Below are 1,115,414 nucleotides of genomic sequence, written 5' to 3' on the forward strand. Positions count from 1 at the left end.
GTCAGTTCAGAATGTTCTTGATGTATGGTAATGTGGCTAGTCCTTTGGGTTGTGGCATGTCCTCATTCCATTGTCTTTCCCTTAGGCATCTATTGATGAAATTGCGGGGGTACCGTTTTTGGTGAATACATTGTAGAGGTGTTCTTCTTCCTCATTTTGCAGTTTGTTGTGGCCCTTTTGAACAGTGTCTTGATGCAACTTCGTTTGTGTGTGTTGGGGTGGTTGCTTTCGTAGTTCTGGACTTGGTCTGTGTGTGTGGCTTTCCTGTATACCTTTGTGGTGAATTCTCTGATTCGGTGTTCAATTTCAATGAATTGCCTTGTTATATTTCCCCAAATGCATTACCTCACACTTTTCCATGGTGAATTTCATTTGCCACTGCTGAACTTGGAAGAGCAAGCGATGAACCCTAAAATGCACCCTGTTGCAATCCATGAGTTGGATGCCTGTCCCTGTCCACAATGTCCTGGCCATAACATTCCAATGAAAAGTGCCAGTGAGCTCAAAATTGCAGCATGGAAATGTGGAGCTATCTCGAAATGTGTGCTGTTGCTACCTATGAAGGATGCCCTGAGATATTCTTGACTGGGCTGCATGATGGGGTATCAGAGGAGCAAGTGGAGAGCTCGAGTCACCAGATAACTGCTCTGATTTTCATGGCAGGAATTGGCACCATCTAGCTACTGTCTGACATGTGGGAGAATGAGAAACTACACATAAAGAGGCAAGATTAACTAATAATGAGATATTAACACATGTTGATGCATGTAAATAGACCTATCATTCACTAGCAAGAATTTAATCTCAACAGTGTTCAAAACTGGATTGGAAAATGAGAATTTTTGCTTTTGACAGTAAGAAACCCTTCATTGCTGGTCTGTGATTTTCTCAACGTCCTCGCCATTGCTGACATCATTATCAGAGAATGCCCATCATGTTTTTTGCACAGATATTGACTGGCATTATGGATAATATGATGAGAAGGAAATTATTTAATTTTTTTGTTTGATATCAAGTAATATGAACCAGAAATCCTGGCTTTGCTAATTTTATTGGAACATAATACATAAATGTATTCATAAGAATACCATCAGATAATTTATGATATAGTTTCCTCAAAATATCATTGATAATACTGGATTAGTTTCTTTCGCTGGAACAATGCTAACTTTAACAGACTAGTCATTTTACAAATTCCCAAAATTTGTAGCTTAAGCCTTTTTCTGACTGCTTCGCAGAATTTAAGCACCTATTTTAGCTCATCATTAGATATCATGGCACAGTGTCGTCATGACATAACATCATTGTTGTGATGTCACAATCATTTAGTTAATTAAAGAGCCCACCCAACATTTAAGATGCTGCCTAAAAAGGCACCAACCTCACTGGGAAACTTGTCCAGAGGCAGAGGAAGTGATCTGGGAGATAAAGTCAATTATGAACTAAAAGATGCCATCAGGCATTTATGAAGAATTTTAGAAATGGAGGCAATGGGTCATTTCTAAAGAGACTATGCAGCGCATCAAGTGTAATAATGAAGGAAGGCACGCAAAAAACAGGTCTAAAGATATTCCAGATTGTCCAGCAGTCATAATACCCTTTAATCCATATGAGTCAGCATACCAACATGATTATACTTTTAAAACCTCTGGGGTTCGAGAATCCTTTGGCAAGGGACCTTGGTATGAACATAAAAGGAATAATCCCCATCCTGATGAAACATTCATGGTACACCATAGGAATCGAAAAGAGGTCGAAAGAGTCCCTACTCCTCGTACGTATTGGAACAAACATCCAACTGAAAAAGAGATATGTGATATTCTTGGTGGGGATTTCTCCACAGAATATCAGGACCAGTTTATTACAGAGATTAAAGGGCTCATGCCAAAATCTGTTCTTCCCAGACCAGTTGAGCAGAAAAAGGAAATCCCTCATCTGCTGATCACAGAATTCCGTGATCAGTACCGTTTACCAAACTTAAACAAGCATTTAATGCATAGCATTGCTCGCAATGGCAGCAATGCCACACGGGATATTCCACCTAAGGGAATAGTTCCAGCTATAACATATGCTCACATCAAAAACCAGGAGAACAGGAAGAAGCTGACAACTTATGAAGACAGTTACAGTAATGCCCATGAAGACCTTGTCTCATTCTTAAAGTCTGTGGACATTGAAGCCATTCAGAGAGAACTGCAAAATTCAAATCCAAGTGAGAGAAAAGCACTCAGAAAGTTTCTGCGAAATGTGACTGCACGCTGTGTCACTCAGCCTATGAAATCAAAAATCTGCTAATCCTGCAACATGCTGATATTCTGCTTAGCAAAGGTTTCAACAAAGACAATCACGATGTGAACAATGACTCATAGACCTGAAATTTGCACCATTTTATATTGGTTAATAACAAAATACTGCTGTCATGAGTATATACTTTAATTCAGTAAAAATGTTGCAACACATTCAAGTGAGTATTTGTAATTTATCTTGATTATTTTGTCAGATTTTAGTATTAACTTTTTCACAATTAATTGTGTTGAGTTCAAAATAAGTTTTGTTTTATTTGAAATTACCTTGCCCATTATTATGTGTGCTTACATATTTGAAGGAGAAAATTCAGAAAGTCATATGGTCAATTTCTCAATGTTCTTCTTGCCAAGTGCTGTTCCCATAGGCAGCATATGCAGTGCAAGACTTGACAAGACCTTCCTAACCATAGCTCTGTTCCTGCTGTTTATGAACATGGATCCACATCCACTACCCAAGTAGGTTTCCTGAGATTTCGGTGCCAACTATCCAAGATGTAGATCAAGAAGAGGAAACGGAAAGCTGAATTTTCCAACTAACTACTGTCATTTTTATGTTGGGAATTGTGGATATCTAGTTTCTTCATGGCAGGTGGTAGGACAGGAAGCTTTATTTTAATGAAGTGAGATTTACAGTTAATTAGGCTGTTAACACCATTAGTTGGCATCATTACATTCTCTGTTCGGAATCTCGTCTTGATGACTGGAACTTTGTTGGAAAATGCCAGGGGGTTAAGAATGATCTTGCTTAACTTCTCACTCAATTGCTCCACATTTCTCACTATACCCCATGTTGTCAGGCTCCTATAAGATATATTGCCCTCTGTTTATCTCTCTCCGCAGACGTGGTGACTTTCTCCAAGATTTCCTGTTTTCATTGCTATTCATTCCTAGCGTGACTCACAAATGTGGTTTACTCTTGGCTGCCCTCTAAAATGATTTAGCAAGCTGTTCAATAGGGGTGCCTGGGCAGGGGCAATTACAGATAGGAAATAAAAGGTGGCACTGCCAAAAATGTTCACATCCCAAAAACAATTTTTAAGATTGCTAAGAGTTGCATTTAATCCTCTTTAAGAAGCATATAGACATTGTGCCAATGAAAATACAATGAGTTGTTGCTTGCAGTTGCACCTTAACCTCTGGTGAGAAATAGTTCAAATCCAGTAATAAAGAGAATTACTGCGTAATAGCATAGTCATGTAAAAATTAGTTACAGTTTATATTTGGATACATGACCATTGGCCACAGATAGTGGACACCTTAATCTGAAGGCCTGAAAATTGTCTGGTGGTCGATCTTGGTTTTTATTGTGTAACTTGGATAAAACTGCCAACACTTGTCATACCTGCACAGGTAACTTATGCTAAAGAACCTTGAGGCCAATTACCAGTCTCTGGGCTACCAGTGAGGGTAGGGGTTGAAAACTCAAATTCTGAGCAGGCCTGCTCCACTCACAGCTGACCAGTTAAATGCCATGGTGCAGAAATAAGGGTCATCCCCTTTATTTATAGCTCTAATTGGCCAAGGATTTGTTTCTGGCAGGTATCTAGACTGTAACTTAGGCCAATACGTAACCCTGACTGCTTTCTGGGTGCAAGATGTTCTGTCTGGAATTGGCTTTCATTCTGCCTGTTTTAAATCATTATATCATGCATGACAATATCCAATTTCTAATTTAATTGAGTAAAAGATCATTGTAATCAACACAGGCCTGATGAAATTGATGCCAGTGATAGAGAAGAACTTGATGAAATTATGCTGGTGCATTGGATTTCTATCATTTTGATTCTAGAATTGAATAATAGGCAGGTACAGCACATAAATAGACCATTGATCCCATCACTTTCACCAATATCTTGATCCACATGACGTATATGGCCTAACAATTCCTCTGGTTGCCCTCTGTTTAAGGGTCTATGCAATTCACCTTTAAAATTACTGATAGTCTCAATTTCTACAATAGGTTTTTGCAGTGAAATCTACATTCTAACCACTGGAATCATTTCCCATAACTTGCTCTTTAATTCTCTTTGACTCAAATACTGGTTAATTCATCATTTGACCTTTAGAAAAGCAGGAATGGAAATCGGAGAGTCAGCACTGTTTGTGTGAGTCCTTCATTGAGAAGTGAATGACATGTGAAACTATGTATTTGATATTCCTCCCACCATTTCATTGATTCAGCAGGTGTGGTGTCAATGACTCAGGCAGCAGCTATCAATGCCAATTCTGGTGCAGCACAAGTAATATAAGTTGCAGTTACTGTCTCAGTAGATTTGTAGCTATAATTCTGACTGACTAAATTTCTCAGAACCCAAAACGAAAGGTTATAGAGTCATAGAGATGTACAGCATGGAAACAGACCCTTCGGTCCAACCTGTCCATGGCGACCAGATATCCCAACACAATCTAGTTTCACCTGCCAGCACCCGGCCCACATCCCTCCAAACCCTTCCTATTCATATACACATCCAAATGCCTTTTAAATGTTGCAATTGTACCAGCCTCCACCACTTCCTCTGGCAGTTCATTCCATTCCCGTACCACCCTCTGTGTGAAAAAGTTGCCCATTAGGTCTCTTTTATATCTTTCCCCTCTCACTCTAAACCTATGCCCTCTAGTTCTGGACTCCTCGACCCCAGGGAAAAGACTTTGCCCATTTACCCTATCCTTGCCCCTCATAATTTTGTAAACCTCTATAAGGTCACCCCTCAGCCTCCAACGCTCCAGGGAAAACAGCTCCAGCCTATTCAGCCCCTCCCTATAGCTCAAATCCTCCAACCCTAGCAACATCCTTGTAAATCTTTTTCTGAACCCTTTCAAGTTTCACAATATCTTTCCGATAGGAAGGAGACCAAAATTGCACACATATTCCAGCAGTGGCCTAACCAATGTCCTGTACAGCTGCAACATGACCTCCCAACTCCTGAAGAAGGGCTCATGCCCGAAACGTCAACTCTCCTGCACCTTGGATGCTGCATGACCTGCTGCGCTTTTCTAGCAACACATTTTCAGCTCCCAACTCCTGTATTCAATACTCTGACCAATAAAAGAAAGCATACCAAACACCTTCACTATCCGATCTACCTGTGACTCCACTTAGCTATGAACCTGCACTCCAAGGTCTCTTTGTTCAGCAACACTCCCCAGGACCTTACCATTAAGTGTATAAGTCCTGCTAAGATTTGCTTTCCCAAAATGCAGCACCTCACATTTATCTGAATTAAACTCCATTTGCCACTTTTCAGCCCATTGGCCCATTTGGTCAAGATTCTGTTGTAATCTCAGGTAACCCTCTTCGCTGCTAATGTTTATATGTTCCACCAAGGCATTTTGGATATCGTATAACTAACAGTGCTAAATTATTTGATGAGTAAAATATTTTGATGCACTTGTGAACATGTAGACGAGCTGACTATTCCTTGGATGAAGCAGAGAAATCCTGGATAAGTCATTCTTCATTGCTTTTCAGCAGCTTACGACCACAGTCGTCAGTTCTGCTTATCCAATAGTGCTTACTTTCGGTGAATCTATTGACACACAAATGTTTTTGTTATTAGATCCCACATCTATCATAAAGAATCAATGCCTTCCATCAACAGAAAACACATTCCAATTTCCATTTGATGCCACACATTACAACAACTTATGTAGAGTCTGTAACATAATAAAATAGCACAAGATATGCCACAGATATATTATCACAAAAGCTCAGTTAAAAGTTAAGTTTTCAAGAGTATCTCAAAGTGGGAAAGGTGATGAGACAGAGAGGTTTGGAGAGGGAATTCTAGAGCAATGGTTTCGGCAGCTGAAACATGGTCATCAATTGATGCACAAAAGACCAGAATTCGTAGTACACAGTAATCACAATATTATATAAAAAAGGAGCAGAAGTGGGCCATTGGGCTCATTGAGCCTGTTCCATTTAGTATGATCACAGCTAATCTGATTGTTGCTTGAACTCCATTTTGTTACCTAGCTCCCATAACTTTTATACCTGTATAGATCAAAATGTTTTCACCTTAACCTTGAATATACGCAAAGACACAGCCTACACTACTGTTTGTGGAAGAGAGTTCCTTTTGAGAGAAAAAAACTTGTTATGACCAAGATGAGAGGAGTACACTGTCTCAAACGGGTCCCTCTGCTCCATAGAAGGTTGGATTGGACATATACCAGCTTCTCCAAATTATCATAGCCAACCCACAATGCTGCACTTTGGGGTGCACTGGTGTATTCCATTGTAATTATCAGGACACTTCGTGCATCCATGCATCTCATGGATTGGACCAAGGTTCATCTCAGAGACCTATGCTTATTTTTTAACACCTACTTGGATGTATATGGTGTCTCTGCCTTGGCTCACCTTTTTTGCCACATTAACAGAACTTAAAAACTCACAATACTTCTATTTTACCTTGTTATTTGCCACAGACAAATTTTCCACAGGTATCTTATTATGGTTGTCATCAGTCAAGGAATGGATGCATTGCTTTAGGATTCCATGATACATCAATGTTCTATCTGCACCTTGTGTCAGTAGCTTACACAACAAACAAGTTGTATGTGTTTCAACCAAATAACCATGTCTTAAGGTCAAGGAGAGTAATCTTTGTTCAAGTCGGGGGTACCAGCTCAGTAAGTTTAGCGCAGTGCCTGGTATCAGTCAAGGACTAGGACATGGTCAGTCAATCAGTTGAGGCAGTCAAGGTGAGGAGTTCTGTATCACTACAATCTTGGGAGTAGGCCACAGTTAGTACTCTGGTCTAGTTCAACCAATCCAGGGGTTTATAGTAAGTCAGTGCACAGAGATCAGTCAGAATCCTGGGCTCAGTCAATCCTGGGGCAAAATCAATGAAAATTAAGTGGTTAACTGCTGTATTCAGGAAGTTGGGAAAATCAGTTGTGGGGATTATTCACAACATGTTGGGATGCAGAGTGGACAAAAATTCTGAAGGCAAGCAGCTCAACACGTAAGCGATGGGGGGGAAGCAGTTGTGAACATATAAACATACAAAATAAAAAAACAAGCGAGTCAGCTCCACCTTTCAATAAAATCATTGTTCTACATTCCTGCACTTTACCGATAATCTTTCATCCCGGGATATTAAGAATTTATCCACTTCTGCCTTAAAAGTATTTAAAGATTCTGCATCTATTAAACCAGTTCAAGATTCTCCCACAAGAGGAAACATCCTTTCAACATTATCCAGTCAAGTACCATCAGATAGTGTCCATTAAGTCACCTCTGATTCTTCTAAACTCCAGATGATCCCGACCTACTCTGTCTGGCCTTTCCTTATAATGCAATCCAAGTGTTCCAGGTATTAGTCCAATAAACCTCCTCTGAACTGCATCCAATATATTAAAATTTGCAAGGAGGAGGTGTGAGTAATTCTGGAAAATGTGAAAATAGCTAAGTCCCCTGGGCCAGATGGGATTTATCCCAGGATTCTCTGGGAAGCCAGGGAGGAGATTGCAGAGTCTTTGGCTTTGAGCTTTATGTTGTCATTGTCTACAGGAATAGTGCCAGAAGACTGGAGGATAGCAAATGTTGTCCCCTTGTTCAAGATGGGAAGTAGAGACAACCCAGTGACTACAGACCAGTGAGCCTTATGTTGGTTGTGAGTAAAGTGTTGGAAAGGTTATAAGAGATAGGATTTATAATATTCTAGAGAGGAATAAGTTGTTTAGGGATAGTCAACATGGCTTTGTGAAGGATAGATTGGGCCTCACAAACCTTTTTAAGTTCCTTGAGATGGTGACCAAACAGGATTTCAGTGTGGCTTTCGAGAAGGTTCCCCACGGTAGACTATTGCACAAAATACGGAAGCATGAGATTGAGGGTGATTTAGCAGTTTGGATCAGAAGTTGGCTAACTGAAAGAAGACAGAGGGTGGTGGTTGATGGGAAATGTTCATCCTGGAGTCCAGTTACTTAGTGGTATACCATGAGGTTCTGTTTTGGGGCCACTGCTGTTTGTCATTTTTATAAATGACCTAAATGAGGGTGTAGAAGGATAGCTTAGTAAATTTATGGATTAGTGGTGCTGGAAGAGCACAGCAGTTCAGGCAGCATCCGAGGAGCAGTAAAATCGACGTTTCGGGCAAAAGCCCTTCAACAGGAATAAAGGCAGAGAGCCTGAAGCATGGAGACATAAGCTAGGGGAGGGTGGGGGTGGGGAGAAAGTAGCATAGAGTACAATAGGTGAGTGGGGGAGGGGATGAAGGTGATAGGTCAGGGAAGAGGGTGGAGTGGATAGGTGGAAAAGGGGATAGGCAGGTAGGACAATTCATGGGGACAGTGCTGAGCTGAAAGTTTGGAACTAGGGTGAGGTGGGGGAAGGGGAAATGAGGAAACTGTTGAAATCCACATTGATGCCCTGAGGCGGAAGATGAGGCGTCCTTCCTCCAGGCGTCTAGTGGTGAGGGAATGGCGGTGAAGGAGGCCCAGGACCTCCATGTCCTCGGCAGAATTGGAGGGGGAGTTGAAATGTTGGGCCACAGGGCGGTGTGGTTGATTAGTGCGGGTGTCCCGGAGATGTTCCCTAAAGCGCTCAGCTAGGAGGCGTCCAGTCTCCAGAATGTAGAGGAGACCGCATCGGGAGCAACAGATACAATAAATGATATTAGTGGATGTGCAGGTAAAACTTTGATGGATGTGTAAGGCTCCTTTAAGGCCTTGGATGGAGGTGAGGGAGGAGGTGTGGGCGCAGGTTTTGCAGTTCCTGCGGTGGCAGGGGAAGGTGCCAGGATGGGAGGGTGGGTTGTAGGGGGGGGGCGTGGACCTGACCAGGTAGTCACGGAGGGAACGGTCTTTGCGGAAGGTGGAAAGAGGTGGGGAGGGAAATATGTCCCTGGTAGTGGGGTCTTTTTGGAGGTGGCGGAAATGTCAGCGGATGATTTGGTTTATGCGAAGGTGGTAGGGTGGAAGGTGAGCACCAGGGGGGGTTCTGTCCTTGTTATGGTTGGAGGGGTGGGGTCTGAGGGTGGAGGTGCGGAATGTGGACAAGATGCGTTGGAGGGCGTCTTTAAACATGTGGGAAGGGAAATTGCGATCTCTAAAGAAGGAGGCCATCTGGTGTGTTCTGTGGTAGAACTGGTCCTCCTGGGAGCAGATACGGTGGAGGCGGAGGAATTGGGAATACGGGATGGCATTTTTGCAAGAGGTAGGGTTGGAAGAAGTGTAATCCAGGTAGCTGTGGGAGTCGGTGGGTTTGTAAAAAATGTAAGTGTCAAGTCGGTCGTCATTAATGGAGATGGAGAGGTCCAGGAAGGGGAGGGAGGTGTCAGAGATAGTCCAGGTAAATTTAAGGTCAGGTGTTGGTGAAATTGATGAATTGCTCAACCTCCTCGCAGGAGCACGAGGTGGCGCCAATGCAGTCATCAATGTAGCGGAGGAAGAGGTGGGGAGTGGTGCCGGTGTAATTACGGAAGATCGATTGTTCTACATAGCCAACAAAGAGACAGGCATACCTGAGGCCCATACATGTGCCCAAGGCTACCCCTTTGGTCTGGAGGAAGTGGGAGGATTCGAAGGAGAAATTGTTAAGGGTGAAGACCAGTTCGGCCAAACGAATGAGAGTGTCGGTGGAAGGGTACTGTTGGGGATGTTAGGAGAGGAAAAAATGGAAGGCTTGGAGGCCCTGGTCATGGCGGATGGAGGTGTAGAGGGATTAGATATCCATGATGAAGATGAGGCATTGGGGGCCGGGGAAATGGAAGTCTTGGAGGAGGTGGAGGGTGTGGGTGGTGTCTCGAATGTATGTGGGGAGTTCCTGGACTAGGGGGGATAGGACACTGTCAAGGTTGGTAGAGATGAGTTCAGTGGGGCAGGAGCATGCCGAGACAATGGGTCGGCCAGGGTGGTCAGGCTTGTGGATCTTGGGAAGGAGGTAGAATCTGGCAGTGCGGGGTTCCTGGCCTATGATGTTGGAAGCTGTGGGTGGGAGATCTCCTGAGGTGATGACATTCTGTATGGTCTGGGAGATGATGGTTTGTGATGGAGGGTGGGGTCATGGTCGAAGGGGCAGTAGGAAGAGGTGTCCTCGAGTTGGCGTTTGGCTTCAGCAGTGTAGAGGTCAGTGCGCCCCCTTTATCTGCTGGCTTGATGGTGAGGTTGGGATTGGAGCAGAGGGATTGGAGGCCTGTAATTGTAGATTTCACAATGAGTTACAAAATCTTCAATTTCTTGACCACCACACCACTGACTGAGCCCAGGCTAGACAACCAAGTGGCTTTTCAGAGTACTGTCCTAAAAAGTCTAAGGCTGACTCTCCCAGGTATGCTTGAATAAATGATCAGTACCAATTCCTGAGTCTCCTGTCAGGTTGTGAAATCACACCATAGCAATATTGGTGTAGTTAACAGGATCTCAGGTTATGTTCCCCTGCAAGGAGTTGAGTATGTTTAATTTACCGCCTTAGGTAGAGCAATTAGCCTTACTGAGTCAGTGTCGGGGAGAACCCAAGAATCTAAAATACGGATCAGGACAGGTGCGCCAGATAGGAAGGCCGAATCGCACTGGTAGGATAGAAAACCAAAACCAGGCAGAAATTATTAGTGGAATAAATAAGGCTAAGCCATGCAGATTGGAAAATGAAGACTGCGCAGAGCTGATGAATGTCTGAAAGGAAGACAATAAAAAAGAAACCAAACGGCACCAAGAAACAGAACAAAAGTGGTAGATAGGCCTTTGCTACTGATGAAGAGGAGGAAATTGAAGAAGTTTAGAAGAAGAAGCCAAGTACGTGACATTTCCACCATCATAAGAAGGCATGACACCACATCACCACCATGTGTGGAAAAATGAATCCCCATGACCCCATAACTACAAAAGAAACAAGGACTAAAAGAAGGAAAGCTAAGGGTGAATGGGAATACCATTGCAGATAGATTAGGGAACATATTTGACATATTTTACAGGATGAGTGATCAAGGAACATTGGTAAGTGCTGAGAATAAAACAAAAGTTTCACATCCAGTACCTGCAGACACAGGCAAGGTTGAGTCAATGAATAAAACATGAAAGAAAGAATTAGCTGAAGCCATTCAAAGACAGGGTGTGGATGAGCTGATCTGTTGTCTGGTATCATAATGGGTCTCAGGGAAACACCCAGGAGATCAATTGAATTAATTCCACATGAGTTAAAACAGGAAGAGCTTGGAGATTGCCAGGGATGTTGTGACTGGTAATGAGGAAGTATGACCCATCAGTGAGAGAATTAACTGGTTTATGGGAGAGTTACACAAGCAGCTGCACAAATTGAGACAAGATGTCAGTGATCAGCAAGTGTCCCTACCCATGTTCAAGTCCCACCCACTCTAGAGGTGTGTAATTAATACCTCTGAACAGATTGATATGGTGATCTTGTACTGCAGTGGTAATGCCCAACCCCCTGGACTGGGAGGCTCAGCTTGAAGTCCCATGTTATGTAATAATATTGCTGAGCAGGTAGATTAGAAACATAGGGCAAGTAAATAAAAAATAAAGGCAGGAACAAAGCGGACTGAAGTATTTGGTATAAGAGGTATGGTAATGATGAAGGTGACATCTGAAAAAAACAAGTTTTGCCCAAGTGAATAGGACCTTAGGTGATAATGATTTGTAATATTTGCACCTCAGTGCGAATGAAAGGGAAGGGCTGCTGGAAGCACTGGTTCCTCGTTTTTGTGGTATTTACTTGTAGTATGTGGGCTTTGCCTGCTGGCCAGCATTTATTGTCTGTCCCTATTGCCCTTGAGAAGGTAATGTTGAGCTGCCTTCTTGGACCGCTACAGTCCATATGTTGTAGGTAGAAAAAGATGTAATTCCACCATCTCCCCTGGTAGAATTCAAACCCAAGTTCTCAGAACATTACTCGGTTACTAGTCCAGCAAAAATACCACTAGACCGACATCTCCCCTGTAACTGAAGAGTGTCACTAACTGATTGAAGCTTTCCAGGATAACTAGTTGCAGATGTCATTGACCCATGTTGACCATGATATTGGCATACATTATGGGATAGTAATTGCCTACCCTCCTGAGATAGGCAAACAGCTGTGACATTGACATTTAATTCTGTGGAGCTTGGCTGCAGTGTCACCATACATGCCTATAACTGGGCAGAAAAGTTTCGATACTAACTACTAGGATGACCTGCATTCCAAAGTAGTTTAGTGACAGGACCAGCAGAAACAAGAAAGTTAATGGTATAATAATACTTATGGCTGTGAGCAATGAAGCTCTCATAACACTCACTGTGGGCGGCACGGTGGCACAGTGGTTAGCACTGCTGTCTCACAGCGCCTGAGACCCGGGTTCAATTCCCGACTCAGGCGACTGACTGTGTGGAGTTTGCATGTTCTCCCTGTGTCTGCGTGGGTTTCCTCAGGGTGCTCCGGTTTCCTCCCACAGTCCAAAGATGTGCGGGTCAGGTGAATTGGCCATGCTAAATTGCCCGTAGTGTTAGGTAAGGGGTAAATGTAGGGGTATGGGTGGGTTGCGCTTTGGCGGGTCGGTGTGGACTTGTTGGGCCGAAGGGCCTGTTTCCACACTGTAAGTAATCTAATCTAATCTAATCAAGCATAGACTACTGGAAGAAAGGTGAAATACCAGAACTTGAACACTCCATGTTGGAATGCTTCTAAAGTTAAGTTTTGGGGCTAGATAATAAGAAGTAAAGAATTGAAATTACATATGAAGTTTTAATTAGACTTAATGATCCACCATATTAGTAATGTCTATGGGTAGGGGCTTTACTGAGAAGGCTGTGGAATCTGTCTTGAGTGCATTTGTTATTTGAGGTGTTCTGTGGAATGTTCAATCATAGTTTGTCCAGTATCCATATTCACCACAGGTTAATCTGGATGTTAGAATGCATTTTCTGTATATATTGGAGATTATATTACTGTTTGCACTTTGTATCACAAGGCTTATGGTCGTTCATTCAAAACCATGGAATCTCAAATCTTTATTCTCTTACAAAGTATCTAGGATTGCTCACTTATTCAATTTAAAATTACTAAGAACTAGACAGATCCTAACATAAATTTGGTCATCTGGTTTGGATTGTAACAGCAGACACGGACTACTGGGGGAACACTTGCTGCCCTAATAGTCAGAGGGAAATTGAGAAACAAACTTGTTAGGAGATCTCAGCTATCTGTAAGAATAATAGGGTAGTTACGGTAGGGGATTTTAACTTTCCAAACATCGACTGGGACTCCAATAGTGTTAAAGGTTTAGATGAAGAGGAATTTCTTAGGTGCATACAAGACAATTTTCTGATTCAGTATGTGGATGTACCTATGAGAGAAGGTGCAAAACTTGACCTACTCTTGGGAAATAAGGCAGGGCAGATGACTAAGGTGTCAGTGGGGTGCACTTTGGGGCCAGCGACCATAATTCTATTTGTTTTAAAATAGTGTTGGAAAAGGATAGACCAGATCTAAAAGTTGAAGTTCTAAATTGGAGAAAGGCCAATTTTGACGGTATTAGGCAAGAAGTTTTGAAAGCTGATTGGAGACAGATGTTCGCAGGTAAAAGGACAGCTGGAAAATGGGAAGCCTTCAGAAATGAGATAACAAGAATCCAGAGAAAGTATATTCCTGTCAGGATGAAAGGGAAGGCTAGTAGGTATAGGGAATGCTGGATGACTAAAGAAATTGAGGGTTGGTTAAGAAAAAAGAAGGAAGCAGATGTCAGGTATAGACAGGATAGATTGAGTGAATCCTTAGAAGAATATAAAGGAAGTAGGAGTGTACTTAAGAGGGAAATCAGAAGGGCAAAAAGGGGACATGAGATAGCTTTGGCAAATAGAATTAAGGAGAATCCAAAGGGTTTTTACAAATATATTAAGGACAAAAGGGTAACTAGGGGGAGAGAATAGGGTCCCTCAAAGATCAGCAAGGCAGCCTTTGTGTGGATCCACAGAAAATGGGGGAGACACTAAATGAATATTTTGCATCGGTACTTAACTGTGGAAAAGGATATGGAAGATATAGACTGTAGGGAAATAGATGTGACATCTTGCAAAATGTCCAGATTACAGAGGAGGAAGCGCTGGATGTCTTGAAATGGTTAAAGGTGGATAAATCCCCAGGACCTGATCAGGTGTGGCTGAGAACTTTGTGGAAAGCTAGAGAAGTGATTGCTGGGCCTCTTGCTGAGATATTTGTATCATCGATAGTCACAGGTGAGGTGCCGGAAGTCTGGACGTTGGCAAACGTGTTGCCACTGTTTATGAAGGGTGGTAAAGACAAGCCATGGAACTTTCGACCAGTTAGCCTGATCTTGGTGGTGGGCAAGTTGCTGGAGGGAATCCTGAAGGACAGGAAGTACATTTATTTGGAAAGGCAAGGACTGATTAGGGATAGTCAACATGGCTTTGTGCATGGGAAATCATGTCTCACAAACTTGATTGAGTTTTTTGAAGAAGTAACAACGAAGATTGATGAAGGCAGAGCAATAGATGTGATCTATGTGGACTTCAGTAAGGCGTTCGACAAGGTTCCCCATGGGAGACTGATTAGCAAGGTTAGATCTCATGGAATACAGGGAGAACTAGCCATTTGGATACAGAACTGGCTCAAAGGTAGAAGACAGAGGGTGGTGGTGGAGGGTTGTTTTTCAGACTGGAGGCCTGTGACCAGTGGAGTGCCACAAGGATCGGTGCCGGGCCCTCTACTTTTTGTCATTTACATAAATGATTTGGATGCGAGCATAAGAGGTACAGTTAGTAAGTTTGCAGATGACACCAAAATTGGAGGTGTAGTGGACAGCGAAGAGGGATACCTCAGATTACAACACGATCTGGACCAGATGGGCTGAGAAGCGGCAGATGAAGTTTAATTCAGATAAATGCGAGGTGCTGCATTTTGGGAAAGCAAATCTTAGCAGGACTTATATACACTTAATCATAAGGTCCTAGGGAGTGTTGCTGAACAAAGAGACCTTGGAATGTAGGTTCATAGCTCCTTGAAAGTGGAGTCGCAGGTAGATAGGATAGTGAAGAAGGTGTTTGGTATGCCTTCCTTTATTGGTCAGAGTATTGGGTACAGGAGTTGGGAGGTCATGTTGCGGCTGTACAGGACATTGGTTAGGCCACTGTTGGAATATTACGTGCAATTCTGGTCTCCTTCCTATCGGAAAGATGTTGTGAAACTTGAAAGGGTTCAGAAAAGATTTACAAGGATGTTGCCAGGGTTGGAGGATTTGAGCTACAGGGAGAGGCTGAACAGGCTGGGGCTGTTTTCCCTGGAGCTTCAGAGACTCCTTATAGAGGTTTAAAAAATTATGAGGGGCATGGATAGGATAAATAAACAAAGTCTTTTCCCTGGGGTTGGGGAGTCCAGAACAAGAGGGCATAGGTTTAGGATGAAAGGGGAATGATATAAAAGAGACCTAAGGGGTAACTTTTTCATGCAGAGGGTGGTACAATATAGAATGAGCTGCTAGAGGATGTGGTGGAGGCTGGTACAATTGCAACATTTAAGAGGCATTTGGATGGGTCTATGAATAGGAAGGGTTTGGGGGGGTATGGGCCAGGTGCTGACAGGTAGGACAAGATTGGGTTGGGATATCTGGTCAGCATGGACAGGTTGGACCGAAGGTCTGTTTCCATGCTGTTCATCTCTATGCCTCTATGACTCTCTCTATGATTGCTGTGACTTCTGAATGCTGACTGTTTGGAAAAGGAGAGCAGAAACAACAAGTTCACATGGCCAAAAAAAAGGGCTCAGTGAAGTCTGAAACCAGTGATTTGCACACCTCTCATCACATTAATTTCCACTGCAGCAAATGCAGTAGAAAATGCCATGCCACTCCGTGGCTCCTGAACCACACCAGGCAATTGTGAACAGAGTTGATTATCCTATGAGATGTAAAGAAGCCGCCAGTGTTTTAGTTTACAGTTTTATTTTGTTATGATTCCCACTCCATCCATCCTCCCTCCTCCATTGCCAAACCCTAACCACCTGGCACCTGAAGGAAGAACGCCTCATCTTCTGCCTTGGGACCCTGCAACCACATGGAATCAATGTTGGTTTCACCAGTTTTCTCATTTCCCCTCCCGCCCCCCCCCCCAACTTATCCCAGTCCCAAGCCTCCAACCCAGCAATGCCCTCTTGACCTGTCCATCTTCCTTTCCCCCCATCTGCTCCACCCTCCTCTTTGACCTATCACCTTCACCATCCCCCCACCAACCTTCATCTACCTATGACATTCCCAGCTACCTTCCCCGTCCCACTTATCTCTCAGCCCCCCCGTGCACAAGCCTTATTCCTGATGAATGGCTTATGCCCGACGCATCGATTCTCCGGCTCCTCAGGTGCTGCCTGACCTGCTGTGCTTTTCCAGCACCACACTCTTGACTCAGATTCCAAATTGTAATCTGGTTTGATCAATCATATTTTTTTCTGTGTTATTTAGTGTTGTGGTCTTTTTTTGAAACACAGAATCATAGAATCATATAATCAACATGAATAGTACAGAATAGTACAGAAGAGCTCTTCAACCCATAGAGTATGCACCAACAAATACCTACTTTTAATCCAGCAATTGTTTCACAGCCTTGAGTGTTATAACATTTCGAGTGTGCATCCTAGTCCTTTTTAAAGGCTGTGAGGTTTCCCTCTATTATCTCCCAGGTAGTGCATTCCAGATTCTCACCAGCCTCTGGATGAAGAAAAATTCCTCATATCTCCTCTAAATCTCCTGCCCTTAACTTTAAAATTATGCCCTTTGTTATTGATCCTTTGATGAAGGGGAACAGCTGCTTTCTATTCATGCATCTTATAATCTTATCCATCTTAATCAAATCCTGTCTCAGCCTTCTCTGCTCCAAAGAAAACACTTTATCTGATGAAGGAGCAGTGCTCCAAAAGCTTGTGATTTCATATAAACCTGTTGTGTTATAATTGATGTTGTATGACTTCTGACCTTATCCAAAGAGAACAATCCATGCTTATCCAACCTCTCTTCACAGCTGTAATGCTGCACCAAGGGGAAACATCTTGTAAATCTTCTTTGCACCTTCTCCAATGCAATCACATTGTTTCAAAAGTGTGGTAATTGGAACTGCACACTATACTCCAGCTGTGATCTAACTAAAGTTCTGTACAGCTCCAACATGACGTCCCTGCTGTTGTATTCTACCTGCCACTGATTGGCCCATCTGACCAATCCATCTATATCCTCCTGTAACTTAAAACCTTCTTCTTTGTCAACCACCTGGCCAATATTTTCCTCATCTGCAAACTTATTTATCATGTCTGCATCTTTTCTGTATTATTTTTATATAAGCAATAATGGACCTTTCACTGACACCTTGGGATGCCACTGGACACCGTCCTTCAGTTACATGAAGAGGCTTATACCACAAAGCTAATTTTGAATCTGACTTGCCAAGCTACCCTGGATGCTATGTGCTTTTGACTTCTTTTCCCATCTGGGTCCTTTTCAAAGGCTTTGCTGAAATCCATATAAACTACATCAACTCCATCCACTACCCTTATGAACACACTTTGTCACCTCCTCAAAAGATTTATTAGGCCTGGCCCCCTCCTCTGACAAAGCCATATTGACTATCCCTGGTCAAATCAAGGAGGCAAAAATGGAACATGTGATGGCTTTGCAAATAGAGTTAAGGAGAGCCCAAGGGGATTCTACAAATATATTTAGAACAAAAGGGTAACTGGCTAGAGAATAAAGGTCCTTAAACATCAGTAAGACCACCTCTGTTTGGAACCACAGGAGATGGGAGAGATACTATATGAGTATTTTGCATTAGTGTTTACTGTGGAGAAGGATATGGAAGATAGAGAACATCGGGAAATATATAATGACTTCTTGAAAAATGTCCATGTTACAGAAGAGGTGATATTGGACGTCTTAAAATGCATAAAGGTGGATAAATCCCCAGGGCCTGATCAGGTTTAGCCTAGAACTCTGTGGGAAGCTATGGAAGTGATTGCTGGGCCCCTTGCTGAGATATTTGTATCGATAGCCACAGATGAGGTGCTGGAAGATTGGAGGTTGGCTAACATGATGCCACTATTTAAGAAAGGTGGTAAGGAAACACCAGGGAACAATAGACTGGTGAGCCTGACATCAGTAGTGGGAAAGTTGTTGGAAGTTACCCTGAGGGACAGGATTTACATTCGTTTGGAAAGGGAGGGGCTAGTTAGGGATAGTCAGAATGGCGTTGAACATGGGAAAGCATGTCTTACTAACTTAATTGAGATTTTTGATGTAATGAAGAGGACTGATGAAGGCAGAGCAGTAGACGTGGTGTCTACAGACTTCAGTAAAGCATTCGATAATGTTCCAAATGGTAGACTGGTTACCGAGAGTAGATCACATGGAATACAGGGAGAACTAGCCATTTGGATACAGAACTGGCTCAAAGGTAGAAGACAGAGGGTGGTGGTGGAGGGTTGGCTTTCAGACTGGAGACCTGTGACCAGTGGTGTGCCACAAGGATTGGTGCTGGGTCCACTGCCTTTCAACATTTATATAAATGATTTGAAAGTGAACATAAGAGGTATAGTTAGTAAGTTTGCAGATGATATCAAAATTTGTGGTGTAGTGGACAGCTTGGATATTTACCTCAGAGTACAATGGAACCTTGATCAAATGGGTTGGTGGGTTGAGGAGTGGAAGATGGAGTTTAATTTAGACAAATGTGAAGTGCTTCATTTTGGAAAGCAAATCAGGGTGGGACTTATACACTTAATGGTAAGGTCCAGGGGAGTGTTGCTGAACAATGAGACCTTAGAGTCATTAATTCTTTGAAAGTGGAGTCGCAAGTAGATAGGATAGTGAAGAAGATGTTTGGTATGCTTGTCTTTATTGATCAGTGCATCAAGTGTGGGAGTTGGGATGTCATGTTGCAGCTGTACAGGATGTTGGTTAGACCACTTTTGGAACGGTGCATTCAGTACAAGTCTCCCTGCTCAGGAAGAATATTGTGAAACTTGAAACTTGAAGATTTATAAGGATGTTGCCAAAGTTGGAGGGTTGAGGTATAGGGAGAGGCTGAATATGTTGGGGCTGTTTTCCATAGAGAATCAGAGGCTGAGGGTTGACCTTTGGAAGTTTATAAAATCATGAGGGGTATAGATGAGGTGATCAGCCAAGGTCTTTTCCCCTGAGTAGTGGAGTCCAAAGCCAGAGGGCATAGATTTAAGGTGAGAGGGAAAAGATGTAAAAAGGTCTCAAGAGGCAACTTTCTTACGCAGAGAGTGATGTATGGAATGAGCTGCCAGAGAAAGTTGTGAAAGCTGGTACAGTTACAATATTTAAAAGGCATCTGGATGGGTATATGAATAGGAATGGTTTAGATGGATATGGGCCAAATGGGACTAGATTAATTTAGGATATGTGGTTGACATGGATGAGTTGGACCAAAGGGTCTGTTTCTATGCTGTACAATTGTGTGACTCTATGACTAAATCTTGCCTCTTCGTGTGGGGTTTATTTCTTTCCTTCAGAATTTTCTCCGGCAATTTCCCATCATTGTTGTGAGACTCACTGGTCTGTAGTCCCCTTGTTTATCTCTACCATTCTTCTTGGAATCACATTTACTCTCTTCCAGTCTTCTGGCTCTCCTCTCGCACCTCCCTGGTGGCCAGACAGGAATTCAAGATTTGGTTGGAGCTTCTGCAATTTCCTTCCTCATCCTCCACAGCAACCTGGCATACAAGTCATCCAGACCTCGGTATTTATCCATTTTTAAGCATGCCAATAGTTCCTCACTTCCTATGTCAAACTGCTCAAGGACCACACACTCCCTCTTCCTGAATTCTGTATCTGCATACTCCTTCTCCAAAGTGAAGATGGACTCATTTCTCACCCTGCCCATGTCCTCAAGCTCCATGCACAGATTGTCCCCTTGGTCCCTAATGGGCCCTACTCTTTCCTTGATTAACCTCTTCCCCTTGATATACTTACAGAATGTCATGTGATTCTCTCTAATGTTACCTGCCATTGTTTTCTCATGTCCCTCTTTGCTTCCCTAAATTACTTTCTTAAGTGACCCCTTCATTTTCTGTGGTCCACTGAGCCCTCTGTTGATTTGATCCCTTTCTACCTAAAGTCTCTGTTTTCCTTCTTATGCAGTCCGGAATATTCCTAGACATCTAGGGTTCTCTGAGCTTGTTGTTCTTAAATTTCACCCCAAAAGGAAACATGTGGGCCTGTACTTTTGATAATTCAATTTGAATGCCTCGCAATGTTTTGCTGTAGATATATTCAGAAGAAGCTGTTCTTTGTCTATCTTAGCCAGGTTATTTTAATAAGATCTGCTTTCCCCCAATCCAAAACCCTTTTTCCATAACAAACTCAAAACATATTGTGTTGTGGTCGCTATCACCTAAAGGCTCTCCCTCTGTCTCCTTGAAAACCTAGCTCGCTTTGATCCTCTATTGATCTGGTTTTAACAATTAAACAGAAAGATAATACAGGAAAAAAATGAACATAAAATAGATTACCAAGTTATTTAGTACAACTTATTTAGAAAGATTGTGAAACACACAGTAAAAGTACGATCCCATTTATTCTAAACTCCTAACAATAGTAGCAAAAAGTGAGGAAGATAGCGCTAGATTACAAGAGGATATAGACAAGCTGATTGGTGGCAAATAAAATTCAATCCAGAAAAGTTGAGGTGATGCACTTGGACAGGATGAAAAAACAAGGGAATACGTGATGAATACTGGTAGGTAGGATCCTGAGAAACAACATAGAAAAGAGCAATTGTGGTGTGCATGTCTATCACTCTCTTAAGGTAGTGGAACAGATAGATAAAGTGGTGAAGAAGGCATGTGAGATACTTGTCTGTATTATTTTGACCAGCAGAGGCTCAATAGGAAGCAGGGAGTTTAAGTGCAGGGAGATAATGCTGCACAAAAGATTGATCAGGCCACGGTGAGAGTATTGTGTACAGTTCCAGAATCCACATTATAGGACGGGTGTGATTACATGAGAGAGATTGCAATTCACCAGGACTTTGGCTGGGCTGCTGAGTTTTAGCTATGAAGAAGTGTTGGATAGACTGGGTTTGTTTTCCCTCAGGTCAAAGGAGTCTAAAGGATTGGGGAGAGGGGGCATGGTTGAGATGTATAAAATTGAGGGGTAAAGACAGGGTAGACATGAGGAACATTTTCCCTTGATAGACGGCGATAGATTTAAGGTAAAGGGCAGGAAGTTTAGAGGGAATGTGAAGAAATTGTTTTTCACCCAGAAGATGGTGGAAATCTGATTTATAAGCATGGTATAGGCAGTATTTATATGTACACTTGCAAAGCAAGACATACAAGGCTATCAGCCAAGTGCTGGAAAATGGAATTAGAATAGTCAGGTGGTTGTTTTTGACCAGCAGAGGCTCAATAGGCCACTGGCCATTTTCTATACTGCAGATCTCTTTGGCTTCATGACCATCATTTTATATTCAGCACCAGAGAGAATAAATTGCCTTTTCTATCACATTTATAGATTTGACTTGACTGTTTCTTTCAATTTCCAGTCTTGAAGGTTTGACAATCTCTTCCTTGACTATTCGCACAACTGAATTCAGACATTCTCAGCTTCAATATCCCTTTTAGAATTCCAACCAACACTTCTGGTCTGGGACTTTCATATTTTCCTTACACTGAGGTAGACTATTTCCTAACTGTTCTGAACTATCTCCTTACTTCAGGAGAAATTATATTCTTACATTTAACTTCAACCATGACTTCACAGAACTGATCTGAAAACTTTCCAGTTATCAATATTTCCTCAAAGTAAAACAAAATCCTGATCCTTCTAAACTATAAGCAAGCATGTTTTTCGATGTTTACTCTGTCAAAGTAAAATTTTGCAATGCAAACAAATTCCCATTATCTTTCCAGGAACATTCTCTCTCATATGGTTTTTGAAAATGTAATGGCTCAAGAAACACAGATAAGTTAATCATCAAACCTCTCATAAACACAGACTAAAACCAACACACCAATGGATAAAAATCTAAACTTGAAAATAAACTATATTGACATTTATTGTTATGTAAATCATACATCTTACATAACAATTTATAAAAATATACTTTAAATAGTCAACATAAAATGGTGAAATTATGTAATATTTTCCGTAGTGGCAGGAAGTACAATGGATGTCCTACAAATTCTCTAGTGAGCATTTTGCACCTCTTTTGTTAATATTGGTGGAAGCTGTGGCTCAGTTGGTAACTCTCACCTCTTAGTCATAAGAAATAACTCCACAGAGGCTGGTATCCGGTTACCAAGTTACCCTTTACTTATACGTGCATTTTACTGGACACTGGTCTGGCTCCAGCAGAGTCAGCTAACATAATAGAACATACAACATTATGGTGCAGTACAGGCCCTTCAGCCCTCAATGGAGCGCCGGCCTGTGAAACCAATCTGAAGCACATCTAACCTACACTATTCCATTATCATCCATATGTTTATGCAACAATCATTTAAATGCCCTTAAAGTTGGAGACTCTACTACTGCTGCAGGTAGTGTGTTCCAAAACCTTACTACTCTGAGGAAAGGAACAACCTCTGACATCTGGCCTATAGCTATCACCTCTCAATTTAAAGTTATGTCCCCTTGTGCTCGCCATCAGCATCTGAGGAAAAGGGCTCTCACTGTCCTTCCTATCTAATCTTCTGATTATCTTATATGTCTCAATCATGCCACCTCTCAACTTTATTCTCTCTAACGAAAACAGCCTCAAGTCCTTCAGTCTTTTATCATAAGACCTTCCCTCCATACCAGGCAACATGAGAGTAAATCAACTCTGAACCCTTTCCAATGCTTCCACATCCTTCCTGTCATGTGGTGACCAAAACTGGATGCAATATTCCAAGTGCGGCTGCACCAGAATTTTGTACAGTTGCAACATGACCTCATGGCTCCAAAACTCAATCCCTCTACCAACAAAAGCTAGCACGCCGTATACCTTCTGAATAACCCTATCCACCTGGGTACCAACTTTCAGGGTTAGGTTAGATTAGATTAGATTAGATTAGATTAGATTACTTAGTGTGGAAACAGGCCCTTCGGCCTAACAAGTCCACACCGACCCACCAAAGTGCAACCCACCCCTTCCCCTACATTTACCTCTTAACACTACGGGCAATTTAGCATGGCCAATTCACCTGACCTGCACATCTTTGGACTGTGGGAGGAAATTGGAGCACCCGGAGGAAACCCACGCAGACACGGGAAGAACGTGCAAACTCCACACAGTCAGTCGCCTGTACATGGACACCGAGACCTGTCTGCTCATCTACACTATCAAGAATTTTACTGTTAGCCCAGTACTCTTTATTGCTCCTTCCAAAGTGAATCAATGCACACTTTTCCACATTAAGCTCCTTTTGCCACCTCTCAGCCCAACTCTGCATCTCTCCCTCTGTAACTTGCAACATCCTTCAGTACTATCCACAACTCCACTGACCTTAGTTTCATCTGCAAACCCATCCTTCTACGCCCTCATCCAGGTCATTTATAAAATGACAAACAGCAGTGGCCCCAAAACAGATCCTTACAGTACACCACTAGTAACTGAACTTCAGGATGAACATTTCCCATCAACCACTACTCTCTGTCTTCTTTCAGCTAATCAATTTCAGATCCAAACCACTAAATCACCCTCACTCCCATGCCTCTGTATTTTGTGCAGTAGCCTACCATGGGGAACCTTATCAAACACCTTACTGAAATCCATGTACACCACATCAACCACTTTACCTTCATCCACCGGTTTTGTCACCTTCTCAAAGAACTCAATAAGGTTTGTGACACATGATGTACCTTTCACAAAACCGTGTTTACTATCTCTTATTTACTTATTTCTTCCTAGATGATTATAAATCCTATCTCTTACAACCTTTCCCATCACTTTATCCACAACCGATGTAAGGCTCACCGGTCTATAATTACCAGGGTTGACTCTATGCCCCTTCTTAAACAAGGGAACAACATTTACTATCCCCTAGTCTTCTGGCACTATTCCTGTAGACAATGATGACATAAAGATCAAAGTCAAAGGCACTGCCATGTCCTCCATGGCTTCCCAGAGAATCCTTGGATAAATCCCATCTCACCCAGGGGGTTTATCTATTTTCACACTTGCCAGAATTGCTAAACCTTCTCCTTGTGAACCTGAATCTCACCCTGTCTAGTAGCCTGTATATCAGTGTTGTCCATGACAACATTGTTTTTCTCCAATATGTATATTGTCAGAAAAATATTCGTTCAACATTTCCTCATCCCCTCAGTCTCCATGCACAACTTCCCATTACTGTCATTGATTGACCCTAATGTTACTATAGTCATTCTTTTATTCCTGATATAACCTATAGAAAACTTTAGGGACTTTCTTGAACCTATCTGCCAACAAATTCTTATGTCTGCTCCTGGCTCTTCTTAGCTCTCTCTTTAAGCCTTTCCTGGCTAACTTGTAACTCTCAAGCACCCTAACTGAACTTTCATGTTTCATCCTAACATATGCCTTCTTCTTCCACTTGACAAGAGATCCAATGTCTTTAGTAAACCACGGCTCCCTCCCTTGACAACATTCTCCCTGCCTGACAAGAACATATTTACCAAAGACATGCTACAGCTGTTCCTTCAATAGGCTCCTCGTTTCAGTTGTGCCCATCCCCTGCAGTTTCCTTCACCATCCCATGCATCCTAAATCTTGCCTAATCGCACCATTATTGACTTTCCCCCATCTATAACTCTTGTCCTGCAGTATATACCTATCCCTTTCCACTGCTAAGGTAAACATAACCAAATTGTGGTCACTATCACCCAAAGTGCTCACCTACCTCCAAATCTAACACCTGTCCAGGTTCACAACCCAGTACCAAATCCAATGTGGCCTCGCCCATTTGAGCCTGTCTACATACTGTGTCAGGAAACCCTCCTGCACACATTGGACAAAAACTGAACCATCTAAAGTACTCGCACTATAGTATTTCCAGTCAATATTTGGAAAGCTAAAGACCCCATAACAACTACCTTGTCACTCTCACTCCTATCTTGAATTATCTTTGCTATGCTTTCCTCTACACCTCTGGAACTATTTGGAGGCCTTTAGAAACTTCCAACAGGGTGATCTCTCCTTTCCTGTTTCTAAATTCAGTGCATACTACCTCAGTAGAGGAATCCTCAAACGTCCTTTCTGCCACCATCATACTGTCCTTGGCTAATAATGCCACACCTCCCCCTCTTTTACCATCTTCTCTGTTCTTACTGAAACATCTAAATCCCGGAACCTGCAACAACCATTCCTGTTCCTGCTCTATCTATGCTCCAAAATGGCCACAACATCAAATGAACAGAATCTCTGACACTCCCTTTTATGCTCCCTGATCAGACCAGATTAACAATCCCAATCAGGAATCTCATATTCTATGAAGTCTATCTGGCTGACCTCATTACAATCACGACAATACCACTGGGGGCTTCAGTACAAAACAAAGATAGACATTCTAGTACAGAATTGAGGGAGTGCTGCACTGTCAGAAATGCTGTTTCATGAATAACTTGTTAAACCAAATTCCCATCGGTCTCCTTGAGTCAATGTAAAAGTTCCAATGGCACTATTTCAAAGAAGAGCTGGTGAGTTATTGCTATTATCCCTATCAATATTTATGCCTCAATCAACAATAAAAATGATTATTTCATCATTATCACATTGATGATTGTGAGAGTTTACTGTGCACAAATGAGTTGCTGCGTTTCCTAATTACAAGATGATTACAGTTCAGGACAACTTCATTGGCTGGAAAACGCTGACACACTTTGTGGTCATGAAAAGTGCAAGGCATTCTTTTTGATTGTTAAGTGTTATCATGGGTGTTCTGCAGATTTCTTGTAAGTATTTTATTATAATTGGTTTAATTATTAGTCTTGCACTGTATTTAGTCATCATCTGTAGAGATTGAACTCAATGCTTTCCTACCTCCTTCTTTTCCTGATGAACGGCTCCTGCTCGAAACATCAACTTCCCTGCTCCTCGGATACTGCCTGACCTGCTGTGCTTTTCCAGCACCACTCTAATCTTGACTCTAATCTCCAGCAATCTGCGGTGCCCACTTTCGCCTAGCTTTCCTACCTCAGTCTATTGAAGGAAAGAATGTTGAGCTGAACTATAACAGTATACCTGTTTACTCTGATTTCAAGACACATTGCAGCTCATTGCAGCTGCCCTCTCTAAAAGTACTAACCAGTTTGCAAACTTCCATTTTCTTTAGTTAAACCTTTACTCATCACAATCTGGATTTTATAGCCTTAAATCACTTGACAAACCCTGAGTGTACATAAACTATGGCACAATGTATCAAGCTAGCACTCTGCCTCATCACCAGTTTCTGGTCTTATTGAAGGCAAAAGGTGTTGAAATTGGAAGCCTGCACGCTGTATTAAAATGACCAACGAGTTGACAAACTATTGGGCTTGAAAAGGACACAAATGTACACAGGTTTTTGTTGGCCACTGCAATTTCAAGCATCCAAACATTTTAGGAGTGTTTTGTACCAAGTGTGAGGAGGCAGCAATGGTAAACAGAAACAGACCGAGAATGGACCACGGTTGCATGAAGCAGCAAGGACAGCTAATAACAGTGGCAGCACCTATATGTTTTCGGACTTCACTTATTCACTGTTTTCATTCTGCTGTAAGCAATGAGAAAAGTGAGAGGATTGGGAACCTTTGAGTTGATGTTCACGGCATAATCCTTCCCCTGGCTGATCTCCAGCCTGGATGTCCAATTTAGGTGCCTAACTCCTCTTTGCAACTGTGATTGTCCATCCAATGCCTGACTGGCAACGCTGAACGAGCAGGGGGCTGGAGTGAATGGACCTCCCAGCAAAACGCAAAAGTAACACCCAGCCTTAAGATTGTATACCTTCTGGGGAATATTTTGAATGAAATAGACACTTGGGTTGACTACAAACAAGTACACATCTTGGTTGATCTCTGTGTCTTTGATTCAATTACTGCACTTTTGATTAAACTTAATATTAACTATTTACTTCGATGACCGTTCCCTATTGGATCTGTCCTCAGCTTTCACATCATTTTTTTTCTTGGACCGGAGCCACAAACCCGTCTTTCTATCTGGGGAACACACCCACCCACCTGGTTTCCATGGAAATATGACCATATTTGAAAATTGGGCGTCGCCCTCCTGTAATGAGTGCAACCCTAGGGTGAGGCGAGTTACTTGTACATGGAGAGAGAGATAGTTTGTTTAAGTGAAGATAGGAGAGGGGGCATGGTGAGTAAACGCGTGGGGAATGAAGCGGGGGAAACAGCCAGCGGCCACCCCAAGAGTGAGCTACCAAGCAGTGGAATAGGTAAGAACATGGATCCGAAACGTGGCTGCAAAAACGTAGCTCGAAATCAGAGTACAGGATCGGGAACACCTAGGGCGAGACTGCACTGGGTGTGAGAGGGAGTAAAATCCAGTCAGAAAATAATCAATAACCAACAGGGCGGTGCACGACGCCTTAAATAAAATAGAGGAAGTATGTGAAAAGGAAGGAGTGAAAGTATTAAGAGGTTGAGTAGAAATTTTGCTTTTGTGAATGAGTAAGATTCTAATTCTAAAGGCACATTCAATTCTAATTGTCCAACTGTTTAGATCATGTGGCTGATTGTAGATTTAAAATACTTCCAATTCACAGGGTTATAAAGGATACAGGTCAAAAAAAAAGTTTCATTTGAATCTCTCGTGTTTAAGAGTCAGCTGGTGACTAGCAGGTATGGTGCCACCATACCTGGTGAAGGGTAGGGAAGGGAAGGGAGAGGCAGCCAGACATTTCTGTTGCTTATGAAAAGTTAGTGACTCACGCTGGAGTGCGGGTGGCTGTTTGTCTGAGATCAGTATCTCAGAGGTCACAAATAGAATTGTTGAATGTTACAGTGCAAAGACAAAACTATTCCTGCCCGCGTGTTTATCTATGTGAATCTCGATAATTTCATTTGATGTTTCTGCTCATTCATCTCCTGACTCTTTTTTCAAGCAACTATCAATTATTTGAAAAATACTATTATCTTCTATATTTTAACACTCCTGTGTAAATACATTTTGGTTAACTTACATTTATGAGTGTTTTTACTAATAGGAAGGAAAGAACAATCTGTCACTACTTAGTTTATTATAATCTGGAACTTTACTTAGCCACCTCTTCACCTCAAGGTTGGATGTAAAATGTCAAAATTCCTTAAAGATTTTTTTGTAACTGTAACTCATTACTCCTGGAAATGTGACAAATTTATTTTGCTTTTCATTTTTATATCTTTGCTATAGTGGTGCTTAAAAATATACACAATCTTGCTTGACTGATTTTGTATCTTGTACAAGTTCAGCATTAATTCCGTGCTTTTGCATTTGATACTCTGAATACAAACTCAACAATTTAATTAGTCACCTACAAGTCGCCAAGGCACCTTCCAAATCCACAACCTCTGCCACTGACAAGGACGAAGGCAGCAGATGCATTGGAACACCACCACCTGCAAATTTTCTGTCAAACCACACATCATCCCGAATTGGAAGTATTTTGTCATTCTTTAATTGCCACAGTCAACACTCTGGAACTCCCTTTTTAACAGTACTGTGTTGGATGTACCTATGACTGAAGGATTGCAGCAGTGCTCGGGGACAGCCCACCACCCCAAACTAAGGTTGGGTCATAAGCGTCGGCCTAGCAATGCCCACTTTTAATTAATGTATTCAAAAAAGGCTGTCCATAGTTAAATTGTCTAATATTAACTTGTATATCTACACTTTAAAGTTCCTCTGGTCCATTTAAAATCTTATTATATGTTTCCCTACTCTAATTTCCAAAATGGAATACTGCACAGCTCTGTACACGACACAGCAGCTTGATGCCCTATCCATGTCCTACAGGCATTCAAACTTATTATGGTTTTACACATTAATTAATTTAGCGTATTGAGCAAATTCCAATATATTTCTCCAAGCACCTTGCCAATTGCTTATCCCTTTCATGTAGCTAGTTAGAGTTGTCCCAATTTCACTGTACTCATTGATGGGCTAAATAGCCCCTTGTGTTGTATTTTGACTCCATAATCTTTAGTTTTCTGTCTTCTAAACTTCTCTATCATTATGTCATATTCCCATCATTCCAGATACTGCTGTTCTTTGTTTCAGATTTCATAGTGGCATCTTTTCAAACACTTCCCAAAACTGATGTGTATATGTATATATGCACCTCCCTTGTACTTTAATCTGAAACTTGCCAAAGCAAGACAAATAGTCTTATAACTTCTTAATCATTATCTTCCTTTTATATTACATTTGCCATTTGGAACCCTCTAGTTCTGAGGTACTTCTTATATTCTACAAACTTGTGGCATGATATACATGAAGCCTTCCTTACTTCTCTCTTTTTCCCTCATGATCCTTGGATACAAATAATCTAATCGTGGTGATTTTGTTTGGCTTGTGTTTGCACAACTTGTTTAGTATCATTTGCTTTGATTAGTTATTTTCACTGTTTTACATAAATTTTTGGTGGTTCGGCAATTCAGCGTCTGGGGGGGACACACTTAACATTCCTTCACTCTGAATGGCAAGCCTTCACTCTAGTAATGTAATTCTTACCTTCACTAACTTCTTACTACTTATTCAAGCATAGGCAGCCTTTTTATTGCTCTTATTTCATGAATGGTATTTATTGTCATGCATCATTCTCTCTGCTCCAAGACCACCTTGTTCTCATGCTGCATTATCTGGAGCTTGTATCATGTAATTCTGCTTCCTTGGAGTAACAACACACTCACTGATAAGATTACTTGTTTATCAAAAAAAATCTTCTCCCACCACAAAGTTTTTAATCCTCCGTCACTCTGTTTTGTAGAAGTTGTTGTTGAAGTGATGCCTTCACCACAAGCATTAAATGTAGGAATCCTCCAGAGGATTTGGACTGTATTAGTAAAGTTCACAAAACTAAAATAAATCTACATGTTCTAAAAGGCAGTAGTAAATACTGGAGAGTGAATCAATTACATTTTACAGAATATTGCTGACATTTGATTTTAATGTGTATGAGTCATCATTTTATTAACTGGAATTTTGCCAGTTGGTTTTGTTTTTAAACTCATTACAACTGCAGCAGAACTTTGAAATTGACCAGCTCATGTTCAAAAGGGAAAGTGTCAGCAACATGGAGAAAGCTGTTCAGGCTAAGACTTACAGTATCAGCAGGGATGAATTCTGTATTCATCAAAAGATTTTTCAGGTTGCACTGCCTGTGTATCTGGCCTCCCTTATCCTGCTATTTATTATGCACGTGGACAGTTTGCAATGGCAGTCGTTGCTAATATTTACCCCACAGCACTGGCAATTGCTGTCCTTTGTATTGAATGTGTAAATACAATGTCTTTTCTTTTGACTAATTATTTTTGTCAATAGTGTAGATAACTGTACACTATTTTAGAGTAAGCTTTGATCTGCAAAACCAGGATTTTAATCCAGTTTATTGAAAGAAATGTGTAGAGTTACTCTTACTGTGTTCTTTCTGGACATTTTAAATCTATATCATTGTGAAAATGAACGCTCAACTGATGACCCCTGCAATAGTTGGAACAACAAGGCCATGTGAATTGGTGGAAGGCTGAGTTCAGAATGTTATTAGAATTATTTGGCAAGTGGAAAACATTCAGTGACTGTTTTCTGAGCTGCTGATAGACTTTAACCCTACCTTCGAGTTACTGTGTCTGGAATGGGAGTGGCTGGTGGCTGTTGCTGGTTCAGAAGAGAATGATATTCTTTCTCAGCACTGCTATTTGCCTGAAGTGGTTTTCATTTTATATATATGAGGAAGCTGCCAGAACTTAGTGTGGGAGATTAGACCAGAAGTGCCAACGAATGTTCCAGAATTTAAGCAGTTAATTCAGACTCTCAAATGGCTGGAGTGGAAGGGATACAAGAATGGAACAAGGAGTACATGGTCAAAGTGCAAGTGAAGGTTTAACATTATTATCACAGAAGGAGATTCCCTGTTTATGCAAATTGGTCATCATTTAAGTTGTGAGTACCATAACAACCTTTTTTGTATGTTAAGAATTAATTATTGACATAAGTTGTATTTTGTGGGCATGCTGTCTGAACAGTACAGAGAACTCAGTGCTGCCAGGACAATGCAGAGCAGAGCACAGCAGACCACTGTATATAACCAGCTGCTAAGAATCACTGTTTCAAGCCCCATATCCTCTGGCAACCAACTAATAGATTGAACACAACAAAAAGTTGGAAACTCTGGTTTCCCATGAAAATACTTTCCAGCAAAGTGCTTACGACGTGACACATTTGGTCCAAAGTAACCATACCGAAGTTCATGCTCCAGATAAGTCTCCTCCCTATTTCTTTATCTAACCCAAACAGCATAAGACAACAGTGCTAGAAGCTGTTTGCAGTATACTTCTCTACATCCCCATCCCCAGATCATGGTCTGAAGATGCCAGTGATTGTATAATTGAATGACTTCCACAATATTTATAACAGCATCTGCTATTATTTTTGATCCAGTGATTTGTTTGTAATATTCTCCCCACACCTGGATCTTCTTTTTGTGTTCTCTTACAGCAAGTCAGATCCACGTTGAGGTGATCTCCACCAAAGGTAGGCCAAGATGGGCCTGATTCTGAAATCACCTGATCCTTAATGGGAATTGAATGCTGTGTGCTGAGTCACAACAGTCATTTGGCCAATTGAGCTTCCCCCTCCACCCCCCAGCACACCTGAGTCTGACTTGCTAAGGTAACACACATCTTTACATGCACATTGTAGCCGAGGGTGTGGTGCTGGAAACGCACAGCAGGTCAGGCAGCCTCCGAGGCGCAGGAGAATCGAAATTCCTGATGAAGAGCTTATGCCTGAAACATTGATTCTCCTGCTCCTCGGATGCTGCCTGAACTGCTGTGCTTTTGCAGCACCACACTCTCGACTCTGATCCTCCAGCATCTGCAGTCCTCACTTTCGCCAATGTACATTGTAACCTGAAGCAATGGATACAGATGAGAGAAGCTATAATTTATTTCCATCACGTGGTTGACCAGTCTCTCTTGCCAACTGTAATTGGTGTACATTGGAAGAATTTGCAAGTTGTTACTCAACCTGTTTGGCACCCTATGAATGGCAACAAATTCAGGAGTGGGACTTGAACCTGATGCGTTGGTTCAGTGGCAAAGACACTACTCACTGCACCACAACATTCCTTCCCCCAATGGGTATTAGTTGGAAAAATTGGTTGTCCCTCAATGACACTAAAGGTGTTGTTATATGGGGCATTTCAGGAAAATCGTGGCATATTTACATTTCTATCTGGGACAGAGAATTTGCTGCCAGAATTTGGAAAGGCCAATATAAAACCAGCATAATGTTGGCCATTTTATATTTCGAAGTGTAATCCATGTTGGAAAGACAGGACATATCACATCAACAGGAATGTACTTGCATTTTGTAGAAGCACCTGTTTATTGTAAAAGAAGCACTGCCTCCAGCCATCTGTAGAAACCAGCTCTTCTGGTGTGTTTCAGATTGTTCAGGTGTCTGATGTACTGTAACATGCTGCCCCTGAGGTCAAAGCCATCACTGATAGCACTGCAGGAAATTGTCGCAATAACAAGAAAGAAACAGTGTGAAGTACAAGTTGGTTTGAGTTGATTATCTGACTTTCTTCCCAAGGGTTCAACATGAGATGCTGACTATACTGTGAAGTATTAGATTCATGTCTTTCATGGCAGGCTGTGAATTTTCCTGGCGATATTTGATGGAGATTTATACGTAGTATTTATACCATGATTCAGATCTTTCATTTCAGGCTTTATGGTACTAATTCCTAGTGGAGCAATTTGGTAAACATAATTTCAGTATATGTTACTTGAGAACATGTCAATAATGGTTTTAGATTCAGCAAGGTGAAGGGCTGAACAAAATGAGGACAAATAGCTTTAAACTCAGTCATTGTTCATACTGCATGGTCTGTGGTTCCATGACCTCGGCTCCTTTGCAATCAAGCCAGGGGACCAGGTTGGTTCAGTAAGGAGTCAAGGTGAACTTGCCTAGAACAATCCCATGCATATGTAAAAAAGGTGTCAACCCGCAAAGATACAACACATACACCCTAACCAGCAAAATCAGCAGGTTATAAAGAAACCTAACTACTCCCACAATTAATAGATTGGATCAAAACTTGGAAATACTGCCAGATTAGGATTGGTAATGAGTGATTCACCAAGCGATCATACTCTGATGAACGCAGCATACCTAGTACAGTGTTGGCAACCATCTTCAGTTAGCTGTATCAAATGAATGATTCATCTTGGCCTTTGCCTGAGGTCCCCAACAACACAGATGGCAGTGTTCACCTGATTTGATTCAGTCCATGTGATAACAAGAAACAGCTGAGCAAACTGGACATGGCAAAACTGATGGGGTTGAATAACATCGCAATCGCATTGCTGAAGACTTCAGCTCCAGAACTAGCTGTGCACACAGCCAATCTAATCTGTACAGCTACAAACCAGCATTGGCCAGCAATGTGGAAAATTACCCAGGAATATCCTGTTAATAACAGCCAGGACAAATCCAACAGGTCCGTTGACCTTCCCATTAGTGTATTCTCAAATATCAGCAAAATGATTAGTATTGTTTCATTGCTGAGGAGCATCGTTTACCATGTAACAAGTTGTTTACAGAAATCATAGATTTGAGTTCCACTAGAACCACTTGACTCCAGAACTCATTTGAAATGTGGTTCAATCATGGATAAAAGAGGTGAATTTGAGAGATGTGGTGAGGGCTGATGTCATCACATGCCATTTGCTTAAGCGTGGCATCAAGAAGAACTATTAAAGTGAATGGGAATCAGGGTGGGGCAGAGGGGAATCTCTTCAGTAGCCTGTTTTTCCTCTATAGAGATTTTGAACTATGATGATTCAGTTAAAAAAATGTTGCACAATTCTGATGTCCCAGTTATCTGTTCCATTCCAGCTGGTATCCTGAGTAAGTACAGTCAAATAAACAGCCTAACACAGCTTTGTAGTATAATACAACAAAGAACTGCAAATGCTGGAGCTCTGAAATAACAACAGAAATTGCTCACAAAATCCAGCAGGTCTGGCAGCATCTGTGGGAAGAAAGCAGCGATAATGTTTCAAAACCAGTGACTTTTCTAATTATAACCCAGTATTTCACGCTGACTTGCATTTATCATGTAGATAATATAAATTTTAGAATATTGCAGAATTGATGCAGCTTGGTGCTGCAGTTCACTACATATAAGAATCATGTCGTTTTATCACTTTGCTGAGATTTTACGTGTTGGATACAATTGAAACTATGTTTGGAGTATTGCTCCTACAGTTAATGTCCTTTTAGGAAGGAAGACTGCTGGCCTTACCTGGTTTGGCCTTTTACGTAGGAAAAGGTTGTGGTTGTTGGAAGTCAGTCACCTCAGCTCCAGGTCATCTTTGCAGGAGTTCCTCAGGGTAGGCCCAACCATCCTCAGGTTCATCAATGACCTTCCTTCCATCGTAAGGTCAGAAGTGCAGATGTTCACTGATGATTATATAATGTTCAGCATCATTTGCAACTCCTCATACTGAAACAGCCTGTGTTTAAATGTAATAAAATTTGGATGGTATCTAGGCTTGGGCTGGCAAGTAATATTCATACCATACAAATGCCAGGCAATGACCATCTCCAATAAGAGAAAAGCTGATCACCTTGAAATTCAGTAGTGTTACATCACTGGATCCCCCACTAACAATGGCCTGTTGGTTACCATTGACCAGAAACTCCACTGTACTCGCCACATAAACACAGTGGCTAGAAGAGCAGGTCAGAGGCTAGGAATACTGCAACAAATAACTCACTTCCTAACTCCCCAAAGTCTGTCTGCCATCCACAAGGCACAAGTCAAGGGTGTGGTTGAATATTTTCCACTCACCTGGGTGGGTTCGGCTCCAACAACACTCAAGAAACTTGATACCATCCAGAACAAAGCAGCCCGCTTGGTTGGCATCATGTCCATAAGCACCCACTCTCTCCACTACAGATGCTCAGTAGCAGCAGTATACACTATTTACAGGGTACACCTCAGAAATTCTCCAAGGATGCTTAGACAACCTTCCAAAACCCATGACAAGGGTAGCAGCTACATAGGCGCATCACCATCTGCCAGTTCTCCTAAAAGCCACTGATCATCCAGATTTGGAAATATATCGTTGTTCCTTCAGTGTTGCTGGGTTAAAATCCTGGAACTCCCTCCCAAACAGCATTGTAGGTGTATCTACACCAAATGAATTGCAATGGTCACCACCATCTTCTCCAGGGCGGTTAGGGATGGACAATAAATGCTCACCCATCCTGTGATGCCCAGATCCTATGAATGACTTTGAACAAAAAAAGAACATGTTCAATGGAAAGGCTTCTCGAGGTTCAGTGGGATCATACACAATTTATGTTGTATTTTCTGGAAATTGTCATGATACTTTGTGTTGAAAATATTCCATTCAGTTTTACAAAGGAGGAAAAGTCATGGCTGTATGTTTTGAATGGCAAAAAGGAGCCTTAGCAACTACAGATACTGACTTTCTTTTAGCACTTCCAATGAGCTGTTAGGTTGGATTACATTCCCAAAGTTATGATAAAGAGATTAGATTAGACCAGATTTCCTGCAGTGTGAAAACAGGCCCTTCAGCCCACCAAGTCCACACCAACCCTCTGAAGAGTAACCCACCCAGACCCATTTCCCTCTGACTAATGCACCTAACACTATGGGCAATTTAGCATGGACTGTTGCAAATATTGTTTTTACTACCTTGGCAATTCAGAGAAGTAGCTTCATAATATGCTTCCAAACATGCACAACTTTAGATGCATGCATAAAAGTCCCTGGGCAGTATGCCCAACATCTTGTAATCCGTGCTTTCCTGACTCCATTTTGCATGGAGATTGTCATTGTCACTCAGGTGACTACAGCAAAGGGCATTTCAAAATCAGCTCAGCTAGCAATGTTCTAATATTTTAGAAAAAAATCTTTTCTTTGTTACCATTTTTACTCTATTTCTACCACTTCTAAGAATTAAAATTTTTAAATGTGGTCCATACCTGTTTACAGCAAGCCCTGAATGCCAACCATTCAAGCTACCGCCAACATGATCAATAACATTCCTGCTGTGCAATGGCCATTTCCAATAAGAGGGACTCAAAACAACTGCTCTCAACAGTCAGACGTATTAACATCTTTGGTATCACCATTGACCAGAAATCTAATCGGACCTGTCGCATAATTACTGAGGCAACAAGATTAGTTCAATGGCTGGGTATTTTCTCATGACTGATCTCCATACCCACTAACGCCTTTTCATCATTTATGAGTCACAAGTAAGGAATATGATGGAATATTTGCAACTTTCCAGGATGAATGGAGTTCCAACACTATTCAAAAAGGTCAACATGAAACTGACCATAGCAGCACCTACTTGATAGGTGCCCCATCCACCATCTAAACATGCAGCTTACCAATTACCAGTGCAACATGGCTACAGTGTTTACTATCTAGAGAGGCATGTCAGCAACATACTAAGGCTTCTTCAAAACATGAAAGCAGGCATGTGATCATAACTACCTCCAAGTCACATGTTTCTGATATGGATGTGCATTGTTGCTGATTGTAAATCCTGGAATTATCCACTAAGAACACTGTAGGTGGACCTTCTTCACACAGAATGTTCAAAAGAGTGACTCACCATCACCAACTTCTCCAGAGCAATTGAGCATGGGCAATAAATGATGGTCTTGCAAGAAATGTCTGCATTATATCTATCAACAAATAGAAAAATAAACATGAAAATCCTTTATAAGCATCATGAATAAGTGAGCATGAAACATGTGTATCTTTTTTAGTTAAACTTGTTCAACGATGAATAGGCATCCTATTTCTTGTTTGCCATGAAGACCATAAATATTAGGAACAGGAGTAGGCCGTTTGGCCCCTCGAGCCCACTCCACCATTTAATAGAATCATGGCTGATCTGACATTCCTGACGTTGATTTTCCTGCCTTTTTCCCAAATCCTTGATTCCCCTACTGATCAAGAATCCGTCTGTCTCAGCCTTACATATGCATAAGGACTCTGCCTCCACAGATCTCCATGGCAAGGAGTTCCAAAGACATTTAACCCTCTAGAGAAGAAATTCCTTATCTCGGTTTTAAATTTGCACCCATTTATTCTGAGTCAATGGCCTGTGATCCGAGATGCTCTCTTGAGTGGAGACATCTTGGCATTAACCCTGTGTAAAGTCCCTTAATAATCTTATGTGTTTCATGGGATCACTTCTGTTTCTTCTAAACTTCAGTGTGTAAGTTGCAACTTGTTTAGCCTTTGACAGTCTCTCCACTGAATCTGATCTGAACCCTCTCCAATGAAATGATAGCTTTCTGTAAATAAGGGGATTAAAACTGCTCAGAGTGCTCCTACACTTTTGTACAATTGCAGTAAGATTTCCCTTGTCTGAAACGCCAACCCCCTAGAACACAGAACAGTACAGCACAGGAGCAGACCCTTCAGCACACCATGTCTATATTGATATTAATGCTATGCAAAACTAATCTCATCCACTTGCAATATCTCTGTATTCCCTGTCTGTTCATGCGTCTGTCGAACATCACCATCGTATCTTCGTCTACCATCTCCGGTGCCAGTGCATTCCTGATAAAGCCTGTGTCAAAAGCTTGCCCTGCACATTTTTAAACTTTATCCCTTTCACCTCAAACCTATGTCCCCGAGTATTTGACATTTTCAGCCTGGGAAAAAGACTCTAACTATCACCCTATCCTGGTGTAAAAACAATGACTGCAGATGCTGGAAATCATCCTATCCTGCCTCTCGTAATTTTATATTCTTCTGTCAGGTTCCCTCAGCCTCCGATATTCAAGCAAAAACATTTCAAGTTTGTCCAACCTCTCCTCATGGCTAATTCACTCTAATCCAGGCAGCATTCTGGCAAAACTCTTTTGCACCCCCTCCAAAGCCTCCACATGCTTCCTAAAGTGGTGTGACCACAATATTCTTATTATGGCCTAAGAGAAGTTTTATACAACTGCAACATGACTCACCAACACTTATATGCAATACCCCGACCGAGGAAGGTCAGGATGCGTATGCCTTCTTTATCAGCTTGTATTTCCACTTTCAGGGAGTTATGGACTGGCACCCCAAGATATCCCTGTACAGCAATGTTCCTCAGGATCCTGTCATTTACTGTATACTTTCTTATTGCCTTTTACCTTCAAAAGTGCATCACCTCACAGTTGTTCTGATTAATCTCCATCTACCATTTATCCACCCACCTTTCCAACTGATCTATATCTTGCTGATTCCTTTGACAGCCTTCCTTACTATTTACAATTCCACCAACTTTCATGACTGCAAACATGCAAATCCTTAATGTATGTGTGCTTAGAGATATATAAATATATAACTAACAAGAGGTCCCAGCTTTGCAGACTTCTAATCAGAAAAACACCCCTCCACATCCACCCTTTGTCTTCTATGACCAAGCCAATTTGAAATAAGTGCCAACATTCCAGAAACCTCCTTGCTTATCTGCTGCCACTGTGTTTCACGAACAAGTACCCAAAGTCCCTTTCATTTTGTAGCTTTCTGCAGTTTTTCTCCATTTAAATAATCCTGTTCTTTGTTTTCCTTCCAAAACAAACAAACTCACATTTTCCAACATTATTCTCCATTTTCTAATTTTTTGCACACTATGTAATGTGTCAATATCTCTTTGTAAACTGTTTGTCGCCCCCTTGCAACTTATCTACCCACCTACTTTGGTGCCATCTGTAAATCTGGCTATCATAGTTCCTTCCTCCAAGTCATTAATCTATACTGTATTTGCGGACCAACACTGATCCCTGTGGAACTCCACTGGTCATGGTTTGTCAACCTGAAAAAGAACCCCTTATTCTCCATTTGGTGTTTCCTGCCCATTATGTAATTCTCTATCCATGCTAATATACTACCTTCAACACCATGGGCTCTTATGACTAAACCTATTGAGAGGTTCCCTGTTGAACACCTGCAAGTCAAATACATCTACTACTTCCCTTCTGTCCAGTCTGGTTGAGACTTCCTTGAAATTAATAAATTAATCAGATACGATTTCCCTTTCATGAATCCATTTCCTCCGAGTGTTTAAGTTGGACTTTCCTCTTATGGCAGCTTTGATCTTGGACGGCGCAGTTAGTTGCTTGGCTGGAATTCCTGCCTGGACAGCCTGGTAGTATCATTCATGTCCCACTTAGTCTATGGGGATAGTTCAGCAAAGCCAAAAGCAATGTTCTCCACCATTTCTTGTGGAGAAGATGGTACAGCCTCACCAACTTCTCCTTGAACGTATTCACTCTATGTGAAATATTGCATTCCCCATTCTCACTCCCTCAAACTAAACTGCTCCCATTTTTACAGCTGAGAATCTCAAGAATCAAGCGGTTGATTTTGAGGAATATAGCTGTCACTTGTTCTAAACTTTTTGGGGCTTAGTTCTCACTGGTCACTTTCTCATCCTCGTTAACTTCTACTTTGTTATGATCTTCCCTATAGTCTGCACACTGTCCAGGAAAGAATAGGTAACAAAATTCTTTGAATTTAATGTGACAGTGAAACTTCTGGGTCTGGTGCTTCAGAGGAGTGACTTGAGAATTCTGAATCTGTAGCTACTGTTTGTAGTCTATTCTGTATTGCCAATCTCTCCACCTCTCTCACTGTGCATTATCAGCAGCTCTCTACCCCAACTGTCTACTGTCGATTATAGGGTAGTGCACACTTTCCTCACCATCCATATCACAGCAACCTGCCTATCTTAGCAAATGCCACGAACGTTTTGTCATTTCCAATTTAAGGCAACCATGTTAGTCAGCAGATTGAGGTGAGAAGGTTTCAGAACCAAACCAGAGACTACATCATTCTAATTCACAGTTGTTGGGGATAAAGCCAACAACCCACATGTGTACCATCATGAAATAGAAACACTTTAAAGATCATTTGTGCCACGCATCCATTGCACAGTTAAAATCTATTAAATATACTGGCAAAGTTTGTCTTCTCACTTTCCTTTCGTGCTCTGCTATTTTGTCCTCTTTGTTGTTTTCCATGGTGTCAGAAACAACTGTGACTATTAAAGTAGAATATTTAATTATACTTAATTGTATGATTGAAGTCAAGAGCAGGAGGATTGCTGACATAGACCTGCAGCAGGTATAATTAATTGCGTGGCTGCTACCTGCCTTCCTGCTCCTCGTTGTAACACCCTAGGTCTACAGTAGGATATTTGCCCTAGCAAAAATGTGCCTGTGCACCCACAATACTCCATGGTTTTTCAGGGAAATATGTGAAATATTTTCAGCAAACTTAAATGAATGAGATGAAGTCTAGCATTTAAAGAGTGCTGTTGGGTGTATAATTGAGAGTAAGTAAATGATTTGCTGGTGACTCACGGTCAGAGTGGAGGATTGAGTTCTAAGGTTTTCTGTCTGATTAATTTTCATTTGGATAATTGATATTTTATGAGGAATGGCAAAAACTAGCAACTGTTCTTTAAGGAGTAGATCAAGCAAGTTAAACCTTTTCTCTTACATTGAATGGTGTACTTTGGAGCATTTAAGTGGGAAGACCAGTTTTGTAGTTCCCTATTTCAGTGCAGTATTCCGATAAACCTGTCTGATAGGGATATTTTGGGTGGACCTGACAAACTCAAGCTGCAGTAACCTGATATAGTGCTTCATAATACATCAGCAACTTATCTACATGCAAATAATTGTTTGGTGGTGCAGAACTCAAGTATTGCAGAAAAGTGCCAATGTAATCAAAGCTTTTCACCTTGCTTTGAACAGGGCAATTCATTGGAAATACCAAACTAAGGGGAAAATAATATTTATATTGTATCAGATGTGAATGCTAATTGTTGGGTGAGTGGGCTAATGCACCAATTAATGATGATCTCAATTAACTGCCCAACCTTATTGAAATTTTTAACAAGGTATTGCTATGAGAAATTAACCAGAAAATGGCAGTCACCTTTTTTCTTGAATGGTAATAGGCACAGTGCGAGTACATGTTCTTTCTGTGTGCAAAAAAACAGGACACTGTGAATTGATATACGTAGCTTCCAGTGCGGGAAGGTGCACCCCATTGTGAACTCAACTGACTTAAATTGATTTGCCAGTGTAATTCTTTACATACCCAAAATTCACAAACAAAGGCTACCCCCCCCCCCCCCCCCCCCACTTCCAATTGTGGAATCATATCTAATATTGAACAGTGTGTTGAGAGTTTTGCATCACTACCCTGTTTTTGCAAACAGATGAGGTTTGTGCTTTTTGATATAAGCTGCCAGAGTCCAATATTGCAGCCTACACATCTAGCATCACACCAACACTGAAATTCATATACCACATTACTCATGTATGTGATAGCAGAATGACCTTTTGGCTTGATGGTGGTACTTTGATAGTGCTGAACATGAAGCGTGATTCTGTGACTGGACGTGGTTTTTAAAGTAACCCCGAGTGCACAAAGAATTACACTTACCTTTAAATTTGGACCCCATGGTTATTGACGTCTCTGCTTACAGAAATAGGTTCTTGCAATCCACTCCATCTAGACCACTCAAATTTTCATTCATCTTAATTAAATCACCCCTCAATCTATCCAATTTTTCATCATAACTCAAATTCTCAATTCCTCGCAGTATCCATATTGATCTCCTGCATTTGTACTGTATTCACATTCTTCATGAAATACGTGGCTGGATTTGTATGCAGTACTCTCAATATGCTGTAAATAATATTCTCTACTGTTCTAACGTAACATCCCAGTGCTTATACTTTATGTCTTAACTGATGATGAAAAGCATCCAGTATGCCTCTGTGCTACTCCACACCTCATGCTTTGTTTGCCCTCTCTAAGTGCAATACCTTACACTCTACAGATTGAGTTCTATATTTATCACATTTTAGCCTGACCATCTGACCAGTCCATTGGTATCTTCCTGCCATTCACAGTTCTTCCTCTCCACTATTAAGCACACTGTCAATTTCTGTATATTCTGCAAACTTCTTAATTATGCCCACTACATTTCAATTTAAATTATTGACCATATAGCTGCCTGACCTGCTGTGCTTTTCCAGTGCCACACTTTTTGACTCTGATCTCCAGCATCTCCAGGTCCCACTTTCATCTTATAGTATGAGCAGCAAGGGATCTACTGTGGAGCCCTGCAGAACCACACAGGAAACAGCCTTCCAAGTCACAAAGCTTCTGTGGATAATTACTGGATAAAAGCAAATTACTGCAGATGCTGAAATCTGAAACCGAAAGAGAAAATGCTGGAAAATCTCAGCAGGTCTGACAGCATCTGTAAGGAGAGAAAAGAGCTGACGTTTTGAGTCTAACTGACCCTTTGTCAAAGCTTTGTCAGAGCTTTGACACAGGGTCATTTAGACTTGAAATGTCAGCTCTTTCTCTCCTTACGTTTGTGGATAATTACTTTTTGCCTTCTGTCACTGGGATGGTTGCCTTTAGATTCAATTTGTCATTTTCCCTTGGATTGCATGAGCTTTGAATTTGTCTGCCATACCTTCCAACCCAGTGATGAATACGAGGCCAGAACCAAGGGATGATGTCAGGTTCATGTTGACACCCTTGCATTGAAGTGCCCACTTAACCAACAGGCAGGAAATCAAGGAGCAAATATGGAAGCATGCCCCAGGCTTCTTATAAAGCCATACCCATTTACACAATTAGATAAACAGTTTTGCACCATTGGGCGTTCTGTGGGTTTAGGAAGAAAAATAACCAGGGAGGGGACTGAAAGCAAGTACTATTTTCTGACATTGAACGTACAAGAACTGTCTCTGGAGCTGGCTTTATGCAAGTGTATTGTAAACTTGATAATTATGTAGCAATTGATGATGTATCATTGATCAAACAGATGTCAACCTCACAAACCCGAAGCAACTGTAATTGAGCACCATTGGCTTGGATCCAGGTTTATCCCTTGTGATCCCTAAATAGCAGCAATAAATTATGTATTTATGTTTCATGTTTTCTGTTGCCTTGTATGATCATTTGTTTAAAATTTAATGTTCATGGTTCCTAAGCTTTGCTTCTTCATTGTTTTTTATTATTCTCTCATTGCAGATGCTGAGGGTAGTGAACCCCTCTGTAATGGAAAAGACTCAGAGATGACTCTGCCAGTGAATAATCTCGTCACCAATGGTGCTGCCGACGTGCTTACAAATGGCGTGATGGAGATCACTCCTATTCCAAACACGCTTGAAATTAAGATTCAAGTGCCTGGAAATGACACCATTAGCTTACAAGTAGGTTCTTTGTAGTCTTGTTTTACCATTTAGGTTTCCTAACACCATCTCTCAACAACCACAGCCTTCTTTATTAAAAGAAAATCAAAGAAAGCAAAAAGTTTCCAGGTGATCTACTCTAAAAGAAACAATGGAAGATATTCTGGAAGCAGTGTGCAAAGGGGTGAATTTTAGAAGAGCCTTACAAAACAAGCAGAAAAGTTTGGAGCGTTTCCAGAGTGGGGAGCTCAGGAATGCTGCAGACATGACTGTCCTTGGTGGCTGAGAGGAGAGGGATCGCTACAAATGAGCTGAGAGTCAGAATGGAGAGTCCGAGGGAGATAGTAACACAGGAAGAACTTGGAGAGAAAGGAATTGGCAAAATTATACATGGTAATGATTTTCTTTAAGAGAGGCAATGAAAGTCTGGTAACCAATGTCTGTAAGGTCAGGAGTTGATGGGTTTAGATGCAGTGATAACTTTGGAGAGTAGTTAGCAAATGGCTAGATAAGAGATGGCAAAGTCTGGATGATGAGTCCAGCTCATTCCAGACCACTTCGTAGAACCTGTAACTTGCTAATTTTGGAAATTTCAAAGGGACTGAACATCCTGATTGTCTCTTGAAGGAAACCAATAAATATGTCTGTAGTATGTGCTTTGACTCCAATCTATAAAATGTACATTTTGCGTGATAAACCACCCAGTTATTTTAAACAGTTTATTCAGTGACCATTGATAAGGGTGTGAGATTTCCTGAATGAACCTCAACACAAATCATAATGTATCCTTTTTCTAGGTATCTTCTGAGGAGATGGTTCAGGAGATCATCCAGATTCTGATGGAACGTGAGGACACATGTCATCGGACCTGCTTCTCACTTCAGCACGATGGCAACATTCTGGATAACTTTGCGGGGTTGGCAAGTATAGAAGGACTGAAGGATGGATCAGTTCTCCGAGTGGTAGAAGGTAAAGGGAGACGCTGTGTTGAAGAATCTTGATGTCTTTGGCAGATTACCTACAAGCTTCACTTACTCAATACTCAGTTGATAATAACTCATCAGAAATGTAGGAATCGCATTTACAATACTTTGCACCCATAATTCCTTATTTTGGCTGTGCTGTCATTGGGAATAAATGGAGACTTCCTCTGAGTGAATGACAATCACTATTGTTTAAGCTGTAAGTGGCAGAAGTCACCTGCCCAGGTTTTTAGCTAGAACCAGGGATAGGTTTTATCCGTAGACCAAAGAGGGCTGTGATATGGGGAAGGTGTTTCATGGGCTGATTCTTGGGTTCAAATCACAATACACACAGTTACATTGAGGACAATAACTTGTCAATGAACAGAAAAACTGGACTTTTTTTTGTAGATATTCTTTATATGTTTAAATGCTGAATGGTTTCAAGATGCTAAACATATTCACCAATAGGTGAGTTGTAATTGTAGTTTCCTATGCCTGCTCTATATGTTGAGTAGTCCCAATGAATTTGTTGCTTACCATATGTAGAGGTAGTGTCTTCTCAAGAACTGTAAACCAGCACTTGCAAATAAAAAATGTGTTGTGAAACTAGAAGTCCCAGATATATGAGAATTCCCGAATTCTACCACATAATTAACGTAAAACCAAAATGAAATTTTTGATGGAAAATTTGATAGAGTTTGTGATGCAACAGGAGAAAATATCAATGTTCAGCTGCAGCTAAGGATGGGAGCTCAGATCAAAACATAGCCACTGGAGTTCATTAGCTGTGTCCTAGGAAAGTGAAAATAAAGCATTCAATGAAGTGAGACAGATCCCACACTGAAGATATAGCTTCTGCTGCCTTTTTGTTCATCCTTCTGATTCCCTGATTTCCCCATTCTTTCAATTCTTCTTCCCTACCCAGTCTCTATCTCAGGAACAGAATTGGGTGGGAGGCTTGGTGATGAAAACGGAAGTGCCAGTTTCCCATTGCTGATACCATTGCTGGGGAGCTTCCATTAAAAGGCCAGACCTAGAATCCTGGCTTATTCCCAGATAAGTCAAAGTAAAATTGTTAAAGGGCTGGAGGAGAGTCCATTGAGGGCTGTTTGGCAGTTTTAGTGGGAGTGCTTGGCTGCGTTCTGGGTCAGGGCAGACTAGATGAATGGAGGAAGCAGCACAGAGAAGTCAGGCAGTCATGGCCACCACTGGGAAAAGAAGTTGGTCATTTTGAAAGGGAGAATGGTTGAGAATCCTTCATAAACATTGGCTTTGCTTAGGGGGAAAGACGTGTGGCAGTGCAGGATGTTATCACTTGCCTGGTACCATGAGGGCATAAGAGAAGGAGACAAGACTTCGAAACACAATTGAGAGACCACCTAAGTACAAGGAAAGCAACTGTTCGCAATGACAGTATATCTTTGATTTTGGATGTAGTGATGATAAGGAGCAATGTCCTTTGCAGGAAGGGTAGAGCAATGGGTATAAGAAAGGCAGAGGAGAAGGATGAACAAAAAGCAGCAGAGACTGTATCTTCAGCATGGGATTTACTACCAGTGATGCAGCTTTGTGGATCCACCAGAAAACCACTGCTTTAGGAGACCCAGGTAGGCTTTCACCAAAATCTGTGTCCTCATTTCAAATGACTCACTTTACATTAGTGCTTGTCCTTTCCTACCAGTAGCTGCCCAATGGCACTGTGTCCTTTGAAGACTTTCAACTTTTGGCTTCTTTCAGCAGCTTGTTAGTGATTCAAAAATGGCTACATACCATTGTGCCTCACTGGTCATTAATGCCCATTTAGTGAGCATCGAACAGCACCGTTGAGTGAGTGAGTGGTGACAGCAAGTGTACAAGCAGGAACCCCTTATTGGAGTTCACAGCCCAGCTGAACATTGAAGAAGAAGGCCTCTTCATTGTTGATGAATCTCACTCAATGCAATGAATAATGCTCTGCACCTTGAGGATTGAGCCAAGGAGAGCAGTAGGTTTTGCCTCAATCTTGAAATCCTCAAGATGCAGAGCATTATTAATTGCATTGAGTGAGATTCATCAACACTGAAGAGGCCCTCTTCTTCAATATTCAGCTGGGCTGTGAACTCCAATAAGAGCTTCCTGCTTATACACTTGCTTTCACCACTCACTCACTCTACTCGGCTCACTTCACTCATCTCACTCGCCGACTCACCCACCACCTCCACAAAGTATGGAGATATTTCTTGAAGAGGTGGCTTTGCATGGTCCGAGTAAGAAGCTCAGACGCACAATAACAGAAGTCACTTGGTTACAAGAACCACCACTAGTGGGTGGTGCCCCTGCAGTACACTCATTGTGATTGTCTGTTGCTTTCTTCACAACATGGTCTTCCAGAGAAATCTGGAATTGGAGGACAGTGATGCTTTAGATTGAGAACTTATTAGAGGAATATGAGGAGGAGGAAGAGGTAGGACACAAAGGAAAGAGGTAGGGCCAATGGAAGACAGAATTCCATGTTGGCACCCTTAATGTGAAAATGGGATGTATGTCATTCTGGAGGTTTCACTGTCCTCTTTAAAGGGCCTTTTTGACACTTCATCCCTTATGTCACTGTTTCGGCCAATAGAAGTTCACACATTTAGCATCAACTTTCAGTATTTACATGATGTTGAAAAAAAAAGGAAAAGTGCCCAGTTAGATGAAAAAATGTGACCTACATAATGTCCTGTCAGATGGGGTGGCTTCTGTCTCAGCCACTATTACCCAGCATTCCTCTTGTTGCCTTGGCTCCATTCGAAGAGTAGAAGCCTCTGCATTGCGAGCCTTCCAAGTGTTTTGTTGCTGTTGGATGGGACACAGTGCACTGCATCCCTTACTCTGCAGACTATCGCTCCGGACAGAACAGCATAGTGCACCTTGACCTTCCGGTCAATGTGGCACAGTATCATCATAACGTGTTTTAACTATTCCTTACCTTGAAGTTTCTAATTTGGATCCTTTTTGTTTGAAATGTATTTTGTAAAGATTTGTATTACAATTGAGTAGCTCTCTCTTCTGCTCCTGTGATGAGTTCTTCCAGAAAATGATCAGTGTCTGTTTGATCTTTTAAAAGAATTGTTCTGTGAATAAATTGCAAAGATAGTGACTAAGCTTTCGTGGGAGCATGGATACGCTCTTCAGCCCCTCAACTTATTCCAACCTTCACTTAGATCATAATCCCATCTACATGCCTTGGTTCTGTAATCCTTAGTTTATCAATATTGTTAAATTTTTAATTGACATCCTAACCTCAAATGTTGTTTTGAGAGGGTGGTAAAGAGTTTCAGATTTCCATTATGTGACTTGTATTGTGTGTTTTCTGATTGTTCTTTCTTTCAGAGTTTTGCAGTTTAAGGTGGAGCTGTATTGTGCCCTGGTACAGCATTGAAGTGACATCTTTCTGTTTTTGCCTCAGAACCATATACAGTCCGAGAGGTTAAGGTTCACATCCGCCACATCCGGGATCTGTTGAAGTGTCTGGACCCTGTTGACGCCTATAATGGCATTGAGTGTAACTCCTCTTCTTTTTTAACCATTATCTCTGAGGGAGATATTGCAGGTATGATTTGTGCAAGTACTTTGTTATGAAAAGAAATGAAAAGGAGATTGAGTAGTGGAGTGAGTTAGCACAATGATGTGATTAGATCCAGTGTAGAGTGATAGGATAAAAGTCTCTTCTCTTATATTGTAAGTTGATGGACCTGTTTTTTTTTTGTTGGGTATTATTCAATGATTCTACATGAATTTGGGCAGTCTCAAAACTAATCTCCAGAAGCACATAATCCAGAGCACATGGTGACCTCATCTGGAAACCAATTTACAATCTTACTCAATTGATGCTATTGCTGTTGATGTTATGATTTATGCATGTTATGTCTTTAAAAATTAGCTCTTTGTAAGGTAAGATGCAAGGGACTTGGCGCACTTGCAAACATTATTAATAAATCAGTTTAAGTTGGAAAGCTGCATGCTAGAGCATTGCTTGCAAGAACAAATCATTGATGTTTCCCTGTGATGATGTGGCTCTCTTTTTTTTAACTCGCCATAAATTAGCTGGTGAAACAGTGGGTTGGCAAGACCCATTCTATGTAATAATTTCAAACAGTTTCAAACAGCATTAATGTTATTTCTTAAGGCTGAACATCAGGTTCTCATTCTTTCAAGAAATATAAACTTGAACCAGCCTCCTTGGGGGAAAAATGTGAATGCAGAAGATACTAAAACTTGGAAGGATTGTGAACCGTGTGGAAGATAGTGATAGATTTCAAAAAGATACAGACAGGCAAGTGAAATGGCCAACATAGGACAGTTGAAATGTAATGATGAGAAGTGATACATTTTGATTGGGAGAATGAGGAAAGGCAATATAATCTAAAGTATACAATTCTAAAGTAGGTCCAAACAGAGATCCAGGATAGAAATGGGCACAAATCTTTGAGTATTACAGAGCAAGTTGTGAATGCAGTCAAAAAGGCAAACAGGACTCTGAGCTTTAGAAGTACAAATATGGAATGCAAAAACAACAAAGCCATAGTGAATCTTTGTTAAACAGTGCTTTGCTTGAACTGAAGTACTAATTTTGGGCATCGTATTTTAGGAAAGATGTGAAGCCTTTAGGGACAGTCCAGAACATATTTATGAGAATGATTCCAGGCCCATGAAATTTCAGTGATGTGAATTGATTGGAGGAACTTTCTTTTAATCTCCTTGGAGAAGAAACTTTTAAGAGGAATTTAATGGAGGTATTCAGAGTTGTGAAAGGTGTGTTCAGAATAAGCAGAGAACAACTACTTAGTCCAAGGTTGAGAACCAGTGAACACTTAAGGTGATTGGAAAAAAATTGTTAATGTTGCTAGCTGGGCCAGAAATTATTTCCAATCTCCAGTTGCTTTTGAGAAGATGTTTTTGAGCTGCCTCCTTGAACCATTGCAGTCCATTTATCGTCAGGAGACTCATAATGTTGTTAAGGAGAAAGTTCCAGAATTTTAACCCAGTGACACAGTACTGTGTCCTTTGCTGCTTGTAGTGTACATTAATGATCGAGACAAGATTGGTGCTGGGTCCACTGCTTTTCATCATTTATGTAAATGATTTGGATGTGAATATAGAAGGTATGGTTAGTAAGTTTGCAGATGACACCAAAATAGGTGGTGTAGCGGACAGCGAAGGTGGTTACCTCAGCATACAATGGGACCTTGATCAAATGGGCTGATGAATGGCAGATGGAAATTAATTTACATAAATGTGAGGTGCTGCAATTTAGAACGGCAAATCAGGGCAGGACTTATACACGTAATGATAAGGTCCTGGGGAGTGCAGGTTCACAGTTCCTTGAAAGCAGATTTGCAGGTGGACATGGTAGTGAAGAAAGCATTTGTATGCTTGCTTTTAATAATCAATACATTTAGTATCAGAGTTTGAGAGATCATATTGTGGCTGTACAGAACATTGGTTAAATCACTTTTGGAATTCTGCATTTAATTCTGGTCTCCCTGATACAGGAAGGAGGTTGTGAAACTTGGAAGATTCAGAAAGGATTTATTAGCATGTTACCAGGGTTGGAGGGCTTGAGCTTTAGGGAGAGGCTGAATAGGCTGGGGCTGTTTTCCCTGGAGCATCGGAAGCTGAGGAGTGACATTCATTGAGGTGTGTAAAATCATGAGTGGCATGGATAGCGTAAATAGACAAGGTCTTTATTCCAAGGTAGGGGTGGCCAAAACTAGGGGGCATAAGTTTAAGGTGAGAGGAGAAGGATGTGAAAGGGACCCAAGGCACAATGTTTTCATGCAGGGAGTGGTACATGTAGGGAATGAGCTGCCAGCAGAAATGGTGGAGGCTGATACAATTGCAACATTTAAAAATCACTTGGATGGGTATATGCAAAGGAAGGGTTTACAGCGATATGGGCCAAGTGCTGGCAAATGGGACTAGGTTAGGTTAGGATATCTGGTCAGCATGGACGAGTTGGACCGAAGGGTCTGTTACTGTGCTGTACATCTCTGACTGTATGACATGAATGTAGGAAGTTTTAACAGCAGGTTTGCAGATGACACAAAAACTTGGGGTGTAGTAAATGGCAAGGAGGAAATCTTTGGAATGCGGGAAGATAGCCAGATATGCTGGTACAGTGGGTTAAACAATGACAAATGGATTTTAATCCTGAAAGGTGTGCGGTGATGAATTTTAGGAGAATTACAAAGGCAAGGGTGTAACTGTTGAATGATAGGACCCTAATTAGAAGGACCTTAGAGTACATGTCAATAGATCATTGAAAGCAGTAAGATAGTTGAATAGGATATTAAAAAGGCATGTGGGAGACTTGTCTTTATCAGTCAGAGAATTGATTACAAGAGCAGGGGAATTATGATGGACCTATATTAGTTGTCAGTTAGGCCTCAGGTTGAGTACTGTGTGCAGTTCTGATTGCCATTCCACAGCATAACTGTTAGTGTACTACAGAGAGTGCAGGTGAGATTCACCAGGACATTGCCAGAGCTGGAGTGTTTTCACAAAGAGAGACTAGATAGTTTTCAAGTAGTCCTATTTTGTGGCTTCACTGTTGACAGCTAATTTTCAGGTATGCCAGCATGTACTCATGCACTTTTCATTGAATCAGGGTTGACCCCTGGTTTGATGTTAATAGTGTGGGAGATACACCAGGTCATGAGATTGAAGATTGTGTTGGGAGGACTCCCAGAGCACCTTCCTCCTGACTATCCACCACATGCCACCACTTCTGCTGGGTCACTCTTGCTGGTGAGTCAGTATATACAGGTTGATGATGGGATTGAATAGGACACTGTGTGCAAGGTAGGACAATGGCAGGTGACTGTTTGTGAGCCAACTCTCTCAACTTTGGCATTTGTCCAAGATGTTGCTAAGGAGAACTTCGCAGGGTCAATGGGGCTGAGTTGGCTTTTGTTGCTTAAAGTGCCTTGATAGATGCCAGGTACTGTATCCGGTTTCATTCCCTTTTTTTGAGACTGTTTAGCAGTTGATATAACTGATTTGCTAGTCCATTTCAGAGTGCAGTTAAGAATCACCCACATTGATGTGGTCTAGAGTTATATGTAGGCCAGACCAGATGAAGACAATAATGTCCTTCCCTAAAAGACATTAGTGAGCCAGGTGGGTTTCTAGAAAACCGACAATTGTTTCCTGATCACATTACTCTTTTAATGATGTATGCTGAATTCAGATTTCACCCTGTGCTGTGGGGCAGCTCAAATCTGGATTGTCAGATCATTACCTGGATCTCTGGATTACTAGTCCAGTGACTATAGCACAATGTCATTGCCTCCCTTTTTTTCAAATATAGTGATTGGTTATGAACTGGACTGTGCTGCTTAGGATTGTATTGATAGTAAATTCAGTTGTGACTTTCGAATGTGCATTGGCGAAGGAGCTGAAGTGAACCCTCGGGCTCTGGTGAAAGTGTCGGGTAATTGGGTGAAATTAGTTTTGATTTTGTGACCAGACAATGTGAACAGCTTTCTTCTGTACTCCAACCATTTTATGATCGCAATATGTTCCCCTCTAGATATATCTACAACTGGAAAACGGAAAAGACGTTCTGGTTCAGATCAGTCACTTGAGACTATCGACTGCTATCCTCCGGAATATATCTTGCCAGGATCTAAAGACCGGCCCCTCTCATTCCTACAGCCACTAACTGCGGATAGCAAGGTGTGTTACGAAGCCAGTGGAGTGAAGTGATATTTGTGTTTTAAGACAGAATCAGCTGTTCTGTTCAGAAATGTTTGCATTTGTTTGCAGAAAGGTGCAGCATTCAGAAATTACTGTTTCACTGAAGTTGGGTGGGATCAGAGGTCGACATGATATTTCAGAAACAAGCTTGTGTAATGTTCATGACAACTGTGTTCTGAACAGTGTTGTAGTTCTAGTCTTGCTGTATTACAGATTTAGCCAACGTTACCTTATTTCCATTTTTTCTGATTCTGCTTTGAATTGAAAAACAAAGATGATTGCAGTGTTTGTATCTGAGCGCAGAATTCTTTAGTAGGAGTAACTAGAGATTCTGATTCGGGTATGTATTGTTTAACTGGTTGGTTCTTCCTCCAGATTCAGTGGGGAGGTGGAGTTTACTAATTGATATCCTCTCTGTAGTCCCTGCAGTGTTTGAAGTGTCTGGTGGTGAGTGGGTGGAATCCACCTCCAGGTAACCGTAAGCTACGTGGGGATCTGATGTACTTTAATGTTATCACCATGGAGGATCGTCACGTCAGCATCACTGCATCCACACGTGGATTCTACATCAACCAGTGAGTACAAGCCCTGTACTCAGTACCTCTATTAAATGTGTTCATGCAGGAAAACTCACAATATCTTTTCAAACAAATAAAGTAAAATTGGACCTTTAGAGATTTCCGATGATTCAATTATGTCAATGTTATCAAATGCAAAATTATTAAATTCACTTGCTATGGGGCAAATTATGAAATTGATGGACTAAATTCAGAGATCAGTATCACTGCTGGAGGAAGTTGTACAAAAGCAGCATGGAAACATGAAGCTTGCTGCCTGGATGTGTGATGCATGAGGATCTCAAATCAAACCCTGAGAATCCCAAAGTGGATATTACGTAATTCCTCATTTATTTCAGTTGAAGAACTGCTAGGGTACACTTTTACATCTCCTGCTCACAGGGGACTTGATGATGGGCAGGAGGCTTGTCAAGAGCAGTACTCGACCAGCCTGCCAATTACCTGCCTGCCCCTGACCTGCCTACTATCTGATGGGAGAAAATGGGGCTGTCACCAGTCCATTAGGCCTCTTGAAACCTATAAGTGGCGGATTAATAGCCAGAATCTCACCTCTGCCACTGTTTTAGCTATAAACAGAGGGATCCTCAGGCCAAGCACACAGCTTGACGCACATGACAGGGCTCATGTGTCAGGTAAGTAAAGGTGAGGACCCTTGTTTGGGTCCCTTGTGCTCATCATGGACATCCAACTCCCACACCCACCCAATGTCATACACTTCTTTAGTGCCTTCATATTGACCTCTCAAAACCCAGCCCCCAAGTTTGTTGCACACTGACTTTTCCTCTATCCAGCCTCCATTAGCTCCGCTACTTTGGACACCAGCTGCTCAAACTTAGTGCTTTTAGGAATATGAGGCTGCTACCTCTGCTCATAGAAGCCTTGGCCTTAGTGATTAAATCCTCCATTGAACATTGATAGCTGTGGGGCTATCCCTGCTGAGTCTTGGAATATGTTGGGATATTCCTGATACAAAAAAAATTGCCTGTAGCATTTTCCTGTATGAACATATAATCTACTATTTCTCTGTGTGAATTGTCAATCACCTTTGGTTTCGGTCACATTGGAACAGATATGCTTTTGAATTAAGGATTAGATTCCTTTAGTTTCCGTTTAATCTTCTCTTCATTCCTTGTCTTGCCTGTCTTAATCTATAGAGTGGATACTTCTTACATTACAGCAGCTAAACGTCCTTGTGTGACTGCTCAATTTTTAGTGAGAAATTATGCTACTTTAGGTATAGCTTGTAATTTTGCATTTTGGAGTGATAGTCATGGTATGCTGATCCTTGACGGGCAACTTAGAGCGGAGACTTCTATCTGAATAATTTGGATGACTTTTTTGATTATGTTTCAGAGTTGAAATATGGAATGTTCTGCATGGCAGAAGCCACTCAGTGTTAGTGTTGGTGGTGATGATTTCCCAGAGCAAATCAAAACAATTACTATTGATTTACTTGCATTGTAAACCCAAGTCTTATTTCTATTTTGAGAATTGATCCAGTTTCTCTAGCTGTGCCACACAGTGTTCCTCTCTCTCTCTGCATGTTTTGTTTTAAGCTCTCATTTTCAATGCATTCAGCCACCTCCAACTAACCACAGATAAAACATATTGTTCCCAGGTTCTGATGGTATTGGGTGTAACTGAAATGAGTCGAGGACGTGGTGCTGGAAAAGCGCAGCATGTCAGGCAGCATCCGAGGAGCAGGAAACAAAAGCCCTTCATCAGGCTGGGACCCTCGGGGTTGGAGAGATAAATGGAAAGGGGGTGGGCTGGGGGTAAGATAGCTGAGAGTGCAATAGGTGGATGGAGGTGGAGGTAAAGGTGATAGGTAGGAGGGGAGGGTGGAGCAGATAGGTGGGAAGGAAGATGGAGAGGTGGGACAGATCATGAGGGCGGAGCTGAGTTGGAAGATTGGAACTGGGATAAGATGGGGAGAGGGGAAATGATGCCAAATGATCCTGATGGAACTGAGGGTGGTAGTCGAACTGTATGATTAGGTGCCTTATAGGGAAACAAATCTCTTTATTACCATATCATTTTCCTTTCCACCGCCATCTAATACACAGTCAAAACAATTGACTCACCAGTCCATTCAAATGTCTAATTGCTTTCGTAATGATCTTCAGTTCCTGCCTTCCAAAATGGTCAAGAATAACCTGTCAGAATGTGTTAACTACAAGTCAGCAAGATTCATGTATTTTTCCTGTTGATTTCATCTTCTGCTGCCAGTGTAATGGTAGCCACCAGGAGGACACTGAACTAACAGCAGCAGATGTGTGTGTGTTTTAAGCATCCTCCCAAAGTGCATTTTCCTGATGGCGCAATATTTCAAGAATATGGCGATTTACATCATGATAACTGGCACAGGCTGATATTTTGACATAATATTGTAAACATGCAAAGTGTTGGCTCCTAAGTATGAGCACATCCCCTGTGGTATATTTTGTTGTTGGTTGAGAACCACAGCATGATTTGCAAGGTAAATTCAGGAAAGCAGCCTTTTTAAGGCTGACTAAGACAATAAGAAATAGGAACGAGAGTGGGCCATACAGCCCCTTGAGCCTGCTCCATGAAATATATGTAAAACAAAAGGCCTTTTTATTCAAGTTTTCATAAATTAGGCACTTGAGTCCCATACTCTGGTTGTAACACAAAGCCACTAAGTATTTCCAGATGGTTAAAAAGCATAAAACTCATTACAATTTTATCGGACATAGATAAGAACAGATCTTTTTTGTGTGCCAGAGTGGCATAATAGGAAAAAACAACTGGGTTTTTGACACTAAAAATAAAGTACTGATAGCAGGTTGCTTAGATACAGTGAGCGCACAGCAAATACCTGAAAGCAGAATTTACAGGCCAGAAACTGAAATCTTTGGTAGCGGTTACCTGGGTGGGTCCAGGCATTCCCTGCAGCTGCACACTAAATGGGGCCTGTTGGGTCTTGTATTCTCTGTCTCAATCTCAATTAACTTTCATGTTTGGTGTTTTTTTACTCCTTTCTTGCAGCAAGTGCTGACTGTTTTGTTGAGGTTGCAGTTTCACTATCAAGCAAAGCCATCCACCTGAAAAATTATCTGTTTCTTCCTCCGCAGATGGTCTCGAATTGCGAAGTATTTCCAGCATATTGTGTTTTTATTAATAGCCAGTACCTTGTTTAATCCACATATTAACCCACATTTCAACCCTCTTGAACAGTTAAACCAGCATGCCAGACCAACCAGAGCAGTGATCAATTCTTAACCCCATGTGGGTCCTTGTAAGTGTATCTTTTAGGGGGAATCACTGGATTTTGGCCAAGAACAGCAACCCTTTGATGTACCTGCACTCAGAGCAATTCAACAGCCCACAACAAAATGTGGTCCACCACTATTCCCAAATATTTCAGCTGATTAATCTAATTTTATTATTAATATAATACCTAGCCAGCACATAAACATGAATCTTCATGATGCCACTGGAGTGGGGAGGGTTCTCATAACATGTGACATTCTTAAGTTCTTTTTGCACCATTCAGCTGAAATGATATTTATGGAGTAAACTGGCAGAAGTGTGAGCTGACACAGAGGATACAAGAGCAGCAGAGCATTTGTGATTTTTACTGCTTCTTTAGAACATTGCAGCAGGCAGTGTTAGTAAAGGAGTAACATAGCAGGCAACTGGGAGGTCAAGGTCATTCCTTTGGACAAAGCAGAGGAATTCCATAAAGTGGTCACATAGTCTGTGTTTGATCTTGTCAACATAAAGGAGACTGCACTGTGAGCAGCAATTGGTGTTTGAAAAAGACTGGCTTGAAAGAAGTACAGATGAAATGCACTTCACCCAGAAGCTGTGTTCGGGGTCTTAACACTGAGGAAGGATGTTTTCTTTCCTCCTGCTGCCTTTGCTTCTATTGTCAACAAACCTAAGCCTGTTTGTTTTGAATAGTGGTCCTTCAACCATTGGACATTCACTGTATTTACTCTCACTAAACCCATCATGATTTAAAAACCTTCTATGAAATCTCCTGTTAAATTTCCTCTGTTCTGAGGAGACCAATCCTAACTCCTTGAGTCTGTCCACATAACTAACCCATCATCCCTGAAAATTGTCAACAAATTTATTCTAGTAAATTTCTCCAAAGCCTTCATGATAGTCCTAAGTCACGTACTCAGAAATAATAAAACTTTCAGCTGAAGCTAATGTTATAAATAGGTTTAACATAACTTATTGGTGACAATACTCTACAAGGAATCCCACATGCATTATTAATTATGCCGCTTTCAAAGATTTCTGCACAAGCAGAGGGTAAAAGTCATTTGGATCTCATATCCGTGGTAGGAAAACTATTGGAGGAAATTCTAATATCCATTTGGAAAGGTTTGGGTTAATTAGGGGTAGTCAGCATGGCTTTGTCAGAGGGAGGTCACACTTAACAAATTTGTTAGAATTTTAAAAAATGTAATCAAGTGTGTGGATGATGGAAATTAAGTTGATGTAGTTTATTCAGATTTTAGCAACACTCTTGACAAGGTCTCACATGGGAGACTGATTGAAAATGAGTGGATCAGAAACTAGCTTAGGGTGGCATGGTGACTCAGTGGTTAGCACTGCTGCCTGTCAGCACCAGGAACCCAGGTTCGATTCTAAACTTAGGCATCTCTGTGTGGAGTTTGCACATTCTCCCTGCGTCCGCATGGATTTTCTTCGGGTGCGCTGCTTTCCTCCCGTAGTTCAAAAATGTGCAAGTTAGGTGAATTGGTATGCTAAATTGCTCTTGGTATTCAGGGATGTGTAGGTTAGGTGCATTAGTTAGGGGAAATGTAAAGTAATAGGGTAGGGGAATGGATCTGGGTGGGATATTCTTCGGAGAGTCACTGTGGACTTGTTGGGACAAATGGCCTATTTCCACATTGTAGGGATTCTGTTCTGTAATAGGATACAAAGGGTTGTGGTAGAAGGTTGTTTGAGTGACTAGAGGCTGGTGTCCAGCAGTGTATCACAAGGGTCAGTATGGGACCCTTGCTGTTTGCAATATACACAAATGACATACATGAAAATGTGGGGGGAATGTTAAGCAAATTTGCAGATGACACCAAGAGTGGTAGAGTGGTTAATAGTGAAGAAGGTGGTTGTAGGGTATAGAAAGATACAGATGGGTTGGTTAGGTGGGCAGACCAGTGACAGATGGCACTTAACTATAATAAGTGCAAAGTGTTGCACTTTGGAAGAAGAAACAAAATGAGGGTGTATTTAATGAAGGGCAGGACACTGGGTGGCTTAGAGGAACATGGGGATCTTGGAAGTAATTATTTACACATCCCTGAAGTCAGCAGAACAGAATAGGATAGTTAAGAAGGTGTATGGCTTGCTCTCATCCGTCATGACAAAAAGTATAAAAACAAGGAGGTAATGTTGGAGTTGTGACGAGCTTTGGTTAGACCACAGTTGGAATACTGTGTGCAATTCTGGTCCCCTCACTACAGGAAGGATGAGATAGCATCAGAGGATGTTCAGCAGGATATTGTCTGAGATGGTGAAACTGAGGGGTGACATGATTGAGGGGTAAGATTATGTGGGGTAAGGACAGGGTGATTAGAGAGCAGCTTGGTCAAGGGCAAGTCATGAGGGGGCATACTTTTAGAGAAGGGGCAGGATATTCAGGAGAATTTTGAGGAAAAAAAGGCCTTTTTTTTCCAAAGTGTGAATTTGGAGTGCACTGCCTGGGAAGGTCTTGGAGACTGGAAACCTTACAAACTTTAAAAAATATTTTGATGAATACTTCAAATATCATAAATTTTAAGGATATGGGACAAATATAGGAAATTGGGATTAGTGCACTTTTAGTGGTAATTATGTCAGTACAGACTCAATTGGCCAAAGGACCTTTTTGCATTGTATGAATCTATGGACCTGTTTCTCCCTCTGTCTCTCTGTCTTGCTCTCTTTTTCTCCTTTTACCCATTTTAACATTGTATCATTTAACATGCAGCACTCCATGTTGACTCTTTACAAAATTCATCATTTCATATTTTTTGATTTTGGAGTTCACCTGCCGTATGCCACAGATTCCTCCAGCTTACTGTATCTTGAAATCTATTAATATCTTCCTCACTGTTTGCTACACTTCATTCTATACTCCAGCTTTATGATCAAGTCTAAATTGCCCTCAGAAATGGTCTAGTGAGCCACTTGGTTGTATTAAACATTCATGTATAATAAGGGGGAAACTAGTTGGTCCACTTGGTGTTTTTCTTTAATTCATTCACATGATGTGAACTGGCTAGGCCAGCATTTATTGTTCACCCTTAATTTCTCAGAAGGCAATTTTGAGAAAGCAGTATTTTTCAGTTCAGTTTAGGGAAGTTATTTCTTCAGAAAAAACGTTTAGTTTGAGTGACTTCCAGACCAAACGTATTTAAGCTGTGAACGTATAAGCTCTCGATTTTATGAATATTCATCTCCGAAAATACCACAGTTCACAATGCAGAAACTGAGGAGAATCGGTTAAATTGAATTTGAAGTTTTGACAGAGAGGTATAAGTTCTCTGGATTTGTATCGCTATACAGTGAAGCTGTTGCTAAATGGGTTGAAACTTTTTTTGCTGGGTGTTCAAACATTTTTCTAATTGTGCTCTATACCAAGACATTGCACTAACAATATCAAACTTTCTTCCCTTTCTATAGCCCTGCAATAAAAGCTGTTTCTAACGTATTCTGTTCCAAATTAGGTCAACTGCAGATATGTTTAATCCAAAACCAGGCAGTCCCAGCCTGCTATGTCATTCACTGTTGGACCTTCTCAATCAAATTAGCCCGATATTCAAGAAGAATTTTGCAGTATTGCAGAAGAAAAGGTATGGAATGTAAGGAGAATCATCCACATTATAGAGATCCTTTTATTTATTTCTAACATTCAGAAACTCTGTTTTCATGATTGCACCTCCAATTCCATACATCACAAAGGTCTGGGATGAGATAACTGGATTTAATTTGCCCACTTCCCACCTTTGGGAAGTGTCCACCTTGCACTGAGTTCCTCTCTAAAATGATGGAGCCAATTTCATTGACTCTGTAAACTGTAGTTTTAAATTTGAACTAATGCTTTCTTTCATCATGAACAACCAACTGTGTGCCCCTTCCTTGATCTGCTTAGAGAATTATGATCAGTCTGTTTTTCTAAAAGAACCCATCATCATTTTGTTCCCCAAAATTAACCCACATCAAAATGGCAAAGATTCCTTTATCCTTGCATAAACAGACATTAAATCTCTCCCCAACATTAAAGTTACCCCGTTGATCTTTTACATAACGTTTCCATTTGCCTTACTTTTACTTTGACTTTAATGAGTGTGATGACCAATTAATTTAAAAATGGAGAATCATTGTGCTTTGAATTTGCTGACCCCAACAAATTCCTGTCGCTTTTAGATTTATGGTTCTTTTTTTCAAGGAAGACTTTTTTTAGTCTTCGTGGTAATGTTTAGAAGCAGTCAAGAGTAATTTTTCTTGATCCTTTCAAACAATTGCTGGACATTGTGTCGTCTTGATTTTGGGTTTATGCAATAGTTTTGTTCTAATCATGCTTCAATTAAATTCATTTTGGACTGTGTCCATATACCAGTTGTGCCATCATATTTTGGACGTTTTTGTGTGATATAGTTAGTATTCTGGTCATGCGACAGTTTTAATGAGTGTGATTTTAATTCTCTATTTTTCAGGGTGAGTTGCCATCCATTGGAGAGGGTTGCCACACCATTCCTAAGTTACAGTTGGACCATCCCACACAAACAGCACACCATTGATTGTGTGAGGGCTGAGGATGCATATACCTCCCGACTAGGGTTTGAGGAACATATTACTGGGCAGGTGAGAATTGGCCGGCAATGTTTTGGTCTAGAGCTCTTTGTCAGGCACTAGGGATGAGGGAAGGTGACAAAGGGGTGTCTGGAAAATCTTTTTGGATAAAATGCATTACAACTCTTAGTTGTTATTTGCTGCAAAACAGCAATTTCACTTTTTTTTCCCCTCTCCTGAAACTGCTGGCTCTCTGAGTGCAGTTACTCAAGTGCCACCTGCCCTCTTGTATCCACTAGCCCATCTGACTGACTATGCCACCATGACAATCCTGCAAGAATGTTGCCCAGAGTCACTGACTGTGGTAAAGCCACAGCAATATCTTGTTGAGGTCAACTAACTGCAGAAAATGTTGGAAGGTTAAAAAGGTTAAATAAAGACTATCTGTCTATGCAGATAACAATGTGCAATTGTACACTGTTTACCCATTCAACTATATGAGGTCTGAAGAGAGACTAAAAATCTCGAAAAGATTCATGTTGAGATGATTCCCTAACATAACTATGGAAGTTCCCGAGAGATTGCGATAGCTCATGACACCTCAAAACAGCACCCTATTAGCAATTTTCTCTGTATAGTTGGTCATGTCCTGTTTTCTCAGAATGTTTAAAGGAACTCAGCCTCATGTTTAGCATTTTGTTTCAGATGGCATTGACATTCTGCCACATTAAATACCTCTTGAAGTCTATCTTCTTTCATTGCGTATGGATCTTTTATGCACCACCCTTCATTCTGCTGTCTCAAATATCTCCAAATGCCTATCTTGAACCGAATCCATTCATTAAAAAAAATTACAACCATCTCTCGACCTTCATTTCTCCTGAGTAAATAATCTGAACTCTTTGAGACCATCTTCAGACGATTTTAAGTTTGGTTGGAATTCTATGAGCCTTTCTGTGATATTTTGCATCTTAAGCAGGGACCAAAATTGGGCACAATGCTCAAACGTGTGGATATACCAGTGTCAAATATTGCTTTATTTTGTATACATTCAAACTGGAATCACTGTTAGTCAGTAGGAGTTTACTTATTGGGGTGTCAAAAGATTTGACAATTCAATGCAAAACATTTTTAATAAAAGTGTCATTGTTTAATCAACTAGAACATAAAACTTTCAGTCATACCTTTATGATTACTCAGCAATTTTGCAAAAATTGGATAACTTGCTGCCTCTTGTTTCCATAAAGCCCCGGGACTGGAATGAGGAGCTGCAGACAGCACGGGAGATGCCCTGTCAAGATATGATGCAGCGGATATTGAGGAAGCAGACCATCTTTAAGGTGAGGTATACAACATCTGTTCATGAGCTTTTCATAGCAATTCCTCACAATATTAATACTATGAGAGCAGTATCAGGTGAGTCTTATCCAAAGGGAGAAATTCATCCTGTACCTTTTCAATGGAATGTTAATGGCTTTGTTGGCTTCCACGGTGATGGGGCTAAGAATAGTAGCTTCAATGTGTGACAAAAGAGTCGCTTGCTTGTGGTCGATTCAGAGAATTGTTGTTCACCTTTTGGAATTTGATGGGAATTAAATAAAAACAACTAGGGCAGCATGATCATTTGATTGGAGGATGGCTTAAGTCAGCAGTTATATGTTTGAGAACCAGTTATTTTGGTTGGGACTAATGTGTAGAGGAATTCTGTGAAGCCATCCTACACTCTCAGTGACAAACATGTGCACCCAAACTCGTTTGTGTTACTTTCGGTCACTATTGTGTGCCACTATTTAAAGTGCATAGTTTCAAGGACCTGTTCATTGAAGTGCAAGTACATGACTAGCTGACGATTGCTTTTGGGGACTTGTGGATATAACATCGGGTTCATTGCAGATACTGGAAAACAGTGTTTACTCTTCAACTCACAAAGTCTTCTCATATATTCTTCTCATCTGAAGTTCATTACTGAACTCTGATTTGAAGGTTGCACAGTGGATTTCCAATTGAGAATCCTACTTTACATGACTGTATCCTGGACAGGAAGAAAGCAAGACTGAAGTCAGATTAATTCAGTAGCACCAGAGGAGAGCCCATCCACCCAGTGTGCTGTGTAGGTGCAGATTCACAGGTCTAAAATATGCATGGCTGTGCCTCTAAGCATGGAGGTTGCCTTTCTCATCAGGCAGGAAGTGAGGACTGCAGATGCTGGAGATCAGAGCTGAAAATGTGTTGCTGGAAAAGCGCAACAGATCAGGCAGCATCCAAGGAGCAGGAGAATCGATATTTCGGGCATAAGCCCTTCTTCAGGAATCCATGAAGAATCCTTCCTGAAGAAGGGCTTATGCCTGAAATGTCGATTCTTGAGTAGCTCTGGGCTGCTGACTATAAAGGAAATGATGAATGATGGAGTGGATGAGTCTTTACCTGCATAACGATAAAAAACTACAGTTAACTTTATTGTGCTTGAGCATCATTCTGCTTTTTTCACCATCTAAGAAACTGAGGAAACACAGTATAATTATTTTAAAAGTGTACATCATTACAAATGCATTGGATCTCTTCCATTCCCCTCTATTAACTGTCGGGTGAGAGTTGGAATCAGTTGTAGCAATTACAGTTGAGTGTTTGGTGTTGGCATATTTCTCCCAGCACTCTGACCCTCCCAACAATAGATATTTTTCTTAATCAACCAATTCAGTGACGTTAATCAACCAATTCTGGAGCAGGTGGGAATTGTGGATGTCTCCTTCTGCAGGAGGAAAACGTGTGAATTACTGGCTGCAGGTCACAGATCTTTCATCAATCACGCAGAAACATAACTGGCTGATAGGAAGGATAGGGTCAATAGAGTAATGATTTCTCGTGTGAGATTTCCATACTTTTCAAGATGTGAGTCACAATATGACTACTGCCTGGAGAAGGAGTACAGTGCTGTTGCAGTAGTCCTATATGGCAATGATGATATTTCTAGGATGTAATCACATGTTTCTCTACAGTCCTATTATTGACCCTGTTCTCCATCTAAACTTACCTTTAACTTTGCTGAGCCAATGAGCTTGCAAAACTCCTTCTCTGGCAGGGAATGTGTGGATGGAAACGTGGTGTGGGGAGACAGAGTTGTGATATTATGGGAATTCTTTGGGTGATAATGCCCTACTCATAACCATCTCCTTTTATATGGTCTGTTTTGCTGAAACGTTTCTTCGTAGTACTTTAACAATTCCACGCTCTATTTCTCTTAATGGCTGTGGTTGGCCGTGCTTTCTCATCAGCTTCAGGAAAACTAGTTACTTCCCTTTTCCTTTCCTTAGTTCCAGATATTTTGGGTTCCCTCTTGCTTTGGGTCCTTTAACTACACATAGCCCGTTTTTACTCAAGATGTTCTGGCTTTCACCAGCCACTTCCCAAACTTTTCAGGCTGTCCATGATGTATCCTCTCACCAACAGTATTTAAATTACTGACTAGGACATTTCCAAGGGCGGTCATCTGCCACTGAGCAGCCTGCCTAAATCCCATTGGTACATGTTTACACTGCCACATTGGAAATCTGGGAAGTTGTTGTAGCTTTTCCTGAACTTGTATCTAGGCTTTTGCAAAAGCAATTGACTTTTAGTGCATTAAAGACTATCCCTCAGTCATACACACCCGAAACACAGTAACTAATTGACATGCTGTTTTTGTTTTTAACTAGGTGAACAGTGATTTTGTTGCAGCCGCCACCCGTGGTGCAATGGCAATTGTCGATGGGAATATCCTGGCCGTCAACCCAGGTGATGATACCAAAATGCAGATGTTCATCTGGAACAACATTTTCTTCAGCTTTGGATTCGACATCAGGGACAACTACAAAGAATCTGGGGGGGATCATGCTGCTTATGTTGCATCCAGCAATGACTTGAAAGGGATCCAAGCTTATAGTAACTTGGATGTGGCAGGTCTGCATGTATTGGGGACTGTAATAGTGGACTACCGGGGCTATCGGATAATTGCACAATCCATTATCCCTGGAATCCTGGAACAGGAGCAAGATCAGAACGTGGTTTATGGATTGATAGATTTTGGGAAGACTGTTATTTCTAATCATGAGTACATCAACCTATTGCTTCAAACCTCCAGACCCCTTCGGATTCAGAAGCACCTGGTCCTGAATGATTTAGAACAGCCCATCCTCTTGTGCTCTTCAGTGGATTGCAAAGGGATTGTTGGCAATGATGGGAGACGTTACATTCTGGATCTTTTCCGCACATTCCCCTCAGATTTGAACTTCCTGCCAATGATTGGTGAAGAGTTACATGAGGAATGTCAAAGATTAGGATACCCAAAGGAATATCGGCATAAGTTGTGCTGTCTACGGCCGGAGCTAGTGGAGAATTTCATCCAACATAAGTAATGTTTTATCTGATGTAATTTGTAGTAATGTATAGAAGGTCATAGAATATTTCAGCACAGAATCGGGTCTTTAGGTCAATTCAATTATGTTGGTATGTTTATCTGCATAAACCACGGGAACTTATCCCACTCCTGTTCCATCCCTTTAAATATTTTTCTTTTAGTACCCTTACCTTTTTGCACTTAACCTTTAACAAGCTTTTCTGATCTTTCGTTTTAAACTTTACCATTTAATATAATTTCACATTTCTCATGTTGAACTGCCACCTACACACAAATCTATTAGTGTGTTCCTGCAATCTTTCACAATCCTCAAACCATTTTGTTGTAATCAATGCTGTTCAGTGTTCAATTTACTGTATGTGAGTCATAGTCCAAATTATTTTGGTATAGATAATATGAAAAAAGCCCGACTTGAAGCCCTGTGAAACACCTCCTTCCAGCTAGAGAATCTTTCTTTCATCCCTACCCTTTGCTTCCTATGCTCTATCTCACCAATTTGAGGCCACTTGCTCCTCATTTCTATGTAATGTTATCTTTGTCATAATAACAGGAGTAGGCTTTTCAGTCTTTCAAGTCTCATCTGCTATTAGACAGGACAGTGACTGATCTGTATCTTAGCTTTATCTACCTGGCTTGGTTTCATAAATGCTAAAACCTTTGCCAAACACTAATCTATCAACTGCAGTTTGTAAATTTTTAACTGACCTGGTAATAATCACCTTTTTTTGAGGGATATGGCTCTCACTTGTTTTCTTATTGATGTTTTTTAAGAATTCTTGCTAACTTTAGCCATTCCATTTCAAAAGTCCAGTCTCATATGTTCTGTATTATTTATGTAAATGTCCTGCACTCTTTGAAGGACTATGTCTGGCTGACCTCAATGGCATTAGCTGACCTGGGGTGCAGGGCCACAAATGCTATAACAAATGCTAGGGGATGCATCAAAACCAAGCCAGATCCTGATGTCACTTGCCATCTATGAATGTGCTGAATCCATCAGGGTATCATTGAATTATGATTAATAGAAGGAATATTGACTAATTCCCCTTACTCCTTTCTTCAAGACTTGGAATAATTGAGTCAATTGGGAAAGTGATGATGTGATTTTAGTGTCACCAGTCAAGTATTCCAGAACCCAGGCTGATGTTTTAGGGGCTGGGGTTCAAATATGGTAAATATGAGTTAAATTGAAATAAATCTGTAATTCAAAGTTAGCCTAATGCCAACCATCTGCTGTATCGTAACAAAAATCTCATTCACTAATGTCCTTTAGAGAAGGGAATGTATCATCCTTACCTGATCTGACATACACATGACTCCAGACTTACAACACTGTGCCCACTGAAATGGCATAGCAAGCCACTCAACTCAAAGGGCAAACAGGGATGGATAATAAATGTTGGCTTAACAAATGATGCCCACACCCAATAAATGAATAAAAGAAAATGATTGTACACTGATCTAGTGGGACTAAAGTCAAATAACTCCAAAAGGACATTAAAAAGTCTTCCAAAAAGATTGCAGCCTTATCGTTTCACCGCGCATAAGCAGACTTTTTTGCTTTAAGTTTTCTCCTTATGGCATATACTACACTCCTGTCAATTCTGTTGAGTAAGAAGCTCTGCTAAATATGTAACGTTTTACCATTTGTCTTTTCTTTTTCCTGCTCTCTTTCTCCCCCTATGTTCTCCACATGGGAAGGGCCCTGATCTATTGCCTGCCAATGGCTTTACACCTGCAATTAAAAACTGAATATGGTGAACCAGTTTAGTCTGGAAATATCACAATGTGGGCGCAACACAAATATAATGTTTGGACAATGCTGCATGTTGGAACGTGTTCTATATTGTGAGGTAATCATCTTCAGGTTAAACACAAGGGCAGAAACTGGATAGATTTGTAATGAGATCAATCTTCCCCAAATTCAGATTGGACTGAGAAGATGGAAAGAAGCTTAGACTGGGAGCACAGACTTGGATGACATGGCTTAAAATTTGAAAACCTCTTTGAAATCTGTTTTCTATTATATTTTAATTGTATTTGCATTTAAACTACCATGAGGTAAAAATTGGTACATGGTACCGGATAATGACAGGTTTTTACCTTACCACTGTTGAGAAGAAGATGTGATCTTCCACATGGATTGAGTTGTGTCCTTCAGTGGTTTCTCTGATTAATCAGATAACCTGCTCCCAGACCTCTGCTTAAACCATTAGGTATCTTGCGTATACCAGGAGACTTACCCTCTTGACAGTTTCTACTGGTGCAGGTAAAAATAGAGATGTGCCATGTGAAGATATATTTGTGTGACCTGTTGCTGCGCAGTGCATTGCTTTGCAACCCAGTGCGCCAAATTTATAAGTTTGAAATCCTAACAGGGCATTTTGTTTCTTGAACATACAATAAGCTGCTGCTGCTAACCACCAACTTACAATCTCTGCTCGTGTTACGTTCAGCTGTTTTTCATACTTTAGGCACACACAGTTTACAAAACTCTTGAAGGAGAAAATGCGTAGAAGTGACAGAAGAAAAAGTTTAATGGAGGATGGAGAGAGTGCAACAGAAAATTATGGTAAGGGAGTCCAGTGTTTGCAGAGGTTAGCTGAGGGTGGGGGTGGGGAGAACATATCTGTCAATGCTATAGTAGATGGGAGAGTTGTGTATTAGGTGTCAGAGGCTACTCCTAGAGAGCAGTAAACGTATGTATTTTTTTAAAAGAAAATGTGCAGGTGTTGCTAGTTTATGGAAAAATGTGAGCGAAGTTTGAATTCTTGAATAATGTTTGAGCTCTTGATTTTCAATTCATTACTCTTTCACATTGATTGAATATTCAATTCAACTGCAACTCTTGTTGATATAGTGGATTCTGTGAAATGACTGAACACTCCAATTGATCTTGTATAGGGGTACTCAGCATTGAATTGTTTCTCCAAACCCCACATTCTACAGGAGAATAACCTTCTGGAAATCACTCAGATGTTAGTATAGAATAGCCTAGATTTAAAATAAAAATAATCAGCATTGCTCAAATGATAGCATTTTTGTCTGTTAGTTAGATGTTGTTAACTCATACTTTTCTTCAGCATATAACCTATACTGGCACATCAATGCAGTAACATTGCAGTGTTGTAATTATTGTTTCTGTCCTTGTCTGCTAAGTTGACAGACCCCATTTGAAGACCTCCCCAAATCATGGCCAGCATGAGTCCCTCGGCAAAAACAACACAATATTAACTGAACAAGTATCTTGTTTGCTGTCTACAGGATTTTGCTGTGCGCAAATTAGGTGCTGCATTTGTTTACAAATATGTGACTGTGTCAGAATGCAAGTTCTTTCTTGATTATGGAAAATGACTGAATCTCCACATATTGCTGGTGTACGTGACGCTGTGACAATTTTCCAAATGCAGTCATCTTTTGAATAGACTGTGGCCTCAGGAAGGACTTATCTGGAGTGCTTGGCACATAGCATAATTAACCTTCTTTTGTTTTAACATTATTTCTTCCGTGGGATGTGTGAATGTTGCTAGCAAAGGCCAGCACTTGTGGCCTAGCCTCACTTTCCCTTGATGAGAACAGTTAAGATCCAATCACATTGACATGAATAGGTCAGATTGTGTAAGGACAGCAGATTTCCTTGCCAAAGTGACATTAGTGAACCAGACAGATTATTACAACTATTGATGATAATTTCACAGACATCGTTAGTGGGACTAGTTTTCAAATCCATATTTTTAAATAATTAATTGAACTTAAATTCCTCAGCTATTGTGGATTTGAACCCCAAGACCATTGGTCTGGGTCCCGTACCAATGCAGTGACATTACCATTGTGCCACTGGTGAAACTGTTCTTTTTTTGTTGTAGTATTGTAGATCCTAGCGTTGGGATTAAAGTCTTTAGGGCAAAAATAATTTCCCAGTAAAAGCACAGGTCCAGTCTGCATTCAGGGAGTCTGCCTTAGTCAGTGCATTATGTAAGTTACTTGTAGTTAACCTGTAAATGTAATGAATGAACTGGTGCAAGAGGAAGGTAAAGGCTAATGTAGTTATTGTTGCAGTTTTTGTTTCTGCAATCATTATGGTGTGAACATAAACTCAGATGCATAGGTTTAAGGTGAGAGGGGAAAGATTTATAAGGGACCTAAGGGGCAACATTTTTATTTTGAATGAAGGTGGTGTGTGTATAGAATGCACTTCCAGAGGAAGTGGTGGCGGCCGGTACAATTACAACGTTTAAATGGCATCTGGTAGATGAATAGGAAGGATTTAGAGGGATATGGGCCAAATGCTGGCACATGGGACGGGATTAATTCAGGATACCTGATCAGCATGGGTAAGTTGGACCGAAGAGTCTTTTCCATGCTGTACAGCTCTATGACTCTACTCTTTTAACAAATGAAAAACAAAACCATTGGCCTTAGCAAGCAATTTTTCATTGTGTAGCTGAAAAAGCACAGAGTCATGCAAAAACAGAAATTTCTGCAAAAGCTTAGCAGCTCTGGCAGCACCTGTGAAGAGAAATCAGAGTTAACGTTTTGGGTCCAGTGATCCTTCCTTAGAACCCACTGTTCTGACAGACATGAGCCATTAACACTCTTTTCTCTCCATAGATGCTCTTAGACCTGCTGAGATTTTCAAACAATTCCGGTTTTTATTTCTGATTTCCAGCAACTGCAGTTCTTTTGGGTTTTTTTAAATTATTGAGTAATACTGTATTGGCTGTATGAGGAACTTATCTGCATTAGAACCTCTCTCAATAGAGTCTGCAGCTGAGTGCCAAGAATTGCTTTTGTTTTTAATGCAGTGTTCTACATTAAAATGACACAATTGAATAATGAAGGCGCTACGTCTCCTTATCAGGATGCTGGCCACTGATGCTATTCCTGTGATTACATTCTGACAGAACCAGGAACATCTAATCGAGCATTTTATTTCCAGGGGTAAATGTGCTTGATTCTGAGGAAGCTCTGACACCTACATTGTAGCTGCATTTTTCTCAGCCACAGTTTCTTAATCCTATTAAATATTGAAGGATTTACTTTCATTACTGTATTATAGACAAATGTGACAGATGAATGCTAGGATGGTTGAGAAGATTAGGATATACCAAGGTCATCCTCACTACAGTGAGAAATTGCCTTCCTAATTCAGATGTGTGTGTATATGTTAGGCAGCAGATAAATGTGGTGAAGATGCTGTAGGTAAATGTTTTCTGCATTTAGTCACATTTCCTAGGGTAGTGATGGACAAGTTCAGAGTGTCCAGGGGTTGTTGCATCTCCATTATAAACTTCTCTTCCTTGATCCATAAATTGAAGCAGGAGCTTTGTAGCACTAATGAATGTACATTCTTGCTTCTTTGTTCAGGTTGCTGATTTGAAGTGACAAGCAGACGAGAATGGATAAGAAGCCATTTAGCAGCTTAAAAAAAGTTCCAAAGTAGAGTCTGAACAGGTTAATACATGAAATATACTGAGGATATGTTTTAAAGCTTTAGCTTGTGGTCAGCTTGCTTCTGCTGCCACTGATTCAGTATGACCACTTAATTGATGGATTGCTAATTAGTGGTACATTGGGATGGGTTCCACACCCAAATGGACATCATGACGGGTGGGTTATGTTGGGGACAGGATGTTGGTAATAGCCTCCAACCTTGAATGCCCCTTGCTCCCTTGCTCTCACCTTATTGTGTACAGCAGGCAGAAAACAGTGAATAAGTGAAGCCAGAAAAAGTATAATGCTTCCTCCTTTACTAGCAGACTGTGAGGTGCACCGAAGGTACCATTGTTAGGGCCTTTCCTTCCACCCCCTGTGTTAACACCTCATTCCCGCTGTATGAAGTGGGCCTAAATACTTGGCCAATCGATGCCTGAAAAAAAGTGTGGGCAGTGAAAGATTACATTCATTTGGGTGCTGAATATTTGTGACTCACTTATTTCAAAATGGTAGATGGGCTTCTGATTTCCACGCCTGTTCTCCTTCCATACTATCAGAGACTGGCACGATGTTGGATGGTCAGCCTGACATTATATTGTTATATTTTTCATTGGCACAGTGAGGGGGCGGCATGCTTCATTGGTGGCTATAAAATCCAGCCACCGATTCGTTGTGCAGCGGTATTTTTCAAATTTAAATTTATAAAGGTGATATGAATCTTTCAATGGTGCTGCTTCTTTAATATGTTATTGTAATCGCAGCATAGTATGATGAATGGTGAGAACTGAGCATATGTTGGATCACTAACTCTCAGATCATTGGAGTCTCTAGGGATGAAGGATTTTTCTCCTAGCCACTGTGGGCCAGAAAAGTCATTGGGTCGATCAGAACATTTAAAAAAAATTTTGTTGAACTCTTTCCTTGTGTTAAATGTGATAATAAAATAGATGGAAACAGAGTTGTCTGGGCAGGAATGTTGGAGGTGGGAGGTTGCTCCTTGTGCTGACATTTATGGCATCTGCCTTCAGGCCTTTAAACAGAAAGCAACCACATCAGAGGTCTTATAGCTATGTCAACTCATAGCATACAAGTTAGAATGTACAAATGCATTTCTCCAGCACCCCTCTGCTCACCCCTTTTTCATCATAAACCAAAAAATACATATGCTATCATTTATAATTTCAAGTTATCCAACATACAAGGGAGTACAGAAGATCTTTGCTCATGAACAAACATTCTTTGTTATTCTACTCTGTGCCAATTTCATTTGTCTCTGCAGTTCAGCAGTCTATAAATAATCTTTAAAATAGCCAGTTTGGCTAATTTATGAGTTGTTATTTGTTCATCTGGTGTCTGCTCATTCCAGGGACGATGTTCCTTCAGTTAGCGTTACTGACCTATATGGAATTGCAACTGATTGACCTTGCTGCATGAAGGTCACTCCAAGTTCAGACTTGCTCACAATACACTTGCAGGGTAACTGAATCATTGACATTTTAGTACCTCAGAATGGACATTGTCATCGTTTGCTGTTAAATAGAAGAAGAAGCTGCTTCTTGTTCTGGACTTCAGTGCTGATGATAAATAAATAAAATGTTGTTCTTATTTCAGATCTCTTGGCTGCTGTATCATTACTACAGCTCTCAACTTAGCTGGATCAGGATGAAGTCCTTTCTCTTTCAGTACATGAACTATGTACATGGCTTCAATTGTCTTCAGTTGCATTCTTTTCTTGGTTAGCATCTACTTCATCTGCATGCTAGTCTAGTAGTCTCTACTCCATCAGTAGATTGTAATCATCACCTATTATGGTGTCTTCAGTCATATCTCCACATCTATAGATCATTCATGGTCACGGTGCCCAGAAGATTAATCCTTCATTGCTGGAGACTGCAACAGTCCTGAAGTGTTAGCGAACCAACGTATGCCCAGTTCTTACCATGCAGAATATTAGGCAGTGTGAACCTTTCTGGAACAGTAGGAATGCCAAGTGGTGTGTGGAAACATTGGCATTTCCCAAATGTTCAGATATAATCAGAAAACTACGGCTGTGCTTCAACTTAATTTGCCAATATGCATTTTCCATAGTCGTACAGACTTTTACTTTGGCAAAATTGTGATAAAAGTTCTTCAGTGGTTGTCATGGAGTAGTGCAATCTCTTCAAAGCTTTGAGATCTTTTGGACTTAGTTATACCGTCAACTTTCCAGATTTTTTTCATTGCTGCTTTGCTGCTAATAATCTGAAGGACTTTCTTGATTACTCCTTTTCAAGTTTCTTTGTCTTGCCTCAGAAGCTGGCCTGAGGGCATTTGGAACTCTGTTCAGAAGATGCTGAGTTTGTGGTAAAGATGCAATAATCCCTTGATATTAACCAAGAAAACATCCAATACCTTTGAAAACATCTATTTTCAGCATCTGTTCAGCAGTCGATGACTTGATCCCCTGCAAATCTCTTCTGGTAGGGTCACCAGTCTCAATTTTCTACTTGTTTCAGATTAAATGAATGGCTTTTGTTTAATGTCTACTGTCTGCAGATCTTCTTTCTCACTATTTCATTGGGCTTTCAGCTTAGCCTGTCCACTTGGATAAATGTTCTTCTTGCCTTAATTCTACCTTCAGTGGAATAATTTCTGAGTCACTATCTTGAGCCACATGGGTGGGACAAGTTCACAAAACTTGTGATGCCACATATAGCACCAGTGGCTATCTGACACTTCATGTTCACTGAATGATCTCCGTCTACAATCTTCACTGTAACAATCCCAGATTGCTGTGAGATGAGACAATCTGTTCTTTGGAGTAGAAAGGTTCATCCAAATTATTCTCAACATCTCTCCAATAGCCATATTCATAGGCTGGCTTTGTTTCTTTCCAGCAAAACACTATTGTGCCCACTTATTCAGCTTCTTGAAGTTAGGGTACTTAACAATAACCTTAACAATAAACGTGTTTCTTTTATTTAATGCCTTCTGTATTACTTACAGCTTCTCCTCACGATTTGGTCTTTCTGCTTGCTCTTCTGCCAACATGTTTTTCTTTTCTCCATTGTATTGTTCTTCTTAGGACTGGACTTTCTCCCAGCGTAATGCAGAGCCCATCAGTTATCCTGTTAATACTCCAGCTAATGATTTGACATATACAGAAGCTGATTCTGGAGGGTATTTGTTTTCTCTCAACTGACATGCTGTCATGCCCAGATCTGTTATTCCTTAGTCAATCCTACCTTTGATGAAATCATCTGTCAGTGCATTCACATACTGATTAATATCCCCTGTCTGAGCTCTAATGATAAACACCAGTGTATTCACAAATAACATTAGTCAATAAGACTTCAAAGCTTCGCCATTCTGATTTTCTGCCCCTTAGCTACATCTAGAGTGTAATTCATTTAGATTAGATTACTTACAGTGTGGAAACAGGCCCTTTGGCCCAACAAGTCTACACCAACCCGCTGAAGCGCAACCCACCCAGACCCATTCCCCTACATTTACTCCTTCTACTAACACTACGGGCAACTTAGCACGGCCAATTCACCTAACCTGCACATTTTTGGACAGACACTGGGAGAATGTGCAAACTCCACACATTCAATCACCTGAGGCGGGAATTGAACCCGGGTCTTTGGCACTATGAGGCAGCAGTGCTAACCACTGTGCCACCGTGCCTCCCACTCGTTCCCTTCTAGGCAGTACTCATTCCCTAGCACTGATAACAGACTTGACTTGCTATTCTTATTTGACAGATTTTCTATTTAACTCTGTGTCTGATCTCATCTTTTTACCAGTGAGACTGGAGGAAGTTCCAGTTCTCTTAAATTCTCTTTTTCTCTCCGCAGGAGCAGTAATTGGAAACTTCAAAGTCATGCAGAATAAAGTTTGAATTATTCCTTGTTGTTTCTTGCAGTAGCTGTGTCTCCCAACTTCGAAAACCCATTCAATTTCAGCTGTGCATTTCTGATACCATATCCCATGTGCTGGCTTTATTAGCTTCTGCCCGCATGCCTCTGAACAGAAAGCAACTACCATACTTCAGAGGTCATGTTATTATGGAAATTCACAGTGTATAAATGCATTTCTCCAAACAGAGGTCATGTGTGATGGGACCTCCAGGAATACACCTTACTAGAGTTGGCAACCCTTTGTACATGTGATCTAGTATTTAGCAATTGTGGCAACATGGACTATAGAATGTCAGGAATTACAGGATCTCTCATGCATTACTGTTCAGAATGATGTGTTAGTCGCATATTCAGTCTGCTTAGTGCAAGCTATCAAAACTTTCCATACCTCTGTAAATGTGCACTCACTATTTTTAAAGCTTTTACTGGGGCCTATACGTTAGTATAATAACAAGGGGAAATAGTGGTTGAGACATTGTGTCTAATGTTCAAGTTTTTCTACATTCTAATTCAGTTATCTTTGTAAATGTCTTCATGTAACAGGTGTTACCTAATTCTGGAGACCATGTCCTAACTTGAATTGTGATCTTTTCTTTTATTCCCACAAAGATCATTTCAGAGGTATTGACGAAATGAAGGCAGTATGTCAGGAGGTGGGCTCTGTCAGTGACACCATCTTTGACATTCGTTTCAATCCAAATGTTTATTCATCAGGTAATGTACAGTACTTTTTTTTTAAAACTGTAATAAGAATTTTTCACCCTATCAGGAAGTGACTTGCAGCTTCCTTTGGGTGAAATATTTCCCCTCCTCTCTAATCCTTTTATCAATGACTTCAAATCAGTACTACCTATTTCTTATCTGGAGATGCCGGTGTTGGACGCCGGTGAATAAAGTTAAAAATCACACAACCCAGGTTATAGTCCAATCGGTTTGTTTGGAAGTACTAGCTTTCGGAGTGCTGCACCTTTGTCAGGTATTGTGGATGAAGGAGCAGCACTCCAAAAGCTAGTGCTTCCAAATAAACCTGTTGTACTTTAGCTGGTGTTGTGTGATTTTTAACTTTGAACCTATTTATTTACTTCTTTGCAAAGGGAACTACAGTGAATCTTTTCTACCCATGAGATCTAGGCTCATCATAACTTTATACTCCTTAATAAAGTCACAAATCAGCCTCCTCTATTCCAGAGAAAACAATCCCAGCCCATCCAATCTTACTGTCACAGCTAAACATCTTCATTCATAGCAGCATTCATGTAAATCTCCTTTTTAGGCCAATCACGTTCTTGCTGTAATGTTTTGTTACCTTTTTGGGTATCGATGAACATCCAATCCAGGATTCTCTAACCTCTGGATTTCTCATTATGCTACTACTTGTTGTGTATTCCCTGTTCTTGTTTGTTTACATCCTACTACCCCTTCCCACTCCCATGCATCATCCCACAGGTATTGAATTGTAATTGCCACTCCTCTGCCTGATCGATTGGCCCATTGATAGTTTACTGTGAGGAAACAGCTTCTTTCTCACTGTCAACCACCATCATATTTTATATCATCTGCAAATGTGCTTCACATGCCCCCTACATTTAAATATAAATATCTGCAATAAATATCATTGAAAAACAAGGGACTTAGTTCTGAGCCTTGCGGAAACCCACTGGAAACTTTCAATTCCAAAGCACCCAAAACCATTACCCTTTGTCTCCTGGAGAGAGAAACTGAGTTAATGCTTCAAGTTTGAAGAAGAGTCAAAGTCAAAATGTTAATGGTGTTTTTCTCTCTCCACACATGCAGTCAGACCGCTGAGTTGCTGCAGTATGCTCTGAGTTTGTTTCAGATTTCAGTATCTACAGTATTTTGCCTTATGTTTTATGTCCTGCAACTTTCCCTTAGATTTTTTGAGCTCTTAATAATCTGGCCAAACAGCCATATAGGACCATATCAAAACCCTTGCCAAAATTCATGCAGCCCACATCAGATATGCTTCACTCGCTGATAACCTTTTTATTCTCCCAGTAGCCTGGTCTTAATCAAAGACAGGAAAACAGATTATCTAGTCATTATTAAAATGCTGTTTTGTGAGTTTGCTGTACACAAACTGGCTACCACATTTCCTGTATTTACAATAGAGCCTACACTTCAAAAGCACTTCATTTGCAAAGCCCTGAGGGTGTGGAAGACTTTTTAATATTTGGTGGTCTTTTTCTTTTCCACTCGCCATTGCAATTGTTTTCTTAATACTGCAACCCCAATTTTATTTCAATCATCTTGTCTATCCTGTCTGTAACTGGGAACACTGAACTGCTAGCTGTGTTGTCCTTTAAACCATGTTTGCATGACAGCTATATTTCCAAATGTGAGTCTGCACCATCAGCTCATCTGCAACATTTATCTTTTGAAGTAGATCTTAAGTGCTGCCAAAGTCCTTTGTTTACTATTTTCTAGCCCTTGTTTCCTCTGCATTTCATACTGGCTTACAAATTGTGTGTTTTCTGTGTTGGCACCTTCCGTTCTTGAAATAAACATGTAATTTTATGTTGCACAGATATAACTGAATTTTCAAAGGTTTAGATTGAATATTTAGGCAGATCTAGTTTATGCAGATTCTTGGGCTGGCATAAAACGCTAATAGGATCCTCGCTGTTATTTAGGTTCTTATCAGTGAACTTAACTCTCTTCCCAAATCAGAAGGAATGGATTTAATTAGAGCCAGTTTCTCAATTAAATGGAGACAGTGCATAAATGGTATATTTATTGGTAACTATCAAACCTCAATATGTCATTTTAAGAGTTTCAAGAGTTAAATAAACCTGGCAACATATGAGTTTGCACTTTGAAAGCTGGTGTAATAGATCAACTTATTTGTTATATTTCTGGAAGGACACACACGACTCCTTTTGAATCTGATTTCTGTGTGACTCTGACCCCACATTATGTGGGTAACATTTAACTCCCTCTGAAGGGATATGACAAACCATGTAGTTTTCAGGACAGTACAGTCAAAGATGGGCAATACATGTGGTTTTGCTATTGTCTCTCACATTGAGGATTAAATGAAAAATAGAATTAGATTAAATTGACATGTTTCTAAGGAAATGGTAAAATTTGATGAGATACCTTAAGTAAAGTTGATGGCTCAATTGATTAATGTACTGACTTGCTTCCTACTGAGCTATTGTAGAGTGTTAGGTTTCAACAAGAACTTGCATTTAAGTAAAGCCTATCTTAAAATCTTTCATAGAGGCATTGTTTCTGGTTGAAAAACAGAAATGTTACGAGGCATGACCAAAAGCTTGGTCAAAGATGGTTCTACATGAGGAGAGAAAAAAGACAGTAGGAATAGATTTGAGACCAGGGCTGTTGAAGGTATGGCCGGTGATTGTAGACTGAAAGGAAATATGATGCTCAGCTGGTCTGAAGAAGGGAATGAGTTTGTAGTGCTGGGGGAGTGGGTGGGGGGGGGGGGGGGGAACGAAGTAGGGATGTTTGAAAAAATAGACACATGAGGTGAGAGTTTTGGGTATCAAGCACAAAGCATGTGCAAGTAGAACTTGAAGTTGGATAGAGTAGGAGCAATGAGATTTGTACAAACTGAAGTGTGAGCAGAGTTAACATTGGATGAGATTTTCTACAGGGGTCATTGAAGGAGGCGGTATTCTTGCAGAGGTTGAAGAAGGCAGTTTTTATTAAGGAGTGAAATGGGATCAGAAGCTTAGAATCAAATAGAGCCCCAGTGTGACTCCGTCTATGTTGCAAGTATTATAGGCAGGCTCGGAACCATAGTCTAGATTAGAGTGGTGCTGGAAAAGCACAGCAGTTCAGGCAGCATCCGAGGAGCAGTAAAATCGACATTTTGGGCAAAAGCCCTTCATCAGGAATACAGGCAGAGTGCCTAAAGGGTGGAGAGATAAATGAGAGGAGGGTGGGGGTGGGGAGAAAGTAGCATAGAGTACAGTAGGTGAATGGGGGAGGAGATGAAGGTGATAGGTCAGGGGGGAGGATGGAGTGGATAGGTTGAAAAGATGTTAGGCAGGTAGGACAAGTCATGTGGACAGTGCTGAGCTGGAAGTTTGGAACTGGGGTGAGGTGGGGAAGGGGGAATGAGGAAACTGTTGAAGTCTACATTGATGCTCTGGGGTTGAAGTGTTCCAAGGCAGAAGATGAGGCATTCTTCCTCCAGGCGTCTGGTGGTGAGGGAGCGATAGTGAAGGAGGCCCAGGACCTCCATGTTCTTGGCAGAGTGGGAGGGGGAGTTGAAATGTTGGGCCACAGGGTGGTGTGGTTGATTGGTGCGGGTGTCCCAGAGATGTTCCCTAAAGCACTCAGGTAGGAGGCGTCCAGTCTCCCCAATGTAGAGGGAGCAACGGATACAATAAATGATATTGGTGAATTTGCAGGTAAAACTTTGATGGATGTGGAAGTCTCCTTTAAGGCCTTGGATGGAGGTGAGGGAGGTGGTGTGGACGCAGGTTTTGCAATTCCTGTGGTGACAGGGGAAGGTGCCAGGATGGGAGGGTGGGTTGTAGGGGAGCGTGGACCTGACCAGGTAGTCACGGAGGGAACGGTCTTTGCGGAAGGCGGAAAGGGGTGGGGAGGGAAATATATCCCTGGTGGTGGGGTCCGTTTGGAGGTGGTGGAAATGTCGACGGATGATTTGGTTTATGCGAAGGTTTGTAGATTGGAAGGTGAGCACCGGGGGTTCTGTCCTTGTTACGGTTGGAGGGGTGGGGTCTGAGGGCGGAGGGGCGGGATGTGGATGAGAATCATTTGAGGGCATCTTTAACCACGTGGGAAGGGAAATTACGGTCTCTAAAGGAGGTCATCTGGTGTGTTCTGTGGTGGAACTGGTCCTCCTGGGAGCAAATACGGCAGAGGCAGAGGAATTAGGATTATGGGATGGCGTTTTTGCAAGAGGTAGGGTTGGAAGAGGTGTAATCCAGGTAGCTGTGGGAGTTGGTGGGTCTGTAAAAATGTCGGTGTCAAGTCGGTCGTCATTTAAGGAGATGGAGAGGTCCAGGAAGGTGAGGGAGGTGTCCGAGATGGTCCAGGTAAATTTAAGGTCAGGGTGGAATATGTTGGTGAAGTTAATGAATTGCTCAACCTCCTCGTGGGAGCACGAGGTGGCGCCAATGCAGGTATCAATGTAGCGGAGGAAGAGATGGGGAGTGGTGCGGTGTAATTACAGAAGATGGACTGTTCTACATAGCCAACAAAGAGGTAGGCAGAGCTGGGGCCCATACGTGTGTCCATGGCTACCCCTTTGGTCTGGAGGAAGTGGGAGGACCAGTTCGGCTAAACGAATGAGTGTGTCGGTGGAAGGGTACTGTTGGGAAGTCGGGAGAGGAAGAAATGGAGGGCTTGGAGGCCCTGGTCATGGCGGATGGAGGTGTAGAGGGACTGGATATCCATGATGAAGGTGAGGCATTGGGGGCCGGGGAAACGGAAGTCTTGGAGGAGGTAGAGGGCGTGGGTGGTGTCTTGAACGCATGTGGGGAGTTCCTGAACTAGGGGGGATAGGACAGTGTTGAGGTAGGTAGAGATGAGTTCAGTGGGGCAGGAGCATGCTGAGACAATGGGTCGACCAGGGTGGTCAGGCTTGTGGATCTTGGGAAGGAGGTAGAACCAGGCATTGCGGGGTTTCTGGACTATGAAGTTGGAAGCTGTAAGTAGGAGATCTCCTGAGGTGATGAGGTTCTGTATGGTCTGGGAGATGATGGTTTGTGATGGGGTGTGGGAACATGGTCAAGGGGTCAGTAGGAAGAGGTGTCCTCGAGTTGGCGTTTGGCTTCAGCGGTGTAGAGGTCAGTGTGCCAGATTACCGCTGCACCCCCTTTATCTGCTGGCTTGATGGTGAGGTCAGGATTGGAGCAGAGGGATTGGAGGGCTGCACGTTGTGAGGGTGAGAGGTTGGAGTGGAAGAGGGGGGTAGACAGGTTGAGGCGGTTAATGTCCTGGCGACAGTTGGAAATGAAGACTTTCTCTTCAATGTTTAACTGACTGAAGGAATGTCTGATCCAACCAATCTCACAACAGAGAGGTAGTAGAAGGCTGAAGAGAAGTGATGGAGCTCGGTGACATAAACAACCACATCATTGCTAGTCTCATACCTGCAGATAGTGTTCTCATTGGCTAGCATGTCAATTAGCTAGGCTAGAATTCAAATTTTAATTTTTTTTCTGATCTACATAGCTCAAGATCAAATTGGTCTGTACTTTTCCACTAAACAATTAGGGAAACCTTGTGCACAACCTTATCACTCTTGTATATGTTACAATATACTATTTGTTATAAAGAACAAGTGACATGCTAACATCCTTAGAACCATCAAGCACAATATTCTCCTCACACATTTTGTCTACTTCATGCTGTCTGATCTTTCAGGAAGCTGTTGATAAATGTTACTTGGTTCTATTTAATTCATTTCATGAAATGTGATATTACTGTGTTTGCACTGGCTCACATTGATGTCAAATTGTAAAAGGTGCTTTTTTTTTGGAAATGGATTGTAGGAGATATCTCTTGCTCTTATCTTCAATATTGAAGGACTGTCTAACTTAGTTCCATTCCAATGTGGTTCTGAAGTGACTCAATAGTGCAATACTGGATCCGCAAACGCTACCACCATGCCATTTACCTTCAAAGCAACTGATATCACCACCAACATTCCTAGGTTCTCAAATGCAATATTGACTGAAGGAAGTGCAAAATTTGGCATTATTATTGGAAGGTATAACACATAATTAGCACCCTTATGGAACTCCATCAATTTGCATTAATTTGGTCTGCCATTCCATCATATGATGCATGATCATAAACAGTTAATTTGGCTTACATAAGTGCATTGTAGGTAAGGCCATAAGATATAGTTGCAGAAGTTAAGCCACTCAGTCATGGCTGATAAGTTTCTCATCCCCATTCTCCCGCCTTCTCCCCATAACTCTTGATCCTCTTGACAGTCAAGAATCAATCTCTCTCTGCCTTAAGTACGTTCAATGACCTGGCCTCCACAGTTAAAGGGTCTTCCCTTTACTCTAAGGCTGGGCCCTTGGATCCTAATCTCTCCTACCAATGGAAATATCTTCCCAACATCCACTCTGTCCAGGCCTTTCACTATTCTGTAAGCTTCAATTAGATTTCCCCATATCCTTCTAAACTCCATCGAGTATAAACCCAGAGTCATAGAGTCATGGAGATGAACAGCATGAAAACAGACCCTTTGGTCCAACCCGTCCATGCCGACCAGATATTCCAACCCAATCTAGTCCCACCTGCCAGCACCCAGTCCATATCCCTTCAAACCTTTCCTGTTCGTATACGCATCCAAATGCCTTTTAAATGTTGCAATTGTACCAGCCTCCACACTTCTTTTGGCAGCTCATTCCATACACGTACCACCCTCCGTGAAAACGTTGCCCCCTAGGTACCTTTATATCTTTCCCCTCTCACCCTAAACCTGTGCCCTCTAGTTCTGGACTCCCCCACCACAGGGAAAAGACTTTGTCTATTTATCCTATCCATGCCCCTCATAATTTTGTGAACCACTATAAGGTTACCCCTCAGCCTCCGATGTTCCAGGGAAAACAGCCCCAGCCTGTTCAGCCTCTCCCTATAGCTCAAATCCTCCAACCCTGGCAACATCCTTGTAAATCTTTTCTGAACCCTTTCAAGTTTCACAACATCTTTCCGATAGGAAGGAGACCAGAACTGCACACAATATTCCAACAGTGGCCTAGCCAATGTCCTGTACAGTCGCAACATGATGTCCCAACTCCTGTACTCAATACTCTGACCAATAAAGGAAGGCATACCAAATGCCTTCTTCACTATCCTACCTACGTGCGACTCCACTTTCAAGGAGCTATGAAACTGCACTCCAAGGTCTCTTTGTTCAGCAACACTCCCTAGGACCTTACCATTAAGTGTATAAATCCTGCTAAGATTTGCTTTCCCAAAATGCAGCACCTTGCATTTATGTGAATTAAATTCCATCTGCCACTTCTCAGCCAATTGGCCCATCTGGTCCAGATCCTGTTGTAATCTGAGGTAACCCTCTTCGCTGTCCATTACACCTCCAATTTTGGTGTCATCTGCAAACTTACTACATGTACCTCTTATGATCGCATCCAACTCATTTATGTAAATGACAAAAAGTAGAGGACCCAGCACCGATCCTTGTGGCACTCCACTGTTCACAGGCCTCCAATCTGAAAAACAACCTTCTACCACCACCCTCTGTCTTCTACCTTTGAGCCAGTTCTGTATCCAAATGGCTAGTTCACCCTTTATTCCGTGAGGTCTAACCTTGCTAACCAGTCTCCCATGGGGAACCTTGTTGAACACCTTACTGAAGTCCATATAAATCGCATCTACCGCTCTTTGTTACTTCTTTAAAAACTCAATCAAGTTTGTGAGACATGATTTCCCACCCACAAGGCCATGTTGACTATCCCTAATTAGTCCTTGCCATTCCAAATATATGTACATCCTGTCTCTCTGGATTCCCTCCAACAACTTGCCCACCACCGACATCCGGCTCACTGGTCTATAGTTCTTTGGCTTGTCCTTACCACCCTTCTTAAACAGTGGCACCACGTTAGCCTGCCTCCAGTCTTCCAGCACCTCATCTGTGACTATCGATGATACGAATATCTCAGCAAGAGGCCCAGCAATCACTTCTCTGGCTTCCCACAGAGTTCTCGGTTACACCTGATCAGCTCCTGGGGATTTATCCACCTTTGTGTTTCAAGACATCCGGCACTTCCTCAAAAGTTCTTCATTTGTTAAGCTTTTCATTCCTGGGACCATTCTTCTGAACCTCTTCTGAACATGCTCCAGGGCCAGTATATTCTTGCTGAGATATGGGGCCCACAACCGCCCCCAATACTCTAAATGTGGCCTGACCACAACCATATAGTGCCTCAGAAACGCATCTCTGCTTTTCTTTCAAGTCCTCTTAAAATAAATGCCATCATGGCATTTGCCTTCCTAAGTACTGATCACCCGCAAGTTTACCTTGACAGAATCCTGGACTAGAGCTCCCAAGTCTTTTTGCACTTCAAACGTCTGAATGTTCTCCCCATTTAGAGAATAGTCCATGTCTCTATTCTTCCTAGCAAAGTGCATGACCTCACACATTGTACAGTACTCCACCTGCCACTTCTTTGCCAACTCTCCTAACCTGTCTACATCCTTCTGCAGCTTCCCTGCCTTCTCAATACTACCTGTCCCTCTACCTATCTTTGTATCATCTGCAAACTTATGCAGAATGCCCTCATTTCCTGACTTAGATCATTAATTACATGAAATGAAAAATTGTGGTCCCAACACTGAGCCTTGCGGAACACTACCTGTCACTGGCTGCCATCCTGAGAAGGACCCTTTTATCCCCACCAGTTGATTTATTTGCGAATGCATTGCAAATAATTGCAAATTTTACATATTCTATGCTTGGAGTTGTTTTTTTAATCGTTGGTGCATTGTGTAGCATCTTCTCTGCCAAGATGAATGGTCTGTTTGCAAATCAGAATTGAATTTTTCTTGCAGTTGTAAGATTTCATGAATCTGAACAAGAGGCTCTGCAACTTCAGAAGCGATTGATGAAGGAAATTGCAGCTTTTCTTTTGACTGTACAAATTCCCAGCTTTGTAAGTAACTCCTATGATAAAAGGCAAATATCAATTTACAGGAATTAGATTTGAGATGCATATATAATAACATCATAACAGACACATAAAAACAAAAAGGCTATATTTTTAGAGTGTGAAAGGTTGTAGGGAATTTACTTTAAGTGTTTGAAATTGTGAAAGTGTCAGTGACAGGAATTCCGTCGACTGGTGAAGTGGTCACCAGGATCTCATACACGTTAAAAATAGAGGGAGAAGTTAAAAAAGAAATACTGTCTTGAAAAAATTATGTTGTGGCGTGGAATGTCTTCTCACAAAAAGCTACTGAACTGGTTTAAGGAAGGTGATTAAGGAAGAATTGGACGAACGCTTAAAGAAACATTAATATTATGGAGGGAGAGCAAGGAAATGGCATCAGAATAGATAGTTCTAATTGCAAATCTCAGACCTCTCAAACATAAAAACAAATGAGCACTTTGGATGGAATGTTTTCACAGCTGTTGTTTGTCATTAACTAGTTATGGGGGAGGTATTATGGAGGAGGCATGGCTCTTACAAGAACAAAAATGTATTAAATAGTGTCTAGCATAAAGTCTGAACTCCCTTTCTGTTTTTTTTCATGTTTTTCAGATCAAAGACTGTGTAAATCATGTCACTGTGCCTGTTGATGGCAGAACATTGACAGATGGGCTGCACAAATGTGGAATTAATATTCGATACATTGGTAAAATAGCACAGCTGATAAACCACTCAGAAGACAAACAATATCTGGACCATATCTCTGTATGTATTCGGCTAAGGGAGGAATTGCTATGTGGAGGGGGACTGATAACCAAACTGTACATACATATGTTTTGCCTTAAAAAGTCCTCATGCTTATTTGATAGTCTCTGAGTTTGCATTTGATGTGCTGGCCTGATGGCTCAATTCATAGTAATATTGTATAGTGTGGAACTGAGCCATAGAAACCAAGGAATTTCAGTGTTGATCCATGGCCTATGTTGATAAGTCAGCTGATCTTTGCTGAGCTGGCAGTGAGGCCTAGAATCAGCCTCTGTATCCCTGTGGGAGTATGTGTGTAGACTGTACTGGGTTAAGCTATGATGCAACCTTATATGATAACAGATGTGCGAAAAGCCACTAGGGCATTCCTGAAAGGGTGGCTGGTGCTTGTTGAAATTATGAGCTAAGTTCTACCGTTTATTGGCAAGTGGTGCCATGCAGGCCAAAAGCAGAAAGTTCACCCTCCCCCCTCGAAACACCACCACTTCAGAGGGAGGTGGGACCAAATGCAGCATGTTGCTGCATGTTGTCAATTAACTGGCCATTCTTGGAGCCACTGTTCAGTTCAGGAGGCAGGCTGTCTCGAACTGCCAGCCCATTTAGCAGCACTGCTGATAATATTTATTACTGCTGAGGCTGGGATCCTGGTAGAGGACACTTTGAATGATAAGATATGCATGAGAATCTAGTCGGTATTTTGCAGAAGTGGGGGCCTGTCAAACAAGCAGCAGCAACCGAGGGTGATATGGGGAGATGTGCTTAGAGAGCATCAATGGAGCACGTGATGTAAAGGTGGTCACTGCTGCTAGGGAGACTCCTCCATGCACTGTGAAATGCCCAGGTTTCACCTTGTGTCCTTTTGAAGCAGGGACTGAAGCAAAATGACCACAGAGGTGGACAGAATCCAGTAATTGGTCACTTAATTGGTTTAGTTAGCTGTCAGGTAGACAGCTGAGTCTCCAAGCCTCTGCACCCCTCTGCACATCAGCTTCCACCAGTTGGAGGGATGGCAATGTGTTGGGAAAGTCCAACCATATAAACCTAGTGCAACTCACCACAATTACAAGTGGAGGGAAATAAAATCAGAAACTGTGGAACTTATGGCTTTATGAATTTGTATACGTGAAGTTGTAGAATGAATGCATGATGAATTTCTTTGTGGGAAACATATAATCTGTTGAACAAGTAATTACCTACTGGCCTGTGGTTTTTGTAATGAGTCTACTGTGGTATAATTCGATGGTATGAGTCTTTTTCGTGAGATGGTTTACAAGACTCAGGACAGGGTGGTACATTAGTGCTCAAACTCCAGGACTCCCGGGACCCCACTGTGCTCGGATTGAAGACAGGAGTCCTGTGCTTAGGGTCAGTGGTCAGGGTGAGAAACAACATTAGAGCCCATGATTTCTGCCCCCATCTCTGGTATTTTATTCGGAAGATGCTTCCTCTGAATGGAGGGTTAAAACAGAAGGGCATAGTTTGAGAGTAAGATGTCTTCCTTTTTTAAGAAGGTGATATTTTGTTTTCCTTTCTCTCAAAGAGTCATTCTCTTGACAGAAGATGATAGATAGAGGCTGTGCCTTTAACTTTATTAAAGGCTGAGTTAGATAGATAGATTTTTATGGATAAGGGAGTCGCGAGTTCTGGGGGGAACCACAGGACACTGGTGAACCCTAACCAGATTAGCCATGATCTTATAGAATGGTGAAGCAGGCTCGAGGGGTCAAGTGGCTTACTCCTCCTATTTTATTCAATGCATAAAAAACTTGTGTTTCTATTTGGGAATTAAGCATGTCCGTCAAAAAAGTTTCGGATTGATACCGGAAATAACATTTATGATCATGTTTAACACAATAGTTGAATTTGTTGTAATTCTGGACCTTCAGTAGCTTGGTTACATCTAAGATTAAATGTTTGTATTTCTTACAGAGGCTACTAATCAGTGAAATCATCACTCGGGCAGCAAAGCACATTATAGTCCTCTACCTGCAGGTAATTTTTCTATTCACAGAATACAGTCATTAGCTATGACTTGGAAGGAGAGTGAGTGTAATACATTCTTCATATACTTCCCAACAGAGCAGGAAAGTCCATGGTTCACTCCATCTTCTGTGTGGTGTTAACTGGTCTCAGTGAGTCAGTTCAGCAGCAGTGTTAAAATGGGCTTTAGTGTCTGTTGAGTTAGGGAGAGCGAAAATAGCCATCATCGTTCCTCCTTGTTGCTATCCTTTAATAAGTACTGCATGTGTCGGGAAGGAATCCGGCATTGCTTAGTGGCCTTCACAAACTTAAACCGTTTTCTGAATATGGGGCTTCAGCTTCAGAGAGGAGGCAGGAAAATTCAAGGCAGCTAAAACAAATGTAAGAAAGAATGCATTTGGCTGCTTTTGAGGAGATAGCCAGGTTCTTCTCTCACTCTGTTTCCTGACATGTTGCTGGCTAACGTTTTGTTGGCTGTGTAATTACATCTGTGCTCAGGTGAAATGTGGGGATTAGATTTCAGTCCTATATTTCCTCTGTTGCAGTGGGAAAATATTTACAGTTAGTCTACTGAGCTGAGTTGTAGCTCGCAGAAGCTAGTGTGTTTTTGCTTATGTCAAGGTTAGACAGAAACTGATCCTGCCCATTTGTAGTTATAATGGATTGGGTTGGAGGTATGGGGGTAGTGGGGGTGTGAAGTTGGTGGTCGGTGAGTGGGTAGTGTAAGCAGCCAATCCATTCACAACACATGAGTTGATCACTTAATGGGGCTGCCTTCCTTCATTTCAAGTTATTCCATCGCTAACCTCAGGTGACGAGGTGTCCCAAGCCTTGGGGAAGTTTGATAGCTGGAAGAGGGTGAGATGGGTGAATCCAGGAGATGATGCCTTTACAACACTGCTGCTGAACCAAGAGGATTTCCCTTGGGTTTACAAGCTGGCTAGTCAACTTCCCAATCTAGGTGAGCTGTCTGCAAGCCACTACATCTTTGGAGATCAGACATCTTCTCCCTTCCCCATTCTATCATTTCTGGTCTTGTTTGTGATGGGAACTGCACTGAAATCAATTCATGAAAACTCTATTGTTAACTTTTATGGGACACACACAATAAGACCTGTTCTTTTGGGGTGTCCCCTTACAACAACCCTGCCTCCATAGAATGTGGCTGCCACTCAAATGTAAATTATGTTTCAATATATGATATCAGTGTCCTGCTGTAAACAATGTTGGTTCTAGAACTGGTGGTGGGAGGAAGATGGAGTAGATATTTGTGAAGCAGAAAGGTAACATTTCCCAAAAACATTCTTGAGAAGCATCAGTGCAATTATTGAAGAATCAATGCAGCTACCCAGAATAGTGTGCCATGGATCAAGATTGCTGGATTCTAAGTGTCAGCTGGGTCCCAATGGGGCAGCAGTTCATAAAAGGGGCAGTCACCTCCTGGTGCAGTCAATCTCTCAATAAATCAACCTGGCAACAGCTGCGGCAGGTTTGGCATCTTTTCAATTCCTCATGTAAGTCTGGTTGGTGGTCCAAGGAATTGAAAAGAAAGTAGGGATAGTCACAGAAAGGAGGAGAAAAACTTAAAAGTGCGAGGTGCTTTATTTGACAGGTTTCTGGAAGCTGACAAGATTGTGTGACTATAATCTCAATATTTTGTACAGGTTGGCTCATGCTTTCTCTCCTCTCACTGATCCACGCCAAATTTTATGCACCAGTGGGCTCAATTCCATCCGTTTTACTCATTGGTGTGATCATATTGAGGATCTTGTTTAAAAAGAAAAAGCATGTTAAGAAAGAATACAGTGTTAAGAATCGAGTTATATAAGGGACACATTTTGCTTTGTAACTCTCACAGTGTCTTCAGCATTTTTTATACAATTCATATTTCTACTTTTAAATTCTTATTTCTACTTTTCTCCCAGGTTGTGGAGATATCAGCATGCTCATCTGCCATCAGTCACTTTCTGAACTGTTTTCTGAGCTCCTACCCCAATCCTGTTGCACATCTGCTTCCAGATGAACTTGTGTCACGCAGGAAAAAGAATAAGCGAAAGATGCGGATTCCTGGAAGTGACACAGCATGGGCGAACCTGACTCCTACTGAGCTGTGGAAACAGATTAACAATGAAGCTAATGAAAGCTTTGATTATGCGTTGGCTTGGTAGGTAATTGCACTGACATTTACCATCTTTGAACATTTATTTCTCAGTCCCTTTTTGTATCCCCCATTGTTAGAGGAGAATAAATTCCTGTTGTATCTGTTCTACTCTTTTCTCATACTTGAATATGTGATGGAATTGCTTTTGCTTCACATCAGGAAAGTCTATTTGATCACAGTGGGGGGCACAGGCGTGGAATGTAGGCTAACATGGATCCTGAAAGTGTTCTGAAGAATGACAGTCAAGCTACATAATCATGAACATCTTGCTGTTCCCGAGTCTGAAGTTAACTTCAGACTGGTGGATAAATATTCCTTTGGTTTGAGGTAGATCAGCACTACAAACATCTCTTTTACCTATAGGACACTTGAATGAGATTTCCAGGGATGAGGGGTCCTGGAGTACTTCATTGCAGCAGAAATTCTTGATCTGTATGTTTCAAGCCCAGTGAGAGAGGAGACATTGCTGGGTCTTGTACTGGGGATTTAGGTGGAACAAGTATCTTTTGAATTGGGGGAACAGTGATCATAGTATCATACCTTGAGAAAAGACAGGATGAGGTAAAAGTACTAAATTTGGGGAGAGATAATCTCGATGGGATAAGAACATATCTATCACAGGTAAATTGAAATCAAAGAATGACAAAGATCTTAACAGAACAATGCTCTGCCTTTTAAAAAAAGAGGATCCAAGATGGCAGCAATCTGAAACTGGCAATCTTAAGCTGGAAGGGATGATGAAGGTGGTTGTGGGATGTGTAAGTGCCCCCTGTGGGCAGGGGGGAGGAAGGGTTTGGAGGGATATAGGCCGGGTGCTGGCAGGTGGGACTAGACTGAGTTGGGATTTCTGGTCGGCATGGATGGGTTGGACCGAAGGGTCTGTTTCCGTGCTGTACACCCCTGTGACTCTATGAGTGCCTTGGGTACTTTATTTTGTTTTGCTTTTTTGTTTTATTTTGTGTCTATAGTTGTTATTAGATTAGATTAGATTAGACTTACAGTGTGGAAACAGGCCCTTCGGCCCAACAAGTCCACACCGACCCGCCGAAGCGAAACCCACCCATACCCCTACATTTACCCCTTACCTAACACTACGGGCAATTTAGCATGGCCAATTCACCTGACCCGCACATCTTTGGACTGTGGGAGGAAACCGGAGCACCCGGAGGAAACCCACGCAGACACGGGGAGAACGTGCAAACTCCACACAGTCAGTCGCCTGAGTCGGGAATTGAACCCGGGTCTCAGGCGCTGTGAGGCAGCAGTGCTAACCACTGTGCCACCGTGCCGCCCACCACTGTGCCACCGTGCCGCCCATTATTGAAAATTTTGTAAATTTGTTAGTTGTAGTAGTTTTTAGAGCTAAAAGACTACACAAAATATGAGACTTTTTTGTTGATGCTCAGCGATTTGTAAGTTGAGTTCCTCCTCTCGGGAGTTCAAATGTCATTGCAGTCGGTTATGGCTAATAATGTGCTTAAATGGTGTACCTGGAATATTAAGGGGAGCCATTTGCTAGTTAAGAGGAAGAAGGTACTTCCTAATCTTGAAAAGGAAAGAGTGGGTGTTGCCCTATTGCAGGACATGCGCCTTGATGATCAGGAACATTTGAAATTGCAGCAGGGTGGGTTTGATCGGGTGTATTTCTCCTCTTTGATAATAGGAATAGGGGACCGGTCATACTTGTTAGACAGAATCTCCTGTTTAAATGATTAGATCATATTAAAGATGAGCATGGGTGGTTCGTAATCCTTAAAGCCTTGGTATATGGGGAAGAGTATGGTATTTTGAATTTTTCTTGTCCCCCAGTACACCCCTTAAATTCCAGATGCACATTCCAAACTGAGTACCCTTGCATCATGGCACATTATTATAGTGGAGATTTGAATTGGCTTATGGATCCCATGGTGAACAGAATGCCTCCAATTCTCTCTTTGCAATCTCAGCAACTAGAGGACTTATGTGTAAAGTTAGGGCTGGTTGATGTTTGGAGGCGGCTCCACCCTACGGGTAGGGACTTTATGTTCTTCATAAGTGTCATACTAGGATTGATCTCTTAATCCCCGTGGCATTCTTGGATTCAGTGGCATCCTGCACAATTGGGAATATTACCATATCTGAACATGCAGCAGTATACTTAGTGGTTAAGATAAAGGGCTGTATAACACTGGCAAATGGATCCCTTTATTCTTAAGGACAGTAGGTTCATTGAGTATTTCTCTCATGAATCTAAAGCTTTCTTAGCCATTAATTCAGATTCAGCCAGTAGCCCATCTAATCTTTGGGAAACTGCTAAGGCTTAAACTAGGGGGAGAATTATTTCTTACACTGCCAGTTGGAAGCGACAGAAGGGAGAGCAGCAATGCTTGCTTGAGGCATGGCCAATGGCAGCCGAGAAGGCATGTTTTGATAGACCATTGGTGGCTAAGCTGCGGTGGGTGACATCACTTTGGTCTACTTCGAACTCTGTGCTCAGACAGACAGCTAGGAAGGAACTCACTTTTGCAAAACAAAGTTTGTTTGAGCATGGTGATAGGCCAGGCAGGTATCTCTAGCATATTCTGCCATGAAAAAGAGCAACTCCCCCCCAATCCATTACCTTAATCAGGGAAGGGACCATTGGCCCATCTGATCAAGATCTGGTTGTATTCTGAAGTAGTTTAGATTAGAGTGGTGTTGGAAAAGCACAGCAGGTCAGGCAGCATCCGCGGAGCAGGAAAATCGATGTTTCGGGCAAAAGCCCTTCATCAGGAAATCTTCTTCACTGTTCACTACACCTCCAATTTTGTTGTCATCTGCAAGCTTACTTAGTATACCTCCTATGTTCACATCCAAATCATTTATATAAATGTTGAAACGTAGTGCACCTAGCACTGATCCTATTGGCACTCCCCTGGTCGCTGGCCTCCAATCTGAAGGTTAAAAGAGTTGGTGATAGGGTAAAGTGATTGTGGTGTAAATAGACGTCCAAAAGGCATTTGCTAAAGTGCCGCATAGTAGATTTGTTGACAGAATCTTTCAGGTTCACTTCTCTTACTGTCAGCTAATGTTTGTATGATTGGTATGTTTCAGTGATGGGATTGATCAGGCGGTGGAGCGGTTTGGTCTGCAGAAGATATCCTTGCTGCGTGAGTTTTGTATAAAAGCTGGAATTCAGGTACTATCAATCCTTCCACTGTAAATGTGAAGTATTTAGAGCCATATAATCATAGAGATGTACAGTACAAAAACAGACCTCTCGATCCAACTCATCCATGCTGACCAGATATCCTAAATTAATCCAGTCCCATTTGTCAGTACTTGGCCCATATCTCTCTCGACCCTTCCTATTCATATACCCATCCAGATGCCTTTTAACATTGTAATTTTACCAGCCTCCACGACTTCCTCTGGCAGCTTGTTTCAGACGGGCATGACTTGCTGCATGAAAATGTTGCCCCTTAGATCCCTTTTAACTCTTTCCTCTCTCGCCCTAAACCTATGCCCTCTAGTTTTGGACTCACCCACCCTGGGGAAATGATCTTGTCCATTAACCAATTCATGCCTCTCATTATTTTATAAACCTCTCTGAGGTCACCCCCACTACTTTTGACATTCCAGGGAAAGCAGCCCCAGCATGTTCAGCCTCTCCCTATAGCTCAAATCCTTCAAACCTGGCAACATCCTTGTAAATCTTTGCTGAATCCTAGGCAGATTTCAATAAAAATATATAATCTTATATGACCTGTCATTCTGTATGTATTCTCCAACTGTATGTAACACTCTCTGTTGTGCTATAATTTCATCACACAGCATTTCAGTAAATATCGGTGAGGCTAATTTGTTTACAAAGCCAACTTGTTGAGCAAAACATGACACAAGATAGAAAATGAATAATACTTTGAGGACTAAATTCTGATTGGCTTAAATGCACCATCGTGTTACAGGATTGGGCTAGGGACGGTCAGAGAAGTCCCAGTTTGGTATCTGATTTGTGTTGCTATAGCTGAAAAAAGATATACCCGCATTTATATAGCAGCTAATGACGGTCCAAATCATTTAACAACCAATAAAGTATTTTGAAATGTAGTCACTGTTGTGATTTGGAACTAGCAGCTAATCTCACCAACAGCACTGTGATAGTGTACTTCAGTGGTGTTGATTTGAAGGATCAGTATTGACGATAATGTTGGTATTCATACTCCTGCTCTTCATTGAGATAGTGTCTTGGCATGTTTTATGTGAGCTATATCTTTGATTTAATATTAATTTAAAAAAGACAGGACTTCTAACAATCCCTCAGTACTACACTAGAGAGTCAGCCTGTATTTTTATATTCAATGTACAACATTCTACTCAGGTGTGAGATTGCTTCCAATAGAGCCATGGCTGACCCTATCATCAGAATTCATGGCAATGCTAAATGAAGAGTTTGGAAGGTGAAGAATTAGCCTGTTCCCACCTCTATTCATTACTCATTGTGTGTTTGCGTCTGTGTCCTTACACAGGTGGTGATTGAGAATAAGATAGTGGGAACATTCAGCTGTCATGTTGCCCCCTTGGCATGACAGCTTACTGCTTGTGAATGGTGGGAATGAGGAATTTCCTCTATATAACATTGTAAATCTCCTTTTCCTCTACAAATTGCACATGGATTAAGTCTCCTTATACTTAATACTACAAGTTATGCTGCTCGTGGGAGACATAAAGGGAAAACAATATGAAGCGAGAACCAAATAAGGTGTCCTTGAATGTAGCTATTTAGTTAGTTGGATTCTAGTTTACTGCTGTACAACCAAAGTCTGCTTACATGATCTAAAATTTCTTAGTTTCAGCTAGAAATATTTTCGGAATCTCAAAATTTGTTACATGCCTGGATTTGATTAGAAGCCAATGGTATGCAACAGTCCCAGTTGTTTCTTTTTTGAAAAAATCTTTTATTTACATAGTGTCTTTAACATACCAAACTACCCCAAAGGATTCACAGGAGTATGATCAAGGTATCACAGACTACAAATGATACAAACCTGGGCTTCACTTAATGGAATAAGACCATAAGACCGTCAGATATAGGAGCAGAATTACGCCATTCAACCCATCAAATCTGCTCCACCATTCAATCATGGCCAATATGCTGCTTCTCAACCCCATTCTCTTGTCTTCACCTTATTAGCCTTTTCCCCTTACTAGTCAAGAAACTATTGACCTCTATCTTCAATACAATCAATGACTTGGCCTCCACAGCCCTCTATGGCAAGGAGGTCCATTGATTAACCATCCTCTGGCTGAAGGAATCTTTCCTCATCTCAGTTCTAAAGGGTTGTCCCTTCACTCTGAGTCTCTCCAATTTGTGAAAACATCTTCCTTCACCTCTATTCGGGGTGGTGCAATTGCTCAGTGGTTAGCACTGTTGCCTCACAGCACCAGGGAGCTGGATTCAATTCTACCCTTGAGTGACTGCCTGTCTATGTGGAGCCTTGCACATTCTCCCTGTGTCTGCATGGATTTCTTCCAGGGGCTCCGTTTCCTCCCACAGTCCAAAAATGTGCAGCTTAGGTGGATTGGGCACGCTAAATTGCTAACAGTGTCCACCGTGTGCGGGTTAGGTGGATTAGTCATGGGAAGTTTAGGATTACAGGGATGGGATGGGCTGGGTCTGGGTGGGATGCATTTTGGAGGGACTTGACGGGCCAAATGGCCATCTTCCACACTGAAGGGATTCTATCTAGGCCTTTCAGTATTTTCTATCCAACCCAGCACTTACTCAGTAAGTAATTAAGCTGTTTTCAGCTAAATGTTTTTGGTTTCTTGGATATTGTTTTATACAATAGATTCTAAATGAGCGGTTTTTTTTGTAGTCTCTGAAACTAGCCATCTGCTGTTTGTGGAGAGATTGGGAAGATCTCAATCTGAGTGTGAAGATCAACATTTCAAAAGTTAACCAATGTCAGTCAGGGTAGGGATTGACAAGAAAACTGGCCTCGGTGCTTCCAGCTTGAAAACAGGGCAACAAAAAAAAACTGAACAGCTGCTTCTGATCTCTACTCACTATTTAAGTTAAAAATACATTTGAGTGCATTTTGGTAAAAGCAAATGCTCTCTAGCTGTGATGTTTCCACTCCATGAATGACATGCTGACATTTAAGTCTTGGCACACAGTACAGATTACTTATTCTAGCAGTAGAGAGCCTGTTGGCTGCTGTGAAATCTCATCCCAATAAGAGTCAGTGGAATAGAAACTCGTCACCATTACACCCATCTTCCAGATGCAAATAATAATATTCTGCAGCTGTATGGATGATTTTCAGTCAAACAGGCTCTAGACATCAAGCAAAGAGTAAATTTGGTGTCTAATTAGGCTAATTCCATGCATGCTCCACTCAGTAATTTTCCAGACTTGAGTATGAAAAACTAGCAAGGGAATGCCCCTCAGAAAATGGGTCTCATTTAAAAAAACCATTACTTGTGGGGCTTAAGGAGGAACACATTCCTATTATTCTATCAGTTTTCAAAGGTGGACACTGAAGGCATTAACATTAGAAATTCTGCTGCATTTGCAATATTTGGTTTTCCTGCCAGTTTCCTCCATTGAAGACACATTCTTCTTGCAGTTTCTTATCATGTTGCCAGTTACTTTCTGATACCTCTTGCAATTCCGCACGCTGACAGTGAGGATGAACATGGCTTTGATTGGTTAGGTTAATCTGATCCTGTCTTTACCTGACATTCACACACAATGCGTTTTCCAGTAAAAATCATCCGACAGTGACAGGATGAGGAACAATATTTAATTTCTTCCCACTCTACCACAAGGGCACTCACTTAGTGGAAACCAATTACTAACAGAAATAAATGATCATATGGAAGAGGCAGAATACATGTGGTGAGCTATTTAAGGAACCACATTTGTTGTACAATGTTCATTATAACCTTGAATCTTTCTCTCAGATTCTTCTGCGAGAATATAACTTTGACAGTCGTCACAAGCCCACCTTCACAGAGGATGACATTCTTAACTCCTTCCCTGTGATCAAGCACATCGTCGTGAAGGCAACAGATGCTGACCAGGTTTATAGGAATGCACAAACTTCAATTCAGAAAGGTATCTTACGCTAAGGAGATGTTGGCTGTATTTGACTGAAGATTGATAAGAGTCACATCCTTGCACTGATTAGCTCAAATAGAAAGTATGTAATGTTTCTTGCAAATAAAATTTGGTTTGATGAACTAAATCTCACTGAACACACATTCATGATCCACATTGCCTGGCATTGTGACAATCCATTTTTATTCAACGAACAGGTGGGGAGACTCTGCAGCTGAGATTTTAGGCATATATTTGAAACAGAGGTAGCCTTATCCTACATTTAATTTATGATGAGCCTGGCTTGAGAATGCAGCTTTCCCAATATGTCACCATGCCTTTGTAACCCAGTTTTCACAGGCCATTTGAAGGCAAAAGATACTCAAAGGAAAAGAAAATACCAGAGGATGAGAGAGAAAAAGCAATGTATGACTTGATCACAGGATTCACTATTGCACAGGGAATATAGTGACAAGGTGGATAGATGGGATTTATATCTGCAAAAGGGACTCGTTTAAAGAGACTGATAGCTTTCTTCTGTTCAAAATGCACGTCCAATAAAAAGAGAACAAGCTACATTTTCCTTTTTTGTTATTGTCTTTTAACTTTTGCGATGTTTCCTCTCCTCCTGTGCAACCAAGAGAAACTAGGAACCGGCCTGGAGGGATTTATACGTGTATGCTCACACTTGAGCTCTGTGTGTCACAATAATTTTCAGCTTTGTGTCAAGTATGTGCCTGGGGGTTGTACAACATGAATGTGACCCGTCACCCAGTTTTATATCACTAGTTTTTGATGAACTTTAGAACCTGGCCACTTGGAATTCCCCTCTCAAGTATTCATTAATGTCCAATATTGATTGAGTGGAAAAATAAATGACTGTTTATTCCCCTGCATTCATCTCTTCCTTCGCTTCTTGCTCTGACTGTTAATGTTATGTTCCTAGGAAACATTAAGGAAGGTCTTGAATTGCTCACTGAATCTTTAAACCTATTCAACAACGTATATGGAGCCTTAAACCCTGATATCTGTGGTTGTTTAAGCCTTCTGGCACAGGTCAATTACATCATGGATAACATCCCTGAGGTGAGCAATAATTCCAGTTTTGGAGGGCTTGGTAAATGCATCTGTAAGAGCTGGAAGACATAATTTCATGCCATTAGGAAATGTTATTAGGATATTCTCAGATTCCAATCTCACCAAATCCATAGATAGCTTTTAAGAGCCAGACAATCTTAACAAGAAATTCACAAGTTATGATCTCTATCCACTGCCTTATTCCTGCAAGTAACGCTCAATCTGCAATATGCCACTTTTCCACAGTACATCTGTGTTTGTGACCATCCCAAGTATAACACATGTTACAGATCATTGATGAGGGAAAAAACAAATTACAGTCCTCTGGCTCTATATTGTTTGCCTGCCATTGTTATATTAGTATTCAAAGGAAGAAAAGTTTTTGAGTAAATTCAGGTCTAAAATTAGGAGACAATGAAGAATGTAACATGTATAATAGTGTAGGACAGATTCCTGCAGTAGTCAGCACAAATCTGAACCTGCAACTTGCAGTTATGGAAGTAGCATGCATAGTGTTTGTATAGAATTAGGTACCTCTACACGATCCAGTTACAGGGGACAAGTTAGTACAAGCCGGCACATTCTGATGATTGTGCCCGAAAGCTGTGCATTGTCCATGCTAATGTTTTTTACCTGTTTCTACACAGGCTATAAGCAACCAGCAGAAAGCTGTAATAGTGAGTGAGCGGATCCTTGGCTTTGATCATCCCAATACCATCCATGAATATGTGAGTAACTTGTGTTTCCCTCCTCCACCTTTCTCTATCAATTTTATCTGTTTTTCACTAGAACTCTCAACGTGCGCTGGAGAATGCTTACACATTCATGTGTTCTTCGTAAACTGCTATTCCTTATATCAACTTAGACAGTTAACAATGGTACTGCACTCAGTCCTGATCCCGTGTATGCATTTGTGAGCAAACACACATTCACACGCAGCTTTTTTAGACAGTAATTAAGAATGGGGCTGAGAGGTAAAGTTGGGAGTCAGTTGAATAGTTACACAGGAGTCATATTTAATCTAAGTAATTATTTAATTAACTTAATCAAAATCCTCCAAATTCTTGGAGGGTTGCCAATGTAGGAGAATTGCCCAATGGAATCTTCAATATCCCAGGTAATTCCTTCAGAATCTGCTAAGATGGGGATTCCACAAGGTGGAACTCCCATTCACAATGTAATAACAATGAGCCATTAGAAAATCAAATATTTCTGGAGAAGTTACAAAAGCTATTCACTTGTGACCAAGTTAAGGGCTATATATAATTGTCTTCCCCTGGTGAAATGGGAATGATAATGTATTATTGTTCCATTATCTTCAGTAAAAGACAGATTAATGCATCTAGATTACCAGCAAAATCTCCAACAATGAATCCTTCCAGTTATTGTCAGTAGTCTCAGGGATGTGTTCATGTGATCTTGCTAGTAAAATTTCCCAAGGAACCTGCAGATAAGGTATTCATACGACCATTAATACTCTTGACAATATCAGAATCTTGATATACGATGTTGTTTGTGAATTCAGCCAACATAGGAACTCTTACTTGGAGGCAAGAAGCGTCAGAGATCAAAACGTGATTACAATGCAAATAACTGTGAAACAGGGCAATTATTTTGCATGCTTCCAAACTTCATTATTATACTCTATCATTAAAACCTGCGCATATCGTCATTTCAATAGTCATTAGGTGCAGAAGTAGGCCATTCTGCCTTTCGAGTCAGCACCACCATTCATTATGATCATGGATGATCATCCTCTATCAGTATCCTGTTCCTGCCTTATCCCCATAACCCTTGATTCCACTATCCTTAAGAGCTCTATCCAACTCTTTCTTGTAAGTATCCAGAGACTTGGCCTCCATAGCCTTCTGGGGCAGAGCATTCCATACACCCACCACTCTCTGGGTGAAGAAGTTTCTCCTCAACTCTGTTCTAAGTGGCCTACCCCTTATTTTTGAACTGTGTCCTCTGGTTCGGGACTCACCCATCAGCGGAAACATGCTTCCTGCCTCCAGAGTGTTCAATCCTTTAATAATCTTATATGTCTCAATTAGATCCCCTCTCAGCCTTCTAATCTCAAGTGTATACAAGCCCACTCGCTCCAATCTTTCAGCATAAGATAGTCCTGCCATTCCGGGAATTGACCTCGTGAACCTACGCTGCACTCCTCAAATTTGGAGACCAAAACTGCACATAATATTCCAGGTGTGTTCTCATCAGGGCCCTGTACAGCTGCAGAAGGACCTCTTTGCTTCTATATTCAATTCCTCTTGTTATGAAGGCCAGCATGCTATTAGCTTTCATCACTGCCTGCTGTACCTGCATGCTTGCTTTCATTGACTGATGTACAAGAACACCCAGATCTCGCTGTACTGCTCCTTTACCTAACTTGACTCCATTTAGGTAGTAATCTGCCTTCCTATTGCCACCAAAGTGGATAACCACACATTTATCCACATTAAACTGCATCTGCCATGCATCCGTCCACTCACCTAGCCTGTCCAGGTCACTCTGTATTCTCCTAACATCCTCCTCACATTTCACCCTGCCACCCAGCTTTGCATCATCAGCAAATTTGCTAATTTTACTTTTAATATCTTCATCTATATTATTAATGTACATTGTAAAAAGCTGCGGTCCCAGCACTGATCCCTGCACCTACCATTCTGAAAGGGAGCCATTTATCACTATTTGTTTCCTGTCAGCCAACCAATTTTCAATCCATGTCAGTATTTTGCCCCTAATGCCATGTGCCCTAATTTTGCTCACTAACCTCCTATGTGGGACTTTATCAAAGGCTTTCTGAAAGTCCAGTATACTACATCCACTGGATCTCCCTTTTCCATCTTCATAGTTATATTCTTTAAAAAATTCCAGAAGATTAGTCAAGCATGATTTCTTCTTCATAAATCCATGCTGACTCTGACCTATCCTGTCACTGCTATCCAGATGTGTCATGATTTCGTCCTTTATAATTGACTCCAGCATTTTTTCCCCCCACTGAGATCAGACTAACTGGTCTATAATTTGGTTTTCTCTCTCCCTCCTTTCTTAAGAAGTGGGACAACATTAGCCATCTTCCAATCTGAAGGTACTGATCCTGAATCTATAGAACATTGGAAAATGATTACCAATGCATCCACGATTTCTAGAGCCACTTCCTTCAGCACCCTGGGATGCAGACCATCAGGTCCCGGGGACTTATCAGCCTTGAGACCTAACAGTCTCTCCAACACCATTTCCTGCCTAATATAAATTCCCTTTAGTTCAGGTCCTTCAGCCACTATTACATCTGGGAGATTGCTTGTGTCTTCCCCAGTGAAGACAGATCTAAAGTACCAATTCAACTCTTCTGCCATTTCTTTGTTTCCCATAATAAATTCACCTGTTTCTGTCTTCAAAGGCCCAATTTTAGTCTTAACCTTTTTATTCTTTTCACATTCCTAGAAAAGCCTCTACTATCCTCCTTTATATTTTTGGCCAGTTTACCTTCATACCTTATTTTTTCTTTGCGTATTTCCTTTTTAGTTATCCTCTGTTGTTCTTTAAAAGCTTCCCAGTCCTCCGATTTCCTACTCAACTTTGCTATGTTATACTTTTTCCCTTTTGTCTTTCCCTCGTCAGCCACGGCCACTCCTGCCTCCCCTTAGGATCTTTCTTCCTTTTTGGAATGAATGATCCTGCATCTTCTACATTATACCCAGAAATACCTGCCATTGTTGTTCCACTGCCATCCCTGCTAGAGTATTGTACCATTGAACTTTGGCCAGCTCCTCCCTCATAGCTCCATAGTTCCCCTTATTCAACTGAAGTATGGTCACTTCCAATTCTACCCTCTCCCTTTCAAATTGCAGATTAAAGCTTATTGTATTGTGGTCACTACCTCCTAATGGCTCCTTTACTTCAAGGTCCCTGATCAAACCTGGTTCGTTGCACAACACCAGATCCAGAATGGTTTACTCCCTACTAGGTTCCAGCACAAGCTGTTCTAAGAATCCATCTCTGAGGCACTCCACAAACTCCCTTTCTCAGGGCCCAGTACCATCCTGATTCTCCCAGTCTACCTGCAAGTTGAAATCCCCCATAGCAACTATAGTAATATCTTTGCGACAGGCCAATTTCAGCTCCTTATTCAACTTACACACTACATCCAGGCTACTGTTTGGGGACCTGTAGATAACTCCCATTAGGGCCTTTCTACCCTTAGAATTTCTCAGCTCTACATCCTCTGATTCTAGGTCCCCCCGCGCAAGGGACTGAATATCATTCCTTACCAACAGGGCTATCCCACCCCCTCTGCCCATCAGTCTCTCCTTATGATAGCCTTGAATATTCATTTGCCAGGCCCTGCCCACTTGAAGCCACATCTCAGTTATCCCCACAACATCGTAACTGCCAATTTCCAAATGAGCCTCAAGCTCATCCACCTTATTTGTAATGCTTCTTGAATTCATATATATTTTTAAATTTGTTACTCCCCTCACCCATCCTATCAATCCCTATTTCCCTTGACCTTATGACATGATCCTTTTTCGAGTTTTCTGCTCAGGAACAGGTTGAATCTCTTGGAAACCGTAGAGACAGACGTCACTGCCTGTCCGAGAGGCGGTCAGGTCTGCCAATCAGAAATTGGTGTGGAGGCAGAACCGAGGACTCAGATATCACACAGAGCCGTGATAACAGGGGACTCCATAGTGAGAGGGACTGAAAAGGGTTTCTGCGGCAACAGGCGGGATTTGAGGATGGTGTGTCGCCTTCCTGGTGCCAGGATTAAGGACATCGCAGACAGAGTGCAGGAAATCCTTAAGGGCAAAGGTGAAGAGCCAGACTTGGTGGTGCATGTCGGCACAAATGACGTCGGGAAGAAGAGGGACATTCTACAGCGGGACTTTGGAGAACTCGGAAGAAGACTGAAAAGCAGGACAGGAGAAAGTGAGGACTGCAGATGCTGGAGATCAGAGCTGAAAATGTGTTGCTGGAAAAGCGCAGCAGGTCAGGCAGCATCCAAAGAGCAGAAGAATCGACGTTTCGGGCATGAACCCATCTTCAGGAATCAGGACATCCTGGGTTGTTATCTCCGGTTTGCTTCCAATTCCTCGAGAGGACAGGAACAGGGAGATAATGGACCTGAATGTATGGTTGGGGAACTGGTGCAGGAAGCAAGGATTTAAGTTCTTGGATCACTGGGGTGTGTTTAGTGGTATGGATAAAGTATACAAGAGGGATGGGTTGCAGCTTAATAGGTGGGGGACCAGCATTCTGGCAGGTAGGTTTGCCACTGCAACACAGCTGTATTTAAACTAAATAGCTGGGTGGGGGGGGGGGAAGAGGAGACAAACTGGAAGTTTAAGAAGGAAGTTAAAGGGAAAGGTAGAACAAGAGAAGTCAAGAAAGACAACAAAATCAATGGCAAGATGGCAATATTTCAACCAATGCATTGCTACACCTTCAGGTGTTGATTGAAATGGAACTGTAAAGCTATGCTCATTATTGCCTTCTACTATTTTTAACTCACAGGCCCGCCTAGGTCTCTACTGCTTTGCAAACAACCAGATTTCAGTAGCCCTGAGGCTGCTGTATCGCGCTCTCTACTTGATGCTCATAGTCACTGGTGAAGACCACCCGGAAATAGCTGTTCTTGATGTAAGTGTGTACGTGACAGCTTAGAGTGGATTGAATTGAAAAATAGTTGTTCTTGCGGTGTATTTGACTCGGGTTATAGGTGGGTCCAAGTTAAAAATCATCAAAGATGGTAGTTACCTGAATTATTTTACCAAACTACTGCCTGGAAATCAGTGACACTTGCATATAAATATCACCTTTACTATAGACAAATTTATATCCTAATGCTCTAGTGAAGTGTGATAGAGTCATCATTTTGGTGGCTGATGGGAAGGGTTGAGGGTTTAGTGGGGTCCAGTCTATCAGTGCCGAAGCTTCATTCCTTTAAAGGGCAATGTGTGGTGGATACCACCCCATGTGACTCTCACTGTGAAATTAATCTTATTTTCCTCCCTCCAGAGCAACATCGGCCTCATGCTCCAAGCTGCACTGGATTGTGATCTTGCAATGCGATTTTTGCAGAAAGCTCTGGAATTAAAGCTCAAGTATTATGGGGCTCAGGCTCTGGAGACTGCTCTAAGGTACAGCGCAGGATTTCTCCTGCATCTGATAAACTTAACTCATAATTGATTTAAAATTTAACAGGATACAAATTATGCAATAACCTTGCAAATCCTATGCCAGCTCTGAACTGTTTTTGGTCCTTTTTAACACAGGAATTTGCAGTGTTCCTATTTCATAGCAAATATCTATTGGAAACTAAATATTTCGTGTTAAGCTTTGTATCTTGAGAACTTGTATCTGAGAGTTCAGATTCTAGCTAGACTGATGGGAATAAGAGTTTCTTGTCTACCAGTGCAAAGGCCCTGAATAAATTCATTTGACTGGTCTCCATTGGGTTCTAGAGCAAAACTCCTAATTGACGATGTCCCTCACAGTTAAATGATCATTCTAAAAAATGTCATACTGCTATGACAGCATGTTATTTGAAGGGTGGGATAAATATTGAATACGTAAGCTTTGTAGGAGATGAATTACATTTATATAGCACTTTTCATGATCCCAAGTCCACGCCCCTACCAGCCCACAAAAGCTTTGCTGACAATGAGGTAGTGTTTGAATCATAGTCACTGCTATAATTGCAGCTTAGAAAAATATGAATAGACAGTAGACAAGATTGTGAAATTTAGGTCATAATCTGATCAGCCATGATATTATTAACTGGCACAGAGTGCTCTGGAAGTTGAATGGCTTCACCTTCTAAATTACGTGTTTGTATGTACACATGTATGAAAGGAAAGCAGGAACCATAAACCTCATCTAAACTACTCCTGACCAGTGAGTGTTTGATGCTGACATCCTAAAGCGTCAATGTACATGATTTATGTAATTGCAAGCAACTTTAGTGCATACCAGGGAGCTCATAGGCTATAAATAAAGTTGAAATTCTTCTAGGACTTACGAATTAACAGGGAAGTGGTACCTAGGAACAACTTTTTGCATATATCCAGGCACACAGAATTCAAACAAGTCAAACTTGCCCCGAAGATTTAATCACCAAGGCTTGTGAGCTGACACAAAGATACCCTAAATTACAATGTTCCATTAATATCTCTCTGCTTGAAGTATGAAATTTGTGAATCATACGTAAAAATGTAATTATATGCGCACTTTTCTTTTCCCCAGCTAGTACAATGGCCTGTTTGCTAAAATATCTTAAAATCTAATATTATATTGATGTGCCTTAACCTTGAAAAATTGCAATGTGGTGTTACTTTGCTAAGGGCTCATTGTGATGTCTTTGCCTGTCTCCCTCTTTTTGACATCTGTCTGCTTGGTTGTAAGTGATAGAAAGCACTCCTGCAAACATTTTTTTGTCACTGCATCATTTACTTCTATAACATGGCAATATTTTTGATCATATTTTAAATTCAGTGATATCAAAACTATGATGCTTTATTTGACATTTTCAAGGTATACTTCATTACAATACCTGGCTTTTTAAATGAATTAATCGCAATTAATTTTTCCAAGTCAATCTGGGATAGTCTGCAGGAGCCACTAAAATTGTTACCGGATAATTCCACATTGCAGAAAGTCACTAATGTCTCATAATAAAATGGACCTAAATTTAAGGACCCATACAAAGGACATCATGAGCTCAACAACTTTTGTTTTAATTGTACAGCTATCATCTCGTGGCACAAGTCTATGCTAGCAAGGCAGAATTTCGAAATGCTGTGCAACATGAGAAGGAGGCCTACAACATCTACAGGACTCAGGTAGTTATTCCAAATCTGCCCGCTCCTGCTGTTGTAGAGATTAGACTCACAAGTCAACTTTTAATGAATCAATGAAGGTGTATGTGGTGTTAAAACTAAATGACACAGCATCTGTGAAATATATTAGTAAGTAGCAAGTCCATGTTGTTCCACAGCAAACAATGCTTTCCCTGCTAAATAAAAATCACTACTGATTTAAGCAGTGAGCAATTCTTATTTTTTTAAGTAAAGAAATTGATGAATCCAACAATCTGTTCCTTGTATGTGTGTACAAGTGTACGTTAACAATTTTCTACTCCCTCAATTGCTGTTCATCCACTTACCTCAATTGTTTATGGACAATACAGTCAGTAAAATGTCATATTGTAAAGGGTAGTTAATTCTTCGTCCATGTAAGCGATTGCCCTTCCAATCATTTCTGTTGTTAGCCTAACAGGATATTTCATACAATGGGACAAAAAGGAATGTTGATATTATAGGATTTGCTTCTCTCACCAATTTGCATACTATCAGGGTTTATTGAGAGGGTTAGATTCAAAGGAATGGAAGGAGATTCACGTACTGCCTAAATATTGGCATGGACCAGTTGGGAAGAATGGAGAATGTAAGATTTTGAAGTGGGCTAAGTGGATTGAAGATTCCACATTGAACTGTTCCCAGTGCATAGATCAAATGGAAATCCTAAGTTATTGGAACAATGGGCATCTCTTTAAGTTAAAGGCCAATAGTATTATTAGCCTGTGGATTTTAGTACTGGGATCAAAGCTATTAAGTAACTCAATCACCTGTTGGAATGCTTCTTCCACTGACCACAATCATTCTCCTCCATCATTTGCACTCCTTAGAGGATGAACTGGGTCAATATTACTGCTTTGAGCAAATTTTCTGGATATTAACTACTTAGAGAAGCAACTGTATGGAAATGTGGCATTACTGAATCTGGAATTATCTGACATTTTGTTTCTAACTCAGCTTGGGGAAACTCATCATAAGACAAAAGGAAGCTCTGAGTTCCTGAAACATGTTACTCAGCAGGCAGTGAACCTACAAAGAACCATGAATGAGATCTACAAGAATGGATCAAATGCCGGCCTTCCTCCAGTACAGGTCTGTGTACTTCATTTAGTTTACCTCTTCTCTACACCCCCCACATATCTTTTCTTATGAATCTTGTCAGGTACAAAAAGAACCTGCTGTCACCTCGGGGTGTCTTGTTGATAAGGTCTTTGTCAGGAGATGTATTATGTGCCACTCTTCAGAAAACCAAATTCAGCGAATGGTGGGGGAGTGAAGTTTAATGCCAATTAATGGGTCATGTGGAATTTGATACCCAGATTTACAACAACAATTTAAATATATTGCCTTTAACGTAGTGAAATGTCCAAAGACACTTCACAGGAGTCCTATTAAATTAAACAAACTGAGCCACATAAGGAGATAGTGAGGCAGGTTAGAGCAAAAACTTGATCTAAGAAATAGATTTTCAGGAAAATGATAAACAAGGAAAAAGAAGAAGAGAAAAGGTATGAATCCAGGTATGGAGGTATGAGAGAATTCCAGAGCTTATGGTCTCAGCATCTGAAGGCACAGGTGCCAATAGTGAACGTGTTAAAATTGGGGATTCTCAAGAAGCTCGTAGTGGAGGAATGCAGCTATGAGGTTTGAAGGTTTCAGCTTTGAGAAAGGGTTGAGGCCATAGGTAGTTGAAGTGGATGTGGATTTTAAAGTTGAAATGTTATTTAATGAAGGGCCACTCCAGATTAGCAAGCAAAGGAGCGATAAGAACACTGGCAGCTGAGTTTGAAGAAATCACAAGTTTGCAAAGGATTAAAGATAGGTGGTCATCCAAGAGAACATTAGAATAGTAACGCCTAGAGGTAGCAAAAGCAGGGACAAGGGTTTCAGCAACAGATGAGCTGAATTAGGAGTAAAGCTGGTCAATATTATGGAAGTAGGAATGGGCAGTCTTTATGATAGTATAGAGAAAGTATTAGACTGATAAAGATTGTGGTGTAGTTGAGCTGGGTATTATCTAGGAATGGAAACTGATGATTGTGTTTTTAAAGATGACATTGAGGAGAAGCATGTAGATGTGAAATAATAGGGCATCAAGGACAGACTCTTTGGAAACACCAACGGTGTGGAAGTGGAAAGAGAAGTAATTGTAAGTGATTCTCTGGCTCAAATTGGATAGAGAACAGTACCATTTAAACTAATATTTCTTTGTAGGGAGGGACAATACTTTACAGTTCACCTATTTCTTTTTTTTTCAGACTACATCCTTGAGTAACAAGATGATACTACAACAGCTCAACATGATCAATGGGATTGTGCTAACTGACACAAGGTAACATTGACCTTCCTGCTTTCCCTTGGAGATTGCTGTATTCGGAATTAATGCCATTTGGTAGCTGGGAACTGTATGAGTCTTAAGAATATTCACCAATCAGCTGTAAATTCTGGTGGAGAAATTGTTGTGGAAAATTACAGCAAAGCCTGGAAATACTTAACATTTTAATGAAAACTAATGTCTCAGTTGTGGATGGTATTACAGAGTGAAAATTATTACATTGCTCCCTGATGGTGCATTTTGTGTTTGCTGCCATGGCTGGCGTTAAGAATTATAAATCAGAAGTTCCCAAGCCTATGCTGAATTTGATAAATGCTAAAAAATAAAAAGTGCCACAGTTGAGCTCTGTGCAGTGATGGGTGTGCTGTTGTGTACCTTGACATCCATGTGTTAGTCATGCTTTCCTTTTGCTCACAGTCCTGAGACTCTTGATGCAAATGTTAATGTTGAAAGGAGCTTGGCTGTGGTGTTTTCACCATTAAATAGCTTTCCAACACTATACCATTGTAGTCTGACATGTGAAGAAGTGACTTTGGCCAGATACTGGAGGAACAGTCAGTGATTGTCGAGCTATAGTTCAGTGAGTAATCTGCTTTTGTAGCAGAGGAGCTAATGCTACAAAATAAATGAACAGCATATTTATCTCGTGAAATCCATATGTTTCATACAGTTCTTTTCCCACTGAAAATTACTGCGGGCAAACTTACTGTCAAGATTACATAGAAAACAATAACACGAACTGAAAAATTATTTTACTGGTCGTGAATCTTTGGGAGATCTTGAGGATGTAAAAGGTCCAAATAAAGGGCAAGCTAGTCTTCTAATTATCACGAGGGAAGATGTGTGAATAATTGCTAACTATAAGATACAATTTATTTCAATCTGTGATGTTAATTACCTGCTAGCTTCTGTGCACAGCAATTGGAACAAGTCGAGGTGGAGGATAAACTGACTTAGTGGAAGCTGCATACTGAACCCTGTGCCACGAAAATGACTGACTAGAACCATTTGACATCCTGGAAAGCACAAATCTCCCTCGTGCCAAGATTTTTAGGGGTTTTGCTCGAATTAACTCTTGAATATCTTCCTAATAATAGGCAGAGATTGCAGACTGCAAATTGTCTTTTCAATTTGGTACCAAGTGTCATGTCCATGGCTTGTTTTGATTCTATCAGAGAATTTGTATAGTATAATCAAAGTTGGTTTACTTCAATTCCCACTTACTATTATTCCCCAGTTCTCTATGATGGTGACCCAGTGCTCCTGCCAATACTTGCAATATACTTCACCAGCAATGACTCGCTATGTCTTTTGCCACCTGTACTCATTAGTTGCTTTTGTTATTCTTAGCAGGAAATCTGCCCTACAAAGTGCAACAAATCGAATGCGTAAACTACTCCAGGCAGAAATCCAAGCTTCTCAGAGACTGACCAAAGCGCTCACTAACATTGGGATAGAGGATCTGATATCAGTCAATGGAACTACTGCCCCAGGTGAAATCACGAATGGTGCAGAGAACCTTGCTGAAGAAAAGATGATTAATAGAAAAACAGAGCCTGACTGTATTCCATCAGGGAGTTCCGCATAACTCTGTTTGCCAGCACTTGACAAGGAGACGGATTAAACTCCTTTCTAATTACATGAAGCTGACACTAATTCCAACTTCTCAACAAACAAAGACTCCTTCATATCCCAGACGTGGCTGCAGGGGGTCCCCAATCTGCAAGTGTGACATCCATATCAGCAGATGTACTTAGGGTTTATCATAATGTTGGGATTAGGTTGTGTAATTGTCGAATTACAGATTTTTCCCCATTACTGGAAGTTAAAACCAATTTAATAATTATCAGATTGAACTAGGATTGCACCCCTGCTGATTTGCATTAGATGTAGTTTTGTGCAATCATTTGGTGACAAGTCCTTATCTACCCACTAGCCAATGTATACATTGGCTGCATGGCTGTGAAACACTGACGAACAAATGTGTAGAGTACTTTCTCCTTCACGTACCCCAATTTATGCTTTTAATATAGTTGGTGCCTCTCACTGTCACACTTTGTGGCCTGGACCAGTAGTTATATTGTTCTCAGATATATGCTTTATTTTTGTTTGTATCACACTACCATTCCATGATAAGCTTATAGCAACAGGATGGTGTGTGTTGGGGGTGGGAGGATATGATTTGATTTTTCCCAAAATTACCAGTTGTGAGCAACTTGTAATTACGGAAAAAAAGGTCAAATTCAGTACTAAACCCTCCATATGACAGGCTAAACAAGTTGGTTCCTTTTTATCTTTAATCTCAAATGTTTTCTTCTAAAATTGAAGCTCTGAAAGCTTTTCAAGGTCACACACCGCAATACTAATGATTTTGGTAAACTCCTGGTGGGTGTGGTAGACCAGTTCTGACAGATCAGTTTTGCGCTTCACCTTGGATTAAGTGGGAAGTTGATCAGCAGTTTCTTAATGAACAGTAGCAGATTGACAAATCCAAGTTGTCTTCCTTTAATTTCAAGATTAGTTGTCAACTGCTTGCATCTGAACATAAGTTCAGAACTTTCATCAACTCTCCCAGGTACTCTTCTCTAGCTGCACTTTCAGTTCTCATAAGCTCAAGGTATTTACAAACCCAAAGCTACATTTAAAAAAAAATCTTTTTATTTGAATGATGTTGTTCTGTTCTATTCTTGGATTCAAATTAAAAATCATAAAATTATTGTTTTAAGGGTTATAGGTGAATAGATTTTATTTTTGCTTTAAGTGTAATTCATGAATTAGGTGAATGTTTATGTGATCATCATTTAAATGATCATTCACTGTCGGATGATTTTAAGTTTTAATGAATGTATACTATGATCAGGTCCTTCAATAATAAAACATGGACACCATTTACTGTTCGCCTTTGTCTTTAATTTGTATTCCATTGGCTTGCTGGCAGGTGAGGATTGGGCAGCCTGGATGTCATGTACTGGCAAGCAGGTAAATCACATGGTAAATGCTTGGATGGATCTCATGCATAAAATGGGAAAGGGGATTTGGACAATAGCACTTTACCTGTCAAGTCTGGAAGAGAATTCTGATCATCACAGAAAGCCAGCCGAGTTCCTTCAGTGGGTCGTTGGTGATGCAATTCAGAATGCTATTATAATATTATTGGGGCTCGTGTCACATTGATTACCAGATAAATGAGACCCCTTTCTCAAGTTATAGGTATTCGAGCCACAGGGAAAAACAAAAGAATGATCTCAGCTATGACCAACAGAGCTGCACAGATTTAATTCCTGGTTTCTGAGAGGTGGAGAGAATTCAAAATTTCCTCTTGGAAGTATTCCATACCAAGATAACTAAACTTGCATTTCAGATCATTATGACCCTGAAAGAGTGAAATTGATGACTCCAAAGGTAACCTTTGCACAAATGCTTCTACCTCAATAGGCTTCAAAACTTGTTTCACTTTACTTCATGAAACTGAAAAACAATCCATGTCCTTTTGGATAATTTCCAAGTCCTCACATTCCTGGTATGTGGGTTCAGTAGCACCTTCCCAAAACTCCAAAGGCTGTGAATCTAGTTTTTTTCTCGGAAACTGATGTATGGAGGTGTCATTAAATACATCCATGTATCTACTGCTGGAGGGGAAGGCAGCCTCTTCAGTCACTGCCAATATCTGATGAGTACGGTTAAGGTTAAAACATGAAAGACAAGAAATTTATTCCAAAAGCAATAGTTATTATGTGTATATAAATTCTTAAGTTTACATCCCAAAGTCTTGGATGTAACATGCTGTTCATTACAGTGCCATTGGGGTCTATGATAATGAAATGAAGAAAGTTGGTTGTTGTATCAACTCTCATTTCTGGAGCATTCTAAAGCTCATTCTGCTACCTAACTCCAGCCCAATAGCTGTGGATCATCATCTGTGTGAAATATTCATCCAAATGTCCCATAACAAGGTGCAATGCCTCAACTACAACGTTTCATACTACTCTACATAACAAATCTGTTTTTAATCTCCCTCTATACTAGGTGTTTTAAGCTGTCCTCACATCAAAATAAATGGTCCCTATTCACTATATCCTCTGCAACTTGAAAATACTCCATTGGCCATCTCTGCTGTATAGAAATTCCAAGATTGCTATTCTTCTACCCATTCTGGGTATAATCCTGTTGAATCTCAGCTGTTCTTTTTTCTAATCCTGTTTCACCGTGAATAACATTCCAGAGATCTGTTAGTGTACAAATTCTATCTGTTGTTGCATTTATTCATCAGAATCAGTGCTTGCTAAATTACTTGCCTAAGACTGGATATCTATGCTCCAATACTGACCATCTGTTAATAAGTTGCATAAATGGGAGCCATATCATAGTGGGGGAAAGAGAAAAATCCAAACAAGAGTCAACCTTTATCCCTCCTATGTTCAGACAATTACAGACTTGCCAGCGGTATGTGATAAAGAGAGATTAAACATAGAGTAGTATAGTACAGAATGAGCCCATTGTGTTCATACTGACTCTTAAAGAATAATCCAGTTATATCTTGCTCTTTCCCTATATCTCTGCAACTTTCTTCCTTCAGGAATTATCCTAATCACTTCTGAAGGTTATTATTCAATGCTATCACTTTATCATTCCAAATCCTAACTATTCATTGCGTAAAAGGTTTTTCCTCATCTCACCTATGGTTCTTTTGCCAATTGACTGGATGGCACAGATTTAGAGTATTGTCTCTTTTGCAATATTGGAAATAATTTATTTAAACTCTTCAAGATTTTAAACATCCCCAACATCCTTATCTCTCAAGTCTTCACTGCTCAAACATCTATGTAAAATAACTCAACCACTGCAAATGTTATCTGGTACAGTTCCAACCTGACACAAATACATCTTACACACAAGGTGAGGACATCTGAACAAAACAGAACTTGTGAACTACCCAAGTCTATTTTGTTACAGTGGTTTCATACAGCAGAGCTCAAATTACCTCCCCACCTGACAAGGAATCTGAGGCTGCACTGGGCACAAAGAGAATTTGTTTCAGGAAAAGGTTTGCTGACTCATTTAATCTATTTATATCCTTTTTCATATTCTTCATAATTTACTTTTCTACTGATCATAGCATTAACAGCTAATTTAGCAGATGTAGAATCACACGACACGGAAACAGACCCTTTGGTCCAAACAGTCCGTGCCAAAGATAATCCGAAACTGAACTAGTCCAATCTACTCATGTATCCATCCAAATGTTGTAAATGTATCCACATCCACCATTCCCTCAGGAAGTTCATTCCATACTTGAAGCATCCTCTGTGTAAAAAAAAAATTGCCTCATATCTTTTTTTAAATCTCTTCCCTCTCACCTTACAAATGTGCTCCCAGTTTTGAAATTCCCCATCTTAGGGAAAAGACAATTACCATCAACTCTACCTATACCTCTCATTATTTTATAAACTTCCATCACGTCACTGCTCAACCTCCCATGCTCCAGTGAGAAAAGTCCCAGCCTTTCCTCAAACCTTTCATACCCGGCAACATCCAGGTAAATCTCTTCTGAACCTGCTCCAGCTTGATAATATACTTTCGGTAACTGGGTGACCAGAACTGGACAAAGTATGCCAGAGTGTCTTTATACAAGTCATTGATATAAATTGTAAATAATTCTCAACACTGCTCTCTGAGACAGGCCATTTGTCACCCCCAATCCAAAACTACAAACCTGAAAATTGCTTTTATGCCCATCCTCTGCTACACAGGCAGAAGACCAGTTTGACATCGGCAGAATCTCTAAGTCAGAAGATTCTTTACCGGTGAGGGATTTCAACTCAGAGGGTGCCAATCATGAAGCATGGTCCAGGAAACATAAATGACAATGGACAGAGACCTGACCTTGACCTTTGTTTGTACCACTCGTGTTTTGTAACTAATATCTTCTTTCAGTGTCCTGCATAGGTACAAGTCAGATATGTGTTGGCTGTGTCAGATCATCGCCAGAAGTGACATTCTCAACACAGGGAGCTACAACAGCACTGACTCACGATACATCCACTGATGGGCAGCAGGGTTAGGATGCAGCCCTTGAAGTTTCTTTTAATGTCTCATCACAACCATATTCTTATTCAATTGTGATGGAGCATCATTTTAGTTATCTTCACTTGTAACAGTAAATGCAATACAGTGATATCTTCCAGTATAAAAGGTCAGTCCCACTGTAAACAGCCAGTACTCCAACATGTGGTCTAGGCTGAAGTGAATAGTTTCGCATTCACCAATTTAATCGACAGTTAGTTAAATTTTGTCCACTAATAGACCTCACAAAAGCATTATTCGTGATGAATCTTTAAGTCTGACGTAAGTAGTCACACAGAAAGTACAACTAAGCTTCACCACAATTATACCAGTGATAGGAAACTAGAGTTTTTCTTATAAAGATATAATGGAAGAATTTCTACTGAAGCACAGGCATTTAGTAGAATTTGGCAAATTATCACTGGTGAATAGGGAAATATCATTTTGATTGTGTGATTATTAATGTAAAGCTGCCACTCAGCCAGTTAGGAGAAGGGTTTAGGAAAGAATCACAGAATTGTTATGGTGCAGAAGGTGGTAAATAAGCCCACCACGCCAGCACCAGTTCTTCAAAGAAGCATCATCGCCTACTGCAAATCTCCCCTCTCCCTATACACTTGCATACTATTTCTATCCAAACAGTCATCCTACGCTCTCTTGAAAAGTTGATGGTTTGCATCCTGGCAATGCTAACATTTACATCTTAGGGGAGACCAGCTCAAGGCAAATTCTCCCTACTTTGACAGAGCTCTGTATAAAATCAGTGCACAGAATTCCTACTTGTGCTGGTGGAATGCTACAGCTGGCTTTAAAGTGCCTGAAATTTGGTTTTCACAAAATCCTTACAGTGTGGAAGCCGATCATTCGGCACAGGTCCACATTGACCCTCCGAAGAGTATCCCACCCAGACCCACTCCAGTCTACCCTATCCCTGTAACACTACATTTTCCACGGCTAATCTCTCCAGCTTGTACATTCCCAGTTCTTACAGGCAATTTATCATCTGCAGTACCCACCTCCGCCTAATTTAGCATAACTAATCCACCTAATCTGCACATCTTTGGACTGTGGGAGGAAACCGGAACACCCAGAGGAAACATGCACAGATGCAGGGAGAATGTGTAAACTCCACACAGATAATCGCCTGAGGGTAGAATCAAACCCAGATCCCTGGTGCTATGAGGCAGCAATGCTTAACCAATGAGCCACAGTGCTGCCTGGAATTTGGGATGGAAATGAAGAGAATCTTCAGCATGTATTTCTGCTCCTGATTGCTATCGGTTAGTCACGCTGACAAGAAGGGATATCAGATGAGAGCTGGATTGGATTTGGGTCTGATGGCTCCCATTAGGTTGAATATTCACAACTCAAAGATCAGGTTTACCATGAAAAGTGACCATTTTATCAAGTTCATAAGGAACACTTTCTGCTGCTACCCTTGGATCCTAACCTCTGTTTCAGTTAGGGGGTTCAAGGGTATGAGCAAAGAGAGAAATTTGACCACAAATGCTTCTAATGATATAGTTTTGGCATATGTTCCCACCACAGAATTAAAGTAGAAGTTGCATATACGACAGAGTAACTATGTTAAAACTAAGAAGTATGCTAGGAAGCAATAGTAACGTAAATTCTGGAGGGGTACAGTGGTTTTGGAATCAGAATTATTTGTTGCTAGACTAGTTACAACTTAAATAATTGAATTGCTGATTGAAATTACTGAAGGATACATGATCAATGTATGTGTAGTCCCTCTTCAGCACTCTGGCTGGTAATCTGCAATTTTTTTAAAAAGTCAACAATTTTGATAAGAATGCAGTTTTGAGATTATCATTTCTTCAATACTCTCTCTTCAAAAACTTAATCAGAGATATTACTAATCTATTTATAATATCCACTCCAATGGTCGTCCTGATAATCACTTCCTAGTTCTAAAATGCTTTGGTTTAAATGTTTTCACCTCCCCCACCACCCCCCCACCTTTTTGTTCCAAACTCTACGCTTATCGTGCAAATTTTCACCACAGTGAACAGATTTCCTGAATGAACTCTTCTTAAGTATTGAAATTAGATCACCTTAAACTCTCCGCTTTAATAAAATCATTGTGTATTTTAAAATTCTAATTCTCAAATCATCCCTTACAGTACTATTACAGTTCCATTAATCATCCTCAGAGCTTAATCGGTTGCTATTTCCTTATCTTGCCTAATTGTGATTATTAACTTACTACCTGAGTTTTTTCATTTGCAAAGGATGAACAGCAACCAAATTTTCTTACCTCTCCTCTATCCCTTTGAAACTGTTTCCGATGAGAATAGTTTGTACGAGTTTTTGGGGTGACCAGTTTTTCCACAAGAGGTTATTGTAGAGAGCTTTGCCACAGTGAATCATGTAGAACAGTGTTGGCCTGTCGATGGATCGTTTCCCTTCCTAACAGATTAAAAAAGATTGCCAATAATGTTATGGATGAAAAAAAATTCTGAAGCACATGGACAGGTGCAGTTTGTTACTGAAGTTGTTATATGGAAAATCAGATTGTGATTAGGGGCTGAATCTGGAGCATTCACCCGAAAGCCAAAACCAGAAAGTAATGCTTCCCCTTTGTCAGATAGGATTCACAGAGAACACAATGTACAAAACAAAGACTGAATGTGTCTGTGCCTTTTACCTCGTTTTCCTCAAGCACCACCATCCCAGAATCCTTCAAGAATTTCTTCTCCCATTCTGTAAACAGGGGATCAAAGAGAAGGCAGCCATCTCGAGGGATCTGTTGTATACAACAACAAAATGCAAAACTTTACAAGGAGCAAAATCACAACTACAAAACTGGGGAACTTAGTGTAGAACAATGACCATTGGATAAATTGAAAGATTTTTTCCTCATCTGCTCACTTCTAATTTTGCATGGTTGCAGCAGATTGCATAAGACGCGGTAGCTACCTTTCTATCCCTGAGTTATCTCCCTTCAAATGGATTGAATTAACAATTTCTTTCACAGAAGTGTTCAGCTATCAGCTGCATTCTATGAACTGACGATCAAAGGATCAGTGAAGATCTCCAAGTTGCATTCATATACCTGCTGTTCATCTCAAATTCATACAGCAAAAAAAAATCAAACGATAAAGCTTTGCATTAAAAAAATTATTTACCCATCAACTATTTCTGGGTGAGGAATGACATGAGTTGGATTGAAAGTAAAGCCCTCCACCCACACCAAACTGTGACAATAAGGAGTGCTAAAGATCTTTACGTCTCCTTCAGCTGGCTTTAAAACTATGATTTCAGAGAGAGTTTATTGTATTAAGGGGATTAACAAAACTTTTCACATTATATGTTATATTAACAGTTCCAAGATGAGCATTATCAATTTTTTTGTTCATTGTCCATGTCTAAATCTGCACATTTAGAAAATTATCATTTTAAACATGATTACAAGTCACTGATGTATTTCCACAATAAAAGTATAAAACCACAAGCCTTTGGCTGAATGATAGATACACAGTACATAAGTATGGGATAAACAGAATCACCATTTGAATCAAATATGAAAAAACAACATACTTTGTCTTAACATTGGGACTAGATCTCGATGCTTTGATAAGTTAACTCTGTTATTACAACAAAATGTAATGTGGCTTCGGAGCGTACAAGAATAACGCAGACTGATGTTACTCAATGGTCTCTTTTGCTCCCCAGTCATTTACCATATTCGCATCTGACTACACTTACCTGTAGTGTCTCTAGCAGCAGGAACAGCAGAGCCAGCTGGTAACGAGATGATATGGAACTAGAAAAGTTCCCGATTCCATAACACACTGAGTTAAGTGTATTGCGACAACGGTCTGTACAGTGCTTTTTCTCTTCAATGGAACCTGGAGGTTCCCCAATAGGGAAAGGACTTGATGGAGATTCAAGTTGATCTGTATGATACATATTCACGACTCTTTGAATGGTTTCTGGAACAGATTGTCACAATTACCATCTCAGGAAACAAACAAAGTCTTAATAATTGCAGATAATTAATCACAGAATTGTTATAGGTGCAGATCATTTGCCCCATCATGTATGCACTGGCTTTTTAAGCATTTTGATGCCTTGCCAGTCTTCTTTGTTGCATAATCTTGCATGACATTTCCATTCAAATTATTATTTAATACCCTCTTGAAAACCTCAATTGAAACTGCCTCGACCATACCTCCGGGCAATGCATTCCAGATCTTAACCATTCACTGTCTGAAAAAAGTTCTTTCTCATCTCATACTCGCTTCGTTTGCAAAGCATTTAAATCTGTGTAACAACTCTCAGTCCTCGTGGAGCAGAAGGATTGTCAGGAACCTCAGGCAGGAACAGTTTCTCCTTATCCAGTCTGTTCACATACCTCATGATCTTAAAAACTTTTATCAGATTTACTCATAGCCTCCTTTCTCAAAGAAATACAGTTACAACTTTTCAAATCTATCCTCATAGCTCATTTCTCAATCCTGAAACCATTCTTGCAAATCTCTTTTGCACACTGTCCAATGTATTTACATACTTCCTAAGTGTGGCACTCAGAATCTTGTACAACCCTCCAGCGAAGGTCCAACTTGCGCCAAATGTGGGTTAAACATAACCCTCTTGTGCTCTACGACCCTATTAATGAAGCATAGAATACCAAATGCTTCATTTAAATACATCAGAACTGAAAGCAGAAGGAGGCAATACCTACTCCTCTAATTTTTACAATTATGGCTGATCTCATCTCAGCATCAACTCCACTTTCCTGCCCGCTCCCCAAACTCCTTTAACCTATAATTCATTAAAAATCTGCCTCTCTGTTCCTTTACGTTATTCAGTGTCCTGACACCCACTGCACTCTGTAGTAGTGAATTCCAAAAATTCAAGATCTTTGAGAGAAGTAATTCCTCCTCATCTCAGTTTTAAATCTGCCACCCCTTAGCCTAAAACTATGATCTCTTGTTCCAGGTTGTCCTACAAGGGCAAACACTGCTTAATGTCTAATATATCAATTCCGCCTTAGCTTCTTAGCGGTACCTCAATTCCTCTTTCTAAACTCTAGCGAGTATAGGCCTAAACTGCTCAACCTCTCTCCCTAAAACAAACCCCTCATCTCTGGAATTCACCTAGTGAACCTTCTCTGAACTGTTTCCAATGCAATTACATCTTCCTCAAATAATGGGATGAAAACTGTATGCAGTGATGTGGTCTCACCAATACCTTATACAATTTCAACAACAGTTTCTTACTTTCTTATTGAGTGCCAACTTGTGGAGTGGTTCAGGGAACATCTCTAGTCCACAAACAGCCTCACTGCCCTGTGGCCAACCACGTCGACTTCCCCTCCCACTGCCTCAAGGACATGCAAATCAAAGCCACCCACCGACTGGAGGAAGGACACCTGATCTTCTGCCTTGGGACCTAACAATAACGTGGTATCAACACTGACTTCATCAATTTCCAAATCTCCCCTCCACCCACCTCATCTAACCCTCCAACTCAGCATCACCCTCTTGACCTGACCTATCTGACAATTTTCCTTCCCACCTATTCACTCCACCCTTCCCATTGATCTATCACAATCACCTCCTATCACAATTACCTCCTACTTGCATCCACCTATTGCCTTCCCGCCTACTTTCCCTATTTATCGAGCAGCCCCCTACCCCTCCACATTCCTGATGAAGGACTTATGCCGAAACTTTGACTCTCCTGCTCTTTGGATGCTGAATGACCTGCTGTGTTTTTACCAGTGCCAGACTTTTCAACTACTGTATTCTTTTAGCAATTAATGATAAATTTCTGTTTGTTTTATTAACTGCTGTATCTGCATACTAGCTTTCTGCGATTCATGCATGATTTTTCTGTTACCTTTAATAACTTATGTACATATACCGCAGGTCTTTCATCCTTCTTCCCACTCCACCGACATGTCATTTTCCACCTAAAGTTCTACACTGTCCTCCTCAATTTACAAAGCTCCTCGGTTTTGTACTGTCTGCAAACTTTGACTTTATCTCCTGCACATCAAGATTCAGACTTCTTTTATATAGGAAAAGCAAGAGTTCCAATGGGGAACTCCACTGCACATCTTATTCAAACCCAAAAAACATCCATTAACAATGACTCTGTTTCCTATCACTTGGCCAATTTAATATCCACAATGCTACAGTCCCTTTTATTCTATGAACTGCAATTTTTTCTGACAAGTCTATTGTGTGGCACTACATTGAAGTTTTATTTGCAAGTCTACATACACAATATCAACCACACTGCCCTCATCAATTCTCTTTATCACCTCTTTAAAAACTCAAGCAAGTTAGACATGATCTTCCTTTGACGAATCCATGTTGGCTTTTCTGAATTAATCCATATTTTCACGTGACTATGAATTCTACCCTGAACATTTTTTTCTAGAAATTTTGCCACCATCAAAGTTATGTCTACCAACTCACCGAGGCAATCGATCCAGAATTCAGAACTTTGCAATTCCTCTCTGAAACAAAGTTCAATGGTTAGTTTTTCAGTCACAGAAAGCTATGACTATTTTGTAAGCATCAAATTTACAGAGACAAAGCAAGTAGAGTAGATCTGACCATATACCTTGCTTCTTGTATTAAAAGGCAAATAAGTTATTTTAGAACTTATTTTGCTAAGAACGAAAGCAAAGGAAACTATTTTACTGGAAATAAGTCAGCACTTAAGGTACATTTAATCTTTTCCACAATTGATAAACCTGCATGCCTAATTCTGATGATGCAACTTAATTGAAGTATTCAAACATGGATCAACAGAATTTCAGCTAAACTCAGGGAGATGTCAGTTGGGCAGTAGGGAGCATACAGGCCAGTCATGTCATTTAGGTGAAACTGAACAGCCAGATGGATCACACCTGAAAATTAGACCTGTCTCTGTACCTTAAGGTCTCAATGTAAAGAGAAACATTTCACTATTATAAACATTATTGTGATAGAATAGGAAAAATGGATTGATTCATGTATAAAGTTAAAAATCACACAATACCAGGTTATAGTCCAACAGGTTTAATCGGAAATCTGTTGGACTATAACCTGGTATTGTGTGATTTTTAACTTTGTACACCCCAGTCCAGCACCAGCATCTCCAAATCACGGTTGGTTCACAGATTGTGTTGGCCATATAAGGGAGTTGTAAATGTCAAAACAATAAATAAAAGAATTATGGATGCTGGAGATCTGAATCAAAAGCAGAAAGTGCTGACAAAATTCAACAAGTCTGGATACAACTGTGGTGAGAAGGCAGAATGAACATTTCAAGTCCAGCAGCTCTTCATTAGAACATAAATGTTCCTTTTAGAACATAAACCTTTTCAGGTTCATATCAATTGCCTAAGTCAGATTGGCCTCCATTCTCAGAGGCTCTTGAAGTTAGATTTCAGTGCATTTGTATTTGATGTTTTACCTCGTCAATCAGAGGATGTGTGAGTATGTGTATGCCCCAAGTCTCAAATGTTGCTGGTTTCCTGTGTTATCTCTGGTCTGGCATTGACGAGAGGCTGAGGTGCTTCCCTGCAAATATGGGGACCAAAATCCAGATCCGCTCTGTAAACCAGAACACTGCAGCAGGAGGTGGGTTCTGACAAATCACCGAACTTACACCGCTTCCTGTATTTTCTGCTGGATTCTCTGCCTCTCAGCCACACTCGGAAACTCCACCGCGTGATGAAGGCCTCGGACACATTCCCTCCGTTTCTTTATTCCTTTTTTCTTTCTGATTGTTTTCCATTCCCCTTCAGCTGGGCAGGCAGACATCTCTCTGTCTGTCATTAAGGTTTAATAAAGGCCGTACCCAGCTGCATCCTTGCTGCCGGCCTGTCTTGTTGTTGTTGATGAAGTGGCTGCGTAGAGGTTTTGAGATAATAGGCCTCGGTTTGAATGATGTGAAAAACAAACAAAAACTGGAAACACCGAGAATTGTTTTGTGTAAAGAGGAGAAACAAGAGTTTTAATCAAATGAAGCGGGGTCTGTCCCCGCCCGCTCGGTTCCCGGTTGTTTAATGTGGAAGTTTCTCCTCTGCCCTGACCCAGGTCACGGTGCCACTCGGTTCACTATCCCCCCCAACTCCCACCCCATTACCTTCTCACGCTCTGTTCTCCCAGCCCCCGGGCCGGAACATTTCTGCGCGCTCGGTGTTTCCCGACGGCGGGGTTCCGCACAGGAAACAAGATGGCGGACGTGTTCAACCGTTAGGCATCGGATCGGGGCGCGCGGCGGCGGCGGCGCTGGAGCTGGAGTAAGGCGAAGGCGGTGAGTTTGTGTCGTGGCCTTTATTCCAGTTCTTTCTGTTGCAAAGTTCCTAAACTGTTTCCAGGCCGAGTGAGCTCATTCCGGCTGGACCCAGACAGACGGAGTAAGAGACTGTGTGTGTCTGTGTCCCAGGGGACAGCACGATCTGGACCCCGCTCTTATCCCTCTATTGCCACACCATCCATTCCCAATCTCCTCTCACCCCAGCCCCGCATTTCCATTCGACCATAAGGTATAGAAACATAATGAGGCCGTTCAGCCCATCGTGACTACTCCACCATATTTTGGAGGAGCTGGCACTGAAGAAAGAAGAAGAAGCAGCGCTTCGAAAGCTAGTGCTTTCAAATAAGCCTGTTGGACTATAAACTGGTGTTGTGATATTTTAACTTTGCTCCACCTTGGGGCTCAGTGGTCAGCGCTGCTGCCTCACAGCGCCAGGACCCAGGTTCAATTCCAGCTTCAGGCGACTGTCTCTGTGGAATTTGCACATTCTCCCCGTGTCTGCGTGGGTTTCCTCCCACAGTCCAAAGATGTGCAGGTCAGGCAAGTTGGCCATGTTAAATAGAGTCATAGAGATGTACAGCATGGAAACAGACCCTTCGGCCCAACCCGTCCATGCCAACCAGATATCCCAACTCAATCTTGTCCCACCTGCCAGCACCCGGCCCATATCCATCCAAACCCTTCCTATTCATATACCCATCCAAATGCCTTTTAACTGTTGCAATTGTATCAAATTGCCCATAGTGTTAGGTGCGTTAGTCAGAGTAAATGTAGGGTAGGGGAATGGATCTGGGTGGGTTATGCATCGAGGGTCTGTGTGGACTTGTTGGGCCAAATGGCCTGTTTCCATACTACAGGGGATCTAATCTAAAAATATGACCATGCCTAGTATCTTTCTCAACCCCATTCTCTTGCCTTCTCCTCCTAACCCCTGATCCCCTTACCAATCACAAACCTATCTCTCTCTGCCTTAAATGCACTCAGTAACTTGGCCAACATAGATTCACCACACTCTGCCTGTGGAAATTCCTCCATCTCAGTTCTAAAAGGTTGTCCTTCACTTTGAGGCTGTGCATAGTCTCTCCTCCTAATGGAAACATCATCCACGTGTCCACTTTATCCAGCCCTTTCAGTATTCTATAGCTTGCAATGAGATCGCCCCATATCCATTGAATACAGGTCCAGAGTCATCTCCAGGATCTTTTGTGCAAACTTCCTCTGGAACCCCTCCAATGCCAGCATACCCTTACTTAAATTCAGGACTCAAAACTGTTCATGGTGTACATTGTCGAAAAGTGTGGTGCTGGAAAGGCACAGCTCGTCAGGCAGCATCTGGGGAGTAGGAGAATCAATGGTTTGAGCATGAGCTCTTCATCAGGAATGTGCCTGACTGGAGTTTTACATTGTTTCAGCAGTTGTGTTCTAGCCCCTTTGCCATGAATACTAACATTGCATTTGCCTTCCTAACTGCCAGATGAACCTGCATGTTGACTTTAGGAGAATCCTGAATGAGAACTCCCACGCCTCTTTGTGCATCAGATTCTAAAGCCTTTCCCAATTTATAAAATGAAAGGCCTTATACCCAAAGCATCAACTCTCCTGCTCCTTGGAAGCTGCCTGACCTGCTGTGCTTTTCCAGCACCACCCTTTTCAACTCTGACTTCTCCAGCATGTACAGTCTTTACTTTCTCCTACAACTCTATTCTTCCTACATAAGTGGATAACCTCAAACTTTCTGACATTGTATTCCATCTGCCACTTCTCTGCCCATGGTCCTAGCCTGTCCAAGTCCTGCTTCCTCAACGTTACCTGTCCCTCCACTTATCTTTGTGTTATCTGTAAACGTCCAGATCATTAATCTCTAGCATGAATGGTTGTGATCCCAACACTGATCCCTGTGGAACTCCACTAGTCACTGCTACCATCCTGAAAAAGACCCCATTTTTCCGCATTTGTGCCTTCTGCCAGACAGTCAAGCCTGTATGCCAAGAGTCAAGCTCATACTCAAACCATTGATTCTCCTACTCCTCGGATGCCCTTAAAACCATGGACTCTTCTTTAGCAGCCCTCTATGCAGCACCTTGTCAAGGGCCTTGGATATCCAAATAGGCCACATCCACTGGCTCTCCTTTGTCTAACTTGCTCATTACCTCCTCAAAGAATTGTAACAGATTAGTCAGGCATGACCTCCCATGATGAAGCTGTGCTGACTTCCAAGTACTCTGCAACCTTGTCCTTCATAATGGACTCTTAAAATCTTACCAATGACCAAGGCTAACTGGTGTACAATTCCCCATCTTCTGCCTACCTCTGTTCTTAAACATTAGCCATTTTCCAGTCCTCAAGGACCTATCTGACTCCAGTGTTTCCGGAAAGATCACCACCAATGCTTCCACAATCTCCTCAGTTATTTCTTTCAGAACTCTGGGGTGTAGTCCATTCAATCTAGTTGAGTAGTCCACTTTCAGACCTTTGTTTCCCCAGCATCTTCTACTTCGGGATGGCCACTATGCCTACCTCAGAACCTTAACTCTTTTGAAGTTTTGGTATGCCACACGAAGAATGATACAAAGTATCAATCAAGTTCATGAACCATTTCTTTGTTTTTCGCAGTCTCATTTTTCAATGTTCCAGTGTCCACTCTTACATTCTATATACAGTAGCGCCTCAACATACGAACGACCCAGTTCACGAACAAATCGGTTTACGAACAGGATTGTACGTAAAATTTTGCTTCAACGTACATACGAAATTCAAGGTACGAATGCAAAAAGCCGTGGTTTCATTGTCATTGTTCTGCTTTGCTATGCACGCTTTGAATGTCCGAACAATGGGAAAATTTATTCAGTTTGCGAACTTTTAGTTCGCGAATCGGGCCCCGGAACGAATTAAGTTCGTAAGTCGAGGTGCTACTGTATCTAAAAAACTCTCTTGCAATCATCTTCTATATTAATAGCTGGCTTACGTTCATATTTCATCATCTTCACCCCCTTATTGCTTTTTTATTTGTCCTTTACTGGTTTTTAAGTCCTCTGGCTTGTCAGTAATCTTCACCACATTGTGTGCCTTTTCTTTTGCTTTTATGTTGTCCCTAACATTGTCAGCCATGTTTGCCTTGTCCTCCCCTTAATATGTTTCTCCTTCCTTGGGATGAATTTCTACATGTGCCTCCCAAATTACCCCCAGAAACTCCTACCATTATTGCTCCACTCTCTTCCCTGCTCAGCTCCCCTTCCAATTTACAGTAGCTAGCTCCTCCCTTCTGACTTTGTAGATATCTTTACTCAATTGAAATGTTATTACATCCTGATTCTAGCTTCTCCCTTTCAGAATGCAGGGTGAATTCTGTCATATTATGATATTATTTCCTAAGAATCCCCCACTGCCACGATCTCCCCATCTCCTTTCCTATTCCCTATTTCAATCCAACCCCCCCTCCCCATTTTCTTCCTACTCCTACCCAATCTACTCTCCAACCTATGATCACCTAATGCTCTCTAGAAGTTGCTGTTTATTATCAAGGAATGGGATCCTTTACTATTTCAGTAATTATTATGATTGATGCCTCAGCATGGACCTCAGCTAGCACTTTGGACTGTTGATTTTGAAGCAGCTAATACGGAAGACACATAGCAAGTCAAGAAGGTAGCTTCCCACCACTTTTTCAAGAACAACTAAAGATGGACAATAAATGGTAGCTTAGTCAACAATCCCACCATTCCACGAATGAATAAATAAAAAAGCTTTCTGTCCCATGGGATCAGAATTTTATATAATCTTTCTCTGCCAGTTCTACCATCTGTAATCTTTTTGAAAGCAATTTGAAACTTGCTGGGGTAAGGCTAGTTGCCGAGTATTAATAGTGTATTTCACTTGACAAGTGAACGCATATGGAGAACTGTCAAAGCCAATTACACTTAACTCCATCTTCTCCCTCAAAAATATGAGATAAAATAATAAACCGCACACTTTCTGTTCCGTAGTTCGGGTATTTTATTGGGTGTCCTGATGAAGGCCTTATACCCGGAATGTCGACTCTTCTGCTCCTCGGATGCTGTCTGACCTGCTGTGCTTTTCCAGTGCCACACTTTTCGACTCTGATCTCCAGCATCTGCAGTCCTCACTTTCTCCTATATTGTTTTTGGCATTGTCTTTCTTTCTGAGCTACTTGTAACTCCAGCCGTATGGCTTGCACTCTCTTGTTTAATATCCTGACTGTTCACTTGTCCTTTTATCTTATTTCTCTGGGTGTTTCCATCGAGTTGATTATGAAATACGGCTGGGAGTAGAATTTCATAATCGGCCGACTCTTGGCCAAGGGGATTTTTTTTAATGATACCTGCGATTAAAAAGAATCAGCAAAACTTAATAAATATCAGGAAATGGATGAAGTGGTTGATTGGCATTTAGAATAGGAAGGACAACATCTTGGGTGAACTCTTCTTCAGCACCCACATTATTAACTTGGCTCTCTGCCTCAGTTGCTGGATGCCAGTTTTTTTTTAGTAATAAGTTTCATTCAGATTTCAACCTTTCACGATGTACATTTTTAAGCAAATACCGGGCCTTATTTTTGAACATTGAAGAAGTGATCATGCTCTGGATTCAAATACCACAGCAAAGAGGGAAGTTTGAGCTGGAGCTGAAAATGTGTTGCTGGTTAAAGCGCAGCAGGTCAGGCAGCATCCAAGGAACAGGAAATTCGACGTTTCGGGCAAAAGCCCTTCATCAAAATTGGCCCGAAAATTCAAATTTCCTGTTCCTTGGACGCTGCCTGACCTGCTGCACTTTAACCAGCAACATGTTTTCAGCTCTGATCTCCAGCATCTGCAGACCTCACTTTTTACTCGAAGTTTGAGCTGGAGTCAGGCGATTTTAATGTCGGTTTTTTTTTGTGACAAAGTGCTATTACCGCCGTGTTTATTGATATCCAATTCTTTTAATTATCTGGCAGGTGAAAATGTCAATGTCACATCTTTATGGGAAAGGCCAGGATGACGACGAAGTGGAGATGGAGCGGTTTGAAATTTCAGATTGGGACTTGGAAAATGAGTTCAACCCAGACCGCGTACGCCATCGGCAGACAAAAGAGGATGCCATCTACGGCATGTGGGCTGAGAATGATTCTGATGATGAAAGGCCAAGCTTTGGGGGAAAACGGTAATCTCAAACATCATACGCTCCGGCTTCTACCATTGAGATTTGACATTTTATTTTATCCACTTGTCTCCCATTCTTGAAGCAACTGAACATTCCGGGCTTTTGTTTGATGCTTTTGCTAACTTGATTAAGTGGCTGTTCCTCCATGTTTGATCCTAGGATTCTTGCAATTGCGCCAGCCCTGGGGCAGATCTCGGGTCAAAGTAGGCGCATATTCTTCAATTTCTCATTTGTTCAGTTATTTTCTTACCTCTTGGATTCCCCAATCTATTTCTTGTTCTGTTTCTGTGTTAAGATGTTGTCCATGTGATGTGTTTCTGACATTCTTTCATCCTATTTTGTAATCATCAACTATGAGAGGTTGACTTGGCTCCATTTGATGTAATTAACATATTTTGTCAGGGTCTTTTTTGGAATTCAGACTCACCAATTTTCTTTCTGAGCAAAATCAAAAGTTGGCCATTTAGAGAATTTTGGGTGCAAAGTTGAGCTGTACCAGTCAGTAACACTGATTGGACTGGACTGTGACTGATCTAGTACTGATTTTTAAAAATGGAACAATTATACCTATGGCCTATTGGTTGAGTGCAGAGCTAGTGGGAATGGTGATGTTTGTCATCAGTGAGGCCTATAAATCCTTACAATCCACCCATATCAGCTTGTGCTTTTATTCACTATTCTCTAATACAATAAATTGCTCTGTTGGAATAGAGAAGATAGAGATGTCTATTCACTCGTCAGCATGTGTTCAGTACTAGTTATCTGTAATCCTGTTAGATGGATTTAATTGAAGCAACGCTAGTTGATCAGACTATCAGTTTTATCTTTTTGGACATGGCCAGTACTTATGTTCAGATCCCTGTGTATTTTCTGCTCTAGTCCTCTTATGTGCTTCTCTCCAAACACTTGCCAGCTGTACGTGGGATTTAAGGACCTGCAGTTAGATTTTTGAAAGCAACTGTACAATAATGTTACTGTATCTGCACTGTTTCTATAGTTCCAAAGATTACAGTGCTCCAGTGAATTTCATCAGTGCTGGAATCCGACGACCTGCAGCTGAGGAAAATGCAGAAGATAAGGATTCTGATGACTCTGAAGAAGAGAAAGTTAAGCGAGAAGATTTTCCAAAGGAATTCGCCCCAAAGAAATTGAAAACTGTAAGTACAGTAACTGTTATCAGGCACTCTACCAACGAGAATTCTGTTATAACCGGCATTTCTGATACATTTCTTGAAAAGAATTTAGTCACTGTGAATGTGCAGATAATAATTCTGAGTAAATTGCAAATCTGCAGAAGTTGATCTTAAACTTTACATGAAGTTATTGAATTATTGGATCGGTTTTGGTTAGTGCCTGAGAACTAAACAACTCCAGTGAATCTGTCTGCTTGATATTTGTTTGAAGCCTGTCTGAAGGTCATGGTGTCAGCTGTGGTTTCAACTTGTTCTCCAGTTGTGATGATTTTACTATAATGTCCTGCTGTTTTGAGACAGTTGACTGCCCAGTTGCTGCCCCTCAATCCTTTAATGATAGAACTGCAACTTTTTTGCATCCAGAATTTAACTCATGCATGCTGGATAAAAATAAAAAATCCTGTATTTAGTCAAGGTCTGGGCTTGATACTTGATAGCTGTGCATTAGTTTAAATCATCAAAAGACATAATGGCAGTAATGGATTAGATGTGACTGAAATCAAGCAGAAGTAGTAATACTTCCAGCAATGGATTGATGTTAGAAACGCCGGCAACGCTACAGACTTGGCTGGTCAGTAATCCGGAGACCCAGTTACTGTTCGAAAGACCTAGGTTTGAATTCCACACAGCAGTTGGTGGAAATTGAGTTCCATAAAAATCTGGAATTAAGTCTAATGATAACCATGAAATCAATGTCAATTGCTTAAAAGCCCATCTCCTGGGAAAAAAAAAGTGCTGTACTTACCTGGTCTTTCCTACATGTAATTCCAGACCCATAACACTGTGGTTGACTCTTAACTGCCCTCTGAAATAGCCTAACTCCACCAAATAGACTCGAGCAGTGCTTTCTTAAGGGCAAATAGAGATGGGAAATAAATGCTGGGCTGCAAATGGTGCCCACACCCCATGAGTGATCTTTTAAAAATGTGGAGGAAAAGAAATACTTTTAAACTATATACTTGGGAGCTAAGAGCATTTCGCATCAAATTTTGAATTTTAAGGAAAACCTTGAAATGTGTGAATGATATTTATATTTTCATTGTTCTGAAAATTCTGTGAGGATATCACATATTTTATAGATGCACAGAGTGACTATATATGGACAAGAATATTATGGTTTCTTTCATTAATCAATGCCATCACTCATGAGATCGAAGTGTCACTGGCTTGTTCATTTATTGTCCAACCCTAGTTGCTCTTGGGAAGGTGGTAATAAGCCGTCTTCTTGAACTGCTGCAGTCATGGAGTCATAGAGATGTACAGCACAGAAACAGAGCCTTTAGTCCAACTCATCCATGCTGACCTAATATCCCAGCCCAATCTGGTCCCATTTTCCAGCAGTTGGCCCATATCCCTCCAAACCTTTCCTATTCATATACCCATTCAGAGGCTTTTTAAATGTTGCAATTGTACCAGCCTCCTCCACTTCCTCTGGCAGCCCATTCCATACACACATCATCCTCTGCATGGAAAACGTTGCACCTTAGGTCCCTTTTATATCTTTCCCTTCTCACCCTAAACCTATGCCCTCTAATGCTGGACTCCCCCACACGAGGGAAGAGACTTTGTCTATTTATTCTATCCATTCCCCTCATGATTTTATAGACTTCAGTAAAGTCACCCCTCAGTCTCTGATGCTCCAGCAAAAACGGCCCTAGTTTATTCAGCCTCTCTCTATAGCTCAAATCCTCCAACCCTGGCAACATCCTTGTAAATCTTTTTGAATCCTGTCAAGTTTCACAACATTATTCTGATAGGAAGGAGACCAGAATTGCATGCAATATTCCAATAGTGGCCTAACCAACTTTTTTGTACAGCCACAACATCACCTCAATACACTCAATACGCTGACCAATAAAGAAAAGCATACCAAACACCACCTTCACTATCCTATCTACCTGCGACTCCACGTTCAAGGAGCAATGAACCTGCACTCCAAGAATCTTTGTTCAGCAACACTCCCGAGGACCTTACCATGAAGTGTAAGTCCTGCTAAGGTTTGCTTTCCCAAGACGCAGCACTTGACATTTATTTAAATTAAACTCCATCTGCTACTCCCAGCCCATTGACCCACCTGGTCAAGGTCCTGTTGTAATCTGAGGTAATTTCTTCACTGTCCACTACACCTCCAATTTTGGTGTTAGCTGCAAACTTATTAACTATACCTCTTATGCTCACATCCAAATCATTGATATAAATGACGAAAAGTAATGGACGGAGCACCAATCCTTCTGACACTCCACTGGTCACAGGCCTCCAGTCTGAAAAACAACCTCCACACCACCCTCTGTCTTCTACCTTCAAGCCAGTTCTGTATCCAAATGGTTTGTTCTCCATGTATTCCATGAGACCTAACCTTGCTAAGCAGTCTCTCATGGGGACCTTTGTTGAATGCCTTACTGAAGTCCGTATAGATCATGTCCACCACACTGCCCTCATCAATCTTCTTTGTTATTGTTCAAAAAGCTCAATCAAGTTTGTGAGACATGATTTCCCACGCACAAAGCCATGTTGACTATCCCTGATCAGTCCTTACCTTTCCAAATACATGTACATCCTGTTCCTCAGGATTCCCTCAAACAACTTGCCCACCATCACTGGACTATAGTTCCCTGGCTTGTCCTTACCACCTTTACATTGAGATGTTCAGCACCAAAGCAGACCCTTTGGTCTAACATGTCCATGCCGACAAGATATCCTTCAATTAATCTAATCCCATTTACCAGCGTTTGGTCTGTATCCCTCCAAACCCTTCCTATTCATATACACCCAGATGCCTTTTAAATTTGTAATTATTGTAGTAACTTCACCACTTCCTCTGGCAGTTCAATCCATAGGCGCATCACCCTCTGCATGAAAATGTTTCCCCTTTCCCGTTAAATATATGCTCTCTAGTTTTGGACCTCCCATCCTGGGGAAAAAACCTTGACAGTTCACCCTATCCATGCCCTCCTGATTTTATAAACCTCTACAATGGCACCCCTCAGCCTCTGATGCTCCAGAGAAACTAGCCCCAGCCCATTCGTCCTCTCCCTATATCTCCACGTGCTGTAGGTAGACCCACAGTTTTGCTTTCTGGAAAAATTTCAGATTAAATAATTTTTGTTCAATTTTGACTTTATTTGGGAGAGAGTTGGAATTATTAGAGAATCTGTGCTTGTTTATATATAATATAAGATCAAAAACAACATTACTGCCTGTACAAAAGCACTATCTATGTTTGGTCAGGTGATAAAAGGAATTGAGGTTTTCCTAAAATCAGTAAACTTTAAAACATTTTTTGTTGAATGAAGTTTTACAAACTTTTGTCAGTTATTTGTTTCCAACGGAGAAATAGTAACACTGTTTTACTTTATTTGTTTTCCTTAAGGATTGTGGAACTTATTCTTTGCTGAAATAGTGATGCAGTCTGAATAGCTATTTACCAAACTAAGATGGTTCAATAAAACATTAAAAATGAGCGTTCCAGGAATAAAACAAATGTACTTGCTTCACCATAGTTTGGGGGATCCTTAGTATGTTTCTCCCCAAGTCTGTTAGTTGAAATGTGCATTTTTCCCCTACTTTTAACAGTTCCTGTCCTTTTCCCCCCTTCTGCCACTCCATAAGTACATATTGTATCCTGATTGACTGGCGCTTCTTGGGTTTGGTTCAGATATGTTTGGTTTTTCATTACATTTTTTCTCGTAGGGTGGCTTTTTCAAATCTAGTTCAAAAGGATTCACAGGAGGACATCGAACAAACCAGGAAATTGGCACCTGGGAAAAACATACCAAAGGGATTGGACAGAAATTACTGCAGAAGATGGGTTACGTACCTGGCAGAGGTCTTGGGAAGAATGCACAAGGTACAGTTTTCAGAAAGTTTATTAGCAGTGTTAATGATAATTCTCTGTCAGTAACTTTTTCTCAAAAGGTGGGAGTTCATATGTGAAAGCTGTTCTCCTCCTCCACACTACCACAGGTCTTTGAGTAAAAGTGCTGTTTTTCTGATGAATCCTGATACTCCACTGGAGTGGGGAAATAGTTATTTCACTTTCATTAATTTAACTTCCTGAGAAAAATTAAGTTTGTCCCTGAAAATACCATAATCTCACCCCAACACCCAAATTCATGTAGCATCCTTCAATAAGAATCCAAGTAAATTATCATCCTTCGTACAACAATTCAGTACTTTCTTCAGAATCATACAGTCCAGAAACTGTTTATTTCTCCAAACTCCCTAGCTTCCATGTCCTCCTCTGAATACTGACACAAGAGATTCATTAATATCCCATAATATCTCCTGCAGTTCCACATGTACGTGGCCGCATTGATCTTTAAGGGGCCCTATTCTCTCCCTAGTTACTCTTTTGCCCTTAATGTATTTATAGAATCTCTTTGAATTTTCCTTAACTCTGTCAAAGCTATCTCATGTCCCCTTCTTGCTCTCCTGATTTCTTTCTTGAGTATATTCCTGCTGTCTTTATACTCTTCTGGGGGCTCACTCAATCCCAGCTGTCTATCTGATACATTCCTCCTTTTTGTTTTAGACCAGAGCCTCAATTTCTTTAGTGATCCAGCATTCCCTGCACCTACCAGCCTTGCTCTTCACACTAAGAGGAACATAGTGTTTCTGAACTCTTGTTACCTCATTCTTAAAGACCTCCGACCTCTCAACCATCCCATTATCTGCAAATAGTCTCTCTCAGTCAAATTTTGGAAGTTCCTATCTAATACCATCAAAACTGATCTTACTTCAATTTAAACTTTAATTTTTTGATCAATTCTGTCCTTTTCCATAAGTATTTTAAAACTACTAGAATGATGGTCACTAGTCCCAAAGTGCTCCCCTGCTGATAGCCTCTTCAGCTCCAAGCCATCAAGTTCCATCTTTTGCCCATTTTGTGAATTTAAGCCAATAATAATATTGTTTCTATTACTCTGTAGGAATTGTGGCACCAATTGAAGCAAAAATGAGAAAGGGGAAAGGAGCAATTGGTGCTTATGGGTCTGAACGAACAGAGCAGTCACTGAAGGATTTTCCTATTGTTGATTCCGATGAAGAAGCAGAAGAGGTTTGTAGCAACACAACTTTTGGCTTGTTGTACTTATTTTTGTAAAAGCACATCAATCCATCCCTTTCCCTTGAAGGAGCTATTCTAGATGTTTATTTCAATCCTGCTTGATCTCTATTCAAAAACATGCATTTCTGAACACAGATCAGTAGAAGGCAATTAGAATAAGAGATCTGAATAATTATATCCTGAGTGCTAGGCCTCAACTGATCCTGACCCTAGCCTCAGCCCAGAAGCACTGAGGACCAATTGTAAGTGCTTCTGCAGCTACTTCATTTGAGAATCAATTTTTTTTGGTTTGTCTGTTTAGTGCTACACCAATGAGTAATGAGGCTACAGTAATAACATAAGCACATCAGTAACAACTTGGATTTACATAACATCTTTAATGTAATAAATTTTGTCAAAGTGCGACACAGGAACATTGTAATGCAGTATTTGACACTCAGGAGTTACTTTAGAATATATAAAGGAAGATAACAAAAAACTGGAAGAAATAGGAAATTAGAGGCATTTTAACGAAGGAAAGAAAGGTTGAAACGAATAGGTAAGGAATTGGGCGTTGATAGTTGAAGGTCCTGATATTGGAGAAACTAAAATGAAGAATGGTCAAGAGGGCAGGATTAGAGGAACTCAGAACTTTGTGGGACGAGAGGCAACTATAAAGATTGAGAGAAGACAAAGCCATAAAGGGATTTGAAAACAAATGTAAAAAATTTTACAATCGCTGCAGATCAGTGAGGTGGTGGGTAAATGGCTGGTGTTAGTAAGGATGTATCAACAGAGTTTTTGAGTGTATAATGTAGAAGATGGTGAAGGGTGTGCTGCAATATCCTCCTTCATGTTTCCAGCTGGACCAGCATCTCAGGAAAGTAACTAGCTTCTCAGGAAAGTAACTAGCTAGTAGTGGAGGAAATAGGTTGGAGCAACCCATTTCCTGTAGATGCCACGGAGGCGATGGCTGAGTGGTATTATTGCTTGACTATTAATACAGAAGCCCAGAGTAATGTTCTGGGGACCAGGGTTTGAATCCTGCCACAGCAGATGATAGAATTTGAATTTGTTAAAAATCTGGAATTAAGAGTCGACTGATGATAACGAAACTATTGTCAATTGTCAAAAAAACCCAATAGTGCACTAATGTCCTTTAGGGAAAGAAATCTGCCATCCTTACCTGGTCTGGCCTACATGTGACTCCAGAGCCACAGCAATGTGGTTGACTCTGAACTGCCCTCTGAAATGGCCTAGCAAGCCACTCAGTTGTATCAATCGCTAGAAAGTCACAACAAAGAAATGAAACCGGGTGGACCACCTGGCATCGACCTTGGAACCGGAAAAGACAACAGCAAAAATGCAAACAGCCCTGTCAACCATGCAAAGTCCTCTTAACCAACATCTGGGAGCTAGTGCTGAAATTGGGAGAGTTGTCTGACACGCTCATCAAGCAACAGCCTGGCATAGTCATTCTTAGAGTATCATGCCTTACAGATAACACCCCAGAAACCACAGTTATTATCCTTGAATATGTCCTGTCCCACTGGCAGAACAGACCCAGTAGAGGTGGCGGCACTTTGGTATCCAGTCAGGTGGGAGTTGACATCAACTCTGGACCCCATGAAGTCTCATGGCTTCAGGTTAAACCTGGACAAGGAAACGTCTTATTGGTTATCACATACTGTCCTCCTTTGGCTGACGAATCAGTACTTCTCTATGTTGAACAATAATTAGAGGAAGCACTGAGGGTGGCAAGGGAACAAAATGGGTGGGGGTTTTCAATGTCCACCGTCAAGAGTGGCTCGGCATGGATCGAGCTGGTTGGGTCCTAAAGGATATAGCTGTTAGGCTGGTGTTATGAACTAAGCCAGACCACTCAAAACATTCTTAAGCAGGCAGCCCTATACCTAACTTTGCAGTTTGTTTCAGTAAGTGTACAGTGAAAGTTACCTGAAGTGAGATAGCTAGGTTGACTACTAGATTTTAAAACAGACAAATATTTATTCACAAAATTACACAATGAAACACAAAGAACAGAATAAAGAACCCCGATAGAACTCAGCCTATCGAACTAGACTTAATTATGCCGTTTCGAATATACACAACAGTCCCAATAAGCAAACTCCCTCTAAAACCCAGTATAAATGGAACACATACTTACAGGTTGAAGTTGAAGGGTAGAAAAAGAGAGAGAGAGAGTTTCCACACAGCTCCCTGTTGGACTTCAGTTCAAGACCGAACTAAAAAACTGCTCAGCTCAGCTAGAGAGCCACCCCCCCCCGCCCCAATACAGGTCACTTATAAAACATGACCAACTTTGGCCTGAAGTCTCATCCCTTTCCATATAAACAAAAGGCCTCTCAAAATACTTCCATCTCTGCACCAAACCAGACGATCAGAGTCCGGCCTGGTTTATTGTCCCTCTGAAAAAAATCAAGGACAGAGTCACCTTGAGCCAAGGATCAGCTTTTAGGTTTAAAAAAAGGATTAGCTTTATGACACCGGATCTGCGGCAGGTGGTGAAGAAACCAACAAGAGGGAAAAAAACTTGACCTCATGCCGACTAATCTGCCAGCTGCAGAAGCATCTGTCCCAACAGTATAGGTAAAAGTGACCACCACACTGACCTCGTGGAGATGAAGTCCCGCCTTCAGATTGAGAGTAACCTCCATTGTGTGGCACTTTCACCGTGCTAAATAGGACAGACTTCAAACCAATCCAGCAGCTCAAGACTGGGTATCCATGAGATACTGTCGATCATCAACAGCAGCAGAACAGTACTCCAGCACAATCTGCAACCTCATGCCTGGCATATCCCCCACTCACCCATTACCATTAAGCCAGGAGATCAACCCTGGTTCAATGGAGAGTGCAGGAGGGCATGCCAAGAGCAGCATTAGGTATTGGATTAGTGGTGCTGGAAGAGCACAGCAGTTCAGGCAGCATCCGAGGAGCAGCGAAATCGACGTTTTGGGCAAAAGCCCTTCATCAGGAATAAAGGCAGAGAGCCTGAAGCGTGGAGAGATAAGCTAGAGGAGGGTGGGGGTGGGGAGAAAGTAGCATAGAGTCACGACATGGTTGAAGACCTTCAGGCAGAGGAAATGACCTGGAAGTTTGCAGTGGGAGAGGGACTCCCTGAGATTCTTGTAGAGAGAGGAGGAAAACTTCTTCAAGGCAGGCATCCTTGCAAATGTATTCGCAGTAGGGTTAAAATCAACGAGGTAAAAATAATGACTACAGATGCTGGAAACCAAATTCTGGATTAGTGGTGCTGGAAGAGCACAACAGTTCAGGCAGCATTGTTTTTACCTCGTTGATTTTAACCTTACTGTGAATCCTCTTGCAAGGATGCCTGCCTTGAAGAAGTTTTCCTCCTCTCTCTACAAGAATCTCAGGGAGTCCCTCTCCCACTGCAACTTCCAGGTCATTTCCTCTGCCCTGAAGCTCTTCAACCATGTCGTGACTCTATGCTACTTTCTCCCCACCCCCACCCTCCTCTAGCTTCTCTCTCCACGCTTCAGGCTCTCTGTCTTTATTCCTAATGAAGGGCTTTTGCCCGAAACGTTGATTTCGCTGCTCCTCGGATGCTGCCTGAACTGCTGTGCTTTTCCAGCACCACTAATCCAGAATCTGGTTTCCAGCATCTGCAGATATTGTTTTTACCTTTTGCAGCATTAGGTATACCTAAAAATGAGGTGTCAACCTGGTGAAGCTACCAAACAGGACTAAGTGTGTGCCAGATAGTATAAATAGCAAGTGCTAAGATAGAGCGAAGTGGTCCTACAACCAACGGATCAGATCAAAGCTGTGCAGTCCTTCCACATTGAGTCATGAATGGTGGTGGACAATGAAACAACTCACTGGAGGAGGTGGCTCCACAAATATCCCCATCCTCGATGATGGAGGAGTCTAGCACATCAGTGCAGAAGGTAAGGCTAATGCATTCATAGCAACCTTCAGTCAGAAGTGCTGAGTGCATAATCCATCTCTGGCTCCTCCAGTGCTATCCAGCATCAAAGATACCAGTCTCTAGCCAATTCGATTCACTCTGCGTGATATCCAGAAACAGCTGGAGGCACTGGATACTGCGAAGGCAATAGGCCCTGATAACATTCCGGCAATAATACTGAAGATGTGTGTTCCAGAACTTGCCCCTCCCCTACTTAAGCTCTTTCAATACAGTTACAAACTGACGTCTACCCGACAATGTGGAAAACTGCCCAGGTATGTCAAAAAGCAGGACAAATCCAACCTGGCCAATTAGCGCCCAGGAGAAAGTGAGGACTGCAGATGCTGGAGATCAGAGCTGAAAATGTGTCGCTGAAAAAGCACAGCAGGTCAGGCAGCATCCAAGGAGAAGGAGAATCGATGTTTCGGGCATGAGCCCTTCCTGAAGAAGGGCTCATGTCTGAAACGTAGATTCTCCTTCTCCTTGGATGCTGCCTGACCTGTTGCGCATTTTCAGCAATTAGCGCCCAGTCTACTCTCCATCATCAGTAAAGTGATGGAGGGGGTCATCAGCAATGCTGTCAAGCAGCCCCTGCTCAGTAGCACCCAGTTTGAGTTTCGCTAGGGTCATTCAACTCTCGATCTCGTTACAGCCTTGGTTCAAACATGGACAAAAGAGCTGAATTCAAGAGGTGAGGTGAGAGTGACAGCCCTTGACATCAAGGCTGCATTTGATAGAGTATGACATCAAGAAGCCCTGGCAGAACTGAAATCAATGAGTATCAGAGGGCAAACACTTCGCTGGTTAGAATCATACTTGGCACAAAGGAAGATGGCTGTGGTTGTGGAGGGTCAGTTATCTCAGCTCCTGGGCATCTCTGCAGGAGTCCCTCAGGGTAGTGTCCTAGGCCCAACAATCTTCAGCCGCTTCATCAATGAGCTTCCCTCTGTCATAAGGTCAGAAATTGGGATGTTCGCCGATGATTGCACAGTGTTCAGCACCATTCGTGACTCCTCAGATACTGAAGCAGTCTGTGCTCAAATGCAACAAGATCTGGACAATATCCAGGCTTGGACTGACAAGTGTAGTGCTGGAAAAGCACAGCAGGTCAGGCAGCATCTGAGGAGTTGTAGAATTGACGTTTCAGGTAAAAAGCTCTTCATCAGGAATGAAGCTGTGAGCCGAGGGGATGGTGAGATAAATGGGAGGGGGTTGGGTCTGGGGGAAAGGTAGCTAAGAGTGCAGCAGGCCCCTCCATCTACCTATTGCAGTCTCCCCACCTCCCATCTACCTATTGCACTCTCAGCTACCTTCCCCCAGCCCCACTCCGCACCTATTTATCTTACCACACCCTCGATTCACAACCTCATTACTGATGAAGGGCTTTTGCTTGAAACATTGATTCTCTGCTCCTCAAATGCTGCCTGACCTGCTTTTCCAGCACCACATTCTCGACTAATCTCCAGCATCTGCAGTCCTCACTTTTGCCTTGGACCAACAAGTGGCAAGTAACTTTTGTGCCACACAAATGCCAGACAATGACCATCACCAATAAGAGACACTCTGACATTCAATAGTTTTACCATCAACTGTCAACATCCTTGGAGTTACCATTGACCAGAAACTCAACTGGACTCACCGCATAATCACAGTGGCTACAAGAGCAGGGCAGCGACCAGGGATACTGCGGCGAGTAACTCGCTATCCATCATCTACAAGGCACAAGTCAGGAGTGTGATGGAATATTTCCCACTTGCCTGGATGGGTGCTGCTCCCAACACTCAAGAAGCTTTACTCTGTCCAGGACAAAGCAACCCACTTGATTGGCAAACATTCAATCCCTCCACTAGTGGTGCTCATTAGTAGCAGTGTGTACTATTTACAAGATGCACTGCAGAAATTCACCAAAGATCCTTAGATAGCACCTTCCAAACCCATGACCACTTCCATCTAGAAGGACAAGGGCAGCAGGTACTTGGGAACACATTTTTTTCTCCTGCAAAAAGAAAACTTGAAATAGTCGTCACTATTGTAAAATCAGAAATAACGTGCCCAATTTGTGCATAGCTGAAAACCTGCACCTCAGCTTCTGTCAGTGTCAGGATGACACTTCCATCCATCTCCACACCTCACCACCTTCCCCAGTTTGATTATTTGCCTTGTGGCACATTTAACAACTGCTTAGTATCTCATTTCCAGATGAATATTGGAGTTCATTGAGTTGGGATATACATGAGTGGATATCTAAGGTTGAAGCCAATTGAAGGCAAATTTCATAATTTGCTAATAATGAAGAACAGTTAGTACTAAAGAATTGGATACTCTGGAGGCAGGAAACATGTTTCTGCTGATGGGTGAGTCCCGAACCAGAGGACACAGCTTAAAAATAAGGGGTAGGTCATTTAGGACAGAGATGAGGAGAAATTTCTTCACCCAGAGAGTGGTGGCTGTGTGGAATGCTCTGCCCCAGAAGGCAGTGGAGGCCCAGTCTCTGGATTCGTTTAAGAAAGAGTTGGATAAAGCCCTCAAGGATAGTGGAATCAAGGGTTATGGAGATAAGGCAGGAACAGGATACTGATTGAGGATGATCAGCCATGATCATAATGAATGGTGGTGCAGGCTGGAAGGGCAGAATGGCCTACTCCTGCACCTGTTGTCTATTTTGTATTAGTATGAAGTGGCTGATTGTCTGTTTCTGTTCAGGAGTTTCAGAAGGAGATGAGCCAATGGCGGAAGGATCCTACAGGTGGGAAGAAAAAACCCAAATATACCTTCAAGACTGTTGAAGAGCTTAAAGCAAAAGGAGCATCTGCTCTGGGCAAGAAAATGGCTACACCACAGACAGAGCTCTCACAAGTAAAGGTGCGTGAGAGCAGGCTTTCCTTTCCCCTCTTGTGTCTTTCAGCATTTCCATATACAATTTTGAACTCATTAATTCTTGTTGGAAAAGCAGCTTTTGATAATTACAGGACAGAGTGGATCATCATTACACAACAAAACATCAAGCGAGTTAAATGGCCAGACTGAAACTGGGTTTGAAAATGTTAATGTTTTGGCGATTTGTCAACCCGTACCTAGAAACGTTTAAGTAAGACTTTGTGTCAAAGGTTTCAGAAGCAAATATTTTTTCTTTTCCAATATACCCCTTGGTATACTTGGTCTGCCAAGCTGGATATTGATTTCAGCATTCACTGTTGAACCTGTGACCTGCTGGCTCAAATACTTTGTATGATGTCAGTAGGAAAATTGTGTTTACCTCTGGCTTCTTTCTTCTTTATGGCACGTGCATAAAGAATATTGGAAGTCATCTGAATAATAATATCTGAATAATGAATAATAATTGTATTTTCTCTACGCACTGTGAAATGATAATGTTTTTCAGGCCAACCATCATAACACATGCATTTACCTAACTCTTTGGAGGTTTTTTAAACATGTTCCAAATTGTTTCAATGTAGATGCGAAGCCTTCTAACTGTACACTGCAGCATCTTTTCATATCAAACTAGCTTTTGATATTGTCAGTAATACCACAGAAGATCTGCTGCTTTGCTCTCAAAATAAAAAGAACAACATCATCATAATCCTGACATTATATTCCAAAGTGTCAAACATAAAAATAAAAAGCTGTGTTTTTTCCACTAGTTTGTCAATCTGCAAACCTCCCCTAAACTACACATTAATGTCATTATACTTCATATAATCCTTAGAGTGGAAGCAGGCCATTCAGCACATTGACACTGATCCTCCAAAGAACATTCCACCAAGACCAACTCCTGTCCTGATAGCCCTGCATTTCTCATGGCCAATTCACCTAACCTGCACATCTTTAGATTGTGGGAGGAAGCCAGCACTCACAGGAAACCTTCATGGACATGGGGTGCAATCTCCACACAGACACTCACTCAAGGGTAGAATCAAACCTGGGTCCTTGGTGCTATGAAGTAGCAGTACTAAGCGCTGAGTCACTGTGTTGCTCCACTTTGAACTACTTATATAATTTCTCCATAGATAATAGTGGTAGCCTTGACAGGGGCAATACATAATTACTGTACTTCAGGTCATAGTGCTTGTGAAATTAGTTGATACTTAAAACTGAATCAGCTATTTAGTATGTTTGTGTTGTGTTATTTCCAACAATCTGATTGTAGGTAGATCAATATGAATGTTAAGTACAATCATTTTCTCATTTGCAATTCCATAATATATCCTCACGAGCCAGTATTACAGTGCAGCTAATGGAACCTTTAGGCATGCTGCAGTCACAGTTAATTGGTATTGTCACTAGCTGTACCAGCACTGTGATATTTGTAAATAGCAGATGTCTTTACAGCGGATGGCATATTTCTGCATATGGTTTTCTGCTTTACTTGAAACTGCAAAAACAGTTTCCCACAATTATTATCAACTAAGTGCGACAGTGCATAGTAATATGCCTCGTGGCTTCCAGAGTTGGACTACTGGATGTATCTGGCTGATCACCCTGCTTCGCCTTTTTCATGTCTTATAAAGCACATGAAACCAGAATGGTTCTCCAGCGTGACAATTCATTAGATCTTCCCATTGAGGGCCACCAAACATGTTGCCCTAGCCCACTTTCAGACCTGAGGCCTCTGTTTACAGATGTGGATTTGTAGATGTCGGCAGATTGGCAGATAACAGCTGGCATTAAGCCTTACTTTCCTGGCATTGGTCCTCTGTCTCATACAAGCATTGAAAAAGAAATTGTTGCCAGTAATAATGTTGGGGGGAGGGGAGTAGAGTAACTGCACGAAGGCTTATGATAGTCTACATGCCAGTTGGAAATGAAACTTTGAAAAATGAACATTGTTAAATATGTCTTTATGGCCCTTGAAATTTTGTTCCAAAATTGTGGCCAGAAACCCTGTATGTCTCTTTGTTTGAATAGCAATGAATACTGCATTTGCACTTAGTCTAAAGATCTGGAAAATAGTACAGATGATTTATTGTAACACTACTGCATCTTTGTTGTATTTGTAATCTGGCTCTTGTTCCAGAAACGTTCCTCCTGTGTTTGTCCATTTGCCCCTTAGCAACATACTTGCTATGGAAAATTGGAAAATCTCAGTTCCCTCTTTTTCCCATGCTAGTGTACTTATTGACCTGCTGTACATTGGTGGTAATGTTAAGGGAAATGGTTTGCATATGCTAACATGCAAACTGTGTTCCATGGTCTGGATTCCCTATGAAAGTGCCATACGTCATCATACTTTTTAATTATCTTTTCCAAAGTTTTCCATTAGGGCTCAGTGTATAATTTTTTCCAGATCACCACACTCAATAATACCTGCTGCTGTTTTCCTGAGCACCTAAAACCCATAAATAGTGGCAGACATGCCATCAGTTAATCTGGTCCTGGTCCTGATCATCTGATTGAAAGATAGTCATTGCAGCAATATACCTTGAAGGAGGAACTAAGGGACCACACAGACATCCCCACACACAATTACCTGGGAATTTAAATTTCTCATGGGTAATAACCCTGCACTTAACACCTTCTGAAAAGGTCCCAGTTCTGAATTAGAGCTGCAGATTTTGGACATTTCAGACTTGCTTACTGGAATAACAAAAGAGAACAAGTTAGAGATATTGAAATCTGCTGTAACCCCATGACAGCTATAAAACTAACAGCACCCCGTCTGACTTAGGAGAAAGTGAGGACTACAGATGCTAGAGATCAGAGCTGAAAAATGTGTTGCTGGAAAAGTGCAGCAGATCAGGCAGCATCCGAGGAGCCGGAGAATCGACGTTTCGGGCATAAGCCCTTCTTCAGGAATCCATGAAGAATCCTTCCTGAAGAAGGGCTTATGCCCGAAATGTCGATTCTCCTGCTCCTCAGATGCTGCCTGACCTGCTGTGCTTTTCCAGCAACACAATTTTCAGCCCTGTCTGACATAATCTGCTCTGACAACCCTCAAACCAATAGCCCTAAGCCCGAACTAACCCAGCCACTGGCCCTGACAACTGCAGCTTTACTGGCCACCTTATCACTCCCACTCACCCACCTAAAACATTATCCCCTCATCCACTTACCTCACACACTTAACTTCTCTCTGGAGCTTATCAAAGAGGCTTTAAATCTGAAAATGCACTGTGCTGGAAGAGTTTCTGAAGAAGCCCAAATCTGATGTTTGGGCCTGAATCAGCTATGTGGCAGAGTAGCGGGAAATCCAATTGTTGTTACCACTCCTCAGGAGATTCAGTCCAATGTTTCCATATTATCAGAAAAAAATACTAAAACATCTAGCATGGACAACATCTAACACATTCCTATGTCGTTGAATCAGAAAATGTGTGGTTTGAGGTTAAAATTAGTAAAAATTAATTTCTACATGAGTTAATGACTGATTGATATTGAGCCATTGTGAAAAACTAACAGCTTAATTTATTATATAGGTTATAGACATGACAGGAAAGGAGCAGAAAGTCTATTACAGTTACAGCCAGATGAACCAGAAGCATGATATTCCTGATGATACACAGTCTCCAGTTAAAGATGCAAAGTCAGAAGGCTTTTCTCTTCCTGAGCTGGAACACAATCTGCAACTGCTCATTGAAATGACCGAGCAGGAGATCATCCAGAATGACCGTCAGCTGCAGTATGAGAGGGACATGGTTGTTAACCTCTCCCATGAGAATGAGAAGCTGTCTGAAATCCTTGCCCATGAGGATAAGATCATAGACAAGCTCAGCAGCATCTTGCAGATTGTGGAGGACTGTGAGAAGAGACTGCAGCCCAACTGTGAAAATCCACTGACCCTGGAGGAGTGTGCAAAAATTTTTGAAATGCTCCAGGAGAAATATTTTGAGGAATACAAGATGTTTGACTTAGCAGAACTCTCCATTGCCATAGTATTTCCACTGCTGAAAGAATTCTTTAAGACATGGAATCCTTTGCAGGTAAGGTCTCCCCCTGCAAAAGTGAGTAATTGTGGTTCCCATTATTCTGCATCATTGATTGAGGTGTTAGTGCCTATTGGATAATAAAAGGGAAATCAGTCACATGCCTGATGGGTTTTCCAGGATCTCTTGGTGGAAGGTGTATACACATTGATGATGAATAAAGACAGAATCCAGGGTTGGAAAGCCTGACAACATTCACTCTGAAGCTTAACACACACAAAAAACACTAAATAAGGGAACAGAGGAATGCCATTATCTATGCATCCATGCAGGATCCAGTACATTTCCAAATATTATGAATATCAGACTGAATATGTTAAATTCTGTTCTATACCTTTGCACCCCCTGAGCATTTGATAATGCATTCAAAATTATTTCTAGACCCTAGGGTTAGTTGGAACGATAGTATGGTCAGACACCAGATTATAGTCCAATAGGTTTACTTGAAATCACAAGTTCTTTGAGCCCTGATCCTTTGTCAGGTGAAGTGAACTATAGTAGGAAGGGAATGCAGCATACTGTACCTGACTTGTATGGGATTCTTTTGAAATAGTAATGGTAGAAATTAAGAGAAAGGTCCGTCTATCATGTTGGTGAACTGGGTACAGATGGAAAAAAGGAGAGATAATCAGCTTAACGACTTGTCTTCATTTAGGATAACACGTATGGTTTAGATGTCATGTCTAAATGGAGGAAACTTCTAGAACGGGATCAGTTGCAGCATGGAGGATGTGACATGCTGTCGTTGGACCCTTACCACAGGTAAAATGAATAATTCAAAGTTTACTTTGACAATTAGAAGTACTGACGAATATCCAGGTGGTGAAGATGGACCAAACTTCTCAAACTTTTCAGACAGTTGAAGATACTTCTAAAGAAAGAATCAGAAGATGAATAGTTCCTCAAAGTTAGCACATTCAAATGTTCCCGATTTGATTCTCTGCTCGATTCTTAATTCGGCTGTTGCAATTGATTTCAATGTTTTAAAGCCAAGGAACTAATACTAAAAGCAGCTGTGACTCCTAGTTTTATAAAGACATATTGAAAATTCCATTAGTTAAGGACAGGATGGAACTTCACTGTGATCCCCATTAAGTTCAAGTAACTTACCTGTAATAGGCAACACACATCGAGAGTAGTGGTTTGGACAATGTATTAGAGAAGCCATTCTTTAATTTGGCAAAAAAACAAAGAACAGTAGATAATGGAGATTTGAAACAAAAGCAGAAATTGCTGGAGGAACCCATCAGGTTTGGCACCATCTGTGGAAGGAAATCAGAGTTCATATTTTGGATCCAGTGACACTGGTCAATTCTGAAGAATTGGACCCAGAATCCTGACTCTGTTTTCCCTCCATATGCTCCCAGACCTGTTGAATTTCTTCAGGAATTTACATTTTTGATTATGATTATGCACTTAGTTCAATGTTTTTCGCTTGTGTTCATATCAAAAAGATAGTTTCCATCAGCATACTGAATTCAGAAAGCAGAGACTGCAGCATTATCTGTGATATAGTACTGCAGAACAAATACTTGTCTATTTTCCTGTCCACTATGAAAAGCAATAAATAGTATAACATCAGATTGTTAGGTTCAGGGAACCGATTCCTTTGCATTATGTTGCACAGAATGAGAAAGACATAAATACTTTTACCATCGTTTCAGGGCATGAACCAGTCTGAAGCTGTTGTTTTCCTGTTCAGTAGCTTTGATTTGAGCCCTTTCTGGATGTTAAATGGAAGATGATTCTAGTGAACATTTCTTCAGCTGCTTGTAGCTCAGGCAGCAAAAGCATTGAACTAAATGACACTGTAAGATTTGAAAATTAACTTTGCGACCCTTCTTTAATATAAAAGGAGGCCCTGATCGGATATCAGTTGAGGAATTGAGAGTGAGGTGTACAGTCAGTTCTTCTGTAATGCGATCGTTGTGTTCTTGTGTAACCCGCATTTCGGAAAAATCAAGCTTTAGAAACAGCGCTTTAAGTGTGGGCGATGTAATTGTGTTATATCCAACACATTTTAAAAGTTTAGAAACAATGTCCCCTTTTCATCAATCGTGTTACAGCACATTTGCATTGAAGAAATGTGCATTATAGCAAAACAACCTGTATATTCTGTTTTTAAAATTGTTCATTGCCTGTCAGTGCTCTCAATGCATAAGCTAGATCAAAGCTTCCTTGCTGATACGGCCATTTAAAATCTAACGAAATAGCTTGCAAACCTGTAAACTTAAATATTAAACAATTGAAGCCACATCTGTTGACTTCTGCTTGAAGGGTTAACTGCCAGATATGAATTGTTGCTTAGATGACCAACACTTTGATTAATGTTTGGATCTCAGCATATACACAGGTAGGTGTCCTTAATATTACAGAATGTCCTCGAAGAATCAAGGTTAAAGCCTGTTTATCAGAACTTAGAAATGTTAGAGGTAGCATTACATTACAAGCTGTATTCTGTAAGTTAAATAAACTGGTAGGAAATATACACAGAACAGTTTTCAGGGGAATTACTGAGAGTTGCAAAATCTATGGAGTAAATACAGTGAGGGACTTATTAATGTGAAGTGAGATAGTAATAGAATAAAGAGCAGAGAGGATAAGAGGTTCTAAAATTTGAACAGAATAATTTTCAACATTGTTTCCAGTCCAACAAGGAAAGAAGCCTTGCCGGTTTCTGGTTCTGTGAAATGAAGAAAGACAAAGGATTGTACTGGAGTATTTAGAGGACATGACCATAGTATCATAAGGTTCAGGTTCCCAATGGAAAAGGACAACAAACATTCCAGAGTAAAACTAATTAATGGGAGGAGAGCCAGTTTCATTGTGGTGAGAGCAAATATGACCTAAGTAAATTATAATCAAAGATTGGCAAGCAGAACTATAATTGAACAATGGGCAGCTTTTGAAAAGGAGATTGTTCAAGTGCAGATGAGGTACTTTCTCAAGAAGAGTAAAAGTACAAAAAACAAATCTAGAGCTCTCTGGGTGGTGAAAGAAATGAATAATAAGATGAAACAGAAAAGTGTCATTGTTGTGAGACCCATACTACAAGTCAGAACCAGGCTGGATTGAGAAAGATTTAGATTTTATTGTCATGTGTATTCAAGTGCAGGAGTGCAGTGAAAAGTCTCTAACGTCACCTCACGGCACTGTCTTAGGTACAAAGGTACCTAAGTATGAAAAGTTCAGATACCAAGGAGTAAAATAAACAAAATTTAAAAGTGTCGCATTACAGATCTTCATAGAATAAAAAGAAAAATAAAGAAATAAGCTAACAGTTAACATTAAAATTCTGAGTTAGTCTGAAAGTTAGGATCGTAGAATCCCTACAGTATGGAAGTAAGCCATTCGGCCCATCGAGTCCACACCGACCCTCCGAAGAGCATCCCACCCAGGCCCTGTAACTCTACATTTCCCATGGCTAGTCCACCTAGCCTGTACATCCCTGGACTTTATCAGTAATGTAGCATGGCCAACCACCTAACTTGCACATTTTTTGGATCGTGGGAGGAAACCAGTGCACCCGGATGTAACACACGCGGACATGGGCAGAATGTGCAAACTCCACACAGACACAAGGCTGGAATTGAACTGAGGTCCCTGACGCTGTGAGGCAGCAGTGCTAATCACTGTGCCACTCCAAATTCTGAGAGAAAGCATAAAAAGAAATAAGCACAGCAAAGAGTCTTCTATCGGTATGTAAGTTATAAAAGGGCAGTAAAAGAAGGATGGATTATGGATCAAAAAAGCAGTTTGGGGTATGGAAGCAGAAATCTGAAATATTATTATATGATTACTTTGCATCCTCTACCAAAGAAAAAGATCTGATGAAGATGTAGTGAAAGATGAGAATGTTGAGACACTGGATAAGTTAAAAATCAGTGAATGGTAGTTATTAGGAAGACTAGCCGTATTTAGAAGTTGATAAGTCATCAGGACTGGTCTCTGTGAACGCAGTCTTTCATTGCATTGAGAGTTGTTTCAAAATTGTTCAACATTAAACCAGAATTATGTCTTTTGAATATTGTTGAAAAACGAGATGTATGCTTGAAGCTATCCTCAATACCCTTTTACCTGGTTGTATAAATTATTGTTTTTGTTTGAAATTTAACATTCTTGTATTTGCCCAGATAAGTGCAAGACCAAAAGCTTTGACAACATGCTCACTTTTCAGTAAAATTCAAATTATTTCTCTATTTTACACCTGATTAAAACAGCTTTCATCGCACAAATATTAAATACCTCCATATGTATATCGATGGCAGGTTGTGCTTAATAACTCTTGTAAAGCACCCTGAAGTGCATCATTACATGAAAGATATGGTATATAAATATATATTGTTGTGTGTCAGAGAAAGAAGATGTGAGCGGAATGGAAGGAAAATGGCAGTCATTGACAAAAGCTTCAATAAATTGTGTCTATTTTCTACAATGTACAGTGCTTTGGAAAATGTGGTATTTGGGCTGAGTAAGCATTTCCAATTTCCTACTATTCTTTCTCTGTGCATTCACAGGTTGATGTGGGAGGTATGGATGCCATGTGTCCGTAATGTTGTATCCCAGTGGCTGCCCCGGAATTGTGCTCCAATGGTGGATTTCTTGGAGAACTGGATGCCTGCAGTACCTCTCTGGATTTTGGACAATATTCTTGAACAGCTGATTTTTCCCAAGTTGCAGCGTGAGGTAGGAACCTCTTGTTACCGTTAGCAATAAGTGAGAGAGTCATGCAGGCTGATAGGTTCTGGCAATCAGCAGTACATAAAAGGTTGCATACAGCATCTTAACTTCACAAGGCACCTTTGAATAAGGACTTTTAACTTCCAAAGTGCTCATTGAGTTTAGCAAAGAAGAAATTGCAAAAAACAAAGAAGAAGTTGACATCTTGAAAAATGTCCATATTATAGAGGAGGAAATGCTAAATATCTTGAAACACAAAAAAGTGGATAAATCCCCAGGACCTGATCAGGTGTACCCTAGAACTCTGTGGGAAGAGAGGGAAGTGATTGCTGGGCCCCTTGCTGAGATATTTGTATCATCGATAGTCACAGGTGAGGTGCTGGAAGACTGGAGATTGGCTAACTATTTAAGAAGCGTGGCAAGGACAAGCCAGGGAACTATAGACCAGTCAGCTTGACGGTGGTGGTGGGCAAATTGTTGGAGGGAATCCTGAGGGACAGGATGTACATGCATTTGGAAAGGCAAGGACTGATTGGGGATAGTCAACATGGCTTTTTGCGTGGGAAATCATATTTCACAAACTTGATTGAGTTTTTGAAGAAGTAATAAAGAGGATTGATGAGGCAGAGCTGTGGACATGATCTTTATGGACTTCAGTAAGATGTTCGACAAGGTTCCCCATGGGAGACTGGTTAGCAAGGTTAGATCTCTCGGAATACAGGGAGAACTGGCCATTTGGATACACAACTAGTGTGGAGGGTGTTTTTCAGACTGGGGGCCTGTGACCAGTGAGGTGCCATAAGGGTCAGCGCTAGGTCCACTATTTTTCGTCATTTAAATAAATGATTTGGATGTGAGCATAACAGGTAAAGTTAATAAGTTTGCAGATGACACCAAAATCGGAGGTGAAGTGGACAGAAAAGAAGATTACCTCAGATTACAATGGGATCTTGATCAGATGGGTCAATGGGTTGAGAAGTGGCAGATGGAGTTTAATTTCGATAAATGTGAGATGCTCCATTTTGGGAAAGCAAATCTTAGCAGGATTTATACACTTAATGGTAAGGGCCTGGGGAATGTTGCTGAACAGAGAAACTTTGGAGTGCAGGTTCATAGCTTCTCGAAAGTGGAGTCACAGGTGGATAGGACAGTGAAGAAGACATTTGGTATGCTTTCCTTTATTTGTCAGCATATTGAGTTGAGGTGTTGGGAAGTCATGTTGCAGCTGTGCAGGACACTGGTTAGGCCACTGTTGGAATATTGCGTGCAACTCCTTCCTATCAGAAAATGTTGTGAAACTTGAAAGGGTTCAGCAAAGATTTACAAGGATGTTGCCAGAGTTGGAGGATTTGAGCTATAGGGAGAGGTTGAATAGGCTGAGGCTGTTTTTGCTGAAGCATCGGAGGCTGAGGGGTGACCATTTAGAGATTCATGAGGAGCACGGACAGGGTAAATAGACAAAGTCTTTTCCCTGGGGTGAGGGAGTCCAGGTCTAGAGGGCATAGGTTTAGGGTGAGAGGGGAAAGATATAAAAGAAATCTAAGGGGCAACTTTTTCATAGAGGGTGGTACCGTACGGAAGTGGTGGAGGCTGGTACAATTGCAACATTTAAAAGGCATCTGGATGGGTATATGAATAGGAAAGGTTTGGAGGGATATGGGCCGGGTTCTGGCAGGTCGGACTAGATCGGTTTGGGATATCTGGTCAGCATGGACGAGTTTGACTGAAGAGTGTGTTTCCACGCTGTACATCTCTATGACTCTTAAAAATGAAAAGAAAATGAATAGGAATCCAGGTGGAATAGAAAGTAATAGTAAGGGTTGAAACATCCAAATTTTAAGCAATCAACATATAAATATGAATAATAGAAGGAAAGCAGAACAGATGAGAACAAAGGTAAAACAGGGTAGAAAAAGTCAAGAAGGCTGTCTTGATCCGCAAGTTGTCAAAGAGATGGCCTTATTTCAATGACCAGCCTTGCCAAGAAACCAATAGAAAAATAGGTATTGTAAGACAACTAACCTCATCACCATTGGAAGAGCTTTCACACAGTCATCATGAAAAAGAAAAGCTCAAGAATATATGTGATTTCTTCATTAACACAAACTTATTTTTTCAGGTTGAGAACTGGAATCCACTGACGGACACAGTCCCAATCCATGCCTGGATTCACCCCTGGCTTCCATTGATGCAGATGCGCCTGGAGCCTCTGTATTCGCCAATCCGCAACAAGCTTTCCAATGCATTGCAGAAATGGCATCCCAGTGACTCATCTGCAAAACTGATCCTATTGCCATGGAAGAATGTGTTCACACCAGGATCCTGGGACGCTTTCATGCTGAAGAATATTGTTCCAAAGTTAGGTGAGAAAGTACTTAAGCATAATTTATATTGCAACTGAAACAAGTATCTCACTTCTATCAAGTGCTTGGTAGTATAAAATTCCACAAGAGCCAATCAGCCTTCAGCCCCAAGTTAAGTTTGCTGGTGTTCATATCGGACCCAAGTTGAGTTATAGCAGGTTAATTGATTTAAAGGGAACATCACCATCAACTTATTTTCTGTCCTGTCCCTTGAACTGCAATAAAGTACTTACCATTAAATGTAAATAAAACAATAAACTGCAGATGCTGGAGATCTGAAACAAATGCAGAAATTGCTAGAGAAACCCGACAGGTCTGGCCGCATCTGTGGAGAGAAAAACAAAGGTAATGTTTCATGTCCAGTGACCCGTAATCATCAAATGTTGTTAGGGAGAGAACTGAGTGGGAATACAGGTTGATTTTGTTTGCCCCAACTTAGGGATGTGGTGTGGCCAATAATCCCTTAATATCTTTTGTATACAAACATATCTCTTTAAATACCTTCTATTAATTTTCAATGATAGCATTTGTTTCAAATTGTCACAATACCTTTTTTTGTAAAGTAGTTATTTTTTGATTCACTATTGACTTCTTATTAACATTGTTGATCTTTTGTTTTGAATTCCCTTACCAGAGGAAAGAGTTGTTCCAATATATCAAATTAATTTTCTTCTTATTTCAAACATTTTGGTGAGAACAACCCTTAAGTTCCTTAATTCCAGGCAAACCAGTTTAGCCCAGTCTTTCATGATAGTTTAGCATTGATATTATTGTAGTTAGTAATCACTGGACATTCGCAAAGCCAATATACCCTTTCTAGGATGTGATAACTAAAATTCATGTTAAGTTTAAATGAGGACTGACCATAAAATATCGTTTTTTTTTAAACAATGCATGGCATGTGTTTAGTCTTTCTTATCACTGGTGCAACTCAAACGGAGTTTCAGTGAGATTATGACTGAGCAAATGCCACTTTTGCTTTAGGAAACTATCTGCATGTATCTCTCTTAATTTGTCATCACTCGTCAGTTGGCCGAATGGCCTTACTTCCACTCCTATGTCTTATCAGCTTTCCTTGTAACTATTTGATATTTCAGAAGTGCTTTAGTAAGACTCTACCTTGAATTAATTTAACATTTTTAAAAATTTCTAAACTTTTTAAAAAATATTTCATTCCTGGGGTGTGTGTGTTATTAGTGAGCTCAGTGTTCATTGCTGGTGCCTAGTTGCCCTGATAATGCCAGGATAGACTATCTTCTAGAATTTTGATTCCACTGAGTGGTTTGCTCAATGAAGTGAGAGGGCATTTAGTAGTCAAGAGGTAAAGTTAGTAAGTTTGCAGGTGACACCAAATGTAGGACTTGTCACATACAGATGAAAACAAATATGGGTAGCATATTTGATGGTTTCTGTGAACTAGTTGGGTTTTTGAACAGTCTGACTCCACCATGGTCACTTTTAGTAATACCAACTTTTTATGGCTGATCTGTTCTGTATGTGTGTTGTCATTTCAGCTAAATATACAATTTTGCAATTAGTCTTCAATAATCCCTGACAAAAATAAACTACACAAGAAAATATAAGATGATTATGAAGATAAGTGCTTCCAATTCAAAATTTGGCACTGAGCAGTTGTAGCTAATTCCTGATGGTGCTATGTTTTAATAGAATTCCTGAAGAAGGACTCATGCCCGAAACGTCGATTCTCTTGCTCCTTGGATGCTGCCTGACCTGCTGCGCTTTTCCAGCAACACATTTTCAGCTATGTTTTAATATGTTTGTTTCTGACCATGACAGGGATGTGTTTGACGGAGTTTGTGATTAATCCTCACCAACAACACATGGACACGTTCCATTGGGTGATGGACTGGGAGGACATGATCTCAGCTTCCAGCCTCATAGGATTGCTTGAGAAAAACTTTTTCCCAAAGTGGTTACAGGTGAGTTTTCAAGCCTTAATGATTGAACATCAGTTGAATTTCTGCTTACCGCTGGCTCAGTGATTACAAAATTTGGCAGCAAAGTAGTTGTGCTGCACATTGCTGATGATTGAATGAAGGAGGAGGATTGATCTATGAGAGTAGAAGCATGAAGCTGTTTATGCAATACAAGTACATTGTTATATAATCGTGTAGTTTTGTATTCAACTTTTCTTATAGTACCTAATGCAATTTATCAATTTTGTGATCTTTATTCTCCTTGGTGTTCCAAATTACCTCTCCTTCCTGTCTAGGTGCTGTGTTCTTGGCTGAGTAATAGTCCCAATTATGAAGAGGTCACTAAATGGTATTTGGGATGGAAGTCCATGTTTTCTGACCAGGTATTGGCTCACCCCACAATCAAGGAGAAGTTCAATGAAGCTCTGGACATTATGAACCGGGCTGTCACCTCCACAGTTGGTAAGTAATTCAGTTTTATTTCTCCTGAATACTCTTTAAAAGATGATGGTTGCAAGAGCATGTATTTGAGAAGGGAAAGGAAGAGAAATGAAAATGACTGATAAGAAAAAGGAAAAATATGACCAGTGTGTAGCAAAGAGTTCCGGAAAGGAAGAGCAAAGATTTGAAAGGGGTACTGTAGAATATTCAAAGTCACAGCGATGGAATGTCCAATGCACTTTGTGACAACCAGTTTGTCCTCAGAATGTCCCATAAGCAAGGGTAAGATATATGACCTGATAAATCTATGGTTAAACCTTTTAATTCTTTTAAAATGCATCATTAACACTTTTGAAAGCATTGAACCAACTTAAAGTCTCAGATCAAATTTGGAATCTGGATTCTGGATTTTCTTCATGAGAAGATGGGATTTTCTGGAGGGATTTCTTACAGTAGCTGAGGAGCTCCCTATAATCGTAAAACCACAGCCCTACTGCCACAGGTACAGTGCTATCATAAGGTACAGAAACCACCACTACCTTACCTGCATTATCCCTCCCAGTGCTGTTGAAAACAATTTTCAACATGTTACTTACCCACTCCTCAATACAGCAATACGTTGTAGCAGCATCCTGTAACTGGCTCAAAGGTAGAAGACAGAGGGTGGTGGTGGAGGGTTGATTTTCAGACTGGAGGCCTGTGACCAGTGGAGTGCCTCAAGGATTGGTGCTGGGTCCTCTACTTTTTGTCATTTTTATAAATGATTTGGATGTGAGCATAAGAGGTATAGTTAGTAAGTTTGCAGGTGACACCAAAATTGGAGGTGTAGTGGGCAGCGAAGAGGGTTACCTCAGATTACAATGGGATCTTGATAAGATGGGTCAATGGGTTGAGAAGTGGCAGATGGAGTTTAATTTAGATAAATGTGAGATGCTGCATTTTGGAAAGCAAACCTTAGCAGGACTTATACATTTAATGGTAAAGTCCTCAGGAGTGTTGCTGAAAAAGACTTGGAGTGCAGGTTCATTGCTCCTTGAAAGTGGAATCGCAGGTAGATAGGATAGTGAAGAAGGCGTTTGGTATGCTTTCCTTTATTGGTCAGAGTATTGAGTACAGGAGGTGGGAGGTCATGTTGCAGCTGTACAGGACATTGGTTAGGCCACTGTTGGAATATTGCGTGCTATTCTGGTCTCCTTCCTATCGGAAATATGTTGTGAAACTTGATAGGGTTCAGAAAAGATTTACAAGGATGTTGCCAGCGTTGGAGGATTTGAGCTATAGGGAGAGGTTGAATAGGCTGAGGCCGTTTTCGCTGGAGCGTCAGAGGCTGAGGGGTGACGTTACTGAGGTTTATAAAATCATGAGGGGCATGGATTGGATAAATAGACAAAGTCTCTTCCCTAGGGTTGGGGAGTCCAGTACTAGAGGGCACAGGTTCAGGGCGAGACGGGAAAAATACAAAAGAGACCTAAGGGGCAACATTTTCACTTAGAGGTTGATACGTGTATGGAATGAGCTGCCAGAAGAAGTGGTGGAGACTGGTACAATGAGAACATATAAAAGGCATCTATGTGGGTATATGAATAGGAAGGGTTTGGAGAGTTATGGGCTGGGTGCTGACAGGTGCGACTAGACTGGTTTTGGGTTATCTGTTCGGCATGGATGAATTGGACTGAAGGGTCTGTTTCCATGTGGTACATCTCTATGATTCTATGTATCCTGGAACGTCTTCCCTTATCATCATTATCTATATCTTTTGTACCTCCTACCAGAAGGGTATAATTTCAGCATGACAAGTTTATTTGGATATTTCCATTATATACAGATGTTGTAAATGGAAAATGTTAACAGGAATTGTTGCAGGTATAAAATTTTTAATATCGAGATAGAAAGTAAAAAAAAATCAAGGTATTAATAATGTATACATATTTGGTTAGCTGCTGAGCCAAGCAGACAAGGTTTTATCCTTGCTGTGAGAAGGGTCAGCTGGTCTCAGTGTTATTTTTAGCTTCAATTACTATGGATTTCCCACAGGGGCTTCTTCTGATCCACTGGTCTCTGCTGTTAGGACGGACAGAAATCTGTGAAGCTTCCAACAATGGGATAATAGGCTAATAATTATTGATGCATACAGATGACATTGATTTTCTTGAATTGCTAAGAGTCTATAACTAGTGCAGTTGTTCCAGCAAGAGTGAAATAAATTTAATTCTAACCACCTTTTCACCACATTGCTCAGTCCTTCTGCTTGTAGAACCATTTCTGTTGAACTGATGGAAGATTACATTCTTGAGCCCTGCAGGTTTAAACTCTTTTATCCAACAGAAATGAGAAAATCACCTGAATGATCAGTTCAGTATTGATTTTAGATCCTTCAAGGTTCACTGACCAAGTAACACTTTTCTGCGGACCAGATTATCCTTTTGCTAGATTTCTTGTCACATTATAAGGAACTTACTGACCTTTGATGCTCTTAGTACAAATCATCCAATGGTGATTTGTATAAACTATGGGATAAAAGCTGCCGCTTTCAAAGGTCTACTGTAGTGTTTACAGATACTGCATGTTCAGCACCTTTTACCTTTCAGTGGCCAATTCCACTTCAGCCTCAAATCTGTTTTGACAAATTACCTTACTTAATTATTGAAACATAGTGTTTCACGAAGACTTAAGACGACTGTACAATTGGACATATTACTGCCTTTCCCTGATTTAAAGGATAGCCTGGAGATTTCAACAGTCCTATTTTGTTTGTAAATGTCTCTTGGCCTTGCAAAGTATGCTAGTGAAATTTGGTTAATTTCTGAGCTCAGTCAAGCTTGGCATGGAAAGGGTGGATGCAAGAAAATTGTTTCCGTTAGGCAAGGAGACTAGGACCCGTGGACACAGCCTTAGAATTAGAGGGGCTAAATTCAGAACAAAAATGCAGAGACACTTCTTCAGCCAGAGAGTGGTGCACCTGTGGAATTCATTGCTGCGGAGTGCAGTGGAGGCCGGGACGCTAAATGTCTTCAAGGCAGAGATTGATAAATTCTTGATGTCACAAGGAATTAAGGGCTACGGGAGAATGCGGGTAAGTGGAGTTGAAATGCCCGTCAGCCATGATTGAATGGTGGAGAGGACTCGATGGGCCGAATGGCCTTACTTCCACTCCTATGTCTTATGGTCTTAAGCGATATCAAATCTGTATTCTTGCACTGTTCATTTTAATGTAATTCCCAGTTACTTATTCCAAACGCTGAGCTGGGAATTTATGTTGCAGACGTTTCGTCCCCTCTAGGTGACATCCTCAGTGCTTGAGACCCTCCTGTGAAGCGCTTCTGTGATCTTTCCTCCGGCATTTGTATTGGTTTGAATCTGTCGCTTCCGGTTGTCAGTTCCTGCTGTCCCTTGCAGTGGCCGGTATATTGGGTCCAGATCAATGTGCTTATTGATTGAATCTGTGGATGAGTGCCATGCCTCTAGGAATTCCCTGGCTGTTCTCTGTTTGGCTTGTCCTATAGTAGTAGTGTTGTCCCAGTCGAATTGATGTTGCTTGTCATCTGCGTGTGTGGCTACTAAGGATAGCTGGTTGTGTCGTTTCGTGGCTAGTTGGTGTTCATTGCGGATCGTTAGCTGTCTTCCTGTTTGTCATATGAAGTGTTTTGTGCAGTCCTTGTATGGGATTTTGTATAGTACATTGGTTTTGCTCATGCTGGGTATCGAGTCCTTCATTCTGGTGAGTTGTTGGCTGAGAGTGGCTGTTGGTTGTGTGCTGTTATGACTCCTTTGAACACCTACAGGCAAGAGATGCTAAGACAAGCCAGGAAATGGGAATCCTGTGCCAACCACCTAAGCGCCACATACGAACAACTCCGGTTCCTGCATGAATGCTGAAAGGACTCATAACAGCACACAAACCAACAGCCACTCTCAGACAACAACTCACCAGAACGAAGGACCCGATACCCAGCATGAGCAAAACCAATGTAGTGTTCAAAATCCCATGCAAGGACTGCACAAAACACTACATAGGACAAACAGGAAGACAGCTAACGATCCGCATCCATGAGCACCAACTAGCCACGAAACGACACAACAACTATCCTTAGTAGCCACACACGCAGATGACAAGCAACATGAGTTCGACTGGGACAACACTACTACTATAGGACAAGCCAAACAGAGAACAGCCAGGGAATTCCTCCACAGATTCAATCAATAAGCACATCGATCTGGACCCAATATACCGGCCACTGCAACGGACAGCTGGAACTGACAACCGGAAGCGACAAATTCAAACCATTACAAATGCCAGAGAAAAGATCACAGAATCGCTTCACAGGAGACTCCCAAGCACTGAGGATGTCACCTAGACAGGGGACAAAACATCTACAACACAAATTCCCAGCTCAGCGAACAGAGCCACAACAACGTGCACCTGAGCTACAAATCTTCTCACAAACTTTGAACTTATTCCAAAGCTTTGTTAGCCCCGAATGAAAGTTAAAACCTTCCTGTGACGGATCACTTTCAAATTAAATGAGCATGCCCTGATATGTAAACTCTTCACCATAGTATACAACTGGCAATTTTGTTATTCCCTGGATCTAGAATTACAAGCTTTTCTTCTTCAATTTTTTAAACAGGTGGTTACATGCAGCCAGGAGCTCGGGAGAACATTGCCTATCTTACCCACACAGAGCGCCGGAGAGACTTTCAGTATGAGGCAATGCAAGAGCGCCGTGAGGCGGAGAATCTGGCACACCGTGGCATTGGGGTCAGCTCTGCCTCCATACCAATGAACTTCAAGGACTTGATCCAGGCAAAGGCTGAAGAGCACAATATTGTCTTCATGCCCTTGATGGGGAAACGTCATGAGGGCAAACAGCTCTACACCTTTGGTCGGATAGTTATTTACATTGACAGAGGGGTTGTGTTTGTGCAGGGGGAGAAAACCTGGGTGCCAACATCACTTCAGAGCCTCATTGACATGGCTAAATAATAGACAAATAGGAGCTGCAGCAATCTGTTGTACTGTTTCATTCCAGTGTCCGAAGTTATACAAGAGGACTCCTGCAGTTTATCCAAGCATAAGGTTGGTGATGACTGGGAAGAGACTTTTGTAGTATGAAGAGATCTTCAACATTCTTGGTTTATCTGGTTCGTAGTGTTCAAATGAAATCTTTACTCAATGACTGATTCTAACATTTGATTCTTTGGGAGTTTCACCATGTTACCTTGTATTTTTTTTAAACATGTAACACTTCCTGTTTATTCTATTGTATTTTATTTATTAGCAATAAACCTAGAATTCTGGTTTCATAAGTTTCAATGTTCATATTTTAATCAAAATAAGATGATCAGATGTGAAACTGATACAGATCAATCAGCCAGAGCGTGTTATTGTTGGAAACAATAGAGTGAAGAATTCTATTGATGTGCACCACAATACACTGATGACCATCCCTATCTAATTTCAGGAGTCATGCTCACTACAACAATGTTGCTATCTGTTATTTGAGGATAAACTTGTTCTGCTTTTCCTCTCCCTATGGTACACAGTAGAGGCTGGAATCAATTAGCTGAATTTTTTAGATTAGATTCCCTACAGTGTAGAAACAGGCCCTTTAGCCCAACAAGTCCGTACCGACCCTCTAAAGAGTAATCCACCCAGACCCATTTCCCTCTGACTTATGCACCCAACGCTATGGGCAATTTAGCATGGCCAAATCACCTGACCTGCACACCTTTGGACTGTGTGAGGGTACAGGAGCACCCAGAGGAAACCCACACAGCCACTGGGAGAATGTCCAAACTCCACACAGATAGTCACCTAAGGCTGGAATCGAACCTGGGCCTCTGGCACTGTGAGGCAGCAGTGCTAACCACTGAGCCACCGTGCCACCCCAAATTGTACCACAGTCATATGACTGCAATATAGTAACTAGAACTGTCCACCTCTCACTATTTCCAATTCTCCTTCCCAGGGTTAAAAAGAGTACAACTAGCCCTATATCATGGTGAAGTGATATGCCAATCAAGTGAGCAGTGTAAGCTGCATACCACTGTCATCAGAATCCTCTCACTTCCCAAGGTGAGGATTAATTATTGAGCCTTCAGTCCATTCCTGGTGACAGGATAGTTTCTAATGAACAGACAAACAACATAACCTTCACAAATAGTTTTGCAGGTATTATGTACGCAGTCATACTTTGAAGTGTAACTCCAGCTTTATTCAGTAAGACTGTAAGTCTCATCAATGGAGGATCTACTAATGATCAATTAACTTATGTCAGAAAAAACAACCTTGTAACTTCCTACAAGTTCCCCTAAAATAGATAAAATGGTCTCTCCCCAAGGTGAGCAGCAAGAGATTTACAAATTGCTGCCAATCAATAAATTTTCATCAGCCTTGCAGATGTGTAAATGCCTGCTTACAGTTATCTACCTAACAAAAAAGGGCTAAATTAAACATTACTCCACCACAGCAGTAAAGTGATACATTGATTGGAAACAATGCATCTTAAAACTATACTGAAATGTTTAACCTTCCTCTGCATTTTTTAAAATGCCAGCAGGAATCTTCCAGAAAAAGCTTGCCACATTTTATTACTGGATGCTTCACAGTTCTTGGGAAAAAATGAGTTGTGTGATAATGTATAGTTTGTATTTTTATCACTTTTGTTTTGTTTTCACCAACCTTGTATGTTTGTAAATTTTCTTTCACCTTTGTGATGTAACTGTTCACAAATTCATTTTAATGTCCTTTCATTATCTTTCTGACATTCTTTGTCATTGAATAGTTTTCTATTAAACAGATTATTTAAATCCTGATACCCCTCTGTGAATGAAATTCTCACTCCTCTATTTTTTAAAACCTTATTAAGACTATGAAGGTGGACAAATAAATGCATGTTCTGGTGCAGGTATACTTATGGTAGACATCTTTTGATGTTTTCAGTTGCCAATTAACCTGTATATCTTCATTATTTTCTGTTTTTATTTCAGGAGATGTATGGTGAGCAAGTCTGTAATTTTTGTAGACCACATTTCCCTGCAGAATCTCTGAAGCTCGTATCATATTGAGAGTGATGGAGGAAAACCTTCCAAGTGTTTTCCATATAGCTGATGGGAGACTATCATCCATATAGTCATATGCAAAATGTACTGTTTTAAAGATATGAAAAGTTTAGAATGGTGCATATTGAGGAATATTTATTTGCCAGATTTATCAGTTCTTTTGGAAATATGGTTCAAAACAGACATCAAAAACTTGGGAGCTAGAGGTACTAATTCCATCAGAGAGCAAGTTTACTTTAGTCCAGGAATATGAGTTTTTTTGGTCAGAAGATTCTGTATTCATCATTTAGTTTGATCAGCATATAAATCTTTCCTTTTTGCTAAGTATTGTTTTGGTCATGCAATTGTGGACCCCTGCTATGACAGCTGTTTTGCTGCTTAAAAACAGTGATGTAATAGGGAGGTTCCGTATACAGGAAATGTGGATCTTTACTTACAATTGGGTGTTTTTGCTCCAGATTCTTCTCTTTGATTTAGTAATGCCAGATATTTTTCTCATGGTGAAACCATTTATTTAAGCTTACTTTAGCTTCATAAAAAATGCTTTTACCTATCCAGTATCTGGGTAATGTCCAAAATGATTAAGAATTGATTAGAAAATCCTCAATGCTGTATTTTGACTTAGTTGATCTTGTTTAACGTTTGGAGGACAGTGGAATAAAACTGCTAAATACATCTGATAAATATTAGATGTATCAGTCATCAGAAACAATGGCAAGCTGGATTTTACACTGGTTGTAGACTTTTATCATTCCAAAGATGAAGAGTAAAGTAACTTGTGTTTGCGAAACAATTACTACTTGAGTATTTTTGAATAAAATACCTAGTGTGAAAAGTTCAAGGCTGTTAGCTATATTTTTGAATGTGAACTGATTTGTAAGTTCTGTAATAGTTGACATTGTTTTAACTTCTGAATTCGCTGCAACTTACTGTACTTCAGTTTCCAAATGATGAAGGTTGGCATTGAAAATGTGCATGCTATCATTGGTTGGTTTCCTTGCATTCTTTCACAAACCGTCAGCCCTGATATTTATTGTTTATTCATGCACAGGTTATCAACAAGGTGTTTTTTCCAGTTATCGGTAGTTACCACATCGGAATTGAAGCTTGAATACAAATCTTTAGTAAGATAAGCATTAGAGCTTTTCAAATGTTCCATTCGTAATATTCATCTGTCCTAGTTGAAGCATTTTGATAATGTCCCTGGTTTTATTTTGTCAAACATTCCTCAGTACAGTTATCTCTGCCAAGCATGACTCCAGCATAATTCTAATATTTGTTAGTGCCCATCTCAGAAATAATTAACTGCAATGGGAACTTCCTTGGAAAAGCCTAAGTACATTTTATGAGAGGTGAGTCAATGGATATGTTAGGGATGATGAATTTGACTGACATTCTTTAATTTAAGCTTCATAGAGTGGTAGAAAAGAAATCTAATGAGAAAACTAATTGTTTTTTTCTAAATAGATTGCAGTCAGGAAATTCTCGAATCCATGTGCGTGATGTTGTTCTTGTGGAACAGGCCACTACACAACTTTTGTGTCAAACATTTTGAAACAGACGTTTTTTGATACCTGGTGATTATCACTTCTTCTTTTCCTTTCTTCTGTGACACTGTACTTCAATCTTCTTAAGCACTCTTCATCATTGTACCCTATTTGGCTATTCACCCTTTAGAAGTAGGACTTTTATTTGGAAGCGTACAAAAAACATGCTAAAAATCCATGCTAAAAATATCTTTAGGTTCATAAGCATTAATTATTTATCTCTTCATTCAGTTGGAATTTCCTTTGGTAAATGTAAGACAGGTAAACGTTTCTTCTGAAATTCCAAATAGCTATTGCAATGTTTAATTTATTAGTACTTGCTGAATGAATGCAAGGGCTTTAAATTCCAGCAGTTGAATGTTTTTGCCCCAGGAGCCTGGAACCTCCCATATGCTATATGGTATGCTTTATCTTTGTGGTTGTTTGAAACACACTCTTCTAGTCAAAGAATGATTCTCCATGTCATTTCTAGATGTTTTGCTAGATTGTGCCGATCTCTACAAATTCCCTGCTTCGCCTTTCTGTCTTGTGCTCTAAATCCCTTTGTTTTCATTCATCTCAAGCTCTCTGGGATCAAGACATTCTTTAAACTTCAAAATACTTATAACGTTGTGCAGTTTAGTCACATGTATAACAGATTGCGAACAGCAAAACAATATGACACCGCAAAAGATGCTAGGAGAAAGTGAGGACTGCAGATGCTGGAGACCAGAGTCGAAAAGTGTTGCACTGGAAAAGCACAACTGGTCAGGCAGCATCCGAGAAGCAGGATTGAAATGTTGACTCTCCTGCTCCTCGAATGCTGCCTGACCTGCTGTGCTTTTCCAGCGCAACACTTTTCGACATGACCAAAGATGTGCCAAGTGTGTAGTAACTGAAAGGGTGCAACATTTTTAAATGTTTCTTTTCACACTTGAAAATTATACATAGATCCTTTATGCAGGGATAACTATTAATTGACCAAATTAAGCATCTGGGAGGGGAGGCAATTATTTGGTGGTATTATCGCTGTTAATCCTGAGATCCAGGTAATGTTCTAGGGAACTGGATTCAAATCCTAGCATGGCAAATGGTGGAATTTGAATTCAGAGTCCAATGATGACTATGAATCCTTTGTCGATTGTCCAAAAAACTCATCTGGTTCACTAATGTCCTTTAGGGCTGGAAGCCCGCCATCCTTATCTAGTCTGACATACATGTGACTCCTGAGCCACAGCAATGTGATTGACTCTTAACTGCCTTCTGGGCAATTAGGGATGGGTAATAAATGCTCGCCTAGACAGTGGTGTCCTCGTTCTATGAATAAATTAAAAAAAAAAGATGAATTACACATGAGGGAGGATAATATATACTGATTATAATACAAATTTAATGAACTTTAAATAGATTCTGGGATGAAAATCAACTGTAGTAAAGGGTTCTACTACTTAGGAAACTAGTAACACATGGCACTGCAACTCCCAGAATAAATGGGAGTTTAAAAAAAACTTAATTTTTGGTTCAATTTAAATTGTTGCATCTGGGTCTAATGGCAAGTTTGGTAATCATGTTGGGAATCAGAGAGTGAGTTTGTGATGGGGGTTAATGGGGTTTGATGAAACAGTGCAATTCATGAGTTTTGGGCTGCATTCCATAGCGTAAGTTTTGAAACTGAAGTCTAGCGACTCCAGAAGATTCCTGCAGATTGCACCTAGATACCACTGTATGTATGATGTGCTGTTAGTGGCAACTTAAAAATTTTTCAGTGTACTTATTTGAGTATGTATGACAATAAAGCTAATTCATTTCAGTTCAAATATCCCAAAGATCCAGGTAGTCCTTTTGAATAAATTGGTAATTATTTGTGTGTTATTTGCAGGTAATAAGCTTTTTACATTATTGTAAGTTTCCTTTTGTTTGCTGATGTATTTCTTTCAGATTACACCAGACTGTACCAGTATTGGTAAGGGATCTCAAGGACTGTGCCATCACTATAGGCATTTAGATGAGTATGTGAACATTTGCAGGGAGTCTCAGCATGTCACTTTCTAGGGCTTCTTGGGGGAATGCCATTGATTACAGAGGGTCTGAGGGAGTTTGCTGCCTTTTATAGAGGATCCTGATTTGTCAACATTTTTAGGGGTTTTGGTGAGCGTAATTGTTTACAGGGGTCTCAGTGGAGTGTGCCACCTTTTGCAGGGTCTGTTATGGGAGTGTCTCACCATTTACATGGATCTTGGGGTACCACATTATCATTTGCACTGGGTCTCAGGAGTTTGCAGCAACATTTGCCTGGGCTCTTGGAGAAACTTGGCAACATTAAGAGGGCCTCTTGGATAGAATGTGTGTGTTTGGAATACAACAGTAGTGTATCACTTGATACTGAAAATAGAATTCCTCACCGGACCTGGCCCCAAATTCACAGTACAGCTCTAATGTTGACATCAAGCACGTTTTACACCAGCTCTACTGATTCCTAAATTTACTCTTAAAGGATTGTCCGCATTGGAAGTGGGTGGAGTTTCTCTTGAGGCATCTTAATGGGACTTGGACAATTTTAACAGAGATCTAAAAATATGAATCAAAAAATAGATTGTAAAACACTTGAGCTGTGATACAATGAATCTTACCTTCGACACTGGTGTGGTAGTGTTTGTGGGGGCTGGAGAAAGAGGGTGGATTTGAGGTCTATGGAACTTTGTATGAATTCAAGATCCAGTTGAGGAATTGTACGGGGATGTGGATGGTAATCTGGAGCATTTGGTTGAGTTGGAGCTGTGATAGGGAGTGGTTGGGATTAGTGAAGCACTATGTGAGGCATTTGATTGGTGGCTGGGGTTTTTGATTAAGAGTTGGGGCTGTATCTTGGAGGATAATAAGAACTTCGAAGATGTTGGGAGGTGCTGTGAAGCCAGTATATTGGCATGGAGGCTCCAGCTGTGTCTGGAGGGGTTTAATGGACTGCGGGCAGCAATATGGGGCATTTGTGTACTGACTGTGGGGGCTGCTCAGATTGATGTGTGGTGTTTGAGGTATTTAGAAAATTGTGGCAGTGTATGAATTATTTAGTGAGGTGAGTGTGGGGCTATCTGGGTTATTTCGATGGTTCTGGCAGTCTCTGGAGGGGTATAATGCCAGCTGACGGGGAGCATTTGCGTGTTGCAGTGCAGTGGTGGTAGGTTTATGGGAGACGGGAGGTTTAGTGGGAGACGGGAAGTTGATGTGGGATATTTGGGAATATTTTTTAGTGGGGATTAATGGGACCGTGGATTGAATTTTGGTGTTTGAGACTGTAGCTGTCTGCGGGTAGGGGCGGGTGAAGATTAGTGGGACAGTGATGGTAGTTCTGGACACTGGGTGAACGCGGGGCTGATTGAATTGGGATGTGGTAGCTGAGGAGGTGGGGGGGTGTGTGTGTGTGTGTGTGTGGGGGGGGGGGGGGGGGGGGCTTCCAGTCTGGCGGTGCTGAGCGCCTGTAACTCGGGATCCCGCAGCCATATCCGTTATATCGCAGAACTCCAGAAGAGAGGAAGGATCCGAGTGCCAAAGGAGGGAGGGGGGGAAAAGTATGTGGAGCAACATGGCGAACTTTTAATAAACGGAGCTAGAATCCGGGGAGTGGGGGAGGCGGACTACACTGGAGAAGCTTTTGTCCGGGTGGATGGGGATATTTGCCGGTGTTGGGACCAGCCAGTGAGTCCCCAGCAGCAGTACCATGGAAGCAGACAGCAAGAGAGAGAAGGTGAGTAACAGCAACCCTTCCCCCTTCACTAATTATTGTTTCAGTTCGCTTTCCCCGTTTTTCCTGCTAACTCTCCGTCCTTTTGAATCGCAAGAAAAAGCTGACAGGAGGGGTGGGGCAATGAAACTTTTGTTTAACTTTTCAAAGTCACTCGTGTGCTTGCTTTTCCCACACAATGGGAGGAAAAACAGTTCGATTCTGAATCAGTTTTTTTTCCCCATGAGATTTTAGTTCAATAAACCGCATCTCAGGGCGCATTTAATCTCCGGTTAATCTCTAAACCACAGAGAGAGTGTTGTTACAGAAGTGTTTCTCTCTTCCCCCCCCCCCCCTCTCTGTCTTGCTGTACCAGAGCTGGGAGCATTGGGCCTGTGAATAGTGGAAATACAGCGTTCCTGCCATCGCCATCTAACGACCCCCAACTAATTCAGCTCCTAAAGGGATGAGTTTTTGTAACCCCCAGCCTGAAACTGGGGAGTCCTGTCCGCGCGTTATGCCCAGGGTTTCCGTACCCCGTCCTGTGTTCCAGTGAACAAACGTTTTGGGAGCTCGGGTAACATTCTAACGGTTACTTAATTTTGAAGTAAGGAATGTTATTCGCTTTCAAGAGGGGATAGAGAAAGAGAACAAATAAAACAAATCAAAACCTCGCATTTCGAATTCACCTTCACTGCCAATAACTGGCTCACCACCCTTACACTTTCCACACGTAAATTCTCCCTGCCTCAGAACTGGCGTTGTTTTTACAAACCGGTGACCGAAGAAACATGAAAAACAAGGGTGGGTAATTAGCCAATGCAGAGGCCTGACTTGTACTAGTGTCTGCTTGTTGTGCTTAAGAATTGAGGTTTACTGAAACCATCTGATTCCCGAGAGGAAATCATACCCCTTAAAGTCCATCTTTGGAAATAAAAGGATGTTAGTTCATGTTTATTTACTTGTGATGGTGGCAGTGGTGAGGGTGTTCATCTATGTAGATAACAACTGATGAGATTTTTATTTTAAGGATTAAGATGTTGTAAATTGCTTTGTTTGTGTGGAGGTGCAACTCATTGAAACCTGGAAATTCTTACAAGGTGGATGTACGTTGGATAATATCTCTCTTAACTAAGTACAGGACAGTCTCAGAATAAGGGCTAAACCTGATTAGGACTGAGATAAGGAGGAATTACCTCACTCACAGGGTGGACAATCTTTGGAACACTACCACAGAGGATCGTGGAAGGTCAACCATCGAACAGATTTATAATAGAGATTGATAGATTTCTGGATACTGTTGATATCAGAGGATAGGAGGATAGTGTGAGAAAGTGGTGTAGTGATGGATGATCAGCCACAGTCTAATTGAATCAGAGAGCAGGATCGAGGGGCTGAACCATTTACCGCTGCTATGTTCGTGTGACTAGTATGAGCCCTGAGTTATAGAATGCAGGATGAAACCTTCACAATGCTCAGTTCATGACCTGGGCTATTCTGTGTAATGTAACTTTGACTGTAGGCCATGCAATTGTGAGGGAGATTGGAGTATTATACAGCCCAGGGTGTCTATCCTTAAGATCTCCATCATTGGTTCAATGCTGGGAATAGGTTAGTGGCTCTCTATGGTCCTTTACATTGAGACTGGATAGGCAGAAAAAGAAGGATTGTTAAACTTGAAGGGGATAAATTACCAATAAAAAAAATGACGCAATCACCACGATTACAGGAAATAACTCAACTATCATGTGTTTTACATAAAATCCTCCTCCTGCCCAGATGTTGAGAATCTTGGAAAAATAAAACAAATCTTTGCATCAGTTGGAATTAGTGTTTAAGCAGATGAGGCGTGTAATCTATTTAAAGGCTGGATTTATATATTATATGTTTTAAGATAAGTATTGGGTTACAACTTTGATTCTCAATTTCCCCTCACCTCTTTCATAGTATAAAAGCAAAATACTGTTGGTGCTGGAAATCTGAAATAAGAAACAAAAATAATTGCAAATGTTCAACCGGTCAGACAGCATCTGTGGAGAGAAACAAAGTAAATGTTTCAGATTGATGACCTTCCATCAGAAACAGTATGTTTGATTTCTGCATGCATAAGGGCCCAATGGCCTGCTTTCACTTCGTAGGGATTCAATGGGCTCTGCTGCCATTTGCTGTGGTTGAATTTCAAAGTTGTGTTTTTGACTGCTCAGAGGTCAGCCAAATTGTTTGACTACACTGATGGATGTAGTTTCATTGTGGACAGAATTTCTTTTAAATCCACTTCAGAATTTGTTTGACATTGCTTTTTGGAAAAAAATATTTTGTGTTGGGGCACTGATAAAGTTTTCACAAAACATAGTCATAGACATGTATAGAGCGGAAACAGACCCTTCTGTCCAACCCGTCTATGCTGACCAGATATCCCAACCCAATCTAATCCCACCTGCCAGCACCCGGCCCATATCCCTCCAAACCCTTCCTATTCATATATCTATCCAAATGCCTCTTAAATATTGCAATTGTACCAACCTCCACCACTTCCTCTGGCAGCTCATTCCATACACGTACCACCCTCTGCATGAAAAAGTTGCTCCTTAGGTTTCTTTTATATCTTTCCCCTCTCACCCTAAACCTATGCCCTCTAGTTCTGGACTCTCCCACCCCAAGGAAAAGACTTTGTCTATTTATCCTATCCATGTCCCTCATGATTTTGTAAACCTTTATAAGGTCACCCCTCAGCCTCTGACGCTCCAGGGAAAACACCCCCAGCCTGTTTAGCCTCTCCCTATAGCTCAAATCCTCCAACCCTGACAACACCTTTGTAAATCTTTTCTGTCTTTTTAACAGTGGTGAAGGAGAAATAATCAGGAAGAAAAGTAAAGTGGTAGAGTTTTTGATTTTACTGGGATTTATATAGTATCTTATCACATCAAAGTACTTCATAATGAAGTGCTCTTTGAAACCTACTGACTTGTTTTGTGGTAACCAGTGTAGGCATTCTGCACCCTGTGAACAGCACAAATTTGACTGAAAATACTCAAGAGCTGTATGTGAAAACTGTGCAATCAGACTTTACCACTAATGCCTTTTTTGATGGTCTATACTTTCTGGAATTCGATTTATTCCATGTGTTTGGAGTTAATTTCACAGTTAACTGAGTGAAGATGCCCTATAGTTTAACTGTTCTGGGTGGTCTACGATTGCCTTTCACTTTGCAGCACTTTCTCACGTTTTGATTTGGAACAAAATTGGGAAGCCGGGAGCGAATCATTGATGGGTGGGATTTAGACAAGTGTATATTTCCTTTAACACACCACTGTCCTGTCTTGGCAAATGATATGTTAAAGGCTGCCATTTTCTTTGCTGTCTATATGGAAGACACTGCATGCACACTGATTCAACAAAAAATTGAAAGTTAGGCACTTTTGTGTGAAAGATTAACAATTGAGCAAGAAGGGGATTGCAGATTTCTAATCTTAAAATTCAACGCTCTCTCGTGAGCTGAACAATTTTCTCACTAATTTTCACTGATGGCACAGAAGTTCTGCTGACAATGTATTGCTGTGGGTTGCTTCGTATCCTTGGGAAGCTTTATATTGATCCCTTGCTTGGTGATTGCTTAATTTATAACATTGTTCCACCTCGAGAACCTGTTATTGTTACTGTTTGTGATTGTTATCTTTGGCGCTAGAAGATCTGTAATTAAGATGAAAACCAGATCTGGCTTCTGTATGATTTTTAAACTCTGGCAATAACACTGGTCCCTTGCATTCAAGAGTTAGCCATGTGTCATTCCCAAGCAAATCCATTGTTGTACTTTGAGGTTTAGAAATATGTAGTGTTCTTTGGATGTTCTGAGTGCACCCCAATCCATCATCACTCACTTTACTAAAAGAACTGCAACCCTGGTGGGTCAGACCCATTGTATTTAGTAAGCAGCTACAGTATAAAAACTCACCCAAGCTGTAGAAAATTTGTTAATGTTAAACGGGATTGTCACAAGAGTGTATTGACATACCTATTTCCAGTTTGTCTTTCACCAGCTCTTTGTCTATATTCAAAATCAAGGGCAGGTCACAACAACTAGTCCTAGTCCCTTCCATTTAGTAAAATGTTCCAATGCACTTGACAGAAATCTTATAAAATAATGGTTGACAAAATCCATGAAATGGGAAATAGTAAGTGGTACCAAAAGCTTGTTCAAAGAGAATAGGTTTTAATGGACAACTTTGAGGAGAGAAACATGGAGCATTACGAAAGGAGTTACAGAACCTTCGGCCTAGGTAGCTGGCAACATGGCCTCCAATGGTAGAACAATTACAGTTGGGAATGTACAAAAGGTTAGAACTGGGGGAATGCAGATATCTTGGAGGATTGTTGACCTGGAGGAGGTTATTGAGATGAGGGACTGCGGCTTAGAGAGATTTGAAAACCAGGATATCAACTTTTAAAAGTGAGCTGCCAGAAAGTCCAAAAGCTTATCCAAATGAACCTGCGAAGTTCTGCTCTTTGCTACTCAGTATAACCACCGTCTTTATATCAGTACCACTGAAATTTGGAGCTCCGACTGCAGAATATCAGACCCCCTTGCAGCCAGATGCAGAAGCTATGGTCACAATTGTCATGAATCTTTTTCAATGAGCCATTTCTGTATTATCTGTGCTGTACCCTTATGTTCAACTTAGAATGCAGGCAATCTGAACAAGAGTGCTCTGAAGGTGTGATTGCAGCTGTGATGTGAAATTTGACATAGATGCATAGAACATTGTAGTTCCAGTCCATTGTTATTTTTAAACTAATAATTGGTGAAGTTACTTTCTTACAGACCATATATGTTGCTTGAAGACTTGCTTTTCCCTACTGCATCTTGATGATTAGGACGCTAATATTTGCATTTCATTCTGAAGATCTATAATGTTACAACCTGGTGTGAGGTTAGTTGACAGATCAATTCATTCAGCTAATGACTCTGATTACATATCATCTTTAGTGTTGCTGCAGTGCTCAAGGTGCTGTTTGCCTCTGCACCTTTAAACATTTGTGTTGTGAGAAATGAAATTAACAAGGGTCAGTGATGGAGTGATTGTTTTAAATTGTGTCGATGTTAGTTTTCTTCCAGACCACATCCTAAACGACAAGCAATTAAAGTAGCACAACCTTGCAAATGGTCAGCAAATCAGAGCAAGTGGGAAAGTATTGAAATAATCTAGATTTGAGTGAAAAGGAGTGTGATGTGATCCTATGTGACAGGTTTATTACAGGGAAAAAGAGATGGAAAGAATCCAAGAGGAGCAGGAATGGGGGGAGGTGAGGACCAGGAGTTGGGGGAGGTGAAAGAGACAAAGAGAGAAAAGGAGTGACATAGGTAGAGACTGGAAATGCCCCCCCCCCCCTCCCCCACCACCCCCCAAACACCCCACCTTCCCAAAAGTAGATATTCAGATTTTATCAGAAAGTAGCAAATGACTCTTGGAGCCTTGAAAGCGTTTGTGTTTCCATGGTAATTAAGTGAAAGGACATCCTGTGGTGCTGTGCTAATTGACGAATATATTTTATTAAACTAATTGAGAAAATAAATGCTGGAATTGCGGTTACTAAAGGATAGTATTCAGTTCTGCTAATGTCATTTTGACTAATTAATCAGAATTTATTCCATGCTTAATGTGACAGGAAAATGGCAGTGAAACCCTGGTTGCAAAGTTCCAGAGACCTCAAGATTTCTTTGCTTCCTTAAATGCAAACCGGTTGTTTAATTTCTGTTCTTTTTCTATTTCTTTGGTGATTACACCCTTTGTTCTCCAGTTTTGTTCTTCATGAGTAAAGTTGCACTTATGCATGTGTTGACTGAACAATGTATGTTTTCTAAGTGCTTATCCCCAATGTTATAAATTTGAATGCTTTCAGGCAAAGTCCATCTCTTGTGGAGTTTGAGATGAAGTTCTTTGAACCATGTTTGAACTCGGTCACAGGATTCATTCCTTTTAAAGCAGAGAATTGCATCCTCTGATATTTACCATGTTTGAGGTCTTTGCATGTCTGGGAGACAAATTGTAGCTGACAGCCTCCAACCATTGTAATTCGCAATGCCACTGAGTCTGACATGGTTAACTACAGCTAGATAAGTTTTAATTTAAGAGGTTCCAGTGTATGTTTATACCGAGGTTTGGTTTTCCATGTGACTGCAGTTCTCTGTTAAAGGGATATACCTGCTATCTCTGCAAACATTCTGATTTTATGAGCTCAATGACCTTGACGAATACATGAAAGGCCACTGCTATGGCTCACGATGCTGCTGTTGTTCAGGCTTAGTGATGAGTCAAGGGCATGACATTGATGCCTTCTTTCACGAGCTAACTACCACATTGATATTCATTGTGCTGGATATTTCAGATGCCAACATCTTACATGTGAGTATTGCTGAGTTCTTATTGCAGACTCTTGATGACCACAAGCTGTCTGTCCCTTGAAGGTTAGAAAGCAGCTGGTATTTGTTAGTGGACTTGTGCCTGGCTGAGGATCAGTGGGATATCAGAAATCAATTCAATAATTTGTAATATAAATAATCAGAAGCAGTGGAATTTGATTATATTTTGTAGATGAGTTGATTTTGAGCTCTGGAACTCCAAAATATTGTAACTGACTGGAATAAGAGCAGAAGAAATTTAGCATGGGCAAATGTAAAACATTGTCTGTGATTGCACACCAATCTGGGAAATAGAGGAAGCTAAACAATGGCTTCAAAAAGCTGACATATTCCCCTCCCAAAAGAAGACTTGACAATTCATGTTAGGCATTGATTTGAAATATAAACTGGAGTATATCCAAAATTTCTTCAAAGATACGTCAATGCACGAAAAAAAACATATGGAGAGGAGATGTTGGAAGGTGATAAAGATTAAATGGTTAAAAGCTCAAAGTTTATTTTTTGGCGGGAAGATGACTTGCAAGGGTCCACAACTTGAGTGGGGAGGGAGCTGGTCATGTGTTACCTTTGTTACGACCAAGTGAGGAGGGAAAATTGATGTCCCTTGTTTTAACCTGTTCTTGGTCAGTCACATCATGTATTTTTATTTCTGTTAACATGCAGCCACGTCATACATCAAGTAAAGACAATTATCTAAATCAAAAGCTCTGGGTTGGTTACCAAGGTTTACTTGGGTGATAGAGAAATTATTTATTAACTCCACAAAAAGTAATAAAAATGTGATATCAAACACCGCATGGTAATAAGGTGAATGTTTGTTATACATTGGAAGAATAAAGGCCATGTGATGTAAGTCCTCAGAGCCCTTGAGGTGTTAGATTTTTAACCTGAGTCCATAGTTATTAATTTTTGACTTATATCTTCAGCTTAGCAGACTCTGTTGGTATCTTGTGTTCTCAGTGAATGGTTGTTTTCCCAATTTGCTTTTTCACTGAGTGCTGTGTTCTGAAATATGAAGAGAAACAAGTGAGAGAGTTCCAGCTGTTGTCACAAATTCGCTGTTCCTTCTCGTTGCTCAGCTGCTCAAAAGCAACTGTTGAAATATATTTCAGTATGTCTTCCAGAGTCTAGTTCCATTGTTTCCAAGCTGGCTAATTGGCAGGCAAGCTTTTCATCTCCCAATATGTGAAATTATCCTCTATATATAAATTAAACAGGACATGCCCCTGTCATAGAGTCATAGACATGTTCAGCATGGAAACAGACCCTTCGGTCCAACCCGTCCAAACCCAATCCAGTCCCACCTGCCAGCACCCGGCTCATATCCCTCCAAACCCTTCCTATTCATATACCCATCCAAATGCCTCTTAAATGTTGCAATTGTAACAGCCTCCACCACTTCCTCTGGCAGCTCATTCCACACACGCACCACCCTCTGCATGAAAAAGTTGCCCCTTAGAACTCTTTTATATCTTTCCCCTCTCACCCTAAATCTATGCCCTCTAGTTCTGGACTCCCTGACCCCAGGGAAAAAAAGTTGCCTATTTACCCTATCCATGCCCTCATAATTTTGTAAACCTCTATAAGGTCACCCCTCCGATGTTCCAGGGAAAACAGCCCCAGCCTGTTTAGCCTCTCCCTATAGCTCAAATCCTCCAACCCTGGCAACATTCTTGTAAATCTTTTCTGAACCCTTTCAAATTTCACAACATCTTTCCGATAGGAAGGAGACCAGAATTGCATGCAATATTCCAACAGTGGCCTAACCAATGTCCTGTACAGTCGCAACATGACGTCCCAACTCCTATACTTGATACTTTGACCAATATAGGAAAGCATACCGAATGCCTTCTTCACTATCTTATCTACCTGCGACTCCACTTTCAAGGAGCTAGGAACCTGCACTCCAAGATCTCTTTGTTCAGCAACACTCCTTAGGACCTTACCATTAAGTGTACAAGTCCTGCTAAGATTTGCTTTCCCAAAATGCAGCACCTAGCATTTATCTGAATTAAACTCCATCTGCCACTTCTCAGCCCATTAGCCCATCTGGTCCAGATTCTGTTGTAATCTGAGGTAACCCTCTTCGCTGTCCATTACACCTCCAATTTTGGTGTCATCTGCAAACTTACCAACTGTACGTCTTATGCTCGCATCCAAATCATTTATGTAAATGACAAAAGTTGAGGACCCAGCACCGATCCTTGTGGCACTCCACTGGTCACAGGTCTCCAGTCTGAAAAACAACCCTCTATCACCATCCTCTGTCTTCTACCTTTGAGCCAGTTCTGTTTCCAAATGGCTAGTTTTCACTGTATTCCATGAGATCTAACCTTGCTAATCAGTCTCCCATGGGAAACCTTGTCGAACGCCTTACTGAAGTCCATATAGATCATATCTACTGCTCTGCCCTCATCAATCCTCTTTGTTACTTCTTCAAAAAACTCAATCAAGTTTGTGAGACATGACTTCCCACGCACAAAGCCATGTTGACTATCTGTAATCAATTCTTGCCTTTCCAAATACATGTACATCCTGTACCTCAGGATTCCCTCCAACAACTTGCCCACTGAGGTCAGGCTCACCGGTCTGTAGTTCCCTGGCTTATCTTTACCACCCTTCTTAAACAGTGGCACCACATTTGCCAACCTCCAGTCTTCCGGCACCTCACCTGTGACTATTGATGATACAAATATCTCAGCAAGAGGCCCAGCAGTCACTTCTCTAGCTTCCCACAGAGTTCTCGGGTACACCTGATCCAGTCCTGCGGATTTATCCACCTTTACCTGTTTCAAGACATCCAGCACTTCCTCCTCTGTAATCTGGACATTTTGCAAGATGTCACCATCTATTTCCCTACAGTCTATATCTTCAATATCCTTTTCCACAGTAATTACTGATGCAAAATATTTATTTAGTGTCTCCCCCATTTTCTGTGGCTCCACACAAAGGCTGCCTTGCTGATCTTTGAGGGGCCCCTATTCTCTCCCTAGTTACCCTTTTGTCCTTTAATATATTTGTAAAAACCCTTTGGATTCTCCTTAATTCTATTTGCCAAAGCTATCTCATGTCCCCTTTTTGCCCTCCTGATTTCCCTCTTATGTATACTCCTACTTCCTTTATACTCATCTAAGGATTCACTCAATCTATCCTGTCTATACCTGACATATGCTTCCTTCTTTTTCTTAACCAAACCCTCAATTTCTTTAGTTATCCAGCATTCCCTATACCTACCAGCCTTTCCTTTTACCCTGACAGGAATATACTTTCACTGGATTCTTGTTATCTCATTTCTGAAGGCTTCCCTGAATTGTCTGGTTTTCATATAGACAGTTTTGTCAATTCAACATGGATCTCATGAAGCTTCTCTCTATTTGTGGTCAGGTGATGGTTACATTAATTATAGATCCATGTTTCTTCCTTTTCAGAAAAAGCATTTTTGCCCATGAAAGATCTTGTCAACAAACACCATAATCTAGAAATCAATATTCTACATTAACTTTTCCTGTGTTGTAACAGCATGCAAAATGTTGCTTTTACATTAGTAATAGATTACTGCAAATAATCTAAACCTTTTCTTCAATTTGAAGATATTTTAATATTTAAACATATATTAACAATTTGCAAAAATGTTAAATTTCAATAAAAATATCTACAAAAAAAAACATATATTAACAAGAGCCATTTAGAATTAGTGATCAGCTAAACCCTGACAATTATTTCTTAAACTAATGAGCAGTCAATCTTTCCTGAAACCACATTCCATTTGTAGAAACACTTTAACCCCCTAACTTGTCAATTGAAGAGGCATTTTGTCTTTTTCCAGTTCTTTCTGTTTATCTGCTTTCTCTTCCCTACTTCAAGTTACTTAAACCCGCATTCTGTTTAAATCTATGTTGCATTCTTCTTTCTCAGTCAGTAAAGTCCCTTTTCTCCCTTACCCATTCCTCAGCAAATGCTGACATTTCTGCTTCACCACCCCCACCCAAACGCTTTGTTTCAATTCATACTTGACTCTCTCTTGCTGCTTTTACTTTCTTCATATATCCAATCTTTGATGAAACCCCACTCTGGTTAATGGATCAGTGGTGCTGGAAGAGCACAGCAGTTCAGGCAGTATCCAACGAGCAGCTGCCTGAACTGCTGTGCTCTTCCAGCACCACTGATCCAGAATCTGGTTTCCAACATCTGCAGTCATTGTTTTTACCCACTCTGGTTAATACTGGCTTTCGTCTCTTGACCTGCCATCCCTATGATGCTCCAAGGCTTTCATCTTAAGCCCTCTCTGGAATTTCCATTTCAGCCGTTTTGCTTCATGAAGTGTTTGAAGATAGCTTCAGAATAAGTGCTTTCATTTTCTAAGAACTCCTAATAGTGTCAAATCTGAAAATGTGTTGCTGGTTAAAGCGCAGCAGGTCAGGCAGCATCCAAGGAACAGGAAATTCGATGTTTTGGGCATAAGCTCTTCATCAGGAGGGCTTTTATGCCCGAAACGTCAAATTTCCTGTTCCTTGGATGCTGCCTGACCTGCTGCGCTTTAACCAGCAACACATTTTCAGCTCTGAGTTCCAGCATCTGCAGACCTCACTTTTTACTAATAGTGTCAAATGACTACATTCAATCACTTTGTCTTACCACAGAACAGAATTGGGAGCTGAACATTAATGATGAGTTAGAGGTGACCTGATTTTATGCCAGTTTAGTCTGAGAATGAGGACATGGTGGGTTTCAACATTCCTGATGAAGGGCTTATACCAGAAATGTTGACTCTTCTGCTCCTCAGATGCTGCCTGACCTGCTTTGCTTTTCCAGTGCCACACTTTTCGACTCTGACTCTCCAGCATCTGCAGTCCTCCCCTTCTCCTGGGTTTCGAGAGTGTTGACTGCATCAAACATGGACAGTTGACAAGGGTTGCACACTGGGAAAAAAAATCAATCCTGTCTGCTCACGAGAACTGACATGGGAAAAGTTTTAGGCGAACATTCAAAGATCACTGGGTCACTGCAGACGCTATGTCTAACATGTCCAACCTCTACAGAGCAGCAATTGAGCAAGTAAGAGCTATAGAATGTGGAATGTCCAAAGAGTATGTGTTAGAGTTATAAAAGACTGTGGTTAGACCAAATCATTAATCTGTTTGCAGGCCTGGTCATTGAGACACCAGAGTGAGTTCAGTGAAGAGTGTAGAAGTTAATTCCTAGTATTCAGGAATAGTTGGGAATGTGGAGTTCGAAACACAAATAGACCAGCCCATAATCTTATTGAATGGCACAGCAAGCTTGATGGACTGAATGTATTACTCTGCTCCTGGTTTGTATATTCATTTATTGGGATGTCTGAGGAATGGAAATTGTTCTTTTCAGATTTGAAATGAGGTAGCTCAAGATTTCCAAGATGCATAAAATAGTAACTGGTATATGAAAGATATAAGGTGAAAATCACATCTAATTGGATTGTAATAGATGGATAAGGGGTATGGGTTCGTACTACTTAACAGTAAATTTAGGACTTTTCTTTATAAAGAAGCCCATTCAATCTTTGACAGAGTAAATTGAAACAGGGACTGGAGTCATTATAAACAATGAGCTGCTGCAGTGGGGTCTTTTCAGTTTAATGGAGTGAATTAATTCAGCTCTTATGTTGATTGTGTGAAGTGGTGGAATCAAATAACTTGCTTTTTTTTCTCAAATTTCTGTTACATTTTAACTTTTCCAGTTTTAAATTGTTCTCCTATAATTCTCTTCCGTATGTGAATGTAAAGTGTTTCATGATTTTGAAACCATATTTCAGACGTTCAGCCACTGCTCTCTTTTACTTGGTTTGGCAAATGTCAGAAATCGTAATTTGGGTGAGGAGCCAAGATGCATTGTGCAGCTGGAAGACCACCAAGGTTGGGGAAAAAAACACTAGGCAAAGTAGTGATGGTTTCAAAAATCTATAGATTCTCCATTGAACCAAAGGAAAGCGATGGTCTTGGAAAACCATAGACTTGAGTCAGAAGGTCATGTCTACGCCAACCAATAAATAGCAAACTTTACTAATTCCATTTACCCACACTTGATCCATAGCCTACTATGTCCTGGCATTTTAAGTGCTCATCATGATGCTTCTCGAAAGTTGCGAGAGTATTTGCTTCCACCATCCTTTCAGGCAGCATGTTCCCTATATCTACCACCCGCTGCACGGAAAATGGTTTCCTCTAAACTATTCACTCCTCACCTTTTTAAAGCAGAACACTTAAGAGTTAAATGTTGATTTCAACACATTGAGAAACAGGAACTTGTAGCATACTGTATTGAAGTATGGAAGGAACAAAAGGGGAGAGATCAGAGCACCAGTGACCATACAGTTCACTGTTGGTTGCTTTGAGCTCCCTGGCCTGTGCATGGACCTCAATCCATTATAAACAGCTGCCTGATTTATCCCAAGAGTACAGTCATTGCTTGAAGTATTCTATCAGAAAATGAGGCTATAGGGAAAATAATTAAAATCTGCTGTTGCTACCAGATCCATTTGATAAGTTGTGCCTTTCAAGATACTACTAGTAAAAATGTAAACGAGACTGGCAGGATAAAACAGCTGAAATCGCAGCTTGTTCAGTGCAGATACAGCTGATATCCAGTTGTGCCAAGCACTCCACTTACGAATACAATACCCTCACTCATCTAAATCTGGTAAATCCTTGAACTCAGAATAAGTCAGTTGCTTGCACTGAATGCTAATTGTCTTATTAAGGCATCAGCTAGTGTGCTTTCTTTCTTTTTTTTATCTCTTTCTCTCTCTCTATCAGCATTGATTGGGGATCCTTGTTCATTTTCAAATACATCCCCAACTTCACAGCATTTGGAGTGAGTGGTTCCTGCTGGTTGTCATTTTTTCTTTTCTCTCACGATTCTTTTTATCAATATTGGGGATTTTTCTGTCTCCTGTTCTTCATTCTTTTTTATAAATGTTGCTGTTTGCTGCACTCTAACCTTTACTTCAGAAACCTTTTTAAAAAAAAAATAACTGTTTTTAGCATGCTTTCAGTATTTCTAGTCCACCTACCCTCCTTATGTTTCTAATTCTTGATTGAAACTCCTTTTAGTAAGTGATTTGGAACATTCTACTAAGAGAATGAATGCTCAGTGTGTACATATTACTATTGGACTCAGTAGGTTTAGTTTGGGATTCTGTATTTGCCCAGTGCAAACACTTGTTTACCAGAGCCACACCAGATATAAAAGAAGTATCACAAACTATTTACTGTACAGCAACAGACCATTCGGCCCAACAAATCCATACTCCACATGAGACTCGGCCATCGTTCTTCATCTAACCCTATAAATATATTCTTTGATTTCTTTTTCCCTCAGTTATTTATATATGTTCCCCTAAGTACATTTGTGCTACTGTAGTATTGATAAGAGAGAGAGAAAGATAGAGGCAACATTCTGTAATTTGGTGGAAAGGATTATTTGCCAGTTGGTGAGATTTTTACTATTGCCCGACTGGGAGTGCAGTAAAAGTGATCGATGAATTACCCAAATCAGGGAATATTCACATCTGTGTGACTGTCAGCTTTAGACAGAGTTCATAGTTGTCAGGTGCAACAGTGAGCTCAGCATGAAAGAAAAGCTCAATCTCTTGACAGCAATTTTAGCACAGGAGGATTTGTGAGAGTAAAATACAAAACATTTTTGGAGGAAGAAGGACTGAAGGTGGAACTGTTTTAAATCATCTTTCATGAGTAAGATCAGTAATTCCATTGGTTTAGTTTGGTGGTTTTGTCTGACAGTAGTATTACCTGTTCACCTCAGAAAGCGACACACAGAACAGACTCTGTGCTGCAAACTTCTTTTTCTAATGACTGTTTAAGTTAAATACTGTGCAACAGCAGTGATGTGAGCAAGCAACCAATCACATTGAGGTATTCCCATAGATGGCAAATCAGTAAGTGAAAATCTCTATCCACAAGTTTAAATTCCATTTTTCAGATAGAAATATAAATGATTAAAATTAGAATCTAAAATATCAATGTAAAACACATTTTAAATGCAATTTTTTCGTAGTGGATAAATTTGGAATTCCGTGAATATGAAATTAGCTTTTTGGGGACAGTGAGGGTGTTTAGAAGTGGCTACAAAGTTAGTATGCTTGCGACTACATACCAGATATGTTCTCCGTGGTCTTTGAACTAAGAATGCCAGTTTGTATGTAAGCAGCAATTTACTATTACTAGTACAACTGAAAATTACATAAGAAATGAAAAAGTTATTAACTAAGATATGGGTACAAAGGTTTAATGTAAGTCAGGTTAAGAGTTATTTAAGAAAATGAGGTCCATCTACTATCATTGCAGGACTGGCTTGCTTTAAAGTTCACTTTCTGAAATGAAGATTTTGCAGGATGATGTCATATTCAGCTACTGTGATGGCTTCTATAGTCAAATAGTTTGAGGTTACTTCCTCAGGTGGACGGAGCATAACAGTCCTTGGGAATGAGTGAAGAGTGTTCGGTTTTGCTTTCATGGTACTGACTCTTGGTAGCCTGGCTCAGTGTAATGATCCTGTGTGTCTCTACCTGTTGAGAAGTGTTTGCTTATTTCAAGATGTCTCTCTGATGATTTTCAGATGATTCTACTCAAATCAAATCACAACTAAACAAAATGGCTAAGAATGTTAGAACATAGAAAAGTACAGCATAGAACAGGACATTTGGCCCACGATGTTGTGCTGAGGATTAATCCTAATGTAAAATATAATAACTTAACCTATGCCCCCCTCAACTCACTGCTATCCATGTGCATGTCCAGCAGTCACTTAAATGTCCCTAATGACTCTGCTTCCGACACCTCTATTGGCAAAGCATTTCATGTATTCACAGCTCTCTGCTTGAAGAACCTACCTCTGATGTCCCCTTTCTCCTAATATCTTAAAACCAAGACTCCTCATACCGGTCAATCCTGCCCTGGGGAAAAGTCTCTGGCTATTGACTTCATCCATGCCTTTCGATACCTTGTTTCCCTCGATTAGGTCACCTCTCTTTCTCCTCCTCCAGGGAGAAAAGTCAGGGCTCAGTCAACCTCTCTTCATAAGGCAAGCCCTCCAGACGAGGCAGCATCCTGGTAAACCTTCTTTGCACCCTCTCCAAAGCCTCTATCTTTCCTATAGTAGGGCAATCAGAACTAGACACAATATTCCAAGTGTAGTCTCACCAGGGACTTGTAGAGCTGGAGCAAAACTTCGTAGCTTTTAAACACGTTCCCCCTGTTAATGAAATCCAAAATACCATATGCGTTCTTAACAATGCTATCCACTTGGGTGGCAACTTTGAGGAATCCCTTTGATCACCAGGATTCCCTCTATTCCTCCACACTGCCAAGAATCCTGTCTTTAATACTATATTCAGCATTTGAGTTCGACCTTCCAAAATGCATCATTTTGCATTTATCCAGGTTGAACTCCACCTGCCATTTCTCCGCCCAGCTCTGCATCATGTCTATATCGCGCTGCAGCCTGCAATAGCCCTCAATATTATCAATGGCACCTTCAATCTTTGTGTCATCTACAAATTTATTAACCTACCCCTCAACTTCCTCATCCAATCACTTATAAAAACTACAAAAAGCAGAGGCCTAAGAACAGAGCCCTGTGGGATACCAGTCAACACTGACCTCCAGGCAGAATACTTTCCATCTACAACCACTCTCTGCCTTCTGTCAGCCAACCAAATCTCCCTGTATCACATGTCTCCTGACTTTATGAATGAGCCTACCATGGGGAACCTTATCAAGTGCCTTGCTGAAGTCCATATACACCACATGCACTGCTCGAACTTCATTGACCTGTCTTGTCACCTCTTCAAAGAACTCAATAAGATTTGTGAGGCATGACCTACCCCTCTCAAAGCCATGCTGACTGCCTTTAATATGCTATGCTTTTCCAAATAGTCACAAATCCTATCCTCCAGAATTCTTTACAAAACCTTACTAACCACAGACGTAAGATTGACTAGTCTGTAATTGCCAGGGATTCCCTCCTTGGAAAGAGGAACAACATTTGCCTCCTTCCAATCCTCTGGTATGACTCCTATGGTGAGTGAGGGAGCAAAGATCTTCACCAACAGCTTAGCAACCTCCTTTCTCGCTTCCCGGAGCAGCCTAAGAACAATCTGATCTGTCCCTGGGGACGTATCAATCTTAATGTTTGGCAATATTTCCAGCACATCAACTTCATCAATCTTGATCTGTAGAAGCCTGTATCCCAACTCCTCAAAGTTCTCATTCACAACAAGGTCCCTTTCCACAATGAATCATTGTTCTACAAATCAACAGCAACAACAATGCTATCATTCCTATTTCCTATTCAGTGCTGCAGAACCTTTTGAGTCTTTGCACCCTCTGAGTGCTTAAAAGACAATATTGGTATCCTTCAATTATTTATTAAAATAATGCCTTTTGATTGTTGTTAGTGAAGTTAAAGTCACAAGATAAGTCATTTTCTGGGGGCCATTTTGAGAGACTGCTTGGGCTGAATTTTACAGCTATTGGCTAAATTTGTGTTGCGTTAAGTAGTTTGGAGAGTTTGCAGCTGCTGTATCTTACCAAACCACACCCCTATAGCATTTCTGATGTTCTATTCTAACCCTATTTTACCAGGCACTATTCCCAGAGTTGAAAATGTGTTGCTGGAAAAGCACAGCAGGTCAGGCAGCATCTAAGGAGCAGGAAATTCGACATTTTGGGCATAAGCCCACTATTCCCAGAGTAACTCCAAACACATTAGATATCCCAGAATTCACCAATTCCCATCATGCCACCTTTTAAGAATCTTTGTACACCCAAACAAGCACGGTCGATGTGGAGTTGCTCTGCATGGTTCCTGATGTTTGCACTGAACATAGCAGGCAGGCAAATTGGTGCCCCACTATGCAGCTAGATCCTCGGGGTCCTGCTGAATGGGGTAGTGCAGATGCGGGCTTTCACACCCACAGCCAACAGCCACAAAGTCAGACTATGGCACCCTGCTCTGAGGTTGGCACTTGGGTTAAAGCACCCTCTGCTGGGCATTCCTCCGCACAGCTCTGTAGGGAGAAAGGTCAAGGTGCTTCTCACCCTGTCAGTGTAAGTTCCATCAACATCTCTCTGGCACTTCACACTTTATCTCTGCAACTGTACCCACCTCCCACTAAAGCTCATGCACCACCATTCTCTCTCTATGGTCTTCAGCATCTTCTCCATTCACCCTCACACACCCCATGCCCTAATACCATGAACTATACATGTCCTTACTGCTGCCTACTCATTCATTCAGAACACCTCCCCATCTGTACTAACAGTAACAGCTGTGACACCCACTTTCTTTTCCCATGTTACCTGCCCCTGGAGGAAAGCAGCTCCTAATTGGGTGAAACACTCCAAACAGGCATTCATCCTTAACTGGAGAAATTCCAGACTCTGATTATTCTGAGGATTGACTGACCATTTCCAAGTCAGTGATATGGGAAGCTGTGCTCAACTTGCTGCCTGCAACCCCAACCAAATGAAAGTTACTAGTCCTTATATAAGCACATAATAACAAGGAGCAGGTGTAGTCGATTCAGTCCCTCAAACCTGCTCCATTATTTAATACGATCATGGCTGATCTCACCTTGGCCTTAAGTCCACTCTTCTGCCCACTCCCCGTAATGCTTTAGTAATGGATTAATTAATAATCTGCCGATCTCAACCTTGAATTTATTAAGTGTTTCAGCATTCACCACACTCTGGGATAGTGAATTCCACAGATTAACAACCCTTCAAGAAATAATTTTTCCTCACCCCTGTTTTAAATCTGCCACTCCTTAGCCTAAAACTATGACCTCTCGTTCCAGATTGCCCCACGAGGAGAAACGTCCTCACTATGGCTACACTATCAATTCCCTTTTGAGTCTTGTATACCACTGTTAGATCTCCTGTCATTCTTTTAAACTGTGAGCAGTGTAGACCTGTACTTGCTAATCACATGTAAGAAGGGAGAGAATAGGGCCCCTTAAAGATTAGCAAGGCCTATGTGTGGAACTACAGAGATCGGGGAGATACTGAACGAGTATTTTGCATCAGTATTTCCTTAAGAGAATGATATGGAAGATAGAGAATGTCAGAAATAAATAGCAACATCCTGAAAAATGTCCAGCACCTCCGCTTTGGTAATATAGAAGTCTTAAAAAGTCTTAAAGCTGGATAAATCCCCGGGACCCAATCAGAACTCTAGGGAAGCTAAGGAAGTAACTCCTGGCCCCCTGGCTGAGTTATTTGTATCGTTGATAGCCACAGGTGAGGTGCCAGAAGACTGGAGGTTGGCTAACGTGATACCACTATTTAAGAAAGGTGGGAAGAAAACGCCAGGGAACTGTAGACTGGTGAGCCTGACATCTGTGGTGGGTAGGTTGTTGGAGGGAATTCTCAGGGACAGGATTTACATATATTTGGAAAGGGAAGGACTAATTAGGGAAAGTCATCTTGGCTTTGTGCATGAGAAATTGAAGAAGCAACAAAGAAGATTGATGAGGGCAGAACGGTGGACGTGATCTATATGGAGTTCACTGAGATTATGAAGATTATTTCAGAGTACAGTGGGATCTGGATCAGAGCAGAGGGGTGGCATTTGGAGTTTAATTAGATAAATGTGAGGTGCTGCATTTTGAAAAGGCAAATCAGGGCAGGATTTATACACTTAATGGTAAGGTCCTGGGGAGTGTTGCTGAACAAAGAGATCTTGGAGTGCAGGTTCATAGCTCCTTGAAAGTAAAATCGCAGGTCAATAGGATAGTGTAGGAGGTATTTGGTACCACTTATTGAATACTGCGTGCAATTCTGGTCTCCCAGCTTTAGGAAAGAAGTTCTGAAACATCAGAAAAGACTTACAAGATGTTGCCAGGGTTTGAGCTATAGGGACAGGCTGAGTGGGCTGGGACTGTTTTCCCTGGAACATCAGAGGCTGAAGGGTGATCTTATAGCGGTTTATAAAAGCATGAGGGGCATGGACAAGGTGAATAGCCAAAGTCTTTTCCCCAGGGTAGGGAATTCCAAAACTAGAGGGCACGTGTTTAAGATGAGATAGGAAAGATTTAAAAGGGGTCTAAAGGGTGGCTTTTTCACGCAGAGGGTGGTGCATGGAATGAGCTGACAGGGAGAGCATTTAAAAGGCATCTGGATGAGTTTATGAACAGGAAGGGTTTAGAGGGATTTGGGCCGAGTGGGCTGGCAAATGGGGCTAGATTAATTTGGAATATTTGGTCGGCGTGGACAAGTTGGACCAAAGGAGCTGTTTCCATGCTTTACATCTATGACACCAGGATTTCTTCGAAGACTAGCCCTTGATTTGATTGTGGGCTGCTGACATCTGTGTAAGGTATCTGTCTTTTGTGTTTGGCGGAAGTGACATCAGCCTCATATCTTTGAATGCAGAGCCAGAACATAAATAAGCAAGGCAAAACAACACAAGACAGGGATGCTTTGATCATCCAGGTTGGCTCCGAGTGAGCGAGTGCAATGTGAGCATGTAAAGAGTCCAGAAATGTAGCCTGGTTCAGTCCCTGAGTGGGTGTGTGTCCCTAAGTGCACAGTGTCCTTGCTGCAGCATTACAATGAATGAAAATAATCATGTAAAAGTTAAAGTTTTTGTTAATGCATTGATCATTTCAGGATTGCAGTTTTGTGAGGAGGGAGTGGTGAGTGTGGTTGAGGGGTGGTAAGGGGAGGGTCACTAAATAGTATACCCTCAGGAGAAGAGTAAAATTGCTGACAACCTCTTCATTTCCGTGTTACTTTGTTTAGAATCACACAACACCAGGATATAGTCCAACAGGTTTATTTGGAAGCACTAGCTTTCAGAGCTCCGAAAGCGAGTGCTTCCAAACAAACCTGTTGGACTATATCCTGGTGTTGTGTGATCTTAAACTTTGACCACTCCAGTCCAACACCAGCTCCTCCACATCATGTAATTTTGCACATCCACAAACTGCAGAAACTGTTGGCAGATTTTGGGCCATCATTTCACCTGGGAAAGTTGGTCAGCCTCTTGTGTTCATATCAAGAAGATATTTCACATTCTGTAATTAGTTAGCATTAGCTTTAAAGTGCATATGGATATTTTTTATTTGCGTGCATGTTGATGGATTGAGGGATTGTGTCACTGCAAGGCATTGGAGAACTCAGCGGCTATAAAGGGTAATGGTTCCACAAGATCTTTTGTTCTCTGTACAGGGGTTGCAGTGGTACAGTTGATAACATCATTATCTTACCAACAATAAAAGCAGAAAATGCCAAAAATAATCATCAGGTCAGGCAGCATCCGTGAAGACAGAATTAGAGTGAACTTCAGTTCAATGACCTTTCAACACGACTTATATTGTCCCACACTGCGAGATCATGTCACTGATCCTTTGGGGTAACAAATCTTATATTTTAAGACTGACATTTATGATCGACAGGGGCTAGACAGCTTGAAAATCCATTTACCAAGCAGAGCTATAAATGATGTTAATAAAAATGCATAGTTGTTCTGCTTGATGTGTGCAGGATGAGACTAGCAGAAAGGGGAGAATTATTTTTTAAAATGAAAGCTTTCAACTTTTCTCAGACTCAATTTAACATCGAAAACTCACTGAAGCTTGACTGGAAACTGGGAGTGCAAGTTTGCCAGGGATTAACTATCTGCCGTTCTTGACTTTTCTCAAACACTGCCGTATGCTTTTATCCCTTTTCTGTTGGCCCACACAATGTTTTTGTCATCGTATTCAGTCCCGACTGGGATAGAGTGAGAAGCCAAGCATTCAGAATTGAATAAAAATGCTGGATCAACGTTTAATTAATTAGGCAAGCTGAGCCATTCCTTGCAGGCAGCAAGGTTTGTATGAAAGCTTTCCTCTGTCTGATTCCTGCAGTACAACAAGTGTGCTGTGGACAGCGCTGTCCCTGATGCTCAAATGCTCCAAATCCGATTAGTTCAAGTTTGGTCTGGACAGAGACCAACAGTAAAAGGAAGGCTGTCTCATGTCTTACAGAACAACATCTGATCTGTAGTGCAACTCAGCCTCAGAGAGGCAAAGGCCACACAGACACACAAGAATGTGTGCTTGCAAGCAACAGGCACTCACAGTCGTGGTTTTCATCTACAGCAGTGAAAAGACAGTTCCAGTAAATCTCAGCCCAAGTGGCCATTCCAATGGGAGTATCAAAATTACCCTGAGGTCTGTCTTGGGGCTCTCTCTCTCTTTTTCTCTGTCCTCCAGCAGCCCCTGCCCGAGTTGAGGAGGGGAAGATTGACAGAGTTTGCTGCTCCTGATCTCCAGTTGCAGTGTGCTGTGGTATGAGTGTTGGGAGAGAACACTATTGGACTCGATTCCAAAGTTCTTCACTGCTAAGTAGCTGAACAGCACTCACTGAATAAGCTGATGCCTGAGGACTAGTCCCAGCATGAAATGATGACAAAGAACAACACCTTTACAACCACGGGGCGAGAAAAGTTAGGAGTTTAACAAACTGGCCTAAATGCTTGACGTTTGCCGAGATAATAATGATGGTGCCAAGTGATAGTAAATAGAAGCCTAGTTGGTGATTATTTTTGAAAGAACGGAGGTCCTAACCTTGCCAATCTCCCAAAAAAAACTTGTTCTTTCTGACCATGATGAATGTAAGGTCATTAAACTCACAAAGGGAAGTAAGGGCTGGATTTCCTGGCAGGGTTCAGGATCCTAATGTCACATTCAAGCAGGGCTCAGAAACTGAGACTGTGTTGGGAATTGTCCCCTGGCTATCATTTTTTGAGTTTCCCAATTAATGGCCAGAGGGTTGACTTCTTGAGGCTTGTAAGACAGCGGGAGGTACTCCAGCAGCAACAAAAGCAACTGTTTCAGATAAGAGAGAGGGAATATCTTCCTAAATTATTATCTTTTAGAAATTGCCTTCATCATCCAGGCTGCCATCGTCTTTGCAGGGTTGCTGAAACCAGTCAGGTAGGTAGGAGGGCCTTTAAGTTGCCCATCAGACCAGGTTAGAGCGGTAGACTTGCTTTCCTAAAGGACATTAGTGAACCCGATGGGTTTTTACACAATCGTTGGTAGTTTCATAGTCAGCAGTACGAAGATTAGCCTTCAACCCCATTTTATAAAATAAATTTGATTTTAAATGTTCATCAGCAGCCTGGTGGGATTTGAACCAATGACTCGAGCATAAGCCTGGGTCTCTGGATTGCTAATCCAATGCCAGTACTGCAGTTTCTGGCAATGAAACCTGAACAGGGCAGAGTTATGACATTTCACCTTTGCTTGCCAGAGCAACCGACTCTGAAACTGGACTTAAAGCTTGCAAGTATGCTGGATGATGAATAAGCTTGATCCCCAGCTCTGCGTGCGTTTCTTGAGAATTCCATCTTACCTGGTGGGGATCGTTGTAACGGTGCCAACAATAACTTCCTCACTTCATGCAAGTTTGCTTGTTTCAGGGATTTTCCTTCTCAAAAACCAGAAAGTGATTTTCAGATTTTGGAGACAGAAATATCAAAACGAGGCTCGTTTCCTCATGGCTGTTTCCTCAAATTAGAATCTCTTTTCATTTTACTTTGTTTCATTTCCGTTAAAACTGTTATCCCATTTTCCAGTCAGCAAAGGCGAAATGTTTCCGTCAGGGTAACTCATTCTGATACCACGTTGCCTGGTCAGCGCTATCTCAGTCCTCTCTGAAAGGGGTTTGTTGTTACTTCCAACCTTGCCAACCAAAACAATTCAAACTTGATTGAATGCTGTTAATTTAATTGAGGGTGTGCCAGTTAATCTCACAAGGCCTTGAAATCTTTGATGTTTGGGAGGTGGAAAGTTGAGGAGGAATAAATACCATGTACCATGTCCAGTTTGCTCAGTGTCACTGCTACGTGCTGATATTTCCCTCTGTTTTCACGATCTGAGGGCATAGTAGATGGCTTACAAATGTTTTTCTCTTTGACCCTTGGCTAAGAATCTTGATTGAGGCAGCAGTGATGCTCCCATTGTTAATACATAATGTTTCAGGAAATGGGCATATCCATTAAGAGACCATCTTGCTTCTGGTTTGTGTGGAAAACACTGACAGAAGTGACAAAATATTTACAGTAAAGGCTGAATAGGGAAAGTTTAAGTATAGGGTCCTCTCATTGTACCACATCAAGGACCTAGAGTTGGTCAAAACTCCCAATGTAAGTGTAGGTACGTCTACAATGAGAGTGAAGTGAGGCATGGTAGAGTGCCATGCACTGCCTTTAACCAGACTATTTCATAATTCATTTGAGTTGTATTGTAATGTGCCTTTTAGGGGTCGGTTAGTTCAGCAAGTTTTGATAAGATTTGTAGCTCAGGTTGAGGTTATGGATGGAGGTTTGCTTGCTGAGCTGGAAGGTTCATTTTCAGACGTTTTGTTACCCTACTAGGTAACATCTTCAGTGGGCCTCAGGTGAAGCAATGCTGAAAATTCCTGCTTTCTATTTATATGTTTGCCTTTCTTTGGGTTGGTGATGTCATTTCCTGTGGTGAAGTCACTTCCTGTTCCTTTTCTCAGGGGGTCAGTTAGCTCAGTTGGCTGGTTTGTAATGTAGAGTGATGCCACGTGCGGTTTCAATTCCTACACCAACTGAGGTCACCGTGAAGGTCCCTCTTTCTCAATCACTCCCCTCACCATATGGTGACCCTCAGGTTAAACTATCACCCCTCTCTCTAATGAGAAAGTGGTCCTCTGGGACTTTCTGACTATGATGACTTAAAATTTGTGAAGGCATATTATTAATGAAGAAAAGGTTTTACATAATTAAAAAGTTTCTAACCTTTTGATATATTTGAACATTGAAACAAGTTTAGATTTTTAATGTTCACGTAATGTTAACCTTTCAGTTACTGAATTACTGAATTTTAGCAATGGTATGGAACAAGTAGAAGATAAGTGAATTGATTATAGCTAAAGTGTAATTTATCATTTAGGTGGTTTAAGTACTGTTGTGTAATTTTAGTCCAAATAATTATCAGTCAATTAGAGACATTCTGAAGTGATTCTTCAACTGAGGGATACCAGCATATTGTGTGATCACTTGTTTTCATGTTGATTAAATGAAGACACCAGAGAGAGTGAAGCTGACTCAGCTACAAATAAAATAATTTCTTATCCATTCAGATTTCAGCAGTGCCATTTCACAATATCCTTCATATTCTACTCTACTTGTGGGCAAAACATTTCAATCTCTCCCTCTGATACAATGTAGTAAAAGGTTACTGAACAAAACTGTTGATGACGATTAACATTGCCCCATCTCTGGCAAAATGTCTGACTCTATCTGAAGGAGTTGACATATGCTAGGATTACACGTCAAGTCTGCTTGGTCAGCTGTGAGAGAGAAATGGTGGGACTGGAGACAAATGAATCTCCTGGGTTTCGGATCAGGGAGCACGCTAATGGGGTACTATCTGTCTGCAGGGAGGAATGATTGAGTGTTGGTGAGGTTCTGCAGGTCTGAAGCAGGCAGCATATTGAAAAGAGATGACAGTCTGACCCAGACACTGAAAGATCTGCTGGCCGAAATTCACTAACAGGGGAAGTAATGCATTCTGTAGAAATGAGCAGGCTTCAGCAGCACATGTATGACAGTTCAATATGAAGCAGCCTCACACCATGATAGTTTGCAATGACATCACTGTTCTGTCACTGCTGTTGGGCCAAAATCCTGGAAATTAATGTGTGCGATAACTGAGGGAAGGTGATGGTCTCATGGTATTGTCATTAGACGTGTAATCTGGAGACCCGGTAATATTTGGGATGTCTGGGTTTGAACCCCATGGCAGATGGTGGAATTTGAATTCAATAAAAATATAGAAGGAAAAATCCAAAGATGACCGTGACACCGGTGCCTGATTGTGAGGAAAAACCCATCTCGTTCATCATGTCCTTTTAGAGAAGGAAACTGCTACCCTTACCTGGTCTGACCTACATGTGACTCCAGACCTCCAGCAATACGGTTGACTCACTACTGTCCTCTGAGCAATTAGGGATGGGCAGTAAATAAGGATGTAAGTTAACTAGCTGAGCTGCAAGGTTTGTTTTCAGATGTTTCGTCACCAAGACGAGATAACATCATCAGTGAGAGTATCTGGTACTGGTCTGGCCAGTGATGTGCACATACTCTGAATAAATTTTAAAAAAAGGTTGTAATTGTTTAAGTAAATTCACTTCCACTTTCTCAAGAACAATTAGAGGTGGGCATTATGTCCAGGCCTAGCCAGAGACACCAATATCCTGTGATTTCTATTTTAAAAGTACTACCTGCATTTTCAAGACAGCGATCCTACCTAATAAATCTTCTTGACCTCTTGGAGAGCATTGCAGATTAAATAGATACTGGAACTTATTGTGATGTGGTTTATTTAGATTTTGAAAAATGAATTTTGACATTGTCTCTTCTTAATAATTTCTAATCTATGTAGCAGCCAGGGTAAAACAGGGAGCTGAAAAAAACATTTTAGTTTTGTTTGAAGCAAAGGCATGAACTCAGCTCCAGAAATTTGTAGGTTTGGGCTGGGAGGCAGTGAGAAAATCTGATGCACCCTTCTCTTGTAAATACATTGCAATGGTGAAATCAATCTCAAGCTTGTCAAATTGCGAGATAGCAGCACAAATTCATTGTCATTCCCAATCATCAAAGGACTGATGATTACTGGATTTTCTGTTTGCCTGATGGAGAAGACTAGTCCCTTTGCACTGTTGGACAAAACTCATTCCCCTAACCTACTCGCCTCCAAAAAAAAAATACTTTGCTGCAACCGTGTACGTGGATCCGTGTGCACAAAGAAAATAGGAATTGCTCCAATGCAGACCAACAGTCATCTGGGTCAACACATCGAGGCAAATTGAAAATTTCAAAACTGAAATTAATAGATTTTTCTCAGACAAGGTTATTAATGGTTAACGAATCAAGGTGGAGAGAAACCTGTTCTGAGTTATGACACACCTATGGAGCAGGTAGGACTTGAACACAGACATCCTGGGTTAAAGAGAGGGACACTACTACTGTGCCACAAGAGCCATTTTAATAAAACCCTGCGCAGATGTGTTATGACAGTGGAGAGGGTTACCTCAGATTACAATGGGATCTTGATCAGATTGGCCAATGGGCTGAGAAATGGCAAATGAAGTTTAAATTCGATAAATATAAGGTGCTGTATTTTGGGAAAGCAAATCTTAGTGCTACTTATACACTTAATGGTAAGGTCCTAGGGAGTGTTGCTGAAACGAGAGACCTTGGAGTGCAGGTTCATAGCTCCTTGAAAGTGGAGTCACAGGTAGATAGGATAGTGAAGAATACGTTTGGTATGCTTTCTTGTATTGACTACAGGCGTTGGGAGGTCTTGCTGGGGCTATACATAACATTGGTTAGGCCACTGCTGGAATATTGCGTGCAATTCTGGTCTCCTTCCTATCGGAAAGATATTGTGAAACTTGAAAGGGTTCAGGAAAGATTTACAAGGATGTTGCCAGGGTTGGAGGATTTGAGCTATAGAGAGAGGCTGAACAGGCTGGGGCTGTTTTCCCTGGAGCGTTGGAGGCTGAGGGGTGACCTTGGATGATTATAAAATCATGAGGGGCATGGATTGGATAAATAGAAAAAATATTTTCCCTGGGGTTGGGGAGTCCAGAACTAGAGGCATAGGTTTAGGGTGAGAGGGGAAAGATATAAAAGAGACTTTAGGGGCAACTTTTTCATACGGAGGGTGGTACATGTATGGAATGAGCTGCCAGAGGAAGTGGTGGAGGCTAGTACAATTGCAACATTTAAAAGGCATCTGAATGGGTATATGAATAGGAAGGGTTTAGAGGGATATGGACGGGTGCTGACAGGTGGGAATAGATTGGGTTGGGATATTTGATTGGCATGGATGAATTAGACTGAAGGGTCTGTTTCCATGCTGTACGTCGCTGTCACTGTCTTCTGGAGCAGCTGGGCTTTGAAACTAGGTCTTCTTGCCCAGAAATAGAGATGCTTCTACTTGTACCATTGATAGTTCAGGTAGGGTTCAGCTGTGGTCCAGTTAAATGGTTGACAGGCTCAGGGACCAGAATGACGTCCTCTTGCTTTTGTGTAACTTCCAGTTTGTTAGGTCATTGCTTGCAGAGTTGCTTGAAGGCAAATAGAAAGAAAGCCAGTGTCCTACCCATCAATCTGTCAGGTTTGTTGCTGAATTATCAACAATGTGTGAATCTGTTATCAATAAAGGAAGAATTAGGTTATCATATCCTATCTTACTGTGTCTCTTCATATTCCATTTTCTTTTCCCCATCCACCTCATTTTACTTGCATTTTGTATTTCTTCAAAGCTCCTTTGTTCAGTTTATAACTGGGAAAATGACATAATAAATGATAATTAATATTAAAATGCACGAGTTGAGAGATCATTACTAACACTGATTTATCGTGAAGTGGTGTAATTACATTTGGAAAATGGAGTTGCGGATTTGTAGCTTTCATGAGATGATAAGAAATAGAGTAGGCTGGTCATCTCCTCGGGTCTGCTACATTATTCTATAAGGATTCTGACTGATTTGACATTCCTCCCATCCAGTCTCTACCCTTTCCTGTAATTCTTGATTTCCCTACTGATCGCACACCTATCTGTCTCAGCCTTAAATGTACATAAGAACTCTGCCCCCACAGCTCTTGGTAGAAAGGAGTTGCAAAGGCTCACCCTCTCTGAGAGAGGAAATTCCTCCTCATCTCCTTCTTAAATTAGTATTCATTTATTCTGAGACTGTGTACTCTGGTCCTAGACTGTCTCATGTGGGAAAACATCCTCTTAGCATTTACCCTGTCAAGACTTTTAAAAATCCTACGTTTTGCAATGGGATCACCTCTTATTCTTTGAAACTACAGTGAGTAGAGTCCTAACCTGTTTAACCTCTGCTCATAAGAGAGTCCCTCCATACCAGGGGTCATCTTAGTGAACCTGCTGTGAACTGCCTCCAGTGAAATTTCCTAATACAGAGTGACCAAACCTACTCTCAGTAATCTGGATGTGGTCTCACCAGTACCCTGTAAAGTTGCAGGAGGAGCATGTTGTAATAAGTAATAAAGTTAATGCAGTGTCAACTGTAACTGAAGCTTTATAATGCTTGGGTCAATCCATACGGAATATGAAGATAATGTTTTTGTTCTCAGTGTATATCAGTATTGGAACAATATTTTGGCGAAGTCAAAACTACATGGATAGGAAAGGTTCATGAGGATATGGGCCAAGTACAAAGAAATGGGGTTAGAAAGTGGATGGACATTTTGGTCGGCATGAACCAGTTTGGGTCAAAGGGCCAGTCTCCATGCTATAGGTTTTTATGACTCTATACATCCTAGTGCAACGTCCTTAAATTTTCATTGCAAGTATAAGTCAGAAGGAATTAGTCACATGCACAGTTACAATGATATTACACATTATATAGAGGGTTGTCAGCCTCAGTATAGTTATTATTGGTCAACTTGGTGCAATGATACCATGAGTACTGATGAGAGTGCAGAGGAGAACAAAGTTTATCATGTGTAAGAGAGATGATTTGATTTGATTTTTATTATCGTCACATACTAAGATACAGTGAAAAGCATTGTATTGTGTGGTGACCAGACAAGTCATACCTTACACAAGTACAACAGAATACTAGAACAGAATGCAGAATATAATCTTCCAGTTGCATTGTAGGATCAACTGCAATGTATGAGAGGTCTGTTCATAAAGCTGCTAACAGCAGGGAAGAAGCAGTTCTTAAATCTGATGATGGTTGTTTATAAACAATCTCCTGCCTGATTAAAGAGGGTAGTGGAGAGTATAACCAGGATAGGATAGGTTTTTGATTACATTGGCTGTCTTTCCAAGACAATGGGAAACATAGCTGGACTCAGTAGAAGGATGGTTGGTTTTTATGACGGACTGGACTGCGTTCACAAGCCTTAGTAATTTCTTGTGGTCTTGGGCAGAGCAGTTGCACACCAAGCTGTGATGCATCCAGGTGGGATAGGTTCAATGATGCATTTATAAAAATTGGTAAAATAAAAATCGTGAACATGCCAGATTTCCTTCACATTCTGAGGAAGTAGAGGCATTGGTGCGCTTTCCTGACTGTAGCATCGATGTAGATGGACCAGGGTAAATCAATAAAGAGTCATAGAGATGTACAGCATGGAGACAGACCCTTCGGTTCAACCCGTCCATGCTGCCCAGATATCCCAACCCAATCTAGTCCCACCTGCCAGCACCCGGCCCATATCCCTCCAAACCCTTCCTATTCATATACGCATCCAAATGCCTCTTAAATGTTGCAATTGTACCAGCTTCCACCACTTCCTCAGGCATCTCATTCCATACCTGTACCACCCTCTGTGTGAAAAAGTTGCCCCTTAGGTCTCTTTTATATCTTTCCCCTCTCACCCTAAACCCATACCCTCTAGTTCTGGACTCCCCGACCCCAGGGAAAAGCCTTGGTATGTTGATATTTACTCCATGGAACGTGTAGCTCTTGGCCACCTCCCGCTCACCACAATTGATGATAGACACAGGCACATCTTCCACTCTGCTTCCTGAAGTCAATCACCAGTTCCTTCATTTTGCTGACATTGAGGGAGAGTTTTGACTTTACACAATTCCACTAAGCTGTCTATCTCTTTCCTGTACTCTGGCTGGACATTGTTTGAGATCCGACTCATTGCGGTGTTGTCATCAACAAACTTGTAAATGCAGTTAGAGCAGCATTTGGCCACACAGTCGTGAATATATAAGGAGTATAGTAAGCTGCTGAGTGCACAGTCCTATAGGGCACTGGTATTGTGGATTATTGTGGATGAGGTGCTGTCACCTGCCCTTACTGATGTGCATCCTGCAGGTCAGGAAGTCGAGAATCCATTGAACACTGGGGAGCAGATTCCTCAGACTTGGAGTTTGGAGATGAGTTTTGCTGGAATTAAGGTGTTGAAGGCGGAGCTAAAACTATAAGGACAATTTAGATAAGCTTATGTTCTATAGTCCAGAGAAGAAGTTGAGGAAAAACTATTGCACAAAAACAGCTTCCATGGTAATGTGTCTGGAATATTATTTGAAAGGCTAATGGGTAATAGCAATAAATATTAATTGGTACAAAGGAAATTTAAAACCTGATGAAACAACCTCCTTTCATTCAAAGGGTCATAAATGTTTGGGGTAATCTGTCAGTCAGAATAATGGAGTCAGTTTTTTTTTTGATATCCAAACTGCTCTTACACACAACTGAATGTTTGTTTATTTTTCCCATCACCAAGTCACAGTGGTGTTTTTTTTTCAATTATTAACCACCAGCAGCAAATCGCCCATGTTTCTAATTGAATAACTTAGGTGCAGAGCCCCTTAAGGGCAAGGTAATAGAGTCAAAAGTATTAGGGAATTAAAAATACAGCTGGCGGTTCGGATTATTCAGCTGGAAAATGAATGTGAGTTTCACACCTCGGCTGGTGCCTCCTACAGTCAGTCACTCTAAGTGATATGCATGACGTGCGTTGGGTATCACACAGACACTTTTTGCCCCACTGCTCAGTGCTGGAACCCAAAGTCGTTGCCCAATGTACATTCCTGTTTACTCTGAAAGATAATTGACCATATTATTCAGACCAAAGAAGGTAGTATATTTACTAGCAAGAAATGTACATACGTTAAAGGAAAATTATGTTTTAATGTCAATAATTTAACTTATCCAAAATAAAGTAAGCGAGCTTGGGAACTTAACAGCTTAGTCCAGAATGTTTTAACCATGGGCACAAGCTCCTTCCTTGTCACTGGTGTGTCAGCATTTGGAGACTTAGCAAGTGTAAAACTTCACCTTTCTGAAATTTTCCATCATAGTTTCAATATGAAGTTTGTTTTCAATGGAAGAGATATCATTTTGCTCATAATTTGTACTGTTCAATTTGATGGGATGTGGATGACAGTTCTTAGGCCATTGTAGCAATTCTGTTTGTTAAGAAGTCGCAGTCACATCCTGTCCAAATGCTGACTTGTTACCTGTACCCCTGAGTATGCACACTAATCCAAGTCAGTGTCAAGATGGTGTTCTATGACCATTGGTTAGCTCAGTAGTTAGATGAGTAAAGTGTGGTATCGAATGGTACTGATGACATGCATTTGATTGTCCTACTGGCTATAGTGGTGCATTGAGGGCTATTTCCCTTACCTTGATGCAAATTGATGTTCCTCAAACTATATTGCCACATGTCCTCACCTAATGGGGAGAGATCCAAATGGTCCCTTCTGAGCTGTGGCTAATTCACTTTTACCTAAACTGGGGCACTGCACATATCTCCCATTAGAGGAGTAAAGGTCACTAGGAGGGCATTTACCTCAAACTGGTCACAGAATCAATGACCTTGGGAAGAAATGAAAGTCAACAAAAAATATCCTCTTTGATCACTTTCAGTATTGCAACTGATCACTCTGAAATTGAGTATAGTTCAGAGATTAAGGTTTAAATGTCACCTGATGTTTTAACATCATTGGTTCTATAATATGTCTCTGGAATGTGGGCACATGTGCTGTGAACCTGTTGCCAAAAATGCAGAAGTAATTAGAGGCGGGCATCTGGCATAACCACAGTTCAGCTCAAATTCCACCACAGATTGTGATACTGGAACATCCATTTTAATCTGGAATTTCAGCTGATGACCTGTTTTTTTATTTAATGTGTTGAGCTATTCTCCTGTGGTTAACTTGGCCATTAAAAAAGCTGTTTGACTTGTTTCATTTATATTTTCAAAATTTCAGACACCTTCTAAAGTGATTACCTTGCAAATGCTCACAACTCTGTCTTCCCGGGAAAGTGGTAGATTAAATTGTCCTGTGGAAACGTGCATATTCACGAGAATATGTTTCCTCCAACCGTACACAAAAATAGTGCAGTTGTTTTCAGACTAGGAGGAGGTAAAATCCATTTTCAAGCCACATTTGTTTTTACTTTTTGAGATCACATGAAGTAAAGACCTTAGAAATGCTACTGTTTGAGGCATGAATGAGCGCTGTCTGTGTCTGTTATAAGAGAGTTGAGCTTTGTTAACCAAGTAGCCTTTTTCTTGTTCTTTTTGTTTTTAAAATGAAGCTGATTGTAAATGCTAGTTAGCAAAGTTTGTCTTTTGAAAAATGCGCCTCCTAATTACAATCAGTGCTGTGGGTGAAATTCTTCCCATTTGACTGTTGGCCTCCATCCACAACTAACAGAAATGCCTGGAAATGAATGGCGGGTTGTCTAACAGGCCCCACCAATTACTGTGCACATCAAAGAATTCATTGTTCCAATGACAAGGCCTTAAAACAGGAACTAATATTCAGCATTAAATTATTGCAGCTCAGTAGCCAAGTTTCAGATTTCCCTGCATTTGTGTGCTGTTTAGAATTGGAGTCTGTGGGTGGTGGTGGTGTTATCTCCTTTTTGTTGCACTGCTGGTAAGTGAGCAAGTGGAGTCTTTGGTGTGCAAGAAATGAAAAGTGTAGTTTAAACCATCAGATCATTTGTCTCCACCTACCCAGCCGCAATCCCTCAGCTCATACTCTTCCAAGTTGAATGCTTTTGCAGGGAACGGACTGAGTTACTAAATTGATCATGGCTGACTTGATGGTCTACTTGGCCAAGACACTGGCCAATGGTTTGGAGAGAGAGAGAGAGAGAGAGAGAGAGAGTGTGTGTGTGTAAATGGATAGTGTGTGGCCAATAATGTTGCTGAGCTGTGAACCCACATAGCCAGGTAGGAATATATTATGGCGATAACTTAGACAACCCCGACTCAAACATTCTACATTTGGATGTTTGATATTTCTGTGTACTAAGTATTCAGGAATGACCAGGAAGAAAAATAAATGAGAATGGTTAGCAGTTTTGCTCAAGAAAAGTCTTATAGTGCTAAAGAGCAAATAGTCTTGAGTGGTTGAAAACCAAATCTGTTCGATTGAAGCTCAGAAAAGACTTGCATTTGTACAGAGACTTTACGACACCTCAATGTCACAAAGTGTGAAGTATCATTGTAATTTAAGAATTACAGCAGCTTTTTTGTGCACAGCAACCACCCACAAATAACTATGACAACCAAATTATCTGTTTTGGTGATCTTGATTGAGGAATAAGGTTGGCCAGAATACAGAACATAGAACATTACCGCGCAGTACAGGCCCTTCAGCCCTCTATGTTGCACGAACCTGTGAAGCCTATCTGAAGTCCATCTAACCTATGCTATTCCATTATCATCCATATGTTTATCCAATGACCACTTAGACTCGCCAACTTTAAGGGCATTTACTATTGTTGTAGGCAGGGCATTCTATGCCCTTCCTTCTCTCTGAGTAAAGAATGGGCTAGCATCTCTGTTCTCCTTCAAATACTGCAATAAGATTTTCATGTCTGCCTAAAATGGCTGACAAAACCTCAATTTTAATATTTTATTTGTACAGAAGCCCCTCAGACAGAGTAGCACTCACTCAGCACCACACCAAGTGTCAGCTGTGATTTTCATGTTTATATTATTGGATTCGGTCTTGAACTTGGGTTCTTGTGACTTAAAGGTGATAGTACTGCCAACAGAGCCATCTCAACACTATAAGTGAGCTATTAGAATACTCAGTGTAAAACCAAATAATGGGACGGAGATGGAGAAAGAGCCAAATAAATTGCTGAGAGTTCCAAGAACTTTTGCCTCATGATATTGAGAAACTTTAGCACAGTAATTTTGTAATAGGCAGAGAAGGGAAATAATTTCTGATGCATGTTCAGGAGCATTGTTTTCTGCCCAGTGAAAAAGGGAAGTATTCCTTGTCCTGGGAAATACGGTGAAATGCCACAGATGTGGAGCACTTCAGGAATAGTGATCACATTTAAAATGTTGAGGTTAGCTTTAAAAAAGAAGAGGGAACAATCTTCGATAAAATAACTTGTGGAAGGATAATTTTGATGAACTGAAGAGGTGCCTGTACTGGACAAGTGTGAACCAAAGCCCAACGGGCAGAAGGGTAATAGACTAATGGCTGTACAATTTTGGTATATGCATGGAGATACTAAAATGAATACTTTTCTTTTACTAAACGTGAGGGCATTGCCAAAGCTGGAAGAAAGCTGCCCAGGGTACTGGATGAGATGAAACCTGGAAGAGGAGGTACGGGAATTGCTGGGACTTAAGATAAATGTCTCAATCTGGATGTGATGTATAATGAAGTTGTGAAACTGTAGCTGCAAATCTTCCAATCCTCCTTAGCAATAGGGTGGTATGAGAAGAATAGAAGATAGCAAATGTTAAATCCCTGTTCAAAAAAGGGAGAAGGATAATCCTGGAAATGACATTGGAGGAAGAGTCTTTTGGTAGTACTTAATCTCGGAGAGAATTAATAGCCATTTGTGCAAAGGACAATTAGGATAGAGTTGTGAGCAGCATATAGTATTTGACTAACTAGAATCAGCTATTTGATGTGGGAAACATATTAATGAGAACAGTGCAGTATTGTTCTCTGTGTGGGTTTCCAAAAGGCTTTTGATAAATTAGCACATTAAACTTGTTGGTAAAATTGAAACCCATGGGATTAAAGGAGCAGAAACAGCGTGGCAGGGAGGATATAATGGTATTCCTGAATGTTCAGTCCTGAGACAATTGTTGTTTTTCATTTGATTTGGAGCTGGGGGCACAGAGGATAAGTTTGAAATTTGCCAATGGCATGAAACTGGGAAATATCATAAATGCTGGAGAAGATAGTGAGAGTTCCGTAAAGACATAGGAGCGGGTGAAATGGGTAGGCACAGAGCAGACATAACCCAGAAATATGTAATATGTAAATATCCAATCATTTTGATTGGATGAATGAGGGGAACAATGCAGGATGAATATTATAATTTTAAAATGGGTGCAACATGTAAAGACAAGGGACTGCATGTCTGTAAATCTTTGAAGGTAATTGGGCAGGTTAGTAAAGCAGTTAAAGAAGCATGAGGGATCCTGGAGTTTTATAAACAGAGGTATTCAGTACAAAAGCCAACTTCAGTCGTTCCATATAAAAGACTAGTTTGGCCCCTGCAGGTGTATTGTGTGGAAATAGATAAGTCCCTGGATGGGATTTGTCCTTTGATTCTCTGTGAAGCTAGAGAGGAGATTGCAGAGCCTTTGGCATTGATCTTTGTCATCACTGTCTACAGGAATAGTGCCAGGAGACTGGACGATAGCAAATGTTGTTCCCTTGTACAAGAAACGGAGTAGAGACGATCTGGTAATTATAAACCTGTGAGCATTACTTCGGTTGCCGGCAAAGTTTTGGAAAGGATTATAAGAGACAGGAAAGGATTAATTTGATTAGGGATGGTCAACACGGTTTTGTGAAGGATAGATCGTGCCTCACAAATGTTATTGAGTTCTTTGAGAAAGTGACCAAACAGGTGGATGAGGGTAAAGCATTTGATGTGGTGTACATGAATTTCAGTCAAGCAATTGATAAGATTCCCCATGGTACACTATTGCAAAAAATAAGGAGACGTGGGATTGAGAGTGATTTCACTGTTTGGATCAGAAATTGGCTCGCTGAAAGAAGACAGAGGGTGGTGGTTGATGGGAAATGTTCATCCTGGAGTTCAGTTACTAGTGGTGTACCACAAGGATCTGTTTTGGTGTCACTGCTGTTTTCATTTTTATAAATGACCTAGATAAGGGCGTAGAAGGATGGGTTAGGAAATTTGCACTTGACACGAAGGTCAGTGAAGTTGTGGACAGTGTGGAAGGATGTTGCAGGTTACAGAGGGACATAGATAAGCTGCAGAGTTGGGCTGAGAGGTGATAAATGGAGTTTAATATGTAAAAGTGTGAGGTGATTCACTTTGGAAGGAGCAACAGGAATAAAGAGTACTGGGCTAATGGTAAGATTCTTGGTAGTGCAGATAAGCAGAGAGATCTCGGTATCCATGTACATAGATCCCTGAATGTTGCCACCCAGGTTGATAGGGTTGTTAAGAAGGCATATAGTGTGTTAGCATTTATTGGTAGAGGGAATGAGTTTCAGAGCCATGAAGTCATGTTTCAGCTGTACAAAACTCTGGTGCGGCTGCACTCGGAGTATTGCATACGTTCCTGGTTGCCGCATTATAGGAAGGATGTGGAAGCATTGGAAAAGATGCAGAGGAGAATTACCAGGCTGTTGCCTGGTCTGGAGGGAAGGTCTTATGAGGAAAGGATGAGGGACTTGGGGCTGTTCTTGTGAGAGAGACGAAGATTAAGAAGCAACTTACAAAGACATACAAGATGATCAGAGGATTAGATAGGATGGACAGTGAGAGTGATGATGATGGCTAGCACAAGGGGACATAGCTTTAAATCGAGGAGTGATAGATATGGGACAGATTTCAGAGGCAGATTCTTGACTCAGAAAGTAGTAAGGGTGTGGAATGCCCTGCCTGCAACAGTAGTGGATTGTTGGATAAACATACGGATGATAATGGAATAGTGTAGGTTTAGTGTGTGTAAGATTGGTTTCACAGGTTGGCGCAACATTGAGGGCCAAAGGGCCTGTAATGTTCAGTGTTCTATTGTGTCCAAATCTTGGAGGCCCATGCTTTGGAAAAGATAAGAGCTTTGGAGCAGGTACAACCAGATATGAACATTATTAAACTTCAATGATAAACAGTTTACCGATCAACCTTGTCCCTGCATTGCAAACAAAGGGTAACTGCATTGTGACTAAAATCTTTTACAGTAGAGGGAAGAATGTTAATGATGAATGTTAAATACCCATGAAATTAATGACTCGTGCCAAGAAAGGATTATGGAGGAAAAGAAATCATAGCCATAAGGAGGAAAATAAATCCAAGCTTCTCCAAAACATAGCTCATTTCCACTGTAATTTCGAGAAATGCTGTAATTCTTATACTGTACCTTACTGTACTGGAAAATACTCCAGACCACATCACTGCAGAATTCTATTCTTAGAAGATATTTTGAAAAGCAGACCACATTGGGTGGAATATAAACTTTCTGTCCTGGCACAGCTTTGATGTCCATTCAGCATTTCGAGCTGAGCAAGTTGTGTTAAAGTTACATAAGCAGTGCATTAATGCTGAGGAGCTGATGTCATGTAACCAAGGTGTCTTGGCCTGTGGATGGTAGCTTCTGGAAGAACTAAAATAGCTGTGGTCAGCACATAGATGTACCATAGATGTGATAATATCACTAGACCCTGTAATCCAAAAGCCCAGGTTAATGATCTAGGAACATAGCAACTGGTAGAATTTTGGTATACTAAATAAATATCAATTTGGAAGCTATTCTCCATAAGAACCTATCTCCATTTTTTGCAAAACAAAACCCATTTGGCTCACTAATGTCCTTCCTAAGTCTGACCTACATGTGACTTCAGACCTACAGTAATGCAACTGCCTCTTAACTTGCCCCTGAAATGGCTTAGAGAGCCACTCTATTCAAGGGCAGTTAGGGATTGACATCAAATTATTGGCCTTGCTAGCAATGTCCACATCCCATTCATTTTTTTTTTCGTAAGTGAAACTCCTTGAGACAGTGCAGAGGATGCTTAACTGATGGTTTCAGGACCAAAGAATTTTAGGTTATATTGGAAAAAGATGGCAGGTCTTTCTTAGAGTAAGGAGGATGAAGAGTTTATCTGATAGAAGTTTTGAATTACGACAGGTTTTGGTATTGCAGGTAAAGGAAAGGTGTTCCAATTGGTACAAGGATTAGAAGGCATAGATGGAGGGGTTGGTCAAGGGATGTGAGGAAGATCTTTTTTATGCTGTGACAGAGTATGATCTGAAACTCACCGTCCTTAAGGGTGGTAAAAGTGGAGATGATCTGTGATTTCAAAAGGAAATTGTATGCCACTTGATTGAAGTAACTTTGCAGGGTGACAGCGATAGATTGGGGGAATGGGACTGACTTCATTGCTTTACAGAGAGTTAGCACGAATGGCCTGTTTCTCTTACAACTGTATGGCTGGAAACTTTCCACTGGGGGCAGGGAGCAGGTAATCCTGCTTGCAGGTGGAGAGTTTTATATCTTAAGAAGGGAAGCCTCTGGAGACTGAAGTGTGTTGGTGCTGATGTAGCTGAGTTAATAGGCCCTAATCTATTTTCTCACAAATTTATCCCTGTTTATAACTACCATCAGTGGCTTCTCCAAAGAAAGATAATTGTAAAGCCCCCTTCTCCCTTCACTCCATTTAGTTCATTCCCTTCATCTCTTTAACTCATCTTCATGTTCCATTCCTCCTTTCCCTAACCTCCCTCAATCACTGTCACCCCAGCATTGACCCAATATCGTCTTCACAAACTCTGTCATAATATTTGGAGAATTTTGATAAACTCATTAATCTGTCAAAATAAATATATGTTTCTTCAATGGATAAGTCAAAAATGATAAATCTCCACTGAAGCTTGCAGATTTGTCAAAGCATTGTCAGTTTTAGGTTATAATTTAACCTCAAAACTCAATACTCGTTCATTTGAGATGTTCACCAACAAGGCAACAAGGGACAGTCTGGTGCAGTAACTCAGGAAACGTTAATACTTTTCAAAGTAGGGAGTAACTATATGGGTGCATGACATCTCTTTTTTTTCCAGTTTAATTTAGAGCATGGGATCGACAGTTGATTTCTGGTCTCTCTCTAACATCTCTGGGATATTCTGCTTCCCACTTGGCAACTGGCTAGCATCATTTTCAAACTTTGGTAGTTTAAAACTGGTAGCTTATCAACTCCTTCCAAGCTTCAAGCATGATCCCCTAACATCATAACACCCTGATTGGCCTTGGTGAGGTGAGGCTCATTTCTGACTGGTTTAAGGCCTATGTGATCAATGTCTAATTTGATCTTAAAAGTGACAGATATTTTCTGATGTCACCTCTCATTGTCTGTTGATTGGCATCATAGAACATAGAACATAGAAAAATACAGCGCAGTACAGGCCCTTCGGCCCTCGATGTTGCGCCGATCCAAGCCCACCTAACCTACACTAGCCCACTTTCCTCCATATGCCTATCCAATGCCGTTTAAATGCCCATAAAGAGGGAGAGTCCACCACTGTAACGGGCAGGGCATTCCATGAACTCACGACTCGCTGAGTAAAGAATCTACCCCTAACATCAGTCCTATACCTACCACCCCTTAATTTAAAGCTATGCCCCCTCGTAATATCTGACTCCATACGTGGAAAAAGGTTCTCATGGTCAACCCTATCTAAACCCCTAATCATCTTGCATCGTAGGGTGTCAATTATCCATGGGCCCATCCTCTTCATTATGGTTGGTTATTCTTATTTTTATGTCTCTTTGGGGTAAGATCAGGTCATTTATTACCATTATGGCGATACTCTGCAACTCATTGTTTCGATTTTCAAGTGATTGGTACAAATTCTTCATTCAATCAAATGCTACAATTTTTCTTTCTTCATGTCCGTTTGTCCTTTGTTACAAGTTCCTCGTTAGATCAAACACTTGACCATTTGCTTTTTAGGGGTATTTGCTTGATGATTTCTTCTTTCTTTGTTTGCGGGTGTCTGTTATGAGTTTCTTATTTTTGAAGAAAGGATATATTTCAAAAATATGTTCATAACTTCAAAACTACATGAAACTAATACATAAGAGCACAAAGCACTTGTGATAAACAAGTTGTGATGCAGATTGTGCACAAAAGGTGAAGTAGTGAGACATCCTGATACATTCAGTCAATCCATAACCTCAAATAATGCAGTTCTAAAGATTATACAATTACAAAATTAGACACATTTGTTACAAAGCTAACACAAATAAAAAGATTAGGTTTAGTTAAGTCTAATTGCTACTCTTCTAAGGCACTCCAAATTAAATCAAAGCTGCTGTAGAGCACTGCTGTTATTGTGTTTTTCTTCCCCACATTCCCCCAGTAACATCCTCACTGCCTCCTTTATTCCTGACAAGGACTTAATAAACTGGAAATATGTTAACCTGCTTTATTCAATCTTGCAGTTTGGCCGTTCTTCCAGTCTGGCTCTGTGACATGGAAATGTTCTAAACAGGGGCCTCTGACATTGTCTGTAATTTTGAAACATACTTTTGTATTATCTTTGTTCTGTTCAGAACCATGATGCAAGTCCTGGGCCAGTGAGGCTAAATATTAAATTCTATATTGGTTACAGTTAAGCAGAACAATGCAGTATTAGACTAACTGAAATTATCATGAAATGTCAATTTCCCTCCAAGTCCTATACCATCAAGCTGAAACTCTCCAGACAGCTGAACAAACAAACTTTGAACTTCAGAATCTATTTGAGCTTTTGAAAGCAGTCATAGCTATCAAACTCTTCAAACAGCCAAACCGATAGCTCTGTTGATCTGTAAAAAAACGAATGAAAGCCATGTGGAAAGTTGAAATCTTTGTCTCTGGATCTCACATTGTACAATACTTAAAAGCTAGCCAAATGAAGAATAGCACTTATTGTAGTTAATCTATTAGAATCATAGAATCCCTACAGTATGCAAGCAGGCCATTTAGTCCACCGAGTCCACGCTGATCCTTGGAAGAGCATCCCACCCAGACCCAACACCCTACCCTGTAACTGTGGTTCCCATGGCAAATTCACCTAGCCTGCCCATCCCCGTACTCTATGGGCAACTTAGCATGGCAAGGCCTCCTAACCTGCACATCTTTGGACTGTGAGAGGAAACTGGAACACCCAGAGGAAACCCATGCAGACACTGGGAGAATGAGCAAGCTCCAACCAGTCAGTCGCTTGAGGGTGGAATCAAGCCTGGGTCCTGGTGCTGTGAGGCAGCAGTGCTAACCACTGAGCTAATGTATCTAAAGACTTTGCCATATTCATAATGCTATTCCTTTGCAGCTTGCAACTTGCCACAAGTAACAATTAAGGAATACTGGTCATTTACATATTCCAGTTGCAGTACTGTTATCACTAACTTCAGTGAATACAAGTCAATCTCAAGCTCGAGCATTTTATGATGAACTGTCCAGGAAGCAACATCATATTTACTCGCCTTTTATGCTCTTCCTGCCTCCACTCAGTGGGTACGATACAGGAAGCCATCTAAATTCTAGCTGCCTCCATGAAACCTTCCCTTGTTCTGAGATATCCACTCCAACAATGGTTGCAGTAAGAAACCAGAATTGGCCAACTAAGTGATTCATTTAGCACCTGGGCTAGAGACCCACCTTGCACTTTGAACATAGAACATACAGCGCAGAACAGGCCCTTCGGCCCTCGATGTTGTGCCGACCTGCAAATTAATCTAATTCCATCACCCTACACTATCCCACACCTCATTGCTGACAAAATGGCCTTGCTGGAGGAAAATGTGGACACCCAGTATTCTCTCTAGCCTCCCTTTGGTTGGATGTTGGATAGTAGTGAGCTTGGGCCATGTTTGTTTTGCTCCATGCACGTAGTTGAGACTCACACAAAAGAGTCATATTTTGGCTGACATAATTGAGGGCATCCAGCACTGGTTTAAAAAAAACTCCTGGCAAGGATCAATGCCTGCAGGTCAGGACAGTAGGGGAGAAATTTTGAAATAAAGTGACTATTTGTACTCAACAGGGCTGTGCTGAATCCTGGCTTGCATTAGTCATTAGGTCTAATGCACAAAGTGAGTACAGGTTTTCTTTTGCAACTATAAGTACGTATAACAGATGGAATTCTCAGAATCCTGCAATAGATCTTGCTCCTGTGCTGAAGATGGGCTTTCTCTGGAGGCAGAACCTACTTGTTTCCTAAAACTTATTTTACAAAGTTTAGCTGCAGCTCTACTGTAGCTTAGTCCACGGAAGTTGGCTTGTGTGATTGGAATTTAATGAATGTGTTTATTATAACTAAAAATGTGCATATAGTGTCCATATAGGAATCTCCAGATCAAACTATTGTGTGGAACTAGCGTAATGAATATGGGATTAATACTATGTAATATCTGTTATCAGACAATTCATGAAGGACCACATTCTTATACAGATCTTCACACGCGAGGGCATGTGTGTCTAACATTATTTTGTGCACTGATTGAGTATAAGGGGCATGTAAGGTGAGAGGGGAGAGATTTTAAAAAAAACATGAGAGGCAAAGTTTTTAGACAGAGGGTAGTTTGTTGAGGAAGTGGTGGATGTGGTTGCAATTACCACTTTTAAAAGACGATTAGATATGTCAATAGGAAAGGTTGGTGGGTTATATGCTCGGAGCAGGCAGATGGGACTAGTTCAATTTGGGATTATGTTCAACATGGACTGGATGGACTGAAGGGTCTGTTTCCATGTTGTGTGACTATGTAGCAGCAGTAATGAATGACAGGAATCTGTATTGCCACTGTGATAGTCTGCTTGAATTTTATTTACAGGTTTTGTTTCATTCCACATATGTGTATGAAAATAATGTAGGTTAACACTCCAGTATAGTAGTGACTGAGTGCAGCATTGTGGAAGGTACTGCACTGTGGGAAGTATATTTTCTGGATGGGTAGCTAAATTGAGACCCTGTCCCCCCTCTCAAGTAGGCTGTAAACATGCCATAGTCCAATCCCATGCAGGGAACCTAAGAGATTTCCACATGTTTTAACAATCACTTACCTTTCAACCAATCCATAAAGCCCACTACGTTGGTCATTTATATCACTGCCTTTTGTGAGAGCTGGCTCAGTGCAAATTGACTGTGGTAACTCCTACATTACAATGGTGACTATATCTTCAAACACTTCAGTCATTGTGATGCATTTTGGGACCTTCTGAGCTCATTAAGTTATTATAATAAACGTAGGTGATCTTTTCTTTCTTTCAAGTTTATTTGGTAATGATTAGATAAATTGAAGGTGTTACTTTTGTGCATTTAATGTAAAAATCATTGGATACTCGATTTGAAATTGAGTAAGTTCAGCAGCCAGTCAGGAGAAATGAGTGGGTGAAAAAAGAGACAAGGGTTTTTGCTTTTTGGTAGAAAGTTCATATGTAAATTCTGTTAAAGAAATTCTGAGATACATGTTATGGTCAAGTTGCCTCAGACATTCCTTCCCCTCCTCATTGCTCCTGTAGCAGTATGTAACCTTTGTATCCGGTTTGACTATGATCAATACTTCATCTTCCATATCCTGCCCACAGCCAAAATCTCTATTTATGCCTTTGTAATATTACCCTCTTCCATTGTTATCTGAACTCCTTCTCAAATCTAAATTATCACCAATGCATCAATTTCTCTCGTGCTCTGCCCACTGATCTCTATCCTACCTGAACTCTGCAGCCTACATCCTAATCAATGTTAAGGCCTCAATTGCTCTATTCAGGTCTCCCAATTCCTGATAAGCATCAATTCAACTTTGATAACTTCCTTCATAATGCTCCTTGCTCCTCCAGTGTTGTGCCTTGAATTACTGGAAGGATTGTGAAGGAGATTTTCCTCTTTACAGTGTCAATTCTGGCCATGTGTGTATGAGATACTAGAGGACTGACAGCTGTTCTGGTAAAGCAGCCCCTGAAGGAAGTAATTCTGAACAGGGCATAAATAAAAACAAAAGCCGGACAGAGTGAAATATACCCCATTAACAGTTCGTTGAAAAGTGTATTGCTTCATCTCTAACCTGAAAATGTGTTGCTGGAAAAGCGCAGCAGGTCAGGCAGCATCCAAGGAGCAGGAGAATCGACGTTTTGGGCATGAGCCCTTCTTCAGCCCTGAAGAAGGGCTCATGCTCGAAACGTCGATTCTCCTGCTCCTTTGAGGCTGCCTGACCTGCTGTGCTTTTCCAACAACACATTTTCAGCTCTGATCTCCAGCATCTGCAGTCCTCACTTTCTCTTGCTTCATCTCTAAACCAACCATTTTGCTGTAGAATTTCATTTATCGATCTATATTATTATGTTTCTAGAGATGGATGCTGGTATATTGATCCATTGTGATTCAACATTGGAAAAATCTATAAATGTGTAGAAGGCAGGTTATTATTGTGCATTGTGTTTTGAATCTTGATAACAGCATTGCTTAATTTCAGTCACTCTGTCTATGTTCTTATTCACTGTTATTTATGAAGCAAATAGATCTCCTGCAGAGTTGCTCAGGAACTGTTTGCATTTCGTTGTGATGTTCAGCTGCAAAAATAAAGATATATTTAAATTGGCTTGTTCCTGTATGTTCTGAATTCAGCAAAGGATAGTTGTTGATAGAAGGTTTGCTGACGGAAACTTAATTGCTGCATCGCACTTGTAGTGAAATCAAGATTGAATGTCCAAAAACCAACAGGAAAAAGACTTGTCTTTCTTTTAATTTGTCTACCTTGATACTTTATAATGTTATAAGGTGTGATAGAGGTCTCAAGGCACAAGCCTTCGTGTACATTCACAGACCTACTGTGTAAAATTAAGGGTGTCCCATTTAACAGGAGAGTTCTAGGCTCTGTATTGTAGTAGGGAAATAGTGGAAATGGTTGAGGATGTTGAGACAGGGAACCCTGGGATGTTATGAAATTGTGGAACTGAATTTTTATGACTTTACTTTCGCAACTTACAATTCTGATTTTGATTTTAGGAGTGAACACAGGGACTCTCTGTTTCGGTATATTCCAGTGCCCTGTTATCCCACATAGCAGGAAATGGCTGATTCAGGCCTCGTTCCTCTCCTGATGATTAACAGCTTCAGGTCACCTGCTAAGAATAATCTGAAGAAAAGGAAAGAATAATTGCACATATTAACAAATAGCTACAGTATTGAGTCCTGTGACAACTTAAATTAAAATCATTCATTTAACTTCAGCTACTTTGATTTGTGGATTTGTTTTTTTCAAGCAGATTAAAAGATTTTAATTTTATATTGACCCCTATCTTCTGTTTCTCAGGGCGAGTTGAGGATCGGTTTACTCTGAGTTCTCTGCGTCTCACTGTAAATTCAAAAACTTTAATTTCACTAAACTTTTCGAGAAATGTCAGCCAGATTCTCCAGAGACTTTCAGCATTAGGTTCAGGGAGTCATGGCAATGTTACATGCAGATTTATTACATGGTAACATGACATTTGATCTTTGCTGCCATTTATGTTTCAGGCAATATATTTATAAATATTTTGGAGTATTTAATCAGGTGAGATTAGACAAGAATATATCAGCATGGAAGAGTTGGACCGAAGGGTCTGTTTCCGTGCTGTACATCTCTATGACCCAATGAGAACACAATCTCATGATAAACATTTCAATATACATACATTGGAAGATTATCATTACAGCATTCCCTCACCACAGTACAACTTGTCATTGTCTGATCAAATTTTAGGCATATGCCACATATTCCTGTGAATGAAACGATGCATGAGTAAAGCTACTATTTTGAGTGGCTTGGTGTGAGGAGGCCCTGTCATTGTTGGTGGCCTGTGTCAATATGTGCGACCTTCTTGGAGATCCTCTCCACTTTGAGCTGGCTGTTAGTGGTGTTGATGGTAGCCATGATGTAGAGGTTCTAGCTTTGTCTGGGTGGACAAGTTAGAAAAATCACACAACACCAGGTTATAATCTAGCAGGTTTATTTGGAAGTACAAGCTTTCAGAGCACTGCTCCTGCCTCAGGTAGCTAATGGAGTAGGATCATAGGACACATTTTAAAAGATGAAAGACTTAACAGCAATCTCAGTTTGTTCAATACATCACATCAGTTGTATGACACTATGATGTTTTGCTATAAACTCTCTGTCTTATGCTCCTACTCCACTAGCTACCTGACAAAGGAGCAGCGCTCTGGAAGTTTGTACTTGCGAATAAACCTGTTGGACTATAATCTGTTGTTGTGTGATTTTTAACATTACTGGTTGGAGTATGAGAAACACTTAAAGAGAGTACTGACAAATGCATAGACTGCAGATACGTTGTTCTTGATTTGGAGATGCCGGTGTTGGACTGGGGTGTACAAAGTTAAAAATCACACAACACCAGGTTATAGTCCAACAGGTTTAGTTGAAAGCACTAGCTTTCAGAGCGACGCTCCTTCAATAGGTGGTCGATGAAGGAACGAGGCTCCGAAAGCTAGTGCTTTCAACTAAACCTGTCGAGATACATTGTCAGTTATTTTAATTTTATCCTGCTCACTACCCCCGCCCCCACCATCACAAGTTTCTCAAAATTTTATTATTCTTAGTAAATTCCAGGGATGTTCCCAACAAGTTGATGTCAAAACCTTTGTCCTTTTTTAATATTTTACTCCAGTCTCATTTCCCAGTATGTGAGCAATCTTTATTTGTACATCCTTGCATATCTCGCTTTGCACCTTCAACATGAGCCATACCAAGCAGTGCATGCCAAGCCTTCACCATTTATTGTGTTAAAATTTCTTTTCGTCAACCTTTGGACTTTTGCAAGTCAGCTTAAGGCTGGTTATCGACCCTTCAACAAGTGGAAACAATTTATTTTTATTTATTCTGTCCAAAGTAAACACCTCCATGAAATTCGTTCTGAACATTCTCTGCATTTAAGGGAATGACCATCGATGCTGCAAGGTTAATATCATTTGTGGGTTGATGTCAGGTTGAAACACTCCTCAAGTGGGAGGGAGGGGCACCAATTTACCCTCCTGAAACCACCCCCAACTCCACCTCCACTACCAATGGTATTGATGGATTTAGAAGCCATTGACATTCTCAACTTTATTAATATGCAGAGAACATAAATTCATAGAGTCATAGAGTCATAGAGACGTACAGCGCGGAAACAGACCTTTAGATCCGACCAGATATCCCAACCCAATCTAGTCCCACCTGCCAGCACCCGGCCCATATCCCTCCAAACCCTTCCTTTTCATATACCCATCCAAATGCTTCTTAAATGTTGCAATTGTACCAGCCTCCACCATTTCCTCTGACATCTCATTCCATACACATACCACCCTCTGCGTGTAAAAGTTGTCCCTTAGGTCTCTTTTATATCTTTCCACTCTCACCCTAAACCTATGCCCTCTTGTTCTGGGCTCCCCCATCCCAGGGAAAAGACTTTGTCTATTTATCCTATCCATGCCCCTCATGATTTTGTAAACCTCTATAAGGTCACCTCTCAGCTTCCGATGCTCCAGGGGAAACAGCCCCAGACTGTTCAGCCTCTCTCTATAGCTCAAATCCTCCAACCCTGACAACATCCTTGTAGATCCTTTCTGAATCCTTTCAAGTTTCACAACATCTTTCCAATAGGAAGGAGACCAGAATTGCATGCAATATTCCAACAGTGGTCTATGTTGAAAGAAAATACTGGGAAGAATATTAAAGCCAGTTTTATTTAAAATTTTATTTTAAACCAAAATAAAACTGGAAATTTTAAGATAAATATTCTCGTCTCATTACCCTACATATAATGAATCTTCAATGTGTGGCATCCATATACAGACACCACAAAGCTGTTACATGTAAATAAAAGCTGGATCATCCATTGTTAAATAGATAGTTGTAAAACACATCTAATTATTTGCTGTCAAAGATGCTGCATGCATGATATGCTGATTATTTTTCTCTCCTTAAAAACCTCTGCATTTCAGAATTTCAGTAATTGGATGGAGTGCTTTGAAGTGTTTCAACATAATGTTCTATTTACATCAATGTTTCTCAAAAAGAATGCTGCTTTGTAGACCTGTGCATTTACGCAGTGTTGTGGTGTTGAGTTCAGTGCAAAATGAAATAATTCTGTGCAATTACTGTCGATTGTCCTCCTGATCTTCTCAAATGTGAGGGTGAGAACAGAGGACATCAAAGCAAAGAAATTGGCTACATGTTGAAGAGGGGAAAGGTTAATGATTTTCAGCACACCAGCATGTTCTCTGTCTCAGCTCAAAATGGGACCACCTGGTATTGCTGGGAGTGTGCTTTGTTGCTATTGTGTAGACATTTGGTTGCTATAGCATTACCAATCACACTGTGGAAATGCTGCGCGTCTTTTAAGTTAACCAGGGGAATAATTTATCTGTGTCTGGCCTAAAGTGCTGTCCAGGACTGAGTTGTTGGTATGGATGGTTATATAGATTCTGATTTGTGGTTGTAGGGTAAACCAAAAATCAAATTTGATTTCCAAAAATAGCCTGTGGATTGTGATCTTCTGCCAGCTTCTTCCCTCTAACGATCTGTGTCACCATGTCTATGTCTGAAATAAACACACAGCTGTCTGTTTAACATTGGCAGAATAGGCTGTGAGAAGGGGTGTACACTCTCTCATTGTGTTTTGCAAGACATTGGTTCACATGCCATTTGCGAAGACGGATCTTGGATGTTGAGATGTGCTCCGTGCAACCGAGGTCGAGAGGCCGAATTGGGGTGAACAGGTGACTCAGACCGTGGTCACACACCTCTGTGTCGTCAGTGAGAGGGTAGTTGGTCAGAAGGAGGTCACCAGAATTCTCAACGGTACATGTGAAACAAGATAGGAGTGATTGAGAAGAGGAGCAAAAGAAACTATATTGCAAAACTTAAATCACGTGCGAAGCTCCATATTGATGGAAGTTAGCCGTGCTTATCGTTGGAAGAACCCAAATAAAGCAGACCTGAACACTGATTGCTCAAATCTAAATCTGAAACAGAGGTCAGTGATGTGAGTGAACAAAAAGTTGTATCAATAGTGCAGTTAGCTCAGCATATTTACAGCTTGAGCTGTGGGGCATAATAGAGGTTTACAAAATCATGAAGGGCATGGATAGGATAAATAGACAAAGTTTTTTCCCTGGGGTTGGGGAGTCCAGAACTAGAGGGCATAGGTTTAGGGTGAGAGTGGAAAGATATTCAAGGGACCTAAGGGGTAACATTTTCACGCAGAGGGTGGTATGTGTATGGAAGAAGCTGCCAGAGGAAGTGGTGGAGGCTGGTACAATTGCAACATTTAAGAGGCATTTGGATGGGTATATGAATAGGAGGGGTTTGGAGGGATGTGGGCCGGGCACTGGCAGGTCGGACTAGATTGGGTTGGGATATCTGGCCGGCATGGACGAGTTGGACCGAAAAGTCTGTTTCCATGCTGTACATCTCTATGACTCTATGACACGAAACATTCCAGTAGTGTCGCTATTCATTTGAATGTGGGAGTACCACAAGGAAAGTGTCCAGAAGGGGACATTGATGCTGAAGTTATTGGAGTCTGAGGAAAATCTGGATTTCAGACATTTTCGCTTGCTGCGTTTCCAGAATTTTGAAGTCTTGTGCAGTCTTGCCTTTTAAGCCAAAGGAGGAGATAAAAAGATCTCGGAAGAGCTGAAGGTATTTTAAATAGGAACATAAAGTGGGTTGCATGATATCTAGTAAATCTCAAGCTATTATTTGATGTTCAGTCTTTACAAGGGTTCTTAATTTTGCTTAGCTCAATGAAAGGCTCTAAAATGCGTTTAGTTTCATAATTCACCCAAATAAACATCAAAACCAACCCATACTCAATCAGTAACTACAATATGGAGGCATTAGATGGTTACACTGGACACTTTCTGAGGTGAACAATTTTAAATTCTAGACATTGAGAATTTTTGTCAGCTGTAAAACTGGAATGTGAGACTGTACACGGCACAATTACATTTATAATTTCACATTCCTTTTTGCGATGCTAATATGAAATGTATATTCTAAGCTTACTTTTAAAGGCATTATTAATCTCTGCTTCTTTGTCATAGTTAAAGGGTGAATAAATGAAAAGTTCAGCTGAAAAGTTGTGTGCTTGTGTGGACTTGTATTTTGCGTGGGTGTGTATTTTTATAACATTGCACCCTCAGTTGATGAAGCTATGACCAGATTTGGAATTGACCTGACTGAGCTGGGAATGTTTCCAATGCATTTTCTGGCATTTGGCAGATTGGCCCATCTCACCTTGTCGTTATTGTGGATTTAGGAAAGATCAGTAATTTTCATATGTTTAGCACCTTTGTCATTGAAAATGTCCCAAATGCAGTTTGTGAGAGGGTTATCAATTTAAACAATCAACCTGGGCTTGTGGATTTTGATCAGTGTAACCTCTGTGAGAAAATATACTTGTGGACTCTGGGTCTCTCTCCACGCACAGCCACTGGGACAAGGGCTTGGAGTGTGACTGTGGATTTGTGCTCCAGCGAAGGAGTGGGACTACTTTTAAAAATAAAATGTTATATTTTGTTTCACTGCAGAGTTCCGTCTTTGAAGAAAGTTTAATGCGCAGAATTTCTGGCAGCAGCAGTGTGCACACACTGAGCAAAGCAGCTTTCATTGAGAAAGTCCGAGAAAGTAACGCAGCATGTCAGAGTGGAGATTTCACCACCGGTGTCCAGCTCTACACAGAAGCTATAGCAGCTGATCCTCAGAACTGTATCCTATACAGCAACCGATCAGCTGTTCTGGTGAAACTGAATGAGTACGAAAAGGCCCTGGATGATGCAGTTAAAGCACGACTCCTGAACCCTAAGTGGTCGAAGGTAAGGCAGTTTTCTTGACTTTTGGAAAAGGTGCGGTCATCTGCAAACTGACAGCCAGGTCCACTTGGCTGTTGTAGTGTAAGGTTTCTTTTCAAGTCCTTTCGCTGATGCTGCAGCCCTGTCATATGTCAATCTGAGCTCTGATACTGTGAGACTGACCAACATCACTGCAACCTCAAGGATGTTGATCTGACCAGCACATCATCTATTGTGTCAAGTTGCAGGTGGATGATGGAACATAAATAATGCACTGTTTGAAGTTTGTGTTGTAACCATTTATATGTAATTCATCATTTGTGTAGACTGGAAAAAAAGAGGTGCTACAATGTTTGGTGATGACATTTGAGACATGAATGGTGAAAGCTTTCAGCAAATTTGACATGTACAGTGCAAAATCATACAGATATCCAGCCAGGAGGATGGGTTTTCTGTGCAGCTCATGACTTGTTCTTTGAAAGCTGAAAATTGCACATCACCAGATAAAAATCCAACGGGTCCATTTGGAAGCACCAGCTTTCTGAGCACTGCTCCTTCATAAGGTGGTTGTGGAGTATAAGATTGCAAGACACAGAATTTATAGCAAAAATTTACAGTGTAAAGTTTTGCGATAAATTCTGTGTTTTACAATCTTCTACTCCACAACCACCTGATGAAGGAGCAGTGCTCCGAAAGTTAGTGCTTTGAAATAAACCTGTTGGACTATAACCTGGTGGTGTGTGATTTTTAACTTTTGTACATCCCAGTCCAACGCTGGCACCTTTGAAAGCTGTAGTTATGATTATCTGGGCACAATGTGACAGTTGTCAGCGAAGAGATTTGGGAAAAACCTCGGAGATCCTGTATACACAGTTAATTCTTCAAATTAAGCGGTTGAAAAATCACATTTAAATGAGAGACTGTTGCACATTTTTGGGTGTCTGGGCTTGAGTTTAATTCATTTAAGTGTGCAGATTCAGGAGCCTGAAACCCCTGAGAAAGTTTTAGTATCATGGTTACAAGGCATAAAGATGACATTTGAGCAGAATGCATGGAGCAGGTTCGTGGCACCTGTATGTTTGTCTGTCCAATTCTATCACAGAGTGGGGTGTGTGCTCTTAATCAGTTATTTATTTTATCTCTGATATTTTCTGACTGTTCATCTAAATTGTATATGTCTGTTGTGTATTCTGGCCCCAAAGTATTATGACCTGTGAGTTTTGGTGTGTCCATGATTTGAAGTACTCCCCATCCTCCCTGAAGTAAAGATCAACTTAGTGTCGGTTGAATAATTTTGTGGCAAAGCCACATGATATTTTAGACACGCTATTTCATGTTCAACTCTGGTCAACACGCACAAAGGCCATGTCAAAGCCCTGGCTGGCAGTGGTGCAGAGATGGCTTGGGGTAAATTCCTCAGTGGTAGAGGAAAAATTTTAAAAATCTCAGACTCTTCAATACTGAAAGGAGGTGACTAAAGACAAATTATATGGTGGAGTAATACATGTCATACTTCAGCAATGGAGCAAACAATAAACAAAATGCTGCAAGGCAAGTGTGGAAAAGGTAAGTTAGGACTATTATTAGGAAGGACTTCTTCACGTAAGGCACCAGTAAAACTGCGAATGGTGTAGTTAAGGAATTGGAGTAACAGTTTGGGAATCCAGGTTAGGTGAGTGGGCAAAGAAGTGGCAGATGGAGTACAACACAGGGAAAGTGTGAGGTCATGCACTTTGGGAGGAAGAATAGAGGTATGGACTATTTTCTTAATGGGGAAAAAATTCAGAAGTTTGAAATGGAAAGAGACTTGGGAGTTCTAGTCCAGGATTTTGTCAAGCTAAACTTGCAGGTTGAGTCAGTAATTAGGAAGGCAAATGCAATTATGACATTTATTTTGAGAGGACTTGAATATAAAAGCAGGGATATACTTCTGAGGCTGTATAAGGCTCTGGTCAGACCACATTTGGAGTATTGGTTGCAGTTTTGGGCCCTGCATCTCAGGAAGGATGTACTGGCCCTGGAGTGTGTTCAGAGGAGATTCACGATCATGGTCCCAGGAATGAAAAGCTGAACATATGATGAATATTTGAGGACTCTGGGTTTATATTCAATGGAGTTTTGAAGGATGAAGGGGAATCTAGTTGAAACATACAGAATACTGAATGGCCTGGACAGATTAAATGTTGGGAAGATGTTTCCATTGATAGGAGAGACGAGGAACTGAGGGCACAGCCTTAGAGTAAGACATTTTAGAATGGAGATAAGGAGAAACCTCTTCAGCCAGAGGGTTGTGAATCTATGGAATTCAATGCCGCAGAAGGCAGTGGAGGCCAGGTTACTGAATAAATTTAAGACAAAGATAGGTTCTTGAGTGTTAAGGGTTACGGGGAGAATGGGGTTGAGAAACTTATTCGTCATAATTGAAAGACGGAACAGACTCGATGGACTGAATGGCCTAATTTCTGCTCCTATGTCTTATGACTAGGTTCCATACAATCCGAAAACAGGCCCTTCGGCCCAACAAGTCCACACCAACCCTCTGAAGAGTAACTCACCCAGACCCACTCACCTCCTCTCTATTAATCCACCTATCATATTGGGCAATTTAGCATGGCCAATTCACCTGGCCCGCACATATTTGTGGGGGGGAACCCGGAGCACCCGGAGGAAACCCACACAGACACTGGGAGAATGTACAAACTCCACGCAGACAGTTGCCCGAGGCTGGAATCGAACCCGCGTCCCTTGTGCTGTGAGGCAGCAGTGCTAACCACTGAGCACTGGTCTTAAAAACCAAATTTGAAGCTGTGACATTTGGACTGTAGATTTCTATTGAAGGCTGAACTGCCTGCAACAAATTTTTATTCAACCAGTTATTCAGAAACCATGGCTAATGCTCTGGGACATGATTTCATGAGGCAGCTGGTGCAATTAAATTCATAATTAAAAGGTCTGGAATTGAGAGCTTGTCTCAGTAATGGTGATCATGGACCACTATCATCAAATGCTGTGAGAAACAATCTATTTGGTTCACTCAGGTCCATAAGGGAAGATAACCTTATCTGGTGGACTCTTAACTCCCCTTGAAAAGCTACCAAGGCATTCAATTCAAGGACAGTTCTGATGGACAGCAAGTGGGGACCTGGCTGACAATACTTACATCCCATTAATTTTGCTTTTAAAAACTACATCTAAGTTGCAGCTTATTCTCGGCCAAAGTGGTTCTATTAAATATTAATAAAAGCAAAAAGAATTGTGTGATCTATAGGGTGAAAACAGTTAACATTTCACATTGATGATCTGATCATATAAGGTCTGGCGCAGAACAATTGAGAAAGACTAAAAGTATTTAAGGAGATGATAGATCTTTGAAATATCGAGGAGCTGAGTGCTATAAGGAGCTGGCACAATGGAGTTGAAGACTGAGGCAAGTCTGCAATGGTCTGATAGAAAGGCAGGGTAGGCTTGAGGGGCTGAATGGCCTGCTCCTGTCCTTATGGGAGATGGCGATACGTGGAAGGCAGGAGTGATTATCACTTGGGGTGAAAGGAGTTGTATTTCATTCTGGATCACCACATTGTCTTTCTTATTCCATGGATTTCAACATGTGTCAAGATGTTTCAATGATCATTTAGTTGCAATAAATCTCTTCCAGTGAATGGAATTGTGTGAATCTTGCTTGTGTTTTTTGCAATGTCTCATCGACAAATGCATCCCCAAATGTAATGAAGTTGTACTTCTGGAGTGGAGTTTTGATTTGCCGTTTCGACATCCTACTGCCGTTTATCCACAATGCAGAATGATTTCATACACAGTATTTGTAGTTGATTCAGCACCTCCAGCACACTCTGAATTAACACTAACAATCCTTCCTCTTAGTGGCTCCAGATCTGTCAATGAATGTGATAGCACTACATGACATGTTTTCACCAATTATTATACTTCACTAGCAGCATAGCCCCAGTGAAGTATTTGCTGAGGCTTGCATTGGGCTTTTAGAATCGAGAATATCAGAACCAGTTCTTGGAACAACTGCCAATGTTCCTCATGAGTCTTCCTTTGTATGAGCCCAATACCATTTCAGAGGCAAAATCAGAAATTACGAGAGAAATTAAATGGTTAACTTTATTTATTCCATGCATTGATGCTCTGAGACTTTGCAAGCACTGATTCTGAGAATCTTTGTGAATTTTCTCTCAGTTGCTGTCTCCAGATCTCTTGTTTCTATTTCTCCTTAATATAAAACAAAGAATTGCGGATGCTGGAAATCTGGAACAACAACAGAAATTGCTGGAGAGATTCAGTGGGTCTGGCAGCATCTGTGGGGAGAAAGTAGAGGTAATATTTTGAGTTCATAATTCCTTGAAAGTGAAGTCGCAGATAGACAAGGTAGTGAAGTGTGTGTTTGGGATGCTTGCCTTTATTGGTCAGTACATTGAGTAAACAAATTGGGAAGTCATGTTGTGACTGTACAGGGTATAGGTTAGGCCACTTTCGGAAGATGCATTCAATTCTGGTCTCCTGTCGACAGAAAGATGGGTGGCATGGTGGCTCAGTGGTTGGCACTGCTGCCTCACAGCACCAGCATCCAAAGATCATTTCCAGCCTTGGGCAACTGTGTGGAGTTTGCACATTCTCCCTGTGTCTCCGTGGGTTTCCTCTGGGTGCTCCAGTTTCCTTCCAAAGAAGTCAGGTGAATTGGCCATGCTAAATTGCCTATAGTGCAAGGTGTGTTAATCAAAGGGAAATGGGTCTGGATGGGTTACTCTTCGGAGGGTTGGTGTGGACTGGTTTCCACACTGTAGGGAATCTAGTCTAATCTAGTCTAAATTTGAAAGATGTTGCCAAGATTGGAGGGTTTGAGCAGTGGGGAGAGGCTGAATAGTCTGGGGCTGTTTTTCCTGGAGCATCGGAGGCTGAGGGGTGACCTTACAGAGGTTTATAAAATCTTGAGGGGCATGGATAGAGTGTACAGGTAAAATCTTTTCCCCGGGGTGGGGAGTACAAACCTCGAGGGCATAGGTTTAAGGTGAGAGGGGAAAGATTGAAAAGGGATCTAAGGGGCAACTTTTTTAGGTAGAAGGTAATGTGTGTATGGAATGAACTGCAAGAGGAGGTAGTGGAGGCTGGTACAATTACAACATTTAAATGGCATCTGGATGGATATATGAATAGGAAGGGTTTAGGAGGAATGTGGGCCAAGTGGTGGCAAATGGGTTTAGATTAATTTTCAGATGTCTAGCTAGCATGGATGAGTTGGTTTGAAGGGTCTGCTTCCATGCTGTATGTGTCTATGACTGAAAACGCAGCTGGTCTGGCAGCATCTGTGGATGTCTTATGGTCCTGCTCCATAGCTACCTGATGAAAAAGCAGAGCTCTGAAAGCTCGTATTTCCAAATAAACCAGTTGGATTATAACCTGATGTTGTGTGATTTTTTGCATCTATGGAGAGAAAGCAGAATCAATGTTTCAGGTCCATTGCCACTTTTTCAGAATTGCATCAGAGATTTCCCTAGTACTTCTGAAGAGCGTGCCTCTTTTTCCACTTGGTATTTTTATAACTTATGGAAGTATCTCTTTGCATGCGCTTCTCATCCTGAAATACGGCATATTTACAGTAGCTGAGCTTTTCACCTGGTTTTGTTGAATGTCTCTAGTAAATGATGACTCAAGCATTTCAAATCAAGATTGATCATTATTTTGATTACGTTTAAGTCATCTGGTAATTCTAAGTAATTAAGAAGTGACTAGAATTGAAAAAGGGGTCAGCAACATTGGTTAATTTGAATTTGAAAGTGTTGGTTATGATTGTACCTAATGAAAGGTAAACGCACTTTCATTTCAATTAGCACCTTTGAACATTTATGTGGCATCCCAACATACCTGACACTTATCTTGAAATATAGACGCTGCCAACATGACAGAAATTTAGTGTCACTGCCATGACTGGATTGCAATAAGCATTATCACTGTCACCTCTGGGCGGGAGAGAGAGGTCATTGATTCAGTTTTGTCAATGACTAGAAATCTTGTATTATCCTCCCTCATTAGGAGGCTGTTGGAAATTGTCAGATCTTATCTTAGAGCCAGAATTGTGAAGGTCAGTACCTTCACAATACCTTTCGCATGACTTATGGAATGCAGTAATCTTTCTGGAGGATTGAGAACTCATTCCCTCTTTCAGGTTGAGATGAAACGCAGCTCGAAGTCTGAATGTGTTGTCTCTGCCTGTATTAAATTTCAGCCCCTGTCTGCTACAACATCAAGTTTCATTCAGTATTCTAATTGTATAAGAGTTTCAGTTTAGGGCATCTCTCAGATTGTTTGCTCCAGGAGTTTTATTTTTTATAATTGTACATTCAGAACTTTGACACTTTTGCTTAGGACATAGTTTACCAAATACCCCTCACTGCTAATAGGTGTTTGAGGATGTGGTTACCGTCTCATGGTAGGAACTCTGAACTACATGGATATTCTAAACCCATTCATCCCGTCTTGGGATCAGATATTTTAGAACATGCTTTTCATTTTCTTTCCACCCCACCTGGTGTCAAATACAAATTGACATTACGAGTCTCTCGTGTGTTGACAGTTGAAATCTGTAATTTAAATCTCCCAACTTAAATCAGATTGAGAAGACCCAGATCAGTCCTCTGGCAGCAGAACTTGTCGAGTCTTTGTCTGCCCTCATTACAGATGAGGAGTGTTAAGAGCTGATGGCTTTTACAGTTAGTTCTCATGCTTCTGTTCTGAAACCAAACTGGTCGGGCCTCTCTGTTGTTATATGCATATGGTCACAAGGGATGAGGTGTCTTTTTGAGCCCCGGGGAAGCACCGGAGGTACTGTTCCGGAAAGCAGTACATTTTCAGTTTGTTGCACTGTATGTTGCATTCTGTGGTGAATATATCTGCGCTCTCTCACCTCAATTCATTCTTAAATCTGATACTTGAGCTAACTCAACACATTGTATCCTGACAAGGAACAGAAACTCTTGAGCTACAAGAATGACCTTCGACGTGTTCAATTGTCTGTCCCCTTAGTGAGGGAATGGTGAGTAGGATTAGAGGGAACTAAAAGACAGATAAATAGGAAAGCTTACCAAGGGTGTGGATTAAACCATCTCCTAGGAATTGGTTTAGGTTGTTTCTAGCATACTCCTTAAGCTGTTATAAATGTTGATCTGGCTCTTTGTGTATCTTCTCTGTAGCTATAACTTGAATTCCTCACTCTGTGCTATTACCATATGCATTTTGTATGGTGTAACCTACCTGTACTGCACACACAACTCTGCAGGTTAGGTGGATTGCCCATGCTAAATTGCCTGTTGTGTCCAGGGATGTGCAGGCAACATGGGTTGGCCATAGGAAATGTGGGGATAGAGTAGGTGGACGGGATACTGTTCAGAAAGTTGGTGTGGACTTGATGTGTTATGGACCAGGCCAGAACCCCCCCCCCGCAAAAAAACACTTCACGAAAGTACCCTACCTTTTCTTGTTGTTTTAAGCAAATGTAAGCGGATATTCCAGGAGAGATGCAGCTGGTCAAACCACTTAGCTTTAAACAAAATAGAAGGTATTTATAAGACTACCGAATGAAGCACAAATAAAAGAGAACAGAATACAGAATAACTTAACCTCTCCAAAAATCCAACATATTATCCCAGCTTAATGATGTTGTTCCAAATACTTGTAACAATCCCCATCAACACCCTTTGGTACAAAGGGTAAATTCAAATCCAGGGTCTTACAGGAGAGATGTCAGGGTGAGGGAGAATCAGTATGGACCTGCTTCTTTGGCTCTAGCAACGTCACCACTGAATGTCTGCCCTGAACAACCAGACCAAACCAGAGAAAAGCTGAGCTTGGAGAACTGGCCAATCTCCTTTCATCTTACAAGTGCTTTTTTTAAACCTGGAAGCCTTTTGACTGAGGCAATATCTGTTAGCTGTAATCAAATTGGCCCTAAAGCTCTTCAAACCTATAACTCCAGGTTTAGGAACCTTCTGAAAAAAAAATCAAGGACAACATAACCAGCATCATCACACCTACTTCCACACTGTACAGCTTCTATTCTATGATAACACTGTACCTAAGTACATGTGACAATAGTAAATCAAACCAACATCCTAACCAGATCCACCCCATCCCCACCCAATTGCATGCAGAGAGTGTTATCTCAAATTGCTGTCATGTGTCTCCTAGTGTGTGACTACCAGTATCGGGGTGCAGAATGCTGTAGTTTCAGCTTTTAAGTTACTTTTTCTTGGCTGTGTCAGAGGAGTGAATCATACCTCTTGTAAATTGTGCATTGTCAACCTTACATTTCACAATCATCCTCTTTTGCAATAACTGCAGATTGTAATTTGCATGACATTTCTAGTACATCTTGCAGTTCAAACACAAAAACATTGCCTGCCAGTCCAGACTTGTATAAGCTACAGCTTTGATGGTTTACTTACAAATTAAACAAAGAATCACAGAGTGTTTGACACAGGAGGAGGCCATTCGGCAATGCACTGGCTCACTAAATGAGCATCTTTATCAAGTGTTAATCTGCTGCTTTCTCCCCAGATCCTTTCATATTATTTTTATCCAAATGATGCTCTACTTGAATTTTGTGATTGAACCTGCCTCCACCACTGTTCCAGGCAGTGCATTCCATATTCTGACTGATCACTGAGTGTAAAAGATTTTCCTTGCTTCACTCTTGCTGCTTGTGCAAGGTGTTTTAAATCTATACCCTCTTTTTCTCATTCCTTTTATGAGTGGGAACAGATTCTCCATATTTACTCTGTACAGCCATCTCATGATATTGAATACCTCAATCTGTTCTCTTCTTAGTCTTCTCCCCAAGAAGAACAGTCCCAGCATCTTCAATCCATCCTCCTAACTGAAGTTCCTCATCTCTGGAACCATTCTTGTAAACCTCTTTGCAAAATCTTCAGTGCATTCTCATCCTTCCTATACCGTGGCTCCCAGAACTGTACAAAGTTCTCCAGTTAAGATCTACTGTGTATTTTTTAATATTTCCTCGGGGATGTGGTGTGACTGACTGGCCAGCATTTATTATCCATCCCTAGTTATCATTAAGAACCACTACACTCCATGTGCTATGGGTTGGCCCACAATGCCTTGAGGGAAGAATTCCAGGATTTTGACCCAGCAACATTTAAACAAACTGCGATATATTTCCAAGTCAGGATGTTGAATGGCTTGGAGGGGAACTTGAAGCTGGTGATGTTCCCATGTATCTATTGCCTTTTTCCTTCGTGATGGAAGTGGCCTTGGATTTGGAAGGTACTATCTAAGGACCTTTGGTGAATTACTGCAGTGCATCTTATGGATGGTACACACTGCTGCTACTGACTATCAATGGTGGAGGGAGTGGCTGATTGTGGAGTCCAATCAAGTATGCTGCTTTATCCTGAACGGTGTCAAGCTTCTTGAGTGTTGTTGGATCTGCATACATCTGGGTAAATGCGGAGTATGCCATCACACTCCTGACTTGAGCTTTGTAGATGGTGGATGGGCTTTGGGGAGTCAGGAAGTGAGTTAATCTTTGCTATCATGCAAGTTCAGCATCAACTCCCTGCTCTTGTACTCTATGCCCCTGTTAATCAAGCTAAGGATACCGGATGCTGGACTTACTGCTCTCTCTGCCTGTCTTTACAAAATTGAACTTTAGAACTACGTATTGGAGCGTTACCGCACAATACCCTGGTACTGAGATCCATGACAATGTAATTCTGCTTAGGCACTTTCGCCTTCAGCCAAAAGCATTTTCCATATTCCCTCCTGTTTCTTCAAAATGCCCTTCTGCATTAAATTCTACTTTCTTTTTCCACAGAACCTTGGGAACCTTGTAAACCTCTAGCTCAGAAAGGCAAATTTATTTTAAACACAGATCTGTTCATCAATCATGAAGCAAAACAGCATTAATCTTGTAACCATCAGCAAAATGCAGGCTATCTACTTTGTGCAAAGATTAATGAGCGATATTAAAGGGCTATCTGCACTAGTTGGCTAAAATAGACCTTTCTAAAATACAGCAATACCAGCTGTACAGTGTTAAGTTGTAACTTGTGTTACATTTGCTCACATGCTGACATCTTAAGTTGTGTTTGAATATGAATGACATTTAGCCCTGGTCTAATTCTGAGATGCACAGAAAATAGGACCTTTGGATCCAACAGTGTGAGTGAAACCCAGGATTAGGTGAAGCACACCAAGTTGTGGATTTTTATTCAGCAATTCGCTCATTGAATCATAGAAATTTAAGGTCCAGAGGAGGCCATTCAGCCCATTATACTTACTTGATTTAATGTGTGCATTTTACGTTTAGTCAGTGAGAATGGACACAACATAGATCCTTGTACTGCAATCTCAACTCCAGTATTTAAAGGGAGCTTCAAACAGGAAATTTGAAGGCCTTTTGGAGTTGGAAGAGAACTAAGTAGAAGATTGGACTCCAGGTGGGAAAAAGTTACACTTTCTTTCAGTGACGCCTCGGCACATGTGCTGCTCTGTCCATCCACCGCTTCATCAGAGTGCAGACTCTGGATGCCAATGTATCTATCACCTTAAATAGTTCTACAGTAACTGTACTCCAATGGAGTGATGTCAGGGAAGTACTGCCTGTCCATGAGAGGAATGATGGTGAAAGGGAAATGGGAACTTCATTCAAAGAACTTCTACTTCTCACCCATAGATGAAGAATTTTTGCAAGAGAGTCACATTGGACTTGAAACTTTAACTCTGTTTTATATCTGCGTAGATGCTGCCAGACCTGCTGACTTTCTCTACCATTTTTGGTTTTATTGCAGAACTTCCTTGAAGCTGTGCATTAAGATTTGGAGAACAACATCTGTTTTATTCTGATTTACTAGTTGTTTTGAAACAGATTCACCTTTTGCAACAAATAGTGAATTATTGTCATTGGAGATTGCCTACTTGTTCCCCTATGCTTTTCCCTTTGCTGGATATAGTTTTCTCTTAATCTCTTCAATACAACATGTGGAAGAGACAATGACAGAAAATGCACATTGAAATTAGTATGTTTGTTCTCCTGAGCAGAGAGCAGCAAATATTATTGCTGTTTTAGTTGTGGCTCGTTCTGGCAGGAGCAAGGTATACCTTTGGATAGTGGTTCAATAGATTTATAATATTTTGAGACTGTGTCTTTAATTTAGGGTAAAATGGAGGAGTGAAGGGAGGCCCTGTTAGGGATTCTGTTTGATAACAAGCGTGGGTGGCTCAGTTGCTGAAGATTGTAGGGTAAAGCAGTTTGTTTTACCTGGATAAAATGCACCTGAAAAGAATTACCAATGCAGCATTGTCAGTCTCCAAGTCCCAGATGGTTTAAACGTCAAGTTTTTAAAATGGTTATACTTTAAGCTGACTATTTACTTTCAAGATAGAAAGAATGATGGGAGTTCGAGATAATAACTAATTAGCGTTTCTACCTGGATATAAGGCCCATGTGATTTATATTGCATGAAAGTGGGTTTTGACCAGGGAATAATCCACAGAAAGTCATTCTAGGATTGGATTACAGGTCCTAATAGCATTACTGGATATCACAGACAGAGTTAGTCCATGAGAATCCGAGTAAGAGAGGCAGTGGCAGGGTGATGTGCAGATGTAGAGAGGCAGCCAGTTTCTGTTGTTCACTTTACAAAATGTAGGTTGGAGCTCCCGCTCAGATTGAAGGCTTTAAATGAAGTGGAAAGACCTGTCTCGCTTTGGCTAATTGGAGCAACCTCCAGCATATTCCTAATCCGATGTGGGGGCGGCATGGTGGCACAGTAGTTAGCACTGCTGCCTCACAGCACCAAACACCCGGGTTCAATTCCCGCCTCAGGCAACTGTAAGTGTGGAGTTTGCACATACTCCCCGTGGGTTTCCTCCGGGTGCTCCGGTTCCCTCCCACAGTCCAAAAATGTGCAGGTTAGGTGCATGCTAAATTGCCTGTAGTGTTAGGTGAAGGGGTAAATGTAAGGGAATGGGTCTGGGTGGGTTGCTCTTCAGAGGGTCGGTGTGGACTTGGGCCGAAGGGCCTGTTTCCAGACTGTAAGTAATCTAATCTAAAAAAATCTATGAAACTCAATTTGGAGGTGAGCAGTTATCCCGCTAGAAAAGGAGACAGGAGCTAAGAATCACTTCAGACTGCTTCCTGGAACTGTATTTAGGTGAGATCAGCCTTTTAAATCCAGGGCAGTGCAATTGACAGCTCTTGGTGGAAAGTTTAATCTGTTCCTCCTTCAGTACTGGAACCTAGATAATAGAAATATAGCCCAGTGTGATCATCAAGTTTAAAATAAAATGCTTCCACTTTACTGTTTATTTTCTTCTTTTGGTTTTGAGAAGTCTGAAATAAGAGATTTCTCTCTTGATCGAATATTCTAGCCATGTTTGGACAAGTAAAGGCCACTGAACTGCTTCTCTAAACTCCCCCACTCCAGTTTTGCTTCCCATTGTCAGTACCATGCGCTTCTGCAGCCTGTATTTTATTGTTCTCCTTGCACAATGTGGGAAGACACTGTCTAAAAAAACATTATTTACAATCTTTCCTAACTGCACACAAGAATCCAATTAAAGTTTTTTATTCTAAAGGGAGTCGAGCTCTGAATGAAAATTTAGCTCGAGCCTAATTTTGGAAGGAAATAAATAGGATTTTGTAACACCCTTCCCACTGTCCAAAACACTCTTCACCAATGAGAGAACCAGTTCCTGGTGGTTTACCTGAGGAATGTCGGCTGGGGCACCAAAACTCCCTTCTTTGAATTGTTGCCATATGAAGCTTTATATCTATGGCAAGGCAAGCAGTGAAGCTAAATTAGACTAGTCTGATTCCAGCTGGAGTTATTTGGTGCTATTATAGAGAGTGGCTAGTTTTACTTTTTTGAGGCGAGAGTGTTGTGCTAGAAAAGCACAACAGGTCAGACAGCATCCGAGGAGTAGGAGAATCAACTTTTCGGGCAAAAGCCCTTCCTGATAAAGGGGTTTTGCCCTCCTGATGAAGGGCTTGTGCTCAAAACATTGATTCTCCTGCTCCTCAGATGCTGCCTGATCTGCTGTGCTTTTTCAGCACCACTCTAATCTTGATTCCAGAATCGGCAGTACTCATGTTCCCCTTACTTTTTTGAGGCTGTATCCCAATTTGCTGATTTGAACTAAAAGGTTATCTTTGTGTGTTTGTGCTTGTGTGGTCTGAGTTTAATACACAGGGTGACTACAAGTCTGATTAACAGCCACTTATTGTGCAGGGCTCTCAAGACTGATATTGTTGCATTGGAGGTGACAGTGCACTTTGTGGCAGTTGGTGCATGGATTGATTGTTCAGGAACGAGGTAAACACTTGTGAGTGCTAACCCAACAGGAACTGGTTGGTCATAGAGATGTACAGCACAGAAACAGATCTTCTGGTCCAACTCATCCATGCTAATTAGATACCCTAACCTAATCTAGTCCCATTTGCCAGCACTTGGCCCATATCCCTCTAACCCTTCCTATTCATGTACCCATCCATATATCTTTGAAATGCTATAATTGTATCAGCCTCCACCACTTCCTCTGGCAGCTCATTTCATTACTGCACCACCCTCTGCATGAAAAAAATGGCCCTTTGGTCCATTTATATCTTTTGCCTCTCATCCTAAATCTATGCCCTCTAGTTCTGGACTGCTCCACCCTAGGGAAAAGATTTTGTCTATTTATCCTATCCGTGCTCCTCATGATTTTGTAAACATCTATGAGGCCACCCCCTTAGCCTCCGACACTCCAGGGAAAACAGCTCCACCCTATTCACTCTCTCCCTATAGCCCAAATCCTCCAAACCTGGCAACATCCTTGTAAATCTTTGCTGAACCCTTTCAAGTTTCACAATAATTTTCCAATAGGAAGGAGACCAGAATTGCACGCAATATCCCAACAGTGGCCTAACCAATGTCCTGTACAGCCGCAACATGACCTCCCAACTCCTGCACTCAGTGCTCTGACCAATAAAGGAAAGTATACCAAACGCCTTCTTCACTATCCTACCTAGCTATGACTCTACATTTAAGAGTTATAAACTTGCACTCCACGGTCTTTTTGTTCAGCAACACTCCCAAGCACCTTACCATTAAGTGTATAAAATTTCCTTTCCCAAAAAGCAGCACCTAGCGTTTATCAAAATTAAACTCCATCTTCCACTCCTCAGCTCATTGGCCGATTGAATTAAGATCCCGTTGTAATCTGAGGTAACTTCCTTCGCTGTCCACTACGCCTCCAATTTTGGTGTCATCTGCAAACTTAATAGCTATACCTCCGATGTTCACATCCAAATCATTTATATAAATGATGAAAAGTAGTGGGCCCAGCTCTGAACCTTGTGGCACTCCACTGGTCACAGGCCTCCAGTCTGAAAAACCATCCTCCTCCACCACAATCTCTTTTCTACCTTTGAGCGAGTTCTGTATCCAAACGGCTTGTTCTCCCTGTATTCCATGAGATCTAACCTTGCTGACCAGTGTCCCATGAGGAACCTTGTCAAACGCCTTACTGAAGTCCATGTAGGTCACATCTGGTGCCCTCATCAATCTCCTTTGTTATTTCTTCAAAAAACTCAAACAAGTTAGTGAGACATGATTTCCCATGCACAAAGCTATAATCAGTCCTCGCCTTTCCAAATACAGTACAACCTCGATTATCTGAACGAGACGGGCGGAAGGGTAGCGGTAATTTGAGTGCCGGTTATCGAACGTGCCTTCGTTATCCTGCAATGCATGCCATAATGCTGTTAAACTGATAACTGAATGCTGAGTTGCCGAATGCTGTTTTTACGGCATCTTGAGATCTTGTTCGGATAATCCAAACTTCAGATAATTGATGTTCGGATAATCGAGGTTGGACTGTACATGTACATCCTGTCCTTCAGGATTCTCTCCAACAACTTGCCCAGCACCGATGTCAGGCTCACTGGTCTCTTGTTCCCTGGCTTTGCCTTACCACTTTTATTAAATAGTGGCACCACGTCAGCCAACGTCCAGTCTTCCAGCACCTCACCTGTGACTATCGATGATACAAATAACTCCAGCAACGGGCTCAGCAAACACTTCCCTAGCTTCCCACAGAGTTTAAGGGTAAATTTGATCAGGTCCTGGGGATTTGACCAGATTTACGTGTTTCAAGACATCCAGCACCACCTTCTCTGTAATATGGACATTTTTCAAGAAGTCACCATCTATATCCCCACATTCTTTATCTTGAATGTCCTTCTCCACAGTAAACACTGATGGAAAATACTAGTTTAGTATCTGCCCTTTCTCCTGTGGCTCCACACAAAGGCCGCCTTGCTGATCTTTGAGGGACCCTGTTCCCTCCCTAGTTCCCTTGTTGTCCTTAATGTATTTGTAAAAACCCTTTGGACTCTCCTTAACCCTATTTGCCAAAGCTATCTCCTATCCCCTTTTTGGCCTCCTGATTTCCCTCTTAAGTATACTCCTTCTGCCTTTATACTCTTCTAAGAATCCACTTGATCTATCCCGTCTATACCTGACATATACTTCCTCCTTTTTCTTAACCAAACCCTCAATTTCTTTAGTCATCCAGCATTCCTGATAGTAAGTTTGCTGCAAAGAAGAACAGTGGAGTGATCCTCTGTGTTCTGACCAATATTTACCCCTTAATCGTCGCAGCAACATAGGAGTAGGCCATTCAGCCCTTCAAGCCTTCTCTGCTATTCAATATGATCATGGCTGACCATGAACTCCATACCCTGTTCCCACTTTCTCCCCATACCCCTTGGTCCCTTTATTCCCAAGAACTATATTGATCTCCTTCATGAAAACATTCAATGTTTTGGCCTCAATGGTTTTTAGTGTCAGAGAATTCTACAGGTTCACTACTCACTGGTGGAAGAGCATTAGGCTATCACTAGAAGTGGGGTTTATATTAGAGTGGTGCTGGAAATGCACAGCAGTTCAGGCAGCATCTGAGGAGCAGGAAAATCGACGTTTCGGGCAAAAGCCCTTTGTCAGGAGGAAAGTGGATTATCTGGTTGTTACCACTGGATTTTGTGAAATATTGTGTGCTGATTGACTGTTATATTTCCAGTATTTTAACAGTGATGCAGTTCAAAAGTACTTCTATTGCTGTATGCTTTGAGATGTCCAGAGGTTGTGACAAGTGCCATATAAATGTAAGTCCTTCTGGTACTAAGAATGAAAACTGAAAATCTGAGCTTTTCGAGTCAGAATTTTCTGTCGGTGACAGTTTCTGTATCTTGTGCACAAATGTCAAAATTTGTGAATAGAATGGCATCACTCCATCAACAGGGACAGAAAGGCGCGGACTGTTTTCTTTCTCTGTTTTTCTACCTTTCCTGCTGCAGAATGAGAATATGAGCAAAACCAGTTTGAGATGTTGACAGAAACAGTAAGTGTGTAGTAGGGAAAACAAGTACAGCAGGGAAGACAGCATGGACTCAGCTTGAGGGGTTCTTGAGGAACAGTGATCCCATTCTGACCTTTGAACCAGGAGGCCTGGGTTTAAACCCCCCTACTCCAGAGATGTGTGATGACATCTCTTAACAGGTTAATTAGAAATATCTGTGATCTGGTTGGATGGGAATTTAGTGGCTTACTTACAGCCTTTTGAAGAGCATAAAATGTTTCAAGACCTTCTGAGTGTCTAAAGGATGATGCTAGGGTTTGAGGATTTGAGCTTGAGGTTGAAAAGGCCTAGGCTGGTTTTCCTGATGTGTCAGAGGCTGAGGGGTGACCTTCTAGAGGTTTATAAAATCATGAGGGGCATGGATAGGATAAATAGACAAGGTCTCTTCCCTTGGGTGGGGTGGGGGGTAGGAGGTGATGCGGGTGGGGAGCGGTCCAGCACTAGATGGCATAGATTTAGGGTCAGTGGGGAAAGATATAAAAGACACCTAAGGGGCTACTACTTCACACAGAGGGTGGTATGTCTATAGATTGAGCTGCCAGAGGAAGTGATGAAGGCTGGTATAATTGCAACATTCAAAAGACATCTGGATGGGTATATGAATAGGAAGGGTTCGAAGGGATATGGGCCAGGTGCTGTCAAGTGGGACTAGATTACGTTGGGATATCTGGTCGGCGTGGACCGATTTGGACTGAATGATCTGTTTCTGTGCTGTATGTCTCTATGACTCTATTACTCTAAGCCTGTGAGAGGCCCTACACAGGATCTAATCAGATGAGGAACAAGACAGGCACCTGGAAGTACCCCAGGATGCCCTCATAAGAACAGGGTAAGATGCTCAACCCATCTGATATGCCACAGCGAGAAACTGTAATGACCTCCTCAGGAGACAGACATGAGCTGCAACTGACAGTGTACCCTTTATTGTCCAGTGCTTCCCAGAAGCCAAAAGACTACGCCATGTTCCTCACAGCCTGCGACACATTATCGATGCGGATGAGCACCTCGCCAAGACCTTCCCCATACCTCCAATTCTCGGCTTTAAGCAACCACCAAACCTCAAACAGATCATTGTTTGCACCAAACTGCCCGGCTTTCAGGACAAGTCTATACAACTTGGCATGGTAGTTGCTGCAAGATGTGTCAGAGTGTCGACATGCATACCACCATTACGAGTGGGGCACCTCCCACCTTGTACGTGGCAGGTACTCATGTGACTGAACCAATGTTGTCTATCTCATACACTGCAAGCAAGGATGCTCTGAGGTTCCCAACCAGTAGCCAACTTTGCTTCGGGCTCACTGGTTGTCTCCACTCTGACCCGCTGGCTGCCATCCCCACTCTGTGAGGAACATGGCTGCCATCCCCTGGGGCTGCTGGCAGAAGAGGTAAATGATAGAAGAGACAAAGATACACATGAGAAAGGAAAGAGGGAAAAAGAAGAAAAGGAACATACGGAGCAGACAAGCTGGACCATCCTACTCTGCCGCCATCTTGGTACTAAAAATACCCACACTCTATAGGCTGACAAAGAATGGGAGCTTCTCCTGCATTCCTGGCCAACTACAATAAATAACTATCAACATATTCTTTCTATTTCATGATTTAAATAAGAAAGACTAAGAACGTTCCTATGAGCCAGAACTACAAAACCAAATTCTGTTAAGTAATTATTGAGCAAATGTATTCTTGGGGTGGGAGGGTGTGTAATTTGGGACTATACTCTCTCCGCAGTTTCATAAGAATGAGAAGCAATCTAATTGAAACCTGCAGGATCTGAATGGAGCTGAATGTTTCACTTGATTGGGGAACTGAGACTATGGGCTTAGTCTCAGAAATTTGTAATTCCTTTTCTCAGAAGGATGTGATTTTTTTTGGAATTCTCCACTGCAGAGGATGGTGAATGTTCTGATGTTTAATGTATTTAAAGCTGAATTAGACTTTGTTTTAGGAGTTTGGACAGGAAAGCGATGTAAATTAAAAGGTCAACCACGAGGTGTACAGTCTACTCTTTTTATGTTTCTGTGTCACTGCCGCACTGTTGTTTGTGGGATCTTGCTGTGTGAAGGCATGTCTGCCATGTTTGCCTACAATAATAAATAATTTTAAATTGAAGCCCTCAAAATCTGAAGCAATTTGCAATGTGACTGTGAGAGTGTTTGAGAAAAGTCTAAACTTGTCCTTTCCTTCCCTTGTGTTTACAGACTCTCTGTTGTTGGAAGGGTTGCTTTTGCTGCCAGCGGACAATGCTTGCCTCGCAACACATCTGCTGTGCAGCAGTATCCCTGACCGCTCATTCCAGTATTTTGCTGCATGTCTCTGTCTGGTTAATGCAGTGGAGTCACACCGCCTTACCATTGCCTGGCTAGTAATTATTTCTTTGTCTCAGTGTCGTGAGAGTGGTTTTGCTAAACCAAAACCAACTATTATTTGTGCTTTCCCTTAAAAAGCAAACCTTTTCTCCTTGTCTTCCTTCCCCCAACACACTGCTCTCTGTGTGTTGCAGTGTTGCATGCTGTCTCATTCCTGGTGGTCCAAGACTGTCTTGTCCCAAATTTGATTAGTTATTTTCTCAGGGGACTTTCACCTGTAGCTTTGGCTCATCTGTTAGTGAGAAATGTATTGAAGGTGGGTCTTGGAATGCTGAACTCTGAATGAAACTGAAAGCAGATGGAGGCCTGCTGCCTGCAATATGACTGCACTCTTTAGCTAATTCCAATCTATAATCATAGCCAGTACAGGGAGAGATGCTCTGATCAAGTCAGCCTGGGGTGAATTTAATCTGACATCCTCGAGATAGAAGGACAAGACAGTAACTGGCTCATTTTTGCTCCCAGCCAGTTCCTGCATCTTGTCATGTTCTCTCTATTTGAGCTTTCTTTGTGAGTTGATCTTTCTATGATTGGCTGGTATTTGGAGTGTGAAGTGAATCCTTGCTGTACTCCCTAAATGGGATAGTTATTCCTTAAAATATCACTGCTTCTATTCACTGGTTGTCTATTCTGGTCTTAATTTGTGCAGGGTTTATTAACTGTGCATTTTATGGTCTGCATTCACATCTTACAGCTTCCACACATTTCCCAGAACAAACCTGTCGTGTGTGTGTGTTTCTGTGTATGGATGTGTTTTCCTCCTTCACCAGATGCCTTCCTCATTCTGAGAAGATGGGAGAATGGAACTAAGTGAAATACTGACTTGAAAAGTCGGTGAGATGCGATGGGCCAAATGGCTGCCTTCTGTGCTGTAACAACTCTGTGGTTCCCTTTCACTCACATATAGAGGGGCTTTATTGCAGACAAATGAACGGTTTGGCATTTTGTGTTCTCACACCCATGACAAGTATTCAACCACGACATCCTCTCATAGCAGGAATTGGGGTAATACAGAGGTCACTTTTATTATTCTGTCTGATAATGTCCTATTTTCTTCTTTTCAAAAAAATTCTAATTTTTACTGGGTAACCGTTCTTTGGCTCTTAGTACCTGTTCTGGTACCACCTCATTCAAGGAACTATTCTTCCAGGTTTGGTCAACTAATTGAAAATAATTAATTTTACAAATCTGCCGGAAATTTCATTTGCTGCATGACTGTCCAGATTTGGATTCTCCTTTTCATAGCCGCAGGTTATTGACATCAAGTGTGGTGTCTTGGTTGGGCACAGGCGAGGATTGGCCCAACATGGTGATTTACATTTTACTGTGATTCTGGTGTTGAATGTGGTATCTGTAGATATTACACAGCATTCACCATGGAATATTCCATCCTCACTAACTCCAGACTTCCCTCCAGCTGGTAGCCTATCAACTAAGTGGTCTTTGGAATATACAGTGTAAGGTAATTGCACCTTGTTCTTTTGCTCGAGCCAAATAGAGTTTGTCACTGAGCTCTCTGGGGCATACTTTGTCTCCAGTGCTGCAATGTTCTCCTGAATCAATACTGCTAGCCCTCACCCTTTCTTTCCTGAACATCTGTATCCAGCAATATTTAATTCTCAGTCCTGTTTTCCTTTGCACTAAACCTCTGTTATTGCCACCACATCTATTTCCATGAAACTTTCTGCGACTGCAACTCACCAGTATTCTTTAGCACATTCTGCGCATTCACGTACTTGCACTTTTACCCCAATTTAGAGTTCATTGCTTTTCTCTTTATATAGAATCCACCTACTACGTTACTTTCTACGGTAGTACTGGCCATCTCCCCCAATATTTTCTGCACCTTCATATCTATTTCTCTATCATAATTGCTCCTGGTTCCCACACTCCTATCAAGTTAGGTTTAAACCTTTCTTAATGGCACAAGCAAATTGCCCTGAATGAACATAAATTGATTCTGGTTTCTCTCCGTACAATCTGGTCTGTGCAGGTCCCATCTCCCCCAGAACTGACCCCATTGTCCCAAGAATGGGAACACCCTTACCCCATTTTTCTCACCAGGCTTTCATCAGCTCTATTCTTCTGTTTCTATTCTCATTTGCACATGGGATTGGAGAGTAATCTGGGGGTTTACTACTTTTTGGTCCTGCTTGCCATTTCTTAGTCTTATTAAATTTTGATTATACGTATCCCCTCCTTCCTTCTACCTATGTAGTTGTGCAAGTTCATCCTTTCTTTCTCCCACCCTCTTTTATTTCTGTTGCTCATGCAACAGTTCCTCTTCGACAGTTTCTCTGAATTTCAGTTGAGGGAGGTGATAGCCTGTTGGTATTAACGCTAGATGATTCTTTTCTGGAAACCCAGCTGATTATAGAATCCCTAATGTGTGGAAGCAGATCAGTCAGCCCATCCAGTCAACAGCGACCCTCCAAAGAGCATGCTGACCCAGACTCATTCCCTACCCTATCCCTATAACCCTACATTTTCTATGGTCAGTCCACCTAAACTGCATGTACCTGGACACTATGGGCAATTTAACATGGAAAATCCACCTAACCTGTACATCTTTGGACTGTGGGAGGAAACCAGAGCACCTGGAGGAAACCCACGCAGACACAGGGAGAATGTGCAAACTCCTGAGGCTGGAATCGAAGGCTAGGTCCCTGTGAGGCAGCAGTGCTAACCACTGAGCCACCTTCCCTTCAATTCCCTGAATGAATAAAGAAAATGCTAAAATTAAAGCAAGCTGCTGTGAACCATGGATCTTGGATGACATTCTTTGTGACTTTGGTAGGTTATTCCTCCCCATTCTTAGTGACTTCTCTGCAGCTTCTCAATTGTATCATCCTGCTCAGTGCATTTTCATAAAAGTCCAGCGAATGACTCACTCTATTCAGTCATAGTCAGTATTTTTAGTGATGCTTCCTTTTTCCTAACCCTGCCCAGTTTCCTCAGGAGTCCTTTGTTAGATGACAGCTTTTTTTTGCGGATGATTGTTAACTTCTATTGGTCCCCAGCTGGGTCTCTCCAACATGTCTCTGGATCCCATCATTGCCCCTGTGTTGTTGAACAGTGTTCAATATTTGGTCCTGGGTTATCTGTCCATTCTGCCATCTTTACATTGGGAAGAACAATGACATCTGAAAGTTCTCCACCCTTGCTATAAGCTGCACTTCCAACCCCTTATCCCTTGGATCACCACACCAACACCTGTCAGCACCTATCTCCCACTGAAAGACTAACTTATGCTTTTGTCACCTTGGGCAATGAGGAGATCTTCACACCTTCAATCTGGGCAGGATCTAAATCTACGGCCTTGCTGTGGAACGTCAGAATCCTAACTTCCACATCTCCACTCCCTTGCAAATCTTCACATAATTCACTACCTATCTTACACTTTTTCTAATTTTCAATGGAATGTCAAGTATTTTAGAGAGTGGTCTTAATTTTGGAGTTATAATAGAAAATAGTGGTCATTCCTTCCTCTGCAACAAGTGAAAGACAGCCTGGGGAGAGCTGAACGTCTGAAAAACTGGATGCACATAACTCTAGTTTTGTTTGGGGTGTGAGTTTGGGAGGTGGTGGAGTCGGAGATGGTGGTACTAGGGGATGGGAAGAGGGGACTCAGTAATTCTGATATTTCACAGACTGCGTAAGCTAAGTAGACAGACCTGGAATGTACAAAATCCTGTGTTTATTCACTTTATTGTACAAGTTGTTCTGGCAAAACACACATTTCGTCAACATGAATTGGCCATAACACAGTTGATGAATTGCGGACACTGTTTGTATAACACAAACTTTGTACTGACTGAGTATTAGCGATCTTCTACAGCATGGTTTTCTATAGTGTGAGGTTGCAGAGGAATGCAGCTTTGTGTTATACCAGACCAGCCTGTACTGACCTTTATAATTGGGGTTATGGTTGTGTTTTGCCCCAGCGTACCAAACAACATTGGCCTCAGATATATTGTGTAGAGTGGCCAGGCGGTGTTGATGCCTGTGGCACGACATAGTGTTGTGAGACAAGACTTTTGTACCTTGAAGGGACACAATTTTGATAAAATGTCTCCTGGAATTGAGTGAGTTAATCAGGTACTTGTTTTGATTGAAAGTCTGGTGTGAAATTCTCCCATATACCTTTTTTCCCTCTCACTCGATTGGATTGTTGAACTTCCCGATCTCTGTGGATGTATTCTGTTGGATCGGATGGCTGCTTCTCCCTTTTCGCAGCCTTTTTTCTTATGGATCCCATTTTCATACAGCAATCTGGCTTCATACCTTGGGTAGTGACTGCTAGATTGGGAAGGCTGCTGATGGGGCCCCACACTGACAGCCGGATTCACACTAATTAACTTTGATTTATCTGCAGCACAGACATCAACATCTTGTAATCCTCTTCCATGACTGCTCAGCTGACTTGCCAGCCTTCCTCACACACCCATGACTGATTGAAAAATGGGCCTGTCTGTCAAAAACTGTGCAGGAGTGATTTCAGGTTGCTTATTCAGACTTAAAATTTGGTCTTGCAGTCAGATTTTGACACTAATTATTTGGTTGTGTGCTCACAACATATATAATGGGGCTAAATTGTTCTGGGCTGGACAGCAAACCTTTGATTTGAGATGGACAGGTGAATGTTAATAGGATTCAGTGCTCTAAGTCAATGTAGCAATTGTGTGGTTCGTCTTTGAAGCATTCAGAGAAGTGTTTTAAAGCCATAACCATCTTTGTGAGGGGACCACACAACCCTGTTGTGCACAGATAATTGTCTGAAAGTGGAACAGAGATTATATGCAAGAGAAGAATCATAGAACTTTGTTTTTGTGGAAATCTTTTGTCAGTGGCAGTGAGTCAGAATCCTTTGTCTCCGTTTCCGTTGTCATTGAGGTCAGCTTCAGTGCAGATCACGGAATCAGGCTTGACTGACAGCTCCCTTATTTCTTTGAACTGAAATTAGATCACCCAATTGTGCTGCCTCTCTCCTTCCCGACTCCTTTCCCAGCCCCAGTGAGGTGGTTTTACTGAGTCATTGGAGATGGGTTAGGAAGTGGACATTATGTTTTGCTGTAAATGGCCAGGCCTATTTGGGAATATTTGGGAATTCTCATTGACATAGGTTCTTTAGGCCAGTTTCTCCATCATGTTTAGCCAAGAAGAGACATTGTAGCTGCTTGCTGGGTTATATTTTGGACTGTTTGGGGTCACTTTCTCCAGTTGGTGCAGAAGCCCAAAGGAATAAATATAGGACATTTGGAAACACAGTTGACTGCTTCTGAACTAAACTAAGACTGAAACAATGCAATCACGATCATTTTTTTAAAAAAAACACAGACAATAAAATGACATTCGGCAGACCTGATTCCAGTTTGAGAGCAGAGCCATCTTCTTAAGTTCCCTCACAGTACTGCAACAATTACAACAATAACTTACATTATATTTTGCATCCAAAGCAGGAGTATTGTAAAGCAGACTGTGACTTTGAGCCTCATAAGGAGTTAGAAGCTTAGATGACCAAAAGGTGTATAGTGTAGGAGGTAGGCTGGGCAGAGAGGCAGGAAGATGTTCCCTGGTTTCATGTCAACAGCCACCGAAGTGGTGTGGAGACTGAGCTAAACTAATTACTCCTCCACAGTGGATTGTAGCTTGCCCATACAAAGGCTAAGTTCTTAAACAATATGCTGAGAGTATCAAAGATGGAACATCACACCACCAGAAAGATTCATCTACTCTTGCAAATTGTTTCATTCAAAGAGCACATCCCTTCCCTTCATTCAGCTGTTTTAAGAATTGAATTATCTGAGGACTTCCACTTTAACTGGGAATTTCTTTATCCTTTTGTATCTACAGAGAGTGTGTGCGTCAGAGAGACTGGCCATGTTCATTATTGTTCTCAGACCATGAAAAATCTGTAAGTGGGTGGGAAGTATTTGTGGTTTTTATTTAAACAGCTTTAAGCACCATAAGTATACTATAGGAAAGGCAACATGAGAGAGGCCAGCTACAGCTCGAACAAACTACACGTTGTAAAATGCGTTAGACTGTCAGACTGCACTAATTGAGAAATGCAGGAAAATAAAAATTGTTTTAAATGTGGCTTAGTAAATGGAGCTTGATACCGGACACTGCTGTCAGGAAAGTGGATTCAGTTACCAGAAGTTCATGATGATTTACTGACAAGCAAGTTCAGAATTGATTGACAAGTTGCAGTCTCTTTGTGAACATGTCTTACTCTGAGTCATATTACGTATTTCTGCTCCTCCCTCAGCTCATCTGCTGCTGAAATCCTCACCCGTACCTTCTTTTTGGAATTGGAGAGTCAGACACTGTGGAAATAGACCCTTTGGTCCAACTCGTCCATGTTGACCAGATGCTCTAAACTAATCTAGTCCCATTTGCCAGCACATATGGGCATTTGGCCTGTATATCTCTTCACCTTTCTACTACTCCACACTCTTCTGAAAGGTCTGTAAAAGCACCTCCTTGGCCACGTTATTAGCTGTTTGCCTTAACACCACCCGATGTGGATATTAAGAGAAGAGCAGCACAAAGGTGGGAAGAAGCAGGCCATGTGAAAAGCCGAGTTTGCTGCCTTTTATCTTGCTTAGGTAGATTTGGACAATGGGGTACACAACTCACAATGGGCAGTCGAGTTACTTTGAGGCTGACTGTTTTTTATTAGCACTGGGAGTCACAACTAGACACCGATGTTGATGAGGAGGCCAGACTGGATATAAAATTGTCCAACTCTCCTTTAGATAATATAACATGTGATCTCCATGACCGTAGGTGTGTGAGGAAGACTTTTATTTTGCATTAGTTAAACATGTTGTGTTAAAGTTGTCATAAAGACTGATGGCATTTTACTATCCAATGAAGACCGTCTAATATTTGACACAAAGCAGTGATTAACCTGTCAGTGGGTTTGAATTATGCCTACATCTAATGTACATTGTTTGATTTTGATTTAAGTTTTATTGTCAGGTGTACTCAAGTACAGGAGTACAGTGAAACATGTTCAATGTCGCCACACACAGTGCATTCTTAGATTGCAATGTTCGAACCTACAAGCCGCACTCTGATGTGACCAGAATGACAAAAACAAATGCATTTGTACAAAGGTCTCTCCTCTTTTCAATTCCCCTTTGGGTATGTGGACATACTAGTTGTCAGGCTGGTACTGTGCAGCTCTGTACCTGGCTGCTGGGACATGGACAGTAAAGACCAGAAAAGGCGCTCTCTCCACTTCCCCAAGTCCTTCTCCAGTTTCTGCATCTCCCTGTGACAGGGCTGAGCGTTCCCTGTTGACCCTCTCTCAGTTCAGCTGAAGGTGACTTGACCAATAGAGTGTTGTACTTGGAAAGACTGTATCCTGTTCTGTGGGATCCCAATGCACTGACCAATGCAGCCTGCTGCATTTTGGAGGTCAATGCTGGTCCATTGCAACAATAGAGTCTTGCATTATTGCTTGCCTGTACTGTACAGGTCCTTGCTGTATCTACATTGGTTCTCTCTATGCACACTGCATTTGCACCTTTTCAGGGAAACATAGAAAGTAGGAACAGAGGTAAGGCCATTTCGCCCTTTGAGCCTGCTCCGTCTTTCAATATGATCACTGTTGATCTCTTAACTCGTGTTCCTGCTTTCTCTCCATATGCTTTGATCCCTTTAATCCTAAGAACTATATCTTACTCCTTCTTGAAAACATTGAATGCTTTCCCCAATCCCTGCTGAAGAAATTTCATACCTGCACGTTCAATGCGAGCTTTGCTGAACTGTCTTGCAGGGCCCTCTGCTGTTGACTCTGAGGATGACTGACTCTATGTCCATGCTTCTTAATGTGACAGCTCATGTGATATTTTTACAACTAGTATCCTTTTTGGGTGAGATTAGGACATCTACGATTAATTTCACAGAAAGAACTATTGCAGATTGTGATACCTTTTAAAACCTCAAGAAAATCCTGGGGATTAGTTACTAAACCCCAAGGATTTTTGAGACAGAACATTAATCCATTAGATGCAGATAAAAGAAAATTTGAGTCTGATTTAATCCTGAAAGTGCACAGCAGATTAATCATCATAAGAACATGAGAAAGTTCATGTTTAGGAATAGTCTTTCCATCAGAACACTAAAGTCACTGGTCTTAATGTAAATTGAAATCAATAAACACAGTCATTGATGTAAATGTTTAAGCTGCTTGACAATATTCAACACCTGCTGTTGACTTACCTGCTGCTGGGTGCGGAGGTCTGTTTGTGTGACCAGCCTGCTGAACGCTCTGACTGAGGATTACTTGGTACCTAACTGGTGTGAGGTAGGAAATCAGGATTACTCAATAGGGCTAGGAACCCTCTCTTGATTTCCTTATATTTGATTTTGCATTTCTCAGCATTAAAGAAAACCACTTGAGATAAATCATGATCAAGTAAGTTACTGATCTTCAGTGACGTTCTTGCAAAAGGCACTGCGAGTCTACAGAATTCATAATAATATTGGCTATGGTGAGGTTTGTTGTAATTTTGTTTTCTGATCTGTGGTTATACTGTGTATAGCCTTCATGTAACTTTTTCTTCATTTCTCTATTCTGTAACTTAAGGATTGTACCTCAGGTGGCCATGTGTTGGTCACATTGTCACACTGTAACTAATCTTGTAACTGAAGAGTTTGTACCTAGATACCTTTGTGCCTAAGATGGTACTGTAAGTGGCGAGTTATAAATGTTTCACCCATCTCTTATCAGTGCCCATCATCTACCCGTCTCTAAATCTCTTTGGGCTCCAAGACCTCTCTGGGGTGTTTTGATGGCACTAATTGTTTTAGATTCATGGGGATTAGTTACTAAATCCCAGGGACTTTTAAGACACAAAGTTAATCCAATAAATGCAGACAAACGAAAATTTGAGTCTGATTTAATCCTGAAAGTGCACAGTAGATCAATCATCATAAGAACGTGAGAAAGTTCATGTTTAGGAGATAGTACCCTCTCTAAGGTTCATCTCATACAAGGTTAATTAACCTACAGTCTATTTCACTTTAACAGTGATTGTTTGATTGAATGAGGAGCATAGGTTCAAGGAGCTGAGTGACCTATTCTTGCTTCTATCACTAGGTAACGTTGCAGTGGAGCCCATGTGAGAAATACATTTCTTCTTCACATGTCCCATGTTGGGAAGAAGAGATTATTGACATAAGTATCCCCTACATTTCTCCAGATAACAGTCCTCAGTAAGAGAATGAGTGGAATTCAGCCAATGGCTCGTTTCATGTGCTGGATGATACTGACCCTCAGGGAGCAACTAATTATATGTCAGTTTGGGGTTTGCTTTACACATATTTCCTGTTGTGTATCACAGATAAGAGTCTATTCTATTTAAATTATCAAGTTAGGTTTTCATTCCTCCTTTTCTCAAACTTAAAATTTGTCAAACTGTTATCAGTGAGAAAACTTTCATCAGTTTGCTCAAAATAACATAAACTGAAGTGGTCAAATTGCGTAAAAAAGGATTTAAACCTAAGCAACTTCAATCTTATAATACCACAAATAAAGATTGTAACATAATAGCTGTAAGATGTATTTGTCAGCAACATGGCTTTTGTTTATAGGAATGCTTTTAAAAGTAAGGTTTATTAGGAAATCAATTTTTTAAACACTTCAATTTTGCATCAAGGGATTGGCTGAGAATAAGAGGAATTTGAGATAAAAACACAAAAATATTGGAAACATTTGGCAGGTCAGGGCTTTTACACTTTAATGGCAATTTTCAAATTCTCGATATAACGGAACTTTCTCAGCACCACATTTAGACCAATATTTATGGGGAACTTTACTTTGGAAAAGAGGCAAGTATGTAGTTATTACTTTTTTTTAATTATTTTAGTGGATGCAGAATTTCTGTTGCTAATCTCAAATAAGCTGGAGAAGGTGGCACAGGCTTCCTTATCCACAGCAGCCCATTTGTTGTCGGGTACACATGCGGCTGTTGGGAAGGCAGTTCTGGAACTTTGACCAAGCCGCAGTGAAGGAACAGCTGCATAGTTCCAGGTCTGGGAATTGTGTGTGGCTTGTGGTGGGTGATCCCGTGTATCCACTGCTCTTGTCCCACTGGGTGCACGTGGTCACAGGTTTGGAAGGTGCTGTCAAAAGGAAACTCGGTGAATTGCTGCACTGCATTTTGTCATGTGGTACATGCTGCAGCCACTGTGCATCGATGATGCAGGGAGTAAATGTTTAGGGTTGTTGGATGAGGATACTGATCATGTGGGCTGTTTTGTCCTGGGTGGTGCTTAGCTTCTTGAGTACTGTACGTGCACTCCCCCAGGCAAATCTAGCCACCCACCTCCATTTTTTCTAATGTCTTCAGGTCAAGTATTTATTGATGGCTCATCAAATATGACTTGTAGATATCCTTTGATGTTGCTCATGGCTGATGTCTATGGCATGATCACGTATGATCTTACTTAGGGAAGGCGATGGCCTAGTGATATTATCGCTAGACTATTAATCCAGAGATCAGATAATATTCTGAGGACCCAGGTTCAAATCCTGTCACAGCAGATGGTGGAATTTGAATTCAATAAAATCTGGATGTAAGAATCTACCGATGACCATGAAACCCTCATTAATTGATGGAAAAACCCATATGGTTCACTAATGCCCTTCGGGAAAGGAAATCTGCCATCCACATCTGGTCTGGCTTACATGTGACTCCGGACTCTCAGCAATGTGGTTGACTCTCAATTGCCATCTGAAATGGCCTAGCAAGCCACTCAGTTATAACGACGGCTACAAAGTCTCAAAGAAATGAAACTGGACAGATCAGTAGGGCAGAAGCCACCCTGTCAACCCTGCAAAGTCCTCCTTACTAACATCTGGGGGGCTAGTGCTGTAATTGGGAGAGCTGTCTCTCAGACTAGTCAAGCAACAGCCTGACATTTGTCTGTAAGGTATGATTCCATGAATATGACTGTGTCCCAGACATCACCATCACCATCTTGGATATGTCCTGTCCCAATGGCAGGACTGACCCAGGAGGAGTCGTGGCACAGTGATATATGGTTAGGAGGGAGTTGTCCTGGCAGTCCTCAAAATCGATGCCAGACCCCATGAAGTCTCAGGGCTTCAGGTTAAACATGGGCAAGGAAACCTCCTGCTGATTACTACATACTGTCCCTCCCTCAGCTGAGAATCAGTACTCCTTCAAGTTGAACAATACTTGGAGGAATTACTGACGATGGTAAGGGCATGAGGTAAACTCTGGGTGAGAGATTTCAGTGTCCACCAACAAGAGTGACTTGGCAGCAACGCTACTGATCAAGCTGAATGGGGGCTAAAGGACATAGCTGCTAGACTGGGTCTGCGGCAGGTGGTGAGGGAACCAACAAGAGAAAAGAATGACCTTGTCCATACCAATTTGCTATCTGCAGATGCATCTGTCTATGACAGTATTGGTGATGGCAACCACCACACAGTCCTTGTAGACACATAGTCCTGCCTTCACATTGAGAATAGCCTCCATCGTGTTGTGTGGCACTATCACTGTGTTAAATGGTACAGACTTTGAGCAGATCTAGCAACTCAAGATTGGGCAACCATGAGGAGCTGTGGGCCACCAGCAGCAGTAGAATTGTACTCCAGCACAATCCGTAACCGGCATATTCCCTCACTCAACCATTATCTTCAATCCTGATTCAATGGAGCGTGTAGGGTATACTGGGAGCAGCAACAGGCATACCTCAAAATGAGATTCAACCTGGTGAAGCCACCAAACAGGATAAGCCAAACAGCATAAGCTGCAAGTGCTAGATAGAGCTAAGCAATCCCACAACCAACAGATCAGATCGAAGCTCTGCAGTCCTTCCACATCCAGTCGTGAATGGTGGTGGACAATTAAGCAACTCACTTGGGGAGGAGGCTCCACAAAATCCTCATCGTCAATGATGGAGGAGCCCCGCTCATCAGTTCAAAAGATAAGGCTGAAGCTTTTGCAGCAATCTTCAGCCAGAAGTGTTGAGTGAATGACCCATCACTGCCTCCTCCAGTGATCCCCAGCATTACAGATACCAGCCTTCAGCCAATTCAGTTCACTCCACATGATATCAAGAAACGGTTGGAGGCACCGGATACCGCAAAGGCTATAGGCCCTGACAACATTCCAGTAATAGTACTGAAGATGTGTGCTCCAGAACTTGCCACTCCCCTAGCCATGCTGTTGCAGTACAGTTACAACACTGGTGTCTATCTGACAATGTGGAAAATTGCCCAGGTATGTCCTGCACATAAAAAGCAGGACAAATCCAGCCAATTCATTACCACCCCATCAGTCTGCTGTCGCTCATCAGTAAAGTGATGGAAGATATCATCAACAATGCTGTCAAGCAGCACCTGCTCAGCAATAACCTGCTCAGTGATGCCCAGTTTGGGTTCTGCCAGGGCCACTCAGCTCCTGACCACTCATTACAGCTTTAGTTCAAACATGGACAAAAGAGCTGAATTCCAGAGGGGAGGTGAGAGTGACAGCCCTTGACATCGAGGCTGCATTCGACTGAGTGTGACATCGAGGAGCCCTAGCAAAATTGGAATCAATGGGTATCGGGGGCAAACTCTCCTGTGGTTAGAGTCATACCTGACACATAGGAAGATTGTCGTGGTTGTTGGAGGTCAATCATCTCGGCTACAGGACATGGCTGCAGGAGTTCCTCAGGGTAGTGTCCTCGGCCCAACCATCTTCAACTGCTTCATATTGACCTTCCCTCATCGTAAGGTCAAACTGGAGATGTTTGCTGATGATTGCACCATTCCTCCAACACTAAAGTAGCTCGTGTCGAAAGGCAACAAGATCCGGACAGTATCCAGGCTTGGGCTAACAATTAGCAAGTAATATTCATGCCACACAAATGCCAGGCTATGACCATTATCAACAAGAGACAATCTAACCACAGTCTCTTGACATTCAATGGTGTTACCTTCACTGAATGCCCCCACTATCAACATCCTGGGGCTTACCATTAAACAGGAAACTCAAATGGACACACCACATAAATAGAGATCAGAGGCTTGGAATAATCCAGCGAGTAACTTACCAACTGACTCCCCAAAGCCTGTCCACCATCTACTAGGCACAAGCCAGCAGTGTGATGGAATACTGCCCACTTGCCTGGATGAATGCAGCCCCAACAACACTCAAGAACCCTGACACCATCCCCGACAAAGCAGCCCAATTGATTGGCCCTGCAACCACAAGCATCCACTCCCTCCAACACCAATGCTCAGCAGCAGTGTTTACTATTTAGAAGACGCACTGCAGAAATTCACCAATGAACCTCAGACAGCACCTTCCAAATCCACGGCCACTCCATCTAGGACAAGGGCAGCAGATATATGGGAACACCACCACCTTTACGTTTCCCTCCAAGCCACACACCATCCTCACTTGGAAATATATCACTGTTCCTTCACTGTCACTGGGTCAAAATCCTGGAATTCCCTCCCTAATGGCATTGTGGGTCAACCCACAGCAAGTGGACTGCAGCGGTTCAAAAAGGCAAATCACCGCCACCTTCTCGAGGCCCATACAGTGATACCCACATCCCACAAAAATGATAAATAATGAATAAGTCCCGCTGTCAGATCCTGATTAGAAACTTGCATCCTGTGCTCACTTTCCTCCTGCTTGTTTTGTGAGCTTGCTATGCACTCCTACATGAGCCACTGAATGTTCCATGTTCCTTGTTATCAGTACCAGCCCACTGCTGGCAGTGGCAGCTTCCTGAGAGTCTGGAGTGGGACTACCACTGAATCAGCAGGAAAGCCTTAGGGATTCATACATTTATGCAAGCAATATTTATTTGGGCAGAGGCTTTCATGACCTCAAATCATTAAAGTAATTTGCAGCCAATGCAGTACTTTGGAAATGTCATCATTGTCCTAACCTGAAAACCCATTTGTATGTAGAAAGCTCCTACAGCAGATATGTGATAATAACCATATACTCTGTAATGATGATTGAAGGACATATATTGACCAGAAAAGGGGACTAACTGCCCAACTCTTCATTGAGAAGTACTGTAGCAGTTTTGATGTCCACCTGAGAGGATTGATGTGGCCTTAGTGTAATGTCTCTTCTGATGGTGCAGCATTCTGTCAGCACTGCACTGACATATTACACTGGACACTGACTTTGTGGTGTAGCTCTTTAACCCACAAATGATTCTCTCCCAAGACAAGAAGCTTCGACTGGCATCAACATGGGATGTCACAGAGATATCTTTTGACCCAGGATGTTAGTCATTTTTAAACATTTCAAGACGTTGCAAAAGCCCAGGGGAAGGGCCATGGTATAAATGAACTGTTGACTTATCAATATTACGAGCTGTGATGTCTGTGCTGTCACCTACAATACTTTAAAGAATTTGCTTTAGTTGTCTTTCAATTCTGTAAATTAACGATGATTTGGAGCTGCCGGTGTTTGACTGGGGTGTACAAAGTTAAAAATCACACAACACCAGGCTATAGTCCAATAGGTTGTCTCCACCTGATGAATGGAGGAGAAAGTGAGGACTGCAGATACTGGAGATCAGAGCTGAAAATGTGTTGCTGGAAAAGTGCAGCAGGTCAGGCAGCATCCAAGGAACAGGAAATTCGACTATTCGGGGATAAGCCCTTTGAAGAAGGGCTTATGCCCGAATCGTCGAATCTCCTGTTCCTTGGATGCTGCCTGACCTGCTGCGCTTTTCCAGCAACACATTTTCAGCTCCACCTGATGAATGAGCAGTATTCTGAAAGTTAGTGCTTACAAATAAACCTGTTGGACCATAATATGGTGTTGTGTGATTCTTAACTCTAAATTAACAGATGGCTAAACTGATATGAAACCAAACTAGCAATTACCTTAATAAGGAAAAGGCTAATCTTGAGAGAGGTAAGAGGTTGGGAACTTAACTGTAGACATCAATGTAAATTGTCAGGTAAATCACTGCCTTAATTTGGGTGTTTGTGCTTTCTAATATATCCCATGCGTAACAGCAGAGGGAGCCAGAGTCCACTTATTTTCAAATTTAGCTTGTGCACGATGTTTCCATAGAGTTGTACAAAGTTAAAAATCACACAACACCAGGTTATAGTCCAACAGGTTTATTTGGAAGCACATGAGCTTTCGGAATGTCGTTCCTTCATCAGGTGGTAGTGGAGGGCTCAATCCTAACACACAGAATTTATAGCAAAAATTTACAGTGTGGTATAACTGAAATTATACATTGAAAAATTGATTGTCTGTTAAGCCTTTCATCTGTTAGAATACAGTGATAGTGTCATTTCTTTCATGTGTAAATCACAAAACCTTTTTTTTAAAAAGTTGCATTTTCGGGTTAGCTGTTAACAATGGTGATAGCTAGACAATATATTGAAGGTGTTGGCCCCCTGTTTTCTCTGTCTATGCCATGATGTTTAGATTGATTCTAATCTAAAAAGTGAGATAACAGAGTTCTACACTGATTCATGCAGTTTTTGAGCAAAGTACAATGTAACCCTGCAAGTACAAATTCACCCCACAAAATATATGTGTGCATGTGGGTCTTTGTGTGTGACTGTCTGGGTTGGGGGGTTGAGTGTGAGAATGTGTGTATGTGTGTGTGTGTGTGTGTAATGAGTGCAGAGTGTCTTAAGTCTGTGAGGGGGTGCATGTGTGAGTGTGGGAGTGTGGGTGTCTGTGTGCGCGTCTGTGTATATGCGTGTCCGTGTGTCTGCTGCCTGAAACCGAGCAAAGGCTACAACAATGGATGAATGGGCACCGCACAACAATCAACAGACAGGAGGGTTCCCTCCCAGTTGGGGAACACTTCAGTGGTCCAGGACATTTGACCTCGGATCTTCGGATGACCATCCTCCAAGGTGGACTTTGGGACAGGCAGCAGCGAAAAGTGTTCGAGCAGAGGCTGATAGCTAAGTTCGGTACCCATAGGGAGGGCCTCAACCGGGACCTTGGGTTCATGTCACATTACAGGTGACCACCATGTGAAGGCTCAGTTGTATATGTGACCATATCAGCAGAAGTGACCACCACATCATCCTTAAGGGATGAAGTCAATGCCTTCAAATTGACGTCACCCATGTTGTACGGCACCCCGTTATGCTGAGACTCAGAACAGATATAGTAACTCCAGAACTAGGCATCCATAAAGTGAGGGCACTGTGCAAAATATGTGGGGACAGTAGGTAGATCTGCCTCCAAAATCCTTAATGTTTTAGGGGTGGGAACGTTTGCGCCACTAAGATAATAGAGTTTTGCTGTATCATCAATAGGAATATTTAGAGGTGATCTTTCTTCAGGAGACTAAATGAATGAGATGAGATCTACGTACATTTAGTGATAAACTGTATGTTCTTTTCTCTTTCTGTATAATCTTGTGAATATTTTTCCTATAAATGTTGCCTTTTATTCACAACTTTGATATTTTCTTTGTTTCGTTACACCTTTCACATTTATGAAAAAAATTGTTTGGAAATGAGTCATTGACAATAATTCTATGACACCAAGCTTCTCACATCCATTTGCAGAAGTTGTTGCCTGGTTACCAGAAGTTTTGAGGAAATGTGGACCATCCTCAGAAGAGCTTACAAAGACGTTGTAGGAAGATAGCAGCGTTGATATCAGTTTTCTGGCAATGCTTTAGTTTAGTGAAACCTCTGTATAGTTTCAGGGCCCTGCTCTTCACTTTATATTTGTATCACACTTGGAAATGTTTAAATTGTGGAACTCCTGCTGCACTGTTCAGTGATGCAAGCCAGACCAATTGCTCATACTGAGGCAACACTGCCTTTAACAGGGGAACTGCAGCTCTAAGGGAGTAAGGTGATTGCTGAGTCTGTGTGACTGAAAGGCTTCCTCATGTGTTTCATCAAGAAAAGCCTCACAAATCTGGGATTTCACAGATGGAATTGGAAGATGAGCATCCAACAACGGTTTAAAAATAAATTCCCTTGAACATGGTAAAGTACAATTAGTCAAGATACAGGAACCATATAAAACAGGCACAATGGGGAAAATAGGAAGGAAGAAAAATAATACTCTTCAGAACCCATCAGATGAGCCCTAGCCAAACATAACTCCCAAAGTGGCCATTAGTTTGGTGAAGAGACAAACTCCAGCATGATCTAAGACATCCACATCTCAATGTCTGCATCCCGAGGGATTTCAGCTCAGGGTTGTTGTGTTGGAGTTCATGGTACGGAGATTGTGGGATATTAGCAAAGATTAGACAAGTGTGTAATTCAGTGCTGTTAATGAGGATCTCAATTTACAAATAACTTGGGATAAGTAGAGCAGTACCTGCCAGTAAAGGAATGAATTCCTTGAATGAATCTGGGACAGTTTTCTGCAGCGGTGTATCCTACAACCAGTAAGGATCCATGATATTTTGGATTTTGTAATGGGCACTAAGCCAGACTTGATTAATGGTCTAAAGATGAACGAGCATTGATCAAATGACAATCATATTATTGTCGAATTCAAGGCAGTGTTTGAAAGGGAGAAACACAAAACAGCTCCTAAGAGTCTAGATTTAGATAAGGTTGAGTACAATATGATGAAATGGGAACTGTCCACAGTACACTGGGTAAAACTGTGTGAGTAAAATGATGAAGATTGGTAAAGGGTATTCACAAAAGTATTTAATGTGATACAGAATGTACATTTTATAAAGTCAATAACTTATCAAAAAACACATTGATAAACAACTAGAAATGTTAGGCATAATACAAAGACAAAATAAAATGTATACAGAAATACAAATAGCATAGATTCTGGTGAATGGGAAAGCAGTGGAGGATAATTAAAGGTGACAAAACAGATGTTATGAGTTACAAAATGGGAGGATAAATGGAAATTTGTAAGAATCAGCACAATTTTATTTTACAATTTTCTTAGTCAAGAGTAGTGTGGGCTCCTTGATGACACACAAACCAGTGATGTTATTCATGAAAATAAATTGCGGATATACTGAATAATTATTCCACACCAGTATTTACAGCAGCGGAGAAGGCCAGCATCTCATACATTTCAGGGAAAATCATAATCAGTTAACAAAGAAAATGATACTAGTTTAAGACAATAATGGGTTCACCAAATCCCCAGAACCAGATGATTTACTTTCTGTGGTGATAGAAGAAGTAGATGAGAACATTGCAGTCGTGCTGACTACAAACTCAGTTGGCTTGGGATGTTTTCCTTGAGAGTTTGCATGAGAATTGTTCCTTGGGAATTGTGCATGTCACTTTGCTATTTAAGTGGTGGGATTGAGTGCAACAAGGGAATTAAAGATCAACTAGGATGTATAATTAATGATAGTGTCACTGAACAGCTTGGAAGTTTTTTTGCTAATCAGAGAATCTGTGCATAAGTGGGGAGATTCTTGATAAATCTGATTATAATTTTGGAGAGATGATTTATGTGGTGGAGAAAGGAAATGTCTAAAGATGTTATTTATCAGGATTCAGAAGGCATTTTAAAAGGTTCTTGTACATATTGTTAGCTAAAGTTGATCATCTAGACCTGAAGGCAAATTCTTGATCTGGTTCACAACTTGGTTGAATTGTGGGCATGAGAATGGTAGGATGAGGTAACTACAGTAATTGACAAGCTGTAACTAGTGGTGATCCATAACATTTGTATTGGAAGCTATTCACTTGTGTATATTAATGACTTAGTTGATGGGATAGAAAGCCACTTAGAGTCATAGAGATGTACAGCACGGAAACAGACCCTTCAGTCCAACTCATCCATGCTGACCAGATACCTTAAATTAATCTAGTCCCATTTACTGGCATTTGGCACATGTCTCTTTAGACCTTTTCCTGGTGACACAATGATAGGGAGTATTTTGAGCAATATCGATAAGAAACTGTGGTCAGTGTAGGCAAATTTATGGTCATCCACTTTCAATCTAAAAAGGTTAGAACATAGTACTTCCTAACTTGAAAGAAGATACAAATAATGAAAATTCTGGAGATTCGTGTGTCCAGGTGCATTGATTATTAAAATATCATGAAGTATAGGACGTGTCAAAAAGCCTAATGGAATGATGGCTTTCATGGCTAGAGGATGAGAGTACAAGAGGATAAGAGTCATGCACCTGTCATTCAAAGCTGAAAAATCACACAACAGGTTATAGTCCACCAGGTTTATTTGGAAGTACAAGCTTTCAGAGTGCTGCTCCTTTGTCAGTTAGCCTGATGTTGTGTGATTTTTAAACTTTGTCCACCCCAGTCCACCTTCGACACCTCTACATCATGTCAGTCATTCACAGCGCTGGCTATATTACACCTGATGATGTGTTCTGAGCAGTTTTGTGTACAAGATGTTGGCAAGAATATATTGGAAAGTGTTAGTTTGTCTTGGACGCTAAGTTTTAAATCAGGTGAACCAATAACGCAAAGCAGAGTTATCTTCTCTGGTTAGAAAATTAAGGTTGATTTGATCCAAGTTTTCAAGATATTAAGAATAACAGGTAGGGTAAAGTAGAAGAGAAAAGCTGATTTCATTCTCAGAAAGAGTTTCAGAATAAAGATATGATGTAGATGTTTGAGAGGCAGACCTTTCAGGAATTACTCACAGACCATTTCTTCAAGCAAAAGGTGTTGGAAGTTTGGAACTCAGTTCAGCATATGGTAACTGATGCTAGATTAATCTTCAGTTTGCAATTGATAGATTTTTATTTTTCTCAATAATTAGGGATATGGGCCAAAGCCAGGGGTATGAAGTTAGGCCACAGATCATGCGTGGTCTTATTGAATACTTGAACAGGCCAAAGGGCCTGAATAACCTACTCCTGTTCCTGTATTTCATGCAGTTGCTTAAACTAGCTTCCCTGCATTATTTGACATGCAATGTGAACCTCCGATCTGGATTCTGAAAATTCCAAATTGTTTGAAAAGCTCAGTTGATTCAACGTCATACTTTTGCATCTTTTGATGAATTCCCTTCCTGTGTTTGTGAAATAATTTACTGAAGTATTCTTTACAATAGGCAACTTTCCAAATATTCTACTTTTTAAAAATGTGTTGCTGGAAAAGGGCAGGCAGCATCAAAGGAGCAGGAGAATCGACGTTTCGGGCATAAGCCCTTCTTCAGGAATATTCCACTTTGCCTACTTTCTTTCTTCAGTTCCAATCCAAGTTGTTTTTGCTTGCTCTACATTCAGCTTTGTGAATATTCCAGCAAGTTTTATTGCTGATGCTTGATGCATGTTGAAAAAGTGGCAATCTTAGAAGGGTCTGTTGTTATAACAAATACATAATTTGTAAAATTGTTATATTGAGGACCCTCTCTTTAATTTAAGGAAAAACTGAGGCCTAAAACTGTTTTGCAACATGCTCTGAATTCTACCTGACAACAAACTCGGGTGGTTTGGTTATTCAGGTTTAAAAGGCAGGAGGGTACAAGATGTTGTCATGAATGTATCCCAGTTGACTATGGGTAGACTATTAATCCCTAAGTCACCCTTTAAGCTATCTATTTATTTTCAAGATAAATTGGAATTGGACTTCTAGAAGATCTAAAACTGGCACTTCTACCTGGATAAATGGCCCATGTGATTCATGTTGTCTTGGCGAGCCCATAAGAAGTCATTTTAATATCAGTTTACAGGGCTTCCAAATAAATCATGGAATCTCACAGACCCTATAATGTTTGTAAAAATCTGAGAAAGAGAGAGCAAGCGATAGAGGCAGCCAGTCCTGAACCTGGAGCAGAAAACGTACTGCCCCTGTTGTTCACCAGGCACAAAGCAGAGGAGCTTACACTCAAAATGAAGAGACTGAGGAGTTAATGGAGGCGAAATGATTCACATCGCTTGCTCCAGAGTGAAGGGATCTTCAGTGGAATGTTCATAGTGAAAGTTAGTTGTGGGATTAGAAATTACCCACTTGGGAAAGGGAAGAGAAATAGGCTATTGGAAGTGAAGAATAGCTTTGGACTAGTACTGGAAGAATAAAATATCCAGTAAAGGACTGAACAAAAACTACGGTGGTGGATTTCCAGCTGCTTTGAAAGTTTAATTTAGAAACCTTTTGTGATTATAGTTTGTTTGTTACAGTAAAAATCTTTACAATTTGAAATGTCATCCCATGATCCTTTCAGTCAGTCACTAGAATTCAAATATTTTTAACAAGTTATCAGTTCTATGTGATCACTCCACAATACTTCAAAATCCGAGTCCTGATCTTCCACCTGTCACCAGTTCCACTTTCTCCAGCTCCTTGAATGGCTTAACCAAAGATGTTCAAGTTATACCTCTGCTGTGGTTGAATGAAACCAAACAGGGAGATGTTGGGTTCGATGGCTGACCTGTGATGAAATTGGCATAGGTCTTCTGAAGCTTTCCACACCTTGGTCCAAGTGGTGATGAAATCCTCCAATTCCTCCTCCTGAAATTATCCTGGACAGTTTGCAAAGGGAACGTGTATAGATTGTAAGAGGGCAGAAATTTGCTGAGTCTTGATGCCCACACTTCCTTGTTTAACGATACTCTTATTGTCTTGGGCGCACTTGAAAAATGGTGCTTGAGCTGAAGAGCATTAAATCACTTGGTCAAGGCCCTGACATGTTGGTGAAACCATCCCAAGAAAGAGTTGGCACCTCAAGAAGATGGGGTGGGTAAGATGTGGGAGTGGGAATTTTACAACTGAGTGTTTTGCTTTCCCACTTTTTATTGGCAAGTGTTTTTCATAGCTTACAGGCAGGAAATCAGTGCATAGGTAATGGGTCAGATCCTGTGTGATAAGCCAGCGTGACTGAGGCTGAGCCTAGTGCTAGCTGTGTTATCACTGTGCTATCTCGCGATCCTTTAAAATGCCTTTCACCAGCTGGAAAAACACTCTTGGAACAATCACTGTGTTCCTGTTTGCGCAGGAAAGAAAAACAAGCCAAGAGGGATGGCTGCCATTGGCTCTGGTGTTTTCTTTCCTTCCCGTGAATAATTTAACTCGGGAAACGGTGTGTGTCTCTGCTGGGGCACATGCCAGGTTCAAAAATTCCCAAACTTCCTCTGCCAGTAAAGATCAGACTGGAGACTTCCTGATAAAATAATGAGGAATGAAATCTGAAGGTCAAACACGGAGGCCAGCTCAAATGTACTTGAACGAATGGTTTACACTCCCTTCCCCCAACTTAGCCCCCAGTCATGTTATGAATTGACTTCCTGTCAGATAAGAGGTCACTTCCTGTCGTGGCGATGCAAGCAAGCTGTGAAAATCAAGGTTCCCACATCAGAACAATTGCCTCCTGTATGGACTCAAGAATGTGCCTCCTGCTCTCCCACCTTCCCCCTCACCATGTTAAGAAACAAACAGCTGAACATGTTGATACTTTCAGACTCACTGGAGGCTAAAACTTGCAGTTTTTATAGTGTGGTTTTACCGCAGACTGACTTGCCCCTCAGCCTTTTACTGTGACAAAGTAATAAGGTTCTGTCAGGTCACACTCATATATTTAAAGGGGAAAAAACTACTGTAAATGCTGCAAGTCTGTAATGAAGACAGAAAGCATGTGAAGAAATAAAGTGGCCGGAATCTTGAGTCTTCACAAAGGTGATGGACTGGATTTGTCCTGCATTACTGAGGCTGAAAGCAGGGCCTGAGGTGATACCTGCGGGACCTTGTGGTGGCATTTACCAATGCAGCCAATTAACACACAATCAACATGGTCTTGGTCCAATTCGGGACAATCAAACTGTCTACTGCACCTCCTCCCTGCTGTTAACGCCTAGAGCTGTCGATGCGATTGGACAATCATCACACAGCAGCTCTGGCCATTCCACTGGTAGCGTGTGATCACTGATGAGGCAGCGAGGCAAGCATGGTCTCATGGAGCAGTCTCTGTGTGGGAAACCTGCTTAAAGACCACTAGGGTTCAATCTCCCAGCGCTGTGATACGAGCTGCTGAAGCTGCTAAAATACCAGTGAAAATGGGTGGTGATCCTTAAATATTCATTACGTGGCTCAGTTGGACACCCATGGGCTGATGCACTGCTGAGATACCATTCATCATAGCATTGTACGAAACATAGTCGATTTTCCTGCTCCTCGGATGCTGCCTGACCTGCTGTGCTTTTCCAGCACCACTCTAATCTTGATTCTAATCTCCATCTGCAAGCCCACTTCTGCCAAGGGGAGAGGTGTTAGAGTTAAGGCACCTGACTGAACAGAGGGAGGTAAATTTGGAGGAGCTTTTTGATGATACAGTTGTGGATTGTGGACAATGTGTAGACTGAAGGTTCTGCCAAATATGGTGAGCAGAATGAGACCGAAATATACTGCAGGAATGAAGGCTACTAGTGGAACGTGAATTGAAGCATGGACGAGCTCATTTTACTCCTTTCCCAATGGATAGATTCTTAACAGGGTCCTTTTAGGCAAAAAGTTTCATGTATTCCAATACTTAGCAGGCTCCCCTGTAATCAGCAGAGACACCATTGTGTCTTGTGCATGGGTTTAATATTCTCCATTTCCACCTATCTCCAGTTCGAATCCCAACCAAACATTAATCCCAATGAATGATACTTTCCTTATTCCTGGAATTGATCCATCAACAACTCCATATTTTCACTGTTGCCAAAGGAGTTGGGGTTATGGAGTGGGTGAGTGGTTGGTGAGGAGTGTGTGGGCTGGTGTGAATAGGAATGTGGAGTTGAGGCCACAGTCAGAACAGTCGTGATCTTATTGAATGTTGTAGCAGGCTCAGGGCTGAGTGGCCTCCTCCTTTCTTAGTTCATATGTTCTGGTATTTCTGGTGAAAAATGGATTAGGTCCATGCCTTATTATTTTAGAACTCTGCTGGAGTACTAAAAATCTCCCTCATTGGTCTTCTCAGTTTCTGGAGAGTGCAGCTTTTGTAAATGTCAACTCTCAATTCCCAAAGTATTTTCACCAGCGATTTACACAAGACTACAGTTACTTGCTACACGAAAAGCCAAGTCCTTGAAATGAGTCAGTGTGTTTGATGAGGTCTGTTGAATAAGGCTCCACTCTGACTGAATGCTGTGACTGAAGATGCCTAGTGAAACACAGTGATCAGTGCCTATCTTTCACTGAAGCTGAATTTATGTTGTATCTTTTACATCGCAAAACGTCCCAGGGATCTCACAGGAGTGTCATCAATCAAAATTTGACACAGCTAAATAAGGAGGCATTAGGGCAAATGATGAAAATGTTGCTCAGTGTCTTGTTGGAGAAAGGAGAGATGGAGAGACAAAGGAATTCAGGTTTGGCTAACACCTAGATTACACTGAACTTGCCTATTCAACTACAGTGACGAGCTCCAGGTTTAAACTGATTGGTGATGTGTGGGCAAACTCTCCAGAAACATTCAAAGAATGCTGGTCATAGAATGCCCACGGTATGGAAGCAGGTTATTCGACCCATCGAGTCCACACTGGTCCTCCAAAGAGCATTCCATCAGACACAACCCCTACCCAATCCCTGTAACCCTGCATTTCCCATAGGTGATTCCCCCAAAGCTGCACATCCCTAGACACTATGGGCAATTTAGAATGATCAATCCACTTAGTCTGCACATCTTTGGACTATGGGAGGAAACTAGAGCACCTGAAGGAACATGGCGGGGAACGTGCAAACTGCACCCAAACAGCCATCCGATGGTGGAATCGAACCCGGGTTGCTGGTGCTGTGAGGCACCTACTGAGCCACCATGCTGCCTCTCACGATATCAGTTGCAACAGTTTGCGTTGCTAAATGAAGTGCGAATTTTTACATATTACATAGAATATTACAGCGCAGGACAGGCCCTTCGGCCCTCAAAGTTGTGCTGACCTGTGGAACCAATCTGAAGCTCATTTAACTTACACATGGATGTGAATGGAATAGTGTCTATCCAATGACCATTTAAATGCCCTTAAAGTCAGTGAGTCCACCACTGTTGCAGGCAGTGTGTTCCGTATCAGGCAACATCCCAGTAACAGATGAAGTGAGAACAGTGATAGATCTGTCTCTGGAGTCGTCTTGAATCACCAACCTCTCGATTAACTGCCGAATGCGCTAACCAGTTGTGCCACAGAGACTGGTGTAAGGGACTACACTTACGTATAATGGGAGGGCTGGTTTGTAAGGACAGGTATTTATACTGAGATGATGACAGTCTCTTCCAACCTCTCCTGTTCACCGATGGTTTTTTTTTGGCATGAGTATGAGAGTGCAACAAATGTGATGAGATGCCAGACTGAACCACACAATAGGTTGAATACACAACCATGGCTAGCAGATAGGGGTTGCAGTTGATGCTGTTTGTGTGGTTGACTATCTGATAGTTCCCATAACATGCCACAGATAGTCAGGATCTTCTTGAGTCAGATATCTGGAGTTTATTTAAAGGGATTCAATATCCTAGACTTACATTGTTTGTGCTTGCTGTAGTGACTCTATATTGCTTTTATGTAGCTGACTGAGTCCAATACAAAGAAGGTGCCGGAAGCTGAAGCAGGTATCTTTTATACTGGAATTTGACATGATATGATCCCATGTGACAGTCTTAAAGGTACAGGCTGTATCCGGAATGCAATCAATGCCATAATAAACAGCAATCAAACCGAATTTATTGACTTTGTTTGACATCTTTCTGCATTTAGATCAGAGTGTGCCTTTTGTAGAGAGTATGCCAACCAGAATCAATACCTGACTATGGCGCTGCAAGTATGGGGATGATTTAATTAGCTCTCTGCATTGTGAATTTACACTTATGGCCATCAGTGATTATTTACATTGGGTGTAGCCTCTGATTAAAGTAAAAAGCGCACTGAGTGCACACTGAGGTCGTTAAATAAAAAATAATGGTTAAAGAATATTTTCACAACAAGACCTGCAGAAGGAGCTGTGCTGCTGTAATGAGTGTGTATTGAATGGTGAGGAAAGAAGTGTGCTGTAATTGGAAAGTTCGTCCCCCAGGTCAGGCAGCTCCATATTGGATTGATAATCATGTCATCTGAGCTGAGCGAGAGGTAGGGGAAATGGCAGCATAAAATAGCTGACAGTCAACGCAGCAACTATAGATTTAGAGATTGTTTGTGTCTATGTGCTCCAAGCGTGCACATATATGATAGAGATCGAGGAAGCTCAATTCCAGAAAGAGAGGTGTGTCAGAGAAATACACAAAACCCTCTCCCAGAAATTGAGATTGAGATGTGTGGAAGAGATGGACTTACATAATGAGGTGTGAGTGATACATGTGAATCAGAAACAAGATGTGGATATGCCAGACAATGTCTCACACAGACATGCTGGAGAGATAGAGTGTGTGTGTGTGTGTGTGTCTGTGTGTCTGTCTGTCTGTCTGTGTGTGTGTGCGTGCGTGCGTGCGCTGAAGTGCTTGTGATATGTATTTATGTGCCATGGAGACCTTGAGTTAAGAATCACAAGAATAAAGTGTGAGGATCTATCATTCATAATGATGAATATATGTGAGAGAAAAGCCCCTCTGAGCAATATTTAAGACAGGCAGCTTAGAGACTATGAAAGGGTATGTGAAATTGTGTAAGAGGCAGAGTGGGCTGTATGTACAGTTCTTGGTGAAACATGTCTCTGTCGAAAGTGGCTTGTGCATGTGTGAAAATGGAATGTGTCCATTTCTGGTGTGCATATCTGTCAACGTCCCTGAAGGGAACTCAGGCTGAAGCACCTGACAGAGATGGATCTCTAGGGAGAGTCTGATGAAAAAGCTTGTGGATGACAGAGATAGACTGAGGAGAGGTATTGATTGTGGAAATAAACTATCCAGTTACTGACGTATGGAGTCCTTATACTTTACAAGATAATACCAGAGTCACAGAAGCAGATCTAATGATTTCTGGGAGGCTGAATAAGTCAGGGGTGAGTTTGGTCTGCTCTGCTGGCTTGTTCTGAGTCTGTTTAATGGCTGTCATGCTGGACCTGCTCCCTGGTTCCAGCTGAGTCCCTGGGACCAGAGGTCACTGTTGGGGGATATTGTTTGAAGAAAATAAAAATAGAAGCAGAAGTTGGCCATTTGGCCCCTTTGAGTCTGCTGCCTCATTCATTGTGATCGTGGCTCATCATGTTTTAGCACACTCCTGGAGCACGTAGAACTTAGAGACACTGCTGCTGTGCTAAAGGGCCCCCACTGCTTGGATCTCATTGTCACAACTCCCAATGATGAGGATCTGGAGTTCACGTTATGTGACATGGTATACGTATGGAGGCTAGAAGGCTTCTCCAATGCGTGTCAGTAGATTGGGTGACTGGGTAAACAGGCTACAGTGGGTAAGGAGGGGAGGCAGTGAGAGGGAGGGATGCCAAATCTGGGGCAGGGGTGCCTTTCAATGCACTCAGGGGACCTTATTCAATTGGCATACCCCTACCCACATTCCTAATGAAGGGCTTATGTCCAAAACGTTGACCTCCCTGCTCCTCGGCAGCTACCTGACCTGCTGTGCTTTTCCAGCTCCACACTTTTCGACTCTGATCTCCAGCATCTGCAGACCTCACTTTCTCTCATACACATAGCCTGTGCAACAAAAGCTAATTGGCCATTTAAAATCCTCAGTTCACCTGTGGGTGGGCTGATACCAATCTCACTGTTGGTAAATTTGCACAATGCCCATGGAATTTTGTGAACCCCCAGCCTGCACACCCCATGCTGGGGTAGTAGTGGTGGTTGTTGATGGGGAGAGCTGAGCTTCCAAAACCTCTGCAATGAGAGAAGCTCTCTCCTGGAATGACCCTGAGAAGAGAGCAGTTCTGTCTGATTCGATGTGTGACAGATAATTGCAGTTGGCTATAAGTATATTCTTTGACAGCACAAAAGTGTATAATAGTTCTTTTATTTACATGGTTCTGGTCTGTTATTCTTCAGAATTGTTCGCAGAGATTGTGCCAGTCCTTAAAAGTCAAATCTTTGACACGAGCCAAATTGGCCTCAGTTCTGGGGTTACCCTTCAGTACCTCCTCTCGTCTCAATGTTCATTTTGGTAAAAAGATTATTTTTAGTTTGCAAAATGTTACCTCTATTGCGCTGCAGCATGCAGACAAGGAACCAGTCATGGAACCATTTCCCTGCTCAGTTATTGTTCACATTCTCCAGTTTCACTGTCACTCCTCATTATTAATCAGCATGGAGGTCTGGAAATTTGATGCACATGTCTACTGGTGAAACTTCCAATTTTACCCGGTAGAGATAAATTTGAGTGATGACCACAGTGTTGTTTTGGCTGCTTTTGATATAACCTGTCAACTCTGGGCAAACACATGTATTGTGAGCTTATCGGTGGATAGTATCAAGATGTGACCCTCATTCATGGGTGTGTTATGGTGAGTGGGTGGAGTTTTAATCAGAGAGTGGTACGATGACGTGAGAGGCATATTAGTGGTATCAGTGACATAGTGAAGATGATGGGTATATTCACTGTGCTCTATGTGCTGCAGGATTGTTTGATGCTACAAGGGTAGTTGGGAGTTATTGGAGTGTGCAAGGCTGTCTGTATTTGCGTAAGTGGAACACGACAAGGCTGTAAGCTGGCACTGCAGTGCTGTTTCTGGACAAAATCGCAGCCTTCAAAATCCAGCTTCAGCTGCAGGATGATAAAGTTTGCCAGATGTAATTCATACTTGGTTTTATAATTTACATAACCTATGATTTTGGCTTTCAATTGCAGTAAAGACAGTGTATTTTTTTCCAGGCAAGCTGCGCCCTATAAAGATTATTGTGGTTGCAGTCGTTCATAGTTCCCAAAGAAGCCTCAACAGGAACCTCAGGATTGTAACACCGCTGCACTTTGAAAGAATGCCTCTCTGGACTGTAGAGAGGAAAAAGTGAGCAGAGAGTGTTAGTATGGTGCTGCATTGATACACTGTCCCACTCTTGAGGTGGATCCTGCAGTCCATTGTTGCAGCATTGAGTACTTCCCAGGTGTGCACTGACTCCTTGAATATTGAGTTATTTTAAATTCCAAACAGGAAATGTTGGAAATGCCATGCCTAGCATATCTGAAGAAGGAGGGAATGGGTCAACATTATGTCTGATGTAGTATTTTAACTGAAAGATTAGTTTGTTTATTTTTGTTCTAGTGGCATTAGATTTGATGTGTATGACCAGCATTTTTATTTCAGATTGATATCTTTTTCCTACCATTGCAGTAATTTTTGACTTACCTGTTATGGGGGCTGTACGATGGAGTTATCACCAGAGTCCGACCCAATATTTAACTTCCTCGTTTAAGAGTTTATCTGGTTATTATCTCTGTTTTTTATGGGGTCTTGCTGTGCATAAATTGATCATGGCGTTTCCATTCTTCCATCAATGACTATACTTTGAAAGTACTTCATTTGTTGTAAAATGCTTCCAGTTGAACAGAGATCACAAAAAGCCAATGTAATTGCAAGGTTATCCTTTGTTTTGTCGATCTCATGGACATTGCCTTCACTAGGTGGGTAGCAGTAGTCTTCTGATGCTTGAAATGTTACCAAGAATTAATAACCAGATTAGAATCAAACTAGCTCAGATTTCCCTTTGTGATTCTATGTATTTGAACCTCCAGATGTATTTCTGGCAGGTGGAAGCATTGAATACCTTCCTGAACAGTAATTAAAACCTTGATGTACAGGCCCACAAAGAGATCCCTCTTTCTTTTCCTAAACCTGGAGCATATTATTGATCCTCTACATTTATTTTTAGCTCCTTCAATCAATGTGGTTAATCTGACGGGGCTAATATCTTTTCTTTTCCAGCTTAAGATTCAGCCCAATATTTCTGTCCTACATATTGTGGCTCACTGGGATAAAAAAGTATGCAGTAAAACAAGCAAAAATTGTTTGGCTGTGCCGTAGCGTGAAGACTACAAACATGCGTCATTAAGTGGTAGATCTATAAATAGGCTTGTGTCTCTTTGCAGTAGAATGTCCTCCTTATTGTGGCATGAGTCGATGAGAAACACATGAGGCAGATGGAGTTCATCAGGCCTGAGGAAAAGTTAGATAGCAAGAGCCCACCAAAAAGGATCTGAAAGAATAGCAGCTGCTGACAAAAAATACAAACGCGCCAGGATCCCCAACCTAATCCCCGTCCTGCCCACAACCCCCTGCCTGTTACCTCCACCTCAGCTTTGTGGCAGCATGCCCTTCCATTGTTACCCTGTGCCTTGGCATGCAGCAAGTCAGAGTACAGTGTGTGTGGGCTTCTGGATGGAACCAGACTACCTCTGGGAAGAATTAGAGAGAAGGGTAAAGAGAGTGAGTCACTCCACAATGAAATCACAGAAAGCTTCAGCAAATGTTTCATTTGCATCAGGAAAAGCTTTCCACAGACACATTTGAGGAGTTTCCTTTCTCTCTTTGAGTTGTCGCCTTGTCCGATAATTCACTGCCAGGCCCTATCCTCGTGCTCTCCTCACTGAATTTCCTAGACCCTTCCCCAGTCAGCCTTGGCTCCTGTCCAATGCCTCCCTATAGTGGCAATCCAAAAATCATTACATTTACATTCTTGGGAATCCTGGAGATTAGAAACCAACCACTGGCTCCACTGACTGTCTCCTTTTTCCCAAAATGCCACCATATTTACTAAGTGGGTAGGATTATAACCCACACCTAACTAATGCAAATTGAAAGAACCGCGGATATTGGAAATCCAAAACAAAAACAGAAATTGCTGGTAAAGCTCAGCAGGTCTGGCAGCATCTGTGCAGAGGAAGCAGAGTTAATGTTTCAGATCTAGTATCCCTTCCTCAGATCTCATCTAATCAGTTCACTGGACCTAAAAAGATAACTGCTTTCTCTCCACAGATGCTGCCAGACCTGCTGAGCTTTACCAGCAATTTCTGTTTTGGCACCTGACTAATGAGTTTGGTTTGATGATGCATGTTTGGATAATACTTTATTTGTTGGGCAATTTAAGTGAGTTGTTTATTATCTAGCTTTTAACAAGTCTTATCGCCAGCTTACACTGTTCTCTGCCAAAAGGGAGGGCTATCGCACAAATTGCTGTCAGCATCTCTGCTAATATTATTGTGTAATAGATCATTAAGGATTGCTATGAGAGTAATGAGAAGTGACTTTTCAGTCTGCTTAACTCTGTGTCTGCCTCCCCCATTAAGCTTCTGAGTTGAGACTGAGCTTGTGATTGCTGAACACTGAGCTGTTAGCTGCACTTCACAAGGATTACCTGCTTCAGCCCTCTCTGTACCTGTTGGAGTTTAAGGACTTCCCTCTTCACAGAGGAAGTATAAACGCTTGGGCTCCGTGCTGGAGAGCAGACTTGACACATTGAGTCAGTGCCCCTGTACCTTGGTGCGCACAAAAGAGATGTAGCACAGTCTATTGGTCCTATGGCCCAACAATTGCAGAAACACCTCAGTTGAAGCAGACAGAATTGCACAACAATCTATGCACCCAGTGCTGAGACTTGTACTGACTGGTGAAAATTGTTGACTCTATTGCATGCACCTTATTGTCACAGTACTGTCAACTATCACTGTTTCATGAAGCTCCTCCTCTTTCTCTGCTAACTCCACCTATATCCTCAAGTGAAACCTTTATTAGGATTACATTTCTCAAGTAAGGATACACGTGAAGCACCTCCCAGAACTTCAGGACATACTGAAACTTCTGACACTATTCATTTTCAAAGTGTGATTTGTAGCAAAAAACAGCTACAACAGAGAAAAACAGACCTTTCCGTCCAACTCATCCATGCTGCCCAAATATCCTAAATTACTCAGCATGGATGAGTTGGACTGAAAGGTCTGTTTTCCCCTTGTTATACAGCTTTATGACTGTATTGTGCTATGTGCTGTTTTTGCTCCAAATCACACTTTGAAAATGAATAGTGCCAGAAGTTTCAGTATGTCCTGAAGTTTTAGAAGGTGCTTCACTTGTATCCTTATTTGAGAAATGTAATCCCAGTAGAGATTTAAAGTTTCACTTGAGGATCAAGGTGGAGTTAGTGGAGAAAGAGGAGGAGCTTTATAAAAGCTCAGTGACTGTGTGGTTGAACTGTGGGAGCAAAAGAGTTAGGATGAGGTAAGTATGTCATTGGCAAGATGTGACTAGTGGTGATCCATAATAATCTGTATTACAAGCTTCTCTGTTCACTTATGTTTATTAATGACTTAGCTGATGGGATAGAAAACCACTGGTCCAAATCTGCTGATGACACAATAATAGGAAGTATTGTAAGCAATATAGATAAGAAATAGATAGATAAGATATCGGCAAAGTTACGGTCATACGGATGTAGAGCACAGATGTCAATCAGTCCAACTCATACATGCTGAATAGTTGTCCTGAATAAATTTAGTCCCATTTGCCAGCATTTGGCCCATATCCCTCTAAACCCTTCCTATTTGTATACTCATCTAGATGTCTCCCAAATGCTGTAACTGTATCAGCCTCCACCACTTCCTCTGGCAGCTCATTGCATACATGCACCACCCTCTGAATAAAAAAGTTGCCCCTTTGGATTATTTAAAATCTTTCCCATCTTGCCTCTGCCATTTAGTTTTGATCACCATCATTTCCTGCGGGTGGTAGTCCGGGTTCTTGGCAATTCACCCAATCTGTGCCCTTCATGATTTTATAAATCCTTGTAAGGTCACCTCTCCACCTCCGCTCCAGGAAAAATAGTCCCAGTCTATTCAGCCTCTCCCTATAGCTCAAACCCTCTAACCCAGGCAACATCCTTGTTAACTTTTTTCTGAACCCTTTCAAGTTTCGCAACATGCTTCCTATAGCAGGGAGACCAGAATTGCATTCAGTATTCCAAAAATGGCCTAACCAATGTCCTATAATTGGGCCAAATGACCTCCCAACTCCTGTACTCAATGCACTGACCGATAAAGGCAAGCATACCAAATGCCTTCTTCACTGTCCTATCCACCTTGGACTCTGTTTTCAAGGAGTTATGAACCTGCACTCCAAGGTGTCTCTGTTCAGCAATACTCCCCATGACCTTACCATTACTCTTCCCACAAAAATGGCAACTTAATGATGATCAGTTAGTCAGTTTTGGTGATGAGGAATAAATGATGGCTAGCACAGCAGAAGGACTCCTGCTGTACTTTGATAGAGTTCCGCAGAATCACTTACATTCACCTGTACGTGTACAAGAGCTGACACCATTAGATAAACTAACACTGTTCTGTCCCTTCTGATGACTGAGAATGGGTAGCCATGTAATGCTAACATTGATGAAAGCCTTACGGGCTGGCAGGTTTTGGATTTATAGGATCACTGGGAAAGTGGAAAACAACTGAACAGGAAAAGAGAGCTGGAACTGTCTTCTGGTATCTGTAACATCTGCTCCATATAATGAGAAAGTGTGGCATCACGGAGACTAACATAGAGTGAAAAGTGGACAGTTCACCAGGGCATGGATGGCCAATTAGATTTTTGGTTCAATGAGCATAAATAGTTGAAATTTAATGTAGCTCTGGTTCACTCATGATTGATTAATTAATGAATCATTTAACCTCTGCTCCTGGGAGCACTGTGATTTAAAAAGCCAATATTAAACTAAACAAGTAATCAATTATTTTTACTTGAATTACTGCTGCTAATTAACCCTGACAAAAAAAATCTATTTTGTTTGGCTGTCAGTGTATCAAATCTTCTTTCCTCCTCGTTGGTGAAAGTACTGGCTGGGTCGAGAAGTTTCTTCCCTGATACCCGTCAGACTCCAGCATCTTAAGAGACCATTTTAATCTATGCAGAGCTAGACAGTGGAGTTTTAGACTTTCCAGTCAGCATTGGGGCTACCACTGTCGATTAAAGCATTAACATTCAGGAAATCCAGCTTTGAAGTATGGAAAGATAATTAGATTGTCAAGGGTGTTACCAGGATTTAACTCCATTCTCACCTAACTGCACTTTCTGGCAGTGATCAAGAACAGGGACTGAGGCTATTTTTTTTAAAAAAGGTTTTTTCTGTTTGTGTTTCCACTCCCCTTTTGCCTGGGGTACTGAGGCTAATTACAGTCGTCCTACTGTTGTTTCGATCTGAGATTAGTTGACTCAGTATAAACCAATAATGGGGCCAGATATCCTCTTGCCTTTTATAAGTCAGGCCTTCAGCTCTTTTCCAATGCACTTGGCGTATTCATCCTTCTTGGCTGTTCATGGTCTGATTGGGCTGAGTTTGATGGGAAGGTGTGTTCAGAGAAAAATTTAAATAAAAAAAGAGAGATTAGAAAATATTTGAGGCCATTATCATCATCTCTGCGTGTCAGCAATGCTTCTATTTTGCTATTGCTTCAGCATTGCTTTGCTCATGAGTTTGTGTAACAGAATTCAGTACTGTTTCTGAATGCCAGACAGGTTCATTAAACTGCGTACAGACAGATTTCATTACAGTGCTCTGTTAAACCTGCAGTGCCCCATCAGTGTGAAATTTAAAACAGGAAAAATGTTCAAAGTACTTAGACTGATACTTCATACAAGCAGTAGAGCTTGTCGCCATCAAACTCTTTCAAGAACAAAAGGAGAGTAAAATTGTGATCCATTAAGACATTCATTTTACAAAAGCGTTTATTTTTGTTTTGTTTGAACACATAAAATCTGTTGTAGTAGATTCAGACAGATAGTGACTGACCCCTCTTTCTTTGTTGCTCATACCTCTCATACCTTTGTTGCTTTAAATTAACATAATATTGTTATAGTCCTGCTTGAACATGCCTCTTTTGCTCTTTATATCTACTAAATGAAGCAGTAGATAATTTTGCTCCTGCCTACATCTTTGTTGTGTTGAAATCCAGATTCTCTCAATCCAGCTACAATGAGAAGATGATGTAACTCCTCTTCCCTTACTCTTTCATCCTGGTTTAATCTTAGCAAAGCTAGCAGTAACCAGATTTTCTTTTGCTTATTTACCTAATCTCTTTTTAATCTTGATCTATATTTCTCAAAGCAACACTGAACAACTCAATCACGGTGAACAATTGTATAAGGCTGCAGGGTGGTGATGTGGGGGTCAGGGGTCACAGATACCATTAGGTGGACCTGTTTTGGAGTCGTTTTTGTGTTGTAGGGAAGGCAGAAATTTAGTTTGTGCAATCCAACAGCAAGTTACATAGAAACATGGGAAATAGGAACAGGGGTAGGCCATACTGTGCTTTGAGTCTGCTCCATCATTCATTATGATCATGGCTGACCATCCAAATCAATAACCTGTTCTCACATTTCTCTGATATCCTTTGTTACCTTTTGCTCTAAATGCAACATCCGACTCTTCTTTGAAATCATATAATATTTTTCCCTGACTGCTTTCTGTGGTGGTGAATTCCCCAAGATCACCATCTCTGTATGAAGAGAATTCTCCTCATCTCAATCCGAAATGGTCTAACCTATCATCAGACTGTGACACCTGGATATCCCTCTGCCCTTGTTTGGAATATCCTGCCTCTCTGAAAAGGCTAGGAAGGCCAATATATAATTTACCTTCTTTACTGCTGGCTGCTGATGCACACTAACTTTCAGCGACTGGTACCCGAGGACACCCAGGTCTCATTGTTCATTCCCTCTCAGTTTACAGCTATTCAGATAATAATCAGCTTTCCTGCATTTGCTCCCAAAATGTATAACTTCGTAATGATCCACATTATACTGCATCTGCCATGCATTTGTCAATTCGCTCAGCTTGTCAAATCACAAGCAACCATCTCTGCATCTTCCTTAAGGTCACTCTCCCACACACCTTTGTGTCTGGAGATATCATTGGGGTGACCACTAGCAATCGAAGTGTTAACATTTGGGAAATCCAGTGTTAAAGTTTGAAAAGATGATTAGATTGTCCCTCATTAGTTCCCTCATCTAAAACTTGAATATAAGTTGTGAATAACTGGGGTCCTAGCACTAACCCTTGTGGTACCCCAGTAGGCATTGCCCTTCCTTTTTGGGAAAACGACCTGCTTATTTCCACTCTGTTTCTGGTCTGCTTCCAGTATTCTATGTATTTGAATACACTATTCCCAATCCCATGAACTGTAAGTTTACATGCTAGTTTGCAAGCAAGATGACCATAGATTTTGGAGACAAGAAGATATCAAAGGATCTTGAGTTTGGGGAATTATTGAATTAATTAGCTTTATGGTCACATCTATTCAAATGAGTGAAAAACTTATCAGTTGCCATTTACAGCAGCATCTTAGGTGCAGAGTACCCAGATACAGCCCTTAGTTAGGGCATAGGGAAATGAAGAACAAATGACATTACAGTTATACACAGTATGACCAACATTACATTACAGCTATACACTGTATGACCAACATTACATTACAGCTATACACTGTATGACCATAGGTCAGAAAAGCAAGAGTTCAAAAGACAAACATCACAGTCTCTCTCCAAGAGCTCTCTGCAGCATACATGCGAGAGGCCTCCACATATCTGACCACTGGCTGCTGCCATGCTCTATGTTGGGTTGCTCTGGACCCGGTGCCTGGCATCTCAACTCTGGACCCCTGGCATCCTTGCTTCAGGCCCCTGGACCCCTGGCGTCCCCTCTCTAGACCCCTGGTCCCTGGCATCCCAGCTATGGACATCTAGTCCTTGGCGGCTCCACTCCAAGCCCCTGATTTCTCTGCTTCAGGCCACTGAACCACTAACCCTGCTTCAGTTGTAAGTTTGTTAGGTGAATATTAGGTGGCTATATTGTGAGGGGATGATGAGAGTTTTAAAAAGGAGGGCAGTAGAATTTATAATTAGGTAATATATGATAGGAAGAGAATTTGAGTGGTTAGAAGCTTTGTGGGAATATGGTCAAGGGTCAGGAGAAGTGAGATGAGCTGGGAAAGAAGATATTAGAAAGAAATGAAGGGGAATGGCAGATTATATCTACAATGGGATTGGTTTATAATTGTCAGCAAGAACAAAGAGGTGAGGCAGCACAAGCAACTAAATGGTTAATGGTGATCATTGATGCCAAAACAGACACATGGTCATCTTGAGGAATGGAACTTATTATGTACTACAGTCCCTCTTCTGGCAGGATATGGCTACTCCGGGGTGCAACGCAAGTTGTGAAAACTCAGAGACGTGATAGAATTGTGGTAATTTTGCATTTCATTGTAGATATTGAAAAGATGTATCTACAAATGTTTATATTTTACAAAATCAACAGATTTATTACACACAGTACAATAATGCTAATTTAGCTTTCTTGGACATTATAGAAAAAGAAAGTATTGGAAATATTCAGCACGTCTTTCAGCATCTGTGGTGGAGGAAAGAGGGATTAAAATGTCACATCTGTGCCCTTTCATCTGAATCTGTGATTTGTGTGTGTTTAGTTCTGGGGGAGGGGGAGGGGGGAGAGAAGGTGGGTCAGAAGTTTCTGTGTTCAAGCCCAGCACCAGGAATTGACTTCGTAATGTAGGCTGTCATTAGAGTGAGGTGTTGAGGGAACATGTTATTGTAAGTGGTGCCAATTGTTCTGTTATTAGACTAGTCATCCAGACTAGTAATCTAGGAATACAGATTCCAGAGGATTGAGTTCAAATCCCACCAGAGCAACTAAAGAATTGAAAATAATCATGCAATAAATTCATGAATAGATTTGGATTAAAATGCTGGCCTCATTAATAAATATAAAAGCCTATTTGGGCAATGAATGTTCATTGGGGAGGAAACATTCTAGCTAACACTATGCACCACAGCAATGAGATTGACTTTTAACTGTCGTAGAGTCATTGAGCCATCCTGTGATATAGCCTAGCAAGTTGCCCACCAAAACCAGATCGCTACAGGAGAAATTGCTGAGGGTGTAACTGCACCATGTGAACAGCAATCATTCAAAAAGGCTGCTCACTACCTCTTTCTCAAGAAAGAAGGGATCGGCAGTGCATGCTGGCCGTACCATTGATGCCCAACTTCCAAAAACGAATAAGAAATAAATCTTGCCATCCTTCAGACAACACATTCAACTAAGTCAGACAGTTTTTATGATTTGGATAAATCTAATGAATTCATTGTAATCTAAAATGAAGAGAAGGACATTTAGTGTCCAGACCAGTATCTCCTTGATGCTGAGAGATGGAGAGAAATTGGCGGCTCTTGATGGGTTTGGTCCTTGATCCCAGGGAGTGAGAGCTACTGCTCTGTTAAGCATCTGATTGATACTGAATTTAATGGGCCAAATGGGCTCTCACCAACTCTCCATCTGGTAGACAGTTGCCACATCACCTCCATTAAAAACGGTTTCAGGTCAATGACATTTCAATAAAAGGGAGCATACATTAAGGTGAGGGGCAGGAAGTTTAGAGGGTATTTAAAGAGGATTCCATTTACCCAGAGGATGCTGGTACCTGGAACTCAAAGGGTGGTAGAAACAGGAATTATCACAACAGTTAAGAGTTATGCAGATGGTCACTTGAAATGCCATAGAATACAAGGCCCTGGCAAGTGCTGTGAGATGGGATTAGAATAGGTGGGTGCTTGATGATCAGCGTGGACTGAATTGGCTAGAAATTCTTTTTCTGTGCTGCAATACTCTATGATTCTATCATAGAAATCAGAACTTTCGGTCATTATATCTGGTGTGTGCTTTGTTCTCGTTATGAAACTTCAAAAAGAAATTCTAAGGTGAAATAATAAATAGTCAGTGGTTCTGTTCATTAGACAATTCTCTGAGAAAACATAATGTTTTATGAGTGGAAGTCAGACCATGGCAATCATGCCTAAAATGCATTATCAGCTGATGTGGCCAAGCTAGTGAAAACATAAAAGGCTGAATTTCTTCACAATTTTTACAATAGCTATGTTTCAAAACATATTGCAGAAAATCCTACACTGGATTAAACTATTGGAAATTTAAGGTAAAATTAAAATATTTTCATTCCTTTTGAGAAGACATTACATATTCAGTTTCATAATTTTTTGGGAAATTTTATTTGAGTACTAGTTAAATGACCTTGTTTACCTACTGTCCAGCTGTTTCTCCTTATGCTTAATATAGCTTCCTGTATTCAGGTTTTCCTCCTCTGGACTCTTGACAACCAATATCGATGGATTTATTTGGTAACATTGCTTAATTGCATGCAATTAGTGATGTTGACACATCATTGTGGAGTTCATATGCCCCCCTATCCCCACCCCCACCCCGGGCAAGTTACCTTGGGAAGAGCTTAGATCAACAGGACATTGGCCCTTTAAATGTTCCTGGATTTCATACAATGGACAATAATGACCATCTACTGCCAATACTCCAGATTTCTCTGGGGATTTACTGTCTAGATTCTCTGGAATCTATCTATCTAAAAATTAGACTGTAAAAAATAGAGCCACGCTAGTTTTACTGTGCTGGTATTATCATTATTATTAGAACTATTAGGGCAGTCATGTGCTGGTGCATACAGGGACAGGATGCTGTATAGTCCATTCAACTGTTGGATGATGAATGGTTCTATCATGAACTATAACACCTTGATTTTAACAAAGGCCACATGGGTCACACTAATCCTTCAAAGTCAAGTGTGAGAAATGTTCATCCATTAAGGGTACAATAGCGAGCTGTCCACAGCCATTGTTTCTCTGCAAGCACTGAAACAGATCTACGGTTTGGCCTCACATAGAACATCAGGCCATTCTTGCTGTTGGTCTGGTTAACTAAAACTGCATTAAGTTCAAAGGTGTGCAACTAATAGCAGTTTTGTAGGGCATCATGTGTTGTGAATAAATCGTGCAAATGATAGCATAGAGCGAAAGTGGTACCAGTGGGGTTACTGGGATTTGGGAATTTGACGTTTAGGGAAATTATTTGCTTAACCTCTTAGATGATTTGGCAGAAGATGCTAATTTCGTGAGTAAGAAAGAATTTCTTTTTTAATTCTTTAAATTGCTGATCATTTTACCTTCCTTCATTCCCAGACATTTACATAACCAAATTTTCCCACATTTTAAAATGCAGAGACTTCAGCATGCTCAGTGGCAGCTGGATTGTGGGTCTGCTGATGTTTTCACTGATGTCCTCAAATTGTTTTTTAAAAATGTCAGAATGTTTTCAAAAATATGCATTACAGAAAAGCATCTGTTCACAGCTGCCATTTTGCTAGTGACTGACCTGCAAATATCACAAATGCTTCACTGAATTTAGGATGGTGGAGAACCCATTTAAAATATATTACATGATGAAATGAATTGCAAAATAAAATTCATTATATAGAAATATTTATTATCTTCAAAGTCACTGTGCACAGAACCAATGGAGACCAGAACACAGGGAAATGAATGACCCATGACAGATTTTCACCATTGGAATGTTTTTTTCCCTCAGTCTGGAAAGGCTGTCCAATGTAACAGCTGTTATATTGGCACAGTTTGTCACAACTACTGTCTAATGATCAGGATATTTTGCGTGTGATTCCCCTAATGATCTATTACTGTTTTGTGATGTGCCATGCTGTTCCAGTATAGGTACATGTATGTACCCTGTGATGCACAAAAAAAAAATTGCTTGTGCCCTATCCATGAAAATAATTAAGTTAACCTGGTCTCCTGCAATCTTTTCAACTTTCTGCAAGTCAATAGCAAATTGAACAAAAGAGTCAGTGATAATACCATCAAGTAGCATTTGCCTCACTAAGAACTTGCTCAATGGCATGAATGTCTGAGGACAGAAGAGAGTAGCTACCCAAGATATTGTGGGTCAACTCATGACATATGATCTGAAATGGCACCAAAGAGGCTGAGTAAAACTGTGGTCATATGGAATTTATCTAAATTCTACATGGGTCTGCAGTCATAGCTGACATTGATGATGATAGTTCTGGCTGTTAGAGGCCATTTTTTGGGGTAAAAACAATGACTGCAGATACTGGAAACCAGATTCTGGATCAGTGGTGCTGGAAGAGCACAGCAGTTCTTTGGATGCTGCCTGAACTGCTGTGCTCTTCCAGCACCACTGATCCAGAGGCCATTTATTGCAGTCTTGGTTGATGCTACACTGTTTAGTACCATTCGTTATTCCTGATAATGAAACTGCACCTACATGTCAGCCTATAGCTTCCTCTGGACAATATCCAGGCTTGACATAACACACAGAGCAGTACACGACAGGAATAGGCTGGTTGGTCTGTCCATGGTGTCTGTGCTGGCCATGATGCCATTCTAAACTAATCCTATCTGCCTTCACTTGGTCCATATCCCCCATTCCCTTCCTGCCCTAAATGCCTCTTAAATATCTGCATCTACCATCTCCCCTGGCAGTGCGTTCCAGCACCTACCCTCTTTTTTTTACAAAAAAACCTGTCCCTCTCATCTCCTTTTAACTTTCTCCCTTTCACTTTAAAACTATGTCCCCGAATATTTGACATTTCCGTCCTGGGAAAAAGACTCAGACTATGCACCCATACATACCTCTCATAATTTTATACACCTCTATCAGGTTGCCCCTCAGCTTCTGCCCGTGCTGGTGAAAACAATCCAGTTTGGTCAACATCTCCTTACAGCTATTGCACTCCAATCCAGGCTACATCCTGGTGAACCTCTTTTGTATCTTCAAAGCCTATACATTCTGACTATAGTAGGGGAGAAACCAGATCACACATAATATTTCAGTACTCATCTTCTCCCTCCTCAATGTCCAAGACTCCAAACACACAGAATCAGAGAATCCCTACAGCATGTAAACAAGCCATTAGGCCCTACAAGTCACACTGACCCTCTGGGATTATCTCAGTCAGACCTATTCCCCTAACCTGTTACCCTACATTTACCCCTGATTAATGTACTCAACCTACACATCCCTGAACACTAACGGCAACTTAGCATGACCAATTCACCTGACCTGCACATTGTCGGATTTTGGGAGGAAGACCGGACACCCGGAGGAAATCCATGCAGACATGGGGAGAGTGTGCAAACTCCACACAGACAGTTGCCATAGGCTGGAATCGAACCTGGGTCCATGGCACTGTGAGGCAGCAGTGCTCATCACTGTGCCACCGTGCCAAACTCTCAGGTGAAGCAGCATTTCACTTGTACTTCTTTCAATTTAGTAGACTCTATTTACTCTCCTTGACATTACTGATACCAAATGCAGACTGAGTGACCACTTTGTAGAACAACTCCATTCTGTCCATGGAAATGACCATGACTTCCAGTTGCTTGCCATTTCAATAAAGCACCTTTCAATAATTTTACAGCATGACCTCTCTCCTCAAGTTTTCTTACGCTCCCCAGCTGTTTTTATCTTGTTGACTTTGTTGTCAGCAGAGCAAGCCCATTTTCTCCTTTCACACCTTCATTTACACTTGTTTTGCCTCTTTATTGCTCCTTCGTCTCCATTAACGCTCCCTGTGTCCTTTGCTATGTGCACATCCTCGCCATCTGTTCCACTTGCTCCTCCTCCCCTTCTGACAACCTGCATTTTCCAGCTGCTTTCCATTCTGAAGAGGTGTCATGTCAGACTCAAACCACTAACTCTGTTTCTGTCTTGGCAGAACCAGCCAGACCTGCTGAGTCTTTTCAATACTTTCTGTTTTTATTTCAATTCAGATAAAGGCCACCTCATCTCTCCTTGATTTTTAATAGTGCAACTGTTGTCAAATCCTTGCCATTGATCAAATAGCTTAACTGAACTGGTTTCATGAACAGCATGGCTATACATCTGTAGGACAAAGGCTACGTAGTCAGTGGCCCAGCCCCTGACACTTTCCTATCAATCTCATCATTTGCAAGGCCCAGTTCAAGAGCCTGGATGAGTGCAGCTGAAACCAATGTAAAGACCTCTGAATTGTCCAGGTCAGAATAGCTTGTTTCATTAGTGCATCTGCCATTGAACTCAATATCCACCCACTCTGCCATCGGTGGGAGTGGGGATGTCATTGACTGTAAATATCCTGGCTTCTATTGCACAACTCGACCAGGCATGTTTACTTGATGTGCCTGGGACTGGGTGGGGGTAGGGGTGTGGGGGTTTTTGATTGTAAAGTAGAGTTGATGCAAAGGGGCAGATGAAAACATCGATAATTGGGAGGGGACCTGGGCAAGTGCAAAGTGTCTGGGGTATACAGGGAGGGGAAGGTTTGTATTTGGGTGTTCTTCACAATAGAGAGCCTGAGCCTAAGACTCATGATGCAGAGCAACAAACTGCGGCCTTCCATTGTGCTGTAAATCACAAATACACAACAGAGGTAAAAATGGATGTCATCACCTGGAGTGAGTATTTGTCTACACAGAAAGATGAATGTGGAGGTGCTGGTGTTGGACTGGGGTGGACAAAGTTGAAAAGGTGAAGCTAATTGCCAAAGTAGCATTTACCCATTGCCTGCACATAGTGCAGGAGCTGTTCACTTCAAACCTTGGACCTTGAAATCTTGTATCACACAAAGGATGGGTGCTCTCTGTACTTTCAATATGTGGTGAGAGAGAGTGAGCTTATATTTACGAATTTGAAAACATGTTTGCCTTCACAAAAATTGCTGGAAAAGCTCAGCAGGTCTGGCAGTATCCGTGGAGAGAAATCAGTTAACATTTCGGGTCGAGGAAGGGTCCTCTGAGGAAGAGTCACATGACCTGAAATGTTAACTCTGATTTCTCTTCATGGATGCTGGCAGACCTGCTGAACTTTTCCAGCAATTTCTGTTTCTGTTATGCATAGTTTTTTTCAGTTCTAACTTATTTACATTGACGTGTTACCTATCTGCCCTCCGATGGTCTCCCTCTTTCTTTCCCATGTGTTTCTCCTCAGTGCATTCTCAGGTTTGGCAGTAGGTGTGGATAACCCGAGCTTCAAGTGGAGTCTCTTGACCCTGGAGATTTGGTCAGGAGACTCGGGTGGGGGGCAAATGTGCTGAGTGTACGCTGCCCAGGGACAGGTGCAGCATCCTCTGATTGGCCAACCAAAGGCTGGGGAGTAGCAGGCAGAGCGGAGGTCAAATGTCAGTCCACCTCTGCAATGCCCTGACAGCAGATATCTAGGGTAGATGGGGGTGGGAGGAGGAGTGTGCTGACTGTGATTCCTCCTCAGAGTGGGTGCCTCTTGGGAACTTCCTGCCTCCTTGTGAGGAGCTAGGACAATAGAGTCTGGGTCTGTGTGCATTTCCAATGGACTCAGTGCCTACCGGGAATGTCGAGTTTCCCTATGAGGAATTGGGACAACTTAGAGTGTAGGTCTGTGTGCATGCCCAGCAGACTCGGTGCCTACTGGGAACGTTCTGCCTCCTTGTGAGGCGCTAGGACAATGGCGTGCGGGTCTGTGTGCATGTCCAGCAGACTCAGAGACTGTTGCACCTGGCCCCCCAGAGCAGCCACCAGTGCATTCAGGGACTCAGACAGGTACTTGTGTGCCTGAGTCAGCAAGGTCCCAGCAATGCCAGTGCAGTTCTGTAGCCTTTGACCTCAAGTTGCCCAGTGGCCCCACCAATATATTCATGGGGGGTGGTGGGGGAAGGGTAAATGGTATAGCAGCACAATATTGAACAATACTTCCTGTTTGGTTGCTGGGCCAGGGAGGTTTCCACATCTCCACTGCCAAAGTCCAAAATTCTCTCCTCGTATGGAGGCGCATATCCAGTACCCCAACACCTGTCCTGGTTCTTTCCACCCGATTATTGGTTGTTCCTCCCACAATGAGAGAGGGGGAAAGATTGAGTGAGGTAAAAGTGCATGGCTCAGCTATTAGTGTTGGTGTGGGTGAGGGAAAGATGGTGAGATGTCCTGAGTGAGTGAGTAGGCAGTGCAGAGGGCATGCAGCGTTATTAATGTCGGGAGTGTTGGAATGGCTGAGGGTGAGTGTGGGAAGATGTTGCAGGCACTTGAGTGTGTTATAGCATGAGCCTTGGTGAGAGACAGTGTTAGATTGAAGAGAGCAGATGATTGCACTTACCTTGGCAGAGCAGAGAATCTCAGTGACCTCTTCCTGAGGCATTCCTATGGATTGCAGACAACGCACTGACCTAGGTGGAAACCTTATGAGCAAGGTCTGGGTCTGATGTTGTGGTCTCCACAGCCAGTCTTGTGGGAACAGCATATATCCCTCCTCCACATTGGCCCGTCCAGCAGGATCTCCCTGTCTGCGCCCACAAAGCGGGGCACCAACTTCCTGTTCTCTGCCATGTGGAGGGCAAAACCTTGCAGGCTGCTCTGAGACTCCAGCGCTTGGCCTGGGAGATTAGCGGCATTTTCAGTGCCAGCGATTATCTCAGCAGTGGTGAATTCTTTGGACCGTGGCAAGTCGGAGATTTGGTCTGGTTGAAAGCACAACACAGGTTAATGAGGTAAATTGAAACAGTACCGCAAGAAAACGCGCTAGACCTCATGGAGAGTAACCCTCAATGAAATTGGCACTTTGTCAAAATATGAAAAGATTTAGCCCATCGTCATTTTTCAATGTAGGACTATTTAAATTCCATATCCTTCCAAAATGATCTGAGAGCCTAGTGACAAGTGAAGTAATTGATTAAGGTGTTTGCTAGTGACATGTTTTTAGCTGCATCTTTGAATTTTCCTCATTACACCTCCACTTACTCAAAGATTCTGGCATTTCTTTTGTTCTCCCAATATGCTTTCCGGAAAAGGTGACAGACAAAATTTAACCTTTTCATTTCCTTACACATACAACACCGCTCAAAAGCAATAGCCATCTGTTTCCCAATATGTTGCTGTTTATAAAAGCTGATGTGATGTTACTTTATTCCACCCCCATCTTTTCCTCTTGAAAACCTAGCTTCATCTTCCGCTGGTCAACATGAATGTCTGAATTGGCATGTGTTGCTGACCACCGTGGTTGCTTTGATTTCTGTTGTGCTTGAAGCGTTCTGTAACATTTATCTGTAAATAAATCAAAGCAGCTGGCTTTGCAAACTGTTTTATTAGAAGAACAATGGACTGCTTTGCCACCAGTTTTTTTAAAAAGGGCATTTATTCCTCTGAAGATTTAATCTTTAACACTTAAGGGATATTAGTTCAGAACATGTCACTGTTCTCAGGGGTGCAGCTACAGTAATGATGGTTTTATCCTTTTTTGCTGAATATTTACATAGCCCTTTTCCCTCAACCCATTTCCCTCCAGCTTTCCAACCTGACTCTTATTTCTGCTTGTGTTTTTGATATACTATCTGCAGCCCATGTCTGCAAGTGGGTGGGTGAATTTTCCTGAAACTAGTTTCTTGAAGCTGTGCAAGTCATTTAGTGCCAGAAAGTTTGTATTTTTTTTTAATCCACTGCTTCAAGAGACAAGTCTTTTTGTCCCTTTTTAAATATTGTATTTTTTCACTCACAACAATGTATTTCTTTGATCATTTTTCCAGCATATTGGTACGCTCGGTCTGGTCCGGTCGTGAACAAAGTGTTTATTTTTTTAGATTAGACTTACAGTGTGGAAACAGGCCCTTCGGCCCAACAAGTCAACACCGACCCGCCGAAGCGCAACCCACCCATACCCCTACATTTACCCCTTACCTAACACTACGGGCAATTTAGCTTGGCCAATTCACCTGACCCGCACATCTTTGGACTGTGGGAGGAAACCGGAGCACCCGGAGGAAACCCACGCAGACACTGGGAGAACGTGCAAACTCCACACAGTCAGTCGCCTGAGTCGGGAATTGAACCCGGGTCTACAGGCGCTGTGAGGCAGCAGTGCTAACCACTGTGCCACCGTGCTGCCCACAAGTGTATCGGAGAGAGGGGGGAGGGCTGAGGCTTGAGCACCGTTTTGTGCTGAGTTTGCTGAACTCAGTCAGCCAAAGAATGCTATAGTTATTTTCCAGGACTAGGGAGGGGTAAATCAGTAAATAAAACAAGATTCCCACTCCTGATTGCCGTCCAATGATTTAGAGTCAAAGAGATGTACAGCATGGAAACAGACCCTTCGCTCCAGTACTGACCAGATATCCCAACCCAATCTAATTCCACCTGCCAGCACCCGGCCCATATCCCTCCAAACCCTTCCTATTCATATACCCATCCAAATGCCTCTTAAATGCTGCAATTGTACCAGCCTCCACCACATCCTCTGGCAGCTCATTCTATACACGTACCACCTTCTGCGTGAAAAGGTTGCCCCTTAGATCTCTTTTATATCTTTCCCATCTCACCCTAAAACTATGCCCTCTAGTTCTGGACTCCCCGACCCCAGGGAAAAGACTTTGCCTATTTCTCCTATCCATACCCCTCATAATTTTGTAAACCTCTATAAGGTCACCTCTCAGCCTCCAACGCTCCAGGGAAAACAGCCCCAGCCTGTTCAGCCTCTCTCTATAGCTCAAATCCTCCAACGCTGGCAACATCCTTGTCAATCTTTTCTGAACCCTTTCAAGTTTCACAACATCTTTCCGATAGGAAGGAGACCAGAATTGCACAGAATATTCCAACAGTGCCCTAACCAATGTCCTGTGCAGCCGCAACATGACCTCCCAACTCCTGTACTCAATGCTCTGACCAATAAAGGAAAGCATACCAAGTGCCTTCTTCACTATCCTATCTACCTGAGACTCCACTTTCAAGGAATTATGAACCTGCACTCCAAGGTCTCTTTGTTCAGCAACACTCCCTAGGACCTTACCATGAAGTGTATAAGTCCTGCTAAGATTTGCTTTCCCAAAATGCAGCACCTCGCACTTACCTGAATTAAACTCCATCTGCCACTTCTCTGCCCATTGGCCCATCTGGTCCATATTCTGTTGTAATCTGAGGTCTTTGCTGTCCACTATACTTCCAATTTTGGCAGCATCTGCAAACTTACTAACGGGAACTTTTATGCTCGTATTCAAATCATTTATGTAAATGACAAAAAGTAGAAGACCCAACACCGATCCTTGTGGCACTCCACTGGTCGCAGGCCTCCAGTCTGAAAAACAAACCTCCACCACCACTCTCTGTCTTCTGCCTTTGAGCCAGTTCTGTATCCAAATGGCTAGTTTTCCCTGTATTCCGTGAGATCTAACCTTGCTAATTAATCTCCCATGGGGAACCTTGTCGAACGCCTTACGGAAGTCCAAATAGATCACATCTACCGCTCTGACCTCATCAATCCTCTTTGCTACTTCTGTGAGACATGATTTCCCACGCACAAAGGCATGTTGACCATCCCAAATCAGTCCTTGCCTTTCCAAATACATGTACATCCTATCCCTCAGGATTCCCTCTTACAACTTGCCCATCACTGACATTAGGCTCACTGGTCTATAGTTCCCTGGCTTCCATTCTGACCATAATCCCTAGTTCCACATGCCTATGCTTGGCCCATATCCCCCCAGACATTTCTAACTCATGTATTTTTCTAAATGCCTTTTAAACTGTACTCGCACTTCCTCTGGAGGTAAGTATCTATAAAGATGCCTTTTAAACATTGCTGTTCTATCTGCTTCTACTACCTTCTCTGGCAGCACATTCCAGGCACTAAACGACTTCTCTGTAAAAAAAAATCACGCCTCCCACATCTCCTTTAAACTTACCCTTGAACTGATGTCCCCTAATTATTGACATTTCTACCCTGGGGAAAAAAGTCTCTGACTGTCCATGATTTGGAGATGCCGGTGTTGGACTGGGGGGTACAAAGTTAAAAATCTCTCAACACCTAGTTATAGTCCAACAGGTTTATTTGGAAGCACTAGCTTTCGGAGTGCTGCTCCTTCGTCAAGTGGTTGACAACCACCTGATGAAGGAGCAGTGCTCCAAAAGCTAGTGCTTCCAAATAAACCTGTTGGACTATAACTAGGTGTTGGGTGATTTCTAACTCTAACTATCCATTGTATTCATGCCTTCCATAACTTTGTAAACTGCTATCAGACCACCCCTCATCCTTCGATATTCAACTGAAATCTTACCAAAGTTTGCCCATAGCTTATACTTTCCAAACCAGACAACATCCTGGTGAACCTTTTCTGTATCCTCTCCAAAATCTCAACACTCTTCTTGTAGTGTGGCAACCAGAAATGTAAATAATATTCCAAATGTGCCTGACTAAATTTCTATACAGCTGCAACATGACTTGCCAATTTCTATACTTTATATCCTGACTGATGAAGGCAAACATGCTATATATTTTCTTGAGCACCTTATCCATTTGTGTTGCCACTTTCAGGGAACTGTGGTCTGTATGCCTAGATCCCTCTGTATGTTGATGCTACCAAGGGGTGTGCCATTTACTGTATACTTCCCTCCTTTATGACATCATCCAAAATGCATCACCTTGCATTTGACCAGATTAAATTCTGTCTGCCATTTTTCCACCCAGGTCTGCAGCCAGTCTATATCCTGCTGTATCCTTTGGCAACCGTCCTCACTATTCTGTATTCCCCCAATCTTTGTGTCATCTGCAAACTTACTGATCAGATCAGTTGTGTTCTCTTGCAAATCATTTATTTTATTTATATATATGACTGTAGAACACCACTGGTCACAGACATCTAGTCAGAAAAACACCCTTCCACTGCTACGCTGCCATCTATGATTAAGCCAGTTCTGTGTCCATCTTACTAACTCATCTTGAATGACTTCTCCCTTTGATTCATTCTTGGATAAAGGCCTTTACCAAAGTTCTTGCTAAAGTCCATAGAGACAACATCTAGTGCCCTGCTTTTACCAATCATCTTTGTCACTTTGTGAAAAAACCTCTATCAAGGCTACGATATACAACTTCCCCGAATAAAGCCATGAGCCATTAACTCGCTTTTCCTATCTTTCTGCACATATGTCAATCTTTAGTTGGATTATATTGGCACTCCAGCTTCAAAAGCTGTCTAGCAGAGGCTCTGTCTGTTACATTCAGTAGTTAATTGTAAAACTTTTTCTATTTAATCAGCATTGAGCAGATTCATGCATCAGACAAAGTGAACCTAAATTTAACTTTTTCAAGATCAATAAATTGAATTTGTTTGTTGGATAATTAAGTGGAGTCCCTTACTATGAAATAAGCTCTCTGTTGAGAGGTAATACCTGGTATGGAGGGATTGTCTTATGAGCAAAAGTTAAACAAGTTAGGACTTCATTCAGAAGAAAGAGGGATGATCTCATTGAAAAACATCAGAATCTTAAGGGACTTAAGAGGGTAAATGCTGAGGTCATGTTTCCCCTCACAGTAGAGTCTAGGACCAGAAGGTGTTCTCTCAGAATAAAGGGATACCAAATTATGATAGTGATGAGGAGGAACAACTTCTCTGAGAGGGTTATGAGTCTTTGGAACTCCTTGCCAGAGAGAGCCTACTTTTGTTCCTATTTCTTATGGTCTTATGTTAAATCTGTTATAAATTATACATAAGTTCTGACATTTTAGATCCAAAATGCCACTCATTGAACATAGGTTGAGTGATGTTTACGTCAGTTATTGTTGACTATTCTCCACAAAACTGAATGATCTTCACTGTTGTCATGGTCAAAAGTTGTTACTGTGAGTTTCATCAACACTCTTTTAGTGTAGCTTTCACTGATCATAAATGCTGGATTTGTTGTTGCATTATGTAACCACAGTATTATCCACCTGTTTTCTCATGTTCAGCTTTAAGGATTGATGTATTATCTGACATCTAACTTAAAACCATAAATCTGTGATTTTTCTTTCTTGTTGGAACATGACTATTCTAATTTGACTTGCTGATCCATAATTGCAACCTAGCATACACACTTCAGATTGATTCTGCGAAAGATAGACTGTCTATCTGCTTTTGGTACAGATTTTTTTCTCTCTGTGTGTTTAATCTCTGGCACTGGGTTCAAATGGGGATCAGAATTCTGCATTGTATGGGGAAGAGTTACCCTGTGTTGATTTTTCCCAAATTGGTCAATTAGCAGTTAGAGGGCAGATTGTTACCTGGTTTTCGAAGGTGGATGGCCTCCATCATTGAAGAAACAGCAATTTCTTCTGAGCTAATTGAGAGAATGCCTCAGAATAGTGACTCTCACCATTCAACCTCATTTTGAAATGTAAAGTGAAAAGAAAGCCTTACTGGCTGAGCCACCATGATGGGGATTGACTTGTGGCTGCTGCTGAAGCCTTGCTGGAGGTTGGCCCTTTTGTTTCTTGCTGGAAGGCCTCCTCCCAGAAGCTGCCCAATTTCCCATTGTAGGCCGGTGGGGAATATACCAGTTGACTTCCAACAACAGGCTTTAAAAAGCCTTCAGAGACATACGTTGGCTACCTTCCACTTGTGGAAAATGGCCCAGAGTGGGTTAGAGCAGGGGAACTGAACATTCCATACAATGAGCCCATCTACCTCCATGTTCACTCCCATTAGGGTCTTAAAATTCAGCCTCTGATGTTTGTGGATTTGCCCTGTTCTTTACTCAGCAAGATCTCTTGAATGCTGAAAGTTGTTACTGCACAAGTACCAGAAAGCTTGTGAAACTCTTGTGCAATATAATTTTTTGGTCTGAATCTTATTAGTGGGTTTTTTTTGGCTAAGTCTGAACTGCAATGAGTTTTTTGGAGGGTTTCTTGCCACAAGGCCCTCTCACCCTATCTTAGCAAACTTGCTTCATTAACTCTCTACCACAACGCCTTGGCATCTCTCATGTCCAACGTCTGCCCTATCTTAACATACTCTGTTCTCAAACAACTCATCACCATCAGATATCCCAGAATTCACTCAGGAAATGGCTGAGTGGAGGTTCTTGCTGCATGTTGTGGTGCCAGCATGGGACTAAGTTCTCCCCCAGGACCAGAAGGAGAGGCCACAACGCCAGACCATAGTCCAAGCTTAAAACCCATGTGATACCCTCTCAACTGCTTGGAGGAATGCCAAGTAATTATAGGGAGAAGGTCAATGTCCATCTCTACTTATCTAGCATAACTGCCACCATCTTCTCTCTGACACCACCTCGCACCAAAGCTCGTGGTCTACCACTCGCATTATTGCCTGCAACATCTTTCCTTCTATGGTGTCATCCATCTCAACCTCTGTCCTTACCCACTCTGCACCTTCTGTGTTGCTTATTCACTTGCTTGGGGCACTTCACCAGATGCATCAACACCAATAGCTATGCCACCCACTGTCATCTTTCAAAATACCTGCTCCTCTCTCATCCCTCGAGGAAAGCAGATCACCATGAAGCAGAAAGAGCCAAGACGAGTTGTGTGCTGCCTGTTCATTGGCTCCTCACCCCTTACAAGGAGAGGATCTTGACTCTGACTATCCCAGACTTGCTGAGCCACTAACACCTGGGCAAAAGCCTGTTGGCAGCTATGACAAGCTTTCTGACTCTGTGTCTGTGCTAGCCAACAGTAATATGAGCAAGGCAATGTGAGCAGAGGTAATTTGAGTGTGTCCCGAAATATTGTTGCCCAGTGTTGCTCAGAGCAAGCTGACTCTGCCAGGTGCTCACACTGCTTTCCTTGTCAAGTTAGAGTTTGGTAAAGTGGGTGTCTATATTAATGAGGTGAGTCGTAGTGTGAACAAAGTTTTTAACAAGTGTTAATCCCTCTTAATTGGCATCTCAGCCTTGCCAAGCAAGAATCTCTCCACGTTGCTGGTAAAATGCTAAAGGATGGAGTGAGATCACCTTGACATCACGGTGGGCCTCGCTGCATTTGTTTCCTGATTCTGTCACACATCCAGCCATGAGCTACTTCGCTCAGAGCCCTATAAAATTCTGCCCCTTGAGCTTTATGCCTCACCACCACTCAATGTTGTCAGACCACAGTTTATGGATGTTCCTTTGCCTTCCCATTGGGTGCCTAAGGTTTGAGCTCCCTGCAATGGGAACAATTGGGAACTTTTAACCCACAAAACAGGGTATTTGTCAAATTATGATGTGGAGGCGCCAGTGTTGGACTGGGGTGGACAAAATTGAAAAATCTCACAACACCAGGTTATAATCCAACAGGTTTATTTGGAAGTACGAGCTTTCAGAATGCCACTCCTTCATCAAGTGACAAGTCGTGCAGGATCATAAGACACAGGATTTATAGTAAAAGGTCACAGTGTCATGCAATTAAAATGATATATTGAACAAAATTAGATTGCTGTTAACCTAGATAGACAGCGTTGGCTGAGTCACATGAGTACCTGCTGTGTACATGGTGGTGATGTCACCACATGAAATGGTGGTATCCATGTCGACACTCTGACCTGTCTTGCAGCGGTTGTCATGACAGGGTTGTACAGTGTTGTGGTCGATGTTGTACTGAAGGCTGGGCAGTTTGCTGCGAACAATGGTTTGTTTAAGGTTTGACAGTTGTTTAAAGGTGAGAAGTGAAGGCTTAGGGAAGGTCTTGGCGAGGTGCTCATCCTCATCAATAATGTGTTGCAGGCTGCGTTGTTTCTCTGTTCCCGGGAAGTACTGGACAACGAAGGGTAATCTATTGGTCGTATCTCAAATCTGTCTCCTGAGGAAGTCATTAGGGTTTTTCACTGTGGCACTTCAGAACTGGTGATTGATGAGTTGAGCCTCATATCCTGTCCTTATGAGGATGTCCATCAGCACTGTCAGGTGTCCATTGTGTTCCTTTTCATCTGCACAGATACTATGTATGCATAGGGCTTGTCCGCAGGGGATGGCTGTTTTTATGTGTTTAGGATGGAAGCTGGAGAAGTGCGGCATCCTGGGATTATCCACTGGTTTGCAATAGATTGAGGAACTGAGGTGCCCTTTCTTGATGGAGATGCGTATGTCCAAGAACGAGACAGATACTAAAGAGTAGTCAATAGTAAGTCTGATCGTGACATGAAACTTGTTGATATCATTGCAGTTGTTTCAGCGGCTCCTCGCCATGGATATATATAAATAGTATATAATGCTGGTTGGAGTTCCTGTGCAGCAAAGAATTCTTGTTCGAACTTATGCATGAAAATGTTGGCGTATTTGTCCCCATGGCTGTTCAGTGTGTCTGGATGAAGAACTGGTTGTCAAAGGTGAAAATGTTGTGGTCAAGGATGAAACGGATGAGTTGTAGGATGGTGCTCAGAGATTGAACAGTTGTTGGTATTGAGTGCTAAGGCTGTCGCAGCGATGTAGTCATCATGGGGGTTGCTGGTCTAAAGTGCCACAACGTCCATTGTGACGAGGAATATTTCTAGTTCGACTGGTCTGTGGGTGCTGAGTTCCTGTAAGAAATCTGTAGTGTTGTGACAGAAGCCTTATAAAACCTTGTTATCTCGAGAATGTAACTTAAAAGAAGTTCTGGGATTTAAATATTAATGAAGCGAAACCTGCAACCCATTCTGAAAGATGAAAGACTTAACAGCAATCTAGGTTTGTTCAATATATCATTTTAGTTACATGACATTGTGATCTTTTGCTATAAATTCTGTCTTATGATCCTGACCCATTAATGAAGGAGCAGAGCTCTGAAAGCTAGTGCTTCCAAATAAACCTGTTGGACTATAACTTGGTGTTGTGTGATTTTGGACTTCGTCAAAATAGGCATTCCAAACCCAAACTCAACATTTGCTTCCATGTGTGGTGCTGCAGGGCCAAATGGCCTACTGCTGCACCAATTTCCTTTGTTTCTATGTAACCAAGGTGATAAGTGGAGCGGGGGAAGGGCTGATGATCTATGTGCCTCCATTCAAACGTGTTTATTATTTTTGTCTGAGGCCTGCTGGGTTTCCCTGGGGGAAGTGAGCAGGTAAAATGAGACGAGAAAAGTTGGATCAATAAAGTAAAATTCCTTCGATGGTGATAGCTAGCACAAGGGGACAAAAATTGAGGGATTATAGGTATAGGACAGATGGCAGAGGTAGCTTCTTTCCTCAGAGTAGTAGGGGCGTGGAATGCATTGCCTACAACAATAGTAGACTTGCCAACTTTTTAAGGGTGTTTAAATGGTCATTGAATAAATATATGGATATAAATGGGATAGTGTCAGATAGATAGGTTTCAGATTGATTCCACAGGTCGGCGCAACATCAAGGGCCAAAGGGACTGTACTGTACTGTAATGTTCTATGTCCTAAATGGCTGTACCAGACTGCCTCCTGGACCACAAATAGTTTCGGGGAAGCTGTGGTGTAGTGGTAATGTCATTAGGCCATCAATCTAGAACCCCAGGCTAAAGTTCTGAGGACATGGGTTCAAATACCACCATGGCAGATGTTGAAATTTATATTCAACTAAAATCTGGAATAAAAAGCTTGTCACATGGCAACCAATACTGGTATCATAACACCCCCAAAACCAACACCCCCCTCCAATTTCCAACCTACAGTGTTCCACTACCTAGTTATTTTGTCCAATCATGTTCCAACATCCCCCCCAACACGATCTCTTCCCTTGTCCTCTGCTGCCACTAGACCTACCTGCTCCTCCACGATCTGCTGCAACTTTTTACAAACCGTAGCTGTTCAGGTTCAGATACCATGCCACACTTTTGAAGCGTGATGGTTGAATTTTCTGACAAATCAAGGAGTCCTTTGAGAACTGTAACCAGTGCTCCTTTCGGTTTGAAAGGTTCTCACTGTAATACTGAGAAATTGGTGCTTGAATCTGGCATGGATTGAAGTGTCAATTTTGGCCACTTAAAGATTATTGCAGGCTCTTTGAGCACTGTGTTATGTGAAGCTCATCCTTGATCTTGATAAGAGAGAAAGTGATAAGACTTATCGTCTGTACATACCAAAGTGCAGGATGTGTTTTTTAAAAGGGAAACATAACTCAGCCTGACACCTGCTACTGTTGAAAAAATAAATTAACAGGATTCAGTGTGCTCTGATGGCATTGTTGAGTACCTTGTGATAATCTTTCTGAACCTGATAACTGTAGTAAATAAACAGAAGCACTCTGTTCAGCTGATAGATTACTGTTCAATCTATGGCGCAGGCACTTGGATCAGAGAGAGTTTGCAAGAGGCCTGAATATATTGTTATTAATCAAAATGAAAGGTGTCAAATACCACTGCATTGCGAATCTCTGGCAAATAATGTGAGCACTAAAATTGTGCTCAGTAGCTTGAAACTGGAAAGGACTAGAGGTTTAATAAAACGTGACAGGGTTCCTGTGTTTCTAGCGATCCCTGTTGGATAGACAATATTGGGTGAAGACAGATTCAGAATCCATGTGATATTTCCCATCATTAAGTAACCATGTATTGTATTAAGTTCACACATGGAGAATAGTCATGTTAGTGAAATTATAAAGAGCTGCTAATGTTTGAGGCGTTGTACGGCAGAAAGGGTCAGAGAAGAAATAAAATAAAAAGCATGAATAGGAAATGGTAGATGTAACCTGGTAGAGCCAAGGCTGTAAGAAGCATCAACTGGTGTATCTTTGGCATACATTTAAAGATTAGCATAATGAAGGATCAGGCACCTTTAAACAGGAATAATGTGAAGACGACTTGGTGGGAAGGCTGAATCAGCAGGTTGAGGTTTAAAATGTATTGAAAAACAAGTGTCCCATACTGTCAATATGTGATGCTGTGGGATCCTGACGGGTCTGATGCATTTCATGTACCTCATCCATGTCCACAGCACATTGACCAGACAATTGCTGTTTCCGTGTTTACTCTGCAATAAATAAAAACTAGTTGCTTTATTTTGTTAAAGAAATATGATCAATAGGTTAGTGAGAATATAACTTCCTGTCGAGAAACTCACTGGCAAGTTGCCAAGACAGATCAATGTGTTCTGCCTCAAATAGGTAGGATGTGAGTTTCTATCTGTGAAATTTCACATGGTCTGAACTCCTAATCTTAAACTGTTGAGTTGCTTTCCTGGAGGAAGGAAAATGTGACGCCAGGGACAATATGAGCTATGTTCCTGGCAGCTGGTTAAACATTGGCATTAGAAAAGTTCCCTTACTATCATGACTTCAGGATCAGGAACTGACAAGGATAGGTCACTCACTAGCTTAGTTTGAAATGGTTAGTCATAAAAACTCCAAGCACCCATTGTGTGCATTTCTTAATATATGTCAACAGTACTGGGGGGTGGCGGGGGGGGTCAATGACAACATTATTCTGTTTTTGTAGACATACTGTAGTCTGCAGACTTCATAGAAATTTAAGTAACTGAGCTTCAGAGGGACAACACAATGCTGTCAGTAAATCTTGTACAATTAATTTTCTCCATTTGAATTGCTTACATAAACTGACCATAGTGTTGAAATTCAATCTGGCCTGCAAACCATTTGATTTTATCTGCCAATAGCAGATTGGGAAGTGCTATCTGCATAGTTTCAATTGATGGCATGGAGCAGCTGTTTTCCTATTGATTGATGCATCTCTTCCACCAGACCTTGTAGGCTTTATTATAATTAATGAAGAAACATGAAAGAAGTGAGGTTTTAACCCTTCCAGTCCCGACTGGATAGACAAGACCCTGTATTGTGCTGAAAGGTTTTATTTTGTCTCCCAAGTGATATTCCAGACTGATCCTCTATTTGTGGATACTATAATGTGAAAACATTTGAAAGACCGTACACAATGAACTCATCAAATCCTTACTCATTTTTAAATATCACATAACACCAGGTTGTGTGTGTATTTTGTACACCCCAGTCCAACACCGGCATCTCCAAATCATTTCTCATATTGGTTTAAAAGGTGTTTCCAATTTAATGTGCTCCACTTGTGAAAATAAAACAGCTAGGAAGCTGGAAATGAATTTTGCTGATATTAACTTCTGAATGTTCAACTTATTAGTATGACATTCCATTAACTCCTCTTTTAACATCAGTAATAACCCATTCCTTTTAAAAATAAGCTAAGTCCCCCACTTGTGTAGCATATCATGTTAATCATTTGAGCAGTAAGATTGTGAACAATCATTTTTCGTCACCTGTGCTTGAAAAGGTTTCTAATTGTTCTCCGTTCTTTTGATCATATAAATCTCATTACTAGTACTTGCCCTGTATTGACAGCTCTGGTTTGTGGATTAAATATGGTTGAAATTCTTCAGCTATAATGGGATGAACATTAAGCACATGGACACAATGCACTTGTGTGAAATTTCTTTTCCAGCTTTTTAACAACATTAACTCATTTTAAAAAAAAATCCTGTTAAACTTGTGGTCAAAGGAATTTCTTACAATATTTTAAGATTTTTTTTCTTAAGTTCACATAATATAATTTCATGTTTTCGTATTTTTGATTTATGCACTTCTTTTAAACAAACATAATGTACTTTCTTCCTGCATACACTAGTATGGACTCCTAGTTGATTGGCACTTCTGAAGTAAATTATTTTTCATTAGTTGACAAAAAGAAATCACATTTAGAAACAATTTTCTGTATCAAATGCATTTTTATCATTTCGAAATAAATAAAAGATAATGCTGATCAGGAAAGGAAATGTAATTTTCCATGCCCTTTATTCCAAAGCCTCCTTTCAACTCTAGTTAATCTTCTGCTACTGAAACCCTCAAGTGTTCCTCTAAACCTGGTTATTTCAATGCACCAATTTTTCGATTTGTTCGTGATGTGGGCATCGCTGGGTGGGCCAGCATTTATCGCACACTCCTAATGACCTAGAGGGCAGTTAACCACATTGCCATAGGTCTGGGGTAATGTGTAGACCAGACCAGGTAATGATGGCAGCTTCCTTCTAAAGGACGTTAGTGAACCAGATGGGTTTTTCCGACAATCGACAATTGGTACAAGTGCTTTTAATTGTTGAATATATCCTACATTAGGTTTCACTCCAGTTTTCAACAGTGGTGCAACATCACAAGAGGTCTCATTTAATGCTTAAAATGTCAATGGGATGTATTTTGATCAAAGATGAATAATCACACAGCTAAATCACATTATTATAGTCACAATAATGTCTTGAGCAACTGCAGTAGAATTTCAACTTATTGTCCAGACAGAAAACTGTCATTGAAAATCAGTATAGAAATAGATCAATGTTTCCATTGATTACTGTGTGTGTGTGTGTGTGTGTGTGTGTGTGTGTGTGTGTGTGTGTGTGTGGAGGGGGGGGGGAGGGGGATGCATTTTTATCAATGACTAAAATTGCAGGAAAGAAGGAGGTGTAGCGGTTCACTATTGGATGGTGAATTTTCTCTGCTCTTCCCTGTACAATTGTTTAGTGAACTCTGTTGTTTCCTATTTTATAGTCAGTGAATGTGGGGTTTTGTCTATTCCATTCCTTTCTGAAATTGCCTTGTATGTTTTGGGAGAAAAATCAAATTTAATTGAGTTGAATCTGAACAGAATCTGTTCTGAATTACAGTGAATGTAAGTCTATTGATTGCTGTTGCAGGATTATACAATCAAAGTCAATTTGATTTGGAACTATTGATGTCGATTTTTCAATATAGCCCTTGCCCTATTCCTTTGTCTGTACCACACAACATAATACGCTTTGCATTAGGGGCCCAGGATGGAGAAATGTTTTAACTTGATAAGTATCGACCCTAGGGTTTCTTGATGCTATCTCAATGCAGTAGATGGAGGCTAGAGGTCAAAGGACAGAGGTCAAAATATTTTGACTCTGGTTTTGGGATTTCTTTTAATAAAGAAAGCAGAAGGTGAACCTTTGCAACAGTACAACAATAATCTGCTAGTAAATTCAACATTACAGCTCATAGCCCCACTCATGTCCCCTTCCCTTCCCATCCAAGGTGCTCAAATTAACATGGCCAGAAAAGGTAGTGAAAAATTCAGTTATCAGAGCAACCTTGGGTTCAAAAGTTATAACAGTCCAGATCAATGAAGGCAGCCTTTTGAAAAGTTAATTATATGCCTAAAAAAAGGGAAAAATGATTTAATGGGATTTGATTCACGGAAGAGTGACCAAGCTTTAAGTTTCAATTCTGCTGGGAAATTAAATGACCAATTTGAGGTAATGAAAGTTGGACAGAGTTGATAGATGTGAGAAACTCTATTCTGGTCATATTATGGCAGGTAGGAGCGAGCAGTGTCAAGAGGCTGGAAGCTGCTATATTAAACAACATTGATTATTGTCAATGTACCACAGAAGAGATTAGCTTCAATTTGCTACCTTTGTCTCATTGACTGTTTTTATATTTCCTTCCTGTTTTCTTTTAATATATTTTCAATGAAATTTGCCAGAGCCTCATGTTCTTGGCAGTGTAATATCATAGGATTTGTATGTTTTACCTTTAGGTTAAAATAGTTCTTAACAAATTATATGGGTCACACATCCATGACTGTCCTGTGATACTTCAGCCAAGTGACCATTTTTATAAACAAAACTGGATACTGAGCATTAACAGGTTGTTTAATCATTGGGTCTTAATAACCAAATGCTTTACGGATCTCAGTTGATGTCTACAAATGTGCTTTTCTCTGGAGGAAACTGGATAGTCATCAGTAGTAGGAACACTGGATAATTGTTTTAATTTGTAGCCCATAGCGTTGGGGTCAAACATAGCACCCTCATCACTCAATACCTTGGATTGAGCTCAGTCATTTTTGCACTGAACAGTAGACAGTGCTGGTGTTAGTAGATAAGCTACAGTATAAGTAGAGCTCTTCTCGAGACAAGGATAATTTTAATATGATATGAAGCTGAATGCGGTATTGCACATTGATTTAAATTGAATTCCCCTAAATCTTTAATTCTGCTCTTTTTTTTGGTTAGTGGAAAAGAGAGTTTATAAGGTTTGGGCATGATCTTGTGGAAGGTATGAGAAATAGAGTTAAAGTGAACTGATAAATTTTCACCTGCCAAATCACTAGTCCCATCCAAAGAGGTGCGAACAAATCACTCAATTGTTTGTGAAATTATCTATGCAGAATCTTGACTACAGTTTCCAAAAGATCTATCTCAGTGTTGATATTGATAGTTTGAGTGTGGTGCTGGAAGAGGCAGGTCAGACAGCATCCGAGGAGCAGGAGAATTGACATTTCGGGCATAAGGTCTCTATGAGGAATGAGACTTGTGGGCTCGGGGGGTGCTGAGAGATGGGTGGGGGGGGGGGGGGACCAGGGCCAGGGGGAAGGTACCTGAGAATGTAATAAGTAAATGAAAGTGAGGGTGAAGATGATAGGTTGGAGAGGAGGGTGGAGCGGATAGACAGGAAAAGTGATGGACAGGTCAGGAGGACAGTGCCAAGTTTGAGGCTTGGGACTGGGATAATGTGGTGGGAGGGGAAATGAGGAAATTGTTGAAATCTGTGAAGATCCCATGTGGTTGCAGGGTCCCAAGGCAGATTATGAGGCGTTCTTCCTCCAGGTGTTGGGTGGTAAAGATTTGGCAATGGAGGAGGCCCAGGACCTGCATGTACTTGACGCAATAGGAGGGGGAGTTGAAGTGTTCAGCCACGGGATGGTGGGGTTGGTTGGGAGGGTGTCACAGAGATGTTCTCTGAAATGATCTGCAAGGAGGCATCCTGTCTGCCCGATAGAGAAGAGAACACATTGGATACAATGGATACAGTAGATAACATTGGTGGAGGTACGGGTAAATTTTTGTTGGATGTGGAATGATCTTTTGGAGTCTTGGAAGGAGATGAGGGGAGTGGTGTGCATGCAGGTTTTGCACTTCCTGTGGTGGCAGGGGAAGGTGACGGGAATGGACCTGACAAGGGAGTCACAGAGGGAATGGTCTCTCCAGAATGCTGATAGGGGTGGGGAGGGAAATATGTCTGGTGATGGGGTCCATTTGTAGGTGGCAGAGGATGATGCAATGTATGCGGAGGTTGGTGGGTTGGAATGTGAAGACCAAAGGGGTTCTGTCCTTGTTGTGTTGGGAGGGGTGAGGTTCAAGGGCAGTGGTGCAGGAAGTGGATAAGATGTGCTGGAGGGCATCGTCAACCACATGGGAAGGGAGATTATGATCTTGGAAGAAGAAGACCATCTGGGACTTTTTTAAGGTGGAATTGGTCATCCTGGGAACAGATGCGGCAGTGGCGAAGGAATTGGGAATAATGTTGATGTTGACATTGATAACTTTGTAGACAGGTGATTTAGTAATTGGGAAAAGAGAATGTTTAGTTGTGCGTCAGAGCACTTTCTGGATGTAATTTAAAAAAAACAACGAAAAGTGATCTTTGTCGGCTTTTTGTGGCACAGCAGTCACATCCCCAACCCTTTTGCCCTGTCAGTTAACTGTCAATCAGCATTAATGGATATGTTTTCCATGGCAGTCAACTCCCACCTGCAGCAGAAGTGTATCACAACACATCTGAGCAGGTTGATATGGTAATGTGGGGTGGGGGGGGAGTGAGTGTTCAATTGTGTGCAGCAACACTTCTGGACATAAATAAAAAAGAAAATAAAGTTAAAAAGAGTGCATTTGTTCTTGTGCTGCAGGGATAGTGTCTATCTTTATGTTCGAAGACCTGAGTTCAATACCAACTTTCTCCAGAGGTGTGTAATAACATCACTGAACAGATTGATTAGAAAATGACATGTAACATTTAAACAAAGCCTGTGTTTCCTGATGAAGGGCTTTTGCCCGAAACACCGATTTTCTGAACTCTGAACCTAGTAGATTGCAGTTACAAGCTGTTAGGATGCCAGGAAGTTTATGCACATTTTGTCAAGAGGTGTATATATTGGAAGAAGCCACTATGGACATGTTCTGAACTTCTATTTCATGGCAAAGCAGACATTTCAAGGTGCAAAACCGAAGCACAATCTGCATTCAATTTCTTGCATTCACTTCAAGTTTTGTTTTGAACAAAAATATTTCCTACTTTTTTGGTTTCTTTCCCAGTGTCATGATTTCCTTGGCTTTGTTTGGGGTCGGAATCCTGCCAGCATTGTGGGAGCAGCAGCGAGAAGAATCCGAAGAGAAGAGCACAATGTTTTTCTAAATTAAAGAAGCAAATAAAATTAGGTATTTTTATGGTCTTTCATAGAACAAAACAGTTGTTGGTTCGAAGCACGGTTCTTCTGGAATTAAATCAGGGAATTCACATTTCTGAGAGCTACAAAGCCCTCCCAGAGGTTCCTACGTCCCAGTGGATGAGGAAAACTTGGATTTCTGATTTAACCAACTGTAAACATAAGCAAGCAGCTGCTGCTGGTATTTTCTGGCATTGGGACAACTCCAAGAAGGCAGAGTACAAAAGATACAGGCTGGGTGCATTGGAGTGCTAATATTGGCGTTTGGGAAGCTGTTGAGGATGCTTGTGTAAACTTAAGGCTTGGCATCCATGAGTATCACTGCTGTTTGACACCCCAAAGCATGAATCCTAGCATTTGATCCATCAAGTCTGCAACAATTGTTTCATAGAGCAATCCAGTTAGTTCCGTTACCCAAATCTTTCCTCACGACACTGCAAGATTTTCATCCCCTTCAAGTATTTATCCAATTTCCTGTTGAAGGCTACTGTTAAATACATATCTGTCAACTTCCCAGGCAATGAACTCCAAATCCTCTCCATTGATTGAATAAAACTACTTTCCCTTCATGTTACCTCTGCATCTTATCTCACTCAACTGTGCTGTCTGATTGTTGACCTTTCAACTATTGGAAGCAGTTTATCTCCTCTATATAAACACCTCAATCCAATCTCCTCTTAGCCTCTTCTACTCAAAAGATGTAGCTGTAATCGCTCATCCTTGGAACCATCTGAATAAATCTCTTAATAAAGCCTTTGGGACTATGCATAGCATGGACACAATATTCCAGTTGGGAATGGTGGGGGTATATGTAGCATAACTTGCTTCTATTTATTAAGTTCCTGATGCTTCACTAATTGTTTTGTTAAGCTGTCCTGACACCTGACACACAGATTTGTGTACAAGTGACCCTTTCCCCTCCCCCATGCCCTACTATCTCTTGTTAGATTAGATTACTTACAGTGTGGAAACAGGCCCTTCTGCCCAACAAGTCCACACCGACCCGCCGAAGCGCAACCCACCCATTCCCCTACATTTACCCCTTTACCTAACACTACGGGCAATTTAGCATGGCCAATTCACCTGATCTGCACATCTTTGGACTCTGGGAGGAAACCAGAGCACCCAGAGGAAACCCACATAGACACGGGGAGAATGTGCAAACTCCACACAGTCAGTCGCCTGAGTCGGGAATTGAACCTGGGTCTCTGGCGCTGTGAGGCAGCAGTGCTAAGCACTGTGCCACCGTGCCGCCCACTTGCACCTTCTTTAAAATTGTACTATTCAGTATGCATTTTCTTGCCTCGTTTTTTTATCACCTCTCACTTTTCTGCACTGACTTTCATTTGCAAACATTCACCCATTCTATTTGTGTATGTATATGACTTCTCAAATTTAATTACCACTTTACCTGTTTTTTATTAGACTTGGCAAGTTTTATGTCATTTGCTAATTTCAAAACTGTCTCCCTCTCCGGGATCAAATCATTATTATTTGTGAGAGGTGACGACTTGTTCACTTCCACACAACTGTCCAGTATAGCGCTCTGACTCTATTAACACCCTTAAAGGGTGTTTCAAGCAAAGTTGGTAATACCAACTCCGTGTCTTCTGCCATGAGGCTGTTTTAAGTCCAGGCTGCTTTCAAGATCTGCCAACTTACTTCTAATGGGTTTGAATTCACTACCTGTTGGTGTTCACAGTCCACATTCAGCTCATCAAAATAAAAGGCAATAGGACATGTTGGCGTTGCCCTGACAGTGAAATAATTATTCTCAGGCCACATTGTGTGGAGCAGACATATGCTTTTAATTAAGCTTCATCTGTCACTTTGTTTCTTCCATTAATTGTAGTTCAAAGACATTAAAACATTGTTTTGAGCACTCAGCATAACTGTCTGCCAACAAAATGTAATTTTGCTGAGATACGACAGTTAATGGGTTAATTGGGATGCTGTAATGATTTTATCAACCTTAGGGAGTGTTTCATGTTTGATTCTTGTCGCACAAGACAGTTTCGATGGTGATGGGGGTGGAGGGAGGAGGATAGATAAATTGTGTTTAGTTTGAGGTATCATTGTTGTAAGACTCTCCAAAGATGGCTGGCTCAGAGTCTAGGTCAAAGGAATGGACACGTAAAGTGCTCAATCATTTCCCTTGTCTGAATGCAGTTTGAAGAGTTCCAGCTGCAGAACTATTATCTTGAAAAATGTGGTTTGCACATGGTACCAGAAATCTAAATCATTTCCATCAACTGGATGTACCATTTACATTAAGCTGTATTTAGACCAATCCAATTAATGGAGTCTCTTCCATTACAATATAGTCTTCTACTCTGTTAGTAGTTCCTCTGTGACAGTAACTACATATGCTGTAGAGTTTGTAGGATATATATATCATTTGTATGCAATAGACAGGCACAACCTTCCAGCTTAGGCGTGAGTGAGGTGCAGTGTTTGGAGAATGGGAAAATGTGAATTCCTAAAGCATTTCTTGATCCCTTTTCTCATTCATAATATAGTCACCCAGGTTATGTGAAGTCCCACATGTGCTGATCTTTGCTGTCTCTCTGTCCGGTAGCTACGTTTTGAGTGGAGACCAAATCACTGAATGTTGGTGAGCTAGATAAGCTGACCAAACTGGTTCACCATTGAGGTCAACACAGCTGAGCCTTATTCTTCTCTCACTCTGCTCCAAATGCTGTGCCTAGATAGAAGCAGAGCTTAAGGAGCTTTCTCCTACACTAGTTCAAGTCAGTCCCCTCTTGTATCACTAGGGTATCCAGTTGACAGCAACAGAAACATAGATGGATTGTGTGTGACACAGTTACAACAGATTCATAGCTACAATATTGCTGTTTATATTATGTTAGCACTGAGTTTAGTTTTTAACGTGATCACATAAAACTTTTCAAACCCCAACATGAACACTGTGCCAGGAACTCGGACTTTGGCATATATGCAATTGCTTTACATCAGATTTATTTTCCAAAAATACTTCATTTGTAAAATTTAAAATACATTACATGACAGTTCAAACTTGATGTTCCATAAAGGGCAAATGAGATCAGTTTAGTTCTGAGATCAGTTTAGTTCAATACAGCGTGTGGTGTATGATTACGTAATAAATTTCCATCTTATATCTGTTAAATTCATTTCATGTCAAACGTTCAGCTGAAGGGTTTTTTACACAATTTCCAGCCCCTTTGGGTACTCTAGCAAGAGGGCTTTACACCGTGCAGTTCATCCGTGGAGCTTTTGACGATTAGTGTGTCCCATAGCCCATAAAATGGATTCACAGTACAATAACCTACATGTAAAATGAACTGTATTGAGATGAATAGGAGAGGAAGTGAAACCTAAAACAATAAAAATTTGTTCAGACATTCCTGTAAATATTCATACGTTATATTGAGATGCTTTCATTCATATAAGCCCAGAAGGGGGCTGGTTAATTATCACCTAGGCAGACAATCGTCAGTTTGACTTACAGCTGGACCAATCAAACCCTGATAGTGACAGCAAGGCTGGGTCAAGGGTTAAGCTGTCGGCTTCCTAGTCTTAGGAAAAATAAAGACAGTCTGAGAGATCTGGTAAAGAAGCCAGACTTAAAGATAGAAGGTTCTCTCGATAAGTACAGGGTTGACTCGATTCACTAAGGATGCATGTCTGAAAACTTGTACTTAGCTCGCTAACAGAGACAATGTGGTTTGTTGTGTTAGTTTTTTGCTTTATGAAGAATGTTATGAAAAAGCCAAAAGAATATTTAGTACAGACTCTAAATTTGTAATCTTCTGAAACCCACACCCTTTTGATTTGAGGGAGCATGCTAGCAGATGAGTTGTACAAACTTTAATAGGAAGTTCAAAGTCCTGACCATTGCAAAATTCTTTTAGTTATTATAGACTTTTTTGAACCCGTAATTTTTTATTCAACTTTATTAGATCGATGGCTGAAGTAACTGAACAATGAAATCTTAAAAATTCCATCTTGTGCTTATATTCTACTCAGAAGAAAGCAAATAGAATTTTAAATCACATTTCATGGTGCCTAAGTACATCATGTATTAAGTAAATGGAAGGTGACTAAAAGGAAACTTCTTTAAATATCCAAAAATTATTCATTGGAACAATTCTTTATTGTTCTCCTAAACTCTGTCAAACTCCAGTTTCCTATTTTCTGCAGTCTTAGTAAAAAGTGACTGCAATGACTTCAACATCCATTTGACCTTCCTTTCTAAATATGTTTAAAAATGTTTTTAAAATGTCTTCTTCTGAAACATGCTCGGAATATTTGTTTATATGCAAAAAGTTTTAAATTGTTTCCCTTGTCATTATCATGCAGTCAGTTTGAATCAACAGCACAAGCAATAACATTACATGACTGGCTTCAACAAATCTGCAATCCTATCCTTTTAAGGTTCAAAGCCAGGTCTTAAAGCCCGGCACAGATCACAAGACATTCGGTGCATTCATAGTAAGGATGTTGATGGAGATTGAACACATGGGAGCGCAGAGTTTGCATCCAAGAGCTGGAACTTGATACTGACTTTGTTAGTAGATACCTCATAACTAAGCTTTAGCTCTGACAGTATTTCAAAAAGAAAGGAAAACATTCATTTCTGCAGCGTTTTCACGATCATGCATCTCAAAGCATTTTAAAACCAATGAAATATTTCTGAAGTATAGTCACTGATGTATTGTTAGAAAATGTTACATTCCTGCAAACATGCACATAATAGTGACCAGCTAATCTGTTTTCTTATGATGTTGATAGAGGGATAAACATTAGTCAGGACAACTGGATATGCTCCCATTCTTCTCTGATGTAGTACCATGGGATCTTTTAAATCTAACTGACAGGGCAGGCGAGGTGGGATTACCACTCAACATTTCATCAGAAGACAGCACTCCAATAGTATAGTTCTCCTTCACTACAGCATTGAAGTGTCAAACTTAGTATTTTGTGCTTACAGTCCTAGAGTGAGCCTTGAGCCCACAGCCTTGTGATTCAGATGCAACAATGCTTCAGCGGGCTCTGTACATCTTGAATCAGACCTTTGTTGTTGTGGTAGGTAGTGAAAGACTGGGCACGTGCTGTGCAGTAGGACATTTCAAAGTGGATATGTACTTGGATAGTTAATTGCAAGATCCTGGTCAAGGGCTTGAATAGTGGCATTAGAGAATGGCTATCCATCTTGACAGACAAATTGTCTTTTTTCAGAGAATGATGGGATCTCCTATCTGTAGTGTCTTAATATTAACTATTGTTCATTGTGATAACATGTTTAGCAATGGGTGATAATTAGACTCTTGGAAGGTTGTTCTGTTTTTAAAAACGAGTCACAAATACACTAAATTACCATTAGCGGTGCAGGTTGAAATTCATAAATTCAGAAAGTATTGGGCACAAACTGAATTTGAGTTTCGTGGAAAGCAAGGCCATTATGTTTTCTCCTCGTTTTGTATACAATCAATAACCTTTCAGTCATTGTTGCCCTGAATTCATCTTTAAAGATACACCTTTCTTTCTCTTCCACTTTCAAGCTCACCTTTCAACAGTGCTTCATCACTGCCAGTATCATTCACAACACCAGGCTTCATTGCTGAATGGGGTCTGAAACCTCCCCCTTTGGTTTTGAATAGCTACCTTAACCATAAAGAGCAAACTAGGGATTGTTATGTCTTATCTAGACAGAACTAATTGTTTTTTTTTGTACAGATTTTGTGAATGCCTTTTGAATGTTATTTTAAGAGCAGTGGTGTGAGCAGACTGCATTAAATGAATCGAGGCCTATCGAGATGAACAGAATGCAGAAGTCAAAGGTCTGTGAACTTTGCTACTTCTCAGTGAGCAGTCAAACCTGAAGGCTGTATTTACTGTATTTCTTCTTGAGGTCCTGCCAGCATGTCACTTATAATGAAACGCAGTGGTTGGCCTTCCTCCATCTTGATCAAATACTTGTGTCCCAGTTGTAGTAACCATTCTACATGCAAGGAACCTGCTGTGTATGAGTTATGTGAGAATGAAGGCCTCAGGCCTTTATAACACTCTGTGCAGCGTGGGCTGTACATGCTCTGATTCTTTACAAACTGTATGGATTTTCATGGGGTGGTCTTGTAAAATAGTCATTGAAATATAAAGTACTGTGAAATCTATTCCTTTCTCACTGATAAAGCTCTATGTGATGCAAATATATTTTACAACAGAGGTTTTGAGAGAAAAAAATGTTTGCCTCTCTGTATTGGTGTGACATTTTAAAAGTTAAGCATCTGTCAGGGGAGTGACGCCTACGATACTGTGTAGTTCATTAATCCTAACTGCACCATTTCTCATTCAAACCTGTCTTTAGGAAATATTGCTCGTATTTGGAGGCCGACACAGGCTGAATTTTAAATGATCTCAAACAGTGATGCCTTTTTTTTCTCTCTACATAACAAAATCTTCAAATCGCTTTCTCTTAGTTGAATTTGTTGCTCTTGGAGAGGAGGGAGAACTGCACGGGGAAATGAAATATTATTCCATTATTGTCCCCAGTTCAAACTTAGGCTCAGTTTAAACTCCCACACTAGCCCTAGCTCAGAGATTTACCCTATTGTGCCAGTATAACATTTTCATTCTCTCCTAAAAACTGGATTGCTTTTTCATTTTTAAGTTATTGAAGGTTTTAAGATCTTCACCTGTGTCATTTTATTAGGTGAAAGTGAGGACTATAGATGCTGGAGATCAGAGTCAAGATTAGAGTGGTGCTGGAAAAGCACAGCAGGTCAGGCAGCATCCAAAGAGCAGGAAAATCGATGGTTCGGGCAGGAGCCCTTCATCAGGACTCCTCAAATGCTGCCTGACCTGCTGTGCTTTTCCAGCACCACTCTAATCTTGATTCTGTCATTTCATTGCCAAATGTTCGCATTTCCAATTATCTATTCTTTTTCCACTGATGATGGGGTTGGTTGATTTCCCATGCCATGGTTCTCTAATTAATTACTCGACTTGTGACGTTGCTAAGTTAATCCTAAACTAATATTGAATGTTCTGGTTCCAATCTGTCATCTTAAATGCCAATTTTAAAAAAAATTAAACAACATGTATGTTGCCAGAATTCAACTATGCTGATGGATAAATTACTTATTTTATAAATGGCATTAAGGAAAGGAAACTTATGTTTGCCTCTGCCTTAGCTGCACTTGACCCAGGTGAAAGAATCACTGAGTCATACTTGTCCCTTTCTTTCATTTGTCAGCACTTTGAAACCCATCAAACATATTGCATGCAATTCTGGTCTCCTTACTTTTGGAAGGAGGTTGTGAAACTTGAAAGGGTTCAGAAAAGATTTACAAGGATGTTGCCAGAATTGGAGAATTTGAGCAATAGGGAGAGGCTGAATAGGCTGGGGCTGTTTTCCCTGGAGGGTCGGAGGCTGAGGGGTGACCTTATAGAGATTTATAAAATCATGAGGGGCATGGATAGGGTAAAAAGACTAAAAAAGAGTGGGGGGCGGGGGTCCAGAACAAGAGGCCATAGGTTTAGGGTGAGAGGGGAAAGACATGTTTTCACACAGAGGGTGGTGCGTGTATGGAATGATCTGCCAGAGGAAGTGTTGGAGGCTGGTACAATTAGAGCATTTAAAAGTCATCTGGATGGGTATATGAATAGGAAGGGTTTAGAGGGATATGGGCGAAATGCTGGTAAATACGAGTAGATTGGGTTGGGATACCTGGTTGGCATGGATGAATTGGACCGAAGAGTCTGTTTCCATGCTGTACATCTCTATGACTCTATGACTTTGTGTTTTTGTGTGTGGAACCATTTCATTGTTTTTATTATCTATTGATGGACCTAAACATGGCACAGCATGCTTATGTGATTTGCTGTGAACAGCGAAAATATTTCAGATAGAATTTATACCTGAATTATCCAAAATTTAACTGCAGTTTTCAGTCTGTTGATGAAGAATAATGTTGAGAATGAGGCATCCAAGTGAGAGGATGGAGAGAAGACAAGTGGAGGAAGCAGATAGCCCTAAATTAAGACTTTTTCTTACATTCCCTGTTTAGCTGGTCATGAAATTGGATTCAGGCATTTGTTTGAAGATGCCTGCAATTTTGATCTTGAATCTAGAAATCTAATCTGAATCTTTAAGATGCTCATCTCCATTTTCAAATTCTTTCATGGATTCACTATTAATAATTTTGTAATTGGCTCCAGTCAATTATATCCTGTGATGATCTACAGGAAGGTAGAATCAAAACTGTATTGTAGTTGACTTTGTGGTTTCTGTTGGAGATATTCAGTCCTTCCGGAGGATCCATCTTCCCAGGTTCTGATCATTGTGTCCCTATCACTTTGCTTCATGAGTGTCAAAGGCTACTTCAGCATCTTAGCTGAATCCGATTGTAATCTTGTCAAGTGCACTTTCTACTTCTCACCTGTTGGGATGTTGATTGATTTTGCTCTTTCATACTTCAGGTGTGAGGCCCAATACAGCTCGTCTACAGCTAGAGGCCAGCTCAGTATGGATTTTAAAAAAAATTCAGGATGTGGGTACTATAAGCAAGTCTGGAAATTATTATCCACCCCCTAGTTATCCTGGTTGTTGTTTTCTACCACTGCAACTCTTTGTAGTGGCTTTATGCAACAACTGAATGACTTGTGAAGCCATTTCAGAGAGCAACCAACATGCTGTGGAACTGGAATCATAGATAGACCAGAATTTATAACATCTGCAGATCTCCTTTCCCAAGCAAAGTTAGCACCATTGTAATGCTGCCTTTTCTGAATTCTATAATATAATCTGTTTCAGTCCCTGCCTCAACACCTATTGGTGAGGTCCTTGTCCTTAACTAATTTACCTCTAGACTTGACATTCCAGTGCTTTGCCTAGCCTTTCACCTTAAAGTTATCCCAAAACAACATCACCTATTTCCCAGCTTGTACCAAGTCCAATTCATCCATCAGCACTGTTCCCACTGATGATATCCTATTTACTAACCAATGTGCTCAGCAATGGTATTTCACACCTATGGAACAGGTTGGCTCCCCCTTAAGCAATGCCTCAATTTTGTAGGGGTGGCACGGTGGCTCAGTGGTTAGCACTGCTGCCTCAAGCACCAGGGTCCCAGGTTCAATTCCAGCCTTGGGTAACTGTCAGTGTGGAATTTGCACATTCTCCCCGTGTCTGTGTGGGTTTTTCTGGGTGCTCCGGTTTCCTCCCACAGCCCAAAGATGTGCAGTTCAGGTGAATTGGCCATGCTAAATTGCCCATAGTGCTCAGTGCATTCGTCAGAGGGAAATGGGCCGCAGTGGGTTATTCTTCGGAGGGTTGGTGTGGACTGGTTGGGCCGAATGGCCTGTTTCCACACTATAGGGAATCTAATCAGAATTTTTAAGATGCTCATCTCCATTTTCAAATTTTATCATGGATTCACTATTAATAATTTTGTAATTGGCTCCAGTCAATTATATCAGAAATATCTGGACTCTTCCAATGATTGTCTCTTTAATCACCTACTTTAATTGCTGCAGTGTTGGTGGCCAAGTCTTCAACTGCCTAGACAATAAGCTTGGGACTTCCATCTGTAGCCTCCTGACTCTACTATCTTCTACCTGCCCCAGGTATCCTCCTATGTGGCTCAGTGTCAAGTTTCATAATGCTCCCTTTAAATAGTTGGTCATGTTTTCTCATGTTAGGAAAAGTATACTTCATTTACATAGTGTTTTACACAACTGCTATTACTGTCAATGAATTATTTTTTGGAAGTGTAGTCACTATATTGTGATGCAGGGAAAAAAAAATCCTGAAAAAGTGCTGCATAATTGCAAATTGTTGTCATGAACAATTTGCATTTTGTAATAATCCAGTAACTTCATTGTTCATTCTATTTCCAATGTTTTGAAACAACGCTTGATTTATTAAATTATCGCAATAGCACTTCAACTCATCTTCTCTGAATTATTATTCCTGTGCCTGAATTACTAACCCAATACAATAGCCTGTGTTTGACTCCGTCATTGACTGGATAAACTTACTGAACTACGAATGGAGCATTGCTTTAATTTGTTATTCCAAGTCCAAATCTCTCACTACAGATTAAAAGACTCAAATTGAACCTAAGACTCCTGCAACCGAGGGTAATTAGATTTCCAACACCACTCAGTTGTGTGTCTACAGGATCCATTTTTAACGTTTCCACAATTTTATAAGTGAGATGTTAGTGCCAAAGAAGTTGTACATACTGTCTGAATGGAATGGGTGAAGCACAACCTAAAGGAGAACTGGAATCCTGCAGTGTATCATTTTGTAATTGCATAGTGGAGAGAAAAAGCCAATTTGTATATCTGTGCCAATTGCTGAGCTGGTTTGTGATTAAATTTGTGGAAAGGACAGGAAGGAGCCATAGCACAAATTGGTGTCTCAAGGACCTGCAAATCAAGTGGTTGGAAATCTAGATTTGAAATGTAGAACTGCAACCTCAAAATACTTTAAAAAGGCAGACAGCTCTTTAGGTGTCATGACTACCATTCCTCCCCCAGACAACGTCACTAAAACTCAGATTTTCTACTCGTTCAGTTCATTGTTGTTTGTGGAAATTTGATGGCCATGTTTTCCTAGGTAGCACCCAAGCAGCCAAACAAGTGGCAAATAATATTCATACCATACAAATTGCTGAGCAGTGATCATTTTCAACAAGAAAGATCTCGAACACTGTTTCCTTGGCTTTTCGTGGTACCACTATCAGTAAATTCTTTACTTTGAGGTGTCATTACTTTGAGGTCACCTTTATTTATCAGATGAACTGGCCCAGGCATTTAATCACCATGGCTAAAAAAATTATCTACCAAGTGGATTGTCTGTGGCTCTGCACGCGGATCTTCAAAACCATTCAAGGCTCAAGTCACGAGTTTCTTTCCCTAATTGGATTTCAAGGTCATCCCAAGTAATGCCATCCTGACTTGAACATTTTCAGGATTCATGTTTTTGAAACTTTTTACGAATGGATACACTACTAAAGAGGCACTGTATTACAGAATAATACTGTCAGAGAGTCAGAAATGTAAATGCAAGCAAAATAGTTCGTCAGCACTTGGCCCCCAGTTGCCACCTTTATATTTTAATCAACCTGTTCAGATGGTGCAGGTAGGATTTGAATTCAGGTGTTCGAGTTCAAAGGTAGAGACACTAGCACTGCACCACAAGAGCCCCATCTCCGTTGCTTCTTATGTTTGTCCACCCCAGTTGCTTACTGCTAAGCAAAGGTAAATAAGTTCTGTGTGAAGGCAGTCAGACCACTGGTTCTTAGAAATACTGTTAGTACATGTAACTGCAGTTTGAAGAATGTGTTAACCTCAAAATAGAAAATAAGTATGCTGCATCCAAAGTGGTAAAATGTTTATCATTATTTGAGGGAAGGGAATTTGTGACCATGCACAGCGCAATCTGGTTAATTCTGAATTCTGTTGTAGTCTGGAGCTCCATTCTTGCTTTGTTGGGTTTCCTGGAGCAGATTTCTGCCAGCAATATTTCCTGCCATTAAAGTTGCATGGGTAATTTAAATCATATCAGAGGCTGCAGCATAAAATCATAATCCTTTATGTCTGAAACCCTACTGGGGCCTGGATGTTGGAGCACTGCAGAGGTTAGAAATCCAAATGCAGAGCTAGTTGCTGAAAACTATTTAATAAGAATAGTACTCACCATTAATATGCTTTTTCAGGGGAATGGAGGCTGAGGTTGAAGTTCATAATGGTTTGATACCCCTGGGCCCCAAATATATGATTCATACCTCAACAGCTTCAATGATTAAAAGCCTAGTTGGGCAACTTATTTGTCCCCTGGCTGGGATGGTAGTTAAATTATAGAGCACAACATTAGATTTGCTATCGTCTATTTTTAAGTTAAGTATGATTGTGATTTTTCAAATTTGGCAACAGTATTTCATATCTGGATGGTTTGAATAGCTTTCCAGTTGAGAAAACAAACTTAAATTGTGATTTCTGCAGCTCTCTCATAGATGTGGCAATAATCTATTCCCAGTCACTATCTACAGTACGATTGATGATTGCCAAAATTATACAGAGATTAGCAGAAATGCATGCAGCCATTCTCATTATCTTCCCGAGGGCAATTAGGGATAGGCAATCAATATTGGCCTCACCAGCAATACATGCATCCTGAGAAAAAATAAAAATCAATCCACAAGCATTATTTAGTTAGTAATCGAGCTTTGATGGCAGGCTTTACATTTTGATGTGTAAAAGCATCCCATTAGGCCTCCCTGAGCTCCATATGAGAGGCAGTGCTACAATGCATTCCTTTGGAAATCTACACTCGAGACAATTAAGTAAATTTCATGTGGGGAAATCAGGTCTCCAGACAGAAACACCAGTCAAAAATTCATTGTGATAAAATCGCTGTTGATTTGTTAAATTCAATATTCATTTCCTGAAATGTGAAGTCACCAAACTATGTCTTTTTCCACTTTTGGCTTCCCCATACAGGGGTAGGGTGGCTGGCTTTGTGATCGTACTCACTCATGTAATGGTGGTGAGATGGGGGAGTCATTTAGTGGAGCAGGAGGATTGCAGGTGTTTGGATTGAAATGCAGTCTTGCATAAATATCCTTCCTGGACAGGTGTAGTTATGGGACCAGTGCTGTGAGGCGCTCACACTGTAGGCGGCCATCTTACTGACACCTCCGTCAAGAAGTCTGACCAGTCTGCTTGTGTATGATGCTCCAATTTAAACCTATGGCAGGAAGGCCTATGGATGGTGTTCCTACTTCACTGACAATCCCTGGCATGGGAAGTGAATGCTCACTTCAGCTCCTCTTCCTGCCACTGCTTAAGCCAGCAGTGGGTTTCTGGTTTGGAGGAAAAGAGGGGACACTTGGCTGATTGCATTATAAACAGGGACCCCACAGTGTCATCTGCCCTATCGATCCCCAAAACCCCTGATCCGCATGGCTGCCCACATGCCAATGTCCCACCAGTATCCAGTGCCAATCCTAGTTGTGCCAACATCCCACTGGTCCTGCCATTTGCACGCCTCTAATTGGTCACCGGCTCCAGGGCTGGGGCACTTTCATCCCTGGGGCCCTTGGTTCTGGGAAAGCCCTGTGACTGTCATTCAAGTTACTGAGTGGCACTTAAGAGGGTGGACCTTTCCTAAAAGAGGGGACATGCTGCGGAGCTTTACTCAACTTCCCAGTCATGCGAGATCCCCCACCCGCCAACACCACCTTCATTAAACACCGCCCACTGTGTTCATTTGATAATGAACAGTGTTGGTCTTACGGTCTGCTTCTATCCCCCGTAGGAGAGAGATGGAGAAGCAAAAGATCGATTCAACTGGCAGTGAGCTGGAAGAAACATATCGTGCTGGCAGAACCTCTCAGGGGGTCATTGGCTTCATTTTTCCCTGTTATAATGCAAACACTCACAGCTTGTGCTTTCCAGACCTGCCATTATCTTGAAAATTTTCTTAATTGGTGTGTTCATCAAATAGAACAGAATTTGCACTTGCCATAAAATTGTTATCTCAGATCTCTCTGCAAGTCAGCTGCTTAGAAGTGGCCTTGCATATTAATACAAAATTTTAAATAAATAATTACAAGAAGAGGTTGTTATAAATATGATGGGATCTAAGTGTCCTTTGAGAGAGTTGGTGTGTGTGTATGCAATATTCATATGTTTATATAAGTTAATTAGCTCTCATTAGTTAGCATTGCAGAATAAATGAAAGAAGGATTCACATTTTACATTTTAATAGCCAAATACAGCTCTCATACAAATGTGGGAGATCAGCAGTTAACCCTTCCATTGCTGATTCAGATTCTGCACATTGGTTGGAGTCTTGTGGACTTCCAGTTGATTCTGAGTGAACACTTTCTCTTGCCCTCTGGTCACATAACTAGTTATTTGAGGCGAGTTGGTTAGTTTAGAACAGAAGCTGGTTATGATAATTGAACAAGTTTAGCCAGTGAGTTGCTGTCCTGTGCAACCTGGAAATTCTGAAATTCTGTGTCAGTCTGTTCTCAGTTGCCTAATCCCAGCTCAGACTGAAGCTTGCTGGAAAATGCACTGTGTAAGACCATCAGATGGAATCAGAATCAGGTCGTCTGCAGTGCTGTCTGTCATTGATTAGCCTGCTAACCATGCACCGTTAAGGGCCCCACATGAATAATGGCAAAATGAAACAAGCTACTAATGATCATATACCAGCTAGTGGTCAAAGCCTTTGAGGGAAGAGGGGAATTAATCTGAGACATATAAAGGGTTCACCACAGCATTTTGTAGCAAGCAGGAAGAGAATCTGGGTTTATATTTTCAAATAGGAAGGCAAAAGGGCAAAGCTCAAGTAAATAGGGAGTATATTTGAGACGGAGCTTTCCTGGCCTCCATAACCTTCCATGAAGAGAAACCAGATCAAATTTGAAAGCATTAAAAAATACTTGGCACTAATTGGGCGTAAAATAAAAACAGCTTAAGGCAAATAGGAATAAAAGTTGCTCCAAATGATATTTAGGAAGCATATGGGAACAGGTTAGTGAAAAGTGAATGTGTTTGTGAAGGATGCAAAGGAATTTTTTCTTCTCCTAGAGGGTAGTGAATTTCTGGAATTCTCTATCCCAGAGAGGTGTGGGGGCTAATCACTGAAAGCATCTAAAGAGGAGGTAGAAAGATTTTTTTGGCATATTGGAGAATAAAGGGCTATGAGGAGCAGACACAAAAGAGAGTGGAGGCCTAGGGCATATCAACCATGATCTTATTGAATGGTGGATCAGGCTTGAGGGGCCAATTGGCCACTTCCTGCTCAAATTTCTCATGTTCTCATTTAAAAAGGTATTCTTTTGGCACATGGAGATTGCACAAAGTTAACAGTAGGATAGTGAGAAATTAAGAAGTTGACCTCATAATGGAGAGTGAGCGATGAATACTTCATTTTCTTTCATAAAAATGTGAATGTTGAGGTTGCAGAACATAATAAGAAATGTTTGGAGGCCAAGTGCAGGCAGATGGGACTAGATTAGTTTGGGATTATAGTCGGTATAAACAGGTTGGACCGAAGGGTCTATATCTGTGATGTCTGACTCTAGCTTGATAATCAGAGATGGTTATGATATTGAAATGGACAGGTCTGGCAGCATCTCTGGAGAGTGAAGCTGAGTTAATGTTTTGAGTTCCAGAGAAGAGATATTGGCCTCAAAATATTAACTCTGTTTCTCTCTCCACAGAGGCTTCCAGGCCTGCTGATTTACTCCAGCATTTTCTGTTTGTATCTCAGATTTCCAGCATCCACTGCATTTTGCTTTATGAGGCTGAAACTGTTCGTTAAAGCTGTTATTCATAGACATTTGGTCACTAGCCATGTTACTCAATGTTGAGGAAGACACATTGCTGGGACCTGGGGGTTTACATCTAAAGATCTCGAGGAAGTGGCAAAGGAGGAGTGAGTGCAGATATTGTCTCGAATTTTGCAGAATCTTGTGAAATGGAGGTTTTTCCCTGAATATGGAACTGACTGGACTTTCTCATTTCAGGAAAGGAGACTGTAAGGAAGCTGGCAACTTGTGTGGAGAGAACACTGAGTTAACAATATCTTCACAGATGCTGCCAGACCAGCAGAGTTTCTCCAGCAATTTCTGTTTTTGTTTGTTTCAGATCTCCAGCATCTGCAATTCTTTGGCAGTGATTATGGTGTGCAAGATAAATGGTGACAACTTGTTTTCATAGATCAGCAATTGGAGAATATCAATGGAGAATTCTTTTACATAGGAGGGCAGTTGGATTGTGGGATTCTCTGCAGCTGACTGTGTTGTGATAGAGTCAGGGAGTTATTTTAAAAGTGTATCATCTGTGTTCACTTGCTTGGGCAAGATTAATGTCAAATGGCACTTGGTATGAGCAGGACAGCGAGGAGGAAGAATATGCCGGGGTTCTGGGAAGAAGATGAAGGAACGGCACAAAGCGATTTGCTCACCTCCACTAATACAATGAGCTGAACATCTGACTTATATGCTGAAACAATTCTGTAACTCTGTGAGAGTAGATCAGGTGATATGCATTGAGAATCAAGCAAAGAATGAATGTAGATTTAGTTGACATCCAAATCTATTTCCATGTTTATATTTTTCTATCCAATATGTGGGTGTCAGTGGCCTTGCTGTGATGTTGTAATGGTGAAGAACTGTAAACTTCACTACAGTGTAGTGTTCATTAAAATGTGTTGCTTTCCAACGGGCACACCATTCCTTTGCACTGTGCCACTTAACAGCAGATGAAATAGATCACAATATCTAATAATCATGCCTTTTATCAACACAAAAGTACAACAGTGTAGGTGGATTCAGAGGATTTAAAGCTTCATTCCTTTTGAGGCAATTTAAAATTATTTTATCAAACCAGAAGCTTTGGGGAGGAGTTGATGCAATGGTATCTTCTGCAGACACAGAATTATAGTTGAGGAATTTTCTTATTTATGGTTTCTTCATGGGCACGAACACGAAATGGCATCTATTAAATGGTGAGCTGCTGAAAGAGAAACTGATCAATCAGGTACAAAGCAATAAATCTTTGCGGCTTTTGCCGTGATTCATTTAGATGAGTTTTTCAGGGTTCAGTATTTTAACTGTTTATACTCTTACGCGTTGACTAATTTGTACAAACTTGTGGCTTATTCAATAGGGTAAAGGTTCATTGTTGTGTAACAGTATGGAGTTCTTCTTCAGCAGGTAGGGACTGCTCTTCCTAATATAGTAGTATTGCTGATATAATCACAACGATTGCTGTAGGAGCAAATTACCACAGATACTGGAATTTGTACCGAAAACAACAAATGCTGGAGATCACAGCGGTTCAGGCCGCATCCATGGGGAGAAAGCAAGCTAACGTTTTGAGTCTAGATGACTCTTCAGAGCTTCACCAGCTGAAAGGCTGCTGTAGGTCAAGCCACTTGATCTCAATACAATACTCACTTGTATGAAACCAAATAATGGAACTGAAGTTTCACTTTATTCATTGTTATAAGCAATATACACAAACTCATTTCTGTGTGACCATAAGGACCTTCTCACTTGCTATATTGCAGCAACAATGGATCTTTATCAAGCAAATTTAACATGGTAAGATTATCTGAGTGAGACATTTCATGAGTATTTCAAACACCATTTGGTACTGAGATGCACAAGCGTCATTCAGATACATAGCTAAATGCGTGCTCAAACAGGAAGGTTTTAAGGAGGAAGTGAAAGTGTAAAGGTCTCAGCACGGAATTCCAGAGCTTATAATTTTGGAAGCTGAAGGCATGATTACCACAGTGGAGCAATTAAAATTTGAGCGTGTTCCAGTTGCTGAGGCTAGAGTCCAGATACCTTGGATGTTTGCACTATTGGGTGTGATTACAGAGATAGGGAATAGGAAGCTGAGTGAAAATAGGTTTGAGAGTATTTGAGACGATTACAGTTTAATTGGGAGCCACTGTCAGTCAACATGGACTGGGGTCATGAGTGAATTTGATGCATGTTAGGATGTGGATGGCAGAGTTTTGAGTGAGCTCCATTTATGTAGCATGGAAGATAAAGGCCAACCATTGGAGTGAAATGGATGGTTTCACAAGTAGCAATGGCATTGATGAGGCTTTCAGCAAAAGGTGAGCTGAGGCCATGGCAGCAGCTTGTCACATTGTGAGGTCTGTATCCTCATTTCAATAAATCCACAAGCTGTCCAGAACAGAGGTGTCTACATGCAGCTCGCTGGAGTCAGGCTAGGGCCAATATCAGGTTCTTTCCCTCCCTGCCAATGTAGGTTAAAACAAATTTTTGTGTTCAGTTCAACACTGAATAATAATTTCCCTTTATATGCCATTTTGGATGGAGTGAAATGTCCCAATGTGCTACGCAGGCAAAAAAAAACCAAATTGCAAATGAAGGTAATTGAAAAGAAGACTGAGTCAAAGAGAGAAAATGTAAGTCATGCAAACAGAGAAAGACATGGGCCCCACTGCAGGAGCAATTAAATAGGGAACTAAAATTGGTCAGAGCTGTCCTACAATCTTAATCCTATATGTGTCATATTACATGGGTCTTCTGGCTGTATCTTATTCATTCATGGGATATCTGTGTCATTGGCAAAACCGGCAATTGTTTAAAAGAAGAGCAAAATACCATGGAAAATCTCAGCAGATCAGGCAGCATCTGTGGAGCAATGGAGCTACTAGGTGAATTTTTCAGTTCACCTGGTGCTGTCAGACAAGTGGGCTGGGCAGATTTAGAGGGATGAAATTATTCTAATGCTGTAAGGTTGCAGAGCTATGTCACCAGGGATAATGAGGATCACCAACTCTCTTAATGACTTCAGAGCTAAGCTTATTGCCTGGAAAGCAGTATAACAATTAAAGCTACGAAGAGTTCTTGTCTGCACGGGTTTCCTCCTGGTGCTTGGGTTTCCTTCGGGTGCTCAGGTTTCCCCTCTCAGTCCAAAGATGTGCAGGTGAGTTGAAATGGCCCTGTTAAACTGCCCTTAGTATCTAGGGATGTGCAGGTCAGGTGGGTCAGCCATGGGAAATAGAGTGACAGGGATAGAATAGGATAGTGGACGTGGGTCTGGGTGGGTTGCTGTTTAGAGGTTAGGTATGGACTCAATGGGTTGAATGGCCTGATTCCCCACTGTAGGGATTCAAAATTCTATTTGACTTAATGAGGAAGAGGGAAACCAGTCATGGGTCATAGAGAATGCATCTCAACTGGATCAATGTGACAGTAGGGTAGGCTTTCACCAAGCACTTGTCCGGCCTGAAACAGCCAAAAAGGAAGCTCAATTCCCTCAAGATCTCAAATGGAAAACAAACTAATTAGTATTTGGATGCCAGATGTTTGACTAGCGTAACCCAGCAGCTATAGCAGCGTTGCTGAGGGTAGGGTGGAGGAGGAGGAGAAGGAATGCCTCCTGCCCACAAAAACAGAGACAGGAGGCTGATGGGCCTGCAGCTGTGGATAAGCTGCCAGAGCCTGAAGTGGGTAACCAATACTTTTGTTAAACAAAAGTATATTCATCTCAGATTTAAAATTAACAACTGATCCAACATCCACTGCCATTTGTAGAAGAGAGTTATAGAGTCATAGAGATGTACACCATGGAAACAGACTCTTCGGTCCAACCCATCCATGCCGACCAGATAGCCCAACCCAATCTAGTCCCACCTGCCAGCACCCGGCCCATATCCCTCCAAATCCTTTCTATTTATATACCAATCCAAATGCCTCTTAAATGTTGCAATTGTACCAGCCTCCACCACATTCTCTGACAGCTCATTCCATACATGTGAAAAAGTTGCCCCTTAGGTCTCTTTTATATCTTTCCCCTCTCACTCTCTATGCCCTCTAGTTCTGGATTCCCTTACCCCAGGGAAAAGACTTTGTCTATTTATCCTATCCATGCCCCTCATAATTTTATAAACCTCAATAAGGTCACCTCTCAGCCTCCGACGCTCAGGGAAAACAGCCCCAGCCCGTTCAGCCTCTCCCTGTAGCTCAGATCCTCCAACCCTGGCAACATCCTTGTAAATCTTTTCTGAACCCTTTCAAGTTTCACAACATCTTTCCAACAGTGGCCTAACCAATATCCTGTACAGCTGCAACATGCCATCCTAATGCCTGTACTCAGTACTCCGACCAATAAAGGAAGGCATACCAAACGCCTTCTTCACTATCCTATCTACCTTCAACTCCACTTTCAAGGAGCTGTGAACCTGTACTCCAAGGTCTCTTTGTTCAGCAACACTCCCTAAGACCTTGCCATTAAGTGTATGAGTCCTGCTAAGATTTGCTTTCCTGTAATGCAGCACCTCGCATTTATCTGAATTAAACTCCATCTGCCACTTCTCTGCCCATTGGCCCATCTGGTCCATATTCTGTTGTAATCTGAGGTCTTTGCTGTCCACTATACCTCCAATTTTGGTAGCATCTGCAAACTTACTAACTGGAACTCTTATGCTCGTACTCAAATCATTTATGTAAATGACAAAAAGTAGAGGACCCAGCACCGATCCTTGTAGCACTCCAATAGTCACAGGCCTCCAGTCTGAAAAACAACCCTCCACCACCACCCTCTGTCTTCTACCTTTGAGCCAGTTCTATATCCAAATGGCTAGTTTTCCCTGTATTCCGTGAGATCTAACCTTGCTAATCAGTCTCCCATTGGGAACCTTGTCGAACGCTTTACTGAAGTCCATAGAGATCAAATCTACTGCTCTGCCCTCATCAATCTTCTTTGCTACTTCTTCAAAAAACTCAATCAAGTTTGTGAGACATGATTTCCCACGCACATGTTGACTATCCTGAATCAGTCCTTGCCTTTCCAAATACATGTACATCCTATCCCTCAGGATTCCCTCCAACAACTTGCCCACCTCCAAGGTCAGGCTCACTGGTCTATAGTTCCCTGGCTTGTCTTTACCGCCCTTCTTAAAGAGTGGTACCATGTTTGCCAACCTCCAGTCTTCTGGCACCTCACCTGTGACTATCGTTGATACAAATATCTCAGCAAGAGGCCCAGCAGTCACTTCTCTAGCTTCCCACGAGCTCTAGGGTACACCTGATCAGGTCCTGGGGATTTATCCACTTTTATCTGTTTCAAGACATGCAGCACTTCCTCCTCTGTAATCTGGACATTTTGCAAGTTGTCACCATCTATTTCCCTACAGTCTATATCTTCCATATCCTCTTCCACGGTAAATACTGATGCAAAATATTCATTTAGTATCTCCCCTATTTTCTGTGGCTTCACAGAAAGGCCGCATTGCCAATGTTTGAGAGGCCCTATTCTCTTCCTAGTTACCCTTTTTTCCTTAAGATATTTGTAAAAACGCTTTGGATTCTCCTTAATTCTATTTGCCAAAGCTATCTCATGTCCCCGTTTTGCCCTCCTGACTTCCCTCTTAAGTATACTCCTACAGCCTTTATACTCTTCTGAGGATTCACTCGATCTATCCTGTCAATACCTGACACATGCTTCCTTCTATTTCTTAACCAAACCTTCAATTTAGTCATCCAGCATTTGCTATACCTACCAGCCTTCCCTTTCACCGTGACAGGAATATACTTTCTCTGGATTCTTGTTACCTCATTTCTGAAGGCTTCCCATTTTCCAGCCATCCCTTTACCTGCGAACATCTGCCTCCAATCAGATTTCAAAAGTTCTTGCCTAATACCGTCAAAATTGGCCTTTCTCCAATTTAGAACTTCAACTTTTAGATCTGGTCTATCCTTTTCCATTACTATTTTAAGAATAAAATTATGGTCACTGGCCCCAAAGTGCTCCCCCATTGACACCTCAGTCACCTGCCCAAGAGTATTTCCCAAGAGTAGGTCAAGTTTTGCACCTTCTCGATTAGATACATCCATATACTGAATCAGAAAATTGTCTTGTACACACTTAAGAAATTCCTCTCCATCTAAACCTTTAACACTATGGCAGTCAGAGTCGATGTTTGGAAAGTTAAAATCCCCTACCATAACTACCCTACTATTCTTACAGATAGCTGAGATCTCCTTACAAGTTTGTTTCTCAATTTCCCTCTGAATATTGGGGGTTCTACAATACAATCCCAATAAAGTGAGCATTCCTTTCTTATTTCTCAGTTCCACCCAAATAACTTTCCTGGATGTATTTCCGGGAATATCCTCTCTCAGCTACTGTAATGCTATCCCTTATCAAAAATACCATTTCCCCCTCCTCTCTCGCCTCCCTTTCAATCCTTCCTGTAGCATTTGTAAACTGGAACATTAAGCTGCCAGTCCTGCCCATTCTGTTTCCGTAATTGCTATGATATCCCAGTCCCATGTTGCTAACCATGCCCTGAGTTAATCTGCCTTCCCTGTTAGGCCCCTTGCATTGAAATAAATGCAGTTTAATTTATTAGTCCTACCTTGTCCCTGCCTGCCCTGACTATTTGACTCACTTCTGTTCTTAGTTGTACCCGTCTCAGATCGATCTCTTTCCTCACTATCTCTTGGGTCCCACCCACCATCACCACCACCCACCTTACTAGTTTAAATCCTCCCAAGCAGTTCTAGCAAATTTCCCTGAAAATATATTAGTCCCCTTCCAATTTAGGTGCAATCCGTCCTTCTTGTACAGGGCACTTCTACCCCAAAAGAGATCCCAATGATCCAAAAATGTGAATCCTTCCCCCATACACCAGCTCCTCAGCCGTGCATTCATCTGCTCTCTCCTCCTATTCCTGCCCTCGCTAGCTCGTAGCACTAGGAGTAATCCGGATATTACTACCCTTGAGAGCCTCCTTTTTAAACTTCTGCCTAACTCTCTGTAATCTCCATTCAGAGTCTCAACCTTTTCCCTTCCAATGGCGTTGGTTCCAATATGGACAGTGACCTCCTGCTGACCCCTCTACCCGTGAGAACATTCTGCACCCTCTCTCAGACATCCTTGATCCTGGCACCAGGGAAATAACACACCATTCTGCTTTTTCTCTGCTGGCCACAGAAATATCTGTCTGTATCTCTGACTACAGAATCCCCTAACGCAATTGATCTCTTGGACGCCGACGTACCCCTCGTTGCATTTGAGCCAGTCTTAATACCAGGAATTTGGCTGTTCATGCTACGTTCCCCTGAGAATCCATCACCCCCTACATTTTCCAAAACAGCATACCTGTTTGAAATGGGTATATCCACAAAAGACTCCTGCCCTGTGTGACGACCTCTCTCACCCTTCCTGGAGTTAATCCATTTATGTGACTGTATTTGAGACTTTCCCCCCTTCCTATAACTGCCATCCATCACACACTGTTACTGTTGCAAATTCCTCATCGCTTCTATCAGTCTCTCCAATTGATCCACTCAATCTGATAAGACTCGCATCCATCAGCATTTATGGCAGATATAATCCGCAGTAACCCTTAAACTCTCTTTAAACTCCCACATCTGACAAGAAGTACATGTCACTGAAAAGGCCATTTTTTGCTCCTTCACAATCTACAGACCAAGAAAATAACACCGTCTTATTTCTCTACAAACACTGCCCCAGGTTAAATTAATAGCTATGGCTTATATTTTAAGTTTAATCAAGAGACTTATCTCCAAAAACATATAATCAAGAAAGAATCCATTATACTCACTACTGCAGCCTTTCTCTTGGACAGACTTAAAACAGATTAACTTATCTGATTCTGTGCTGTGAACTTCGCCCAACAGTTCCTCCAAGATTAGTTGTGAATTTCAACTGTTTGTTCATTTTCCCTGATGCACTCCGATGTCCAGCGATACACAAATTCAAACAGCAAAGGTGGTAACTGTGCAGGTTCTGTCTCTCTCCTGCACTGTCCTTACCATGTGCTTCCTTTCTTCAAATCTCCACTACTTTGTGTGCCAAAGTGCTTTCTAACATCTCTCCTGAATGATCTGTTCCTGATTCTGACTGTGCCCTCTGGTTTGAAATTCCCCAACCAGTAAAAGTAGTTTATTGGTGTACACCCTGTCTTTTCCTCTTTAAGACTTTTACCAGATCACCCCTTAACTTTCTAAATTCCACAGAGAACAATCCTAATTTTAATAAACTCTCCTCAAAACCCTAATGTCCTGATATCATTTTTGTAAACCTATGTTGTACTCCTTCAAGGCCAAAATATCTTTCCTAAGGTGTGGTACCCAGATCTACTCTCAGTACTCCAAGTGGGATATAACCATGGTTGTGTATAACTGCTGCATAACTTCTGTGTTTTTGTATTCCTCTGGGGAGAAATGCCAGCGTTCCAATATCTTTCTGTATCGTTTCTATACTTGTGGTGACATTTTAATGATCTGTGCATCTGAACTCTCAGGTCTCTTTGGATATCTACCAGATTAACTTCATACATCTAGAAAGTATTCTGATTTATTCTTTTTAGGTCCCAAATGGCTATTATCACACATGCTTATATTGAACTCTATTTGCCACAATTTTGTCCATTCACCTAGTCTATCAGTATCTCTTGGTAATTTTATGCTATCATTTACACTGATATAGTTCCAAGTCAGGATGGTGTAAAACTTGGAGGGGAATCTGCAGGTTGGATAGTAAACCCATGCGCTTGCTTCATTTGTTCTAAATGTTACAGGTTATGAGTTTAGAATATACTGTGGAAGGACCCTGTTGAATTGGCATTGTGTGAGTTGTAGATGGTATTCACTGCTGTCACTCTCCATCACTGGTGGAGAGAGTGAGCATTGAAGACGGTGGTTCGGACACCAGTCAAACGGGCTGAATTTTCATGTATGCTGTCAAGATGCTTGTGTGTTGTCGAATCTGCACTTATTTAGGAAGGCATTTCATCAAATTCCTAACATTTGCTTTGTAGGTGGTGGACAGGCTTTGGAGAACCAGGGCTTGAATATACTTGGTGTATCTTCACAGTCTCTGACCTTCTCTTGTGGCCTTTGTCTTCATGCATCTGGTTCAGTTCAGTTTCTGGTCAATGATGATCCCCACAATATTGATGGTGAGCAATTCAGCAGTAATAATGCTATTGAACATCAAATGGAAATTGTGTTTTTGTTGTCATTGGTCATTGTCTGGCATTTCTCAACACATGCCAGAAATCTTGCCTTGTTATATGTTTAGTATCTAAGGAATCATGAATTGAACTGAACACTGTACAGTAATAAGATCTCTAAATGGAAGCACCTGCAAAGATAAAGGCAGTCAGACTGTTGGCATCAAGTATATCTGCTGCAATTTGAGGTTGTTGCCAGTCAACCATAACCACGAGGAACCATAACAAGTTATTGTTAACTTTGGCAAATTAAAAGTAAGACCATGCCTTTTCAGTGGGATAATTGATCTAACAGCAAGCAGCAAGACAGCTGATGTGTCTATCATTAAAATTCAGTATGCAAAGTATAAAGTAGCAGTAGTTCTGATATTTTCATTTCAAGAATGCCTTTTGTGCTTTTGTCAAAACTATGTTTTGTTAAAGAGACTGAATTTTCTTTGAAGTAAAACTCATCTGAAGTGTGACTTCATCATGAAAAGTTATCTCCTAATTTTGAGATACAGGGCCCTGGAGAACACACTCAACGCCCACAGTGTTCTTTGATCTCCATCACAGAGATAAATATCATACTGATGAGGCAAACTGTTCACACTAAATCTAGCAACGTTCTTATTTATGAGTTGAGCAACGCACAGAAGAGAAAAGTTATGAAACGTTGTAATATGTTATGGAAAGGTAGAATATTTACAAGGTTGTTGCCAGGGTTAGAGGATTTGAGCTACAGAGAGAGAGATTGAATCGGCTGTGGCTGTTTTCCCTGTAATGTCAGAGGCTGAGGGGTGACCTTAGAGGTTTATAAAATTATGAGGGGCATGGATAGGATAAATAGATGAGGTATTTTCCCTGGGGTGGGGGAGTCCAGAACTAGAGGGCATAGGTTTAGGGTGAGAGGGGAGAGATACAAAAGAGACCTAAGGGGCAACCTTTTCACACAGAGGACGGTACATGTATCGAATGAGCTGCCAGAGGAAGTGGTAGAGGCTGATACAATTGCAACATTTAAAAGGCGTCTGGATGGGTAAATGAATAGGAAGGACTTGGAGGGATATGGGCTGGGTGCTGGCAGGTAGGACTAGATTGCGTTGGGATATCTGGTGGGCATGGCCGGGTTGGACTGAAGGGTCTGTTTCCATGCTGTACACCTCTATGACTCTATAATTTGCTAGAGTCTTAAGTGGAATTCAGATGACAATTGATAATTGGCAAGACTTTAGGATGAAAGACTCCTATGTAAGGTTTTCAAGATACATTGTTGTACCTGGATTATACAAATTTCTTCATGTCTAATGATGTGAATTGCGATTTAAAAGTGTGAATTTTCTTGAGTTCAAAGAGTGTGTTGCCAACATCTCGACGGCCATGCATAGACGATGCCATTGATGTCACACCGCCGTGACGTGGGTCGCGTTTGTACTTGTGTGGCTGACATTACTGGCACACGAGGAACCATAACACCCTTACTCAGTTTGCCGTGTCTTTGGCGTCCAGTTCTCCCACTCTGCTCACCACCACCACCATCCCCCCCTCCTCTGTATTCCGGATCTCTGCTTCTCTTGGTATTGTCCTCCTTGCTCCCTACATTATCTCCACCTCCTGTCTGATCCCCTTGACAGTGATAATATAGGCATAGCACTGCATGGGTTGTAATTCCTTACACACTCAATGGCAATAAACGCAGGCTTTTAAGTTACCACCGTGACTTTAGAATCCGCTCCTGTGCCTTATTAATGTTGGATTATTACTGACAACAGCTTATTTTCGTAGTTGCCCAATCAGAGTAATTGGATTTGTCTGTTCCATGGTCAATTAACCTACATACGTTAACCTTTCAGACCTTCAATCCCAGCCAACAAGTAACTTGTAACTTAATGAATTTCTGAACAGTGGTGTTGACACAAACAAATTTAATCCATCCAGGTCAGCAATCTAACTGCCATGGTCTGATTAAGCAGCCAGTCATCATGCCTTAAAACAATGGCCTCTGTCCAGATATACAGCTGGTAGAAGTTGATGTTTGTCCAAAGTCATATAAAATGTAACACAGAGAGATGAACAGATGCTTGGAATGCTGTTCAGATTTAACCCACAGGGACATTTCAGGAAAAGGGCAATGAGAATGGAGGAGAACATAAAATTTATGATAATGTTCAGTATTTCAGCTTTATTTCAAAATAACTCTTTTTATTTGTTTCACTGCTGTTTCCCTCCCCCAACCCTCAATGTTCCTCACTCTGAAAGGATAAGATGGGAATTTGGCTCTCAATTACCTTACACTTCAGCTCAAAGTAAATGCACAGTCTGGGTCCCATTATAAAGGTATATGGTAATACCTCCTGAGTGAACAGTGCAGACGCAATCTGGGGCACTGTATCTGTCAGTTATTTTCACTGTTAAATTCATAGCAATTACACAGTGACCCAGAGCCCTAGATCACACCATATCCCAATGAAATGTGTCACCATGAGACACACAGGTGTTATACTCCAACTATAACTGTATTTTAAACTGAATTCAAGTCCACACTTTTAATGAGAGCTTTATTTCAGTTCACCACACTCCATAAAACTCTCACCCCGCTGATTACTAGTTCCCCATATTTATACATCCAATTCAAACCCAATTAACTTTTAATTAATATACCCATTACCTGTTCCTTCATCCCATTAGGTCGCATGCACTTCTACAGACCATATTAAAAATATCTCCCTGTGTTAATACCTAATGGAGGAATTCATTTCAGCAACAACTTGTATCATGTATTGGAAGTTTTATGTTGGAAAATGTCTGAAGATATGTGAAAGATGAATGTAAATTGAAGTGAAACCAGAACCAAAGGAGAAGTGACCAAATGCCTGGTAGTTATAAAAGCAGAGAGTGAAAATGAGTGGTCTAAGCAGATTCAGGGGAGCAAAAACAGAATAGGATAGGAACTCCAGATCATGGGACTCAGTTAGCTGAAGGCACGACCTCCAGTAAAAAGTGGTTGAGTTAAGATTAGATTCCCCACAGTGTGGAAACAGGCCCTTTGGCCTAACCAGTCCACACCAAACCTCCGAAAATTAATCCACCCAGACCCATTTCCCTCTACTAATGCAACTAACACTATGGGCAATTTAGCCTGGCCAATTCACATGACTTGCACATCTTTGGACTGTGGGAGGAAACCGGAGCACCCAGAGAAAGCCACGCAGTCATGGGGAGACATAGACAGTCACCCGAGGCTGGAATCAAACCTGGGACCCTGGTGCTGTGAGGTGGCAGTGCTAACCACTGAGCCGGTAGAAAGAAATGCTCATGAGGCCAGAGTAATGAGGAATGCATTAGAGAAATATACAGCTTTAATGATAGGGAGCAGCAAGGCCATGGTAGGATTTGAACATAAGGATCGGTCTTTTTAAATGAGGCACTGGGATACCAAACAGGTCAACAATTATAGGTTAGATTACAGACAGCAAAGTTGTGAGCTGAAGTTGATGAGCGGTGGATGGTGTGAGAAGCCAGGCAAACCACTTGGCGACTTGTGGGTTAAGCTAACAAAAGTATGCATGACAGTTTCAGCAGCAAGTGGATTGAACTCAAGAAGGAAATGGACAATGATAAAGAGAAAGAAATAGGCGGGTCTTTACAATTGAGATGATTTGAAGTCAGAAACTCATTTTGAGGTCAAACTAGAAAGCCAAAAGGTGTGGACAAAGATGGGGTATGCAAAGGATATGAACATGCTGGAGAATTTCTCTGTCTGTTGCACTGTTTTTTCATTCTTTTCTCCTGTACATTCAGGCTAGGCTGCAGGAATAGCCATCTCCTTGGGAGTGCAATGTTTCAAAAATGACAGAAGAGAATTGTGGAAGGACCAGTCCAGTTCCTAGTGACCCACAATCTCTCAATGTAAAGGCACACTGATTAGCAGTACATTTTCGAATGTTATCGTGAAGAACATGAAATGTCTGGGGAATAAAAGATGTCAATTGTATGCGCTCGTTTCAGCTAGAGATCCATATGCAATAGCTGAGTCAGATAGAAGGAGCTGACCATCCATTCTGAGGCTCGTGTCATTGCATATGCAAATATTTGGTAGTCAGTGGAGAATCAGCAATCATCTTTACATTGTACCATTTAAGTCCTTGAACCAATTTTCTGAACTAATTGACAAAATCTGCTTGAGACTTACATTTGTTCCTGCACTTTTGATTCTGAGAATCAAATGTTGAAATAGAATTGATGGCCAGATTTTGAATTCATGTCAAATGAGCAGAATTGATCCAAATGTGGCTCAGCTGCTGCAGGTATAATGTATGTGTGCATATTTTCTACATTCTAGACATAACAATTAAGTTTGATGAAATACTGTCAAATTGCCCAATAAGATCCTTAATAAAACTATTGTCTCAGCTTCTCCATAGTTTGTAGAAATGCGACTCAACTGGTCAGTGTGCTGTTCAAAAAAAGTGACATGCCGAAGTAGTATGGTTACCTCAGTTGGAAAGATGACTAATACACGATTCATCATAAAGTGGGGTTTGATTCCTGTTCCAGCTGAGATAGACTTAGGTCCTGCCTCCTCAAGCTACCCTTTTGTAAAATCATGGCATAAATTATTGTTCAGCAGCCTGAATAATCAAGAGTGTTATTTGAAGAAGTTATATTAGGATGGATTTTGTGGATGAGTGTCGCATATCGCACCAGTTGGAATGGATGAATAATTAAAACCAATAATCCAAGTAATTCAGCTTCCATTTTCTTGCCATTTGAAAGCAAGCTTTATTTTTCAAGTTGTGCACCTCAGGGATTCTCATGTTGCCATTTACAAACTTTAAGCAGCTTTTAATGTAGACACCTTAGCCACTGGGGATTAATTGAGTCGCAAAGATTTTTTTTTGGTTCCTTTCTTGCTGCCTTTGATTAATGTTTAGCCACAGGGGGAACTGATAACAGCTTGTGCAGTGATAAAGCCTTGCAGGTTCTGTCAAGAAACTGTAAATCCTAGAATTTGTAGATTCAGCCACAGTGCCTCCATTTGGGGAAAAAATCAGAAAAGCTTTAAAAATTAAGTTTGTACACAAAGAGGGCAAAGGTCTGAAAATCCCAAAGGACATCAATAAGAGATGTTACTAGTGTAATATAATGAGGCTGGCTGCCTTTCAATCTTTGCAGATGCTGGAGATCAGAGCTGAAAATGTGTTGCTGGAAAAGCGCAGCAGATCAGGCAGCATCCAAGGAACAGGAAATTCGACGTTTCGGGCATAAGCCCTTCATGCCCGAAACGTCGAATTTCCTGTTCCTTGGATGCTGCCTGACCTGCTGCGCTTTTCCAGCAACACATTTTCAGCTGCCTTTCAATCTTTTCCTATCAAAATGGAACCCAGGTACAGCAGGGCAATCATTGTGTGCATTGAAATATTCTCAGGGAGCATCACTCACACATACATACACACACACACACACACACACACACACACACACACACACACACACACACACACACACAAACAAGCATAGACACACACAGACACACGCGCGCACACACAAACATAGATAGACAGACACACACAAAACATCCTCCATTGTGAAGAATTAAGTGTCGTCACAATACCTTGCCAAATAACTGCTGTTATTACGCCAGCCTCCAACAGATTGAGCCTGCAGAAGATTGCCTACGGTGATGAAGCTGGACAGCCTGATCTTGTCTCCACTGGGGTTTGAAGGAGTGAGGCACGGCTTGATCAAAGTGTAAGATCCTGAATGGTCTTGACAAGGCCGATGTAGAAAGGATGTTTCTGCTCGAGGGTGAGTCCAGAACAGGGACACGGATGAGGTCAATGTTTTAAAATCAGAGAATGTTGGCCCTTTTCGGATGGAGGTGAGGAGAATTTCTTTCTCTGAGGGTTGTGCAACTCTGAAACTCTCTTCCTCCAGGCAGTGGTGGTAAGGCCATAAAGTATTTTTAAGGCAGAGGTAGGAATCAAAGGTTATTGGACATGGAATCTGAGACACAAACAGGTCATTGGGATCCTATTAATTGAGCAGGATGAAGGGGCTGCATCGTCTACTTCTGCTCCTATTTTGGATGTTCATCTGATAGGAACAAAATGTTTTCATTTGTTCAGTTCAGAGCAGGAAGGTTCCAGGTTTTTTTTCCTGATTCTATGGTAAACTATTTATCTCATCCAACGGACTGTAACTGGTGGGAGGAGAGGAAAAGAACCATTGCCATTATTCTTGTCTATCTGGTGATTATTACTTTGACTATGTACAAACATGCAGAATTAGATTCAGTTCTGATGACCTGAAATATTTATAAATCCTTATTGATTGGATTGACCCGTGAATGGATTGGGTACTGGAATAAAATATTAGAGGAGATTTGGTACCCAAAGGACTTTGGTGAAAGTGATCACTTTGAGTCGAAGCGAAGGCTTTGATAAGAGGAGAAATCAAAGTGTGTGCGTTGCAAGACTGCAAGTTGCAATGTTCCATCATGCTTCATAGCAATTTTCAAGATTCCAAGTTCTTTATTTTTAGGGTCCACAATTGTAACACACTCTCCCATGCACAGTTGATAGTATTACAATTTCACATCTAATTCAGCTAACTTCACCCTCTGAAACATCACTTAGTCACAATCCAACCTCAGTCCACATGGAATGAGACCCTCATTCAAAGCTTTAGCATCTCCCTGTTTGACTTTTCCAATTTGATCCTTTCCAGTATTCTGAGTTACACACAACAGCAACTCACCCAGAATGTTACTATTCAACTCCTGTCCTATATTAACTTTGGATCATTTTCAGTCCTGTCCTCATGAGCCTTTATAGATTAACTCTCCTCCAACACAGTGATTTCAAAATATTTGCACTCATTTCACATTTGATCCATTGTTGTTTTTCTTTTACTTTTGCTGTCTCCCCCAATTGTACCCTCATCCTCTACTCTTGCAAGGCCAGGTACTAGCTAATTCTCTATACGTTTTACTTTGGTTGTTCTCCCAGTTCCTATGCTACCTCAAAGCCACTGCATAACTGTCCTTTTCTGCTGAAGGCTCCCCGTTCTACAGGAATCTGTGATAAATCCTGCCCTCATTAGGACTCTACAATATCATACTTTGTTCCGTGACTCAGACTGTCACCTATAACACTCCCTCTCTGTTATGAATCATATTCTTATTCTCTGCATTACAATTGCTGTGACATCAGTTTTAGCACAGCTAGGCTTCCCTTGCCTCTTTTGTTTTTGACTTGATAGAATTTTGTGAGATTCCCTGGAAATGATACAATCACTGTCTCTCCTACCCTTCACCTTATGATGGCAGCTACTGAGGCCACTTGGAGGCAAACTATTTGAGACGTATTTGAACCAATCCACCCTGTAAAGAGGTTTCCCATCCGCTATGCATTCTTCATGTTTTCTGTTGTCTTTTACAATTTTCTATGGCGATAACTAGTCCTCAATGTGCTAAGTAATTCAGAGCTCATGCTCCCGATGTTTGTAATAATACAAGTTCAATGTACTAACAATTCCTTATGCTTTGGCATCTTACGTTATCCATCCATCCATATTTTTTCTCTTATGAGAGTTATAGCACTTTGAGCTATTTACATCAGATTGATTTATTTCTTGAAAGTTACACTATGACAAGTGCAATGATGCTCTCTGCTGTGGTATTACATGGTTTGTGTATGTTTTTCACTGCTAGCCTTGTGTGAACACATTCCAAACTACATGAACTATGTCCTCTAATTGCATTGGGTTTAGGTTCCCTGAACATTGCAAACTGTATTGACAATGAACAATTAGAAATGCAATCAATGTTTGGAAAAAAAATCAAATCTATAGTATCTCTTCTGCGCAAATCATCTTCTGAAAGGTTTGCATACAGTACATGCCCTGCTGTGCACAGCATTGTGTTGTTTGCAGATGTATAATGGGTGAGCTTGCCACTTCTGTTATTGTACTGTTTCTTTGCACCTGTAGAATTGTGATAATAGAGCTCTCATGTAACTCAGGGCCTCTTGTATGCTATTGTTCAATATACAATCTTGTTTGTTTTCTCTCTATGTTGTTTGGTACCCTGTAATGTGCTGGCTCCCTGCCCTGCTGCTGTTAACTCCCAGAGGAAGCAGGTTCGTTGGAATGATTAATCGGCAGAGGAGGAAATGAACTTATCTTGCTGCTTAGAAACACTTCGTTATATGGTAGTCATTGTTGTCAGAGGAATTTTGCAAAACTGAGGTAGAGAAAGTAACAATTTGCTCACAATGGTAGCCAAAGCCACTGTTTATATTAGGAAAAGGATAATCGTGGATGGGAATGTTCCTAACAGCAACCCATCAAACAATGTGAAGTATGAGGTAAGCAGACTCCTAAAATTGGGTATGTGATTATGCTGTTACAGCATGTCTGGGTGTTACTGTGAGGACACTGCCATTACATGCACCCAACTTATGAAGAAGTAATATTATGTCTGAGAGGGGAGTTTATACTAGCCCTTGTATTGAATTGGATTTTATTTTTGGTAATACTCATTAAATGGTGACAATTTGATTTGCAGGTGTAGCCATGTCTGTGCAACAGATACTTGTAGCTCCTATATCCAGGAAAAATATAGGATTCCGTTCTGTTCACCAGTGTGAATAGAAAGGTATATGCAACAAGCCTCAATTAGAGAGTCTAACGCAGGGTAGTACATCCATTCTTTTGTCTGATGGAAATTGGGTTTGAATGGGGAATGATGACATACTCACTGACTTACACCATAAGCACATCAATAGCACTTTTAAATTGTGGACTCCAGGGATACCAGTCCTATAGATGATGTGGTTCCTCTTTAAAGGAGGTTAAATTCCAGTGATATTATCAAGTCGCAACTGCCTTTTTACTGTCAAGCTGAGTGTTGAGGAACTGGCTGTGACTTCCCTACCAAGCTGAAGCAGGCCAATGGTGCCCACCACCTCATGAGGACACCTAGGAGAGGATATATTTTCTTCCTTTTTGGAGCTCGGTAGAGGAAGAATGTTTTCTGCATGACCTCAGAATGATTTATTGGGGAAGTCAGCCAATGCCATGTCTTTGTGGCCTTGGTGGTAAAATCGCATGGGCCTCTTAGAGTCTGGGCGCCGGTCCAATTTCCTTCTCAAGATTAAACCGCCGTTCATAATGGGCGGCACAGTGGCACAATAGTTAGCTCTGCTGCCATACAGCACCAGAAACCCGGGTTCAATTCCTGCCTCAGGCAACTGACTGTTTGGAATTTGCACGTTCTCCCCGTGTCTGCATGGGTTTCCTTGGGGTGCTCCGGTTTCCTCCCACAGTCCAAACAAAAATGTGCAGGTTAGGTGAATTGACCATGCTAAATTGCCCGTAGTGTTAGGTGAAAGGGTAAATGTAAGGGAATGGGTCTGGGTGGGTTGCGCTTCGGCGGTTCGGTGTGGACTTGTTGAGCCGAAGGGCCTGTTTCCACACTGCAAGTAATCTAATTTTTTAAAAAATTCAGGATTTATTTTTCCCCTAGATCTCCATCACACAGAGGAGGCAAAACTGCATGCGGTGGTGAGGTAGTTCCTAAAATGGGGAATAGGGATGAGCAAGTGGGGCAGCCTAATGTTGGCAGGCAGAACCTAAGTGTGTAGGGCAGGATTCCGCATTTTAGGTTAAAGTCATTAGAGGTCTACAGAATAGAAATAGGGCCTTCTGCCCATTGAGACTACACTGGTCAAAAATAAGTACTTGACAGTTCTAGTGCCATTTTTCAACTCTTAGCTTATAATCTTATATGCCATGTCATTGCAAGTGTACATCTTAAATGTTATGAAGTTTCTGCCTTGATCATCCTTTCAGGCAGTGAGGTCTAGATTCCCACCAACATCTGGATGAAAACAAAATCACTTCCCGTCTAAAACTTCTACCCCTTACCTTAAATCTCTGCCCCCCTCCCCCCCAGTCATTGATTCCTCTGCAAAGAAGAAAGGTTTTGTCCTATCTACCCTGTCTATGCCCTTCAAAATTTTATACATCACAATTATGTCTCCCTTCAGTCTTCTTTACTTCAATGAAAACAGCCCCAGTCTGTCCAATCTTTCTTCATAACAAAAATTCTTCAGTCCTGTCACATCCTGGTAAATCTCTTCTGTAGCTGAAAATGTGTTGCTGGTTAAAGCACAGCAGGTTAGGCAGCATCTCAGGAATAGGGAATTGGACGTTTCGAGCATAAGCCCTATGCTCGAAACGTCGAATTCCCTATTCCTGAGATGCTGCCTAACCTGCTGTGCTTTAACCAGCAACACATTTTCAGCTGTGATCTCCAGCATCTGCAGACCTCATTTTTTACTCGAAAATCTCTTCTGTAGCCCCTCCAGAGAAATTACATCCCTTTTTGTAACATGGATTCCAGAACTGTGCACATGATACTCTAGCTATGACTTGACAAATGTTTTAAACAGTTCCAGCATAGCCTCATTCTCTTAAACTCTATGCTTCAGTTAATAAAGGCAAGTATCCTTTATGCTTTCTTAATCACTTGATCTCCCTGTTCTGCTACCTTATAATACTGGTGGACTGTGCACACCAAGATCTCGCTGATGCTCAATGCTTCTCGAGATTTTACTGTTCGTCATTACTAGGGGTTCAGGGTTCGAATCCTGCCATGGCAGAGTGGAATTTGAGTTCAATTTTAAAAATCTGGAATTAGGAGTTTAATGATTACCATAAAACCATTCATGATTGTCAGAAAATCTCATCGAGTTCACTCAAACTGCCATCCTGACCTGGCCTGGTCTACATGTGACCCCAGACCCACAGCAATGCTGTTGTCTCTGAACTGCTCTCTGGGCAATTAGGGATGCACAATAAATGCTGATGCGACTGGCGATGCCCTTATCCTGTGAATGAGTAAAATAAATATTTTCTTGTCTTGTTTGTCCTGCCTAAGTGCATCATCTCACACTTATCCAGATTGAATTCCATTTCTTACCCATCAGTCTCAGCATTGAGGATATGGGTAGGTGCTAGCATTGCTGGGAAAAGAACCTTTGCATTTTGTTTTAAGTGACCAAAGAACATGTTCATCATTCAATTAAGGACAGTGGAAGATGTCTTGAACCATAATAGAGGCATACATCCAAAGCCCAGTGATCAATGGACTGAAACTGTCACCTGTTATGAAGGGTTCTTGTAGTGGTGTGCCTCTGGGCCAGAGATCCAGGTTCAAATCGTGCCTGTTCAAGAGGTGTGTCGTAACTGCTCTGAATAGCTTGATTCAAAATACCTACGGGCTCTTGAAACTGGAGGGCTATCAAGTGTCCATCCAACAGCGAAAGAGCCTGCAGTGGTGGGTGACAGACAATCTTGAGATGCCTGCTCACCAACCTTCATACCTCTGGAAAATAATATGAGCACAACTGCTGGGAAAACAACTGTGGGAAACATCTCCCTGCAGCCAGGGCAGTGGCAGTGGAAGATTCCAGTGGACCCTTGAAAACGTTATTTAATTACCCTTTAAGGATCTTAACAAGCTGTTCCCACCCCAACCAAGCCTTCCCAAAATGGCATGAGAGTTGATTGTGCCAGTAAAGAAGCATGCCATTTGGTGATGTACCTGCCTGCTTCAAAATTCCACTCCTATGTTCAGAGGAAAGTCCTGCTGCAGGCCTCCGGTCAGTTGTGTTGATCATAGTCTCCCAGAAAATAGACGACTTAAGATACAATGCTGACTTAAAAGTCCAATCTTCTCACTTCTATCTCCCTCCATACCATTGTGTGAGAAGTGATAGATTCTGCTATTCCAATGACCTCCAGTACTCCCTGCTAGTGTTATTTTCTTTGGGAGCAATTTGACACATCCTATCGGCAAACACCATTTGTTTGCTTGTAATAAATAATGCAGCTTTCCATTAACCTTTAAGATAAATTTTTTAAAATTATTACCATAATTGCTGAAAGAATAATGAGAAATGAATTCATCCCTTTTATATCTAACATATGGCCAACAGTGGGAAAGAGAAATAGAGATTTGGGAAATAGAGCCTGAAATTTACAGCTCAATATTTAGTTTTATTTTGGCTGTAGGCATTTAGGCAAACTTCATTGAGTGTTTCTCCTCAAAAGGCCTGGCAGGTTTTCTCACACTTGTCCCAAACTTGCCTCATTATTTACCTACATTCTTCCATAGTGATATATTCCTTTGATTATCATACACAGTGGGCGGCATGGTGGCACAGTGGTTAGCACTACTGCCTCACAGCACCAGAGACCTGGGTTCAATTCCCGCCTCAGGCGACTGACTGTGTGGAGTTTGCACGTTCTCCCCGTGTCTGCGTGGGTTTGCTCCGGGTGCTCCGGTTTCCTCCCACAGTCCAAAGAAGTGTGAGTCAGGTGAATTCACCATGCTAAATTGCCCGTAGTGTTAGATAAGGGGTAAATGTAGGGGTATGGCTGGGTTCGGCGGGTCGGTGTGGACTTGTTGGGCCGAAGGGCCTGTTTCCACATGGTAAGTAATCTAAAACCTCTCAACACACCACTGCTGGAATATTTAAAAGGTTATTGTACGCCCAGACAAGCACTATCAATCTGGAGCTGTCCTGCTCATCAACTGCCCCAGACTTGATAGGTCAGGAGAAATTGGTATTTCACTTTTTGAACAGGGACTTAGAGGTCGTGATGGACAGGATGGTACAGAGGTCAACACAACAGACCTGCCAGTCTGGTTTGAAGTTACTACACAGTTAAGTATGGTCTCAGCCGTCTAAAGGAAACCCAGCAGTGCAGGAAGTAAGGCAATGACCTGTTTATGTCCGTCAGGGTAAGTGCCACTATCTTCTCTCTGATACCTCACACTCACTCTATCTCTGCTACTGCCCACCAAGGCCTCCTGCTTTACCACTCTCAATAATGAGTGCAACATATTCCCTCATTCATTCTCAACCACAACATTAACCTGTATGGTCTCTGCATTGCTGAATTACTCACTCAGGACAACTCACCAGTTATCCCCCATGCTTATCAGCCCCACAGTCTCCCTTAACACCTCCCTTTCTTCATTCCAGTAGAAAAAAGCCTACCATAGAGTAGTAAGAGCCAAGATGAATGGTGGTCTGTCTCACATTTGTTTCCTCGCCCTTTACAAAAGAGGATCCTAATCCTGACTTCCCCAGGCTGCTGACTGGCAATGTCCAAGCCCCTGACAGATACCAGAGAGAGACATTGACTACTGTGCCAGGATCTCCTTACAGAAGGCTGTCTGTCTTGATTGAAGGTTGCTAGCAATCATGTCAAGTTCCCTGGCTTTCTGTCTGTACTAAACGATGAGGCAGTGCAGAAGTCCTGTGAGTCTGGTAGCTCTGGCTGAGGCGGTAAAATGCAAAAAGTCCAAGGCAAAAAGGAAAAGAGGGAAAATAGCCAAATCTCTTTTTAAACTCTGTATCCAGTGAGGTAGAAAATGTGCAATAGCTAAGAGAGCAAGTGGCATTCCTGCGATGTAGCTCTTCAGTCCGTGAGTGGGGTACCTGGGTGAAATGCAAGCAGCATTATAATGATAGTTCACAGTGCACGTGAAGGTGCAGCTTTATGATGCAGAATCATACTGCAGGTGGGTTGGAAATGTGCCAGGTTGATGCCGAGACATTGACTTGTCTTTGATAACGAGGTCAGTAAACATGCCCTGAGACCCTGGTGCAGGGTGTCCATGATGGAGGTCTGCAGGGTGAACCGGCAAACTGGAGTTGCCAGGTAACTGCTCAGACTCATGTGGTGAATTCTCTGGGGTAGGGTGGAAAGCTGCATAATAATGAGGTGAGATCTGCAGTTAATGAGGTTGACAGCAAACAATAATCCCAAAAATAGGCATTTTGCTGCTGTCCAGTAAGAATCTTGTCTTGACCCCTGGAACTCCGTTGGAAAGTGCAAATCATTGCCCCCAGTGTTGAGAACAGCCTTGCTGGCCTTCTCATACAATTCTCCCAGGTTTCACATCATAGCCCAAAGCCTCTATCTGGTACTATCCTTGGACTTATCGGGGAATCTCATTAACATCCAGTTTTTTTATTATAAGTAACAAAAAAATCATTTATTGTTGCTATGTTCAAACATAAAATTGTTGTGTCCTTATTCCAGAATATTGATTAAATGTGTACATATTGCAGAGAGAATGCAGATTGCATGGGCTCAATAGGCCAAATAGTGCCATGATCATGTTTTGACATATATATAGATTAGATTAAATTCTCTACAGTGTGAAAACAGGCCCTTTGGCCCAACCAGTCCACACCGACCCTCCGAAGAGTAACCCACCCAGACCCGTTTCCCTCTGACTAATTCACTTAACACTATGGACAATTTAGGCATGACCAGTTCACCTGACCTGCACATCTTTGGACTGTGGGAGGAAACCAGAGCATCCGGAGGAAACCCACGCAGACACAGCGAGAATGTGCAAACTCCACACAGACAGTCACCCGAGGCTGAAATCGAACCTGGGACCCTGGTGCTGCAGTGCTAACCACTGAGCCACCGTGCTGTGACTGTTGTATTTGATGATACACAAAACAGGTTCACAGAATTATTATTGAACAGATTCATGTATCCTTACCTGCAATTGCTTTTTAAACTATTTAAAATAGCTAAAGTAATCAAAGTAATAGTTAAATGGCAGAGATTTGAACAGGAATGACCCTATGTTATGTAAGTGGGAGGTTTTCATTCAACCATTAGGTCTGTAAAAAGTGAGAGAGACATTTACATGCTGTTTTTTGATCTCAAAATTACAAAGAACAAGGTTTCCCATTTTAAGCTGCCATTGACCTTGCAGATTGAATGCAGCTTTTGGCAGCAAACGAGAGAGATCTTATTAAACTCACCCTTCAGGAAAAAAAATGATTGATGGTTTTCCTTTTAAAAAAATGGAGTTGCTTCGAAAGGAAAAACCCAGCTTCAGTAGGCACACTGACTTGTTCAGTCATGGAAAAATGTAATACCAGTTGGGTTTTCTTTATGAAAAAAGTGCTCAATCTGTCAACTTGCATGACCAGAAATGTATGATAAACAGACTGACTTCATACAAGTCGGAAATAAGGCAAATAACTTTCAGCTTGTAGGGATGAAATGTACATTTAAAGCTGCAGTCTTCTTTTAATTGGTTTTATGGATTTTTACTCTGTCTCAGAACTGCCATTCTTGTCTGTAACATGAGTGAGGTTTCTACATATTTTTTGCATTATAAAACCCCACTCCCAGTCCCTCTTCTCATAAATTCCCCCAGTGAAATGTTCATCGTGTTAAGATGAACCAACGACGAAACAAAGTGGTTTGATCCATGGGTTGAGAACACATTGTTTTATATGTTATTTTTCCTCTTCTGAGTTTCTTGTTTTAATTATTGTAGATGCTAGGACACCTGATTTTAACATGATGAAGCATCTTCTCAGTATTTTGCTGCTTGGTGAACATGGTAATAATTGGAGCGCTTGCATTTAAATAGTATCTAATTGTATCTCTCAGAAGTATCTTCAAGTTCTTCACATCTAATCAATAACTTTCAAATCCAATGTCAGTTATGGTGTATGCCAACACCGTGGCCATTTTGTGAACAGCAAACTTCCATTAATTATAATGAGCTGAATTACCAGGTAATCAGTTTTGCCGGTGTCAGTTGAAGAGAAATATTCTCACGTGATAGCTCCACACTGCTCTTCAAACAGTCATGGGATTTTCAAAGTCAACTGAACCAACAGAACTGGCAAGAGGTGCTTTAGTATAAGATCTTAGCGAAAGGATCACTTCACCATCAATACAGTACTCCTTCAGAATGTACTGGGATGTCAGTTTAAATTATGTGTTCAGGTTCTGTAGTGGGATGTGAACCCACAGCATCCTGACATTAACATGTTAAATACAAGCAGGATATGGTATGCATTTCATGGGGTTTTAAGTTTTTTTTTCCCTTCTCACACTGGACTGTTATAAACAGTTACATCATTTTGTGAGGCTTGTTTGTTCCTTGATATCATCTCGTGCAAAAAGCAGAAAAATCTTGCAGTTTGAAAGCCAAAATATTTCTGTGGTTATGCATGGTTTGCATTTCACATTTTAGATTATTTCGGTACAGCTGCAAGAGAGTTGGTCACTGGATTTATTCTTATTCTCAGTTGGCAGGCTGTGAAGGGTTGGAATGAAATTCTCTTTCTCTTTTGTTTCTGGGACTTGAGACTGAGGCATCCCAAAGGGCTGCCTTTTGAGTTTTTATCTGCGCCTCATTATGTTTGTAATAGTGAGGCCTTAATGAAATCCTACTGAGCTGCCCCTGACTGTTTGTTTGTGCAACACTGCCTGTAACAGAAAACCTTTGCTGGATTGCCTCTGTATGCCACTGTCATCTAGCATCAAATAATATATTAAACAAACAACTTCCTTTAAAAATATACACAAAGGAGCCTGATGACTAGTATGCTTCTACATGATTTGTTTACGATGCAAATATTTCCGACACTCTGCAACCCTAAAAATGGTTAGCTATTTTCTCGAGTCCCTGAACTTACCTTCACTGACTGTTGGGAGAAAAGTGCTATATATCAGGAGGCTATGCCACCTTTTAATGGCTGGCTATAGATTGGGACAAAGGGAAATAAAGGTGGCAGACAGTTCTCCAGACTGGAGTACACTATTGAAGCACTGATCAAAAGAAAAAGAGGGAAAATTGCCAAATCTCTCTTTAAACTCTGTATACTGAATATAGAGTACAAATGCAGGAGAGAGCATGGGAATGGCACATATTTCAATACTTTCACAGACGCATCTTTTTAAAAAAAACTGAATGTACCATTGGTATACATAATGTAGCACCACTTTGATAAAGAAAACCTTGGTTAATTTTTATTTGGTGTTTTAGAAAGGATTACAATGTAGAAAAACAGAATTGTTCCCGGAATATGGCCTGAACAAAGGGTTGTGTATTCAGGTCATGGATGTCATTCGCAGTATCAAGAGTTCAAACAGCACAGCGGAATAGAAGCCAATACACGGTGAAGTGATTCAAGCTGAGCTCACAACTCATCCTTTGGCTGGCTTTTGAAATCATTAGAATTCTCCTAACCCCTGAACGCTTGTAGCTTTTAAATATAATCATGTTTTCTACAGAATGTCATCTGTGCTAATCATTCCCTATACTCTGTGCTGTTCTAATTCTGAAATGAAAAAGGACAATAGGGCAGAAATCACCCAGTCAGTTTTCATTAGACGTTAACAGAAGGAAATTAAATTCAATTGTCGACTCCAAAGTGCTAATGCTGGTCTAATGTGCAACTCTGGTTTAAATAATGATCTATTTCATGAAAGGGTAAATGAATGGCAAGACAAAACTGATGTTAGATAGGATAGGCTGCTTGGTGAAAGAAGTTGTCAGTGGTTGAATGGCGCTGGATTTAATCTTGTTTAAAGGCCATGACTGTATACTGTTTAAAACCCAATTCATTTGTTTGGTGCCAAATGTTTTTATTTTTGATTCTGCATTTAATCTTCTTCCAACTTATTCAAAGTTAAAAATCTTGTATCACTTTTTCCAGACTTCTTGATCAAGTCCTGCCTTTGAGTGATGTCACAGACTAGAGATAATATGGGCTTGGCTGAGATTCTATGAATGACATAATAATGTAACAGTGCGTTTATTGTAGTCAGGAAAGATTAGCATCTTGAGGGAGCTACAGCAGTTTCCAAGCATGCTCTTAGTACTTTAAGACATTAATGCAATGGCCCAGATTTTGTTGAAGTTTGCCTTGTTGATTAGATTTTTTTCACCTCATCGTGAGTCTTGGTGAACAATGGGACCAGCGAGATCCAAGAATTAAGACAGAAACTGAGGAAGGATAACTGATGAAGAATGAAATGTTCTGTTCTAGAAAGCCATATGGTAAAGAATAAGACTGGATCCAACCTTTTTCTAAGCTTTAATAGTCGAAGTACACACACACACACCTCTTAAACTAACCATTACAGTTTCAGTCTGTTCCTATTTACCAGAGCTTAAATGGGTCTTCCATTCATGTCCACCATCTGCATACAATTAAACACAATTAATGTACAATTAACGTGAAGTTGGTTGAAATTAAGTCAAGTGTAGAAAGAGAAAACTATTGAATTAGGAATGAGAGAAAATGAGTGAGAAAGGAAAAGTAAAATTTTTTTTGGTAAAAATCTGCAAATACAGTTACCAGTAGAAATCAGACTCCACACTTTGTGAAGGAGAGTCATGCTGTCTTGAAATGTTAACTGTGTATTTCTCTCTCCACAGATGCTGCCAGATAGGATGAGATTCTCCAGAATTCTGTTTGTTTCTGATTGCAGCATCTGCTGGTTTTGTTGCCTTATCTGGTTTCAGTTTGTGTTTCATAAATCTCCTCAAACAAAATGCACTTACCCTGTTAAGCACCAGGTAGTTATTTCTGTGTTGAATTTAATGGACAGTTGATATGTAAATACAGGAATTTTGTAAATCATAAGAAGCTGAGAGTAATCTATCTTAGTGCTTGGACTAATGGCAGAGTAATGCATGTCAGCCAGTAGTTAGTACTGATTCACAACTGACATAGTGGCTCCTCCTCATCATAAGCAGGTGGTGGATTTCCTGATGAACACTTTGAAGCTTTCTGTTATTTTGGCAGGTTCTTCAGCTTTACTAGGTTTCTGAGGGATAACATTTGTGCTTGAGATACTCCTGCTAGATGGTTGAAGTCCTTCTCTTTATTGTGCAGTGGCAGTGGGTCTCACCATCTGCAAAACTATCTCCTGGCATGCCCACTGATTGATGTCCCCTTCACCCTAACCCTTTTGCGGATCGACATTGACTCTGGCTCTGGATCCAGTCCAGCAGTGCCTTAGATTTTAAATTGTCGAATGGTTCCAAATTTCTCCATAGTCTTATCCCCGCCTAAGATTCTGTTGTATTCAACCCACCACTGGCTGTCAGCTGATTCCACCTTAAGATCTGTAATTCCTTCCCTGTTTTAGAAGAGTTATCAACATTCAAATCAGCTGTTTTTAATAGCAATTACAAAACACACAGCTTCAAGTCAAATTGCAGTATTCATTGAATCATATTTCTTGGCTTTTACGCAAGAAAATAAAAACTCTGGAAAGCAATGACTTAAAATCTCATGCCAACCTTGTGTTAGTGACATTTTTTATTTTAAATATACTTTATTCACAAATAAAATACGTACAAAGTCACTAATGCAGTTTGATTCTGTACAGTTGCATATCAAGTTCACGAACAAACCTTGGAGTTTGAGTCTATCCAAACAAACCAAAGACATATGCAAGACTATTACTGTTACTGCACTGAATGTGACTTACACATGCTCAGTTGCAGGCAGCCATTATTCAACTAACTTTATTTACATCTCCCTGATAGAGGGTAGTCATGAAGGCAATATAAAACGTTGCTGGGCTACAACAATATATTATACTCCCATTTTGAAAAGCAATTTATAAATAGCACGTAAAATGGTATATGCACAAAAAGCCAGAATGCAGTAAACCACATCAATGATACCTGAAATTTAATTGGTCAGATTGCTTATTTGTTTCTGATGTAACCAAAACACATATTAGATTAAATTATTTACAGTGTGGAAAAAGGTTGATGTAATGATTTGAATTGAAAGTCTTAAATATCAATTTGTTTTTAATAACAGTACTTTAATTAGACAAGAAATAATGAAAAGAACCTTCTTGTTTTCTACACATCTTCAAATTATTCAGATAACCACCTTCCATTGGGATACCTTCTTCCATTCCCATTGGCTTGATTTTTCTCCCCCAGCATCTTTGACTGTGTCAAACTTGACTTTAACTACACATGCTACTTAATGGTTGAAGCTGTGACATTGATTCATCTTAATCAAAGACCCCAGGGCTCACTTTACTCTACAGGTGGATTCTTTATTACTGGCATGCTTTCAATTTCCTGTGGTTTTTATTTTGTTTCTGACTTCCTCTTAGAACTGTTGGAAGAAATTGGATTATAGGAAATTCTCACCATATTTCCCCTTTCAAGCAAAAGGAACAACATGGCCCGTGAATGTTGATCACTGGGTCTGTGAATACAGCCCATGTCTTTACAGAATATCCAACCAAACATGCCTCCTTAACATCTTAGTGTTTTGTTAAAACCGTGTCCTTCTGACCAGCACTGAACCTTCTATATTTCTTGTCTCACATTTCAATTGTCATTTTGTCTTCCTTTTCTGTTTCTCTGCCATTAGTTTTGGGAGTAAATTTAAACATTAACTCATATTGTGTGGGCAATGTGGGATTGTTCTGGAAGCAAACAGAAATTCCTTGAGTCTGTGTTGAAGAGAAATATAGGAATTACTGTATAAACTATCACCAGCAAATACTTCAGCAAAGACTTCCACAATCTGTTCACGTCTTTCTACAGTATGTTGTGTGATGTAGTGGCATAATGAGTGCATTTAACCCCCACCAACCCAATTAGCTACCTGGACAGCCGGCGAGAAAAGTGGCTATCTTTGTGACAGAGAATTCACGGCTACCTGAATGCTGGATTGGGAGGTGAAGAGGCCCAGTCTGAAATTTAACCTGCTGCCCACGGTTCTGAATCCCTATCACAGTGATCCACTCGCCCCAGCCAGTGGATGTCGATGTCTAACTGGCACAAGCTGCCAGCCAGTGTGGGACATTAGAGTTCAAGAAGGCCAAAAAGTTCTTAAAGTGTGATTGGAGTTTGATCTGGCAGTCGAGAGTGTAGTACTGGAAAAGCACAGCAGGTCAAGCAGCATCAGGAGAATCGACGTTTCAGGCATAAGCACTTCATCAGCAGGCTGTCTCACCGGCAGGACACTTATTGTACCTGCACTCCCCTCATTAAGCATATATTGACCCTCCATGTTACCTCTACCAAAATGAATTACTTCACATTTTGCTGCATTGAAATTAATCTTCCACATCTGCACATTAGGTCAACTTGTCAGTGTCCCTTGTGGTCAAAGGTGTTTTCCTTTGACATTTTTTTCCACGAGGGATAGGTCATACAGAATGATCCAACTAAGCGGATCACAATACAAGGACAGGTAGAGTTTTATTTCAAAGTGACCTTTGATGCTTTTTGATGCAGTGCAGCAGGTGAAATAGCTAAATTGGGAATAAATAGTTCTGGGACTTTATTTGACCTCACAATGTGCTTGATCTCTGTCTTGTTGCTAATTAAAATATCAGTTAAGAATATCAGTATACTCTATTCAGCCCACTTAGTACCTGATTTATAATGCTTTGGAATTATGCAGTAGCATAAACATCCAAAGAGTAACCTTTCACGGTGGTTAAAGTTAAGTATGAATGGTAGGAATTCCTTGCAAGTTCTAAGGAGACCATAAGACATAGGAGGAGAAATTAGGTCATTCAGTCCATTGAGTATGCTTTGCCATTCAATCATGACTGATAAGTTTCTCAACCCCATTCTCCTGCTTTCCCCCCAATCATCCTTGAGCCTCTTGACAGTCAAGAACCTATCTATCTCTGTCTTAAATATACTCAATGACCTGACCTCCACAGCCTTCAGTGGTAATGAATTCCATAGATTCACCCATCTCTAGCTGAAGTAATTTGCCTTATCTCTGTTCTAAAGGGTCTTCCCTTTACTGTAAGGCTGTGCCATTGGGTCCGAATCTCTCCTGTCAATGGAAACATCTTTGCATCATCCACTCTGTTCAGGCCATTCAGTATTCTGTAAGTTTCAATTAGATTTCCCCCATCCTTCTAAACTCCATCAATTATAGAGCCAGAGTCCTCAACAGTTCCTCATATGTTAAGCTTTTCATTCCTGAGACCCATTCTCATGAACCTCCTCTGAACCCGCTCCAGGGCCAGTACATCCTTCCTGAGATGTGGGGCCCAAAACTGTGCACAATACTGTAAATGTGGCCTGATTGGAGCCTTTTTGAGCCTCAAACATACATCCCTGTTTTTATATTCAAGTCCTCTCAAAATACATGCCATCATTGCATTTCTTTCCTAACTACTGACTCAGCCTGCAAGTTTACCTTGAGAGAATCCTGGTCTAGAACTCCTAAGTCTGTTGGCACTTAACTTCTGAATTTTCTCCCCTTTTAGAAAATAGTCCATTCCTCTATTCTTCTTACCAAGGTTAGAATTGGTAAATATGTATATGATAAATCTATCTAATTGAATGCCTATCCATTTGCTAAATTAGAAAACAATTTTCATTGGTAGTCAGTGTATAAATATGATAATGGATTATGTAATTTTACCTTTTTGCATGGAGTAACATCCACGGTGCTGTTAGGAAAGGGAGTTCCAGGATTCTAACATGGTGACAATGAAGGAATGGTGATGTAGTTTCAAGTCATGATGGTGACTGTTGGATGGGATCTTTCAGATGTGGGTTGTCCAAGCATTTGCTGTCCTTCTAGATGATAGAGGTTACAGGTTTGGCATGTGCTGTTAATGACAGACGTACTCTTACTGATTCCTACAGTAAAAAAAAAGCTAGATCATCTGTACTTGCATAAACCAATTCTTTCCCATTTGTGAGACTTTTCTCTCCTACTACTATCACTGGGAAGTAGGATGCATCATCATATTCCACTCTTGCACTGAGTTACCCCGACATGGGGATACAGATATTTCAATAACTAATCAGTTTCATCAATTATGCATAAAGGTTTTTGACTTGGGACTTATACACTGCTGAGGGCTGGATAACTGCAGCTATATCAGTGAGGAAAATAATTTGTGACTCTGTGACTGGAATTTGTCTTCAACCTATTACTCTCCCCTTCCATGTGCTTTTTTTCCTTGTTCTCTTGATCTTCCTGCTTGATAACATTAACCTCTGTTTCCACATTTATCAGATACACATTCAAGAGCTTCCAAAATGAAGACATAATTTTGGATCTACCATGACCTTGACCTGGTTTATGGCTGCAACTTGGCTTTTACACGATCTACAGGATTACGTTTTCCTGGACTACAAATTATCTTGATATGAGCAACTGAATGGAAATTGGGGACATTTAAACACGTGGTGGCTGCCAAGGCAGTGGTGGCATCTAATGTTTTGATTCTGAAATTGTGAATTTGACTGCAATGGCTTGGATCTCACTGAAATTCCTCCCTCCTAGCTTAGGAAAATAATTCCTTCCTGCCATGTCCAAGGCTGTAGGTTGATTGCAGACTTTCTGCATCAACTCGTTGTTTTTGCTCAAACACATTACCTGTCTTTTATGAAATCCCTACAATGTGTAAGCAAGTGTGTATTCAGACCATTGAGTCCACAATGATGCTCCGAAGAGCATCTCACCCAGACTGCCCCCACCCCACCCCTCCTCCCCCACCATCCCTGTAACCCTGCGTTTCCCATGGCTAATCCATCTAGCTTGTACATCCCTGGATACAGGGCAATTTAACATCTCCAATCCAGCTAACCTGCAATCTTTGGATTGCAGGGGGAAACTGGAGCACCCCAGGGAAACCCACACAGACACTGGGGGAATGTGCAATCCCCACACACTGTAAGGGTGGAATTGAACCTGGGTCCCTGGACCTGTGAGGCTGCAGTGCTAACCACTGAGCTACCATGCCATATACAAAATGTAGTTTCTACTTTGTATCTGTAAAATCAAATTCTAAGTCCCTGCACCAGCTGAGGTGACCATGAAGCTCCTGCCTTCTCAACCTCTCCCCTTGCTTGAAGCGTAGTGACCCTCAGGTTAAACTCACCCCCATTTGTCTCTCTCTAATAAGAGAATAGCTATATGGTCCTCTGGGATTATGGTGACTTGCTGCTGTACCTACAGTGATGAGTTTATTTCATTCAACCATGTAATCTGCAATAGTCTCAATTGGCAACTGCTTCCTTTCATCAATGAAACTGTTAGTGCAATTTTATTCCTGGGTGTTCCTTCACCTTCATTCAGGATAGTCCAATGTACTGGGGTCTTATAAACAGTGTTGTTTTGTCAAAAGCAACTAGTCCCCACCATGGTGAGGAGAACACTTTGTTTATTCTCATCACGTGTTTTATTCACTTTCAGTCAAATATTGTAGCCTCCATTCATAACTGTGCTCTTTGTTAGGGATGAATTCCCCATTGTCACCAAAGTTCCTTCAGGGCCATTTTCTTAAATTGAGTACTAGATTGACTCATTGTGCACAAATGGAACAATTTGCTAAGTTGCTCATACTTCCTCATAATCAGCTACACAGGATCCAAGAATGTATCATCATCTTTTTCAGCCCTTAGTTTCTCAATCGTAATTTTTTTAAAAAAGTGTATCTTCCCTAATTGTCATCTTTTCAGTTGTGCACTGCACCAAATAAGATTAACAATGAGAACCGTTCACCTTCCTTATATTAGAGTAAGTAATGGAAATCATATTTTACAAGCTTGGAGCAATGAGATATTTTCATTTTCTATTGCTTGAACTTACGACATGGCAACAACTTGTCAATCAGTACATTCTGATAACCTTGTTGTCAGGTTCCAGCTCTTCAAAGTTAACTGTTCGACTTTTTTAAACTAATAAATGTGATATATCATTCATAACATGAAATATTCATTGAACATGGCAGTGAAAATCCATCTTTACTTAAAAGTCCTGGTGGCCAGGCTTCAGGAGGGGCTTGAAGCTTAATATCTAATTAAACATCACTTCCGGAAGATTAGGGTGATACATGGCTGACATTTATCACTGTTCTTCTGATGGTGTGTTTGTTAGAGGATTACTGAAGGGGCTGTATCTAATTTGCACAGCAGTAATTTTTCAGATCATGGAAAACAGTCTGAGGGTTTAAATTAAACTCCTGTGAAATAAATTTAAATCTTTTACATAAATATCTGTTCGACTTTGTGGTTTCTATTGCTGAATGCCAGAATTTTGTTCCAGTCCATTTTTTTACTGATACACTGGAATTTAAAATCATCTCTTGGGCTAACATCTTGTCCAAAGGATGAAACCTCCATTAATGTAGCAATCCCTCACTTCAGCTCTGGAGTGCCAATTTAGATTGTGTGCTTGAGTCCTGGAGTCAAGTTCTGAACTCTTAACCCTTTGACTCAGAGCCAAGAGTGTTTCTGACTTAGCCATACTCACAGACTCAACCAGCCTGTGCTTGAAATGTATATTTTTCATTCCTTTTCACTTTAATTATTTCGCTGAAGGTCATTAAGAAGCGTGTGTAATTTATCATGCATCTAACCATAACTCACCATGTACTTGTTACTCATATGTTATCAGTGAGCATGGTCTTACATTATAAATTGAATTCTTCAACTCTTTCTATGTATCCTCTTTGTTTGTTGGCCATTTGAAGCTCAAAATTACAAACTGATTTTGTAGATTCCTCCATTTGCAACTGAGAGGATGAAACTTGTATACATGACTTCTTTCATTTCAGCAAGTATACTTACCTGGCTCAGCTCAAATATCAATCAACATGACGGAAAATTATACTCCAGTAAAATGCACCGTAAAAACAAGGTGGAAGTCAAAAATATTTTTGGAGCTGATCTTGAAAGTCTTTAGAAAAAATTTGTGGTGCAAGTTTCAAATGGGTATGAGGCTAATAAGCATTTAATGAATTGGTCCAATTTCTTTCCTAATTTGTTAACATTAACTCATCAAGCACTGAATAAACAGCAAAGGAAGAAATTTCATTTGAATATAACATATAATCTCTAAGCTTATGAATTAATGAGAAAAAATGCAACTATGGGGAAAATAGTAGCCTAAAGTTCACTGTCGTATATGAAAATGCTTCTATTGTGTTTCCGTTCCAAAATGCATGTAAATGCCGTATAAAGACATGGTGTGAAATTTTCCAGTAACCGAACAGTATGAACATTGGTGAGAAAATATGGTGAGACTGGAAAAATGAGATTCTCTGCACTGAGGAGTAAGTGTGTGATTTTCTCCATGAGGTTTTAACGGCTTGATGAGAGCCTGGTTAGAAATGGCGAGGGCTCTATTTGCATACATTAACATTTCATTATTAATGAATCTCACCTCATTTACATGCAGGTTGCTATTCAGGTACCAGTGAGAAACTCAACATTGCCAATTTGCAATTTAAAAATCAGATCAGTTACTTGGCAGCTGCAGCTCACCAGCGCCTTCTCCAGTATTTCCCAACCTTTCCAAGCACACTCCATGGGCAGCGATTGCCTGTACACTCCATCCATGTGTCAGAATGACTTATAATACAATTAGACACTCAGTACTGTACTTTGAAGCTCAGACACCTGATATTGCAGTGCTGCTGCAAGGCCAGCAGGGACAGACAGCCATCATCTTTATTGGAACAGAGTACATCTCAGGGCACTTCGTTTGCTTTCTTAGCACTCACTCACTTTGCATTTGCTCGGAAGTAATAAAGGTAAAAATGTCAAAGCTTAAGACTCTCTTTATCTTGAGGCATGCAGCCTGTACAAGATAGATGAGCTGACAATACAATAAAAATAAATGAATATGACTTGATAGCTATTACAGTGATGTGGTTGTATGGTGACCAAGACTGGGAACTCAATATTCATGAGTATTTAATGTTCTGGAAGAAAGACTTGAAAGGAAAAAGAGGTGGGAAAGCATAGTTAATAAAGGAAGGTGTCAGTACAGGTGGCGTGCATAATGATAGAGATCATTCTGTGGAATCATTTTGGGCAGAAATATGGCTTAAAAATGAAAAGCAGCTGTGAGTCTTCCATCATTCCCCTCGCGCCCCCGAAAGAGTTAGAACATACAACTGTACCACATAGAAACTGGCCCTTCAGCCTATGATGTTGTGCTAAACGTGAAGCTAAATTAAATTAAACTAAACTAAATTAAATAAAACTAATCCCTTCTGCCTGCCCTTGGTCCATATCCTTCCATTCCTTGATCATGCACTATCTAAAAGTCTCTTAAACACCTCTGTTGTATTTGCTTCCACCAACACCTCTGGCAGTGCGTTCCACATTTCTCCTATGCTCTGAAAAGTTTTGCCCCTCAAATCTCCTTTGAATTTTCCCCTTTTCATGTAAATGCCTGCTCCCTAGTGTTAGACATTTCAACTGTGGGAAAATGATTCTGACAATCACCCATATCTATACCTCTCATGATTTTATAGAATTCTATCAAGTCTCCCTCAGCTGCTCCAGAGAAAACAACCCAGGTTTTTCTATCCTCTTCTTATGGTTCATACCCTCTAATGCAGGCAAATCCTGATTAAGCTCTTCTGCACCCTCTCCAAAGCCTTCATATGTTGCCTGTAATGTGGTGATCAGAATGAATGCAGTACTCTGTGTGGCCTAACCAAAGTCTTATAAAGCTGCACCATGACATCCTGACTCTTGTACTCAGTTCTCCAACCAATAAAGGCAAGCAGGCCATACACCACCTTTGCCATCCTATCTATTTGCCTGGACACTTTCAGGGAGCTATGGGCTTGAATCCCAAGATCCCCCTGTAAATCAATGCTGTTTACGGTCCTGCTATTAAATATAGACTTTTCCTTAGCATTTGATCTCCCAAAGTGCAGCACCTCATACTTCCACGGATTAAACTCCATCTGCCATTTTTCTGCCCATATTTGTAACTGATCTAAATCCCGCTGGATCCTTTGACCCGCTGTATCCTTTGACAACCTTCTCCGTTATCCACAACTCCACCGATCTTTGTACCATCTGCAAACTTACTAATCCACCCACCTATGTTTTCATTCAAGCTATTAACGTATATCAAAAACAGCAGTGGTCCCACTATGGATCCCTGCAGAACAATACTAGTCACAAACCTACAACTTGAAAAACATCTTTCCACTATTACCCTCTATCTTCTATGGGTAAGCCAATTCTGAATCCACGTGGCCAATTCACCATGGATCCCGTGCGTCTCAATCTTTTGGATGACCCGACTATGAGGGACCTTGTTGAAGGCCTTACTAACTCTATGTAGACAACATCCCACTGCTCTACCCTCTTCGATCACCTTTGTCACCTCAAAGAACAAAGAAAGTTTACAGCCCAGGAACAGGCCCTTTGGCCCTCCAAGCCTGAGCCGATTCAAATCTACTGTCCAACCAATCACCCAATTCCGAAGCATCTGTATTCTCATGCTCCCCACCTACTCATGCATCTGTCCAGATGCATCTTAAATGAATCTACTGTGCCTGCCTCTACCACCTCTGCTGGCAATGCGTTCCAGACACCCACTGCCCTCTGTGTAAAGTACTTGCTGCATGTTTTCCCCCATAAAATTTTCACCTCTCACCTTGAAAGCATGACCTCTCGTTATTGAATCCTTCACCCTGGGAAAAAGCTTATCTCTATCTACCCTGTCTATACCCTTCATGATTTTATAAACCAACCTCAAACAGGTCCTCCCTCAAACTCCTTTTTTCTAATGAAAACAATCCTAACCTACTCAATCTCTCTTCATAGCTGGCACCCTCCATAGTAGGCAACATCCTCGGCTTTTGCCCGAAACGTTGATTATGCTGCTCCTCGGATGCTGCCTGAACTGCTGTGCTCTTCCAGCACCACTAATCCAACATCCTCATAAACCTTCTCTGCACCCTCTCCAAAGCGTCCACATCGTATTGGTAATCTGGTGACCACAACTGTACGCAGTATTCTAAATGCGGCCGAACCAATGTCTTGTACAATTTTAACATGACTTGCCAGCTCTTATATTCAATACCCCGTCCGATGAAGGCAAGTATACCATATGACTTCTTGACCACTGTATCCACCTGTGCAGCAACCTTCAGGGTACAATGGACCTGCACTCCCAGATCTCTCTGCTCATCAACTTTTCCCAAGGCTCTTCCTTTTACAGTATAATTCGCTCTCGAATTAAACTTGCCAAAATGCATCACCTCACATTTGTCTGGATTGAACTCCATCTGCCACTTTTCCTCCCAACTCTCCAGTCTATCTATATTCTCCTGTATTCTTTGACAGTCCCTTATGCTTTCTGATACTCCACCAATCTGCGAACTTACTGATCAAAACAGCAATGCCCTCTTCCAGATCATTTATGTATATTACAACCAACAGTGGCTCCAATACTGACCCCTGTGGAACACCACTGGTCACATTTCTCCATTTCGAGAAATTCTCTTCAACTACTACTGTCTGTCTCCTGTTGCTCAACCAGTTCTTTATGCACCTAGCTAGAACACCCAGCACACTTCACTTTCTCTATAGTTTACCATGGGGAACCTTATCAAATGCCTTACTAAAGTCCATGTATATTACATCAACAGCCATTCCTTCATCTGTCAACTTGGTCACTTTCTCAAAGAACTCTTTTAAGTTGATAAGGCATGATCTCCCCCGCACAAAACCATGTTGCCTATCACTGATAAGCCCAATCTTTTCTAAATATAATTAGATCCTATCCCTCAGTACCTTCTACAGCAAATTTCCCACCACTGACATCAGACTCACTGGTCTGTAGTCACTCGGAATATGCCTACTACCCTTCTTGTACAGGGGGTCAACATGACCAACCTTCCAGTCCTCCAGCACCTCACCTGTGTTTAAGGATGCCACAAACATATCAGTCAGGGCCCCAGCTATTTCCTCTCTCGCCTCCCTCAGCAACCTGGAATAGATCCCATCCGGTCCTGGGGATTTGTCCACCTTAATAATCTCTAGCCTACCCAACACATCTTCCCTACTTCTGTCAATGTGATCCAGACTAATCAAACTTCTATCTCCAATCTCAACATTCATCATGTTCCTCTCCTCACTGAACACTGATGCAAAGTAATCATTCAGAATCTCACTTGTTCTCTCAGGTTCAACACACAGCCTTCCTTCATTATCCTTTAGTGGACCAATCCTTTCTCTAATTACCCTCTTGCTTCTTATATAAGAATAAAATGTTTTGCGATTCTCCTTCACTTTGCTTGCTAAAGCTATTTCATGGCCCCTTTTAGCCCGCTTGATTCTTCGTTTAAGACTGGTCCTATTCTTCCGATATTCCTCCAGTACCCATTCTGTTCTTAGCTGCCTGGACCTTATGTACACTTCCCTTTTCCTCTTGGCTAATCATATGATTTCTCCTGTCATCCACTGTTCACGAATCTTGCCTTTCCTTTCCTTTGACTTCAATGGGACATGCCTCTCCTGCACTATATTTAACCTATCTTTGAAAGCATCTCACATATCAAATGTGGGCTTCCCTTCAAATAGCTGTGTCCAATCCACATTTCCCAGCTCCTGCCTAATTTTGATATAATAGGCCTTGGCCCAGTTTAATACCCTTCCCTTAGGACCACTCTCATCTTTGTCTACGAGTAATCTAAAACTTACAGAATTGTGGTCACTGTTCCCAAATAAATCCCCCACTGGAACTTCTACCACCTCCTTGTAAACGTTAATCAAATTTGCAAGATGTGACCTCCCCTGCACAAAGCCATGCTGACTCTCCCTAATTAGGCCATGCTTTTCCAAATGTTTGTAAATCCTATCCCTAAGAATTCTCTCCAACAGCTTACTTACCAGCCACCAATGCGAGAATCACTGGTCTGTAGTCTCCTGGATTATCCCTATTTCCTTTCTTGAACAGAGGAACAACATTAGCTACTCACCAATTCTCTAGGACCTCTCATGTGGCTAATGAGGATATGAAGATTTTGGTTAAGACCACAGTAATCTCTTCTCTTTCCCCTCTCAGTAATCTGGGATAGATACCATCAGGCCCTGAGGACTTATCCACCTTAATGCTCTTCATGACACCCAACACTGCTTCTTTCTTGATCTCATAAAGCCCTAGCATATTAGCACATTCCACACTAATCTCACTGTCCTCCATATTCTTCATCTGGGTGAATACTGACACAAAGTCTCATTTAGGATCTCACCCACATCCTCTGACTCCAAGCACAAGTTCTCTCCTTTATCCTTAAGTGGTTCTACCTTCTCCCTAGTTATCTTCTTATTTCTAATGTCTGTATAGAATGTCTTGGAATTCTAGTTAACCCTACTTGCCCAGGTCATTTCTTGCTCTCCTAATTCTCTGTTTGAATTCTTTCCTGCTTTCTTTATATTTCTCACAGGCCCTGTCTGACTTCAGCTTCCTAAACCTTTTATATGCTACTTTTTTCCTTTTGACAAAATTCACAATCTCCTTCATTTTGCAAGGGTTCCTCCTCCTTATTGGAACATGCAGTCCTGAACTCTCATCAACAGGTTGCCTCAATGTAGGATTGTGTCAATCAGGAAATACAAAAAATTTCCAATGGTAATAGATAAGGAAGTTGCTCATAGGAGGATCTTTCTGCAGTCACATTCCTTTCTGCTAACACATTGCATGTGCTTCAACCAAATTAATTTTAAATCTGAGATTGATACATTTTTGTTCAGCAAATATATGGAGGGATGTAGGCCAAAGGCAACTTTATGGAGTTAGGCCATAGACCATCATGATCTCATCGAATTGTGGAATAGGCTCAAGGGGCTGAATGGCCTGATGCTGTTGCTAAGTTTTATCTGTGGGGGTTGGGGACTCGATTCCCTCTAGTTTTTGCTGCCACTGTGCGGAGGTCTGTTTATAACAGTCGCTTCAGGAAGTAGGAGTCAGTGGCTCTACACTGTGATTAACGTGCATGGACTTTCCAGGCAGCTTAACGGGAAGATTGATTGGAACCATTTGGGACATTTTGCACGAATCAGCCATTCGTGTATTTTGAGATTAAACAGATCTGCTATTACAATAATCTGAAAGTGCATCTCATGCATACACCAACAATGTAGATTAGAAGTCCTGATCACAAGCAGTCCTGACCATATCGTTGCCATTACAAATTAATCCTGGTAATCTCTGTGAAGCAGAAATGATCGTAAGTGATCTTTAATGAGTTACTTGCAATTGTCAATTCCCAAACACAGTTCAAAGGTCTTGTTGGCTGAGACCAAGGGCATAGAGCTGCTTTCTTTGGGACACTGGACTGTGTACGATGTTAAAACACACTCTGATATAAAATACTATAGATCTTTCGTGATTTGGGGTGTTTGGGACTGTGCTGAAAGTGGTGGTCACTAATCCAATCTTGCTTATAACCTCCTGGTGTTTATGTACAGCATGATTTGTGCTGCATTTATCTGAATAAGACCCAATACATCAAAAGTCTCTGTAAAAGCATCTGTGACTACCCTACTTGGAAGCCTCCATGTACTACGTACTGTATCAGGGTCATTAGTGTCTGCTGATGAGTCACATTACTGAGAAGCTGTTTTGTTTCAGTAGACTTTCTGAAGAAGTGGTTCCAAGACTTGGATCAGTCTTGTGGTGCTGGGTGTGGGGTGAGGTGACCTTGCAGCATCCTTTGGACTCAGCGTGGCCCATAAAGGCTGCATGCTGGAGTAAGCAAAGAGGGAAGGTGATGGATGCTGAAGACTGCAGAGGCAGCAGCTGTCTTCCAAGAAGGAAACTGAGGATATTGAGCAGGAGGATCATCACCATAATCCTAATGAGCAGAGCAGTGTCAGGACCAACAAGTTTGGCAGGGCTTAATTGCCATCCATTGCCGATATATCTGATTTGCGTGAAGACGTTATTCATTAACTGTAAATTTGGTGCTGCTTGAAATTCAAGCCGTCGTCCTGTTTAGTTCCGAAAGCAAATGCAACTTTCTTTTGTTTGTTTTTTTTCCATTTCTCCTGTTTACTAAAAGTTAACATTCCCATCTGTTTGAAGGCTTTGCAACATCTGATGCTTTCACTTTCAAAAATGACAACACGTTCTGTTCTAGTGGGTGTTTGGAGTAGAGTAGCACTCCTTCCGATAACGTTCTAACATCATGTGGCACTGAAGGAGGGTCACTCCTTTAGTTTGGTTCTTCTCCCTACAATGACAGTTGATCAGACGATATGACTTAGAGTGCAAGTTTATTTACGTATGTGATATTCCATTTACAGTAAAATGCCAACAGTGCACCCGAAGAAGGTGTTTTTATCCTATCTCTCACATGTCCTGTAGGTATAGTCCCAGGGTCTGTCGCTGGGCTGGAAGGAGCCTGCCATGTAGTTGGGTCTGTTCTCTGCCAAGGTTTGGGTGGACACTTGTGGCTGGACTTCTCAGTTATGCTGATGTGCGTCATGACCAGATGCAAGTTTTCCCTCCTTGGCCTCCAGTGGGCAGGGTGAAGCAGGTAGGGAGGAGGTGGACTGGCTGGGCAACCCCTGGGAGGAAACTCTGTGGGATGGGGGTGAGCATATAGAGATGCAGAGGCATGTATCTGATTCTGCCTCTGGTGGCACCACCGTGTCTCCTTGCGATGGAGGGATACCTGGAGTGAGGTAGGATCGTTGTCTCCCTCTAGCTTTGCCATTGAAGACTGTCTGTACTGTGACATGTATGTCTGGCTGTCTTCGTGGACAAGTTTCTGCTTGCCAAGTCCTGCAGAACACTCAGTGGCTGCCGGAGACACATGCAGATGTGCCCTCTTTCACACCAGCCATTGGTGCTCAGTATCAGTACAGATAATATTGCTGGACTCCTCCAACCTCTGATGTAGTAGTGTAACAAGGCTCTCCTGTGCCTATTTTTGCAATATCACAAAAGTGATTAATGGCAGACACCATCAGGTGATCTTTTGCTTGGAGCTGAGCCAAGTGCCTGATTTCCTGGGGCATATTTTCCTCACCCAGTATGGGTCTGTGCCAGTGAGGTGCTTGCTGGATTGTACTCTGGACTCTAACCTGCCTCCGAGGTGTCCATATCTGAGCTGGTGGAGGGCGTAGGAAGCAGCCTTGCTGATGCATCCTCTGAGGGATCTGGGGCTTCTTTCTTCAAAGTGGAGGAGAAGCTGATGGCCTGAAGGGGCTGGTCTCCTGAGAGTGGAAGCTGTGGGGTACCTCTGGTGCCTGCAGCAACCAAGAAGCGATTCAGTGTACATTTTATTTTTAATTAACCCCCTGAGAGGGTTGATTAAAAATCCCAAAGCAGGTGGGATTTGAACCTGTGCTTCCTGGCTCAGAGAAAAGGACACTGCCACTGCACCACAAGTGCCCTTTTTCACACTAGTATGGCAATAGGCTGCATTAGGACATAAGCTTGAGCATCTTAAGGATGCTTTCACAGTGGTGGGCAGCACAGCACAGTGAAGCTTACTCAATTGCTGGTACATGAAGGTTTCAGTACTCCTGCATGAGAGGACACGGTTCTCTTCCATGAGCGAAATGGTTTTTCTTCTCTTATGAGACAAAGGGATGGTTATTAGCCATTCCAACACCCTTTTTAACCTTTCAACCCTTTTGTGGCTGCTTTCTCCTGAAGTCTCTTGAGTGAGTGAATGGGTAGGAAGCACAGGTGAAAGAGAGGTTTATTAGTGTGGGAAACTGGGTTAAGTGAGAGCCATTAATGGAAGAAGCTATGGGCAAAAGTGAGAAAGTGGTGGGACGTGGGTGCAACAGCAGAGGCAGAGCGAGTGTGGAGCAGCAGAGAGATGGTGGCACTTACCATTGCAGAGTGCAGAAGATTTTGGATCTTTGCTGTGTTTTCTTCCAGACCGTGGACACCACACTGACCAGAGTGGCTACATCAGACTAGATCAGCAGAGTTTGGTGCCATAGTCTGTTTGCCATACTAGGGAAAGAGTATGGTTCTCATCTCCTCCATCCTTCCAACAGGATCTCCAGGTACCAGTTGTTGAAATGAGGTGCCAACTTTCCTCTCTGAGACCCGTCATTTGACATTTCATGGGAACACACTAAACGCGGTCCCTGCTTTGCAGTATTTGAACTGGTGCACAGCCTGGGTTTCTAAATAAGCATTGGCAGTGAAAATGCAGGAAGGCAGTGGCACTAGTGAACATTTCCACCTCTGCTGATCACATGAGACTGGAGCTGAAGTGGCTGGTTGCATAATTAATAAGACGAGCAGTGGAGAATTCTGTGGGGAAAAATCACCAGATCAATTTCTCAAAATGGATATAGCCAAAACAACAGAAAATTCAATCAATAATCATTGTGTGTGACATTATTATCTCCCAGAGAAGTGTGATTTTAGAATTCTATTATTGAATCAACTATTGACTCACGGAGCCCATTATTTCAAAATTGGAATTTAGTTGGAAAACATGATAAGTTGTGTGTAAACACTAAGTTTTCTTTTATTCAAGATGGATTTCAAATCTCTGAAGAGAAGTGAGAGTTGTATGATATCCTTTGGGATATATGAAAACACCTTTTCTGCCTTCAGTTCCCCTAAAATCCAAACCAAACAATTTTAATATTTTTAGGTTTTTTCAGTTTGATTTAATGGAAATGAGGAAAGCTTGAATAATTTCACTTGGCTTGTAAGTTTTAATTTGTGATCGGTTTCATTTTCACTCACTAACTGTAAGTAACACTGTACTGTATTAATGTTGCTGATTCTTGATACCAAGAATAATTGATCATTAGTGCAATGTCACTGAATTGGAAAGGGAGCCAGACTTGGATGTCAAAGAAGTTATTGAATTCAAAACATTAACTTGCTTTCTCTTTCTCTTTATGTTTCTAGACTGTTATGTTTTTCTCACTGTTTCTGTATTCATTTCATATCTCCACTATCCACAGTATTTTGCTTCCATTTATTTGGGTGCCAGTGGTGTTGACCATTATTAATGACCAAGTCAGACTTTTTCAGGCATGTTCAGTTTAGAAGAATGAGGGAGAAATCTTATAGAAATCCATAAAATCCTAAAAGGACCAGTGCAAAGGATATTCCCAAAGACTCGGGAGTCCTGAAACAGGATTCTAAGAATATGGGGTAGGCCCATCAAGACTGAGTTGAGGAGAATTGTCTTCACACATCGTGTTAAGTGTGTGGAATTCTCCACGACAGAATGTGATTTAGGCCAAAACATTGAATGTTCTCAAGAAGGAGTTAGGTACAATTCTTAGGGCTAAAGGGATCAAATGGGGGCAAGCCAAATGACCTACTCATGTTCCCCTTTTCTTTGTTTCAACATTTTGAAATGAAGGTATGAAATATTATTCATTAATGTAATCTTTATGCTGCTGTGAAATTTTATTGTATTAACCCATTTACATTATTTGGAATGCCAAGGAAACAAGCCAATAGCAGCAACTTACTTTTATGTAGTGTAGATGATGTAGATGAGCAATTTTGAGATCTTTATTATAGAGAGAAGATGCCACTGAATTGGAAGCAAGAAAGATTAAGTCAGTGGTGTCTTTATGTCTATCAAGAATTTACGTTTTTAAGACCTTTGTAAGATTGGCCAGAGATAGCTAGTTGAGATACTGTGTGGGGAGTTCTAATGAGCAGGATCATTCAGTGATTGTAATATTCTTTCTGATATAGGGTGTTGCTGGGTTGGGGGGCCATGGGGATCTGCAAGGGCATTAATATTTTGGAGTTGGAGAAGAGAATGTATGAAAATACAGAATATTTATTAAATTGAATGTAATGACACTATAGGGAACTTGATGTTTGTGCTTTGGGGCTTGGCAAGGACGGGGGGTGGGGGGGGAGGTGTTGGAACCTTGTGCAAGTGAGTTTGAGCAACATAGTTCTAGTTTCACTGGAGATTGTGTAAGTCAAAGAAGGGAATCTGAAAGCAATATGCTCCTGAATTAGGGTTTCAGCAACAGAATGAAAGTTATGGGCTCAAGTGGAGTTTTGTGAAAATTTCAACCAGACAGCATAGAAATTTCATGGAGATGGCGTCACAATTGAGGGTGCTGGCAAGACCTAAAAAGAAAAAGATTGGTTTTGTCAGTATAGTGCATGAAGAAAGTTTGGCTTATTCATCTTACACTGTGTAGAAAGCTATCAAACTAAAATATTTTCACTGTGCAAGAGTATAATGGACCCAAAGCACCAGCATAAAAGTCATGATTTAAGCATAATATATGCTCCAATTAGGAGTCTGAATGCTGAGTGCAGTAAATGTAGCTGACTGTTGCCAAATGTCACCAAACATATTTTCAAATCCCTGTTAATTATAATTTACTAAAATACATGTTTCTGTGCACTGTCTTGTATTTGCTTTGGTTAGATGGAGGTGCTGAATTCATAATTTAGTAGTCTGTAGTATAGAGAGTTCTAAATTGTTCAATTTTATCAACAATTCACAGAACCTTGATTCTATCTGCACTTGTAAACTAAGTATGTGATTTGTCAAGACCAAGTCATTGTTTAATTTTCTCAGAGTGTTCTGATTATTTGGCTTGAAGAGCCCAGTGCACTGTGTGTGTATTTTGCATTGTGTTTAGAAACTCCTGTATTGAGCACTTTGCGGCCAATTCATTTTTACATTTTTCCAAATTTATCCAATTCTGACTTTTAATATGATGAGATGACCAGTTTCTCCACTGTCATTACTACCTACAGCAACTCCAATTCCTCATTCACTGTGCAGAATCAACAAGAATGGTTCAGCTTAACATAAGTTGAACAGACTGCAAATTACAACAAAGAACCAGATCTTAGGTGATATACAATTGGAATGTAGTCAATGAACTGAAACACTTTGGCTTTGACTTACTAAGTATTATAGCCCTGTCAGTTTACATTTCATACTTGTAGTTTAAAGTTGATCTAAACTGCCATACTATTATATATATGAAATAATAGACTAATTTGTGAATGTTGTGTCTATATCCCCTCCAGGGCCATATTGTTGAACCGTGTGAAATTCAAATTCTGTCCGTTCAATTTGAATAGGGAAAGTTTATGTTCCAGACATGAGACTTGAGGATACTGAAATCAGTTAAAAAATACTTAAATATGTTCCAGTAATGAACAAGCAGTTTTTAGAACAGCTTTTACTAAGAGCTGATCTTCTGTTCAACAATTCCTCAGTATTGTTCTCACCAGGTCTAAGATGCTCTATATATTGTAATACTTGGTTATCCCAGCAGCAGTTCATTATAAGATTTTGACATTGCTGGAGGGAGATAACAGCGGGAAAAGATAAATAAATTAAACAATCAAATACATCACAGGATGCGATCATTGTAAAAAGACAAAGATCTCATGGAGAGCTTATGCATGAAATAGTACGGATACATTTTAAACGAGTTCATAACTGTTAAAATAAAGAAAGTGCAAATGATATTCTAAGTATTCTTATGCTGATATTCCAGATTACAATTTCATCCATTTTTATTTTTAGAAAAATGAATAAAGGAGATGTATTGATTTTTCAGGCAGTAACAATCTTCCAACATCCATGTCCTCGAATACCCACAAAGCACCACGATATACAAATAAGATTTGTAAAGAAACCTCCCAATGGTATTGGTACAATTTATAAAAGGACCTCTTCAGTGAATTGACGAGAGTAATCTAATCCCAAGAGGAGCTCACTTTGGGATTTATGATGACATCAGAACCCCTCAATTGGATTTACTGAGTTGTAATTCACTGAAAATGTATTTCTTGACCCCTGCACAATTAGTTTAACATGGCCTTTTCTTTCATTTTCTGTCCATCCCCACCCCCATCTGCAAACTCCCTTTTTATTTGCCTTCATAGACTGTTGGTGGCAGCTTCAGAAATAGAGGGTAAGATGGGCTGCCACAGAGTTGTATCAGAACCAAACAGAAGCAGTAATGGCTGACCATGCCATTTTGAAATCTGTTACCCACCCCATAACACCTAGCAGTTGAATGGGATTTCTTTTCAATAAGAACAATGTTCTGATCTTTTAAATGGAATTAATTTATGGAATTTAATTATTATTCTGTAATTGGATATTAGAATATATGTCCCATTTCTAATCTGCTCTCTGTGTAAAGCACATTGTAAGTATAAGGGTTACTTTGCACAGCAAAATGTATTAACCCTAATCCAGTATTAACCTATTTGATCAAAGTGTAGTACAAAGGAAGTCTGTGTAATTAGGGCTAAGCACCTGCAGGCCTGAGATAATCCTCAGTGTATGACCAGCTTCCACACATTCTTAGATCTAGGGAATCTTTGTAAATGACACATGTATTAAGTATTTACATTATCTCAGATCTGGATCACTCTGTCATTCTTTGAAGCCAATGGCAATACAACTCCCTAATTAGTGTTAAGAGATCAGTTATTTTCTTGCTGTTAGCTGCAGAATTTTATAGATAAGGCTATCAGTGTTTCCTCCCATTCTGCTTCTCAAACAGCGGTTTCAGTTCAAAGCCCAGGCACTGGCTTTTCTCTGCTTGAGCGAGTTTCCTTAAGATTATTTTTTTGGAACCAGAGGTAGCATGTGTGCTCATGAAGGTGTTTAGATTATATAGCACAGTAAGTCCTGCTGTTTTTTTTATTGTAAAGACACCAACAAATAAAGCATCAAAAGCTGACCCTGGTATATATCCGTATACATATTTAATGCAGGTCAAATGGCCTGTTTCTGTGTTGTTAGATTCTACATAATTCAATTTGTACAAGAATTATAGCGTTCTTCCTACAGGAGAGATGTGCTATTGACTGCTGAATACCTTTCCGAGATGCTGAACAAATTCATACTGACTTGCCAGCAGCACAGCATGTCTGCTCTCTGCTACTCTGCTACTCAGCTGGTTTGCTTTAGGAGATATTCAGCTCGCCCAATTTACACCATATGGATATGGCAGGTTTCATGGAGATTCACATCAATATACAGTAGTAGAATTCCTTGTTTGCTTTCACCTTGTGTGTAATGCATAATGTGCAGATACTGCTGTTATCATTGCTCTGAGAACCCTTGACGGTGTTTTCATATATATAGAGAAGAAAAAAATCTATTATTGGCTGCCTTATCATCATGGCTAAACATGGAAATCAGTGCTCAAGTAGCGAGAGTAAATTCCATTACTGTACATAATTTTAATATGTAGATTTCCATCTTATCAACTGAATTATGAACATGGTTCCTGATGTTCCATATTTAACCATAGCTTAATCCCAGGTAGCATTTTTTTAAAGAAGACAGGTTTGTAAAGCTTTACCACAGTATCAACTCTAAATTTCATGCATAGCTGGAACCTAAACTTAAGAAGCTCCCAGGTGTATCTTTATTTTTTTTCTTCCCCTTTATGAAAAATGAGCTGGTATCTTGCAAAAACTGGAGAGACCAACTGAGAGTAATTGACATGTGATCTGGGGCATGTAATGGATATTTGGTGTCAGAGGTGCAAAATTATGCAATATTATTTACATTTTAACATTAAAATATACTACAGGGATATATAAAAAATGTATAAGTTATATATGGCTATAGAATTTATAATTTGGGTGTACTTTGTTGTTTTTAGCTTTAAAATGTCACTTATTTCTGGTTCAGAAAGTATATAAGTCATGTGAGATTCACTTTAGCTTTGACAAAGGGTCAGTTAGACTCAAAATGTCAGCTCTGTTCTCTCCTTACAGATGCTGCCAGACCTGTTGAGATTTTCCAGCATTTTCTCTTTTGGGATGTGAGATTCACCCTTGTGCAATGTCATTTGAACTCTCAATTAGCTTGCTTTGCAGCCAACTCAAAGTTAAATTATAAATCAGGGTTCTCTCTTTCTTGAAATATTCGTTACAGCCAGCAAGGTGATATAATGAAGATTTCTATGAGCTATATGATCACCACATTTGTCAATGAAATGTACTCATGCCTCTTTGTGGAAAACTTATTACAGATTTGCCCAAGACACAGTCTGCTTCTAACATCTGATTATAAAAAACATTTTTGTTTGGTCCAGCCATTGAATCAGTTGAAACTATCTTGTACTTACTGCCTGTTGTTCTGATATCAATCCAATGACTTTTTTCGCACCATTAGAAACTAAGCAATAGTTAGTAAATCATTTGCCTTTTGAATGAGAATTTGGAAGAGCATTGAAAATTTCTTCTGTTGGATTTAAGTGATGAAGAAATCTTAATTAAAATTTTGGAAACAAAATAAACTTGATAGCTGAAGAGTATCTTGTCCCATTGTTTCTTGCATTCTGAGCTATTTCAAGTGTCAGTCATTCTTTGGAATTGCAGGTGGTAGTTCATTTTTTTATGCCTATGTATTGTATTCAAGCATATATAGAGAAATTCATTAAAAATATCTACTTTTAAGTAATCACCTTCCTTGTTTTCATAAAGCACAAAGTAAGAAACTTGTCAGGTTTGTTGTATTGGTGTTTGTTTTTTGTCTTAAAAGGGCTTCATATTGACCCTTGAGAATTTAATTAATTTTAAAACAAGAAAATTTGGTAAAATTGTTTTGTTTTGGCTTTGTGGTAATTTCAGATTGCTGAACATTGGACTGGAATCACAAAATATTTTGCATACAAGTCACTTTTGAAATAGATACTATTTGTATTGCTTTCTAACAGTTTTTAAAAAAGTTTGGGAATTGTGAAAGTAGTAATTTTTGAGAGATCTTTGCAGTGCTATGGTTATTTGAAACTCTTGTGCATTATTTGTTTTATTAATTGTGAAAATATGCACAACTTAATTTTCTTAGTTGTGTTTTTCCTACACAATAAGGATTTGAAACTGTCAACAATGTTGTATGCATTAAAACTATGATTAGGAAATGCCAATAGTTGTGGTTCTGTTCGCCGAGCTGGAAGTTTTTGCTGCAAACGTTTCGTTCCCTGGCTAGGGAACATCATCAGTGCTATTGGAGCCTCCTGTGAAGCGCTGCTTTGATGTTTCTTCTGGTATTTATAGTGGTTTGTTCTTGCCGCTTCCGGGTGTCAGTTCCAGCTGTAGTAGTTTGTATGTGGGGTCTAGGTCGATGTGTCTGTTGATGGATGTTCTTGCCGCTTCCGGGTGTCAGTTTCAGCTGTAGTGGTTTGTATATGGGGTCCAGGTCCATGTGTCTGTTAATGGAGTTTGGGGATGAATGCCATGCCTCTAGGAATTCCCTGGCTGTTCTCTGTCTGGCTTGTCCTATGATGGCAGTGTTTTCCCAGTCAAATTCATGTTCCTGGTTGTCTGAGTGTATGGCTACTAGGGATAGCTGGTCGTGTCGTTTTGTGGCTAGCTGATGTTCATGGATGCGGATTGTTAGCTGTCTTCCTGTTTGTCCTATATAGTGTTTGTGCAGTCCTTGCATGGTATTTTGTAAACTATGTTAGTTTGGCTCGTGCTGGCTATTGGGTCCTTTGTTCTAGTGAGTTGTTGTCTGAGTATGGAAGTTGGCTTGTGTGCTGTTATGAGTCCTAAGGGTCGCAGTAGTCTGGCTGTCAGTTCTGAGACGCTCCTGACGTATGGTAGTGTGGCTAGTCCTTTTGGTTGTGGCATGTCCTCGTTCCGTGGCCTATCTCTTAGGCATCTGGTGATAAAGTTGCGTGGGTATCCGTTTTTGGTGAATACCTTGTATAGGTGTTCCTCTTCCTCTTTTCGCAGTTCTGGTGTACTGCAGTGTGTTGTGACTCTTTTGAATAGTGTCCTGATGCAGCTTCGTTTGTGTGTGTTGGGGTGGTTACTTTCATAGTTTAGGACTTGGTCTGTGTGTGTTGGTTTCCTGTGTACCCTTGTGGTGAATTCTCCGTTGTGTGTTCTCTCTACTAACACGTCTAGGAATGGGAGTTGGCTATCCTTTTCCTCTTCTCTCGTGAATCGTATTCCTGTGAGTGTGGCGTTGATGATTCGGTGTGTTTTTTCTATTTCTGTGTTTTTGATGATTACAAAGGTGTCATCGACGTATCTGATCCAGAGTTTGGGTTGGATTTGTGGTAGGGCTGTATGTTCTAACCTTTGCATAACTGCCTCTGCTATGAGTCCCGAGATTGGTGATCCCATGGGTGTTCCGTTGATTTGTTCGTATATCTGATTGTTGAATGTAAAGTGTGTGGTGAGGCACAGGTCTAGTAGTTTAAGTATGCCGTCCTTGTTGATAGGTTCGGCCTCCTGTGTTCTGTTATGTATGTCCAGTAGGTTGGCTATTGTTTCTCTGGCTAGGGTTTTGTCAGCCAGACTACTGCGACCCTTAGGACTCATAACAGCACACAAGCCAACTTCCACACTCAGACAACAACTCACTAGAACAAAGGACCCAATAGCCAGCACGAGCCAAACTAACGTAGTTTACAAAATACCATGCAAGGACTGCACAAAACACTATATAGGACAAACAGGAAGACAGCTAACAATCCGCATCCATGAACATCAGCTAGCCACAAAACGACACGACCAGCTATCCCTAGTAGCCATACACTCAGACAACCAGGAACATGAATTTGACTGGGAAAACACTACCATCATAGGACAAGCCAGACAGAGAACAGCCAGGGAATTCCTAGAGGCATGGCATTCATCCCCAAACTCCATCAACAGACACATGGACCTGGACCCCATATACAAACCACTACAGCTGAAACTGACACCCGGAAGCGGCAAGAACATCCATCAACAGACACATCGACCTGGACCCCACATACAAACTACTACAGCTGAAACTGACACCCGGAAGCGGCAAGAACAAACCACTATAAATACCGGAAGAAACATCAAAGCAGCGCTTCACAGGAGGCTCCAATAGCACTGATGATGTTCCCTAGCCAGGGAACGAAACGTTTGCAGCAAAAACTTCCAGCTCGGCGAACAGAACCACAACAACGGACACCCGAGCTACAAATCTTCAACCAGACTTTAAATGCCAATAGATTTAAATGATAAACAGGCAAACATTGTGCAAGACTGGATCACAATGCAACATTGTCTGGATTCATAACAGATTTGTTAATATAGTTATAGACTAGCAGAAAGCTGTACAAACTATACTATATTAGAATGGGCACATTATTATAATACTGATTTGTTAATACCTAGGGCAAAGATGTGCACAACTGTGGAATGTCCTTCATTTAATGTCAAGTGTAAACAGTGGAATAATCTTGAGATTCTGTACACTTGAATGCTTGCAGTTTCAGATGGTCAATGAAAGTGATAATAGTATTAGCTAGCTGAGACTTCTGCTAGAATGCGGCTTTACTGCAGCTAATACACATGATTGCTGTGAAAGTGAAAAAAACATACTTCATTCAGCTGACATGAGACCTCATATTGAAATATCAATAAAATGGGGTGATCTATTTAGTTTGGAGCTCATGAGCTTATTCCTCAATCCCAATGGTGTGTTTTTATAAACAGAATTTGTAACTGATCTGGCAAGCTGTGATAATTGTATCTGGAAAGCACATGATATTGTAGCTGCACTTACCTAAGTGGATGTTGAAGCAAGGTATTGTTGCCTTTCAATGTAATCTGGCCCAGAGCCACCACAAGAACTTGCCAGTGACTGAAAATGCTGTGCGAGTGTAGTGAGACCTTTTGGATTGAACTTGAATTGCATGATGTCCATAATGAATGTACTGACACATTTTCCTGAAGTTCCTCTAGCCACTATTTATAAGAGGTATAAACTCATTAATCTTAAATGGCACTAATGTATTTGTTATGAATATTACACAGTGCAATTACATCCCATTTGCTTAAGCATCTCACATTTTTGGGTTCAGTTAAAAATCACACAACACCAGATTAAACATTCTTCGAGGCTTTCACTGTAACAGAGACAAAAAGGCAGTAAAGGGCTCATTTTCCAAATATGTGCGGTAATGGGCAATGTCTACTGCCGGCACATATCAGAAAACTGTGGACCCATTCCCATGTCTCCAGTATGCGTAGCACCAGACAAATTTCTTGAATGCAAAATATTTAGCCGTTTCAGTAACTCCAGTTTCATGAAGATCAAAACTTTAATTTGAAAATATAAAGCTTTTATGGAAGTCTTTCCCTGTGCACATTAATTACCTAAGAGTGTTCCGTGATAAAAGTATTTCTTGACATCTCCCAGCAAAGATGGTTTGAGCTTTGGTTAAGAAATGCTTAGTGCAGTGCATTGTGGAATTTTCAGATTTTTACCCTGGACCCAAGGATTGATCAGTATAACCAGAATGTACTGGACAGAAAATGTATAAAATTTAAGCCAAGAAACAATAAATACAAGACTTTGGTGTTAATGCAGTTTTTGGAATGGTGATACTTAAAGTTGCAGTAAGAAATGTTTCCCATCATGTTCATCCCAATATACAGGCACGTTGACTGACCCAACTGAGTCGTTTCCTGTCATTCACTCATGGGATGAGGGCATTGCTTGCTAGGGCAGCATTTATTGCCCAGAAGGCAGTTAAGAGTCAGCCACATTGCTGTGGGTCTGGAGTCTCATGTAGACCAGACCAGATCAGATGAGGATGGCAGTTTCCTTCCCTTAAGGACATTAGTGAATCAGATGGGGTTTTTGGACAATCAACAAAGGTTTCATGGTCATCATTAAACTCTTAATTTAAAATTTTTTTGTAAATATATTTATTTGCAAATTTTTCTTAACTTTGCAAACATATAAAATTATTGAAAAATATAATCAATAACAAATATCAATATAATAAAAATTTAAAAAACATAAATTACAATACAACTACTGTCTATCAACTACAAACTTACCCTATAATACAAAACAAACCCTAATGCTGTGCGGAGAAACACCAAAAAAAAAAGCAAAAAAAAATTTAAAAACACAAAATACAGAAGAGTTATGTTCGGCGCAAAGCTCCCAAACAAAGGAATGGGAGCATTGTATATATACTTGTATTAACTCAGGAGACGCCCTCCAGGGCCTAAGTCTTGACAAATCTAACCGACCTGGTTAGACAAACACCCTAGTTAGGATAACTGACAAATCTATATCCAAATAACTCAAGTAGAGCTGCCATGTCTTATAAAAATGGTCTGTTGTGTGGTGCACCATGGTTGTAAAAAGGTCCAAGGTAATGTGCTCCATAATTAGTTTCTGCCATCCCAGCAAGCCCGATGGGTTCTCAGACACCCAGTTCATCAGAATATTCTTCCATGCACAGTATGCAAGAATATTAAATCATTTTTTCCCATGCCCATCTAAAGATGGTAAATTTGGTAGACTTAAGAGGAGAGATATCGGGTCTACTTTGACTTCAGTTCTCAATACCTTTCCTACCTCTCCTGCCACAGCACGCCAATAAACACGGAGCCTGTGGCATGTCCAGAAGCAATGGGTAAGAGTACCTACATTTATTTTACCTTTGGGGCACACTGAAGATGCCCCTTTTTTAAACTTACCCAGACGGTCTGGTGCCAGATGAGCCCTGTGCAGAACCTCTAACTGCGTAATGCATATTCTATTACAGATTGAGATCTTTTGAGTATTCTCCCATATGTTCTCCAATGTTTCAGAAGAGATCTCCACTCATAGCTCTTGCTCCCAGACCTCACATAACCGGTTAATATCCTGCCAGGCCCTGCCACCCAGCAGGCGATAGAGGACACTAACCAAAAGGGTGCTTGTGGAATGTAGCAACAACCCCTCTGTATGGGGCTTATAGGGCTTAGTGAGGAGCGTAGTCTTCTTCTGGATGAAATCCCTCAACTGAAAAAAACGGAAAAGGTCCTTGCTGGGCAACCCGTATTTGCGGCTCAGTTGCTCAAAAGACATCATAACCTCCCCCTCAAACAAGTCTCCCAAACTAGAAGCTCCTCTCACTGCCCATAGTTTGAACCCTGAGTCCATCATCCCTGGTCAGAACCTTGGCATGCCAACTATAGGCGTAAGTGGCGAAGTCTTGGATAAACAACCCTCACTCTGACGTATCACCCTCCATACCTTGACTGTACTAATGACAATGGGGTTCCGGCAGTGGTTCATAACCGTCTTTATCTTATCCATGAATAACAGGTTAATAAGAGGGCACTTTGCTTGGGAGGCTTCAATATTCAGCCATATTGAGTTTGGATTGTTAACCACCCAATCACAGATAAAGCACAGCATGGAACTCAACTGATACCTTCTGATTTCTGGGAAATCAACTCCTCCCCCTCCTTGAGGCAACTGCAATTTAGTAAGTTTGATGAGGGACTGCCCACGATGCTAGACAAAGGAACCAAGCCACCACATAAGCTTCCGCAGCGTTGGTCAGGGAAATATGATGGGGAGCATACGCATGCGATAAAGCAAACGAGGAAGAACATTCATCTTAATGAGAGATATTCAGCCCAGCCATGAAATCGGAAGAGCCTCCCACCTCTGGAGATTTTGCCTAATATTGTCGAGCAAGTGAGCAAAGTTAGTCTGAAATAACAGATCAAACTTGGGGGTAATAAAAATGCCTATGTATTGGTACCCTGCCCGTGACCACTTAAAAGGGAACTTAGGGCCACCTTCAACTTCTGGTACATCCTTAAGGTTCCCCAAAGCCATAGCCTCCGATTTTGCAAAGTTAATCTTATATCCTGAAATAACCCCGAATGAATTGATACATTGTATCAAATGGGGTACGGAGGTCATCAGGTTCGATAAAAATAGAAGGACATCATCCGCATACAGTGTAATCTTGTGTACCCTCGATCCCACGTCCGGAGCGGTTATGTGGACATTCTGATGAATGGCCTCTGCCAGTAGCTCTATCACAAACGTAAAAACAATGGTGAGAGGGGGCAGCCTTGCTGACTACCACTAGCAATCCTAAAATTCACACACTTCACCCCGTTGGTGATGACCGCTGGAAGAGGGTGGTGATATAAAACCTCCACCCACCTAGCAAAGACTCCACCCAACCCGAACTGTTCTAAGACATAAAAAAGATACGGCCATTCCACCCGGTTAAATGCTTACTCTGCATCTAAAGAAATCACTAACCCCTGAATCGATCATTGCTGACAAACTTGGACCACATTCGGCAATCTTCTAATATTACTAGAGGACCTATAGCCCCTTATAAAGCCTGTCTGGTCCTCTTTAATAATATGGGGCAACACCCTTTCCAATCTCAGCGCCAGGATCTTAGACAGAATCTTGAAGTCTGAATTTAATAGAGAGATGGGCCTGTATGAGGCACAATTCTCAGGAGCTTTCCCCTTCTTAAGAATTAAGGAAATATTAGATTCTCTCAAAGATGGTGGTGGACATTCATGCATATAGGAGTGATTGTACATCTCCAACATTGGTCCTGACAGAATCCCTATAAACTCCTTGTAAAACTCACCTGGGAGACCATCAGGGCCAGGTGCTTTCCCTCTCTGAAATTGCCTCCTGTATTTCCTGAACTGTCAAGGGGGCATTAAGGAGAGAGGCCTGTTCCAAGGTTCCCCCTGGGAGGTTCATGTTCTTAAAAAGGTCTCCATTTTAGCCTTCCTGTCTTCGCAACCTTTAGACCGATACAATTCAGAGTAAAAGCTCTGAACAGCCTGATTCATCTTTTTAGCATCGTATGTAAGGACCCCAGCGCTGTCTCTGATGGCAGTAATGGATTGGGGAGTACGCTTTTTCCTAGTCAGATATGCTAAATACTTCCCTGGCCTATCTCCATACTCGAACAGCCTTTATCTAGCAAAAGCAAATTCTTTCTTTGCGTTTTGTGTTAGTATTGAATTCAAGGCAGCCTGAAGGGCTGTGATCCGCTGTAGCTTAGTCACCGAAGGCTGCGCAAAATGTGCCTCCTTTGCGGCTTTCAACCGCGTCTCAAGTAGATGCTGCTGTTCCTCCTTCTGTCGTTTCCGGCTAGCCGAATAGGAAATAGCTAATCCCCTAGCAAAGGCCTTAGCAGTCTCCCACAACATAGATGGACTACAAGCCGTGCCTGAGTTGATAGTCAAGAATTCCTGAAACTCCTTCAAAAAGTATTCCACAAATTTGGAATCCTTAAGGAGAAAAGGGTCCAAACGCCAGTGCCGCAAACCTACCCCCTCACTCTTGGCCTTAACCTCTAAATATACTGCTGCGTGATCAGAGATAGCTAAATTCCCAATTTTACAACTCTTAATCGATTTTAGAAGGGCCGAGGGAACCAGAAAGAGGTCAATCCTCATGTGACATTTATGTGGGTTTGAAAAAAAGGTGAAGTCCCTGCCGGTAGGTTGAAGACATTTCCAAACATCCACTAGCACCAACTCCTCACATAAGTCAGCCACCAGCTTGGCCTGTGAAAAAATAGTTGGGGGTCCACAAGGCATCCTGTCCGCTGTCGGAACCAAAAGATAATTAAAATCCCCCCCCACAATAAAGTGCCATGTTCCAAAAGCACTCAACTTAGAGAAAGCACTAATCAAAAATTTGAGGGGATTCGCCGGGGTACAGTAGATGTTTAAAATGCCATATTTTTCCCTTTGTATCAGGGCTTTAAGTATGACTAACTGTCTCTGCTCATCTTTCACCTGCTCTAATAATGTGAATGGAAGATTTTTCCGAATAAGTACCACCACTCCCCTACTTTTAGTAGTAAAGGATGAGAAGAATACCCAATCATAACTCCCCTGTTGTAATTTCAGGTGTTTCCCAACGTCAAGATGGGTTTCCTGCAACAAAATGACATCAACCCTTTCCCTCTTAAGGCTAGAAAGCACTTTTTTCCTTTTAACAGGCGAATGACTTCCCTTAATGTTCCAGGTGCACCATTTAATAAGACATTTAGCCATATCCCCTTTCAGAGACCCTTGAACCCACCCCTTGGAAGGAGAACCGAGCATAAGTAAATAAAGACTCATACAATCGAAAAACTAGAAATACAAAAACTCCTCTATCATAACTATAAACAACTATTACTACCAAAAAACTGCAAAGAAAATCAACTATAAAACCTTGAATGGAAGACTTTTCCCCCTGCCCATAGGATGCACTCACCCTGCCCATCCCCTCCTTCACAGCTCCTTTAAACCTATGATTTGGAGATGCTGGTGTTGGACTGGGGTGTACAAAGTTAAAAATCTCACAACACCAGGTTATAGTCCAACAGGTTTAATTGGAAGCGCACTAGCTTTCGGAGCGACGCTCCTTCATCAGGTGATTGTGGAGGGCTCGATCGTAACACAGAATTTATAGCAAAAATTTGCAGTGTGATGTAACTGAAATTATACATTGAAAAATTGATTGTCTGTTAAGCCTTTCATCTGTTAGAATACAGTGATAGTTTCACTTCTTTCATGTGTAAATTACAAAACCCTTCTTTTTGAAGTTACATTCTCGGGTTAGCTGCTAACAATGGTGATAGCTAGACAATATGTTGAAGATGTTAGCTCCCTGTGTTCTCTGTCTATGACCTGATGTTTAGATTGATTCTAATCTAATAAGTGAGGTAACAGTGTTTTACATAAATTCCTGCAGTTTTTGAGCTCCGAGTTCTACATGAATGTATGCAGTTTTTGAGCAAAGTGCAATGTAACTCTGCAATACAAATTCACCCCACAAAATATATGTGTGCATGTGAGTCTTTGTCTGTCTGTGTGTGTCTGTCTGTCTGGGGTGGGGGTTGTGAGTGTGAGAATGTAAGTGTGTGTGTGTGTGGTGGGTGCAGAGTGTCTTAGGTCTGCGTGGGGGTGCATGTGTGAGCATGGGATGTGTGTGTCTATAAGGGTGTGTGTGGGTGTCTTTGTGTGTGTGTGCAGTGGATGCAGAGTGTCTCAAGTCTGCAAGGGGGTGCATGTGTGAGCGTGGGATGTGTGTGTGTCTATAAGGGTGTGTGTGGGTGTCGGTGTGCGCGTCTGTGTGTACCTATGTCCGTGTGTATGTGAGAGTGTGTGTGTGTAGGAGTATCTGTGTGTGCGTGTAGTGCAATGGTGATCACCTGTCATGTGACATGAACCCAAGGTCCCGGTTGAAGCCCTCCCTATGGGTACCGAACTTAGCTATCAGCCTCTGCTTGGCCACTTTCCTCTGCTGCCTGTCCTGAAGTCCACCTTGGAGGATGGTCACCCGAAGGTCTGAGGCTGAATGTCCTGGACCACTGAAGTGTTCCCCAACTGGGAGGGAACCCTCCTGTCTGTTGATTGTTGTGCGGTGCCAATTCATCCATTGTCATAGCCTTTGCTCGGTTTCCCCAATGTACCATGCCTCCGGGCATCCTTGCCTGCAATGTATAAGATAGACAACGTTGGCTGAGTCACATGAGTACCTGCCATGTACAAGGTGGGAGGTGTTCCCATGTGTAATAGTGGTATCTATGTCCACAATCTGACACGTCTTGCAGCGTTCACCGTGACAGGAGTTGTCCTGAGAACCAGGCAGTTTGCTATGAACAGTGATCTGTTTGAAGTTTGGCGGTTGTTTTAAAGGCAAGTAGTGGAGGTGTAGACTGTGCCCCAGTCTTAGGTCAGAAAAAAAAACAAGGAGATAATCCTTAAGTCAACAGAAAAAAGACAAAGTCAGGATGAGCACTCCACCCTTCCCTGCTTCATGTCACCCCTACTTGTGATTAAAAGAGAAACAGAACAAACAAAAATAAAAGGGGAGAGACATAAAAGAACATTCACAAAATTTCCCATCAGAAAATCCAGTTATTAAATAAAGGAACAACTTATTCCAAGGTCTTTACCCCTTTCCAAAAAGGAAATTATTAGGGAGAAAGCAAAGAATTTTTAAAAATGAAGAGAAAACATGGGGAAAGATAGAAAGAGAATAAACATTAACCGTATTCTTCAGGCCAATCCGTCTATTTTAAAGTGCCCACAAAATTTTAGCTTTGTCCATTGAGTCAAATGTATAAGCTGAGTCCTCATGGCTGAAACGAAGTACTGCGGGGTATCTCATGGAGTACTGGATGCCCAGGTTCCTCAGCCTCTTTTTAACTTCATCAAATTACAAAATTTTGAATTACAGCTTCAGAGAAATCCTGTGAAAACATGATTTTTGACCCCTTGTACAGTAGTGCCTGCGGATTTTTTCCTAGGGATCCGGAAGCTTCTATGACTTTTTGCTTGTCCTTATGTGAATGAAAGTGCACTAGAACCGAGCGGGGGTGCTGCACTGGGCCTGACTTGTGCACTGTAACCTGATATGCCCTTTCGATTTGTAGCCTGCTGGATTCCATGTGAAGGCACAAAAACTTCAGCAGCCAGCTTTCAAAGAAGCTGACTGGCTGCTCACCTTCAGGGAGCCTGACAATTCAGAAATTTATCCTCTGACCTCGATTTTCGAGGTTGGTGTTTTGGTTTCGCAAGGCCCGCACCTCTCGCTCCAGCACCTGGATGCGACTGGATGAGGACTCCATCACAGCTTCCGAGGCCTTAGTTCGACCCTCCACCTCCTCTAGTCGCTCTTCGAGGCCCTGGGTCTCATGCTCATGTTTCTGCAGCATGGATTCAATAGGTTGGACCTGGGCACGAATCTCCCCACAGATCTCCTCAATCGCAGCCCAACTCTCAAGGTAAGTCTCTTTATCACCACAGCCAATTGCTGTGAGTCTGTCAGGTCCCCGGGGAGGTTCAGGAGAGGCTGCTTCTGCTGTAGTCTCTGGTGTTGTAGGTGCTGCAGGGGAGTGTCCTCCCCACTGCTGTTTGCTTGCTCCTTTTCCCTTTGGCATCCTTCCCACTCCCAAATATTAACAAATATGTGTTCTGTAAGGTTTTAAACTAATAATTCCACCACATAAGTTGGCCATGGTTGGCAAAAAACACCGGTATGCCTTGGCTGTTAGGCAGAGCTGTCCACAGCAGTTCTACAGAATCGCTGCCATCTTGCCGAGTCAAATTTCAGATTTTTTTATTGAATTCAAATTTCACCATCTGCTATGGTGGGTTTCAAAGCATGGTGGGTCCCCAAAACATTATCTGGGTCTCTGGATTAACAATCCAGCAATAATACCACTAGACCACCGCCTCTCCTCCTCCATGCTTGTCTCCAAAATAGGTGGCACTGTTGGCTACTTCCAAGGCTTGAGAAGACACTGGGAACCTGCCTGAGGTTTTCATACATTTTTATATTTTATTTTTGAATTTTCTGTCTGTAAAAGCTATATTTATTTTAATTTGTCTCCAACCTAATCCATCTATTGATCCACTAATCTTGTTATCTTCTGTTCTCATCATTACATTTATCCTCTCTTGCAACCCTGTGATCCATCCCAATGATCTTTTGTTCCTCCTCCTGTCTTTAATCAATGCTGTGTTCATTTCTCCTGGACTTACTTATTTCACATTTCTGCCAGAAGTTCTAATTTTTTTCTAATTCGCTGTTGACTAATGGCTTCAAGGATTATGTCCACAAGAATCCAAATTGGGGATCTATGGTTTCCAGGTTATCCTTCTCTCCTCTGTTGGATTGGCATTTTTCAGGCTCTCCTACAAGTAAAAATGTTTTTTTAAAATTTATTTCTAGAGCTATAGTTACCCCTTCTAACCTTTTGAACGCCTGAGGAAACATCAAAATGTATCTGATGTTTGAGAGCTAATAAAGATCCCAAGGCACTACTTTGAAAAAGTGTTGGGGAATTATCCCAGTGATCTACTTTTTCAAGTTTACTAGCTCTGTAATTCACTGCCTAAGCCATTTGCCATTCTCTCCTACTTTAAGGCACTTTCTTAAACCAACCACTTTGACCAGGTTATCTGTCTTTTTAAATATTTGTTTATGGGCTTTGGGGATTATGTTCAAGGCTAACACTTATTACCCATCCACAATTGCCTTAAAAGGTGATGGTTCCTGGGAAGAACATTGATGTATTTTACTCTCAGAGGAACTATGCCAAAGCAAAGTGAAACTCAGAATCATACTTTTCATTCGTATAAACTTGCACATTAGCAGCATAAGTTTTAACCTAGGGCACTGAATGTTGCAGATGGATGAAAATGGAAATGAAGGTTGGTTGGCAATGTTTAGAAAAAATACAAAATGCCTGGAAGTTAACATATTGATTGGAGGGAAGCAGCTGCTTCTCTCAGAGAAGTGATATAATATCTGTCCATCATCGGCCAGCTACAGAGAATATAACCTACTTATCTAATGGAACGGGGAGGAAGAGATTTCAGGGGAAAGGTATCATCCTCAGTCAAGAAAATAAATGATCTGACCATAATACAGTGGAGCATAAAGATGACAAGTACTGGAGAGAAAGTGGAAAATAGACAGATGGAGGTTCTGAGAGCAAGTTAGTCCTCACTACAGCCTGGCTGTGCTCCAGATTATAATCAATTAATGCCAAATGGGAAGAGAAATATTCTGCTGTGTTCACTAGGAGCTGAATTAACACTGTCCAAAATAATTTCACTTAGGAAAAGTTACCAGCCATCAAAGAAAAATGACACTTTTATCTTGTCTTCGCTTGATCTTAAGCTTTGATGAAAGGGCAGAATTTTAATTGACATTGTCACCTCATCCCCTGCAAGCATGTTAATTCTGAAGTCTATTCTGTTGAGAACTGAGCATCAACCTTGATAGAGAACTCATTTCAAAACAAGAGATGCAGAATAATGTACATTTATCAATTAATAGTAAATGCAAATTTGTTTGCAGTTACCTCAGGACTTCCAAAAAGAAGTATTTATCCTTGAATGAAAGGCAGTGGTCATCCATGAAGATGATGATGTTGACTCATGACCTTTGCAGACAGGATCCAAAGTCAGTGACTGACTGACAGACAGACATTCAGTCAATTTAGATTGAACAGTTGAATAAGTCTATCCAAAATTCTAAGATCTAAAGGATACTACCCTTATGTTGCTCTACGTTAGGTAAATCAAACAGATTGCTGATTTCTTGACATTTTCACCTATGGAATAGAACTTGATATGCTATCTTCAGCCACTGTCATCCATAAATATTTAACCTTTTGAATGATGGAAGAATTTTCATCACATCTTGTGTTAGCATAGATTCTCTTGTGCCAGGGCATTGAAATTTGACAGTAATAGCAGTTGGAAATAGCCCTGGGAATGGAATTTAAGCATTCAGAATGTATATGGTAATGTGTAATTTTGAAATATTGTGTTACTGAGCTCAGCAGCACATGCACTGCTGGTCTGAAATCAAACTAAACAACATACATCAAATATATTTCTCTCTTATTCTTTAGATTGAATGAGTTGAATCTGAGACCCATGCATATCACAATTTGCAGTTGTTTTCAGAAATGTAAGTGCTTGAACGCACTGCCTATTTTATTTTGCCTAGTTACATGAAGACAATTTCTATTTTTCTTCAAATAGAGTACAAGGAATGACTTGTGAACATATTGCCATTCTGATAAACCATACCTCACTGAGTCAAAGCACCAAATCATGATATCTCTCGATTTTATCCACAAAGGGAATGCATATATTTTTGCTTTTGTACTTGTTCAAACATAATTATTCCATGTGTGTTCCATGTCAATATATGAAAGTACACTTTATAAGATGTGAAGGGCCTGAGACCCCTGTTCAACCTTGGTCTTCGAACATTCACTCTTCAATAACTCAGGTTTGCCAAGTGTTTTCAACATGTGCAGTAGCCCCACCTATAGGTTAATCAACAATTTGAGTGCCTTGCTTCAGCCACAACATAAAATGCGAACTTTTAGTTATAAAATAAGAAAATACATATTCTACTGTTAATGCTGGGTCATTCGTAAAATCCAGACTTTAAAGATCTTAATCTTTAATTTATGTCTTTGTTTCTTTCTCTTTTCTTTCTTCATATTTTTCCTTCTCAATTACTTTTGTCAGGGGTTTAACGTAGCCCTGTGTTTGAAATTCAACAAATTCCATCCTCAATACAGTCCATTAGAGCTTGAGAATGTTGTAATTCTGATAATGAAATTAAGCATAAACATTTATCCTTTCAAATTCTTTAACATGAATGCATGAAACCTTAAATTTATGTAGGTTGCTCATATCTTATAAAGTGTACTTTCATATATTGACATGGAACACACAGCAATACTTATGTTTAAACAAATGCAAAAGCAAAAATACATGCATTCCCTTTGTGGATAAAAATGAGAGAAATCATGATTTGGTGCTTTGACTCAGTGGGGTATGGTTTGTCAGAATGGCAGTATGTTCACAAATCATTCCTTGTGCTTCATTTTAAGAAACAATAGAAATCGTCTTCCTGCAACTGGCCAATTCATTGGAAAATGAAGGTTTGTATACTGGTTTTGATACCTGTGGCAAAATTCGATAGTATGGATAATTTCTTTGATATTACCTTACTGTTTTTCTTCCCTGTAGTTTACCTCCCTTTGTACAGAAACCAGAACTACATACCTCCAAGCAATCAACATCCTTGCTGCTTGTAACATGGCTCTCACTAAAGATGCTAATTGCCTTTTAGAGTAACCAGTCTTAGTCCTTGATAATGACAAGTTGTTACTACTGAAAAAGTGTCAGACTTTCACGTCCAACACACATCTGCACTTAGTATGATTGATATACAAAATGTAGACTCTATGTAATGCACAATCTTTAAATGCTATGTTTTTTTCTTCTTTGCTTGCAACTTATTGAAGATCTCTTATGTTAATGAGAATCACACTTAACTTCACTGCCCTTGATATGAAAGGAAAATGAATTGGCAGGATTTCTGCTCATGATGATTATCTAATAAACCCTGCTGAAAGTGCGTTTGTGCAATATCCTTTGGAGAAATGATGTTTATGTCAAAGTAACAAACATATTCCAAAATCTTATTTAATATGATTATTTTCAATCTACTGTCAGGTGTGGGGTAGGTGATGGGAGCTGCAATATTCTGCTTGATGATGAATGGACATTGTAAGCTTTTATTTATTCTTTCTCCTTAGTTCTGTGCCACTGGCGAAGTTTGATTCTGAGTTATGGTAGTTTGTGCTTTCACAGCATTTGGCCACCAATTCACTGACCCACGTCTTTAAAAAGTACACTAAAACACATAATTTTCTCTCTCTGAGGTTAGGTGCAGTACACGCATTCTGACCTGCCGACACTGGAAACATGAGATGGGGGAGTGCCAAGGTGGTTGGTTAGAAGGTCCATGTTGATTTTCCATGAATTCATTTCAGTATTTTAGAAGTTGTTTGGTCCTCTAATCTTCACTTCTGTCACTCCCCGGCTACCCTATTCACATTGCCATGCCCCCTCATACACTTACGACCCAGCTATGTTCACTACCCACTCCTTAAACCCTCCATCTTAACTCCGTGTTAACTGATATGCCTCATCAATCTGCACCCCAAGGCCTCTCAATCCACCTCCATAACCACTCTCCAGAATTTATCGTAGGCAGATCTCTCAAGCCATGTAGAGATGAAAACAATTTCTATCAATTCAGTACAGCTCTGCTTCCCATAATTCATTGTACAATAAAACTTACAGTCATAGAACAAGCTCAGAGAATTTAATATAGTTAATCTCTCATAAAAATAAATCTAGTCCTTTAAAAGCCTATTTAAACATTCAATCAAACTGTGAATGCAGAACCTCATCCCATCTTCCCTGCTGTTCTGTTTCCAATGAGGTAGTTGTTGTTTTGGAATGTCAATAAGTATTCATAATCCCTCAAGAGCAGACATTTACAAATCTTCAATTCATGACTGTTCTCTATCTTTCAACAATGCTTACCTCTATTTCATCAATTCATGACTCCAGACTGGAGTTAAGGCCTGGCAAGTGGCATTGAGTTCAAATAGCCCAAGTTTGGTTTTCCCTCCTGAATTAATTATGTTCCATCCCTTTCCCAACCTGGAAAAGTCTTGAGCATTGGGAAATCACATGACTCTTAGTTCTGGTCTGTGACATGTCACCTGATAGGTCAGGTGAAGACAAACAAATTGGGTTTAATAATGGTACAAAATCATGTACTAGGACCACCTAGGGCAAGATCCAGAATATTAATCATGTCCCTATTCTCACCTCTTTGCTTAAATCTGGAGTTCCATAATCCAGTCTTCTAGGAATTGTACTTAGAAACTTCCTGGATGTGCTGCACTGTACTACATTGTCTCGTCTGTAACTGAGTCGAAAAGTGTGGTGCTGGAAAAGCACTGCAGGTCAGGCAGCTTCCGAGGATCAGGAGAGTCGATGTTCCAGGTGTAGCCTCTTACTCTGTAACTGAATCAATTTTAAAATTTAGTAATAGACCATTTTTATTACAGAAAGGAAAAGTACCAAGAACGTTACATATACAAGAACTATTTGAAATTAACACATCCAAGAGATAAGAAAGACACATTCTACCTTTTTCCACTCCCTATAACCTTACAGACGTGACACACATTAAAAGGTGAGCCCTGACTCCATGCTAAAGCTCTTTGCTCAGCTGTCATGGTTAAAATTGGTTTCTTTTTTTAAAACAAAATCTGCATTCACTCAATACTGTTTTCCTTAGTCAGTATGTTCCTGAGGCCCTTAAACAAAATGCTAATTCAGTTCATTTATTAATTAGCATGGGTTATTTAACTTAATGTCTTCAACAGCTTTGAAGGATGTTTTCATCTCTGACCCCTCTGCAGCCTTCTGTTTTAAACTTTCTGAGAAGCAATCCAGAACATTTCCCCAATCCTGACTGCTTGGAATGCTAATAAAGACACCTCTGCTGTTAAGGACCTCTGACTGAAATGACTTTTATCTTAATGATAAGGTAGTACATCTAATCCGCCTTCTCTGTGTATATCTCCCTATCAGTGTAGTAAAAATCAAGATAACAAATACCTAACAATTAACTGTCCAAGTGGTTTGCTGTATATTAAGCTAAAGATACATGATTTCTTGGGAATGCTTGTTTTTGTTAACTCATTTTACAAAAAGACTTGACGTCTACAGAACTGAAAATTAAAATTGCATTTCTCCTTGTCTTTAAAACCCAACTTTACAATAATATGGCCATAATGAGATTTCATCACAAGTCTTTTAACTGTGTGAGCCTGCTATATTTGTAGATTTGACGGAACAATTCCACTTTGGTTGTGAATTGTATGCGAGATCAAGCTGTTTACTTATGTGGAATCAGATTCAACACATCACAACTGGTCATAGAGAGTCCCTGAACTGTTTTATCACAGGAGCATCACAAATAAACCGTACCTTATCCACAACCAGAGATGAGATGTGGATTTAAGTTTGCTTATTGCAATGCTTCCACAATTAAAACAGCAACTTAGCCTGGATGCCTGGATATTTTTTTCAGACAATTAGTGAAGACTAGATATGTTTTCATTTTTCAACATACTTGAGTGATCAGAATTAGTTATTTTCCAGTTCATCTAATTCTTGAAGCACACCATTAACAATATCTTTGTTTCTTGGTCACTGAAAAAAATGCCTTATAATTAATTACTGCAAGTTGAAAATTTTAACAGTGAAGACCAACGTATGCAGTAAACAATTGCTAACACACTGATCTTTCAGTCTAGCCTGCTGTGTGCACCCTTACGGTTGGCTGGTTCTCAGAAATTACCAGAATCAATTGGGGCCTGTTCAGTATAATACTGCCGTCAAATTTGACTACCTACAATTTTTCAACTATGCACAAAGAAAATCACTAGCATTTTTCTACTTGATTTCTACTATGTTTAAACAATTTTGTTTTATTTAGTTTTCTTTTATTTCCCAACAATACTGGCCTATGTTTCCTAAGTGACAGAACTGAATACTTAATGAAACAATCTCCTTTGAAATGAATGGAGGGGAAACCACGAATTGTCCCCATTTTAGTGCAAATGATGAGAAATAATGGCATAATATCAAAGTCACTAGTCTCCAAACCCAGCGTGAATGCACTAGAGATGTGGGTTCAAATCCCACCATGTCCGCTGACAGAATTGAAGTTAATAAAATCTGAAATTAAAAGCAAGTCTGAATTGTTATGTAATGCCCCTAACAGACCTATTGTTGGAGACATCACTAAGAGATATCTAATTTGATGATGTCACATATGCTGGGGTGGGGATAGGGCAGAACATCTTAGGACCTAGAAGCTCTCCTCACAGTCATAGCAACAATGTTAAGTTGTTCATATAACTTGAATTGAAATGCTATCATGTAATAGACATTTTGTTAAGAAAAGAGCCCCTTGTTAAGAATCAATACTGGTTGATCCTCTACCATTTGTAAATGAATTTGCTGTGAAATTCAATAAAAGAAAGAGAATTGGTTGTAATAGCCTTCCACCGAAAAACACCTCTTCAATAATTATCAATTTTTGTAAAAATCCTACTTGGTTCACTTATGTCCTTCAGCGAAGGAATTCTGCCTACCTGACCTCTATGGCCTACAGTGAGTTGCTGGAAACGCGCAGCAGGTCAGGCAGCATCTGAGGAGCAGAAAAATTGACGAATCGGGCCGGAGCACTTCTTCAGCCCTGATGAAGGGCTGCGGCCTGAAACAACGATTTTCCCGTTCCTCGGATGCTGCCTGACCTGCAACACACACTCAACTCTGATCTCCAGCATCTGCAGACCTCACTGTCTCCTATCTGGTCTACATGTGACTCCAGACCCACAGCAATGTAGTTGACTCTTCATTGCCCTTTCTGTTCAGTCCAAGTGACAATTAAGGATGGACAATGACCATTGGCTTTGTGAATGACTTCCATATCCTGCAAAAGAATAAAGAAAAAGAGCTACTTTTCAAAAAATTATGCTGTTATTTGTAAAGAATTTGAAGCAGTAATCAGATATAGAAAAAATGGATTTAATTTTCAAGACATCTTACTCCCAATTTTTCTCCATGCTGCCTGTTAAATTTGAAAACCACACACTGATGAAGTACTAAATTAAAGCTCTAAAACAATATCTTAAGGCAAAAGCTTTATCCAAGTAGGCAGTTATGCAAGTAAGCGTGTTCCTGCTCTGGTTGAGGTTACCATAAAGGATTTATATCCTTGATCTCTCCTCTCGCTGGAAGTGTGGTGACCCTCTAATTAAATCACTAGTGGGTCTCTCTCTCTCTCTCTAATGAGTCAGCAACTCTATGGTCTGGTAAGACTATGGCAATGTGACCTTTACCTTTAAGTATGTTCAATTGATTATGTAACATTCACAGAAGAAATAAAGGATTAAGTGGAGCTACAGTACTCCTTAAAACTACTTGAAAGAGATTCTTCCTGTAAGAAAAACAGAAATTGCTGGGAAATTTCAGCAGGTCTAGCAGCATCTGAGGAGAGAAATCAGATAAAAAAAATCATACAATACCAGGTTATAGTCCAACAGGTTTATTTGGAAGAACTAGCTTTCGGAGTGCTTCTTCAAGTAGAAGGAGCAGTGCTCCGAAAACTAGTACTTCCAAATAAACCTGTTGGATGACAGTCTGGTGTTGTGTGATTTTTAACTTTGTCCACCCCAGTCCAACACTGGCACCTCCTCATTGAGAGAAATCAGAGTTAACATTTCAGGTCCTATGGCTCTTCTTCAGAACTGATGATAGCTGGGAAAGGATAGCTTTTATATGCAAGATTGGGGGTGGAGGTGGGGCGGGTATGCAGGAAGAGTAAACAATGGGTGGAGATAGAGCCCAAAGACAGGGAGACAGAATTGAACAGACAAAGGGATGGTTAAAGATTTTCCGGGTTTGCTCTTGTTCTACTTCCATTAGGAAATCTGTCAATGACTCTATCTGTATATCGTCTGATGGAAGAAAAGTGGAAAGGTGACTTTTCAGTCGCTCCATAAGCATTGCAAAAGCTGGAGGATTGATTGCTGCTTCAGGGGAAGTGTTACTTTATAGTTTAGATTTTGGTTCAATGGGATTGTATCAAGTCTGATTTGCTTACTGCTAGCATTGCAACCATTACTCTACTTCCTTTGAATCACCCCAAGAGAAAATGGAGATTTCACCCAGTGTGCACACATTTGATAGTGGCCTGGAGTGATTTATACAAATGGTTATATGCTAATGCTGCTGATTGTTTTGCCAGTAGAAAACTAGCACATTTTATTGTTTTTTTAAAGAATTATGGGAAGAACAGAACGTGCAGTCATGCGAGACCCTAGGTTCTGCTCAGTGTGACCAACTCTTATGAACTACAAGAAGGAATGCTTTTACCATAGGACTGGGTCAAGACGGGTGGAAAAGAGTGAATAATTGGGTGGAAGTGGAAGCTGATAAATTGAAATAAAACTTACAACTTGTCTTGTTCAGTTACAGCGTTACCTCACAGCTGGCTGAATCAATAGTCCCACTTGAATTGTTCAGTCTCACCCAGGAGACTCGCAGGATCGGTCCCACAGGCTGCTGGGAGTAAGAAACAATCGGGATTCCTTGGTGACATTTGGTCAAAATAAAGATAATTGCTTAAATATAGGGTTGTCCTAGTTCAGCTACAGAAACATTAAGTCTCTTATTACCCCAAGTTTGCCAGAGTAGCATTTATTGCTTGAGGGGTAATTTCAATGGAAAAAGAAAAGTAATTTTTCTTTCTGTCTGTTTCAATGCATCATCCTTGATTGTGATGTGCAGGCAATTTGTATTTTGATCTTTGTCTTTTTCCCCTAAACTCTTCACCTCGTGAAGCCAGCTTCCAGGAGGTGTATTCAAATGATTGAAGGATGACTCTTCTGTTCGTGATATTCCCTCTCTTTTTGTGAGGAAAACACTGGCACTTTCCTCCTGCTTCTATACAATGATATAGATAGGGTTGGGAAGCATATGAAGTATTATGAGCACATGTCAGTATTGGGTCCATTACATTGCTTTTATCGGGTGGAATCTTCTCTCTTTTGTGGCAAACTTGGAAGTGGGTGTGGCATTTAAATACACAAGATGGTGATGTACAGGAACTCCATCCACTTTCTACCTACAGAATTAAGATGGGGCAAGATGATCTATCAATGTGATCAATCAGTGACCACTTAAGAGGCTCATTGTGCTGCCACTGTTGTTAACCCATTGCAGTTGGGCTTGTTGACTTGAGGAGTGCACAACAGGTAACACTGTAACAATTTGACAACTTCTGCCAGGCCAAATCCCTTGATCAAAGGCAATTGGAACCAAATCAAAGGATTTGACGTCAGGACATCAGGGGTTGGGGAGGTGGCGGCACTGAAGTCTCCCCTTCTGACCTTGCTGCTGACCTCACTACACCCGTCTTTTCCCTCCATAGCCCTCGCAAGCCCCACTCTATGAAAATGCTCCTGTCCTTACCGGCTGAAGGCCTGTATTGTTCTTGATCCTGTCACATCACTACCCAGTAGTCATTCTAACCAATAATGTTGCTGGTCTCTGACCCAGTGGATGGAACTCCTGCTTCAGGGTCTAATTCAGGTGAAAGATCCCTCACTAGCTGGTCTTGTCACTGCCTGATTGGCATGTGGTTCAGTTGTTTTCTGGAAAAGAGTCTCTTGCCTCTCCATGGGGCCCTGAGCCTCAACAAGTTTCTGCTTTTGAATACCAATATCTTTCTCCACTCTTATTTTAGAATAAAATTGCAATGTCCCTATAACATTTTCATACTTCAGTGTATATTAATTTTTAAAAATTACGCCAGCTGTTAGTATCCATTGTGATGACCACATAAAATGGTCTCCAAAAATTGATGGAAACAAAAATTGCCTTGGAGTGACTTCAAAGCAGTTATCTAATCCTGGAGTTCAGATGGCAAATTTAAGTAACATAAGCTTAGTTTTTATTATGGTGATGTCATCCAAACACCTTTATTAAATTATTGTATCATAATCACTCCCAGGAATCTATTTGTCTGTAAGGAAGTGATATGGCACATATGTAATGTTCAGTAAAATCTACACTATTATTTCAGTTTAGGTGTTTAATTCCTCACCTTTTTGTGCCAACAAATTAATTTGTCAGACATTGTACGTTCTCTAATGTTTTCTAAGAAATGTTATTGCTCGCCACTGTTGGCTACCCACAAGACGGTGACCACTGAGTAGGGAAAATGGAAGCTTCAAATAAGTAGTCAATGCAGAGGAATATTGTCACTGATTGTATTGCTAATTTTTCAAGAATGAAATTAACTTAAAAACTGTCAAAAAAAAGAAACTAGACTTTTTTTTTAAAAAAAACTATCGGCCTCCCAGATACTTCAAGTGGTTATTACACCTAGCCATTAAGTAACACATTTATATTGAAACAGATTTTTGGAAATTATATCATAATATGAAGGTCAATGAATGTATAGAGTACATTTTTTTATATTAAGTACGTGATACCTGGAAAAAAAATTTAGAAAAGGCATTCCATTTTTAACAATATTTAAAGGTATGGTAGCACTATGTGATTATTTTGTTGGAATCCTTGAGAGACCCTAGTTGTGTCACTCATACCTGTTATGCCTATTACCATAACACATTCACTGCAGGCAATCTAAGCTTTTCTTTTAATGCTTTTCCCTTCTTCACCCCCTGGCATGTGTGACTTATTCCTTAAAAAAAGGTAATTTCAAAAAGAAATTACTCTTCCAGGACCCAGGCAATGTGATTATTTTTAGTTGAAACCCATCTGTGTATATTAGTCAGATACAGGGACTATCACACCCAAACTTTTGCTGAATGCTGTAACTTGCTCTTCCTGAAAAAAAATTGAATAAATCAAGTTTAATGCCTCTATTCCAGCTCAATAGAGAGGAGGGATCAAACTTAGTGCTTCCCATGTATTGTGTGGCTCTGTTACAAGCTCAGTTTTATCTGAAAAGTCTACCAAAATAAGTCAACATCATTATAAAGAAAACTGTTCTTCTCAGATCATCCTTTTTATAGTGATTTAAATTTATTGTGGTAAAACATTGTCACACAGTAGTTGTCTAGCTTTTTTTGTGACTTAGCAACAATAATTGATAGATTTAGTTTGATAAGAATGTCAAAAGAAACTCCAAATCAAAGGCTCATAAACTCAAGTTCTCCTGTGTCACAGATGGTGGATTGCCTTCTTTCCAGCCAAACAGATGGTCTCAAGACTGAATCCCAGGCCTGTCTGTCACAGGGAGTGTTCCTGCAACTGCTGGGAAGAGTGTGTCACTGTCAACAGTGATGCTGATAGATGCATTAGTTCGATCCAACAGGAGAACGTCCAATTTAAAATGATCATTGAGTGGCATTGATGGTATCTGTGGAGAGGGCTGTGGGACATACCTTTCTTTTCAGCTCAAGCAAAATGAGTATCTAACAACAGTAGTTAACTCCAAAAAAGCATACATTCAAAATTTAGACATCATAATCTCAGCAAAATTTGCTTGGGATTACCTGGAAGTAGTAATCATGGTAGCAAGCAGTTTTGCCTGCATTCAGTAACAGTTGTTTCGACTGAATAATAGGGACTGAAATCTTTTGGATCTGAATCCCTCCTTTCCAATTTTAGCAATAAGTGGCTTTTGAGTAGACATTGGTGGACAACATGGAGAAAAAGCATGTTATGTTAGTCACGTTTGGAACTCAACAACAGCACATATGGTGGAGGACTTTACTTCAAGTCCAGCAGATGGTCTTGGACAGACTCCCTGGATTGCCTGTCACTAGAGCCTTCCTACAGCTGCTGAGAAATCATGGTGTTTGGAATAACTTCAAAATTAGAATAATAGGAAGTGCTGAATGTTGTTGGTTTACAATATTTCTTCACTGCAGCTTGTTCGAAGAATTAAAAGATGGTGCAACTAAGAACTAAGGATGATGGAATTTAACTCTTACAGCTAGAGTCATCGATAAGAGTTAAGAGGTGAATGGAGTTCTCTTCTCTCCTGTCTGTGGCAGTGATGATTTTCAATTTTTAAAAAATTCTTGTCCCTTTTAAAAATAGACAATGGTAGATTTTCTCAAACCCTGTTTGTAAAGTCCAATTTAAAATTGTCTACAGCAACTGTCTGCATCAATGGTGCTGAGGTGGAGATGGTCAAGAGCATCAAGTTCCTGGGAGTGATGATCACCAACCATCTATCCTGGTCCACCCATGTTGACACTATGGTCAAGAAAGCGCATCTACTTCCTCAGAAGGCTAAGGAAATTCGGCATGTCCATTAGCATTCTTAGGAATGTTTGTAGATGAACCATAGAAAGCATCCTATCTGGATGCAACACAGCTTGGTATGGCAACTGGTCTGCCCAAGATCGCAAGAAACTGCAGAGAGTCAAGAACAGAGTCCAATCCATCATGCAAACTGACCTTCCATGGATTGACTTCATCCATACTTCCCACTGCATCAGGGAAAGCAAGTAACATAATCAAAGGACCTCTCACACCCAGGTTAAACTCTCTTCTACCCTCTTACATTGGGTAGAAGATACAAAAGTGAACACATGTGCAAATGGATTCATGAACAGCTTCTTCCCCGTTGTTATCAGACTTTTGAATGGATCAGAATTTTGAATGGACCTCTTAAATACTAATGTTGATCTCTCTGTGCACTTTCTCGGCCAGTGTAAAACTGTATCCTGCACTCTGTCGTGTTGCCCAGATACACTTGTACAGTACAATCTGCCTGTTAAGTACGTAAGACAACACTTTTCATTGCACCCTGGTGCACGTGACAGTAATAAATCAAATCAAATTAAATCAAACCAGAGGCAAGTATTTAGCTAAACCAGAAGCTGCTTACTATTCTGGTGTTACAAGTTGATTGAACAAAAGTCAAACTGTATTGTTAAAAGTGATTTAAACAACTCAGCAGTTCCAGCCATGTGACTCGTGCTTTGGATTAAGACACACAGAAAACAAGGTGGTTTTGATGTTACCTTATCAGAAACCATGAACTGTGGAAACATTTGCACCGAGGCAATCAGTGATGGTTTTTGATGGTCCTAGGTTCAGAACTGGCTGAGGCAGACATTTCACCTTCTAGTCTTGTCTGTTCGCATGTCTGGAAAGTGCACACAATGCAAGGTCTGTCATAATCCCAGGGGTGGCGAATTAGCTTTTGTCCTGGTAGTTGCATAAAGTTCTGGAAACAGTCAATTTCTCATAGCAGCCATTTTAAAATTTGATGCCAGTACATTTTTTTTTAAAAATGTGTTAAAGAAGGGTTCTAAAACGCAGGTTTCTACAAAGCAGGTTTCTTTCTTCCTGGTATTTAGCATGGCAGCCATATTTAGACAAGCGATATGATAAGATTTGAAGTACTTTGTGTTCACAGATGTCACTGTTAAATGTATCAAGGAATATATTTTGAAACAAAGGCATTTTTTAAAAGGTAGAGTCTGAAATTTGCAGTTTGTAACAATGGCAAAATTGTCAGCATTCAGCAGGTTTAAAACTGACAGTAACTTCTAATGTTCGTCCATGCTGTTAAAAGCAGAAATCCAGAAATTGCTCACATTGATACCCCACTCCTCTATTAAATGTGCTGTTGCAAGCTTGTCAAATCTGTGTTGAATGCATTGGCAGTGAGCTTCAATTTTTTTATGCTCTATTTCTGCTGTAATAAATATTGAAAATATTAAGTATTATTGAATGTGATGTAACCATGTTTTTTTTAATGATGTACTATATCATGATAGATATTGAACAATTGCTCTGATCCTGAGAACTAATCCTAAAGTATGGAAACCGGCCATTTGGCCCACCAAGTCCACACTGACCCTCTGAGTATCCCACCCAGACTCATTCCCTACCCTATTACATTATATTTCCCCTGACTAATGCATCTAGCCAACACATCCCTGAACACTATGGGCAATGTAGCATGGCCAATTCACCTGGCCTTCACATCTTTTTGGATTGTGGGAGGAAACTGGATTACCTGGAGGAAACCCACATAGATATGGGGAGAATGTGCAAACTCACACAGACAGTCATGCGAGGCTGGAATCGAACCCATATCTCTCGTGCTGTGAGGCAGCAGTATTGACCACTGAGCCGCCTAAACCAGGAGTGCCATTCCCTTAGAATAACTTTTACAAACAATGAGCCATAATTTATGCGAGAATCCTTCAATCTGATTAGCTATTCACTGTTTCTGATGCCTTTGATGCCCTATGGATGATGCCACATTGCCACAATGTAGTTTCACAGCAGGGGAAATCAATCAATCAATCAAACCATATTATTTAGGTGGCTTTCTTTTGAGGTCACCAGTGAACTTTGACCCTTCACTGATTGCAAAATTCAAGCTAATATGTTCCTAACGTGTTCCAATTATGTTAGTTTGGAGATTGCAATGTGAGTAGAACCCTGTAGAGGGAGAGGGGAGAGACGTTCAAAAAACAGATAATCACCTGATGAAGGAGCGTCGCTCCGAAAGCTGGTGTGCTTCCAACTAAACGTGTTGGACTATAACCTGGTGTTGTGTGATTTTTAACTCTAAAAATTGAGTTATTTTGGATGTTTTTCACTCCTGGATTACGTATTGCACTCAGAGCCAAAAATACTGCCTTGTCATCCTTTTAGCAAATCAATAATGTTATTGTGCTTTTTGAAAAAAACAAAGCAGCCAGCTCTGAAATGGTTTGAACATTTTAAACCTAGATGTGAACACTAAAGAAACTTGGAAAATAGGAGCAGGAGTCAGCCAGGCAGCTCTTCAAGGCTACTCCACCAATCATTATGATCATAGCCGATCCTCTAGCTCAATAGCTGTCCTTGCATTTCTCTCAACTTTGAAGGCTTCGTTACCTTGGGACAGTTTTGAAATCACTCCCCTTCATTCCCATAATTATTTTTGCTCATGTTCCTCATGATAAAGAATTCTAGTTCTGCAGAATTTCTCACACATCAAATCCCTTACGTTTTGATCCTGGTGACTAAAATTGATGCCCTAGTATAAAACTTCTTCAGACCGGGCACAGAAATGGGAACATTGCCAAATTCTGATGATGATCAGCTGGCTTATCTTTGAATGGTTTTAATCACTTGAATTTCATTAATTTGGATTAAACCCAATGATTGTATTCCTGCAAAGATTGGATGGAGGGGAGGTAAACCTTCGTGTGATTTTACTGAAAAAATACCAATTTCATATGTTTTCCTCTTGTGAAAATTAGTTGAAAAGCAAACCATTTGACTATTCAATATGCAGTTTTCATTCTTCCTGACAGCCATGACAAGAGGTAAGTAACTGCCAAAACTAAACTGTTCAACTAACAAGCATCTTTACATCCAGCCAGTAAGCCTGTTTGGCTCTATTTTCTTAAGGCTTACACAATCTTACAAACCTAATGGTGTGTGACATCCTGTTCAGAAATATATAGATCTGTGAAGTTTGTTACAGCAGTTCCTTTGACAAAATTGTATTTTACAACCACAAAACAGCTATTAAAAGCACTTTTGGACAGTCAGGACTGTGTTTAATAATAAACATTTTGTATAAATGGAGATGATACCTACTGAATTCTCAAAGTAAACCATAATACTTGCTGAACTTTTTCTGGCCTGAGATCAGTAGCTTTCTATTCTTAGAATCAGATGTTTATAAGTTAATCACAAATTCAGGCTGACACATTAAAGCATCGCAAATGAGATTAAAAGCAGTGTGGCTTAGAATGTGTAATTCTTCTTATTGGTTGCAATCAAGCTTTCATGGTTTTCTAAAAATATGAATAAAATGATTCACATTTATATGGTACAGGACATTTTGAAGTGCCCTGTAAACATTGAAACGGTTGGAAGCATAGGCATTTGTAAGGTAAGAAATGTAGTAGTTAATGTGAGCACAGCAAGCTTCCAGAGACAAGACACTGATAGTCATCGAATCTCTACAATGTGGAAGCAGGCCATTTGACCCATCGGGTCCACACCGACCCTCAGAAGAGCACCCCACCCAGTTCTAACTCCTACCCTATGTCTATAACTCTGCAATTCTCATGATTAATCCATCTATTTTACACATCCCTGAACACTATGGGCAATTTAGCATTGCTAATGCACCTAATCTGCACACCTTTAGACTGTGGAAGGAAACCGGAGCACCCAAAGGAAACCCACGCAGATGGGGGAGAATGTGCAAACTTCACACAGACAGTCCCCTGAAGGTGAAATTGAACCTGAGTCATTGGTGTTGTGAGACAAAAAAAAACTTGCAGATGCTGGAATCCAAACTGCACAGGCAGGAGGCTGGAAGAACACAGCAAGCCAGGCAGCAGTAGAGGTTGAGAAGTGGACATTTCGGGAAAGGTTACACCCGAAACATTGACTTCTCCACCTCCTGATGCTGCCTGGCTTGCTGTGTTCTTTCAGGCTCCTGTCTGTGTATCCCTGGTGTTGTGAGGCAGCAGTGATCCACTGTGTCACCCTAATGGTAAGATGATCTTTTAAAAATTGTGGTTGAAGGATTGAAATCAACCATCTATAAGGAATAACTCACTTGTTCTTCAAGACAATGCTGTGACTTATTTCATGTCTGCCTCAGTACTTATTCTCAGTGTGGCACTTTGTCATTGTTGCACAGGAGTGTTATCCTTGATTTTTGTATTCAGGGACTGGAGTCAGACCCTAACCCACAACCTTCTCATTCAAAATAGGAATGCTACCAACTGGGCCATGTTTGATACACACATGTGCGTTTTAAACTTTTTGCGGTTAATATATTTGTATTAATGTACCAGGTTTACATCTATTTCCACTGTTCACTATCTTAAATGACATACTGACCTGTCCATGCAAATAGGATAAATGTTTTACAATTTCCAAGCTTTGTTATCCAGAAAATAGTTTTTTCAAATGACCTCTTCAAATTATGTGCATAGGTTGTCAGGATGAAAACAATCAGGTGTGGGTTCCTGTTGCTTTCATTGTAAGCTAAGAGTTTAGGCACATAATACATTTAAATTTTTGCCATGGAGTTATTTTTATAATGCCTTTGCCTTCACACATTTGAAAGTTTAGAGACAAAAAGATCTTGGTTGAAATTCAAGGAGTGTATTTGGTGACAGCAGATGAGTTGCATTCAACTACTAGATTAATACCATAAGAAATGAACAGCCTCCAGTGCGTAGATTGAAACTATTCCACTCCTCATTGGATCTGACTTGGTTTATTGTCTGATTTACAATACGGAAGGTCAGCAATGTCCTGTAATTTAACATTGTGAAAACCTGTGTCTTGGTTCCTTGAACAGATTCCTTTCCTTAGCTAACAAGTCCAGGCCACTTCCTGGCCACTGCCTCAGCATGATTGAGATCCTTTGCTCTTCCACTTAACCTCACAGTGACTTTCAGCACATTTTCACCCCATCAGTAAAACTGCATATTTGTAATTTCTGTAACATTCTGCTCCAACTTAAACTCATCTACTGCTGAAACCCTCATCTTCACTTTTATTATCTTTAAACTTGACTAGTCCAATGACCTCCTTGCTGGTGTCCCATCTTGTATCCTGATTAAAAGCATTGCTACCTATTTCCTGACTTCACATCATGTTATGTTCATCCATTACGTGTTTGCTGTGTTATCTGTGTTGATTCCCAGTCTGACCATATCTTAATTCTCATCTGTGTCTTCAAATCTTTCCAGGACCTCACTACTGCACACATCAACTTACAATGGTAGATTGAAACAATTTCCAATTTGTTAAAAAAAACCTTTAGAAATTCTCCAAGCTGAAGTGGTTTGAAAAGCTTCATCATTGGAATTTTTTACAAACAGCTGTCCATGTATAAAAATGTGGATACTAATGCAAAAGACTGTCAATTACACTGTATGATCAAAGTGACCACATGGGTCATATTGGGTAGGTGGCTACCTGTGAAATGACAATAATGCAGCAGGCTGGGCTAAAAGATGGAAGACATCAACAGATGTTGAAGGAGCAGATCAGTCTGGACACCAGTTGGGGAAGAGACAAGACCACGATAGGAAGTGGAGAGCTAGGCACAGGAAGTGGAGGACATCAAGTAGCAAAACATTTATCATCAAAATATGAATGTCCAGTGTGGGTTTCTTTGGGAGTTTCAGCTTTTACATATGTTGCATTGATATTTTGTGGATCAGAGTTTGATTTTGGGCATGCATGCTTATTTGGTATTTTTTATGCACATAAAATGATCTCTGGAAATTGGCATTACCATATGTATTAATCTGTTCATATGTTTGAGTCGTAGTCCAATAAAGGTGAAACTGTTTTATTCAAAATGAAGAGTAAGATGTCGGAGATGATGTTTCATTCTGATTCTGCCTGACTCGAGTGCAAATGGGCCATTCATAATTGTGACACAGAGCTGTATTCTCAATGTTGTGATTATCAGTCTTTGGGGATTCCTTTACTCAATAAATAGTTCTCAGTGACAACTTGGCATGTTCTCTGAAAGACTGTTCGAACACTGCAACACAAAAAAACATGATATTTGCAAACAATATTAATACTATTTATACATACAAATGATATGCTATTGAATCAATAAATAATAGCAATGTAGAGACATATGACCACCATGTGTGTCCTTTCATCTAACTTCCTGTAGAGTTCATTATTCAAGAGAAACCAGTGTTATATTTGCAAAAAGCATTTTCTTATTGTGCATCAACACATTCTAATAAATCAAAGGATAAGAACAAAATGTGAAATTATAAAGGTTGTGAACATAATGCACACTTCACCCAAGCAAAAATCTGATAGTGTCACCTGAGATTATGTCACCAATCGTAGGGATTGTGGACAGCAGTTTGGAAACTGCATGATGCCCTATAGAGATTGCTTAGCAACAGAAGAGTAATACCCCCTTTACAGGCGATCTATGCATTTTAAAGCAGCCTACATTTTAAAAATCACTACCTGGTGTGGTAGCTGTACCACTCAAGATCGGAGATGGTTACAGAGAGTGGTGAACTTGGTCTGGACAATCACAAAGGCCAACCTCCTATCTATAAAATCCCATCTATCAGGCCTGCTGTCAAGGAAAGACCGCCAGCATTCTCTAAGATCCATCCCACCCTGGCAATATTTCTCTACAACCTATACCTGTGTTTTTGCTTTTGCCACAGTTTACCTAGTATTTACTTATCTATGCTATCTAACTTTGTGATCTGCCTGTATTGCTCGCAAGACAAAGCTTTTCATTGTTCCTCAGTACAGGTGACTATAAATTCAATTCAATTTAATATAATATTAGGAAGATTTCATTTTTTATTTTGTGTAAATTTTGTGGTGAGGCTTAAGTTGTAGCCCATTTTTCGCAGTCTACAAAGGTGGGATATTATCTTAGTGATTGTGTTGGCATCAAATACTGAGTCCAATGCAGGGGCCACTGATCAGTTGGGTTGCTCTGTCCTGGATTCAATTGAACCTGGAATGTTCAAATTATTAGATTAGATTACTTACAGTGTGGAAACAGGCCCTTCGGCCCAACAAGTCCACACCGACCCACCGAAGCGCAACCCACCCATACCCCTACATTTACCCCTTTACCTAACACTACGGGCAATTTAGCATGGCCAATTCACCTGACCCGCACATCTTTGGACTGTGGGAGGAAACCGGAGCACCCGGAGGAAACCCACGCAGACATGGGGAGAATGTGCAAACTCCACACAGTCATCCATCTAAGATTCAGCCAGATGAATGGTTAATATTCCATCACACTTCTGAGTTGAATCTTGTATTTTGTGATAAAGCTTTGAAGGGTTGAGAGATGAGCCAACTGCCACAGTCTTAGCTTTGATCCTGTAACCACATCGATGATGTGGCTCGTCCAGTTTAGCCAGTGGTAGTTTAGCCACATCATTGAGAGCAGTTTTTAAAAACTGGATCCTTGCTATATTGCCAAGAATGTTTTTGGCGAAGGAATTGAATGGGTTTTGGATGCATTGAAGATTGGAGGAAAATTTACTTGCTATTTTATTGTTTGATACGGTCATTACTTGTCATTTACGTGGTGTGATTGTTGTTAACTGAGACTTTGATTTCGCCCATTTTCTGAAATGAGTTGGCATCAAATGTGCTTCATTCTACCTGCCACCCTCAATTGGCAATGCTGAAGACTTATTTGACAAGTACTCAAAGTTTTAGTTGTTTTTAATTTGTCTCTGAAAGATGCTTGTCATTCTGGAAAAAGAGCTAATTTAAGTGATATTCTCACTCAGCGTTTATAAACAGAATGTTTATTTTAAATTAATGTTTAAATTAGCTGTGATTATCTGAACGCATACACATTGATCTGCTGTTTGGTTTCTCTTGAACGTGCACTAAGTTGTCTTTGAGCAATGGACACACAAATGTATCAGAATTACCGTAAGTGATAATGGATTACTTGCACATTGCGAATAATTAAAAAAATGAAACCTTGCCTTATTGCCCAGGATGTTTAGAGAGAGGGAATTGGAGTCATGTCTTTAGGTTGCTATTACCTGAGTACCTTGTGATAGTACTTCTACTCTTACAAAACTTTAAAACACTTGAGTGATAGACATGACCATATTATAATGCCTTGTATCTGTGGCAAAAATACAGGAAAACTATTTTTGTTATGAAAAGTACTGAATCGTTTGTTTTTGGACTAAGTGCAAACTGTGTCTAGTTTGGAGGGATTTGCTGCAAGATCGAGTGACCATCTTACCAAACTCTCCCCGATAATTGCTGATGCCACCCCGATGATGTATTTCATGTCCAATTTCTGCCCCATCTTACCATATGCCATTCTGGGAAAACTTTCCATTCACCACAACTCCTGTCATTCACTGCTATCTCTGGCCAGGTGCCTTCTTAAAAAAAAGTGGTTTAGCACCTGGACAAGCATTGTCGGTACTGACCTTCTGCCCTATATGATTCCTGATGTTTATCCCAGACATGATAGACATGAAGAAGACAGCAAGCCAGGCAACATCAGGATTGGGAGAAGTCAATGTTTTGGGTGTAACCCTTTATCAGGACTGAAGAAGAGTTATACCTGAAACATTGACTTCTCCATCTGTACTTCCAGTCTCCTGCTTCACTACCTTGGATTCCACCATCTGCGGGGTTTTTTTTGTCTCTGTGTTTATCCCAGACATAGCAGATGGGGGGAAATCGACGCCCAGATTTGCGAGCAGAATCCTGGATCTTCTGCTGGACGGGAAGCTGCACAGGCAGGATTTCTTCTTTCTCCAGTATTAGAGTTGGAGGCCATGAACCCATACCTCACCACCTTCATTCAATGTTTCCACTCTGGTTCAAGCAGTGTGAGCCGACTGGAAGAATATTCAACAATGACTTCCTTCACAATGCCAATATCAGGGCCACTATCATGTCTCTGATACCTCATGCCTCACTCTATCTCAGCACCTGTACACACCTCCCACCAAGTGCTATGCTCTACCACTCTCACCGCTGACCACGACATCTTCCCCACTTGCCCTCACACACCCCAACCAATGTCATCACTAATGCTGCATGCCTTATGTGCTGCCTACTTATTCAGAGCACCTCTCTACCTGCACCAATGCTAATAGCTGTACCACCACTTCCACCTTCCATGATATCTGCCTCTGATTCATTTTAAAGGAAAACATCCCACAGAGCAGGAAGAGTTAAGGTGGGTGGCACGTTGCTGTCATATGGTTTTCACTGCTTATGCAGAGAGTATCCTTACTATGTCCACCCTGACACTGGACTGGTATCATAAGCTGCCCTTGACCTATTGTGCTGGGATTCCCTGAATGTAAGCTACCCTCCCTTGTCTTGACTGAGGCATGCTGGCAATGCTGACAGGCTCCCTGGCTTTGTGCCCATGCTAAATGGCACAGAAAGCAAACAGTAATATGAGCCTGGTATCTCTAATTGTGGGGCAAACCACAAAAAGGCAAGACAACACAATGCAACAACGTTGTGAACATCCAGATAGGCTCAGAGTGAGTGAGCATTATATCAGCAAGTGAAGAGCCCGGGGATGCAGCCTGGTTCAGTCCAAGAACTAAATATGTGTTCCTGGGTGGATGGAGTCCTTGCTGCAGCATTATAATGATAGTTTCCAGTGCAACATTGAAGTGCAGAAGCATCCTGTGAATGGCTCGGAAATGAGCCATGAGGAATCTTGGAGTTTGGCACATGTCAGATACCAATGTCTGTAGACATAGGGTGTATGTGAATAGTTGAGGTGAATATCATCTATGCATTAAAAGAAAATTTAAAATATCCATGAGGGAGAGAGAAAGTGAAGAAAATGCTGACATAGTTAAAGAAGGATGCTAGTGTGGAACATTAATGCTGGGTTAGAGTAAATGGACCAAATGGCCTATTTCTGTGCTAGGGATTCCATACAAGCATATGCAAAGTATATGTAGCACAGAAGAAGGCTTTTCAACCATTGCATATATAACACTTCTCAATTACAGTAGTCAGGCCAATTTAATGAAATACCTTTGTCAGAGGATCGATCTCTGCCAATCCAAATAAGCACACTGTTGAAAGTAAGCTTGGTAAATTGGTCACAAGAATATGGAAACATTCCTGCTTTGAGATGGTCACCACTGTCCAAGATGCACAAATTAAAAATTATTGAGGAAAGTGTATGTTTATTCTTTGTAGAGTGGGTGGAATGTTAAGCGTTGTAGAAGGAATGGGAGAGTAATTGGAATGGATAGGGTAGGAGGTGGTGAAGAAGTGGGCGGCACGGTGGCACAGTGGTTAGCACTGCAGCCTCACAGCGCCAGGGTACCAGATTCAATTCCAATCTTGGGTGACTGTGTGGAGTTTGCACATTCTCCCTGTGTCTGCGTGGGTTTCCTCCGGGTGCTCCGGTTTCCTCCCACAATCCAAAAATGTGCAGGTTAGGTGAATTGGCCATGCTAAATTGCCCGTAGTGTTAGGTGAAGGGGTAAATGTGGGGGAATGGGTCTGGGTGGGTTGCGCTTCGGCGGGTCGGTGTGGACTTGTTGGGCTGAAGGGCCTGTTTCCACACTGTAGTCTAATCTAACTCTAAGTGTGGGGAAGGAGTTCTGGTAAAGTTGTGAGGAAAATACAAGGAGTGGAAGGGGAAAGCAGGAGGGGAATCAGAGTGAGAGAATAAGAGGGGATGGGGGTGAGAATCAGGATGAGAAAAAGGGCTTGGGAAGCAGGAGGGGAAGGGGAGTGAGGAATGGGATGAGAAGGGTTGGGAAGCAAGAGGGGAAGGATGCTGGTAGGAAGATGAGAAAACCTGGTGTGAAGCAGGAAACAAAGGGGTGAGAAGCAGGAGAGGAAGGGGTTGGGGAGTAGAATGAAGGGTGGGAAACAGGTGGGAAAGGGGTTTGAAGAGAAGGATGAAAGAGAGTGGGAAGCAGAAAGGGAAGATGAGTTAGGATAAGGTTGAATTGGGAGAAGGGGAGGGGGGTGGTTTTAGTATCTGGTTTTAGGTTTTGTTGACCCTCCAATTCTCTGAATGCAGGAAAGCATCCCCCTTTGCCAAAAAAAAGGAAGTCTCGCCCCTGGTACCAGTGGAATGTGAAGGGGCTGCCGAGCGGCGGCGCGCTGCGCGGCCCGGCGGCAGAGAAAGAGGTGGAGGCGTGCGCCGGCTCGCGGGAGAGCGCAGCTTGACGGGGTCGCGCCGGCGGAGCCATGCGCGCGCGGGCTGCACGCCCTCCGACTGCCAGAGGAGGGAGGCTGAAAAATCTCTTGCCTTCAATTGACTTGAGTCAGTGTTAACAGAACGGAGCTGAGCTCTGGAGCGGCAGGAAAAGAACATCCCCACAGCCTTATTGAGTTATTTTTATTTTGGAGTGGGAAAAGGGGGGCGTGGGGGAAGAAAAGAGAGACTGTGATCCATATTGTGAACTACAGCCAGAATTATGTGTCACCCTTGGCCCTGCAAGAAAAGCTGCTGAAGGCACCTTTTTAAACATTTCCCCCCCCCTGCTGTTTTCTCTTTCCCTGGGAATATTTACTGCTTTCGGGATTCCCCCCTCCCCTTCTTCTCTCTTCTTGAAATATGGTGCAATTGTGAAAGCCAGGCGAGAGGGAGCCTTGTCAGAATGTCCAACCACTGCTGCAAATCTACACCAGGTTCCCAGCCAACCTCTTGATGCTCTCTACATTTCTGCTTTACAAATATGATGAAATGGCAGCCCCGGAAGAAGGTGAGAGAGACTTTAAGAAAGATATTCAGGCCAAATTCCAGTTTGTCAAGGCGTGTAATAGTGTCTATGACTTTTCCTGAAGCAGGGATGGCAGTGGAATGCGATTTGTGTTTTCCATGTAATGATGACCTGTCACTCTTAATGAGTTGCCCGTCTGTGATCTGAGGGTGGGGGGAACTTCACCCCTTGTCATTTTTGTCCCCGTGTTGGAAATACTCAGGTGCGCAGCCTTGGCTCCGCTGGGTATATTGGTGTTGACTGTGCTGTCCCATTCACACGTTTAATGTGCGTACGGTCAGCATTTGCAAGTCAGCTACACACACGCATCCACACAGCTAGTTGATGGTGCTGAGCTAATTACTAATTTATTGTTGTGGATGTGATTGATATATGCTGAGATGTAATTTTAAATACGTATAAACTGTACATGCCAGACTGACTAGAACCACATGTGGGTGGGGGAGAAATGCACAACTGTGCTTGCTGTTGCTATTCGGGTTGTGTGACAGTGGTATTCAGAGTCTCCTTAAACTCCGAATGGGATTGTCATATAATGTTTGTTTCTCAATTTTCCTATCATTTTTAAATTATCGTAATTTTCTCAGTTTGAAATATGGCAAATGGGTCTGACATGCCATCCGATGGGGGAGAGAAGATAATTGTGATAACTTAGTCCGGTCTCTGTGTGTTTTTCGAAACGAAATTAGCAGTCGACATTTTACAGAACTGTAGGAATATCTCAGACACGGGTTGGATCTTGCTATTTTCCAAAAAAACTGTTCCGAGTAGTGCGTGAGTCCCACTGGGGGGCGTAATGAAGTTTTTAAACCAAGGTCGGCAAAAGTACAATTCTAATATTTTAGAAAATAATTTTTAAACAGTTGACGAGTTAAGGTCTAATCAGAGGCCATTGAAGTGTGTTTCGAAGGGGTGAGAGTGTTAACTGTTCCGCATTACACATGTAATTGCATTTTCTCAGTAGTTTGTTCTAGATGTTAATGTTCGAAGTCTCAAAGTTTGGCAGCCTTTGTTAAAACAGATGTTAGATAATTCACTGTTTGTTTGGTTTTGGGCACAGTTTGTGTTTGTATTTAGTTGTGATGGTGGTGGTGGGGGGGTGTTTAATGTTGTGAATGCCGTTCTGACAAACTCTGTACATTAACAAAAGGAGTAAATCTTGCCAGAAAGTAAAATAATTTCCTCACTCAGGGTTTTATATAAAAAAAAGTTTATTCATTCAGCCGCTGGTTTAGTGGATTTATCAACGGCACAGTAAGTGTTGTGGATTTTTCCATGCAATAATGGAAGAGACGAGTAAAATCTGAACTTATGAACGAAGGGAAGTGAGTTTGACATATGGTGGGAAGCGTAAAGCGGGTGGAACTATCCTTCACTCAGTATCCTAACCATTCAGTTAATTTAATAGCGATGTGCTGGATCTTGGTAGTAAGGGCTATATACATTCTTGGCATGGTTTGTAGTTTTCAGGCATCATAGCTGGCACATTTCCCACTGAATGTTTTGCTGTTCTAGTATTGTTTTTTTTTAAAAGGAAAGGTGCCCCAAAGAGTTAAGATCAGAAGGTTAAAATGTGACGTATTTAATAGAGATCAGCTGTTTAGAAAGGTTTGGCATGTTTACTATGGCGGAATTGTTCAGCGGGAAATGGCTGGATGCTGAAGAATTTAGATTCAGACCATGTTATTGGAAAGTGGCTCTTGGGAGCAAAGAGGAGCCGAGCACAAATTTACGATGTCACAGTAAAAGCGAGGCGGGAATGGAGAGCTCTGAGTGGACCCCTCTGCTTTCAAAACAAAAGATTAATGATGCCCATATTTCCTGTGAAAAGATGCTGGAATTTACATTTTACAATGCATACACAATCTTTGGTTAGTTTATCAATCAATACAGCGCCACAACCCACTTTTGGATCAAAAAGCAACACGTTACAATGAAAAGGTGCTTGAATTCCAGGAATTTGTCCCAGCCACCTCTCAGATGTGAGGAAAAGCGTTTGCAGAACCAAAGAATGACCTACCAAAAGAATGATTCAAGAGATGGGTTTCAAGGAAGAAAGCTAGCTGTAAAGAGAGATGAGTTTCGGGAGAGAACTAATTGCATGCTGTCAATATTGGGGTGCAAATGAATAATGCAGGGGGGAGAAGAGCATTAGCGAGTTTTGAGAACATTTGTAGCTCAGGTTGAGGTTTTGGATGTACGTTTGCTCACTGAGCTGGAAGGTTCGTTTTCAGACAGTTTGTCTTTTTCTTTGGGGGGGGGGTTGTAAGTGTGATCCAAGTCAAGTCAATGTGTTTGTTGATAGAGTTCCGGATGGAATGCTATGCTTCTAGGAATTCTTATGTGTCTCTCTGTTTGGCTTATCCTAGGATGGATAAGTTGCCCCAGTTGAAGTGGTGTCCTTCCTCATCCGTATGTAAGGATACTGGTGAGAGTGGTTCATGTATCCAGGTGGCTAGTTTTCTGCCTGTTTGTCCAATTTAGTGTTTGGATCTCATTTACCACCCCCTAAGAAAAAGAACAGGAAATTACTTCACCATAGGAAATGATGTCACCACAAGAAATACCATCACAAACCCTAGGAAACTCAAACATATAAATAGCCAGCGGGCTACACCAGCAGTGCTTCATTTGGGGGCTCACTGAAGATGTTACCTAGTATGGTGATGAAATGTCTGAAAATGAACCTTGCAAGTCAGCAAGCAAACCTACATCCAGAGAAAAAGCATTGTTACATAAATGAAGAGCTTCCAGGGTAGCAATTTGTAAATGATTGAGACAAGCTAAGATGTTCAGGAGCCAACATAACTCTGAATATGGGAGTGATGGTTGAATTGGGTTTGGCAACAAGTTTTGGATAATATTTAGCACAGACCTATAATTTAAGCAGGAGTTTAAACTTGTGACAGGTAAGATTATCCTAGCTGTTATTCATCTCAACCTCTTTGTTATGTTTTCTTACACTGAGAGTTGATTTAAAATTTTTTTAAAAAGGCACTATTATATAGCTATTAGATATTATTAATGCAGGTTTTTAAAAATTATGTAATTGTGAGTGGGGCCAGCATTTATTGCACATCCCTTGCTGTCTTGGAGAACATGGTGGTGAGATGCCAAACAAAAACACAGGTTGTTGGAGAAACTTAGCATGTCTCACAGCATCTGTAAGGAAAAATCCTAGAACTCTGAAGAAACTTTCTGAAGAAGGGTCACTGGTGTCAAAATGTTAACTCTGCTTTCTGTCCATGGATTGCTGCCAAATCTGCTCAGTGGTTAGTACTGCTGTCTCACAGCTCCAGGGAACCTGTGTGGCATTCTCCCTGTGTCTCCCACAGTCCAAAGGTGTGCAAGTTAGGTGGATTGACCATGTTAAATTGTCCACAGTGTCCAGGGAAGTGCATGCTCAATGAATTAGCTATGGGGAATGTAGGAATGTAAGGGTAGGATAGGGGATGAGCCTACTTTTCAGAGGGTCGGTGTAGACTCAATGGGCCGAACACCCTGCTTCCATATTGTGCGGATTGTGCGATTCCCCAACAATTTCTGTTTTGTTTCAGATCTCCAGCCTCTCTAGTTTGACAATTAACAATGGTTAAATGGTTGCCATTGGACTAGTTTTATTTTTAAAATCCAGACTTGTTTTTGAATTTAGATTTCAACATCTACCATGGTAGGATCTGAATTTTCCCCCAGAACATTTGCCTGGATTCTGAATTACTAATTTAGTCGTGTTACTAGAACATTACTGCCTTTACTCAGGTAGTTTAGAGTAGCGGTGGGCAGCCTATCTGCTTAATTTTTTCAATTTGTTCAAGAGATGAGGATTTTGTTGACTAGGCTACCATTTATTGCACATCACTGGTTGCCTAATGGAAGGTGGTGAGCCACCTTCTTGAATTGTTGCAGTCCTTAAGATGTAGGACCACCTACGATTCTATTAGGAAAGAAGTTCCAGGATCTTGATCAAACAACAATGAGGGATATAGTTTCAAGTCAGGAGTGTGTGTGGCCTGGAGGGGAATTTCCAGCTGGTGGTGATGTTCCCATCCATCTGCTGCCTTTGTCCTTCGTGGTTGTTAGAGTTTCCGGTTTGGAGGGAGATGTTGGAATGAAAACAGAGGTTTTTGTGTACGTACTTTAGACTAATTGGATTATTGTGCTGGTTAATTTTATTCTGATAAAATTCGATGTCAGATATTGTTAAAGGTGGATGGGACCATTTTAGAATAGTATAATGCACGTTTCATCAGTGCGAGCTGGCTATAAGAGCAAAGAAAATTACAACACAGGAACAGGCCCTTTGGCCCTCCAATCCTGCACCCATCCAGATCCTCGATCTAAACCTGTTGCCTATTTTCTAAGGATCTGTATCCCTCTGCTCCCTGCCCAATGTGTATCTGTATAGATATACCTTAAATGATGCTATCATGCCCATCTCTACCATGTCTGCAGGCAACGTGTTCCAGGCACCTACCACCCTTTGTATAAAGAACTTTCCACGCATATCTCCCTTAAACCTTTTCCCCCTCACCATGAACTCGTGCCCCCTAGTAATTGAGTCCCCAACTTCTATCCACCCTGTCAATACCTCTCATGATTTTGTAGACCTCAATCAGGTATCCCCTCAACCTATGTCTTTCTAATGATAATCTCTTCATAGCTAACACCCTCCATTCCAGGCAACATCCAGGTGAACCTCTTTTGCACCCTCAAACTCAAGCCCCTTACGATCGCCCCCTCCACCCCCAGTGTGTATTTGTTCATTTAGTTTTGGAGGAAGTCCTTGTGTGGCTTAAATAGAAATCAATTATGAACACAATAACTATTGGAAAGGTGTTGTGAAACTTGAAAGGGTTCAGAAAAGATTTACAAGGATGTTGCCAGGATTGGAGGATTTGCGTTATCGAGAGAAGCTGAACGGGCTAGGGCTGTTTTCCCTGGAGCATCGGAGGCTGAGGGGAACCTTTATAGAGGTTTACAAAATTATGAGGGGAATGGTTAGGGTAAATAGACAGTCTTTTCCCTGGGATGGGGGGAGTCCAGAACTCGAGGGCATAGGTTTAGGTTGAGAGGGGAAAGATATAAAAGAGACCTAAAGGGCAACTTTTTCACACAGTGGGTGGTATGTGTATGGAATGAACTGTCAGAGGAAGTGGTGGAGGCTGGTACAATTGCAACATTTAAGAGGCATTTGGATGGGTATATGAATAGGGAGGGTTTGGGGGGATATGGCCAGGTGCTGGTGGGTGGGACTAGATTGGGTTGTGATATCTGGTCGGCATGGACAGGTTGGACCGAAGGGTCTGTTTCCATGCTATACATCTCTATGACAATAATGTGATTGAATTATGGACACTGTTTGAATAAAATAAATTTTCTCCTGAATGAGTATAGTGATTTTCTATAGAGATCTTATATAGCATGACTTTCTATAGTGTGAGGTTGCAGAGGAACACAAGTGTCGCATTAAAGCAGAGCAACCTGTATAATGGTTGGCACAGACATGGTATGCTGAATGGCCTGTTCCTTTGTTGTACGGTTCTATGTTCTATCAGACCATTTTGTTTATTTGACATTCGATGCTGATTCCGCAGAAGTTTCGTTCAAGTAAAATATGACTCCTTATCTTTCATACCCAAATGTAAATCGACATTGATGCCTATTTCCCACTGAAAGTTTGTTAATGTCCTCTTATTTTAAAAAAATGCAAAACACTCAGTTGAAAGGTTCTGATTTTGTTAGCTGGACAGTTCCTCTTCCCCGCTCCCAACCCCAAAATATTTTGGTGGACCCATGGAGTTACAGGGTGTAACTTATAACAATAAAACATTGAACTAATCAATACAAAAACAAATTACTGTAAATGCTAGAAATCTGAAACAGGTTTAGAAAATGCTGAAGATGAGAAACTTGCTGTTGTATCTTCTCTCTCTCATCTGTTCAAGGCCACAGATATTCTTTCTTGTTGAAACAGTGATTTACATGCATTTCTTTCAGTTTAATATCGTATTCACAATGTAATCAGTTTTGCATTGGGGATTGGCAATTGCAGCTTAGTGGAACCCTTCATTCAGTTTGCAAATATGCCCCTTAATTTCTAATGGCTTGCCATTGTAATTGTCCATCATGTTCTCATGCTAACATCTCTAACCTTAGCCTACAGAAATTTGCTGAACGTCATCTCATCTTTTGATTAGACACCTCACAATCCTCTCGTCTAATCATTGACTTCAATTTCAGACTGTAATCTCTGACCCTTTTTCTTTGCATGTTTCAATATTAATCCTGTGTTGCTATCAGATGGCAACTGTTCATCATTCTCACCTTCACACCTCTGGAAATTAGTCTTTGAGAGGTTGAGACTCGCACCGGTTGGAGCTAAACATGAAGCTGTTCTAATTTAAATAGCAATTTCAGGAAAATATAATGAAAGTTATTTACAAACTTGAGCTTCAGACATGTAACCAGAATTCCTAGAAGAGCTAAGAAGTGGTTTTTGATGTCACTTATCAAAAAAACATTGTGTTGTTGGAGGTAAATTATAGGTGTTAGCACCATCTGAAGAATAACGAGTTTGAGTGCCTCTCTTTAATACCAAATCTGGCTGAGGCTACACATTATCTGGGGTTCCTTTGTGTGGCTTTGCCTAGAATGTCGATACAATGCAAGAGTTTTATATTATTTTTGCTGATGGAACATTTCTAGAGCCCCATTATAATTACTTGAGTTATTTCTAAAGAAATCAAGAATATAGTTTAAAATAAAATTCGGATTTGTCTTCATGACACCTCCCTCTGCATAATGAAGGGATTCTGTTTTCTCCATCATCCACACCAATTATTCTCTTTCTCCTGACACCTTCACATGTAAGCACAAGAAATGCAACACACACTGATTCAATACTTCAGTCCCACTTTTTTGGAGTCCCAGCAACTCACACACTGTACTTTTCCCAATTTAATGTGCAGTATTTCATGTCCATGTCAACCTTCTGTCCATAATGTCCCAACCATCAGGCTCCTGTGCCACTGAGAGGTAATATAGTTTGCGATACTTTAAGTTTGCGATACTTATTCTTACGATACTTTACTCAGTTTATGGATTTCCATCTTCTAGGTGGGCAGTGGGATTCAGAGAATTTCTGAGGTCAGTGTGTTTACCTCTGGAGAAAATGCTTTCTCACAATGTTTATTTACTGAAGATAAATACTTTTAAGTGCAGACGGTTTCTGCTAGCGATATTTTAAAGTTTGGAGATAATTTCAACTTATAATTGACAATAATTGACACTTTTGTTTGTAAAAACAACTTTCATGTGTGAATTTGTTCAAAGTTTTGTATCATACAGAGCATATAAAGAGTTAATGGGCATGAAAAATGTCATAATTTAGCATGGAGAGTACATCAGACTGTGGAACGAGATGGGACATAACTTGGCATGGAGGCAAGGAGGTACCATGGCACGTGTGGGTGAAGATGTGTGGCTTGGCATTGGGAAAATGAATGGCACAGGGAGTGGACAATTAGGTGAAGGTCATAGCTGCCACAGATAAAGGTAATGAGGGAGCATGGGGGATTCTCGTGACAAGTGGAGTCAACATGAGTCAAGTCTGCTCAGAGTTAAGACAAAGCCATGGGCTGTCAGTGCTGAGGCTGGCTGCTTAGAAGGCCGTCTTGGTGCTTTGGGACAATGTCCCAATTGTAAGAAAATGCTCACCACTTATACCTCCCCCATGCTCCCTCATTACCTATATCTGTGGTGTGTATTTTCAACTTTTCATCTTTCCCTTCTATTATTTGTTAAATGCTATTCATCTTAATATTTTGAGGAAACATCAATTATGTTGTTCATTCTTGAAGGTTGACCTGAATGGCTGAACATCTCCAGTGGCTTCTTTTTTTGTTTCAGAAGTATTTTGGTTAAGCCAGCCAGAGTTTGTGTGTGAAAAGTGCACACACAGCTGTCTTTCAGTAAACTATAATGACTTAAATTTTACTATTGATGTGTAGTATAACTGCTGCCTTCATTGTTGAAGAATTTGCTTTCTATTTTGTTGTACCATAGAATAAATTTGAATTCTCCTTGGACAGGCAAGATTTGCATTTGATACTCTGGCGTTATTGTGTTTTCAGCAAAGCAAAGTTCTAGCCATGTGAAATCTTTTATATGGTAGACTTTTTTCCCATTATGATTCCAGTAAAATGTTAGTGGATGGTCTTCTTTAGAAGATACATCACTTCAAAAGGTATCTCAACGTTTTAAATTCAATCAGTATTATCGTTCATTTATAAATTCACCCACTACATCTGCAATTGAAATAAAGTTTCCTGCATTTATAATTATATCCTCCTTTCAGTTGCAGCTCCACATAATGTATGCATATATATCCCTCATAATAATGGAATTGGTGATCCTATAGATAGCTATAATTCAATATAATCCTGTAATTGAAGTAATTTTATAGATAGCTATCTCTTGAAAAGCATGAGTTCATTTTTAAGAACTGTAAGAAATGACCCTAACAATTGCAGTGTTATTGAATAAACCATGAGTGGGGTAACAGACTGCACCACAGTGCACATCCGTTAGCATGAACTATTGTCACTTGGAAATAGCTTCTGCGCTGTAAGCGAAAGGATTGAAATGACCCCAACATTTAATTATTTACAAAAAAAAAGCTGATGTACAATTCTGAAAATGTCTAGCAGTTAAATGACTAGGTAGGAATTTGTCACACGCACTGGTGAATCACTGACTCAAATTAATTTGAATCTTTCTTTTGTTGCAGATGTTTAAAATTGTGTCACAGTAACTGGATTTCTATTTTTGCATGGGAAATTGCTATATGATTATTACTATTACCAGTGCTGAAACTGCCATGTAGCTCGATTACACCATTAATCCTGGGCACATTCTGACAAAGTACTTTTGTTTGGGATTTGAGAATTTATTTTTACTTCACTCATGATATCATTGCCCTTGAGATAAGGGGTCATTTGTTGGCAGAGAGGGTATCAGAAGAGTAATAGATTCTTAATTTAGTACCGTGCAAAGGGTTGATTGAAAAATGACAAATGAAACATGGTTCTTAAGATTACAGGGTCTGGATTCTAGCTCTAACTTTGGTTGTAACCCTACTCTCAAACGACGGTGAACGTTAAATTAGTTCCTGTTTTCATATTTCCCTGAATTCCAGTTTACTGTGCTCATTATAAAGAGAAAAGCAATTGCTGCCAAGTCATGTAAATAATTGTTTCTTAATCACACGATTTCTATCAGGTGGAAGTGAATTTAAAAGATTTAAAGAAAACATTATCATTATTGTACTTACTTTCCCATGAGGTGGACATACTGGAATTCTATTGAACCTCCTATCTTCAATTTACATGAGACACAGGCAAGTGAGTTTTCTATTTTGTTTCAAATAACCCTTTGGAGTATTTGTGAACTCAAAGGCAGTGGGGCACTTGGCTTTTTTTTGTTGTTTTAATGCATCATCTAAGCTCACAAAATAAATAATTAAAAGTAATGTTTCAGATCCAGTACAGTGGATGCATTTGGTGAATTGTATCGAGGAACTGAGCACAGTCTGATATGCTCAGGATTTGCCAAATAGCTGCAGAGGAAACATGTGAGTTCAATGCTTATTTCAGGAATGGTAAGTGTGATGGGACAATAGATTGATTGAATTAGGAGGTGACATAGTGTCCACCTAATTTAATCTTGGTTTTGGCTGAAATTGCAAACTGCTGAAATTTTAGTTTTTTAATAAAAAAAAGAAGTCAATCATGGCTGTTTTGGCTCCTTGTTACTGAGTTACTTCCTCCTGTGTGTCCTAGTTTCCCTCTACCTCTGTTATTAAAAATAAAGCGACACTATTTAAAAATGTTACCTGTTTGTCTACCCTGACTCATAACAGAGATTTGTTATGGTATAGGATGCGAAGTCAGGAACTGAGAGCTCAGGCAATGTGTTGTGAAATTGAATTCAGTGAAGCTGACAAAAGAAATACTTGAATTTATATAGCATTTTCACAATCTTAGGCTGTCCCAATGTTGTTTACAGTCAATCAAGTACTGTCAGGTACGGCCACCATTGTGTATAAGAACCAGGGCAGTAATTTTACATACTATAAGGTGCCATAAACAGCAATGAGGTGATGATCTGAATGATGTTTATTGAGAGATACCTATTAATCAGCACTCAATGGAGAGAATTCCTTCTAAGTTGTAGGTTAGTATCAGAAAAAACAAATAGTCTTGATGATGCCTACTGGTTGTAAACGTTCAACTGATTAACTGTCTGTACATGAAGAAAATAATGAACAATGTATACTGTGCTAATTTCAGTTTCAATTTTGATCAGTTATCACATTGCTTATTTTTGTTTCTGATCTTGACATTATGTCAACATTAGTTAACTTCAGGCAAGATGGTTTTTGTTGGGAAAGGATTTGCACAATTTATTTTGAGCTGTGCAAAACTTAAGTACTTTACAAATCATGCAAAGAAGACAGTCTTGGTCAGAGGAGTTGACAGACAAATAAATGACTCCAGTGAATGGTGATTGCCATTGAATGGTCCTGTGCTCAAAAGTGGCTTTCAAATAGGTAGCTTGTTTACATTTTCAGAGCTGTCTAAAAGTTGTACTTATCATGTTCCCACACTGTCCACATCTGTATCACATTGTCAGGCAATAATGTTATAAACAAGCGCTTTTAGATGATGTATAATTTAATTATTATGTTTATGCTGGTAATTGTGCAGTACAACGATGTTGCATGAGTGATTGACATATTACTGTCATTCATTTTTGGGTGAGGGACTGCAAATTAGCAGTCCAGCATAAAAATAAAATATCTGTATTCAGAATATGTTACTCCAGCAAGCCCTTGTTTAGCCACTATATTTCTCTGACCGACAAAGAATCTCAAATTATTGGGAAGATTGTAATATAAGGATGAAAATCTACAATGTTCGTAATTTTATTGTAGTGTTAAGCTTTGGAATTTCCTGTTTGTGAAGTGGAAAGATATGACTTTCTTTTCACCATACTGACCAATAAGATTTCTTGCACACTGCTATTCTTCTTATATACCAATAGAAAAATAATGTAAACAGAAACAAAGTGGCTGAAGTAAGCACACAGTCCCATCAGAACTGGCAACTAAGAACAGTTGCAGCCTCCAAGAATTTTGTGTGAAATTTGACCAGTAGTTTACAAAAGTTTTATACTTCAATAAAAAATTATAAAAGAAGGCAACATAGATGGTATATGTGAAAAGGCACCTTTGCAAAAGAAAGTATCTCCAAAATCAGTAAAAATAGCCTATTACAAATTTATATTATTGGCAACTAGACTGCAATGTCAACAGTTATATCCTGAGTAATAGGCATTGAATCGTTAGTCAATGACACCAGGTGTTAATTTGTCTCTGTTAGACAATAGTGAGAATGCAGTTTGTTTTCTTTCAATATCTAAGTAATATTAATTCAATCTCCAGAATTTAATTTGCAGTGGTGCAAATCGAGGTTTGAATTACATGGCAGGTTGAAATGAAAACTCTAAAATTTGGAATAAAGAACTGGCCTAGTGACATCAATATAACCGCTGTCAATTGCTGTGAAAATCCATTTAATTCACAAATGTTGCTTCAGGAAGGAAATCTACCATCGTCACACCACAGCCATATAGTTGACTCTTAAATGTCCTCTGGGCAATTAAGAATGGGCATTAAATGCTCGCCTAGCTGGTGATGTCCCCATTCTGAGAAAGAATACAAAAGCTTTGTCTTTATCGATTCCACTGTCTAAACATCTGCTCCAAATATAATTATAGAAGACATTTTGGTCAACACAGGGTACCAAAAGCAGCAATATATGAGGTGCGGAGGGCTTCATATTTCCATGTAACACCAGGTTTATTCAGCTTTAGCTTGGTGTTATAAATCTACCTACAGTCGATGGAAAATGCTGAAAATCAGTTGGGCTCCTTGCACCTGACTTTAATGAACCGTGTTAAGGGCACTGTTGGTTATTCGTCTTGGCATTCAGAGCAACGTTGAAGTCAGTAACTGATAGCACCGCAATATCTATAGTACTCAGAGTTCAGCTGGAATCTAAGTGTTGCAGTAAGCATCAAGCTGTCAAGAAATTCTTTGTTGCTGTCTTAGCTCTGGTCCTGAGCTTTTTAACAGTTCTAGTATCTTGTATTTGTTTTATTTCTTTGACTTGAAGGTACTGGGAAATGTAGCAATAGCCGCTTGCAATAAAGCATGATTCTATTCTCGGTGCTGAATTAAATGTGCAGTCACTGGAGTGTTTATTATTAAAAACCACGCTACAGTTCTGCAGTCCATGTGACATTGTAATAACGTGTAGTCAAAGAAAATACACTCATTTTTATTTTATTTTCTTGCTTTCAGTTCTGTGGTTTGCTCATACCACCCCAGTGCTGTGCACCACAATGTCAGCTGTTTAAAAAATTGGCCCACAGAAGCTCCAGCTAATAAATTCTATAATCTGCTTACAAAGCACAATTTCTGTAAGGGCTCAGAAAAATGTGAATTATTTGTCAGCTCGAACAATATAGATTATGTATTTAAAAAAAATAACATTATAGCATCTGATACTAGATTAAGTACAGTATTTCTGAGAGACATTTCAGAAAGCCTAACGTTGCTTTCATGGATCAAATTAAAAATAGATGCAATGACCCTCTGCTGCTAATTAAAATGATTGGATTGTGAACTTTGAACCCCAAATACATGCATCAACCACAGATAAGATTCCTCAATGTTGAAAAACTGACTAATGCTAAATGATGAAAATATTTTCTGCATTCATTCCATGATAAAAAGAAATGCTGGCCACTCGTCTGTTTTTTAAACTGTCAGAAAACGTTGTTGTTTTTGTGGTGCGCCTTAAAGATTTTGAAACGTTCCATCAAATTTTCACCCAGCAGTCACTAAATCCATTGGGGACCATCAAGAGTGCCCCAGACACTGCAGCACCCCTAGATCAAACTGGAGTACTGCAAAGTGAAACAAAGCAAAGTGAAATCCAGAAATATAGATTCCAATAGACACAGCTAGTAAAAAAAAAGTGAAAGACCAAAAATGATGATTTTAGCTCGTAACATTTCTTTCAGTCAAGTGGAAAATGGCATACTACAGTACCTTACATGATCGCAATATTATTTCACTGTTTGGTTTACTTAATCATTTGTGTTAACTCTTGGAGAAACAGCGGAGAGAGGTCATCTTGAGCAGGATTTTGAACCTGACACAGAAGAGGAAATGGCGATGGGCAAGCATGTTGGTTCCTCTCCAATGCCTTGGCTCACCTGCACTAATTTCCTGCAGGACAAATCAGTTGAGGAATAGCTATCTGCCTGTAGTGGCAGGGTTGCTTAAGTCTTTGAAAAGGTCAGTTGGAATTTTCAAGGATGCCTGCAGGTTCCCTGTGTCATTGAAAGAATGGCCAATGTCTGGAGATTGTCTCCTGCCAGCAGACTGGCGTCCAGTGCTCTGGAGCAGAAATTCAGGATAAAATGCTGAGAGAGCTATTTGAGGCACTCCTGCAGCTGTCAGACCTACCTGACTGCATCATGCTACCCTGAGGAATTTCTTGCCTACATTGGACAGTTTAAATTTCAGTTATACTGTGGAGGCGTTACAAGATGGGGGTGTCCTTTCTTGTACTTGGTTGCAGCAGTACACTGCAGCTTCTTCCATGCCAGAAGGACATATTTTGGCCCTCTAGTTTTGAAAACTATTTCACTGTCCTGAGATGAGCAGTTCCCCTGGCCACTGACAAAGGTAAATGTTAGATTAGTGCTCCCAAAATGGAGTGGAGCAGGATCCATGTTTGATCCTGGCATCAGGGTCTGTACAAAGAAGAAAAATCCTCACTCATTCTATTACAAGTTTTGATGCTGGTCCAGGTTCTGCAATGACTTCTGGGGACCACCAAAAGCAATGATTTGTCTAACTCTCACTGAGTGTGTCCCCATGTCCACTTGGTTTATGACCAGTGAAGCAAGAAACCTGTGGTCTGCATGGATTTCTCAAGCCTCATTAAATAGAAAATAGTTATGTCCCTCAGTTATACCTTATCTTGCCTGCCAAAGGTATCATAGAACAAAGAACAGTACAGGCCCTTTGGCCCTTGATGCTGTGCCAACCTTTTATCCTACTGTAAGATCAAACCAACCTATGTACCCTTCATTTTAATACAAATTATATATTATTGTGCTGTACTGTTCTAGAACACAGTCAAGTTGTGCCTTTTGTGACAAGTGCGTGGCAAGGGAAGGCTGTGATGCTTGCACATTTGTATTTATTTTAAGGAGTGTGAAGTGTTTTCACCCTCTGAAGCTGAATATACAACCTGGTAACCTTCTCCTGACAGTCTGTGTCTTGACAACAGACGTATGGATGTAAATGGAAGAGTCATCTTCCTGGTTTTATCTCTGCTTCCCCATACTCATGTGATTGTGATGAGAAGCATTGCTAACAATAGTAATTCAATGGAACAGGAAGATTGAACCTGCCATGGGTTTCCTGATTGGTGTTGCGCAGTATGCTGGTAACCTAATCTGCTCTTGTGGTTTTCTTAGAAATGTAGTGTCCAAATTTAGTCAAAATCATGGTCCCTTGAATTAAATTTCTGTGGCATAGATCTAAAAATTCTATCCTGAGTCTGCCTAGGTTTGAGAGACACTGCAATTTTTAAAAATACTTTAGCCTGTATTACAGTTAACCTTTTTCCCTATAATAATTGAACATTTTTAAATGTTTGAAAATAGTTCCCTGTACTGACCCCAATGCGCTGTTTTGCTGGTTAGAGTAACATTGTATACACATTTAGCCAGTGAAACAGTTTTACATAAGCTGCACTAAGATTAAGTGCCATCTAGCTAAACAACTATTTGTGTGTCAGTATATATAGCAATACATCTTCAAAGGCTGTGAGAGGAGCAGCAGTGTTTAGAATACAATTCATATTGGGATTCTTGTGGTGCAGTGATGGTGTCTTTACTTCAAAGCTAGAAAGCTCAGTTCAAGTCTCATCTACTAAACATCTGAATAGATTGATGTAAAACTATCAATAATTCAAACTGTTTCCATTTTCAAATTGGAATAAAATTATGAATTTCATATCTCAGTATACTTAAATGGATTACTAAGAGAAAGTGCGGACAGCCGATGCTGGAGATCAGAGTGGAGAGTACGGTGCTGGAAAGCACAGCAGGTCAGGCAGCATTCAAGGAGCAGGAAAATTGATGTTTTGGGCAAAAGCCCTTCTTCAGCAATGAGGCTCGTGGACCGGGTGTGTGGGGGTAGAGAGATGAATGGGAGGGAAGTGCTGCCACCGCCCTCGTGACCTGTCTATCAGTCCATCTTCCTTCCTACCGATCCACTTCACCTTCCTCTCTAAACTACCGCCATCTCACCCATCTTCATCTACCTATTGCATGCTCAGCTACCTTCCTCCCATTTATCTCTCTACCACCCTGGCCCACAAGTTTCATTCCTGATGAAGGGCTTAAGCCTGAAATGTCGATTCTCCTGCTCCTCGGATGCTGCTTGACCTGCTGTGCTTTTCCAGCACCAGACTCTCGACTTCAATGGATTACTGACCAGGCAGCTGTTATTGACAAATACAATAACTAACCAGGGGTTACATTTTATAATTAGTAGATTAACTTTCAAATATATTAACAAAACCAGGAAATGCCTGTTAGATTTTCTCATTTAAAATTGAAATAATGCTGTATTCACCGCGTTAAAAAATTAGATAAATACATAGTGCTGAATCTTATTAGAAATAGTTAAGTGTCAATTTCAGTGAGCTTCATGGAAGATTTCTCAGTGAGGATTTCCTTACCCCATCTTCTCAAACTTGCTTTATTACCTGTACACCATCCACCTATGGTGCTCCACCTGTTGTACACTCCCACTGGCTAAACACCAAATGCTTGCCCCGAAGGGACTTTCTAGTTAGAGCCCTGCTATGCACTCAGTCAGAGACTGGCAGTCCACACCTAGCCTGGACTGTTCCTATCAATGGGAGTTGGGGTATGGGTGTTGAGAATGGGATGAAGTGTAATGGAGAATATTAGAAATGGGAGCAGAATAGACCTATTGTCCATTGTCAAGTTTGTTTCACTATATAAAATGGCTGATCTTTTTGACTTTCCTGCCTGCTCTCATACCTTTTGATTCTGTGAGAGGGCAATCACCTGTCAATCTCAACTTTAAATGTATTCAATGATGGGGAATCCAGAACCTCCTCAGATGGAGACTTCCAGCAATCATCAGTCGATTATCCACTGACTACACCTCATGCTGCAGGTATTTTAGTAAGGGGAAGCAATTGTAGCATTGTTGATTCAATCAAGCTCCTTCAGAATCCTGTCTGTTTCAATTAGATCACTTTTTTCATTCTTTTAAATCCAGAGAATAGATCCAATCTACTCAGCTCTTGTCTTAGGTCAATCCTTTGATCCGAGGGTCTAATTTAATAAACTTTGGCTGTCTAGCCTCCAGTGCAGGTATATCCTTCCTTAAATATGGACAAAGCTGATGTATGGCCTTAGCAAAGCTCCCATTATTTATTTGTTTCATGCTCAGTCCACTAGTGCAACTACTGTTTGGGAGCATATTAACTATTCTTGCCAGTACTTTGCTGGCCCTTGATATTCCAAATGTCTACCCATACTGATTTTTCTGTCCTGATCTTCTAATACAAGATTGTTTCTCACTAATGTGCTCTTGTCATCCTTTTACTATTAGGGATCCTCCTCCTTTTCCATTCTATCACCTCTTTCCAAAACTTGTGTACTGGAACCTTTATTCCTCAACTTCTGCTACCTATCACTGTATATTTTTAATGAAGATTTGAGCTAAGCATTAATGTCTATTTTCACCATCAGACCATCTACTTTATTTGTGGAGCTTTCAATGTTACTTGTTTACAACTATTCCCTGTTTGCAACTCACTCTGTGGTGCACCATTACTGCTAAACTTACTGACCCTGACTCACTCTACTTGCTTTTTTGCCTATAATGTCACATGGTTCTTTTGTATCAATTTTCCCCTTTTAGATTATTCCTAGTTCTACTTGTGTCATTGTTTTTTATTGAGTAAAAAAGGGTGGCTCTAGAAAAACACAGCAAGGCAGGCAGCATCCGAGTGTTAAGTTCTACTTCCTGAGGTTCTTACACACTTGATGCAACTGCAACACACCAACGTCTGTGAACAAGCAACCAAATTTATGAAGCACAGTACAATATAAGCTTTGGAGAAACTTTTAACACACCTCGCAGGGTGGATGGGGTCGTGGCAAAAGGTCTCTTCCTGATCCAATGAAACAGTCCTTCCTTTATACAAAATCTTTACATCACAGTTAGTAATGCCCACAAGACAACCCCAGTCACCCCTCACAGTCACATGTCACTCAAGGTACAATGCAGTGACCACCTCATCTCCAGCAACAATGTTATGCAAATCATCCTTTCATGGCCAGATCTGTTGTGAATTGCATTTTTTTTGGAACAAGAGGGTGCAGTAAGAATTTCAATTACAATGTTCCAACTGACTTGTGAATAGGTGATGATAATGTAAATCATCCCTGAATAGCAAAGAATGGGAATGAAAACCTCCCACATTCCACCTATAAGACAAAGACACACCACCTCACTTCCGGGGCATTCCAGTTCTTGCAGGTCACTAGATTAATTCTTTAATATCTCATGAGGAGAAAGAGAGTCATTTCAGGCATCAGCCCTTTATCAGGATCCTCAGATGCTGTCTGACCTGCTGTGCTTTTCTAATGCTACCCTTTTTGACTCTGACTCTCCAGCATCTTCTGTCCTTGCTTTCTCCTTGTTTGGTTTGTATGTGAACCATAGCAATTGGATCTTCTCACCCACCCACCCACCAGATTACTGATTTAGTTAGCCAGGGTATCGCGCATTACACTCTCTGCACTTGGAGTCAAAAGAACACTGAGCAGCCGCTGGAGAAAGGAACAATCGTAGCTCCTCCTTTAAACTCTGCACCAATTCTTGACAGCATTGTCAGAAAGTTTTCAGAAATCCTTTTCTCAGATCCTTCTGTACTTGCCCACTAAATCAAAAATGGACCGTTCCTTGTCAAAGCTCTTCACTTCATGTTTCCTTCCATCTTTACTTAGAAAGAACAAGAATGACCATCAGTCTGAATTTGGAAGTGAGACTCATATCTTTTAGTTGGGAGTCCAACCCGTTCAGTATTATAGCTGGAGGGCTGGAAACTTGTCTGACTTCATTACAGCTGGCATTTGTGCATTTCGGGAAAAAAAACAGCTTCTTGGGAAAGCTAGAGGTTTTAAATGGAAATTCGAAGAATTTGTTTCATATTGATCTGGCATAAGCTGCAAAGAAGCCTTTTGTTAGTAGAGTGTAGGAGTGTTTTTTTACTTTCCTTCTGTTCTGCAGAGCAACATCTTGGAAGCACGGGCTTTACATCCAAACACCCAATGTGCTAGGGTGATATGATGAAAACTATTCTGTTTTTTAACTTTTGAATAGAACAGATTTTAGAAGCCTGGGGAGCTGGTCGAACTTTTAATGAACCTTTTTTGTACTTGCCTTCCCAAGAATGAAGCACTTGCCTCAGTCTCCACCACCCCCACCACACTTTCATGTTCTTTCCGAATGATATTGTTTCTTCCATCGCAAGCAGCCACAAAGACTGCTGTAATGAGGGATTATAAGTGTGTCATTCTGGAATCAGCAATATTTGGCAGAATTACATAAAGAACAAGGTACCGGTCAGATTTGCTTCAATTCCACATGCCTTAGAGGTACAATAAGTTTACACAGCCGTTCTGCCCATCTGTGATTTGCTTTGAACCATTTTCAATAACTTGAAATAATGTTTTGACAGTTTTAGCTGAACAAAACGCAGCAGGCCAATTTGAAATGTGTTGTGTGCCAGGAAGCAATACGTGGTCCACCAGTAGTGCGTGTCAGCACTTTATGTGGACAGCCAATGCTTTAAAATACAAGTTGATAAACTTACTTAAAAAATGAATTTTATACAGGTAATGCAATGTGCTAACAATCTCATTCAGTGTTTCATGTTTTATAGAATAGTTCATTAGGGTTTATTCAGCAATAACATTCCCTTAACAAAACGAAAATCGGCGAAGTAAAGAGGTTGAATATCTTGTGGTATTTCTTCTGAGAAGGAAGATGCACCCAGATTAGTTGATAGTTGATTGCATTCGTAACACAGCAGACCAGACTGGGTCATGACCTACAGGAGAGAAGAAATAAAAAAAACCAGGTTGTAAAATTGATCTGGTGCTCTGAGTTGTTTCATAAAAACGTTATTACTGTATGTTCCAGTATAGTGTGACAAAAAACCCCCCTTCTGTTGAAAAGCAAAAATGAAGGTTCAAGGTTTATAATTAGGACAATATCATGATTGAAAGGAATAAATATGATTTTTTAAAAAAATCACAAAGTGGTCGTTTTCTGATGCAGAATCATTATTTTCAGGAAGGAAGAATTGAAATAGGTGAGGTGTTCCACCACTAAAATCTTGGAAAGGAATACATTTGATCAGGGAATTTCAAATTGCCTGCCAATATAATGAGCTTGTAAGGAGAAGGGAGTAATTTGTAAAAAGATCTATTTACAATTCAGGAAGAATAAGAAAGAAAACCTTACAAAAACACTGACCATATTCACCCTGGTAAAAGACGCCTTGAATTCGACATGTGGACTAGATCACCAAGGATAAACCACTGATGATGTTGGCTGGATTTGGAAAACCCAAATAAGAATGCACAGTAGGCAGTCTATCAGCCAATATCTTGAACGTGCTTCACCGAACAAAGCTATTCGGGTTGAAAAATGTTCCGTGTTGGAGTTGCATTGGCTAATATCTGAGTTCTGTGTTCCTAAATACACAAGAACAACAAATTCCCTGTAATTTTTTTCCCATGCTAAATGCACATTCTTCTAATGAAGTAATGTTTATTACATGTCTGATAAAAGGATTAAATTAAACTGATTTGACATACCCTTATGTTTGTAATTTTTTTCTGTTCAAGCCATTATCCTGGACTAATTGTGAAATGCATTTTTGAGAATTTATTAGACGCTCATGTGGCACATGTTTTGCTACAATTTACAGCATAAATATCATTGATATACATTCACCTTTTAATTTTGTGTTTTCTAGAAACTTATATTGAATATGTTCTCCTTATTCAATTATTCCAAGCAAAACTGTCATCAAGGCCACCCCTTCATGACTTAATCACATTACGGTAGACCAGTAAGTGACCTTACTGGATACTGGGAGAAAGGACTGCAGATGCTGAAGACAACTAGGAAAAAATGATACCGGATTGGATACCGCGAAACTGGCTTAGCTTATGTGTCACATTATTAGACAGATCCTATGCAGCTTCCACTTTGCATAGGGAATACGATGAATGTAGACCCACAGTTGAAAATTAGAGATGCAGTCACTTAAAGATGATGATTATTAGAGTCATTGTGAACAGATCAAACTGGTTTTGTGAATGAGAAAGAAATCAGCTTTCAGGAGACAAGAACTGATGGATTGGATTGAAAGGAGACAGCCCCATGTCGAAGCTTGAAACAAGTCTTTGAACAAATGGCCTGTTAGACATAATTTGAACCTGCTGCATGGGTATGGGGATGGGTTACTCACTTTAGTTTTGGGTGCACTTTCCCAGGGGCTAAACCTGTTCTGTACCCACCAAAAACATTGCATCCTTTCTAACGTGTGATGTCCAGAATAAGGCAAAAATACCATACCTAGGGCTGAACTACTGTTTTGTGCAGGTTTAGCAAAACTTGCTGAATGTTTTCCTTGAATTCCTATGCTGCTGTCTAGGTGGAGGCACACACGAAGTAACTTTCCCAGCCACCTTCCAAGTACCCCCAGATCTCTTTCCCCTCCTGCGTTCTCTTTAAAACGTGTCCTCCCCTTTTCAAAAATTCACTCATGCCCTCTTCAAGTCTATTTTTTTCTTCCTTAATTTTAGATTTCCAAATTTTATGTTTCCTGCAAAAGGTAAATTATGTCCTATATCCAAGTCCGAGTGATTGATCTGTATTAAAAACCACAGTAGTCCTTGTCCTGAACGTTGGAATTTTGTGTGAAAAACAACCATTCATCACAAGTTTATTATCTATCCCTCAGCCAATATTATACTCCTACCCTGTTAACATGTGGGCTTTAAATGTGTTTGAAAGCCACTAAGGTAGTATTTTGTCAAGTGCCTTTTTAAAGTCCATGTACATGTTATCAACTCATCAATCACTCTGCTATCTCCCCAACAAAACTCAATCAAGTTAATCAAATATGATTTACCAAATCTATGCTGGCGCATTTCATTGATCTATTTTTGTCCAAGTAGTTGTTTCCAGAAGCTTCCCTGTGATTGCCAGGTTTATCCTTCTGCCCCTTTTAGGAATACATGTTAACATTTGAAAACCTAGAAGTTTTTTGGCACCTTCCATATATTTCTTGAGGATTGGAAGACAGTAGCTAGGACATTTGCAATTTCTATCTTTCCTTCCTCTACAATCTAGGGAGGATGCTTGCAACTTGTCCATTTTTTGTTAATATTATCAGGCAGCTATTCTTTATCTGTTATGTTTCAGTCCTTTTTCTAATATACTCACAGACATCACAGGCAAGCATTATTGCAAATCCTTAATCATCCTCAAGGTGATAGAGAGCTGCCTCTTGAACTGATGCAGTTGTTCAAGTATAGGGCACCCACTGTGCGGGTAGGAAGAGAATTCTAGAATTTTGATCCAGTGACTGTGAGAAACGGTGTGCCAGAGACCTGGGTTCAATTCCCATCTCAGGCAACTGTCTGTGTGTAGTTTGCACATTCTCCCCGTGTCTGCGTGGGTTTCTTCTGGGTGCTCCTGTTTCCTCCCACAGTCCAAAAATGTGCAGGTTAGGTGAATTGGCCATGCTAAATTGCCTGTAGTGTTAGGTGAAGGGGTAAATGTAGGGGAATGAGTCTAGGTGGGTTGCTCTTCGGAGGGTTGGTGTGGACTTGTTGGGCTGAAAGGCCTGTTTCCACACACTAAGTATTCTAATCTAATTCCAAGTCAGGACATTGTGACTTGATGGAGAACTTATCGCTGATCGTGTTATCATGCATCTGCTGCCTTTGTTGTTCTTGGTATTAAAGACCACAGGTTTGGAATATATTTCTAAAGGATCTGGGTGAGATGCTGAAGTGCAGCTGGTAAATGGTACACAGTGTCACCACTGTGCATCAGTGGTGGAGGGAGTTAATTTTCGAGGTGATGATTCGGATGCAATCAGGAAGACTGCTTTGTCCTGGATGATGTTGATCATCTTGTATTCTTGGAGTTTCACCTGTCCAGACAAGTGGAGAGTTTTCCATCATTCTGCATTATGCATTGTGGATGGTGAACAGGCAATGAAGGGACAGGTGAGTTATTTGCTGTAGAATTTCTACACTCTGAACTGTTCTTCTGGCCACAGTATTTGTGTGGTTTGTCCAGTTTAATTTCAGCTTGAAACTAACCCTCAAGATGTTGATTCTGGTGGATTCAGTGATAATGATGACACTGGTCATCAAGGGGCGACTCAGATTCTATCTTGTTGATGCTGATCATGGCTTGGCACTTGCCTGGTATGAATGTTACTTGCAATCTGCACGATGTCCATGTATTTGAGCACTGACTGCTTCAGTATCTGAGGAGTCAAGAATGTGCTGAACATTCTGTGATCATCAATGAACATCCTTCTTCTGAAGATCATTGATGAAGCAGCTGAAGATGAAGTAGTACACTATCCTGAGGAACTCCTGCAAAGACGTAATAGAGTTGGACTGACCTCCAGCAACCACAACCATCTTCCTTTGAGCGAGGAATGATTCCACCTAGCAGAGAGTTTACCTTAATTCTCAGTGATTTAAGTTTTACTAGGCATTCTTGGTATTCAAGATATGTTTGCTGTCACTTTCCCCTTACCTTTTGGAGTTTAGCTCTTATATCTGTAATGAAATGCACTGCTGGAGCCCAAGCTAACTGTCAGTAAATGGATTATCTGCTGAGTAATCACTGCTTGATAGCATCTTAAAAGGTCTTTCCAATATTATGAAGGTTGAGAGTAGACTGACAGGATGGTAATTGGCAGGTTGCAATTATGAGAAAGTGAGGACTGCAGATGCTGGAGATCAGAGTCGAGTGTGTGATGCTGGAAAAGCACAGCAGATCAGTCAGCATCTGAGGAGCAGCAGAATCAACATTTCGTACATCAACAGCATTTGCTGATGAAGGGCTTTTGAGGACAGGACATACTGGGACAATTTTCCACATTGCTGGTGGATGCCAATGTGCTGACTGTAGTGACTTAGGTAAGGGAATGACTAATCCTGTGGAGTGAGTCCTCACTACTGTTTCTGGAGTATTGTTAAAGCTGTTATCATTGTAGCATCCAGTACCTTCAACCATTTCTTGATATTGCATAGATTGAATCAAATTGATTGAACAAAATAAACCAAAACCAAGACTGAAGAAGGGTCACTGAACCTAAAACATTAATTTTGCTCTCTTTCCACAGATGCTGCCAGACCTGCTGTGTTTGTATAACAATTTCTGTTTTTCATTGCGATTGAAGATGTAGGTGACTCCATAAATACCTCTTCCAGTCAATTGTTTAGTTGAGTATCATATCTGGATAGGATTGCAGAATTTTGATCAGATCATTGGTTAACAAAGTGATCTAATCTTGTCTAGTTCGAGTTGCTTCTGCAGTTTGGCATGCATCTAGCCCAGTGATGGCAGCCTTACCAGGTTGACACCTTGAGTTTAGGTATATTCGGTATTACTTCTGGCATGCCCTGCTGCACTGTTGTGAAGTTTGTCTTCCTCCAGTTAATTAACAATCTGTAGCAAAGTTTCCAAAGGTAATGAGTCATTTAAACATATTTGCATTATATTTACGTATCTAGGTTAAAAGACAGAAATAGTTCAAGTGAAGTAGCTAACTAAATGCAGAGATACTGCGTTGATGTTCAGCAGGGAATTGGTCCAGGGCTTGCTTTTCCAATTCTATGTTCCCATTGATTGCACACTTCTCTTGTGGCACATCTGCTACCTCTATGTATAAGACAGCTGAATAGCTAATTCTATCTCGCAACACCAATTATAGTAAATGTACAAGTATCCTACTGATGACAGAGTACAACATCAAAGACATTATTTTATATATTCTGTATTCTGTTTGCAGTTTTTGATAATTGTGACCTGTCACTTAACAGGCTAATTGTTGCAGAGGGAAATGTTCCAGATTGGCAACTGGTTACAAATTTTTCTTTTTTCCCTTGAGGGCAAGATACGTTATAGAGTCAAAAGAAACCAAAGGGAAATTATTAGTGTGTACGCTTTTTCACGTTGTTTGGGCCTCATATTTCTATCATAGATACAGAGTTTTACAATGGCTTAATGTTTCTTCATTACATGATCTGGACACTCCACGAAGTTACTCATTGCATGCACTGTAATGTGCAAAGCCATTCAAACAACTGCATTTTTGGACACCTCTTTAATTTTGTACAGTGTTGTGATTTTAAATCTTGCAGGATTTTTCTCTGCAGCTGATTACATGGTGGTTTAGGGACTGAATTCTTAATAAATGGTGAGGAGGGGGCTGCAGGTGGGCGGGCTGAACCATGACTGCATGACCATCTGGTCAGCTGTAATATGTCATTGTGCATCTTAAAAAGCAATGCCTCATGGGCCCATCCAGTCACGCTTGGCAAAATAGCACATTGACTTAATTGTCAAACAAGACCAGAGTTTGTATTTTTGTCTGAGATTTTGGATTGGTTATAGTAAGCAAGTGCTTAATATCATAGAATCTGTACAGTGTGGAAACAGGCCGTTCGGCCCAACAAGTCCACACCAATCCTCTGAAGAGTAACCCCATCCAGATCTTTTACCTTGACTAATGCATCTAACCTGTGCCTCTCTGAACACTGTGGGCAATTTAGCACAGCCAGTTCACCTAACCTGCACATCTTTGGACAGTGGGAGAAAACCAGAGCACACGAAGGAAACCCACGCAGACACTGGGAGAATGTGCAAACTCCACACAGTCAGTCGCGTGAGGCTGAAATTGAACCCGGGTGCCTGGTACTGTGTAGCAGCAGTGCTAAAAATTGATCCACTGTTCCACTCCAATTTTCTGTCCAGTGAGTCTGTATTTCAAAAATATAATTATTAGAAAAAGTGTAGTAATTATATTGCTGTGAAAACAGAAATTGCTGGAGAATCTCAGCAGGTCTGGTGATGTCTCGAGGAGAAAAAAGTAAAATTTTGAGTCCGGTGACTCTTCTGATGAACCTGTCCTGATGCAGTTACTGGACTGGATGTTAACTCCATTTTCTCCTCACAGATGCTGACAGACCAGTTGGGCTTCTCCAGCAATTTCTGTTTCTGTTTTTGTTTCAGATCTCCAGCATCTGCAAGCTTTATTATAATTGTACTGCTGGTTATTGTGTCAGTCACGTAATATTCACTTCATCTACATTGGTAAACTGCTGGCAGTGATAAGAAATGGAAAATATGCTCATTTTTCATTAGTAGAAGCTATGCAGTAGGCTAAGGAAGGCTATATGCCAGGCAGGTAACAACAATGACTGCAGATGCTGGAAACCAGACTCTGGATTAGTGGTGCTGGAAGAGCGCAGCAGTTCAGGCAGCATCCGAAGAGCAGGAAAATCGACGTTTCGGGCAAAAGCCCTTCATCAGGAATAAAGGCAAAGAGCCTGAAGCGTGGAGAGATAAATGAGAGGAGGGTGGGGGTGGGGAGAAAGTAGCATAGAGTACAATAGGTGAGTGAGGCAGTGCCATTGATTGCACATTACTAATACCAATGCTTTAGACAGACTTCTTCAATATTTCATACAAGCGTAATTCTGAACAAAGCAGATATACTAACTCTATGAAGCATAAAGATGTAAGCTTGGAATTTTTGTTTGATTGTGCTGCTGCTTGGTGCACTTGAGGCAATGTTTGTGTAACCAATACAAAACGTCCTATAATTTTATGGTATCATGGTTTGTTTGGTGCAGCTTTTGTTTCCGAGCCTTTTGATTATTTCTAAAGTGATCATGCTGGAAGTAGGTCCTGCCCAATAAAATTGTTCAAACCTGCAGACTAAATTATACGTCATTAGGGAAAAAAGTCAAGTATATAGAATAATGTTAGCTTTAAAAAATAAGCCAGTTCTTTTTGGGCACATAGATTTGAAAAGTACAAAAACCTCTTGTAGGATGTCAAAAAACACATTTTAGTTTACAAACTGATTCAATAATTGTGACTTAATTTAATAAGTATTGACTGTACATTTAGAAAATTGTTTCATATTTATTAAAAGTGGGTTCAAACTTCTTAAAATTGGCTTCCTAAGGTGGTGGATGGACACTTTTTTCAGGAAAGTGATGAAAAAATTTCTACTTGCACGCATGAATGCAGCTGTAACAGCATTAAAGAATGTTGATGCGGTCAGGACAGTGCGATGCACATAATTGGCAACCTACCTACAACCTTTTCTATTCACTCCCTCCGTGACTGGAGATGGATTGTGAAGCACATCAACGAGATTGTATTATGAGCAGTTCAGTGAAATGTGATGGTGGGATGAAAATATCCTGCATCTGTGAAAAACATTTGAGCAATATGATGCCGTATGTTATTTTGTATTTGGGTGTTTTGAATAATCAATGACTGAGATAATCTATTCATTTTAGTTTTACCTTTTCAGTGAATTAATGCCACTTTTGTCATCTTGCTTGTGACAAGCTGAGACACATGAGGTTGGCGAGTTGACTTGTCTTCCAGTCAATACAAAAATTTCTATGCAGGTATAGGAGCTATCCTTCTCTGCTCAGGGCAGTCTGTTGTCGGATTGGTTGTAATGTTGAACCCTTTGCACTCTGTGAGAGCTGTTAGATCTGATATTGAACAAGTATGTGTTTTCCCCTGTGCAGATCAACGCTTGCTTTCCCCATGCTTTTAACCCAGGTGTTTTATAAATAAAACTGCTTAATTGGAGCAGCATTGTACCATGGATATGTCTCTCCTCCAGGGATTGGCCTAAAGCTCTCAGAACTCATCAAAGATGTGACCCTTAACCAACTGATTGAAATGATCTTTTGAGCCATTATCCCTGAGGATGTACAAACCCAGTTCCTCTAGAGATAAATGGTAGTGATTGAACCTGCTGACTTGTTTCTATTGAGGCACCTAACATCAAGTAAATGCCTATTAAGGATGATATTGATTTCTTCCCCACACCCCTGGACAGTTAATCTGAAGTCTGAAATCATGCTTCTGTTTTTTTTAGATGGTTTCAGGAAATCTCTTCAATAATATTGATATTTTGAATTGAAGTAGCTTTATTGTCAGTTGTACTCAAATGAGTACAGTGAAAAGTTTACAGTTGCCACATTAGAGCACCATCCGAGATATAAAGGTACCTAGGCACAGATGTTTAAGATCAAATTCTTAGGAAACAAAAAAAATGAGAGCAGCAAAGAAATAATTTTTCAAATGTCAACAATAACTCCATGTTTAAATATATTAATGCGTGCGTCAGCAAGTATTTAGGAGGAAAGTCTGAACCCCAGGAATGAACTTCTGTTATAATCCATGAGTTTGTTCTTGATTTAAGCCTGAACTTCCCTTTTTGTTTTTGTCAGTGTTTTCTTGAGTGAGGTTCATGGAACCCATTTTGTTATCCATATTGGATTTCCTCATGCAACCTTGTGCTATTCAGCTAATTCATTATGCAACTGACCTTTCAACTCTTGACCCATGGACCTGGACAGTTGGTGAGGCAGAATTTTCTACTGCTGCTGGATTTTTGTAACACTCCCGCTGCTAACTCCATATTTAAACCTCAATTCCCTTGCACTTCAGGTGCTGCAAGGCAGGAAGCACTCCTTACACTCTGGTGCTTTAATGTTATTGTCAAGGACATGGTTCACAAAGGAAAGCTCATCCTTCATTTCACCAGGAGGTGCAGATGGATGTGCTGAGGGAGAGAAGGCTGTCTTTTAACCAACCAACTGTTAGAGGAGGAGAGGTCACCAAACAGCCAGCCTGTTATTGAGATAGAGACTTGAATCAGTGTGGTATCTTGTGTAATACACAATGCACTGCTATTGTCCACACATCCTGGACGAATCATGGTCCACCCCTATAGAACTGACTTGGCAGCACACTAGGTTAAAAACCATGACTGCAGATGCTGGAAACCAGCTTCTGGATTAGAGTAGTGCTGGAAAAGCACAGCAGTTCAGGCAGCATCCGCGGAGCAGGAAAATCGACGGGCAAAAGCCCTTCATCAGGAATATTCTTGGCTGCCTCTTGGCAGCACACTGTCAAATGACACTGCCCTAGCTCTGAACTGATGTCTCCACAGCACCCTGACTTGTGTACCTCTAGTCCCCAGACTGGTTGTAATTTACTAACAGGACTGATATGACCCAATAGGCGAAAGTGAGGACTGCAGATGCTGGAGATTAAAGTCAAGATTATTCCTGATGAAGGACTCCTGCCCGAAACATTGATTTTCCTGCTCCTTGGATGCTGCCTGACCTGCTGTGCTTTTCCAACACCACTCTAATCTTGATATAACCCAATCCCCAGACTGCAAGGGCATAGATCCCCAGATTCTAGTAGGACCAAGCACCTGAGTGACAGTGGCAAACTCCTGCACAGAAATCAGATGAGCCCCTTAATGGAATTTGGGAAACCCTGAGATGTCGCTAAGGATGGGTCCCCTTTGAAATTGATATGGTTATTTGGTTGAAGCACAGACAGTGAATAATCTGCACATGCATGTTCACCCACTGGACTGTACATTGCATCGAACTGTGACATGCAGCCTGCCTCTCCCTCTGTGCTAAAAAGACAAGCTGGCAACATGTAAGTTAAGACTGAAGAGACTATCCAGTGAAAAATCAGTGTAAGCCACAGAGACTGGTAAATATCCAAACTAGCAGAGTGATTGAGCACTAAGAAAGTAAGGTTGTGTCGATACACAATATGCACTAGTCCCTGTGAGCTGGAGAAGCGTGCAGGTCTGTCCTTAATCTTCTGAGTGAATGGCTGAAGTGGTATGAAATTTGGTCCGAAAGTACAATCATTATGTGGTGAGGCAGGAGGTTTGGTGAAGTGCCCACATATGTCTCCAAGCAGTTGGTGTCCAGGGAGCGTGCAGGGAAATTGTGGAGAGGGTGGAGTTCTCCAAAGGCCTGGAGAATTGAGCAGCAAGCTCCTGCTGCCAGTTAACCTCTCTGACATTTGAGTTGGGAATTTGTGTTGTGTAGTTTCCCTGGGAAGGAGAGGAGAATTGGGAACTGCAGAGAAGTGATTTGGAATTAAACAGTAATAAGATATGAATGCTTGGACATGAGGTGGTCACTGCTCATTAGTGAGATACAAAACTCTCCTTTTAAACCTTAAGGAGAAATTGAAACTTTTTTTTTCTCAATGTTGAGAATGAGAGTTTTCATTACTGCTCTATATTCCCCAGCTTTCACAGCATTGCTCACACTGCTCCAGGAAATAGAAAATTTTGCCCTTAGAGTGCTTGATGTTACATGACAAATTTAAATTAAAAAATCAAAATACATCAAAAGTTGGTTGTGAACTGAGGAATTCAAGTAGGTGCTTGAATATTTTATTGCAGAAAAGACTACTTATTTGCAGTATTTCATATCATTCACTGAGTGTCTTAGTCAGAAGTTGAAGTAACAGGAGGTTCTGTTTAGTCTGTGGTCACATTTCATACGGACTAATCTCTCATAATTCTGTGCTTGTGATCCCCCACATTGTTTTCATTTTTGAAATTTCAATATGTGGCTCTAAGAAGGTGTCAAGTAGAAGCTAACTGCCCTGTGTTCCGCTAGGGAGGCAAAATTGACAAGTAAGTCAAGCAAGACCTCTTGCAGCTGTCCTAACTTGACGTAATTGGAGTTCACTGAGCAGATTGTCATTACTTTTGACAATAGTTCAAGGGGAGGGGGTGCAAATGTGTGGGGGAAAAGTATATTTTAAAAGATGTGCAAAATAATTCTGGTGTCATTTGAAAGGATTATAAAAATTCCGAGGTTGAACACTATTTATTTGCGTTATTTGAGTTTTCACTAACACCATATGCTGTTATTTCGGCATCTTTCCTATTCTATAAAGTTTGACATTAGATTCAGTTTAAACAGTGAAATAGACTGAAATACTTTTCAAAGTTAATCTGCAGATACAAGAGTAACATATCACCAGAGGCTGTAGTTACATGTCAGGATCCAGCTATGTTGGCATTGCTGTTGAAGTAACACTCTTTTAGAAGTAACTAATTTCCAATAACAATGCTCAAGGTAAATGTACCCTCAAGTCTCCAGTAAGTTTAATGACTTCCTTGTTTATAATAAGGACATTAAAAGGACAATAGATTTATTTCTGTTCCTACATGCTTGGTAAACATTTCAAGATAATTTTTGAAAATATTTCCTCACTATTTCAATGTATTTCGTTGATTCATCCTTCCTTTTTCTAATTCAGGAATTTTGAGGACTATGTTCTACATTGCCTGTTATTGTTTGCAGAATTTCTCTCTCGCCGAAAGATTTGAGAGCCCCTGTTCTCTCTCTGATATGTTTTGATATGTTGCCTACCTCTTCAGGGATTTAAGAATGGCTACACAATGAATGGAAGTCGAATGGTGCAGTGAATGGCGTCCCTATCTCTGAACCAGAAGCTCCAGCTGAGACCCACTCCAGGATTTGATGGCTGAAGAAAGTATGTATGTAACGTGAACCAAGCAGATTGTGAGTCAACATGCACATCTTTCCATATGGTAGACTGGGAGGGGTTTCTGGTTAGCCGTATGCCAAGAAGAAATTTGGGAACCCCTACCAGCTCCATATTAGGACATTCATGTAAAAAATAAATGTTATCACAGGAACTCAAACTCCTTGAGTGAACACACTATCACCCAATGAATAAATGTACTTTTCTTTTGACTCTTGTATTTGAAAGGGATGTAGGAAGATACCAGTGCTGCCAAAAATTTCAACAATTGTTATGGGAGGGTTTTTGAGTTAATGACAGTCTAATATTATGCCAGTGAGAGCATGTCCTATCCATACAAGTGAAGGTTTTGAAATTACCTCTTTTTAAAACTTTTATGCAAGGTTTGAAGAAGGCTGTCAAAGGGACAGGTGAGCTTTGCAGCCTCAACATTGACTATTCCCATCTGCTGCAGTTTTCCTAGCTGAGTCATCCAGGGTGGGGGACTTCCTCTTGAATGGACATTCTTTGGCAGCACCCCTTTTAAGATCTAAAGTTGCCCTTTTCAAAGTTTGCTTCAAAAAGAATCAATGTGTTTCTAATCTCTATGGGTTGAATCTTAATGGACACTTACCCAATTTCTGATTTGTTGAGTCACGAGGGTTTCTCTCTTAGCAAGTCTTCTCATGCCATTGTCCCTAACCTGCCACATTATTTGTGTAACAGACCCTTCTTGCAACCTCATCTTCTGATGCTCACCTGATTCTTCCAGTCACTATAGCCAGAAATACTTGACACCATTTGGATATCCCAAACATGCTAATGCTGGTGCTGTATTTTAAAAGGATATGTGCACCCAGTCAAACACTGACATTTTGAAGCTGTCTGCCCTGCTCATTTGGAAACATTCACTCAGTATATGGCAGGCAAGGGGAAATTGGTGCCCTGCTTAGTGGCCAGGGACCTGGAGATGCTGCTTGATGGGGTGGTGAAGAGGAAGACTTCCTCTTCCCACAGGTTGGCAGGGAAGGCCATGATATTGGACTCTGCCAACAGGTCCTTAGTTGCTATCTGAGTTTGTATGGCATCCACAGTCTGGAGAAACACCACACAATGTAGAATGAAGGTCACTGACCTTCTCTGTTCTACCAGAGTAAGTACCACCATCTTCTCAACTGTGTCACGCTCACTCTATCTCTGCTACTGCACCCAACATCCAGCAATGCTTATACTTTACCACTTTTACTGTTGCCATCAACATCTCCCCTTATCTGATCGTATCTCTCCCAAACTTCCCATACTGTGAACTCTGCATCCCCCTGAGGTGCTTGTTCCCTCATTTGGGCTACTTCCCCACTTTTCCTTTCATTATACAGCACAAACAGCTGTGCCAGGCACTGTCCTTCCCTCCCTTTTTCTCATTGCAGGTGGAAATGGCCTGTAATTGGGTTGGAAGAACCAGGACGGGTAGTGGAGTGCTGGATATTCATCTCCTTGCCCTCCTTGATTCTGGAAGTTAAAATCTGGGACTGCAGCTGTGGAGATACAGACTGATTATAAACCCTTGGACTGATACTGGAGGCTGCATTTGACTTACTGTGCTGGAATCTTGACCAAAGGGCATCTTCCTAGGCTTGACTAAATACCACTCTCCTTAGACTTTGAGCCATGGCTGTTACTTGCAGCTCATGCTGTGTTTTTGGCACATGAGATTGATGTAGTACTGTGCCAGGCAGCCTAATGTCCACCTCCATCACTGATGACAGGTTTCAGGGCTTTGTCTGTGATAAAGAGCAAGACAAGACAGAAGTACAGTGATCCTTGAAGGTCCAGCTAAGGAGCCAATGCACAAAAACAAAAGAAGGATTCTGTGAGCTTCCAGATAGACAAGGTGAGGGGAGTGAGTGAGCTGCCCTGAGATGCATTGTGTCCCAGTCTATCACCTGGGTGCATGACTCTGTGCACAAAGCATCTTTGCAGCAGTAAGAGTGCAGTGCATTCCAAAGTACAGAATTAAACAGCAGATGCACAGCATAACTGGTTTCCCTTGGATGTCTGGCACATGCAGCCGCTGGGGTGTTTGTGTTAAGAGTCCACAGTGGAGGTCTGGTGGAGCAGTAGGCAAGCTTGAGTCACCAGATACCTGCTTTGACTTCAATATCGAGAGTTCTCAATGTCTTGTTTCTGTTTGGAGAGTGAGAGCCTGCACTTTAATGAAGTGAGATTAGATAGTAATGAGGGTGATGCCAGCTGTTAACTTGGTTACTAGGCATCTCACTGCTCACCACCAATAATCTTCTTTCAGCATCTGGGATTTGGTTATTAAAGCAACTTGCAGTTCTCAACACTGAGAGGGGCCCAGCTTGACATCACATCCTAATTTTCCCAAATTTCTCACCAGAGGCCCTGTTATTCAATGCCTGGAAACATCTCCATTGTCTCCAAACTTGCAAATTAACAAGGAATGAGGAAGGGCTGATGCCTGAAACGTCGAATCTCCTGCTCCTTGGAGGCTGCCTGACCTGCTGCACTTTTCCAGCAACACATTTTCAGCTCTGATCTCCAGCATCTGCAGACCTCATTTTCTCCTTAACAAAAGAAGAGCCTATTATCTACAAGTGTGAAAGACCACCATCTATCCGCGGTTGTGCAGTCATAGCTTTAGATTTTCAAACATTCCTGGTTGGATGATATGAGTATTGTTTCTTTTTTTGTGACCAAAACCAGCTGGAGAGAATAAGCTCCGATATGAAGCCGAGGAAAGAGTTGGGCAGCCTGCAGAAGAACATCTCAAGCTGCAAAAGCTGCAGAGTAGATAGTATCTTCTTTGCATTTTAAGAACCTGGAGATTGTAAAGTTTGTAATAGATTCCAAGACAGAGAGGCTTGTCCTAAATCCGACTCTGTCCGTAAAGAAACTGATCGGAAAGCCAGAAGTGTCTAACTTCTTGATCTGCTGAACCTTTGTCACTTCAAGGAAATCCTACAATAATCCTATTGTCTAATTCCGGCTATCCAAACTTTTCTAAACGATAATTCAAAATTGGTAAAGACTTGCTCCTTCACCAGATTTGTGAAATCTGTTTTCCTACAATGAGCTAGACATGTGAAACATGATTGGCACAGTGTTCAGACTATGTGTAAAATTGTGAAGAAATAATCAGTATTTTTAATCGTGTGTGTGTGCCTGTGCTGGTCCTTGTAAATAGACCACGTACTAATGGGAGCTTGGAAACATAGATCTGTCTTTCCAAAGAAAATACTGATTTTGTACAGTAAGGGAAAGGAATTTAAAGTTTTAGTTTATCTTTCTTCCCTCATCCATAACACTAATCTAGTTTTGAAATTGACGATGATTTTATTCCTGGATGCAAGATTAATCATCACGTACTGATAGAGACTCCAGTTCAAAAAGCACAAGGCAAGAAAGTGCCTTGGGAAGTTAGAGTATTACCATACAAAAGTAATATAGGTAATGAAAAAAATAGCAGCAGTAGACTCCATGTGAATAATGCCTTTAATTTTTACTTTGGGAGTTACAGTTACCTCCATTTCAAACCTGAGCTTTAAATGCAAAAACAATCAAGTTGTTTCATGCACCAAACTAAGAGTTAAAGAGGAATTTTATTTCTGTATACACTTGAATTGCTCTCTAAGTTAATCTGGTTCTGAGTTGTAACTGCTTTGGGGCCATGTTGGAAGCATTCCCACTGCCTTTGAGGTCAATTCAATTGTACAGTCCTTCCATTAAGTTCATTTGATGTACTGTAACCAGACCTGCGTTCCCTCAGAAAATATGCCTGAGGGATGGAAAGAGGAAATGACATAGCTTGGTAACAGATCCCAGACCTGTTACTGAATCAGAAAGTGAACTGGAGCACTTTGTAACTGAGTCCGGTGGGAATGAAGAGTTGGCCATTTATAAGTGAGCCAATTCCAATCGAGCCCAGCTCTGTGGAATTTGCATTCACAAATGAGTAAAATATGTACATTACAGCAATAGTTAAGTAAGCAAGCATGCTTGTAAAGTAAAACATAATTAAAACCAAATTGTTACCTAAAATTAAGTTTGAAGCCTTCTCTTCAACAGTTTCCTTAACTAAATGTACCAACAAATACCTGATTGATAGGGGCAAGAATGCCTTTTTTGGAGAATTTCATCAGAAGGTTCAAATCTGGAACAGCGTGTGCCACACAGCCAATTTGATTGCTCCTGGAGAGCTGGAGAAGATTACTGTCTTAATCGTTAAATTAGATATAACATGGGCAATTAGACACCACATGTGCCGTTGATGAAAATGTTTCATTTTGCAGTTGATGTAGGAGGTGCATGTAAGATTTGCACCGATTGTCCACAGTTAGCTTTTCTAAATGTTCAGTAATGAATCTTCTCCTTAAACAGCTGCATTTCTTTTCATGATGGCACTGCAAAGGAAATGTAGGATCATTATTACAACAGTGGTATCTGCCAGAGGCAAATTTACAGGGAAACTTGCAAGTCATGTTCCTTCTATAGCAATGGGGGTCTTGTCACTGGGAGGTGGCTTTGAACTATGAACTCTGCAACAAGGTTGAGTGCAGCAAGCAATCAACAACAGAGGCCCTGTGGAGAAGATGGATATTGACATTGAATTGAAGGGCAGGGATTTTCCTCCTTCAAGCTTTGTTCTGGATGTTATTAAGCTTAAGCACCTGTTTAAGCGAGGTGCCTTAGCTTGAGTCTTGTCAGAATATTGAGGGGTTCAGCAGGTATGCCGTATTTTGTCGTGCACCTAGCCTCTTTGCTTCTGCAGCCACCATTTTGATATGATCAGTGTTGTTAAACTTTTCAAAATATACAATAGGAAGTTATTTAATGAAGGATTTTTTTTGTTCACAGTATTCTTCCATTTTTTAGAAGAATGCATTCAAAGTAATTTACGTTTGGTCAGGATTTCAGTTCCTAACGCCATACCCTTATCTCCCTTACTCTCCTCTCCCACAACACTTGATTGAAACCCCCACATGCCACCAGACACACTCAGCACACAACACGTGTTGCATATCCAACTTGTGATAGAAAATGAGATTAATTCGTGTTTCCTTTCCTCTCCATTCATAAGCAGACAACAGGATTATCTGAAACCAAGGTGTGAGAGATCTGTAAAAATAAAAACTTTGTGTCAGTTTATAGATGTTTTGCAAATGAGGTTCAAAAGTCCTAACTTCATATCTGTAAGGAATTATGAATAGTTGCCAGCATTTTGTAAGTTTTGTGCTGGCCTTGGGTCAAAAGCTCTGATTCTTTCATAAATTTGGTGTTTTGGAAGTTATATGCACACATCCTGGAGAATCTCTTCCAAAATACTAATTCTTGATTAGTAGAAAGTTTAAATAACTACATAAGGAGAAATGCACAATGTTTGAAACCTATAGATTTCTGTTTGTAAAAATCTCTTTCCCCTCTCCCTTTGCTTCCATACAGTAGCTTGCCCCTGATTAGTTGGCAAGTTTTCCTCAAATTGTCTGATCTGTTGCCAAGAGTTTGGATTCTTCCTGTGTCCCTTTTTAGATGACTTATCTTTTTTTCCAAACACATCAGTTCAGCAGTGATCCCTGCAACATAGTTTGTACTCAACTGAGTACTTTTCACAGCAGTTGATGTTAACATCTAACTTCCAAGCTTGAAGTGTGGTAGCCTTGAATGCACTCTGACTCTTGACCCTATAAGTTCTTGGCCTTTATTATGGTTGATTTATTATTCATGTCCTTGTTTCATTTTTAGTTATGAAAAGAGAACTCCTGTTTCTTTTTTGTGAAGAAATGGAATAAATTGATAGAATTACATCACAGGAACAATATGATTGCACTGGAGAGGATTCTGAATATTGCCTGGACTAGAGGGTTTCAATTATCATGTGAGATTGGATAGACTTGGGTTATTTTCATTGAAGCAAAGAAGACTGGGTCCAGGAGAAAATAATTGAGGGGGAATAGATGGAGTAGAAAGGAAGGAACATTTCCCCTTGGTAGAGGGATCATTTCTCCTTTGAGAAGGAGTAAATGACCGAGAGAGAGATTTAAAATCAGAAGCAGGAAATTTAGAGGGGATTTGAAGAAATGTTTTTCACCTGGATGTTGGGAATCTGAAATACTGACTATAAGGGTCATGGAGGCAGAAACTTTTATAAAATTTAAACAATTTTTAGATGTTCATTTGCAATACCAAGACATAAAAGGCGATGAGCAAAGTGCTGGGAAATGGGATACTTAGGTTACTTAACTGTTTTTTTTTGACTGGTCCATAATTGCTGGGCCAAAAGGCCTTTTCCTGTGCCATAGACCTATATGACTCTAAGGTTCACAAGGCTATTTGTGGATATGAAAGGCCTGTCTTACGAGAAGCAATTGAGCAAGTTGGGCTCCTAACTTTTCAGAGTTTAGAAGAATGAGAGCAGACCTTATTGAAAATTACAAGACTTTGTAGGGGATTTGGTAGGATTGATGTGGGGAGATTGTTTCCCCTTGTAGGAGGGTCTAGAACCTGAAGTCACAATCTCAGAATAAGGGGTCACCCATCTCAAGAGAGCTGCAGAAGACTTTTCTCTCTGTGGATTGTGAATCTGTGGAATTCTTAACCACAGAAGGTAGGGTCATTAAGTATATTGAAGGCTCAGACAGGTAGATTTTTAATCAGTAAAGGAATCAAGAATTATGCAGAAAGGGCAGGAAAGTGGAATTGAGGAGGATGGGATCAGCCATGATCTTTTTGAATGATGGAGCTGACTCAAGGGCTGAAAGCCTATATCTACTCCTACTACTTAGGATCCTACTTGCTGTCAACTTCTGTCACTCAAGGGTAGCATTTCAACCAAAACTAATTGTTGATTTTAAATAATTGATAGTGATGTGAAACATGGGGCATAAGGCTAATTACAAAGCACACGGCAACCATACTTACTGTTCTGACTGTGAGTGCAAATTGTTCAATTTTGTTTTCATACGGGCAATTGCCTAATCTGTTCAAATTACATTTACATCAAATGTAATTGAAAGTTTTGCAGTTTGTTCAGGAAAACTAATTATTACATGCAGAACACACGAGTTCCCTTGAAGTGGGTCAACAACAACTTTCATGTGTAACTGGGTGATGTATGATGTCTGAAAGAAGTTTTATTTGTTTGATGTCCACAGCACAAAATGAGTTTGGTAGACCTGTTATTATCTGCACTGGATCTCCATAGGAGCAATTTACCTAGTTCCAGTCCTCAGTCTTCTCTCTGTACTCACAAAAATAATGGATGCACTGATGGCCATCTTCAGTGATTCAGTGGGCTCTGGAATAGTTCCTGTGGTTTGGAGGAGATCTTATATAACATTACTTTTTTTTAACAAACTGAATTTAAAGAAAACAGGAAATTATAGATCAATTATTCTGACATTGGCAATGGAGAAAATGCTAGCGTCCATTATCATGACTTAATTTCAGAGCACTTGGAAAACCGTGACAGAATTGGATAGAGTCAGCATGGATTTACAAAAGGCATTGTTGTGGTTCTGCTCGCCGAGCTGGAAGTTTTTGCTGCAAACGTTTCGTTCCCTGGCTAGGGAACATCATCAGTGCTGTTGGAGCCTCGTGTGAAGCGCTGCTTTGATGTTTCTTCCGGTATTTATATTGGTTTGTTCTTTGGAGGAACCGGAGTTGTTCATTTGTTGCGCTGAGGCGGTTAGCGCAGGATTCCCATCTCCTGGCTTGTTTCAGCGTTTCTCGCCCGTAAGTGTTTAAAATCTGATTGAAGATTTGTAGCTCGGGTATCCGTTGTTGTGGTTCTGCTCGCCGAGCTGGAGGTTTTTGCTGCAAACGTTTCGTTCCCTGGCTAGGGAACATCATCAGTGCTGTTGGAGCCTCGTGTGAAGCGCTGCTTTGATGTTTCTTCCGGTATTTATGTTGAGAACAAACCAATATAAATACCGGAAGAAACATCAAAGCAGCGCTTCACACGAGGCTCCAACAGCACTGATGATGTTCCCTAGCCAGGGAACGAAACGTTTGCAGCAAAAACTTCCAGCTCGGTGAGCAGAACCACAACAACGGATACCCGAGCTACAAATCTTCAATCAGATTTTACAAAAGGCATGTCATGCTAGACAAATCTATTGGAATTTTTCAAGCATGTAATTACTAGAGTTGACCATTGAACTTGGTTTAGTTGGACTTTCAGAAGACCTTCATTAAGGTCCCACATATGAGATTAGTATGTAAAATAGAGGCACATGGGATTTGGGATAGTGTTCTAACACAGAGAACTGGTTGTCAGGTGGGAAATCAAGAGTAGGAATGAATGGATCATTTTCTGAGTGGCAAGCAGTGACTAGTGGAGTTCCCCAACTGTTCTTCAATGTATATTCATGATTTAGATGAGGGAATGAAATGAAATCTCTCCAAGTTTGTAGACAACGCAATGCTGGGTGGAAGGTGAGTTGTGAGAAGCTTGCAGAGATATTTCAGTGTGGTCTGAACAAGTTTGAGTGAGGAGGTAAATGCATAGCAGATGAAGTATAATTTGGATAAATGTGCAGTTACATTCTTTGGCAAAAGTAAGAAGGAAAATGATCGCTGAATTACAAGAAATTGGGAAAGGGGAGGTGCAATGAGACTTGGGTGTCTTTGTACACCACTTACAGAAAGCAAACCTGCATGAGAAGAATGATCGATGGTATTTTGGCCTTCATAATGAGAAGATTTGAGTTCAAGAGCAGAAATATGTTGCTGCAGTTGTGCATGGCCTTGGTGAGACTACTTCTGGAGTAGTGTGTGCAATTTTGGTCTCCAGGAAGGCTGTTCTGCCTGTAAGGGATTCTAACAAAGATTGACCAGATTAATTCCTGATTGGCATGCCTGATGTTTGAAGATAGACTGGATAAGTGTGCTTCTATTCCCGCGAGTGCCAGTTGAACTTGCCTCTGACATCATGTCACTGCTTCCAGATCCTCCCACTTGCTGTGTGAAATGTTTTTCTTCACTTTGCCATTGCTTCTTTTGCCTGTTGTCTTTAATTTGTGCCCTCATGTTCTCGATCCTTCCAATATAGCAAAGGGTTTTTCCCAATCTGCTCTGTCTTTATTCCTCATGGTTTTGAAATGCCTCTGTCAAATCTCCTCTCAACCTTCTCCAAAGCAACCAACTCCAACTACTCCAAGTGAAGGTCCCCAGTCCTTGGACCAATCTCGTGAACTTTTTCTGGGCCCAGATGCTTTTGTCATGTTTTGTGAAAAAAGTCAACTTTCAGGATATAGACTTTAGAAGACGGTTTTAGCAAACATGAGCTTCTGTCTGAAGGCTGTAATGTTTTAGACTTTTACTTAGGGCAATGTTCTATTGCTGTGAGTGAAAGAAAGCAATTGAATGCGAGTTGTTGAGAACAAGGCCTCACAACCACACTGGTAAAACAATTTTTGTCTCTGCATATTTGTCCCAACGATCAGTTGTTGACTGCTATTAGTGATAGAGAAAGAGAGGCTGAGAAAGACAGACAGCTCTAACTTCCATTTATATCATTGCCTTTGTGTGAACATTCCTCTCAAGTTGCTTCAAGGAGATATAAAAAATGGATATCGCACCAAAGAAAAATTAAGGTTTAAGGACCAAAAGCTTGATCATAGTGTGTCTTTAAAGGAGGCTGATGGCTAATCACCCATGGCAAAATGAAGGGAGAACGCATGGACAATAAGTTGGAGTCAAGAACAAAGTATTTGAGTGAAATTACTGAAGTATGGAAGGGCAAGGCCAGAATTTGATCAAACGACAGGGTGGTAACTTTTTGAAGTTGAAGAATTTGAGGCTGTGGGCCAATATAAATTAATGAGGACAGGAGAAATGGAAACCTTGTGACTGCTCCAAACTGGGGGTTTGCATATGGTGCCAGACAGCAGGAGGCTGATATAAGTCAGAGGGTAGGATGGTAAGTGATTGATGTTAAAAAGCAAGTTTTTTTTATGCATTGTTCCTTTTTTTCAAGTTCATGCAGTTACTGCTGCTGTTAAGCAACTACATGTTTAGATGAGTTTCTAATAGGAAGCATATAAAAGAAATGGAGAAGAAGCAGATTGAGTAGGAATGTGATGTGGTAAATAATATCTTCTGTCCTTTAGTGGACGACGCATTATGAAGAGTTAAAGAAATCAATCAAATGGAAGGACAAAGAAGAAAAATCCCTTCAAACAGAGGCTGATTTGAATCTTTAATTGTTTGCTCCGTATTATTGATGTTGCAATGAGTAGAGAACCTTTTAAAAATGAATCAAAAAATTACTGAAGGAGGAAGAAGAGTTGAAGGAAATGGGAAGTGATTGTGAATGTGGGATTATTTTAGATGGCCATATGGGAAAGATATTGGCCACACCGAGTGGTCTGTTCTTTGATGTAACATTTTATGATTCTTAGGCTCAACAAGCTTACAATATTCTCTAGACAACCAATTATTATTTTGTTTTCCAGTGGTAACACAGCTTCTGCTGTGAAACCCTTACCATTATATCTGTACAATTTAACACTCGTGGTCAGTAAACAATGCAGTCTGTCTAATGTTGTTTAACCAAGCTTTAAACTATATTGCATAATCATACTGCAATTGGGACATTAATGTTCGATTGCTATCTTGACTTTTCAAGCTGTTGTATTTTCAAATGTCTAAGTCCTGTAATTATATAATTCATCTGGTTCAAATGTACAAGTGGTATGTGGACCATATGTGTGGGGAATGATGATCATTGTGCAGCATGGGAAATACTTTGGGCGGAATTTTCCACTCCCTTGAGCAACATTGGCAATGGTGAACAAGTTGGGAAAATGTGGCAAAAATGAAAAAGATTCACATTCTGACATTGTTAAAAATATTTCTGAACTCCCCTTTGAGGCTTCTCAGTGAGGTCAGAATCTCTCTAATGAGTGGTGACGATCTAATTTGATGTGTTTGCATCTTATTATTAGCCTTGATTCATTTCCATGTAGATCCGAATTCTTTTCTCCTTCCCTGAGAAGCTAGACAGCGCCACTTCCTGATGAAGTCAGGTCAGTAACATGGCACCAGAAGCTCTCTTCCAGCTTCACCAGGACTTCATCCAAGTGTGTTCAGCCCCTGCATTCCTGCATGCTCCATAGACACCTCTCCCTTCATCCACACGTCGGCAGACCATCAGCCTCACCACATCATGGGACCACCTATGGCTTGCATACAGCAGGTCACTTTACACACAGGGACGTGTATGCATTTCAGATATCTTCACAGGATGCATCTTCTGGCTGCTAGCTTCCTTTCTGATCACTCAGTCACTTTGGGCTAACATGGTGGTTGCCAACATCTGAGGCTTGCATTCCCATGTAATGTAAAGGAAGAACCAGCGGCTTGTTCATAGCACTGCACAGTCGGAGTGGACGTGTTGCTGTATGGCACTGTCAATGTCACAACTTCAGCATGGGCCAGCAGTTTACTCTGCAAATATACTGTACATGCTTTAACCAAATTATCATGTCCGAAAGTGAAAGGGGACCATCTACTGGGGTCAAGAGGAAATATGGTACCACTCAGTCTGTCAAAGGGCATGTTTGGCAGAAAGTCCTACAGATTAGGTGTAATCAGTCCATGGTACACCCGTCACAGTGCAGTGAAGACATCAGTCTGGAGGTGAGTGAATTTTCCTGCATTGAGGCAAAGACTGAGGCTATGTATTGGATAGAGGAGCAGTTATTGGTGAAGCTGGAGCAGGAGATAAGGTATCCCCAGTGAGTGAGTAGGAAGGCAAGAGGGCAAGACTGTTTAGTAGTTTTGGGAGGATGAGGTGGGTGGTAGCCATTGAGTGGAGGAGAAGCATGCATTATTTGAAAGGTATAGTGCATCAGCCTTGGTGTGAGGAGTGTGCAGTGGCAGAGTTAGATTGAGTGGCCAGTGTAAGTGGTGGGAAATAAAGAAAAAATGGTGGCACTGAATTTTGAGGAGCACACAGTATTATTATCCTTCTCTTGGCACTGCTGTACATTGCATTTCACCTGGGGCACTGCAGTGACGTGGGCTGCTATCTCAGTCCAGGCTGACTGACTTTCGTGGCGTGGCTTTGTTTACTGATCAGCAGGAATAATGATGGCCCTGTCTCTAACTCCCCGTCTGTCAGCACCTCCCAGGTCCCTGTCGATGAAGTGGCTTGGCAGCTTCTGGGCTGTGTCCTCCGTAATGATGGTGAAGAGCACTACAGTGTGAAGGGGCGGTTCCTGGCTTGCAGTGTTTGAAGTGGAGCAAAGCTGGGCTTTAAATACAGCATCAGCAGCATGCACATTGCAAAGGGCCAGCCACAGCAAACTCTTCCTCCTCACCACCACATGATTTCACAAGATGAATGCTGAAGAGATCAGATGGATAATTAATGGGTTAAAGAGCAGTAGCTTGTGAGAGAAAAGTCAACGTAGTATCCAGGGCTCCGTGGTTCTTACTCACAGGGAGGGGGAGAATCACTTGCCAAAAAATGGGAAAATCCAGATTTATTTTGTGATTTCTAAAAATGATGGTTCATAACATATTTTAGGTGAGATTTGACTTTTTGTTGTGTGGGCTACACTATTTTATAATTATCTCCCGACCCAAATAAAGCCCTCTTGTGTTTGGGTTGAAGCCAGAATTTCCTGATGAAGTGTGAAAATCTGATTGGTACTAACTAGAGAACTATTTGTAGATTTTTGGAACTTAAATTCACATAATTGTTTTGTTTAAAATTGGGACCTTCATCTAAAAGTGAGTCCTGGCTCACTGCAATCAAGTTGGTGTTATTGCAGACACAGTCTGTTAATGGGGTTAACTTGGGATCGAGCGAACACCTATGTTTGGTATTTAGCTGACTGGATATCTCTTAGGCTCCCTTGCAGTTTGAAGTAGAGGGCTGAACCATCCCTCGAGCACAAGAAATAGGTCAGAGCAACTGTTACTTAGCTATGATTTTCAGAAAGGGATTTATTTGTGGTCAAAGGGCAGAGGTACCTCCTAATCAGGATGGCAGCCAGATTCTTGAAGCTGAAGAGCTTCCAATTTGAGTTTAAAAAAATCACACAACACCAGGTTATAGTCCAAGAGGTTTGTTTGAAAGCTTGTACTTTCAAATAAACCTGTTGGGTTATAACCTGGTTTTGCGTGATTTTTCACTTTGTCCACCCGAGTCCAATACCGGCACCTCCATGTCATGGCTTCTTGTTTGCAAGGAACCACAGGCTATAACTGAAGGTCAATAAGATAGAGTGTGTTTTAAGATGGAGGTCCCTCTCTCCAGAATTGTTAAAACTTTAAAGCATGGATTTAGCAGCCAGTGTTACTGGATGGAAGGTGATGGCAATGTGATAAACAGAGGAGGGGAGGGGCTACATCTTCTCTACAGGGTGTGACCATGGCTGGTCCTGTACCCAGGCAGGCATGTGGGGTCCTGCTGGAAAAGCTAGCTCTCTGGTCAGCCACCCACAGTCTGCCTCCAGGGATCTAAACTAGTTTCTGCTAACTGGGCGAATCTAATGAGTTTCATTTGGCTGCGCTGTGTGGCAGGTAATCTTGCCGGCTGTCCAGTACTGCTTCTCCAGATTTGATCAGGAAGTGGGACAGAACTTGGGAGCTGCATGTTTTAGATATCGTCATATATAGATTCAATCAGCTTTTGTGGTCAAAAATCCAACCTAATGTATCTGACTTGAACTTTAAAGTACAGAACAAGGTTATTGTTTAAAGGTGAGCACAGATACTACTGCTGATCACAATAGCTTTTATTATGAAAATAACCTGCAGTTGTTTCTGTTCATAAGGCAGGATCCAAGATAATGTCTTTGCAACAAAAAAATAGTGATGTTTGTCTGTTGAGCATCTCTTGCTGTCAGAACGACCACAAAATAGGATTGTGCACCTTGAGGTATGAAAGGAAATATATTGTACCCTTCATCATTGTTCATTGCTTACCCAAATTTTAGGGAAATTATTGAATGCTGATGTCATGTGGTATAAAAACCAAGAGTAAACCGAAGAAATGCACTTAGAGCGCCCAAAATTGTGTGCATTTGTTGAAAAGTAGCCCATTTTTATCCTAGTTGACAATTTGATGTTATATTCGATACTTTCTAAACCAAGTGTATTCAATTGATTGTATTTAGGAAGAAGATAATAATCCTTTTGACATAATCTTTGTCATCATCTGTAATGGCTTTGGTATTTTGAGCTGAATACTGATTTACACTTACTTATTTGTATTAAATTATTGGGATACATAGACCTCTGAATGATTAATTCCATATTTTAATGTGTTTGTAAAAAACATTAGATTCATTGCAAGTATTTTAAACAGAAGAAAGTTGTAATATTGGTTGCTTTCACCTCGAAAAAGCTTTTTAAGCAGTTTCTGAATTGCATTCCTCAGTTCTTGCATGATTCTTGGACCTAAGCCGAAAAGCTGTGATTGAATGTGTTTGAAGCCATATAACAACAAACGCTGCAAAAATAGTCTGTAGTACACTGTATGCCACCTACTAATGAAAAAGATTGTTGAAATTCAGTGTCCATCATCCATTTAATTTTTTTAGGTATTATCTTTTCCTGCCTTCAGTGGATTGTTACAAGGTGCCATGGGTTAAAAGCTTAATGGGGTATATTGTAATATTTATTAATTGCTGATTGCATTATTTAATGGAATGTTTTGTGAGGTTCCTTTTCTCGAAAATAGGATGAACTTTTCTTTGCCTTATAGCAGTTCTGAGCTTCCAAAATGTTGAATGCTGCTGGGGTTGACCGACAGGATGGGACATGGCAGCATTTCCCTCCTATTTTGAATTGCAAAGTAAAATGAATAAAAATGATTGAATGTTGTACAATACACAATGTATGGAAAACAGTTTTGACTAATGAGGTGTGGAGGAATGTATTACTGCAATAATTAGATTTATTTTTCTAATTCTGATGAAGGTATCAAAGAATATATAACTTTCTGTAGCAGTTATGTGCCGCACATATTCGTAGGTTAGATATGTTTGCTGGTTAGATTGTTACAGATTAGGATATCATTTCACCTTTTGCCTCACCTCACAGTTAACCACAAGGTACATTTATAGAAGGAGTGTTTTAAAGTTTAAATGTGATACCTGAAGGAATAGATTTTCTGGGAAATTTAAAGCAAATGAAAGGAGAAATGATTATTTAGAGAACACCTGAAAAGTGAACAACACACACCACCCAGGAAGAGATGGGTTCTGGAGATGAAACACACACTTAAGATGCTAGCATGAGAGGAAGAAAAAAGATGTATTCTGAATCAAACTTTAAAGGTGAAAGATTTTGCAGGTTGGCTTTTTGACGATTTAGAGGTTGGAGGTTTTTCATGTGAAATTATGACTGAGCTTCTGCAGAGAAGATTGTTTTGACACAGAGTTCCATTGATTTTGCTGGCTGATGATCTCCATGTGCTGCTTCACCAAGATTATCTTTTTGTCCCTCTGTGGCAACACAGTGTTCACCTCTTGAGTCTTTTAATAAAATGGTGTGGGCATCTTGGTGGAAGTGTTTGAATTTTTAACATGGTGGAGAGAAAAGGGAGTTGCTATGTTTTGAGGTCCATCAAGGGACTCCCTTCAAGATAAATTCCCCCTTACTTTGTGCCCATCTGGACTAAAGCTCATCCCTGCCCAACTCCTGAAGATGGGAAAATGCTTCCATTCCAATAGACCTGAATTGTCTCACTCTGAGCTCTGCTGATCATTCTCCAAGGGCTTGCTGGCAGTGCACATTTCTGAGCTCTGATGCTGTGTCCTTTTGGAGCAGCCTGGCAACCCCAGAGAATGGGACTTCCTCCCAGCAAAGAGACAGAGGTCCCACTTCCTTGCACTTCAGCACACCCACAAAATATTTGGTTGCAGGGCAGGCTTCTTTCTCGTCTCAGCTCATTGTTGATTTTTTTTTCTTTGGAAGGATGAGCTTTACTTTTAACTGATAACGTTAACTTTTATCATTTTTAACTCGCCTCTTACTTCTAATGTGTGTTGTGATACTAATTATTGTCACATTTAGTAATTAACAAACTTTTTTACGTTCATTCAATAAAGCTTGGTTAAATTTGCTCCTTTTAAAAACAAGTTCATTTAGGTCTGGGAGAAAGGTAGTATAAGGGAGGGAACCTTTTCCAAGTTAACGTTGCCACAACCATTGGAGGGGGTGGGTGAACAAAGTTGGAGAGTTAATTTGTTCCTCTGCGTCTGGGAGCTTAATGGTTTGGGGTATCCTGTATGAGACCTTGCCCAATGTCTGGTTGTAGCAATCTTTATGGACATGATGTGACTATCACAAGGTGAAGAATAGGTGTAATCATGTAGCAATTTCCTCCATCTTATTCCCTCACCTGTATGCTTTTTCAATTATGATGAATGCTATTGTTTTGGACCTCGAAGCAAAATTTCCCAATTACTGTACCATTGCAGGAATTTTAGTGCAGTCTAAGTTAATTCACAGGAGACCTGTTTGAACTATGTTTGTTGCTTCCTGAAGCCCATTACTGGCTTTCAGAGAGAAAAGATGTGGTGCACAAAACCTAAAGTGCAGTCTGTAGTTCATTTAAATGTCTGTCCTTGCTATAGGGACTAAACTTTACTTCTGCTCCAGAGAATAATTCCAAGCTAAGAAACTCTTGGGAGTAATGCTGAAAATATCTTCTAAGGAACATCAAAATTTGATCAAAACCAGGTTTGTAAGAATTGAGAAAACAAGACCGTTTCCTCCCACTACCGTTTGTTTTTAATTAGCAGTGCCATGATATCCTGGGACATGTAAATTGATCGTTGTAACCATTACTTTGTATTCGTAAGGGTACTAATTATGGTTCATGTGATAACTTTTTGAAAAATAAATTATATTAAAGAAATGCTTATGCCAGGTTTGCATAACAAATGCACAGAGCAACATATTCGAAGAAAGGAGCTGAAGCAATATTGTTTGGGTCCTGTGGTTAACATCTCAAATGAGCATATGTTGCAAACTAGTAATTAAATATTTTTATTTGCGAATTGATGACCCTTGTTTCATAAGGCAGCACCCTACAATTAACCAATTTTTCGCAAAATAGTTTTGTTTATTACCTATTATACATATCTGCTTCAGGCATTAAATTGTTACTGTCTCAGAATGGGGAACCAATTCTATCACAAAGCCCTCATTGGCATTTCAATAGTATGTCAGTCTAGCTAATGGCACTTGATTGCTCCACCATACATTTTATTATGCTATCCCCAATTACTTTTGATGGATGAGAGCTTTTAATTGCATAAACCCACATGTTTTGTGATACAGAACCTCTAGTTGTCATCTTAATTTCTCAAATGCAATTGCCATATAAATTATATACAATTATATGTATTGCCATATAAATTATATATGTGTGATTGAGTTGTTTTTGTTTTGGTGGTCTTACCCATTTAGAAATGTATTGAGGCTTCATGAACTAATCTCATTGGGCAACTTGATATCTGTGGAAATGAATTGGCTTTTCATCAGTAAAGAAGAATAGAAGTAAAGTCACCACAGTCCTAGCAGACCAACAGGCTTTGCTCTCATTAGAGAGAGGTGACAGTTTACCCCGTGGGTCACCATGCCTCCAGTGAAAGGAAAGTTTGGGAAGGATAATCCTTCTTGGAAACCTCAGCCAGAGAGGGAATTGAACCTCTGCTGTTGTTATTACTCAGCATTACAGACTAGTCATCCAGCTAACTGAACCCCAAGGAGGAAGAATAACTACTGTCTGTTAAGGAACAAAACATTCAAAGGCAATGATGTGAGCTTGGCCAGCCACAGATTAATACAGAAGCAAAGAAGCAGACATTGGAAGAGGTGACAAAATGGTTAGTCAGGTAGGTTCTCAGTGAGGTCTTAAAACGAGAGAGAAATTGAGAGGCAAAGACATTTAACAATGAAATTCCAGAAGTCAAAGTTGGGATGGCTGAATGCATCAATGATGAGACAAAGTGAGTGGAGGATACACAAAGGGTTCAGATTTTTGAAAATACTTTTCTTGGAGCATTTTAGAGCTGGAGATGATTATGGAATTGGGAAGAACTAAGACCATAGAGATGTTTTGAGCATGAGAACTTAATACAAATATAGTCAAACTACTGTAGGTGATGGAGCATAGTTGTGGCGAATGATTGGAACTGGATGCATTCTGGGTGGGAGTTGGATGACAACCGAAGATTTCTAACCTACTCAAAATACAATTTGTTTCAGAGGATGTGTTAAAGATTGTAATGAAATGCATGTTCAACATTCTGTGAGAATGCATTTACAAATTAACGAATTCCAAGAGGTGGCAACATTCCACTCTGACACTGGGCTGAGTTATTTTTCGATTAATAATTTTGATTTGGTTACAGAATTGAGGAATTAAATTATCTTTTGTTTAGTTGTGATTTATTGTAAAAGCCTTTTTGAAAAGAAGAAAATCATACAGATCAAAAGTAAGGTTTATGGTTTCATGGCATCTTTTACAGATCCAACTAGTATAAACCTAGACTGACGAATATGAAATGCTTTCAGGTAAAAGGCTTTTAGTAAAGGACACCAACGTGTTTTAAATTGGTTCAATTTTAAAATTTAAATTGTGTAACTGGCCTATATAGATTGGTTTGTATGGCTAATTTGAGCTTTAAACCTGGTTTTATGCATCAGCAGGTAATGTGTAATCACAGATGATGCTGTTAGTAAAAATATATCGATTGCTTTTGGAGAACATTCAGAAGTGTCATATATGATATTTGGAATGACCATTAATCACAGGGAGTTATCATGGGATATTCTAACCAGACACTCATTGCTCATTGATGCCATGTTATCTTTGCAAAGAGTTCAGAGGCAAATTTCAAATCTAGAGTGCTGATTTTTAGCTGTCAGGTGTACAGCATGGAAACAGACCCTGCAGTCCAACTCATCCATGCTGACCAGATATCCCAACCCAATCTAGTCCCACTTGCCAGCACCCAGCCCATATGTCTCCAAACCCTTCCTATTCATATACCCATCCAGATGCCTTTTAAATGTTGATGCCTCCATCAGTTCCTCTGGCAGCTCATTTCCCTGAGGTCCCTTTTAAATCTTTCCCCTCTCAACCTAAACCTCTGCCGTCTAGTTTTGGGCTCTCCCAACCCAGGGAAAAGACCTTGTCTATTTACCCTATCCATGCCACTCATGATTTTATAAACCTCTATAATGTCCCTCCTGAGCCCCATCCTGTTCAGCCTTTCCATATAGCTCAAATCCTCCAAACCTGGCAATCCTTGTAAATCTTTTCTGAACCCTTTCAAGTTTCACACCATCTTCCAGATAGGAGACCAGAATTGCACGTAATATTCCAACAGTGGCCCTTGTGAGAAGAAGTTAAGAGCAGTTGACTATATTTGTAAAGTCAGGATTCAGACATCCTGGAGTGTTGAGGAAGTCTGAACTTGCGAGCCCTGTGTTGGTGGAAGCTGTCAGGATCTCGAAAGAAGACTGCAAACTTTAATACTTCAGTGCTGCTGAGAGTGAGGGTTGAAAAGTCTATAAACAGAATTTGCTTTGTGTGACTGAGCAAGCTTAGAACTTTGGGAAAACCTAGGAACATAACTGACTTGGTGAAGCTAGCTATCAGTGAAAAGCTGGAGCTGTGCTAATGATTAAATACTGCAGAGAGTTATGTGGAGTGTGTACCTAGGACAGGAGGGTAATTGACTAGAACCAAAACAATCATTGAGGAGGTCCATGATACAACAGTTCTTGAAAGTTTCAAGACCTAATCAAGAAAAGTGAAGAATTGTGATCATTTGTAAAGTTTAATGAGATTTGATGAACCTGTCTCATTTATTGGTGGGAGCTGTAGTTCCTGATAAATCTGAGAGATCCTAATCACATTTGCTTTTTGATGGGTGTTTGATCGCTGTCTGTTATCTGTGTTTACATGTATTGTAGAATGTATTGTTCTAATTTGTATAGTGAAATATTGTTGTTGGCTCAAAACAGTAGAATCATGTCACTTAGTCCTCTTTGTAAGTCACCCAGAGCTCACCTTTTTTCCCCTTTTATAAAGTAAAGGTTATTGTTCCCTAACCAGATGATAACATAAAGTTGATGGTCTGATCTGGGATCATGAGCAATGTAAGGGATAATGAAAAGCAGTTTGTTTATTTCAAAAATATTCTTTATTCATATAAATCTTGATGTACCAACATAATCACTAAAGCAGTCTGCATGTACAGAATAAGTAAAAACCCAAGGCATTTCTTGCTTATGCAACATACTAGTTATATATGTCTGAAGCACCGGGATGGTTTGATAACTTAAATATCCCAATTAACTTTGGCAGAAAGACCTTAGACAGTGATAATTTCCCCCCGAATGAAAATGCCTAGATAGGCTGTATTCCTTCCAGCATTAATCACTTGCACTTTCAGGTTGATAGTTCTGAATGACAGCCATTACTGAATGAGTCAAATAAAGCTTTGTCAAGGGGTGTCTGCTGCAGAAATGACATTTGACACATGCTTGTGTTGCTAAAGCTTGCACTTTTGGTCAAAGAAAACACACTAAAGTGGATGGGCTTATAACGTTAACTATTCTATTATGTACAGACTGTTTCAGCTCCTGAACTTGGGAATTGCCTGGTAGAACATGATTTTCTGAAAGCACTTAGCAAGCAACAGCTTGATTTTTGAACTGTAGGAGGGTCTAGAATAACAAAAAGAGAAGCAATGTTCGTATTACGTTAAGTTTTAATTTATTTAGAAAGTTTAGTTAACTCTCCTATACGTACAATTTTCTTCATTCTCCTTTCTTTAAAAGTGCTCATCAAGTCTTGATGAATAGATACATTTCTCAACTTCATTTTACTCATTTTAAGCAAGATAATCTTTGTTCTGGTATAGCACAGTTTAAGTACTTTGACCCAACATTGAGTGATGAATAATTTACATATAATCGTAATGATGTGATTTGCTAGTGACATTGATTCATATTGTGTATATAAATGAAGATCATTTGTTAAGCAACATTGTATTAACATGGCACCGAATTAACTCATGAATTTTTAAAATAAGGATAATGGCAGGGTGGGGGGTGAGTGAGTGAGTGAGGAAATATGTTTTCCGTAGCAGGGCAATCTATCCTTTAGATTACAATAAATTATCTTCTGTTCATTTTTCTAGCTTTTCAAGTTCAATGACCACATAATAATGTATATACACCATGTAGGTCATCTATCTTGGATAAATTACTTACATTACCTATCTGGTACATTGTAGTCACAGCTGTGTTCATACATAAGTAATCTGCTAGACTTAGTGAACAGCTAAAGTATTGTGCCCTCCATCTTGGTGGGTCACTGTTACACTGGCATTGGTTCCCCTCTGATACCTTAGCTCCATAGCAGTAATTCATTTATGAATTTTATGAAGTACCACTCACCTTTGGGGAAAGAGTACATTACAGTTGAGCTTGGTTCTGTTCTTACTAGGTATAAACATGTACGTTTGCTACAAGAATTGATGAATAGCAATGAAAAATCGCATTGGATTCACCACTAACTCGGTTTCACTATCAGATGCTGCCAGATCTGCTGAGTTTCTCCCATACTTTCTGTTTTAATCAAAAGTGGAAGACCGAAGCAATAATTCCTCCCCCCCTCCCCCCAACCTAAAGTTGTTGAGACCAATTAGGGTCAGGGAAATTGCAGTCGGGAGGGATAATTGTGTTGGTGATTAGGATGTAAGTTTTGGCATTACGTGGGAATAAAACTAGACCTTTCCAGTCTAACACTTTCTGGGTAGCTATTCATTGTAAGTGCCTGCTTTCTTTGACTCTAGCTCCAGGGAGTGGACAAATTGCTCATCAGAAGTTGAAATTTCTCAGCCAATTCCTGTCAAGCCCAATATGCGTGTCTAGTCGCTGATGATTGGGAGACTGGATGTTATGGACTATTGAGTTTATACTTTGTATCTGTCTTCACAGTAGAAGAAACTGAAATAAGTACCTGGAGCCAGTGGAGTATTAAGAGTCCAATGAGATTGTTGAGCTTGAAGAAATCTGTGTTGTAGAAATTGATGGGATGACAAGTGGACTAATTCCCTGCTTGTGATGACTTACATGCTTGTATTTTAAAACAGGTGGCCACAGAGATGTTGATGTGCTTAGTTTTGATCTTCCAGAATTCCCTATGTTCTGCATTGATCATGTGAATTGGAAGGTTGCCAATGCAACCCTATCACTCAAAAATGAGGGACAGAGAAAACTGGGGACTAAATGTAGACTTCTGCCTTGAGCAAAATGATTACAGGGCAAGGTAACAAAGCACCTCGAAAATTGTAATATGATTGGACGTTGTCAACATGAATACATTAAAGAGTGTTGTGCTTGACAGACCTATTAAGAACTTTTTAAGGTTGCAGGTAGCACAATAGAGAGCTTAGTGAATGTAGTGTATTTGGATTTCCAAAAAGCATTTGATATGATGCTGCACATGAGGCTTTATATATGATTAAGCACCACAGGATTAGGGAAAATGTAATAGCATGAGGCTAACTGAGCTGTTCCATCTGAGTTAGCATTAAATATCTTAATGTGAAATATTGTCATTCTCTTCACTCATAACTGAAGTTTGAATTTCTTCTGAAATGTTATTGGTCACCGTGGAAATTGTAACACGTGAATCAGTGTTTGCCCCTCGGGTATTTGCAAACTGTGTCCTTAACTTAGAGTGACTATGATTGATAATTTACTTCAACACTGTCTCCCTACAATATCCCCATATTTATAGTTGCTGAAAAAATACACATTTGTCAAAGCTTGCTGCCTTGCATTCAGCAGGGCAATTTGCAAAAATACCAATTCAAGGAGAAAACAACATATACACTGCTTGAGAGGGGATTGCTGATTGGTTGACGAGTGGACTCTGGTATTGGCATTGTGATGGGGAATGCAACAATCAAATGTGCCTTCAACAATTAACAAGGAGCAAGGTACTCACTGTGCCCAATTGCTTATCTTTGCAAACCTCTTAATACAGAGTTAACATTGGATGTGATTCTGGAATTGGGCAACATTTGGTGTTTCATTTGGACTCTCACTGTGACTCATTGGGTGTACTGGAAACCTGATATAATACACAGGTGCTTGTTCTTTACAGGCTGAAAGAACATGGACACAATTTCTCAGGAAACTTAAACTCATGAAAGTCAATTCACATGGCGTAAAATGCAAACAAAGTTTGACAATAAACTTTCAGTCATCATTAATTAATGAAGAACTTTCTCTCCTTATCTCTAGCCTGTAACACTGTGTTGTAGGCTTCCTGGCCTGGGGAAACATTCTCCTGATATCTATCCTAGCAAACCCTTAAAGTGATCTCCTTGAAGCATAGAAAATTCCTTTCATTCTTGTAAATGCAAAAAATACGCTTCGTCCACTTAACCTCTCCTTAGAGAATAATCTCATCCCAGCAATCAATTGAGTACAGTGCACTCCTGTGAAGGTAAGGATATCTTTCTTTGGCTATGGAAGCCAAATCTGTGCACAGTAATCCAGTTTTTCTTTTCACATCAAAGCCCTTTTATTATGCAATAAAACAGAAAATGACAGCATCTATGGGGAATAACGTGATTAAAGTTTCAGGTTGATAACCTTCAGACAGAGGACACAAACTCATCAGCGAGGTACAACAAGCAATTAGGACAGCCAATCAGTATTTATAATCCTTTAATGCAATTTGAGTTAAAAAAACAAGAAATTCTTTGAGCAATTGTGAAAGACTTTGGAGTACAATGCAGAAGATTGGTCTCCTTACCGATAAAAAGATATCCTTGCCTTAGATGGCATGCATTGAAAATTGGCATGCATTGACTGATTCCTCGAATGAGGAGATTGTCCTATGAGCTCAGATTGAGAAGACTAGGCTGACATTCACTAGCCTTTAAAAGAATGAAACATAATCTCATTGAATTGGATGATATTCTTATAGAGTTTAATAGAACAGAGGCAGGGAGGGTGCTTGCCTTGGCTGGGAAATTTAGAACTGGAAAGTCCCAGTCTAAGAATAAGGTGTTGACCATTTAAAGGAGAAAGGGAGGACTGCAGATGCTGGAGATCAGAGATGAAAATGTGTTGCTGGAAAAGCGCAGCAGGTCAGGGTGCATCCGAGGAGCAGGGGAATCGACGTTTCGGGCATGAGCCCTTCTTCAAGAAAGTGTGTCCAGCAGGCTAAGATAAAAGGTAGGAACCCTCCAATCACAAGGGATGAATTCAGATTTCTCCAGTTTCCTCATTTCCCCTCCCCCCACCTTGTCTCAGTCAAATCCCTCAAACTCAGCACCGCCTTCCTAACCTGCAATCTTCTTCCTGACCTCTCCGCCCCCACCCCCACTCCGGCCTATCACCCTCACCTTGACCTCCTTCCACCTATCGCATTTCCAACGCCCCTCCTCCAAGTCCCTCCTTCCTACCTTTTATCTTAGCCTGCTGGACACACTTTCCTCATTCCTGAAGAAGGGCTCATGCCCGAAACGTCAATTCTCCTGCTCCTTGGATGCTGCCTGACCAGTTGACCATTTAAAGCTGAGATGAGAAATGTCTTCATTCAAAAGAGTGTAAAGTTTTGTAATTCTGCATTCGAGGGAGCTGTGGATATTCAGTTGTTGATTAGAGTCTTCAGAGATCATTACACTGTCTGAGGATATTGAAGGGTTTGTGTTGAAGTAAAAGAAAAATCATGATCTCTATGAAAGACGGAGCAGTCTCAAAGGGCTGATTATCAACTGCTCCTGTATGTTATGTTTCTGTTTTTTTATTGTTTTCCATGTTGCTTTGTGGAATATCAAAGGATTAAAATGGAATTCGGATAGAGAACTACACTTGTTCAATGGTTGATTGCCTCTGTATACTTCATTCTTGAAAGTACATTTAAAATACAAAAATAGACTTCATGGAATGATGGGAATAGTAAATAATTTGTGTTAAAAGTTAAAAATCGCACAATACCAGGTTATAGTCCAACAGGTTTATTTGGAAGCACTGCTTTTTCATCAGGTGCTTGTGTCCAAAAGCCAGTGCTTCCAAATAAACCTGATGGATTATAAACTTGGTGTTGTGTGTGATTTTTAACTTCATACACCCCAGTCCAACACCAGCATCTCCAAATAATAATTTGTGTTAAGTTGTGTTCACTTTAGTGTGAGCATTGTCCTGTTGTGCACCTGCCTGTTGAATTAATCTTTGAAGCTAAAATCTGTTGCTGCATAGTTATATTAACTGTAAGAACTGTAAGAAGTTTTATTTGCCTCTATCAGTCCTCTGTGCATTGTTTTACGGTTTCCCTCTTTTCTCAACTCTCACTTGTGATTTGGGCAACTGCAGATGAGAAATGCCTACAGCCAGAGAGTGGTGACCCCGCAGAATCCTTTGTTATGGAAAGACGTTCCGACCCAAGCACAGTTTTCAAGAAGGAACTGGATACTGTCCTTGGGCTAAAGGGATCTAGGTAAATGAGGAGAGAGTGGGGACAGGATACGGACTTGAATGGTCAGATTGACTGGCGGAATTACCTACTCCTATCTTCTGTGTTGCCATGTAACTCTGGACTTACCCAAGGATCTGGGCTCCTCTGGGATCTGGTCTAGTGGTATTATTGCTGGACTGTTAATCCAGAGACCCATATAATGTTTGAGGATCCAAGATTGAATCCTGCCATGCAGGTGGTAAAATTTGAATTCAATAAATATCTGGAATTGAGAGTCGAATGATTATCATGAATCCATTGCCAATTGTCGGAAAAACCTATCTGGTTCACGAATGCCGTTTAGGGAAGAGAACTGCCATTCTTACCTGGTCTGGCCTCCATGTGACTCCAGACCCACAGCAACATGGTTGACTATCAACTGTCCTCTGGGCAATTAGAGATCAGCAATAAATGCTGCCTAACCTGCACTGCCCTCGTCACATGAATGAATAAAGAAAAAAAATTGTGACTGATTGTACTGGGCAGTACAGTGGCTCAGTGGTTAGCACTGCTGCCTCACAGCATCAGGGACCCAGGTTTGATTCCAGCTTCCAGCGCGAGTCTGTGTGAGTTTCCTCCAGGTGCTCTGGTTTCTTCCCACAATCCACAGATGTGCAGGTTCGGTGAATCGGCCATGCTAAATTGCCCATAGTTTTCAGGGATGTGCAGGTTAGATGCATTAGTCAGGGGTAAATATAGGCTAACAGGGTAGGGGAAAGTGTGTGGGTGGGTTAATCTTCAGAGGACCAGTGTGGTCTTGTTGGGCAAAGAGGCTTGTTTCCATATTGCTGGGTTCTATGATATCCATGTAGTCCAAGTAGTGACTCCTAGTGGCACTCCTGGGATGACAGAGCTGCTGGTCATTGTGCTTCACTGGCAGTTCTCCAAGGTAGGTTTCCTTCCAAACAGTTAGTGGAAGTTTAGCTTCTAAGTGTTAAGTTGCTGTTGGGCAGTCCTTGGAATCATGTGGGGGTTTTGCTTCCATCCACCACTCCTGACACTTCAGTGTGGAGTGTGGGGCTCTCTTAAATTCCAGAACAATGTTTGTTGTTTGTGAACAGAATGCCAGAATGAAATTGGTGTCATAATAGAGGAAATCAAAACCGCAAGAGTCAACTTAATCTTTCAATATCATTGGCCATGCTTTCCCCCAAAATCCAGAACATTATGAGAACAAGCATGGAAGTTATAATTTTACACTCTTGAAAGTCAGTTCTTGAAATTCATCACTTTGGGAATTTTCAAATTGATTGGATGGTAAGACCACCCTAGATTCCTTGTTAAACCTTGTCTACAGTAAAAGTGCATGGTTAAAAATAAATGTCTACTTGAGTTCTCTGTCCAAATCCATGTTTTTTGTTATGACTAGGGCCTGAGTCTATCTTAACCAGATGGGGGATTGAGGTCCATCATGATGGCAAAAATTTGATCCACACACCAGCCATTTATCCTATAGAACTGTGGTTTTCTTCCATGCGGATGTTTGTTTGAATTCTTGATTGTTTTGAAATACTAATTCTTCACCAAATAAGCGAAGGTGACGTGAATGCAAAAAACATGGGTATTTTTGACATCAACCCTCCAGCATTTCAGCTTAGGCTAATCAAATACTTACCTTGGAATATCTGGATTTAAAAGAACGGTGGTGGGCTCATAAAAGGAACATCACGAAAGATGCTTGTTAGGTTGTGGGTGAATGAGATTACCCTTTGATCTTGTTATGTAGAATTAGGCTAGTGGAATTGGTGTGCCAGTAGAGAGTTTTGAACCATATATTAAAACAAAACCTCTTTTATCCCAATTTCACTTTTAAAATATTTATCAATTCATCCCATATGTCTAAAGGGCTCTCTAAAATGTCTGAGTCCTTTCCAGAGATGTTCAGAATTAAACAACCAACTGAGATAAAGAAACCATTGAGACAGAAGGCAATCTGATTGAAGCACATTTGAGTTATGGACTTAGAGGTATTGAACTAGAAACTGTTTAGTATCATTCCTGGTTTTAAAGCATCAGTGCTGGACAGCTGGATGTTGTGGAAATTTTGGATCAAGGACACTGGAACTTCCATTATATTTTCTATGACATGGCTCCAATTGTTATATGCTTTTTTATGAGAAGTTATTGTTCAGTTGCTATGTCAGGCTTTCAGATTCTGTAATCAGAGTAACTGGAAATCTTAAACTTTGAGAAAATATGGCAAGATCAGAAAATTAGATTCTCGGTGTCGAAAAAGATTGAGTTCAGTTTTGCATCTAGGGTTCGAATGGGTGCGATGAGAATCTTGCTTGTGACTGGTGAGAGGTCCATTTGCAAGCATTAATATTTTATAATTAATTGTCCTTACCTCCTTTTTGTGCAGTTTGCCATTCTGACGTTGCAGAGAGCAACGAAACAGCAATAATTCTCTACATGAATGTCCATGTGGGTACTTGGCAGCTCCAGCTTGCTACATGCTCCTCTGGCCTCCATCTTGGCCAGCCAACCCCAACATTTCAGGATATGTTTTGTGGACAGTGACAGCTTGCATCCTTTGTCCTCCGAGGTTGATATCAGCCATGCAACAACCTCACCACATCAACATGGCACATCTCCAACTCACAAGTTCCAGCCTTCTGTAGCAAGCCATCGCCTTGCACTGGAATGATGCTGCCAACTGCCTGTGGACACACACAGGCACCTATCTTCAGGATTGGACCAGAGTGACTCCCAGGGCTCTTGGCATGCTCCTTTAGTCCTCATGTGTGTTGCATCTACTTGCAGCATCTCTGTCTTCCCTTGCATTTTGTGCAGCCTGTCATTTCATTCAGAGTTTAAGAATCACTATACTTCTGTCTTCCCAATAATTGCAGACACAAAGCCAGACACCTTGTCATCATTACCAGCAGTAACCACTCAAAAGGTGGGGCATGTTGTTGTGTTGCACTGTGCCACATCTGTGTCATATGTACAGCCTGTGCCAGCAAGCCTACACAGTAAACAAATGACGTGTTTCAACCAAATTGCCACACTGTGTAAAGGAAGTAGAGAAGAAGGACTGTCAGTCAGAGAGTGCTAGCACAGTATATCAAAGGCTTCATCTGATATCACTCCAGCAGCTTGGACATAGTCAGTCAGATGTTGGAGTGGTCAGTGTCAGGCAGTTCTGTTTCAGTACAGTCCAGGGGTTTGACCACAGCCAATCCTGGGGATTTGTGGTAAATCAGCCAGTTTGCTGCACAGCGATCACTTAGAGGTCTGGTTACTTATCACTGGTCACCATGTCCATCCTGAGCAATACCCAAGATGCTATGCTATTCTGGGAACTGGAGACAGAATAGCACTCCCTTAGTCATGATTCTAACATGGTGTGGCACTATCGAAGAGTAGCCTGTATGAGATGATTCTTGAACTGGGAGTTGCAGTGCTGGTTGAGCAGTCGGATGATGTAAAGTCACAAAATATTTATGAATGAGAAATTCTGTATCGGATGAAGTATCTCTGAAGTGCCATCAGAGGCTTGTCTGTTTTGTTTTCTCCTACTGTCTGAACTGGAAAGGTCTCTTTGTGGTTGGCAACCATAGACTTGGGCTTTGAGTAAGGTTCCAGTGGGGGACATCCCAGAAGGTCTCGGTAATGGCAATAATTATGCTGCTGGTGAGCACAAGATAAAGTGAGAGCAATATCATCGAGTCCATGTGGTGTGAGGCGTGTTTCAGAAAATTCAGAGAGAACTCACTGGAGCTCCCATAGAGAAATATTCCATGTAATTCCTTGAAATTGACACGATCGAGTTTTGATAAAATTCAACCCCAGGTCTTGGCATGAAAGCCAACTGACTTGTTCATTCCTGGATGATGCTGGGTTTCTTGAATGGTGTTGCTGTACCCACTCAGGTACATGGTTGTACGCTTTTAAGTCCTTTCATAGTGTACCGTAGTGTTGATAGATTTAATCCAATTCAGCTTCATATTCACTTCTGATTTTTAAGATGGAGATTTTGGGGACCATGGTGATTGTGGTGTCATTGGTATCAGGTTAATATCTAAGCTAATAAAGGCAGAATGCTGTGGATATTGGAAATCTGAAATGAAAACACAATGCTAGAAAAACCTAGCAAGTCTAGCAGCATCAATAGAGAGAGAAACTGTTGATTTTTTTGAGTCCAAAGAGTCCTCTTCAGAAATGGAGGGTACTAGGAAAAGGTGCTTTTAATGCTATTGACAAAAGGTAGAGTGAGTGAGTGGAACAGATGGTGACAGTGCCCAGCGTTAAAAAAGCAAAACATCCCAGTGGTGGTAGAGCATAGATAGAGGTGTAGGTATGCAGGTAAGTTTGAAAAGGAGAAAATAGCTTAGTTTTGCTGACAGCAAAGACATCGAACATGAACTTTTCACCCTTGTGTCTTATTTGTTAAAATGGCAAACTTTGTTGTGCTGCGCTGTGTTCTGCTGTGTAGGCTGTGAAGTGCCTAAGTGGAAAATTAGGTGTAGTTCCTCACAAATGCGTTGAGCTTCGCTACAACACTGCACGCCTGGTACAGAGCTGTTACCATGGGGGCAAGATGGTTTATTGAAATGGTAAACAACTGGAAGGTCTTGCAGATAAATTGAGGTATTCCTCAAAGCAGTCATCTAGTCTGTGTGGACTTTGTTTCTCTCTTCACAGATGCTGCCCTTCCTGCAAAATGTCCAAGCTCTCTATTCAAGATTATCATTATTAGCACATTACTGCTGTGCATGGTACTTAGCTACCAGTTCAAGCCTGAATGTTGCCCCGTATATAAGACATAGGAGCAGAACTAGGCCATTTCCCCATCAGGTCTGATCCTCCATTCGATCATGGCTGATTGTTTCTCAACTCCGCTCTCCTGCCTTCACCCTGTAATGCTTGATCCTTTTACCAAACAAGAGCCTATTCACCTCTATCTTAAATACACTCAGTGACTTGACCTGCACAGCCTTCTGTGGCAATAATTTCCATAGATTCACCATCCTCTGGCTGAAGAAATTCCTCCTCATCTCAGTTCTCAAGGGTTGCCCCTTCACTCTGAGGCTGTGCCCTTGGGTCCTAGTTTCTCCAATGAATGGAACCATCATCTCTCTCCAGGCCTCACAGTAGTCATGAAGTTTCCATAAACTCCATCAAGTACAGACCCAGAGTCCTCGACTGTGCCTCAAATAACAAACCCTTCATCCCTGGAATCTTTCTTGTAAACTGTCTCTGGACACCCTTTGAGGCCAGCACATCTTTCCTTGGAGATGGGGCTAAATTTGCTCAAAAGATTCCAAATGCAGTCTGACCAAGATGTTATACAGATTCAGCAGTATAACACTACTCTTGTGTTTTTAAACTTCTTGAAATGAATGCTATCATTGTATTTGTTTTCCTAATTGCCAACTGAACCTGTGTACTGACCTTATGAAAATCCGGACCTTTGAATCCAGGGGGTTTGTGGTAAATCAGTCAGTTTGCTGTGCAGAAATCACTGAGGTCAGGTTACTTATCACTGGTTCCAGCATGATTCAGAGAGAACCCATCCCATTGGAACAGCTCTCTCCTTCCCTAGTACTGGTGCTGATGTCTCATGAATTCAAACCTGTTTCTCCAACACCAGCCTTTTGAGATATGCATCGATGCTTGCCAATTTGCTCACGGCTCAGGTAGTAATCCAGTGATCATTACTTTGTTGGTTCTGCTTTTTAATTTAGCCCCTAGCAGAACTACTTCTCTCTTTCTAACTATATATTGTTGGTACCTACAGGCACCACAACAACTGGATCTTTCCCATCCTCCTCCAGTTTCTCTGCAGCCCAGATGAGAGATCTGAACTTGGGCACCAGGCAGGCATTTGAGCCTTTAGGACTATCAATGATGGCCAAAGAGAACAGTGCCTATTCCCCTGTCTATCCCTGATTACAACTACATTTCTCTTTTATCCTCTATCTTGAATGGTCCCCAGAATGGTGCTGTGAGCAGTTTGCCCATCCTCCCTCCTCTGATCCACACAATTAGTGAGAAACACCAATCTATTAGACAAGCTGACAGGGCTGTGCCTTATTCAACATTAGCTACTGTATCCATTCTATAGGGCTACCACAGACTGTTTGCTTCTTGAAGGAATTGCAAATATAGCTGAACATTACAGAGCAGACTACGAGAGCCATCATTTCTGATCTCTTAAATGATAGAAGATCACCAACAGCTGAAGGTGACGGAACTGAGGATGCTTCTTTTGAGGAATGTCAATGATGCCCAGGCAGATGTAATTAATGGACTCCAATTCTCAGAGATGTGGAATTTAATGCTGTTACCCTGTGACCTGAACCAGATATTCATATATTTTGGAAAATATCTGTGGAGAAGCTTAATACTCGATGAGAGGAAGTTTGATTAGAAATGTTAGCTGATTTGGTTTCACAGTATATTTGTGTACGGAGCACCAGTTATGCCTTATCTCAGTGAATATCATTTGTTTTAAGAAGATAAATGATCGTACAAATCATTCTTCTATAACACAATAGTTGTTTTCTTGTGCAAACCTGCATTATAGAAAAATTCGTGCTTTAGAATCACCGCTTAAAGTGTTAGCGATGTAATTGCATTACAGCCAGTGCAGGATTTAAAAGTTTGCTCTTTAGAAAGTCTCCTCAATTTGTTAATCGCGTTCCAGTGAATTTGCATTTAATGAAATGTGCATTAGAGCACAACCTCTGGTTATGCTCCTTGACATCACTAAACCCCCTCCTTATGTTGAAAAGAGTGAACACTTTGCTTTCTGCCCCTTAGCCCAGAGTACATTTTTTTTCCTTTCATTTCTCTGTCATTTCATTTGTCAGCCTGGCTAGAATGTCAGCTTTCATTTAAACTGAGTACTCCTACTTGAGCGGAATCTACCAATCAAACTTGGTGATGACCTCATCTAAGTTTCAATAAGTAGAGTTGTTGTAACCACAGTGAGTGTGCATGCTCACTGGAATGTTAAACCATCTAAAACGTTTGTTTTATTGGATCAGAACACACAGCTGCTTCTTCATTCCTATCTCCATTCCCGGTGTCCTTTAAAACATGATCCCCTGTGAGCTAAATGATGGAATTTTTAACATGTATCCCAATCAAATACTGAAACATGGCAGATCTGCACTTTTAATCCGTCATGGTTTCTATTGCTTCATTTTTTTGGTTGTGATTAACTTTGCATCATTTTGATTGGGTATTTTCTATCTTTGTTGTGAAATTAACATGTTATGAAAATTCCTTTTCCCTAAAAGAAAAATGTTTACCCAGTTGCATAACACTAAAATAAAACATTCTTCCATGACATAGGCACAGGGAATTGTGATGTTTAGACTGAGAAGGAATTGTGGCAAAAATACTGTTTTTAAATATTGTTGTTAGTTTTGAAATGAGTTGATTTGTATTAAATGTTCCAAGACATAAAACGTCAGATAATTAACAACAGCTATAATATGTTTATAAAACTGTTTTTATTGTGATAAAATGTCTCAAGATATAGTTACCAATATAAAAGGATAAACTAGTACAAAATAATTTGAAACAAAAATATTACTTGAAAGATGCACAAAACCACACAAGCTTTTTGTTTTTGCAAACATAACTAGATTGTAGGTAAGCAAAATGAGACTGCTTGTTCCTTTATGCAGGCATGTTTAATGCATTAATATACATGATTTGACATTCAGTTGGAGTTCAGCTGTGATTGATGTTTAATAAAGTATTGTGTTTGAAGATTGGACCGGACAAATACTTTCGACAGAGCCATAACCCTTAAGCAATCTATTTTACACAGTTTGACTACTTGTAAGACCCATGATGCATAACATTAATTAAAGTGCATCTTTTGGATATATTTGATATGGTCTGAATTACACATTATTTGATGATGATTAATGTGATGTAAGGAATCAAACAAGTTGTTCAAATGAGGAAAAGTAACTAAACTAGTAGGAAGTGAAAGATGAGTGTAACTACTCTCACCAATCCCCTGTCTATCTTTCATCCCACGTATCTCTGTCCAATTTCTGTCTCAATTTCCCTAATCCCATGCTTCTCCCTGATTTCCCCTCCAGAACATCTTCAGTCCCATGTCCAACTTTGATTTCCCCATGAAGCTTCTCTCTCCAGTTAACTAGCCTCGGACCCCCTCTCATCCATTAATCTATTCAATCACCCAATTTATCTTTTTAAATCCTGAATTTGATTGTATTCTGTCTGCGTGTTAATTTGGCTAAAGACAACCATTGTTTTGTATCAATTTGTTGACAAGTTTTTTGTCATATACATAAAGTTCTTCGGCTTTCTAAGGCTGGATACTCATGCAATATTAGAGTCATGGAAACAGACACTTCGGTCCAACCCGTCCATTGCGACCAGATATCCCAACCCAATCTAGTCCCACCTGCCAGCACCCGGCCCATATCCCTCCAAACCCTTCCTATTCATATACCCATTCAAATGTCTCTTAAATGGTGCAATTGTATCAGCCTCCTCCACTTCCTCTGGCAGCTCATTCCATACATGTACCACCCTCGGTGAAAAAGTTGCCCCTTAGGTCTCTTTTATGTCTTTTCCCCTCTCACCCTAAACCTATGCCCTCTAGTTCTGCACTCCCCGACCGCAGGGAAAAAAATTTGTCCATTTATCCTATCCTGGCCCCTCATAATTTTGTAAACCTTTATTAGGTCACCCCTCAACCTCCGACACTCCAAGGAAAACAACCCTAGCTTGATCAGCCTCTCCCTATAGCTCAAATCCTCCAACCCTGGCAACATCCTTGTAAATCTTTTCTGATGTGCTTTTAGGTTTCCTAGAAGTTAAATTTCCATATTTGCAGCCGGTATCACTTGCTATTGTGTGCTACCATTTGAACCTGGTAATTTGGATGTATGGATTCTGAGTATCTTAACTTCTCTGATTACAGATGAGTCATTATTATGTTCATCAGCTGTGGCTGCCATGTCCCTATCTTCCACAAGTCCAAATATTCTTTAACACCCTCCATGCCCTATCTTTAAACTTGCTTCCTTCTGTAGTTTCTCTCCTCATGCCTTTTAGCTCATCTTGTCCATATGACTGATCTTCTGTTCCCTTGATCCTATTCCCATTAAATTGATGATTGCCCAACTTTCCCTTCTAGTCCCATGTTCGTTGAAATTGTGAACTTTTTTTCCTTTCTCATCTCCTCTTTAAATCAAATATCATTACCATTCTCAAAAGCTTCCTCAGCCACACCATTCTTGCAAACTATTGCCCCATATCCAGTTCCCTTGTCTAAAGTCATTGAAAATGTTGTTTTCCAAATCAATCCTCACCTTTCCTGGAACTCCAATCCGGTTTCTGTCACAGCACCGAAACAGCTCCGAACCAATTCACAAATAACATCCCATGTGACCATGTCACTGGTAAACCTCCCTCATCCTCCTGGTCCCATCTTCAACCTCTGACATTGTTGATCAAACTATATTTTTCTTGCATGCTTTCCCATTGTATGTTTTGTGTTCCTTTCACATGGTGTTGGCTCTTCACTGCTCCCCTGCCATCTCTGATGTCCCTGTTGGCTTCCTTTTTCTCCTCTTCCTCTCAATGACATTGTCCATGTGAAAACTAACACCATGCTTTTGTTTACTGATAACACTCAGCCTATCTCATCGCGCACCTCTCAGTTCCTCTACACTGTGAAGTTATCACACTGCTTATTCAACATCCAATACTGGGTTAGGGAATAGTGTTCTCCAATTAAACATTGGCAAGACTGAAACCATTCTTTTAGTCTGTGCTTCAAGAGGTGTTCTTTAGTTAATGACTCCATCCCCTTTCCTCACAGTGCAATGTTGAATCATATTTTGTACTAAGATGAGATTCTGACCTGATATTTGTGCCATCACTAAGACTGCCTTTTTCATCTTTAACATCATCCTATGTCACCCCGTCATAACTCATTTGCTCCTCAAACTCTCTCTCTCTCTTTCTCTCTCTCGTGTTAACTTTAGACTTGATTATTCCAACGCAGTCTTGGCTGGTCTCTCACATCCTACCCTCCATAGGTTTGAGGCCTTCCAAATTTCTGTTGCCTGTGTCTTAACGAGCAGCAAGTTGGTGGTATGATGGTAATGTCACCAGACTAAGGATCCAGAGACCCAGGTGAATCTTCCACTGGCTTTGGTTCACATCCTACCGTGGCAACTGGTAGAATTTAAACTTAATAATTATAGAATTGGAAACTAATCTTAGTACTGGTAACCAGTACAAGTATTATTGTTGTAAAAACTCATCTGCTGCTTCTTAGGGAATGCAATTTGGTACCCTATCCTGGGCTGCTCTGCATGCAACTTTAGATCCAATGTGGTTGACTCTTAATTGTCCTCAGAATAGTTTAGCAAGGCGCGCACAACATTTCGATTTAAGGCCAATTACAGAAGGGCAACAAATGTAAACTTCATCAGTGAAGCCCACCTGTTGCCTATCATCCTGTGCTTGCTGACTTAAATTGGTTCTCCATTTAAACAAGGCCTTGATTTCTACATTTGGGGCAGCACGGTAGCTCAGTGGATAGTGCTGCCACCTCATCTCCGGGAGCCCAGGTTCAATTCCACCCTTGGGCGACAGTCTGTGTGGAGTTTGCACATTCTTCCTGTGTTTGCATGGGCTTCCTTTGGGTATTCAAATTTCCTCGCACAGTCCAAAGCTGTGCACGTTAGGTGGATTGGCCATGCTAAATTGCCCATAGTGTCCAGGGATGTGCAGGGTGGGTGGGTTAGCCATGTGAAATGTGGAGTTAGAGGGGAAGCGGGATGGAGGCTGCAGGGATGGTTCAGTGTTGAACTTGACAGGCCAAATGGTCAGTTTTCACAAAGTAGGGATTCTATTATTCTTGTCTGTGTTATTACATCTGTTATATCCTCACCTCTCTGCACACAATCCAACAGAAATCTGCCTTGTTTCAATTCTGGCTGCTTATGCATTCCCAATTTTAATAACATCAGTGTCTGTGGCTGTATCTTCAATTACTCCATGCGTTCAGCTTTAGGTCATGTGATCTATTATAATATAATGTATAATAAACTGGCTCCATGTCATAAATGATGCACCGAGGTTCCTTACATTAAAGGTGCTATATAAATGTACCTTGTTGATCAATCTGCACTGCAGTTTTTGTGTCATGGACGATTGGGCAGTAGATTCTATTTCTGTGCAGTTTGATTTTGTGGTGGGTCAGTGACTCAATTGCACTATGTTGCCTTCCCATCCATAGCAGCCACCATCTTATTTTAAGCAGGGCTATTGCAATGTTTGTTATATGCTATTTAGTAAAGACTTCTCTCCCTGGCCATTGTGTTTTGCTGTTCTGTATAGCACATGTTTTAACATTTCATTCCATCATCAGATAAACAGAAATGATTTCCGACATATTTCTACATGTACAGTAATGGCTGGTAATTTGCTCACTGAGCCAAGAATAACAGAAAGAAAAGCAGTCCTCTGCATTTGTCACTTGATTGGAAATTAAGGGGAGTCTAACTGCTAATTGCTTTTAGTTCAGTAATGATGGACCCTCGTAAGTTAAATTTGGTTCCCACTCAAATGAGGTCTTAAATGCATTGGAATGCTTGTTAAATGCTGTAAAAAATTCTAATGCGAATACCCATTTTAGGCTTTGGTTGCTGCTTCTGTTAAACTGCAGAGAGGTTCTGGAATAATACTTTCTGTCACAGTGTATTTTGAGTATGTGCTGAATTTTAACTGCTTCTCTGAAGTTTTCAGTATTCTTTGTCTCTCCTGTTTCATGATTTCCAATAACAGGCAGTGTTATGACAAAAATCCAATTCCTGTGAAATCAAATGGTGCTAAATCTCTTTGTACATGTTGCATATCATTGTGACAATAGTTCCTCATTTCTTTCTGATTATTGATTAGAATTACCGAGAATATGTCTTTCATTCTGTCTCTTTGAAGTTCTGCACATTAGCTATACTGATTCCATGGTTACATTGAGTAAATACAAGGAGAAAGGTCTCTGAAATATTTGCACTAGAAGGCAGTTATCTTACAAGTTGAGAGAATTGTGAAGCGGGGAATGGATGTCCTTTCGTAAGGAAGGCAGGAAATGTGTGTCGGGGGCAGGCTAAATAATCAGGGTGACACGGATCAGTATTTTGATCAGATTTGTTTATTGTATATGAAAGGACATTGACCGAACAGGATGAATGTCACACTTTGCTTATGACGGCAAACTGAGAGGAAGAATCCACCACAGAAATTGCAGGACTACAGGAAATAAGACTGTTAGGATGAAGGGTAACACAGTGGTATGTGTGATTTGACATGACATAATATATTGTGAAAGTGAGTGGTCAATGTTTTAACTCTGTTATTGAGCTGGACTGCATCAGTTGTTTCCATCAGTGCATATCATATTCTTGAGTAATAATGCAAAATGATGAATATGTGACACTTGACACACATCTCTGAGCCATTTGCTTACTTTGAAGTGATTCTTAAGCATTTTTCTGTATGGAACATCTGAAGTTGTTTTGCTTTCCCTCAAAACTGACTGACTCATTGTTTGTAAGTTTTGGAGGGTGAGCAGTGGTTAGCTGCTGCATGAGGTATGGGAGCAAAGTCTAATGGGGCCGAGGAAGATAGGAAAATGAGTAGGCCTGTGAGCCTTTGATTCAGCTATGCCATTCTAGATGGTTAATCATTCATCTCAACATGATATTACAGCTCTGTCTTAATATCCTGTGATGTCATTCATAATGATAAATCTCTGTCTTCAATAAACTTAATGAATGAACTTTTGCAGATCTCTCAGGGAGAGAATTCCTAAGATTCACCACCCTCTGAATGAAGACTTTTTTCTTTACCTCAACCCTGTATGGGTTTTCTTTTATTCTGAGACAGTCCCATGTTCTGAGACCCAATGACCAGGGCAAACATCCTTGAACTTGAATGTTCCTATGAGATCACTTGTCATAGGAATACTGGCTCAACCCCTCCTCACCATCCCAGGAATCAGTCTGGTGAACCTCTGCTGCACCTCCTCTCTGGAAAGTCCTATCTTTCCTTCAGCAAAGGAATCTGTACTGCGCACGTTACTCTAGTCTCATCAGTGTTCTGTGTAATTTGAAGCAAGATGACTTTGCCCGATACTTAGTTTTCTTGCAGTTAGACTAACATACTGTTTTCCTTCTGAATTACTTGCTGTACCCTCATGCTAGTTTTCAGTGACTAATAAACAAAACTGCCTCTGTCCCTTATTGGACATCAATGCTTTCCCATCTCTCTCCATTTAAGAAATGCTCCGCACCTTTGTGACTTTTTTCAAGGTGAATAATCTCATTTTTATCCAAAGTCCATTCCATTTGCTGAGCTTGTGTCTGCTCGCTCAACTTCATAAATAGTGTCGAAGCCTCTTTGCATCCTTTGCAACTCATTCCCACAAAATTTTGATTCATGAGCCAACTTGGAAATATTACAATGGGCCCCTATATGCCAGTCATTAATGAAGATCGTGAATAACTGGGGTCCTGTGTACCGTTGTGGTACTCTTCTAGTCTCAGCTTGCTTACCTGAGAATGACCTATTTATTCCTATTGTCTGTCTTCTGCCTATTAGCCAATCCTCAATCCATGCTAGTACATTCCCACTCAATTCCATGTGCTTTAATTTTTTTTTTACTAATCTCATCTGGAGACTTTATCAAAGGTCCCCTGAAAGTCCAGATACTCTGCATCTACTGGTTGCCCTTTGTCAACTCTGCTGATAGCGATTTATAAAACACGATTTTAGCTTCATAAATCTATGTTGATTGTTTTCTATATATCCTGTAATTGCATCCTTTATAAAAGATTCTAGTATTTTGCTGACAATTAATTATTTGATTGAGAGGTTTGTAGTTCATTGCTTTCTCTTAAATAGTGGGGTTACACTTGCAACATTACAATTTGCAATGTTTTGAGAGATAGCTGTCATGGCATCCACAGTCTCTATGGGTTTCTTTTTTCAACACTTTGGGTGAAGCTCATTGGGTTGTGGATTTGTTGCCTTCAGGCCACTTGATTTCTCTCGTACTATTTCTTGATAGATTGATACTAATTTATTTCAGCTCCATACTTTTGAATCTGAATAACTTCAGCGATGTCTTGCTCTGTGACGTCTGATTTAGTTTCTCTGCCATTTCTCTCATTATGAATCCTCTGGCTCTGTCCATATTAGACCCATTTTTGTCTGCAAATTGTTTCCTTTCTACTTGCCTACAGCATATTTCACAGTCTGTTTTTATGTTTCTTGTTATTTTACATGAATATTCAGTTCTCTTAATCAATTTCTGACATCTAAAATTCTCCAAATTTTCAGGGAAACAGATTTCTTTAACAACTTTGTAAGCTTCCTCCTTTGTTCTGATCGTATAATTAGCCATGTCCCTCCTGATTGTCTCTGTGTCCCTCCCGATTGGCCAGGGGTGGTGGCGGGGGTGGGGTCCGTTGGGTGTGGTGTAGAGGAAACACTTCACTGGTTGGAGTTATACCAAACCAAATTGTTGTGATTGTTGGAGGTCAGTCATCCCAGTCACAATGCATTACTACAGGGATTCTTCAGATTCGTGTCCTCTGCCCAATCATCTTCAGACAATTTATCAATGACCTATTATAACTTATCAATATCTCTCATTATGTCATAAGTGGGAATATTTGCTGGTATTTGAAAAACATTCAGTACCATTTGCAAATTCTTAGATATTGATGCTGTTTGTGCCCAGTTGCAACAATGCCTGGACAACATTCAGGCTTGAGCAGGTAAGTGGCAAGTAACCAAAGTGCCAGCAATGACCACTTCTAACAAGAGCAATGCTAACCATATTTCCTTCGACATTGAATGGCATAATCGTCACCTGAATATTTCACTATACACATTCTGTAGATTAAATGAGAAATTGAACTGGACTGGACATATAAATTCTGTGGCTGCAATGCAGATCAGAGGCTGGGAATTCTGTGGTAAGTAATTCTCACCTCCCCACTCCTCAAAGCCCCTGTATCATTAGCATACTCATGTTATGGCTGTGGTTGATTACTCTCCACTTGTCTGCATAAGTGCAGCCACAAGCCACTTCCAGAAATTTGATAACATGCAGGACAAAGCACTCCGCTTAATTTACACCTTAAACATTGTTAAAAACCACAGCACACCAGGTTATAGTCCAACAGGTTTATTTGGAAGTACTAGCTTTCAGAGCGCTGCTCCTTCATCAGATAGCGGTGGAGCAGAATCCTGATGAAGGAGCGGCGCTCCAAAAGCTAGTGCTTCCAAATAAACCAGTTGGACTATAACCTGGTCTGGTGTGATTTGTAACTTTATCCACCCCAGTCCAACTCTGGCTCCGGCACACCTTAAACATTCACACTGTCTGCCATTCCCCACACTACCATAACTTGGAGCAAAATTGCCGTTTCTTCACTGTTGTGTGTCAAAGTGCTGGGCCTTCCTAACAGCACTGTGAATGTAACTACACCCACGTGAAGTGTAGCAATCTGATAAATTCACCAGATTCTCCAAGGTAATTATGGATAAGCAATATATGCTGGCCAAGCCAGCAACACCCAAACCCTGTGAAAGAATGAGGAAAAAACAAGGAACAGAAAAGTTACAGATTACCGTGGGCGGCATGGTGGCACAGTGGTTAGCACTGCTGCCTCACAGTGCCAGAGATCGGGGTTCAATTCCTGCCTCGTGCGATTCTCTGTGTGGAGTTTGCACATTCTCCCAGTCCTGCGTGGGTTTCCTCCGGGTGCTCCGGTTTCCTCCCACAATCCAAAAAATGTGCAGGTTAAGTGAATTGCCCATAGTGTTAGATGAAGGGGTAAATGTAGGAGAATGGGTGGGTCATGCTTCGGCGCGTCGGTGTGGGCTTGTTGGGCCGAAGGGCCTGTTTCCACACTGTAAGTAATCTAATCTAATCTAATTTTCCAGCATGGTTGAGCAATAAACTATGTTCTAGTGCTGTATTAGTAAGTTTGTTGACTTGTGCATTGAATATACATAAATTTACTCGAGTAAACAAGCAGTATTTCATAAAATGTTAACAAGTGTATTAGAGTCATAGAGATGTACAGCATGGAAATAGACACTTCGGTCCAACCCGTCCATGCCGACCAGATATCCCAACCCAATTTAGTCTCACCTGCCAGCATCTGGCCCATATCCCTCGAAACCCTTCCTATTCATATACCCATCCAAATGCCTTATTGTGTACCAAGCTTCTCAGAGTGTATTAAGACAATTCCAAACTTTTTGTTTTAGCTGATGTTTTAATATCAAGATCAGAAATCCCATACTTGGTAAAGAATATCTACTTAAGTAACTGTCAAACAACATAATGGGAGCTGTTATTTATTCATGTTGCTTCTTGCAGCTGCTGTATGTTTGAGTTTGGAGGGATATGGACCAGATGCTGGCAGATGGGACTAGATTGGGTTGGGATATCTGGTTGGCATGGACGGGTTGGACCGAAGGGTCTGTTTCCATGCTGTACATCTCTATGACTCTATAATAGATATCATAAAATGCTTGAAATAAAGCTTCAAGAATTTAATTTCCAATTTATTTGCAAATAATTTATAAAATGCAATAAAGCACTCGGAGCTCTACAAAGTGAGCATGTCCTTTTAAACATGTTCAACTCCTGACAATGTACAGTTTGCAAGCTGGCAACTTCTGTAAAGTGCACGTGTTTAGAATGAGCAAGTATGGTTGAAAGCTGTTTCAAACCTTGAGGCAAAAATATTTACCAGCAAGGCAAGGTTTTGAAATAGAGTCTGGCCTTGAGGTTAATAAAAAAACTTTAATCAAGGTATTAATTGAAGCATAAAAGAACACAGTGAGTACATTTAAATATTTAGTCAGAAATATGAAAAAATAAAAGTTTAAAACTTTGTTAAAGGCATTCAAATTTTTTGTTGCTGAGATGTGGAAACATGGAATTTGTTTGAAAAGCATCTTAAAGTATTTTATTGGCTTCAGAATAAACCATGACAAGAAAGGATATTTTAACATCTTTAGCAGTTTTGTGTTCCGAGTATTTATCTAGTGATTTTCAATGTTAAATTTTGACAGAAAAAATTATTACACGTGGTTACAAAAGGAAAATATTTATGGATAAAACAGGGATGCCATATGCAACATTTTTAACTTAACACGCGCTACATCTCTGACCTTTTCCAGTTCTGATGAAAGGTCATCAATTTGAAATTCTAACGTAGGTTTCTCTCTCTCCATAAGTGTTACCTGACCCACTGAGTATTTCCTGCAATTTTGTTTTTTGCATTTCTATTTTCCCACGTCTGCAGTATTTAGCTTTTTCACCTGATAAATGTTGACACTTCTAATGTAAGATTTCAGCAATTTGATCTTAGACAGCGGGTGATAGGTTTAACTCAAGGCCTTTATCCAATTTGTGCATTAAATTAGGCAAAAACAACTACTCTTTTGGAATAAAACCCTTGGGAGTTGTAGCTGCTAATAATGAGAAGTGCTTTGCCAATTTTCTTGAGTTTTGTCACAATTTTGTGTTTTAGTTCGGAAAATTTCAGCACAACATAAGCCTGTGCCAGCCTAGAGCTGTCGAAATTGCACACATTTCTCTGAATTTCTCTCTGGAGAGAAAGAAAACTGAGCAGAGAGGGCAGAAAGTTGCATTTTTTTTAGAAATGATGTGCTGGCTAATCTCTAAAGAGACGATTGCTAAGACACTGGTGAGAGGATTTTCAGAGTCATAGGGTAACTAAATTGATTTTTATTCTGTTAATTCTAGTAATTTTCTGATAAACACATACATTTCCAGAAATCCCAGTATGTACCTGATCTCCAAGACCCCACTATGTCACACAATAATTACGTAATATGTGAATAAGTGAAAACACTGGCTAGAATTCCGTTGGGCTAATGGGGGTCCCAAACTAAGGCCTAATAATTGACAGGGGTAATGATCACTGTCAGACCTTTCTGATGACTGAGGTCCAAGGAGCGTCTTCCTACCTAGAGTTGCTGGATTTGCAGCAGAGGGAGCTGGCAGCTATAGATCTGCCAGAGTCTTAGAAAAATGGTGAGACTGCAGATCAAAGTTAATTGGAGTTGAGATAGATGGGTTATGATTTGGAGGTGGAGTGTACAATCAGAGGCAGAGGCAATGGGATGGCTTTCAGCAGCTGTCCTTCTCTTTGATGTGGGCTCCCTTGTTTGGGCGCAGAGTGCCTGATTAGCAAGGGACATCTTCTCAGCCTCAGCAAGTTAAAAATCTCACAATACCAGGTTATAGTCCAACAGGTTTATTTGCAAGCACTAGCTTTCGGCACACTGGTGCTCCGAAAGCTAGTGCTTCCAAATAAACCTGTTGGACTATAACCTGGTGTTGTGTGATTCTTAACTTTGTCCACCCCAGTCCAACACTGGCTTCTCCATATCACAGCCTCAAGAAGGCCACTGCCAAACTCAACAGTACCTGTTGGTGGCCTTCCAAATGCATGTGCCAGGTGTGCAGCCTTGATTTAATCCCCATGCTGCCACTAAATTGCACTGAGTTGAGGGACAGTGTCTAATAGCTGATGTATTAATGACATCCTGTTGCTGGCAATCTGTGTCAACCCCTTCTGCTCTCTGACTTAACCCAGGCAGCTTTTACCACAATTAAGTGGGCCCATGTACCATATTTCCCACTGCACTGGCCTGCATTAAATTCAGCTCGTGGTGTTTCTTTTGTGACTCTGCTAGAATGTGCATGAGTACATGTGTGAGAGAGAGAGAGAAAAGAGGGAAAGCAAGAACGTAATTGCTTGTATTTGGCGCTTGTATTTCGACTGAGGAGTAGCAAAGAGAGGCCTTGAAATGGTTGATTTATTTGCACCATTTAACCAGGGAATGCAACATGAGGCCAAGGAAAGTAAAACAGGAGTCAGCACCATTGAAAGAATAAAAGTGCAGAGTTTATTTTGGGAAACTTGTGTAATTATTTGGCTTTAGGTAAAAGCTGCAAATATTGAAAATCTGAAAGCAATCAAAGATTACTGAAAACACAGGACAGATCAGTCAGTAACTGTAGAGATTAAAGTTGTGATGATGTTTTGGGCAGAACCTTGTGTTCAGACCCTGCTTGAAACATTGTCGCCTTCATCTGAAATAATTCCTGACAATAATAGAATGGTGCTGGCTGATGTCCTGCTGCTTCCAGTATTTCCTGTTTTAAACTATTGGTTTGGACAGTTATCTTGACTTCAGTTGTTGAAGCTTATTACATTTCAATGTTCTTTTTCCCCCACATTTCTGTATTCAGAAGCAACCTTGATATCTGTTCCAGTTGATAACAATCTAATTTGGATCATTGAAGAGATACTGCAGGATTCACTTTCCTACCATTCACATCAGAGATGGAGTGAAGCAAGTTTTGAAAAGCAATTATTGAGTGAAATGTTCTAGAAACTGCAGCAATGTAAAACATTCCTTTCTGTAATTCAAACCCAATTGAGTGTAACTCCTCAATATATTGATGTGAGAAAGGATATATTGATTCAGGTGCTTGAGATACTGATGGTTTTGAAGCAGGAATTCCTTTTGGAGTTTGGGTTGGCGTTTAAGGGTTGGGGGGGGGAACCAACTTGCTTAAGTTGAAGACTCAGTTTATATTTAAAGACATGCAAAAGGAAAATCACAGAATCCCTACAGTGTGGAACCAGGCCCTTCAGCCCAAAAGGTCCACACCAACCCTTCAAACAGTAACCCACCCAGACCCATTCTCTACCCTATTACTCTACATTTACCCCTGACTAATGCAGCTAACCTACACATCGCTGAATACCATGGGCAATTTAGCATGGCCAATTCACCCTAACCTGCATACCTCTGGATTGTGGAAGGAAACCGGAACACCCAGAGGAAACCCAGGGAGAAAGTGTAAAGTCCGGACAGACAGTTGCCCGAGGTTGGAATCGAACCCAGGTCCTTGGTGCTGTGAGGCATCAGGGCTAACCACTGAGCCATCATGCCACTTATAAAGTAAAGTGTGAATATGCAAAAATATGTAAAAGTAAAGTCTTGAATATGCCTGATCATACAAGTATCATAGTGACTTGGTAGCAGCACGTACACTCTGTCTCAGAAGATCATGGACTAAACCCTCAGAGCAGTATGTGTGTACTTAATATAGATTGATATCTCAGTAGATTACTGACAAAGTGCTGCACAATGACAAATGAATCACCAGGGTGTGTTATTGGACTATCACCCATTTGTCTGTTCAGGTACAATTGCAAATTCCTGTGTCCACAATATTGAAAACTGCTTACGGAGAGGTATATTGTTAGCTATAAGACCTGGCAAAGATACTTGGTACCAGCTGGAACAAGGAACAACATTTTAGTTCAGCAATATTTGGGTAAAATCTGGCAAACAAGTAAGCAGTGCGTCAGAGTTTGCTAATGTCAGTGTTGAAATAAAACTGAGCAGGAAAGTTGCATGTCTGGACGATAGTTGTATCCTTCGGCCGGTGTCGATTAGGGTGACTGCTCAGGCAATACTGCAGAAAAACTTTGTTTCAACCTTTTATTTCATGAATTGATTTATGTTCATCTATTTAGTGAAATATCAAATTCATTCTCATATTTTGTGCAAACAAAAATATCTCTTTACTACTTTCTGCCACTCTTCATCATAATTTCCTGCAACACTCTGCCTTTACAAATGTCTATGTCTGTATTCAAAATGGAAATTGCCTCAGTTAACTTGTTACCCTATGCAGCCTTTGAATGAAATCCCCAAGAATTCACTCAAAAATTGCTATTTCACAGTAATTAAACGGAAACAAGTTGAGGAGTGAGCATGAGCAAGTGAATGAAGGATTAAGGATGGCGGAAATATACTGTGTGGTAAAGTGTGTTTAGGGAGGTGTCACAATTTACATTTTCCTTGCATCTCTTACCCTTAAATGTATCTTTGTAGTCACTCTTGGCTATGCTTCTCACTACGTTACACCATATTACCCTTGATTTCCGACGGAAATGAAAAAGCTATACTTGGTCATGGGATGTAGGCATCTTTCGCCATGCCAGCATATATGCTCATCCCTGATTGAGAAAGTATTGGTGAATCACCTTGAACTGCTGCAGCCCAGAGAGGGTTAGCATAATCTGTTAAGACAGACATTTGGGCTGAAGAGTTAAGGAAAATGCAACAGTGTGGGAAAGAAACAGCAACATGAAGATTGATAAGAGACTGAACCCATTTTATGTTAAACAGAGATTGGCTAGTATTAAATAAAAATAGAATATGTACTGCAAAAAGAAAATATTTTCTCCTACCGTACTATCAATATTTCAGCTCAAGGTTGCCATAAGACTTAGTTTCCATGTGTAACACCGTTGGAGACTGCTATTCTTATGTTGTATATCAAGTACATATTTAACAAGCTAAGAGGCTTACTTTACATTTCAGAGTACGTTGAAAACTCCTTTGTCAAAAAAACTTTCTGGAAAAGATTTTCTTATCTCCTCTCAACTCCAGTGATTTATGAACTAAAATAGTGAGCAAAATTAGGGTGCATGGTATTGGGGACAAAGTACTAACTTGGATTGAAAGTTGGTTGGCTGACAGGAAACAAAGAGTATTGATAAACGGCTCCATTTCGGAATGGCAGGCAGTGACCAGTGGGGTACCGCAGGGATCAGTACTGGGACCGCAGCTTTTTACAATATGTGTTAATGATATAGAAGATGGTATTAGTAATAACATTAGCACATTTGCTGATGATACTAAGCTGGGTGGCAGGGTGAAATGTGATGAGGATGTTAGGAGATTACAGGGTGACCTGGACAAGTTAGGTGAGTGGTCAGATGCATAGCAGATGTAGTTTAATGTGGATAAATGTATGGTTATCCACTTTGGTGGCAAGAACAGGAAGGCAGATTACTACCTAAATGGAATCAATTTAGGTAAAGGGGCAGTACAGAGAGTTCTGGGTGTTCTTGTACACCAGTCAATGAAGGTAAGCATGCAGGTACAGCAGGTAGTGAAGAAGGCTAATAGCATGCTGGCCTTCATAACAAGAAGGATTGAATATAGAAGCAAAGAGGTTCTTCTGCAGCTGTACAGGGCCCTGGTGAGACCACATGTGGAGTACTGTGTGCAGTTCTGGTCTCCAAATTTGAGGAAAGACATTCTGGCTATTGAGGGAGTACAGCGTTGGTTCACGAGGTCAATTCCTGGAATGGCGGGACTACCTTACAATGAAAGACTGGAGCAACTCGGCTTGTATACCCTTGAGTTTAGAAGACTAAGAGGGGATACGATTGAGACATATAGGATTATTAAAGGATTGGACACTCCGGAGGCAGGAAACATGTTTCCGCTGATGGGTGAGTGCCGAACCAGAGGACACAGCTTAAAAATACAGGGTAGACCATTTAGGAAAGAGATGAGGAGAAACTTCTTCACCCAGAGAGTGGTGGCTGTGTGGCATGCTCTGCCCCAGAGGGCAGTGGAGGCCCAGTCTCTGGATTCATTTAAGAAAGTGTTGGATAGAGCTCTCAAGGATTGTGGAATCAAGGGTTAAGGCAGGAACAGGATACTGATTAAGGATGATCAGCCATGATCATATTGAATGGTGGTGCAGGCTCGAAGGGCAGAATGGCCTACTCCTGCACCTATTGTCTATTGTCTATAAGAGCTAACTGCAGATTCTGGAATTCTGAAATAACAAGAAAATGTGATCTGCTTGAGAAACTCAATAGCATCTCTGCAGAAAGACATGGAAGTAACCAGAATGACTGTTGACTTTGTTTTCAGATAAGATCAGATTACTTAGATTACTTAGTGTCGAAACAGGCCCTTCGGCCCAACAAGTCCACACCGACCCACCGAAGTGCAACCCACCCAGACCCATTCCCCTACATTTACCCCTTCACCTAACACTAGGGGAAATTTAGCATGGCCAATTCACCTAACCTGCACGTTTTTGGACTGTGGGAGGAAACCGGAGCACCCGAAGGAAACTCATGCAGACACGGGGAGAATGTGCAAACTCCACACAGAGAGTCGCCTGAGACGGGAATTGAACCCGGGTCTCTGGCGCTGTGAGGCAGCAGTGCTAACCTCTGTGCCACCGTGCAAAACACAAATCTCAGCAATATCCCATATTCTGGATGTAGGTTTGCTCGCTGAGCTGGAAGATTCGTTTTCAGACATTTTGTCACAATACTAGGGAACACTATCAGGGAGCCTCCGGTGAAGCTGACATCCAGAACCTGAGCTACCAATCTTCTCAAAACTTGCTAATCCCGTCTTCTATTGAAGTGATGCACAATATTTCTCTGTTAGCAGTTGCCATCTTTACCATGCTATGTATTGGAAAGCAGTGCTAATTGCTATCTGTAGTGGAACGGATCTTGTAGAATAGGGGTTAGCGTCTCTGCTTCTGACCCAGACGCTCAGGGTTTGAGTTCCACCTCAGACTTGATGGCCATGGATGGAGAGTTTATAATGAGATCATTGTGTACTTCCTTCCCAAACACCTGTACAGGCAGTAGGAGCTGAAGCCTCCTAGTCAACCATGCTTGACGTGGAGTGGTGTCCCTGAAGGTATAGCATCTGGCAACCAGCTATTGACCTATTCCAGAGATAACACTGGAGACAGATGTAGGCATATGTTTTTTCTCATCCACAACTACATGGAAAAGACAAAGAAATATGTTGTAGGTACAAAGATTGCCTGATAACCGATTGAAATTAAAATTTCCTCTTTTTGAAGCTGTAGCAAAGGGCTAGGCCCTGAGGTACTTGTGCTGTCAAGGTGATCTGGTTACAGGAAAGCTCATTGGGATAGCAGACCAACTATGTTCAGGACAATGAGTGGTGTTATGAATTCAGGCCTGCATAGATGTTGCCTTGAATTCAGTAGTATCAGTCATTCTCTTAAGAGGCCTGAGCATCATAACTCCTTGAAACGCATCCAACAGTGCTTAATACCCATTTGTACAATTTCATAACCTAGGGATGTAACAGCAACATCCTCTTATGATCTGGACCAGATGTTTGTGACTTTTAAATATGCATATCTTTGTACTTTCTGCAGCTGGGGCAAGAAAATCTGATTACTAGCATTTCATACCCAAAATGCTTCCAATGTCATGGTCAGAATTTTCATACTCAGCAGCAACATAAACCAGGTGGTGGCGATCACTTCACATTATATGCCCCACTGGAGTTTTCCTGTCTTTTACACCCTTCTTAAAGCTAAACCTTACATTCAATTGAATGTTTAAAAGAAGAATTATCCTAAAGTTTGCACTGCTGTAAAATGATGAATTGTTGCAGTAGAGTTGATTATCAAAATCAGGGATCTCTGAAACCGATAGCCCTCTGAAATGTCATTAGAAGGGCTACAACCTGACATTGGCAGGAGGGAAATTGCTAGAGTCCATTATAAAGGATTTATTAGGAGAGCACTTAGAAAGCTTCACAGGATTGGGCAGTGCCAACAGAAAAAGCATGCTTGGCAAATCTAGTTGATTCTTTTACAAAGATTTAACTAGTAGAAATTGATAAGGGAGAACCAGTGGATGTGGTTGATTTTTCTTTCAGGAGGCTTTCAGTAAGGTCCCACATAATAGATTAGCATGTAAAATTAAAGTACATAGGATCAGTGGTCGTGTAGTGACATGGATAGAGAACACTTTGGCATACAGGGAACAAGGTGTAGGAATAAATGTATAGTATTTGAGTGGCAACCAGTAACCAGTGGGATACTGCAGGGAACAGTTATTCATGAATATGTATTAATGATTTAAGTGAGGGAATTCAGTGTAATTTTCAAGTTTGCAAATGACACAGCTCAGTGGGAAGGTGAACTGAGAGGAAGATTCAGAGTTGCTTTAGTGTGATTTGGACAAGTTGAGTAAGTGGGCAAATGCATGGCCAATGAAGTATAATATGGATGCAATGTTTAATGAGAAATTATCTACTTTGGTGTCAAAAACAGAAAGACAGATTATTATCTGAATAGCAATAAATTGGGAAAGGGGGAGGAGCATTTTTCTTCATAATTAGTAGATTTATGTACAAGAGCACAGATTACCTGCTGCAGCTGCAGAAGGCCTTATTGAGACCACACTTGGAATATTGTGTGCCATTTTGGTCTCCCTTATCTGAGGGAAGATGTTCTGGTTATGGTGGGAGTGTGACAAAAGTTTGCCAGACTGATTCTTGGGATGGTAGGACAGGTGGATGGAGACAGACTGAATTGATTAGAACTGTAATCACTAGAGTTTAGAAGAATGAGGGGAAGATCTCATCGAAATCTGATAAAATTTCATCAGGTTTAGACAGGGTAAACATAAGAAGAGTGTAGGTAATGCTGCCTGAACTGCTGTGCTCTTCCAGCACCACTGATCCAAAATAAGAAGAGTGTACCTGATGACCAAGGCATCCAGAACCCCAGAGGTCACAGTCTCATAATACGGCATAGGTCATTTAGGAGTGAGATGAGAAGGTTCTTCACCCAGAGAATGGTGAGCCTGTGGAATTCTCTGCCGCGGAAAGCAATTGAGGCCAAAATATTAAATGCTTTCAAGAAGTAGGTAGATTTAGTTCTTAAAACCGAAAGGATCAAAGGGTATGGGGAGAAAGTGTGAGCAGGGACTTGTGTTGAGTGATCAGCCATGATCATATTGAATGGCGTAGCAGACTCAAAGGGCCCAATAGACTACTACTGTTACTAAGTTCTTGTCATTTTTAAATGTTATTTCAAATTAATTTCATTCATAATATAATTCAAGTTTAATACAGATTGTTGATGCAAATTTAGAGTAAGAGCTAGTATTAAACATTCCCTGAGTGATTAGAGACATGACTACATGCATAAACATATGGTATGTACACTTTTTTAGCAAAAGCAGTAGCAGTGAGATTAATTTAACAGTTTGTTAGTGGTAGTAAATGTATTTTCCAAGTTCTTGTCATTTTCTTTCAAGTCCTTAAGAATAGGATACCCCTGTTACTCTCCCCGAGCTGTAGAACCTAATCAGAGCAGCTTGAAATGCCCTTTTTGGTCGATTCTGAAAACCGTTTTCACATGTTTTTGTTTTGCAAAAATTGGTATTGTCCTGAGAAATCCTTCAACAAATTTATGGATATCACCTATCCTAATAAAATGACAGCTAGATGAAATAGTACCACAATTGCAGTTTGACTACTTTGGCTGAACTCCCATGAAGGATTGATTCGTTATTCAGTCCTGGCTGATACTTAATGAAGATGTCGTTAGTGCTGTTGTCTACTAAAGTTGTGCAATATCTGAGAGTATTATCATTTGCCTGAGACAGTGATCTATTTAGATATAAGTTGTAGACTAACCCTCAATTAATTATTTCTAATATTTTGTAATTTTGCCAATAAAAAATATTTTGATAAATAAGTGAGTAAAAAGTTGAATTTATAGCTTAGCTCAGTTGAGCCTGCATTTGTAATGGAATCATAACTGACACTATGCATGCTCGATAGGAAATACATTAGAACTCATCATGGAAATGAGGATTTAAAAAAAATATATACTTTGTATAGTATGCTGAGTTATATTGAAATTGTAGAAGTTGGTGAAAGAAGTACTGAAAATGATATAGAATATTTGCAATGTGCCAAAACTCAGATTATAAAATACACTTGGAGAGAAGGGAAGCACAAACAGATATTGCTGGAAAACTCAGCAGATCTGGCAGCAGCTGTGGAGAGAAAGTTGAGTTAATGTTTCAGGCCCAGTGACCCTGTGGGGTGAACAGAAGGGAGGGCTAATTGGCAGAATAAACTACCTTGGGAATTGATTGATTTGTTCCAATTGAAATTGCTGTTTCATTGTTTTCATTTTGAAGAGGAATAGGTTGTTTTGTTTTAAGACACTTAAATTAATAAAAAGCTCAAACAATTGCAAATGATTGAGGAACAAATTTTATGAATTACGTTTTATTTGCTTTTGTGTACAAAAATACTTTATTTTGAAATAATTTCTTTATTTACTTTATGATCAATACTCTGCCATAGCTTCTCTTTCTCTTTTTTTCCCGAAGGTTTGTGTATTCTTCAGGATAGTAAATGGTTTTTGAAAAGCTGTGTTGAGCCAAGTATAAATCCACATTAATCTAGCTGTGGATTTATTCAATGTTGTGCTCAGGTAATAGTGTAAAGGTGCACTTATTTCTTGCATAGTCACATTCAGGATTGTATACATGATCTGTGGTTTGAGAAGGCATTGAGCCAGTGGGGGATAGTTGAGGATTTACTTGATGTTTTGGTGAGAGTTAGTACAGGCTGCTTGCTTCACTTTAGGTGGTGTCAGAGTGGCAGAGAGAACATTAATTAAATACAACTCTGCCACAACTCCAGCACCCGTCACCACACAAACACTCTAGAAAAAGTAAGAATTTAATCTGTTGGCTCATGTAGTGATCTTGTCAAAGTGTTTGTGGTTTCATCTACAGATGTCTCCCAACTTGAAACACACTCTAATAGCACATTTCATTTAGTGTGGTTTCAAATTAATGATGTTCCCAAATAATGCTGTCCTCATTTTAACTTGAGTTCATTTTCAGAAAAATTCTTTCCCTTCTCTCTCTCCTAAGTCCTCCCTCACATCAAGGGTTTAGGATAGGAAATCAAAGAGCAAGAGGGTTATTGAAATGGGGAGAGAGGCAGCGAGGAGGAGGTTTGGGGAGGGAGAGAGATGACAGTTGAGGGATTTAGGGAGGGAGAAGATGTGAACGAGAAAATCTCAAGAGACTGCAAGTTGGATGCAGGACATAGTGAGCTGGAGAAGAGTTGAAAGTGTTAAAATTGCCCATGCATTGTGTTTCTATTACTCAGTGTCTGTTTTTACATTGATTATGTGGACCTCTTGATCGAATGGAATATTTGAGCAACTGGCACACTCCTGATCCCATAGGTGCCAGTTAACAAGAAGTTTGCTATATTAGTGTAAGTTAATAAGAGGGTTTTTAGGTCAACAGCCAATAACGTTTCAGAATGCAGTGGTTGCCATTGGAGTGCAATGTGTTTAGAGACGACATTGTCAGTATGTGCTAGAGATGTCTATGAGCAAGAGTGGAGGAGGACTGGCAAACATTTTGTTATTTCGTGGCATTGCCAAAAAGTCACCATGATGCAAAAGTTTCCATTCAGAAATGTAACCCATTCTTCTTGCGTGTTTTCTTAGGGGAAAGTGACGTTCATTTTGTACATTTTCATTTAGCACTCCAAATTTTAGGAATGCATTAGAAATGCTAAGTGCTGCATAGCTGTGTTGTGTATTTCTAGTGAAATTGTAAATAGCTTCTATAAAACAAAATTAAAGAAATAAATGACTTCCTTTCTTTGGTGTCTTAGATGCCCTCAGGATATTCCAGTTACGCACCTTAGAAGCGTAGTCACTGCTGTAATGTAGAAAGTTAAAAATCACACAATGTCAGGTTATAATCCAACAGGTTTATTTAGAAGTACTAGCTTTCAGAGTGCTGCTCCTTCGTCAGGTCGTTGTGGAGTTTAAGATCGTAAGACACAGAATTCATAGCAAAATTGCATAAATCCATGTAAGATTCTGTAAATCCATTTTTTTTTTAAGATTAGAATCAGTCTGACCATTGTGGCACAGACAGTCCCACACAGGCCATCTCAGACTTTCAATGCATTATCTGGGCCGACATGATACCAATTGTTAAAGTTCACTTGAGAATGTAACTTTAAAAAAGGTCAGAGATTTACATATGAAAGAACTGAAACCAACAAGTTCATTCTAAAAGATGAGAGACTTAACAAACAATCCAGATCTTTTTCAATATATAATTTCAGTTACATCACACTATAAACTTTTGCTGTGAATTCAATGTCTTACGACCTTATACTCCACAACCACCAGGTGAAGGAGCAGCGCTTTGAAAGCTAGTGCTTCCAATTAAACTTGTTGGACTATAACCTGGTGTTGCGTGATTTTTAACTTTGTACACCCCAGTCCAACACCAGTATCTCCAAATCATGGCTGTAACGTAGGACACAGAATGACAAGTTTATGCACAGCATGCTCACACAAACAGCACCATGATAATGACTGGATAATTTGTAGTCATGATGTTGAATGAGAGATAAGCATTTACCAGAGCATTGGGGATAAATCAAAATAGAACCGTGAGAGCTTTTATTTCTACCTTAGAGAGCAAATGGGACCTCTGTTTGTAGCAGTCCATTAACAGAGCCAAAAATATCTGAATTCCTTTACAGTATCAGCATGCACATTGTGTGATTTTTGAATTGTTGATCTGATTGAGATTAGATGCCAATGTGCTTTGAAAATAGTGCTCTATGGTGTTGTGTCCACGGGCTGGGAAGGGTCAGAAGGTGATGTTTAAATGGCAGATCAGGGAAAGTGAACAGTCTGATGCACATTAATGCACAACTGCCTGGAACACGGTAGGAGGCCATGAAGAGATGTTCCTGCTAACGTAATTTGTTGAAGAAAAAGTGTTATTCATATAGAACAGTCAGTCTGTTTTCATTGACTACTTACCACTTGACTGCAGCTTGAGGCTGCTGGCGCTCAGACCGCCTGTTTGATATATTCTGCATGGCAACCGCAAGCCCTGTCGTCGTCTTGGATGTCCGCAGCAGCACTAACCGGGTACCGAGCTCACCTCCAGCTGAATTTGAAGAACTGTATTTTAAAATACTATCATTTTAGCAACGCAGACAGGCTGCTGGGTTAGGATAGGAACCCAAAATGACCTGGGCATACAGTTCCCAACACCAAATTGAAAATCAAGCATACAGCAACTTGATCATTACTTACTATAGGAGCATTAAACTATATTACACACTGAATACTCCTGGTCTAGTGATGATTTGGGCTCTATGTTTATGCAACTTAGCTGCTCATCCACAATACAAACCCTATACAATCATTGATAATCTTCCTGTATGATCTTATTGCAAGCCTAGCCACAACAAAACTAATTTTATTCTCTATTTACAGAATGCCCAAGAAAACTGCGGCTGTTAGCTTTCCATTGATGTCGAATATGATTTTTATTTTGCCTTGTTCTATAGGTTAACTTTTGCCTCGAGTGAAGGTGAGGTTGTATTTGACATTTTATTTCTGATGTCTGTAGTCTTGGCCTATTGGTCCTAGACAATTCATTTTTCTTACATTCTAGCCAAATTACAATTATTGAATTTGATGAGGTTGTGATTCAATTGGAATTTCCATAGACAGGATGTTTTCATTAAAGAATCTTCATGTATTTATTCCAGAGCACATTACTCATTCAACTTAATTTAAATGGAAATTAAAGGGATAAGCATCATTGCTGTATTATTGTGATAAATTAAGAGTATTTTAAAAATTAATTTGGTGAATGAGGTTAGACTTGTGTGGAACTGATGGGTGATAGAGAGTGCGCCATGTAATTTGTCATTCATCTCTGAGATCTAACTTTAAATGTTCAATTTATTTTTAATGTTAACTCAAATATCCAGGTTATCCAAATCCTTAATTATTTTAGATGGCCTCATTCCAGTTCTCAAGTGAGAAAAAAAATCCACATCAAAGACTATAGTACTGCTTGTAATTTGGCTTTTTGTTTTGACAGCAGAAGTCAAAGACTAGCAGGAAATTCAGCTCTGTCTCCGATCCTGGAACTCATGAGGTACATCCTGTATTAAACAATGATGCATATTCTGAAGGTGAAATCTACCTAAACCGCACTCCTCTACATCTAACTGTGTGCTTGATGAAGGGATGTTTGATGCTAGAAGACAAGGAATTTGTTTTCCTTCAATTCTGTCACCCTCATCTTGATTAGTTCACAGTTCCTGAAAATTTATTAGATTATTTAACACATTGACATTGGAATAATGAAAGAAATATCAGCTGAATGCTAGAGTAACATTTCTGTGCTGTAGGAAGTTCACTTCTATATAATGGAAGAAAACTAGAAGTAATTTGATCCATTGGAAGTCGACTTGAATCGGATGTGTGTTTTATCTGGATGTGACTGTAAAGTGCTAATTCATCTTATATAAGGAACCCCCATGAGAATATTGTAGCTGGTATTGCATTCTGGGCACTTTATGAAACTGTTTAAATAAAAAAAAGTTCTATAGTTGACCTCCTAAATAAAGCTTGACCTCCAAAAGTCCAGAGATGATCCTTTTCCAGTAATTTTACAACATATCTGATTCAAAATAAGTTATTAGTAAATTAAGATTAGTTTTTTTGGTTGACTTTTTCAACCGTAAATATGTGTCTTGATTGCTAAAATCAATCTTGGACCCTGTTTTTGTGTCAATTAAAGCAGATTGCGATGTGTTTAATATAATCCTCATGTTTCAGAGTTCACTTATCTGACAAAATGTCCAAAACATTGAACTGTTGAATTACAGAAGTTTGCTGTTCCTAACTTGTTAGAGCAATACATCACAAATGTTTCTTTTCCCTGTGGGAGCATATAATATAATCTTAGGAAAACAGAAATGATTAATGATATTACACTTCAAAAATTCAAACAGCTTCCTTTACTTAGTTAAACACACAGACTTGATAGAAGCTAAAATACTTTTTGGTTTGCAGAGCTTCAGCCAACACAATGGAATCTGTTTGGAAGTCCAGTTTCCAACAAATAACAATGAACAGTGTAAACTGATAATTGCAACAATGAGTGATTTGTAGAAAATTGTTTTGGTCTTTTTTATAAGGGAAGTTACTTGTGTCGACTTTTTGATTTCGTTTAACTTTGTCACATATTACTAGAGGACACAGGTTCAAGTTGCTGGTGGGAGTGGGAGGTGGGGGGAAGGCGGGTGGTGAGTGCCTGGAACGCGCTGCTGGAGGAGGTCATGGAAACAGCATTCAAGAAGCACCTGGTTAATACATGAATAGGAAGGGAATAGAGGGATATGGATCCTGTAAGTAAAGACAGTTTTGGTATGGAAGGGCAAACTGTGCTGACACAGGCTTGGAGGGCCGAAGGGCTTGGTCCTGTGCTGCATTGTTCTACCTGATAGGTCGCTAGTTTCCAAGTATGCCAGAAAGCTTGGCCTTGCACTATAGGAGTAGCTAGTGGTACTTTTACAAATCGTTTTCTAACTCTCCTTGACAATTATTCAATGTCAAGGACAAAGTTCAGAAACCTTCACTGAGAAATTGTATTGTCATGTTTGTATGTTCCCCTCAATTCTGATTTTCATCTTTACGACCTTTTTTAAATCAGCAGGTCAGGCAGCATCCGAGGAGCATGAAAATCAATGTTTCGGGCAAAAGCCCTTCATTAGCAATGAGGCGGGGAGCCTCCGGGGTGGAAAGATGAATTGGAGGGGAGTGGGACTGGGGAGAAGGTAGCTAAGAGTACAATAGGTGGGGAGGAGGGTGGAACGGATAGATGGGAAGGATGATTGGAAGTTAGGAGAGGTCATGAGGATGGTGCTGAGCTGGCAGGTTGGAACTGGGGTAAGGTGGGGGGAGGGGAAATGAGGAAACTGGTGAAGTCCGCAAAGACTGTTCCCTCCGTGACTACCTGGTCAGGTCCACGCCCCCCAATAACCCTCCTGGCACCTTCCCCTGCCACTGCAGGAATCGCCCACACCACCTCCCTCACCTCCATCCAAGGTCCCAAAAAGGCCTTCCAGATCCACCAAAGTTGCACCTGCACTTCCACATGTCATTTATTGTATCTGTCGCTCTTGGTGCGGTCTCCTTTATATTGGGGAGACTGGATGCCTTCTTGCAGAGTGCTTTAGGAAATATCTCCGGGACACACGCACCAATTAACCCCACCGCCCCATGGAAGAACATTTTAACTCCCCCTCCCACTCTGCCGAGGACATGCAGGTCCTAAGCCACCTCCACCGCTGCTCCCTCACCATCCGACGCCTGGAAGAAGAACGTCTCATTTTCCGCCTCGGAACACTTCAACCTCAGAGCATCAAAGTGGACTTCATCAGTTTCCTCATTTCCCCTCCCCTCACCTTACCCAAGTTCTAACCTGCCATGCTCATGACCTGTCCTATCTGGCAATCTCCCTTTCCACCTGTCCCCTTCACCCTCCTCTCTGACCTATCACCCTCCTCCCCACCTCCATCCACCTATTGTACTCTTAGCTACCTTCTCCCCAGCCCCACCCCCTCCCATTTATCTCTCCACCCCCAGAGGCTCCCTGTCTCATTCCTGATGAAGGGCTTTTGCCCGAAATGTCAATTTTCCTGCTCCTCGGATGCTGCCTGATCTGCTGTGTACTTTTCCAGCACCACTCTAACCTTGACTCTGATCTCCAGCATCTGCAGTCTTCACTTTTGTCTTTTTTAAATCAGTCCAGTGATTAGGTCTTGTGGTGTATGGGTGATGAGTATTTTTCAAAGGCTTTCAACGGCAGTTAATGATGGGCAATAAATGCTGATCCAGCTATCAACACCCACATCCTGTGAGTGAATTTAAAAAAAACTTCTTGTTTGATCAAGGGACTCAGCATCTGGCAGTGGGTGATCGCCAGAAGCATTCCCTCCCATCATGCAATCTCTTCCCCATGACTTCTATCCTGCCTTCATTCACAAGGCCTGGGTCCTTTGATGACCCTGGGCTGCTCCCTGGCTCTGATAGTGTGACCTCTTTTCTCCTGTTTCTAACCTCAGTCTACTACTTCAGGAGACGAGTCCTCGTCAAAAGTTCTTACAGCCACCGTTATACTGTCCTTGACTAACAAGGCCGCATCTCCCCCTCTTTTACCGCTTTGCCTGTTCTTAATGAAAGATCTAAACCCTGGAACCTGCAACATCCATTCCTGACCCTGCTTGATCCATGTCTCTGAAATGGCCACAATGTTGAATCCCAGGTACCTATCCATGTTGCAAGCTCACCTACCTTATTTCGGATACTTCTGGCGTTGAAGTAAACACACTTCAAACCAGCTTGCTGTCTGCTAGCACACTCCTGAGACCCTGAAATCATATCCCTGTCCTCCCTACCCTTATCCTCCTGTGCACTACAGCTACACTTCAGGTTCCCATCCGCCTGCTGAGCTAGTTTAAACCCACCCAAATAGCACTAGTAAATTTCCCACCCCACTGGTTCAAGTGAAGACCGTCCTGTTTGTGCAGGTCCCACCCTCCCCAGAATGAGCTCCAATTATCCAAGTACTTGAAATCCTCCCTCTTGCACCATCCTGGTAGCCATGTGTTCAGCTGATCTCTCTCCCTATTCCTTGCCTCACTATCATGTGGCACAGGTAACAAACCAGAGATAACAACTGTTTGTTCTAGCTCTCAGCTTCCACCCTAGCTCCCTGAAATCCTACCTTAATCCTTATCCCTCGTTCTACCTATGTTGTTGGTATCAATATGGATCATGACTTGAGGCTGGTTACCCACTCCCTTCAGGACCCCAAAGATACAATCCGAGACATCACGGGCCCTGGAACCTGGGAGACAACACACTAACTGTGAGTCCTGTTTGTTCCCAACAAACGTTCTATCTGAGCCTCTAATTATTGAGTCCCCAATGACTAACACTGTCCTGCTTTCCCTCTTTCCCTTCTGTGCACCAGGAACAGGCTCCGTGCCAGAGATCTGAGCCCTACTGCATACTCCTGGTAAGTTGTCCCCCTCAACAGTATCCAAAATGGTGTACATGTTTTTCAGGGGAACGACCACATGGGATCCCTTCACTGGCTGTTTCTTTTCCCACTTCGAATAGTCACCCAGCTTTCTTCGTGCCTAGGAATAACTACCTCCCTGTAACTCTTATCTATCACAGCCTCTGCCTTCCGAATGATCTGAAGTTCATCCAGCTCCCGCTCCAGTTCCCTAACACGGTCTTGGTGGAGCGAGAGTTGGGTGCACTTCAGTCAATTCACCAAAATAAAGTCCTTTCTTCCTGCAGCCATTTTGTTGAAACTTTTCTGTTTCCTCTCTCAAGCCTCCATGTTCTTCCTAGCCAAACATACAATTGTGGCTATGTTTTATATTGCTTAGTTTCCTATGTAATCTATGAATCTCGTCCTTTTTTGTGACCCTTCTTTGAACTAGTAAGGCAAGAGTTTACTTTTGGCTTTCACTAAACTAGACTTCCAGGGACACAGCCAACATTGACAACTCATGCACTGTCATTGTATAAGCCTGGGTTCCACCACTATGTGTTGCGTTGTGTTATATTACCAGAAGCTTAAGAAACCAAAGCACCCATGACTCTGTTTCCTTACAAACATTCAGCCAAAGGGCTTTAGATATGAGTGACACTTGGAAAGGAAAATTAGCACTGGATGAGGCCAAGTTGAGCTCAGAAGCCAAGGAAGCTAGAATAATGAGGTAAGGAAATACATGCTGGTGGGAATGAAATGAATACTCTTGAGTCATGTGCACTAAGAGGAATGAAAAATGGCTGGAAAGGAATCTAAACAAGGCTATAAAACTACAATTTTAGCAATTATAACCACATTTCTAATTATTTATGTATATGCCTTGAGAAATAACTGGAATGTGCTTAAAAATAATCACTTGATTTCTTCGATCAATAGTCCTTTAGAATAGATTGCCATATTGACTTGTGAATAAAGACTTGTATTGTGACTTTCACATAACATTTCAAAGTACTCGGTAACCAAATAAAATTGTTTTGCAGTGCAGTCACTGCTGTAATATAGGAAACACAGCAATTGATTTTCACACTTGAGGCTCCCACAAACAGCAGTATGATATTGATCAGGTAAACTGTTTTGCAAAGTTGATTGAAGGATTCATATGGGATTAAACATCAGTGATAATTCCCCTTCCCTTCAAGATAGTGACTGGGTAATATGAGGCAAAAGGGGTTATGGAGTTTCTGAGGGAATACCTGAGGTATGGAGGCCAGTGCTAACAGTGTCTGTTGTGAGTTATGTTCCCTATCATCATTTGCCATTCTCTCGGTGTTGCCTGCAACTGGAAATAGACTGGGCCAACACCCAAGGTCAGCAGAGTCTATGTCAGTTTGATGAGTAAATTCATAAGATCTGCAACTGCTGTATAAGAGAACAAGACATGAAGGAGCAAATTCATGAAACGTGGATTTGCATATGGAAGTTACATTTAATTTGCAGTACATCTGGAGTGAATGTGCTAAGGATTCAAATTCTGGTCAAAAGCAATTTGCACCATGCCAATGATGTTTGAAAATCTTAACATTGGCAGCTCGGTAATCCAGAATTTAGTGGCAATGGCTTGATAAGAGGTGAGTGCTGGTCAAAAGAATTCATTACTTGTGAAACCTTTAAGGGTGCAATAGGAAGAAGGGAACATCAATTTATCATATGCCACATAAGTGTCACAATAGACTGTCCTCAATTCGATGATGAATGGTTGATGAGAGTCTGGGATAGGAGGGGGGATAGATTGTAGCAGGCCCTCTCTCTTTTGATGCAATGCCTTACTCACTCAGCCGGCATGGCACCTTCACATGGTTGGTGCACATGTTGCTACCAGGGCCGTGGTGAGCAAATTGGATCAGATTTGACTGTGTGGATCCCTGCTGCTGCCTCTAATCATCTTCACAAGAAACAGATTAAGATTTTAAAGGAGGCAATCATTTCCAGCAGGTTCTGTTTAGCTATCCTTGAGTGCACTTCCTCATCAGTCTCTCTGAAGAAGATTATAGTAGCATGTCTGCACTTTATAACACAATTGGACAAGCCTCGATATATGGTATTGCAGTTTTATTGGTGCTTTTCACTGCTTTGTCAGTTCTTCAGAAGCTTTACAAGCTCAGAAAACTGCAGGTTTGAGATTTTTTTAAATAAATGTTATCTTGTTTGTTCATGGGGAAGATGTGGAAGGAAGAACTGATTGGCAACTTCATTGGCTGGCGCTATTGTTATTACTTTTTGTCTTATTAAGCAGTTGAACCCCTTTACAAATAGCTTATGTATGATAAAATTACAAAAAAAAGTTATACTAATCAAAATATATCTTTCAATGACTACTTACCCTATCAAACCTGACTTTTCAGTTAATATTCCAGTTATGTTGAAATATCTTTTGTATATCACCTCGAGTGGGAGAAGGTATTTGGCCCAATCACAGCGTTAGTTTTGATTTTTTGTGGCCCTAGATCTAGCCTTGATAATAATGAGGGTTACTGATATGTTAATCATTTCTGTAAGTGTGTATGACAACACCTCTCGATCCAAACACAGATCAACTAAGGGTAGTCTCACCATGTACTCCAGGCAGCATCCTGGGCTGTTTAAGAGCTGCTGAACCATTACTTATTCCAGAACTTTACTACAGGCTGAGCAAAAAGGCAGACCCTAAGTCTATCTCATCCAGTACAGAAAAGTAACAAGCGCTGTTGCAATTACTGTGAACCAAGCTAACTGAATTAACCGGACCCCGCATATGTCAACTTCACACCCTGAAAATACTATCAATAAAGTGCTTCAGCTCACCAGAAAAAGACCACTGTACAAATATTGGCGAGGAACCTTAATCAGTATTATTATGAATCCTTCTGCCTCACCCTGACAAAGTGTAAATCATACACTAAATCCTGTACTGGGCTTCTAATGTTACAAATGTAGGGCTGAGTGTGGATATGTGCATGTTCCCACTCAGATTAAAAGCAGCTAATGTAAATTGGAGCACGTATTTAAAAACCCATTTCAGCCAAGGGTGATTTGATGATGAGGGAGAAAAACTTCAGTTGTGTGTAAGTGTACTTCTGAATATAAGAAAATGAGAATTGGTTTCCATTCCCTGCTCCTCAGCCTCTCCCTCACCTTTCAAGGTCTACATTGCCCTTTATGGGCTTTGCATGGAAATTAATCAGAATACATTGATGATTTGCTGGTGGTCATTAACCAGATGAAAAAAAAAATCCTGGGTGATTTGGTGATGGGAAAACAAAACATTCACTTATGCGCAAGAGCACTTCTGGATATAGAAAGAAGAAAAGCAGTTTGTAGGTATCTTGTGTAGTGGTAGTGTCCCTACCTCTGAGCCAGGAAGCCCAGGTTCTAGTCCCACTTGCTCCAAAGGTGTGTAATAACATCTTTTAAGTATCTTGAATATGAATTAAAATAATTAGTTTACATAAGAGCTCCTGTGGCGTAGTGATAGTGTCCCAGGAAATTTGGGTTCAAGCCCCACTGGCTCCTGAGACGTGAGCAGGTGATTTGAAAATATTTTTCAAAGAAACTGGATTCCCCGTTGGAAGAGTCACTGATCTCTCAGAGAGAATGGTTGTCTCCATTTATGTTGGACTGAATTCTAAATAAATGTGTGGAGGACAAGCTGGCTCCTCCTTCCTGTGTTGGATGAATATTTACCAGATTAGCGCACATTAAGTGAGATCCACGCGTTGCTTTTAACAGTCTCTTAGCTCATGGTAATTTCTTTCTTTCTAAAATTAATTTATTCTGCTGTTCCCTCATAATATTAGATAATTATTCAATTTTGTGAATCAGTTGGTCATTCTAATATAGCTCATTAAAGTCACGTCAACTTTTAAACACAGTTTTTGAGATTGCATACTGCTTGCTTGATTACAAATCTGACTTAAAATCTCAATTTTCTAATTAAATCATCATCAGTAACAACCTCCAGGAAGCATTACTTAATATAATTTTGAAAAGCCATTAAACTGTTTCTAATCAGTTTTCATCCACCTTTTCTTTCTGTTGTATCATTCCTCTGAGTGAAACACTTTTCAAATTGTTTGAACTGCACACTTCTAAGTCAAGGGTCAGGAAAAGCAACAGGTGCATTATTTTACTGTATTATAGTGTGTGGGGCATGGAGCATCTGTTTTAGAAAATGTATTAAATAGCTGACAACTAATAAAAGATACCCAATTCTCTGTCCATGATTCTTTTAAAACCAGGTAACTGGATACAAAGAGCAAAGTGTGAGATGATGAGAATCTGGGAGGGAAAGTTTTATGGTCAGAAGCACACATGATGCTGTTGTTCAGTGTTAGCATTTTGTTGAACCTGTGGCAAATTTTGTATTCCTGAAATACTGCAAATAGCACACCATTATTAACTTCCTTAGGTAATCCCAGTCCAATACCAGCACCTCCACATCATGGCTTCCTTAGTTAAGGCAGAGAACCCAACCAAATCTCTTAAAGTTTAAGGATTTGAAATCTTATGTCCTATTGTGCTTGGCTAGGAGTACAACATTGACTCTTCTCACCTCGGATGCTGCCTGACCTGTGCCTTTCCACTGCCACCCTTTTAACTTTGAATGCCAGGGAATCCTATGGGCAAGAGAAATATTTTCTTAGCAATTATAAAGTTGTATCCATAACCAGTTGTTGTCTATGTATTAAAACACAGTGGAAGTTATTGGAAATAAGTAGCAACAAGGTCCCATGTGAAGACATTCGATTTCAAAGCACCACTACAACGATACAAGTTTTAACAGTTTTAACTGTTATACCTAGTGTTGAGAATAAGCTCACCTCTATCATTATTATATTCATTTACATTCTGCTTAGTAAATTTATTTGTGTAGCTCTCCACTAATGTTATGGATTCTAAACATCAGAAAGGCTAATTGAGCTGCACATTTGCTTCTGTCTATAAATTCTGTGTAAAATGCAAGTTATACACTGGGTTCTCTTGATGGTTCAAGCAGGAAGACCAGCAAACAACAATTAAAGTTGCTTCATCAAACTTTGATCCAGTATTGAAGTCACAATTGTATAATAATACGGACTTTTGTCGTTAACACAAGTGCAATCCACAGCAGTTTATAAAGTTCTTTATGCTTAAAATAGTGTTTTTGTTCTTAGTTGCTCAGTCGATAAGTAGGATATCAAAATTTTACTTACATGTAGTATGATTCAGGGCATATCAAATAAATCCTCTTCATTTACCCCTACAAATATTTGGAAATGCAGTGTTTTTCTCGGTATCTTCGGGCTAAGCAAACTGCTCTTTGCAGTAAAAACTTCTTTGGCCATTCTGTGGTATGCCCTGTCAAGCTTTTGCAATGAAGATTTATTTAAGCAACACATACTTTGTCCACTAACACTGTTGACCTCTCAAGTGCTTTACTTTGTCAGGAATTATGGGCAAGAGCAAGTGTCAATACCTGTTTTGTAAATTAATATTAGCAGTCCAACTTAAAGAAGAAAGACTTGGCTTTTCCAACTTTTACACAACAAAAGACATGTTTTACCGACCACTGAAGCATGAAAGATTTTCTAAAGATAACTTGAAGTGTATAAATGTTATCCCAATATGTTGGACCTAAATATTTGGTATAGTCACATTAAAAATGTTATTGCACTGTAATTAATTCTATTATAAAACATGTAATTAGGTGGAGTATTCAATGTGGCTTTTCTGATTTAAAAGGATACAATGTATAACTCTTGGCAGTTACTGCATTGTACAGTGCAATTAATTAACATCGTATGCACCAGCTCAAATGAGCTACCTTTTGAAAATAATTAACTACAAGTCTTTTCCATCTAATAAGTGATTAATAACATCATCTGGATTCTGTCAGTGCATCAACAATCTCTGTTAGATTTCAAAGAGCATTATAAAACACCTTGTTTACATCATATCAAATGCCTCTGCCAGGTAATCTTGAGTACAGCTTTTCCTTTTTTTCTTTATATTCTGCAAGTGTACCTCTGTCAGGTCAATAATGAAATGAGTGCTGGTCTTTTGCTGCATCTCTGTTCAAATTGCAATTCTGTATGAGGTAATGTGTAGTGTTGATAAATAACATCATTTCAGAATTAGGTTTGACTACTGCCTTTGCAATGCAGACAGCCAAAGGGGTACTCAGACACAATACAATTGGCACCCCAGTTACTGATTGAAGAGAAATGCAAAGAGGAATGTTTTTTGATTTGTATTTATCTTCATCTTGATTCACAAATCTGCTCTCCACCTGCATACCTATTAATCAATCATTTTTCCCTTTTCCTCAAGTCCTTTCAATCATAACACATTCAAAGGCTAAGGAAAGATGAGCAGGCAATTTTTAGAAGTTCTGTAAAGTTTTCACCACTTCATGATCACATTACTGCCCAGTCATTAGTTTTCAACAATAACATACCAAATGTGCATTTAGGCTGAAAACGTGTTGCTGGAAAAGCGCTGCAGGTCAGGCAGCATCCAAGGAGCAGGAGAATCGACGTTTCGGGCATAACCCCTTCCTGAAGAAGGGCTTATGCCCGAAATGTCGATTCTCCTGTTCCTTGGATGTTGCCTGACCTGCTGCGCTTTTCCAGCAACACATTTTTCAGCTTTGATCTCCAGCATCTGCAGTCCTCACTTTCTCCAAATATGCATTTACTCAACTATTTGTTTTTAATGATTTATTTGGGATTCACTGTTTAGTACAGATACAACTGATAAGTATTTCCACCACAGTAGTTTCTCATCACATGACACATTTGCTCATTTCATGTGTTGTTGCTCAGCTAAGGCTGACAATGGGTCCCCTTATTGTCTGTGTCAGGTATATTGAGAAAAAAATTTGTTATAAACATTGGAAAGCAACCTTTCTTATACTTGGAGACAAAGGTGCTATGTGTTCTAAGGTTTCTGGTAACTTGAAATGAAAATAAATGGTTTGCAGCAAAATGTGAATTATTTCTATGAAGCACATTAATTTTTAAAAGAGGCTGTTATGTTGTTACACCAGCATAGACATTTGCTGCCTGAAATAACTAATTTATATCTGCTTCATTGTTCAAATTGACTAAGAATTGCTGAGAATCTTCCTGTTCCAGCAGCCTTTCAGATGTTGGCCTGTATTGTCCCATTGGTTGCACAATATTAACCCTAGTATATGAACTGACATGGAATAACATGCTTGGCAGACACATCAGGTCAGGCAGCATCCAAGGAACAGGAGAATTGACGTTTCGGGCATAAGCCCTTCTTCAGGAAGGGCTTATGCCCGAACAGCTGAATTATACTAACATCACATTGCATTCACACAGCATTATCAATGTCAAAAATTATTCCAGCATGTTGTTCCAAGTTCTGAGAGCATGAACTTCACTGCCCTGAGAAGAACTAAAAATGAATAGCTTAGGTGTATCCGGGGTAAAAGTTGTAAAAGCACAAAAAGGAGGAGAATGGGATCGAGGATAACTTGATAGAGTTTGATCTTAAATAGGGTCGGGGAGAAATGCATGTGAAGGAAGATTTGGGCTCTCTTTGGCATATCTGTGCTGTAAATACAAGAAACAGACTCAGATGTCAGGTCAGTTTCTACTTACCTGCTTAAAATATTCTGCTTTACCTTTACAAACCTGAACATCTCCACTGTTTCTGTAAAGTCAGACTGTTTGTTGTATTCCCCATAGACTCATAGAGATGTACAGCACGGCAACAGACCCTTAGGTCCAACTTGTCTGTACTGACCAGATATCCCAACCCAATCTAGTCCCACCTGCCAGCAACTGGGCCATATCCCACAAAATCCTTCCTATTCATATACCCATCCAGATGCCTTTTAAATATTGCAATTGTACCAGCCTCACAACTTCCTCTGGCAGCTCATTCCATACACGTACCACCCTCTATATGTAAAAGTTGTCTCTTTTATATCTTTCCCCTCTCATCCTAAAACCTATGCCCTCTAGTTGTGGACTCCCCCACCCCAGGGAAAAGACTTTGTCTATTTATCCTATCCATGCCCCTCGTGATTTTGTAAACCTCTATAAGGTCACCCCTCAACCTCCGACACTCCAGGGAAAACAGCCCCAGCCTATTTAACCTCTCCTGGTAGCTTAAATCCTCCAACCCTGACAACATCCTTGTAAATCTTTGCTGAACCCTTTCAAGTTTCACAACATGCTTCCTCTAGGAAGGAGACCAGAACTACAATTAATATTCCAACAGAGGCCTGACCAATGTCCTGTACAGCTGCAACATGACCTCCCAACTCCTGTACTCAATACTCTGACTGATAAAGGAAAGCATACCAAACGTCTTCTTCACTATCCTATCTACCTCTGACTCCACTTTCAAGGAGCTCTGAACCTGCACTCCAAGGTCTCTTTGTTAAACAACACTCCCTAGGACTTTACCATTAAGTGTATAAATCCTGCTAAGAATTGCTTTCTTAAAATGCAGCACCACACATTTATCTAAATTAAATTCCATCTGCCACTTCTCAGCCCCTATTGGCCCATCTGATCAAGATCTCATTGTTCTCTGAGGTAAACTTTGCTGTCCACTACACCTCCAATTTTGGTGTCATTTGCAAACTTACTAACTATACCTCTTATGCACCCATCCAAATCATGTGTATAAATGATGAAAAGTAGTGGACCCAGCAATGATCCTTGTGGCACTCTACTGGTCACAGGCCCCTGCCACAACCCTCTATCTTCTACTATCTTGAATGAGCTTTAATTTCCTCTGGTTAAGAATTGCAAAGGCCTTCAGCTTTGTCTCCACACATGAATCCTGCATCCTTTTGCTGATTCCATTACCCTCTCTGCATTTGTGTCAGGTTGAATCAGCTACTTGCAAACTTGGCATTGTATCTGACCTTGAGCTGAATTTCAGATTTCATTTCCCATCCAAAGACTGCCAAGTACTGGACCAAGTTAGAGGCTCAAACCAACCATATGGACACCCACCACCTGGGGCAAGGCTTAAACAATGTAATGGGATACAACATGAAACAGAACAAGATAGAAGACAAAGACAGGATCAAATTCCATTAGATTAGATTCCCTATAGTGTGGAAACAGGCCCTTCGGCCCAACAAATCCACACCAACCCTCCGAAGAGTAACCCACCCAGACCCATTCCCCTACCCTATATTCACCCCTTATATTATGGGCAATTTAGCATGGCCAATTCACCTGACCTGCACATCTTTGAATTGTGGAAGGAAACCGGAGCACCTGAGGAAACCCACGCAGACACTGGGAGAATGTGCAAACTCCACACAGACAGTCACCTGAGGCTAGAATCGAACCCGGGTCCCTAGTGCTGTGAGGTAGCAGTGCTAACCACTGAGTCATCATGCCGCCCCATGCTGCAACCTCTCTCGGACTTGTCATGTAGATGCAAAGGTCAAGAAGTCAGAATAATGCCTCTTCTTCCTCAGGTGGATGAGGGAATTTGGTACGTCCATAAGGACCTTTACCAACCTTTACAGGTGCACCACGGAAAGCATATTGTCCGGGTGCATAATTGCCTGGTGTGGCAACTGCTCTGCTAAGAAACTACAAAATGTTGTGTGCACAGTCCAGACCACCACAGAATCCAACTTTCCATCCATGGTCTCCATTTACACTTCTCAGTGCTGTAGAAAGGCTGCCAGCATCAAAAGACCATCCCACCCTGGTAATACTCTTCAACAACTTCTTCCAACCGGTAGAACAAGTGAAGCTTGAACACGCACCAACAGGTTCAAGAACAGCTTCTTCCCTGCCGTTATTAGTCTGATGAATGGCCTCCCTAACTTCAAATAATGTTAATCTTGTTAATGTTGATCTTGCCTCATGCACTTTCTGTGCAGTTTAACCTGTAAGCCTTACTCTGAGTATCCAAAAATCTGTACGTCCTTGCTTACTATTGTTGCCTGTACTTCTCAAAGCTTGTCACTACACTTAGGTACACAAGACTATAAATCAAATCAAATCTTATTTCTACCTCTGTAACATTACTTGCCTCTGCCTCAGCTCATCTGCTACTAAAATTGACAAGTTTTTTTCAAGTTCAAGTTCAACCATACCATTGCTCATCTGGTTTAATCGGAAGCACACTAGCTTTCGGAGCGACGCTCCTTCATCAGGTGGTAGTGGAGGGCTCAATCCTAACACACAGAATTTATAGCAAAAATTTACAGTGTGATGTAACTGAAATTATACATTGAAAAATTGATCGTCTGTTAAGCCTTTCATCTGTTGGAATACAGTGATAGTTTCACTTCTTTCATGTGTAAATCACAAAACCTTTTTTAAAATGTTGCATTCTCGGGTTCGCTGTTAACAATGGTGATAGCTAGACAATATGTTGAAGGTGTTAGCCCCTTGTGTTCTCTGTCTATGCCATGATGTTTAGATTGATTCTAATCTAAAATGTGAGATAACGGAGTTTTACATAAATTCATGCATTTTGAGCTCAGAGTTCTATATGAATGTATGCAGTTTTTGAGCAAAGTACAATGTAACCCTGCAAGTACAAATTCACCCCACAAAATATATGTGTGCATGAACCTTGGATTCATGTCACATTACAGGTGATCACCATTGCACTATATATATACACACACACACGGACACACATACACACAGACACCCACCCACACCCTTACAGACACACTCCCACATTCTCACATGCACCCCCTCACAGACTTACGACACACTGTGCGCGCACGCGCACACACACACTTTCTCACATTCACAACCCCCAAACAAGACAGACAAAGACCCACATGCACACATATATTTTGTGGGGTGAATTTGTACTTGCACGGTTACATTGTACTTTGCTCAAAAACTGCATACATTCATGTAGAACTCTGAGCTCAAAAACTGCATGAATTTATGTAAAACTCCATTGATTCTAATTTATAAAGTGAAATAATCTAAACATCATGGTATAGACAGAGAACACAGGGGGCCAATACCTTCAACATATTGTCTAGCTATCACCATTGTTAACAGCTAAGCCGAGAATGCAACTTTTTAAAAAAAGGTTTTGTGATTTACACATGAAAGAAGTGACACTATCACTGTATTCTAACGGATGAAAGGCTTAGCAGACGATCAATTTTTCAATGTATAATTTCAGTTACATCACACTGTAAATTTTTGCTATAAATTCTGTGTTAGGATTGAGCCTGATGAAGGAGCGAAGCTCCGAAAGCTAGTGTGCTTCCAATTAAACCTATTGGATTATAACCTGGTGTTGTGTGATTTTTAACTTTGTGCACCCCAGTCCAACATCTGCATCTCCAAATCCTTGCTCATCTGGCTGGCCTACTTTCCTACAAGCTCTGTAAGCTGCACCTCATCTAAAGCTAACCATATTTACCCATCAACCTTCTTCTTCCTTGATTTCAAACCCCAAATTTAAAATTCTAATTTAATGCTTAAATCCCTTCATGACACTCTATATCTCTCAAATCTCACTCAGTCCTTAAGTTCCTGACCCTAAACTCTCCTGTAACTCTCTTTTTTCCTTTTGAGCAAGCTTTCTCCCTTTGCCTGAAAAATGGTTGTTCTGCCTTGAGCTGTCCAGGTCCTAAGCTTCACAAAACATTCCCTAAACCCAAACACTTGGTGGTCTGTTTCACTTGACCTTTCTCCTTAAAACCCAAGTCTTTGATCAAGCTTTTGTAACCACTTATTTTATCTTCTTTTGTGGCTGAACATCCATTTTTGTCTGATTGTGTCTTTGTGAAGCATGCAAGAACATGCCCTTATCTTAAAGAGGCTATATAAATGCAAATTGTGGTAAGTGAACTGGGAACTGGCATGTTCTCATTCCCTGATAAGAATGTTTCCAACAGCAGATGAAAGCACAGCAGGAGCTAAAAGAAAACCACTTGGAAATATGTAGGCTAGTCAGCAATTGTATGGAGAAAATACAGGTGATTGACAAGTTTTATATACATAATTTCGGTAGATCGTCTGCAGTTCTCCTAATGTATTACAATATCAGCCATTCTTTGTGAAAGTATTGAACTCGTAAAAAAATAATTTGGTCTGAAAGATACTTTGAACAGTTTAATTAAATTTCGAAAACTTAAATATAAAACACCTGAAATCGGAAAAACAAAAGCATCTTCACGTGCATGATCATTTTGGCTTGAAAATATTCCCTGATCTTGTATGTACTTTGTTTCAGATCTCTGTATTTATCGAATCGCCTTTCACAAAGAATTCCACGAGTATTACTTTAAACACTCAGCTGTTACTGTCATTGTATTTGGGGACTGCACATTTTCAGTTCCGAAAACTTCATATTCTTCAATTGCTGCTTTTCCTCCACAGTACTGGCCATTCTGAGTTCTGAAATTTCACATTATGTTTTAGAAAAAGATTGAATCCAATAAGTTGCTTCGGTACTGAAGGTCAAGCTTATTAATTAATTAATTTTAGTTAATTTTAGAGTCGTCTTAAGTTGTCTTAACCAATTTCTATTTACTCATCAATTTAGCATCAGAATGAATCTATGTAGGATTACATTTGACAAGGGCACAGAATTGGCCAGACGGCAAATTCATTCGTGTTGTTTATGTTCCATTTGAGCCTCCTCCAAAGTTTATTTAAATCCATCATCATAATCATCCACTCGCTTTGCCCTCTCATGTGCGTCTGGTTTCCCTTTAAATGCATATTAACGGCTTTGTCCATTCCCTGTGATAGAATCTCCAAACCCTCACCATGCTTCTGGTGATGTTGTTTTTTCTGCGTTACCTTTGGATTTCTTAAAGATGATCTTAAATCATGGCCTCGAGATATGCTTTCTTGATAAGAGGAAACATTTCTTCCCTATCAACTCTATCGAAATCCATCATAATTTCAAAAATCCTCTTAGGTCACCCTTCAGTTTTTTTTTGCTCGAGGAGTTGGGCCGAGCCTTTAATGTTTCCGGCTGTCTGTATTTATGGTACTATCCTTTAAAACATGCAGAGAAAATTTACATTGCCTCTGTTATCTTCATGATGTGGAGAAGTCGGTGTTGGACTGCGGTGGACAAAGTTAAAAATCAGAGCTGAAAATGTGTTGCTGATTAAAGCACAGCAGGTTAGGCAGCATCCAAGGAACAGGGAATTTGACGTTTCGGGCCAGAGCCCTTCATCAGAGCCCTTCAGGTGTTGAAAATGTTGAATTTCCTGTTCCTTGGATGCTGCCTGACCTGCTGTGCTTTAACCAGCAACACATTTTCAGCTCTGATCTCCAGCATCTGCAGACCTCACTTTTTACTCAAAGTTAAAAATCAAACAACATCAGGTTATAGTCCAACAGGTTTATTTGAAAGCACTAGCTTTTAGAGCGCTGCTCCTGCATCAGATCGCTGACAGCAGCGCTCTGAAAGCTAGTGCTTACAAATAAACTTGTTGGACTATAATCTGGTGTTGTGCGATTTTTAACTTTGACAACCTAGAAAAGTGAGAGTTAATGCACAGGAGAAGGGTTAGCAATACAATGGATTACATTATGAATGATAGGACCCTGGAAAATACTGAAGATGAAAGGAAACTTGGAGTGCATATGGATAGATCCCAGAAGGCCAAGTAGACAAGATGGTTTTGGATACTAGCCTTTGTAACCCAGGTGCAGAATACAAGAAGAAGGAGATTATGCTGGATCTGTATAAAACACTAGTTAGGCCACATCTGGTGTTTTACTTGCAGTTCTAGTTAACACATTATAAGGAGCTGTTAGTTAAATTAGAAAAGATGCAGAGGAGCTTAACCAGACTGTTGCCTGTGCTGGAGACCCCAAAATGAGGGAAGATTGGATACAACTGGAGCAGTGAAAGTTGAATGGGAATCTGATGAAGGTGTGCAAGATTGAGAGGCATAGATAGAAAGACCCTGTTTTCCATTAGTAGAGAGATCAATAACTAATGGGCATAGATTTTCATTAAGAAATGGAAGGCTAAGAGGAGACTTAAAGATTATTCTTTTCACTCCGAGAGTGGTGGGAGTCTGCAGCTTATAGCCTGAGGGTGGTTGAGTCAGAAAAGTCATAACATTTTAGCAGTATGAAGATATTCATTTGTGTTGCCATAGCTTCCAGGGCTATGGGCCGAAAGCTGTAAAATTGGATGATTATAAATAGGTGTTTGTATTTCTATGCAAACACAATGGACCAAATGGCTGTAGACATCTTTGAGTCTGAGGTATGGTCTGAGTTTTGGAAATGTCGGCTTGCTTTCCAGTATATAATTGTGTGTCACATGTCTTTAACTCATGAACAGTGGCACTCATTTGATCTCTCGCTTTGTTTAAAACAAATATGAAATAATATTACTGTACCATAATTAAGGTGCAGTGTACTGACTAAATCCTTTTTTGCAGGAAGAGAGGAAGGCATTTGTGTGAATGTACATGTAAGGAAGTTCACTCACAACAGAAGTCACCTCCTGTCAGTTAATGCAGTGTTGAAATAGACAGCATTGTGTCAGGCCAGACTGACCAACTGTCTGCAGTCAGTCAGTCACAAGCTGTTAATATCTCTGTCTAAATATTTCTTCAGTTATTGTGTGAACAGACATTTAAATCAAATGAACTGGTATCGACAAATGGGATTCATAACTGAGAGTTTTAGATATTGTAATTTTGTTAGAGCTGGTGACTAAAAGCATTTCATTGCTACTGGAATAGAAGCAGAATCTTAGTCACTGAAGCAAAATATTCATGGAAAAATTATGCTGATATAATCTGCAATTTTTAAAATTAAAATTTTAATGGTTAGCTCAGTTGGTTAAGATATCTACTAGGCAAATTGATAAGAGAGGTCCCAAAAGCAAGCAAATAACATTCTTAACATTTTATTACAAAAATGTGTGCATCAGCAGCATCACTGACTCCAGATTATTGTTCCTTTATTTATAATCTGAATGGATAAGGTAATTAATTATTGTGCATGAAAGGCCATAGACATCTCTTTCCATTAGAGACGTGTTGTTCTATAGCTTGAGGGGCAGTATTCCCAACATCAAATGTTAAGAAAAGCAAGGAAGCATGCCCTCATGAACACCTTTAGCCACACAGGAATTGAACGTTCAGTTGGTGTTGTTCTGTATTAAATGTTAAACATCTTAATCAACTGAGTTAACAATGAAAACTTTTTATTTTTAGAAATTGTAGATTATATCAGGATAATTTTTCCATGAATATTTTACTTTAGTGACTATGATTCTGCTTTTATTCCAGTAGCAATGGAATGTTCTCAGTCACCAGCTCTAACAAAATTAAAACATATAAAACTCTGTTATGAATCCCATTTGTCAATACCAGTTCGTTCATTCAGCATTCAAAATAACTCTGGGAGATGCAAGCATAAGAATATCTTACTGATGAAGCATTTTCCCTTCTGCTTGGATGAAGAAATCAAGTCCATCACAATCGAGCTGGAGGATCAGTAGGCTGAATTCCAAAACTTCATTATTTCAAAAATGCATTTAAACCCATGCCCAGAATTTAAATTTATGGAACGTTTCTTTTTCCATTATTTTAAGGTTATAGAGTATTTTGATTAATGCTCAATTTCCAGAACCTATTTAAACTTTGGTTCGCTGATACCTTTTGTACTTTGATTTTGGTTCAGTGATCTGGAACTGTGATGCCTGGACTGTAACTTGTAACATTGCTGCAGGTGATGCTGAGGGTCATATCCTGGATTCAGCCATATCAGGCTGCTTCATCAATGACTTTCCTGCCTTTACAAGTTTAGAAATGGGGCATGTTCACTGATGATTGCACAATACTCAAATGAGATTTGCAAATCCTTCAGTATATGAGGTGTTTGTATTAATGTACGACAAGACCTGGACAGTATCCAGGCTTGAACCAGTAAGTAGTGAGAAGCATTTGCACTGCACAAATATCGAGCAATAGCCACCTTGGACAAGGGAATCTAACCATTTTCTCTTGACATTCAATGGATTAACATCACTAAATCCTGGGTGTTATTATTGACCAGAAACTGAATTTGACCGAAAAGTCGACTTCACCTCCTGATGCTGTCTGACTTGGTATTCTTCCAGCCTCCTGCCTGTCTACTTTAGATAAATATTGTGGCTACACGAGCAAGTCAAGGACTTGGAATTCTGAGGCAAATATCTTTTGATTTCCCAAGACTCATTCCAGGAGCATGATGGAATTCTCTCCACTTGTCTGGATGAATACAACTCCACCAACACACAACAAACTTACCATTTTGCACAATGCACTCCACTTGATCAGTACTCCATTCACCACCTTAAATCTTCATTTACTCCACTATTGATGTATAGTCACAGCAGTATGTAATATATAGAGGATGTACTGCAGAAGCTAACCACAGCTACTTCAGTAGCATTTCCCAAACCTACAACCCTATTTCCTAAAAAGACAAAGGAAGCATTGGAACGTACAAGGGAATATTGCTAGCTACAGCTTCCCCTCCAAACTGTGTGCCATCTTGACTTAGATATAGCTTCAAATATTTTTCTTTTTTGTTTCTTTACTGTCACTGAGTCCAAACTCTGGAACTCTCCTTAGCAGTACTGTGTGTGACTGAAAAACCCAGAGACAATAGCAAATCAAGAAAGTGGCTCATCACCATGATCATCTTGGGTGCAGTTAAGGAGAGGCAACAGTGGTTGGTCTTGTCATCAATGTTCAGAATGCAGAAAAAACACTCAGATACATATATGCAATAGGCAAAAGTTTCTCATTTTTAAAGCATAGTAAGGAGATCTGGAAGTGCAGGTCCATTGTACCCTGAAGGTTGCTGCACAGGTGGATAGAGTGGTCAAGAAGGCATATAGTATGCTTGTCTTCATTGGACAGAGTATTGAGAATAAGAGCTGGCAAGTCATGTTAACCTTGTACAAGACATTGGTTCGACCGTATTTAGAATACTGTATACAGTTCTGGTCGCCACATTACCAAAAGGATGTGAACGCTTTGGAGAGGGTGCAGAGAAGGTTTATGAGGATGTTGCCTGGTATGGAAGGTGCTAGCTATGAAGAGAGATTGAGTAGGTTAGGTTTATTTTCATTAGAAAAAAGGAGATTGAGGGGGGGACCTGATTGAGGTTTATAAAATCATGAAGGGTATAGACAGGGTGGATAGAGTTAAGTTTTTTTCCCAGGGTGAAGGATTCAATAATGAGAGATCATGTTTTCAAGGTGAGAGGTGGAAAGTTTAAGGGGGATACACGCGGCAAGTACTTCACACAGAGGGTGGTGGACATTTGGAACACATTGCCAGCAGAAGTGGTAGAGGCAGGCACGGTAGATTCATTTAAGATGCGTCCGGATAAATGCATGAGTAGGTGGGGAGCAGAGGGATACAGATGCTCAGGAATTGACTGACAGGTTTAGACAGCATTTTTGGATCAGCTCAGGCTTGGAGGGCTGAAGGGCCTGTTCCTGGGCTGGAAATTTTCTTTGTTCTTTGAGACTGCGCAATGAAAGTTTCAGATGAGTATTTTATATATTCAAATATTCAGCAAAACGTCACTTTATTCATGGATGGGATTTGGTTTTTGCTGGCCTTGCATTCTGACCATCTCCTTGAATTGCTATAATTCCTATGCTTGGGCAGAATTCTAGGATTTTGGAGAAGTGACAATATCCTTCCAAGTCAGGAAGCTGTGTGGTTGAGAGGTGGTACTGTTCTCATGCACCTGTCACCCTTATCCTTCTGTACAGTAGATGTCATTGGTTTGAGAGGTTTCTTTGGCAAATTGTATGTATTATGTCAAGATATGCATCTTGAAGATGGTGGTGGGACATTAATCAAAGCAACTGCTTTGTTTTAGATAGTGATGAGTTGTGTGTGTTTTTGGAGCTGTATCAATCATGGCTTGCTGATTCTTGATGTGTGCTTCATGGATGGGGCAAAGGCTTTGAGGAGTGGCAGATGTATCATTACAGGATGTCCAGTCTCTAAGCTGTTCTCACGGAATTCTTGATAATATATTATCATGGCTCGAGGTTTGCCTAGTTTCTCAGAGTGGCTTTGACACTAAATTTGATTAAAATTTTAAGATGGATTGTTCTACAATTGGTGACCTACTGTTTTCTTTATTTTTCTGGGTACAGTCATCTGTTGGGGAAAGTTGGTCTATTGTTAATGCCACCAGGTTTAATTGAGAGAGTTTGGGCTGAATTGTGTTGACAAGCTATTCAATGGCGAGAGGCACAGCAAAAGAGCTTGATGCTGTTCTTAACCTAATGTGCAGACACATACATTCAGCTCTGGAAAGTGTGGGATCATTTAAGCAAAATTTCTGTTGATTTTTATATTTCTTAACAGTGAACTTGGATTGTGCTGGCTTTACAGCAGATCTAATTTAGATTGGGAAAACTCGCCAAAAACAGAATGGTTTTCAGTTGTACAGAATGTTTAATGTAGCAAGGCACCCAGATGGGAGATTGATGAAAAATTTGACATGATTTTCATGAAGAGATGTTGGGGCACTTAGTCAAATGATAGATTTTCAGTCATTTCGTAAAGGTTTAGATTGAGAGAATCTTGGAGACAGATTATGCTGAGTTTGGACCGAAGCAGCACAGGGGCTGAATTTTTCCATATTTGGGTTAACTGTAGTTTTTGTTGAGTTTCATGTGGGTTAGCAAGTTTTGAGAAGATTTGGAGCTCAGGTTGAGGTTCTGGATGTAGGTTTGCTCACTGAACTGGAAGGTTCATTTTCATGTAGGGTTTCTGTCCATTTGGAATAGCAAGTTTTCTTGTGTGATCATCCCATGTATAAAGCGAGGCCGAGATGCTGAGAGCTTCCAGGTAGAGTCAAAGTGAATGAGCACTAAGTGATCAAGTGAAGACCCATGAATGAAGCTTGTCTGGTCCATGAGCTGGATTCCATCCCTGCAACAGTATTACAATGAAAGGTGCTAGTATACTCTGAAGTGCAGATATCTACTGTAAGTGTATCAGAGATGTACAACAATGATTATGAGATGCTGGCATGTGTTGGATCCCAGTGTCCATTGACATGGGGTAGTCCCAGTGCATGGGGCATGTATCCTAAGATGTTGCTGTCATGCCTCCAAGATGGAGGTCCAGAAAGCAAGCAGTGAGTTGGGGTTGTCAATTGCTCAGATTTTCATTTCAGGAATTCTCGGTGCCTGGTTTCTGCCCTGTGGGTGGGAAAATGGGAACCTGCATATGAGGTAGTGATGTGGGTGATAATGAGCCAAAATCCCTGTTAATAGGCCTCTCACACACGCTAACGAGAATTTCATTTCAGTGTCCGGAACCTATTTCGAAAATGTGGACTGTCTGTTTTGTCTCATTTGACATCTCTCTCAATTCACTCAAAATTTCTCACTGTAACCTGCATCATTCAGTGCCTGAGAAGATTCCGCCCATGAGTACTCATCGCTAACTGATTAAAACTGGGGATGCATTAGAATCAAAAATCAAAGAATTTAAAGGTTGTTAGGTTGGAGTAGTGACAATGAGGGCTTGGGTTATTAAGGCATCTCATAACAAAATTGTATGCTTTAAACTCGAGGCTTGCTAGACTAAGAGTTGTGTGGTAGTGCACTTATTCCTTGGACCATTAAGCGATCTGTCTTATCAAACCCACACACCACTTTGCGAGCAGTATACTTCAGTCTTTTACTTACAGTTCCCTACCCTTAATTCTCTTACATTCCAGACATGTATAAATCTGATGTTTAAACCTATCAATTGAGTTTACATCTGTCATCCTTTTGAGGCAACATTTCTTCTTCACATAAATGTTTTGAGAAACTTATTTCTAGATTTGCTTTAAACTGACCATTTCAGTTTTAAGATTATGACAGTAATAGTACAAGGTAGAGAGGGAGAGTATGGTAGTACTTCTCACCCTATTTTATTGAATCTTTGTCACTCATTCTAGCTAGCTTGTGTTATTTTGAGAGGAAGTTATCATTTATACTTGTAGGTGAGTAGATTTAGTAGGGAAAAAGTCTTTTTACTCCTCCGTCCCACAGAGTAAAAGTGTTTTCCTTTGTTAAAAGGACCTGCCACAGATGATTACAGTTCAATGAATGGCTGCAATAATCCATGTGGAATCTGAAGAGAAGTATTATAGTCTGTCATTGTTTATAAACGGAGGCACCACATTTGGCAAGCTGTCCATATTCCTAAGTTCTGAGATGAGGACAAAAATCTGTGAATGGTTTAAGTACAATATAAAACCACCATGGACCCATTAATGTCTAGAATTTATATATTGGACTAGCTTCCTTCATCTGTGTTCTGTTTATCTAGCTTGGTCACTCAGATGGGGCTGAAGTGAAGGATGCAGAGCAGAGGCCAGAGAGTTTTAGACTGAGGGAAAGATAATCAATAGATGTGGGGCTCCCATTTATTTCTGACTGACTGAACACAGATAAATATTGGTAGAGTGCTGAGAGGAGGTCACTTGCCTCTTCTCTTATATCAGCAAGGAATAAAAGGTATAAGGAAAATTAAGCAGTGGAGAAGGGTGGTGATTTAAACAAAAAGCTGTTGTGGCAATACTAAAGTAGGGCTACAGTTAACATAGCAATACACTGAATCAACAGAGAAGGCGAACTTGTTGAGTTGCTTCAATTGTTTACCCAGCTTGTAACAGCAACAAATACAGTAAACTTTTAATTAAGAGCAATTGCTGTTTAATTTGGTTCCTGTAATTGGTGTAAACAGGTTGTAGCCCTTATGCCAGCGATTGTCAACCTCCTGGCTGTTCATCAGTAGCCGTGTAGGCATTTCTGAATGTGCAAGCAACTGGAAGATTTGTGCATTCATTTGAATTCAGGTATGACTTTAAGCAAGGAATTAATTGAGAATGTGTTTTAAGAAATTTGGATCATTTTCTTGGCCATATAGTTCAGATTAGGGCCCCAGTGGTGGTTGGTGAAGTATAGTATTTTGTTCTGTGTTGTTGATGCTTGGTGTTGCAATGTAGCTGAGAAGTGACTTTGTTGCAATTGAGGTGGGCAAGACTGGAACAAAATGCCTTGTTTCTGTGGTTTTCAAGTCAAAAAGTGCCCTGGTCAATATAATAAATGTGTAAATATTTTATTAAATTGTTCGGTAATCATATACAAATTCATATGTGCATATGTCTTTGTGAGTACAGCTGCCTATTTGTATTTAGTAGGAACAAATTACTGCAAATGTTGGAATCTACTGAAAACCACAAATGCTGGAGATCACAGTGCATCAGACAGCATCCATGGAGAGAGTAAGCTAATATTTCGAGTCTGAATAACTCCTGATTAGAGCATATTTATATTCATGTATGTGTGTATTTATCTATCTCAGTAGATGTTTGTTCGTGCACGTTACATGGGCAATATTTTAAGCATACAGTTATCTGTGTGTTTAAAAAGCCTAATTGGAACAATGGGATCATGTTTTCTTTTGTAGCTTTTGGCTTTAGGTTCAAAGTATGTTAATTGTGAAGAAAACACAGGATAAACAGTGAGCAAGAACTGGCAAAAAGGTCTTAATACTAAGATTCATCAAGTATAAAACCCTCTGAGGTACTCAGTTGCTGTTATGTCAATAATTGCTGTTTTACAGGTATCAGACCATACTTTGGGAACAGAGCTCTTTAGAGAAAGGATACAAATATTAATTTACCTCAAATGGTGATCTGCATTTAATGTTGTTTTATATATTTTTTAGAATTGGATGGGAGGTTCAGAGAATGGATTTGAGAGTAGATCTGCACTGTAAATCTCCGAGTGCCCTGAAGATTGAAGGGAGAACCCAATATAGTATGAGATAGAAGCATGTTGATATAACTCCGAGCTGGAAAGATTGGTATAAATTCTGGAGAAAGGCATAACATAAAACTGGGATTTATAATATCAACAGATGGAATATAAATAAAGGGAGCAAGAAAAGTATATGTGAGAAAAGGAATGGGAATACATTGATGTAATGTAATAGAGCAAGGCAATAGGAGGTTCATGTGAAGCATAGACAGTGCCATGGATCCCTAATAGACTGAAAAACACTACATATATGTTTCCATCTGGCATCCTTTTCCTCTGACTTCAGTCATCTACATTAGCTCATGATGTTTGAACATCCAAGACACATAAAGAACAGAATACCTGTGCTTCCTGTCAGACTGCTGTCCATCATAAGTTTACTTCTCTGGGCTATGCCTCATTTGATTTCAGTACTGAACTCGGGAGCTGAATTGCTGCTTTTAAATTCGGAGATCATTTTTCCTGCACTCCAAAACGTTGAACTTCCATTGTCACTTATGACTGCAAACTCATCCGCTACAAAATGCTTTGGATTAACAGTTGAAGATGTTGATTAGTTACAGAGAGACTGATTTTAAAAAAGATATGTGTATTGCTGAAAGAAGATGCAATTTGTGGAAGTTTTTCATCTTTCAGTCCTCAACAATATCAATTTTGGAGGAGAATCAACATTTCTACTTTGGTTGGCTAGTGAACTCTAATTGGTAGAGGTGTTGCTTTAGAGAATGCACCAGTTAACGATGACTAATAATTAACTGCCAAGCTCTGTTTAAATTTGAAGTCGGGCAGGTTGACTCTGGTGAAGGTTTTGCCCTGAGAAATGAAACAGTGACTGACTTTAATCTATCTGTTGAAGTGAAACAGGTATAGTTCGAGTACCGAACTCGGAAGTTCTGAGGAAGAGTCAATGGACCTGAAACATTACCTCTGATTTCTCTCCACAGATGCTGCCAGACCTGCTGAGCTTTCCCAGTTTATATCTCATTCTTGTATTGTGTTGGTGTTTGTTTTATGCTCCTGTGACTATTCAGTTTTAAACTGCTACATCTGCAGTTTAATTTGGGTGGCGACACCATGAAGTGAAGATGGTTTTCACAAACTTTAAATAAACTTTCAGTATTTACGGATGTGTAAGGATAATGCTCCTTGGCTGCCATTCAGTGTTTCAGATATTCATTCACACAAAATCTATGCACCTTACCTTAGATTTATCAGATTGCAACAGAAATGAATCTTCTATTCACCCAAGCTGATACATCTCGGCTCCCAACACCTTTCTTAGCAAATTCCTTGTCTTTCTCCATAATTTATACAGCAAAGCATGGTAACATTCCAAGGTGAGTGTAACCAGTATTTGCTGTCTGGGAAAGCCAGATGCGACATGGTATCATGAGTGAATCCTCAGCTACAGGCCAAGTAATATTTAACTATGGTGGAAGCTTTCAGGAAGGCTGCTGATGAATGCAGAAATCAGATATGTTTGCCTTGAGGTAATAGCAATCCCCTAAGGTCAAGCTGACCTTTGTTTTGAGGTTGTGCTTAAGCTGTGAATAAACAGTGATGCCTTGGCAAGGAATTGTACAAGAAGGCATATACTAAACAGGACAGCAGTTTATCCTTTTCATTTGACTCACACAATATAGGATTCTTTGCGTTTTTACAAATAACATATGCATGATTGTAGCTGCATAATTACAGAAAACTGATGTTTTGATATTTATTCATTTTGCATTAGCACAGGATAATGAGGGAGTTTTCTATCAAATTAAGCAGGTACTTGGACAAAGCAGAAGTGAGCAGAAGGCAGGATTGAGGCACACTTCTTGTGCAGCTCTGTAATCTGAATTTTTTTATTGTCAAAAGGTCAGTGTCAGCACTGCTTTGCCAGTTCCCTCTGAGAACATTTTCACTGTTCACTTCAGCAGAGAGCTATTTTTTGAAACTATGGTGGCTTTCAAACTGATACCAGCATGGTGGAATGCACCATAACCATTTTCACTTTATCCACTTCCACATAATTGTAAAGGCGGCTCATAGATGGACCGCATTTTAGGGTGTCAGCTTCTGCTGTGATTGAAAAAAAGCCAAAATGAATTGACAATCATGTCCAGGATGGTTTTCCACCAGCACAGGGTTTCATTGATAATGCACATGTGGCAACCCAAGGATGGTCATGTTAAGCAGGACTTCTTGATCAATTTCAAGACACTTTATTCATTGCTGAGCGACTGGTGTACAACCAAAATGATGTTCATCTGGGTCGATGCCAGCTCCCATGAGAGCTGTAATGATGCTTTTGGGTTGCAGAAGACCAAACTTCGTGACCTTTTAGTTGAAGTTCAGCTGCGATCCTAATGAATAGCAGAGATGGACTCAAAGGGCCAAATGGCCTACTTTTCCCTATTAATATGTTTGTAGGGACTAGACTTGAGGATTGGAGATCAGGAATATGTCCCATTCAAACTTGGCTAATGACACGTTTGGGGAACCCCGCTAATATGATGGTGGACTGTCTGTGTGGAGTTTTACATCCTCCCCATGTCTGCGTGGGTTTCCTCCCACAGTGAAAGATGTGCTTACTGGATGAATTTGCCAAGCTAAATTGCCCCATAGTGTCCAGGGATGTGCAGTCTACGTGGGCTAGCTATGGGAAATGAGGGGTTCCGGGAATAGTCTCTATCTGCATTGTAGGGGTTCTATGATTCTATATGATCTTCACATCCAGAAGCAGGATGACTCTGTTCATTTCTTCAGCAGCTCAGAGCAATGCCTTAGTATAGTATGAATCCCTATAGAGCAAGTGGAGGCCAACTGAATCTGCATACAGCATCCCCTCCATCCCCCTGCATTTACCATGAGTAATTGAATGAGCTTTACATATCCCTGAATATTATGAGGCAATTTTGCATGGTCAACCCACCTAACTTGAACATCTTTGATCTGTGGGAGGAAACTGGAGCACTCAATGAAACCCATGCAGTTTTGGGGAGAAGGTGCAAACTCCACACAGCCAGTTGCCCGAGGCTGGAATGGAACCTGAGTCCATAGTGCTGTGAGGCAGCAGTGCTAACCATTGAGGCACCGTGCCTTTTTTATCCTCATTTATAGGGCAAAATACATCCCTCCATATCTGATTGGAATAGCAGTAATTCAGTTGAAGATTCATTGAATCTTAATGCTGCCTTTGTGTTCATGAATTCCTCCTAAACACCACTATGTTCAGCCACGTTTTATTTCTGCGTTGGTCCTCTATATTGTGTAGGGATGGTTGTTAGTGCATTCTCCCTGAGGCTGCACCCCTCAATTAGACACAAGTGTGTTTTTAAATGAAGGACCCCTCAATCTTCAAGCAACCTGTATAGGTGTGTTTGTCAAATTCTGCATGTGGTGAGGCCCTTCCTGCCACTGGGCTAATACCACCAGTAGGAGGGTGAGGCACCACTGAAGGACCTCAGTTGGCATTGGGGTGGGAAGATTGTTCATGTGCCTTCTTCGCAAGGACATAATCAGGGTGGATGCAAGGAGGTGATGAGGTCTCCACTTCATTTTTCCGCCCAATTAAATACACTTTCTGCATCTGAACTCTTCACAGGACAGGCATCAATGTCCCCCCACCCCCACCCAATCGAGTTCCAACAGATTACCACTCTGATCAATGTGTGTTTTTGCTCAAACAAAGGTATTTTTTAAAGGACCATCTTCTGGTCAGTTAATTTTTTTTTCATGTTGTATAGCTCAAAATCAAACCTTGACCTCTTTTGGCAACTGCGTTCATGGGAATGGAATCTCTTTGTCGAATACAATTAAAGTTTCTCGTCAAAACACCCTCATTATTCCAACTGTAATATACAAAACTTGGTAAGAGTAACACAACATTGAATCCAATTATCCCATTGCTTTCTAACTGACTTGACATGAATTCTGGAAACTGTTCTGACTTTCAATGTGCAGCATCATTGAAGATCTTTCAATATTGCTGTTTGTGTCTTGTTGAAGAAATCATTTTTTCATGTGACTGTTGCAATATTGTCTGTAAAGTTATCTGAAATCCGTCATGCTTAATCCCGAGATTTTTATTCATCACAACATCATAGTTAAAAAAGCAGATTGAAGAATTATCCCAACTTTGCCCTATTTGTAATCATTGTAAAGATCATTTCCAGATTAGATTAGATTACTTACAGTGTGGAAACAGGCCCTTCGGCCCAACAAGTCCACACCTACCCTCCGAAGAGCAACCCACCCAAGACCCAGTCCCCTACATCTAACACTACGGGCAATTTAGCATGGCCAATTCACCTAACCTGCACATTTTTGGACTGTGGGAGGAAACCGGAGCAGACACGGGGAGAATGTGCAAACTCCACACAGACAGTTGCCTGAGATGGGAATTGAACCCAGGTCTCTGGCGCTGTGAGGCAGCAGTGCTAACCACTGTGCCGCCCCAACTTATTGATGCTTGAGTGTACATAGCTAAAAATATGAAATTTCCTGTGTATAAGATTTGTTAGCTAACGTAGCAGAATATATATTAATTGGCAGAACTCAGCAGTGCTGTGATTCACCATATTGTGTTCTTCTAAAAAAAAACATGGTGTTTATGGAAAGTCATTATCCTCTGCTGAACTGCTGTCCAGCTCCAGTCAAAACTGAGAAAGCATAGAAGATTGGAAAATTGCACGGATTGGTAAAAGATTAAACTTGACTCTGTTGAGCTGTGATATTCTATGTATTTGCATCTGAACAGCCTCAATCACCCTGTTTTGCAGATGTTTGCCAGATGAACAAATGTGTCAGAGGCCACCATTTTTGGTGCCTCATGGGAGATATGCCTGTTTAACACTCATGGAATTCAGTGTGCAGCATTAAGTTAAAGCATAGTAAACAAGTCCACCTCACTTGATGAATAAAAGTTGATGTAAATCCTCATATCTGATGATGTTGTGCAATGCCTGATATACAGTGAATATGACTGTATACTTATTAGAAGACTTGTGGAAAACTGTTCACCTTTTCTGTGACAATGTGTAAAGAAATGGTACATAATTACTCCCACAGTCTTCTCCATAAATATGTTAATGTCTAGAGCTTTTGGAGGAGGGTAACATCAGCTGTGTCTCTGACTTTGAATGCAATCATGAACAACTAACTTTTTTTTCCGTTCTTTTCATTATTTCTGTTCATTTCTTGAACAGTTTGAGTTCACAGCAATTCATTGATACTAGCGCTTGAGGAAATGGAGAACTTGACAACCAAAGGGACTTGCATTTGAAATAAAATTTTGCATTGGGCTTTGTGTTGGAGGACACGATAAATGTGTTAATTTTAAACTAAGAAAGGTGCAGTTGGGAGGAAAGATTTATCATGAGGGACACAGTATTTGCCAAATTCATGGTATTAAAGACAGGTTACCAGTACCAATGGCCTGGAAGGCATGGCTGCAGAAATAAAAGAAGCATTGTTGAAATTTTCCTGAATTTACTGGATTCTAGAAAGGTCTTAGAAGATTTGAAAAACCACTGATGTGGTGCACCTGGGCAGGAGGTAGGAAGACAGAATGCAAGAAACTATAGGCCAGTTAGCCTAACATTTATCAGGGGAAAATGCTAGAGTCCATTATAAGCAAAGAAATAGCTTAACACAATTAAAGAGTCAACATGGTTTTATAAAAGAGAAATCATGTTTGCTAAATTTACCAGACTTTGAGGATATAACAAGCAGAGTTGATAAAGGGGAACTGCTAGGTGGAGAGTATTTGGATTTTTGAAAAGCATGCCTCATAAAAGGTTATTGCCCGAGGTAGGAGGTCATGGTGTTGTATTCTATGGATTGAGGATTGGTTAACATCCGAAACAACTTTGGGATTAATGGTCTTTCTGAGGCTGGAACGATGTGTAACTATTTGGCTGCTACAAGCATGAGCCATGGGACCTCAATTGTTCACCATCTATGTGAATGAGCTAAAGGAGGGGCAGTGTGTAATATACCGAGGCTTGCTGATAATCCATGAATAGGTAGGAGTACACGTTGTGAAGAAAGAGGAATCTGCAAGGGATGTAGATAGTTAAGTAGGTGGTAAAAATTGGCAGCTTGTGGGTAACGTAAATAAAGTGAGAGGGCATGCGCTTTGGTAGGAAAAATTAAAATGCAGGTCGTTACTGAAATGGAGAGAGACTCCGAAAAGTATAGTGCATAGGGTTCCAGTGTTCTTTTAAGGGGAATGCAAAATGTTACCATGCAGGTGCAGAAAATAGTTTCAATAATAAACAGAGTTTTAGCATTCATTGCTAGGGCATTGGAGTTTAAAAATAGGGAATGTTTGTTACAGCTGGACAGGGTTTTGGTGAGGCTACATCTGGGATATACAGTTTTGGTCCCTGTATTTAAGATAGAATATGTTGGTATTTGAGGCAGTTCAAAAGAGTTCCACTAGGTTCATTCCTGGATGAATGTGTTGACTCATCAAAAACATCATAATAGGTTTGACCTATATTCATTAGAGTTTTAAAAAATGGAGAATATTGAAACGGACAAGATTTTCAGGGGCTTGACAAGATAGATGTTGGAAGCGTGTTTCTACAAGTCAGGGCATCTCCATCTGGGGACACAGTTCCAGAATAAAGGACACTAATTTAAAACTGAGATGTGAAAGAATTTCTTCTCTTTGAGAATAGTGAATTTCTAGAGGTCTCTACCTCGAGAGTAGAAGAGGTAGGATCACTGAAATTATTTGAAGTGGTAGATAGATTTTTTGCAATATCAGGGAACTGAGGGTATGATGATTAGTGCAGTTTGACTGGGTTCAGAAATGTATGTAGTTTCTCCCCATGCCGAAGAAGTATGGAATAGTAGGGTGGAAGTGTGTGTGCATGTGTGTGTCACCATAGTCTGACCAGACCATAGGGGCTGCTCACTCATTAGAGAGAGGTGATTGATGGTGATTTAACCTGAGGGCCACCAGACCTCAGGTGAGGGAAGAAATTGAGAAGGAGAGTCTTCATGGTAACCTCAAACCGGTGATAAGAATTAAACCCACACTGTTGACATCACACTGCTCTGTAAACCAACAATTCAGCCAACTAGGCTAAACCGATTCTCCAGAAGCATAGCAGTGAAAATGAATGAAATGTTCAACTGGGAGAATATGGTTCAAAATTTGTTATTAAAAGCTGAGAAAGTTTAAGCTCAATTTTGTGAATATTCATGTATGAAGGTTTAACAATTCGCAAGACAGAAACTGGGAAGAACCAGTTAAGTAAAAATTAAAGATGTGGAAAGATGATTTTTTTAGAATTGAGTGTGTAACAGTGCTGGGAAACAGTTTGAAACTTCATTTTGATGTGTGTCATAAGATCATTTTAACTTTGCTCCTTTTTTTTAGCTTGTTTTCTTGATTTTTAAAAATTTCTTTTTGGTAATAAATTTCTGGTTTGTTAAGGAAACTCTGCAGCATACATGATGATGTTTGAGTGACTAAGGACCACATTAAAACTGAAATAAGTAAAAAGGGCCTATTAAGCAATGTTTCATTCTGGAATCTAGTTATTCAATTGTACCATCAGCTGAGGAACATAACAATCCTTAGAGATAGTCAGTCAGGATGTTGGCTCGGAGGAACTCCTGAGCTACGGAGCTTGATTAATATCAGAAAATTATTTTTTCTAAGGTTGAACTACCTCCCTTGTCATCAGTGGTGTCGTTATTAATGGTAGAGTATTGAAAACAGAAATTAAAAAGAAAGCTGCAGTCATTGTTCGTTCTGCTGATTTGTAACAGATTCGAAAGTTACTATTTGTTCACATTGTTAAAATACTTTAATGCCGAACATTGGATGGTTTGCTGAAACAAAGCAATTGCGTAGTCTGAAGGCACTTCCTCAGGGTGGCATTAACCTACAGTTCAATTTACCCTGCTTTTTTGGGGAAGGAAAAATTCATTTTTATATGGTCCATACGGTTTCACATCTGCAGACCATTCTTCTAATAAAAAACATGCAATCAAAATGTACAAGAATAAAAACAGTTATTTTCAATATTCATTCAGTCATTAAGCAGACTTAAACCGTGACTTTTATATCTGTCAAATTGAAACCTCCCGTAGTGCTGAACAGAGCTTTTCTTTTGAGCACAAATGTGCTGTTGATATGTATATTGATATGATGTGCACACGAGACCTTGTTATATATAATATGCTGGGACAGGAAAATACAACATTAATGCCAGGATCATTTATATTACAGTGTGTCTAATACCAATCTTCGTTTGAACAAAAAGCACTTATTTTACAGGTGTGTCATTAATATGCTTCAATACGTAAAATGAAGAACAAATTGGATACAGTAAATATTTTCTTAAGTTAGGCTCACATATGGATTCAGTTAGAATGTTATATTAAACAGAATTGGTACTTAAGAACCATTGGTTACAGCAGTACTTTGAATTACTTTCATACTGGGGTTTGCAATCCCTGGGAATCCTAGTCAATTGTAAAACACCAAAATCCTACCAATGATTGTTTTGAAATCCTGGAATTCATAAATTCAAATCCTGGGATTGAGGAAGTAAAATTGTTACCACAACAAAGTTAACTAGACCCCCAAATGTAAAGCTTGGAACTTCCTCGTGACAAAGCTTGGACAATTCGGTACCTTGGAGTCATAGAGTTATACAGATCCTTTGGTCCAATTTGTCCACGCAACCAGATATCCTAAGCTACTTGAGTCCCATTTTCCAGCATTTGGCCTATATCTGTCCAAACCCTTCCTATTCATATTCCTATCCAGATGCCTTTTAAATGTTGTCATTTTACCAGTCTTCACCACTTCCTCAGGCAGCTCTTTCCATACACGCACCATCCTCTGTGTGAAAAACTTGCCCCTTAGGTCCCTTTTAAATCTTTCCCCCATCACTCTAAACCCGTGCCATCTAGTTCTAGACTCCCCCACCTCATGGAAATGACCTTGTCTATTTACCCTATCTATGTCCCTCATGATTTTGTAAGGTCACCCCTCAGCCTCCGACCCTCCAGGAAAAACTTTCATGGAAATTCAAGCTTCCTCGGAATTGAAAATTGAGAAATAATGTGCCCAGGATGAATAATAAACGTACTCGTGTAGGACATGTGTACTGGAAATTTGCAAAATAAATTCGAGTTTCACATTTGACTACACATTCTTTTACTTAGCCCAACTACAAGTACAACTTTCATGATACAGTATTTAAATCCTTATTTTCATCAATTATCTCTCGGTTTTCCATGCAATCAAACATAAAATCCTTAAAAATGAAATATGTTATTCACTTTCAAACCCTTTGTGAACTTCCTTGCTGAGATTTCCCTTTTTCATCTTTGCACCAAGTGACTCATCGTTATCAATGATTTCAAGCTACAACTAGCATTTCTTCTCCTCAAATTACCTACCTCCTGCTCTTCACTGCCTCTATCAGTAAACTTTACCAGTCACCCAGTACCTTCCCTTCAACTTTGTTTCATTCTCATTAATGCTTCACTTCCAGAGGCCTTAGTTGCTTCATATTCTAATAACCATATGTTGAATCAGATTGCAAAAAACCATGAGATTTATAACTGTTATATTTTAAGCCTACAGTACAGTAGACGCATCGGTCTCCACTTTCCCCTCTGGATCCTTTCCACATCCAGAAGCCAACTTCTAGTGGAGCAAAACTACGTTCCCAAGGTACTTTTGATTAACCTGTTCAGATGTTTAATGACACTACTATTGCACCACAAGAGCCCTTTTCTAAGTTACTCAGGATGGTTTTGGTCCAGCCGATCTCTGGGTTATGAGCCAGCGTGCACCTGCGGCACCGCTCTGTTGCATAGGTCAACTCTTAAGGTATTTTCTGCTAATTTGTTCAGAGATGCTGTTACATATCTGTGAAGCAGTTCGGCCTTGAACCTAACATCACCTGGCTCAGAAATACAAACACTACCACTTCTTCAAGAGCTGCTCAAAAGCAACTCTTAAGACATTTTTAATTAACCTGTTCAGATGAGTTATGGCACATGTCAGAGATGTTAGACTTGATTCCAGTTTTTAATCTTTAACCTATTTTTCTAATCGACCTGGTGAAAAATGTCATGACACCTCTGGAGCAAGTGGGACTTGAACTTCTGCCTCCCGCTTCAGGGATAGGGACATTACCTCTGGTCTAGAGGAAAGCGCCCCTAAACTTGATCCCAATACATAAAGACCAATGAGTATCACCTGCTCTGAATGAACTCTGAATGTGATCTGTTTGAAAATTAATAGGACCTGCATGTTTAGTAATGACAAACTCTCTTTTAAAAGAAGATTGCGTTGCATACTCTTACTGTATTATAGTGAGACATCTTTCTTCTAGTACAATATAACTTGTGGTGAATGTGCCTTTGTCTTCAGATTCTAGTGTTGTATTATGTAAGCTTTCCTATCATATCTAATAACATTTCCTGTTACTACCATTCCCTATGTCCTTTTCTCTTATAGGAATCACCTGATCAGAAATCTCCCCTAGATGGTCTGATGTGATTTTTCTGAACGGTCAACTTTAGAGAACACTTTTCTATTACCATATAACTCACCGAAATAAGTGCAAAGAATCAAGATGATGGTTTTTCATTCTAGTGCTGGAATATTGTCATGCAGTATTGAAGGCAATTTTAGGCTCAGGCTGTATACCAATTGGTGTGGGCTTTACACTCCCGGTATTTTGTAAGGAATTTTTACATTTGCTACACAATCCAATACCATTTGTAAGTTGCAGTTCAGTTGACTTGCTATTTTTTTGTGCAATATTTCATTAATTATTGTTGTTTGGAAATCTAGTAAAGTTCTGACCCTCCTAAACATATCTTTCAGCAATTTCATTTATACAGAAGTGCCTGAGACAAGGCTGCCTTCGACTTTGAGAGTCAGAAATCGTAGAGTTTTCCATCCTCTATATCATTGCATTACTCCCTTAATGTCCTGAAAAGGTACCTGGGAACGACTGTCTCTCTGAACATCGTAGACTGCAAAATGAATTTTGACACTGTCGACTCAGCAGCTATACTTATCAGGCATTGTTGGGTCTTGTTTCGGTGATTGTACTGTGATTTACTGTATGATTGACAGAATCTTCCTACTCCTGCAAAGAGCTAGAAAGTAGGAGTAATGGAGATTCTCAGAAAGATGTATCAGATCAATAGGCCATTGTGATCTGCATCTTGTTGGAGATGGGTGGTCACCTTGGAATTCAGACTGCTGGTAAAGGCAAGGAGCTCTGATCTTGTTGCAAGTGTGGATCTACTTTTCCTGCTCCAATACCTTGTGGCATTTTTCACTTCTACCAGTCTGTGAAATTAGGTTAAATCTGTTTGAGATGGTTTGCTGCCAGCAATCTTCTTTTGTCTTTGCTTTGTCTTGGAGTTACCTAATGATTAATGGTAGATGGCACGCCCTACTGGAGTACAGAAGAGAGACTGTTCTGGATTTGCTGTAATATAGCAGTTAGTACAACGATACTTTGTCAGGCATAATTCCTAGGATCCCAGGGAGCTGGTACATCTGCTTCCTCCAAAATCTATAGTATCACTCCATCTCCAACCACAGATTGTAACATCAATGGACTGAATGGAGCCAGTGTAACATGGGCATTAACCCCATCAGAAACCTCAACTTATACCTCACAGGCAAGGCGATTGACATTGAATAGCCTGCAGTCTTTCCTAAGAGTAGCATCATAAATTTCTAGAGAGGCCCAAAGGTCACTTGCAGCAAGATTTGCCTTGCCTTATGCCACCATTATTCAAAATGTTCTGAAGTCCTTTGAAAGCTCTTTCATCTTCGATGTGTTCAACCTCATGCATTGTGCTAGTTTTTTTGAGATACCTTTTGCTAAAGGAACTAGCAAAATGGCTACACCTCCCATTTCATGAACATTCTTGCATAGGTCTCTGTTTATTGTAGTTGCTAATTTCAATATAATTTATTTTGGGTAAATTGATAATCCAAGGGCAATATTGAAGGAGCCTCTGTCCTATGTCTTAGCTACATACAGGACTGAGATACTGATAGGTGCATTGAGAAGGAATTCTGACCTTTTATGTTTTGAGTTTCAATTTTGTCATTAAAGCACATTCTGAAACATTCCCTCTGGCAAACAGAAGTAAATGATCCATGATTTATGCTTATATATTATGCACAGGCCAGTGTTAGTGCTATGGTGAGTGCAAGGGTAGGGAGGTAGGGAAGAAGAGAGAGAGTTTGGGGGAGAGCACGAGAGAGGGATAGGGAAGGGAGGGAGGGGGAGAGAGAGAGATAGATGGGGGGAAAAGAGGGAAGAGAGAAAGAGTGAGAAAATACAATGTAGAAAGAAAGAATGACATTACGTTGTAATTATGTTAAGCGTATGTAGATTTTGTTTTGTTTCACTTTTTGCTTTGACTACTAAGTGACTTGGCAACACTGAATGCTTCACTGTTCTTCCCTTGTCCTTATCTGTGTTTAAATTTAGTTGCAGGAGGAGGGAAATGCATTTACATGAACATGTTTTGGTAATGTCCAATGACCTTTGAGCCACTTGAACCATTTCCCGAAATAGGTTCCACAGAAATAATCCTATCTTTTTAATCTCAGTACAATCCAATTGATTGTAACATTAAGATGCATTGTTAAGTAACTTGAAATGCAGTAGTCCTGCTACAGGCCTTTGCTGATGCAGGTAGTGAAAGAGCAAGAAGGAGCAGGCGTGACTTGACATCTGTTATTCTTGTAGTCTCAAAGGAAGAAGTGGGCAACTCCAGTTGTCATCGGAAGTTGTTGTGAAATTACCTTCTTTGTTTTGGTATGTGATAAATGCTTCCCAAAAAAAATGTTGAAGAGTCATCCAAATTGATTTGTTTTGACAATATCTGGCCATTTGAAATCAGAATCAATTACATCGCATTGATCAAACATGATGGAGTGAACTGGCTGTCAGTGTGCAGGCAATCTTGTTAGACGGTTAGCTGGCCAGGTGTCAAAAAGTGTTTGCTCTCTGACCCAATGTGACTGGACTTAACTCAAAAGTATTTTAAGTAAGACGGTAGTAAAGCTAAATAAATATTTGACAAAAGGATAATACTGAGAACCAAATTAATGTTTCTGCTTCATAAATATCCTGTGTAATTTTAAAATTGTTCCAGGAGCTGAATGTTTGATCTCCTAGAGCATTCCATTCTGTGTAAAATTCATTAGATTTTGCTGCTTGTACATTTTCTCAGTATTTAGAAAAGAAATGAAAAAGTGCTCAATTTAGTCGATATTAAGAAAAAGGGTTTATTAAAAATATATGTTAAGTCCTCTCCTCTCTCCTTTATCTGTCTAATTCACATTCTCCCTTTGACTTTGTTTAATTCCATTCCTTTCCTTCACATTAATCAGAAGACAAACACTGTAAAGTCAACAAGGCAAAATTTGAACAGAATTTTATTCACATGTTGCTGCAGGCTATAATTCAGTGAGAATTTTCCATTGCCACCTGTCATGCACCTCTGCTCATGCAGTGTAAACTATAAATTAACATTGAGGAGTGGGATGCAACATGCCATTTAAAATGCAGAAAAGTCAGGTATCACAGCCTCTCTATGACAAGGTGTATTTTAAAAGTGACAGCATCTACCTTTAGTATCAGCTATATCTATATTAGTGGTGTATCAAATTTAGAATTCTGTTATTTTAACAGATTAAGTAGCTTCAATTCGAAGAACAGTCGCTGCCGGCGTACTAACTTCACCATTCTATTTCCAAACCAACTGGGTGATATTGTGCTACAGAAGGATGTTGTCGGGTTTTCCACATTGATTTAAGCATTCAGAGGTTGGGCTGAGTGGCTGTCTGGTGTGCCCTCATGACTCGAGGATTACTTGATGAATTTCTCATGTAAGCCTATTATGGTTCCAATTTGATGCCTTATTCCAAGCCTTTTGTTTTATCACGTATTTCAGGAACATTGTATTTTTAACCTTTGTAAGAGTCGCACACCTTAGCACACTAATAAAATTTATAGGATGTTAACAGTTGCTTCAATAAACTTCCCGTTTCCATCAATCTATTCCATGCACTTTGTTACTTGTGTGTCAGTGATCTTCCACCTCATCTCCAGAGGATTGGGTTGTGAACTGGGCATCCAGCTGCTGGTCAGGTGTTTTCAGGTCTTTCGCTTTGTTCTGTTTTTTGCATTTCACATCAAGTGAATAAGCAATTAAAGAAGAATTAGCCAAGACTGGAGCCTTGTGATTAATATGAATATGTTGGAAGAGAAGCCAGGAAACTGAAAGATTCCAGCAGAGTATTTTTATGTCCTCACTGTAATACTCCCGATGGTAAACACTCTTGGACCCTTGATGCCTGCCTCCTCATGTATTTTTACAAAATATTAAGCTTCCACCCCTCGTTAGTAGCTTTTAGCTTGCAAAATTGTTTGTCACCTCAAGAATGTGCCCCTCCCCACTGCCTTTTTTATTGATTTCTCCCCCCATTACTTTCACACTTTAGTCTCCATTTTCCTACTTTTCCTCCATTGTTCCTTGCTTTCCCTCTCCCCTCTTTCACCCAATTCCCTCCTCTCCACTTTATTCCATTCCTATTGCCTTCCAGGAGATATTATGCATGGATTGCGACTTGAAAATTGTCCCATTTTCCATAATTCGCGTGAAATGTAGTTAGAAATATGTTAAATTTTCTTTCATTATGCTACAGCATCTCAATAAATCACTCCCTGATGCAACAAGAAATAAGATGCCTCTCTGGATGAGCAAGTTAGAAGTACATGTACTGAATTGATCCAGTAAAATCAATGGCTGGAAGAGTCACATGTCTATATTAATGACTTTGTTCTGGAAAACATAAATGGAGTATACTTTTTTCGTTAGTGATGATATTGTTGTCTCATAACCTCAAAACTGGTATTTTTGGAAAGTGCTTTTAGAATTTTCCAAAATAATCATCCTCCTTCCCTGTAATTTATTTAGGTTTAACAGCCAATGTTTTAACTGATGTTGTTGAAGAACTCAGCTTTTATCCAAACTAAGGTGATGGAATGAACTGATTTTACAGTTTAGCTATTCAGCCCTCTCTGGGGACTGAATGCCCATTGCAGCTTTCAACACAGATGTAATGTCTAGAAGAAATATTTTTCTGTTGATTCCTAAAAACATGTTACAATTAGAGTGGAGTGCTCAGCTTATTGGGGCATTGATTTAAAGCTATGGTACAATGCAGAGAACAGCACATAGGATTCAATGTGCATGAGGGAATCCTGTTTCCATAGCAACTTGTATGACTGATTTTAATCAAATGTTCACCAGAAATACCGTTCAATTGCAACTTTCTTAATCAGAAAGCTCAATCCCTTATGAGGGGGAATTGATTACTTTCAAACGATTAAGCTTGATAAAATTCTCATTCTCATTTTCAAATACATTCAGTGCCTCATCACTCTTGATCTCTGTCACTGACACCAGCCCCATAACCCCACCCCTGAGCTCACTGTGATCCTCTAAATACTCTTAATCGCTTTACCATCAGTGTTGTATCTGCAGCTTCATCAACCCAAAACTCTGAAATACTTTCCCTAAACTTCACTTTCTTCCTTTTAAGATAGGCTTTAAAACTCACTTGTTTGATCTGGCTTATGGACTTTGAATCAATTCAACACAGAACAAGTTTATGCAACCCTGTTGAGTCCATACCAGCTCTTTATAGAGGAATCCCTTTCTCCCTACCCCTGCAAACATTTTTCCCTTAATTTTCCATCCAATTTCCTTTCAAAATTATTAATTGTCTCCACTTCCACTATTCTCATTTGATAGTGCATTCCAGATTATAACCACTACCCTCATAATAAAGTTTATCCTCGCATGCACATTGCATTACTTGATCAAATCCTTTAATCCCAGTCCTTTTTACCATTTGAGAATGGAAACAGATTTTCTTTGTCCACCTAAGGCAAACTTTTCACGATTTTCTGGACTGCTATCAAATCTTCTCTTACAATCGTTTTGCTGCAAGGCGAACAGTCCTACCTTCTCCAATCTAACTTTGTGGTTAAAATTCCCAATCCCTTGAACTATTCAGGTAAATTTTCTCCACATCCTATCAATGACCATATCCTATCAATGTCTGGATTAGTGGTGCTGGAAGAGCACAGCAGTTCAGGCAGCATTCAACGAGCAGCGAAATCGACGTTTCGGGCAAAAGCCCTTCATCAGGAATAAAGCCAGTGAGTCTGAAGCGTGGAGAGATAAACTTGGGGAGGGTGGGGGTGGGGAGAGAGTAGCATAGAGTACAATGGGTGAGTGGGGGAGGAGATGAAGGTGATAGGTCAGGAAGGAAAGGGTGGAGTGAATAGGTGGAAAAGGAGCTAGGCAGGTCGGACAAGTCCGGACAAGTCATGGGGACAGTGCTGAGCTGGAAGTTTGAAACTAGGATGAGGTGGGGGAAGGGAAATGAGGAAACTGTTGAAGTCCACATTGATGCCCTGGGGTTGAAGTGTTCCGAGGCGGAAGATGAGGTGTTCTTCCTCCAGGTGTCTGGTGGTGAGGGAGCGGCGGTGAAGGAGGCCCAGGACCTCCATGTCCTCGACAGAGTGGGAGGGGGAGTTGAAATGTTGGGCCACAGGGCGGTGTGGTTGATTGGTGCAGGTGTCTCGGAGATGTTCCCTAAAGCGCTCTGCTAGGAGGCGTCCAGTCTCCCCAATGTAGAGGAGACCTCATTGGGAGCAACGGATACAATAAATGATATTAGTGGATGTGCAGGTAAAACTTTGGATGTGGAAGGCTCCTTTAGGGTCTTGGATAGAGGTGAGGGAGGAGGTGTGGGCACAGGTTTTGCAGTTCCTGCAGTGGCAGGGGAAAGTGCCAGGATGGGAGGGTGGGTTGTAGGGGGCGTGGACCTGACCAGGTACTCACTTAGGGAACGGTCTTTGCGGAAGGCGGAAAGGGGTGGGGAGGGAAATATATCCCTGGTGGTGGGGTCTTTTTGGAGGTGGCGGAAATGTCGGCGGATAAGTTGGTTTATGCGAAGGTTTGTAGGGTGGAAGATGAGCACCAGGGGTGTTCTGTCCTTGTTACAGTTGGAGGGGTGTGGTCTGAGGGCGGAGGTGTGGGATCTGGACGAAATGTGTTGGAGGGCATCTTTAACCACTTAGGAAGGGAAGTTGCAGTCTCTAAAGAAGGATGCTATCTGATGTGTTCTATGGTGGAACTGGTCCTTCTGGGAGCAGATACGGTGGAGGCGGATGAATTGGGAATATGGGATGGCATTTTTGCAAGAGATAGGGTATGAAGAGGTGTAATCCAGGTAGCTGTAGGAGTCGGTGGGTTTGTAAAAAATGTCAGTGTCAAGTCAGTCGGTCATTAATGGAGATGGAGAGGTCCAGGAAGGGGAGGGAGGTGTCAGAGATGGTCCAGGTAAATTTAAGGTCAGGGTGGAATGTGTTGGTGAAGTTGATGAATTGCTCAACCTCCTCGCGGGAGCACGAGGTGGTGCCAATGCAGTCATCAATGTAGCGGAGGAAGAGGTGGGGAGTGGTGCTGGTGTAATTACGGAAGATCGATTGTTCTACATAGCCAACAAAGAGACAGGCATAGCTGGGGCCCATAAGTGTGCCCATGGCTACCCCTTTGGTCTCACCACCATATCCTATCAACGGCCATGCCAACTTTCCAACAGAGTGATGTCCAGAACTGGATGCAATGCAGAGCTTTTCAAAGATTCGGCGTAATGTCCATGTTCTTCTACTGAATACCCATATTTACAAAGCCTGATATTATGTTTTGTAGAAGAATAGAAAATTCTTGGATTTTACTCTTGCAATTAAAATGTTGAATGTAGATCTTTGTGATATAATCTTATGACATTCCAAGGAGCTTTACAACAAATAATTGCTGTCACTCTTATAACATTGGAAAATGCGGTGGCCAGTAGACATTGATCCTGTGTTTCCGTTCATCAAAGTGATTTTGACTCTGCCCACTCTTCACCATTTTTCAGTTATGTTGTATATCTGGACAAAAACAAGTGATGGCAGGGATTGCAGCTCATGGTGTGCCCTATCTTGTTACCACATAGGCCCCACAGAACTTCCATACTTCTTTTCTCTCACCCACCCAGCCCATTTCCACCCATATCCCCAATGTGGAGACCCTAAACGTTGAACTTCACCCATATTTGTCCTCCTTGTTCCCAAATTCTGACGTTGTGTGTTAATAATCCTGTTCCTGTATGCTCCTACTGTGAAGGCTATGATAGTGATCACTGTCAACAATCTCTCACACACACACACACATGCCCCTACCTTTCCCATCCTGCTGTAACCTATCAAACATTCCAAAGCTGTTCCGCATACATATTCCTCACCTCCAAAATCGCCTCTGCTTTCTCCTCCCCACCTTGACTCTCATTTTTCTTTCATCAGTATTTTCCTCACTGCTTCTACAAGCCCTCTTTGCTCTTCCGGCAGTGATCAATGAGTGGACACTCTGACTGCCTTGGATAAGCAGTCTCAAGACATGACTGACCAAGCCCCTGGCACTGTCCTTGCAGTTCCCCAACTGACAATATATGATTCCCCACATTGCATTTGGACGAATCACCTGATCGTGAGTGTCCTAAGCTAATGATTGACCATGGTCAAATCAATGGACTGTGCTCATGACTGATGACACCACAACCCCTCTCCAGTGGGCTGAGAACTAGTCCTCACACTTTCCAGTGTGGCCATTTAATTGAATGAATGTGCAGTGTGTTTGGTTGCACAAGTGGCTGGCACATGTTGAACATATTAGATTGATGTCTTGGTCTGCCATACAGCAAGATGTCCTCCTACCATGGGCAGATTCCTGGTTGACACACCGAACAAGCAGCCTGTGCAAAAGACACATCAAAACAACAGTATTGGTAGCCTCTGGCTCTGGCTGAAGTAAATGCTTCTTCAAGTACAAGCTTTTCATCCTTTAAGATACTCTTCCAAAGGTACCTTTCTGATAAGTAAGGTCACTGCTCTAATTATTTCTTTATTTGGCTATTGACCCATTTTTGCCTTAAACTTCCATTAGATGGCAGGATCTAATTAATGCAAAGATTTTCCTTGATCTTTTCCCTCTCCTTGGTCAATATTGGCAAGAATTATAAAATTCTACCTTTGGGAGCAGACAATGTTAGTGCCTGGGCTGAACGTATGGCAGTTTCGAATTGTAGCTGCTACCCTCCCTGATGAGTTCATAGGTCTGTTTTTTTAAAGGGTTCAATGTTCACAATCTGATAATTCCTGAAAAATACTTCATCTTACTATAAATGTTAAAAATAACATTTTATTTTAAAAGCATAATTTCAGGTAAAAGTAAAGTATGCCATTAAAAAATAGTTTTCCAAATTTCAAAAACGCAGAGGACATTTTTCCCCAAATTGCTCTGATATGTTGTTTATGGTACCATTTTATCGGAGAGATTTTTCAGCTTGTCTGCTTTTGAGTTGCGAGTGGAATTGCATTTGAATCTGTTGATTAGTAAACTTCTGCTTTTCAAAAAAGTAAATGTTGTTCATCAATTGCTGTGAGGAATGGAAATTATTTCTAATTTCTCTGCTCAGTGACTGTCATCATTGACTGTTGCTAGGTCAAATATACTACTAATTAAATATAGTTGGAGTCGTTTTATTTTGCCCTAACAATGTGTCTTAACCCTTGTCTCAGAAAAGAAATGATCCGTGTGATTCCACTTTGACAATTTTATTTCCCTCCCCAATTATTATCATGTTTCTGAGTGACGTTGGCAATTTAGTGCCAATTTATGTTAAATTACAGGCAGTTTTGTGATTTGGGTCTTTGACCTTTGGGAACTGCATTGTGGCATGAATCAGTCGATTTATATTGACAGCTTTGAATGCATAGCTTAAAAGTATGTTGCTGGAAAAGCACAGCAGGTCAGGCAGCATGAAAGGAACAGGAGAATCAACGTTTCGGGCATCAGTCCTTCTTCAGGAAACCTGAAGATTCCTCAAGAAGGGCTTATGCCCGAAACGTTGATTCTCCTGTTCTTTGATGCTGCCTGACCTGCTGCGCTTTTCCAGCAACACATTTTTAAGCTCTGATCTCCAGCATCTGCAGTCCTCACTTTCTCCAACTTTGAATACAGCACAATTTAAAGAATTGAATGCTAACAGATTCAAACAATTTTTTATATTTCTGTGACAATAGGCATTTGTAGATATGAAGATGAAGGAAAATGAGACTGGAGACTGAGCTGCCTTTTATCTTTTCATATTTGAAATTGATTTTCCTGTGACATCACACATTTGAGCTGTTTGACTAAAGTGAATAATACATAGGTTACTGGACTATTCCTGACCTTGTTGTTAATTGTGTAACTAGAATGGCTTTGTCTTGAGTTGTACAGACCACACTGGATGCTTTTCTTTGCACTATTTAGGTGTAGCAAAATTGAAAAAATAATGTTCTCATAAAAACTACAGGCTAATCCATTCCACAGTAATACTTTGAGGATTGTTTGCTTCATCCTAGTTGCATTAGTCAAGAAGACACTCAAATTTGAGAACATTTGGAGATGTTTTCTCTCAGGGAGCAGGATATGGGCCCAATGGTGAATTCACAACCAGGGAGGAAGTCAGTGTCACAGCCCTCTCTTTGACTGACAGCAGAGAGAGAGAAGAACATGGGGGCGCAAAGCTGCAAGCTAAAATGCAGGTCAGAGTTACAGTTGTAAAGTGCACAGCAAAAAAATGAATGCTCAAAGCAAAGTAGTTAGCCTATGAAGAAGACAGGGCATGTGGTTATTATTTTGCCATATGTTTTCCAGAAGAAATTGTAATTAAATTAAGTATGATTTGTTTTGCCTATTGCTGTGAATGTTCTGTTGCTGTCTGAAATGAAGTAAGCGAACAATTTGTATCTGGCCTTGTCTTTCAGTCCGTTTCCAAGAATATTGAATAATGCATGCAAGGGCATTTAGAATCAGAATCCCTACAGTGTGGAAGCAGGCCATTTGGCCCATTGAGACCACACTGACTGTCCAAAGAGCATTCCACCCAAACCCACGCCACTACCCTATCCATGTAACCCTGCATTTTCCACAGCTAACCCACCTAGCCTGCACATGCTTAGACATTACGGGCAATTCAGCACAGCCTAAGCTGCTCATATTTGGACAGTAGGAGGAAACCGGATTACTCACAGGAAAGCCATGCAGACACTGGGAGAACCTGCAAAGTCTACACAGATAGTCGCCTCAAGAGTGGAATGTTAAAATCATGAAATGTAGTCCAGATTATAAGAATGTATAGAGCATAAGAAATAGAAGCATTTTTCTCTGAAGCCTACTCTGCCAACCAATAGGATTTTGTCTTCAGCTTCAAGTCCCTGCCCCAAAACCCTTGACTTCCTCATAAATCAAAAATCTGCCAAACACCTGAATATAATTAATGTCCCAAACTCCACTGCTTGCTGGGGGAGAATAACACTCTCACCATTGAATATATTACAATTGTAATAACTACCAATTACATAATATGCATTTAAAAACCACACTTTTCTGCTGAGTTAGACAATCTGGCCAAAGGCCAGAGGACAGGACTATTCCAATTTGTATGTTAAGATTATTTTATCTTAAGTGATAATTTGATTCACATCCCAATTTAGATATTATCATATAATGCAGTGTTATTAGACTATGAAGAAAGATGACAATCAAGTGAAAAGACTGTTTCATCAACATGCCATTTTGTTCAATTTTAAATAAATGAATTAACTCATTTTAACATTGAACAGGAAATGCAAGGAAATAGATATGTTTTCTATTGCATAGTCGACTGAGGCAATCAATTTGGGCCATTTTGAGCAACATTTGCATCGCATGATTATGGACCTGGCATTAAATTTGAAGAGGTCAAGATAAAGACTTGCAGGACGAAGATTAAAATCAGGCTTTTAATAATGTGGGTATTTGAAAAACTTTGATATGTGTCTGTAGTGATTTGCAAGGAAGATTGCAATTCAGCATTCGTGATGTTTATTTTTTATGACCTTTGAGTTCATTTTCAGCTGAAAAAAAATGTTCTTGAGCAACGAATGTTTCAAATTTTATTCTATTGTCCAAATAAGAATCACAACTCTGCAGTTTTCTTTTTTTTGGTTTTAGAGTGACTTCATTTGAAAGTCAGTAATTTATCTGAGCAAACAGACAGATATGAGATGTGGCATGTATGGAGTAGTAAAAATTATTTTGCAATAAAAATGCTGCAAATGCAAAGATGTTAGCTGGTGTTACATTTGAAATTAATTACCAGTTTTCTCTTAAATTGAATGATATTTTGAATTGTGTTGGTGCCCTTATGCATTCTATGCTTTCACTGCCCCATTGATGTTTAATATATGATATCCATGTCTGATCACTTGATTGCACAATAGTCCTAGCGCACAGAGCAAGTCAATGTGTAATATTGCATTAATGTACATAAACATTCATAGGAAGCATGCAGTCAAAATGAGGGTAAAATGGAAGGAACACATATCACCAATTAGCATTTATATAACACGTTTAATGTAGTGAAATATCCCAAGACATTTTGTAGATGTGCAATCACTATAAATTGGTTTGTTGGATTTTACTCAAATTTGTAGAAAGCTGAAACAGTCTTGGCAATGTTGGTCGAAGTCTTTATTTTCTGAACTAGACATACAGAATAACTCAAAGGGGATGGAACACATTCATGTCCAGTTTTGTGGCTGACCATGCACCCCCAAACCAACAGCAAAATATCTCTGTGCCATTTTTAACTGTGTGTTGACCTACCTTAAAAAAACCCCTCAGAACACGGTGGCTCAGTGGTTAGCACTGCTGCCTCACAGTGCCGAGGACCCAGGTTTGATTCTAGCCTCGGGCGACTGTCTTTGTGGAGATTGCATATTCTCTCCCTGTCTGCGTGGGTTTCCTCCCACAGTACAAAGATGTGATGGTTAAGTGAATTTGCCATGCTAAATTGCCTATAGTGTTATCTGCAATAGTCAGAGGGAAATGGGTCTGGTTGGTTTACACTATGGAGGGTCGGTGTGGACTTGTTGGGCTGAAGGGCCTGTTTCCACACTGTAGGGAATCTAATCTAAACACCAGAGTCCGAGTCAAACTGCAGTGAATTTTATACAGAAACTGACAGGTCCCATCTGGGGAGCACAGGCAAGATCCAACTTTCATCCTTCAAAGGAAAATCTGATCATTTCCCAAGTTGCTTGAGTACCAGCCAGAGACAACGTGACCAAAGTATTCCATGAGTAACAGCTCAAATTGTGACTATGGCCATCCAAGTAAGACCATAATGCATCACCATTGATATTGTGCGATGTGAATTCATAGATGGATTGTTAACTTTGATCTCTATTTGCATTAGGGATAAATCAAATTTATGTTGTAGCTTGTGAAAAAAGTATAGTGTAACAAATATCCAGTATGGTTTGCAGGTGATTGTTCGATTTATTGTCAGAAAGACTGTCTCATGTCCATAGACTGAATGGGAGGAGAGGATGATTAAAGCAATACTTTACACCCAACAGATCTTTTACTGTGTGATAATGACAGAACATTGACAGTGCCTGTGGAGGACTCTCAATCCCGAAATAACTTGCCACTTGTAAGAAGCTGTAATATTTTCAGCAAAGTAATCATAATTTTAATCAGCGTTTCTGACTGAGATTTGTGATGGCTCTTCAAACTGGGGAAACACTAATATTTTATACTAAATACAATACTGTTAGCAAAAGTGAGATACTGTAAATGTTGGAAATCTGAAATAAAAACAAACTGCTGGAAGAGGTCAGCTGGTCAGGCAGTCTTTGTGGAGGGAAACAATTTATCATGATAGGGTAGCATAGCCTGAATCATTAACTCTGTTTCTCTTCACATGCACTGTTTGATTTGCTAAGTATCTACAGCATTTTCTGTTTTTATAACAAAATATATCTGCAGGAATTTCTATTTATGATTTCGGATTGGAATTACAGAGGCATTGGTCTGTCACATTTCCAGGCACAAAAACATACTATGAGTGAAACCCCTTCATGACAGACTACCTCAACTCATGTTTCCAGTCCTGATCAGCAATGTGAAGATGGCCATAGTCACAATTTGAGCTGTTACTCATGGAATACTTTGGTCACGTTGTCTCTGGCTGGTACTCAAGCAACTTGGGGAATGATCAGATTTTCCTTTGAAGGGTGAAACCTTGCATCTTGCTTGTGGAAGATCCCTTCATGGATTTATTTTTGACATTTTCTTGGCTAGCTTATGTTGTTTCAAGTTGGCAGTACTGGCAATTGCACAAATTTTGACATCATCTACAAGCTTGCATATTCTTCTCTGATCATCCGTATCTAAATCCTAAATGAAAATAGTAGACAGCAAAACTTCCAACTGATCCCAGTGGATCACCTGAATTGACTGGTATTCAAGCAGATCCAAATCGGTAGCAAGTATTTTATGCTGGCTGGCTTTGAGAATGATCTCAGTCAGGCACATCAGATTGTTACTGAAGCTTGAGGCCACTATATTGTAGAGAAATATCTGATGTAGTGCCTTATTTAAAAGCTTTTCATTCTACCAGGATTCCCTTATCACTGATCTGGATGATGCCTTCAAAAATCTGGTCAAATTATTGAGGCAGGTCTTCATTTTGTTAAGGCAGGCTGGATGTTGATTACATGACCTTTGCTATCTACGAAGTCCCATATTACATTCCAAATGATTCCATCAAACGTTCTCCCTCTTAATGGACATGTGAGCTACTCAGTTTAATTTTTTTTGTGTGTGTGAGAGAGAGAGTTTTACTTAAATTCTCACTGCGCAGATATGGATTTATCTAATTATTTATTTGTAATTGAAACACATGCACATTATCACTACTTATAAAAGTGGGAACAGTAACCGGTCGTCATACCAGACCTTGTGGGACACCACATATCGACTGGACCTCAGTCATTTCCAAAATAATTTATAACCACTTCACTGTGTAGCAGATTGCAGTATGTTTGTTTTTCTTCTTTTATGTTACGGTGTTTCTGAAGTTTTGTGCAGGCAGGGCTTGGTAGAATGAAATGCCAGCATTGATTTTATGATGTTGCTAACCACAGAACAAAAGATGATTTGAAATTGCAGCTTCAGATAATATATGATATAATTATCACAAACTTGAGTGGAACATAATCACTAGTCTGGTCTGCTTGTGTCCATATATCTTTAGTAATCTGATGTAATATTAAGAGTTTAATAGCATTGCTCATATTACCAAAGTAACATTATCAACCACCCAGTAGTGAAGGTGCCATTTGTTGCCTCTGAACTGCCACACTATATTAGTGATTATTATTCTACTGTTCATTTTCTCTCCCTTAGATCTGTAATTTATCACAATATCTGACTGAACTACTAACTCAGAGACTGAAATACATCATGATTGTAATGTATCACTCAATTGTGTAAGCCTGCTGATTATTGCATTAATTCTACCAGCTGGTGGTAAACTGGGATGAAAATTTAATAAGCTTTACAAATCTTTATTTTGAACCAATGACATAAACTAATAATGGAATGTAATAAACTGATAGTATCTCAAAATGAAACTGGTCCAAGTCTGAGGGATGCTAAAATGGCTTGTTTTCAGCTGCCGATGAAAATGAAGAAGCAAGTAACAAAATTGTCCTGAATGTTTCAGGGCTGAAGAAAAGCCTAGGAGAGCTAAAATATAATTGCTGAGCATCAGAACTCATTTCTGCAGTTGTTTCTTTTTCACTGTATGATTGTTTAGTCCCAGAAAAGGATATGACAGAAGGAAATAATTTATTGAAATTAGATGACCAGACACTTTGCTGTCCTTGTGTGTTGTCTTTGGAATCCTTGTGTGCATAAAAGACAATGGAAATGCAGCAATCAATTGATTTCAGATGAATTCAAAATGGGAATATTTGGCACTGTTCTGATAGGTTGTTGTTCCTTCACTAATGTTGTTTTCTCTGGGGTACATGATACACAAGGCTCTTAATTAAAGACACCCATTTATTAATAGATTTAGTGCATGAAACATGGAAATAAAGCAGAAAATGTTGTGACTTTTTAGTTGTATGTTTTTCTAGCATTTCTATTCTTGTGGCAGTGTATGATGTATTAGGAGACTAAAGTTAGGTGATTTGCATAGCAGTAGAATCGTACGTTTATTTAGATTTGCACATTGTTAAGTTAATGTTAGTATTACACCATCTTGCTTCAGAAGGCAACTCCGTGAGTCTCCCACATTCCAGCACAATAGAGAGCATATGTTGTATTTTTGGAAGAGATGGAGAGACAACAGAACTTGTTTCAGGATGATCTAAAAATTCAAAGGCAAACTTTTCAAAAACCATGTAGAGTTATCCTTTTTTCTGGCAAATTCAACCAGTATCTCCAAAACAGATTAACTGGGAAGAAATCTCACTGTAGTTTTTAAAGTCCTTATTGAGTGACTACTGTCAGAAGTGAATAGCTGTACAATGCTTTGGGATGCACTGATGTTCTGAATGACACTACATAATTTAACATTTAGTCATTCTATCTATTGACTTTAGATTGAGGTGTCCTTGATGGAGCGACTTTGGTAAGTGAGTCACAAGATTGCAATTGTGCACTTGATAGCGTTCCGACTGAGGTTGGAGGTGTGTGCTATCACTAGTCCAACCTTTTCATGAGCCACAACATAAATTCACAATACCTTTCCACTCGCTGTAATAAATACCTGATCTATATTCGATTTTGAAGACAAAAATTTCCATCAACCAGGTTTCTTAGTAAAACAGTTATGAATCAAAAACTTAATTGCATTGCAATAATTGGTTAAGATATCGAGTCAAGAATATAGAAGTATAAAGGCTTATGCCTATAACTATCATCCCACACATGCGCGTGCACACGTGCATGCACACAATTTGTTTTATAAGATAGAAAAACTTCTGTGCAGGTATTGGCTTTTTGGGGAAAAAGAAGTTTCGTCAATAGGTTATTCTTGAAGGCATAAAGTTCATGTGATTTCGAGAGTTTGTTGCTGTGATGTTCTGGCTCATGTTGTCTTTGATGTCTTGTAGATGCAGCTTGGTCAGCAAATACAATCTTGGAATGTTTTTTAATACTGTTGCAAAATACTGTATAGGTTTCACCATGAACTGATATATATGGTTATCTTATTAGAAATGGGAGAGATCAGATGGAAAACGTGTGCATAGCAAGGCTTTGAAGAGTCTTGGGGAAAGTAAGGACTGCAGATGCTGGAGATCAGAGTTGAAGAGTGTAGTGCTAGAAAAGCAAAGCCGGTCAGGCAGCATCCAAAGAGCAGGAGAGTCAGCGTTTCGAGCATAAGCCCTTCATCAGGAGAGCCTGATCAGGAAGCCTTGATGAGGCTGGTCTCCTGTAGGCTTCCCACTGAATCAACTTGATTTTAACTCGCATCTCTTAAGATAAACCAGATAAAGCAAGAACCTTTCCAAGTTAGCCGCTACAAGGTAACATCCCTACCTCTGAGCCAGGAGTCACTGGTTCAAGTCCCACCTGCCCCAGAGCTGTGTTGTAACATCTCTGAAAAGGCTGATTAGAAAGTATCTCCAAGCTAGTCACTGTTTTTAAAACAAAAAAGCCCTAGCAGAATCTACCGCAAAGCAATCGATTGTCACATGTTGCATGAATTCTAGGAAACCTTGTTTTTAAAAAAGCCTTCAGTTCCACAATGAATTTTGAGTCACCTTTTTGAAGAAACCACTCCAGGTATCTTCATGAGCAGAGTTCAATATGAAGTGCTTCAGAGCACTAGAATGCAAAATTTGCATGGTGGTACAACTGGTTCATTTGTGGTCTTAAGATGAATTAGAATTGGGAGATCACCAGGCGATCACAAAGGTGAGCAAATATGATTGTATCCCAGATGTATGTCATTCACAGGTTTTGTATTTCATAATAATTATAAAAGCCATGCAACAATTCCATTGGATGAGTTCAGCCGCATTGTTGTGTTAAGTCATGAGATGGTGGAGGAAATGTTTCCTAGATTGATATTCCAAAATTTTTGCTCTGGCCGTGATCCACTATAATGAAATCCTAGGAAGAAGCAGACTACGGGAATTGATTTTCACAACCGAGATGAAGCTTTGTAGACATTATGAACAAGGTTAAAAGACAAACTGTGTAATCAACACAAGCAGTGTGTTCAGTTATGGATAATAAATTTCCACTGTCTCTTTTATGGTTTGAGGTGATTTGATACCTCAAGTAATTGGAAAATGTACTAAGGGCCCTTTTATTTTTATGGATATATTATAGTATATTGAAGGCCATTGAAAGTGGACTTAATATGAATCATAGTGAATCTTCTTTATGAGTTATAGATTAATACTAGAAAAGGATCTATCACCTCCTATTTGCTAATGAGACCTTCAATGTATCATTATTTGAAGCTTAAGAAAGAACATTCCATGGCCTGTGGTATAAATGGAATATTTTCTTCCTACCTTTTGCTTGCTTATGTAACAAACTAATGTCGTAGGAAATACCGTTCTGAGGTTGGGATTTTTAAGGCAAAGCAGAAGCAACTTTACCTCCTATCAGGCATGCTATAACAGACTTCGGGATTAATGCTTATACTTGGTAATCAAAAACTGGGATAACGTTCCATTTGCTAGCTCTGGAAATCCTTAAAGATGAATAGAAGCGTTTATTTTTTTTAACTAGAAAAATGCTGACCTCTCTGCAGTTGACATCAAGGTTAAGGGACAGGAACAATTTGCTAGGGTTCATGTGCTTGATTGCTACCCAGTGGCAACTAATAGAAAAGTATGTATGTAAATATTGGGTTGTCTGTGATGGGCCTCATGGTTTAAGAGGTTATGGAAACTCTACCACCCATTAATTATACATAATTATACATCATACTTTAGGAGAAATGGGAAAATTGAGAAACAAATTTAGGTCTTCAAGTAACAACGTGGATGAACACATTGGAACACTAAATAATTTCAAGGCTGAACAATTTAAGCTTCAAATATAATACAGTTCACCTGAATGAAGTTACTGTGCAAGAATCTCCCGCATTTGAAAGGCAATTTCATGTATGCATAAAAGTCCTTTTGTTTTAACTGTACTACTTCCAAGTGCCTTTTTGACTGAAAAGTTGGGCGTTGACCAATTCCAAAACAGTGTGAAAAGTAATTGAGTAAAAGTTAATTTGTTTTGATTTTGAGGCTGATGATAACAAATTGGATAGGATAGGAGGCTGAGCAGAAACCAGGGAGAAAGTAACATCTTCCTTGCAAGTTTACAGTAGAATTTATTTTCTCAAAATCTACGCTTCTATTTAGACAATATTCTTGGTAGAAATTGTGTAGGAGAGAGCTTTATTGCTACAATGTGATTTTTGAGTTTAGATGTGTGAGCAAATTGAACTGCCCTTCTGGTCCTATGTGGAGTTGTATAAATTCTGTGTATTACAGGATTTTAAATTATTCCTTGCTATTCATATTTTGTTTGTGATACAATCTTCACTAAAATATTTATTGAAGCTGCTTGCAGATATCTTGTGCCATAATTGTTCCAAACTTTCAGAAGACTTACCAAATTGTGTTTGTTATTTTGATTAAAATTGCATAATCTTGGATGATTAGTGACCAAAACACCATTCAGTGACTTCCCACAAATGGGACGTTCTATCTTTAATAAGCAGGGGCATTTTATGTTGCTATTCCTAATATGGGCCTAGCATACTTTTCTATGTTGAATGGTCTCCATGGAACAACAGGTCTTTAGGTTTCTGCTAAACACTGAATAAGTGCTGTAGTGGCAGCTAAAACAACTCAGTGGGAATTCACCTTCTTTATTGTAGAAAAATTGAAAATTATATAGAATTGTAATTTTCTCTGAGAATTGGGAGAGGGTACCTGCTTCTTGACCTTCTCCTGACACGGTCTCACTAATTGCTTTTTTAAAGACTTTGGAGCAAGTTGACCTTTGTTTGCTCATTCTCAGCTGAGCTGTATTTGAATGGTGAAGCAGAGCAAATTCACACGATGTCCTCTCTGGGGACATTGTAACTGCAATTGACACTTCACTGGAGAATCCCAACTGTGCCTAACTGATATGAATCTTGCGCTGATTGTGACATCCTAATTGTCTCGTCAATCTAACCTTAATGTAGATTCCTCTTGTTTCTGTACTCTCCAATTTATCTTTATGAATTCTATGTTGAATGAGGAGGGAACCCCAAGCAAGAACATTGTGCATTGAGTTTGCTGTCAATTTCAAGTCTTCAGTACTCTCTAAAATTATATTTTATGGCTTATTCTTGTGGGCTTGTTATCTGTTGTTAATATACATGGTGACAGTTACCAAATTACATTTCACTTTTTTTTAATTTATATTCCTGCATAGGTTATTTAATGCATAATGTTCTGTCATTCCAAAAGACCATTATTTATACTCCCAAAACAAACCCTGGCTAATTTCTGGGCTGAGTCTTAAGATTTTGAGCCAAGTACCAGTTTCATCAAGTTTCAGGGATTTCATGCCTGAAGGCCTTGTGGAATCTGTCCCAAATCTTAGCAAACTTACTTCGTTGATTACCAGTTCCACTCCCATAATGCTCCTGATGTTTGTTTCTAGCACCATCATACCTCCCGCTGAACCAGAATTTGTAATTGACATTGGTGCTATCTTGTTAAAAGATATTGTGCAACATTAATCCAGAGCTGTCCTGTGCAGTTCCTGACATTTGCCCATGCTGGGCAGAGAAGTGAAAGTTGGCACCCCGCTTTGTGGCCTGGGACATGGAGGTCCTGCCTGAGGAACAGCAAAGGAAGTCATGACACCAGAATTTTCCAGCCTGGTCACCAGGGTTAGTGCACTCTCAGCATCTGGACGAATCTGCAGCAATTTCGGAAGAAGGTTAATGATGTTCTTCACTCCAACCATCTAAGTGTCACCATCTTCTGTTTGATACCTCACACTCTATTACTGTACCCACATCTCTCCAAGGCTCATTCTTCCCTCATTCACTCTCACCCACCCCAATCTCTGATAGCATTGACTCTTCATGTCTTCTGCACTGTCTGCTTACTTTCTTGGAACACTTCCTCACTAGCATTAACAACTGTGCCAATCACTTGCATCTCCCTTAGCACTGGCACACTCTTTCATTTTGGGAGGAAACAGCTGATAAGTTAGATGGGTGGTACAGTGTTCGACATTGGGCTCCTCACCCTTTGTGAGGAGAGCATTCTGACTCTGACCATCCAGACTGGCAGACTGATTGTACCAAGCCCCTGGACTGGGATAGCCCTTGACTTACTGAGCTAGAATCCCCGGACTGAAGATCCTCTCCCTTGAATAAAACAAAGAACTGCATTCGCTGGTGATCAGAAATGTTTCTGGAGAAACTCAGCAGGTCTGTGGGAAGAAATTCAGTTCAGATGAAGAGTCACCAGACTCAAAATGTCAACTCTCTTTTTTTCCCTCTCAGATAGTGCCAGACCTACTGAGTTTCTCTAGCAATTTCTGTTTGTTACTCGTGCTGTGGACTTGACTGAGGACTGCTAACAACCACAAGCTTCCTGGCTTTCTTCTGTATTAAACAGTATGACACTACAACAGTGTTGTGAGCCTTGTGCCTCTGGCTGAGGGACAGCATGCGAAAAGGCAGGACAAGGCAAGGTGTAATCAGGTAAAGCATCCAGGCAGGCTCAGAATGAGTGAGAGTGCTGAGAGAGCAAGCAATGGGCCCAGATGTTCAGCATAGTCCATTCCATGAGCTGAAAGCATGTCCCTAAGTGTCCTTGCAATGGCATTGCAATATTTGCCATTTTGCTCCTAGGTCTAACAATGAATTACAGAAACATCCTCCTGTCAGTGAATCAGAGATGGGCCATGAGGCTGGTACATATCAGATGCCAGTATTCATGGATGTGGTCAATGTGTGGCCAGTGCCCATAGAATGCCTCTTGAAATGTTAGTGCTTGGTATCCAACATGAACATCCTTTGTGTAAGTGATGAGCTGATGTCATCGGACACGTGTTCTGACTTCCATGTCGAGAATTCTTGGCGCCTTGTATGTGTTGACTGGTAGGACAAAAAGCTGCATACTAACGAGGCCAGATGTGCGGTTGGGAAGGTTGCCATTCACGAGGAATAATCGCCTTACTAGGCAGTCCCTCCTCAATGCCTGGAATGTGGCTAAGGCATGTAGCAACGTGCTCCCAACATTGAGATTGGCCTCACCAGACTCGCCGAGTGATTCAGCCTCGTTTCTCCCTGTAGTCCATGCCCATCAGGACCCTATCAATTTTGTCCGATATTTATTTGCTGATGTTGCCTGTCTTCTTGCTGTGATATTCAAAATAAAGATGGAAAATGAAAAGGATTTCTGTATCGAGGTCTAAATCATTTTTAGGGAAGAGATAATATAGTTTGTTATCAACTCAAGCAGTTAGGCTGCTTCATATGTTGTGCATTTGACCTGGCATGGCACCTATGATCATGATGTATCCAATAACTTGGATTTATTAAGTGCCTTTAGGACAATAAAATGTCCCAAGGCAATGTGAGCAAAAACTCAGCAGCTTATTCTTTGATTGTGTAGGTATATTTGCAATTCGGGTATGCATGCATTTGCACAAAAACAAATTGCTGGAAAAACTCAGCAAATCTGGCGGTATCTGTGGAGAGAGAAACAGAATTAATGTTTCGAGTCCAGTGACCCCTCTACAGAACAGGCCACTGGGGCCTTACTTCTGCTCTATCTCCACAGATGCTGCCAGACCTGTTGAGTTTTCTCAGCAGTTTCTGTTTTTGTTTCAGATTTCAAGCATTTGTGGTTCTTTTGCTGGTTTTTTTTTTGTTTAATGAATGCACTTGTACTTGTTTGACAGTTTCTAAGTAGATTATTTATAATTTTCCAAACTTTCACAAAACGCAATATCTGCAGATTTTCAATCAATGATCCTGAAGACAGTGCTGAAGCTTTGATCTCCATCTTAAATAATCATTAGTGTTTATTTGTGCAGGACTTACCATAAACTTTATTTCATACTCTCATACCAAGGGATGGACAATAAATGCCCAGCCAGCGATGCTTGGTTTCCATGAATGAATAAAGTAAAAAAAAATTTGAAAAGGCCAGGTCTTCTCTTCTCTTTTCCTCCCAAACCGTTCCCCCCCACGCCCTCTCCTGAGAGCTGCTAAGAATTCAGCTGCTATGCATTCCAGATAATATCCACAGCAGCAGTGGTAGTTGTTGGTAGTGTACACACCAGAGACCAAGATCAGTGAGTGAGGGTGGAATGGGGCCGAAAGGTTGGATGTTCTGGGGTAAGGTGATGGAGGTAAGGGCAGTGGGTATCTACCTCTTCTTGAAATCAAATAATATTTTGGCCTCAACCATTTTCTGAGATAGTGAATTCTACAGGCTAACCACTCTCTAGGTGAAAGTGATTCTTCTCATTTCAGTTCTAAAAGGGTTTACTCCTTGACTTTTAAACTGGCCCCTGGTTCTGGACACACTCACCATTGGGAACATCCATCCAGCATTCCTGATGAGGAGCTTATACTCGAAACATCGATGATCCTGCTTCTTGGATGCTGCTGTCCTTTCCCAGAACCAAACTTTTGACTCTGATCTGCAGTCCTCACTTTCCCCCTGTACCTAACTCACCCAGTCCTGTTAGAATTTTATAACTTTCAATGGGTTCTCCCCATCATTCTTCCAAACTCCAGGGAATTTAATCCTAAGTGACTCAATCTCTTCTCTTACTTCAGTCTGCCCAAGAATCAATTTGATACACGTTCACTATGCTCTCCCTAAAGCAAGATCATCCTTCCTCAGATAAGGAGATCGAAACCACACACTGTGTTCCAAGTATGGCCTAACCAGCGCCCTGTACGATTGCAGCAAGACATCCTTGTCTCTGAACTCAAATCCTCTTGTTATGAAGGTTAACATATAGTTTGTCTTCTTTATTGCCTGCTGTACCTGTGTGCTAATTTTCAGTGACTGGTGCTTGAGGATACACAGGTCACGTCAAACATTGCGGTCTGTCAATTTGCAGCTTTTCCAATAATAAACTGCCTTCCTATTTTTGCTGCTCAAATGGATAATATCACATTTATCCACATTAGAACATAGAACAGTACAGCACAGAACAGGCCCTTCAGCCCACGATGTTGTGCCGACCACTGATCCTCATGTATGCACCCTCAAATTTCTGTGACCATATGCATGTCCAGGAGTCTCTTAAATGTCTCCAATGACCCTGCCACCACAACTGCTGCTGGCAACACATTCCATGCTCTCACAACTCTCTGTGTAACGAACCCGCCTCTGACATCCCCTCTATACTTTTCTCCAACCAGCTTAAAACTATGACCCCTCGTGTTAGTCATTTCTGCCCTGGGAAATAGTCTCTCGCTATCGACTCTACCTATGCCTCTCATTATCTTGTATACCTCAATTAGGTCCCCTCTTCTCCTCCTTTTCTCCAATGAAAGAAGTCCGAGCTCAGTCAACCTCTCCTCGTAAGATAAGCCCTCCAGTCCAGGCAGCATCCTGATAAACCTCTTCTGAACCCTCTCCAAAGCATCCACATCTTTCTTTTAATAGGGTGACCAAGATTCTCACAACTCTTAAACTCAATCCCCCTGTTAATGAAAGCCAAAACACCATATGCTTTCTTAATAACCCTGTCCACTTGGGTGGCCATTTTAAGGGATTTGTGTACCTGCACCCCAAGATCCCTCTGTTCCTCCACACTGCCAAGAATCCTATCCTTAATCCTGTACTCAGCTTTCAAATTCGACCTTCCAATATGCATCACCTCACATTTATCCAGGTTGAACTCCCATCTGCCACACCTCAGCCCATCTCTGCATCCTGTCAATGTCCCGCTGCAGCCTATAACAGCCTCTATACTGTCAACAACACCTCCAACCTTTGTGTCATCTGCAAACTCGCTGACCCATCCTTCGATCCCCTCATCCAAGTCATGAATAAAAATTGCAAACAATAAAGGCCCAAGGACAGAGCCCTGTGGAACACCACTCACCACAGACTTCCAGGCAGAATATTTTCCTTCTACTACCACTCGCTGTCTTCTGTTGGCCAGCCAATTCTGAATCCAGATAGCTATGTTCCCCTGAATCCCATTCCTCCTGACCTTCTGAATGAGCCTACCATGGGGAACCTTATCAAATGCCTTGCATATACACCACATCCACAGCTCGACCCTCATCAACTTTTCTAGTCACACCCTCAAAGAACTCGATTTGTGAGGTTTGTGAGGCATGACCTGCCCCTCACAAAGCAGTGTTGACTGCATTTAATCAAGCCATGCTCTTCCAGATGGTCATAAATCCTATCTCTCATAATCCTTTCTAACACCTTGCAGACGACAGACATGAGACTTACTGGTCTGTAATTGCTGGGGATTTCCCTATTTCCTTTCTTGAAGAGAGGAATTGCATTTGCCTCTCTCCAGCCCTCATGTACGACCCCAGTGGAGAGCGAGGATGAAAAGATCTTCACAAGTGGCGAAGCAATTGCATTTCTCGTTTCCCAAAGCAGCCGAGGACAAATCTGGTCTGGGCCTGGAGACTTGTCAATCTTAATGTTTAACAAAATTTTCAGCACATCAGCTTCCTCTATCTCTATCCATTTCAGTATACACACCTGCTCTTCAAAGGTTTCATTCACTACAAAGTTCATTTCTTTTGTAATGACAGAAGCAAAAAACTCAGTTAGGGCTTCCCCTACCTCCTCAGACTCCACACAGAAGTTCCCTATGCTATCCCTGATCGGCCTTACTCTTTCTTTGACCATTCTCTTATTCCTCACATAAGTGTAAAATGCCTTTGTGTTCTCCCTAATCCGTTCTGCCAGGTATTTCTCGTGCCCCCTCCTGGCTCTCCTCAGACCATTTTTGAGCTCCTTCCTCGCCTGCCTATGGAGCTTGACCCTAGCTGCTTCCACCTTATGTAAGCTACCTTTTTCCTTTTGATGAGAAGCTCCACCGCTCTCATCATCCAAGGTTCCTTTATCTTACCACTTCTTGCCTGTCTCAGAGGGGCATTTTTATTCATCACTTGCAACAACTGTTCCTTAAACAGTCTCCACATGTCTTTGGTGCCTTTACCATGGAACAACTGCTCCCAATCCATGCTTCTTAACTCATGCCTAATCGCATCATAGTTTCCTCTTCCCCAATTAAATATCCTCCCATTTTGCCTAATCCTCTCCTTCTCCATAGCTATGTAGAATGTGAGGCAGTTGTGGTCACTATCACCAAAATGCTCTCCCACCATAAGATCTGATACCTGCCCCGGTTTGTTTCTGAGCACTAAGTCTAGAATGGCCTCTCCCCTCCTCGGCCTGTCAATGTACTGAGTTAGGAAACCCTCCTGAACACACCTTACAAAAACAGCTCCATTCAAATCTTCTGCTCAAAGGAGGTTCCCATCAATATTGGAAAAGTTAAAGTCACCCATTACAACAACCCTACTATGTCCACACTTTTCCAAAATCTGCTGACCTATGCTTTCTTCCATCTCCCTGCTGCTATTGGGGGGCCTGTAGTAAACCCCTAAAGAGGTGACTGCTCCCTTGCTGTTCCTAATTTCCACCCATACTGACTCGGTAGGCAGATCTTCCTCGACAATGGAAGCTTCTGTAACTGTGATACCCTCTGTGATTAGTAGTGCTACACCCCCTCCTCTTTTCCCCCTTCCGTATTCTTTTTAAATGCTGTAAACCCTGCAACATCCAGCAACCATTCCTGCCCCTAAGAAACCATGTCTCTGTTATGGCCACAACATCATAGCACCAGGTACTGATCCATGCTCTGATCCAGCACATTATGCTGCATCTGTCATATCTTTGCCCACTCAGCTAACCTGCCTATATCACATTGCAACATTTTTTTATTCTCCTCATAGCTGACCCATCTTTGGAATCATCACAATAAATAATAATTCTCCGCTTTGTGGATGCACTTCCCCAAAATGAGAATAGATGAAGGTGCATGGGACTGACAGGACACTGAAAGCAAGGCTCCCAGCTATTCTCTTGTGCGATGAGTAATGCAGACCAATATTAAGGTCAAATTAAGAAAATATTTATATAGAATATTTCATTGACATCCTCAAATATCCCAGTATCCCTTACAGAGCAAGAAATTATTTTCAAGCTACTTTTCTGTGGGTATAAACAGTAGGCTATTTGTTTATACTCATGTCCTGAACAACAATGAGTTCAATGATTATGCTGTGGTTGGTGTTGTTGGCTGAAAGTGGTGTATTGATCAGGACTGCTAGAGAACTTTCTGCCATGGGATCTTTACTCTGAAGTAATGGAATAGGCCAACAGAACCTTGCTTTAATGGCTGTGTAGCATCCGACTTTCTCATCTGGACTCAGTTAGAGTCAAATTTTTGCCAAGAATTAAGCCTTTCGAAATCAGCTCTCCTGTGTTTACAGATTTTTTCTTACAACTTTAAGAGGAATTGCATTTGAATTAATTTGTTGTTTTTCTAAGAATCTATCTGCATGGCAACATTAGAGTGTAATAATTTCCAATCTTTACTAACACAAAAATCATAGAATCCCTACAGTGGCCATTCAGTCCACTGAGTCCACATTACCCTTCCGAAACGCAGCCCGCTCAAATCCACCCCATATCCAACCCCTGTAACTCAACATTTCCCATTGCTAAGCCATCTCGTCTGCACATCCCTGGACAATATGGACAATTTAGAATGGCTATTCCACCTAACCTGCACACCTTTCGACTGTGAGAGGATACCCACGCAGACATGGGGTAAATGTACAAACTCCACCCAGAGGTTGCTTGAGGCTGGAAACAAACCCAAGTCCCTGGCTAACCACTGAGTCACTGTGCAGTCCTAAAATGGAAGTGTAAATATGCGATCACAACTATAGCTGACTCTGTCGTGGTTTAACGTATAATTCCTCATATGGAATGTCTATCTGATATTGATGTAAATGTTTATCAAGAAGGATTTTTCTCTTGTGACTATGCAAATATTTAAATTTTATTACTGTATTTTCAGAAGACAGGTCTGAACTTAAGTGAATTATGCTGTTGCAGAATGGCCATTCTTTTCCTAGTGAAATTAGTTTTGAGGTTGTACAGAATTTAGACAATCCTGTTCATTATGTACTGCTATAAAGAAAAGGAATATCTGTACCTCCACAAATGTACAAATGGAGGAGCTGAGATGAGGTATAAATGAACTGTTGTTTACGGTCCTGTATGTACAGTCTGTGTGTTGGACTAGACACTTGGAGATGTGTCACTGTAGCATGAGGATGAAGTGAGGTGTCTCTTGTGTGCAACTCTGAACAGACAGACTGCTGAAGGGGTATGATGAGGTCTGGGAGAATCAAGACAGAATGGATTTGTGGAAAGAAATCCCAGAAAATTGTCCTCCAGTTAAGTTGGGGATCGTTAGGAGACAGGCTGGTGGTGGAGGGTTGTATTTCAGACTGGAGGCCTGTGTTCAACAAGGATTAGTGCTGGGTCCGCTGTTGTTTATCATTTATATAAATGATTTGCATGAACATTTAGGAGGCATGGTCAGTATGTTTATGGATGACACAAAAAATGGATGGTGAAAATTGTCTGTGAAGGTGATTATCTCAAATTCCGAAGGAATCTTGATCAATTAGGCCAATGAGCTGACAGGATTTAATTTGGATAAAAGTAAGGTATTGCATCTTGGTAAAACAAACCAGGGCAGAACTTCTACAGTTCATGGTCGGGCCCTCTGTAGTGTGTTCAAACACAGAAACAGAGGGGTTCAGGTAGACATTTCTTTGAAATTTGCATTACAGGTAGGTGGTGGTTAAGAGGGCATTTAGCAAGCTTGTCTTCATTGTTCAGACCATTGAATATCGGAGTTGGGATGTCATTTTGAGATTGTGAAGGACATTGTTTTTGGCCACTTTTAGAGAGTACTGTGTACAATTCTGGTCACCCTGCTATGGAAAGGATATTATGAAAATGGGGAAGGTTCAGAAAAGGTTTATCAGGATGTTGCCAGGACTGGAGGGTTTGAGTGATAATGATGAGGTGGATAGAGTGGGGCTTTGTTCACTAGAGCTTAGGAGGTTTTAGGGGTGGGGGGGGTGGTGGATGACGTTATAGGTTTACAAAATCTTGAGGGGCACAGACAAGGTGACTAGCAAAGGTCTTTTCCCTAAGGTGAGAGAGTTCAAAACGGGAATATATTTTTAGCTGAGAGGAGAAAGAGTTTAAAGGGACCTGAGGGGCAGCCTTTTCACAAATGTTGATACGTTTGTGGAACGAATTGCCAGAGGAATTGGTGGATGCAGGAACGGTTACAACATTTTAAGAGACATTTGGACAAGTATCTAAATAGGAAAGATTAGAGAGATATGAGCCAAACACAGGAAAGTGGGACAAGTTTGGGGAAATTTGGTCGACATGAACTACTTGGACCGAATGGTCTGTTTTCATGCTGTATGACTCTGTGAATCCTGCCCTTTGGTGCGATGTCCATTAGACTCATTAATAAACTGCTTGAGAGTAATTATCCCTAAACAGATTAGATGTTTGTGGCTGGGTTTGCTTGTCGCCTTTTGGGGAATGGCCCTTGTTGTCAGGAGAAAGTGAGGACTGCAGATGCTGGGGAGTCAGCAGAAAAGTGCGGTGGTGGAAAAGCACACCAGATCCGGCAGCATCCGAGGATCAGGAAAGTCATGGTTTTGGGCATTAGCCATTCCTGATGAAGGTTTAGGCCTGCAACATTGATTCGCCTGCTCCTCAGATGCTGTCTGACCTGCTGTGCTTTTCCAGCGCAACACTTTTTGATCCTTGCTGTCAGGAGCCTGGGGACCTGGTGTAGCAGTTTGAATTTGAGAAAAGTGTTCCACTGAAAGTTCAACTCCCCTGTCCTTGCCTCCCAATCCACCCTGCATCCTCCCCCCTCCTCGTGTGCAAGTCTCCATGAAGTAAGAATTCATGTAACCATACAGGAGCCATGGTATAAAAGGTTCGATTGGATATATCTGTTTAATGTGCCTTTGAGGCACGGAGTTAAAATAAATTGTTTACTACCCTGAAGGGAACTTAAGCCTTTGTGTAATGGAATGTTACGTTTCCATTTAGATTCACATCATTAACAGGAGATGTACATCTGTGCAGGATACAATTGAATGAAAACATTAGTGTAACTAACATGGTATGAAGGAGATTTTGTAGATAGACATAACACCTGTTTTAAATTACACTGAGCTACATACATTCACTGTGTAACCTAAATTTTTAGCTTCACATCACGTTGCAGAGGCCTACATATTTAGCAAAATGCCCTCTGTTGAAGTGCATGTTGGACACAGTTTCCAGTGTGTTCACAGAAGTTGTTCACTCAGTGAACCATTCCACTGTTTGCATAAGTCGGTCTGTTCTTCTTGTCTCTTGCTTTTACGTCACTGCATGTGTACAGTGCGTTCCTTCTGTACCATTGCACATCTCCTGCCTTCTTTTGCTTCACTGAGTGACCTCGCACTAATCTTTGCAGAATTGTGTGCTTTCTCTTTCAATTTGATATTGCCCTTTCAACTTGCTTACTTAGTCACAGATGGTACACCCTTCTCTTAGAGTCTTTCTTGCTCACTGGAATGTATCTTTGCTGACTGTTAGAAAATATCTCCTTTGAATGTCTGCCACTATATTTCTACTGCCATACTCCTTAATTTAATTTCCCAGTCCACTATAGCCAGTGTTCTTACCCTTGTAATGGGCATGAACTCCTTTATTCTCATCCTTACTATCTTTTAATGCTTACTCAAAGTTTGTGAGAAGATTTGTAGCTCAGGTCCCGACAAAACATCTGCAACACAAATTCCCAGCTCGTTGTTGTGGTTCTGTTTGCCGAGCTGGGAATTTGTGTTGCAGATGTTTTGTCCCCTATCTAGATGACATCCTCAGTGCTTGAGAGCCTCCTGTGAAGCGTTTCTGTGATGTTTCCTCCGGCATTTACAGTGGTTTGTCTCTGCTGCTTCCAGTTGTCAGTTCCAGCTGTCTACTTCAATGCTTACTATTGAGCCCTTGCACTGCCAGGACTGCTGGAGTGGCTGGGAGAGGGGATTCCTTACACTATGGTTGAGAATGGGATTTTCACCCCTATGTAGCCTCCCATCAAATTGTTACAGCTGCTGGAAGAGCTTCTTTCTGATGGGTCAGCTTCTGGCCACTTTCTGTCTTCTGACTGCTCCTGTAAAATGCAGCCTCCAATCACTGATGTTGTGTTCTGTTTTTTTTTCCAATTTTCTCCCATATGTCTTAAAGATTGTGACTAATGCTGTAAGTACAGTTTTTGCACCAACAAGACACTCTGGTACGTTGTGCAAATGTTTATTCCCTAGATGTAAACCTTATTTAAGAGTGTCAGCTGATTTAAGGGAGAGGCGAGGGTGTATGTGTCAGCACAATTTAAATAAAAGCCAGATCTTAATTTGTTTTTAACTCCGTGTCTTCTGGCTCTCATGTTTGGCGTATAAACCAAAATGCAGATACATTGTTTGCACAATGATCATAAAATAGCCCTCAAAAATGAAAACCAGGGATGATGTATTTTCCTGTCCAGGCCAAAAGTTCTGATGCCAATTATGACACCACTGAATTGCCACAGAGCAGATTTGGACATGCTTGTGAAGCTCAGCTCTGTATCTCATAGATGTTCATGCCTTCAAACATCATGACAGGGCAAGTTTTCATCTGAAATGCCAATGTGGCCAAATAGTTAGCATTCTTACTTTGAGTCAGATTAAATTATAGTTGGCCTCTCTGATTTGATTTGATTTGGTCTGTACAGGTAAAAGATTCTTTTATCCAAACATCCAAAAACCGAAAAGCTCTGAAATCTGAAGGTTTTTCTTCAAAGTTTTTTTTCTCATTATCAAGATTGTTTGGCGAGCAAACAGTTAACCTAAGTCGACACCCACTCAATGTGTGTCACTCAGATGCGACATGGTTGGGGTTGGGGAGAGGCATGGCTAAGTACATTCTTAGTTAGAAGTCTGCTTTTCTGGTAAGATTTTTAAAACTTCCACCATTAAACTGTCACATTCTGAAATCTGAAAGATTCTGAATTCTGAAGAACAGCTGGTCCTGAGCATTTTGGATAAAGGATCTTCCACCTGTAATATCTCAAATAAAATAACACATCATGTTCAACTGATACGTCATCTCTTTTTTCTCTGGGTATCTAATTATTCATCAACAGAGAGTAAAAGAATATAATAATAGTTTGGTTGAGCAATCTATTTTCCAGCATTTTGCTTGGTTCCTCCACTCATGGTGCCTAAAATCAAGAATTCACTATGGGGTGCAAGATTAAGCCACTTAAATCCTCAAGCCATTTAGTGAGGTCGCTGAGCATTCTGTGACTTATCTTCACAAATCCATCTTTACCCCATGTGCCTAACACCTTTGGTTACTAAAATCCCATTAAACTAAGTATGCATTTAAAGGATGATGTTATCATCAGTTAGTATACAGGGGAATCTCAATTACCTGAATACCAATTATCCGAAAATCAGATTATCCGAAGGAGATTTTGAGGTCCCGACAGAAACATTACATCAAAGACTGATCGTGTCTTTTGTTTACAGTGATTAAAAGTGCTGCTGAGAACAGTCTGATGGTAGTGCAGGCACCGTCTCTAAATGACTGACCTCCCACCATCTCTCTCTCATCCCACGTTTACTCTGGAGTTCTACACAGGCATGTACCTAAAGCCCCCTTCCCCAGCTAATCTCACTAACATTGTCCTGTAAAGGTGGAACCTGTCAAAAAGCTTCCAGTAAAATGTGTGTGCGTACATGCTATTTGGAGACTCACCCCTTCTCTCCCCCTCACCCCCTCCTCCAAAAGAAAAGGCAGTAGCAGCAGCAGCAGTCTTGTTGTTGGTGTCCAGTCCGGCTGCCCCGGAGAAGGGTGGGGGTAGGGTTAGGTGGGGGGAGGACGGAGGGTGGGTGGGAAATAGAGTTGGGGCCAGATGAGGGCACGGGTGGGGGATGGGGTAGGGAGCAAGGGCGGGGAGTGGAGGCAGGTGGGTGGGGGCGGACGGGGATGTTGTTGGGGGTGGATGGGGTTGGGGGCTGGCTGGCGGGAGGGAGGTTAATCGAGGTTCCTCTGTATATGGAAGAGAACTCCGAAAGTCTGCTTCAGTAAATGGGTAACTTTATCTTCTAATTTAATTGCTGAGATTTCAGGCTCTAAGTTTTTAAAGAATGCTATGTCCCTTAATTTGAAATTCTACAAGCCAGAGAAATAGTTTTTTTTTGTCTAGTTATCTGTTCACCTAAATATCTTGAAAATATTGATTTATTTACCATTTTATCTTCTAAATTGCAGGGAGTGACTCACTAGAGTGTGAAAACTCCTATGAAATTTAAAACATTTTAGATCCAAAGTGGATTCTCACATTTGTACTTTGAAATTAATTTGCCACAAGTTTTCCCAATTACTTTATCTGTTAACATCTCTCTCTAATAGAGTCATAGAGATGTACAGCATGGAAACAGACCCTTCGGTCCAACCTGTCCATGCCGACCAGATATCCCAACCTAATCTGGTCCCAATTTCATGCTTCAACTTATTCTGCCTCCAGTACATCATGTTGCATATATGTGGATGCGTAGTTTTGTATTTCATCACCTAAGTCACTGGTAAATACAATAAATAATTGAAGCCCAATACAGATTCTTGAAGAATTCGATGAGGCACATTCTGAAAATGAGAGTACTGCTCTGCCACCTGGTCAATATCTTGACTGGGTGAGTCGTTTCTTTCACTTCTGTGAACTCTAACTTTCACTCACAGTCCTTTACGAGGGACTTGAGAAGTTGCCTGCTGGAAGACATGCTTTTGACACTCCTTCAAAGATTCTGAACACGTCCATCAGGCATCATCTATCCTTTACCAATTAATTTTGTGCCTGCCTGATCATAAAATTTTCAAGGTGTTTATTCACTCTACACAATTATAATAATTTCCTGGCAAGAAATGTTAGGTTAACAGGTCTATAATTCCTGGGTTTCCCTTGTCAAAATGTGGAGTCACATACGCAATTTTCCAATTGAAGGGACCTTTCCTGAATAGAGGGAATTTTGAAAGATTCTAAAATTTTTTAAAATATGAAAGAACTGCAGAGGCTGTAAGTCGGTTCTAAGGAAGGGTTTTAAGGAAGGTAAGAAAGCCCTGATTTCTCTTCACATATGTTGCCAGACCTGCTGAGCTTTACCAGCAATTTCTGTGTTTGTTTTTGTCCAATTATACTCAGGATACCACCCAACCTCTGCCTTTGCTGTAAATGTTGTAAATGATGTTGACATGTACATGCTTTCCTTATTTTCATGAACAATGTCATGTTTAGTAGTTTTCAAAAGCTCTACAATGCTCCTGGCCTTCCTCTTTCTCCTAAAGTTATTGTAAAACAAAAGGCAAGATTATGTTGAGAAAGATGAAAAACACAATTTTCTGACCTGCAACTATATTGTGCTCCTGGTTAGAAACAAATAGTATTTTAACCTTTCTAGTGTTTCTATTTAGTTTTATTCTGTAGCTACATTAACAAAACTGCAACAATTTTCTTTGTAGTAGTCGTTTTTCTGATTGTTTTTATGACTGCTTACTTTGAGGTCTGAAGCCAAGCGGTTGTTGAATTAAGAAACCCTTGTTCTGTCTGAGTTATAGTCATGGAGCAGAATTTTCCCAGGCATTGAATGACTTGGGCAATGACTGGTGAGAATGGAAAAAAAGGATCTCGACATCAAGGAGACAAAGTACAATTTTCCACCCCAGGTTTTAATGGCTCGGTGGGAATCTCACAAGTGAGTGTGGCAAGATGTAATTGCACGGACTAACATTTAATTTTTTTTTAGGCAGTGGAGAGAAATTAGACTGTAACAAATCTCAACATAAACGTCCAAAAGGATACCTAGCAGCTACCACTCACTGGCATCTTCTCAAGCCTCCATCTTGGCCAACATTCCCTGGCCCAGAGCATTTTTCATGGGCAGTGACTGCCTGTATTCTCCATCCAGAGGTTGACATTGGCAATACGCCAACTTCGCAATGTAATCGTGGAACATGTAGCCCTCCCATGTAGTACAGTTCAGCACTTCACTACTGCACTCTGAATCTCATTGACACCTTTCTTTTCATTGGTGTTGCAAACCCCAAAAGGACAGGCACTCTGTCCATGCCACTATATAATGTGTACTTCTGGACTTTCACTATGCTCTCTTTACGATCACTCACTTTATGCCTACTTGGATGCTTACAGCGTCCTTGCTTTGCATTTCAGTGCAGACTGATAGCTGGGCACTTTCTCATGTCTGGCAGCAATGAGCAGTCAAGGGGCACTATGGTCAGTGAGCTGATCCCTTGTCAGTCAGGACCAGGAGTCTTTGTGAATGTGCAGAAAGCACAGGGGGCAGGATGGGTCAGTGGATTAGGTGAATGGAGTGGGTGAGAGCCATTTAGGAAAATGTTGGGAGCAGTATAACAATATCGACAGTGGTGGACCTTGTGCAATGGGTGCAGTGGCCAAGTTAGAGTGACTGTGGTGTAGCAGAGAAAAGGTGGTGGAACTTACCATTCTGGAGCATAGGAGGTGCTTGGCTGCCTTGCAGCATTACTGCACATTCCTCCAGCCCATGGTTAACACACTGACACTGGTGGCTATTTTACAGCAGGTTGGCAGAATTTGATGTATTACGCAGTTGGGGTTTCGATATGGTGTGAATGCTGGAAGGTTCTGGCACTGGTAAGCATTTCGCTGCTGCTGAGTGCAAAATAGCACAAAAGCAGTGTCGTGGAGGTGTGGTCCATACTTAATGAGGTGAGCAGCATAAAATTGCATGAGAAAAATCACTTGGCTTCAGGAAAGCAAACCCTCCATGAAACTTGCTTAAATTGACACTTAGCCAATTTTGGGGAAAAGTTAGCCCCATGACTTTTGTTTTCGAGTTACTTCAACATTTTAACACTTCACTCAGGAATACTAATGTGTACAGCAAATGTGCTCATGGTCTGCATTGCAACTTCCTAACTAACTGTCCGCCCAGTGTTCTTTCTATTGATTAATGTATCATGCAATTTATTTGTCTCTAATCTGCATTTGATGGCTTAGCAGATCTTTAATTTATAGTCAGCATCAATAAATTACTGTATGGTAATGTTAAACGATCCCGCCTCCCCATCCCCCAAGCTCTCAGTATTGTATGTGCCGGATCCAGTAATATGTCTATAGTGTAAATCTGCTCATATAATGTGTCTGGCTGTCCAGACTCTGTAACATGTCTTTTGATCTGTTGTTTTCTGTTTCATGTAGTCTTTGAGTTTCTGATGTCTTAATGTGGGAAAAAGGTAATTTCACAGTTGAAACTTCTTATGATAAAGAAAGCATTCTAGCATTGCACAGTGCGACATTGCTGTTGCTGTTGCCTCTGGAGATTTCTAGACGTGCAGTGCAAAGAGATTTGTTAGACAGCCAAGGTCTGTGAAGAGGGATCTGTTAGAATTGGGAATAATGAAAATAGTCCTGCCAGCAAACACTAAGATTGTTGACAGGAATGAACTTTCTACAACATAATTTGTCATCTTCCATGCAGCATTCTTTCCTTTTTCCCATCAAGGTGAAGGATTATGATGCTGGAGACTTGTGACTTGATGTACCATGACAGCAAAAAGAATTCCTGGGTTCAGTATAGAGTGTAACAGTTGTAAAGCTTCCCTGCAGTGCCTCAATTTCAACATGTATCTTAAAAATAAAGTAAATGTCCCTTTGCTGTCGTTATTAGTCAGTAGTCTTACCTATGCTTCCTTTTATAATTTGATTCCTAGAGTTTACATGGTTGGGGTAACAACATAATTAATTTCACAACAAACGCAGTGCATTGCCATAGGAAAAAGTGTCAACTTGGCTTCACTGAAGATAAAGTAAGAAAGGTACTTGTACATTTGCTGTGTGCAACAGAGCACGTAGGGCAATGATGAACAGAGAAAATTGCATAAGGCAATTCTTTTCTCGTGGCAGTAGTGAGTCTGTTACACGGTTTTACACACCCCAATTATATGGATTCAGTTGCTTCTGCTTCTGCCCCATCTGTCTTATTCAAGAGATTGTCAAGAATGCTGCACAATGGGAGGAGAGAGAACTGAGGATATGAACCAGTTTATGCCTAGTCAGATGCTTGGGAGGTTGAGGGACTAAAGAGGTTTATAAAATCATGAGGGGTATAGATAGAGTGAATGGCAGATGTCTTTTCCCTAAGGTGTGGGGGATTTCAAGACTGGGGACATATTTTTAAGGTGAGAGGAGAAGGGTTTAAAAAAAACATGAGCGACAATTTTGTTTTTACACAGTGGTTTGTATGTGGTATGAACTTCCAGGGGAAGTGTTGGATGTGGGTACAGCCACAACATTTAAAAAGACATTTGGATAAATACATGAATAAGAGGGATTTGGCAGGCATGTGGGGGACTTGTTTAATTTGGGATTATGGTTGGGAGAGATTGGTTGGATGAACGGTCTGTTTCTGTACTGTATGACTCTGACTAATAATATGCTCAGCTTGTTTTATTCTTGCTGGATGACACGCAATACTAAATATATATTAGGATTTCAAATTTGTATCTTTTGGTGTATCATTTGAATGGGTAGAGGAATTATAGTAAAACAAAACAAGGAAACATATAGGAAAGACAAACAACTTTTAAACCTGGTTATTTTTATTCACCTGTGAGATGTTTGCATTACTGCCGGGGCCAGCATTTATTGTGAGAAAGTGGTGGTGAGCTGCTTTCTTCAATCACTACAATCCATTTGCTGTAGATGGCATTGTGGGTGTGTTAGGCAGCGAGTTCCTGGATTTTGATCCAGTGACACTGAAGGCACGATGACATATTTCCAAGTCAGGTTGGTGAGTGGCTGGGAGGGGAAGTTGCAGGGGCTGGTGTTCTCGCTTTTCTGCTGCCCTTGGCCTTCTAAGTTGAAGAGGTCACGTGTTTGGAAGTTGCTGTCAATTGGTGAATGTTTGCAGTACATCTTGCAGATGATATGAACTTCTGCTTCTGAATGTCATTGATGTAGAGAATGAATATTTGTGAATGTGGTGCAAATCGAGTGAGCTGCTTTGCCCTGGATAGAGTCCAATTTCTTAGTGGCACTTCTCTCGGTACATGGAGAGTATTCCATCACACTCCTGATTTGTAGGTGGAGGACAGGCTTGGAGGTAAGTAACTCAGTGCAGGATTCCTAGTCTCTCACTGATCTTGTGGTTACATTGTTCAGTTTCAGATGAAGCATAGCCTCCACAATGTTAGTAGTGGGTGATTCCGGGATGGCGATGTTATTGAACGTTAGGGCGATGGCAAGATTCTCGCTTGTTCGAGATGGTCATTGCCTGACGCTTGCGTGGCATATATGTGACTTGGCTTTAGACAACCACACCCAGTTGCTGCATTTGCTGCATTTGGACGTGGACTGCTTCTGTATTAGAGGAGTCACGAATTATGTAAATATCAGAAAAGGTCCCCACTTTTGACCTTAGGATGGAAGGAAGGTCATTGTTGAAGTAGCTGAAATTGATGAGCCAAGGGCACTCACCCAGGAACTCCTGTAGGGATGTCCTGGAGCAGAGATGACTGACCTCCAATAGCCACAACTAAGTTCCAATGTGTCAGATATGTCTCCAACCAGTGGAAAGTTTTCCTTTACTTGGGAGCCTCAGTGCTGCACAAACAATCTCATAAAATAAATTGAGCTTTAAGTTTTTGCTTGCATGCAGCATGTCTTTGTGGAAAAGCCTCAAGATGTCTGAATAACTTATTAACATTTCAAGTCGTGGCTATTCTCTTAAAAAGTGCTATTAACACACTGGCATAAATTAGCTACCATATTTTAATGCATGAAACTTAATGTTGTATTGTCTTGTAAACTTACTGGAGAACCTCTCCAGAGCTGTGGGACCCAGAAAGCACAGTATTAGGAAAAATAAAATATTCCAGCCTCAGTAGTTTACAGTACTATCCGAGGATACATAGGAATCAATGATGTCATGCTTAAGCCAGATTGGAGAAAGGAAAAATGGTGAATTTCTGCTAGTATGTAACAAACAAAACAAAAAGCCTACCATAGTTCTTCAGTTGAATACAAATATACTCAAAACATCTGCAAACAATCTTAACTGGTGCATGCATGTTGCTATTCTGAAATATATTGGTTTAACTTGCACAAATTGCTATTTTCTTTGTCAGTATGAAGATCAATAATGTTGGATTGCTGAATGATGTGTGGGCCTATATTTCTGGCTGACTGATGCCCTAATCTGTATTTGAGGTTGGAAGACTCCATGTGGCTGATGCTCCTTGTAATTTAGAATTTGTCAGTTAATCAATTCTGAGAAACGTTGACCTCTCCAGCTTGATTATTGGCACCTACGATTTATTGATTAGCCAACATGAAGTCCCTTTTTTTCCCAATCTATAATGGTCATTGGTCCCAAATTGTGATGTCTAACATATCTCAGAGATCCTGAAAATGTAAAGTCTGACACATTCTGTGAAGTTTTGGGTTCTTCAATGATTATTGTTTGTGACCACTTTCACTGTAGTTCCTGAAAATAGCTGCAGAACTTGGCACAACATATATACCTGAATTATAAACCCTACTAGGCTGTCATTATTCTTGCAACTTGGGTTTCTGTATTAAAATAGCTGATTTTTGCACATCCAATTTTTAATCCTTCTAGTGCCTCCTCTTAGCATGTAACTGCAACTAATTTGCTGAATAAGGTGAACTATGTTAATAATCAGTGACTATAATGTTGACCTATCTATTTTGTGTGTGTGTGTGTGCGTGTGCATCATAGAGTTTTAGCACATCACAGATCCAAATGAATTCCTAATGAACTGTCGTCTGATATTGGTATGATATAAAGCCACGGACTGATTTTGTTGATTTGGAAATGCAAAATGACTTATTCCAGTTTGGCAATCTTAATGTTTCCATTATTTGTTTGTGCCATTTACATTCATTTCATTTAAGTAAAATTATTTTATTCTTAGTTGCTATCTCTGAATTTCTTGTGTAGAGTATCAATTGCATAGCTGTGTTTCTAAGCTGAAATTTCAAGTTTATTAAATACTTAAAAAAAAATTCTCCAGAAAGCATGTTTCTTGGTCAAACTCTGTCATTTCCAATAATGTGTGTTTAGCTGACCAAAGTCTGTTTGGGAATCTGTGTTGTTTGTAACTTCCACTGCTTTATGCAGTACTTCAAGAAAATATGACCCTTTTGCTATTGTAAATACTGTACTAGGGGCTGGAATCTAAGACTTGCAAATACATGTTGTCAGCCTGTAATAAATTTTGCACTGGTTTAAAATAGTTTAGTCAAGTATGATGACAGTCTATTCAACTACCTTATTTATTTTAGGTCTATGTTGATAACTATGCAGGATACTATTTAAACATATAGTTGGTTCTTTGGCAAGGTGCTGGAATAAACTTGAAAGAACATTACATGGAATCATTTTGAACTTAGGCCTGAGTTGGTCAATGAGAAAGGATGGCTCCATAGACTGTAGTAATAATTTGTGAGCCCTTTTGTGGGAACGTTCTTCAGTCTTTCAGTTTTATTTGTAAAGATTGTCTGATACAGTCTATTCACACACCATTGTACATGAAAAGGTCCATTATTTGCAAATGTTGGCAATGAGTATCTTATCTCAAAGAATATAAATTTGGTTGAGTTTCAGTCTCTGACAGCTTCCTGCTGTATGCTTACTGTTATTATTGTAAATTTTAAAATTGGTCCCCAGAGATTTTGACTCTTAAAGCTTTTAAAAGGATGTGACCAGATCAAGTTCACAGCAATTTTGGTGAGTGTTTTATCCATCATGTTTGAAGTTGGCATTAAACTGGCAGTTTAAAAATTTACATAATGGTGTTGGGCATGAAATGAATGGAAATTTAACATCAATCAGTCCTTTTTATTTCCCTATCTACATAACTTCAATACAGAGTGTCTGTTTCTCACTGCTCCTGTTTCCTTCATTATTTAGGATTTAATGTATCACCTACACCTCATACAACATTATCCTTTCGCTGGAAATTCAGCTGAACCAGACCCTCAAATCTCTCTAATGAAAATTTAGAGCGTGTTTCTTTTCTCATTCATTACTGGGATATTTCTGGGAACATAATTTAACTCCATGTTTAAAGATATATTTCTGATTTCTATTAACAGATCCGTTAAATGCAGAACAAAACGATTATTTTGATACTTGAAAAGTTTGGATTTACAATGTAGGTTTCTCCTTATTTGCTCTCTCTAACCCATATGAAAGATGCATTACATCAACCCACATACTCATCCCCCACACACACACAGACACACAGACGCTCCTATAGACAATCTCTCTCTCTATCTCTCTTTCTCTATCTCTCTTTTTCTCTATCTCTCTCTCTCTCTCCCCCCCCCCCCCCCCCCCTTTGCTCCACTACAGCATTCTGTTCTTGCATGGTAGCCTTTGTGAAACCAGGAATTCGCTCCTCAGTTCTCACTTCAACCCCTTGTATTCTCTAACATGTACTTATCTGCTGCACCCAGTTCCCATAAGTGCAACTCCAACTTGTTATGAAAGCTGCCGATAAAAGTAGTGCAGTTTTCATCTAGTGTGCTGACCTTTATTTTTGGCTAAGACTTTCTCCTATGTCCCCTGGATCATGACCCCCCACCATTGAATGTCAGACTGTTATTTTCAGGACTGTCATGGACCTCATCTCCTCTAGAGACCTCTCCTCTACAGCTTCCCACCTCAAAATCCCTAACCCCTCACAACCCGCTTCTCACTCTTTTCAGAAATCCACAAACCTTGGCAAATGCACCAGTTCAGCCTGTCCATTCCCCACTGTATTTAGTTCTTCCCATCTTGATTCTATTTGTCCTCCCTTTTTCAGTCTCTTCCCACTTACATTTGTAATTCTTCTGATGTTCCGCGTTGATTCCATGGTTTCCAGGTTTCTGGTCATAGCCACCTCCTCTTCACCATGGATATGCAATTTCTCTACATGTCCATTCCCCATCAGGATGGTCTGAACACTGTCCACTCCTTCCTTGAAAAGAAAGAAAACCTGAAAAGTGTCCATTCACCACGTCCCTCCGCCTGGCTGAGCCTGTTCTCACTATGAACAATTGCTCCTTTAACTCTTGCTCCTCCTCCATTTTTGTCAAAAGTATAAGAAAGCACCTTTGTTCTGAAGGAGAAGAAATATTTTAACTCTGTTTCTCCCTCTGCAGATGCTGCCAGACCTGTTGGTTTTTCTGCAGCATTCTCTGTGTTTCCTTCTGTCTTGCTTTTATATTGTTTCTTTTCACTCCCCAAATGGGCAGAAAGCATCAGATACCTCGGGGCAAAAGTAGGTCAGGTGGTGACTACCTGCACGCTAGTATGAAAGGGAGGCAAGCAATTGAACCTTGGTAATAGACTGGTTTCTCATCAGAAGGAGGAATGGAAGTATTCACAAACTTAAACAGTACAGTTTTTCTGAACTGCTTGTTGCAACACCTGGGAGATTAATTTCCAATTGTAAAACACTTGAACAATAGGGCAAGTTTAGTAACGTTCGTTTCATAGACCCTGGGCACTGATTCACCAAACATACTTTTCCATTATATCATACATATATTTAAATCATCATAAATCATTTTTTTTAAAAAAACTGCTGTAGACAAGCCACTTGTGACCAATGCTATTTGGTGAGAATCCAGGGAACAGCACTTAGAACATGATTACCCTTCCTGAGGTAGATGAAGTTACATGACGCATTAGCATAGCTGTTAGGTTATTGGATTAGTCATTGGACCAGAGGCCCAGAGACATGAGTTCAAATCCCACCTTTGGGGAATTTAAGTTCAATTAGTTAAATACATATGGTTTAAGGAGCTTTTGTCGACGACTATAAAATTATGTCTATAAAATTACAGCATCGTTGTGAAAACCTGTCTGGTTCCCGAAAGAATATCAGTGAAAAAACATTTATTGTTCTTACCTGACCAGACTCCTATCTGGTTCCAGATTCAAAAACAATATGGTTGAATCGTGAAATGGCCAAGCAAATGACTGAATTTCATTCTGTCTTTTTGCCTAATATCCAAGATCCCCCACCTGTAATAATCCAACTCAATCTGTAGCTGTCTTCTATCTTTTTCCTCTTTTATCTCAACCCTAAACTTTAGGCATTCTATTTTCTCCCTTGTCTTACCAATTTCTTTTTACTAAGAGTCATAGAGATGTACAGCATGGAAACAGACCCTTTGGTCCAACCCGTCCATGCTGACCAGATATCCCAACCCAATCTAGTCCCACCTGCCAGCACCCGGCCCATATCTCTCCAAACCCTTCCTGTTCATATACCCATCCAGTTGTCTCTTAAATGTTGCAATTGTACCAGCCTCCATCATTCCTCTGGCAGCTCATTCCATACATGTACCACCCTCTGCATGAAAAAGTTGCCCCTTAGGTCTCTTTTATATCTTTCCCCTCGCACCCTAAACCTGTGCCCTCTAGTTCTCCCCGACCTCAGGGAAAAGACTTGGTCTATTTATCCTATCCATGCCCCTCATAATTTTGTAAACCTCTGTAAGGTCACCCCTCAGCCTCCGACGCTCCAGGGAAAACAGCCCCAGCCTGTTCAGCCTCTCTATGTAGCTCATATCCTCCAATCCTGGCAACATCCTTGAAAATCTTTTCTGACCCTTTTCAAGTTTCACAACATCTTTCCAATAGGAAGGAGACCAGAATTGCACGCAATATTCCAACAGTGGCCTAACCAATGTCCTGTACAGCTGCTCGATTTAATACAATTTTACCTTTGCCTTCCTCCTCTATTGAGGCCAAGCCTCTGCTGATGTCCAGTGTCACATACTGTCCTTAATCCTGTACCCGTTGTATTGTCTCCACTCAGCTTCCTCCGTTCACCCAGACACTGCATTTTTCATGTTTTGCTGACTTCAATGTCCCAGGAGTTGGAGAGTTTTTTAAAAAAAATATGTTGCAGTGCAATTGTGATAAGCATCAATGAACTATATTTCTACTAGTTTTTAATTACTCTTGAAATGCATTCAGGGAATTTATTACTCTTGGCTAATTGCCATGGAAAGGTTTGATACAATTATGTGATTGCTGGGCCATTTCAGAAGGCAATTATGTTGGTATAGGTCTGGAGTCACACTTAGGCTAAACTGGGTAAGGACAGAAAATTTTCACTGTTTGGAAGTTGGGAATAAGTGTGGGGAATACTTGGTAGAAGCAAAAAGAGGGGCGATGATCGGCATAATGTTTTTGAAAGTATAGGTGAATTAATTAGGTATTTAATACAATCTTATAGTTCCAAGTCACCTATACTTCTATATATGATATAAGATCTGAAAAATGAATGTGCTATTTTCATCTGACCGATACATAATAGGTAATTGGATGTGATTTTAAACACTACAGTCAGTAGACCTCCTTAATGGGTAGGTGACAGTGGAATAGTGGGAGGATACCATAGATGTCATGATTGTGATGTGACTGTAGGTGCAACATGGAACCTCATTAGTTTAGCACCCTCCCTGGTGACTTGACAGTGTTAAGCAGGGAACAGGATGTGTCTGTCTATAACTTGATCAGCATTCAAGTGGCTTTTTGTTGATACCATAAAAGAAAAATCAAGCATAAAATGTGGCATGTGACATTGTTTAGCAGAAGAGTATTGAACACAAGTTTGCTGTCTCACATTACCATCTTGTACACCAAAAAATCCCAAATATAATGTACAGATAGTTCTCCTATAATGTGTGTTTGTTAAATGCAATTTGGTTATAACGCATTTAGTGAATCGCGTTACTTTTTTAATATAAAGCGACCTCCCTTTCACTGTTACGCGATTTCATCCCCACACTTAGTTGAACAGTAGAACACAGCCTCAGTGTGTTCAGCTAAAACAGGAATGTAATCAGCTCTGCAAGCTTTAAAACTTAGCTTGAAACTGGGAATTGTAGTTTACATGTAGAAGGAACTTCATTTCAAACCCGGGGGAGAATCTTGTGGAGGACTGGACTTGAATGTCACAAAGTAAGTTGGCTCATGCGCTTTCTGGTGAAGTGCTTCGTGAAAGGTACAGTGCTGTAGTCAGTTTAATGTAAAAGTGTTTAAATTTACAGCATGATTTCATTAAAGTGTATGATTCAAAGATTTAATTAGATTGGGCTATCATTTGTGTTCGGCTAACTAGTATTTTTGTTTTGATTTTTACTGATATTTTTGGCAACTCATTACTAACCTTGTTTTTTCCATAGGCCCCATTATTTATCTTGCGTGATTTTCTATAATACTGTTGCGCGGGAACACAACCATCGAATTGTAGAACTACTTGCATAAATAAAACTGAGCATCTAATATTTATTGGCATTATGTTCTATCCATAGAGTTATATAATGACAATCACCAAAAACACTGGCTTCATAAAATATCTGCTGGAGCAGTGAAACAACTTGATTAATGAGAAACTTCAAGCATTTAACTGGAAAGGTAAACGTATCCCCATGTTTCTGGTGTGGAAACATCTCATCAGCTTAAGTGGTATAAACTTCGTATTGACTGTAAACTGCAATTTGTTGTGAAATGGAAGGGATTTGGCTGGGACTTTAGGCTGGAAGACAGACAGCCTGTGAAAATCAGTGTTAGCAAGGCTCCCCAGTTTAATTCCAACTGTTGGACCATTGCTGCTGATGGCAAGGCCTTGACTGCCTCCTAACTGGGAGTGGGGGTCACTTCAGGTAATTAAAAGGCCATGTGTCAGACCAGTCACTAGCAGAGCAGCACCCCAGCAATTTTCTGGAAGGGCTGTTTGGTTCCTGAATGAACCATAGTCCAAGGCAGAACCCACCACTGGGAAAGTGACTGGTCTCATTTCTGCCTTTAGAGGATTACCTCTCTGATCACTGGGCCCCAATAAACAGTGAATTTTCCCTTCCTCTCCACAAAGAGGCCTCAAAATGGAGGCACACTCTGCTTATTATCAGCTGCGATCAGAGATGCCATCAAAGATGCAGAGTTGCTAAACTTTGGATTGAGTCGGCAGCATGGGGTGCCAGGCTGCAATCCTGAATCAGGTGGCAGTCCTGATGACAGCCTCTCAATTGACCATGACCACAGGGATTGTGACTATGGCCTGGTTAGCTATCCGTGTGACTCAGGACCCTCAGGCAGACCTGATAGCAGGACATGCCTCATGCTGGAACGTCACAGATTGAAATTAGCAGGTACCATGTATGGGTATCACAGAGGTGTAGTTGCAAGGGGATCAGAGCTGGCAACTAAATATCCAGATACCTGACCAATTGAAAGGACCAGCATTTGGGCAGAGGGGTCAGGATTGCCTTGTTAATAAGAAGTGAAATTAACTCAATAGCAAGAAGCAATTATATGGTCAGAAGATGATAGAATCTGTGTGGATAGAGTTGAGGAACCACAAAGAAGGAAAAAAAACCCATGGGAGTTGTGTATGGGTTTCCTAACAGTTGTCAAGAATAGAAATGAATATAAATTTATTGTCATGTGTACTTTTGCATGAAAAATGCAGTGAAACCTTTTATAAGTTGCCCACCACAGCACCTACAATGACAGAAGTCATACATGATAATAAAAATTGTAAAATTAAGACACAATTCATAATAATTCAGTTAATGGGTACTGGGCTCAGGGCAGGCCGCTTTAAGGAATGATGGGATCCCCTGAAAACACAGCTGAGACGAGACTGCTGTTCCAGGATGAGAACACCACACTAGGCTGTTGGAACACTGGGCCTGAAGCCTCCCCTGAAGGAGACCGCCAAGCTGGGCCGAGACCACCACACCTGGATGAGACCCCGACCAGGCAGCTGGAATACCTGGATGCCGAAGATGGAGCCAACCCCTACATCGGGTCTTTATCTCCATGCTAGGACGAGACCACCTCAGAGTGAGGAGGTGCCCTTTTAGAACTGAGAAGAAGAAGAATTTCTTCAGCCAGAAGGTGTTTAAGCTGTTGAGCTTATTGCCATAGCAGGCTGTGGAGGCCAAATCTTTGGGTACATTTAAGACACAGGTAGATAGGTTCTTGATTTTTAAGGGAATCAAGGATTATGGAGAGAAGGTAGGAGAATGGGGTTGAGAAACATATCAGTCATGATTGAATGGGCCTTGCAGACTTAATGGGTCGATTTGTATTATTATTATGCTCCTATATCTTATAGTCTTATTGCCATAATTACTGTGTGTATGAGATGGTTTCTGAATTTATAGAATATATGAAAACTGTATGATCCATTGTGTGGTATTTAGCTAAATATACAACTCAGCGTTAGTTTTATTGAATAAACAGTGACTGTGCAGTGTTTTGTCTATTATGCGTTGACATTGTAACACATACGTGATATTTCCAGCAATGCGGTCACAGACTTAGCGAAAACATTCTTGTCACTGTTATTATTAGCCCCAGTCAAATCTCACAATGCTATTGTTGCCATTCTGAAAGTCAAGTGTCATCATCAAGAGCTCAAACGTTAGACATATTAAGTGCAAGATGATGGACCAAGATGCTGCTTTATTATGTGACAGACCAAACTTGTTAGGATCTCATTATAATTACCACCTTATTTCTGTACTTAAATGTACAGATCCTTTGCTGGTTTGACATGGCTGCATTAAAAGCAGTTCTGCTAATTATTGAATTTGAAATACCTCCATGGTTTCTGTGGACAGTATTTTAGAGGTGCTTTTTAGTTAACGTCTAGTTAGTATCTTCGGATCATCATCATCATCATCTGATAGAAGACAGAACCTCAGCCAAAACGTGTATAAGATGGTGCTGGCAACAGCACCGAGCCCTCTTTACATTGTCTATTAGGACTTGAGTCCTGACCTGTTAAAACACTAATCTGTTTGACTTTCCCTGTCTAAAGAAAAATTAGACTGGTTCATGACCAGTACTCGTCCAGATCTTTTTATCTGGAGAGGCATCCAAAAATACTTATGTTTATTGATAATTTTTGTATAAATGAAATTAACACAGTTATGACTCGAATGAATGGGATTGGGCTTAAAATTTAAAGGAGATGGAAAACTTTTATTATCAAAGTGGAAAATATTAACAAATGGGACATGATTTATTTTTGCATTCTGAAGAAACACTAGACTCAAAATGTTAACTCCGCTTTCTCCCCATTGATGCTGCCAGACCGACAGTTTGTTTTTTTTTTCAGATCTTCAGCATCTGCTGTTTTTGTTCTGTTATGATTTATTTTTAATTGCCTGTGACCATATTAACTGATATCAGTTTGATACTAGAAAAATCTGAGTTCAAGCAAACCCACTCATACCAGCATGATTTTTAAAAGTTGTTTTTATTTGATTTTATTTTTGTCACGTGTATCTAGGTACAGTGAAAAGTTTTGTTTTGCGAGCAGTACGGGCAGAACATAATATACATGGATGTACAGATCATAAGAGTGGGACAGAGCATGGCATACAAATTTATGGCACCACAGGAGGTGCACAAAAGCAAGACCAACATTAGATTTGAAATTAGAGAGGTCCATGTAGCAGTCTGATAACAGCAGGGATGAAGCTGTTCTTGAACCTGTTGGTGCGTGCGTTCAAGGTTCCGTATTTTCTGCCTAATGGGAGAGAATTTTACCGGAGTGGAAGGGGTCTTTGATGATGTTGGCAGCCTTTCCATGGCAACAAAAAGTATAAATGGAGCCTAGGGATGGGAGGTTGGCTTTCATGATGACCTGGGCCGTGCACACAACTTTCTGGGGTTTCTTACAGTCCTGGGCAGATCAGAAGCCGCACCAAGATAGAATGCTTTCTATGGTGCACTTGTAAAAGTTGGTGAGGTTCTTTATGGGCATGTCAAATTACAGGCACTACCTCTGAAATCATATCACCAGTTTCAAAACAAAGTCACCTTCCTGCTTTGTATTTGCAGTCATTTGGGGAATCTTTTATTTTCTTCGTCTGCATTGGACCTGAAGGCTCAAAGGTGAAAACAGCTTATTTTGCAGTCTGTTGGATCTCCAACTCACCATGCATTGGAATAGGATAACACAGGTCTGTCTTCTTAAGCCTATGGGTGCAAAAGAGGTCAGAAGCTTTACTGAAGGAGATGGGGGGTTGTTTTGATGAGAAGACTCTGTGCAACTTTTGTACTGGACAATTGGGCAATGTAAACTTTTGATAAACATATGGTCATGGATACGTTTAACAAGAAGAATATGTAGTGGCAGGTGAATTTAATAATATTGTTGTGGGAATTTAAATTGTGATTTTGGCATTATATTAGAGACTTTTGCTGAGAATTGACTGAAAGGCTGATGTTTGCAAAATGTAATTTTCCGTTATTGTAGTTAACAGTGCACGTGGTATTTTGTGCCACACAACACAAGATGTGTTAGCTACATTTTGAGTTATTCGGTTTTTTTTAGCTGTCCTGGAAAGTTAGTAGTAGTGAGAGATTCTGTTTATTATTGCAGTTGTCAGGCTGAATGACTTATTCCTCTTTATGGTAGAAGATAGATTTATAATAGTCCTGAATGTTCTGAGTGACTCTTGAGTAGTTTGACTGTGTTGTGAGGATGTGCTAATGGGCAAAGTTTTACCAGCTGCATGCAGGTCACCTTAATTGCATACAGTTCTGGTCACCACACTGCCAGAAGGATGTGGATGCTTTGGAGAGAGTACAGGAAAGGTTTATCTGGACATTGCCTGGTATGGGGGACTTTAGCCAAGAAGAAAGATTGGATAGACTGGGTTTGTTTTCACTTGATAGAAGTTAATAAGATTGTGAATGGCATGGATAGAGTGGAAAGTATGAATCTATTTTCCCAGGTAGAGGGGTCAATTCCTAAGGGACATAGGTTCAAGGTATGAGGGAAGAATTTTAAAACCGATGTGCAAGGCAAATTTTTCACACAAGGGATGGTGAGTGCCTGGAACGTGCTGCCAGAGGAGGTGGTGGAACTAGGTACAATAACAGCATTCAAGAAGCAACTGGGCAAATACATGTATAGGAATGGAATAGAGGGATATGGATCCTATAAGTGAAGACTTATGGACTTATTATGGAAGGGAAAAATGTGTCAGCGCAGGCTTGGAGGACCGAAGAGCCTGTTCCTGTGCTGTATTGTTCTTTGAGAATAATGTACTGGAGCAGCAGCAGGATATATTTTTGCCTTCAATCAATCTTGCTAGAGGTGAGTGAGAAAAGGAAGTAGCTATTTGCCTGGAAAAAATGGGTAGCTAAAATTTGGGATCACTGTTAAGATCTTACCGGTGGCAAACAGGTCTCTTCTGCAGACAAACCCGAGGAGATCAACGGAGATGGACGTCTGGTGGTAGGCCAGGTGGGTGAAATCATCTGCTCCTGAAGGTGGTGAATATGGCATTAGAAGGGGAATTAATTAAGTGGGGTTGTTGCTTACCCTAAACTCGCTGCCACTTTATCATCATTAGAATGATGTTCTGGGTAGGAAGGTCGAAAATCAACCTTCTGGCCCCACCACTAATTTGAGACCTTGAAATCTTAATTAAAAACCAGTTAACCTCCACCTGCTTCCATTGGGTTCAACACAGCAGTAGGACGGTCTATCACCATGTAACTTGTTATCTGGGCAGGTGGATTGGTGGTCCCTTGGTCAAAGCCACAGTGCTAAATCGAGGGATTGGACATAGGGCATGAAAGTGACCACCAAAAGTGACCCTCCGTTTGTCCCAAAAACCCTGCCCTCCAATCTCTGTAAACCCTAACTAGAGAAACCCCTTTACTGCACTTTCCTGAGTCCTGGATCCTGCACGTCCTGGAAATCTGGGGATGGACCTCCTCCAGGAGCCAAGGCTTTCTCTGTGGTGCTGCCAGTGGCAATTCTCAATGGATGGGACCTCTGGCTTGGGGTCTTAATTCTGGCAGAAGGCCTGCTGCTGTTCTCATCACTGCCTTGAAATATGGTTTGGGAGGCCTTCCCTGAAAGAAGCGCCACAGGTTTCTCTCCAGCTAGCTGATAAAATCCCTAGCCCCTTAACGACTTGCTGCCCCTGCACTTTAAATCCACTCTCATCTTTTTGGCAACCTCTAACTTGCTTTTAAACTCAACTTCTGAAAACCTTTGGGCAGCATTTTACTGCCTTTAATCTGCAACTGCTGAGAGAACATGCTACTTGAAAGAGAATCTAGATAAACTTGAAAATGAAAGAGTGCAGATACTCTTACTATTGCCAATTCAGTTGCAGAGGGGTTCTAATCCTGTCATTGCATCACTTTACATTGGGATTCGAGTTTAGGAAATCATCACTGACTCAGTTGATAGATCATATCTGGAGGTGTCTCTGGTAATTTCCAAGGAGAAGCATCCTCTGGTATCTTCACTTAAAAGGAAGCTGCTGGGGAAGAAGTGTGACCTTGTCATCATGTAACTGAATGTAGAAATGGTCTTAGCACCTTGATTTACTGATCTCACGGGTTCTCAGTAAAGTATTTAACTTTGCCTGAAATGAATTCAACTCTGCTCTCTTCTATCAAAAACAAACAGAATCTGACCAATTGAAGTTTCAAGTATTGTTGGTGCTTTTTGACAAGTTAATGTTCGGGAGCTTTTACCCATGTGTGGGAAATAGCTAGTATACTCTTCTCCTTAACTGATACACACCCAAGCCTCAACCAATTTCATATAAAATGGTGAGGATCACATGAATATCCTCTGTGCTTCTTTGCCCTGCTCTATTTTCTTTTCTTGGAAGTGATTTTAAAAGATTATCTTATGTTTACAGTCAGTATTGATCTGCCTGGGTTCTGCTTTAATTGAACAAAAAGCAATTATGGAGTGATGGCTAATGTCTGAAATGCACTGAAGCCATTTCAAAATATTTGAAGATTGTTTACCAATAACAGACTGCTCACTGCTGTTGCTGAAATTTAACCAGTAACTCATCGGCATTTGGATCAACAGACCCAGAACTTTATTGCAACTTCTTGCATCCTTCAATCATTTTCTCATCCGTTTTTCTCCCTGAGGATCTGCTTCTCTATTTGGCTTATTAGGTCATCTGTATCAGAGTGAAGCTGAACATGCATTTACAACAAACACGTTTATCTGTAAAACTTGATTTTATTTGTTCGAAGGACCTTGCAAAAATATGCTAGCGATGGGCAAACCAGGTTTCCCATACCCTTATTGCGAGTAGATGGTTCCTTCTGTGTTTACACTTGGTGACAATCCAGATGATAACAGCAGAAGTGGTGCATCATTACTGATCCTCTGTCTAAATTCTTACAGAATACTCAGCTATAGTTGCAGCAGTTCTTTTATTCTTGCGACTCACTCTCTTGCAACCGTAACAGTTCAGAAGAATCTCGCCTAAGGTCAGCATTGTATTTGTGTTGCTGCTCAATTAGTGGTTTATGCAGAAAAATAGGGTTACACTAAGAGGCCAGACCAGCAGATAGAGGATAATCCTGCCATCATGAGATCTGTTTCATGATCCCAACAAGGAATGGTTGAAATTCACTCCATTCAGGGACAAATGATATTTTTGTAACTATCTGCCTTGAAAATTATTGATACCCATTGATATGTTTACATTACTTACATGGCACTGACAGAACAGCATATTAAATCAGGTAAAATGTCCCAAGGAATTTCATGGAGACATAGTCAAAACATGTTTAGGTTGCCATAACACATGAGGCTAGTTGACCACAAGGTTGGTTGAAGACAAGCTTAAAAATGAAAGAAAAAATTATAAGTGTTTAGGGAGGGAATTTCTGAGCTTAGGGCCCAGACAGCTGAAAGTGCAGCCCATTGGTAGAGTTCCTAAAATCAGCAATGCAGAAAAGGTCCAAATTGGAAGAGCTTAGAGATCCCAGAGAGATACAGAGGAGGAAGTTATAGAAACTGCGAGGGATGAAGCTTTGGAAGAATTTGAAAACAAGATGAGAATTTTAAAATGGAGGCATTTCCTGTGTGGGTGCCATTGTAGATCTTCCAGCACAGTGGTGTTGGATGAATAGGATTTGATGTGACTTAGCACATGGACAGAAGAGTTTTGACTGAGCTGAGGTTTACAGGAAGATTCAAAGTTGGACGCTGACCAGGAAAGAGTTGTAATATTTAAATCTAAAGTTAACAAAGGCATGGGTGAAATGAGGTATATGTGGTGTTCGGTAGATGGAAGTAGCTGGTCTTTGTGATAAAGTGGATGTGTGTTTGGGAGTGTATATTACTATCAAATGGAATACCATTGTTGTAAGTCACTAACCTCACATAGTTGACAGGGAAAGGGCTGAAACATTAATGGTATTATTTCCTTTATGAAGAAAAATCCTAAGTTCCACTCGCAATGCTTAGGAACCACAGATGTGTGGAAAGAAAAGAACAAATTTTAAAAGGTGCCTTGTGCAGAATGACTGAAAAGGAAAAATGTTTTTGGGGATCACAGACTTCTGCATGATCTCGAGCATTGGCAATAATGTGTACTATTCTTGAAAGTATCCTTGTGCCAGCTTCATTTATGCTTTTGTATTTCAGTAATGAGGTTAGCTTGTTGGTTTGATATTTAAATTAATTGCTGTAAGATTTGCTGAAAACTGCGCAAACCTTGGTTTAGATTTTGAATGCATGCAAGTGAGATTTCTGAATTCTCTAATGATGTTAGCATAAGGGCACAATAGTAACTTACTTTACAGTACTGTAATTATTCCAATTTGCAGTGATCTCTTACAGCTGCTTTAAGCAGGAGTGGTTATTCCCTTTAGATGCTAGATAGTACATAATAATGCCCCCGTGTTATTTTGTATCCTTTTCTCTGGAGCACCAGCTGCATTTGTCCTCCTCTTCTCCAGATTGCTGTATCAGATAGCTCCCTGTTACTTATTTTCACCTCCTCAATGAAATTTAGAACATAGAACATTACAGCGCTGTACAGGCCCTTCGGCCCTCGATGTTGCGCCGATCTGTCATACCAATCTGAAGCCCATCTAACCTACCCTATTTTATGTATGAATTTGTTCTAAAGAATTTAGAATGTATGATATTTGTAATTCATTTCAAACTTTCTTTTTATTCCTAGCTTCTTGCAACAATTTTTGCCATAGCATTGTGTTCTAATATGAAGTGCTTCATTATTTGCAAGATATTATAAAATTTCCCATGTTGTTGCTGTACATTATCATGGTGTTTCGTTCCTTAAGAGACATTTCCTCCTTAGCTTCGTTTTCTTGCAGGTTTTCTTAAAGTAGAAAGCTTGCTTTTGAGAATGGAGGAAGCTTGCCATTTGCTTAAATTCAGTGTTTAGCCCAGCAGTGTGTCAAGCGAGACACTCCACGACGTTTATACACAAAGGAGTGTACACCCTGGAATGCAATAACATAATTGTGTCTGAAGCTGCCAGTTTTAATCTTGAAGATCAAAAGCGACCACATGGAAAAGAGCTTTTATATAGCAGAGGGAGACTCAGCTGTAGATGCTAATACAGAGGCCTCATGGTGGATATTGTGGAGGAGTTTTTATTCTGGCCCAGGAATGATATCTGGTTCGTGTTACAATCCAGATTATTTTAGTTCTACAAATTACCATTTTTGTGCAGTTAGAAAGGACAATTTTGAAATACCTGTTCCTCATGAAACTGAGAATAATTAGTTTGGAGGGTGCATTAAAATTCTATGGAATTGTACTTTGAAATACAACGGGAATGAATAAATTGTGATGTGAAGGAGCCTTTGCTGTGTTTACCTGGCATTGCCTGTTGAGTAGGCGTAAGCATTGTAGCACATCATTATCTCATACTGGAACCTTATTCTTAAATTAATCCTTTTTGTTATGTCAGTCTGCAATCATAGAACCTCTTGAGTTTAACCACCCACACTTTCCAGCATCACATGGTGGCCAGTCCTCCTTGTAAAGTGCTTTGGCATTGACTCTTGTTCTGTTGAAGGCAGCATGTAAAAGCAAATTGTTGTTACCCTAAAATCTAAATCAGCACATAGTGTTTGATTTAAGGATGCAGGGAAGAAAGACTGCAGGTACAGGAGATTGAGTTCTGAATTAGAATTGCAAGTATAATGCACCATTTTCATGCACTTGATCCTGATTTAATTCTGACATCTGTACATGTTTAGCAATAGTACCATGTTTCGTCTGTTCTAAACTATTATATGTAACAAGATTATTTGGATTATCAAAGTGCTTTTAAAAATTAATATACAAGTCAAAATAAATCCCGTCATAATCTGCATGTATAAGTTTTGTAATTTGTATAGTTGTACCCCACCACTAATAGGAGTAAATGCTTAAGGGGTAAAGAAAACTTAATAAAAACCTTATAGCCTAAAGTACACCATCTGTATGACAAGCATGTATAATTCATTCATGACTTAATCACAAGTAAATGATTGGCCTTTTACTCTTGGGAAATGGCTCTGATAATTAGATCATTTGATTGTACTCTGACGTCATTGTGTTTTATAAAAAGGCTACAAAAAGCTTTTAGATTGAATTGGTTTGTTGTATGACCCTGATAGGGGAATGCAGTGAGTGAAATCTTGTCATGCTGGATTAACCTTCTGTCAGGCAGGTTAGAGACATGTTTTTTCCACTCTCTTGCTTTCTCACTGTCCCAGTGCCTTTTATTTACAATTCATTTTCTCTCTTCCTGTTGCATTTTGGGGATTTTGATGGTAAATGTTTATGGAGTCCAGAATTGCTATCTTTGTTTTAAAATTTACTGAAAAAAAGAAATCTGTAAAAGTTTATAGGAAATTAAATAGCACAATATAACAACAAGTATATCTTCGACACTTATTTGAGTCAGAAAGTGCTTCCAGTTTGAAACTGCAATCTTCTGACATGACCATTTCATGTGTTGTGCAATCAATAAACTAAGTTTTATTTTCATACTATCCCTTTTCCCTCATTCCTGGAATGTCACCGGCTAAGCCAGTATTTATTTTCCATCCCAGAGGGCAGTTTGGAGTCAACCACATTGTGGATCTGGAGTCACATGGAGTCCAGACCACGTAGGGATGGCAGTTTCCGTCCCTCAAGGATATTAGTGAACCAGGTGGGTTTTTCCAACAATCGACAGTGGTTTCCCAGTCACCGTTGGACTCTTAATTCTAGACTTTTATTGAATTCAAATTAGGTCTCACCAGTCCAGTAAATGACTCCTAACTCTATTGTGAGTGGTTTGTTTGTTACATTCCCTTAGTACATGTATTAGAATAGATAATTAGAATGTTATGTATTATTTTAGACTTACAAATTGTTTTTGCTATACTGCCACTTTCTTATGTAGCAATTGCTTGAAATTGCAGTTGGGATAATTATCAGACGATCTCGGCTTGCTTGCTGGTATTGGTAGAAAGAACAAAAAATCTAGCTCCCTGCTCCTTTTGAATCTTTTATGATCACGTGAACCACTTGATCAGTCATTTGGGTGTTGGTTTAATGCTTCACCTTATGAGAAAGCACATTTCAGCAATGTAGAACTCTCTTGATACAACACTGAAGTGTCAGCTTAAATTATATGTTCAATGGAGACTTAAAGCTGCAACCTTCTGACTCAGAGGTGTGAGTACATGCATCTGAGCCAACCTGGTACTTAAAGCACAGAATAACGAAATTCCCATTGAGACTGATGGAATTGAAACAGCTTGCCATGCATTTCACTGTCGTGTCAGTTTACCTTCCTTTGTGCACTCTCTGTAAAGTGTGATATCAACCATAATGTTTCGTAAATGTGAGATAGGAGAAGAAGCACTATTACTTCTTACACAACATTCTCATCACTGTATTCATCCTCCATTAAGTAAGGGTAGCAAATACATTATCATTGAATTTTTTAAAAAAAACATTTTTAAAAGAGATTTTTTTCAGATTGTTTTTTATATTTTGTGGCGATCAAATATAAATCAGTCGCTATTTGATCAATGAACGCTTCATCAATAATGCAATAAATCCCTCCTATTTCAAGCTGACTGCACTTTTTGCATGGACGCAGTCCTGATTTTTCTTTAATTCAGTTCTCCTGTCGACTGTTATGCAGTTTTGTATTCCTGTCCACCTCATATTATAGATGTTCAGGTGATCAGCACTTATTTCAATATAAGATGAAGGACAGTGGTATGTGGGCATGGATGGGCTTGTAGATGGGGTTCTTAACCCACAAGAAGATACTGAACCCTCCATTTCACAAAGCACTAATAGAGATCAATGTGACCAATCGTTGATGCTCATATATAACATTCTTCAAAATTTTACGTGATCATACGACCTCAATGTAACTCTGGGCTCCAGTGATCACAGTTTGCACTAGAATTCTGCAGCCCAATGTGTTCTATTAACATTTCTAAATAAATAAAAATGTACAGTCATTGTACTGTAGCTATACGTTCTTTGGTTACACAGCACATTTAATATTTTAGAAAGTAGAGCATTCTATCTTTTATCTATGGTACTGCAGCAAGGTCCATTTTACATTGAAGTGCTCATTCTTTGTTATTTCTGTTTTCTGCAAATGTTTCTGCAATCTCACGATTCCCTGACCTATATTTTCTCTGAAACTTCTTTGGCCCACCGAGCTTTTCAGTTCTGCTCTGCTATTCCATCGCTCTTCCAATCTGTCTATCTCCAGAGATCATAATTGCCAGTGACGATCTCCAGATCTCAGTTCCAGTGTCCAACACCCTCGTATCTCATTTGCAGGTGTGCTTGTAGCGAAGGTATGGATACCCACAATGTCATGACCAAGTCAGCAAATCACTGGACAGAAGGTCTTAGGGTATATCCATCTGCTGAATATGGCCTGGCCAAGATCTATTGTCGAAATACTGCAGCTATCCAGAATTCAGATGTTGATGAGATATAAATTTAGATACAGATTGCCTTTCTCTGGGGTCAGAAACATATCCCCTTTTAAATAAACATACTAGTAGCTTCTATTGCAAAGTAAGGTAGTAAGTAATTTATTGGGACTCCAAAAGTATATTGCACTCCACAAAAAGACCTTGTCATTAACAAAGTTTCCGAACAAAATTTCAGCAGCCAACTAGAGAAGCCCCCATGGAATTCCTGACGCAGCTGATTCTTTGTGTTACGATTTAGAGATGCTGGTATTGGACTGAGGTGTACAAAGGTAAAAATCACACAACACCAGGTTATAGTCCAACTGGTCTAATTGGAAGCACTAGCTTTCTGACCACCGCCCCTTCATCAGGTGGTTGGTTGTCTCTCAGTACCTTCTGGAAACAATATAGTGGAGACCCCATTATGTTAAACATATTTAAATTAATTTACTGACTCAGTGGCTACATGCTTGATGCAACAGAGCAATGCCTGCAAAGTTTATTCTTTATCGAGAAGGTAAATTCCCTAATGCTAGCCAGTTCTATAATAGAATTGTTCCCAGAGGCTCTGCCTTAGGCAAGGGTGAACTTAGCCAGGTCATATCCTGATCAGTATCCGAGTGAACTCTTCTGAAAAATTTGCATCTACCATTAGCACATTGGGTCAACATTTGGGCTTCTGTTGTTGAAAGGTACCCATGATTTTTGTGCTAGCTTGTGCTAAAGTCTTTAGAATGGATACAAATAAATTTTAAAAGTCTAAATTCAACATATAGGCGTATGCAGAGAGCTTTTCGTAAATTGCATTCAAATATCAGAAGCAGCTTATTTTTAAAAAATACACATATTTACAATAATCTTGGTGGAATTTCTAATTAAAAGAATGAGAAGACTTTTTAAAATCTGTTTATCTGTATTTTGTGAAAATTCCATCAGAAGTTTAGGAAGAAAACATGTAATTACCTTGTCTTATAGCCATTCAGGAATTGATTGTTTGTTCCTTTAGAAGACACACTATTGATTATTCACCATTCCTGTTCTTTAATAGTGAAAATTTGTCTGAAATCTAATTGGCATTAAATAATGTTTTCTGCCACCAGATTATGTGTGGTTCAATGCAAGCACATATAGTCCCTTCATTTTAATAAACGGTTTGTAATAAACTTCATTAACAATAGGTCCATAATCTAGATTAGCCAATAAAGAAGTGAATTAAATATTCATGTACATGAATTTTCAGTGTCACATTGGGTTTTGTTTATATTGTTTTCTTCATGGCTGGTTTATTTATAAGGACCCTGAAAACTGTAATGAGAAATATTGTTCAGTATTAATTACAGCCATATTCCATTTAATTAGAAACTGTTACTAAAAATATAATTAATGTGCTTGAATATTGGTTTGGCTAGAAGTAAGTGAGTTTTCATATTTAAAGATCTTGAGATTTTGTGAGGGCCAGCACTTGATGGCATGAAAAAAAAGACTGTTCTGTGCTGAAACTAAAAATAGACTGGATATGATAGTCTCAGCAGTAAGAGTGGCTGAGTCTTCAGTATATTTAATGAGTCTCTGGGCACTGTGCTGTCAAGCACTTTAGTGTTTATAGTAAGTAGGCTTCAGCGTTGGTGTCCTTTGAAGTTTATCATATTTAGTATTCTGTGAGGGGAGGAGATGCCTGTCTTTAACATTTGGTGTGCCGTAAGTTTCGACTTGTGTGTCTCCACACATCATGATGTTCCTGACCAAGAGGGCACAGATTCTGGGAGATATCATGGTTCTCTTTGCAGTGCGTGATAGGTTTAACCACCAGTGCCAATATATCTTGTGTGGTGTAGGTGTGGCAGATGGGAGGAGGCTTGAGTAAAAAATCCAATGTAGCTTTAAGGATCAAGTGTAACTTGAAATAAAAGTAACAGCAGTTTGCTTATGTAATTCAGTGAATGATTCGACAGTCTGAAATGATAAGGGCTTCTTGTACTAGACTGATGCCAAGGCAGCAGGGTGGGATGCTGACTCAGTTGTCTGGGGGACTTGATGTTGCATGCAATAATTCAATATAGTTTGTGTTCATCTTTTACTGCAGCTAGAGTAAAACATCAATGGATGTGAACAATTGGACATTATAAAGGACAGAAAAAAATTAAAGCTATGATGTCATATAGAGGTTGTTTTATAAAGAATGCTTCAGCTGACAGGGGTGTTAATTGCACAGATTCCTCTTTGTTAAATTGAGATATAAACCACACTAATGATCAGTGGTACTGATCTGACCTGGTCCATTGAACTTCGATTGCATGCTGTGACATTGCTAAGTAACGGTTAGTACAAGTGAACACTTGATTCAGTTGCATATTGGCATTCACATTTATTGTGGAATAAAAGATTCCTAGCTCTTTTTTTACTGGAATCTGATCCATGTTGACCTGAATTGAATAATTTGAGTAAGGTCTGTTATGGCTTTCAAGCATTCTACATTGGAACTGTTAATAAAAATTAAAGATATAACTAGAGACAACTCTAAATGGTTACATTGGCACCAAAGCTTTTTAATAATTTGGTTTATGGAATTTGGGGATCACTGGCTGGGCCATCATATATTGCCCATCCCAAATTGCCCACAGGGCAGTTAAGAGTCAACCACATTTTTGTAAATTTGGAGTCATGTGTCAGCCAGACCAGCTAAGGACAGCAGTTTCCTCCCCCTTCTTAGTGAAACAGATGAGTTTTTCCAACATTCAGTAATGGCTGCACCGTTATCGTTAGAATGTGCTAATTCCAGTTTTTTAAAAAAATTTAGTTCAAACATTGCCATTTACCATGGCAGGCTTCGAAACTGTCCCTGGAAAATTACATGGGTCTCTGGAATAATGGTCTAGTGATAATATTACCAGGTGAAAGACGGTGACTGAAGAATGAAACTTTTAAGCCATCTGAGGTATTTCAGAATGTTCCCATTTTGATTATGTTGCACTAATGATGGTATTTTTAAGTGGATTGATGAAGTCGAACCATTTCTTGTATAATAAGGTACTCCAATGTTCAATGCAAAAGGGAAAGTCCCTTTTCCTGTGGCTCTAAAAGATTGTCATGTCTTAGAATTCACTGAAGACTACTTTACCTGGTAGCAGACTTTATTACATATTCTAAATGCTTTTATGATGATAATCAGTTGGGGTGGGTTATTTTTCTTGCCTTTTTAACATCAATTATGAGACAAGCATCAGTGTCCATTGAAGATGATTAAGAGAGAATTAAATTGATGACACTAAAGCTGTTACCAGTAATACCTAGATCAAAGAGTAGCACACATTCAACGAAATTAACCATGGGACATGGAAGTGAGCAACGGTCGCCACATGTATTGTCTACTCTATTGTGCCTGGCATTGATCACAAACAATCAGCTTCCTCCACATTTCTGATGATTCAGTGTTATTCTAAAAGATTGTGGGCGGCACGGTGGCACAGTGGTTAGCACTGCTGTCTCACAGCGCCTGAGACCCGGGTTCAATTCCTGCCTCAGGCGACTGACTGTGTGGAGTTTGCACATTCTCCCCGTGTCTGCGTGAGGTTTCCTCCGGGGTGCTCTGGTTTCCTCCCACAGTCCATGGCCATGCTAAATTGCCTGTAGTGTTAGGTGCAGGGGTAAATGTAGGGGAATGGTTCTGGGTGGGTGCGTTTCAGCGGGTCGGTGTGGACTTGTTGGGCCAAAGGGCCTGTTTCCACACTGTAAGTAATCTAAATCTCTATAAATCTGCTTACCTCTAACATTGTTTTCAGCTTTGAAAAAGATATACAGTGATATCCTTATACATAGTTTACATATAACTGCTGCATTCTACAAAATTATTAGTGGTCTGGTTAACATTTTTAGATGATTGTTAAACACAAAATTGTGGCTAAATGGAGCTCATGGTAGCCCCAGTATTCAAAATGTGATTGAAACACGAGGCTAGAAATGATAGATCAGTTAGTTTGACATTTGCAGAATGAATGATAAACAAAAACATTGGATGAAATAACAATAATACTTATACTTTACCTATCTTTATAGAATTGTCTCAAAAAGTGTATTATCAATGAAACAAAATACTAGTTACAGATACACCATCACTAAATTGAAAATAGAGAATTACCTTTTCTTAAAATCAAGTTTTGGTGTCATTTTGTGCATTCTTTCCAGAAAACAGCGTATGTTGGAGTTCACAGTGAGTCAGGTAGCATCCATGGAGAGAGAGAAAGCTAACATTTTGAGTCTAGATGAGCCTTTTGTGGCCTGAATGTTGTGAATTCTTGGAGAGAATTTTGAGATGGCAGGAGGGAGCTGGGGGAAGTGGGAGCACAAGTGAGAGTTGGGAATGCTGTTGGTGTGGTAGAAGGAGGAAAAGACCCGTGAGGTCAGGAGCCTGTTGTAATGGAAGCACAGCTTCTGTAACTTGGTCAGAGTTCTATGAAGCCTCAGAGCACACAATCCCAAAATTTCAGTTCACAACCCCACTTTGGGAATCTGTACACCAGAAGTTGAGGTCCAAGTTTCTTTTCTATTTTGGAGTAAGTACATTGGTATTTCTCCAAGAAAATGTAGCACCTAATGCATACATGGCTGCAAATTTCTTATCTTTTTATAACTGGAAAGATATTCATTAAATTATACGCTACACTGTTTCCAGTTCTCCCATAATCGCTCCCTCCATTGTGAACTCTCTTAGATATATTCAGTACCATACCTTAACACATGTCATATCTCATGGTCTCTCGACTCCTATGATGTAGATCACACACGAGTACATAGGAATAGGCATAGATTGTTCAAACTATTATACTTATTCCACCCTTTTCATAAAATCATTGTTATTATGATTGTGGTCCCAACTAAACCTGCCTGCTCCAATCCTGCTTTGATATCATTGTTGTGAGCTAAAAAAAAATGTTGCTGGAAAAGGGCAGCAGGTCAGGCAGCATCCAAGGAGCAGGAGAATCGACGTTTCGGGCATAAGCCCTTCTTCAGGAATGAGGAGGGTGTGCCAAGCAGGCTAAGATAAAAGGTAAGGAGGAGGGACTTGGAGGGGCGTTGGGAATGCGATAGGTGGAAGGAGGTTAAGGTGAGGGTGATAGGCTGGAGAGGTCGGTATTAATGAGTTCAACACGCGGCGAGACATAGAACAATTCTTCCGCTGCCTTTGCCTCTGTGCCTACTACTTCAACCAGGATTCTCGCCCATCTTCTGACGACCCCTTCTCCCAGCTCCAACACACCCCATCCACCTGGACATCCCATGCTAACCTCTTTCCCGCCCTCAATCTTTTCATAGCCAACTGCCGCCGCGACATTGACTGTCTCAACCTGTCCACCCCTTTCATTCACTCCAACCTCTCACCCTCGCAATGTGCAGCCCTCCACTCCCTCCGCTCCAACCCCAACCTCATTATCAAAGGGAGGCGCGGTGGTAGTTTGGTGCACCGATCTTTACATTGCTGAGGCTAAACGCCAGCTCGCGGACACCACCTCCTACTGTCCACCACCAAACCATCATCTCCCAGACCATCCATAACCTCATCACCTCAAGGGATCTCCCATCCACCGCCTCCAACCTCAGTCCCACAACCCCACACTGCCGTTTCTACCTCCTGCCCAAAATCCACAAACCTGACTGCCCCGGCTGACCCATTGTCTCAGCCTGCTCCTGCCCCACCGAACTCATCTCTGCATACCTCGACACGGTCCTGTCCCCCTTAGCCCAAGAACTCCCCACCTACGTTCGGGACACCACCCACACCTTCCACCTCCTGCATAATTTTCGCTTCCCCGGCCCCCAACGCCTTATCTTCACCATGGACATCCAGTCCCTGTACACCTCCATCCCACATCACGAAGGCCTCAAAGTCCTCCGCTTCTTCCTTTCCCACCGAACCAAATAGTACACTTCCACTGACACCCTCCTTCAACTGACTGAACTGGTCCTCGCTCTGAACAACTTCTCTTTCCTATCCTCCCATTTCCTCTAATCCAAAGGAGTAGCCATGGGCACCTGCATGGGCCCCAGCTATGCCTCCCTCTTTGTCGGATATGTGGAACAGTCCATCTTTCGCGCTACACTGGCACCACTCCCCACCTTTTCCTCCACTATATCGATGACTGTGTCGGCGCTACCTCATACTCCCACGAGGAGGTTCAACAGTTCTTCCACTTTACTCACACCTTCCACCCTGACCTCAAATTTACATGGACCGTCTCAGACTCCTCCCTCCCCTTCCTCGACCTCTCCATTTCTATCTCGGGTGACAGACTCAACACGGACATTTACTATAAACCGACCGACTCCCACGGCTACCTAGACTACACCTCCTCCCACCCTGCCCCCTGTAAAAACACCATCCCATGTTCCCAATTACTTCGCCTCCGCCGCATCTGCTCCCAGGAGGACCAATTCCAATACCGGACAACGCAGATGGCCTCCTTCTTCAAAGACCGCAATTTCCCCTCAGTCGTGGTTGATGATGCTCTCCACTGCATCTCCTCCATTTCCCGCTCCTCCACCCTTGAGCCCCGCCCCTCCAATTGCCACCAGGACAGAACCCCACTAATCCTCACCTACCACCGAACCTCCAGATACATCATATCATCCTTCGTCATTTCCGTCACCTCCAAACAGACCCCACCACCAAGGATATATTTCCCTCCCCTCCCCTATCAGCATTACGGAAAGACCACTCCCTCCTCCGCGACTTCCTCGTTAGGTCCACACCCCCCACCAACCAAACCTTCACTCCCGGCACCTTCCCCTGCAACTGCAAGAAATGCAAAACTTGCGCCCACACCTCCCCCTTTCCTTCTCTACAAGGCCCCAAGGGATCCTTCCATATCCGTCACAAATTCACCTGCACCTCCATGCACATCATTTACTGCATCCGCTACACCCGATGTGGCCTCCTCTACAATGGGTAGACAGGCCACCTACTCGTGGAACATTTCAGAGAACACCTCTGGGACACCTGGACCAATCAACCCAACCACCCCGTGGCCCAACACTTCAACTCCCCCTCCCACTCCGCCAAGGACATGCAGGTCCTTGGCCTCCTCCATCACTAGACCATGGCAACACGACGCCTGGAGGAAGAGCGCCTCATCTTCCGTCTAGGAACCCTCTAACCACAAGGGATGAATACAGATTTCTCCAGCTTCCTCATTTTCCCTCCCCCCACCTTATCTCAGTCCCAACCCTTGGACGCAGCACCGCCTTCTTGACCTGCAATCTTCTTCCCGACCTCTCCGCCCCCACTCCCTCTCCAGCCTATCACCATCACCTTAACCTCCTTCCACCTATAGTATTCCCAACGCCCCTCCTCCAAGTCCCTCCTCCCTACCTTTTATCTTAGCCTGCTTGGCACACCCTCCTCATTCCTGAAGAAGGGCTTATGCCCGAAACGTTGATTCTCCTGCTCCTTGGATGCTGCCTGACCTGCTGCCCTTTTCCATGACAGTTTATGACTGTCATGTAAGCTGATGGCAAACAGAGGTATCGGTCTCCAGATGCACAATGGGCAGACTCTGTGTCTCCTAAAATCTCAATAAGGAATGAAAGTATCAACAGTTATGATGTAAACTATCCATTCACTAAAGATGAAAGAGAGTAGGGGTGAAGAGTTGCTAATCAGCATTTGTACCTGAATGCAAAGCTAATGTGCTTCTTGGGGAAGGTGCAAAGGAATCTATTTTGAGGTCAGGTTACAGGCTTCCCTACAAACCAAAGAATCATACAAACAGATTTGAACATACACGTCCTCAGCAGATAGAAGAGGCTGATTGGCTTTGCAAACCACTACAGGTAAATGTGGAAATATGAACTCTTTGGAAGCAGGTCTGTGTTATCAGAACTGTAATTCTGTGGTGCCTGACAAGTATAAAGCAGGAACATACTTGTCTCACGTTTCACGTACAAGTTACATACAAAAGTAATGTTTAGTTTGTGTTTTTAGTAATTTGTTACAAAAAAATCATGACGTATAATCTATGGAATATGTTTTGAGCTATTCACTGGAAGATTAATTATCTCACTATTATTCTGCAGCTTTGCACGTGTTATAATATGCTGCTCCTATCTGATCCTTGAACATGCACAGTGATTTACAATAAGGAGTAACATCTTACAAAAGAGGAGCTGGGAGTTATTGGAAATGTTTGGAAGTTCCCAGTATTTCAAGAATATTTATCATCACAGACAATGAAAGAAAGGCTTTTAAAAAGCATAACTGCAATACTTAATTTAAAACATAATCAATATTATGAGCATGAATAAATAATTAATACTTTGACTTGTTATCATTAAGGATTGAATTGATTGAAGCACTGTGCCTGATGCTGTAGATGTTCAATCATGCTTCCTTTTCTGGACTCCAACATATTCATTACTGCTGAGTTATTAAAGACATTGAAATAACCTGTTGCTGTAAAGGGCATGTAGCTTAGTCTTTGCAATAAAGCAATTATATAGGACAGTTTGTCTTGTTATTTCAGAGTACTTTTCAAAATGTCATGTGGACATTCCCTGAACTACTCTCAGGCAGTTTCTGTTTTGTTTCAAATGTGGAGACAAATATTGTACACAATACTTTGTAGTCTTACGAACGCCTTGTACAACTGCAGCAAAACTTCCTTGCTTTTGTATTGTATGCCACTTTCAAAAAAGAAGTCAACGTTCCATTTGCCTTTCTTAACACATGCTGCAGCTGCATGCTAACCTTAAGGGATTAATTGTTTTAATAAAAGCAATATCTTGTTTATTTTGATTAATTGAGGAGGAATCTGGTGAATTGGAGTTCATTTATCTAATGAATATATGTTGTCTTAATTTTTATAAGATATGTGATAATGTTTCACTGATTTTTAAAAATTCACTTGAGACCGTGGAATTAATGACAACTTAGCCGCTGGGTTGAAAATTAGCTTCATTAGAAGGATCAAAAGAAGATTATAATTGAGAGAAAGATTAACACAGCACCAATTAGTGGGCTTAGTGATGGTCTTATTTGCGATATTGGGTCATTGTATTATTTGTTGTTGCTGTGGAGAAGTGTGTCCATTCTGGGTCATTGTACACATTGGAACCAATAACACAGGAAGGGAAAAGGGGTACGTCAGCTTCCAAGAGATCAATTGTGTTTGGGGATTCCATAGTCCGAGGTACAGACAGATGTTTCTGTGGCCAGCAGTGAGAAAGCAGGATGGTGTGTTGCTTCCCTGGTGCCAGGATCAAGGATGTCTCAGAGAGGGTGCAGAATGTTCTCATGGGGGAGACGGGCCAGTAAGAGGTCATTGTCCACATTGGAATCAATGTCATAGGAAGGGAGAGGTTGTGATTCTGAAGGGAGATTACAGAGAGTTAGACAGAAATTTAAAAAGGAGGTCCTTGAGAGTAGCAATATCTGGATCACTCCCAGTGCTGCGAGGTGGTGGGGGTAGGAATAGGAGAATAGAGCTGATGAATGCATGGCTGAGGAGCAGGTGTATGAGAGAAGGGTTCACATTTTTGGATCATTGGAATCTCTTCTGGTGTAGAAATGACCTTTACAAGAAGGACGGATTGCACCTAAATTGAAAGGGGACTAATATGCTGGCAGGGAGATTTGCTAGAGCAGCTCAGGAGGATATAAACTATTAAGGTGGGGACCCAAGGAGATGGTGAGGAAATCTGAAACTGGGTACAGTTGAGAAAAGAAGTGAGTCAAGCAGGCAGGGACAAAGCAGAGAACAAGGTAGGATTGATAAATTAAACTGCAATTATTTCAAAGCAAGAGGCCGAACAGGGAAGGCAGATGAACTGAGAGAATGGTTAGGAACATGGGACTGGGCTATCATAGCAGTTACAGCGATGTGGCTCAGGAATGGACAGGACTGGCAGCTTAATGTTCCAGGATACAAATGCTACAGAAAAGGAGGCAAGAGAGGAGAGGGAGTGGCATTTTTGATAAGGGATAGCATTATAGTTGTACTGGGTGTGTGTGGGGGTGGGGGTGGGGGCGGGTATTTCTGGAAATACATTTTGTGAAGTTATTTGGGTGGAACTGAGAAATAAGAAAGGGATGATCACCTTATTAGGATTATGTTGTAGACTCCCTAATAGTCAGAGGAAAATTAGAAATAATTTGTAAGGAGATCTCAGTTATCTGTAAGAATAATTGGGTGGTTATGGTAGGGGATTTTAACTTTCCAAACAAAGACTAGGACTGCCAAAGAGTTAAGGGTTTGCATGGAGAGGAAATTAAGTGTGTACAAGAAAATTTTCTGATTCAACATGTAGATGTACCTACTAGAGAAGGTGCAAAACTTAATCTACTCTTCGGAAATAAGACAGGGCATGTGACTGAGGTGTCAGTGGGGAGCACTTTGGGGCCAGCAATCATAATTCAATTAGATTTTAAAATCGTGATGTTAAAGGATAGACCAGATCTAAAAGTTGAAGTTCTAAATTGGAGAAAGGCCAATTTTGACAGTATTAGGCAAGAACTTTCAAAAGCTGATTGTGGGCACATGTTCGCAGGTAAAGGGATGCAGGAAAATTGGAAGCTTACGGAAGTGAGATAATGAGAATCCAGAGAAAGTATATTCCTGTCAGGGTGAAAGGAAAGGCTGGTAGGTATAGGGAATGCTGGATGACTAAAGAAATTGATGGTTTGGTTAAGAAAAATAAGAAGCATATGCAAGATATAGAGAGGATGAATAGTAAAAAGGCAGTAGGATTATACTTAAGAGGGAAATCAGGAGGGCAAAAAGGGGACATGAGATAGCTTTGGCAAATAGAGTTAAGGAGAATCCAAAAGGTTTTTACAAATACATTAAGGACAAAAGGGTAACTAGGGAGAGAATAGGGCCCCTCAAAGATCAGCCTTTGTGTGGAGCTGCAGGAGATGGGGGAAATACTAAATGAGTATTTTGCATCAGTATTTACTGTGGAGAAGGACATCGAAGATATAGAATGTCAGGAAATAGATGGTGATATCTTAAAAAATGTCCATATTACAGAGGAGGAAGTACTGGATGTCTTGAAACACATAAAGTGGATAAATCCCCAGGTCCTGATCAGGTGTTCCCTGCAGGTCTGTGGGAAGCTAGAGAAGTGATTGCTGGGCCTCTTGCTGAGATATTTGTGTCATTGAGAGTCACAGGTGAGGTGTCAGAAGACTGGAGGTTGGCTAATGCGTTGCCACTGTTTAAGAAGGGAGGTAAGGACAAGCCAGGGAACTATAGACTGGTGAGCCTGACGTAAATGGTGGGCAAGTTGTTGGAGGGAATTCTGAGGAACAGAATGTACATGTATTTGATAAGGCATGGATTGATTAGCAATAGTTAACATGTCTTTGTGTGTGGGAAATCATGTGTCACAAACTTGATTGAGTTTTTTGAAAAACTAACAAAGAGGATTGATGAGGACAGAGCGGTATATGTGATCTGTATGGACTTCAGTAAGGCGTTCGACAAGGTTCCCCAGGGGAGACTGGATAGCAAGGTTAGATCTCATGGAATACAGGGAGAATTAGCATTTTGGATACAGAACTGGCTCAAAGGTAGAAGACAGAATGGTGGTGGAGACTGGAGGCCTGTGACCAGTGGAGTGCCACAAGGATTGGTGCTCGATCCATTACTTTTCGTCATTTATATAAATGATTTGGATAAAAGCATAAGAGGTATACTTCGTAAGTTTGCAGATGACACCAAAATTGGAGGTGTAGTGGACAGTGATGAAGGTTACCTTGTATTACAACAGGATCTTGACCAGATGGACTGAGAAGTGTCAGATGAAGTTTAATTTCGATAAATGCGAGGTGCTGCATTTTGGGAAAGCAAATCTTAGCAGGACTTATACACTTAATGGTAAGGTCCTAGGGAGTGTTGCTGAACAAAGAGACCTTGGAGTTCAGGTTCATAGCTCCTTGAAAGTGGAGTCGCTGGTAGATAGGATAGTGAAGAAGGCGTTTGGTATGCTTTCCATTATTTGTCAGAGTATTGAATACAGGAGTTGGGAGGTCATGTTGCAGCTGTACAGGACATTGGTTAGGCTACTTTTGGAATATTTCATGCAAATTTGGTCTCCTTCCTATTGGAAGGATGTTGTGAATCTTCAAAGAGTTCAGAAAAGGCTTGCGAGGATGTGGCCAGGGTTGGAAGATTTGAGCTACAGGGAGAGGTTGAATAGGCTGGTGTTGTTTTTCCTGGAACATCAGAGGCTGAGGGGTGACCTTAAAGAGGTTAATAAACCATGAGGAGCATGGGTAGGATAAATAGACAAAGTCTCTTTCCTGAGCTGGGGGAATCCAGAACTAGAGGGCATAGGTTTATGATGAGAGGAGATAGATATGAAAGAGACCTAAGGGGCAACATTTTCGTGCAGACAGTGGTACATGTATGGAATGAGCTGCCAGAGGAAGTGGTGGAAGCTGGTATAATTGCAACATTTAAAATGCATTTGGATGGCTGTATGAATAGGAAGGGTTTGGAGAGATACAGGCTGGGTGCTGAGATATCCGGTTGGCATGGATGGGTTGATTCGAAGGGTCTGTTTCCATTCTGGATATTTCTGAGACTCTATTTCAGGATACAGAGCTCGATATGGGCATGATAAATATCGGGAAGTTCTCAAAAAGGTTTGGGCAAGATGAGATGTACTGACATTTTGATAAATGTAAGGTGATTGGTGAAGCAGGAACTATTGTATGTATAAAAGATGAAGGAATACATATTAACAAATGATCTTGTTGTAATTATTGATCGATTATTGCATGTTTTCAGACAAATGAGCTGAATAAAAACAAAACAAAAATCTGGAACTTTCTACAACCAACTCCATCAAAAATTGATCTCAACATGTGACATCTTTCGAAGGATATCGGGTTACTGATAAGTTTAACTGCTGTACTCTTTTCCTTCCCAGCTGTTGTCTTATCTGTTCTAATATTCTCACCAGTCTGTGTCCTTGTGACTCCAGCCCTGTTTTGACTTTGTCTATGCACTTTTTTTGTGTTCACTTTCTTCCTTATTTCTATACTCTTCCTCTGCACATCCGCATCTTTTCACGTTCCATTCCAATGCACTCACTTTTATTTGCTGTATTTTTTCCCCCACTTTATTCTGTCAGTCTTTTTCTCTAAATCTGCTTCCTTCCGTTTCATAACTTTCAGTCAGCCTGTCCTCTTTTCGGCAATTGTATGAGCCCTTCTGTCACTATGGTGTTTCCTCAATCTCTAATGTCTTTCTCAGTTCTTTCAATGTTTCACCCCTCTTGCACTGTACATATTTATCATGTTATCTGCCCTCTGTGCATTGGTCTGATCTTATTTTAGATGTCATTCTTACCTTCCTTACTTCGTCTTTCTCTGTTCATCTTTTTTCATTTTTTAAAAAAACTACAAAGAAAGAAGCTATTTTGTTCCAATGTACCCATGCCAACTTTTTGTCATAACAATCCCAAAATTAATCCCACTGCCTGCTTTTTCATGCACATTCCAGTGTCAAAGATGCAGTAATTCTTCATGTTTTCTCAGTTTCAATCAGGATGTAAGCTGATGGCTCATCATCGTTATTGTTCCAATCCAACAATCTTCCCTTATTCACCCTATCAAAATGCTATGTAATCTAAAAAGTTATATTTAATTTCCCTTAACTTCCTCCTGTAGTACATGAAGTTAAATCCCATATTCAACATCTGCCCATCCCAAAATAAAACCATTACATCATTTTTCTATCTCTCTTCTTCCTTCACTCCAAACGTCTGAAACTTACTCTGGGCATCATATACTTACTAATACTTTAAAAACCTCAGAACATCAAGTTATTAAAAAGAAATATGTTGTCTCAAAGTTGAAACCTTTGTCACAGCTGGACGATTACCCATGAAATATCTCCATTGACATAGTTAACCTGTTACCAGGACACCCCCTGTTTACACACTGAGTCCGTGACACTGATCCAGCTCCCAAAGAGTCGGCTCGCAGAGTGAGCAGAACCTCTAACACTCCAGATTATTCTTTTTTCTTGACATTCCAGTTTTTTTTAAGAGATACAATGAAAGACACAAGGTGTACGAATATTTATTCAATTTCCACCACCAGGAAGAAAGGAAACACCCGAGTGGCCAGTGCCGAGCAGTGCCCTTCACATCAAAGGGAATGCTGTGTGGTCAAACAGTGAAGGGGAAGGCAGGGATACACTCCAGTTTATTCTTTTCTCTGTCTTTTTTTTCTTTCTTTTATTTTCTTTCACACAAGCCAGCCCTCAGAGCGAACAGAACCAAACTCCACACAGACAGTTGCCGGAGGCGGGAACCGAACCTGGGACCTTGGTGCTGTGAGGCAGCAGTGCTAGCCACTGAGCCAGCTGTGCCACCCCCACTCCAGTTTTTTTTTGTGAACAGGATGCCTGATACTCCTGTTCTTTTTTTTTGCCCTTACACTCCCTTTTTTCCATTTTTTTTCTTTTTTTTCTTTTTCTTTTATTTTTTCCCCAGCACCCATGGTGTGTATGCGCAGGTGTGAGACACAGTGAGAGACACAAGGTGCATGAATCTTTATTCAATTTTCACCACCAGGAAGATAGGAAAACACCCGGGTGGCCAGTGACAAGCAGTGCCCTTCACATCAAAGGGCAATGCTGTGTGATCAAACACTGAAGGGAAGGGCACGGACTAAATCAAAATAGAGTTGGAGGGGGAAACAATGCACTCCACTCCCTGAACAACTCCAGGGTGTTGGTGGACACTGTGTCCTCCTTCTCCAAGGACACCCGGGCTCTAACGTAACTGCAGAAGAGGGGCAGGCATTCGGCCCTAATGACCCCCTCCATGGCCAGCTGCCTGGACCTGTTTATGGCCAGTTTGGCCAGGCCCAGGAGCAGACCCACAAGGAGGTCTTCAGACCTGCCCTCCCTCCTCCGTACCTGGTGCCCGAAGATCAGTAGCGTGGGACTGAAGTGCAACCAAAAGCAGAGGAGGAGGTTTTTGAGAAAATCAAAAAGGGAGTGCAAACGCCCACACCCAATATACACATGGTCCATGGACTCCACAGCACACAGAACAAGTAGTTGGGCTGGGAATCCATGAACCACCGCAATCTGCGGTTGCAGAGCACCGCTGCGTGCAGGACTTTCCACCCCAGATCCCCGAGAGTACACTCCAGCTTATGTCTGTCAGCCTTATTGGACAAGATTAATAGCCCCAATCAGGCAATTCTAACTCTATGAGGTCACCTAGTTGATCTTGTTCAATGCAGCAACCAACATCTTGTCAGTTTTAGCCACTTGAGCATGAAAAGCATGTCATTATAAATTGGTTTCCATTCTTGCAAAATAAATCAGATTTCATGAAATTATCATCTATGAAATTTACACAACGTTATTGAAACGTTTCATCATTGTCCGTTTCAACCTTGTTTTCAACTTAAACTAAAGGATGTTAGGAATGCCTGGTCCAAATTGATACAACTTTATCAAACCTTGTCAAACCTTTATCAAACAACTTTATCTAACCAACTTGGAGTACTAACTGAGATTATCCTCATTGTCTCCAGAGACATTTACAATTTCATCAATTGCAGCACCATGTCAAGGTTAGAGGTGTTGAATTCAATTTGATTTCACTATAAAATTGAATAGAATAATTCAGGTCTCAAAAGGGCTGAGAGGTGCATATGCAGACAGTAGGTTATTTAGACTGCTGGCAGGCTACTTGTGGAAAAAGAATTAAAATTAATTTGCCTTAAGTGAAACTAGGCATTTAGAAGAGTATTTCCTGTTTATTAATTTGGAGTTTATACCTTCCTGTAGTTTAGATTGTAATTAATGCAAATGGAAGGTATACCATTCAAAGAATCTTACTCACCCAAACAAAATGGCAGTTTGCAGTTGACACCCAACAAAGGCAGTTATTACTACGACAATATATTTGTTCTAAGAAGGCTAGATTAAAATAAGACTGGGATCAGGATTCAATCTTAAATTAAGAGTGATGATGCTCTGTAGCTCTGGTGCCATTGGAGGTCTGTGAACGGTATCCAGCCTAGGTTACCTTGGGGCTTCTGGAATGAGTTTTCAAGAAATGTCCACTAGGAAATTGGTTGGTGCCCATAATGGGATAGATTGTACATAGCCTGTGGAAGGGAATGATTTGATGACTGCCTAACCTTCAGTTGTTCAATTATGTTTTATTTTAAATTTAACTCGAATAATTTGTGTTTAAAATTAATTGGATTATTTTTGTCAGTCCTCTTTTATAAATTGTCACATTTGGTAGCAGAGTAATTTATTGAAGAGGAAGGGTGGCTGGTGAGCCCCAGCACTGCTGTGACTCCACTTTGACCAGGTCTGTGTTGGAAAGATCCATGGCTGGTCTTTATACCTCACTATCAATTGAGGCCCTTAGGAGGGCAGTTAATGTCCGCGTTAGGTCCTCGTGCCATCACCACTGATATTAAACCAGCAGTCAGCTCACCATGCAGAGATGACAACAGCAAAATTCCACATGGGATCTTGCAGAGTCATGGCTGAGGAGTTGCTCATTTGAAGACAGGTGATGATTAATCAAGGAACCTAGCATCTGGCATGGGGGATGGGGTGTGGTGGAGAAGGGGCTCTTACTGAGAACTGTCTCCTGCCCTTGCGAACAAATTTCATGCCTCTCCTTCCTTCAAGCACCCATCTCCAGCCAGCACTCTCCTCTGGTATTCCAGAAGCGAAAAGAACAGTAAAACCTATGAACGATGCATACTGGCCCAACCACTTTGTTTAACTCAGAATGGAGTTCCATTAAGTTTATTTCCAATTGTTGCTGGTTGGTTATTGTCTTTTGCTTCTGGATTGGAATCCAGCAATAATCGTATGCCTTGGTTGCGTGTTGTATCATCAGCAGTTAATGCTCCCCCAGTGGCATTGTTCAATAAAACCTCTGGCCCCTATTGAACCAACAGCTCTCAACAGACCGAATGTGCATGACCAGGATCTTTTGATTCCAGGCTTGGTCTGTCAATGCCTACTTTATATATGAATGCTACATAATTCAGTAGGTCTTCACAAAATGTGGTGATGGGAGATCTATGGCACCTCTTCAGCTGGCTTCTGTGACCTCCATCACATCCATTAAGTCCAGCACTCTGTGTGTAGTATTTAAGAACTTTACCATTCCAGGAATTGATGAATGATGACTCTGTGAGTGACACTGTACTGTTACCTTCCATTTGCTACTTCCAAGGGATTAAAACCGTGTCTGCCAAACAATAATGGAATAATGTATTATTTAAGCAATGACTTGGAGGTGCCAGTGTTGGACTGGGGTGAACAAAGTTAAAAATCTCACAACACCAGCTTACAGTCCAACATGTTTGTTTGGAAGCACTAGCTTTTGGACAGCCACTTCTTCGCCAGTTGCCAAACACCTGATAAAGGAACGGTGCTCCAAACGCTAGTGCTTCCAAATAAACCTATTGGACGATAACTTGGTGGTCTGTGATTTTTAACTTATTTAAGCAGGCATTGCAAAATTCTGTTACTAAAACAAAATAGCACACAAAAATGAACAATTGCGTCTGTTTGTGAGCAATGAACTCAATGAAAGTATTACCCTTGGTGGAATACACAACCTGTGGATTAAGATTTGTCAGTTAGTAATGGGTAAATGATGTGGTAAATCTCAGTGGGAATGGTTATAGAATTGGGAATAGTTGGGAAGCTGCCACTTACATTGTCTCTGTCATTCTTTGCAGGCATACTTCCGACAGGGTGTTGCTCTCCAGTATCTCGGCCGCCATGCAGATGCGCTGGCTGCATTTGCATCTGGGCTGGCCCAAGATCCGAAAAGCTTGCAGCTGCTGGTCGGGATGGTGGAAGCTGCTATGAAGTCTCCACTACGAGGTAAAGTCATAACAATTCTGTTGAAATCATTGTTAGATTGCTGAGCAGATAATATTAAGTCAGCATTCGGTTATCCAAGTGCAGTAAAATCTCTCTCCCTCTGTCTCTCTTTCATCATGTGCACTACCTTGCAGGACACTCAGTCTATCTGTTCATTCTTTTGAAATGAACTATAATAGTTCAAACAGCTTTAGTGGAACACTGCAACAAAAGATCAAGAAGTCAAAAGAAACGTACAATGGAAATTTATTAAATTTAAATTGAAATGCCACTATTGGGAGTGATGATCCATTCCAGCCCATGTGGGGCCCACTGAACCCGAAAGACCTGCATTGTACAGTCCACTGAACTCTGCATTCTCCCCGTCCACGGTCACCAGAATGTGGATGGAACCAAATCTTGCTCAATATTCTTAGAACAGCAAACTTTAACAAAGTTAGACTATCTCCAGTGGGGCATTGTGACAGAAACAACAAATGGCTAATGAAAACTTACAAAACAGAAACTTACCAAATGAAAAGAGCATTGTCCAGGATGAAAGTGCACCCCATTTCTAAAGTCCTCGCTTGTCTCAAAAGGCCTCCATTGTGCCGGTGAACACTATATTTTCACTCTCCACAGACACCTGAGCATGGATGTAACAGCAAAAAAGGGGCGGACTGTCAGGTACTATAGACCCCTCCACAACCTGCTGCATTGATTACTTAATGGCCACATTGGCCAAGCCTATCAGTAGGTGAAGGCCTTATTAATTAGCAGTATAGGAGGACAAATCACCACTGAGTCCTTAACAAGAAATGTCTTCCGCAACAAAATTTATTGCATAAGAACATTAGGTACAGATTATATTAACTTGTTAGATGTAACTGCAGAGGTGAGATATCTGACCCCATTGTGATCTTGTGAAAAGTAATCGTTTCTCCAGTAAAGGACAGCAATGGCATCAGATTACAGTCTCCTAAAGAAACCCATAGCCAAGGAAACTGCATTTAAAGAAAAGAGGTTGAGGAGAATATTTTTTCATGTAGTGAGTCATTATAGTCTGGAACCTGCTGCCTGAAGGGGCAATTGAAACAGATTCAAAGGAAATATTCAAAAAAGATATTGGATGAATACTTGAAAGGAGCGTAATTACAGGGCAAGAAGGAAAGAACACAGGGTGTTGGATAACTTAGATAAATGTTTCAAACAGCCAACATAGGCACTGAAGGTAAAATGCTGTGGATACTAGAAATCTGAAATGAAAACCAAGTGCTGGAGGAACTCAGGTGATCTGGAAACACCTGTGGACAGAGATAATGTTTGGAGATTGATATGACTCTTGACAACTTCACAGATTCAGGTGGTCTGGAAGTTTTAGTTTTTTTGGTAGAAGATGTTCTTTTTTTATTTGCAAGATTGATAGGGCTTTGGCTCAGGGACTGTTGACCTTGATTCTGATCTTAGCCTTGATTGGTTTGTGAATGACTTTTCCACTGAATGATCTTTTATCTTTTGGATGTCATTCCTGCTAAACTTGGTAGTTGGTCCATTACCTTATTTGAAGGACTTTTAATCTCCTGAATTTCCTTTGCAGAGGACCTCCTTCCTATTACCTCAGGTAACCAATAACATCACCTTGAGGACCTCAATGCCATGAAAGCCCATCATCAAAGCTGCCTGCTCGGGTGAAACAAGTGCTTTTATCCTTGCAATATTCTGGAGTTTCAAACCATGCAATTTCTTCATTTTGATTGTGCCCTGGAATTTGTGGACTCTGGCCTGGCTTCCATGACATTGCATCTCACTTATTTCCATTTCGTTCAAACAAATCTTTCCCCTCTGTTTGCTGATAGATTCATGTAGGCTCTTTATTTCAACATATTCATTTGGTTGGGTATCTTCATTTGCCCTCCATGAATGTCTTCCTGACAAAAGAGAATTTTCGTTACTCACTGGAGAACTGCTGAATAATTAGCATTATGCGAGTCACTTGTAGTTGTAATTTTTTAGGAGCAAAGCAATGAAATATTAATGTCAAATGATGAGCTTACACACGTTCAAGAACAAAGTCGTATCTGCGGTATCCATTTTGTTCTGCGTACTATTTCAGAAACATATACAGGAGCATAGAAGCTAGGAGCAGGAATAGGCCCATTTGGCCCCTTGATTCTGCTGCATCATTCAATATGATCGTGATTGATTGTCGAGCTCATTACCCTAATCCTGTCTTCCACCATATCCCTGATTCCTCGAGTAGCAAGAGCAAGATCCATACCTTCTTGAAAACATATAATGTTCTGGCTCCAATCACTTTCTATGATACTGAATTCCACAGGCTCATCACTCTCTGGTTGAAGAAATTTCTGCTCACCTCAGTCCTGAATGGTTTATCTCTTATACTTAAGCTATGACCAGTGGTCTGGATTCCCCCATCTTCAGGAATATCCTTCTTACATCTAACCTGTCTAGTTAGAATTTTATTGATTTCTATGAGATTCTCCCCTCATTTGTCAAAACTCCAGTGGATACAATTCCAACCAACTCAATCTCCCCTCATACATCAGTCCTGCCATTCCAGTCATCAAGTTGGTAAATCTTCAGTGCAGTCCCTTCCTCTGATAAGGAGACAAAAACTACACACAATATTCCAGGTGTGGCATCACCAAATCCCTGTAAATTTGCAACAAGATATCCTTGTCCCTGTACTTCAATCCTCTCAAGATGAAGAGCAATATACAGTCAAGTGTTCTTTACTGCCTGCTGCACCTGTGTGCTTACTCTCAGTGGCTGGTGCACAAGGACAGCCAGGTCTTGTTGAACATTCTTTCCATTTGCAACTATTCAAATAATAATCTGCCTTCCTAGTTTTGCTGTCTGAACAATTTCAGCCAGAGATTTTGGTTGTAAGTTGTACAGCTTGTAAGTTGTACAGCTCGTTTTTCTCAGTATTTGCTTTTTCTGTCAACCTTTGCTCCTCTTGGCCTTCTAACCTGTGCTCTATGATAATAGGAGTCAAAAAATGCTTCCATATCACCTCTGAAGTCTTTCTGTTGAAAGGACAAAACAATTTTCTTACATCAACATAGGTAATTTCAATAGATTCTTTCTCCTTTTGGATTTCAACATGGTTCGAGGAAGCCTTGTGAAAGATTTGGCTCACTGCACTTTGACTGATTAGACAATGAGGATGTGTTTCTGGAGCAGTTATTCAGTTATTTCTTGAACCCGCTTCTGTATTTTAAGGCTTTTGAGGTCAAGACAAACATACTAGCTCAAAAGCAAGAGGTCTTGATTGCAAATTATGTCAACATTTGAACTCTCATTACATTCTGTATTGTATTACCTTCCTACCTTGACTTTTGTTGGGCTGGAATAACCAAATGATTTGCTCAACTGCCAGGAATTCACGTACAGCATCAAAGGGATTATTGAGGTTACACCAGTGTGATGAAACCTTCTGAAAATCCAGAAAGGTCTTCACTGAACAAACATACATTTTTACTCGTTTCATCCTGCCTGTAACATTTACAAACCAATGATATTATTAATTAATTACATACATTTCCAGTTAAGCTAATCCTATCACTGAATGGCTAGAGATGGAGAGACTTGTGGTCAATCCCTAGTCCTCCGTGGTCTCATGATGTTTCCTTGATACTCTTACCTCCCTCCTTGGGGCTTTTCACAATGGACACTGTATTCAAGTACATTTATCCCAAGCATTGGCTGGTTGCACCATGTTAACTGCCAATTAATTGGATATTTGCCTATCTCCTTTGAAATTCCTTATTAGCTTCATTATAGGAAATACAAAAGAATATTGGTTTTTACTAATTGCTATAATTTCAGTTCCAACAAAGCTATGTGGTTACGCCTAATGTTAGAATTCTTTAGTTAACAAGTTGTGAGCAGTTTCTTTCTTACCATTTTTACTAGACACCCCTCTATTTATCCTCAGATGTTTTATAATGTCACAGTCATAGTGAGGTGCAGCATGGAAATGGACCCTTCAGTCAAACTCATCCATGCCGTCCAGATACCCGAAATAAAATTAGTCCCATTTGACAGCATTTGGCCTGCATCCCTCTAAAACCATTCCTGTTCATATACCCATCCAGGTGCCTTTTAAATGTTGGAATTGTACCAGCCTCCACCACTTCCTCTGGCAGCTTATTCCATACACGCACCACCCTCTGCATGAAAAGGTTGCACCTTAGTTCCTTTTATATCCTTCCCTTCTCACCTTAAATCTATGCCGTCTAGTTTTGGACTCTGCTACTGTGAGGAAAAGACCTTGGCTATTCACCCTATCTCTGCCACTCACTATTTCATAAACCTCTGAAAATAGCCCAGTCTATTCAGCCTCTCCCTATAGCTCAAACCCTCCAACCCTGGGAACATCATTGTAAATCTTTTCTGAACCTTTTCAAGTTTCACAACATCCTTCCTATAGCAGGGAAACCAGAGTTGCATGTAGTATTCCAAAAATGGCCCAATAAATGTCCTGTACAGCTGCAGTGTGACCTCCCAGCTCCTATACTTAATGCACTGAACAATAAAGGCAAGCATACCAAACATCATCATCACTATATTGTCTGTCTGCGACTCCACTTTCAAGGAACTATGAACCTGCACTCCAAGGTCTCTTTCTTCAGCAACACTTCCCAGGATTTTACCATTAAGTGTATAAGTCCTCCCATGATTTGCCTTTCCAAAATGCATCACCTCACATTCATCTAAATAAAACTCCATTTGCTGACCCTCAGCGCATTGGCGCATGTGATCAAGGTCCCATTGTACTCTGAGGTAACCTTCTTTGCTGTCCACTACACCATAATTTTAGTGTCATCTGCAATCTTCCTAACCATACCTACTATGTTCACAAATCATTTCTATAAATGAGGAAAAGCAGCAGACCCAGCACCGATCCTTGTGGCACACTGCTGGTCACAGGCCTCCAGTCTGAAAAGCAACCCTCCACCACCATCACCTCATGTATTTCTAGAATCCCCTTTTTGACTTCCCAATCTTTCTCTCAAATATAGGCTACTGGCTTTATTTGCTTCTCTGGAATCACTCGTCTTCTACCTTAGAGCCAGCTCTGTATCCAAATGGCTAGTTCCCTCTGTATTTCATGTGATCTAACCTTGCTAACCAATTTACCATCCTTGTTGAATGCCTTACTGAAATCCATCAAGATCACGTCAATTGCTCTGTCCTCATCAATTCTCTTCATTACTTCTACAAAAAAACTCGTTAGCGAGACAAAATTTTCCATGCACAAAGCCATGTTGACTATCCCTAATCCTTGCCTTTCCAAATACATGTAAATCCTGTCCTTTGGGATTTCCTCAAAACTCGCTGCTCCCTGATGTCAGGCTCACCAGTCTAGTTCCCTGGCTTTTTCATACTTTTCTTGCAATGTAACTTGCTTGATCACCATGAATGTGGTGGCATTCAACATTTGACCTCTGCACCTTTGCTGGAAAGGGGTAGCAATGTGCATCATCTACAATACGCACTGCAGTAATTCACCAAAGCTCCTTTGACAGTATCTTCCAAACCTTTATTTCCGAAAAGAATATGGGCATGAGAAGCAAATACATTGAAGCACCAGCACCTGCATGTTCCCCTGTAAGCCAAACATCATGCTGACTTTGAAGACTAATATTAATTTCTTTGTTGCTGAGTCGAAGTCCTGGAACTCTGTTCCCAACAGCACTGTGGCTGTTCCTACACCACGGGGACTGCAGCCATTTTGTAAAGCAGCCCTCTACTACTTCCTCAAGGAGAGTTAGTGGTGAGCAAGAAATACTGACCAAGCAAGTAATATCCACATCTCATGAATGAATACTAAAAAAAAAAATTCTCCCAGAGAATTCTGTTCCTGTTGTGGAGACAGAATCTTTGAATCCTTTCAAGGCAGATGTATTTAGATTCTTGGTGAGCGAAGAGGCAGCAATGTGCAGCTGAGGTGCAAATCAGATTAGCCATGATCTTATAGAATGGTGGTGCAGGTCGAAAAGGCCTACTCCTAACCCTAATTCACATATTTGTATGATAACCTAGAACAGCTCATACAATGTAGCATACATTCCATTTTTCACTCTACTCCAGAGGGTTATATCCTACAATGTACTAACTTATAGCTAATGATACGTTCTGCTCATTTCCTTCTACCAGAACCATGCACTTCTCCCTAAAATAATCTCTATTTCCTTCTCTCCACCAGCAGTTGTCTTTTGAGTACTCTCCCCACTCTTACCACCTACAACAAACACAAGGAGCATCTTGACATCTTTGTTACCAGGATGAGATGTCCACTTGCTCATCAAGCCAGACAGCTCTCCTGGTCCCAGCTTTTTTCTTGGTTCTGGTGCTGTGTCATTCTTTAGTTTCACTTATCCCACCCTTTCCCACGTACAGCTCAACTTCTCCATCAGACCCAGCCCTTCTTCCCTTGATCGCATTCTCTCAATTGCTGACCACCAAACTTTCCCTCATGATCCCTGTTCTATCTGACTTCAATGATTCCCTCTCCATAGATTCCTCTACTTTGTCAAACAGGTGTACCCCTCCCTATTGTAAGTAACTCCCTGCCAATCTCCAACTTTTCTTTTCTCTCCGGTCCCCTTGAACATCCAAATCTGTGCCTGTCTTTCCTGCAGCTGTATGCTTGAAACAGTCCACTCAGATGGTATGGTAGTGCTCTTGGTTCCAGAGCATTGACTACATTTTAGGTAATTTTTAAATAGCATGTTGCAATGAGTTGATCATCTGACTTTTGCAGTGTTTAATTAAAAGTATTGATTGTAACCTGTGATTTGCTTTTAGAATCCCTGGAACCAACCTATCAGAAGCTACAGAAAATGAAGTTGGACAAAAGCCCTTTTGTTGTCGTATCTGTCATTGGCCAGGAGCTTTTGACAGCAGGACATCACAGTGCATCTGTAGTTGTTCTGGAAGCTGCCTTGAAAATTGGAACGTGCAGCTTGAAACTTCGTGGGTCAGTGTTCTCGGCTCTAAGCAGTGCTTACTGGGCATTAGGGAACACAGAGAAGAGTATTGGCTATATGCAGCAGGACTTCGATGTAGCCAAGACTTTAGGTAAACACTCCAATTATTGTCTTATAAATTAATTAGAATTTCTGAAAGATTTGATGTTTTAAAATATTCAAAGTTCACAGCATCAAAGAAAATAAATCTAGGCAGTGTGAAAAGGTTTATGCTAGTATTCATTCTACATGTATGGAAAGATATAACATGCTTTCCTTCCAAGTTTGGGTCAAATTAATAAAAAACTAAATGAAAATGTGTTTTCCTGCAGATATGGAACTGACTCCAAACTTCCAACATATATTGTAGATAATAGTTCTAATGATTACAGTGTTGATGTACCTTTATGACGTATGGGGAGTTCTAGGGGTGGATGCGAAGCTATTTTTTTTCGTGCAGGTGTATCCTGTCCTGTCTCTAAGCAGCTGTAATGTAGTAGAGGGATGCAGTAGAACACCATCTCCCTTAATTACAACTTGAAAAAGGTGATAGAAGAATCAGTTGCTTTGACTTTATGGTTCAGCTGCCATAGTAAGTGAACATTCTTTTCACAAAATATGATACCAATTTTAAATCGTTGCTCTGAAGTAGAATTGTAAACAAATAAGCCTGCACTTGAAACGGATATTTACCACCAGGTAGCATGTACATTCATAGTATTTATGGGTACATGACACTGATAATATTACAATGAACAATATTTTTGAGGGTGGAATGCATGTGCATGTTTATTCAGAATTTTTATTTTTGTATCACTTAAGGATGGTCATTACATAGAACGAAAATGTTTCAAATTCTTGAGCTAAAATAGTGGCAAAATGTTTCCAGCCTCTGAATGATGCAGGTCAAGGTGAGAAAGTTATGAAAATCATGAGATGGCCAGCGAGGAGCTTCTTAATGTCAAAAGCAAAATGTCCCATCTTCCAACCAAGTGTTGAACAGCAAGGCCACATTCTCATTAGTGAGTGATACATGGCTGAATTGCTTTTATTAGCACACATTAAAGCTGAAGTCACCATAGTCTTACCAGACCATAGGGTTACTTTCTCATTAGAGATAGACAGGTCACCATGCCTTAGGTGAGGGAAGAGGTTGAGAAGGCGAATCCCTCCTGGTAACCTCAGCCGGTGCGGGAGTTGAACCCAGACTTTTGGCATTGCTGTGCATTGAAAACCAGCTACCCAGCCAACTGAACCCCCGAGCATATATTAACATCTCATTATTACCTAAACTCATTATATTAATATTTAGTTTCCTACTCTCCCACTCGGCAGATGGAAATTAAATGGTGACAATTCTCAACATGAAGATCCTGGTACTGCAGCTCACCACTTGCTTCCCTCCACCTCCGTCTTAGACCTAGCACCACCATCTTGGGGCACACAACACTACCTGTAGCCCTCACCCATGAAGGTTGATATCCAACAAATATCAACTTCACTATGTCAGCATGGCACATCTCTTTTCCAATTCCATTGTGCCTCTGCACTTCAGTGCCGCACTTTGGAAGACCCCTGTACCTTTCATTGCTGCTGCCAGGACAGTTTGCATGCAGGAACAAACATCTGTTTCATGGATTTGACGAGGATGCATCTCAGGGCTGTTGGCTAGATGTCTTAGCGCAAACTCAGTTTGTGCCTACTTCCATGTTTACAGCCTCACTGCCTTGCTTGCATGGCTTTGCCTTTTGGTGCCTTGTCCCTGAGACAAATCCTGTTGAGTATTTATATCTTGCTATTTAGTTTAGTACAGATTCAAAGCCAGGCAGCTGCTATGGTTGTTCGTGGTGATCAGTCAAAGTGGGGGAGTTGTTTTTATGGCAATGTGACATGCAGATCAGGTGCCAACAGTCTATGTGGCAAACACACTGCATGTATATCAGCCAAGTGACCATGCCTCAAAGTCTAAGGGGAATGGTTTTCAATCAGATCAGGGTGGTGGGGGTGGACGCAGAGGCCATCCATCAGGGAGCCCTAATACTGTAATGAAAGACCATCATACAATTCTAGTCCAGAGGTTAGACATGGTAGGCCCTCCCCATACAGTGGACACAGCCAAAAGGTCCATTTCACAGTGATCCAGGAGCAGGCCATGGTCAGTCCTGAAAGTCTCTTGCAAAAAAAATGGGATTTAAAGTGAGTTGCAGAGCTGCACACAGAACAATCAGTAGTCTGGCCGAACAGCCATTCAAGGTCAATGCCAGGGATTCTGGGATATCCAGGCTATGGCAAGAATGTCTGCCTACACTGGGAGAATAGGATGAGTGGAGCACTATAAGACTGTAGTGCATAGTTAATGAAGCAAGTTTGGAACGATAGCTTGATGCCAAGCTTTGCAGAGAGAATCCCTTCATGAAATGCACCAAAAAATGACATTTATCTGATTCTGGTTTGATTCAACCTCGTGTCTTTAGCCAGTCTTCAAACACTCCAGCTGTTTGGTCAGCACATTGCTTATTCCTGATATGAAGATAGAGATTAAACAATGGAGTCACAGAGGAAAAGAAAGATTCATCTTGTAACCACCTTATAACTATCATTCAATGATAGAATATTGCTGCAAATGTTGAAATAAATTATTAACTTGGTAATATAGTAAAATGAATTGATGTGATGTGCAGTACAATGAAATATTGGGATGTTAAAGGATACATTTCATATTGAACTGCTAGATGCCATTGTTCTATATATAAAATCCCAAAACCACCTCGATTAGATTACAATTTAACTCACTGTCACAGATCCATCATTAAGATTTCATCTGGAGCAATTATGGAAGTCATATTTGTGTAGATTTCCTCCTTTTGTAAAATTCTAACACTACTTTACGAATATTCCAATTTTGCTATATACTGAGCAGAGAAGACTTCACAATCCCATTTCAAATGCTGTCACTGGTAGTCAGTTATCAGCAGGCTTATGAATATAAATCATTTGAACTCGAGTCAATTCCAGTCTATGATTTGCTACTGGGTATTCAATATCTAGTCATCTCTACATAATTTTAAAATGTTCTGTTTACCATGTGTTTTGCCCGCCACTATTTAATACTGTGTAACAAAAGAAATCTGTGTGGTACATTCACTTGACTGGCTTAAATTTTGCATTCATAAAGTAGTGACAACAATATAAATCAAATCAATAAATCAAGTGGGTCGAAGTCCAGAACTACCAGTGAGGAACTACTATGGACATAATGAAAGTAATGAATCAAGTTTGAGCAGTCAACAAAAGCTGCCAACAAAGGAAGGGGCAAGAACTGAATGGCTTGAAATACATTTTGACTGCTGTACGTAAACTCTGATGAACGTGAAGCTTGTAATTTTTCAAAGAAATCTACAAATTTCTTGAGAAAGTGATTATCTTAATTTATACAGTTGCCTTTTGTAGCTTTGAAATGCCAATGATGTACTTTACATAAGGGCTCTGTCCACCTGTCTCGTTCTCTCTCTCTCAGAATTCTGTGGTTTGAGTTCCTGTTACTTCCCAGAGCTGTCATGCTATCATGTAAATGAGGAATCTGAATGAAGTAGCCAACTAGAACCCTCAGAATATCTGTGTGTAAGCAATCTGCAAATTGTCATTTTCAGAATATAATTAGCCTTAGCTTTTTTTTTTGCATCAAATGAACAGTACCAAATTTTCGAGCTGCAGATGGGGAAACATAATATGCCAGGATTTTCTTCTTAATAATATACAAGATTGACTACCTGGAGAGCATGCCAGATCTTTCTTTCATAGGTCTGTTCTCCTGTCCCTCTAGCTATGGAAAAGAAATGACAAATTGCATTAAAACTAAGAAAATAATTGTTTTGTGTTGATAGCTTTGCAGTACTTTCCCTAAATGAAATCATCAAAACGAACTGAAGAAAATTTAAGTGACGGATTGCTTTCCAGAGATATTAGTATGTGTCCAGATTTATTTATGAAATTGTGGTGTCTGAGGGGCACACGGTTATTTCTTCAAGTACAGTGAATGAGGGAAGTATAATTCACATTTGAAGTTCATTTTCAGCAATCAGTAATATGAGACATGATGAATATTTTGCCTTGTTCTTAATCTCCGTTGGTTACAGCAAAGTGCTGTTTGACTAATATATTTCAAAAAAACCAGTCGATGACATTTACTGCACTGTCAAGCCACTGCTTTTCAAACATCTTCAGAAGCAAACATCACTTTAGTATATTGTAAGATTTGATCATTTTGTTATATTGCTGTCTGTGTCGAGGAAGTGTAAATAAAGTCAGTTCAATAATGGCTGTGTGCTCTGGGTCCGTACATTTATTTTACTCAGTGTAATACAAACAAGGAAGGTGGCGACAATTTCGAAATGGAACTTAGCTTTCTGTTGAAACATTAAGGGCTAGCTATACATTTTTGTATCATTATAATCATTGTGATACATCTTAGAACTCCTAACGTTGGTTTTTAGGAAGTTTGAGCAATTTGTGCTTTGCATGCACATTGTGTTCAGGGACACTCAACCAACAAAGTACATAATTTTAAAAATGGCACTGAAGGCATATTTGGGGACAGTTCAATTCAAATGGAATTCAACCCTGACAAAAAGGTTTACAACTGAAATTACATTTGGCTTACAGTGAATAAAATGAGATTTGAAAGGTTGAAGAGGTTGTGCCTGTATCCATTGGCATTTAGAAGAAAGAGAAGCAATCTTATTGAAACATATGAGATATTAAGGAGACTTGATAGGATGGATGTCAGGAGGGTATTTGGTCCTGTGGGGAACAGTAGAACTAGGCAATACAGTTTAAGAGTAAGGGGTCTCCTTTTAAGACTGAAATGAGGAGATTTCTTTTCTGTCAGTGGGCCATTCGTCTGTGGAATTCTATTCTCCAGAAAGCAGAGGAGGCTGGCTCATTGAATTTACTCAAGGCTGAGTTAAATGGATCTGTGTTTGACAAAGGAATAAGGATTATGTAGGCTAGGTAGGAAAGTATCTCTTGCCTCTTTGGGTATCTTGCAAATTGACCAGAGGAACATATTTGTGGGAGTTCTACCAAGCCAAAAATTCTCTCTAAGCTTTTGTGTGAAGGCAAAAAGCTGACCTGGAAGGAAGGTCTCACTCAGAAATTTAGTTGCAATTGTTGGCATGATAGCCACTAACTATTTAAATGCCCCTATTTCTGTTCAAATGGCTATGCACTTTATGAAATTTGGTCATATTCCGGTAGCATGCATTTGCAGTGGAAGCATTCATGCTCCAAGTCATACTAAAGCACAAAAGCTTGTGGTAAATCTAAAGGTAGTTCAGGAGACTGGAATTGCTCAAATGCATGTAGGACAGAAATGAAAGCAGAAGTTGATGCTATCAAGCAGGAAGACCAAAGCAATGACAGAGAGCAAGAAACAGCATATTGGAGATGAGAGTAATAAGGTGGAGGATATAATTACAATGGCCACAGTAAAGTGCAAGTCAGAGATTTGTGCCTTACTTTTGTCATTGATACGGCCGCAGCAGTAGGGGGAATTACCTCAGAAAATGTGTGCGAGAGTCTTTGAGTCACATTCCCACGTGCAAAGCTAGTGATTAGTCATTGCATTAATGATATGCCATTGTTAGGTCAAGATAGTGTTACAGTGGAATATGATGTATCTGATTATTTGCCAGTGATGAGAAGAAATTGGTTTAAGAAGGTAAGGATATTTATTTTTTATTTATGATATCTGTCTGGTAATGCGGAAATACTGAGTGCTAAGTGGACATTGAGCGAGGAGCGCAGAGTGATAAAGTTAGCCATCGATATGATATTAAATTTTGAAAGCCAGGAGATAATGCAAGTACATCTTAAATTTGAAACTTCTTGTGAAGCCTGATTCATTCTTAGCCATTGGTACTTGTGACTTAATTTACAACAAGGACATGTGAGTGTCTGCTAGAGAAATTAATTATGAAGTTTGTAAGACAATAGTGCTTAGTAAAGTGCCCAATTTAGTCATGAATAGCTGGCCTAAGGAATATGAAAATGAGAAATTGCAGGAGTATGTCACACCCAAATCAGCTAAGCATCAATCAAAGCTGTCTCTTCTGAGGCCAAAAATAATTTCCTGCCAAGGTTTAGAGAGAAATTTTCAGAAGAACTTGATCATGGGCAACAGGCTAGTTCATATGAAAGCAGAACATTTTCAGTATTCAACGGTAGACACAGACATTGAAGAGTTGCTAAATATTGTGAGCAAAGTCACAAAATGAGAAATGATCCAACCAAGCTTCTTTTCATTATATGGTGAAACACAAGAAGACTGTGGCCACGTATACATTTTATCTTTAGAGTGGATAAATGTTGAACCATAGCAAGTGGATAAAGGTTGAACCTGTGCCCAGTACTACAAGTGTCAAAACTAAAGAGATTTAGAAATGTTAGTTTGCAGTTAATGGGTTTCCAGAGGTGCTAAGATCAGATAATGGTCCACAGTTTATGACTAAAGAGTTTAGCAAGTTTCAGAGTAAAAGTGGGAATCAAACATACTCATGGCATCACTATATCACCTAGCGTCAAATGGTGTAACAGAAAGAAGGGAACCAATTCTGAAGAAATCATTGCAGATCTATTTGCTCGGTGACAAGTTAGGGAGTTAACTTCCATTTTTCCCTTCAATACAGACAAGACAATCTTCTGTTCTCTTTCAGAATAACTCCACATTCTGTAACTGGTTGCTCAACTTAGATGTTCATAGTTAAACATGCTAACAGACAAGGTTGATTTCACTTACGTCTGATATCAAGAGCAAAATAAGAGAAAAACAAAACAAAGTGAAGATAAATAGAATCATAGAGATGTACAGCATGGAAACAGACCCATTGGTCCAACTCGTCCATGCCAACCAGATATCTCAACCTAATTTACTGCCATTTGCCAGCACTTGGCCAATATCCCAAAGAACCCTTCCTAATCATCTACCCATCCAGATGTCTTTTAAATGCTGCAATTGTACCTGCCTCCACCACTTCCCCTGACAGCTCATTCCATACATGTACCACCCTCGACATGAAAAAGTTGCCCCTTCGATCTCTTTTATATCTTTCCCCTCTCATCCTAAACCTATGACCTCTAGTTCTGGATTCCCCACCCCAGGGAAAATACCATTGTCTATTTACCCTATCGTGCCCTTCATGATTTTATAAACCACTAAAATATCACCCCTCAGCCTCTGATGCTCCAGGTAAAACAGCCCCAGCCTATTCAGCCTCTCCCTATAGCTCAAATCTGCCAACCCTGTAAATCCGATAGGAAGGAGACCAGAATTGCACACAATATTCTAAAAGTGACCTAACCAATGTTCTGTATAGTCGCAACATAATCGCCCAACTCCTTACTCAGTGGTTTGACCAATAAAGGAAAACATACCAAACGCCGCCTTCACTATCCTATCTACCTGTGACTCTACTTTCAAGGAACTATGAACCTGCACTCCAAGGTCTCTTTGTTCAGCAACACTTCCCAGGACCTTACCATTAAGTGTATAAGTCCTGCTCTGATTTGCCTTTCGAAAATGCAGCACGAACAGAATATTGTTTTGTGATGCATATGTCTACTGCTGGTCAGAAGTGATGAAAATCCACCGAGATGAGAAGTATGCAATCAAAGTTGTTGTAAAGACACTAGGTGCATTCCTCCTTGACATGCATATTGGAGAAATACTCTATTAACAATCATCTATAAAATTTGCATTAGAGAGAAGAAATGACAAAGGGAGAGCGTGATATTCCTTCTAGTCACCGAGGACTGAAAATTAACCATTATCACAAAACCAAACCAGTGAAGCAAAGGTCTTTGGTTAAGCCTGATCATTCGATGTCACAGTTCTAACCATTAAGCGTTGTTGTAATCAAAGTCAAAATTTAGAGTTGTCCTAGTCAGAGCTGTTGAGAGAGCAGAATCAAACCAATAGAAATGGAAAGAAGCCAGATAGAACAATCAAACTTACTTCGAAAGTAAGAATCAATAAGTTGGCCTTAAATGATTAATGACAAGGTAAAATAAATGTCTGTTTAAGTGGAAATACCCTGTTAGTATCAGTCATGTATATTATGATAGTGATTAACAATAAGCATCTGGTCCACACTGCTAAATTCTTAGGAATTGTTGATGTTCGCTTGATTATTTTGTATTTTAGAAAACTATGTACATCTATCATTTAGCCATTCAAAAGATTTTTTTTTAAAATAGAAAGCAAGTTGAGTGCTTTTCAAGATTTGAGAGCTTTGTTATATTCTACTCCCGGTTGGATAAGTGATGTTAGTTTACCAATGGTTTTGTGTTGTGGATTCACATGTTGATTTTACTCAGTGCAATACACAACAGTTACAGGTGGGATATTCCACATGAGCATTTTCAGAGGTGCTTTTGCTTTCCATGGCAGTGCAGAAGTGGAAGGTGCTGACCTCAGCATTTATATATTTGTGTTTTGAGATGTACTGGTCAGATTTGTGGTGTCTCAATTTTATAGAACAAGTTACACAAAGTGTTTTTTTTTTAATTCGGTGTTAAAGCCTTGGTGTCTTGTTGGCTTTGCAACAATGAAATTATTTGCCCTTTTCCCAGGTGGATAAGTAAACATTTGATGCCTTGAAAAATCATAGAATGACAAAATGTAACAATCTGAAGGAGATCATTGGGCCGACTCTGCACCAGCTCCCAAAAGATCTACCCAACTTATCCTGATTCGTAGCCCTCTAAGTTCATCACTTTGAGTTATACATCCAGCCCTCTTTGAAATCTCCTGTGCAATTCACTGTCCCAGGAAGTACATTCTAAATCCCAGCAGTGCTCTCAGTAAAGAAGTTATTCCTCATCTCACTCCTTGCTCTCTTGCTGATAATCGTGAAGTTGTGATCGTGTGTCATTGATATACCAACTAGTAGAAACAGGATATCCTTCTTTACCCTGTCAAAATTGTTTGAAGACCTCAAACCATCATCTCTCAATCTTTACTCCAAGGAGATTAAGCATAATTTCTCCAATCTTTTCTTGTACCTAAAATTCTGCAATTTTGGTATCATCCTCATAAATCTCCTTTACGCTCTCTCCAGTGCGTAAATAAGATGTCCATCCAGAATATACTTACTGCTCCTCGGATGCTGCCTGAACTGCTGTGTTTTTCCAGCACCATTCTAATCTAGTCTCTGGTTTCCAGCATCAGCAGTCATTGCTTTTACTCCAAATATAGTCTGACCAGTAATTTGCAGAGGTGTAGCATTGTTTCTTTGCTTTTGTGTGCTTTATGTCTCTATTAGTAAACCCAAGGATCCTAATCCCTCCTTAACTTTTAACTTGCCTGGCCACTTTCCCTCACCTGCCTGTACTCTCAAAGTGGTACCATTGAGTCTGTATTGCCTCTCAATTTTTTTTCCCACCAAAATGCACACATTCCTGTGCATTGAAATTCATCTGCCCATTTGGCAAGAATGACAATGTGCCTCTGAGGTTGCTGAACATAATCATAATAATTCACTATTTTCCCTAGCTGAGTATCACCTGCAAATTTAGAAATTTTTCTCTTAACACCCATCTCCAAAATCACCAATTCTCACAACTATATTTGTCCTGCAAATTTCCATAGTCTGGCTATAAATGCTGCCTTCTACTTCCTCTTTTCTGTTTAGAGATCCATAATAAATACCAAACAAGGTCACTGTTCTCTACCTGTTTCTTACCTCCAACTATCTAGATTGTAATTCAGGAACTTTGTCTCATTTAAGGGAAGTGATACTTTCTTTCTCCAAGACTGATACAGAACATTACTTTTTGCCCATCTTGTTTCTTCTAAAAGCCTTATAACCCAGGATGTGAAGTATCAAGTGCTGTTCTGTCTTGAGCCATGTTTCTGTCAGTGCTGCTAAGCTACTACTAGATCAATTTCTGCTTCCAGTTTCCAAATTTTGTTCACGATACTCTGTGCATTTGATTACTTACAATTTAAACCTGTGCTTATCTCTTTCTTGCCCATCGTTAGGTGACCATTTCTTTGTTCACCGTCAACACTCAAGCCTTCCCTCACTTCCTTTTCCCTGTTTCTGAACTTCTTTCTTCCACCCTCTCTGGTACTTCAAAAATTAGGCCCGTTAGTCAATCCACCCTCCTGCCTTACAAGATTTGTTTTAACAATAATAGTAATTATCCAGTAATTAGCTTCAGGATGTGTCTATTTAAATAGTTTCTTTATCCAGAGTAACCAGAGTGGCCCTAACTGAAACAGCTATGTTAACAGCAGAATGTTATAATTGTGTTGTTATCTAGGCCATGTAAAATTAGCTAGTTCTCTATATGAATCATCCTTACTATCTTGTTTAGAGATCTGTCTCACTTCTGATGATCAGTTATTCGACTTCTGAGGATAGTAAAAATACTTCATTGAAATTAAGTGCACTTCAGCAGTTTTAGAAAACTTGTCATGGTGATGTAAATGAGCACAAAAAGTTAAGCAAACACAGACTAACCACTGAGATCTTGATTCATTGAGGTCAATGTGGGTGACTCAAATTGATATAATTAAATTGAACTAACAAAAGTTCTTGTGATTATACTGTGAAACAGGAAATCGAAATTTCACTGAGAATACTGTTTTACTGTCTCAATTATATTTGGCATTTGTTCAGTACTCTTATTTCCTTCTTTCACTATTTTTACTAACAATTTGATGTCTTGAAAATGATCTGCTTCAAACTTTGGAAATAGTTGCTACTTATTTACAGATGGCCAACAGATTATACCACAAGGCATCAAAACATAATAGCATTCCCCTTTCATTCATACGGATCTTATCACTCCACAAAAAAATGAAGGCTTGATCAGTGCTTGGATAAGTAATGTAGAGTCATTTCAAATATTTATAACAGTGCAACACATTTACCTTGGGGGGAAAGAAAATTCCAAAATATTTCGCAGAGGAAGGTTATATCTGATGACCAATAGGTGTAACAGAGTCTTGAGTAGTAACTACTTGCCTAAGATCAATCCTTTCAATCTTTTTGTTATGTAAAAGAATTACCACTTAAACGAGCCAAATGTAGGTATCTGGTCCATAATTCTCCGAGCAATATTGACGAACTCACTGAGTTGACAGTTCAAAACAATAAGGCCTTGTAATGCAATTTTACTTGAAGAATGGTTTCAGCATGACCTCTTGTATAGAGGCAGACAGATGTTCTTCCTGTTTCACCCATCCTTCTTCATAGCGGTACCTGACGTCCTGAAAATTCTCCATAGAGATTGGGGGGAAAATGCATTGGCCATATCATGAGACTTTAGCTTGATCACTCCTCAGAATTATGGTCGAAAGTGATTGCACTCTAAGAGGATTTACCTCATCCAAGTACATATGGTCTACTCATTGCGTTCTGAAATTGATGAACAGAATTTAATTTTTGCAGTTATACTGGTTTGGAATGCAAAGACTCAAAGATGGTGAAAACAGATTCAATAATTGTTGAACAGTAACTGGATCATTGTTTGAAGTGGAAATGTTTGTGGTGCTATAGGGAAGGAGCAGGGGAGTGGAACTAATTGGATAACTCTTTCACAGAGCTGACACTGGCATGACGGGCCAATTAGCCTCCTTTCATTCTGTATCATTCTATATGACACGTTGCTCACAGCTGGTTCAGGAGCAGGAGTGCAGGCTGTAAGATTTGCTGGGGTCTTGTTTTTGTAAAATGCTGGAGCATTTTAGTCATCTCTGTAATAAAGGAAGGAATGTGTTACATGACTGAGTATAGATACGGTTGGTAGGATTGCACATTTCAACAAATTAAAGGGGCTAATTACCAGGTGTATAGATTTAAGGAGCAGAAGCTTCAGGGGGAAATTAAGGAGAAATGTTATCTCCCAGAAGGTTGTGGGTACCTGGGACTCATTGCCTCAAAGGGTGATAGAAGTGAGAACCATCACAACATTGGTAAGTATTTAAATAAATATTTGAAACACCATACTATAAAAGGCTGTGGGCCAAATGCTGGGAAATAGGATCAGATGTTTGATGACCAACATGAACATGATGGACTGAAGAGCCCCTTTCTGTGATGTATACTCTGTAGTTATATTGTCAGTGCTACAAACTTGCCTGCTCTTAGAAGATGTAGGCAGTCTGGTGTAGAATTTATAGTTCTTCTTTGTTGCTGTACAGACTTGTAAGAAACCTTTTATTTAAAAAAGCTTTCCCTTCCAAAATGCTCATTGTTATTTATATATTTTGTATTCAACATCCCAAACAAGATTTGGAATTTTTGTTGAACATATCACTGTTCTTTTTGTTGACAATATTTATTTTCTTCCAGTCGTATTCATTGTAAAAGACCAGATAGGTATTGTAAGGCAAAAAGTATAACTTGTATTCCGTTTTTGTTTCTCTCAATACACAAATTTTCCACAAGGTGACATGCATCTTGTTTTATCATGCACGCCAGATATTACAGTCATACAGCAGCAGAACAACAGCTTCAATTTCCAAAATGATTACGACTGATCCTAGGTGAGGGTGTCCAATTTGTTATGATCCTAGTGGAGGGGGGAGAAACTAGCTCTCCTCCATGGAACCTTCTACTGTCACAACAAGGTTAACCTAAAACAAGGGATCCTTTTCCCTTGGGAATAACCTCTTTAAATCCCATGTAGTTATAATTTTAAAGGAACTAATGTCAAGTGTTAAAGGTTTAAACAACAGGGGAAGCTAATGGTTTCAAGTTGCTGCTATATGAGTGGTTTAGCCATGAACAGATTGCTACTGTCAACCAAATATACTTTCTGCCTGGACCCAATTGAATATTGTGGCCTATGAATTGCCTGTTAGTGTCAGAGCTGTAGGTCATGCATCCCCAAAACTGCATAGCTCTTCGATTATTGACAACAAGTGAAGTACGGCCATACTCCTTGTGCTTGTGAAACTCTCAAATGCAGTACCCAACATTAGATGTGACTCTGCAAATGGACAACATTTGCTGAATAATACTGAGGATGTGAAGATATACATTAACTACCAATTTAAGTTATTAATTGCATTCTCAGTGTGGTGCACTTGCTTGTACTACTCGAAGATACAAATGTTGATACAGACAGTGCTTTTGCAGACAGAAAGAAAATGGACAGGCACTATATCTGTTTCAACAAAATCCAGAGGAACCTTGATTATTCAGCATTTGATTAACTGAATTTCAGATTATCCAAACAAGATTGCAAGGTCCCGATGTGTGGCTAATTATGTTAACTGGCATCGATTATCCAGCATTCGATTAACCGAATGAAATACTCCCACCCGTGTCCTTCGGATAATCGCGGTTCCTCTGTAAATTTCAGCCATTCATTTCGCAGTGTGAAAACCTGACCAGAGTCAAGTCAATCTGCCTGGTTTAAAATTTAAACAAAACTCAATAGTTGACTGTCAATCAGCATTAATCAATGCATTCTCTATGGCAGTGCCTCCACCAATCAGTGTCCACTCCCCACCAGTCAGCACTCCAATGCAGTAAAAATGTTGTTTTTCTCCTTCATGAATTACTATTCTTGTGATTGACCTGATGAAAGTGAGATGAAAAGCTTTGACAGAATGTTTTATTTTTCAGTAATAATTAAGATTTAATCTCATCATAAACTAGGTGTCCCAAAAAATACCTCAAAGTAAGGAACTTCCAGGTTAGGTGGTGCTTATCTTGGGTTGTTGAAAGAACATGGGGGAGGACTTAACAACAATTAAACAGTGAAAATAAACACTCATTGGTATCTGCTGATTCAATAGTCTTAGCTTATTTGTGTTGACATTAATGGAATTGCATAGCTGTTGCTTGTTTGTACAACTACCTAGTAAATATAGCCAATGACAATTCGAAATGAGGTGTTTGTACAACTACCTAGTAAATATAGCCAATGACAATTCGAAATGAGGAAGTTCTCCATGAGTTTTGGAAAGTCATGTACCGTATTGCACCTAGAATTCCAAAAAGCATTGTCTGCTGGTAACACCTCTGAGGGAAGCTGTAGTGTCCACCATGCCATACTTCAAATGAGAAATTAAACTGAGGCTCAACCTGGCATCTCAGTTGTAAGGTAAGGATCCCATGCATCTATTTCAAAGTGAGCAACACAGTTTATCCTGAATAAACAGCAGAGCAAAATATTATCACATTACTTTTCTTGTGGAAGCATGCTGTGTGCAAGTTAACTGCTGTTTCCTATATCATCAGAGTGACTACGCTAAAGATAATCCATTGGCTGCAAAGTCGTTTGAATACCATGTTGCCATGTAAAGAGCTATAGAAATACAAGATGAGTTCATGGAAAAGATATGAAACTGACTGAAGACGTGAAACTAATGAGTACCATTAAAAAAGGCAATATTGAGCTGGTGCTGTGAGTTGCCTCAGGCCTCGATGTTGGCGAGGGACCATTTATAATCCATATAAAAGCCCTGAAGAGACAACCTCAACGCACAGCGGACAAAATTGCTAAACTAGGCAAGGCAATTGAATTTATGCATGCAACCCAAAATTATGAATGATTTGGGCAAATTAATTATATGGGAAGAACAGTGGCAAATTAAAGATGATGCAGGCAACTGTAATATGTCTCACATAGGAAGAGAAGGTAACTCCAAATGCCACAAAATGTGTTGAAGTAGTGAATAATTAAAATGGAAGAGTAATCATAGACTTAATTCTAAACATGTCTGTCCAATGCAGATCAGTAACTGACTAAGTCAATAAGGTGTTAATGAAATATTAATAAAATAATACATTTAGTCAGCATTGCATCCTTTAGACCCTAGATGATGAATAGATCCAAAATTGAAATTGGGTGATGGGAACTAACATTAAATTAATCCAATTTACATTAATTAAGTACCTACCATACATAATTATCAGACTATATAGTTATTAAATAACTTCAAATCAAGCTAATACAAATGCCTATTAATACCAGACTCCACAGTGATTCTGTTACTTTTATGCATAAATTACTGTTAATTAATAAAAGTGATTTCAGTGGCAGCATGTACAACGTGTCAAAACGATGGATTGTGAGAGTTTGTGAACAGTGATACTGTTCTGCATTTGTACATTAGCAGGCAAAATTTCTCCATTAAGTATCAAATCAAAAGAAAAATCAAACCATGGAATAAAGATGAATGGTAGCCCAGAAGTATTGGGCAAGATTTAAAAGCCAGCAAAACATGACCAAAATAATAATAGAGAAAGAATATAAACTTTTAGGATAATGTAGCATCTCATGTAAAACAGAGAGCAAGAGCATATTTAAATGCATAAAAAGGACGAGAAGCCGAAGTTCTCTCAGAGAATGAGGCAAGGGAAATAATAATGAGGAAACAAGGAATGCAGAGGAGTTGAATACTTTGTGTCAGTCTTCATGGTAGAAGATATGGACAGCATTTCAAATACACTAAATAATTAAGGGAAAATGGAAAGGAAGAAATAAAAACAGTAACTATCATTAGAGGGAAAAAATGGGGCTAAAAGCCAAGAAGTCCCATGAACTCAATGGGTTGCATCCTTCAATATTAAAGGAAGCAGCTATAGACAATGTGGATGCATTGGTGGCAATCTTCTAACGATCCTTAGACTCTGTAAAAGTCATGGAAGATTGATAAACTGCCAATGTGATATTCTCATTCCAAAAGAGAGAGAGATAAAAAATAAGGTAACTATAAGCCAGTAGCTTATCATCCGCTGGGAAAATGTTTACATCCATAATGAAATATGTAATAGAGTAATTCGAAATACAGCTGTAACAAAACAGAGTCAGTGTAGCTTTGTGAAGGGAAAATCATGCCTATAACACCTGAGTTTACAAAAAATTAGAAAAAGAAATTGTGCCAGAGACCTGTGGGACAGCAAATCTCGTTCTAGTATTGAAAGAGAGGGAGGGAACAAGTCCAAGTAACTGTGTATCAGTTAGCTTAAGAAACCTCTCCTCAAAGAGGTTTATAACTCTAAATATAACAAAGAGCAGTCAGCATTTGACCACCCTTAATTCATTCTTTAAGAGCTAATAATGAGAGTAAACAAAGATAACATAGCAGATATAATGTATTTAGCTTTCCATAAGGTCTTCTAAAAATATTACACAAATGATTCATATCTAATGGAGACAAAGGGTGGGTAAATAACAGACAGCAATCTTGATATCAAACAGAAACCAGATAGTGGGGATTAAGAATGGCTATTCAGACTTGTAAAGATGGGAAATCATAGTGTTGAACAGCATGGAAACAGACCCTTAAGTGTAACTTATCCATGCTGACCAGATGCCCTAAATGAATCTAGTCCTATTTGTCAGCATTTGGTCCATATCCCTCTCAAGCCTTTCATGTACCCATCCAGATGCCTTTTAAATTTGTAATTGTACCAGCCTCCACCACTTCCTCTGGCAGCTTGTTCCATACATTTACCACCCTCTGCATGAAAATGTTGCCCCTCACTTCCCTTTAAAATCTTACCTCTCTCACTTAAAACCTATGCCCTCTAGTTTTGCACTCCCCTACCCTAGGACAAAGGAATTAGCTATTCATTCAATCCATCCCCCTCATGATTTTATGAACTTCTATAAAGTCACTGTTCAGCTTCTGAGGGAAAGTAGCCCAGCCTGTCCAGCCTCTGTCTATGTCTAAAATGCTCTATCCCTGGCAACATTCTTGTAAATCCTTTCTACACCCTTCTAAGTTTAACAACATCTTTGCTACAGCAGGGAAATCAGAATTGAGTGGAATATTCCAAAAGTGCCTGACCAGTGTCCTGGAAAGCCACAACTCCTATATTCAGTGCATTGACCAATAAAGGCAAGTGTACCAAATGCTGCCTTCACTACCCTGTCTATCAGAGACTCCACCTTCAAGGAACTATGAATCTGTCTCCCAAGGACACTTTGTTTGGCAACACTTCCCAGGACCTAACCAAAGAGTGTATAAGTCCTGCCCTGATTTGCCTTCCCAAAATTCAACACCTCATATTTATCATGGTGGCTCAGTGGTTAGCACTGCTGCCTCACAGCGCCAGGGACCCAGGTTCAATTCCAGCTTCGGGCAACTGTCTGTGTGGAGTTTGCACATTCTCCCTGTGTCTGCGTGGGTTTCCTCCAGGTGTTTCAGTTTCCTTTCACAATCCAAAGATGTGCAGGTTAGGTGAATTGGCCATGCTAAAATGCCCATAATGTTAAATGCATTCGTCAGAGGGAAATAGGTCTGAGTGGGTTACTCTTCGGAGGGTCGGTGTGGATTGGTTGGGCCGAAGGGCTTGTTTCCACACTGTAGGGAATCTAATCAAAATTTACTATATTTACTATTCCTCGGCCTATCGGCCCATCTGATTAAGGTGCTGTTATACTCTGAGTTAACCTTCCTCACTGTCCATTATACCATCGATTTTGGTGTCATCTGCAAACTTACTACCCATCCCAGTGATGGATACTGATCCCATCAATGTACACACTTTATCTTTGTGCTTTGAACTGTGGAATGGAAGGTGAAATTTCATTAAAAGTGCAAGTTAATTAATGTTGGGGAAGAATGCAAGAAGATTTTTAACAGCACTTGCAAAATGATGGTGCAACTGATAAATGAGTTTCAAAATAAACAAGGGTGATAGATGCATTTTGTTAGGAAGAATAAAGAGATCACATACTGCTTAGATAATAAGATTCGAAGTGGGTGCAACACAAATTCCCAGCTCGGCGAACTGAACCATCACAACAACGAGCACCCGAGCTACAAATCTTCTCACAAACTTTGAAGTGTAAACGAATTTAGAGTTACCAGCATAATCATTAAAAGCAGTCATGGTGGTTAGTAAGGACATAAAAATAAACAAGCTCTGAGGTTCATTTCTAAATGGACAAAATTGAGAAACAGAGAAGTTATGTCAAATGCAGTTCAGACTTTGGCTTGTTTGGAGTATTGTATACAATTCTGGTATCAATACTATGAAAACAAAATCAAAGCATTAGAGAAGAGGAAAAGGGATTCTTGGAGATGATATCAGATCTTAGAGAATGCACTTATCAAGAAGTGGTGAACAATTGTTTTTTTTCTCCAGAGAAGGTAAGGCTGTGAGTTGTCCTGATAGAACTCCTTAATAAATGGCTTGACAGCATATCTTTAAAAAACAGTTTTTGCTTGTCAGAGTATCTAAAACTAGAATTTCTAAATATACCTAGTGACTACATAAAGGAGAAAGGAATAGATAGTAGGAGCGAGTTTTGAGAAGATTTGTAGCTCAGGTTGAGGTTCTGGATGTAGGTTTGCTGACTGAGCAACCTTTCCTCTCGGCGAGCAAATCTACATCCATAGATAGTAGGATATGTGTATTAGTATCTAGGCCAGTATTTGTTGCCCATCTCTAATTCCTTTTGAGCAGGTGATGGTGAGCTGCCTCGTGAATAGCTTCGGTCTTTGTGCTGTAGTAACAACCACAGTGTAGGGGCTTGATAAGTTCACAGAGAGAGACTCATGGGGTGTATAATTCCTGACTTAGACCAGTTGTGCTAAATGGTCAACTTCTGAGCTATTGTGTGATCTGATCCACATAGTTAACACAGTTAAATATAGATCAGCAGTACCTCATACAGTAGCTTTGTCAAATCACATGGTGATCACTTTATTATTGAGAAACAAGGGAGACAATCATCCACTGGGCGCACTACAGAGAAAAATCTTCCATTTAATTCCGGGTGTTGACATCGTAAGAAAAGATTGGAGAAACCTGGCCTTTTCAGCCTGGACAGGAGCCATCTGACCTTCCAAAGTTCTACCAGATACTTGACAAAATGGAAAAGATAATGTACACTAAATTTCAAAACAGGATAAATGAATACAAGTTCAAACTAGTACAACAATTAAATAATTCCTCATTTCACAAATATCGACATTTGGAAAAGTTTTTTTTTGATAGAACAGTTGAGGCATCAAACCCATAATCAATTGGGAAACATTTGGGTGCTGCATTTGAGAAAGACTAGAAGTGTATCTGAATGGTTGAATGATCTTCTTTTATTATCATGTTGTGAAATCTTTTGCAGTAATTTGTAATGGTAAATAACCAATTTTTTTTCCTCTATTTGTCCATTACAAAATGGTTTCTCTTTGAGAGCATAGAAGGAAATTTGCAGCGAAAATAGTATTTGAGGGATGTGGTCAATTCTGTGATACTAGTTTGTTTTTGATTAACAGCTGAGAAAATATTTGGTTTGTTACTTATCCATGCTTTTTGATTTGTTCACATTTAATCAGTTAGATGTTTGGTAAATGAATGGACTAGTACTTATTTCAAGATAACTTTTATTTTCTATCCTGTAGATATGGGGGATTTTGAAGTGTGACAGTGAAGGGTGTCACTTTTGAGGTGCGATGCTTTTGAAATGAATGATGGATGATTCAACACTAATTAAATGGATCTGCAGGAATCCAGGGTTAATTACATATCATAAATAGTGTCGACCCTTGAGACTTAACAGGCTGTTCAAATCTGTTGTGAACTAACTAACTGCACTGCATCTGGTAAATCCAGGAACATCTACTGAATTTCTAATAATCAGAGATTAGAAAGTCTTATAAATTTTATTAAATTAAATGTGGGTGATGTGGGATAATCTTGATGACATGAAGACGGCATACTTATTAAATATGCACTTTGCATTCATTTACATAGCAGAGAAAGGGAGTAAAACACCAATGGCACAAGAGAACCTAAAAGTAAATTGAGGGAAGGAGCTGAGTAGATTTAATATGATTTTTTTAAAATGCTAATAGGTAACTGACTGCATGCAAGATAGGTCTTCATGATATTTCTGATACTTTTATACTTCAGCATGGAAACTAATAGTAAAGAAAATTACAATTGTGATGATCATAATTTTCCAAAGCTCTGGAAGTTCAAGACTTATGCCTCTAGATTGGAAATTTACAAATCTTACTCGATTTGTAAGGGAAAACCAGGGAACCACAGACCAGTCAGTTTAATATCAATTGTGGGAAAGTTACCAGAATCTATTACTAGGTGTAATAATAACTGACATTGATTTGTAAATGTTAGCTTATGCATGATAAATCTCGCTAATTTTTTTTTGAAGTGGTCACTGAAATGGTGCATCGAGGAATGTCAGTGGGAGTTGTCTTTATGGTCTTTCAGAGGATGCTCAATAAGATGCAAATGGTTATTAGCAAAAATAAAGGCTTTTGGGATTGGTGCAAGATTGTATTGCAATTAAGAGGTTTATAAGTCATTATGTTTTGGGACTGCGTCTTTCTGGTAAATTGAAAGGTCATGTGACTTGTTCTGAAAGCTAGCTAATGGCAAATCTGAATAATTTAATTGTTAAAGATTATAGGGTGTTCAAATTGTTTTACTAGGAAGAAGGTGCATAGCATTTATTTATGAATACAATAGTGACTGTCAATGTGCCAGCAATGGACAGACTGAGGACCTACGAAGTTTCAATAATCATTTAAAATATTGTGCTGTAAACAGTCGGGCATTAATCTGTACACTTACTGCGATGGTAAAAGAGAGTTGGAATCTTGAGGATAATTAGTATTTCTACATGGTGACGATCCCGATGATTCACGTTTCCTTAGAGATGGGCTTTGAAAAAACAGAATTGATTCTAATATAACCTGAGAGAGAGAGCAGGTAGTTGCTGAAAGTCTCTATGGTTCTCTATGCAGGAATGCATTAGAAGCTAACGTTCAGATTGAAAGAACTGAATTCTCAAAGAGTTAATATGAAGCTGCAAAATTCACTTGGTTGTGATAAAGGAAAAATCTTAAGGAGTAAAACTTCACTCTAAAGGGCAGTTTTGAGATCAAGTGTTTTAAGTGAAGAAACGAAAAGAATAGAAGAAAATGCAAAGGAGCTCAGAATCACTTCCGATTGGTTCTGGGACAATCAAATGTCTGCTTAAAGGATAGTACAAAATATATCTGAGAAGGTGATTTTTGTTTGTAGTGATAGAAGAAAGGAGAATGTTCTGTTTTAAAGTATAAAGTTATGTTGACCAAGGACCATGCAAAGACAATATTTTGTGAATATTGCTTTTAGTCTTTTACATAGAACATAGAATGTTATAGCTCAGTGATCAGCACAGGCCCTCAACGTTGCGCTGACCTGTGAAATTTATCTGATACCCGTCTAACCTACACCGTTCCATTATTATCCATATGTATGTCCAATGCCCATTTAAATGCCCTTAACATCAGTGAGTCTACTACTGCTGCAGGCAGGTCGTTCTACGCCCTTACTACTCTCCAAGTAAAGAAACTACCCTGACATCTGTCCTAAATCTATTACCCCTCAATTTAAAGCTATGCCCGCTCATGTTAGCCTTCACCATACGAAGAAAAATGCTTTCACTGTCCATCTTGTCTAGCCTTCTGATTATCTTATACGCCTTGATTAAGTCACCTCTCAACCTTCTTCTCTCCCATGAAAGCAGCCTCAGTTCCCTTAGCCTTACTTTCCATACCAGGCACCATTGTAGTAAATCTGCTCTGAACCCTTTCTAAAGCTTCTCCATCCTTCCTATAATGCGGTGACCAGAACTGTACGCAATACTCCAGGTGCAGCCTTACCTGTGTCTTGTACAGCTGAAGCATGACGTCATGGTTCCAAAACTCAATCCCCCTACCAATAAACGCCAACACACCATATGTCTTCTTAACATCTCTATCAACCTGGGTGGCAACTTTCACGGATTTATGCACCCGGATACCGATATCTCTGTTCATCTACACTGCCAATAATTTTATCATTAGCCCAGTACACTGCATTCCTGTTTCTTGGTCCGAAGTGAACTACCTCACACTTTTCCACATTAAACTCCATTTGCCACTTCTCAACCCAGCTCTGTATCTTATCTATATCCCTCTGTAACCCACAAAATCCTTCAGCACTATCCACAACTATGCCTACCTCATCCACAAATTTACTAACCCATCCTTCTACACCCACATCCAGATCATTATAAAAAAGACAAACAGATCCTTGCAGCACACCACTGGTAACTGAGCTCCAGGATGAACATTTCGCATCAGCCACCACCCTCTGTCTTATTTCAGCTGGCCAATGTCTGATCCAAACCCTCTAAATCACCCTCAATCCCAAAACTCTGTATTTTGTGCAATAGCCTACTGTGTGGAGCCATATCAAACATCTTACTGAAGTCCATATACACTACATCAACTGCTTTACCTTCGTCCACCTGTTTGCCGCCTTCTCAAAGAATTTAATGAGGTTAGATTAGATTAGATTAGATTACTTACAGTGTGGAAACAGGCCCTTCGACCCAACAAGTCCACACCGACCCACCGAAGCACAACCCACCCATACTCCTATATTTACCCCTTACCTAACACTACGGGCAATTTAGCATGGCCAATTCACCTGACCCGCACATCTTTGGACTGTGGTAGGAAACCGGAGCACCCAGAGGAAACCCACACAGACACGGGGAGAACGTGCAAACTCCACACAGTCAGTCGCCTGAGTCGGGAATTGAACCCGGGTCTCAGGTGCTGTGAGACAGCAGTGCTAACCACTGTGCCACCGTGAACTACCCCTAATCAAATTATTCCTTTCCAGATGGTTATCCATCTGGTTTCCAGATCCTATCTCATATAACCTTTTTCAATATCTTACCCACAACCAAAGTAAGGCTCATTGGCCTATAATTACCAGGGTTATCCTGGCTCCCCTTCTTAAATAAAGGAACATTTTTTACAATCCTCCAGTCTTTTGTTTCAGTAAAAGACTTAAAATGTGAAATCTTGATATTTTATTCTTTAAGCTATTAACTGGAAGTTTACATTCCTTTCCTAAAACCGATCAGTCTTGGATTCCACAACAACTGTTAATTGATTGGGAGGTTTTGGGAAAAGAGATTGTACTCTCATTGGCAAGACAACTGGTATTCCACAATGAAACAAAAACATAAGAACTAGGACCAGACATTGGCAATTCAGCCCCACATTTAGTATGATCATAGCTGATCTCATGTCGGCCATCTCCACTTTTGTGCCTTCTGTCCCTAACCTTTCAACCCAATATGAATTAAAAATCCATCTATTCCCTCATTGTCTTGGCTTCCACAACATTGTGTGGTAGTGAATTCCATAGATTCATGACCCTTTGATACAAATAATTCCTTTATGTCTCTGTTTTAAATTTGCTATGCCTTGTCCTAAAACTGTGACAACAAGAGGAAACATTCTCTCTACATGTATTTTTCAATTCCCTTCAGCACCTTATAAACCTTAATTAGATTTCCTGTCATTCTTCTCAGTATCTTAGTTTTTGACCTTTTTATCAGTATCTTGGTTGATGGAATGCAGTTTGATATCCGTGTTTGTAAATGCCACTAACATACAAGGCACAATAAGTTGTATAGATGGGAGTAGAAAGGAACATAGAGGCAGAGGCAGATTAATTAAGTGAACAAAATTATGGCAAATGCAGATCATTGTTAGATTCAAAGAAAGGATAATATAAATATTTAATTGCAAGAATTATAAACTCTAGCAAAGGATTTGGGTATCCAAGACAAATATACACGATGAAAATGTGTTGCTGCAAAAGCGCAGCAGGTCAGGCAGCATCCAAGGAGCTGAAGAAGGGCTCATGCCCGAAACGTCGATTCTCCTGCTCCTTGGATGCTATCTGACCTGCTGCGCTTTTCCAGCAACACATTTTCAGCTCTGACCTCCAGCATCTGCAGTCCTCACTTTCTCCTAGAAGACAATCATACAAATAAGCCTATGATATAACAGCAGAAGTAAAACATTTGTTTTCTTGAATTTGTTCCACTGTTCAATAAGGTCATGGCCAATCTATTTGTGTTAATTTTCTACATTCCAACTTACCTATGATTTCTTGTCTAACAAGGAGCTATCCAGTTCTGCCTTAAAGATATTCAATGGCCCTTGTTTCTGAGGCAGCATGTTCCAAGGTGTCACACCCTTCAAAAATATTTCATTTCTGTCCTAAATGGGCAATTCCTAATTTTAAAACAGTGTCCCCTAGTTCTCCCCCACAAACATCCTTCTGTGTCTAACTTGGCTGGACCATTCACGATCTTATGCGTTTCTACCACGTTACCCTCTCATTCTTCTCAACCCTGGAGGAAACCAGCCCAAAGGTATTTCAAGGAAGTGTGCCAGCTTTTAACTTGGGAGATTGAATAAAAGGAAAAGAGGAGATGTTTTACTTTAACAGAGCATTAGTCAGATTTCACAAATATATTTCATTTACTTCTGGTAGCACACCTTAGGGAAATATATTGTGTTTGTGACAGGAGTGCAGCACAGATTCAACAGAATGGTACTGATTCCTATGAGTTCACTAATAAGAGCATATTGCGTAAACTTGGTTCTTATTCCTTTCTGATAAGAAAGTTCAGGCATTATTTGAATTGATACTTTCACGGCGATAATAGGATTTATATATAAAGACCCAGAATTTCAGCTTAACCCCCAATTATGCAGTTGCACATGCTACAATATAGGTATTGGTAATAATTAGGCAAAAACCAGAGTTAGCTCAACTCAACTGTGTTCTCCATGGTCAAATAGATTACTACCTTAACTCTTCCATTAAAGTAGCCACTTTGATGAATAATGTAAGTGCTGAGCACTTAGTTGAAAAGGCACCACATCTTCAAGTATACAGGTCAAACACTGGGGGAAAAGCATTTTCAAAGGATTAATTGTCGACGTTATTTTCTTACATGGAGTTTAGTTTACTCTAGAAGCTGGAGAAATGAAAGTTGATCAAATTAAATCATTGATCAAGTGTTCTTCAGATAATCTACTACACTGGAGCAAAAGTGTTAAGTTTTTCTGTTCTTATTCCCCTTTTCTCAGGTGACCATACGGGCGAGTGTCGAGCCCATGGCAATCTGGGATCGGCATTCTTCTCCAGCGGCAACTACCGAGAGGCCCTAAACAACCACCGTCTCCAGCTAGTGCTGGCCATGAAGCTAAAAGATCGTGAGGTGGGTACTTCACTTAATACCATCATGCAAACAGGCACAGCATCAGATAAGTGCATATCATCAGAGCATTGAGGCAATAGGCAATGTAATGTTCTCTCAATCAGGAAGGTTCCTTTTTGACTATAGGCCTTGGATTTTTGTTGCCTATTAGAGGTGCGGTTAGAAATGACAGAAGCTGAGCTTCGTTTTTTTAATGCAGGACGACACATTCCCATTGCCTTGCAGTGAAGACAATTTTTATATGCCATTTTGGCAGTCTGGGAGGCCTTGGGTGCAAAACTCATATACTTGTCTTCTGAGGTTGGTTCCCTCTTGTGAGGACTGCAGGAAAATTCTATGTCTGCCTGTGCACTATTTTTACTTGTAGGTTTATATAGGGTTTGGAAGTCCTAAAAATGCACTTCCTTGGAAAGTTTTCAACTCCTTTGGGAGGTTTGCTGGGAGGCAGAAACATTCTGATAGGTAAACGGAAAATATTTTGACACCTTCAGATATCACTACTGTATGTTCTATTGCATGCTATTATATTTTTAATAGTGATTTATTATGGAGGTGTCCTGCAGAATTAAGTTGACATTAAGTAGTATTGTGTAACTGTCAAAGGCATTTGACTGTCCTTTTTGTCAAATTTTCATAATGCATTAAAATTTAAAAACCGAAGTCTTGCCAAACTGCTACCGTTATGTTTAGACTATGATACAACCTGGGTTGACAACATTAGATGTTTAAAGACTCTGCTTTTGAAAGTTGAAAAAATATCTCTGGACCTCCTCTTACCTCTATTTATTAACAGTTATGTGGAAATGGGACATTGTACTGTTGGTTTTGGGCCACATAACTAAAAGTTTTAATTGTGACAGCTGTAGCCATTTTTAATGTTTGGCTGGGTTTAAAGAGCTACACATGGCATCTACTCAACAGGTGCTATATTGATCCAAAAACAATTGAAAATTTAGGAATCTGATGTAACCTAATGCGTTTGCAAATCTAACAGGTATTTAAAGCAATGATATTATTTCATTTGTCCAATATCTAAAGTATTTTGCTTTTCTTAGAATTTAGCTTTGTACCAAAATAGCTTCTTTTTCCTTTCCAGTAGCAATGTGTTTGAATTCATGGTTTTATTAGATTATTAGGGATTTTTTCCAACAATTTTAAAATAATTCTGATGTTTATTGCATGGCTTCCAATGAGTATAGAAAATGCATATTGCAGATTGCAAGCAGAGTGTAGAGAATCAGAAGGGGACACAGGATGGCATGCAGTGGTAGATTGGAATGAAGTAGCATGTTAGATGGCAGGAGGTGTGAGGTTGAAGGTCAAGTTTAGGAGGCTTTTAAGCACTGTTGGAGCACTATATTGGAGAACCAAGATGGACTGTCTAATTGTTTTGCCTATGCACCCAGTGTCTTCATGCACACACTGGGAACCAGCAAAGTAGTCTGTGAGCATGCTGTGTGAAAAGAGAAAAAACTGGGGCAATATAACCCATGGGTTGGTGAGCATTTTAGAAGATACAAAAGTGCGCTGTTCTGATTCTACCAAGTCCACACGGCAACTTGGACCACTGGCAGTTCCCCTCCAGCCGTGCCATCAGAAAATTACTTATAAAGGTTTGTTTTAGAACATAAAAAGGTACAGCATAGAACAGGCCCTTTGGCCTATGATGTTGTGCTGAGAATTAATCCTAATGGAAAATAGAATAACCTAACCTACACACCCCTCAATTCACTGTTGTCCATGTGCATATCCAGCAGTCACTTAAATGTCCCTAATGGCTCTGCTTCTACCATCACCATTGGCAACGCATTCCATGCATTCACAACTCTCTGCTAAAGAACCTACCTCTGACGTCCCCTCGATAACTTTTTCCTCATATCTTAAAACTATGACTCCTCGTGCCAGTCAGTCCTGCCCTGAGGAAAAGTCTCTGGCTATTGACTCTACCCATGCCTCTCATTACCTTGGATACCTCGATTAGGTCACCTCTCTTCCTCCTCCTCTCCAGAGGGAAAAGTCTGAGCTTATTCAGCCTCTCTTCATAAGGCAAGCCCTCCAGTCCAGGCAGCATCCTGGTAAACCTTCTTTGCACCCTCTCCAAAGCTTCTGTATATTTCCTATAGAAGGGCAACCAGAACTGGGCACAACATTCCAAGTGTGGTCTCACCAGGGACTTGAAGAGCAGTAGCAAAACCTCACTACTCTTAAACTGAATCTCCCATTAATGAAAGCCAAAACACCATATGCTTTCTTAACAACCCTATCCACTTGGGTGGCAACTTTGAGGGATCTACGTACTTGAACACCAAGATCCCTCAGTTCCTCCACACTGCCAAGAATCTTGTCTTTAATCCTATATTCAGCATTCGAGTTTGATCTTCCAAAATGCATCACTTCGCATTTATCCAGGTTGAACTCCATCTACCATTTCTCAGCCCAGCTCTGCATCCTGTCTGTGTCACGCTGCAGCCTGCAATAGCCCTCGATACTATCAACGGCACCTCCAACCTTTGTGTCATCTGCAAATTTACTAACCCATCCCTCAACCTCCTCATCCAAGTCATTTATAAAAACTACAAAGAGCAGAGGCCCAAGAACAGAACCCTGCAGGACACCACTCACCACTGACCTCCAGGCAGAATACTTTCCATCTACAACCACTCTCTGCCTTCTGTCAGCCAACCAATTTTGAATCCAGATAGCCAAATCTCCCTGTATCCCATACTTCCTGACTTTATCAATGAGCCTACCATGAGGAACCTTATCAAATAGTTTTCTAGTTGCAAAGTGCACCATCCATTATTAGGATCTGATCAGTTCATGATAAAATATTACATCTCTGTGATAGCGTATGATATTTCCAAAGCTTGAACAATCTTCAACGTTGAGTATTCTTCTAATAATAGAGGCCACAAATCTGAAGTTGTTTGCTAGCATATGTTGTTTGGGCACTATGTGAGGGCCATTCATGGACAGAATGGTGTACAACGTGTAAGTGCACACTTCTGCCTTGAACTGAAGAGCATTTTGCTCACATCAAGATTTCTACACAACTAGTTGCTCCCAAACACATGGAATATAGCATGGGTAAGGAAGTGTACAGAACAGGACAATTTGTAAGAAGACCTGGGGCAAGGGGTAATGGTTGTCAGCTGGAGGATGTTTATTCCCAGGTTACTTAGGGAGCCTAAACCTAGCAAGGAACAGTGGGTGCAATGTCTGCACTTCAGAAATGAAATCTTGTGACGTTTAAAACTGAGTGTCAGAACAGCGTACAGGTGGCATTGTAGGTGGCATTTTCCAGGCTAGTGTTGGATATATTTATAGCATCTCACAGTTTGATATCCACCCACCTATAATGGAGGTCACTGAGGCCTCTGTTCAAAGAGGCTAATTGCATTTCATTTTCTCTTACCATACATCAGCAAAAGGAATGATTTTTCTAGGAGATTTTCTGTAGTGGCATTAACTCTCCCCATGTTGATTTATGGGTGCCCTATGCCATTCACTGAGTTGAATGAGATTCCATTCCTTTACTGCCTAGGTGGTATTTGACTATTGGCAGCCAATCATAGAGGTCAGGTCAGGCCAGGCATGCTTGAAACTGTCCTGAAACTTTAATTCCATCGAATCTGCTGTAGCTGTTTGAGACAGCAAAGCACAACATGGCTAGTAGGCAACAAGGATTCCTGTTGATTACCTTGCTCATGACCCACTCGCACATAGATATCAGTGAAAGCCATTATACCAGACCAAATATGATAGAGCTGAAAATGTTTTGCTGGAAAAACGCAGCAGGTCAGGCAGCATCCAAGGAGCAGGAGAGTCGACATTTCGGGCATGAGCCCTTCTTCAGAAATGCGGAAAGTGTGTCCAGCAGGCTAAGATAAAAGGTAGGGAGGAGGGACTTGGGGGAGGGGCGTTGGAAATGCGATAGGTGGAAGGAGGTCAAGGTGAGGGTGATGGGCCAGAGTAGGGGTTGGGAGGGGAAGAGGTCAGGAAGAAGATTGCAGGTTAGGAAGGCGGTGTTGAGTTTGAGGGATTAGACTGAGACAAGGTGGGGGGAGGGGAAATGAGGAAACTGGAGAAATCTGAGTTCATCCCTTGTGGTTGGATGGTTCCCAGGCGGAAGATGAGGCGCTCTTCCTCTAGCTGTGGTGTTGCTATGGTCTGGCGATGGAGGAATCCAAGGACTTGCATGTCCTTGGTGGAGTGGGAGGGGGAGTTAAAGTGTTGAGCCACAGGGTGGTTGGGTTGGTTGGTCCGGGTGTCCCAGAGGTGAAACGTTCTGCAACTAGGCAGCCTGTCTCCCCAATATAAAAGAGGCCACATCAGGTGCAGCGGATGCAGTAAATTATGTGTGTGGAGGGGCAGGTGAATTTGTGGCGGATATTGAAGGATCCCTTGGGGCCTTGGAGGGAAGTAAGGGGGGAGGTTTGGGCGCAAGTTTTGCATTTCTTGTGGTTGCAAGGGAAGGTGCCGGGAGTGGAGGTTGGGTTGGTGGGGAGTGTGGACCTGACGAAGGAGTCACGGAGGGAGTGGTCTTTTCGGAACGCTGAAAAGGGAGGGGAGGGAAATATACCTCGGTGGAGGGGTCCATTTGGAGGTGGCGGAAATGACGACGGATGATACGATGTGTCTGGAGGTTGGTGGGGTGGTAGGTGAGGACCAGTGGGGTTCTGTCCTGGTGGCGATTGGAGGGGTGGGGCTCAAGGGCAGAGGAGTGGGAAGTGAAGGAGATGTGGTGGAAGGCATCATCGATCATGTCTGGAGGGAAATTGCCGTCTTTGAAGAAGGAGGCCGTCTGGGTTGTACGGTATTGGAACTGGTCCTCCTGGGAGACTAAGGAATGAGGAATATGGAATGGCGTTTTTACAGGGGGCAGGGTGGGAGGAGGTGTAGTCTAGGTAGCTGTGGGAGTCGGTCGGTGCTAGACCAAACCATTGGGATACAGAAGAAAAATGCTTCCACTACCTGGAGCACTCTGAAGGATCTCTGTTTTTAAATCACCTGAGCAATAAAATATGTGTCCATAGTTGTTCCCACAGAACAAATTTTGGCTCAATATATCAATATATAAAAGAAAGCAGGCTACGTAGTTATGCACCCTTTACGTCCTCAGAATCTCCAATCTTTTAACTCAGAGGCTAAAGTACTATTCCTGATATCAGCTGATACGTTGGTGTACTCCACTTAGACATCCCAGATTTCAAAAGGAACTAGAAATTCCTCTGATAGGAAAAGTAATGTATGGTTCACAGTTTGAAGTTGTAATGAGAAGAAACTATCAACACACAATGGTTGTTCTGTGAAACTGCTGGTATCTGAATAAGCAGAGTTATACATGTAAATCCAGGTGTTGCTGTTCATTATTCCCCATTCCTCAATTTGTGCAGTTGAAATCCTTCCAAATTTCTTTGAAATCAATTTAATTGATGCAGTACTTTCACTTGCTACACTACTAGATTCACTGTAAAGCTATTGAAAAGGTGGCACCCTCTTGAATTATTTGCACCTAGGATTTTAATGTAATGTAAACTGAAAATTCTCCTGAAGAACCTCTCCAGCCCTGAAGAGTTGATCTTGAATTACAGAACAATAAACCATGTGGAATACAACAGCTGAAGAAGACACCTTCTCAAAGCCAATTAGTAATGGACAACAAATATGCTTACGTCCCATGACTGAATAAATTCAGTAATTATGAATAACACGTGATTTGTTTCATTCTCTCTTGCCACACATCAGCAAGTGGAATGAGCACGTGCATTTTCTAGAATAGCATACTTTTCTGTAATTTGCTGCTCAACAAACAATGAATAATTTGTAGGAAAAGGCATGTTTTGATATTTTTTCTTCCACCATCTGAATTTGTTAAAAAGTAATATGATAGCTTATGATAGAAACAAGAAACAAAAGCCATCAGAAAGATATTGCTAAATAAATAACACATTTAGAGTTATAATAAGCACAAACTTGGCCAATTTAATATTTCTGGTGTATTAACTTGTTTATGTTACCTTTGGATTAATGCTACAGTAATAAGGGAGAAACCATTGAAACTAGGTTTCTACAGAAAAGAAAGAGTTCTCTTTAGAATATCCTAATTGACACAATTAGCTGTAACAAGGACAACATTTTTGATCAGGTAACTCAGAATGTTAAATTTGAACGCATTGGTGCACCACAAATCTGTGAGATTTTTGAAGAATCACATCGCTAGGACAGTAACAGTTTATCTGTTTTTAATTTTCATTATGAAAGTTCAATGAGGTAACATGTTTCATACAATTGGTAATCAATGGGCCAGCCTGACTAGATGTGGAGGTGTAAGGTTCATTCTGTGTAGCTGCTTTCCATGATTACAAATTGGATTTCACCTTGCAGTGATGTATAAGGTTGTAGTACATTAGATTCTGGTAAATTCATAATTGCTTCACGGAATTTTCTTCTTGTCACTTTATTTTCTGGCTGTCACTCCATTTTATGAAGTCCAGAAGGCCAATTGTATATTCCGAGTCATCTTTCACTGCTGGATTCACAAACTGTTAAAACAAAACCTGGCCATTAATTTATTTTTCCCCCTTACTCTTGACAGGCCAACTTGCTTAGATCTCAGTAAATGAGAATCCTTCAAGTGCACACTATCATGGTCATTAATTACCATGCTACATTTCTATAATAATAAGACAATGAAATACAAACACACTGCTATGATGTTGCACACTATCTAGTAGATTCATACATCTAAAATTCATGTGACATTAGCATTCTTGTTACAAATATTATTTACATATGGGATATTTATGTTTGAGTGGCACCATGGTAGCTAATGGAATTTAACTCATTTAATTTTTTTAAAACTGGGACTGAAGGGAAATCTCAGCAAGAGTGACCTTGAAACTATCATTGATTTTTATACGAACATATCTGGTTCACTAATCATCTTTAGGGAAGGAAATTTGCTGGCCTTACCTTATCTGGTGTCCATGTGGCTCCAATTTCACAGCAATGTAGTTTACTTTAATTGCTTCTGAAGTTTCTCAGCGAGCTGTTTGGTTCAAGAACGATTAGGAATGGACAATAAATCACTTTGCTAGTAATCCCATCAAAGAACAACAAAGTCCAATTTTTGACCAACTAGGCTTCATGTGGCTGTTGACAGGATTTGATTTTGGTGAGTGGAGATGGTCTTTCTACCTCTCTTAGGCAGCATCATTACAATGTGCAAGACTGACCTATGAAATGGTGACTCTATTGGTACAACAAGAAGTAAACCTGGACAGAATTCAGTTCTGAGGAAATTAGATATACACTTATTACAGAAAATATAAAACTGCAAAACAATTAATTTTGTACCACAGTCTTTAGTGCTTTAAGTTGGAGGGTATGTTTTGTCTCCCATGTGAATTAGAGCAACTGCAGGAAATTAATGTAGACTTCCTGATGACATCATCTGTGCACCAAACTTCCTTGAAAATACACTGTCAAATGCCAGGCTATTATTGTTGGAATCTGTCCTTAGCTGCTAGCGAAGTTGGTTTATGTTGGATAATACATAAGGATGCAAATTCACATTTTGGGTTGAACCTAATACTCCCCGGTGATGAGGTAATACATTTGTAGGTTTTTCCTGAATAGGATTCTCTTTATTTGGAGCAATATTAAAACTCACATAGGGAGTATTTGGTTTGTATCACTTGAAGCTAATTACGACGCCAGGTTCAGTGATCATATTATTGTAAGAAGGACAGGGTTGTATCTCAGATTGTTCTAAGTGCCAGTAGAAGAACATTTTGCTCAACTCACAGCTGTTGATTATCAGGTCTGGAAGTGATATTATAACTGTATATACATTGTAGCTGATGATGCTTATTCAGGAACTGTGACATTTTAGGAAGGTCTCACTGAAGTACTCTAGAACTGTAATGGAAGGTGTTTGCATTGGTGTAGCAACTGAATTTTCACAGTAAGTGTAAATGTGTGGGGACCACTGAGCATGCAAAATACACCAAGACTGATTTGGGTGTACAGCAGTGTTGATTGCATCGTGTTGCGTTAATATTATACCACAGTTCAGAAAAAGAGTTGTATTCACCTTTTACTCTGGCATTCTTCTTGAGAAACTGTTGAATTACTGATGATCCTTCCCTAAATCATCTGGCCTTTAAGTTCCATGACATTGACTGAAAAATGGGAAGCCTGAGCTATTTTAGAATTCTTTCCTGTTGCTAAAGAGAACTATTATTTGGCTAGCATTTCATTCTAAAACATAAAGTTTGACAATTACTCTGCTGTAGAGCAACGTAAAATTGACATTTACAAAGTTGCTTTTTCTTGCTTCAGCACCAATATGTTTGGAGGTTGGGGAATAAAACAACAACTCTGCCCCAACATGCACTGCAATTATAACCTACGTGGAAGACGGCATAAGGCAGCTGCCCATCAGACTAATGTACTCCTTCACTGTGGGAAATTAATGCTCACTCATTATTATGCTGCCATTTAAGGCCAAGCAGCTGACCCATGAAATTTTCCTGGGCGTATGAGAACTCACCCTACCCCCACTCCCTCCACCCCACCCCAAGTGAAATTCCTTGCCTTCAGGAGGAAGCCCCTTCCCAAGTTAGCGTCCACTAATGGCCACTCAAGCCTCGATGCTTGAAACTTTGCTAACCCCCAAGCACTTGGGATGTTCTGATCGATCGCACTTTCCACTTTATCACCAGTGCACAATACTAGCAGTGGCCATTCTCAACTCACGCTGCTACTGGTACACGGTACAGCGCCAGTCTCTGATTAGTCAGCAGCCCTCTCCAGCTGCTCCTCCTATTGTTGACGTGCAGCAGTCCAGCCTCAAGCCTATTAAATAGTTGTGGAGCGGCCAATCCTCATCTGTGCAGGTCTCACGTACATTTTAGCTCTTCTAGAGGCCATATGACATATATTCTAGCTCATTGTCACTGTTGGAACATCGGAAATATGGCACCTACTTGTATGCAAGAAGTTTCCACAAACATCAGTGTGGTAGTGCTAATGTTTTTTGTGATGTGAATTAAAGGAAAAAAATATTGGTGAAGGCACTGCGTGAAGTTCTCCGGTTCTTTTTTGAAGTCGTGCCATGGGATCTGTTATGACCATCTCAAAGAAGAGATGGAGGGTCAGCTTAACTTCTGGTTGTGAAGACAGCACCTCCAACATTGCATCACTCCCTCAGTATTTCACTGGAACGTCAGCCTAAATGTTTGCACTCACTTCTATGAAATGGAATTTGAATCCACACCCTCCTTATTCAGGAACAAGAATATTACCATCTGAGCCATGGTTGACATGGTGACTGAGTGTTAAATTGCACAAACAAAATACTCAGTTTAACTGCTAGAGAAATACAATACAAAAGCAGGTCAGTAAGATTAAACTCATGCCATGCCTTGGATACACAATACTTGGAGTTTTGTGAGCAGATCTAAGTTCCAGATTACAGGAAGAATATTGAACTACTGGGAAAAATGCGGGAAGATTTACAAGATGTAGTAGGATTGACAACATGTAACTAGAAAAGAAAAAATTGAGAAGGTTAGGAATCTTAGCTTTGGAAAAAGATTAAAAGGCGATATGGCACAGAACTTAAAAGTTTTGCAATGGGTCAATAGGGTGGATATTGGAGACGTGTTCCACATGTGGATGAATGAAACTACCAAAGCCTCTGGTGGATTAGATAAAGAATTTATAAGGAATTTATTTATATAGGTGTAAGATAGTGAGATTTCCTGTGCATTGAATGATTAAGATGATGCTTGACAGGGGAGTCAGACAGAAATATCAATCTATGGGGGTAGGTGAGAAGAGGTACATCATAGTGAAGGAAGCTAGGATCTACTTGAACTCGTACTAATGCTGTCTCCAGGCTGGGTTTTTCTAATCGACCTGTTCAGACATATTCCACATCTGGAACAGGTGGGATTTGAACCCATTCCTCCAGACCTGGAGATAGAGACAAAACCCCCAGTTCCTAATGTTGTCTCTTCTTTAGTATCCAGAAGAACTTTCATGCCCAACTGACCATTTTTGTTTCTCCACCATCAAATCACCCAAGTTACTTTTCACCTACAATCCACCACCACTAAATCAGCTGTGTTTCCAATCAATCAGTTTAACTGCAGTGTAATGCAGCAAAGATGAGGGAGAGGGAGGGGATTGAATCAGAATGGAGTTGGAAGGGGAGATCAGCAACTCCACCCCCTCCAGTGCTCATCTTTCTCTAAAGGCATTGAGACACACCACTGTCCAAGGGCACTGAGGCACAAATGTAGCCACAGAAGAGGGGAAGGCAGTCAGGAACTATGACCCTCTGATGACCCTGCCCTGCACCAGCTAAGGTAACATGAACTGCAGTGTTCTTCCAGCACCATTGATCCAGAACCTGCACATGTTAATGCCTACTTTGGCCAACCCAATAGCAGGACCATGAGGAGATCCTCTGTGACCTCCTGGCATCTTTCCACACCGGTTGGCTGAAGATCAGGAAAATGGGGAAAATGTGCAATAAAAAGAAAAACAGAAGATTTTTCAAATTACTAAAAGTGAGGTGCCTAATGCTGTCTCATCTGAAGTGGCTAATTCAGTCCAGGTGAATGATAGAACTGGGTAAATAAGATTCATTATCCTACCAACTAATGCAGGCACCTATTGGACAAAGTCAGAACATCTCATGTGAAGTATCCATGATTTTGAAATCTCTTTCAAGAAGTCTGAACAAGTTTTTTTTTAGTGTTATTTCTGCTCTTTATGTTAATGATCAACAATGGTAAATTTATTGTGCAGGAAGACAAATTATTGGGATTTCATTACTAAATAATCAGAATTGGAGAAATTCTGCTTTCCATGTTAGGGACAACTGAAGAAGGGATTGTACTGGCTTCAGTAAAACTAAACAGTACAGAAGACCCTAAAAAAAATTGTCAAAATATACCCTGAAACAGCATTTTTTTACATTGAGCAGATTAGTGGTAACCAATGCAAATTTGTGTCAACCTGCACTGGGATTCAGACAATCTGTGCATCACTCGCATTTACAGTACAGTGTTAATCACTGCTAATCACAGCACTTTCCAATGTCACAACGGTGTCATACTGCTGACTGTGCACCACTGTCGCTCAGACCTGGAAACTCTGAACTGGCCTTTGTTTCTCCTTCCCACTCTACTCATTAATCATGTACCTGTGAAGGTCAAGTAGTATTTTCAAAATACATGAATTTTTTTAAAAAGTTACCAAATTTCTCCACGTTTGAAAAATTTCTAACTATTAATGGTGCCTGTTTTAATGTGATTCTTTCCTGTTGGAATATATAATACAGTGGTGTCTGCCAGATGCTATGAATTCTGTCACCAGCTTGTTTTATTATTGGATTCACTGCCGTAGTGACAGATGTTGAGGTTGGTGGGGGGCTGATGGAATAATTTCAGGAGGTTTATGGCAGGGACAGGAAAAATCACAACAGTGCACATGCCTGGATATAGTCAGCTTTATAAAAGGTTTTGAATTTTTAACTCTAAATTATGTTCTTAATTGCACAATTTTGTCTTGGCAATAAATTAAAATATATACTGACTGCTTTCTCCGTGTAGTTTGATTTCCCTGTGTCTCCAATGCTGAGTGACTGCAGCAGAGTGTGACGGGGTTTTGTTGACCCAAGGGTTTTATTCACAAGTAATTATGGTATGGTTCACAACCACAACTCCTTATTAAGCTACAAAAATACTCTGAGAATTTTTTGAAGGAAAGCAATTTCCTTGTTACTACAGTTTCAGGGGATAGTCTTAATTTGAAGTATAAAGTTAAATGATATGTGGTTTCATATGCTTAGACTTCAGAGAATAATTTGCTCATGTTTAATTGCACTGTGCAAAATTGGGGACAATGGTTTTAATATGTTGAATAGATGATATTTTGCACCTAATCATATTGTTTCTCGTGAAAGATGAATGCCTGCTTGAAATGGGAGAATGGGTTGCTTATTCCCACAGTTTTTGTTGTGGACAGATGGATGGGAGGTAGGTAGGAAGTAAAAGATGGCTTGTGTGTTTTCTAAACAGCAGTCTTTTTGAATATTGCTGACATATAAAGTGATATAATGTGCTGACTCTTGTTGGAGTATTGCTCCACATGTGGCAGCTGTCTGCGGTACCTCATTCCAATTATATGGAGCTGCGTGGTGAATGGCAGCAGGTTATCTGTCCATGGCCCAGCCAGAACCTGATCTCATCTGTGTGCTTTCCGTTCACTCCCTAAAGCATTGACACTGAAGCATTTTTCAAATACCATCTGCTGAATTTGCTGAGATCAACCAACTCAAACTGATCAGGGATTAACACTGGGCAACTGTTATACCATGTGAACGTTTATTGACTGGGACATAAGATTAGCTTAAGCTATGCTATCAAAACTTCTTTTAAGCTCTTCAAAGATAGGCAAGACGAATTTTATATTAAACTTTCTTAACCATTGTTGACCTTCCAGTTAACGAATTCAATCTCTTGTTGGTCCAATGATATAATTTTTCAGATATTTATGGTATTGATACATGGGTTTACATTTTACAGTGTATCAATATAAGGGTCAATTTACAGTGAGATTTACCATCAGAATCCTTTTTATATGAGATGTGCACTCAGCCTACAATGACAGCTTGCAGTTCTTTTGCACATTTATAGAACATTGCAACGTACTTCACAACTAACATAAAGGAAACAAACTGGGAGGATTTGGCTGGAGTTTTGACAAGATTTTAAACAGAAAGAGAACAATAAATTGAAGGGAGCTTTTGTGAGTTTGCAAATAGGACTCTGATATATATCAAGTTCACCAAGAGGATAGTTAAAAGGTTAGAACTACAGTAACAAATGCTTCAAGAATGAAAGTAAAGGGATGAATGTTGGCTGGAGCACAAATGAAATATGTGAAAGCAGTGCATGGATTTATCAAGTTCTGTAGAGTTGTAGAAACTTGGAGCACAGAAAGAAACCATTTGATCATTTGTGCATGTGCTAGCTCTTTTTGCTTATTCCTACATTCCTGTTTATCGATTGTAATCTAGTAAATTCCTCATCTTGGACTGCTTGTACAGCTCCTTTTCATGTTCATCATGTAACCAACTCACTGCTTGTACAAGTAGGGCGTTATACCGACAACACTGAGTGAAAAACAAAATCACCTTGTCACTTTGCCAGTGACTATGGTCGCTAGTTATTGATTGATTACTGGGGGAATTATTTTTCTTCGTCAACCTCATTAAAATCTCAAACTTGTGAGAACTTCTGTCAGGCCACCCATCAGCTTCATCAGTTCCAAAGAGAACAGCTTAACTAATCCAAGCTTTTCTCAAATTTGAAGTCCCTTATCCTGAGTAATACCCTGGTAAGCTAGCTCTGTGCTCTTTCTAAAGCCATCTTCTCCGGAGCATGATGCCACTGACTCAAAAAGTTTTGGCACTGATATTCTCTTCTCTGAATCCGTGATCTTTCTTGTACTAAAAAACATTGTTAAAAGGTACTTTTAGGCAAGCTTACATCCCACATTACCAAAGTAATGTCCACAGTTCCTCTGTTGTAGGTCAGGAGTCGTCTTAGTCCCTCAATGTGGAATCTCAATGGGAGAGAGAGAGGCCGAGAGGTTGGTTTGTTTGAGCAGCAAATGCAAAAATGGATGAAGATGACACACATTTGATTCTTTTGTAACATCTGGCATACTGGGAATTCCAATCATATCCTGAGAAGCAGGGTTGCTGGCATTAGAGTAACACTGTGTTTATCCAGATTTTTAATATGGATTTTAAATCATACTCCTGCTTCTGGCACCACATTCATTTCTGTTTTTTTTTGTTACCTATCTATTGGCAGTCTTCAACTCTTCATTTAAAGAAGATAGTTCAGCTGCTCTTGTATATTGATCAGTTTTCTAAACGAACCTGGAAGAAGTAATGGGTTTCCAAATTGTCCCTACCCAAGCAAGCAGCTAACCAATACAACATGTGATATAGAATATGTAGGTGACTGTCACAAAGAATATTGGACACTTTTGTGACGCTTTTCTAACTCGAAATGTCCATTACTTGACTAAATTGTTAGGTCAAAGAGAGTAAACAAAAGTAGCCCTTTGGCTATCCAAATTGCCAGTAAAGTCACCAGTCCCCAATGCCAAAAGAAATCATTCCTTTAGCAAAGTACATGTAAGTCTGTTTGACTTCCTCGGTCTATTGATTGAAATTCTGCTAATTTTGAATAGATAGGGAATGCTTCAGAGATGTGCCTGATGCAGGGACTACAAGGAAAATTAGAGGGCATCTTCAATTTGAGATGCCCTCACAAAAAAAGGCTGTTATTATGTTGGTGCTGGTGCTAGGCTAGCCTCAGTAATTGGAGTGAACAGCACTACCATAAGACCAAATGACACAAATTAGGCCATTCAGCCCATTGAGTCTGCTCTACCATTCAATCATGGCTGATAAATTTTTCAGCACCATCCTCCCGCTTTCTCCTCCTCGATCCCCTTGACAATCAAGAACCTATCCATCTCTGTCTTGAATATATTCATTGACCTGGTCTCCACAACCTTCTTTGGCAATGAATTCCATAGATTCACCACTCTTTGGCTGAAGAAGTTTCTCCTCATCTAAAATTCTAAAGAGTCTTCCCTTTACTCGAAGGCTATGCCCTCTGGTCCTGGTCTCTTCTAACAATGGAAACATCTTCCCAATATCCATTCTGTCCAGCCCATTCAGTATTCTGTAAGATTCAATTAGATCCCCTCTTGTCCTTCTACACTCCATTAAGAAGAGTCCTAGAATCCTCAAATGTTCTTCGTATGTTAAGCTTTCCATTTCTGGGATCATTCTCGTGCATTTCCTCTGAATCTGCTCCAGGGCCAATATATCCTTCTTACGTTATGGGGCCCAAAATTGCTCACAATACGTCAAATGTGGTCTGATCAGAGCTTTATAAATTCTCAGAAGTGCATCCCTGCTTTTATATTCTAGTTCTCTTAAAATAAATGCCAACATTGTATTTGCCTTCCTAACTACTGATTCATCCTGCAAGTTTACCTTAAGAAAACCCTGGACCAGACCTCCCAAGTGCCTTTGTCCTTCAGATTTCTGAATTTTCTTCACATTTAGAAAGTAGTCAATGCCTCTATTTTTCTTACCAAAGTCCAAGGCCTCACACTTTCCCACAATGTGTTCAATCTGCCACTTCTTTGTCTACTCTCCTAACCTGTCTAAACCCTTCTGCAGCCTCTCTGCCTCCTCAACACTATCTGACAAAGAGACAAAGGAGGAGGTAGTGTTGGGCAAACTAATGGAGATAAGGATAGACACGTCTCCTGGCCCAGATAGAATGCATCCCAGGGTACTAAAAGAGATGACGGGCAAAATAGCAAATGCATTTGTGGTAATTTTTCAAAATTCACTGGACTCTGGTGCAGTTCCAGTAGATTGGAAAACGGCAAGTGTGATGCCACTGTTTAAAAAGGGTGGTAAACAAAATATGGCGAATTATAGACTGGTCTGCTTAACTTCTATAGTGGGGAAGATGTTTGAGTCTATTATCAAGGAAGAAATAACAAGGCATCTACATTGAAATTGTCCCATTGGACTGATGCAGCATGGCATCATGAAAGTTAGGTCATGCTTAACTAATCTTTTGGAATTCTATGAAGACATTATCAGCACAGTGGACAGTGGGGACCCAGTAGATATGATGTATCTAGATTTCTAAGAGGCCTTCGACAAGAGGCTGCTCCATAAGATAAAGATGCATGATGTTAGGGTAAAGTATTAGCATGGATAAAGGATTGGTTGACTAACAGGAAGCAAAGAGTTGGGATGAATGAGTGCTATTCTGGTTGGCAATCAGTAACTAGTGGTGTACCTCAGGGATTAGCGTTGGGACTGTAATTATTCACAATTTACAGAGATGATTTGAAGTTGGGGGCCATGTGTAGTGTGTCAAAGTTTGCAGATGCCACAAAGATGAGTGGCAGAGCAAAGTGTGCAGAGGCCTGTGGAACTTTGCAGAGAAACATACTTTAAGTGAGTGGGCAAAGGTCAGGCAATGGTATAAAATGTTAATGAATGTGAAGTCATCCTTGTTAGTAGGAGTAACAGTAAAAAGGATTATTACTATAATGGTAAGAAGTTGCAGCATGCTACTATGCAGAGGGACCTGGGTGTCCATATGCATGAATCACCGAAGGTTGGTCTGCACGTACATCAAACAATTAGAAAGGCAAATGGAATTTTGCCCTTCATTGTTAAAGGCATTGAGTTTAAAGCAGGGGGGTTATATTGCAGCTGTGTAGGATTCTGGTGAGGCCACACCTGGAGTACTGTGTGCAGTTTTGGTCTCCTTACTTGAGAAAGGATGTACTGACACTAGAGGGGGTGCAGAGGAGGTTCACTAAATTGATTCCAGAGTTTGAGAGAGGTGACTTATGAGGAGAGACCGAGTAGACTGGGATTACAATCTTTGGAATTTAGAAGAATGAGGGAGGATCCTATAGTAATATACAAAATTATGAAGGGAATAGATAAAATAGACGTAGAGAGTGTGTTTCCACTGGCAGGTGAAACTAGGACATGAGGGCATAGCCTCAAGATTAGAGAGAGCAGGTTTAGGACTGATTTGAGAAGGAACTTCTTCACCCAGAGAGTTGTGAATCTGTGGAATTCCCTGCCAATTGACATAGTTGACACTACTTCAGTAAACAGTTTTGAAGCTAAGATAGATCTTTTTTGAACAATAAAGGAATTAAGGGTTACAGTGAGAGGGTGGGTAAGTGGAGCTGAGTCCACAAAAAGATCAGCTACAGCCTTATTGAATGGTAGAGCATGCTCGAAGGGCCACACAGCCCTACTCCTGCTCCTAGTTCTTATGTTCTTAAATATGTTCTGTCCCTCTATCTATCTTTGCATTTAAAATATGAAAATTAGCCAGAATGCCCTAATTTCTTTCTTTAACCAGTAATATATAAAGTAAAAAGTTGTGTCACAACATTGACCCTTTTATCCCCACTCTCTGTTTTCTGCCAGACAGCCAATCTTCTATCCATATTCACACCTTGCATCTAAAACCATGGGTCCTTACCTTGCTCAGCAGCCTGCTCCTGTGCAGTAGCCTGTCATAGGCCTTCTGGAAGTCCTGGTAGATAACATCCATTGGTTCTTCTTGGTCTAAACTGCTCATTATCTCCTGAAAGAATGCTCACAGATTTGTCAGGCTTGGCCTCCCCTTGATGAAACCATGCTGACTTCATTGTCTTTTATGTTGCACTTTCATGGGTTCAGAAATCTCATCCTTCACAATGGACTCCAAAATCTTACCAACAGTTGCAGTCAGGCTAATCAACCTGTAATTTCCCATCTTTTGCCTCAGTCTCTTCTTAAACAGGGGTGTTACATAAACAATTTTCCAGACTTCTGGGCCCCTCCCTGACTCCAGTGATTCCTAAAAGATCGACACTAACACCTCCACTATCTCTTCAACTATCTGCTTCAGAACTCTGGTGTGCAGTCTATCTGATCTTCCAGTGGTCCACTGTCCAGTTTTGCCTCGCTTTTGCCCTTTATATATCTAAAGAAACTCTTGCAATCTTTTTTATATTACTGGCTAGCTTACCCTCCTATTTAATCTTCTCCCTCCTTATTTATTTTGTTTTGTTGTCCTCTCTTGGTTTTTGTAGGCATTCCAAAGTAGCACTGCTGGTTGGCTATCGCCACACAGTGCAGCATGCTCTGTTATCAGATACCAGTGGCCCAGCTAAGGCTGCATTGGAGAGCCCCTCTGCTGTCGCTTCACAGCATTTTAGTGACCCTACCCCCATCCCCCTCCTCAGCTGACCAATAAAATGCTTACCTCCCAGACTGGTTCATGCATGGGAGAGAACTGGACAATGCCTAGCAGCCAAATTAGAAGTTGAAGAGAAAGAAGTGGGTTTTCTGCTTTATGTATCCATTTAGCTGTTGCGTTGTTCTTTTCCCTCCTCCTTGCTCCTTATAGTCTCTCTGCTTACGGATTCACTCTGCAGCTGTAAAAAAACCTGTGTCAGTCTGTAATTTGTCATAAATGTATTTATTTCCTGCACTGTGGTACTTATGCTCAGAGAATTGCACTGCCTGGTTCTGTCATCTGATGACTCTGTTCTAATTCAAAATTATAGCACAGGTTTTACTACAATTTTCTTAAAGTGCTGGAAAAGAGAAATATGCCACAGTCATAAATCTCATAAGCACACTTACATCGATAGATCAGCAAGAAGAAATGGTTACAATCCGAAGAAAACCTTTTTATAGCACTTAGCCAGACATCGTTATGTGTCCTGTAGGGAGTAAAGTGCCAGGTTTCATTACATATTGTACTTTCACGATCAATGCTACTATCAGTTAGTAAATTTTACAAGAGAAAAGTGCTTCATGCATAAATACTTACACAGAGAATTTGTGGGTATGTATTTATTCATTTAGATAATCGCAAAAGAAAAATTGTTCAAACAAAATTGTCAATGAAGATTTAGATTTTATTTTCAGTAGCTTCAAACCGATGCATCAAAGCATTGCCATTGAAGAGCACCCCTCACAATGTGCTCATCTCCGTCACTGTCTGCTTCAGTGGTTTGTTTGCTTTCTCTGTCCTGTCGTTTTATGTTGCTTTACCATTCGTGAATGGATGGATTGAGCTACTGTGGGTCGTGGTGTGAGCAATGCTAGTAACAATGATGGCAATGTCCTCCAGATTGCTGAGCACAGTATATCTGTTAACAGATGCAGAAGTAAATGCAAGAGCAGAGAATAAACCTGACACCTCTATTGGGGATAATGATTTATTTGCCCATTGTCCTGTTTAGGAAGTTATCAAAGTGACCTAGGAAAATCAGATCTTCCACTTTATTCCAAGGGCAGTACATCTCCAGTTTGATTAGCAATGTTGATACCTTCGGTTCATTCAGATATACCACAGTATTTCTTCTTGATACCCTTTTGACACAAGATTACCTGAGAGGCATACACAGCACTGTGCTGACGATGGATTCCTCCCTTCTGAGAAAACACAGTGATCTGTAGATTGTTGTCTGTGGCTCTTTCTAGTCCAAGCTCCCCTGGCTGCAACTCTCAAAGCACAAAACTAATGCGAGCATAGAACCAGGCTGTTTATCAGCAAGTTTATCTTTTTGTCACTCCTGTATGAGAAATTTTAGTTAATTTCCAGCATGAAAGTGTTTTGTTCGGTAGGATCTGCTTCCTCAGCACTGAAAGGCTGTTAATGGTGGACTATCCAATTCATTTTTTTTTGCAGTAGTTTGAAATGTTTGTTCACTCTGATTCAGATATATTTGATGTGTGATAGCAAACTGTGAACTCTGCTTAACCCTGTTTTACATAAAATAAGAGATGTATGATGATCAAAGTGTTTGCAGTACCATCTTTAACCACAAGTAATGCTGAGGGAAGTAGAAAGAATAACAGAACTGTGGTCTGCTTCTCACCGAAACAATGTCACAACAGAACAATAATATGTATCTATACCATGGCATCTGGGATTTCAGTTGTCTTAAGTAACGCTTTCAACCAGAGGCCTCCTCTCTCTGACAACCCAGTGGCTTACAACTATAAAACTGAAGAAATATTACAGCACAGAAAGACACCCCTTCAGCTTACTTTGTCTACTTTGGCTGAACAAGAAAACAAAAACCGAAGCCGCTCATTCTAATTCCATCTCTAACACTAGATTGTAGCAGGTTACAGCTCTTCAGGGTCAGATCATGGTACCTTGTAAACGGGTTGGGAGTTGAGCCTTCACCAGGCCAGGTAGCAAATTCCAGACCTCCAGAACTCTGGGTAACAAAGTTTTCCTGTTTCTTCTCATCATCCTTCCAATCACCTAAAGTCCACAGCCCCTTGTACTAAACCTCTTCAATATGGAAAGCAACTCTTTTCTGGCTACTTTATCTCGGCCCTCATTATTTTGCACACGTTATTTAAGTCATCCTTCAGCCTTCTGTTCAATGAAAACAGCCCTAGCCTATCCAATGATTCCTCATAGCTACAATTTTCTCATGGCAACATTTTTGCAAATCTGCTTTGTACTGTCTCCAGAGCAATTACATTCTTCTTACATTGGGGACAGTTCTGCTCACCACAATGTTCTGGCTGTGACCTAACCATTTTATACAATTTCCAGCAGTACATTCCTCCTTTTTTCTATTTTTTACCTGTTCCAACAAAGAACAACATTCCATTGTGCTTCCTCAACAACCTTACGCACATTTCATTGCACCTTCAAGGACCTATGGAGAGACACACTCATATCTTCTCCCCTCTCAATACCTTACTGTTTACTGCATTTTACCAAGCTTTGTTTGCCCTCCCTTACATCTCTCTGCATTGAATTTCAATTGTCAGATGTCTGCCCACTCAACCAAACTATCGTTTATAGAGTCAACAGTTCTCCCCTTCACTGCTAATTACATCACCAATGTTTGTGTCACCTGCAAATTTCCCAACCATGCCTCCTACATTTAAATACAAATCATTAATATATACAACAAATAGCAAGACAATTCAAACTGAGTCCTGGAAATTCCATTTACAAAAATCTCTATTGCCAGTTCCCTTTGTTTACTGTCACTGAGTTCATTTTGGAGCCCATTCATCATGTTGCCATGTATTCCAAAGGATTTTACCTTTCTGATCAGTCTGCTGAGTAAGCTGGTCAAATGCCTGACTAAAATTCACGTACACAACATCCACTGCACTATCCTCATTAATCCTCTTAGTTAATTCCCCAAAAATTCAGTTGTTAGAAAGACACAACCATGCTAAGTATCCATGATTAATCTGTGCCTTTCTAATTGACAGTTTATCCTCTAATTCAAGGAGTTCCAAAAGCAGTCACTGTATTGACCTAAGACATTGAAAACGCTGACAGCCTATGTCTCAATATGTAAGACTGTCTATAGCTCCCAGAATGTAATTAGCAACAGGACTGGGCATTCAAAGAGTGGGCCAGGAATTGATGTCTTTAGGAAACACTTTTTAAGAGCAGTGCATGAAAGAAACCAGATTTCTGAATAAAATGGGAAGCATGAACTTTTCAACTTCTGGAATATAAGTTTCCAGGGGGGGAAAGGTATATCCAACACACAGTTGACTGTTTTGTTGTGAGACACAGGAGACCTTTTGCTTTATAGTTTGTCATTGTTTAAACTTTGTAATTTTTGAAATGCTTATAACAACTGTGTTCATTTCACTCATAAACAAACAGCAAAAGTTAAATGATTAATACATAAACAACAGCACTGATGGAAGGATTATGACATAACTAAAGCTTGGACCATGCTTCTGAATTGAACTCATTTAAACAAAATTGCATGGCAACTTTTGAATATTATGTCAAAGACATTTGACAACGAATGAACATTGCAAATGGATTTTTCTTGATAAAAGTTTTATTTCTGGCTCTTTGTCACTAAAAACAACTTAAGTGAATGAACAGTAACAATGAACTGAATATTATATTCACAGATTTAAATCTTGAATAACTCCTTCAGTCCTGCAATCAAGTACAACCATTCTAAGGATTACAAGTAAATCAGTCAAGTTTTGTTCAGGCATCAGACAGAGGGATTGGGCCATTGTTTCCTTCAATGAGACAAAGGGAGGGTTGACTATTTCAGAAGTGGATGAAAGAGCAGGAGAGTTGGTGTCCCCAGTGAGTGAGTAGGACCCACAGAAAGTAGCAAGAATTTGGAGTTTGGGAGGTTGCAGTGGTTGGGAGCCATCAGATGGACAGAATGATTACAGTGCAGAGAATTATAGTATGTGAGCCAGGGTGAGAACCTTGTGCACTGGCAGATTTGGAGGCCTAAAGATGTAGCAGAAGGAAGACAGTGGCACTTAAATCTTGCAAAACACCTTAGACCTTCCTGCACCTCTAGGCATCCCCGTTTTGATTGGGAGATAGCATTTACCTGTGCTATGTTCTGGGGCCAGGCAGGATTGGTCTAGTGGTGTGGTCTGCTGTGGTGATCCACAGGAAGTACTGCCTGTTTTTCTACCATTTTGTCTATTGTGACCTCCAGGTCATTTGCAGCGAGAAGAGAGCAAGCTTTTCTTTCTTCTGGGCCATGTTCTCAGTGATAGGGATTGAGCACGACTGTATGAGAGGCAGTTTTGGGCTTTCAGGGTTGAAAGTGGTGTGCAGCTGGGCTCCAACTATGTGAGAAATCTTGGCATTGTGAGGTGAGCACTGCACCTCTCTGTCCATCTAACTCCCCATGAAACCCAGGAGCTTGGTTGCAAAATCAATGAGGCGGAGAGTGGAAGATCATGTGATAAAATTCACGCTGCATTTGGTATGCTTTCCTTTAATGGTCAGAGCATTGAATACAGGAGTTGGCAGGTCATGTTGCAGCTGCACAGGACATGGGTTAGGTCACATTTGGAATATTGTGTGCAATACTGGTTGTCTTCCTATTGGAAAGATGTTATGAAACTTGATAGGGTTCAGAAAAGATTTACAAGGACGTTGCCAGGGTTGGAGGGTTTGAGCTATGGGGAGAGGCTGAACAGGCTGGGGCTGTTTTCCCTGAAACGTCGGAGACTGAAGGATGACCTTATAGAGGTTTATAAAACCATGAGGGGTATGGATAGGATAAATAGACAATGTATTTTCCCTGGGGTGGGGAGTGTCCAGAATTAGAAGGCATAGGTTTAGGGTGAGAGGAGAAAAATTTAAAAGAGACCTAATGGGCAACTTTTTCACGCAGAGGGTGGTACATGTATGGAATGAGCTGCCAGAGGATGTGGTGGAGGCTGGTACAATTACAACATTTAAAAGGCATCTGGATGGGTATATGAATAGGAAGGGTTTACAAGGACTGCAGTAATTAAACAGGACAGCTCACCACCACCCTCTGAAGGGGAAATAAGGATGGACAATTAATGCTGGTTGCAAAATCAATGAGGTGGAGAGTAGAAGATTATGTGAGAAATGTCACTCTGCATTGGTATGCTTTCTTTTATTGGTCAGAGCGTTGAGTACAGGAGTTGGGAGGTCATGTTGCGGCTGTACAGGACATTGGTTAGGCCACTGTTGCAACATTTTCACTCAGAGAATGGTACATGTATGAAATGAGCTGCCAGAGGATGTGGTGGAGGCTGGTACAATTGCAACATTTAAGAGGCATTTGGATGGGTATATGAATAGGAAGGGTTTGGAGGGATATAGGCTAGGTGCTAGCTGGTGGGACTAAATTGGGTTAGGATATCTGGTCTATATGGCTGGGTTGGACCGAAGGGTCTGTTTCCATGATGTACATCTCTATGACTCGATGACTCTATGCCCCATGAGAGTAGTGGGCCTGTAGAATTCATTGCCACAGAGTGCAGTGGAGGCCAGGTTGCGAAATGTCTTCAAGGCAGAGATTTTTAAATTCTTAACGTCACAAGGAATTAAGGGCTACAGGGAGAATGTTGGTAAGTGGAGTTGAAATGCCCATCAGCCATGATTGAATGCCAGAGTGGACTCAATGGGCCGAATGGCCTTACTTCCACTCCTATGTCTTATGATCTTATGAATGAATCAAAAAAAGTGAAAATCACAATATGCGTAGTTTAGAGGGGGAGTAATGGTTGGAAAGAGAAGTCTATGCAAGACAGAGTTTATTGATTAAAGGTTCAAGACTTTACCTTTCAAACTGCTCAGTTCCATCTGAATGAGTGACTGTGTAATAAAATCTGTGTCCTTTACTAAATGAAAGCAAAATACTGTAGATGCTGAGCATCTGAAATAAAAACAGAAAGTGCTATAGAAAGTCTCCTGGTCTTTTTAAATTCTTAATGTCACAAGGAATTAAGGGCTACAGGGAGAATGTTGGTAAGTGGAGTTGAAATGCCCATCAGCCATGATTGAATGGCAGACTGGACTCGATGCATTTTTGGAGTGGTAAGCAAAGTTAACGTTTCAAGTCTGATACGACCCTTCTTCAGAACTCCTTTATTCTGGCCAAACATTGCCTCTTAAATGTTGCAATTGTACCAGCCTCCACCACATCCTCTGGCAGCTCATTTCATACATGTACCATTCTCTGAGTGAAAATGTTGCAACAGTGGCCTAACCAATGTCCTGTGCAGCCGCAACATGACCTCCCAACTCCTGTACTCAATGCAAAAGCAGGAAACTTCCAAGGACTCGAGGAATCCTGCATTCATGGCAAAATGTTCGAAGCACAAGTTTCTTGACAGTTTGAGCTGACTAATTGCTTGATTGTAAAAGTGTAGGACATTCAAGGCTAGTCTCTCCTTTGAGTTGCTATGAGGAGCACAGTGGCAAAGCTATCGTTTGTGATGAGATTCTCAACCTGTCCTTATTGAATGATGTAGTTGATTTCCTAGACACATCCACTCAGTCCATAAGCTGTGCTATTAACTTCCTAGTGTGTTTACAGGAACCTTGTATATATATTTATTTTGAATAATTGCAAAATCATAATTTTTAATTTGGAAATTATAAATGATTTCCAAATAAAAAATTATGGGTTTGAGTTGTTACCTATGATTGACATTTACAGTTATGAAACAAACGTCCTTAAATAAGAACATGTAACATGTTTGCAGATGGTTTCTCTATTATGCCATGTTGATATTCATCATTCTTCCATGCCCCACATTGCCTGCGGAGAGTTGTGTTAATGTAAAATGCTGAATTTTGACTGTGCTTCATACATGAGTCATTCAGTGGAAATGTTCACACAAAAGTAGGGCACCGCATAGAGTGTTTGCTTTATTTCTTAGCAAATTGAAATTGAGCAGAATATCCATCAGAAAAAAAATCAAAAGTGATTTCATACTGCTTATAAACTTTGTAGTTTTTAAGAAAATGAAATAAATGATTTTTTAATTACCCTTCTTCCCTGTGATTAGCTTCTAGTTACCCTTGTAACAAAGTCCTTTGCATGTTGTTTATGGGCAGCTGCATATAAAATATTGGCAACAAGAAACCTGATGGTTCAGTGAAAATAACGAATGAGTCATATTCTTCAAATATAGAGCTAAGTTAACCCATTACTGCTTCTAGTTAGTATTGCTTGTGGTACAGAATAAGAATATCCAGGCGTCTAATCTAATCAACAGGTTTGGATAGTTTACGTGTAGAGTAATTCTGTGTCAGAAAACATGAAACAATGACTAAAATCTTGCTGCAGTTGTATTTCTCAAAGATTGCACCATTATTTAAACTGTTTCTGCACTCTGGCTCCGTTCTTCTGTGTGCAACTTACTGGAGTATGTTCTCAATAATAAAATGAGGGAATTGACACAGAGCCTTGGTTCTTGACAGGATCAGTTCTCCATCTCTACAACCAATGATAATTATGGATTAGCAAAGAAACAAATCAACACTGAAGAAGGAGGGTGAATATAGTAAGTTCAGGTACAAGAAAAGATATAAACAGAAGGAAAGGAAGATTAGAATTTCAAACACTCTGTTTTAGCAGCTTCAGGGACCTTAACCTATGTTTGGGAGTCACAAGTTGATGGAACAGACATGAATGCTGTGGAAGACTGGATGATCTCTACTAACTGATATGATATGAAGTTTTATAAATACCCTGCTCTTTAAACTTTTTAATGAAAAATGCAACTGTTAGTAAGATCTTTTCTTTTAAGAAATCCTTCATTGTGCTGCTTTGATTGACGTGTAGGTTGGATGGTTTTAGTTTTGATGTTATCTGAAGGGCTATCATTATGCCATTATTGATACTCAGTTGAGTTTCTAAGCTCATTTAGTTTGGCGGGAGCAAAACTCAGTGTGGCAGACAGTTTAAATAGACTAACTAGGTTAGCTGCATTTGATGTCAGGTCTGAATCAAGGCATGTTACTTTTTGCAAGAGATTAACCTTTTAAGACGTAAAAACTTTGGATTAGTTATATGAATGGGAATCCTGGTCTGCAGGAGTGAGAGAGACATTAAATAATTAGAAAGTAAGTTTTTCATCTCCACATTGCACTGTGCTATGTCCATAATGGATGCTGTGTGACTTTGGACCTACTCCATCCTACAACTGATATATACACATGCAGGAAGAAGTGTGTACTGCAGATGCTGGAGATTAGAGTCAAGTTTAGAGTGGTGCTGGAAAAGCACAGCAGGTCAGGCATCATTCAAGGAGCAGGAAAAGGGTTTTTTGATGTAGGGCTTTTGCCTGAAATGTCGATTTTCCTGCTCCTTGGATGCTGCCTGACCTACTGTACTTTTCCATCACCACTCTACTTTTGACTCATATACACATGCACACATTCAATACTGTAGTACACAGACAGGCACATGTGTGCTCATGCGCGCGCTCGCGCTCTGTCTCTCACTTGCACACACATGCACTCAGCGCTGTTTATCTTTCTGATTCCAGCTTTGTAGCTGCAATCCAGCGCTATGAAATATGAGGCACACAAAGTATTACATGGGTAGTTTGGTGGAGGGTGGGCTGAGAGGAAGGGGAGGAGTGATTCCCCAGAAACTGTTACAGTGAAGTATATAAGACAGTTGCAGTGAAACAGCCCATTAGGCAAGATAATGTATATTCTTTCTTATTGCTGAGGGGAAAAATGTTATGAGGAACACTATGGAAGGGGGAGACATACTAGGGATTTATAGAAAACTCTTCAGTGTGATGAGGTTAAAATGGTGGTTACAGCACCATTTTTAAAATGAAGGAGGAAGTTGAGTCCTTGCTGGTCAGTGTTTAGTGCCAACACACGCTGCTGTAATTAAGTGCCTTGGCCCTGCCAATACAGCAAATGTGAGGTGAATCTGTTCTTCGTTTTGCAACTCCTGTTCAAAACAATTTCATGTATATTTCTTCAATTTTTTAAACTCTTATTATTTCCAGGTTCTGCTGTCACACGATTATTTTTCAAGCATATAAATGTCAGTTCACAAATCAGTGCCAGTAACAAAAGGTGCAAAATTGGCACAGTGATCCAATTCAATATGGTTCTCTCTGTCCACGATTTTCTGGCTGGTTACATTTTGCGCTCTAGAGTGTTTGCGCACTTGTAATGCTCAAAGCCTAATTAAGGGTGCAGAATGCATATAAAAAATGTTGAAATGGTTACCTGGCACAGTTTCTTGGCTTTTGAATACAGATTGTTCATTTTCTTTCCAAGGCAATTTTGAATAGATGGAAGGGAAAGCTCCATTGGCAATGAAACTTTTCATGCAGAACAAGCTTGGTCTGTTTACTGACTGTATTTGTTTTACCTTATTTCAATAGCTCTGAAACTTTTATTAACACATTTTTAAAAAAACGATTTACCATAAGCACGAGTAACATTGTTGTAATTGTTTCTATCAATGTTTGGAAATCTCTTGGGATTGAGTTCAGCTTGACATGCCTGGTGATGGAAGATTGGGAATTTAATGAATTTTCAGTGGCAGATTCAGTAATTCTATGTCCGAGTCAGCCAGATACATAGTATTGTAAGTAGTCTGGAACACTTTTGATAGTTGGCCTCTGAGCTAGTTTATTTCATGGGGTCTGAAGGAGTAGATTTCGGACCTTTTGTGTTCAGATTCTTCCCATACGGCTGTCTCTTGGCACGAAATGAAAACTTCACATGACTTTGCACAGTTCAACTTGTTAAAATCCAGAAAATGTTTAGAAACTTTTCAACCTTGGTTGTTGCCAACCTATGGTTGACCTTATTTGACTTATCTAAGTGTGGCATATCACTAAGAGGAATACCCCACTCTTTACATGAGCCAAAGCAAAACTCTTTAATATGGGTTTTGTCGCTTTCAACTCGGGATAATCTTTGACTAACCAAAAATATATTTTAATATTTTATAGAAGGATTATCTTCAAATATTTGGAAGTGTTTGTTAACATTAGTTGATGAGGCATTTTGGGCATTATCAGTATTTATTACACTGATGTTATTTTGGGGTTGAACTCATTTAAGGATTTATTGAGCATGGCGATCAAGGAATTGATAAATCAGCATTGTAAAATTTCACTGGTGCAATTGTGATCACGTTATTTTCTCAGCCTTCTCTTCTTACAGGGATCCCAAAAGGCAGTTTGATCGATTCCACCAACCCCCTCACCCCACTAAACAATCTGTTCTCCTCCAAGACAACTAATTAAGAATTACCTATGTCAAAACATGAGGCAAAGAGAAGATAGGTTTAGGCTGCTGAAAGACCAGATTTAAAAGTGGTGATTATCTGTATGGGTATAGCTGCCAGTGTCACACCAGCCAAAACAAAAATCCTGGACAAGATTATAATTTTAAAAAATGAACTTGCTGACTTCCATCTACATGTTGCAGATTATGAGGATGTTTTTTGAATTAATGTATTTTCTTCACTTTAAAATTTCATATCTTGTTAATTTCTCCTTAGCTGCCCCATTGGACCTGCTTTGGAAGGGAAAGGCTTTATCTGCTTATTTCTGTCATATCCACCATTTGATCAATTAGTCAGGGTTGTATGCATCAGCTTATATACTTTTCCTTTTATAAAAGCAATTTGCCTCATCAGCCATCAAAAGAAATGCATGAGTCTGTTTTAAACATGTTATCAGTTAGAATTACATTTTCTATCAGTTAGATTTTGTCAAGCAATAATATACTCTTCACCAATTTCAGTTTGTTTTAGCCCTCTGCCTCTGTTAACCTATCTGCTAGGAGGTTGATTCCACCTCTGTCCCAGCTTCAGGTGAAAATCTTGAGAAAGCAGCATAGAATAACTTTTCCAATTAGTTGGCAGCACGGTTACTCAATGATTAGCTCTGCTGTCTCAGAACGCTGGAGACCCAGGTTTGATTCCAACTTAGGGTGACTGTCTGTGTGGAGGTTGTACATTTGTCCCAGTGTCTGCATCTCTGGGTGCTCTGGTTTCCCCTCACAATCCAAAGATGTACAGGTTAGGTGAATTTGCCATGCTAAATTGCCCATCATGTTCAGGGATGTGTAGGTTAGGTGAATTAGTCAGGGTATATACAGGATAATAGAGTAGGGGAATGGGTCTGGGTGGGTTGCTGTTTGGAGGGTCAGTGTGGACTTGATGGGCTGAAGGGCTTATTTCCACACTGCAGGGATTCCATGATTCTTCAATCAATAATATCCATTTTGTATAACACATTTCCCTGCCCCTGCCCTATATCCTAGAAATAATTCATTTCCAATTTTGCATTTCATTTTCAAGTGACATTGGGATCTCTGCCTTAATATCTATCTGATAAAGCATTCGAATATAACAGAGTAGTACAACCCTCTAATAAGCTAAGACTAGGAGGGGAACAAAAAAGTCTTCAATCGTTCTTCCGGTAATAATGTTGAGTTTGCTGTCTTGTTCTACTGTAACAATTCAAACAAACCTTTTGTTTACCCACTGAAATCCATTCATAATTCTGAGAACTGTCTTTGATCTCACCTATGCTAATCCATCTCCTTGAATACCCACTCAACCAACAGTGGTAAAGTACATTTAAGATTTTCTCTGTGGTAATAGCTTTGAATTTTTAACTTCTTCATGTTTTGTTCTGCCAATTCCAAACTCACGTGGTGTGAAATCTTCTGTTTCCAGAGGCAGCAGGTCTTCAGGAGACAAGGCATCCAAATTTCACAGGGTGGTTCTGTACACACTGCCTTCCAACCTTCACTGAGATTACGTTCTAGGTGGGAAGACGCATGTTGCTTCATTGACAATTGAGGCTCTTAAGTGGTCAATAAATCACTACTTAGGGCGTCTTCTTAGCACTGCTGGGATTAACAGGTTGAGGCACACCTGAAGACCGACAGTCTGTACCTGATAAGGGTATAGGCAAAGGGCAGGGGATGCCTGTTGGGAGACACCTCTTGCCCTTTCTTCTGGGCCGTCTACTCTCCTCTCGCTGTGACTCCAGACCAAGATCCCTTTCTCCTCCCTACAAAGCACTCACCTTATACCTTGTTCCTTATGATCTTAGTTACCCTTTGGACAGTAGCCACACCCTTCTCCATGACACTGGTAAGTGGGAAACTGCTAGCCTCTGATTGGTAGGCAGATCTTGCTGGGTTGAACTTTCGGCCTTAGGAACAGCACATCTGAAGAAATCCTGCTTGTTCCTTTGGAACTGCCTGATTGGAAGAGACAGCAAGGTTCTTCACCTGAAGAGTCAGCATTGATGTCCCACCACCTTAAGGGCAAGTGAACGAGGTACAGAATTAAAACACATAATTCCACCTGCAATTTGAGTTGACTAAATTTCACACATAGAGTTTACCACACAGAAACTATAGCCATGTTGTCCATCTGATTTCTGCTTGTAAATGCACTCCATGTAATCATCCTCCATTAAATAACTCTACAGAGGTCAGTATCCTGTCACCAAGTCACCCTTTATTCAGATATGGAAAGTCCTTAACTCTGGCACAGCTTTAGAGTCAGCACCCAAAGTATCGCTCCTCTTTCTGACACTCCTCCTTTTATCTGCCAACCAGGGCCCCCAGTTGGACCAGATTAACAGCCCTAATCAGGGAACTTGTACTTACTTTCTCAAGGTGGCTCACCTCAACTCTGCTTCACTGAAACCATTTGCCCTCAAGCACTTAAACTAATTTATGGCTAAATGTATTCATTCTATTTGCTTCAATCAAGTCCTGCTGAATCAATTTCTACACTCTGGCCACTTTCTGGCAAAAACATTTCTTCCTCATTGTAGTTCTTCACAACCAGCTTACACTTATAGCTTCTAATTCTGGTCCCCTTTGCAAGTGGAAACTTCATGTCTGTGTCATACTAGGACTTGCCCATGTGTTCTCCTTAGGGAAAAGAGGACCAGCTTGTCAGAAATCTTATTTATAGAGTCATAGAGATGTACAGCATGAAAACAGACCCTTCGGTCCAACCTGTCCATGCCGACCAGATATCCCAACCCAATCTAGTCCCACCTGCCAGCACACGGCCTATATCCCTTGAAACCCTTCCTATTCATATACCCATCCAAATGTCTCTTAAATGTTGCAACTGTACCAGCCTCCACCACTTCCTCTGGCAGCTCATTCCATACACGTACCACCCTCTGCGTGAAAACGTTGCCCCTTACGTCTCTTTTATATCTTTCCCCTCTCACCCTAAACGTATGCCCTCTAGTTCTGGACTCCCCGATCCCAGGGAAAAGAATTGGCTATTTTTCCTATCCATGCTGCTCATAATTTTGTAAACCTCTATAAGGTCACCCCACAGTCTCCGATGCTCCAGGGAAAACAGCCCCAGCCTGTTCAGCCTCTCCCTATACCTCAAATCCTCCAACCTTGGCAACATCCTTGAAAATCTTTTCTGAACCCTTTCAAGTTTCACAAAGTCTTTCTGATAGGAAGGAGACCAGAATTGCACGCAATATTCCAACAGTGGCCTAACCAATGTCCTGTACAGCCACAACATGACCTCTCAACTCCTGTACTCAATACTTTGACCAATAAAGGAAAGCATACCAAATGCCTTCTTCACTATCCTATCTACCTACGACTCCATTTTCAAGGAGCTATGGGTCTGCACTCCAAGCTCTCTTTGTTCAGCAACACTCCCTAGGACCATACCATTAAGTGTATAAGTCCTGCTAAGATTTGCTTTCCCAAAATGCAGCATCTCACATTTATCTAAATTAAAGTCCATCTGCCGCCACTTAGCCCATTGACCCATCTGGTCCAGATCCTGTTGTAATCTAAGGTAACCCTCTTTGCTGTCCACAACACTTCCAATTTTAATGTCATCTGAAAATTTACTAATTATACCTCTTATGCTCACATCCAAATCATTTATGTAAATGACAAAAAGTTGTGGACCCAGCACCGATCCTTGTGGCACTCCACTAGTCACAGGCCTCCAGTCTGAAAAACAACCCTTCACCACCACCCTCTGTCTTCTACCTTTGAGCCAGTTCTGTATCCAAATGGTTAGCTCTCCCTGTATTCCATGAGATCTAACCTTGCTAATCAGTCTCCCATGGGGAGCCTTGTCGAACGCCTTACTAAATTCCATATAGATCACATCTGCTGGTCTGCCCTCATCAATCCTCCTTGTTACTTCTTCAGAAAACTCAAATCGAGTTTGTGAGACATGATTTCCCATGCACAAAGCCATGTTAACTATCCCTAATCAGTCCTTGCCTTTCCAAATATGCATACATCCAGTCCCTCGGGATTCCCTCCAACATCTTAGCAGTGGTTAGCACTGCTGCCTCACAGCGCCCGAGACCCGAGTTCAATTCCCGACTCAGGCGACAGACTGTGTGGAGTTTGCACGTTCTCCCCGTGTCTGCGTGGGTTTCCTCCGAATGCTCTGGTTTCCTCCCACAGTCCAAAGATGTGCGGGTCAGGTGAATTGGCCATGCTAAATTGCCCGTAGTGTTAGGTAAGGGGTAAATGTAGGGGTATGGGTGGGTTTCGCTTCGGCGGGTTGGTGTGGACTTGTTGGGCTGAAGGGCCTGTTTCCACACTGTAAATCTAATCTAATCTAATCTAATCTTGCCCACCACCGAGGTCAGGCTCACAGGTCTATAGTTCCCTGGATTGTCTTTACTGCCCTTCATAAACAGTGGCACCACGTTTGCCAACCTCCAGTCTTCTGGCACCTCTCCTTTGACTATCAATGATGCAAATAACTCAGCAAGAGGCCCAGCAATTTTATTTGTATCCATAATCCATGTGTAACCATTTTGTGGGTCTTTTAGGGTACTCTCTTGTTGCGAATTTGGGTAACCCCGAAGAGCTGTACAAGTATTAACAAAACAAATTCTGTGAAAATGCCATGCTCAATTGCATTTCTTTAGCAGATATGTATAACATCTAACATAGGCCTGCAACTGTCCTCCTTATATCTTTGTTGATGCTTATCTATATGCTATCTTGTGATTCCCTTAAACATAAAAAAAAGGATAAATTAGAAGTTACTTCCAAAAATAATTTAAAAAAGAAACGGACTTAAGTTTAGGAACAGAAGTGTGAATGTTTCCTTCCACTTATCCTTCTGTAATGGCCATGTGCAGCAAGTCTTACCAATTGTTACCAAAGCTTCGTCTTTCAAAACTTGTGCAAATTAATTCTCATCAAAGTTCATGGAGGCTGCTGAAAAGGCACCATGTAACATGACTGTACTTAATTGAACGTTGCTTATGGTTGTTTCTGGCAAAACACCTACATTCTTGGTGGCTGACCACAGGAGTCAATCCATGCCGTCGTAAACAATTTTCTGTTGATTGCATGTTGCGGAATGGTTCTATTTGGGTTGTGTTTTGTGGAATACTGATTTGGTTGAAAGCAACTCAAATATTCTTTGCTTGGGTGGGGGCATGGCAGGGGGAGGAACTAAAAATAATTCATGTAGGAATTTCAACTATTTAATAGTTTTGCCATGGCACAGTGGGGTTTGTAAAATGTTGTATTTTTCAAATCAAAAATTGATGCTTAGCCATATGTGGAGAGCTTTTGGCTATTATGCCAATGTGATGGTGATAAATTGTTGGGAAAATTTTGGTGGTGACTTAAAGTGAGAAGGAAAAGCTTGAGGTGGAGAATTTTATGTAATTATTTATCTTTCAGTTCCAGTAATATTTATGTGTTGACTTGACTGTTGCAAAATATTGTAAAGTCTGGGCCATTCCAATATATAATTGGCATTCCTAGTTGGCAAGATGTCTCCATACATATAATGATAGTTCTAACCCGTTGGATAATCAGTGACAGATTTAGTACCTTCGCTCATAAGTCACACCAAATAATGTCACTTTACTCGTAACTGAATAGAATAATCTTGTATTGCTCAATATCAGGTTTTATCTGATTATGCTTCTCTAAAATGCCTTACTTCATTAAAGGCTCTGTTTTAAAAAAATGAGTTGCTACTGTTGATACAAAGATAATGTCAAAATATATCCTACCAACAACAAATTCTAAAGATAACACATTGATGGATTGTCATTGGCAAAGACCTGAAAATGAAGTAATTGCCCATCCACTTGTGATATTGACACAGAGAAATGAAGATAACATTATATCATTCTTTATGATATTTAATCTAGAAAACCATCATAATAGGGCAGCAAGGATGCAAAATAAGGGAAGAACTTTTATTAATATAGTTTCTTATCATATATTTAAAATGCTATAAAGCACTATCATCTCTGTCAGCTTCTTCTCATAGAAAATCCACAAGTAGATTTCAGCTACATTTTATTGGAATCTAAGAGTGTATGACATCATTTTAAATGCTAAGATAAGAAGAACTAATTTACTTTTATACAGCCTTATGACTCCCTCATTATTGAGGACATCCCAAATCACATTACAGCAAATAAAGTATATACATATACAGTATATGTATAATATGAGATACATTACCATATAAAATAGTGTTTGAGTGTTGTTTGTGGAATAAATACTTGCCGGCACATGGGGGAGAACTCTCCACAATCATAGAATTGATCATTTATAGCCTTCAGAGAGAGGGCATAAGGAACTGCAGTTTAATGTTTCATCCAAAAGACTGTATTAAGAACAATTAGACTAATTTCTGGCTGGAATACCCTTCTTTTTGATTTACTATAAAAAGTAGAGGTTGTATCAACAATTCAGCTGAAATCTTTTCAATCTTTTTGGCCTGGAGGATGAGTACATGCTGTTTGTAGAACTGGAGCAATCATTTTGGTATCAATGAGCCCTCCAGCTGGGGAAATTTAAAAAGCTGGGTCTGATAGTTTCCAGTTTCAGGCTTTTCTGAGAAGAAAAGGAAGGAGGCTGATTTATTCTATATTTGTACTTCCATTTTATATTTGGGTGTTGTGGATTTTGCATTTTGTAAATGAGGGTTTAGTTTTGTTTGCTTTGTAGTTTGGCGGTTATACGTATGGTGCCATGTGATTTTTCTGTTCTGCTTGAATTTGCTTGAATTTCTGCTTAATCAACCAGCCCACACACTTGATTTGATACAAGTATCCAGTTGCTAACTCTGAAAAGTTGAACCTTTCTGTTTTATCTCAAGCTAAGTACATATGGACATCAGAAATAGGAACACGATTAGATGATACATCTCCACGGGTCTGCTCTGTCATTCAATTAGATTGTGGTTAGTCTTGTACCTTAATTCTAATTCTCCAGCCTTCCATTTCTGTTTTGGTTGTATCATCATCACTGCATTCTGTCAACATTTATGTAGGTGGCCCTTGTTGAACTAGGATGACCCACTGAGAGGGACATCCTGATAATGAAAACTTATAAATGGAAAGTATCTAAGGATGGGACTTAAAGTTTTTTTTAAAAATGTCATGGAATGTAGATGATTGGCGAGTATTTGTTGCCCACTGCTAGTTTCATGAGAAAAAATGGTGTTGAGGCTGCATTTTGAGCTTCTGCAGTCCATGTGCTAAAGGTTAACCTAGAATGCTGAAAGGAATTCCAGAATGTTGACCAGCCAGTACTGATGGAATGGTGATATATTTCCAAGTCCGGAAACTGTGTGGTTTGGCATGGAAATTGCAAGTGGTGGTGTTTTCATGTGTCTTCTGTCCTTCTCCTCCTCGATGAAGGTGTTCATGGGTTTGGACTGTGTTGCCTTAGGATGTTTGGTGAATTCCTGCAGTGCATCTTATAGATGGTGCACACTGCTACTACTGAGCTTCAGTGGTGGAGGGAATGGAGGTTTGTGGATGGTTGATTCTTGCTTAGGTTTTGTGCCTCATCTGAACAGAACAGATAGGGGTATTGTCTGAAGACTATAACTGTTGACTCAAAACTCCCTGAAGAGCACTTCAATAGTTGCTGGACAGGATTTCCAGAATAGTGATTGTTTTTGCACCCTGCAGAACTTAGCTCAATGATGGGGTGAGAAGTTAGAACGGGGGAGAGTTGGACTAGTAACCTGTCTCCTCAGACCAGGAAGAATACAAGTCTGATGGAGATGCTGAAGGTGCCAACTCTGATGATGAAAGTGGTAAAGAGGCCAGTATGGTACTGAGATGAAGTAGACTGGTCCAAGTGAGCCTGATTTGAGAGTCCATGACTCAGAGTCATACAGCACAGAAACAGACCCTTTGGCCCAACTCATCTATGCTGACCAATTTCCTAAATTGAACTAGTCCCATTTGTTTCTGTTTGGCCCAAAGCCCTCTAAACCTTTCCTATTTACGTACCTGTCCAAATGTCTTAAGTGTTGTAATTATGTTCGTCTCTATCACTGACATTGGCAACTCTGTGTGAAAATATTGCCCCTCAGGTCCCTAAAAACCTTGGTTATTCATCTTTTCTTTGTCCATTATAAATCTCTATAAGGTCACCCCTCAGCCTCCTACGCTTCAGGGAAAAACATCCCAACCTATGCAGCCTATCCTTATAATTTAAACACTCCAATCTTGTCAATACCTTTGCAAATCTTTTCTGAACCCTATCCAGTTTAATAACATCCTTCCTGTAGCAGAGTGGCCAGAATCTACACAATATTCCAAATCTGGCCTTACCAATGCCTTGTACAACCATACTATAACATCCCAACTTCTGTACTCAATGCTTGACAGGCTGTCTACTTGTGACGCCACTTTCAAGGAACAATGTACCTACATCCCTAGGTCTCTCTGTTTGAAATACACCCTGGGCCCTACCTTTATTTGTACAGGCCATGTCCTGGTTTGTCCTACCAAAATGTCCTGCCAAATTTATCTCAATTAAATTCCATCTTCCGTTCCTTGGCCCACTGGCCCAGTTGATCAAGATCCCATTATACTCTTGAATAACCTCCTTCACTGCCTACTATGTGGACACTTAGAATTATGAGCTAATTGTGGCACAGATTACAGTAATAGAGACTTTCTTACTGGATGCCTATTGAGATCCAATCTCCTCATCATAGAATCTCTACAGTGTGGAAATAGGCCCTTCAGCACAAGTCCACATTGACCCTTCAATGAGTAACCCAATCAGACCCATTCCCCCTATCCTATATTTACTCCTGACTAATGCACCTAACCTGCACATCCCTGAAGATTGTGGGCAATTTAGCACGTCCAATTCACCCAAACCTGCACGTCGCTGAATACTATGGGCATTTTAGCACAGTCAAGTCACCTAACCTGCACATCTTTGAACTCTGAGAGGAAACCGGAACACCCGCAGGGAGAATGTGCAAATTCCACACAGACAGTTGCCTGAGGCTGGAATTGAACCTAGGTCCCTGAAGTTGTGAGCTGCAAATGTGTTGCTGGTCAAAGCACAGCAGGTTAGGCAGCATCTCAGGAATAGAGAATTCGACGTTTCGAGCATAAGCCCTTCATCAGGAATAAGAGAGAGAGAGCCAAGCAGGCTGAGATAAAAGGTAGGGAGGAGGGACTAGGGGGAGGGGCGATGGAGGTGGGATAGGTGGAAGGAGGTCAAGGTGAGGGTGATAGGCCGGAGTGGGGTGGGGCGGAGAGGTCAGGAAGAGGATTGCAGGTTAGGAGGGCGGTGCTGAGTTGAGGGAACCGACTGAGACAAGGTGGGGGGAGGGGAAATGAGGAAGCTGGAGAAATCTGAATTCATACCTTGTGGTTGGAGGGTTCCCAGGCGGAAGATGAGGCGCTCCTCCTCCAGCCGTCGTGTAGTTGTGTTCTGCCGGTGGAGGAGTCCAAGGACCTGCATGTCCTCGGTGGAGTGGGAGGGGGAGTTAAAGTGTTGAGCCACGGGGTGATTGGGTTGGTTGGTTCGGGCGGCCCAGAGGTGTTCTCTGAAGCGTTCCGCAAGTAAGCGGCCTGTCTCACCGATATAGAGGAGGCCACATCGGGTGCAGCGGATGCAATAGATGATGTGTGTGGAGGTACAGGTGAACTTGTGGCGGATATGGAAGGATCCCTTGGGGCCTTGGAGGGAAGTGAGTGTGGAGGTGTGGGCGCAAGTTTTACATTTCCTGCGGTTGCAGGGGAAGGTGCCGGGGGTGGAGTTTGGGTTGGTGGGGGGTGTGGATCTGACAAGGGAGTCACGAAGGGAGTGGTCCTTGCGGAACGCTGATAGGGGAGGGGAGGGAAATATATCCTTGGTGGTGGGGTCCGTTTGGAGGTGGCGGAAATGGCGGCGGATAATACGTTGTATGCGCAGGTTGGTGGGGTGGTAGGTGAGAACCAGTGGGGTTCTGTCTTGGTGGCGGTTGGAGGAGCGGGGCTCAAGGGCGGAGGAACGGGAAGTGGAGGAGATGCGGTGGAGGGCATCGTCGATCACGTCTGGGGGGAATCTGCGGTCCTTGAAGAAGGAGGCCATCTGGGCTGTGCGGTGTTGGAATTGGTCCTCCTGGGAGCAGATGCGGCGGAGACGAAGGAATTGGGAATATGGGATGGCGTTTTTACAGGGGGCAGGGTGGGAGGAGGTGTAGTCCAGGTAGCTGTGGGAGTCAGTCGGTTTATAATAGATGTCTGTGTTGAGTCGGTCGCCCGAGATAGAAATGGAAAGGTCTAGGAAGGGGAGGGAGGAGTCTGAGACAGTCCAGGTGACCAGCAACACATTTGCAGCTGTGATCTCCAGCATCTGCAGACCTCATTTTTTACCCTGAAGTTGTGAGGCAGCTTGCCACTGAGCCACTATGCTGTCCCTTCAGGACAAGGACAGTCCCTTTGAACCCTGCTCCTTAAAGTGGGGGAGGATCCTTACACTAGACATCAATACACTCCCCTTTGTTTTGTGCTTATAGGTGACTATTGTCCATGTTCTTGTCCTGCAAAGGGAGAGAAGCATTGAGAGACTTTAGTTGGGTTTGTGAACATACGCCTGCATTGATAGATGCAGTTAGAGGTGTCAGTCCTCAGACCTGTAACTACCTTCATGCATTATTGGTAAGAAAATTGTGGTATGGGAGATGTTAGCTGTTAACAGGTTCTGAATGGAAGCTCGTTCAGTGTCATCAGACTGCTGCAATAAAAGCATGATACACAGTATGTGCTTTGATACCTGTGAGCTGCTAATCGCGAAGCCATCTTTTGTGGTTGTGTTCTTGTCCCATTGGAGTCTTTGGTGAAAATCTATCAGATGTGTATATCCCCTGGCGAAGTACAATAGATCCGTCATCCACTTGCAGCACTGAAGGCAGGTTCCCCTGAGCCACTCTCGGTCCCTGTCCAGACTGTCAGTCGTGATAGTCTCTGGTTGCCATCCTTATGAAAAGGAATTTCCCTTGTCTCCTGGGCAGCCTTCAGAAGAACCTGTAGGCTGATATTGTTCAAGTATGGCACTGCTTTTTGCCTTATCTCTAATGTTTCCAGGAGTGGGGGTTGATGAGAAGAGGCTGTGATGCTTCTGGAGAGTGAAGTGATGTCTTGGGTGCATTATAACTGTGGCACTTGGAAGTTGGAGGCCAGAAGGTCCTGGCGGGGATCAGAACTCCTACCCACCACTCAGAAAATGTTGCCTTTAATGAGTTGAGAAGAATTCAATTGTGCAAGAAAATTCAACCTGCCCTGGAACAGCAGTATATCCTGCTTTTAGGCTTACTCCACATTCAGTCTCAGAAAAAACAAGATTTCACTAACTGAATTTGTCAGTATCTCTTTAGCTAGTTAAAAATCTCACAACACCAGGTTATAGTCCAACAGGTTTAATTGGAAGCACACTACTTTCGGAGCAACGCTCCTTCATCAGGTGCTAGAGAGCGTCTGCCGAAAGCTAGTGCTTCCAGTGAAACCTGTTGGACTATAACCTGGTGTTGTGTGATTTTTAACTTTGTACACCCCAGTCCAACACCGGCATCTCCAAATCATCTCTTTAGCTAATTTGTGTCCTTCTCAGAACTCACATTCTCCTCTCGCTATGGTAGATGGGGATTGATTAGCTCAGATAGCTGAATGCTGATCTGCAATGCAGTGTAACACCAGCATGTATTCAATTCTTGCACTGGCTGAAGTTATCATGTAGTACCCTCCTTCCCAACCTCTCCCCTTTGCCTGAGCTGTAATGCCCCTCAGGTTAAACAAGTTCCAGTTGTCTTTCTGTAATGAGAGAGTAACTCCATGGTCCAGTAGGATAATAACAGCTTTGCATTTACCTCTACAGTAGGTAGTGAGAATCTCTTTTCAAAGTTTCACCTAAAAGGCAGCATCCCCAATATCAATCAGTACACCATCAATTGCCAGCCTCAGTTGTATTTTGTAGACCATAGTGAGGTTTGAACCTATTACATTCTGATGCAGAGGTGGACTGCCACGTGCGCTAATGCTTATATAGTCATACATGGATGAAAAATGTATGTAAATAATTGTTAAAGTAGCTTCTGTCCCTGAGTGATGGAAACAGTGTACATTAATATGAATGCCATTGAAAGGCCAAATTGCTGCCCATTCCTGATTGACCTTGAAATGGTTGGCCATTTCAGGGAACAATTCAGACTGAAATACATTGCTATGGGTTGGAAGCCATATGTTGACAAGCCCAGATAAGGAGAGCAGATTTCCTTCCATTAAGGAAGTTATTGAAGCAGATAGGCTTTCATGACAATGGATGGCATCATTCATGAGACTAGTTTTCCATTCCATATTTATGAATTTAATTCAAATTCCAACAACTGCTATGGTGAGATTTGAACCAGTATTCCCCTATAGCATCAAGTTGGTTTGGTGACATTACCACTCTGCCACCACCACCTCCACAGTATTGGAAATTGTCTATACTTGTATGCACATTGTTTGGCAATGTGTATACATGTGGACATTGAGTGAGGACAGCATATGGTGCAGCTGTGTTGCTGCCTAGAATTGAATAGCTTGTAAATTCTCACTTTCCAAGCTTGCACAGATGTATAGTCAATTAGTGAGGAAGAGGTCTGATAGAACTATATATGAGAAAAAGGCATAATCTTGAAGTAGAAGAAAGTGAGAATGAAAATTTAGCTGGATAAGACCACTTTTAAACTTTTCTAAAATGCTAATTGATGAAAATTCTTTCCTTGGATACTGATTCATTTATAGGATAGGAATTTGCATGCTGCAATGCTCACCTGGTTTCATTTAGTATGATGGATCATGTAATTAAAGGGGCTTACTACAGCCCCCAACCCCCCAGGTAATGTTTACCCTTGCCAGAAACTGTACGGTGTATTCATGTTCCAAGCTGCTGTGCCAAATATAACAGGACCAATGCAAATTGAGAAATTTAGGAGCTACAGAATTCAAAATATCCATGAGAAATGTGTTTCATTCATTCAAGATCATATATGTCTTGTGGAATTTATCTGTACATGTTATTTATATATTCATATTGGTTATAATCCAATGTACTGCCATATGGCCTGTCGTATTGCATCAAATATCCCATTTACTATAACCACCAGTATAATTGTGGCACCATTAGATTTGCCAGCACTTAAACATCAACTGCTGTTCTCTGATTCAAGTCCTGATCCATTTGATAAATATACGCCTTGTTTTCTCAGAACTAACCTTGGAGTCAAAATTTCTATAAAGTACAGGTGTATCAGCTTCTTATGAGAAAGAACAACAATTGAATCTGAACAAAAATAAAATAAATTGATATAAGCCTATGTTGAACATTCAAGGATTCTAAATTGTGCTAATACTACTTTGAATACTCACAATGCAATGAATATTTTCAAAGGGTGATTGGATGGGCTTTACACTTGGATCTAGATTTTTGACATTTAATTACTAAACAGAGACTAGAAACACCACTATGTGGAAATGATTATAAAGTTGGACTTGTTATGGACCGGACTAAACCCCCCTCAAAATAAATTAAGAAGATAGCCGAGACACTAACATTTAATAAGCTTAAAGGCAACTGCCAGACTTTGAATTGCCAGATAAAATTCGATTGGCCAAGCTACAGGTTTCAAGTAAAACACACTTCATTTATATGCTACAGTTAAAATGCAGCAAAAGAAAGAAGAAATTGGAATAACTTAATTCTATTGGTAAACTTAACAGAATGATAGATTAGTTAACTACTAAGGAGTAAATGTTCCCATATAGTAACATCACATAAGCACATCCTTGGCAAGGCAAAGTCAGTAAAATAGATTATCTCACAGTTTCCAGAAATTCTCAGTCCAGAAGGAAAGTGTGTGGGTGTGTGTGTGTGGGTGTGTGAGAGAGAGAGAGAGAGAGAGAGAGATGTGTACCGCAGTTTCCAATCCAGCTTCAAGACTCCAGCAACCACTGTTACTCAAGAATTAAAACTAAAAATCCTTGTCGACACCCATTCAGGCTGCTTCTATTGTTATAAGTTTAAAAAAATCCAGGCCTTTCAAACGGCTTATTTTACTGTATTCAAATAGACAGCTAGGTGCCCCTCTATCTTAAACCTCACTTCAAAAAACAAATGACAGGACAAAATACATCTCTTACAGTCATACTTTTGTCACAGAGTACTTTGCAAATGAATAGAATGGAAGAGTATGAGAACAGTCTTTGGGTATTGTTTCTATGTAGTGAATGAGAAATGGCTTAAGTTATGGCTTAATTTGGGTACAGCTCATATTTATCTGGAGGCTTCAATGCTAAAAGTGTTTGTCTTCTATTTAACATTTGTTAAACCAGCGTTTCTGCATGTTGTCATCTGTTCCATTGTTACATAAACTGATTCAATTCAGACTGTGGTGTTACTTTGATATGGACACCTTAGAAACTGGTGCTCACTGGAATCTGTAGTGTTTTGCAGGTGATCAACCGATGGCATGTGTATGGTGGTGTGCAATTGCCAATCTAAGCACGCTCTGCCCTAATCCTTCTCAACTTGCAACAGCATCATCAAGGTCTTAAACCTTGCAATCCAGCTTAAAGTTCGTTGTATTCTGGTTTTGATAGTCACCAGTGGTGCTGCAGCTGAGTTTTCAGTCTTCCGAATCAGGCAGAAAAATGCCATTTTGGGGAACATGAAATGAAAACTCTAGGCTCTAAATGCATTCATCTCCCTGTGGTTATTTACCCTTGGATCAAGGGATCCTTCAGATATTGACATACACCTATTGTGAAATATATGGTTTGTGGATATTGATCATGATCTAGGATGCTCCCCAGCTCCAGGCTGCAGACTTTGCAACCACTTGGATCCTGCTGCAAACTTCATAAGCACTGATGTTCAACTATTGCATATGGACCACATTAGAGCCTTTTGTCCTGCAAACTGACCCATAATGGTCCTTTCGCTTTTTCTTTTGTGCATGTATCTTTCTGACTGTTCTGTTCTGTTTGATTGAAGGCTAGAAAAGCTGTATATCCAACAAACCCTACATTTGAATTTGATCAGTCACCATATATGCAATTTACAGGAAATGTTTACGTAGACTTTATATCTGCGACATGATCCGTTTTTATCTACATTTTAGGAACGGTGGTGTCAACACACTGAATCCTGTTGCTGTCAGATATGCAAACTTCAGTTTGAAAACTGTTTCTTAGATTCTCATCTTAACATGTGAGAAAAAGCATGCTGCTTCTCCCTACAAACTGTCAGCTGGACCTGACCAGTGTATATATTAAAAATAGTTAGTTGGAATACATATTGGAGTGTGAACTTACCATTCTCATATATGTGCCCTAGACTTCCTTTCTCAATTATTGTCAAACTGAAGCAAGAATTTGAGAAATTTTATAATGTTGCCTTAGTTTTGTTTGGTACCAGACTGGCATCTTGGTTGCTTATAGTGCTTAATAACAAATTTCTTCAAATGTATGTTCATGTTTAAAATGTAACTTATGTTCCTACATTTCAGGCAGCCTCTTCAGCATTGAGCAGTCTGGGTCATGTCTACACAGCCATCGGAGACTACCCAAATGCACTGGCCAGTCACAAACAGTGTGTCCTTCTAGCTAAACAATCCAAAGACGAACTCTCGGAAGCCAGAGAACTGGGCAATATGGGAGCTGTTTACATCGCAATGGGTGACTTTGAAAATGCAGTGCAGTGCCATGAACAGCACCTCAGAATTGCGAAGGAACTGGGCAACAAGCGAGAGGAAGCACGGGCTTACAGTAACCTCGGCAGTGCCTATCACTACAGGAGGAACTTTGACAAAGCAATGTCCTATCATAACCATGTGCTGGAATTAGCACAGGACCTAGATGAGAAGGCAATTGAAATGAGAGCGTATGCAGGGCTGGGTCATGCAGCGCGATGCATGCAGGATTTGGAGAGAGCAAAGCAGTACCATGAGCAACAGTTGAATATTGCAGAGAACCTGAAGGATCGTGCAGCAGAAGGACGGGCCTCCTCTAATCTTGGTAAGTAGGAATCCTTTCCAGGAGAGGATTTTGATTTTTTTCAACAATTACATATTGCCAGCAGTCGAAAGGAGCTACTGCTTTGAGGATGAACAGAGCCCACAGCCCAAATGTTTAGTGAGGTTTTATTATGATGCGACAGTTACAGACCTCTGGAAATTGAAGCAATTACTGTCAAACTTAATTATGCCAAGTTTTGCTATTGCAAAACTTGTGTTTTAAGTATCATTCTCCCAGATGCTGGCAGAAAAATACATTAAGTAAATAGAGGAGTTTCCATAAAATAAATCCTTACTGAGAATTAATCTGTGGTCCACTCAACTTTATAACGGTGTAATTTTGACTTCATTGAGACCTTCTTATCACAGAATTGTATGGGTACTTGTTCTGAGTTGGTTAAAATTAGTAGTTATTTTTATGTAACCCTCTTACATGTTCAATTTATTCTACAGGAATTTTGAAATACGCAGCCTTTAGATTTTGAACTTCTGGAGGCCTCAGTTGGTTCATTTGACATATCCAGCAGCTTTCATTTTCTTCGTTGTGGCTTGACAGAGGAATGTTTTGAAGTTAGAGGTTGTTATTAAGGTTAGAGTTGTCTTCCATGTTGAGGCTAAAATCTGTTCATCAATCTGGTTTTTACCAACCGCGTGTAAAATTAAGCCTGTTGCTTGCCTTCTGGACTTAAAAGCACTGCAACAAATGGATCACTTTTGAAATGTTGTCAGTGTCAGAGACAAATATGGGCTTTTGCACTATAACAAGATCCCTCAATCATATTTGTAGTGTCAACCGAAATAGAAATATTGTCTAAGACTTGAGGATAATTCCACGTATTCTCCTTTAAATAGTGTAATTGGATTGTTTAAATTTGCTCGTGATGACACACATTAGCATCTCATCTAACAAACATTACTTCTGGCTATAAATCCATTACTAAGTAATGTACTTTAGTGCCAAATAAAATGATGCCCTGAATTTTCAAGCAAATAGATGAGCTTTCCGTCTTAGTAAAAATGGTGGTTAAGAGGCAAGTCTGGAAATCGCACACCCCAACCCAGTTTCCCTCCATTTTCACAGGCAGCATGGGAGGCAGGTCCTTTTTTTCTTTACAGCCACAGTTCACAGAGTCAACTGAACATGTTAAATTGCAGTTATCACGGTCAGATCTGTGAACTTGTGAACCTTAGACCTGGTAGGAGAAGCTTTGAACTTACCAAGGCCCTTGGAGAGGTTGGCTGTTCCTTTGTAAAAGTACAGTATGATTTTGGAAATGATTCTAGGACACTTCATGAAAGGGCACATGTGCTTTGGGAGAGGTAGGTGTGTTTTCAAAAGTAGACAGAATTGTGCACAGAATATTTATGAACTCATTTTGACTGTGAGGCTTAATGGAGCAGGAAGCAAAGCTGTGAAATTAACGCGTTAAATTGATCAGGTATTGAAATCTCCTGTCTTTAAATGTTTGGGAAAAAAGGAGTTGGTGCAGAATTTTAAAGAAGATTGGTCCTCGCTACTCCAAAGTGAGGGGTATATAATAGGATTAAAACTGCATGATAGATTTCACATGAATCAATATTACAGTAAGTTACCTGCCAGTTCTAAGTTTAATTGACAGTTCCACGCGCATGTAAATTTTTGAAGTCTGCATTATAAATTCAAATACTTATTATGAGGGATTCAAGGATGTCAAATGTGGTCAATGGATTTTTATCAATGGGAGCATTTTTTGATCCGCTATGATTATATTAAATGGCGGAACAGGCGCAAGGGGCTGAACCACATATTCCTGCTCCTGGTTCTTACACTGACAGTTAGAACTTGCTGTGATTTCAGGGTGTGACTATAATAGACGAGTTGACGTGGTAGACAAAAAAAATGAAAAGATGTGGTAGGTGGCATATGTTGACATGAGGTGCCATTAATTTGTCATGAGGGCTAAAAGGTCTGCAAGTGGCCAAGGGGTAAAGAGAGGAAAGAGGTTGGCATGAGTTAGCCTAAAAATACGTGGGGCTATAAAAGGGTATGGATGGGGAGGAGAGGGTGCATTAGCTGACATAGAATGGACATTGGTTGGGGGGATGAACCAATCCAAGATAGAGGATGAGAAAAATTTCTGGCTGTAACAGATTGCTCCTTTTTTTTTTGAGGTATTTCAGGTGTTGGTGGTGATTTCGTCGAATTCCAGGAACAGCAATTACTGTTTTATAAGCTGTTGCATTGTTATGAACTTTGGAGAAAAAAAAGCCAAAACAATGGCACTTTTAAAAGGGAGAGGAACAGACAAAGGTAGAACATGGTGAGGTCTGTGCAGGAGAGAGAGAGAAAGAAACCCACACTGCTAACTGACAGAGCAGTGGACCTACACAGTTACTGCCTTTGCTGCTTGAATTCATCTATCACTGGACATCAGGATGCTTCTGGGAAAATTAACAAACAGTGAAATTCACAACTAATCTTGGAGGAACCTCTTTGGGAGAGGTCACAGCACAGAAAAAGATAAGTGACTAGTTTTAAGTGTGGCCTTGGGGCCTTGCTGTAAGTATGCAGTGAATAGAGTGGGTTCTTTCTTGATTATATGTTTTATTGAGATATGTCTCTTGATTAAACTTAAGCCATAAATATCAAGTTAGCCTGGAGCAGTGGTTCCTAGAGGAATAAGATGGGGCTATTTTCTGAGTCTGCAGTTTGGAAGAAGCAAAAATGGCCCTTAGTAGAGTGATATGTTCTTCTTGTCAGATGTAGGAGTTTAAAGAGAGTTTGTGTCTCTAAGGATTATATCTGCAATAAATGCCATTGCTTGTGAATCCTATCAGATTGAATGGAATGGTTGGAGCAACAGTTAGAGGTAATCAGAAATTTACAAGAGCAAGGGGATGTGATGGATGGCAGTTATAGCAAGGGAGATAAGTTGCAGATACAGTTACATAGATGGGTTAACTCTGGGAAAGGTAAGAGAGGGAGGCAGGTAGTGCAGGAATCATATGTGGCTATCCACATTTCAAACAAGTATGCTGTTTTGGAAAATGGAGGGGGAGTGGGATGGATTCTCAGGGGAATGTAGCACAAACAGCCAAGTCTCTGGTTTTGAAACTGGCTCTAATGCAACGAGGGGTACATCATGTTCCAAGAGATCGATTGAGTTAGGGGACTAGTCCGAGGCATAGACAGACATTTCTGTGGCCAGCAGCGAAAGTCCCTGTTGCTTCCCTGATGCCAGGATCAAGGGTGTCTCAGAGAGGGTGCATAATGCTCTCAAGAGGGAGGGGGGCCAGGAGGAGGTCATTGTACACATTGGAACCAAAAACATAGGAAGGGAAAAGGTTAAGATTCTGAAGGGAGAATACAGAGATTTAAGCAAGAATTTAGAAAGTAATATCTGGATTACTCCCAGTGCTGTGAGCCAGTGAGGGTAGGAATAGGAGGATAGTGCAGAAGAATGCATGCTGAAGGAGCAGGTGTATGGGAGAAGGATTCACATTTTGGATCATTGGAATCTTTTTTGGGGCAGAATTGAATTGTTCAAGCAGGAAGGATTGCACCTAAATTGGAAGGGGACTAATATACTGCCAGGGAGATTTGCTGCTCGGGAGGATTTAAGCCAGTAAGGTGGAGTGGGGGTTGGAGGGGGGTGGTTAATGGGACCCAGCGAGATAGTGAGGAAAAGAATTGGTACAGTTGAGAAAGGAAGTGAGCCTAACTGTAAGGGCAGGCAGGGACAAAGCAGAGAACAAGGTATGATTGATAAATTAAGCTGCATTTATTTCAATGCGAGAGGCCTAACAGGGAAGGCAGATGAACCCAGGGCATGGTTAGGAACATGGGAGTGGGCTATCATAGTAATTACAGAAATGTGGCTCAGGGATGGACATGATGGGCAGCTTAATGTTCCAGGATACAAATGTTACAGGAAGGATAGAAAGGGAGGCAAGGTGGAGGGAAGGTCTTGTTTTTGATAAGGGAGGATATTCCTGGAAATACATCCAGGGAAGTTATTTGGATTTCTTATTTTGAATTGAGAAAGAAGAAAGAGATGATCACCTTATTGGGATTGTATTATAGACCCCCTAATAGTCGGAGGGAAATTGAGAAACAAGTTTGTAAGGCGATGTCAGTTATCTGTAAGAATAATAGGTGGTTATGGTAGGGGATTTTAACTTTCCAAACATAGACTAGGACTGCCTTAGTGTTAAGAGTTTAGATGGAGAGGAATTTGTTAAGCATGTACAAGAAAATTTTCTGATTCAGTATGTGGATGTACCTACTAGAGAAGGTGCAAAACTAGACCTATTCTTGGGAAATGAGGCAAACCAGGAGACTGAGGTGTCAGTGGGGGAGCATTTTATGGCCAGTGGTCATAATTTTATTAGTTTTAAAATAGTGATGGAAAAAGATAGAGCAGGTCTAAAAGTTGAAGTTCTAAATTGGAGAAAGGTCAATTTTGACAGTATTAAGCAAGAACCTTGAAAAGCTGATGGGGGAGCAGATGTCGGCAGGTAAAGGGACAGCTGGAAAATGGGAAGCCTTCAGAAATGAGATAATGAGCACAGAGACAGTATGTTCCTGCTAGGGTGAAAGGAAAGGCGGTAGGTATAGAGTGTTCTGGAGAAATTGAGGGTTTGATTAAGAAAAAGAAGGAAGCACATGAGAGGAAGATAGATCAAGTGAATCCTTAGAAGAGTATAAAGGCAGTAGGAGTATACTTAAGAGGGAAGTCAGGAGGGCAAAAAGGGGACATGAGATAGCTTTGCCAAACAGAATTAAGGAGAATCCAAAGGGTTTTTACAAATGCATTAAGGACAAAAGGATAGCTAGGGAGAGAATAAGGCCCCTCAAAGATCAGCAAGGCGGCCTTTGTGTGGAGCCACAGGAGATGGGGGAGATACTAAACGAGCATTTTGCATAAGTGTTTAATGGGGAAAAGGTCGTGGAAGATCTAGACTGTAGGAAAATAGATGGTGACATCTTGAAAAATGTCCATCTTACAGAGGAGGAAGTACTGGATGTCTTGAAATGCATAAAAGTGGATAAATCCCCAGGACCTGATCAGGTGTATCCTGGAACTCTGTGGGAAGCTAGGGAAGCGATTGCTGGGCATCTTGCTGAGATATTTGTATCATGGATAGTCACAGGTGAGGTGCCAGAAGACTGGAAGTTGGCAAATGTGGTGCCACTGTTTAAGGAGGGTGATAAGGACAAGCCAGGGAACTATAGACCAATGAGCCTGATGTTGGTGGTGGGCAAGTTGTTGGAGGGAATTCTGAGGGACAGGACGTACATGTATTTGGAAAGGCAAGGACTGATTGGGGATAATCAACATGGATTTGTGCATGGGAAATCATGCCTCACAAACCTGATTATTACTTCTTCAAAAAAAAAGAGGATTGATGAGGGCAGAGTGGTAGACGTGGTCTATATGGATTTCAGTAAAGAGTTCAACAAGGTTCCTCATGGGAAACTGGTTAGCAAGGTTAGATCTCGAGGAATACGGGGAGAACTAGCCAGTTGTATACAGAGTTGGCTCAAAGATGAAAGACGGAGGGTGGTGGTGGAGGGTTATTTTTCAGACTGGAGGCCTGTGACCAGTGGAGTGCCACAAGGATCGGTGCTAGGTCCACTACTTTTCATCATTTATATAAATGATTTGGATGTGACCATAAGTGGTACAGTTAGTAAGTTTGCAGATGACACCAAAATTGGAGGTGTAGCGGACAGCGAAGAAGGTTACCTCAGATTATGACAGGATCTTTATCAGATGGGCCAATGGGCTGAGAAGTGGCAGATGGAGTTTAATTTAGATAAATGTGAGGTGCTGTATTTTGTGAAAGCAAGTCTTAGCAAGACTTATACACTTAAGGTGAGGTCCTCAGGAGTGTTGCTGAACAAAGAGACCTTGGAGTGCAAGTGTCATAGCTCTTTGAAAGTGGAGTCGCAGGTAGATGGGACAGTGAAGAGGTGTTTGGTAAGCTTTCCTTTATTGATCAGAGTATTGAGTACAGGTTTTGGGAGGTCATGTTGCGGCTTTACAGGACATTGGTTAGGCCACTGTTGGAATATTGCGTGCAGTTCTGGTCTCCTCCTTATCGGAAGGATGTTGTGAAACTTGAAAGGGTTCAAAAAAGATTTACAAAGGTGTTGCCAAGGTTTGAGGATTTGAGCTATAGAGAGAGGTTGAACAGGCTGAGGCTGTTTTCCCTGGAGCATGGGAGGCCGAGGGGTGACCTTATAAAGGTTTGTAAAATCATGAGGGGCATAGAGTCATGGAGATGTACAGCATGGAAACAGACCCTTTGGTCCAACCTGTCCATGCCGACCAGATATCCCAACCCAATCTAGTCCTACCTGCCAGCACCCGGCCCATATCCCTCCAAACCCTTCCTATTCATATACACATCCAAATGCCTCTTAAATGTTGCAATTGTACCAGCCTCCAACACTTCCTCTGGCAGCTCATTCCATACACATACTACCCTCTGCGTGAAAAAGCTGCCCTTAGGTTTCTTTTATATCTTTCCCCTCTCACCCTAAACCTATACCCTCTAGCTCTGGACTTTCCCACTCCAGAGAAAAGACTTTGTCTATTGTTCCTATTCCATGCCCCTCATAATTTTGTAAACCTCTATAAAGTCACCCCTCAGCCTCCGACACTCCAGGGAAAACAGCCCCAGCCTGTTCAGCCTCTCCCTGTAGCTCAGATCCTCCAATCCCGGCAACATCCTTGTAAATCTTTTCTGAACCCTTTCAAGTTTCACAACATCTTTCTGATAGGAAGGAGACCAGAATTGCATGCAATATTCCAACAGTGGCCTAACCAATGTCCTGTACAGCCGCAACATGACCTCCCAACCCCAGTACTCAATACTCTGACCAATAAAAGAAAGCATACCAAACGCCGCCTTCACTATCCTATCTACCTACGACTCCACTTTCAAGGAGCTAGGAACCTGCACTCCAAGGTCTCTTTGTTCAACAACACTCCCCAGGACCTTACCATTAAGTGTATGAGTCCTGCGAAGATTTGCTTTCCCAAAATGCAGCACCTCACATTTATCTGAATTAAAGTCCATCTGCCACTTCTCAGCCCATTGCCCATCTGGTCCAGATCCTGTTGTAATCTGAGGTAACCCTCTTCGCTGTCCACTATACCTCCAATTTTGGTGTCATCTGCAAACTTAATAACTGTACCTCTTATGCTCGCATTCAAATCATTTATTTAAATGGCAAAACGTAGTGGACCCAGCACTGATCCTTGTGGCACTCCACTGGTCACAGGCCTCCAGTCTGAAAAATAACCCTCCACCACCACCCTCTGTCTTCTACCTTTGAGACAGTATGGAAAGGGTAAATAGACAAATTGAGGGAGTCCAGAACTAGAGCGCATAGATTTAGGGTGAGGGGGGAAAGATATAAAAGAGACCTAAGGGGCAACATTTTCATGCAGAGGGAGATACGTGTGTGGAATGGGCTGTCAGGGGGAGTGGTGAAGGCTGGTACAATTGCAACATTTATGGATGGGTATGGGATGCAAAAGGTGAAATGGTTAAATTCGATGTTGATAGGAATCTGGAATTGGAAGAGCACAGATACCTTCTAGGATTGTAGGGTGGAAAGGCCTTCAGGAAAGGGGAAATGTAAGAACACTGAGGGAATTGAAAAGGAGACGAGAATTGTAAAATTGGTGTACTAAATGACTCTGATTGAAGGAGGTAAGTTAGCACAGAAAGGAGTGGTGAAGAGGTTTTAGTGCTAGTTATAGCACAAGCAGCAGAGTTTTGGATGATCTCAAGTTTAGAGGACTGCGTGAGGTTGGCTCTTCAGGGGTGCGTTAGATAAATCATGAGAGGAGGTAGTTTTTTATAATATGCATTCATGGGATGTGAGTGACATTCCCCTCATTCTTTCTCCCCAAGTCAATGTGTTGGCACACAGATTGGACTGCATGGGGTGCTGACTAGACCTTAGAATGAACATTGGATGTGGGCATAATTGGCTATACCAATATTGATTCCCCCATCCCCGACTGCCTGGAGAAGGTGTTGGTGTACTCTGGCATTTTGATATTCTGCTGTGCTTTGGGTGTTGGGCCATTCATTGTATTATTAGGAAGAGAGTTACGGAGTTTTGACCTAGCACCAGAAGGAACTGTGATACATTTCCAAGTCAAAATGTTGTGTGCCTTGCCCAGGTGGTGGCCGCTACTGTTGCTTTTTCAGTGGAAGAGGCAGGTGTTTGGAAGGTGATGCCAAAGGATCGTTGGTGAATTACTACATTTAATCTTGGTGATGATACATTGTACTGCCACTATATATCAATGGTGAAGAATTGAATGTTGAGAGTTGTGGTTGGGGCATAGAACATAGAACATAGAAGGATACAGCGCAGTACAGGCCCTTCGGCCCTCGATGTTGCGCCGACCGAATCCTACCTAACCTATACTAGCCCAATAACTTCCAAATGCCTATCCAGTGCCCGCTTAAATGACCATAAAGAAGGAGAGTTCACCACTGATACGGGCAGGGCGTTCCATGAACTCACAACCCGCTGTGTGAAGAATCTACCCCTAACATCTGTCCTATACCTACCACCCCTTAATTTAAAGCTATGTCCCCTAGTAACACCTGACTCCATTAGCGGTAAAAGGTTCTTAGTATCTACCCTATCTAAACCCCTAATCATCTTATACACTTCTATCAGATCTCCCCTAAACCTTCTCTTCTCCAATGAGAACAGCCCCAAGTGCCTCAGCCTTTCCTCATAAGATTTTCCTACCATTCCAGGCAACATCCTGGTAAACCTCCTCTGCACTCGTTCTAAAGCTTCCACATCCTTCCTATAGTATGGCGACCAAAACTGCACACAATACTCCAGATGAGGCCGCACCAGAGTCTTATACAACTGCAACATGACCTCAGGACTCCGGAACTCAATTCCTCTGCCAATAAAGCCCAGTACACCATATGCCTTCCTCACAGCACTATTTACCTGGGTGGCAACTTTCAGAGATCTGTGTACATGGACACCAAGATCCCTCTGCTCATCCACACTACCAAGTAGCCTACCATTAGCCCAGTAATCCATCATCTTGTTATTCCTACCAAAGTGAACGACTTCGCACTTAGCTACATTGAATTCCATTTGCCACATTTCCGCCCAGCTCTGCAACTTATCTATATCCCGCTGTAACCTACCACTTCCTTCCTCACTATCCACAACTCCACCGACTTTTGTGTCATCCGCAAACTTGCTTACCCAGCTTTCAAGTCCTTCCTCTAGATCATTTATAAAGATAACAAAAAGCAATGGTCCCAAAACAGATCCTTGTGGTACACCGCTAGTAACTGCGCTCCAAGGTGAACATAGTCCATCAACTACTACCCTCTGTCTCCTTCCAGCCAGCCAATTCCTAATCCAAACCTCTAATGTATCCTCAATGCCATACCTCCGAAGTTTTAGCATTAGCCTACCATGGGGCACCTTATCGAACGCCTTACTAAAATCCATATACACAACATCTACTGCTTTACCCTCATCCACTTCCTTGGTCACCTTCTCAAAGAACTCAATAAGGTTTGTGAGGCACGACCTGCCCTTCACAAAACCATGCTGGCTATCCCTGATCACGTTATTCCTACCCAGATGTTCATAAATCTTATCCCTTACCATTCTCTCTAAGACTTTGCCCACCACTGAAGTCAGACTCACTGGCCTATAGTTGCTAGGGCTATCCCTACTCCCTTTCTTGAACAATGGGACCACATTCGCTATCCTCCAGTCCTCTGGTACTATTCCTGTTGACAACGACGACATAAAAATCCAGGCCAATGGCTCTGCTATCTCCTCCCTAGCTTCCCATAGGATCCTGGGGTAAATGCCATCAGGCCCAGGAGACTTATCTATATTCATCCTTTCCAATATTCCCAAAACCTCTTCCCTGCATATTTCCAGGGCATCCATTCTAATTATTTGTGATTCCATATTCACATCAGCAACAGTGTCCTGTTCCTGAGTGAATACTGAGGAAAAGTACTGATTTAATGTCTCTCCAATCTCCTCCGCCTCCACACACAACTTCCCACTACTATCCTTGACTGGACCGATACCTACCCTAGTCATCCTTTTATTCTTGACATATCTATAGAAAGCCTTTGGGTTTTCCCTAATCCTACCAGCTAAAGACTTTTCATGTCCCCTTCTCGCTTCTCTTAGCTCCCTCTTTAGCTCCTTCCTGGCTACCTTATAACACTCAATCGCCCCTACTGAACCTTCACGCCTCATCTTTACATATGCCGCCTTCTTCCCTTTCACAAGGGACTCCAATTCCTTACTAAACCACGGCTGCCTCACAAGGCCCTTTACACCATGCCTGACTGGTACATACCTATCGAGGACACGCAGTAGCTGCTCCTTGAACACTCCCCACATCTCATTAGTGTTCTTCCCTTGAAGCCTGTTTTTCCAATCCACACATCCTAAGTCATGCCTCACTGCATCATAATTTCCCTGCCCCCAGCTATAGCTCTTGCCCTGCGGCACACGATTATCCCTCTCCATCACTAAAGTAAAAGTCACCGAATTGTGGTCACTGTCCCCGAAGTGCTCACCTACAGATTGCTACATCCTGGAGCTTGTTGAGCTTGTAGAGTGTTGTAGTAAGCAAGGCCAATATGAATATTCTGTCATACTCCTGACTTGTTCCTTGTAGTGTATGGGAGATAGATGGTGAGTTACTCACTGAAGTCTTTCTAGTCTCTGATCTGCTGTTGTATTTTGTATTTATATGAATCTTCCAGTTTAGCTTCTGTTAAATAGTAAGCCCCAGAACATGTTGGATAGCCAGAGACTTTTTCCCATTCCAGATACATCTCTGATGAGGGCCCACAATTTTAAGGTGATTGGAGGATGGTTTAGAATTATAGAATCCCTACAGTGTGGAAATAGGCCATTTGGCCCAACAAGTCCACACCAACCTTCCAAAGAGTAACCCCTCCCCCCCCCCCCCCCCCCCCCCCCCCACCGACCCATTTCCCTATGCTATTACTCTACATTTACCCCTGACTAATGAACCTCACCTACGCATCCTGAACATGATGGACAATTTAGCATGGCCAATTCACCTAACCTGCACATCTTTGGATTGTGGGAGGAAACTGGTGCACCCGAAGGAAACCTACGCAGGCACGGGGAGAATGTGCAAACTCCACTGAAACCTGAGTCCTTGGCGTTGTGAGGCAGTCGTGCTAACCACTGAGAGAGGTAGTTTCTTTACACAGAGTGTGGTAGGTCTGTAGAATGCCCTGCCAGCAGTGATAGTAGAGTCAGATACATTAAGGACATTTAAGTGACTCTTGGATAGGTACATGGATGTTCGTAAAATGTATGTATTTAGGTGAATTTGATGTATAGAGTGGAATAAAAGGTCAGCACAACATGGAGGGCCAAAGGCCCTGTATTGTGCTGTACTGTTCTATGTTACATAAGAACATAAGAACTAGGAGCAGGAATAGGCCTTGAAGAAGTTTTGTCTCTCCACGCTTCAGGCTCACTGCCTTTATTCCTGATGAAGGGCTTTTGCCCAAAACATCGATTTTGCTGCACTTTGGATGCTGCCTGAACTGCTGTGCTCTTTCAGCACCACTGATCCAGAATCTGGTTTCCAGCACCTGCAGTCATTGTTTTTACCAGGAGCAGGAGTAGGCTGTCCGGCCCTTTGAGCCTGCTTCGCCATTTAATAAGATCTTGGCTGATCTTTTCGTGGACTCAGCTCCACCTACCTGCACCCTAACTGTATCCTTTAATTCCTTTACTGTTCAAACAAAATCAACCTGACCTTTAAAAATGTTTACTGAAGTAGCGCATTCATTAACATTGTATTCCATCTGCCAGACCTTTGCCCACTCACTCAATTTATCTATGTTCCTCTGCAAAGTTTCGCAGCCTTCTGCACACTTTGCTGTGCCACTCATCTTAGTGTCACCTGCAAACTTTGACACCCTACACATGGTCCCCAACTCCAAATCATCCATATAAATTGTAAGTAATTGCAGTGCCAACACCGATTCCGGAGGCACACCACTCGTCACGAGTCACACGTTCTATGTTCTAATATTGATGTTGCGGAATTCAGTAACGGTAATGCGATTAAATATGTTAGAGTAGCGGTTATATTCTCGTCTGTTCAACATGGTTGTTGCCCAGCACTTGGGTACCACAAATGTTGTTTCCCACTTTTCAGCCCAACTTTGATATTTCTGGCTGCAAATGGACACGTACTGCTTCACTATCTGAGGAGTTGTGAATGGTGTTGACCATTGTGGAAGTCTTCATCATATGTTGTTGTTAAATACATCCGGTATCTGAGTGAACCTTGATGCCTGCCCATGCAACTCCACACGTTGGCTGTTGCAAGCAAACCTGACTGCAGCAGGCACGCAGGACTGAATGCAAAGTGAGGGCTAAACTTAAAACGCTGCCTTTTATATTTGTGTACCTGTTTTTGGCAGTAACCTATCAGATTTGGGTGGCACGATGACTCTGTGGTTGGCACTAATGCCTCACAGCGCCAGGGACCCAGGTTCCAGCCAGGGGTGATTGTCTGTTTGGAGTTTGTACATTCTCCCCGTGTCTGCGTGAGTTTCCACCAGGGGCTCGGTTTCCTCCTGCAGCCAAAAGATGTACACGTTGGGTGGATTGGCCATGCTAAATTTCCCATAGTGTCCAGGGATTTCAGGTTAAGTGGATCAGCCATGGGAAATGTGGAGTTTGTGAATAAAGTGTGGGCCTGTATCTGGTTGGGATATTCTTTGGAGGGTCAGTGCAGACTTGATGGGCTGAATGGCCTTTTTCTGCTTTTTAGGGATTCTATGTATATGTTCTCCGAGTTGTGTTGAAAGGTCAATGATTTATTGATACATGGCCTGTTAAATGTTTAGGATCCTTTCAGGTGTAAACCCTGGCAAATGTGTGAGAGCAGTTCCCAGCCGAGTGCCAGTAGTATTGGTAGCTGCAATGAAGTGACAGTCATTGAGTGCACATGAGACATGTGAAGAAATGCTTGGGACCAACCTCTTGGGTGGTTGTCTTTTGCAGTGCTAACTCAGAGTTAAGAGCATGAGGCATTGAGTACTCAGTCAAACATATGTTGGCAGAGTATCGCAGGTCATTTATCTCATTGCAGATTCATGGAGCACCCATAGCTGCTGATTTGCATGGACATCTCTGACCAGGCAGCCTTCAGTCAGTCAGAATGGCGTTTTGTTGCTATCCAAAAGAAACAGAACCTCCATTGTCTCTGGACAGCCTCAGGAAAATCTCAAGGGAGGAATTGCTGAAGCAAAGAGTCCACTTTCTGCCTGGTCTCTGATATCTTCAGGCTGAGTGGGTTTAATGAACAGCTCTGAGTGATGCTTCTTGATTGCAGAGAGTGAACTGCTGGTTTGGATGTGTTTTAAACATAATGCCTAGCGTTTGGAACCTGGAGCTCCTGACGGTATCAGAACTTCCTGCCCGCTCATGAAATTATGTGTTTTACCCATCCATCAATACGTAAGGAGCTGTGAAAAATGCAGTTGCATGGGAAATCCTAAATGGCTGCCAAGTGGAAGTACCTCTGGTTTTTACTCCTGCCTCCACGTTCAATCGAAAAAAAAAGGAAATTCTGTTCCATACATCTGCAGGCAAAAGTTGACTCTCTCAAAACAGGAGCAGCAGACCCAAATATGTTACTGACATTTGTGAATGCCTGATGAGCTCCTACTCTGCATAGTTGTTCAGAACCACCCATCATAGCGTGTAATGTTTTATGTGGTACTACAAGAAAGAATGCATGTAGGATAATCAAAAGTCAATGTTCCCTGATTTCCCATTACTGACAAGATGCCATCAACCAGCTTTCTGAGCAGTGATGCACCTATCTGCCAATGACAACATTGGTCTGCCTTGACAAAGTGTGGCAGATGTTGCTGTTTACTGCAAAGGTAATTGGGAACTGCATTGTACAATAACACTATCCAGATTTGTGATTGAATTCACAGGGAATTATTGTAACATAACTATTTCTGGTATATAGGGGACTAGGAGAAAGTGAAGACAGCAGATGCTGAAGATCAGAGCTGAAAATGTGTTGCTGGAAAAGGGCAGCAGGTCAGGCAGCATCCAAGGAGCAGGAGAATCGATGTTTCGGGCATAAGCCTGACTTGCTGCACTTATATAGGGGACTGACTTGTTCATCCTTAATAAACAGTATAGTGCCAGCTTATTTTATCACATAGTGCTAATCGACCCTGATATACCTCAAGTTGTCAGAATGAAGTGTTTCAAAAAAAGCTGCCTAGGAAATATTACACTAAGTAAAATGCTCCTCTCTTGATTAGTTGGTTGCTGAAGGTCAGAATAGAAATGAATTCCATTGAACACTTACATTCCATTTTTAGCATTCACTCAATGTACACAACCAGGTGTAGAAAGAAAATTAAAACAGCATGGAAGGAAGAAATGAAACCTCACAGATGTCAATTCTTTTTTAATATTACAATGGAAGTAATAAAGTAACTGTACGGTGCAGCGCAAAAACCCCTGAGGACACAATGTATAATTTACAAGTGTGCATGCAGCTGGAACTGAGAATTTATGGGCAAACAGTGGCAGTGAACCAAGAGAGATGTGACTGGTTCCAGCAGGCAGCTTTGGAATGAGCTGTTTCTGTTCAGCTTCTGCAATATTAATGGGCCATTTTCAGGTGTGTTAGAACAATAAGAAAGCACCACTGCAAAGATTGGCGCTTCAGACGAGAAATTGACCTGGATGACACTTTACTTTGTTTTTATCTTAACTTGTATTATTTTGCAAGAGATGGTTGAAAGTAATTTCAAAATCTCAGACTGGTGGTTAGGGGAATTATTGACTGCCATCATCTTCAGAGAAATAGAATTTGCCTGTGATTTAGTGCGGTTTAGTTTCTGGTCAGGAATAATAATTTTATCTTTCAACATTAAGGGAAGTAACTTTCTCCACTTTGCTATGTGTACAGCGCTGACCATGTATTTTGAGTGCACACTAAGGCATCAGTCTAATAGTACATGTTACAACATCATCAGTACGAGTATGCCTGAGAGAAATTCTAAATTACTTGCCAAATTATAAGCCTGAGGTTTCCTCTTCAAATGTCACTAATGCCATGTGCTGTGCACAGAGCAGACAGTTCTTAATTCATGACACTTCCCAATGGGAAGGTAAGCATTTTCATTTATCCAGTGCATTTCATGCAAGAGAACGTGTGATTTTACACAGCACAGTCATACAGCACAGAAACAGACCTTTCAGTCCAACTAGTCCACGCTGACCAAGTTTCCCAAACTAAACTAGTCCCACTTAGCTGCATTTGACCCATATCACCTTTCCTAACGCCAACTCGAGGACATCTTTTCCTACTGCCCCCTCAACCATGACCCCATCCCCCATCACCAAACTATCATCTCCCAGACCAAACAGAACCTCATCACCTCAGGAGATCTCCCACCCACAGCTTCCAACCTCATAGTCCGGGAACCCCGCACTGCCCAGTTCTACCTCCCCAAGATCCACAAGACTGACCACCCTGGCCGACCCATTGTCTCGGTATGCTCCTGCCCCACCGAACTCATCTCTACCTACCTCAACACTGTCCTATCCCCCCTAGTCCAGGAACTCCCCACATACATTCGAGATACCACCCACGCCCTCCACCTCCTCCAAGACTTCCGTTTCCCCAGCCCCCAATGCCTCATCTTCACCATGGATATCCAGTCCCTCTACACCTCCATCCGCCATGACCAGGGCCTCCAAGCCCTCCGTTTCTTTCACTCCTGACGTCCTCAACAGTATACTTCCACCGACACTCTCATTCATTTGGCCGAACTGGTCCTCACCATTAACAATTTCTCCTTCGAATCCTTCCACTTCCTCCAGACCAAAGGGGTAGCCATGGGTACCCGTATGGGCCCCAGCTATGCCTGTCTCTTTGTTGGCTACATAGAACAGTCCATCTTCTGTAATTACACTGGCACCACTCCTCCACTACATTGATGACTGCATTGGTTCCACCTCGTGCTCCCGCGAGGAGGTTGAGCAATTCATCAACTTCACCAATGCATTCCACCCTGACCTTAAATTTACCTGGACCATCTCTGACACCACCTTCCCCTTCCTGGACCTCTCCATCTCCATTAATGACGACTGATGTGACACTGACATTTTTTACAAACCCACCAACTCCCACAGCTACCTGGATAGCCCCTCTTCCCACCCTGCCTCCTGCAAAAATGCTATCCCGTATTCCCAATTCCTTTGTCTCTGCTCCCAGGAGAACCAGTTCCACCACAGAACACACCAGATGGCCTCCTCCTTTCGAGACCGAAATTTCCCTTCCCACGTGGTTAAAGTTGCCTTCCAACGCATCTCGTCCACATCCCGCACCTCCGCCCTCAGATCCTGCACCTCCAACCGTAACAAGGACAGAACACCCCTGATGCTCACCTTCCACCCTTCCTACCTTCGCATAAACCAAATCATCCGCCAACATTTCCGCCACCTCCAAACGGACCTCACCACCATGGATATATTTCCCTTCCAACCCTTTCCGCCTTCCGCAATGACCGTTGCTCCGTGACTACCTAGTCAGGTCCACGCCCCCCTACAACCACCCCTCCCATCCTGGCACCTTACCCTGCCACCGCAGGAATTGCAAAACCTGTGCCCACACCACCTCCCTCACCTCCATCCAAGGCCCTAAAGGAGCCTTCCACATCCATCAAAGTTTTACCTGCACATCCACCAATATCAGTTATTGTATCCGTTGCTCCCAATGCGGTCTCCTCTACATTGGGGAGACTGGACGCCTCCTAGCAGAGCGCTTTAGGGAACATTTCTGGGACACCCACACCAATCAACCACACTGCCCTGTGGCCCAACATTTCAACTCCCCCTCCCACTCTGCCGAGTACATGGAGGTCCTGAGCCTCCTTCACCGCCACTCCTTCACCACCAGACACCTGGAGGAAGAACGCCTCATCTTCCACCTCGGAACACTTCAACCCCAGGGCATCAATGTGGACTTCAACAGTTTCCTCATTTCCCCTTCCCCCACCTCACCCTAGTTCCAAACTTCCAGCTCAGCACTGTCCCCATGACTTGTCCTACCTGCCTATCTTCTTTTCAACCTATCCACTCCACACTCCCCCCTGACCTATCACCTTCATCCCCTCCCCCACTCACCTATTGTACTCTATGCTACTTTTTCCCCACCTCCACCCTCCTCTCATTTATCTCTCCACCCTTCAGGCTGTCTGCCTGTATTCCTGATGAAGGGCTTTTGCCCAAAACATCGATTTTCCTGCTCCTCGGATGCTGCCTGACCTGCTGTGCTTTTCCAGCACCACTATAATCTAGTCTGTGGTTTCCAGCGTCTGCAGTCATTGTTTTTACCTATTCATGTACCTATCCAAATGTCTTTTAAATGTTGTAACTGAACCTGGATCTCCACTTGCTCTAGTAGTTCATTCTAGATACGAACCACCCTTTGTGTAAAACATTGCAACTCAGATCCTTTTAAATCTTTTTCCTCTCAACTTAAAAATTATGCCCTCTAATTTTGAACTCCCCCACCTTTGGTATTCACCTATCTATGCCTCTCATGAGTTTTCTTATAAGGTTACCCCTCAAAGAATAAAGAAAATTACAGCAGAGGAACAGGCCCTTCGGCCCTCCAACCCAGCGCCGACCCAGATCCTCCATCTAAACCTATTGTCTATTTTCCAAGGATCTGTATTCCTTTGCTCCCTGCCCATTCACGTATCTGTCTAGAATGAATGTTGAATGAATGGCAACAGGCACCCACCACCCTCTTGCATAAAGAATGTTCCACATATATCTCCCCAAAACCTTTCCGCCCTCACCTTGAACATGTGATCCCTAATAATTGAGTCCCCCACTCTGGGAGAAAAGGTTTCTTGCCATCCACCCTGTCTATACCTCGCGTGATTTCTTTGACCTCAATCAGATCCCCTCTCAACCTCCGGCTTTTGAATGAAAATAATCCTAATCTACTCAAACTCTCTTCTTAGCTAGCACTCTCCATATCAGGCAACATCCTGGTGAACCTCCTCTGTACCCTGTCCAAAGCATCCACATCCTTCTGGTAATGTGGCGACCAGAACTCTATGCAGTATTCCAAATGTGACTGAACCAAAGTCCTGTACAACTGTAACATGACCTGCCAACTCTTATTCTCAATATGCTGTACGATGAAGGAAAGCATGCTGTATGCCTCCTTGACCACTCTGTTGACCTGAGTTGACGCCTTTAGGGTACAATGGACCTGAACACCCAGTTCTGTCTGTATGTCATTTTTTCCCAGAATTTTTCCATTTACCATATAATTCGCTCTTGAATTCGATCTTTCAAAATGCACCACCTCACATTTGCCCGAAATGAACGCATCTGCAACCTTGCTAATCAGACCGCCTATAATTTCCTCCAGATCATTAATATGTTTCAGTGGTCCAAGTCGCGTCTCTGAGGTCCCACATTGAGCAAGAGGAAGATTACAGGGGTCTGGGAACTCCTGCTATTTTTCGTCTTAAGTAAATTTAGTCCAACTATAATATCAAGTTCCAGATAAATGAATTTTTTTTATCAATCACACTACTTATCAGCACACAATAAACAATGCAAAGCCTTCTCTTATCAACTCATCATAGAGTCTTTTTGATTTGGTTAGATGAGGAGGGCAGGTGGAAGACACTCAACATCATGTCTGCCACTGCCCGAACATATCAGTTCACTCACCTTCCCGGAGCGCATTTTAACTGCTCCCCACTCAGCTCCTCACTCTCCCCGCTCCCACTCAGCCCCTCACTCTCCCCGCTCCCACTCAGCCCCTCACTCTCCCCACTCCCACTGAGCTCCTCACTGCTCCCACTGAGCTCCTCGCTCTCCCCACTCCCACTCAGCTCCTCAATCTCCCTGCACACACTCAGCCCCTCTCTCTCCCCGCTCTCACTCAGTTCCTCATTCGCCCCACTCCCACTCAGTTCCTCTCTCTCCCTGCTTCCACTCACCTCCTCACTCTCCCCACTTCCACTGAGCTCCTCACTCTCCCCACTCAGCTCCTCACTCTCACTGATCCCACTCAAGCTCCTCGCTCTCCCCAGTCCCACTGAGCTCCTCACTCTCCCCAGTCCCACTGAGCTACTCACTCTCCCCACTCCCACTGAGCTCCTCACTCTCCTCACTCATCTCCTCACTCTACCCGCTCCCACTCAAGCTCCTCCCACTCAGCTCCTCTCTCCCTGCTCCCACTCAGCTCCTTGCTCTCCCCACTCCCACTCAGCTCCTCACTCTCCCCACACCCACTCAGCCCCTTTCTCTCCCTGCTCCCACTGAGCTCCTCGCTCTACCCGCACCCACTCAGCCCCTCATGCTCCCCACTCCCACTCAGCCCCTCTCTCTCCCCGCTCCCACTCAGCCCCTCTCTCTCCCCACTCCCACTCAAGTTCCTCGTACTCCCCACTCCCACTGAGCTCCTCACTCTCCCCACTCCCACTCAAGCACCTCACTCTCCCCACTCAGCTCCTCACTCTCCCTGCTCCCACTCAGCTCCCCACGCTCCCTGCTCCCACTCAGCTCCCCACGCTCCCTGCTCCCACTCAGCTCCTCGCTCTCCCCACTCACACTCAGCTCCTCACTCTCCCCACTCAGCTCCTCACTCTCCCTGCTTCCACTCAGCTCCCCACGCTCCCCGCTCCCACTCAGCTCCTCGCTCTCCCCGCTCCCACTCAGCTCCTCGCTCTCCCCACTCCCACTCAGCTCCTCACTCTCCCCACACCCACTCAGCCCCTCTCTCTCCCTGCTCCCACTCAGCCCCTCGCTCTACCCGCTCCCACTGAGCTCCTCGCTCTCCCTGCTCCCACTCAGCCCCTCACGCTCCCTGCTCCCACTCAGCTCCTCGCTCTCCCTGCTCCCACTCAGCTCCTCGCTCTCCCCGCTCCCACTGAGCTCCTCACTCTCCCTGCTCCCACTCAGCCTCTCGCTCTCCCCGCTCCCACTCAGCTCCTCACTCTCCCCGCTCCCACTCAGCTCCTCGTTCTCCCCGCTCCCACTCAACTCCTCGTTCTCCCTGCTCCCACTCAGCGCCTTGTTCTCCCACTCCTACTCAGCTCCCCGCTCTCACCACTGCCCGCTCTCACGGCTCCTGCTGTTGCGTAATGGAGGCTGCTGATTCCATGAAGTAAGTGTTTAAATGGGAAATATATCTTCCCAACAGCCCCCTGGTCTTCGCTGTCCCAGCTCCTGCAGCAACTTTCTCTGCTTCAGTGAAAAGTTCCCAGCTTCTCCTTATAGTACAAACGCGGCAATCCTGGCAAACACTCTGGTAAATCTTTGCTGAATCCTCTCCAATTTAATAATATCCTTCCAATAGCAGGGTGATCAGAACTGCACACGGTTCTTCAAAAATGGTCTCACTGGCGTTTGGTACAACTTCAACGTGATGTCTCAACTCCAATACTTAATGTTATGAGCAATGAAGGCAAGCACGCTAAACATTGTCTTAACCACCCTATTTACCTCATTTCAAAGAACTATATGCCTGAAATGCTTGGTTAATCTGTTTGACAACATTACCCAGGGCTCTACCATTAACTGTATAAGTCTTACCTCTGTTTCTTTTACCAAAATGCAATACCTCACATTTATCCAAATTAAACTCCATCTGCAACTCCTCAGCCCATTGCCACAATTGATGAAGATCTCTGTAACCTTAGATAACCTTCTTCACTGCCCAGCAAACCACCAATTGTGGTGTCATCCATGAACATCCTCACCATCCCTCCTAAATTCTCATCCAAGTCATTTATATAAATGACAAACACAAGTGAACCCAGCTAAGATTCTCCCTTGTATGATGGGTGTGTCGAATTGGGAACACCATTTGGCAATATCTTGTGCTTGCTGATTTACCTCCTTGTTTTTTTTCCCTTTATTTATAAGCAGCATATCATCTGTGTGACTTCCTAAAGCCAATAATCCCTCAGAGATGTTCCAGCCTGGGCTGACACCCACTTTAGTTGATCAATATTTCTACTGATGAACACATGACCCTATGATGATATTGATTACCTGAAAAACTTGCATTGTTTTTGCTTTAAAAAGACCAAAGATAAGTTTGCGGACATTGTTCTTCATAATATTCTGTTGTTACAATATGTGCTACTTAGTTGTTTCTCAGTTGAGCACAGACATTGTTTTGAATATGATGATATGATGAAAATTATTACCACAACGACTTTCTGATTTCATTCCATAAACCAGAATCTTTGTTATCTTCATAGATTTTAGGATCCAACAAGAAATTGTGAAGTTATCCAATTTATTATGTCTATAATGAGCTCATTAAAGAAAATAAAGGCTATTCTCTGTTTTAAATTACTGTAGTTTGTGTCATGAAGGCTATTTTAATCTACATTGCTTCTGATGTCATTATATGCAGAGAAGCAAAGGTGATGCAACTCTGTATTTGCTGCTAGCTGAGATGGAAAATCAGTGACTCTGCTTGTACAATCAATTCAGTCTGTTCAGATGGACAATTAGTGAATTATCTTCCTGGCTACTGTTGAGCAGGTCTGCCTTTTCAAGTCTATTGAATAGTTCTGAAATATTCTCATGATATCTTTATTCTGAATGTAAGACAGTTGATACTCATACCCATATTTAGCAGTGTTAGATCATTCACTGTGATCCTCATTATCTCCAAATGTGCCAGTTCGAGAGATTTAGTTGACCTTTTGTGTGATTACCTCCTAAACCTCTTCACTATTTTCTTTGGGTCAAAAGAGCAGTCCGTCATTTGAGGACCTTTCTTTATTCCCTTTTTTTAAATTCACAATAATCTGATGGTTCTCATTAGTAAAGCAGATCTTCTGCAATTCATACCCTCCACTTTGCATATCTATGACTGAATTGATGAATTGAGCCTTATTTCTGGCACTGGTATGCCTATTAATAGGGCTAATGGATGATTTAGCAGCATTAAGGCAGTTCATTTTTGATTTGCTGCTAAATTGCAAAATGATTGTAATATATTCGAACTTTCAAGAATCAACTATGATTAACCTATGAATTCTTGCAACTCTCATCTTGCACAGTGTGTTCTAAGATTATTAGCCTCCAATATAGTTTTCTTTTCATCTGGCCCAAAAATGCATTGCAATATAATTCTAGTTTCTTCACAAAAATGTGTAAGTTGTTGAGGAATAACTATGTAGATTTACAAAAGAGAAGACAGTTTGGCTGTTAGACTGTCTTTCGTCTGCAACTTTCTCTGGCTCTTATTTTTGCCTTAAACGATGATATGGGATCTGCCTTCAACCGTTCTGTGATGCAAAAAAAATGTTCCTACAATTTCCCTTTCCTCATTATCTCAGTGACAATTTTAAATGACCTGTTGTTCCTGTTTCTTTTATTAAATTTTTCATTAAAAGTCTATCGGAGATGAAGAAGGAACATCTATGAAGATGCAGAAAATATGGGAAGACGTTTAAATGAACGTTTTGTAATCCACAAAGGAAATGGATTATTTTAATCCAAGAGGAGCAGTGTGAGTTATTTGGCAAAGTAATCATAATGAGAGATCATGTGTTAGAGTCCTTGAAAGTGGATAAGTCCCCAGGGTCAGATGGATTGTTCCCTCGGATGTTGAAGGAGGCAGGGAGGAAATAGCAGGTGCTCGGATGATTACTTTCTAATCTTCACTAGACACAGGTGAGGTTTTGGAAGATTGGAGGAATACCAAGGAAATGCCAAACAATTATAAATCACTTAGTCAACATTTTATGAATTATGTAATCTTCACTCAGTAGAATGTTTTCCCCTCCCAACCTTAACCCCTTGTTCTGGGGAAGTGTGAAGGGCAAGTGGTCTGGCATCTGCTTGAGCTTGAGCTTTTGCCTATAAGCCGGGAGAAGAAACATGGCATTATGGTCAGAGTTCCTGAAATGAGGGTGGGGGAATGGAGCGGTAGGCATTTATCAGAGTGCTATAGCTGTGGTCGAAAATGTTTGGGCCCCTGGTGGGGCAGGTAATGTTCTGGTGGTACAATACCTTAGATTGGCTTGTTTGAAATCGCCAGTTACAATAAACAGGGCCTCGGGGCGTTCCGTCTCCAGTGGTGTGAGTGGTGGAGCACAGCACATCCAGAGCTTCCTCAACCTTTGCTTGTGGCAGTATGTACACAGCAGTTAGTGTAGCAGTGATAAATTCCTGTGGCAGATAGAAGGGGCAGCATTTGATGGTGAGGAATTCAAGGTTTGGGAAGCAATGGCTTCCCAGAGTTACAATGTTTGTGCACTACATGTTGTTGATTAAAAAGCAAACCCCTCTACCCTTTGTCTTACCTGAGGACACTGTACGGCCCATACGATGGATAGAAAAACCATCAGCCTGAAGTGCGCAGTCAGGAATGGATGGATTGAGCCAGGTTTCTGTGAAGCAGAGTGCACAGCAGTCCCACAGCTCACACTGAAAGCTGAGCCGTGATCTGAGTTTGTCCGTCTTGTTCTCCAGAGATTGTACATTTGCTAGGAGTAAGCTCGGAAGGGGGGATGTTTTCACGATTGATCTTTCCTCCATGATAAAGTCAGAAGTGGGGGATGTTTGATGATCATTATAAAATGTTCAGTGCCATTTGCAACTACTTTGATACTGAAGCAGTCCACATCCAAATGCAGCAAGACTAGGTAATATCCAGGTTTGGGTTGCTCACAGTGGCATTATCATTGGTGTCACACAAATGCCAGGCAATCACCATCTCCAAAAGAAATAATTTAACAATCACCTCTTAATAGTCACTGGCATTACTATTGCCATATTTTGACTCTCAAAATCTAAGGGTTTCCATTGATCAAAAACCGACCTTTTGGCCATTTAAGCAATGTGGGTAAAAACTGGTCAGATGCTCATAATTGTGCAGTGGGTATCTCACCTCCCTGACTCCACTGCAGTATACAGTGCATATTCTGCCAAAGCCATAATCAGGGCTGAATCACTGAGATTTCTCTCCCCTGCAACACCTAACAACAAGATGTGAGTGCCAAATGTGCATCCATCTGCTTGTTTGATGCTGTGGAACTTCAACCATCTACAACTAGTTGAGTGACGTTGTGTGGGTCTGAAGGGTTGGGATAAAGCAGACTATTTTAGGTGAGATTTTTCAGAGACCTGATCCTCCTCTTGTCTCACAAAGATTGTTTCTCAGCAGTCATAAATTTTTGATGTAATCCCTTCATTGTTTGAGACCAAAATATGTATGAATTCAGAAAAGCATGTATAACTTCCAGCAACTGTGCAAGGATTATCAAAGAGAAGTGTATTCCCTTCCAATGTTATAACACGTTTTATTAACTGAAGGGATCCGCTCACCTCTGTTCCTCATGCACTTTGCAGAATAAAGTGATGCCATACGGTGCCACAACAAAGCTGCCCACAGGATTAAGTGCAAAGGAATTGCCTTGATTTTGGCAATTACCCATCATCTCCTGAAACAGTTATCAGAGTACAAATAAGTAAATAGATTGGCATTCAGCCAACAGAGTCAAAGAACTCTGTTAATATCACAGCTGGTACTTTAAAATTCCATGACATAATTTCAATTTCAAGTTAACCTCGAAAGATCTAAATTGCAAATTAGTGGAAGTTTTTCATGCATTTATGAAATGCTGATAGGTCTGTTTCATTCCTGTTTGTTTTCCTATTTATTTTGTTTTAGCCTGAATGGAATTTAATAAGTAATATTTCGTTCACAGGAATGTACTGTAAATCAAGCAGAAAATGCAAATGATGTACCATATGTATGATAATTGTCGCCACCTTCTTGCCAGTCCAAGTTTTGAAGGGGGTTGCACCATTAGGATCTAGTTGTGCTTGCATTTAACCTTTCCCACATTCTATATGGGAATACAAAGTTAGCATGTACACAGTATTTTATTGATTATATTCTTTTGTGGTCATTCCAGAAACAGGACTGGAAAGCTCATTTTAGCATGTCTGGCCTCTGAGATTGCCAGCTCTTCCATATTAAGAATTGGAACTTTTGTATCTCTGCTTTGTACTTCTGTACTTCTATCTATCTAATATTTTTTCTTCTTCTTCTTGTGAGTCTGAAGGTCAACCTAGTCCTCCCCAATTATATTACACTTCTACCCAAGTTATCTCCAGAGTTTCTCCCTTGGCTTGCTTCATTTCTGGAACTTAAGTATTTACTTTTCACAGATCCTGATTGAGGTTGAAATAACTGCACAGAGGCCGGTATTCCATCACCAAGTCACCCTTTATTTAGATGTGCACAGTACACTGGCTGTGACCAATCAGCTCGGAGTCAGTCATCATCGTGAGGAGTTTCTGAATCTCCTGTTTATATCCTCAGCCAGGGCCCCCTGAATGGCCCAGTTTAACAATTCCAGTCAAGGATCTCATAGTCAATAAGATCCACCTAGTTCCAATACTACAAGTGGAAGACTGATCTTTGGTGGACCAGATGATTAGTCGGAATTAACAAGCAAATTGTCTTCAAGGCGGTTTTACAGGTACACATTGATCAGTGTAGAGTTTGAGAAGGAGAACTGCCACTGCTGATTTTGGCACTGCTGTAAAGTGACAAAGTTACTGACCTCAGTTATGCATTTTCTACACTCTCTCAATTCAAAGTTACTCATATTTCAAGTTTTTCAAGTTTTTTGCTTTGTAACTTACACAAACCTTTAGCAGTTATTACTGACTAGTGTAGAAGATGAAAATAGGGGATGAACAAGAAATAACTGAAAGTGAATAAGCCAGGGAATGTTCATAAGTGCTTTTTTCTGAGTGTCACCTGCTGAGTGGATGATCTCTGATCGTTACTGGGACCTTTTTTGAGAGGGTTGCCGCCCATACTGCTTTCTCCGGACATCTCCTAGATTGGAAGAGTAACCTCCTGAGCATTCTCTGAAGTAATCTGGAAAACAGGCAGAGTTTGGTCTTTGCACTTTAGTTTCCACCTGTCTATCTGCTTTCCTTTTCTGTTCTCAGCTGGCCTCCTGACTCTCAGACCATCCTGTGCACTAGTTGCTGATGCAACACTTATAGCTACAGGTAGTTCACTATTGGGGACCTGAGCTTTACAGCAATAACACTTGAGAACCTTTTTATTCACTCATTGAATGTGGGTATCGCTGGCTGGGCTAGCATTTTTCACCCATCCCTAGTTAAAGAGTGAAATTATATGAAGGCAAGCAAACCAGATGCCACCTTCACCACTTTGTCTAACTGCTGCCCTTGAGAAGGTGGGGGTGAGCTGCCTTCTTGAACTGCTGCAGTCCATGTGCTGTAAGTAGATCCATAATGCCATCACTCTCCTGACGTGAGGGTTATAGATGGTATTTAGGCTTTGGGAAGTCAGGAGATGAATTACTTACTGCAGAAATCCAAGCTTCTGACCTGCTTTTGGCGCCACAGTATTTATATGGTGTTCTAGTTCAGTTTCTGGTCACTGGCCATCCCCAAGATGTTGACAGTGGTGTTAATTAATGATGGTAATGGCATTGGATGTGGGGTGATTGATGGAAGTCTTTCTGGAAGTGATCATTGTCTGGCATTTGTGTGACATGAATGTTACTTGCCATTTGTCAACCTAAGCCTGAATATTGTCCAGGTTTTACTGCATTTTAATATGGCTGCTTCAGTATCTGAGGAGTTGTGAATGGTGCTGAACGTTATGTAATCATTGACGAATATCCTTCCTTTTAACCTTATGGTGGAAGGAAGATTGTTCATGAAGCAGTTGGACCAAGAACACAGAAGAGCTCTTGCGGAGATGTCCTGAAGTTGAGATGATTGATCTCCAACCAGCACAACCTGTTTTTGCCTTTGTACCAATATAACCCCAACCAGTGGAGAGTTTTCCCCGATTCCCATTGATTCCAGGTTTGCTAGGACTTCTTAATGTCACATTGATTCAAACATCCGAAACATCAATTTTTGTGCGCCTCAGATGCTGTCTGACCTGCTGTGCTTTTCCAGCACTACACTCTCGACTCTGATTTCCAGCATCTGCAGTCCCCACTTTCTCCTGATTCAAACACAGCCTTGATGTCAAGGGCAGTCACTTTCATCCCACCTCTGGGATTCCGCTCTTTAGTTTAAACATAGGCTGTAATCAGAAGCTGAGTAGTCCGAGAAGAAACCAAACTGGGCGTCACTGAGCAAGTGTTGCTTGAAAGCACCGTTGATGACATCTTCCATCACTTTACTGATGATTGAATGTTGACAAATGGAGCAGCAATTGTCAGGTTGGATTTGTCCTGCTTTTTGTATACAGTTAGGCAATTTAATTGCCATTGCCGTAGCTGTACTTGAACAACTTGGATGATGTGCAGCAAGTTCTGGAGCACTAGTTTTCAGTTCTATTGCCAGAATGTCATCAAGGCCCAGAGCCTTTGCAGTGTCTTGTGCCCTCAATTATTTATTGATTTGACATGGAATGAAATTGACTGAAGACTGGAACGTGTGATATTTGGGAATTCTGGAGGAGGCCGAAATGGATCATCCACTTGGCAGTCCTGGCTGAAGATTGTTGCAAATACTTCCAACAATAGCACTGATGCACTCCCTCCATTGTTGAGGATGGGACTGTTTATGGAGCTTCCTCCTCCAGTGAATTGTTTACTTGTCCACTGACAATCATGTTTAGGTGTGGTCTGATGTGATAAAGAACGAGCTTATCAAAAATATCTCAAACCTGAGTGGGAAATCCTAACAGGTACCTTACCAGTAACTGTCGTCGTCTTGCCAAATGACTGCAGTGAGGCAAGCGTATGAAACTGAAAACATAACAGGTCCTCTCCCCAGTATGTGAAGAAGAAAGGGATTTTATTAGTTTCAGCTACAAAGGTTTTGAAGAAGCACACATAAGACGTTTTCATCACCCAGAAAAAAGAAAGCTTATCACCTGAGGGAAGTGTGTGAATTAACATTGCCTTTATGGCAGTACTGAATGTACTAGCACAAATCAAAGAAGAACTGAACACTACAGTGTTCAGACTCGATAACCATGAGGTGAAGCTTTTATTTTCACACTGGCCCAAAATAATGTCCTGTGAAACTGAATAAGACTGAACTTAAATGGACGAGAAAACAAAATGACCTGAGAGGATATCAGAAGGCAACATTGCTAACAAGATGAATGGTGATTAGTATTGCTCTGAGTGGTGAAAACTGAGTGTTTTAGGGATCTATTTAAAACATTCACAAAAATGTGTTAGATGTCGTGTTAGTAATTAAGTTTCCTATCAAAAGTCAGCATTACCTCTGCTTTCCATTGGCATGTCATTTAGTGTTACATCAATCCGAACAATTTTGGTGTGACATTTAAGACTGGATGTTTTGCCATCAAGATGGTTTGTTCAATTTTACAAGTTTCCCAATAGGAGCTATCTACTCCAGCTGACATGCCTCGAAATAAAGGATCCTGTTAAATTCAGATTTTGCTCTGGGAACAAAGACTAGGATACAGACAGGCAAATCACCCTCAGGAGCAGATGGTGGGCAGCGTTAGAGGCTGATGAGTACCAAGCCAAGTTATTTCGCAGGCACATGTTCATCACCTAATACTTCGTCCCAGTTCTAAAGGATGTTAGGTCATTGTTGTGGTTCTGTTCGCCGAGCTGGAAGTTTTTGTTGCAAACGTTTCATCCCCTGGCTAGGCGACATCATCAGTGCTTTGGAGCCTCCTGCGAAGCGCTTCTTTGATGTTTCTTCAAAGAAGACATCAAAGAAGCGCTTCGCAGGAGGCTCCAAAGCACTGATGATGTCGCCTAGCCAGGGGACGAAACATTTGCAACAAAAACTTCCAGCTCGGCGAACAGAACCACAACAACGAGCACCCGAGCTACAAATCTTCGCACAAACTTTGAAGATGTTAGGTCATCACACCCCTCTCTCACCACCAACGCCACGATCTTTTAGTCCAATGTTAACTCCATACCAGGTCATACCCCCAGCCACTTAGCTTGCCACTCAGCTGGTAGTCAGTATGGAAAAATCTCAGGAGCCTTGTAGAAATGGTTAAAAATTTATCCAATATACAGCTTTCATTCATACACACTTGACAGTCAAAAACTTCAACTCCTGAAACTCACTCAAAGCTTTTAAATCCAATCTTTTATGAACATTTGGATAGGTGCAGAAGTAACAAGGTTGTTGTCATGGGTGACTTCAACTTCTCCAATATTGATTGAAATAAAATCCTTATAGTGTGGAAACAGGTCTTTCGGGCCAACGCCACACCAACCCCTCTGAAGAGTAACCTTCCAAGACCCATTCCCCTCCCCGATGATTCTACATTTACCCTTGACTCATACACCTAATTACACATCCCTGAACACTATGGGCAATTTAGCTTGGCCAATTCACCTAACCTGTATATCTTTGGAATGTGGGAGGAAACCGTAACACCCAGGGGAACCCATGCAGACACGTGGAGAATGTGCAAACTCCACATAGACAGGTGCCTGAGGCTGGAATCAAACCTGGGTCCCTTAGTGCAAATAGTTTGGATGGAGCATATTTTGTCAGATGTATCCAGGAAGGTTTCCTGACTCAGTATGTAGATAGGTGGACTAGAGGGGAGGCCATATTGGATTTGATGCTTGGCAACGAAGCAGATTAGGTGTCATGTCTCTCAGTGGGTGAGCATTTCAGTGATAATAATCACAACTCCCTGACTATGGGGAGAAGGAATTAAAATGCTATTAGGCAGAAATTGTGGAGCATAAACTGGGAGCAATTATTCTCAGGGAAATGCACTTAAGAAATATGGAGGTTGTTTAGGAAGCATTTGCTGCGAATGTTGCATCGGTTTGTCCCACTGAGGCAAGGCAGGGATGGGAGAGTGAAGGAACCTTAGATTACAAGAGATTTGGACCATCTAGTCAGGAAGAAGAAAGAAAATTACTTCAGGTTGAGGAAGCAAAGGTAAGACAGAGTAGTAGGATTACAAGGGAACCAGGAAGGAACTGAAGAATGGACTTAGGAGAGCGGGAAGAGAGTACGAGAAAACTTCGGTGAATAGGATTAAGGAAAACCCCAAGCGTTCTACACTTACGTGTGGAACAAGACGATGGCCACAGTGAGGATAGGGCAGATCGGGAATAGTGGACGGAACTTGTGCCTGGAAATGTGAGAGGTAGGGGAAGTCTTTAATGAATACTTGGCTTCAATATTAATGAGAGAGAGGGACCTTGTGTTTGTGAGAACAGCATGAAACAGGCTGACATGCTCAAACAGGTTGATGTTAAGATTGTGCTGGAAATTTTGAAAAACATGCAGATAGATAAATCCCCTGGACCAGACGGGAAATACCCAAGGTTCATGAGATTATTATGCCTTTGGTGATGATCTTTGTGTCCTCACTGTCCACTGGAGTAATACCCAATGATTGGGAGGTGGCAAATGTTATTCTATTGTCCAAGAAAATGAATAGGGATAATCTTGGGACTTACAGACCAGTCACTCTTATGTCAGTGGTGGGCAAATCATTGGAGAGGATTCTGAGAGACAGGATTTATGATTACTTCGAAAAGCGTAGCTTGATCAGAGATAGTTAGCATGGCTTTGTGAGGAGCAGGTCATACCTCACAAGAATTATTGAATTCTTTGAGGATGTGACAAAACACATTGAAGGTAGGGCAGTGGATATGGTGTGTATGGATTTTAGCAAGGCATTTGGTAAGGTTTGCCATGGTACCTCATTCAGAAAGTAAAGAAGCATGGGATACAAGGAAATTTGGCTGTCTCGATAAAGAATTAGCTGGTCCATAGAAGACACAGGGTAGTAATAGATGGAAAGTATTCAGCCTGGAGCTCGCTGACCAGTGGTGTTCCGCGGGGATCTGTTCCAGGACCTCTGCTTTTTATGATTTTTATAAATGACCTGGATGAGGAAGTGGAAGGCTGGGTTAGTAAGTCTGCTGATGACATGAAGGTTGGTGGAATGGTGGATAGTGTGGAGGGCTGTTGTAGGTTGCAACGGGACATTGACAGGATGCAGAGCTAGGCTGAGAAGTGGCAGGTGGAGTTCAACCTGGGTAAGTCTGAAGTGATTCATTTTGGAAGGTTGAATTTGAATGTAGAATACAGGGTTAAAGGCAGGATACTTGGAAGTTTAGAGGAGCAGAGGGAATTTGGTGTCCACATCCATAGATCCCTCAAAGTTGCCACCCAAGTTGATGGGTTTGTTAAGAAGGCATATGGTGTGTTGGCTTTCATTAGCAGAGGAATTGAGTTTAAGAGCTGTGAGGTTATGCTGCAGCTCTATAAAGCCGTGGTGAGACCACACTTGGAATATAGTGTTCAGTTCTGGCGGCACCATTATAGGAAGGATGTGGAAGCTTTAGAGAGGATGCAGAGAAGATTTACCAGGATGTTACCTGGACTGGAGGACATGTCTTCTGAAGAAAAGTTGAAGAAGCTAGGGCTTTTCTCATTGGAGCGAAGAAGGATGAGCGATGACTTGATACAGGTGTACGAGATATTGAGAGGCATAGATGGTGGATAACCAGACACATTTTCCCAGGGCAGAAATGGCTATCACGAGGGGGTACAATTTTAAGGTGACTGGAGGAAGGTTTAGGGGAGATGGCAGGTTCTTTTCACAGTGTATGATGGGTGTGTGGAATCACTGTCAAGGTGACTCTTGGACAGGCACATGGATGACAGTAAAATGAAAGGTATGTAGGTTAGTTTGATCTTAGAATGGGGTAAAAGATCAGCACAATATCAAGGGCCGAAGGGCCTGTACTGTTTTATGTTCTATAAGCACAGTTCCAGTGTCAAAGAATACTTCGAGGAAGTAACAATTAACGTAGATACAAACTGTAGGTGTACTTGGATTTCCAAAAGGCGTATGTTAAAATGCCACATGAGGGTAATAGATTATCATGGAGAGAGAATTGTTTGGCTGACAGGAAGGGGAGACTAGGGATAAAAGAATCATTATCTGGTTAGTAAGCTGTAACCAGTGTCAAGCTACAGGGATTATGGAATCCTTGGTGTGAAAGCAGGCCATTCAGCTCATTGAGCCAACACCAACCTTCTGAAGAGCATCCCATGATCCATAGATATAGTATAGATTGGGGGTGCACACTGGGACTCCACAGAATTCCCGAAATGGCAGGTTTCAAGGGAATTTTCCAGGAAATTGAAGCTATCGATCGGCAATTTCCATGTGTCTGGAACCTCTGTGTTTAAAGGTTGAGGGTGATCCAATTATGCTGTTTGAAGTCAGAACAGGGTTTGATAAGATCAATGCAGAGAGGATATTTTGTGTAATAGAAGATTCGGAGCAAAGGGGAACAAGATTAAAATTTAAAGCTCAGCTTTTTAGAAGTCTAATCAGAAAGGACAAATTATTGGATAATGGAGAAGGACATTCTCTTCTGCCAAAAGGCAGTTCCTGCTCGATCAATAGAAACTGGCTAGTACTTAAGTTGTTTAAATCTCTGTTTAAAAGTGTGTCAGTTGGTCATGATTTAACCGCCTTTTGTTCGCAACTGGAAAATGGCAGATATTTCCTATCAAATGCCCAGGAATACACGAAACAATGGATACGAGGTGCTTATTGACATGCCGACAAATGAATGATCATTTTTGGTCTTTGCACTGGAGCTTGTTAGTATTTTATGTCTCTCTTTAATCAATTGATCATTGGTTTTTTGCAGCTGAGGTCACCATACCTTTTAGATAACTGTTCTGCTGTGATTTTCACAAAATACTTTGTGAATTCTACAGAGCCAACCTCCTCTTGTGATTACAAATATATGTTGCAAAGATGCGTTTCCATTTTTAACTCACCTCATGATCTTTTTATGCAGCATTCAGAAAATTAGCAGATCCCTGTGTATTATTGTATTCACATGCCCAGGCTGTTTCCTTCCTTTTTAAACAACATGAACACCTGAGGTCAGAGATTTGTATTCTCTGTTAGTGCTGAACGTGTCAAGTCCAAGTTCACCTTTCATTAATTTTTATACATTTGCATGTATTACAATTGAAACCCTGTCAGAATTAAAAGGGTTGATTAAAAGCAGAATATGATAGATAGAGACACGGTTATTTTAATCTGTGCTAAATCATACAAAGTGGCTGTCACCTTAAAAGTTCTGCCAGAAGATTCCAGACTGTTTTGAAAACTGATGAAGGAGAAAAAGTGATGAGAACATTCAGCAAAAGGAACTGACACATCCTGGTGCAGGAAATTATTGGGTGGTGTTACTTGCTGTATTCTTTCATTATGGCAACCCTGAATCTGATATTTCAATAACACTCAGGCTGCTCATTAAAAAATAATAAAGCAGTGATTTATAAAATGAGTCCAGTGCCAACTATTTGCTGTTCATTGCATCTTTGGCAGCGCAGTCTACATTTGTCAAAACTTGCAGGGAGGGGAGATTTAGAAACAAAAAATTGTTTTTACGTTTATTGAGTGAGAACAGTCTTTTACAAGGATACTTAATGCTGAGAATAACAAGACTAAATATTTATGTTGTTTTACAGAAGAACAGAACAGTTCAGCATTTTAAAATGTTAAAGTACGGCTGGATGACCTTCATGTCAGGAATGGCACGTTCCTGTTCAAGGATTATATGGTTGCCAAGAGCAACTAGAAAAAACACTAAGCGAATTGAGACCAAATGTATAGAACGCAGAATAGTAAGTTATTAATGAGGAAAAGAATTAAGCTTTTCCTGCTTAATAACAGATTTGAGAAAGATTTGCTTATTGTTTAATTTACACAGCTCTGGGAGTGATTAGGGAGTCCCACTTAATTGTTAGTTTAACCACAGCATGCATGGCATACTGCTATTGTCATGAGTTTACATGAAGGTCCCTAAAATATGTTTATTGTCATATTTAAATTAGTACCAACCGCATGTTGATCAGATACCGCGAATATATTTGAGCAGAATATTTGGCGGGACATTACAAAATGTAGCCAAATAAAAGCAAAATATAGCAGATGTTAGAAAACTGAAATAAAAATAGAAGATGCAGGAGAAACTCAGTAGGTTTGTCAGCATCCTCTACATGAAAAAAGTTGCCCCTTAAGTCTCTTTTATATCTTTCCCCTCTCACCCTAAACCTGTGCCCTCTAGTTCTGGACTCCTCCAGCCCAGGGAAAAGACTTTGTCTATTTATCCTATCCATGCTCCTCATGATTTTGTAAACCCCAGAGCCTCTGATGCTCCAGGGAAAATAGCCCAAGCCGATTCAACCTTTCCCTATAGCTCAAATTCTCCAACCCTGGCAACATCCTTGTAAATATTTTCTGAACCCTTTCAAGTTTCACAATATCTTTCCGATAGGAAGGAGACGCAATATTCCAACAGTGGCCTAACCAATGTCCTGTACAGCTGCAACATGACCTCCCAACTCCCGTACTCAACACTGTGACCAATAGAGGAAAGCATACCAAATGCCTCCTTCACTATCCTATCTACCTGCGACTCCACTTTCAAGGAGTTATGAACCTGCATTCCAAGGTCTCTTTGTTCAACAACACTCCCTAGGACCTTACCATTAAGTGTATAAGTCTTGCGAAGATTTGCTTTCCCAAAATGCAGCACCTCGCATTTATCTAAATTAAATTCCACCTGCCACTTCTCAGCCCATTGGTCCATCTGATCATGATCTCGTTGTATTCTGGGATGACCTTCTTCGCTGTCCACTACATCTCAACAGCAATCATCTGTGAGAACACCATCAAAAATCACATGCCATCCTGACCTCGCCATGTGTCCTTTGCTACCTACCTTTGATTATTTCTTCCCATTCAATAAGCCTAAGTTCTTTACCTAACACCACTGTGGTAGCGCCATGGTTCTAGAACTGGGCTTGTTCAAGGAGCATATCAGTAGAGCTGGCAATTCAGCTCCTCAAGTTTGTTCTACCATCCAACTGGATCATGGCTGATCTATATCTCAATTCCATTTATGTATCTTTGTTCCATTTTCTTTGTTTTTTTTCTAGTAAAACTCTATTGATCTGAGCCTTTAAGCCTCAAATTCATGCAGATTCACAGCCTTTTGGAAAGAGAATTTCCGATTTCCTCAACCTTTTGTCTGAAAAATACTTGCTAGTTTTGTTCCACAATGGTCTGGCTCTTGAGTATTATGTTCTCGACATTTCCAGCAAAGGGAATCATGTCTCTGTTTTCCTTATTGAATCATTTTAAATTCATCTAATAGATCATCTCACTAACTTATAAAGCCAGTGGAATCGGTATTAAACTTATGGAACCTATATATTAATCTTACCTGAGTAAATCTAAATGATACCTTTCAAGGCCAATGTATCTTTTCTGGGGTCCTGTCCCTAAATTGAACACATTCTGTCTAGATAACTGTGGTTCCCCAAGTTCCTGTGAATTTTGATATTGGAGGCACTCCAATTCACATGGCCTCCTCTTTCATTTGTTGCTGTTCTGCTAAAACTCCATGAAATCTACAGTTAGAGAATAGTTTCTGGCAACTTAGCAGGAAATAATCATCTAGCTTTTTGTAATGTGTGAATAAAAATATTCCAGGTGTGGAAATAAAATCTGTTCAAGAAAAAGCTCAGTATATATGAAGCATTGAAAAATAAACTTTTCACACAACTATCAAACCAATTTCCAAAGTCTATTCCCAATAAGAGACCCATCACACAAGTTGTCATAAGAAGGAGACAGAGCGCACTCCCGAAATACCACAAGCCTGGCTTTTGCAATAATTTAATTTGGAGATTCCTATTCTTGATGGTAGTATTTCACACATGCCTGACTGGCCTAAAACAAGTCCCATGACAGTGAAGTTCATTGCAGCGATATGCTTGGCTGAATATTTGCAACTCTCTTGTATTTGGCCTAAATGAGTGTCATTGGGCTGTTTAACCATGGGTGATATTGGAGCTGGATTTTATTTCTGGCTTATGAGATCCATACATACACTTTGCAGCAGGGAAGTTTGCTGTTGTCCAACATCAGAAACTCTGGCTGAATTTTCTTTTCCTATCACTGAGGTACCACAACTGCTGCCCGGCTTGAACTAATGCAGCAAATGTAAAGAATTTGCAATCAATTTAACACATCATTACCTGTTCAGGGACTTCCAAAGATATTTGACATAAAACTGGAGTAAGTCAAAAATCAACATTCCTATGTAAGTCAACATGACAGGTGGTTCTGTGAGCAAGCTGCAATAAACGCTTACATGGCACATTATCGATGCAAGTTGAGGAAGAGGTATTGGTCAGGACAGTGGAGGAATTTGACCAACCTGTGTAGATTTTTACTATCCACCTGAAGATAGGCTACAAAATCCTGGTTTAGTGTTTCATCTGAACCATGCGATGTTCTCAGTCATTTTCCTTCATTTTAGATTCTGTGCTAAAGTGCTCTTGATAAGTTTGAACTCTCAAATTTGACACTTACCTATGTCAACCACACTAAGACAAACAACTCGTGAACCAACAATATTTGATTTATCAAATCGAGAGAATGATAAAGCAGTATGGATTACATTACAATGGTCGTATCAACATAAATATGAAAGAAACCCAGGAATGGGAGCATTGGGAGAGAGAGTGACATATCGAACAGCTTGATATTCCCACTTCTGACGCACTTTATTTCCTTTTTTTTTGTTAGACCATTAAATCACTTTATTGTAGCCTGTTTCATGAGGTTTGCATATTGTGTTCAGGGATGATAGTTCCCTTCACTGCAGCACATCTCTGCTGTGAATTATTTGTAGGATTCAAATTCTTTACAAAGTTTTCTGTATAATTTGAGGGCTAAGCTATTGGAAACGTTAATTAGAAACTTACCTAAGATGATTTATGCACCCGGCTCAGCATGTAGGCTTCACCTCAATTACTCACATTTGTCCACTATCTGAGGCTGATATGACTTTGTTAGACTATTTTGCTCCATCAAGTATTCTCCCCCATGTCTATCAACCTGCTGCCAAGGCAATAAGTGGAGTTGGCATTGAGCTGAGTTGGACACACTGATATCTTTCACTGACAAAGCAATTGATAGTTGTAGATTATGAGTGAAACAGAATAGAGTAAGATAATACTCTTTGTGATTTAAAACTTCAAAGACGTAAAAGAACATTTTCATTTTTCCCTTAAAAACTTGTGGATCTCAAACCGGTGGTCATTCGCCATTGTTTTCAGAATTATCTCACATTTAAGATTTTAACCATCATTTCACTGAAGTAATGAGGAATGTGAAGAATGTCACTTGGATGTCCAAAGGACTTGAAGAAACCTATTGGTTTGCTTCCACGCTGTAGGGGATTTTATGATTCTATTCTGTTACACTATGGATTGAGCAATTTGTTTTGCTTACTGAATGACTGGCTAAAAACTAACTTGAACAATTTTGATTTGGTTGATTTATAATGTTTAGTGATTTTTGAGTGGCTTTTCCTATATATTGAATGATTTAAATTTAGTTTTGGACTGGTTACCAATTGATTAATATGAAATTGATTTGATCAGCGCATTTAAATTTTGTCCTGCAGATTGTTATGCCCTTGAGGTGTGACAATGCAGATGCAAGTTTCATAGTTAAGTGGATGTTTCACATGCAACAAGAGCGCATGAGTCAATAAAGAGATGTTGAGGATTATAATAAACTATCTAACAGCTGAAATGCAAGAGATATATAACAAGACAGTGACCAATAATGAGAAGTAAAAGTGCATTTATACTCCAGCGTTAGGGGAGATTCAGCCCATTGAGTGATAATATTCCCCCTGAATTACTTTCTTCCTCTCTCACTGCTATTGTAAATCAATTTTTCCTTCATATTGCCAAGCTCTGACAAGCAATACAGTATTGAAGTAGCAAGATTATTTTCAGCATTAACTGATAAAGAATTTTTTTCGTTCTATTTGTTGAATCATGGAACTTGATATTCACAGTAGTGCCATGATTCATTGTGAAAGAGATTGTATTCTTGGCCAAAAAAAGCCCCTTTGGGTTTTTAATAATTTCAATGGTGGCCAATTGCTTCTGAACACTGCAGACTTGCAGTGTAATAGGAAGTGCTTGTTGGTTCTTTACCTGAAGAGCAATCATTGTTAAAACTAAAACTTAAGAAAGATATCCTTATAATAATTATATCATTATAATGTAGGGTATACTGATCAAAGCTTAGTTCTTTTTGCATTGTTGCTGTGAACATAGAGCAATAGGAAATATCCGCTTTTCACCAAGATTTCCTCAGCTTCCTTAAGCTCTTGATACTGCAACATTCAGCTGGAAAGAGATCGATGCTTTTTCCCCCTGTTTTTGAATAAGCTCAAATTTCTTTCTGCTTTTTTGGAAAATTAAAGAGCAAACAGTAAAATCAGCATGGCCAGTGGATAAAATGGACTTGAGTGGCTCAGATTTCCAGCGGCTTGAAAATGGGACTGTAATGTGGTTGAAAAGCTGCTAAATTAATAGCAGCTGTCTAATGCTGACTGTATTACGGAGGCCCCATAAGCATGTGCCATCACATACCTACTGTACAATCCATATAAAAGATCGTGCGGCTCTGACTCTTGTGTTTTTCCCCCTCCCCAAAGAAGAAACTCAGGCAGAATTCAATTAACAGGCAATTCAAGATTGGAATTATAAATCATTCGGCAAGGCTCAAATTTGAAAAGACATGCCAAATTTCTATTTTTTTTAATGCAGTAATTTGCCTCCTTTGGTTTAAAGCTACATTGTTGATTAGATTAATCCAGCTTGGCCTCAGTCTGAATAAATATACAGAATCCATCCAAGTCCGTGAGAGAATTGTGCAGACTTAAACGCAGAGTGCACCACTTCATGGTGCTGCAGTGTGTTGCTTATGATTTCACTTTTAGTGATCAGTGCTCCAAACGATGTTCTTGGTCTGTCGTGTTAGCACTCAGAATCAAATGCTCACTCAGCTTGTTTTAGACTGGACAGTTTGGTTTCAGGAATAGTTGCTTGGAAAATATGGATAAGCATAAGCAAACACCATGTTCTGCTGCCTCTTTTGCAAATATGTATTATGCTCTTCCTTTAGAAGATGCATTGCTTCTATCCAGTTTTTGTTATTGAACAAACAGTCTAATGCCAGCTACTCAGATGAATGTCACTCACTTTTGCCTGCAGTATTTATCACAGCAGTCAGGGCATTTGCTGATTTATTTTCTTGCTGTGGTTGCAATTTTCTGTAGAGCTCCCTGCTGCAGTATGAGGTTATTTACATGGTGATCCATTGTCATACCTGACTGTTTAAAGAACACTCCCAATATGGGACATTGCTGTTATTCTTGATGTTCTTTGGTCATATTGGGAAGCTGATAAAGAAGGTAAAAGCACGTGGGATCCAGAGTAACTTGGCAAGTTGGATCTGAGCTTGGCTTAGTGGCAGGAGACAGAGGTTCTTGTTGGAAGGCTGTTGAGGGTGGATGATAAGTAAGTTTGTGAATGACACCAAGATTGGCTGAGTGGTTGACAGTGAGGAGGAATGTCTCAGGTTATAGCAGGATATAAAAGGAATGGGCAGATGGAATATAACCCTGACAAATGCGAGGTGATGCATTTTGGACGAAGTTGCAAGTCAAGGAAGTACTCTGAGTAGCAGGACACGAGGAAGCTTTGAAGAACAGAGGGATCTTGGGCACTGTTCACTGATTCCTGAGGATAGCAGGACAGGTTTTATAGGGTAGTTAAGAAGACATAAAGGATGATTGCCTTTATCAGCCTGGGCATCAATTATAAGAGCAGGGAGATTGTTGGAATCTTGGTTAGGCCACAACTGGAGGACTGGGCACAATTCTGATCACTATACTTTCAGAATGATGCAATTGCACTGGAGAGAATACAAAGAAGGTTGATCAGAATGTCACCTGGAATGGAGCATTGAAGAGAGGCTGAACAAGCTCGGGTTATTTTCTTTGGAGCAGAGAAAGTTGAGGGGAAACAATAGAGGTGTATAAGACTGGAGGTTGTATAGAAAGCCGCTGTTCCCCTTACTGAAAAGGTTAAGAACAAGGGGCATTCTTTTTAAAGTGAATGGCAGGACGTTTACAAAGAAGTTAAGGAAAACTGTTTCCACCTGGAGTGTGGTGGCATTTGGAATGTACTACCTGAAAGGGGAGTTGAGATGGGAAAGTTCACCATGTTTAAAAAGTACTTGGATGAACACTTGAAGTGTCATAACATTCAAGCCTATGGATCTGGTGTGACAAAGTAGGACGAGCATAGGATGTAGTTAGTACAGACTCAGTGGGCTCAAAGGCCTTCTCTTTACTAAATGGTTCTATGACATTTTTGGTCATATTATGACACTGCCCTGTAAATGTGTCAGTCTGTAGTAGTGTGCGTATTTGCCCCACAGTGATGAGTACAGATGAAGAGTGCAACTGTTAGTCTCTTGGTGAATTGTGAACACGCTTATGCTCTATGGTTGTACTGGGATGCTGATAAAGTAAGTCAAAGGACATGGGATCCGGGATAAATTGGCTGGGAGTTTAGTTTTGAATCTTCCTCTCCTCATAGATAGGCTGTTGAAAAGCCAGGTAGCTATGACTTCTTTCCACATGACTTCATTTCCCTCCAGATACCAGAGTGAACTTAACTCCACCTCCAAATTTCCATTCCATAATTGACTGTCTGGATAGGCTTGATATCGAACGTATACTAGAGTTTCCCGAGTACCCTATGCCAGAATGTTTCTTCAGACCCCGAACTCTACTTGTTCTGAAAGCTTGGCATGCTAAGTTTTTTATTCAGTGTTATATTAATCAAAACCCAACAAGAGATCAAAGATTCAATTTGATATCTTTACCAAGTTAGTTATAATCAGCTGAGGAAATGAGGGGGTCAGTTGCATCCAGTTTCTGCTCAATGAGCAATTGTTTGGAAAATTTAAGTGAGGCTCCTAATCCAGATGATTATCCAACTAATCCTGCTGGGAACGTGTGTCTAGTAGTTGGCTCAGGATCTGATTGGATTCAACTTTGATGGCCTTCACAGTTGAATGATCAAATAGCATACATTGTCTGTGCTCTATCAGAAATAATGGGCACTTGGGCAAGTTATTGGGCAATGCCTACAGCTGTTCTTATGGGAAGGGAACTAAATAAAACCTTAGTGTAACATTGTCCTTGTAAAGCAGTTGAGCCTGAGCAATTTGGGCCTAACTGAGCCCCTTCGTTATTTAAAAAAAAGTCTTTATTTGGCCAGTTTTGTTCATATCATTTACAGCAGTTTGATGACATGGAAAAATCTGGTGAATAGTAATGGAAAATATTGGAAATGTATACCAGGTCACTCAGCATCTGAAAGAAAGGCAGGTTGATATTTCTTGTGAAAGTCTCTATTCAAAAACATTGACCTGTGTGTTTTCTTTAACACGCTCATTGGCCTATTTGGGCATTTTCTTTTGGATTGCTTCTGTTTTTATTCTTGGCCACAATGTGTGGTATTGAATCTGAAACTGCTGCTTTGTTTTGACACCAAGATTTCTGCTTCTTTTTCAACTTGGAAAGTTTTGTTTCAGTAACAGAAATGTTAATGTGTGCCAGAAAGAATTGCACCTCTGTGGTGAGACCATTGTGGACAGGAATTTCCTGTCCCATGCACATCCTGGACTGGGGATTTCTTGAATTCATTTTGGAGGTGATCATAACAGGAGGTTAGAGATATTGTCCAGAGAGAGAGTTATTGACTGTACAGGCAGAGATTCAGCTGCATTAGAGTTTTAATTAATCCTGATTTCCTCTTTAAACCTCAGTTATGTACAGTATTGCTATTATAATTACACAGAAAGAAAATTTCACATTTCACTCTTATCAGGCATGGTATGTCCTACTTGTGTTAATCAATCAACTTTTAAATTAGATTCCTTACAGAATGGAAACAGGTCTTTTGGCCCAACAAGTCCACACTAACCCTCCTGAAGAGTAACCCACCCAAACCCATTCCCCTAACTATATTTACCCCTGACGAATACACCTAACACTGTTAGGAGTTTAGCATGGCCAATTCATCTGACCTGCACATCTTTGGACTGTGGGAGGAAACCGGAGCACCCAGAGGAAACCCATGCAGACACTGGACGAATGTGCATACTCCACACAGACAGTCGCCTGAGATGGGAATCAAACCTGGGTCCCTGGTGCTATGAGGCAGCAGCAACTTTTATCTGTAAATGTTGTAATTCCAACTGTAGAAAAGGAAGATAGATAAGGAACATTTGCAGTGAGAATTATAAAAGACGATGGAGTACACGTGAGGAACCATAAATGCTAATCATAAATTATAACAGGAGAACTGCAAAGCAGTGGTTGAAAATTCAAACTTCAATTAGATAGTGCTGTGTGCAGTGTTTAAGAAGGATAATTAAATGTCTGAGTTGCTTAAAGTTCATTACTAGCTAACCAGTCCTATTTGTGATTTTGTTGATTAGGTATAATACACCAGATGAAAGGAGATTATGAAAGTGCACTGAAACTCCACAAGACTCACCTCTCCATTGCTCAGGAGCTCAATGATTATGCTGCACAAGGAAGAGCCTATGGGAATATGGGTAATGCCTATAATGCCTTGGGAATGTATGATCAAGCAGTGAAGTACCACCGCCAGGAGTTGCAGATCTCCATGGAAGTTAATGACCGGGCATCGCAAGCATCAACCCATGGTAACCTCGCTGTTGCCTACCAGGCTCTGGGTGCCCATGATAGGGCTTTGCAGCACTATCAAAACCATTTAAACATAGCACGAGAGTTACGGGATATACAAAGTGAAGCTCGGGCACTTAGCAACCTAGGTAACTTCCACTGTTCAAGAGGAGAGTTTATCCAGGCTGTTCCATATTATGAACAATATCTGCGCTTGTCTCCTGACCTACAAGACATGGAGGGAGAAGGAAAAGTATGTCACAACCTTGGCTATGCTCATTACTGTCTGGGAAACTACCAAGAGGCTGTGAAATATTACGAACAAGATTTAGCTCTAGCCAAGGACTTGCACGATAAACTTAGTCAGGCAAAGGCCTACTGTAATTTGGGCCTCGCATTTAAAGCCCTTGGTAATTACGCTAAAGCGGAAGAAAGTCAGAAGTATGTCCTATCATTAGCCCAGTCCCTAAACAACTCTCAAGCCAAATTTAGAGCTTTAGGCAACCTTGGTGATATCTTTGTGTGCAAGAAAGATGTGAACGGTGCTGTTAAGTTCTATGAACAGCAGTTGACTTTGGCTCATCAAGTTAAAGACCGGAAGCTTGAAGCCAGTGCTTATGCCGCACTGGGTACTGCATACAGACTAATACAGAAATACGACAAAGCATTAGGATATCATACACAAGAGCTTGAGGTCTATCAAGAACTGAGTGACTTGCTGGGCGAATGTAAAGCACATGGCCACCTTGCAGCAGTCTACATGGCACTTGGTAAATATACCATGGCCTTCAAATGTTACGAAGAACAGTTGGAGTTGGGACAGAAGCTAAAAAATCCCAATATTGAGGCACAAGTTTATGGCAACATGGGAATCACCAAAATGAACATGAATGTAGTGGAAGATGCTATTGGCTACTTTGAGCAGCAGCTCGCTACACTGCAGCAGTTGAGTGGCAATGATGCAGTTCTGGATAGAGGACATGCCTATGGAAATCTGGGAGATTGCTATGAAGCATTAGGAGATTACGAGGAAGCTGTCAAATATCATGAGCAGTACTTATCAGTGGCTCAGAGTTTAAATCGAATGCAAGAACAAGCCAGAGCCTATCGGGGACTTGGGAATGGGCATCGGTAAGTACTAAACTGAATGTGATCTACGTTTGTTCAATGTGTGTATATTTGTGCATATGTATCGCTCCCTGCATTTTCCATACATATTAGATGTTGTTACTATTTAATCACTGGGAAGAAATAAAATACTTCAGATTTATAAAATTTCCTAAATTAAACTTAAATTACTCTAAATACATTTGGTTTCAGACCATCTGCAGAAATAACTTAATTCAGTTTGGAAAAAAAAGTGAATAAGTGTCTGTGCTAATCATTTAAATGCAGTAAATGAGGAGTCAGATCAAAGGAAAGCCAAAAGAGCTTTATACCTTACTATATTGCAGTTAGCATATCACATTGACACACTTGTATTACTGCTATTCCTTGGGCTGAAATTGAATCCTATAAAAAACATATGCCTGTCATTACAGAATGCACACTGTTGGGGAAAAAGTGGGTGGGGTGCCAGGTTTTTGAAATGCTTCTGCCATTTCATGCATGGAGCCATTCAGCACAGATTCAAGATGTCTCTTGGGTCTCCACAATTAGAGTGGATTTTATGATGGCATTGAGATTGGGTTAATGTACCATTAATTGCCCTCTTCAGGGTTTCATTTGGTGACAGATTGGGGATTGCCTTCCAATCCCTAACTTAATTGGAGAAGGGGCAGGAAATTTGTGGAGACCTCACCTGCTACTCTCTCACTTGGTCATTACCAAATTTTGCTATGGGCACAAGACATGACCTTAGATTTGCTTACTCTGGGCCAGGCAGTATAGAAGGTTTGAGTTCTAAAGAAAGGCTGGATAGGCTGGGACTTCTTTCACTGGGGCAGAGGAGGTTGAGAGGTGACCTGATAGAAGTAAAATAATGAGAGTTATAGATAGAGTTGATGGAGTTGCCTTTTCCTTAGAATGGGGAATTTCAAGACTTCAGGGCACATTTTTAGGGTGAAAGGAGAGAGACTTAAAAAAGACGTAAGAGGCAATATTTTTACACAGTGTGGTTCGAGTGTGGAATGAACTTCCTGAGGAAGTGGTGGATGTGGGTACACTTACAACATTTAAAAGACATTTGGATGGATACATGAATAGAAAAGGTTGGAAGGACATGGGCCAGTAGCAGGCAGTTGGGACTAGTTGAGTTTGGCATTATGTTCGGCATGGACTGGTTGGACCAAAGGGTCTGTTTCTGTGCAATATGACTCTATGACTGATATGCCTACGCTGGAGTTTGTATGTGTGAATGTTGGAAAAAAACAAGATTGAATTTCACTGTGTTGTCTGTTTTAATGGAATAAACTTCCAACACTTGATATCTCATTCCATGCATGAAGTATTAATGGTGGGTAGGAATTGGCATTTGTTGAAGAATACTCCTTAAAAGAATCAGGTCCCTTCAAATTAAAAGGGAGAAAGTTGAAAAGTCCAAATGATGGCTGCAAATCTTTGAATAATTTCTTCATAATTCGAAGTCTATCCAATCTCAAATAACATTTTTAAGGATTAGAATTTCATTCAATTACATGATCTTTGGAAGGGGTGTAAGAGGATGCAAACTGCAAGATAGATTATTAATAGAGGGAAAAGCCTGCAGATAAATTGGCATTCCTCAACTTTAACCCATTATTCCATTGCTCAGAGAGAAGCAGATATAAGAAATTTGGTTTCCCTATTTGACTGTGTAATTATTTTCAGTCTTTTCCTTTAGGATGTTCCCATGCACAATTTCTGTTTGCTTCCCTGGCTGACAATGGGCAACCTTGGAACACTTTTTGACACTGGCTGACATCATTTCCACCATAATGGCTGCCCATTTCAGCATCTGTAACATGGCTTTTCTTTGCAAGTGCTTCAGTTTATTTGCTTTTGAAACCATCATCAATGCTTTTGTTCCTCTCAGGCTCAGCTCTCCTGGCTGGCTTTCCGTCTTCCACACTTCAGAATGTAGGTTAGGATACTGGCTGCTGTGGAGGAGAGCCAGATTCTGTCATGGAGACAAGAGAAACCAGTCTCATTAACAGAACAGAAGTGAGAAGGAATTCTTAGCTGTATTCATGTTCTGCACTGGGCCATGATTGAGATAATCAGTCCTGTTAAAGTCTCAGTCCTGACTGGGTATTACATCAATAATTAATCTTTTGAAGGTTAACACAAGAGAGATCACATATTCAACAGCATTTCCACCCACATGTTTTTCTGACAGGAACTTTTCAGTGCATGGCATTTCTAAACATCAAAAATTCAATTGGAGCTGCAGATCGAATTCACTTGCAACCTAATTTTCCTTAATCTTCACACATGAGCATGAAATTAGATTATTCTAATTGAGAGGATTATTCTAATTAGATTAGATTATTCTAATTGAGAGGAAGCAGTATAGAGTGAAAGTGCTATTTTTCTTGTTGCATTGCACTATTCATAATGGAGGCATTTACTGTTTAAAGATGGCCCCAGCTGTGACACATTATTTGTAGTATTTGATTACAAAGGTATTTTGTAATTCTTCTGAGTAATATTTCCCTCTGGAGATTATTTTAACTGGATAGTCTATGAATAATGAAGGCCAGCAGGAAGAAGTAAAACAATTGGAGTTGTATTGCTGTGCAGTCCAACTGCAGGTAGCTCAGAGCATGGAGTGAAGTGCTGTCAGCAGCTTGTGATTCATCAGTTGCTTTGGTTTTGGAAACCAACTGTTGAAATTTATTGTTTTGCAATTTTGTGCAATGCAGTCTTGTTATTGGGCAACTGATTGACCTCAGAGCATCACTGAATGTTACTGTATGGCTCACAGATATGCCTCAACAACAAAGCTCTGTCACAAGTTAGCAGGATTACCTTCCTGACTGACTGACTCTATAACAGTGCACCTTTGTCACTGTGACTGATTAGCCCTTAAGAGTGCAGTACGGTCATAGTAGAGTCCTATGTCTGGCTGACACTACAACAGCCTGCTTGTGTTGCTGGACCAATTGACTGATCCTCCAATAGTACAGCCCTGTCATAGTGTGACTGACAGGCAGGGACCCTGATCTAAATCACTCTAGCATATCCTATTACTGTAAGCCCACCTATCTATTTATATTAGTGGCATTCATGCAGGTCTGTAATTTAACACAAGTTCAAAAACTTGCAGGCACAATTGGTTATCTTGTTTTCTATAACATAACAGTTCTGTTACAATGATCATTTAATATTGAAGAAATAATTTAACCAGTTTTATCAAAGAATAGCATAGCTGCTATATGTGACATCACTTAATGTTCTGTGAGTTACTTGAGTCACTGGTAAGAATTAATCTTTGGTGACTGGCATTTATAAATGATTATTAAGATATAACGCTGAGTGAAGCAGAGCTTGAGGAAAGTATTGAGTATCCAACTGTAACTGAATAATTGTTATGAAAAGAAAAGGTTAGAATGAATAATGACCGTGCTTGCTGGGGTAGAATGATTGAATTTTATATTAAAGGGTACATTGTGAGCAAATCCTCAATTATGTTCAAAGAGCAGTGATCGTCTTAGTCTAAATTTACGAAACTGAAATCTGGACTAAGTGCCCTTTCATTTGTCCCAACCTCCTGATGACCTCCAGATGTACAAGGTATGTTGAGCTGACAGCTTCCAATATGCTAGCCTGTGTTCACTGTTTCTTCTATTTTCACAAATTAAATTCATGCCATGACCTACATTGAAATGTCTCTAGTGACCAGCAAATATTATGATCTATCCACACTGTCATGTTTTAAGTACTGTTGTTGGTGTCAACCTGATGAAGCTTTTTTGGGAGGACTGACTGCTTTAGGTGTACATGTTCAGGTAATATAATGGGTTAGAAAATCATTGAAGACATGGCACGGCATGGTAGGAAATGAATGGGGCATTTAAAGGGGATATTAAATAGAAGCTCACTCACTGAAGGCATCAGTGTTTATGGCATCATCTGAGTGTTTCAGTCTGCCAGTGCCTGCATGATAAAAATGGTGATTGAGACCATAAAAGCCCGCAAGCCTGTAGATCTCCAAATGGTCACTGTCACCAGCAGAATACTGTCGTTGTCATGTGAACTTAACACGCTCACTTTCCAGACAAGAATGAAGTGTCATGGGGTGATCCAGAAATGTCAAGGTTGTAGAAGAATAAATCTAAGAGGCACTCAGACTGTGAAGAATAAAGTAGCTGTCTACTGTGAGCTATTTAAGTGTACAAATACACCCAATACTTTAAATTAACTATATTCCTGTTCATTTTTGTTTCTGAATAATCAGTCAGCTTTAACAATGATGTCAAACATGAAGAGTTATTAGAAAATTCAGAAAGGCAATGGATGTTAATAAGGAACAAACAGTTAGTTGACTATCATCACAAATGTAATGATAGTGTTGGACAGAATAATTGCCTTATGCTGTTCCTGTCTGAAACATTACATTGTTATGTAATAGCTTATTGGAGAAATACGCATTTTGGAATGTGGTGGAGTTTGTCTATGCCCAGGGCATTTTAATACGCTGAGCAGAAGGAAAATAAGAATCTCACAGAACTCTGAAATGTTGTGTTGTAAACATTTTATGATTTATTAAGTTTGTTTCTATATATCCCTAGGATATACAGAATACAGTTGCACAATAGCAAGCATTTAATTTCACAGTAAGTTTCACATGATAATGTCATATATCATGAGTCAAAGAATTGGAGTGGTTGAATCTCCTTTGTTTCAGTGTTAATTTTTAAATCTATTCAGTGTTTGCAGGTAAAGTGCAGTGAATATGTTAGAAGGAGCTTAAATCTGATTTTTCTGCAGATATTTCAAGAAATAACTTTTCAGGGAATCAGCAGGAAGTTTATCATGTGATATATTTTACAGTTTTATATTTTATGGGTTGGGCATGTAGAAGGTGCATTACCAGTGTTAGCTGCAGCAAAGTCAAAGGCTTATTGCTGTAAGCGCATTTCGGCTGCATGGGTAAACAGAAGATATTTTCACCATTGATTTTTGATGTTACATCTCACGTGTGCTTTGGTGCATCTATCACAGGTCTCCTGGTTTTTTTATATCTCTCTTGCATCCTTTGTAATTTTATGGCTCCTTTACACTAATTCTTCATTGTCAAATTCTTATTACCCAATCTCCTCAACATGAAAGTACATGAAATCAAATGAAACAATTGAAATGAAAAGGATATTCAAAATTACAAAAAAAAATCTGTTTTAAAATCTGACCATAAAAACTCGTTGATCCTACATGTTGTTTGAACTGAATTTGTTTATTTGCACAGGGCGATGGGGAACCTTCAGCAAGCTCTTGTGTGTTTTGAAAAGAGATTGGTAGTAGCCCATGAACTTGGAGAATCATCCAACAAAGCCCAAGCTTATGGGGAGCTTGGCAGCTTACACAGCCAGCTAGGAAACTATGAACAGGCCATTTCTTGCCTTGAACGCCAACTAAACATTGCCCGTGAGATGAAGAATCGAATTCTGGAGAGTGATGCTGCCTGTGGTCTTGGCGGAGTTTACCAACAGATGGCGGAATATGAAACTTCACTGCAGTACCATCAGCTTGATTTAGAGATTGCAGAGGAAACCAATAACCCTACATGTCAAGGTCGTGCCTATGGTAACCTCGGATTGACCTATGAATCTTTGGGAAATTATGAACGAGCTGTAATGTATCAGGAGCAGCATCTGAGTATTGCTGCCCAGATGAATGACTTAGTGGCCAAAACTATTGCATACAGCAGCCTCGGGAGAACACACCATGCCTTACAGAACTACTCACAGGCTGTCATGTATTTACAGGAAGGTATGTGCTCTCGTTCATTTATATATGATCTCTGATGTTTTCTGTCTTAACACCTCTCCTTCTCCCAGGAAAGTAGAATATCTGATGCAATGCCCATTGATTTTGGTATTGCTATTTTTAAATTAACATTGCAAAATGTGTTCTCTAAGCAATTAATGACTCATCAAATTTGGTGGAGATTAAGAGCAACTTTAAATATGGTTTTGTCGCACCAACCTTGAATTTCCTGGAACCTTTTGTCATAAGTACAGAGAATCGGGTTGATTTTGTTTGAGGATATTTGCATCATTTCTGTTGAGACCATCATAAGCACAGTTTCCTTTGGTCTTTACTGTTTCTGAGATAAATGTGTGAAAACCCTTTGCTTTTCAGTTGTGTAGCTTCATGTCCCCATACATAACATTTACTTGAGTTTCCTATATTTATACTAGTATTGCACAATTCAGGCTTGTAAACTCAATATTTGGTTCAGCTTGGCCTTTGTGGACCCCACAACCTGGTTCCAGCTGGCAATGTCTGCAGATGATCTTTGGCAAAGTTAGTTCTTTTAAAATAGACTGCTCTGCAATGATGAAAGTGCTTTTGAGACATTGTAAATATATTCAATGAGTGAAATTGTTGCTTTGGTTTTAGATCATCTGCAAATTACAGTGAGAGATCCAGTGGAAATGAGAACTTCATCCAAATTCTCTGCACTATTTTAAATATTACAGTAGTGATTTTCCTTCAAGAAGACCTAATTTAGTTTCCTTTGTTTTTCTCATAGCGTAATGTTCTAAAATTCACATTCATGTATGTTGTTACAGAAATGTAAGTGCTTAATTTTCTTTTACGTGTGAATTAAATTTCTTCTGGTTCAGTTGTGACATCTTTTGGAATCTAAAATCTCCAATGCAAGTTAGTTTTCCAATTAGCACTTGGTAAATGCTTTGGTGGCGCCTCATGTAAGCTTCATCTTTCTTATTCAGGACTGAGGCTGGCAGAGCAGCTTGGCCGCAGAGAGGATGAGGCTAAAATTAGACATCGACTGGGCCTTTCGCTGTGGGTCAGCAGAAACCTTGAAGAGGCACAACACCAGGTACCTGACACTTACACCAAAGATGGATCATAACCTTTAGGGGTGGGGATTCCACAAACTGAGAGCCAAATTTTCAGAAGTCGTATTTACTTTTCATTTCTATTGCTTGTTCCTTTATATAAAAAAAGTAAAATTAACATCGTAAACAGGTTTTAATGCAATAAACACTTCGCAAATATTTGCTCCAACCTTTTATTGTTCAATCACAACTGATGTACCAGAGATTTTTAAAAGTCTATGTGAATTATATTCTGTTTATATAATCACAGGAAAATGAAAGGAAGGACAATATTAGTTGTTATCTGTGAATGCATGTAAGTCTCATAAAGCTCACAGTAATCTTTAAGACCTCAAGAAATGTTGGTCTTAATGTGTTACAGAAACACTTTGATATACATTCTATAGGCTGGAGCAATGGATGGTGAAGTTAGATGCTGTAACCTCTTCCCAATATATGGCTGACCAGAATTTCTTTTGAGTTTCCCACCTGCACATGTTGGAAGGATTCAACATACTTGTCTATGCCAATGAAAGATGCTTTGATGCACATACTCGGCTCATGGTAGATTACTTATAATATTCACTCAGCATCTTTTATCATTTCAGCTTTATAGAGCATCTGCCTTATTTGAAAATATACGTCATGAAGCACAGCATAGCACGGATTATAAGCTTTCATTGTTTGACCTTCAAACATCATCCTACCAAGCTTTACAACGTGTATTGGTTAGTCTGGGTAAGTAAAGTTCCAGAATGTCCCGAGTGGAATCAATTCCTGGCACACTGGCAAAGATTTTTTTTAATTATAAGACTTTTTTTAATTCTCAGGCAATAGCTAACAGTCAGTAAAAGTGAGCATGGCCTGGCCTGTGCCTTTACTGGGTCAGCACAGCATTCCTTGTGATATTTAGTTCAACACAATAAGGAAGCATTACTTTGCATGGTGCAGTGCAGCTGAGATTGGGACCAGTGGATCAGATAATACATAAATCCACATATCACTATGTGCCACCATGATTTGATAAATCCAGTGCAGGGCTCCACTCTGCTATCCTTAATAAGAAAACACCACTAAAACAAATTAATCTGCTTGTTCATTTCAATATCTTGTGGGACCTTCATTTGTGCAAATTGGCTGTCATTGTTGCCTATACATGACAATGATTGCATTTCAAAATGAAACTAATTGACAGTAAAGCACCTTTGGACGGCTTGATGTCCCAGTTTGAAATGCAAGATCATTTTCCTTTAATTGGCAATTTTATTCTGATATAGCTGTACGTATAAATAGAAGATGTCATTTCATACAGTATGGATTCTCTGGAGCTTTGAACTCAGCTATGTGTCTAAAATGCCATACCTGACCTGAGAATATTTGTTTATGAAAATGAATGGTTTCCATTCCCTCTTGATACCATTATTACCTCGGTGACCATAGGAAGCATATGAATTCCGAAAATTAAAAGTTGTTTGCAAAATTTCATGCTTGTCTGTTTCCAAAGATTTGCAGTTTATAGTTTATTCTGTTGCAGTTTTGAGACAACCAAAATAAGTGGTGAATCAACATTAGATACTACTTAAGGAATTATGAAGATAATACTGTAAATAATATGGGAATTCTGAGTAAAGGTATTCAGTTAACAAAAAATCTAATTGCAAATTTACCTTTCACAAACAATTACTATCCACTTTATAGAGCATATTTTTGGAGATAATCATGTGTACGGAATTGAGGGTATCAGGATAGCGAAACTTCTTTAAATCAAAATATTTTACACAACATGTGGATAATGTCCTTGTCATATGTAAGCAAAGTACTGTATATTTTTAAATTAGATGAAGTATATATTTATCTTAAATTACAGATTTCTTCCTCATATATTTTGCTTTTTTATAATCTTGTTGTTAGGTCGTCACGATGAGGCATTAGCAGTAGCAGAGAGGGGAAGAACAAGGGCATTTGCTGATCTCTTAGTAGAAAGGCAAACTGGACAGCAAGAATCTGACCCATTGACTCCTGTCACAATTGACCAGATTCTGGAGGCCATCAATAATCAACGTAGTCTGGTGTTGTACTATTCACAAGCAGCTGGATACCTCTACAGTTGGTTACTGGCACCAGGAGCAGGTATGGATATATTATAATGTCTCAAGAGTTAAACGTAACCTTGATCCTTGAACCTGAAATAATTAATAACTCCACTGATATCTCTCCTATAATGTAGCATTGATTGTGCCATATGTGTATTGTAATACCAAATCTTGGCACTGTGGAATTGTCGAATGTAGGGCTTGGCATTTCATGAATGTATCTATGTTCAAGAATACTAATCTTAGTTTTAAATCTGTCACTGCTGAAAATTAAAATATTCAGTTACACTCTTTGACAAAGAGCATTACAGTTCTTCCACTGTCCTATAAATGCGTACACCTTAGACTCCATCGCTAAAACCATGTTATTGTTACTTGTGCTGTTTGGAATGTGCAGTGTTTCAATTGGCCCCTCATGGGGAGTGTTGGCAGTTGTTTATTGGAAAGCTCTTAGCTTGACATGAGATTATATCATCAAGATTTCTTTAAAACATTTGTTTGTCACAGTGAAATGAAAGTATTTTCCTTTTTTCTAAAAAAACTTAATATTGGACTTGATAAATTGAATGCAAAAGCAGACTCGTTATGCTGAATCTTTGCAAAGTTCTGCTAAAGTCATAAATAGAGTGTCGAGTTCTGCTCACCACTGTATAGGAGGGATGTGATGGTAAAAGTAAGGGTGCAGAGAAGATTTCTCAAAATGGCTCCAGGGATGAAGAATTTTTGCCATGAAGTTAGATTGGTGAAGCTGGAATTGCTCTCCTTGGAACAAAGAAACTTGAGTGAAGATCTGCTGGTGGGTCTACACGATGTTAGCAGGTTTGAGTAGGATAGACAAAGCAAAACTTTAAAGATTTGGGCAAGTGATGCACAGTACATGTGAGGATGAAGTTTTTTAATGCAGTAAATGGGAAGGACTTGGGTTTTGTTGCCCTATGGCATTGGTAGAAGCAGAGGCAATTAATTTAGGGAGGAAATTTGTCGGGCACTTGGGGGAAGGAAACTTGCAAGGCTACAGGGATAGAGTGGAGAAATGAGGCTAACTCGATTACTCAGACAGGTGATTTGGACTCAATGGGCCATATGGCTTCCTTCTGCACTATGTGGTCCTTGGGTTGAATTTTACCAAAAACAATCAGCTTCATGGTAATTTTGGGGAGTTTCATGGAGGGTTTCTCTCGAACTTATCTTACATAATTCCCTGCTGCTCACTTCATTTGTGCATGCACCATGTCTCTAGTTTATACTATCATGCCCTCAGCAATGGCAGAAGTACTTGTCAATGTTGAGATCCCCAGGGGTTTCCAGCACAAAATCATATTTAAGGCCTAGTCCTGCCGAAGCTCCTGCACTGCCAGCCCAGTGCTATGCTTCATAGGGAAGCTAGTGGGAGAGGAGCCTTCTCAGGGCTCATAGGTGACATGAGAGATACATCATTGCAAATACAAGCTTCCATTGATAAAAGAATTGCCATTTTACATCACCTGTCTGATTGACCGTGATTGTAACTGCAGCTACAAGGATCAAGCTGCACGTAGAGTCAGAGAGTTGTACAGCATGGAAGGAGACCATTCATCCAACACGTCCATGCTGACCAGATATCCCAACCTAATCTAGTCCCATGTGCCATATCCCTCCAAACCCTTCCTATTCATAAATCCATCCAGATGCCTTTTAAATGGTGCAATTGTTCTAGCCTCCATCACTTCCTCTGGCAGCTTATTCCATACACGTACCACTCTCTTAGGTCTCTTTTATATCTTTCCCCTCTCACCCTAAACCTATGCTCTATAGTTCTGGACTCCTCGCTTCCTCAGGGAAAAGACTTTGTCTATTTATTGTATCCATGCCCCTCATGATTTTATAAACCTCTACAAGGTCACCCCTCACTCTCCAACACTCAAGGGAAAACAACCCCAGCCTATTCAACCTCTCTCTGTAGCTCAAATCCTTCAACCGTGGCAACATCCTTGTAAATCTTTTCTGAACCCTTTCAAGTTTCACAACATCCTTCCGATAGGACCTTACCATTAAGAATATAGGTCCTGCTAAGATCTGCTTTCCCAAAATGCAGCACCTCACATTTATCTAAATTAAACATCATCTGCCATTCCTCAGTCCATTGACCCATCTGATCAAGATCCCATTCTACTCTGAGATAACCTTCTTCACTGTCCAATTTTGGTGTCATCTGCATACTTAATAACTATACCTCTTGTGCTCACATCCAAATCATTGATATAAATGACGAAAAGTAGTGGACCCAGCACCAATCCTTGTGGCACTCCACTGGTCACAGGCCTCCAGTCTGAAAAACAACCCTCCACCACCACCCTTTGTCTTCTGCCTTTGAGCCAATTTTGTATTCAAATGGCTAGCTTTCACAGTATTCCATGATATCTAACCTTGCTAGCCAGTCTTCCATGGGAACCTTGTTAAACGCCTGACCACTCTGCCCTCATCAATCCCCTTCATTATTACTTCAAAAAACTCAATCAAGTTTGTGAAACATGACTTCCCATGCACAAAGCCATGTTGACTATCCCTAACCAGTCCTTGCCTTTCCAAACACGCATGCTTCCTGTCCCTCCGGATTCCCTCCCACAACTTGCCCACCACTGATGTCAAGCTCATGGGTCTATAGTTCACTGGCGTGTCCTTACTACCTTTCTTAAACAGTAGCACCACGTTAGCCAATCCCCAGTCTTCCGGCACCTCACCTCTGACTATCAATGATACAAATATCTCAGTCAGGGGCCCAGCAATCACTTCCCTAGCTTCCCACAGAGTTCTAGGGTACACCTGATCAGGTCCTGGGGATTTATCCACTTTTATGCATTTCAAAACATTTCAGCGCTTCCTTCTTTGTAATATGAACATCTTTCAAGATATTACCATCTATTTCCCCACATTCTATATCTTCTATGTCCTTCTCCATAGTAAACACTGATGCAAAATACCAGTTTATTATCTCCCCCATTTCCTGCGGCTCTACACAAAGGCCACCTTGCTGAGGGGCCCTATTCTCCCCCTAGTTATCGTTTGTCCTTAATGTATTTGTAAAAACCTTTTGGATTTTCCTTAACTCTATTTGCCAAAGTTATCTCATGTCCCCTTTTTGCCCTCCTGTTTTCCCTCTTAAGTATGTTCCTACTGCCTTTATACTCTTCTAAGGATTCATCCAATCTATCTTGTCTATACCTTACATATGCTTCCTTCTTTTTCTTAACCAACGCCTCAATTTCTCTAGTCATCCAGCATTCCCTACACCAACCAGCCTTTTCTTTTACTCTAACAGGAATATGTTTTCTCTGGACTTGTTATCTCATTTCTGAAGGCTTCCCATTTTCTAGCCGTCCCTTTACCTGTGAACATCTGCGCCCAATCAGCTTTTGAAAGTTCTTGCCTTATACCGGCAAAATTAGCATTCCTCCAACTTAGAACTTTCAGATCTGGTCTATCCGAATCCATCAGTATTTTACAACTAATAGAATTATGGTCGTTGGCCCCAAAGTGCTCCCCCACCGGCACCTCAATCATCTGCCCTGCCTTATTTCCCAAGAGTAGGTCACTTTTTGCACCTTCTCTCGTTGGTACATCCACATACTGAATTAGAAAATGTTCTAGTACACACTTAACAAATTCCTGACCACCTAGTTCTTCAAACGCTGTCTGTGGGTGGGGTTTACTTTTCCCCAAGGCTCAATGTAGCCTACCATCATCTCATTGTTCAATGTGTGAGCGTCACGTATTGGACAGGCTTCAAATTGTTGGAAGCGGTCAGTTCTATTCAACAACAGGAAAGATGATGAAAAGACAAATAAGTGCTTTTGGGAACAAAACGGCATTATGTGTCTTTTGAACAAAAACAAGTTTATAGTCAATGAATGATATTGCTCTCAGCTCACACCTATTCCAACCCAGTATCTGTTAAGCCCTGTCTGGTTTGTTGTTGTTCCAAGCTCTCCTGCTCAATGTCCTCAGCTGCCTCCAGAGAAGACTCTCCCAGCTGATCAGAGTCCATTACATCTTTGCTTTGACTGCTCCAGATGTACAGAACGCTGCACTTCAGGAGTGTTTGGTGTGCTCTTTCTGGGTCGTACTGCAAGTCTCTGTCTCACTGCTAGAAATTTAGTTGGAGAATCGAACATTTTGTATTGACATCAAGAGCCTCATCTTTCGAATCTCTCCATATTTTCCCAACTGACCTGCCATTGTTCAGTGTCTGAGAAAAGTCACTCCTTATGATTCAATGATCAGATGGCAAAATACTGGGTCTGATTTTAAATCAGTGTAAGTGAATAGGTTTTGTGAGACTTCAAAGAAAACCCCATTTCCAATGCACCAAAATATTTCTTTCTGCTATGAGGTTATCCATTTTGGATTGATAACGGGTAGATCAAGGTACTTTGTGGATGGTGTAAATTTAAATACAGTGGATTTCCAAAGACATTTGGGGCCTTATGTGGCGAGATCTTCAAAATTTCACGAACAGATACAGAAATGATCAAGAAAGCTGATGAAACACTGGCCTCCATATCTAAAGGACTGGAGTAAAAAGATTCAGAAGTTATGTGACAGTTATGCAAAACTGTGGTTAGATACCACTTGGAATACTGAGCACAGATCTGGGCCCCACACCTTAGGAAGGATGTATTGGCCTTGGAGGGAGTACAACATAGTCTTGCAAGAACAGTACCTAGACTTTGGGGGTTAAGTAATGAGGAGAGATTATACAAATTAAGCTTGTCTTTTCTAGAATTTAGAAGGTAAAGGGATAATCTGATTGAAGTCTTCAAGATATTAACAGGAAAAGACATAGTCAATAAAGTATTTCCGTTGGTTGGAGGTTCTAGAACTGGGGGCCATAGTCTGAGAATCAGGGCCAAACTGATCAGGAGAGATGTTATGAAGCACTTCTATACACAAAGGGTGGAAGAGGTTTGGAATAGCTCTTCCACAAATGGCAGTGAATGCAGTTGTTAATTTTAAATCCAAGTTTTTTTTGTTAAGCAAAGGTATGATGGGATATAAACCAAAAGGCATGTATATGGAGTTAGGCCACAGATCAGCCATGACCTCATTGAACAGTAGAACAGGCTCGACTGCCTACTCCAGTTCCTCTGCTTCACCTGTTCAAATAATGGAAACATTTTTCATGGACACATTTTAAAGTTTAGTATTTATATTTTAAACTTTGTAATAATTTGCTTGTTATAGAAGAGTAACTATAGTGCTTGTAGCAAGATTTGCCAGGTGGACCTCAGAATATAAATTCCCCGATTGGACCAGGTAACAGCCCCAATCAGGGAGCCCTGGCTGCCAGATATAAACAAGAGCGTCAGAGGTTCTGCTCACTCTGTGAGCTGGCTCTCAAGGAGTTGGATCAGTGTCAAGGGCTTCCCATGTGTAAAAGTAAAAGGGTGACTTGGTGTCAGGATCCTGGCCTCTGTGGAATTATTCCAGTAACAGGTTTTTAATCATTTAACATACAATTCACATTTACACGTCCAATTGACCTCAATGCAGTAAAAGTGATGCTTTGTTTAAATGAGGAAGAAAATGTAAATGAAGTGGAACTACAAATTGGCCAGAGGTAATGCAATTTCAACTAGAAAGGAATTGGATACATGATTTTCCATTCACTGTCAGACTGTAACATTTTAATAGACAGTGTTGCACTGCATAGTCAAATGCAGGAAATGAGGTCAAATAATTTAGTGATTCATTTCCTATGTGATGAGTAGCCCAGTGGACATTCTGCAACAAAAAACTGACTTGATTTTTAATTTTGATTAATTTCCAGAAAAACATTAATGATTAATTAAAACATGTTTGAAGAGTATTACCATCAAGATCTCTTTCAAGCATTTCTTTGTAAATTAGATTTTTTTTAACCATGTCGAGGGAGATAATTTTGAAAATGCATTATTATTCAGCTTCAGTACACCACATTGATTGCCAGCAAGCAATGAGCCCCAGATGTGGATGTGCGAAATGGTGTTAGGTGCTACATTATTGTGCTTAATCAGAGTGAGGTCTGTGCTGGAATATTTGTGCCTCAGAATGGGAAATGAAGCATAACTGCTGGAAATAATAAAAAGTAACTTCCAGTACAGTCCATTGGAAAGAAACAACAGGAAAAATATCCCTGTTGATTTTCCTTTTGAGAAATTGATAACAATTTTAATGTCTTCTCCCATTGTTTTTGAAGTGAAATTAAACTGTTTATGAAAGTGATCAATGTTAATAATTAACTCACCAGCATTATTTAAAAAAAAAACTTATTATGCCACAGTTCGGAATCTAATCTGATATTGGATTTCAAATTTCTCAATATCTTAGGCTCCTATTTTGTATTAAATATCTGGAAGGCGATTTTAAAAGGAAGGCTGGTGGAATTTTTGCACTCTGAAGAGAGATAAGTTACCAGAAAACACCGCTGAAGATAACTGCATTAATCGGTTTAAGAGAAAATTAAGTGGATTTCTAGAAAGAGGGAGAGTGGTTCCTATTGTAACACTGTTTTTTGGCTTAAAAATTGTCATGGCCCAATGGTATGGAGAGCTAGGAGAGCAGGGCTGGAGGAAGAGAGTGGGCGGGGCTTGATGGTGATTCTGCGATCAGGGTGAAACATTTAGGTGGCAGGGTCTTTAAGTAAAAAACACCCATGTTTTCATTGGATTTTCAGATCAAGAATTAAGCCGGTTTAGACCTGCACACCATTAAAAATGTGAGAATTTAAGGGAGCCTCACTCTTAGGTCTCCACAGGTACCACTGCGTCTTGGAGTCTTCAGCTAAAAAGGTGTCACTCCTGATCCCACACTTTGTCTCTCACTTTGGGAAGCCCTGATTGAGACATTTGGGGGTAGATTGTGCTCCGAGGTTTTCTGGATAATTATCATAATAACTGTTATGTTGAAACTCCAGAGAGTTGGTATAAATGGCCTTTCCACCAGTTCTGTAGTATTGGTGCAAATGGCCTTCCCACCAGTTCTGTATTATTGGTGTAAATGGCCTCCTCACCAGTTCTTTATTATTTCCACCAACACCGTAGGGGAAGACCCCTGTGGAATTTCTGCTCCCTGGGGAGAAGGTAAGACTGGTAAATCTCTCTCAATGAGAACATATTTTATCCTGAAACCTCACTCTGTTGTGGAATATGCACTGACTGAAGATGTATGCGACCTGCCCTACTTTTTCTGTTACCTATTGTGCATCTGTTGCCCATGCAAACACTGTCAAATGTGTGAACAGCTATGTCTTATCCAAAATATGCTGTACTTTGTGCTGCATCTGTTGCTTTGGAATGTTGAGGGGCGGTGGAGAACAACATGGATCACAGTTTAACAGTGCAGACGCTGATTCAGTATAAATGTGGTTGCTGCTTCTACCCACTGGAGACTGTAGAGGTCTGAGTACTCATTCCTGTCCTAATGAGAAAATAAGTTACCAACATTCTATGTAAGATGTGGGAATCAGTTCTGCTCAGAAACTTCACACTAGAAACTGTTTGGCATCAGACCACAAACTGACTTATGTTAAAAAAGAAACTGGGTAGTTTCAAAATTTAAGTTGCCCCTTATAATCTGGATCATTTTATGTTTGTAAAACTCAACCAAAATTAAACCAATTCCTTAAAATTCCCTTTGCACCAAAACATGCCTCCTGTAAGATGTTCTGTTCTCTAATATCCAGTGATAGCTCGCAGAATGTAATGAAAACCACTCATTCTGAGTGTGTATTTGCTATTGTGTATTTTTCTTACCATTCAGTTCACAGGGCCTCTCCCTGTGTGAACATAAGACATAGAACAGTACAGCACAGCACAGGCCCTTTGGCCCTCGATGTTGTGCCGTCCTTTTATCCTATTCTAAGATCAGACTAACCAACATACTTTTCATTGTACTATCTTCCATGTGCCTTAAATGTCTCCAGTACCACTGTTGCCAGTGCATTCCACTCACCCATTGCTGTCGATAGAAAGAACCTACCTCTGACATCGCCCCTACACCTTCCTCCAGTCACCTTAAAATTATGCCCCTAGTGATAGACCTTTCCACCATGAGATCAAGTCTCTGGCTATCCATTCTATCTGTGCCTCTCGACATCCTGTACACCCCTATCAAGCCTCCTCATCCTTCTTCGCTCCAAAGAGAAAGGCCCTAACTCCCTCATACTTTCATCATAAGACATGCCCTCCAGTCCAGTCAGCATCCTGGTAATTCACCTCTGCATCGTCATAAGACATGCCCTCCAGTCCAGTCAGCATCCTGGTAATTCACCTCTGCATCGTCTCTAAAGCTTCCACATCCTTCCTATCATCAGACGACCAGAACTGAACATCATATTCCAAGTGTGGTCTAACCAGTGCTTTATAGATCTGTAGCATAACTTCGTGGCTCTCAAACTCAATCCCCCTGCTAAAGAAAGCCAAAACACCATATGCTTTCTTAAAAACCCGATCAACTTATGTGGCAACTTTGAGGGATCTATGGATGTGGACCCTAATATGGTAGAAAGTGAGGACTGCAGATGCTGGAGGCCAGAGTTGAGAGTGTGGTGCAGGAAAAGCACAGCAGGTCAGGGAGTATCCAAGGAGCAGGAGAATCGATATTGCGGGCAAGATTCCTGATGAAGTGCTCATGCCCGAAACATCAATTCTCCTGCTCTGTGGATGCTGCTTGACATGTTGTGCTTTCCAGCACCACACTATGGACCCTAAGTTCCCTCTGTTCCTCCACACTGCCAAAAATCCTGCCTTTAACCCTATAATTTGCATTCAAAGTCGGCTTTCCAAAGTGAATGACTGCATGGTTTTCTAGATTGAACTCCACCTGCCACTTATCAGCCCAGTCAATGTCCCTTTGCAACCTACAACAGCCCTCCACATTATCTACCGCTCCACCAACCTTCTTGTCATTGGCAAATTTACTAACCCACCCTTCCACCTCCTCATCCAAGTCATTTATAAACATCACAAAGAGCAGAGATCCTGGAACCAATCCCCGCGGAACACCACTGGTCACAGAGCTCCAGGCTGAATACTTTCCATCTATCATCACCCTCTGTCTTCTATGGGTCAGCCAATTCTGTGTTGTTCTGTGAATAGCCAGATGTTTAAAAACATACTTGGTGGGGGATTAGTACCAGCTTCAGTGTTCCTTCCAGCTGTTTGTGAGGCTGGCATCATTTCTTGGTTGACCCATCTGCTAGTAAAACAGTGACTGCAGCTTTACCATCGTGATAACTTGCAATGCACCTTAGTTCCAGATTCAAACCTTAGAATGGGAATAGGCCTCCTGAGGCAGAATATGTGCCTCTTTTGTCCAACTTCTACAATCCAGATTACTTTGCTTCTCTCTGCAATCTACATGAAAGTTTAATTATTATTGATGAGCTAAGCATCTCTATTTGCTGGTTGTAAGGATGCAATAAGAAATTATTTTTGTGGAGAGTCATCCAAGTGCTTCATGGAGATGTCCCATGGAATGGATATGTACTTACGTTTAGCACATATTGACCCAGAATTCTACACTGCTTAAATCAGAAGACTCAATTGGGGCTGAAACTGTTTCTGCTGGTTTTCTGCATGAAAAGTGAAGGACATGTATTTCTAGCTCTTGAGCCCTCATGCTTTTAATTAATGTGTATTAAAATGAGGACCACTGATGCTGCAGCCCAGAATGTCCTATATTTATGCTGGCAGTGCACATGGGCTCGGTTAGAATGAGAGGTATAAGGCACAGCTGTTTTCAAGATCAGCTGAGACTAGCTGAAGTAAGGAGTTTTTGAGCCTGATGACTGCTGAAAGTTTGAATTACTGCAGTTGGGAACAGCCTTTTGGAGCAATTCATTTTTTGGCATCAAGCCTAGACAGTCTTAAACTTGTTTCTGACTGCCTGTGAAAGTTCGAGACCACTGAGAGATTCCAAGACTACCTCCTTCATCCCCCACTCGTGCATAAAGGAAAAGCCTATCAAGAGCAAGAATGGCCTTCCCTATGGTCACTGTTTTCGCAGGCAGTTTTCATGGAGGAAGAGGTTCAAGAGAGCACAGAGAAATGAAGAGTGGAGCATAGTTAAGCAGGATAAATCTCAGCAGCTGGTTTTCCTCTCCAATTTATAACTGACTGAGGTTGCAAGAAAACCAGTGGAAGAGGATGTGGATCAGAAAATTGAAAATGCCCAAAAGGCAATGATGCGAGTGTGCTGAGGACTGCCTTTGGATCCGTAGCACTGTAAACTGATCACAAAGTGCTCTTTGACAATGAAGGTGACAACTGCGCTCAACGTTATGGAACAAGGCCATTTCAAATAGTCATGAGGGATCTCTGCCTTATCTGTCAGCATGCCATTCATATGTGTTGATCGAGTGACTGACATTTTTCAGGAGAACTGTTTCGCGAAACAGAAATGATATTGAGGCATTCAATTTTATGTGGTACTCTTTTAGACAAAGTGCAGAGTACGCCGGATAGAATCCATGTTGCTTTGAAAATATTTGCATTTTAACCCCTCACCTTCCTGTGCTGAAATGATTTCCACACACTAAATGTAAAGACTGTGTATGACAACAATAAGCAAATTTTCATGTTGAAAAGAAATTTGTTGTAAGTTGCCCTGAGACACTGTTGTTTCAGAATTTGGCCCTGCCTGCTCTTTTCAGGTCATAAGTTAATGTTAAAAGATGACCTTCTAGTGACAATTTGGACCTCCGTTCACTTGGATAATGACCAGATTGAGAGTTTCATGAATAATACAGAGCATCAATCAAGCACTTGCCTCTCCTAGAAAGGTTATACAATAATTATTAGGGTGTTAACGGGGCACTTTGGCTGCCTTGACAAACCAGAATCAACTCTAGGCAATGGAAATGCATCTTCAAATGCTAAATGGGCTGCATTGTAGAACTGTTAAGCATCAGTGTGAAGGTTGTGCACTGAGGTCATTAACCATGTCTTCTGGGGGAATGCCTTGTTACCCATGAGGCAGCACTGGAACTGATGGGAAAGGAGACGTTCAAGAAACCTGGAAGTTCTGTAAAATGCAAGCGTCCTGAAAGGTTCCTCATAGCGGGCACGTGCCTGCAAAAATTATTGCTTGTGATCACAAAAGAACTGATGCTTCCGTTTGGATCCATGTACAAAATCATTATAGCCTTGATCTCTATTTTACTTTTCAGGCTTGAGACAAATGGCTCAGTCTGACACTTGGTGGCCCTCCTTATCCCCTGCATGCCAGCTGTACAACCTTGGAATCTATAGCCTGTATGCTGTTTTTTGTTTCACAGTGTCCTTAACTTTCAGGTGCATGGGCTGTGTGACTGCAGACGGAGAATTCGGCACATTTTGCCTCATGATTTTGGGTCAGGCTGATGGAGGTAGTAGGCCGGTTTGGACAATGCAGCAGTTATCACCACCTGTCATGACGTGGTGATGTGAACATTCTTGCAGTCCCTTGTTCCAACAACGACATAGCCAAACAGAGCTAACTTTTGGAGTAATGGTGTTGCCATGAGATCTTGTTTATGCCTTTCTGGTGAAACAGGTTGTGAATGACCAAGACTAACAGGAGAGAGAAAAGCAATGCAGAAGTAGTGGCAATCCAGTGGGTAGCAGCAAGAAAGCACATTACTAGAAGTAGGAAGGACAGAAAGTGAGACAAAAGAGAAGAGGCAGTGGCATTTTTTGATTAAGGAAAACATTGCAACTGTAATTAGGATATTTCTGAGGGATCAACCAGTGCAAATATATGGGTTGAACTTAGAAATAAGAAAGGGATAATCACCTTGATGTGATTGTACTCTAGGTCCCCCATTAGTCAGAGGGAAATAGAAGAGGAAATATATGAAGAGATCTCAGATGTATGCAAAATTAACAGCGTTGTAATAGTAGGGGATTTTAATTTTTCAAACATTGACTGGGACTACCATAGTGTTAAAGGTTTCGATGGGGAGGAATTTGTTAAGTGTATTCAAGAAAATTTTCTTTATCAGTATGTAAATGTTTCAATTAGAGAATGAGCAAACTTGACCTTCTCTTGGGAATTAAAATAGGGCAAGTGACTGCAGTTAGGAGGTTAACCCTTTGGGACTAGTGATCATAATTCTACTCGTTTTAAAATATTTAAAATAAATTAGTTTTAAACTAGAAAAGGATAAGCCTTCCATATAAGTTAAAGTTCTTAATTAGAGTGAGGCAAGTTTTAATGGTGAAACCAGAACTTGCAAACATTGATTGGAGAAGATTGTTTGCAGTTAAAGGGATGACTGACAAGTGGAAAGCCTTCAGAAGTATTATAGCAAGAGTTTAGTGTCATTATATTCCTGTTAGAGTGAAACCTAAGGCTAGTAAGAATGAGGAACAAAGGATCAGTGAAGGTATTAAGTCAAAAACAAAAAATAACATTTATTAGACATGGATAACTGGGATCAAATGAATCTCTTGAAGAATATAAAGAGTGTAGGGGCATTCTTAAGAGGGAAGTCAGGAAGGCAAGGAGGGAATATGAGATAGCATTGGCATATAAGGCTAAGGATAATCTGAGGAGATTCTACAAATACATTAAGAGCAAAAGAGCAACTAGAGAGAGAGTAGGGCCTCTTAAAAAAACAACAAGGCCTTTATATTGAACCTCAAGAGATGGGAAAGATATTAAATTAATATTTTGTATTGATATTTACTGTTGTGACAGAAATCGAAGTGAGAGAACTCAGGGAAATAAATATTGATGTTTTGAAAACAGTTCACATTTCAGAAGACGAAGTGCTGGAGGTCTTAGAAATTATAACGGTTGATAAATCTTGAGGGCCTGACCCAACAGTTCCAGGGTGTTATGGGAAGTTAGGGAGCAAGTTACGGTGATCCTGGCAAAGATATTTGTATCATCTATAATCATGGGTGAAGGTGTCGGAGGGCTGGATGCTGGCTAGTGTTGTATCTTTCAGAAAGGCTGTGAGGAGAAGCATGGGAATGATAGACCTATGAGCCTGAAATTGGTGGTGGGTTGGCTGTTGAAGGTGATTCTGAAAGATACGATTTACGTGCGTTTGGAGAAGCAAGTAATGATTAGGAATAGTCAGCATGGTTTTGTGTGAGGAAAATTGTGTCCTTCACCACCTGATGAAGGACCAGTGCTCCGAAAGCTAGTGCCTCCAATTAAACCTATTGGACTATAACCTGGTGTTGTGAGATTTTTAACTTTGTTCACCCCAGTCCAACACCGGCATCTCCAACTCATAAGATCACAAAGATATCCTGATTGATTGGGTTAATGGGCTGAGGGGTGGCAGATTGAGTGAAATTGGATGAATGCATTTTGGGAAAACAAACTGAGGGCAAGACTTATGTAATTAATATTAGGATCCTGGGTAGTGTTGTAGAATACAGAGATCTAAGGATTCAGGTACATAATTGTTTGAAATTTGTGTCACAGGTATACAGGGTGGTTAAAAAAGGTGTTTAGCATGCTTGCCTTCACTGCTCAGACCTTTGAGTATAGGAATTAGAATACCATCTTGAGGTTATAAAGGACATTGGTTAGGCCTTTTCTTGAGTACTATGTGTAGTTCTGGTCACCCTGTTGTAGGATGGCTATTATTAAACTGGAGAGGGTTCAGAAAAGATTTACCAGGAAGTTACCGGGAAATGGAGTGTTTGTGTTAAAGAAATAAACTGGACTTCTTTCACTGGAGTGTCGGAAGTTGAGGGGTGACCTTATCGAGGTTTATAAATTCATGGGGAACATAGGTAAGGTGAATAGTAAAGGTCTTTTCCCTAAGGTGGGGGACTTCAAAACTAGAGGGCATATTTTTAAGGTGAGAGGAGAAAGACTTAAAAAGGACATGAGGGGCAACATTTTTACATAGAGTAGTTGGCGTGTGGAATGAACTGCCAGGGAAAATGATGGATGCAGGTACAGTTACAGCATATAAAAGACATTTGCGTGAGTAAATGAGCAGGAAGGATTTGGAGGGATATGGGCCAAACACAGGCAGGTGGGACTAGTTTAGTTAGGGAGTGTTATTGGCAGTGAATTGTTGGACCGAAGGGTCTGTTTCCATGCTGTATGACTCTATGCCTCTCAATGGGAATAAAAGCAGTGCAGAGCCAATGAGAACACAGTGAAGAGCAGTAGGAAGGAGGAAGATCAAACGTCTAGTGAAAAATGGTGCAGAGATAGTGGGAACACCGAAGGTAGCAGCAGCAAAGAGCAAGACCAACAGAGGGGATAATGCGCATGCAGAAGTAGTAAGAACACAATTTGGGAGCAGTGAGAGTGTGAAGTCAGTACTGGGGATGAAGGACAAAAGTCTTGCAGAGATGTTGGGAACACAGTAGGGGAGCAGTGAGACTGAGCGAGACCATCCGTGGGGATAAAGGCCATGTGGTGATAGTGGAACACAGTAGATACTGTCATTGCCAGCAAAAACAATTTGAGTTGTAACTTCACAGGAAAGCAGATAGGTGATTGAATTGAGTGAAAATAGCCAGAAGAGAGGAAGTCCTAGCAGAGCAAGAATAGAGAGGCTTGGAGCCTCGAGCAAGGTTTGGAACACTGTGGAAGCAATGAGCAGATATTACAGGGTCTGATGGAAATGAAGCACTCACTGGATGCTGACCCTAAACAAGATTGCAGACTGCTAGGATGTTGGAGTGGGTTGGGGCAACAGTGTGTGTGCATTTCTGCCCAGCTGTGCAGTGGAGCCTGGTTTCCAATCATCCCAGCTATTCCTGCCATTGTAGAAAGATCTTGCTCTGCCAACACCATGCGGTACTTGATGTCCGATGGCCACCTCATGTTGAAAGGTCTCACACACGTGCATCTTCCCCTTCGTCCCCAGAATGAAATGTTGGTCCTGGAACGTGAGGAGAACTTAAGCAGTACCCTGAACATTGCACTGCCATCACTGGGAACTTCAGTGTTTTGACATTGATGTCATTGTCCTGAATGAGATGCAGTAGGGTGGAGAAAGTCAGCCCAAAAAACAAGGTGATGGTTCTTCTGAGGATATCTGAGGAAGAATGTTGACTCTGTGGGATTGGTTTTGCCAGAAAAGAAACAAGCTAGTTGACCACCTCATTAAGCCTCCCTCTGATGGAACTTCAGCTCACCCTTAACCAGAAACAGTGCACCACAGTTATCAGTATGCATACCTTAACTGAAGGAGCAATGGATGAGCAAAAAAGGAATTTCACTCCAGCCTTGATCCATTGCTGTCCTTGTACCAAACTTGAGACAAGCAGATCTTCCTTGGATGCCAGATTTGAGTGGGATCCAAACCTCCAGAAAGGTTTGATTGGCAAGAAAGGCATAGGGAAAGTAAGCAAATGACATCGTCCTCCTGATGAAATCCTTGGAGCATGATCTGGTCATAACAAGCCAGAGCATCAAAGCACAATTGGCCATTGAAACAAAAACAGAAGTTGTTGGAGAAACTCAGCAGTTCTGGCAGCATCTGTGGAGAGAAAGCAATTAATATTTCAAGTCCAGTGACCTTCTTCAGAACTATATTGATGGTTGAAATCTTCTTGTTTGTTTAACAAAATCCCTTCTGTCACCAATTAAAGCAGGATGGTCAGGAGGGGTACCAATATCCTGGTGGGAAATTCACTAAAGCTAGAAAGGTGGATTTAAACTAAGACAGCAGGGAATGGGAACCAAAACTGTAGGACAGGTACAGAAGAAGGTGAAAGTAGGGAGTTCCCAAATCAATTATCTGACCCTGGCAAGCGAGAACCTGGTTTGAAGTGTGTGTACTTCAATGCGAGAATCATCCGAAATAAAGTGGGTGAACTGGCAGCGTGGGTTGGTACCTGGGACTTCGATGTTGTGGCCATTATGGAGACATGGATAGAGCAGGGACAGGAATGGCTGTTGCAGGTTCCGGGATTCAGATGTTTCAGTAACAACAGAGAAGATGGTAAAAGAGGGGGAGATGGGCATTGTTGATCAGGGACAATATTACAGTTGTAGAGAGGAATTTTGGGGACCCGTTAACTGAGGTAGTATGGGCTGAGGTTATAAACAGGAAAGAAGAAGTCACCATGCTGGGAGTTTTCTGTAGGCCTCCGAATAGTCCCAGAGATGTAGAAGAAAGGATAGCAAAGATGATTCTCTATCGGAGTGAGAGAGGCAGGGTAGTTGTCATGGGGGACTTCAACTATCCAAATATTGACTGGGATCACTATAGTATGAGTACTATAGTTGGGTCAGTTTTTGTCCAGTGTGTGCAGGAGGGCTTCCTGACATAGTATGTAGACAGGCCTACAAGGGGCGAAGCCACTTTAGATTTAGTACTGGGTAATGAGGCTGGCCAGGTGTTAGATTTGGAAGTAGGTGAGCACTTTGGAGACAGCGATCACAATTCTGTCAGGTTTACTTTAGTGATGGAAAGGGATAGGTGTACTCCACCGAGCAAGAGTTACAGCTGGGGGGAGGGAAATTACGATGCAATAAGGAAAGATTTAGGAAGTGTAGAATGGGGAAGGAAACTGTAGGGGATGAGCACATTAAAAATGTGGAGCTTATTCAAGGAAAAGCTCCTGTGTGTCCTAGATAAGTATGTACCTGTCAGGCAGAGAGGAAGATATAGAATGCATGAGCCGTGGTTTACTCAGGAAGTGGAATCCCTGGTCAAGAAGAAGAAGAAGGCTTATGTTAGGACAAAATGTGAAAACTCAGTTAGGGTGCTTGAGGGTTACAAGGAAGTCAGGAAAGACATAGAAAGAGAGCTCAGAAGAGCCAGGAGGGGACATGAGAAGTTGTTGGCGGATAGGATCAGGGTTAACCCTAAGGCTTTCCAGAGGTATGTCAGGAATAAAAGAATGACAAGAGTTAAATTAGGGCCAATCAAGGATAATAGTGGGAAGTTTTGTGTGGAGTCAGAGGAGATAGGGGAAGCACTAAATAAATATTTTTCGACCGTGTTCACCATAAAAAATGAAAATGTTGGTGAAGAAGATACAGAGATACTTGCATCTAGACTAGAAGAGATTGAGGTTCACAAGGAAAAGGTATTAGAAATACTGCAGAGTGTGAAAATAGACAAGTCCCCTGGGCTGGATGGGATCTATCCTAGGATCCTCTGGGAAGCAAGGGAAGAGATTGCCAAGCCTTTGGCATTGATCTTCAAATCATCATTGTCAACAGGAATAATGCCTTAGGACTGGAGGATAGCAAATGTGGTTCCCTTGTTCAAAAAGGGTAATAGAGACAACCCTGGTAATTACAGACCAGTGAGTCTCACTTCAGTTGTTGGTAAAGTGTTGGAAAAGGTTATAAGAGATAGGATTTATAACCGTCTAGAAAAGAATAATCTGATCAGGGACAGTCAGCACGGTTTTGTGAAGGGTAGGTTGTGCCTAACGAATCTTATTGAGTGTTTTGACAAAGTGACCAGACAGGTAGATGAGAGTAAACCAGTTGATGTGGTGTATATGGATTTCAGCAAGGCGTTCGATAAGGTTCCCCATAGTAGGCTATTATACAAAATGCGGAGGAATGGGATTGTGGGAGACATAGCAGTTTGGATCAGTAATTGGCTTGCTGAAAGAAAACAGAGGGTTGTAGTTGATGGAACATGGTCATCATGGTGTCCAGTTAGAAGCAGCGTACCGCAAGGGTTGGTGTTGGGTCCACTGCTGTTCGTCATTTTTATAAATGACTTGGATGGGGACTTAGAAGGGTGGGTTAGTAAATTTGCAGACGACACTAAGGTCGGTGGAGTTGTGGATAGTGACGAAGGATGTAGTAGGTTGCAGAGAGACATAGATAGGATGCAGAGCTGGGCTGAGAGGTGGCAAATGGAGTGTAATGTGGACAAGTGTGAAGTGATATACTTTGGCCGGAGTAATCGGAATGCAAAGTACTGGGCTAATGGTAGGATTCTTGGGAGTGCAGATGAGCAGAGAGATCTCAATGTCCATGTACACAGATCCCTGAAAGTTGCCACCCAGATTGACAGGGTTGTTAAGAAGGCATACAGTGTTTTGGCCTTTATTAATAGAGGGGTTGAGTTCCAGAACCAGGAGGTTATGCTGCAGCTGTACAAAGCTCTGGTACAGCCACACTTGGAATATTGTGTACAGTTCTGGTCACTGCATTATAAGAAGGATGTGGAAGCTTTGGAAAGGGTGCAGAGGATATTTACTAGGATGTTGCCTGGTATGGAGGGAAGGTCTTACCCTGAGGGCTTTGAGGCTGTTCTCGTTAGAGAGAAGAAGGTTGAGAGGTGACTTAATAGAGATATACAAGATAATCAGAGGGTTAGATAGGGTGGACAGGGAGAGCCTTTTTCCAAGTATAGGGACGGCAAACATGAATGGACACAACTTCAAAGTGAGAGGAGATAGGTATAAGTCAGATGTCAGAGCTGTTCTTTACTCAGAGAGTAGTGAGGGTATGGAATGCTATGCCTGCATCGGTAGTAGATTCGCCAAGTTTAAGTGCATTTAAGTCGTCATTGGACAGGCAAATGAATGTACATGGAATAGTGTAGGTGGGATGGGCTTCAGATTGGTATGACAGATCGGCGCAACATCAAGGGCCGAAGGGCCTGTACTGCGCTGTAATGTTCTATGTTCTATGTTCTAAAGCTCTTAATTCTTGTATCAGTGTCAGTAAACATGTTCGCTGGTCTTTGTTTCTGCTGGGCCATGCCTTTGGTCCCTCCATAACTCTCTATACCAAATCATCCAGTGAAAGACCTTTTTGGAAAGTGAGCTAGAATCACTTGAGTAATCCAGTGCAGTTTCTTGCAAGTTAACTCATTAGTCAAATACTTCCGTATTTGCATGTAGCAATTTTAGCCAGGCTTTGCTTTTCAAAGGTTGCACCATTAATTTCCAAACATCCCAGCACCATACTTGGTATTGCGTGAGACTTTTACTTGAGTACCAACCCAGCGTTTTTGACAGATTTAGCTCTGTAGAGGTTTGGCTGTGTAAATCCCAGCTCCTTGGCACAAATCCATTGCAAATGCCACATGGAATTTTAGGTATTTTAATACTAAGTTGGCAATCTCATTCAAACAGACCACAGGCTGCTGGTGTTGAAATTGGTCCTTTCTGTATGCAATGCTTTGCTGTGTCTTATTCCAAAACTCTCATCAGACAATGGAAGTTTTTGTTTGGAACATTTGATTGAGCAATGCAAACACTGATTTCATACAATTCCCTCAGGTGACTAAAGATGGAGAATTTGAATTCTGTTCAAATAAATCTGGATAGCAAAGCGAAAGTGAATTGTTAAAAAAAAAAGCCAACTCTTTCCCTTAGAGAAGAGTCCCCCTAGCCCTTATCCCTACAGTGTTTTGCTTTCAGGTTTGGCTTCATACCCTCTGAAGTGGCCTATCAAGTTACTCAGTTTTAACAAGTTTGGCATTAAATGCCAACTTTGCCAACACTGTCCACCTCCCAACCATGAGTATGAAAACCTGATGCAATCAGAGTGTGCACTTTCCCAAGGTGGGACTATTTGAAATGTTGAATTATACTGGAAGGGCTGTGTGAAAACCCCTCTACAAATTTGTAGTGCAGTTTTGAATTATTTTTATGATACAGTCATAGGAAATGAACATTGCTAGCTAGTTCCAGCATTAATTTCCTCGGCATAATTGCACTGGAGAGGGTGGTGGTAAACCACTACCTTGAACTGCTCAATCCTTGGGGTGGAGGCACACTGTCCTCCAAAGTTCTATTTAGAAGGGACCTTCAGAAATTTGACCCACTGAGGGAATGGCAATATATTTCAAAGTCAGGATTGCGTGTGGCTTGGAGGGTATCTTGCAGTTGGTGATGTTCCCAAGCTTTTGCTACCTTTGTCTTTATGTGTGAAAGAAGTTGTGGGTTTGGAAGATGCTGTTTGAAGGAGCCTCGGGAATTACTGTCGTACACACTTTGGGGGAGATGGTGGGTGAGTGGGACTATCGCTGGACTGTTAATCTAGAGACACAGGTAATATTCTAGGGACCTGACTTCAAATCCTGTCAAGGCAGTTTGTGGAATTTGAATTCAATAAAATCCAGAATTAGGATTCTACTGATGACCACAAATCCATTGTCAATTGTTGGAAAAACTATCTGGTTCACTAATGTCCTTGAGGCAGAGAAACTGCCATCCCTACCTGGACTAGCCTACATGTGACTCCAGACCCACAGCAATGTGGTTGACTCGTAACTGTCCTCTGGGCAATTGGGGATGGACAGTAAGTGTTGGCCTAGCCAGTGATGCCCTCATCCTGTGAATGAATTAAAAAAAAACACTGTGATGACCATGTTCAATGGTGAAGCGACTGGATATTGTCAAAGGATAAAGTATATTTTTCCTGGAATATGGGGAGCTTCTAAGTGTTGTTAGAGCTGCACCCATTTAGACAGTTTGGCAGTATTCCATTAAACATTTGACTTGTACCTTGTGATGGTAAGACAGGTACTAGAGAGACAGGAGGTGATTTAATTGTTGCAGTATTCCTCGCCTGTAGACTGCCATAATAGCCACAGATGCAGTCAAGGTTCTAGTCAGTTGTAACCCTCAGGATGTGGACAGTAGATTATTCAATGATGATAATGCCATTGAATGTCAACGAGTGATGATTAGGTTCTCTCTTGTTGGAGGTAGCCATTACCTGGTACTTGTGTGTTGTAAATGGCATTTGCGACTAATCAGCCTAAACATTAACTTCAGCCTGGCCTTACTACATATGAACACATGTTGCTTCAGTACCTGAGGAGTTGTAGGTAGTACTGAACATCATGAAATCATGAGTAAATATCCTGATTTCTGAACTTTTGAAGGAGGGTGGTTATTGATGAAGCAGCTGAAGATGGTTGCGTCTCGGAAACAAACCTGAGCGATGTCTGTTATGATGCCTCAGAGCAGAAATGGCTGAAGCATGGTTGAAGGAAAGACAGGACTGGCAGCTCAGCATTCCAGGATGTGGAAGTTTCAGGTGTGATAAGGGGGATGTGAGAGAGATGAGGACGTTGTATTAATGATGAAGAAAACCATCACTGCAGTAAGAGGTTTATTTGGAAGCGGTAGCTTTTGGAGTGCTGCTCCTTCATTGGATGAAGAGCACCCTTCCAAATAAACCTGTTGGACTATAACCTGGTGTTGTGTGATTTTTAACTTTGTACACCCAGGCCAACACCGGCACCTCCAAATCATCACTGCAGTAATGAGGGAGCTTGTCTGAGAAGGGTCTTCAAATGAGGCCGTCTGGGTAGACCTTAGAAATAAAACATGGTGGTTGCTTTGCTGGGATTACACTACAGGCCTCCCAAGAGTCAAATACAGAGAGAACAACAGAGGGCATGTTCTAGAGGCCATAAAGATGCATAAATCCCAGGGCCTGATGAGAGGTGTTCCAGGTTGCTGTAAGAGATAAGGGAGAAGAGAGGCTGGAGCCCTGGCAGAGATATGCTTTGTTGGTCACAGATGAAGTTCTAGTTGACTGGAAGATAGCTAATGTAGTTTTTGTTTAAGTAGGGCAGCAGGGATAGACCAGTTAGTCTGACTTCAGTGGAAGGGAAACGTTTGGAAAGATTCTGAGGGACAGGATTGATAAACACTTAGAAAGGCAGATATTGATCAGGGGTATTCAGATGGATTTGTTGGAGTGAGATCTTGTCTAACAAATTTATAGAGTTTTTGAAAAAGTCACTAAATACAGAGAAACCTTGATTACCCGAAGGACATAGACGAGGAGTATTTTGTTTGGTTAATTGAATTCCAAATAATTGAATCCTGGATAACATAGTTTAGCCAAGCACTGGGACCTTGCAATCTTACCGGATAATCAAATGCTGGATTATCGAGGGTTCCTCTGTACATTAATGAGGGTAGTACTCTTGATGTGGTTTACATGTTCTCCTGTTAGGCCTATGACAAGATCCCACAAGGAAGGCTGGTCCAAAATAGCCCATGAGATTCAAGGCAAGTTGGCAATCTGGATCCAAAATTGGCTTACAAATAGGAGGGAAAGAGGTGTTGGATGGATCTTTTGTGATTGGAAGCATGTGACCAGTGGTGTATCTCACAGCTTGGTGTTGGGACCCTTACTGTTTATTATCAACATTAACGACTTGGATGTGAATGCAGAAGCTATAATTAGTAAGCTTGCAGAGGACATGAAAACTAGTGGTGGTGATGACAGTGAGAAGGATAGTCTCAGTCTGATATTGATTAGCTTGTAAAGTGAGCAGATGGAATTTAGTTATGATAAGTGTGAGGTGATGCATTTTGGGAAATCTGAAAAGGGAGAGAGAGGGAGTACTGAGGAACAAAGGGACATTGGTGTACCATAGATCCCTGAAGATGTCAGCACAGATAGACAGGATGGTGAAGGAGGCAGATGGGATGCTTATCTTCATTAGCCAGTGCATGGATTATATGAACAGGAAAGTGTTATTACAATTTTATAAAACATTAGTCATGTGGAATGCTGAGTGCAGTTCTGTTCACCACACTCAGACGAGTGTGATTGTACTTGATGTTGCCTGAAATGAAAAGACTCAGTTATGAGGAGAGAGATTGGATTGTCTGGATTTTTTCCCCTTGGAGTGGAGGAGGCTCTGATTGAGATATACAGAGGCACAGACAGAGTTGATCATGAGAACTTATTCCTCAATGAGTCCAGGACGAAAGTGCATACGTTTCAGAGGAGGTCTGAGAAATGTTTTTTCACCCAGAGGGTTGCTGGAAGTATGGAATATGCTGCATGAGGGGGTGGTGGATAAAGGTGCTTCATCAACAATTAAGAAGCATCTGGCTGAGTACTGAAGATGCCAGGATATAGGCCAATAGACCAAGTGCAGGTGAATAGAATTAGTGTACTTTGATGTTTGTTGGTTAGCATAGTCATGATGGGCAGAAGGTCCTGTTTCTATGCTCCATGACTTTATGATTCTATGATCTCCAAAATCCAGGACCATCTTCCTTTGGGCTTAGTATGATTCCAAGTAATGGAGATTTCTCTCCTGACCCAGTGATGTCCGTTTTTCACAAGCATCTTCATGCCATACACTCAAATGTTGCCTTGATATCAACTCTCACCTCATCTCTGGAGTTCAGCTCTTCTGTCCATGTTGGCCCAATATTGTAATCAGTAATGAGTTCAAAGGCTGGGTAGCCCTGGCTGAATCCAAACTCTGCATCTGTGAGCATGTTATTCTGCAGCAAGTACTGCTTGATAGCACTGTCAATGATCGCTTCCATCACTTTGCTGAAAATCAAAAGTAGACTGATTACTGCACTTGGATTTGTCCTGCTCTTTTTTTAATGGACAGATCATACTTCAGCAATTTTCCACACTGACACCAGTGTTGTAGCTTGACTTGGGGTCATGAAGGGTTCTGCAGCACAATTCCCGTGTATATTGCCAGAATGTTGTCAGAACTTAAAGCTTTTGCAGTATCTACTGCCTTAAACAATTTTGTGATGCCCATTTGGAGCGGATTGAAGTGGTTGAAGATGCACCTTGGATCCTGGGACCTCAGTGGGGGGCTGCGATGGATTGTCCATTTGGTACTTCTGGCTAATGATGAATGCAAATCTTCAGCCATTTCTTTTGCTCTGATGTGCCGGGCTCTCCTGTTGTTGAGAATGAGTATATTTCTGGAACCACCTCCTGTTAGTTGTTTGCTACCATTCACAGCTGGATTCGGCAGGAGTTTAGAACCTAGATCTGATCCATTGATAATGGAGTTCACACAGCCATTATATGCTTCCTTTGTTGTTTGGCATGCAAGTAATCCTGTGTTGTAATCACATGTTAACACCTCATTTTTTTTTGTATGCCTGGTGCTGCTCCTGGCATGTTCCCCCACAGTCTTCAGAGAACCAGGTTTGATCTGTCAGCTTGATTGTGATGCATTTGGAATATGACACTTCACATTTACCTTTAAAATCAGAAAAAGTTAGGGTCTACGCTGCCTTCCTAAAATATTTTGAGGAAATGTGGTCTGGTTCATAACAAATTTGATACAACTGAATGGTTTGCTGAGTCATGTCAGAGGACATTTAAGAGTCAGCTAAATTGCTGTGGATTTGGAGTTTAATGTAGACCAGACCAGGTAAAACAGCAGGCTTATCCTAAAGGACATGAATGAACCAGATTTTTTTTGTTGTTGTTACAATCAACAATGATTACATGGCCACTAATACACTAGCTTTTAATTTCATAGTCGGCCATATTGAGTCTCAAACCGATGTCCCCAGTAGGTGAACCTGGGTCTTGAGTGGTTTGACATTCAAAGGACACTTAACAAGCAACAACATTGCTTTGGATCTGGAGTCTCAGGTCAACCAGTCTAGCTAAGGACAGCAGATTTCCTTCCCTAAAGAGCATTAATGAACAAGAGGTTTTTATGATCAAAGATGGTTTCACGGTGTTCATCACTGCAACTAACTTTCACTTCTTGATTTTCCTTATTGAATTTAAATTCCATCAGTTGTCATGGCATTCGAACCCTGGTCCCAGAGCATTAATCTAGGCCTTTAGATTACTGGTCTATTGACAGTACTTCTCCTTTGTTATCATTGCTGAAGCACTGATTTGATTAGCCTCCAATAACTGGCTATGCTCCTTGTCGGAGAATCACTGCCCAGTTTTCAATGATTCATAAAAACTAATTGCCATCTAAACTGGATAGTTCAGCTTAAACCCAAATGGAATAGCTTGCCTTGTTGTAAGGGATGTGGGAAAATTGAAAAATGCCGCATGGAATTTTGGGGCGTGTAATGCTAAATGGACAATTTTGTGATAAGAGACCTTTTTTCATAGTTTGATTTGATACAGGGTTCAGATTCTGATTCCAACATTCCTCTTTTGAAAATGGTTTGATGTTTAGGTGCTTGCTTTGAAAGAGACAGTACAGTGTGATTTGGTTCTTCTATCTGTGCAGTGTGGTGAGACATCTTTTAAATAAATCAATGCGGGTGACATAAGGTCATTAATTTAGATTTTGAAAAAGCAACAGTATAGCTGCTTGTTTAAAACAAAAATACAAATGTAATCAATATGCTTTCAGGTTTTCCTTGATATTGGTGCACTTGCTGAAAATTTTAATTGAAGGAGTCTGAGACTGTGTGCCACTGTAATTATTGATAGCAGCTTTCTGATCCCCAGAGTAATACCGCACATGTCTTCCTATCTCTCGGTCTTCTTGCAGGAATATTAAAGTTTCATGAGTGCTATTTGGGTGATGGCCTGGTGGAAAACAGCAACGATTTTAATGAAACAAGCAGCATCAACCTGCAGGCTTCCAGTTTCTCTACCCTCGAACAATATGTGACCAATGTTCGAGAAGCACTTGGTGTTGACTCCTACTATACCAGGTAAAATTTTAATTTCTTTTAAGGGTAGTTATTCATTTTGATATCCTCTCTGTGTTTAAGATGTCATTCTCACTTTGTTTCTTTCAGAGACAGATTGAAAGACAGGCACAAAGTGCTTTATTACAGACTGCGATTATGTTTGAGATCATTAAAGTTAGTGACTGACATCTCTTTGCAGTTGTAATGCATAGTAACACCAGCATTTGTTTCACTCTTTACACTTTGCTGCCATCTGTTATGGTTTGTTTGAGCTTCTTTCTCATGAAGCATTAAATATTAAAGTGCAATAAAAGCCAAAGAGTGGAGGAGAAAATCTGTTCATTTATTCATCTAACCCTGCAGTCTAAGTCCATAAACAGTACCAAAGTAATTGAGTTTCCCTATTCCTCCTCCTCCTCCTACATTTTTCCAGGAACATTGCTACATCAAGTTGAAATATAATTTTTTTTTAACTAGAGTCATAGAGTCTTCCAGAATGGAACTGACCCTTCAGTCCAAATCATCCACACCAACCAGACATCCAAATCTGAGCTAGTCCCATTTGCCAGTATTTAGTCCATATCCCTCCCAATCCTTCCTATTTACGTACCCATCCAGATGCCTTTTAAATAATGTAATTGTACCCGCATCCACCACTTCCTCTGGCAGCTCATCCCATACATGCACCACCTTCTGTGTGAAAAACTTACCCCTCACAATCTTCTTAAATCCATAAGGGCGGTTATAGCGCCAGGGTCCCAGGTTCGAATTCCAGCCTTGGGCGACTGCCTTTGTGGAGTATGCACGTTCTCACCGTGTCTACGTGGGTTTCCTCAGGGTACTCCGGTTTCCTCCCACAAACCAAAGATGTGCAGGCCAGGTGGATTGGCCATGCTCAATTGTCCATAGTTGTTAGGTGCATTAGTCAGGGGAATGGGTTACTCTTCGGAGGATCGGTGTGGACTTGTTGGACCAAAGGGCCTGTTTCCACACTGTAGGGAATCTAATCTAATGTAAATCCTTCCCCTCTCAATTTGCTAACCTATGCTATCTACTCTTGGACTCCCCTACTCCAGGGGAAAAACCTTGTCCATTTACCTTAGACATGCCCCTCATGATTTTATAAACCTCTGTAAGGTCACCCCCATCCCCTGCTCCAGGGAAAATTGCCCCAGCCTATTCAGCCTCTCCCTATAGCTCAAACCCTCCAACCCTGGTAACACCATTGTTAGTCTTTTCTGCACCCCTTCATGGTTAACAACATCCTTCCTATATAAAGGTGACTAGAAGTGTATGCAGTATTCTAAAAGTGGCCTCACCAATGACCTGTACAGCCACAACATAACGTCTCAACTCTTATATTCAGCATTTGACCAGTGAAGGCAAGCAAGTCAGTTCAGATAAACAAAATATGTATTTTGATTGAAAATATTGAAGGTAGAACCATTGTTGTCCAGTTTTCCCAGAAACAATTAAATTCTGAAATATAATCTGAATTTAATTCTTAACTCATATGAAATAAAAACAAAGTTTAATGCACTTAACCACCATAAACTAAAGGAATCCTATAATGTAGAAACATAATTTAATCCTTTCAATTACATCAAAAAGAAAGTTGCTGAAAGATAGTGTTATTTAATAACTCACCTCACTCATTTTAAACAAATAATGGTAATATCCTTATGATTGGGAATGGCTGCCATCTTCCTTATTCATCTCAGAGCATCCATCCAGCCAGCTGGCCCACTTACCAAGTTTTCCCATTTTTCTATGTTTCAATTCCTGTTTAGCCTGACATACTCTCAGTCCATCTTCACCAAGTCCTCTTAGTTCATGAACTTATCCAACAATCCTAGGATTTCTATCTTATATGCTAAATGTAAGTGTATTGTATTTTAGATGTTCACACATCTCTGCTTCTCCATGTCCCTTCCAAATAGCCAATTTTTTTATTGTCAACGAAGCCCAAGTACTTTGCATGATGTTGGCAAACTCCATGTACCTGCTTTTGGTCCATCTCCCTCAATATTTTTGCTGAATAAAAATTTAGCTCGCTCAGATTTAAAATTAACAATTGATCATGCATTCCACTGCCATTTGTGAAAGATAATTTCCAAACCTTTACGAACTATTGTGTGTCAAAGTGTTTCCTAAACCCTCTCCTAAACAGTCTGATCACAATTCTCATATTATGCCCTTTAGACACAGAATCCCCAACCAGTGGAAATGGTTTATTCTTTATGTACTCTGTTTTTTTTCCTGTTAATAACATGAAGACATCGATCAGATCACCTCTTCATCTTCTAAATTCTAGAGAAAACAGTCCTAATTTGTATGCTGTCTTCTTGTGACTTAACCCCTGCAGTCCGGGTGTCATTCTTGTAATGATAATTTAACCCCTGAAGTCCAGGTGGTATTGTGTTGTACTCCTTCTAAGGCCAATATATCCTTCCTAAGGTGTGTGTATTGGACATGATCTTTAAAACTCTAATACCACCAGCCCTAAAACAAAATTCCAATCTCTGAAACTTTGTTTCTAAATTAATCTCCTTTGAAAGATTCCTTATTTTTGGTTCTCCTATCAATCTTTACTTGGCTGACTAAGCATTTTTCTGTCAATTACCTTGTGACAATTGTCTGCATTGAAGGGCTATATAAATGCAAGCTGTTATGGTTATGAGTGTTTGGGGTGTTACACTAAATTCGGGGGAATGTGCTGGAAATTATGTCCGCTATTCCTGGAGTCATGGCAAAAGTTAAGGCTTTTAACAAGTATTTAAGGATTCCAAAATTTATCTATCTTGTACACCCTTGTTGATAAAAAGCATGGACCAAGATTCTATACTTAGCCAAAATTAGTATTTATTACAGTAAGTAAACACCGGCTACAGATAAACAGCTATGAACTGTTGCTGTTTCACACTCCAAATTAAGTCTGATTCCTTCAAAAATTATCCCATGTTATGGACCAGACCAGACCCCTCAAAATATTCAGAAGATTGTATGAAACTAAATTTTGATTATTTAAATGGTAAATGTAAGCTGCTGCATTCCAAATGCAATTCAATTGGTCAAACGATCAGATATGAAGTAAAACACACTTTATTCATATACTCTAGTTAAAATATAAGAAAAGAAAGAATAAAAGAAAAGAGTTGGAAAAGAAAGTTGTAGCACAATATTGGATTTGTTAGCTACTAAAAAATAACTGTTCCAATATAGTAACATCCCATAACCACACCCTTGGCCAAAAGCAAATTCAGAAAATAGGTTGTCTCATTTGTAACTTCAGCAGCATAAGAGGAAAAGCATAGAAAACTCCTGAGATAGTGTAGCATGGAAAGATGTACTATAGCCACAGACCCAACACAATTATTGCTGAAGAAACTAAGAAGCTAAACATCCTGTTTCTGTGGGACTCAACCACACCCACTCATGCTGCTTCTATTGTTCCAGTTAAAAAAAAAACAAGGCCTCACAAGCTGTTTCCTCCAGAAGTTTTCAAATGACATCTGGACACCTATGTCTTAAAACCTTTCTGTTAAAAAGAACAGTCAAAAATAGACCCTTTAAAGCCATACTATTGTCACACCCATATATATATTAACACAGACAGAGTCAGGAAAAATAATGGGGTGTTATGGACGGAGGGAATGACTGGCAAGGCGATTCAGTGGTTCCTGTTAACAGGGTTGCTGAGATTCTACTGGTCAGAATGCTGCTTCAGTCTTCCTCGTGTATAGGCTTTCACTGGTTTGCAAGAGGCACTGGATGGCTGATTTAAAAAGGTTTCTGATTTATCAATTAAAAGTCACAGTAACTGCTGAAGGAAAGGTGAACTGACTTTCTTGAGGCCAGAAGTGTTTTTTATTGTGGAGAACAGAGACAGCGCCTTAGCTGAAGGCTTCTCTATATTATACAATCCCAAACTGTTCAACCACCTTAGAAACAAGCGCATTGTTATTAGAAGCAGGAGCTTTTTTTGACATGTTGTGATCATGGTAAATAGGGACGAGCAAATAGTACCAACAAAATGACATAGATGCTGGGAATCTGAAATTAAAAAATAGACAATGCCGGAGAAACTCAGCAGGCCTGATAGTATCTGTGGAGAGAGTTAGAATTAACATTTCAAGTCCAGTATAAATCATCTTTAGAACTGAAGACTCACATTGAACTATCAACTTTCAACTTCTGTCTTGTCATCTATGAAACTTTTTGTGGATATAAAGGTTTTTAAAAGGAAGAAAGATAGACCTAAAATGGCTGCAATAGCAACCTGACTGACTGCACCTAAAGGACCAATATATTGACGTCAAAGCCATACAACTGAGTCAGCATCAAGAAATTCAGATGTATATGATAATTCCTTCCACTGGGTGATGGCAGGCTGTCCTGCCAGTCAGCCAGCTTGGAAAGACAATGAAGTTACACTTAGGAATGCACACTATTCTAATAGTGAACAGCTTTTGAGCAGTGCGGCAGAGTAAGAGAAAGTTGAATTAGTTGACAATAATTGGAAGATACCCTTTCTCTCTGCCTCTATCTACTGGTGCAGAATGCGCAAGTCAACTATTAAACAACTATGCTTTCAGTTTAAGAATTTAACAACTCAAGGACTGTCAGTGTTTTTTTTTAATCTACGTTACATTTATTTACCTTCTTTGTACCAGACCCACTCTGTTTGAATCCATCCTACCTCTGGTTGTGTATGTTCACTATCATAGTTTTCTTGTTGTTTTCTCTGAGGTAGTAGGTATTAACCTTCCTCTTTCTTTCACTCATAAAAACCTGAGTAATTTGCTGCTTTATTTTCTAGCAAACTATATCCTAATTGAAGTGTGATACCTTCATGTTATATAAAAAAAAGAATTGTGACCAACTAAGAGGAGTTTATAATGAATGGAGCAAATGGTTCAATGACATCACCTGGGTGGTCAGAGTCATTGAATGTATTTTCAAAAGACAGTTCCTGTATATTGCTTCACCAGGCTCAGATGCTGTTTCATATATCAGGACCTATCGCTCACCCAGCAACAGTTTCTAGCATTTGGGTCTCAGGCCTAATGTTCAGATACTCCAACTCAGCTCCACAAACCTTTCAATCAGCCTCATCGCTCACTGCATCCACATAGACTAACTATTCACTTGTTGCACATCACCCAATTGCAATGCAGCATAATCAGTGATATTCATGTCTGCATCTCAAGCAGAGGTGGTAGCCCATAAATGCTGAAAATGAAGTAAAACTGATGGAGCCAAGGATTCCTGAACCATCTCCTGAGATGGTTCTCTGCAACATGGACCAATTGCAACAGAAACAGTGGCATTTGGCACCACTGAGAACCTAGTGTGTAGTGTTATTTTCCTGCCTTATGCCTTTTTTCAATTGCAAACTCATCCTCATCCTGCTACCTTGTATGCTGTGCAAGCTGCTGATGGTGTGACACCAGATGTCTTGCTTTCTGTACTACCCCCAGCCAACTTCTCTTGCCCTACAATTGTCATTATGGTTTCCTTGCTTTCAGGCACCCAAGCACTATTACTTGTTCAGCCATAACAATGCCTCTTCTGGAAGAGAGATTGACACCACAGTACTGATAAAGATATCCTTTGCTTCATCTGACACTCACAATCACAAGACACTGCATGTAACCAGGGACGTAGTATAGAATCATGGTCTGCCTGTAGTGAACCATCGAGTACAAGTAAAGCTCATTCAGGTCAGGCTAAAAGAGATTCTGATGTGGACTTCAATGAGGCAATGTAAAGAGGAATGCTGATGAGGGCGTGCATTGAGATGCTGAATGCTTTGGCTGGCCTCCTGTCTAGTTCCATCTTCGTACAGGATGCTATGCAAGTTATTTTCTTAGCTCCGTGATCATTACAGTTGTAATTTTTGCATAGCAATCAGGGGTAGGAAACCTAGCAAAGCTTTGCTTCCCTAACTCAGATGCTAAAACTGGATGTAGTGTACCAAGTCTTGCTCTGTCTCACTTCAGCAATTTCAGCAGAGTATTTGAATCTTGGATTTTCTGTTTTGTTTAGTGCTACAACAAACAGTGCACTAGGTATCCTGGGAAACTGATGCCTTTCCAAAGATATTAAAACGTTGTAGTGTGATGACTCATAAAACGAGATGGATTCAGTTCATATGGGTTCAAGTGAACAACTCAGGTGAACGGCAATAAACCCATTTCCCACATTTCTGGCAAAACTACAATTCTTCCCTGCTATCACCACCCATGCCCAAAAGATTAAGCTTTTAATGCTATCGCAAATTTTTCTGACTGCTCAACATGAAAGATCCTCACAAAGAGTGCTACACGTTTTGAGTATGTGGCTTCCATCAGCTTCTGATGTAATATCCATAATTTCTTGTTCTGAAATCTTTCTGCAGTAAAATATTTCTGGATGCAGGCGTGCTGTTATATGATAGACCGTTAAGGGAGTGAAGAGTAAGGAGTGAAGAGATTGCACTGACCAGCACAGAATGATTGTGGAATGCAATAGTTTCATTGTTCCTCAGGTATTAATCTCTTGCCAAAGCCCTCAGCAAAAGTTCAAAGAAATAAATTTTGCATCCACGTGTGGTTTGCCTCCAAGCCATTTTAACCTACTCCTGTATTCCTGTCTTGTTAGCTGTGATTGTCAGGAGACTAATAAAACAAAATTACAAAGTTCTGCTGGGTTGAGAGCCTCCACATTCAAGTTATGTACCAATATTTCAAAATCTCCAGCAATGGTCCATGAGCTGAACAGAATTTGAGATTGCTACAAGGCTTTTCAGATATGGGTTTTTGGTGTTTGAAAGTGATCAAAACATTTGTTTAAAGGACAAAGCAGAGACTTGATCGTATTGAAATTTCACTTATTGTTCTGTTGTATTTAATAGCAGCTGTATTTAATTTGAAATTAAGGAGATCATTTTCCATTGATTTAAAGTGTTCAGCCTCTATGTTGCAGTTGGTTTGATTTGAAAAACCCAAATTTGTTGCATGTCGATGCATTGAAGCTGAACAATAAAATAATGGACTGTGTGCAGTACTTACGTAATCTCGAGATAATCAGAATTCCAATTTTAAAATTCTGTTTCACTGACATTGTGTCACATCCACTATTGAATAAGCTTCATATGGCTATCATATCAGAATATGCAGTACTCATTCCTTCAAATCCAACAAATAATTAGCAAACTTGCAATGAACTTTGTTACTGCCTGTAAGTTTATGGATTGGAAGGTTGGAGGAGACTGAGTGCTTGTTGAATGGAGATTTTGTACTAGCTAATTATTCACTGATTTTTGGTTGTGAATAAATGGCTTTTTCACTGGGTAGGGTTTTTATTGGAACCTTAACCCGTGTTGAATGGAAACAATGAAATTGAGTGAGTGGGGTCTAATCAGGGTAAAGTGCACTGAGTGGAATGATTCAGCATTGTAAGTGTTCTTTGAGTGGGAATTTGATGGAAGCTAAATACTTGAAAAAATAGTTCTCTTTCAGTGTCAGATTATGTGTTCAAGTCCTGCCATGGAACTTGATGTAACAACAGTGGGACTTGAGTTATTGACACCACTAGTGAGTGACACAGCCCATGTCACTTGAGGATATATTGGGCATCAGTCTTAAAGGAATATAAAAGAGAAGTAGACTTTTCAGATTTTTGAACCTGTTCATCTATTCTCTCACATTATGGTTGATATTATACCTCGACTCAATTTACTCAGCTTTGTTCATATCTGACAAAAACCTTTTCAATCTGAGTAATTTAAATAAAAAGGCGCTCAACCCAGCTTTTGGAGGAGTGCCAAATTTTGCATTCCCTCTTGTTTGACAAAATTTTTCCAGATTTTAGTCCTGAATGACTGTGCTCTACTTCTATGATTATACACTTCTTCATTTGGATTTCCTCACCATATCTTGTTATATCTTTCTAAACAATTAGATCACCCCTCAACCTTCTAAACTCAATGGAAAACCAGCCAAATTGATCTCCACCTGAAATCATAATTTAACCTTTTAAACCTTGATATTAGTCTGGTGAATCTGTGCTGTATTCCTTCCAAGTCCAATATATCATCCCTGAGGTTAAGTGCCTAAGATTGAATGCATTACTTAGATGAAGTCTGAGAGTGATGTTCTGAAGCATAGTTTCCTTCCCATTGTATTCTCGCTCCCGTGAGATAGAGGCCAACATTCCATTAACCTTTTTGATTACTTTTTGTACCTGTGCATTTAGTCTTTAATGATTTGTGTACCTGGATATATAGATCTATTTGTTCCTCTACCATTCTCAGTCCCTAGCCACTAACAATGCTTGTGAATGCTCAGGACTCTCAGTTTCCATCAGAATTGGACACAATGTTCATTCAGTGGGGTCTGATTAGAGTTAAGTACTCACTAACAGAAAGATCTTTTGGAAGCAAAGCACTTCAAGTGAGAGCCTGATGAGTGTTTGGTCGAAACCAGGTACTCACCAACTGAGGATCTGGGGAAAGATGAGCACTTGTTAAAATGTGTACCAAGGTAATGAGGCTCACAGTCTGAAAAAGGTAATGCAAGAAAAAATACGTTGATTGTGCAATATCTTTGTGCTTGACATGTTCAAGGATAAGTGTGCAAATCATAGGTGTAGAAAGCCTTCATCCATGCACAAAATAGTCTGTGCATATCAGATTTAAATCACTTAAATTGCAGGAATGGACAGGTTGATAATTCATGGTCCAGGGCAAGAGGGAGTTGAAATTAAGTCTAAATCCTCAATACAAATCTAAATTATGTTGGCTAAAATGCTTTTTCTTGTTCCTGTTTTCCATTTTTATATTGGGAATACCAGTGGATCGCTCAAGATATTGTTCACAAATTAAATTATGCACCGTTTCACAGTAATAGAATTGATATACCAAATAACATGCAATGTATGGATACAAAGGCGGAGATGTGATTAAGTGGCCATTCTTTTTAAAATCATGCAGTCTAATTTTATAGATTCTGAGGCAAATTGATGGTGGTGAGAGTGGTTCGGTGATTGGTAGGCATCTAAGTTTTTAGCTTCAGATTAGATACTTCACCACCTGAAAGATATCAAAACATGGCAAATGCAGACCTTTATAAACATGTTTGTCGGAATTGTTGTTTGCTGGTCATCAATGTTAGTTTATTGCAATGATGGATTTTTGTTTTATTTAGAGGTGCAGCCTGCCTGTGCATGAAAGATTGACAGGCCATAAGTATTTGTCTCTGATTGAATGTCAGTCTACTTGAATTTGACAGCATTAATGTAAAGGATAAATTTATTAACAGCCACAATTCAATTTTCAGCACATTCAGTCAAGGAACAAGGGATTTTTGGACTGCTTAAAAGTACAAGGTGAACAATTTTTTTGTCAGCTATGTGGGAATGAAACCTATTCTAATGGCAACTTGAACAGATTCTCAGGTACAGCTTAATATGCAGAAAATGCAGGTTTCATTGTGCTGTAAGTGTTGACACTTGGGATGTGGAAGATCATGCTTTTAATTTAGATATGTCAAGCTGATAAATTATAAAGTGCAGAATACACAGAAGCTTTTGGATAATCTAATAACTGACAGTTATGTCATGTTTATCGATTCCTGTTCCTTTTTCTTACGGAGTAAATGAGAATCAGAGGAAAACCCTCACTGGTTGGAGTCAGACCTGGCACAAATGAAGATGGTCATGGTTGTTGGAGGTCAGCCATTTCATCTGCAGGCCATTTATACAGGAGTGTCTGAGACCCAAACATCTTCAGCTGCTTCATCAATATCCTTTCCTCCGTCATAGTCAGAAGTGGTGACTTGCGCTGATAATTACGTAATGTTCAGCACCATTCATGACTCCTAAGATACCGAAGCAGTCCATGTTCAAATGCAACAAGACCTGAACAATATTGGGCTAAAACATGGCAAGTAACATTCACTTCATATAAATGCCAGGCAATTATTATCTTCAATAAGAAACCATCTAAACACTACCCTTTGACATTGAATAGCATTGCCATCATGGAATCCTCCACTATCAACATGTTGATGGTAACTATTGATCAGAAAATCAAATGGACTTGTCACATAAACATCATGACTACAAGAGCACGTCAGAGCTAGGGATACTATGGCGAGTAACTCACTGACTGATTCCCCAAACCCTGTTCACCATCTACAAGGCACGAGTCAGGAGTGTGATGGAATATTCCTCACTTGCCTGGATAAGTGCGGCTTCAACAAAGCTCAAGAAGGTTGACCCCATCCAGGACAAAGCAGCCTGCTTGATTATGTACTATTTACAAGATGCACTGTAGGAATTTGCCAAATGTTTTTACCCATCAACTTCCAAACCCATGACTATTTCCATTTTAAAGGACAACAGCAACAGATACATGGGAAGACCAGAGTCTGCAAGTTCCCCTCCAAGCCACTCACCATCCTAATTCAGAAATAAATCACTGTTCCTCCACTGTCACTAGGTCAAAACCCTGGATTTCTATCCCTGCCACCACTGTGGGCTCCACTGCAGCAGTTCATGAGGCAGCTACCATCTTCCCGAGGGCAACTCAGGATGGGTGAGAAATGCTGGCCCTGTCACTGATGCCCACATCCTAAGATTGATTTTAAAAAACTTATGGAAAGGGGTTTGGATGAGGATGTCAAGATGTTGGCAGAGGAGGTCTTGGGCAATGAGAGATTGAAGCTAGGTAGAAACATGATTAGGTATGACTATAACGTTGATATTTGTACCAATTGTTAGTGTCCATTCGTGGACAGTGAACATGTAATCAGCTGCTGGTGGGTATGTTTGTGGAATCATACTTCAACAAAAGGAGGGAAGACATTGTCCAAAAATAATTTTAGACATTTACAGGAACTCACTTGAAAGCAGTTTACCGTACTTTCAGTAGCTGAGAAATCTTTCTAATGTGATAGCTTCTTTTGTAGTATTAGCTAATACAGAATGTGTATTGCTGAAAAAGACATTTTATCAAAGCTTTCCCACAAAGTTTTAAGGACAGACAGCTTACTTATGTGACAAGTGCAAGGCAAAAACTTCAACAAATTGTCTTTACTGAGCAGTTTCTCTTGTCTCATGAATATATATAGCTCATAAGTGAACTGCTCTACAATCATTCAGACAACTTCAACAGAGCACAGCGCACATTAATCAAAATAAGAATAATTTTCAAAGTGAAGTTTTCACTTAAATAAACTTTATCTTCATCATATGTTATTAAAGGAAAACTTATTCATCTTGTTAATAAATGTGATGGAATTTAAAATCATTACCCGTTAGCAGCTGTAGCTAAACCTTTGAGAGTCACCATTTGTGAGACTTTGTATGTTTGGCTTTTTTTAAAACTTTCTGCAAATCATATCTTGCTCAGCTGCTTAACTTAGCTCCTGAATAATGACTGCCTTTTGGTCAGGGTTGATTTTATCTGTATCTTTTTCCGTTGCCTCATGCTTGATGGTTGCACACACAGCGTCGGCCTTCCGATTTAACATCAGCTTCCTGATGTTCCCTACAAGTGGCCATTCTTATGTGTGAGCTCAGCTGTCCAAGCTGGAGGCCATGATAAGAACCATTGCATAGTGATGGGGAGTAGAAATTACACAGAATTTTTATTGCCTGTCTTTGATTCAGAGTAGTGAGGTTAATTGTGGTGCTGCAGCAGCTGCTATGCCTGAGATTAGTTAACTCACTGCAGACCATGACTCAAACCCGAGACCCCTTCGGTTGGGCATGGCTACAAGGATACTAAATGATGTATAGATTGTCACCATGTTGATGCTGTTACATAATTAAACCCTCTACATGACAGTGCAACAAAGGTGCACATTTCTCAGATGTCCTTTATATGGCAAACTGATTATATCTGAGCACATATCACAACTGCCAATTACCAGTATCTATGTAAACTTCCATTGCAACATTGTAGAGCTGGCGATTCCCTTAAGCCAACTATTTTAGGTCAGAAATGTACACCACATCTGAAATATTACCTTGCTAATAAGAGGCTGAAGTCTGGGCCAAAATTCCACCTTAGGTTTCACTGAACATATTTGTGCCTCAAGGTGCATCCTGCAATATTTCTGTTCCATTGTGGGAGTCGGTTTCGCTCAGTCAGCTGGATAGTTTGTTTTGTGGTGCAGAGTGATGCCAATAGCTAATTCAATTTCTGTGCCAGCTGAGGAGTAGGTTTGCATATGACACCAAAATCAGAGGTGTAGTGAACAGCGAAGAGGATTACCTCCGATTACAACAGGATCTGGACCAGATGGGCCAATGGGCTGAGAAGTGGCAGATGGAGTTTAATTCAGATAAATGTGAGGTGCTGATTTTGGGAAAGTAAATCTGAGCAGGACTTATACACTTAATGGTAAGGTCCTATGGTGTGTTGCTGAACAAAGAGACCTTGGAGTGCAGGTTCATAGCTCCTTGAAAGTGGACTCGCAGGTAGATAGGATAGTGAAGAAGGCATTTGGTATGCTTTCCTTTATTGGTCAGAGTATTGAGTACAGGAGTTGGGAGGTCATGTTGCGGCTGTACAGGATATTGGTTAGGCCGCTGTTGGAATATTGCATGCAATTTTGGTCTCCTTCCTATCGGAAAGATGTTGTGAAACTTGAAAGCGTTCAGAAAAGATTTACAAGGGTGTTACCAGGGTTGGAGGATTTGAGTGATAAGGAGAGGCTGAACAGGCTGGGGCTGTTTTCCCTGGAGTGTCAGAGGTTGAGGGGTGACCTTGTAGAGGTTTACAAAATCATGAGGGGCATGGATAGGATAAATAGGCAAGGTCTTTTCCATGTGGTCGGGGAGTCCAGAACTAGATGGCATAGGTTTAGGGTGAGAGGGAAAAGATATAAAAGTGATCTAAGGGGCATTTTTTTCACAGAGAGGGTGGTATGGGTATGAAATGAGCTGTCAGAGGAAGTGTTGGAGGCTGGTACAATTGCAACATTTAAGAGGCATTTGGATGGGTATATGAATAGGAAGGGTTTGGAGGGATATGGCCCTGGTGCTGGCAGGTGGGACTAGATTGGGTTGGAATATCTGGTCAGCATGGATGGGTTGAACCAAAGGGTCTGTTTCCATTTTGTACATCTCTATGACTCTCATTTTCAACCTTTTCCTCACCTGAGGAATGGTAACTGTCACTTTAAACCACCACCATTTGTTTGTTTCTAATGAGAGAGCAACCCTATGGTCTGGTAAGACTGTTGCGACTTTAACCTTTACCTCTTTCGTCACCGTGAATGATATGCTTCCATGCCCCAGAAGTCAACCTCCAACTCCTCTGAATGAAGTTTTCAATTTTGTCATAAATTAAAGAAACTTTGTGTGTTATTTCCCTTCTGTGTATGAATAACATTTAGGATTCCGTGTAGCCATTTCTAATGAGATCCCTTTCAGAGAGAAGAGAATTTATGCCTGTAATTTTGGCTGTATTTCACGTCACACAAACTAAAAGCCTATTTGATCTGGTTCAGTGATTGTACTACCTGCTGTACAGCACTGACCTAAAGGTCAAATATGTACACTGTTAGAAATGGGTGGTGGACAGGCAATAATATAACTATCTAGCTTTTCTCTAGGTTGCCAGATAATTCACTGCATGTAAAATTTACTAGGCTGTTGTTAGAGACCTTTAAAATTCAAGAATAGGACATATTGAATAGGCAAAAATGCACCCTATTGTTATCAAGATGTCTAAGTCAGTTGAATCATATGTTTCCTGCCTGTGCATGTGGCAAGCTATCAACATCCAGCTGGCTAAATCCTGATTCCCACCCCAGATCTATTTACTGATTATCTCTGTACTCACTGACCTACATTATCGCCTTTAGAATTTTCACCCTTGTTTTCATGTCCCTCTGTGACCCTCCTGTTCCTATCTCTGCAAACTCCTCAAGTTCTGCAACCCACTGAGATCTCCCATTTATTTTCTGGTGTCTCCTGCAGCCCTAATTTGAATTGCTCCATCTTTAATGGCTGTACCTTCAGCAGCATAGGCCTTAAGTTCTGAAATTTCCTGCTTAATTCAGCTCTTTACCTCTTTCCTTTAAGACACTCTTTAAAACCTTCCACTATCCGAAAACATCCTTGTGGGGCTTGGTGTTGCTTTTGTTTAACAATCGTAAATGTGATGGTGAGATGTTAAGATGTTGACTTGCTAAAGGTGCTACACAGCTGTTGTTTTTATATTGCCATCAGTACGCCATCTGCAATTACATTTGTGCACCGAGAAACAAGCAATGCCCCCCCCCCCCCCCCGCGCCCCCAAATTGCTCATGAAAATGATCATAAAATTAAGGCACAGTTATCTGGCCATGGATTTAGAGTTTTAACTTCAACTTTACCAACATGTCTGCATTGTTGCCTCATTGCTAATATTTGGATTTCAGAAAATATAAAGAAAATAGGTTAGTAACTTCACAGTTCCTCAAGTGCTGGGTCCACTACTTTTCATCATTTGGATGTGAGCTTAAGAGGTATAGTTAGTAAGTTTGCAGATGACATTAAAATTGGAGGTGTAGTGGACAGCAAAGAAGGTTACCACAGATTACAACAGGATCTTGATCAGATAGGCCAATGGCCTGAGAAGTGGCAGATGGAGTTTAGTTTAGATAAATGCGAGGTGCTGCATTTTAGGAAAGCAATTCTTAGCAGGACGTACACACTTAATGGTAAGGTCCTCGGGAATGTTGCTGAACAAAGAGACCTTGGAGTGCAGGTTCATAGCTCCTTGAAAGTGGAGTCACAGATAGGTAGGATAGTGAAGAAGGCGCTTTCCTTTATTGGTCAGAGTATTGAGTGCAGGAGTTGGAAGGTCATGTTGTGGCTGTACAGGATATTGGTTCGGCCACTGTTGGAATATTGTGTGCAATTCTGGTCTCCTTCCTATCAGAAGGATGTTGTGAAACTTGAAAGGGTCCAGAAAAGATTTACAAAGATGTTTCCAGGAGGATTTGAGCTACAGGGAGAGGCTGAGGCTGTTTTCCCTGGAGTGTCAGAGGAGGAGGGGTGAGCTTATAGAGGTTTATAAAATCATGAGGGGCATGAATAGGGTAAATAGACAAAGTCTTTTCCCTGGGGTCGGGGAATCCAGAACAAGAGAGCACAGGTTGAGGGTGAGAGGGGAAAGATATAAAAGAGACCTAAGGGGCAATTTTTACATGCAGAGGGCGGTACATGTATGGAATGAGCTGCCAGAGGATGTAGTGGAGGCTGGTACAATTGCCACATTTAAAAGGCACCTGGATGTGTATATGAATCGGAAGGGTTTGGAAGAAAATAAGCCAGGTGCTGGCAGGTGGGACTAGAATGGGTTGCGATATCTGGTCAGCATGGATGAGCAGTGCTATTATGGCTGACATTTGAACTCAAATTCATTTCCCACCCTTATCCTTTAACTTCCTGTTGATCTCAGTCTTGTATATAACTGAATATCCACAACCCCTCAGGTAGAGAATTTACTTCAAAGTTTGTGAGAAGATTTGTAGCTCAGGTGCTCGTTGTTGTAGTTCTGTTCACCAAGCTGGGAGTTTTTGTTGCAAACGTTTCATCCCCTTTCTAGGTGACATCCTCAGTGCTTGGTAGCCTCCTGTGAAGCGCTTCTGTGCTGATTCCTCTGGCATTTATAGTGGTTTGAATCTGTTGCTTCTGGTTGTCAGTAGCTGTCCGCTGCAGCGGCCGGTATATAGGGTCTAGGTCGATGTGTCTATTGATAGAATTTGTGGATGAGTGCCATGCCTCTAGGAATTCCCTGGCTGTTCTCTGTTTGGCTTGCCCTATAATAGTAGTGTTGTCACAATCGAATTCATGTTGTTTGTCATCTCAGTGTATGGCTACTAAGGATAGCTGGTCGTGTCGTTTCGTGGCTAGTTGGTGTTCGTGGATGCTGGGGTTGTTAGCTGTCTTCCTGTTTGTCCTATATAGTGTTTTGTGCAGTCCTTGCATGGGATTTTGTACACCACGTTGGTTTTGCTCATGCTGGGTATCGGGTCCTTTGTCCTGGTGAGTTGTTGTCTGAGAGTGGCTGTTGGTTTGTGTGCTGTTATGAGTCCTAGTGGTCGCAGCAGTCTAGCTGTCAGTTCAGAAATGCTCCTGATGTATGGTAGTGTGGCCAATCCTTTGGGTTGTGGCATGTCCTCATTTCGTTGTCTTTCCCTTCGGCATCTGTTGATGAAATTGCGCGGGTATCCGTTTTTGGTGAACACCTTGTATAGGTGTTCTTCTTCCTCTCTTTGTAGTTCTGGTTTTCTGTAGTACAAAAAGAGGAAGAAGAACACCTATACAAGGTGTTCACCAAAAACGGATACCTGCGCAATTTCATCAACAGATGCCTAAGGGAAAGACAACGAAATGAGGACATGCCACAACCCAAAGGACCGGCCACACTACCATACATCAGGAGCATTTCTGAACTGACAGCCAGACTACTGCGACCACTAGGACTCATAACAGCACACAAACCAACAGCCACTCTCAGACAACAACTCACCAGGACAAAGGACCCGATACCCAGCATGAGCAAAACCAACGTAGTGTACAAAATCCCATGCAAGGACTGCACAAAACACTACATAGGACAAACAGGCAGACAGCTAACAACCCGCATCCACAAACACCAGCTAGCCACGAAACGACACGACCAGCTATCCTTAGTAGCAATACACTCAGATGACAAACAACATGAATTCAATTGGCCAACACCACTATTATAGGGCAAGCCAAACAGAGAACAGCCAGGGAATTCCTAGAGGCATGGCACTCATCCACATATTCTATCAACAGACACATTGACCTAGACCCTATTTCCAGCCACTGCAGCAGTCAGCTACTGACAACTGGAAGCGGCAGATTCAAACCACTATAAATGCTGGAGGAATCAGCACAGAAGCGCTTCACAGGAGGCTCTCAAGCACTGAGGATGTCACCTAGAAAGGGGACGAAACGTTTGCAACAAAAACTCCCAGCTCGGCGAACAGAACCACAACAGAGAATTTACTTGATTCACAAGAATCTTTGAAGAATGGCTGAGAGCTCAGGTATCCATTTGATCGTTGAGACAGCTGAGCCCCAGGAAAAATATTGCTTGATTAACAACACTGGCTCTCTAATGTCTTCTATCAATTCCACATTGTTTATTTATATCGATAATGAGCTTCTGCATTTGATCGATAAGTAGCTCAATGACTGAACCTTTTCTTGGTCTGTCTTTAAAGTAAGTTTTTATTTCAGGAAGTGACATGTTATTATTTCTTGGTATGGAACCAAACCATTTATACACACCTGGGATGAGAGTCCTGTCTTTCTAAACACTTTCTCTTCAGGCAGGCTTGCGTTGAGAATGACAATTTAGGCAGGAGTGTCAATAATTTCATACTGTTTGTGGAACATCGCTGCTATTATCTCCTCTTCTCAGGATTCCCCACTTACAAGGAAAGCCCATTAAGATTACAGAATAGGATCAGAGTTTCTGCTTGGATTTGTAAATGCTTTGCAAACAGGAAATGAGCCAAATTTATACTTTTCTACAATGCTCCATCCCATTCCTAACTCCTTACCCTATATTATACTTCACCTGGAGCAGAAGGTTCGATATAACACACTGCTAACAGTATCTTGGTGCAACTGGTAAGGGATTGACTCAACTGTTGAATTTTATTATTGTAGTGTTGGGTGAAAGCAATCGGCCTAATTGCTAGTTGCTAATTTTGCAAAATAACCAAAGTTAAGAGTTTGATCATTAAGGAATTGTAGTGATCAGTGCACATTAAATTATTTGACAGATCAGACTTCTGCAGGTGTGGCTCAAGATAGTGTCCTAGGCCCAACCATCTCCAGCTGCTTCATCAATGACCTTCAATCGACTGTAAGATCAGAAATGGGGACATTTGCTGGTGATTGCATAATGTTTAGCACCATTTATGACTCCTCAGATATTGAAGCAATCCATCTTCAAATGCAACAAGCTCTGGACAATATCCATACTTGGGCTGACAGATAAGGACACAAATGTCAGGTGATGACCGGCTCCAATAAGAGATAATCTAACCATTACCCCTTGACATTCAATGGCCTTAATATTGCTGAATTTCCATTATCAACATCCTGAGGGTTACTATTGACTCAACTGGACTTGCTGTTAAAATACAGTGTCTTAAAGAGCAGGTTGAGGCTAGGAACACTGCAGCAAGTAACTCACCACCTGACTCCCCAAAGCCTGTCCACTATCTACAAGGCACAAGTGAGGAGTGCGATGGAATACTTTACACTTCCCGAGATGGGTGCAGCTGCAACAAAAGTTATGCAATTTGACACCATCCAGGACAAAGCATCCCACTTGATTGGCATTACATCCACAAGCATCCACTCCCTCCTCCACCAATTCTCAGTAGCAGCAATGAGTACTATCTACACGATGCATGACAGAAATTTGCCAAAGATCCTCAAACTGCCCTGTCCAAACTCAGGACCTTTTCCAAATTGAAGGAGAAAGGCAGCAGATACAGAGGGACACCAGAAGCTACAAGTTCCCATCCAAGCCACTCACCATCCTGACTTGGAAATACATCACTGTTCCCTAAGTGTTGCTGGATCAAAATTCTAGAATTCTCTCCCTATCAGTAATATGGATGCGCCTACAGCAGAATGTTCAAGAAGGCAGCTCACCACCATCACCTTGTCAAGGGCAGCTAAGGATGGGTAACAAATGCTGGCCAGTCAGCAACATCACATCCCACAAGAGAATGAGAAAACACTAAAATTGCAATATGTTGAGTGGCTATTTTGAAAGAAAAAAGGTACATTGGTGTTAGGTTAAGCATGGATCTAATTACAAAGTGTAATTTGTGTTCGCGAGTCTATTTCATACTGCATGAGAGTTGATGTGCTTACGAAGAGTTACCACCCCACTGGAGGAGGAACCACATGCAGTCCCTTCAGAGGTCCTCCCTCAGGACATTCAGATGATGACTGGGCCCTCAAACCCACACTACCACCACCACCACCTACCCCCACCCACCACCCCCCACCCATCCAACTCCTCTGACCTTAAGCATTCACGCTGTGGAGGGTCAACCTGGCATGTCTAGCTCATTCAGATATGGATGGCCCCGGTGTCAGCTGACTAAATCTCCAGGGCAAATGGTTTCCACTAACAAACAGAATCTCTGCACTCCTATAAGGTTCCTTTATTTGCACCTAATTTGAATTCACGTTTATTTTATTTTCTACTGTTCATGTTTCTTTTTCTCCATCCTTCAAACCTATTGATTAAACGTCCAGACTGGTGTCCTGTCAATCAGTGAGGTTTTTGATACCCCAATATCAGCGCTCATTTCCAGCGATTTTCATTGGAAACAACAATTTTAAGCTGAAAATTGAGGAAAAGCATTGAACAAAGTGTCATGATGAGAGATCCATACCAACAAAAACTGAGCTATTGTTGAATTTTCCCTTTTGTTTTGCAAACCTTATCTCTGAAATTTCATTTTCACATTGATCACTGATATTATATGCAAGAGTGCTTCATGCATGGTGGGATTTGTGTTCGTGAATGCACTCTAGAAGCTGGCAGTCTCCTTTTCAAATAAACCTTTGCATTGTGATACAGTTAAGACAAGATTTAAGCTTCAGGAAACAACCAGTTACGTGTTCAAGTCCAGGATGTTACATTTTTGGGGAAAATAAATAGTTCCTCAATTAACCTGCATCTCAATAAATTTGCTGTCGAAACATACAAAATGTCCTTACAAGAACTCAGCATGAGCACAGTTATGGTTTTGATTTAGGTTAGCTTCATTGTAAAGTTTTTGGTGTGTGCTTACAAAATACCATGTATGTATGCTCATATGAAGTGTTTCCAACAACTAGTGAAGGAACAGTGGATCTGGTTTCAAAATTGCACTTTGAGACTCTGCAATTAGAGTTGAGGGGATAACTATATTAAAGCTGTATGAATCGATGAAAACTATACAGAAACTAGATTAAAGATCTAAATTGGAATGAGGGAATCTTGGGAGCGGGTTGGATTTTCAAAACATGAATATATGGTCTTCAAACAAAGTGCTTTCAATCAGAGCCATTGTTATTGTTAAACCACATTTGTAAATCAGTTCTCTATGACTAAAAGGAAGTAGGAAGGATTGCATTTATGAAATGCCTTTAATGACCACAACCTCAGGACATCTTGAAGTGTGTGATTTCAATGAAGATCTATTATTCTTTTCCTCATCTGTCCCTAACAATAATTGTGAAGCTTTCATAACTTAAAAACATAAGAAAGAAAAGATCGTGTAGTCTATTGAGCTTGCTCTGTCATACACTATGAACATCGTTGATCTTATTGGTTTCCACTAGACTTTCCTGTCTGCTCTCATTCTCCTTTATTTTCCTGAGAGACCAAACTTTCTGTCTCCACCCAGTATACTAAACGATGGCACATTCATAACCCTCTGGCATTCAGAGTTCCAAACATTCACAATGTTTTGAGTGAAGGAATTTCTCCTCATCTCAGTCCTAATTGATTGGCTTCTTGTCCAGAAACTATGCCCTTTGCTTTTCCTAACTGAGGAATCTAGAACAATATCTCAGTATTGACCTTGTCATGTTTTTTTTAATCTTGACTGTTTCAATGACATTACCTTGCATTCTTCTCAACTTCAGAGAGTTAAACTTAATTTGCTAAAACTGTCAGCATGGGACAACCATGTCATCCCAGGCCAAGTGCGATCTATTGAACCTTCGTTGCATTTCCAGTGCAAATATATTCTTCCTTCAACATGGAGACTGTTATTGCTTATGGTATTCCAGGTTTGTCAGAAAGCCCAATGCAACTGTAGCAAGACTTATTCATGTATGCCCATCCCTTTTCAATAAAGACCAACACACCATTTGCTTTTCTCATTATTTTCTGTTCCTGCATGCTAATATTTTGCATTCTTTCTAATGTTACACAGAAGTTTCTCTGAGCATCGATGTTTACAAGTTACATCCTTTAAAGTTTTCTGCTTTTCTTTTCTAATGATCAAAGTGAATAATCTTATACTTCCCCATCTAATACTCCATCTGATTCCTTACCACGTGACTTGTTGCTATTAACTTAACCCCTCTGTAATTATTTGTACCCTCCTGTGTTATTGATGTGACTTGCATCCCAATCTACCTTGCTGTTGTCAGCAAACATAAACACTTTACTCTGTTCATCTGATTCATTTCAAAAGTAAACAGCTGAGCCTTCACAGTGAGCCTTATAACATTCCACTAGTCACAGCCTGCCAGCATGAAAATATCCATTTATCCCTACTCTGCTTTCTGTTCATTAACTAATCCTCTATCCACGTTCATACATCAACACCGCTTCATGAATGTGAATCGTGTCTTTTTAACTTTTTGTCAAATGCCTTTTGGAAATCCAGGTAGACTACATCTATTGGCTCTCATTTTTGTACTGTATGAGTAAAAAATTAAAAATTCTTACATATTTGTTTGCTTTTGTAAAGTCATGTTGATTTTATTTTAAAAATGTATGATTTTCTAAGTGCTGTGGTTAAGAGCTCCTTATTAATAAGATCCAGCACTTGATGACTCATGTCAAGTTAACTGACCTGTAGTTAACCCATTTTCTCTCTCCTTCCTTTCTTGAATAGCGATGTTACATTAGTTAACTTCCAATCTCAGTTCTGTAAAAGTGTCACTAGATCTGAAACATTAGCTCTAATTTCTCTCCACAGATGCTGCCAGACCTGCTGAGCTTTTCCAGCAATTTCTGGTTCTTGTTTCCAATCTTCTGGGACTGTTTTGGAATTTAGGAAATTTTGACAAATCATAGACTGTGTAGCCACTACTTCTGTAGTTATCGCTTTTAGAATCTTAGGATATAGGTCATCAAGTCGAACAGATTTAAAGTTTTTATTTTTCTGATCATTCCAGTCTCCCATTCTTGTGTTTTTCCTTTTAGTTAACTTTCTGATGGCTTAATGTTGTTTTGTAAAATACAAGTCTAATTTTCCTGTCTCAAGACTGCTTACTTCCATCTTTAAACTTTGACAAGTCACTATTTAATCCCCACTGCCACGGAAACTCTCACCTAAACATTTGTCATCGTTTAACTGCACTCTGTATAGAGTCATAGAGACATACAGCAGGGAAACAGACCCTGCGGTACAACCCGTCCATGCTGACCAGATATCCCAACCCAATCTAGTCCCACTTGCCAGCACACGGCCCATATCCCTCAAAACCCTTCCTATTCATATACTCATTCAAATGCCTCTTAAATGTTGAAATTGTACCAGCCTCCACCACTTCCTCTGGCAGCTCATTTCATACACGTACCACCCTCTCCGCGTGAAAAAGATGCCCTTAGATCTCTTTTATATCTTTCCCCTCTCACCCTAAACTTATGCCCTATATTTCTGGACTCCCCGACCCCAGGGAAAAGGTCACCCCTCAGCTCCCAATGCTCCAGGAAAAACAGCCCCAGCCTGTTCAGCCTCTCCCTATAGCTCAAATCCTCCAACCCTGGCAACATCCTTGTAAATCTTTTCTGAACCCTTTCAAGTTTCACAACATCTTTCCAATTGGAAGGAGACCAGAACTGTATGCAATATTCCAACTGTGGCCTAACCAATGTCCTGTACAGCGCAAGATGATCTCCCAACTCCTGTACTCAGTACTCTGACCAATTACAAAGTGCCTTCTTCGCTATCCTATCTACCTGCGACTCCACTTTCAAGGAGCTATGAACCTGCACTCCAAGGTCTCTTTGTTCAGCAACACTCCCTAGGACCTTACCATTAAGTGTACAAGTCCTGCTAAGATTTGCTTTCCCAAAATGCAGCACCTCACATTTATCTGAATTAAACTCCATCTGCCACTTCTCAGCCCATTGGCCCATCTGGTCCAGTTCCATTGGCCCATCTGGTGGGCGGCACAGTAGTTAGCACTGCTTCCTCATAGTGCCAGAGACCCGGGTTCAATTCCCGTCTCTGTGTGGAGTTTGCATGTTCTCCCTGGGTCTGCGTGGGTTTCCTCCGGGTGCTCCGGTTTTTTCCCACAATCGAAAGATGTGCGGGTCAGGTGAATTGGCCGCGCTAAATTGCCCGTAATGTTAGGTAAGGGATAAATGTAGGGTTATGGGTGGGTTGCGCTTCGGCGGGTCGGTGTGGACTTGTTGGGCCGAAGGGCCTGTTTCCACACTGTAAGTAATCTAATCTAGTCCTGTTGTTATCTGAGGTAACCCTCTTCGCTGTCCACTACACCTCCAATTTTGGTGTAATCTGCGAACTTACTAACTTGACCTGCGAACATCTGCGCCCGCCCCCCCCAACCCCCTCCAATCAGCTCTCTAAACTTCTTGCTCAATACCGTCAAAATTGGCCTATCTCCAATTTAGAACTTCAACTTTTAGATCTGGTCTATCCTTTTCCATCACTGTTTTAAATCTAATAGATTATGATCGCTGGCCCCAAAGTGCTCCCCCACTGACACTTCAGTTACCTGCCCTGCCTCATTTCCCAAGAGTAGGTCAAGTTTTGCACCTTCTCTCATAGGTACATCCACATACTGAATCAGAAAATTGTCTTGTACACACTTAAGAAATTCCTCTCCATCTAAACCTTTAACACTATGGCAGTCCCAGTCTATGTTTGGAAAGTTAAAATCCCTTACCATAACCACCCTATTATTCTTACAGATAGCTGAGATCTCCTGACAAGTTTTTTTCTCAATTTCCCTCTGACTATTAGGGGACCTATCATACAATCCCAATAAGGTGATCATCCCTTTCTTATTTCTCAGTTCCACCCAAATAACTTCCCTGGATGTATTTCCGGGAATATCCTCCCTCAGCACAGCTGTAATGCTATCCTTTATCAAAAATGCCACTCCCCCTCCTTTCTTGCCTCCCCTTCTATCCATCCTGTAGCATTTGTATCCTGGAACATTAAGCTGCCAGTCCTGCCCATCCCTGAGCCATATTTCTGTAATTGCTATGACATCCCAGTACCATGTTCCTAACCATGCCCTGAGTTCATCTGCCTTCCCCGTTAGGCCCCTTGCATTGAAATAAATGCAGTTAATTTATTAGTCCTATCTGCCCTGACTGTTTGACTTCTGTTCTCAACTGTACCAGTTTCAGACTGATCTCTTTCCTCACTATCTCCCTGGGTCCCACCCCCAATCTTACTAGTTTAAATCCTCCCGAGCAGCTCGAGCAAATTTCCCTGCCCAGGATATTAATCCCCTTCCAATTTAGGCGCAATCCATCCTTCTTGTACAGGTCACTTCTACCCCAAAAGAGATTCCAATGATCCAAAAATGTGAATCCTTCTCCCATACACCAGCTCCTCAGCCATGCATTCATCTACTCTATCCTTCTATTCCTGCCCTCACTAGCTCATTGCACTGGGAGTAATCCAGATATTACTACTCTCGAGGACCTTTTTAAATTTCTGCCTAACTCTCAGTAATCTCCCTTCAGAATCTCAACCTTTTCCCTTCTTATGTCATTGGTTCCAATGTGAACAATGACCTCTTACTGGCCTCTCTACCCCGCGAGAACATTCTGCACCCTCTCTGAGACATCCTTGATCCTGGCACCAGGGAGCAACACACCATTCTGCTTTTTTGCTGCTGGCCACAGAAACGCCTGTCTGCACCTCTGACTACAGAATCCCCTAACACAATTGATCTCTTGGAATCCTACGTACCCCTCATTGCATTAGAGCCAGTCTCAATACCAGAAACTTGGTTGTTCGTGCTACGTTCCCTTGAGAATCCATCACCCTCTACATATTTGAAAACAGCATACCTGTTTGAATGGGTGTATCCACAAAAGACTCCTGCACTAGGTGCCTACCTCTCTTACGTTTCCTGAAGTTAACCCATCTATGTGACTGTATCTGAGACTTCCCCCCCCCACTTCCTATAACTGCCATTCATCACATGCTGTTGCAAATTCCTCATTGCTTCTAACTGTCTCTCCAACCAATCCATTCGATTTGATAAGATTCTCATCCAACAGCATTTATGGCAGGTATAATCCGCAGTAACCCTTAAACTCTTTTTAACCCCCCACATCTGACAAGAAGTACAAATCACTGTACTAAAGGCCATTTTTGCTCCTTCACAATCTACAGACCCAGAAAATAACACCGTCTTATTCCTCTATAAAACACTGCCCCAGGTTAAATTAATAGTTAAAATATAATATATATTTTAATATATTAAAATATGGCTGATATTTTAAGTTTAATCAAGAGACATATCTCCAAAAACATATAATCAAGAAAGAACCCACTCTAATCACTACTGCAGCCTTTCTATTGGACACACTTAAAACAACAATTTAGATTTAGATTAGATTACTTACAGTGTGGAAACAGACCCTTCGGCCCAACAAGTCCACACCGACCCGCCACCCACCCATACCCTTACCCTAACACTACGGGCAATTTAGCATGGCCAATTCACCTGACCCGCACATCTTTGGACTGTGGGAGGAAACCCACGCAGACACGGGGAGAATGTGCAAACTCCACACAGTCAGTCGCCTGAGGTGGGAATTGAACCTGGGTCTCTGGCGCATGCGAGACAACCGTGCTAACCACTGTGCCACTGTACCACCCATAACTTAACTTACCTGATTCTGTGCTGTGAACCTCACCCAAACAGATTCCTCCAAGATTAGTTGTGAATTTCACTGTTTGTTAATTTTCCCAGATGCACTCCGATGTCCAGCAATACATGAATTCAAAACAGCAAAGGCAGTAACTGTGCAGGTTCTGTCTCTCTCTCTCCTGCACTGTCTTCACCATGTGCTTCCGTTGTCTGTTCTTCTCCCTTTTAAAACTGCTGTTGCTTTTTTACTTTTTTTTCCAAAGTTCCAAAATAATGCAACAGCATATAAAACAGTAATTGCTGCTCCTGGAATTCGAGGAAATCACCTCCAGCATCTAAAATACCTCCAAAAAAGGAGCAGCTGTTACAGCCAGAAGTTTTTCCTGTCCTCCATCTTGGATTACCCAGAAAATAAACTCCTAATCTATTCAAATCTCTGCTGCTTACTTTTCCCATTTAAAAAATGATAGTTTGCACACTTTTCACTTTTGTTATCACCAATCTGTGCAGTCCTGGTCTTAAAATACAATTAATTTTTCATTTTGTTTTCAAACCTTTCCATTGCTCCAACTCTCCACTTGACCTTTTTTTTGTACTTTTCCTGGTGTTTTGGCTTCATTTTTAGCCATGTCTGCATTTCCACACTTCTTGCAGTGTCACTTCTACCCCTCTCTCTCTTTTTATACACCTCCTCTGCAGCAGTAACATTATATTCCTCATTCTGTTCTATTACCCTCATGCACTTGGTGTATGCTGTGACCTGCCTGTATTGCATGCAAACAAAACTTTTCACTCTCTAGGTACATGTGACAATTGTAAATTAAATCAATTTATTGCCATTCAAAGCCTCCTTTAAAGTCAGCTGTTTGGTTGTGCCTTTAGTAACTTCTCTTGCTCTTTCTTCATCTTTCTTTTGTATCCACCCTTCTTCTGTGAAGACTGTTTACAGTGTTTCTCCACATGCAAGGTGCTATACATTACTGATAATTCTGTTCAATCATTTAATCTGAACCAGCACAGCCTAATAAGGAGCCAGATCAGGAAAGGATGTGCCCACGCATATGTTGTGAAATGTCTGTCTTTAATATTAGATTTGGACGTCAGGACTATGGAATAACATGTATAATAAGGATTTTGCATTTCTTGAAACAATGCACCATTTCTAATTCTGTTCCACTTTTGAACTGTTTCCAAATTCTCTCTGCCATTCTCTCGAATACTTTCCATTATGTTTTAAATGTTAGGAATAGAATGAATTAGCAGATTTTAAATCAGATTGAACTTTTCAACACATTTATTGAACAGATATTCAAAGAAGTGTAGAGTTTTCAGCACACTGGAGACAGAAAAAGAGCAGGCCATTTAACCCTTCAAGCTTGTTCCACATTCAGTGAGATCCCTGGCTGACTACATTTACTCACCTTTGCCCCAGTTCCCTAATATCTTCGGTAGAAATCTATTAATCACGGATTTAAAATGAACAATTGATTCAGTGCAAATTGTTCTTTGCAGAAGAGATTTCCAAATGAAACCATCATCAGCTTATTGAAATATTTCCTAATTTGACCCTGAAGAGGCTTGGCTTTAATTTTTTCATTATGCCTGACTAAAGTCCTCAACCAGCAGAAATATTAAAATATTTTATTAAAAGGTAGTCAAGTAAAGCCTAAATCTTTTAAACTTAGGGGTATATGAATCGGCTCAAAATTGAATCCTTGGACTCCTCATAACTGAATGAAGTATTGTAGGTGTTGTCTGAAGAGGTAAATCTGTAGAACCACTTGCATCCTTATCCCCGTAGACAGCAACACCACCAGTCTGTTACTCTACTTGATTGTACTTTTTGTACTTGTACATGGTGTTTTGATGATCTATGTATATGAGCCCTCAAAACAAAATTGCACCCATCAGTATCACTAAAGGCTATTTTAATGGATTGTTACCTTATTATAGTTATTACAGACATTATCTACTGCATTTGTTGACAACAGTTGGGTCAATATCACCTTCTCAGATTGTAAACTGTTGACCTTGCCAGTGGTGGCCTCATCATATGAAATAATAAAAAATGTTCTTCACAAATGTATTTCACAATTGTATACAGGCTAAGGCAGTACATAAACACAACTGTCCCCCACAGCTTGGAGTCCGATCTAACACAAAGGAAGATGGTTGTGATTGGTTGAGGACAATCATCTATTCCCATGACATCGCTGCAGGAATTCCTCAGGGCCAAACCATCATCAGCTGCTTCATCAAGAACCTTCTCACCATCATTAGTCAAGATGTGGAGATAGTCCTAGAGACATACAGTACGGAAACAGGACCTTTCGTCCAACTTGTCCATGCCGATCAGCTATCCTATATAAGTTTAGTCCCATTTGCCAGCATTTGGCACATATCCCTCTAAATCCTTCCTATTCATGTACCCATCCACATGCCTTGCTCTGACAGCTCATTCCATACACTGCCTTTATTGGGCAGTACATCGGGTATAGGAGTTGGGAGGTTATGTTGCAGCTGTATAAGGCAATGGTTCAGCCACTTTTGGAATATTGCATGTAATTCTGATCTCCTTCCCATAGGAAGGATGTTGTAAAACTTGAAAGGGCACAGAAAAGATTTATGAGGATGTTGCCAGGGTGGAAGGATTTGAACTTTAGGGAGAGGCTGAATAGACTGGGTCTGCTTTCCCTAGGATATCGGAAGATGGAGGGGTGACCATATAGAGATTTATAAAATTATGAGAGATGTGGATCGGGGAAATAGACAAGGGGTAAATAGGGGTGGTGGAGTCCAAAATTAGATGCCATAGGTTAAAGGTGAGAAGGGAAAGATATAAAGGGGATCTAAGGATCACCTTTTGTTCATTGATGATTACACAATGTTCACTTCTATTCATAGTACCTCAATGAAGCTGCCCATGGCTATATGCAGCAAGACCAAGCTCAACCCAATCAAACAGAGTGAATATGGTTTTGTAAAAGCAAATTCATGTTTAATAAATCTGCTAGAGTTCTTTGGGAACAACATATAAAGTTGATAAAAGAATACTGGTAGATGTGTTGAGTTTGGATTTCTCAAAAGCATTCAGTAAGGAGCGAGGTAAAAGGTTATTGCACAAGTTGGGAGTTCATGGTATTGGCAGCAATATATCAGCGTGCAATGAGGATTGATAAATGTGGAAGGCAGAATTAGGAAAAATTGATCTTTTTCAGGTTTGAAAGAAATGGTTATTGGATTGCCATAAGGATTAGTCCCTGATGCCCCAATGATTTACTATCCATATTAATGAGGTGTAGGAGGACGGCAGAGTATAATGTATCCAAGTTTGCAGATGTTACAAGAATAGTTGGGAGACTATGTTGTGATGAGGACAAAAGGAATCTGCAAGTAGTTACAGATAGGTTGAGTCGAATGTCAAAAACCTGACAGAGGGAGTTTAAAAATATTTAAATCAATATGTAATGAACTTTGATAGAAAGGAAAGGGTGGCACGGTAGCTCAGTAGTTAGCACTGTTGCCTCACAGTGCCAGGGACCTGGATTCGATTCCAACCTTGAAAGATTGCCTGTGTAGAGTTTTGAGGAGAAAGTGAGGTCTGCAGATGCTGGAGATCGGAGCTGAAAATGTGTTGCTGGAAAAGCGCAGCAGGTCAGCAGCATCCAAGGAACAGGAAATTCGACGTTTCGGGCATAAGCCATTCCTGATGAAGGGCCTATGCCCGAAATGTCGAATTTCCAGTTCCTTGGATGCTGCCTGACCTGCTGCGCTTTTCCAGCAACACATTTTCAGCTGTGTAGAGTTTTCACAATCTACCCATGTCTGCATGGGTTTCCTCCGGGTGCTCTGATTTCCTTCCACAATCTAAAGATGTGCCAGTCAGGTGAATTGGCCATTCTAAACTGCCCATAGTGTTCAGGGATGTGGAGGCTTAGTGCCCTTAGTCAGGGGTAAATATAGGGTATGGCAATGGATCAGGGTGAGTTACACTTTGGAGGGTTGGTGTGGACTTGGTGGGCTGAAGGGCCTGTTTCCACACTGTAAGGATTTTAATTCTAATCAAAAGATAGACTATTGTTTAAATGGAGAGAGACTTAAAAGAAAATGAGCAACAAAGAATTTGGCTATTCTTCTGCATGGAATATAGAAAGTTAGCATGTAGGTGCAAATTGTAATTAAGTAACTAGAATTTTGACTTATTGCCAGGGTTTGGAGTTAAAAATAGGAAGGTCTAATTACAAAAAAAAACTAAAGAATTGTGGATGTTGGAGGTTAAAAACAAAAACAGAAATCTCAGCAAATCTGGCAGCACCTATGGCATTTTGAAGAAGAGTCATTGGACCCAAACCATTAAAACTTCTTACATCTGTACAGGGGGTTGATGGGGCTGCACCTGGAATATTGTGTGCAATTTTGAACCCTGTAATGAAGAAAAGACACATAGGCATCGGAAGCAGTTAAAAAAGATAGACGAGGCTGATTCCTGGGGTGAAGGGATCAACAACAGCTAAAGAATTTAGGCCTTTACCCTCATTCTTTTAAACACTGATGATTAAGCTTGTGGGAACATCCAAGATTCTGAAGGGGCTTGACAAGGTAGATGTTAAGATGTTTCTAACAGTAATAGTGTCAATCTAGGGGATATAGTTTCAGAACCAGAGGATACTCGTTTAATATTGAGATGCGAAGGAGTGTCATCTCTTGGAGAGTAGTGAATATTTGGAATTCTCTATGCTAGAAAATTGTGAAGCTTAGATCACTGCAAGTATGTAAAAAGTCTCTAGATATAATTTTGAAACATTGGCGAGCTGAGGACTGTGAGGATCAAAATATGTTGAACTTTGGGGCAGATAAGCTTTGAGTTTATTGAAAAAATAGAGCATACCTGAGGGGCTGAATGACCACCTGCTACTCCTATTTCTAAAGTTCATACGAGTCTGGAAAAGAAGATAAAATCTAACCATCCTCCCTTAAGATGCAATGGCATTTCCATCACTGAATTCCTCTATTAACATCCTGGCAGTTACCATTGAACAGAAACTGGATTGGACCAACTATATAAATGCTGTGATGATAACAGCAGGTCAGCAATTCAGGATTCTAAAGCAAGTAACACAGCTCCAGTCTCTATAAAGCCTGTCCACTTCTGCCAGGCAGATGTAGTGAATGAAATTGACTCGTTGGCCCAGGTTAACATCCCCAATCAATCAGGAAAGCCCTGGCTGACCAATTGGGTCGTGGAGACTTTTATTTTCCCCTCACTTCTATTTTGAGTTAATCCCTGCCCTCCCCTTCATGTTTTCAATTTCTTAGGCATTCCCCTTTGATGAGAAGGGCACTGCTTGTAACTAGGAGACAGTGAGGCCTGCAGATGTTAGAGATCAGAGTTGAGATTGTGCTGCTGGAAAAGTGCAGCAGGTCAGGCAGCATCCGAGGAGCAGGAAAATCGATGTTTCGGGCCAGAGCCCTTCATCAGGATGATTTTCCTGCTTGTAACTGGCCACTCAGGTGTTTTATTTTCTCCGTGGCGGTGGAATGTCAATAAAGTTTTCTGCACATGTTGTTCTTCACTGTGTCCTACACTTACACACACGCGACATGGGTGCTGGGGAGGAATAAGCACTATCTCTGTTCAGTGGTAGTGTGGGGGTTTTAAAAAAAATAGGAAATTAGAATCTTCTAAGCGAAAACTGGGAACTGACTCTGAGCTGGCTTAAAAAAATGACCAGAAGATTAGAGTCTCCTCAATTCAGGCAACTGACTCTGAGCTGACTGACCACAGCCAGTGTACTGTGCACAAGTAAATAAAGGGGGACTTGGTGATGGGATGCCAGCCTCTGTGCAGTTACTTTAGCAGAAGTCAAGATGGAACTATCTCGACTTGCCTGGATGAGTTCAGCTCCATCGACACAAGAAGCTGACATCAAACTAAAACTAAGCATCCTGCCTACTTGGCATTCCCACTGACGCACCTAAAGATTATTTAACTCCACCATTGATCCACAATGGTAACAGTGTTTAGTATATCAAGTGCACTGCAGCAACTGACCAAGGCTCCTACCATATTAGAAGGATACATACAGCAGATATATACTTCAAACCACTCACTATCTTGGCTTGGAGCTACATTGCCAGTTCTTTGCTAAATCAAAATCCTGGAGCACTGATCCCAGAAGCATTGTGGGTGTACCAGCTGGACTGTATTGATTTAAGTATATGGATCACCACCACCCCCTCAATGGCAAGTAGTGATAGACAGCAAATGTTGGCCTCGCCATTGGTGCCCACATTCCAAGAACAAATTTAAAAATATTTTCTTTGTTTGGAAGTTTTTCTTTTAATTTTTGCAAAATAAGCATTACAGTCTGGCTAACTGTATGTGTTTAATTATACTAAACTTCGAGTGACCTTTCAAATAATGACTAATTGATTAATTTGGTATTTTCACAGGATTCTAGTACAGCTGTTAGGCCCATGTGCTCATGCCAAGCTTTATTGACAGTACTGAAATGGCCATTGGAAGTTCATCTGTGAGCCAGTTTTAGAGTCCAACAGATGTGAAAACTGTATAAAGTAAAACGTATAAATAAACAATTGGTCGATAGTCCCATTTATTTTTTATTTTTTGCTCTTCAGAGTTGCCTAATGTGAGGCATCAGATTGTGATGTGTTGCAGCTGTGGTGAGATGCAGTTCATTTAGTGAAAAGTAGATAAATGACAAACATATTTTAAGTTGGGGTATGATATATTTTGGAATAGCACACAATTGCATATTCCGTTAGCATACCTCAGACCTTTCTAAAAGATAGATTTGTTTTGGACTGAATTGGTGACCAACCAAGTTAACTTCTCTGTCTCCATGTTAGCTGTTGTAGTCAATGGTTCCATCATGCAATGTGCCCTGAGGTTCAAAACTGCCACAGCCACCCCTTCTTTAAAAAACTCAGCTTTGACATGCCTGTCTTTGCAGGCTGTTGCCTCATCTCAAACCTCCTTTTTCACTTCAAAGACCTTGAATAGGTTGTTGCCTCCCAAATCTGTGTTCTAATCTCTTTAAATAGGTATCTACTCTGACGCAGCACTGAAATAGCTGTAAGCAAAGCAACCCTTTTTGACTGGGATGCACTATCCATCCTTGACCTCTGCAACCTCTGATGTCATCAACTAAGTCATTGTCCCCTAATGCCTATTTGTTGTCCAAGTCAATTATCTGTTAGAATCGAGTCTAATTCCAGCAATGACTTCCCCTTCAGTCTCAGTTTTGGAGTCCCCAACGCTCTATCTTTGGGCCTGTCTCTTCCTCTTTTACTCTATACAGTCTGACAGCATTATCACAGATATTGGGCAAGTTCCACATGTAGGCTTATGACACCAAATTCTACCTCTGTTTTTTTTACCTCACACGAAATCTGTGTTGGCAGTAATACCAAGATAAATTACTTCAGAAGCTGAAAATTTGAAAGAAAAATTTTTTAAAATGCTCGAGAGTCAGATGCTGAGTATTTTGGCATTCTCTTGCTTTTAAACCCTGTGTTGACAAACTTATTTGTCTGTCCAAGGTTTGTAGCTTGGGTGCCCATTGCCGTGGTTGTGGGTATGTTGGCTGAGCTGGGAAGTTGAAGATGTTTCATCCCCTATCTAGTTGACATCTTATTTATCCGTCATTTAAACCTGATTGAACCACAAGATTCACACATTTAACCTAGAGCTTCCCAAGTGTAGTTACCAACTGAGATTTTGAGGTTGTGAGCTATGGGGCTGTAATGCCTGATCCTTTCCCTTCGCTGTAATAGGTCTTCCCTTCACCTTACGCAGTTTACTAAGAGGTTGTAACCATTTTCAAACCTCCGAGTCACATTGAAAAAATGTTCTTTCCTTCTAGCTCACTGATTGTGTCAGTCTCAACCTGACTGCTGACAACCTCCTGTTAGTTCACCCCCATATGATCATCACAAAGATTCCCTAGTTCCTCCTCTGAATCCCTGCCTGCCTCTGTCCTTTACATTACCTGGTGTTGATACCTTAGGGAAAAGGAAGAAAGTAAGAAAGAAAACTATGGTGATCTGATGGGGTACTATCTGGCTTGTATTTAAGCTAAACTGGTGATAGTATTTAATAGAATCAATTGAAGCCTTTTCCCTCTTGAACTTCTCTGGCTATATCCCTCGAGATGTTTGAATAAGCAGAAAAGCCAATGTTAACAAATAGTGGGCGTTTGGAAAGTTTTTATTTTGAAAGTGCATTGTTATCAGGGTCAGCACCTTTCAAAATGTGAACTTGACCTTTTATTTGTGTTTGTCTAACAGTTTGCTGAATTGTGTCCCTGTATTTGAGAAATGGCAGCTGGCATATGCAGCAGTTTTTGGCTGGCCTAAGTATGTATGTAAGCACATGCAAACAAACATATACCAGTGCATTTACGCACATAAAACAACAGATGCAAACACATGTAAACATAGGCAGACTTGGCCATGGTGCTTGAGTCTCTACAGACTTCGTTAAATGGAATAAAGTCCGCAAAAGAGATGACAAGTTATGAACATTCCCAGTCTCACTGAAAATTGTTGCTTTTTGCACATGTTTAACATTACACAGATCTGGGAATACTCCTGCTAACAATTTGTTGTAAATGCTTTTTTAAAAAGTGAAGAGTCAGCTGTTCCAATTTGTTACACATTACTGAAACAATTAATTTGTAGTAAGTGTTTGAGTACATACGTGATCGTTATAGCTGTCCAATTGCAAACTTACCCTGAAAATAATGCAATCCCTCCAGCATTTAGTTAAGAGAGATTTAGGGAGCTTTGTCAAGTATATTATTAATGGAAGTTTATAATTTCTAAGATTACTTTTATGTTATGAGAATTTTAATTGAACTATGTATATATATTAAGCATAAGGTCACTGCAAGTCAGCTCCCCAGTTGTAAGTTGCTTTCAGCTACATCATAGCCACACAATATACTTTAGTACCCTATGCATAGGGACCACCGATATTGTTGGCCTGACAATGTTGTTTTTTAATTTTATGGTGAAGAAGATAGTAGATCTAAATGGTATTTAAATGGTAAGTGAGCAGCTATGATATATAACTGTCATGAATTTCAGGAAATTTTTCTTAATTCAAAATTTTCAAATTTTTCTCTATGTTCCCAGTAAAAGGGAGGATCTATGTGTTTTAGTTTTATAAAGAATATCTAGGAGCTAGAAGCTCATTTGCAATGACATGGTTGGGATTTTCCTTTCAGCAGGATGTGTTCGAATAGTGAGACAGAGAGTGAGGCTGGAGATCTTCTTGACCAACATTTTGAAGAGATGAACAATAAACTGACTTCCATCACTGATCCAACAGGATTCCTTCGGATGGTCAGCAGGAACAATCTCTTCAACAGGTAGGGATCGTTTTCAACTGCAGGGCCTTGAAGAGTAATTATCTAAATTAAACAATTTCAGTGGATATAAGATGTCTATCCTGAAAGAATATATTTGCATATGCAACATAATAGAGAGAGAACATAGTGTTTTATCAGAAATAAGCTCACTGAAGTGTGACTTTCCAGATAACCACTACTCAAGAGTATAAATGCTTGTTAATAGCATAACATTATCATTGCAATTTCAGCTTTGGTATTACTTTGATTATCGTACTAAGAAAATAGAGTGTAAGATCATGTTCTGTACGAGGACACCAGCACATTTCAGGAGTTTGACAAGCGGAATAGCTTATTGGAGAACCTAAGTAACAAGGCAGTTTACTACATACTTGGCAGGGAGAGAACTGATCATGAAGATGGTTCTGCCAGAACGAGGCTATCCTATTGCACTTGGGTGTACTGATGCCTGCAATGTTCCCACATGTGGGATACTCACCTACAAAACTGATAGTAGTGAGAGACTGCATTCGTGCACTGAGATTCTTATGGTGCAGTGGTAATGTCCTTGCTTCTAGGCCAGGAGATCCAGGTTCATGTCCCACATGCTCTAGAGGTACACCATAATATCTCTGAACAAGTTGACTAGAAAATATCCGAACCTCCTTTCTAGGAGATCCGTTTGTGGTGCAGTGGTGGTGTCCCTACCCCTGTACTGGGAGGCCTCGGTTCAAGTCCCACCTGCTCCAGAGGTGGGTAATAATGTCTCAGAACAGATTGATTCAAAAAATAGATTAATAATTTAAAAAGTTAACAAGACAATGTCTTTGATTAATCAGAGTTTCCAGTTGTCTCTTATCATTTTATGCCAAAGCCACATTGTATGTTGAAGTTAACCTTAGACTATAGAAATGAGGCAACACAGAAGAGGGTGTTTGGCCAGTCTTGTCCATGCTGACCCAAAGACACCAGATGTCCTTTACAATCCCATCCCCCTGCATGCAGTGCATAGCCTTGGAGCTTACAGCCTGCAGATCTGGGTACTTCTTAAAAGGATTTATGGCCTCAGCCTCCATCACTAACTCAGGCAGCAAATTCCAGGCACCCACCACCCCTCTGCGTAAAAACATTTTTGTTCATGTCCATTCTAGTCATTCTGCCACTTAGTTTGAATGTATGACCCCTGATTTTTGAACACTCTGCCTAGGGAAACCGATTTTTCCTGTTTACTCTATCACTACTCCCCTGTTTTGTATACCTCGGTGTTGTCACCCCTCAGCCTTCTCTTTTCCAAGGAAAATAGCCCCAACCTCTCCTTATAGCTGCAATTCTCCAGCCCTGGCAACATTCCAGTAAATCTTTTGGGCACTCGCTTCCAGAGCAATTATGTCCTTCCTGTAATGTGGTGACCAGAACTGCACACAATACTCCTGTTGTGGTCTCACCAGCGTCTTATGCACTTTCATCATTATATCCCTACTTTTGTATTCATTATCTCTGCCAATAGAGTCATACTGCATGGAAACAGACATGTCGGTCCGACCAGTCCATGCCACACATAATCCCAAACTCAACTAGTCCCAACTGCCTGCTCCTGGCCCATATTCCTCCAAACCCTTCCTATTCATGTACCTATCCCAATGTCTTTTAAACTGTTGTACTTGTACCCACATCCAACTCTTCCTCAGGAAGTTCATTCCGCATGTGAACCCCTTTCTGTGTAAAAAAAAATGCTTATCATGTCTTTTTAAAATCTCTCTCCTCTCATTTTAAAAATGTGCCCCTTGTCTTGAAATCACCCATCCTAGGGAAAAGACAAGTACCATATTTTATAAACTTCTATCAGGTTGTGCCTCAACCTCCTCTGCTCCAGTGGAAAACATCCCAGCCTATTCTTATAACTCAAACCTTCCAGAGCCGACAACATCTGGTAAATCTCTTCTGAACCCTCTTCAGCTTGATAATAGCCTTCCTAAAACTGGGTGACCAGAACTAAACACAGTATTCCAGAACAAGCTGCACCAATGTCCTGAACAACTTCAACCTGACTTCCCAACTCCAATACTCAAAGGAATGAGCAATGGAGGCAAATGTGCCAAACATCTTTCTAATGTGACACAAACTTCAAAGAATGAAATACCCTGCACCCTTAGATCCCTCTATTCTACAATACAACCCAAGTGTTACCACTAATTGTATAAGTGCTATCCTTGTTTGTTGTACCAAAATACAATTTATCCAGATTGATTTCTGCTGTTCTTCAGTCCATTGACCTATTTGATCAAGATCCTTTGCAACCTTAGAATGCCTTCTTCACTGTCTGTTCTGTCACAAATTTTGGTTCATCCTCAAACTTACTAGCCATGCCCTCTATATTCTCATCCAAATTATTTCTATAAATGACAAAGGAGAACCCAGAATCAATCCCTGTGGAACACCACTGGTGTCAGACTTCCAGGCTGAGAAGCAACCCTTCACCACCACCACAAACCACCGCCAACAATTTACCCATAGCCAAAGTTAGACTCCCAGGTCTGTAGTTCCCTGGTGTCTCCTGACAACCTTTCTTTAACAAAGATACAACATCAACCACCCTCCAGTCATCAGGCACCTCACTTGTAGTTATAGTTGATTCAAATATTTCTGCGAGGGGTCTTGCAATTTTCTCCCTTACTTCCCACAATGTTCTGGGATACATTAGATCAGGTCCCAGAGATTTATCCACCTTTATATTCTCTAAGGCCTTCTGAACTTCCTCTTTTGGAATGTGAACTGTTTTTAAAACATCAAAGTTTATTTTTCTACATTCTCTAGACTCCATTTCTTTCTCCACAGTAAAAACTGACAGAAATTCTTCATTTAATATCTCTCCCATCTCCTGGGGTTCAATACAAAGTTGACCTCCTTGATCTTTAAGTGATCTTACCCTCTGGCTAGTTTACCCTCTTGCTCTTTGCCAATGCTATCTCATATCCCCTCTTTGCCTTCCTGATTTCTTTCTTAGGAATGCCTTACACTCTTTTTATATTGATTAAGAGATTCAATTGACCCAAGTTGTCTATATCTAAAATAAGCGCTGAAAATGTGTTGCTGGAAAAGTGCAGCAGGTCAAGCAGCATTCAAGGAGCAGGAGAATCGACGTTTCGGGCATGAGCCCTTCTTCAGGAATAAGATGTCTTTTATTCTTGACTAGAACCTCAATATCTTTATTCATCCATTGTTCCTTAATCTTACCAGCCTTACCTTACTCTAACAGAAACGTAATGCCTCTGAATTCTCACCACCACACTCATAAATGCCTGCAACTTGTCAGACCTCCATGTACCTGCGAACAGTCTACTCCAATCAACTTTGAAAGTTCTTTCCTCAAATTAAAATTTGCCTTACTCTAGTTAAAAACTTACGTTTTATGGAAAGCTTATCCTTTTCCATTTTGAAACTAATAGAATTATGATTACTAGATCCAAAGTGTTCCCCCAGTTTTACTTCAGTCACCTGCCTTGCCTTATAGCCCAAGAGATTGTCTAGTTTTCCACAAATTGATAAAGAAAATCTTCTTGAACACATTTGCAAATTCTTCACCATCCATACCTTTAACATCATGGTAGCTCCAGTCATTGTTTGAAAAATTAAAATCCCCCAGTATTACAACCTCATTATGCTTACATATATCTGAGGTCTCCCCACGTATCTGTTTCACAATTTCCCTCTTACAGTTGGGGGGCCGATAGTACAATCCCATCAGAGAGATCTTTCCTGTCTTATGTGTGATTTCTATCCATATATTTTCACAATTTTTAAGAAATATCTTCCTTCATTATAGCAGTAATGCATTCTTTAATTAAAAATGCTGTTTGCACTCCTTTTGTGTCTCCTTTTCTATCCTTCCTATAAAATCTAAAACCTGGAAGATTGAGCTGCCAGTCGTGTCCATCTCTCAGCCAGATTTCTGTAATAGCTATGGTGTCCAATCTCATGTTCTTAAACGTGCCCTTACCTGTAAGAGCTCTTGTATTGAAATAAAAGCAATTTAGTTCTTCAGAGTTACTACATTCTCTGACTCTCTTGTTTGTTTTTCTAACTGACATACTCTCTTCAGATTCAGAACCTTCCCCATCAACCCTTCTATTTACACTGCTATTTAGAATTCTTCACTCCCCCTCTCTATCAGTATAAAGTCTCCCTGAGTGGCAAAAGCAAATCTTCCTGCTAAGATATTGGTCTCGTTGTAGTTTATGTTTGGGTCATCCTTTCTGAAACAGGCCTTTTCTAGCCCAAAAGACATTCCAATTATCCAAAAACTTGAATCGCTGAGCAATACACCAGCCCTTCAGCCAGTGATTTATCTCCTTTATCATTTTGTTCCCACCCTTATTTGAGTTTGGCTTTGGGAGTAGTTCAGCAATGACTACATTTAAGGTTCTGTTTTTAAATCTTTTACCTAACCTCTTAAATTCACTCTGTACTGTTTCAATCTTTTCCCTAAAAAAAAGTCATTCCCATCAATGTGTATAAAAATTTATGGCTTCTCAATCTCACATTTGACAATATGCTTGAAACATTTAAAGACATCATTAATCCTTGCCCCAGGAAAGCAACAACCCATTCTAAATTTATGCTCACTGCCACAGAATCTCCTGTTTATGCCCCTGACAGGAGAGTCCCCCATAACAATAATTCTATTAAATTTTGTCAATGCTGCTTAACATAAGAATCATTCCAAGTGATCAATAACTGACTGCCCCTTCCATTTTCCGCAGAGAGACTATCCCCTTCAGCAGCTCCAAAAACTGAATATTTATTTGATAGAGGAATAGCCACCAGAGACTTTTGAACTATCATCTTCCTTTCCCGACAGTCACCCGTCGATCTGACTGGTCCTGCTGTGCAATAAGTTTTCTCAATCTACTAGCCATCTCAATCTGTACCTCACATATGCCCTTAATAACACTAAGAGGAATTTTTAATAACACCTTATATATGAAATAAGCTACATTTCATTATCAACCGAAAACAACCTTAAAATGGAATGATTTAAAAATATAAATCTCTAAAATATAAAAAAATTTAAATCACTTAGCTGATAAACTAATTAAAAAGCAACTCCTCTTTAATAAATTCCTCGAACGGAAATAAAACTTCTCCAGAGCTGACCAAGTGTAGGTCTCCCTGAAATGAAAACACTTCTTATTTTAAAAATTGCTTTTCTGTTTTTCAAAGAAATACTTTTGCAATGTAAAAAAACCCTTTAAAATGCAGTCTCTTTTTAAAATTTCTGAATTTAAAATTAAGAAAACCTCAGCCATTCACAGTAGACTCTGAAAAGCTTGTTTGGAAATGAAAATCGCGATTTTTTTTGGTTTTTTTTAATGTTAATGTAAAAAAATGAATAAAAGTCATATTAGTGAAATATAATAACTGTAATAACTATGGAAAAAAAACCTACAATAAATCACTAAGTCTGCAATCTCCAGGGCAGCTGCAAGGTCGATGCTCCTACAGTATTCTCTATCACATACGTGAAAGAGAACATTCCAAATACCTTCTTTACAACCTTCTCCACCTGTAATGCTACCTTTGGGGATCTGTGCACTTGCATATCAAGACCTCTCACTTCAGCTACCCCTCTCATTTATTGTGTTCAGTGAAACCTCATAAATATTGTCCCATTCCTATAACAACTGCCATCGTCACTAGGTCACTCTGGTCGTATTACTTTCCCGCTTAAGATGAATGCTACTCAGCATTGCATCTGGCCTTTTGGCGGTTTCTTCTTAAAGATCCATCTGCTTTATTTACTTTCATCCTAGCGATAGGGGTATAACTTTCAAAGCCATGTAGTGAAGTAGCTCTCACAATGGTGTTCAGCATTGGGGTTGCAGGATTATGACTCAGCAGACATGATGGAAAGGTATTCATGTCCAAGTCGTTATGGTCTGTGAATTGGAGGGGGATTTGATGGTGATATATGTTCTTCTGCAGCTGCTGCTGTTGACCTCCTAGATGATGAAGGTTGCTGGTTTGATAGTGCAGCTGCAGAAACTTTCAATACTCGTATTGGGTCTTGCAGTGAGTACATAACTGCAGCCACGATATACTGGCGGTAGTGTGGTTTTTAGACCAGTAGTAATGAAGTTGATTTTTCAGAGCTTATGGCCGTGAAGGCTGCTGCTTGCAATACTACAAGAAAGTGAGGACTGCATATGCTGGCGATCAGAGTCAAAAAGTGTGGCACTGGAAAAGGACAGCAGGTCAGACAGCATCCAAGGAGCAGGCTCCACACTTTTTCACGCTACTTGTAATAAACCAACTTGAAGCGTAGATTCATTGTTTGATTCCTTGCCACAGGTCAATGATGGCAAAGTGATGTCACAGAGAGTGGGCAATTGATAAGGAATGGACTGCAATAAAGGCAGGAGTATAGCTGTCATTGGGCATCCCATGTCCCCATGCCAGGTCCACTAATCAGGCACTAAGTACCTTGGAATTAGACTTTGCACTCCCACCTAACCCTCTGGAGTCCACAGCAAAGCCCATCAATGATTTACTTAGGCTTCTCACATGGTAAGCTTCCCACTTGCTGCTGGTTGATTACCGGTACTGGTAGCATGAGGCTCTTGTGGGCATTAAATGTACATTTCACGGCCTCAATTTTCAGTGGTATGGGACACCCATCTCTGTGCATATTTGGGGTGGAGGCAGGAAATCATCAGTTACCTATCTCCTACGTTCACTCCTGATTAAATGCTCCGTGCCCCTGTATTTCAAGTGCCAACTAAACTTGCCATGGCGGAAGTCCTTAGGTTCTGATCTAAATGAGTGAGGTTGGTAAGAAGCAAAATGATTATGTAAAACAGAATGCTACCCTTACTGGACTGGCACCATCTCTCTTTAACTGGTGCCTTCCAACAATTTGCAGGACAACATCAATACTTGATTGAATTGTCTCAATTTGGGAAGACTGCCAGCTCCTCTTGTTTCCTTCTCATTTTAAAGCAACAGCGAACATATTGCTAGCATTTGGAACACTAGAGTGCCATCCCTGTCCCCCTGTTCTATTTCCCGCCCTCAGTGGACTCATGACAAAGCATTAGGCAAGGAATTTCAAGTGCAAGTTTAACTATGACCATAACATGCAGTACTTCAGTACAGCAATAGAATGACATTCACTCTGCAACAAATGGATTACTGGGTGCAAGTGTGAAATGGGTGACATTGTCTTTCTATACCTATTACGCCCGTTTGCTCCAGGTTGCTCATAGAGCATTTGTAGCATTCATGATATGGCCATTCACTGAAAAAGTACCAGAAAACAAAAGCAACAGTGAAGTATTCACTGTTTGACCAGCAGTTTAGCATGAAAGAATGGGATTCTGGATGCTAACCCAAAAACAGCATTAAGCTGTATTTTTAAACTTGCAATCTGTCAATCCAAGTAACCTTTGCCAACTCACTTTCTTAAACACTTTTCTGTGTATGTTTTGATGGGATTCTGCTCTATTTGAGTCAGTTGATGTGGCACAATAATGGAATCATGTATTCAATTTATTTAATCCACTGTAAATTCTGTGCATGTTGTAAACTTGATTCACCTTGTGTTTGTTATTTATTTTCAACATATGGCATTCAGCTAGTACAAAAGGATTCAGTCAGCTCTAGGTTTCCATTGACAACCTGCCAAGATTCCAGTGACTCTGGACCCCTACATTTATACTGATATTCTGCAACTGAATTAATGAAGCCCACTAATTCCTTGTTCCTGCTTGCTCAGGCACTGATTTCCATTTGTGCAAGAATGTTTGATAGCTCAGATGTGAAACTGCATTGAGAGAATATCATGTAATTTGTGATTACTCCAGGTATGGTACAATATAACAGAAATGGAATTAGCCTTGACCACCAGTCACTAAGTGGTTGAGGGTGTAGTATTTGGAGGGAAAGGGTAGGAATACGTTCTGATTAGCCAGATGTGCCAAGCAATGTTTCTCCGGGATCTGAACTTGGGTCTTGACTTTTCACCACATCTATTAATGTCTTGGATGAAAGAATTGAGAATTGTTTATCTATTTTTGTAGCTTACACCAAGGAGACAGTATAAATTATGTAAATTGGAACAGAAATCTGCAAAGGAAATTTAAAGACTTGAGAGAGGGCAAACCCTATAGCAGATGGATTCAACTATAATGACTATGTGATAATTCACTTTAGACCTAAGATTAAACAATAAGTATATTTTCTTAATACAGAGAGACTAGGAACCGTGCAGGAGCAATGAGATCAAAGTGTGTGGATAGACAAATCACTAAAGCCTAGTGCAGATGCACAAAAAGTAATCAAAAGGTTTATGGAATTTTGGCCTGTATCTTGAGGAAAATGGAATTATAAAATGAGGAAGTAATGCTTTAATTGTAAGTACCTTAGTCAGACACAATCTGGAGGACTGTACCCTGTTCTGGGCACTGAACCTCGGAAAACTTAGTGGTCTTTGACAAGGTACAGTGAAGTTTCACCAGTGTCATTAACTTAGTTAGCTGGATAGCTGGTTTGCAATGCTGAGTGATAACATTGATTCATTTCACACTCAGGCTGAGATTATCATGAAAGGTTCTCCCCCTTGACCTTTCCCCTCGCCTGAGGCATGATGACCCTCAGGTTAAACTACCACCATTTGCCTCTTTCTACTGAGAGATGAGTGCTATGGTCTGGTTAGACAGTGATGACTTTCTAACCTTAGCAGCATTATAAAGTTGGTAATGTGGATTTTGGATTATGTTAATTTGCATTTGGAAGGTCAGGGGTAATTTAATTGCAGTGTTTAAAGTAATGAAGGAATTTGATGGAGTAGATACTGGAGTTGCCTCCAGTGTCAGAATCCAGAACAAATGACAATATCTTATCAATTGGTATTAATTTCATTTCCAAATCAGAAGCTTGTAGGTTTATACTCAGCCTCGGATTTGAGCACATTATCTAGGCTGGTATGTTGCATTGCCAGAGATGCCATCTTTTAGGTGAAATCCCAAACCCCATCTGCCTCATTCAGTAGTAATATATTCAAGGGAATTACTCAAAGAACAACAGTGAATCCTCTCAACATTCTTCTCTCAATCAACATTACTAAAAACAAATTAGCTAGTATTTCATCGTATTATCTTATGGAAATTGGCTGTCACAATGAATTACTGCACTTCAGAAATAATTAATTAGTTGTGAAGACATTTAAGGTGTCCTGAGAATGAGATAAGACTCTATAGGTATTCTTCCCTTTTGTCCATTTTGCTGAAGACCTTGTCTTGTATTTTCAGGTCACAATGACTCATTAGAAGACTCTGTTTAGATGGAAATGTTCATTTATAAACAGACAATGTGAAGAATGAAGTTCCAAGAGTTGTGGCAGAGCTTGTTAAAGCTCAGCTAGGAGGTGACTAGTCATGGATGACAGACATCACTAGCTCTTCTTTACCCACATTCTTTAACTTGCCTCAAGATGCTTCATCAATCACTCTGTCTTGCAGGATAAATGTAGCTGTTGGTGCTTGAGAGAGTCTCTGGCTGTGAGACAAGTTGTGGTAAGGCACAAAGTGCTGATATTAGAACCTTAGGATCCCTACAGCGCAGAAAGAGGCCATTTTGCCCACTGAGTCTGTACTGACCCTTCAAAGAGCATCCCACCCAGACCGAGCATCCCATTCTGTCCCTCTAATGTCATAATTTGTGTAATTTCTTGGTGATTAATTGAGGATAAGGTGGTACCATTTCCAAATACTCCTTCAATAAACCACATTGCAACATCAATTGCATTGTATTATATTCTCATTGGTGTTACTTACGTTCAGTGTGTGGCTATGTGGTTACATATTCAGCAGGATAATGTTACCATATGGTACTAATCATGGGTTCAGGTGGCAACTATGACTTTATTACTTTATACTATCTTGATATTCTTCCACTAATTAATGGTATTGCTTCCTTAACTTAGTAAAAGCTTGTTTGTTTTCCCTTGTCAAATGTGATCAGGGTCACTACTACTGCACTGATCCTGTTGGAGAAAGGCATTCTTGTTCTGCAATAATACACTACAATGTCTTTAGTCCAGAAATTCACGGTCTGGAATACTAATTTTTTTGAAAATGTTTGGAGCATTTGCACAGCCCTGCCGTTTCAGTGTTAGGTCACTGCCACAAAGTGGGAAGGCATGGGCCTACAACAGCTTCAGACTCTGTTCCTATTCCTCCCTCTTGGTCCAGTCTTCCTCTCTGTGCTCCTTTCTCTCAGTTTCTCTTGACCTCTTTATCTCTCTCATTTGGTTTCTCTCGAGATAAGTCCATTTTTCTGGTGTCTCTTTTCCTCTTCCTTTATCAGTTTATTTCTCCATTTTGCTCTCTCTTGTTCCTCCCTCTGGCTCTTTCTGGCTTTCACCTTTGTTATCATTCTCCTTCTGTCTCTATCTCTTTCACTGTCCCTCCTCCCCTTTTGCAGGAGTGTGAGAAAACATGATCAATTTAGGCTTACAGCATCAGAAAAGGTGGAAATGATGACAAATACAGTATTTGCGTAAGTCCAGCAGTTTTTATTATCACTTGATAACATTACAGCCATTTTTATGTTTCAGCTCAAAATCTGCATCTTCAGTGTTTTCCAGTTCACGCACTTGTGGTCAGGCATTCCTAATGTCATTGTTTTGTCCAGAAAATTCTGAAATGATTTGATCTCAATTATTCCACACCAGCGAGGTTTTGGTCTATTAATATTGTGTACACACACACACACATGCCTATTCCATGTAGTTAGACAGTTTCAGTGAACACTGCATGCTTCCAACTGAACAGACATTATCTTGCTAGACTGGCACGCATGCATCCCTGTTGTGAATCAGTTTTTCTTAATTTGTTGTGTGCACAGGTTGGCATGTACATTGCCTCCCTTTGTCTTTTTCTAAACCCTTGTTCTGCAAGTCACATGCCAGTATTGCATTGGTTAACACCATTTCACATGTTGAACAGGATGGAATTAGATGTTTTGCAGGGCTGATTTTCTTATAGCAGGTGCTTAGAGGCATAGCAGTTTACAGCACAAGTAGGAAGCCAACTAATCCATCTTGCAGTACCGGCTGCTTGCTGGATTATTCATATGTTTGCCGTGCAAAATGGTAAGGCAACATATCTTTGTTAGTCTCTTCAGTATGTCATCTATTTTTCCCCCATGATCTTGGAAATCTTATGTCTTTCAGAGAGAATATTGACTCTTTCAGCAACTTGCTACCCTTCATGCATTATTCATCCTTTTCAAGAGGTGGGATTGTGTGATCATTCTTGACACACATTCTGTTTCTCCTTCCTCCAAACTCCTCATACTGTTCTTCACATGCCTGATCATTGAAGCGAAGCTTTTCTCGCCTTGCATTCTTTTTTCATTTTGTCAAGCATTTATTAATGGAGCAATTGCACAGGGTTCACGCACTATTACTGGGTTTTAACTGACTGATCAATGCCATTTAGATGTTCTGGCATTGATAACTGACTGCATTCTTCATTGGGTATCCTTGTGTATTTTGTTACAGCACACATACAGTCTTGCAGGTAAATTAAATAGGAAACTCTCAGCTTCTTGTGCATGATTCATTACACAGGACAAAATTAAGTCCTATTAGTTTAACCCCTTCTTACCAAAAAAGAATCCTGTTAAAATACGTTGGTTAGAAAACTGAGTGTCCAGTAAGTGTTCACAAACCTCCAATTAAATATGTGCCTTCTGCTCCCTTGGCAAAGGAAGTCATACTGTTGGCAGGAGTAGTAGCATTCACAATGGAAAATGGTACTGGGCCACCCTAGCACTTCAGCTGCCAGCCTACACAGCACAACATGACATTTTCTGGCATGAAAGCCCCCTCACCACCACAATTTAAAGTCATCAAGTATTTATGGGTTAGTTGCTGGCTTAGTCTTCCTGGCGAGTGATGTCTGCTGTGTTGACTCATTCTGGAAGTTTCAGTTTGTCTGCAGAGCAGAGGGTTTTGCACCTTTTGCACTGTTAGTCTAACTACAGATACGGCAGTGAAAGGAATAGTTTGAAGTTCAAGCTGCAGAGGAGAATACTGAACTGGAAACCTTACCGATGGAGGATATTCAAGGAGCACCACAGCTTTGCTGAGAGGCATTGTATGAGGCTTTCATTGAGCTTCCATAACTGTTGCTAGCAGAAAGTGAGGACCGCAGATGCTGGAGATCAGAGTCAAGAGTGTGGTACTGGAAAAGCACAGCAGATCAGGCAGCATCCGAGGAGCAGGAGAATTGACGTTTTGGGCATAAGCCCTTCATCAATTCTCCTACTCCTCGGATGCTACCTGACCTGCTGTGCTTTTTCAGCACTGCACTCTCATAACTGTTGCTGGCAAGGGTGTCATCACCCTCAGCATTTATACCAAAGACATGTACAACTACTTCCACTTGAAAGGAATAATGCAGGACAAGAAAACACTACATGATTAATAGGTTTGTTCATGGTGCAAGATGCCACCAAATGCAAGAACTTTATTTTATATGAATGACTATATCTTTATTAATTGAGTGAGTCCACCCTTTCAACATACAGCTAGTTTGAGACCATATGTGGCTCGTCATGCAAGTGTGCTCACTATCCAAGCATTTGTCATGAGTTTTCTATCCTCTATTGATCTTGGATGCCACCTTTACATTCAAGGGCCAAGTTTCTATTGCAGGTGGTGACGTTGTTGACATCACAAGCTATTGTGGCTCCAATATACAGGGTAGTGTCCTAAGCCCAAGCATCTTTGTTCCTTTATCAGTAATCGTCCTTACACTCCACATTGTCGATATAACTAGTAACTCCTCAGATGCTGAAGCAGTTTGCAGCAAGACCTGGGCAACTTTCAGCTTTGGCTGGGAAGTGGGAAATAATGTTTACACCGCACAACTGGCAGACAATTACCAACTCCAATATGAGAGATTTGTACCCTTGTGGGGAAAACCACTCAGCATCAGGACTGTGGCCACCCTAACAGCTGAATGTTTGGTGGTCAAGCTCCTTATAGAGGTTGTGCTCAATGATCTGCTACTTCTCCATATTCATGTAAAGGACACATCGGTGAATGTGGTTTGAAAGTATGGCCGAGAAGATCTTGGACCTTCTGAGCGGGAGGATCAAGTAAAAAGAAGAAGTCTTCTCATCTGGGACATGTGAGATCACACCTTGTGATGGTATATATTATTGATGAAGTTACATTGCACAAGAATACTTCCCAGTGGTCTAACCAGCTTTGTTCATCCACTGGATATCTCTCTGAGTTAGCCCTTCAAGGATAACATGAAAAAGTGGAATATATGGAAGACAGCGCACATTCATCAAGGGTGGCAGCATATCAGCTACAATGCTAGCAAATCCCGATTGAATGGGTTGGAGGGGTGTGGGAAGAAAGGTTATGTTTATCGATGGATTGAAATGGTCAATAATATAGTGAGTATGATGTAGGTATTATGATTATATGATTATAATATAGTATAATATGATTATGCCATTCAGACTAGGAGCATTTTATTTGGTTCTGGCAACAAGGAAGAGGGTTAACCTTGTGGATTTTAATATGCATTTAGTGCATGTTATGCTGCCAAAGTAGCAGTAGTTTTTACACAATGAAAAATGACTTAAATTGTATAAATTTGTATATATAACATTTTTGATGAATTTGATAAATCTGATTCATTCAAAGAAATCAAGCCATAGAGATTGTTTAATAATTTATGATTAAAACATCAGTACTACAGATACTTATACCATCTTTGGTGCTGTTTTTTGGGGTGGGGGTCGGGGGTGGGTGTGCTGTGAATAGGTTCTTACTTGACACTTAATTGATGGCAGAATGAAGGCAGAGAGTGGATTTCAATCTATCTAAAATACTATTTCTCATGAAGTTGACCCTCTGAAATTTAGTCTTAGAAACCCAAGCTTTACACAAGTATGTACTGTAATTTCAGAAACTTATTGATAGGAGATTAAATCATGACACCTCATAACTGGGTTGCTGCATTGAAAAGGTGTATGCATTATTTTAAGTATTAATGCACTTACACTAGTGCTGTTAAACATTTATGTAAATAACCTCCTGAACTAACTCCTTCCTGTTCATTGGCAGTGTATGTAATTCCAGACGTCAAGGAAATAAATTGATTAATGACATAACATTTTTAAAACTGTAAACACATTTTTGTGGTTTTTAATGCTAAGTGTACTGCATCAAATTTGATTAATTTAATTTTGATGTTTTTGTATAGAAAGTTTTGTTAAAAAAATAATCTTTTTGTTTCTTTTCACCCTGAATAAAAATAACTTAAGTAGATAGTGGGTCAGAGTTTTACAGTTTTTAAATGGATGCAGTGGGGGTATAGATAGTTTGCAGATTTGGGCAGAGCAATGGCACATGGAGTTTAATCCAGACAAAGGTGATACATTTTGGAAGATCAAAATCAGGTATGAATTATACCATAGTTGGCAGAAGTCTTAGGAGCATTGACATACAGAAGATCTTTGGACATATAAGTCCAAAGATCACACAGGTGGATAAGCTGATCAAGGATGCATACAAGACGCTTGCCTTCATCGATTGAGGCATTGAATATAAAAGTTTGCAAGTTGGCAATCTTTAGTTAGGTTATATTCGTAATATTGTATGTAGTTCTGGTTGCCACACACTACCAGAAGGATGTGGATGTTTTGGAGAGGATGCAAAGAAGTTCACCAGGATATCGCCTGGTCTAGAGGATTTTAAGTATGAGGAGAGGTAGGATAAACTCGGATTGTTTTCACTCAAAAGGCAGAGACTGAGTGGTGACCTGATAGAGGTCTACAAAATTATGAGAGGCATTGATAGGATGGATGGCCAGGGGCTTTTTCCAGAGTGGAAAGGCCATCTTAAAAAGGATACAGGTTCATGATGAGATGGGATAAGTTTAGGGGTGAAGTGCGGGGAAAAGTTTTCACACAGAGGGTGGTGGGTGCCTGGGATGCACTGCTGGTGGAGGTGGTGGAAGCAGGCACATTAGCACCGTCTAAGGCATATCTTGATAGATACATAAATGGAAGGCCATCAGAGGAATAGAAACTGCATTTGGGCAAGAAGTGGGGATTCTAAATCATGATTAAGAATCGACACAGGCTTAGGTGGGCCAGAGTGGTTGTTTCTGTGCTGTATTGATCTTTGTTCTTAATAAAAGTGGGGCATTTCATCTGCATCTCCTTACGTGTTTATTCGGATACATCTTTGTATACTTTAGAGTTCTTCATACTCACAAAGTGCACTTAGCAGATTAGTGACAGATAACTTGCAGATTTATTGACCATTTGTCGGAACGAGACAGTTCAAAGCCTGGTGCAAAATGACTGACCAATGCAACCACTGCCACAGTTACAGTTCTAGATGCTTCAATGTTTGCATAGCTTTAACCTTCACTATAGAACAAAAAAGTTTACCATTTTTAACAGGCCTAGGCACTTCTGGCAGCAGCATTTTCTTTCTGTCTATGATCGTTCTCTGACAACAGTGAATATGGATTTCATTCATAAGGGTTAAGGTGCCGATGCATAGTATCCTTTCTGTGGTAAGTACATCTTCTTCGGTTCTTGGGCTTGTGGAATTATCCAGTTCAAGTCAATGGGACTAGTTTGTGTTGACCTACTATGCTACTGACTAGTTGCATGTATTCACATTATGCGTGGAACCCACCTATGTATTCAGTTAGTCAAACTCTGTGAAAGCGGTGGTGGAGCACTGAAGTTGCCCTTAACAGTCTTGGGTGAAGGAACAGAAAGCAGTGCAAGGAACTTGTACCTAATTGCTACTTAACAGCCCCTGATGGAAAGTGTGTACGTCTGGTTAGGAAAGGTTTGGCTACCTCTGAAATTGAATGGCCATCCAAGACTGAATATGCTTACTGGTAAGAAAATGACCATATTTGTAAAGTACCAGAAGAAGGTCAATACTATTATACTCTAGTGTGCAAAAATGGAGCAAATTAGGGCAAGAATGTAAATAGAAAATCTGCACAGAACGTTCATGAAAAGTTTTACGAATATTGAAAGTAGCAAGAATTAGTATTGGGCATTTGAATCTCCATTTCATTTTGAGGGAATTTTATTTTTGAGGGAGCGCAAATGAGACTGTTATAGCTTCCAGTTAATAAAGTGCCCTTTCAATGTCAGCGACGTGCCAGTTGTGTTGTAAAGGAGAGCCATGCTGGAGTGGAATGCTCCCTTTCAGCTACTTCTCGTTGTGTTATTTTGCTTTCTTTCGCTGTTAGAGAAGGAAGGCTGTTCACTTCCTCACATTCTCTGGCTGTCACTCTGACAAATGGCTGTTTGTTTTGCCATGTAAACCATGTAAAAGTTTGGATGCAGAGCTGAAGCCAGAATTGTGACCTGCTGAAAAATAGTCAAATGGAGAAACAGAAATGTTGAGCACTTTCCCAGTTTTCCATAGGCATTAACCTTCCTAAATAGTATTTCTAAACCTGTTTTCACAGGCAGGTGAATGATATCAGGCACAGCCCTTATGTAAATTTAAAGAAGGGTAGAGGTGGCGACAAAGGATCATTGTTTCTGTTTTAGTTTATAATACACTGTCAGCACAGATCCACACTGAAGTATATGAGAATTTCATGGCTATAATGTAAAAGTAAGGCCTCACAGGCAAGTTTTTCTCTGTAAGTCTGCAGAATCAGTTCCATTGACTCAGCCTTTTATTGCCATGTTGTTCTGTGTTATAATGTATGCAGATTTTGATAAGCAATATCCAGTGCATTTGTTGCGTGTTCATCAAATGGTTAACTGCCATCCTTGCTTGCTTTTGATGTGGTAAGTGCCTGCTTTCATCAAGTTTACTACCTATTATTCCAAGCAATTGTTTCTTTGTATATCTTAGATTTTTTTAAATCATTAAGGAATCAAGGTCTCTGTGGCAGGAAATCACAAAACCTGGAAACCGCACGGATTATGAGGTAGTGGCAAACTTAGCTTGTAAAAGCCAATAGATTACAGCGGGAAGAGAACAACGCAGATAATGTGATATTAAAGTCATTTTTATACAAAGTAATGTTAAAGTAAAGCATGGATCATGATCAGTTTTGCAAAGATTAGCGCCAAACTCACAAGAGTGCTCCTCACTCAATGAATCAATGGGAGACAGTGCTTCTGTTTTCCAGAGTTGTCACTGCTAAGGCTTCTAAATGAGACAATAATTGTTTCTTCCATTCATCTTATTCTATAACTGTTTGTGCTTTTTGCTTGTTACCAGGTCCTCATTTCTCTTTTCTTCTCTCATCTTACTCTCTTCTCTGAACCATCTTTCGACTTCATGATTAGTCTATTTAGTTCCGCCTCAGCTTTGAAAGATAAACGTGCATCCATCCTTCATTCAAGCAGAGGAGCTGCTACCTGCCATTTCATCACCAATAACTTTGGTAACTCATTCCTTGATACTTCATTGCCCTCTACTGGAATAATCTTCCCATTCTTACAGTAATGCTTGATAAATGCATTTCTTCCAAGTTCTATGGACTTCACCATCATTATACAGGAGGATAATTTTTCCCTTCAGTGTTTTTTTCCCTCAGCGCTCCTTTCCTGTAGGTAGTGGCTCATAATGATGTGACCTTTTGGCACTTTATCCAACTGGTTGCTCTTTCTTTGTGAGTTGCAGTGAGAAAATCGATAAAGTACTGACTCAGGAAAACATCAAGGCTAACATGACTCTGTGTCTATTTGATATTCAGACAAACCCACAGGATAGGGTACTGATTAAGATACTCGTTAAAATATGTTTAAGCTCCGTTCCAATAGAATTGTTAATTCACTGAGACAGATATGACCCATTGGATTTAATTCAGCTGTAAGTGTATCTGTATCTCTGTCCCTGTGCTGTTTGTATTGACCCCATACTGCCAACCAAGGCTAGGAGAATTGTTTCAATTGACAAATAAATAAGCAGTGCCAAATTGGATACAGTTCAAAAATTCATTCCTAATTTATTTCTCTAAATATTTTGGCTAAGTTTTGCAAAACACTCTTTTTCTTAAACCCCCTCAAGCTATCATGTGGGGTACTTTTTTGTTTAGCTGACTTGATTCCAAAAAAGATTTCACAAGCATAAAAGCAGCTCTGTTGAACATTTTAAAGATCTTGGAGAATGAAGAGTACATATGGAGCTCTGTGAACAATGGTGTTTTGATTGCAAACCACATTTTTAAACACCTACCAGAAACACAGCGTTGTTATGACACAGAAGGAGGCCATTTGATCCATCATGTTTGTACTGGTTCTATTACTTATTACTAATTCCAAATTGCCTGCCTTTCTCCCATATCGCTGAACGTTATTCTTTTTCTAAATATTTGTCCAATGCCCAAATCATTTGAATTGTTCTTAAGAGAAGAAAGATTTTGCAGCCCATCATTCAATGGAAGGAGTGACTGGTATCAGATAACAAAGGGGAGATGTTGCGTTGCCTTAACATTAAAGATTGTTGGCCATTCTGTCAACAAACTCATCAGCATCCCTGTCAAGTCCTGGGTTAAGTGTGGCTGCCTTCAGAAATTCAATAGGTCTTGCTGACAAACCTTTCTAAGTCGAGTGATATTTCATCCCTTGGATGTTCTGCCCAATTGTGAGTCATATGGGCCCTGCAGATTTTAACCACAAAATGACAGCATGAGGCTGTTCCGAAATTTATTGTTGATGGTGTCAGCACCATGGAGAGGCTTGCATTTCACTGCAATCATCTAAGTTCTTACTTATTTTAATTAGTTGTGGCAGAGTGCTTTCCTTGAGAAATCTAACATACCCCTTACCATTCAGCTTAGAGATTCAAGGAGTTAAACTACATGAGGAAGAACCCAAAAACTCCTTTATCTATCTTAAGCTTACATGAGAAACGATGCCATCAGTCAGTTTAAAATATTGTGGGTAAAGATGTTGACATATAACTTCAGGATATGTTAGTAGATAGGGGGAGAAATATGAGCTGTTGCTGACAGCTCAGGACCACACTATACACTTTGGGATGTCATAACAGTGATGAGAAAAATAATGTGCATCTAAAGTTAGTGAGAGTGGAGCTGAAAGGCCAGTCTATGCCTCAAAGTACTTGGGAGAAAAAGATCATTTGCCAGCCTGAGATACTTGGATGGATTGCAGAATGTTGTATACAAAATACGTATACGGATGTATAGTGAGTCATGCAGAAGGTAATTGTTATAACCAGGTGAGGATAGGTGAATTAAGCCCTTTTTTATAGCCCCTCAATTATTCATAGCAATTATTTTTAATTCTTTGTTTTTGGCATGCAACTATATCACATTTCAATTAAAACATTGTTCTCGCCAAAATTGACGAACCAATTAAAAGGTTTTCTTCAGACAAAAAAAAATTTTGTTTACTGATGCTGAAAGAAATAATAAATTACATCAAACAGGTATAAAGTGTACAGAGAAGAGTGTGTCCAGCATAGAAGGAAAGTCAAGGAGGTGTAGATTTTTTTTTTGAAATGTCCTTGAGGTGTTATATCTGAACTTGCAACCATGGTTGTTTAATGGATGTGTTATATCCTCAGCAGTGGCTCCATCCATAAATATCCTTGAGTTTTTCAGTGAAGAGATGTTTCTCTAATTTGTTTACTCACAAGATGTTGTTCCTCAATAGGCTGAAGCAAATAGGAAGAAGGAGGGAAGAGGGAGAAAGAGAGAGAAAATCTCTTTCAGTTCTATTATAAATCCATTATCCTTCTCTGCTGTGCTCAAAAGCTGTTTCCAGAAATACAGTTTGCTTGTGCATTCCCATGTCACGCACCATTGTCATTTATGAACAGGATAAATTGCAGGTGTCATTCATTCCAATATGTGAAATGTCTAGCAAGGTGTAAATCAAAACTCAGAAATGATAGTTTCTTTACATCTGGCTGAATTTCAGGGCCCTTTGATACAAGTGCTAATTTCAACTCAAACTATTTTTGTTTATTTCACAGTGGTTTTCTGAGCTTGGTTAGATGACCATCTTAAAATTTCATGATAGAAATTGAAAATTGATGGTCCACTATTGTGACTGGTGTGCCTGCTGAGGCACAGAAAATTATGTATGATGGATAATGTATTTGGATTACATGAGGAGAGACGTGGACATCCTGAGATATGTGAAACATGCTGAGAGAACAGTGTACACCCTGATGTGCTATGGATAGTTTGCAGAGGATAATATATATCTGTGAGAATACTTAATAAGGAAAGATCTTGGACAAGTCGTGCACAGAAAATGAATGCATTATTAATGTTGCACAGTATGACTTGAATCCAGTAAAAGCAAAGGAGTCAAATAAAGTATAAACTACTTTGAAAATTGTAAAATGTGGGTTGAACATCGCAATATGTTTGTTATGTTGCCAATTTTTCATAACTATCTTATTGGGTTATTAATATTTATTCTTCAATAGAGTGAGACTGATTTTAAGTCATTTGAAAAAGGTGAAAGGAACTGTGCTTATCTTTGAGAGTGTGATACATTAAACTGGCTGATATAGTTTAAAGAAAGTCAGTCTGTCTTACTGAGTGTTGGGTGACACTCAAAGGGCTCGTGTATTCACTACAACTTAATGTCATTTAAAGAAAGAACTTTGAATAATGACGCATCTTTTATGGTCCCAGAACATCTCAAAGAACTTTGCAGCCAACAAGCTATTTAAATCGTGCCTAGATGAGCAGTCATTCAAACAGTTCCTGATCATTTTCTCCATATAAAATCCTATAAAGAATGCTGGCGAAATTATCTCAACACGTCTAATCTAATTTAATCAGTCAGCCGTTCGATCGCATTGGCACTGCCGGCTTTGCAATTAGTAGTAAAATTACATTTTAACACATCACCATTTAAAAACTGCAGCATCCTTATTACATTCAATGAGTTTCCAATTTACTTCATTTTGCAGGGTTATTGTCCTGGGAGGAGTAGATATGTTGCTTGTATTATCCTATTCCTGTTACCAAATAAGTCTCAATTTTATTTGTTTGCACTGCACATATAATTGGGACTCTTTCTTTTCTTTTACCTATTAAAACTAATTTTATTTTTTCCTTCTCAATATTTTAACTTCATTGTTTAAATGCTTTTTTTGAGATCTCTTAACCTTCGAACATATCTTCACAGCTCGAAGTCCACTGTTGACTGTAACCACTGCTGCACTCAAATAGCTTGCTGTCCACTACTGATTGCACTGGATGCCTTACTCACAGAAGTAGGAGGCTCATGCTGACTGTACCATCTGTTCAAACCCCACTACTGGATGTGTAGAGTGGGATGTTCTTGCTTTATACGGTTGCATAGTTTTGATCCAATACAGTCTGTAGCTGCTTCTGTATGACCACATGCCACCACTGAATAAATCCGGGTCCCTCTGTTATAACCACACAACTTAGTGCTCAGCATAGACTGTATTTTTTCTTTTGTCATGTGCTCAAATCCAAGAGTTTAGATTTAGACAGACTGGTCAGAGATAAGGCAAGGTTAAGAATGCTTTCATGCTTTTCAAAACACTGCTTACTACGTATTAAGCTTAAATTGTATGATAATTTGCATTCAGAAACATACCAGCCTCTAGCCTTGATACTTTATTGTAAAGTGAGTCTTTTTATCCTTCTGTATTTTTTATTGCGGTGTGAAATGTTTCAAAAACCAGGGATTGTTCAGTTGGTGCTGCAAGTTTTGAAAGTAAGTGACCTACTCGTTAGAAGTGATGTTTGCACAGCTGCTGGCTCAAGCTATAGTGGATGATTTGCAGATAAGATGCAGCCAAAAAATGGAGATTCACTTGGCAACATGTGGATTGGTGTGTGGAGGAGTTATCAATGTCAAAGGCTTTCCTTCTGTCAAAACTAGGTGATTAGCTTCCAGGCGGTTTAACAGTGTGGGGCTGTGAACAAGATTGAGAGGAGCCAATAGATTTCCACACTCAGGAGATGTCTCTATTCTCTTTAATAAAACTGCTTTAAGCATGAATAAACCTCAGTTTTACTTTTCCTTCAGCAGTTGGTCTAAGTGACTTTTAAATAATAAGTCAGAGGACTTCATAAGTCTGAGCCAGTCACTCTACTTCTTGCAAACAAGTGAAAGGATCTGACGAAGGAAGATCAGAAGCAGTGTTCTGACCAGCATAAGAATAACCTCAGCAAAAACCCATGAACAGAAACCACTGAACTATCTTCCCAGTCTTTCCCTCTGCTGGTAAAACTGATGTCTTTTTCCCTGTCTGTGTGTAAAAGAGAATGTTTTAATGAGAGTTTAAGTTTTAATTAATAGACTTACATGTTGATGGTTCATAACGTTAACATCTAGCTAGAGTTTTTTTTGTAATCAGTAACAATTCTTATTAAGAACAGAAATCTGGCCCATGCTTTCTGTTGACTTGGGTGTAAAAGATAGGTAAATTAGGAATTCTGCATAATTTTAAAAATCTTTAACTTTGTGACAACTCTGGGAATAGCAACGCTTGATTTCCAGCTGGCAATGAGGCATAACATTACTTAAAGACTGGTCCGTGAACTTTATTGCCTAATGTTAGTCAAACTACCCCAGACATTTCTCTGCACATCTTTCTTAACTCTGTCCACATTGTACTCTTTATACTGTGACATCATTGCAATGTTGCTCAAGGTTTCTGAAACCCTTATACAAACATACACTAATAAGCTTACCAAATTCACAACCCAGGATATGGTGGGACTTCTCCTTCCTCACTGCAACACAAGCAGAATGATCAAACGCTCCTCTCTCTCCCTCAACGCACATGGGTATGTTGGCAGTGCCCATACTGATAACCGCAACACATTGCCACTTCTGTTTTTCCTATATGACCTTGCATCTGATGTGGATATGTAATGTCTGCTGTAGTCCAAGTACAATCCCCAACTCTGGAAATGCAGAATGCCTCCACTTCTACATAAAAATTGCTACAATTTTCAACTTGGCCATATTCTTTCGCAGCCAATGCTGGATTAGTCAGTCCTATTTTGTAACAGTACATCACCTGAACGTTGGGTTTGACTTTTTGCACAATTGGTAAAGATACATAAATCCAAATTCTCCAAGTAAACAGATTTACTGAACATAACAAAATTTTACTGTGGTTGCAGTTTAAAAAAATCAATGTTTGATCACAGAAATGCCCATACTTTGAAACCTCTGTGTTATATGACAGGCCAATGATGACCCACTACCTGATTTCATTAGTTAGTTAAGGGGAGGAAAGATGCATTGGAAAATCTCCAGTGCCATCTAGTGTGAGAGTGCTGACAGGACAATATCTAGCAGAGCCCAGTCTCGCTAGTGTGTCATTGATTTTACACTGTTATTTCAAAGAGAAGGGATTAAGGAGAGGAGATGTAAAATAAATTCTGAAACAGGAAAGTTCTGTTTCATTCAACAGTTGCCAAAAACAAATTGGAATATTTATGAAATGGCAGAGCCTTGAACAGTCACAGAGCCTTCCTTTTGACTGCATTGTTTGTACCTGAAACGTCTGTAGCAGAGATCAATAATCATCAGAATTAGATTACAGTTATAAGATGGAAAAGCAACTTCTTACAAAACAAATCAAATTTATTTAGCTAGTGAACCTTGCCAATTAAAACTATTTCTAAATAATGGTAAATAGGTATGAAACAAAACTTGGAATTTCCTTTGCTTATAGTGTTTAACCTGGAGGCAAGGAAGGAATGACCACATTTCCAGTCAGGCAATAGTAAAATCCTTCCTTAAATCTTCTGGCTGTTTTCATTGACACGTGCTGGCAATTTAGCTGAGCTTGCCTAACATTGGAGAGTTGCCACCAGCCTATTTGACTTCCTTCCATTGGCTTAGAGACCTTTATCAATGCTTCTGCCACATGTACAAGATGTAATTACATCAGAAAAGTAATCTGTGTAAAGTAATCTGGTTGCAGTTAGAGGAAGCCACTGTGACTGATGTGGTACTTGTACATTTCATGCAGACCTTTGATTCCGTTATGATAATTTTAGGATGTAGTGATATGTTTTAACTTGTTGAAGAATACTAAAATAAAGCTCTAATATCTCAACATTAACCCTGTGCGTTATGAACATTACAGGTGAATAGTTGGATGGTTAATCTCATTGCTGGGTTGGTTTTCATAATGTTGTGATCTGTTGAAACAATCACACTGATTTTAGAACTTGAAAGATTTAAGGATAACAGCAGACCTGGTTTGTAACATGTCCAGTAACCTATTTCCACCTCTTTATTGTTGTCATCTCCTGTCATGTCAGCTCATCTGCTGTTAAAACCTTCATCAATATCTTTGTCACCTCTAGACTTGAACTATTCCAGTGCACCCTGGTCAGTCTCCTACATTCTACCCTCCACAAATTGAGGTTGTCCAATACTCTGCTGCTCATTTCTTAACACATAGCAATGCCCCATTCATCCATCACCTGTACTAATGGATGTACTTTATCACCAGGTTAAACAATGCTCATTTTAAATACTTTTTTAAGTCACTCAATGGCCTAATCTCTCTCTATCTCTGTAATCTCCTTCAGCTCTCCAATCCTCTGAGGTATGTGCACTCCTTCCTGATTGTAGTCACTGTACCAATGATGGCCACTCCTCCAGCTTTTGCAGCACTCAACTCGGGAATTCCCTGTCAAATTCCTCCTTAATGTCCCGGTTCCAACACTTTTCAAAATCTACCTGTTTGGCCAATATTTTGGTTATCAGCCTTCATATATCCTAATGTTTTAGTGTTAAATTGAGTTTGATAATACAATTATGAAGCATTTTAAATGTTACGCCTTGCTAATGATGCTAAATAAGTGGGAAGAGTGTCCTATAAGTTCCACTTTTAGATAACGCAAAGACAGAAACACAGTCAACATCATTATCAAGTGACAGGAAGCAGCTGCCTATCTGAAGATGGCATTGCCGTGTGTAAAATAACAAATTTGGAATGACAAAATAATTGTTAAAAAACTTTATTTTGAAGTTGATCTCTCTTCTTTGCAGCATCCATGTTCTTCTACCTCCTAGCTGCCTCTGTATTTCTCCCAATTTCTCGGCAGCCTCCCAATATTATCACAATTTTCCTGTCACTCCCAGGTAAAAAGGAGGCTGGACCCTGCACAGACCCTTCCCCACAACTCCAACACTTGCTGTCAGGGCCATTGTCCCAGCTTCCAGATCCTCAACTTAAATAGTCAGCACGAAATAAAGGTGGGCAGTCTGTACATGTGCAGTCACTGTGTACAGAATGTGGTGTGCAGGAGGTCAATTGCCATTTTATTGACTATTTTAGCATGTAGAGTAAATACTTTGAAATAAATAATTCAGCTCAGAGGGGTCAGTATACTGAATCAGAAAATATAAAAATGCAGCGACAATGGAAGTAATTAAAAGTCAAGTTGAAATTTTGGCCTTCATTGCAAAAGGGAGGTAGCATATAAAAATGGGGAAGTCTTGCTACAACACTCTAGAGCATTAGCCAGTACACAGAATTGGCTTTTCTTACTTAAGGAAGGATATACTTGTATTTTAAGGTAGTTCAGAAGAAGGTTGTGAAGCAGTTTGTTAGAATGAGGGAATTATGTGGAAGTTTATCTATACCCACTGGAGTTTAGAAGAGTGGGAAGTAACCTTATTGAAACATACACGTTTCTAAGGGCACTTTAAAGGGCAAGTACTGAGAGGATGTTTCCTTTTGTGGGTGAATCTACAACTCTGGGCACAGTTTTAAGTGAAGGAGTCTCTCATTTACGTTAGACACAAGGAGAAATATCTTCCCCAAGTGAATCATTACTCCTTGGAATTCTCTAACACAGAGGGCAGTGGATGTTGGTTTAGTGAATATGTTCAAGGGTGAGTTAAAATTATTAATCTACAAAGGAGTTGAGGTGATGGAGGATAGGCAGATAAGAGACATTAAGGCTACAAGTTTGATCACTCATGATCTAATTGAATATGGAATACAGATACAATGGGTTGAAAGATTTCGCCACACTTACTTCTTATGAGTATATATACATCATTTGTTGACTGCATGAGCTTTGACAAAAAGTGATCACCAGGGGTCCTCAGAGTGGCACTCAACATAAGTGAACTGTCAAGGAAAATCTGTATCATGGAAACAATGCCAATCAGAAATAAGAGGCATCCGTTTAACAGTCCACTGGGGGTCTGTGGCTGCAGCCATGTTCAGACAGATGAGGAACAAGCTCAAACCCTGCCTCAGAATACTAGATCCCCTGGAAAAGGCCGTGGGTTATTCTTAATTGGCTGGCAGTCTCTTGGAGATATCAACTCTGCTGCTTCCTTTAGCTAAAAAATGAGGTCTGCAGATGCTGGAGATCACAGTTGAAAATGTGTTGCTGGTTAAAGCACAGCAGGTCAGGCAGCATCCAAGGAATAGGAAATTCGACGTTTCGGGCATAAGCCCTGATGAAGGGCTTATGCCCGAAACGTCGAATTTCCTATTCCTTGGATGCTGCCTGACCTGCTGTGCTTTAACCAGCAACACATTTTCAACTGCTTCCTTTAGCTCCCTACCAAAGGTCCATAAATGAGATGACAAACTAGAGGGGCTGTGAATTGTTGTGGCCACCTTGCTCCTTATTCAGCCTCATAAGAGCCTGGAAATCCTGTGTTCTGTTTCAAACAATAGGTTAATGTATTGGCAAGGCTTCGAGGAGAATGAGTCCAGATGTTGTGGAGCACATATATAGTTATTTTTATGTGAACAAAGCCAGACCAAAATGAGATATATTGCAAAGTTTTAAACTCATTAAAGGTACAGATAAAGTTTGAGTAAGCAAGTTATTAAATTATCTGAAGACTATAGGATCTAATGCAAGATTCATAAACCATGATCAAGATGAAGTATTGGGAAATTATTCCCTAACACAGAATAGTGAACAAATGGAACAGGCTCCTTTCAAGGTAATTAGTGCTTCAAATTACTGAGTACTGAGTTACTGAGAACTGAGTTCCAAAGAAGAGTCATATTGGACTCGAAACATGAATTCTGTTTGTCTCTCCATGGGTGCTGCCATACCTACTGAGTTTCTCCAAAGGCTTTGTTTTTATTTTAGCTGTATGTTGCTTTAATAAGACGAGAGGTCACTTAACCACAAGAAAACCATCTTATTACAATGCAGCTTGTCTATTCACCACGTTGTTTTGGAAGAAGTAGTTACAGATTTTATTATGTTTGCAGGTATAAATATGTAAGCATGACATTTGATTTGATTTGTTACTGTCACATGTACTGAGGTATAGTGAAAAATGTTTTACATGCTTTACAGGCAGATTGACATACAACAATGTTGAAACTTTTCTGGTGCTAATATAGCAGTGCATTGTAGTATGAAATCTTTCTGATTGGATTTGAATGTGCGATTGCATGTCTATGTGAAAAGTGAGCAAAGTAATACATTTGTCCATTAACATTTGATCAGCAAAAAGGGTTTCTTCACAAGTGAGAAAAATTATGTAGTGGTAACTTTAACTGAACAGTGTACTCTAATAAACTTTTCTTACTTGAAGGCTAATGTGGAAGCTGGAAATTTGGTTTTGATGATGTTATATTGTGTCCTTTCAGGAGCTGTCAAAGTATGAGCAGTCTGTTCAGCAGCAACACTTCAGGCCTTCAAGACTCCACTTCATCTTTGCCTCGTAAACAGAACTCAGTCGATAAACAACCTCTTCGTGCCCTCTATGACCTCCTCATTTCCCCAATGGAAGGGGTAAGTGAATAAAGAACAAAGCTAGACGCATTCCTTAATTTCTGTTACGAACATGCACAAAACAGTATGGTGTGATCAAAAGATGTCAAGAAATGACCACTGGGGTCACAGTGCAGTGATAAATGATGTCATCCATTTTCTTTTTATGTTGGGCAATAAATATCGGTGTTGATAAAATGAATGAAACTGTTCTGGGAAGTGGAAAATACATGTTAGAGAATATACCTCTTTTGAACCATTCAGGAGGTTGCTGATTATGATGAGTAAAGCACTTTTTCTGAAAGCAACACCATTAATAAATTGTAGCAAAAGAAAACTTTTGAGGAACTTTGTGAAAAATTTGGTTGTGTGCAGGACAATGAATAGCAAACAGTTATGTACTGTAAAGTTGTCCATTGAAGGATCATGTGTTATATTGAAAATTGATCATGTGGAATAGCAAGAAATGAAGATGAGATGAGGGGATAATGTGGTATGAAATGGAAAGAAAAACAAAGCAGGGTATGTAGAAAATGTATGATGAAGCTCATGGAAACTTTTGGCAAGTGCATTGGAAATATGTAGACTGGATTGCAACTTGGAGGATCCTTAGAAATATGGCTAATATCATCAAGAGAACTCTTGCTTTGTATCAGGGAGTGCTACATAATGACAACTACTTTTGTAGGTGTTTTTGAAACAAATGCTGAACTTTAATTTCTGTATGCTCAAATTAGTAAAGTGTAAACAAGAGTCATCCATGTGCTTAACAAAAAAAGTACTTAGTTCTTCTTTATTTCTGTTTGTGTACCCATGTTTGTGAACATTACAGAGTCATAGGATGTAGAGGATGAGCACAAATATTTATAAAATGTACATCATGAAACAAGAAGATTAATAGCGAATATGACATCAAACACTTAGTAGGTTCTGTATAAATAAACATTGAAAACCAGCTGTATATATAGAAGAGAGACAAAATAAACTGCAGGTGCTGGAATCCAAGGTAGACTATAGGAGGGCTGGAAGAACAGAGCAAGGCAGGCAGCGTGAGGAGGTGGAGAAGTCAACGTTTCAGGTGTAACCCTTCTTCAGGACTGACTTCAGGACTGAAGAAGGGATGCACCCGAAACGTTGACTTCTCCACCACCTCATGCTGCCTGGACATACAGAATATGTAAAAATAGTTCCATGTATTCTGCTATTGTTAGTGTATATTGTTTATGTATCACACTGCATCCACAATATATGTGCCCTATTCCACAGTAAAGCTCTGGAGTTTATCCATAATACTGGAGAACAGTGGAAGTACAGTGAATGTATACGTAGATTATGTAAAGTATGTCTACTATGGAAAAACCGCTTATGTCGGAGGTACGCATAGGAGAATAAGATAGATCGATAATGTGGTTCACTGGAGCTGTAAGAATGGGGTTCTCAATGAAGGAAGGAACCCTGATTCCTGTTAGCGAATGCAATAGACTGAGCTCCCCCGTGACAAGTTTACCACTGACTTCTGTCCCAAAGTGTCTTTAGCTATAGTTTAATGTAGAAAGCCAGGAGTTAAAATTTTGAGGATTACTATTAACTCAGTAATTAATACACTTGTGCAAAATTGCTTTATATGATAATTGAACATCGTTAACAAAGTTGTTCAGCAACTTAGCTAGAGTGAGCTTTTAGATTAGCGGTAATATTCCTTTCTCATAAATAGAAGGTGAATACTCTAGCCATTATCAGTGAGTGACCTTTTGTTTTGAATTGGCATCCAGCAGGATACTCATGTGTCATGAATTTGGGTGCAATTTCATCTCCAAATCATATACATCATCAAGCCCACTTGCCATGGGGAGGCACAAGTTGGCGTAAAGGTGATTATGGTCAGAGGAGTAGCGGTTATTTTATTGCCTCTAAGTGAAGAGTGTAAAGATCTGAAAGTAACAAATGAATTCTGCAGTGAGTCACTGGTTAAAAATAAATGTGATTCCTGTATTTTTATTTTTATTATGGACTCATGGTTCAAAATGATTCATAACAGCCAGGTAGTTCAATTGTTCAATTCAAATTCAATTCAAATGTCTTGAGTAAAGAAGGTTAAATTCTTATATAATTGCAAGTTAAACCTGCAGATGGTGCTAAAGGTCCACATTTCTTTTCATCAGTGAAATTGCAAGTAACAGGTAGCATTCTATCCTCCTTGATTTGATATGAGCAATGAAGATTAAGGTGGGAAAATATGGTGAGAATGGAAGTGTTAGATTCTTTTTTTAGATTAGATTCCCTACAGTGTGGAAACAGGACCTTCGGCCTAACTAATCCACACAGACCCATTTCCCCTAACTCTGTGGGCAATTTAGCATGGTCAATTCACCTGACCTGCACATCTTTGGACTGTGGGAGGAAACCAGAGCACTCTGAGGAAACTCACACAGTCACAAGGAGAATGTGCAAACTCCATGCAGACAGTTGCCTGAGGCTGGAATCGAACCCAGGTCCCTGGCGCTGTGAGGCAGCAGTGCTAACCACTGAGCCACCATGCCTCTTGAAGGTGACAAAGTTTTCTTCCCAATTTTCCCCTCAACCCTTAAATGTTGACTTAAGAATCTCACCATTGAACAGTGACTACTTGATTTCCATGCATTTACATCATAATAAACCTCCAAACCATCTTATTTATGTGCCACTTCGAATTCTCCTCTCCACCACCAAGAAGCTAGGCAATGGAAATTTCTGGTATGTAAATTACTTTGGATACCTGAGGCTGCAGCTCACCAAATGCCTCTCCTGTCCATAATCCAACTGGCTCTGCTTGTCCATGCCTACACCTTTGCCACAATCCTCCTTGGCCTTTCATCCCATTCATTTGGCACCAGCAAACCACCAAGCCCATCACATGATCATGCCTGTTCTCAGACTGCCTCCTACCCCCCCTTCAAGCTTTCAGCACTTTGCTTTGGAGTTCAGCAATACTGTTGACTTGCAAGCTTCTGCCAAGCATTCAAGAAGAAACATGCATCTACTCAAGTTACATCATTCAGCTCTTAGCTTACTTTATTAGCATTTACTCACTTCATATTTGCTTGATGCCTGTCAGCCTCTGTGTATATCATGTTGCTTTCTTAGTGCACAGGGATTTCCATGCTCAGTTAAAGACTACTCGCCTCTTTGGCTTGCATTACAGTTTAGCAGAGAGGGAGAGGCAGGCAGCTTATCATAGTGGGCAGTGCGGAACAGTCAAGCAGATCACCATGTTGCTTTGTGGCACCACAGCACGTGCTGGGAGCTTATGTGTTAACCATATTTACTACATTTTCCTAGCTGTTAGCAGTTCAAATGGAAGGTCAGCAGATGCAAAATGTTATTTCTCTACAAAGATTTTGCCTACTCTATTGGGTTTTCCAGCAATTTCTGTTTTTGTTTCAAATTTTAAGCATCACAGTTCTTTGTTTAATTTTATTAGATGAGCATTTTTGTGTATCTACATCACCCATAGGGGGCAGCATAATATCATTGTACTGGTTGGCCTTTCTCTGATTTCAAAAGCACTATTTATCTCAGTGTTTTTTGTATTCTGTGAAGTTAGTTTGGGTGAATTTGTAAGTGTAGCTGCAGGACCTTTTGTGCTGCATTGAACTAATCTATGAATGTATTTTTACTCTGTGTATGAAATGCCCTGGAACTCATTAGAAAATGTGTCGGAGAGTGAACCTGTTACAGAATATTGGCCCCATTTCATTGCTAGTCTAGAGAAACATGTGCGGAAGGCTTCCAATTTATAAATAGTACCCTGTCCACCTTGGTGCTTGGATGAACTGAAATTTTGACAATATATTTGAACAAGGAACTCAAATTCTGAGGTGAGTAAATCTCAAAGGTTTAATGCTCAGAGCATCCTGTACAAGTTTACCCTTTCACAAAATCTATCCTATAGCATTCCAGAAATCAAGTTCATAAACCATTAACAAATTATTTGTAATGAATGAGGCACTTATAATAAGGCTATGCATATAAGTGATTCAGTCAATATTCTAAAAATTTCAAAATTATGAATAATTTCTAGATGAAGGTTCTTTGATGCATTCAGTTGCATTCTATAGTTGCCACTATTTCAGCTAAATTGGGATTCAATGAAGTAACAGAGCATAACACCACTGTTTAATCAATATTGCACTGCAGTCTAATGTTATCTTCATACTTACTGGAAGGGGTGCAGAGATGGTTCACTAGGTTGATTCTGAACTTGACTGGATTGGCTTCTGGGGAGAAATTGAGTATGGGGGGAAGGTTCATAAAGCCTCGGCACTATTGGATTTGGGTATGCAGTTAATGTCCTCTTAAGAGCCTTATTCTGCTGTCACTTCCAGAGGAGGGCGATGGGCTCTTCCTTGCTCACATACGTTGCCTGATTGAGGAACATGGCCTCGCGAGGTGGGAAACTCACCAAGAGCTTCCCACTTTTATTTCTTTCAACCTTTTCCATCATTCCCTCCCCACTCCCAGCCATCAACCCCCATCCCAACCTTATTCACATGTGGCCTGGGTCCCTTAGCAATGCTCAGCCTCTGGCAGGTGCATTATCCACAAGGACATAAAGGGGATTGCACTGAGTAGGGATTGAGTCAGTAGATAGGGTAAAGCTTGCAATACTTTGAGCAAGTTAGAGCTTATACTGTGACGTTGCTAAGAGTTCATCTATTGCTGAGAAAAACACAGGCCAAGGGTGGGATCTTGGTTACACCCAAGATGACATTGTGCAATCTGAAATACAAACTCAACAGGAGGTATCTGGTCATAGTGGGACAAGTCGGAAAAGAATTATGGTAATGTAATGTTGGGGTGGTGTGGTGTGGGCTGGTGTCAACAAATTGAATGGACAATCCTGCCAAATGTTATGAAAGGGCCAAAACGGAAAGGCAGATTGACATAGTTGTATGCTGAGTAAAGGCACAATTTGACATATGTATTGAGAAATATAAATACAATGTTTTGTAAACAGTTTTGGTTTACAGTTTTCCAAGTATTAGAGAGATGCACAGTTGGAACATTATTACCCAATCCATCCTGGTGAAAGTTCATTTTCAGCTGATTTCTGGCATATTCTAAGTGGCCCTTCCTGCTATTAACCATGAACATTGTTCAAATCTTTCTCAATATAACAACTTATGTTTTGATAAGGAAGGATTAATTTATTTTGCACTCGCATTCTGTCTTCAAGAAAACTCAATACGCAAACAGGTGTAGACCCACAGGATTACTATCTCATTGAAATAAAATTGAAGACTTGGTCATGGTTTGGTGCAAATCTTTACTGAAAGTAATTAGAATAAATTATTTGATGTATTTTGAAATCTGTTTTGTTGGGGGGGGGGCAAAGAAAGAGTTTCTAACCAATTTCAGCATTCAAATATTAGGTATCAAGAAAAAGTGGACCACAAAATGACTTCTTTATATTTGTTTTCCACTCCTTTTTTTTCTACACTGCCCACCTCTTCAGTTCAAATTTGTACTTAGAACCAGTGAACAAAGTATAGCAGTAAGGGCCTGACAAGAAATATAGGAGGGACTAAGTGTATCACTTGCCGATAATGTCAGCTGCACAATCTTACCAATAATTCTCCGATATAAAGGAGGATAGTAAAAGCTTTTTTAGGCATGTGAAAGGCAAAAAAATGGTTAAGACTAAAATCGGGCCCTTGAAGACAGAAACAGGGGAATATATTACGGGGAACAAAGAAATGGCAGAAGAATTGAATTGGTACTTCAGATCTGTGTTCACTGGGGAAGACACAAGCAATCTCCCTGAGGTAACAGTGGCTGAAGGACCTCATCTTAAGGGAATTTATATTTGCCAGGAATTGGTGTTGGAGAGACTGTTAGGTCTGAAAGTTGATAAGTCCCTGGCGCCTGATGGTCTGCATCCCAGGGTACTGAAGGAGGTGGCTCGAGAAATCATGGATGCGTTGGTGATTATTTTCCAGAGTTCGATAGATTCGGGATCAGTTCCTACGGATTGGAGGGTGGCTCATGTCGTACCACTTTTTAAGAAAGGTGGGAGAAAGGAAGCAGGAAATTATAGACCAGTTAGTCTGACCTCAGTGGTGGGAAAGATGCTGGAGTCTATTATAAAGGATGAAATTACGACACATCTGGATAGTAGTAACAGGATAGGTCAGAATCAACATGGATTTATGAAGGGGAAATCATGCTTGATTAATCTTCTGGAATTTTTTGAGGATGTAAGTCTGAAGATGGATGAGGGAGATCCAGTAGATGTAGTGTAGCTGGACTTTCAGAAAGCTTTTGATAAAGTCCCACATAGGAGGTTAGTGAACAAAATTAGGGTGCATGGTATTGGGGGCAAAGTACTAACTTGGATTGAAAGTTGGTTGGCTGACAGAAAACAAAGGGTAGTGATAAACAGCTCCAATTCAGATTGGCAGGCAGTGACCAGTGGGGTACCGCATGGATCAGCGCTAGGACTGCAGCTTTTTACAATATATGTTAATGATATAGAAGATGGTATTAGTAATAACATTAGCAAATTTGCTGATGATACTAAGCTGGGTGGCAGGATGAAATGTGAGGAGGATGTTAGGAGATTACAAGGTGATCTGGACAGGTTAGGTGAGTGATCAGATGCATGGCAGATGCAGTTTAATGTGGATAAATGTATGGTTATCCACTTTGGTAGCAAGAACAGGAAGGCAGATTACTACCTAAGTGGAATCAATGTAGGTAAAGGGGCAGTACAAAGAGATCTGGGTATTCTTGTACACCAGTCAATGAAGGTAAGCATGCAGGTACAGTAGGTAGTGAAGAAGGCTAATACCATGCTGGCCTTCATAACAAAAGGGATTGAGTATAGAAGCAAAGACGTTCTTCTGCAGCTGTACAAGGCCCTGGTGAGACCACACCTGGAGTATTGTGTGCAGTTCTGGTCTCCAAATTTGAGGAAAGACATTCTGGCTATTGAGGGAGTGCAGTGTAGGTTCACAAGGTCAATTCCTGGAATGGCGGGACTACCTTACGCTGAAAAACTGGAGCGAATGGGCTTGTATACCCTTGAGTTTAGAAGACTGAGAGGGGATATGATTGAGACATGTAAGATTATTAAAGGATTGGACGCACTGGAGGCAGGAATCATGTTTCCGCTGATGGGTGAGTGCCGAACCAGAGGACATAGCTTAAAAATACGGGGTAGACCATTTAGGACAGAGATGAGGAGAAACCTCTTCATCTAGAGAGTGATAGTTGTGTGGAATGCTCTGCCCCAGAGGGCAGTGGAGCCCCAGTCTCTGGATTCATTTAAGAAGGAGTTGGATAGAGCTCTCAGGGATAGTGGAATCAAGGGTTATGGAGATAAGGCAGGAACAGGATACTGATTAAGGATGATCAGCCATGATCATATTGAATGGGGGAGCAGGCTCGAAAGGCAGAATGGCCTACTCCTGCACCTATTGTCTATTGTCTTAAACACAGTGAGTCTGAGAACTTCTTTTGAACATATATAATTTTTGATCACAATTAACTAAGATAACAATGCACAGCAAGATGGTAAGCACGACTAGAGGTAAGGATCTGACCTTTCTAAATCCAGCTTCTGCCAATGGAAGTAAAACAGGCCAGATGTCCACCTGCCTGTCTGACCTATCGTGGATATAAGTCAAATTGCAGATAGGCTATTCCCTTAAGAGAAGTTAGGAATATCAGAGCAGTCATTTCCTATTCTGTTAGCAGACATAGTAATGCAGCCAATGTTTTGATTGTCACTCTTGCCACTGTCACAATAGTGAATGATCAGACTGCAATTACTTGCCATTGGGAAACCTGCATTTGGCTCTCTCTCCCATTTTTGTGAATGCAACCATATCTGCATTTTACAGATGTACTTTATGTTGGCCCCAGGAAAGATGGATCAACTGATATTTTTGGCTTGAGAGCCGATTTTATTTCCATAATGTAAGGGGAAGGCATCTGTCTCCAATACCAGAATTTTAGTCCATGGAATGAAAGGAGCCGAGATGTGGTTGAAAAGACCCCACCAAAAGGTCAGACCTAAACATGGAAACAACGCTGGTACTGCCCTCCAAGGCTCTGGAAAGCCAGAGGTGTGCGGTTCAACAGCTCTGGGAAGATGGGAACAAGGTGTTTGGCAGCCGTAGTGACAGCTCTGACTAGGTAATCTCAAATTGTGCAGGAACCTGGCAGCCTTGATAGCCCAGGAATTAAATCCAGATCTGGATCTGATACTATTGGGCGGGGAGGTCCCAGGTATGACAGCATGAATTAGTTTGTGAGAGATCTCTGCAGAGGCATCAAATTACTTACATTTGATTTATCCTGGAAAATAAATAAATACTTTCCTGACTTAAAGCCATGTTGTTATTTAATCACAGAAGTTGGCGTGGCTAACAAAGTGTGCAAATTTGAATTGAGCTGTATTTAATTTGTGTTTAAAAGCTGGTGATGTTTCACGCCAATTACCTCGATTTGGGATGAATTGTGCTGAAAAATCCAACATTACCAAATGGATGCTCCCAGGCCAAGTGTTGCATGCAACTAAGTATGAAAATTCCAATCTCTCTTTGTCTCTGGAATATTATGGAAAGACATGGCTGCTTTTCTTTCAATCTGACAAAGTCTGTCAGCAAATTTTGTGTAACTAAGAAACCGAGGTGCATACCAACGAGGCTTGTTACGATGAAGTATTCTGAATGGTCAGTTTGCTCCATCTTTCATTTTAGAAGACATTATTTACCTGAGACTAGACTTCCATCATAATTTTAAATCAAAAACTTGATTGCATAATGGTTTATATTATAATTAGACGTGCAAAGAAAATTGCCTTATACTTTTCAGAATTTCTTCAGTCAACAGGAAGTAATTAATGTTCCACTCTCTCACTGCAGCTATATCAACAAAACTTATGTAAACAGCCTTGTGGTTTGGAATTTTAAACATAAACGATGAAGTGGGCAATGTCTCTGACTGTTCCTTCTCACTCAGTAGTTTACAGATGACGCAATTGTCAGAAACGCAGCACAAAGTGTGAAGGATAATACAGATTTCAAGATTTGTATAGGTAACCTAGGCAGACACAGGACCAATTAAAGTTCATGCAAAGGAGAGTTAAGTGATGTATTTTGGGAGGAAGCATTTGGAAAGTCAATGTAACCCAAATGGTGCAGCGTTACAGAGAGTGCAAGCCACATACCTGAGGTTCACACAAGCAAATCTTTGAAGATGGCAGAAAGAGTTGAGAAGACTTAATTCTGGGCTTCAAAATGGAGGCATGGGACAGGAGTCTGGGTGGTTAAGAGAGTTCAGGGAGGATGAATGTTAAATATAATCTAGGTGAGTTGAGGGCACATTGGAAATAAGACACTTTTCAATTTCAAACTGGAATTCAACCTATTAAGTTCCTTTGGAAACTGGGTTTCTGAGGACTAGAGAATTCCAGCATATAAAAGGCAGCAAGGACTGATCCAAGAAAAAAATTCATCTGTGGCATTGCTTAGTGGTCAGGAGGAATAAGGCCCATCAAGTACACATATTTGCAGACCCATAATTCTCCCTATGATCGCCGTCATTTCCCATCACCTACAACGTCTGAGTGCACATCCCTGTCAACTATCCCACCAGCAGTCATCGCTTCTAGCTCCACCCACCACAAACCTCTGCATAACTTAGATGTTTTGGCTCTTCTTTTCTCCTCATTCAAAATGGTTTAGCTCGTGAATCGGGTTGTCAGTTGGGTGGAGAACATGCAGAAAAAAAAATAAGTTAATATGCTGCATACTTCCATCTGGAAGTCTGCTCCTCACTATCACCCTCCTTGAGTCTCACATTACCCACTTCAGAGGCCTGGTTTTACAAAGAGCACAGAGGTTATGCTCAACCTTATAAGTTACTGGTTAGGCTTCAGTAATGACCACCACAATTTAGCAAAGATGTCAAGACCTTGAAGAGGGTGAGGGGAAATTCACCAGATTGATAAGGAACTTGATTTAAGTGGAGAGATTAGAGAAACTGCTCTCCTTAAAGGAAAGAAGATTACAGAGGGAACTAACAGCTGTGTCTTCAAACTTTGAAGACTTTTGACAGAATAAATATGGTGAAGCTGTTCCCATTGCCAGAAGCATCTGTAACAAGAGAGCACATATTTAAGGTAATTGGCAAAAGAATCAGAGGAGAGATTATGTAGCACGTAAAGCAAAGGCTGTTTTAGCAATCCATGCAGATATTTCTGCTCATCTTGGAATCCTCCTGTTTTTCTTCATCAATATCTCTGATTGTAATCCTTCTCCCTCCATATGTTTGTCTAGCTTCCCTTTAAATGCACCAATACTAGTCACACCAGCCAGTCCCTATAGTAGTGTGTTCCACCTTGTCACCACTCTTTGGATGAATGAATTTCTTCTGATTCCCTGTTGGATTTAGCACTGGTTATCTTATATTATTAGCCACTAATTAATGTTTCAAAAGAAAGAGAAATATTCTAATTCTTTTGTTCATTAAGTCAAAACCTTGTATAATTTTAGAGACTTCTATTAAGCTACCCTCAGTCATTATATCAGTTGAAGAGACCCAGCTTGTCAATCCTTTCTGATGTGCATACCACACATTCCTCTTATCTTAGTAAATGTTCTCTGTATTTCTTTGGTGCTCCTGTACATTTTTTGTTGACAGCTAGCAGTGCACACAGTACTCTAATTGTGATCTAACCAAAGTTTAATACAAGTTTAGCATAAATTCCCAACATTTCAATTCTCTCTTTATGAAATAAAGCTTAATTCTTGGCTTACCTTTTGTTTTAGATTAGATTAGATTACTTACAGTGTGGAAACAGGCCCTTCGGCCCAACAAGTCCACACCAACCCACCGAAGCGCAACCCAGCCATACCCCTACATTTACCTCTTACCTAACACTACGGGCAATTTAGCATGGCCAATTCACCTGACTCGCACATCTTTGGACTGTGGGAGGAAATCGGAGCACCCAGAGGAAACCCACGCAGACACGGGGAGAACGTGCAAACTCCACACAGTCAGTCGCCTGAGTTGGGAATTGAACCCGGGTCTCAGGCGCTGTGAGGCAGCAGTGCTAGCCACTGTGTCACAGTGCCACCCATGAATGGCCATCTAAAATGTTGCAGCTCTTCTACTGGTTAGTGATCCTAGATCTACTTGTTTCTCTACCCCACCTAGACTTGACATGCAAGTAAATATCCCTGTTCACGAGACTTATAATGCAGAAAATTCTGGTGACCCAGAACATAATACCTAAAAGAAATTTTTCAAAATATTTTCAAAAGCATGATAATATATATATCTACTTATATATACATTGTAGGTTTATAGGGTAGGAGTAAAAAATGAGGTCTGCAGATGCTGGAGATCACAGCTGCAAATGTGTTGCTGGTCAAAGCACAGCAGGCCAGGCAGCATCTCAGGAATAGAGAATTCGACGTTTCGAGCAGAAGCCCTTCATCAGGAATGAAGGCCTTATAGGGTAGGAGTTGGTGTGAATGGGTTTGAAATTAATTGAATAAGTTTTAAAGATTTGGCAAAGACCAAATCACCTGTTCCACCCTGAATGATTTTGAAGCTGCAAAATGTTGTACTTGAGTTGGAAACAGAGACAAAAATGTTCTGTAAAACTGACTCGAGAAAGGATCCTGAATGTTCTATAATTTCCATTCCAGGAGGGGGAGGTTGGGTGTTAAAGGGAGCCTGGCCCATTGTCTCTAGAAACAGTGTGGAGGCACTTTCAGGTGCAGAGGTGGGCTGTGGAAAATAATAAAATAACTACAGAAGCCCTCTCATTCCCCACTCCACACACCTCCCATATGCACTCACCCACATCATGACCCCACCTATACCATTGTGCCATCTCATACCATCTGTGTCAAGCTGTGCATCTAAAACCAGTTCCTATGGCCTTTATAATGTCAATGAAAGCACATGTTAACTCATATCCACCTTTCAATTCCCTTCACCCTCATATCTTTCATACTAGCTGACCCAGTGACCAACATGGGCAGACCTCAAGACCTGTGCTGAAATGAAGTAAAGTTCTGTCTTATGATGACTTCTCTATTCTGTCAGAAGAAAACCCCTTATTGATTAAAAACCCATTCACGACAATGAAATTGCTTCAATTGCATAATCCTTTTTTAACCCAGGCATTGGTTTTTATAGCCCCATATTAAAGATGTGGTAAACAGTTAAAGCTGTTAGTGAGTTTTGAGAAGATTTGTAGCTTAGATTGAGGTTCGGGATGTAGGTTTTCTCTCTGAGCTGGAAGGTTCGTATTCAGACATTTCGTCACCATAATAGGTAACGTCTTCAGTGAGCCTCTGATGGAAGCACTAGTGGTGCAGCCCGCTTCTGTTTATGTGTTTGGATTTCCTTGAGTTGGTGATGTAATTTGCTGTTATTTTTCTCAGTGAGTGGTAAATGGGATCCATGTCAATATGTTTGTTGATAGAGGTTTGGTTAGAATGTCATGCTTGTAGGAATTCTCATGGGTGTCTCTGTTTGGCTTGTCTGAGGTTGGATGTGTTGTCCCAGTCGAAGTAGTATCCTTCCTCATCCATATGTAGGATGTCGACTGAGACAACACATCCAACCTAGGACAAGCCAAACAGAGACACACAGGAGAATTCCAACAAGATGGCATTCCAGCGGAACGCTATCAACAAACACATTGACGTGGATCCCATTTACCATCCCCTGAGAAAATGAATAGGAAATGATGTCACCACTGGAAATGACATCACCAACCCAGGGAAACCCACATAAATACAAAGCGGGCTAACACCACCAGTCCTTCATCCGGAGGCTCACTGAAGGTGTTACCTAGTATGGTGACGAAAAGTCTGAAAGCAAACCTTGCAGCTCAGTGAACAAACCTACATCCAGAACTTAAAGCTGTCAAACTATGAACTGACCAGCACCTACTGTAAGAATGTCAACTGTGAAATCGCTCTTAAGTAGTATGTTAATATTCCTCAGGCTTATGTTATTAACAGTTCTTTTTATTCTAATAGAGACTAAATGAAATTAAAATACCAGGAAATTGACATGTTTTTGCAGCTTGACAATTAGGAAAGGATTTAAATGTATCCACAGTTTATGCACATTGTATTCATGTCTACTTTTAACAATTCAAAAATTCTTCCGAACTCTGTCAGAGGGCTCTTGACTTCTTTAAATTCCATAAAATGTTTTTTTCTCATTTCACTGTCTTTGATTTGGCATGTCTAATTACAAATTCACAAATTAATCTCTTCAAACTGTTTAATTCAGATGTTTCCGAATTTAGACATTTGTAATTATCAGACAAAAACTTATTAAGTTGGTGATTAATATCAAAATTTATTAAATATAAGCAAAATAAAACAATACATTTATCTAACAATCAAGCAACTAAAAACAGGAAGCAAGGTTATGCTTATCCAAGATGGAGAACAGACTTTAACTTAGATGGCCAATCCAGAAACTGGCTCAATGACAAGAAATTTAGTCATACAAATGGTCCTGAGTCTTGTTTTTGTTTGTTTGCTGGAGTTATACCTACCCTCACAAAATTAAAGGGTGTAGTTAAGATTGAATTAATTAGTAATGGTTTAATAGTCAATTTGATTGAATCTGTCTTTGTTATCATGGGGAGTTTTGGACAATGTTTGGAGTACACTACTCTAAGCTACAGATTTGGCTATGGAGTCTTAGGACATCTTAAACTAATTCTTAAATTATGTGCACTATAACTTATCAGCAAGCTGTTGCTCCTTTCTTCTGAGTCTCATTATCATCAATTGATTATAACTTCATCATTGATTTAGCTTCCTACGTTCGTGCTCAGGCTGTAACCCGTACACTACACAGTCCAGTGGGTACATTGCCTTATACGCAATGACAGTGAAGTGTTTTATAATGATCACCTATCTTAAAATGATCAGTCTTCTACTCACTGGTGTGTCTGTGGTTTAACATCCTCAGGTCAGTCTATAATAATAAGATTTTGGATATGTCTTATTTCTGTTGTATTCACTGTTGTTTTTCAAAGCATTTACCTTTTCACAGTTAGTATAAGGATATTATTATAAATAATATAAGAAAACAAACCATTATTAATTACTAATTATTAGTTATTTATTTCATAATTACATTGTGATCTAGGTGTTGGTTTTAATGCAATCAGGTGTTACTGGCTGACTACTTTGTAAAGCCAATGATTACTGTAACAGCACAAGGAGTTTTGTATCAAAGACAATTTATTAATATAACTTAGCCTTGCTAGACCAGCGATGTGCATGTATTATAAAATATCTATAGAAATGACCACATTAAGCAACAAAATACATCAAACTAAAAATCAAAATCTGAAATCTATGCTCACTCAATGCTCATTCCTTAAAAACCCATTTGTTACATTGAAGTTTTTTTAAGCAATTAATCCCTTATAAATACAGCACATATGTTCATCATCCAGTATCATAATTTTATAACCTTTTGGAGCTGTCAGTCAGCTGGACAGACACACCCTTGCGATAGTGATAGGTTGTGCCATCAGTCATGCAGCACAAATCATTTAATGACAACATTCAGGCTTATGTCAGCAAACAGAGTGAAATAACTAGGCAAAAGTGAGGACTGCAGATGATGGAAATCAGAGTCTAGATTAGAGTGGTGCTGGAAAAACACAGCAAGTCAGGCAGCATCCGAGGAGCAGGAAAATCAATTAACAAGCAAGGCTTAAAATGTATTGGCAGCTTGACAGCTCCAATCAGTTTGTTCAGTTTTCAGATAAATTCATATCTGATTTCAACAATCCAAAAGGACATCTTATCTTTCCCAAATCTGTCTTTACACCCCTCAAAAAGATGCACCTTACTTTTCCAGGATGGTATCTACCTCTACAAAGAACACTTAACAGGTTTAGACCTTATCCTGGCAAGTGTAAAGCCCACCGTCATGTTTTGGATATCTTGGTAACAAAACTTCGATCCTTTTAAAGGTATCTGTGTATTTACATGTGCAACTGCTCTTTGTGTACTGCAGATTGTGCCCTACAACCCACAAACTGTCATTAATATTTGATAAATTATTGGTTTAAATTGAGGCAGATCAATTTTTAAAGCCAAAGGTATTCAGGGATTTGGTATATGTAGATCAGTCATTGTCTCATTGAATGGTGGGACAGGCTTGATGGGCTAAATGGCCCTCTGTTTACCTATGATTCTGTGATAAAGGAAGCAACTTGTATAGCAAATTTTCAGCAACTCCAATAGTATATGTAGAAATTAGCTGAAAATGTGTTGCTGGAAAAGCGCAGCAGGTCAGGCAGCATCCAAGGAGCAGGAGAGTCGACGTTTGCCCGAAACATCGACTCTCTTGCTCCCTGGATGCTGCCTGACCTGCTGCACTTTTCCAGCAACACATTTTCAGCTCTGATCTCCAGAATCTGCAGTTCTCACTTTCTCCTATGTAGAAATGAGGACAGAGTTAAAGTTTCAGGTCAATAACTTTTAATTAGACCATAGATCTACTTGCCTAAGTGTAAAACTGTGCACATCAGCCACCATGCCTAGAAGTATCTTAATTTTTATTTCTATTTTAAAAAACCGTGTTACTGAGTGTGGTTTTAAATGTACCATTCCTTGTTATGAAAGATAATTGACATTGAATGTATGTCTTCCTCCTTGGTTTGGAGAAAACGTTACTACTCAAAAGTCCCTAAAGTTATAACAGAAAGCTTGAGAGAGCTCGGTGCAGTCTGTGGATGAGGTTGTGCTAAACAGCCCCCCCAAAAAAGGTCAAATAATTAACAACACAAATGAACAGAGTTGTAAATGTTTTCACAGTCAAGACATATTCAGTTCAGATGATGATGATAAACAAGTTGAGCTCTCCTTCAGTAAACCCCCAGAGTGTAGTAATTCCTCGTAACACACACCCACCAATAGTTTATTTCCTGTTTATTACTACTCATGAGCCTGACAATAACTAGCTTCAGTGTTTGTTTTTATGCAGCTTCACTGCTTGGACTTGTAAAATTGGGTGCAGCCTTCCAGCCTTCAGTGACCTGAGAATTTGAGGTATTAGGTGATGGAGCCTATCTAAATAATGAATGGCTTTAGTTGTTAAATGCTTAACTTTCAATCAAAGACTACTTTTAAAATGATTCCACAGACAGTTCAACTGGCTTTGTTGGAAAATGATGATGAGATTATTAAGTCTTTGGAAATTCATACATTGCTATTATATATATTTTGTTTAAGTGACACACACCTAAGGATATTGGTAAATTGATGTATGTTTGAAATGAAGACAAATAAACAGTTTGTATTCCTCTGGGGGTCAGTAAAATTCAACTTGCAGTTTTCCGACTGTAGTTTTGCAAAATAATAAACTTTCTTTTGGAGACCTTAGTAATAAATATATATAATCACTCAGTGATACATTGCTACGATTTGTGGGTTCTTAATCTCAGAAGTGTCATCTCCAGCTGTGCTATTAGTAAATGAAAACAGATGAGTCCCAGGCGTCACCTGAAGAGATGAAACCAAGCTTGAGCAATATCATGCATGAGGGGCCATGATAGAATTAACTTTTATTTTCAAGTGAGAAATTTGCAAGTTAAATTACTCTTCCTTGAGGAGACAAGGAAAGCTGCATCTTATATGAGAGCGATTAACAAAATGATGCACTAATTTGAGTCAGTCGAGCATATGGGTTTTAAATTTGCCTTTATAATTAATACAAACAGATTGAGTTGTTTGAATATAGGACATGGCTTACTTCCAATGCAAATGAGTCTGCTGGTATTAAAAATAGGAAGATCCTTGTCGCTGATATTAAGAGGACAGGCAAGTGCGTTGCCTGTTTTCTAATTTACTGATGATTGAGACATCTGCAGGAATATTGAAATGAGGACAAATAGTGAACAAGGACACCAGGCATATCAAGAACTGATTAAAGTGAAGAAAAATGAAGACAATTGATTACCAGCTGTCTATCTTTAGGGGCATGGTGGTTGGTGAAAAGGTTTTTTTTCCCCCTAATTGCTGAAATGTTTCAGGAAGTTTAAAAATTTCTTAGGTCCTGATACCATCAGAATTTATTTCACATGCACTCGAAGTCAACTCATTGCAAGGTCGAGAACATCAGGTGTCAGAAAAAAAGTTGAAATATTTCCAGAAGTACACTGAGTCGAGCAGTTCGGTGCTTAAAATCGTATGAGGAAGATAGCCAGCTTGAAATAGATGTCTCACACCTATTGAGCCCATTCATCCTAATTAGTTGATTTCTCTGCTCCAGTCATATAGATGAGTTGCTCTCAAATTAACTTTGGTCATTCCAAGGTGTTTGTCAGAAATTTCAGTTTGCCTTGATGTACTTGGAATGTCACAAGGTCCACATACTCCCATGGTAGCAGTTGATTGTGATTACATGGGATAGTCACAACTTCTCTGGACAGTCAGTGATTCTGTTATGCCCATTGGAGATGTCCACATTATCCCAAGGCCTGCAGTAGGAGCTTTTGCAAGGTGTGTATAACTTGTGCTCTTTTGAATTCTTTCCTCCTAGTGTATATTCATTCACTTCTGTTGTGACAACCAGAAACCCTTACATGTATAAAATCTACTGGTCCTAGATTTTCATCTGATTTTCAAGGCGTGTATGGATGGCTATATTCATAAAATTGCGAGCCATGTTTTCCAGAGGGAAAGATGAGGAACAGTGAGTAGTGAACCTTGAAACAGGCATGCCTTCCTTTCAGTATGAATATTATTCTGGCCATGTCATCCTGTATATAATTCCTCCCATTCTGTACTTCTGAGTAAAAACCATAAAGAATGCCCATTCGAAATGACTGCAATGTTGGCAGGTTGTGGTCCATACGTTGCATGATATAATCGCTAAGTGTTCTTTGTAAAGAGGACCAGCAGGGATACATGGCCAAACAGTGAGTTGCAAAGTGTGCAGTAAATCCATTATCGGTAATTCAAAGTAACTCTTATGCAGTTTGATGCTATGATCTCCTTTGAGGAAGTAGTCTTGGGATTTGCGCTTTCAAAGTGCACCTATATTCTAGACCAGCTAGCTGTTGCTGTGCTCCTCATGCAGGAAAATTCACTGATTTTTGAGAACATCGAACAGTGGACAATTAATAAAGTCTTGATATTCCCTTCCACGATTCAAAGTCATGACCATATCTTAAATTTGAAGCCAAAAGCCTGCATACAAGCAATAGAAGCATTTATAATAAATCTTTGTTACTGTGTCCTTAGCCAGTAAAACTTATGATTCTAATTACAGATGCCACCCATATTGTCCTGTGATGAATGAGCGTGTTCAATGGAGACCACATTGTTCCTTATTAGTTTAACAATAATACCTTTCAGTCTTGTACAGGTTATATATTGCAACCTTAGGATATCTCAAGGTGTTTGCCTGCCAGCTTAAACAACCCACATCTATCAATTTATGACTGGTACATTTCTGGTAAAAAGAATGATCTGTCAGTCAGTTATTGGTAAATTTGGTTACAAGTGAAAATTTGGTTACAAGTGAAAATTTGGTCAAGCCAGTTCCTTGAATGGTGCAATAATATTTTTGCATCCTCTTGAAAATGGAAATTGGTCCTTGTTTTAAAGTCTCATCTGAAAGACATACCTCTGACCAGAAAGGAAAATAAATAACTTGCATTCATATAATATCCCAAACTGCTTTACAGTAAACTTTTTAATGTGTTGATACTGTTGTAGCATTTTGTAACTTAGCAAGCTCCCAAAAACGAATGGAGGCCAAATGACCAGATAGCCTATTTCAGTAATGTTGATTCATGGATGAATGTTGGCCAATGCACCAGGAAAAATTCTCCCGTTTTTTCTTTCAAATAATGCCATGGGGCTTTTTTATACACCAGAGGGAACTCCTCAGTTTTACATCCAAGTCATTGTCATTTGCATAGAGTTCCCTCAATATTGTACTGGAGTTATCAACCTAGACATTGTCTTTAAGGGGAGGATTTGTTTTTACCCTGGAAAGGGGCAAACATGGAGACAGGTGACACTGTGCATTGCCAGCGAGCTTGCGGATCTGCCAGCTCCATCCCATCCTGTCCCATTTTCCTAGGGCCAGGAACAAGGACAGCAGGGCAGTAGCAAGTTGAGCTACTTAAAGACTGATTGTCAAAGGCTCATTAGAACTTTCCATTTGATCTCCAGCCCCCTGAAAACAATAGGGAACAACTCAGCTGCCTGAAGTGGTAGGTGGAGGGGGGTGGTCAGTGATCAAGCAGGCTTTGTGGCCTTCCCTACTGGCTTCAGTTGCAAATGCAAGCCTTCCTGTAGCGATTCTCCTTTCACGGTGGTGGCCTGGCTGAGGAGAGCATTTCTTTTATTGAACATTTGAAAACTTTGGAGAGAGGGAACACTCATCTTAAGGTGTCCTCTCTTCCCTGTTTGCTGCTGCTTCAATGTTGGAATGCATCCTCTTGACAATTGTCCTCAATTAACCAGGCCTGCTCTCTGATGACTAATTGTTCAATTTGTGGATCATCACTGGGCTATCATTTTCCACATGTTGCAAACTTTTGACCCTTGATTGACCAAATATCAGATCCCAAAGTCCATAGATAAAATCCTACCCCAAATAGGACTAATATAGTCTTCTGACTCAGAGGCAAGAATGCCATGACCTGGGGCTGGCCGTAACACTTATTGTAAAGAAGTGATGTGCTCCGGTTTTGGAGTGGGGCTGAATGTGTAATTTCTTTTACTCAGAACAGTAAGCAATACTACCTGTTCACTGAAGTATCAGTGTAGAAGTGATTTTTAAAACAGAGTCTTTGTTTCAACAACTTCCAAGAAAGGAAATCCATTCGAGTGTGCATGCAGAATCTCTGTCATTACACTACTACATTGTACCAAAGAGCATTTAATTTGATCTGGCACATAGCACGATGCCATTTATTCAGTATTAAAGATCATAATTTTTCACATATTGTCTGTAAATAAATCACTCTTTTCAGCTATAAAATGCTATATTTGGATTTGTAGTTAGCATCAGTTTTTCTCCCCAGAATGGTAAGTTTTATTTACCTTGCACTGCGGTTCCACATAAGCGCTTGCAGGTGATATATGCTGAGTTATGAAGAGTTGTTGTTATTGTTGCTGCAGAGTACAGCACAGTGGCTCAATGGTTTACACTGCTGCCTCACAGCACCAGGGAACCAGGTTCGATTCCACCTGCAGGCGACTGGTCTGCATGGACTTTGCACATTCTCTCCCTGTCTGCATAAGTTTCCTCCGGGTGCTCTGGTTTCCTCCCACAATCCAAAGATTTGCAGGTTAGGTGGATTGGCCATAGTAAGTTGCACATCGTGTCCAGGAGTGTGCAGATTAGGTGGGTTAGCCATGGGAAATGGAGGGCTGCAGGGTTAGGGTGGAGATGGGAGGGTTGCTTTTTGGAGGATCGGTGTGGACATGATGGGCTGAATAGCCTGTTTCCACACTATAGGGATTCTGTGATCTATGATCTTCAAGGTACAGACACACTAATGGTATGGCAAGTGACTTCATGCAAGATGAGTGAAGTAATTTGCTAACTGGTCATGAAACTCTGCTGTATAGAAGAAGTTTGGCATTAGTAAATAACTCCTTTGAGAATGGAAGAAGAAGGAATCTACCATGAAGAAGATTCCCAAGGCCAAATGTACCATCAGAACAAGGAGCAGCTGCCAGCCTTCTCTTCGAATCGTTGGATCCTTAGTGTGGAAGCAGACCATTCAGCCCATTGAGTCCAACTCCCATCCTATCCCTGTAACACTGCATTTCCGTTTCTCTTGTGAGTCATTTATCAGAACAGGTCCTCAAAACTCTTTGGAACCAAATCATCATCGTCATCCAACAAGTATTTCACACCAACAGCTTGTTGCTATGGTTACGTTATGGCAAGAAACAGTTTAGTGTCATGACAGAAAACTAAGATTGCTCCAAGAGTACCCATGGCCTTGATGCCAAAATTATTAGTTTCAAGCAATTTGTCATCAAACAGTGGCTAAAATATTAATACCCAGTAGGATGAAATGCCCATCAATTTCAATATGTCCAGCAAACAGATTGTGGAGTGGAGATGTTAGAGTCACGGAGTTTAACAGCACAGAAGGACTCTGTTTAGTCCGTGTGTCTGTGATCGTCTCCAAACATCCGTCCAGTCTAATCCCATTTTCCAGCACTTGACCCATAACCTTGTACATTTTTTTTATGTATTCATCTAAATACTACTTCAGTGTCTTGAGGGTTCCTGCCTTTACCAGTCTTTTGGGCAGTGTATTTCAAACCCATTCCTCTGGGTGAGTTGTTTTCCTCAATTCTCCTGTAAACTGCCTGCTTATCACCTCAAAAAAAAGAGCCATGGTCATTGACCCTTCCCTTCTCCCTATCTATCCCTCTCTGTCTCTCAGAATTTTGTTCACATCCATCAGGTTCCCCCACCTTAGCCTTCTCTGTTACAAGGTAGACAACTCTTGCTTATCTAGTCTTGATAGCTGACTCACTCCAACCCTGGACGGTGGATATCCTCTGCACCCCTCCAGTGCAATCACATCCTTCCTCTTGTGTTGCAACCAGGCTCTGTAAACTACTTCAGCTGGGGCTTAACTAATGTCATATGCAGCTCCATCATTAGCTTCTTGTTCTTGTATTCAATGCCTTGATTAATAAAGTATTCCATATGCACCTTGTTGACCTATCCTGCTGCCTTCAAAGATCAATGGACATGCCCACCAAGATCTGTCTGATCTTTAGTACTTCCTATGGTCCTAATGTTCAACCTGTACTGCCTTGCTTTCTTAGTGCTCCCAAAATGCATCACCATATACCTTTCAAGATTGAAATCCATTTGCCACTGTTCAGCCCATCTGACTGGCCTGTTTATATTGTCTTGCAGCCTCAGGCTTCACTCCTTGCTATTTACCACACCATCAAGTTATTAATCAAACCTCTTACATTCATATTTAGATCATTAATATACACTGCAAAGAGCAAGGGACCCAACACTGAACCCTATGGTATGCCACTTGACACAGGTTTCCAGTCACGTAAAAACCCTTCGACCAATACTCGTGAGCTTTCGTGTCACCAGGCCAATTTTGGATTCAATTTGTCAAATTGCCCTGGAGCACTGGTTAAAAAACAAATACAGTTCTAATCAAATCTGCAAGAAATTAAAGATAAGAATCAAAATAACTTTAGCCTGCATAACCTATGGAACCAATTTAATAACTTTTGCAATTTTTCATCAAGCATTGTGCATGTCCATGACAACTGTTGGATGGATGAAGGTGGAATGAAGTTATGAATAATGTGTAGAATAGGCATCTCAGTGGGTTACATAAACAATGCAGTTGTTAATGTGGGATATGTGTCAATCCCAAATAACTGATGTGTTCAAAAGATATCAGCAAGATATAGCACCCACGTTGCAATTGTATTAAGGGGTTCAACCTTTGAACTTCTGCATCACTGAGCCATTCGTAAAACATATTCATGTAAATGGAGTAGGTAGATGGGTGATGAAGAAAGAAACCTGACAGAGTGGGAAATGTGTGCTGCCTGGTTTGATGTTTTATGTTGTTTCGTTTTCAGTTTGAGAGTTGCTATTTCTGCATTACCTGTCTTCAGATCTTTTAAAAAAAAATGCAAGATGTCCAATTCAGGCAATAAAAAAGATGATTATGTGGAGGAGCAGTTATGAAAGTGATGGTGCCACATCTGAGCCAGAGTGGGATCCTTATTATAATGCCATAGCCAAAGAGACTCAAAATAAATGATAAACTCTATGCATTAGATGCTGAAAGCAATGATTTGCCACATTAATTTAGTATGAATTGCCAGTTTTTTTTTAGTTCTTCGCTGGTTTATATTTTGGTTTGAGCTTCAGAGGTTGACTTGAATGCTGACATTTATAGTTTATTCATATACCGACTTCAATGTCAAAAAATGTCCCAAGGTGCTTCCCAGGAGCATTCCAAAATAAAATGTCATGATTTGGAGATGCCGGTGTTGGACTGGGGTGTACAAAGTTAAAAATCATACAACACCAGGTTATAATCCAACAGGTTTAATTGGAAGCACACTAGCTTTCGGTAACTACCACCTGATGAAGGAGTGACGCTCCGAAAGCTAGTGTGCTTCCAATTAAACCTGTTGGACTATAACCTGGTGTTGTGTGAAAAAATAAAATGTGACAGTGATAGGGAAGGGTGAGATCAGGGAGGTATTTGAAAGTGGGCTCGGGAGCTTTAAACTAAAGATGTTACTTGAGTAGGAGTCCATTTAGGAGGAGAAAGTGAGGACTGCAGATGCTGGAGGGCTCAGGCGAAACGTCGATTCTCCTGCTCCTTGAATGCTGCCTGACCTGCTGCACTTTTCCAGTAACACATTTTCAGCTAGGAGTCCATTTAGGTCAGTGAACACAAATGATAGGTGAATGAGACTTGTTCTGAGTTAGAACATAGGCAGCAGAGTTTTGGATGACCTTATGTTTACAGAGGGTAGATTGAAGCCAACCAAGCAGGGGTTGTTGAAAAGCTCCTGGTCCAAAAGTGACAAAGTCTTGATTGAATTAACAGATGGATCTTCATCAATACCCGTCACTGCTATCCCTTCACCACCAGCACTTCGTCCATGTTCCTCCTCAAAATCTTTTGTGTGTGTGTTTTTCTGAGAGAAATAGAGAGAAAATTGGTGATTCTAAGGGTGAGAATTAAAGAAACTCGTTTCTAAAATTTCAGTAGAATATAAATAATTAACTTGTGATCAGAGTTGATTATGGATGTCTTGGAACGTCCTGCTATTTCTGAAGTTCATATCTGCTCCTGGAGATACTGTAAATACACCACGCAAATCTCTAAACCAGCTCAGAACCCTCTGTACCCATGTGAACAGCCATGTTATCCTTTTATCATATTGTAAGGGGAAGAAAAATTGTTTAAAGGCACAAAATCCAATTTTTACTTCCTCAATATCTGAGGATAGTTAAGTGTATAATAGCTGTGGGAAGTCTCTGATATTGTTTATTTAATTCTGTAATGGTTATTGAATGAAGCAAAGCATCTATCTCAGTGTAATGAAGTCACATAGTTCAAAGCTGTGTGCAAGTGGAAATTACCCGTATCATTTTATTTATAGGTTATAAACATTAAAGTATCATTGAAAATGTGGAACTCTGGGGACATCTAATGCGCATGGAAATTTACCAGGCACATGTCAGTGTGTTTTAGGGATTAAACACCATTATGTTGCTGATGGCTGTTGCTGCTGGTGCAGAAATCAGAACTGAAATTATACAAGCTGGTTTCTGGAAGACAGCATGCCCTCCGGTGAGGTGCTACTGCTTGTCACCTCTCTGCCTCCAAAGGGAACTGAGACTGCCCAGTGATGGTAAATTTAGCAGCATAGCATATGAGCCTGGCATCTGTGGGCGGTTGGCAGAGCGAAGCCCTCCAGAATAATTGTGGTACACGTAAACAATATGTCAAAACGGAGAAGAGTCATCCAAGAGGCTGAGCTCTCAGGGCATGTATTTGTCAGTGCTGCTGACCTCATGTCACAGCCTGTAATGAGCATACCAATATGATGGGTGGGAGTGTTCAGAATTTTGTTTGGGGGGAGGGGGGGGGGGTGGGAGTGGGAGTGAACACTATGGCTTTTTATTGTGGCAGTAATTTGGGTCTTGTGGTTTCCAGTTACAATAGATTAACAGTACAATAAATACATGTTTTTTGCACATCATGGAGAAACAGCATGCAAAAAAAAATCTGGTGTAGTTTTTCTGAGATTCTTCCATTCGCACAATGTGTTAATATAGTATAATAGCTGTGTGTAATAGCAGTGGCTGTAAACATGTCAAACTGTGACAATTAGCCTAAATTTATGGCAGTACAGTGACCAGCTAACCAGACAAACTAAGCTTAGAACGATTCAGGTTTCTCTCCAGTGGATTGTGTTTGAAATTGTCTAAATGCTTATCTATCTGTTACCCTCTATTTATTTGAGTGCTTCTAAACCAATACAGAAAACTAATAAGATGTACAGATATAAAAGAATACAGAATTACGAATCTGAAACAAGAATGAAATATGCTGGCAATAATGAAATATGCTGGCAATATACAGTGGTCAGTTAAATCTAACAACTATGTGAAAGTAAACACAAGAACATAAGAAATAAGAGCTGGAGTAGGCCACTTAGCTCTTCAATATGATCATGGCTAATCTTCTATAACAACACAATTTTCCTGCTCTATCTCCACATTTCTTAATTTTCTTAGTAAACTGTCTACCTTTCTCTTGAATGTACTTAACAACTGAGCATCCACAGCTCTCTGCAGTCAATAAAAATGCCAAAGATTTGCATCCCTCTGAAGAAATTAAGAATTTTTTCCTCATTTTGTCCTTAGCGTCAGACACTTTATTCCAAGTCTGTCACTCTGTTCTGGATTCGTCGAACAGTAGAAACGTTTTCTCGGCATCTATTCTGTTAAGGCCCTTTAAGAAATTTAAATGTTTTAAATAGGTTAGTTTGGATTCTTCTAAACTCTAGGAAATGTGGGTCTAGTATAATAAATTTTTGTTCACAGGAAATTCCCTAATCTCAGAAATTGATCTAGCGTTTTGTTTTGATGCACTTCCTTTAGGGCAAATACATCCTGCCTCAGGTGAGGAGGCCAAATCTGTGCTCAATATTGCATGTGTGACATCACCATTGCCCTTTTCTAATTGCAGTATGATGTCTTTACTCTGATATTGTAATCCCTTTGGAACAAAAGCTAACGAACTATTGGTCTTCCCAACTGTTTGCTATATTTGGCATGTTATCATTCTGTGATTCGTGTCCAAGGACACCTGGTATCTCTGAAGGCAAACATTTCTGTATCTCTCTCTCTTCAAGACTTTGTTTTTTTATTTTTCTTTGCAAAATGGATAACCTCATACTTGGCCACATTATATTCCATCTGACATATATTTGCATTCTCCCCCAACCTTACATATCCTAGTGTAGCCACTTTGTGCTCCCTGTAATGTTTACTTTCTCATTTAACTTTGTATCATTAATAGAGTGTATGTATTCCACTCAAATGTTTCACCCAAGTTGTAATTAGATTATAAATAACTAATCCATGTGTCAGCCCTATGGTTATCACCTGCCAGCCTGAGTATTTCCCTTTCATTTCTCCAGTGTTTTCTGTCAATTAAACTCATCAATTCATGTTAATACAGTGCCTCCCCATCTTCAAAATGTTTTTTGAAAATTCAAATGCACTAAGGCTCATCCTTACCTACCTTGGTAGTTATCTCTTCATAAAACTCTTCACATATCTGTCAAACACAATATCATTTTCCTACTTCTGTATTGGCTCTGCTTAATACATATGTTCTTTTTAATTGCTCTGTTGTGATGTCCTCAAAAAAAGGTTCTAGCATTTTGCCGATTACTGATGTAAGGCTTACTGTCCTTTGGTTCCCTGTTTGTTTTTTTTTAACAAAGAGAGAGAAATGTTATCCTTGCTGTTTTCCAATCCTTAGAAACTATCCTCGATTCTGAGAAACTCACATTTACCCACTTTTGCTGCAACTATCTCTTTTAAATCATTAGAATGCACAATGTCAGGCCCAAGAGATTTGTCTTCACTTAGTTCTATTAATTTCTCTAGGTATTAGTTCATTATTTGTACTGTATTGATTTATTTAAGCTCCTCATTCTTGCTAGACTCTTGGTTTCCCATTATATGTACTATGATGAGCATACATGTGCTTTGAACTTCTTATATTTTTAACTCCCCCTTCTGATTTATTCACTCCTATGAAGGTGTCTGCTGAACAATTCCAAAAGGTATCATTGTTATGTTGTCTCACTTGAGATTTTGCTGTCCCTTGATTTGAGAATGATGTCTCCTCATTCAGAAGTTTCTACCATGGGTCTTTATGTGACTGAACAGGGTGAATCTTTACCTGCAGATCATTGAGCACATGGAGCTGGATGTCCCCACGTAGTAGTGGGATCAAGGCTGCAGCATTTATTTCCTTTTCCTTCCTTTATACCAGTTCTTTCTCACCATTAAGATGTTTTGACCCTGAGCAGATGAAGCTTATTGGACAACTTGTCAACATTTTGAATGATTGGTAGCAAGCTCCTCCCAGTCATTAATATCAATATGTCTACACTTTACGCAGAATTTCAGAATTGTCATTATTGTGTTTCTTGTTCTTCTCTGAAATGCTGGCCATTTGAGAGTTGAGTAAAAGGATCTGGCTGGGGAATCTCTTTTCCATCAACTAGATACAGTATTGACATATTAACATTTGTTTTACATCACTTTGAATGCTTATCGAGCTGGTTTCAGGAAGAACATTAATATTTGCTCAGTGGTCCTCCCATTGACTCGTTGAATGTGTTGGTAGCATTGCTGGTCGAATTCCTCTAGCTCTCTTATAATCCAGATCTCTTTCAAATGTAGGAGTTTGTTGATGACAGCTACTCTATACACTAGGATTTTTGTTCACCTGCAGAAACTTTTGTTGTCAAGCACTCTCAACCATGGTTTGTCAAACATTCAGCTGGCATAGCTGATCAGGTGATTGGTCTCCTTGTTATTGATGTCCTTTCGAGAGAAGTGGTTGCCAAGATATAGGGAAGCGCTTGACAAATTCCAGAGTCTCTAATTCTAAATATATTGATGATGGAATATGTGACTGAGCAAGTATTGGTTGGTATGAGTTTTTGTTTGACAATGTTCAAGAACAGGCCGAGTCTCTTATGTACAAAATAGAAATGATTGAGAGTGTTTTGCAAATCCATACAGAGTGGAGAATGCCAGTCATGTTTGTTTGTGGTGGTCAGTTTAGTTTTATTATAGGGACGACCAAGGTTAAAGATTTTTCCATTTTGGTATTATTTAAAAGCAAGAATTTACCAGGAACACAGTAACAGTGAAATTACCACTTTTGTACCTGCTGAGATTAAGCAGCTGAACATGAATGGTAACAATGGGGAGTACATATAGCTGTCAGCACTTTGGGTTTCATTTATCGCGGGGTGAATTCTGGTAGCTCTTGACAATGCTGTTGGCACAGAGCTTTATCTGATTGGATGCTATGCAAAGAGGAAAGAGTGAGTCAGTTTTATAAATAATAATTGATTCAACCAGGAAGTATTATCAGTATTTGATCTGTGAGCTATAGTAGGCTAGTTTATCAAAGAGATGAAATTCTGTTATATATAATTAACAATTTTTTTGTCTATTGATTCTTTAGGGATTGATGCATTCCAGTGGACCTGTTGGCCGACACCGTCAGCTTGTGTTAGTCCTAGAAGGGGAATTATACCTCATTCCATTTGCTCTACTGAAAGGGAGCTCTTCGAATGAGTATCTGTATGAACGGTTCAGTATCATCGCTGTTCCCTCAATCCGGGCTCTTCAAGGAAGCCCCAGGGTAGGAACTAGTCAAAACCCTTTTACTGTGCTGCTTCCTCATTGAACTAGCAATTTCAATAAAGCTTGCCCTGAAAACATTGCCCAGTGAAATGTATTCTAAACCAGCTATTATGTGTATGTTTTGCCTCTGCATGGCTGTATCCAAGGGACCCAGTTTTCATATATATCTCCCAAGGTTTCCATCAATTTAACCTAGTATTAACACAGGACTTCATTGCTGAGCCTGGCATTCTCTTCCCTTTCTCCCTGTCTATCTAGTGGAATCCTTATTCTCATGTTCTGAAAGTATGATTTCATCGCTGCCTTCTGCTAACTAATCCAGCACACCAGCCCCCTCCACCATGTTTCTTACCACCGTAACGACACGGTCCTGCACATCTGCATTCTTGAACTAATTAAACATTCGGTATCCTCACAATCGATTGTCATCTCCTGGAATTATGTCCTAACCTTTTCAAGGCCTGCTCAGTTTTTTCATCCCTGGACTGACCCTGTTGGACTTCTTATTATGCTCTAGAGACTTAGACTTTCACTCAGAACTCCTGTGCAATCATGTATGGCCGGGCAGTTACATTTTATCCCTCTCTCTAGCTCACCTTGCGTACTCTCTTCTCTACTTCCTAGTTTAGCTTTTACTAGATTTCACTTCTAATATTTTCTCCCTTCCTTCTTTATCATTCAGTTAACCTTAACTTATCTCTGTGATTCCTATCCGACCCTGCTCCTTTCACAGCTTTTATGTAAACCATATTGTTAAAGGAATATATTCAGAATAGTCACTCTCATTGACTCTTGTACAATTTCTATTGCCTACACTGAACTAGCTCTGGTAATGGCCAAGCCACTGTTCCTTGCTAGACATACATGTAAAGAAATATAGATTTAAAGTAATCTCAAGGTAGAGGGAACATAAGGTTGAGGCCACACTGTCCCTCTAGAATATGGCTTTAAATGTTTGAATTTTTTCCTATTTCTATTGAAACAGTTAACTATATGCATTTGTATCTTGTTTTGTACAGTCCCATCTTCGAAAGAGCACATCTGTGTGCAGCTCCTCTACCTCAATGGCAGCTGTAATAGGTAATCCCACACTTCCGTCCGCAGTCATGGACCGGTGGCTCTGGGGACCCATGCCTTCTGCTGAGGAAGAGGCCTACATGGTTTCAGAGCTGCTGGGCTGCCAGCCCTTGGTAAACACGGCCGCTACCAAGGAAAGGGTGATGAGCATGCTCAGTCAGGCAGAATGCATTCATTTTGCAACCCACATCTCCTGGAAACTAGCTGCTTTGGTCCTCACACCAAATAATGAAGGAAGCACCATTGGTGGGAAGAGTTCCATTGGAAACAGCTACACAATACCAGAGTCTCTGAGAATGCAAGATGATGCTAGTGACGTGGAGAGCATAACTGACAGCCCTCCACTGCAGGAGTTCTTATTGACAGCAGCTGACATCCTGGAACTGCACCTTCCTGTCAAGCTGGTCGTTCTTGGCTCCTACCAGGAGTCGAACAATAAAGTGACAGCGGATGGCATTATTGGGCTGACGCGGGCCTTTCTAGCTGCAGGAGCGCACTGTGTTTTGGTTTCTCTTTGGCCGGTTCCTGTGGCTGCATCCAAGATGTTTGTCCATACCTTCTACTCCTCTTTGCTCAATGGAATGAAATCCAGTGCAGCGCTTGGGGAAGCCATGAAGATAGTGCAGAGCAGCAAGCAGTTTGCACATCCTTCAAACTGGGCAGGTAACTGAAAAACAAGCAGCACCCAACGTCTCAGTATTGACATGTTCTAGGACTAGGTAGTCAACAAGACCAGCACCATATTCACATTTTGGTAGATTACATTAAAGATGCTATAAAATGCAAGATGTTGAGATCACTAAGTGAAAACAAGAGATGAGGTGACCAGTCAAAATAAATGATAATTGAACCCCAATTATTTGTGCTCCTATTGTCCACATTCTCACTTACATTTGCAGGCAGTTGGGGATCTAATCATTCTTGTTGCCAGGAGCAGTGAGAGGAACAAATAGAATGATGAGTCATTAATGGAATGGAGGAAGCTCTTACACAGAGCTCTCCTTACATAGTCTTCCTTTAAGTACTGGGATTGAAAAGATCCAGTAGGTAAGGAAAGCACTGTAAATGAGGCGCTACTGCTCCTCCTGAACAGCTGATTAGTCTGCTCCTTGTCCCTGTGGAACCTTGATTATCCGTCAGTTTCTATTACCTGCCTGCAGAAGGGAGTAAATGTTACTTTCTATATGACAGGTACTTGAGATTTCACAGAACAGGGGACGCAGACTAGAATACACATAAGGGCACTTTGTCGCAAAAAAATCAAATTAATTAACTAAATTAATTAATTAAAAAGGACATGAAATGAACAAGCTGAAATTGTTATCACTGTCACTGATGAAAAGAGATGAGAGTAAGACAGAAACTACTTTAAAAAAGAGCAGAGTGAATTTTGTTTGTGCCAATGCCTTGAAATGGGCTTAGAATGAATTAATAGCCAGTTTTACACTGCAGAAAGTTTTTTTTTTAATCAATGGATTTATCCTCTGATTTACAATGAGCCCATTACTGCCGAAAGCCAATTGCACCATGCTGGAATCTCATATAAAAACCAATTTGTGTGATACCGACATAAGGAGAAACATGTGAGCCAACAATTGTCACTTTGGGCACAATCAGTGATCTTGTTGAAAATTGTGTTCATTTTATAAAATTGTTTTTTTTTCAATGTATTTGCTCAACTCATTTTCCTATCATTGAATGTGAAATTGGCCATGAATCAGTGCAATCAAGCAGCATTTTAGAATGCTAATTTAAGGAACAGAGTTTGGAAATATTCCTTCATATAGTTAAGAATGGCAACCTGCTGCAGCTTTGTTAATAGGACTGAAAATGGAATCATCCCAAAATAGAAGACTTTCTTAATCGGTGTATCTACTCCATCATCTGTGAACAACTCTATTCTAAATAACTGAGAATGACTCAAAAAGTGTATACACAGGGCCATTTAATAAATGCATTGGTGTACAATGGATCATCTCTTAGTGGACTTTTAACAATACATCTGTTTCTTAATATCAAAAAAAAATGTTTAGCTTTCAGAGCTTCCCCAGATACAAATAACAGAATCTCAAAATGGTGATTAATTTGATCAGGGGGTGAGTTTTATAGTAGAGCTGGCTTCTAATGCAATGTTCTTAAAGCTAGCCAGAATATCCTGATTTGCACTCATTGGAATGTAGTTTTCATTTAAAATTTCTTGATCATTTTGTGCTTGGTTGGCAGATTTTGGGTGAATTATAGTGTTTAAAAACACCGCAGTGAACATTAGTGGTGATCCTGCCCCCAGGATGATATTGACTATCTGTCACGTTCAGTTTAAAGTGGTAGTATTTAGCTGCAGACTCAGATGCATTGTGTATAATTACCTCAAGAAAAAGCTGGATTGATATTTAGGTAGAATTTTTCCTAAAATCTAAGTAAGAGTGTGGATCTTAAAAATGCTGTTAAGATGTAGGTTGGTGGCATTGGCAAAAATGTGTTCATAGCCCATTCCTAACTGCTCTTAAGTTATTATTCAAACATACAAGTCAACTGTACAATTTGGATTTGGCATTCAATGTAAGTCAGATCAGAGGGGGATAGCAAATACCCTTCCCTCAAGAGTATGAGTGAACCATTTTCCTGCTTATTTACCTGCCAGGCTGTAAATTACTTGATGATTTGTCTTTTTGTATCACCATTTTCACAATAAGATTTGAACTCTTGACTTGTTGTTACTATAGCTGCTACATTTTGGTATCATCTACCCATTGGTAGCATTCCATACTTGATTCTATTTTTCTGTTACTCTGTATGAGTGGCTGCTCACACCATGAAATGCACTAACTGTGTAGAGAAAGCTTGTGCGTAAGAGCAAAATTGTTAATTTGATGTCCGTAAGAAATGAAATTTATATAAATATTTCACAAATATGTAAACCATAGTTACTATGTAGTGATATATTCAGGAATCATAGATATGATATAGTTTGGAGGTTACAGCCCTATGTCTGACTGCAATTACTATTGCTGAATAATAACTCTCTCAAGCAGGTGTTTCGGGGTCAGGATAGAAGTAAAAATGATCTGAAAGTGAGTCTTCACAGGCGTTGGGGTAAACTGGCTCTTTAAAGGATATGAGGCAGGCTGAATCCACATGAGTTGAGGTGTAAAATTTAAAGTTTCTGTGCCAGGAGGAGCAACATGCATTTCTTCCCAGCCCAACACTCCAAACCCTGACCCTCTCATGCACTTCTGAGTGAATTCAGTACAGTTTGGTGACCTGCAGTAAAAACAACTAAAAATGCCTTGTCATTTTTAAAACTCATATTTCTAGCTCTCGAAGGAGATGCCCTTCCCCCAAGCGCAGGACCGATTTCCTGACTTAACTCCAAGCCTGTTCTTCAGGGATCACTCACTCTATGCTAGTGCATTAAACAATGCGAACACAATATATTGGAAGGAGATTACAGTCACTGTGATTACAGTCACAGTGAACATGTGATACAGAGATTATAACAACAACATATTCATTTGTGTAGTACATCTCCCCCACTCAAATATCCCAAAATATTTTATCGGTATGTTGTCGATATACTGATGTGTGTGGAGGATTCATAATTGATGAATAGTGCTAGGTGCAAATAAGGTTACAAGCAACAGACTGTTGAATGGGTTTAAGTTAATGCAGCATGCAAGGTTGGGAGCGAGGTAAAATGCATTGGAATAATAGTGTAGAGATAGTCGAGGTATGGATATAGATTGCAATAGCAGATGAGCTGAGGCACAGGTAGACACAGAGGCAATTTAACAGCTGGAAGCAGATAATCTTGGTGACGTAAGACAATTGGGCCAGAAGGTCTGTTTTGTCAAGTATTGTCAGTATTGCATCAACATTCTAATCGCTTTTATGTTATGATTAGTCATGGTGCATTATATATAGATTATTTTCATCATGTTTAATATGGAAATTACTTTTCAAATAATATTAATACAGAATTACAGTCACTATTTTATATTGATTGCAGTTGATATATAGTTGCTGTTGTACAGAAATCACAGTCACAGTTCAATATGTAGCTTACAAGTTACATTATACAGGCATTACAATTACTGTACATTGTGCAAGGTTTCAATTACTGTTCATGGCTTATAGAGGAGCTTTGTATAATGCAATCACACTACACACTTTTTATTATAGCCTGGTTGCAAATGTCTGTTAATTTTTGCTTTAACGGTTTGAACATTTAATCATTTTGTTGTCTAAAAACTCTTCTTCCTTTGCAGGTTTCACGCTTATTGGAAATGATGTTAAATTGAACAGCCCCTCATCTCTTATTGGTCAGGCACTGTCTGAAATCCTCCAACATCCTGACCGTGCTCGGGATGCTCTCCGTGTTCTGCTGCACTTGGTATGTTGTATATTTGTGAGCTACTCAGTCAGCCTTTTGTAACAGGTAGTGGAAAGGAGGGGGAAACTACATCACTGTGGAATTTGGTACCAATATTTGGTAGCGTAACTATTAATATCAAAGAAAAAAATTAGCCCTGTTTGGAATTTACAAAATGTGGTTGTGGCTTGAAACTAAAAAAGTAAAAGAACTTCTGTTAATAAATTTGAATCCCACAACATATTAGAAAATAGCAACTGACTTTAGCTGAATAACACTGCTTCTTCTAACCAGCAAAAAGCATATATACTAACGTATAAGATTGTCCATTTTGGCAGGAGGAATAGAGAAGGAAAATATTATTTAAATATGGAGAGAATTTGCACAGTTCTGCAGCAAAGAGGGACCTCGGTGTCCTTCACAGTCCCTGGGTCAAAATCCTGGAAGTCACTTATTAACAGCACTGTGACTACACAATCCTCAACAGACTGGAGCAGTGCAAAAAGACAGCTCACTGTTACCTTTTTCAGGACAATTACAGATCGGCATTAAATGCTGGGCTAGCTAGTGATGGTTATATCCCTTGAACAAATATTTTTAAAAATAACTTGAGGAGCTGTCGTCATAGTATAATGTCAAGCTCCCTAAACAGTACAATGTCATGCTGGACACCAAGTGTAACTCTTGCAAGATGTGCAAGATTTTACTCATGATGAGCAACATCAGTGTAAGGTGTTATCCTCAAGCTAATAGCAAGATGTATTGTGCTGTATAGTTCGGTCAGGATCATTTAATCTATTCAAAGGCTAATGGACAGAACTTTGACCAACAAGAGTCAGGAGTTACATGGGGCTAGACAGGAAAGTGAAATGAAGACCACAGCTAAATCAGCCTTGATCTTACTGCATGCTGAAATAGGCTCAAGGGGGTAAATTGCTTGCTCCTGTCCTTAATTTGTGTCATCTTCTAACATGATAAACATTGTCATTACGTGGATCCTGATTTAGGAGGGAGTGCTCTTTGTTGCAAAATAATTGGGCACCATACATTACCTTGCTGATGTCATATCTTTACAGAGGTTTTATAAACTGCCTAATAAGGTTGTGATTCTGATTCATACAACTTTTGCAAAGTGGCCAGTACCTAAAAATCATGGCTGCACATTTCAATCCATGGAATACATTGTATTGTTGTTAGTGCTTAAAAACCAAATAACTTTAACTAGTTAATAACTTAAAACTAGTTAATAACATAAACTTCATATAGTTATTTGATGTGTGAACAAGTTTTAAGAACTGTCCTCCACAGAAATATTTAAAGCTTGTACAACTAATTTATTCTCTTTGCACTCAGGGTGTGTGAGGGGGTGGGCAGTGGGCAGGGGCCTGAATGATGTGGGCTGGGGCAGAATGGCATGAGAAGTTCAGGGAAGCCTAGCTTGATGTTGGGAGCAACTCATTACCTCTTTGAACTAAAATTAGTGTTAAAGATGAACCATAAAACTGTAAAGATGGGAGATGAAAGTGTATGCTTGAAAATAAAAGTTGAATTAACTGTTTAGGAGTAAATATAGCAATGATTACATCTTAAGTAACAGATAATCCTTATTGGAAAAATCTTACACTTTATAGACATGTTTCAGTTCTCTAAATCAATAGATCATAAAATTCAGATCTTGAAAGTGCTTTATCCAGTCTGCGTTTGTATTTCTGGAAAATTAGCTATACCATATTTCCATATATTAACCCAAACAATTTCAATATTCTGGCTTCAATGATTCTTCTTAATTTGCCTCTGACAGATTTCTGTGAGAGCTCCTGTTTTGAATATGAAAAACTCTAGCCTATCTAGCTTTTCCTCTGACTTTAAGTATTTTTTGCTGTTGTAGACCCATCCACACAGATGGGGAAGTTTCTGATTCCATTGATATGCTGTTGTGGGATTATCCTTGCTGTCCTTGACTAGGGACAAAAACAACATGTGCATGCTCTTTACAGATGCAAACTAATGACCTACACAAAGATGCACGTTTGTGCCCAGGAAATGAGGTTAGGTCCAGACTCATACCTGTACAGAATGATCACTCAGACAATAAGCTGTAAGGGGCGTAGAGAGGACAGAAAATTGGAGAAAAGACTAAGCAATTAAAATATGCATGCCAATTCCATGTCCTTTTTTAGAAGTGGCTTTGTCAGATCTTGTTTCTTTAATCTTCTCTAAACTTATGCTCCTCCTCTACATCCTATGCCCATTCAATTCTATTCATATTCTGATCCATTATTAGTCATAGGACAGAATCTTATAGGAGCTTGAATGACGTGACCTATGGCAGAACTACACAAGAAGTCTGGGGAAGCCTAGCTTGATGTTGGGAGCAATCTGCTGCATCTTTTAACTAAGTCCTCAGGGTCAAGTTGCCTATTAAGGAGAATTATTGTTTGGGAATGAGATTAGTAACTGCATATCTTGCCTCATTAATTTGCAGCTTCCCAACTATCCACCCTCCATGATCAAACTTGATGGCAAGATTCTCTTACCTAGAAGTCAGAGCAGGTACATGGTGACTTCAGCTCACCACTCTCTACAAAGAACTTGCTTATCACAACACACCATCTCTGGGCACAATCCATGGGTACCTATCGCACCCAGCCCTTGGGCACAGACATTGGCATCCCTCAGATTCTGCTGGTGCCTCCCCACTCCACTTGTAGGACAATTATGGAGTATGGATCTTCATTGCAGGGTACCCTAACCCCAGTAACTAATATTGAAAGACTGCTGTGAGGACTCCTTGTTCCTAAGGATAGGCACCCAGGCTGCATCTCAGGGCTGCTTGTTTGCATTAAGTGCTCACTCATCCACCACAAATCCACAGGTTTGTGACAACCATGTCTTGTGCATTGGCACTGTCAGTGCATTGGCACTTCAGTCAGAGCCAAAATCAATCAGTACTCCTATATTGAAGTGTTCTTTTGCATAGACACATAGTAGGATGTCAGTAGGGTCTATTTGGTGGTGAACAAGGAGGAGTAGTTTGCTGTGTGCCACAACAGAATAATACCAACAGCATATACGGCAAATGCAATTAATGTTCATTTAAGAAAATGGCTATGTCAGCAAGTGGGTGGAGCCAAGTTCTCAATTCAGTCAAGTGGTGGAGGACCACTGTTATTCAGAGGGTCTCCAATATCAGTCATGGACACATTGCACACAGACGCTTGGTTTTTGGCCATGGTCAGTCATCCACTCGGGCTGATCAGATTCAGGGGATCTTTCTGACGAATGCCCATGGGAGTGGGCAGTGGCCATCATATGGAGCCATCACAAGTAGTCAGGGGAATCCTGTATCGTCAACAACGAGCTGCTTCCTTGACTATATGTATACAAAGATTTTTTTTAGGAATAAAGTATACTTTTGAAATTAAAAAGTCATATCGGCATTTGGTTTGCATTGTGGGAGCTTACTGCAGCCCCTATCCATTTTGTTTGATTTTGCTTTTACTGACTGTATATAAAAGCCAATCTTTGGAATTGTCTGATTGCTAGTCTGTATGTGACGTTCGCTAGCTGGATGTTTTAATAGGATGTAGCTAAGCACATATAAACTGTATGGCGCTGCGGTTCAGCAGTGAGTAGGGTGGGAGAGTGGAGTTGTATGTGCGAGATATGAGCTATGTGCCTTGAACAACATGGATTTGTGGTGAATGCAAATTATATTGTTAGTGAGAGTCTTTTCATGAAAGGCACTCTCAATGTCTGGTTGAGGGTATGCCATCCATCCATGTACCCATCCAGCTCGACCTTTTTAATCCATTGGCCTCCATTCACCCCTCTCTCTGTGACCCCCAACTCAAGATTTCCACACCCACTTCAAGATGTAACTTACCTTTGTCCTGGGATGTGAGTAGGTATGTGGCTGTGGGGTGGCCAATGTGGCATGGGGTGGCCATTGTCTCCTGTCTGGTACTGCTGAGCATGAGCAGTTGGCCAATCAGAGGCCAGTAGTTTTCACTAGGCAGGACTTCCACCAGTGGGTCCTGATTGCACTGGTGGACCTGCCACCTGCCTGATTATTATGAATGAGTCGGCTTTCCCTGAAAGAGGCAGAGTGGATCTCTCACTTATTTGCATCCCCAATGTTTTATATTTTCTCTTTCTGTGATGGGTGACCAAATCATTTATGTTCATCTCAACTACTTTCTTTGGTGCACTCTCAATTTTCACCATCTCCACAGATGTATTGGTTTCTGATTTGCCCTTTCTCATTACTTCACACTTCCATTTCAGCGTACTCATCTCATTTAGCATCCACTCGTTGCTCCTCTCTGCTTGAAGTTTCCCAGCTCCTGCATTGTAAATGAAGGCCACTCTCACAACTGACTTTAGATTCTTCCACTGCACATCCTCCAATTGTTTCAATCAGGATTAATCCGTTACTTCATTCCCATTTTTATACTTGCACTTTATGCTACCACTGACCCCATATTCTTGAAATCATCCAATTTCTTCAAGTCTTGACCCATAATTTTTGCATGTTCTCTCTGATCCTCCTGTCTGACTCAAACTGACATGTCATAAATTGGGCCTGTGGTCTGATCAATATATTTTTGACTTCCAGTGCTCCAAGTATTCTGTCATGTTTAATGTAATTTGCAAACCTCATTGACCATGGCACTTCTTGTTGCCCTTATTCAGTGAGAAAATCCATGACAATCAGGAAACGAAAGGTGCTCAGATACTCCTTGGTTTTATCCAACATCGGCTTCAAAACTCTCATTTTCCCACATTGTTTCTTAGTCTTGTTTGGCTCTCCTTGAACATGGAGAAAGTGAAGACTGCAGATGCTGGAGATTAGAGTCAAGAATGTGGTGCTGGAAAAGCACAGCAAGTCAGGCAGCATCCGAGGAGCAGGAGAATCAAAATTTCGGGTTTAAGACTGATGAAGGGCTTATGCACGAACACTCGATTCTCCTACTCCTTGGACGCTGCCTGGCCTGCTGTGTTTTTCCAGTACCACCCTCTCGACTCTCCTCAAACATATCCTGCAATAACCGTATGTATTTTTCTGGACCTAGACTGCCCTAAATCATTATATTTGTGAAATTATATTTCATGTAGGAGTTGGACATTGAGAGAGAAACAGCATGCTTTTTTAAAACATGGCGTTGAACAAACGCTTTGTGTGGTAATCCTTCTGAAAGAATGTGTTTTTTTAAAATCATTTTATAAGCCCATCATCCTGTTGAAATTGAGGTAACAAGCCTGGTTGCGAAAACATTCTGCTTGTTGATGTATCCTAACCATCCTGGGGAAGCAAGGCAGACTGCAGGTAGATGTAGATACAAAGGCAGGCAATTAAGCAAATATCATGGCAATAAAAGTTTTGGCTAGTTCCACACTTTTTTTTATCTTGTATACAGGAGTAGTTGAGGACAAGGATTAGGAATTTATGTAGGAATGTAATATTTAGTTATTTATAGCAACCTCATTAAACCATTCTGAAAAGAATTCATTCAGAATGTCAATATCTGTAAGAAAAAAAATTGCCTTTTGACATCTATTAGCCAAAGGGAAATCATTGCCCTATGTGGGTGCAATTTCTATGGGTCAGGTTAGACATCAATGCCACCTTCACCCATTTGTGTCTAATTAGTTTGGAAGGCAGTGAGAGAGTTGTTCATGTGTTTTAAATTTAGAAAATGGCCCTATAAAAGTTCTGCTTTGAAATTGTGCCACATAATAATGGAGTATAAGCACTTAACACCATTATAAGTTTCCGCTATTTGGTGGTTTAGTGTATTTTAATTGACCCATTTAATATAAATTGAGGTTTGCTTAGCATAATTTCAAGACTGCTACTTTCTAGTCTCTCATAGATTTTCTGGCAGTAAATAAAATGCTTGGACTCTGGAATGAAAAATCAATTCTGTTTTTATTACTTCAGGTGGAGAAGTCACTGCAGCGAATCCAGAATGGCCAGCGGAATTCCATGTACACCTCCCAGCACAGTGTCGAGAACAAAGTGGGAGGCGTCCCAGGTTGGCAGTCACTCCTTACTGCGGTAGGATTCAGGCTTGACCCTCCGACGAGTGGACTGCCAGCTGCTGTCTTCTTTCCAGTGTCAGACCCTGGAGATCGGCTTCAGCAGTGCAGCACCACACTCCAGTCACTCCTAGGTATAAATAGCATGCTGCATTGGAATTTTACCTGATGTGTTAACCTGTACTTACTGTTTTAGTTGGCAGGCCCTGCTGTGCATGTCCAGACTGTTCTATTTCTATTTCCGATTTCTAGCTTTGTGGATTCTTTTCAATTTCACTACATGTCTTGCAAGATGAAGATTGATAATTTTACAAGACAAAAATGACTTGACGTACATGCTATAATATATTTGCAAAATGTCTGACTAGCTTATGTTGCACAGCATTCAGGACATGAAGTAATATACCCTTAAAGGGACAATGTTCTGTTCAAATACTCCAGGAGCAGATTAGATGCAGGGAATAGCTTCCAGTAGTCTTCTACATTCGACGTTGTCAGGTTGTGTGTTGCACAGTTAAAATGCTAATGAAATCCCCTTTGCAGCAGTAATGTGTTTTGCATAACACCAGAAAGGCACTTCCTCCCACCACATTATGTCTATTTTCTTTGCAGCACCGACTGTGCTTGAGATGCAGATTGCTACTAATTTTGGCAAAATGCAAATAGTCTTGTGTTGCTCATGTATCACAGCTGACAACTGTTGGAATTGCCCTAAATTCTTTTCACGTCAGAAATGGGAGGTATCTGTCTGTCGGATTTGGCTGAATTTGAACCCCAATATGAAGAGTAACCTCCCAGTGGGTGTGAAGATTGCCAGAGGTGTCGTGATGGCTGTCACAAAATGTGCATAAAATTTAACAACAACTTCACTCCTACCTTGCTTTTGGTCGTAGATACCTTATTTTTCAGTTGCAGCCAGATAAGAGGAATGGAAGTAACTGCATTGACTCTGCAAACAGTTTCCAACCATGCAGTTTTTACACTGGGGGTTTTGAAGAGAGAGCTGTCCATCTTTAAGTCATCTCTGACAGCAGGGCATCAAAGCTTATACTGCTCAAGTGAGTGGCATTGCACAAATGTGTCCTGAGTGCTAATAGATTCCCTACAGTGTGGAAACAGTCCATACCAACCTTCCGAAGAGTAACCCACCCAGACCCATTCCCCTCTGACTAATGCACCTAACACTATGGATAATTTAGCATGGCCAATTCACCTGATCTGCGCATCTTTGGACTGTGGGAGGAAACTGGAGCACCCAGAGGAAACCCATGTAGACACTGTGAGAAAGTGCAAACTCCAAATAGACAGTCGCCCAAGGATGGAATCGAACCTGGCACCCTGGTGCTGTGAGGCAGCAGTGCTAACTGCTGAGCCACCGTGCTGCCCTATTGTGAAAATGGGTCTATTTTTCCATGAACTATAACCTACCTTAAACTATCTTCTACTCTTTGAGAAATTCCTGGTGAAGTGCAAATCAGATTTTGTTTTGAACAAACTGTTCCTCTGTCAGTAGCTATTAAAATAAGAGAGGGGCATTGCCATATAAAATTCAGTAACGTTCTTACTCATAGATGTGGAAGAATCTCAGTTTCTGCCTGCATTACAAAGTTCTCCCAGAGTGTTTTTTTTCTTCCTTTTTCACCAATTCGATCACATCCCTTCACCTTTCTTGAATTAATTGCAGGATGTTATTCCACAGTGTACCCTGGAGGATCCTTACCCAGTATTTAACTTTTTGGGTTTGGCCCAAATGTTGTTAAATGTTGGCAGAGTATTCAGCAGTGGGGAAGGGCTTCACAATTGCCCAAGGACCATGTATGAGTATTTTCTAGCAGCTATTTCTGGGTGGATACCTGGGACAGGCTGCTCTATTTCCTTCGCCTAGCATAAAGTGAAAATCTCCAAAAATCCAGTAGAAATGATAAGAACTAAAAGCTTTTCTGGATTGTATTAAATTCTGTGCTGACTTAGTCAGCTGATCAGTCAGAGAAAAACATGTGCTAGAATTATAATCAGTAATGGTAAGGGAACTCCTATCACACCCAGATAACCAGCAGATAACTTGGTAAATATAGGAGGAGCCTTGATATTTGTGTTACTGTATCTGAACCAAACAAAATAGCTACTTTGTTAAGGTATGTTGGTGGTTGGGAGTGGGGGCTGTTGAGGGTCGAGGTGGTGTGGATGGCTGGTGGCAGAGTTTTCAAATGCCCTTGATTGGGAAACAATAGGTTCTGTAAAAGGATCTAGAGTCTGGGTGTGGAGAATAGCTTGTGGTTGCAGCTTATCTGGCATATTGCATTTCCCGAAGTGTTTTTTGATAGAATTACTTAATTTTAATTATAATATATTAAAATAAATCCCATCCTTTGTGATTGTTGCTGGTGTCATTACGCTCCCAGTGGTATTATGCATTTATAAATGCATTGAGCTGTCTCGCACTGTGACATTTCTGACAGTTTCTTCCCTCATTACATTTGCTTTTAAAAAGCGCTTCAATTTAAAACTAAAAAAAAATGTACTGCAACTTTGAATTTGCATCAGTGGAGGTTTCCTCAGAGGTCACAGGATGGGTAATAATGATGTATATATAGAAATTTCAGTCAATAGCATAGAACACTGCATTATGTGTGCCTTTGGAGAATGTCTGCCGAATTGTATTGCTTTTAATTTATAGTTTACACACAAGCTGTATTCTTTCCTTCTCTCTCTGGCTATGACACACACACACACACACTAATACTGTCTTTCACACCGTCCCTCACTCTCACTCACACACACACACAATACAGCTTTTAAATAAATCATTCATTTGTAAATCTTTTTGCATTCCAATCATTCTGAAAAATGATAGGGCCTTGCTTATCCCGATGATTGTATGTTAAAGTGTGCCTCCTACTGCTGTGTCCTATCAGACTTAGTTATTGAACAAACTGAAGATCAGTTTATTACCCCTATAGCCAAATGGTACAAGAGGACGGAAATATTGCATCCAAACCCGAGGGGGGTGGAGGTGGGGTTATGACACAGGGTAAACCCTTCTGCTAATTTAAACCAGACACACAGAAAAGAGAACTTCCCAAATTCTACTATTTAAAGAAAAAATACTTTATTCTTTAACTTTAAAAGAGAACATTAAGCAACTCTCTACACTGCAAGGCTCCTTTGTCTGAACAACTTATCTATCTCCTACTCAATAACAATATACTGATCCGATAAAACACCAATTAAATTTACAAAAAAAATCAAGTTTTAAAACCAGCCAGCTGTGTCAATTCTCCTCTGTAGATTCCTGAGTCTTTCCTTCAGACTTCTGCTGCACAGATCTTTCAGATGAAAAGGTACCTTTCAGAGAGAGAGGGGGTCTGGGAAAGTCTGAATGGTGTTCTTTGTCTTTTCTTTGCTCAGCTAAGAACCTTCTCTCTTTCTTTTTCCTCTCTCTCTCTCTCTCTCTCTCACCCCCCCCCCCCATCTTCTCTTTCTCTCTCCCTTTCTTTATCTTCTAACTCCACTTTCCTCCATTGTAATTTAAGTTTTTCTACCTCTACTACACTTGTCTGTTTCTCTGACACACCTAAGTGAGTAATTCCCTTACAATTTCAGCTTTACTTTTGTTCTTGGTTAAACCCAATTCTAACCTCTTTGCTAATTCTAAAAATAAAGTCTCTTTCTTTCCTTCTAAAACTTTCTTAGCAAATTTGGGAATCATCTTCAAACCCCAGAACCTCTATCACAATTTCTCTCACTCTTAATTGAACCAACCGCAAATAATTAAAATTAAACAGATTGTCTCTCCTACGTTTTATTTGAAGATCAAGAACACTTATCGGTAAGTGTTTAAATCTGCTGGAATCTTATCTGTTTGAATCTGTCCAAATCTCAGACTGGTCCCAAGTCCCCAGAAGAAATGATATAATCAAAAAAATGGATGATAAAAGCAAGTGGGCTTATATGTACTGCTATGTTTAACATGTCGACATGGTTTATGGTATTTTCATAATTATGTGTATTTCAAATTCTCTTAAATATATTCATCATCACATTATCAATTATCATTGCTAACCGGATTGCTGCTTCTGTATTGCCATTATTTAATCACCATAAATGTAGAAAATACAGCATTCCTGTACAATGCCACATATTTATTTGCTGTTTATATGAATACTGATCTGTTTCTATTGTCACCTATTTATCTACCCAACATTTCATTCATATTGACTGTATAATACTCACCAACATTAGCACATCAAATTTCCATACCACCACATATGCTCATATCTGAACAATCACAATGTTAAATATTGTTAATGTTGTGTTAAAGTTAAGATTTGTTTTTGAGTACATATACATAGAGGACAGCTGTAGGGATGAGTGCTGTGAGACAGAGAAAGTTAATAAAGCTTTTTGACTAAGAAAAGCTGCATCTCTTGTTTCTATTTGACCACTAGCTAGGATTTTGAATAGAATATCCTTAATTGTCACATCTACTCAAGTAGAGACATACAGGAATACAGTGAAATGTTTTAAAAAGTAGCCTTTGATGATACCGTCTTGGCTACAAATACCTTGGTACAATTCCGAGATAAAAAAAAGGAATGAAAAAGAAAAGGAATTGCATTACTTTACAGAAATAAGACATGACTGTGATGACCATTCTTTTAACTAGTTATTACAGTCATATAAACAAATTACACACAAACATTACATTGCAGTAGCTCAGCACAGGGGCTTCCACACATCGTCTGACTGCTCGCACAGTCCCAGTCCAACAACTCTGCTCCAAGCCTCTAGACCACTCCGCACTGGCTCTCAGCTGCTCCAAGGTAAGTTTTTGCTGGGACTGCTTCCACTCACCAACCTCCAACAGGGACTGTTTCCCCTCACTGGGCTCCACCAGGGACTGTTTCCCCTCACTAGGTTGCACCAGGGACTGCTTGCCCTCACTGGGCTCTGCTCCAGGGACTGCTTCCCCTCAATGGGCTCCACCAGGGACTGCTTCCCCTCTCTGGGCTCTGCCCAGGGACTGCTTGCCCTCACTGGGCTCTGCCCCAGAGTCTGCTTCCCCTCACTGGGCTCCACCAGGCTCTGCTTCCCCTCAATGGGCTCTGCCCCCAGGGACTGCTTCCTCTCACTGGGCTTCACCAGGGACTGCTTCCCCTCAATGGGCTCTGCCTCCCGGGACTGCTTACCCTCATTGGGCTCCACCAGGGACTGCTTTCCCTCGCTGGGCTCTGCCTCAGGGAGTGTTTCCCCTCACTGGGCTCTGCTCCACGGTCTGCTTCCCCTCACTGGGCTGTGCCCCAGGAACTGATTCCCTTCACTGGGCTCCACTGAAGATTGCTTCCCCTAGCTGGGCTCCACCAGGATCTGCTTCCCCTCACTGGGCTCCACCGGAGACTGCTTCCCCTAGCTGGGCTCCACCAGGGTCTGCTTCCCCTAGCTGGGCTCCACCAGGGTCTGCTTCCCCTCACTGGGCTGTGCCGCCAGGGACTGTTTCCCCCTCGCTGGGCTCCACCAGAGACCGCTTCCCTGCGCTGCCCTTTGCTCTGGGACTGTGTCCCTGTGTGGCTCTAGGATTCACCTCCAGGTCTTGCCAGCACCTCCATTCCCTTCCAGGTAAGTCAAAGTCATTAGTTGAAAAAAAACAGGAAGGTGGGTAAAAAAAAAAGACAAAGGGAAAACTATGGGTGGAGTAGAGGAGCTCTGACTGGAATGTCTTACTTTGCCGCCATCTTGCACCAGTTCCATTGACCACACAGATTAGCTCTCGGATTGTCCACGCAATATCTCGTGAATTTACTTATTTTTCACAAGCAATCCTTCCTTTTCAAATTTCACGTGAAAGGTAACATCATAGAATTACATTGTCCATTGTGCCACAAAGCTTTGTATTTCTTATCAACTGAATCTATCTCCAAATTCTAATGCAGAATGCCATGAAAGATTGCAAACAGCAGATCTGAAAAGAGAAATGTTAAACTTTTGCTTAGATTCAAAATCGATTATAAATACTATTGTTGTTTCATTTGAAGTCTAAAACTGATGAACACCCGTGAAAATTTGATGATCCCTGACCAAACAATAATTAAATGGTCAATGCATTGAGGTTCTGGTTAGTTAGCAAATAGACTTTGTGGATCACAGGGCATTGCTGCATTGTAGCAGAAGAACACATTTGAGTCATAAAAACTCATACAGCATGGAAACAGACCCTTCGATCCAACCAGTCCATGTCAAACATAATCCCAAACTAAACTAGTCCCACCTGCCTGTCCTTGGCCCATATCCCTCCAAACCTTTCCTATTCATGTACTTATCCAAAGGTCTATTAAACGTTCCAATTGTGCCCCCACATCCACCACTTCTTCAGATGATATAACACCCCTGTCATTTTAAAACAGCGTGTCGTACTTCGAACATATATTATTACCAAATGATTATGGTGCTATTTTGATGCAGGTGAACATATTTCATTATTGTGGTTACAATTATACATAATGCCATGTCAACGTTTTATGTATGAAATGCTATGTATCTTCCCAGTGTGTATAAATATGCCTACATAAGTTACAATGTTTTCGATTGTATTTGTGCATATGTACATTCCATGAATACAGTGACAGCTGGATATATATTAGCGATTCTACTGTGGGGATGCTTGAGGTAAATTGTCAACTATACCAATTTTTTAAGGATAGGAATATTTTCCCACAAAAACATAATGTATCGTTCTGCTGTTAAAGTGTGGGTATGTATCCTTTAAAGCTTATAAGATCGAATAAATATCAATTGAACGCAGGAGTGTTTGTTTGAAGGTTAATTACAATCCAAGACATAAGATTGAACCCTGATTTTGTTTGAAAACAAGCCAAATAAGAGTCTGAAGACCTGTGGCTCTATTATTTTTGTTTTGGAGTGTTTGCTTCTGTACCCTACAAATGAATGCCTTGATTTGACATGAAATGTTGTGACATGTGAGATACATGGAGTACTTGCATACGGAGGGTTTTGGCATTGTAATCATGTATGTTGTGTATGTTTTTAGTTTATTTTGGTGTTGATATATGTCACTGTGCATATGGCCTTGGATTTATATAGTTCATTGTCTTACTATGTTGCACATTCATTGTATTTATGTAGAATTTCCATTTATTTGCATGTAATACTCTTTCTCTTGTGTTAAGGGTTGCCCCATGCTGCACTGCAAGCTCTCTGCAAACTTATAACAGCTTCAGAGACAGGAGAACAGCTTATTAATCGGGTGAGAATAAACTTTGATCTCTAGATTTTGCTCTTTATCACTGAAAGTAGGTTGTGATTGCTGCCATCTTTGTTATGTAAATTTAGCTCTCCAGGATTCATTTGGATCTCTGGTGTCGATTATTTTTAAAAATTTCCTTCTGATAACACGACGATAATTAATAAGTAATGCAGAAAAAAAGAGACTTGCTGTGGAGCATTTTGTTGTGCACTTATCAGCACAAAATTACAAGAATAACAAATCTCAAATGGAATAAAAATTTATACTGCAGCAGAAGCAGTGTTGACTGGTTGGCTCTGATTGATAGAGGTATTACCATGGAGAATGAACTAGGGGACACATAACTGCTAAGCTTTTGTTTAAATTCAAGCCAAGCAAGTCAACTTGACTGGTCAGTGCATTGTCATGCAGGGTGAACCAAGGAATGTGTGCATTATAAATTATTGTTCTGTTTAAGATTTGGTATTCTTGCAGTTGTGTCCTGATGAATGCTAGGTGTAATGCTTTGACAGCAATTATTAACACATTTTGGAAAGGAGCTGACATGACAAAGATTAAATGGCTTTTAATTTTATCTGTTTACATTCTCAAAATAAGCATATTTTATCAGAGATTGACCTTTGAAAAACTATTACATACTTATCGTAGAATAATGGAACAAATAAAAATCAGAAGATGATCAATGTGATGAAAATATTCAAAAGCAGATGAGTAGACTGACACGATATTGGACTATTCAATGCTACCCTCATTACAGCTCCCAGTCTCAATAATTTAACAATCCGGCCATGATGAAGGAAAAGTTGAGTATTAACGACCACAAATTTATGTCTTACTAGCATGTTACTGTAATGCAATTGTAGAATACAGTCATAGAGTCATACAGCATGGAAACAGGCCCTTCGGCCCAACTCGTCCAGGCCAGCCCGATTTCATAAACTGAGCTAGTCCCATTTGTCTCCATTAGCCTTTCTCCCTCTAAACCTTCCGCATTCATGTGCCGGTCCAAATGACCTTTTGAATCTGTCCCCTCTCAACTTAAACCTGTGCTGTCTAAGTTGGACTCCCCAACCATTGGGAAAAGAACTTGGCTAGACCTTACCTATGCCTCTCATGATTTTATAAACCTCTATAAAGGTCACTCCTTAGCCTCTGACACTCGAGGGAAAATAGCTCCATTCTCTCCTTATAAGTCAAACCTTCTAGTCTTTGTAACTTCCTTGCAAACCTTTTTTGCACTGTTTCTAGTTTAATAACATCCTTCCTTTAGCAGGGCAACAAGAATTGTATGCAGTACTCCAAATATGGTCTTACCAATGTCTTGCATAGGTGTAACATGATGCTCCAATTCATGCATTCACTGTTCTGACTGGTGAAGGGAAGCATGTTAAATGCCTTCTTTGCCACCCTGTCTGACATTTTCAAGGAACTATGTACCTGAACCCCTACGTCTAGTCTTGTCACTTTGTTTGACAACACCCCTAGGGATCCTACCATACATTATGCCTTGGTTTGTCTTTCTAAAATGGGGAACATCTCGCATTCATCAGAATTACACTCCATCTGCATTCCTCAGCCCACTGGCTCAGTTGATCAAGATCCTGTTGTGCTCTTAGATGTCCTTCTTCACTGTCCTCTATGCTACCAATTTTGGAATCATCTGCAAACTTACTAACCATGCCTTCTATATCTGTTCCAAATAATTTATGTAAATGACAAATGACAGTAGACCCAGCACCGATCCTTGCAGCACACTGCTGGTCATAGGCCTCCACTCTGAAGAACAACCCTCTACTACCACCCTCTATCTACTACTGTCAAGTCAATTTTTTTATCCAGTTGGCTAGCTCCCTTGGATCCCATGTGATCTAACCTTACAAACCAGTCTACAGTGCAATACTATGTTGAAGGCCTTGCTGAAATTCATGTAGACAACTGCTGTTCTGCCTTCTCTATCCTTTTGGTCACCTCTTCAAAAAAACTCACTCAAATTTGTGAAACTCTATTTCCCTTGCACACAGCCAAACTGACTATCCCGAATCATTCCAATTGCATATGCATCCTGTCTGCCAGAATCCCCTCCAGCACCTTACCCACTATTAATGTCAGGCTCACCAGTCTGTAGTTCCCTGGCTTTTCCTTGTAGCCCTTTTAAAAAATGGCAGAGCATTTGCCATCCTCCAATCTTCTGGCACCTCACCTGTGGCTGTCGATGATAATGTTACTTAAAACAACAATGGGACAACCAAATAATATGGAATATCCCAGAAATAATATCAGTTAAAAATACCATTATCCTCGATTGGAGATGCTGGTATTGGACTGGAGCGTACAAAGTTAAAAATCACACAACACCAGGTTATAGTCCAACAGGTTTAATTGGAAGCACTAGCTTTCGGAGCACTGCTCCTTCACAAGGTGGTTGTGGAGTACACAACTGTTAAGACACAGAATTTATAGCAAAAGTTTACAGTGATATAACTGAAATTATACATTGAAAAATACCTTGATTGTTTGTTAAGTCTCAGAGAGACTTAACAAACAATGTATAATTTCAGTTACATCACACTGTCAACTTTTGCTATAAATTTTGTGTCTTACAGTTGTGTACTCAACAAACACCTTGTGAAGGAGCAGTGCTCCGAAAGCTGGTGCTTCCAATTAAGCTTGTTTGACTATAACCTGGAGTTGCGTGATTTTTAACCATTGCATCCACTTCAGTCAAAAGAGAACAATCTACAAGAGAAGAAAGAATGCAGGAACACTGAAACAAGAGTAGACCATTTATCTGGCTGACATTTGTTTTAAAACATTCATGAGATGGGGGGCATCACTGGATAGACTATTATTTGTTGCCCAAAGGGCAGTTAACAATCGACCATAATGCTGTGGGTCTGGAGTCACATATAGGCCAGACCAATAAGGATGGCAGTTTCCTTCCCTAAACAATATTAGTGAACCAGCTGGTAACAATGGTTATGTGGTCATCATCAGACTGTTCATTCTGAATTTTTATTGAACATACATTTCACCGTTTGCCACAGTTTCAAACCCAGGTTCCCAGAACATTGTTTGGGTCATTGTATGAACAGCCTCGCAATAATATCACTTCCTCAAATGCTGCATTAAATGATTAGTAATTTTATTTGTTTTCATTCTTAGAGCAAACATTTCTTATCAGATCCTGTTCTGTCATTTAATAGAATTGTGGCTGATCAAATACATCAATATCTTTTACCCACACTATCCCCGTACTTTCTATGCCATTAATAATCAGAAATCAATCTCTACAAATACTCAAAGGCTTATGATTCCAGCACCCTCTGGGTTAGAAAATTCCATAGATTCACAATCTTCTGGGAAATAAAAATTTGTCTTATCTTCTCTTAAATGGCATCCTTTTTAAAATTGTGCCCCCTAGGTGTAGACCGCCCACAACCGAGGGAAACACCTTACTGCATTGACTTTTTATTTTGTGGGTTTAAATAAGATCACTTTTCATTTTTCAAAATGCGAGAGAATAAAGGCCAGGTCTAGTTTGCCCAATCTCTCTTCATAGGACAGTCCTGCTATCTTAGGAGCAAGTCTGATGAAATTATATTGCGCTTCCTCTATCATAATAATAATTATAAAAGTAACTGCACACAGTACTCCAGGTGCAGTCTAATCAAACTCTTATACAACTGAAGCAAGATTTTACTACCACTGTACTCAGATTGTTTTGCGATAAAGTCTACGTTCCATGAGCCTTCCAAATAGTATGCTGCATTTGTATGTTAGCTTCTATTAACTGATTGAAGACACCTAGATCTCTTTTATACATCTACACTTTCCAAACTCTTACCATTTCAGAAATACTTAGCAGACTATATTTTCCACATTATACTCCATTTTCCATGTTTTTGCCCATTCACTAAGCCTTTCCAAATCCTTCTGAAGCCTCTTAAATCTTCCCCACAGCACTCGTTCCTGCTTGGCTTTGTACCATCCAAACATTTGGTTCCCACCTCCACACCATTGACATGTATCGTGAGTGGCTGGGCCCCAAGCACACAATAAGACACTAAGATATTGGAACAGAAGTAGACCATTCAGTCCATCGAGTCTGCTTCGCCATTCACTGAGATCATGGCTGATATGATAAAGGAGGAGAAAGTGAGGTCTGCAGATGCTGGAGATCAGAGCTGAAAATGTGTTGCTGAAAAAGCGCAGCAGGTCAGGCAGCATCCAGGGAACAGGAGATTTGACGTTTCGGGCATAAGCCCTGATTCCTGAAGAAGGGCTTATGTCCGAAACGTCGAATCTTCTGTTCCCTGGATGCTGCCTGACCTGATTTGATAAAGGTCAAGTCCACTTTCCTGCCTTTTCCCCAAACCTTGATTCCCTTACTGATTAAAAGTCTGAGCAGGCCAACATTCAAATTCGTTATGTAATTAACAGATCCTGTTTAAAGATACACAGCTCTTGATCTCTCGATACTCAAACTGAACTGTTGTCTGTTCTCTGCCATGACATTAAACATCATGTATTTAATTTAGTTACATTCACCTAATTTTCTTAAACTTTATAAGTGATTTCATAGCCAAAGCAAAATCGTAATAAACAGAAATAATTTGAGTCAAAATTTGTCAAATCAACAATAAAAGTTAGTTTTTAATATTAGAAATGAAAATACTTACTTGCTTTCTTTTTATTAATCTTGACCATTTCCTCACTTCCCTCTGAAGAGCTAATCTTCTCTGTAAAAGTTAGAGCATTGAACAGTACAGCCCAGGAACAAGCCCGTCGCTCATGACCAAGTTAAGTGCAAGATACTTTGTTAGGATGGAAACAGTGGGAATCGATTACAATGGCCAAAGTAATCTATTTAGTTCACCTTTAGGAGTAGGTTTTGCCTGATCTTTCTGGGTGAAGGTGTTAGTATTACACATAAATGCAGCAATGTTACATTTTTAAAAAGCTGAATTAGTGCCTTTACCTGTCTAGAGAAGCAGATGTGTAAGGCTGTTCCTTTTTTTGTAATCAAAGGATTGTAAAGGTGAGAGGTAATCTTGCAGTCTGAATTCATCACATTCACTGATCTTGTTGAAACAGAAAGCCCTGTGAACATTGTGTGTACGTTAGAACCTGAGGTGTGAGTTGTTGACATTAGTTTGACTTTTTATTAAACCTAATGTCAGCAGCAAACATTTTTCAAATTCTGATTTAATCTCTTAAACAATTGCAGCTCTTAAGTCCAAATTCAACAGTGTGTTTAATGAAATTAAGGCTAAAAAAAAATCCGATGCAAATTTATGAATGATAATGTTCCATAATCGTTAGTGCGTAGGATCTAATTTTGGGGGAATCAGGAACAGCTAAGTGACCTTTTGAAAAAGCAAGTTGAGACAAAATTACAGATCCATTTACAAAAGATCCCAGTTTTGCCAGTCGGGGAGGAGTGCCACATGATTCATACAGGAGGGAAATCCAAACTCAATAATGCAATTTGAATTTGGCATTGAATTCATCCAAATCCCATTTAGCTCTTCCAAGGGCTTTAACTCACAGTGCAGGATTCATGGAATCTGTGCAGTGGATATAAATGCTTTTGAAAGACATCTAAGATCTGTTAAGTTTTATTATCTGAAGTTTTTTTTTAAATCACCTGCTCTTTATACATGGGAAGAAAGTTGAGTTTCTAAGTGAGAGCTTAGAAAAGGTAGAAAAAGTAATGCCATCTGTTCACAAAGTTCCAAAAGCATTATTTCCTGACATTTCCTAAGGATTAGTAACATTCATGCTTGGCTGAGTTTCAGAAGCTATAATTATCTCAGCAGCACTCCCAGGTTGATTAGCAGATTAAAAAGGGGATTAAATTAATAGTTGTTTTTGATGGAGAGGCTAAATAATTTCTTTTTATAAGTGATTCAAACCCTTGGGAGGATTTAAAAGCTGTGAATTAGTTTCAAGAATGAGAGTTTCTTTCAGCATCAAGTTTGTGTGCGAGTTGTAGACGATGCTGGATACTTGGTGAGTGGCTGTGGAGGGGCCATGTTGGGTGGAAGGGAGAGTGGATAAGTTGTGAGATACAAGCGCCAGGAAGCCTAACAGGTTTTGAAACAAGTGAAACAAAAATACCCAAGAATGAACGTGGGCATTATAACCAGTCCACTTCAGCTCTCTCCCACCTCCGCGGAAGCTTTGTATCTACTGCTGGGATCAGCAGCTCCACCTGAATCTGGCTCTCTCCTGCCCAGGGAGAACATTGGGTCCAGTTTTAAACTGAAGTAATCCTGAACAAATTAAATTTGTAAGGTTCCCTTATCTTGCAGAAGTGGGAATACCTCGAAAACACAATCTGCTGTTGAATCCTGAGGAATTAGCTGTAATTTAAAAAAATCAAATGCGTGAGCTTCTTCAACAATATGTAAGAACGTAACTCAATACATACTCAATTTAAAACCCACAAGTCATTCTAAAACCTTACATGCAACAAATGTACAAAAGTAATTCATGGTACCGTTGACAGACAGTTCTGATTTTTATGCCATACCTGTGACAATGCTTCTGTATACTTCACAGTTGGGGTGAAGCAAAAAGTACTGAAAATCACAGCAGGTCAGGCAGCATCAGTGGAGAGAGAGCAAGCTAATATTTGGAGTCTAGATGACCCTTCATCAGAGCTGACAAGCTTCAGCAGCTCCGAAGAGTCATCTAGACTTGAAACGTTAGCTTGCTCTCACTCCATGGATGCTGCCTGACCTGCTGTGATTTCTAGCACTTTTTGCTTTCAGTGCAGCTTCTAGCATCTGCAGTAATTTGCTCCGACACCTCAGTTGGGATAGTTGTAAATTATATGTTGCCTAAAGTAGGTTGACAATTCCTGACTTGTAGTGCAGTGCCTTCTTTTCCTTCATTCGAATCTTTCCTCCATGCAAGAATTATTCACAATCCTCTCAGCTGTGTTTCTGGAATATCTTCCTTCTGTATTGTAGTGGCTGTACTTGAATATGACAGTTGACTATTACAGCCTGTTTAATCCAGCCCTTTTTATGGTGTCAAAATACATACACATGCAAACTAGAGTTATTGGACAGCGGTGATTTATAGAATTTAATTTTCAATTCTGAATTGCTGTGAACATTTCATAGATTTTTAGGAGTAGGAAGACTCGAATGCTCTCAGAATGAAGAGGTTTTACAAGGGCACTGAAACAAGGTAAAAATGGAGTACAAGGCAGTTTTAGGCAATTGGTCCCACATTAGTTCCTCATCTTAGTGAGTCATCCGCAGGGGATTGCCTTTGAACACTGGTAATGTGGAGGTGGATGCAAACTATATTCCCATCACCACTTTACCAAAGGAAAGGGTTCTGAAGAGAAAGAGAAGTTGAAATTACTATAAATATTAATGCAAATGAAGAGATTCAAAAGATGAACTAAGTGTTGTCAACTACATGGTTGTGAAAATGTAATCTGGAATTTTTCTATGTAATATTGGTTTAACATTACAGCTTTTATAAAACAATATACTCATAAAATAGTGCACAATGAGTTTTAGATGAATAGAATAAACATTTATAAACTAAAAGATATCACAGTGTAATTGCCAGATGTGATTTAATAATCTGTGGTGGTTTTGACAGCTGGTGTATCAGATGTAATTGGTGCGTTAAGTCACTGTAACTAGTTACACTACAGACACCTAGTGATAGTTAAGAGTTTGTGTATTGTACTATAGGGCAGATTTAGAATGTCTTTTGTAGCTTTCCAGCCTCTTCCCTCATAGTTAGTTTCAGTTTAAGTTCACATGGTGATTTTCCAGCATACTAATGCTACAGTGTGGTCAAATACAAGCCTTCTCCATGGTTCATCAGTTGGAGATTAGAAGTATTCCCACAGGGAGTGGGAGGAAATCGGATACCAAGTCACCCCATGTCACTTTCACACATCAAGCAGCTGACTCCAGTGCAACATATGGTGGGACTGGAGCAGGTCTGCAAGCTGTTTCATGGCTAGAGATAAAATAAAGAAAATTACTTGCAAAAAAATAATAAAACCATAGAAAACTTCCTCCAAAAAAATCTCAACCGTCTGCTACCCTTTGATATCTCTTCAATACAGCTGGCTTCATTACTCTAAATGAACCTAATTAAACAAATGTGTGATGCAAGGTAACAGTGTTATGCTAGACTCTTCCTGCTTGGTGTCTCTTTCTGTGTATATTCATTTAAGCTTTAATGTTTGGTGACTGCTATTTCAATTTACTGCACTTGTGTATCACCTATGCATGAATCTAAAGCTTTTTGTTTTTCTTTCTCCTAATCTCCTCTTTGAAGGCTGTAAAAAATATGGTTGGAATGGTAAGTGCATCAAACTGGATTGATCTAGTTAAAATATTGGATGTTGCAGTGAACTATGTTAGTTCTTTGATCTGTAGTGATTTCTTCCTGATAGTTTTGTTTTTACTGTACTCCCCTGAAAATTCACATTCTTTAAGCTACTCAAATGAATTGTAGGAGCCTCCATTAACAAGTCTTTGTTTTCTATTTATTTTTTCCCTCTTGTCCCTCCCGCAACAGTTTTTAATTTTTTTTTGTCAATGATGGGATATGACCATTATTAAGAAGTCCAGCATTTATTGCAATTCTCTAATTACCCAGCAGGAGTAGGGGTGAGCTGTGCAGTCCTCAAGTCATAGAGGCAGCCATAACTGCTAGGGAGAGGGTCTCAGGGATTTGAGCTCGCTTCAGGAGGACACTGAAGGGATGGTGATATATTTCCAAGTCAGGATGATATGTGGCTTGGAGGGGAACTTGCAGGAGTAATTGTAAAAGACTTTGAGCAGAGGGTAGGTGTGCAGAGAAAAGCATTTAAGAACTTACCACTCTTGTTCCCCACAGTTGGGCCTGAAATAAATGCCCTCCACTATGAGAGTTTGAAGATTGAGAAGGCATTAAATTGGGCAGGAAGATTCCAAGGGGGCACCACTGTGTCCACAACTTTGCCCTGCTTAAGTGCGAATGAGATTACTTGTCGATGGCCTTCCTGTGCAAATGCCAATTGAGGCACTTAATTGGACAGTTAATACTCTGAAAGGTCGCATTCCACCATAACTGGTATTCACCCAATAGCCGGCTGGCCAGTTGCGATACGTAGAAGTCCAAATACCAAGCCCTGACCTGTTTAGCCTCATCTGATTAAAAGCACGGGCATCAGGAGTATGGAGGAGACTTGGTGCCACCTCTCTGCCTTTGCAGCCAACCACCTTCAGCCTCCTCAACCCCCATTCCATGACATCCATCCCACCTTGCGAACTGTGACCTAGAGTCCCTCACTGACTCTGGGCCTCTGCCGGGTACATTGACAACAGCTGTAGCCTCTCCGACTGGCACTGCCTCTGGTGGACTGCTGATTCTGGCAGGCCTTCCTTAAAGGAGATGGCACAGAGCTCTCGACTTGGTGGGCAGGATCCCTGTCACCCATATAAATACTAACCCTTTTCTCTAATATTAGAATTTGAAGAGCTGTGTGTCCACAGTTGTATGGAACATGGGGCTGTCTGAGTATGCTAGATTTGGTGGAGAGGTTATCTGAGTTATGATATTTTTCCCATTTCTATGCTTTATTTTCTGGTGACACATCAAATTCTTGCAGACTCTCCCGGTTCTTACCTTAGCTAATGTAGAAAAGAATGCAATATTCCTTCTTAACCACCTCGGCAACCTATCCTGCTACATTTCAAGATCTGTGGATATATGATCCAATGTCCCTAGATTTCTGCATGTTACTCCATGTGCTCCTGTTTATTGTGCGTTCCCTTGCCTTGCTGCAATTGCCAAAAATGCTTTATCTCCTGCTTCTCCACACTGGATTCCATGCCCCATTTCTCAGCACAGATCATGAGAATATGGATAACTTCCTCTGGTCTTAAGCTTTTCTCCTGATTGATAGTCCCGATTATGGAGCATGTTGCAACTTATAGAGTCATAGAGATGTATAGTATGGAAACAGAACCTTCGATCGAACCCATCCATGCCGACCAGATATCCCAACCCAATCCAGTCCCACCTGCCAGCACCCGGCCCATTCCCTCCAAACTCTTCCTATTCATATACACATCCAAATGCTTCTTAAATGTTGCAATTGAACTAGCCTCCACCACATCCTCTGGCAGCTCATTCCAAACACGTACCACCCTCTGTGGGAAAACGATGTCCCTTAGGTCTCTTTTGTACTTTTCCCCTCTCACCTTAAACCTAAGTCCTCTAGTTCTGGACTCCGCGACCCCAGGGAAAAGAATTTGTCTATTTATCCTTTCTTTAACATAGCCCCTTCATTTGAAACTGAAGCATTAATATATGCTGCAAAAAACAAGGGATTGAGTAACTGAGTCTTGCAGAATTGCACCCAAAGTCTTCGGGTTGCAAAAGCATCTGTCATACGTTTTCCTGAACTTCGATCCCCAAATCAAATTCAGATCCAGTTTGTCACTCTCCTTTTGGACCTGAATATTTTTCCTTCGTTCCAAGCATTCTGCTTGAGACCGGGCTAAAAGTACATAGAGGCTGCACTGTCCGCATTAAGCTGGCAATAAACCAACATCACAGCACTGTCCAGGTACACAATATCACAGCACAGTCCAGGTACACAATATCACAGTACTGTCCAGGTACACAATATCACAGCACTGTCCAGGTACACAATATCACAGCACTGTCCAGGTACACAATATGACAGCACCGTCCAGGTACACAATATGACAGCACCGTCCAGGTACACAATATCACAGCACTGTCCAGGTACACAATATCACAGTATTGTCCGGGTGCACAATATCACAGCACTGTCCAGATACACAATATCACAGCACTATCCAGGTACACAATATCACAGCACTGTCCAGATACACAATATCACAGCACTGTCCAGGTACACAATATCACAGCACCGTCCAGATACACAATATCACAGTATTGTCCAGGTGCACAATATCACAGCACTGTCCAGATACACAATATCACAGTATTGTCCAGGTACACAATATCACAGCACTGTCCAGATACACAATATCACTGCATTGTCCAGGTACACAATATCACAGCACTGTCCAAGTACACAATATCACAGCACTGTCCAGATACAAAATATCACAGCACCGTCCAGGTACACAATATCACAGCACTGTCCAGATACACAATATCACACCACTGTCCAGGCACTCAATATCACAGCACTGTCCACTATACAAAATCACAACATTGTCCGCGTACAGAATATCACAGCACTGTCCCGATACACAATATCACAGCATTGTCCAGGTACATACTATCACAGCACTGTCCAGATGCACAATATCACAGCACTATCCAGATACACAATATCACAGCACTGTCCAGGTACACAATATCACAGTATTGTCCAGGTACACAATATCACAGTATTGTCCAGGTACACAATATCACAGCATTGTCCAGATACACAATATCACAGCATTGTCCAGATACACAATATCACAGCACTGTCAAGGTACACATTATTACATCACTGTCCAGGGTACACAATATTACACTTTGTTCAGGGACCCAATTTCACAGCACCGTCCTGGTACATAGTATCATAGCACTGTCCAGATACATAGTATCATAGCACTGTCCAGGTACACAATATCACAGCACCACCCAGGTAAACAATATCACAGCACAGTCCAGATACACAATATCACAACATTGTCCAGGTACATAACATCACAGCACCGTGCAGGTACACAATGTCACAGCACTGTCCAGAAACACAATATCAAAGCAGTGTCCGGATACGCATTATCACAGCACCGTCCAGGTACGCAATATCCCAGCACCGTCCAGGTACACAATATCACAGCATGGTCCAGATACACAATATCACAACACTGTCCAGATAAACAATATAACAACATTCCAGGGACACAACATCGCAGCATTGTCCAGCTACACAATATCACAGCACTGTCGAGGTACACAATATCACAGCACCGCCCAGCTGCACAATATCACAGCACCGCCCATGTACAAATATCACAGCATTGTCCAGATACATAATATCACAGCACTGTCCAGGTACATAATATCACAGCACTGTCCAGATACACAATATAACAACATTGTCCAGGGACACAATATCACAGCACTGTCCAGGTACAAAATATCACAGCACGTTCCAGGTACACAATATAACAACATTGTCCAGGGACACAATATCACAACATTGTCCAGGTACACAATATCACAGCACCGTCCAGCTACACAATATCACAGCACCGCCCATGTACAAATATCACAGCACAGTCCAGATGCACGACATCACAACATTGTCCAGGTACACAATATCATAGCACCGTCCAGGTACACAATATCATAGCACTGTCCACATACACAATATCACAGCATTGTCCAGGTACACAATATCACAGCACTGTCCAGGTACACAATATCACAACACTGTCCAGGTACATAATATCACAGCACTGTCCAGATACACAATATAACAACATTGTCCAGGGACACAATATCACAGCACTGTCCAGGTACAAAATATCACAGCACGTTCCAGGTACACAATATAACAACATTGTCCAGGGACACAATATCACAACATTGTCCAGGTACACAATATCATAGCACCGTCCAGGTACACAATATCATAGCACTGTCCACATACACAATATCACAGCATTGTCCAGGTACACAATATCACAGCACTGTCCAGGTACACAATATCACAACACTGTCCAGGTACACAATATCACAGCATTGTTCAGGTACACAATATCACAGCATTGTCCAGATACACAATATCACAGCACTGTCCAGGTAAACAATATCTCAGCACCGTCCAGGCACACAATATCACAGCACTGTCCAGGTGCACAATATCACAGCCATGTCCAGATACACAATATCAAAGCATTGTTCAGGTACAGAATGTCACAGCACTGACCAGATACACAATATCACAGCACTGTCCAGGTACACAATATCACAGCACTGTCCAGATACACAATATCACACCACTGTCCAGATGCACAATATCACAGCATTGTCCAGGTAAACAATATCACAACACTGTCCAGATACACAATATCACACCACTGTCCAGATACACAATATCACAGCATTGTCCAGGTACACAATATCACAGCACTATCCAGATACACAATATCACAGCACTGTCAAGGTACACTATATTAAACTTTGTTCAGGTACCCAATTTCACAGCACCGTTCAGGTACATAGTATCATAGCACTGTCCAAGTACATAATATCACAGCACTGTCCAGGTACACAATATCACAGCACTGTCCAGATTCACAAAATCACAGCACTGTCCAGATACACAATATGACAGCACTGTCCTGATTCACAATATCACAGCACTGTCCAGATACACAATATCACAGCACCGTCCAGGTACACAATTTCATAGCACCGTCCAGGTACACAATATCATAGCATTGTCCAGGTACACAATATCATAGCACTGCCCAGGTACACAATATCACAGCACTGTCCACTACACAATATCACTGCACCGTCCAGCTACACAATAATACAGCACTGTCCACGTAATCAATATCACAGCACTGTCCATGTACCCAATATCACAGCACTGTCCAGGTATACAATATCATAGCACTGTCCAGCTACACAATATGACAGCACCGTCCAGGTACACAATATCACAGCATTGTCCATGTACACAATATCATAGCACTGTCCAGGTACACAATATCACAGCACTGTCCAGGTAGACAATATCACAGCATTGTCCAGGTACACAATATCACAGCACTGTCCAGGTACACAATATCACAGCATTGTCCAGGTACACAATATCACATCACTGTCCAGGTACACAATATCACATAACTGTCCAGGTACACAATATCACAGCACTGTCCAGGTACACAGAAGCACAGCACCGTCCAGGTACACAATACCACAGCACCGTCCAGGTACACAATACCACAGAACCGTCCAGGTATACAATATCACAGCACTGTCCAGGTATACAATATCACAGCACTGTCCAGATTCACAATACCACACCACCGTCGAGGTACACAATATCACAGCACCGTCCATGTACACAATATCATAACACTGTCCAGGTACACAATATCATAGCACTGTCCAGGTAGACAATATCACAGCATTGTCTAGGTACACAATACCACAGCACCGTCCAGGTACACAATGTCACAGCACCGTCCAGTTACACAATATCACAGCACCGTCCAGTTACACAATATCACAGCACCGTCCAGGTACACAATACCACAGCACCGTCCATGTACACAATATCACAGCACTGTCCAGGTACACAATATCACAGCACTGTCCTTGTACACAATATCATAGCATTGTCCAGGTACACAATATCACAGCACTGTCCAGGTACACAGAAGCACAGCACTGTCCACGTACCCAATATCACAGCACTGTCCAGGTACACAATATCACAGCAATGTCCAGGTACACAATATCACAACACTGTCCAGATAAACAATATAACAACATTCCAGGGACACAACATCGCAGCATTGTCCAGGGACACAATATCGCAACATTGTCCAGCTACACAATATCACAGCACTGTCGAGGTACACAATATCACAGCACCGCCCAGCTGCACAATATCACAGCACCGCCCATGTACAAATATCACAGCACTGTCCAGGTACATAATATCACAGCACTGTCCAGATACACAATATAACAACATTGTCCAGGGACACAATATCACAGCACTGTCCAGGTACAAAATATCACAGCACGTTCCAGGTACACAATATAACAACATTGTCCAGGGACACAATATCACAACATTGTCCAGGTACACAATATCACAGCACCGTCCAGCTACACAATATCACAGCACCGCCCATGTACAAATATCACAGCACAGTCCAGATGCACGACATCACAACATTGTCCAGGTACACAATATCATAGCACCGTCCAGGTACACAATATCATAGCACTGTCCACATACACAATATCACAGCATTGTCCAGGTACACAATATCACAGCACTGTCCAGGTACACAATATCACAGCACCATCCAGGTACACAATATCACAGCATTGTCCAGGTACACAATATCACAGCATTGTTCAGGTACACAATATCACAGCATTGTCCAGATACACAATATCATAGCACTGTCCAGGTAAACAATATCTCAGCACCGTCCAGGCACACAATATCACAGCACTGTCCAGGTGCACAATATCACAGCCATGTCCAGATACACAATATCAAAGCATTGTTCAGGTACAGAATGTCACAGCACTGACCAGATACACAATATCACAGCACTGTCCAGGTACACAATATCACAGCACTGTCCAGATACACAATATCACACCACTGTCCAGATGCACAATATCACAGCATTGTCCAGGTAAACAATATCACAACACTGTCCAGATACACAATATCACACCACTGTCCAGATACACAATATCACACCACTGTCCAGATACACAATATCACAGCATTGTCCAGGTACACAATATCACAGCACTATCCAGATACACAATATCACAGCACTGTCAAGGTACACTATATTAAACTTTGTTCAGGTACCCAATTTCACAGCACCGTTCAGGTACATAGTATCATAGCACTGTCCAAGTACATAATATCACAGCACTGTCCAGGTACACAATATCACAGCACTGTCCAGATTCACAAAATCACAGCACTGTCCAGATACACAATATGACAGCACTGTCCTGATTCACAATATCACAGCACTGTCCAGATACACAATATCACAGCACCGTCCAGGTACACAATTTCATAGCACCGTCCAGGTACACAATATCATAGCATTGTCCAGGTACACAATATCATAGCACTGCCCAGGTACACAATATCACAGCACTGTCCACTACACAATATCACTGCACCGTCCAGCTACACAATAATACAGCACTGTCCATGTAATCAATATCACAGCACTGTCCATGTACCCAATATCACAGCACTGTCCAGGTATACAATATCATAGCACTGTCCAGCTACACAATATGACAGCACCGTCCAGGTACACAATATCACAGCATTGTCCATGTACACAATATCATAGCACTGTCCAGGTACACAATATCACAGCACTGTCCAGGTAGACAATATCACAGCATTGTCTAGGTACACAATGCCACAGCACTGTCCAGGTACCCAATATCACAGCATTGTCCAGGTACACAATATCACATCACTGTCCAGGTACACAATATCACAGCATTGTCCAGGTACACAATATCACATCACTGTCCAGGTACACAATATCACAGCACTGTCCAGGTACACAATATCACAGCACTGTCCAGGTACACAGAAGCACAGCACCGTCCAGGTACACAATACCACAGCACCGTCCAGGTACACAATACCACAGAACCGTCCAGGTATACAATATCACAGCACTATCCAGGTATACAATATCACAGCACTGTCCAGATTCACAATACCACACCACCGTCGAGGTACACAATATCACAGCACCGTCCATGTACACAATATCATAGCACTGTCCAGGTACACAATATCACAGCACTGTCCAGGTAGACAATATCACAGCATTGTCTAGGTACACAATACCACAGCACCGTCCAGGTACACAATGTCACAGCACCGTCCAGTTACACAATATCACAGCACCGTCCAGTTACACAATATCACAGCACCGTCCAGGTACACAATACCACAGCACCGTCCACGTACACAATATCACAGCACTGTCCAGGTACACAATATCACAGCACTGTCCTTGTACACAATATCATAGCATTGTCCAGGTACACAATATCACAGCACTGTCCAGGTACACAGAAGCACAGCACTGTCCACGTACCCAATATCACAGCACTGTCCAGGTACACAATATCACAGCACTGTCCACGTACACAATATCACAGCACTGTCCACGTACCCAATATCACAGCACTGCCCACGTACTCAATATCACAGCACTGTCCATGTACCCAATATCACAGCACTGTCCAGGTACACAATATCACAGCACTGTCCATGTACCCAATATCACAGCACTGTCCAGGTACACAATATCACAGCACTGTCCAGGTACACAATATCACAGCAATGTCCAGGTACACAATATCACAACACTGTCCAGATAAACAATATAACAACATTCCAGGGACACAACATCGCAGCATTGTCCAGGGACACAATATCGCAACATTGTCCAGCTACACAATATCACAGCACTGTCGAGGTACACAATATCACAGCACCGCCCAGCTGCACAATATCACAGCACCGCCCATGTACAAATATCACAGCACTGTCCAGGTACATAATATCACAGCACTGTCCAGATACACAATATAACAACATTGTCCAGGGACACAATATCACAGCACTGTCCAGGTACAAAATATCACAGCACGTTCCAGGTACACAATATAACAACATTGTCCAGGGACACAATATCACAACATTGTCCAGGTACATAATATCACAGCACCGTCCAGCTACACAATATCACAGCACCGCCCATGTACAAATATCACAGCACAGTCCAGATGCACGACATCACAACATTGTCCAGGTACACAATATCATAGCACCGTCCAGGTACACAATATCATAGCACTGTCCACATACACAATATCACAGCATTGTCCAGGTACACAATATCACAGCACTGTCCAGGTACACAATGCCACAGCACCATCCAGGTACACAATATCACAGCATTGTCCAGGTACCCAATATCACAGCACTGTCCAGGTACACAATATTATAGCACTGTCCAGCTACACAATATGACAGCACCGTCCAGGTACACAATATGACAGCACCGTCCAGGTACACAATATCACAGCACCGTCCAGGTACACAATATCACAGCACCGTCCAGGTACATAATATGACAGCACCGTCCAGGTACACAATATCACAGCATTGTCCATGTACACAGTATCATCGCACTGTCCAGGTAGACAATATCACAGCATTGTCTAGGTACACAATGCCACAGCACCATCCAGATACACAATATCACAGCATTGTCCAGGTTACAATATCACAGCATTGTCCAGATACACAATATCACAGCACTGTCCGGTACACAATATCACAGCACTGTCCAGACACACAATATCACAGCACTATCCAGATACAAAATATCACAGCATTGTCCAGGTACACAATATCACAGCACTGTCCAGGTACACAATATCACAGCACTGTCCAGATACACAATATCACAGCACTGTCCAGGTACACAATATCACAGCACTGTCCAGGTACACAATATCACAGCACTGTCCAGATTCACAAAATCACAGCACTATCCAGATTCTCAATATCACAGCACTGTCCTGATTCACAATATCACAGCACTGTCCAGATACACAATATCACAGCACCGTCCAGGTACACAATTTCATAGCACCGTCCAGGTACACAATATCATAGCACTGTCCAGGTACATAATATCATAGCACTGTCCAGGTACACAATATCACAGCAGCGTCCAGCTACACAATAATACAGCACTGCCCAGGTACACAATATCGCAGCACTGTCCACTACACAATATCACTGCACCGTCCAGCTACACAATAATACAGCACTGCCCAGGTACCCAATATCACAGCACTGCCCAGGTACACAATATCACAGCACCGTACAGGTACACAATGTCACAGCACTGTCCAGATACACAATATCACAGCACTGTCCAGGTACACAGAAGCACAGCACTGTCCAGGTACACAATATCACAGCACCGTCCAGCTACACAATATCACAGCACTGTCCAGGTACACAATATCACAGCACCGTCCAGCTACACAATATCACAGCACTGTCCAGGTATACAATATCACAGCATTGTCCAGGTACACAATATCACAGCACTGTCCAGGTACACAGAAGCACAGCACTGTCCACTTAATCAATATCACAGCACTGTCCACGTACCCAATATCACAGCACTGTCCAGGTACACAACATCACAGCACAGTCCAGCTACATAATACCACAGCACCGTCCAGGTACACAATATCACAGCACTGTCCATGCACCCAATATCACAGCACTGTCCATGTACCCAATATCACAGCACTGTCCATGTACCCAATATCACAGCACTGTCCAGGTACACAATATCACAGCACTGTCCATATACCCAATATCACAGCACTGTCCAGGTACACAATATCACAGCACCGTCCAGGTACACAATACCACAGCACCGTCCAGGTGCACAATATGACAGCACCGTCCAGGTACACAATATGACAGCACCGTCCAGGTACACAATATCACAGCACTGTCCAGGTACACAATACCACAGCACCGTCCATGTACCCAATATCACAGCACCGTCCAGGTACACAATATCATAGCACTATCCACATACACAATATCACAGCATTGTCCAGGTACACAATATGACAGCACTGTCCAGGTACACAATATCACAGCACTGTCCATGTACCCAATATCACAGCACCGTCCAGGTACACAATATCATAGCACTATCCACATACACAATATCACAGCATTGTCCAGGTACACAATATGACAGCACCGTCCAGGTACACAATATCATAGCTCTTCCAGGTACACAATACCACAGCACCGTCCAGGTACACAATATCACGGCACTGTCCAGGTACACAATATCACAGCAATGTCCAGGTACACAATATCACGCCATTGTCCAGGTACACAATATCACAGCACTGTCCAGGTACACAGAAGCACAGCACTGTCCATGTACCCAATATCACAGCACTGTCCACGTACCCAATATCACAGCACCGTCCAGCTACACAATATCACAGCACCGTCCACGTTCCGAATATCACAGCACCGTCCAGGTACACAATATCACAGCACTGTCCAGGTACACAATATCACAGCACTGTCCCCGTACACAATATCACAGCATTGTCTAGGTACACAATACCACAGCACCGTCCAGGTACACAATATCACAGCATTGTCAGGTACACAATATCACAGCACTGTCCCCGTACACAATATCACAGCACTGTCCATGTACCCAATATCACAGCATTGTCCAGGTACACAATATCACAGCACTGTCCAGGTACACAGAAGCACAGCACTGTCCAGGTACACAATATCACAGCACTGTCCAAATACACAATATCATAGCACTGTCCAGGTACACTATATCACAACATTATCCAGATGCACAATATCACAGCATTGTCCAGGTACAAAATATCACAGCACTGTCCAGGTACACAGAAGCATAGCACTGTCCACGTAATCAATATCACAGCACTGTCCATGTACCCAATATCACAGCACTGTCCAGGTACACAATATCATAGCACTGTCCAGCTACACAATATGACAGCACCGTCCAGGTACACAATATCACAGCACCGTCCAGGTACATAATATGACAGCACCGTCCAGGTACACAATATCACAGCATTGTCCATGTACACAGTATCATCGCACTGTCCAGGTACACAATATCACAGCACCGTCCAGGTACACAATGCCACAGCACCATCCAGGTACACAATATCACAGCATTGTCCAGGTACCCAATATCACAGCACTGTCCAGGTACACAATATCATAGCACTGTCCAGCTACACAATATGACAGCACCGTCCAGGTACACAATATGACAGCACCGTCCAGGTACACAATATCACAGCACCGTCCAGGTACATAATATGACAGCACCGTCCAGGTACACAATATCACAGCATTGTCCATGTACACAGTATCATCGCACTGTCCAGGTACACAATATCACAGCATTGTCCAGGTACACAATATCACTGCACCGTCCAGGTACATAATATGACAGCACCGTCCAGGTACACAATATCACAGCATTGTCCATGTACACAGTATCATCGCACTGTCCAGGTAGACAATATCACAGCATTGTCTAGGTACACAATGCCACAGCACCATCCAGGTACACAATATCACAGCATTGTCCAGGTACACAATATCACAGCACTGTCCAGGTACACAATATCACAGCCTTGTCCAGGTACACAATATCACATCACTGTCCAGGTTCACAGAAGCACAGCACTGTCCACGTACCCAATATCACAGCATTGTCCAGGTACACAATACCACAGCACCGTCCAGGTACACAATATCACAGCACTGTCCACATACACAATATCACAGCACTGTCCATGTACCCAATATCACAGCACTGTCCAGGTATGCAATATCACAGCACTGTCCAGATACACAATATCACAGCACTGTCCACATACACAATATCACAGCACTGTCCATGTACCCAATATCACAGCACTGTCCAGGTATGCAATATCACAGCACTGTCCAGATACACAATATCACAGCACTGTCCAGGTACGCAATATCTCAGCATTGTCCAGGTACACAATATCACAACACTGTCCAGGTACACAATATCACAGCACTGTCCAGGTACACAATACCACAGCACCGTCCAGGTATACAATATCATAGCACTGTCCAGCTACACAATACCACAGCACTGTCCAGGTAGACAATATCACAGCATTTACTAGGTACACAATACCACAGCACCGTCCAGGTACACAATATCAAAGCACTGTCCAGGTACATAATATCACAGCACTGTCCAGGTACACAATATCACAGCACTGTCTACGTACACAATATCACAGCACTGTCCAGGGACACAATATCACAGCACTGTCCAGGTACACAATATCATAGCACTGTCCAGGTACACAATATCACAGCATTGTCCAGGTACACAATATCACAGCACTGTCCAGGTACGCAGAAGCACAGCACTGTCCACGTACCCAATATTACAGCACTGTCCACGTACCCAATATCACAGCACTGTCCAGGTACACAATATCACAGCACTGTCCACGTACACAATGTCACAGCACTGTCCACGTACCCAATATCACAGCACTGTCCCGGTACACAATATCACAGCACCGTCCACGTACACAATACCACAGCACCGTCCACGTACACAATATCACAGCACTGTCCAGGTACACAATATCACGGCAATGTCCAGATACACAATATCACAGCACTGTCCCGATACGCAATATCACAGCACTGTCCAGGTACACAATGTCACAGCACTGTCCAGTTACACAAAGGGTGTTTCTTAATGTAAGAGATGGAGGCCCAACCTTTTGACTGTGAAGCCTCCCACATTGAGTGACATTTGGCCACTTTACTGGGCAATTGTGGCCTTTCTTGGGATTAAGGACCTCAAACAGATTTGCTTTGTTGATCTCCCTGCAAGGCCTCCTGCCCAGAGGCAGTGTGAAGCCCTTACATGGGCATTAATGATAAGCAAGCCTTCCTGTTGCAGAATTGTTAGGGGACAGAAGGCTATCATTTTCCCCACCTGTCCCTGTCCCATGTGATGTTCCTCCTCACCCATCATGGAAGTTTTATTTTTTAAAATTTTTTAAAAAATTAACCCCCACACTACCACCTAACTGCGGTAGTGCTTATTTTTTCCCCAGCACCCATGTTGTGTGTGTGCAGGTGTGAGACACAGTGAGAGACACAAAGTGCACGAATCTTTATTCAAATTCCACCACCAGGAAGGTAGAAAAACACCCGATTGGCCAGTGACAAGCAGTGCCCTTCACATCAAAGGGTAATGCTGTGTGATCAAACAGTGAAGGGGAGGGCAGGGACGGCATGGAAGTTTTAAATGAGTAAGAAAACATTTCCCAATGGCTCTAAATTTCAGTACCTTTTAATCAAATGTGCAGTTCTGAGCAGTAATTCTGAACTTTGTGATCCTGACAGACAACTAATCTCTCCGCATAAAACAAATTCGAACAACCTGTTCTTAAAGATATTGAGATTTGATCACCTGGCCTGACAAAGGAGCAACGCTGTGAAGGCTTGTGATTTCAAATAAACCGGTTTGACTATAACTTGGTGAAAAGTGATTTCTGACGTTCACCCAGTTATCAGGCAGTGCACACATTCTATGGAGCTCACTTTCATTGACCTTTTTCTCTGACGTACAGGCACGGAAAGCTTATTCTTCCTCCACTCACTGTCAGTCTTTCAGTTATCCTTCTTTCAGCAAGCCAATTACTGATCCAAACTGCTATATCTCCCACAATCCCGTTCTTCCACATTTTGTACAGTAGCCTACTGTGGGGAACCTTATCGAACACCTTGCTGAAATCCATATACACCACACCAACCGGTTTACTCTCGTCTACCTGTTTGGTCACCTTCTCAAAAAACTCAATAAGGTTTGTGAGGCAAGGTCTACCCTTCACAAAACCATGCTGACTATCCCTAATCAAATTATTATTTTCTCGATGATTATAAATCCTATCTCTTATAACCTTTTCCAACACTTTACCAATAACTGAAGTAAGGCTCACTGGTCTATAATTACCAGGATTGTCTCTACACCCCATCTTGAACAAGAGAACCACATTTGCTATCCTCCAGTCTTCTAGCACTATTCTTGTAGACAATGACGATTTAAAGATCAATGCCAAAGGCTCGGCAATCTCCTCCCTGGCTTCCCAGAGGATCATAGGATAAATCCCATCCAGCCAAGGGGACTTATCTATTTTCACACTCTGCAGGATTTCTAATACCTCTTCCTTGTGAACCTCGATCCCACCTCGTCTAGTAGCCTGTATCTCTGCATTCTCCTCAACAACATTGTCATTTTCTGGAGTGAATACTGTCGAAAAATATTTATTGTGCTTCCCCTATCTCCTCTACTAACCTTGATTGGCCCTAATCTTACTCTCGTCATTCTTTTATTCCTTAACTACCTATGGAAAGCCTTAGGGTTTACTGTGATCCGTATCTGCCAACAACCTCTCATGTCTCCCCAGGCTCTTCTGAGCTTTCTCTCTAGGTCTTTCCTGGCTACCTTTTAACCCTCAGGCGCCCTAACTGAGCCTTCACATCCCATCCTAACATAAGCCTTCTTCTTCCTCTTGACCAGAGATTCCACTTCCTTTGTAAACCACGGCTCCTGCACTCTCCAGCTTCCTCCCTACCCAACAGGCACATACTTATCTAGGGCACACAGGAACGTTTTCTTGAATAAGCTCCACATTTTTAATGTGCCTATCCCCTGCAGTTTCCTACCCCATCCTATGCTTGCTAAATCTTGCCTAATCACATCGTAATTGCTTTTCCCCCAGCTGTAACTCTTGCCCAGTGGTATACACCAACCCTCTGCATGAAAAAGTTGGCCCTTAGGTCTCTTTTATATCTTTCCCCCCTCACCCTGAACCTATGCCTCTAGTTCTGTACTTCCCTACCCTAGGGAAGATACTTTGTCTATTTATCCTATCCATCCCCCTCATGATTTAAGAAACCTCTATAAGTTCACCCCTCAGCCTCCGATGCACCAGGGAAAACAGTCCCGGCCTATTCAGCATCTCCCTGTAGCTCGAACCCTCCAACTCTGGCAACATCCTTGTAATCCTTTTCTGAATCCTTTTAAGTTTCGCAACATCTTTCCGATAGGAAGGAGATCTTGTTGTTTTAATCGGCTATATTCAAACTGAAATTGATCTGAGATAAACTTTGCCTTAATGTTTACTTTTTTTTCTTCCTATCAATAACTTATATCATTAATACAGGCACTGTGGTATGGTGACTTATAAAACCTTTCACTTTTTCTTTGTAAAAACACAAGTGACAATAAATTGCTCTTCGATTCTATTTTTCTGGGCATTCTGAATTATTGTTGGCAGGCTGGCAATGCAGTTGCTGTTGCTACCCAGTAGAGGGGGCCCATGTACAGTGAAGCGGACAGATATTGATTTCTTGTTCCTCCTCCTGATGAGCAATCTGCCTATTTCAGGCAAGTCACAAATATAAATGAGCAGAGCAATAACCAGAGAGGCCCTCAGGAATCGAGCCTCTATTTAATTTTTTCAGAAGTTTGCAATGCCAGGAGCGCAAATCCTATTGTCATCGAACCCTTTAAAAATTACAATCCTTTCCCATAAATTTGTGTGTTACTAATGACGAGTGACGCTTCCTCGTCTTAGAGATGAAGGTTTTATTTATGCGATCCTTTCTGGTTGAGACCAAGGAATTGTTTATTTCCCTTGCACTCCAGTCCCCGCTATATTTGTGCTCCATTCTATAGTTCTGTTTGTAGAATGCATATATTTTCAAGCTGGGAAATCTGTCTCCCATACAATTTTGATCAGCTGTAATGAACATGACTGCTTCTCATCAGCATTTACATTAATCCCCTGTATCACTGGGACAATTATACCTTTCTCCATACAGCAGCTGAAATTAATGAAATCAATTTTATTTTGCTACTTCCTTCCAGATGTTTCTCCTCCTCCATTGCTGAAGGAAGGCATTAACTCCTTTGCTGGAGTGATGCACGCCATGCCCAAGTTAGAATGCTTTGTCTGAGTCTCAGTCGCGAATATTGATAGACTATGAAGGCTATCATAGATGACCCCAATCAGATATACAGTATTTGGCTCATAGCTGATTAGAATAGATTTGCTACAGTGTGGAAACAGGCCCTTCGGCCCAACATATCCACATCAACTCTCCGAAGAGTAACCCACGCAGACTCATTTCCCTCTGACTAATCTACCTAACACTACGGGCAATTTAGCATGGCCAATTCACCTGACCTGCACATCTTTGGACTGTGGGAGGAAACCGGAGCACCCAGATGAAACCCATGCAGTCACGGGAAGAACGTGCAAACTCCACACAGACAGTCACCCGAGACTGGGATCGAACCCAGGTCCCTGGTGCTGTGAGGCAGCAGTGCTAACCACTGAGCCATCGTGCTGTGTTCAAGTAAAACTCATTGGATAATGATTAGAAGCAGAAATCCCACTTAATTTTTCCTCTAGATCATAGGCTCAGATGTGAATTATAGAACTATAAACTGCTCCCAAACTAAACTCAGTAGAAATCAGGAACTGGACCACCATGGGTATAGTAATCAGTCATTGTGAGTGTGTTTGCCTTCTAAACATCAGTGGAACTACTTGCAGTTTTTAAAATCTGGAAATTACTGTGCATTCCTTACCCTGATGGTCATCCAAAGTACAATTGACTGACAAAGGTTCTCTCTGCTTGAAGGTGTGCTGCGCTTTCCATGAATTAGGAATCCTTACTCAGCCCTTTCCACAGTACCAACACTAAAATGGCAGAGGCCTTTCCCTTCAGAGAAAACGTCCAAAAATTGGCAGCATGATCCAGTGGCAAAAGAGTTTCCACAAGATTAATGGTCAAGAGTAAATAGTTGGAGAGTCAAGGGTTATCAGGAAAGGGCAGGAAAGTGAACAAGAGGTGTATCGGATCAGCCATGATCCTATTGAATAGCAGAACAGACTCAAGGGGCCAAATGACCTACTCCTGCTCCTTTCTCTTCTAATCTTAGACCTGTTGTCTCAAAATATATAGTTTCATCTCCACACCAGCCCCCCCCCCCCCCCCCCCCCCCCCCCCCCCCGGCAACCAAACATGCCTCCATGAAAATTGAGATATTGACTGACAATCAAATGTCTGATTGAGATCACATCAAAATAATGAAAACAAAGTCACCGTTTGGCATTTGTATTTGCTAATGAGTGTAATTAGCCCATTATACATATTTATAACATGGTAAAGACAGGAGCAGAACTGTGTCAAAATCCTTTGTTGGTGTAATTTATGAAGGGAATAGTTTCTGAGAAAAGTGATATTAAACCATGTCATGTCATAAATATCTGTTGTGTTTCACCATCTGATGCTCTGTTTTCACCAAATCTCTGACTGCCCGGCCACATCTGCAGTCACCCAAGCTAACATGTATTTCTGACTGTAAGACAATCAAGGGCATCGGGACCATCTTCCATTATGTGACATAGAGCCATTACAGCGGGCACATACTTGACTTACGGAGAGTTTGGCAAGAAGTGCAATTTAATGCTAGATTTATACCATGATTAATGCGAATCCCTCTCAATGTGAGTAGTGTAACAGCACGAGTAGATCAAAAGCCAACTGGCACGGTCATACTTGACCATTGATCCTTGTTGCACACATTGAGCAATTCATTATGGATGGAAACAGAAAAAAGGTGCTCTGAATGAGTCACCCATTGCTGAATATTCAGTTCCATTGACTTCAGTAGAGTTGAATATCAAACCTCTCCTGCAACAGAAACAAATATGAGGCTGCTAACATTGTCCAGTTTTATCGACAATTTCTTTTTTCAAACATCCTCCAGTAGAAGTTATTATTTAACTTAGGATTAAGTTCACTGAAACTTTAAATTAGGTTGCTTTAATACATTGAGGGAAGGAGATATTAATTTTGCTGTGAAATCCAGCTGGAAATGGGAAAAGAAGGTGTTTCTGTCACCATTGTCGCCTTGCCCTAGTCCTAACCCTGAACCCTAACCCTAATTGCACACACATAGTTCTGTTGGAGCCAGTACCTGAGTTTTTTATTGCATCAATATTTTGAGATAATCAGTGGTAAAGTGATGTACTACCGTGTCCTGGCAAACAACATGTCTGTGACCTGGCTGATGTCTCTTGTGACAGGCTGAAAGGAGCAATGGGAAATAAATCAGAGTCTGTGATTATTTTGGGAGCCACTCGGCAAAGAAAACTTCCCACTGCCATGGGAAGTAGGTCCTGTTGCAGGAGTCTTTTATTTTCAATTCACTCATGGGGTGTGGGCATTCCTGGCTGGGCCAGCATTTATTGCCCATCCTGATTTGCCCTTGAGAAGGTGGTGGCGAGGTGCCTTCTTGACCTGCTACAGTCCACGGACTGTAGGATGACCCACAATGCCCTTAAAAAGGGAATTTCTGCATTTTGATCCAGTGACAGAAAAGGAATGGCGATATATTTCCAGATCAGAATGGTGAGTGGCTCGGAGGGGAGCTTGCAGGTGGAGCCAAGTATCTGCTGTCTTTGTCCTTTTAGATGGAAGTGGTTGTGGGTTTGGAAGGTGCTGCCTAAAGAGCCCTGGTGAATTTCTGCAATGCATCTTGTAGATAGCACACACTGCTGCTACTGAGTGTCAAGGGTGACGGGAGTCATTACAGTGGATGTGGTGCCAATCAAGCGGCTGCTTTGTCCTGGATGGTGTCAAGCTTCTTGAGTGTTGCTCGGGCTGCGCTCATGCAGGCAGGAGGAGAGTATTCCATCACACTCCTGACGTGTGCCTCTTTGATAACCTGACTTCAGAATTTAGAGATGCTGGTGTTGAACTGGGATGATACAAAGTTAAAAATCACACAACACCAGGTTATAGTCCAACAGGTTTAATTGGAAGCACTAGCTTTCAGAGCACTGCTCCTTCAGGTGGTTGTGGAGGACACAATTGTAAGAAACAGAACTTATAGCAAAAGTTTGCAGTGTGGTGTAACTTACATTATACATTGAAAAATACCTTGTTTTTCTGTTGAGTCTTTCATCTGTTCGAATACCATGATAGTTTCACTTTTTTCATGTGTAAGTCACAAAACGTTTTATTTAAAAGTTGCATTCTCAGGTTAACTGTAACAATTGGTGTTAGCTAGACAATATGTTGAAGGTGTTAGCTCCCTGTGTTCTCTGTCTGTGCCATGATGCTTAGATTGATTCTAATCTAAAAAGTGAGATAACAGAGTTTTACATAAATTCATGCAGTTTTTGAGCAATGTACAATGCAACTCTGCAAGTACAAATTCACCCCAGAAACATATATGTATATATGTGTGAGTGTGTGTGTTGTCACCATGGACTACTCTCAACCATCTGTCTCATTCTTGGACACATGCATCTCCATCAAGGATGGACACCACATTCCACCACAAACTCACAGACAACCTCACAATGCTACACTTCTCCAGCTTCCACCGAAAACATATTAAAACAACCATCCCCTATGGACAAGCCCTACGCGTACACCGGATCTGCTTAGATGAGGAGGAACGTGACGGGCACTTGGAAGTACTCAGGGATGCCCTCACACGAACGGGGTACGATGCCCAACTCATCGACTGCCAGTTCCGACGTGTCACAGCAAGGAACTGTAATGACCTCCTCAGGAGACAGGCACGTGCTGCAACTGGCAGGGTACCCTTCGTTGTTTAGTACTTCCCAGGAGCTGAAACACATTATCAATGAGGAAGAGCACCTTGCAAAGACCTTCCCACACCTCAACTGCTTGCCTTTAAACAACCGCCAAACCTCAAACAGATCATTGTTCGTAGCAAGCTGCCCGGCTCTCAGGACAACCCCTTACAACTCTGTCACGGTAGGCACTGCAAGACGTATCAGAGTGTGGATATGGATACCACCATTACACGTGGGGACACCTCCCACCTTGTACCGGCAGCTAATTATGTGACTCAGCCAACGTCGTCTATCTTAAACGTTGCAGGCAAGGATGCCTGGAGGCATGGTACATTGGGGAAAATGAGCAAAGGCTACGGCAACGGATGAATGGGCACCGCACAACAATCAACAGACAGGAGGGTTCCCTCCCAGTTGGGGAACACTTCAGCGGTCCAGTACATTCTACCTCGGACCTTCGGGTGACCATCCTCCAAGGCGGACTTCGGGACAGGCAGCAGCGAAAGGTGGCCGAGCAGAGGCTGATAGGGAGGGCCTCAGCCTTGGGTTCATGTCACACTACAGGTGACCATCATTGCATTACACACACACACGCGCGCGCGCACACACACACGCATCCTCTCAGAGACTTAGACCACTCTACACTCACGCACACACATATACACTCTCTCTCACAGACACTTACAACCCCCCACCCCGGACGGACGGACGGACACACACACACACACACATGCACACAAAGACGCACACATGTACACAGACGTTTGTGGAGTGAATTTGTACTTGCAGAGTTGCATTGTACTTTGCTCCAAAAACTGCATGAATTCATGTAAAACTCCATTATCTCACTTTTTAGATTAGAATCAATGTAAGCATCATGGCACAGACAGAGAACACAGGAAGCTAATGCCTTCAACATATTGTCTAGCTAACACCAATTGTTACAGTTAACCTGAGAATGCAACTTTTTTTTAAAAAAGTTTTGTGATTTACACATGAAAGAAGAACAGATGAAAGACTCAACAGACAATCAAGGTATTTTTCAATGTATAATTTCAGTTATATCACACTGTAAACGTTTGCTATAAATTCTGTGCCTTACAATTGTGTCTTTCACAACCACCTGATGAAGGAGCGTCGCTCCGAAAGCTAGTGCTTCCAATTAAACCTATTGGACTGTAACCTGGTGTTGTGTGATTTGTAACTGACTTCAGAATGCAGCCTGCTTGAGAATTCATACAAGAATCTGATTCTGGGCTAGTGGAAGCTGGGTGCTGGGAATGGCCTCCTATGAGCAACCCTCCTGACTTGCTGTCTTCTATTTCGCTAAGCCGATGTAAAAGATGGGGAGGACTGGTTGCTAGTGCACCTCCCCTACCAGATTCTCTATTCACTAGGATCTCCTGGCAAACACAGAGTAATTACTGGGGTGATAATGTCACCAAGGAAGCAAACCGTTCATCCGAAACCTGCAAATGCTCCCAGATGGCTGGATAGACCTTGTAATCCACTAACACCGAGCTGGCTGTCCCTTCGTCCATAGTGTCAATGGCCTGGAGGTTTACTGGTGGGTCAGACATGAGGTGTCACTTTTTCAATTGTTAGTCACATGGTATCAGGTCTTTCTTATGACACAGATCCTGATTTTAAATGTAGACTTGAGCCCCTTACCTCACTATGATGAGCATCTTGCCTAAAAATGACAGTTAAAATGTGAATCAGGAATGCCCCATCTGAGTCTTAAATACAACTTTTCAGTAAAGAGGGTCCATAACTCGATTCAGGTGATCACTCCAAGTGAAGAAATGGATAATCCATACACTGCCATTTTTGAGAAGAAACTATTCACTTTTAATCAAGCAGGAAGCCGCAATCTCCACTGTAGCAATATTCACAGTTAATGAGTCTGCTTGTCCATCTATCCATTTTGTTCCCTTCTTTTGTTTCTAGTTACCTTAAATCCAATTTGCTGTCATTGACCTTTCTGTTTTCCTCACTAAACTCATACAGATTTCTTTTTTCATCGCCATGTCATATACTTGCCAACCTATCAATGTTTTTAAAATGTTTCTCCTTGACTTTGTGTGTCAGAGAGTAGAAGTGCTTCCTTTGAAGTCAGTTTGCCAAGACCTTTCATAACATTAAACATTCTCTCTATTTTCTCTTTTCAAGAGGGAGAAGACTCAGCATAGGAAATACTTGAACCCCTGTGAGGTCACCTCAAATTCGAGTCACCTTTGCAATTCCTTTGCTGCTTCAGCAGTGAGCCCCTGTTCTCTCAGTAGTATTGCTAACCCTCTGTTTGGACCAACAGCACAGAAGGCTCATCCTCCCACTTTCCTTGGTTAGCCTGCCCTTGACTGATCCTTCCTAGCATTGCATTAAGTCTAGCATCCTGCCCAGTGCTGCTGATCATTGGAAAACTCCCTGACCTCTGGGCTTGCCCCTTCTGTGAAGATTCCATCCATAGATACAAAAACTGCCCGCAGTTTTCCAGAAATGGTCTCCACTTGTGGCTAACAGAATTCTGAGATGACCTCTAGATTTAAACATTAAGCCCCTTGCTATACATTTTCTTAATCTGTTTTAGTAATACTCTGGGAACTGTGTGCTGAATATTTTGATGAAATTTTGTTGTCCACGATTTCTCTCTTGCTCCAGTACCTCATGGTTGTTTCCATGTAGTGTAAGATCCACTTTACCCTCCCCATTTCTTGTGTAGTTTTCTCTGGAATGGCACTTTTATAATTTTTTCTCTTTATTTTGCACAGCTCCATCAAGTACTTGTTCAGCTTCAGACCGGTGAGAAGGAACAGGATTTTTCCTCAGCTCCGATTCAAGTGTCTATAAGTGTTCAGCTCTGGCGACTGCCAGGGTGTCATGAGTTCCTGGCAGCATTAGGTACGATACATTTCTTGGACAATATTCCTTGGTAGTAAATCTCACACATTTCCTCAGAATCCAAACATTCTCAGCTTCTTTCTTTGATTGCCTGCTGTTTTATGCTTGAAGCTCTTTGGATCAAGTTTAATCCTACTTCAGACTATTGGTAATTTATTGTTTTTTAATTGTCACTTTTCCAGTTGTTAAACTCCGGCCTCATGTGACACTGGCCTGTAGAGTTCCCAAGGGTTAAAAATGAGGTCTGCAGATGCTGGAGATCACGGCTGAAAATGTGTTGCTGGTTAAAGCACAGCAGGTTAGGCAGCATCCAAGGAATAGGAAATTCGAGGATTCCTGATGAAGGGCTTATGCCCGAAACGTCGAATTTCCTATTCCTTGGATGCTGCCTAATCTGCTGTGCTTTAACCAGCAACACATTTTCAGCAGAGTTCCCAAGGGTTCCAGGTTCGAACGTATAATGACTTCACTGATCTTAAGCATTTGGGGTATTACTGTCCTCCCCTGTATCTTGAATTCGGAAGGGGGAAATCAGTTTTCAAGAAACATGACTAAGGACAAGAATGGATTCGGCTTTAATGCCTGCCAACACATTCTGCCACATATTCAGAATAGGAACGGAGAAAGTTTGGAAGGGAAGATAGATTAATTTAATCCATCTTGCCATGCAGTGAATAACTTCTAAAAACATTTTCATTTCTGAAATGACAACAGTACTTGTTCTAATGATAGAGCCATATCACATGAGCCTGGAGTTTAAAATGAAATACTTTAACTTTTTTTTTCCTTTTTAAAAAGAAAATGAAATTAATTGCTTTAAATAGACATCAAAATGACACTCACTGCCTCTTTAATTCAGAGAAAAATGGGAAAGTTGAAAATTCTTTTACCATTTCAAAATTGCCTTTTAAATGAGCGAATGACTAGCAGTCAGGCCTGGCTGATTACTCCTCTGTTCTAAATTATTAGAACCATTATGTTAAAGTGACTTTGAAAAAATTATCTTCCATACAGTCACCTTCGTGGGAGCAGTGCATTTATACTGTTTAATTTGCTGTGTTTTTGAATGCATTGTGTTGAAATATCAGTTCTGCAGAAAATACAGATTCACAAGGAAGTTATTTGAATAGATCATTTCTAAATAAATTTATCATATCCTGAATCACCCCTGACAGGACAGGAAATTGCTCTTGTCATTTCTCACCTTTCTTCACTGGCACATTTTCCTTTGATCAGTGGCACAATTAAGGCTGGTTAACCGTCAGGTTTGCAAGATGGGCTCCTGGATCTAAATTAGAACCAAATTATATCTTGCTACCTTTGGTTTGAGCATTGTAGCTTGTAGCAACAATTTATGAATGAATATTGAATGTTTTAAAAATAAAAAATTACATCTTTCATGTTTGCTACAGTTGTGATAGGATGTTGTCTTCAGTTGGCAGTCTTGGTTTTATTTGTTTTCTTTCAGTAGAACAATTAAAACAATGAGAATAGTTTGAGAATAATATGTTTTATGTCTCACCACCAAGGGCCAGATTTCTCTGAGGTTAGGAAGACTCCTTGGACCTTTTACAGAGGGCAGTTGGCAGGATCAAGATTTTATTTTAATATCTGTTCTTGGAATGTGGGCATCACTGGCTAGGCCAGCACTTATTTTCCATCCCTAGTTGCCAAGAGGATAGTTAAGAGTCGACTACATGGCTGTGGTCTGAAGTCTTATTCCATAGAAATGTCCCCAACTTTCCAGTAGCTGGCCATTTCAATGAATGGCCTTGCCCCAAGTTATGACCTGGGCCTGCTCCAGTGTTCCAATAAAATACAACACAAGCTAGAGAAACAACACCGCATTTTCCACTTTGACATCTCACAGCTCCTAGCACTCAATATTGAATTCCACAACTTGAAGGCATGACCTCTGTCCTCCATTTTACCTTTATCCTCTTATCGCCTTCATTTACCCTCACACACGGATGATATGCATACTTAGGGTCATAGACATGCATGCACACACATGATTGTGCATCGATGTGCATATACACATACACGTCTCAGTAGAGTGGATCTAATGTGATATTATTGAAAGACTTAAGAAAAATGAAAAAATGCTAACCCTCAAGACTGTAAAAGTACATAATAGTGCACTTTGGCTCTCCTTATAGCACCTGCTACCATTTTTAACATCACCGGTTTTGGGTCTGTTCGTGTCTCTGGCACATTATATATTTATCATCTCTTAATCAGAAAGTTGTTCATAATAACTATTTTAAATTTGATCTTCATGAATTTCCATTTTGTTCTCTGATTCATCATACCCGATTGGTTCATTCTCAATTAGGGCAGCACAGTGGCTCAGTGGTTAGCACTGCTGCCTCACAGCGCCAGGGACCTGGGTTTGATTCCCACCTTGGGTGACTGTGTGGAGTTTGCACATTCTCCCCATGTCTGCATGGGTTTTCTCCGGGTGCTCCTGTTTCCTCCCACAATCCAAAGATGTACAGGTTAGGTGAATCGGCCATGCTAAATTGCCCGTAGCGTTCAGGGATGCGTAGATTAGGTGCATTAATCAGGGTAAATGTAAGAGTAATAGAGTTGGGGAGTGTGCCTGTTTGGATTACTCTTCGGAGTGTCGGTGTGGGACTTTTTGGGCCTGTTTCCACACTGTGGAGATTCTATGATTCTGTGATTCTAGGTGAATCTTACAGGGGTCTGAGCATCAAGAGCTTACAGCAAGATTTGTGACAGAATTATCAAGGAGCTGGCAAGGCCTATCCTGACATCAGGAATATTTCGGGCATTTATGGGATGTTTGTTAGAAGGCAGCAGCAAATTGCTGATTAAGGGGGGAATACTGCTTGTGAAATACCTGGTAACAGTACAGGTCATATCGTTATTATTTATCTTGCTCTCTCATTAAACACACCAACAGTGCAGATATCAAGAAGACCTGACATGGAGCTCCGAGCAGGTGCTTGGTGAATACCACTCACCACTTGTTCCAAAAAGTCCTGATGTTACGAAGCTGCAAATGTGTTGCTGGTCAAAGCACAGCAGGTTAGGCAGCATCTCAGGAATAGAGAATTCGACGGTCATGTTACGAAGGACCAACCAGCACCTCAGGGCACACACGCCTCATAACAGACTTTGACATCCAGCATTTGCTAACCCTTCATAACCACCAGGGCACTGCTCTAATCAACTTGCAGGCCGCTCAGGAAGCACAGACCTGAGTATTAAAAAGCTGTAGCAGGGACACTTGGCAAACAGGGGCAGCCACCCAGCTCACTGACTGGACCAGACTGCATCTCCGGGCTATTCGCTTACTCCCTTAGTGCTGACCTGCATGCTGACACCATCCTTGCCTTGCTGTGCCAATACATGCAGTCACACACAATCGGACAGCTTGCCTTGCTGATCAACAGTCTTCAGCCCAGGTGTTGTGTATGGCTCCATGCTACATCAATTCTCGCCTACCCCATGTGCTCACAGCTAATGCAGCAAAGACCGTCCACGTGCAGCAAGCAATCAGCTGTGTCGCATTGTCTTAGGCCAGGAGCCCTCAGCAAAGTCTGTAGAGACACCATTCAATCAGGGGGTCCCGAGCACAAGAGCAGCCTCCTATACTGGACTGGCCATGTTTAGGTGCCCAGTCAGGGTGATTTCGGTGAGGGGCTCCCTTGCCTCTGCCATTCAGGCCATGGCCAGTCCTGTGGCTCCATAGCATTCAGTTTGGGGGAATACAGTTATCAGGATCAGGGCTGTGTACAGCTCTGGGTCTTTGGATCTGTCTGGTTTGGTGGCTGAAGTGGATGGACTGTGATGAATGACTAGGCACTGTCCAGGTAAACTAAGGAGAGAGGAGGGCTTAGGGGTAGGTGAGAGGCCAGTAGGAGAATCAGCAAGTTATCTTCTGAGACTGAGAGCTGAGGAAGTGCAGAGATGACAATTGTGTGAAGGGCTGGCAAGGAGCAACAATATCTGCAAAGGAAGGATATAGAACATAGAATATTTCAACACAGTCCAGGCCCTTCGGCCCATGATGTTGTGCCAAGCACTTATCTTAATCTGAGATCAACCTAGTCTACACACCCCTCAATTTACTGCCATCCATGTGCTTGTCCAGCAGTCTCTTAAATGTCCGTAATGTCTCTGACTCTGCTATCACTGCTGGCAATGCATTCCAAGCACCTACCACACTCTCTGTGTAAAGAACCTACCTCTGACATCTCCCCTAAATCTTCCTCCAATCACCTTAAAATTATAACCCCTCGAGACAGCCATTTCTACCCTGGGGAAAAGTCTCTGGCTATCTACTCGATTTATGCCTCTCATTACCTAGTAAACCTCTATCAAGTTACCTCTCTTCCATCTCTCCAGTGTGAAAAGCCCTAGCTCACTCAACCTCTCTTCATAAGACAAGCCCTCCAATCCAGGCAGCATCCTGGTAAATCTCCTCTGCACCCTCTCTAAAGCATCTACATCCTTCCTATAATGAGGTAACCGGAACTGGACACAACATTCCAAGTGTGGTCTAACCAGGGTTTTATAGAGCTGCAGCCAAACCTCATGGCTTTTAAATTCAATCCCCCTGTTAATGAAAGCCAAAACATCATACGTCATCTTAACAACCCTGTCCATTTGGGTGGCAACTTTAAAGGGTCTTGCTGTCCCTCCACACTGCCAAAAATCCTGTCTTTAACCCTGTATTCCATATTCAAATTTGAATTTCCAAAATGAATCACTGTATTTATCCAGGTTGAACCCCATCTGCCACTTCTCAGTCCAGCTCTGCGTCCTGTCAATATCTTGTTCTAACCTGCAACAGTCCTCGACAGTATCTACAACACCATCAACCTTTGTATCATCAGCAAACTTACTAACCCACCCCACTTTTTCATCCGAGTCAGTTATAAAAAACCACAAAAGCAGAGGCCCAAGAACAGATCCCTGCAGGATACCAGTGGTCACTGACCTCCAGGCAGAATACTTTCCATCCACTACCACTCACTGTCTTCCTTCAGCCAGCCATTTCTGTATCCAGACAGCCAAACATCCCTGTATCCCATATCCCCTAACTTTCTGAATGAGTCTACCATGGGGAATCTTATCAAAGGCCTTACTGAGATCCATATACATTGCATCCACTGTTCAACCTTGGTCAACTTGTCTCGTAAGTAAAAACAATGACTGCAGATGCTGGAAACCAGATTCTAGATTAGTGGTGCTGGAAAAGCACAGCAGTTCAGGCAGCATCCTCAAAGAACTCAGTAAGGCTTGTGAGGCATGACCTGCCCCTCACAAAGCCATACTGACTATCTTTAATCAAACTATGTTTTTCCAAATAGTCATAAACCCTGGCTCTCAGAATTATTTCCAGTACCTTGCTTACCACAAACATAAGACTGACTAGTCTGTAATTCTCAGGGATTTCCCTATTCCCTTTCTTGAACAAAGGAACAACATTCGCCTCCTTCCAGTCATCCGGTACTACTCCCGTCGAGAGTGAGAATGCAAAGATCATCACCAGAGGTGCAGCAATCTCATTTCTTGCTTCCCGTAGCAACCTTGGATATATCTGATATATCTAGTCCGGCCCTGGGGACTTATCCATCTTGATGCTTCCCAGAATTTCCTGCACATCCATTTTCTTTATGTCAGTCTGTTCAAGCCTATTAACCTGGTTCATGGTGTTCTCACTATCAACAAGGTGTCTGTCTGTCTGTCTCTCTATCTCTCTCTCTCTCTCTCGCTAGTGAATACTGAAGCAAAAAACTAATTTAGGGCCTTGCCTCCCTCTTCAGACTCCAGGCACAAGTTCCCTCCACTACCCCTGATCAGCCCTACCCTCTCTCTGATCATTTTCTTATTCCTCACCTAAGTGTGGAATGTCTTTGTGTTTTCCCTAAACCTTCCCCCTCCTAGCTCTCCTCAGTCCATTTTTGAGTTCTTTCCTAGCTACCCAGTAATCCTCTAAAGCTGTGCCAGATCCTTGCTGCTTCAATCTTAAGTAAGCTTCCTTCTTCCTCTTGGCGAGAAGCTCCTCTTCTCTTGTCATCCAAGGCTCCTTTACCTTGTCATTCCTTGCCTGTCTCAGTGGGACAAAGTTATCCAACACTTTCAACACGTACTTCTTAAACAGTCTCCACATTTCTGTTGTGCATTTCCTGTAAAACAATTGTTCCCAATTTACACTCCACAGCGCCTGACTAATAGCAGTATAATTTCCCCTCCCCTAATTAAATACCTTCTCATACTGTCCATTCCTATGATTGGCAGAGTTGTTTGTTTGAGTCTCTGCATTACTGCCTCTGATAAGAACCCTAATACCCTTCAACAACAAAACCTACAGACAAACCAACGGAATACCCACGGGGTCTCCGATATCAGGGTTCTTAGCAAAGGCAATAATACAGAAACTTGAATAAACAGCTCTGCCAACCATCCAACCCAAACTTTGGGTCCGCTACGTGGATGACACCTTTGTCATCACTAAATGAAACAAATTAGAGGAAACCTTCAAGAGCATCAATAATACCCTTACTGGCATAAAATTCACTAAAGAGGAGGAAAACAACAACAAACTGCCATTCCTAGATGTCACAGTAGAGCAAACAGCTAATGGGGAACTTCGAACCAGCATCTGCAGGAAATCAACACATATGGACCAAATATTGAACTACAGAAACATTCATCCCAACATCCACAAATGAAGCTACATCAGAACGTTATTCCAATGAGCCATCACACACTGCAGCACAGAGGAACGACACAGAGCAGAGGAAAATCACCTATACCATGTATTCAAAATGAATGGATACCCAATGAACACAGTCCGCTGATTTTTCAGCAACAAACCCAAACAAGCAGACAAAATATGTCCAGAAACCCTAGCCACTCTCCCTACATCAAAGACATTTCTGAAATGACTGCCGGACTACTCAGACCCCTTGGCATCATGGTAGCCCACAAATCCACCAACGCACTAAAACAGCAGCTAATGAACTTGAAAGACCCATACAGACAACAAGCAAAACTAATGTCATTTACAAAATACCGTGCAAGAACTGTAACAAAAACTACATTGGACAAACAGGCAGAAAACTAGCCACCAGGATACATGAACATCAACTAGCCACAAAACAAAAGACCATCTCTCACTAGTATCCTTACATACAGATAAGGAAGGACATCATTTCGACTGGGACAACATATCCACCCAAGGACAAGCCAAATAGAGACACGCACAAGAATTCCTAGAAGCATGGCATTCCAACTGAAACTCTATCAACAAACACATCGACCCATCTACCACCCCCTGAGAAAAGGAACAGGAAATGACATCACAGGAAATTACATCACCAACCCAAAGAAACCCAACCATATAAATAGAAAGCAGGAATTATCAACAGTGCTTCGCCCGAGGCCCAATGAAGACGTTACCTAGTAGGGTGATGAAACGTCTGGAAATGAACCTTCCAGCTCAGCAAGCAAACCTACACCCAGCACCTCAACCTGAGCTACAAATCTTCTCAAAACTTGTTAATTCCTATCCCACTCCATGGCTATATTAAAACTGAGGTAATTGTGGTCACTCACCAAAATGCACCTCCACCGAGAGACTTGACACCTAGCCTGGCTCATTGTCTAACATCAAATCCAATAAAGCCTCCACCCTAGTCAGCTTATTTACATTTTGAGACCGGAATCCTTCCTGGACACACCTGACAAAATCAGCTCCAACCAGATCATCTGCACTAAGGAAGTTCCAGTCAATATTGGGGAAGTTGAAATCACCCATAACAACAACTCTGTTACATCTGCACCTTTCCAAGGTCTGCCATCCAATCTGTTCATCCATCTCTCTGCTGCTATTGGGTGTTCTATAGAAAAAACCCAATAAAGTGACTGCTCCTTTCCTGTTACTGACTTCCACCCTTACTGACTCAGTAGACAAACCCTCCTCAACAACCTTCTTTTCTGCAGCTGTGATGCACTCTCTAATTAGCAATGCTACTACCTCTTCTCTTTTACCCACTCCCTGTTCTTTTTAAAAGATCTAAACCCTGGACCATCCAGCAACCATTTCTGCCCCTGTGAAATCCATGTTTCCACATCGTAGTTCCAAGTGTTGATCCATGCTCTAAGTTCATCGCTCTTATTCCTAACACTCCTTGCATTGAAACAGACACACTTTAACCCATCCCTTTACCCTATCAACTGTGTCTCCTTCTTGACAGACTCTCTGCATTCTCTTTCTGCCCGTCAACAACTACCCCCTCTCTGATCTGTAGTTCTGGTTCCCATCCCCCTGCCAAACTAGTTCAAACCCTCCCGAAGTGCTCTCGCAAATAAAGAAGAACAAAGAAAATTACAGCATATGAACAGGCCTTTTGACCCTCCAAGCCTGCGCCAATCCAGATCCTCGATCTGAATCTAAGCCTATTTTCTAAAGAACTGTATTCCTTTGCTCCCTGCCCATTCATGTATCTGTCTTTCATCTGCTATCATTCCTGCCCCTACCACCTTCGCTGGCAACGTGTTCCAGGCCCTCACCACCCTCTGTGTAAAGAACTTTCCACACATATCTCCCCTAAACCTTTCCCCTCTCACTTTGAACCCCGTGACCCTTTGTAATTGAGTCCCCCACTTTGGGTAACAGCTTCTTGCTATCCACCCTGTCAATACCTCTCATGATTTTGTAGCCCTCAATCAGGTACCTCCTCAACCTCTATCTTTGTAATGAAAATAATCCTAATCTAATACACCTCTCCTCCATAACAGGCAATATTCTGGTGAACCTCCTGTGCACCCTCTCCACATCCTTTTGGTAAAGTGGCGACCAGAACTGTATGCAGTATTCCAAATGCGGTCGAACCAAAATCATATACAACCTACCAACTCTTTTACTCAATACCCCATGCAAGGAAGGAAAGCATGCCCTAAGCTTTCTTGACCACTTTACTGATCTACGTTGCCACCATCAGGGAACAATGGACCTGAACACCCAGATCTCTCTGTAAGTCAATGTTCCCCAGGACATTTCCATTTACTGTATCGTTTGCTCTTGAATTGGATCTTCCAGAATGCATCACCTCACACTTGGCTGGATTGAACTCCACCTGCCATTTCTCTGCCCATCTCTCCCAGCTATCTATACTCTGATGTATTCTCTGACAGTCCCCTTCACTATCTGCTACTCCACCAATTTGGTGTCCTCTGCAAGCTTGCTAATCAGGCAACCGATACCTTATTCTAAATCATACAAATCACAAACTACAGTGGTCCCAGCACGGATCCCTGTGGGAACACCACTGGTCACAGGTCTCCATTTTGAGAAACTCCCTTCCACTACTACTGTCTATATCCTGTTGCCCAGCCAGTTCTCTATCCATCCAGCTAGAACACCTTCGACCCCATGCAACTTCACCTTCCCCCATCAACCAACTTTGTCACCTCCTTAAAAAATTCTATTAGGTTTGTAAGACATGACCTTCCCCACACAAAATCATGCTGCCTATCACTGATAAGCCCATTTTCTTCCAAATAGGAATAGATCCTATCCTTCAGTATCTTCTCCAGCAGCTTCCCTACCACTGACATCAGGCTCACTGGTCTATAATTACCTGGAGCACCCTGCTACCCTTCTTAAACAAGGGGACAACATTATCAATTCTCCAGTCCTCCGTGACTTCACACCTATTCAAGCATGCTGCAAAGATATCTGTTAAAGTCCCAGCTATTTCCTCTCTCGCTTCCCTCAGTAACCTAGGTAGATCCTTTCAGAACCTTAATGGCTTTTAGAATACCCAAAACATCCTCCCTCCTTATGCTGACTTGACCTAGAGTAAGATTTATCCCTAACCTCAACATCTGTCATTTCCCTCTCTTCGGTGAATACTGATGCAAAATACTTGTTAAGAATCGCAACCATTTTCTCTGACTCTGTGCATAACTTTCCTCCTTTGTCCTTGATTGGGCCAATCCTTTCTCTAGTTACTCTCTTGATCGTTATACATGAAAAAAAGGCTTTGGTATTTTCCTTAACCTGTTTGTTCAAGATATCACATGACCCCTTTTAGCCCTCTTAATTCTTATTTCAGATTAGTATCAAATCTCCTGCCCAGAACATCGGTGCTCCTCCAGTTTAAGTGCAACTTATCTTCCTGTACAGGTCCCACCTTCCCCAGAAGATACTCCAATTATCTACGTATCTGAAGCCCTCCCTCCTGCCCAGTCCTTTAGCCACATGTTTAGCTGCACTTGCTCCCTGTTCCTTGCCTCACTAGCACGTAGCACCAGTATTAGATTAGATTCCCTACAGTGTGGAAACAGGCCCTTCAGCCCAACCAGTTCACACTGACCCTCCGAAGAGTAACCCACCCAGACCCATTTCCCTCTGACTAATACACCTAACACTATGGGCAATTTAGCATGGCCAATTTACCTGACCTGCACATCTTTGGACTGTGGGAGGAAACCGGAGCACCCAGATGAAACCCACGCAGAATGTGCAAACTCTACAAAGACAGTCGCCTGAGGCTGGAAACGAACCTGGGACCCTGGTGCTATGAGACAGCAGTGCTAACCACTGAGCTATCGTGCCCTACTCTGCTCGTCCTGCTTTTAAGCTTCCAACCTAACTCCCTGAAATCACTTTTTGGATCCTCACTCCTTTTCCTAGCTATGTCATTGGTGCCAATGTGCACCCTGCTGCTCACCCTCCCCCTTCAGAATCTTGTAGACTCAATCAGAGCCATTCCAGACTCTGGCACCTGGGAGGCAACAGACCTTCCAGGAGACCCATCTGCGATCAAAGAATCTCCTGCTCATTCCTCTAACTATTGAGTCTCCTACCACTAGCGCTTTTCTATTTTCCCTCCTCCCCTTCTGAGCCACAGAACCAAGCTCAGTGCCAGAGATCTGGCCACTATGGCTTTCCCCTAGTAGGTCATTCCCCCCTGCCCTCCTCCCCACCCCGCAAATATATCCAAAACAGTATATTTATTATTGAGGGGAATGGCCTCAGGCGATCCGTGCACCATCTGCCTGTTCCTTTCCAATGGTATGGTAAAGCATACATGGAAAGGGAGTTATGTGGGAAGTGGATTTGTCCAAGGTGAGGAGGACCCTGACTTCAAGGGAGGCTGGGCAGGGTATGACCATAGCAGTCATGGTATCGTCAAATACTGGTGTCACGGGGGTTGAGATGAGGGGGCTGAGCAGGTACAAGTCATGTACACATTTTGGATGGGGACCTTGAGAAGCCAATGGAGTTTATGGGAAGGCCTATCAGGATAGAGACTTGGATGTGTTTAGCCTTACTGACACCTTCCATTGTGCTGGAAATTGAAAATGCTGTCAGCATAGAGGGCGATCCACAGTACAGACTGTGTGACTGTGAAGGCAGCCATTGTGCTCGCTCAGTTACATTCAAATACCATACAGCACACATCAAAGTGGTCTGAACAGGTATCCTTCTCTTTTTACCCTCCACTACATCGATGTGTATTCCCTGGTTCTGCAGGGAGCCTGCTCAGCATGGGAAGCTGTTGGTCCTAGAGGTTTGCCTGAGTGAGCCTGGGGGCACTTTGTGTTTGGACGGGCAAGACATGCTGAAGTTTTCTTGCCATTTGCACGTTTACCCTGTGGAGGGTTGGAAGGAGGGCAGGTGGTGATGATGGGAGGGGGTTTGTGTGGAGATTTGGGAGGAGGTACAGCTGGGTGAAGGCATGGACACCTCTGGAGTCTCTTGAGTGGCTTATTGTTCTCTCCCCTGCTGCTATGGGCAGCACCACATACATGTACTTGCCCATTGTACTGTAGGCTCTGCTACTGACACAGACTTCACTGTACCCATGTACAACAGTGTTTATTTTTAAATGCACAGTGTAAATTTTAAAGCTGAGGTATCCTTAAGTCTTGATGTGGATTACAATTGGGTAGGGAATCCTGGGAAATCTAAGTTTCTTTTCTTCGTGTTCCAAATTGTGTCCAGTGATCCATCAATTAAACAGCTTAAAAATTGCCTGAGAAGGACCAATTATGACGAAGTTTTAATGTTCTGAATCAGAGGTGGGTAAGATGCACTGTTAATATTTTTGAATAATTTGCCCAGCGGGACCCAGTAGGATTATTTTCTGCTAGCTCTGTTCCCCTGGTTACATTAGATGCCTTCCACAGCCAACAGAAAATTTCTGTTTTATCTCTTAACCATCTGCAATAAATGACAACAAAAATAATTGGTGCCTCAATGACTAAACAGATACATCACAAAAGCAAGTGGCGCACAATAAGCCTTGGAAGAATTCTAACAATAAAATGATTGGTTTATATTTGTTATCTGACACATTATTAGTGAGAAGCAGATTAGATGGAAGGCTGTATTCTGAAGGGGATGGGTAATGTGGTGGATTGCACAGTCAGTTTGCATTTGTGGGACTTGAATTTAAAACCAGTTCAGAAAGGTGAAATGAACTGTCCTACAAAAGAAGTTTGTTCTCATCCAGTCCAGACCTGTCAGAATATATTGAGAAGTTAGTCTAGACCCTACCTTTTCCTTATTTTAAAGGTAAATGTCAGGTGTTGTGTTCCAGGTGCAATTTGATTGATCACTCGACACGATGTTAAGCAAAACACAGTTTATTCAAACACTATAGTTAAATACAACAAAAGAAAGAGGAACTTGGAATAGCAACTCTATTGGAAAACTTAACAGAAAAGTAGATTATTTTAATACTAAATCAATACAACAACATCCCATAAACATGCCCTTGACAAGAAAGGCAAATTCAGAAAACAGATTGTCTCACATATGACTCCCCTGGCAGGCAGAGAATCTCCAGCTTTTAGTTATAACCAAGAGAGGAACAAAAAATAGCTTCCATCTCTTCAAAACTCCAACAGCAACTGCAGTTGAAAATTAAAAATCACTGGTTCTGTTGGTGGGAGCTTGACCACACCCATTCAGTTTGCTTCTATTGTTTCAGCTTTCTATTTTAAAAAAACAACCAAGACTTCATAAGTTGTTTATCTTCTCATAGATTGCTTTCCATCTGTCCCCTGACCTTTCTGTAAAAGAAACCAAGACAAAACACACCTCATAAAGCCATAACATCGTCACACTAATGAACCACCAGTATGCCTGCAATTTCATGGAGGAAGGCATAGAATAGTCAGTGGAACAATGTCACAGGGCATGCTGTTCCAAAGATGGCTCTCAGATCTAATTTTCCAGGACACTGGATGAGAACTTTACTCTGTCTCTAACCTGCTGAACTTTACGTAGGATCCGAACGCTGCAGGCCTAAACTTCCCAATTATTGACGCCACTCGTTTTTATAAGTACAAATGTTTTTGTGAAATATATGTAACAATATATAGATATGTAACAATGTTGAATCTCTTTGTTCCAAGAAGGAATATTCGCACCGACCATTTATTATTGCCATTACTCACAGTTAGTCGACTTTCTGACTTTAAAAGGACAGATCAATTTAAGCACTTCCTTGCCAGGAGAATAATAAATTGACTATTTAAATGATATAATAATGCTATCATTATAAATCAGTTTATCATCCAGTTCATTATAAGCTGCATTAATGAGGATACCTATTGTTTTGTTTTTGTTCAAGTAAATATTAGTCAAGGTTATCTCTTTCAAGTTTGCAGGGTAGTGAAAGTAAATTGACAGTGTTCATTTCGGGAAAAGTTGGAAATATTGTCAACAAGATTAAAAATTAGTAATGAGGAAAACAAGAGAGGTCACATGGAACCTTTTACCTGAAAGACAGTAGGGTTGTAGACTGGGGTTACTGTGGTGGACTGGTAGTGTTTCTACCCATGAGCCAGGTTCCAGACTGACTTGCTCCAGAGGTTTGTAATAATATTGCTGAACAAATTAGTTATAAAAGAGCTAGGATTGTAGACTGAATTAGGGGAGGCCACTAAAGTATTTATGTATTACCTTTCATAATTTCAGGATCTCCAAAAGCCCTTTGCATAGAATGAGGTACTTTGAATGTATTCACTCATGTAGTGCAGAGGAAAATTGCAAAACAACATAGGATTGATCATTGAGACAATATGGCACAGAAACACATCAGTCAGCCATGTCGTCATTTAAACTGAACTCCAACCTCCTCCCATATTTCCTCATCTCAATCCATCATCTTAATTTATCAAAAGGGGAGCTGTCGAAAAGGAAAGGAAAATGGATCCTTTTTGAGCTTATCAGTCTTTTTGTGATTTTAAAATGTTTTGGCTTAAAAATTCTAGAGGGTTTTCTCAATCTCCTGTCATAGCATTGACAGGTAAAGGGTGTAACCATCAGAAAAAGACTGAAGTTCTTTTGTGCCACAGTTAAGGTAGAACCCTGTGGGATTTATCTGAAGTGTATAAGTTAGACTATCTTATCTTTATGATCAAGGAGAATGATAAATATTGATCATGCTATCACATAAAGGAATACGCAATGATCTCATTCATGTTATGGTTGTTGGTATGTTCGCCAAGCTGGGAAGTTGATTTACAGACACTTCTTCCCCTGTCCAGGTGAAGTCTTCAGTACTTTGGAGCCTCCTGTGAAGCGCTGCCGTACTGTGTCTTCTGGAATTTATTTGGTCCCGTTCTTGCTACCTCCGGTTCCCGGTTCTGGTTGTTTGTTGTGACAGTTGGTTTTGTGATGTGACAGTCTTGTCAGCATCAACAGTTAAAATAGGCTGGAGCAGTGCGGCTTGTGAGCCAGATCTGAACAACTTGTCTTTGTTCAATCTAAGTCCTCGCTGTGCCATTACTGTGTTCCAACTGTATTCTAAACCCTACCAATGTTGATTCAGCTTAGTTCACTATGTCTTAAGCATTTTTGTGAATTTATGTCAAGGCTGAACTTTCTACTAGCCAGTCAATTTAAATCTGAAAATAGCTGTCATAATGCTTTCCATTTTAATTGGTACATGTACAGACAGTTTCCTATTTCCATTCCTTTTTTTTAATGGCTGTGTAATTCAATAATTATGGTTTGAAACCCAACAGAATGGTACATTTCAAGCAGTAATTATTAAATTTCATTAAATTCTTCTGTTCTTTATTTTAATTAAATTGTTGACCTAAGAAGTAATTAACGGCTAAATTTAGTTGAGTTTAATTAATTTTATAAGCTGGTATGTTGACAAATATCAAACAGACAAATATTGATCAGTAAGAATCTTGCTGCGGAACAAATTTCTCTTTCCCTGTTTCCCTGAATAGCAAGGAATGATAAGCTTCCCTAAAGAAATACTATTTCAAAAGTTGTTACCATCAGCAAGGATACTTGCAGGAGTACCACATTAAAATTGTCCAAGTTAGTATATTTGTCAGCACTCCTCTCAGCAAAGTAAAAAAATTGGCACATAGAGTCATAGTCATAGAGGTGTTCAGCATGGAAACAGACCCTTTGGTCCAATCTGTCCATGCCGACCAGATATCCCAACCCAATCTAGTCCCACCTACCAGCACCCGGCTCATATCCCAATGAAAGTTTCGATAACTATTAAAAAAGAGCAGACGACCCGAAATTATCTTTTTCTTAAATTCATCCATCTGAACGTTATAGTCCTGTAATGTCCTGCAAGTTACCTGCTATCTGCACTGCACTACTATTATATTAGTGGAGAATTAAATAAAACTAAAGTACATTGATTTCAGTCTTCATTGAGTAGAAGCCTGAAAGCTCAGATAAAGGAGATACAGACAACTAAGAACTTTGTGCAAACAGGGAGAGAATGCTGGAGAAACTCAGCAGGTCTGGCAGCATCTTTGGACAGAGAAAGAAACAACAGTTAATGTTTTGAGTTCTGCATGACTTCTTCACATAATGCTGCCAGACCTGCTGAGTTTCTAAGTATTTTCAGTGTTTGTTTCAGATTTCCTGTGTATGCAGCATTTTGGTTTTAAGGATTTCACGTCTTGGCTCGGGCCACATTTGTCTTGACACATGCCCATGTGTGTGCTCATAAAGGAATTTAAAAGTTCTTTCAGCTGGTAGACATGTTTTGTGTACACTAACAATACAGCACCACAAGTGACAAGCCTTGAGCAGTCACACCTTGATTACAGGCAGCGTGGGCAGGATGTGTGGAGCAGTGACTTGTTCTCACCATTGGAGAAAGAATATATGATCATGGAGCAAATGGAATCCGAGGTGATAACAGAGAGAAAAGCTGCTAGACTTGCTGGTACTAACAGTTCTTTTCACAAACTGTTGTTTAGGTTTTGACCTGTGCGAGGTGGGGCAAGAGGAAGTGGTGTTGAAGACGGGCAAACAGGCAAACAGAAAAACCATGCACTTTGCTCTCCAGTCTTTGCTTGCTTTGTTTGGTGAGTTTTGAAACACATTTTTGAACTGAATTACAATGCATGAAAGGCATATGCTGTGAACTGTTAAGTATTGGTCGAGATCAATACAGTACAAGCCAGCTAAATCTGAGGCATGTGGAGTTTTCAGTGATCCCTATTGTTTAAGCTTATCAGCTGCTTACAAGGAGTTATTGCCCATTTTCACAGTAATATCTCCTCTCATTTTGACTTCACACCATGCAACAATTTTACCTGACATTGAGTTTTCTAAAGTAGGTAAAAGGAAGTGCAAGATCCTCATCTAATTAGCATTAAGACCAAAAGCCCAAATATATGAGGAGTGTAAACTCTCTGCACATATCCTATCTCAATCCCAAACAGGCCAAGGAACTTGAGCTTGTATAACAGCAATTCCAAGAAAAATAAATACTTTGGTACAAATGATTTGGAAATATCTGTGGAGAAGATGTAGGGAATTTGGATTTAGAAGATTAAACCTACGAGAAATAGTAAGAAAGAGCTGGGTCAGTGGACTAACTGGACTTTGTGTTCATTCTGCAATGTTCCAAAACAATACCACACAAAAGATTCTGATGATTTCTGCCCCCTTAACAAAAACAAAACAAATTCTGCTATGTTCAGAATATCTGATGGATGCTTTCAACTATTGACTCAGTTGATAACATTCTTGACTCTGAATCGAAGGTTGAGCATTCAAGCCTGAATCCTAGATTGAGCAATCTGTGCCAACTATCAAGTGCAGTCCTGGTGGAGTGCTGCACTGTCGGAGACACTGCCATTTTCACTAAATTTTATGAAGATCTCAGCACTAGTCCCAGTGTTCAGATAAACTAATAAAAATCCACAAGGAAGAATTAATCTGATCATTGTGTGTGAAACTATCAATCCGTTATTTTGAATACAGCAAAGAATATTGCACTACATGACAATCAGAATAATTCTCCCAATCATTTTACACCTTTCGAAAAGCAGGAAATCCTCTTTCTACCTGGACCAACATTTCTCCCTCAATCACCATGAGGAAACATATATATTATCTGGCCATTGATTAGGTTGCTGGTTCGTTGACTGATTTATTGTATGTTAAATGCTTTAAGATGTTCCTTTCTTTTTAAAGAAAAACACAACCTGACATCTGCAACCTGACAGCTTAGTGGGCAAACATATTTTAGTGATATAGTTTTATCAGTGGGCTTGTGAAAAACAACTGCAATCTCTGTGGATATATCTGCATCTGTTCATTATTCAGTAATTTGGCAAAAAGTTGTGTGGATATCATTTGATCAGTGTTGCTGTGATGCCTTCAACAGTTCAGGAAGTCTGGGTTTAATATGAAGAATTGACACTAAAGCTATATTTTGGCGGGTGGCTGTTAGTTGTATTGCTCTAACCAGACAAAGCATCAGAGCAGCTTTGGAAGAAAAGGGCAGCAAGTTGAATTCTTCAATTAACATTGCTCCACCTCTCGCTTTGAAATTAGCACTTTTTATTCAATTAACGGAGGTCGTGCTGATATGGATTATTGACTAGCATTTAGTAAGGTTATCTGTTGGGGTTGCAATAGAAGCCTTGAATTAATGGTGTCGAAAAGTTTTTACAAGATCATGATTCATAATGTAAATTTTTTGTTTAAGTGTCACTTGACCTTTTAACAGAGACTATCTTGCAGATGCAATATTGGTTTTAATAGAATTAAACCAGCAAAATTGATTCATAATTGTAATCTCCGGAAGACCGTGCACAAATGGAAGGATCTTATTTATTTATTTTATGTAATTGTTCATAATGTGATTTTGGTAAATGACAGAAACAGGTTGAAGAGAGGGCTGCACAGTAGGTTCTATGAACTGCAGGTTTGTATTGTGTATAGTTCATTCAGTTCAGAAACCAGCTCTTAAATAAATTAAACAAGAAGGTGTCTACATAATTAGATGGGATGACGTTGCACATTGTGAATTATATTTGAAGTGTGTTCTTGGATGTCCAATAGAAATATTATAAATTATCTTGACACGCTGTTTATTAATGTGTGAGGCGACTCCTGACCCCTGTTTTGATTATAGATTTACTTATCCTTTGTTTGTTTTTTGTCATTTTCCACGCTTTTCTTAGTGTTCCCTCCATCTCTGCCAGAGGCACAGTGAAGCAGCTGTCAGCAGATGTGCACTTGCTGCTGATGTGTAAATGAGACAGGCAGAACACGGGATGCTACTTTCCAATGTCTTTTTACCCCCTTTATTTGAAATGTTTTGCAGTACTTCATCTTTGTCTGATGGTTCTCGACAGATTGAGCATTCAATATGAGACAAAGTTGTAAATGCTGAACTTTGATTGGCCAAATAAACAATCATTTGTGGAGGACATTTCCTATTCTGATGTTTAAATACATAAGCATCAGAATATTTTAAAATCCATGGAACACATGTTTAGATAAACAGGATGGCTTCTGTGAGATGCATTCTGTGATAAATGTTGCAATTTATTGGTATGCTATGGCCAGACAACACTTTTGGTTCCAAAATTATGCTCTTAATAAACTCTGCTGGGAATGGCTCATAGCCAGGATATAGCGAGTCCGCAGCACTGCATGCAGTTTTAAAGGATCAGAGCATCTTATAAACTAGCTTAAACTCCACAACAGCTTCTGGGACACCCAGCAGTTTGTACAATCATATTGTTCTCTCAAGTTACTGCTACTAGTCAATGACATGAGATGAAACCGTTTGCTTGCCGAGTCAACTAACACAACAATTGCACTGTTATGGCTTCTTTAAAATGAAAAAAAATGCCCCAACCCACTTCACAGAGATAGAGGGGGGAAAAGAATGGGTGACGAGCTAAAGAAGGAGATATTTGACAAGCATCCCACCATATTACCGTATTTTCAAGAGAGTCCGAAAGGAGGCGGGAAAGCTGGTAGGGCAGGGAGATCCTGAGATGGGAAGTCTCAGGGAATGGAGCCGAGATAATTGAAAGCACATTTACAAATGCAGGGGCTGTGGAAAGTGGGGTCAGGGTGGATACGTAAGGAGGCAAGGAAATCCTTGCAAATCTGTATTCCCATGAATTTGTAATTCGCAATGTTTCACTCTGTTCCAGATTCCACAGAACTGCCCAAACGACTCAGTCTCGACAGCTCCTCATCCCTGGAGTCTCTGTCCTCCTCTCAGTCAGTTTCCAATCCAACGGGACAGCTAAACCCACCATTTTCTCCCACTTACGGAGAGTCCATGGCTTCAGACGCCATTTCTGTCTACAGCCTCAGTTCCATCGCCTCCTCCATGAGCTTCGCTTCGAAGACTGACGTAACTGGTGAAGGAATGCTGCAAAGGGGCCGACAGGACTATGAAAGACCCAAGAACATTTACCCACACAAGGCCGCCATGCTACGTAGTAGGTCTTCTCCACAGGCAAGTAACACAAGCCGAGATGATGAGGAGTACGATGGATTCTCCATTATTAGCAGTGAGCCATTAAGTGTCTACACTGACACGGTCAGTGTATCCGCCTCACCCAACAAAGAAAGGACTACAGAACAGGTGGAACACTGCCATAATTTTGAGGACAGCCACACATTCAAAGGCAATGCCAGTGCTTCCAGTTCCCCTGTCAAAATAACGCTCATTCCGAGTCCAAACTCACCATTTCAGAAGGTGGAGTCCAGAAATAAACTTCCAAGTTCGGACACGGGAGAATCAGATCAGTCCAGCACAGAAACAGATAGCACGGTTAAATCCCAGGAGGATAAGGTGACTAAACTTAATCCTCAGGAGCTGGCACAGAAGATTTTGGAGGAGACTCAAAGCCACTTGCTTGCTGTTGAGAAATTGTATCAAAGTGGTGGACCAGCAAGCAAAACCAGTTCAGCTGAAGTGGACCATGGTATAACAGGGCATCACGGTTCTTCAGCTTTTAAATCTTCAGATACAAGTGCGTTCAGTAGACCACAGAATGGCACCGGGCAGAAAAAGCAGTCTTCTCCAATAACCACAAAACCAAAGCCTCCAACACGGAGCTCATCACTGCAGAAGGTGAACTCAGGAAGCAACACTCCTACCAGTGACATCATTGAAGTAGGTCAGTCAGCAGGGGACTGCTACTCTAAAGGGAGCGAGAGCAGGCAGACCACAGCAACATCTTCACCTGTCGGGGATTTGCGCCGGTCCCCCGGGTCTTCACGCCAGTCTCCAGGTTCTTTGCGCCAGTCCCCCGGGTCTTCGCGCCAGTCCCCTGGTTCTTCGTCTGACCAATCACCAATCAAGATCAAATACCCCAGCTCCCCTTACAGTGCTCACATCTCCAGGTCTCCAAGCTCAGGTCACCAGTCTCCAGCTGGGAGTAACCCATCTCCTGCCCTTTCATACTCATCGGCAGGCTCAGCACGCTCGAGCCCCGCTGATATCCCCGATCTGAGCAAATTGAAAATGACTGCCATTGACGAGAAGGTCAAGGCTGTCCACAACCTCAAAACCTTTTGGACTAGTGCGACACAGCCTTCATCCAGACCTGTTCGAGCTCTGCGTTCCAACCCTGCTCTTATAGGCTCCAAAGCTGATGCTCTAAGTTATTTGAATCTTTCACCAGCCAGACGCGGCAAGAAGGAAGGAAAGGAGGATAAACTTGAACTTAAGGAGTTTTCCAAGCTCCCGTACACAGACAAGAAAGCCCAAAATGGGCGAGGTGGTTACCAGGAGACCAGCAAACCAGCAGATACTATGCAGCCACCAAGTATCACTCAGAGAGAAGCACGTCCACTGAGATTCCCATCTGGGAATGGTTATAAATTTCTGTCTCCGAGAAAATTCTTTCCCACCTCAAAGTGCTGAAATGATCCCCAACCAGTCAGAAGAAGTTTTCGATTGCCCACTTGACATTGTGGGACTAGCATGTGTAAGCCAGTTGTGTTGGACATGCGCTGTTTGTAAACAGACCCTGTGTGTTGCGTGAACAGTGCTAAAGTTTTTATACTGTTAAATGAAAAAAAAGTGAAAAAAAAACTACTGTGTAAAAATGTCATATTTTTATTGAATCCAGAAGTGGCATTTTGCCCTGTTTCTTAGTCATTTAATGGTTGATAACAATTTATAAATGTCAAAAATCAAATTGGAATGTCAGTCTGCAATCAGAAGTATTTGTTGCAAAAAGAAAATAAACTAGGCTTGTCAGTTTTAGGTCACGCCCAATTTTTATTGTAAGTGATTTTAAAAAAAAGTATTATGTTCAGCAAATTTTTGATGACCCACATGCTGTCATCTTGCAGTAGCAATGGTAAGCAATTTAATTCCTATTCTGATCAGAAAGCCTGCTCTGAAGGCTGCACCTTGCACTCCATATTATGACTTGAGAATTCTTCCAACTATTGATACAGCTGCATTTCACCAGCCTCTCCTCTACTCCCACAAATTAACTATTCCTCAGTAAATCCATCCATCCTTGTGGTGCATTGAGCAAGGGCTTCTTGAATGCACTTCACTGGCACGATGAAGGTTTTTACTGATTGTTACAAATGAAGTTGAACTGTGGCTATAGGCTTATGCCTGCCATTTGAGGCTGAGATTCAATTCGCCAAATTGTTTTTTCAGATTCCAGAGTCTTTGAGATGGAAATTCTGATGTAGAGCTTTGCTGAAATATTTTGCGGGTCATGGACCACACTCCATTCTACAAGCAGAAATGCGTTTTAGTATCTAATGATGTGATCGGTGATGAACATCTTCAATTTATTATAAGCAACAAAGCAAATCTCAGAATTACATCTAGGGTGCTATTTCCTCCCTGGACCTACTGCATCTTCTGGTCTTCCACTTATTTTTGATGACATAAAATAACAAATTTACAACACCACTTTGGTGATTTCTGGTGTCTCAATGCTTCATTGCTTGGCGAATTGCTGTCAAATTGATGAGAAACTTCGCAAATGGTTATGTCTGTGTGTGTTTTCTATATGTGTGTGTGGGTGAGTGTGTGTGTGTGGGCATGATTACGTTTATCCATATCAGGGAGGGAAGAAAGGGCAGAAATACCTAAAACTTTCAAGCCTAAAGATGTCAATGTGTCTGTTAACTATACTCCTAATGGTTTTTACATCAAATTCAAGAATAAGTGTTATGCAATTTCCAAAGTAAGCAACAAGGGAAAGAATATTGGATGCAGCAACTGTAGAGTTACTGCTCTGCTTACTTCATGTTGTGGCAGCTCATCATTTCATTGTGTGCTATAATATGAGCCGAACCTTTTCATGCTGATGGATCTTGTGTACTGTACACCAGGGGGCAGAATTACAGTATTTTTACCAGCTTGTCCCATCACTCCAGTACCAATCCACTGTGACCTGCTGCTTCTCATGATAATGATTTAACATCAGCAAGATCGATTACTGTGCTTTATTTCAGTGTCTTGCAAGATTAATAATTTTTTTTTCATTTTTCTTCTCATTTTGGTTTTTTTTAATTTCCTTGAGGGACATGCATTTATATTCTACAAAATGTTTATCTGCATATCCTCTAATGAGCATCAAGAGCATCCTTTTGATTGTAACCTGACTTTCAAACACAATGCCGTATCCGTTATTAAACTGTAAAGTTACACCACCACAGTGCTGCTTGGCTCTGCCTCAACCTTAATCAAGATTAAAGTTGAGGTATAGGCAAAACTGAGGACTGCAGATGCTGGAGATTAGAGTCAAGATTAGAGTGGTGCTGGAAAAGCACAGCTGGTCAGGCAGCATCAGGGGAGCAGGAAAATCGATGTTTCGGATGCTGCCTGACCTGCTGTGCTTTTCAAGCACCACTCTAATCTTGACTCTAATCTCCAGCATCTGCAGTCCTCAGTTTTGCCTATACCTCAACTTTACTCATGTCTCCACCATGCTTCTATAGTATTTTGAAAGTTCTTAGCAGTGTCCTGAGTTTTACCCTTAACAAACTGAAGTTCATTTAAAATTCTGCCATCTGTATTCTCTTCAGTATCAAATTCTAGTTCCCAGTTACCTCTTTGTCCTATTATCATGGCACTGCCACATCTAATCCCAGTCACCTCTCACCCCATCACCATGACACTAACACCTCTAATCCCAGTCACACCTCGCCCTATTGTCCTGACATTGCCACCTCCTATCACAGTCACCTCTTGCCCGTGGTTATAGCACGGCCGCCTCCATCCTTGGTGATATCCACTGGTTTCTCATTTCCCTGAAATCACAAATCCAGGTCTACAATTGTCAAATAATGAACAACACCCCGAGCATCCCCCCTCTCACTGCAAACCTCTCACTCTTGGACACCACACACTGCTCTTTGGAATGTAGATGACTCCTTCCTTTCCTCCACCATTGGTGGCAAAGCTTAATCTCCTCATTAAACCATTCTGCTTTGCTGCATCTCTCCACATTTAGGAGATTCCTGAAAATCTACCTCTATAGCTATGACTTTTGGTTACCTTCAATACTCTGACCCGCACCTCCTTCCTGGTGTCCATTTCTGTCCCTCACTTCTGCCTTTTGTGAAGTGCCTTGCTACGTTCCATAACGTTGAAGGTGCTATCTTAGTGTAAATTTCTTTTATTACTTGGATTTTTAAAAAAAGAGAATTAGCTATAATGAACAGGATTCCTGATGCAGTTCTAGAAGTGTTTTTATACTATTTGATGATATTGTGTGATGACATTTCACTGTATAAACCAGCCCAGCTCCTCCTCTCAGTGGAAATGGAAACTAGTTTTCTCATGGGCTTCCAGGTTAGCCATTGAAACTACCTCTTCTGTGGATCCACTTGGTTTACAGGAGACCAGCAGCAGAAAGTTCATTTGGGCATTACTTTCACAGACCTGCACTGCACTGAAACAGAATGTAAATGCATCTTTTATCTTTTCTAGTTGAAGACTGTATCCATCTTGAAATCATTGAAGAGACAACCTTACTTGTTGTTTTCCGACTTCTTCTAGTCATTCGTACCAACACTTTTACCTGTTTCCTAGTTTCTAAGTACATGCGCTTTTTTTCCAAGCTAATTGAACAGTTACAACACATTGGGTGGACAGAAAACCAGTTCTCAGTATGATCATGAAAGTTGTTTACTATCAGGTTTACCCTTTAGAAGGGGAAAGCAAATTGAGCATGTTAATATTTCTAAGCAGGCCACACATACAAAGTAGATCATACTGTCGGTTCTATTTCAGATTTTCTTTTTTGAGTTGGAAGGAAGAATGATGGAAATAGCAGAGGGATTGCACCTTCTGCTCCCATCAGCTGCTCTGAAATTGTTCCTATGTTTGCCCATCTAATATATGCACTATTTATTTTCACATATGCTAGTTTGGCTCAGTGGGAACCTGCATCCCTTGGCAGTTGGAGGTTTATTTGCTCAAGACATCTCCAAGACAAAAGCACTGATGTTTGCTTTGAGGATTTGCTGCATTTCTGGAGATGCCATCCAAACTGTGAGCGCTTGCTTAATAGAAAATACTGCAGCCATTGAAACCCTGAAATGGAAACAGAAAATGCTCTGTTGGACTGGCAGCACTTGTAGAGAGAAACTGAGTGAATGGGCAGAATCCTGTTGAGGTGTTGGGGAGTCTCAACTGCCAGCTGGAGAGCTGGTGAGAGACCTGTGCTGCCTCTTCCAGGGATAGTGCACGCTGGACCTTCCACTGGAATCAAGACCCAGGACAGGGAGTTCACGTCCCACACAGTAAAGCCAGCCAGCCAGTCAGAGGTCAGCAGCACTATGAAGGTGGCTGTGACTGCAGGTGGAACAGCATGTCCAGCCTCCCTGGATTGCAGAGGACACGGAATAAAGGTGGAGAGAGTTTCTCTCATTGGGCATTGTGAGGAGAGAGGGACAGGGGATTTGGACGCAGGGACAGGGGATTTGGACGCAGGGACAGGGGATTTGGACGCAAGGCCAAGGGGTTGACTACCAGCAGGTACCACCTGTCCATGTTAGTCCCCCAACCTGGCTTAATTAATACCCTTTCTGTCTTCATGCTCACCACCTAGGAGAACAAACGTTGCCGCCCAATGTTTCAATTTGATTACCTTTCATCAACATCTTTGTCTGCTTGATCATTAGAATATAAGAGATCCTGGGCAGATCCTCCTGTGTCCTCAGCAACATTTAACCTTCAGGTGTTTGTGGGACCTTACCTTGCACAAATTACCAGCTTCATTTACCTATGCAGCTAAAACGTCAATCATCAGCCATGTCGGCTGGTGTTGCTTCTATCCTTCATTGCTCCTGCTCAACCTTTTGCTTTTTTTGTGTGTTTAAATAATATTTAAACAAAACACTGCATGACTAAGTGTTGTAGTGCAGGCATGTATTTCTTGATGTTAACTCTGTTTTCCCAGCCCTTTCCCTTTCCCTTGTTACTATTTCCAAAGGCCTTTGGTCCATGTTCAGTTGAAATGTCTTGATAGTGAACATAGTGGCCTTTGTTGTTCTTATTGTATTCTGTTTGTTCCCAAATAACACTTCTATGTACATACCACATTGCAGAATCTGGGAATAGCAGATCATGTACTTGGATCAATTGATGCAAGAATTGTTGCTGTTCTAATTTGTGTGTTGAATGCATAACCCAGTGAGATTTGTTGGGAGCCTGACACAGCATCAGGTCTAGAGCCATATATGTAAATTGGGTAGATGCAGAATCCCTCTATTCAGATAGTTGGAACTATGGTGAAAACCAGAGCCAAATACACTCAGGGGACTTATCACTGCAGCAAGGTGTGTTTGTTCCATGTACTTGTACAGTCTAGCGCTGCAGTCAGGTCTGGAGACTGCGTATTCAGTCCTGCAGTCAAACCTGAAGCCGGTGTACTCAGCACTGCAACCTGACCTGGAGTTCCATGTGCTCAGGAAACCTGGCACTCTCATTGGATCAGAACCTCGGGACCCTGACACTGCACTGAAACCATAATGCATGTATGAAGACTCAGGCATTTGTCACGCAGATTGGGTGTAATATTGTGATAATCTTCAGATAAAAGACATGGTGACTTCAACCAAGATTCTGTTACGCTGTTTAATGTATTCTGCTATGATATTCCCATTCACGTTTTTGTAACATGTGATGTAGAGTGGAGAATCAATATTTTCTGAATCTTGGGTCATGGTGGTCTTTTGTGAGCCTTGTATGTCCCTATGTAATCCATTCACCAGCACAGTCCTCCATTTATGTATTCTCAATTCATCAACCAATCCTAGGTATATTTGACACCATTTCCATATCTTGAAGCCAGTCTCTGGAAAATACCAGAATATACAAACAATTAAATAAATGCTTTGAACCAATTGGTATTAAATACAAATTTAAGCATATTTTGAGGCAAGTATGTAAACAAATGTTGTTAAATGGACATCATTTTATGCCAATGATAGTTAAGTTAAAGAATTGCTTTAACTAATAGTAAAGTTGTACCCCTAAATAGTCTAAACTGCAGAGCTAAGATTGCTCTGGGACACAATATCTTAGTGAGGAAGAATGACTTCTATGAGTAATAACTTGGATTATTGCAGAGGAAGTTAAATTTGGATCCATCCTGGTGATTGTCCTCTTCCTGTCGATGCTTTTGGTTCTGCCCCAGAATCTCAGACGTCGGGTTTTGAAACCTCTCATTGATAATTTGTTGAGTTGATGATGCATGATTCAACCTACTGAGTGATTGTTGCCAAGAGTTTATTTTGAAAGCAGTTCATTTTTCTCATTTCTGATCAGAAAACATTTCTCCGTTTAAATTCAGTGCTTGAAACATTGATTTTATAAGAGTTATGATGATGATTGAAAGCGACATTATTCAGTGCTTCTGTTTTCTTTTTTTATTTCTTCAGGGAGAGTTACTGAGAGGAATTTATATAGGGCTGTTGGTGTGTGGGATGAGAAACTTCCTCAGAGTTAGTCTAAACCTGCTGTTGCACTTTACAAGTAGAGGGAAGCCATCACAATAAACATTTCTTTTGGGGTTTATAGATTGAGTCAACAGCATTAGTTCGTTGATGTCATGGTCCACCGACTATACCACTAGAAGGTATTTGCAAGTATGCTGTGGAGGGACAGTGCTCAACAAAAAATGTGCTGTCACATTCTTCAACATGCATCAGGATAAAATAAAATTGCCACTTAATTTTGTACCTTATTATAATATTTCTGGAGGTTTGACTTTGAATTGATCTCATAAAAATGTCATGGAATTTGAGCAATTAAAGATGAGATAAATTGCAAATGTATTTGTCACTATTCCTGTAGGCTCTTTTTCAAACACACACTGATTTTTTTAACCAACCTGCTCAAACATCTTATGACCCACCTCCGGGCAGGTGGCACTTGAACCTCGACCTTCTGGCCCAGAGACAGTCCCACTACACTGTGCACCAAGACCACAGTAAAACACTCTGATTTAAGTCTGCATTACCATACACTTGCTTTTGTATCAATGAAAAGCATTAGCACAAAAACCTGACAGAATATCTCTGGATACTCTGAGCTGGAGGTCAACTCATTCTGGTTTGAATTTGCACAAATGGCAATATCCCTCCACTACAGTATAAAAATACATTCCATTTAAAATTTCACAACATTTTACAAAGTGCATGCTACCACTAATTCATCTGGCCTTGGAAATTGATTTCTCAGGGAGTGGAGTGATGCATTGAAACATTTACTAAAAGCTCCATTTTTGACTGTATCTTAGTCTTAGTCAGACTGAGGTCAGTCTGCAGTATAACTCCATTGATTTGTTTGAAATCAGTAACCAGAGTATGATTACAGCCTAGCTCTGTCTATTCAGATATAAATTTGATGTGTTTTACAGGGTTCTGGAAATTTGTAAGTATTTGATTTCAGAGCATATTGGAGGGGTAGAGTGCTGCGTGTTTGTGAACGTAAGAGGAATGTACAATTTTAAGTATTATTGAGTAATTTGTAAATTAATTATCTACTAAGAAATGATGCAGGATGAAATCTATTAAACAAACAGTCCAGCTAGTGGCATTTTGAGGCACATTGATACAGAACATGTTTAGTGGGGAAATTATATACAAGTGTAGCACTTGCAATATTAATGACAGTAACAATGTAACAGTAAAGAACTCTTCTTCAGATCCTAATTTAAAAACCTTGATTTCATACGTGGAGAACGGGGGAGACATGAGCCTCTATCATATTACTTCTGTTGGCTGAAAACAAAACATCATTCACCACTGGAAGATGCACATTCAGCATCATATTGGAAACATTCCATTGGGAGCCTACCAGCCCCCGATCCTATCAACAAAGTGATTTGTTAATGAGGCTAATTTTTTTTGCAAATGCAATTTATTAACCAGGATGTCTCGTGCCAGATCAATTAAAATTCAACACTGTTGTCAAGGAAAAAAACTACAATCCAGTACTAAAGTACAACAAGAAAAGAGAGTGGAAATATACATCAAGTTTGTCAGCACCTGAGAGGTTCAGCAGTAGACTTTTGTCAGGATCTTCATGCAGTGGGTCCAGCTTGTATTTCAGCGTTCAAGTGTCAGCAGGCAATTATTGACCCATCAGCAGTGCCTCTTCAACCATTTCTACCAGAGATCTGCTCAGCCCTTCCAGTTTTTTAAATCTTCCCTTTAAATGCAGAAAAGCAATTTGCAATTGATTCCAAAGGAAGCAAACCATCTCCTAGTCCAGTTCAAAAGTTTGTTTCTCAAAGCAACACATAATAGAAGCCCAACCAAATGAAACATATAACCAACACATCTGATACTTAAGCAATTAGAGTTTTTTTTTTCAGTTTGTTAATTATCTTCAAGCAGAAAAAAAGGCAATTTTATGCTAAGCAGTGCTGAATAGAATTGCAATGCTAGCCATGAAGCTCTAGACTGTAGATAATAATAAAAAGCTGTAAACTTGTATATATCTGATTTTATTTGAATGAGCTGGTTGTCTAAAACCCATTATCATCCTTGTATGGTTTATTTATATGTACATATCTCAGTATTTTTTACAGCAGATGCATTTTAATTGGTATCTTCTGATTTGCTTCACACCTGACAAACTACCGAGGAAGAATTTTAAAAAGAAATGAAGGTGAACAAGACACTTTATGCAAGGCAAGCTTAACCATGCTGACACAGCGCCCATTCCTGTAATGCAGTATACAGTATAAATTATAATATGCAATTAAAAATGTTACAAATAGAATTTGGAATACAAAATTATTACTAAATAAACACATTGAAACTGGTGACTTGAGATTGTATTTCATGATTGTTGACTGGACTGTGCCACCGTCAAAAAGAGTCTATGAGCGGGGAATATATTTGACTGTTATTATCAGTTCCATTTACAGAATGATGTAAGCAACAGTGCTAAGTTATACAGTTGCTCCTTCACTGCCTATGTCAATGTCAGTCCAGAGAATTTGGCAGTGTCCAAAAGCGCATGCTAAAGGATTTATTCCTGAAGGTTAGTGCAGAATATGAACCTGTGACCTCCTAGTATGCTTTGTAGTGTAAGGCTGGGAATGCACGATTTCAATGGCAGATGTAGAGGTAGTTTTAAAGACTGCTTTCAGAATTGCTTTAAATATATATCTTTTAGCTCCTGTTTTTCTATGCAAAATAGTGAAACCCAAAACCTCTTCCAATTTAGATTACTTACAGTGTGGAAGCAGGCCCTTTGGCCCAACCAGTCCACACTGACCCTCTGAAGAGTAACCCACTCAGACCCATTTCCCTCTGACTAATGCACCTAACACTATGGGCAATTTAGCATGGCCAATTCACCTAACCTGCACATCTTTGAACTGTGGGAGGAAACCTGAGCAAACCCACACAGACACAGGGATAATGAGCAAACTCCATACAGACAGTCACCCAAGGCTGGAATCGGACCTGGGACCCTGGTGCTATGAGGCGGCAGCGCTAACCACTCAGCCACCGTGCCGCCAAATTTAAATAGCTTACAGCAGTGTCGGCTAGTGGTATTGGGTCACCATGTCAGGAAAATGTCCTTTACTGTACCATTGTCAAGGTTGGAAGACTGGCAGTATAATGCTGTACACATGGCATCAGAAATGAACAGTGTTTGTGCTTCATAAGTGATGCAAATTATTTATTATCACTGTGTCCTGCTCAGAAAGCAAATGATCCACTGAACCTTACAATCTAATATTGTTATATTCTGATCATTCTCAGGTTTGGCTTTTTTGACTTTCATGAATTCCTTTCCCCATCCATACTTTAATCTGAGCATGAATGCCTGGCCCTAGCAATTTAACGTTTAAAAACCTGGGAGTCAGTGTTCCTGAAAATAACAACTTCCAGAGAAAGAAATGATGTGAAATGAATACAGGAGGGATGGGTAGTAAATTTGCAGATGACAGCAAATTAGGAAGTGTAGTGGACAGTGAAGAAGATTACCTTAGAGCATAATGGGACCTTGAACAGATGGGCCAATGGGCCGAGTAATAGCAGAAGGTGGTCTTGTGAGATCTTGCATTTTGGAAAGACAAACCAGGGCAGGATTTATACAGTTTATGGTAGGGCCCTGGGGAGTGTTGGTAAACAAAGAGAGGGAGTGCAGGCTTCTAATTCCTTGAAAGTGCAGTCAGAGGTAAACAGGGTGGTAAAGAAGGCATTTCGGTATACTTGCCTTCATTGGTCAGTGCATTGATTATCGGAGTTGAGATGTCCTTGTGGCTGTACAGGACATCGGTGAGGCCACTTTTAGAATACTGTGTTAAATTCTGGCCTCCCTGCTATAGGAAGGATGTTGTTAAACTTGAAAGGGTGCAGAAAAGATTTTCAAAGATGTTGCCAGGATTGGAAGGTTTGGACAGGCTGAGTAGACTGGAGCTTTCTTTTCTTTGGAGCTTAGGAGGTTGAGTGGTGACTTTATAGAGGTTTATAAAATCATGAGGGGCAAGCATAGAGTGAATTGCCATTTTTTTTCCCCAGGATAGGTGAGTCCAAAACTAGAGGGAGCATAGGTTAAGAGGGAGAGGGGGAAGATTTAAAAGGGACCTGAGGGTGGTGCATGCATGGAATGAACCGCCAGAGGAAGTGTTGCAGGCGAGTAAAATTTCATCCTTCAAAATGCATCTGGATGGATAAATGAATAGGAAGAGTTTACAGGGATATGGGTCAAATGCTAGCAAATGGGTTAGATCATTTTAGGATAACTGATCTGCATGGATGAGTTGGACCAAAGGGTCTGTTTCCATCTTGTATAACTCTATGAATCATAGTTTCCCCTAAGAATCTGTGTTAAAGCCAGACTTCGGTCTCTTTGGACATTCTCACTCAGAAAACATAGTACAAGTTGAAATGTTATATTACACATATGCAGCATAGTGCATCTTAGTTGAAATAATCTGCAAATTAAAATTACTTCCTAAACATTGGAAAAATACTGTTAATTGAAAATATTGCAGGGCTATGCAATGGGAAAATTGCAGGAGAAATTGCAAGGAAATTGAACCATACGTGCTACGACACATATAGCAAATCAAACCAAAACACCCTCAATATCACCGGATTCACAACACAATGAAAATAAAATATTTTAATGACCCCTCAAAATTGCCCAATTATTCCTAACCAGACTTTCAAACAATGGATGTGTTAGATACCAAGTTTATGACTGAAAACAAAAGTTAACAATTTATTACTAATAATGTAACTTCAGCAGAACAAAGATAAAGAACAAAGTAAAATAATTTAATCAATAAAGGTAAAGTTGCCATTTTCTTAACTGACACTGGGGCTGCTGATTCATGAGCAAGAAATGACTGGTGTTGATTTAATCTGAGGGTCCCTATCCCTCCAGTGATAAGAACGGTTGACAATGAGAGTCTTTCATGGTATCCTCAGCTGGTGTGGGAATACTGTTGGCATCACTCTGCATCTGAACAGCTGTCCAGCCAACGAAGCTAACTGCTTTCCTAATATGATTAATATGATTAATGTCTACAATCTAAACCCAATCTTCTTTTCTCATAACCCCCAACCATACAGAATGACATAGTAAAGGGATTAGTCAAAACCAAATAAAAATTTGCAATTTGTCAGTTCAATTAAACAGTTTCAAACAATGAATATGATTCCTTCATGAGATTTATGGATGATGAGCTGTTCACAGACATGTAGAGCTATATATCTTGTTCAAATTCCAAAGTCAGCATTCAGTACAAATTATAGCAGCCTCCAAGAAATATGTACTTACAACTGGGATTCTTTTCTCAGCACATTCAACAATTTGATGACTGGAGTGAAAACTAGAGAGAGCAAAACAGATCAGCCAGTCCAGAAATGCTTAAATAACCTTGCTCCCTGCTTAAAACCCTGTCAGAACTGGTTCATTCTTCTTTTAAATCAATATACTTTTTGGATGGCTGGTTAGTGTCAGTCCTCCCTTGATTAACCAATTCAACATCCAACCCGCTGCCATCCCTGAACATTGCAACTAGTCAGCGCTGATTCAATTACAGTGTTTTTGGATCAGTAATTAAGTTGCATTACTTTCCTAGCCAGTTCCCACAGATAACATGTGACTTTGTTTCCTTCCCCCTTAAAACAAGGAATTGTTCAAAGTTCAACTTAAATTTATAGTTCCAAACCAAAAAGGAATAGTGATAATCTCAACATATCTAATAGGATTACAGTCCCAAAGAGGCAGATTGGCATGATAGGCTGGCTATCTTTAGTGCTTTGTGATTGATTTGTCTATGACTACATGATTAAAAGCTGAGGAAAGGTCCAAGGTATGACCTGTGAATTGTTCCCTAAATGCTGCAGAATATCTCTAAAATTTCTTTCTCTATAACGTTCAGAAAGCATACGCCATAAATGCATCCCTCTGTTCTTCCAGTCTTACAGCTAAACACATTTATAAAACTCTTTTGGCAACCTTTTAATCAAGAAATTCTCCTTTATATTGTCACATCAGCTTTTAGCTTGCATACTGCATTTATTCCCATAACATTTTTTTTCCTTAGTATTCTTTACCCTTTGATGATATTAGAACCAGGTGAAAAGGGATGATCAACGCTTCTCTTGTTAATCAACACTTGGTATGTTGCAACAAGTATTTTTAACTTCTTTATAGAAGTGTAAAGATCACCTCTTTTTGGACCTTCAAACCAAGGACACTATGTAACCAGATTTTACAGTTTTAAAGATAGGTCGCTGGAACACATTATCAGTTATATATAGAGTTTGATTAGAGAGCAGTAAGGGCATGGTCCAGAGAAATCAGCAATTCTGCCCTGAGTCTTCTGATTGTCTTTTCATTTTATATTAACTGTTTGGATTCAAGAGTGCTCACTGTCGTAGCAATCTTCTGAACAGTTCTAGGCAGATGGCTATATTGTCGTCCACGATCAATGCAGCAGAAACAACCCAGTTGTGAAGAGAAAGTGTTATTTCTCTTCCTTCTGTATGAAGAAGTAAAAGAAAACCCTTGTAGTTCACTGCTCTCCTTTATCTTTCCTCTGTAATCTGCTTTATTGCCAAGGCCCCTGCTGAAAGGGGAAACCACCTTCGAAGATACTGGAAGGGTGAATCCTCAACCAGTGAATGAGACACTCAGAATCCAAACACCTACAACCTCTTGTCATCAACAGTGTCAAAAGGATGCGAAAGAGAACAACTCAGTAAAGTCTTTGGTCTGAATCGGTATTATCAAACTGGACTTCTGTTATTCATGTTTGTCCCACCATAATATTCATGTCTTGTCCTGTGAAACTGTATGTATGTGTGAAAGGGAATTTTTAAAAGGGTAAAGTTTAAGTTATACAGTTATAGTTTATCATTTTGTCTCATCTAATTTTTGTCATGTGTTAAAAACATTTTGATTGCAATACATAGTTATTTTCTTGTTATTGAAAGTAACCTGGCATGCATATTCTTTTGCCCTGAATTAGACACTTAGGTCAAATTGAGTAATGTAGTGAATTAATCAAGGGTTTAAGTTAAAAAGAGAGGCTGGGATGTTTTTCCCTGGTAAGTTAAGGAGTGACCTTAGAGGTGCATGTGACAACAATAAATCAATCAATACTGAGATAGCATAACAAGTTGATTATAACTCTTTTGAAAAAGCAAATATAATGCCAGTCATTCACATTTTAGCTACATTCTAATGCAATGCTTTATTCCTCACAAGCAATACACTTTGAAAAAAAATCGACATTTAGCTATAGTTCAATTGCAAAATATTTAGATGCACAATCAGCGATTTCTCCTGAAGAATTATTCAACCAAGCAACAGAATCTTTTAAGGTAGACTATCCATCTTATTGAACCATATATGACTCTCCAGAATATCCGCTTGCTGCAATTGCAGTCAATCATGGCAAAGAATGAATAATCAATGCTGCCTTTGCATGTTTAGATACTTCACAAGAGACTTTCTCCCTGTCTTACCTCTTCAAACGTTGTAGTGGCTAGAGTACAAGTGCATGCAGCAAACACTGGAAATGTAACACCTAGATGTCTAATGGAAACTTGCAAGATAATGCATGGCTTAGAAAGGGTGGATGCTGGGAAGTTGTTTCTATCAGGTGGGGTGACTAGGACCCATGGGCACAGCCTTAAAATTATAGGTGGTCAATTTAGAACGGACATGAGGAGAATTTCTTCAGCCAGAGAATGGTGGGCCTGTGGAATTCATTGCCACAGTGTGCAATGGGGGCCGGGACATTAAATATCTTCAAAGCAGACTTGGATAAATTCTTGAACGTGCAAGGAATTAAGGTCTATGGAGAGAGTGCAGGTAAGTGGAGTTGAAATGCCCATCAGCCATGATTAAATGGCGGAGTGGACTCAATGGGCCGAATGGCCTTACTTCCAATCCTATGTCTTTTGGTCTTAACACTGCCACCTTCCACTCCCCACCACATCATCGCCCCTTAAGCTGAAGAATTTAAGTGAATTTGGCAAGAGCAAAAGGTAACAGATCTTCAAGATGCGTGAGTGTGCTATTGGAGTTTAACTAGCTTGGGCTATATAATTTCTCAATAACAAATACAGATAATTTTCTGTTGCTGCTACAGCCAAAGGTATCTTACACCATGCGTTTGCAAGTTTACAGATTTACCAGAAACTTGATTCTGAAGGATCTTAGTTCTCAATGGACAACATATCAATGGACCTGCCACCCAGAAGTGAACAGTTATAAGCATGAAATTTATTACATTTTCCTTAGGAATCCCAGATATTCTTCTCAGTGCTCCTGACGATCAGCCAAGTAGACTAATACAAGGGGCAAATAACAAGCTTCCTGTTTATTTGTTATTCACCTGGAATGACACGATCCAACAGTAACACTGGCAACCATCAATACTAAAATATTTGGAAGTAAACTAGTGGAATGAATTTGGTTCTACATTCCCATGTTGTTCCTGGGCTTCATTAATTTTGATGTAACTGATTGTAAGGTGGCCTCATACGGCTCTCAATAATGCTGCTCTAAAGTGTCATTTTTTCAAATTAAAGCTACTAAATAAATGCAAATATTTGAGCTGATGTATTTTTGGCAGGAGGAATAATGTGGTCACCTACTTGAAAAGTAAAGAATCTAAATAAGGAAGAGGAGCAAAGGAGAATGAATACATAAATCATTAGAAATAGCAACACTGGCAAACAAAGCCATCAATGCACACACAAAACTCTGGGATTTATTCCTAAAACATTGGATTTGAAAACCAGGGAACTTATGTTAAATTTGCATAGAACTCTGGTCAAACTGTGAAGCAGCATTGAGGCAAATTCAGAGTCAAGATAAAAGGCTGTACCAGATTTGAAAGGTACATCGATAAGAAAAGACTTAACGTGCTCGGGCTCTTTTTTCCAAAAAGGATTTAGAGGTGACCTGATTCTAATGTTGGTAAGAGGGTAGATTGATAGAAATGGGTCAGAGGCATAAGCGGGAAAGGAATAGAAGACTATGTCAATAGGTTGAGATTAAATAAATAGAATAGGAAGAAGCTTAGATGGGTCAGAAACACATAGGTCATTGAATGCAGTGTTTCTATGTTGTAGTGTTCTTCATTTCCACACCTTCTTGTCACTTCAAGTATAAAATTGGACAGAGCAGGATGTTGCTTCATGTCGATCAATGCCAGATGCCAATCAAACCAAACCTAGCAGAGAATGAGATGGTGTATGGTAGCAACAAGCTGGGACACATCGCATGTTAATGATTAAATGTTCGTTGACCCTGCAGTTGTAAGCTAACATATGTTTTAATATTTATTGGTTATTTGTGATGAGCTGCTTATCTGTACCTGCTGGAAGTGGTTCTGTTGTGGCTATAGATGGTTGCCTATCCAATGTTTTGCTGCTTGTGCTGAGGGGCATGCACTGATTAAGAGACAACCCAACTTTTATGGTGTCAATTGAGGGATGTTGTTGTTTAGAACTCTTTGAACATTGCCATGTAACAATTAATTCCATTTTGCTTGGCAGTGCATAGCCTTATTTGGACATGTCTTTCTGACCGATTGCACTTATCGATGCAGTGCCCCTCTATTACTGAATTGAAATGTCAGCAGAGGTTAAATACTTATCTGTACAATAATTGGACTTGAATCCTGAACTTCTGTCTGTGATAAATACTATCAACTGTGACCCCGTAAGCTAGCGGAATGATAATTCTCAAGCTCTCATGATTCAGTCAATCAAAGGAGTTACGTATAAGTGTGCTAAATATTGTTTGGACATTGCTCATAGTATTCTTGTTCATTTTGCATAAATTTGAATTTAAAGATTCTTGGCCTTTTAAATGGTTGGTCACTACACTGTTCATGTTACTATCTCCCACAAAATCTCTGCATCAGATAATCTAGTAGCTGATCAGTTAAACTATAGGCATGGCTCCTACTTGCTCTAACGTTGGTATTGATTGTATGCATACTTCCAGCTCTGAACTCTTCACCTGATGACTTGTTTTTTTATTTGTGGAGGTTTTGAATCCTTTAGGAGAACTCAGAGAGGTAGAATCAAAGGCTTAAAAAAAGTCCACTGGTACCTGTCTGAGATCAGTGCAAATTTCAATGGATTTGAATAAACCTAAATTTGTCTTTGTTACTGTCTCTCAAGGATTGTTGCTGATGCTCATTATGCTTTATCTCTGGTTTCCTTCAAAAGCTGAGCCTTCTTTCTCAATAGTTAATATTTTGAACTCTAATCCCATCATTCCACCTAATTTTAAAGCAATCAGAATTTACCCCTTGGGTTTCTCCCTCAACAGGTTCTCTCTAAGTTGTAAATATTTGTGGATTCTTCTGGGTTTTTAAAAATATTTTTTACCATTATCCCAGTACCATGGCTGTTTCGGAGCATGAACGATATGCGCATTTGATCCCTATTATTTTGCATCTAGTTTAATTTAAGCCAGAGGAAAAGAAACTTGCATTTTTGTCAGTCTGTTTTTCTAAATAAACTTTTGCATTTTTCGTACTATGAAGCTAATTTTTCTCCACTGATGTAACGAATTATAAAATGTGTATTCAAAAAAGATTACATAAACAAATGAATGATACTGAGCTGGAATGAATTCTGCAACAACTAATTAATGTTTTTTTTGGCTAGGGAATGCAAAACAGCTGTTATAGTTTGATATGAGTATGTCTTCCTGAATTAAGATAGCATCTGAGTATAGCATAAGCAAACCAAAATATGATGCCACATCTTGGGTATCATTGGTACCAATGGTTGAGAGCTATGCTGTTAAAAGCTGTGCACAGCTGTCCTCTGTCTTGTGGAAGCTGCCCTTTAGTGAACAATAAAAATGCACTGAAAGATATCATGTATCTCGAATGCTTTTACATCAGCATCCATTCTCCATTGTAAAAATATAAGCTGTGAAGTCTGCATATGCTATGTGAGAGTTTCTGCTTGTGTGTATTCTAAAGGGGAATTGTGTGCTCAGATGAATCTTGTCATTTTTTAGGAACGTGACATTTTTATCCCCTTTTTCATGGAGGGTTTCTCTCAGTGAGGTCTAACTTGTTTTCTTGTGATATTGTCCCAAACCCATCTTATTAACTATCTAAAAACTGAAAGATCTGCAGATGTTGTAAATCAGAAACAAAAACAGAAATTGACGGAAAAGCTCAACTGATCTGGCAGCTTTTGTGGAGAGAAGTCAGAGTTGACATTTTGGGTTCAGTTCTGAGGAAGGGTCACTGGACCCGAAACAATAACTCTGATTTCTCTCCACAGATGCTGCCAGACCAGCTGAGCTTTTCCAGTAATTTTTGTTTCCATATAATTAACTATCTACCCTTCTCATCCAATGTTAGCTGGATTCTGCTACTTTTCTAGCCAGAAAAACTCACCACTTCCAGGGTATCTTGGCATCCAGGGTGCCTGTGCCATCTTTCAAAGACCATTGTGCATCTGCATAAACACAGTCAGTCCAGCGTTGTCCTGCACAGTCCATGACATTTGCCCCAAACATGGCAAATAAGTGGAAATTGGTCCCCCCCCTATGCAGGCACCTATTCTTGACATCCTGGGGGGCAGGTAGTATACAGCAGGAAGATTCTTTTCACCCAGAACTGGCAGAGAATGCCATACCATAAGCACCTGTCAACCTCCTCTCAGGTTAACACCCAGATCATTGCAGTCTCATCTGTCTGGAGGAATACCCAGCAGTGCAGCAATGACCTCTATACTCTGCCAACATAAGTGACACCATCCACTGTCTGCTACTTCATACTCTCAGTGTGAACAGCCTCCAAGATTCATGCTCGAACAGTCTCACTGTTGCTTGCAGCATCTTCCCTCACTTGCTGTCACCTGCCCAATTCTCCCACATACGCGCTCTGCATACCCTCTGTGCTAACCACTCACCTGTTTGGCATACCTCACTCTGTCTGTCTCTTAAGTGCACCAGTGCTAACAACAGCACCATCCACTTTCATCACCCTTAATATCTTCCTTTCCCTCATTCCAGGAGGAAACAGCCCACGATCGGGCAGGAAGAGTCAGAATGGGTGGTGAGCTACCTCCCATTGGGCCCGACAAGGAGAACATCCTGACGCTGATCACCCTGAGAGATTGACTGACTATATCCCAGCCCTTGCATGTATCAGAGGATGCCCTTGACGCACTGTGCTGGGAGGCTCTGGCTAAAGGCTATCCGTATGGATGTGACTGAACAATACTAATGACCAAGATAGTCTTCCTGACTTTTTGTCTGCACTAAATGACAAGGCCACATAGAAGTACAGTAAGCCTGATAATTCTGGCTGAAGTGTATTCCGCAAAAAGGCAAGGCATGGCAAGGATTCTGGAAGCATCCAGGAAGGCTCAGAGTGAATGAGCACTAAGGCAGCTAGTGAGCAGCCCAGGGTGCAGCCTGTGCCAATTCTGCCTAACCCACTGCTTTAACTCTCTGGCTTGGGGTCAACTTTGAAATGAAATTTACTATTCTGTCACAATTTTTCTTCTGTTCATTCAGGGATGCAGGCATCACCGGCTGGGCACCATTATTTGCCCATTCCTAGCTTCTTTATTCATTCACAGGAGGTAATCATCACTGGCTGGATTAGCATTCATTACCCATCTCTTGTGAAGGTGGAGTTGAGTTGCATTTCTGAACAGCTGCACTTCATTTGCCATGGGTAGATTCACAATGCCCTTAGGGAGAGAACTTCAGGATTTTGACCCAATGACAGTGAAAGAACAACTGTTTGTTTCTAAGTCCGGATCGTGAGTGGCTTGGAGGGCAATTTGACGATGGTGGTATTCCCATGTATCTGCTGCCCTTGTCCTTCTAGATGGAAGTGGTCGTGGTTTGGAAGGTGCTGTCTAAGAATCTTTGGTGAATTTCTGCAATGCATTTTGTAGATAGTACACACTGCTGCTACTAGACATCAGTGGACTTCTTGTGAATGTAATATCTTGTTTATGGATGTAGTTTCAATCAAGCAGGCTGTTTTGTCCTGGATGGTGTCAAGCTTCCTGAGTGTGGGAGATGGACTCATCCAGGCAAGTAGGTAGTACTCCATCACACTTCTGACATGTGCTTTGTTGTTGATGGACAGGCTTTGAGGAGTCAGGAGGCAAATGACTTGCTGCAGGACTCCTAGTCTCTGGCCTGCTGTGTTTATATGATTTGTCCAGTTCAGCGTATGATCACTGATAACACCCAGGATTCCTTCAGCCACCATTGTGCTGTTCAACTGGTTAGATATGATCAAGTCCAAGATAAGGAAAAGATTTTTCTCTTCACTGATGTGGCACATCCAAAGCTGTTAAACCTTGGTCCTCTATACAATTTTGCAACCTCACACGTGTCATATTCCTAATGTCTGGTAACGCTTGGTATCACTTGTGTACTTTTAATTTCAACATACTTTATCTTGATGTTTTCTACAAGAGTTGAAATATTTTTCCACAACTTCATCACCGAGAGACTGTTTCCTTGCTAATATCCTGTTGTTTTTACTCTTTACAGGTAGTTCTGGGATAACGCGCGTTCCAGCAGCGCAATTTGACTATAATGTCACTGAAAAATGAAGGAACAATATTTTCGAGAATGTTTACCTCTGTTCGTAATAACGTGATTCCAGTGGGGATCAGTTTGCGCGCTTCATGCCCATACCGGTCTTCATGCCATTCTGCACATGCACCAATGTCAGCTGCTGACAGAACAGCTTTCTTACATTTTTTAAATGTACTGCATTAAATTCACTTTTGTTTCGTTAATAAATAGGAATTCAAACTTCAGTCAGGCTGTGCTATACTTTGTGTTAGGCTTTTCGATGATTTTTGAGCGATTGTGAAGGATGTTTTTGCCGGTCTACCCAAAACCCTACTTTTCCCATAGACCCCGTTATTTCTATTAAGCGACTTCCATTAAGCAAGGTTTCGCTAGAACACAACTATGGTGTTATAGGAAAGCTATCTGTACAAATTGAAAGCTGTAAATAACTTCTCCAGCTATTTCCTGTCTTGTAATAAGTTATATTTCCTTATTTCCTTTCATCCTCTTAATGTGGATTGGCATCAGTTTCAATGTGTTCACTTATAAATTACCCATAACCTCAGCTTGGATTGCCTGATGAGTTTGTGTACACTAATTGCTTTTATTTGTTCAGATTTCCTCCCATCCACAGAATGGATCTAAATAAGATGTATTTCTTGGTTGGGTGTCTAAAACCAAGAGACATAATCTCAGGATAAGGGGTAGGTCATAAGTGATAAACCGAGATAAGGAGGAATTTCTTCACTCGGAAGGTGGTGAATTTTGGAATTCCCTACCCCAGAGGATTATGGAAGCCCAATTGTCAACAGATTTCTAAATACAAGTGACTTCTTCTAAGGTGGAGTAGATGATCAGCCATGATCTTATTGATGACAGAGCTGGCTCACTAGACTGAATGGCCTTCTTCTGCTCCCATTTTCCATCCTTTCTCTTCTCCCACACCCCCCACCTTTCTTTTTTATCTGCAGTCATTCTGTCTGTTGGTACACTCTTATTCTGGAACATTCTATCTTACACTTTTTGCTTTTCTGCTTCAAAACCAACTCTTAAATTTTTGGTGGTCACTTTGCTTCCCCCCATTTCTGCATTTTCAAATATTTTTCACATCTCGTCAAGCATTTTGGGTATTTCCTGTATTGTAAGTGTTGCATTTATAACAAATAGTTCATAGAATCATGGAATCATAGAATCATAGAGATGTGCAGCATGGAAACAGACCCTTCAGTCCAATCTGTCTATGCCGACCAGATATCCCAACACAATCTAGTCCCACCTGCCAGCACCCGGCCCATATCCCTCCAAACCCTTCCTATTCGTATACCCATCCAAATGCCTCTTAAATGTTGCAATTGTACCAGCCTCCACCACATCCTCTGGTAGCTCATTCCATACACGTACCACCCTCTGCGTGAAAAAGTTGCCCCTTAGGTCTCTTTTATATCTTTCCCCTCTCATGCTAAACCGATGCCCTCTAGTTCTGGGATTCCCCTGCCCCAGGGAAAAGACTTTGCCTATTTATCCTATCCATGCCTCTCATAATTTTGTAAACCTCTATAAGGTCACCCCTCAGTCTCCGACGCTCCAGAGAAAACAGCCTTCGCCTGTTCAACCTCTCCCTGTAGCTCAGATCCTCCAACCCTGGCAACGTTCTTGTAAATCTTTTCTGAACTCTTTCAAGTTTCACAACATATTTCCGATAGAAAGGAGACATTAGTTATAATAATTACAACTGATGTGAGCAGCCCATAACCCTACAACAAAAATGTGGGCACATGATCCTGGAAAGTCTGAGATGCAGAGTCAAAGTGTTACAAAGCCAGGTGGATGTATGGTTAGGAAATAAGATTGTTGGTAGGTATGAAGAAAGAAACAAGACGTTCAGATTAAAATGAAAATAGAGCCTTCTTGACTGGTGAAAGGGTTGGTGTAGTTTAATTGGGTCAGAATGTCATATTAATAACCTGCCTTTCTCTTTGCCCATGTTACACTGGATCACCAGAGGGCTGGTTGATCACACCTCCAAACTCTACCTGCCATTAACTCTGCCCATTTATCCAGGCACTAATCCCCATAGCTTTCCTGCAGCAGTAGATGGACCCTTTCATCACAGACCAGTCCTCAGGCAGGACTTGAACTCAAGACTTTTTAGGCACAGATAGGGGGTCAGTTGGCTGGATAAATGGTTTGCAATGTAGAGTGATGCCAACAGCATGAATTTAATTCCTGCACGCCTGAGGTTAACATGAAGGATTCTCCTTCTCAATCTCTCCCCTGAGATGTGGTGACCCTCTAATGAGAGAGCAGCCCTATGGTCTACTAAGGCTATGGTGACTTTACCAATTCCATTTTACTAACTTTAGGAATGTTCACCTTTTCACCTGTAGCTCCACCAAAGTTCCCAGCACGTAAGAAGTAGAATCTATACATTCTGAGTAATTAAAAGTAATTACTGAGTAATTAGTGGGTGGCACGGTGGCACAGTGGTTAGCACTGCTGCCTCACAGCGCCTGAGACCCGGGTTCAATTCCCGACTCAGGCGACTGACTGTGTGGAGTTTGCACGTCCTCCCCGTGTCTGCGTGGGTTTCCTCCGGGTGCTCCGGTTTCCTCCCACAGTCCAAAGATGTGCGGGTCAGGTGAATTGGCCATGCTGAATTGCCCGTAGTGTTGGGTGGGGGGAAGGTGTAGGGGTATGGGTGGGTTGCGCTTCGGCGGGTCGGTGTGGACTTGTTGGGCCGAAGGGCCTGTTTCCACACTGTAAGTAATCTAATCTAAAAAAAAACTTTTGTTCAAGTGGACAGACTCTCCCGAGCCAGATGCATTTGACATTAAAGTGAGTGGAAAATTATAATGGAGGAGAGGCAGAATGCTGTGGGACAAATTGAAAAATTTGCAATATGTATTCAGATATGTTAGTACTTCCCTCTCTAATTTAAAGTGGCAGTGAGACAAATGTAAGGATTGATGGGGATTGACAGGATGCAGCTTAAAGCAAGGGAAGACTTTTTTCTTTGGAATTCTGACCTTTAGTCTATGCTTTTTTTTTATTAGGAAGCTGTTTCACCAATATCATATTTGCCATATGTTCAGGTTTATTGGAAACCATTAGATTGGAAACCTTCCAGTGTTGTACTGATCAGACAGTCTAACCTTATTTCTTTTCATGTATTTGTGTGAAAAAGAAATTTCCTTGGGAAACCGCCAATGTCAGCTCTTGATGTTGCACAGATACCTGTCCCTTAGGAGCCTTCTTGTCGCATGATCATATTTTTCTAATTGGCAAATGTCCTTGAATGACTCTTTAGTACATCCTTTAATCTATCAAGCAACTTTTTTGATGTATATTCAATGAGGAAAATGTCTGATGTATAAACACAAGCAATGTAGTCTTGAATTAGTGAAATTCACCCTTCCTGTTGAAATTGAGTTTGGAGTTTCAATCAAATCTTTGAACCCTTATACAATATCCGACAGATAGGACAAGCTTATTTGTTGTGGGAAAGGGTCAGAATAGGTAGCTCTTACTTTTAGCTTTATTATTATTTGGTAAGGTGAGTATTTGTTTCCTGTGTCCAGTTTCTCTAAACTGAATGACTTGCTGGGCCATTTCAGAAGGTAGTTAAGACACTACCACATTGCTGTGGATCTGGAGTCACATGTAGGTCAGACCAGACGAGGATGGTAGATTTTGTTCCCTAAAAGATATTAGTGAACTCAATGGAATTTTACAATAATCAATGATGTTAGTTTCATAGTTGTCTTTACTGAGAGTAGTTATCCATTCTTTATGTATGAATTCAGTGGAGACAATGGTTTTGTGGTATTTTTGCTAGACTGTTAATCCAGAGAGCCAGGTAATGTTCTGGGGGCCCAGGATCAAATCCCACAGATTGTATAATTTGAACTCAGCAAACTCTGGAAGTAAGATCTAATGATGATATGAATCCATTCTCAATTGTTGGAAAATCCCACCTGGTGCACTAATGTCCCTTAGAGAAGGAATCTGCCATCCTAACCTGGTCTGGCCTACATGTGACTCCAGACCCACAGCAATCTGGTTGACTCTTAACTGCCCTCTGGGTAATTAAGGATGGACAATAAATGTTGGTTTGACCAGCAATGCCCTCATTGTGTGAATGAATGAAAAACAAATTGAACCTCAGTTCCATCATCTGCCACGGCAGGATTTAAACCTGTTTTCCTGGATTGTGAATCTGAGTCTCTGAATGACCAACCCAGTGATAATGCTACATCTCTACTATCCCCTACTGCATTAATTGCACTAATCCATGGTACCCTTTAATTTCATTTTGTATATGCTAATTCCCAAAGCAGTTTATCAATATAGGAGATAACTTTTGAAGTTGACAGTTCCAGCCGTAAATGAAACCAATACTCAGAGAGGGAAAACCTTCCAAAATCTAACTAGCTGTGAACTCAAATTATACCACTGTTTTTAAAATGAATATTAAGTGTCAGTTCTCCCCACCTTTGCTCTTTTTCACATATACCAAAGCATCTGCATGAAGCTTGTGAACAAGTAATTTAATCCAAGTAGTTCCTATTTCTCGAGTTCTATTTCCTTCCTTCAGTAAAATGATCTACCCTGAGGATAAATGTTGTTGGGGCTGCTAGTATATAGTACAAGCAGTGAATAATAGAATTTCTTCCATTCATAGGTCTGAAATGAGATTTCTAGAAAGCACATCATTATTGCAGTTACCTTCCATTAGTTTAGTAGATCTGAAATACTCTTCCAGCATCAGCATTTTGTACTGATGATTTATTTCAATTCCTTTTCCCTTCCCTTTCCATTTCCTCTACAAATTTGTAAGCTAGTGACTTGTTCTTGGATCTATGGTGATCGTGACTGGTATCTACATGATCTAAATTCAAATCCTTTATCATGAAACACCTTGAGCAACGAACAAAGCAATGCTCAATTGATTCTCTTCTGGTTGATCTGTGTTCTAGAATATTGCTGGAAAAAATACACTCTTCGTCAAAGCTTGTTATCTTGCACTCACAGATCAATGTGAATGGGAACAGCATTTTTGCACTGTAGAAGAGCTGATTGGTTAGCAAGTAGAATCTGACTGGGGAGGCTTTGCCATGGGGAATATACCAGTTAGATGATGACTGACGGTTAATCACCAAGCTTTATTTGAAATTAAACCAGAGAGCATGGTTCTGATTGATCAAGGCTTTGACCTGAGCCATGAACCAGAGAATGGATGTCACCTATTTATTAACTTGAAACAGGTGTAATTGTGTACTTGTTCTGTCTGTATTCAACAAGGGTCTGTGTTTTTATATATGTAGCTTTCAAGTAATCACGTGCTACACTGCAAGTCCAATTGACAATCTTAAATTTGTCAGTGTACTGCTTAGCACACTAAGGGTGGTTTAACTAATGCTGTTTAATCTCATAATCATATCTAGTATTGAAGTTGTTTTGAGTCTTGCAAGCACTGACTGGATAAGTATGGACAGTACCTTACCTGTTGCGAATATCTGAAGGGACATGCTATTTGAAATAGACTGCCAGGTTTTGGGACATATGGCCCACATACCTGGTATCACACTGGCACAGAAATTCAGCTACCCATGACCTATTTGTGTGACGGGCAGAAAGTCTTTCTGGCATCATTCTGCAGCTTGTGACTACCACTTGTGTTGTTACTACATAAGCAGTGTCAAACACCTCGCTTCACCTCTTGCTCAATCTTTGAGACAACTTGAAGGTGGTAATCTGTGATGGACTGGACACTTCCCAGGACCAAATGTGATGTCCTGTGGACCTTTCCATATGTTGCTTGCAGTATACTCTGATCGTTTGGTGTAACTGTGAATGTCGATCAAGAGACCATTAATTATGATTCTTGTGCATCCTGGCTCTAGAGTTACCCAAAGACATAAGGGCAGAAAGAGCTAAGCATGGGCTGCCAAAGCATTCTGGGATACCAGTATGAAATAAGTGAGCCCCAGTCTGAACAGAATTTGCACATTCTCCCCATGACTGCGTGGGTTTCTTCTGGGTGCTCCGGTTTCCTCTCTCAATCCAAAGATGTGCAGGTTAGGTGAATTGGCCATGCTAAATTGTCTGTAGTGTTAGGTGCATTAGTCAGGGGTGAACGTAGGGGAATGGGTCTGGGTGGGTTGCTCTTTGGAGGGTCAGTGTGGACTTGTTGGGCCGAATGGCCTGTTTCCACATTGTAAGTAATCTAATCTAATCCAAACCATGCAGACAAAGAGGCTATTGGAGGCCACTTGTGAGACTGGGGAAGGTGCTTGAACTATTCATTTGGTCTTGCTGAGGTATAGTTAAAATACTGTAGGACTGCAGAGATGAATCTGTGCAATGGCACATGGTGTACAGGACTTTATATCTCACTGCAGTGCCAAAAATGTAACCTCAAATTTCTCTTCATTATAGAAGGACAAGACAGATCGGGAAAAGAGCTTCTGGAAGACATGGTTGCAGAACCTAATAGGTGGTTCAAATACAGGATTGATGTACTGGGCTCCAGAGACCCAAACTGAGTAGGGCACTACAAATGGGTTACACACATTGGCAGTGCTTCAACCGTATCTTCTAAGCCTATTGTAGAGAGATAAGGCTTAATGCATATGCAGATGAGCCTCTAAAGTGTGTTGTGATAGAGCTGTGACCTCTATAATCATGCGATAGAGACTCCGCTTGAAGGTCAAAACTAGAGCATTTTAATTATCGTGTATATATTATTAAAGAATACCAACTGAAAGAAACACATTAAGGTCTAACTTAAGCTTAACTGAATAGATGAATCCAAACTAAAGCATTTGTGATTTCTACCACCTACAAGGACAGGGCCAAGGAAGCTTGGAAACATCACCACCGAGCCACACACCTTCCTGATTCTGATCCTTCACTTTTTTGCTGCGTCAAAATCCTGCAACTCCTTTCCTAACAACATTCTGGGTGTGCCGAAACCATATGGACTGCAACAATTCCAAAAGATGGTTCAGCACTACCATCATCAATTCAAGGCTGAGACGAGGTGGAGTTTCTTCTCTCAGAGTATTGTGAGTCTTTGGAGCTATGGGGCAGAGACTTGGTGCATTTTTAAAGGCTGGGATAGATAGTTTCTTGATCAATCTGGGAATCATGGGTTGTGGGTAAAAGGCAGGAAAGTTGATAGAGGAATGTCAGATCAGCCATGATCCTATTAAATGATTAAGTCGGCTGAAGAGGCTGAATGGCCCACTCCTGTTGGGTCACTACTTCTTATGGCCTTATTTGATGATCTTTCTTACATATTACAGGTGGAAGTATGATCCCTCCATCCTCTGGGCCAGTAACCCCATGTTACAATACCATCTGCTTCAGAGGTGTGTCGTAACATTTCATCCATTTCTATATCACATGTGAAAACCCTGAAACCGGAAATGTTGGGCTACGTTTGGCCATGTTTCAGTATTCAGTGTGATATCGTACTTTCAGGCATCTAACTGTGCCCTTAGTTCTTACTCTCTGGACTCCTTACATTGAAGTTCAGTATGTCCAATCAAGTCCAACCAAATCTTTTATTTTCTCTGTTCTGGTAATCTCTGTTTCCCACTCACTCACAAATATTTATTCTTCCAGCTTTGCCTCTCCTTCATTTGAATGTTCTCACAAATTCCTATCCTCTGCCAAAGTTTGTTCAAACACGGCCAATGGTGTGAGCAAACCTCCCCTCAGTCCGACTGGGGCTGCAATTCAGGCTTAAACAGTACAAGTTCTATCTGCTCCAGAACTGCCCTTAATTCCTCAGGAATGTAAAGATCTCCATTCTGCCTCATCTTGAAGTCACTAATACGTGGGTCTAGGAATAATCTGAAGACTGGCTGCTGGCGTGCTTTCATCTCCTCTTTTAAAGTCTGGAAGTCGGGCCTCATTCTCTTTTCTTTACTTGTCTTTGGAAGTGATATGGACTATGAGCAATTTATAATGCATACACAATTTATAGTCCTCTATAATTGTTCACCCTACTCGCTCTGAATTTGGTATAATTGCTCAATGACATAATTGCCTTTGGTATTAGGGAGCCAGTACATTATCTTGCTGAATGTAGGAACTTTGTGCAGCTTTAACTTCTTTTGTTTAACAAATTGACAAAAGGAGCTGCCGAGTAACCATGTCCTGTGGAGTTGTGTGAAATTATGTTACAGTCTTATGCTCTCTGTGTGATCTATTCAATAAGAAAATGATTGCACATCTTAAAATGAGATCTTACTAGAACTAAAACTGTTGAAGCTGTTTGGAATCACTCCAAGATAATAGGAAGTCTTGCAAATATGTTAGTGAGGTATCAGTAAGTCCTCAAATGTTCATAATGAGCACATCAGCTGGTGGAGACATCTGTGTTTGTTTCATGCATAAATTATGTGCATTCTGACTTCTGATGAGACAGAAAGCTCTGGCGAGGATATATCTATTTAGTCAATGCATGAATTCCGGTCTGTTTAACCACATTAAGGATGTTGGTGCTAAAAATATTGATTTGCCACTCCTAATTTTCTCAGGGTAAATTGAAGGCTAAAACTCCTGATCCTGCTCTGTAGTAGGTTTTGCTTACAACTAAAAGAAATACACCTTATTACTCGAGAATAACTTATTTCCCACGTGGCTTGTTGTGTAGACTTTGGTAGCTTTGTGCAAAATAACTTGCTGAAATATGAACAATTTGCTGCTGAGGAGATATGTAGAGGAGTTGAGGAGCTGAAATCAAACTGTTGAATGTCAATTCATGCACAATTTATAGTGCCTTTCAGATGCTAAAAGCAATTTTGTAACTTACAGAGCCAGGTGAGGGAATAGAGATAACCAAAAAACATGGCTACCAACAATCCAACTGCCTTGAGCCCTCCTATTAGTCCCTGCAACAATAATAGAATATAGAGGTTTTTTTTTGTTTTTCTGCTAAGACTCTGAAAATTTCAAGCCAAGTTTAAGACTCATGAGCAAACACTTGCATGACACAGGTTTGTTGACAGTTTATAAAAAGTGACATTGATTCTATTCTGCTCCAAACTTTCCTCTTGGCATCCAATAACATTGACTGCTGTTGCCTTTTGGTCTGTGCTCATCAGGCATCAGCCTTGTCTGTACATTGTCTTTATTAAATTGCCTCTAGCTGGCTGCCTTCAGTGTGTGCGTCGCAGGTAGAGGTCACATGACTATGAGAGACCAGGAAGGACATTTATACATGATTGCCTTTCAATCTGAACATCATAAACTCATAAGGGTGTACAGCACAGAAACAAACCCTTCATCCAACTCATTCATGCTGAACAGATATCCCAAATTAGTCTAGTCTCATTTGCCAGCATTTGGCCCTTATCCCTCTAAACCCTTCCTATTCATGTACCCATTCAGATGCCATTTAAATGTTGCCATTGTACTAGCCTCCACTTCTTCCTCTGGTAGCTCATTCTATACATGCGTCACTCTCTGTGTGAAAAAGTTGCCCCTTAGATCCCTTTTAAATCTCTCCCCTCTAATCTTTATAGTGCAATGGCAGGAGAGACCCTTACTCATTGCTCATCTTGTTATGTTCTTGGTAATAAATTTCATTTGTAGGTGTGTTGTCTTTTCTGTTTTTGCAAGTGCGAAGAAAGCATTTCTAAGCATTTCATGTAAACTGAATGCAAGAAGTGAAGAGCATTTTGGTAAAACATTGATGTACTTATAGGTCCTTCAGTTTAGTATTGTGTACTTGCTCCTCATGATTCAGTCTCCAGTACACTGAGGAACCTGAATATAAGTTGGAGGTTACCTTACAGAGCATCCCCATTCAGTCAGCAAACATGAGCCTGAGGTTCTTGTCACTTGTTTGTTTAATTCTCTGCTCCCACTCTGATTTCTGTTTCCTCAACCTTCTCCACTGTCTTAACGCAATGTAAGAGAAGCTTGTGGATCATATGTGGAATTTTCTGGTCTTAAGAGATCCTCATGTGTCATTGGGATTTCATGGCCTTGGGATGATTCACCTTGTGACAGTGTTGTACCATATATTAGAAAATCCCCTGTCTCAGCCATCCACATCCTCCTGATAAGAAGCAAACATCGGTGGCACAATTTAAATCTAAATGGAAGAGAAATGGATGAAAGCTAACCAACTCCATCCATAGCATGAACAATAACATAGCCAGTCAGTATGGATTGCCCTAATGAGGCTTGAACTCACCTTCTGACTTGAAAGTGGAAGTGCTGCCAAGCTAATACTCAGTCTTTCTTTTATAAAGTGAATTATAAGACGGATATTGAGTGTTCACTAATGGATGAAATGGGTTGGGAAGTGAGCTTGAACTAATGGTTTGACTCATAAAATAAGTTAGGTGAAAGGTTTGGCATTGCAGAGAGACATCTAGCAAACTCTTTTGATTCAGCTGGGTACAATTTTAATTGCTGCCAATACTATAATTCCATCAAAGATGAATCAGAGTCTGTGAAGATGACATCACACACTAGTTGCCTAGTGACGAACCTCTATAGAGCTGGACATTTAGGTCCGCTAGATTTTTCTTGTCAATGAGAATGGAATAAAAGGCTGGAAAATGGGGAATATAGATGATGTGAAATATTTTCTGTGAAAATTGACATTGTTTCAGCTTTGTTCTGATTGGTCATTATGATATGCAGATTGGTCTTTGCAGACCTAACAAATGAAGTGCTAAAAAATAAATATGGCTGTGGGATAGAAGAGAGGTCAGGTCAAAGGGCTGATGTGGTAAAATACATTGAATGAAAAGCTTAACTGTACTTTTATTCTAATTGTAGCTACTCAGTATGGACATATGGCATTATGTCATGATAATGTCAGAAAAAAATGGAAGCTTGATTTGAGTGTGTAGGGTCTCAAAGATGCTCTCTCCTAGCCTCTCTATTGGCCTACCCTCTCTATTGTCCTCTCCTATTTATTCTCTTGGCCTCTCTAGTGTCCTACACTGTCTATCATAAATGCTAATATGTTTAGTTAAGTCTGTTAATGTTCATTTACCTGAATGCAGATTTGATTTCACCACAGTGGAGTAATGTGATTCCCATCTGATTGTGCACACAGCTAGATAATACTGTACAGGAAAACCAGCAAAGGCTTGTCAATTATTTTGAAACTGCACATGCTGTTTTATCTGCTCTCTGATCAACTTGGTGTACATTTACAACTCAATGTCATCACATTGGCTTTTAATTCTTATTTCAGCAGGCCAGAGGAAATGGAGCAATGTTGATGCTAGTAGCATATAAAGTTTATATAAGTTTATCTAAGTTTAAAGAGTATGTAAAGTTTCCATTTTGGAAAGCATTCTCAGGAAAATAAATTAATGATGCCTAGTTTATGAACTATGCAGTACATGATGTAACAGTTAGCTTTTTATTGTTGTTGTAACAGATTTTGGTGACCTTAATTATAGCTGATATGAATGAAATACTTGAACACTTACAAACAAAGAATAGATTCTCATGTTTGGATCTTGTGCCACATTTAATATAAGGTACAAAGAGAGGCTGAGTGACTTTGAAGCTGACAATTTTCTTAAGAACTTATTAATTGCCGAAGAAACTTGTGCACTACTCACATAGTGAATTATTCAAAATATATCAATGAAGTTAAATATCTAAGATTGTTTAAACCCAAAAGATTCCCCTTGTTCATCTTTAACAGCTGAATTCCATGCAGTTTTTAATACTTTATGTTTTCACATAGAATATAAGATTTATTTTACAGGAAGGTCAGTATACCTTGATGTTATTTTTCTTCAGAGAAATATGCCTGCATTACAGAGAAGATAATCTCACTTTGTGAAGTTTCTTTGTTCTTGGTTATAACAGCTCAAACAGCTACCAATTTGTTTTTCTCAGTTAAAAACCGTTAATACCTTTTTATACAAGTAAGTTTAGATTGCTTAAAGATACAGGAATCAGAATCTTAACTTGCATTTCACATTCTGCAAGACTTTGTTTTTATAATCTTCTTCATCTTGGTTCATAATGTTCCCTGTAAATCATGTACCAAAGAAATGTTTGCGTATTTTTAGCGGTAGAAGCTAGGAAATATTAAACATGACTTGGGCTGGTCTTAACTTGTTTTCCTCTCCTATGCAAGACTGCTCTCCCCAAAGGTTACAAAGAGGAAGAATTACTGCAGGTTCTTTTAATGATGAGACACAAGGTTATCTATAATCAGAGTGAATTGCACAGCAGGCTTGAGAGGTGAACTTTGTGGGTGCTTCACAAAGACCCAGGAAAATGTTACCCTGTATCACCTTGTTTTAGCCTCTCCCAGGAAACAGCCTCCCAGCGTCAACCTGTTCAAACTCTGGAAAATTTTTGATTTATTTCGATGAGATTGTGTTTCATTCCTTTAAACCCTGGAGAGTAACGACCCGTTCTGTTCAAGCTCTCCTCCCAGGACCATGCTGTTTTCTTAGGAATCAATCCAGCAGAACAGCTGTTATTATTCTGAGGAATAGCTGGGCATTGGCATGCATTTGACCAAGATATTAGTGTTAAAATTCAGCAATCCACTATTGGCAGAGATCTGCTGGCAGACTCAGAAATTGCAAACAACTGAAGTGAAACAAGGCAGGTTTTATTCAGGTATTAATCAATTTAGGCTTTGTGATGATTATACCAGACCTCCATTTGGCACTTGTGTTTCATAGTGTAGTTGGCATTCACTGAAATCAAGTGACTCCTGTTAAACCCCAAGCCACCCTATTTTCAGCTTGTCCTTTTTTTTAACGTGTTCAGTTATCTGCAATTGTTTTTGCTTGGTTGGGTGCAATTTAGTCTGAATTGTCCTGTTCAAAGCTAATTTTTTCTGGCTTAAAATGTGTTGTCATGTTGCCACCTTCTGGTGAGATTCCATAACATGAAGCAGCTGTATTATTTCGATTCATGCTTTTGAATGCCAATGTGCATGTGGTTTTACTTTTAAATCAGCCACTTCAAATTTTAATGTTCATCAGGAAGGAGCGTTATTCAAAATAGGATTTTAAACTCTGTGCATAAAGCACAGTTTTAAAATGTATTTCTGCACACAAGTGGGATAGAGGTTCTAGCGTGCTGCAAAAAATAAGACTTGCATTCATTTAGTGCCTTTCACTGCCCTTGGGACATCTTGAAGTACTTCACAGCCTACGAAGTGCTTTGACATGAAAGTTACTGTTGTAATGTAGGAAATGCACATACCATATTTACACACAGTAAGTTAGCGAGATTTGAGAAGATTTGTAGCTCAGGTTGAGGTTTATTTTCAGATGTTTTGTCACCATACTATGTAAACCTTCAGTGGGCCTCCAGATGAAGGATTGGTGGTACACCCACTTTCTATTTATATGTTTGGGTTTCCTTGGGGTTTGATGTCATTGTGGTTATGTCATTTCTTCTGGTGATGCCATTTTCTGTTCTTTTTTTCAGGGAGGTGGTAAATGGGATCCAAGTAAATGTGTTTGTTGATAGAGTTCCGGTTGGAATGCCATGCTTCTTGGAATTCTAGTGAGTGCCTCTGTTTGCCTTGTCCTAGAGTGGATGTGTTGTCCCAGTCGAAGTGATGTCCTTCCTCATCCGTATCTAAGGATACTAGCGAGAATGGGTCATGTCTTTTTGTGGTTAGTTGATGCTCATGTATCCTGGTGGCTAGCTGTCTGCCTGTTTATCCAATGTAGTGTTTGTTACAAGGTCTTGTAAATGACATTAGTTTTGCTTGTTGTCTGTACAGGGTCTTTCAAGTTAATTAGTTGCTGTTTTACTGTGTTGGTGGGTTCATGGGCTGCCATGATGCCAACATATCTGAGTAGTCTGGTAGTCATTTCCAAGATGCCTTTGATGTAGGGGAGAGTGGCTAGAGTTTCTGGACATATTTTGTCAGCTTGTTTAGGTTTATTGCTGAAAAAATCTGCAGACTATGTTCATTGGGTACCCATTCTTTTTGAATGCACGGTATAGGTAATTTTCCTCTGCTCTGCGTAGCCCCTCTGTGCTGCAGTGTGTGGTGACTCATTGAAATAATGTTCGGATGCAGCTTCTTTTATGGATGTTGGGGTGATTTCTTCTGTAGGTCAATATTTGGTCTGTATGCATTGTTTTCCTGTAGACGCTGGTTTGAAGTTCTCCGTTGCCTGTTTGCTCTACTGCAACATCATGGAATGGCAGTTTGTTGTTGCTTTCCTCTTCTTTAGTGAATTTTATGCCAGTAAGGATATTAGTGATGGCTTTGGAGATTTCCTCTAATTTGTTTTGTTTAGTGATGACAAAGGTATCATCCACATAGCGGACCCAAAGTTTGAGTTGGATGTTTGGCAGACTGTTTGTTCGAGTCTCTGCATTACTGCCTCTGCTAAGAACCCAGATATCTGAGAGCCCATGGGTGTTCTGTTGGTTTGTCTGAAGGTTTTGTTGTTGAAAGTGAATTGTGTGCCAGAGGAATGGTGGAGACTGGTACAATTGCAACATTTAAGAGTCAGTTGGATGGGTATATGAATAGGAAGGGTTTGGAGGAATATGGGCCCGGTGCTGGCAGGTGGGACTAGATTGGGTTGGGATATCTGGTCGGCATGGATGGGTTTGACCAAAGGGTCTGTTTCCATGCTGTACATCTCTGTGAGTCTATGACTATGTCATCCAGAACACAGTAAGTTCCTCCAAACAGACTTATGATAATCAGCAGATAATTTGTTTCTGATTTTGGTTATATGAATATTGCTTTTAGCAGCTTCTGGAAACTTGGGATGGATGTGGACTCAACTCCACATGAGTTAAATTAGTATTCATTAACCATTAAACAATGCACAAAAAGATGGTAAAGCCGTGTTTCATTATTACCTTTTTCCAGCAGTTCTCTGTGTCATGTGATCTGACATAATTGTGACATAGCTGGAAATGTGTTGCTGGAAAAGCGCAGCAGGTCAGGCAGCATCCAAGGAACAGGAAATTCGACGTTTCGGGCATAAGCCCTTCATCAGGATGCCCGGCTTATGCCTGAAACGTCAAATTTCTTGTTCCTTGGATGCTGCCTGACCTGCTGCGCTTTTCCAGCAACACATTTCCAGCTCTGATCTCCAGCATCTGCAGACCTCACTTTCTCCTCGATAATTGTGACATAGGTCGTTGTTCAGTAGCTATTGATAGAGCATCATTACAGTTTACCCTTTACACTGCCTTGGTTGAGAGATTAGTCTTGACTGTAACTGTACTTCAAAAAATGTTCACTACAAGTGGGCTACGATTTCACATCAAATGTAAATTATATGATTATGCTTTGAATGGTGCACACTTCCTCAGTTCTCTACCAGATTAACTGCCTTGATTTTTGTCTTCTTAGAATGGAAATCACAATCTTTGACCAACATCAGTGATCCAGCCAACTGAATTGCAAGGAAAGTAGAGGTGTGCCATCCATGGTCAGATGGAATTTGAATGTGATAACAGTGATCATCAAATCCTGCTAGGCCACAGCAACCTGAAAGTAGCAACGATAGGATTGCAATAGAGGAAGGGCTACAGTATTCTTGTTAAATAGCAAATTGTAGAAGAGGGTCCACGTAAGAAAATGTTGAAGGAATTACCTTTGATGCTGATCTATGTCTGGGTATGCGATTTTGCAGTGGTGAGTATAGGAATGACCAAAGTTGGTAACATTAAAAATGGAAAAACAATAGTTTTCAATAATGAAACAAAATGTGTAGATGGAACTGAACAGTTTGCATGGTCTGCTTTTTTTGAGTTTGGTGTGAAGCAACAGCTGAGAGGTAGGAGTTGAGGTCCAAGGTATGTAACTACTCATGATAACCAAGATGACGACTGGGTCTTGCCAACATGAAATTACAAGAAATATTTGGCTCATTCAGGTCTTGATATCAACAGGATTCTGGCGAGGTCAAGGTGGATTTTGGCTGCCCAAATGCCAATATCAAATTCACATTTCTGGATGATGAGGTAGTAGCAACCTGAAAGTATTTGCAAAATTGGAGTTAAAATTTGAAACGGTAGACTTGATTTAATTGTCCAAGTGAATGGCTATTACATCTGTTACAAGTCTCTCCCTGTGCTATTGTAATTTAGGTGATCAATTCAAACTGTGACAGTGTGCTCTGTCCAGCATGGCCTCAAGGAAAACCTTTAAATTCTGCAGAAGGTGTACAGAAGAGCTAGTAGAATAATATATGAGGATTGAGTTATGAAGAATGATTGGACCAAGTTGGGGTTCTCAGTCTAGAAGGCAGAAGGGCAGGGTATCTTGCTGACAATAAGAGTTAGGCTAGAACCCGCCAATGTACAGCTCCATAAAACTAACTTGATATTCAGGGCAAGAATGCACAGTCTGCTCAGGGAGATTTGAAACAGATGAGGTCTTCCGTCAATCGGCCTGATGAGCCAGGAATGATCTTCCAGACATGATAAGATAAGAATTCTCTATTCCTGAGATGCTGCCTAACCTGCTGTGCTTTGACCAGCAACACATTTGCAGCTGTGATCTCCAGCATCTGCAGATCTCATTTTTTACTCGAAGAAATCAGTATCTGCAATTGTTTTCAGAGCAGTTATACCAAGTAACTGAAAATTAATACCACAGCAGAGACCATGTGCAATACCGTCCTAAACTGATAGGAATGTAGTGGAAACTACAAATGCTGGTGATCTCAGCCAGTCAGGCAGCGTCCAGTCAGAGAGCAAGCTAACATCTTGAGTCGAGATGACTCTTCCAGCATCCGTAATAATTTGTCCCTCAGAATGCAGGGCAGTCTTTTTGCACCTTCCTTGTTCTTCTCTCTACATTTATCAATGTTATGTTTATACACCTAATTGCCTAAAATTAAGCTAATCTTCTTCATTTTGTACATGGTCTCCCCATCGGAACTGGAATAGGCCATTCAGCCCCTTGAGTCTGTCGCACCAGGCACTGTGATCGTGACTACTCACTGAGTTGTTTTGACTGCTGTCCTATCCACTTGCAGATTACCCTGAACAAGTTGTGCTTTGCGCCATTAAACTTTGACTAACTTACTGTCAGCCAGTTGGAAGAAGTAGGATTGAATCCTCTGTAGATAACCGATGCCAGGAGAAAAAGTAAAACATAACAAAGAACTGCCAATACTGGAAAACTAGAAGAGAAACAGAAATTGCTGGAGAAACTTGGGCAGCATCTGTGGAGTGAATGCAAAGTTAACATTTCAGGTCTAGTGATCCTCCTCCAGGAGAAAAAGCACCAACAACTTGGAAAGATTTTATTCAAACCAAGATATTGAAAAAAAAATGGTTTAATTCTGCTTTTCTACCCTTTGACAATTCATAAAGGCTGCACAATACAGTGAGATTCTAACTAGGCTACTCCCCAGCGATGAGAAAACCACAAGACATTGGATTGTGCGCAATTTTGGGTCTCATATCTCAGGAAGGATGTACTGGTCCTGGAGCATGTTCAGAGGAGGTTCATGAGAATGGTCCCAGGAATGAAAAGCTTAACATATGAGGAATGTCTGAGGACTCTGGGCCTATATTCGATGGAGTTTAGAAGGATGAGGGGAGGAGTCTAATTGAAACATACAGAATACTGAATGGCCTGGACAGAGTTGATGTTGCGAAGATGTTTCCATCAGTAGGAGAGATTAGGACCCAATGGCACAGTCTTAGAATAAAGGGAAGATCCTTTAGAACAGAGATAAGGAAAAACTTTGTCAGTCAGTCAGAGGGTGAATCTATGTAATTCACTGCCATAGAAGACTGTGGAGGCCAGGTCATTGAGTATACTTAAGACGGAGATAAATATATAGGTTCTTGAGTATCAAGGGAAATAGGGTTACAGGGAGAAATTGGGAGAAAGGGGTTGAGCAACTTATCAGTCATTATTGAATGGGCTGAGTGGCCAATTTCTGCTCCTATGTCTTATGGTCTTATGGAATGCAAGTAGAAATGGAAGTTAATGGACATTGAGTAAAAGATTCTTCGAGATGGAGAAATTTGGCCTTTGACCTGAAATTTGCTGGTTTGGTTCAACATCATTCACAGAGGCTTCTGTCTGTCTTTGTGAAATGACTGATAATTAAGCTGGTATGGAAGATTTCATACTTCTCACCTTGCAATCAGTTCTAGTAACCCAATGTGAACAAAGCATCAAAGCCTTAACCATTTGTGATCAGACTTCTGGATTTTTGCCATATTTGATGTTGATAATGGATTGTGATTTCTGAACTGGCAATCAACATAAAGATGGACAGCATGATGCTAGTTCACCCCAAACTTTGCATGTAATTGTTCAGGACTGCTGCAAAATCTAATTTTAGGGAAATAAACATGGTAACTTGTTGCTGCTTGGATCTCATGCTGCCAAATCCAGATAAACATAGAAACACAATTTATATAATGGCAAAAATGAGGACTGCAGATGCTGGAGAGTCACAGTCAAAATGTGTGGTGCTGGAAAAGCACAGCAGGTCAGGCAGAGTCTGAGGAGCAGGGGAGTTGACGTTTCAGACATATGCCTTTTATCAGGAATGTGGGGGAGAGAAGGGGGCTGAGAAATACCCACCCTCCTATTTACCTCTCAGCCATCTTTCTCCCCCATAACCACCACCCCCAACATTCCTGATGAAGCTGAAACATCGATTCTCCTGCTCTTTTGGTACAGGGTCAGTTAGATCAGATGGCTGGTTTGCAATGCAAACTGATGTCAACAGCGTGGGTTCAGTTCCTACACTGGCAAAGGTTTCCATGAAGGTCTCTGTTTCTCAACCTTTTCCTTCACCTGAGGCATGGTGACTCTCAGATTGAGGAGGAGAAAGTGAGGTCTGCAGATGCTGGAGATCAGAGCTGAAAATGTGTTGCTGGAAAAGTGCAGCAGGTCAGGCAGCATTCAAGGAACATGAGATTCAACGTTTAGGGCATAAGCCCTTCTTCAGGCTTATGCCCAAAATGTCGAATCTCCTGTTCCTTGGATGCTGCCTGACCTGCTGCGCTTTTCCAGCAACACATTTTCAGCTCTGACTCTCAGATTAAGTCAACTACAAGTCATCGCTGTCTAATGACAGAGCAGCCCTAGGATCTGTGAGGACTATGGCAACTTTATTTTTACCTTTAATTGCACTGTTGATTGGAACTGTTCTCTACGGACAGTTCTCATCAGTCAAGGTGGCCCCAGTTTGCAATCTATCAGGGAAAGACCTTCCATTCTCCTGGACAGCCTTCAGGAGAACCTGTAGAGAGACACTGCTGAAGTGTGATGCCATGCTTTGCCAGGTCTCTGACACCTTTCAGAGTGGTCAGCAAAGGTCAATAGGTTTCTCCTGAGCTGCAGATAGCAAAGCGTTGTCTGCATGATTTGTGAACATAGTGCCTGGATGTTGGAGTCCGGTAGGTACCAGCAATCTTCAGAACATATTGGCCAGAACACGTGGTGTTTTGCCCACACATTTACATGGAATCAACTGAGAAGAGAATGTAATTTCATGCCACAACACATCTCGTCCCCAGTGGAAAGTCCTTCTGCTTTAACGCCCACTTCCACAAAGTCTCAACAAAACAAAATTCGTTCTCCAGTCAAGTGCTTAAATAAGACATTGGGCAAGGTTTTGCATTCTGGGTTGGAAACCCAATGTGGGAACCAGATGGGTACTGAACTTGCATCATGTTGGGAGCAGTAATCAATATCAATTACTGTTGGATTGGCCAAATCGAAGTATTGGGCATCCAATTAAGGACAGTGAGCAGACTCTCAATGATGAAGGGCCAATAAGAGGCCTTCTAGCGTTAAAGTAGCTTCGAGCATTACGCTGCTTATCAGTGCAGGTGTGTTTACCGTGTGCAAAAGAGAGAGAGGGCACCTCCATCTTAAAATGGCCTTTTCTGCATTTTCAAAACATAAGTGAATATAAAACATTTACAGTGTAACTCTCCACTGAGCATAACTAGTATGGTAGTTCCAGAGTAGGGAATGAGGGTATGTTGTGAATACCTCAACATGATCATAGGGAGGAGGCCCGGTGGACTGCTTTCTCCAGATAGCTGCTGTGCTTTTGATGCCACAGTAAATTCAGGTCAATCAATGGTTTAACTGGCCTTGGCATTGATGTCACAAGCTTCAGAGCACAATCCTTGCCTGAAGCAGCTACCAGGAAAATGACCAGGATTGGGGACCATTGTAGAAATCTAACATGTCAATGAGCACAGGGAAATTCCGCATCTGCAAGGTTTTGTTCCCACCTCCACAGTGGCATTGCAATCCAGCAGAACATTTTTCATCCTGTTAACAGCAATACAAATAATACGTTAATAAGTTTGTAAAATAACATGCAAGTTTGCCCTGGAGTGCACCTGCACTTTTGTGGGTCTCTGAAGAAAAACTTATAGAAATACATGGACAAAATTACTTAAATTTTTTGTGAAACTTTCTTCCAAGTGAATACTAAGCCACTTAATTCGTAAAGTACATTGCGTCTTTATTTTATTGCCCTAGTGAAAGTTCCTCATTATTGTGAGTGATTTTTGATATTTTTAGATCTTAGCCCTTCACAGCAGAGCCAGTCAAAGTAACCTAAAATATGACCTCTAATTAAAACTTAGTTCAACAGCAAAACTTTTCGATGAAATTATACAAAAAGTGGCTGGATATCTAGGCAAATTCTTAGGACAAACTTGCCTGTTGATCTTAAATCGTGTGAATGCTTAGCCAGTGGTCTGTTTGCAAACTAGGGGAAAAAAACGGGATGCACATGTCTCCCTGATGTGTCCTAATGCCTTCTACAATGATTTGGATCTATGCTTTACTTTTTGGCATTGTAAACTTTCTAAGAAACTTCACAGGACAGCCATCAAACAAACTTTGACACCAAGCCACGTGAGATAATAATACAGGGGACCAAAAGCTGAGACAATGAGATAGGTTTTAAGGAGGCCAAATGTGGAGCTAGAGGTACAGCGGAACGTGGGGAGATAATTCCATGTTTATTGTCTTGGTGGTTGAGCCAGCAATGGTGATGATTCTGATCTGAATTTTGTCAGTGTGGACTGTAATTTCAGTGTCAAACAAAATGTGGTCCTCATCTGGCAACATTTAATGATTGCAAACTGGCAGTTAAACAAAACTGAATTTTCTGGCTACTCAGCCTTAATCTCGTGAAAGAAAGAGAACAGTCAAACCCAGAACATTTCCATGACCCAAGTTTCAGTGCAGACTTGCTGTGCAATGCTGGGTGCAGGGGTGAAAAGGAATTGGACTGTAGGAATATGTAGAAAGCAGGAAGTGCTAAACCTGCGCCCAATTCACTCCCCTCGTCTCCATCCAAGGCCCCAAAAGATCCTTCCACATCTGACAGAAATTTATCTGTACCTCTACCAATGTCATCTACTGTATCCGTTGCATCCAATGTGGCCTCCTGTACACTGGGGAGACAGGACGCCTCCTTGCAGATGGTTTCAGAAAACATCTCTGGGACACCCTCACCAACCAACCCCATCACCCCGTGGCTGAACACTTCAACTCCCCACCCCACTCCATCAAGAACATTCTGGTCCTGGGCCTCCTCCATCGCCAAACCCCCTTACCACCTGATGCCTGTATGTAGAACGCCTCATATTCCGCCTTGGGACCCTGCAACCACATGGGATCAATGTTTCCTCATTTCTCCTCCGCCACATTATCCCAGTCCCAAGCCTCCAACTCAGCACTGCCTTCCCAGCCTGTCCATTACCTTTCCCATCTATCTGCTCCACCCTCCTCCCTGACCTATCACCTTCTCCCTCACCTTCATCTACCTATTGCATTCTCAGCTACTTTTCCCCTAGCCCTGCCCCTTCCATTTATCTCTCAGCCCCAGCCCACAAGCCTCATTCCTGATGAAGGGCTTATGCCCGAAACATTAATTCTCCTGCTCCTCAAACGCTGCCTGACCTGCTGTGCTTTTCCAGCACCACGCCCTCAGTCCATAGGAATATGGCCTGAGTGCTGGAATGTGAGAGGAAAGTTACAAGAAAAGAAAGGGACTGTCTCTGTGAAAGAAGAGGAACCGACAGAGGTAATGTAGGTGACTATAAGCTAGTCTCTATATAAATATTGTATCAGTTTCATAATTAAAGAAGGCATAAAAGAATTATTTGACATGGTGATGTATAACCAGCCTATCCCACACCAGAAGCTTTAAGCCATCCATCTCCAGTGACTTCTGAGATTATGCTGTTCACTGTGCGTATGCTCTATTAAGATGCATTTGCAGTCTTTGTAGTGTGAGTAAAGTTTTAGCCTCAGGCATTGTAATTATATGCCTTGTGCTAATAAATTATGCAATACATAAAATAATTGGGTACTGCCAGCATTTAGGGGGAATGTATTTTTCATTTGGAATTTGTAAGAAGTATTCACTCTTTTTTTTCTCTAAGTATCGATGGTTGTGTGAATTTTTGGATTTGTCCATTGCCTGTGGCCTAGGGTTGAAATTGCAGCTTACTTGGATTTTCTTGGCTGTCCTTGCTGAGGCCATGATTACTTGTTCCAACAGGAATGTTTTTTGGGACTGAATAATTGGTCCTGCACATTAGGTACAAGCCTTTTCAACGGGATTGTTACTTATGTTAGATTGACGTGACAGACAGGATCCTCTTTTTGCCTTAATGTCTCTGGTATAGGCAGCCTGCTTCTCAGTTATGTGTAGTCTACATGAATGAAACTGTCTATAACTTCCTTCTTTCTGAATCAGTGAAAAGAATCTAAAGTGTAGAAAATGGGAAGATTGACTATTCAACTGATGTCCTTTTGGGTGGCATGGTGGTTCAGTAGTTAGCATGGCTGCTCACAGTGCCAGAGACCTGGTTTCAACTCCAGCCTTGGGTGACAGTCTGTGTGGAGTTTGCACATTCTCCCTGTACCTGCGTGGGACAGTCAGAAGCCACATGGCACTGGATGACTTCACCTGGTGAAGGAGCAGTGCTCTGAAAGCTTTTGATTTCAAGTAAACCTGTTGGTCTAGAACCTGGTGTCATGTGACTTCTGGCAAAGATGTGCATGTTAGGTGGATTGGCCAGGCTAAGTTGCCCATAGAGTGTGGGCGAGGTAGATTAGCCATGCAAATGTGGGATTACAGAAATGGGTTAGGATGGGGGGTCTGGGTAGAATGCTCTTTAGAGCGTTGGTGTGGAATTGATGGGCTGAATTGGCTGCTTCCAAATTATCAGGATTTTATGATTTTGACAGCCAGTGCTCTTGTTGGCCATCACTCCGTTGGTGATGCTCTTGCTTCTGAGTCGGAATGTCATGGGTTCAAATTCCTCTCCGGAAACTTCACTGCAGCATCGAGGCTGGCAATCTTTATAAGGGAGTACTGCATTATCTTTTGCATGAGATGGTAAATCAAGGTTCCCAGTTTTCTCCAGTGTCCTGGCCAATATTTAACTTACAACTGACAAAACTACAAATCCCAACATTTTGATATGGTTGTTTTTGGGATCATACTGTGTTTCCTGCACAATGACTAGATGTCAGAAGTAGCTCATTGGCTCTAAACCACCTCAAGTTATGTATGGTGCTATATTAATAAAGTTTTTGGGCAATATCTGATTCAGACTACAGCAAGTCATTTGTTCATTGGTATGCATTCTTTCATACCTTATAGCATTTTAAAACTAATGGATTTGTTGTAGATGCATCTTGAGGAGTGCTGATGATGTGATAAGTGTCATGACCACAGATCATAACCCATAACCCATAACCACCTACAGGCATACCAAACATTAACTCCAAAATGTATTTTTACAAGAGGCTGATACAGCCTAGATAACTGCTGATGAAAATCCAATCACTCTCTGGAAAGAGACCTTGGCATGTTGCACATGATAATGTGTCCAGAAAGCTTTAAAAGGGCAGACTTCAAAGTGAAAAATATATGATAATCTGAACTGCAATGTCCTCAGAGCTCTTTCAGATTCACATGATAGGAGTCTGGGTGAGAGACATATTTTGCATCTTCCCATTTCAAGACTCCACAAGAACAGGGGTAAAAGGCATGATCAAACCTACTCTCTATGTGCTACTGAAAGAAGCAAGTGAGCTGAGGTACTTAGGTAGCCTAAGATGGACTGCCAGTGCTGTGAATGTCACAGTTTAACTATCCACTGCATTTTAGGTCAAGGCATTTCTTGCTCTGTGTGTTGGAAGACAGCCAGCTACCAGGCCAAATATAAACAGGACAATGGGGTTTCACCTCACCTGTAAAACCAAGAATCGTAATCTGGACTGTTAAACAATCAACATTCCACTATCTCAACAAACACATTGACTTGGACCCCATTTACCACCTTCTGAGAAAAAGAACAGGAAATAACATCACCACAGGAAATGACATCACCACCCCAAATAAACCCAAACATATAAATAGAAGGCAGGAATCATCAGCAGTACTTCATCCGGATGGCCACTGAAGATGTTACTTAGCATGGTGATGAAACGTCCGTAAATGAATCTTCCAGCTCAGCGAGCAAACCTACATTCAGAACCTCAACCTGAGCTGCAAATCTTCTCAAAATGTGCTAATTCCATTATTAACTCTTCATGCATAACTCTTGGAGACTGATCCATATCCATTTTAACATTTATATATTTTTAATTCACCTATCATATCTTATCGGTATGTTGCAATATAGTTTTTCCTTGTGTTTAGTAACTAACAAATTCACTTTCTGTTAATACCATGCAAGGACTGCAGAAAACACTATATAGGACAAACAGGAAGACAGCTAACAATCCGCATACATGAACACCAACTAGCCACGAAATGACACGACCAGCTATCCCTAGTAGCCACACACTCAGACAACAAGCAACATGAATTCGACTGGGAAAACACTACTATCATAGGGCAAGCCAGACAGAGAACAGCCAGGGAATTCCTAGAGGCATGGCATTCATCCACAAACTCCATCAACAAACACATCGACCTGGACCCAATATACCAACCACTACAGCGGACAGCTGAAACTGACACCCGGAAGCAGCAAGGACAGACCACTATAAATAACGGAGGAAACATCAAAGAAGCACTTTGCAGGAGGCTCCACAGCACTGATGATGTCTCCTAGTCAGGGGACGAAACGTTTGCAACTAAAACTTCCAGCTCGGCGAACAGAACCACTACAACAAGCACCCGAGCTACAAATCTTCGCACAAACTTTGAACTTTCTGTTAATTTAAGAAAGCCTGATTAATTTGGCTCTTTTTAGGCCATAGTCGAGATTGTGGTGCTGGAAAAGCACAGCAGGTCAAGCAGCATCCGAGGAGCAGGAAAATCAATGTTTCAGCATAAGTCCTTCAGGAATCTCCAGCATCTTCAGTCCTCACTTCCTCCTGTTTAGAATATAAATTCATTTAATCTGGGAGATAGTTATTCACAAGGGAGGGGATCCTTTGTAACTTAACCTTATTGCGATCAACCAAGGTGGGTTGGAACAACAAAGAAAACAATCTGTTCTTCCTGCTCAGCTGGGAGTTTGAACATTTGGGTTATGTTGTTCAAAACCACAATAACGTGGGAAGCCTCAGTCAGGATCTGGTTATAACGTTACACTTTATAAACTTGTGTGTTCTGGGAGACTTTGGTGACTCTGAGGAACATTTGACCTGTGAGACTAGATGGCAAAAAGGAAAAGAACTTTCTTGTGCCACTAATAATAAAATGTACCTGCCTGATTGGGATAATTGTTCAATTCTAAATTGCTTTGTTACACTTTAAGAATACAAAGTGATAGGAATGAGCTCTTTTGATAAACCATGCGCACTAATTTTTTGTGAAACCAAAGTGAATGCCAAGACCTGTAATGTAGCGATTGGTTTGAACAGAATAAGAGAAAATGATGCATAACCTGGAAATAGTAAATGTGCGATTAAAACTGTGTAATTATAAGAAGAAAAGAACATTGAGAGGAGAAGTGGGGTTCTTAGAGTCAATGCCCTGAATTGTAATGGATTCATTTCAGTGGTGAAGAGGGAGGAAAGGTGTGACAAATTTATTGAATAGGCCCTAAAATCAACAAAAGAGAAACTTGTTTTTTTGGAACAACACAAGCTGCAAAAACGTTTTGAAGGGAGAAGTGAAATTTTGATGTGTGAGATGTGAGAAATGGATTGTCACAGTGATATTTTCCTCAGGAGTTTAAGGAAGGTAGAGGAAGGTCCCCAGATACTGCCGTAATAATCAAGCCTTTGACTACAGTGAATCAATCCCATTTAAATAGATTTTCATGACTATTCCCTCATGCACTGGAAGAGGTCATTAATATAATTGTTTTTACATTGAGATTGACAAAAGAAACTCCATACCATTCCTTTTTCCCCTTTTTTAATTAATCCACTGCATAAAATGTCTGGAAGCATTTCCAATATCCCTGGTTCTTAATAAATGTAAGTGTGGTTGGAGTGCAATTCATTTTAGATATGTTTACGTTGAAAATAGTTGTTCAATGGGCACTAAACCCATAGTTTTGAGCCAGCAAATGAGTATTAAAAATACCATTGTATCTATACATTACAAATCTTTCTCTGCTTTACATTAAGGACAGAAACTCAGCTCTAAGTTGAGTGTGTCGTAAATGGACAGTGCTATAATTTATAACTTGATTAGAGAGTTTTAGAAAAGCAAATAAAGCAGGAGAAAAAGCTAAGGTCGATCATGTGAATTTGAATTGAATTTACTGTCCCGTGTACCGAGGCACAGTGAAATGCTCTGTCTTGCGAGCAATAATACAGGCAGATCACAGAGTTAAGTAGCATAGATAGTAAATAATAGGTAAACAGCAGCAAAGACAAAAACACAGGTAAAACAGAGTTATTATCATTTTTAAAAGCATGCTATTAACTTTAAAGAGTGTAGAATGATTGTAGGAAATAGGAAACTTAGATCTGCATGCAGGAGCTTGCAAGGAATCTACCATATCCGGTACCATCTTGCACATTATAGTTCAGAGCGATGTTGGGCATAAGTTTGAATGACTCGCTCTAACTTGGAGCAAAACTCATCTACGACCAAAACTAATCCATTCCATCTGATAACATGACATTTTTTCTCACTTACTCCTCTGTCTAATTCTGAGTACTTTGGGTCATACTTGACTCAGGTAGCATTTTTGCTTCTGAGTCTGAAGATAAAAGGTTCAAGTACCAGTTTGGAGACATAATCCAGGTTGACCATTCAGTGTGATGGGTACTAACAAAATTCTACCAGTGGTTTAACTTTCGCCCGAGACATTAAAACAACTGACTGCATCAATTCTCAAGCAACATCACTAAAATAGTTTTCAATTAATGAAGATGTATTGTTTGTAGAAACCCACTTTGGGAATATTGATCACAGAATTTCCTTGTGTTCCAACAGTCTCTGCATTCCAAAAATACTCCATTGACTTTGGAGCACTCTGAGATATCCTGAAGGTGTGAAATATGCTCTAAAGATTTATCTTCTATGGATAGAATCTTAACGTAGGAGCCTTGCCATTTAGGAATGAAATAGTTTTGTGGAAGGGTTGATAAAAAACTTGAAATCTCTGCTCCAAAAGGCTGTGGAAACTGGATTAGTTGAAATGTCCAAGACTGATATTGATTGTTTTACTAGGTAAATGGATCAAAAGGGTTTTGAGTATGGAAGGGTAAATGCAGTTGAGTACAGAATGGCTGAACATGCTTGAGGGCTGAATGGCCTACATCTAGTCCTACGTAATTCTCTTCATAAGGTATACATTTATCCAAGGGTTCCACTTTGTTTAAAGAATTAACCTGCCAAATATTCCATTTCTCTTTTAAGAAAACTTGTGGGAATGCGCCAAATCTAAGAAAAACAAATTTTAAGTTTTCCAAAGCTGTAGACTAACACAGCAAAGAACCTGTTCCTGGGTTGTACTGTTCTGCATTCTATGTATTTTTATTTTGTATTAAGTGAGCAGTTTAACCCAGCTGTAGAGTCAGTCAGAGTCAAACAGCACAGAAACAGACCCTTTGGTCAAACCAGTCTATGCCGACCAAAATCCCAAAGTAAATTAGCCCTACCTACCTGCACTTGCCCCATATCCCTCCATTTCATATTATTGTTCTACAGCATAAACATTCACATTTTTTATAAAAGAAAATGAAATGTTTATTGCTCACTCTCCACTACAAGCTCACCTTCTTAATTTATTTCCTATCGGATGTCTCTCCATTAAACAGGAGTAACACAAATATTAAAGTTTGTCACAGACTTGAAACCTTAACTCTGTTTTTCTCTCCAAACAAACGCTGCCTCACTATCTGTGTTTTTATCACACCCCAGCATTTTCTGTTTCTGTTTTAGATTTCCAGTGGTAATTATATTTTACATTATTGAAGCTTTGGGTGGCACAGTGGTTAGCATTGCTGCCTCACAGCGCCAGAGACCTGGGTTCAATTCCCGCCTCAGGCGACTGTCTGTGTGGAGTTTGCACATTCTCCCTGTGTCTGCGTAGGTTTCCTCCGGGTGCTCCGGTTTCCTCCCACAGTCCAAAAATGTGCAGGTCAGGTGAATTGATCATGCTAAATTGCCCGTAGCGTTGGGTGAAGGGGTAAATTTAGGGGAATAGGTCTGGTGGGTTGCGCTTCAGCGGGTTGCTGTAAACTTATTGGGCTGAAGGGCCTGTTTCCACACTGTAAGTAATCTAATCTAAAGAGTAATCTAATCTTTGACCCAGGTTTGTTTGCGTGCCACCTAGTGGCTGATTGGGGTTTTCCTGCTGTTTGCCTTGGCTGGTGTTTGATGCCTAGGGTGGAGAGAGAGCAAAAACATGTAGCAGCAAAAGTGTCTACAATTAAAATCATTATATGGAGGCAGTGGGAGCAGCAGAGCATGAGGCAATACCTCTCCTAACATATAGGACATTGTGGACGTGGATATCACTATTACGCATGGGAACACCTCCCACCTTATACATGGCAGGTATTCATGTGACTCAGCCAACGTTGTCTATCTTATACGTTGCAGGCAAGGATGCCCGGAGGCATGGTACATTGGGGAAACTGAGCAAAGGCTATGACAACGGATGAATGGGCACCGCAGAACAATCAACAGACAGGAGGGTTCGCTCCCAGTTGGGGAACACTTCAGTGGTCCAGGACATTCAGCCTTGGACCTTCGGGTGACCATCCTCCAAAGTGGACTTCAAGACAGGCAGCAGAGGAAAGTGGCCGAGCAGAGGCTGATAGCTAAGTTCGGTACCCATAGGGAGGGCCTCAACCGGGACGTTGGGTTCATGTCCCATTACAGGTGATCACCATTGCACTACACACACACACACACTCTCACATACACACGGACACAGATTCACACACGCGCACACAGACACCCACACACATCCTTATAGACACATACACTCACACACTCACACATGCACCCCCGCACAGACTTAAGACACTCTGCACTCACTACACACACACACACACACACACACACACTCACAACCCCCACCCCAGACAAACACACACACACAAACAAACAAAGACCCACATGCACACATATATTTTGTGGGGTGAATTTGTACTTGCAGAGTTACATTGCACTTTGCTCAAAAACTGCATACATTCATGTAGAACTCTGAGCTCAAAAACTGCATGAATTTAAGTAAAACTCTGTTTTCTCACTTTTTAGATTAGAATCAATCTAAACATCAGGTCATAGACAGAGAACACAGGGGCTAACACCTTCAACATATTGTCTAGCTATCACCATTGTTAACAGCTAACCCAAGAATGCAGCTTAAAATAAAAGGGTTTTGTGATTTACACATGAAAGAAGTGAAACTATCACCATATTCTAACAGATGAAAGGCTTAACAGACAATCAGTTTTTCAATGTATAATTTCAGTTACATCACACTGCAAATTTTTATGATAAATTCTGTGTTACGATCGAGCCCTCCACAATCACCTGATGAAGGAGCGTCGCTCCGAAAGCTAGTGTGCTTCCAATTAAATCTGTTGGACCATAACCTGGTGTTGTGTGATTTTTAACTTCTCCTAACACATGTCTCTTCTGGATGTGCATTAATATATCACCACTTTTAACCACTTAGGAGGAGGAACCATTCTGAAACACATGAGGGACATTTTAGCTATCAAGATTTGAAATGGATGCTGGGTTAAGGAATCAAGAGTCTTTCACAATGAATATAATTTTGCTCTTGGTTTGAAACATGTGGTGCACAGTACTGGAGACTGCAGCCTGTGACTTAGTCATTCTGCACCTGAGGAATAAAACTGGATTTAAAAATAAATGGACAAAACAAACCCCTCAATATCAAGTCAATGTTCCGCTGTGTCTTTTGTCTTCTTCTTAAAGATTTCCATGCCTTGTCCAATGAAATGGTTCAGTTACGGTTGATTTTACAAGCCAGTTGACCTGTCAATGACTTGGGCAATTCTGATTTTCTCTCACTGTTGCATTTTTTCAATTATTTCTGCCCATTATATTTATATACACTCACATGACTTGCACATGACACACTGTTTCCTGCTTCTTCACAGGCTCACTTTTGTGTTTATGTTGCCAATTCTACTTCAGTCTCCATTGACCTGCAGGAAATTGCATTCAATAAAATCAATTATGAAAAGTTTGTACTAGAATCTTTGTGATATGTTTGCTCCTGAATTTTTAGCGTTAGAGATTATTGTTGCATCTAGAATGTTTGTTTTTCTCACTACACTTCATGCACTTCTCTATTCAGGTGTTAAACATTCGTGTGCAACTTTTTTTCCCAATAAATGGACTTAAGTTAAGGGCAAAATACTGTGGATATTAGATATTTGAAGCAAACATAGAAAATGCAAGAGAAACTCAATAGGTGTGGCAGCATTTCTGGAGAGAGAGTAAGAGAATTATCATTTCAAGTCCAGTCTGACTCTACTTCAGAATCCTTCTTCAATTCTGAGTAAGTATCATCACCAGGCTCTCAACATGAAATCTGTTTCTCTTTCCACAAATGCTGCCAGACCTGAGTTTCTCCAGCACATTCTCTTTTAGTTTCAAATGGACTGAAGTTCGTACTTATAATACGACAAGAAAATTAACTTAAGTGAATTAAATGTAAGGAGAATGGTTAGGTCAACCTCCAATGAGCTATTGATGTGTCAACAAAACATCGGTTCAAGTATGGACAGGGTGGTTGGGGTAAATGTAAGAATGTAGTTGAAACTGTAATGAACAATTACTGGTAATTAGAAGAAGCAGTAGAAGAAACTGAGAGAAACTTGAAGTGGATGATGTGACACTCACATAATTAGATGTAGTTGACTATTTAAGACAAACAAGAATTGAAGGTGCCAGATGCAATGCTAAAGGCAGAAGAAGAATAGAGTTAGCCAGAAGGGGAATGACCAAAAGAAAATGGTACAAGATTTTTACGAGTTTTAAACACATTATGTGATCCATTTTATCCACTTTGCTTCTTGTAAATATCAGCTTGAAGTCCAGTATTATCAGAATTTGAAACCTGACTTCTTTTTATTGGAATGTGTTTGTTAAGATCTTTTGGGTCTAGGCATTCCAACTCTTGTGACAGCGAATGTTGACGAAGGAGTTTTTGTGTTTACCGACTGGGGAGTCTAAGACAATGGAGTCATGGGCTCTGTTTTTTCCAGGCTGGAAACTATCTCTGCTGAAATGACAATGCCAGAAGAAGTTGGGAATCTGAACTCTTGTCCCTGAATTAGTCTTTCTCTTTTCATAGCAGCACGATTGATGGTGGGTCATTGTTCATGTATGCAGGATTTCTGGGAGCAGCTGGTTACTTATCAGATTTTGGAATCCATGATGTCAGGAAGCTAGAATGTGGAGTTTAGATCAAGTGAGTGCAAATTTGTTCTTATTGCCTTTCCTTTGAATAGTGTAATGTAAGGTGTGTGGGTTATATGTGTTAATAACATTTATTTTAGAGTTTGGATTTTAAACAGGTGGCATGCAGAATTTGGTCTCGGTGTCTATCCATTTAGGGGTTTAATAATTAAATTGTAAGTATTTCTGTAACACTAGTTGTTTGTTTGAAAAAAAGAATGGTAGACAGACTTCCTGGAATGTAATAAGTTTCATTTTCATTGGGCATGTTTTACAATCCAATAGAATAGATAGTGATTTGTATTAAATCAAAACTGATCTTTCTTTGGTTAGATGGATCGGGAATTATTTTTGTTTTTGGCTTAGGGGAAAACCCCACAACCTGGAAAGCATTTTAGTTTCACTTTGCATAAGTCCTGGTTGAAACGTAAATGTAAAACAGTTGCTGGAGAAGGGAAATACTTTAGAACTGTTAGGAAATGGGTTAATTGAATGTAAGGAATTTACTTTCAAAGTTCCAGGCCAGAAGTGTTTGGTTAAAAGCCTGAAAGATTCATTTGAAGCTGAGAAAGGCTAAGCTCAGTTAAATGAAAACTCAAGACAGAAGCTATTAGATTTTCCAGAGTTAGAACTGAAAATTCCATTATGTTAAACCATGTAAATATGATAGAGGAGGACGCTCTCTCTGTTGTGAGTACTGTAAAAGATTGCTATTAGGATTAATTGGATTGTATTTTTACCCTGTAACAAAATCCTTAAACTTCTATTATAGTCAATAGTTCTTTTTTTTATTTTATCTTTATTTCTCTGCCTAATAAATTTCTGTTTTATTGCTAAAATCAAATCTGTAGCATTGCATGCCCATGTCTTATTAAAAGATCACTTCTTTAAAATATAAAGTAAAAAGCAAAATCTGATCTATTGAGCCAGATTTCAGTCTGGTATTGTATTTATCCAGTCATAATATCTGCTGCGATCATAATAATAGCCAGGTGATCACTTTGGAGAGCTACAGTATCTCTTAGCATAGCCACCCAAGAGAGCTTGTAGATGGGGACGAGGATGGGGTGCAGGGATCTTTTTAGGGCAGGCATCTTAAAATCCTTCAAGGATGTGACTAATGTGCCCTTTGTGACAGTTAACATGGGGAGACATTTGAACCTAAATGTGCATAAACCTCTTGGAACTATCCAGTTTTTTCCAAGTTCTGTTAACAAGTATTCGACAAATATGGACTCTCTTGACTGGTACCTCACCAAACACTTTCAACATTCAGTCCCTCCAGCAACATATGCCACCTGCAAGATACTTTATAATCACTCACCAAAGCTCCTTAGAGAGCACCTTCCAAACCAGTGACCATTTACTAATTTACATTCTTCAGAGGATTGTGTTACAGAGTCATAGAGATGTACAGGATGGAAACAGACCCTTTGGTCGAACCTGTCCATGCTGACCAGATATCCCAACCCGATCTAGTCCTACCTGCCAGCACCGGGCCATATCCCTCCAAACCCTTCCTATTCATATACCCAGTGTTGATTGCATTCTGTTTGGAATTGTCAACAGGAGTTGGATCCATCTATTTAAGTGAATCAAATCTTTTCCATGTATGGATTCATTGTCAGTTATTTGAGATGTCATACTCCTAAGTGACTCAGGGCTTCTCAGGGCAGCAGATAATCTCAAATAATGAATATATGAACCAAAAATCAGAAACATGTTAAGAATGTTTCAAACATAGAAGTACATAACTCATGAAAGCAAAAAATGATGGAAGATGGCTGGATTGAGAAAAGATAAGGTGGAGGAGGCTAGAATGATAGATAGAGGTTAAATATTGAAGTAGAACCACTCAGACAGAGATGCCAGGTTCCTATTACATCCATCTTGCTGTGCCATTTAGCGCAGCCACATAGCAGGAAGCCTGTCTTGGTTGTCAGGTCAAGGAAGATAATCTTCATTCGGAGCATCCTGGCGTGCTACGTTAAGAACAGCCTCCCAATACCAGTTCAGGGGTCTGGACACAGTCAGTCTGCTATTTGGTGCAGTCAGAGTTAGGATGCTGTCCTGATAAGGAGTGAGGAGCTGAATGTCAAGCAGTCCCTTGCTGCTATGTTTTGTGGGATGGATATGAAGCAGGTATTAAGGGAGATGAAAGTAGGTGGCACTTCTGTTACTGTTAGTGTAGGTGGGGAGGTGAGTAGGAAGTGCAAAAGGCATGCAGGATTGATGGTTTCAGGGGTTGAGCTGGGTGATAGAGAGTGAAAGTAACAATGAGAGTGGTAGAGCATGAGACTCATTGGGAGGTGGGGGCAGTCGCAGAGGTAGTGAGTGTGAGGTAAGGGAGGGAAGTTGGTGGCACGTATATACTGGCAGAGTGGGGAAGGACACTGCTGTGTGTTCCATCAGACAGCAGAGAGTACTGTAATCTCAGATTTGGCTGACAGGGTGTAGTGTCAGCTCCACCACTGAGGAAGAGGAAGTCCCACATTTACACCATCCATCAGGTGCCCAAAACATCAGGCACTGATTTCTCCTGGTCTACCATGTCCAGGGTAAATGTCAAAACAGCGCAGGGCACCTCTGACTGGCACAACTCCCTTCTTAAAATGGCATGGGCACTGGGCTTTTGGCAGATATCCACTGAGTGGTGGTATGTCCCTGAAACAGTACATGGTAAGATGGGGCTGGAATCAGATGGGAGGAGCTCCACAGGGATAGGGTAGGTAATTAAAGAATTGTGTTTGGTAAGAGATGGTGAGACATCTCATTGCACCTGACGTGAGAATCCCTCCAACACACTCAACACAACTCTCTCTTCACCAATCAAAGGTACGATTCAGCCCAATGATTTGTTTTGCTCGTCTGAAATTTCACTGGAAACGTTTAATAGCTCAACTCATTCTGGAAGATTTTCATCAGTAACTCGAGAGTTCTCCTAGTGAATCTGCACTTCATTGTGGAAGGAGGTAGGCACCACAGTAATGAAATCATACAACTTGGGATCTTTCATCTTAATATGACGTTGGGACTTACGAGTAACTGGGCATTCTCTGTTCCATGATTTATTGTGGAGAGTAAGTGCTTACAATCCCAGGTTTGTCACAGAACTGAAGGCTGAAGTGTGGGAGCAGGTGAATGTTTTTGTCCTGCTGAATTTGTTTGGTGCAGTACATGCAACACTGGCATCTGCAGAGCTCTTTAGCATTGACAATGTTGTTTGCCTCCCTGGCTGGCAGAAATCTGCAAGTAACTAACCGAGCAGCCGTCAGGATCGGAAACTGTGCTTTCCTGTGAATTATGGCCTTGGGTTAACAAAACAAGTGGTGGGAAATTTGGACCAATGGCTGGTTTTCTTCTTGCCCACTGCAGACTGGAATCAGAGAGGTGGATTGAAAATATTTCTGCTTTGGAAACCGATTGCAAAATAAATGGCAGCATTTGTGTCACAATGATCTGTGTAACTTTTAAAGATATACGTCACACTGGGTAACTTGAATCAGAATGTGTTGCTTAATTGATTATGGATTGTAAAGGAACCAGGCACAAAAATAAAATAATATGCGTGACTGTTTCATAGGAAATTTCAGATTGCATTGTTTAATATTGGCAGCTTGTCAGATAGCTTTCAAGCCATTGCATGGTTTTGTCATTGTTGTCCTGTAGCTGAGCTCAGCTGCCTTTTTGCTCTGGGTTACAGGGAACACTCAGCGCATTAGCCTCTGAGCGCTTAGGCTGAGGAGCTGGAAATGTTGCAGCTGTCTCCTCTGCCAGAGCTCCAACAGCGATAATGAGATGGGATGTCTGCAGCTGGTGGCAGGCATGATGAACTGTGAGCCGCAGGCAGCCAGCACCCAGAGCCCTTGGTCCTCTCAGAGAAACAGTGATAACAAAGCCAGCAAGCTGCCTGATTCTGTGCTGCTGCTCATTCACAGGAACAATTGAAGGTTTGGGTGAACCTTTGTTTACTACAACTGTCTAAACACCGAGGTGTACATTATGTACTTGGCTAGATGTGCGACACTTGTTTCCAGGTATATGCTTATCAATAACTATTTGTGAAACACAGTTGCTGACAAGTGATGAGTGCGGGCTACTCCTCCAAACTTCACTCATTCTTTGCTTTTCATTTCTATTTCTTTTCTGAACCCTTTAATTATTGAGGTTTATATAACTGACGAAGATCGAGAATTATTGATGTCAGTGAAGAATGATAGGGAGATTTTGGGCCAGGCTGGAAGCTGTTGTCATACAACTTTATGAGACAAGTCCTAGTGAAGGTTGAACAGGGGTTGATGGCTTAAGGAGTTAGGTGATGTAGATTTCATTTCGAGATGAATGTGAGAGGAATTTTTGACTGTGCCTAACATGGCTGTGTCATTTAAGCTATATGTGCTTTCCGATTCTGTATCTGGGCTTTGGTATTTGTGTGGTTCCCTTCAGGCTGAAATTTGATCTGGGTATACAAAATGAAAATGCCACTGCTGCCCTGCTGTCTGTAATGCCTGGAAAACAACAGGTTGAATTTTCCAACAAGGGTGCTGTTTGAGTGCCAGGCCTGAAAGTGGGTGCCATTCATATACCAACAGGCAGTGAGGCATTTTACCTTTAACATCCAATTAACAGGCTGTCACCAAAATTAAGGGCAGAGGCTTCTCCCTTACCTAGTGGTGGCTGGACTGTAGCTGCAGCCTGACAGGGACACGTCCTTGAAAAATGGAGAAACTCATTTGAAAGTAGCTGGAGCTGATTGTTGAGTGAGGGAGGTCCTGAAAACAGCACCATTGTAGCTGCAGGGCAGCCACTGCCAACCATGGGGCTACTCCAGGGACCATTGCACCATCTTTTCTGAGATCCTCTGACAGAACCCGCTGGGCAGTGTTGAGACCACCTGCCAGTTAAAACAGAAACTTGGAAAATAGGAGCAGGAGTTGGCCATTGGCTGTTCCAGCCTGCCTCACAGAAACCATAGCAATAGAATCATCCCAGGGGTCACCATGGTTTACAAGACAGTGAAATATGTTGGGTCTGACAAAGCCCTTATGGATTGAATGAATGTCCGTCCCTCCTGGTACTGGAAAAATAAGGCCAGCAAGAAAATACTGTGATGGAGAATACTTCAATGATTCTGACACAAGAGCTAAGACTAACAAAAGGATGGTATTCGTCCAGTATCAGGCCCCACTTTGTTCCCATACCCTATGACCCCTTTAGCCCTAAGACCTATGTTTAATTCCTTCTTGAAAGCAATCAATGTTTTTGCCTCATCCATTTTCTGTGACAGAGAATTTAACAAGCTCATCATTCTCTGGGTGAAGACATTTCTCCTCATCTCAATCCTAAATGGCTTAGCCTCATCCTTAGACTCCCATTTGTGTGGAGATGGGTGCAGGAAGTCATCATTAATTGGATGTTTAAGTAGCTCAATTGGCCACCTCAATGGTGCTACTCCACTAAGATTCCTCCACTGACAAAATTCCCTTTCTTCATTCTCCCTTGTCACGTTATCAGCAATAACTGAAACTGGAGCTCTATTAAGGTCGTCCATATGTCAAGAAGGCCCCAGGCCCACTCAAGGATGGAGAGGTACATGCAGGAAACCTTTGAGCTACAATTTACATCAAAGTGCTTTATGCATGTGATCCCTGCTCTGGTAAGTGGTCCCGTTTCAAATTTAGTTCCAAACTATTAATACTCAGTTCTATTTCATAGATCTTTAGTTCCATTTTTCTTCTGATTATTTTCTTGTATTTAGTTCAGATTCTAGCTTCTTAAGTAAACATGTTTGTTGTTGGCAGCTTGCACTACTTCCACATCTAATGGCTTTGTGGGTTAACATAGCTTCTTAAGCAGAAGACAGAGCACCAAAAATATCGATTGGTATTTTCAGTTACTTGTGATGCCTCAGCTGTCTTGTTATGACTCAGTGCCAAACTTGCTTGGTTTTAACCAGTGCCAAGCAGAACTGATCCTGGTTCAGGGCAGCAATCTTTTCCAGAGCAATCCAAAGTGTTGTTCTGCCTGAAAAGCAGAATTATACAACAGTTGAGTACTTACATAAGTGCACTTATGTAAGCTCTGAATCACAAGCTGTTAACTTGGTTGTCTGGCAGCTGTAACAAGGACTGAGCGGTAAAGTGAACCTGCAAAACTACAAATACCATCCTTTTGCTAGTCTTAGCTCTTGTGTCAGAATCATTAAAGTATTCTCCATCAAGTATTGTCTTGCTGGTGGCTTCAAAGTGTTTGGCTTTCACTATTTTTCGAGTACCAGGAGGGACTGATATTCATTCAAACTGTAAGGGCTTTGTCAGACCCAACATATTTGACTGCCTGTAACCCATTGTGACCCCTGGAATGATTCCATTGCTATGGTTTCTGTGGAGCACTGTTCCACTTTTTGATGACCGCACCGCCCCCCCCCACCCCCCCCCCCTCCAAATTGATCTTTCATTAAAAATATCCAAAGCCTTCTCAGAGTGGGCCAAAGCTTGGATGTACAGTAATAGCTGCCAATACACAAGATCACGTTTGAAACCTTTCTTAATCTTATAATTTTTTTTCTTTTAACTCTTGCAGATATACGCTCATCATCCGTCCTTTCAGCTGCCAACAAAACATTGCCTAAGGCAGGACTGTGCCAGGGTCATTGGTAGTCGTGATAAACATATTTATACTCCATTGTTGCTGACTCACCAGTGGCCTATTAAGTACCATCATAAAATGACTACACCATCAAAACCAAAGTTTACTTGTTTAAACCATGAATCTAGAGGAGTTGAACCTAAGCAAGTTGTCTGCTATGTAGCAGTATGAATAGCCTTGCTGTCATCTGATCCTCTAGGTTATTTTCACTTACTTTCCTGCTGTAAAGGCATCTGCATAGTTATATCAGGATGCCCTGTTTACTGTTATTGGAAAACCTTTTATAGACCCATTGTATCATCTATAAACCTGAGGATCTGTTGCACTGCTATGCAACGCTGTGGCTTTACCAATAGACATTTTGCAAAGGCATCTTAAATTCAAAGGATGATGTTCTCGTACAGACAGTAGGGCATTGTTCAACGTAAGTTGTAGGAAACTGGGAAATCAAAATGATGTGTGGCTATGCACAAACCACCATGTTAGCTTACTGCTAACATGATGGTGCAAGTTACGCACCATCACCTGGGGTGGCATTTGGGGCGGCACGGTGGCTCAGTGGTTAGCACTGTTACCTCACAATACCAGGGACCAAGTTCGATTCCCGCCTTGTGCGACTGTCTGTTTGAAGTTTGCACATTCTCCCTGTGTCTGCGTGGGTTTGCTCCAGGTGACCCAGTTTCGTCCCACAATCCAAAGATGTACAGATTAGGTGAATTGGCCATGCTAAATTGCCCATAGTGTTCAGTGCATTAGTCAAGGGTAAATGTGGTGGACGAATGGGTCTGGGTGGGTTGCTGTTCAGAGGGTCGGTGTGGACTTGTTGGGCTGAAGGGCCTGTTTCCATACTGTAGGGAATATAATCTAAAAGAAAAACCTGCATGTGGCATAAACAGTGCTTGTATATTCCTTTGTGGAATTTTAACTCTTAAGGCACTATCATTGCATGGTATTAAGTTTTGATCAATAGGAGTAATGCCTAGAATATAACATAAATATTTCCCAGCTTTTGCCACCATTTTGGTTCAACAGACAAGTGTATTGCAAAGGTTGAAAACTCTAGTAATTCAAATCTTGCTCCATATTGATTTCTTCCATGAGATATTGCTTATCTTGAATAGAAATGAATAGAAATTTGTCACGTGTACTTTTATTTGAAGAACATGGTGAAAAGTTTTGTAAGTGCCCTACCACAGTTCCTAAATTAATGACAGAAGTCATACATAATAATAAAGCGAAGTAAAATTAAGACAAAGTTCATCATAGTTCTGTTAATGGCTCCTGGATTCAGGGAAAGCCGATTAAGGAAACACACACAGCCGGGATGCGATCAACATTCCATGGTGGGAACACCACACCGGGTCACTGGAACACTGGACCAGAAACCTCCACTGAAGAAGATGGCCATGCTAGGCAGAGACTGCCACTCCTGGGTTTGCCGAAGGAGACCTCCACACAGGGGTGAAACCTCCATGCTGGAACAAGTTGGCCACACCGGCAAGCTGCCACACTGAGCTGAAATCACTTCGCCAGGCTGCTGGAAGCCACCTCGTCTTTGGGCCGGTAGAAACCGCATGCTCCAACAGCTTCCAGTTGGATCTGAAGTGATCTTGGTGCAGTGGTGTAGTTATAAAGCACACTGAGGCCATCTTGTGACTGTTGAGTTGTATTACATAAATGCTATTTTCCCCTGAACCTCGTAATGCACTGGCTACAAAAAGGTCCTCTATTGCTCCAAGAGACATGACTGTATTCTGAAGTAATGTAGATGAACAGTGCCTTGAACTAACATAAAACTCAACTAGAATGTTCTAAATTAGTGCTAAATTAGTATTTAATAAAATAGGAAAGTATTATTGAATCCAAGATGCCCAATCCTATTTTGCATCAGATTCAACTACCTCTTCCTTGTCTTCAATCCCTTTTATCTTTAAAAATGGAGGCAGGTGCTCTGAAACTTGCATGCATTGCTCATTTTTAATCATTATTTTCTGATGACTTGTTGCATATGTGCAACGTTGAACATAAGTTGCATCCTGACCCTAAACATAATTGTCTTCAACAACAATCTTTTACCGCTTCTAACTTGAGAAATTTGATCTCATGGTATACTGTAAATCAGTTTGGTGGGGTAAAGAACTTAGGTACATGTTAATTTGCTAAGTCTGGACTTGCACTTAAATCATTTAAACGGCAGAAGTTATAATTGCAGTATTCATGATTAAAGTCTCACTTAAAATCGTCAATACTTTGTTCTGGAATGAGAAATGTTGTTGTGAGAAGATTTAAATGTGAGCAAAGTAAGTCTCAATGTTTATAAAATGCAGCTTCAGTTTTGTTGGAGTTGTTGGAATGAATTAGCAGCATATAACTGAACTGAATATTCCGCATTATAATGTTTGGTACCCTGCAGCTTTTGTCTTTTTGAAGTTGGGGAGAAATTTCAATTTTGTTGCAGGTTTTGCCTGTGATAGCCACATCTGTCAAGATCAAATAGGTTCACATGGGTCTGCTAGAGCAATTATACATGTTGTGTTGAGAAGAGCGAAGTGTGCTCAAGCAGCCTCATCATTCTATACTTTATTCTTACCTGACACTCCTCTAGGGACCACAGCAGTGAATTAATATGACATCTGTGGTGGCTAGGCCTGCATATGCAAACTGATAAGTATCATGGAGAGAGAAAGAAAAGGAGAAATTGCAGTGCTGTATATTTGTGAGCAGTCCCCAACAGCCTGGGTCCTTTCATAGTTAAAAACATCTACAGAGATTGTAAAAGATGGCTCAGTGGTATTAGTCTCAGCTGAGTCAGAAGGTTATGGGCTAAATCCCATTCTAAACTTAAGCATGTAATCCAGGCTGTGCCATAGTGATGTCATCTTTAAGGAGCTGTCCTGCATGAAGCGCTAAACTCTTGTCTCAAGTGGTTGTAAAAGTTCTAGCTAGACTATTTAGTAAAAGGGTGAGGCATTCTCTGACTGTCATTAAATTTATCATGATTTCATGGTGCTGGACTGGGGTGTACAAAGTTAAAAATCACACAACATCAGGTTATAGTCCAACAGGTTTCGGAGTGCTGGTCCTTCATCAGATGGTTGTGGACAGAATTTACAGCAAAAGTTTACAGTGTGATGTAATTGAAATTATATAATGCAGAAGATCTGGATTGTTTGTTAAGTCTCTCACCTTTTAGAATGGCATGTTGTTTAAATTCGTTCTTATATAAATCACAGAACTTTCTTAAAGTTACATTCTCACGTGAACTTTAACAATAGGTGCCATGTTTTACCAAAGAATGTATTGACAGTGCCCTGTGTGAGGCTGTCTATGCCTTAATGTTCAGAGGGATTCTAATCTAAAAAAGGGATTTACAGAATCTTACACGGATTCATACAATTTTTAAGCAAAATAAAATGTAATTCTGCAAGTACAAATTCACCCCACAAACTCATATGTGGGTATGTGTGTGTGTGCAAGGGAAGGGGTTATGAGTGTCTGTGAGAATGTGTGTATGTGTATGTGTGTGAGTGAGAGTGTAAGGGGTATAAGTCTGGGAGAGGGTGCGTGTGTGAGTGTGGGAGTGTATGAGAGAGCATGTGTATGAGAGAGGGTCTGTGTGAACGTAAGGGTCTATAGCTGAGCCCACTGCACTACACACACATGCATGCATGCGTGCGCACGAAGCGCACACGCACACACACACACACACACACACACACACTCCTACAGACCTTTACGTTCACACAGACCCTCTCTCATATGCTCACACATACACTCCCAACTCTCACACACACCCTCTCCCAGACCTATACCCCTTACACTCTCACTCACACACATACACACACATACGCACATTCTCTCACAGACACTAATAACCCCTCCCTTTGTGCACACACACACACACACACACACACACATATAAGTTTGTGGGTGAATTTGTACTTGCAGAATTACATTTTATTTTGCTTAAAAACTGCATGAATCCGTGTAAGATTCTGTAAATCCCTTTTTTTCGATTAGAATCTGTCTGAACATTGGGGCACAGACAGCCTCAAACCTTCAATACATTATTTGGGCCAACATGGTGCCTTCTGTTAAAGTTCACTTGAGAATGTAACTTTAAGAAAGTTCTGGGGTTTACATATGAAAGAACTGAAACCAATATGCCCATTCTGAAAGATGGGAGACTTAACAAACAATCCAGGTCTTTTTCAATATATAATTTCAGTTACATCACACTGTAAACTTTTGCTATAAATTTTGTCCTACAATCTTATACTCCACAACCACCTGATGAAGGAGCAGTGCTCCAAAAGCTAGTGCTTCTAAATAAACCTGTTGGAATATAACCTGGTGTTGTGTGATTTTTAACTATTAAATTTATCCCCCATTCAAAATCTAACAATCAGGTTATCTGTTCATTGAATTTGTTTGTGAGATCCTGCTGTATACAAGCTAATATTAGAACATTTATAAATTACTTTTGGCTTTGAAGTGCTTTGAGTCATATCCTGAGATTATGAAAGGTTCTACGTAAATATGATTTAGAATGATTTCTCTTTTGCAAAGAAGTTCAGTGAGCTTTCTGAGAATTTGAAGTTTCAGGTGGAGATCCAATAGTTTTGAGTAGCTGATATGCATGGCTTTGTGGAATCATAATATCACACAGTCACCGAGTTACCTTTGGCCCATTGAGTCTGTACTGCCAAAACCTCACTAAATCTGTACTAGTCCCACCTTCCAGCATGAGGCGCATAGTCTCAGATCCTTCATGCTCAGAATAAATAATAGACCCAAGAGAATTACATGTATTTAAAGTGATGACATCCCAGTAAACCTTAGTTGGAGCAAAATATTGCTTTCCCCTCTCTCTCCTTTGCAGCAATTTATGATATTGTCTTTTATTTCTTGGAGTCAGCTGCAACATATAAGAGCAGCCTGTCTGAATACTTGCATATGCACCTTCCTCCCTTTGTTTTTCCTGGCCCTTTTTCTTTCCTAAAATGGAGAATGCCAGGATTTCATTCTGTGCTCCTGCTTAGGAGGAAATGAGACAGACTCGTGCCTTACTCATCTGTGTACTGGTGTCTTGAACAACCCTTTGTTAATTGAATCCCAAGGCAGATGGTGGAGTATGCAATTAGATGCATATCCTTTTCTTGATAGTTTGTTTATTTACAGAATGTAGTATAATACATGTCCACCTTTTATTTTCTACAGCCCACTGCCCCAGCAGTTTTTCTTTATATTTATTTTCTTTATCATTTACAATCCTGAATCTAGATTGCAAAAGAAATGACAGAATGGAGAGATGAGCAGACTTCTCACGTAAACTCCTTGCTTTGAATAATCCATTTAACTTTATACAACACAAAGCAATTTCTATATTCCAATTCATCTAACCTATATATTAGCTTTAAAATTTATAGTACAATTAAGGTTGCAAAGATTTGGCACTTTAGTAACCAAATAGGGCTTAGACATGGTTTGGGGGTGACACAGTGACTCAGTGGTTAGCACTGCTGCCTCAGAGCACCAGGGTTCCAGGTTCAATTCCAGCCTCAGGTGGCTGTCTGTGTGGAGTTTGTGCATTCTCCCCGAGTCTGTGTGGGTTTCCTCCAGGTGCTCTGGTTTCCTCCCACAGTCCAAAGATGTGCAGGTCAGGTGAATTGGCCATGCTAAATTGCCCATAGTGTTAGGTGCATTAGTCAGAGGGAAATGGGTTTGGGTGGGTTACTCTTCGGAGGGTCGGTGTGGACTTGTTGGGCCAAAGGGCCTGTTTCCACACTGTAGGGAACCTAATCTTATCTAAAAAATGTGCTTGAGTAGACATTGGTAAATAGGATATTGTGGGGTGAGAAAAATGTTTCCCATCTGCAATAATCTTTAAAAAACATTAACTGAAGTACAGCAGATGTCATGCACTTTCTATGTATAAGTGTCCAAACTGTTAAATGAAATACTGCCTTTAACTTAGCTATCTTAGCAATATAATCAACATAGCATTTATATGGTGTATTCTGTTCCTACCCATCCCCATACCCACATTGCAATGTCAGTTGATGACAACCTGTATAGATAGCAATGTTTTACAAGTACATTTGGGAAAGAATTTTTATTGTCTGACATCACAGAAAGTTGAAATCTGATCAGTGTCATATCTGTGTTCCTACCTGAACCAAAACCAAACACAAAAATCTGTCGTTGAAAACCTTCTATGCCTGTTAAACTCAAATTTTGCTCATTCCTGCCAGCTGGAACTATGCAATTCACAGATAACACTTCCAAATCCAAAACAATGACATTGCCTTCCTCTTCAAGTTGTAATTCTGATGTGGCTTTCAAAAATCTTACAAGACATTTTTTTTTAAAAAAGGCAGAGATGTTTCAAATTGCTGAAATATTCATTCATTGAATGAAAATGTCAGAACATTAATGTTTTGAAGCAGAGGTTTTTTTTTTGAAGCCCATTTCTTTTACTTTCCATTGTAGATAGATTTACGGCACTGTGTGGAAATTTTTTTATCGAAACTTCAAACGGTGTCCTTGTGAAATGAAATGTTTGAGGCCTGGCAGTTTTCCAAACCGAACATTTTAAATGTTTAATTAATCTTGCTTTCTGCAGTTGAAGGAGGTGAGCAAGTGGTAAAACTATACAGAGATATTTTAGGCTGCTTTAGGGGATTAAGTGCAAAATATTTTTTGGTAAACTTGCAAAAGCAGGTGCTGAACTAAATACCACTGCCAAGAAGTTTATTTATCTTTAAAACTCAGTTTCTTCATCCAGTACTAAGAAAGGGTGCCTTTCTGAGGCTAGTGATCATTGTGTAACAAACACTGTTTTACAAGATTTACTTCTCAGTCATTTCAATGAGAATAGACAATTTTAAAAAATCGATCAGTTTATTTAGATATAAAGACATTTTTAATCATGCTCAATCTCTGAAACCATGAACTAGCCAAAAGAGCCAATCCACTTTTAATTCTCAGGTTTTTATTACAGTGAAATGTTACTGCTTGACAGGTCTTAAGATACTCTGGTAAAGACACATTTGTGTGCTGAAGTCCAGTTCCTTGGATGGTGCTAGTTTTCAAATACTTTGGCAAATGCCTATCATTCGCAGAAGCTGAGAAAGTATGGTGTTTTCAGATTATGCAGTGTGTCTGAGTATGCCCATGCACTTACATTGTACGTCTGTGTATATATCAATAATAAGCCTTGTGACTTTGTGTATTTCCTGTTGTCACACTTACATCCGGCATCATGTTTTTTGCACATCTGTCACACTGTCTTAATGCCAGTATTTAACTACAGTAAGCTGAACTATCTTTGCTTAACTTGGCTTACAGTGCGTATACTAGAGGCAATGTTGTTGCTATTAAAAAAAGATGCTTCTCCCTTTAATTTGTCAAGGTAGAGGAAGGTAGCACACTCAGTTTATTTTCTGCTGTTCCAGATCAGTTGTCAGTTCTCCAACATCGCCTCCCTTCTCTAATCTCAGTGCTGTAAAACATTCCTTTTCAAATATGTCACTTTCAGCACCCACTTGCGGAGTAACTTAAATTTGAGCTCTAATAGTGAGTACTTAAGCCTCCCTAATTGGAATCTTTACCACTTAAATACACAACACAAAAATTCTGTGATGGACACAGAATTCTCTTTTCCACTACGAAGCATGACTGTTTGGGGAGAGGAATCAAACATGAATCCAAGGCTCCCACAGGCATGTAACCATTACTATCTGTCCAATTCGAAATGGATCTCAATTCATTTTCCTTCCTGTATCATTCCTTTTGAAAACTGGAAATTAATGTGAATAAAGAATTTTCAAAATTTTCACAGAATTTTAATTCAAATATCCTTAGGTCAAACAACCAAGTCAGTAGTATTGGAGACTGAAGGTGGCAAAAGCATAATGTTGCAGGAGATATACAAGGATCTTAATGTATTGTAGATGCTGGAGGATCATATGTCATGTTGCTAATGGAAAATCCAAGGAAGTAATGTTTCATCAGGAAGTGGTGTGGTGATGATGTGGTGGTGATGAGGAGTGAGAGAATTAATTAGTTGACTGTGCTGCTCTCCCTGAAGCCAATTTTATCTAATCAGTGGCCATATATTTAATTAATTTATGGCTGGCTCACTATTCCTGAAGGCCAATTTTCATTTATTCCTGGTATATTTAATTAATTGGCTGGCCTGTTCTTCGCTGTCTCTCTTGCCTGCTCCTCCAAAGCCCGAGCCTGCATTGAAGGCAGATTTTGTTATCTACCAATTTTTTTGCAATTCCACCCCCCCACAAAGCCAGATCTGAATTTATTTAGGTAGCTTCATTTAATTACGGGGTCTCTATCACCTCACTATCACTGCACCCCTCCCTATCCCTCACCAACCCCACTCAGAAGTATAAGTACATTTATTTGAGTTGTATTTATTTGCTTAATTACTGGCTGGCTTGCTAACACAGAAATGCATGCTTTCTCTGTGAATATAATGTCACATTATAATGTTTTATTAAAGTTCCAAAATGTCTAGTTTCTAATAACCAGAGAGCTGATTCCAGTTCTTACTGCAAATGTAGTTTGAGTGCCAATTAAGAATGAAAAGGAGAAAGGAAAAGTTGTGTTTATTGAGAGCTTTTCACACACTCAAGTTGTTCCAAAACACTTTAGAACTACAGAAGTACTTTTGAAGTGTAGTGACTGTAGTAATGTAGCAAATGTGGCTGCCAATTTGCATGTAGCAAGCCCTGATAAACAGCAATGTAATAATGGCCAGATAATCTATTTGCTTGACGGATATATGTTGGACAGGTATCGTGGAGAATTCCCATTCCCTTCTTTAAAATATTCCCAACTGATCTTTTACATCAACCTGCAAAAGCAGACAGGGCAAAGTTTCATCTGAAACGCTGAAAGTGCAGACGGCAACCCTCGATACTGGCCGAAAGTGTTGTCTTCCCTTTGGATTGATATTCTTGCAAATTGACCTGATGAATGCAAGCAGAAAGCTTCAATAAAACTTATTTTTGATTCAACAATGGGTAGCGTTGTACTTGTAGTTACTTTAGCAGTCACCAGTGAACGTAAGCAATGTGAGAAAGTGTACTGTCACAAGACTCTTTTTTTTTAATATACATGGGATAATAGTGCTGGGAAAGGCTTGTAGCTGACCACATGAGATGGAGAAGCACCCTGAGCTAACACCTCAAAACAGGGGAAAAGAAGCTAATGAGCACAGCAGCAGACAGGCGGGCATGAAGGAAGGAGTGCAGCAGTTCCAGCAGATCAACGACCACATACAGATGTGACCTCTGTGACTAGGACTGTCACTCCAGCATTGGTCTCTTCAGTCACGAGCGACGTTGCTTCAGGGAAGCAGAATACTGGAACAATGAGGATGCAACCCATGGTCAGCCATGACCGAAAAGGCCCTCTTTCATAGATTTTTATTGATGTCAGTGCGTGGGTATTGTAAAATCTTTCTGCTTAGGTTTTTTGCTTAACTTGAGAGCAGGAGATTTATAATTATTTGAATGCGAATCCAAAGTATTGGGTATAACCCTCTGCTAGTACAGATGGTGAGCTTAGAGATGGGAAGGGAACATCCATCAGAATCATATTCTTACTAGGAAGGCCTATGGTTGACCTTTCTGGTCTGCTGCAAACTGAAGCCCTTAAGTGGCCAGTTTAAGTGACCATTGGGATTAACCCAGTGGCAGGTAAGCCACTATGTGATGTTCATCAAAGCTGCCATCTGGCAGGAAGATTGCCACTTTGAGTGGGGTGTCAATCATTAAAACCATGATCAAAGGCTTGATCGAGGAACTGGACATTGGGTGGTGGGTCTGTTCCCCTGGGAGTCACACTGTTGTACCTGCAATCACCCCTCACTCACCCTTCTCCCAATGTTGCTCCCCTTCCCCTCACAAGCTGGGATTCTGTCCCCCTCTGTCCCCTCACTCGCCTAGATATCGCTTAGCTTCATCCTGGGTCCCCCACATCTACCAACAGCCAGTGCCCCCACCATGCTGTCTGTGATGCAAGATGACAGCCTCTGATTAGCTGGAAGCTTTCACTCAGCCCGTCCTTTGCTGTTGGGGAAGGGCCCAAAGGTGGCCTCCTGATTGCCTGAGTGGAATATGATGCATGGGTCTCCAGCTGGCTGACCAGACGTCTGAAGGCACAACAAGATTACACCCTTTCAGTCAGTTGCTAGGATCTTAAATTGCTTCCAATAACCTAGTTTTACAAATTCTTGACAGTGACAAGCATTGAATTTCATTAGACTGGGAGTTCCATATACACGCGTATTATCTCCATCCCCCTCAGGGTTGGGAACTGTTGCAGGGAGCACCACACCCTCACATACATTCTCTGCCAGCACAGACCTGCTCTGACAGCTAACTGGCTGTGCGAAATGACATTTGCATGACCTGTAGTTTGCAGAATGATGTGATGGGTGTAACTCGCATCCTTGTGTGTGGATTCGAGGACTGCAACAATGGTTAGTCACTTTTGCTGTCAGGCACGCAGCTTAAACTGATGTTGAGGTTATATTTTCAGCTGTGCAGACTGGCTTTTCATCTTTGTTCTTTGCAAAATTTCTTGACACCTAGCAATGAGTATTATGGTTTTGCTTTAGCACAGTTTACCCTTCGACAACCTGATGTTCTCCACTGACAGACCCTCACTCCTTAAAACCTGAATTCTGTCACTTTATTTTCTTGTTTTTTTTTGGCCTGTGTGTAGCCCATTGTTCTGGGCAATAAAATGTTTATCTCATGTTTGTGCCAGTGTGACCAGATTGCGTGGCTTGGTGCTGGAGTCATGCCTCCACACTAAGTGGGCAAAATAATACCCACAGACAAGCAATTTGATTTTCTAAGAAAACTATAGGATATAGGAGCAGAAGTAGGCCATTCACCAACTCATACTCCTCAATTCCTCTTTCCTGCCTTTTCCCTATAACCATCGATTCACTTACTGATTAAAAATCAGCCTAACTCAGCATTGCTTATAATTAATGACTCAGCCTCGACAGTCCTTTGTGGTAAAGAATTCCACAGATTCATTACTCTCTGAGATAGGAAATTTTTCTTTATCTCTGGCTTAAATATGCGATCCCTTATTCCAAGTTTATGCCTTCTATTCCTAGATTCTCCCAAAAGGGGAAAACACCATTTCCACTTCTCCCCTGCCAAGCCCCCTAAGAATCTTGTACGCTTCCAAAATGTCACCTTTCATTCTTCTAAATTTCAGTGACTACAGGCCCAGTCGACTCAACCTCTCCCCATAACATAATCCCTCCATACCAGGTATCAAACCTTCTCTCGACTGCCTCCAACACCAGCTTTATTTCTTTAGATAAGGGGCCCAAAATTATTCACAGCAGTCCAGTCTGACTCTGGTCTGCCAAAGTTTTCCCAAAACCTGTCTACTTTTATACTCCACTCTCTTAAAATAAAGGCTAAGATTGAATTCGCCTTCCCTATTAACTGCTGAACTTGGATGCTAGCTTTTTGTGATTCAAAGGCAAGGAATTTGAATTATTTTAATAAAATATGTGGAGTTATAAAATTCAGCAAGCCATATTTTTACATAGTACTTGACAAATATGATTGTAACGTATCCATCCACTATCCAGTAGTTGGGAAATCTCTTGGAACTGAGAAACGGTTCAGAGAGCCAGCTCAGAGAATAGTAATAGTTCAACTTCCTCATGACTCTTGTGAGTATTGTCTTGGGCTGTGTCTGTCTCTCAGCTGAGGAATTTCATTTGAAATTGATCTATGCAGACCTCAGAATCTAATAAAGAGTGTACAGATGTTCCCTGTTTTCACTGACGTGATGTTTTTAATGGAAAAAAAGTTAGATTTTTAAAATATTACCAAACGAAAACAGTGAATTCAGCTTGTCACTTTTACACACATGGTTGGGTCTGAATTTTCACAAGGAGATGGGTAACAGGAGTAGGGTTGGTTTTTGTGCCAGGGACCCTCTGTTTGAGGACAACATGATTAATGTTGAAATTTTCAGGTGGATAAGTCCTTCATTGGCATGAAGATGTGTTGTCAATCCAATCCTGGGCAACACACACACTCAGGTTCAGAGGAACACTTAGCTGCAGTGCAAGATGAGTATCAGGCAGGGCACGTCAACAAGAAAATGCCTTTTCAGCCACTTCTTTTTAAAAAATGATAAGAAAAGCACAAGAAAACAGCCAGTTTGAGCGTAAGGGGGCGTGTGGGAGCGTGGGCTTCGTGAGGGATTTCGTGAGGTGAATCCCTTCTGCAGGACAATCTGATGCTGTAGGCACAAGTGAGGACTGCAGATGCTGGAAACCTGAGTTTAGATTAGAGTGGTGCTGGTAAAGCACAGCAGGTCAGGCAGCATCCGAGGAGCAGGAAAATCGATGTTTCGGGCAAAAGCCCTTCATCAGGAATGTTCAATTTTCTTGCTCCTCTGATGCTGCCTGACCTGCTGTGCTTTTCCAGCACCACTCTGATCTAAAATCTTATCCTCTACCCTGGCTGAAGAGAGGGTCTGTAAGCTGGGAGTGCTCAGCTGACTTGTTGTTATCCAGTCAACTTATCTGTCCCTCTATTGCTAATAGAAACTGCAGGCCTGTTTAGGGAGGTATAAGACTGTCAAAGGCTTGGAGCTGGTACGCCGTCAGCACTCCTGTGATGAAGGGTGAGCAGCTAAGGATTTCAAAGGAACATGTGAGTCTTCTTCATTATCTCTCTAACAGGATCTGTCATATCAGTGTAACTAGTGCATGATTGTTATCACGCAATAAGCTACATCCAGGTTTCTTAATCGATTACCAAATTGTTTTAACCCAGTATCTCAGACTAAGCAGGTCCTGCAGATCCCTACCCTGAAAGTGGATGGTTGCAACAAATCTGTTAGATTGCTAACACAGCATGATCAGCAGTGGTTAGGATTCAGCTTGTACCATTTTGACAAGAGGAAGAATGTGAGGGCTGGAGATCAGAGTCAAGAGTGTGGTGCTGGAAAAGCACAGCAGGTCAGGCAGCATCAGTCCTCAGCAAGGGCCTCCCCTTCATCCCTCGATTCTCTCGGATTAATGAGTTTGACACGCGTTGTGGCATTGAACATTTCTTCCACCGCCTCCACCCCCGGGCCCACTTTTTCAATCAAGACTCTCGTCCACACAACGATGACTCTTTCTCTCTCTTCCAACACGCCCCATCCACCCGGACACCCCATGCTGGCCTGTTACGTGCCCTTGACCTCTTCATTTGTAACTGCCACTGGGCTGCTGCCTGACCTGCTGTGCTTTTCCAGCAGCACACTCAAAGTCCCCATTTTGACAAGTGGTCTGGATTCCATTTGGCTGTCTCCAGGCAAATGTGAAGCTTTCTTCAGACTGGAAGAGCTAAACACTCAAGAACCTTTTGGCATGTTCAAAGAAGAAAGAATGACAGTCAATGGTAAAAAAGTTTTGTAGACCCGGTAAGAGACTTGCAGCAGCAAAACTGAGCTAAGGGTGCACGATTTGCATCAAGACAGTTACAGGTTATATCAGGTGCCAGTGATCTGTAGGAGTGGTCTCGGGTTGAGGTTCAGCCAGACAATGAGCGAACATTATAGCCTCCACGTGTAAAGTTGAGCAGGAAGAAAGCTTTTTAACCAAGTGACATAGCTATAGGCTGGGAAAATTGAAAGTGAAGTACTTGTGTTGCTCAGATTGCGTATGGGCAGGGAATCACAAGGTATAGCATAGTAAGGAAAAGGAAGGGCCACAGAAGTGATTGAAAATGAAGTGCAGACCCTGAAAAGGCATAAAGTGACAATTAAAATGGACAATTTAGAAGGCTAAACTGTTACATTCTGGTGGAAGAAGAGAGTTAGCAAAAAAGACAGAACTTCTCTTACTTGAATTGTGCTATAACTGGGAAGCATTCATTTAAACCATATGCAGTGGGTCTCTTTGAGAAAAAAAACTGTGAAAGCAATGAGAAGAACTTGTGGGTGGCATGGTGGCTCAGTGGTTAGTACTACTGCCTCACAGCACCAGAGACCTGGGTTCAATTCCCGACTCAGGCGACTGACTGTGTGGAGTTTGCACATTCTCCCCGTGTCTGCGTGGGTTTCCTCCGGGTGCTCCAGTTTCCTCCCACAGTCTAAAGATGTGCAGGTCAGGTGAATTAACCATGCTAAATTGCCCGTAGTGTTAGGTAAAGGGGTAAATGTAGGGGTATGTGGGAGGGTTGCGCTTCGGCGGGTCGGTGTGGACTTGTTGGGCCAAAGGGCCTGTTTCCACACTGTAAGAATCTAATCTAATTCTGTGCAGCCACAGACAGCAGAAATCATCTAGCAAAGAGAAAAACAATTAAAGGAATGGGTTTCATTCAGTAACTCTGTTAAGGAAATGGGAATCATTTATTGATACCATAAGTAGCAGGATTCATCAGCAGAAACCTGGAAAAGACTCCTATCATCCATTTTACTTGCAAAAGGTGGAAACCCTCTATTTTGATGACAAAGCTATGAGAAAATCTTCGAGGAAATATAATCGAAGTATTGAAATGCTGTAGAACTGAAGCAAGGAAGCTAAGTAGTTACATTGGGAAGACATGGCAGCACAAATAATATTACCAGGAAGAGTTAATTTCAGAAGTGGGCCAAGGTAGAACACAGACAAAGTGGCAAGTAACATTCACCCCACACAATTGACAAGCAAAAGCCATCTCCAGCCGGAGAGAATCTAACTATCACTATTGACCTTCAATGGCTTTACCAATTCTGGATCCCCCACTATCAATATCCTGGGGGTCGCCATTGGCCAGAAACTCATCTGGATCAGCTATATAAATGCTGTGTCCACAAGAGCAGATCAGAGGCTAGAGATTCTACAATCAGTAATTCACCTCAGGCTGCCCAGAGCTTATCCATGATCTATAAGACACAAGTTAGGAATGTGATGGAAAACTCCCACTTGTCTAGGTGACTGCAGCTCCATCAACACTGAGGAAGATGGACACCATTTTTGAGAAGATTTGTAACTCAGGTTGAGGTTGTCAAAGGAGACCATTATTTCATCCTTTTCTATCTTAGTATCTTTGATGTTCAGGAATTCTTGGGTGGAGTGGATGGAGTGGCATGAGTCTTCTACTAGGGTATTAATGATGCCCACAACCGATTCTGCAAATATAAGTGGGATATTTTGCTCCAAAAAACTTCATACACCAACACGACATGAATGGACAAGCACACTAGAAAGAGCCATCAACATTGAACAATAGCAGACCAAGAAAGAAAAACAACTATCCCTACAAGAAAAACTGAGCAAGCTCGCACAAAAGAACAACACAGACAATTCAGAAGCTTGGATTAAAAACCTATCGCACCGACCACTAACAGACACGGAAAAAGCTGTCCTAGTAAGAGGGCTGAACTACAATTACAGAGATGTAGACTAAAAGGACTTCTTAGCAGCACTAGAATCAACTCTGAAAGACAATGGACTCACTGAAGAAATCCAGCAGACCATCAGAAGGACAGTTGCACTAACACTAACCAGGAAGAAGAAAGGGAACACCCTCAACACAAAGGAAAGGAAAGCCCTAGAAGGACTCAGGAAAGACAGAAACATTGTAATCCTACCAGCAGGCAAAGGGCGCATGACCGTCACCTTAAACAGAACACAGTACATTGAAAAGGCGAACTCACTGCTCACAGCTACTGATACTTACTAACAGGTGGCGATAGACCCGACTCCATAATTAGAAAACCGTATCACAGCCACATTGAAGAAGCTTCATAAATCAGGAGACATTAACAAGATATATCTCCAAAAAATGAAATCTGATGGATCCAACATTCTCCCCCCTCCCACTTTCTATGAATTACTTAAGGTACACAAGCTAGAGACCCCCCCCCCCCCCCCCAGAACCATAGTCTCACTCCCTAGCACACCGACACATAAACTAGCAAAGGAAATTCACCAAAAACTGAAACACCTAGTAGAAGACACATGCCACTCCAACACTCCGCCCAAGAATTCCAAAACAAAATGGGACAAATTTGAGGAAACCTACAACATCGTCAACAACAGGCTCACTGGAGGAGGAGAACAACAACATATTTCCCTTCCTAGATGTCAGTGGAACAAACAGTTAAGGGAGAACTACAGACCAACGTCTTCAGGAAAGCAACACATACAGACCAGACACTCAACTACAGGAGCAATCATCCCAACACCCACAAACAGAGCTGCATCAGGATATGATGTAAACAGGCAGGAACTTCGAGCAGCAGAAGAAAAATACCTATACAGCATATTCAAGAAGAACGGGTACCCGACAAACACAATCCATTGATTCTTAAACAACAAAGCCAAACAAGTAGACACAGCATGCCCAAAAGCCCTAGCCACACTACCATACATCAAAGACATCTCGGAGATGACAACCAGACTGCTCCAACCCCTTGGCATCATCGTAGCCCACACTGAAACAGTGAGTGATGAACCTAAAGTACCCTATACTAATAACCAGTAAAACAAATATTATTTACAAAATACCCTGTAAGAACTGCAACAAACATTACATTGGGGGGACAGGCAGAAAACTAGTCACCAGGATACATGAACACCAAACTAGCCACCAAAAGACATGACCCACTATCACTGGTAACCTTACAAACAGGAGAAGAGGGACGCCACTTCGACTAGGACAACACATCCATCCTAGGACAGACTAAACAGAGACACACACACTGGAATTCCTAGAGGCCTGGCATTCAAACCGGAACTCCATCTATAAACACATTGATTTGGACACCATTTACAAACCTCTGAGAAAAAGAACCGGAAATGATATTACCCCCCTTAACAGACCAAACCACATCAGCAGAAAGCGGGACAAAACACCAGTGCTTCACTGGAGGCTCACTGATGTTCCCTGGCATGGTGATGAAATGTCCAAAAGCAAACCTGCCAGCTCAAACTAGAAACGTACAACATGAACACTATCCAGAACCAAGCAGCTTATTTGACTTGTACTCCATCCTCCGCCTAGAACATTCACCTCCTTCAACACCAATGCATAGTGCAAGCAATGTGTCTCAATTTTCAAGACGCACTGCAGCAACTTGCCAAGGTTATTTTGATAGCATCTTCCAAACCCATAATGTTTATTACACAGAAGGATCAAGGCAACAGACACATGGGAGCACTACCACCTGCAAAGTTCCCTCCAAGTCTCCCGCCATTCTGACTTGGAACTTGGATTAAGTGTCACTTGGAAAAGCACATCATTAATCAGGGAAGGTCTGCATGATTTTATAAAAGAAAAGTCCCACTTAACTAATAATTTAATTGCTTGAGGAAGTAAAGAGGATTGATGAGGCTAATACAGGATGTTGTCTGATCAGAAAAAGTAAAGCCCATGCGATATCTGGATATGCGATGCACTGGTTCCAAAGTTGGCTCAGTGGCAGGAAAGAGAGAGTACTGGTGAACAAATATTTTTGTGGATAAGTGGTTTTTAGTGGTGTGTAGGACCACTAGCATTCCTGTTTACATCTGTCAGCCAGGACTCCCTGATTGGACCAGATTACCAGCCCCAATCAGGGTCGAAAAGTATGATGCTGGAAACACATAGCAGTTGAGGCAGCATCTGAGAAGCAGGAGAGTCGATGTTTTGATGTAAGCCCTTCATCCTGATGAAGCCCGAAACATCAACTCTCCTGCTCTTCAGATGCTGCCTGACATGCTGTGCTTTTCCAGTGCCACACATTTTGACTCTGATCTCCAGCATCTGCAGTCCTCACTTTCTCCTAGCCCCAATTAGTGAACTCATATTTTATAAGATTCACATGGCTAACCTTGTTTCAATGAATACGCTCTAATTTCTTCCTCTTGATTAATCTTTTCATCATTCTTCAGTATTAGAGTCATAGAGATGTACAGCATGGAAACAGACCCTTCGGTCCAACTCGACCATGCCAACCCACTTAGTTCCACCTGCCAGCACCTGGCCCATATCCCTCCGATCCCTTCCTATTCATATACCCATCCAGATGCCTTTTAAATGTTGCAATTGTACCAGCCTCCACCACTTCCGCTGGCAGCTCATTCCATACACGTACCACCCTCTGAATGAAAGGGTTGCCTTTTAAGTCTCTTTTATATCTTTCCCCTCTCACCCTAAACCTATGCCCTCTAGTTCTGGACTCCCCGATCCCAGGGAAAAGACTTTGCCTATTTATCTTATCCATGACTCTCATAATTTTGTAAACCTCTATAAGGTCATCCCTCAGCCTCTGACATTCCAGGGAAAACAGCCCCAGCCTATTCAGCCTCTCTCTATAGCTCAAATCCTTCAACCCTGGCAACATCCTTGTAAATCTTTTCTGAGCCCTTTCAAGTTTCACAACATCTTTCCGATAGGAACGAGACCAGAATTGCACTCAATATTCCAACAGTGGCCTAACCAATGTCCTGTACAGCCGCAACATGATCATGGATGAATTCTCTACCAGTCTTTATATTCTGAATGTACTTGCTATTATGTAATAAGCTACATCTTGTTTAGGACCAGAATTCTTCCCGCTAAGATAAAAAGGTTTCTGTCTACCACAAAAGACCAAGTATTCCCTCGAGATCCCTGACAGGAAAGAAGATGGTGGCAGCAAATACATCATGCTGAACAACAGTGAGGATGCATCTTACAACCAGGCGGAATGGAAAATCTCACTCAGCATCCTTTACTCACCTTTAACAAAATCCTTAATGAGCCTTATTACCTGCCCACCTTTTGGGGTTGAATAGCCTTCCCGGGGCCTGAAATCAGCTCACCAAAATGACCAGCACCAGGAGTGATACCTCAATATTCAAACCAACAGGTGCCAGTATTTTTGGGAACCCCTGTTTTTGCCAGGTTTGGAGCCAAGTTGTGCCCAAAACAAAAGCTGTCATGCTTTTAACAGTAAAATACATCTGAGTGTGAAGCTGCATTTGGTTAGTTTGAGATATTGAGATCAAAGCCAGTAGCTCTTGAACAACCCCCTTTAATTCACACAGCAGTCTATCTACTGTATTGCTGTGTCTTCATATGCTTTTTTGATGCTTCTGCTTTGGTTGCATCAGCATCACAGACTAATATCTGTATTCTGCCAGCATTTATATTGGTAGAGCTAGCTAAACCAGACATGACCTGTTGAGATAGAAGTCCTGATAATGATAACATCGAAAAGAAATTAATGTAAAGATGAGCCTTGAAGATTTCAAGTGGTGAGGCTGGACCTCTTTACTTTGGCAACTTGTTCCAAATCGGAATGCCCTCAGGAAGAAAGGTGGTTGATATACAGTCTTGGAAACAAATGGTTTTTGTAATTTCTGTGGATGATGATCTCATATTTTGTCATTGCAAGGAGGCGCCAGGTACTACTTTAAGAATATAAACAAATTGTCTTTATGTTACTTCTGTCTTCAATCCCACAAATTACATACAGTTGTGAGGAAGAAATTAATAACTTTGTTGTGTGGAAGCGTGGTGACAAACTGTGGAGATAGGCTGGGACTTTTTCACTGGAACATAGGAGGTTGAGAGGTGTCCTTGTAGAGGTTTATAACGTAATGAGGGGTTATCATATTGATAGGGTTAATGGTAGGTGTCTTTTCCCTAGGGTGGGGGATTTCAAGGCTAGGGGGCATAGTTTTAAGCTGAGAGGAGAGAGATTAAAAAAAGACATGAGGGACAATTTTTTTCTACAGAGTGTGGAGTGAACTTCCTAAGGAAATGGTGGGTGTGGGCACAGTAATAACATTTAAAAGATACTGAGATAGGTACATGAATAGGAAATGTTTGGAGGATATGGGCCAGGAGCAGGCAGGTGGGACTAGTTTAGTTTGGGATGATGTTTCGGCATGGACTGGTTGGACTGAAGGGTCTGTTTCCATGCTGTGTCACTCATTCAAAATTACGTCTAGTGCAAAACTTGAGCTGAATGTAAATTTCTGCAGAAAAAAAGCTGCTCAAAGAATGCAGAACATTTAAGGACTGGTACATCTCTAACTTAATTTAATTTAGTGACTAATCACAATGTTCTAAATTGTCCAAGAACCATTTGCTGATTTCATGCACTCACCCACCAGTTATGCAAAGAAATGTTTGAGCACTAGAGCACCATATGTTAGATTTAGATCAACCACAATTCGTTCTCAATTAATGGAAAGATTATTGTTGTTGCCTGACAATAACAATAAGTTCCATTTCACTTGAAACACTCTGAAACCTGAAAAGGATATCCAAAGGTTATCTCTCTCTTGATATGTTTTAATATTTTCTAGTATTTTGTCAATTCTCCACGTATGATAATGATGCTTAAAACGTAATGAACTGAATATTGTTTAACTCCAATATGGTGATACTATGTAAGTTCATTTTCCTTACCCTATTTCACTTTCTCTACTTTCTGTCTTCTCTTCCCAAAAGCTGTTGTCCAAATGGGGTTTGAGGAGTTGCTGTGTCTAAAATCATCTGAATAAAGGTTGGCCATTCAGCCCTCCGGCTTTGCTATGGTTAGATCCAAGACAGAGATTGGTAAATATTGCAAAGGTCTTGTTATTACAGGGTCAAATGGTATCTTTTTATTTAAACAGCGTAAGCACTAACAATATTTGGGCCTTGATATCTTATACAGATATGTTGCCTTGAAAGCTCTAATTGTCTAAGAATCTACAGCCTTCTTGAAGGTAAGAATTCCAGGTTTCTGTTACCTGGTCCCTTGCCCCTATAGAGTAGCAGGATCATTTGAGAATTTAGGGAGGAGTTGCCCTTTGAATCAGGCAAAGTTGAGAGAAGGATCCCATGCTCAGGTTTGTGAATGTATCAGCGAATTTCCGGTTGTGGGGATGGATGATTAAAATCCTCAAAAGACAATAACTATTTCCCATGCCTTGCTGGTCTCTTAGTGGTCAGCAACCTGGCATCATAACAAGGATCACGGCCACTCAGCAACATTTCACTTGAGCAACCCTAAGCCTCTACAAGAGATAACTTCATAACTCACCATTCATCATAGAGGGAAATTATCCAACAATGAAATGTATCTGAATAATTTTTTTGAGGAAGGTGTCTCCCTCACCAATGCTCCACAAATCAAAGCACTCCCTCTTTCCTTCTCTTGGCCCTTAACTCCATATCATTTTTGACATCAAGTTATGATAGCATGCAAGTCTGATCATTGATATGATCAATATAAGTTATAAAGATTAAACACCTGGCCATTCAGACTGAGAAAATATCATCTAAATAACCATAAACTGCTTTTAGCAACATGGCATCTTATGTTCCCAGCCACTTCTGCTGGCTAGTTGCTCTATTGCTGAGAGTGAGAGGCACTCTATTACCTTGTCTCTGCTCCAGGCTGAGATTCTCCTGGTTTCCATTCTCACTGAGGAGCCAGAAATGATCAGGCCCCTGATCCCCAGAGTCAATATCCAGGCCCATCTATCTGAGCCAGTGTAACTTGAAAAATCCAGTTAACACTCAGGTGTTAGAACTGCTCAACTGTGAGAGTGTATCTTGAACTCAGCAGAACCAAAACTGGAGATCCAAAACACTCACTTGTCCTACAAAGTCCCTATCTACCTGCAATATTCCTGAATCTTAAACAAGTGTCAAAAGTTAGATGCTCACTTTCCAATCTATTTGGTGTCCTGAAATTTGGTCATTTTACTGTTGATGAGTACATCAGTTTTGTGCTGGAGTTTCTTCTGAATCATTTATTCAGGTAACTTATGAGGGGAGAGGTGTGCAGAATTACTATAAATTAAGAAATAAAAGCCAGAACCATAATGGAAGTTGCAGGAATACAATTGAGAATTTCTTTCAGACTAAGAATGGGAAGGCTTAAATTTTATTCAGCTTCATGAATTTGAGAAACCCAGGTATCAACTTTTGATGTTTGATTCATTGATATTTTCAGGTGCAGGAGCATTAGCAAGATCCATAAGTAGTCTGAGACCTTACAATTCGGTATACACAAGCAGTCATTCAATTAAGAACAGGAGTCGGTCTTTCATCCATTTAAGTCTGCTCCTCCAACTCATAAGTTCATGGCTGACCTGATTACTCTACATTTCTGCCTGCTCTTCATAACGTTTCATCCTGTTGCTTATTATGAATTTATCTACCTCTTCCTCAAAAACAAACAATCAGCATCAACTCTATTTTGAGAAAAGGAGTCCCAAGCACACTCACTACTCTGTGAAAAAAAAAATTCTCCTCATCTCTGCATATTTTTAAACAGGTCATGTGCATGCTGCCCAACATTTAACTCTATGATAGTGTATCCTGAAGTATGAAAGTATCTCCATGAGATCTGAACCAGATGTAGGATAAAGCTGGATAAAGCTAAATAATCTACTTTATTTCACATCACATAAACAAGAAACAGTCTTGATCAGATTCACTTTGCTCAACCAATACAACTTAATATAAAATAATAAAAGACCTTTATTACTGCCCTGCGTAAATGTTTGATCTTGCTATAAAATGCTGATCCAGGTGAAAGAATTGGTTGCAAAGCTTTCTGTTCAAAGATTAGGCTGCTGAATTGTCAGGGTATCAATTTTATAGAATTACCCACTCTTTGCAGTCAGAAGCATCCAGGAACATATCAAGTATTTATTGATTGCCAAGATAAGCGAGAAACTTTCTTCTTGCTTCTCCACAGGTTTTAGCAGTATGAAATCCCATTTTATTAGCGTTTGAACTATTGTCATATAGCATCATAGAATGGCAATGAAGTGAACCATTTTTCTCATCAGGTCTATGCAAGCTCTTTGAAGGAATTATCTAATTAGTCCTGATGGTCTTATTCGTGGCTCTTTATATAAATAAAATGTACGAATGAGTTTTGCTTCAAAATCCAAATGGTTAAACGTAACTTTCCACCAAGAAATGCTTTGAGGTGAAATAGCCAAAATTCCTGAAACTTTACACAACGTTAGTGGAAAATGTAGGGGCAGAATACCACCAAATATCATTAGAAAATTAATAAAGAGGCAGTCAGAAAATAGTAACAAGATGGGTAAAATATTGTAAAGTGTAGAAGAAAGGAAATATCAGCTAGTGTCTTTTTTTTGAGGAGATCTATTCATAATTGTTGCACGCTTTGATAATATTGTAATGAGTCTTGATCTCCAGGCAGTTGTGCTAGAGGGGAGAGGATCTATAAAAGAAGATGGTTGGACCTGCCTGGAATTTCCTAAATTACATTCATGTAGAAAGCCCTTTGAAACATACACTGGCTTCTACTTGATGTGGCCGAGGAGAATCCATACCTAAATTTCTTGTGAAACCCATCTGCCTCCAACAGAAAGTAAGGAAATTCAAGATGGAGCAACAAGAAGTGGGGAAGTATATCGGTCTGCTATTTCTCGCTAACAGAATCTCTTACAGTGTCGCTCATCTTCCAATATACAGGACTGGAAGAGTCTAGTTATGAGAACTGCTTCATCCTTCTGAAAGCCTGGCAGGGGTTGGCGGAAGGGCAAGGTCATGAAGTTGCTGGAAGAGTAGGAGTTTTGGAGTGGGTGCACTGAGGCAGACAACAATTTAGCCAAGATTACTGTTGGCCTCATGAAGAAGAATTTTTAAGCAAAGGGAAAAAAACACTCCATCTCCAGAAAGATTAATTATGTTACTTTGGCTGCTTTGAAATCTTTGAGCTTAAATCTACAACAGCAGATTGGTATAAATGCAGGAAATTAGTTCAAGTTGTTAAGGGAAGGAGGATACAGCTACATAATTAAACAATGGAGGATTTCAGCAAATATAGCTTGGAAGTGGTGGAAGAGAGCAAAGAAAACTGTAGCAATGTGAATGGTCAGAGCAGGATCTTGTGGCTGAGATAGGCCTGAGTGGGGACCTTGTAGATGTCCTGGAGCCGTATTTGGCACCCTGGCCAAGGAAGATGAACTCTATTTAAATACTTCCATTTTTCTCTTTTGTACCTGAAAATGGCACCGGATTGTGGCGACAGAACACTTCTCATTGTGTCTCCCTAAATATTTGTGACAATAAATATTTAATTCATTCAAATCTGTGCAAAGCAGTCTTTCAGCATGCGTATTTGGTATCTACACACAAACCTCCTCAGAAAACACAAAAATCTGCCTTTGCACCATTGATTCACTATTTAGACTTTGAAGCTGCAGAGCAGTATTGAAAAGTACAAAGTGAATCCACTTTTTGGCTGTGCAGACCTGGACACTGGGTGGAAACTGGAAAACGGGGCCAGGGAGAAATGGTAGCAAGACACCTGGATGGAATGTAACATGGTAGGAATGGAAATGGATTGGGTTGCTCACATAACAGACGGCCTGTCTTTTTAATTCCTCTTTTGCTATTGTCAGGACATCTATTCCCTTGCTTGAGGCTTAGTTTCTATTATTCAAAGCAACTTGATATCTGCAGTAAAATCAAAACATGAACCACTTCTTTGAATTCCAGGTGAAAGTGAGAGGCATGAAGTGTAGGAAACAATCTGAGTATCGAGTGGAGGTGCAACCTTGTCAGGGGCACATTGGCCTTCCTGTGGGGCACAAAGCAGGGAAATGCTCTTGTACTGAAAACTAAGATAGAGTTCAGTTTCGGACCATTGACTTACTGCAAAGACTGTGTCTTGTCCTTCATCACACCTGTAATCTTTAAATGTTGTTGTATAATTATTATGGAACAGTACAAAGAAAACTGCCTTAACATTCCTCCACCACCCTACTCTGTGCAGGTTTAATGCAGTTATTGCAGAATTCATTTGTTGCTTCACTTGTACTTTACAGTAGCCCTATGTTTATATAAGGCTGGTGATTTCATCTGTGGCTGACTCAAGTATATCTTTACAATGTATTTGTTGGCTCTTGTTATCACAGCATTTCAAAACAAAACATAAAAAGACTTACATTTGAGTAGCACCTTTCATGATCTCAGAACAACTCAAAGCACTTTCCTGTCACCAAAAGTTTTTTTTCAAATTCATTTGGGGTACCTGGGTGTTGCTGGCTGGCTGGCATTGATAGCCCATCCCTTTTTGCCCTTGAGAAGGTGGTGGTGAGCTGCTTTCTTGAATCGCTGCAGCCCAATTGCTGTGGGTTGACCCACAATGCCGGTAGGGAGGAAATTCCAAGATTTTGACCAACGACTGTGAAGGAACAAAGGTGTTACCATCACTGAATTGCCCCACTGTCAACATCTTTAGGGTTATCATTAACCAGAAACTCAACTGGACTCACCAGATATCACAGTGGCTACAAGAGCAAGTCAGCGACTAGGGATACTGCGATGAGTAACTCACCTTGTGACACCCCAAAGTCTATCAACCATCTACAAGGCACAAGTCAGGAGTGTGTTGTGACATCTTCGGTACTATTGCTGGAATGTTTTCAGGGTCTATTGCCTTTGCAGTATCCAGTGCCACCAGCTGTTTCTTGATATCATGTGAAGTGAATTGAATTTTCAAGTATAGTCACTGATGTAATGTTGGAAATGCAGAAGCCAACCTGTAGTCACTGAGCTCCCACGAAACAGCATTGTGACAATAAAAAACGAAGCATTAAAAATCAATATTTTCCTAGCTACTCTCAGTTCTGAGGAATGGTCACCAGACCTGAAACATTAACTCTGATTTCTCTTCACAGATACTGCCAGACCTGCTGACCTTTTCCAGCAATTCCTGTGTTTCAATTGAAATTAGATTAGACTTACAGTGTGGAAACAGGCCCTTCGGCCCAACAAGTCCACACCGACCCGCCGAAGCGCAACCCACCCATACCCCTACATTTATCCCTTACCTAACACTACGGGCAATTTAGCTTGGCCAATTCACCTGACCCGCACATCTTTGGACTGTGGGAGGAAACCGGAGCACCCGGAGGAAACCCACGCAGACACGGGGAGAACGTGCAAACTCCACACAGTCAGTCGCCTGAGTCGGGAATTGAACCCGGGTCTACAGGCGCTGTGAGGCAGCAGTGCTAACCACTGTGCCACAGTGCCGCCCACAGTGTTAGTGTTGTGATAATAATTTTTTGTTTTGCAGTATGAATTGAGGGATAATATTGATCAGGACACTGGGGATAAATCCCTGGCTCTTCAAAATAATGCCTTGTTTGTTTTTCTTCTGTCTGAAACAGCAGACTGGGTCTAGGCTCCTCCTTAATCAAAAAGACAATACCTCCAATAGTGCAACACTTCCAAGTTGCTGCATCAGAGTAAGCTTGAAGCGTGAACCTTTTGACTGAGAATGATAAATGCTATATTTCCACCCTGAGCTACAGGTAGTGTCATTAAATGCATTTAATTCATCTTCTTCCACGTTTTAAAATTGTAACTTTTTTATGATTTGATTTTGGCATGAATCTGGAGCAAATACAACTGGAGTATAATTTCAGCTGAGAACTGCACTGTCTCAGGGCAGTCTTTTGTTCAAAATATGAAACATAGATCACATCCGCCATGTTAGATGGACATAAAAGATTCAGTGGTATTATTGTGAAATGCTGCCTATCAAGTCATAATAAACATCACAGATTGTTTTGACATTGCTGTTGTGGGACACATCTATACTCGAATGATGATAGTGTTTACTTAATTATAACAGTGACTGCACTGAAGAAGTATTTTATTGGTTGCAAAGTGATGTGTGATTTCCTACAAGTTCCATCTATAATATATGACAGGGACTATTATTGAGACAGGTATCTGGAAGTTTATTAACTATTATGTACTCTAATACAATATCTCAGAGTTATTCATTTAGTCTGGGTACTTTGCATACTTATGTTGTCATTGTTGCATTATTTACATAGATGGTAGGCTGACTGACTGACTGACTGCTTGATTAACCGGCTATATAGAAAGTGAGGTAGAAACCTCTTAGGCTACATTGTCACATGTTGTGATGTCATCTAGTTGTCTTTTAGCTACAGTGCTTTTCTGAGATCTGTGCAATAATACAACATCTCTAATACACATCAGGTAACTCTTTGATAAGAGTACAACATGATTGGATCTAGTCCTTTTATAATTAACACAACTTAATTATAAGACTTTCCCCTTCAGTGGAGACTATCTTGGAACCTGGATTTAATATCCAACTGTATGTCTGAAGGAATATTTTTGTTCTAGTGGGATTTGGAAGTCATACAAGAACAAATGGAATAGTCATGTAAGAGCCTGGCTTGTATAGTATTTCAAAGTTGCCTCCTTGGTATTTCATACATAGATATCGTAATTGTGGGGGTGCACTTATGGGACACTTTCAACAGATTCCTTCTGTTATTTTGTGGTTGGTGTTAACAATCAAATACTTACCAAATATATCCATGTGGAGTATTTATATTTTGAAAATATAAGTGAGAGTTTCCTTTTCTGTGTTGCTGTAGTTTGTCTGAGCTTCTGCAAGGGTTTCAGAAGCAAATGGTGCCATCCTACAATAAACATGTGTTGAGGTCTTTCTGAAATATATCCACTTCTGGTCTGTTAAGCTTGGAGAGATCATAGTATTGAAGTATTTACAACACGTGAGGCATAAGGAGTTGAATAATTGAAGCTATCTTTGTAAATCACTTTATTCTTGTGGGGTAACCATATTTTGTACATCTTCTATTTTCAAAAGACCAACTCTCATTGTTTCAGGAGTTGACTGATCCAAACTTGACCTGACTCATACTGATTTGACATTCTTTTGCTGTTAAACATGGTACCATATTTTCTTGCCTTTGCCATGAGCTGATGGAGGTTTATTTCATGCTCATTTTAAGTTTTCTTAAGAACTGCACTATCATCTGTGTTAGAGACAACTTGACATCTCTATGATATGATCCATTTGATGCTGGAACATATTCTGGCTAATGGATAATCTAACTGGTAATGTGAATAAAAATGTCCACCAAAGGATGTTCTAAAACGTGTTAGCTCTTATGACTCTGGGGAAAGATTTTTGAACCAATAAAATTCTTGGTGTTGATCTTGGAAGAATTCTTGTTGCCTGAGAACTTGGGGAAAGTAAGGACTGCAGATGCTGGAGATCTGAGTCAAGAAGGTGGTGCTGGAAAAGCACATCAGGTCAGGCAGCATCCAAGGAGCAAGAGAAACAATGATTCTCCTGCTCCTCGGATGCTGCCTGACGTGCTGTACTTTTCCAGCCTGAGAACTTGGGATTAATCACTTCAACGATCAGAATCTAATGGATATATTTTTAATGCATGGCTCAGTCACCTTGGATCTAAAATTTGAGTGGTTTCCTTCTTTCTTCAAAACATAGTCAAAAAGTTGAAGCAATCAATGTGATGCTCAACTTTGAGAATGATGTTAGTTTGTACCATGGAAGCCAGTTTTAGGTTCAGCTTATCCCAAATGTGAATACCGCACTTACATGGAGGGCTCATGCTCTGTTGTAAATGATCTTTCACATATTATACTGCATCGCCTTTAAAGATTCAAAACTATTTGCATAGAGGTTGGTCAAACCATGGAGAGTCTCTCATTATCAGTGGTTAGCATTGCTGCCTCACAGCACCAGGGACCCAGGTTTCAATTCCAGATTCGGGCGGCTGGCTATATGGAGTTTACACATTCTTCCTGTGTAAGTGTGTGTGTTTTCTCCAGGTACTCCGGTTTCCTCCCACAATCCAAAGGTGTACAGGTTAGGTGAATTGACTTAAGCTAAATTGCCCGTAGTGTTCAGGGATGTGTAGGTTGGGTGCATTAGTCAGGGGTAAATGTAGAGTAATAGGGTAGGGGAATGGGTGGGTGGGTTACTCTTCAGAGGGTTGGTGTGGGCTTGATGGGCCAAATGGCCTGCTTCCACACTAGAGATTCAATTCATTCTATTCTGGATAAATGTGAGGTGCTGAAATCAGAGCAGAACTTATACACTGAATGGTAAAATCCTTGAGAGTGTTGCTGAACAAAGATCTTGGAGTGCAGGTTCATAGTTCCTTGAAAGTGAAGTCGCAGATAGATAGGATAGTGAAGATACATGTATCCCTTTTATGTTAAAGAGAGAGAGCACACTCACAACTGTTCCTTTGTTGTGGTTGCTGGACTTCAGTAGAGGTTGTAGCCATCAGTCTTGGTTATTAAATGTGATCTTCAGTTCTGAACTCTGACAGATGACGGGTGACTGTTAAGAAAATAACTTTTCACAGCTGACATTGTTTCTATCACCTTCTCAGCATTTGGTAGCAACTTGCTGTGACTAGCCTTTGGCATTAACTTGCTGTCACCAGCATGAAGTGCCCACTTGCTGCCACAATGATAGGATATGGTTTCCTATGCTAGTCCTCAAAACAGACAGGACAGAGATTCAGGTTATTTTTGAGGTGGATATCTGGACATTATTAACAAATAACTGTACACTAACATGACATCTCAGACTTGAAAGTATAGTCTAGAAAGTAAGTTTACTTCTATCATTATTACGTTATGTTCATAGTTCACTACTGACTGAATGGCTGTCTGACTGCTTGACTAATGACTGCAAAAAGAAAGATGAAAATGTCTTTCACCAAAGCATCACATATCGTGATGATATTTTAGCTGTCTTAAAGTTACAGTGCCTTTCAACAGGCCTGTGCAGTGATACAATGCAGGGTAAAATTCCTGAGGTTATAGGTGGTGCTGTATAAATGCAGGTTCTTTATTTTGTTTACAGAAGCTCACGGAATGCTAATAGCTGCTTTGTTTGCCTCCCTAACAGTAGTGTTTACACATCAAAAGTAATTCACTGATTATGAAGCATTTTGAGACCTCCTGTGAATATGAAGATTTTCAGAGATGAGAAAATATGTAGCATCTGGTTTAGCAGTCAGTTTTAGCTCAGAATTCATCTGGAAGACCAATGTCACTGGACTATTGATGGACACTGTGTAAATAATCAGTGTCTCAGTTAAGATCGCTTGATTCTTTCTTTGTTATAAGAATGCCTCACTGACCCTTGTTTCTTCCTATAGGATAATTAACAATGTCTGCTTTATTAAAGCTGGGAGCAATAGGAACTGTCTGTTGTATTATACTGTGCTTTTCTCAGGGCCTCTTGTTGGCCAACTGCCAGATGAGGTGCAGACATGAGACTGAATTCAAGACAAGATGTTGTGCAGATTGTGTACAAGGTGCTTTCCATGTCTAGAATTAGTGTTGGTTTACTGCTTTGGCGAGCTTACTTAGACAGGTTATTGTGATAAACCCAGCATATGTTATTCACTTGAGCCGGGCTTAAGGGACTGATCAAATGGATTGCCAAAAGCTCTGAAATGTTCTTGCTAATCGTACATTTTCAGGTGGTAGGTCAAAATATTGAACCATGATTAACCTTTCAGCAATTGTAGCTCCTACTTTGGACTTCATCCACAGTTGTACTACATGAAGTTTGAGCAATTTCAAGTGTTTAAAAATAAACTGCCCGGCTTTCACTCTCTGGTGGAAGATCAAGCTCAATGTTGAACTGCAGCTTAATGAGGCTAGCTTTTTTTATATTATTATATATTATATCTCTCTGAATTTCGTGTTCAGTGAATTGATTCTTAAGTACAGTGGTTGTTATGTTAGTAAACCTTGCAGCATTTTAGCGGGTAGCAAACAATACAACATTACAAACAATAATGAGATCGAAGACCATTTAATCTGCTCATCTCTTATTGTGATTTGATGCCACGTTGAGAGTTTTCAGGTTGAAATAGACTGATCAAGGTGACAACAATGTAAAGGAACATCTTCAGTATTAGATTTCCAAGTAACACCATGTATTATGTGTTATTTCTAAATATTGCAATCACACGACAATCACAGATATACCAGGCTCTTATTTATTGTTGCAATACTAAGACTACACTGCACTTGTGCTTCCTTCTTCACATCATTCATCCACACTAACCCTACCCACACTGCATTACTTACACCCAATGAACAGTAGCAATGTGAGCTCATGGAGTGGTTGCTCTGGGGCCCTAATACCCTTACAAAACAGTCAATGAGTAGTGCACATGGGTGATTTGTTGATGAAGATATTTTTGACTTGACTTCTTCTATGTTTTGTGATTAAATACCAGGGAGTTGTTTTGCCCCCCTTCTTCCCTACTGTTATCACACTTATAAATGAATTCCTCGATATTAGAGTTATCTTTCTCTGCACCTTCTTTGTAGCTGTAATGCTGTATTCTGCATTCTGTTCTATTACACTGATATACTTATATAAAGTATGATGGGTCTGTATAGTATGCAAAACAATGCTTTTCAATACATCTCGGTCCATATGACAATAATAAATCAAATCCAATCATGGTTGAAACTGGGAATGCCATTCATGAATTTGTAGCTAGTCTTCATCAGCTACATTTTTAGATTATGCCTCATGTTCCTTTTCTTCACGTTCGGGGAAATGCATCGCTAGTACCAAATATTTTTCATAAAATCTAACACCAATATAAACTGTGGCAACACGGTTAACAAAATATATCAAATGTCTTTATCAAGATATGACTTGTCCTGCTCCTGAAGGACAATTAATGAGACTGATTGGCTGTCACTTAAGTTAAAATGATGTGTTATACTGGAATTTTCATATTCAGATTACTCTTCATATTTGTTAGGTTTGAAAATGGCAATGATGTTGATTTTGGAGACATAGTGTAAAATACAAATTGTATTTTGCGCCATGGTAAAGTGCAGCTTTGGGAATTTCTTACGCTTTGATAGAGGGATAATGATTAATTTGGTTTTGCTTTTGCATTGAGTCCCTCAAGACTTTGCTTCAAGGAAATATGGACTCTTTCATTGCTACTTATTAGTGCTATTTCAGGTTTTTTTTGCTTCATAAAGAACCCATTTAGAAAGAGGTGAATTATTATGCACCCAGTTAAAATGGCTCAATGTATAAAGCTCCCTTAGGCATGTTAAAAGAAGTAATACTGAGCCAGACAGTTTTGGGAGGCAATGGGCAAAGGTGTGGTTTGCAGAGTATTTGATCCCTTGACTTAGAATTGTGTGAAATTTTTTTGAGGCACCTTTCTGTAGTTTTCAATTTGAAATGTTTTGCTCTCAGGCTATATGTCTGACAGAGAATATATGTTGTAAGTATTAAGGGCATTGCAATTGTATTGAGAAAATAAGAGTGGAACATGTGGGGAGATGATAACGTAGTGGTGATATCAATGACCTAGTAATCCAGAATCTCAGGTTAATGTTCTGGGGACATAGGTCTGACTCCCACCATAGCAGATGGTGGCATTTCAACTCAATTAAACAGTCAGCCTCATGGCAACCATATATCTGCTGTCAATTGTTGCCAAAAAAACAGATTACTAGTGTACTTCAGGGAAGGAAACCTTTTTACCATTCTACCTGGTCTGGTTTGCAAGTGATTTCAGACCCACATTATTGTGGTTGACTCATAACTACAAAAAAAGTGTTGGCATAGCCAATGATGAGTATGTCCCGTGGATAAATGAAAACAAATATGATATATGGAGAGAAGTTGAACTTTATTGCACTTTCTTCATTTTCAAATAAAAGTGTTTTACAATGTACTTTTACTAAGTTTATGAATAAGCTAGTTTTTTGGAAGCAATAACCTCAGACCAATTGACCTCATCCTGGAGATGAGTTATGACTCTGGGCTAGCAGGAAGACCTCATATGACTCAGGACTCTCATATGACAATTTACAAATGAATTCAATCCATGACATACCTAATTAAAGGCAATATAATTATGAATAAGAAAATAGGGATATGAAGAGAGAAAGCCCACATTTCTTAATCATTTCATTAGCAATGTTTAACTATTTGCAATATTTGAGGACTTCAATAAATTATGATGCATGTAAACATTTCACACTGAGTCCATTTGAGCTGTAAAGAACATCAGGTGCACACTTCACTAAAATCTTTGAATGTACGTGTAAATAACAATTTAATCTTGCAGCTTGATCAGAACACTATCCTATTTGGTGACCAGCAGATGGTGCAGGGAACATCCATCACTAAAGATCTCCCTGACAGAACTGAATGAAGTCTAAGTTGGATGAACCACCAACCCGTGAAAATATCAAAACTGCGACAACACAATTAAAATCACTGAAAGCACATGAAATGATGGGATTCCAGCTGAGGTGGATAAAAATGGAGGAACTGTGATTCTTGTCAAGCTTACAGATCTATTTACAGCATACTGGGAAAAAGGTAAAAAGTGCTCAGTGTCTTTGAGATAACTACAAAAAATAAGGCAGAGAAATATGACAATCATGATTTTCATGTGTGTGTGTGTGTGTGTGAGTGTACTTAAATCTTAACAATAACATTTTACCAAGTCAGGGTGTGCACAGTTTGGAGAGATATTTGCAATAATACTATTTTCATGCACCTGCTGCCCCTGTCAATCTAGGTGGCAGTGCTTGAGGATTTGGTAGGCATTGTAGAAAGACCATTGCTGAGGTATTTCAGTGCAACTTGTAGATGGTACATGCTGCTGTTATTATGCATTGGCAGGGTCTGGACAGATTGAATATTGGCATCCAATGCACCACTTTCAATCAAGCAGGCTGATTTGTCTTGGATAGTGTCACACTTCTTGAGTGCTGTTAGAGCTGCACTCATTGAGATAAATGCAGAAAATGTCATCATGACTTGTGCCTGTCAGACGATGCATAGTTTTTAGGGAATTAAGAGGTTGCTACAAAATTCATAGCTTCTGACCTGCTTTTGTAACTACAGTACTTAAATATTTGGTCAGTTCAGGTTCTGGCCAATGGCAATCCTCAGAATGTGGATAGTGGGAGAAATAATGGATGAGAATGCTATTGAATGTCAAGGGGAGATGGTTCAATTCTCTTTTGTTGGAAAAGGGCAATTCTTGACACGCACATTGTGAATGTTATTTGCAACTTAGTTGCTAAAGCCTGGATGTTGTCTTGCTGCATTTGGGTACAGACTGCTTCAGTATTTTAGAAGTCACAAATGGTACTGAATATTGCACGATCATTAGCGACAGCCCCACTTCAGACCTTATGGTGGAGGGGAGGTCATTGAAGAAGCAATTGAAGATGGTTAGGACTAGGACACTACACCGAGAAACTCTACCACGATATCCCAGGATTAAGAAAAATGACCTTTAACAGCCACAACCATCTTCCTTTGTGCGAAGATTGCTTCAAACTAATGGGCTGTTTTCTCCAATTCCCATTTTTGCCAGGGGTCTTTGCAGCCACACACGGTTAAACACTGCCTTGATTTCAACTTCAGGCACTGTCACTTTGAAAGGAACAAATCTTCGGCCCATATACTACATTGATAGATCTCACCAAGGCATTCAATAGAAAGCTGGATGGACTTTGGAACAGATTGGATTCCCTCCAAGTTTCTTCACTGTTTTCTGTCAGCTCCATAAACATCAAGTCAAACAGTAGGAAGCTCCCTCAGACAGCTTTCCAACAAAGTTGGAGGAGAAGCTCCAGTATTAATCACTAACCTATGACAGAAATTGACATTGAGTCGATCATAAGGTATGTATGTTTGACACAGAAAGCTCATGTCTCTGATGGTAGCATTTTTAGATGGGCTTGGGGGTCGTTAAATCTGTCTGAAATAGCTCTACTGAGGCCTGTATCCTGTCACCAAGTCCCACTTTATTTACACGTGAAGAGTCCTTCACACTGACCTAGCTTCCTCAGAGCCAGCTCAGAGTGATCAGAGCTCCTGTTTATATCTGTCAGCCGGGGCTCCCTAATTGGACCAGATTAACCGTCCCAATCAGAGAACTCATATTCTATCAGGTCCACCTGGCTAACCTCATTACAAATCAACAGTGTGGTGCTGGAAAAAACATAGCAGGTCAGGCAGCATCTGAGGATCAGGAAAATTGACTTTTTGGGCAAAAATTCCTTTATCAGGAAAGACCTTGTTACAATCACTATGTTGTCCGTCAATGTTTAAACTTGCTTGGTAATTACCACATATGCACATTTTCAGGGGGCACAACAACAGCAAATGTCTCAACATTGGCTCTTGTTGGCATCTGAAAATCCAAGTCAATAAGTCACTCTGTGCAAAAGGTTGAGAAAGGAGATCCTGGGAAGAGACTGGTGATATGAATGAGGTCAGAGGTCAATAAGCAATGAAAATTTGAAAACAACTGAGATTGGCCTTGAAGAAGACAGTGTGATTCAAAAGAGGATAAATACCAGAGGAAAAAGGAGAGGAATAAGGATGTGACTTGGTGATAAGGCTCACACCACCATTGTTGCAGTTTGGACAGTGCAAGGTGGCTGACTGCATAGCCAGTAGGCGTTGTGAACAGTAAGGTCTTGCTTGTGAATGGTAAATAGTTTTGAAGAAAAATGTACAAAACCCTACCTTCATTATACCAGATGGATTGAAAATCATTATACATGTTTCTATAATTTTAGATTAAATGTTACAATTTTTAACCAGCCAACAATCAGCTCATATGTGTTAGGCTTCACACAATCAACAATTACACCAACTATTAAAACGTGTCAAAAATTCAACAGAAGTTATCTTTTTTTTTAAATGAATCACACCCAGTCTCTGTTTCTTCAATGAGTTTCCCTATCTCCGTTTCTTAAAATGCATGGGAGCAGTTGTAATGCATTCATCGGCTAAGCTGCTCGTCACTAGAGCAAAATTTGTTCAAATATGAAGGTTAATTAGTGAAGATAAAATGGAAGTTTGAAATGGTGGAAAATTCTGAAAATGTCTGCATGAATCAGAAAATAGTCTTTGTCAAAACTGAAGTGGCAATCACTATCCTACAATAAAAGTTGAGGAACACGGGCCATAAAAAGATTGGATGAGGAATTGACCATGTTAGCTCCTCACGTCAATTCTACTGATTATGGCTGATCTGTGAATGAAGTTCATGTATCTGCTAATACATTTGCTTAACAAAATCCTATCTGGGCGACACAGTGGCACAGTGGTTAGCACTGCTGCCTCACAGCGCCTGAGACCTGGGTTCAATTCCCGACTCAGGCGACTGACTGTGTGGAGTTTGCACATTCTCCCCGTGTCTGCGTGGGTTTCCTCTGGGTGCTCCGGTTTCCTCCCACAGTCCAAAGATGTGCGTGTCAGGTGAATTGGCCATGCTAAATTGCCCGTAGTGTTAGGTAAGGGGTAAATATAGGGGTATGGGTGGGTTGCGCTTCGGCGGGTTGGTGTGGACTTGTTGGGCCGAAGGGCCTGTTTCCACACTGTAAGTAATCTAATCTTTATCTTATTTAAAATCAATAAGTTAATCGTCTATCTCTGTGCAAAACAGAATTTCCTAAATTTGACTCTTGAAAGGTTTCTCCTTTGACTTCATCCCCTAATCATGGACTTCCCAACCAGCTGAAATAGATTTTTCTAAATATCCTATTTGTTTTCTCTAAAATCTTGATTTTAATCACCCTCAAAGTTTTAAGTTCCAAGAAGGAGGATTCTGGGTAATCCAAGATGGAGAATGGGAAAATTTTGTGGCTGTAACAGCTGCTCCTTTTTTGAAGTATTTTGGATGTTAGAGATGATTTTCTTGAATCCAGGAGCAGCAATTACCATCCTATATGCTGTTGCATTGTTTCGGAACTTCAGAGGAAAAAATGTCAAAACCACAGCACTTTTAAATGGGAGAAGAACAGACAATAGGCAGCACATGGTAGGTGAAGGAGAGAGAGAGAAGAAACTAACACTGCCAACTGACACAGCAGTGAATCTGTGCAGTTAATACCTTTGTTGTTTGGAATCATGTATTGCTGGATGTCTGAGCGTGTCTAGGGAATCTAACAAACAGCAAAATTCACAACTGATCTGACAAACCTGTTTGGGAGAGGTCACAGCACAGAAACAGGTAAGTATATAATTTAAGTGTAGCTTTGCTGCAAATCTATAATAGTGAGTATAGTGGGTTCTTTCAGATTATATGTTTTATTGTGATCTGTTTCTTGATTACATTTTAAAAATATAAGTCATAGTATTAAGTTAGCCTATAGCACTGTCTTATTGCTATGCAAACACTGCTATGTTCTGGGTTTGTAGATTGGAAGGAGAAAACATGGCTTTGAGTAGGGTGATATGCTCTTCGTATCAGATGTGGGAGTTGCGAGGGGAGTGAACGTGTTACTGAGGATTATTTTTGCAATAAATGTCTTTGGTTGTAAATCCTATCAGATCAAATGGATTGGATGGAGAGACAGCTAGAGGTAATGAGAAATCTACAAGAACAAGGGGGTGTGATGGATGGCACTTATAGGAAGGGAGAAATGTCACAGATATAGTTACACAGATGGGTTAACTCCAGGAAAGGTAGGAGAGGTAGGCAGTCTTCTGTGGCTATCCCCATTTCAAACAAATATGCTGTTTCGGAAAATGTAGGGTTGATGGATTTTCAGGAGAGAGTAGCATGAATAGTTACGTTTCTGGTGTCAAGACTGGTTCTAAGCAATTAGGGGTATGTCGAGTTCCAAGCTATCGATTGTGTTAGGAGGCTCTCTAGTCCGAGGCACAGACAGACATTTCTGTGGCCAGCAGCGAAAAATCAGAATGCTGTGTTGTCTCCCTGGTGCTAGGATCAAGGATCTCTCAGAGAGGGTGCAGAATATTCTCAAATAGGAGAGGGACCAGCAGGAGGTCATTGTACCCATTGAAGCCGATGACATAGGAAGGGAAAAAGATGAGATTCTGAAGGGAGATTATAGAAAGTTAGGCAGGAATTTAAAAAAGAGGTCCTCAAGGGTAGTAATATCTGGATTATTCCCAGTGCTAAGAGCTAGTGAAGGGAAGAAAAGGAGGATAATGCAGAAGACTGCATGGCTGAGGAGCTGGTATATGGGAGTAGGATTCACATTTTTGGATCATTGGAAGCTCTTCTGTGGTAGAAGAAGGATGGATTGCACCTGAATTGGAAAGGGACTAAGATGCTGACAGAGAGATTTGCTAGAGCTGCTTGGGAGGATTTAAATTAGTAAGGTGTGGGTGAGGGTTGGGACACAGTAAAAAAAGAGATCAATCAGACACTGGTACAGTTGAGAAAAGAAGTGAGTCAAATAATCAGGGCAGGCAGGGACAAAGCAGAGAACGAGGTTAAACTGATAAATTAAACTGCATTTATTTCAATGTAAGAGGCCCAACAGGGAAGGCAGATGAACTCAGGACATGGTTAGGAACATGGGACTGGGATATCATTGCAGTTACAGAAACACAGCTTAGAGATGAACAGGACTGGCAGTTTAATGTTCCAGGATACAAATGATACAGCAAGGATATGGGCGGCACGGTGGCACAGTGGTTAGCACTGCTGCCTCACAGCACCTGAGACCCGGGTTCAATTCCCGACTCAGGCGACTGACTGTGTGGAGTTTGCACGTTCTCCCCGTGTCTGCGTGGGTTTCCTCCGGGTGCTCCGGTTTCCTCCCACAGTCCAAAGATGTGCGGGTCAGGTGAATTGGCCATGCTAAATTGCCTGTAGTGTTAGGTAAGGGGTAAATGTAGGGGTATGGGTGGGTTGCGCTTCGGCGGGTCGGTGTGGACTTGTTGGGCCGAAGGGCCTGTTTCCACACTGTAAGTAATCTAATCTAACCTAATGGATAGAAAGGGAGGCGAGAGAGGAGGGGGAGTGGTATTTTTGATAAGGGATAAATAAGTTATTTGGGTGGAACTGAGAAATGAGAAAGCGATGATCATATTACTGTATTATAGACCCCCCTATTAGTCAGAGGGAAATTGAGACACAAATCTTTAAGGAGATTTCAGTTAAGAATAACAAAGTGGTTATGGTAGGGATTTTAACTTTCTAAACATAGAGTGGGACTGCCATTGTGTTAAGGGTTTAGATGGAGAGGAATTTATTAAGTGTGTACAAGAGAGCTTTCTGATTCACCTACGAGAGAAGGTGCAAAACTTGACCCACCTTTGGAAAATAAGACATGGCAGGTGACTGAGGTGTCAATGGGCACACTTTGGTGCCAGCGACCATAATTCTATTAGTTTTAAAATAATGATGGAAAAGGATAGACCATTAGTTCTAAATTGGAGGATGGCTAATTTCGATGGTATTAGGCAAGAACTACAAAAGCTGATTTGGGGCAGATATTCGCAGGTAAAGGGGTGGCTGGAAAATGGGAAACCTTCAGAAATGAGATAACGAGAGTGCAGAGACAGTATATTCCTGTTAGGGTTAAAGGAAAGGCTGGTAGGTGTAGGGAATGCTGGATGACAAAAAAGCAATTGAGGGTTTAGTTAAGAAAAAGAAGGAAGTATATGTCAGGTATAGACAGGATAGATCGAGTAAATGCTTAGAGTATAAAAGCAGGAGGAATATACTTAAGAGGGAAATAGGAGGGCAAAAAGGGGACGTGAGATAGCTTTGGCAAATAGGGCTAAGAAGAATGCAAATTATTTTTACAAAAAAAATTAATGACAAAAAGGTAACTAGGTAGAGAATAGACCCCTTCAAAGATCAGCAAGACACCCTTTGTGTGAAGATGCAAGAGATGGGGGAGATACTAAACGAGTACTTTACATCGGTGTTTACTGTGGGGAAGGACATGGAAGACAGAGAAAGGAGGGAAATAGATGGTGAAAAATGTCCATATTACAGAGGAGAAAGTGCTGAATGTCTTGAAATGCATAAAGGTGGACAAATCCCCAGGACCTGATCAGATGTATCCTGTTGGAGGGAATCCTGAGGGACAGGATTTACATGCATTTGGAAAGGCAAGGACTGATTTGGGATAATCAACATAGCTTTGTGCATGGGAAATCACAAACTTGATTGAGTTTTTTTTAAAGAGGTAACAAAGTTGATTGATGAGGGCAGAACGGTGGATATGTTCTACATGGACTTTAGTAAGGCATTTGTTAAGGTTCCCCATGGTAGACTGGTTAGTAAGGTTAGATCTCATGGAATACAGGGAGAACTAGTCATTTGGATACAGAACTGGCTTGAAGATAGAAGATAGAGGATGGTGATGAAGGGTCGTTTTTCAGACTGGAGGTCTGTGACCAGTGGAGTGCCACGAGGATCGATGCTGGGTGCACAGCTTTTTGTCATTTATATGAATGATTTGGATGTGAACAGGTATGGTTAGTAAGTTTGCAGATGATACCAAAGTTGGAGGTGTAGTGGACAGCGAACAAGTTTACCTCAGATTACAACGGGATCTTGATCAGATAGGCCAATGGAGTTTAATTCGGATAAATATGAGGTGCTGCATTTTGGGAAAGCAAATCTTAGCAGGACATATACACTTAATGGTAAGATCCTAGGGAGTGTTGCTAAACAAAGAGACCTTGGAGTGCAGGTTCATAGATCCTTGAAAGTGGAGACGCAGGTAGATAGGATAGTGAAGAAGGCATTTGGTATGCTTTCTTTTATTGGTCAGAGTATTGAATACAGGAGGTGGGAGGTGAAAAATGTGTTGCTGGAAAAGTGCAGCAGGTCAGGCAGCATCCAAGGAGCAGGAGAATCAACGTTTCGGGCATAAGCCCTTCTTCAGGAATGAGGAAGGTGTGCCAAGCAGGCTAAGATAAAAGGTAGGGAGAAGGGACTTGGGGGAGGAGCATTGGGAATGCGATAGGTGGAAGGCGGTTAAGGTAAGGGTGATAGGCCAGAGAGGGGGTGGAGGCGGACAGATCGGGAGGAAGATTGCAGGTCACGAAGGCAGTGCTGAGTCCAAGGGTTGGGACTGAGAAAAGGTGGGGGGAGGGAAAATGAGAAAGCTGGAGAAATCTGCATTCATCCCTTGTGGTTGGAGGGTTCCTAGGCGGAAGATGACGAAGGTTGGAGGGTTCCTCCAGGGGTCGTGTTGCCATGGTCTGGCAATGGAGCAGCCAAGGCCCTGCATGTTCTTGGTGGAGTGGGAGGGGGAGTTAAAGTGTTCAGCCATGGGGCGGTTGGGTTGGTTGGTGCGGGTGTCCCAGAGGTGTTCTCTGAAATGTTCCGCAAGTAGGCGGCCTGTCTCCCCAATGTATAGGAGGCCACATCGGGTTCAGCGGATGCAGTAAATGATGTGTGTGGAGGTGCCGGTGAATTTCTGATGGATATGGAAGGATCCCTTGGGGCCTTGGAGGGAAGTGAGGGGGGAGGTGTGGGTGCAAGTTTTGCATTTCTTGTGGTTGCAGGGGACGTTGCTGGGAGTGGAGGTTGGGTTGGTGGGGGGAGTGGACCTGACGAGGGAGTGGTCTTTCCTGAACGCTAATACGGGAGGTGAGGGAAATATATCCTTGGTGGTGGGGTCTGTTTGGAGGTGGAGGAAATGACGAAGGATGATACGATGTATCTGGAGGTTGGTGGGGTGGTAGGTGAGGACCAGTGGGGTTCTGTCCTGATGGCAATTGAAGAGGCGGGGTTCAAATGCGGAGGAGCAGGAAGTGGAGGAGATGCGGTGGAGAACATGGTCACCCACATCTGAGGGGAAATTGCGTTCTTTGAAGAAGGAGGCCATCTGGGTTGTTTGGTATTGGAATTTGTCCTCCTGGAAACTGATGCAGCGGAGACGAAGGAATTGGGAATATGGGATGGTGTTTTTACAGGGGGCAGGGTGGGAGGAGGTGTAATCTAGGTCGCTGTGGGAGTCGGTCGGTTGAAAGTAAATGTCCCTGTTGAGTCGGTCGCCCAAGATAGAAATGGAAAGGTCTAGGAAGGGGAGGGAGGAGTCTGAGATGGTCCAGGTAAATTTGAGGTTGGGGTGGAAGGTGTTAATAAAGTGGATGAACTGTTAAACCTCCTCGTGGGAGCATGAGGTCGTGCTGATGCAGTCATCGATGTAACGGAGGAAAAGATGGTGGGTGGTGCCAGTGTGGCTGCGGAAGATGGACTGTTCCACATATCCGACGAAGAGGCAGGCATAGCTGGGGTCCGTGCAGCTGCCCATGGCTACTCCTTTGGTTTGGAGGAAGTGGGAGGATTGGAAAGAGAAGTTGTTCAGAGTGAGGACCAGTTCAGTCAGTTCAGTCAACAGGAGTTGGGAAGTTATGTATGGCTATACAGGATGTGAGTTAGTCCACTTTTGGAATATTATGTGCAATTCTGGTCTCCTTCCTCTCAGAAGAGTGTTGTGAAACTTGAAAGTGTTCTGAGAAGATTTACAAGGATGTTGCCAGGGTTGGGGGATTTGAGCTCTTGGGAGAGGCTGAACAGGCTGAGGCTGTTTTCCCTGGAGCATTGGAGGCTGAATGTCAATGACCTATAGAGGTTTATAAAATTAAGAGGGGCATGGATAGAATAAATAGACAAAGTCTTTTCCCTGAGGTCAGGGAGTCCAGAACTAGAGGGCATAGGTTTAGGGTGAGAGGGGAAAAATATAGAAGAGGCGTAAGGGGCAACTTTTTCAAGCGGAGAGTGGTGCTTGTGTGGAATGAGCTGCCAGACACAGTGGTGGAGGCTGGTACAATTGCAACATTTAAGAGGCATTTGGATGGGTATATGAATAAGAAGGGTTTGGAATGATGTGGGCCAAGTGCTGACAAATGGGACTAGATTAGGTTAGGATATCGGGTTTGCATGGACTAGTTGGACCGAAGGGTCTGTTTCTGTGCTTGTACATCTCTACGACTCTAAATATAATTCTACTTTGTATAATATGCCATAATATTGTAAAGCATGAAATCCATGTACCCTTCCAGTAAATCTATGCTGCTTTGCCTCCAAGTGTAATATATCATTTCTAAGATGTGGCACCCAGAACTGCTCACAGTGATCCAGTTATGAACTAAACTGGGCAGTGTGTGTATGCTTATTCATTTGCAGAAATGTTCACCTGAATATGTTGAATTCAATATGTGCTTCAACTGATTTTGTTTTTTGAACCACTTGAGTTATTTTTGATTTAGCATAAGGAAGTTATTGGAGTGAATTCAGCTGGAATCAAATGGGTGACTGGTTGTGAAGTGTCAGATAATTAATATCAGACATGCACATTTACTAGCTACTTACTCTATGCATTTGCTCACCCCAAAATAAGTTCTGTGTGAAGTGGATATTGTGTGATACGGAAGAAAAACCATTTTAATCCAATAAAAAATACTGTATGTTTTTTTAGTCCAACTGGAAGGCAATCATATCTTTATTGACCACTGTTTAGGATTTACTAATTGATAGTACTCTTGTAATACTCAGTTAACTATTACATTGTCTATGTTTGCGACAAGGCATATCTCTGCAAATGAAATGTTGCATTACATGAGTTTAGCCAAACAGTTTCAGAACAGCCCTGATACAACTCCTTCCTAGAGTCTTGGAAACTATTGTAAAGACAGCTGAGCATCAGATCATTAGTAAGTACATTTTGCTATTTCTGAAAGTTGCTGAAAAAAGATTTTCATCACAACCTATATTAGATGAGTAAAAGCTGCTGGCTGGTCGACAAGTGGGACTGTAGAATGCTCCAATACAGAGGTCTGAATGTCCTTGTACATGATTCATAAAATGATTACATTCAAATCCAAGAAGTGATCAGGAAACCAGGTGGAATTGTTATGAAGTTGTGGGTGTACTGTACCTTTAAGAGAGTTAAAAAGCCTACAAGGACTTAGAGAAGGACAGAGAGTCCGGAATAACGTAACAATGTAACATTTGGTCGAAACAGCTAGAATAGCTAGAGTTGCCATGAGACAAAATCAATTTCAGCCAATCAATTTAAAATATGCCTCAAGATACTAAATTCCAATCAAGTTTGAATTTACTATTTTGATAATATTAAAACCGATGAAATGTTTTGGGGTGTGAAACTGGATATTTTTGAACATAGAACATAGAACAGCACAGTACAGGCCCCCTGGCCCTCGATGTTGCGCTGACCTGACATACCAATCTGAAGCCCATTTAACCTACACTATTCCATGTACGTCCGTATGCTTGTCCAATGATGACTTAAATGCACTTAAAATTGGTGAATCTACTACCGTTGCAGGCAAAGCATTCCATACCCTTACTACTCTCTGAGTAAAGAAACTACCTCTGACATCTGTCCTATATCTATCACCCCTCAATTTAAAGCTTTGCCCCCTTGTGCTCGCCGTCACCATATTTGGAAAAAGGCTCTCCCTGTCCACCCTATCTAACCCTCTGATTGTCTTATATGTCTCTATTAAGTCACCTCTCAACCTTCTTCTCTCTAACGAAAACAGCCTCAAGTCCCTCAGCCTTTCCTCGTAAGCCCTTCCCTCCATACCAGGCAACATCCGAATAAATCTCCTCTGCACCCTTTCCAAAGATTTCACATCTTTCTTTTAATGCGATGACCAGAACTGTACACAATACTCCAAGTGCGGCCGCACCAGAGTTCTGTACAGCTGCAGCATAACCTCATGGTTCCGGAACTCGATCCCTCTATTAATAAAAGCTAAAACACTGTATGCCTTCTTAACAACCCTGTCAATCTGGGTGGCAACTTTCAAGGATCTGTGTACATGGACACCGAGATCTCTCTGCTCTTTTATACTACCAAGAATCTTACCATTAGCCCAGTACTTTGCATTCTGGTTACTCAGACCAATGTGAATCACCTCACACTTGTCTGCATTAAACTCCATTTGCCACCTCTCAGCCCAGCAGCTTATCTATGTCTCTCTGTAACCTACAACATCCTTTGTCACTATCCACAACTCCACTAACCTTAGTATCTTCTTCAAATTTACTAACCCACCCTTCTACGCCCTCATCCAGGTAGTTTATAAAAATGATGAACAGCAGTGGACCCAACACTGGCCCTTGCGGTACCCCACTAGTAACTGGACTCTAGGATGAACATTTCCCATCAACCACCACCCTCTGTCTTCTTTCAGCAAGCCAATTACTGATCCAAACTGCTATATCTCCCACAATCCCATTCCTATGCATTTTGTACAATATCCTACTGTGGGGAACCTTATTGAACGCCTTGCTGAAATCTATATGCACCACATCATGTTCTGATTCAGGAACATGGACACGGTCTTCTAGCTCAGTGAAATTGTCGACAGCACACTTGTTTAGAAACTGAAATGTTCACACAACTACCTTCAGTTTGCGCCAGGATTCCCGCATTGACTCCAGGTGTCTCTTTCCAGTTGTAGTGAATTGGTTTTCCCACCGTTCAATCCACTCCAAATAAGAGATAACTGCCAAAAGGCTAACAGATGTAGGCTACTAGCTTAAGAGCTCTCTGAAAGGTACCTGTCTGTGGAAAATGTTTGTACAGCAGATAATACAAACCAACCTGAAGAGAGAATCTACAGAGCAGAATCTACAGGGGAAACTTGGCAAAGCTGACTATCCAATATGATCGTCACTCAAGTACCTCTTTGGTTGGAATTGACTGTGAAACACCTATTTAAACGCAAGTTCTTTCCTTCTAAATGGTAAACATGTGATCTAAACAGAGGCTAATGCTGCTCGATAATTGGGCAGGAGGAGGGTCACAACTGAACTGATGAGTTGTCTACAGATGCTGAATCTGTCTGACCCTCCTCTCTGATCCTTTTGAGAATCATCTCAGTTTTGCATAACATGATGGTTGACAATCCATTGGAGATCAGTAACTTATTACATTGGAAAAGTGACTCAACTACAGAACTTTCAATTCCTTCCTTTGTGCTGGTAAAATGTACTTCTGTAAATAGCAGGGCTCCAGAAATGGAGGGTTAAACTCTTGTGTGTGCAATTGGTTTCAGTTCCTGACTAATTTTTGCCATGGATTTAGCAACAAGATTAAGCTGAGAAAATGGCAGCCTCCACCATACACCCACTCCGGATTTGGAATTGAACTCACAATTTGCTGATGTAGATTTGAGTACAATAGAGCTACAGTTGATGTTGTCCCTTTGCCCTGCCTCAGTCCATATTTTGTTGAAATACTCCTCTAACTTTGTCATCTCTCAATTTAACTATTTCTGTCCCTTTTTGGTGTTTTTCACCTCTATATTCTCTAAACTTCACATCATTTTAGATGTTGAAAGGGAGAAACCTGTTATCCCATATCTCCTATTTTAGTAATTTATTTTTTACTCATGTAACCTCTATCCTGAATAAATTGCATTATTTTTAAGACAATAGACTCTTCTTGTTAGAGTATCTGTGGTTTTCCCAGACTATTTTATACTTTTAACTTTGTACACTCCAGTCCAACACTGGCATCTCCAAACCATATTTTATACTATTGGACCCCGAAAACTCAGTCATACAGCCCAGAAAAGGCCTCTTGGCCTTTTGTGCTGCCCTATCTTCACTAATTCTACTATCTAGCACTTGGCCAATAGTCTTGAATGTTATGACATTTCAAATGCTCATCTACATACTTATTAATGGTTGTGATGTTTCCCTTCATCTTCTGCGTCTAGTAATGCAGGTTTCTGGTTTTAAAACTGATGCCCAACATCATGTGCCTTTCCAGTAACTGGTGGCTATGACACCCTGTCTTTTAAAGCTGCTCATTATCCTGAAAAAACCCTCTAAGGCCAAGTCAAAAAAAAATCTCTACATTCCACATGGAGTAAAACTTTATTTTTATATTTCCCATGTTTAGCATTGATCAACTTCTCAGGTTTACAGCTGGACAAGATCTGGTAACCCGTTACAGGACAAAATCTCGCAGGTTAACTTGAAGAGTTGCCAGTTAGGCGAAGACTCCTTCGGATAGGTGAGAGTTAGGTGATAAAACATTCTTTCCACGAATAAGAAGCACCATTTGTCCATTTTACTAACATCCTGGAAAAGTGCACCATTTAACAGCAATAATATGAAATGCAAGATGTCAGTCCATTCATGCCAAGGAAACACTGTCCCATATGGTCAAAGAATTGCTGTGTTGAATCAGATTGAAACCGTGTGTCCCTGAGAACCTAATCTACCGCTGCTACCTTTCTTCATTCAGTTGATGATAATAACCTGTTTTTTTGCAAAGGTGAAATTTCTTTCAAAGAATGAGAAGGACTGCGCCTACTTGTATATACCAAAGCACAACAGCATTTTAAATCAAACCTTTGTACAGCTGAAAAAAAATTAAGAATGTGACAGTTTTGACTCTCATGAGGTATTTCTAATAATCATAGTAAATAAGTACTTTTGTTTTGTTTGATGGAGGAACGTGGTCGTCACTGGCTGGACCTGTATTTATTGCCTATCCCGAGTTGGCTGTGAGAAAGTGGTGAGCTGCCTTCTTGAACTGCTGCAGTTCACGTACTGTAGGTTGACCCATAATGTTCTTGGGGAAGGAATCCAGGATTTTAACTCAGCGAATATGAAAGGATGGTTATATATTTCGAAGTCAGGATGGTGAGTGGTCTGAAGGGGAACTTGCAGGTGGTGATGTTCCCATGTATCTGCTGTCCTTGTCCTTCAAGATGGAAGTCGCTGTGGGTTTGGAAGGAGCTGTCTGAGGATCTTTGGTGTATTTCTGCCGTGAACCTTGTAAATAGTACACACTGCTGCTGAGTGTCAATGCTAGAGGGATTAGATGTTTCTGGATGTGGTGCCAATAAAGTGGGCTGTTTTGTTCGGGCTGGTGTCAAGCTTCTTGAGTGTTGTTGGAGCTGCACCCATCCAGGCAAGTGGGGAGTATTCTATCACACTCCTGACTTGTGTCTTGGGGAGTAAAGAGGTGAGATATTTGCTGCAGTATTCATAACCTGTGATCTGCTGTTGTAGCCACTCTGCTTATATGGTGAGTCCAGTTGAGTTTCTGGTCAATGATAACCTCAAGGATGTTGATAGTGGAAGATTGATGGTAACCCTATTGAATATCCAGGGATAGTGGTTAGATTGTCTCTTATTGGAGATGGTCATTGCCTGGCATGTTAGCGGCATATATGTTACTTGCTACTTGTCTGCCCAAGCCTGTTTGGATTTGTTGCATTTCAACATGGACTGCTTTAATATCTAAGGAGTCACAGATGATGCTGAACACTGTGCAATCATCAGTGAACATCTGGGTGTTGATGGAGAGAAGGTCATTGATGAAACAGCTGAATATTGTTGAGCCCGAGACAGTACCCTGAGAAACTCCTACAGAGATGTCCTGGTGCTGAGATGACTGACCTCCAACAACCACAACTATTTTCTGATGTGCTGGGAATGACTCCAACCAGCAGAGAGTTTGCCCCCAATACCCATTGATTCCTGATTTGCTAGGGCTCCTTTATAGATAGATATTTTTATTGGGAATTTAACATTTTGACAAATTTACAAAAATAAGCAGAATTTTCAAGCACAAACATTAATATAAAAATAGATCTTAAATATATAATCATCAAAATTCAACTAATCCACAATCATCCAGAGTGTATAGTTGAGTCGCTTACATCCTTCAAATAAGAGAAAATGTTCTCTAATACACTCATAACAGTATGATTAAAAGGAAGCTATTTCCAAACAATAAGAACAAACAAAAAAAAAATTCAACATGTTTGAATGGAGATCTTCCCCCTTGTTCTCAGGGGGCCTTACTACCTTTCCAACGTTCCACCATATCCTCTCCCAAACAGTGTCCCACCCTCGACCCGGGCGCTCCTTAATAGGATTTAGATATAATACCGAGCTAGAGTTAACAGTGAGCGCCGCACCCCCACCCCACCCCACCCATACCTGAGTATATCTAATAGCATCAATGCCACGTACAAACACACATAACTATAAAATTACAACTCCAACAGATTACAGTTAAGTATAATAACATAGCAAGGAAGACAACCCCGCTCCCAGAGGCAAAAGTAAAGTAGAATAAAGTAACCATTTCTCCCCACGGAGTGTGGGAGAGGCAAGCCAACATAAATTGTCTCTTACGATTTATTTAACCGAGTCTAAAAGTTTCTTGGCCTCTTCCGATGATCTAAAATTATACTCGGATCCTTCGTGGGTAAAGCATAACGTCGCTGGGTAGCGTAAGGTGTATTGAATATCTAAGTCCCTTAAACATTTCTTCACCTCATCAAACGCCTTCCTTCTTCGTGCCAAAGCCGGGGAGAAGTCCTGAAATAACATAATCTTGGATCCTTCATGAATCATAGCTTTAGGATCCTTTCCAAGCTTTCTGGAGGCATCCAGGAGTATCTGCCTCTCCCTATAACTCTGCAGCCGGAACAGGACCGGGCGTGGGGGCTGGTTTGGGCCAGATCCGCGTACTGCGACCCGGTAGGCCCACTCCACCCTTACCCGGTCAGTTTCAGCCCCCAGGTTTAAAATCTGCGGCAGCCATCGCTCCAGAAATGCTACTAACTGTTCTTTCCCTTCTTGCTCTTGAAGGCCCAGCAGCCGAATATTCTTTCTCCGATTTCTGTTGTCAATATCATCGATGTAAATTTCAAAGGCCCTGACTCTCTGCTCCAGAGCTCTCACCTGTTCTGCAGCTGTTTGAGCTGCAGCCTCGGAGGTCGTGGCCTTTAGTTCCACCCCCTCCACTTGGCCCTGCAGCTCTTCCATGATTTGATTCTGTTTCTGCAGCTTTTCTTCGAATGCATTCCATCGCTGTCGGGATTCTGCGATGAAATTGACGAGTGTCGATTCCAGTCTAGCAATCATCTCTATAAGGCCTGTTTTTACATCAGCTGCAGCCAGAGGAGAGGAGGGTGGGGGAGGGGTCTTTGTTTTCTGAGAGCTGCGGGGTCCCTTTGATTTACTCATTATCCACTCAGTATTAGACTATTTAAATATAATATTCAGCAGCTAATTAAGATTAAAGAAATTTTTTGGGTGGTTTGGCAAGTGTGGTGGGGACAGGAAACCCACTTTACCCAGGTTTTGGGAAGGGCTCTGTAGACTCAGACTTGCTGAGTCGCCGCCATCTTGGATCTCGCTAGGGCTCCTTGATGCCATACTCGGTTGAATGCAGCCTTGATGGCTGTCACTTTCACCTCACCACTGGAAATCAGCTATTCTGTTACAGTTGAACCATAGGAGATCAAGAACTGAGTGGCCCTGGCAGAACCTAAACTGGGTGTCACTGAGCAGGTGCTGCTTGATAGCACTGTTGATGACAAATAAAAACGTTAAGATTTTGAAATATCTTTTTAATGTAATCTTCAAACCCACAGGTGCAGCATATTTGAGCCTGTACAGCTGCAGAGAAAAGAGAAAAATCTTACCCAGGGAACCTTGGCTGAATTTTCTTACTTTGCAGGATGACTTGTATCCTGGAGACTTCAGACTATAGCTGTGTGGCATATAGCATTAGAAAATCTGTGTTCTAAAGTGCCATGTATCTGTGCACTTTGGATACATTACTAATTGTTGTTGGAGAGCTAAAGACATTATCTAGTTCTGCTAGTGCTGCATACTTGTTTATTGAGGAACTTTACTGATTGGCAGTCAGTGTCTGAAGTGCATGCGTTTCAATGCAAAGGGTGGAATAGGCAAGGGAGATTAAACTTAGAGCTTTGGTTAGTTATTGGAAATATGACGTTATTGTATTACAGAGACTTTGCTGAGAGAGAGAGACAGGACTGTCAGCTGAATGTCCCAGGATTTAGATGTTTCAGGTGTGATAGCAAGGGATGTAAAAGGGGTAGGGGAGTTGCTTACTAATAAAGGAGTATCTCACAGCTAAACTGATGGAGGATATATCAGGTAACTCATGCAGCGAGGCAATATGGGTAGAACTCAGGAATAAGGAAGGTGAAATTGTGAGTATACTGCAGGCCTCGCAACAGCCAGTGGGAGATAGAGGAGACAGTACATAGAAAGATTTTGGAAAATTGTAAAAAACAGCAGGATTTTTGTGGTGAATGATTTTAACTTTCACTATATTGACTGGGACTCACTTCATGCCATGGGCTTGGATGGGGTAGAATTTGTAAGGACTATTCAGGAGGGTTTATTGACATGTTAGCAGTCCGACCAGGGAAGGGGTTATATTGGGCCTGGTTTTGGGAAATGAACCCAGCCAAGTGAATGACATTTCAGTAGGGGAGTATTTTGTGACCATAATACCGTGAGTTTTAAGATACTCGTGGTTAGAGACAGAAGCAATCCTCAGGTGAATATTAAATTCGTGGAAGATAAACTACAATAGTATTAGGCAGGAGCTGAAGGATACTGATTGAAGGCTACTGAAATTAGTCAGTCGACTGCTTCCACCTTCAGCGTAGCTTCTCAGTCAGGAAAGAATGAACGCAACAGCAATTTACCGAATGACATGTTGGCAGTGGTTGACATCACATGCCTAAATGCCGGGAGCTGGTATGGAAATATTAAAATAGCATGATTACAGGAACCCCTTGTTCTGAGGCTGGGATAAAACAGTCAACTTTAGTGAACATCTTGTTCCAATCTAATCAGTGGCAAACCTCACCAAATGGTAGCATTCATACAAAGTGTGTGATAGTGAGTGGCAGGCTTCTTTGGACGGTTACAGAAGAGATTCAATTGTTGTGTGAGGGCGGCCCAAGACAGGTGAGTGGGGTGTAACATGACAGCATAACTCCTGTAAATCTAGTCACTGACTTCTGATTGTTCAAGACCAATTTCACCCCATTATCTGGTGAAGACAGCAGGGAAATTTCTTTGCTCTGTGACACTTGATTCCTTTAACTTAAATCAAAATGCTATGAATTTATCTTAAAAATTTCCATTGATCCAACATTCACAATATCTTGAAGTGCTTTCCAGAATGCCACCACTTTATATGACAAATGTTCTCTGGTTTAACACAAAACAGGGCCTAGCTCTATTTTTCAAGGATATTAAACCTTGTTTTGAATTCCCCACCAAATGAAATAATTTCTCTATCCCCACTATTAAATTTCTTGATTAAATCGGTACTTGATCTTCCAAAACTCAAGAGAATATATACCACTTTGTTGCAACCTAGCATCATAATTCCACCCCCTTTTTTTGCCCCCCATCATCCTGGTGAACCATAGCTGCCTATGGTGTTCACATCTTGAGGTTTATAGCTCCAAAAATGAATACTGCACCCAAGAAGGGTTTGACCACTCAGTTAGTGTCATCTGGAAACGAGAAAACATAACACTACTTCTTCATCCAGATCATTAATACATATAATGAAAAACAGAGTACATATCCCTAGTGAACACCCCAAAAAGCAGCAAACAGTTTCGGTATCCTTCCCTTGCCACAACCTCCTCATGATTCCTGGTTCTGTTTAACTCAGTGCTTGATTCAATTTCATTTTTGATATTCTCCTGTGTGAGACATGACCTATCCTTTATAAATCAGTGATGACTCTCTTTGATCAGTTGATACTCATCCAAATACTCACTTTTCCTGTTGGTTTATTCTAGTTACTGCCAATGTTGAACTGACAGATCTGTTGTTACCTGGTTTCTCTCTCCATCACTTCTGAAGTAATAATGTGACAGTTGATGTGATTCCTGACAGTCAAGAGATGAGGAAAATCATGATTAATTTATCTGCAGTTTCTCTCCCATTTATGTTGTGTTTGGAATTCTTGGAGTTCATAATCATGTCTTGGAATTACGTTAAATACAATAATATCCCCCATCCCACACCACCCAAGTTAGGTTAGCTTATTTTCCTTGTCCAGTATTTGGTTCTCTGGCTCAACTGAGTTACAAAGGATTGAATCTTTGAAAAACCATTGAACAACTGCGGCATTCTTACTTTTTTATGCCACGACTGAGTTTTGCATCTCGGGTCTTTAAATCCAGCTTCTTCAGAAATGCAGAGTACAGCTTAAATAAAGCTGTTTTCTCATAGTGTCATGGAGTCATAGAGATGTACAGCATGGAAACAGACCCTTCAGTCCAACCTGCCCACGCCGACCAAATATCCCAACCCAATCTAGTCCCACCTGCCAGCACCCGGCCCATATCCTCCAAACCCTTCCTATTCATATTCCTATCCAGTTGCCTCTTAAATGTTGCAAATAAGCCTCCTTCACATCCTCTGGCAGCTCATTTCATACATGTACCACCCTCTGCGTGAAAAACTTGCCCCTTAGGTCTCTTTTATATCTTTCCCCTCTCACCCTAAACCTAAGCCTCTAGTTCTGGACTCCCCGACCCCAGGGAAAAGACCTTGTCTATTTATCCTATTCCATTCCCCTCATAATTTTGTAAACCTCTATAAGGTCACCCCTCAGCCTCTGATGCTCCAGGGAAAACAGCCCCAGCCTGTTCAGCCTCTCCCAATAGCTCAAATCCTCCAACCCTGGCAACATCCTCGTAAATCTTTTCTGAACTGTTTCAAGTTTCACAACATCTTTCCGATAGGAAGGAGACCAGAATTGCATGCAATATTCCAACAATGGCCTAACCAGCTGCAACATGACCTCCCAACTCCTGTACTCAATACTCTGACCAATAAAGGAAAGCATACCAAATGCCTTCTTCACTATCCTATCTACCTGCGACTCCACTTTCAAGGAGCTATGAATCTCCACTCCAAGGTCTCTTTGTTCAGCAACACTCCCTAGGACCTTACCATTAAATGTATAAGTCCTGCTATGATTTGTTTTCCCAAAAGGCAGCATCTCACATTTATCTGAATTAAACTCCATCTACCACTTCTCAGCCCATTGACTCATCTGGTCCAGATCCCGTTGTAATCTGAGGTAACCCTCTTCGCTGTCCACTACACCTCCAATTTTGGTGTCATCTGCAAACTTACTAACTGTACTTCTTATGCTCGCATCCAAATCATTTATATAAATGATAAAAAGTAGTGGACCCAGCACCGATCCTTGTGGCACTCCACTGGTCACAGGCGTCCAGTCTGAAAAACAACCCTCTACCAACACCCTCTGTCTTCTACCTTTGAGCCAGTTCTGTATCCAAATGGCTAGTTCTCCCTTTATTCCATGAGATCTAACCTTGCGAATCAGTCTCCCATGGGGAACCTTGTTGAATGCCTTACTGAGGTCCATATAGATCACACCTACTGCTCTGTCCTCATCAATCTCCTTTCTTACTTCTTCAAAAAACTCAATCAAGTTTGTGAGACATGATTTCTCACGCACAAAGCCATGTTGACTATCCCGAATCAGTCCTTGCCTTTCCAAATACATGTACATCCTGTCTCTCAGGATTCCCTCCAACAATTTGCCCACTACTGAGGTCAGGCTTACCGGTCTGTAGTTCTCTGGCTTGTCTTTACCGCCCTTCTTAAACAGTAGCACCACGTTTGCCAACCTCCAGTCTTCCGGCACCTCACCTGTGAATATCGATGATACAAATATCTCAACAAGAGGCCCAGCAATCACTTCTCTAGCTTCCCACAGAGTACTCGGGTACACCTATCAGGTCCTGGGGATTTAACCACCTTTTAACAGTTTCAAGACATCCAGCACTTCCTCCTCTGTAACCTGGACATTTTGCAAGATGTCACCATCTATTTCCCTGCAATCTATATCTTCCATATCCTTTTGCACAGTAAATCCTGATGCAAAATACTCATTTAGCATTTTCTGCAGCTCCACACAAAGGCCGCCTTGCTGATCTTTGAGGGGCCCAATTCTCTCCTTAGTTACCCTTTTGTCCTTAATGTATTTGTAAAAACCCTTTGGATTCTCCTTAATTCTATTTGCCAAAGCTATCTCATGTCCCCGTTTTGCCCTTTTGATTTCCCTCTTAAGTATACTCTTATTTCCTTTATACTCTTCTAAGAATTCACTCGATCTATCTTGTCTATACCTGACATATGCTTCCTTTTTCTTAACCAAACCCTCAATTTCTTTCGTCATCCAGAATTCCCTATACCTACCAGCCCACCCTGACAAGAATATTCTTTCTCTGGACTTTCATTATCGCATTTCTGAAGGCTTCCCAATTTCCAGCTGTCCCTTTCCCTGCGAACATCTGCCTCCAACCAGCTTTTGAAAGTTCTTGCCTAATACTGTCAAAATTGGCCTTTTTCCAAATTAGAACTGTAACTTTTTGATCTGGTCTATCCTTTTCCATCACGATTTTAAAACAAATAGAATTATGGTCGCTGGCCCCAAAGTGTTCCCCCACTGACACCTCAATCACCTGCCTTGCCTTATTTCCCAAGAATAGGTCAAGTTTTACACCTTCTCTAGTAGGTACATCCACATACTGAATCAGAAAATTATCTTGTACGCACTTAAGAAATTCCTCTCCATCTAAACCTTTAACACTATGGCAGTCCCAGTCAATGTTTGGAAAGTTAAAATCCCCTACCATAACTACCCTATTATTCTTACAGATAACTGAGATCTGCTTACAAGTTTGTTTCTCAATTTCCCTCTGACTATAATACAATCCCAATAAGGTGATCAGCCTTTTCTTAATTCTCAGTTCCACCCAAATAACTTACCTGAATGTATTTCTGGGAATATCCTCCCTCAGCACAGCTGTAATGCTATCCTCTCTTGCCTCCCTTTCTATCCTTCCTGTAGCATTTGTATCCTGGAACATTAAGCTGCCAGTCCTGCCTATCCCTGAGCCATGTTTCTGTAATTGCTATGATATCCCAGTCCCATGTTCCTAGCCATGCCCTGAGTTCATCTGCCTTCCCTGTTAGGCCCCTTGCATTGAAATAAATGCAGTTTAATTTATTAGTTCTGCCTCATCGCTGCCTGCCCTGACTGTTTGACTCTCTTCTGTTCTCAACAGTACCAGTCTCAGATTGATGTCTTTCCTCACTATCTCCCTGGGTCCCACTCCCTCACCTTACTAGTTTAAATCCTCCCAAGCAGTTCTAGCAAATTTCCCTGCCAGTATATTAGTCCCCTTCCAACTTAGGTGCAATCTCTCCTTCTTGTACAGGTCACTTCTACCCCAAAAGAGATTCCAATGATCCAAAAATGTGAATCCTTCTCCCATATACCAGCTCATTTATGTGACTGTATCTGAGACTTCCCCCGCTTCCTATAATTGCCATCCATCACATACTGTTGCTGTTGCAAATTCCTCATTGCTTCAGTTTCTCCAACTGATCCACTCGATCTGAAAAGATTCGCATCCAACAGCAATTATGGCAGATATAATCTGCAGTAACCCATAAACTCTCTTTAAATTCCCACATCTGATAAGAAGTACATATCACTGTACTAAAGGCCATTTTTGCTCCTTCACAATCTACAGACCCAGAAAATAACACCATCTTTTTCCTCTACAAAACACTGCACCAGGTTAAATAAATAGCTATGGCTTACATTTTAAGTTTAATCAAGAGACTTATCTCCAAAAACATATAATCAAGAAAGAACCCACTATACTCACTAATACAGCCTTTCTCTTGGACAGACTTAAAACAACAATTAACTTATCTGATTTTGTGCTGTGAACTTTGCCCAAACTGGTTCCTCCAAGATTAGTTGTGAACTGCACTGTTTGTTAATTTTCCTAGATGCACGCCAATGTTCAGCGACACATGAATTCAAAAACAGCAAAGGCAGTAACTGTGCAGATTCTCTCTCTCTCTCTCTCTCTCTCTCTCTCTTTCTCTCTCTCCTGCATTGTCCTTACCAGGCTGGATCATTGTGGAAAAGAAGTTGCACCCCCTTTTTACAGCACTAGCTGACACCCACTGGTAAATGTCTCTAACGCATTGAAAAGCTTTGGGACACTTCAGCAGCTTTTCAGTGTATTAGTAAGTGAGTATAAGTGTGAATGTGTAGGGGTGTCTATGAGTAGAGCGATGCGGCACATGGATAAATGATTAAGGTGGCAGGTGGATATTGTTAGATAGAATGGCAAGAGGATGAGGAGAATTGCGTGGATAGTCTGGTCAAATATCTAGTTAGTCAGGTTGGGTTGAGTTGGGGAAATTGGGGGAGCGACATCTCAGCATGGGCTGTCAAGGTGGTCAATGGGGGAGTCAGGGGATCAGTTATATAGTTACCCAGTTATATAGTTACCTAGGACTTTTCAATCTAATATTTCCTGGGTAACTATCCAGGTAAGTAAGTAAAAACAATCCAGAGACTGACACTAATTTAGAGTCGGAAGCCTTTTTGGAAAGTCCCAGGAAGCAACAAATTACCCGTCAGAAATACAAATCTCCCAAGTCATTCTAACAGAGTCAGCACATTGAGACTTCAGAATACATACATCCTGGCTTATGGCTTGGTCACCGATGACCCAGAGATCTGAGAATCTGGGCCAGCATCTCATTTAGCAGATCAGTCATTTAGTAATTGCCACTTATTTCCTCATATGCATCTATTTTTACTGGGCTTGTGTTCTCACTCATCTCTCTTCTTCTTAATATACTTACAAAAGTTCTTGTTGTTAATATTGATGCTGTGTACAAGCCTGCTGACTTTTCTTGCCTCGATTTATTTGTGCTTCTTGTTATGTCTCTACCAGTCTTCTGGATTTCAGTTGTACAAGATGTTTCTTTTAGCTTGATGACATTACTGATTGAATTAAAGTCAGAGAGATGTACAGCATGGAAACAGACCCTTCAGTACAACTTGTCCAAGCCGACCAGATATCCCAACCTAATTTAGTGTGACTTACCTGCACCCAGCCCATATCCCTCCTAACCCTTCCTATTCATATACCCATCCAGATGCCTTTTAAATGTTCCAATTGTACCAGTTTCCACCACTTCCTCTGGCAGCTCATTCCATACATGTACCACCCCTCTGCATGAAAAAGTTGCCTCTTAGGTCTCTTTTATATCTTTCCCCTCTCACTCTAAACCTATGCCTGCTAGTTCTGGATACCCCCACACCAGGGAAAAGACCTTGCCCATTTACCCTATCCATGCCCTTCATGATTTTATTAGCCTCTTTAAGGCCATCCCTCAGCCTCTGATGAATTGTTGATGAATTCACTGGAATAGGGAAAAATGCAAGGAAATGGAATTCTGGAAACCACTCCTTCAAGATATTGTGGGTGTTGGATCAATTGAAATTTTTAAGAAAGATCAATTGGCAATTTTTAACGGCATCAAGTGTGTATGTACAGTGCTAGTATTGCATTGCATCAAACACTTCCCACTGTTCATAGATTAGTCATCAATACTTCTGTTCAGTTTTCTCTTCAGTGTTCTCTAATGTAAATTTAGAACCCTCCTTTCCTCCTTCCAAACTATATATCAAATCCAGTGATAATTTGGTCTTGATCCCCAAGATGTTCCCTAACTCTAAGATAAAAGTTAACAAGGTCCATTACCCAATAATGAATGTAATGTGACAATTCCTTAGTTGCTCTATACAGGATCACAGGAATAGAAGCAGACAATTCAGTCTCTCAAGACTTTCTGTCATTAAATTGGATCATTTTAGATCAACTCCAATTGCCTGCCTTTGATATTTATCCCTCGATATCCTCACTGAATACTAATCCATCAATCCCTGTCCTCAAAACTCTGCTTGTCTCAATGTTCAGTGTTTTGGGTGAGAGATTTCCAGATATCCACTGACATTAGTGTGAAATGCTCAACCACACTGACATGTTTAAGCTTTGTACAGAATCAAAATCTTTATTCTTTGAACAGTAGTGCCATTTCCTATGGTCTCCAAAAATTAAAATCAACTGTTGTTGCCTTATTATTTTTGTGACCTGCTCCTGTGGTCTCCATGTTAATGCATTCATACAAACAAGTAAAAAGTAAAACTCAGGAACAAAAAAAAATCCATCTAAGATTTATATTTCTTTGATCAGTGATTTGACTCCTTTACAATTCTTCAGTTCGACACCGTGGATTCACTGCTTGATCACAATTTTTTAAAAAATGAAATCAATTTCAATCTTTTCTCTTTAGCTGCAATTATACCTTTTATCAGTTTTGTTACTCCCCCTCTTTCTGAATTTCACTCTCCCATCTGAAAATCTTTAATAGTTGAATATATAGATCCCAATTATATCCAACACGTTGCCAGATCTCTGATGGTTACTGCTTCATACCTTTTAAGCTGATTGTTTTTATGCTTTGAGCTTGCACTTTTTATTCCTTATACTACATGCATTGTGCACAAATTTATTATTTGGACAATTATTCTTATCCTGTTTGTGTAATGTGCTGGTCATTTACTCAGACTTGTTAACATATTGTGGATAATGCCCACCTACATTTACTACCTGATTTATATCTATCTCCGTTACCCCTCTCACTCTTTCACAAGGATATGAGTACCTCACCAGTTCATGTCATCTGTACAACTTGCCCTGGCCTTGGGCATAGTCCCTGATGTCCATATTTTCTCCAGCATGTTTTTGTTCAGAACTTCCTGTAATTACATTGCAATTCACAGTGATTAAGTGGGAATGAAGTTACAAATTGGATCTTGTTTAACTTCAGTTTAAAGGAATACTGATTGAAGCATAACATTTCTGGACAGCCTCCATTATGAGTTTATCGGGATTGGAATGCAGTAAGTGTTAACATGTACAGTGGTGTGGGTACTTCTACATTTCTCAGGGTAAATGCTTTCTTTTTAATTATATCGGACACATTCAGCCCATTCTGTTTGACCATTTTGAAGTTTCTGTAACTTTGATCACTGAAGAATTTTTTCCTTGTTTGAAATGTTTTGCTGTGCCTAAACATTCCCAAGTACTGTGTTGCTTTTTTAGTGCGGTTGTGGATTAATGAATTTCAGCCAGATCTTGCTGCGCTATGAATCTAATTATAATAGAATCATATTCTGCATAATAACCATATTATGTTATTTTTAAGATAATTAACTAGGGTTGTAAAAAGAGGGGGAGTATATAGCATGCTGTAACAAACATCAAATCAAAAATAAATTTGAACTTTGTTGATTTGGGTGTTAAGTGCATCATCAAACAATTATTTAGTCAAATGAGTATGATTCACTTCTGCTTGTTCATAAACTTTGTGCATTTAAATTGAGCATTCATTAATGTTTTTGACACCATCTGTGAATGATGAAATGGTGAATCCCAACCTTGTGTGGGTCCCGATAGATGTGCAACAATGCAATAAAATACGAACTGAATAAATGGACCTCAGGACACTCAGTTGTAAAACTGTCAAGTAATCACTACAGTTGACATAGCATTTAACTGATGTGGGTTTGTTTTCATTATGTCTCGAAAGGTGGGGCTGATTGAGTCAGTGGTTAAGTAGATTACATTATTGAACCAAATAATATTCTTTGGAGCCTGTTATGTTGGACTGTTCTAAAGCTTTCATTTCAATATGGTGCAACCCTCTCAAACTGTTAAATTTCACTCTCATACACCAGTTATATATTGGAAGCACATAGGATCAGAGGTTACACCCAAACAAAATCCATTGTCCCAAAACGTCCACTGGATTTTATGAATGCCTTCAAGCAATTTGAATGTAAAGTTCTAAAATTTTCACAAGCAAGCATTTGTTTCTTGATAACTTGAAATATTTTAAAGGGAGAGGAAATAGACTCTTGATTACCAAGAGGGCAAAAAAAAATCAGGATGTACAGGAATATGGAGTTAAGGTTAAAATCAAATCAGCCATGATCTTATTAAATGGAAGAACAGGTTCTTAGGGCCAAATGCCCTCCTCTTGTTCCTTGATCACAAATTTGCTTGCAATGAAACAGCAATCCAATTCAATCCACGATGATTTTTACATCAGTTTTTCACTTTGACACCAACTGTGAATGATGAAATGGTGAATCCCAATCTTGTGTGGGTCCCGATAGATGTGCAACAATGCAATAAAATACGAACTGAATAAAAGGAAGGGTAGAAATGTCTGCAATCTAGATGTAAGGTTCACAAATTAAAATAGAGAAATTGGTACATGGGAGGTTGAAGTGCCTTTTAAAATTTGACTTTTGACATTACCCTTTTTAGAAAAGTCTTTGGTAATGTCTACACATGTTGTGTCTCTCGTGATCTGTGCATGTGTAATATATGCATTACTAGTTTTTAGTTGAACAGTTCTTGTATTGATTTGGGCCATGTGTTTTTTTTTAAATGAAAGCTGTATTTATATCTTGTTTTGGACATGGCATAATGAACAGATTTTTCTTTCATGTTTTAGTTCACTGTTATTCTGAAACACATGGCAGCTTGAAGATGTGTTTATAATTCCTGCACCAAAATGCTTTTAGATCTCAGCATAACATTTTCAGATCAAGCTCAGTTGGCATTTTTTTTAAGGCATGGATATTTCCTTGATGGCATGTTAAACAATTTATGATTGGGGTTACCATGAATATTAGTTATAGATTAATTAGTACAGTTTGTACTAACTCTGTGCACCACAGTGTGCTTGGAACCAGATTTTTTGTTTGACAAATCACACACTTTGATCATCAGAGCCGGTGCATTGCTAGAGGCCTGGGTACTAGCTTGCAAGAAGACCAGCATAGAGAGTGGATAGTAAATACATTGTCAATGGACACAACGGGAGGTGGGCACCATGAAAAATGTCTTCAAATTAATACCTGAACGTGAGTTACTGAGTGTAACTTCTGACTGACAGTGCCATTTTTAACATGTAATACATTTTTGGTTGAATTGAATTTTTGTATCTCCAGTTTGAAGGATGTGTTCTCATGGAAACGGAATTGATTTTCCTTCAAGAACGCAAAAAGTGATGATGTTTGAGAGGCACTGAATTCATGTTGAGCTAGAAAATAAGAGACGGGGATATCATATTGAATGTGGGATGAGATATTTCAGCACAAAAAGAGGCCATAAGTTTGTTGGTGGAAAAACAAGACAAGCTTTTGAAGTTTTTCGTCTTGTGCTCACCAAGAAACATGCAAAAGCACCAATTTTCACATTTACATATTTTGCACATCTTCTGCTGGATAATTTCAGTTGTGAGTGCCAAAAGATAGGTGGTTAAAACAATAGCGTTCATAGATTGTCATGAGACCTTTAGCGTCTTCAGTTGGAAGAATAACTGGACATTGAGAATGTAGGTGTTAACTGTGAGGCAACCTAGACCTTGTTAATGATGATGTGGAAGTGCTGGTGTTGGACTGGGGTGGACAAGGTCAGAAGTCACACGACACCAGGTTATAGTCTAATAGGTTTATTTGAAATCACAAGCTTTCAGAGTACTCTTCTTCATCAGCTGAAGTCTTGACAAAGAAGCAGTGCTCCAGATACACTGCAGAAATTCACCATAGCTCCATAGTTGATAGCTTCTATTTCAATGGCCACCACCATCTAGAAGGACAATGGCAGCAGATACATGAGTCCACTACCACCTGCAAGTTCCCCTCCAAGCCACTCAGCATCCTGAATTGGAAATATACCACCACTGCTTTGTTGTCGCTTGGTCAAAATCCTGGAACTTGCTCCCAAACAAGATTGTGGGCCACACCTACAGAAAGTGGACTGTATTGGTTCAAGAAGGCAGCCCACCACTATCTTCTCCAGGATAACTAGGGATGGACAATAACCCATTAAGGGAAGTAATTTCTAGGAGTGTTGTTGAACAAAGAGACCTTGCAGTGCAGGTTCATAGCTCCTTGAAAGTGGAGTCGCAGGTAGATCAGATAATGAAGAAGGCATTTGGTAAGCTTTCCTTTTGTTCAGTGCACTGAGTACAGGAGTTGGGAGGTCATGTTGTGGCTGTACAGGATGTTGATTAGGCTACTGTTGGAATATTGCATGCAATTCTGGTCTCTTTCCTATCGGAAAGATGTTGTGAAACTTGAAAGGGTTCAGAAAAGATTTACAAGGATGTTGCCAGGGTTGGAGGATTTGAGCTACAGGGAGAGGCTGAATAGGTTAGGGCTGTTTTCCCTGGAGCATCGGAGGCTGAGGGGTGACCTTACAGAGGTTTCTGAAATCATGAGGGGCATGGGTAGGATAAATAGACAAACTTTCTTCCCTGGGATGGTGGAGTCCAGAACTAGAGGGCATAGGTTTAGGGTGAGAGGGGAAAGATATAAAAGAGACCTAAGGGGCAACTTTTTCACACAGGATGGTACATTTTCTGGAATGAGCTGCCAGAGGAAATGGTGGTGGTGACTACAATTGCAACATTTAAAAGGCATCTGGATGGGGATGCAAATAGGAAGGGTTTGGAGGGATATGGGCCAGGTGCTGGCAGGTGGGACTGGATTGGCTTGGGATATCTGGTCGGCATGGACGGATTGGACCGATGGGTCTGTTTCCATGCTGTACATCTCTATGACTCCACATCTATGATCTAATAACTTCTGACCCAACTTGCAATGCTCACATACTGTGAATGATTAAAGGTAAAAAGCATGCAACCAAAACACAGAACTGCCTTTACTCAAACATCTACAAATAATTCTGTAATCTTTATTTGAATTAACATCTTTAAAGTTGAGAATATACTTAGTCTGTAATATTCATTTCATATGGGTAATCTGAGGACACAAGGCATTCTCAAGAAAAAGTTTTTTTAAAAATGAAAGTAATTTGAGAACTATGCACAGTGTCCATTAAATGTAAATTTTATTTAACTCCCTAAGTGACTGAGCTAATTGAGCTGAAAGATGACCAGATGATTAAACATTGTGGTACTTTTATGAGACTCTTGCAGGTACAGATCTTGCTCATTCGAGTCGCCGAAGTAACCCTCTGTATTGAATGGAAGTCGTGAAATCACTCTCGGGATGATCGGCAAAAGAATTAACATTTTATTCCTGAATGAATAGATAGGAATGCTGCTGTTTTAGAAGGTTCCCTTGTTGTTGATGTTGTTTTGCCTACCACTTATGAGGTAAGTTTATGAAGCAACTACTGCCTTTGCTTGACTTCAGTTGACAGAACAATTGTTCAATATGGCAGGTTTTCTTAAAGTACTGTGCAACATTGATGGCTTGCATGTGGCCTTTCGGATCAATGTGTATTATTCCGTGCCTTCAGGAATTATGAGGTGTTCTACTCCATCAATGTCCAGATGGTTCCATTTTGCTTTCAATTCCTTCGGATGTTGCTCCTCCCTATATCTATAATTTTCTCCTGTGCTCTGAGATATCTGGGCTTTTCCAATTGTGGATTCTTTTGCCTCCCAGTTTTAGTTGCTCAACTTCAGTGGCAGTTGGCTTGGGCTCATGTTCTTCAACTCCCTCCAAAGGTATTTCATTATTTCATTATTTCAAATGCACCTAGCTTTTCTAGGACACTGGTTAAAATGTACCTATTTGGCTACACTTCAAAGCATCTATTATCATACAGCCTTACATGTTATTTTGTTATGTTCCTGTGAAGCCCCATGTGCTAGTTCATTATGTTAAAAGACTTTTGTACTACGATACTGCACCTCAGACTGCATTGGCAACTATTATCTGTAATGCTGCTGCAAGGAACTGTGTGCTCAGAAAAACTCACCCAGACATGGACTGAAGCAGGCTGCATTTCCAGACTTTCCATTTACTCTTGGCACTCACTCACTCTAAACCTAACTGAATGCTCACAGCATCCCTACCTTGCTTCTGTCTTGCCTTACTGTTAAGGTCAGACACAGAAGACGCAAGCTTTCCATGGTATCAGCAGGCCTTGATCAAGTAAAGTGGGAATAGCCTTCGATCAGGAATCGCTGGCACAGTAAGTCAAGGGCAGCCTGTTATCTGTGCTTTGCAAAGTCTGGTTAGGAACAATTGAGCAATGTTGAGTGTCATTGAATGTTTTAATTTTACTATGTTGTAAAATCAGGGAGGCTGATTTGGTTTGACTTCCTGTCCCAAGCTGTAATAAATGAGGACAGAATGGAGTATCTAATTTAGAACAAAGAAAATAACAGCACAGGAACATGCCCTTTGGCTCTCCAAGCCTAAGACAGCACATTTTGCCCTTGCATACTAAAACTGTCTTCACTGACAGGATCCATATCCCTCTTATCTCTTCCTATTCATGTATTCGTCCAAGTGTTTCTTGAAAGCCGCTATTGTGTCTGCTACCACCACCAATTTGTCCAGACTAAGCAGCTATAGAGCTAGTGTTTTTAACTTTTGTAATAAAACCCTAATTTTGCCATCCGTGAAACCTGAACTACATTCAATCGACAAGAACAAATCAACAGCCTGCTGGTCGGGGGGAAAGAGGATTTACCCTTATACTATTGAGTGGAAGGAAAACCCGTCTTTTTTAATATTGGAAATGGGATAAGTTGTTGATCTAGCCAGGATAACCAATTTGGAGAAAGTGAGGACTGCAGATGCTTAAAAATGTGTTGCTGGAAAAGCGCAGCAGGTCAGGCAACATCCAAGGAGCAGGAGAATTGACATTTCGGGCATAAGCCCTTCTTCAGGAATGAGGAGGGTGTGCCAAGCAGGCTAAGATAGAAGGTAGGGAGGAGGAACTTGGAGGAGGGGTGTTGGGAATACTATAGGTGGAAGGAGGTTAAGGTGAGGATGTTAAGCCGGAAGGGGTTGGGGGTGAAGAGGTTGGGAAGAAAATTGCAGGTCAAGAAGGCGGTGCTGAGTCTGAGGGTTGGGACTGAGAAAAGGTGGGGGGACGGGAAATGAGAAAGCTGGAGAAATCTGCATTCATCCCTTGTGGTTGGAGGGTTCCTAGGCGGAAGATGAGGCGCTCTTCCTCCAGTGTCGTGTTGCCATGGTCTGGCGATGGAGGAGGCCAAGGACATGGCGGAGTGGGAGGGGGAGTTAGTGTTCAGCCACGGTTGGGTTGGATTGGTTGGCGTGGGTGTCCCAGAGGTGTTCTCTGAAATGTTCCGCAAGTAGGCGGCCTGTGTCCCCAATGTATAGGAGGCCACATCGGGTGCAGCAGATGCAGTAAATGATGTGTTTGGAGGTGCAGGTGAATTTCTGATGGATATAGAAGGATCCCTTGGGGCCTTGGAGGGAAGTGAGGGGGGAGGTGTGGGCGCAAGATTTGCATTTCTTGCGGTTGCAGGGGAAGGTGCTGGGAGTGGAGGTTGGGTTGGTGGGGGTGTGTGGTTCTGACGAGGGAGTGGTCTTTCTGGAATGCTGATAGGGATGGTGAGGGAAATATATCCTTGGTGGTGGGGTCTGTTTGGAGGTTGGTGGGTGGTAGGTGAGGACCAGTGGGATTCTGTCTTAGTGGTGAATGGAGGAGCGGGAAGTGGAGGAGATGCGATGGAGAGCATCGTCAACCACGTCTGAGGGGAAATTGCGGTCTTTGAAGAAGGAGGCCATCTGGGTTGTTCGGTATTGGAATTGGTCCTCCTGGGAGCAGATGCAACGAAGGCGAAGGAATTGGGAATATGGGATGGCATTTTTACAGGGGGCAGGGTGGGAGGAGTTATAATCTAGGTTAACACCTTCCACCCAGACCTCAAATTTACCTGGACTGTCTCAGACTCCTCTCTCCCCTTCCTAGACCCCTCCATTTCTATCTCGGACGACCGTCTCAACATGGTCGTTTACTATAAACCGACTGACTCCCACAGCTACCTAGATTACACCACCTACCATCCCACCAACTTCCAGATACATCACATCATCCTTCGTCATTTCTGCCACCTCGAAACAGACCCCACCACCAAGGGATATATTTTCCTCCCCACCCCTATCAGCGTTCCGGAAAGACCACTCCCTTCGTGACTCCCTTGTCAGGTCCACACCCCCCAACAACCCAACCTCCACTCCCGGCATCTTCCCCTGCAACCGCAAGAAATGCAAAACTTGCACCCACACCTCCCCCCTCACTTCCCTCCAAAGCCCCAAGGGATCCTTCCATATCCATCAGAACTTCACCTGCACCTCCACACACATTATTTACTGCATCCGCTGCACCTGATGTGGCCTCTATACATTGGGGAAACAGGCTGTCTACTTGCGGAACATTTCAGAGAACACCTCTGGGACACCCGCACCAACCAACCCAACCGCCCCGTGGCTGAACACTTTAACTCCCCCTCCCATCCCGCCAAGGACATGCAGGACCTTGGCCTCCTCCATCGCCAGACTATGGCAACACGACGCCTGGAGGAAGAGCGCCTCATAATCCGCCTAGGAACCCTCCAACCACAAGGGATGAATGCAGATTTCTCCAGCTTTCTCATTTTCCCTCCCCCCACTTTTTCTCAGTCCCAATCCTCAGACTCAGCACCGCCTTCTTGACCTGCAATCTTCTTCCCGACCTCTCCGCCCCCACCCACTCTCTGGCCTATCACCCTCACCCTAACCTCCTTCTACCTATCGCATTCCCAACGCACCTCCCCCAAGTCCCTCCTCCCTACCTTTTATCTTAGCCTGCTTGGCACACCCTCCTCATTCCTGAAGAAGGGCTTATGCCCGAAACGTTGATTCTCCTGTTCCTTTGATGCTGCCTGACCTGCTGTGCTTTTCCAGCAACACATTTATAAGCATGGATAACCAATTTACCAATATTATTTCAGTTCTGCACCTACTTCCATTCAATTAATTATTAAACCCATCCAAAGATTTTTGGGTTCACGTTTTGATGCTATGGGAGTGGATAATTTGTGTAACAAGGTACTAAATGACACAAGGTTTCATAAAATATGTGGAAAATTCAAACATCAATGTAAATTTGAGAAAGTGAAATATATGTTATGTTTGCAAAGATCTCTATTTCAGATACACCAATACTTATTTAATGTAAAATATAAATTTGATTTTACAATGAAAAGAGAACCTAAAGTCACTTCCAAATCTTAATTATGAATAATTAGAAGAAGGGAATTACCTGAGATATTGCTTTTAATTCATCAGTTAAATGATTTGCACTTGTTTCTAAAATTATTGGGTTTCGAGTAGTTACTGTATAGGATTTGAATTAATTTGATTTGCATAAATTGATCATGAATTATTTGATTCTAGATTATTTTATTCTTCTTTCCTTTTGCTAGATGATGCAAACGTTCTGAAATCACAACTGAGAAGAGAGAGAAGGTGGACAATGACAGGGGGCATTAAAGTTTGCTGGGGAGTCAAATTCTCCACTTGTTCCCTATGCCTTCCCCATTTTTTCAATCATGTTAATTGCAGACACATTTTAGTTGTTGCAGGGAAATGCCTTCATGCACAAGGGTGGGTGAATTGTACTTGGCAGCAACTCAATCCCCTGTTTAGTTCCATCTGACTAGCTGCAGAGTGTCTGCTATTTCCAAATGAGTGCTACATTCCCTGGCAAGGCAGCTGCACCTAATGATAAAATCTGTCTGGTGTAACTTCCTTGGTAATATAACTTGTAAAACAGAAGGAATCCTGGCCATAAATAAGCTGAAATTAAGATGCAGAAAATTCTCTGGTCTCGTCTACTTTTAAAACTTGGCAGCAGAAAATCTATCAGCATGATTCTTATCCAATCTCCACTATGAATATATGAGTAAGTCAGACAGGAAAGACCAGTTGATCCATGCTTACGATGGTTTGAGTTTCATAATTAAATACTTAATAGTTCTACACCACTTCTGTGTCTCTCATTACTCTTCAACTGCAGCCATTTAATCACCTACAAGAGTCAAAAAAAACCAAATACCAAAAGCCCATGTACCAAGCCAGGTCTGATTTAAAATTGTGTAGTGTGTCAATATACGTTATCCAAATCAACCATGCATTCTAGGATCTTTTAACTGTCTGGGGAAAGAAGATCTACCAAATATCTCACCTATTCCTACATTTGTATAATGTAATATACAAACATTTGCATGTTCTGAATTGAGACATGTATTTTCTAGAATTGCCGCACAAGAAAATCCAGACATTCAGTGGGAATTGTGCATTCCTGTAATGTGTTGTGCTCAATGTCTGTATTTGCAGGTAAAAGGTTGGATATTCTAATTTCCCAATCAGGTAACCCTTTAAATCTTTCAGTCAGCTAGAGTGGTCCCACTCTTGCCCATTTCCACCTTTCACTTGCTTTTAGCTCTTAGCTATGCTTTGGATGGGAAATTACAGTAATTTGAAACAAAAGATATTACATAGAAATGACATTGAGTGGATGTAGCTCATCTGCCTGTTCAAAATGATGAAGTAGTTATCACTATTTGAGACTGATGGGCTGAAATGTGATTTTTCTTATCAAGCTTAGGATTTTCTCCATTGAGTACAGTAATGTAGGATTCCCAAGTAACTCAGTACTGTATATTAGAATTGGAAGGATGAACAGAATCTGGAAGAAGCCCACAGAGTGAGAAAGCAATGAACAGTAAGAATTATACTGAACTGGTCTGGGAGTTAATGATAAGTTTAAATCAATCACCCATCACTAAAAGTGAGGACAGATTTTAGGAATTATTTTATCAAGTGCTCAAATGGAGAATGTGTTTCCATACGTGAAAGGAAAAATAGACAAACATTTTGAAGCAAATGATCTTGGGAGGGCAGTGAAATCTGTCCTTTAATGCTCCAGCAAAGAGCCAGCATAAACAATGCATTGAATGGCCTCCTACAGTGTTGCAAATGATTTTTAAAAGATATGGTTATCCCATAGCTATGCAGCAGTGAAAAGGCAGGTGAAAGGAAATAGTGCATCATTACCAAACAAAAATTGTGAATTAACCTGGTCCAGATTAAATGGATGGAGGGAGTGGTAGATGGCACAGTGCATTAATAAGGCAAAATCCATTTTTAAAACCATCAGAGATTTGCAGGTTAAAGGCTGAAAACATAGTATAAATGGAATGCTACACAAGGAAGAATTTCTTTTCAAAGGCTAGGGAAAAACAGTGTTAAAAAGAGAGAATCAATTTAAGTATAGTACAGTAGAAAGCCATGAGCAGCATAAAACAAAGGGGGACTGACTACTTTTATAAACTGAAAGATGTAGTTAAAAAAAAATGAACTGCTTAAGGACACATGAGGTCATTTTGTTTTTGACACTGAGGGAATAGCGACATTGCTGAAATACTTTGCATCTATGTTTTAAATAATGATAAATATAACATTGTAGAATACATGAGGAGAATGTGGAAAAGTCACTGGCAATGAATATTTTTAGGCCCATTAACTTTCTTAATACAGTGCCCTTGAATAGAGATGTCAAAGATGGAATACATCCCAGAATACTGAAGGAGGTTGAGGAAGACATCGTGAAGCACTAAATTAATTTTCAAAAAACATTTTGGAACATTGCCAAAGAACTGGACGGTGACAAATGTTGCACTTCTGTTAAAGAAAAAAGGAGGTAAAAGGATATGCCAGGTTATTATAAGCCAATTAGTTTTGCCTCAGTTGTGGATAAACTTCTAGAGACTGTATTACAGGATGAAATCAGAGAAAACTCACAAAGGCAGAGGCTAATCAGCCAGATAAACTCAATTTCTGAAGGATATGTTGCATGCGACCAAATTAATTCTGTGAGGCAATGACTGTGATTTATATATAACATATGTTGGAGTAAGTAGATGTATTTTGGACCAGCCAGATATGGGAATGATTTGCCGCAGGTTCTGTTAAGTCTTTTTTTTTAGTTTCTTGTTTATGTAAATGGTTTGGACATATTATCACATCTCTAACCTAATATCAACAAACTGAATACAGCAGATTGTAGAGGGACATTGGTTAGTGAAGTAGAGGTGTTCATTGTTCAGGAAAATGTAAAGTCGTACATTTTGGGGCAAATAGGATGCTGAAAATACACAGTAACCAATTTTGTATTTTGAAGTGTCAAGTGACATCAAAATTTGCAACTGGTGACAATATATGCAGAAAAGGCCATGAGAAAGTAAATAGAATTCTGGATATTATCTGAATTATGTGGAACAAAATAATAGATATTGTACACCATATTGATTCTGCCACAATTACAAATTATCTTGCAGTCCTGGAAGTCCCTTTAATGAGAAAACAATGTGAAGAAAATCTGACAATCAAAGGATTTTTACTTTGGAACAGGAAGTGTTAAGGGGGAAATCTGAGTTTTCTAAGCTAAATTTTGGGAAGGTAGGTCTATTGTTTCCACTGGCTGAAAATGTGTCCATTTTTAGATATAAGTATGATACTGGAGAAGGCTGTGAACCCGTGCTCGGAATGGAGTTTCCCTCTAGACTGACTTTCTGTTTCCGGTTCTTTATTTCAGATTTCTAGCATTGGCTGCACTTCCACTTTGGGAAGTTAAATGACATATTTTCTTTGCACAGATGGTTATTAGAGCATTGTGTGTCTCAGCACAAAAAGAACTTGAGTCAACAGCATCTTTTAACATTTAACTCAAAGGATTTTAAGGAAATATAAAGGTTAGCAAGGAAGTGTTGAGAAAATTGCATTGGATACCTGTAACTGAAGAATTGCACTGGCACAGATGTAATGGATTCCTTCTGTGTTGTGCAGTCTACAGTTAGTGCCTCTGTGCTGGAGGTGTGGAGATGAGTACTACTGAGAATTGGAAACAAAGACCTAGGTATTTACTCAGTGCTGTGGAAAGAGTTGGAGTGGAAGGGAAGGCCTTCTTGGTGGGATATGTCGGTGTAGTGGTTTCCGAGGTACCTTGCTGAAATTAATAACAGAACCTCCACTAAATATTTTCAGAAGGTTTCTTGGCTGACATCTTGGCCACCTGTTGAGTGCGAGTTGAGAGAGGAGTATATGAACATAGAACATAGAACAATACAGCACAGAACAGGCCCTTCGGCCCACGATGTTGTGCCGAACATTTGTCCTAACTTAAGCACCTATCCATGTACCTATCCAATTGCCGCTTAAAGGTCACCAATGATTCTGACTCTGCCACTCCCACAGGCAGCGCATTCCATGCCCCCACCACTCTCTGGGTAAAGAACCTACCCCTGACATCCCACCTACACCTTCCACCCTTCACCTTAAATTTATGTCCCCTTGTAACACTCTGTTGTACCCAGGGAAAAAGTCTCTGACTGTCTGCTCTATCTATTCCCCTGATCATCTTATAAACCTCTATCAGTCATCCCTCATCCTTCGCCGTTCCAATGAGAAAGGCCTAGCACGCTCAACCTATCCTCGTACGACTTATTCTCCATTCCAGGCAACATCCTGGTAAATCTCCTCTGCACCCTCTCCAAAGCTTTCACATCTTTCCTAAAGTGAGGTGACCAGAACTGCACACAGTACTCCAAATGTCATGGTCCTGTACAGCTGCAACATCACCTCACGACTCTTGAATTCAATCCCTCTGCTAAAGAACGCTATTACAACATAGGCCGCCTTATAAGCTCTATCCACCTGAGTGGCAACTTTCAAGGAGCTATGAACATAGACCCCAAGATCCCTCTGCTCCTCCACCTTACTATGAACCCTACCGTTAACCCTGTATTCCGCATTCTTATTTGTCCTTCCAAAATGGACAACCTCACACTTGACAGGGTTGAACTCCATCTGCCACTCCTCAGCCCAATTCTGCATCATATCTAAGTCCCTTTGTAGCCGACAACAGCCGTCTTCTCTATCCACAGCTCCACCTATCTTCGTATTGTCTGCAAATTTACTGACCTACCCTTCGACTCCCTCTTCCAAGTCATTAATAAAAATTACAAACAGCAGAGGACCCAGAACTGATCCCTGCAGAACTCCACTTGTAACTGGGCTCCAGGCTGAATATTTACCATCTACCACCACTCTCTGACTTTGACCGGTTAGCTAGTTCTCTATTCAACTGGCCAAACTTCCCACTATCCCAAGCCTCCTGACTTTCCGCATAAGCCTACTGTGGGGAACCTTATCAAATGCCTTACTAAAATCAATGTACACTACATCCACTGTTCTACCCTCATCCACATGATTGGAAAATATGAAAGACTCATAGATCACAGAGGTAGCTGGGAGAAGGTGTTGGATATTGTGAGTAGCTGAGACGGAGGTGGCAGGGGGAGTCATATTTTGCAGAAGATGGTAAGTGGTGAGCACTATGAAATCATTGTAGATTTGTTAAAATCAAAGAAATCAAGATTCAGTCTGCAAAGATGTAAGCTTTTGGGGTCTGGAGAAAACAGCCTGGTTCATTCAGCTCAGTGTTATAAATGTACTGACTCTTCCTGCTTTCTTTTACTTGTCGAGTTTCACTGGCCACGGAAAGCCCGGCCTTCATTGGCTAAACATAAAAATCCTGTTAGTACAAGGGCCCCGTAAGAGCTTTTATCGATTGGCACACCTCTTGAAGGCAGATTAATCTCCTGCTCTGAGCTGAGATCTGTTTAATTGTAATAGTCGAATTGGAAGTGGCTTGGGATCAGGCTTGGGCCCGATCATGCCTTCTCATCCTTGATTCCCACCCCTCTCCCTTTTTGTCTCCTCTTGTCAATCATTCATTTCTCATGCAATCACACTTGTTTTAAGTCCTCTCAACACCAGAATTCTTTTCATCTGGTCTTTGGCCTTTATTCTCTCTTTCTACCTGCAGTCCCAACTGTATCACTTAGTTCACTAAATTTTCTCTTTATGTCCGCAACAAAGGATCAGAGCATTTCAAATGCTTCTTGAGGTGTTTGTTTAATGCTCCCACAATCTTCACTAACCTCCTGAAACACTAGTTCCTGATTCTGTCCTTTCCTGTTACTCTATATATCCATCTCAACATTCATATCCCATTGGTGTTCATTTATTACTCCTTTTATTTGATGCTCTCCACATTTCTGCACTATATGTTGAAGCCAGTCACACAATTACTTTGTAAATACTTCCTTTCAGTTTCAGTATGACTTTTCTGTTATGGAACACTCCACTACACTTCATCTAATTACTCTAATCAGAACTAATTCTCAACTGATATTTGGAGTGACAATTCACCCACAATGTCTTTGTGGCATTAACAACATTGGAACTTTTAACCTGGGCTATCAGTCAATGTAGAATCATCAGATGGTTACAATACAGATGGAGTCTGTTTGATTTTTCACGCCATACTGTCTTTCTGGAGAAGCAATTTGTTTAAACTCACTACCATGTCTTTTCATAATAGCAGTGAATTTTATTGCAGCTTTTTTACATAGTAATCTAACTTCCTCTACAAGTCAATTAACCCTGAATCCAATTGCCAATGAGATCAAGGGTGAATCTATTTCAACCTTTAATATGTGCCTTCTGTGTGTCCATAACCCTCTAGACTGGAGAATTCTAAAGATTCACAACTGTTTGAATGAAGAAATTTCTCCTGATCTTAATCCTCAATGATCAAATTCCTACCCTGAAACTTTGTCCACTTGTTCTCGATTCCCCAGTCAGTGGTAACCATGTCTCACCATCTACCCCATCAAGTGAGAGGTCCCCTCTCATTCCACTAAACTCCAGAGAATATGGATCCAATTTCTTCAACCTGTCATCTTAGGGATTGGTCTAGTGAAGCTTTGATATATTGATTAGTATGTCCTTACATATGAAAACCAAAATTTCGTACAGTATTCCAGGTGGCCCAAATAATTGTAGTGAGACTTTATTTTTATTCAATGGTCTATTTTTTTTATCAAAATGCAGTCCCCATGCAATGAAGGACAAAATGTCATTTGATTTCCTCATTGCTTTCTGTATCAGCATGCTGAATCACTGTGTTCCACCTATGAGTATGAGTCTCTCTAAGCATCAATATTTACAAGTTGCACTTCTTTCAAAAAATTATTCTGTTTGGCTATTTTTATGACAACAATGAACAATGTAACAATTCCCACATTATATGCGATAATTGTCACAGCCCATCTACTTGAAAATGTGCTATTTAGGCATACTCTTTGCTTCCTTAACATTAGTCAATCCACAATCCACATTTCCCAATTCCATAAGCCTTCTGTACGACATCTTATTTTTCGGAAGTTCAGCCGACTAAATCTACTGTTTCACTTTATCTTTACCACTAATTGCATCCTCAAGAAATTCTGAAGAAAATTGTCAAACATGATCGTTTTCACCCAAAGAATAGTAGTTCGAGAAGAGCCATTGAAAAAGACAATATAATTGAATGTTACATACCTAAAATGAGAATGTGGGCAAGATGTATCAATTCCTGATAACATATAATTATTTTTTCTTCCTAAAATGATTTTAGTCATTTCTGATTGTGATGTAGCTATAGTGAGTTAGTTGACATTCTTCAAAATCATGCTTGCTTCCGAAACATTGCAGGTAATAGAATGAACAGTCTCATGATATTAAGAATGGACACTCTTTTGAATGTTTATAAATGGTAAACTCATGAACACCTGCTGTCAATTTTTTATGCCCACTTTAACTCCATTCTGCTCAGTTGAACAACTTATGTGGGATGTATTCCTTGCATTCTCTGTTCAGCACACAACTGTTTTCTGAATGAAATGTTCTATGTAGGCTATGGAAGAGCGGACTTTCAGCTATTGGGATTTTATGCTTTTCATTTGGCATTTTGGACATTTGGAATTTATAATTGGTCATCTGTTGACATCATTAAAATAATCACTTTAAAACACATGAATAGAGGATAGATTGTAATTTTCCTAGCTGAACCTGACACAGTTTGTTCAAAAATCTTTCCAAATTGCACCTTTAATTCGATGGAAAAAATGCTGATGTTTCTTTGGTTTAGTTATTTAATAAGAGTGAAGTTTGGGGATTAAGATAATGATCAACAGAAACACATTTGATGTTATTCTTCAACTTCAAAGATGTGCAGGTATGGTGAATTGGCCATGCTAAATTGCCCATAGTGTTAGCTGTATTAGTCTGAGTGAACTAGGTCTGGGTGGTTGCTCTTTGGAGGGTGGGTGTGGACTTGTTGGGCCGAAGGGCCTTTTTTCCACGCTGTAGGGAATCTAATCTAATCTTCAAATTGGTTGGCGCCCTGCCTACTTTCCGACTTAGCTAAAGTGGAGATGAGGAGGGTGGAGATGGGTTTGTAAACAAATTTTTCAGACTTTAACCACTCCCATCAAACTACCTCACGAATTGCTTCCTTTTAGTCAGTTAAAATTCAGTCACTTGACTCTGAAATTTGGGAAATTATCATGAATGTGTACGTTCTGAAACCTTTTTCTCTTTGCACCTTTTCATATCAGCTGTAGCATAAACCATGGGACGCAGCTGAAAAAAAATCAAATAAATATGATATTGAGTAATTTTTAAAAGTATTTCTTCACATGAATGTATTCAAGATGTGACAACATTGAGTTTATTACTCAAATGGTATTTATTTTGTGTAATTGTGTTTGTGCATGCGCATGAATGCTTGCACGGGATTTGAGATTTTCCTTCAATCTTGTGATTCATCTAAACATATTTGTATGCTGTCACAAAAGAAACTGCATATGCCCAAGCAAAATTTTGAATCTACACATGGAGTCTGAGAGTCATAGAATTATACAGCATGGAAACAGATCCATTGGTCCAACTTATCCATGCCAATCAAATATCCTAAATTAACCTAGTTCCATTTGGCCCACATCCCTCTAAACCCTTCCTATTTATGTACCCATCCAGGTGTCTTCGTATGGGTCATCGTATTAGCCTCCACCACTTCCTCTGGCAGCTCATTCCACATACACACCACCTTCTATGTGAAAACGTTGCCCCTTAGGTCCCTTTTATATCTTACCCCTCTCACCTTAAACCTATACCCTCTATTTCTGGGCTTAACTACCTGGGAAAAAAACATCGGCTCTTCAGCTGATTCATGCCCCACATCATTGTATAAACTTCTATAAGACACTCCAGAGAAATTAGCTCCAGCCTTTCCCTATCGCTCAAACCCTCCAACTGTGGCAAAATCTTCATAAATCTTTTCAAGTTTAACAACACCTTGCCTATCGAAGTGAGAGCAAAACTGAACACAATATTCCAAATGTGGCCCATCAACATCCTGTACAGCCACAGTATGACATTGCAAGTCCTATACTCACTGCATTGATATATAAAGGCAAATCACCTCCTTCACTACTCTGTCTATCTGTGACTCCACCTTCAAGGAACTATGAACTTGCACCCCTAGGTCTCTTTATTATTCTTTATTTTTTAATTACCAAGATACAGTAGGTCACAAGTAGACATCCAACTGAAAAGAGACTTGTGATTTCTCAGACTCATGTTTGGAACCCATTAATATTTGAAGTCTTCAGGCATAGAGTTTAACTTTATAAACTCTCAACAATGGATATTAACTTAGCAAATATAGTATGTTACAATGCAATCTCCATATGAAGATACCTTTATTTTCCGCGATTATAATATGTTCCTTTATTGTTTTTGTAATCCTGGGCAAATAGATTAGCAGCACATCCTGGTACTCACCAATTGTCCTGAGGACCAATACAGCTACAGCGATCCCAAAGGTTAGAGGTAGTCAGCATGGGCTAGATCATCTAGTGAGTGAGTATAAACATGAAGTCTAGGAATCATTGGGTGGAGATCAACTCAGTTCTTTCTTCAGCTACAGCACCCAACGATTTGGAACTCCATGGTGTTTAAATTGAGAAGATTTGAAGTGATGTCATCAACTGAAATCACTCAAGCCTGTTTTGTAACTCCCCTTCTTATAACAGGCAGACGTCTGGAAGAACACAGTTCTGCACAACAAATAACATAACGACTTGTGTAGGAATTCTGATGAATTTGATAAGTGTTTGGAGAATATCATTAGGATTTTCTTACAAGAAAAATTCAAATCTGCAGGTGAATGATACAGGAGGAAAAGGATAGTTGACAGGAAATGAGGTGAATGGATGTTGGTCAGACTCAAATAGTTGGAAGTAGTATACTCTAGGAGTCAATGGTGCATCGATTTATTCTTGGCATATAGTCATCATTTCGGTGTAGGAAACACAATGTCAAAATGTGCCGATAAAACTTACTGCAAGAATTCGTATTTTATTTTCATTGGAAAGAGAACATGATTGCAGCCTTTCTCCATCTCAGTTTACAGCTGCAGCTTTCAAATTGTAGCCACAGTGGTGTTCAAAATCTCATGGCTCACCCTCACAGTCCATTGCACGTTGGTCAGCAGACACAATACCAATGAAACCCCTGATGAGTATGTTGGTTTCTGCTTGGTATTACAATGATTTCCACTTTAACATATTGCTGTCACTATTCTCATGTTTTCACATGTTTTGGATGCAGTGTTGGATGCTGGGTGTTTCTGTTCTAACATAGTGAATCACTGCTGGGATTTAACACCCTCTCCACACCCCGCTAAGCTCTCTGCGTTTCTTGCTCATCAAGATAATTTTTGAGTAAGAGCTACGCCCCATCTCCCTCTAGTAAAGTATGACAGAGCTCTTTGCTCTTTTGACCAGCTCATTGATTTCTTGGCACATTTCAAGATAATATTCTAATGTTTTTAACCTGCATTGCACCACATTACTTCCCTGGTAATTGAAGCATTTTTATAAATCGAAGTATTCTGTGTGGAAGTAATAATCTTTAATGGTTTTATTTGACTGCTGATCATGTTAGTTAATTGAATTGAACTGGATTGCATCTCTATGCACGCCATGCTTCTGGCTTTGTATCCCATTAACCCTCTTTCCTCAGGGGAGCAAAACTGCAAATGAATAAACCCATCAGAATAAAGCTTTGGATTATAACTGTATAAATCTCAGGACATATGTAGCTTTAGAAATAAAATAAATACAATTTAATAGGACAGTTTTACACAAATGAAGGAGCCATGAGTCCTCAAACCACCTATGACCTTGCCCTTCACTTGATCCTCATGAAGAAACTGGAAGCCAAGGGGCTGTCTTCAAATTTATCTGGGATCTACACTCCAATGTGAAGTCACTTAGGAACCTAATTTAAACTTGACTACACAGAACTGGAGTGAGGCAAGATGGTGTCTACATTACCCTTTTCTTTTTAATATTTTTATTAACACAACATTAGATGACAGTCCTAGTGATCACTGTCTCCTCAAAGTCAGACCTCATGAATTCAAATTGCTCTCCAAAGACTTAAAGCACCGTAATCCCGGATAATCCACTTGAGTGCAGAATTGAGGGAGTGCTATACTATCAAAAGTGTCATCATCTGAATGTGACATTCTACCGTAGCAGGTGGAAATATAAGGTAAGTGACCACCACAAAATGGCCACCATGATCTATCTGTGGCACAGCTGCTCCTGGGATGTCATGCAGAATAACATTAAATTTTCACTGGTTGGATAATTTGGGGAAATGTAACGACAATTATCCTCAGTTTAAATTCCTTTGGTATCCGAGTCTGTCCTTTCAATGAAAAGAAAACTGATTAATTATCAGACAACAGTACACTACAATTGTATACATACCAGAAGCAGAGATTCGCAAAGATTTATAGACTGATTGTCATTGTCACTCTGCTTTACAAGATTTAAAAATTCTTGTAGTCAGGTGACTTCATTTTCTGAAAAAGTTGTAGCACTAATGTTTTGATCACTATTGCCTTCCACTCTTGCTCAGAGTTAAAATCAACTCTTAGGTGTTCTGCTTCATGAGGAGATTTTCAACATTTGAAGGATGAGTGTGCACGCCAGATATTGTGTTTCAAGTCTGATGATGCTCCTTAAGAGAAAATGATGGTTATTCTGTGCCTGCAATTCACCTCCCCTCTCTCCAGGCAGATAATGAACCAATTAATCTTTATTTCACTCACCACCACTTTCTCAAGGGCAACTACAGCTGGGCAAAAAATATTGGCCCAGCCATCGACAATTGGGTCAATGGACTGAGGAGCGTCAGATGGAATTTAATTTGGATAAATGTGAGGTATTGCATTTTGATAAGACAAACAAGGACAGGACTTACTCAATTAATGGTAGGGCCCTGGCGAGTGTTGAAAATGTGTTGCTGGAAAAGCGCAGCAGGTCAGGCAGCATCCAAAGAGCAGGAGAATCGACGTTTCGGGCATGAGCCCTTCATCAGCTCATGCCCGAAACGTTGATTCTCCTGCTCTTTGGATGCTGCCTGACCTGCTGCGCTTTTCCAGCAACACATTTTCAGCTCTGATCTCCAGCATCTGCAGTCCTCACTTTTTCCTTGGGGAGTGTTGTAGAACAGAGAGGCCTTGGGATTCAGGTACATAATTCTTTGAAATTTGCATCACAGGTAGACATGTTGGCTAAGAAAGCATTTAGCATGCTTGCCTTCATTGCTTATTGGGATGTCATGTTGAGGTTGCACAGAATATTGGTGAGGCCCGTTCTGGAGTACTGTGTGCAGTTCTGCTCGTCCTGTTCGAGGAAGGAAGTTATTAAGCTGGAGAGGGTTCAGAGAAGATTTATCAGGATGTTGCCAGGAATGGAGGGTTTGAGATATAAAAATAGACTGAATAGATTGGAACTTCCCTCACTGAGGTTAGGAGATTGAGGGGTGACCTATTGAGGTTTATAAAATCATTAGGGGCATAGATAAAGTGAATGACAAGAAGCTTTTCCCAAGGGTGGGGGAGTTCAAAACTAGGGAACATATTTTTAAGGTGAGAGGAGAACAATTTAAAAAGGACGTGGGGACAACTTTTTCACATAGACTGGCTTGCATGTGAAATGATTTACCAGAGAAAGTAGTGGATGCAGATAAAGTTACATTTAAAAGACATTTAGATAAGTTTATGAATAGGAAAGATTTGGAGGAATATAAGACAAGCAAGTGGGACTAATTTAGTTTGGGAACGTGGTCGGAGAGGTCTGGTTGGAACCAAGGGTCTGTTTCTGTGCTGTATGACTCTACAACCATGAGCCTGCAAGTGAACAAAAGCAAAATTACGTTGCCTTTGGTTGAGGAAGAAATATCATTGAAAACTTCAGAGCATTAATTTTTCGAAGTATTCCATAGTGTGGAACTTTAAGCTTCTAATCAAAGTCATCCCCAAACAAACCAACAAGACATAGCCTTATTGTTGAAACATGATGACCATGATTTGGATAAATACTTTGTCCCATCCCAAATCCCAGTTTGAATTCTGAGCGTTCACCAGCTTCCTTATGATGCAAAGATCCAGTTAAAATGAATTTCTAAGTTGTGATCATTAAAAGAATCCCCAATCGCAGCGATATTTGAGCTATTCATTAGCATTGCTGACCTGCCTTGGTCTCAAGGTTACTCCACAAAGGCCAGTACATGGTTTTCATTGTCGATTTCTATATCACATCAGTATTACAGGCCACACTCCTGTACACAGGTTTAAGGCCTTCATCCTATACTATACCAACACATGGAACTGTTCATTTGTAAACTACCACAAATCCACTTGCCTCCAAGGCAACCAACAATTACACTGAAAGGAAGCTCCTTTTATGCAGCTTACTTACAAGTGTGGCATGATGGGTTCCAGCGTGCATCGATTTTTCTTTGGCCAGAGGCAACACTTGTGAATAAAGACTTTTAGCAGGTTGGGGATTTCTACTCAGTGTGTTCAACATGTTGTACCACTCTGAACTTCCCCTCAGATTGTGTGCTCGACTTATATTACTCGGTAGACTGACAATGTGTTTTGGCTTGGTCAATAACAGATTTCTGAAGTGACTGTGAAACACCTGCAGATTTTGCAGTGAGCTTACAATTGATGGAGCGTGGGAGCTGATGCAGGTTACTTGAGCCAACTGCTTACATAGAAATGCAGGCACAATCAATCAACTTGCTAGAAGTTCGGTGGTGCACCTGTGATTCAGGCCCTGACTTTAAAGGGAATGGTTGCATCCTATCCTCATCAGCCCCAAGGTGTCCCTAGTTTTGTGGAAGTCTGGTTAATGGAAACAGCCAGACTTGCTTAACATAACTTTCACTAGAGTTCCAAATGAATCCAGCATGACCTGCCAATAGAGAAGGGTCATGGGCAGGCCATATAAAAGGGTGCACAGGATTGACCTCCCAATGAGCAAAGTCGTAAATGTGATTGAGTAGGGGTGATATTTGGTGTAAAGGAAGCCATGGTTTCAATGTGAGTCATGAAAGAGTACAGTTGATCCTTGGTTTATAAAGAAACCAAAACTAAAATCTTACCATGTATCTCCTGTGTGCCTCTGTCTCACGATCTCACTCCCAGCAGGTCTGATGTATTGGGGAAACAATTGGATGATCAACTAAGATTGATATTGTCAGGATCTGAATGGTATTGCTCCCTTTCAGTTGTTGTCTCAATCAAACAGTATGTGAAATTCAGGATAAAATAGAGAGGCAGTGAGAGCAGAGATGCTGCCTGACCTGCTGCGCTTTTCCAGCAATACATTTTCAGCTCTGATCTCCAGCATCTGCAGTCCTCACTTTCTCCTCCAGTGAGAGCAGAGAGTTGACCGTCCAACTTTAATTGTACCCACTGCCCATTTATCACCAGATGTCAGAGGCATGAAATTGACACAGAGTACGGAGTTGGATGATCTTATCTGATAATCCTCAACTCCATGTTTTTATGTTTGCCCCATAACCTTTGATCCTTTACTTTGAGATCATGCCCTCTGGTATTAGACTTCTCTGCACTCCACCCCCAACTCCCACAAAGGGTTAACAATCTCTCCGCATTTACCCTGTGCAGCCCCCATCATATGTTTCAATAAGACCATCTCTGATTTTTCTGAACTCCAATGAGGCCTAACCTACTCAACCTTCTGGCAGAAGAACATCCCTCCATACCTGGAATAAACATTATGAATCTGCTCTGAACTGTCTCCAGAATCTATGGGAACTTGGAAGCTTACTAGTGCATCCACTATCTCTGTAGCTACTTCCTTTAAAATCCTAGAATGCAAGCCATCAGGTCCAGGGTACTTGTCAGCCTTAAGCCTCATTCACTTCCCCAGTAATGTTTGGTGGTGATAGTTTTTGTATTTATTTCCCTTTATCGCGTTAATGTCCTCTTATGAGAAGACTAATGCAAATTATTTATTTAGTTCCTGTGCTATTTCTTGTTTACTCATCATTACTTCCAAAGCCTTGTTCCCTAAGGTACATATGTTCTCTTTGGACTCTCCCTTTTTATATAATTACAGGAGCTCTTAATGTCTGTTTTTATCTATTACTTTCTTGGTAAGTAACATTTGTGCCACAAAATGCAAGGCAATGACAATCTCAAATAAGAGACATCTTGCCACCACCCTTGATATTCAGTGGTGTGACCATGATTGAATCGCCCACTATCAATATCTTGGTCAGAGGCAGGTCAGAAGCTAGGAATACTGCAGTAGGTAACTTACCTCCTGACTTCCCAAAGCTTGTTCACTATCTACAAGGCATAAGTCAGGAGTGTGATGAAAAATTCTCCACTTGCCTGGATGGGTGCAGTTCCAACAATACTCAAGATGTTTGACATCATCCATGATAAAGCAGCCACTTACAGAGTCGTAGAGATGTACAGCACATAAACAGACCCTTTGGTCCAACTTTCCCATGCCAACCCAGTCTAGTCCCACCTGCCAGCACCTGCCATATCCCTTCAAATCCTTCCTATTCATAAACCCATCCAGGTGCCTTTTAAATGTTGCAATTGTACCAGCCTCCACCACTTCCTCTGGCAGCTCATTCCATACATGTACCACCCTCTGCGTGAAAAAGTTGCCCCTTAGGTCTCTTTAAAATCTTTCCTCTGTCACACTAAACTTATACCCTCTAGTTCTGGACTCCCCCACCCTGGGGAAAAGACTTTGTCTATTTATCCTGTCCATGCCCCTCATAATTTTATAAACCTCTATAAGATCACCCCTCAGACTCCAACACTCCAGGGAAAACAGCCCTAGCCTATTCAATTTCTCCCTATTAGCCCAAATCCTCCAACCCCTGGCAACATCCTTGTAAATCTTTTCTGAACCCTTTGATTGGTATTCTTTCACTGTCGCCTAGAACTCCCTCCCTCAGGGCATTGGGGGTCAATATACAGCATGGGGATTGCAGTGATTCAAGAAGGCGGCACATCACTACCTCCTCAAGGACAACTTAGGGAGTGGCACTAAAGGATGACCAAGTTAGCATCACCCACATCCCATGAGTGATTAGAAAAACTGCGATATATCTGACACCATCAAAAAGAGTGGTGCTGGAAAAGCACAGCAGGTCAGGCAGCATCTGAAGAGCAGGAGATTTCACATTTTGGGCATAGGCCCTTCATTAGGAATCCCGATGAAGGGCTCATGCCCAAAATGTTGACTCTTCTGCTCCTCAGATGCTGCCTGGCCTGTTGTACTTTTCCAGTGCCAAGCTTTTTGACTCTGGTCTCCAGCATCTGCAGTCCTCACTTTCTCCATATACCTGACACACTTGGTTCAAAACTAACAGGGTTAAGGTAAGTGAATGTATAAGGTTAAAAAAGCTAATGAATAAGGTAAAAGAAATTGTACCCCCCCCAGTCCAACATTGGCACCTCTAAATCGAATGTATAAGGTTATGCATTCAACAATATATAATCAGGAGAGTGAGAGACTGCTTCACTCTGAAACACCCCTATCCTAATCCAGTAGAGGTTGGAAAGAGAATATAGTACAGCTACATTTGTGCTGTGTATAACAATTAGTGGCTGTTCTCGCAGGTATTTAAACTATAAATCCATAAAGTCATAGTCATACCAGGATAAAATTATGACATTCAGTTCAGTTTATGGAGGATAGTGGGTTAGGTGGGCTTGGATCGGCGCAACATTGAGGGCCAAAGGGCCCGTACTGTGCTGTATTTTTCTATGTTCTATGTTCTAATCATTTTGGACAGTCAATGTTGTATCACAGCAAAACGTTATTATGAAAGATGCTGAATATGTTCTCAAAAAGGTGGTCCACTACATTTCCAGAGCGGTTAGAAAAGTCCTTTGTTTGCATCCTGAGAATCAATAAAACTGAAAATGCAATTGCCCACGATGTGGAAATGCTTCTGGGGACAACGTGCAGGAGCTTTGATCTGTGTTTAATCTGTACCTCCTTTGGAAGGGGAGCGGGTGCTGGGAGAGTGTAGGGTCTTTATTTTGAGTTCACCCTGCGCTCTATTTGACTTGAGAGTGCTTAATGCTGACCCTAGATGTCAAAGAAGGTGGAAAAGGAATTCCATTCTCCAGGATGGATATCTCATACTTCAACAAAAGAAGTCAGCAGATAAAGTGCATCATAAATCTTCTTTATTCCAATCATGTACCCAGCTGTCCCGTTACAGTAACTGCCAATGGGAACTTAAGTCCTGTGATGACAAGAGATTACGTTATCAACTATGATTCAGCGGGTTATCTCCCATCCAGCTTTTCCGAAGTAAAGCCATGTTTTGCCTTTCGCCTGTTTAAAAAAAGAAATCTTCTGCAGCACACCCTTAACTTGAGTTTGAACATAACATCGGTATAATGCATTGTGACACTTGTTTCTAATCGCAGCCAGCGGCGTATCTTGCTCTCAGCACAACAGGACATGCTTCAGAAAGTGGAACAGGAAGAATGACTTGCAGTGTTTGTTAAACCAGCTTCTAAACAAAGGGCTGGCCTGTGGGCATCGGCTTGTAGGCTGGGCTCACAGTTCAGAGAATACTGATCTCAGAGCCTCCTCTTTGGGAAGATTCTCACGGAATCGCTTCACATTTAATGACGCACGATCGCTTTGCAAAGGTTGTGTTCGTTTTCTCCCCTTTCATTATTAAACACTTTTGTGGGCTTTTCTTTGCCCCAAGGAATTAAACAAATTATGAAATTAATAATTACAATCACTGCTGAAAAGAGCTGTCGTTTACTTCCCTGAGAGAAGGTTGGGGGTGCATGTGGACAGAGGTGTTCAAAGGCAAGGGGTGTATAGACAGAGTGGCAGGGAGAAACTGGCTGAAGGATGGGGAGCCAAAGGATGCACATTTCAAATGAGCAGCAAAAGAAGCAAAGCCAGGATGTGAAACGATCTTATTACGTGGGGACTGGCTCAGTTCTGAGATTCACTGCCAGGAAAATTGGTAAAAAGTAAATTAAATCATAACTTTCAAAACACCTGAAGGGGGGAACAAACCATGGCTATGACAAAGGGTTGGGTTGTGTATTATGAATGGGCTGAATGGCCCCCTGTACAATAACCATGCTCTATGAGGAAAATGAGATAAAGCAAACGAATCAAGGTCACCAGTTCCCACAACCTCCCATGTACCAGCACAAGAATCCTGCCTCACGATAATGGAATTTGATCTTCTAGCTGCACACCTGCATTGTCAGCAATATCCTGCTTACACACACATCCTCTATTGTCTGGGCTGGTAGCATGGACCCATGGCACCATCAGCATTCTTGTCCTTAGTCTGAGTGGGCTACTGTGTTGTAGAAATGAAACAATGCATATGGCAGGGAGAGGGAGAATGTTACAAAGTTCAGGACTGCTTTCTGGGTGGGTAGGTTTTGGGCAATTAAAAAAACGTAATGTCTCCATACTCCCAGTGGACCATAGGGGTTCTGATTCTGTCTCTCTGTCTGTCCCTCTCTCTCTCTCTCTATCTTTCGAGGGATTGGTGAAGAAAAAGAAGGAAGCATATGTAAGGTAGAGACAGGATAGATCGAGTGAATTCTTTGAAGAGTATAAAGGAAGTAGGAGTATACTTAAGAGGGAAATCAGGAGGACAAAAAGGGGACATGAGATAGCTTTGGCAAATAGAATTAAGGAGAATCCAAATGGTTTTTACAAATACATTAAGGGCAACTAGGGAGAGAATAGGGCCCCTGAAAGATCAGCAAGGCAGCCTTTGTGTGGAGCCGCAGAAAATGGGGAGATACTAAATGAGTATTTTGCATCAGTATTTATTGTGGAAAAGGACATGGAAGATATAGACTGTAGGGAAATAGATGGTGACATCTTGCAAAATGTCCAGATTACAGAGGAGGAAGTGCTGGATGTCTTGAAACAGCTAAATTTGGATAAATCCCCAGGACCTGATCAAGTGTACCTGAGAACTCTGTGAGAAGCTAGAGAAGTGATTGCTGGGCCTCTTGCAGAGATATTTGTATCATTGATAGTCACAGGTGAGGCGCCAGAAGATTGTAGGTTGGCTAACGTGGTGCCACTGTTTAAGAAGGGTGGTAAGGACAAGCCAGGGAACTACAAACCGGTGAGCCTGAGGTTGGTGGTGGGCAAGTTGTTGGGGCAATCCTGAGGTATAGCTTGTACATGTATTTGGAAAGGCAAGGACTGATTAGGGATAGTCAACATGGCTTTGTGCGTGGGAAATCATGTCTCACAAACATGATTGAGTTTTTTGAAGAAGTAACAAAGAAGATTGATGAGGGCAGTGCAGTAGATGTGATCTATATGGACTTCAGTAAGGCATTCGACAAGGTTCCCCATTGGAGACTGATTTGCAAGGTTAGATCTCATGGAATACAGGGAGAACTAGCCATTTGGATACAGACTGGCTCAAAGGTAGAAGACAGAGGGTGGTGGTGGAGGGTTGTTTTTCAGACTGGAGGCCTGTGACCAGTGGAGTGCCACTTGGCTTGGTGCTGGATCCTTTTTTTTTGTCATTTACATAAATGATTTGGATGCAAGCATAAGAGGTACAGTTAGTAAGTTTGGAGATGACACCAAAATTGGAGGTGTAGTGGACAGCAAAGAAGGTTTCCTCAGATTACAACAGGATCTGGACTAGATGGGCTAATGGGCTGAGAAGTGGTCGATGGAGTTTAATTCGGATAAATGAGAGGTGCTGCATTTTGGGAAAGCAAATCTTAGCAGGACTTATACACTTAATGGTAAGGTCCTAGGGAGTGTTGCTGAACAAAGAGACCTCGGAGTGCAGGTCCATAGCTCCTTGAAAGTGGAGTCGCAGGTAGATAGAATAGTGAAGAAGCCGTTTGGTACAGGAGTTGGGAGGTCATGTTGCAACTGTACAGGACATTACTTAGGCCACTGCTGGAATATTGCATGCAATTTTGGTCTCCTTCCTATCGGAAAGATGTTGTGAAACTTGAAACGGTTCAGAAAAGATTTACAAGGATGTTGCCAGGGTTGGAGGATTTGAGCTATAGGGAGAGGCTGAACAGGCTGGGGCTGTTTTCCCTGGAGTCTCGGAGGCTGAGGAGTGACCTTATAGAGGTTTACAAAATTATGAAGGGCATGGATAGAGTAAATAGGCAAAGTCTTTTCCCTGGGGTCGGGGAGTCCAGAACTAAAGGGCGCAGGTTTAGGGTGAGAGGGGAAAGATATAAAAGAGGCCTAAGGGGCAACTTTTTCACGCAGAGGGTGATACGTGTATGGAATGAACTGCCAGAGGAAGTGGTGGAGACTGGTACAATTGCAACATTTAAAAGGCATCTGGATGGGTATATGAATAGAAAAGGTTTGGAGGGATATGGGCCGGGAGCTAGCAGGTGGGACTAGATTGGATTGGGATACCTGGTCGGCATGGATGGGTTGGACCACAAGGTCTGTTTCCATGCTGTACATCTCTATGACTCTCTCTCTCTCTGGTAGTTCAACCTGAGGGTCACCACATCTCAGACAAGAGGGGAGGTTGAGAAGGATAGTCCCACGTAGTAACCTCTGCTATGTTAAGAATTGAACCCATGCTGTCAGCATCACTCTGCATTGCAAGCCAACTGTCCAAAATAAACTGCACTAACCAGTTTTGACATTTAAATGATGCTCAGAGTTTATGTACGAATACACAGAAGGCACAGCTGGAATGCAAGATTGGAATAATATAAACAGAAACCATAAATTAATCAGGATTGATAGAAAGTTTGCAAAATAGAACAAAGATGCAAGTTAGGAACTGGAAGTGCTGGAAATACTCAGCAGGTCAAGCAGCATTGAGGAGACGGAAACAAAATTAATGTTCCTTACTCAGAAGAGTTACCCCTGTTTCTGTCTCCACAGATGCTGCAGGTCCTGCTGAGTTTCTCCAATGTTTCCTGATGTTATTTCTCATTTTCAGCATCTGCAGTATTTTACTTTAATAACAAAGGTACCTATTGGAAAACAAAACCAGAGTGTATGGAATAAGTACAAAGCAGCCCTAACAAACTGGGACGAAGAATTGGGAAAAGGAAAGAAAAGTGTAATAGATTGCAACATCCAACAGATGCACTTTTTCCATTTTGTATAGTTTGTATCGTATGGGTTAACTGATATTAGATGGACGCTAACTCACCAACCTCATTACCACAATAAGTTGCTGTATTTATCGGCAAGTAGCATGTTAAGAGTTGATGGGCAGAGTTGACATTCCAGGTGACCAGAAGCTTCCAGGCAATCAGAGACGAGCAACCTTTTATTACTTTTTGTGAGATGTTTGCTGGCTAGGTCAGCACTATTGCAGTTGGATGTAGGGACAACCATCGTGCTAATGGAAAGGCAGTTCCAGAATTTTGACCTCAGCGATTTAGTCCCAAGTCAGGATGATGAGTGGCTTGGAGGGGAACTTACAGATGGTATTTATTGCACTTGTCTTTCTAAATGGTAGTGATCATGGGTTTCGAAGGTACTGTTGAAGGAGCCATGGTGAATCGCTGCAGTGCACCTTGTAGAGTAGGCACATTATGTGGTAGTTGTGAAGGGAATGAATGTTGAAAGTAATGGATGGGATGCCATCCAGGCAGGCTGCTTTGTCCTGGTGTCAAGCTTCTTGAGTACTATTGGAACTGCAGGCAAATGGGGAATATTATATCACAATCCTGACTTATATCTTGTATATAATGATGGTAATGATGGTAATGCCTCTGAATGTCAAAGGTTGATGGTTAAATTCCCGCTTGCTGGAAATGGTCATCACCTGGCATTTGTGTCATGAATATTAATTACCAATTATCAGCCTTGATATTGTCTGGGTCCTGATGTGTATATACGCGGACAAATTCAGTATCTGAGGTTTTGCAAATGGTACCAAACATTGTACAATCATCGACATTATCTCCAGTTCTGATGTTATGATGGATGGAAGATCACTGTTGAAGCAGCTGAAGATGATAGAGACTGAGGCAACATTATGAGGAACTCCTGCAGAGATGTCCTGGGCTGAAATGATTGACCTCCAACAAGCACAACCATCCTCCTTTGAACTAAGTATGACTCCAACAAGTGAAGTGTTTTCTATTGAATCCCATTGACCTCAGTTTTCCAAGGGCTCCTTGATGCCATAATAAATCAAATTCAGCCCTGATGTCAAGGGCAGTAACTCTCACCTCTAAGACCTAGAGCCTGTAGAGGCATACTCATGGGGAAGGTAAGAAGGTAAATCGCTTTTCTTCTTGTCATGGGATAGAATTTATAGAAAAAGGGTATTATGGTGTTTGGAGATACGGGCAGGGAATAGCTTTCAAGGGTTACTCACTTGCCTGTTATCCATGCCTTTAATTGCCCATAGCTGGGACATTTGGAGCCCCCCCTCCACATAAGCAGACAGGTCACCCTGATTCCATTTGACAACTTAAGTGTCTTAATTGGTGATGGAGCAAACAAGACTCCAGTGGGCATTGTTGCCTGAACATAATTTGTGAGTGGCACAAAAGGGATGTCTATCTCACCAGATCCAAGTTGCCCAATTATTTGGCTTTCTCGCCACCTCCCTGAGCACCTCCAGGGCGGGTACTATTCCACGCCGATTCTATCAAAGTAGCTGACTTTCTACTAAAGTAACTTACTTCTGTAACATACTTCACTGGGAAATAGAAACATAGTGGCTCTTAAAGGGTTACAATTCAGCACTAAAAGGCAAATTGTAGTCTTGGCAGTGATGTGGATTTCCTGGATGATCGCCACTGACCTGTATAATGTTTCTTCTGTGTCCAGACACCACCTGAACAATAATTGAATGCTAATTATTTAGGTCGGTAAAGGCAATGGAGTTAATAGAAAGTACCTGCATTTGAAGCATGTACAAACTGTACACCCAAGTGAACCTTGCCACATAATGAAAGCACCAATCCAGGCGATGGTTCTTTTTATTTCCCAGAGGAAAGCTGCTGTATTTGTTGTTGATTTTAAGAATAGCCTGCACCAGTTGCTGAGTGCATTTTCACTGTAAATTGGTGTGGAATTGAAAGGGTCCAGAAGCCTAACAGATTCATGCTGTGGTACATTTCACTTTCATGGGAAGAATTTTCCCAAACGAGATGTTGCCTGCAGCTCATCGTACAGAGAATGGTACCACTCCATTGCAGTCTGTCTTGTGAAGGGAGCATATGTTAATAAGGCTCAACACAGCCACTGAATAAAGGTTCCAAATGCCCATCAGAACATTGGGCATGTTGTGAATTGGATGGTTGACCTCACACCCTTGGGGCGCTGATCTGTGCTCACAAGCCTTTACAAAGCTGATGCCAGTCACTGTGAAGAGTTATCCTGGTTACGGAGAATAATCTTACATATCATAGACAGAGCCACTCGTTCATACTTTCATATTAGAAACTGGGAAAGAATTCTAAGATTATAAGAATGGATATGAGAATGAGATAATGATGTATAGCATGATGCAACGTTGACATCAGTAGTCATGTGCAAAAGACCGTGAAGAAAGGATGGAGTTGCCTATACAGTGAGAGATGTATTTACAGGGAACAGCATTATGTACAATAATGCAAATAAAAGAGCTTGCAGAAATCTACTAGAGTCATTATAGGCTGCACACTAACAAGAAGAGACAAGGATAGCCATCTCTCCAGTGTGCAGAATGGAACCCCAAGCCATAAGCTTTGTTGCAACTCAGACACACATTGCACTCCCTGAAAACATTGTCAAAAACTGCAATCCCTACTCAAGAAAATAATTTGAATTTTTGAATCATCACAAAATAAATCTTTCTGAAAATAACCACTGTATGATATGTTAAAAGTCTTGTTTGTTACCTGAATTTCATGATAAGTTTTATCAGTGGATTTCAAAACAATGTTTCTCATAATGCTTGCTGTAAACATTCTACTCATCCCATTAAAACTACCGCAAATTAGAGCGGAAGATGTTGGAAACTTACAGATAAAAAGGTCCCTCCAAAATTCCCAATAAAAGGAGTAAAAAATTCATGAAAGCAGCCTCCAACAAAGGCTACTGGGGGTAAGGCGGAATAAAGAACAGCAGAATGGAAAACCAAAGAAATTGTTTCAAACAAATTTCAATTCCTTTTGTCTAACAATTTTTGTCAACATACAGATTTTTCCATTAAAAATGATTAAACTTCCACAGAAAATTACTTTTTGGTGGTTTCTAATACCATTGGTTTATTCTTTAACACCCAGTCTGTCTCAAAAGTCTGGGCTTCAAGTGAACATTCTCCTCACATAACAATTGCATGGAGTCACCTGCAGCCACACCCATGAAACCTGACCATGTTCAGTTTGTTCCTCTGTCTGGTTTTTTTAACTGCAAGCTTAATCTCCTTGTTCTCTCGCACTCGACTTGTTTCTCCAGGTTGGGAAATGCCCTGAAAACTATCCGAGAACTTATAATCATGTAATTCAGGTAGTCTTTCATATTTAAACTTTTATTACATTCCTATTTGACTTGGGAAAGCTAAAAGTAGAAGCAGAATGTGAGAAAAATCAAAGGAGAGTCTTTTCATATTAACTTTGAAGTTCATTTTTCGGTTATTTTGCTTTAAAAAGCAAACCGATTTTTGAAAGGTGAATACCGAAAGGAGGGCTCACCTTGTTGAAGTGACTAGCATTAGGGGATACTGTTCAACGTGAAGAGGTCTCCCATTCAAAGTCATAGAATCATAGAGATGTACAGCCAGTAATAGACTCTTTGGTTCAACTTGTCCATGCTGACCAGATATCCTAAATTAATCTAGACCCATTTGCCAGCACTTGGCCTATATCCATCTAAACCGTTCCGATTCATACCTTCCTTTTAAATGTTGTAATTGCACCAGTCTCCACCACTTCCTCTGGCAGCTCATTCCATACACAAACTACTGTCTGCATGAAAGAGTTGCCCCTTAGGTCCCTTTTAAATCTTTCCCCTCTCACCCTAAACCTATGGCCACTAGTTCTAGATTCCACAAACCCAGGGAAAAGACTTTGTCTATTTACCCTAACCATGCCCCTCATGATTTTCTAAACCTCTATAAGTCACCCCTCAGCCTCCGACGCTCCAGGGAAAACAGCTCCAGCCTGTTCAGCCTCTCCCTATAGGTGAGGAGGCTAATTATATCCTTAGTGCTTGTTTATATTTGACCTTTGACTTAAGAATCAAACTGTATTGGGCGACATGGTGGTTAGCACTGTTGCCTCACAGTATCAGGGACCGAGGTTTGATTCTAGCCTCTTGTGACTGTCTGGATGGAGTTTACACTTTCTCACCATGTATACACAGGATTCCTCTGGGTTCTCTGCTTTCGTAGTCCAAAGATGTGCAGATTAGGTGGATTGGCCATGGGGAATGCAGTGATAGGGTAGTGGGGAGGATCCAAGTGAGATATTCTTTTGATGGGTCGTGTGGACTCAATGGGTCGAATGGCCTGCTAACCCACTGTAGGAATTCTATGAACTGCATCATCTATTTCACCTAATCATAAACACTGTAGTTATTCACTACCTTGTAAACCATTGTAGGTATAGAGATCATATCCAAAGTGCTCAAGCATATCACATTTAAAACCAGCTCGGAATTGACTTGCAGACCATAAAGATGACATGGGGTGCTGATGAATCTTGAGTAGGATTACCTGCAGTCCAACCAAGCTGATGTAGATTCTTCCTGGGCCTTTCATCTCCTCATTACTGTCAAGTCCTACTCCAAAGTCGATATTGTGTTCCACCTCCTCTGTTTCCCTGTATTCCAGTATTCCACTTGTCAATGCTCTGAAATCCAGGATCCTCTCCACTATTACAAAGTGCCAGCTTCCATCAACACTGCCAAGCCCTGGCCTCCTCCTGAGCTTCAGAGTTCCTCTTCTTGTACTCATGGTCTGCATTATCTTATTCCCCATTGCTCCTCACACACTTCCCATTTCCTCATGTTACCCAGACACTCAACCCATATGCAATGCTTGCGATTCCAGAGGATCTCTTCCTCCAGTGTTTCCACACTGAGCATCCTTTTTGCTCAACTCTCTTTTTTCACACATTCCTACTCACACATCTCCCTACTATCAGATCAGTTAATGGCTAAAAGGATGGCACACAATTATACATCACAAGGTGTTTATTGAGACTCAAAACAATACATCTGAGCTAGGAGGAGGAATAGACCAATTCACCCCTTGAGCATGCTCCACCATTTGCTACGTTTCTGCCTCAATGCACTTTCCTGGCTACTGCCTATATGCTTTGAGTCACTTGTTAGTCAAGGACTTATCTACTTCCATAAGAATATTTAATTACACTGTTTCCTCTGTTGTTTGGGATGGGAATTCCACAGACTCATCATTCTCAGAAAAACCAATTTTTCTCATTTCCATCTTAAATGGGAGACCTCTTCTTGTTGAACATTGTCCCTAATTCTAGTCACTTTAACAGGATGAGACATTCATTTCAGCATCCTTCTACATTCTCAGGGCTGGACGGCACAATGGCTCAGTGGTTAGCACTGCTGCCTCACAGCACCAGGGACGCTGGTTTAATTCCAGACTCAGGCGACTGTCTGTGTGGAGTTTGACATTCTCCCTGTGTCTGCATATGATTTCCTCCCACAGTCCAAAGATATGCAGGTCAGGTGAATTGGCCATGCTAAACTGCCCATAGTGTTAGATGCATTAGTCAGAGGGAAATAGGCCTGGCTGGGTTACTCTTTGGAGGGTTGGTGTGGACTCGTTGGGCTAAAGAGCCTGTTTCCACAATGTAAGGAATCTTATCTTAAAGAAAAGTGCAGCCTTTCCTTGTAAACAAATTTCTCCATTCTAAAAAACAGTTGAGTGAAGATTCTCTGAACTGTTTCTAATGTATTCATGTTTTTTTTGAGTAAGGAGACTAAAACTGAACACTGTTGTATATGCAATGAAACTGATTCTGCATCTCACTATATGATAGGTTTGCTGCCACTATCCTCTTTCAGTGCAGGAATCGAAGTACAGACTTGGTCGAACACAGTAGAGAGAGCAGTATTGGTCTAACTAAAAGATGAGGCAAAAGTGCAGGCTGCAGATGCTGGAGATCAAAGTCAAGAGAGTGGTGCTGGAAAACATGGTGGCACAGTGGTTAGCACTGCTGCCTCACAGCACCAGAGACCTGAGTTCAATTCCGACCTCAGGCAACTGTCTGTGTGGAGTTTGCACATTCTCCCCATGTCTGCGTGGTTTTGCTTTGGTTTCCTCCCACTGCCCAAAGATGTGCAGGTCAGGTGAATTGCCCATGCTAAATTGCCCATAGTGTTAGGTGTATTAGTCAGGGGTAAGTATAAGGTAGGCTACTCTCCGGAGGGTCGGTGTTGAGTTGTTGGGCCAAAGAGGCTGTTTCCATGCTGTAGGGAATCTAATCTAATAAGAAAAAAGCAACAAGGTTGGACAGCATCCAAGGAGTAGGAGAATCGACGTTTCGGGCATAAGCCCTTCATCAGGAATACCAGCAGGAATACCATCATCAGCACTGCATTCTTAACTAGAAGATGATCTTGTACTGAACAATAAATCATTTGTTGCGTGTTAGCCAATAGTTACAAGTTATATGGGTATAACTTTATGTGGGAATGCCTTTGTGTCCACAAGTTGATATGATATCATCTTGAGTAATGCTTACACGAATCCTTAGTATTAACCCTTTCAGACCTATGTACAGCACTCAGTACTTGAGATGTAGTGTCACCAAATGCCCTGTACAGTTATAGCAAACATCCCTATTTTATATTCTATCCTTCTTGGGATATACACAATACTCTATGCGCATTCTTAAACACTAACTTGTCCTCCAGGGCACCCTGATCTCCCTGTGACTCAGAGTTATGCTCACCACTTAACTGCTGTTTCTCTCATTTTCCTGCCAAAGTGGATTCCTGGCAGTTCCCAGAAAATGGGCAGAAATCCAACTTGAACTGCTGTGGTGACAGTAGGCTTCAACTCAAAGTCCACACAGTGTGGAAGCAGGCCATTTTCAACTCAAATCCACACTGACCCTCTGAAGAACATGTCACTCAGACCCATGCTATTCTGTCACATTATGGATAATTTAGCATGACCTTCACATTTGTGGACTGTGGGAGGAAATTGGAGCACCCAGAGGAAATCCACGCAGACACAGGGTGAAATCAAACCCAGGTCCTGGTTATGAGGCAGGAGTGCTAACCATTGAGCCACCATGTGCTCGATCACTGAGTTCCAAGGCCGTATTTAGTAGGGGAGGCACCATTTTGGTATTCAGTGTGACTTGGAGCCACATCATGTCAGTGGCACTGGGTTGCATTCCTATTATAGAAGGTAGCCCACCCTGGAGAGTTGCTGGCCTAGTCAGTAGGCTGCTGCTCAGCAAGTGCCATCGGGAGTGATGGCAATTGGAGCAGCGACTGGAGGAGGAGAGTGCATTGATAGGTGTGCACCCTCACTACCCAGTAGGTGAGGTCTGGGAATCCGAAAATCAGGATCCAGCAGAGGGGCGAGGCCTGTGTGGGAAGAGGCACTGTTGCATTGCAGAGGCCATTGCCACTGGAGGATGAATCTTCTCTCTGGACTAAAAAGTGCCCCCAAAGAAGCTCCACACTCCACTCTTCACCAGGTGGCTTCCAGGACTTTGCTGATAGTCACTATCACTGGCAGATACCCATCATCCACCACCTCAACCTGACATCCCCCACCACCCTCAACTCATTGCCCCTTGCAAATTGTCAACAAGAGGCAGGGAAAGAAACTCTTTCCTGGCACTGGCAACATGGTATTTGCATTGAGCAGACAATTAACTTGTCTGCTGCCACCCTCATGCACCCACCTTGCATTGCCAAAGTGATGTCGCCGGCCCCTACCCCAAATAAATTCAGCCCAGAAGCCGAATGCCACTTCATCAGCCCAAGCGGGATTGCCCTCCCCTCATTGACAACCGCTACAGCCACAGCTATACTTCCATCAGCTTCCCTCTTCCCGATTGTCTCCACATGAATAAAGCCAGCTCAGTGTGTGACATGCCCTGGACCAAGGTTGGATGGAAAAGTGACGTCGAGTTCCCCGTCTATATTTACCATCCTACTGAAGAGACGACATTTAATCTGGTTATTGTTGCCTCACTTCATTACATGAGAAGGAGGAGAGCAGTATTGGTTGATTAATTAGAATAACAAGGTATTGTAATAACTGCATTACAACTGAGAACATGCTGCAAGCTGATTTATGACTGTGAAATGCGGCACAGTGTGGTCAACTGGATTGCAATCAGATCTGTTGTAGTGCAAAGTCTGAGGATATAAGTTTTCAACACTTTTCAGAAAGTGATATAGATGAGGTGATCATTGAACATTACATCACAATGATTCAAGCCCGGAAGACAAGACAACATAATTTTAAATGAGTAAAGACTACATTTAAAATGCATATTGGAAATAAATTCTTTACTGAAAGCCTGTTAAACATCAGAATGATTTAAACGATATGGGTGTTCACTCTGCACTTGGGTGTTTAAGTTAAATGAGTCATAGGAAAATTTCAGAAGTTAATTGGCCTTTCTTATTCTTAATTAGATTTTCTATGCCTGCCATGGGAGAGGCATTGAACATATCAGGAATTCTCTTACTAGGATAAAGGGAAAACCAGAAGTGCAGTCATTCCCCCCATCCCTTTCCTGGGCCCCATCCTTTTGCATTTCTTACTGGCTCTGATTGACTGGAAGGGGATAACTTGCTCACACTCCCAGCTGGAGCTGGCCAAGTTCTGTGGAAATGCCGCCGAGGATAGTTGGGAATATGAAGAAGGAATGAGGCTGGATTAGGTCTTTCTCAGCTTGGAGTAAAAAATGAGGTCTGCAGATGCTGGAGATCACAGCTGCAAATGTGTTGCTGGTCAAAGCACAGCAGGCCAGGCAGCATCTCAGGAGTAGAGAATTCGACGTTTCGAGCATAAGCCCTTCATCAGGAATAGGTGTATGCTCGAAACGTCGAATTCTCTACTCCTGAGATGCTGCCTGGCCTGCTGTGCTTTGACCAGCAACACATTTGCAGCTTTCTCAGCTTGGGTAGAGAAGAAGATACAGCACTGTTCACCTGGATATATCCCAAAATCGACCCTGAGTCAAAGACGGGGCAGGGAAATAACTACCCTATTCCACTGTGAGCCCTTGTTCCCAAATGTCAGGCAGTAGCTCTGTTCACTAGCCAAGTTCTGTGGACCTTTTAATGTGAGATAGAATCAAGAGCAAGGGTCCTATACCTCTCCATTCCTAATGGATTGAGCTGCACTAAATGCACCTTAAACTTTCCTGACTAACATTTCACCGTCTTAGCAACACAGAGAGCTAACACACACACAGAGTTCGATTTGAAATTATGATTAAATTGTGACACATTTGTTATTTGCCAACTTAATGTATAATTGGTGAAGACTGGAAAATAGATTTCTAAGTTAAATCTGAATGAATGCAAATCTACAGGATAAAATTGATCACTATTAGGCACTAGTCTGTTAACTTCAGGTCAAAGGCATTGGAAATGCAGGGCAGTCAGAGGACTTCTTCTGATCAGGGAGTAATGCAGATTGAGCAAAGTCGACGGATTTTTTTTCACAAAAACAAGTATGTAACACATGGCATGGGAACACTAGATGGATAGAGAGAGTTTTACTCTGCATTACTTCTGCATCTGATCTGGGAAGGCTGCAATTTGTTCAACTGATCTTTGTTTTACTTATCGGTTGTTAATTTTAAATGAAGCTTCTACATATCCATTGTTTGCAGTGGAACTTGACCAAACACTATCCTATAGACAGACTGCCTAATGTTAGTCTTCCTACTGTACTAATTAATGAGTCTTGAACTAACGGTAGAATCTAGGATTTCCAAAATGCTTGTAGTTAGGTCCAAATAGCTAGCTAATTGGTTTTAGATTAATTCAGACTCAAGTACACTATATTTATAGATTAAAGTGTGCACTTAAATTGGTGCAGAGAGCACGTCTTTATTAGGATTGGAAAACCATTTGCTTGTGAAATTTAAACTGATAACCAGAAAGTCCAGAACTAAAGGGTATAGGTTTAAGGTGAAAGGGGGAAAAATTTAAAATGAACCTGAGCGGCAACCTTTTCACACAGAAGGTTATGCATGTATGTAATGAGCTGCCAGAGAAAGCAGCAGAGGCTAGTATAATTACAACATTTAAAAGGCATCTGTATGGCTATACGAATATGAAGGGTTTAGAGGGATATGGACCAAGTGTTGGCAAGTGAGATTAGATCAGGTAGAATAATTGGTTGGCATGGATGAGTTCACCGGAAGGGTCTGTTTCCGTGCTGTACATCTCTATGACTCAGTGACTCTATGAATAGAAGTTTAAAGTTCTGAATGTTTACTCAGAGGCTGAGAGGGTAAGTCAATCCATTAAGAGCCTTTGCCAAGGTTAAAGGAAGAAACAGTTCAAAATGGAGACAAGGGACAAAACAACTCAGCACCTTGCATTTTCATGATTTTGGAGATATTTGACTCCTTTGACTGGAGTAGTCATTTTCCTTGTTTTCTAATGTAAATATCTTCTAAAACGCATTAGAAAAGAAGGCCTTTAGTAAAAGAAACTGTTGAAGAACAAGTGTCAGGTAGTTTTAAGAATCTAAGTATGTTTGGATTGAAATGCAATCATTAACAAATGTCTGACCTAGTCTGCCATAGTCATGTGACCTCTCCCGCTACATACCCTGTAAGCTGAAATCTTAAACTTCACTTCAATAAAGTCCTCATGTTGAACAGACTGCTGTGTTGTACACTCAAAATACTGTGTTGGAAGAGGTACAAAGGTGAATGTCCAGGGCTGGAATAAGAAGCACAGCTGCAGAGCTGTGAGCTGCCACTAGAAAAAGATAAAATGAAATTCACAGTGAAAGCCCTGCTTAAGAGAAATTGGTGGCAGCTTTCCTCCATTCATCTCTTGTTTAAATTACTGGGAATTTTTCCATGAACAGAGGCTGAATTATGCCATAACTTTGGATTTATTGAGAAAACTAAAACAAATACAAGTCGCTATACTTTTATCACCGATGGAAAGACACAGCAAGATGGGACTTGAAGAAACCCCAATGCAGCAAGATCAACAGATTGCATTTGCACCCTGGGGACAAGTGTTATGCCCAGATCGAGAAAGAGTGCCTAGCCTTTGTAATTACTTGTGGAATAGTTTCATCAATCCCTACCTGGAAGACCATGACTGACCAAAAGACACTTCAAAGCATTTTCTTCAAGCCACTACTATCTGCTGCAAAGCACCTGCAAAGAAGTGTTCTTCCAGTTACAGAGATTTCATCTGGAAGTGACATTGGAGCATGGGAAACAGGTGCCTTTTGCAGGCATGCTGTTGAGAGTAGCACTCCTGATGAAGAAAGTGGAGATTGCTACAATGGAATGGAAAGTCCTCTCGATTTAATCTGAAGCAAACTATCCAATAAAGTGCAAGTCTCCAATTATTGCAAAGAGTTGTGATAAACACATCTGTTGCTTTAAGAGCATATTAGACTGTTGAATTAACAGCCAAAGCTAGTATTTTGTAAAAACTTAATAGAGTATTTAGAGTCATAGAGTTAAAGAGATGTACAGCCCAAAGAAGTTGAGAGCAGACATGCTAAAGTGTATCCACGCAAGCCATTAAGGAATTGAAACAAGTCTGAAGAAGGTGAGAGATGTGATTTCCTGGCCAAACAGGAACATTTAATGAAAGACCAAGTCAGCCAGTGCAGCTTGTAATGAGTACCATGCTAAGCAAACTGGAGAGCTGTTGATGACAGAAGAAATCCCAGACAGATCCTGGATGAAGCTAGGAGTAGGTCTCTTCACACTCACAAGAACTGATTATCTTGTCTCAGGAAACTACTATCCTGACAAATGGGAGGTGGACCACTTGACTTCACTGACTGCCTCTGAGACTGTCAAATATTTAGAATTAGCAGACACTTTAGCCATTATGGCATTCTTGACATTGTTATGAATGACAATGCCCCTGGGTTCTGGGTTCGCTGTGTACAGAATTGAGTCGCTTCATCTCAATGTTTCTAAAGCAGTCTGTAACAGAAATTTTATTGCATACTTTTAGAGCAGTTGGCTTCCTGGCTCAGATATAGGGTCATTACACAAGGACTCTCTATTAAACCTGTCCAGTTATGCTTCGACACAACTTCATAGCAGCTGGGACATGAACTTGGACCTAGGTCTGGGCCTGTCTTCTCTTCAGAGGGTTAGTGTGGACTCGATAGACAGAATGGCCTACTACTGTAGGGATTCTGTGATTCAATGAGAGTTGGTGGGGGACGCAGTTCATGCTTTTTAAGGCTCTTACAGCATGATGTGCAAAGTTCTCAGGTTTCATCTTCAGTCAGTGAGGACTTTTTTAACCATACTGGCACGAGCAACACAGCAACAAATGTCATGGTGAAGCGGTACAGAACCTAGCTGTCACCAAAATGTGTTTCAGATGATTTGGCTCTCTAATTTACAACACACCATTTGTCACTGTGAAGCTAAAACCATCTTCCATCAATGTAACTGTAAATGTAATTGGCTTTTCTTGTAGCCATGTAGAGTTTGTTTATTTACCCATTAATAATCACTCATCTTAAGAACAACATCCCACCGCTCACTAAGCATTATCACTTTAATCAAACTGCTTGGTCTAGTAGCAGTGTCTCACTTTTTAATGGTTAATTCTTGTTACTTCAGTTCAGTGAAAAATTGAGGTGAAATCTGTTGCAAAGTTGCTGATATTCGATAGTTGACAAAGCTTTTGTCAGATTTCATCCTGTGTATCCTGGAGTCTGATGTAAGTTCTAAAATAAGTTCTAAAAGATTTGTTAGCTGTGATGATTTCAGTGCTATTGAGTGCTTGTGTCACTGCCACGTATCTGCCATGGTGAGACATGCAGTGCCCCGTTTGAGGGTCACGTCTCCCTCATTCATTCAGCTTCAGCCTCCACATGTAGATCAACTTGGTGAAGGTACCACGCCGGCTGAGTGACCAACACATTACATCCAAAACGGAATGGCTGCTGCTCTCTGACACCCTTCCCGTCCCAGACCCACATTAACTACTTTACTTATCACTGCATTCAGTACAGATCATCCTGAATTCACAAGACAGATGATGAAGTAAAAGGCTCCCACATCAGCCTTACTGCATGTCTTGTTTTACCTTGCACTACCCTGCCAGCCTACTTCCACCCACTGACTTCATGTACCTACCCATACATTGGCCATTGCCTACAGCTTTCCTTCTTGCCATCTTAGCCCTGACATGACATATTAATGATGCCCACCATACTCCTCTATGCTCTCCCTGAGGAGGCTGTGGTGGTGGTTTTGCAAGTAAGCCCCCTTCACACAGCTTTTTAAATGATTTCTAGTGCAGTTCCACATATCCCCTTTTTCCTTGACTTGCTTCCCCACTCCAGCATTGTGGGCAGAGTCCTTCACTGTATCATGATGCACGCAATAGTGTGAACTATAGTCCTTGAGTCTCGGTGAGATGTGTGCGTGGTGGCAGAGTTAGAATGAGTGGTGGGCCTGTGAGTGTGAGGTACTAAAGCGAAGGCAGTGGCACTCAGTCTTGCAGAGTACAGGACATCATAGAGCGTCTTGCGACATTACTAGCTGCCTGGGACACAGCTGCCTTCTGGATCCAGGCTGGCTCAGTCTCATTAGGCAGTCAGCAGGGGATAGGACTGCCCTCCTCTCCACTATCTTGCTCAGCAGGAACTTCAGATCCCTGTCTAAGGAGAAAGGAACTAGCTTGTCTTTCCTCAACAGCATCTTTAAACATCAGTGTCAGCAATGCAGTGTGACAGGGTCATCCTGGCTTGCTTCACTCGCTTGTCGAACTGCAGTGTGGCTGAATTTTAAATGTGGCACCAGAAGTGTGTAAACTGGAAGTTCTTGTCAGTAGCGATCATTTCCCATCTCCACTGGTCCCAAACCAAAGTGGACCAGATGCCATGAAACTCACTCAACACCACACTTTAATGTGAAATGAAATGTCCAACCCAGAGTTTACTGAGACAGGGAGTTCCATAGTTGATTTTCTTTTTTTTGGGTGCTAAAGTAGTTAATCTCACTGCAGTGGTCACCAGACCAGAAATAACAAGAAAATGGTTTGAAAAATTACTTCTTGGGGTTTTTCGCCTCTCCGCTTGTTTGGTGAGATTATCTTTTTTGAAACATTATCAGTCTTTGTAATTAAAACAGGAGAAGTCAAAGGTCGATGCACAGTATTGCAATATGGTGTGGTCACGTGTTGGTACTCCTGATCCTGCCGCAAGCAGACCGAAACTTTTTACAGGAACACTCGCTCACAATGCAGTGACAAGGAAGTACGCTTAAACATCAATCAAACAAAAATAACAAGGTATCTAATCTCAGTGAATGCGTCGGGCACTTCCTCTGGTAGAATGAGTCTGCAGCAACTTTATAAATAGCATTGCACCACAGCTAAAAGCTATGCCATGTCTTTCTCTTGGCTGACAGTTAAAGTGAGCATGCAAAGTTTCATGACAAAGTTGCCTCTTCTCAGCAATGCTAATACATGGTTCATAAAATAACCAGTAAAGTTGCAACTGCAGATGATTCCACTTAGGTACTTGGAGACCTCCTTGATGGTGTAACCAAAACAACACCTGCCTCCCAAATTAGCAGAAGTTTAGATCCCTATGGGAGCATCCTCTTCATATGAACTCTCTGCTCCTTTAACAGATGGGAGAGGAAAACAGAAAAATTCAAAAGGCAGAATATGATCTGCACAACCTCCCATGAGTGGAAGAACTACCCAGAAAAATACAGTGTGTCAGTGTGAAGTGTGACTCTGCTGTCCAGCTACTGAGGGTGTGGACAGAGCATTTGGGGAGGATTGATCAGCCCAAACATTTTTTTCTCAAAGCTGCAGAATTAGATTTGGGTGCAGGCCTGACTGAAAGACACATTAGGCCCTGATTTTCACCAGGGCGAAAAGCATTTCTGTCAGCTATGTCCACGTGATTACCCATCCCTAATTGTCCTGGAGGGGTGGTGGTGGACTGCCGCCTTGAACCATGTTAATCCTTGGGATATATGTATAGCCTTCGTGCTGCTGAGGAGGTAACTCCAGGTGTTAATCCAATGACAGTTAAGGAACGCCGATGTCGTTCCAAATGAGGATTGTATATGACACAAAGGGAACCTTGCAGGTGGTGGAGTATCAATGTATCTGCTGTCTTTGTCCTTCTGGGGGCAGCCATAACCTTGTAAAGTATTTCTAAGCCTTACAATGCTTTGTCGAGCAGAGTTGCTTGTATGCATTCTTAAATCTTCTTCAGCTGGCAGATACCAAAGGTGTTGACCCTGACTCAGTACACCAGGGAACACCTTCTATCAATGTCATTCTAGCACTAGCTTTGTAAGGTGGTGGTGTTCACCCTGAATTTCTCTCAAAGCAGAAGCTAAAAATGGCAGGACAAAAGTTACTAATGAAGAAGGCGACCGGCCATTAGAGATTTGGTTTGCACTTTTAACATATTGTCACAGAGAAGAAAAACACAATCTTGGTCATTCATTTAGAGCAGCTTGAGACTTTGGACCTAGCCGTAATTTTGAATTCAACTGGCACTGTTTCTAAAAACATAACTTTGTCTTTTGAGAAAAATGTTCCTGCTTCTGAAAGTAAAAAAAAAGATAAAGTTGTCTACTTATTTCACAGAACCTACCAGTAAGATGAAGGAATAGCCATCTCAGTTAGATTAGAAACTCCTTCTAATGTAGAGGATCAGATCACTACAGGGGCACAGAAACATAACATTTTACTAGTTCAACCATCAATGAAATCACGTGAAGCTTCAGAATTGTCTACATTGATGAAATCTGAGATTTCTCAGATTATGCATGAAAGAGGTCTCAGAGCTCCAAATACACATTAATGGGCACTGAGGCTTCAAGCAAACCAGAAAATGCCCCTCTGGCTGAAGAAGTCAATTATATGCAACATTCCTTTACAAACATGCACAGAAAACAACATTGTGAGCTTAAAGATTAAATATACAGATGCTGGAAATCTGAAACAAACACAAGAATGCTGAAGAAACTTGGTATATTTCTTCTTCAGAACTACTTTTGAACTTTAGATGCTGCCAGCCTGCTAAGTTTCTCCAGTGTTCCCTGTATTTGGATCAACATGAGCTTGATATATTTAGAGAAAACCTCAATCTTCAGAAATAGCCCATCAAGAGGTAGAACAATGACTAGAAGTAGGAGATAAAAAGCTATCCATGGTTGATTTGCATAAATGGCAGCTGTAGACTGCAATGGAAATCCATGAGTGAGCTATGGAAATATTTGATAGCTTTCGCAGTCAACACCTAAAGGGCCAAATTATTGACATTCCAGAGACACAGAATGTTTTGGTGAAGAATGAAGTTGTGCATTAAGATGAGTTTGAGCAAATCAAAACTCAACAAGAATTGATGCTGTCTAACTACCTCAAAGAGATACTGATCAAAAATTCCAGCTGTTAATAGTCACATGGTGCAGTTAAACCTGGCAGACTGACAAAAGAAGAGCTTTTGAGAAGATTTATGAAGAGCTTGTGAACGACCAGTGTTTTCGTGCAGTTGGCACAGTGGATATATATATATATATTCAGGAAAATCTCTCTCTGTTATGGAAATATTCTCAACTTCAAGATCATGAGCATTGACAAGCTGGGGAAAAATTCAGATAAAAAGTGATGATCTCATGTCTGAAAATAAGCAGAGAAATCTTCCAAGTTCATAACTATTATAGAGAAGTCAGCCCTTGTTAACAATTCAGATTATCGTTGTGGTGTTCTGTTCGTCGTGCTGGGAACTTGTATTGCAGACGTTTCGTCCCCTGACTAGGTGACATCCTCAGTGCTTGGGAGCCTCCTGTGAAGCGCTTCTGTGATATTTCCTCCAGCATTTATAGTGGTTTGTCTCTGCCGCTTCCGGTTGTCAGTTCCAGCTGTCCGTTGCAGTGATCAGTATATTGCGTCCAGGTCGATGTGCTTATTGATTGAATCTGTGGATGAGTGCCATGCCTCTAGGAATTCCCTGGCTGTTCTCTGTTTGGCTTGTCCTATAATAGTAGTGTTGTCCCAGTCGAACTCATGTTGCTTGTCATCTGCATGTGTGGCTACTAAAGATAGCTGGTTGTGTCGTTGCGTGGCTAGTTGGTGTTCATGGATGCGGATCGTTAGCTGTCTTCCTGTTTGTCCCATGTAGTGTTTTGTGCAGTCCTTGCATGGGATTTTGTACACTACATTGGTTTTGCTCATGCTGGGTATTGGGTCCTTCGTTCTGGTGAGTTGTTGTCTGAGAGTGGTTGTCAGATTATCTGCAGAATAAGGTTGTTCTAAAAGTAAGATTGCAGACCAGAATATTGGATAGGAATTTCCAATGTATCCTGCTCTAGTAGTTATATCATTGTCATTGATGATCAAGTCTTACTTTCTCAGGAATCTCTTGTCATTGTCTTCATCTTAGTACTCTTATATCGTAACAAGTGTTAAAGTGATGCCACTAAAAATAAAAAGAGAAACTCCCATCCTGGAACTAATGGAGTAGTTTTCTGCCCTTCAGAACAGTCTTCAGAAGACTTTTAAATTTTCTTTCTGTGCATTTGAATCATCCTTATGTTACAGAGCAGTGTGGAAGGAAAGGAGAGGAAGAATTCCATATCCTTCTCTTCCTTTTCAAGGGGCTTGAATCATTTAAGTCCTGGAGCATTCTCTTCTAAATCACCTTTTCCTTCATTGCTCTTTACTGATGTTACATTTAAGTTTTTCTGAGGGTTACGACTCAAGAGGGTGTCTCATTAGAAGCTGACGTTCCACTCCATGTGGTCATCTTTCAAGCAAATGACCAGTGAGCACATTCTTCCTACAGATTCTTCAAAAGAGCTGAGAATGATTTTGGAGATTGAAGCCTCGAGTAAACAAAACTTGTGAGGTGCAGGAGTGGGGGAGAAAGTGAGCATGAGGTTGAAAAGCTCATAGTCAAATGTTAATTGTGGAAAGGGGTCATGCAAAAGAACTTGGATGGAGATGTAGAATAAAGAGAATTATGTATTTCTTCGCAGGATAGCCACTCATGTTCTTGGATACACACTCACACAGACAAACACACAGAGATATATACACACACACTGACACACGCATATACACTAACACACACATACACACACTGACACACGCATATATAATAACACACACACACACAAACATACTCACATTGACACATGCATATACACTAACAAACATACACAGACACACACAGATACACAAACAGAGACACACACTCAGATACTCGCACACAGATACACATTCACACAGTCACACAGATACACACAAACACACACACACACTCGCACAGTCACACAGACATACACAGACACTCACTCACACAGACACACACACTCACACACACAGACACACACTCATTCACACTGACACATATACATACACACACACACACACACACATAAACGCGCACATACACACTCACCTCCACACACATTCACTCACATACAAACAACGATGTACCCACACAGACATATGCTAACTTATTATGCATACCCTGGCACACACTCACTGATGTACAAACACAGACAAATACATACATTCTCTCACACATTCACTTACACACTGGTACACAGGCACTTCCCAACTCAGTATAAATTAATGACAATAGGGAGCGTAAGCCTTGGCTGATTTTCCCCAACTTTGCAAAAAATCATTGGGGTTCAGTTGTGCAAGGTCCCATTTTGCCAGTGAGCTGAATACAGAACTAAACCTGGGAGCTTCAGAGCTAGCTGCTTAATGCTGTGGAATTTCAAAACATGATTACAATTACCTAACACCCACAAAAAAAGAGTTAAAGGAATCTTAATTCTTGAAATTCATTGCTCAAGTTTGATTTGTAAAGAGAATCTATGGGGAATACACTTAATACTTGGTTAACCCAATACCAATTCAACTCCATTCTTTTCACTTTTCTCTCAGTGTGAACTGGTCTGCTCCGGATCCACTCACCAGCTTTTCATGTGGAAAGTATTTAAACATCGGATGCCCTCCCTGCAAGGCTTCTAAATATGATCCTAGTTGCTTCCCACCCTGAGCAATGAAAGATATAATTAGGGGCAGTTTGTCAGCGAAATACAGATTGTCTTTTTCATTTTAATGCCCAATTACTGCTGACCTATCAATTACGCTTTTGTAGGATTTAGAAATGTCAACCACACAAACCACTAATCCATCGAAGGCAATACTGTCCACGCGGCCATCTTACCAGAGCCGCAGGATTGCAGTAAAAGCTTGATTTTATGAAGGTCACAAAGGCAGAGTTTTATTAATGTTATAGCTGCTGCACTGTTATTGCATCTGGACAACGGTTCAATAAATCTACGCTCCTTTACAAGCAGTACTCAAAGGCTGCAGGATCACTCTGCAAATCAATTGACATTTTTGTTTGTTTTATTTTCCTTTAATAAAATATTTCTTCTTCAACAATTTTCTTCCTGAAGTGCCAAATCTTTCCAGCAGCTACCCACCAGAGCGTTCTTTACCCCTTCTTCCAAGTATGAGCTAAGATCAAGGTGCCACCATATGGTTAATCATATCACATGTCACCCTGTACATGGTGTTGGCATGTGTCCTGATAGGGGGCACAATTCTTTCTGGAATCTACTTCCCACAGCTCAGCATGGAAATGTGTATCTAGCTTGGATGTAAAATGGGAGATTGGGACTTCAGTTTGGAAAGGGCTTATCAAGTGCCAAAGAAAGGAAGGCTTGTATTTAAATCTGTTTTCGAAAGCTACTGGGCATCTCAAAGTGTTTGATAGCCAAAGAACTATTTTCTTTTTGAAGTTCTGAAACTTAGTAAATGTAGAAGCTAGTTTGTGGACAACAACTCCCACAAATAGCTGTGATAATAATTAGATAGTCTCTTTTTGTGTTGTTGATTGAAGGATACACATTGATCAGGACACAAAGGAAAACTCCATTATCAATTTTGAAAAAAATCTAACCAGAACTCACATGCTGTTGTACCAGACACAAACTGTGTAACTTTAAGGCAGTTACATAAAATCAAAACATGTGAAGATCCACCATAAAGATTCCTAATTGCGGTCGCTCCCTGCTCATGTAATGGAGGCAGTGCAGTTTGTTTACTCAAATCAGTTATGTACAGGAAACATGGAAGCAATAGTCAGTAAACACAGAACCCAGATCACGTGTAGGTCTGAGATATCATTACAGTGTAAAGGTTAGTGTTGTTAATAAATCTCAAGACATCTGTCTCAACAAGTACTTTGTAGCAGCAAGATAGCAGCGACCCTATATCAGACCATGGTGTCTGATCCAAGGGACCATGTTATAGTGGCAGCAATTGGGCACGAGAAGCTGGTGGCAACTAATGGTGACAGCTCACGGCAACTAATTGGTATTAAGAGATGTTAGCAGTTGTATGAGTGGTTAAGCTGTCACACACCATTTATTCCATCAATTTTTCTTGTACTTTCCAGGAGGATGTTGAAACAGCCCAAGACCTTTCACATACTTAAGATCAGAGATACTTATAATGTCAACAGATTGACAACCTAAGACAGTCAACTAGCTAGACATCAGGAATGTTTATTCACCCATAATTGTTCCAGCACAATAATGGGGAATATGCTGCATCAAGTCATGTTATCATTTACAGAACAACCTTGACTATCCAAACGAGATGGCGAAAAGTGTTTTGTTTGGATAACTGATCTGATCATAAACAAAGGAAGCCATACTGAACATAACTATGTAAAAAAGCATGTTTCCAAAGTTTTTATTGCATTCAATTGATAAAATGTGTACAAGCTCTGGATATTGCTTACAAATGCATGATATTTTACAAATAAAATCACTTTCTGTGTAAATTAAATTCATTAAGGTGGAAGTCAGTTATTAGTTTTCGAAGAAAATATCCAGTCACTGTTGCTTGAGGTGCTTGTGTTTCTGGTTTTTTGCCAGCGATAACATTTGACGAAGATGCATCAACATAATGACATTGACTTTGTCTTGTGCTTCATACCACTCCATGAAAAGTCACAAACTATCGACAGCTTTGTTAATGAGGGCTGCAGGAGGTGTTGGTATCTGATTTTTCTTATCATCTACTTTTCCACTGTTCTTCCATGACTATATTGATAATCTGATCATCACTGAGTGTCTCTGTTCCGATGTCATTGTCACAGTTTACCCAAGCATCGATCTCAGCTTCTATGAAGTCTCCTAATCCCGGCTGTCTGCAGTTCTTGGTGACTTCAGTTGTTACCCTTTAATCTGGATGGGTGTCCTCTTCACTGTCATGGCTACCAACATGCAAGCCATTGTACCAACACTCCGTGACTGTAGATGGCTTGATGCCATCTCAAGACATGATAAACAAAAGATGCCATCATTGCACCAGTGTCAGTAATATCTCTTTGATGTAATATTTTCACATGCTCTCCAGTACAGGTAATCCAAATTCACTTTTGATCATTGTAAACAAAAGACATGATCTTTGCACCAGTGTTGGTAACACCTCGTTGATTTAACGTTTTTAACAGGACCTTGAGACCTTGTTTGGATAATTGAGATTGTTCTGTATATGTTGTAATAGCATGGAATCAATGGGCAAAAGGGCTTCCATCTTTGTTGTACTCTATCTATCTTGGTGCCACTGTGATAAATATTGCTTTGTGGTGGAAAGCTCTGAAATTGGCATTCTTGATGACAGAATCGTAGAGAAGGTCACCACCCAATTTTTCTCCTTTGCTGATCAGGTTCTATTTGTTGACTGTAATTGAAGAAGAAAATCTTGTTGCAAGAGGCTACAAGTTCCAGATTTTCTCTGTGAAGAACAAGTGTCAAGCTGAATGTTTCTTACGAGGACTGCAAGTTTATGCATTGGCTGTAGTATTCAAATGGGTATCCATTTGTGATATTGAAGTCTGAGTTTAATTGCCATCTCCACAGTGCATTGCTATCCTTAAGGAACTGAGCCCAGGACATTATATGGAGTGAATCTTACCATATCTACTTGATGCAGCAACACATCCAGACATCAAATTTGAATTGGGAAAAGTGCTATTCCACTTCTGGGATCTTGAGTGTGAAATTGTCTTGCAAAGGCTTATGATGCATCAATGCAAGGGAAATATTGTGAGATGTTTCTGAGAGCCATGGCAAGAGTTATGGTAAGGAGGCTAAGGCTTCCCCTCCCCCATTTGTAGCAAATCCTTTTAGAGTCATAGTGATGTACAGCAAAAAACAGACCCTTCAGTCCAACACATCCATGCCGACCAGCTGTCCCATCCTATTCTAGTCCCATTTGCCAGCACTTGGCCCATATCCCTCCAAACCCTTCCTATTCATATACCCATCCAGAGGCCTTTTAAATGTTGCAATTGTACGAGCTTCCACCACTTCCTCTGTTCGTCTCATTCCATACACGTACCACCCTCTGCGTGAAAAAAGTTGCCCCTTGGGTCTCTTTTATATCTTTCCCTTCTCACCCTAAACCTATGCCCTCTAGTTCTGGACTCCCCCACCCCAGGGAAAAGACTTTGTGTATTTATCCTCTCCACATCCCTCAAGATTATATAAACCTCTATTAGCAGCATATTCTTTATAAAACAATTTGTGATTCTGTTACCAGTATTTCAGAGACAAAATCTACTCTTGGGTTGTTGCAACGTTATTTGCAAAACACAACATGCTTTTGTGATGAGTGGCTGTTCATGTTAAGGATACAAAAACAATAGCATCTCTGGTAAATGCAAGTTTGTGCTGGAGCAGTTCTGTAGCTCCTGGACTATGCCAACAACTCTCGATTAATTTGTGACTCGGCTTATGTACCACTTGGCCCTTCTTGCCTTCAGATAAGATTACATCATTGCAAGTTGCTCAGAGCTCAAGACACCACCTGTCAGCTTCAGAGCTCCCAGACTGCAGTGGGAGACATAAATGAGATGTGAGTGCTTGTCTTCACAAGTACCGTCGGAGCAAGCACTGATTAATTTGATGCATTTTACTTAAGGAAAATGAAACCGCTGACCTCCCCATTCCACCTCTCTCCTGCCACACTCTTGACTAATGTCTTGTTACGATTGGAGAGGCCTGGCAAAAATAGCTTCCCTCTTATAGCATGTAGGAATAACATCATTAACAAATCAATTAAATCCTGAACACTGCAGAAAACATGGAATTATTTCTAAAATTTTCTTTTCATGCTATATTCATTCGACAATTCATGGAGCCTGAGCGAAGAAATAATTATCTTGGAGAAACCTCAAATTGACTGATGCAATAGGAAGTGTTAATTCGAGGCTCAATTTGCAAAAAAAAGTTCAGAAATTACTCTGTGAGACAGAAGTACATGAAAATTTCACATATTTGCATAACAATTTATGAGGGATGTTGCCAATATAAAACAACAGATGTCAAACACTCCACAAAGCCATTAATATAAATATATGAAACACAGTCATTTCTGGACAAATATTCCTAATTCCTAGTACTCTGAACATTAATCATTGAATACAATTCAGATTTTGGTCTTCAATTTGCTGGAGGAACTTTCTGCCGACTGGCTGCTCATTGTTCTGCTGACATATTCCAAACCTTGCTGCTGTAACAGAAAGGTCAAGGAAAATATCTTAAAATGGTATTAGCAGATATCCCATAATATACATCTTCATTGGGAAAACTGTTCCCTCCAGAACCCTGTAAGTGGGATCTATCCATTTTCCCCAATTGGAAAACGTGGATACATGTCTAAAATTCCAGAATTTAATTTTTATGTCAAACTGGTGACTTTTATGATTTGGAGATGCCGGTGTTGGACTGGGGTGTACAAAGTTAAAAATCACACAACACCAGGTTCTCATCCAACAGGTTTAATTGGAAGCACACTAGCTTTCAGAGCAACACTCCTTCATCAGGTGGTAGTGGAGGGCTCAATCCTAACACACAGAAGTTACAGCAAAAATTTACAGTGTGATGTAACTGAAATTATACATTGAAACATTTTTCAATGTATAATTTCAGTTACATCACACTATAAATTTTTGCTATAAATTCTATGTGTTAGGACTGAGCCCTCCACTATCACCTGACGAAGGAGCGACGCTCCGAAAGCTAATGTGCTTCCAATTAAACCTGCGGGACGAGAACCTGGTGTTGTGCGATTTTTAACTTGGTGAGCTATGACTTTCTGTTTATACACTCATGGTTAACTTCACGAATGGTTGTTGTTTAAGCCATTTATTGAATTGTGATGCTTTCTGTCCTGAGTAAAGGAGTATTGAGACATCTCTATTTGCAATGCTCACTGGAGTTGATCTTCATTTTGATTGCACCCTTGGTAAAAGTAGATGAGAGACCTCCAACCAGCCTTTAGAATATTATTCAGCCGGCCAGGAATCTGAACATTGTCATGATCTGCCAGTGACATTATCAAGACTTCTGTACCTTTTTCCAGCTGTTATGCCACTTTGCTAATTCTGTTTAAATAAATGCAGCCATTGACAGGTGGTTGACAACATCTTAATATAAAAACTTAGTGGAAAGGCAGCCAGAAACTTACAGCTGCATCTTAAATTTAGCTTCAAGTCAGGTTGTGTAACATTTATAGGGCCTCAGTTGAAAAATTCAGATACTGATAGGTAGAACTTGCGTCACATATGCACTGTCTCACTATGCCAAATCTTGAATAATGTAACCAGTGAATTTTAGAGGGACTGTTTTGAAGTCATTTAAAGAAAGGCCCATAATACATACTTCTGTGTGCGACCAGGGGAATTAGGAATCTTTCTCTCGAATCCATGAAAAGATATCAGCCTACTGCTGATGTGTTGGTATCATGGAACTAACACTGGAGCATAAATCCTGGAGTCCAGGCTAGTGCACGGGGGTTATAGGTTAAGATACCACCATGGAACCTGGAAAATGTTGAGCTCATTTAACAAAATTTGGAATGAAAAGCTTGTCTCAGTAATTAGACTAGATTAGATTACTTACAGTGTGGAAACAGGCCCTTCGGCCCAACAAGTCCACACCGACCCGCCAAAGCGCAACCCACCCATACCCCTAACACTACGGGCAATTTAGCATGGCCAATTCACCTGAATCACACATCTTTGGACTGTGGGAGGAAACCGGAGCACCCAGAGGAAACCCACGCAGACACGGGGAGAACGTGCAAACTCCACACAGTCAGTCGCCTGAGGCGGGAATTGAACCCAGGTCTCTGGCGCTGTGAGGCAGCAGTGCTAACCACTGTGCCACCGTGCCACCCAAAATGATGGCCATGACAACTGTAAGAAGACATCTTACTCACTAATGTCCTTTAGTGAAGGAGTTCTTTCAGCCTTACCTTGTGTCTGGCCTATGTATGACTCCAGATCCACAGAAATATGGTTGACTAACAAGCCTTCAGTTCAAGGGCAGTTAAGGTAGGGAACAAATGCTGGCCTTGTCAATGATATCTCATCCCATGAAAGAAATTTTCAAAGCTCTGCCTTGTGTATGAATCCTGATATTTGGTTCTATAGACAAGAGAAGATATTTTGAGTAATGTTCTGGATATGCTGTTGCGGATTTATTTATTTTTCTGCTCAATTTTGCTCCGTAGGCAATGTCTAGTGGACATTGCATGTACATGTGCTGATTTGGTGGGGTCAGCAGATTTCTTGGCAGCAGTGACAATTTCAATGCATACACTAATAACTCTGTCCATTTGATCATCCAAGCTACCTTGGCAGGAGCTGGTTCAACAACATTCATGAGAAATGTGAAGCCTGCCATTAGAGTTTCTTCCATGGGGTCTCTTATGATGTGCAGTCCAAAGTATGTGATCTGGAATTGTCTAATGCAACTGTAATGTGGTGAAAGCAGGTTAGGGTGCTCCCCATTGGCTCCAACGATAGAGTCATAGTCATAGAAATGTACAGCACAGAAACAGACCCTTCGATCCAACTCATCCATACCGACCTGATATCCCAACTTTCATGCTCAGAAAACATCCTATTTTTAAAGGCTGGGTTCCAGAGATCAATGCCTGTCCTTAACAGCCATGGATAGAAGCAATCTCACTCTCCGACCAGCTGCTTCCTGCGACCCTTGTGCCACCTCCACCTGTTTCTGCTCATTTGCGCTCTGTGCTTCACCGAGTGCACAGTTCACAAGCTTATAATTGCTGTTCTAGGCTGAGAAAAGACATGCTTCATTTTGCTGCACAGCATAGCTGAGTGAGTCATACAAGTGCATGCTGGAAAATACTCAGCATTGCACACAGTCAGATTCTGGTATTTTGGGAATTGCCAGCACAGATGTAGTTGTTACCTCTCTTCAGCTGACAGGATAATAGCTCTCAGAACAATATCACAAGGTTTGTCACAAGATTGAGGTCTCTGAGAATATATATTAACAAACATACTGAAATGTATAAAAGACTCTTTTATTGGTAAATTTATTCCTGTTATTGTAAAATACATTTTTAAAAAAAATAATCCACGCTTCCTTTAACACTTTTCACCTACAACGTTTGACAGGTGGCAAGATATTAAATTAGATTCCCTACAGTGTAGAAACAGGCCCTTTGGCCCAACAAGTCCATACTGACTCTCCGAAGAGTAACCCACCCAGACCCATTTCCCTCTGACTAAAGCTCCTAACACTATGGGCAATTTAGCATGGCCAATTCACTAAACCTGCACATCTTTGGACTGTGGGAGGAAACTCACGCAGACATGGGGAGAATGTGCAAACTCCACACAGAGAGTTGCCCAACGCTGGAATCAAACCCGGGTCCCTGAGGATACAGTGCTAACCACTGAGCCATCGTGCCACCCCAAGAAGGTAAAAGAGCAACCTTTTGATACAGACAGACTTGGACCCAGGTATCTTCTGTTTACTAGACAGGTGCTTTAACCATCTAAGCTATGGTGCTGCAGCCGTATCATGGGAAAAGTTCCGAAAATAAAATTTTGATCGACAACATCTGATCTGGGATTCATAACCTGTTAACTTTGTGATTAAACAGACCGTTCCATCCATTTATCCAGCTGAATTGTTTTAAGCAGAATATTTTTGGACAATTTGATGGCATTGCTGTGGGAATGGCTTCTGGTATTTGAAGGGGTGGGGATGGGTTATGGTATTTGTTGGGGCCAAGTGGTGTTGTTTCTAGAATGTGGCATCACTGGGACTGGCCGCTGGATGGAGATAACAGTTTAGAAAAAGATTGAAAAAGATCAGCTCTAAGATACTATCAGAAAAGATATAAAAAGGAATGCAGATTCATAGTTCCTTGAAAGTATGATCACAGATAGATAGGATAGTGAAGTAGGCATTCGCTATACTTGACTTTATTGGTCAGTGCATTGACTATAGTAGTCGGGAAGTTATATTGCGGCTGTACAGGACATTTGTTCGGCCACTTTTAAAATATTGCATTCAGGTCTGGTCTTCTTACTATAGGAAGGATGTTGTTATACTTTAAGAGGTTCAGAAAACATTTACAACGATTTTACCAGGGTTGGAGAGTTTGAGCTATAGGGAGAGGCTGAAAAGACTGGGAGCTATTTTCCCTGGAGTGTCGGAGACTGAGGGGTGACCTCATAACGGGATATAAAATCATGAGGGGCATAGATAGGGTAAGTAGACAAGGTCTTTCTCTAGAGATGGGGGAATCCAAAACTAGAGGGCATAGGTTTAGAGTAAGCAGGTAAAATTCTAAAAGGGATCTAAGGGGCAACTTTTTCACGCAGAGGGTGGTACATATAAAAGGAATGAGTTGCCAGAGGAAGTGGTGGAGTCTGGTACAATTACAACATTTAAAAGACATCAGGATGGGTATATAAATAGGAAGGGTTTAGAACGATATGGGCTAAATGCTGTCCAATGGGACTAGATTTATTTAGGATTATCTGGTCAGCATGGACGGTTTGAGCCAAAGATTCTGTTTCTGTGCTGTACATCTCTATGACTCTAATCAGACAGCTGCCTCAAAAGATGCAAATTTTATTTATAAACAATGCCTAGTGAAAGTCATGAGTTCAAATCCCAACAAGGTAGCTGGGGAGTTCAAATTCAATTAATTGACTAAATCTGGAATAACATGTTATCATCAGTATTGGTGACCATGAAATTATCAGATTGTCATAGATCTTCTGTTTCAGTAATGTCCTTAAGGAAACGAAATCTACCACCCTTACCTGGTCTGGATCAAACTAAGTGCAACGTGGTTAAATGGCCTATTTATCCCTGGAGTTGTATCAAAACCACAACAAAAATCTGAAATTCAAATAAAACCAGACAAACCACTTGGCACCGACCCAGGCACTGGATCAGAACATGCAAACAAAAGCCGTTTTATTCTGTAAAGTTCTCCTCAAAATAACATAGGAAAGGGTTTTACAATTTCTCCATCCATATTGTTTTCAGATACTGGGAAGGGAGCAGATATCCAGTAGCTCTCTCTGGGTGAGAGGTAAAAGTCTTGTCTCCAATGAATACTCTTTGGAGTGTTAAGTGGCTGTGATACTGCAGTGTTTGCCAGGGATGCATTTTTCATCAACTCTTGAGGTGGTCAGGCAGAAAACCCATGCCCCAATTTTTCATGACAAAATTGGAAGCACTGTCCCACAGACAAGTCGATGCTCTTACATAGAAGTACTTACAATGGCAGGATAGGAAGTGTTTGGGCATTTTTCCTTGTTTTTTGTTGTTTTGCTTATTTGTTTCTCTTTTGTATCGAAGTTCACCCTTTCTTCTTTTCTGCAGCTGTGGAAGGTGTTGCGAGAGCCTTCTATGGTGGCGGCAGCCTGGTGGATGAGGAACTGGTGGCCATTGAAGGCCTCAGTGTCTGGTCTGTTTGTCCTGGTGATGGTTTCAGCGGTGGCTATTAGTAGTGGTGCCTCAGTGGCTCCAGTGGTTACGGTGGCATTGTGGTGACTGTGGGTGGCAACTGAAGTAGTGACATTTTCAGCATCAGGGTCTGCTCTGTCCCTCCTTGCTATGGCGGCTTCAGGGGTAGTTTTGGCAGCAACATCCCATAGCAACTCCATAAAGCCAGAGACTTCACAACCAATGGCTCAGACTAAATCTTTGCAATTCTATTATATTAGGAATGGCGATGGAGAAAGTAAAAGGAAACACAGATGCCACAAATATCTCCAACTTCAGTGTAATCCAGCACAATAATCCAAAAAAGACAAAGCTGAAGCTTTTACAACCACCTCCAGTCAGAAATTTTGAGTCAGTCACATCAGCCACCTCTGGAGGTTCCCACCATTACAAAAATTAGACATTAGCCAATTCGATTGATTTTGTGCTGATATCAAGAAATGGCTTGTTGTACCTCTAGTTAAGCGGGTCCAATACAGTGACAGCACCAACACTGACATACAAGAGTGCAATGTTCTTTTCACAAATACATTCTCATCATTATCTCATTATCAATCCCATTGTAATCATGAACAAAGTGATGCAAGATGTCATTGACGGTGTTATCAAGCTGCCTTATTTAGCTAAACATTATTCACCTATACTCATTTGGGTGGTGCCAGGCCTCATTATAACTTCATTACAATGATTCTGGGACCCTGGAATTACAAGACCAGAATACACAACAAATAGGCTTTGGTTCAATTTTACATTTGCTTGCTTATTAAACTAACAAAACCATAGTGCAAACTTCTTTATGATATGACTGGAACTTACAATCACCAATGTGGCTGGTTGTTACTGGTGTCAATTGGGGGCTTGGAGATAGTGATGACTGGTCTCCATCCTCCTTTACCTGAATGCATTGCAGTGCCCACACTTTGATGTTGTCCTTGTACCGGTCATGCTTTCACACACTTACAGCCTGTTGGATGACCTAGTATTTGATATCTTGTACTCTTGGTCTTTCAATCCACTGAATTATGTCAAACCTCAAGGTCAGAGTTAACTCCTGTCTCCTCCCCAGCTGAATACACAACAGGAAGAAAATATGATTTCCCTCATGGTGATGGGTGCCTAACTTGTACAATTTTTCAGGTGTTGCTGCTGCTTTCATTCTTGCTGAGAACTGATTGTGATTGAAAATTGTGGTTAATTTACTGGCATTGTCCAATTTATAGAATCCCTACAATGTAAGTACATTCAGCCCATCAAGCCCACACTGATCCTCCGAAGGACATCCCACCCAGACCCATGTCTTACCCTATCCATGTAACCCTGCATTCCCCATGGTTAAACCCCCTAGACTGCACATCCCTGGATACTGTGGGCAAGTTAGCATCTTTGGACTGTGGGAGGAGACAGGAGCACCTGGAGGAAACCCACACAGACATAAGGAGAATGTGCAAACTTGACACAGTCACCAGAGAGTGGAATCAAAACCGGGTCCCTGGTGCTGCGCGGAAGTAGTGCTGACCACTGAGCTGCTATGTTCCTCCCCCTCAACCCCAACCCCATTCTTAATGTTTTCCAAACCAATCAAAAGTCAGGATTTCAGTTAACTCATTCCTTCCATACATGAAAGTTTACTGTTTCATGCCATTCATAAATCTCCCCCCACCCTCATCCCAATTCCTGAAAATAAATTTGAGTCTGATGGAGTACTTTCTCCTGACGCAGGTCGCTAAGTCAGGGGCTTCCAGACTGGAATTAACTACCTTAGTAACAAACATCTGGTACTGTTTTGTTTTGTCAATCACATTCAATCTGTGTCTCTGAGTACCAACCCTCTGTCATTTAAAAATGTTCTTCCTTATTTACTCCATCAAAACCCTTCACAATTTTGGACATTTCAATCCAATCTTCCCTTAATTTCCTTTGCTCAGAAGACATCAACCTCAACCTGTCGAGCCATTCATGTCACTGAAATCCTCCATCCGTGGTACCATTCCCATAAATCTCCTCTGTAACTTCTATAAAGTTTTTGTAAAGTGTGGTGGAGGGAATTGACTACAATACTTCAAGTGGGGCCTAATTAGTGTTTCATAGGAATTGAACATGACATCCTTACTTTAATACTTCATCTACTTCCAGCAAGAATCCTTAATGTCATTCTCAGCAACCTTTGCTTACAGTTATTGCACACTGGAAAACCTGATAAAATAAACAAAAGTAATTTCTGTTTCTTCAGTCTTTCATAGCTTGATCCCAATATAAAAATTCTAAATCAATGCAAGATTCTGAACTCTTTATCTTATTATAGTGTCACTGCTGACTGCGGTCTATCCTGCCTACCTCAGTGAGGTGGTCAAGAATGTGCTGATGATGATGATAAGGTTAATTAGAATTAGATTGGACTCTTATGATGTTCTGATATTTATATTGTTTAGATTATGCCAAACCTCTGCAGCTGTCACTGGCACTTTTCTTTAACCTTTAACCAATTTGTTTTGCAAACCATTAAAGAAAATGAGCCAGGAGAGAGTAAGCAGGGCAGGGAAAGCATATACGTGTGAGATATATGGTCCCAATCACAGAAATTCTGGTGTATTTGTGTGGACATCTTGTTTGTTCAGCAGCTTAAAGGCTTCATTGTTTATAACTATACAGAATTGTTGTTTATTTAACAGAGTGTGAGTTAGTTGCTGTCTAGTTATGTCAAGCTATTTTGCACTGAGGACAGATTTACTCCCTATGCAACTGTAGAATTTTTCTTTATTTGAGTAAGAGGCTTTCAGACAAAGGTTTAGTCAGTGGGTCATTATGTAGCAATCCAGCTTGTGTGAAGGTTACTCTCATTGTAACAAGGTAGACTTCTGAGTCATTAAGAATTTAAGGTTATTCATTATACAATTCCATAAGTTGTTTTCAAGCAAAATCTATTCACTCTGTAAATTGTACTGGTCTCTTATTAATTAAGTAAATCAAATTTGTGCATAATTTTAGTTTAATTGGTAGCAATTTTCACTGAGGATTTCCTTTTACATTCTACCTATTGGTCAATGCAACTCTAGTGAAAAATAGGTGGACATCTATTGTTGGTTTTTTTATTGAAGAACTATGTGATCTGCTCAGTTAATGATATGAAGGACAATCATTTTGGAGTTTTGAGAGTCCGTTAAGAACATATAAGCAGGCATAGGTTGCAGGGTGGCTCAGTGGTTTGTGTTGCTGCCTCACAGCCCCAGGGGCCTAGATTTGATTCCACCCTCAGCTGACTGTCTACATGGAGTTTACGCATTTTCCCTGTGTCTGCGTGGGCTTCATCCGGGTGCTCCAGTTTCCTCCCACATCCAAAGATATACAGCTTAGGTAGATTGGCCATGCTAAGTTATCCTGTAGTGTCCAGGGTTGTGCAAACTAGGTCGACTAGCCATGGTGATTGTGGGGTTACAGGGATCGGGTAGGGGTCTGAGTCTGGGTGGAATGCTCTTTGGAGGGCTAGTACAAACTCAATGGGCTGAATGGCCACTTTCAGCACTGTAGGGATTCTATTGTTATATTTATGCATCTTGCTTTGGCATTTAGCACACACACAAAGGAAGGAAATTTATCGTGGCTGTCAGAAGGCCTCAGTCAAGTCAAGGGGGATAGCCTTCATTCAGGGGGTCCTGAAGCATTAAGACAGCCTCCAATCTCTATCCACAAGCTTGGAAACGGTCAATCAGACATTCAGTGTGGTCAGAGCCAGGTTGCTGTCCACATAAAGTGTGTGTAACTGAAAGTCAAGTAGCCCATCACCAACCTTGGGTCTTTTTTTGCTGATTATGGACACAATGGATTTTGTGGGTTTCAGGATATCAGCTGAATGGCAAGCTGTTCTGGGAACAAGGTGAGATAAGTTGTGGCCAGAATTGGATGTGAGAGACACTCTAGGAGTGCTCTAGGTAGTTAATGAGTTGAGTTTTGTTAGAAACTCACTTGGCCTCATAGCAGAAATCCCTTCAAAATATTTGATCCAAATTGTACTTAGCCAAAAAGATGGAAGATTCAGCCAAATGTATCGATTAGTAGAAAGAAAAAGATTAGGTATAGCAAACAATAATTGAAGCAAGGCTTAATATGTGAGAGTGATTCTTGTTGGGTTGTTAGACAATAAATTGTCTGCTGTAGAAGCATGAAAGTAATTTTTCATTATTGCATCATTTTGCTGTTTTTAAAAAAATCTCCTTTACAGATTTGTTTAAAAGTGTAAATAGCCAACACAGCCTGTAGTGATGCACTACCGTTTTCAATGACAGGGAGAGAGACCATAGGGAACAAACATCAGCACCAGTTAAAGCTTGCTGCTTATTATCACTTATGACGGCAGCACTAAACCTCAAGGCTAGAAACTACATAATTGGATACATGAAGAGTTGAGGCTTGCTCATGAACAAGATCTAAGATAAGATACAAAATAATTTACAATGAGAATGGATAAAATTAAAACAATGTGTACTCAATTTTATATGGTAATGATTTCACAATTAGTAAATTATGAATAGATGGATGACTGTCTATTTTCTTAGTCTTAAGGTAAGATCATTGGCTACCCTATCCATATATTACTATTGAAACAGAGAGAATTTGCAGAGCTGTGAGAAGCAGAGGGATCTGGCTGCCCCAGTGCATGAATCGCAAGAGATTAGAATGCAGGTATAGCAAGTAAGTAGGAAAACAAATAGAATGTTGTAGTTTATTGTGAGGAAAATCAAAAACAAAACAGGGCAGTTATGCTGCAGCTCATACACCTGAGGAACTGTGGACAGTGCTGAAAACGTGTTGCTGGAAAAGCGCAGCAGGTCAGGCAGCATCCAAAGAGCAGGAGAATCGACGTTTCGGGCATGAGCCCTTCTTCAGGAATGAGGAAAGTGCAGGAAAATCGACGTTTTGGGCATGAGCCCTTCTTCAGGAATGAGGAAAGTAGCTGGAGAATCAGGGTTTCGGTCCATGCCCGAAACGTCGAATCTCCTGCTCTTTGGATGCTGCCTGACCTGCTGCGCTTTTCCAGCAACACATTTTCAGCTCTGATCTCCAGCATCTGCAGTCCTCACTTTCTCCTCAAACTGTGGACAGTATTGGCCTCCTTATTTGAGGAAAGATAGAAATGCATTGGAAGCAGTTCAGAGATGGATTACTTGGAATGGCTGTGTTATCTAATGAGGGAGTGTTGGACAAGCTAGGTCTGCATCCACTGAAGTTTAGAAAAGTAAGAGGTGATTTTGTTGAGAAATATAAGATCCCTACAGGATATAGCAAGGATGTTTTCGACTGTGGATGAATCTGGAACTATGAGCTAGTGTTTAAAAGTAAGGGTTCATTCACTTAAGACAGAGGTGAAGAGAAATAATTTCTCAATTAACAGTGGTGAATGCAAGGCATTTGAATATTTTTCAAGGCAGAGATGATAAATTCAGGATAAGAAAGGGAGTGACAGATTATTGAGGGTAGGTGGGAATGTGAAGTAATCAGATCAGCCATGATCTTATTAAATGATGGAACTGACCTGAGGGGTCAAGTCTTGCTCCTCTTTTATACGTTTCTCTTTTTCTGGATTTTGTATTTGGGTCCACCCCTCATTATTCTACATTTTTGGCTTAACGCATCAAGTAACCTATCTTTGGAAATGGCTTCACACAATCTAGTCTACTGCATTTGCCACTCACAAAGTGGTCTCCTCTAAACTGGGGAAACAAAGCATAGACTGGGTAACTGCTTCGCAGAATATCTACATTCTGCCCGTAAAAATGACCCTGAACTTCTGTTGCTTGCCACTTCAAGTCACCACCTGTTCTCTGGCCAATATCTCAGGCTTGGAGGCAGTGAGGTCTGCAGATCAGAGTTGAGAGTGTGTTGCTGGAAAAGCACTGCAGGTCATGCAGCATCCAGGGAGCAGGAAAATCGATGCTTAAGGCCGGGATCTGATGAAGCAACTCACTCATAACTCAGGCTTGCTGCAGTGCTCCAGTGAAGCGCAGCGTAAACTGGAAGAACAACATCTCATTTTCCACTTGGGGGCCCTGCAGCTTTCTGGACTCAATATCAGGTTCGAGTAAAAAAATGAGGTCTGCAGATGCTGGAGATCACAGCTGCAAATGTGTTGCTGGTCAAAGCACAGCAGGTTAGGCAGCAGCTCAGGAATAGAGAATTCGACGTTTCAAGCATAAGCCCTTCATCAGGAATAAGAGAGAGAGAGCCAAGCAGGCTAAGATAAAAGGTAGGGAGGAGGGACTAGGGGGAGGGGCGATGGAGGTGGGATAGGTGGAAGGAGGTCAAGGTGAGGGTGATAGGCCAGAGTGGGGTGGGGGCGGAGAGGTCAGGAAGAGGATTGCAGGTTAGGAGGGCGGTGCTGAGTTGAGGGAACCGACTGAGACAAGGTGGGGGGAGGGGAAATGAGGAAGCTGGAGAAATCTGAATTCATACCTTGTGGTTGGAGGGTTCCCAGGCGGAAGATGAGGCGCTCCTCCTCCAGCCGTCGTGTAGTTGTGTTCTGCCGGTGGAGGAGTCCAAGGACCTACATGTCCTCGGTGGAGTGGGAGGGAGAGTTAAAGTGTTGAGCCACGGGGTGATTGGGTTGGTTGGTTCGGGCGGCCCAGAGGTGTTCTCTGAAGCGTTCCGCAAGTAAGCGGCCTGTCTCACCAATATAGAGGAGGCCACATCGGGTGCAGCGGATGCAATAGATGATGTGTGTGGAGGTACAGGTGAACTTGTGGCGGATATGGAAGGATCCCTTGGGGCCTTGGAGGGAAGTGAGTGTGGAGGTGTGGGCGCAAGTTTTACATTTCCTGCGGTTGCAGGGGAAGGTGCCGGGGGTGGAGGTTGGGTTGGTGGGGGGTGTGGATCTGACGAGGGAGATGTTCGGGACACCTACGTTCGGGACACCACCCACGCCCTCCACCTCCTCCAGGAGTTTTGCTTCCCCGGTCCCCAACGCCTTATTTTCACTATGGACATCCAGTCCCTGTACACCTCCATCCCCCATCACGAAGGACTCAAAGCCCTCCGCTTCTTCCTTTCCCGCCGCACCAACCAGTACCCTTCCACTGACACCCTCCTTCGACTGACTGAACTGGTCCTCACCCTGAATAACTTCTCTTTTCAATCCTCCCACTTCCTCCAAACTAAAGGAGTTGCCATGGGCACCCGCATGGGCCCCAGCTATGCCTGCCTCTTCGTAGGATATGTGGAACAGTCCATCTTCCGCAACTACACTGGCACCACCCCCCACCTTTTCCTCCGCTACATCGATGACTGTATCGGCGCTGCCTCGTGCTCCCACGAGGAGGTTGAACAGTTCATCAACTTTACTAACACCTTCCATCCCGACCTGAAATTCACCTGGACTGTCTCAGACTCCTCCCTCCCCTTCCTAGACCTTTCCATTTCTATCTCGGGCGACCGACTCAACACAGACATCTATTATAAACCGACTGACTCCCACAGCTACCTGGACTACACCTCCTCCCACCCTGCCCCCTGTAAAAACGCCATCCCATATTCCCAATTCCTTCGTCTCCGCCGCATCTGCTCCCAGGAGGACCAATTCCAACACCGCACAGCCCAGGTGGCCTCCTTCTTCAAGGACCGCAGATTCCCCCCAGACGTGATCGACGATGCCCTCCACCGCATCTCCTCCACTTCCCGCTCCTCCGCCCTTGAGCCCCGCTCCTCCAACCACCACCAAGACAGAACCCCACTGGTTCTCACCTACCACCCCACCAACCTCCGCATACAACGTATCATCCGCCCCCATTTCCGCCACCTCCAAACGGACCCCACCACCAAGGATATATTTCCCTCCCCTCCCCTATCAGCGTTCCGCAAGGACCACTCCCTTCGTGACTCCCTTGTCAGATCCACACCCCCCACCAACCCAACCTCCACCCCCGGCACCTTCCCCTGCAACCGCAGGAAATGTAAAACTTGCGCCCACACCTCCACACTCACTTCCCTCCAAGGCCCCAAGGGATCCTTCCATATCCGCCACAAGTTCACCTGTACCTCCACACACATCATCTATTGCATCCGCTGCACCCGATGTGGCCTCCTCTATTTGGTGAGACAGGCCGCTTACTTGCGGAACGCTTCAGAGAACACCTCCGGGCCGCCCGAACCAACCAACCCAATCACCCCGTGGCTCAACACTTTAACTCTCCCTCCCACTCCACCGAGGACATGCAGGTCCTTGGACTCCTCCACCGGCAGAACACAACTACACGACGGCTGGAGGAGGAGCGCCTCATCTTCCGCCTGGGAACCCTCCAACCACAAGGTATGAATTCAGATTTCTCCAGCTTCCTCATTTCCCCTCCCCCCACCTTGTCTCAGTCGGTTCCCTCAACTCAGCACCGCCCTCCTAACCTGCAATCCTCTTCCTGACCTCTCCGCCCCCACCCCACTCTGGCCTATCACCCTCACCTTGACCTCCTTCCACCTATCCCACCTCCATCGCCCCTCCCCCTAGTCCCTTCTCCCTACCTTTTATCTTAGCCTGCTTGGCTCTCTCTCTCTTATTCCTGATGAAGGGCTTATGCTTGAAACGTCGAATTCTCTATTCCTGAGCTGCTGCCTAACCTGCTGTGCTTTGACCAGCAACACATTTGCAGCAGTCAATATCAGGTTCAATGACTTTAGGGCTTTTCCTAGCCCCCACCTCCACATGCCAGGTCTTGTTATCAGGCGAAAGTGAAAGCTGCAGATGCTGGAGATTAGAGTCAAGATTTGAGTGGTACTGGAAAAGCACAGCAGGTCAGGCAGCATCCGAGGAGCAGGAAAATTGACATTTCGGGCAGGAGCCCTTTATCAGGAATGATGCCGGAAGCTTTGGGGCTGGAGAGATAAATGGGAGGGGGTTGGGCTGGGGAGAAAGTAGTTCAGAGTGCAATAGGTGGATGGAGGAAGAGGTAGAGGTGATAGTTGGAGAGGAGGGTGGAGCAGATAGGTGGGAAGGAAGATTGACAGGTGGGACAGGTTATGAGGGTGGTGCTGAGCTGGAAGGTTGGAACTGGGGTTTTCAGGACATGGTTAAAGAGCTTCAGGGCAGAGATGACAGCCTGGGGGTTGCAGTGAGTGACTCACTGAGATCTTTGTAGAGAGAGGAGGAGAACTTCTTGTTATCACATAGTCTGCTGTTGCACACTACCTATTGTTAGCCATCAACAGTCTCCATTCACAGCTATTCACCCTCCTAGCCAGATCATTATCCACGCCTTTGTCCATCCAACTGTTCTTCTCTCTCTATGGGCTCTAACCTCACTATTATTTACTCTTACCATCTCCCCTCACCCTATGTTCTGCATTAAATCCAACATTTTCCTACCTATCATCTGTTCTGAGGAACGGTCACCAGACCTGAAACATTAACTCTGATTTCTTTTCACAGATGCTGCTAGACCTGCTGAGCTTTTCTAGAAATGGCTGCCTTTTACAAAGTTCAAAATAATATTGAGTTCATTTGCTCACTTTTGATTACATTGGAAAGCAAAACCGCATGGTCTGTATCATCAACAATTAATTCAATATTACTGGTTATATGCCTTGAGTGAAATTAAATGTTCTTTCCATGTCTATAATGCTCGAAATGGAAAGTTTTGATTTATATTTTAAAATTGCATTTTGCGCTAACTAGTTTCGTTTAGACTATTGTTTACAGTCATTCAGAAATCTTACTGTCCAGGCCATAATAATTGGGTAGTCATAACTAGCCAATAATTGAATGTGGTCAACTAAGATGAACCATTGACATCATCACACTAACACTGACCAGTGGAGCTGCTCGATGCATCATCCTGTCTAAAATGCTTGCTGCAGAAACTCCAGTCACCTCGTGTCAATGTGGAGTATAAAGGAAACTATAGATAAGGTGAGAAACTCAAAGGATAGGAGAGAATAAATCGACAGTGGAGATTTGTTCACATCAATGACCAGTCAGACTGTGGTGATAGAAGCTGCTAATGTTGGAGAGCACAGAGGGGGGTCAAATAAGGAAATCACAAGTGGACTGCAAAGGCTATGAAATGCAAAGTTGCAACTCATAGATATGCACAGTAAACTGTCTGCTTCATTTAGCCTTCTAAACCAAACTGTGATACCAACAGGCATAGTGATTGTCAAAATAGTTTCCTCCATTATTGGTGCTTTAACATCTATACCTAAGGCATGTTCATTAAATAACATTTAAATCATTTAACATTTTGAATTCCAGTTCTTTGTTCATGTCTTCAGGGATTTTTTAAGTTAACAAAGGAGGTTTTGTTGTTCACCAAGGTCTCAGCCGTGCATTTTAAATGAGGTGGAAATCTGATCCTCTGAGGTTGCCTCTCATGCACATGAACTGTCTGCAAAGCACGTTAAAAGAACAGTTTTGTCCAGAGCAGGGCCCATGATCACATTATACTTAAACAGCATTCATTATAAATGACAGAGCAGAGTTAATGGGATCCATTACCATGTATAAAGAGGCTGCTGGCTTTTTATTAGGAGTTGATGTGTCGGACTGTATGGTTTAATTTTTAAATATAAGAAAACAGAGAAAGAAGAGGTCCCTTGATGATCCCACTGTTTGAAGCAATAAGAAATTCACCTTTACATTTGAGAAGGGTCCCAGGTTCAATTCGCTATCTGTTCTGAGCTAACGGATCTCAATTGGAACTGTTGTAGATGCTATGATTGACCTCTATGTTCCTGAGATGGAAAGGGAAAATATTATCCAAAGTTTTTGCTGATGATTGTGACATGCAGAAATGTTTATGTTAGCTCTCCATGTATTTTACAATATAATTAGAATGAAAGATGTATTTTTTCGTGCATATTCAAAGTGAAGGACCACAGATGATGCTTTGTCTGTGGAAATACATTGAGTAGCTTTATTGAGAAACCAATTAAGTCAAAGTTGTTCTAGTAGCTGGAACAGTTTATTTGAAATGTTAATGTATGCAGATTGACAGACAATGGAGTAGAACAACTCTATTCATTTTGAATACTGAACCATTAGGGTAATCCATTATCTATGCAAAATTCCATCTAGGGGCACTGCATATTGAAGATGGCAAATATCCAGCCATTAATACCTTACCTTGCAACACTTAAACTTCAAACTTGCTTGTTTATTTGAGAACAAATGGCTGAAACATAAAGACATCCATTGGCACAAGTCAGAGATCAGACTTTAGTTCTGGTTATGATACTGAACCACTTGGGTAAACTGGAATTCAAGTCAACTGTGTAATCGCATCTTTAAAGTGTACAAGAGATTAGCCCCATAATTGTTTCATCCAAATGATTTGACTTAGAGGGTCTGATGCTTATTAAATCCACATTTTGTAAATTGGATCTTAACTTCTTGAGCTATGACTTTAGTTTAATTGCTTTTTTTATAGATGTTCAGCATCTTGCATTGTATTTGCTTTTACTTAACCAGTAAGTAAAGCTGAATAAGTCGTGCCATCCTGAATGCAGTGGTATGATAGTATTTCTGTCTTCAAAAACTGTACCAGAATTCAGTAGATCTTCAGGCTTTAACTAAGGCTTTAACTAATGAATATTTAAGGGTTAAATGTAAAATTCAATGCTGCATATTATGAAACAAATCACAGAAATGGATGCACATGTTTGTTCGTAGGGACTCAGTGCTACAGAAACAGCCAACTAACAATGAACACAGAGCCAATGTATAGAGGGAATAGCCTTAATTGTCATTCTGATTATTTTAAGAGTCTTGATGGAAAGTCTATTCAGGTGAGGGCAGGGTCAGTTGTGATGCATCTCATGATGGATATCCCACTGACACTTGTTGTCCAGGTTCACAATGAAGAATGATAACTGAGGCAATATTAGCGAAAGAGGCCTCCACTCATGACATGAATCTTGATGTTTAGGAAAAGATGAAAATAAACAAAGAGGAAATTTGTAGAAAACAAAGAGAAAAGCATAAAAGATAATCTAGAGAAGTTACTAATCAAGCTGACTTTTGCTACCTTATATGACTTTTTTGCTGTAACATTCTGATAGCAATATAAGGTGACAAGTGTAAGCACCTAATACTGAGCAAAGTCCCATTCAAAGCCACATCAGCTTACATTGCTGCCACCATTTAGTTCACAATGGTCTCAAACCACTTTTATCATAATGTAAACCCAGCTGATCTCTGATAAAAATGTTGGTGTATCAGTCATTGATGTGACAGTCGGTTACACAACGCTGAACAGTACTGTCAATGAAAACACTTAACTTAGCAGCAGCGTCAAATCAAAATGATGCATGCTGGTAATTGGATGGTGGGCATTTGTGCAAGTGGGATATTGCTAAATGGATGGAGACAAAAGAGATGGTGAAACAACGCATGATTAATAAAACAGTTGCCTGGTGTATAAACATATATAGTATCTACTTGTCTGTTGCCTTTCACAAAATATTATAGGATTGAAGTTGGTAGTGATGGTGATTGGGGACTGGGGATTTGGAATGGGGTGACATAATACACATATGTCCCATTATTTTCTATTAATCTTTGAAAACAAGAACTATACAGAATGAAGATTATAAGTACCTGTAAACACTTCTGTTCAAAAATGAGAAACATCTTTGCCTCACGAAGGAAGGGAAGGTTTTGGTCATGCAATAATAATTATGAAAATGAACTGAGGTTTCCACTAATTTCTACCATTCAGAGTGGGAAGAAGGGAAGAAACAATGGCTCAGTGGTTAGCACTGGTGCCTCAGAGTGCCAGGCACCCAGGTTTGATTCCACTCTCAGGAGACTGCGTGGAGTCTGCACATTCTCCCCATTCTGTGTGAGTTTCCTTTGGGTGCTCCAGTTTCCTCCCACAGTTCAAACATGTGCAGGTTGGGTGATTGGCCATGGGAAATGCATGTTTACAGGGGTGAGTGTGGGTGGAATGCTCTTCAGAGGTTCAGAATGGATTCTATGGGCTGAATAGCTTGCTTCCACACTGTAGGGGCTCTACGGTATAAAGGCTACAGGCAGATCGGAATGAAACAGGTGTAGATTGCCTGCATCTGCTCTGACCGAAGAGGTATACCTCCTTGGAAGGTCAGAATTTAGGGCTCTAATTCACCAGTGAAATGGAAATTCAGGCTTATCAAAATCTGATTTTCAGCAAATCTCTGCCAGAGAAATTGCACTGCCAATCATGGTTATGGTTATTAGTTCTGAATTTCAATGGAAATGGTTTGTTCTAAGCATTGGTAATGTCAGGTATGGTTAACCTACAGCATTGCACCGCATGGATGTATCAGGCAGAAATAACTAACCCTAGGATTGGGCAAATTGGGTTCCCCACCATAGAGCCTCACACTGGGTTTATAAACACATGAGAGGAAACAGAGCCAGAGTAGGGATAACTTTTTTCTTGAATAGGTCGATGTAGCACTTGTGTCCTTTTGTTTTGTTTCAGGTTTAGTTTGGAGTAGTATGGCATCATTATCACAAGGAGCTTCATGGAATTATAACCAAAAATCTCATGAGAATTGGTTTATAATTGTGGTGATATTGAGCAATTTTGAACACGTCCTTAGAATCACAGAGTCATTGAGATGTACAGCACAGAAACAGACCCTTTGATCCAACTTGTCCATGCTGACCAGATATCCCAAATTAATCTAGTCCCACTTGCCAGAACTTGGCCCATATCCCTCTAAACCCTTCCTATTCATATATCCAAACAGATGCCTTTTAAATGTTGTAACTATACCGGCCTCCACCACATCCTCTGGCAGAATCAAGAGACAGATCTCAAAAAAATGTATAATCATAAAAGGACCCCCTCTACTCACTATTGTAGATTTACAGCAAGGTTACGCTTAAAAACTATGCACTAATCTTCTTCTGTGGGGGAGCTCTCCCACACAGTTCCTCCAAGACCGGTTGTAAATTTTGCTGTTTGTTAATTTGTCTTAGACACACTCCGATATCCAAAGATACTTGAACTCAAACAGTAAGGGTAGTAGCTGTGCAGATTCACTCCTGTGTCAGACAGCAGGGTAAGTTTCTTTCTCTGACCAGGTAGTCTCTGCCTTTGTCTCTCTTCTTCCTTTTTAAAGTGCTGTTGTTTTGAGCTTTCTTCCCCCAAAGTTCCAAAATGATGCAACAGCTTATAAACCAGTAATAAGTGCTCCTCAAATCTCCAATACCTAAAATATCTCAAAAAAGGAGCAACTCTTATAGCCACAATCTTTTTTACCTATCCTTCTTGGCACAATTTCTCTTGGTCCCAGCACCATCCTTAGGGATGGCTCCATATGCAGATGACAATTCCACTTTCAGGAATGGTCTCTGCAAATTTCTCAGGACAATTGGATTCTCCAAAATTCCTGGTTTAATGAGTGGAATTGTGTGTGTGTGTGTGTGTGTGTGTGTGTGTGTGTGTGTGTGTGTGTGTGTGTGTCTGGGGGATCATAAATTGCTCAAGCAGCAGTCATGATATATTCATTTTAAGCCACTGCATACTGCTAGGATTCATGGAATGAGAAGGAAGACTAATTAGCTTCCAGGTGATCAAGTTCACCATCTGCAGCTCCATATCTTGACACTATTGACATAGCCATCAGCTGATAAGATATAATGAAGCTCATGCAGGTACCATAGAGTCATAGAGATGTACAGCATGGAAACAGACCCTTCGGTCCAACCTGTCCATGCCGACCAGATATCCCAACCCAATCTAGTCCCATCTGCCAGCACCCGGCCCATATCCCTTCAAACCCATCCTATTCGTATACCCATCCAAATGCCTCTCAAATGTTGAAATTGTACCAGCCTCCACCACATCATCTGGCAGCTCATTCCACACACGTACCACCCTCTGTGTGAAAAAGTTGCCCTTAGGTCTCTTTTATATCTTTACCCGCTCAGGGGAAAGACTTTCAAAGACTTTGTCTATTTATCCTATCCATGACCCTCATAATTTTGTAAACCTCTATAAGGTCACCCCTCAGCCTCCGACGCTCCAGGGAAAACAGCCCCAGCCTGTTCAGCTTCTCCCTATAGCTCAAATCCTCCAACCCTGGCAACATCCTTGTAAATCTTTTCTGAACCCTTTCAAGTTTCACAACATCTTTCTGATAGGAAGGAGACCAGAACTGCACACAATATTCAACAGTGGCCTAACCAATGTCCTGTACAGCCGCAACATGACCTCCCAACTCCTGTACTCAATACCCTGACCAATAAAGGAAAGCATACCAAACGCCTTCTTCACTATCCTATCTACCTGCGACTTCACTCTCAAGGAGCAATGAACCTGCACTCCAAGGTCTCTTTGTTCAGCAATACTCCCTAGGAGCTTGACATTAAGTGTAAAAGATTTGCTTTCCTAAAATGCAGCACCTCGCATTTATCTGAATTAAAGTCCATCTGCCACTTCTCAGCCCATTGGCCTATCTGTTCCAGATCCTGTTGTAATCTGAGGTAACCCTCTTCGCTGTCCACTACACCTTCAATTTTGGTGTCTTCTGCAAACTTACTAACTGTATTTCTTATGCTCACATCCAAATCATTTATACAAATGACAAAAAAAAGAGGATCCGACACCGAGCCTTGTGGCACTCCACTGGTCACAGGCCTCCACTCTGAAAAACAACCCTCCACCGCCACCCTCTGTCTTCTACCTTTGAGCCAGTTCTGTATCCAAATGGCTAGTTCTCCCTGTATTCCATGAGATCTAACCATGCGAATCAGTCTCCCATGAGGAACCTTGTCGAACGCCTTACTGAAGTCCATATAGATCACATCTACTGCTCTGCCCTCATCAATCTTCTTTGTTACTTCTTCAAAAAACTCAATCAAGTTTGTGAGACATGATTTCCCACGCACAAAGCCATGTTGACTATCCCGAATCAGACCTTGCCTTTCCAAATACATGTACATCCTGTCCCTCAGGATTCCCTCCAACAACTTGCCCACCACTGAGGTCAGGCTCACCAGTCTATAGTTCCCTGGCTTGTCTTTACCGCCCTTCTTAAACAGTGGCACCACATTTGCCAACTTCCAGTCTTTCGGCACCACACCTGAGACCATCGTACCAGAAGCATTACCAAATATACTTTAGCAGCCTGAAGAGTTTACAATCGTCTTAAAATAGCATGGCTTGACTCTTCAAAATCATCAAAATCTTAGTACCTTTGTCATCCAGGGAAACATCGGGATGAAGCAAGCTGGAGGAAGAGAGCCTCCTTTCGGCTGTGAAAAGTACAAAATGCAGACAACATTTATTTCCATCGTGATAACATTAGCCGACTCCATTCCTGCCTTAGGTCATCTGCTCATGAAACTGTTTTCATTGCTATATTACTTCAAGACTTGAATGTTCTGGTGCTCTTATGACTAGTCATGCATCTTCCATACTCCTTAAATCCAATCAAAACTCTGCTGCCTGCAACCTAATTCAAACCAAATCCTAATCACCCATTGTTCCCTGCTCACTGACCTATATTCAAACTGACCTAGTAATGTTATGACATTAAAATTTTCATTCTTGTTTTCAAATTCTTTCATTATCTTGTCCCTCCCCATTGTTTTGTTTGCCTTCAATTTCTATAATTGCATTATTGGCAGCCTTGCCTTCAGTTGTTAAGGTCCCAATCTCTCAAATTCTTTCTCCATGCCTCCCCATTTCTATATCGTTCTCTCCTCTTACAAATTGTTCATTCCAACCTTCCAAGCTTTTGAAAATCGATTCTGATAGCTTCTCATGAGGCTTGATGTCAAACTTTGTTTGACAACATTCCTGTGAGGTACCTTAAAATATTTGTTATATTCACAATGTTGTATAAATGTAAGTCATTGTTATTAAAGAATCAGAAGAGAATCCAACTGAACCACTTTCACAGGTAGCAAGTGCCAGGGTCTCCTTACAATACCTAGGTACTCCATTCAGCGGATGTAGCTGCAGTTCTCTCTCCGTATACACATAATACAATGACCAATACATGCAGCATTGCTTTTATCAATGCAAAGTTTCAGTTGTTTGCTTATTGTTAGTCTATAGCAGTGCTCCTTCTAGGTACTCCCACAAGAATTCAGATGGCTGGTGCTGGTTGTCTATTTTGGGTCTTTTGTCAATGAGGTGTCAAAATCCTGGAATTCTGGATCAAAATCCTGGAATTCCCTGCCTAAGGGCACTGGGTGTCAACCACAGCATGTGGGCTGCAGCAGTTCCAGAAGGCAGCTTACCATTACCCACTTGAGGGCAATTAGGATCGGCAATAAAAGCTGGCTCTCCATTGACTCCTACATCCCACAGATGAATAACAAAAAGGTAACTTTCTTGCTATTTACACCTGGTCCCACAACTGACTCGATCACAAATCCTGTCGTGGCTGGGTGGTGTTATTTAGTTTCTGGCACATCTCTTGACATTTGAGCAAGGTACCTAATGGGGTTAGATGTAATACTACTTGAAGTGCAACAGCCATTCTGTTTCCACTCTAATCATGCTTCTATTTCCAGACACTTACTCAGTCACCTGATCTCTGACCAAGCATCAAGGCAGCAATGAAGATAGTGAAACTCTGCAGTATATCTGGTGAGCACGGGCAAGTTGGACCGAAGGGTCTGTTTCCAATGTCAAGCTTCTTGAGAGCACATTGGATAGACTGTGGAGATTGGTGTACCCATCACTTTTGCATCCTGACCATTCACTGCAACTGGCCTTAGGATAACTGCCACTTTGAACTTTTCCACATTTGGTTCTGATGTCACCCAATGCACCTTTTGTACATTCTTAATAAGCAGTAATCTCGATTGGAACTAGTGAGCTCTTTCATAGTGACCATCAACTCTTGTCTGGTGCTGGATGCATTCTCTAATAACTGCAGAAAATGTTGCTACCCAGATAACATTCCTCTTTTCAAATGAGGCCCTGCAAGATTTGGATCCTAAGGGGGTGTAGTGAGTAGAGTCATGGAATTGTGAATCATACAGCACAGAAGCAGACCCTTCAGTCCTACTCCTTCATGCTGACCATGTTTCCCCAACTAAACTAGATGCACTTGCCTGTGTTTGGCCCATATCTGTCTAAATACTTCTTATTCATGTACCTTTTAAATGGTGTAACTGTACCTCCATCTACTACTTCTTCTAGCATAAGGACATAAGCTTGTGCTTCAGCTACCAGATCCAGTTCCTCTTCTGCCATCTTCACCAGCCCCTTGCCACACATGGATTATGTAGTGCTCATCTTCAGCTACCTCCCAGTGTAGAGATACCTGTATGTTGCTTTCTATGGGCAGGGTCAATCTGCTGAATGCAGTGTGGCGCTGACTTCATGTATGGCATTGAAATTTGGAGTGGCTTCATCATAAACCTCTACAGGAACTAAATAAAAATTAGAATGGCAATTCCTGAAGCAGTTTAAAAACTAGGATGCATCTTGCTGACACCATTTAGCACCTCAACAGTTCGATAGAGATGAATGATGGATGCATTCTCTCATTCTGCTGTTCAGCATTTTGAGATGGTGCCATTTCTCAGTTTGTGATATCACTTCATGTGGTTTTCTCTCTTTACCTCATTGATGTCCTCACTTGAGAACATTTTGGTCATCCTTATCTCTCGTTTTAACTCATAATCCAGAGCTTATCGTCACCTCCTGAATGTTGACTCTCACTGTTGTCTGAGTTAATTAATCTATAGTGAACCTTGTGAAAGGTCACAGACCTGAAACATTAACACTGATCCTCTACCCAGAGATGTTGATAGCCTTGCTGAGTATTTTTAGCACTTTCTATTATTTCAAGTTTCCAGTATCTGCAATATTTTGCTGCCACCTACATACAGAACTATTTCTCTGTAATGTACTTATAGCTCATTTTTTTCTGCTTCCTATCATATGTATCCTGGGTTTAATGGTTTATGTTGAGGTAGCTGATATCTGCCAGGACACCAGTTGGAGATACTTGGTCTGAGTGGACTTGGACTCAAGAGAGCTAGTTTTCCATTAATTCTTATCTATTCATATTTGATTTCACCCGAGGGGAGCATCAATCTTGATTATAATGCCAAGCTTATGATCCACCAGGCTGCCACTATCAACTATCACTTGAGAAGGGAGGATGTTCTCAATGACTAGGGAGTCCTGAATCCAGGACTCCAGGGAGTCACAGTCTAAGAGTAACGAGGAGAATCTTCTTCACTCAGAGAGTGGTGAACCTTTGAAATTCTATGCCACAGAAAGCAGTTGACACCAAAATATTGGATGCTTTCACGAAGGAGATATGTCTTCAGGCTAAAGGGTTCAAAGGCAGGAACAGGGTGATTAACCATAATCATATTGAACGATGGAGAAGACTCAAAGGGATAAATGGTCTACTCCTGCTCCTACATGCTAGGATTCTACGTTAACAGCAAATAGGAAAGAATGTTACAAGTAGGAACCAGCAACCTTAAGGAAAGTAAGTGGAGAAAATAGAAATGGGAATTAATTCCAGGCTGCTTACTAATGAATTTTAACTTAAGCCTTAAGATCCAAGGATCGAAGCCTAACTCAATACATCTCTCCTCATTTTTTGTATTCTCATGTTTCAGAATTACAAAGAAAAACAGCGAAACTTTATTTGAAATAGAAATAAATTAAGTTAGTGATGTAGTAATTAAACATAAACCTTTGTTGTATAAGATTTTGCTATTTTTACCGGTGCTTTTTCTGGTTTCAATACAATGATTCTGCTGTTTTATCCATGAAAATCATAATTCAGTCGGCTTGCTGATGAGTAATCTGGATGTAGCCTGGCTGCAGCAATGAGTGACATCTGCTAAGAGAAGGCAGAATGACGTCAGACACCTGGCTCTACATGAGTCTTACTCAAAACTCTGGCTCCTGTCTTGAATTCCTTATACTGTTGGGATTTTGATTTTCTGTGTGATGATTTCTAGGCAGCTATTCTGGATGGCTTTACTTTATTGGATTTTCCAACTAGTTCTTTCCAGGGAAAGAAGTGAAACCAGTGAAACTGCACTAAACTCACTTTATGTGATATCGCAGGCATTCTGCTGCAGTATAAGGTGATGGTATTGATGCTGCCAGTGGTCTGTGATAAATGTGAGAGACAACATACTCACGAGGATAGCAGGGTGAGTGATGTGCGTGGTCCCTTCTCACAAGGACGCTAGTGGTTCAATGTCACCACAGCAAATCTGTTTTTAAAAATCGTCATTTGTTGTTTGCTGTTTTTTTTAAAAGAAAACGCGCAGACAGACACATTAGGGAAAGGACACATTTGGATCTGGGTAGTGGTGAGGGACGTGTGTAATTTATACCTTATTAGTGGGATCTGAGCGTTTAGCAGTGCAGCTCACTGCAGGGAATTTAAAAACCACGCTTAGTATTATAATATTGCAAAGACAGTACACCGAGTTACTTACCCTTCTGTTCAACATGTAACTTTCTCTTACCAACGGGAATTAGCAAAGTGGAAACAGAGAGAGTCAATCAAATGGTTTGTCCGTGTCTCATCTGATGGCTCAGGGATGAATCCAATGCTAAGTCAAACAGAGACCAGCCAGGAGAGTATGTGGGGATACAAGAATTATTTAACATACTCTCTGGCAAAGAAAGAAGGAAAACAGCTGGGATCCTGTCCGAGGTCGCTGTTCCATGACGCCATGTGGCGTGGACTGAATTGGGCTCAACTGTTGTGTATCCCATTGTTGAGTAGCCTATACATTTGTATTGGTTTAAAAAAAATCAAGCAACACTTACCGTATATAAAACACTATCCGAACAACAGTTAGCTCTTTTACTCGTGGCTGGAAGAATGTTGTGTGTGTACGACATTATTAGTTATAGCTGTGGAATGGATCATTTTAAGAAATCAGTGCATAGGGAACTAAGGTGTAGTAATCCTCTGGGACACTCACCAGAGCTGTTTTTGAAGGGTATACAAACAATTCTTTGCATCACTTTTTCACTAACTGACATTTCACATGATTAAATGCTTTCTCTGTTGCATTGTTTGGCTAAAAATTGAAAACTGATATATAATTACAAATGAAGAAGGCCGTTCACCCATCCTAGATACTGTTAAACTAATACCAAATTTGCCTCTTCGATTCCACTTGGACATTTATTCTACATATTGCTCAATCCGAGCACAGAAGAATTTTCTGATACCAGTACTAAAATTCACTTTCACTGGTTTGAAACTGACACACTAGTTTCCCTGTCATTTAATATAAAATAATATTCTGGGCCAACTCTCGATACACTCTGAACAATTCTAAACTCCCAGCTGTCCCTTTTTAGATTAAAAAAAAATCTACGTTTCTCCAGTCTTTCGCTGATGCTGGAAAGTAGTGTCTCTGTTGCTGTAACGTGTTCTTTATTCCTTGATGACCAGAGCTTGCACCATATAACATTTGACCATCAACTGCTCTGACATACTTTCCCTTCTGCTGATGATATGTTTGAAAATGTTATTGGTTTGGCTGTTTGCTTTAGTTGGACCTCTGTAGCACTGAGTGCCAAGTCTCCTGATTTGCTTTCAGATTAATCCTTAGCGACACACCTATAAAGTTGGCACTATGTATTTTCCATCTTCTGTGCAACACTTTGACAATTCAAATTTACTTCATTAAATTTATCTGCCATTGTTCCTCCTATGTCTATATTTTGTCCAATCCATTCTAAAATTCCTCTTAATTCTATTGTCCCTCCTAGTTTTCTATCATCTGCAAATTTGGCCACTTCATGTTGAGGTTCGGAATGCAGGTCATGAAATGCAAAGGCACCAAGTTCAGTAGTAATCAACTTCACTCTGACATAATATGCTTATTGTTCTGTGTTATTCCCTAGCCAGTTTTTTGGAGATTCCCATGGGTAATCATGAATCCCCACTGTTTTGATGTGTTTTTTCTTTAAATGTAACCTATATTTCTAATTAACCTATTCAGATATGTTAATACACATCTTTGGAGCTTGTGGGACTTGAACCTGGATTGCTTGGTGCAGGGATAGGGACACTACCACTACACAAGTTGAGAGTCGGGTGCTGGAAAAGCACAGCAGGTCAGGTAGCATCTGAGGAGCAGCAGAATCTATGTTTTGGGCAAGAGCCCTTCATCAGGAATGAGGCTTGCGACAAGGGGGTGGCGAAATAAATGGGAGGGGGGGTGGGGCAGGGAGAGGGCAGTGGGGTTGTTTGGTGCGGGTGTTGGGAGATGTTCTCTGAAGCGTCCTACAAGTAGGCATCCTGTCTCTCTAATGCAGAGGAGACCACATTGGGAGCAACGGATACAATAAATGACCTGTGTGGAAGCGCAGGTAAAATTCTGATGGATGTGGAAGGCTTCTTTGGGGCCTTGGACAGAGGTGAGGGGGGAGGTGTGGGCACAAATTTTGCAATTCCTGTGGTGGCAGGGTTAGGTGCCGCAAGGAGAGGGTGGGTTGGTCGGTGGATGTGGACCTGACAAGTGAGTCGTGGAGGGAATGATCTTCACAGAAAGTGAATAGGGGTGAGGTGGGAAATATATCTCTAGTGCTGGGGGAAATGGCTGAGGATGATGCAATGAATATGGAGGTTTGTGGGGGTGGAATGTGAGGACAGGGGGGTTCTGCCCTTGTTGTGGTTGGTGGTGTGGGGTTCAAGGGCGGAGGTGCTGGAAGTGGATGAGATGTGCTGGAGCGCATCATTGACCATGTGGGAGAGGAAATTGCGGTCTTTGAAGAAGGAGGCCATCCGGTGTGTTCTGTGCTGGAATTGGTCCTCCTGGGAGCAGATGCGGTGGAGTTGGAGAAATTTGGAATAAGGGCTGACTTTTCACGGGAGGCAGGGTGAGAGGAGGTGTTGTCCTGGTAGATGTGGGAGTTGGTGGGTTTGTAGAAGATGCCTGTGTTTAGTCAGTCACCGGTGATGGAGATAGAGAGTTCTAGGAAGGGGAGGGAGGTGTCTGAGATGGGTTGGAACGTGTTGGTGAAGTTGTGGTGCCCCCACACCACAAGAGGGCCTGGAAAGCTGTGAAATGCACTCAAACCAGGTTGAAGTTGAACCTACAAGCTCCTGATCTCTAGTTAAATACATTATCCCTAGTCCGACCCATAATATGAACCTCCTCAAGGACCTGTGAGACTTAAAGTCACAATCCCTGCT

The 1,115,414-nt window shown here is 40.9% G+C and overlaps 4 protein-coding genes and 1 long non-coding RNA gene across 16 annotated transcripts; 4 read left to right on the plus strand and 1 right to left on the minus strand.

Annotated features, from left to right (window-relative positions):
* The first annotated feature begins 27,508 nt into the window (after positions 1 to 27,508).
* LOC132827091 (clustered mitochondria protein homolog) lies at positions 27,509 to 110,250 on the plus strand. Of its 2 annotated transcripts, none has more exons than XM_060843558.1 (26): positions 27,509 to 27,663; positions 43,552 to 43,733; positions 44,510 to 44,681; positions 48,108 to 48,251; positions 52,233 to 52,378; positions 52,820 to 52,974; positions 59,688 to 59,813; positions 60,678 to 60,825; positions 62,001 to 62,093; positions 64,446 to 65,140; positions 67,621 to 67,718; positions 75,091 to 75,195; positions 84,025 to 84,125; positions 84,735 to 84,887; positions 86,817 to 86,879; positions 88,793 to 89,031; positions 92,101 to 92,185; positions 95,956 to 96,109; positions 97,038 to 97,177; positions 97,816 to 97,896; positions 102,686 to 102,811; positions 103,190 to 103,311; positions 104,919 to 105,012; positions 105,985 to 106,119; positions 107,286 to 107,359; positions 108,713 to 110,250. In XM_060843558.1, the coding sequence occupies exons 1-26, from the start codon at positions 27,537 to 27,539 to the stop codon at positions 108,948 to 108,950; spliced, it is 3,996 nt and encodes a 1,331-aa protein (XP_060699541.1). In that variant the 5' UTR covers positions 27,509 to 27,536; the 3' UTR covers positions 108,951 to 110,250. The 2 variants fall into 2 exon arrangements, with proteins under 2 accessions (XP_060699541.1, XP_060699542.1); XM_060843559.1 differs by having other exon boundaries at positions 108,716 to 110,250.
* srrd (SRR1 domain containing) lies at positions 84,016 to 121,506 on the minus strand. Of its 4 annotated transcripts, none has more exons than XR_009645973.1 (7): positions 121,055 to 121,506; positions 119,875 to 119,915; positions 117,152 to 117,378; positions 116,091 to 116,189; positions 115,701 to 115,852; positions 98,520 to 98,612; positions 84,016 to 84,136 (listed from the first exon to the last, which is right to left on the minus strand). XR_009645973.1 is itself a non-coding variant. In XM_060843563.1 (7 exons), exons 1-7 carry the CDS (start codon positions 121,222 to 121,224, stop codon positions 110,823 to 110,825), a joined length of 942 nt encoding a protein of 313 aa, XP_060699546.1. In that variant the 5' UTR covers positions 121,225 to 121,506; the 3' UTR covers positions 110,184 to 110,822. The 4 variants fall into 4 exon arrangements, 2 of the variants coding, with proteins under 2 accessions (XP_060699547.1, XP_060699546.1); XR_009645972.1 differs by lacking the exon at positions 84,016 to 84,136 and adding an exon at positions 88,542 to 88,634; XM_060843563.1 differs by lacking the exons at positions 84,016 to 84,136; positions 98,520 to 98,612 and adding exons at positions 110,184 to 111,029; positions 115,153 to 115,198.
* Positions 121,087 to 160,083, plus strand: tfip11 (tuftelin interacting protein 11). 3 transcript variants are annotated; one of them, XM_060843560.1, is made up of 14 exons: positions 121,087 to 121,705; positions 124,322 to 124,466; positions 126,663 to 126,868; positions 127,866 to 128,025; positions 131,752 to 131,908; positions 132,990 to 133,117; positions 139,764 to 139,922; positions 143,477 to 143,980; positions 144,639 to 144,745; positions 148,501 to 148,669; positions 150,783 to 151,026; positions 152,824 to 152,966; positions 153,260 to 153,425; positions 158,033 to 160,083. In XM_060843560.1, exons 1-14 carry the CDS (start codon positions 121,455 to 121,457, stop codon positions 158,386 to 158,388), a joined length of 2,895 nt encoding a protein of 964 aa, XP_060699543.1. In that variant the 5' UTR covers positions 121,087 to 121,454; the 3' UTR covers positions 158,389 to 160,083. The 3 variants fall into 3 exon arrangements, with proteins under 3 accessions (XP_060699543.1, XP_060699545.1, XP_060699544.1); XM_060843562.1 differs by having other exon boundaries at positions 121,617 to 121,705; positions 124,369 to 124,466; XM_060843561.1 differs by lacking the exon at positions 124,322 to 124,466 and having other exon boundaries at positions 121,620 to 121,705.
* A 5,431-nt stretch (positions 160,084 to 165,514) lies between these two features.
* On the plus strand, positions 165,515 to 916,947 carry ttc28 (tetratricopeptide repeat domain 28). Of its 5 annotated transcripts, none has more exons than XM_060843565.1 (23): positions 165,515 to 165,734; positions 216,237 to 216,521; positions 598,751 to 598,898; positions 605,715 to 605,987; positions 630,810 to 630,940; positions 674,705 to 675,212; positions 717,751 to 719,092; positions 724,347 to 724,870; positions 725,839 to 725,948; positions 726,555 to 726,684; positions 727,858 to 728,076; positions 753,214 to 753,379; positions 788,251 to 788,394; positions 816,029 to 816,173; positions 844,483 to 844,662; positions 845,684 to 846,404; positions 850,007 to 850,131; positions 856,055 to 856,286; positions 863,337 to 863,413; positions 871,733 to 871,756; positions 895,294 to 895,423; positions 911,669 to 911,776; positions 914,876 to 916,947. In XM_060843565.1, exons 1-23 carry the CDS (start codon positions 165,708 to 165,710, stop codon positions 916,600 to 916,602), a joined length of 7,476 nt encoding a protein of 2,491 aa, XP_060699548.1. In that variant the 5' UTR covers positions 165,515 to 165,707; the 3' UTR covers positions 916,603 to 916,947. The 5 variants fall into 5 exon arrangements, with proteins under 5 accessions (XP_060699548.1, XP_060699549.1, XP_060699551.1 ...); XM_060843566.1 differs by having other exon boundaries at positions 788,254 to 788,394; XM_060843568.1 differs by lacking the exon at positions 871,733 to 871,756.
* A 116,990-nt stretch (positions 916,948 to 1,033,937) lies between these two features.
* Positions 1,033,938 to 1,042,896, plus strand: LOC132827310 (uncharacterized). Of its 2 annotated transcripts, none has more exons than XR_009645985.1 (3): positions 1,033,938 to 1,033,999; positions 1,038,590 to 1,038,651; positions 1,042,372 to 1,042,896. It is a non-coding gene; the product is annotated as an uncharacterized LOC132827310 (long non-coding RNA). The 2 variants fall into 2 exon arrangements; XR_009645986.1 differs by lacking the exon at positions 1,033,938 to 1,033,999 and adding an exon at positions 1,038,129 to 1,038,294.
* Positions 1,042,897 to 1,115,414: the final 72,518 nt, after the last annotated feature.

The sequence above is a fragment of the Hemiscyllium ocellatum genome, chromosome 24 (genome assembly GCF_020745735.1).
Source record: "Hemiscyllium ocellatum isolate sHemOce1 chromosome 24, sHemOce1.pat.X.cur, whole genome shotgun sequence".
Taxonomy (NCBI): domain Eukaryota; kingdom Metazoa; phylum Chordata; class Chondrichthyes; order Orectolobiformes; family Hemiscylliidae; genus Hemiscyllium; species Hemiscyllium ocellatum.

Excerpts from the sequence above, each read along its gene's own strand:
- srrd (XM_060843563.1), bottom strand. The coding sequence starts at position 121,224 with ATGACAGACAGAGAGATGTCTGCCTGCCCAGCTGAAGGGGAATGGAAA. Across the intron at positions 116,190-117,151 it reads TGCTGCTAGAGACACTACAG|ATCCCTCGAGATGGCTGCCT; the intron begins GTAAGTGTAGTC and ends TGTATACAACAG. Across the intron at positions 115,853-116,090 it reads TGGTGCTTGAGGAAAACGAG|GAAGGGAAACGATCCATCGA; the intron begins GTAAAAGGCACA and ends TTAATCTGTTAG.
- LOC132827091 (XM_060843558.1), top strand. The coding sequence starts at position 27,537 with ATGGAGAGAGAGATAGTTTGTTTAAGTGAAGATAGGAGAGGGGGCATG. Across the intron at positions 60,826-62,000 it reads AGGAACATATTACTGGGCAG|CCCCGGGACTGGAATGAGGA; the intron begins GTGAGAATTGGC and ends GTTTCCATAAAG. Across the intron at positions 102,812-103,189 it reads CGGAAATAGCTGTTCTTGAT|AGCAACATCGGCCTCATGCT; the intron begins GTAAGTGTGTAC and ends TCCTCCCTCCAG.
- tfip11 (XM_060843560.1), top strand. The coding sequence starts at position 121,455 with ATGTGGAAGTTTCTCCTCTGCCCTGACCCAGGTCACGGTGCCACTCGG. Across the intron at positions 133,118-139,763 it reads CCGATGAAGAAGCAGAAGAG|GAGTTTCAGAAGGAGATGAG; the intron begins GTTTGTAGCAAC and ends GTTTCTGTTCAG. Across the intron at positions 148,670-150,782 it reads TTCCCAAGTTGCAGCGTGAG|GTTGAGAACTGGAATCCACT; the intron begins GTAGGAACCTCT and ends TTATTTTTTCAG.
- ttc28 (XM_060843565.1), top strand. The coding sequence starts at position 165,708 with ATGGAAGCAGACAGCAAGAGAGAGAAG. Across the intron at positions 675,213-717,750 it reads ACGGGCCTCCTCTAATCTTG|GTATAATACACCAGATGAAA; the intron begins GTAAGTAGGAAT and ends TTTGTTGATTAG. Across the intron at positions 724,871-725,838 it reads TGTCATGTATTTACAGGAAG|GACTGAGGCTGGCAGAGCAG; the intron begins GTATGTGCTCTC and ends TTTCTTATTCAG.